The 1,153,433-nt window shown below is 38.4% G+C and overlaps 7 protein-coding genes, 3 long non-coding RNA genes and 1 other non-coding gene across 14 annotated transcripts in view; 6 read left to right on the top strand and 5 right to left on the bottom strand.

Annotated features, from left to right (window-relative positions):
• The first annotated feature begins 19,542 nt into the window (after positions 1-19,542).
• Positions 19,543-81,316, top strand: LOC5569934 (protein msta). Of its 2 annotated transcripts, none has more exons than XM_021849551.1 (4): positions 19,543-20,089; positions 33,640-35,045; positions 63,010-63,471; positions 79,895-81,316. In XM_021849551.1, the coding sequence occupies exons 2-4, from the start codon at positions 34,047-34,049 to the stop codon at positions 80,015-80,017; spliced, it is 1,584 nt and encodes a 527-aa protein (XP_021705243.1). In that variant the 5' UTR covers positions 19,543-20,089; positions 33,640-34,046; the 3' UTR covers positions 80,018-81,316. The 2 variants fall into 2 exon arrangements, with proteins under 2 accessions (XP_021705243.1, XP_001658830.2); XM_001658780.2 differs by lacking the exon at positions 19,543-20,089 and adding an exon at positions 24,904-24,963.
• Positions 81,317-105,970: 24,654 nt separating this feature from the next.
• LOC5569932 lies at positions 105,971-271,470 on the bottom strand. 3 transcript variants are annotated; one of them, XM_021849681.1, is made up of 9 exons: positions 233,170-233,379; positions 218,854-219,253; positions 159,238-159,642; positions 118,738-118,857; positions 108,028-108,474; positions 107,870-107,967; positions 107,206-107,809; positions 106,944-107,144; positions 105,971-106,874 (listed from the first exon to the last, which is right to left on the bottom strand). In XM_021849681.1, the coding sequence occupies exons 3-9, from the start codon at positions 159,419-159,421 to the stop codon at positions 106,708-106,710; spliced, it is 1,821 nt and encodes a 606-aa protein (XP_021705373.1). In that variant the 5' UTR covers positions 159,422-159,642; positions 218,854-219,253; positions 233,170-233,379; the 3' UTR covers positions 105,971-106,707. The 3 variants fall into 3 exon arrangements, with proteins under 3 accessions (XP_021705373.1, XP_021705428.1, XP_001658833.1); XM_021849736.1 differs by lacking the exons at positions 218,854-219,253; positions 233,170-233,379 and adding an exon at positions 271,163-271,470; XM_001658783.2 differs by lacking the exons at positions 218,854-219,253; positions 233,170-233,379 and adding an exon at positions 175,595-175,993.
• Trnas-aga lies at positions 245,081-245,152 on the bottom strand. The gene has a single exon. It is a non-coding gene; the product is annotated as a tRNA-Ser (tRNA).
• Positions 271,471-285,144: 13,674 nt separating the features above from the next.
• LOC5568402 (putative epidermal cell surface receptor) lies at positions 285,145-951,995 on the top strand. Its single transcript, XM_021849817.1, has 5 exons — positions 285,145-285,907; positions 675,928-676,057; positions 889,757-889,871; positions 949,328-949,488; positions 949,556-951,995. The coding sequence occupies exons 1-5, from the start codon at positions 285,806-285,808 to the stop codon at positions 951,256-951,258; spliced, it is 2,211 nt and encodes a 736-aa protein (XP_021705509.1). The 5' UTR covers positions 285,145-285,805; the 3' UTR covers positions 951,259-951,995.
• Positions 360,874-361,685, bottom strand: LOC110677934. Its single transcript, XR_002501314.1, has 3 exons — positions 361,540-361,685; positions 361,148-361,478; positions 360,874-361,047 (listed from the first exon to the last, which is right to left on the bottom strand). It is a non-coding gene; the product is annotated as an uncharacterized LOC110677934 (long non-coding RNA).
• On the top strand, positions 570,909-571,930 carry LOC110677954. Its single transcript, XR_002501351.1, has 2 exons — positions 570,909-571,372; positions 571,658-571,930. It is a non-coding gene; the product is annotated as an uncharacterized LOC110677954 (long non-coding RNA).
• On the top strand, positions 881,002-881,474 carry LOC110677947. The gene is made up of 2 exons (XR_002501318.1): positions 881,002-881,253; positions 881,310-881,474. It is a non-coding gene; the product is annotated as an uncharacterized LOC110677947 (long non-coding RNA).
• Positions 907,571-909,479, bottom strand: LOC5568406 (probable 4-coumarate--CoA ligase 3). The gene is made up of 2 exons (XM_001658004.2): positions 908,746-909,479; positions 907,571-908,686 (listed from the first exon to the last, which is right to left on the bottom strand). The coding sequence occupies exons 1-2, from the start codon at positions 909,279-909,281 to the stop codon at positions 907,609-907,611; spliced, it is 1,614 nt and encodes a 537-aa protein (XP_001658054.1). The 5' UTR covers positions 909,282-909,479; the 3' UTR covers positions 907,571-907,608.
• Positions 951,996-970,870: 18,875 nt separating the features above from the next.
• On the top strand, positions 970,871-971,955 carry LOC5568404 (exosome complex component RRP46). The gene is made up of 2 exons (XM_001658006.2): positions 970,871-971,119; positions 971,181-971,955. Exons 1-2 carry the CDS (start codon positions 971,026-971,028, stop codon positions 971,738-971,740), a joined length of 654 nt encoding a protein of 217 aa, XP_001658056.1. The 5' UTR covers positions 970,871-971,025; the 3' UTR covers positions 971,741-971,955.
• Positions 971,956-981,659: 9,704 nt separating this feature from the next.
• LOC5568405 (frizzled-3) lies at positions 981,660-1,054,394 on the bottom strand. The gene is made up of 3 exons (XM_021850267.1): positions 1,053,524-1,054,394; positions 998,621-998,860; positions 981,660-983,728 (listed from the first exon to the last, which is right to left on the bottom strand). Exons 1-3 carry the CDS (start codon positions 1,053,797-1,053,799, stop codon positions 982,283-982,285), a joined length of 1,962 nt encoding a protein of 653 aa, XP_021705959.1. The 5' UTR covers positions 1,053,800-1,054,394; the 3' UTR covers positions 981,660-982,282.
• A 92,102-nt stretch (positions 1,054,395-1,146,496) lies between these two features.
• LOC5568403 (lipid storage droplets surface-binding protein 2) overlaps positions 1,146,497-1,153,433 on the top strand; it is a 13,473-nt gene continuing 6,536 nt past the window's right edge. Inside the window, exon 1 of the mRNA XM_001658008.2 lies at positions 1,146,497-1,147,046. Within this exon, the coding sequence (XP_001658058.1) occupies positions 1,146,896-1,147,046 (151 nt within the window). The 5' untranslated portion in view covers positions 1,146,497-1,146,895. The remainder of the gene's footprint in view (positions 1,147,047-1,153,433) is intronic.

Consider the following 1,153,433-nt stretch of genomic DNA (forward strand, 5'->3'; position numbering starts at 1 on the left):
ACTTTTTTTGAGAAAGTTCTAAAAGAATCAATGCTAGCAATTTCTGGAGTTAATCTTAGAAAAATAACAACTTGAATTCTTTTAGACATCTTTGACGAAATTCTTAGAGGAATTGCTTAGGAAGTTCGTAAAAATATCACTGACTGAAACGTGACGTAATCTTCGGAATAATATCTGAAAGAGAAAAAATGTGCAAATTTCTGATGAAATTTCTGGAGAAGATCATGAAAAAATTACATACAGTAATACATACGAGCAGTAATCCTATGAAGACTCTTAGCTCCTGTTTAGTATCTTTCTGTGTTTTAATTCCTGTTGTGATTGATCTCCTTCCCAAGCATTACGTCCCCTCAAGTTTTCAGTTTTATTACACTCAGTCGCTACTAGAGTGCCTGTAAACAAGAGTGACGTCATGTTCCAGTTTTGACAGGTCTCCTGCTCGATTGGAACGCGGATTTGTATGGAAATGACAGTTCGCCGCTGTTCCAATTTTGACATTGACGCCACTCTTATCTAGATCCACTCTGGTCGCTACATGCTCTGCAAAAGCTTGGCTAACTTCCATCTGTCGGTAGCTTAGTCAAGACGGTCTCACATTTGCATTTTCAAACGTTTATGAATCTTCAAGGACAACGAATCTAAGACTAAACGTCAAAAGTACCGAAGATCGAAAGACATAAGGTCGAAGAGGAAAAATGAAGCGTCTAAACCGTTAATCTGGTCTGGGTCATTTGACACAAAGCCATTTGAGATAAGATCATTTTGCAGAACGCCATTTGGCATAAAGGACATTTAGCATAACGGTCATTTGGCATAATAGTTGTTAATCAAGACAGGCATCATTTGAAACAAGTTTTTATTCTGGTTATGCCAAATGGCCATTATGGCATATGAACGTTAGCAAAATGTCCTTTATGGCAAATGGCCCGCTCCTCCGTTAATTCGTTTGGTTAATGTGTTCTTTTGTATCTAGGCCCTAACGCAATGGTCGGGGAATTGCAACTGAACATTAATATACATAATGTCGACATGATGTTGGTTAACTTCCAATCATACGCGTCCCAAGTCGAGATACATAGCATAATTCAAGTTTTCCGAACCGGTTCCTTCTTCATGGTTTTCATTGCCGCTTCGTAGTCCCTATATATTCAGAATGATCTGTCCAGTCTCTGTTTTCTTTATTAGAATAAATTCTTTCAGGGATTTCTTCATAAACCCATTAAAAATTTGAAGGTCTTTTCATTATTAAGTTTATCTAGATTTTTTTTCCTGTAGTTCTTCCAAACATTTGTCAATAAATTTCAAACCCAAGGAATCTTCAAAACTCAAAATTTACGACGATACACCATTTTTCTTACGATTGCGTCCGATATTCTTCAAGGATTTCATTTAGAAAATCCTGAGTGATATTATCCAGGGATTCGATTGATTTTTTTTAATTAGCATAGCGGTTTGAATAAAAAATCTTCTAATTTATCCTCCAGAGTCCATAAGCTCTTATTCATCAAAGGTTTCTGTAGAACTTTTTTAAGTTTAATTAGAGGTAACTTTAAGATTTTCTTTAGAAATACCCGACATTTTCCTGCAGACATGCATAGAAAAAATACTTGAAGAATGCCTGGACAAATATTGGCAAACTTTCTTGAAAAATATTTTAAAGAACTACTAGAGGAATTCCTAAAGAATCTCTGGAGTAATTCCTGGAAGTATCATTAGAGAAATTCCTACATGAAATCTTTAAGAAATCCTTTGAACAATTTTGAAGGAAATCATAAGAAATACCTAAGGGGCTGTCCATTAATTACGTAAGACAATTTTCGGGATTTTTCAACCCCCCCTCCCCCCATGATAAGATTTTTTGTAAGAAAATTAAAAATAAATTGTATGGCGCGTAAGAAATCTCAAACCCCCCCTCCCCCCAAAAACCCTTACGTAATTAATGGACCACCCCTAAGTAGGGTGTTTTATGTATTTTAAATAGAGCGTTACGCGTATATGATTTTGCCGTAAATGGAAAAATAATATACGCGTAACGGTATGTCCAAATTACATTGATCATACATCTCTGGGAAAGATTCTTATTGACTTTGTAAAGAGTTTCTAAATGGGAGTTTTGAAGGATGTTTTAGGTTTTCAATGGACAAGTCCCCACCAAAACCCAGGAGGAATTAGGACTTTCTTGAAAAATATCTAAAAGAGTCTATGGAGAAATTTCTGATGGAGTCTTTGAGATAATTTATGTGGTTATGCTTGGATAAGTCCATGTTATATTCTTCAGACGTCAAAAACAAAATTCTTTAAAGAATTCCATGGAATATAATGGCGTTTATTTTGTGAACGCCTTAAATCTTCGGAGTAATACCTGAATCTTTGGCAAACATCTGAAATGGTGTGCATACAATAATACGAGCAGTATTACTTGTGATGTTACGAGGCATTTCAAGAATAAGTCTTCTAAATATTCGAAGAGAAATGTCTGGTCTAATTCTATGAGGTATCAAACTCTAATCTCATGATTCCTGTTAGATTTCGTTTCGTTTTCTTGATTCCTGTTGGTATTTTTTCGGTCGCTTATTGGTTCCTGTTTGGTCTCTTTTTTCAGGCAAGAGGTCTCTTAAGTTTATAGTTTCAAAACACTTAGTCTTGAACCAGCCCTGCATTAGTCGTCCCAGAAAGGGACGCCAGGACGTCTTCCCAACAATGAGGAACATTTTGGATAATTTGTCACGGATGTCATATATGGAGAACCTTACAAATTCATTACAAAATTTTGGGTGGATCTTCAACATTTTTCCAAATTGTATCTACAAAATCCAGATAACTCTAAAAGGTTGGCGACACTTAGGTTGAAAGTAACTGAACAGTTTGGTCAACAATTGATAATTGATCGGCTTAGTCTACGAGTGGAGTGAGGTAACAAAACTCGACTCGAATGAGGTGACTCCCACTCTGCTCGTAGAATAAGTCTAATTGTGTTGGAGCCTTCAGTAATTCAACATTCTTAGGGGTCTATTTTATAAGTCGAGTCGATCAAAATGACTCTGTGACTGGATTACTATGGGAGTCGACGGGTGACATCTGAAATATGCATGCTTGCTTCGATCGACAATGAATATAGACGAGTCACATGGATCTGCTCGATTTACAAAATAGGTCCCTTAATCGGAATCATGATTGTCAAACGGATTGCACATATAGAAAGGCCACATTAATCACCTTTTCCGTCGTTCGAAGCTAGTAACTAGTCGTATTTTGAAAACTAAGATAAGCCAGGGGACGGATCAGTTGGGAACGGATGCACTGAACGCACCCTCATCATTTCTTCAGTTCAATCTTCCAGCCATCAGTCATCAATCATCGCGTTCGAAATACATGAATTAAACCTAGAACTGCCACTAAATTAAAACTAAACATGTAAAAATTAATGGAAAGGATCGAATAAAAAAAAACGGATCAAACGCGTGGGAAAGAAAGTGGAAAAGGGGTTGATGCATTTCAAAGAGTAATCGCAACATAACACATGCACTGTAAAAAATAAATTTAAAAATCTATGAATATGTATAAACAATATAAACTACGAACAAACTCTCCCACTTAGCTAGGTCTGTAGAGATACGAGAATGTCATTAAGAGAAATCGCCCTATTTGCGCGTAACGTAGATCGTTCACTTTGTTATTATGTGTACAGTCAAGGCAATCGATTGATTGAATGGTGGGACTGATTCGGTGGCAGAAAGTTAGTGAATCCGCCTTAATCCCCTATTCCGCATCCACGCGTCCTAACCTCTGTCGGTCGTTCCGCACATCCTCACATCTACTTTCCGAGAAAAAAAAAAGATATCCTTCAAGAAACCTAATCGAGTCGGCGAGAACGTTCTGAACAAGTAAACCTAGAGCAAGCAAAACAGCTAAGCGTTTAGCAGTTAAGTTATTACAACACACCCAAACCCAGCACTAAGATACATAATTTTGTGATAAATGAATATAATGAAATGGTAAATGAAAATAAGAATAAAACTGCGGAGAGAGTGATGAAGGGCGACCAGCCGCTAGTTGGTGGTCGCGCCCTCCTTGTATTTAGACACACGGCTAACAAAATCGCAAAAATAAGATACGCGCGCGCTGAATGGTGAGAAAATTCATTTCTTTGAATTTGTAAGAAATCAAATAACTATTACACACACATAAATGAAAACAAACAGGTCTGTAGCATAGCGAGCGGAGAGGAAGCAGAAGATGGTAAAATAACTTGTAAACACCGCTGATTGTAGAATACTAGAGAAGTAAAACAGTGAAAACTGAAGAAAGCAACATAAGTATGCTAAAAATGAATAAGAAAAAAACAGAAACTAGTACTAAACTAAAAAACTACTGAAAACTATATATATTGAATAATGCAAATAATAAGAGAAAATCTTTTTCCAAACAAAAAATTTACTTTGGCGTTATTTTGTCTTTCTACTCGGTGTCTATTTATAATATCACAATGACCCTCTTCGCTTTTAGAGACAAAAAAAATGATAAATTGTTTGCAGTTAACCTTCGGGCTGTCGCGCTGTTGTACTTTGTACAACAGTTGTGATTTATATGCTATCCTATACATCGACACCAAACCAAAATGTATTCCTCGAGAATCTTCTTAAGAACAATACTCGACAGTTTTTATTTACAGTATGGCCCTTTATAATAGGGTAAAATCAACAAATGTACATGGAAGTCGCAAAATAATGAACGCACTATGTACGGTTCGAGGAAACCACGGTTTGAAATCATTATATCTTAAAATCCAGATAATATAGAAACTTGGGGTCTTTATTAAAGTTGTTCTGGAGGTGAAGCGCTATCTGATGGTACCTCATTTCATTCGGAATTTGACCGCTAGGTGGCACTAGTGAGCATGGAAGTTTTACTTTTGTTTTGCATTTATTTCAGGATTCTGACTATTTAGAAGGATGTCGTCTTCGGAAAAGTTGTTTAGTAAGTTAAGGATTATTATTTTTCGAGCTAGTTGATTCAAAATTCGCCTAGTGGGGCGCTAGTGAGCATGAAACTTTTGTTTGCAGATATCTCAGGAGCCTGGCCACTTAGAAAGATAGTGTCTTCGGCAAAGTAGTTCAATAACTCAAGGGCTATCATTATTTGAGCTAAGAAATTGGGTATTTTGCCACCAGGCGGCGCTAGTGAGCATGAAATTTTCGTTTCGTGGATACTGCAGGATCTCGATTTTTTAGACAGACACCTTCGGCAAAGTTTTTCAGAAGCTCAAGGACTATCACTATTTTGCAAAATCTTGAACTTTAAGGATTAAACAAAGAAAGAATTTGAGCTACTGAACAACTCTGCCGAAGACACCATCTTTCTAAGTGATCAGGCTCCTGAGATATTTGCGAAATAAATGTTTTATGCTCACTAGTGCCGCCTAGTGGCAAAATTTTGAATCAACTAGCTCAAACAATGATAGTCCTTGAATTACCGAACAACTTTGCCGAAGACGTCATCTTTCTAAGTGGTCAGACTCCTATGATATTCGCAAAACCAAGGGTGTTGTACAAAGTACAACGCGCGACTACTCGCGTTACAAAAATTCGCGCGACGACCGAAAGGTTAACAAAAATTTACCCCACCCAAACATGATTGAATAAAGACTGTATATCTCGAGCTACCAGTACACTATATCAAATATTTGACATGGATTGATACAGAGCCAACCGAATGTTTGATAGCGCAAGGATTGAGAGCGAATTGTGCAATGCTTGGCTCTGGTCAGTAGAGAGGCTTCCCGAAAAAAAAATTGGTAGAGGTCTGCGACTTCGTGGAAGACCTCGAATATTAAAGCATCTGAGAATAACAAATGAAATGGAGTTCGGAGTTTCTGCATTAAAGCAGCGACAAGCTAAAAATCAATCAACGTTTGGCTTTTCTGTTGAGGAAGCGAAACCGCACGTCAGTCGCAACAGACCCGAAATGGATCCCACCATAAAATGCTAAATCATAATCCCATTTCAGTGTTAACACCATGCTGTTACCCCCATTATATTGGAGGGAAACGAAGGTCTGCCACAACCACGTTTACTTATGTTGCGGTTTCACACGCAACATTGAACCCCACGTGGTGTGTCTGTAGCGAAATATTTAGGACAAAGAAATAATAGGTAGGTATTCCCCTTTTGGCGGTCATGTTTTGCTTTCGCTAAAATGTGCTCGAATGATGGCCGGTAGGTATGTTCTATGCTAAGGAAAAGCGGTTTTGACGATTGGTTCTTGTTGTAGGATGCCAATGAAGGAACCCATTTCGTATTCGATAGCTGTCGTGGTAATTAACCGTGAGGTTGAACGAAATATTTTATTACTGTTTTATGGCGAGTGTAGAAGATAGATTATGGAACAGGAGTTTCTTTTTTGCTGACGTGAATTAGTTTATGTTCAGTAATGAAAAATAACTTCGCAAACTATATGTTTGTGAACAGGGGTAGCCCTTAACGTTATAGGTCTTGTATAATCAGCAACTCATGATGATAAAGCTTCACAATTGCTTTACTAGCCGTCCAATGCTTCCCAATTAACTTTGTTGGTTTTAGCACGTTCAGGATAATGGAAGCCAAATTACTGATCAGGAATGAGTCAAATGGGAAACTTTTTATACCTACTGCACAATCAAATAAAACTCTCACTGAGCGATGCTTTGCAAACTTTTGCCAAGAGCAAAAAGCCACAAAAGCAAGATAAATTAACTACTTCCGTTGATCTACGGAATTGGAGTTATTTTATGGATTTTATTTCAACGTAATTGTAAATGCTCAATGATTTTTGTAAAACATAAAACTATTTGATATGCTTAGTTTATTTATGTTGCTTCAATTTCCGGAAACACTGTGGGAAAAAAAACTCAAACAAAAGCCATGACTCTACAAACCAGTGTTGATGGACTCGAATTCAAATCTCAATCAATAAGCTTTCCCGCGAGAGCTTTAGAGATCTGTTTCGTAAATCTCACGCTTGATATTTTCATGCAAAATTACTCAATCACACTCAAGTGGTCAAAAATGATTCAGTCATAAAATTTGTAATATACTCTTGAAAACTGAATGTTGTTGTTAACGTTAGAAAGGATTATTATATGTAATTGGGTCCTAAACCCCTGTCCCAATTTCAGTGACAAACGCTTAAGTTTAGGTCAAACACACATGTTTACTCAATTTTCTATAGTTTTCCGTTGGTTTAAATCCAAAAAAACATTTTTTTTATGTTTTTTTTAGATTTTGTCACATTCCTTGGCATAAACTCAATTTTTGGTTGAATTTTGTTTTCCGTGTCCCTTCCGAAATGTCAAATAGGAAGTACCCCAGTGTTAAAACTAGAACCCCTTGTCGACTTAGCGAACGTCAAACATGATCAAAAGTGTCAAGGTTCATTTATATCTTTGGTAAGTAGGCTTTGACCGGGTTGCCGGTATTGTTTCTGCGCTTGTCAATTTTTTTCCATTTTTCAGGTGGATTTCATTTCCAAGCAATTGGTTTCGAAGGTGGACATTTTACGATCTGGATTATCGAGGATTTGCATGAGACGAACTGTACTGACAAGTTTGGTGCTTGTGGAAAAAAAAGCTGTTTGGCTGTTTGGCCGTGTGCAGGCCGGCCTGGTGGTGTGAATTCGAATTTGAAGGAAGAAACTCGAACAAGCTGATATCGTCAAGGATTTGATGAAATAGAAACGAACTTAAAAAATCAAGCTTCAACTAATCAAGTTTATTTTTGTGCTGGTGAAAATACTTGGTTGGCATCGACGATCTCAAGTCGTTGTATCAGATTGAAGTTCCTTAAGTATAATTTTATTTATTTTATTATTCTAATTATTACTACTTGTATACATTATCAATATTATTATTATATTTGTTTATTTTTTATAATTACCTCGTCAATTTTCCATTATGGAGACTGACGGGGATGGGACATCCGGTGAAAATAGTGAATTAACTTCTACCAAACGTTTTCGTATTAAAACTTATCCCTCCAGTTTTTTAGGTCCTTTTGTTGTTTATTTTCGCAAAAAGGAAAAACCTATAAATGTTCTTTTAATATCTTCGGAAATTTATAAATTGTATAAATCTGTCAAGGAAATTAAAAAAATTTCTCTTGACAAATTGAGGGTTATTTTCGGATCTCGTGATGACGCAAATTCATTACTAGAATCTAAACTATTTTGTAATTCATATTGAGTTTACGCACCTTGCGACTCGTGTGAAATTAACGGGATCATTTATGATGAAGATTTGGATTGTAATGATATTGTTAATTTCGGTTCTGGCAAATTTAAAAATAAAGCTATTCCACCTGTTAAAATTTTAGATTGCATGCGATTATCGAAATTAACATTTTCTGATAAAAAATCATCATACTTGCATTCCAATTGCATAAAAATTACATTTGAAGGGTCTGTTCTACCAGATTATGTAGATATAGACAATGTTATTTTTCAAGTTAGACTTTATTATCCGAAGATTATGCATTGCGATCGTTGCCTTCTTTTCGGTCATACATCGCAATTTTGTTCGAACAAATTAAAATGTTCTAAATGTGGTGAAGGTCATTCATCTGTTGATTGTAACAAATCTTCAGATATTTGTATTTATTGTGGTAAAAAACATAATTTCTTAAAAGAATGTTCTGTTTATATTGCACACCAAACACAATCGAATCATAAAATAAAAAATAGAAGCAAATTATCATACTCTGAAGTAACTAAAACAATTTCTGATTTACCCTCAACGAATATGTTTGCTCCTCTTTCACAGAATGTTGATAATGAGGTATCAAATGATGATCACGAACATTTTGTATATAAACCTCCCAATAAAAGAAAAAGAATTATAAAATCAATTATAAAAAATGATGATTTTTCAAATCCTTAACCATCAACATCATTTGATACCAATTTTCCTCCTCTTAGCTCTCCTACTTCTCAAGTTATTCCTGGTTTTCAGAAAAATATGACTTATTCTGAAGAAAACTCTAATGAAAAAAAATAACAATTCTAATTCTACTTTTCAAAAAACTGAAAATTCAGGTGAAGATAATTCTATTTTACATATTTTGGAAGAATTGATTGAGTTTCTAGGTTTAAATGAGTTTTGGAAAAAAAATAATTAAGATAATTTTACCTTTTTTGGCCTCCATTTTTGAAAAATTGAATTCAATTGGACCCCTCATTTGCTCTTTATTTTCTTCGTAATGGCTTCATCCAAAAATTATAATTTAAACATTTTGCAGTGGAACTGTCGAAGCATAATTCCCAAAATTGATAGATTAAAAGTGTTAGTTGTTAATTGTGATGTAGATATATTTTGTTTAAATGAAACGTGGTTGGAGGAAACTAAATCGTTTCGAATTCCATTTTTCAACATTGTCCGGAAAGATCGCAACACTGCATATGGTGGTGTGCTTATTGGGATTCGAGAAAATATTGAGTTTAAATATTTGGATTTTACAATAGATTCAGAAATTGAATATGTTGCTGTTTCTATTAAACATAATGGTTTGGAATTTTCAATTAATTGCATATATATTCCTCCCCAAACTAAATTTTCATTATTGGAGTTTAAAACAATTTTAAATAATATACCATCCCCTTTTTATATACTAGGCGATTTGAATGCTCATAACTTGGCTTGGGGTAGCCATAAAACTGATGGTAGGGGTTCACTTATTATGGATGTAATTGATGACTTAAATTTAAATATTCTTAATGATGGTTCTTTCACCAGGATTGTTGTACCTCCTGGTCGCCATTCTTGTATTGATTTATTTATTTGTTCCAATTGTTTATCCATGAATTCTTCTTGGGAAACTGTTGAAGATGCAAATGGAAGTGACCATCTTCCTATATTGATTAGTATTTATAATCCTAATTTCAATTAAAATAATCTAGAACCTTGTGTTCCTGATTTGACAAAAAAATGTAGATTGGGTTAAATTTTCTGATTTAGTTTCCCTTGCATTACTCAGTTTTGATAATTCACTTTCCACAATTGAAAGTTATGATAATTTTTCAAAATTATTAGTTGAATGTTTAAAAAAATCACAAACCAAAAAAATAATGCAATCTACTTCTAAGAAAAAACACTCTTCATTTTGGTGGGATGAGGATTGCACCATTGCTTTGAAAAATAAATCTAATGCCTTTAAATTATTCAGGCGTTCAGGATCTAGGGAGCATTATATTTTGTATTGCAAAACAGAAGCTCAGTTTACCAGAGTAACAAAATTTAAGAAAAGGAACTATTGGAGAAATTTCATTGAAAATCTTGATTCTGATACATCTTTATCAAAATTGTGGACTGTTGCTCGTAACATGAGAAATTATAATGTTTCTAATATACCAGTTTTGGAATACTCGGAAGATTGGATTGATCAATTTGCTTCTAAAATATGTCCTGATTTTACACCATTAGATATAAAATATAAAAATTCTTCATCATATAATTATTTCCCTAATCTTTGTACTGAATTTTCTATTGAAGAAATGGATCTGGCATTATCAATTACGAAAAACACTGCACCTGGTATTGATAATATAAAATTTATAGTGTTGAAAAATTTACCAATTGATGGGAAGTTACATTTACTTTCAATATATAATAATTTTTTATTTCAAAATATTTTTCCAATGGAATGGCGTTTTGTAAAAGTTGTAAGTATTTTAAAACCTGGTAAAAATCCTTCTCTAGTTGAAAGTAGAAGACCAATTAGTTTATTATCCTGTCTTCGTAAATTAATGGAAATGATTTTAAATCGGCTTGAATTATGGGCTGAAAAAACAACATTTTTTCTTCGTCACAATTTGGTTTTAGAAAAGGTCGAGGTACACGTGATTGTGTAGCTCTTTTAACTTCACATATTGAGTTATCATTTAACAAGAAACAAGATGTAGTTTCCACATTTCTTGATGTTTCTGGTGCATATGATTCTGTTCTGATAGATTTGCTCTATAATAAAATGATCGATTGTAAACTTCCCTTAATTATTGCAAATTTTTTGCGCAATTTATTTTCTTTTAAAATTATGCATTTTTTTCATAATGGTGCAATGAAAATGATTCGTTACAGTTATTTTGGTCTTCCACAGGGGTCTTGTTTAAGTCCATTTTTATATAATCTATTCACTAGAGATATTGTTTCTATTATTCCTAATGGATGTTATTTCATTCAATTTGCTGATGATAAGGTTATTTCCATCAGTGGTAAGAATAGAGAAGTTATTCGTCATTTTATGCAAAGTTGTTTAGACAACATTGATACATGGGCGCATAATAATGGTTTTACTTTTTCAGTGCAAAAAACTAAATTTATTATTTTTTCTCGAAAGCACTCTCCAATTCATATTGACTTGTATTTAAATAATCACCATATTGATCAAGTTTTTGAATATAAACATTTAGGAATATGGTTTGATCCTAAATTAACATGGAATAATCATATTCAATATATTCAAACCGTTTGTTCCAAGAGGATTAATTTTCTTCGAACGATCACTGGTACTTGGTGGGGAGCTCATCCCAGTGATTTAATTACACTTTATAAAACAACTATTCGTTCTGTAATGGAGTATGGTTGTTTTTCTTTTGGTAGTGCTGTTCAATCGCATTTTTCTAAACTGAAAAAAAATCAATTTCGTTGTTTAAGAATTTGTTTGAAATTAATGAATTCAACCCATACTAAATCTGTTGAAGTTTTAGCTGGTATTACTCCTCTCCGAATTCGTTTCGATGAATTAAATTGTAAGTTTTTATTTCAATGTTTTTCAAACAATCATCCAATAATAAATGTATTGAAATCTTTGTATGAAATTAATCCTTCCAGTAAAATATTGAGCTCATTTATTTATTGTTCTGCTCATAATGTCATGTTAGATACATCTCCTGGTTTTCATGAATACAGCATGAATGTTCACTCTTTTCGACCTCATATTGATTTTACCTTACATGAAGAATTGAAAAATATTCATCCAAATGCTCGTGCTTCTTTTGCTAATTTATTATTTCAGCGTAAATTTATTGGAGTTGAACCCAAACAAATTTATTTTACAGATGGATCTTTGATAAATAATGTAGCAGGTTTTGGAGTATTTAACTTTCACATAGCACATTTTTTCAAATTAGAAACTCCTTGTTCCATTTACATAGCTGAGTTAACAGCTCTTCATTTTGCTTGCTGCTTGATCAAAAATTGTGCCCCAAACATTTATATGGTGTGCTCTGATAGTTTTAGCAGTCTTCATGCTTTGAATACTATCAATTTTAATTTTAAAACAAGTAATATTATTTTATCTATTAAAGAAATATTAAATGATTTGTTTTGCAGAGGATTTATCATAAAATTTGTTTGGGTTCCAGCACATTGTAATATTTACGGTAATGAACAAGCTGATTCTTTAGCAAAATTAGGTGTTTCTCGTGGAATAATTTATAATCGTGTAATTTATCCATCCGAATACTTTTCTAAATTGAAACAACATTCTATGGACAATTGGCAAAATACTTGGAACGCAAGTGATAAAGGGCGTTATTGTTATTCTATTTGTCCAAAGGTAAAGTGTTTGCCTTGGTTTGATCAATTATCACTTGGACGTAATTTTATTTGTTTCTATTCTAGACTTATGTCTAATCATTATATATGCAACAGTCATTTATATCGCATAAATATCAAAGATTCAAATCTTTGTGAATGCGGTGAGTCATATGAAGATATAGATCATATTGTCTTTAATTGCACTCGTTTTAGTTTGCCAAGAAAGGCTATTTTCGAAAAAATTACAAAATTGGGTCACAATATACCAAATTCTATCCAAGATATTCTGGCGTGTAAAAATTTGAATATTTTAAAAATTTTATATGGGTATTTTAATGAGATTTCTTATTTTAGTTGATATGTTTTTTATATTTTCAGATAGTGGACCTTCCGTATAATTTGTTTTTCTTCGGAGATTTTACCTGTTTCAGTTCCAGTCACTTGGATACAAAAGGACCCTCATGATGATTACGACGGCTCCGATATGGATCAATTCCGGATGAGCCTTTAGTTCTTAAGTTTTCTTTTTGTAATGATTTCAGAAAAGATAAAGAGGTTTTGTGCCTTTTTGAGAAAGATTCCAAAGTGAAATCACTCAAAGGGGTTTTTCCCTCTTTCAAAATTGAAGTTAAAAATAAATAAATAAATAAATAAATAAAGGTCGGTTCATTTATGTACCCAATTTATAAATTAAAGTTTAAACATGATATAGCCGTTATTTGAGCAGGAAAAATTGCAACAGTAATTATAGTAACATGCTCTTTCGTGTTATTAAATAAAAACAAGATTTCATTAAAAAAAAAATAGGACCCAATTCTACCATACTAGTTTTGAGTTTTTCACAAAACTGCTTCAAACTTTATAAATTCCCCTATTAAGGCTAAAGAAGGACGACTCAAACGATTTTGGATTGCTTGATCATGCCAAGTTGTTTTGGATACCCTATTCCCCAGATGATGTGTCGGTTCTGAGACCTATCTTTCGACATATTAAACTTTATGATTTGCTCAAGCTAAAAGAAGAATAGTTCAAAAGGTTTTAGAAGACCTGGCCACATACTGGGTTACTCCGGCTAACTGGCTCCCCGGTGCAAGTCGCGAATATATAGGCGTACACAAAATTTGGGGCTTATCAAACATCTTGATTTTGAAAACCAAGCCCAAAGAAAGATCATATTGTGTGAAGAATTGTGTCTTGAATTTTGAATTAAATACTTACTCTGCAGAACAACAAAGATCAATTCAATAAAGTAATTTATCACCTTCACAGATTTTTTTAAACTCTCCAACTCACTCATTTACTCTTTCTTTCACTAAATCATACATTTTCTCATTATCTCAAATACAGAAAAACATTCTTCCCATCCCACACTATAAAATCGTTTTTCTTCACTCCTCCACATGTGGCTCCGTTTGGCACATGTCACTTGAGCCTCCATTAAGTGCCTCAGAATAGTCTTGAAGATATACATCCTCTACATCTGGTACAATCTATACGTAAGTACTATTATTTACAACAGTATTCTCAGTCGGGCGTAGCTAGGATTATCGTTAGGTAGGGGCAAGCGATCATGAAAGTTCATTCATCAATTTAACGCAAAAACGATCAGTAATACCTAATCTCTGCACCCTTTTTGCATGGAACTATGAAGGACATTCAGTTATGAAGGACATCACAGTTAACAAAGTGGAGTTGAAAAACCTTCTTGGTTATTTTTTCTGAGTAGCATGTCCAGTGAAATAAACTGAACCGCTAGAGTTAATCCCATATTGTGACGAGTACGAAAATTTGATTGGTTGATTTTTTCAGGATTTGATTGTAGTTTTTCCTCCGATTATGTATTTTGTACAAAACTTCAAAAACACAAAACATAGGTTCATGACATCAACAGTAACATTTGTTGCAAAGATTCCTCCGTAAACTACTTCCTTAGGATTTATGTAAATATATTCTTAGAATTCGGCCCAATTCGTTCAATTTTTTTTAGAGATTCCTTCAATTATTTCCTATTTTTTTCAGAAATTGTTCCTTGTATTTTTTCCAGTTCATTCATTCTACCTAGGATTCTTTCCGACCCTCCCCATTTCCAACCCTCTTTGAGAGAATTTCATTAAAGATTTTTAATGAAATAAATTCAAAGATTTCTCCGAAAGTTCTTTCAGGGATGCCTTTGAGAAAAACAGTATTTTAATAATTTATTGAAATCTTTACATGATTTATTGACAAACTTATCAAAAAAAAAATCAAATAACTCCAAGGAAAACTTCTTAATTAAACTCTTGACAAATTTCTAATTGGGGCCCAGATAGCCGTAGCGGTAAACGCGCAGCTATTCAGCATGACCATGCTAAGGGTCGTGGGTTCGAATCCCACTGGTCGAGGATCTTTTCGTAAAGGAAATTTTCTCGATTCCCAGGGCATAGAGTATCTTCGTACCTGCCACACGATATACACATGCAAAAATGGTCATTGGCATAGTAAGCTCTCAGTGAATAACTGTGGAAGTGCTCATAAGAACACTAAGCTGAGAAGCAGGCTCTGTCCCAGTGGGGACGTAACGCCAGAAAGAAGAAGATGTAGAAGAATTCCTGAAGATGGCATCTTAGACAATATGTGGATGAATTTTTACAAACTTTCCTATATTCTCATTGTTATAATTACTGAAACAATTCAGGATGTAAACCTTAGTATACTAAAACAAAAGTTATGTCAAATAATCACAGATAAATTTTCTGAGATATCTTGAAAGAAATTTATGGTGAAATATTTGCACATATTTCATAGAAATGCTCCTATGAAATCAAGGATAAATTTCTGGAATTAGAGAACAATCTTTAGGATAAATTTTTGGAAATGTAATTTTCTATATTCCTTGAACAATCTGAAGAAAAATATATTGTGGAAAATGAAGAGAAATCCCAGAGGTGAAATTCCTGGCGAATATGTGGTTTCAAATTCTTCGAAAAATTCCTGCATGAAATCATTTGAAGTTAACTTGACAAATGCTTGACAAAACTTTTTGAGTTTAACATCAGGTTTTTTAACCGATTGCCGAGATCCACTGTGGAATGTAGATAAAACTTTCAAATAATGTCGGGTATGATCTTCGGCAGAAGTATGATTTTTAGTAGGACTTCAAAAATATTTCCAATAATTCTTCATGGCGCAATTTTACATAAACATGAATTGTAAAGACTATCTTTTAAAAATTCGAAATTAATATTCACCTTTGTAGCAAACCAGTTGATTTTGAAACTGTTTTTCAACGGCCGGAAGGGAAGGGTTTGGGCAATGGGCACTCCCTGCCTCCTTGTGGCTACGCCCATGCTCAGACCATAATTGGCCACTAATATCAGTAGGACTTTTATGCGTAGAAATTCACTAAAAACCCTGTATTTGTAGGCATAACAGTCTCACTTTAAATTTCGTAGCAAAATTTACTTTTTCCGATGAGTTCTTGGTTCTAGTGACCACGCTATTATGTATCCTTTAGCATTGTTTTTTTTTTAATTTATCAAAAACCTGGTCAATACTAGGCATAATTGTGATAAAATCTTTGAACGTTTTTTTCTCGGTTTTATATTTTAGAACATGGGACAATTATGCGTATAACGGAAATGCACAACCATGCAGAAAGTGTGCTGATACTTTTCAGCTTTGTCAGTGATAAACCAGTTCTCGCGTTGAGTATCATACAGGCGTATCTGCAGTGATCGATTTCTCTTCATCGATTTTCTCTTTGGATCGGCGCACAAAATTCAATCAGTTTTCGTAACATTTAGCGATGCAAGATGACGAAACAGGATGAGTACTTTCTATTGAATTGAAAATAGCAGATGAAAACAGTCGCTCGGCCAAGTAATTAGCTAAAGAGAAAATCGATGAAGAGATATCGATCATTGCAGTTACGCCCGTATGATACTTAGCGCGAGAGTTGATTTTCATAAGGAGGAAAATAACTAGGGTAGGTGTACCAGTTATGGACATAGTGGTTCCCTATTTCGCCATACATGACTTCTTTAATGTCTTCAAGTTTTGGAAATTTTTGTGTGTTGTAGGAGTGAGATTTAAGATATATCTTGAAGTTAAAACATTCAAAAATATTTAAAATGTTAAAGCTATCAAAATTTCACGTATGGCCAAATAGGGAACCATTATGGCCATAACTGGTACACTTTCCCTATCAGCATTTTACAAATTTTCAAAACCAATTTATTGTTAAAAACTCAAGCAATGTTTATGAAAATCTATCACCACATTGCACTTACTATTGCTGTGTGCGTTTGAAATGCAAATATCAAATGCGGGAACACCAAACGCGGTAAGATTTTTCACAAGAAATGCGGTGTCAAAGATTGATTTTTCTTGCTAGGGCGGCGGTGATTTATAAAATCGTTGCTAGGTGTCCTTTGATTGTTTTGTGTTACCGCATTTGGAGGACCTTTAGTTATGATTTGCATCTCTAATGCAAACAGCAATATATATAATGCAGTGATAGATTTTCATGACATTATCTTTAAATTTAAACGAAAAAACTAGTTTTTCATTGTTGATGATTGAATCACAGACAAACAGACGTAACACTTAGAACAAATCTCGATGAAAATCATAGTCACGAGGACATATACGCCCAATGCTAAAATCGGTGTGTTTGGCTGACGAGCCAACAGATGGCGGTAGTGTGTAAACGTCAAACGCGAACAAAAACGATGCGAGCGCTGCGGGTGGTGGATTGGCCACCTACCATATTTTTGAATCGACCGTTAAAAAGGTGGTCGATGGACAATGATGAGAGTGTGACGTCTGTTTGTCTGTGATTGAATGATGGATTCTTGAGCCTACTTCGTCTTGAGCTGTCTACTGTTCTGCTTTCCGCTCAAGAAAAGTAAAAATTTTGTTTTGAAAGTGTTTTCTACAACGAGCTCCTTTTGAAATGACATTTCTTTTCAACTGCGTTTTGGACTGGAAGGAGGCCAAAATTTTCAGAACCATAAAACTATCGAATTTCTCGAAACAATACCTCGTTTGGCATGTTATATGCTCGTGTGGTCTAAAAAGTGTCATTTTCATCACTACGGGAACCATCAATCAAGATATTTACGTCTGGGAGTTCCTCGAAAAGCGGCTACTACCATTCCTGAAGCAACATAATAGACCTGTGGTGTTCTGGCCAGATTTGGCGGACTGCCACTTTTGTTTTAGAGCCCTAAAAATCACAACCCTCCAAATAGCCCAGAACTGTATCCTATCGAACGGTATTTAGCCCTAGTCAGATTTCCAATATTTCAATACAACTAATAATTCCATGGAAAACGAGCAGCAGTTTCAATAAAGCTGGCGTTCTGCGGAGAATAAGGTGCTGCCGTGTTATTTATGTGACCATGGCGACAAGAGAATTTGGGTGACCATATCCTGAAGATCAAATGCTGAACATGACTCATATTAAGAACGATTTCGAAGATTTTTTTCAATGATAAAGGCATTTAATGTAAAAGAATGTTTATCATGTGGAGAAATATTACTGATTTTCTTGGGAAACAACTGTTCAAACATAAGTGTTTGGAAATTTTGGAATTTAAGACAATAGATTTTTGTGTGTCTAAAGTTAAAAAACTATGATTTCTTTCTTTCTTTCTGGCGTTACGTCCCAACTGGGACAAAGCCTGCTTCTCAGATTAGTGTTCTTATGAGCACTTCCACAGTTATTAACTGAGAGATTTCTTTGCCGATTGACCATTTTTGCATGTGTATATCGTTTGGCAGGTACGATGATACTGTATGCCCTGGGAATCGAGAAAATTTCCTTTACGAAAAGATCTTCGACCAGTGGGATTCGAACCCAAGACCCTCAGCATGGTCATGCTGAATAGCTGCGCGTTTACCGCTACGGCTATCTGGGCCCCTAAACTATGATCTGTTGTTAATTACAAACGAACGAGGCATTCATTCCGCAAACGCAATTCCAGCTCAACAATTATTTGTCACATATTTCGGAAGATATAGAGTAACTTCTAATTATTGGGTATGAGTATAATAACTAAAATACATGTAACTAGCTTTTTGCTAAGATCTATCTATGTAAATCTTTTTGCATGGTTTTGAAGCTTATTTAATTGTTTTCAAACTTCTCATACTTCACTTTTCACTAAAAAAATGTTTTGACCAAGTTATTAAACAAAAACTACACAAAAACATGATTTTTAGGCATAAGCATTACCGTATAATTCGTAGTTGCTCCGTGATTGACCAGAACAATCGAAGTTGCACAGGGAATTAATGAATGGGGCCTGGGATTAGCTTACCATTCTGCAATGTGCACAAATCGAGAGCTCAAATTTAAAAGTCAATTGCGCTGGCAACGTCCTTACGGTCAAGGTCGAAGGATCAAACGCAACTCAAAACACGACAAAAACACGAAAAATGGAGTTTTTTTTGTAAACTGTGGGTGGGCGTTCTTAGTCAAAAATTGCGGTACGTAATATTTGAATAATGTTCATTTTCCCTCTGATTTCGTCGTTTTCAGTAAGTGCAGGATGTTCAGGATTTTGAAAGTCAATTCACTGATCAGGAATGAGTCCAATGTGAATCTTCCCACACTGCACAATACAACGAAACTCTCACTCACACCGCATCGCTAGCTCTCTCATCTCTGCAGCACATTATTTTGCTTTGCTATCAGCGCTTTTCCTCTCTCCGATATTTACATTTTCCAACTGGACGCATTTCCATCCACCTCATCGCATCCCAGCTGAGAGAGAGAGAGAGAGCGCGACGCTTTGGCGTTCAATTTCCCACCCAACAACAGCTGCAGCATCCCGCAATCTCATGAGAGTCTTTGAAACGGGGGGTCGCCGAGATGTGGCAACGGGGCGCATATGACAACAGATAAACCGCCTGTCTTGTGAGTATAGCTCGCGCGTCTCTCCGGTAATCGTCATTGATAACCCGATTCCACGACCAACTACGACGACGACAACTCTCGGGTGACGTCGCGTCGGTTGTCTTCCTTGAACCTTTGCCCCGGACGCATCGCGAACTCCGTCATTCGCGAGCACCACCTGCTGCTATCACTTGCGACGCAGCATCCCTAATCGAATTGGTTTCTCACCCCGGGTCATGGCCTACTATCACCTGTTCCATAGTTAAAATTTACACTCCGATTGGTTTCCTTCCCAAAAAATCGTCAGTGTTGTATAGGGTAAAAGTGTGACGCGCGTGTTCAAGTGGTGAAAACGATCAATTTTCGATCCGAGTGAGAAAAATGTCTCCGTCGATGTCGTCGTCTTCGTCATCCGATGCGGAAAAGATGCTGCAGCCCCCCTCGCACAGAAAGGGGTGCTCTATGGCGACGAAGACGAATGTGCAGCAGTAAAATATTGAAGAAAAAATAGGAACGTTTTCGGCAGATAGGTCATCCACCGGCAGGAGTGTCGTTTCTTGCGGAACGAAAGTCAGCGAAGAAGTTGTTCAAATTTTTCCTTTCTTTCGACGGGCTTTTATTTTTGGCCATTGGCCATCCCGGCCAAGGTGAGACACGGAAGACGGCGAAGACGCCGAGCGAGGGTTTCCCCTCATTTATATTTGGCAGTCCAATAAGCAAGCATTTAAAAAAGGGGAACACTCTTTGTTTTACCGAAAAGTAGCCAATAAATTGTTCGACATAAGCAATAGTTTGAACAATTTTAGCAATAAAAACATCAAAATAGCACTAAAAATAAACGATACTATTGCAAACTGGGTTTATGGACAAAAGGTCGAAAGACAAAAGGTCGAAAGGACAAAAGGTCGAAAGACAAAAGGTCGAAAGGACAAAAGGTCGAAAATGATTTGCATGGTGGGAAATTTTTCCTTCTTTGAAAAAAGATTTTCCACCTTTTGTCCCTTTTTTTTGTTCTTCGACCTTTTGTCCTTTCGACCTTTTGTCCTTCGACCTTTTGTCCTTTCGACCTTTTGTCCTTCGACCTTTTGTCCTTCGACCTTTTGTCCTTTTGACCTTTTGTCCTTCGACCTTTTGTCATAGATTCTGCAAACTGACAGAACAAAAATCAATCGATTTTCCTTTGAAAAATAGCGAACAAGTAATAAAAAGTTAAAAATTAGGAGTAAAACAATGAAAGCTAGCACAAAAAATAAATAAATAAAGCACTGAACACATAAACTAAGCACTAACAAATCAAAAAGTTTTCAATATAAACATTAGAAATGTATTGTTTTTTCTTAAGATCTTAAGTGAAATTTTTTCAGTTTCTTTGAAAAATTTCTGATATTGTAGTGCATACACAGCCGAACAAAATTAAATTTTTCGCAGGCCCATGGCACGACTTTTAGCGTAGTCAACATCTCCATGTGTTTACTCATTTTCGGGTAATTTGAATCGAGAGTGCAATCAGAATGCGAAGTTTTGTTTAATGTTTATGATCCATAATCGACCAAGTGTCCCAATCAAATCACTGATTGCTTGCTTGGAGGCTTGCAGGATGCCTCTTAATGTTTGCTCTCCTTCCAAAACCATCGAAATGTTGAATGTGCTTCAACTTTTCGGCACATTATTAGTTGATTTAACAATATCAAAAATTGATAATCAAACCATAACAAACAATTAAACAAAACAATGGTCTTTGTTTCCACAGTTCTTGCAACTGACAGTGGGCGATATTCACTTATCGTCCGGGACATCCTGGCTACGAAGAACACTGTTATCGATACACAGGTTGTCATGGGCCTTATTTTTCGCGTATTTCAAAGATCAAATTATGTATCCAGTAAACTTGGGGTTGCTGAACCTATTGACGCTTTTAGAAATGTTCCAGCGCGTTACAATTTTGTGCACTATTTTTGATTCCGGGGGCTACTTTGGACACTCACCTTTTGTATTTATTTACAGCGTAATTATTAATCTGAGCAATTTTGTGTCTTCAGCACTTTTACTAACCAATGTATGCTCTACCACTAGGCATGAAATTTTTTTGGAACAACATCAACAATTACAGGATAAACAAGAAAACATTTCAAAAAAGTCCGAATAGATATTCACAAGGTATAAAACATTGGCTATGCAAACTTTGTTTGAATTTTTCCCATGTCGTGGAAAGTTATTGGGAGCATCACAAAACTATCGAATCGTCATGTTTCATAAAAATCTTGTGATATTTTTGCTAAAATTGTTGTTTTAATAAAATAATTGAACAAAGGTCTTATTTTTACGACTATTATTTTGTTATAATGTTTTGGTCTGTATATTCTACAACATAAAAAAAATTAAATAAATATTTGGAAAATTGAATTGACATAAAACACACATATTTCAATACGTACCAATGACAAGCTCACAACAAAATCTATTTAAAAAATATTTTCCGTCATATTTTACATGAATTTGCAGTACAAAACAATTTCATTTTTCAATTGCTAAAATAAACTACTCCTAAGCCAGCTCTAAACTGCTAAGAAGCTAAAAGCATATCACAAAAGCAAACTTTTACTTCTTTACGATCTTGCAAAACTTAAGTAAATTTATTTCATAGATTGCGTTTTTAATGAAAATTACTTCTTAGTAACAGGTATTAATGTCGTGGTTCTACATATTGTTCATATAACAGTAAGGATAGAAAAGACATTTTTTACATTTTTTGACAAGTTTTGTACATTATCACCTAGTAGTTCCATCGTTCGATTATGTCAACTTAAAAACTAAGCATTCGTAACTGATAGTTCCACTTAAGACGAAGTTGAAAGTTTAAGTTTCATACTACAAACTGAAAATAATGAATAGCATGTTTCGCTGAAATTTGAGGTTTTGGAGCGTCTTGCTGGGTACGTGTTTGGGAGGGCCCACGCAGGACGGTTTGTTTTCGGGGCGCCAAGGAGTTTTGCTGTCAGTGTCAGTTTTGTGTTCGGTCGAGAATGGATTGCCAACTGGTGAGTTCGTTTCATGCTTATGATAACACATATTTTCTTGAAAGCGTGACTTTTGTGTAGTATTGGAACAAGCTTTGTATGGTTCGTCACTGTATGTGTCGGCATTATGCTTTTTTCTTATACAATTTGAATATACATATATTTTTCTCTTTTTGACATTATTAAAAAATATTTATTAAAAAAAAATCTTTTGAATTGTTCGACATTGTGAATGTTGACGTATTTTCTAAAACTTCTACCATATCGAGACAAAATGCACAGTAATACTCATATGTAATTTTCAAACAAACTATGTATGGTTCGTCACTACAAGTGTCGGCATTATTCCTGTTTCATATAAGTTAAAATATATACATGTAATTTTAAGTTTTCGTCATTAATAAAAACGTCTTTTGAATTGTTCGACATTATAGATGTTGACGTATTTTTCCAAAAACTTCTCGAGACAAAAATACAAAACTAGCTTTAAATACAAGTCGTATATTTCCCCCTTGTCCATGGATCGCATCACCGACCAGAGGTGACTCCCAGATCTTTTCCTCCCTCACTAATAAACACCCTTCCCGTGGTGATTGTGGAGATGCAGAGGTATTCTCGGTCTCTAGAAGCAACAATCATTACACCCTAACATTCCTTCCCCATCCCAACTGACTGTAAGGACTTGGCCGGCGCCGTTATTGATCAATAATATTAGATCTGCTAAAATTGCACTTCGAGAGTAAGCGGAAACTCCCATTCCTTATTCATTTGGATCGTAGTGCAATTCTTACCAGTTCCGATCAATCACGGAGTAGCAACCATTGACATGTACAGTCAGTCTATGCTATGCTATGCTATGCTATGCATACTACAAACTGAAAATAATGAATAGCATGTTTCGCTGAAATTTGATATATATGTGTAATTGTTTCAAGCTTTGCAATTTTCTAAATTATGTTTATCAATGAAAAAACTTCCTATAACATCACAATGAACGATAATTTATAGAATAAGTTTGAAATTTAAAAGAAAAAATCATTTCATTATCAAATTGTGCAAATGTCCAAAGTAGCCCCTTTTTTGTCTTGAAGGACACATGTTTTTCGCTATTCAAGCATTTTTGTTATTTCTTGATGGATTTGCCTCATATTTTGCACATTTGTGACGTACATATACAACTTAAATATATGCAACAATTATCAATATCTATCCATAATTCTAAGAGTTACAAATCCTCAAAGTTGAAGAATGTGGAAATAATGTCAAAAGAAGCCCCGTTTGACGGTACACGTTTTATTGATGTTGACTTGAAATTTAACCAACTTCTTGGTAATTCAATCCATTTTGAATACTCGGCAATGGAACTAAAACTTTAGAATGAAACACAGGTTTTCTTCTTCTTCTTATTCTTCTTCTTCTTCTTCTTAGCATTACGTCCTCACTGGGACAGGGCCTGCTTCTCAGCATAGTGTTCTCATGAGCACTTCCACAGTTAATGACTGAGAGCTTTTTTGTCAAAGATGCCGGCTAAGGACGGCCCTATGAGACATAAGTAGTTTGCTTGAAATTGCACCACTTATTATCAATTCAATCAAATTTTGGAACATGCTTTCAACCTTTAAACAAAATTCATCGTTTCGTTTATATGGCCACACACAATGCTTTTCCAAATCAACAAAAACTACATTTTTAATAACGAAGGTATTACAAACCTTGTTGATTCGTTTTCTTTAGCACCCAAAAACTGTTCTGTAGCAAATTAAGCACATAAATCAACATACAATCTGACAAGTTACTGTCACATTTTTGAAAACGGCAATAGATTTAGCGAACTCAAATTAAGCAAATAGCGGTATTTTGATGCTTAAGACAGAAACTTGTTTGGCTTTATTATTTTCAGTTATTTTGTTCAAAGATATTCAATTCCTTAATGAGAAATCAAAATAAAAATTTTATTGTTCTTGATAAAATGTTTTTCGATAATTTTGTTTTGCTAATCTATATTGACTGTTTAACGAGAAACTGGCGACAATCGACGCGCCACCATATTCCATATAACGGAGGGTATTAGAACTAACTTGGAGGTGATGATTTCGCAATTTGGAGGTTAAAATCACCTCCAAACACTAGCGATTTTGCGGTGGGATGTTGACGTTTGATCACGAATCCAATTATTGCTGGTTTCGAATTATTTTATCGGCTGTTCGGAAATAAACTAGTGTCAGTTATCCTTTTCCTAGGTCATGACAATATTTTCCCCCATTTATATTTATGGGTCTCTTGCAGGAAAGGTGAGAGTGCGAGCGACTGTGACACGCATCGGTTCGGATTGGGACCATAGGCCAGGAGAAGTGGATGAACTTGTCATTCATTTTTCTGTCAAATCTCATACAAAATCTACTTTTTCTTTGACAGAAATTCACTCTAGGTGAACCACTTCCCCTGGCCTATTGGGATCGCGCGGAGAGGCCAGAGCAAGAGCGAATCCCCGGAATTTTCCTCGAGTGAGTGCGGCTCGGTGCTTGTTTACTAAATATCCCACCACCGAAAGAAGTGCGATATGTCGCCATAGATGCCTGTTGAAGTTGGCTTGGCGTATTGCAGGGCTGGTAGCAAGGCACGTTTTAGTGATTTGGTCTTAGTGGTTTAGTGATTCAGTGATCACTTTGAATTCTATTTATGAAGGCACTTCTACTAAAATAAGTTTTTCCGACAATAAGTTATTATTATGGGCAGAAAAAAAATATGAATTAGCCATTTTTTCCTTACAGATATGACAATTTAATTTAGTTTAGAATTAATTTAGTTTATCCCTAGAACATCTTTATATAAATATATGTATTGGTCAATGAGAATATATATCAAGGTGTGGAAAACGCTTAATTTCTTGAGTATTGGTGAAAGTGCTGAACGTAAACATTATGGTGACGTCACCATTTGAAGAGATTAACAAGAAAATTAGTTTATTCCCCCTGTTTTGCAAATATTTTGTACACACTTACAGTAAACGTTCCTTGTTGTAATATCTAAGCATAAAGTAAAAATCCAGGTAAATAAATTAGGATGGTAATATATCAGAATAGTTTTTCAATTTGAATCACATCGTCTGTGATGTTACCCCTTCTTTTATATTCTTATTAAAAAAAAAAAAAAAACAACTGGGGAGACGTGTATTAGGTACATGACAACAGAAACTTAGCCTAATTTTAGTTTATACAATATAAGAGCACAGACAAACAGACTGAACAGCTAAATTAACTATCTATTTAAAACATTGTTTGGCGAACATAAACTCAGAAAGCTTAGAAGTTTTTTACAGCTAGTTCCATTTGAAATGAAATTTCTTTTCAATTACGTTCTGCGATGAAAGAAAGATCTTTTTTTTTACCATTTCTGCAGGTGAATTCCGGCGCACATTTTCTTCGAAGAGAAGAAATTTTCTTCCATAATCCACTAGCAAGAAAATTTTCTTTTCTTCGAAGAAAATACGCACCGGAATTCGCCTACTGGAAAGGATTTTTTAACGCTTCGATATAGGAGATTATTAGGTTTCAAGTATTTTTTTTTATATTTAAATAATATGACAGAAAAGTTTTTACATTCTGAAAAAATTCTATTGCTTGGTTGATTTGTTTGTTATAACATTTATAATAAACGATCAAAGCTCACATATGTATGAATTAGATAATGAAATGCTTCATTTTTTTTAATTTTTTTCGGACAATAGCGCTCCTCTCATCTGCAATAAGAGAGTCAGCTGTAGCACATTTATTCTCTCTTCTCTTATTCGTTCGGTTTTGAATTTTTTGGAGCTTCTTCTCTTAGGACTGTTTTTTTTTTCAGGTGTCGTACACGTATTGAAATTCGTTTCTTCGCAAAATTTTTCAGGACGTTCTCCGGAAGATGAGGGAACTCTGAAGTTTTCGAAGAGTTCTTTCATTAACGTGTTTCTTATTGCGAAAACCAATTTTATCTCCTTCAGGCCCTGAGTTGTGCATCCAATTGAAACACGAATCAAGTTGATCTCCGATTTTCAGCCATTGCTCGCTTGGTTGTACTAAACCACCGTGCGATAAATCTTGCACATAATTCTCCTTGTTCATTTCAGCTTCACAATCTTCTTCTAGTTGGTAAGTGTGGTTTCCGAATTCCGGATGTTCTTTAATCTCGGACTTTGCGATGTAACCCATTGCATATTCGAAACCGTCAGCTTCTTCGAGGTTTCTTCTTTTTGGCTCATACACCCATGGTAGTTCTTCCTCGTCACTAGACAAATATTCGTTTTCGCCACTTTTTTCTGAGTAAAGATTAACTTTACGAAATACCTTAGCAATAAGATCCTCGATCAAAACAGTCTGAGTATTTTGATTTACTTTCAGTTGTCTAGATAGACCTTTTCCAAGGATCATCAGTCGAAGGCGTTCAAGAGCTTGGATAGACGTAGGATGGTCGTGTGTTCCGCCGTTAAGTCGAATCAATGCAAATTCGTTCTCAATGCAATCCTGAGTCACCTTGTACATCATGAGAAAGCCGTTTTCTAGGCCTGAAATTTTCCTTATTTCCAATAACAATTTTTTCGCCGACTCAATAGAAATTAATATTGCTTTCTGGAACAGTTAGAATAATAAGAAAGGGAGCCTATAAGTTTTTGAAAAAAAGTATGTATATATATAAAAATAAAAATTAAGCAAAATCGCGATTTTTCTGGTCACACTATTTCGGAAATGGTCACCCTAATCAAAAAATCCAAAAACACGTGTGTCCTTATTTTGGATAAAGCCTAGTATGCTGTTTCGCTCAAGAAAAGTAAAGAAATTCCTTGACTAAATGGAACTTTCTGAACCAACAGCACCAAAAACTTTTTAGTGATAAGTTTTCCTGAAAATAATTAAGAACATCATCAATAAGTCTGTGTATTTTTTTTAGCAATACCAGCACTGTAGAAACCCAATTCTTTTAAAAGGAGGATGAATCGAGTGAAACTTCATATTTTTAGGTTGCTTAAAAGGGAACAAAACTAGAGCATGTTTGTAAAAAAATCAACATGGGCTGCTATTAAATATTCAGAATAACAATGACCAATCGATCAATTTTTCGTGTGGGCAGTAATCTGATTTTCTAGGTACAGGTCTTCTATATTAGAGGGGTGGCTTCGATTCAATTTCACTTTTGAAAGGAGTTTATTGTCACGCCAATTGCTTTCGTTAGCATTACCATGTTCGAAATGTAAACATGCGTCAGTTATCAGTTGGCCCACATTTAGTAATTTGTGCTACGTTCTTAAGTTAACCGATGAATAGGATAGGATTTTTATGTGTTGTTCAACACAAACAAATATATGTAACAGTTATAACAATTATCAATTAAAAACAGTTACGCAAACATTCATGACTCAATAAATGATGTTTTCGTCTAACTTAGAAAACGGTGTGAGGGGACAGGTTATCCAATGGCCAATTATTGAATATTTGAATTTAGCTCTATTTATGGTATACGTTGACAAAAATTATAGTGTTACATCTGTTTATCTATGTTGTTAGATTGATATAACTCGGTTTCTACTTTTAATACAAACACAGTTGGTGGTGCAACGTTATCATTACCTTTATAAAGGAATCCTCGGTCCAGGAGCCAGTTCCGAAAAAGCTTATACAAATGTGGGGCGTCAGAAAAGAAGAAAATGTCATGTCCGGGGACTGGATGCTTCAAGTGGTCTGTTTTGTTTCATGATCTACTTCACAATCCCGCCATACTCCTCGATTTCCGGCTCGGCAATCATGTACATTGGCCATCACGGAGAATCCGATGTTATGAAGCCTGGTGATCAGATCGTTGAGAAGTTCTTTTGTCACTTGCACGTCGAAGTCAGCGAAAATGGGTTATTTCCATGGTGCGAACAGCCCCCTGACCATGACTACCTGCATCTCTGAATGGGGTCCAATGACTTCATCGTTTTTTTTGTCATACTCGGTAGTGGACTGAACCGACATTTCATCGTAGACAAGAACAGATATTTTTTCACGTTCTGTCATATGTGTGCCGGCAATCTTAAGTAAAGTTAGCACATCTTCGAGGACACCTTTCCGCATATTGATGTGTGACGTCCAATTACGTAAGGAATGTAATGTTGGCAATGGAAAATTAAACTCTGTTCGCAGAAGTTCGTAGGCACATTTGCTGTGATATCTGTAAGTGATGATAAACTGTTATTGCAATGCTCTTGTTTTAGCAGTTTAAAGTGGTTTGAATACATACCTTAACGAAAATGATTTTGCAATCTCTTCGGCTGTCCATGTCACTTTTTTCTTCTTTTTGAGTATCAAATCTATTTGATTTCTTGTTAATACTCTTTTCAGAGCATCTTCAACCCGATCCATGATGTTATTTTGCCGTATTTCGTTCAGCTGCTCATATGCCTTTCGAAGCTCATCAATAGTTTTACTTTTATAGATCAATTGCTCATCTTTTAGCCTTATTTTCTTATTCTTCTCCTTCAACGTTTTGAGCAAAGCCACAAAATGTTTATTATTTTTAATTACCTATTGAAGTAAATAAAATGTACACGTGTACAATGATTATAATTTGTTAATATCAAGAGTATCAATAGAATTACAGTCGACTATCTACAACTCGATGTTCTATAACTCGATATATTTTATGGATTATGCTCTCCATAAGTCTAGGTTTTATGGAATGTAATGCCCAACAGCTAGTGTAACAGATTATGTGAATTAACTTACCCGCGAATGAAGCATCTTTATCTTTTCATTCTTTGAAATTACTTCATTCTTTAAACGCTCCACTGTATCCTCTAATTTTTGAATCTGTGATCTTTCTCGAACGTCAGAGATTGAATTATTCTCTATGCGCGATGATTCGTGCTTCATGCGATAAATTCCACCCAGCCAGAATCGTTCGGATCGTCGTCTTGCTGCATACGAGTAAATCACGATTGAGCAGCGTGCTCGAATATTTAAATAAAAATCACTCTGCTGCACAACTTCTGTGCAATCGCTATGCAGAAAAACAACAAACACAAATGGTGACGTCAGTGTTTGGGATCAGCTGGGGAGTTTAAGGTGAGTTGGTGAGAGGATGACAGTTGAACGAATACAACTGTAGTCGTTTTCCATACCTCGGTATAGGGTAACGGTCGTATTTTGGACCCCCTAAGGAAGTGATTTTAGTTTTGTGTCCCAATTAATTAATTGCACAGCGTAACCAAGTCAAAGAATATGTCAAAATGTAGAGAAAAACTTCCTCTACAAGATAAAAATGCCCAAACGGTCATGTAGGATGCAAGAAACGTCGAAAATAATTGAATTGTGAAGCACTGTTTTTCAATATTTTGGACACACCAATACATTTTTGACCCTCAAAGTATATATTTTGGACCCCCGGCATTTTTTTATCGTTTGGCGACAAAGTCCATGACACTGGTTGTATAATATGCTTGCCCATAGTCTAATCAATCGATCGACAATGGAAAACCGAAGAAATTCTACGCTGTTTTTCCAGAAATTTGAGAAAAGTTTTTGTTTACATTTGAAAAATTTCTGACGGCTTCAATTTCTGTGTGTAACGTGGTGTAACGGTTTAATGGATGCATCGATTAAATTAAATTAATTTCAGATAATATAAACACATTTTCTCTGTACAAACGGTTGATGCAAGTGTGGAATAGTCCTATCTTTCTAAATAGCATGCAAATTGAGTTGGTCTTTCGATTTAAACTGGGAAATTTGCAGGAAAATGGCCAAGGGGGTCCAAAATATATAGGGGTCCAAATTATATTGGTTACCCTATATTCTCATTGTGTATTGGCTCCAGGTGTTTCTGAAAAAAAGCTACTCATTGACAGAAGGGCGACTTCTGACGATTTTTCTTTGTAAAAGTAAGTTTTCTCATAAATATAAACTTTGAAGGGCTGGCGCTTAAATATAATTTCACCGATCGAGCTGAAATTTTGCACAGTTGTTATGGGATCTAAATGCAATCCAAGAATTTAAATTTTTCATATAACCGTGCCCCAGGCAAATGGACACCATGCGTTACGCCACTACTGGAACAGAGCCTGCTTCTGTTCTTATGAGCACTTCCACAGTCGTTAACGGAAAGGTGTGCCATTTGACTAATTTTGCCTATGTATATCGTTTGGCAAGCAAGATGATACTGTATGCCTGGGAAGTCGAGAAATTTCTAACCAGGAAAGATCCCCGATCGGTGGGATTCGAACCCATGCCCCTCAGGTTGGTTTAGTTGAAAAGCGGTGTGTTTACCGCTGGGCCTCCCATACATAAAAATATTATATTAGAAAATCATTTCCGTTACGGTAAAATTAGAAAAAATACACTCAACAGCTGGACAGTAAAAGATAGAGTAACCTGACCAGTAGATTACAACAGAGTTGTAACAGATTTTGTTACTCAGCGCGTTTTTTTTTTTAACAAAGTTTGATATTATTTTGGCTGGTTAGAAGATAAAATAACAAAAAATATAACAGAATTTCCTCTACACGGAACAAAATTGAAACAAAATATGTTAAAATTTAAACAAAAATGTAACTCATTATGTCATCCATCCATCCATCCATCAAACCCGGTAGGTACATGTGTGGCACGTTCTTGCACTAAAACGAAGAGCGCCTTCCGCTTTTCTAGTAGCGCTTTGTTCCTGTACATTAAACATAATGTCGGAAGTAGTGCGCTGTATAACACATCAGATGATCTACACAGCGCACTACTTCCGACATTATGTTTAACGTACAGGAAAGGCAGCGCTAGTAAAAAAAAACGAAAGGCGCTATTCAGTTTTTAGTGCTAGAACGGTTATACTTCGGTTCAAAGGTGCAAATAAGGGCACAAAGCAGACGGACGGAGAACGATGGAAATCCACGTGGATAAATTTCTATAATCATATATGGAATTTCTTGGTACAACTCGCAAGACCCTTGAGGCGTGAATAAATGTTTTATTCAAGCAGATCAAATAAATTATTATTTTAGGTAACATTTAGTGGCAAGTCAATGAAAAGAAAACAAAGGATTTTACTATATCTGGACAAACATTTCAAAAGGGCACATCGACATTGGCACATTGGTAAACATTGGCTTTGCAAGCCGCTGTTGAGCCCAATTCAACTCGATCACGCTCACCAATACCACTATCAGGTAGAGCTAACACCAATCTTTCTGATAGTGGTGTTAGTTTTCGTGGGCGGGCTAAAAAGGGCTCAATAGCAACATTTCTGAAAAAAGGCTTAAGACCTCTTGGGCCCTTTTCAATTGTTTGTCCAGATTTGGATAAAATACATGTTCATTTCCAGAGCATTAAAAATAATTAAAATTTAATTAAAAACTTTATTAAGTGCTGAAACAATCACGTGATTGACCTTGCCAACCCCCTCGCGTGGCTTTTCATGGTCATTTAGCTGACACCCTCTGTCCCTCTCAATGACCACATGGTTTATGTACGACCCTAAATTAATTACGCTCAGAATCACTTTTCGGAAAATCATTTGTTACTATTTTATTATTTTTTTTTTCAAATCTTTGCACTACTTCGAATTACACAGCGTTACAAAAATGACATTTTTGCGTGTCTCAAGGATCAAATTATGTGTCTCGAGTAGATTTGGGGTTGCTGAATTTGATGCCATTTTCAGAAATGTTCCAGCACGTCACAATTTTTAGCTACAGGTCGCCAAAGTTTTATAAAACACTGTTTTTATTGATGTTTACGTAAAATTTAGAGTATTATTTTTCAAACTTTTTATCTCCATACAAAATTCTTCGATTCTCTTTTTGGGAAAAACAATACTTTTTCAAACCATCAAAAAATAACTTTTTCGCATCGAAAGTTTTATAAATTTTGCCGATAAGTTTTGTTATACACATAAAGTGGTAAATTATGCAAATAAATTGCCTTACAAGCTGTCAAACTCGCATGCAAGTTGGCTGAATAGTCATTTTTTACATTTTCAGCTGACAATATAACTAGACGTGCTATGATATTTTTGATAACGACAATGGATTCAGCAACCCTTAATTGAGTGAATAGCGGTATTTTGGTGCTTGAGACAAAAACGTGTTCCGCAGTGTTATCAGAAACTTCGAAAGCTGGACAGGGGTATTTTTACACGGTGATTCTGAACTTTAATTTTTTTCTAGAACCCATGATAGCGACATCTTCTATACTCCATGCACAACAATTGTCAAAATACTAGTTTTGATGTTAATTAAGGTCGCACATTGGTCCAGATTTTCAAAAAGCTGGCACAAACCCAATTTCCCAACTTAGTTTTTAGTTCAAAAACAAAGTCAAACATTCATCTACTATATCAGATAGTTAAGAATACGTACGAGAATTTAAAAATAAAAAAGTTTTTCCACATGTTCGGGCGTTAAATAGGTGCACATGTCCAAAAACATAAATTTTTGCTTCAAAACTCAACAATCCATTTTTCACCTAAAGCCGTTCAAATTTAGGTTCCAGAATTCGATAACTCATTCTCATATAGATTTAAAAACTTTGAATGCAAATTTTTATTCAATAGTCGTTAACCTTATTAAACTAATACTTATTGTTGTAGGTACCTCAAATATTTCAAGAAGAGTTTCTTCATACCGTAAAAATCGCTCCCCGCCACTTCCCGCGGAGATATTTTGCTCAAACGCGCGTTCAAGACTGAGGCATTGTTTAAAGAAGATTCTTTTTGGCTAAGCTTGCCTAAACGATAGTTGTTTGAAAAAATTGAGAGCTAAAAAACGTTTGAAAAACAGCATTTTTGTTAGAAATTTTCTCTATGACAACCAAATAAAAAAAGTGAATTTGCCCAAAATAGAGTCTTCAACCGTAAATCATGTTCCAACACACATGTTATAGCAAAATATTCAAAATGCACAATTTCTGCCATGATTTTTGAAAACTTTGACCATTGCGGGCCGGTGGCAGGGATTCGAACACGGTAACTAGTGTTGGCACCACTATTCGCCACCAGCCCTGGTATTGCTCCCCCATCCTCCCTCTAGGAAATCATAAAACAATCAAAAACAAGTCGCTTTGACTTCACACTTGGACTATCAATAAGTCATTTTTAAAATCCTTAGTCACTATTTGATCATCATTTTCTCGAATCGAATAACTAAAATAACTATTTTTGTCATCATTTTTCGCTATCAGCCCTGCAATTGCTCTCCCAGCCCCCCTCAGGGAAACCATCACCCAGCCGGAGCATAATATCGCGTGTGGCCCCTCCAAAAACGTGTGAAACGGCTCAGCTCGCGTCGCGGGCCGCAGTTTGGTGACAGACAGACATGAGAACGGACGGACGGCGCTTGGCGGACGACGAAGGCGAAGACGACGCTTGGTTGGTAGAACTGGCAACAGGTGGAGACGGAGGTGGTGGTGGTGGTGGCAGCTGTGAATTTGCTAACGGTGGACGACGGACTAGCCGCGGGTCGACGATGATATTTGCCTGCGACAGTGCTCATCATCACCCTGTTCAGTCTATCAGCTGAGCCCGACGGCTTAAGTCGGTGAGTCGTCGATCCGCGACGGTACACGTGCCAATTGCGACCAGCGCAACGATGGAATTGTCCACCGCGAGGGAAGAAGTGTCCGGAATCGTCCGCAACGGAAACCCGGAATCTACAGTGGAATGTGATAACAGTAGCAGCAACGGTAGTGATAGTGATAGGCTAGCTTTAGTGGATCCCGAGAACATAGCCCGGTTCAAGGCCGAGTTGTTGCAGTTTCTGGATGATCTGTACACTCCTGACCAGCCATGGGACTTGGGTGTGTTCGAAGGCTATGGACGCGGAATGGTGGCCACCCGGGACATCGCAGAGAACGAATTGATCTTCCTGGATCGACCGATTCTGGTCGGTCCCCGAGTCAACAACTACGATGTGATATTCTGTGCCAGCTGTTGTAGATTACAGAAGAAGCTAACCCTCTGTAGTGGGGGCTGCCGATTACCGGTTTGTCCAGAGTGTGACTTTTCGGCAGCTCCGGAAACCTCGCACACCGCCGAATGTCGCCGGATAAACTCCTGGGAACCCAAAGACCAAAACCGTTACTGTAAAACCATACTCTACGCGCTGACCTCGATCCGGGGCTTCCTCCTAGATGACCTTAGTCGGTCGATCGTGCTCAACATGGAAGCTCACCCACCTCGCAAAGACATGACCACCGAGGTCGACCGGATTCTCAAGGATCAAGTCTTCAACAATCTCCCGGAAGACGGCTCTGACGTTCAATATCTCCGTAAAGTAATCGATGTGCTCAATACTAACGCTTTCGAAACGTTTCGTATGGTGAAGGACGAGGATAACAACGATCACGAGATCGTCCTGCGGGGACTCTACATCCTCGGTGCCCTCATGAACCACTGCTGTCGGCCCAATATCCGGTACGTGTTCGATGAAAAGCTCGTGATGCGTTGCTACGCCTCCAAACCGATCCGCAAGGGGGAGCAGATCTTCAACAACTACTCCAAAAGCCTCTGGGGGACGCAACACCGGATCATCCACCTGTGCTTCTCGAAGCACTTTCTGTGCGGTTGCGATCGCTGCCTGGATCCAACGGTAAGTGAATATGATCTCCAATTCGGCATGTGGGTTTCGGGTGAGAAAAATGTGATATTTTCCCTCCAATAGCCGATAGATGAGGCGCTAAAAATACATGCATATGCCAAAAGGGGTTTTTCGGTTGGCGGTTTGTCAAAATCGATGCGGGCAAAGTGATTCGGTGATACCCGGGCCCTAATTGGTAGCGCGATCTATTTTGAGGGGATCGAATTGCTGTTAATTGTGAGTGATGGTCAAGTGCTCAAGGTGCTGCTACTTTTGATATTTTAATCTTCCAATGGTGTATTATAAATGGAATGAGTGATTGTGCCGATTTATCGTCGAGTGACCTTTCCAAGCTCATGCACATGTTTTTTTTTCACGGAATTGCATTTTACATAGGGTAAAAGCACCGGTTTTGGTCAGCCTAAGAGAAAATGTCAATAAAAATTAAATTGAAAGCCGTATTTATACTACAAATATATCAAATGCAAGCTTTCATTCTATATTATTTGTGTAAAATATCAAAACTGAGCTAAAACCATTTTTTAGCTTTGAAAATCCCGTTGGTCAATATAGGCCAACGGAACCAGTTTCGGCCAGAGATTTAACTTTGGTTCCTAAATTGGCCAATTGCATTGATTTCTCATGAAAGTGGCCAAATTAGGAGTGCCCTGGCCAAATTAGGTGTATGGGAGTTAAAATTATAAGGAAAATGAATTGTTTTTCTTATGTTTTGAATCAATTTGGACGAGTAAATGAATGTACCTCTATCATATGAATGTGATCTACTGAACACAAAAGGTTTCATGCTGGTTGCTTATGTAAAACGGTGTATAATCCACTATGGCTACAACAGGCGTATGGCCAAAACCGGTGCTTCTACCCTACATCGATTCTGATTTTTCACTCAAAGTGTCGAAAGAACATGTAGTTTTTGACTTCTGGCCAAGGTAGTCATTTTTTTTCAGATGCAATAAAACTGTTCATAAAACTGCAATAAAACATGGGTAAGACGAGCTAGTCTTCCGCAAATGAATTTGGCAAAACTTTGACGATCAAACTTCTAAATGGGATCTTGGCAAAATTCTCCCATAATTCGTATAAGCAGTTTCTCCATAGATTTTAGCGGATTCTTACAGCATTGTTCATGGATTGCGCAAACAATCATTTTTAGGATTCTTTTTATGAGATCCTGGCGATGTTGGTTTATGAGTACATTGTGAGGAGCTTAGTTTGTTCCTAAAAAAATCCCTTCGAAAATTTGTCCAGAAATAAAATGTTGATGACTACTTTCTGATTGATTACAAGTGGATTTGTGGCGAGAAAGAGAGTTGGTGTATTCAGCAAACTTGTTTCAATTTCATCACATGATTAAGGAGCACGATCCATTATCATTTTCAGAATTTTCAAAAACATTTGTTTCGTTCAAAATCATAAAAATTTACATGTAAATGTATTCACTCTAATTGTTGCCTCCTCCCTTAGGCCTATCTAACCAATTTTATATTATTATCTTGGAACTTTTGTAGTATGGTTGACGAATTTTTTAAAACATTCGACAATATATGCGAAGATACGTACCCCCTTGAGGCCACTACCCATATTTTGGGAAACTATGCCTTATAGGGGAACTGGGGGTAAAATGAACACCCTAAGCAATTTTCATGTTTTCTTGCTTATGAAGCTGTCAGATTCTTTTTCAATAGCTCAGAATTGAAGAAGTATGTTTATGCAATGTAACAAGTTGAAATATTGTGATGGAAATAGAATTTTATCAACATTATTATAGTTTTGAAAATTTCTTTCCATAGAGTTAATGTTCCAAACATGTGGGTAAAATGAACATGTAACGAGGGTAATATGAACATATAGGGTAACGGTCGTATTTTGGACCCCCTAAGGAAGTGATTTTAGTTTTGTGTCCCAATTAATTAATTGCACAGCGTAACCAAGTCAAAGAACATTTCTAAATGTAGAGAAAAACTTTCTCTACGAGATAAAAATGCCCAAACGGTCATGTAGGATCCCAAAAATGACGAAAATAATTGAATTGTGAAGCACTGTTTTTCATTATTTCGGACACACCAATACATTTTGAACCCTCAAAGTATATATTTTAGACCCCCGGCATTTTTTTTATCGTTTGGCGACAAAGTCCATGACACTGGATGTATAATATGCTTACCTATAGTCTAATCAATCGATCGACAATGGAAAACCGAAGAAATTCTACACTTTTTGTCCAGAAATTTGAAAAAAGTTTTTGTTTACATTTGATAAATTTCTGACGGCTCCAATTTCTGTGTGTAACGTGTTGTAACGGTTGCATGGATGCACCGATTAAATTAAAATAATTTCAGATAAAATAAACACATTTTCTTTGTACAAACGGTTGATGCAAGTGCGGAATAGTCCTATCTTTCCAAATGGCATGCAAATTGAGTTGGTCTTTCGATTTAAACTGGGAAATTTGCAGGAAAATGGCCAAGGGGGTCCAAAATATATAGGGGTCCAAAATACATTGGTTACCCTACTTGGGGGTAAAATGAACATACAATGGGGGTAATATGAACATATATTGGGGGTAAAATGGACACATGCTGGGGGTAAAATGAACATGCAGTGGGGGTAAAATGAACACCATTTAATTTGCGGTATGATTCTCAGCATCTGGTACATGAACAATGCATATCTCACAGACATTCTGGAATCGGTGGAATGTTTTGCTGCGACCATTTCGATGGCTACCGATGTCTGTCTTTATATTTTCTCCGGAAATCTCTCGCCAGCTGAAATAAAATCCGGTAATATTCGCCCTGCCATGGTGTTCATATTACCCCCATCTCGAGTGGTTCATTTTACCCCCAAAGAATCAACATATTCAAATCATTTGTTCTAAGAATTTAAAAGATAAAAATACTTTCAATTTCCGTCTACTTATCATAAAAACCTTAAAGATATGATGTGCTACGCAGTTCAATAGATTTTTGATGATTTCAGTCATAAAAACCTTAAATTCCAAGAGTGAAAAATTACATCACATGAGAAAACCAAGAGGCGTACTTTGTTTTTGTTTACTTATCCAGCTTTTGACAGTTCTAGATCGTGCTTGAGTTTTCGAAAGAGTTTCTTAATCTGAGTATTAAGGATGGTGCTATGTTTTGCATAGATTTATAGCATAATTACCGTAAAACACAAACCTGTTCATTTTACCCCCCCTGTGGGTAAAATGCCACAGTTCCCCTAGATCCTTATTTTCGATAATTATAAATTAGACAGAATAGTTAAATCTATATTTTAATAAAAAAGGGATGGTACAGTCAACTCTCCCTAACTCGATATTGAAGGGACCATCGAATTAGGGAGGTATCGCTTTATAGAACACATAACCGGTGCAAAAGTCATCCAATGGACCATCCAGGTACCGTAATACGGGGTATCATTGATCAGCGGGGTAACATTGATCGGAATGACTCATCTCGTAAAAAAATCGTATCGTCATTTATTGATGGAACATTTCCTAATCACGAATGATGCTTTTCTTTCTTTTATTCATAAACTACTAAAAGTGACGATTTTTGCGAAAATTGCATTTACCTTATGCGTAAATTTGTCAAATTTTCGAAACAATGATTTCAATGGTTAAGGATGACACTACCAAAGATCCATCTTCTTCTTCTTTTCTGGCGTTACGTCCCCACTGGGACAGAGCCTGCTTCTCAGCTTAGTGTTCTTATGAGCACTTCCACAGTTATTAACTGAGAGCTTACTATGCCAATGACCATTTTTGCATGTGTATATCGTGTGGCAGGTACGAAGATACTCTATGCCCTGGGAAGTCGAGAAAATTTCCAACCCGAAAAGATCCTCGACCGGTGGGATTCGAACCCACGACCCTCAGCTTGGTCTTGCTGAATAACTGCGCGTTTACCGCTACGGCTATCTGGGCCCCTACCAAAGATCCATGTATCACATAAATTCTGCAAAGGAAAAGAGCAAGGAAAATGCGGTTCTTACTTAAAATGGCATCGCCGAAAATGATTCCGTTGTCAAAACTTTCATAAGTATGCTCAATTAGGCATCATTAACGAATTACTGTTAAGAATATAGAATTTCCTTTGGAAATTGCCTACCTTTAGGCGTATTCCGTGGTTCGAGGTGTTTTTAATTTTAAAATAACTCAAAAAATAAATGACTTGTAAGCATTTGGTCTTTATATTCGGCTTCAGAGGTCATGATTTTAGTAAGCAACGACATTTTCAATATTACATAACGTTGTTAACATAGGTGATCAATGTTACCCCATATCAACTAAATCAAAAAATCACTTAAAACATTTTTTAAATCATTCTTAAATCTTTCGAAAAACAATATACAGTATATAGTCACGAGCCATGGGTGACAGTTCTTGTTTTAAAAATATAAAATTTGCAACATTTGTATTTCCAAACGAAATATTAAAAAAAATGAGCAATGTTACCCCAGATTACGGTACCCATGAAGTCCAACTTGTACTATGGTTCTCTAATTCGATATCGGGACATTAAATATCGAGTGTCGGAGAATTGCCTGTGTTAAAATAAAAAAAAACTTTTTCGTTTAAGGTTTTTATTTTAATTTGCATAGAGATCGCAGTAGGCCGCGCGCGCGAACGGTTGTATTGAAAATTGATCTGTCACGTTTTTATCGGTTCCGAAAATTTTAGCGTGACGGGTGCTCAATGAAACATGCCATAAAATAACGGTAAACGAAAATGATACGATGCATAAGAAAACGAAACGATGCGATAATAGAAATAATAAACTCAACATGTTTCTGAGCAAGAACAAAGGGAACAAAAGCGACATTCGTCCTCTATAGTTTTCTTATCTCTATTGATGCGATGGATTCGGGAATCGAAAATTGAGCTCTCGCCGAGCGGTGTCACGAACACATGCGTAAATTTGCTGGTGGAAAATACTGCCGTTTGATTTTGCTGGGAACAGCTGATCTTTGTTTATATTTTCCACCAGCACTCTTTAAGCGGTGTTGGTGACATGTATCGTGTATGTACATGAGCGCAGAAACCACTATGTTCGAGTGAAAACGAATGTGTAGGTTTGATGAGAAGTGAACGAGAAATACGATACGAATTAATCAGGGAGAGGCTTCGGGTGATTACAACGGCGTAGCGTATATGTATGGCATGTGACGAACCATCGAGAGTGTAGAAGAAAAAGTAAAAACGGCGCGTAAACTGGAACTGCATCAAAGGTTCAAAGCCGCTGAGAGGATACGCCTCCAATCGCGAAACGCAACATACTGTTAGCCATCTATACTTTGGTAGTCAGTGGATGAGACATTTTATTTTTCACGCATTCATCACATGCCTCTGTGGGGGAAAACACTTTATTTTCTTGATAAAAGACAGTCAACAGTGAAACGGTTAAGTGGAAAAGGTAGAAATTTCCATGCTCTATGTTCTACATTTGTTAGTTTTTTATATTATTCCACCATTTTCATAAAAATTGAGATCCGGCTGGTAGGAGCACTCCCGGATTAAAAATACAATACAAAAACAATAAAGCGTATTGTAACAGTACCATTCAATGTATTGGAAATACAATACAGTATATTGTACAATAACAATACAATTACAGTACAATATATTGTTTTGGACAGTTCACTGTATTGTATATTAGATTTTGGCAATATAATGTATAGGTGTAGGTTTGTATGTATAGGTTAAGTATCGTAACAATACAAATATATATTTTTTCTCATACATACATTTTGAAAATACAATACGATATATTGTCCATGTATTGTCTTGATTAGCAATTCGTGTATTGTTGTAAAACACAAAAACAATTCAACGAACTGTATTTCAATTAGTGATGAAAAATATAGTATTTGTTTTTTTTTAAAGATTGTCCTCCAACTTACCGGATATTCGTGCCAACAGTAGCAAAATAATTTTAACTCCTTTGAAGTTAAGATATTTATCATGGTTGCATTCGTCGTTACAGCTAATGTCAAATGACTTCTACAAAACTACTTATTTTCACTTTTTGAATATTTTTCACCCAACATTTCTTGCTTTCTGAACTTCTTTGTTTACTTCTTTCAGCCAAGCTACACAGAAAAAAGCAGCAGTTATTTTACGCGAAAATAGGAATTTGACCAAAATTGTAAGGTATAAAACCAATACAAAACAATAAAGTGTTCTGTTACAATATATTATATTGTTTTTGAATTGTATATTCAAACAAGAATAATATTACTTGTTTTTAATTATGAATCGTGGTTTACGGCTAACCAGCCAAGTGGAAGTTTAACAACTACCGAAGAGCTAAACATTATATATAATTTGCAAAAAGAGGTGCACTTTGCGAAAAAGGATCACGTGATTATTAGGCTGAAATCGAATTCAGGTTAACTTCTGCGTTCATGAGTCCTCTCATGGCGTAGTGGTTACGCGCCCCAACTAGAGATCGGGGAGTCGTGAGTTCGATTCTCACTGAGAAGACGTGTAACTTTTTCGCAAATCTTCACATCAATTTGTCCATCTAATCCAATTGCAAATTATATGTAATGCTTAGCTCTTCGGTAGTTTTTAAGAATAACATTGCTTCGACATTCAATTACAATACGCTGTATTGTATTCAATACGTTATATTGCACATTAATGGTTTATTCCATTCACTGAATGATACGTTTTTATCCGGCTGGTTTGAGGTTGGAAATCCAGAATTTGTGAGGTTAGTTTCAATGGAACTTTCGCCTGAGAGATTTTTGCACTTGAATAAAACACGTTTCGAAACATTCTCCGCTGCCTCTAAAAATACCATTGGGTAGAGGAATGAATTCTCTACCATTGAATTTCATCCAATTTCATACATTAATTCACTTAAACGGTAAAAAAAATATTTTGTTCCGAATGTTTTGAAACCATGAATGGTTCTGACCAAGATTTATTGAAGGGGAGGTTCAGCAGTCTAAACAGTCAGTGGGTGCGAAGTGTGGTCAGCTGCAGGGGAAGTGGAAGTGACAGCTGGCGGATTCGTGTACTCTATTCTTCAATATGCCGTTTCTATGGAATTGCTAGGGTTTGTTTACTGCTAGTAACAGCAGTTGAGTGAAAATTTTCTCGCGCGTCCATGGGCCTTTTTGTCGCGGCTTGAACTTCAACCAAAACAAAGTCGCCAGCTGTCACTTATTGTTTCAAAATGGCGGAATGAAGAATCTGGCAGATTGGGTTACCTCCCTTCTAGATACCTCGGTTTTGACATTGCTCTCGTGAATCATAATCATGACGACAGCAGCGCACCCCAGCGGACGAAGGGACCGATGCACGGGTTCACTATATGACGTTTGAGCGGTGCCATGTTATATACGAGACCATGGTAACGAGTGAATTCGGCACCGCTCAAACGTCAAATTAGTGAACTCGTGCATCGGTCCATGGACAAAACATAGCTAATTTCCTCAGCATTGCATCGACCAAAATTTTAATACAAGGTGTCATTAGATTCGTAATCTTATATTCTTTGAAGGGTGCTTGCGAAATTTTTGCGGAAAAATCTGAAAACTATTCAAAATCCATGAAACAGTCATTCAAGTCATCGTGCAACTTTAAGTAAAAATTTAGCATACAAAATTTAAAAAATGTTTTTGGAAAGAATAACTCTTTGCCTTTCGAATGCGGCTTAAAGAGATTCAATTGGACGTATAGTCACAGAGATATGGACTGAACACTTTTGTATGTTTTTTAGGGGGTGAACCCAAACTTATGCACGGGAGTGTACTTCTTAAAACAACAAGAACAGAGAATGAAATCAAATTTATAGGTAAATGTCAAGGCATTGAAAACTATGAATATTGAAATAACATTCTTGCAATGATGAGCTAGGTGTTCAGACTTGTAAATATTTGTTGAATGTCGAGTAGGTGTTGAATGGACTGTTACATTTATAAGCAAGCATCGGATTTTAATTACAAGGTATGCTTTTTAAGCGTGGTTAACTATTACTAAGGGTACTAGGTACAATGCACTGGCCGCTGCGCTAATGCACGCAAATCTCCGAGGGGAATTGCGTGATGGTACTTTTGTATGAAACTATCAAGTTTGTACTCTGACCGCATCGTTGTCGCCACATGTATGTACTGCATTGCGGATCCGGGAAGAGTTCGCTCTCTATGGGCTGCACTATGGTAGAGTTACTAAAAAGGAAACTGAAATCCAAGCGCCGCACTGCTCTGTGTGCCACTCTGTCCGGCTTGGTCCGGCTTCGTCGATCCGGTCACTCCCGCCAACTCTGGCTGCTTCTACCGAGGACTGTGTCGAACTGAATTTGGAATATTGAAAGTGGTGTATAAAAATAATGATTTTATACATCCTTCAAATGTTATTGAAGTTTGAAAATATGCTTCGCAATTATTGAACCATGAGTGAAAGTTATTTGCACTTACTATTCCATTTTTGACTAAATATTGCCATGCAACATGTTCTGGGAATTTGCAATAAAAACGACAAAATTTCTCTTAAACTTAAGCCAGCTTTCCGCTTATATCCTTTCGCCCAATATACGTTAATGTGGAACAATACACACATTCAAGTTATAAACACAAACTGCATATTTCAACATTCTAGGAATTTCAAAGGTTTTTATGAAAAAAAGCAATTAATTATATACCGTAATATACACTGTTTTATGAATAACAAGAATCAATTAGAATTATTGTAAATTATAAACAGGAATTTATAAATTTATGTTGACCATTTTGCCAGGTAAAAAAATAGTGCTCATTACATATAATATTCGGAAATAAAGATTAAATAATTTCAGATGCAATCATTTGATTCAGAATATCTTGGTTGAGCATTATTACGTCACTCAAAACTTAAGATGTTGTGTTGTTGTAGTTTGTACAACACTAGTGAAAAAACCATGCCTCTCGTTCACAACAGCAGCGTGGTCTGGCGTGGTGGTTTAGACGGTGATGAACTGTAAACACATTGCTATAACTGCATAAATTCATTGAATACGAATATCTGAAAATACGTTTTGTTTTCTTTGTATCGTGTTACAAATTTAAAAAAAAAACATAAGAATTAAAGCTGTGTCTCAGTTGTTTGAACCATTGCATTGCATTGATTTATACCAATTACAAATTTCAACTGAGAAACAACACAGAAATCTTAAAACAATATGTAAACATTGTTTGAAGTGAAGAAGTGTCAGTTATAATCAAAGAAAAAGTTTATTCTTGCTAATGGAGAAAAACGGTGTAAATTTAGTCCGCAGAAATATGTATTAGTTAGACTCTATACATTTGGGGATTTTTTTTTATTTCCTTACAAAGTGGGCCGAAGGGTATCAGATTTTAATGAAACTTTTTCCACAGGTAGTGCTCATCAATATATGAATAAAAAAAATTGAGAATTTTCAGGGTCGCTTATTTTCCCGGAAAACTCAGTTGGAATTTTTTTGTTTTCCTCTGACACTACTTACTTTGAAAAACCATAACTCAAGAACGAAGCATCGTAGTATGAAAATGAAAGCAAATTTTCTCAGGAATGAAAAAAACTGGAAAAAGTTTTCCACAAAATTTTCAACCGTTGAGAAAATTCGTAAAGAAAAGCTGGAAAAACTATGCTCCAACTCGTGGAAAATTTTCAAAAAAATATTTTTGAGAAGATAATTTCATGAGCTTTAATCGCTGAAATTTTTGGAATGTACTTTTTTTTCGTTTTTGAGTTATGGGCAATTTGGTAGAAAATGTGCCAATGTGCCATTTTGAGCCTTTTCTTCGAAAAATCATAACTCAAGAAAGAAGCATCGTAGAAACAAAGTTTTTTTTTATGAAAATGAAAGCAAATTTTCTAAGGAAAAAAAAAATATTAACTGGAACCAGTTTTTCACAAAATTTTCCACCCATGAGAAAATTTGTGAAGAAAAGCCGGAGAAACTATGTTCCAATTAGTGGAAAACTTTCAAAAATATATTTTTGAGGAGGTAATTTCATAAGCTTTAATCGCTGAAATTTTTGAAATGTACTTTTTTTTTCATTTTTGGGTTATGGCCAATTTTGTGGAAAATGACCATATAAGCTTTTTCTTTGAAAACCCATATTTCAATCGAAGCATCGGAAAAACAAAGATTTTTTATCAAAGCAATTGCAAATTTTCTAAAACATCTGAAAAAAAGATATGGGATTGGTTTTAATGAAGTATAAGTCGGAATGGATGATATTTTTCATGAAAAATTACACTGCTAATTTTTCAGCCTCTGAATAGTCATTTTCAGTTGCATAGATAAATTCCCAATCTTTTTTAAATTGGTCTTTCACCTTCTGCGACACAGCCCAGTCGAAAAATTGTTTTGCGTTATTAATTTCTGCTGACTTTCTAATACTAGCATCTCTAGTCATTGTAGTATTGACAAGTATTTATCAGTGTTTTCGAGCGTAAAGTGGGAAACTCGAAAATGGTGTGTGGCGCAGACGCATGAATCACGAGTTGTATTAAGTGTACTAAGATGCGAATATTATCAATCGTGTAAAATACGGCAGACTTCAGTGGGCTGGTCACTTAGTGCGAATGTCGGAAGAAAGAATTGCGAAAATAATATTCAGCAGGGAACCAGGCAGAGGTCGGCGGCTTCGGGGAAGACCATGAATACGCTGGCTGTACGCAGTGGAAGAGGACATGGCGACCCTAAACGTTCGGGCAACTGGAGAAGTTTCGCCCAAGACCGACGAAGATGGAGCTCTACAATACGCCCGGCAATGGTGTGATGCTACGCTGTAGCCATTTGATATTTGGTTGCTAATACAAACATTTATGGAAATATGTGAACAAATTGAACAACTTCCATGATAGTTTGTACGTTGTATAAGGTACATTGTATAATGTACATTGTATAATGTATATTGTATAATGTATATTGTATATGTATGGATTCATACATATAAGGGAACATGTTTTTAAATTGGAGGTGGCCTACTTGCTCTTATGACATTTTTGCTCTATGACACTACTCCGAACGCCACTACCCCGAAAGCCATTACCTCGAATGGATCACTACCCCGAATGCATAACATTTTGAGAGTTATTCTAGTTAGATAGTGGAGAGATAATTGTACGATACCTTATGAGTGTTTAACAAGTTTGGCTCAACAATGTATTTTTCAAATATTATCAGATAAAGAAGTAGCTAGTTTTTCAGCAAATAATTTTTAAATACTTAGTTTTGTTTGGATTTGTCCTCTAAGTTTGGTGAGATTCACACAGCCACATTGCAATGCTCTGAAGAATAGCCTATTCCGAAAAAAAAAGAATTTATTATGAAAAGGATAGCTATAACATGCAAAAAATTAGGATGTAGTAAAGTCTCTTGTTGGACGCTGGTATCTACTTCCTTTCCTCATTTTTGTAGGTGTCGGGCTACTAGCATTAAGATCTTCTTAAAGATTTTGTTCCGTAAACGATGGTAATGGAAGATCACACTGAGATAGTCGCTGCAAGTGTTGTTCTATGGAACCCGCTTAAAAACCAACCTGATAGGCAACCGTTCCCGTATAGCAAGGAAACGTACATACATTTGTACATGTTAGAAAAACAGCGGCCTCCGATTGCTGCTACAGTAAGAACTTTCGTTAGTTTGTGGGATCATTAATTTGAATTTCGATGAGATAACTATAAGAGATCTGTCTGTTTTAATACAAGAAGATAAAAAAAGGGAAAATTTCTAATGAGAATTATAGCAGTACTCACTAATGAGAATGCCTTCAGGATATATTCCTTTTAAAAAAAGCTGTTCTATATGGAAATATTAGTGACCAGCTTATCCAACGACAACTTGAAAGAACAGCCTATTTAAGAAAGAAAGGCAAATTTCTAGTGAAATGTTTGCAGCTATGAAGTGAATTATCACTGTAACAACGTAATGCTATGGCACAACCAATATTCATAAGAAAAGAAAATATTTGTTTGAACTCTTTTCAATGTATTCGATACCTCTGAGCAGAAACTCAATAGAAAAACTAGAAAGTAGATTGGAGTAACTTGTACCTTTTATTTCCGCCCTAAATGCTTATCTTTGACAGATACGCGTATTTCGACTACCACTTGCAATCTTCTTCAGTGTCAGTTACTCCTATTCAGTGGATACGAGTAACTGACACTGAAGAAGGCTGCAAGTGATAGTCGATAGTCGCGTATCTGTCAAGGATAAGCATTTAGGGCGGAATTAAAAGATACAAGGTACTCCAATCTACTATTTGTTTGAAAACAAAATTGAAATATTAACACCACCAAGAAGTCCAAATACCGGTGATCACGCTACTGTTCAGCATGATCAAATTGAAGATTATGGGTTCGAGTTTCTCCAGTAGCGGAGCTTATGCATTGAACATTTCCTTGACGTCCCTGGGCATAGAGGCACATGTACAAGAATGATAAATTGACAAGGAAAGCCCTCAGTCAATAAAAGGCTCATATTTTTAGAACCCCATTCAGGTGTCAAAAATGACAATTTTTGGCATTATGAAATTTGTGAATGAACCCTTGAACTGCGAAAGTGCCCACTGAGCTGATAAACAACAGGGTTAGGAAAAATCTTGAAATTCAATCTACAGTAGCTAAGCAAAGCAAATCACAGACAGCGAAGCCAGTGAAATTTACGCCCATCGCTGCTGTAGGCAAAAAGCAGTGAATAGCAAAACACTCGTTGCTAAAGGCAACCCAAAATTACTGTGGAAAAAGGCTCTATTTCCCGCGGCGTTTCCCGCATTTAGATCCTTCAATGACACTAATGATTTAGAAAATTCATGCACCCAACATAGGCTACTTGATGAGATTCACGTTTTTGAGCTACTGTACTGGGAAGAGCCACGTGATTTTCGCGAAATTCAAGCCTACTACTATTACTATTCCCAGCACTGATAAACAGGCACTGTCTCAGAAAGAATGAGAAGAAGATAGTTGCCAATAAGATATTTTGAAAGAATAGCTGACATATAAAGGAAGAGAAATTCTATGATGAACATTTTACTAACGAATTTCACGTGCCATTAATTACCAGTTTTCATTAGAGACGCATTTTTGCAAGCAAAACAAGATACTGCACTGTATCTCATACTATTCGGGGTATCCCAAGAAACATTTGCCTATTTTATAATCATTTATTAAGCAATTTTTCACAACTACATACTGAATAGTTGCTTTATTATATTACTTTACAGCTGCTGCGCACACATTGTTCAAGCAAATCTGGCGAAATTATTAGGCTACTTATCATTTAGTGATTGTAATCATATATTGTAATGATGTTTATTCAGGTTTCACTCAGCCTAATAAGGACTGTTGATTTAACAACGCTAATTTAACAAACAACATTATTGCAGTTTAATTCAGCACCATGTTTAACAACATTTTAATTATTTCCATGTGAAACTTTTGTTCAGGCGTTGTTCACACAAATTTGGAGAAGTTATAAAGCGTGTCGTTGTATATTGACTTTATTCTACAGCTTCAAAATCGCTTTATAAGCATTTATCTCAGCTTTTATTCAACTGCCACAAGATTGATTAAAAACAAATAAATGACTAAAAATCGCTAACACCGTATATATCAATTGCAGCGTACACTTTTACCATGAATTAATAACCACTTTGAATAATTACCCGGATACTGGATTCAAACTCGAGACCTTCCCATCGTCAGCGGTATACCTTGCCATCTTCGCCATCCTCGAATTCATATATCAGTCTTCCAGTGCCCAATATAAACCTCTGTAGTTGAACATTGATCATGCTTGAGCTTCTGTTCAACAATGTCTGATCAACACGTGCTATGCCGATCAACAACTGAACAAGCGCATTACTTCTGCTGCTGTTCAGTACTGATGCGAGCTGAATTCAGTCGGCTATTTATAGCGCACAGTGAGACAATTTATGTCAATGCTGGTCAAAAATAAAGTTTATTCACAAAGTACAAACAGTATGAAATGATTAATCGAATTTCATAATAAGTTTTAACTTGTTAAAACTTTAATTTTATTGTTCATCCAACTATACTAAAATTCATTTATTTCATTTAGTTTTTGTCGTACTTTTCCATATATTAAAGTATGTTTCAGCCATTTGTATGTTAAATGTGCTCTTTTTGTTTTTCAAAATAATCCTATATCAGAAGACTGATTCAAAATATTTTCTAAACATAATTGAATAATTGTATTGAGAAAGCATCAGTTATTATTGTATACAATATGTTTTTATATATTAGTTAGTTAGTGACGAATTCGAAAAGGGCGAAAAGCCACTCAAATAGAGATAAATAATAATAATAATAGTAAGTAGAACATTGTAATACATTAGGAATACAACGCAATTTTTAAATATTTTGTCCAATTTTCGAAAATTTTGCTATGGTGTGACCTCTTTTGTAAGGCTTATTTGTTGCTGAACAATGCGTTTATTAATCGTTATTTTGACCTTCTTTGGATTAACTGTTCGGATGATATAGCTATGTTGTATTAAGATTTTATAAAATACCTATTCAGCTTTAAATCATGTTCATGTTAAGCATGGAAACAGCTGAAGTGCGAAGCAACCAAAACGTTAGTTCGTCTCCTGTACATTTGTTCACACAATTATATTTGTTTGGTGGAATATTGGCTCTTTAATAGAAGGAAAAATGACTTGTTCAACTCATTAGTAAAACAACCTTGACAAGTCGGCAGAGATTCTTTGGAGAAGTTTAATAAGTGTTGATTCTACTATTATTCATTCCAATGACAAATGTTGAACATTGTCTTAAATTTGGATCAAATAGCATCTTCTCAGCTCTTTTAGGGTATTTTTTCAGCTGTCACCATTATTCAACAATAATTAAATATGTATGTTTATTTGTGACTCGGGATTGTTAGTTGGGTAACCACTTTCATGTAATTATTGTTAAATTATTATGTATACTTCGATTATCATTAAACATGTTATGGTTAGTAACTTTTTCCGATATCAATAACCCTTTACCCTCATTAATCCATAGTCGCCTACATGTCTTAGATTTGATTTGAAAAACATTTGAAACATTTGAAAATAACATAAAAAGACATGATATGTTTTGCTTGAATAAAAGCATACTCATATACTGTTATTCGCATTGTTTTTAAGTTTTACTTATCATGTTGGTCAACATTTTAAGTATAAGACGCTGAAACTTCTGTACGATTTGTTGTTAATCAAATGTTCAATATTTTACTAAAATGATGGCTATAACCTATAGAAGCTTTTAATCAGTCAATTGTTAAACTTCTTATGTGTTGTAGAACAAAAGCTACTATATTTGCATTTTCGGAGGTTTATTCAGCTCGTATTCAAAACACAAACTTCAAGTGGAATACCAGCTTTTTTATAAGCGGAAATTAATTTTATTCAATTATTGATTCAACCAAAAATTTGTTCAGCAATGGTTGCTGGTATGCAGCTTGTATTAAACACGTAAGTATCTTAAAAGCTACCAATTGTTCCTTGGGATTGCCTCATTCTGGGTAGTGGCGTTCGGGGTTATAGCGTTAGAGATAGTGGCGTTCGGAGTAATGGCGTTCGGGGTAATGGGATGGAGCCTCCGAATATATTTGCATTGCCCAAGTAACCAGTAAGCACGATAATGCGGCACGGTAACAGCATTATATGCGCATATAAGGTAATCATTTGATGCATGTCAGTTTTATATACGCATATAATGCTATTATAATGCCAGAAAAGGCGAAATAGCGTGCCATAATAGTGCCAAGATATAACCGTGCTTCTCTGCACCACTAATGCTGATATAAGACCACGTGAGAAGCGTCAGTTGTTTTCGCCAGGTTTTTAGGGCGAATATTTTGTGCTTTCGCGTACGCAGCCAGAGAGCTTTCGCGTATGCGGCCAAGCAACTGGTACACGAGGTAAATAAATGAATGAAAGAAAACGGAAACCTCTAATAGTATGCAAAAAATGTAATAAAATGATATATATAGTACATCTCCGTATCAGACATATTTGTTTTGGTAGTTTTCATCCTTTTGAGGACTTGCAATTGCCACATTTTGATCCTCGTTTTATGATGATGAAATTCCTCATTTTGCGTCTCGAACCTGCGACACCCGTATTGTTGAGTTGTTGTCCTGCTCCTTTGCTCCTAAGGCCACATAAGATGAATAGTATTGGAAAGAAAAGTGACCAATTCAAACCATCACTTTTCCCCGTCATAAAACCTGCAATTGTAGTAGTGAGAAGATTTATTTTTGACTCCCTCTTACCACTATATGCAAACACAAAGCACGTGGTATATCTGTCAAAACACTGGATGGCATTTAAACATGCCCTGTATTCGAATATAAAGCCAATATAGTGCTTATTTAATGCCTGTATGCATCAGGATTAGAAGCATTAATGATGCTGTAATAGGATTTCTATGCAGCGGAAGTGCTGTTATAAGGTGTGCAAGCATTTGTGGTGCTATTATAATGCATGTACGCATCTATGATGCTGATTAAGGGCTTATTATTAGTGCTTATGGTTACTTGGGTGGTTGCAAAGCAGGCATTGCATTTCATCTCATCTTTCGATCATCTGAGCAAGATATGGATCAAATAAGAAGATATCATCTAGAGCTCTTTGATCATCTTTTTATAAAGATCTATGGCTCTTTTGATGCTCGATAACATCTGTTTGACTTAGTAATCCGTGATTCGTACGGTGACAGCATTTGAGAGAAGTAAACTTAGTGAAAGATTCACACACTCAACGGAAGTAAGTGAACCGAAATTAAATGAAATTGAAATGAAACCATTTCATTTGTTTTAGGTTTTGCAGCTGCTCCACTTTACTGGTATAGATTCAAGACTCACTTATGCATTGCATAGAGCGTACTAAGTTTGGCGTAAAACGTACTAGTGAATCTAGCCGCGTATTGGGAATCTTTAATACGAATTTTCCTCACAGATCGATATAAACATCAAGCATTCGAGGACAATAAGTAGTCGCCGGAATATTTCAAACAACAATATGTTTTAAATGGTTGATCACAAGTTTATATTTACTGGAATCCTCTTTTATTCAAATTAGTTATTCATGTAGAGAAGGTTGCTAGCAGTGTTTCACTGACAAAAAAACTAAATAAAAAATAACTATTGTATTCGCAGAAATATTGCGCAATTTGCATGTATTATATTTTTGAAATGAGAAGTTTGTAGCTGCTCCTTGTACGACATTCGAAAATCTTTTTCCTTCCAAATCCATGTTCCACATTACAGCGCACTGTGCATAGCCATTGAAACCTCATAAATTGGACGTAAATTCGTGATAATTTAGCTGGGTATACATGAGAGTACTGAGAAGCGAGGGTTTGCTTGTGTAATAGAAAACTTTTTATCAAACGGATAATATTTCACTAGTCCACTGATCACTGTTTCCAAGACAAAGATTATCAGTTCAGAATTACTAATCACAAATTACGTTATTGAGCACCAGGAATTAGTTTTGAAACAGACATTTCATCATAGCACCAAATATCTGTCAAGATCATCAAGATGGAAAGATAGAATCATTGCAATGCGCTCTTGGATTGAAGATAATATCTTTAAACCATACCAAGATGATCTCTTCGTTCAGATGAGATTGTTATGCCTGTTGCAAAGTCAGCATAGTTTGAATCTTCCAAGTTTAGTTCGTCACAGTCCTCACTGCTGAGTGCTGATGGTGGTGGTCGACCGAAATGGGTATGGCGCGCGCAAACCACTTCAACGAGCACACGGGAGACCCAAGCAAGTGCCCAACAGTGGAATTTAAATATTTTACGCCTTGTTTGCGTGTGTTTTGAATTCTTTCACCTTAATAAGCAGCATTGGTGAGTTGAGTACAGGCTTTGGTCATGTTGTTCCTGTTTTGTGAAATGAGTGTTCATTTTTGGCGCGGCGACCGGCGGTCGATTACGTTGCTTTCCTCATAGCTATTTGGAGTTTGTGATGATGAGGCTTCACTTGTTCTACGGAACGGTGAAATTGTAGGCAGAGCGATTTAAATTGCAAATCTGCACCGTTGAATATTAAAATTTGCACATGTAGAGAAGCTTCTATTAGATGGGACAAATAAGTGCAGATTTTTCTTATTCCGTAGTGTTTCAAATGCGAATATAGGTCAGTGAATTGAAATTCACCTTCATATGTATACAATGTAGTGTGTGGATTATTTTTCTTAGGAACTTAAAATTTGTGTGCTTTCCTGAATAGTTCTTGTTTAAAACTATTTAAAGTATTAGTTAAAAGCAGTTTTCTCAATTTGTTTTTCTCATTTTACTAAAAACTTAAACTTTGTTTGGCCAGGCATTGCAGAATTTGTTCTCATTTGATTTAGAAACACGATCAAAGCAAGCGAAGAAAAACTTCTTTTCTGTAGCGGTTCATGATCGGAAATGTATCGCAAGTTATAACAAGTTGATAAATAAGAGTAGCGAACGAGAGCCTCAAAGCCTGGAGCCTGAACATTACTAAAGGCTCTATGTACCAATGAGAGATTCTCTCCTCTCTCGCTCTCTTTCGATTGTAACAGTGGAATACTGAAGCTTTTGGAAAGTTTTTCACTATAAATCGAAAGGCAATTACCTTGACCAGCGTTTCATACAATAGCGCAACCATAGAGGTTAATGTGACTTAGTTATTGATTAATTAGAAAGTTAACAAAGAGAGCCTCTCAATGTTAGATAGCTCCTTATGAAAAGTTGGGCGAGTTTCCATTTTAGATTTCACAAAATTGGACCCGAATTTTTTCGTCCATTGTTGAATATGGTTGCTCACTTTAATAAAATTGATTCTGAGTGAGTTTATTTATTTAATAAATGTTTCAATAATAAAGGTGAAAAAATTTTATTTCTAAAAGAACAAAAAAAGTCAATTTTTAAACTCCCTAAACTTTTTATCTATAATACATATAAGTTTTAATTAGGACTTGTTCAACCGTTAATCGAAGCTTGATTGATTTAATAGTTTACTTCTGTGCTTTTGAAAAAGGGCTTGAATAAGAGATTTTTCAAATAGCTGAAACATTCAAAATCACTCACAAATCACAAACTCATATACGATGACGCATAAGAGTACAAAAGTGGTGGCGATATACGTTCATACGCCATTAGATTGCATGTTACCCCTACATTTGTACTCTTATGCGTTATCATATACGATCATGTGTTTACAATTTCCTTTCTGCCAGCATTTATTGAACATCAGTAGATCACCTGTGTTATCATAGGAAAAGGGTAATCTGGTTTCAAATAGTCAGTAATATTTTGAAAAAAATTAAACATGAGCTTATTTGGCGAAAAAGAATTGTACACAAATGCTGATCAATTTTGTGCAGATTTATGCTTGATTTATGCAAATTTCATGTCACATTGTGATGCCTCATTTTGCAAAGCTTCTTCATGTGGCATATACTTTACGAAAAAGCAAGAATAAATCAACTATGGAGCAGTTCTTCACATTGTGGGTATTGTTGGTCTCCAAGAGCTATTTATGCATTACCTTAGAAAGTTTTTCGTGTTTTTTTTACCTATACCTTTAGAAAATAATCCAGTAATTATTCCTACAATTCCTCCAGAAATTGCATAAACAAACCTGTGCATTCTTTACAAAACCTAAAAAAGCATCCCTGGCTCTCTCTCTACTTTCTATTTGGAATTTACGCAGGACTTCTCAAGGACTAATCCAAGAATAACTTCAATGTTTCCTCCAGATATAACTCTATACGTTCCTCTAGATTTTTTTTCTGTAATTCTTCTATGAAATATTTCTAGTATTCTCCTAGAATCTCTTCAGATCCAACCCCAAAGCTTTCTGGGGATTTTTTTTAAACTTGTTAAGAGTTTCCACTTCTGATACCTCCTAAGACTTCTGAGAGGGTTTCCCAAACAAAATTCAAAAACTTTTCAAGGACTTTTTTTGTTAGAAAAAATCTTTGCTTCCTCCACAAATTTCTTTAGCGATTATTAAATTTTTGTTAGTGTTTTCTCCAAATAAATCTTTAAGTAGCCACAAGGGGGGATCTAAGACCCCCAAATCCTCCGCATTTACGCTAATGATTCCCATAAGAGTTTCCAGGGATGTGTTCTGGAATTTCTCCGGGGAACACAAGATTTTTCCAGAGGCAGTTCCAGGAAGTCTTGAGGGAGTTTGATATTTTAACGTTAAAATTTAGAGGGTCAACTTTTAGTGTTTGTTCTAAAAGTACTAATGTTACTCATGAGGTAATAATTTGTCTTAGAAATATTCCTAATGCTTTTGACACACTATGTCGAGCATTATCAGAGTGGATTTCCATTGTAATGCGTCCCGAAAATGGTGTCTATTTTTAATTTAAATTAATCCTATCAGAATGCTCTCCGCAGACACGGCAGACGAGTGCACCTAATGATTTTTTTTATCGCAGCTTTTTACAACTCTACAACCGGTTGGTTGGCCAGTTTGTTTGTTGACGAGGGAATTTCTATTAATCTTCGCTTTTTTACACATTTGGCGAGAGTATGACACGGGTCGTCGTTATTGGTCTATTACTTGCTATAGGTACCTACCTACTGCCTTTACCGCAGCCAGGAAAAGAGATCCGAGAAATGCGGGAAACCGATAATTAATGCCAACGACGGCGGTGTCTCAATGCCAACCATATCGGTGTACACATGCCTCTTGTTTCCCAGTTGTTCGCTTTCTGTGTTATTTGTGCGATGAACCGAACGGTTATTTTTGCCAAACATAAATTGAAACACCACTAGAATTTTTGGGAAGCAATCTCACTCACAATCAGCGATGTACATTATATTGTTCAAAATGTACAGGATAGCCTTTCTCTAATTTTTGTTCAATTTCTTTATTAGTATCATTTCAAACTTTACATTGTTCATAAATATCTACGTTTCTGTAGTTGGCAACACTATAATCTTAATTTGGTAATAGCAGTTTACGCAACAAGTTGTAGAATGATGCTTTGCAAAAAAGCGTAGTAGGCCTTGCCGCGAGCGGGCGTATTTTGAATTGATCTTCGCTTTTTTTTTGCGTTATGCGTGATAGAATTTTTTTTCGGGGATTCCGTTGATGATTCAGATGGTGCCACCTAGTGATCCTTTATAAGAGAGATATGCAGAAGCTGACATTTCTGTCAAAGTGTGAGCCAATCGAGCAGCGAGAACTGTCAAAGCGTGAGCCAAATGAACATGCGTTATGTTTGTTTTGAACTTTTCTTGAGGAATAATGTAATCCACTAGAAAATATGTCGGTGAAAGTTGTTTTACAAAAAGCAAAATATATGAAATATTTTCCTTTTTTGAATTTTTGTCAATGCGATATTTAGTCGTTGATTTTTTTCTGCTTTTTATTTGTTTGGAAATGTAGCTCAAAGATCTACAACGAAACAAAATACACTGTTTAGCAATGAGGAAGTCATGTCCGAGTTACAATATTATTCTCGACGCCGAGTAAACTCAGCACTACTGTTCTGTTGTCAAATCATTCCATTTTACTTCTGCTTATCTCTCATATAAAGGATCACTTCCACCCGATGAGTTTCTTCTTTGGTAAAATTGTGGTGTTTGAAGTTGAAGATTTGTTACCAACATCATATTGAATGTGATTTCTTTGTGAAGTTGTTGAAATAGTAGTGCGAAAATGTAACTGTCTGTTTATTTTATGTGCAAAACTCCTCAATTAAATTGGAGGGGCTGCCACAGTGCGTTGCTCCATAGACAAAAATCAAATTTTAAGTTATTTTATTCTGCGATAATAAGTATCCACAAGTGTTTATAGATAGCATCCGCTATTGAAACAAGTATTTATAAGACATACAAAGCACTAAAACTACTACAACAAGCTTCGAAAGCATCCATTGTCGGAGTAGCAGAAAAACTAAATTTTGTCGCATATTTTCAGCATTCCTTTCAACTAGTACGGAGAGTTTTGAAACCAATGTATTTAATCAAAATCCAAAAGAGAACATGGCTGGAGGTTGGTAAAGTATATTTGATGGGATAATAACACCAATTTTAACTTTGAATATGAGAAATCGACACGTCGAGTTGGCTATGAAATCAAACTAATGAAATACTAACATGCAACTTTGATAATCGATTCAAAAAAAGTTCCACCGAGTTCCACCCTAAATCACTCACAGACATGTTTTTTAGAGTGTCAAGTTGCAGTTAGAGACATATTTGAAAATAACTTCTTACATTATTATGTGCAATACAAGTACAAATGGCATTGTTTTTCTTGGAAAAAATATGAATTGGTGCTTGGGACAGTTTTGCGATTATGCGTATATTATATGTCATTTATGCAAATTGTAGCTCTTTTGACCTAGTTTGGCTAGTTTCGATTTTTGTCCCGCAGCTCAATACATTCAACGCACTGTGGGCTGTCTCTAAAATGCAGAGTATGCAGTTGCAGTTTATATTGGTTGAATTGATCACCGTGAACTTCTATTTGATATTATATATTGGCTTTTCTCGGTGACAACAGAGTTGTTGAACTGTTGTCACCGAGAAAAGCCAATATATAATATCAAATAGTTGCAGTTTATGTTTACTTCCATCATTTCGGAAGAGTTCACACACGGCGTACTCTTCTAGAGGTACCTAACCCCACCTCCGTAGAACTTGTGAGGGTGTCCATGAGTCGGTGGCCGCTTATTAAGTAAGTGCTGCATCAACATTTCTTTCCCTTGTCCTAAGTTACGGTGAAGACCCTTCTTGGGCAGGAATAGCAATATTCATGTTTATTTTTAAATGTTGTTCATGATTGGGTCGAGGTTTACTCCCTAGCCTTGTTCCTGAAAGCAGTCTGGATTGATTATCAAATGACACATGAATATTGCTAGTATCAATTCTACGAAGTATACCGTACTGCGCTAACGCCAACGCTCAGTTGCAGAATGATGCGTTGCACAGTACTGTAAAAATCGAGTTTTGCAACGAGATAATTTCAATATTTTTTGTAATTTCATAGAATACTATTTGGTACAAGAAACCATATCGGGATGCATTCACCATTATTATGCTATTTCTAAAAATTGTTGTATAATAATTTATTATGGTTGATAGTTATTACGTAACTGTTTTCAATTGGAATAGCAAAATTCCTCATCGTTATAGGCGGTTTTTCATCACATCAATCGGTCATGAAACGGCCTACTTTCCTGCACTGAATTATAAAATGTGGTAATAGTCATTACACAACTGAAACCAGTGCTGTAATGATTCATCCCGCAACGCTTTCTTATTACGCAACTGTTTTGAGTTGCGTAATAAATCGTTACACAACAGTTTTTCAGAAATTGTAAAATAATGGTGAATGCATTCCGATATGGTTTCTGGTACCCTCAAGTGGTCTTCTACGAAATTGCAAAAAATGTTCTACGCAACTCATTGCAGAACTCGATTTTCACAGCACTCGTTGTAATTATTCAACTTGACAAGCCTCGTTGGATAAATGTACGACTCGTGCTGTAAAAATCATCATTCTGCAATTTGTTGCGTAATAGTAGTTTACGGAACAAGTTGCAGAATGACAATTTTTACAGCATGAGTCGTAAATTTATTGCGACGAGTGCTGTATACATCTAGTTCTGCAATGAGTTGCGTACAACATTTTTTGCAATTTCGTAGAAGACCACTTGAGGGTACCAGAAACCATATCGGAATGCATTCACCATTATTTTACAATCTTTAATAAATTGTTGTGTAATGATTCATTACAAAGTTACAAAGTCTCTTGATTACTTACTTACGTCTTTGAACAACCCTCTGAAACTCTATGTGAAATGATTGCAATGTAATATTTTCCTCACAGGCAAAACTTCAAGTTATCTATCAGAAGCTGAGATACAACACCCCAAACTTGGGCATTTTGTATGGAAAAACAGCATTTGGTTACTAACTTATGTCACTGACTGTATATTCAGTAAACAGGGTTTCACATAGTTTTTGGGATAAATGTATTTTTAGTGTATTCATGAATATCTATTTCTTCTCAAACATGTTAACTTAATTTCTATAAATTATCTATAACATTGTTTTCCGAAAAAGCCATGAGCCATCGCCCTGAATTCAGATTTACATTAAATAGGGTTGCGCATTAAATATGGATTCTCGTTGGTTCTTAACCCTCTAATACCCAACCCCGCCTTTAGACGTGGTACACTTTGGAATTTTGTGTATTTTTTCATTGCTCGGAAATTAAAATGATTTTATTTTTGGCTTAAACCTTGACTCATAACACGCATATAAGAAAAGTTTTTTATGACTTTTGAAACTTATTTGTATTATTAAAAATTGTTTGAAAAATTGTATTCTTATATAACCTACAAATGCCTGGGATTCATTTAACGTGTATTATAAAAAATCGTACCTTTTATATTTTTCTACGATCAACCTATCACAGAAGAAGAGCCTGATGGTATTGAAATGATTTCAAATCTGTTTTTTCGTTAGTTACACGGAAAATAGAAAATGTTACAGAAAAAAATTAAAAAAATCATATTTTCAAAAGTATAGTAAAAACTCATTTTTTTTATTGTCAAAAATCAGTAACCAGAAGAGGCTTCAAGAAAAAAATTTAAAGGATAGGGATGTTCAAAAATAAAAATAATAAAAATGAAAAACCGAAATTCATAAATTTGCGAAGAAAAATAAATCATTGCCCAAACCGTGTTTTGAATGATTTTAGATAACGAAAAATAATATTTAGATCGAAAACAAAAATTTGGGTATTAGAGGGTTAAGTTAAATAAATTTGAAATGTTATCAGAAAATGTCTATTTCTACCCAAGCATGTTCACTTAACTTCCATAAGCAAGTTCATGTCGAGAAAACTATTTGACATTACTTTGGATTTCGATCTACAGGCAGACATACTCATGAAATTGATTTTTTAGTAGTTTCTTTGGTAAAATAAATTTTGAGTGTAATCAGAAGTTTTTTTTCTTATTCAAACATCTTCACTCGACTTGTGCAATTAGTTTAATGGCGAAAAAAGTACATGTAATTGCTTTGAATCTTGAACTCCGGGTTAAAAAAGTTTTGCTTGTAGTTTTTTAGGTAAAATAAATTTTTAGTGTTTTCAAACTTGTATATCTTTATTAAAATTTATCAAGTTCACTTCGACAATCAACGATATGGAGAAAACAAAACTACGTGTTATAGCTATGAATTTCAATTTACAGGCAAACTGGACCTTAAAAACCTTATACCGTCGATGGGGGTGACAATGGGTCTAGGGGGTGAGATTGGGTCAAAACGGAAAAATATGTTTTGTGAAATATTTCAGCTAATAACGCTGATATTACTAAAATTAATAATTCATATGTTAGGGAACATATTTTTACACATAATTCATAACAATATGCATTTTTAGAAATAGTAGTTTTTGTTTACTACATCAATAAACTTGCATGTTGAAACTAGATAAAATTTACAACATTAAATTTCTCCTGTACAAAGTATCACGCATGTACTCTAGCCTCTATCGTTGTATTAGTAGAATGTTGAAAGTCTTTTCATTACACATCACAGGTATTTTCCGGAATCTATTTGATTTTCCCACATAAAATCATTTTTTTCGGTACGATGTCTAAAACATTGAAAATGGGGGTGAGATTGGGTCAAGCAAGAACGATAGTAAATGAAATCCCAAGTCCACTTTTTTGACATTTTACGGTGCCGGGTGTTCTCTTTTTTCATTAAGATGTGTTTATTCTTTCTAAACACTGCATCTCTGAAACATCAAACAAGTCTACTTGAGTATTCCGTGCATTGAATAACAATGCAACGCATTTTGACAACTTCTCAAACCAGCAACTGTGTTTTGTGCGTAGCAACGGGTGTTTTTTTTTTTCTAAATTTGATTATTTATTAGTGTTTTCATATTATAGAAACATCTCACGGACGTACAAATGAGTTGGATCGCTGAAATACTGGGATTATGACGTCAACTTCTGCCTGAAATTTATTGATCGTAGAATGTCGCACCGAAATTTAGCTATTTGCGAAGGTTCAAAATAATCACTGTTTCAGTACACCTTTGGGGAAACTGAATGGGCTTTATAGCAATGGGGATGAGACTTTTGAGGGAAATACCAAGAAAAAAAATGTTGGGTTTACATATTTTTTCTCATAGCTTTTCAATTTTCAGTATAATCTTTCTTTTAAGTGGGTTTATCATTCTTGTGAAACATCTTAGATATCTTTTTGTCTTTTTTGCATCAATTTTTATCAATATTTTTCAGATGTGAATGGTTTTGAAATCATATTCTCAAAAACAAGTTATTTCAATTACAGTGGCCCAATGTCACCCCCTCTATGGGGTGAGATTGGGTCATTTTTCATTCACTTGTGGTGCCGCTGTGAATAAATATTTGTATTCAATTTATTGAACAGTTATTAATGTACTATCAAAGTACATACACACCAAATTTGAAGTTTATTGGAGTTAAACTGCGATAGTTATTCAAAAAATAAATCGCACATAGCCCTTTTTGACCCATTGTCACCCCCAACGACGGTATCTTACTATGACTATGTGTAATATTTTTTTCTCCGAAAGACACAACTATAGGCATTCAAATGGTGAAAGAAAATCGAAAATCGATTGGCTCATTACAAAGTTATGAATTTTTAAAGTTTTTGAGCATTTTCTTAATGGAAGCCCCTTATTTATGTTTTTCCTCGCTACGATAATGTTGAGTATTTTTCATTTGAAGACCTGCACTAGAAGTGTCGAATTGTGGAACAAAATCTAAAATTGATTGCATAGCGGCACAGAAATATTTTTTATAGGTTTGGTAAGCATTCCAAATAGGAGCCCCCCATTCTCCATTTGCCTTGCTGCGACTATGTTTGCTTTTTTTCCCTGCAAGGCTGGTCTTGAATGTTTTCAACGGTGAAATAAAATTATAATATTATTGTCTGATGGCTGAGATATGAGCTCTGAACCATTGTAACGCTGTTTTTCTGAGTTTGACCATCTTTGCTCAGCCCCTCACGGACCGTCTACCTTGCTACCATCATGTGTGTTATTTTTCTATAAGCGTTTGACCACAATGTTTGTGTTAGTAAAAAACTTTTAGCATTTGGACAAATATTTGTGAAGTTATGTTTTTTTTTTAAAGTCCGTGTAACGCTGTTTTGGGGTCACCGTCGTCTACGGTTTTTTTTTTCTCACAGTAGCGTGACAGTTAATTGGTAAAGTAAAACTTCATTCTTAAATACAAAGATACTAGTTTTTGTGGCTAACATTTGGCAATTGTTGAATAATGAATGATAGATTCATAAAACTTAATGTGCTATTTGGCTCCTCAAATGGTTGAATTTAATCCATTTCGCATAAAAAATCACAGAAGTGATAGTTACTACAAAATGGATATCCTATTTGAAAAATTGATTCAGAATCATTTGGTCATATTCAACCACAAAATTGGTATCTCGTTCTGACGAGACATTGAGTTCTTAGAAGAATAAGTATCATGACCGTTAAAAAAATGAACCCAACTTAAAAAAAAATACAAAATACAAAATCCTGTCGATACTACTACGAGCGTGACCTTTGCCAATCTAAAATATACTTAGTGCCATGTGATTCTCAAGGGCTCGCAGTCGTACTAGCCTACACACCTACTACTCAAAGTAGCGTGAGTCTTCAATTTAGCATCGTTGGGTCAAGCGAACGGATATTCTAATTCAAATTAGCCAAACAGTAGCGCCAGGCAGGCAAAACACTAGGTATATGCATGGCGCTCAGCGACAGAAAAAACAGAACCCAATCATCAATGGCACAAGAATGACGGCACGCTGTCACGCGAATCCTATTTCGCTAACGGCCCCTCCATGCATGGTGTTTGTTTCGTTTGGGGCAGCGCGGGCGGAAAATGGCTTCATTTCATGAGAACTGTTTTTGTTTCGCTTTTCCGTTTACAGGAAATGGGCACCTATCTGGGGGCGTTGAAGTGCGTCCGCGACAGCTGTCCCCAGGGTCGGATGGTGTCGATGAATCCGCAGAAGATTTCGTCGGCTTGGCAGTGCGACACCTGCGGGCTGAAGATGAACAATCTGAAAATCACCCGGATCCAGGAGATCGCCGGCAGGATGATCCTGAGCAATGCGGTCAAGAAGGACGCTGCCTACATTGTGGAGTACATGAACGAGCACGTGTCGAAGTTTCTGCTGCCGTGCAATCAGTTCATGGTGGAGTTGAAGCTGCAGGCCATTTTGAAGATTCAGGACGATGCGACGCTGGAGCTGCAGGGGGAGAAAGAGAAGTACTGCTTGGAGATTTTGGGGATTTTGGAGAAGCTCGAGTACGGCGAGTGCTACATCAAGGGGGTGCTGTGCTACGAGCTGTTTAAGGTGCGGATGGCGATCGCAAGGGTTAAGGAAGAGGTAAGACGAAATTTTAGGGAATCATCGATCTTATTACACTAAGTAACACTGGTCCATGGAATGATATTTTTTTTAATGGATTCATTAGATTTTGGCCCGTTGATTTCGAATCTGTGCTCAGAATTTTCGTAACACTCAATTTTTTTGAGAAAAATGTTTATTTTACAAACCTTTATATTTTTATGGATATGTTTTTGTCCCACAACAATCGAATATATCTACTTATCGACATCTTTGCTTAGATCGTATTTAATAGACTTCGATTAGCTCTTTGAATACTAGAAATTTTCATATCACGTAAATTTTTCGAGAAACATGGGATTTTATCAAAAACACACACATTTTTGAAGAAAATCAAATGTTTGTTCTACTAGTGATTTCCACTCTGTTTGTTTCTCATATATTAGAATGGATTTCATAAAATATATAGCGCTTCTTTCTCTTTTTCTTTTTTCTGACGTAACGTCTCAACTGAGACAGAGCCTGTTCTTTCTTATGTGTGTGTTTTTATGTGCACTAATGATTGAGTTTTTTTCTAACCAATAAACCATTTTTTGTACTCGTATACCGTGTTGCAAACTTGAAAGTACCAGGGTAATGCTTGCTGAAACCAGGTTTCCATCAGTACATGTCGTTAGAATCCGCAGTTCAATAGCATATGCAAGAACTAGATGAAAATCAGTTTAGTTAATTCAAATTGATAGACCCCTCATAAGCATGCTTGACAGGAACTCCTATGCGCTGAACAAATGAGGCGATTTCGAGGTTCTTTTGAGGAGTAAAATTTGAACACAAAATTCACAACAGTGAGTGAAAGTGCATTGAAATACGAGGATTTTTTCAGGCACTCTTTCTATTTTGCTCCTATTCTCACCCTTACTCACACTTTAAAAGAACTGGATGAAATTTTTCTACGTTGTGTTCTGTGTGAATCTATGACAAAAGGTCGAAAGGACAAAAGGTCGAAAGACAAAAGGTCGAAAGGACAAAAGGTCGAAGAACAAAAAAGAAGGGACAAAAGGTCGAAAATCTTTTGTCAAAGAAGGAAAAAATTCCCACCATGTAAATCATTTTCGACCTTCTGTCCTTTCGACCTTTTGTCTTTCGACCTTTTGTCTTTCGACCTTTTTGTTACGACCGAGGATTGGTAATTTGGGAACCTTTCGGATTAAGCTTTGGGAAAACACTTCTTTACTTTGTACTAGTCAAATTCATACTGAATATTTATTAGGTCCAACAGTGTAATGAGAGTTGATTGCAGGCACTCACTCTCACATCTCCCCTCTTTAAAACCTATGTTAAGATAATTTAACATTTTTTTTTGATTTCATCACTTCATTCTTAAATTCAATTTCAGATACTTAACCTGCAATTTTTCCTTACAGTATGCAATGTATAACTACATTTTCTTTTTCTTAACAATTGATTTCACATTTACAGTTCTATATTTTGATTTGTTGATTCTACTAGAGCGACGTAATGTCTGGTACAATTTTGGTTTAGGCTTTGTTGCTGTTCTTTGGGAACTTTTCCTTTTGATTAACACTTGATCATTATCAACGACGTCATGTTCTAGTTCGTTACGCAAAGACCTGGTATTGACGTGATTTTTCAGAATGAACTGTTTTTGCGGAATACTTTTTAACTGATTTTTATGAGCTATTCGTTTATCACCATCTACGTCAATTGTGTATGTTAGAAATATTGTCGAGTACTTGTGCAACATTTTCAGCGTTTGTTTTACTCATTTTGTGTATTTCTATCCATCTTAAAATATGCATCTACTAATATTAAAAAAGTCCTATTAAACTTTTGGAAGAAATCTATATGAACTCTTTCAAAGGCTGTCGAAGCTGCTGGCCAATTCCCATAAACTTTGGGTGTTCTATCAATCCCTAAAATTTGACATTTTTTGCATGACTTCACAAAGTTTTCTATGTCTGTACTAAAACCTTGCCAGTACAGGAATCTTCTAGCAATTTGCTTCATTTTTTGTATTCCTCGATGGTTTGAATGAAGTAATTGGAGAGAAGGTAATTTTAGCGAGTTTGGGACGACAATTCTTTCACCGAATATTAGGCATCCGGATTCTACATCTAACTCATGTCTTTTAGAGTAAAAGTTTTTAAGTTTTTGATCCTTCACGTGACTTGGTCAGCCTTTACGAACATATTTTATAACGATTGACAGCAAGGGATCGCTTTCAGACTCTTTGCTTATTAATATTAAATTCACGTTAACCTTCCTGTCATCTACTAGATAATTCAATTGATTGAACGAACTATAATCATTTTCTAACAAATCTGCTCTACTGAGATCCCGATTTACAGGTAGCCTTGAAAGACAGTCAACTACTAGGTTTTCTTTGCCTGCCATATGAGTGATAGTGAAATCGAATATGGATAACACAGCGTAACAAAAATGACATTTTTGCGTGTCTCAAGGATCAAAATATGTGTCTCGAGTAGATTTGGGGTTGCTGAATCTGATGCCATTCTCAGAAATGATCCAGCACGTCACAATTTTTAGCTACAGGTCGCCAAAGTTGTATAAAACACCGGTTTTATTGATGTTTACATGAAATTTAAATTACAATTTATCTAACTTTTTTGTGATCTAATCCACCAAATATGCAAAATAGAACTTAAACTTTCATTTCAGATATAATTTGATTCAAATTACATGACTAAATTTCGATATAACCGATTTTTTCAACATGCTTGCAGTCTCCATAGAAAATTCTTCGTTTCTCTTATATGGCGAAATACAATAATTTTCTAAACCATCAAAAAATAACTTTTCCGCATCGAAGGTATGATAAACTTTGATGATAATTATTGTTATACACATAAATTTTGAATTCTGTGGCAAATTAAGCAAATAAATTGCCGTACAAGCTGGAAAACTTGCATGCAAGTTGGCTAAAATAGTCAATTTTCGCATTTTCAACAGTCAATATTTTAAAATCTAGACGTGCTATGATGTTTCTGAAAACGGCAATGATTTCAGCAACCCTTAATTAAGTGAATAGCGGTATTTTAGTGCTGGAGACAAAAACGTGTTCTGCAGTGTAATCTTAAGAAATATCGTTGCAGCCTTGTAGCAATTATAGGAGGCCCTCCTTTCCTGCTATTGAAAATACCCAGTAAAGGTTTGTGGTCGGTAACAATAGTCACCTTTTGTCCAAGCACGTACTTATAAAACTTTTCCATTGCGAAAACTATGGCCAAAGCTTCTCTATGTAATATAGGGTATTTCTGTTCAGCTTTTGTAAGACGACGAGAAACAAAAAACACGGGCATATCATTATTGTTAATTTTATGGCTTAAAACTCTTGAGATGCCATCATCACTTGCGTCGCAGGTTACTGTGATAGGTTTGGATGGATCATAGTGTGTAAGTATCTTCGCGCTACAGATAGCATTTTTACTTTTTTCGAATGCTTCGTCACATCTATAGTTCCACTCCCACTTACTGTCTTTGTAACCAAAGATAAATTATAAAGAGGAGATAGAAGTATGCAAAGCTTTGGAACAAATTTGGTGTAAAATGTTATCATACCGAGCAATGCTTTAAGTTGCGTTTTTGATTTAGGCACTGGCACGGCCGTTATCGCTTTCACTTTCTCCGGATTTGGCAATACTCCTGCCTCCGACAGAATGTGACCCAAATATTTCACTTGGGATACAAACCATTCACATTTCTCGGCATTGATCTTAACGTTATGTTGCGCTAATCTTCTCAACACTATTTTGATTTTGGATAAAAGTTCTTCATTTGACTCTGCCCAAATGAGGATGTCATCTATGTATGTCTGAACATCAGAAATACCTTGTAAAATTCTATCCATTACAGACTGGAATATAGAGCTTAGTGACATTTGAACACACGAAGACTAGCATACGCTCGTCATACACAGTTTGTTTATGTTTTCCTCAAAGAAACTTGCACACGCTTTCCAGACTCATCAAAATGCATATGGAAATATTACCCAATTTGAAAAATTTATACACGGATTCTGGGTGTTTTTCGAGACAGAGTGCATATTGTTTTCCTCTAAGGTTCACAACTACATCTACACTAGGGCACCCATACCATCGGGCGTGAAAACCACTATAGTGGCCGCTGGTTTTACTCCGAATGGCAATCTTTTATAAGTAAACAAACCTTTATGTGTATTGATAACTAAAAGCTTTTTCGTGGCTTCTGAAACTATTAATTGTTGGTATGCTCCTCTAAGGTCGATAAGAGCGAACTTTTTCGCTCCACTCTTATTTGATATTAATTCTTCAATTACTGGGAGAGGGTAATGATGAGTTATAATGTGTGGATTTACTGTTTTAAACCCATCCTTGCATATTCTTATGTCTTTTTTATTCGGTTTCACTACCACGACTATGGGAGAAGCCCACTCGGCGTATTCGACTTTTTCAAGTATACCTTTCGCTTGAAGATCTTCTAGGTGTTTTGCAACTGTTTCCTTGTGTTTGAACGCTACTGTATAGGGTTTATGTACAACGGGTTTTGCCTGTGGATCTATCTTTATATCTACCACTACATCTTTAATAGGCTCTGTCAGATCATCATCGAATGCTTTTGAAAATTCTCTCTTAAGATCTTTAACTGCATTTTTAACCCACAACTCCCTCTTAACTTCCTTTAGAGAATTTAGTTTAAATGTATTTCTCCATTTGGGCCATATGATATTAAGGTGAAACTCCTTTTAATCCACTAATAACTGTATAAAAGTAGTGGTACACAAAAAATATTATCCTATTTGTTGGTAATTGTGAAATTATAATTGGTAAGACGTTGTTGCCAGCAATCGCTAATTCAATTTGAGTCTTTTCCCCTTCGACTAAAAAAGATTGCTTGATGTCGTATGTAACCATCAATGTATCTGACAGCCCTGCAAGCGAGCAGCCGGCGTAAAATTAGAAAAATAAAAAGAGCGAAATGCTCTGATCAAGTGATTGTTTTAAGCACGGTTTGGTGAAATCTTAAGTTGTTTTCATCAGAAATCAACCAGTAATTGTTCTTCAATTAACAAGTAGTGAAAGTAAACTGTGTTGGAGGTTCTACGTTTAGCGAAAGTGGTAAAATTCGGCGAAAAGGGTTCTCCATTCGCAGGCGGATAAGTGTAAACAATTGTAGCAAAGTTAAACGTCCGTGTTGAAAATTAGCACGGTTCATGAAATTTCCACCAGCTACTAGTGTTAAAACTACGGAAATCGTAAGGTAATAGTTTTCTGATGTCCCGTTAGCAATTTGAGAGTGAACTTAATGTAGGCAAGTGAAATATTTTGAGAAATAATGTGGACTTCCAGAAATGTGTTTGTATATGTGAGGAAGCCATTTTCACTGCCATGACAGGGATTCCTTCCTATATGTCCTTAAGCCAGTCACGACCCAAGAGAGGCACAAAATTTTTGGGAGATTTGACTATTAGCAACCAGAGATTTAAGAGTTCGCCACTCACTCTCACTTTAACTTTTATTTTACCTAGAACTCCCACTGATTCTCCTGATAAGACGAAAATTTTTCTCTGGTCGGGTAAAATTCTACACATGCTAAAACAATCATTGTATGTGTTTAGAGAGCAAATTGTTGCACAAGCACCCGTATCACATTCCATTAATAGTTTACTATTATTAACCATCAGTTCCACAAAAGCAGGTGTTATATTGTTGGTGGACTTACCCAACATAATGTTGTTTACCCAATTAGAAGCATCCTCTTCGGTATCCTGTTCTACAGTTGTTTCATCGTCGGAGATCTCATCGTCTTCTTCCAAACTCATTTTCAGGTCTTCCATGGCAGCCGATAGTTGGTTTATTCTTTCTTCGTATGCTCTTTTCCTGCTCACATTTCTCTTCGCAAACGGCACTCCCTGCCGTGTTTTTTGGCTTTGGGCAAACAATTGTAGCACACAGTATCATCGCTTACTTTAGCACTACCACGATGGGTGGAGATATCACTATTCGATCGCTTTCCATACACTTGCTCATTCATTTTTCCGGGTTTAACCACTGTCCTGCTGTACCCCCAATTACTGCTTCCCACATAATTCAAGCTGTTACCATCATGTTTAGCCATTTTTCGAGATTCTAGGGCGGCAATTTCAATGGTCCTTGCTTTTTCTAACAACTGAGCTAGATTGAGCTTCTCATCAGCATCACGCAGCATTGATTCACGTGTTTTATCGTTTCGTAACCCGGCCACAAACACCGATTGCACCAACGTAGCTTCTGTTTCTACACTCACGCTGCAGTGTTCTACAATATTCTGCAGATCAATCGCAATGGCGCTCGGCGAACACATTCTTGTTCTCTTCGTGTAGCACTTTAAACTTCTTAATGATTTCTTCATAGGTTTTTATTAACAATTTTGTCTGGCTTGAAACTGCCGATAATCCTATTGGCAGTCTCTTGACCCACACTTGTAATAAATTCCAACGCTTTTTCATCGTTTGGTGTCTTGTTTAATGTGAAATAAATCTCAACAGTTTGAGGGTACGAATTCACGTTGAGACCCGGCGAATACAAAGGAAACCTTCCTTTCGTTCTTTTGTCCACCATGATTGTAGCTGGCTTATTGTCTTCGGTCGCAGACCCACCAAGCATTGTCCTTCAAACAACTTCCACCACGTTGAAATCCTAATCGGTCTAGATCTTTCCCGATCCGTGCACCTAGCACTAAAATTTCATAAATTTTTCACGTACTCTGCACGCAATTTGCGCCGTTTCAACTTCGTCGCCAGAACAGTTACGACCGAGGATTGGTAATTTGGGAACCTTTCGGATTAAGCTTTGAGAAAACACTTCTTTACTTTGTACTAGTCAAATTCATATTGAATATTTATTAGGTCCAACAGTGTAATGAGAGTTGATTGCAGGCACTCACTCTCACACTTTTGTCTTTCGACCTTTTGTCCATAAACCGTTCTGTGTCGCATCTTCCTCGCTCATTTTCGTTGCCTCTTTGCTTAGTATTTTTTCGCTCTTCCACAAAGAGGCAAATACAGCACGCTGCTCTAGAGTACACACTAGCCTGGGACACGGTTATATGAAAAATTTAGATTCTCGCTCTAGTCCACTTTTTGGATTGCATTTAGGTCCCATAACAAATGTGCAAAATTTCAGCTCGATCGATGAAACTATATTTTAGCGCCAGCCGTTCAATGTTTATATGGGATTTACTATGGTAAAACTTACTTTCGCAAAGAAAAATCGCCAGAGGTCGCCCATTGTCCTCTATAAAAAATCTGAAAACAGATCTCGATAAGTATGAACGATGAACAACATTGCCGAAGACCGCTTCTCTAAAAATTCTGAGCACATACCTCGATAGGTATTTTTACGATGAAGAATATTGCCGAAGACCGCAAAACAATCCGATGCTTGTGAAAAAAGTTATTAAGCATAGACTATTTCGAAATTCTGCCCGATTTTGTTATTATTGTTATTCCTTTACATGTTAATCAACGCCGCCTTGCCAATAGGTTTTCATTGAATAACTTTTTTCACAAGTGTCGGATTGTTCCGCGGTCTTCGGCAATATTCTTCATCGTAAAAATACCTATCGAGGTATGTGCTCAGAATATTTATAGAAGTCAATGGGCGAACTCTGGCTTTTTTTCCTTGCAAAAGTAAGTTTTCCCATAGTAAATCCCATACAAACTTTGAACGGCTGGCGCTAAAATATACTTTCCCCGATCGAGCTGAAATTTTGCACAGTTGTTATGGGACCTAAATGCAATCAAAAAAGTGGACTGGAGCGAGAATGGTGATGTTGAGGAGTATTACAAAGTCTGCTCGTAAGCCAGCCGGGAAATCAATGTCCGAAAAAGCAAATTTTAGGTAAATAGTGGTTATTTCTTCATATGTCATGTCTCATATTTTTCTTGAAACACATAAAAAACTTAGTGGCTTTGTATAGAGGAAGAACGTAACTTTTATTAAAAATTAAAAACAAGTTCACGTTCATTTTTAATTCAACCGCCCCTTCTAAATTGTTTTTCAGAAAAACTACTTTTTCAACTATCACTGCACCGCTCTATTTAAATTTTGAGGCCACCATCAACAAGCTGAAAAACTATGTAAGAACTGTTTTAAAAACTAGTGTGGGGTCCCAGTTATGATCATAATGGTTTCCTATTTCGCAATGCATGATTATACGATTGTCTTCAAATTTTAATAATTTTATGTCTTATAGTAGTTTGATACCAAAAATCTATATTGATGCTAAAATATTCAAGAATATTCAACCACTATAGATTGCTACATTTGTACACTTGTCCTACATGAGAAATGGTAATTATTCTTTGAAATTAACGGTTTCATGAAACTCGGCACTAAATTTCGATTGGAGATTAAGCTTAAGATGCTGTATACTCGTGAATAGTCTAATCAATCGATTAACAATCAAAAACCGATGGAATTTTAGGCTTTTAGCTTTGAAATTTAAAAACAAGTTTTAATTTACACTCGAAAAAATTCTAACGGCTTCAGTTTCTGTGTGTAACGTGTTGTAACGATTGCATGATTGAACCAACCCATCTAACAATTTTAGCGCTATAAGCCAAGATTATTTGCTTTCTGCTGTATAACAGTTGAACTGAAGCAGCGAACGCTGCAAAAAACGAAAACTGTCAAAAATAGAACGATTAACGCAAACATTTTGCAGCTACAAATCTCAGCTGATTTTATTTCGTCTTTTACCGCTTTTGCTGCTTTTACCAAGCTGTAACTCAACACCTTAAATAGTAGCAACCTAATATTGTAGAATTAAAGCCCCCATCTTTCATTGCTTCTCTGCAAAATGTTTGGTAATGCTGCTTAAGGTGAAGATGTATCGAAGCCAAACTTCTAATTTTCAAGAGCACGTATCTGGAGAACCAAACATCCGTTAAAGCTGAAAACCTAATCGATTGGTCACTAGCTGGTGGTGACCAATCGATTAGGTTTTCAGCTCAAACGGATGTTTGGTACTCCAGATCCGTGCTCTTGAAAATTTCAAGTTTGGCTTCGATTCATCTTCACCTTAATATATAAAAAAGAAGCGCTTTTTCGTTTATCATACAGCGCACATACAGCAAAAAGCTATATAATAACAATATGTGTGCCTGTAGGATGTAAACATTGCATTTGACGTTTCTCACACTTTTACAGCCTGATGAAGTGGTTTAAACATGGTTACGACATCTTATAACATCATTTTAAAATATTACGTGATCCGTTTTCGATGTATGTAGAAGAAAACGGTTCCGGCAAAGTTCCGGTGAGTAAATAATATTTACAGTGAAGCTGCATTAAAAATATTCAACAGTTGCGAAATAGTTGAGAAAGCGCCTTCCAAAGATGTAATACAGCTACTTGTCGTATAACAGTTGAGACAAAGCAATGATCGGCATGCATAAAAGCTGCTAACACAGCTTAAACATAGCTGAGTTGTTTCGCCAGATTTTTTGGTAAAACAATCGCATAATCGTTTAGTATCTATCATTAGAGCGTATCTGCAATGATCGATTACTCTTCGTCGATGTACTCTTATGTAAATTCGTCATGCTGCATCACAAAATGGTTGGGTGACAAACCGTCTAGAGACAAAACGTCGATTTTCCAAACATCGAAAGGACAAGTACAGAACGCTTAAGTTTAGGCCAGAAACACATATTTACTCATTTTCAAGTATTTTCGTTGGTTTAAGTAAAAAAAACCTGTCTGTGAGTTTGTCATAACCCTTTGGTTTATACTCAAATTATGGGTGTATTTTGTTTTCCGTGTCCCTTCCGAAATGTCAGATAGGAACAACTTCAGTTTCAATACTTTTTAAATGTATTGAGGATTTTGCCTTCTAATAGACTCACACCTAAATAATTTTGTCACACCAAAATATTCTCCCACCATGTTTGCCATATATTGAATGGCGTCGTAGCTAACAAAACCAACAAGTAACGCACATGTAACGCATTATGTTGGATTGTACATTGAATGCAAGTAGCGTGCTTCTTATAAAGTGCCATAGAAACTGACGTGTGAAAATTTATTTTTCCACGTTCAAAATGTACATAAGAATCTATTCCTCAACAAAACGAACAATAAACCTCCAATGTAAATGGCGAAGTGAACGTAAAACATGTTCGAAAGTGAAAAGGTTCAAACTTGGACTAACAACATTTGATGATTACATATGATAAAGCCGTTATTGTTCGTTTTGTTGAGGAATAGATTTTCGTGTACATTTTGAACGTGGAAAAATAAATATTCACACGTCAGTTTCTATGGCACTTTATTAGAAGCACGCTACTTGCATTCAATGTACAATCCAACATAATGCGTTACATGTGCGTTACTTGTTGGTTTTGTTAGCTACGACGCCATTCAATATATGGCAAACATGGTGGGAGAATATTTTGGTGTGACAAAATTATATAGGTGTGAGTCTATTAGAGGGCAAAATCCTCAATATTTGAGCGGAAAAATTTGCCAAATTAGTAGCAAGGACACGTTGAAGATTTCATCAAAAAAATTTTGACCTTATTCAATGGAAACGCAAAAATTTTCTAAATAATAAAACCGTTTTCTCATTTTGAAATACTTGAAGTTTGATTGGAAGAGCGTTGTGAAGCTTCACAAAACGTCTCAAACAGGCCTGCCCAACCTTTTTGGCTTTTTTTTTCGACAAAAAAAAAATTACTTTGTCTCAAACTCTTCGCTAGTGATGCAGTTTAGTCAAAACATTGGTGCGGCCTTCAGGCTCCATGAGTCGATGTTCAATGACTCGATATCGACTCATGGATGCATACTTGGAGCACAATTTTATGCTTACTATGATCACTAGAGTGATGCAAATTTCGAAATTTTTGCTCCCCTATGCTCAAAGGATTAAAATTATAGTAAAAAGTAACCTCCCAAAATTTAAAATGATTTGGAAGAAATTTGACTGTGCACACGCCATTTGAAGTTTATATGGAGATTACTATGGAAAACGCCAACCTTTTGTATTTAGCCCTCTATCTCTACTATTTTATGGAAAAGTGAACACACTCTTCCCATGTGAAATTTTTCCAGCTACAACTTTGCTGAAGACCACATTTTGATTGGACGTCAGGAAAAATTGTTATTCATCATCATAAAGTGGGTTTACCTTCAGTTAGATTCACCAACTATTCGGCAGGCAACAGTGGTGCTCCTGGCGGGAAGAATAGATCAAAGTAATCTTGGCTACTATGTTCTACAGCAAAAAAGTTGCTCTGAAAGTAATTGAATGATCATCTCAGCATGGTTTAGACTTTGGAATCAAGAATAACAAATTATCCTTACGTCCCAACGAAGACCACTTTCTTCGGCAAAGTTGTAGCTGGGAAGATTTTACATGAGAAGAGTGTGTTCGCTTTTTCATATATTATTATGACGAGCAGATAGAGGACTGAACACAAAGGCTTTGGCTTTTCAATAGTAATTTCCATATAAACTTCAAATTATGTGTGCACAAACAAATTTCTTCCAAATCACTTCAAATTTTGGGAGAATGATTTTCATCATAACTGACACCGTTTAAGCATAGGGGAGCAAAAACTTGAAAATTTGCATCAGTCTAATGCTATGATTATCCCTTAAAAAACAGCTTTCCAAAACATTCCTGTTCCATGACTCAATATTTCCCTGAGTCGATGGTATTTTTACCACAACTGGGATTTCGGAAAATGACAATGACATCAGCTATACGGGAGAATAGGCTAGAATTTTTGGCAAGATTCTACTCTCTAATTCATAGCATCTTCTAGAACTTTTGAAATATTTAACAACATAAAGAACAGTACAACAGCATATGTGATAATATTTTTTTTGATCAGAACACTGCAACAGTATTGAGGCCACGTGCTCGATTGAGTATGACCAGAGCATACATTTAGGCGACTTTGCGATCATCATAATCAAGCGATTTGAAAAGTTATAGGGTAACGGTCGAATTTTGGACCCCCTAGGGAAGTGATTTTAGTTTTGTGTCCCAATTAATTAATTGCACAGCGTAACCAAGTCTAAGAACATGTCAAAATGTAGAGAAAAACTTCCTCTACGAGATAAAAATGTCCAAACGGTCATGTAGGGTCCAAAAAACGTCGAAAATAATTGAATTGTGAAGCACTGTTTTTCATTATTTTGGACACACCAATACATTTTGGACCCTCAAAGTATATATTTTGGACCCCGGCATTTTTTTATCATTTGGCGACAAAGTCCATGACACTGGATGTATGATATGCTTGCCCATAGTCTAATCAATCGATCGACAATGGAAAACCGAAGAAATTCTACGCTTTTTGTCCAGAAATTTGAAAAAAGTTTTTGTTTACATTTGAAAAATTTCTGACGGCTCCAATTTCTGTGTGTAACGTGTTGTAACGGTTAAATTAAATTATGCACCGATTAAATTAAATTAATTTCAGATAAAATAAACACATTTTCTTTATACAAACGGTTGATGCAAGTGCGGAATAGCCCTATCTTTCCAAATGGCATGCAAATTGAGTTGGTCTTTCGATTTAAACTGGGAAAATTGCAGGAAAATGGCCAAGGGGATCCAAAATATATAGGGGTCCAAAATATATTGGTTACCCTACATGGCTTTTTCCTTTAAAATTTTGTTGGAACGTGGTAAAATTTTCTCAGATCGTACTATTAATGCAAACGCACCGCCCATTTATGTCTAAAAAGAGCCAAAAACGTTGGGCAGGCCTTATCTTGAACATGTCAAACAACCCCAGGGAGCAGATGAAATCGACGGTTGTGCTACTTCTCCCGAACGCCAGTTTCCCGAATGCCAGCTCCCCGAATACTTCGTTTACCCGAATAACCCATTTCCCCGAAAAGTATTTTGCACTCATAATTGACATGACTTTATAAATTTCAAGGTGGTGAACTAACCGGTCATCTACACCCTTATTTATTTTATTGTCGGTTCTTCTTAGGCTCATTGTTTTCAACCTTTATGGCAATATTTATTATGTTGAGAATGACCGAATATCCTCCGATTGCTTGTAGAACAACAGGAGTGTTGCCAAAATAGTTCAACTATTAAAAGACGTATCTTTTATATGTTTTTCAGTATATTTAAGATTATGCCCTACAATCTACTAATAAGAAAGTATTAAAAGGATCAATTGTTACCAATGCATGCTTTGTTGGCTAATTTCAATAAATTAATTAGTTGTGTTCTATTTTTTCGGTGAATTTAAATCGTGAATAATAAAAACACCGCAATTGAATATGGTTTTCTGGCAACCTAGTTCAGCAATAACCATTGATTGCCGAGGAAATCAAAGTGCATTAATTTCAATTTGTGATTTAAAGCATAAAAATTAAGTAATTTCTCAAAAAACTATACTGTCTATAAAAACATAACTGTCCCACATGGATTATACAAATACTTTACTTAGTTTTTTGACCATTTTGAGATCGCCATCGAAATGGCTAAACATTCAGCAGAACTCTTGTTTCATCACAAGATTGTAAAAAGGTAAGGTACCGCGGGGCAAGTGGGAACTAAAAAAACGGTAGTTCAATCAAATGGTTCAATAAAATTTTCAAATGTCAATATTTTTCAAATCCAACAGCACAATCACATTTTGGCAGCATATTTGCTGGTGTGTGCATGAAACCGATCGAATAATTTCGAAATTGTGGAAACCTTGGAGGAAAGTTTTAGAATGAGCCATTTGACGCAGTTACCTCGCTAAACGGGGCAAGTGGGACACATCCAGTTTCATGCGTCAATCCACATCAGTAAGTCAACCATTACAATAAAAGGATTGATAAATCATATATTTTTAATTTCGAGTACATTTTTGATGTACATAAGGGATCAACCATAAAATACGTAACGCTTTAGGAAGAAAACGTTTATTTAATAGTATGTCACCTCGCATTTAATATTAACTTAAAATACCTCAATAAAAGCGTAAAGAGGAATTAAACATGTTCAAAATATATCATTTATAAGTTGTTAATTACAAATTAGCACATAAACCATCAATAACTGCCGAAATTATAAATATGTTTTGTTATTACATATATGCATAGTAGAAAACCGCTTAATAGGGTGGAATTGTTTTCCGTCACTACTAAATTTGGTAGAAATAACAAATAAAGTTCAAATAAGATAGAAAAATGGTCTTTCTCATGATGCATTTCAAATTTCATCTCTGTGTTTGTTCAATTTTAAAGTCGTATTCCAAAAATAAAAAATAAATAAAAAACATATAGAAGAATTACACATTTCTTCTCCCTCTTATGCAATTAAGTAATTTTAGATTTATCTTTTTTGATAAAAATCATTTGTTTGAATGTTTTAGTGCTACTTTCTAGGAAAATGTATAAAACGTCTACGAAAAGTTTTGATTCTGGTTTTTGTTTTGATAGTTCCCACTTACCCCGCGAACAAAGATATTTTGGGATGTGTTAGACCATCGAAAATTTCATATGAAATGAAAACAAAATACTGGTTTATCGTAAGCAGCTTGTAATAATAATTGAAGTTGTAGCTTGTTGATGGAAATTCGATTTATAACACATTTATGTTTTGCGAGTCAATGCAAGACGTGAAACGTGTCGCAAATTATCATGCAAGTTGAAAATGGCGCTGAATTGACAACTGTTACATGAACCCCATGGTAATGAAAATAACAATATGTTTGTACTTAATACATTCCTTGTCATTGTATCTTCAACTTTCTAGAAGAATACCCCCATGAAAAACTTTTCCTAAGTGAGCTATGACGAAACGTCCCACTTACCCCAGATTCTCACTTGCCCCGGGGTACCTTATGAGATAATAAATGTTTTATATATTGACACCCCCTACTGTCTATTTAATAATATTCGTGCTTAGATTTTGTCTGATTTATAGTTGTAAGATAGTTATTTTTGAAATTTCTCACCGTAAAAGGGGACCGTCATTTTTTTGGGAATCCAGACCCCCCTTCCCCCTCGTGGTCATTATAGTCCATTCATAAATTTTTAAATTTTTGTAGACCGTGGTCATTAGCCAGAGCCCCGGTCCCCCACATAAATGACCACGTGGTTTATGGACGACTCCTAGGATGTTTTTCATCACGTCAGTCTGTAATGAAACGGCCTACTTTCCTGCACTGAGTAATGCACTGGAATCAGTTATGTAATGACTATTACACAACGTGTTTTCAGAACACAACAATTTTCAGGAATTGCAAAATAATGATGAAAGTATCACGATATGATTTCTGATTCTTTCAAGTGGTTCTCTGTGGAATCACAAAAAATGGCAAGCCTCGTTGGATAAACGTATGACTCATGCTGTAATAATTATCATACTGAAACTTGTTGTGTAAATTAATATTAAGCAACAAGTTGCAAAATGAAGCGTTTTTCAATGCGAGTCGTACATTTTTCTAACGGGGCTTGCCGAGTAGAATTATTTCGACGAGTTTTGCGATAAGTTGCAACACAACTTTTTTTTTGCAATCACTAAATTATTCGTTTTAGTAGGATTATTTATAGAAGCTTCTTCTTCTTCTTCTTTCTGGCGTTACGTCCCTACTGGAACAGAGCCTGCTTCTCAGCTTAGTGTTCTTATGAGCACTTCCACAGTTATTAACTGAGAGCTTACTATGCCAATGACCATTTTTGCATGTGTATATCGTGTAGCAGGTACGAAGATACTCTATGCCCTGGGAAGTCGAGAAAATTTCCATCCCGAGAAGATCCTCGACCGGTGGGATTCGAACCCACGACCCTCAGTTTGGTCATGCTGTATAGCTGCGCGTTTACCGCTACGGCTATCTGGGCCCCGATTTATAGAAGCATCGATCCTATTTTCACTCAGAATCTCTCACCTAAGTTGAATTCGGATCGTCCAACGGATGTAGATTCATAAACTAGTTGTTTAAGACATTGAGAAATTCGAAACAATTTGATGGAGGAACTCAGATATTGACTTAAAACTGAAAAATACTACTTTTAAGCACCGTTTTGAAAAAATAGCCCTTTTCAGTACTGTTTTTGTTGATGGAAAAAGTATGCTGTTTTGTTGTTTATTTTTTAATAAAAAGTAGGCTGATATTCAAAGGAATTTCAAAAAATAATTAAACAGCTTTGATAATTCACGTAGTGTAAAGAAATGAAGGGTTTGAGTGGGCTAATCAAAGTCTAATACATACATATATTCTAAGTGGATTTTGACAAACAAACTGTTGTTGAACAATAAAGTAATACATCCAGAAATTATTTTGAGTAAAATAAAAACGTTTTCGTCGTTACGAAAATTTTGTAAACATATTTGAAATCAGCCGGTCAAATTCTATTGAATCCATTGCAAATAATCAGTGTATTTTTTTTTGGTTTTGTCGCCTAGTGTTACTAACATTTACTATTGTAAATTATAGACATTCCCGGATGAGGCCACATTGGGCCTCTTGAGAACTGCTTGGACCATCCTTGGACCCAGTGCAAACCGCCCACGCGATTTGGCTCAACTCGCACAATCATACGGTTGCGAAGATGTTTGATGACAATCGGTAAATACCAAACAGAAAGTGTTATAGAACAATCAAAAAGCGGTTGTGCTTCGTTCGGTCTCAGTAGGCCGATCAGCAACATGGTAACGAGATGGTTGTTTTAAGCGCACCAATCAAAAGGCACACACAATGCACAAACATTCAGAAAAATACACACACAAACAAGCACCGGAAGCAGTGCAAAACTGATTGAGATTTCAGATTTCGGAGTGATACACAGGTAGTTTGCATTGGGGTGGTTCATCAAAGTGTAAAAGTCTTAAGTTACACTTATAAAATCATGGTGTAACTTAAGATTTTTGTAGTTTGATTATTTTCTACCACCCTGGTGTGCATTTAGGACAATTTTTGCTCACAACATTACACTGATATTTAGACAGCGAAATTGATATAAGTACACTGAAATGACACTGACAGCCACACCGTCGCCTAGGTGATGGGTGCTGTTGGTTTTACTCGCATCTCATAACTACTTACACGTTAAGTCTCACATTCTCCTACCAGTAGAAGATAAGCGAATTTGAAACATTTTTATATTGGTAACTAGAGTCACACAAGTGTAGAAAAAGTCGAAGGCGTGCTTCCATTCGATAGCAGCAGAAAAGGAGAAACAAAAAACGGCACTATGAATGAAAACAAACAAATGTCATTACACTCGGATTGACGCACAAAGACTGGCACCTTTTCTCGCACCTCGTCTTTTTCGCCTATAAATCGTTAAATTTTTGCCCCCCTCCCTCTATATCGGCCTTTCTCTTTCAGCAGGCTATTTACCATTTTCTCTCTAGTCTAGTCAGAATAAGTAATAAGAAGTAAAAAAAATTGTGTCTTTCAAATCTGTCCATTTGTTGACAAGAACAGTATATCTATTTCCAGTCATTACACCGTCAAACGCGAAGATGAGAACCACAGGTGAATCCTGATTTTTTGAATAGGAATCGGGGGAAGTCATTCAACCTGTAAACGGGGATCTAGTAGCCAAACAATGGACATAGTTAAAAATTTCTAAATTTTCTCTAGTATAAAATTAGAAGAAGAACAAAACAGGACACGATCAAATATCATCAGCAGAAGATATCCAAATATTTACCCATCAATCTTTCTAGTCAAGTTCCAAACTAGTATTTCTAGGCAGATGCATACACATTACGATACTCAAAGTATATTTAATAAAAGATTAAATAAATGACACATCCACGTATATATAACTATATATTTTCTGTCTTTATCGATATTAAGCAAACATTTCAATCCAGATAATTAAATAAATTTTTCGCTTGGACTTCGGAATCCGAAGGCGTGTTCTGCTTTACTCAATCCGAAACTTTTCCACTAGGGCAAGCGGAAGAATCCCACTTGCAGCAACTGTCCATCCGTTTCGTCATTTAGATCACAACTATTTTTGTTGACGCAACTGTTGCGCGTGAAGAGATGACGAGAGCGCGGGAGTTTTCCATCCCAAACCACGTGGTCGTCTGGGGGTGTTGACACTCTCTTGCGCTTTCGCGCCATGCACGCTTCAAACACACGCTAAGCCTGCTCAACGCAGCGCGTGTGTTAAAACTACACAGAATGAGGCAACCAATGCAGGACTCTCTGGCTGAGTGAAAGTTCTGTGTGAGTCGCACTCATGCTATGTGTAACCGATGTGTTGGCCATTGGCTGTGCGTGGATCGATGGACATGGAACTGTCAGTCATCTCCCGCGCGGCAGCAAACAGTTGGCCGTTGGTAAGATGGGTAGTTTTCAAGGATTTTTTCCAGCGAAAAGCCGGAAGATGGTCGCAAATGAGAAAGTTTTTTCCTCATTTGCTTCCGCTTTGGCTATTCGAATGAAAAAATCTCTGAAAAACTTTAAAATCGGAATGTTTTTTTAATATTTTCAGAAGCAAAACAAACATGGAAGCGAATTCCGCATTCCAAGCGTTCCTCCTCTGTGCGCATTTCACTCATTCGGTTTGTTTACCACCGTTTGCACAAAACTGTGTACAGCCCCCTTTGCACAGAATCTGTGCTGCATGAAGAGAGGCCGATTTTGTGTACTCGGCACTCATTTTTGAGCGGATGAAGTTTAGCGTGCATGCAACACAACGATTGGAGGAGATGGTGAGATATGAAAAATCGACAGCATGTGAAACAGTTGCAACATTTAGATTTAGGAAACTAGCATTCGTGATGAGTCAGAGTAGACGATAACGTAGGCACAGAAGAATTACCAAAAAATTCTTTGCAGTGTTATGAACATTGATGTGCTAACTGATAATATTCTATTACATGCGATTGATCGGTGCGTTGTGTTATTTTAGCGAGAGAGAACATCAGAGCGGCGTCGCTCTTGAAACATTCACGCTTAACTTCAGTCACACATTGGATGTGTAAATTTCTCACGATGCTCGAAAATTGGTTTGTATTTTTACGGAATTTTGCGTATTGGTATTGACGATCTTCACTTCAAAAAATGTTCACATCGCTTCTTGTTTGCTTAGAGGCAAGGAATCGTTTTTTTTTGGAACAGAAGTTCACCTATGGTTATATTCAGGAAAAAAAAAAACAAAAAATGTCGTGTTTTGTTTCACCATTTGAAAAACCTTAAATCTGAAATAAAATTACAATTAGCGCATTTGCTCTCCAGAGGAACGGAACAACCGCGGTCTTGCTCCCTTTCTACTTCATTCTTATGGGAGATAACATTGCGGTGTTTCGTCAAACGCGGTTGTTCCTTTCCTGGAACATTCTCCGCGTAGAATTTTGGGCAAATTTTGGAAACTTTTCAACAGCCGCGCGGTGTATAATATCCAGAGGACCAGAAAATAACTTGTTTTTATTGAATAACATTTCACTTCGCTGACAAGTTTCTCTTGGGGTTTTACTTCTTAACACTGGGGTTGTACCTAGGGTTGTCGCAAATTAATCGATTATTTCGAATAATCGATTAATGGACTCACTAATCGATTATTTTTTCATCGATAGCTGGCTCACTCAATAATCGAGATAATCGATTAACTGACGTCGATTATTTGTCGGTTTTTCCAAAACAAAATGTCCAATTAAAACTACGGTGATGTTTTCCTGTAAAACACTGTGTTTCGTGAGGTTGTGTACGAAAAATTATCGCATAGGCAATCATTAAACCACGAATATATTGATAGATCTAGCAGTTATTCATTTTGATATTTTCTGTGCATTAACTCCAAATTGTTATTTTCCAAGATCATCGGTGCGAGAATTGTTTTCGATAAACACAGTCCTATATGTAGTCCTATACTTTCGTGATTCGCTTCTATAGTTTCGTGGATCATTGCTCGCGCTACAAATTTTTACTACCGTTTCCATGTTTTACAATATACAGCGGGAAGCGTAAAATATTTTGGAAAGATTCCTACCTCCTCTTTCAGCGTTTTCTTGGTCTTCCCAAAGTATCTCTTGAGATTCTCCCACATTTTCATACGAATATTTACAATCAATCAACAATCGGGGTAATTTTTGGACATTGGCACTGAAAAGAGATAGTTCTGAAATTTCCTTACTTTAGAAAACGAACACATCCATGCTGCATAAACCTTTCAGTGACCTCGGGGAGCGGCGCTACAATACTTTTAAACGCTCTCAAAAATCCATTATTTAAACCGAATTTATCTATTTTTTATTTCGCTCTAATGGAAAGGTATGAGACCCTTGAATAAAGCTCTGAGCAGTTTTTGTAAAATTGATCATGTACACAAAGAAGTGGTCAGAATTTCATAAGCGTGTATGGCTCACATTTTCATTCTGATTCACAAGAGCATCAAGACATGGACGATTGGTTTTGGCCATGTGATATCGGTTCTGGAAGATCTTTGTATAAACATTTTTTAGAAATCATAATGCTCCATCGACAGCTCAAAATCTATAATTTTTTTTCCACATTCAGAGAGACGTCATACCATAGCAAATATTAAATAGGTTATATCCGAATCCTTCATTTTATGACAAAACACGAAGATAGAACGAAGTTTATTTTTTTAATACAAAAGTAAAATAAAGTAAACCCTTCGACCAATAACTAAGATCATGGAATCGGTACAGATAGGGCTAAAGAAATATTTCCTTATTAAATTATTATAAATTCCTTCATGGATTCTTTCTCAAATTATTTCGTGATTCATCCTGGCATTTCTTCAAAGGAATCTTGGAGTTTATCCAGGAAGTTGGTAGAGATTGTCCCGAATTTCATTTCAAGCAATTAATTAGGATTTTTATAGAGCTCTCTCCAGAGTTCCTACATTAATACCGCTTTTATAAATTCCAAGACTCCTCCAGCCATTATTTTCAAGACGACTCCTCCAGGCATTTTTCAAAAAGAAAAAAAAAAACAAAAAAATACTGTCGAATTAATCTTCAGCGATTTCCAAAAACATCCTAAATATTTCTCTATCACTTCCATCTAAGATTCCTATGGAACGTTCTACTAGAAAACCCTCAGAAAACCGTAAAAGACGTCCTCTTTGTGCACCTGCAGTATTTGCCCTAATAATCCTTACATAAAATCTTCCAAGAATTCCACCAGGAGTCGTCCACAGATTCCTCCTGATTTTTTTCTAGAAATTGTTCAAGGGATTCCCCCAAAAAATCTTATTAGGTTTGCCTGCGATTCCTTCAGAAATTCCTCCAGACGTTACTAAGAGATTTTTTCTACGATTTTAATCAGGGTATCTAATAAAAACATTTCATCGGATTTCTTGAAGTACTTCCTGGAAAGAATTTGTTGGGAACCATCGAAGAAAATAACTATAATCGTGAAATTACGAGTTCACAAACGTATATTAAATTGATAGTAAAAAGATTACATTCTTATATCGAAAACACTTATTTGTTAGTGACTTAAAAATAGTAAACAAAGTCGGCTAGTTTGTTCGAGGTGTGCTTGCTGCTATTGTGAGTTATTCATCAAGAGAAATTGCAAAGGGCAAACACTGCTCACTTCTACAGAATTCCAGTAATCAATCTCGAGGAAATTTTTGAAGAAAACCCAGAAGAAATAACTGGAGAAATTCCGAAAGAAAAAAAAACTGTCAATTCTAGGAGGAGTTTTCAGATGTATCAATGGATGAGTTTTTACAGGCATTCTTCAAAGAATTTCAGGAATAATACTTGTTGTTTTTTTACTAAAGAAACCATGGAAGCAATTGCAGTATGAATTTGTTGAGGAATTATCGGTCAACTTCATGGAAATCTTGTGAGAACAAATAAGGGATTCCTAAAATAAAAAAATTGAGGAAATTCTGGCTGATTTTAGGAGGAATGACTGTAAGAAAAACAGGTAGAATCCCTTGAAAAAGTTCTGGAACAATTCCTAGAATAAGGCGTAGAGGAATCCTTGGATAAATTTATAAAGGAAAATCGTAGGAATTTCTTGGAGGAATTCTTGAAGAATGTCTGAGTTTTTTTTAACTCCTGAAGAAATTCCTAGATGAACTCTTGTCCACAGGAAATGTGATATTTTGGAAGCAAAAGTTGGAGAAATGCCTAAACGAATTTCTAAAAGAATTCTTGATGGAATCCCTAGAGGAATTTCAAACAAAATACTTGCAGCCATCTCTGAAGAAATTTCAGAAGGAGATTCATTAGCAATCCCTAAAAGCTCTACTAGAGCCATTTATAAAAGAACCCTTGGATGAATTATATAAATACATGCAGGATTTTTTAGAGGAATCCCGCAATAAATTCATAGTAAAATTTGAAGAAGAAAATCTGTAGCATCAAAACAGAAACGACTCAAATAATTCCAAGCCTAATTCTTAACCCCTTTACCGACAGCTTCATCTTTTCACCACAAAACAGTATTCAAATCGATAACTTTTTTGTTTCTCGATATTTTTGCACTTCTTTTTCACAAGTTCTCAAAAAACTTTTCTATTTTTGGATGCTGTGTCAGTATTGACCATTGGTCATCTTGTTTTGGATATATTCCGGTATTCCATGGGGGACCGACATTTCTAACATAAAATTTCTTAGGCCGCCATTTTGTTTTCAGTCATTTTATCAAAAAAAAAAATGCGGGCTGTACAGTATATGGTAATAAGGAGCTTCTCTGAAAAAATCGTTTGAGTTCCCTTCAAGAAATCCAAAAACTACAATATGATGTTTTTTCTTGTGTTTTTTTAAGTTTTCAAGATTTTGTTACGGATGGAGTGGTATCAAAAACATAAAAGCTTATTATAGTGGTCACACTATTATGGGTCATTTCCTTTTGAAATGCGTGCAGGACAGAGTGACTAATGATCGTGACAAGATGACCCGTAATAGTGTGACTACTGTACTCAAAAAACGGTTGCGATTTGTTTCATTTCTTCACAAATCTCGTCAAAGTATAGTTTTGAAAAGCCAATTACCGAAAATGAGAAAAAACTGTAACTTGAGATATTAACGCGAGTCATGGCTACGCGTCGGTCCCCCAAAGGAATTTTGGAATATCTCCAGATCCAGATGGCCAATGATCAAAACCAATACAAATTATTAAGATAGAAGAGTTTTTTGAGAACTTGTGGTGGTGCAAATATATTGAGAAACAAAAAAGTTATAGCGACTTGAATATTTCTTTATTGCCAAAAATTGATGCTGCTGACACAAAATGCCTAGGGGAACATTTGGCAGACTTGTTGCTAGGAAAATCGCGTAGGAAATAACTAAAAAAAACTACTGAAAATTTCTGAAGCAAAATCTGGAACAATTCCCTGTAATATTTCCAAAACAAATTTCTTGAAGAAAGCATAAAGGCATCTCTGGAGGGGTTTCATGAGGACTCCTTGGAAGTTTTGCTGGAGGAATCTCATGAGAATTTCTAGAGAACTCCCTGAAACAATCCTTTTGAGAATTTTGTCAAGGGAATTCCGTGAGGAATCTTGTGATAAATTTTGGGAGATATTTCTGTAAAAAATCCTGAAGGAGCCTTGGAGAAATATCTAGCACAAATCCTTGTAGAATGCATGTAGGAATCTTTGAACTTTTTAACAGACACGGACACCGTCTTCAGTCATTTAGCTGCACAGACTGTAACTTAACACTAGACAACGGACAAGCATGCTACAGTGGCCCAACCTAGAAACATTCTTGACGAAAAGTTTCAATAGCTGAAGCGAGAATCGAACCCACACCCTATGATACGATGCGCTTAAATGCCTGACGACACTAACCACTCGGCCACAAAGCCCACAAACTCGGGCTGTTTTGTCTGAACATTTCAACGGGTCAAAAGTCTTTCAAAAGCATCAAGAAATTTATTTTTAAACTACCGTCAATTAAAAAAAATCTGCACTTCAAAAAATTGTATATTTTTTTTCCAAATAATTTAAACTACACGAACTAGTACACCAATACGAAGCGTCACACGCAGGGAAATGCAAAAAAATCTTAAAGAAATTCCTGGTCAGATTTTATGATAAATCGATCTCATATCACCTATTTCCTGTTCTCTTTGTTTTCTTTATTTTTTTTTGGTTTCTTATTATTTTTGTTCTGGTTCCCGTTTGGTGGCTTTTTTCAGGAATGAACTAAAAAGTTCCAGTCCTATACCAGTCCTGGTCAAGAGTTGACATGAGAACGGGTCAACGGATTTGCTTTTTTTTCACTGATGTATTTGTCCAGAATTCCGATGCCCTCGTGCGAGGGAAAAATCCATAAACTTTGAAGAGAACGTTAGGAAATTGCGGGGCCCAGTTAGCCGTAGCGGTAAACGCGCAGCTAATCAGCAAGACCAAGCTGAGGGTCGTGGATTCGAATCCCACCGGTCGAGGATCTTTTCGGGTTGGAAATTTTCTCGACTTCACAGGGCATAAAGTATCTTCGTACCTGCCACACGATATACGCATGCAAAAATGGTCATTGGCACAGTAAGCTCTCAGTTAATAACTGTGGAAGTGCTCATAAGAACACTAAACTGAGAAGCAGGCTCTGTTCCAGTGGGGACGTAATGTCAGAAAGAAGAAGAACGTTTGGAAATTGTGTGTTATAATTTGTAGAATAAACGCCCATGAACGTGCAGTATGCCGAGATAACTAGGTTGTAATGTGAAAAAAAAAACAAACGAATGGATTAGTAGCAAAAATTCTATTAATCTTTGCCGTTTTCCTTCTTGCAGAATTGTGAAGAAAATATTTAGAAGGCGGAAAATTCTGAAGTAACATAAACAGAGCTTACCTGCGAATACTGAATATCGTCGAAGTTAGCTAGAAATTCCCGAGTTAAATCTAAAATGTTCAGTAGATATTAAAGATTCTTAAGAAAAGATCCAAAAGTTCATTTGAAAATCGTGCAGAAACTCATTTAAAAATATTCCTAAAATTTTGTGACAATCCCGTAAACATTTAAGTGGTTCTGATAAATACAAATTGTTTTACAAATTCTTTGACTTATTCCCTACAATATACAGTTGTGTTCAGAATAATAGTAGTGAAAGGCAATTTTCATACAAAATGCTCAACTTTGGCATGCTGTAACTTTGTTTCCATATGAGCAATCGGCATGAAATTTTGGCAGTGAACTACAAATATACTCAATTTCATTATCAATAAATTTGAAATTTTTCACACTACCGGCTAAAAAATTAAGCACCAGGTGAAATCGCTCAAAATAATAGTAGTTTTTCTTTTGTAAATTTTTGTTCAGCAACAATTTTGTAAAACAATGGCTTGTTTATACACTTATAGCTTGGGTGGAAATGGTTGAAACTATGAGTAAAGAAAAATTCAAAAATTCAAAATACAGCAGATATTTAAATTATTAAAACTACTATTATTTTGAGCGATTTCACCTGGTGCTTAACTTTTTAGCCGGTAGTGTGAAAATTTTCAAATTTATTGATAATGAAATTGAGTATATTTGTAGTTCACTGCCAAAATTTCTTGCCGATTGCTCATATGAAAACAAAGTTACAGCATGCCAAAGTTGAGCATTTTGTATGAAAATCGCCTTTCACTACTATTATTCTGAACACAACTGTACAATGAATCAAGACACAAAATATCAATGGAAATTCGATCAAATTATTTTCCAGGAATAAGAGAGGTAAAACAAAATTTTTCTGCAAAGCTCGTTCATGTATGTTCTGCATAAATGGGTCAGTCTGAAAAATGGGAGAGGGAGGGATTAGCTTCAGAATTATAAATGTAGGCCATTGGTTCAACGAAGTTGTATACTAATAACATACAGAAATTCATCTTGATTTAAAAAAAAAATAACTTAAAGAAACCATTTACTAACCCATACATCTCAGCTTCATGCTTCGAAGATTGGATTAGTTCTATTAAATTTTAGAAGAATTCCATCGTGCACGTCGATCCGTATTTACAAGGGTTTATCTATTGGGAGCAATTCTCAAAACTGTTGTTCAAATGAAACAAACTATTAGGAACGAAAAACCTGCTAACACTTATTTTCATCATGTTTAAAACCTAGTATTTTATTTTGTCCCACCCGTTTTAGCTTACTCCGGTGAACCATATAGGCCTTTTTATGTGACAGATCCGTCTATGTATTTGTTTACATCGGTGGAGGACCGGTGCTAACACGGGCCTGTCATTTTCATAGAAGATTGACAGTTCTCATCATCGATCAGCTGATTTGAGACGTCATGTGAATATGCCTATAGCAGTAAGAACTCATATTTGCAGAAAAAATGTCGATTAATTCGATTAATCGAAATATACTAGTCGATTAATCGTTATCGATAATCGGCATTCTTGGACTGTAATCGATTACCAACTAATCGATTAATTGAGATTTTGCGACAACCCTAGTTGTACCTTTCTGACATTATAGAAGGGATGCGAAAAACAAAATACACTTAAAATGAGTGTGACAAAATCTCAAAAACAGGAAGAAATTGATTTTTTGACCTTAAATCAACGTAGAACATTTGAAAATTGGGTTAACAGACGTCTATGACCTAAACTTAGGTTTTTGGTACTAAAATTGGAACAGGGTTTTTTTTCTTGGATAATAACAAACAAATAAATTTGAAAATTCCTCTATTGATTGATAAGCACCAATTTCCGACCCAGAACTAGTTTTCAACGCATTAATACGATTCTATCTTACGTTGTATGAAAATCCGAAAATCGGCACATTCTGGTAGGTCAAAAATTAGAGCTATTATTTTCTCCTAGTATTGAATATGGACTCTCCAGAGTTTCATATCTATATGTGGTTTAAAAGCACTGGTTTTGGTCTTAGTGCCAATTGAGCAAGAGTCTCAGAGCAAGAGCATGAGGGGCCGCCCGCAGTTGCTACTGTGTTATTGCAGAAGCAGATGTACTTCCACAGGAAACCAACAGACGTTACTCGGGATCAGTAGCATCCGGTGCCGTTAAATCCTCTGCACTTCTACAATAAAACACTGGAAGTTTAGATATAATAAGAACTTGTATAAGAAATTCGTTTTGGTTTTGTTTGTTTGTTTTTATTAACGACATTTACACCTACATGGTGCATTCGTGTCGGATTATACATAAATTCAAAAATTAATTATTTCGAGTACCTAATTCAACCAAATTAATTTATTAACTTTCCTACATTTTCTAGACCGCGTTATCCTCCAGGCAACATCGGCGGACTGTTTTCCTTCTAGTTCCTTTTCAGATTCATCACTCGGCCTGCGTGTTTGTTCTCCTTCATTCTCTTCACTCGTTTAATGGTTTGAAAGCTTTTATTTAACGTATACGCAGTTACATGTGAGGCTTTGTATATATTTTTTTACATGTTTTCTATTAAGCTGGTTCAAATCGGTGCTTCTACATTATATCTAAATGTTCTAAATCGTGGAATTGTAGAGATATCTGTTGAAATTTTGCCTTTTGATTGTTTTGTATTATGCAGATGTTGTTCCTCCAAAACAACTGTTTCGGTACAAAATCTGTCAAATACAGCAAAAACAGTTAATTTCAAAGTATATATCTTATACATTGTTTCGAAGATGCTTTTGGGATCGTTCACCTTTCAAATATGTCATCAAGTATGTGGAACTTCATCAACTTTATTGAATTTTTTCAATTCTGTTGTGAGATACCAAGGAAACACTCTAAAATGAGCATTCGCCCCTGAATATTTTTCAAATGTTGTATAATATCCAATGAGCTGATTAAATGATTTCCTGCATGGATAATTCTAGTTGAAAGTCTTGGAAATTTTCTGGTGATGTTCAGATAGCAATCACTTAATGAACTCTTGGAGAAATAATTTAAAAAATTCTTAGCTTAAAAGTAGTACAATTTAAAGGGGCATTCATCAGAGGAATCTTTGGAAAAGTCTCCAGAGAACCAGAGAAATCAATACCAAATTAGAGCAAGGCAAACGTTTACTATCACTGAATACAGTCATGAATCTATATCGAGTAAGCTATAAGCTCAATGGTCAAATCAACATTTTGTTATTGCTGTACATTTGTAAAACTTTGAGATTTGTGACATTTACGTTCCTACTGGCCCCAAGACTGCTGCTCACTTAAGTTTTCTATGAAAACTTTAATAATTCTGTGTTGTTTTTTTCATAAGGGCTTATCTGCATACATCGATTTCTCTTCATCATTGTTCTCTTTGCGTTATTGCAGAAAACTGATTCTACTTTTATAACATATTTATGTGCTTTAGGATGATGAATCACTATATCTTGCTTCATTAACAAGTAATACTACAGATTCATCTAGTTTAGCAAGGTTATTAGCGAAAGAAAGGATCGATGAAGAGAAATTGATCATACCAGTTAGGCCCTATTGAAGTAACAGCACAGAATTATTGATTTAGTCTTTGCATTCAGAAACACTCAAATTCTGATTAGACTTGTGTGTCGCCGGGCACAAGGGTAGAGAGCGGCTGTCAAATGGGAGTAAAATTGAAAAGCCGCCAACCTAAGTGCAGAAGCAGTTAAAATTGTTATTCGCAAAATGATAGATAATCAATGCTACTGCAGTGCACTATTGGCAATTTAATTAGCAAATTTGGTCGGAATTTTGTATGGTTGTTTACATTTTAGAATCAGCGACACGTTGGGGTAGCAGTAAAGAGCCGCCAGTACCTCCCTTGACCGGGCCACGCTGCCGTCGTCGATACATTTGACGTTTATTTGTTTGTTTATTTCTTAAAATAGGTGTTAGCTTTAGGAATTTCTACAGATATCCTTCAAATGATTTCTAAGATATTTTTAATGTTTCTCCTGGAATTTATCCAAGGATTTACCCTAGAATCATTCCGAGGGTGGCTCTAGAGATTCCGACAATATTTTTTCCCTGTACTCATCTTGAACCCTCCTGATAATCATGTATAAAACAAAAAACATATTGCTCAAATAATACCGACAGGGATCTCCCAGAAAACTTTAACCCTTCTAATATACATGTATGCAAACTTTATGAGTTTTCTTCAGAAAGAGTTCCAGAGATTCCACCAGATTTTTTTTAAAAGCGAGGTTTATGTTTGAAATTACTCCAAGAGTTCCTAGCAACTTTTGATCAGTAATGAATCGACAAATTCCTGTCTTTAGGATTCCTTAAGGAAGTTTATCAGAAAATTCTCATTGAGTTTCATCAAGAAATGGTTCGAATATGTCCAAAGCTCTTTCCAGTGAATTCTGGATTCTCTAACATTTTTTTTTCTTAATACATCTAAAAATTCTAATGTGCCTTAGATCAAGAATCATGAAATCAGCAAGAAGTTTATCCAGAACATAAAGTGAAATATGCAATGATTTTTTTCAAATGATTTAGCTAACGATACCTTCAATTTTTCCCGGAGTTTCTGCAGATGTTTCTGTTCAGATATTCATAAATTATTCCAGCAATTTTTCATCAACTCGTCCAGCGGCCCTTTTAAAGAAATATCCAGTAATAATTCGTAGAATGCTGTACACATGTTTCTAAAAAAACGTACAGGTATTCGTTTAAAAACCAGAAATTCAATCTTCTTGGAATACCTCTAGCAATTTCATTATAGATTTCTGCAGAAATCTTCAAGTATTTATCGAAGAACCGTTCTATTAACTACTTAATTTTCTTCAAAGATTATATGTTGAAAAAAACTCTTTTATAATATCATGAATTTCTTTGGAAAGTTTTTTATTGTTATTCAGTGAATCCTCCAAGTAGTTCTTAGGTTTTTCTACGGTTTTTTATTACAAAAAAATATGATGCAGAGGTTCCTCCAAACCCAGATCTCCTTGAGAATTCTTCTAGAATACCACCGATAATCCCAACAGTTATTCGTTCAGAAACATTTCCTTGGAAAATCTCTCAAGAAGAGTACTGCTTCTGAAAGAGGTTTTCTAGTATTTTCTTCATGAATTAACTTTTTTTGTATTAAAGAATTCGTAGGAAATTTATTGTTAAATTCTTCCAAGAATTATAAAGGATTTGTTTTTAGAATTTTACCACGAATTCCTCATAATAAAACTCAAGTTCCATAACTGCCTGCAATGAATGTTCATCAACTGCTCATCATTAACTTTGTTATAGATTTCTGAAAGATCTCATCTATGAATTTCTTCTAGAGTTTCTCAAAGTGTTCGAAAATTTATCCGAAGATTTTTCTAGAGAACATTTCCTCAAAGATTACTCCAATAGAGACGTAATAATAAACTAAATATAAAACGAAAAAAAAAAACAGGGAAAGATATGTAAGAATGAATGAACTTAGGTAAACCAGCGTTCGGCTGAAAGCCTCTTAAATAAAGAGAAAAAAAAGAATGAATGAAAATACCTGCTAAGTGAATAATATCAATTTGAGATTCATTTCCTCATAAAAAATGCATGTTAAATGAAATTTAAAAATATATTCTGCTTCGATATAACGTAACCTCGATATAACGTAACGAAAATAAAAATCAAGTTACGTTATATCGAAGTAGGGTAAATGATGGCATCGGCACCCTGAGGGTATTTTCGGCAGCACTAACTTATCATCCTTGTTTCAATTTATCTACGGAACAAAAGTTAACTTCACTGTACTCAACATATTACTTGAACTATAATCATCCATGTAAATCCCATCTTTCACGAAAATATTATATAACATGGGTTTTATCGTTAAATGAAATAAATACTTACGAAATTATCGTCATTTGTGAGCTGCCGAATAGAACAACACAAGAACAGCTTACAAAAACTCACCACTTTAAAAGGTCCAATTCTCCGCTCCAATGCCTATTTTTTCACAACAGCTACGCACCAATCACTTATGCACTATTGAACTTTTGATTTGTATATAAAGCACTCGAAAATACTTAATTTTTATGCTTTAAATCACAAATTAAAATTAATGCACTTTGATTTTCTCGGCAATCACTTTTTATTGCGGGAACAGGTTGCCAGAAAACCATTTCCAATTGCGGTGTATTTTTTATTCATTCATAAAAAAATGAACATGACTAATTTATTTATTGGAATTAGGCAACAAAGCATGCATTGGTTACAATTGAGCCTTTTAATACTTTCTTATTTGAAGATTGTGGTGCATGATCTTCAATATACTGAGAAACATGGTTTATAACCATACGTCTTTTACTAGGTGAACTTTATTGGCAACACTCCTGTTGTTCTACAGGCAATCAGAGCATGATGTTTTTGTGTCAAGTCATAAGTGAATTGATTTGCAAAGGGCCTATTCTGATTTTCTCATACACTGAGAATAATAGGAACGCAAATAAATTTTACTGGCAAAGTTTGGATTTTGATCCGAATCCGAAAAAATCGTGGAACATCGCAATCGGTATTTTTTTATGTTACCATTCATTCTCTCGTTAATAACTTGATGATAGAGCGTTCAAGAGCAGCAACCTTCACAGACCACAACCATATCGAGCCATTCAGCGTGTCAGCGAATAGTTCAATTCACGGTGAAATTATTTACCTTTCGAGTTTATAGAAATTTGAAAACAAATGTGCAAGTACCTTCGTTGTGGGTGAGATTTGGCCAAAAATGCATAAGTCCTCATTTATTTTTGAACACATTTTTGCAATTGGACTTGATGTGTTCGGCTAAATATGAGAATACATTGTAAATTCTGAACTAATAATTGAAATTTGATTATTTTCCTTTAAGTTGGAGACGTAAAATTGGCCCAAATTCACCCCTTCGAGGGAGTGACATTGGGCCAAACAAACTACACTCAGGAAATTGAACTATCGATAAACATAGGAAACCCTTATAAAAATTTGCCACAAGAAAAAGGATTGAAATTCATAAATTTACGTTATAAAACCAAATTTGAAAACAAAAATATATTTCACGGCAACCTGGACAGGCTTCAGATTTATCCTTCTCATTTGCCATTATCACGTCTATCTTTTGATACTATGGGTAGTGATAGGGATACAATCACTTCTTGAAAATAGATGGATAGAAGATAGACTATATTACCTCCATCACACTATCTGCAAAATTTTATAGCTATCCCTATCTATCCTATTTGATACAAAAACTGAAACCAAAATCTTACGCATAATGGGAAAAATCTAATAGAAATAACTCAAGGTATGTTCTCATGGATATTTTCGGAACGGGCACGACGAGGGGATGACGGGAATCGATGTCCGACTCCATTTTGAAATCCAAGATGGCAGCCTCCGGTTAAGGAAAATTGTTCAAAACCCATGCAATATGAGTATTTTCGGAACGGGCGCGACGAGGGGATGACGGAATCGATGGGTTTTCAACAATTTTCCTTGACCGGATGCCACCATCTTGGATTTCAAAATGGCGTCGGACATCGATTTCCGTCATTCCCTCGTCGCGCCCGTTCCGAAAATACCCATATTGCATGGGTTTTCAATGATTTTACTGATCCGGAGACCGTCATCTTGGATTTCAAAATGTCATCGGATATCGATGTTCGTCATCCCCTCGTCGTGCCCGTTCCGAAAATACCCATATTGCATGGGTTTTCAATGATTTTACTATTCCGGAGGCCACCATCTTGGATTTCAAAATGGCGTCGGACATCGATTTTCGTCATCCCCTCGTCGCGCCCGTTCTGAAAATACCCATACTGTATGGGTTTCCAACAATTTTTGCACTCCTGAAGCCGCCACCTTGGATTGCTAAATATGGAATTTAGTTAATTTTCTGTACCCATCGTCCAACAATTTTTATTCTATAATATTATCAATTGATAAAGATAGAACCTCTATCATTTTAATTTGAGAGGTGTTGTACTGATAGTATCATCATCATCATGAGAATTTTTAGGGATAGCGATACTATCACTCTATTGTCTATCTCTAATAAAAACCATTCTCTCAGTGATACTATCAGGATAGACAAGAAGGGATGGTATCATCTGGCTGAACTGATAGTATCAGTTGTCTATCAGATAGATGATAGTATCATCGTTTATCTGATAATTTTGATGCCTGAACCTGGAATCGAACCTAGAACCTTGCGATCGATAGGCTCGTGCACACTCCCCTCGTCTACCGACGCCTTGATGTGGGGTGATGCTAAAACGATACATAAAGCTTTCGTATTGCAATAATCGTTCCATCTTTCTAAAGGCAAAATATACGAATTTATATAGCCCAGTTGATACGCAATAAGAACAAATCAAAAGAATCGTGTTCGACCATTCCCCCCTCCGCAACGGTCTATGTATGAAAAAAATAAATTTTGTGTTTGAGCCGCAGCGTTTGAGCCTACTCCCCCTCCCCCTAGAGCGTTACGTAATTTGTGGACGGCGCCTTAGTCTGCACAAATTTAGTGGCGTTGTGTATTCAATATGACTCCCAGCTATTTTATTTATAACTGCAGTTGCATGTAATGCTGTTCTCAGTGTAGTCTGTATTTTTCTGCATTGGCCCTTTCAACGGGTAGAATATAATGAGTGACGTTTAAATTCAGGCATTGTCTACAAATACGAAAAGTCACCAATACATAACCTAGTTTTTGTGCAGTTTTGGATTGCCGAAGAGAACAATTTTGCTGCCGACAATAGTAATTGCATTGCCGATAAAAGAACAAGTGCCTCGTGACTTTGGTGAGGAAAACTAGATGATTTAGAGAACAAAATAGTGTTTTGTGCATAATAATTACTAAATAAAGAGTGCTCAAGTGTAGTTCAGGTGTCTCCTTCTAATTGTTGTGCTTCATTATTCTGTATAATTGTGTTCTTCAAAGTTCAGCTGCTTAGACTGCCGACAATACGTAAGTTCCCCTATTAGTCTATATTGTAACAAAACACTATTTTGAATTTTAATGGTTTTATACCTTACAGTTTTTGCCAAATTCTTATTTTCGTGTAAAACAACTGCTACTTTTTTAGTGTAGCTTGGCTAACAGAAGTAAACAAAGCAAGTTCAAAAAGCATAAAAATATTTATAAAGGTAAAAATATTGAGTTTTGTAAAAATAAGTGATTTTAACGATGATTTTTTAAAGGACAAGCGCAACAATGTTGAAGCTCTATACCTCTATATAGGAATTGAAACTCTTTTATTACAAACATCTGGTAAGTTAGGAACAATAGGGTCCTAAAGCCCTGTTCCAGTTTCAGTACCAAACGCTTAAACATTTCTTACGGTTTATGATATTTTGTTGCACCCCTTGGTTTAAACTAAAATTCTGGGTATATTTTGTTTTCCGTGTCCCTTCCAAAATGTCCGATAGAAACAACCCCCGTGTTAAAACTAAAAGCCTTTTGTGCATTTCTGTCGACAAAGTGAACGTCAAACATGATCAAAAGCGTCAAAGTTCAAATTTGGAACCATTTTTAAAATTCAAGTTAAAACATGTTTTAGCTATTATTTGAGCTAAAAAAATAGCTAAAGTTGTTGCAAGAACATTCTCTTTCGTATTTTTGAATAAAAACAAGAATTCACTTTACATTTTAGGACCCATTTGCCATTGAAACGTCAAATTGGTATCACTCCTCTATTCAACTTCCCTGGTGGGTTTCCACAAGAAATATTTATCACGAACACGTCGCGTCACTTGAACAGCACAGCAGTGGAAGAACTACTTGGATCCGTTAACCCGTTCTCAAGCCAGTTTGGGACATACAAACAAAATTCTATTTTTATTTATATAGAAGATAAAAGATGGACAGAATATTTTTGAAGACTCGAAAGTTTGATCATTGTTTCCTAGGGTGAGGAAAATTTTGGGATTTTATCTAAACTTTTAAATAAACATGTTATCATAAACAGGTAATGAAGAAAATGTATGAAATTATATGGTTATTTGGTTTGAAGTTGTGCATAATACCTTATAATTGTTTAAAAATGGCACCCAACTTGACTGAATTTTATCAAATCGTGAAGTGCAAGAAAACGTTGTTTTGTTATGGTTTTAGGCAAACAGTTGTCATTTCAAAATTAGATACTTCAAAAATTTTGAGTTGTAATTATTTTTATTCTTTTATTTTTGTAAGCTTTATTATTTCAGAATAATTCAACATTTGACAGACTTCGGTATGCATTTTGGATTTTTTGATTAGGGTGACCATTTCTGAAATAGGGTGATCAGAAAAATCGCGATTTTACTAAATTAAGGTTTGAACCGCTTGACCGATTTTTAATTTTCTTGGACGAAATAAAAGCTTAAGATTTTGAGTGAAGAACTAGTCATAAGTGTTAAAATTCACGTTAATAAAGAAAAAAAAAGCTTAAGATTTTGACTTCTCAAGAAAAATATAAAATTTAAATTTTTTTTTTCACATGAAAAAAATCAAAAATTTCCGTTTTTTCGTGTTTTGAAGGCTTCGGGACCAAAGGGGCTATTGCTGTTCTCATCTTGAAAGTTCAAAAAATTTTACGTTAACTGTCAAAGGATGAAAAAAAATTATGGTTGAAGTTTTAATACTATTCAATATTACACTTTAGTAATTTTAATGATTTTGAACATGAAAAACAACTCTTGTCGCGTCATGTCGCCGCCATTTCGAATATTGCACATCAAAAAGCATCAATGTTTAAATTTTTTGCAGAAATATGCTGATTTGCAAGTTAGAGCTATTTGAAGAATTCAATATTTTACATATATTTTGACGATATTTTTCATACAAAGATTATTAAAAATATATTTAATCACTGTTCATACACATTTTGAGCAAACTCGGTCAAATACAAACAAAATTTGTGTTTTCAGCCCAGTTTGATAAAATTTTTAATAGAAAAAAACTTTTTGTTTTTCAGTTACGTAACATGTGAATAATCCCTTCTAAAACAATAAAAACGCCAAATAACATATTCTGATTACATATTTCATCGATTAAGGCGATAAAACTAGTTTTGACCAAATTTTATTTTTTTTCGACTATTGTGCACTGTAGGTCTCAGCGAATTAAGTTTTTTAATTTTGAAAAAAAAAAAATGTTTGACATGAAAAAATATAAAAATTTCCTAAATAACTAGATTTTTTAATATATTTTCATGTAAAAAAATCTTTAGGGTTTAGTATTTTTCCTGAAAAGTAGAGATCTAAAGCTTGCACTCCATAAAAAAGATTGGAAATCGGTTGAGCTGTTCAAAAGTTATGATTTTTTTAATAAAACATCTAATTCGCTGAGAACAGTGTGTGCCAATGAAAAATGACTGATTTTTATTTTCGAAAAAATAATATATCTCAAAATCTGAAAAACATACATCGCTGAAAATTTGAGAGTAAACGTAAAATTTTCTGAACTTTCAAGAAAAAATGAAAACAGCAATATGGGCTTTGGTCCCTAGGCCTTTAAATCACAAAAAACGGAAATTTTTTATTTTTTTCATGTATGAGCGTTTAGATCGCCTATGATGATTTTGACGTCGTGGCTTGGGCAGCTGTCGTACTCATGTTCGAGCTGCGCGTAAAAAGCGACTTTATCACCATCAGTGCTTCCGGAGTTACCTGTCTCATATCAAAGAGAAAAGTCAAAAGTTCAGCGAAAATATATGAGCGGTTCCACGCCGTTTCGCAAACCCGATTGTTTTTGTATTTTTTGAATCGCCTGAAAATATGCATACAGATTCTTTATGACCAAAAATGCCATTATGCACTTTCAGACCGCCATTTTGAACCTCGCCTTATTTTTGAGAAGGGCGTATCGAAAAATGCATGGCAAATCTTTAAAAAACTGTAACTCGAAAACGGTTTGTCCGATCGATTTGAGATCTTCTACAAAGTTGTAGGTATTGCTTAGGACTAAAGCCTGTCCACGATAAACTTCGGACACGGATGGCGGGTGTACCACAGAAAGTTCGAGAATTTTACAGAAAGAAGGATTAACATCCTTGTCAACTGTTTATTTTGTAGATATAACTCTTTTATTCTGAAATAAACAATTGTTTTTGTTGAATTATGAGTAACTTTTTTTTGCTGCCATTATTTGGGTGTCCGAAATTTAACGTGGACAGGCTTTATATGGAGAAAAATATGCACGGTAAAAAAAGGTACAGATTATTTTTTATTTCGAAAACAAAATTTTAAAATCGATTTTCTCCAGAAACGCAGTTTCGATTTTTTTTTTATTTTTGGATATGTTTTAGAGGACAACTTATGTGATTTATTGCACAATGTTTCAAAATGGAAGAATAATGGACAAAAACGTTATGATTTTTTAAAAATTACAGATTTTGAAAAAAATCGAAATAGAGGAAAACAATAATTTTTTATGTGAAAGTACAGAAAAATTGCAATCGAAAACTACTTAGGTAATTTTTTTCTAGGTTGCATCAATTTCGAGATATACTCATATTTATATAAAATTTTCAAATAAAAAAAGAAAAATAGGCCCTTTTCAAGCATATTTCATGTTTCTCCATTCCAGAAAAAAAATATTTTGATTGAGCGAATCGTAGCTTAATCGTTTATCGTTTGATCAAAACATTTACGCTTAAGTTTTGAAAAGAGAGTGCACGGTAAAAAATATAAACGATATTTTCAAATGAAAATTTGAAGCTAATAGTTCTTAAAAACCGCATCATTGATGTTTTTAATTTTTGGATATATTTTGCGGTTGTTGTAGGTATTGTTTAGGACTATTTGGAAAAAAATATGCACGGTAAAAATAATGACAGATTTTTTAAATAAAAAAAAATTAACATCGATTTTCTATGAAAATGCATCTGTGATTTTTATTATTTTTGAACATGTTTTAGGGGACAACTTATGTGATTTATTGCACAATGTTTTATAATGGAAGAATTATGGACAAAAAAGTTTTAATTTTATTGCCACGTTAAGATTAACCGTGTATATCTCGGAAGTGATGCATCTCAGCTAAATTTTACTTGAGTATTTTTCGATAGAAATTTTTCATATTTAAAAATATATAGTTATTTTTCTGTACTCAAAAAAACACACCAAAAATATCGTTTTACATAAATTTGTTTTATTTATTTTTTTTTAAATAATTTATTTTTTATCCAAAAATTTTCCGTTTTGAGGCATTGTGCAAGAAATTACAAACAATATGCTGCAAAACATATCCAAAAATTAAAAACATCTATTTTGCGGTTTTTAAGAACAATGAACTTCAAATTTTCGTTTGAAAATTTCGTTTATATTTTTTTTTACCGGGCATACTTTTTAAATACTTTAGTATATAGGTTTTGATCAACCAATAAACAGTTCAGCTACGATTCACTCAATCAAAATAAAATATTTCTGGAATGGAGAAACACGTAATATTTTTGAAAAGGGCCTATTTTACTTTTTTTATTTGAAAATTTTATATAAATATGAGTATATCTCGAAATTGATGCAACCTAGAAAATATTTATATAAGTACTTTTCAATTGCAATTTTTCTGTACTTTCAAATGATCACATAAACAATTATTGTTTTCCTCTATTTCGATTTTTTTTTAATTTGTAATTTTAAAAAAAAATCATAACTTTTTTGTCCATAACTCTTCCATTTTGAAACATTGTGCAATAAATCACATAAGTTGTCCCCTGAAACAAATCCAAAAATAAAATAAAATCAAAATTGCGTTTCTGGAGAAAATCGATTTTAAAATTTTGTTTTCGAAATAAAAAATAATCTAAAAAAAATTTTTTTACCGTGCATATTTTTCTCCATATAGTTCTAAGCAATACCTACAACTTTGTAGAAGATCTCAAATCGATCGGACAAACCGTTTTCGAGTTACAGTTTTTTAAAGATTTGCTATGCATTTTCCGATACGCCCTTCTCAAAAATAAGGCGAGGTTCAAAATGGCGGTCTGAAGGTGCAAAATGGCATTTTTGGTCATAAAGATTCTGTATGCAAATTTTCAGGCGATTCAAAATATACAAAACTTAAATTAAAAAAACATTCGTCATGTTCGGTGGAATTGCTCATATGTGAAACCATGTTTATTATGAACAAATATGTTTATTTTTTTCAAGTCCAATTTTTGGATTTTTGACCTATGGGGGAACCATTGTGTGTAACTAAAGTTAAACGTGTGCAGCGTCGATTTCTCCCGCAAACATTCTCTGAGAAATATTTATATGAGGAGAATAAATTGGGGAAAACGATAGTCAAAAAAGCACATTTGTTGCACGCTTAAAAAATATAACACAGAATTGAACACGATTTACACAAAATCTGGATATTGTGGAGCAAGACTAATGTTTATGTAATTTTTACACTAGCTGAAACACTGCGGAACATGTTTTTGTCTCAAGCACCAAATTTCCTCTACTTATTTAAGTAAGGGTTGCTGAAACCGTCGCCGTTTTCAAAAATATCATAGGCCGTCTAGTTTTTGAGTTATTGACTGTTGAAAATGCAAAATTTGGCTATTTCAGCCAACTTGCATGCAAGATTTTCAGCTTGTATGGCAAATTATTTGCCTAATTTGTCGCAGAAATCAAACTTCATATGTGAAACAACACTTATCAACGAAGTTCATGATACTTTCGATGGTAAAATGTTATTTTTTGGCGGTTCAGAAAAAATATTGTGTTTTGCCATATAAGAGAAACGAAGAATTTAATATGGAGACTGCAAACTTGTTGAAAAAATCGATTTAAACTAAATTGTATCGTACAATTTCAACTAAATTACATCTAAATTGAAAGTTTGAATTCTATTCTGCATGATTGGTGGATTATATTACAAAAAAGTTTGATGAATCATACTTCAACTATCATGTAAACATCAATTAAAACAGTGTTTTATGCAACTTTGGCAACCTATAGCTAAAAATTGTGACGTGCTGGAACATTTCTGAGAACGGCTTCAGATTCAGCTGGAATATTACCTATTTTAAAAACGATCAGTTATGATTTTGAAATATGATTGATTTATATTTAATTAACTCTGAAGTGTTGTTAAATATTCAGTTATCATTTATAACATACTGAATGTCGAAAACAAAGTACATGCTGGTAGATGCAACTGAGCGTGACAGGGGCCGCCTAGGAAGCAGTGTCACGAACCACGAGGATACCTTCGAGGTGGTGGATGAGTTCGTTTACCTCGGATCCTTGCTGACGGCTGACAACAATGCTAGTCGGGAAGGCGCATCATCAGTGGAAGTCGTGCGTACTACGGCCTCCAGAAGAAACTGCGGTCATAAAAGATTCACCCTCGCAACAAATGCACGATGTACAGAACGCTCAAAAGACCGGGAGTCCTCTACGGGCATGGGACGTGTACTATGCTCGAGGAGGACTTGCAAGCTTTTAGGGATTTCGAACGCCGAGTGCTAAGGACGATCTTCTGCGGCCTGCAGGAAAATGGTGTGTGGCGGCGAAGAATGAAACGAGAGCTCGCTCAACTCTATCTTGAAGGTGGCTAAAGCTGGAAGGATGCGCTGGGCAGGGCATATTGTGAGAATGCCGGACAACAGCCTTGTAAAGATGGTGTTCACTACGAATCCGGTCGGAACAAGATTGGCGAAAGATTGTTGGAGAGGTTTTATCGAGTTAATTGATGTAAAACCAAATATGTAAATACTAATATAACATACTGATCTTGATGGAAGACTCATTAATTCAATATATAAAAAACCAGTTTACTTCTCACAGGTCAATTTCAAAGTTAAACCTTTAAAACCTTCAAGCAAGTGAAAAAATCAAATCTAATCAGTTTATTCAAAATAATAGTTTTACAACAGTTTGAAACATTGTTCTTAAATATATGGTTGAGTTAAAATTTTACAATTAATTGAAATCTTAATCAATGAGCCCTTCAGCCACTGCAAAATCGTATTCACAATACATTTTGTAGATTTGTAAAAATAAATGATTAGATCATGATACCAAAAAAGAATTCAAAACATGTCGATTTTTTTTTAACAAAACTTGATTTATTTGCCTTATTTGGAACCAATCCTGCAATTTTTCTGCAGATGCCACTATGTCCAGAAGGGCAAAAAACTTATTCGTGGGAAACGACCTCTCACTGGTCTAGTAATCGAACCCACCGTCTCCGGATTATCTACCCTCACTGATTCTTCTCAATTGGTTTCCTCAGTAATGTCGAGAGTGAAAATTTTTGGCCCTGGGGGAAGGGGGAATGTAGTGGTTAGAACACATACAGATAATCACTTATGACGTAAGAAGTTATAGTGACGACTTCCTTCGGAAGGGAAGTAAAACCGTTGGTCCCGAGACGAACTGCCCAGGGCTAAACATCTCGTTAATAAAAATAAAAAAAAAATTGTTTCTTCGCTCAACTCCTCTTAGTTACCTGTCCCATATCAAAGAGAAAAGTCAAAAGTTCAGCAAAAATAGTTGCGAAACCATGTTTTCTAAGTATTTAACAAGATATTATGAACAAATATTTTTATATTTTTCAATTCCGATTCTTAGATTTTTCACCTATGGGGGAACCATTGTGCGATGTGTAACTAAAGTTAAGCGTGTGCAGCGTCGCTTTCTCCCGCAAACATTCTCTGAGAAATATTTATTAGAGGAGAATAAATTGGGAGAACGATAATCACAATAGCACATCTGTTGCACGCTAAAAAAAATATAGCACAGAATTGAACACGATTTACACAAAATCTGGATATTGTGGAGCAGGACTAATGTTTATGTAATTTTTACACTAGCTGAAAATTGCTTTTGTGCTCTATTTGGTTCCATTTTCTTACCTTTTATGGTTAGTTGATTCGCCACAATATATTTCAAGAGATCTGTTTACAATTATTCCACAATTGAAAGAAATGTTCTTGTTAATTTTCTAAGGCTTTTTGGTCCTGTAGTGAAAGATATTGAGACCTTTACTCCTGGAGGTTCTTGTTCTGGGATAACTCAGAACATAATCAATTCCAGCCTAAGAGACAATAATATCTTAGTTGGTTCGTTCTGTACTGCCATCCCCTGCTGCACGCTTAGTATCAGTTACACATCGGACGTGTAATTCTCTCACGGTACACGAAAGTGTTTACGAAATTCCGCACACATTGATCATTTGTAGATCCACCGAACGCAAAATTACGTAAAAAAACAAAGGAATTCTTGGGCATCGCGAGAGACTTACAAATCCGAAGTGTAACTGAAGTTAAGCGTGTGCAGCGTCACTTTCTCTCACTAAAGTACCCTGAGAAACATTTGTGAGAGGAGAATTGAGAGAACGATAGCTCAAAAAGCACATTTGTTGCGCTCAAAGCTGCATTTGATACCAAGCTTTTCCTTGGTTTGCATATTGGCTACTGTTTTACGGTTTGCAAAAAAAAAAAACGTTTGAGTTACAGTAAGTATGTAGTTGGAAAATGTGGTGCGAACGAGGATATTTATGAAAATTGCAATAAAACAATGTTTTCAACGCTTTTCTACTACAAAGTTTTTGAAACTGCGTAGAAGTGTTGTAATTGACCAAAGAAGATATATAACACTATCAAAACAACACAAATAATTTTCAGACTATTTGATTACATACAAGACTGCCAAACCGCAGTACTTCAAGGTTTTGAGTTCAGAAATAAATTTTACAAAACAAAATCGAATTGTCCAATTGCTAAATGGTATCGTATAAGGACTGTGATATTCACTACCGCTGGAACACCCTCATCGCTAATTATATACAATTTAATGTTATCATTAAAAACTTTAACTCAACGGTAACTCGAACGTGTTTCATCGTTAGTGACGGCACTTTGGAAGAGCTCAAAAATGGCAACATTTTAATTACAAAACAAAACTAAAATCTGACGAAAAAGAATAAAACTTTGTAGCACTAGCACTCAGCTATTTTACCCTGTATGAATTGTTGCACCGAATTTCGTTCCGTGCGTCGCTTTAAATTCGCTGTAACTTGTGTTTTACAGTACATCATCCCTAAAAGCTTACTTATTCCTAGGTCCACTAGGCTAGGTATTTAGGCTAGTTACGTATACTCTCACCGCAACGCAGACTCTCTCTATCTCGCGCACCCTGTAGATTGTTGTGTGGTCCCTCGTAAAAATTGGGAATCTCCAATCGCGCTCATCACATCGATCACTAATTGAACTACCTAGTTTGTAACTTTGCTCCTAGTAGATATAACCCTAGTTTAGATATGTTAATGGATTTCTTGTTTTGTGTGTTGTATTGTTCTGAATTTCACTAACTTTACAGAAGCCTACTTTGGTACTCTTAAAACTGTGGATCGCCTCCCCGCCGCCTGCTGAGGGGAAAAATAATCTTCCCAGAGCCTACTGCTCTCAGTTAACGTTTAGTGTAGCTATCACAAGAAGCCTGCGCTTGTTCTGTTCTGTTTACCGATTCCTCGGTATCTTTCGCTGAGGAAAGCGGGTTTGGTTTGAGCGGTTTCAGCTTTCCTGCGCCTGGCACGTGGTGGCCCCGGCAGCGGATTGCTTCTTCGCCAGGTACCGCTGCATCGGGGGAATTGCGAACAGCATCACACCGGACAAGGCGATGGTCGATCCGGCCAGGATGAAGCCCGGGTTGTACGAGAGGGTGATGTCGTAGAGCCATCCTGAAACGAGGAGACGTTGGTTATGATTGAGCGAACACTACAGTGAGAAGCTCGAGGCTTTCAACTTACCGGCTAGAGGAGGTCCGACGAAGGAGGCAATACCCTGGAAGAGGAGCAGCAATCCGAAGGCATTCGTGAGCTTCTCCAGTCCGAGCAGATCGACCAGAATGACCGATGTCAGACCGACGTAGGCACCGATTGTGAAACCGTAGATTGCGGAGTACGTCGCGAGGCTGTAGAAGTCTAGGCACATTACGGAGAAGGCAGTTGCTGTTTGGGAAGATTAGCAATTAGATCGGTTGGATTGGAGTACAGATCGAAAACGACTTACCAACACCGCAAATGGTGAGCGACAGGTTGTAGACCAGCAGTCTGTTGACCCATGGCTTGTCGGACAGGTAACCGAGAATGATACGGCCGATGGTGTTGGCAATACCGATGATTCCGAGCAGATAGCTAGCCTGCTTGGTATCGATCTGCAGGACATCGGCTTGGGCAGCCAGGTAAACGTACGGCACATTGAAGCCAATACTGGTCAGGAAGTTCGAAACGGTGAACACGATGAAGATCGGATCCTTCAGGATGGAGAAGTTCATCATCTCTCGGAAGGTGTCGGAAGTTTCCTGGGAACAGCGAATGCATCCACAGCAGATGACGGGTTCCTCGGATCCGATGGCTTTGCCATTTCCTTGCAGTGATCCGTAGACTCCCTTCTCGTAGGTGGCCAGACTGGCATGGGAAGCATGTCGTGATGAGATGTTGTGCAGCGAGCCGGTGTACAGAGCATCCTTACGGTACATGGTTCCGCTTTCTGCCCGACGGATGGTAGTTGAACCCATGGTATGAGGATTGGCATGGTCGTACGTAGGAGGCTGGGCTAGCAAGGGCTGGCTCAGCGCCAGCTGTAGACTCTGCCCACTTGTAGATTTACCGTTCTGTGGATAGTGATCGCTGATTAGAAGGACTCATTACAAGTAGCCTCGATCGAAACTTACCGCATTCAGAGCAATTTTCGGAGAATTGCCAAAGCTGTGCGACCGGACAATGTTCTGATCTCCATCACCACCTTCCCCATTCGCTTTCCCGTTTGATGCTGAAAGTACTACGAGTCTTAAACATCTGTATCCAATTTACACGACATCTCGGAACTTACCCGCCGCGGAGCTCTGCCCCTCAACCGGTTTCATCGGTGCCATCTCTAGCTCATCAGGTGAAGCCACCAAAGGTCGGAACATGGCCCCAAAAATGCTGCAACTGATCAGCACAATAACGGACAGCACCAGCAGGGCATGCTGCCAACCCAACGTGTTGATCAGCATGTCGGTAACCGGAGCGAAGATGAACGTTCCCAGTCCGGAACCGCAGACGGCAATTCCCGTGGCCAGCGATCGCAACCTTTCGAAGTACATCGTTACGCTCACGATGGCCGGCAGGTAGATCAGACCCAGGCCCATGCCGGTACCGAACCCGATCGAGATGAACAGGAAGAATACGCTTTGGGCGAAGACACTGACGGCCAAGCTGATTGCGGCCAGGATGGCACCGGCAATCGTTACCGCTCGGCAGCCGAACCGGTTCACCAGGGAAGACGAGATGGGTCCTGGAAATGGAGGGGAACATATTGGGCGTTAGCGAACAATGTGGTATACTGGGCTGGTCATTTGATGTAGACATTGTACTTTCAGGTGTTACGTCCCAATTGGGACAGAGCATGCTTCTCAGCAGTGTTCTTATGAACTCTTCCATAGTTATGATTTGAGAGTTTTTTTGCCAATTGACCATGAAAAAATAGTCAAGGTGTATATCGTGTGGCAGATACGATGGTACTCTTCCCATCAAAATTCCTCTACGTCATCTAATACCTATAAATGGTTGTAGAGTTCTCTGCGTCTTTCATAAGTAGGTGTTCTTCGGACTTTGAGTGGGTAGAAAAACTTCTGTGAAGCGATTTTTGATGTTTCGCTCAAAAGATATGTATATTTTAGAATGTAGGATAGTCAAGGTTACGGCATCTTACTTTCACTATTTTTTCCTTTACTGACAATCCCACGTATAGCCTCACAACGATTTCTGCCTGTAGTCTTACTACAGATAACTGCACATTAGATCCGGAATAGATTATATAATTAATCGCTTAGAGCGACAAAATAAACGTGGAGTTATGATCAACCAACAATTGATTTCAGCAATGGCTAACCAAGTGAAAATCAATTTAAGAAATATCGCAAAGAACTTTTATTTTGACAGTTTTTACTCACATTACAGCTCATAAAATTTATCAAACTTTAATCCGAATATGTCAGCTTTTGAATTCATTAATCTCTCGACAAAACTCAATAAATAATTCGCAGTCTTGAAGTACATCTGCTTATAACTGCTTCTTATTTCTTCTGCGATAGATATTGGTACTTGGAACGGCAGGTGGTGTCCCGAAGTGCTACCAAGGAGAAAGTGGTTCGGAGTAATAGCATCCAGTTCGGTATCTTCTGTTCCAGAATAGGTCAATGGTCGAGAGTTGACAAGATATTCGGTTTCGGCCAAGGTCGTAACTAGAGTTTCATCAGGCATCCTACGTGCATCACTTAATGCTGCCATTGTTGCCTCAATGGACCTCACCATTTGCTCGCGTACTCCACCCATATGATGAGCAGATAGTGGATTGAAGCTCCACTTTTGATTCGAAGTGTCCTGATGCTTCGAATCCCGGACACCGGTCTTTAAATCATCCAAAACATCTTTTATCGACAACTTTTATGCTTGGAGAACGCGATCAATTGAATGAAAACTGGAGGATCGCAGCAAGCCATGCGCGCGGGGTTTTGAATTTTGTGTCTCGTTTAACTCGTCCGCGTTTTTTTTCTTTTTCAATTCCGCTGGTGAAAATCAGATTCGGCAGACGGTGCTACGCCACGTGAAAATGTTCTGTGGAAGCATGTTTTTCACGACTTGTTTTTTTTATATCTCCCGTACGTGTTGATTCAAAAATTGAATGTGGTTCGTGGATGCTCGGTTCGGGATGGATTAAAAACTGCAATGTGAGCATTTTTACGGGTAGTGCTAAGTTACGGCTCGTGCAATCGTTCATCATTAGAGAAGTGACAGATTACAGAGGATTTTCGAAAAAGGAATTTGGTGAGTTTGTTCTGATCAGCAGCGCATAATCACAATGCGTAAAAATTAACCATTTGTCGGCCAGGACATCTACCGAACATATCCCATGCTCCTACCCATTCCATCAACATTCCACAACATCCCGTAACACCTATGAGAGGTCGTAGAGTTCTCTGCATCTTTCTTAAGTAGGTGTTCAATCAATCATCCTTTCCCATTCCCCCAGCTTTCGCAAGGACGTGGCCAGGACAGCTCTCGATTATTGCAGGATGCGTCAATCTTGCCTAAGAGTTAGAGGTTAGTCCCAAATCTCTGACTTTGGTAACGGACGGAAAGGAGGAAACCCTCATACAATGGTCTAGGACTGTACCACCTTCGAATTTGTGTGAAATGCTTAATGCTAATGCTAAGCTAATGATAACTTATATGCTTGGAGAACGTAATAATTATGGATTATAGGCAAATTAAAATGAAAACATGGTCCAACAACACCGTGAAAAAAGGCTTTCAAAGCGTCCAGCAATGCGATACACACAAATTTCATCAAACCCGTAAAACACGGTGGATAAAATCGTCAGATTGATGAGTTTCCTCGCATAAAACGTTTTTTTCTGAGTTCATTTGTACATTTTGTTCCATCCCGTACATTCGTACAAAGTAAGTCCAATCAATCCGTAGCAGCTGTCAAATCAACATTTGTTACCATAAGTTAAGTTGCATAAAATCACAGGTTACTTCGGTAGAAAATTTATACACTCGCATTGCATGTTATTATTCATCACATAATATATGCACGTATATTGCCTCCGCTTTTGTACGTGGAAGGCTGTTTCGCGACATCTTATAAGTGAAATTTTGTACATGCAAAGCCTCCTAGTGATTTCGTTATACGTACATTTTGGTTGTCTGGGAAGGTACTTAGACGTTGATTGGTCCGAAGTAGTCGAGTCCTACGTAACTGGATACATGCACGAAAGGCTGCATTCGCTGAACAGGGAGTGGCGCCATACGCGGTACCACTGGCATGCTTTTTTGAAGTCGACATTTCAGGCAGCTGTTGATGACTTTTCCGACAGCTGTACGTAGCTTCGGAATGAAATATGCCTGTCGTACTTCATTTACTACTGTTTCCTTCGATCCATACGCATACCGAACATAGTACTTCTTCAAAATATTCAATGTTCAAATTTGACGATGGTGTTCCACTGATCTGGAGGAAGTATTCCCTTCAAAATCTTTACTTCTAACTCTTCCTGTCGTAATTCCACCAATACGGCTGGAAAGGTCGACCACGGTGTGTTTCGTAGAACAAGTTTATTACAAAAAAATAGGTAAGTCTGAAACTTCTCCACAATAAAGTCTAGGTTTCTCGCGTTCATTTGCTGCTAAAACCAAAATAATCGGTCGGGGGGTCCAGAGTAATTTTTTTTTTTTTGATTTCGATAGACTTGCACATATGTTTGAATTTGCCTATCTATGTGTTTATGTACATTAGGGCGGTTTAAAATTAAAAAATGTTTGAGAATTCAATCTCACATATGTTCCTTACTATCCTTACTATAAAAATAGTGTTCTGTGAAATTTGCAGCTTTCTAGGTGGTGATTTAAGGTGGCCCAAAGACAATGTAGGTTTATATGGAAATTACTATGAACAAATTTTGAGGTATGTTCCAAACACGCTTGTACTGTAATGTAAGTACAAACTTATTATCCCGTTGTAAAAGCTCATTCTTCAAACCATAATATAAAAATTTGCTGAAGAGAGAAATTCAATTCGACAGATAGCAGAAGAGATATTCATGAGTTTGTTTGCTATTATTAGCTGCATTTTTTCAGCACAAAAATATATTTGAATTGCGATAACTTTTTTGTTTCTCTATATTTTTCCACCATTTTTCACAACTTCTCAAAAAACTCTTCTACTTTTGGAATCTATGTCGGTATTGACCATTGGTCAAATGGTTTTAAAAATATTTCGGTGTTCCTTGGGGGACCGACACTTCCCATATAAAATTTTAATATGATATTTTAGGAAGTTTTCAAGATCTCGTTACGGCTAGAGTGGTACCAAAAACATAAAAACTCATTGCTCAAAAACAGTTACACCGATTAGTTGAATTTCTTCACAATAGACTTTCATCAAAGTTTAGTTTTGAGAAGCGAATAACCGAATATTAGAAAAAAATTGTAGCCAGAGATAATTTCGAGAGTTATGGCTATGCGTCGGTTCCCCAAAGAATTTTGGAATATCTCCGAATATAGATGACCAATGCTCAAAACCGATACAGATTCTGAAAACAAGAGAGTTTTTTGAGAAGTTGTGGAAATTTTTTTCAAAAATATTGAGAAACAAAAAAGTTATCGTGATTTGAATATATTGAAAAAATGAAGCTGCCGGTAGGGGGGTTAATATGGGGTTATAGTACTGCAAACAAGTACAAAAATCCCAAACCCATTTTAGCCTCATGATGTTAGTTTCTGATCTTTTCATAAGCACTGTGTTATTAAGAAAATAACATAAAAATATAAGATTTGAAGGGGGACGGACCTGGTGTAGTGGTTAGAACACTCGCCTCTCACGCCGAGGACCTGGGATCGAATCCCATCCCCGACATAGTCACTTATGACGTAAAAAGTTATAGTGACGACTTCCTTCGGAAGGGAAGTAAAGCCGTTGGTCCCGAGATGAACTAGCCCAGGGCTAAAAATCTCGTTAATAAAGTCAAATCAATCAATCAATATAAGATTTGAAACTTCTCAAATACCATCCGAATTAGCGTATTTTTCAGCACCATGGGGCAAGTATATTACTTGCCTTATAAAAAGGTTTATCACATGCGAAGCCCTATACTAGTTAATTCGAATAACTGAAATTGTGTTGTTTGAAAGGCGGATAAGTCACTTTTGTATCTAGGGGTCATGCACAAATTACGTCACGCTCCAAGGGGGGGGGGGAGGTGGTTAAGCCATGCGTGACAAACCTTACAAAATTATCGGAGGACTCATACAGAAAGTGTGACAAGAGGGGGGGGGGGTTAAAAAAAATTGAAATTTAGCGTGACATAACTTGTGTACCATCCCCTACGAGTAAAAAGAGAAATCTCGCATAATTTATGATCTCGTTCTTAAAGCCATAGCTTGTTATTACTAAGCAAACGTATGGATTTACACTTTATTTCACAATGCTACGACGAAGAGAAGATCCTCCTCTGTCTCCCAGCGGTGACAGTTTTTATTTTGGTCCGTTTATCTGCTTCATAACAACGAGCTACACACTCGGTTATCAATGGTTTTAAGGGTGAATATACATAGAAGCCAAACCTCGAATTTTCAAAAGCACAAGTCTAGAGAAGCAGACAACCGGTAACTCACTGGTCACTCGCTGGTGGTGACTAATCAATAAAATGTTCAACGCAAAAGGTTGTCAGGTTCTCAAGATACAAATCTACAAACAAGCTCTTGGAAATTCGAGGTTTGATATCGATGCATCTTCACCTATTAAAAATATTTCCTAATAACTTCTTACATCATTATGACCAATTTAAGTACGATTTTCAAGGTTTTTCGTGGACAATAACTAAAATGACGTTTGAGACAGTTTTGCAATTATGCGTATATCATATGTCATATATGCTTAATACAGCTCTTTTGAGCAAGAATAACTTTACCTTCCAAGCCAAGGTGTTCAAATGGTTTGATCTTGCAGTTTGTCCCGTATCTATGTTCAACGCAATGTGTGTCGGTACAAAAACACATATCCATGAATACTTCACACAAAAAAAAAAAAAAAAAGTTCTGGACCCCCCGACCGATTATTTTGATTTTGGTCGCAAATGAAAGAGCAAAGTCTAATTGTTTTTAGTTCGAAATTTCAGACTTACCTATTTTTTTGTAATAAAGTTACTCCACAAAGACACCGTGCGACTTCCTGGATTCGGCGCTTCTTACCGCTTCGATGGATAGTCCAGCACATCTGCGCTTACAATTCGATACACTACTGCCGCCATTCTCAAGAGTATCTTCCAATTTGAAATATGTGATACATCAATAAGAGGTTGCGTGATGTATACGTGGTCTAGTAGATAGCACGCTCTGAGCTCCTCGATTACAGTTGCTCTTGTTTCCCAGTCCAACTTCGTCATGTCGTCTTCTTCAGGCACCCAAAGCAAACCCAGCACTCGTTCAGACTCCAATTTTTGTCGTAGCAAAGTGTGTTTGTTGGTTTACCTTTCTCTCCCAGCCCTTCGAGTACCTTTGGTGAATTACTCATCCAATTGCGAATTTTGAACCCGCTTAGAGAATGGACTTCCCTCACTTCACGTGCACGCTGAATGGCCTCCTCTTCGCTGTCCGCACTACCAAAATAGTCATCGACATATTGTCGATTGAGAATGGCATCTACGGCGGCTGGAAATTGGCTTGCATGCACCCTAGCATTGGTGTCCTTTGCAAAGTGAGCATTGCACGGCGAACACTTCGCGCCGAAGATGACGACGTCCATGACGTAGACATCAGGATTTTTGGATGGTTCATGTCGGGATAAGAACTTTTAAAAACGTGTATCTGGCTGGCGCATTCCTTTCAACTCGCCTCCAAACACGATTCGTCGTCCTCTGAAGTGGTTGATTGTATCCAGTAAAGAGACCAACATGTCTGGACCCTTATGCAACACGTCGTGGAGAGATAATCCACCTGCTTTGGCAGCTGCGTCTAACGTTAACCGAATCGTCCCCGGTTTCTTCGGGTTCACCACTACGTTTAACGACAAAAACCACTCCTGTCCTGGTTGGCTGCAACGAAGCTCATCAGTTGACGCTTTATGAGCATAGCTCTTCTCCACGAAATCTTCTATTGCACGGATTAATTTCTCATGCATATCCGGATTCCTTTTGAAACACTGTTCTAAGTTCTGCATACGCCGATAGGCCATAGCGTAACTATCTGGCATTAAAACGTCATCGTTTTGTCACAAAAGGCCGGTTTCAATCCGATTTCCGGCGCGCATAGTAGTTTTCGTCAAAATACCGCGAGCCCTTCGATCTTCGTCGGCTTCCATGCGATATTGACAAGCAATTCCGGCTTCTTTCAACGTACCGTAAAACGGGGTAACTTTGATAGTTTTTTTGAAGAAAATTTGAATATTTTTGCATTTACAATTTATATTTTTAAAACAAGTATTGGCATCCTAGCTATCGATTACAGTCGATAAATTGACAAAAGATTTATTTTGATTGGATATATAATTTTTCATATAATCGAAAGTTGGTTTTCTATTTTGGGGTAACTTTGATAATGGAGTATGATTCGAACAAAATTGAATGGATAACGAACATTTGTAGGGCATTGCATGCCTCTAGGCGTTTAACGTTATATGGAGATTTCTGACTTAGATTACAAAAATGGTCCCAGTTTGTGAAAATGCTTTTCGCTAAGAGATTTGAGACCGTATTCAAGTTCTATGATAACTAGGCTATCAGAGATAAGTGGCCAACTATTCAAAACTACATCAAATAGTGATCGTAGAACAGATTGTTTGTAAGCGTTTCGAAAATGCTAAAATTGCGTAAATTTTTCAAATTCGTATAAAAAGCCTAAAATGTTCTTGATTTAAATGAAAACCGCTCTTACATAAAGTGTCATACTAATATTCTTTAGTTCTGCATTCGTTTTGTTTAACTGATTAACAGAAATTATGATATTTCGTTTAGTATGCGGTGGGTTACGCACAATCAAAGTTACCCGCATTATCAAAGTTACCCTGTTTTGCGGTAATAGTTTTTCAACGACTGCTCCATCGAAACATCGCATTGATGCACTTCACAGTACTCTTCAGAGTCATTTGACCTCACTGGCCCACAAAGTGTCCATCCAAGTTTGGAACGCAGTCTAACTGGATCACCTTTTTTTTCTATGCAAAATTCAATGGACGCCATCAAATCGAGATTATCTGAATCAATCAAAACCGTGGGTTCTGGGTCCACTTGTTTCTCGACGAACAAGTCCCGGAGGTGCTTGAAGCTTGAAACCAAATCATCGAAATGGTGTAGCTCGACTTTTGGGGTTCTACCTGATGCAGTAGGGTGTGGTGCCTTTGCCGAAGACCACATTTTAATAGAACCTCTGAATAATTTGTGTTTATCGAATCTTTGAATTTATGTTCTTAGGATTTGTGTTATTACAATCATTAGAATAAAATGGATAGTTCAAGAGATATATTGCTCTACTTTAAGTAATAATAACACAGTTAGTCAAATAATTTTAACTGGGTTTGGAACATTCGTGCTTTCAGTCAAGGTAATGGGCGCAAATGTTGGAACTTCGAAACTGTACTGGAGAGCTGAAGAATATTTTCCGCTCCTACTGTGGCTCTGGAATCTTTACTTAGAAATTTCATGACTTCCGCTGTTATTTGCACTGGACTCGGAATAGACTTCTCCGGTAGGAGACCAGCCAGGGCCATTTCCACTGCCGACTCAATATCAATCGGAACATCAGAATCGAAATCTCTCATCTCAATAATGATGTTATCCGGACGATGGTTTGAAAAATTGTGACAATGGATCATTGAAGGTAGTTTTTGTCAGTGCTCACTGCATCAAAACAAAGGCGCCACTGTATATGGGATTTTACATTGTGACTGCATTGCTGTTCTGTCAAACACACAAGGCTACGGTGGCGCTATCTATGCTTTCCATAGCGGCCGTTTTGGTTATTTTAATGATCCATTGCTCAGTACAACCTACTATGATCAGAACTGAACATGGCTACGGACGGCCATGTGAAGATTGATAATAAATGGTTTCAATATTACTCCTCAAGGTTGAAAGGTTAAAGAAATTGCAAAAAAAAAAATGTTGTACGCAACTCGATGCAGAACTCGATTTTGCAGCACTCGTCGGATAAACGTACGACTCGTGCTGTAAAAATCTTCAATCTGCACCTTGTTGCGTAAACTACTATTTTCGACAGTTGATTATTTCTGTGTCACTTAGAATGTATAACATTATTTAGCGTGACGAAATAATGACCGCACACTTCTAGGCATACTCCGATTAATTTGATGCAAATTTGAGCTGGACAGCAGCTGACTGCTTGTTGATATTCAGTTCGCAACCATCCACCCCCCCCCCCCCCCTTGTACTTAAACGGATTGCCAAATTAGTCACAAATTTACACCACGCATTGTGTAAATTTGCATCACCATTATGTACATTTCTGTTACACATCGTGCTATTCAGCATAATCGGTTACGCTTACGTAAAATTTTCGTCAATTGGCTTGTTAAGGGGTATCCAGATTTTCACATATTCAAAATTTTCCGTGCCCTGGAAATACTTTCAGAACAATATTGAAGTTAGTATGGAAATCGCTTTTGAATCACCCCTCGGCAAATTTTACTGCGGAACGAGCGGAACATTGAAAAATGAGAATAGATTATTCGGTGCAGAAATATCGATGATTGATTTGAAAAATCACCGTTTAAAGTCGAGTGTTCGGTATATGAGCCCTGTTGGGTATTTGTGATAAAACGGTAATTGAGTGAATATTAAATTTAATAAAATAATAACATAATTATTAAAAAAATCCTTGAAATGATAAAAGTTTGATGAGGGAAAGAAAAATTAAAGGAGAAATATGTGATGGAATCCATAGACGAATTCAAGCAAAAGATCTTCGGAAGAATCTTTGAAATTATTTATAGGAAAAAATAAAAGCATTCTAGAAGGAATCCATGAAGAACCTTGAACAAATCCTTGAAAAAAGTCATTAACCAATTTCTGAGTGAACCCCTGCAGTAATTTCTGTAGGATTTTTTTGTTAAAAAATTTAAAGAAATTTCAAGAAGCATTTTAGGAATCCATGAGAGAATTGTGCAAGGAATCTCTGGAGTAATTTCGAGATGGAATCTCGAAGGGATGAACATGATTTCTGGAAAAAATAAAACAAATTTGAGCCTTATAAATATCTTCCCATCCAACCCCATGTCTTTTAACAGAACTTATCTTTTCCTTCTATTCGAATATTTCGACGGATTTTGATTGGGGCTTTGCTATGCTTGCTATCCCCACTTTAAACCAACTTTAATTGTAGTTATACGGTAATGCTTCCCTTTTATATGCATAACTTGCAGCTTTAGCAGCATGGTTACTTGGATATATTTCGTCTTTGATTATACTGTGAGAGGAAAGTGATACAAAGTCAACATCAATTGTAAACGATCATTTGACAATAAAGGTGGACCATATCCAACCTAAGTCTACTGTACTCGAGATTTAAGAGGTATGCAAATAGTTTGTAGTTAGCAAGGGGTAAACCCTCTTAGCCATTACTATAGATAGTTGAGTGCACTCTCGAGTATTCACACCATTCACTACAATGGCACATCTGCAATTTTGCCGATTACTATAAATAAACCTTATCGGTTCACGATGCATTGAAGAAACTGTCCTGTAGAAACTACCACAGTAAGAAAGAAAACACTTCGCATCGTGAAAACAAAAGATCCGCTGAAGTGGTTACTCGTTTCTGTTTCCCCGCACGAGGGAAAATCCTGCCTGTAAACACAGCAAGCAAATTCAAGGGCTTGCCTTTCCCATTCACAGCGCAAAAAGCTGTGAATCCTTTTGGTCAATATCTCGATGGCCTTCGCGTCTTCTTCAAGATGAAATCAATATCTACTGCTTCGTTTTCCCGGTTTTTCTTACTGTAATTGCTAGGAGAGATAGGTATCGTCGTGCATGTTTATACTTACCGGAACAAAGTGTCACGCCGACCAGAATCGAAGCAATCCATGCCGTGTAGCCTTTGCCCTCGTTGAAGTAGTCCAGGAACTTGAGGTAGAACATGCCAAAGGAGTAGGTGATGCCATCCGCTGCAGGAGAAAAGAAGATTCGAGTTTTTGGTTAGAGAGAGCTGATCTTAAGGTGAAACAGTTTGGAATCAACTTCTAAGATTGCACTTAAACTTCAAAGCCACAAATCTCGCGAAGAACGCATCCCACAAGAGTACACTTTTTATTTTGGCTTTGTGCACTAGCAAAAAGCTTAAAATAAGAAGATCATGAACGTTTGCCTACTATTTGTCCAGTTTTGTGCCTTCGAAAACGTGAGTAGGGGGAGAAGTCGGCCATTGTGCCGGCCATCTTTGGATTCCGAGATGTTTCACCTTAATCAAGGGGCATATCTTATTATTAGGACGACAAAGATGGCGGAGGAATTAATTGGTCGGTGTTCAGACAGATTGAACCAAGTGTTTTTTGAATGGTTTCAGGAAAACGTACCCCAAGCGTTCGGAATAACAAAATATTGGCATTATTTGTTGTAATAATGTAACTTTTCTGTTTGATGAACCAACTGTATCAAAATAGCATCGGAAAAATCAGAATTGATGGAGTCCTTGACTAACCTTTGGAAGGCCAAAATATCGTCTAGTCCGGTCTGTCTGAACACCGACCAATTGCATCGTCTACTAAGTTGCGACGGTGCGATTTAATTGCACTGCAAACAGGCATGCAAGATTATATTTCCGGTCTAGTATCACATTGAGGGCATTTAAGCCAAATGTAACAAACATATAGAATGTCTGTATCCACTTTTTAACTGAAAATCGAAACTTTGTGTTAAGAGCAAGCTTTTGATCTTTAAACAAATTTCCACGCCAGCCATGTTGTATGGTGTACACATATGGATTAGCTGTTGTAATAGTAGGAAGAAAGCTCTGCAGAGAATTCAAAATAAAATTCTGAAAATGATTCTGAACCTTCCTCCCGGGAATAGTACTGATAAGTTACATTGAATATCCAATATTGAAAGTTGAGCAAGGGACGAATAAAATTATCAATAGTTTTAGATCAAAATCGTTGCAGTCTTCTCTTGCCACAAAAAATTCTTTATCTATTTATGTTAAGTTTGATTATAACCGTTTTTTCTCTTATAAGTAAGTAGTAGTAGTTATAGCTACGGCAAATAAAATGTAATATGTTGTTAAAAAATGTTAATAAAAGTTTAATTAAGTTGTACCAAATTAAGATGATAGTGTTACCTAATACAGAACTTCTAGATATAAGAAATGCTAATTGCTGTTTGAAATGATCCTAATAAAGGAACTGAAAAAGGTTCTAATTATTTTGACGAAGTTCGCGGAGAAATTAATTACATCGCCTACTAAGATGCAACGACGCGATTTAATTACTCGCCGAGATTACGTTTCCGGTCTAGTACTTCACTTGATTAACAGTCATAGCTGGTGAATAAATTTAATTTCCCCATGATGATGATGATGATGATAAAGATAGTGAATTCCGTCTTGGGTTGTCGACACGTGGGGGATTGGTGACAACGACGGCATTTTTTTTTAATGTTTATTGAATCAGTTCATTTGTTTACATCCGATTTCCGCTTCTGGGGCAGATGTTGTAGGAGTAGAACCAAGTCAATGACCGCGAAGGCCGTCATTATTCCCGCGTACAACTGAACCGCAGTCAGTGACGAGTCTCGTTAGTTTACTGAATCAATTAGTGAGCCGAGATTGCGGAAAATCTCACCTTCTATTGATTATTGATGGTTGAACTTATCGCTCCTATGGCTACTCGCCTACTGAATGAATTATGACAAATGTCAAACTCTTGATTTGCCGCCTCGTATTTGATAAGGATCGAATAACCCCGAGCAATACGGTGTCAATCTGCTTATTAAGCATTTATAGGCCTATTCACAAGACGTCTTAAATCAGCTGATCGGGAAGCACTTTGACAGTTCTTCTATGAAAATGACAAGCCCGTGTTAGCACCGGTCCTCCACCGATGTAAAGAAATGCATAGACGGACCTGTCACATGAAAAGGCCTATATGCTTGCTTTGTTTTTCCGTTGACACGGGGCGGTTATAGAAAGAAGTCTTTGCCCCTCTCGATGATAACCATAGGGTATGGTGGGGAAAATATTCGAATGGGACAAAAGTTTTTTTTTAGGATTTCTAGTTCAATTCAAAACGAATCTCGCATAATCTGGGATAACGCCCTAAAAGCCATTGGTAACCTCGTGTGTGACTCGTTGTTTCTGAGCAAATGAATGAATAAGCATCCAAACCAATACCACTGGGAGGTAGATAATAATCCTTCCTTCACCATAGCGTTGTTAAATAACGTGTAACTTCATTCAAATGTTCAGAAACAACGAGCTACACACATGGTCACCAATGGATTTTAGGGCGAGATCATAAGTTATGCGAGAAATGTTATTATGATTATATAGTGGTATAGTTTTTTTCTGGAAACATTGATCATTCCTCTAAGGTCCATCTTTTAACCCCACCTTACCCTATATCACGAGAGAGCGCGCGCCCGGTTATGATACGGTAGTGTAGGTCGGGTCGGAATCGATTATCATGCGATCACATTACCATTTCGCAATCACCGATCAAATATTGGCCAGGCACACGATAAAATGCCAACGTCATTCTCTTTTGTCATCGCGAAACTCAGCATGCATGCTGAGAGCATGAGAGTAGTAGGCTGTGATGACGGACGATGGCCAAGACGGTCGTTGACGTGTTCATAACTAGCTAGTCGTCGTCGTCGTCGTCGTCATGGTGAGGGAGAAGACGAGTCGATTTCATAAATATAAATGAGATTGGCTGGCAGCACATTGTTGGCGATGTTTTCGATTAGATGAATGAGAGGGGAAATGGGGGGCTTGGTAGGCCTTAACCCGGCTAACTGTGTTTCTCGTGTAAGATGTGGTATTTATTTAACTGGAGACGCCCGCATGTAAATAAAATTCGCTATCGGTTATAAACTGGGGAACCTCTAATTAACAGACTAGAGCGATGGTCAAAAATTTGATTGGTTCGTTAATTGAATCGAATTGTGATAAGAGAAAATTTTGTTCGTAAAACGAGGTTTTTGCCTCTTACAGTCATTTGAACTTTTTTTTTAGATGTTTCATATTTTACACTATTCATCGTATTTTGTGGAAAATACATTTGAGACTTCTGTGCATAGCATAATGTAGATTTTTGTGGACACTTCCGAGGAGATTTATGTGACTCTTTGGAGACTTCCCGAAAAATCTGCTGAGACTTCTGAAATAAGCTTATGTGAAGACTTATGTGGAGATTTCGGTAGAGACTTCGGTGAAGACTTTTGTGGGAAGTTCTTTAGAGGATTTTTTGAGACCTATGTGGAGATGTTTGTGGAGACATCTGAGGAATGCATTGTGAAGACTATTATGATAACCAACCTGAACTCCTGTGGAGACTCTTGTTGAGCACTGTGAGAATCTCCGTGACCCAAGGTACCAGACATCTGAAACGTTAAACGCGCAACTATTCAGGAAGATCATGCTAAGGGTTGTGGATTCGAATCGCACCGATCGAGAATCTTCTGGATTCCGGTGGATTTCTACAAATAAAAATGAAACAAATCTGTTGAGCCGTTCACAAGCCAACTTGTGACATACAAACACCATTTAGTGTTTATTTATGTAGATTATGTAGATTGCTCTGAGATTTCTCAATTAAATTCTCCAGAAATTTCTTCAGAAATCCCTCCAAGCACTCTTCTAGTAGTCTGTTTAGAGATTCCTTGGGCAGCGTTTATATGAATTTCCCGTGAAGGAAATCGCTCCATCCAACAGACTCCTCCGGTAAAAAATTATAAAATCGCTCCCGGAATACTCTCGATTGTATTTCCGGATTCCTGGAAATCTAGATTCTTCTATGAAATGATCCTGAAATTTTTCCAACGTTTTGTCAACCTCAAAAATTATATAAATAACTTGCATTTGGATTATCCTAGAATTTTCTCTTGGATACTTTCTAAATGCAGAGATACTACCGGAAATCATTACAGAATTTCCTTCAGGAATCATTTTCCAATTTTTTTTACAGGAGCTTACACCCGGATTGTCTCACAGGATACCTAAAAATTGCCGTTGAGTTTCACATCTGAACATCTTTTTTTAAGTTATTTCGAGGAATCCTTCTGGGAGACTTCCAGGAATCATTTAATGATTCCTCCAAAAATTCTGAGATTTTTCTAACAACTCATGAAGGATTTCTTTTTCTCCATGATTTCTCCCTAGATGCCGTCCAGGTTTTGTCAAATATTTCCAAAAATTTTCAAATAATTCTTATCGTTGTCGGCCAGTGATTTCTGTTCTTCTCCTTTGATTTTTTTTTCAATTCAACAGTATTTCATCAGACGTTTTTTTTATGATTGCTCCAAGATCCTATCTGCAATTGTTACATAAATTTCTTCAACATATCTGACAAAATGTCGCATATTAAGCATTTCTTCTATAGTTATGAAAAAGGTAATTTGAGCTTAACTTTCATCAATATGAAGTCCATAAGTCGAGTGAGTGTTTAGTGTTCCGACCATATGATTCATGTTCCATAGAGCACTTGGATAGCTTAACAGCTTATTAAATGATCTCCCAGAATGAGTATGAATTGTTCACAGAGGTTCTAGCGGTTTGCCATGAGTTAGCAGAATGTAATAGAATTCGAGAAGTCTACAGGTGGTTCCGAGGAAGTTCCAGGAACACAACAGTGTTCAAAAGAATTTTTGTTAGAGTTTCTAGGGAGTTCCCGAGAAATTCTTAAGACATTTTCATAAGTTTGTATCAGTTCACTAACGGCTTGCTAAGTTTTAGAAAGGCTCTGATAGGCACCAGGGGATGCCAAGAAGTTTTCAGAGTTTTTCAAGATGATCCCTAAGCTTTTCTAACAATTTCCCGAAGATTTCAGAGGTATCCAATGGAATTTCAATAACTGTGTATTGTTTACGAAAATACTCCAGCAGTTCATCAAAGCTCCTAGGGATTTATAGTGGGTCCCAGCAATCACGGTAGTCGACACGTTTTGTTGATATTCGGCAGTGCTTCCCTTAAACATGCACAACACGAGCGATCGAACTAATGTTGAAAAGAAAAATGTCAATTGAATGTCATAGAATACGATAGATTCGCTAGAAAACATTACGACTTTGTTTGTTTCTGTTCTGCTTTCACTGTATGTATGTCACAATCGACATAACAGGCAAGATCAAACTATTCATGTTGTTTAAGATCCGATGTCTAAATTCTATGCAAAACTTATGTTTTATGCAAATGTCATCGTGTCAGACGACATTCAATTGACATTTTTTTTTGTGTTTGTTGGCGTTCATTCTGAAGCTCGGGCTGTGACAGCTGACCATGGCAACGAAACGACCGTCGCGCAAAGTGTCGAATGTTTACAGCACTGGTGGGTCCTCCGTGTTCCGACCTTATGACTTATGTTCCAGAGAGCCTGATCTCCCAGGACGAGTATGAAATGTTTACAGGTGTTCACAGTGGTTCTCGACAAGTTCGCAGAAGTCCGAGAAAGGAATTCAAGACATCTACAGGTAGCTTCAATGGTGTTTAAGGAATACAATAGTGTCCCAAAAGGTCTTGGGGAGTTTCTCGGGGGTTCCCGAAGAATTCTTATGGAGTTTTCAGAAGTTTCTATGAATTCAGTAACGACTTGGTATGGTTTGAAGTGCCCAGGAGGTTTCAGGAATGAAAGATAAGCTTTTAAAACCATTTTAACAATTCCCCGAAGATTTCAGAGATTTCCAATGGGCTTGCAATAGTTTTGTTTTGTTTACGAAAGTATTGCTGTATGCGTTTGAAACGCAAATATCAAATGCGGGAACACCAAACGCGGTAAGATTTTTTACAAGCAACCCGATGCCAAAGATAGCTTTTTTTTGCTAGGTTGTCGGTGAATCGTTGCTAGGTGTCCTTTGATTGTTTTGTCTTACCGCATTTGAAGCTCATTTAGTCGTGATTTGCACCCAAATGCAAACAGCAATACTCCAGTAGTTCATCAAAGTTCCTAAAGATTTACAATGGACCTATGCACGGGTTCACTATTTGACGTTTTAGCGGTGCCGTGTTATTTATGTGACCATGGAAACCAGTGAATTCGGCATCGCTCAAACGTCAAATTCGTGAACTCGTGCACTGGTCCATGGACCTTTTGTACGAGTTCACTGATTTGACGTTTGAGCAGTGCCGAATTAACTGGTTTCCATGGTGACATAGATAATACTACACCGCTCAAGCGTCAAATAATGAACTCGTGATTTGGCCCATTGATCGTCAGGGGTTTCAAGAGCTTCCTAGGAATGTCTAAATTTGTCTTAGTTATTTCCAAAAAAATTGCACTGTCTTTCAAGACCTTTCCAGAAGTTCAAAAGAGTTCCTTGGAAGTTTTGTACCGAAGAAAAATAAACTATTTTTGTCATTTGAACTACTCTACTAAGTACCGAGTGGAACTTATGGAAAACCTCCAAAACGTCTGTTAACAGCTTGCGTCCCTGGGAAGCCCTTCCGAAAATCTTGAATATCTCAATGAGTCCTTTGCGAAATCTTTCGTGCCTATGAAAACTCTTGGAAATCCTTGAGAGCTTTTGTAAAACATTCAGGATCTTTAAAGTGACCCATAGCATACCCTGTTGAATTCTAGGAATCGTTTTCTTCTAAACACATTCTTGAAAGCCTTATTGTACCCGCTTGAAAACCTTCACGAACCCCTAAGAAGCTTTTGGCAATCCCTGATTAACGTCGAAATTCCCTAGGGAGCCGCCAAACCCCTTGGGTACTTCTAGAAACTTCTAGGACATCCTTGAAAACCGCTAAGAACCTTTGGGAATATCTGTGAACAACTAGCAAATCTCTGAGAAGCTCTTGGAAAACGATTGGAAATCCTCGAAAACTCAACTGTTTTTTTCAAGATTTGCATCAGAAGCACACTGCTACTTTATTCTTTCCAGCACGGAGTGTCTCCACAAAATGATGGACGTATGCCAATGCACGCAGCATTCTTTCGAACCGTGAGAATCTGTCCACATCCACCATTGGTTGTCTAACCAGATGGCTGAACACAAAGGCTTCCCGTAACTCTTTGTCGCTTTCATCCGCACTTTCTTCTGGAATATCTATCCATTCTGCTTCGTTGCTGTAGAAAAACTCCGGTCCTTGAAACCAGCGGCTATCTACGTTACACGTGGGACCTTTTCCCCACTTGGTAGCTTCATCTGCGACGTTGAGCTTCGTAGAAATCCACCGCCATTCATCGACGCTCGAAAGACTTAATATTTCATCTACTCTGAACGCGACAAATTGACGATAGCGACGCGTGTCCGATTTAATCCACGAACAAACCGTCGACGAGTCACTCCAAAAGCAAGTTCTCTGGATCTTCAACGAGTGGTTTTCTTCAATTGTCCTCCGTAAGCGTGATCCTAGTAACGCTGCCATCAACTCCAGCCGTGGAATTGAAAGTCCTCGAAGTGGTGCAACCTTGGTTTTCGACGAAACAAGCGCCACTCTGAACTGACCCTGGTCGAAGATGCGAAAATACGCCACAGTGGCGTAAACCTGGGCGCTAGCGTCTACGAAAACGTGTAGTTCGACATTTTTGTAGCTTTCAGGATTATACCCTGGGAAATAGCAGCGAGGGATACGCAGTTCGTTCATCCGCTTGAGCACCGCTATCCACTCTATCCACCTTTCTGCGATCTCCGTTGGAATTTTACTGTCCCAGTCTGTTTCTGTCCGCCACACGTCCTGAATTAGAACTTTTCCGTGTATCACGAACGAGGCTACTAATCCCAACGGATCGTAGATGCTCATGACCAAGCGCAGCATTTCCCTTTTAGTTGGAGTCATGGCGTCCTCCAGCAAGTTACGCACTTTTTCCCAACACTGTAGCGAAAATGTGAATACGTCATCTTCTTGCATCCACGCCATTCCCAGCACTCGCTCAAATGCAACCTCCTTTTCCGGCAGCATGGCTTTCGCTGACTCCCGATTAGCTTCACCCAGCATTTCGAGCACCCTGCTGTCGCTTGACATCCAGTTGCGGATATGAAACCCTGCTCGCTTGTGCACCTCGACCACTTCTAATGCCACTTGAACCGCTTCCTCTGCAGTATCGAAACTATCCACGTAATCATCGACGTAGTGTCGTTTTTTAACTGCCGCTGTACCTCTTGGAAATTCCGCTTCTTGTTCTTCAGCATTTAGATTTTTGACATACTGCGCGTGAGCGGGTGAGCACGCCGCTCCGAATATCGCCACGTCGGATACCATGGTGCTCATCGGCAGCTCTAGAGAGTCCCTGTATGGAAACAGCAGCGCGCTGTGGTCTTCCTTGCGGATCAGTATTTGCAGAAACATTTCTCGGATGTCTGCGGAAACTGCCTTTTGTCGCTCCCGGTACGGAAACATAACAGACATTAACGGCGTTAGAAGGTCCGGCCCCTTCACTAACATTGAGTTCAGAGATGTACCGTCGACTTTCGCTGCTGCATCTCAAATTATGCGAACTTTTCCTGGCTTTTTCGCATTAATGACGACTCCAATCGGCAGGTACCATGTTCGACGCAGATCGAATTCTTCAATCTCCTCTGCCGTTGCTTGGTGAATATATCCTTTGGCTTTGAAATCCTCTATTTGTCTGCGAACGCCATCGTAAAGCACTGGATCCTGTTGTAAGCGCTTTTCAAGGCACTTGAAATCGGTCGACTGTCGGGGAATTCCACGTAGTCGTGTTTCCAGAGCAGGCCAGTCTCGTACTTATCGTTGCTCAGCCGCCGCGTTGTCGCTTCTAGAATTTGATACGCACGTTGCTCCTCGGCGCCTTTCACCGCTGGAACCACAGCTACACCCAAGCTCTCGACGTCGAAAAAGTGGCGAACATATTCGTGAAAATCAGCGTCTGCAGGCTCAGCCTGCATGTGGAGTTGCCTATGCATTGTAGGCTTTCGCAGACTGCCACTCACCGTCCATCCAATTCGAGTCTTAGTCGCAACAGGATCACTCAATTTGCCCTCACGCAGCTTCAACGTGGCTAACAAGTGCGCATCCCAAGCAACCAATAGTTCGGATTGTACTTAAGCAGTGAACTCCGTAGTTCACTTTTGGTATAAATCTAGTTTCAGTGAAACTTTCTCGCTGATTAAGAGTTCAAAGCGGACATTAAATAAACTTGATTCTCAGAAAAGTAGCTCATGAACTCATCAACAACTTGAAAGTTTAGAACAAGGTCGAATTGAACTTATTTGGTACTTGAAGGTAAAAATCAAACTTAAACGAACTTTATATGAACTGTAAAGTGCGGTTAATTACTTAAAAAGTTAGCTGATTAAGCCAAAACATGCCCTTTTATCCGAACTTTTGGTTGCTTGGGATTACTCTGCCCAATCAAGATTCCCGGTACAGCGGAGCGGAAGCTCTTGACTGGCAGTTTGCCGAGGTGTGCAAATCGTGTTGAAAGCTCAGCGTAATCCGTAGTCTGTTGTGGCAAGCCAAGATTGTCTACTGTGTATACCTCTGACAACCTGTACTTTTTTCTGCCACCTGCTTCGGAGATCTCCATCATGACGACTTCTGTCCCAGCAATTGTCTTGTTAATGCCTCCAGTCCATTCGATACGCAACGTCTCCGTCTCTCCTCTGGTTCCAAGAGCATCTGCAATTGACTGTTCCACGAGAGTCACCGACGATCCATCATCCAGGAAGGCGTAGGTATCCACCTGACCTTTGCATCCATACAAAGTGACTGGGAGAATACGAAAAAGAATTGACGATGACAGTTGACGATGAACTGTTACAACCGCATTGGTCGTCTTAGCCGCCGCTGGTGGATCGAAATGGAGTAGACGGTGATGTCGCTTAGGGCAGTTGTTGATTATACAAACCTCCCCTTTGCAAGGCCAACGTGCGTGTGATGTGAGGCACCGAGCACAGAGTCTATGCGACTTCACTGCTTTTTATCTCCCATCCAAATCTAGTCCTTTGAACGATGTGCAGCTCTCGATCCGGTGATTGTCGACGTTGCAAACGGCGCACGAAATACTGTTGCTTTTGTTGACATCCTTCTCCTTCTATTTCCCACCATTTGGTCCGCTTTTCTCTGCGTCTTCTCGATGGGTCGTTCTTGGTTGATCCGTGGAAACATGGGTATTAACAAACGATTTCTCCTTCTGTCTATTCCGTTCCTCCTTTGGCGGTTTTTGTAACACGATAGCTAACTGAGTAACGCCACTCGCTGCTGAAGATACCTTCGCCATATAGTCACTGAACACGTTCAGTAGGATTGGATTTGCCAGATGCCGCTCTAGACCAACTGCCTTAAGGTGTCCACATTAGGAGGAGGAGTTGTCCACGGTTAGGAGGAGGAGTTGCCCGAACCTTGGCGATCATGTTGTTCACGATCTGTTCCGGGCGGCCGTACAGTTGCTGCAATGTAGACATGACCTGGGGTACTGTCGACAGGTGGAGTAAAAAGCTGCTGACGGAGTCCTTCGCACTACCTCTAAGACTGCGTTGTAGCCGCAAAAGATTCTCAGAGTTGCTGTACCCGCAAGTTTCCGTTGAATGTTGGTAGCTACTTATAAACAGCGGCCGATCGATCGGCTTCCCGGAGAAAATTGGAAGCTCTTTGGTCACAACCTGTCGAGCCGCTAACTGCTGAGGCGAAGGACCGAGGCTGCATACATAAGGCGGCACCAGAAACTGAGATGACAGTTGCGAATGGACATTTGACCCTGGAGGAACCATAGGATTCGTATTGATCATCCCACCAACACTTTGTCCCGATAATGGAAGGAATTCTCGACCGTCACCCTGCAGAACATTATTGACCGATACCCAAGGAGGGGGTGGAGGAAAAGAGGGGTTTAACTCACTAGCGGAAGATATTTCTGACCCAGCGTGTTCGATTCCAACCACGACGCTGGGGGCGGAGGTAACGGGGGTGAGCTGCCACTGTCCATTAAACGATCGCCGTTACGACTGATGACCTGTTCTACCTCGTCGTGCAAGTCCCAATATTCCTTCTCTGCCTCTCTACACTGCCGAACGGCTTCCTGTTCGCTTCGACGAGCCGCTTCTAGCTGCCCATGCAACTGTTGTTCCATTTCGCGTAGGCACTGGATTTCAGTCTCCAGTTCAGCTAGCTGTAGCCGAAGCGCTTCGCATTCTCGCTCGCTTCGTGTGAGTTGGTCCCGCATATCTGCTTCTGAATGACGAGATCGTTTTTTCTCCTCGACCAGCTGTTTTTCCAGGGTCTCAATCCTGATTTTGAGTGCTGTTTCTTCCACATCACGACGTTCGATCTGAATACGCAAATCTTTTTCCGCTTCACAAACTTGTTCCAGCTCATCAGCGTGCTGTTTTTCTAAGCTGGAGATTCGGTGAACCAGCTCCATCTCACGCTTTCGCCGCGTGTCCATGTCCGTTCTGTGTTTCACCATCAACTCGTGGACGACCCTTAGTTCGGCTTCGGATTGTTGTTGCTGTAGTAGAGTATTCTGCTTTCGCAGCTCTCCGGTTTCAGCACTCCAGCGTTTGTAGCAGTGTCCACCAAAACGATTTATTTTCGGGATTGCGCCGGTTGGCGGCATCTCTTCCAGCTTTAAGATGTCTTCATAGGGCTGTAGATCCACAAGAGGCAAATTGGACGGATTTTGACTCGGACCACACTCGTTATGGTTCAATCCGACAGCACCATCGGCGGAATCTTCCGAATCTTCAATTGTGATGCTTCCCAAGGTTTGTGGGATCGACTTCACCTCTGATTCCGTGTTCGCCCTGGTTTCACCACAGGTTGGAAGTATCTCGATTGCGGTCTTCAGTGGCGTCGAGGAAGGGTGTACTCCCTGCGTGTTTGCCAGACTTGGATCCTCTGGATGAACGGAATTCGCAGACGTCGAGGCATTTGTTTGTTCAACGGTATCCTTACCACCGCCATCGCCCGACCTGGTCTGCCTTACCCAATCTTCCGTACGCTTCGATGACCTCTGGCTGCTTCGCATACTGCGCACACTTTTTTCCTCTTCGTCATCCTGTCGGCTCAGCAATGCGTGCCTCCGAGCGATAAACTGTTTTTCACGCTCTAACTTCTCTTGGAATTCCCGTTCGCGAAGTGCGCGTTCCATGTCAATCCTCTCGCGGCTTAGATTCTCCAATAGCTTCTTCTCTTCCTCCATAAGCTGAAGCTCGCGTTCTATTCTTGCTCTACGAGTACTCGAAGAACTCGAAATACCACTAATTACGCTTGGTGATTTCGGAAGTAAAAAATCCTCACCCGGAATACACTTTCCACAAACGAAGTTAATGGTACGTACCGTCGCATTGCTGACATTTGCACATGAGAAATGGTACCAGAGGCTGCATTTCTGGCACTGCACCATGTACATCTCGGAGTTATTCGGCCGACTACAGCCGCCACAGTCATGCAGCTCACCTCCAGCGCTATCAACAATGGACGGGATGAACGAATCTGCCGACGATCTACTTGACTCTTTATCGACGTCACCCGGTGGAGTGAGGTTAGCATTCACCTGCTCAATAGCTCTCGTCCGGGACCGGGTCTGTCGCACATTGAACTGGAAACTCATCTCTATTCCGGTAAAATCTTTGAGTAATTTCCGTTCCAAATTCACCCAAGAATTCTTATTGAATGGAGTCCTCATGTGGAAACCTACTTCAAATTCTTCCACGAAATTATACTGAGAGTTTGTTTAGTCTCAATGATTGCTCCAGAGATTATCACAAAAAATCATTAGGAATTTACTTTTTTCAGGACTCAAAAATTGTTTCAAGACTTCTTCCAAGGCTTCTTGCAATACTGGAATTCATACTGGATTTCTTTCAAGAGTACCTCCAGGAATTATTCAACAGATACGATTTGTTTGATAAACCGCATATTACAGAACGATATAAATCCACATGCAGAATTTCTTAAAACCCAACAGAGATTCTCCAGCAAATCCTTCCAAAACCTATTGATTTTTTTTTTCAAGAATCCGTCTAGTATTTTCAACAAAAATTTCTCTGAAGTTTATCCAGCAATATCTCCTCAGAAATCCCTCTGAGTATTGCTTTTTAATCTCTTTAAGTACTTGTAGGAATCCCTTCCTGAAATCTCTCCACGCAATCAATCAGCTATTCCATTAACAATATCTTCAGAAATACCTATAGTAATATCTCTTGGAATTTCTAATAAACTCCTTCGGGAGTTACATAAGAATTACACACTGAATGCCTTAATCATTACTCTTGAATTTGTATGTCCTTTTGAGATCCTTCTAACAAGTTTTAGAGAAGAAGGTCTTCGTTTCTCTCAATGATTACTTCAGAGATTATCCAAACAAAGTAATCAGGCTTCATTATTTTTCAGAACTGTCTCCAAGGATCGGTTGAGGACTATCTTCAGGTTTCCTTCCAAGAGTTGGTGCAGAATTTTTTTTCAAGGATATCTCCAGAAATTCATTCAGTAGCTCCTCCAAAGATATCTCACTAGGGAGTAAGCACTTCGCTTAGATTTCTAGAATTCCACTAGGAATTCTTCAAGAAACTCGTTCAAGTTCAAGTCCTACAGGAAAGCCTTCAGCTATTCCTGAAGAAATTCTTTAAAAAATCTTCCAAGACTTTTTTTCAGAAATTGCTACAAAATCTGACCAGGGATTGCTTTAAATTTTCTATAGGAATATTTTCAGAAGGCTCTTTCAAATAATGCTCTAGTAATCCCTCCAGAGATGCATTTAGGCAATAATAAGGAATCCTTTCAGGAAATTGATCTAGTATTTCGGTAATCTTTCAAAAGATCCGTCCAGTAACGCTTTTATAAACCTACTGTTCTAAACCGAGCATTCTCGTTTGCAATTTTACTTGCAGGATGCTAGGAAGCATGCAATATTGCCTAATGTTGGATGCAAGATCGTGACATGTGGAATGATCCTGAATGCAATAAGGCAGTTTACATTATTTATCGTTGGATATTCAGTTTTTTTTGTTTATAGAGATTTTACCCAGAAGGGGCATTCGTCTCTTACATTCAGTTATAACTCGATTTACATGACTATCATGAAGGGTTACGTGCCATGTAACATTAATCTTTTTTACTGCATACATAGGCCTATAAAGGGTTTCCTAGTTTTTTTTTATTTCCGTGGGATGCCTTCAAAGTTCCATGCATGATTCTTTAAGGCAGCAATACTCTTAAAATCCCTAAGAATGCTTTGGGAAATTCTAACAACTTTTATGAACCTCTCTGACCCAATATGCCTGTTACACATGAGAGCATGAGCATGAGCATATATGACCGTACAATTCGTAATTGCTATTCCGTGATTGACTAGAGCAATCGAAGTTGCACAGGGAATCAATGAATGGGGCTTGGGATTAGCTTACCATATTTCAATGTGCACAAATCGAGAGCTCAAATTTTAAAAGTCAATAACGGCGCCGGCCACGTCCTTACGGTCATCGGGGAAGGGAAGGAATGTTAGCTAGACAACCGTTGTTACTCGAGACCGAAGAATCTTCTGCATCTCCACAGTTGTAATGGAAAGGATATTCGGTTAGTGGGATAAGGTAAAGATCTAGGAGTAATCAGCGGTTGGTGATGCGATTCATGATACATTCACGCCTAGCCCGTTTAACGCCACTATTTATTCATGCAACGCGAGCGACGCGCAACACGATTGATCCTGCTAACATCACCCGCCCCCGCATGAGCAAGCGACGTGAGCAAAGGATCAAACACTACTGACTCCCCAATATGCCTGTTACACAGCAAAACATTTATAAATTTACATGAAATGTTAACTTTTATGATTGTCATGTAAACGAGTTATAACTGAATATTCAACGATAAATAATGTAAACTGCCTCAGTGCATGCTTGCAATCTCGAGTGAAAATGAAACGTTTCATATTCTTGCATCCAACATTGCATGCTTTCTTGCATCTTGAAAGTGAAATTGCAAACAAGAGTGCTCGGTTTACACGATTACACGCTGAATAATTTGTTGAAAATAATGCACAGGAATAGGTTGATGGCTCGGTCATATCATGTGCATTATTTATGATTGAATTTTCCGTGTTAAATCATGTAAATCGAGCCGATTTGCTTGCAACATTCTTTGAGAGAAGACGTTTCACGTTCAATAGTAGGAATTTTGCTAGCAATGTTGGATATAATAGATGTGTTCGTAGGTTTTATCATTGAATAATACATTATAAATGGCTTTACATGATTAAAGCTAAAATAAAGTTACGCGTAAATTTAAGATTTGTTTGGTGTGTAAGAACATTTTGAATATCTTGAAAACTTTTTAAATATTTGATAACCCCTGAAATATGTTTAGAACCCACGAAAACCTCGGAATCTCATTACTATTAATTTTCTTTGTTTTATGAATTAATTGATACTACAAATTGATTGAATTTACCAACTTATCAGTATAGCTAGACATAGGGAGCCGGATCCTATTCTTAGCACTTTTGATTAACTTCGGCAGTGGGGTTTTTTGAAAGCTACTGATCTCATATTTGGCCACAATATGCGTTCTATTGGAGTGCTTCTTCTTGCAAAGTTTCATAAAATTCGGCCGAGAAAACCCCCCCATGCCAAAGTGAATCATGGAAGTGCCCAAGTAGCTCTGCACCCTACTAATTTCGTGTAGAAAGTGTCGTACGTTGAACGCAAAATACAGACTTCGTTAAACGAGGTTTGACTGTTCCGCTATCAGCTGAAATCAAATTGAAAACGAGCGCACATTGACCCGGCGTCGACAACGACGTCAGCACGTCATTTTGAAATTCGGCGAAAAATGAGTGATTCTCAAAAGAAACAGTAAAATACAAAATACACGGAGACGGAATTCAACTCAATTTTGGGTTGTTTCAACGCAATTCCATAGTTGTGCCCAATAACTCAATTTTGGCTAAATTTCCAAGGTCCCCACTAGGTAGTTTGGCTTTAATTCCATTAGAAAAATATACTCAATTTTGGGTTGATGTAACGCAAAATTGAGTTCTTTCGACCCAAACATAAGAAGAGTTGCATTTACCCAAATTTGGCTTATTGGGCCAAAGTACCCCCATTGGGTAGATGCAGCTCTCTCTATTTTTGACAACATTCGTGTGGAAGAAAGAGAAAACCGAGAGATTTTGGGTTGAAACTATAATCGATATACTTAATTTTGGGTAAAGTAAACTCAAAAATTAGGTAAAAATATTTCTCCGTGTATACATTTGCGGCGCTTGTTTACACTGTTTGCTGCACGACCTTGGCCGCGCGCCACAACGAAGATCAGCTTGACCTGAACTCATTCATTCATGCAGCTGAAGGGGGAAAACGTGGCGGGAGGAGAAGCAAAGCCTACTTTTCTTCACTCTCTGGTTGTCTTGCCAGTGTTGCCAAACCGAGCCAATCTAGTACTGCACCCAAAGCGATGATGATTGACATATTCTATAATTTTGCTAGTAAGTAGTGGGAGATTTGGGTTGTTTAGTGGACAACTCAAAGTTCGAAATAATTTTATTAAACAACTTTGATTCTGTTTATATTTTTAAGGTAGATAAACAACCCAATTGCAAATTTTTGATCATTTGCTTGATACGGTTCCCGGTGTTGTTTTTGCTGTTGTTATTAAGCATTTTCAAAGTTAATGGCGCTATCGCTGCTATTACGCTCGGCTACCGCATGTTTTCCTTTTCTTCTTCACTTTCGGCTTTCGGGCAATACGCCGTCCGTCAATTTTTGATCGCGTGATTCTTTTGATGTTTCTTCTAGTCGTCTAGCCATTTAATGCTTTGATATGGAAAGAGCTCAATCGAGTTAACATTTTTTTTTTCTTCTCGGCAAAAATCTCAATTGAGTTTTGTTTGATGGACACCAATGTATGCTGCTGGACAGCTGGCGGCATCCGCAATTGATAGTGGTCCCTTGCGGGGGTTAAATTGGCACGTCACCCCGTTGTTTTTTGACCTCGTGATTCAATTCGTGAGAATTTCGAAATCGGCTGGATAGGGTTGCGTGATCGAGAAGGCAGACAAATTGGTTACAAAATAGATAGCGGGCTACTTCGATCGCAGTTAAGGGACTGCTCGCAGAAATACAAGCCGAATGGAAATTTCCTTTCAGAAGTGTCATTTTTGTTCATGTTAAGGATATTCTTGTGCATTAAAATTTCTTAAAATATACAAATAGAAGCATTACGAAAGTTTCTGAATTTAAAATTATGGTTCAATATTTCGATTCTATTCTGGATAAAATGTGATCGCTCTCATGCAAGAATAACATTGTTAACTCAATAACATATGAAACTGTCCCGATTACGAAACAGAGATTTCTGCGAAATAGACGTCATAAAACACATGTGACAAAAAACGCCCATCATATGTCGTACACAATTTATAATCTTATCTTATCCGGTTTGCTATTTACTAAGTACACGCCTACGGTTCGGGATTTAACCTTCGAAATGCTAGGAGACGATTGCAAACTTTGGAATCCAGGGTATGCATATCTTTGGTTACGTGACTTTGCTATGTAGTCTTTCGCCAATAACGCATCACCGTAGCTTAAATTCTGTTCCAAATTTAGAAATTTCATTGTTGTACCAGCTGATGGAAGTTTTTGATTTATGGCATGCGATTATATGTATGATAAGAAAAAATACATGATGTACAAGTACATGTACATGTACAAGTGTCATGATGTAATCATCCGCATGATGATGACGGTGATTGCATTATGACATTTTTTCCCTGATTCTTTTTGATCAGGAAACAACGGTTACTCCTTTGGTTCTCTTTTTTTTTTTTTTTTCAAAACTTCAAACTTTTGAACTTTTGCTTCACTAAGTGATTCTTTCGTCTTGGCTTGTGTAGAAAGATAATGAAGAATCATTAATATAATTATTGGCTTTATTTGGAAGGCTTTCCTCCAATTTCGCCACTAAACAAGCAAGGTTTCTGCAAATGTAATTCAGAGCCTCGAGGCTAGTTTGAGTTAGGTTAGTAGCTTAATTTTTGCTTATTCCAAATAACGTTTTCGGCCTTACTCTAAAGTTAATAAATCCTTCATAAATTCAACTCTTGTACAAACTAGAGATTGTCCAGATAGAAAGAGGATAACAAAGGAGGATTCTAATGTGCACAAAACGTTACGTATTCGGTCACAGTGACGTCTGTTAGGTGAACATTATCAAAAATATTTGCCGAGCTGTCGCATTCAAATGTCAAATTCACGACTATCTGTAGCGAGGTTTCGTTGGAAACAATGATAGAGCTAATAACTACTTTAGTATCACAATGGTCAACTTTTGCACTCTTTTGGAGATTTTCTCGACTGAATTGTCTGATTTTTTTTCCTTAGAAGCACTTCCATACGATAAATGTTGTGGTGAAATATGAACCCAATAGCTTCGAATCAAAATTTTAGCAGGATTTTATTTTACTCTTCTTCTTCTTGGTGTTACGTCCTCACTGGGACAGAGCCTGCCTCTCGGCTTGTGTGTGTTCTTATGAGCACTTCCACAGTTATTAACTGAGAGCTTTTCTTTGCCAATGTTGTACGATAACCAAGGGGTGGATCACTTCTTCAGTGCACATCGAATGTACATCAAATTGCATCAAATGCATATTTTGGACATTCACATCAGCTTAGCACTGGTCCTTTTTATCACATTGTGCTATAGCAACGCGTTATTGTTTGTTGTGAAAAGAGCAACATAGTTGTTCTCTTTTCAATAAAATGAACTATTCACTAACATTTTATTCGTTTCAGATACCCAAGCTGTTGTTTCAGAACGAATCATTTTAATTATAAATTAATAGTAGTTTACGGAACAAGTTGCAGAATGATGATTTTTACAGCACGAGTCGTAAATTTATCCTACGAGGCTTGCCGAGTAGGATAATTACGACGAGTGCTGTAAAAATCGAGTTCTGCAACGAGTTACGTACAACATTTTTTGCAATTTCGTAGAAGACCACTTGAGGGTATCATAAATTATATCAGCATGCATTCACCTTTATTTTACAATTTCTGAAAAATTGTTGGGTAATGATTCATTACGCAACTCAAAACAGTTGCGTAATGAGAAAGCGTTGCGTAATGAATCATTACAGCACTGGTTTCAGTTAGGTAATGACTATTCCCGCACTCCATAGTTCAGTGCAGGAAAGTAGGCCGTTTCATGACAGATCGGCGTGATGAAAAACAGCCTATTACGATAAGAAATTGCAAAAAAGCTTTATCGATGCCGCGGCAATCCACTTATGGATCCTTGGAGCTAAAGACGTCTGATTACTGAGGAGCTTTTTGAAAAATGGTGCATACATTAACAAGCTTTGTGAACTTCATGAGTTACAGGATGATAGTTTGATCGTCCCACGTCCCTGTCGGAACCACCGTCCTGAGAAACTCACATACTGTTTATTATTAGTGACGGTGGAACAAACAAATAAAAGCTTTGAAAATTGTTGGTCTGAATTATTATTTTTTATTTCTTTTATTGTCCATTAAGAACAGTTACAATAAAATATAGATTTTCGTATACAAAAATGTTCACGTGCCTATTGAACGTGTTGTCTACGTAACATATATTTGCTATGGATAATGTCATAATACTGTTCAAGAATGACAGCAAGTGGACAGGTCTTAGATCATAAAACATTTACCACAGCGTGTGCATAGCTTCTTCCTGATAAACTCCTCCCTATAACAGAACGTGATAGAGTAAAACTTTTGATCTGATATTTATGAATTAGCAGCATTGACGAACAAAACAATCACTGATAATTTCGGATGGGATTTCTTTTATTTTTGAACACGTCAATGATCCATCTTCGCAATGTGATGATTTCAAACTTCTCCGAAGCTGGAGTCCACCTTGTTATCAGCTTAATGTCCACGGACATAACACGATAACACTCTATGCCCAGGAAAGTCAAGAAAATTTCCATTACGAAAATATCCTGGACCGACCGGGAATCGAACCCAGACACCTTCAGCATAGATTTGATTTGTAGCCGCGGACTCTAACCGCTCGGCTAATGAAGGCCCCTTTCCTTGTTGATTTTAGACATATAATGACTCAGAGTGTACTAGTTATGGCTATAGTGATTCCCTATTCTGCCATATGTGAATTCTCGAAAATTTTCACATTTTGAATATTTTTTAATGTTTCAACATCGACATATATCTGATATCAAACTACTTCAACACATAAATTGATTAAAATTTTTGAAATAATTAAGTAATTACGTACCGTAAAACGGGGTAACTTTGATAATGCGAGACTCACAACATCTCAAACGAAATAACAAAGTTTCTGTCAATCAATTAAGAAAAACGAATGCAACAGTAAAGAGTATTAGTATAACACTTCATATCAAAGCCGTTTTCATCGGAATCAAGTGCATTTGAGGATTTATTTGCAAATATTAAAAACTTACAAGATTCTAGCATTTTTGCAACGCTTACAAACAATCTGTTCTACGATCACTATTTGATAAAGCATAATGAGTTCGTCACTTACCCATGACAGCTTAGTTTTAGTAGAACATGAAAATCAGAAATTTCCATATAGCGTTAAACACCTAGAGGTATGGAACGCCCTATAAATGTTCGTAATTCATTCAATTTTGTTCGATTTATACTCCATTATCAAAGTTACCTCAAAACAGAAAACCAACTTTCGATTGTATGAAAAATAATATATCCATTCAGAATAAATCTTTTGGCAAGCTATCAAGTGCAATCAATAGCTAGGATGTCAGTACTTGTTTTAAAAATATTAATTGTAATTTTTTGAAACAACATACATAAATATTGAAATTTTCATCGAAAAAAACTATCAAAGTTAGCCCGTTTTACGGTATGGCGAAATAAGGAACCATTATGTCCATAACTGGTACACCTACCGTAGTGAGTTATTGAGTTCTGCGTCTCTTTAAAAAATATAATATAGTGGTCCTTATTTTTGATAATCTTTTCTTCTGCAAGCTTTTTGACAGTTTTGTTATAAATAAATTTAAAAAAAAAAACATTAATGATCAAACTCTTCAGTTCAGTTTAGTTCTAAAAGTGTTAACTTAGGGTGGACTCAAAACAGTTTTTTCGGCTTTAATTTTAACGAAAACCACATCAAAAAAGTACCCTCAAAATTTGAAACTCTAAACTTAAGGTTTAGAGAAGGTACAAGCGACTTGAAGGTGAATTTTCAAGTTATAAAATACAACCTTTAGTAATGTCTGCATATCTTTATTATTTTTCAACCAATTTAAAGCTAGCATCATTCTCTCCAATAAAAAAAATATGATAGGTTTGTTGAATATTAAATTTGTATCAAATCAAAACATGTCTCAGTTAGAAGTTTGTCCAAATTTGTCCTTATTTTACTAAAAAATCGTCTTTGTCTGACCATGATTTCATTAATACCCAACCAATTTCAAATATTTTCACATGATTTTGCAGTAAATTCAGTTGTTTTCAAATTAAAACATATTTTTGACTTAGTTATTCAAGCAAAACTACCCAAAACAGGATTCTTTCATGATAATAGATTTTTTTTCCATATTTTCCATATTATTCATTTCTATTATTCAACTGAAGTTTATGAAGCATCTTGTTTAAACTACGAGTGTTAAAGTACACATCTTTTTCAAGAACGTGTAAATTTTTTTGTCGTAAACTTCATTAAAATTGCAGCTAAGACCATTATAAAGGATCAAAAAATTAGAAAAAAAACGTTTCAGGTCTAATATTAACGTTTAGCTGTAAAAATTTAAAACATGGAATTTTTTGAAGGACGTTTAACTCATTTAGCTACAAAATCTTCTTTGTTTGACCATCAGTTGAGTATTCAATAATTATTTTGTAGTTAAATGAGGAAAATTTGGGAGAAAACTACTCTTAACCAAGACTAGTTTTGATATTAGACAATTTTGATGTTCCTTAAAGCTTCAAAATTGGTTAGATGATCGATCGCACAGCTTCCAGTGCGAGTATATAATCTCAAACACGTACTTACATGCATTGAGAGTACACTTTAGGGTAAACATTGTCATTTGTCATCAAACGATTATGAACAAATCTATTCTTAGCAACCGAACTGTGGCAACAAAAGATTAACAGTAGGCTTCCTTTTGTTAAACTCGTAAACATCTCGTCTCTATCCGGCAGCCAAGCCCTTTAATTCACCTAATTCTAACCCAAACAGAGTTGTTTGTTAACCAATTAATCGCTTTCTGAAAATTTTTCATGGTAGTTTAGGTCTAGACGAGCTCATTCATCGCTAATGTGATGAAGTTTCCTAGGATGGATGGTACCTCGGTAAGTATATCTACAATGTATCTAGATCTAGATGTTTACGGTAGATTAACATCTAACGAAATATCACTTTGGTACTGCGGCTAGAGATCGTAAAACAATTATGTGTAGCTGTTGGAACATTGCCACGCAGCGGAAAGTGCAGTCATAATAGAAATAGATACAGTCACCCCACCCAGTTGAATCATCCACCATTTATGAATCAGCTGACTTCAAAAGACAAAATTATTATCAAACTTGTCACAAAACATCACAGAATTATTTTTACTGATAAGAAACTATGTGTAAAAATAATTCTGTGATGTTTTGTGACAAGTTTGATAATAACTTTGTCTTTTGAAATCAGCTGATTTATAAATTGTGGGTGATTCAACTGCGTGGGGTCACTGTATTCACTGTCATTACGGAGATACAGTCGTGTCGATTTAGAAAGTTGAATGACACCTGCTTATTAAATTAACAAAGTTATGAAGACTTCACTAAAGGAAACTTCAATTCGCTTGCGCCACCTCTAAATCTCAATGTTTTTGGCTCAAATTTTGAAGTTTCTTTTTTTATGTGATTTGAATTCAAAAGAGCACACGAATTTTTGGTTTTCAGAAGTTTTGAAAAATAAGCTTTCCTGCGAAAATTTTACTTTGAAAAAAGTCATTTAAAAATACTCAATGGGTATTTTCTAAGTTAATTTTCTCGATTTAAAAAAATGACGTTCTCTGAATTTTTGCAGAAAAAGTTGCCTTAAGTAAGCCTTAAGGCTATAATTTCAAATGTCGCTTATATAAAATATATAGCAAACCATCTCCAATTTCAAGTAATACCTCATAAATTCAAATCTTTAAAATTTGGTTTTAAGCTATCTAGGAAATACGATGGCTCAAAATCAGAGAACGCGATCTCGGAACGGGAGTAGTGTGTATTGAAAATAGAAGTAAGGTTCTTCAATAGGGTTCTAAAATGTTTGATGAAATTTAGTTTTCACTTCATACCACGATAGATCGTGTCTTACTAGTACTTTAGTCACAATGTCACTTTGACTTTTTTGATCATTTTTGACAAAAATGCCACAGGGGATTTCCTTTTAATACTGGGATTGTTTCTTACTGACATTTCTGAAGGTGCACGGAAAGCAAAATTCATTGAAATCTTGCGTTTAAACCAAGGCGTGTGATAAAATCTAGTGAACCAGAATAAATGTTGTTTTGGACTTAAACCGATAAAAAACATTCAAACATTGAGTAAACATGTATTTCAAAACTTAAGTATTTAATGCTGGTTTGCTGTTGACAAAAAAAGTAGTAGTTTTGTGGAAAATTTCTTCCCAGGAATAGTAAGGTAAATCACATTTTTTTTTTGATCGCAGTACGCAGTAGAGAAGAAATGTAATTTCTCTGTAGGAAATTTCTCGACTCATTCAGTTCAGGAATTTCTTCACTTTTCTTGAACTGAAACAGCAAAATTAGCTTTAGTACAAAAATTGGGACAGGGCTGAAAGACCCCATTTCAGTCTGGTAAGTAATTCTGCGCTAACGAACGATAAGCTTCCACCGACCTCAGCAGAACGAATCACCGAGAACCCAATAGCTTTGATTTTGAGAATTATTTTACCGATATATCGGCATTCCAAAATTTTCACCGAGATCTCGGCAAACATTTTATATGTATTTGGCAAATTTTAACCGACACCGTTCACCGATGTCGATTTCCGAATTTTAGTGTGGATGATATGAAACGTGAGTTCTATGAATGCCTAGATAATGCCTACGGAGAGAGTTCAAAACAATATTTCAAAAATACAGAGATCTTTGGGGAGCTTTTTTGCGATCCGTCATTGTAATGAAAAGCCATCTCTCAGCAAACAAAACTGGCTACCTTGTGTTGGTTGATGGGTGCTATCAAGTATAGAAAAGAAGATGTCAAGTATAGTATACGTATATGGAATAAAGACGAAATGAAGAAGTTGTAGTCGGGCTCATAATGGGTACTACTTTTAGTACTACAATCGGTTCCCACGCTTGGTACTCAAGTTCGACAGATCGCAGTACTCTTCCCTCATCATTCTAGATATGGAACTTCTACCTCACGTGACATAAAATTTTAAAGCACAGAATGTGATATGAACGTCTTTATTTTATTTTTGCAATAGGGTTTTAAAGCCTTATCTCAATTTTTGTACCAAGCGCTTGAGCTTTCGTCAGAAATTACTAAGTTTACTAAATTTTCTAATGTTTTGTATTGGTTCTGGTCTGAAAAACATTTTTTTTTAGTTTTAACCTCACCCTTTGATTCTAACTCAGATTTTGAGAGAATTATCTTTTCCGTGTGCCTTTCGAAATATCAGATAGGAACAACCCCAGATTCAAAAAGCAAAACCCCAGTGGGTTTTTATCGACGAAGTGAACATCAAAAATAATCAAAAGTGTGAAAGTTGAAATGTCAACGCATTTTTTTAATTAATGTTCAATTATGAAATGGCTGTTATTTGAGCAGCAATAGTTGCCAAAGTAGTTCCAAAAACATGTTTTACAATGGTATCAAATAATACAATTTCGTAGGCTTCGTGGCCGTGCGGTTAGTGTTACCAAGCACCGCATCGAATCAAGGAGTGTGGGTTCGATTCCCGCTTCAGTCCGGAAAACTTTTCGGTCAGGAATGTATTTCGACTGTGCCACTGAGCATTGCATGCTAGTCCGTTGTCTAGTGTGGTGCTTCCTTCAAAGGGCGAATCGTCCACTGGAAGTTTTAACGTGTTGCTGTCTTTAAAAACCAAAATTTCATTAAAAAATTGAGGACTTTAATACCAAGGACGAAATAAATACACAGTAGTCGGGTTCAGAATGGGTACCATTCATAGTACTACATTGGGTCCTTTGGTATTATAAAAGGTACTTTAGTTTGACATTTAGCAGTACACTTTTTACTACATTCTAGATTTTGCTCTGTTACTGTTACTGTTGTTGAAGGAACTTGGAGGTCTTTATTTCGTCTTTGCTGAAACCCTTATCCTCTTACGAGTTAAAAACGTTCACTTTTGAACGATCATACAGCTTCCAGTACGAGTATTCAAATCTCAAACACGTACTTACATGCGTTGAGAGTACACTTTAGGGTAAACATTGTCATTTGTTATCAAACGATTATGAACAAATTTATTCTTAGCAACCGAACTGTGGCAACAAAAGATTAACACAGTAGGCTTCCTTTTGTTAAACTCGTAAACATCTCGTCTCTATCCGGCAGCCAAGCCCTTTAATTAACCTAATTCTAACCCAAACAGAGTTGTTTGTTAACCAATTCATCGCTCCCTGAAATTCTTCCATGGAACTTTAGGTCTAGACGAGCTCATTCATCGCTAATGTGATGAAGTTTCCTAGGATGAATGGTACCTCGGTAAGTATATCTACAATGTTTCTTGATCTAGATGTTTACGGTAGACAAACATCTAACGAAATATCACTTGGGTACTGCAGCCAGAGCTCGTAAAACAATTATTTGTAGCTGTTGGATCATTGCCACGCTGCGGAAAGTGCAGTCATAATAGATATTCACAGTCGTTACGTAGATATAGTCGTGTCGATTGTGGAGAGTTGAATGACACCTGCTTACTTGGCACGAACTGCCCTATTTTTAATTATATAGGGGAATTTTCGTATTCTCGGCAGTCTAAGCCGATGCCTCGCTTCTTTTGAAATTTTCTCGGACATCAGCAGAGATATTACGCGTTTGTCTGTTTACATTTATATGCTGCTCAATCCTCTATAGATTCACACGAACAGAATTGTTGAAAGCTTTTTGGAAACGTTTTTACAATGTCTTGTCTTGTCAGTGTGACTATTGTCGGCAGCCTCGTTCTCTTCGGCAGCTATCCCATAAAAACTGGCGGCGAATCTCTTCGGCAGCTCTGCATCAGACGGATTTTGAGGCGAATCCATTTGAATTGATCACATCTTTGGCGAAATTGTTTGTTCAGTCTTGGAAATCTCGTCAGTGGGAAGCTGACAGAACGAAGAATCATCTGAATGTTGTCATTGGTGTGCTTCGATAGAAAAATACTGTGCTTTTGGCGTTTGAAATTTGGTTGCCGATAATAGTTGAAAAGGGCCGAAGCCGTAAATTATCCTATTCGAAAATATAAATTCGGTAGAAATTAATTGACAACTAAATATAGTTACATTGAAACCTCCATGAGATGGTATTGAAGAAATAGACCAATCCAATTGCCTGCGTAGTAGTGAAATGTTAACAAGAGATTCTTTGTTTGCCGTGAGAATTGTCAAACACTGCTAACACGGAGAAAACGGAAAACCCATATTTGAGTATTTTTTAACTTACTTTTGAGTTATTTTTCTCTCCCCATTTCATTCGCTCCTTCTATTGTTGTCAGAGAGCGAAGAGCAAAACAACCCAAAAACCGAACCTTAGTGCGTTACCTCAAATTTGAGTAAGTGGCACAGTACTGGAAGTTGAGTTATTTGATCTGCCGGTTGAGTGAAAAGAACTTAGCCAGTATGTATTTTTTCGCACGGCTGCAAATGAAAACAACTTCTACCCCGTCAACCCAAAATTAGGTTAACGCACGAACCCCCGGAATTGAGTGGAATGAACTCACTTTTGAGTACTTCATTTTCTCCGTGTATGTTTTCCATGAGAAAGTAAACATAAACATGTTATTGCTAAGGAGCATTCACTTCCTTGTTTGATTGACGTCCACCGAAAACTCAAATGATGTCAAACAAAAATCGATGCGTTTTCTTTCAGAAGAAATCGACATTTGTAAGATTGATTGTTTGTTGGTATTCGTCACTTTGCTTGGAGCCATTATTATTTTTTAGTAATTAGTATGAATGCATGTAGGTATTGAAGCTAACGAGTCATAAAACATCGACTCAATTAATGAGCCCTTGCCTTGGTCCGTATTGTTTTGAGTCACTTAAAACAGACTCTCAGCTTGATTACACAAATCGTTTTGGCCTCCAATATATTACGAAGGGCCATACATATTTTTAGAATCGAACTGAACTCATCCCCGCTCGCACTTTCCGTTATCAGCGTGTTTTTTTCTGTGGCCACGGTCAGACGGTCAATCGAACCAATTGATGCAATAATCCCGCTTCGTAGATTCCAGTTTGGGCCTGTTCCGCAATATAAGCCCCTCGAATTGCGTCGATACTATTCATTCTGGTGAGCAGGCCTCTATCAGCTTTCATCCGCGAGGACATACGTCACATCATCGATTCGATTGTTGTGAGAGCCCCCTAAAACATAGCCACATCAAAGATAAAGGCGTAAGATGCGAGCGATTTAATTCCACATCATGACCGGAGAGAGATAACTAGCTAACAAAGTAACCTTCGATCTAATCAGCGACCGGACCGCTTCACAGTGGTGCCATTTGTTACACGAAGCGGTCATAAACCATCTTACATAGGATTGCCGTATAGGGGGGGTCTGTAGCCTTGAGGTTACGCTTTCGCTTCATAAAGTGGAAGGTCATGGGTTCGATTCCCAGCCCCTCCACAAGAAAACTCGTCCAGGCACTAGAAGATGCATCACGGAGGACCGTGCTTTGGGGAGCACATCCATCCTCCGTCAGTATCAGATAGTGACTGAGACAAACTGACCCTCTTCGCAGGCAGCTAGCCTCACTAACAGCAGAGCTCTCTCCTACCTGCTCGGTGTGAGAGTAAAGGAGTAGGAGAGAGTGAAAGTAGATGTAAATATAGATAAGTTGAAGGTAGGTAGGTATCGGTAAAGAAGCTGCAGATCAACTGACTCCGGCACAGTAGTGGCCAAGTGCACAGAGTGCCTTAAAAAAAAAAGGATTGCCGTATGGTATTCTATAGAAGGACATGTTTTTCTTTTCGATCATATGTCCTCCCGTCCTCCTTTAGACTGAAAATATCCTTTTGTTTTTAAGTAGAGGTAAACGGGGCAAGATGACCACCCTAGGCATGATAGATCACACTTTGTTTTGTAGACTTCCTATTACAGTTTTTTTAACCCTCAAAGCCCCGGGACAGAACTTTTATTTTCAATCGGCTGGTGCTCAGAAACAAATAAGTTTAATGAAATGCGGTTTTCACTACGATCGAATGAGTTAGACTTCCTGCGAGTGGGATTTTTAAGCCGGAAGTTTAGGTCTGGATATGTTTTTTTAAATAAAGTCCTAGTAACATTTGTACAGCAACAAAACCAATATTTAACGATAGGTTTCAGCCATTTTAGACATCAAAGTAACGGATCAATGCAAAAATACATCATTTGGTTTCCTAAGTAATCACTAGCCCGCTAATTTGGGCTTATAGGGCTGTTATATGACTAATATAGGGTATGTCAGCTGTATAATAGCCCTATATTAGCACGGAGGGCGAATTAAAGTGCTATTTGGTTACTTGGGTTATTTTACTGCATGGGGCCAAAAGGGGAGGGGAGGGGGAACCCCCGGAAGTACTTTTTCGTTAGGAGCCGAGGCCAAGGAACATATGTAAATTTGAACCGAAGGCACTTGAACGTCATTAAATCATCTCAGATACGCAATTCAAGACTTCATCTCTCAATATTATCAATTTTACCACAAAGCCATTCCATGAAAAACCGATCTGGTGGGTCACCGAATTCCGTGGAAATTTGCTATTTTAATCCTTATCCGTAATAAGGATACACGTGTTTTCGGATTTTTTTTTTATTAGAGTGTCCATTTCCGAAATACGGTGACCAGAAAAATCGCGGTTTTGCAAAATTGTTATTTCCTAAGAAATTATACCTTTAGAACCGCTTGATCGATTTTCAATTTTCTTGGACGGAATGGAAACTAATAATTTTGACTTTTCAAGAAAAATGTAAAATTTCACAAAAATTGGTTTTACATGAAAAATAAATCAACAATTTCCGTTTTTTCGTGTTCTGAAGGCCTCGAGACAAAAAGGTTTATGGCTGTTCTCATTTTTTCTTGAATGTTCAGAATCTTTAGCATCTACTGTCAAATTTTCAGCGATGTATTTTTCTTAGTTTTTGAGATATATTTTTTTGAAAATAAAAAATCCGTCATTTTTCATCGGCACACACTGTAGGTATCAGCGCATTATATTTTTTATTTTTAAAAATATCATAACTTTTGAACAGCTCAACCGATTTCCAATCTTTTTTATTCAATGAACGCTTGAGATCTAAATATAAAACTCTTAAAAACATATGTTTTACATGAAAAAATATAAAAATTTCTAGTGTTTTAAATATTTTTTACAATTTTTCATGTAAAAAAATATCTTTCAGAGCTTTATATTTTTTTTTTGGAAAGTTGAAATCTTAAGCTTTTATTGAAAAACAAACTGAACGAATTTTACAAGGAACAAAAGAAAAAAGAAAATAAGTAGTAGAATTTTAGTAGGTGCCATTTCTCAAAAAACGAGCAGAAGAATTTCAGAAGGTGCCATCTGAGATGAATATTTGGAGCACTGCCCATAACTGCATAACAGTCACATTCGACATTTTTGACAAATTAGAGTTAATACCATGGAGAGTCATCAAATGATAAATACTTTCGATCAACTTAATTAAATGAATCCTGAGGGGATTCTGATGAGAATCCTGAGAGGAATTGGGTGAGAATCCTTAGAAAATTCTAGTGAGAATCCTAAAAGCATACAGATGAGAATCTTGAGAGGATTCTGATATCAGAATCCTACGACAATCATAGGAGGATTCTGAATCCTGAGAGATTTCTGATGAGAATACTTAAAGGATTCTAATGAGAATCCTGAAAGAATTCTAATGAGAATACTAAGATCTGAGAGATCTGAGAGCATTCAAATGAGAATCCTGATAGGATTATGATGAAAATCCTTCGAGATTTCTCAAGAGAGTTCTGAGAGGATTCTGTTGAGAATCCGGAGAGGATTTTATGGATGCTGAGAGGATTCTATTGAGAATCCTGAGAAGATACTCAAGAGAATTCTAAGAGTATTCTTATGCCAAACCTGAGAGGATTTGGATGAGAATCTGGAAGGGATTCCTGGAGGATTGTGGTAAGAATCCTAAGAGAATCATGACACGATTCTGGTTAGAATCCAAAGAGGATTCTGATGAGCATATTTCGAGGATTCTTGTGAGAAATCTGAGAGGATTCTGGTGAGAAAACTGAGGGGATTCTGGTAAAAATCCTGAGAGGATTTGGATGAAAATCCTTAGAGCTTTCGAATGAAAACCCTTAGAGGGCTAGGATGAGAATCTTGAGAGCAATCGGGTGAGAATTCTAAGAAAATTCTAGTTAGAATCCCAAAAGCATACCTTTGGGAACTAGAGAGGATTATGATGAGAATCCTGAGAGAATTCTGAAGAAAATCCTGAGGGGATTCTGATGAGAATCCTGAGAGGATTCTGATGAGAATGTTGTGAGGATTCTGATGATTGAGAATCATGAGAGAATTGTGATGAGAATTCTGAGCGGATTCTGATGAGAATGCTGTGAGAATTCTGATGAGAGTCCTGAGAGAATTCTGATGAGAGTTCTGAAAGCATTAGAATGAGAATCCTGAGAGAATTTTGATTTGAATCTTGAGAGGATTAGGAAGAGAATCCTGAGAGGATTCTCAAGAGAGGATTCTGGTGAGTATCATGGGAGGATTCTGGTGAGAATCTTGAGAGGATTATAATAAGAATCCATAGAGAGTTCTCGTGAGAATTATCAAAAAATTCTGACAAGAGTCATGCGAGAGGTCATAAAGAATCCTGAGAGGATTTTGATGGGAATCCTGGAAAGATTCTGTTGAGAATCTTGACAGAATTCTGCTGAAAATCCTGAGCAGATTTTGTTGAGAATCCTAAGAGGATGCTGGTTAGAATTAAAAGAGGATTTTAGTGAGAATCCTTGGAAGATGTTAGTAAGAATCCTGAGAAGATTCTGGTAATAATTCTGAAAGGATTCTGGTAAGAGACCTGAGAGGATTCTGAGAAGAATCATGAGAGAATTCTGAGAAAATCCTAAGAGAATTCTTGTGAGAATCTTTAAAGTATTCGGATGAGAATTCTGAGAGTATTCAGAAAGGATTTTAATGAGCACCCCAAAGAGGATTCTGATGAGAAGCATGAGGGGGATCTAATGTGAATCCTGAGAGAATTCTAATGAGAATACTAAGATGATTCTGATGAGAATCCTGAGAAGATACTGTACTTAGAGCATTCGGATGAGAATTCTAAGAGGATTCTCATGAGAATTCTGAGAGGATTCGGATGAGAATCCGGAGAGGATTTTATTGAGAAAGCTGAGAGGCTTCTAGTAAGAATTCTCAGAGAATTCTGGTGTAATTCTTGGTGAGATTCCTGAGAAGATTTCGGTCATAATCCTGACACATTCTGGTAAGAATCCAAAGAGGACTCTGATGAAAATCCTGAGAGGATTCTAGTGAGAATTCTGAGAGAATTCTGGTGAGAAAACTGAGAGGATTCTGGTAAAATTCTAGGATGATCCTGAGAGGACTCTGGTGAGAATCCTGAGAGAATTTGGATGAGAATCCTTAGAGTATTCGGATGAGAATGCTGAGAGGAATTGGGTGAGAATTCTAAGAAAATTATAATGAGAATTCCAAAAGCATACTGGTGAGATTTTTGGAAGAGTTCTGATGAGAATCCTGAGAGAATTGTGATGAGAATCCTGAGAAGATTCTGATAAGAATCCTGAGAGGATTTGGATGAGAATCATGAGAGGATTCTGATGACAATCCAGAGAGGATTCTGATGAGAATCCTGAGAGATTTCTGATGAGAACCCTGGGAGAATTCTGATGAGAATACTGAGAGGATTCTGATGAGAATCATGAGAGGATTCTGATGAGAATCCTGAGAGGATTCCGATGCGAGTACTGAGCGCATTCGGATGAGAATTCTGAGAGGATTCTGATGGGAATCATAAGAGGAAAATCCTAAGATTTCTAAGAGAATTCTGTTGAGAATCCGGAGAGGATTTCATTGGGAATTTTGAGAGGATTCTGATGAAATACCTGAGAGAATACTGATGCCAATCCTGAAAGGATTTGGTTAAAAATCCAGAAATGATTCTGTTTAGAATCTCAAGAGGTTTCTGATGACAATCCTGAGAGGATTCTGTTGAGTTAGCATTCTCAGGATTCTGGTGAGAATCATAAGAGAGTTCTAACAAGAATCAAGAGAGCATTCTGGAAGAATCATAAGAGAATTCTGAAAGAATCCTAGTAGGATTTTTATGACAATCCTGAGAGTATTCTGATGAAATGTCTGAGTGCATTTCACATTGAGGCAATTTAGATAAAAACCCTCAGATGATTTTGACATGAGAGGGGGTTGCCTATTTTAACCGTTACGGTTCAAATAAAAACTTGAAAAGGGAACATAAATTCTAACAAGGATCCCGAAAGTATTCTAAAAGAATTCATAGAAAATTCTGATGAGAACCTAGAGAGAGGATATGAGAATCTCGAGATATGAGAATCTCGAGAGGATTTTTGAACGAATCCAAAAGATTCTTATGGGAAACCTGAAAGGCTTCTGAGAAGAGGCTTCTGAGAAGAGGCTTCTGAGAAGATTCTGATGAAAATCCAAAAGGGATCTGATGAGAATTTTAAAGATGAGATTCCTGTGAAGGCTCTGATACGAATTCTGCAGTATTGCCGCTAGTAGAGAAGTGAATAGTTGCTCACATTCAGAATATCCTTCTTCCCGCCCTGACTGGTTCATGATCTGACACAGAAGAGCTGATTATTTGTATATCAATGATGATTTAGTCTTTTTTAAGAATAAGCTGTTCTTTGAAATTCATTACTAATGCATGCTAACTGTAGTTCACTATTGGTTTCATTTTCAGCCAAACAGCATTCGGCCAAATGGCATTCGGCCAAATGACCCTTTCGGCCAAATAGTGTTCGGCCAAACGGCATTCGGTCACATGACCTGGAACCCTTAGAAGGTTACAAGTTTCGAATCAGTAGTATACATTAGATGTATGGAAGATTGAGACGTCGCACGATAAGTTTTGAACATAAAACTGAAATGTCCTCAAAGTGACCCTTGTGGAACCTGTGCCAGGAGCTTTAGAATGGCCACATCTATTCATACCAGTACAAAATTTCAGAGACTTTGTAATTTAGTTCTTAATCGGTAAGTTGTGGGTTGTTGGTCTGTTCGACAAAGTTGTTCAATTTCAGAAGTCACTCAAATTTGCAGAACACACCAACATTCCACGACTTACTGTTTTCGAATTAAATTAAAAAGTCTCACGGTTCCTTACTTTTGTCTTTGAACAACCCTCTGAAACTTTATGTAAAAAGGCTGCAATGTAATAATTTCCTTACAGGCAAAATTTCAAATTATTTTTAGTTCGTCATCCAAATTTCAGCCAATTCGGACCACCAGAAGCTGAGATACAGCTCCCCAAACTTGGGCATTTTGCATGGAAAAACAGCATTTGGTTACTAACTTATGTCACTAACTGTATGTGTGAATTTTGGCATTAATATAATTATGTTGTTTCTAAAAAATTCTGGGATTTCAGTAGGAATTTAGGTTTTTATAAAGTAATTCGGAATTTTACGTGTAAATTCCGACATCCCGGATTCTCGGATTTTCTTTTTAATTCCTGAATCCTTATAGGAATTTTGCGATTCCGATAAACATTCTGGATTTGGTATGATAATACTGGAATTTTAGATTCCATTCTAGGAAAATTGTGGAAAAATTAGATATCTGGTAAACATTATAGAATTTGGTAATTGATCTCTTGAAATTCTTCTGGTATCTTTGAGACAGTATTTCCGTTAGAATCTATTAGATTTTGATGGAATTACTGTGAACTATAATGTGAATCTTTGGAATTCAGCAGTTAGTCTTTGGAATTTTTGTAAACACCTTCGAGTCTTTGAGATTCCGTTGATTTCCAGTTCCATTGTGATTTCAGAGTAACACTTCAATATAAACCTTTTGAATATCGTTAATTATTTTATGCATTCCGATGAGATTTTTTTGATATCGATATGAATCCTAATAGTTTCGAAGAATCCTGAAGATTTACCTGAAAAATCTTACTTTATCTTTCAAAAGTTCAGTTTTCCCTCGCAATTCCTTAAAAAAATCATTAACTCTGTCAAATCTAATACAGAGATTCACTGAGAGTTCTATTAGAAATTCTTCTGTGAATTTCTTTTAATAGTTTCCCTAGAAATTTTATTACAAATTCTTCCACGAAGTTCATCAAAAGTCCTTAAGAAGTATTTCCAAAATAATAAATTTGTAAAGAAGATTCTGATGAACCTTCTTGAGAAATTGAGTTTTATTTTTAAATTCATTAGAAAGGTTTTAACTATCCTGTAATTTATCTCTAGAGAAAAAAACTATAAATTATCTTTCATTTTATCATTACCCATCTATTGTCCATGCAAATATTGCCACCAAGATTTAAATTCATAAAAATCTTACATTTTCGCGTTAAACTACTACAAAATAGTCGATAATGGACCCTTCAAAAAAGTTTGTTTGGGATTTCCAGAGGTAAGAAAAATGGATTCAACATCAATATTTTCACCATTGTATCAGGAAACTTCGGAGTTCATACAAAATATTATGTAAGATTTTAGTAACTAATACTTTCAGTAAAAATTCCATCCGTTTTAACACCAATCATTTTCTATTATGAAAGACGTAGAAAAAAGAACAATAATTTTTGTAGTAAATCCTACAAGGACTACTTCAGCTTTTCTGTGAGGTACACTGTCAACGAGTTTCAGAAATTCTGCGGTTTAATTCGTGAATTTTACGACAGGAATTTAGTATTTTTTTCCGAATTATTTAAGCTGCAATTATTCAAAAAAATACCAACAAAGAATCCATTACCATTTGCAAAAAATGGAGTTATTAGAACCTGAAAGAATACTTGATGGAACTTGTGGAGATTTTTTTTTTTAAAGTTCGAGAATACATTGCAAAATCTTAGTAAATTTGGTAAAAAACTTCTTCAAAAAAAAAAATCCAAAAAATCGTTAGTGCGGTTTAAGTCAAAAAAAAAAAAAAAATCTGGTCAATGCTTAAATTAATCTTTGGTATTTTTTTCGGAAGAATCTCAGGGAATCAATAATTTAATTCTCTAAGAAATCCCTGAAAAAAAAATACATGGAATCTTTGAGTATTTTCGTGGAAGAGCTTTTGAAAGAACAGTTTCCATCCGCTAGGAGCTTTATAGAAATGTTGGAATTCTTAAAACATTTCTTAGTTTGCTATTTTTGAAAAAAAAAAAATCGAGGGAGTTTTGAAGGAATGCGAGATGTTGCTTCTTGATTTAAGATAAATCTATAAAATAATTATCTGTAAAAAAATACAGATAGATTTGCGGAGAACTTCTCTGAGAAATCATGAATAACATTTTCCCAATTAAATTCTTTTTAATTGCTCATGAAATTCTTGTGGAATATTACGAGGAATCCTTAAAGTAACATCCCTGGAACAGCCATTTAATTTTTTTGCTGTGATTTTTTCAAACAATCCTGTAGAGAAACTTTAGAAAGAATTTCTAAAGCAAACTTCAAAAAACTGTAGGTGAACTCTCTGAAGAATTCATGGAATGAATCCTTACTTGGTGATTTTGAAGATGTTTTTGTTGAGAATCTTAGAACTTATTGGAGAAATTCTTAGAAGTTCCTGAAAATCCAAAACAAATTATTAATGAACAAAGGAGGATACTTTAAACTAACAATTGGAATTTATATGCAATAAGTACCTAGAGAACCTTCCATGAGAAATAATTAAAAGAATTTCTAATGTGTTCTCTGGCGGAATTCTTCAAGAGATTTTTAAGCAATTCGATAGAGATTGCTCGAGAAATTATCAGAAATTCTGTAAATAATTTTTCATGGGAATTTCAGGACGAACTCAGTGAAAACTAGTAAATGAGTTCTTGAAGAAAGTACTGAAAAGTACGAATATAATAATTGAAGAAATTCCCGTAGGAATTCTCAGAGGATTTTTTTCAAAGCACATGATTGAATAACTGGAAAGATCTAGGAAGAAATTAAAAGAAGATTCCTTGTAAGTTTTTTGTTAGATTTCTTGAAAGATTTTTGAAATAAGAAATATATGAAAGGTGGTAGGTTATTTGGCATAAAGCCGTTTGGCATAATAGTCGTTTGTCATGATAGTCGTTTTGGTATAATGAGTCTGAAACCAAGGATTTCTTAAGATGACACTCGATTTTTCGTTTCTATTGAATTCCTCTGACGACATCAGGATTATTTTGGAGTCAATTGATACAAAATGACACTTTATTCAACAAACATATGCTCCTCCAAATATTAATTCTTCTTTTGAGCTTCGCTATTGGAATAGATTTTTGCACTGAAGATTTTGATATATTTAGCACAAATTTGCCTTTCTTTCAAATATTGGATGTTCTTTCTAAATATGAAGTTACTATAATAATAAGTATAAAAACTGTTAATTTAAAATTTAAATAAATTTCACCTGCTTTTATACATAGGCTGTTCTTTGGAGCTATATTTTTAGATATTTTTTTGTTTCCAACTGATATGAGGGCGTCAATCGATAATATTGATCTGCTCAAGTTATCAGTGAAAATAGAAATCGATTACTGTAGTTATTTCGATAATTCTGAACGCAATTTTTGATATATTTTCGTTTTAGTACGCTGCAATATTTTTTTAAATAGTTTTAGTAATAAATTTTGCCTTCTTTTAATAATAGGCTGTTCTTTATATTTATACTGTTATAAGATAAAGTTTAGTAAAGCTAACTGTTACTCATTTTTATAATTTGCTGTTTTATCAATTTTTGCAAGCCGTGCTATTAGCATTATCAAAACTTTAGAACCTGCTTATATTTCTACATATTATAAAAGCAAACACACGATCTTGATGATTTCGAGATATGCTGGAAAAATATTATTTCAATCACATTTTTTTCTTTTTTTTTTTCGATAATAGACGGCGTTTTTGACCTTCATTTCCAAAATTACAATTACTATCGAATCGAAGTTTTGCCACAAACATTTTCTTTTACAAATGTGTTGTATATATGAGTTATGCTGTGAGAAGATTTTTTTGCGTTTATATCTTAAACATTTTAAACGAAAAATAATCTGCTCTCGTATATAGGCTATTTTTGCATTATGCTGCAATAATAGAACCTTGGATTAGAGCTTTCAATTTTTGCAAATGAATTTTCCCTTCTTTTACCAAGTAAGTACCATCATGTGTTACGTCCCAACTGCGATCGAGCGAAAATTCTATGAGCATCCCCTTTATTATTAACTGCGAACTTTCTTTGACAAATTACTATTTTCAAATATATATATCACAACAAGCTCAAGGATAATCTATGTTCTGGAAAGTAGATATAATTATTATTTCGAAAAGATCTTTCACCAGACCCGTCACGAGTTTTATTTAGTTATGCTCTCTAATGTCACAACAATGTTTGACATCCATAGCTTGAAAAATCTCTAAACACCACGCTTGTTGAGAACCTAACAATTTTTTTTTTGCTTTAAAATGCTGATATTCATTCTAAGTCACTCATTATTCCAAACGGCCTTATGCCAAACTACTTTATGCCAGACGGGGTACAATCATATGAAAGCAATACGAATACGATACGAAAACAAGTATTTGATAGGCCCCCCCTAGGCCCCCTCCAGAAAAAAAATCCTAGCTACGCCAATGGTTCTCGACTGGAAGTTTGAGGAATTTGAGAAGCGAGCGTAGCACGGTCAGTGAGTGCAATGCAAGCATCAGTGTCGCTGCTTGGTGGTCAGTGAGAGAAACTGCATTTTCGAAAGGTCGAGGTCTGTACTTTTTGCCGCTGGCGCCATCTATTAGCAGTTCAGAACGATGTAAACAGTTGTTACCCTATTGAACGAACGAATTCTGCAATGCCCCTTCACGAGACGTTCAAAATCAGCTGATTCGGAAGCTGTTTGACAGTTCTTATGTGTAAATGACAGCCCTGTGTATGCACCGATGTAAAGGAATGCATACACGGGCCTGTCACATGAAAAGGCCTATGCCTGTTCTTCACATATATAAACGGATGTGCTATTTAAAAATACTATATGGGACAGTATGAACTAAATTATTGCATTATTTGTTGAACATTATAATAATATATATAGTTGAAAATAGACAATATATTGCTGTTTGCGTTTGACATGCAAGTCTTGTCTAAATGTGTTTGAAATGCGGTGGAATGAATATTATATTTGCAGATGAGTTGAGGATGACCTGCTTATAAGAGAAAAAAAAACCCTTTCAATAATCTTAACCTAACTTAACCTTAATATTTAACGTATTAATCGAGGCAATAGAAAATTGCAACGATTTTTGTCTAAAATTATTAATTATTTCATTTGACATTTGTTCCAATGTTTCATCATTGGATATTCTATGTAACTCATTGGTACTATTGCAGGGAGGGAGCTTCAGAATTATTTTCAAAATGTTATTTTGAATCCTCTTCAGAGCTTTCTTCCGGGTATTACAACAGCTAGTCCATATTGGTACAGCATACAAAATGGCTGGCCTGAAAATTTGTTTGAATATCAAAAGCTTGTACTTAAGACAAAGTTTTGATTTTCTATTGATAAAAGGATAGAAACATTTTACATATATGTTACATTTGGCTTGAATGCCCTCAATGTGATTTTTGAAAGTTAAATTCTTATCTAGCATGAGCCCTAGATACTTAACTTCATCTGACCAATTTATTGGAAACCCTCTCATCGTGACAATATGTCTGTTTCAAATACAGGGCTTTTGGTTTATGTGGGAATATTATTAGTTGAGTTGTAGAAGCATTAGGAGAAATCTTCCATTTCTGCAAGTATGAAGAAAAAATATCCAAACTTTTTTGCAATCTACTACAGATGACACGCAGGCGAAGAGCTCTGTGTCATCCGCAAACAAAGATTTGTGACAACCCTGAGGTAACTCAGGTAAGTCAGATATGGAAATATTGTATTATATTGGTCCCAAAATGCTGCCTTGAGGAAAACCAATTTTTACAGGAAGCCTTTCAGACCTGGAGTTCTGATAATTAACCAGAAGTGAACGATTTGACAGATATTTTTTGTCCTATGGTCGGAACCACTGTGCGTTTGTGCGGGTGCAGTTGCTATGGCGATTATGAATCGCGCGCTTATCAGCCTACCGCGCGTTTCAAAGTAATTCTAATGACGTTGCGACGATTATGAAAGCAGCTCGCTGCGCGCTTTTTGAGACAATTGATAAGCGGTAGAATGCAGTCGAATCGAATCAATCGAGCTTTGGAGGGGGGAAATTGGGGGTTGAGCGATCACTTGCACTCATTTAGTTTGTTTTAGCTGCCGAATGGCCGACGGGGGATGATTGATTTGTTATTGACGGGTTTTTATTACGGGATGGCTAGCTGAGCTGTGTGCATAGGAATTTCCTATTGGACGAGATGATGATTGTAATTGGAAACCGATAGCGCTTCAACCCTTGGGTAATAACAATATGGTCATTAGCGGGGCAGTTAATGGTACACAGTGGTTCAAACCCAGTTTGAATGGACTTCCAGGTTATTATTCTTGGTTGATACATTTAACAAATGTTTTCAGTTTGCACATTTTCCTGACAAATGGAAAAATGCCAAGGTTGTACCAATTTTAAATCAGGACAAAATTCCTGCCGTAGCTTCTAGATATCGTTAAATCAGCTTGGGTTTCTCCATATGTCTAGACATATAAAAAGCATTAGAAAGTATTTGAAACAAAGGTTTGATTGTAAAATGTAAAGTTTTTAATTTTCCAACGAATATTTTTAGAATATTTCAAAGTTATCTGTCAAATCATACAATTCAGGTTAATTATCTGAACTCCAAGTATGAAAGCCTTCCTGTAAGAGCTCTGTTCCTCTAGGCAGCATTTTGGGACCAATATAATACAATATTTTCACATCTGACTTACTTGAGTTAGCTCAAATATCTTTGTTTTGTCTTTGTATGGGAATAGGGTTTTTGCCAGGTTTTCGAAAACCTGGACCTCCGTATGGTGGGTAGGATATCGATTCCATCAAATTCGGGGATCGGGGGTGCTGTTTTACTTACTGACAATGTGTATGCTGAAGGATGCCAGGACAACCATCCATCCCCAGCCACCATCCGGCGGGGTTGGCAGGCCGGTGTTCGTGGTCATCTGGTTGGATTCCGGATCGCCGGCGCCAGCAGTGTTGCCACCCGAGGCCGTCCCATTTTGGGGTCGTTTACGCGATGCAGGAGGACCGTGTGTCATTTTGTGAATGGGTTTTGGAGTTTTGCTGCCACCGTGTGTTAGTAGCCACTATGATATTTTAGCACTTGTTTCGCACTGATAATTTTCTTTGCACAATGTGTTTTCGTGGACAATGATTTGTCGACTTAGTTTGCACCGTTTTCAATGTGATGTATCGAGGTTGGATTTACATTTTTCACTGTGTTTGGTCTGGTATTGAGCTGGAAAGTGTTGACGATTTTCTGAAAGTAAAAAGTAGAATAGGAAAATATTTTAATCACGAGTAAAAACTGTCAATTGTTAAAGTTCAAATGTATTTTAGTCATAGTATTTACAATATTACACTCTAATAGAATCAGATGAATGCAAAACTAGACAAAGACACTTTTTTTTTGTATTTAAACCATTCATTGATCACTGCAGAACACGTTTTTGTCGCAAGCACCAAAATACTGCTATTTACTTAAATAAGGATTGTTGAAACCAGGGTTGGGAAAAATCTTGAAATTCACTGTACAGTAGCCAAGCAAAGCAAATCACAGTCAGCGAAGCCAGTGAAACTCACGCTCATCGCTGCTGTAGGCAAAAGCCTTGAAAATTGCAAAACACCCGTTGTTAAGGGCAACCCCAAATTACTGTAGAAACATGTTCTATTTCCCGTTGCATTTCCCGCATTTACAGCCTATGATGACACTACAGATTTAGAAAATTCACGCACCTAAAATAGGTTACTTGATGAGATTCACAAGTTTTCAGCTACTGTAGTGAGAGAGCCACGTGATTTTCTTGAAATTCAAGCCTACTACTATTACCATTCCCAGCACTGGTTGAAACCATTGCCGTTTTCTAAAATGTCATTGCACGTCTAGTTTTTGAGATGTTGGCTGTTGAAAATGCAAAATTTGACTATTTTAGCCTACTTGCATGCAAGTTCGCCATTTTGTATGGTAATTTAGTTGCTTAATTTGCCACATAATTCAATGTTCATGTGTATAACAATACTTATCATCAAAATTCATAATACTTTCGATGCTCAAAAGTTATATTTTGTAGGTTTAGAAAAATATTTCATTTTTCCATATACGAGAAACGTACGGAGACATGTACGAAGCGTGCAAGCAAGTTGAAAAAATCGATTTCATCTAAATTTAATCGTATAATTTCAACCAAATTACAGTCATCTCTCCCTTACTCGATATTTCCCCTAACTCGATGGAATGCGCGATCCCTTCAATTTAGCATGCTTTGATACCTCTGTAAGTCGATACCTCTCTTACTCGATGTTCCCTAACTCGATGCTATCTGTTTCAGTTTCCCAAGTGAATTTACCTCTCTAACTCGATATTTTCATGAAAAGTTCCAAATGTTAAAAAAATCAAGAATTTGAATATTATGACTAAATTGATAGTAAAATTGAGGTTTACTGCCTATTCCTGGGTGATAAAGTTTTCAAATTTTGCCGGCCGGTAATATAGTTTCACATAGGTAAATGTGGTAAAATTGTATTATATTTCACATTTAAATTACTATTTTGAATGTGTTTTGTCAAAATATATAAATGTTTAAAATTTGAAAAATATGTGTTCTGTACCTCGATACCTCCCTAACTCGATGGTCCCTTCAATATCGAGTAAGGGAGAGTTAACTGTATATCTTAAATGAAAGTTAAAGTCTTCTGTTGCATGCTTGGTGGATTAAACCACAAAAATATTGATAAGTCAAGCTTTAAATTTCATGTAAACGTCAATAAAACCAGTATTTTATTCAACTTTGGCGATATGTAGCTATAAATTGTGACACGCCGGAACATTTCTGAGAATCAGTTTCAGCAACCCCAAATCTACTTGAGGCACCTCAACAACGCACCTGCACCTTAAAAGACCGCCTATTTCAATGTGTGGAAATAGTAGATAACGCAATAATTTGCAAAATCATGATTTTTACCATAGGCGTAACCTGGATTTCCGTCAGGTGAAGGGGGTGAGGTAGAGTGACCTTAATTGTTCATTTGCGAATTTGCGCTAACCGATCATTATAAACAACCTCTGTGCCTTTTTGCAAGAAACGTTGAAAGACATCCATCCTTCTTTAATTATTGCCATTTACCACTACCATTTAAACTAATCTGAGTTAAAGAACTGCGATCGCAGCTCTAAGAATCTTTAAAACTCTTCAGATATTGAATTTCTTACTTCTTACTTTTTGTTTGAACTTTGGTTTAATGTTGAAATTCATTATTTCATTGTGAGATTTTCACAAATAGTGAAAAATCCTTTGTTGATCTCTTTATTCTTGAAGTTAAATTCCGCACTTTCTTCTGTGTCAAATAGTTAAAAATAATGTTAGATGATCAAATCTACCCCTTTCACAATGAAGTACAGTTAACTCTCCCTTACCACCGTTATCCACAGAACATATTAAAACAAAAATATAACATATTGTGTTTAATTTCCTTTTAAGATATTTTTTTGTTCAATTTTTACAACTTTATAACAAAATTTAATAAATATTTGTGCATTTCAATAATATACAATATTATCGTATATCGAACAGTATCATAATTTTGATACTTTGTATCAAACATTATAACTTGGTTTGATATGTTTTTGATATAATTAAAACACATTTTGTTATGTTTATGTTACTATTCATACACTTTTTGTTATAATTTTAGTTATTTTAACAACATCCTGCATCAAGTTTATAACAACCTATGTTCGAAAAAACCTTATAACATAATAACATGTACTGATATAATTTTGTTATGTACCTTTAGTCGGGAGGGACCATCGAGTTAGCCATGAAACCCAACTTTTACAATGGTTCTCTAACTCGATATCGAGATACGGATTATCGAGTGAGGGAGAGTTAACTGTACATCTATCTAACATTTGCTTTTACAGAAGAGGATAAACTATTTCCAAATAATGGAAAGCGATTTAACACATTAGCTAAATAATAAGCTTTAACCATGACTTATAAAAGTTATTATGACAAGTATTTTTGAATAATTTTCATAAAAAGTATTATTGAACAATTTTTCAATGGTTGGTCGCCAAAAATAAGCAGGTTGCCTAGATGGGTCGCACATTTAAAAAGTTTGAGAGGCTATGCACTAAGGAAACCGTCAGAATTTTTTGCCCAAATTGTCTCGAGATAGGGTAGGTGTACCAGTTATGGACATAGTGGTTGCCTATTTCGCCATATATGATTACTGTAATCAGCCCTGTCGTCGTAAAATTTGAGCTTCTTAGTCGTCCCTTTTTGAGGAGGGCGTTGCTATACCCCAGAGGGTGCTTCTACTCCCAGGCACTAATGATGTCGTCTCATAAGAAATATCACAAATATTTTAATGTTTAGGAATCAACTGTGATGGAGGTTACGTTGATATGGGATTTCGACTTTCAGTGTATATAGAGCATAAACGGAAAATTCGAAAACCCTTAGTAACATTTTAATATATAAAAATTACAAATATCACAAATATTTTAAGTTACATTCCTTACAAATGAAAACCAATATGCATTTGCACGTATTTGTTTTGGGTTCCATTTCTATTAATATATTGCACAAAGAGATCAAGTATCAAGAGATGATGGGCTTAAACATTATTTAGTTGAAAAAATTGCTGATGTAAAAAATGAATGTTATTTTGTCCTTGTATTCATTGAATCAACCTTAACAATGCCTACTGTGACTATTTCCTAGAGTCATACACCTAATACTATTACGATGTGCCCTTTAAATAGAAATCTCAATCCATGAAATAAACTCAGTCTTGTAGAACCTATCACTCAGTGTAAAACGAATCATATAGTGACAATCTAAAAACCACAAAGAACCGTTTATTTAGAAAGGTTTTTGTGTCTCCCTCAAACTTCAAAACTTTTCTCATGTTCAGCATTTCACTTTTAAAACAATATTTTGTTATTGCATTTCGCTTTTTAAACAAAATTGTGAAAAATTAAAGCAAATTGATGCAAAAGTTTTCCAGTAACGTCAATTTATGTTTCTGGTACTATTCTGCCCGTGTAAAGCTCTTCCAAAGTTAAAAGCATAATTTTGACAATACAACTTAATTGTATGATTTTTTTATTACTTGATATTGCATTTCTTTTTGTTTGATAAATTGACTAAGAACAAAATGGCATTGTACAAAATATGATGTTTGCATTTAATAAGAAAATCGTTCATTCGTTAAATATTGTTGTAGGTACTGCTTTTTCTATCTTTTTGATGCTGATCTCAGAATTCAAAACAAAGCGCTAAAGGTGAATCACGTTTTTCTGATAAAATTCAAGATGGAGCCAAATTCAAAAAAGGTCGCCAAAATTATTTTAAATTAGACTACAACTTTCCTCCATGACATGCCCTAAGATTGCTTCGTGTTTCAGGGAATATATGAGAAGAAAATACGTGAAGAAATACATAGAATTTTTCAAAAACTGAGCTTTTTTGCCAACTGTCAAGCTAGGATCAAGCAATTTGAGTCAACCAAAATGCTTCTCCTCTAGTTTTATAAAATTCAAGCAAAATACGACGCAAACTGTAATTCCAATTCTATATGCCGATGGTAACCGCGTTTCAACGATTATTACTCAACCGGTCCTTGCAGTCAGGAGGGATTAGGGGAAGGAATGTTAGTGTGTAACCTTTGCTATTTGGAGACCGTGTTTGCCTCTGCATCTTCACAAAGGTTACTGGGAGGGATGTTTGTTAATGGGGAGGATCGTTGGGGACAGGATTCACTTTGATAAACGATTAGACCATGATAGATAATTATTTGTGAGATATAAACATGCTTATTGGGTCAATGTACCAATAGCCGCATAGCTAAGAACAAAAATTCGTATAAAATCGAAAAATAAAGCTAGCGGCATTATTTTTACATCATCTGATAGCTTTTTATCTTGGTTTTGTGGAAAAAACATGAAAACTACGAAAACTCAGATGTTTGTATTTATTATCGCGTGTACCACTATAGGAATACATGTGCCTATAGTAGCACTATTAATTTCTGTTCCTATAGTAGCACTAGCATCACGGCATTGGCAAAATACTTCTCGAAACCGTATTTTTACAAAATTTCTATATGTTTTCTACAAAGTGTGGATCAAAAGCATTTGTTTGATGTAGAAAAGTTTTTAATTCATAAATTCTTTCGTATAATAAAAAATAGTTTCTCTCAGTAGTTCTACTATAGGAACAATAGGTTTACTATAGGCTCAAGGGAGCTCAAATGTTAAGCAAAACTAATTATTTCGATCATTTTTTGAACAAAATCAAACTGTTAATTAATGGTACTTAGATAAATAGCTCCTGACCTTCATGTCAAAAAATTTTTTGGAAAGATATATAGCAAAACGGCCGTAAAAATCCACTAGTGTGACTATAGGGGACTGTCCACTAAGGGAACACCGACCCTATGTAAATATAATATTTTCATTTGATATGAACAATATCTATGTAGAGAAAAATTATGCCGACACTTGAGGTGACGAACCTTTCAAAGTTTGTTGAATAAAGTGAATCTTTCGCACGTCTACACTTGTAGTGTCGAACCATTCATAGTATTTTTTAATTACAAAAATAAAGGTTAAAAGAAAAAGGAGTTTTGAAAAAAAAATAGACATAAATAATTTATGAGTCATAGTTTATGTCGACACTCACAGTGACGAAACTTTCAAAGTTTGTTGAAAACTCATATTTACGTCTCAACTTTGTAACAATTGAAGGTGCAGTCATGCATATTTTATAGATTAGAAATAGTAGCATGAAACGAGCTCACCAATTGGTCCGTCATCCTAGAGCAGCAACAATCCACTTTCAGCTTCACTTGTTGCTCGGCTATATAAAAGCACTCAGAGAAAATAGGCGCGCGACCCGAGAGGGAAAACAACTGACGACTTATCGGGCTTTCTTGACGCACTGCCCAGGAGCAAGTGTCAACGCCGAAAGATCAAAAAGAACTAATCGAACGCGGCACTTTTTCACTTTACTCGACCGATGCGCGACATGTTTGATCCTGCCCTCATCGCCGGCCCCCGCAGGAGCAAGCGTCAAGGATTAAACACAACTCTTGATTATGAAATTTATTACTGTCACATGAAAATTATTAGTCCAGAATAAACAAGGGTATGAACTGACTGTCCTAAGAACATATAAGTCAAACTTCGAGAGTGGTCTTGGGCTTCTTAATAATCACGTGCTTTTATCGAGATAATTTAACTAACAATTTCTTTAACAATACCGAATATTAGGGATCAAGCGCATACAGCCCTGTTGGCAAAAGCTTTTATATAGTTATATCCATTTAATTAAGGGATTGTGCTACTTTTCCCTAAATATTAATTTCCCAAATGTCTTTTTCTCGAGCGCCAGACCCTTGAATGGCTGTTCTCGGAATATCCCGTTTCACAACTTCCCGCATTTCAGGGTAGTGAACGGACCAGTCATCTGGTACGCACACTGTCACTGAGAACTACTTTTGTACCTTCATGAATTGCATCACTTCTCGAAGAGACAAATTATTCGGAAAAATGGCATTCGAGGAAAACGGTTATTCGGGGAACTCTCATTCACGAAAACGACATTCGAGAAAAGTAGTACAATCGTTTGATAAATGGTATACACAAATTATATGAGACAAAATATAGATATTATAAGCAACATATAGAACGGAAAGAACTAACCAATATAATAAATAAATTGCTCGGCATACACAATAAGCTGATCAACATTGATTCTGATTGCTTCGCTCGTTCCCGCTAGAGCAGACGACGCAACTAAAGGACCAAATACTACTCTTCACTTGATATACATTAGTTAAGGTCATAAAGCCAACAAAATTTAATTGGTTTCCTAGAGGGCGTTAAGTTGCAGCTTACCTACGTGAAACAAGGTTTAGGGCGTTGATACAGATTAAAAAAAAAAAATGATTGATTTTTACAGCGCATTACAATTTAATTCATTAATATGAACTTTTCTGCTGAGAGTTCGACTGTATTTTCAATGATTGATGAAATATCGGCAACGCAGTCTTTTCTGTTAAAAACGAGTTTTATTATTTAACCCGACGTTTCGACGCTGGTATGGCGTCTTCTTCAGGGGAAAAATGATACGTTCGTTTTGTGTCTAGGGTTATGGCTAACTTTAACTGTCAAGTGTAATAATTGTTGGTACATGACTCAACTGAAATGAACTTTAGGATATTTCAAGCTATTTTTTGAAACAATTTGCGCGCTTTATCTGTAGAATTCTTAGTTGGACCTTCACTGTTATTTGTTGCAACGGTTTTCTCTTGCAAGAGAAGGTCCAACTAAGAATTCTACAGATAAAGCGCGCAAATTGTTTCAAAAAATAGCTTGAAATATCCTAAAGTTCATTTCAGTTGAGTCATGTATCAACAATTATTACACTTGACAGTTAAAGTTAGCCATAACCCTAGACACAAAACGAACGTATCATTTTTCCCCTGAAGAAGACGCCATACCAGCGTCGAAACGTCGGGTTAAATAATAAAACTCGTTTTTAACAGAAAAGACTGCGTTGCCGATATTTCATCAATCATTAATATGAACTAAAGTTAAATTACTGCAGGATATTGATAGATCTTGGAATTTTGAATTAATGTCTTTAAGGGCGTTGAGATGTACCTGATCTTCATAGGATAAGGTCAAATTACTCCAGGGCGTTGATATTGCTCAGTATGCATGCACATTTTAACATGCAATAATTTAACTTCAAAGAGTTAATATGCGTCTACATGAAACAAGATCAATTACTATATAGCTTGACAATTTCGATTGATGCCACACAGGGCATTAAGATGCACCTGATTAATGTGAAATAAGGTCAGATTACTATAGGACAAGCTTGGAATTTTCGATTCATGCCCACAGATCGTTAAGTTGCACCTGATCCATATAGAATAAGGTCAAATTACTCAAGGGCGTTTCAGTTTGGAATATTCAATTGATGTCCTAAACGGCGTTTAGATGCACCTGACCTACATAAGATAAGCTTGAATTATTCCAGGGCGTAGAAAAGGCTAGAATTTCAAATTGATGTCCTAGACAACCTTAAGATGTACCTAATGTACGTGAGAAAGGAAAAAATGATCCAGAGCATTGATATATCTTGACAATTTCGATGACATCCATCAGAGAGTTGAGATGCACCTGATCTTCATAAAAAAAAGTCGAATAACTCCAGGGCGTTAATACTGCTAAGACATTTCAATTGATTTTCAACAGGGCGTAAATATGCTCCAGATCTCGCAAAGATTAATATGGAATAAAGTCAAACTACTTCAGACCGTTGATATAGCTTGCTCGATTCATGTTATACAAAGCGTTCAGATGTTTCTGAACTACCTGAAATAAGGCCAAATTTCTACAGGGCGTTGCTTAAGCTTGGAATTTTTGATTGATGTCCTACAAGGCGTTGAGATGTACCTGGTCTACATAGAATAAGGTCAAATTACTCCAGAGCGTTGATTCAGCATGGAATTTTAAATTGATGTCCTACAGGGCATTAATATGCACCTGATCTCAGATTTACGTGATACAAGGTCAAATTACTGCAGGGCGTCAATACAAATTGGAATTTTCAATCAATACAGGGCATTGAGGTGCACCTGATCTACGTAATACAAGGTCAAATTAGTGGAGGTCGTTTATACATCTTGACATTTGTCCCCCCGTTAAAATGCAACTTATTTACATGGAACAAGGTCAAATTACTCCAGGGCGTTATTAAATCTTGGCATATTCGATTGATATCCTACAGGGCGTAAAGATGCATTTGGTCTACGTAAAATTAGGTCACATTACTCCAGGGCGCAGTTAAAGCTTGAATTTTCAATTGATGTGCTACAGGCGTTGAGATGCATTTGATCGATATGGGATTAGGTTAAATTACTCCAGGGCGTTGATAGAGCTTGGAGTTTCTATCGACGTCATACAGGGCGTCAAGATGCACTTGATTTACATGGGATGAAGTCAAATTAATCCAGGGCGTTTATGTAGCTGATCTATATGAAACAAGTTCAAATTACTCTAGGGTGTCGATACAGATTGTAGTTTTCAATCAATGCAGGGCAGGGATTTACTTAAGACAAGGTCAAATTAGTCAAGGGCATTTATACAAATGTTAAGATGTCCCTCAGAGCGTTAAGATGCAACTGATTTACATGGCATGAGTCCAAATTACTCCAGGGCGTTGATAATGCTTGGAACATTCAAGTGATGTGGGGCGTAAAGATGAACTTGGTCTACATAAGGTGAGGTCAAGTTACTCCAAGGCGTTGATAAAGCTTGAAATTTTAATTAATGTCATACAGGGTGTTAGGATGCTACAGATCTATATTGGGGCAAATTACTCCAGGGCGTTGATACTGCTTGGAGTTTTCGATTTTGATCTACGTGGAATAAGGTCAAATTACTCTAGTGCGTTGATAAAGCCTGGAATTCTCAATCGATGTTCTACAGGCCAATAGATTTGGTGAAATTAGTCTAGGGCGTTGATACAGCTCGCAAATTTCATTTGAATTTCTACAGGGCGGTAATATGGCCTTGTTATATATGAAATTCTATGCAAACAGGTTTAAATAACTCCAGAGCGTTGGTAGGTACAGGTTGGAAATTTCGATTGATATCTTATGGGGCGTTAAATTGTTGTTGATTTCGCGCATTATTTTTTATGTCTTCGGGTGAAAAATTCTAAAAAAAAATCTGGGAATAGCTTCTTAGTCGTCAACTAAGCGTGACTAAGCAGGACGACAGGGCTGACTGTAATGTCTTCAAATTTTGAAAACTTTTGTGTGTTGTAGTAGTTAGATTTAAGATACATCTTGATGTTAAAACATTCACAAAGATTTAAAATGTGAAAGTTATCAAAATTTCACATATATCCAAATAGGGAACCACTATTCTATCAAATGAATTACTTTAAAAACACAAATGACGTATTTAACACAAACATTTCTTTCAAAGATTCCTTTGTAAACTATTCCAAAGATTTCTCAAGTAGTTTTCCTGGATTCCTCTCAATAGTTTTCTTGGAGTTTCACTAATTATATATTCAATTTTTCAACAGATTCCTTCGAATATTTGCTCTAGAAGTCCTTCGGGAATTGTTTTTAGAAGTCCTCTATTGATTGTTTGAGGAATACTGTAAATATGCACTTCTGGAATGTGTTTAAAATTATTTCAAGAATTTCGTCCAGATCTTGTCTTTTCATGTTTCTTGGAATATTTTCTCGTATTTTTTCTGGGATATTTTCATGCATGTCTAGAATAAAAGGATAACTACATTGCAGAGGAATTTCTTTAGAGATTTCGATATGTGGATTTCTCCAAAAGTTCTGAAAAAAAGCGTTAAAATTGCTTTTATATTTGTTATAGAATTGTTCTGTCATATTCGCTTGGATTCTTTTTGAATCAACATCAACAGTTAATCCAAGAATAAAGTACTACTTTCAGATTACCAAAGTTCTTAGTGATTCATATATGAACTTCTCTTGTAGATCAGGTATTGTAATACCTAAATAATACATGATAGATTTTCAAACAAAAGTGATTTTTTTCAATAGTAGTACGTCCAGCAGTCCTATTGAATACCAAAATGAAGTATTTTGAATTGTTTTAAACATGTTTTCCAATACCGTTACAATACCAAAATGAGGTTTTGACAACTGAACAATACCTAATTATGGTATGATACCAAAATATGGTATGCATAAGTTATTGCGAGTTATTGTTTCCTTCTCGGGATACCCATCCTGCAGAAGGACGAATAAGTAAATTGTTTAGTTACTATCAAAATCTAGCTACAAACGCAATGCGAACAATCTCTACTGACAGCTATTACCGCTAGCAGGCAAAAGAATAATTTCTTAAATTTAGGATGCATTTCTTCTAGGACTAATTGGTTTCTCAACTGACACTGAAGATCATTTTTTTATATCAGTGATGATTTTTCCTTCTTTTAGAATAAGCTGTTCATCGAAATTTATTATACTAACTTTAATTCACCCTTGTTCTCATTTTCAGCCAAAGGCGTTCGGCCGAACGGCATTCGGCCAAATGACCCAGAACCCTTATTTACGGATAAATTATTGCTGGATGTTTTAGATAAACTCTGTTATGATACCAGGAGGAAATTAAAAAATAACATTTTAGGTACTTCTGGTTGAATTCTTGTAATCCTAGGAAATCAACGAATTTAGGAAATTGCTATAATAATTTTTGCATGAACCTTTATGTAATGGGATTCTCGAGACAATATGAAGAAAACGAATTCTTGTAGAAATCTTTGAACAATTTATGGAGTCATTAAGGTAACATCTTATAAGAGGTATCATGATTCCTCTAAAATATGTCCAGATATTAATAAAGACATCCGAAAAAAAAAACTGTACAAATTTTACAAGGAACAAGAGCAAAAGTTTCTTAAAGCTATTTTTAAAACAATAGAAATCCCATAGCCTGGAGGATTCCCAGCAAACTTCCTTTAATAATTTAAGAAGTCCATAATATAATTTTCTTGTATTTTAAAATATGTTTTGTCAGTTTACCATGGATAGATTATTGTAGGTGCCTTGAAAGGAACTCTGTTTCAAACGTTCGTAGAGAGTTCAATTTCTTTCATTTTAGCAGAAGTCTGATTTTAGTTGATCTCCATTATTTGTTTTTTTTTTTAATTTATCATGACACAATTATACATTAACTTGAAAATCTTTAAAATATTAAAAAAATTGAAACCTCTTTTAAAAATTAAAATAAATTGAACATCTTTTAAAAATTAAAAAAACCAGTTGATTTTCATTTTTTTTCCTTCATCAAAAACTAACCAATCACATTGATTACTGATGAGAGAGGTCAAAATAGGAATATCTTGGTCAGATTAGGTGTATTGGAGCGCAAATTAAAATGGTAAATAACTATTTCTATTAAAATTTTGAGTCAATTCAGTCGAGAAAACGAATGTAGCTGTTTCTTGCTGATTTGCTATGCAAAATGGTGAAATATCCATTTTGGCTAAGACTGACAATATAGCCAAAACCTGTACTTCTACTCCACTGCAACAAGTTGCGTACAACATTTATAACGATTTCTCAAAAGGCCAGATGAGGGTAACAGAAATCTGATTGAAATTCGTTCACCATCATTTCGTTATTTTTGAAAATTGTAGCGAAGTTACGACACTGCATGGTGCAATTTTTGCAATTTCTCATCGAAATTTCTCATCGAAATGCTTATTTTCCATCATTGAATTACGGAGCGTTGTTATAGTCATTACGCAACGGAAATCAGTTGGTTAATGAGCATTACCGAATTCTTTTACATTACGTAACTGTTTTCAGTTGCATAATGAATCGTTTCACAACAATTTTCAGAAACGTCAAAATAATAGTGAATGCATCCTGATATGATTTATGATACCCTTTAGTGGTCTTCTACGAAATTGCAAAAATTGATGTACCGTAATCCGGGGTATCATTGATCAGCGGGGTAACATTGATCGGAATGACTCATCTCGTTAAAAGTTCAAATAAAGATTTATTGATGAAACATTTTCGAACAATGAATAGTGCCTCTCTTTCTTATATTCATAAGCTAATGAAAATTAAGGTTTTTGTCAAAATTGCGTTTACTCCATGCGTAAATTTGTCAACTTTTTGAATCAATGATTTCTAGCACTTTCACTGACACTACCAAAAATTCATGTCTCACATGAGTTCTGCAGACGATGTGATCAAGAAAAATGCGGTTGTTACTAAATATGACATCGCCGAAAACGATTCCGTTGTCAAATCTTATATAAATTTATTCAATTAGGCAACATTAACTAATTACAATTAAGAATGTAGAATTTCCTTGGGAAATTGCCTACTTTTAGGCGTATTCCGCGGTTCAAGGTGTTTTTAATTTTGAAATAACTCAAAAAGTAAATGACTTGTAAGAGTTTGATCTTCATATTCGGCTTCAGGGGCCATTTTAGTAAGTAACGACATTTCTAATATTACCGAACGTTGTTTACTTGGGTGATCAATGTTACCCCATATCAGCTGAATCAAAAAATCACTTAAAACATTTATTTAAACATGTTTAAATCTTTCGAAAAACAAAATAAAGTATAAAGTTAGGAGCGGTGGGTGCCAGTACTTGTTTTAAAAATATAAAACTTGTAACATTTGTATTGTGAAATGAAAAATTTGAGAAAAACTCAAAAAAATGATCAATGTTACCCCGGATTACGGTACGCAACTCATTGCAGGACTTGATTTTTTAAGCACTCGTTGTAATTATCCAACTTGGCAAGCCTCGCTGGATAAATGTATGACTCATGCTGTAAAAATCATCATTCTGCAACTTGTTGCGTAAACTGCTATTATCAATTTCTCATCTTAACGCATTAACGTGCAATGATCCATTTTGGAATCAGAAGCCTCGAACACCCAGTGGTCTATTATATCCTGGGATTCCAATTTGGATGCTGGTGTGGATCCTGGGATTTCAATATGGCTCCTGGTGTTTCAGTCTGGATCCTAGGGTTTCAGTATTGATCCTAAAATTCAAGTGTGGATTGTGTTATATCAATGTGGATCCTATGCTTCGAATTCGATTATTGGTTTCCTGAGTGTTTTTTTTTATATCAGTGTGGATCCAAACAATGTAGTGTAGATCGTAGGACTGCAGTGTGGATCATGGGATTCCAGTGTGGAACCTGATATTATCTAGATTCCAATGTAAAATCTGATATTTCAGTGTGGATCTTGAGATTCCTGTGTGGATCTTGGGAAACCAGTGTCGATCTTGCGGTTTTAGTGTAGATCCTGGGATTGGATAGTGGATCCTTGGTTCTCAAGGTGAATCCAAGGATTCTAGTGTGGATCAAAGGATTCTAAAGTAAATCGTAAGATTACAGTATGGGTCCTGAGTATCTGGGTGGGTCCTTAAATTTCAGTGTGGATACTGGGATTCCATTGTGGATCTTAGGAATCCATTGTGCATCCTGGGACTCCAGTGTGGATGCTGGGACTTCAATGTGGATATTAAGATTCCAGTGTGGATCCTAGGGTTTTCAGTGTGGATGCTGCGAATCCAGCGTGTATCCTGGAATTGCAATGTGGATCCTAGTGTTCCTGTCTGGATTCTAGGGTTTCAGTGTGGATTCTAGGATTATAGTGCGGATTATGTTACTGCATAGAGGTTCCTAGGCTACTAATGTGGATATTGGGATTCCAGTTTGTACTTCATTGTGCATCACGGGACTGTAGTGTGGATAGTAGTGTGCCAGTGTGGATCTTGAAATTCCAGTTTGGAACCTGAGATTTCAGTTAGGGTTTTAGATTCTAGTGTGGATCTTGAGATTTCAGTGTCGATCTTAGGATCTTTGGCTTTCAATGTGAATTCTTCAGGGATTGAATCCTGAGAAAATTGAGAGAATCGCTCACGTATCGCTCTCTGTAACTATCATAACATGCTGCACATTATGAGAGACTGTTTATCGTATGCTGCTACAACTTTGATCAGATTGGGGGGATAGTTGTGTATGATAAAACCCCTCTATAAATGCTCCAAGCCTGGGGGACACTATTGCTATTGCAAGTTCGTGGATTGTTAATCGTGCCAGTAAAGAAAAATACCTATCCCCAACGGTAAACAAGCGAGTAAAATGGGGTTTATCATCGCTCTCTCTTTGGGGCTCTCGCTCGCTGCTTCCATTTATCAGACTTGTTACACCTTACGATACAATGACGATCGTGGACCGCAACAAATGGGATGTTTTTCTTTGCTTGCTTTGATCGTGCTTCATACTCAAATGAGAGCGAATTCTGCAAAGCCTGGAATTCTTTGATTCCAGTCTGGATCCAAGGATTCCGGTTTGAATCTCGGATTCAAGTGTAGATCCTCGGAAATTAGTATGTGTCCTTTAACTTCGGCATGGATCCTATTGTTTCAATGTGGATATTGGGATACCGGTTGGGATCATGAGTTTCTTAGGAGTCCAATGTGGATCTTAATATTACAGTATAGATGCTTGATTTATAGTGTGGATTTAAGGATTCCAGTATGGATGCTGGGATTCCAGTGAGAATTCTAATATTCCAATTTGGCTGCTGGTATTCTAGTGACGATTGCGGCAAATGATTAAATGGTTAAATGGTAAACAAATTATGTGGCAAACAATTAGAATTGCTGAGAGAATCCAAGGGAATTACTTTGGGAATCTTGTAAGAATCACGTGAGAATTCTCTATAAACTTTGTGATAAATTCTATGGAATTCTGTAGAAATACTTCGGGAATCGTGAGAACCCTATGAGAAGTAAAGAACGTAAAAAATACAACAAGTTGCCGAAGTCATCAGAGTTCTAGGACTTCAAGTAACAAAATTATGATCAAAAGATGTAATAATTACTAGAATTTTACGTTTTTCTACTACTCACGTCTGAATAGTATAATATTTTATTTCAAACACCATGCGTCACTCAAATTCGCACTTTCATGTTCTGTGTGAATTTTATAATCTAATAATTTATTATGTCAAAATATAATTTTTAATATAACTTTACTCAAAAAGTTGTGACTCTTTGCAAAAACTTATGAATTCAAAGTCGTAAAATAAGAAAAAAATGTTTTACCATTATTACACAAACTCTTCGAATAGTTTACAAAAAAATCCTTAGAGGTTCATATTTTTTTCCTGCATGCTTCTGTTTCAGAGCAAATGGAACGATTGGCCAAAAAACGCAATGGAAACCGGTAGAAATGCCATTTATCAGTCCGCGTTGACGCCCTGGCGCAACACAATTGAAATTTTGTTTACAGGAAGAATCTGTAACTCATAACTAACGCGCTTTCGCCGCCAGCTATTAATAGTGAAACATGTTTGTAAAACGATCTTCCGATGACGCCACCACCGCGCATCCCACGACTCATTGCATTTTCGCCGTTATCGCACATCACAAAGAAAAGTAGAACGCTTCTGTCCTGACGCCGTGCTGCAGTGACCTCCTCCTGTTCTCGCTTTCTTCAACACTTGCGATAGAACTTCACGCCTCGCTCACTCATTAACTGCCGTCCGATCGCGATTCATTTCTGCTGAAGCAATGCACCGGAATATCGCACAAAAAATGAATCACACGTTCAATAATCACTTGTTTTCCATATATTTCACACACTTACGCTTATAAGGCCGTAACAGGCCGCAATTCTACGCCCGAAGAAGCGCGCCTTCTTTGCACGCTGTAGTCAGCACTTTCTTCGCCGTTGACGGAACAAAGTGCGAAAAAGTTCGCGACCCGCTGCCGTTTCTTCAAACAGTCCTCCTCGCGACCTACGCTTCCTCGTTTCTTTCTTTCTTTACGGTTCTCAATACTGAAGCACCGAGCGAGCCTCCTTCAGACGTTGAAGAATCGAACACGCCGCGTGTCCACGTTGTTCTACACAAGACTTCTCCGCAGCGTTAACAACATTTGAACCGACCCGAACTGTGAACCGATCGAAGCAAGCGTTGATTGAATACTGATGCGGCGGGCTACTGAGACTGAGAGTGGCCTACTACTCTGCTGCTGCTGGTGCTGCTTAGTGGCTTCTGTTGGCTAATCGAGACATCGTCGCTCACTCGCTGCCACCCCGCCGATTGCGTTCTTATCAGGAGCTTCTTTGCTGAGCCTGAATTTGGTGGGTGGGTGAGGCGTGGAAAAGCGCGTGGGGGCACAGAGGGGACTTGTTATACAGTCGACTCTCCGTTTCTCGATATTCCGGATCTCGATGGTCCGATGTTGTTCTGTAATTCGTACTCCCCTAACTCGATGGTCCCATCAATATCGAGTTATGGAGAGTTGACTGTATAGCAGTATTGGGCAGCTAGCATTGTAAGTTGTCAGTGGTGGCAAGGCAGCATCTCTATTAACAGGCGGGAGAGGCGGTTCCGTTATCGGGAGGCCGGCTGATGTGACGTGCGGAAGAACGGGTGCGCGAATCAAGTAGACAGATGAAGCACGTGAAATTTTTGCGGCCGGTACAACTTGTTGAATGTAGTTGCGAGGCGGTGAGAAGGGGAGAAATTCGAGCAATTTAAAGATTTGGATGCAATATTCGATCTAGAAGTTTTCTTTGGTTTACATATCAAGTGGTCATCCAGTTAGCCTGAAAAAGGCTCCTTATTATCAATGCAAAGAAGATCGGTTCAAATCCAGGTCCGAATAAAGACCTTTTGGGAGGTAAATTTTCTCGACTTCCTGGGCATTGTGTAGCATTGTGCTTTCAAAATATACGAAATCAAGCAATATAAGTTTAAAAAAGTCATTTAATTGTTAACTATGGAAATGCCCTCAACCCTTCTGCCAGCAACTTCATTTTTTCACAAAAAAAAAAAAACACAAATCTTGTAAACTTTTTTTTTTACATTTTTGCGCCTTTTTCACAAGTTCTCGAAGAACTCTTCTATTTTTTAGAGTCTGTGCCGATATTGATCATTGATCATCTGGTTTTGGAGATATTCCAATGTAGACCTGTGCGCCGATAAATTGTATATTAGGGTTAGGGTTAGTTGCTATGATGCTATAACAAAAAAGCGACCAGTCCACTATGGAACAGGGGCGCAATCTGGCGGGACAAAATTAATAACTCGGTAACGAAGCGTTTCCGGTATTTGGTGTCTTCGGCAAAGTTTTTTGTAACAACAAGGACCATCTACTGACATAAACGGATAGTTCGTAAATCGTCCGCATAGGTGGCGCCACAATCTAACTTTTTACTTTGACGTTCTAGAGACTTGGCAGTTCGGCTAAGTTGTTCATTTTGATAAAATAAACAACTCTCTCGAAGACGTCAAAATTCCACAGCCTACTGTTTTTGAGTTATTGGCGAAATTATAGAAAATTAGTGAAAAAACGATTTTTTTCACCGAATTTGACATTTTTCCTAAGAACCGTGTCATATAATATTTTTTGCTGATAAATATACAACGAACGCAAGCTCTGGTGGAAAAAAAAATAATAATACGACGCATAAAACCTAAGAAATTGTGAAAACACTTGAAAAATAGAGCAATTTTTAAACCTTAATATCTCCAAAAGCGCAAAAAATAGCAAGCTCAAATTTTCAGGCAACATAGAGCAATACTTGATGAAACGGATGTCAAAACTCCAGAGAGGTATATTTTGGTGTTTTTGAGATTTTTTAATTTTTTCGGTTTCTTTTCAATTACGCGATTAATATTGTCATGGAAAATATTTAAGTGTATGTTTAAATTATCGGAAAAATATATTTTATTATTTCATGAAATTATTATATCTGCTCACAGTACAAGCTGGCTTTGAATTTCATCTCAAATTCGTTGTCACAGTTTTCCGGAAGCACATAATTTAAGCAAATCCGTTGATTAAACACATATTTAAGGTTAAACAACCTAACAGTTCTTAAAATCGAAGGAATCTCCAAATTGATACCTTTGATCTGTATCCTCTATTTCGAAAGATCCAAGAATCAACGCTCTTTCCGCTTTAAAACAAATCTACAAGCTCCAGACAAGAGATCGTGCGCTCTGAAATTTTAGTATTAAGAGTTATCGACATGAATATGCTTTAAAATTTGATTTTCCGTGTTAAAAGTAACACATTCACAAAATAAATTGCTCACTTCGAACCATGATGACAACAATTATCTGACACATGATCAAGTCTTTCATGGCATACTATATCATTCGAATTATTGAAGGAAAACAATTATGTACCCAGTTTTAATCTACACTTTCATCTACATTACTCGATATCAACTCAAGGAACTGCTCTTAACCCATATCCGCCCAGCGTCCTAAAAATAGGACAGAAGCCCCGAACGCCCAGCGTCCTATAAATAGGACAGTACTTGTAGAGCAAATATCTTGAAAATAAAGAGGTTTAGGAGAAAACTGTCTTCTGCAAAGTTGATCACAGGACTGTTGACTTCCACTTGGTAACTATTTTAATTCAGAATTAACTCACCAGGTGGCGCACAGACGCCAACAAATGTCGCATATATAAGCAACATATGAAACAACTTTCCAGCGTACAAATATTTGCTTCGTTTATATCTCAGTCCAGCGATGAGATACAAAATTGGTGTCTTCGACAAAGTTCAATAACTAAATAATACCTATTCGCATAGAACCTTACAAATTCGGAAAACACTCCCAAGATGGCGCTAGTGAGCCAAAACTTTATTTGCTTATATTTTAGTCCAGTTATGAGATACAAAAATGGTGTCTTCGACAAAGTTGGACAACTAAATAATACCTATTTGCATAGAACCTTATAAATTCGGAAAACACTCAAAAGATGGCGCTAATGGTCGAACATTTTGATTGTTTATATCTCAGTTCAGTGATGATATACAACGTTGGTGTCTTCGACAAATGTGTTTAACTGAATGAGATCTAGTCACCCGAAAACTTATTAGTTGAGAAAACACTCACTAGATTGCGCTAGTGGGCAAATATTGTATTTGCTTGCATCTCAGTTCTGTTATGAAATACAAAATTGTTGTCTTCGGCAATGTTGAACAACTAAATGATACTTAGTCACATAAAACCTTATAACACTCACAAGATGGCGCTAGTGGGCAAAGATTTTATTAGCTAATATCTCAGTCAAGTGATTAGATACAAAGTTTGTGTCATGGACAATGTTGAACAACTAAATGAATCCTATTCGCCTAAAACCATATTAGTTCGGAAAACACTCACAAGGTGGCGCTTGTGGTCAAATATTTTATTTTTTTTATATCAGTCCAGCGATGAGACTGAAAAAAATCGAACTCTCGAATTTGGTATCTTCGTCAAAAGTGTTCAGCTGAATGGGATCTATTCGCCCAGAAACATAGTAGTTTGGAAAATTCTCCCAAGGTGGCGCTAGTAGACAAACACATTATTTACTTTTGTCTCAATCTAGAGATTGGATACAAAGTTAGTGTTTTTGACAAAGTTGGAGAATTGAATGAGACCTATTTGCCTGGAAACTTATTACTTTGGAAATCACCTAAATGTCACCTAAATAAAACGACAAATTGACTGATCCATCCATGAACTGAACTCCAATGGTGAAGGGCGGCTGTCCCATGGGAGTAAAATTGAATAGCCACCAACCTAAGTCCAGAACCAGTTTTATGACTTAAGGTGAAGATGAATCGAAGCCGCAGTTCAAATTTTCAAGAGCACAGATCTGGAGAACCAAACACCCGTTTAAGCTGAAAACTTAATCGATTGGTCACTAGCTGGTGGTGACCAATCGATTAGGTTTTCAGCTCAAATGGATGTTTGGTTCTCCAGATCTGTGCTCTTGAAAATTTGAACTTTGGCTTCGATTCACCTTCACCTTAAACGTGGAAAAGTAAAAATAATTATTCGCAAAATTACAGGTAATAAACTGCAGTACGTTGTTGCCAATTTAATCAGAAAATTCTACTTATTTCCCAAAATGAAAGTTTTCGAGAAAATTGATTACGGCTTTACCATTGTTTGGTCGTAGTTTTGTATGGCTGTTTACCTTTTAGAACCAGCGACGCGTTGAGGTAGCTGTAAAGAGCCTTCCTTGCCGAACTCACTCGGTCCAAAAATTGTGACACTTGAGCGGGTACGCTTCCGTATGCTCCCCAGGTATTCTGGTCAGCTCTAGTGTCAAAAAGCTTGGACCGTGGATTCGGTTCTATCGGTGAATAAGACTATATGCATCAGTGATGCAGTAACTTAAACGTTATAGCCGAATAATGTTGGCTTCAAATATTCACATCTGTAAAGCATGTAATAGTTGGAGTCCAATATTTGACTGTCATTGGACTGAAGGACTAACTTTTGATCAGCACTAACGAAATTCTGATATTGCCAAATATAAATTTCGATCATTGTCAGATCAGAGTCACATTGTATACTGATAACTTGAGCCAGAAAAAATATTTTGATAGTTATGTTTCCATTTTATATAATCTTTTTGAAGACTATTCTGAAACATCTGTAGGTTTTTTTCTAAATTCTAAATTTGATGTAAGATTTTATTTTGTTTTTGGTATAAATGGCTTGAGTGTGCATTATTGTACATGTACATGTATGGAAATGTATGTATGTCTGTATCTTACTTACGTGGTAGAGCAAAAAATTGAATTGAAGTCACTAAATGATTTAGTTCTGACATGCACCTGTCGCCTCTGAATTTTTTATTCTTTATGTTGCAATTTCTTAATCAGGGTACGTCCATAAATTACGTCACGCAAAGTTTTGCCATATTCATCCTCCCTTATTTTCCTCTGTATCACATTTTTTGTATGGATTCCAATTTTTATATAAGTAGTCACGTTTCATTGTAATCTCCTCCTTCCTTTTCTGTACGTGACGTAATTTATGAATTACCCCTCACCAGCAGTTTTTTCCAACTTGTTTACATTGTAATGGGTCGAACTGCATGAAAATATATTTGATTAATCTCGAAAATAAACTTATAGAACAGCTAGATATGGACGACACACTTTCAAGAATTTTTTCGGATCCCCACCATAGACTTGAAATTGTTTGGTGAAATAATGTTTAATTTATGGGAATTCGACTATGAGTAACAAAAACGGTGCTGAATTCCAATTGTGAGATACCTTGGGCATTAACGGGTTAAAAATACTTCATTTTGGTATTCGATAGCTATTGAGGGCTGCTGGAGGTATTGAACTACTATTGAAAAATTTCACTTTTATATGAAAATCCATCATGTATTATTTAGGTATTGCAATACCTGATCTAGTTATCAGCTTGGTGTTTGTACAATATGTGGAAGGCATTATTTGAGGTATTTTACCTCTTATGCAGAGCTCATTCCTACCTCATTCAGGTACTTACAGGAAATTATCTGGTGTGGAATACCTTAGCAGCAGTTATTTTCTTCTGCTCGGGTAGTTACATACTTTCAAGGACTCCAGCGTGGGCAGGGCATGTTGCAAGATTTACGAAATCGTTATGTTTTTGATTGTTTGACCATTTGTCTTTTTGCACTTGTGTCAACGGAAAATATTGTAAATTTTATATTCTCAATGTTAGAAAATTGTCAGGTAGGGTAAAAGCATCGGTTTTGGCCAGCCTAAGAGAAAATGTCATAAAAGATTATATGTGATGCCGTATTTATAATACAAATAGGGTAAATGATGGCTTCGGCACCCTGAGGGTATTTTCGGCAGCACTAACTTATCGTCCTTATTTAAATTTATCTACGGAACAACAGTTAACTTCAATGTACTCAACACATTCCTTGGACTATAATCTTCCATGTAAATCACATCTTTCACAAAAATATTATATAACATGGGTTTTGTCACTAAATGAAATAAATGCTTACGAAATTATCGTTATTCGCGAGCTGTTGAATAAAACAACACAAGAACAGCTTACAAAAACTCACCACTTTAAAAGGTCAAATTCTCCGCTCCAATGCCAATTTTTTCACAAAAGCTGCGCACCGATCACTTATGCACTATTGAACTTTTGATTTGTATATCTTAATACTTAATTTTTATGCTTTTAATCACACATTAAAATTAATGCACTTTGATTTCCTCGGCAATCACTTTTTATTACGGGACCAGATTGCCAGAAAGCTATACTCAATTGCGGTGTATTTATTATTAACGATTTAAGTTAACAAAAAAAAAACGAATATGACTAATTAATTTATTGGAATTAGGCAACAAAGCATGCATTGGTAACAATTGAGCCTTTTAATACTTTCGTATTTGTAGATTGTAGTGCATAATCTTCAATATACTGAGAAACATATAAAATATACGTCTTTTAATAGTTGAACTATTTTGACAACACTCTTGTTGTTCTACAGGCAATCAGAGGATGATGTTTTTGTGTCAAGTCATAAGTGAATTGATTTTCAAAGGGCCTATTCTGATTTTCTGATTCACTGAGAATAAAAGGAACGCAAATAATTTTTACTGGAAAAGTTTGGATTTTGATCTGAATGAGCCAATCGAACAATATTCATAAACCAAAAAAAAACGTGGAACATCGCAATCGGATTTTTTTAATGTTACCATTCATTCTCTCGGTAATAAATTGATATGATAGAGCGTTCAAGAGCAACAACCTTTACAAACCACAACTATATCGAGCCATTCAGCGTGGCAGCGAATAGTTCTGTTCACGGTGAAATTATTTACCTTTCGAATTTAAAAAAAATGAAAACAAAATGTGCAAGTACCGTCGTTGTAGGTAAGATATGGCCAAAAATGCGTAAGTCCTCATTTATTTTTGAACAAAATTAGCAATTTGACTTGAAGTGTTCGGCAAAATATGAGAATACATTGCAAATTCTGAACAAATAATTGAAATTTGATTATTTCCCTTTAAATTGGAGACTGGCCCAAATTCACCTCTTTGAGGGGGTGACTTTGGGCCAAACAAACTACACTCAGGAAATTGAACTATCAATATACATAGGAAACCCTAATGAAAATTCGCCACAAGAAAAAAGATAAAAATTCATAGATTCACGTTATAAAACCAAATTTAAGAACAAAAATATGTTTCAGGCTTCAAATTTATCCCTCTCGTTTACCATTATCACGTCTATCTTTTGATACTATCAAATGATACTATCACTATGGGTAGTGATAGGGTTACCATCACTTCTTGAAAAATGATGGATTGAAGATAGACTATTCAATTGGTAAACGAATGGAGATACTATCAGCATATTTTCATCACTGATGGATCAAGCATATCTTTGGGGAAAATATACTATCTGCAAAACTCTATAGCTATCCCTATCTATCCTATCATTGATACAAAAACTGAAACCGAAATCTTGCGCATAATGGGAAAAAAGCTAACCGAAATAACTCAAAGTATGTTCTCATGGATATTTTCGGAACGGGCACGACGAGGGAATGGCGGAAATCGATGTCCGACGCCATTTTGAAATCCAAGATCGTTACAAACCCATGCAATATGGGTATTTTCGGAACGGGCACGATGAAGGGATGATGAAAATCATAAATCATTCATAAATCATGTTTTTGATAAAAAATAGAAAAAATAAATGGGAGCCAAACAAAGTTACGTTATATCGAGGTAAAAATTACGTTATATCGAGTTACGCTATAAAGAGGTTACGTTATATCGAGGTATGACTGTAATTACAATCCCTAGCTGTTGCTAGGACATGTCCAGAACAAGTCTCGACTGTAGAAAGGTGTATCGATCTTGTCTAGCAGCCCTAGTCAAGCTTGAACATTCTGGAAAGGTTTGGATAGCAGTCGAGAAGAAGACATCCCTCATTGAATGGTACAGGTCGGACTCGATTATAAGGAAGTTTAAATTCGATTATCCGGAATTAGTAGTTTGATATTTTTATTTTTCAGTTTCTATGCATAAATTTGAGATAATTTTTTATTGCAATAAACAATATGAATGGTTTGACAGTTTTGGACCAGAGCGTTAATGATTAACGGGTCGCAATGATTGATTAAGTGATTAATGATTACATTCAATTTTATCATGATTAATGATTATGATCATTGATTAAAATTTTCTTTAGTCATGATTAATGATTGTGATTGATTTTTAAGCCAGAGTATGATTAATGATTATGATTGATGAATCAATAACAATTTTAGATGATTAATGATTATGATTAATGATTAAACTCAGTATGATTAGTGATTATGATTAATGATTATGATTAACCCTTACATGCCTAATGTCAAATTTGATCAAAATTTTCAATTTACAAACAATTGTTTTTTTAATTATCATTTATCGTATTTATATTGTGAACGTCGCGACTCATTGTAAGCTTGCACTATACAAATCTCATCCAACAAGTCGTTGGCGAGTAGTGTGATTATTGAGATGAAATCGAATTCAGGTTAAATTCTGCATCCATGAGTCCTATCGTGGTGTATGGATAACGCACCCTATCTAGTGAACAGGGAGTCGTGGGTTCGGTTATTTTTATCGCAAATTTTACATCATTTTTTACATTTAATCCATATGCGAAGTATATGTAATATTGTTTTTCAAAATTATGTTTTGCATTCGTTTTCTAACAAAATTCCGTAAATATTAGGATTGCAGTTTGTCTTTGAAACTGCGGATATCGATTCGTAAATTACGATATTTCGTAATTTATGATGAGAGCTATTTGATTCAGTTTTTTTAATCATAAGTGTACCGATAAATTTTAAAGAGTGTGACGATAAACGAATGATTAAATACCAGAAAATATGCACTAAACCAGTGAAGTATGAAGTATGCAACCAGTGGGTTATATACTAACACTAGAAAATGATGAATATTACTCATGACTAACAAGCAATCCTATTTAAAAATCTTTTGAATTTCGTTATGGCAAAATAATCACAGTTTTCAATCACAAATCGTGATTGATTGCTCTGATTCAAGAGCCAGTATCCTGGAGGTAGTGGTCAATATATCGGCTCTGTGGAGCGTAGCTTGCGACATATTCAACTTCATGAATTATTAAGCTGTAAGCGGATGTTTCAAGCGTTAATGATAAACTTGAATATATGCCGGGTTGTTAAGATGAAGTTGCATCGAAGCCAAACCTCAAATTTTCAAGAACACAAATCTAGAGAACCGGACAGCTGTTTGAGCTGAAAACTTAATCGGTTTGTCACTCGCTGGTGGTGACCCATCAATTAAATTTTCCGCTGTAACGGCTGTTTAGTTCTCTAGATTTAAGCTTTTGAAAATTTGAGGTTTGGCTGCGATGCATCTTCACGTTAAGGATTGTCGATTTCCCGGGAAAAGTATTCAAAATATTGGTGTTGAAAAAATCATTAGTAAGGCGAGCAAACCCCGGTATACTCTAATATACTGCTAATCATGTGATTATATTATAATTATACATATAAAAGTTTAATGGTATTTGCTCGCCTTTCTAGTGATTTTCAGTATTCGTTTTGTAAAGCGAAATGTTAAAATTCAATAAGTTGTTTATTCATACTCCGAAAATTCCTCCAAAATGAAAGTGAAGCACTATATTGGTAGTTCTGAAACCTAGCTTTTCAAATATTAAACTTCATGAATTTTGCAAACCAAGCCATTGAATTAATTCTCAAGGTAAATATTGAAATATTTGATGTTAGACTTTTCGGAAGATTTGGCTTGTTTAGGAGTATCCAGTTTTTTTTTGTATTTTCTGAATCTACCAGAACCCAAAATTTCAAAATTGTTCGTGCCCTGAAACTATTTGAATAACGCGTTCGATATTAGTATGGGAATAACTTTTGAATCACCCCTCGGCAAATTTAGCTTCGCATGAGCTGTCATTGTTTAAATTAAAATATCTACGGATTGAAATCTTTTTTGATATATTACGGTTATTAAGAAAATTTTCCGGTTTACGGTAGCCGCAGAGTTCTACCGCAGCTGTCAAAGTTCTACCGCAGACTTCGAAATCATTCTATCATTGAAGAAAACGATTCAATCATAGTATGCTTGAAATAGAAAATGCTATGAAAAATAGCAACAAACAACAATCATCAAGACGGTATCCAAGGTATCATTGAAGCCTACTGATGATTTACAAGTGCAAATCAATGATGTGACTGCTGCGGTAGCTTTTCGTTGAACCGTAAAACGAAAAGTTTTCCCTAAAATTGCAATACTTGATATACTTTGAAAATGTGATCTTTCGAACAGGCTACGAAACACTGCAAATATTTCATCACTCAACAACCTAATTCTTGGAGAAATTAAAGAAATTTCCGCCCTTCCTTGATTTGAATCAATATTTTTTAGTAAAAATTCAAAAGATTTTATATCAGATTTATTGATAATCAAGGGGAAAATTCACCATTATATAATGTATACCTTGTCTGTTGCATACTTCAAGGCGTTTATAGCATACTTTTGGGCATTTAATCATTAGGTTTTGAATGACTAATCAATGATTATTAATAAAAGTAATAATTAAATGGCATGTTCCTAAGGCACCGTCCACAAATCACGTAATGCTCGAAGGGAGAGGGGGAGGCTCATATGGTGCGACTCAAACAAAATTTTGAAAATGTTCATACAAAAAGCATTTTCCCAGGGTTCAAAAACTCAATTTTTAGCGCTATGTTATGAATGGATGCTATTTACACGCCTTGAAGTGTGTAACAAATGAGCCATAAACATGAAAATGAATGGCTTTACTCATTATTGAAGAAAACTGCTACAATCAGTGAATTTCTGCAGGCGATGTTAGATTGCAAACATCAAACGTGAACAAAAACAGCGAGGAAGTATTGACAGAAATACCACCTACTAGGGGAAAAGGACTAATTTTTGATCTTGAAAATGTTATGCCAATTTTCGGATTTCCATACAAAGTATACAACAATCTTATGAACGGCCAAAAAACTAGCGCTAGGTCGAAATGTTGTGATCTGCCCCTACAAACAGCAACTCACAAGCTCACAAACAACTCACTAGCTTCCAACCGCGTCTTCGGTTCGGATCATATACAACTAAGAAATGCACCGTCTTACATGGAGGAAATATATAAGGGTCTTCGGATACAAAGCAAAGCCATGCTGTACCTGGTTGGATTTCGACGTTCCTTGGGCATAAACTCTCATTGTTCGTGCCACAAGATATAAAAAATGTAAAATTTATTTATTCATTAGAAGGCAATGTTGTAAAATTTGTTAAATTTTGTTCAATGATTGATTGATGATTTATTAAATGTTTGACTTATGATTAAGATTATGATTACTGAATAAAATTAACGATCTTTATGATTATGATTAATGAATAATGATTAAAACATAAAATTGCAATGATTATGATTAGTGATCAATGATTAACTTTTGATTTTTTGTGATTAATGATTGACATTTTTGATTAATCATAATCATTAATTATTAATCATGATTAAATTTATGATTTATCATTAACGCTCTGTTTTGGACGTAGGTAGGAATAGAGGGTTTGAAAAAAGAGTTTTTTGTGTACACTGGTCAAAAAAATTTTTTTTTTTCTCAGGAGCTCTAATGTTCCTAGAAATAATTTCTGGATACGCCAATTCATCATACAAATATAATAACGAAAAAAGAAAAATTTTAAGTTCTTTTATCACGAGTTTTAATGTTTCTTTTAGTGATTCGATTACCTGGAGTGAAAAAAAAAATCGATTCTCTATATGATTGAGTCCAACCTGTATAGGAATTAATACCTACGTTACAAGTGATAAATACTACCATAATGTCGAAAATTCAACCCTGAAGCATTTGAAAAACATAAGGCTTGCTTCAAAATAAGTCTTTAGTTTACTCTCTAAACATTCCGAAAATTAAAAAAAAAATCAATATATTTGTGCTGATCAAAACGGAATAAATTGTGAAAGAAATCGGAACGTGACAAAAACGGAACATATCTGTATTGCATGAGTTTTAAATGATTTTACCAAACCGGATGCCGCTATCTTGGATTTCAAAATGGCGTCCGACATCGAATTTCGTCATCCCCTCATCGAGCCCGTTCCGAAGATACCCATATTGCATCGAAAGGCTCGTGTGCACTCCCCTCGTCTATCGACGCTTTGATGTGGGGTGATGCTAAAACGTATGTATTGTATGAAAACAAAAATTGTGATTGAGCAGCAACGTTTGAGCGTACTCCCCCTCCCCTTAGAGCGTTACGTAATTTGTGGACGGTGCCTTAGTCTGAACAAATTTAGTGGCGTTGTGTCTTCAATATGACTCTCAGCTATTCTATTTATAACTGTAATGCTGTTCTCAGTGTAGTCTGTATTTTTCTGCATTGGCCCTTTCAACAAGTAGAACATAATGAGTGACGTTTAAATTCAGGCATTGTCAGCAAATACGAAAAGTTACCAATACATGAGCCTCTGTACGTGCCATAAATTCTTTTGTACTTTTGACTTTTACTGTGCGCCGTGTGTTGGTGCTGTCTCGCTCTCTCTTTCGGGCAACTTGAAAACAGGGCGCACAGTAAAAGTCAAAGTTTTATAGCATGCATAGGCTCATAACCTAGTTTTTGTACAGTTTTTGATTGCCGAAGAGAACAATTTAGCGCCGACAATAGTAATTGCATTGCCGATAAAAGAACAAGTGCCTCGTGACTTTGGTGAGGAAAAATAGATGACTTAGAGAACGAAATAGTGTTTTGTGCATAATAATTAATAAATTAAGAGTGATCAAGTGTAGTTCAGGTGTCTCCTGCTAATTGTTGTGCTTCATTGTTCTGTATAATTGCCTTCTTCAAAGTTCAGCTGCTTAGGCTGCCGACAATACGTAAGTTCCCCTATGTCAAATGCAATCAATTCATATTATGTATGTAAAATATCTTAACCAAGCTAAAATCATTTGTTCGCTCTGAAAATCTCGTTGGTCAATATAGGCCACCAGAACCAGTTTCAGCCAGCGATTTAACTTTTGATCCTTAATTGGCCAATCACATTGATTTCTTATGAGAGTGGCCAAATTAGGAGTACCCTGGCCAAATTAGGTGTATAAGACTTAAAATTATAAGCAAAATTAATTGTTTTTCTTATGTTTTGAATCAGTTTGGCCGAGTAAATGAGTGTACCTCTATCATGTGAATGTGGTCTACTTAACACAATAGGTTTTATGCTGATTGGATATGTAGAACGGTGTATGGCCAAACCCGGTGCTTCTACCCTATTCAAAATTACAATGATCCAATTTTTTTTCTCCCAAAATGAATTCATTGAGGAACTTTGATAGGGCCGCATGTGGCCCACGATTCGCAGTTTGATAATCACTGGATTAGGACATAATTTCAAGTAGAAGAAGATCAAGCTACATCTTCATGAACCGTTTTTTTGGGATTGTTTTTCCGCTGATAAGAAGACAGTCATGCTGTGATGGGTCCGGCATTTAATAAACAAAATGAGTACTCTGAAGAAGCAGCGTTTGTCCGCCCGTCCTAATCGTTTGATAAGAGTTAGACATTAGAATGCTCCCTGCTGATGTTGGGTGGCTGACCGATTGGTGGTCCCATGGCTAATGGAAAGCACGAGACGATCGCGAACATCTCTGATCCGTGACGATCAGCAGCTCAGTTTCGCACGAGTGAGATTTATTTTGCCCCGTGGGCTGCTTTTAATATCGCCAGATTTGTGTTGTTAAACCATGTGATCTTTCGACGTAGGATGATTTTCGAGTTTGTTTTGCAAGTGTGTTTTTTAATTCTGTACAGGGTGTGCTTGATAAAGTGTCAGTTAGTGGTATTCAGATTAAATGTTTTCTTATGGAAGAATAAATCAATTATGTTTTATTTTCTCAATCAACCACATGTAGAATCGTAGATTCCTCGATGTATTCCATTCCGGTTCCTCTATCAGCCCTATCAAGTTGAACTTTAGTCCCTCTTAGGGCGTTTCTTCTTCTTCTGGAGCACTGATTCAAGCTCTGTGTAGGCATCGTAGATGGCCTGTTTACAGCAAGACTTGTGTCGCACCTTATCTCTCCCTGTGTCGACTAACTGACCAGTAACTGCTCACATGTTACGGTTAAATTTCGCTCCGGGTTGACGCGCATCAATTCGTCTGTCAATAATGATTTTGTTGATGCTGCGACGCATGACCGGAGATAATCACTCTCATCCGGTAATTCCGCTCTGCTTCACTGTTTGACCTCTTTCGGGTGATAACTGATAACAGTGCTGAAAACAGACTGAGCCCTCCGGAGGAACGAGTCAATTGTATTGTTCAGGGGTATCCAGGTTTTTACATATTCGGAATCTACGTTAAAAATTGAATCAGAACCCAAAGTATCAACAATATCACTGCACTCAATTCAAACTATCGCGGACTATTATATAGTTTGGCAACCTTTTTAGAGTGAAAAATCGAAAGTGTGACAGAATGCAGTAAAAACTGAAAAAAGGAGAAAACATGGTTAGGTACAACGTTTACGGAAAACAGCTTCGAGCGGTGCGATTTGTTTGTTACTCGCCGTCATGGTAGGCGTCCATTGGCGTAGGAATAGGAGGGAAATGTGGAGAAGGCCCCACTCAAATCTTTTTTCGAATTTGACTACGAAACAATCATTCCTTTTTCGGATAATAGTTAGTTAAATGTAAATTTGTTTTTGTTCTTCTATTTCAATTTTTTGGTTAAATTTTTTATTGTAAAGGTAAAGTTTAAAAACAATATAATAAATTCGAAAGACTTTCAAAAATTTTTTAACTAAGTTTCAAGAGCTGTTAAATTGTACAAAACTGATTAGCTAAGGAGGCACTAGATCACATTTTAGGAAATGAAAAAAAATGCTGCCATCTTTCATGCTTGCGTACTAATAAAGTAAATTTAATACAAGAAGTGGTACCCAGTGCGAGTCCCTTTTTTCCAGATAACCAGAAATCGCATAACAATTTAAGCGATAACTCGTTTATTCATACAAATTACATCACATCTACGCTACCCGATGAATGAAATCGTATGATTGGTGAATTTCCTTGCACAAAACGCTATTTTCTGAGTTGTTTTTTGTTTGTTTCATTTTGTTTTTTCCCGTATACTCGTACAAAGTTAGTCGAATCAATTTGTAGCTGCTGTCACATCAACATTTGTTATCACAAATCAAGTCGCATAATTTTGCAGACTAGTTCGCAATAAAATCTGTACCCTCGCATTGTGTGTCATTTTTCATGATGTCAAATATGCACGTACAGTGACCGAAAAAAAGAAGACCATTTTGCCGTTTTTTATACCAAACGGCCAAGTTTGGAAACTTAAATCATGACTCCTAGTGCTCCGATTAATCTCAAATTTCTACCGCCACTAGGAAATAGCTTGAAATTTGTGCAGTAAAAAACTCACCCCATTTTGATAACACACTTTGAAGTTATTGCAAATAGGACATTGAAAGAAATGTCAAAATTTTAGTTTTGGTATATTTTGAAAAGTATGAATTTCACAGAAAAAAAATGTTCTACATACCTTCTTGTTTATTTTGTTATATCAAACGTTTTTGCCAAAGGGTATATTGCTCTAAATCTTTTCGTTTCAAAAATAGTTCAAAATGAAAAATGCAGTTTTTTTTACAAAATGGGCACTTGCGATAACTTTAAAGTGGGCGATCAAAATGCTGTGAATTTTTCACTGCACAAATTTCAAGTTATTTCCTAGTTCCTAGCGGTAAAAATTGCAGCCCAATCGGAGCTCTAGGAGCCAAGATCCAAGTAGCCAAACTTGGCCATTTTGTATGGAAAACGGTAAAATGATCTTTGTTTTCGCCGGTCACTGTATATCGCCTTTACTTTTGTACTCAAGAGGCCTTTTGACGTCATCTTATAAGTGAAACTTTGCACATATAAGCATTGAATATAGCAAAAGGTGATTTCGTTATGCGTACATTTCGGTTGTCTGGGTTTATTTATGTAATCAAATAATCTTGTGCCATTTTCAAACAATTTTTTCCTTGAATTTGGTCAGATTTTGTTTTTAAATTTCATCATAAATATTAAAAAAATGACGCTAAAATTTTTTCCAACGGTTTTTGGAACTCTTCCACAATTTCCACCGAAATGTTTTGAAAGCAATTTGTAAAGAAGATAATTCAATGGTTGACACTGCAATAGTCGAGGAATTTCTCCCAAATCTACATTATCAGATTGTTCGATGGATCCACATTACTTCCTACCAAAATTTCCGCTAGAAGAAGAAATTCGATTGTCAGGCAACACACAGAAACATCCTCGTTTTAGCAATATTTTCCGCAACAGCAGTTTATAACAATTTGAACAGAATATGACAATTACAATTCCTTGTAAATTTTGAAAACTGTCTTTCTTTTGATTAATATTACTATCTTATCGAATAACAAACATAGAACAAATATGATTTTTTGCTTATAATATCTGTTTATTCACAGTATGGAAAGTTTGCCCTCTGTTTTTTCCTTAAGATTGTATCCCTGTCTACAGATGTTGGGACAATGGACTGTTAGGGCAATGACAATTCAACTCGCTGGCTCGAAGGCATAAGCCAGTTGTTCACTGAACACCAATTGGAGACTCATTCAAAAATTCACCGCAAATTGTGTCCAGAGATTTTTCTAGAAATTCAGTTTGGAGTTCAATTAAATTATGAGCTTTCATCAAAGTCTCCAAGAATTCTTCAGATTATACTAGTTAAATTAATTAACTTAGTACGCGTGGTAAAGATGGACAAATCATGGGTGAAATTATGAAAAAAAAAACACGTGCTCGGCTGGGATTTGAACCCAGGACTCTTGTATGCTAGACGAGCGCTTTACAAACTAAGCTACCGGTAAAGCGCTCGTCTAGCATACAAGAGCCCTGGGTTCAAATCCCAGCCGAGCACGTGGATTTTTTTTTCATAATTTCACTTATAATTTGTTCATCTTTACCACGCGTAATGAGTTAATTAATTTAATAATCATGCGGATTGGATTACCGAGCAGCTCAATATAAGCGTCAATTTATATACTAGTTATTTTTCTAAGAAGTTCATCAATTTAATCATACATTCTTTCCAATTTCAACATAAACTGCACTTATATAGAAATTGAAATAAAAATATTTTAATAACATCGGGCGTGCTGGCGAAAAATTAAACCGGTAATAGCTTAAGTTACTAGAAATCAAGTGATGAATGCATATGTGTTGATAACCATAAAAAAACGCTCATGCATGTACAAAATTCGGAATATTCTAATGATGTATGGGAGTATTGTAATTGCCTCTATATATTACATTTTTGGAAAAGTCATAACAATTTTGAAATGTAGATTTTTCATTAAAGCATGGTGAATGGAAGCTTGACAGTAAATCGAAAATCACGTGATCTACCTTTAAATTCTTTTCCCCTCTCAAATAAGATAAATGCAACATTTTTCGCGATTTTAGGGACTTTGTTGTGAGTTTTCCTGTGATTTTATGATAACCCAAACTTAATGTCAACTTTCTGTGTTGTAAAAAATAGTATTGTAAAAAAAAAATAAATAAATAAATAAATAAATAAATAAATAAATAAATAAATAAATAAAAAGCGATTAAAAGTTTCAATGCAACAGAATGTTAAACTGGTTGAAATTGGCCTTCAGCTCGTGAAGTATTGTGGGAGAGTGATGGTTCGGAAAATTGAAGAATAGTAGTGCAGTGATAGAAATTTGCAAATTTCATTCGAATATTGTGAAAAACTTATACAATTTTGGCTGTATGGTGAGGTTAGATATTTTTTTCAAAAGACGATTTACACCATCTTTAGCCAAAGGCTGCACAGAATGAACATAACTAACTTTAGACAACGGACACACTGGTGGTTCCCAGTGGACCAGTGAAGAATTTTTCGTTTGACGAAAAGGTATCTCCGACTGGGGCAGGAATCGAACCTACACTTCGTAACACAATACGCCTAAGCGACTTACGCCGCTAACCGCACGGCTACGAAGCTCGTAAGTAAGTGAAACATTGTTTTGCTGACAGTACAAACTATTCCGCATAGAATCTGGAAACGCCAAAAAATGTCATAATTTCCAAAATAATTTACAACCACTAACACTGATGTTCTCTTGAAAATTTACTGAAAGTTGATTGCGGCTACTCAGTCAAGGATGAAGGATCAATTGGTGAGCTCGTTTTATGCTTTTGTTTCAAATCTGTAAAATATGTACGACTGCACGATTAAATGTTAAATCTGTGGGAAGTAAATATGATTTTTCAACAAACTATGAATGGTTGGTTACTTTGAGTGTCGGCGTAAACTATTATCCATAAATTATTTATAGATTATTTTCTTTACTTTTATTTTTGTGAATTAAAAAACCTTTGAATTGTTTGACACTATAAGCAAAGACTATAAAGCTATAAGTGTAGACTTGCAAAAAATTCACTTTAAACAAAAAAAAATTGAATGGTTCGCCAAGTGTTGGCATACAAGTGTTCTGGTAAAATATGATAACACATGCATTCGTCCTGACAGCTGTAGGAACGTTGCGTTTAGCTATTTGTTCAAATAAAAATAATGGTTCGTTAATTCAAGTGTCTACATTATTTTCTTCTACTTGCAAATTTTTCGATTGGAAATATTATATTCAATAGATATCTCACAAATTTGTTGGGATTTTCAAAACCTACTTAGCTCATATTTGGCCACAATATTCGGCTCCCTATTACAATGTTTCAGACTTTAAGTAAACATTTAGTAAACAATATTTTAAAATGTGTTTTTGAATCCAAACTAAACTTTTTTTTGTAAATGCATACCAACGAGGTAAGATTAAAGGCAATGAACTTTCGAATGTGCGCAGAGAGCAATTAGACGTGTAATAATGGAGTTATAGACAAAACACTTTTGTGTGTTTTTTAGGGGATTAATCCAAACTGCACGGGAGTGTCCACAAAATATGGCAGCCCCATCAACGCGATTTAGGTAGGGTGATTCCGATGAGGTAGTCTACTGAATCTTCAACTAACAACTAACAAAATTGAAGAAAGAAAAAATATAGAGAATTTTCGGCAACCGTCATGGCAACGATTGCTGGAGGAATAACGCTCCTCAATTCAGCGTACAAAGTAATGTCGCGTATTCTGTTCAACAGCTTGAGGCCCCTGGAGGAGTTGGCGAATACCAGGATTGAATCCTGAGAAAATTGAGAGAATCTCTCACGTATCGTTCTCTGTAACTATCATAATATACAGAACATTATGAGAGATTGTTTAGATGGGATGTTTTTCTTCGCTTGCTTTGATCGTGCTTCAAAATCGGCAATACCGGGCTAGAGACAATCGAGGTTGCCATGAAAACTAAGTTTTACTTTGGCTCTCCAACTTGGTATTTAGATACAGAATATCGAGTAAGGGAGAGTTGACTGTATATCCGTAATACCGGATACCCCCGTTGGTTTGATTACATTTAATCTGAACACTTTTAAATTTGACCCCCGCTAATTTGCACATCATCGTTTGAAAAAAATGGTTTGCTCATGGAACACATCATAGTGAAATAGAAGTTTGTGAAACGGGACACAGAATCAAAATAAAACAGCAAATGAGGTGACCAGAAACACATTTTCTCGTTGTGCGTAGGGTAACCAGAAGTTAAAATTAAAAAGGAACCCCGCTAGCTTGCATGACATATCGTCAAGGCTGGTTGCGAGTCACTTTTTAGTGACTTGGTCACTTTTTTAAGTAAGTCATTTTGAATTTGTTTTTTTAAGCCATTTCAACTAAAGTCACTTTTTCCGTCAGAAGAGTACCAAATTCGGTTTTTCATTTTCCTAATTATTTATTGTTCTATTTGAAAGTAAAAACTTATCATACTTATTAGGCCAAACTTTATTTGCAAATCAAACCTTTAGAAATGGTTGGATAAGTCTTAGCTAGAGTATACACTAAGGTTTTTTACGTCAAAAAAGACCTCGTCGTTTTCGAAACAACGTTGGTTTTTTATGCGGTTTCGCGTAAAATAATTTCAATGTGCTTCCTTTTCTATTATGCATGTATTTAAGCATCTATTTAGGAATGTATTTTATCAATTGTTTCTGAACATAAATTTTAAAAGAACCTCTTTCAAAGTTTTTTGAAAACCACTGGACTATCGCAGTAGTTTTTACAAGTGCGGGAACGCTAATAAAAGTGCCCGATTGCATCAAAACGAGCCGGTGTCTTCAGCGCAGTGCTCTAAATAAGTGCTCTGAAGACATCAACATGATTCGATGCAATCTCGCACTTTTATTCGCATTTTCGCGCTTATGAAGCCGCACTTCACAGTCCAGTAGTGAAAGAAATACACAATATTCATGGGTTAATAAATCAGAATGTTAAGGATAAGTAGCCCGTCATTCGTTTTAGTAGCCATGTTGACTTTGCAGCTCATAAAATCAAAGTGATAAAACTCAGGCCCCATTATTAATACTCATTCGGAAAAGTGTTGCTATATACGCTTACATGCAGAAAGCATGCTGATACTTTTTCAGTTATGTCAGCGCAAGACCAACAGATTTTCTTCAATTCGTGATCGTGAGGTGAATCAGCTGCAATCATCAATGAATCGGTCATGAAATTATGCATGCTTTCTTCAAAGGAATGTTTGGTGTCGGATCCTCTGTTTAGTTTACATTTGACAATAATATTAGCGGTATTTAAGTATTTTTATGGCATAGTTTATTCAAATTCGATCGACTATAACTCCCAATGTCAAGTGAATCATGAAAGTGTCCAGTAATTTTGATTGAAATATTAGAAGATTAAAGCTAATAATTATTTTAAGAGCATAACCCAGAAGAACAGCCTATTAAGCCTATAGTCTTTATGCTAAATCTCCATTCAGCCAAACGTACCTCCCATTAAACATACTGATGGAATATTTCAATGACACTCAGGTTTATGTAAATATCTCAGTCGGCGTTCGAAAGACGCGTCCTTAAAACTTTTGTTTTAAGCAGTATTTTAATCATATTCGATCTTCTATCATCATGTTTTTTATACTGATTAATACTCAAGTACTTTTTTCATTTTCCATGATCTTGACCTAGTTACACAAAATATTGAGCGGTTCCACGCGAAATCGTCCATAAAATGCTGAAATCTGACATGGACCATTCCGATTTGGATGAAACTGCGCAGATGTATTAAGTATATGAGACGAAAATTATCTCATATAATTGGGGATCGTTTAGAATCGAGAGTAACTTCTGATAAGGGCGTATGTATTTTTGGCACCACCATTTAAAAAAAATTGTACCTCGGAAACCGTTTGTTGTAGAGAAATAGTGTCTGACGAGGGATGGTAGACAATCAAATAGGCTTTGTAAAAAAAATATACACTGAAAAAAATACTTTTATTTTCATGAAAAAATAGAAATTAAACCTTAAAACACAAATTGCAAAAAATAGGTATCTTCGATTTTTTTTTCAAATATTTTCTGTAATATTTCAATGTAAAACCAGATGTTTTAAGCACAGTTTCAACATGGAGCAATCTAAAATAAAAAAGTTTATCTAAGAGCAACTTTTGGTGCATTTCTGAAAATTCAATTTCTGGCCGTAGAAAAGACGTTTTGATGCTGTAATATGATTTTTCACCCAAAAATAATTCAAAATGCTAATAACAATGATCTTCCTAAAACTAGCCGTTTATAAGATATTTAGTATTTAATTATATTAATATCATAAAACTTAAGAAAATACTCCCGTTTCATAAGTTACTCCAGATGCTCTACCAACAATGTTACGGTTATCTCTTTCCACATTAATATCCCATGTTTTAAGGGCAGTTCCAACATGGTGCAATTTAAAATAAAAAAGTTTTTCTAAGGGCAACTTTTAGTGTATTTTTGAAAATTCAATTTCTGGTTATAGAAAAGGCGTTTTGATGCTGCAATATGATTCTTTATCCAAAAACAATTCAAAATTCTAATATCAATGATCTTCCTATAAGTAACCGCTTCAAGATATTTAGGATTGAATTATATTAATTTCATAAAACTTAAGAAAATACGCCCGTTTCTTGCATTATTCCAGATGCTCCATCAACAATGTTACGTTAATCTCTTCCCACATTAATATCCCATCTACTTTTTCTTTGACATTTAGACGGTTGGATGAACTGTTCGAAAGATATAGGATGATTGTTGGAATATTTTTGAGAATTAATATAAGTATTACCACAGACAAACAGACGTAACACTGGATAAATTTCCATCGCCCACGAATTTACCGATCAGTTAAAAATACAACAATTGTCAAGTTCACAACCAGAGGCGCGCGCGTCGCTTTCCTTCGTGTTTGACATTTCACACTACCGGTATCTGTTGGACATGTGGCACAAAAAGTTATTTCGTTCAATAAGCTCACTAGATGGTGGTAGTATTTGTGGTCGAGAGAATTTTGTGAAAAATGTTCTAGGTGTTACTTCTGTTTGTCTGTGGTATGACGATGAGATATTTTTTCAGTGTATATTTTTTTTACAAAGCCTATTTGATTGTCTACCATCCCTCCTCAGACACTTTTTCTTTATAAGAAACGGTTTCCGAGGTACATTTTTTTTAAATGGTGATGCTAAAAATACTTACGCCCTTATCAGAAGTTACTCTTGATTTTAAATGGTCTCTCCACCAGTGAAAAAAACTTATTCTATTATATCGAAACTATGTGCAAAATTTCATTTGAATCCAAGGTAGTCGAGTTTCATCATTTACCGATTTGGCGTGGAACCGCTCTATTGACCTTATTAGGTGGAAGCGTCAAAGTAGAATCTAATAATGCTACTTATAAAGTATTCTTTTATGAATATTACATTTGACGGGTCTTCATCTACACGCTTATATTTTTTCTAGGCTGAATCTTAAATTCTTATTGACTTGAAGTCATAGAAAAGTTTTGGGATCTATACAGTTTGTATAGTGAATTCAATTTTAGCGGTTTTTAAGATGTAATTTTTAAGGCAGTTTGGATGGAAATGTGAAATGACAAAGATAATTCATGTAAATGTTAATTTTTCTGTTTGAAAAAAAAAATGTAGGCAAGATCTTCTAATTTTGGAAGTACAATAAAAATTTCCAAATATAATACTCAACTAGAACTACTACCTGCAGTAGATCATATTGAATATTCCTTATCATATTGGATATTGGTCATAAAGCAGTATAATAGAATTGAACTAAAACTGATTATGGTTTGATTTTCAAGTCACTTCTTGTCACTTTTTCGTCACTAACTTTTTTCGGCACGACTTTTTCCGATCAGCCACGATAGGAATGACGACACATGTTTTGATTGAAAATCGTTGTTTACACTGGGAATAGCCTACCTTGTTGTGTATACCGTGACCAAAACCAATCGAATTCGAATCAATTGCACCACTTCCGATATTGAGTATTATTCTGGTTAGCTCTTAAAGTACGCATTCGAATATATGAGAAAAAAAAGGAAAATCTCACAGGATCCCCGATTTCGTCCAGTGTGTGGCCTCAGTATTTGGTAGGGATATAATATAATGATGTCCATAAAACGATAGTATTTTGCAATCTGATCCATTTCAGTATTGTCGTATTGATTTTATGGTTCCTTAAATAAATCAATTAAATTAATAAATCCGATTAATAACTCTAACGAACAACTTTTCTAGCCAATATTTACTACAGAACAAACGTAGTAAATTTTTTTGACATTTTAATCAACAATCTTTAATTTTTGGCTGTGATTTAACTATAAAACCTCTAGGCAAGAAATGTCAAAATTATATCACCCTTCATCGTTTTATGGCAAGCGTAAAAAGTTGGATAGTAGTAGATGTAGTCTCCACCCATAAAAAAGCCCTTGTTACGCTAATGTGGGAAAAACGGCGACAACGTTCGGGCACAGTGCAGCTGACCAGAAAGAACGACTCGTTGTATCCGCCATAACACCTCATTCCCACTGCGTTGGTACTTTCTCCTTTGTACGGAAATAGAATTTCCGCGCGGCGTTGCGGTGCAACAGCCTTGGAAAAGTGCGTTGCGCAAAAGTGCACCGCCATCCGCGATCAACTACTCAGAAATTCAGTAGGTACCCACGAATCGCAATTGTGACGGTTGTCGTCAACCAAATCACAAATCCCTAGCCTAATTAATGAGCTGCCAAGTGTCATTCACTTGTTCCCAGCAAATACCGCGACGCCTACCTACCTGTGGTGCCTCAATTATTCAAATTTCACGCTTTATCTATCGGGGCAGATATATGTGGATTCAACGGGATGCCACCGCCTGCCTAGGAATGGGGAAAAAGTGATACAATTTTCCGGCTGCAAAATAATGCGACTATAGACGGAGTGAGTAATCCACATCGGAGCAACAACAGCAGTAGGCTTTGTTGCCGGCACGACACTAAGTGCGGCATTTGAACAACGGATTCATCGCGGATGGCCCTGGCTGGTGATAAGCATCATCGGCGGGAAGGGGTAGAGCACAGTAGGCGGGTGGGTACAGCCGATCGGGTCGACGTGGGTCGTAAAAGCCGCCGGAGGGTGCTAATTTATTGCTCATTAGCAACTATTAAACACTTGGAACAACGCGAGGTGTTCCCGGGTTGATTCGAACCATAAGCCGCCGACTGGGCCGACCAACCACCCGAGGAATGAACTGACTGATCCGAGCAAAGATGAATAACAATAGCATAACATGACAGTAACAATTTTTGTTATCAATTGGAAGATTTTGTTATCAATGAATTGTGAGCTGTCAGATCCAAGATAACATCGACGTCAAATGTTTGTGATCATTGTTGGAACTTGATATCTAATTGATTATATAATGAGACATCAACGGAAGAAATAGAATGTATGACAAAACTTGTTATCAACATGTGTCAAATATTAAAACAATGAGACATTTTTATGATATCATCAGTATAAATTATTGTTATCATAAGTAGATGAAAAAACCGAATTTAGTACTATACCATTTAATTCCAATAGAGTTTGTATCCTTTGACAGATACGCGTATTTCGACCTCAACATTAAGGCCGACTTCAGTGTCGTGTACTAGACTCGACTGAACTCTAGTGGAATTAAATGGTATAGTACTAAATTCGGTTTTTTCATCTACTTATAGGTATTCTACTAAACAGCTCGAAGATTTATCATCATTGTTATCATGTTTGATATGTTGCCTCTTATTGAAACAAAAAGAAAACCAACTATGTTATTGAATGCTTGTTACCTGATAACTCAACGAGTTATCTCTTTGTTATTCAACTATACTCGGATAACTCGACGGTTGCAACAGTGTCAGGACGGGCTGCAGACGGGTGGAAGGCTGCGATCCGTGTCAATATATGCACATGTACATACAAATAGTTTATATTTAGCGGCAATCTAATCGAGGGCTGATATAGTTGTTTCTTCTATGCGAGAGGCAATACAACTTTGATTAGGTGTTTGACTGATGGCTTTGATTTATATTGCTGCCCATTTGTGGGTGATTGGTTTACAAAACTTCGGTGCGAAGATTCAATGCGGGATAATGGCGCGGCGTTGATAAGCTCGGCATTGGTAGTTATGAACTGTGTTCTATTGAGCAATCTATTATCTAGTGGTACAATGGATGGACTAGGTTTGTGCAATGGTATGCTGTTGCTAACGCTGATCTAATTAGAGTCATGGACTTTGAACTGTCGGTAGGAATGCTTATTTTGTTAGATTGTCCGTAACAACAGTTAGAACTTGGATGTGTGTGTTCTTCTTCTTCTGGTCTTTACTGTCAAGACATGGCATTGTTGTCTTCGTAGACAGATTTTCTGCTTAAGGAACTGGCGACTAGGTAATAGTTACATGATGCGAACACATCCGTTAGATTATATCCTGCATCCTCTCCAGCATGGTTGGTTGTAGGGACTTCCATAAACTACGTAGTCATCTTTTTGGACTTACAGAAATACAGGGGATAGGCAAAAATATTGAGATTTTTGCCTAAATTTAAATGCTTATTACCTCATAAAAAATGGATGAAATTGGATGCATCGGGTAGCAGTCGAAGGCAAATTTGGTGTAATCTCAGGAACTTGCTTGGTCATGCATATTGGCCGCCTTTAGCCCGAATGCCGTTAGGCAGAATGTCGTTAGGCCGAAGGCCATTAGGCCGAGAGGGTCGTTTGCTTGATTTTTTTGATTTGGCCGCCCGTGGATGCTGCTCCAGTATCGCCAGATCAGCTGCACTTACACAAGGAACCAACCGAATGACTGCTTGGGATTAACAGGCATCCTCAGTGTATAAGTGCTGGTGATCTTCTATTTTTGGCGACAATGGTGTCCATTAGGCCATTAGGCCGAGAGGGTCGTTTGACCGAAAAAGTCATTAGGCCAAAAATGGCCTATAGATCTAATGAACCGTAACAGGAGTAGGTAAGGACAATTTGCATTACCAGAAGCCGCCGAATGAATTTTCCGGTCGAATGGATTGTCAGATGTTAGATCAGGATAATTTGCACTACCTGAAAGCCGCTGTGAAAATACGAAAGAATAGCCTTTGATTTAAGGAAGAAAAAAACACTGATGAATGTGTTAGTCATTCGGATATGTAGTAGATAATCAAATGTTATTTCAGCCTTACGACCCTTTCGGCCTAACGGCATTCGGCCTAACGACCTGCACCCTATCCAGAGCCATATTAAAGTGGGCATCAAACTTCTAAATGATCCTTCCAGCAGCATATTCAAAATCATATGGTGCACTGACCACTCTATAGTAGGTTCCAGGTGCTTAAAAACCATATCAATATGGTTGTCAAACTTCAAGATTTTCGAAGGGTATGCTCCCGGGACCAGTTTCATTATCACCGGCTGCCGGACCACTGTGTAGCAGGTTTTAAATGCCCGGGGGATGTGGCCATGATCCGAATTGCCACTTCTCCATCGACCCCTGCAGTCTACACATCGTATGGTTCTGGTTCTGAAAATGCTCCATATCCTTCAAGGTATATGGAACCTAATGTTCATGATAGACGGTGATTCTAAAACTGCTTCCATGAAGCATGAATTTTAAATATCTTGGTGTTTATTACCCATATTGATATAATTCCTTACATGTGTGAAATTGGCCACTTCCATCGGAATACCTCGACCAGTGGTCATGACAACCATGGTTCTGAAAGTGCAATCGGAAGCATCACCTTCTAAAATCATGGTATTTGATACCCATATTGATGTAACATTAAACATTTTTTGAGTTGGTCACATCCCCCAGGGCATCTGGAACCTACTGTAGAGTAGCCATGGCAGCCGATGGTACTGAAAATGCTTCGGGGAGCATCACCTTTGAAAATCCTGAAGTTTAATGCCCATATTGATATAGTTTCAGATATGACCCTAATTGGCCACTTCCCACAGGACACCTACCATAGAGGGGTCAGTGCATTAAATAGTCCTGCTGGAAGCGTCATTTTGAAGTTTGCTGCCCACTTGGATATAGCTTCGGATAATATTTACATCATTGGAAATACAAATATGACTGACCAGTTTTACGGCAATGCTCATATTTCTGAAGATTTCCAACGAATGTTGATGCGTCCGCCGGAATTCAATTTCCAATAAGGTGTCTAGTTTCCAGGAAAATTGTGAACATCTGCTAAGCTATTTATTACCCAAGTCAAATCAATACCACAGCAGAAACTCAATAATTTCCTACACAAACAGTTTTGGATAAAACATTTGCTAAATTTTCGATCTTCCATACAAAATGGTCAATGTTAAAGGGTCAGATCTGAATTATTCATGGACCGATTGGAATGTAATTTTCACATTTCTTCAGATACAATTTGAATTTAAACATATATTTTAGGTGACTTTTTCAATCACGAGTTCGAAAGCAATGACGAGATATTCATATAGGAAATTGGGTTGATCGCAGCAATCCGTGCGCGCGGGCGGCTGCGTTTTGAATTTTGTGTCACGTTTACTTCTTTCCGCGTTGTTTTATCAATTCGGCTGGTGAAGAATTAGATTCGGCGGATGTAAAAGTGATAAATTATTTTTGTTCTATGGCTGTATCGGTCATGTGATTCAAAGGTAAAGGGAGTCTATAGAAGCAAATGATGGAAACGAATAGGTGCATAGGCGTCGCAAGGGAGCGACAAGATTGAAATTTAATTAGGTGGTGAAAATTGAGCAAGCCATTTTAAAGTCAGTAAGCATCGAAGCGTCCTGTATTTCGCCTAGCTTCTCTACTGGAAAAGGGTTGGCTCAAAGCTTTGAGCTTTGCTACCAACACAGGCAAAATACAGGAGGCTTCAATGTGCTCTTATACTGACGGCAATCAACCGAACGGTTCTATCGATCGATGACTGATATTGGGAATTGACACGCAGTGTTGGTAGCAAAGCTCAAAGCTTTGAGCCAACCCTTTTCCAGTAGAGAAGCTAGGCAAAATACAGGACGCTTCGATGCTTACTGACTTTAAAATAACTTGCTCAATTTTCACCACCTAATTAAATTTCAATCTTGTCGCTCCCTTGCGACGCCTATTCACCTATTCGTTTCCATCATTTGCTTCTATAGACTCCCTTTACCTTTGAGTCACATGACCGATACAGCCATAGAACAAAAATAATTTAAAACAATCACGGTCGAAACCTTCTCCTATGTGTAAAAGTGATAAACTGTTTTTTTTCTTTTGAGAGATTATATCTGAACATTTGTGGCGTTCTGCATGCTAGACTTTTAAATACAGTGGGATTCCGTTTTTGGCAACAAAGTTGAAATTTTCAGTTGCCAAAAACGGAACCGTGCCAAAATCGGAACCCATATTTTAAATTTAATTTTTAACTACCGTCAAACGGAATAACTTGCAACAATTTGGTATTTGGTTTTTTGGGATCAGGAGAGACGAAAAATATACTTTTTTCATGCTATACCTGATGTGGGGTAACATGCAACGCACAGTGCTACCTGAAGTACACTATTGAAAAATTAACCTTAATCGTGATATTATGATTATTTAATAGTTTTCTGCAGTAAAAATATGACAATAATCAGAAACAGCTTCTGTACTCTTAGAAAACTGATTATAATTGATTGAATTATGAGTATTAAACCAATTTGATTGAAAACTTCATTGGTATTGCATAGGATGTCCACACGAGTTAATTCTAGCATAGTCTTGACAGTTATTGGAAAGCCATTAACACGTTTTAATGTAACTTTTCTACAAATACAATTGTACTTTAGGTTATGCTTAACATAACTATTTTTTTTATCCAAATTCAAATCAAAGCGACGTATCACATATTGATATGTTTGTTTTAAAATGGTCACTGTTGGTGTTCTGACACAACATTTATCATACTTTATGCAGAAAATTCGCAATGGCAGATCTGCAGAGTTCTGTTTGATCTTTCGACCTTGACACTTGCTTTTCCCGGGGCAAGCGACGAGGGCAGGATCAAACATGTCGCGCGTTGGTCTAGTAAGTGAAAAAGTGGCGTGATCGGTGAGTTCGGTTGAAGAAAGTGAAAAAGTGCCGCGATCGGTTAGTTCTGTTTGATCTTTCGACCTTGACGCTTGCTCCTGGGCAGTGCGTCAAGAAAGCCCGAACAGTTTTTTTTTTAATTCTTTTTGGGTCGCGCGCTTATTTTTTTTCCTGAGTGCTTTTTTATAGCCGAGCAAACGAGTGAAGCCGAAAGTGGATTGTGGCTGCTCAGTCAAGGATAACGGATCAATTGGTGAGCTCGTTTCATGCTACTATTTCTAATCTATAAAATATGTATGACTGCACATTCAATCGTTACAATTGTGGGATGTAAATATGATTTTTCAACAAACTATGGATGGTTCGTCACTGTGAGTGTCGACACAAACTCTGATTCATGATTTATTTATGTTTAACATTTTTTTTTCAGAACACCTCTTATATACCTTTATTTTTGCAATTAAAAAAACTTTGAATGGTTCGACACTACAAGTGTAGACTTGCGAAAGGTTCACTTTATTCAACAAACTTTGGATGGTTCGCCACTGTAAGTGTCGGCATAAGAATAAGAGTGTTCTATGATGTCCCAACCAATCGAGTTTTTTGTTTCTTTTCAAATGAGTAAAATATAATAACACATGCTTTCGTCCTGACAGCTGTAGGAATGTTACATTTAGGTATTTGTTCAACAAACTTTGAATGGTTCGTCACCTCAAGTGTCGGCATAATTTTCCTCTACATAGAAATTGTTCATATCAAATGAAAATATTATATTTACGTATAAGCATGTATATATCTCACAAATCATTGTTTATCATGGTCTAATCGCTTATCAAAGTGAATCCTATGACCCAACGATCCTCCCCATTAACAAACATCCCTCCCAGTAACCTTTGTGGAGATGCAGAGGCAAACACGGTCTCCAAAAAGCAAAGGTTACACACTAGCATTCCTTCCCCCAATACCACCTGACTGCAAGGACGTGGCCGGCGCCGTTACTGACCCTGTATAAATAGAGGCACTGAATTATGCACACTGAAGAAGATTATGGCCAATCCCAGCAGAACTTCTAGTTGATTCTTTGTGCATTTTCACTGACTTCGGTCAATCACGGAATAGCAACCATTGATATGTGTAGTCAGTCTAAGCTAAGCTAAGCTAAGCTAAAATTCGCAATGGCAGATCTGCAATTTTTTTTATAGATTTTCAATTTTTTCATTATTTTTATCAAGAAAATAAATCTAAATGTAATAATAATGTGATTCATGTAATATTTTTCAATATTTATTACCATACGTGTATTGAATTAGGTGCGGTACAGAAAAAATAATGTTACTGGACAAATTTATGTTTAATTTTGCCTGTCCATGTGTTTTCGATGATAAACGGCAAGAAATATCAAACAATTGAGATCAAAATAGCTGTTGCAAGTTACCCCACAATGGTAGTCAAAAACGTTTTTGAATTTTTATAGTGTTTAAGCATCAAATTATCAAAACTTTTATATTGTCAATTTGTACACTACTAAGTACTGTAATTGATAGCAAATGCCTCGTATGACATTGGTACTAGGAACGTTTTTCAGCATGAATTTCATGCAATCCAACATTTAATATGATTTTCACCTCCAGCAAACCAAACAAAAGAAAAACAATACCCAAACCCTTGCCATATTGCCATATATTGTACACCTGACGTCAATAAATGGCGGAATAAATTATAAAAAATTTAACTCAATGCTGAACAAAACGACAATTCGTTTACATGTCGAAGTGTTGTTTCACCCCTGTTGCAAGTTACCCCGTTTGACGGTACTGGTTTTGAAAACATCATTATGGGATCATAAGGCATCGAGACATCGGAAAGGTTCACTTTGAAGCATTTTTCGTAGGGTTATACTATGCTATGAATCTATAGCCCCGTGATGTTAATTCTTGCAAACGTTCCACATACTTTTTACGCCTCAACGTCTTCAATGATTTTTTAGAAGCTTAATGTACACTTTTCGTATAAGTGGGTCATGTAAAATCAATAATCGTATAAGTGATCTTTATTCAAGAACTGGACATTTTCTGTTTATTTTTACAAAGACGTGCTCACGAAACAAAAGCGCTGGGTATTGTAAAACGACATGAGCTATTTTCTAATGTAATGAACTTTTGGACTTCAGCGTTATATTTGATAAAATTCGGTAAGTTGCTCCTTTAATTTATGTTTCTGATAAAGTAAAGTAATTCATAATGAAAATGAATGCAATCAAAAGGGCAAACATAAACATGTGATGATTCATAAATGAGACTTGTAATTTTGTAGAATTTAATTTTTGCTTGAAATAATTTTTAATTGAGCTAGATATATGTTTTACATCTACCTTCTGAAATCAACGGAAATTTACAGGATCCTGTTATGGAACCTCAAGAGCCTGATAGAAATCTTAAGGTTCTCATAAGGGATCTTTATTAAAACGCTAGGGCTCTGAAGTATCTTGCCACACATTCGTAGGATCTCGCCTAGAATTCTCAGGATCTTGCTAAGGATTTTGCTAGGAATCAACATCTTGGGATTCCGCTGCGATATTGCTGAAAATTCTCAAGTCTCCGATGAAAACTTTCACTGGCACACATCAAATTACTCTGGAAACCTTTCCAAAAACCTCAAACGTCCTCCGCAAATACCACTAGAAATTCCTCTTATCTCGCTTAAAATTTACAGGACACCCTAGAAATCTTAAGAGTTTATCAGGAATACAGGATTTTGGACATAACCCATTCTTAGGATCCCTCAAAAAACCCTCAGTGTTCACTTGAAATTTACAGACATCCTCATGAATCCGTTAAAATTTCTGAAAAGTCCCCCAAGAATCTCCTAAGGATTCTCCAGGGTACAATTAGGAAACTCATAGACTCAGCTTGTAAGGAACATTTTGTTCATGTTGAACCTTCATCCTTGATTTACAATCTTGTACTGAATTCATGAACGATTTGTTCAAACAAGCTGTTCCTGGAGAAAAGGTTTTTTTTTGTGTATCGCCTATTGGCAGACTCAAGTGGGCTGGTCACTCAATATGAATGCCTAGAAAAAAAGAATGGTCTCTACTTGAGATAATAGTGGAGTTTATTGGCCTCATGAAACGTTGCGAAGGCATGACCAATGACCATCCTGAAGTAAATAAGCGCGTGCGCGTGTCCTTAGTAGGTGGTGAGATTTGGTGGAATATCGACGAAAATGGAGCTCTGGAATCTAATCGATGTGGAGTTGACATGCTATTCAAATGACTAAAACAGCAGGCACGATTATATTTACAAACATTTATAAGTTTAATGGTATTGAAAAATGTTGCCAAAAACGGATCCATTTTGTTGCCAAAATCGGGGGGTGCCAAAAATGGAGCATGCCAAAAACGGAGCATGCCAAAATCGGAATCCCACTGTAATTCAATTGATAGTTCAACCGGTGCTACTCCACCCGGATAGTTTTTTTCTCGTTTGTTGTATACTAAGATGAGAAAGCATATCAGTTATAGCTGAGTGATGGGATGGCGCCGTTCACTGCTTTCTGACAATAGTTATAGATAGAAGCTATGTTAAGTGTGAAAACAACATTCAATAATCAACATGTGCTACACAAAGTTGAATATTTCAAACCAGAATGATCTGTCCAGCTTTGCTCCTCATATTGTGTCTGTTTTGACGGTTTTGACAACGGAATGTGTCATATATGCACCCATGCCGTTGTTCTTTTGAGAAATAAAACCGTCCAGATGATGTGGATTCAATTTCCCAACAAAATAATTGAGTTTTTTTTGGGATCGACTTCCTCACTGGACCTTAAGACAACTAAACGGATTTGGTAAGTTTGTTTCAATTACACGGCTTATTTTCTGGGCTCTGTGTATTATGGGGTAGGGTAAATTTCTCTTCTCGTTTCAGAGAGCGAGTAATGGCGCTTAAACCAAAGCTAATTAGCTAGGACACTAGATGTAAATACCTGTGCTCCATCCCTGGATAACAAACGCTGAAACAAAGTGAAATTACATGAATTACGAAATACTCTGTTACCACGCAACGCAACGCACGAGTTCTGAAGCAAACGGTTTAACTATAGTCAATGTTTTGACAGATTTTAATAATTAACATAGCTAAACAAATTGAAGGAATGGTTTCGCGGCACCTTCAGTAAAGTTGCAGATTTTACCTAGATGAACAAGTTTGCCGAAGACAATTTTTACATAGAACATTAAGAATCTGATAGTTTAAAATGTTTCGTCGAAAATTTCACTCTAGTCAAACTGTTGTTACTCTAAAACTCGTAATTGAACAAATTACTCAAAATATATGTTGAAAATCAAGTTATGTCTAACGTGCTGTGAAAATTGCATTCAAAATGGTCCAGAAATAACTGAGATCTAATAAAAACAACTTCATTCACCTCAACTCAAAGTATAATGTTAACGCATCACCCTAGAAATTGAGAGGAATGAACTCAATTTTGAGTGCTTCAGTTTCTCTGTGTAGAATACGATTACGGCTATTGAAACGGGTCAACGCATTGGTTTTATTATGCGCTGGAAAGCAGTAATTAAACCTTCAATAAAACAACCAGGTTTACAAATTCGTTAGATTCAAACAAGGATGTTAATCGATAAATTATCGTTAGTGCCGATAAAGTTAATGTCGGTTTATCGTTATGATCGTTAACGATAAACTCTTCAAACGTTAGCTTTATTGGCGATAATACGTTAATTGCCCATCGAAGCATAACTATCCCATATTGATTTTCGAACCAACACCTTTTTTATCTCAACATCCAAGTTTAATGTATACTTCACCATGCAAATGAAAATTAACACATTTTGTTTGAAGAATAATATTGAAAAATAAAGGCATAACAGTCTCTATATGAACGTTTAACCCAAGTAGCAGTTGAAAAACGTCAATTGTGTTCAAGTTTATACTTTTTGTTGATCAATTCAAGCAAAATGATTTATCTGTGCGGTTGTGTTAAATGAATATGCTTTGTAAAAATGTACTATATTATTTGTAGGAGAAGACGTGCTTCATACTTTGAGCGCTTTTTTTTTCAATGCCTACTTATTCCATGTGGGACAGTCATGCCTCGATGAGCAGTAGGTATAAGGAACAAATGTTATGTTTGAAATAATACTAATAAAGGGATTGAAAAAATAAACACAATTCTGCACAGATGCAGGTTCTTGACGATCACAGTCTTCAACATTAATTTTGAGATTCTGTCTGATATTGAGATTTTCATCACGTCTAAGGCTTTCATCTTCGTCACCGTTCTGCACTTCTCGCCATCGAAACTGTGTACACGTCCCATACATTATTCCATCGGAATGATCTTGAAGATACGTTTATTTTACTATGCTTGATTCGTCTATTGAGTTCAGCACTTGCCAAATTTTCAAATTTCTTCAATAATTCTTGCAGAATATCAATATTCGTTCAGAAATGGCACCAACAATTCCTCTAGAAATTGATCAGACATTTGTTTAGTAAGTAAATTATATATGGAATTTTGCACTAAACCATTGAACTTAGAAACGATTTCGAAGTCGAGTCTAGTACACGACACTGAAGACAGCCTAACAGTTGAGGTCGAAATGCGCGTATTTGTCAAAGGATACAAACTCTAGTGTAATTCAATGGGTTAGTACTAAATTCCATTTTAATTTTACTTATAGGTTTTCCACTGAACAACTCGGAAATTTATTATCAATTTGTTTAGTGTTCTTCAAAAATTGCGCTCCACAAATTATGCAATGCTCCAAAAAAAATTTAAGGCTTGTCTCGCTAAGTCAGACCCCCTCTCCTCCCTAGGAGCGTGACATAATTTGTGCATGAAGGCTTTACAAATTTTCAAAACCATTCAATCAGGTCAGCGATGGCTGATGTGTAAAGATTTAGAGTGGATATTACAGTACCTGTTTTTCAATATTGCGCTTGAAGGTTTCTAACAGCCAGAGTTGCTTAATATCAATCATATCAGCTGATGGCTGATGGTCTAAAACTATCACTATCACTTGCGAGCTATCAATATCACTTTTATTTGACAACCAACAGCTGTGATGCGACATCGCACTCTAGATCATAATCACTGCGGAATGAGTGATCACGTGGTAATTATGGCTTTAGGACATTTCGTCGAATGACATTTGGTCGAATGACGTTTGGTCGAATGACATTTGGTCGAAAGTACATTTGGTCGAAAGGACATTTGGTCGAATGGACATTTGGTCGAATGGCTTTGAAACATTTTTTTGGTCGAATGATGTTTAGTTGATTGGAATCAGTTGGTAAAAGTGATTATTGTTTCCTAAGTTTTGCAAAGTTGATAAGATAACGTTTTCTTTTGAATAATCTGAATCATTAACTGTTGTTGAATAAATAATGGGACATTTAATGCAGTCTTACTTTTAAATTCAATACGCCTTTTTATTTGTAATTTTTGTTCAAAAATATAGGATTTCAATGATTATTCAAATGTACTTAGTAGTTTTTTTGTACAATGACTGAAATACTTAGCTCTAGTGAATTTATTATTCTTTTAATATATCATCATTCTTTGAAAAACTGCTCAACAAGTTATGTTATTATTCAACGATGTGAACATGATGTTTTATTCATTCATTATTCTTTTGAAATATCATCGTTCTTCACAATGAATATCAGCTCATCTGATGGAAGCATTCGGAGAGAGTGCTCGGGATCTTTCTTTGAATTCCGGGTCCAGCAGTTCATGGACGTGGGTAAGAATTTTGAATGCGGGAATCAGAACTCTACTTATGGCCAATTGGCTTATTGTGACTTCCAGCTTAATAACACTCCTCAAGCAAATATATGGCTTTGCTGACAGTGTTGATGACCTCAGGTGAATAACAGAGCTTGTAGTAAAAGCTTTGGATTAGTAAAAATGAGAACTGTGCTAATTCTATGTATCGGGTAAGGGAAGACGAGTTGACTGAGGTGAAAAAGTTCGCATGTATTCATTTAAGATCAGCTTATCTCGAATCTCAGAACATGCCTGAATGAAAAAGCAGCATGAAACATTAAAAAAACGCAAGAGGAAGATTAATACCTTGGAAGAGCGTCCATCAAATTGAATATCAAAGTGTTGATAAACGCATATAGATTGTGATAAAATGTTTGATACTTTTTAAATTATTCAATCACTCTTGCATTTGCGACAAAATGCTACATGCTATTTAGATTCGAGCACTATTCTTTCCACGATATGTCAGTTCGACCAAATATCATTTGCTTTATTTTTCAACTAAACCTTTTCGACCAAATGTCCATTCGACGAAATGTCCGTTCGACCAAATGTACTTTCGACCAAACGTCATTCGACTAAATGTCATTCGACCAAATGTCTTTCGACCAAATGTCATAGATTCATTATGGCTTTAGGAGCAAATTTTGAGCATTGATAGTGACAGCGAGCAACTCTGCTAACAGCCAGGGTACGATTTTCAACAGATCCAGTCAATTTGTTTACTTCGCGGTCTAACATTCTGCGAAGGTAGAAGATCTGTACACTAGAGAGGCAGCCAAAGTCGGACTAGTAAGTCGTGTGACGATACACGATGATACGTTCGAAGTGGTAGATATATTCGTCTACCTTGGAGCCTTGTAGATGGTTGATAACGCAAGCCGTGAAAAAAGAGCCCCATCGTTTAGGGAAATTGTACCTACTATGGACTTTGGAAGAACCTGAGATCCCCATATCATATACATCATGTATAAATCACTCATTAAAGCTTAGTCGTTTACGAGTAGTATTGGGTTATACACGAGAACAAGAGACACTCGTTGAAGTATATCATTAGTCGGGCGTATTCAATTTCATAACGGTTGTAATCAGTTTTGATTCGTCTCACAACTAACGGCTCACTGTAGTGTAGTGAGTGGTCCAAACACACCACTCCAACGTTAAAATGAAATGTTTTACTAGATTATTTATATCTTCATGCATCGTTATTTATTCCCACACCATGATAAATATGTGGATGTTCCTTATAATTCGTTGGCCCCATCAAAATACAGCCCAAACATATGAGCACCATTATATTTGACCGAACAAATGCATGATGGCTCACAGTGCAGTGGTAACAATCACAATCAAAAGAATCGTTTTCCACGCCGAACATCACTCACACATTGATGCACGCAAATTTATTTTCCTCAGTCCGGACGGATGAAAAACTTTGTTTACGTTCTCAATTTCCGAAAATTTCGTGAATTATAAAAGTTGTAAGGCATGTGATTGGAATGAAATCCTTCAGTGAAGTAAGTCACACGGAAAGAAATATGAAACGCACTGTGGCGTGGCGTGGCTCAGTCGATCGCTTATTAGATTTCACGCGGTACGCCTTCGTACATAGTATCATATATCTGACGTCTGCGAAAAATCTCGGATTTCATAAATTCGGATACTTGTTGAATTGATTATTTCTCGCTCAACATATTTGATAGCAATTAGGGTAACCAATATATTTTGGACCTCTATATATGTTGGACCCCCTGGGCCATTTTCATGGAAATTTCCCAGTTTAAGTCGAAAGACCAACTCAATTCGCTTGCCATTTGGAAAGATTGGACTATTCCGCACTTGCATCAACCGTTTGTACATAGAAAATGTGTTTATTTTATCTGAAATTAATTTAATTTAATCGGTTCATCCATGCAACCGTTACAACACGTTACACACAGAAATTGAAGCCGTCAGAAATTTTTCAAAAGTAAATAAAAACTTTTTTCAAGTTTCTGAACTAAAAGCGTAGAGTTCCTTCGGTTTTCCATTGTCAATCGATTGATTAGACTATGGGCAAGCATATTATACAACCAGTGCCGTAAGCTGTGTCGCCAAATGATAAAAAATGCCGGGGGTCCAAAATATATACTTTGAGGGTCCAAAATGTATTGGTGTGTCCAAAATAATGAAAAACACTGCTTCACAATTCAATTATATTCGATGTGTCTTGGATCCTACATGACCGTTTGGGCATTTTTAGCATGGTATTTGACTTGGTTACGCTGTGCAATTAATTAATTGGTACAAATAACTAAAATCACATCCTTAGGGGGTCCAAAATACGACCGTTACCCTAGTGTTCTGTTAAAACTGGTTTTGTAAGTAATGTGTAAGCCAAGAAAGCCTGTGTAAAAGTTTGGGTTCACCCCCCCCCCCCTCAAAAAACATACAAAAGTGTTAAGTCCTTACAGAGATATTGCAGATTGCATGTCCAATTGAAACTCTTTATGGTGTATTCCAAAAAACAATTTGTTAGCTACATTTATACATAAAGTTGTGACATTTTCCAAAAAATATGCTTAAAAACATGGCTGATTTTCTCAGCATTGAAACGACCAACATTTTAAATTAGTACTTCATTAGAACCATAATCTTATATTCTTTGAAGTGCACTTGCAAAATTTTGACGGAAAAATCTGAAAACTATTTTAAAATAATAAAATAAGCATTCAAGACGCATTCAAGTTTGGGTTCACCCTCTATTGTTGTGTATCGTTCTAAAGTTTGGGTTCACTAAAACTACTTGAAACACGAAAATTCTTTGAAATCTCATATTAATTATGTTTGCCCCATTATTAACATTTAAATATGCCATGAACTATCAAAATTGGTCGAAAAACGCTAGAATTATTACCAAAAATTTGTTGCATGCGTCGTATAGGTGTCCCAGAAAGTATGGGCACGACTTTGATAACAAGAATCACAATATTTTTTCAAACCAATAAATATTTTTATATATTTGTATTTCTCCTTGCGGCATTTTAAATGCCACCTGTAAAAATTTTGTTTGAATAAATGAACTTTTACATTGAAATTTTTCATTTTAGAAAATCAACTCTTATCGAGCCAGCACAGACCCTACTTTTAAGTTTTGTTGGAACTTAACTAGTAATTGATGATTTTTTCAAAATCCTTCGATGCGATGAGTTCAAGGATTGTACCCCGTTTGGCATAAAGTCGTTTGGCATAAGGTCGTTTGGCATAAAGTCATTTGGCATAATGGTCGTTTGGCATAGTGGCCGTTTGGCATAATGGTCATTTGGCATAATGGCCGTTTGGCATAATGATTGACTTAAAATAAATATCGACATTTTTTAAGCTTTTATTGAGATCAACACCACCGAATTTGGTAGGTTCGAAACAAGCGTGATGTTCGTTTAGAAGTTTTCAAGCTAAGAATTTCAAAAATTGTTTTGACATTAGAGAGCATTACTAAATAAACCTCGTGACGAATCTCTACATCTTAGAACATAGAGTATCTTTGAGCTTGTTGCGATATACATATTTGAAAACAGTAAATTGGCAAAGAAAGTTCGCAGTTATTAATCAAGGGAACGCTCATATATTTATTTATTTATTATGTTATATATTGATTTATTTATTATATATATTATATACATTATATATTTATTTATTTATTTATATTTCGCTGCAGATCAAGCTCTGTCCCAGTTTGGACGTAACACTCGATGAAAATTACTTGATAAAAGAATGGAATTTATTTTGCAAAATATCAAAAGCTTTGGAATTTGGAAGTGTACATCAAAAACATCGTCTATTATCGAGAGAAGGGAAAAGTTGTGATTGAAATAATATTTTTTCTCGGAAGGAGATCACGAGTTTGCCCCAAAAAAGTATATGTTGAATATTGACAGGTTCTAAAGTAATTATCATTCTAACAACACATCTGGCAAGAATTGATAAAACAGCAAAATATATAAATGGTTAACATTAAGCTTTACCAAATAATAAAATTTAAGACAGTATATATATAAAGACAGCCTATTTTTTAAACATATATAATATATATAAACAGCCTATTTTTAAAGAAGGCAAATAATAAAACGAAAAGATATACAAAATGCGTTCATAATTATCGAAGTGATTGTGCTATTTTTCCCCGAATACGTTTTCCCGAATGACTTGATACCTCGAAAAGTGGTGACGGGAAAGAACGATAAATAGTCAAAAGAAGGAAGTGTTCTGTCATTCTCGGCTAAACACATGTTGGCAAAAATGCTGAGGACGGTAAAACTCGAAAGAACCGCCAATTAAATAAAGAAGGGTGCATATTAGACGGTCAGTTCGTTCACCACCCTGAAATGTATAAAGTTACGACAATTATGAGTGCTAAAAACTTTTCGGGGAAGTGGGCTTGTCGGGGAAACGGGATATTCGGGGAACTGGCATTCGAGGAACTAGCGTTCGGAGAAACGAATTTCGGGGAACCGACATTCGGGGAAAAGTAGCACAACCCATCGAAGGAACTGCAGTAATCGATTTCTCTTTTCGCTGATAATTTGAGCAGATCAATGTTGTCGATTGTCGCCCTTTTGTCAGTTGGAAACAAAAAAGTACTGAACAGCCTATGCATACAAGAAGGCAAAATTTATTAATATTTTAAATCAACACTTTTCATCCTGATAATTATGGTTACATCATATTTAGAAGAAAAAAAATTAGAAACATTAAAAGAAGGTTAAATTTGTGCTAAATATATAAAAATCTTCAGTGCAAAAATTTGTTCCAATAGCGAAACTCAAAAGAAGAATGAATATTTGAAAGAAGGGTAATTTTTGGAGAAATAATAATGTACTTTTGGCAATAACTTTCCTAACATGCATAAATTTATTCAAGAGCGTATGATTGTTGAATAAAGTGTCATTTTGTATCAATTGACTCCAAAACAAGCCTGACGTCTTAAGAAAGATTGAATAGAAACGTAAAAACGAAAAATTGAGAAATTCTTGGTTTCAGACTCATTATGCCAAACGACTATTATGCCGAACGACCATTATGCCAAACGACCATTATGCCAACCGACTTTATGCCAAATGACCATTATCCCAAAGGACCTTATGCCAAACGGCCTTATGCCAAACGACTTTATGCCAAATGACCTACCACCGAGTTCAAGTACATTGTATCGAAGACGTTCCACAAGAATTTTTGTTTAAAATTCCACTAAGCCTTTCTAGAAGACATTAGACAAAATTGTAAAAATCCACACACGATAACTTCATGAAATCATAGTTTTTTAGGAGTTTTCAATATAAATAAAATTATTTAATATAAGATTTTTGATAGGCAACAACAATTTTAGGTTTTACATGTTTTTTTGGATATACACGAATTTGGTTTTGATCCTTTCGAAAATAGACCACAGCTGAAATCGGATTTTTTATTCCCATTCACATTTCATATACTTAAGTTTATAATTTCCAATAAAAAAGTGATAGTCTGATCATTTATCTTATCGGCAGTGATAAATTAGTTTTTCAGATTTTTATTGTACGTACTTTATGACTCAGTACAAATTTCGTACAACAAAGACGCTCAGAAATAACGGGATTGTGCAGAACTGATAAGAGCTTCCAGAAATGTAACACCATCAACATACAGGTAGCAAGAAAAATTCAACTCTTGATAAGTAAAAGAATAAAATGTGTGAAAATCAGATTTTTATCAGCATTAGTCTCGAAATGGAAGTAGGGTAAAGTCGTGCCCATACTTTCTGGGACACCCTATAGATGAACTCAAACTTTTGTATGATGACTTGAATAGATATTAATATCAAATAGTATAGTAAGTATTTCTGACAAATTTTCGCAAGTGTTCTTCAAAGAATATTAGATTCCGGTACTAATGACACTTTGATTCAAAATTTTGGTTGAAAAAATCAATCATTTAAAACCATGATTTAGTTTTTGAAAAATATCCCAACCAAAAAAAAATTGGAAAACAAGTTTCCATAAATGTTCATGTCAAAATACCAACCAAATAAGATTAACTCATTGTCCCCCGAATGTGCCACAGAGATTTTTTTAATGGAGTGTGCAAACACAGAGATGTAGACAAAAACCTTTTGTATGTTTTTGAGAGGGTGAACCCAAACTTTTGCACGGGAGTGTATGTACAAATTAGGTACGTTACATACAAAGGAAAATCACACGCCGTTTCGATTCGTTCGTTGTCGTTACATCGTAATATCGATAATTACAAACAGATTTTTACAATTGGGTCCTAAAATGTTTAATGAAATCTTTTTTTTATTTAATGACACGAAAGAGCATGTTACTGCAACTATTTTAGCAATTTTTCCCGCTCAAATAACAACTAAATCATATTTAAACTTTAATTTAAAAATTGTGTACATAAATGAAACTTGACACTTTTGATCATGTTTGACGTTCGCTTAGTCGACAAAAACACCACAGGGCTTTTAGTTTTAACACTGGGGTTGTTCCAATCTGACATTTCGCAAGGGACACGGAAAGCAAAATACACCCGAAATTTGAGTTTAAGCCAAGAAGTGTGATAAAATCTAAAAAATAATGTTTTTTGGACTTAAACAAAAGAAAAACATTAAAAAATTGAGTAATTATGTGTTTTTGGCCAAAACTTAAGCGTTTGGCATTAAAATTGGGACAGGCCTTTAGGACCCTATTGTGATGACTTACCTTTTACACATGCAGTCTGTTATACCCCTGTAGCACGTACCAAAATGTCATGCCGAACACATTTTACATTGCGTATCTCTGTCAGCTGAGCAAAGTACGATTCGATCAGCGCCGAAATCCCCTACCTCAACCGTCCCCATGTGCTTCGACACTATCTTATCAATAACCTCACACCTCGTGCTCTCATATTCATGTGCCCGAGTCGAGATAACGCAAGCATCTTATGCGCCTTTCAAACGATTTGATAAGCCCATCTCTTATAAACACGCCGTATTGCCTCATTGATTGATTCCGGCCGTTGTTGAAGATCGTCCTCCTGCTGTCGTCGTGTGTGGTGAACTTCCCATTTTCGCTTGATTATCATTCATCCACTTGTTTACACATTCTCCTGCCACTCTCCCTGAAAAATGACGCCTTAAATCAACAACATGTGAACACTTCCCCACACTCGCAAGTGAATGGATCGCCGCCAAAAGCTTGAATAGCCCGCGCCCGCATGCCCAACAAAGTTGGCGTTGAGTTTGAATCTATTGGCCCGAACGGAATCATAATAGCAAAGTGTCAAAATAGAATCGTAAGATTTACAACGGCGCACAACTATCGCACAGTGGGAGGTCAAAATCTTTTAGAAGGATTCTAGCCCATATATGTGTCAAGGAAAATTTTTAATGGCATTCCGAGTAATGATAAAACATAATTTTTGTTCGATTAAAAAAGTGTTCGAGCAAAATAAATAAAAAAAAGCTTTAGGAGTGTTGACTATTTCATCAAACATTTAGAACTATTAATTTTAAACAATTTTTGATCTCAATGTCATTACTGTTGAATTTTGATACTTAAACATAGTTTTCTGTCCCTTTCATGCTTATAGTGCAATTTTTGTACGTGATATGTCATTGAGATTTGTACGCGTCGTTGATGATCGTTGCTAAATCATGTCATAATTTGCATGTCAGCATGTCAGCGCATTTAGTGATACTTTTCCGGATCATAATGAACTATGAGGACTGAGTTTCATCACTTTGAAATTGCGAGCTGTAATGTCAACATGGCTGCTATAACGAATGATGGGCTACTTAGCCTTAAAAGGCATGGACGACTTTGTTGCGCTTTTTTTCTTAAGTTTTTTTAATTCAATAGATCAATTCTCAAAATTTTAATGGTTTTGTGCAGGGGGTTAGTTTAATCTCCAACTGCAGCCACAACAATCCGGACTGTATACACATCAGGAAATGTAGTGTACACCTCCTGTTCCATCAGTTATTCTTGGTAAAATTTGAGTATATTTCGAACGTACAGTCAACTCTCCCTTACTCGATATTTCGTATTTCGATATCGAGTAAGGGAATTGGAGAAAAAGTTGGATTTCATGGCTATTTCGATGGTCCCTTTTGAAGCGCATTTAAGCGCATCGTGTAATGGGGTATGGGTTCGATTTCCGCTTCAGTCATTGAAAATTTTTGTCAGGAATGTTTCTCGGCTGTGTCACTGGAGCATGCTTGTCCGTTGTCTAGTGTTGAGTTACAGTATGTGCAGCTAAATGGCTGAAGACGGTGTCCGTGACTTTTATATCGAATTAGGAAGTGTTGAATGTATTTATGTTATCGCATATGAATATAATATGGATTATGTCCCGTGATCTCATGTAAAATATTATTGAACCACAATGCTTACTTCACAATTTCACCTGTTCAGCTTCGGAACTCTCAGAATGTGATTGCGGAGAACCAACGAAATTCCAGTGTTGATTTGCATACTGTAACATATAAAATTATATTTACTCGACGAAAAATGACCATTCCGATCTGGTCATTTTGAAAACATGAGATCATTTTAGCTTTGCAGAACACCAGTTTTGGTTACTGTAGCGAAGAGATTTTTCAGAAATCTTGCAGCAGAAACTCGCGTATTGTGGGAGTATGATCAGCTCAAAGCTGCGAATAATATATTTTTAGGATCAATTTCAGCATAATATTTTGTATCAATTTACTTTCATTTAGTCTCCGTTAGTTAGTCTTAAGTAATCAATTCGCAACAGTAACTAAAGTTCACTATTCTAAAATACTACAATAGAGTTTTAATGCAGTACAATAAACAGTAATAACGATTTAATTCAATTATTTTTACCTCAAAAATTCACTCTTTCCACGAATTCAGAAATTGTCTTATCGTGAAACCAAAACAAATCTTCTTCTCATTCGTAATCTATGTACTCATCTTTATCCTTCAATGACTGCCCTATTGACTACCTGTTGGGCCATGGAGTGGCTCACGCTACTTCTAGACAGTGGGCTAATGCGGCGAACATACTCCCCCCCCCCCCCCGCCCCCGTGTCGCCTCGACTTCCGGTTTGGCGTCACTAGATCCTACGACGTCCAGCACAGCCAACTTCGTAACTGGTCGCTTCAAAATTCCTCCTGATGTCCTCACTTCTGCTCGACGCAATACTCTATCCTTTCCCGGAACCGTCTTGATCACTCGTCCACGCAACCAGCGGTTCCTTACATTCTCGTCGACCACGAACACAAGGTCCCCTATCTGAATTGGTCTCACATCCCGGAACCACTCCTTCCGACGTATTATCGTTGGCAAATATTCAACCACCCAGCGCTTCGCTACAGTAAGTCCTATCTTTACCGAATATGGTCCAAAAAGGTCTACGCCCACAAACGTGAAGGGGCGTACGTCTGGCTGTAGTCGTACCGCTGGAAGCGGCCCCATTTATGGTGGAATCGGTATTGTCTTGTAGACGCGGCACCACATGCAGCGCTTTCTAGTTTGTCGAACTTCAACTCGTAGCCGTGGCACGTAGAATTTCTGACGCACCTCGTTGACGACGGTCTCATCATTAGCATGACCGTACTTACGATGATAGAAATCTAGCATTAGCATCGTAATCCGGTGATTTCTAGGTAGTAAAGCCTGTCCACGATAAATTTCGGACACGGATGGCGGGTGTACCACAGAAAGTTCGAGAATTTTACAGAAAGAAGGATTAACATCCTTGTCAACTGTTTATTTTGTAGATATAACTTTTTTATTCTGAAATAAACATTTGTTTTTGTTGAATTATGAGTAACTTTTTTTTGCTGCCATTATTTGGGTGTCCGAAATTTAACGTGGACAGGCTTTATAATGGGAAACTTGGCATCATAGGTAAGCACCTGTGCTTCTGCCGCTCTGCTGCCTACCCGCAAAACTCCGCACTTATCGGCGAATGGCGACTGCTTCACCATACTGCTGGAAACTCCTATTTGTTTCTGTTGATCACTGTTTCGTGCCGAATTCTGCTTTAGTATTGCTACCTCGTCAGGAAAAGCCTCAGATTGTGCAATCAACCACAAAATCCGTTCCGCTTTCTGGATTTCTGCACTTGTCAACCCGACAGTATCTGCTACTTTATTATTCTTTCTAGCACGGAGTGTCTCCACAAAATGATGGACGTATGTCAATGCACGCAGCATTCTTTCGAACCGTGAGAATCTGTCCACATCCACCATTGGTTGGCTAACCAGATAGCTGAACACAAAGGCTTCCCGTAACTCTTTTTCGCTTTCATCCGCACTTTCTTCTGGAATATCTATCCATTCTGCTTCGTTGCTGTAGAGAAACTCCGGTCCTTGAAACCAGCGGCTATCTACGTTACACGTGGGACCTTTTCCCCACTTGGTAGCTTCATCTGCGACGTTGAGCTTCGTAGAAATCCACCGCCATTCATCGACGCGACTTAAGACATAATATTTCATCTACTCTGAACGCGACAAATTGACGATATCGACGCGTGTCCGATTTAATCCACGAAAAAACCGTCGACGAGTCACTCCAAAAGCAAGTTCTCTGGATCTTCAACGAGTGGTTTTCTTCAATTGTCTTTCGTAAGCGTGCTCCTAGTAACGCTGCCATCAACTCCAGCCGTGGAATCGAAAGTCCTCGAAGTGGTGCAACCATGGTTTTCGACGAAACAAGCGCCACCCTGAACTGACCTTGGTCGAAGATGCGAAAATACGCCACAGCGGCGTTAGCCTGGGCGCTAGCGTCTACGAAAACGTGTAGTTCGACATTTTTGTAGCTTTCAGGATTATACTCTGGGAAATAGCAGCGAGGGATACGCAGTCCGTTCATCCGCTTGAGCACCGCTATCCACCTTTCTACGATCTCCGTTGGAATTTTACTGTCCCCGTCTGTTTCTGTCCGCCGCACGTCCTGAATTAGAACTTTTCCGTGTATCACGAACGAGGCTACTAATCCCAACGGATCGTAGATGCTCATGACCAAGCGCAGCATTTCCCTTTTAGTTGGAGTCATGGCGTCCTCCAGCAAGTTACGCACTTTTTCCCAACACTGTAGCGAAAATGTGAATACGTCATCTTCTTGCATCCACGCCATTCCCAGGACTCGCTCAAATGCAACCTCCTTTTCCGGCAGCATGGCTTTCGCTGCGCCCGATTAGCATCACCCAGCATTTCGAGCACCCTGCTGTCGCTTGACATCCAGTTGCGGTTATGAAACCCTGCTCGCTTGTGCACCTCGACCACGTAATCATCGACGTGGTGTCGTTTTTTAACTGCCGCTGCACCTCTTGGAAATTCCGCTTCTTGTTCGTCAGCATTTAGGTTTTTGACATACTGCGCGTGAGCGGGTGAGCACGCCGCTCCGAATATCGCCACGTCGGATACCATGGTGCTCATCGCAAGGTCTGGAGAGTCCCTGTATGGAAACAGCAGCGCGCTGTGGTCTTCCTTGCGGATCAGTATTTGCAAAAACATTTCTCGGATGTCTGCGGAAACTGCTACTTGTCGCTCCCGGTACGGAAACATAACAGACATTAACGGCGTTAGAAGGTCCTTCAGTAGCATTGAGTTCAAAGATGTACCGTAGACTTTTGCTGCATCCCAAATTATGCGAACTTTTCCTGGCTTTTTCGCATTAATGACGACTCCAATCGGCAGGTACCATGTTCGACGCAGATCGAATTCTTCAATCTCCTCTGTCGTTGCTTGGTGAATATATCCCTTGGCTTTGAAATCCTCTATTTGTCTGCGGACGCCATCGTAAAGCACTGGATCCTGTTGTAAGCGCTTTTCAAGGCACTTGAACCGCCTCTCCGACATCGGTCGACTGTTGGGGAATTCCACGTAGTCGTGTTTCCAGTGCAGGCCAGTCTCGTACTTATCGTTGCTCAGCCGCCGCGTCGTCGCTTCTAGAATTTGATATGCACGTTGTTCCTCGGCGCCTTTCATCGCTGGAACCACAGCTACATCCAAGCTCTCGACGTCGAAAAAGTGGCGAACATATTCGTGAAGATCAGCGTCTGTAGGCTCAACCTGCATGTGAAGTTGCCTATGCATTGTAGGCTTTCGCAGACTGCCATTCACCGTCCATCCAATTCGAGTCTTAGTCGCAATAGGATCACTCAATTTGCCCTCACGCAGCTTCAACATGGCTAACAAGTGCGCATTACTCTGCCCAATCAAGATTCCCGGTACAGCGGAGCGGATGCTCTTGACTGACAGTTTGCCGAGGTGTGCAAATCGTGTTGAAAGCTCAGCGTAATCCGTAGTCTGTTGTGGCAAGCCAAGATCGTCTACTGTATATACCTCTGACAACCTGTACTTTTTTCTGCCACCTGCTTCGGAGATCTCCATCATGACGACTTCTTTCCCAGCAATTGTCTTGTTAATGCCTCCAGTCCATTCGATACGCAACGTCTCCGTCTCTCCTCTGGCTCCAAGAGTATCTGCAATTGACTGTTCCACGAGAGTCACCGACGATCCATCATCCAGGAAGGCGTAGGTATTCACCTGACCTTTGCATCCATACAAAGTGACTGGGAGAATACGAAAAAGAGTTGACGATGACAGTTGACGATGAACTGTTACAACCGCATAGGTCGTCTTAGCCGCCGTTGGTGGATCGAAATGGAGTAGACGGTGATGTCGCTTAGGGCAGTTGTTGATTCCACAAACCTCCCCTTTGCAAGGCCAACGTGCGTGTGATGTCAGGCAACGAGCACAGAGTCTATGCGACTTCACTGCTTTCCATCTCCCATCCAAATCTAGTCCTTTGAACGATGTGCAGCTCTCGATCCGGTGATTGTCAACGTTGCAAACGGCGCACGAAATACTGTTGTGTTTGTTGACATCCTTCTCCTTCTGCTTCCCACCATTTGGTCCGCTTTTCTCTGCGTCTTCTCGATGGGTCGTTCTTGGTTGATCCGTGGAAACATGGGTATTAACAAACGATTTCTCCTTCTGTTTATTCCGTTCCTCCTTTGGCGGTTTTTGCAACACGCTAGCTAACTGAGTAACGCCACTCGCTGCTGAAGATACCTTCGCCATATAGTCACTGAACACGTTCAGATCTACTACCGGAACCTGTTCTTGGTAAAGCGCCCAACTAAACTTCACCGTCGCGGGTAGCTTGTCAACCAGCTCTTGAAGTAGGATTGGATTTGCCAGATGCCGCTCTAGACCAACTGCCTTAAGGTGTCCACAAAGATTCTGGACTACTAGTCCAAAACTGACCAGTGTTTCCAACCGGTCCGGTTTAGGAGGAGGAGTTGCCCGAACCTTGACGATCATGTTGTTCACGATCTGTTCCGGGCGACCGTACAGTTGCTTCAAAGTAGACAAGACCTGGGGTACTGACGACGGGTGGAGTAAAAAGCTGCTGACGGAGTCCTTCGCACTACCTCTAAGACTGCGTTGTAGCCGCAAAAGATTCTCAGAGTTGCTGTACCCGCAAGTTTCCGTTGAATGTTGGCGGCCAATCGATCGGGTCCCCGGAGAAAATTGGAAGCTCTTTTGTCACAACCTGTTGAGCCGCTAACTGCTGAGGTCAGCGTTCTTCCACAAAGTTGTATGTATTATTTAGGCCCTTTGTTTGGTGCTATTTCAAATTAGGGTGGTCCACATTTTCATAGAAATGGTATTATTAAGATGAAACAGTTTGGAATCAACTTCTAAAATTGCACTTAAATTTCGAGAGCATAAATCTTGTGAAGACGTTTTCCAACTATTTCTCCAATTTAGTGTCTTTGAAAACGTGAGCCATTGTGGCGGTCATCTTTAGTTTCCGACTTGTTTCACCTTAAGTATCCTACTCATAGTAATAATAGTAAATTAAAGTACATACGGTCACTAAAAAAAATAATGACATAAGAAATCTGGTTTTCTGGCTCCAGCGTTGTCAATTCGATCATTCCATCAATGTAGTATATGAAACATTTTTAGAGTTTTGAAAAATGTCTAATTTTGCGAGTAAAGGAACCCGTTATCTCTTTCCGTTTGGGAGTTATTTTTGTGTTTCGTGCAAAAACACGCCTAATTAAATTATTCATATCTGTGTTTGGGGCAAACATAAGAAATATCTCTCGACGGTATTCAGAAGATGAAAATAAATTGTAAAATACGTCAAACAATTACACTGTTGTTTGAAATGCTTTGTAAATCTAATGAAATGCATTGTAAAATAAATATGTTTCAATACAAAATCATCTATTTGGATTACCAACCAAAATACGCATTTTTCAAAGCTATAAAAATCTTATTTATTGATTTCAAAAGATCGATACTTAATTTTTGAAATTAAGATTATTATAAGAAGTCTGAAAGAATGGTTTTCAGAATCCTAACAGGATTCTCATTCAAACCTCGACTCCTCTCATCAAAATACTTCCAGAGTTCTCATCATAAATCTTGTCAAAATTCTGGTGTCCGAGTATTTTTTTTTTAAATCTTATCAGAATAATCTCAGGACTTTTATAAGAATCGTCTCAGTATTCTTACTAGAATTTTAGGATTCTCATAAGAATCCCCTCAGATTTCTCATCAGAATCCTTTCGGGATTATTATAAGAATCACCCAAAAAATTCTCATCAGAATTATATCCAAATTCTCCTAAGAATCTTTTCAGGACTCTCATCAAAATCTCTTCAAAGTACTCATCAGAATCTTGTCAGACTTTTTAAATGAATCTTTTCAAGAATCTCATCAGAATCTTCCCAGTATAGCCATCAGAATGCATTCAAATTCCTCATCAGAATATTTCAAGGATGCTCAGGATTATCATTCATTCAGAAATTCTTCATGATTTTCATCAAAATTCTTTTCAAAATTCGCTCTGGGTCGCTTGCTTATCGATTTTTTTTTCTTTATTTTAGTGTTTTTTAACTTACAGCTAGTTCAACACTCGTCAGGAGAGGTCACCGGAACTTATCGAAATCTTTCCATGATGCTCATTAGTGTTTGTCCAGGATTCTCATCATAATGCGTCCTAGATTCTCATCACGGTCTCATGGAAATTTTTCCAGTATTCTCATCGGAATTCCGATTTTCTTCAGAATTCTCATCAAAATTTGCTTTGAATTTTTATCATAATCTTACCAGGGCTCTCATTAATGCTCATTTCAATGCTTCCACGATTCACATTGGAATCATTCCAGGATTCTTATCGGAATTTTTCAGTATTCTCATTGGAATCCTTGCAGGATCTTCATCAGAATCCTTCCAGGGTTTCATCAGAATCCTTCAAATGTCCTCATCAGAATCCTTCTTGGATTATCATTTACATCCTTCCAGGATTGTCATCGAAACCCTTCCAGAAATTTCATTGAATCCAGAAATTTCATCATCATTATTGAATTCTTATTCAAGTGAGAATACTATCATTCCAGGGTTCTCATCAAAATCAGAAACCATCAAAGGATTATCATCAAAAACCTTGCAGGGATCTCATCAGAAACTAGAATTTTCATCACTATCCTTCCAAGATAGTTATCGGGGTTTTTCCTGGAAAGTCATCAGAATCCGTCGAGGATGTTTTAAGGGATCGTTTAAGGATTCTACTACACAATACTACATGTTACCAGAAACCTTTAAGTATTTTCATCAGAAACATTCTCGGATTCTCATCAGACACCTTCCAGAGATCTTATCAGAAACTCCAATGATTTTCATTGGAATAATTCCAGTTCACCAGAAACTAAAAAAACAATACTTTAGTTTTATGTAATAAATAAAGCATACTTTTTGAAAAAAAAAAACATGAAAATTGCAACCGAAACGCGTGTCTTCAAAAAACATGCTACTTCAGAAGAAGCAAAATTTTCATGGACGATTACATTTTTGTGTGAGTCGTTTTCAGCGTGCGAGAAAAAATGTTTGAGTCTCCTGCTCGATTGGAATGTTTATAGTTTCTTTAGCATGCACAGTCCGTATCTACTAGGGTGCCCCAAAATTTCACTTTGCTCGAAAACTTGGGGGCTCAACCTTCAAATGGTAGCTAAGAATATAACAATCTCTGAATATAATAACTCTGAACGATGACGTTTCGAAGTTGGCCCGTCGAGATTTTTGGAAAAGGTCCAATTTTTGTAAGTAATACCAAACGAATATTTATAGTTCAGCAAAATTTCGTAAAACTCATAGGTTTTATATGGTCGGTGGTAAGTCAGAGTGGACCAAGTGACATTTTGAATATTTTGAGAAAAATGGGCTTAATGTCTAATTATTTGTAGTTTTTTAACTCGTTGAAATTTTGGTTTAATGTTTTCACACATCTCTGTGCAACTTGCAATCAATAAAATGTGAAGTGATAATCATGAAGACAAAAAAATCCAAAACTCTTATAGAAAGATTTTTTGACGGACTTTGTGCACTTGGTCAACTCTGACAGAACAATTTCTAGGAAAATAACAATCATTTATTGCTTGCATGGTAAAATTGGATGCATATTTCCGATGTTAAGGTAATAAGCACTTGGTCCACTCTGACTGCATACTTTATGGATTTTTATTGATCATCCAAAGTATATTTGTTACGTATCTCTCGCAGTTTACAATATTCATCAAATCTGATCAAAGTGAGATGGAGGTAAGGTGACTTCGCATCTAAAGAAAAAATAATCCAATTTTCCCATGTTTTGTACTTGGTACACTCTGACTTAACGCCGACCATATGTTTTGCAGATCCTTTGGGATTCGAGTATGATTTCTGCCCGCAATAAATCTCGAATAACTCCAAACCGGTAATTAACAATTAGGGATAAGATGTCTTCGGCAACTTCGTTACGAAATTTATTATCTTTTGATAAGTAAAGAATAAAAATAGCCTCAAGATTGATACGCGCTTTAGATGATTTAGCTTAGCTTAGCTTAGCTTAGCTTAGACTGACTACACATATCAATGGTTGCTATTCCGTGATTGACCGAGGTCAGTGAAAATGCACAAAGAATCAACTAGAAGATCGGCTGGGATTGGCCAAAATCTTCTTCAGTGTGCATAATTCAGTGCCTCTATTTATACATGGTCAATAACGGCGCCGGCCACGTCCTTGCAGTCAGGTGGGATTGGGGGAAGGAATGTTAGTGTGTAACCTTTGCTATTTGGAGACCGTGTTTGCCTCTGCATCTCCACAAAGGTTACTGGGAGGGATGTTTGTTAATGGGGAGGATCGTTGGGTCACAGGATTCACTTTGATAAGTGATTAGACCATGATAAATAATTATTTGTGAGCTATAAATATGCTTATATGTAAATATAAAATTTTCTATTTGGTGTGAACAATATCTATGTAGAGAAAAATTATGCCGACACTTGAGGTGACGAACTTATCAAAGTTTGTTGAATAAAGTGAACCTTTCGCAAGTCTACACTCGTAGTGTCGAACCATTCAAAGTTTTTTTTAATTACAAAAATAAAAGTAAAAGGAAAAAGGTGTTTTGAGTAAAAAAAATTTGACGTAAATAATTTATGAATCAGAGTTTATGTCGACACTCACAGTGACGAACATTTCATAGTTTGTTTAAAAATTATTAAAGGTGCAATCATACATATTTTATAGATTAGATATAGTAGCATGAAACGAGCTCACCAATTGATCCGTCATCCTTGAGCAGCAACAATCCACTTTCAGCTTCACTCGTTTGCTCGGCTATATGAAAACACACAGAGAAAATAGGCGCGCGTCCCGAGAGGGAAAACAACTGACGACTGCTCGGGCTTTCTTGACGCACTGCCAAGGAGCAAGCGTCAACGTCGAAAGATCAAAAAGAACTTATCGAACGCGGCACTTTTTCACTTTACTCGACCGATGCGCGACATGTTTGATCCTGCCCTCATCGCCGGCCCCCGCAGGAGCAAGCATCAAGGTCGAAGGATCAAACACAACTAAGCGATCACGCCACTTTTTCACTTTCACTCGACCGACGCGCGACATGTTTGATCCTGTCCTCATCGCCGGCCCCCGCAGGAGCAAGCATCAAGGTCGAAGGATCAAACACAACTAAGCGATCACGCCACTTTTTCACTTTCACTCGACCGACGCGCGACATGTTTGATCCTGCCCTCATCGCCGGCCCCCGCAGGAGCAAGCATCAAGGTCGAAGGATCAAACACAACTAAGCGATCACGCCACTTTTTCACTTTCACTCGACCGACGCGCGACATGTTTGATCCTGTCCTCATCGCCGGCCCCCGCAGGAGCAAGCATCAAGGTCGAAGGATCAAACACAACTAAGCGATCACGCCACTTTTTCACTTTCACTCGACCGACGCGCGACATGTTTGATCCTGTCCTCATCGCCGGCCCCCGCAGGAGCAAGCGTTAAGGTCGAAGGATCAAACACAACCTTGATACGCGCTTTAGATGATTTAAAAGAAAAAATACTGAAAAAATCTAAGTTTTCGAACATTCAAAAAATCTGCGTGCAGAATTTTTTAGCAAAACATATAGTGAATGTATTTTTCCAGATAGCTTGTACCTCAATGGAACTGCAAAATATTTATAAACTATGGGTTTTCTGAAATTTTAGTGAACTAGACATATTTGTTTGACATAATCCAGAAAAATTGAACCTCTTTCAAAAATCTCAATAGGATAACCTATAAACGTCATTTGTCAGAGTTCTCCTCATAGAAAAGTTTGATTGTAATGTATTTATCTACCATTAGAAGGTTGAGCCCCAAAGTTTACTGACAAAGTGAAATTTTGGAACACCCTAGTATAGACCGTACTCAATGCCATTATCAAACTGTTTGGCTGGAAAAATGCTGCGTAGGGGAAGGGGTGATAAAATGAACACCTTAAGGAAATCATCTTGTTTTTGATAGAAAAACGAGGAATTTGTATAGTTCTATCGCACAACATCAAAAATAGGGATGTTATCTATAGCAGCGACATGGATTCAGCCTAAAATAGCTAAATTTTCACATATTTTCATCGCTATCAAAAAGCGATGCAAATGTTCATTTTACCTGCACTATGTGGGTAAAATGAACAGCGGTTGGAGGTAAAATGAACACCAGGCAAAAAACGTGAGCAAAACAAATATTTCTGAAAATTCTTATTGCCCCACCGAAAATACATCCATTATTGATTGTAACCCATTCAAAATGAATTCTCAAGGTATCAGATTTGACATCATATTATAACGATATTCACCTCACTGAAAAACCTCAAGTCTTCCGAGCCAAAAGTTACGTCTGTTCTAATTTTCAAACGTGGTTTCCTAAAATCTTAGTTTTCGTTGATATTTTCACTTCAATTGACCTACGTATCAACTCGAACACGCAGATTTATGCTCTGAATCTTTCGTGCGTAATAAAAATTAATCTAATTTTGTTTTTTCTCAGTAAAAGGCACGGTGTTCATTTTACCACCCCTGTTCATTTTACCACCACTTCCCCTACTGCAAAAAAAAAATGAAAAATAAAAATAAAGGATTTCCTACAAAAATCATAGATTTCGTTGAATTTCATTTGATTTTGGTAGAACATAATTTTTCTAGTATTGAATGTGTTCTGAAAATGCGTAATTCATAAAATTGAATAGTGAAATGAGATTGTAGAGGCGGAACAACAATAGCAATATACATGAAACACAGCAATTCAGCAAATATGATTTTTTTAATGATGTTATTCGTCACTGTATATATTACTCACAGTAAGAAAAATCCATTTAAATTTCAGCGTAATATCATGCACATGAAGATATGTCGCAAATTTACACGACACCTCGTTTAAAATTACAATAACATCATGTAAGTTTCCGCTATACATAGTGTAATCTGGCATGGACTCTAACCGATTACGCGACGATTCGCATAAATTTACATGATGTTGATGTAATTTTACACGATGTTTCATGTAAATTTGCAACATATCTGGCATTCTCTTCATGTGCATGATTTTACGCTGCAATTTACATGGATTTTTCTTTCTGTGATGTAAACAGACGAACACAAAGTTTGTCCTAGCCAAAATGTAATAATGATGGCAAAAATGTAAATGGGATTGACTTAGACTTACGAGAATATGTAAATTCACCTATAAGCAAAGCAAGCAGTTGTGTATTTTTGTAACTCATATAAACAAAATGGGATAGTGTTTTCTTTCGTCAATTTTTTAGTCTACTCAACTCAAACTCGACCAAAATGTCACTTACAGCCCTTTCCTGGGAAAATTCCTGGGAGACTGATTCGGATAAAGTGTGAACTATTATTAAAAAAATCAAAAATACGAAAGCCCCTGGCGTTGATGGAACTTTCTATATCCTCATCAAAAAACTTCCAGAGGGTAGCTTATCATTCTTGGTTGTTATCTCTATATAAATAAAAATGGAGTGGTGTTTGTATGTCACGAAATGGCATCCGAACGGGTCAACCGATTTGAATGATTATTTTTTCGTTTTGTTCATCAAGTGTTCCGACGTGTTTGTGTGTATAAAAATCCCAGGATATTCACCGGGAAAGTCGGAAAAACGAGCGTGAACGGAACTGTCATTTATATGGGACAATCCATAGCGCTTTTCAACAGCCTACTTGATGGCAAGACGAAGTTTGCTGGGACCCCTAGTATTTAATAAATGTTTTTGTTGGTATATTTTCCTTACAAATGGTAAGGTTGTACCAATTTCAAAACCAGCCAAAAATCCTACAGAAGTTTCTTGCTATAGTCCAAGCTTCATCGATCAGTAAACTTTTTGAAAAGGTCATTTTGAACAAAATGATGATCCACATCAACGAAACGCACATTCTTCATGTTCTGAACCAGTGTACTATGGGCTAAAATGTCTCTAAGAGGATTTGACCGTCATGTTTCAGTTCCCTCCCACTGTGCCCCGCTGCCAATCGACCAATGAAGACATCATTGAGCGCTATCGACGGACAGCGCGCAACATTATTGACATACGACCCGCGAACAATTTGGTCAAAAACAAGCCACAAGTGGCTAGACGTCGACGACGTCGTCGTCGGACACATCTATGCTAATGCTGTTCCGTTACGAATCTATTTCGAGATCCCCGTTCCCACTCACGATCACACTGGTGCACTTGTCGTGAAGATTCAGATCACACAGTTTTTCTTCTTCTCGCCGGAAAATTGCACGCATTCCGATCGGCGGTCGCCAAAGCCTACTAAGCCGATCGCGATAGCAGCAGTCGTATCGCCGTCACTGTTCTTCGTCACCGTCGTCTTCGTCGCCGACGCAATCGTAGTAACCGCAGCGTCATCATCCGAACCGAATGGAGGAAACGCGTGTACTATTTGGCGCAAATCGCGGCGCTTGGATCGCGCTGCTGCCGAAACTGCTTTCGGTCGGTTTCGGCGGTCTCTCGGGATTATCTACCTTGCCTCGTGAGGTACCATATGGAAATCTGTTTTACGCCGGCGCTCTGTGTTTACACCACGATCGCCACGAGGTTTTGCGCGATGTCTCGCGATTCGATGAAGACAAGTCGCGAAAGCATACAATGGATGGCATATGGGAATGCTTTTGTGTGGGTTGATCGGGTTCGATCGGGTATTTGCTTTTCTCATTAGCAGTCAGTAGAATATGAGAAAAAGGGGAGATACAATGGAAGATTTCCGCAAATTTGTTTGAGTCTTTGTTGGCTTGTAGATGTTTGAGTTATTCGTTATTACTTATTTTGTCCAGCTGATGTTTAGATTGCTCTCTCGTAGTGAAACTACAGTCTAAAGTGCTTTAAGGCATTACGGAGCTAATTTCATCATTTAACCAAATTAGTTCTTGTAACACAATTTTCTGAATAGGTTGATGGGCCAATGTACTCACGATTCAGATTATTTTAAATGCTCCTGATTGCTACCTGTTGTACATCAAATTCGAAGCATACGTCAAGAAGTACTTAAAAAGTTAAGTTTTTGGTTATGGGTTGCAGTGTATGGAATAAAATAAAATCAACGACGTAGAAAGCAGCGATTCAAAACGGAATAATATAATGCAAAGTTTATTTTTTTGTTTAATGGTATTCAAAATCGTAGCATTTACAGAGCTTAATATTAAATGTTTGTCTTTGTCAAGCTAAGTATGCTGTTCCGTTCAAGAAAAGTAAAATTTTCTGCCCAAGAAATGGTCAAGAAATTTCCTATAGTGAGTTCCATTTGAATTTACATTTCTTTTTAACTGCGTACTGCGATCAAAGAAAAATGCTTTTCTTGAGCATTTCTTGCAAGAAATTTCCCACGCATCGAGATAGGCGATTACACTGAAAACATCTCTTCGTATTTTATCCAAAATCCATTTCGTAAAACAAGATTTCGTACATATAACGCTATTTTCATTCAATGTACGAATAATTTGTACTTGACAGAATTTCGCGATTCAGTGACTTTACGAAATAATCGTAAGATGTACGATATACAATTCGTAGATGTGCGTTATCGTGTTATTCGTATTACGAATTGTTTAGTATTACGAAACTGATCGTTAAATTTACGAAATCATTCGTTGTTTTCTGCAACGAAAGGTTTCGTAGACACATTTCGTAAAATACAACATGACACGACCGCAGCCGAGGGAGGTAAGAAGAAGCGCGTAGAAATGTTCGTTCTGAATACGAAACAAACGAATTTAGATTACGAAACGTTTAGTACATTATAACAATCATTGTTTGTTTTGATTTCGAGCTTAAATCATATTACGAAGCTGGTTGCATACATTTTACGAAACTGTTTCGTTGCAGAAAACAACGAATACTTTCGTAGTTCAAACGAACGATTTCGTAATATATAACAATATATATTTTCAGTGTACTTTTCCAAAGTCTGATTTTTTTTCGTTTGTAAAGGGTCATAGCAGCTGGTGTGTTTTTACTTCACAAGCACAGCTCGCGATTAAAAAAATGAAGTGTACATTTAATTCTTCAGTTTGTGTAGGATTCAAACCATATTATGGTAGGTAGACCAGCAGGTAATCAACAGGGGCACAGAACAATTTACAATTTTCCGGTAACCAAAACTGGAATTTACGTAGAATCCATGAACAATTGCTGAAAACAATCCATGAAACAAGCTAGCTATATGTTTATCACATTTAATATATCTTACTAAAAATATACCCTTTAACTTTGAGATCCATTAGCCCGAATACCTGAAGACCATCACCGTGAGTTCCAGTTCCAAGAATGGCATTACTTCGAATTCCATTATCACGGGATAATATCGTTCAAGGTAATAACATATTCGGGACAATAGCCTTCACCGTAACAGTGCGTTCAGTGTAATGAAACTCGGGATGGAAAAATTCCGGGAAATGAAATTCGGAGTTAAGGTTTAGAATCTTCTCAAGAGAGTTTTGATACTTAAGGACGATATGTAACATTAAGCTCTGCAAGTGTTATGATTTTAAAACCATTGAAACCAAATAATAACCCATGTTGTTTACTTCTCTTAAGCGTACACTCTTAAAAATAATGAAAATTACTCTGGACGTAATTCTGGTTATGACTGAATGACACATGATGTAAGTGATGGAACGACACAAAAACGTGTCCTTGAAGATGTATTGAACAAAAAATGTAATTTTACATGTTAAAGGACACGAAAACCATGGAACTGTGATCGACATTTCCCGAATCAGACACTAACATATTTGAAATTGGACATAAATTAACGTCATTCGGCTCGCTTCTTTTATGTGCATCCCAAAAGACGTAAATCACATTATTTTTTGGTACTGTGTATTTCAAGTACAGATGCTTTCTCTTTGCGAGTTAGCCTTAGAATGAGTAAATTGATGTATACATTTCTTTCACTATTGTATTTATCCAGGGCTCTTATGGGCTTGTGTAATCGAAAAGACCGGGAAACCCAAAAGAAATATTGTAGATTTGTGCAAAATCTAAATGTAGTAATGTATGCTACAAATGATCACAAAAGTATTGACACTGGTATATATTTCCATAATTTAGCCAAAAGTCCATTACTAAACGATTGAAGTTCAAGTTCTAGCGCAGTACAAAGTTAGCCGGAACAGCTGAAGGGGCCACTAGTTGGGCTATAACAATATTTTTTGAATAATAATAATGTCACAAAAATGGCTCCGTAATACCTTAAAGCGCTTGAACCTATGAAAAATTGATCAATTGTGAAATACTTTGGCGACATGTTATTGCAATATGTCATTTAGATTATTTGAACATGCTTATCGGTATTAGAATGCCTAATCAATCTATTTGAAATCAGTGTTTTCAATGGTTACACCTCAAAAAGGGTGTAACTTCAAATTTCGCATATTTTCTCATTAAAAACTCCACCAAGAGGTTACAAATCACTAAACAAACCAATTTTGAACCAAATTTTGATGGTATATTTTTTCTGATAATCACAGCCAATGAAAATCCGTTCAAATATCTCAGATTTCCTTTGAATTAGTAGATTTATACAATAAAAAGGGCGTAACAACTAGCAATGGACCGATGCACGAGTTCACTAATTTGAAGTTTTAGCGGTGCCGAATTCACTGGTTTCCATGGTCACATAAATAACACGGCACCGCTAAAACGTCAAATAGTGAACTCGTGCATAGGTCCATAATTTAATTTTGTTGTTAACATTTCATTGCAAAACTTGCAAATGCCTCTAGCCAAGTCTCTTTGATTCAAGTGAGGAAACCAAAAGTGTCACCAATCGTGGTCAGTTGTTCCGAATTCTGAGGATTTAGGAAGGAGATTTTGAACTCCATTAGGGACATCAAGGTTTCCTTTCAAATCGCAAAGAAAAGAGACTGTCGCGTTTTGCCGGAAACTCTTAAAAATCGCGAACTTCTTCTCAAACATCTTGAAGATAAGAAGCACACGCTTTTTACCTACGACGACAAAACTGAATGTTTGATCAAGGTCGCTTTAAAAGGTCTCTCAAGGCTATAAGTCACCTGAACAGACCAAAAAATAGAATAAATAATGTACTTGAATTTTCCTCGGTTCACATAATTATTATGAAAGATAGAACCTAATCTGGCTTTCTTCGGAAAGGACTTTTTAAGAATATTATTTAATTCACTTCAACAGAAGTGATATAAATAATACTTAAGCTTTAGAAAAATCAAGACTTATGTTCGATGTTCGAGCTATATGGGAACAATTTCAGTGCAGGAACCAGTCTACTCCGTGCAACAGAGAGCAATCGTCCTGAACTCTGCTTCATTTGTTGTAAAATTACCATCGTAAAAATTACATTAGATACCCCGTTTCTCCATCGTGAACATTGCTACAAAGTGCTACTCGCAATCGAACCATCCGTTGAAATGTTTCTTTTTTTCTTCACTTCTGTCTAGCTGCTGGCAGAATGCCGGAGATTCACCACCCTCCTTGCATGCAGTATTGAGATAGGGGCCGTCATACACAGCGAGCGGGTGTTATCGTGTCGACGTCAATGCCGACTCCGACCGATTCTGCAGCAGAAGATGTGATGAAAAATGCATACATGCAGGAGATTGCCTGCAGCCATCGAGCTTGCGAGGTATTGTTGGTCATCACCTATCTCGCTCTCTCGATCTGTTTCCCCCTCGTACAAATTTGTGATGCTTTTCTTGAGGCGCTGAGAACACCGTTCAAATTTTGATCCGCAGTTACCTTTTCCCCAGGAGTAAGCTAAAAATACAAACAATGTTTCGCAGTGCTTTCCACCGAAACCTGACACCTTGATAGTGCGGGTATAGAAGAGTACGGGGAAAGTGCAAACATCGTGACACTGACTATGGCCAGGTCATGCAACATCTGCACGCTACACAGAAGCAGCGATGCCAGATTTTGAAAGCATTGATTCCGTAGATTCTACTACAGACGACTCTCTACATCTCGATGTTCTACATCTCGATATCTCTCCCTATGTCGATGATTGCTTTGGTCCCTTTATTGTGCATACAATTTCGCTCTCAATATCTCGATATCCTCCTTACTCGATATCTCCATATCTCGATGTATTCCTGACGATTTTTTGTTCCCAATTTTATCTCCATACGTCGATATGAACATTAGGGGTATTCACTTAAAGTTGCGTAAAACAGCGTAAAACTAAAACCGCATAATGACTGCAATGACTTATTTCAAACGAAATATTCCCATTTTGACACTTGAGTACTAAGTCTAGCTGTCTAGCCGGGGGCATTGAAAATTAATTAAGTTTTGTTGTTTAGTTTGGATCATATTGGAATAAATGTGATTAGAGTAGTACCGTAAAACGGGGTAACTTTGATAATGCGGGTAACTTTGATAATGCGAGACTCTCAACATACTAAACGAAATAACAAAGTTCCTGTTAATCTGTTAAGCAAAACAAATGCAAAAGTAAAGAGTATTAGTATGACACTTCATGTTAAAGCTATTTCCGTTGGAATCAAGTACATTTGAGGATTTATATGCAAATATGGAAAATTTATAAGATTTTAGCAATTTTGAAATGCTCTCAAACAATCTGTTCTACGATCACTATTTGATGAAGTCATAATGAATTCGTCACTTATAATTGATAGCCTAGTTATAGTAGAACTCGAATTCGGTCTCAAAACTCTTAGCGAATACTATTTTTACAAACTGGGACCATTTTTGTAATCTAAGTCAGACATTTCCATATAGCGTTAAGCGCCTCAAGATATGCAACGCCCTACAAATGTTCTGTACCTACCTTGATACCTTGATGGCTACAGCGTAGCATCACGCCATTGCCGGGCGTATTGTAGAGCTCCATCTTCGTCGGTCTTGGGCGAAACTTCTCCAGTTGCCCCGAACGTTTAGGGTCGCCAGGTCCTCTTCCACTGCGTACAGCCAGCGTATTCGTGGTCTTCCCCGAAGCCGCCGGCCTCTACCTGGTTCCCTGCTGAATATTATTTTCGCAATTCTTTCTTCCGACATTCGCACTAAGTGACCAGCCCACTGAAGTCTGCCGTATTTTACACGATTGATAATATTCGCATCTTTGTACACTTGATACAACTCGTGATTCATGCGTCTGCGCCACACACCATTTTCGAGTTTCCCACCGAGTATTGTCCGCAGCACTTTACGCTCGAAAACACCGAGAGCTTTCCGGTCTGACTCTTTCAACGTCCACGCTTCGTGCCCGTAGAGAGCCACCGGAAGAATCAATGTTTTATACAGGCATGTCCGAAAGAACTTGAAACTATTGAGAACCAGAGCTACAGGTCCAAAGCCCTGATAAAGGTGGATGGTTGTGATGGCTATGACCGTGGTCATCATGTAAAGAACAAGCGGACGATGCTGTATCGTGTCAGCATCGAGGAGGCAGCCCCTCTAGCACGATGTAGGTAGCGCAACCCTGGTTAGGTGGCCTATCGAAGACTCTTCACCAACCAAGGAAGGCAAAAGTAGAACAAATGTTCTGTAATTCATTCAATTTTGTTCGAGTGATGCTCCATTATCAAAGTTACCCCAAAACAGAAAACCGACTTTCGATTATATGAAAAATTATATATCCATTAGGAATAAATCTTTTGGAAATCTATCAACTGGAATCGATAGTTAGGATACCAGTACTTGTTTAAAAAATATGAATTAAAATTATTTGAAACAGCATGCATAAATATTCAAGTTTTCTTCGAAAAAACTATCAAAGTTACCCCGTTTTACGGTAAATAAAATGTTCTGTTTAAGATCTCACGGATGGTTAGTGATAAAATGTATCAAATTGTACTGGACGGGTGGCGTAGGAACCGTTTAGAATATTGCAAGTAAAATAGAAGTGATTTGCGAGATTTTCTGAATGTGACCGAACGAGCATCCAGGAATGAAATGTATACCAATGATTGCGGAGTAAAAATTCTATTTAAAATTTGATGGGTTGTTTTGTTCCGCGTTGTATTGAAGGTTTATATGCAACGAACTTAAAAACTTCAATTTTTTCAAACTTGAATTCAAATGATTGATGGCTGGATTTGACACCAATTTCGTGATGAAGACACGCTTTGCTCTGTATGCTAAAGGAGTTAGATCTCTATTCCACAGTTTCCGCATAAACACTAAGGCTTTTGGTTTACAATTTTATCTATTGTCGCACTACATTTGTGTAAAAGGAAGAAATGTCGCAGGTCTACATAAAGACAGAGAGTTTTTCGCCTGCAGTTGAAATTGTCGATCTCGTCCAGCAACCTCACCGGTACCTTCCAAAAATAGAAATTGTACGAATCAGCACAACAAAATATAGAATAAATCTCTTGCAGTATCAGAGAGTAGCAGTTTTTGCATCTGCTTCCACGTAGCCTTTCCAAATCGATCAGCCCTATGCAAATTACTCCACATTGAGCCCGAATCTGATAAAAATTCTCCGTATGCATCTCCGCTAGAATCAGAGAAATAGTACAGAATGTTAATACCGTTTTGTCTTAAATTACGAACAGACTCATATTCCGAACATTCACTTTTGTATGGCGACTAAGTTGAAATGTTTCGCTGAAATATGTCAATAAATTACCAGGAAATGGTAGTCAATTGGAATTTAATTATAATGTCTGCTAATCAATTTTATACCTCGGGAGTAGTGATGATTCTCTAGCTCGAGACCACATAAACTAGCTCAGATAAATTTATTTGAGAAATTATTTATTTGAATAGGATTTATTCGAATTTGAATCAAGGTGTTCGGAATATGAGACAGAGTAAACGCAGTGTTCGGCATTTGAGTCAAAATGTTGTTCCATATTTTTAGGTAAAAACAATTCTAAACAAGTTTAAATAAACTTTTTTATCCGTACACCCAACAGCTATCGGTTAGACTTTGCGAAGAAATTAAAATTTTCACAAATATCAGCTAATTTATGCCTATCAGATGCTTTTGAAGTCACTGTTGGCCTTAAGTGTTCGGAATATGAGACAAAACGGTACTTATCAATTAATTTCGTCTTATTTGAGAGAAAGGTGAAAACCTAAGAAAACGAATTCCTAGGTAATTGTGTTGTTGACATTCGTTTTGTTACCATTCCCATGGCGCTCTTAGATATTGAATTTCAACAATCTGAAATGTTTCATTTGCCAACCGCAATTGACGTGAAATGTTTGAAATTACTAACTTTACACGATTTACGAGGGAATTTACGCCTTTAAGTTTAATACCCTTATTATCAAAGGTTACTAGATCAGATTTAAATGATTCAGAACTATTTAGAAACTCGAAATTAAGTTTGTTTGTTTATTATTTTCATAGTAACGGAGTGATTTTCAATCTAGTGTTCATTAAATTAATGTTCTTTGTGTCGATCTCTCTATCTCGATGGTCCCTTTGATATCGAGATGTGGAGAGGCGATTGTATTTATAGTGTAACTATGAGTCTTTGGGGCCTTCCCTTGCCAATTAGTTTGAGTCCGCGGCTACAAAGCATAGCCATGTTGATGGTGTGTGGGTTCAATTCCCGATCGGTCCAGGGTCTTTTCATAAAGCAAATTACCTTGACTTCCCTGGCATAAAGTATCGTACCTGCATATGAATGCAAAAATGTAAGTTTTGGCACAGAAAGCTCTCAGTTAATAACTGTGGAAGTGCTCTTTCAACACTAAAGCGAAGTATGCACTTCAACGCCTATCTCGATGCGTGGGAAATTTCTTGCAAGAAATGTTCAAGAAAAGCATTTTTCTTTGATCGCAGTATGCAGTTGAAAAGAAATGTCAATTCAAATGGAGCTCGCTGAACGAAATTTCTTGACCATTTCTTGGGCAGAAATTTTTACTTTTCTTGAGCGGAACAGCATACTTAGCTTAAGCTGAGAAGCAGGCTATGTCCCAGAGAGAACATTAATGCCAAGAAGAGGAAAAATAAGAAGAGCCTTTCAATATCAAAATATCAAATATAAAACAAAGGAACCACCAGAACATAAATTCATTCAGGGGTTATTTTTGGATTTTTTCAAACAAAATTTCTACTAAAAGCTTTGTAAATAGTGTGAAGCTCAGAATCGATGTTGGCAAGCGGGAGCCCCACGAAAAACCTTTCATTCCATTCTGACGTTACTATAGGAGTGAGGCGTCAAAGTTGTGCCATGCCTACTAGATCGTTTGATGTTCGATCCGCTGCTACATTCTCGGATATTTTTCAATAGGCTTTTGATTGTCAGCCATCATAACAGGGTTGGAAGACAAGATCTATGACAATGTTCATTCAGTACCACACAAATAGTCTAATTAAAATTCCCCAGGAATTGATAAAAGGATTTTTCACGACTTCTACAATTCTACGTTTCAACAAGAATTCTTTTTAAAATAAAGGAATCCCTCTAAAGATTTCTCCAATAATCCTTCATGGACTCCTCTTGACGTTTTGTTTGAAATTGCTCATAAGAAATTCCTCTATAGACTTCTTTCAATGTTATGCAACGTCCATAAACCATAATTGTCCCATGAATGTTAGCAAGAATTCCTTTAAATATTATTTCAAGAATTACTGAAAATGTTCAGTCAGGACTTCAGTAATTGGTATTGACATTCATCCAGAGATCGTTTAGCAATTCCTTAATGCTTTTTTTTTTAAAGAATTCTCGAATGATTCCTCCAAGAAAATACTTCGAAAATTCCATATGAAATTCATTCATGGAATCTTTTAGGAATCCCTTGTGAGGGTTCATGGAACATCTCAAGTGGCATTTCCTAAAAGTTCTAGAGAATCCATGATTCAGAAATTTTATCTGTTATTTCATTTAATTTCTCACAAAATTCCTAGAGAATGTTATGAAACCATGGATTTCGATCAAAAGTGTTCTACCGAAGTTTATTAGCCAAATTCTGGCAGGTGTACCAAAAAATATATTACTCTTAGAACTACTGAACCCGAGAAAAAATAGAACCTTTAATAAAATCCTAAACATTGTCCATAATTTTCTTTACAAATTTCCCAGGAAATTCTCACCAATAAGTTTTTGGGATCCTCAAGCGAAATAATTATCATGAGGATAATCATTTGGTTATACTGCGCAACACGTTTTTGTCTCAAGCATCAAAATACCGCTATTGAGTTAATTAAGGGTTGCTGAATCCATTGCCGTTTTCAAAAATATCATAGCATGTCTGAGATATTGACTGTTAAAAATGCAAAATTTGACTATATCAGCCAGCTTGCATGCAGTTTGCTAGCTTGTAAGGCAACTTATTTGCTTAATTTGCACCAGATATCAAACGTTATGTGTATTACAATACATATCAAGAGAGTTCATAATACTATCGATGCTCAAATAGTTATTTAAGCAACAAGTTGCAAAATGATGATTTTTTCAGCACGAGTCGTACATTTATCCGACGAGGCTTGCCGAGTTAATAGGATAAATACGACGAGTGCTGAAAAAATCGAGTTTTGCAACGCGTTGCATACAACATTTTTTGCAATTACGAAAAATGCCGTTTGAGTTAGATCATTTTTAGGAACACATGCATATTTCAAGAGAATCCACATGGCATCCTTAACGCATGGAGCGACTCGACATTTTTCAATCAGGTAGGCTGTGATGCAGTAGTATGACCATAGACATGACAGTCACAAATTTTCACACATCTCGCGGCATCAAACTTATATTCTTAATTCGTAAACAGACAAGGTAGGACGCCGCATGAAATATTCTTCTGTGTTGTACAGTTGTGTCCCATATGCCAATCTCATCAAACCGTATAGGACCATGAAGTTCCGATCTTTTTTGGACCAATTCAACTGCTGCCCCTACGTTCACTGTACGAATCGCTCCATAAAGCTCCCGTCTTTTTTGTAGTAAACTTACATATTCTACTGCCTCCCATAGGTATAGTCCATTTCAACTCAGAATCCCTCACAGTCAACTAGCTTCTCATTCTAAATCTGAATCTACAATTCGAATACGAGTCAATTCGGTTCATCATACGGATGTAGAATCAGAAGCTAGTTGACTAAGTCATTGAGAAATTCAGAACAATTGAATAAATGGTGTATGGATGCAATCTGACGTCATTTTGATAACTCCCAAAACATTACTGAAAAGTGCTACTTTTCGATACTTATACTAGTGCTAAAAGGTAGCACTTTTCGGCACTGTTTTCTTCGGTAGGAAAAGTAGGCCGTTATGTTGCTCATTCTCTTGATAAAAAGTAGGCTCATTTGCAACGGAATTGCAAAAAGTTATTTTTTGGTGTTTTAGAAAAGTATTTTATTGAGCCATTTAAGAGAAACGAAGAGTTTTGTATCAATGTTGAAAAAAATCGACTCAACCTAAATCTTAACGTGCAATTTTAACCAAATTATATCTCAAATGAAAGTTCAAGTCCTGTTTTGCATGCTTGCTGGATTAGATCACACAAAAGGTTGATAAGTCATACTCTAAATTTAATGTACACATCAATAACACCAATGTTGGCGACCTGTTGCTGAAAATTGTGACGCTCTGGAACATTTCTGATTACGGCATCAGATACAGCAGCCCCAAATCCACTAGAAACACATAATTTGAACCTAGAAACACGCAAAAACGTCAATTTTGTTACGCTGTGTTATTAATCTGGAAAATTGCCAAGAAGACTTGTTGTTATTAGTTCACCTATTGTTAAAGATATTACCAATAACCGTACCGTAAAAGTCAGTTTACTTATTTCACTCGAGAACCATTATTTTTTGTATCTTTTGTACAATTTCATATGAATATTCCTAATTCTGGTGTGAAGCGAATCAATATGAAGGACATCCTCTATCATGCACAATGGGCAAAATGTACTTAGAAACGCGACCTATTTGTGTTTCTAGGCAGAGTTTCAGGAAACGGTTAGGACCATTATTGGTTAGAAAAAAAGTAGATTCCAATTCACCCGCCTATCAGGGATACAGCATCAATATGCATTCATTACGGTACATGATTGTCGAATAATATAAACAAATAATTTTAACAACTACCGAAAAGCTAAACATTACATATAATTTGCAATTGGATTAGATGGACAAATTGATGTGAAGATTTGCGAAAAAGTTACACGTCTTCTCAGTGAGAATCGAACCCACGACTCCCCGATCTCTAGTTGGGCGCGTTACCACTACGCCATGAGAGGACTCATGAACGCAGAAGTTAACCTGAATTCGATTTCAGCTCAATAATCACGAATTCGAAATCAGGTTAACTTCTGCGTTCATGAGTCCTCTCATTTCAGGTATTTTAATGGAATGGATTCAAGCCTTTCTCTTAATCCAGCAAAGTCTTCACTTTTTTTTTTAATTATTAAAGTTATTAGTAACTATTTACGGACAAATAATTGTTTGGCAAATTTAATTAGGAAAAAAAATGTTTAGGATTTTCTTAAAGGAATTTTTGGATAAATACCAGAAGCAGGACGTGAAGCAATCACTAGATGAATTCTATGAAAGATCTTTAAAATGGTTTCTAGTTTATTTGTGGAGCGAGTTCTGGTTAAACCCTTGGAAGAATTCCTACAAAAATATTGGAGGAATTCCAAGGAAATCACTGGAATAATTACAAAAGGAATCAAATTTTGAAAAAAAAAAAAATGTAATTCCAAAATAGAAACTCCTTGTTATAATGGTGGATAACAATTCAAATTCCTGAAACTCTATACAAATTTTATAGGATTATATCAAGGAAAGCCAGTAATTCTAAAAAATATATATTGGAAAACTGTTTGGTAAATCCAAAGTAACTCCTGTAAGAACTCAATCGGAGATGGATGGGAATCCCAATTACTCATCTGATTGAAACTGTAATTCTCTAGGAAAAGTACTGTGTAATACCTGAAAACTATTTATGGTAAATAGCTGAAAGAATTCAAGGAGTAGTTATCGGTGGAATTCCAGAAAACTCTCGGAGAATTCCTTAAATAGATCTATTCGGCAATTTCTGCTCAGAGCATTGCTTCAAGGTAAACTCCTGGTCCAATCCTAGAATCTTTTGGATGGTTCCTGAAGGAAAGCTTTTATTATTTTTGAAGGCATTACAAACTCAAGAGTTGTCCCTAGAAGATTGCATATTTTCATGCTATAGATGAATTAACCAACGAAGATTCCTGAAACTATTTTTAACCTTTCGGTCGTCGCGCGAATTTTTGTAACGCGAGTGGTCGCGCGTTGTACTTTGTACACACCCTTAGTTTTGCGAATATCTCAGGAGTCTGACCACTTAGATAGATGACGTCTTCGGCAAAATCGATCAGTAGCTTATGGGCTTTCATTATTATAGCCAAGAAATTCGGGATTTGCCACTAGGCGGCGCTAGTGAGCATTTAGCTTTTGTTTCCCAGATCTCATGATCCTGACCACTTAGAAAGATGGCGTCTTCGGCAAAGTTGTTTGGTAACTCAAGGACTATCATTGTTTGAGCTAGTTGATTCAAAATGTTGCCACTAGGCGGCGCTAGTGAGCATAAAACATTTGTTTCGCAAATATCTCTGGAGCCTGATCACTTAGAAAGATGGTGCCTTCGGCAGAGTTGTTCAGTAGCTCAAATTCTTTCTTTGTTTAATCCTTAGAGTAAGAGATTTATTAAAATAATGATAGTCCCTGAGCTACTGAACAACTTTGCCAAAGGTGCCTGTCTAAAAAATCAAGACCCTGCAGTATCCGCAAAACAAAAATTTCATGCTCACTAGCGCCGCCTGATGACAAATTATTGTATTTCCTGGCTCAGATAATGATAGCCCTTGAGCTACCAAACTACTTTGCCGAAGACACCATCTTTTTAAGTGGTCAGGCTCCTGAGATATCTGCAAACAAAAGTTTCATGCTCACTAGCGCCGCCTAGTGGCAAAATTTTGAATCAACTAGCTCGAAAAATGATAGTCCTTAACTTACTAAACAACTTTGCCGAAGACGACATCCTTCTAAATGTTCAGGATCCTGAAAAATCTGCAAAACAAAAGTAAAACTTCCATGCCCACTAGTGCCACCTAGCGGTTAAATTCCAAATTAAATGAGGTACCATCAGATAGCGCTTCACCTCCAGAACAACTTTACTAAAGATTCCAAGTTTCTAAATTATCTGGATTTCAAGATATGACGATTTCAAACTGTGGTTTCCTTGAACCGTACATAGTGCGTTCATTATTATGCGACTCCCATGTACATTTGTTGATTTTACCGTATTATAAAGGGTCATACTGTAAATAAAAACTGTCGAGTATTGTTCTTAATAAGATTCTTGAGGAATACATTTTGGTTTGGTGTCGATAGATATCTTTGTCGCAAAATGATAGCATATAAATCACAACTGTTGTACAAAGTACAACAGCGCGACAGCCCGAAGGTTAACTATCATTGTGAAACTCTTGGTAGAATTGCTAATGGAGCTCTGAAAGTAGATTTAATTTCTGGAACAATTATCGGAACGAAAGTTTGGGAATTTTCTACAGTAATATGTAACAGAATACTTGGAGGTTCCAGAAGAAGCATTTTCGTTTAAGAATTCTCTTCAAAATAAAATTTTTAAACAACTACCGAAAAGCTAAACATTACATATAATTTGCAATTGGATTAGATGGACAAATTGATGTGAAGATTTGCGAAAAAGTTACACGTCTTCTCAGTGAGAATCGAACTCACGACTCCCCGATCTCTAGTTGGGGCGCGTTAACCACTACGCCATGAGAGGACTCATGAACGCAGAAGTTAACCTGAATTCGATTTCAGCTCAATAATCACGTGGTCCTCTTTCGCAAAGTGCACCTCTTTCGGAAGAATTAGATGCCCATCCAAACACAACGCTTTCTATATATATCCAATGCCTAGCCCGAGAGCGCATTGTTTTTTTAGATATAGGAATAGCACACTACACTAGCCAGCAACTGCGCTGGCTGAGGTTTCTATTGTGTGGGCTTCCAATGGGTCGCGACGTTCTCAAACGACCGGTTACGGAACATGAGTCCGTTGCTCGATAAATACTTGTTTTAATTATGAATCGTGGTTTACGGCCAACCAGCCGAGTGGAAGTTTAACAACTACCGAAAAGCTAAACATTACATATAATTTGCAATTGGATTAGATGGACAAATTGATGTGAAGATTTGCGAAAAAGTTACACGTCTTCTCAGTGAGAATCGAACTCACGACTCCCCGATCTCTAGTTGGGGCGCGTTAACCACTACGCCATGAGAGGACTCATGAACGCAGAAGTTAACCTGAATTCGATTTCAGCTCAATAATCACGTGGTCCTCTTTCGCAAAGTGCACCTCTTTCGGAAAGAATTAGATGCCCATCCAAACACAACGCTTTCTATATATATCCAATGCCTAGCCCGAGAGCGCATTGTTTTTTAGATATAGGAATAGCACACTACACTTAGCCAGCAACTGCGCTGGCTGAGGTTTCTATTGTGTGGGCTTCCAATGGGTCGCGACGTTCTCAAACGACCGGTTACGGAACATGAGTCCGTTGCTCGATAAATACTTGTTTTTAATTATGTATGTATTATGTATAAAATTTTTGTTAACTAGTTTCAGTTAAAAGTAGTTTTCTCCGAAATTGTTACTCTTTTTACTAAAAAATCATCTCTGTTGACCATTCATGAATACTTGTCCGCTTCCAAATCGTTTTACATGCTTTTGGAGCTAATTTAGTTGTTTTTAAACTTCATATACAACACATTTAATTAAAAAATAGGTTTGACTGTGTTCTTCAGTCAAAACAACCCAATTTTATGGTCTTTTATGAACAACTAACAATGATAACTGCTAGGGATACCATCTGATCAGTTGAGAACATCAGGACATTTCATGTATTTTCAGAAAAATCTGCAAAACTCACCGGATTTGTTAAACAATTTTAGCCTAAAAGAGCTGAAAATCAGGACTTGTCTTGCTAAATCAGGACGGATGGTAACACTAATAACTGCAATTTAAATAGTGCATATGTTTATTAAAAAATAAAACAAAATATATACGAAAAGATTGCCCCTTAGACTTTTTGAGGGTTTAACAAATGAGAAATACTAGTTTCAGCTCTTATATTAGCGTTTAACTGACAACAATAAAAAAAAATCAATCAAAATTCATTTTTTTTTTCAAAGCTAAGTTAAAACTATTTTATAATCAATTTTGTTGTATCCACAGTTTTAAATCAAACTAAGTTCAAGAGCATGTAACCAAATTGGAATCGGTTAAGTATTCATGAAGTTATGGTCGAGAAAAGATGATATTTTTAGTAAAAAGAGGAAAGATTTGATGACAGCTACTTTTAAGTAAGACAAGTTTCGATTTTAGACAAATTTGATGTTGTACACACTTTTCATAAATTTAATTTCGATGCTTCAGAATTGGTTATATAATAACAAAGTTATGATAACTTTACTAAACGTCATATTTAATAATTTGAAATTTCACCGTCGAGCCGCTAACGCTCATTCTAAATCATTATATATTAGGCTCAAACATTGAATAGGGAAAACGGGGTAAGACCGCCCGTCTAAGCATTTTAATTCATATGTCAAATCAAGAATCAATAAGTCCTTTTTCGACACAGCATGTCGTTCTCTGAAAGCCTTAGGCACGATTAAAATATATCACAGGTGTTGAATTTGTTAAAAAATAATTAATTCTCGATGTTTGAAAAAGTGATTTCTTATCACGATTATTTTTAGCGACGGGGTAAAACCGCCCACCCACGGGGTAAAAGTGATCACCACGATTTATGTACACAATTTTGCAAAAAAAATCAATTCCCTGTGATTCTAAAAAGTATAATCTTTTCTGATTTCTACAATAATTAACGGGGGCATTGAATCATTTTAGAGTTGATAAACTCAAAAAACTTAGATGTATACTTAGCATCACCTTGAGACACGAATATTTTAGAAATTTTAAACAAAATTGATTTCATTTTACTCAAATTAGTAATGTACAACGTAGTAACAACTTTTAAAATGGTTTAGACATTTAATTTGATATAATTTAGAGGTGGTGGTCTTATCCCATCAACAGTGGTCGGTTTTCCCCGCTTACGCAGTTTTCACAATTATGGTCTTAATTCAAAGCTAAATATTTACAATTCATTTTTCACTCCACTGATGCATATTTTACATTTCTGTTGAAGCATGGACGGGTAATTTGTTATGTTTTAACAACAAAATCCCTTCCGAAATCCTAAAGTGAGCATCTGTTAAGTTTAGATCAATTTCAACATCGACGAGCAGAAACTTTGTTTTTGATATTTGTTATGAAAAAATTATGTACATATCACCCTAAATGGTTCTAAATGTCAAAAATCTTGTGTTTATGGACAGTGCTTGGTTAACTTTTAAGAAAACCAAGATTCCTTATGGTGTAAGGAACATTTCCAAAAAAAAAACTCTAGACAAATTCTTCAAAGCTTTTCTCACAAAGATCGAAGTATATCTTAAATAATTCTTAAAGAATTCGTCCAATAGTTTCTGACTGTACCAATGTTTATAGGGACCTGTAGGAGTAGGTATTCCTCAAACAATACTCTTAAAAACTTCAATCCTTGGAAATACATAGAAAAGTCATTTGTGGATTTCGTACAGAGATGCTTGAGACGTTCGTGGTAAGAATGCAGGGAGAAGAATGTAATGAATACTAGATGGATAGGTACCGAAAGGGAACGGCGAGAGAAATTGGATTAGATGTAAAGAGGGCATACAATATGAACCCGTTTTACTTGGAACGTCCTTTTTTCTGGCTAACGTACCCTATGGGAACAGCTTGGCGTGTTGTTCGAATAGCACTACCAAGGACTGTCCATGCCTCAACGGATTTCTTATGGAGTTTTTTCTGTAGTTTCCAAGAAGTTTCTTGTAGGAAATACTCAATGCATTTCGCCAAAGATTCCTTCAGTAAATTCTTCAGAGCACTTTTTCTAAAGAGTTAGGAAGATATGTTCTAAAAGATGCTTTTAAAATTAAGTCAGGTCTAGATTTTTGCCAATGAAAGTTGTTTCTGAGGAAATTTATGAAAAACATTGTTCATACGACTAGAAACAAATTTGCAGAAACTTACTACCATTCGTTGTCAATTTTGAAGACATTCATAGCACTAAAATTGAGTGTTTGTTTGGGAAAATCATCTGCCATTCTGGATAATAATAAAGGAAGTCTCTAAGATATTCATGAATTATTCATTATTGTGAATGCTTTTAAGACTGTTTGTCCAAGATTTTAAAATTCATAACCAGTTGCTAGTTGAACTCTTAGCAAATTTTTCAATTCGTGCAGAAAAAAAAACCGCTACGGCACTGTCTACGGAATCCGTCGATCCTTGGAAACTCTTCTATTCCGGGGATCTACGAAAGTTTCCGTAGATCTGGCATCGCTGCACAGAAAACAGCAGCAGTGGCATCAAAACAACCGGGAGCAATCCAGAGCGAAAGGTAAGTTTGCTTTGGTGGTCGCTTTTCACCCAAGGGTGGAACTGGCGGCTCTTTATTGCTACCCCGACGTGTCGCTGGTTCTAAAATGTAAACAACCATACAAAATAACGACCAAACAATGGTGACGGCGTAATCAATTTTCTCGCAAACATCTTTTTTGGGAATTTAGCAGAATTTTCTGATTAAATTGCCAACAGCGCACTGCAGTAGCACGTAGCAAATAATTGCTTGCAAACAATTTCTTTCAAGCGCATTGATTACCTGTAATTTTGCGAAGAATGATTTTTACTTATTCGCGTTAAGCCTTAAAACTGGTTCTGGACTTAGGTTGGCGGCTTTACAATTTTACTCCCAGTTGACAGCCGCCCTCCACCCTTGTTTTCACCGCAGTGTCGGGTAACGACTCCTCCGCTCGGCTATGGAAAACTTGCTCAGCGAAGGTGCAAGCGAGACAACCCGTTTCAATTTCCTCCCAAAACCATGGAAATGGAGAAAGGGGCAATGTGGTACCTACATGTGCATAGCATAGCCCAGGCCTACTGCTGTACTGCGATGTGATCCGAAACGAAACGACGAACGGGTCCAGAATTGGGTCAAGGTAGTCAAGGTTAAGCACTGTTTTTGTATCGATTTTATCGGCATCGCTACACAACTGACTGCCTGCGGGGTGTTTCCGTTGTGGGTTTTGTAAGCGGAAGAAGGGCGGTGAAAGTCGCGGGCGAGGGAAGATGTTACGCTTGTTTGGCGGAGATAAACACTTCCGATAGGTTGTTTTTATGGCTGTTTTCTTTTTTGCTGTATTTGAGTTTGTACGTTCGAATCAATAGAAGGAGGCTGATTAGAAAGGTGACAACTTGAGCGAAGGTGTCGATGAATAAACCATGATTCTGATTACGCTCTGGCGCTGATGGGAGGGAAATTGAATGCCAAGGAGTGCATTAGTTGATGTTACGTAGGCGAGATGTTGTGTTAATCAAATGATGGCGTACGAATGAGTTCTAAGAATTGTGTAACGCAGGATTTTCCAGAAGAGTGTCTATTTTGGTATTGCGTAGATGGGGACCGATGGAGACACTTGGTTGTTCATAATTGAATTTAAAGATTTAGAATATTTAGATCGACATCTCTCCCTATTTCGATGACTCGGATTCTTCATTCTGCATACGAGTTTCATGATGTATACTTGTTGATATCTATCTGCGACTAGTTGTTCCGGTAAACGTTGTACAGTGCCTTACCGATTTTGGCAACAAATCGTGTTGCCAAAATGGGGATGTTGCCTAAATCAGTTTCGGGGGCCCTTCATAATAGGAATGTGTGCCGCTATGTCAACATACAATTTATAGTTTCAACAAACATTAGGATTTGTGATTGAAAATAATGAAATTTGTAAATACCTGAAGGTGGTAGACACAAAAGTCAATTTGGACAAATTAGAATCGTTCTGGTGGGCTTCGATCCCACGACTCCCAATACGCTAGACTGGGCGTGTTAACCAACTACGCCACAGAACGGATAACGATTATGCAGCGCATCTCAGAGAGCCGAAGGAAATGTAGGGTTGTGAAGGAGAATATGTAGTCGTGACGGACTTTGCTTTCAGGTTGGCCGATTGCGCTGCAGAATCGTTACCCGTTCTGTGGCGTAGTTGGTTAATGCGCCCAGCCTAGCGTATTGGGAGTCGTGGGTTCGAAGCCCACCAGAACGATTCTAATATTTTTCATAATTTTACATCTCAATTTGTCCAAATTGACTTTTGCGTCTACGACCTTCAGGTATTTTCAAAAACACCGTAAGCTGGTTTAAGCCGGTAATAGACATGGCAACCCTAGTTGAGTAATGAAATTTGTGTTCAGCTTTTATTGTAGTCGTTTTTTTATCAATCAAAATGTCAATTAATGAAGAGTAATATCGTCAGTAATATACCGATACGACTTCAGGATTTAGAGCGGCTAAGTGGCTAGAAATAGGAAGTTCAGAGACCTCATCAGAAGGACGGCTCAAAAGGCACGTTCCCCACCAGTTGGGAGATTTGTGCCATCAATGTGTTCGATGTGTGGAATTTTATCAGAATGTTGTTTGGATGTTTGCTCTAAATTATGCTCAGCTATCAATTCAAAGATTTTATTGAGCGGAGTCCATTGATTGCATTGTTCATAAACTATCTAAAGCGATTCCCTTAAGATTATTATTTGAGGTACTTTGAATTATTGAAACTTTTTTGTATAATTCCCTCATTTTTTTCAACGATACTCTCAGAAAAGAAGTTCTCAAAAAAATTCTCACCGCATTTCTCTAAGAATTTATCCGAGGAGTTTCTCAGGATTTTTTTCAGAAACAATAGGTGGAAATTCCTGGAACAATCAGAAAAAAATATATTTCTAAACAAAATCCTTAATATATATCTGATGTGATGAATGAATTCCTACAAGAGAGAAGTATTTCAAAGATCCCCGGAATAAATTATGTAGTATTTCGTGTTTTTAAACCCTCAAAAAAAAAAAAAAAGAATCGACGAATCTTTGAAAGAACTCGAATATTTGGGAGAAATATGATGAAACCCCTGTTGAACTTACTGTGAAATTCGTGGAAGAATTGCTAATAGATTCTGTGGAATAATCCATGGAAAAATGTATGGAGCCATTCCTGGGAAAATCTGTGGGATAATTGTTGAAGCATTGGTTCTGAGAACGACTGTAAATAGATACGAGAAAAATGCCATGATAGCTTCAATCCTGGAATGAACCTTTGTTCTTTTTCTTGAAAGAATGTCTCTAGGAATATTTTCAAAGCATCTCAGACCAATAACTAAAGAAATCATTACATGCATTTCTAAAAAAATCTTTCTTGGGGAAGCTGTAAAAATTTTTGGAGAATTTTTGTCCATTATTGGACTTCCAAAGAATTTTGTGGAGCAAAATTTTAAGGAATTTCTTTTAGCATACCTTGAGAAACCATTTAAAGAATTCTAAGGCGAATTCCTGGGATAATTGCTTGAGGAATCAATTTCTGGAGCAGTCTCTGTACGTATTCCTGAAGAAAGTTTTGAAGTTTTGAAGCAATCCTGAAGATTTTCCTCAAGGAGTTTATGAAATCTATATGGAATTGTCGTGACATATTATGGGTGAAATTATGAGAAAAATCCACGTGCTCGGCTGGGATTTGAACCCAGGACTCTTGTATGCTAGACGAGCGCTTTACCAACTAAGCTACCGAATTTTCGTTGTTATACAATTATTGGACATCCAAAGAATTTTGTGGAGCAAAATTTTAAGGAATTTCTTTTAGCATACCTTGAGAAACCATTTAAATAATTCTAAAACCAATTCCTGCGATAATTACTTGAGGAATCAATTTCTGGAGCAGTCTCTGTACGTATTCCTGAAGAATGTATTGAATAAATCGCTAGAAGCAATCTTGAAGATCTTCCTCAAGGAGTTTATGAAATCTATATGGAATTGTCGTGTAATAATCTGCGGAGCCTTCAGAATTAACATTAAGAATTATTGCAATGCGAAAAAAGGAGAAAGGGACTACTGCTACTGGATACTTTTTGCGTAAAAAAGAGAATCCAAGAGTGGTGCCATATCCTGAACCAAGTTATACCATAATCAAATGTTTTTAAACCTGTTCCTGTCTTTCTCAGACTCATGTTATGAAGGGCTTCGGATGTTCAATGATTAGCAGAATAAGGTATTTGTAAATCCAAAAAAAAAAAAAAACGATTCTGTCAAAATGTACTGTTTCATAACGTTAATAAACACTATTCACTATTTTTATCAATGAACTGGATTACACATTACCAATTTAGGTCCCCCTTCTTGGGTTGCAGAATTGTGAGTCAACAACCAGGAAGGAGCGTCCAACATAGCTCCTTCTTACACGGGTCAAACGAATGAGGCGCGTCTCGACCGTCTGTCCACCAAGCAAATGCAGCTCAAACAGCGTCTGTTCTGGCATCTTGCGGCTGAGTACGAAATGCTGTATCACGTCAGCTACACCTAAGATGGCAGCCCCTTTAACGTGATGAAGGTAGCGTGACCTCTGTAAGGTAGCATACCGAATCTGCAACTTTCCACGAAAAATCGAGTAGAGAACGATATTTTCGGCAGCCGACCTGGCAACGAAATAAGAACTATGATTGGCACCTGGAACTTCAGAACCTTAACCCTCTAATACCCAACCCCGCCCTTTAGACGGGGTACACTTTGGAATTTTGTGTATTTTTTTCGTAGCTCGGAAGTCAAAATGTTTTTATTTTTGGCTTATATCTTGACTCATAACACGCATATAAGAAAAGTTGTTTATGAGTTTTGAAACTTTATTGTATTTTTAGATATTGTTTGAAAAATTGCATTCTTATATAACCTACAAATGCCTGGGCTTCATTTAACGTGTAATATAAAAAATCGTACCTTTTATATTTTTCTACGATTAGCCTATCACAAAAGAAGAGCCGTGTGGTATTAAAATCGTTTCAAACCTGTTTTTCCGTTAGTTACATGGAAAATGAAATACGCTCCTAAAAAAAATTAAAAATTTAATATTTTTAAAAATACCGTAACGATTTAAAATTTTATTATTGCCAAAAATCAACAACTAGAAAAGGCTTCAAGAAAAAATGAAGAAAGGGGTGTTCAAAAATAAAAATTATTAAAATCAAAAACCAAAATTTAAAAATTTGCGAGTAAAAATAAATAAATGCCTAAAACGTGTTTAGAACGATTTTAGATAACGAAAAGTAATACTTAAATCGAAAACAAAAATTTGGGTATTAGAGGGTTAAATGAACCCGACCGAGTGAGGAACGTGAACTGCATTCAAGAGGTGTGGTGGCCTAGATCTGGAGAACGTTATTTCCGGGCGGTTGATTCCATCACTCACATTACGTTACATTACATTACGTTCAAATATAACATCTACCACAGTGGCGACGATAAGGCAGACATTAAGTGATTGGGAAGCAGATGAAGCGAGTTCAGGTAACCAAATAGCACTTTAATTCGCCCTGCGTGCTAATATAGTGCTATTATAAGGCTGATAGGCCCTATGTTAGCCGTATAATAGCCCTGTAAGCCCTAAATGGCCAATTAGCGGGCTAGTGGTTACTTGGGACTATTCGATGAAAACCGGTAAGCGGCCGAATCTGTGTGTTGAGAATGAAAGGCAAATTCTTCAACTACAAGCTGATCAACGTCTATGCACAGACGAACGACTAACCCGATGACGTGAAGGACACGTGCTATAAAGGCCTTGATAAGGCCTATTAAGAGTGCCCAAAACACGACGTGAAAATCTTCAAACAAATGATGCAAATGCTATGGTCGGAAGAGAAGACTTTTTCCGTCCAATCATCGGTAAGGAGAGCCTTCACTCCGTTACCAATGACAGTGGCCTATGACAAGTGAATTTCACTGTTGTTGGGGGGATGGCCATCAGCAGTACCTACCATGCTCGCAAGTATATTCGAAAACACACCAAGAGGCACCCAAATAGTGATATTAGCAACAGGATAGAACAAATTCTCGGAGATGGCCGACAATTCTCAGATGTCATCGAAGTTAAAAGTTTCAGGGGTCCTAACATTGACTCGGATCACTACCTCGCTATCAGTAAAATTCGAGCGCGGCTATCAACTGTAGCGAATTCAAGACCACAGCGAACAAAGCGATTCAATATCCAGCGCTTCCCAGCAGACGGTGTTACAGCTGAATACCACCAAAAGCTGGACGAGCGGATAAGTGAGGTCAAAGGGAATTCAATATCCAGCGCTTCCCAGCAGACGGTGTTACAGCTGAATACCACCAAAAGCTGGACGAGCGGATAAGTGAGGTCAAAGGGAGCGATAATCTATGGCATGTAATCCATGGAGTGGAGAGTGAAATAGCATGAGTAGTGATAGGTACTGCTCGAAGACGCCCCAGAAGCGGATGGTTTGACAAGGAGTGCCAGAGGGTGACGGATGAGAAGAACGTCGGATGTTAGTGTCTGGTACCACGCTGATTAGAGAGCTGTACAAGGAAGCAGGATCAGACGAAAAGCGAATCCATCGCAGGAAGACAAAAGAGTATGATGAAAATGTGATAGCTGAGGCGCCAAACTGTATGGAGCAGAATGATATGCGACGATTCTATGAAACTTTCAATGGGTTTACGGAGAAAGTCATCGCCATCTCCCATCAAACGAAACGACCGTGAAGGTAATTTGCTGACAGATAAAACGATGGTGGCTGCCAGGTAGAGAGAAACCAAAATAAACATCGACAACGATGGTCCAGCTGTGGAGACTCCATCGCTAGATGAGGGTAAAAAAGCGATTAAGAAGCTGAAGAACAACAAGGCTGCTGGGAAGGATGAGCTCCATCTGAACTTCTCAAGCACGGTAGTGAACAGCTGCATGGAATAATTCATCCTTAGAATATGGGAGGAAGATTAACTACCTGCTACATGGATGTATGGTATCATTTGCCATTTCTTTAAAACTGGGCATAGATAAGAGTGCACCAATTACCAAGGAACAATGCTCCTCAATTCGACGTACAAAATAATGTCACGTATTCTGTTCAACAGATTGAGACTGCTTGAAGAGTCCTTAATCGGCGAATACCAAGCTGGTTTGCGTAAGGGCCGATCGATGTCGGATCAAATGTTTACTCTACGATAGATCCTCAATGAATTCCGGGAGAACAACTTGCAGACTCATCATCTGTTCATTGATTTCAAGGCGGTGTACGATTCAGTGAAAATAAACGAGTTGTTGGAAATAATGATGGAACATGGTTTTCCGGCGAAGCTGATTAGACTGGGCTGCAGATAAGATTTCAACATCCTTCGTATCCTTAGATTGATTGAAGCAGGGTGATGCACTTTCAAACCTATTGTTAAACATAGCGTGAGAAGGAGCAATAAGAAGTACACGTTCGTATATGCTCCTTTGTTTTGCGAACGATATTGACATAATCCAGATTGATCGCCGAGCCGTGGAAGAGGCATACGTGCCTTTTAAAAGGGAACCAATGCGAATTGGGCCTATTATTAATACCACAAAGACAAAGTATATGGTCGCTGGTAGACATTTAGGCTTATAAGTGATGTTGGTAGTGAGGTGGTGTTAGCTGGTGTTAGGTGGATGTTTTTTATTTCCAAGGACTCCATGATATACACTCCCGTGCATAAGTTTGGGTTCACCCCCTTAAAAACATGCAAAAGTGTTCAGTCCATATCTCTGTGATTACACGTCCAATTGAAACTCTCAAGGCCGCATTCGAAAGGCAAAGAGTTATTCTTACTTCGTACGTATTTTTCCAAAAACATTCTTTGTACTTTGTATACTAAATTTTTACTTAAAGTTGTGACATTTTTCAAAAAACACGCTGAAAAAACATTGTCAATTTCCTCAGCATTGCATCAACCAAAATTTTAAAACAAGGTGTCATTAGAATCATAATCTTATATTCTTTGAATAACACTTATAAAATTTTGGCGGAAAAATCTGAAAAGTTTTCAAAATCAATGAAACAGTCAGTCAAGTCATCGTGCAAAAGTTTGGGTTCACCTGAACTTACTTAAATCTGTGAAATCTCAAACCAGTCATGTACGCGCCATTATTTGCGCTCAAATATGCTTTAAAGTATTAAAATCGGTTAAAAAATGGCAGAGATATTGACAAAAATCATGTGCGTTCGGCTCAGGTGAACCCAAACTTTTGCACGATTTGCATCATACTGAGGGGTGAACCCAAACTTTTGCACGATGACTTGACTGACTGTTTCATTGATTTTGAATACTTTTTAGATTTTTCGGCAAAAAAAATTATAAGTGCTATTCAAAGAATATAAGTTTACGATTCTAATGACACTTTGATTTTAAATTTTGGTCGACCCAATGCTGAGGAAATTAGATATGTTTTTTCAGTGTGTTTTTTGAAAAATGTATCAACTTTAAGTTAAAATTTAGTATGAAAAAATCAGAAAACATTTTTGAAAAAATATATACGAAGTAAGAATGACTCTTTGCCTTTCGAATGCGGCTTAAAGTGTTTCAATTGGACGAATAATCACAAAGATATGGACAGAACACTTTTGTATGTTTTTGAGGGGGTGAACCCAAACTTTTGCACGGGAGTGTATAGGCCTGAGTATCTACAAACGTTAGTAGTTGTACATTGATGCTACTAATTTATAGCATAAAATCTAAACTTTTAAGGCTAAGTAGTCCGTCATTTGTTTTGGTGTCAGATTGCAATTTCAAAGTGATAAAACTCAGTCTTCTTCTTCTTTCTGGCGTTACGTCCTCACTGGGACAGAGCCTGCTTCTCAGCTTAGTGTTCTTATGAGCACTTCCACAGTTATTAACTGAGAGCTTACTATGCCAATGACCATTTTTGCATTCGTATATCGTGTGGCAGGTACGAAGATACTCTATGCCCTGGGAAGTCGAGAAAATTTCCAACCCGAAAAGATCCTCGACCGGTGGGATTCGAACCCACGACCCTCTCAGTCATCTTAAGTAATATTGATTTATATAAGTATCACTTCTTGCGCTTACATATAGAAAGTATGCTAATACATTTTCAGCAATGTCAGTCCAAAACCACGTGGTTTTCTTTAATTCGCAATCGTGAGACGGGTTGGCCACAATCATCGATGCCCAGTACAAATTTCAATGACGGCCTACTTCGCCTTAATATAAGCAAATGGATCAATGTACTGATCTGTATTGATATTTATGAATTTACTTCGTTAATCAAGTGACGTCAATTAAATTTGCGTAAAAACAGACTTCGTTAATTGATGTTTTGGTGAATTGAATTTAAAAATGACGTCAGACATCGATTTTCGTCAACATTTTTCTCCAAACGTAGCTCGCCATCATGGGTTTCAAAATGGCGTCGGACATCGATTTTCGTCATCCCCTCGTAGTGCTCGTTCCGAAAATACCCATATTGCATGAGTATCCGACGATTTTTCCAAACCAGAGGTCGCCATCTTGAATTCCAAAATGGCGTCGGAAATCGATTTTCGTCATCCCCTTGTTGTGCCCGTTCCGAAAATACCCATGTTGCATGAGTTTCCAACGATTTATCCAAACCAGTGGTCGCCATCTTGGATTCGGAAATTGCGTCGGACATAGATTTTCGCCATCCCCTCGTTGTGCCTGTTCTGAAAATACCCATATTACATGGGTTTCCAAAGGTTTTCCACAACCGGAGGTCAATAATTTCCCACATTATTGTCTAAACTCAATTTACGCACTGCGTAAAAAAGTGACGTAAATTGAGTTACTTCGTAAAAAAAGTGACTTAAATTGAGGTAGCGTAAAAAAAGACTTCGTAAATTGAGGTTTTAGTGTATTGATACTTTAGAAGTAATTGAAAAAATAGTGTATCTTACAACTCTAGTGAATAGCGATAATGGCGTTACCCACGAGATGACAACGTATATTGCAGCTGCAAATTGGGGTTTTACGGACTTCGTAATCAGTTTAAGTCCCGCACCTTACAGACGAAGACCAAGTTCGCGTTGTACAAGACTCTAATTCTACCGGTTGCTCTGTACGACCACGAATCTTGGACGGTGAAAGAGGTTAAGTGCTGCAAACAATACTAGGCGGTAAATTGCACAATGCACAATGGACCGAATCGACAATTTAGCCGAAAAAAAAGTGTTTTCCCTGTTCTCGTTGATTTTAGACGTTCGTTGTCTTCAGAGAAGTTATTCGTAATTGAGTTTTGACCTTATTTAGGTTTGAAATTTGTGGCTGCGCTCTTCTGCAAAATTTTAGAAAATGTTTTGTTGAACAACTTTATTGAAGACACTTTTGATCTAACCCTTTATTTGAGCTAAGTAAGTAAGATTTTGAAAGTTTTAACTTGGGGTGGACCCAAAAAATCAGTTATTTTGATCTAACATTTTTATTTTCAGTTTTACGTGAATGTGGTCTTCAGAAGAGTTGCAGAGGAAGTAATGATACACATTTCATTACTAAACATCGCAAGTTTGCAATTCTTGTGATTTTGTAGTTATAAGCAAATTGAAGTGAAAAACTATGAAATCTTCAGATGCCCATAACTCATGGAGTTGGTTCGATAAAATTTTTCTTTTAATGGCATTAGAAAGGTCATACAATAGGCATCTTTTGCTACGAAAACTGTGAGAACGTAATTTTTTGTAAATTGAGAAAATTTACTTCAAAAATTCAGAGTGCTGTCTTCAGCAAAGTTGTCTTTTTTACGGCTAAATTGTCGATTCTGTGCATTGTGCAATTGCATCTGGTACCCTCGCATGAATCACGAATTATACCAAGTCTAAAGAGAAATGGATGTTGTTAAGCATATAAAACACGACATGCTGTGGAAGGCTGGGCATGTAGCTCGCATGCCGGAGTAACGTCAAGCTAAACAAATATTCAGCAGAGAACCAGGGAAAGATCGCGCACCAGATGGGTTCAGGGCGACTTGAAGCGATTAACCCAGGACCCGGTCCAGTGAAGAAGGCTTCTTTATTCAGCGTAGATTCAACGCGATACCAAGGAATTGTAGCTCAACATAATAAGATTTTTTTTTTAACATCAATCGAAAGTAAAAACCTCAATTTACGATTTCTGTTTTTCATGTAAATTAAATTCACTTATTTTTTTTACAAGGCTCGTAAATTGAGTTCAGACAATTAGACGAAAAATTTTGAATTGGAATAATAAGTTACGCTTATTTAATCTGATTAGTTTTTAACTTATGCTTTGTAGCCTAGTGAGATTAATGTGATGTGATTAATCTATGAATTATTACAACATATAATTGGTCATACTTGCCTAAAACTTCAAAACACTCTGGAATATAGTCTCCAGTTGGCGAATTCCAGCACGTATTTTCTTCGAAGAAAAGAAAACTTTCTTGCTAGTGCGTTTGGAATGAACATTGCTTCTCATCAGAGAAAATACGCGCTGGAATTCGTCTACAGATCCACAGATATGATCGATGAACCTTCGAAACCTTTGCAGATACAAATAAGAGCAGAGCAATATATTACTTTGATTTTGTTATGTTGCGTTTAAGAAATGTTCTGAGTCATCCAAGAACTTCTTGAGATAAAGATCTTAGAATCTACATCTACATACATGGTGCATAGTGGACAATTACAGGGGATAGGCAAAATGATTGAGATAGGCAAAATTTTGCCCAAATTCAAATGCCTTTAACCTTATGAAAAATGAATGAAGTTGGATGCATCTGGAAGCAGTCGACGGCAAATTTGGTCCAGTTTTAGGAATTTCCTTGGTCATGCATATTGGCCACTGGACACCGGAGATGTTCCGGATTTTCTGAGGTCATGTCCAAATGTCATTTTTTCTGTCGCTTGTATTTTTGTGCGGTGTAAAGTTAGATAGATGTTTGCAATTTTCCTAGAAACTGGAACTAATAGGAAGTTGAATGCCACCGGACGCATTAAGATTGGTTGGAAATCTTCAGAAATATGACCATTTCCGTAAAACTGGTTCCGGAAAGCATGGTCAGTCATGTTTGTATTTCCAATCATGTAAATATTATCCGGAGCTATATCCAAGCGGATACCAACCTTAAAAATGATGTTTCCTGCAGCGTATTCAGAACCATTAGATACACAGACCACTCTATAGAACGTTCCAGGTGCCCTGGGGGAAGTGGAACCATATCAATATGGGCATCAAACTTCATTATTTTCAAAGGTTATGCTTTCCGAAGCATTTCCAGCACCACCGGCTGCCATGACCACTTTATAGTAGATTCCAGGTGCCCCGGGGATGTGGCAAATTCAAAACATGTCCGAAAACACATCAATATGGGTAAAAACATCAAGATTTTTGAAGGTGATGCTAATAGAAGTATTTACAGCGCAACTTATTTATATGACCACTGTATAGTAGGTTCCATGGGCCCTGGGGGATGAGGTCATGTTTCGAGTTGGCCACATCTCTAGGAGCCCCTGGAATATACTATAGAGTGATTATTATATCTTGTGGTTCTGAAAATGCTCGCCATTTTCCAAGTCACATGGATCTTACTGCTTATGGTAGAATGTGATTCTAAACAGATGAACGGACATGTTCCGAATTGGCCACATCCCCCGGGGCACCTGGAACCTACTATAAAGTGGTTATGGCAGCCGGTGATGCTGGAAATGCTTCGGAAAGCATAACCTTTGAAAATCATGAAGTTTGATGCCCATATTGATATGGTTCCGGATATGTTCCTAATTGACCACTTCCCCCAGGGCACCTGGAACGTTCTATAGAGTGGTCTGTGCATATAATGGTTCTGAATACGCTGCAGGAAACATCATTTTTAAGGTTGATGTCAACTTGTATATAGCTCCGGATAATATTTACATGATTGGAAATACAAACATGACTGACCATGCTTTCCGGAACCAGTTTTACGGAAATGGTCATATTTCTGAAGATTTCCAACCAATCTTAATGCGTCCGGTGGCATTCAACTTCCTATTAGTTCCAGTTTCTAGGAAAATTGCAAACATCTATCTAACTTTACACCACACAAAAATACAAGCGACAGAAAAAATGACATTTGGACATGACCTCAGAAAATCCGGAACATCTCCGGTGTCCAGTGGCCAATATGCATGGCCAAGGAAGTTCCTAAAACTGGACCAAATTTGCCGTCGACTGCTTCCAGATGCATCCAATTTCATCCATTTTTCATAAAGTTATAAGCATTTGAATTTGGGCAAAATTTTGCCTATCTCAATCATTTTGCCTATCCCCTGTATTGTTGCATTATAGAGTGTCCATTTCCCGGCCATTTTGCTCGTCCCGGGATTCGGGATAAAAATCTAAGCTTGTCCCGGGAAATCCCGTGATCCCGGGATTTTTCAAATTTTTAATAAAACTAGTAATTTGGTTGAAATGGAAGTACAAATTCAACAATACAATGTTTTCTCAATGAAATATGATAATGTAGCTTTTTTATGTTGAAAAGTTACATTATCTTTTTATTTCATTGAAAAAACATTGTATTGTTGAATTGATTATAACAAATCACGTATCATATGTGCCTTCTTTATCCTGATGAAATAACTTGACAAAAATCAAAACCAAGCTTGACTAATTACGGGTGTGCTAGGGATTTTAGTATTCAAATTCAATATAACACTTATGGAATTATGGCTAAAAATTAGGTCATTATATTGAAGAAATTTGAAAAGTCATCAAAAGTTTAGCACAAAATAACGATGATAGATCATCGAAGGTATTGTAGAATATCGTGCCAAAAGTTAATTACTTAAAATTATTGACTATTATTGACTGAAGTTTAGTGTTCAACTGTACTTTCAAATTGTCTTTCTCAGCCTAGGCTTATACAAACGAATAATGTTGAAAAGCATAAAACTTTGCAATTAGACAATAAAAATACGTGTTTCTTACTTGGTAAATTGGTTGGTGTTCATACAGACTGGACCAAGTGTTTTTTTTTTAAGTTTTCAGGAAAACGTACCCGAGCATTCCAAATGATAAAATATTTGCATTTTATGCTGTAATGATGGAACTTAACTATATTATGATACATCTCTATCGAACCGGCATTGGAAAAATCAGAACTAATGGAGTTCCTTAGAACGCCAACGGTCTGTCTGAACACCGATCAATTGGTATTTTATGGTAATAATTACTCGTTTATTATCTTTTTCATGGTGCTTTTCTATTTTATCAAATAGGCTTGATAGTGAAAAAAATGGCATTCTTTTTCATTGAAATTTAGTGGTTTTTATCAAATTCTACGTACATTTCGGGAATCCCGGGATTCCCGGGATGTAAGAACTAATATCCTGGGAAACGGGAAATCCCGAAATTTGTCAAATCCCGGGATTTTTTGTCCCGGGATGTCCCGGGATGGACACTCTAATTATGTACTATTAGCAATTCAATGAAGTATGTCTCTTTAAATGAGAATGAAGTTCCTTCAAAAAATATTTTTGGCCATCCAAGTACTTTCTGGAATAAAGTACTTCAAAACAACGGGCATAATTTGTTACACATTGAAGAATTTTTAATTCGATACCGTGTGGGATCGAAATCCGTACACCTAATGAATCTAAATCCGTCCGCTTCATACAAAACGCCTACTATTTGTATGAAGTGTACGGATTTAGAGTCTGTACAAATTTCGATCCCCCGCTTGATATGCTAAGAAATATTTGAATAATTTAACTGCGATTCTTTCTGAACACAATTTGATTGGTCGCCCGTGGTTGTTACTCCAGTATCGCCATATCAGCTGCACTTACACAAGGAACCAACCAGATGAATGTTTGGGATTAACAGGCACCCTCAAAGTATACGTGCTGGTGATCTTCAATTTTTAGGCAACAATGGCGTCTGCCACGTCTGAATGCTGACCAAAGAGGGGAAGGAGGAGGAATTTATGATGGCTCAAACAGGCTCCCACGGTAGACCGTATATACCACTGCGTCTACGCCGATTCATGCGGGAAGAGGTGTTGAGGGGTGGTTATGGCAGAGAGGCTCGCTGTTTGGTTAGCAGACTGTCCATGATTGAGGTGTAAGGAAAGGCGTGCTATAACGATGAAAGAGTGGAAGCATAGGGAAACGGTTTTGTCTCGGGTTCCAGCAAATGCTATGAACGAATAGATCGACTGTGCTAGATTAAGGATGGAAAGATGGAAGCAAGGAAAAGATACAACTACAAAGTACCTGAGAGAGACTCGCGAAGAGGAAAAATATCAACGTCATATGCAGCCCAGATTCCGCTGTCACGAAACGTCAAATGCAGCCCGCCGTTTTTATGGCTGCAAAAGTATTGTATTCACAATAATCTGTTATTAAAAACCTCAGTCGGGAGAGCAGTTTTTTTTTCAAAGTTGCTGATAAATCTAAACAGAAGATTAGTTATTTCTAATATCTGCAACGTTTGCTGGCATTAAATTTCACTCAATAGGCTATTTATGATTCAGTGTGATGCAAACGCAATCATTTTGACGTAGAAGTACGTCTTTCTTCTCTATACAGGATTGAAATTGGAATTTCAAAACCAAGAGCGTTACGTTGGCATGAAATATTTTAAACGTTTAAAACTTTTCGCTGGCTTAACGAAATTTCTTGATTAGCACCTCAATCGAAAGATAAGACATCAAAGCTTCATGTCGTTTACTTATTGAATCCCACATACCTGTCCAAAAAGTTTAATTACTGTTTTAAAAGAAAACGTTGTTTTCAAGCAAATTTATAAATAGGGGTGGCTAGAGAAAATTTGACGTCATTTGCTTTTCACTCTCCGATTGTCTCGCATCTCAGCAGGCGACAGATCGGCTTGCTCTGACCGGGCGTGCTTCTCAGGCACAGACATCGATAGCGAAGGACGCCCCCGTTTGTCTAGCTTCGCTCAAATCAAACTGTCGAGCGAGCGAGAGAAGATGCCGTCCGAAGCTGAAGCCATCACCGCTGCCGCCGCCAAGAAGAAGAAGAGGAAGCAGTTCACAGGTGAATTTGCGGTCGAACGAAAGTTTCAGTAACAGCACAGACAAACAGACGTAACACTGACGAAATTTCCATCGACCACTCATTCAACAATCATTTCAAATTCGCTATGTTACAAATCTCACACCCAGAGGCGCGCGCATCGTTTTTCTTCGCGTTTGACGTTTCACACTACCGCCATCTGCCGGTCCTATTGCACGAAACACCTTTTCGTGTAACATGCTCACCAGATGATGATGGTGTAAACTGGGCGATGGAATTTAAAGAAATTTGTTCTAACTGTTACGTCTGTTTGTCTGTGGTAACAGGTAGTGGATCACCGGGCTTAAGTCGAAATCTGAAGATGGCGGCGATGACGACGGCTGGGTGAACGCAAACAAGCGGTGAGGCACAAAGCGAGAATGACTCGCCCGACCGTGTTCACAGCTCGACCGCAAATTTTCCTGTGGACTGCTTCCTCTTCTTCTTCTTCTTCTTGGCGGCGGCAGCGGTGATGAATTTGGCTTCGGACGGCATCTTGTCTCGCTCGTTCGACAGTTTGATTTGAGCGAAGCAAGACAAACGGGGAGGTCCTTCGCTATCGATGTCTGTGCCTGAGAAGCACGCCCGGTCAGAGCAAGACGATCTGTTGCCTGCTGAGATGCGATCCAAGCGGAGAATGGAAAGCAAATGACGTCAAATTTTCTCTAGCACCCCTATTTATAAATTTGCTTGAAATCAACGTTCTCTTTTAAAACAGTTTTTAAAATATTTGGACAGGTATGTGGGATTCAGTAAGTAAACGACACGACCCTTCGATGTCTTGTCTTTCAATTGAGGTGCCATTCAAGGAATTTCGTTAAACCAGCAAACAGTTATAAGAGTTCAAAATATTTCATGCCAACGTAAGGCTCTTGGTTTTGAAAGTCCAATTTCACTCCTGTATAGAGAATTTTTATTTTACTTTTAAACTGTGTGGCATAATCAAATGCAAACGCATTCAGTTCCCGATGGCTAGTGCCAGTGTTGTGAAAAACTCAATTTCTCACAACTCACGCTTGAGATTTTTCATGCGTGAGTTGTCAATCATGCAACTCAGCAGTCAAAAAATCATGGATGAGTTGGCTCACCTTTTTGACTCATTGTCTCGTATTTCCACAGTTTACTCACACACGGCAATAATTTCTTGTTAGTCTGGTAAAATTATAGTAATCCATTCTAACGTAAACAACAACATTCGGATTTCACGAGTTTTTGCCGGGAATTGCGACTGAATCATTTTTTACGGTTTGAGTTGATTGAGTTGATTTTGCATCAAAATCTCAAGCGTGAGATTTGCGAAGCAGATCTCTAATGAGTTTGCTCTGACGGGAGAGCGTATTGATTGAGATTTTGAGTGTGAGTCTATCAACACTGGTTAGTGCCTGTGCTTTTACTGTTCATAAGTCGCAAGGTGGAACTTTCCCCGTGGTCGTGTACGACTATGACAAAAGCCAGGATCAGCAAAAAAAACTCAGCAATCACAGAAAAAGAAGGCCGTCTTCGCGAGTCTCGTCTCAGCAAAGTATGAGAAAAGGGACGGGTTTGGGATTGAACCCATGACCTTCTGCATATGAAGCAGAAGCGGTAGTCGTTAGACCACCAACCCCGTCAATTCATACTTTCTATTTAATTATAGAAACACCGTCTCGGAAGCTGATGGAACATTTCATTTGCACACTAGTGAGCCTAAGTATTTCAATGATGATTTTGCTAAATTAAAGAACGGCGATCTGATTTATGAGCATAAATAACATCAGAAGTTGGTTACCTGCTAATTACTTATGTAAGTACAATTTATTAAGTACAATTTCTGAATGTTGCTGAACAGCGATCGGAAACGCGAGGCACGATGAATTTTCGTAGGCATCAAAACAGAATATGCGAATAAACACAAACAACCGTTCGGGCGCTTCATTCGTTCGTGTTTCATTTTCGGATCGCTGTTTCTTCCGACGGCTATCATCGGGTGATTTTCCATCGCTCGGTAAGGTGAACGGTACACGATCCACGCTGCCTGCTCTTCGCGAAGAGCAGCAAAATATTCACTTCGATCATCTCCATGCGGGTTCGCCACAAGCTGGTGCGCCATGAAAGGCGTTTGTTATGCGTGTCTTTTATTGATTTATTAATTTGAAAAAGAAAATTGAGTTGCAAGTTTCTACTTTGGTTTATTTAAATGGTAGAAAACCTGCAATCGAAATCTTCCAGACCTCTCATGTTTTTTCAACAACATTTGGGTAAATTTAATTAAACTCAACAACATAATAACAAAAGCAATTTTTGTTGTTATAGTGCGATGTTATACTTTTAAATAAATATTTAATAAGTGTTGAAATTGTTACATTTTGCGGTTCGTATATATGTAATCGATATTACGTTGTAATTGTACCTAAGAATAACCCGACAAATGTTGCACAATCAGCTACAGAAAGGTCGCACAACAGGTACAGTTACACGTGTTTGCTTGGCTTTGCGAGAGGAAACAATTATGCAATGAATCACGAGAATGAACAGCGCGTGGATAAATCTCGCGAACATTACTAAAGGACCTATGAACAAATGAGAGGCTCTTTTTGTTTACTTTCTCTTTGGTCAATAACTGAGTCACATTAACCTCTTCTGTTGCGTTTTTTGTATGAAACGTTAGTCAAGGAAATTGCCTTTCGATCTGTAGTGAAAAACTTCCCAAAAGCTTTAATATTCCATCTTTATAATCGAAAGAGAGCGAGAGAGGAGAGAATCTCTCATTTGTACATAGGTCCTTAAGTAATGTTTCGCGAGAAATGAATCCTGCGAGGGAAAAGGCTTCGCGAGCAACTTTTCGGTGTGTTTATTTTGTTTCTTCGGCATTGCCTCTGTTCGCTTTTTGCGATGCTCTTCGTGATGCAAAAATTAAAAATGAATTTTGACGAATGTTGGATCGCGAAGGCGCGTCGATGATCGTTCGCGAAGAAGATCCATCGCAACCCTGAAAAAATTCTGGTAAAACAATTCATTATTACGTTGAAGTGTTATATTTTGACCACTCCCTGAATCAAAGGGAACCGTTAGATGTGAGATAAATCAAAACTGAATGTATCCGAAATAAAAATGGATAAGACAAATATAAGCTACGTTATGTGATAATGTCAATGCATTAGTTCCTACAAACGATCAGGATTTATCGAAATGTTATTAAGATACGAAAATTACCATCATTCCATTCGAATAGAAATGTAAGAAGAGAATTATGATTGGATACAATCCCATGAATGTGAATGCCGACTCCATGTGGACAGAGACGAACAAATACATTTAGCTTCATTTCCGAAACACCAGCGGAAACTCCGACAAAATCAACCGCAGATAATAGGAAATTTGATCCGAAGCGAAGCAGACAATTCGTTTAGCCCAACATCACCGCAACTGGCATATGCATGTTGACAGCATTCATTGACTCGACAAATGAGAACTTTTTCTCCCAAAGAAAGCAACAACATCGAACCTAGACTCGTTGGACACGTGCCTTCAGTTTCTGCAATTGTTCCTGTTGGGCAACTTTTCTCGCTTTACCGCACCGAAGAATGCCACAGGTCACACATGTTTTTGTAACACACCAGTCATACCTCTAAACCCAAATGCGAAAAATATTATCATGCCCTAGGTAAAAAATAACCATCACTAGTTCATTCAAAAGCAGCCAATTTAATACTTAGCAATTAAAAATTCCAAAATATTCCTTAATATATTTTTAACAACAGAAAGCGATAAAATATCGAAAAACACGTACGGGCTTCAATTGAATATTTTCTAGGAAAGTCTTAAAATAAATACCTAAATATCCGAAATTAAAAAATAAAATCAAGAAATTTATATAACAACCAGTTTCTGCATTTTGTATTGGCAACTTTTTTGAATATTTCAGTGTTTAGCTCAATTTTAATTGGGAATGTTTTGATTATCTAGTGTCTAATTATTTTTGTTTAAATTTTAATTATTTTAGAGCTTATTGTGTTTGCACATTTTTTTCAGAAATGTAGATTGATTTTGTTTTGCTTATTTCCTATTTAGCATGGCTTATTATCATCATTATATCAATATGACATTTTGATTATAAGTAATATTTTTGTCGGCTACTAATTTTGTTGGTTATTCTTTACCTAGGGCATGATAAAACACAAAGTGTTCCCTTTCTTTAAATGCTTGTTCATTTGGCTACCAAACCCAAACTCTGTGTTTGACACTGACCTTTCCCTCGAATTTCATTCTTTTCCACACCACACGATTCTCTCCAATTTGCTCTCATCCAATAATCACTAATCAAAACTAAGTGTCGGATATTTGCCACCGTGTTCAGCAATTAGTCAAAACCAACAAAACACTTCCCACTGCCCACTGGTTTCGGTTGGTAGATTTGTTAGCTATGCACACACAATCGCACAACTCACGCACTTTTCGAAAAGAAGAACACGGATTACGGTCCGGGTCCTGTTTTCTTACTTGTCTTGCACCATCGCGAACGAGCGGGAGGAAAATCGTCGTGAACCCCTCGCAGGGGAACACGTTCCGGTGTACTGAACGACTCGTGATGCGGGAAAAGCGATTTTCCACCAAAACATTCCGGAGTGCGATTCGACCGGCGGCGATGCTGATGAAAAGAGACGACCATATGCTGCTGGGCGATGTTCTTTCTCGTTCTTACAGAAGGAAGTCACGGTGGGGTTGAGGCAGTCGAATAAATCGAGCTTTTCATAGAAATGATTCCTGTATAAAGAAGGTTTCACTGTTCAGGAGGGAAAAGAGCAGAACATGAGCAGCTGGGACTACTTGTTGCCTCATTCGGTGTGTGGTTGTGGGACGGAGATGACAGCATGGTTCACTGTAGTCACGTGCAGATTATGAAGGATGCACGTGATTCAGATCCGATAAAAAGCTATCAAAAGCTTTGCCATTGGAAAGCTTTTGCTCGATTCAAGCTGAACCAATTTGCGTTTATAGAATGCCTCGGAATGTTGAATGTAGCATAACCATTTTCAACAGAAGCAAATTTGCAAATTTGCAATTATCACGAGAAGACAAGAAGACAAGAAGACAAGACAAGAAGACAAGAAGACAAGAAGACAAGAAGACAAGAAGACAAGAAGACAAGAAGACAAGAAGACAAGAAGACAAGAAGACAAGAAGACAAGAAGACAAGAAGACAAGAAGACAAGAAGACAAGAAGACAAGAAGACAAGAAGACAAGAAGACAAGAAGACAAGAAGACAAGAAGACAAGAAGACAAGAAGACAAGAAGACAAGAAGACAAGAAGACAAGAAGACAAGAAACAAGAAGACAAGAAGACAAGAAAGACAAGAAGACAAGAAGACAAGAAGACAAGAAGACAAGAAGACAAGAAGACAAGAAGACAAGAAGACAAGAAGACAAGAAGACAAGAAGACAAGAAGACAAGAAGACAAGAAGACAAGAAGACAAGAAGACAAGAAGACAAGAAGACAAGAAGACAGAGACAAGAAGACAAGAAGACAGAAGACAAGAACAAGAAGACAAGAAGACAAGAAGACAAGAAGACAAGAAGACAAGAAGACAAGAAGACAAGAAGACAAGAAGACAAGAAGACAAGAAGACAAGAAGACAAGAAGACAAGAAGACAAGAAGACAAGAAGACAAGAAGACAAGAAGACAGAAGACAAGAAGACAAGAAGACAAGAAGACAAGAAGACAAGAAGAACAAGAAGACAAGAAGACAAGAAGACAAGAAGACAAGAAGACAAGAAGACAAGAAGACAAGAAGACAAGAAGACAAGAAGACAAGAAGACAAGAAGACAAGAAGACAAGAAGACAAGAAGACAAGAAGACAAGAAGACAAGAAGACAAGAAGACAAGAAGACAAGAAGACAAGAAGACAAGATGACAGAGAAGACAAGAAGACAAGAAGACAAGAAGACAAGAAGACAAGAAGACAAGAAGACAAGAAGACAAGAAGACAAGAAGACAAGAAGACAAGAAGACAAGAAGACAAGAAGACAAGAAGACAAGAAGACAAGAAGACAAGAAGACAAGAAGACAAGAAGACAAGAAGACAAGACAAGGACAAGGCAGGACAAGAGACCAGAAGACAGAAGACAAGAAGACAAGAAGACAAGAAGACAAGAAGACAAGAAGACAAGAAGACAAGAGACAAGAAGACAAGAAGACAAGAAGACAAGAAGACAAGAAGACAAGAAGACAAGAAGACAAGAAGACAAGAAGACAAGAAGACAAGAAGACAAGAAGACAAGAAGACAAGAAGACAAGAGACAAGAAGACAAGAAGACAAGAAGACAAGAAGACAAGAAGACAAGAAGACAAGAGACAAGAAGACAAGAAGACAAGAAGACAAGAAGACAAGAAGACAAGAAGACAAGAAGACAAGAAGACAAGAAGACAAGAAGACAAGAAGACAAGAAGACAAGAAGACAAGAAGACAAGAAGACAAGAAGACAAGAAGGACAAGAAGACAAGAAGACAAGAAGAACAAGAAGACAAGAAGACAAGAAGACAAGAAGACAAGAAGACAAGAAGACAAGAAGACAAGAAGACAAGAGACAAGAAGACAATAAGACAAGAAGACAAGAAGACAAGAAGACAAGAAGACAAGAAGACAAGAAGACAAGAGACAAGAAGACAAGAAGACAAGAAGACAAGAAGACAAGAAGACAAGAAGACAAGAAGACAAGAAGACAAGAAGACAAGAAGACAAGAAGACAAGAAGACAAGAAGACAAGAAGACAAGAAGACAAGAAGACAAGAAGACAAAGAAGACAAGAAGACAAGAAGACAAGAAGACAAGAAGACAAGAAGACAAGAAGACAAGAAGACAAGAAGACAAGAAGACAAGAAGACAAGAAGACAAGAAGACAAGAAGACAAGAAGACAAGAAGACAAGAAGACAAGAAGACAAGAAGACAAGAAGACAAGATGACAAGAAGACAAGAAGACAAGAAGACAAGAAGACAAGAAGACAAGAAGACAAGAAGACAAGAAGACAAGAAGACAAGAAGACAAGAAGACAAGAAGACAAGAAGACAAGAAGACAAGAAGACAAGAAGACAAGAAGACAAGAAGACAAGAAGACAGAAGACAAGAAGACAAGAAGACAAGAAGACAAGAAGACAAGAAGACAAGAAGACAGAAGACAAGAAGACAAGAAGACAAGAAGACAAGAAGACAAGAAGACAAGAAGACAAGAAGACAAGAAGACAAGAAGACAAGAAGACAAGAAGAAGACAAGAAGACAAGAAGACAAGATGACAAGATGACAAGAAGACAAGAAGACAAGAAGACAAGAAGACAAGAAGACAAGAAGACAAGAAGACAAGAAGACAAGAAGACAAGACGACTCTGGAAAACTCTGGAAGACTCTGGAAGACCCTGAAAGACCCTGAAAGACTCTGAAAGACTCTGAAAGGTTCTGAAAGACTCTTAAAGACTCTGAAAGACTCTGAAAGACTCTGAAAGACTCTGAAAAACATATGAAAGATTTCTATGTACTCTGAATGATTCTGAAAAACTCTGAAAGTTTTGATGGCTTCAATATGATTTGGAAGACTCTAACAGACTCTGACGGAGCTCGAAAAACTTTTATAAATTCTGAAAGACCGGGAAGAGCTCTGAAAAATTCTGTGACGCTTGAAGACTCCGAAAGACTCTGTACAATACTGAAAGACTCTGAAAGACACTTAAAGATTTTGAAAGACTCTAAAGGACTATATAAGGGTTTGTTCACAAATTTCATAACGCCAAAAATGGCCATTTTCAACACCCACCCACCCCCTCATAACGCATTTTATAAGAGTATTTTTCAAATTTTGTATGACCCGTAACTTCTTGAAGACCCCCACCCACCCCATTAAGCGTTATGAAATATGTGAATGGGCCCTAGGACTTTGAAAAGTATCTGAATGCTTTTGAAAAATTATCAAGAGTTCTGAAAATCACTGAAAAACCCTGGAATGCTGTGAACGACACAGAAAGGCTCTGAGAGACTTCAAAAGCCTTCGATTGGCTTATAATTTCCGTAAGTTTCTTAAATTCCAAATTCCAAATTGCTTTCAAAGGCTTTAATACTTCGAAAGTCTCGAAATGACACTTACACCTCTGAAAACCTCTGAAAGTTTCTGAAAACTGCGGAAGACTCTTTAAAAATATGAAAGATTAAAAAATACTCTGAAGCCCTCTGAAGAACTCTGAAAGACTGAATATTCTTGAAAGACTCTGAAAGAATTTGAAAGACTGAAAAGGTGTGAAGGTCTCTTAAGACTCTGAACGACTGAAAGAGACTTTGCAAGACTTTTGAAAACCCTGAGTTTGAGAGACTCTACAAACTCTGAAGAATTAAAAAAAAACTCTAGATGTTTCTAAAAGGCTGAATTACTTTGAAAGAATCTGAATGACACTGAAATATTTGAGAAGTCTCTAAAGGACTCTACTTGACTCTGAAAGACTTAAAAAACTATTAAATTCTTTGAAGGATACTGGAAAATTTCTTAATTATTCTGAAAATTTCTGAGAGATCCTTAAATGCTTAAATGTACACTGAAAGACTTTGGAACGCTGTGAAATACTCCGAAAGGAAAAAAAAACTCCAAAACTCTCTGGAAGATTCTGAAAATCCATAAAAGTCTTCAAAAACTCTAAAGGGCTCTGGAAAAAGATATGAAAGGCTCATTAAGACTGAATGACTCAGGAACATGTTGAAAGACTCAGAAAGGCTTTGAAAGATTTAAAAACACTGAAATTTCTCGAAAAACTTATAATGACTCTGAAAAATCCTGTAAAATTATGATAAACTTTGAAGACTTTAAAAATCTCGGAAAGAATTAGATAGAGTTTGGAAAACTTTGAAAAAAAGGAAGGAGTCTAGAGACACATTGAGTCTTCCAAAACCCTGAAAGACACTGAAAGATAATCTGAAGTGCTCTGAAAAACATTGACAAATTTTGAAAGACTCGAAACGGTTTATTAGACGATGGACGACTCTGTAATACCCTGGAAGACTCTGAGAGACTTCAAAAGATTTCGAAAAACCCTTAACTACTCAGAAAGTCTTTTGCAGACTCTAGAAGATTCTGAAAGACTCTGGGAAACAATGATGATTAAAATTGAAAGATTTTCAAAAACACTGATAGACTCTGAGTTATTTTAAAAGACTGAAGGCCGAGAGACAAAAAATTGAAAGACTGAAACATTGAAGGACTGAAGGACTGAAAGACTGAACGAATGAAAGACTGAAAGACTGAAGGACTGAAAGACTGAAAGGCTGAAAGACTGAAGGACTGAAAGACTGAAAGGCTGAAAGACTGAAAACTGAAAGACTGTTAGACTGAAAAACTGAAAGACTGAAAGACCGAAGGACTAAGAGATTGAAAGACTGAAAGACTGAAAAACTGAAAGGCTGTAAGATTGAAAGACTGTGAGACTAAAAGATTGAATTACTGAAAGACTGAACAACTGAAGGACTGAAAGACTGAAAGACTGAGAGACTGAAAGATTGGAAGACTGAAAGACTGACAGACTGAAACACTGAAAGATTGAAAGATTGAAAAACTGAAAGAATGAAAGACTGAAAGATTGAAAGACTGAACGACTGAAAGATTGGAAGACTGAAAGGCAGGAAGACGGGAAGACTGAAAGACTGAAAGACAGTTGAAAAGATGAAAAGCTGAAAGACTGAAAGACTGAAAGACTGAAATACTGAAAGACTGAAACTCTGAAAGACTGGAAGGCATAAAGACGGGAAAACTGGAAGACTGGAAGTTTGGAAGACTGAAAGACTGAAAGTCTGAAAGACTGAAAGACTGAAAGACTGAAACACTGAAAGACTGATTTTCAAGTCGCAATTATATAAGCGAAAATAGTTGTCTTGTATTTTTACTGAAGGAAAATATCAGAAACAACATTATTTTACCCGTATCAACATTCGAGAGCATTTCAAACCGGTGTAACTCTGACTGAAACTCCACCACACAATTGCTTGACGGGAAGCTCCACCGTGAACTCCATTTAGGTTGCTAGAAAACAGGAAAAACATTACTTCATGGAAATTTGAAATTATTATTCTATCATACCTATAATTAAGTCCTTCGCAAACATGAAGCCACCAGCCTCTACTAATCTCGATTGTACAATTATTTGCTGACCTATTGTTATTCCTCCTGTCAAACGTGCTAAAACTCGTTCCCACGTTGTTACTCATAGAATCTCCGGCTGTGCCAGTGAATGCTCCCAACTTCCTCAATCTGTACAATTCCGATGAACTCCCAACAACGAAACCATCGTACGAAGCGTATTTCTGAATACCGAATTCGTTATCCAACTCGATACGCAGTTCATACTGTTGATTCGCCGTCAGCAAATGCAATTTCTCCAGTCCAATCCAGTAGTTACCGGTACATTGACCAAAACCTCTTTCGTAAGATTCCCAATTCTTCTCAAACGACAACGATCCATCAACTCGACTTTGAATTACCAACCAACCTCCTTCGGAGGTTTTCTGGTTGCAATACCCGATGAATGACTTCTGCTCCTTACCAGGCAGCTTCAGAAGATATTTACCAGATGGTAAATTATGCTGTTTTGCGTCGAAACACGATTCAAATGGTGGGCAATCGGTATCCTCTTCAATTGTGCTGGGATGTGAACAGTTCGTGCAGGACAACGGCGTGTGGCGGCGAAGGATGAACCACGAGCTCGCTCAACTCTACGGCGAACCCAGTATCGTGAAGGTAGCTAAAGCTGGAAGGATACGCTGGGCAGGGCATGTTGCAAGAATGCCGGACAACAACCCTGTAAAGATGGTGTTCGCCACGAATCCGGTCGGAACAAGAAGGCGTGGGGCGCAGCGAGCTAGGTGGATTGACCAGGTACACCAGGACCTGGAGAGCGTGGGTCACAGTCGAGGATGGAGAGAAGCGGCCATGAACCGAGGGAATTGGCGAAATATTGTTGGCGAGGCTTTATCAAGGTAATTGATGTAAAGCCAAATAAGTAAGTAAGTATGTGAACAGTTATGCGGGATATCGAATCTGTCTGGTCGCTCGGTGAACTGATCTGAACTGGTCAACTTCTCTAAAATCTTCTCGAGAGTTTGCTCGATCCGTCGCTGATTGCGATCGATGTCGGTTTTCATTTCCAGTAATTTCCGTTCCAAGTATTCCAATTTTATGCGAAGTTTTCCACTGTTACAGCTATCACTGGCAACAGAGGCTACTAAGGCAAGAAGGATAGCCATCTTTAAAAACTGAACGCCATACCTAGCAGCCATTTTTCACACCTCAAACGCTCTCTGAAAGCGCTGTCGAACGACTGCCGTTAGTGCCGTCTCAAAATCAATTTCAACCTTGTAGCATATATGCTGTTGGTTGCACCATACAAATTTTTACCGAGATCAATCTCTCTACGCAAATGAGGGATTATCATCGTTATTGCTGGTAAGAGAGCAGTCTTTTTCGATTACAGTTTTGCGCGAACACGTTATTTCCGGATCAACCCGAAAATAACCTCATCAAGTGTTACGAGTGTACGAGGCAAAAACTGAGATTAATTGAAGATGTTAACTAAGCAGTATTTTAATCCTTTAAATCATTCAGTGTTTCAGTTTTTCAGTCTTTCAGTCTTTCAGTCTTTTAGTCTTTCAGTCTTCCAGTCTTCCAGTCTTCCCGTCTTTCAGCCTTTCAGTCTTTCAGTCTTTCAGTTTTTTCTTCTTTAAGTCCTTCAGTTTTGCAGTATTTCAGTCTTCAGTCTTTTTGTCATTCAGTTTTCAGTCTTTTAGCTTTTCAGTCTTTCAGCCTATCAGTCTTCCAGCCCATCAGTCTTTCAGTCTTTCAGTTTTTCAGTCTTTCAGTCTTTAAGCCATTCAGCATTTCATTCAGCCTTTCAGCCTTTCTGCCTTTCAGTCTTTCAGTTTTTCAGTTTATCAGTCTTTCAATCTTTCAGTATTCAAGTCTTTTAGTCTTCCTGTCTTCCCGTCTTTCAGCTTTTCAGTCCTTCAGTTTTGCAGTATTTCAATCTTCCGTCTTTCAGTCTTTCAGGGTCTTTCAGAGTCATTCGGAATGTTCCAGAATATTTCAGAATCTTTTTGAATCTTTTAGAGTGTATCATAGTCTTTCAGCTTTATTCAGAGTAAGTCATTCTTTCAGAAATATAAGGATTTTTTTATATTTCAACTACGTTTATTTGGCCATCTCAGTCATTGGAAAAAAAAATAAAATAAAACGGTAAAAGGCCCAATAAAAGAGCTCAAACGTCGGACAAAACATACCGTTTGTTTTTTTTTCATTACTAAGAAAGCCAAATATACGTATTTCAATTCTCGAACATCCCAGTCGAATTCATCTACAAGGAGTTTTTGTAGTATTTTAGAGATATTTAAAGTTTTACAGAGTCCTCCAGATCTTTTCAGAATGTTTCAAAGTTTGTCATAGTTTTTCTTGGTCAGTATCCTTCAGAGTCTTTCAGAATCCTTTAGAGACTTTCAGCGTCTTTATGAACCTTCCTGAATCTTTCAGTCTTTCAGAATATTCTGGTATTTTTCTGAGTCCTTCAGAATCTTTTGGAATCTCTCTGAAATTCTCGGAGTTCGTCAGAAGCTTCCATAATCTTTCAGAGTCGTTTTGAGCCTTTTTCAATGTTCTCAGATTTTTTGAAATCTTTCAAGATTTATCAAAAACTTTAACATTTTCTCTGAGATTTCATAACTCTAAGAGTCTTTTAAGATCTTCAATCTTCTCTTTGAAGAAATTTCTGATGTCTTCCAGAAATCCATAATACGCAGTTGTTTAGAGTCTTTCAGAGTCTTTAGGGGTTTCAGATTTAGAGATTTTTGGAATCTTTGTGCGTCTTGAATCCTTCAGAGCATTTCACAGTCTTTTTAAAGCTCGTTGTGTGTTTGAGGGTCTCTTAGGTTTCTTTGAGTTTTTTTTTTCAGAAACTATTAACGCCTCTCTGCGTTTCATAAAGTCTTTCAAAATCTCTCAGATTCTTTCAGAATTTTTTTACAGAGTCTATCACAGTCACCAAGAGTCCTTAAAAGTTTTCGAAAACAATAAGAGATTTCATGAGTTTTTGAAATTTTTCAGACTTTTCTAGAGTATCGAAGAATCCTTTAAAGTCCTTTGGAAAAATTCGGAATTAGTTAATGTTTTCGTAGTTTCCAAAGTCTTCTAGAGTCTTCCGTAGTCATTCTGTACTGTTCAGAATCTTTCAAAGCCTTTTGAAGTCCTTCAAAGTATTTCAGAGTTTCCGTAGTTTTTCGGAGACTTTGTAATTTCGCAAGTCACTTTGAGTAATTTTTATTCATTGAGAATTTCCTACAGGCATCCATTCGTTAAAAGCCTTTCATAGTTTATCAAAGTGTCTCAAAGTCATTCAAAGTCTTTCAGCATTTTCAGCATCTTAAATTATTTTCCGAGTTTTTCTGGTCTACTTTTAGAGATTTCCAGGTTCTTTCAGAGTCACTCAAAGTAATTTTGGATTATTTTGCAGTTGTTCAGATTCTTTTGTTGTTTACAGAGTCCTACAGATTTTCAGTCGTGCACAGCAGAGTCCTTCAAAGTATTTGAGAGTCCTGCAGAATCATTTTCCTTTGTCTTCTTGTGTTTTGGTCTTCTGATCTTCTGGTCTTTTGGGGTCCTGGTCTTCTGGTCTTCTGATCTTCTGGTCTTTTGGTATCCTGGTCTTTAATTGAAGATGTTGACTAATCAGTATTTTAATCCTTTGAATCATTCAGTCTTTCAGTCTTTCAGTCTTTCAGTCTTTCAGTCTTTCAGTCTTTCAGTTTTTCAGCCTTTCAGTCTTTCAGTCTTTCAGTCTTTCAGTCTTTCAGTCTTTCAGTCTTTCAGTCTTTCAGTTTTTCAGCCTTTCAGTCTTCAGCCTTTGAGCCTTTCAGTCTTTCAGTTTATCAGGCTTTCAGTCTTTCAGTCTTCCAGTTTTTCATTTTTTCAGCCTTTCAGTCTTTCAGTTTATCAGGCTCTCAGTCTTTCAGTCTTTCAGTTTTTCAATTTTTTAACCTTTCAGTCTTCCAGTCTTCCAGTCTGCCAGTCTGCCAGTCTTCCCGTCTTTCTGCCTTTCAGTCTTTCAGTGTTTCAGTCTTTCAGTATTTCAGTCTTCCAGTCCTTCAATTTTGCAGTATTTCAGTCTTCAGTCTCTCAGCCTTCCAGTCTTTCAGCCTTTCAGTCTTTCAGCCTTTCCGTCTTCAGTCTTTTAGTCTTTCAATTTATCAGTCTTCCAGTCTTCCCGTCTTTCTGCCTTCTTGTTTTTCAGTCTTTCAGCCTTCCAGTATTTCAGTCTTTTAGTATTTCAGTCGTTTAGTGTTTCAGTCTTTAATCCATTCACTCTTTCAGTCCTTCAGTCTTTCAGTCTTTCAGCCTTCCAGTCTTTGAATTGTTTAGCCTTTCAGTCTTCAGCCTTTGAGCCTTTCAGTCTTTCAGTCTTTCAGTCTTCCAGTCTTTTAGTCTTTAGAATGTCTCTGAATCTGAAAAAAGATTCCAGAATCTTCCAGGCTGTTTCAAAGTCTTTCAGATTCTTTCAGAGTCCGTCATAGCCTCTCACAGTTTTGTAGCATTTCAATTTATATTTTCGAAATATTTCTAATATTAAAAAATTGAATTGGTTTCCAAAGTTTTACAGAGTTATTAAAATTCTTTCAGAATGATTTAAAGTTGTCTAGAGCTTTCAATAGTCTTATGGAGTCCTTCGGAGTTTTCTCGTTTTTTTTATGAGACTTTCAGAATCTTTCAGTCCTTTAAAGTTAGAATTTTTTAAAGAGCCTCTTGGTGTCTTTAAAAATGACTCAAAAACTTTTGAAATCTCTCGAGATTCATCGGAATCTTTAACACTCTTTCGGAGCTTAAATATTTACACGAGTCTTTCAAGATCTTCTATGAATTTTTACGAATCTCTGATGTGTTCCCGGTATTTCAATTTTTCAAAATCTCTCATATTCTTCCAGTCTTTTGTAGAATATATTGCGGTCGTTCAGCAAATGTAGCCGAATTTTCCAACATTCTTTCGGATTCTATTACAGTCGTCCAGAGTGCTTCATATTTTCCGGTATCATTAAGAGTTTTTTTTAGGCTTTACCAGACTTTTCAAGAGTATTTTCAGAATTATGTATAGTTCTTGTAGTTTTCCAGGGCTCTTCAGAATCTTTTGGAGTAATCCGAGAGAGTGTTCAGACTCTCTTGGAGTCTCTCGTTGCCTTTTGAAGTCTTTCAAAGTTTCGGTAGTTCATCAGAGATTTTGTTTTCGAGAATTTTTTATACCTTGAGAATTTTCTTCAGTCTTTCATAGTATTTTTAATCCCTTTTAATTTTATCAAAGTCGCTTAAAGCCTTTCAAAGTCTCTCAGAGTTTTATGCGTCTTTCAATTTTTTCAGAGGCTTTCAAGGTTCGTCTTCTGGTGTTCTTGTCTTCTGGTCTTCTAGTCTTCTGGTCTTCTGATCTTCTTGTTTTCTGGTTTGCTGTGCTTCTGGTCTTCTAGTCTTTTAGTGTTCTGGTCTTCTAGTCCTCTGGTCTTCTAGTCTTCTGATTTTCTGGTTTTCTGGTCTTTAAGTCTTCTGGTCTTTTGATCTTCTGGTCTTCTGATCTTCGGGTTTTCTGGTCTTCTAGTCTTTTAGCCTTCTGGTCTTCTGGTATTATTATGATATTCTTGTGTTCTGGTCTGCTGGTATTCTGGTCTTTTAGTCTTCTGGTATTTTCGTCCTCTGGTCTTCTGGCCTTCTGGTCTTCTAGTCTACTCGTCTTCTGCTCTTCTGGTCTTCTTGTTTTCTTGCCTTCTGGTATTCTGGTCTTCTGTAGGCGAATTCCGTCGCGTATTTTCTTCGAAGAAAAGAAAATTTTCTTGCTGGTGGATTATGGAAGAAAATTTCTTTTCATCGAAGAAAATGAGCGCCGGAATTCACCTGCCGATCTTGTGCTCTTCTGGTATTCTGGCATTCTGGTATTTTAGTCTTCTGTTCTTCTGATCTTCTGGCTTTCTAGTCTTCTGATCTTTTGGTCTTCTGAACTTCTAGTCCTCTGGTCTTCAAGTCGTCTGATCTTCTGGTCTTCTAGTCTTTTGATCGTCTAGTCTTTTGATCGTCTAGTCTTTTGGTCTTCTGGTTTTCTGATCTACTTGTTTTCTGCTCTTCTCGACTTCTGGTCTGGTCTTCTAGTCTTTTAGTCTTCTGGTCTTCTGGTTTTTTGATCTTCTGGTTTTCTGGTCTTCTGGTGTTCTGCTTTTCTTCTCTTTTGTTCTTCTGGTCTTCTGATCTTCTGGTCTTCTGGTCTTTTGGTCTTCTGGTCTTTTGGTCTTCTGGTCTTCTGGTCTTTTGGTCTTCTGCTCTTCTAGCCTTCTTGTTTTCTAGTGTTCTGGTCTTCTGATCTTCTTGTCTTTCGGTATTCTGGCATTCTCGTCTTCTAGTCTTTTGATCTTCTGGTCTTCTGGTATTCTGATATTCTAGTCTTCTGTTCTTCTGCTCTTCTGATTTTCTGGTCTTTTGATCGCCTAGTCTTCTGGTCTTCCGATCTACTTGTTTTCTGCTTTTCTCGACTTCTGGTTTTCTAGTCTGGTTCTCTAGTCCTTTAGTCCTCTGGACTTCTGGTCTTCTGGTCTTCTGCTCTTCTGGTCTTCTTGTTTTTTAGTTTCTGGTCTTCTGGTATTCTGGCCTTCTGCTTTTCTGGTTTTCTGGTCTTTGGTCTTCTAATCCTCTATTCTTTTAGTTTTTTGTCATTCTAGTTTCCTTGCATTCTGGTCTTTTGGTCTTCTGGTCTTGCGGTCTTCTGATATTCTGTTTTTTTTTTGTCTTCTGGTCTTTTAGTCTTCTGGTCTTCTGGTCTTCTGAGTTTCTGGTTTTCTAGTTTTCTGGTCTTTTCGTCTTTTGGTCTTCTGGTCTTCTTGTCTTCTGGCCTTCTGGTCTTTTGATCCTCTGGTTTTCTGGTCTTCGGATATTTTGGTCTTCCGGTCTTCTGGTCTTCTTTTCGGTTTGTCTTCCATTCTTTTCGTTTTTTGTCTTTTTATCTTCTTTTCTTTTCGTTTTATGTCTTTTTTCGATGGTCTGAGCATTTATTTTAATTATGCGAAATATTATTGTAGTTTAAATATACAATAAATCATAACTTTTATAGATTTGCCTTGATCCATATTCGTGCATAGGTATTCGTTGTACCTTAAGGAATTTTTTTCCTCTTAGTCATCTTAGTTTTTTTTTGTTTTCATATGAATTTATTTGTCTCTGAGAGGTGCCTTGATCTTGTGATGAATCGTTTTCCCCATTGTTTTTTTTTTTTTTTTTGATTAGATTTTCTTTGGTCTGTTCAGGTCTCCTTTAGTCCTGTTGTGTCTTTTAGAAAAATCTCCATGGATTCTCATGGTTCTATATGAATATTTATGTCTTTTTATACCATCTGTAGTTTTTTTTTTAATATTTTGTCCCCTCTATGTCATATATATATTTTTTTTATTAATGTTTCAAAGTTTTTGTTTGTTCATCAGTTTGTTTGTATCTTTACAAGTTGTTTTGAAATTATTCAATTCTATGGTCCTTTTAATTGGACTTTTATGTTTATGTGTTTTTATCTGTTCTATTATTTTTTTCTTGGATATTTATCCCTTTGTTCGCTTTACCATTTATTTATTTCTTAATTTTCTTATTTTCTACTTTCTTTAGCGCATATATAACTTTTCTATTTTTTCGTTTTGTTATATCTTATGTCCGTTGATTTTCATGTTTTGAGCATTAATATACTGAAAATGGTTTTATTATCTACATGCCTCACGTCATTTTGATATTTTCTTTCAATTTCATACATTTTTTTTTGTATTTATCACGCAAAATACTTTTGGTTTCAACGTATTTATCAGTAAATGCAAATCTGTGCTAAAAAGCGGTCCTCATTGGAGAAATCCCAAAGCAAAACAAACCACCCCAATAAAAACTGGGTCGATCTTTCCGTTTGCCAATTCCGGCTTCTCTCTCCTTTGTCTCCCTCCTGTCATCAACCGCGTGGGGGCGAATCCGCTCAATTTCCGCTCATTTCGCCCGGACTCCACATAAATATTTACCTTTGGAAACAATGCGAAACGTGCGAGTGCCCCTCTGTGCGCCTGTGCCGTATGCAACAGAGCTCCATAAACACACGCTTCCATCCGAGAGAGGGAGATTGCTTGGATCCGAAGACGGGAGATGAAATCGCCTTAAAGTAGTCCACTGCCATCACGGTGGCGTCAATCTGACTGCGAACGTCGGACGGAACGGTCGTTTTTCTTGCGGAGTTCCCCAATCGGAGCCAAAATATTGGTTTTTCTTTTGACACCTGGTCCAACAAAAGGGATTTTTAAATCCTTGGCAAGGCAAGCTCTGCCAGCGAAAGTTCCCACGGGTATTACGTAAAGCATAACGTGCGGCGGGCCAGAAGTGCGTTCGCGTTTGCAATCCCCTGCAACGTAGGTAACAGTGAAACGTACTTGAAACGCGGTTGAGTGCGACGATTCCCGCAGGACTTGAAGGCAACGCGAGAAAGTGTCGAGTCGTTGGCAGTGTTTCGTCGGTCGGTTATTCGGTCCGTCGGCATTTCGAGGCGAAGCCCAGTGAAAGTGAAGGAAGCAAAGTTGATTAAGTGATTTTCCTTTTGCGGTTCATTTGAGTTTTCGGTGATTGGCGATCTTGGTTCGGAGCCTTCCCAAAGGGGGTTGTCGGAGTTCAGCGCGAGGAAGTCAAGGGTGACACGTTTTACACGCTTGCTTGGATTGCGACAATAAGGAAACCGAAGGAAGAAGGCGGTGAAGTGCAAAGAGTGTGCTGTGTTTTGTTGGTGGTGCTGTGCGAGAAGTATAACTCGAAGGCGTAAGTCTATTTCCGGTCGAGCCCAAATGATGATGCTGATGGAGGTGATGTCGAGGATGAAGCACTTGGCGGCTCTCTGGGGACTGTTGCTGGTGCTGCTGGTTGGAACCGGAGTCGAATCTAGAGCGGTAAGTGATAAGGGAGGGGGCGGGAGCGAGATTTACAAACATTGAAACGCCGCTAAAGTTCATCCATAATGTATCGAAGAACCCACGTTGGTTGAGTTTGGCCGGTGCTTCGACGACTGCTCAGGTCGTTGGGCAGAGTTATCGAAAAGCATCCGATTGGAGATTTGGATTTGAATATTTCATTGGCCCAGTGGCTCCGTCCTTTATTGAGAACCCGAATGACCGTGTGTCAAAACGCGGGGCTGACGACGGCTCGGGCAGAAGCTGAGGTATTGATTTTCCATCGAGTGGAGGACCTTGGGATTGGAGAAAAAGCGTAGATGGCAAAAAAGGTATCCTTCTAGAGCTACACGGCTACATTGAATCGAATTGATGATGGCTGCGGTGAACGATTGATGGAATGTTTTTGTGCGCTTCCTTCGACGAAGGACGTGCCAGGTCCCGTGAGACTGCGGTCGATGCTGTTAGTTTTGAAGCAAAATTTACGAACGGTGTTCTATTGAGATTTGGCACGATGGACCTTCGGGGACATAGTGGCACAATTCACATTGACCATTTAATGGCTTCTGAAGGTTGTTCATATGATCTTGTCTTAACCGAGTGACTAATAAGTATCAACTCAGTCGAAGTATCATTCAAAATAATATATAGTCAATTATCCATAACTCAATATTGAAGGGACCATCGTGTTAGAGAGGTATCAAGTTATGGGACATTTCAAGGGACCTTCGAGATAGCCCCGGTAAACGAACTATCGTTTTGTCTCAATTTTCGAACATGACTCATATTCAGAACAGAGTCGATTTCATTGGTTAGTACGATTTTTTTTTAATGTTCATCTTTTATGAGGTGGACTTGAATTGTAAAATAATTGATCATTCTGTAAAGAAATTTGTATGTTTTACTTTAAAAATCTTTATTTTTAATCTGATAGCTCAGAATATGAGTCGGAATTTAAAACAAAACGGTATAACTATGCATCTAGTACTCGATATTTATGAAGAATTTTCCTTAATCAATGGTAAGTTCACGAATTGCCTTGTTTGGTGGCGTTAGTGCTTTCAACGTGTTTTTGAACCTTAAATTAAAATCAATAAATTATGTATTCTCACACATCCTTTAAAAAACATTTGTTCTGGCATGGATGTATGTAATCTGTGGTAAAGATTTCTTTCGATATCGCGTTTTTGAGATATTGGCAGTGGAAAATGGTTTATATACATCGAATCTAGTCAACATACACGTTTAATAGCATGTTTCCTAACCTACAGCAGAAATCATTTCTCACGTGCTAAAAATAAGAAAAAACAAAGTTAATAATTATTTCGAATAACTGTTATTGTTTCGACACTTAAAATGTAATTTTGTGAAGAAAAAAATGTATTCAGCCATATAAAAGAACCGGCGAGTTTTGTATGCGGGCTGCATGTTACAAAAAATGATTTTGTACTTCAGGTTGATCGTATAATTATAGGAATAAAACCCTCAAATAAAATTTATATTCAGTATTGAATGTTTAGTAGATGGTTTTGGTTGGTTTGACTTTATTAACGAGATTTTTAGCCCTAGGCTAGTTCATCTCGGGACCAACGGCTTTACTTCCCTTCCGAAGGAAGTCGTCACTATAACTTTTTACGTCATAAGTGACTATGTCGGGGATGGGATTCGATCCCAGGTTCTCGGCGTGAGAGGCGAGTGTTCTAACCACTACACCAGGTCCGTCCCCGTTTAGTAGATGCAACTACCAAATATAGGGTAAATAGGTTTAACGCACCCCATCCGGACAATACGCCCTCGTTCAATAACCAAGGATCCCGTAATGATTGCAGAATATAATCGATTTTAAACGTGATTTTAGTCTAATTTATGACCTTGACAACTTTTGTGCACTTTAAATTATTCTTGAAAATGCGGAATTTCCATGTAACTTCTGGTGTTTTTAATGGAATTTTCGCACTTCTAGCAAAGCTACAAACTTCCACCAAATCCGGCTATCCGGGGTAGCACATGGGGTTTAAGCTCTGTGGTAGTACGGTCTCTTACTCAACGTTTAAACACAAATCAGAGTTATACCTAGAATTTGTTCTACTTACACTAAATTTGTTCTTGAACTAGTTTTCCTTAAGCTAACTTAACTAGAAGCATATTTGTTAGCTGAAGAATGCATTAATATAATACAACTATTTACAGCTTCGAGCTAACTTTCAAGCAAAAATCGAGTTTGCTTCGGAGAATCCGAATACTTCAGAAACAATAACAAAATCAAAGTAAATTTTCACCAGCATTTTTTTCAGTTTTAATGATACTTTTAGTAAAAACAATGTTTTACAAAATCCTGGATAAATCGTGAAGCGGCAGACGGCGGAAGCTAAATATTTTTCTAGGAATAGTCAAGAACATTAGTTTAATTGCCGAGAAGAAAGAAAAGTGTGGAAAATACAGATCGATTAGATTTCAATGCATTCAAATGCAAAAATCATATATAATCTTGACGTGTTATTTTCAAGAAGTCATCACTAAACTAATGTTTCAATAACCATTCAAACAAAATGTAATGTAAAACGTTCTATATGTGTATTCACACCTTTCGATTTTTAATAAGAGAATAATGATGTGTTCAATTAAAGTCATATTATACGATGCAAATAAAAAAAAAGTCTGTATTTTGAGAACTTCATATTCTTTTTCCTAATCTGATTGTTGTCTAGATCTGAAAGCGGATTTAATGATTAATCTCGTATTTAAAATTACAAACTGAAAGAATTTTTTAGTCGGTCTTAAAATTGTTCTAGCAAAAAAGCTCCACATGGCCCCACTTTTCTTTCTTCGCAACAATTCAACACAGAGGGTAAGGGATGGTACACAAATTATGTCACGCTAAATTTCAACTCTTTCGACTCCCTCCCCCCCCCTTTGTCACACTTTTTGTATGAGTCCTCCGATTTTTTTTGTAAGGCTTGTCACGCTTGGCTCGACCCCCTCCCCCCCTTGGAGCGTGACGTAATTTGTGCATGACCCCTAAGTGTTTTTAGAAGAAATGTCGAAAATGTCTCAATAAACAACTTTGCAGAAGGAAATTCTTTGCTTGGATGCTCCTTTCAAAAGATAAAATTGTTCTAGATTAGTTTTGACTTATCTAGATAAAACACGAACGAGTCAAAATGTAGTACATTTTTTTCCAAAATACTTTGTCGAAGACATCAAACCTCTAGAATGCATATCCAGAGTACTAGAGGTTTTAGCCGTCGAAAACTGCGATCTGCCCCAGTGTGCGCCACCTTTCTTTTGCTTGAGCTACAAGCCCGATATCCCCCTGGAACTACTTCATGGTATGCTACGCCATTTCGTCACATCTTGCTCTATTCGATCTGGATGCAATTTGTTTTTTCAACGCCACTCACATTTTGGGGCCGGCCACACGCATGGGCCATGTGAGACGTTATTCGATAGATGCTACTGCGTTTGTTGATACACTTGGCTCCATTACCATGCTCGTCATGCTCTACGGGCGGACCAGTTGGATGCCGTGGTCGGTCTTGCAATTCCGGTTGAGGAATGACTTCCGGTTCGCAAGCGCCCCGACGACCATTTGCAGAGGGTTCGTTGTGATCGATACTACTTGACGTAGTTCCCGACGGTGAAGCTAGCCTACTCCGATGGAGAGCACCTTGACGGAGGAATATCTCTTGAAACCGGTACCGTGGTGAATCGAAATCCGGACGGTACCAATATCCGGACACTCTGATAATTTCTATCTATTAAAAGTAAAATTGAATGGTTATATGTTTGAATTTACATATAACTTACACTCTTAACACTGCTGATCATTTCACTATTATATTTAATCTAGTTACCATTGCCAAATAATTAATAAAAACGAAAACAAAAATGTTCCACCGGTTAGACGTCATTACCTTGCGAGTTTAAGTTCAACTTCACCAAACGGCGACGAATGCATCACAACATTTAGTGAACAAAAACGGGCTCAAATTATATTGTTTGATCAGTTTTTCCAACATGAAAGTGAAAGCGACGACTATTCGAGGATTTGGTTACTTCGTGGCCTTAAAATATGGAGCAAATAAGCATTTCAAGTGGTGAATAAATACTGTCCGGAATTACAGGCAAGTGGCTTCAAATCCGGACACCGTTTTATCATGCATGTTTATTGTTCAAGCACTTTATTTAATAATGACAATCAATATTATATAACATAATATAACATAACATTATTACCAAGTGCCCAGAATGCCATTTGAACACCTGAAAATGATCGATTTGAATCATCAGTGCAACTGTTCGAATCCACCACAGTGCCAAATCGGATATCTTTAGCATCAGGTGAGGTAAGCAAAGCTAAAATATATGTATGTTTCATTCAATAATGTGCTCCATTATGCTCGTTCAAGCCTAAAGTTCATACGGATAAGGTATTTAATCGATAAAAGCTATTCTTTTTAAATTATTGTACGAATTTTTCGTGGAACGTGCAGCTGTCCGGATTTTGATTCGAAAGTGTCCGGATTTAAATACAAGATTTGCTTCTGGTGTCCGGATTTAAGGACAAGACATATCTCATTATATCAGCGATTTTCATGTTATAATTGTTAATTTGAACGTAAAATTTACCACTAGTACCCAGATCTAATATGAAACTGTCTGTAAGACAATTAAACTTAAACTCAACTCGAAGGGAACTTATTCAAAACTGGGTTTGAACATTGGCCCTTGCTTAAGCGTCCGGATATTGATTCATCACGGTAACGTTACGCGTTGTTCATACTCCGTTGTTGGCTGGTACATTGCCTAAGTCAGCCCAGAGATTTCGGTTGGAGGATGGCTGGGATGGACGACCATTTGCCGATTCTGTCTACTTATCTAGTCCCCGGCGGAGGATCTAGTCTATTCCGAGTTGATGGTGATCGGCCAAGTGCCAGGGTCGGTTCTGAAAATTCGATTGGAGAGTGATTTCCGGTTTGCGGGCGCCTCGACGCTCATTATGAATCCTACATTACGCTCGTTCTACTCGGTCAAGTCCCCGACGGAGGATCTAGCTCACTCCGATCGCGCCCGTTGGTCTTCTCTCTTCAACAGACTGACTTGTCGAATGCCGAAATCGGCCTAACGAGTCTGGTGGGAGGTTGGCTTCCGGTTCATTTTTGCCCCGACGACGTCAAGCGCTGCTCTCTGGTCTCGTTTCGCTGCTCTGCTTGCCAGTTGCGCTGTAGGGCAGACATTATTTGCAATACTACACACTTAAATTATTTCACCGACCTCAGTAAAATTGTTCGCCGAGAACCCAACAGCTGAGAGCTCGTTAAATTTTAACGCCGAATCTCGGTACTTATTTTACCGAGATTTCGGCAATACAAATTTTTTGCCGAGATCTCGGCGAACGTTCCCGAGATTCGGTAAACGTTTAGCGAGATCTCGGTAAAAGTTTTACCGAGAATCGTCAAATTATTACCGAGATATCAGCTGTTGGGTTCTAGGCGAAACCGTTTAAGTGCGTATGCACTAAGATCGCGATCGCTTATCATTCCGTGTACCGTAATCCGGGGGCAAATTGATTACTGGGGCGAATTTGATCAGCTCGGTACCAAGAAATATTTCCTCCCAAGGATGCTGAAGGTTTCGTTGGCACCACAGATGTTCCATGTTTTCTAGTTTATAGATGTCTAATGATGTGTTTGAACTATTTCATTTTTATTAGGTTCAGTTCTGCACAGAAATATGATGTAAGCAATACAGTTGGAAATGTCGGTGCTAAACAAACAACTGGAGCTGCGCCTACATGTGAACTTTGAGTGTTTAAAATGTCGTGTAAGCTCAAGTATGAACTACTGAACTCATTTTTGATATCATACAGCATATCAAGTATAGTTTTTTTTGCTCAAAAACCCGTTTATTCTCAAATAATGTGCCTATTTCACAGGAAATTGCCTACATTTAGGCGTATTACGCAGATATTCTTAGTTTAATTTTGCAATAAAATGATCAAATACTTAAGTTTTAAAAATTTTGACATCATTATCAGATTCAGGAGACCCAAATTTAGTAGATGGGGAATTTTTTTATTCTTAAACCTGCTTTGTTATATCAATTTCGCCCCAGTGTGTCATTTTTAATTTTTTGGTATTAAAACTATTTTTATGATATGTTACATATTATTACATGAAAAGTCGATTACAGAACCTGATAACGATCAATGGAGTACTGATTTTGTCGAAATTCATTTGACAATATATGATTTCCGAAGGATAACACTACAAAAAGTTGTAAAATAGTGATCAATTTGCCCCCGGATTACGGTACCACTCTTTCTACGCTAAAGTACTCGCCAAAGCAGCCGTCACCTTCCTCTCTCGGAGGCATCCCATTCTTGTTGCCACTTAGCCAGCGAACGAATTCTCCCCAACTTTCTCGCCTGCCTCGGTTTCTTTTCGCTGATGGCAGTCGATGTCTTCGGACAGGATGGTGCAGATCGGGATCATTCCAGCGATTACACATGTTAGTCCTGTACGCGCTCACCACTCGCATGGTGATGAGTCGGAACTCTATGTTTAACTTCTCCCGATTCTGCTTGGTCGGTAGCACCGCGCCCCAGGCTGGAACACCGCATCTTAGTAGCGATGCTGATACGCCAGTCAGCAGACGCCTCTTACTACTTATAAGACCACCATTGTTGGGCATAATTTTTGTGAGCGCATTGCTCGCCTTCGCTGCCTTCTCGCATGCATGATCGACGGAACTGTTGAAGTTCAACCGATCGTCTAGCATTACGTCCAAGTGTTTCAGCGTTGGCTGTGAGGCTATGGCATGTCTCCACAGTGATCTCGCACAGTGATTGCAACGCAAAAAAAAACTTGGTCCATGTGTTGTACAGGAACTTATGAGTAGTGTGATGAAAAAAGTTTGTGCATTTTGATATGGAATAGAAATTGAATAAAACAAACATGGGAACATATTCATAACATGTTTTATTTTACTCTCTGAAAGTTTGGAGATAATTGATTGAACATGCGAATTTTGCCAAATATTTGTGTATGTCGCAATTTTATTCTGTACACCCTTTATATTGTACCAAAATTGGCTGAAATAAACATCAATTTTGATTTCCAGGTGTTTTTAATGACAAACGACAAGAAATATCCAGCAATTGTGATTGAAAATGCTGTTGAAAGTTACCCCACAAGAGTAGTAATAGTAGTTTACGCAACAAGTTGCAGAACGTTGAGTTCAACAGCACGGGTCGGCTAGGCTTGCTGAGTTGGGTACTTACGACAAGTGCTGTAACATCAAGGTCTGCAACGAGTTGCGTAAAGCAATTTTTGCAATTTCGATGATATCAATTTGATGATATCAGAAATTATTTCGGGATGCATTCACCATTATTTGGCAAATTCTTAAAATAGTTGTGTAATGATTCATTACGTAGCTCAAAACAGTTGCGAAATGAAAAAGCGTTGCGTAATAGTAATTACACAACTGATTTCAGTTACGTTATGACTATTACAAAACTGTATGATACAGTGCAGGAAAGTAGGTCGTTTTATGGCAGCTTGGCGTGATGAAAAACAGCATCTTAAGCGCCGTTCACAAATTACGTAGTGCTCTTGGGGGAGGGGGAAGTAGGCTCAAGCGTTACGACTCATACAAAAAATAAAAATAATCTTACAAAAAGCATTCCGTTGTGGGAATAGGTGTTTGGAAATTAACAATTTTAGCGTTACGTAATAAATGAACGCAGCCTTACGATGAGAAATTCAAAAAAAAATATTTCTGATTTTTAGCTGTTAAAACCTGAAATTGAGAAATCTTCTGTATAGTCCCTTTGTACTTTATCAACCCTTCTACTAACAACATCATTTTGTTCACCACGAAATATATTTAATTCGCAATTATTTTTTGGTTTCCGTTATTTTAAACCACTTTTACTAGTAACTCTTATTGTTTTATAATCTGTGTTGAAATTGATCAATGAATGAAATTGTGCAATTCACAATAAATCTTAAGTAGCATGCACACTCTGAGTAACCTATTAGGAATCACCAGGAGTATTAACTACCCTCCATAAAAAAGTTGTTCATGAGCGACTTGTGATATATAATACAACCAATTTCATTATTTCGTTTTTGTTTTGAGCTGACGTTGTCAAAATAAAATTATATGTAATTTGTTAAACAATACATCGTTTAAGCTTTATTATAAAAAGTAAGCATTGGTAATGCTGTACATTTATCATTATACTTTCTAATGATGTATTGGTAAACATGTGACATGAAAGTTTCTTAGGCCGCCATCTTTTGCGCTATTTAAATTTGTATAATTTGTATTAAACAAGAAGGGTTTCGTTCTACTTCGTCGTAAAATGGCACTTCGTCGTATCAAACTTAAAATGTTTCAGTACGGTGGATCTTCCAACTTACCTGCAACATAGATTCATTTTCCAAGTGTATTTTTGTTAAAGCTGTCATGGTTTGTACACTTGTACACCAAAAATGCAAAAAAAAACTACTGTATTTCGTTAAATAACTTCAGTTCAATCATTCATTTTTCATTGTTTTTCACCGGAATCGCATGGACGAACACGATTTGAGAGAAATTCTTAGCGATCGACACCAGTCACACCACTTTATGAAACAAGGTTCTTCCCGCCCCCTGTGTGACTTAATTCGCTGGGCACTTATTTTCACTATGGAAAACCTTCGTACTTCTTCACTGAAGGATTTCATTCCAATCACACGTCGTAAAAGCTCTCTAATTCACGAAATTTTGTGAAATTTCCGCAACAACCGCGTATAATTGAGAATGTAAACAAGGTTCAATCCGTCGTACTGAGCGCATCAATGTGTGCACAATGCTCAGTGTAGACAACGGTTCCTTTGATTGTGTTGTTTTCGCTGCACTATGAGCAGCTGTCATGATTGATCGGTCGAAAGGAATTGTATTTATATGTTTGAGCTAAATTTTGATGACGAACAATGAATTTTAAAGGAGGAAATTGATATATTTCATCATGTTGAAGGAATGGAGGGAGATGCCTGTAAATCTATATATTCTAGTAAACCATTTTATAAAAGCGTTTATATGTTGTATGTTGACCATTCACTTTATCACAATGGTGAGATGAGTTTGAAAACTGATTTTGACAGAAATGAAAACGATACGACAAATAGAGAAAACTGCAGGCAATATTTTCATTATATTATTTCCAAAGACCAAGATGTATCAAAATCTTATTGTACAATGTAAAAGCCGTTTTGGGAAAGAATTGTTTTTACATCGGTTTGTATCAACATCATTTACTGCAATAATGGGAAAATTGCAGGTTCTCACTGATCAATGCTTAACACGATGGATACTAGCACGTCACCTTACTTCTAAAGATTTAATCATGAATTCCACAAAGAATTCCAACACGAGTTCATTCAGAGTTTCTATCAGAAGGATGTTCATATAGGGATTTCAGCAAGAGTTCTTCTGGAGATTTCATCAAGTATTCTTTCAAGGATTCCTTCTGGAATTCCTTCAGGGATTGCACTAGGAACTCATCTAGAAATTCCATCAGGAGTTCCTCTAACAATTCCATAAAAGTTTAAGTATTTTAGAGATTCCATTTGGTATTTCTTCAGGGTTTCTATCAGAAGTTCCTCTAGTTATACTATTAGGAGTTCTTCTCGAAATTTCATAAGGAGTTCCTTCAAGAATATCTTTAGAAATTTCTTCAAGGATTCCATCAGATGTTCCTCCAGAGATTTCATCAGGGATTTCTATAGGGAATCTATCAGGAGTACCTTTAGGGCTTCCATCAGAGATTTTCTGGGGATTTCGTCAGGAGTTCCTTGAGGAATTACAGGGATATCATAGGGAATTTCTCTTGGGATTATATAAGAAGTTTCACTAGGAATCTTATCAGGAATTCCTCCAGGGATTTCATCAGGAGTTCTTCTAGAGAATCTTCAGGATTTCTACAAGGATTTCATCAGGAGTTCCTCCAGGGATGCCATCAAGATTTTTTTCATGGATTCCACCTTGAATTCTTCCAAAAATTCTATCAGTAGTTCCTCCAGAGATTCTATCTGGAATTCCATCAGAACTCCTTCTGAGGATATCATAAGGAGTTCTCTTAGGGATTCTATCAGGAGTTCCATCAGGAATTCCTCAGGGATTCCAACAGGATTTCCTTCAGAGATTGCACCTGGAACTCCTCAAGGGATTTCATCAGTAGTACCTCTTGCAATTTAACCAGAAACTCCTCCAAGGATTCCATTAGGAGTTTCTTCAGAGATTCTACCTGGAATTCATACAGGAATTCTATCAAGAATGTCTCTAATGATTCTATCAGGAATTTCTCCAGGGATTACATCAGAAGTTCTTCCAACGATTCCATCAGTAGTTTCTCTGGGGATATCATTAGGAGTTCTTCAATACATTTCATTGGGAATTTCTGCAGGGACGAAGTTCTTCCAAAGATTCTATTCGAAATACTTCTAAGATTTCATTAAAAAACCCTCCTAGAATTCCATCATTCTGTCAGGGATTCTATCGTGAATTATTTTAAAGGTTCCTTCAGAATTTTCTCTAGGGTTATTGTGGGTTCCATCAGGCTATTTATTACGGATTCCTCCCAGAATTATTAAGGGATTCTATCAGTATTCTCTTCCATGGGTTTCTCTAGGAAATGCTCAAGAGGTTCCTCCAGGAATTCTTCAAATGAAGTCCTCTCAGAATTCCTTAAGGGATTTCTCCCAGAATTTCCGAAGGGATTTTTCCCGGGATAGATCAAGGGATGCCTCCCGAAACTCCCTAAGGAATTAATCCTAAAAAAAATCCTCCCGGAATATCTGCTAGAATTTTCTCGAGGGTTATTAAGAATTTCTCCTGGGATTTTACTAGAAATTTCTAGTTCGAATTTCAGCACCGGAATTAGTTAAGGTGAAGATAAATCGAAGCCAAACCTCAAATTTTCAAGAGCACGAATTAAGAGAACTAAACATCCGTTTAAGCTGAAAACTTAATTGATTGGTCACTAGCTGGTTGTGACCAATCGATTAAGTTTTCAGCTCGAACGGGTGTTCGGTTCTCCAGATTTGTGCTCTTGAAGATTTGAGGTTTGGATTCGATTCATTTTCACTTTAAGAGATTCCGGAATTTCTTAAAGGATTCCTTCTGGAATTCATTAAGTGATTCCTCCCGGAACCAATTCCGGAAATCCTTAAGAGATTCCTCTGTTTTTTTTCAAGGAATTTCTCGCGGAATATCTCCTGAGATTCTTGAGGGTTTTAAGGAATTCCTCCAGCAATTTTACAAGAAATTTACAAGAGGAATTTCATCAGCCTTTTTTTTAAGCATTTCAGTAATTTTAGAATTTACCAGTGACTCTATCAGGAGTTTTTCCTGGTGTTCAAAACAGGAATTCCTCTAAGAATTCCTTCAGTGTTTCCACGAGGAATTCGTTTAATAATTCCGCTAGGATTTCCTCTGAAGATTTCAACAAAAAATCCCCCACATATATCCTCCAGGGATTCTTCTAAAGATTCCAACAAGAAGTTTCTCCATGGATCTATCTGGAATTCACCCAGGTAATTCTCCAGGATTTCCATCAGGAAAACCTTCAAGGATTCCAGCTGGAAGTCTCATAGAGATACCACCATTATTTTTTTTTTTCAGAAACTCCACCATTATTTTTGCGGTGATTTTACCGGGAATTGAAAAAAAAATCTTTTGGAGGTTCTTCCAAAATATTCTGGAAAAAATACTCCCAGATTTCCGTTAAGATGAACTGTAAGGATCCCTTTAGGATTTTTTTTTTTTTGAATTTGACCATGATTTCCTATAAAGATTCCACCAGTAGTTCCTTCAGAGATTTCACCAGTATTTTCTCTAATTATTTCATCAATAACTTTTCGAGAGAGAGGAGTTTTTAAAGGAATTTCACTAGGAGTTTCTCTAGGGTCAACAATGGGAATATTACCAGAGTTTCACTAGAATTTTCACCAGATAAAATCTATCAGACTTTTGCCAGAAGTTCTTCCATAAAACACTTTGAAGGTTTAACTTCGATTTCCCTTCAGGGTTATCAGAAATTCCTCCAAGAAGTTAACTGATATTTACTCAGAGGTTTAAACAAAGCATTTCTCTCAATGCCTTCAGGTTGAATCCATAAAGAAACACCTGGAAAATTTTTGTTTTAAAAATTTCTGGAGAAATCCATGGATCAATTAATCGAAAAATCCTTAGATGAATCACCGAAGAAATCACTGGGGAAATTCCTTAAAATATTTCTGGAAGAACTTTCAGCAATCCCTGAAGGAGTCTCTAAAGGATTTTCCAAGATAATTCCTGGTGGATTCCTTGGTAAAAAATCCTTCAAGGAACACTGGAAGGAAATGATGGATAAATTCTTCAAGAAATCCTTGGAGAAATTTCTGGTAGATTCTTAAAATAATTCCTTCAGAATTCCAATTGTCCCGTGGGGTCCTTTCAGAGATTCAAAAAGAATCTTTGAAGAAAACACTGGTGGAATTTGTAAAATAATTTATTAAAGATTTCAAAGGATAACCCTTTTGAATCTCTAAAAAAATTGCAAGCGAAATCTCTAAAGGAATTCCTGGTGATAGTAGTAAGTTTTGATGAATTCTTCTCGTGGAATCCCTGAAGGCTTCCTGGTGGAATCCTTGGAGGAGTTCTTGGTGAAATCCCTGAATAAACTCTTTGATATGAACCCTTGGAAAAATTCTGGGTAGAACCATGGTAAGAGTTCCTGGAGTAAACCTTCACGTGTATTTCTGCAGAAATTTTTAGAGATATTCTATGAACGATTTTCTGAGAGAATCTTTGGAGTAATTACTAAAATAATCACTGGAAGATTTTTGATTGAAGAAATTTGTAGTTTAAACTCTTGGTGGAACTTTTTGTGGAATTCCTGTAGTAACTTCTTGATGGGGATTTCTTGAGCAATCTTTTTAAGAATTTCTAGAGAAATTCCTGGTGGAATCAAAGGAGAAAACCTGATAGAATCTGATAAGAAGTTCTTGAAGTTCTGCTGGAGGAATTCGTAAATAAATCTTTGGAGGATTTTTGGTGGAATTCTTGAAGGAAGCATTGGTGAATCACTGAAGTTATTCCTCGTGAAGTGTTTTTAAATCACTGGGGGAATCTGTAGAAACAATACTAGGTAGAATCGCAAAATAAAGTCCTGGTGGAAGTTCTGAAGCATCTCCTTGTGTAATTTAAAGAGAAACACTATTAGGAAGCCTTGGAAAAAGTCCTGGTTAAATGCTTGGGGTAATTTCTGGTGATGTATTCCTTGAGGAATCCCTTGAGAAGTATCTGAAAGAGTTCGTGATGTGATTCTTGGGTAATGCGTAATGGAATCTTTGGAATTAACTTCTAAAGGAATCTTTGAAGAAATTGTTATGGCAATCACTGGAGGAATTTTTTGAGGCAGTCTTGGAGTAAGCTCTGAAGAAATTATTTGAGTATTTTTTGGATTGATCTTCGAAGGCATCAGTGGAGGAAATCCTGAATAATTTGCAGAACCTTTGAAGGAATCTCTCGAAGAATACCACCTGAAGGTATGCCTGAAGGATTTTACCCGGAGGAATTTCTGGTTGAATCTGTGGATAAATTTCTAGAGGAATTATTGATAAAGTTTCTGGTAGAATACCAGGAAGAATTTTTGGTGGTACCCTAGTATAACTCATGGGTTCTTGGATAAACTTCAAAGTCTAATAACAAGAAGAATCCACTAAAAGATTCTGGATAGAATGTGTGAAAAAAATCTCATAGCCATACCCATGTCGATGACTGCTCAGAATAATCACAGATAGACCACTTCCAAAGTTGCTTTGCTTGAATCAGCAAGGAAACGAACTCCGATGCATTCAGCATGGATTTCCTCTACGGTCGCGGAAATTACCACCAAGCTAATGAAGGCCCTGTTTCTAAGGACACACTCATGATTTTTGAAGCCTTTTATAAGAATCTACAAAGTCAGCTCACTTTCCACATCAATGATTTCAATTTTCATTTTGGAAATTATGCCTATCTTCCAGTGTGTCAATTTTCAAAAATAGATAACACAGCACTAATTATACATGATTTATAGTCCTCTAATTTTGAATCACTGATTATGTCAAACGTCCATTATGCCTAACGTATTTATGCTTAACGTCATGCACACAACAAAATCAACTCTCTGCTGCACAAAAAGTATTGTTTGGTGTTACTTGGGTTCTGCGTTCATGGGTCCTTCAGTGGCGTAGGGATAACGCGCTCTATATAATGAACAGGGAGTCGATTCTCACCGAAGAATACTTGTTACTTTTTTTTCCAAATATCACTTCAATTTGTCCATTTAATCCAATTCAAGATAATTACACTTTAAATCCCTTCAGATGACTTAAAGTCTCTTGGTAAATCTCTCAAAAAATTGAATTGTTCAAGGATCTTTCAGTTGTGTCGTCATAAGTACAACAAATTTGCCTCGTCTCTCCAAGATGTTTGAAAAGTCATTTAATTCTGACACAGTCGTTATATTTTTGTTATGGCTAGTATTTCGTTTGATGATAAGGATGTGTTGAAATGACAATTGATGCCCAGAAGTAACCAAATGCCTGAAGATAACTGGAATTGCAATACATTAATTCTTTTCCCGAAACTATAATTAACATTAACCGGGATTAACATAGACACAGCTGCTGGCGTTCGACGCTGAGCCTTAATCCAATTATTAATTTTAATTAACCTCGCATACCATCCGAGACGATAAATCAAAGCGCATGGCTGTGGCTTTCCTTGCCGGATTGGATCCGGGACGCCACTTCCTGCATGACCTCCAGTGCATCCAATCATCCATCCCCTAGAAAGGCTCATTTCCTTCCGTATCAGCTTCGCCACAATCCAGTGGTGGCGGTTGTTGTTATTACCGTAGGATACAGAAGAGGTGCTGAGCTACACAAAAGTATCCGAACCATAATGGTCCTCTACAGGAGCAGGCAACGGGACCACCACAACTACTAGTCCATATATGAAGGATACGCAAACGCCGACCCGAGGTAATATCCTTCAAGCACCAGGTGTAATTAATTAATGGAACGTGTTGAAATATTTTACACTAATGATTTTCCCCGGCACACGACCCGACGTGCATTCCGACAATTGCGACGGATGGACTAACCGTGATGTTGGAAGAATCCATGCGGGAGCAATTAAGCCGGAAGAATGGCATCGATTCTGGGCCATAAATTTGAACGATTTTTCCCGCTATCGAACGCACACTAATACCACACTGCTGGTTTGACGTATAAGTGTCCAATGTGTGTAGAAAACACTATAAAATATGGGACAGTTATGCGTAGAATGGTAATAGAAAGCTTGTACAGCTTAACATGTGTAGATAATCCTGGAAAGAACGTATGTGTGTCCTGAATGATATGGTAGTCAAAAATTAAATGGCTGAATTGACACTGACTCGTATACGGCTCGTTTGATCAGTCCAACCAATCAATCAGAAGTAAAACTTCTCTAGTTTTTTCACCAAAACCGAAATCGCTCAGCGAGGTGATGTTAACCAAAGATGCAAAAGTACTTGTTGAGCAACAATTCGCTACGATGAATCTGCGCCGAATGGATGAGTCTTCTCCACTGGCCTCGTACGGGTTCTCTGTTGAATATTATCTTTGCTTGTCGTTCTTCCAGCATACGGGCAACGTGACCAGCCCAACGCAGCCTCCCGTGTTTCATGCGCTTGACAATATCCACCTCTTTATACACTTGGTACAACTCGTGATTCATGCGACGCCGCCAGATGCCGTTTTTAATCATTCAAACACCCCGAAAGCTCTCCGGTCTTCAATGTCCATATAGGACAACCGGAAGGATCAGTCTTGTCTTGTATAACGCGAGCTTTGTTTTCGTTTGCAGGCTACGGGACTTCAGCTGGTTACGGAGCCCGTAGAAAGCCCGCCTCGCAGCTGCAATACGTCTTTTCACCTCGCGGGTAACATCATTATCGCATATCAATAGTGTTCCAAGACACACAAATTCTTCCATCACTTCAAACTTTTTATCACCTAGTACCATTTCCAAGGCTGGTAGCGAGTCACTTTTTAGTGACTTGGTCACTTTTTTTTAAGCCAGTCACTTTAAAGTCTTTTTTTAAAGCCATTTTTACTAAAGCCACTTTTTTTTCGTCAAAAAGTCACTTTTTTCAACTATTTTGAGCTAAACTTTTGAAAATTGAGCCGGCCTTTTTGAATTTTGCCTAAATTTTAAGTTATGTCATCATCAGAACAACTTCATGTTAGTATCAATATATTGATTCATGATTTCCTTGTGAAAAAAGCTTGGGAAAAAGGTAATTCTCGCTATACGACACCGACAAAAGACACTTTACGACACTCGTAGAATTAACCCAACAGAGTTTATTATTTATTTAGTTGGTGTTACATCAATTAATTTGATAAAACCTCTTTAACGATGTTACGCCCAGGGCAGGCAATTGTCAGATTCGTCACAGTGCGATGATGAAATAAAAAAAGACATCGTCATCCAGTATAATAACTCTGGCAGGTCGTAGTCTCGTCATCGACGAAAGAATGCACGACGAACGTCAATCCAAAACCGTCAACGAACAACTTTGTCTTCATTCCGTTCGCTCCCCTTTCTCAAACGAAGGAGGCGTTTATTGTATATGCACAAAACGGCGAATGCCATCCCAGAATTGCTTGTATTGGCGATTTAAACCGTACTACTCAAGCTTCAACAATAGCTCTGTTGGTAAGCGCGTGACGTTGACGATTCAGAGATCGTTTGTTCAATTCCAGACACAATTTGTTTTTTTTCTTTTTGTTTTATTTTTTTTTTTCAAAAAAGGCTCATAATCTATCGACGCCACGGTTCATATTTTAAGTCGGCTCAGAGCTCCCGAACGAAGATTCGACCATAACGAAGGAGGCTTATTTGTTCGTCATGACGCCGAGCCTTTGTGGTGGACCACTGCAGCAAATCGTCATCCAACGCTGGTTGAGTGACGATAACGATTCTTATTTTAGTTTCGTCGACAACTTTTTCCATTTGACGGTGACGATTGTCTACCCTGGTTACGCCAATTTACTCGGTCCATGACTGAGACCCTTCGACTTCGATTTTGGCCCCCGCTCTCCAGATCTTATTTCACCTGGTCAAGCCACCTTGCTCGCTGTGCTCCACGCCTTCTTGGGCTAACTGGATTCGACGCGAACACCATCTTTGCAGGATTGTTGCGCGGTAGTCTAGCAACATGCCCTGCCCAGCGCACTCTTCCGGCTTTCGCAACCTTCTGGATACTGGGATGGCCGTAAATCCTAGCGAGCTCGTGGTTCATTCTCCGCCGCCACACACCGTTCTACTGTACTCCGCCAAAGATCGTCCTAAGCACCCTTCGTTCGAACACTGCAAGTGGTTGCAGGTCCTCTTCCAGCATGGTACATGCTTCATGTCCATAGATGACTACCGGTCTTATGAGCGTTTTGTACATCATGCATTTGAGCAATTCCACCGAACATGACGAATTTTCTTTTAAATTTAATTTTTGTATTTTTTGAATCGCCTGAAAATTTGCATACAGATTCTTTATGACCAAAAATGCCATTTTGCACCTTCAGACCGCCATTTTTAACCTCGCCTTATTTTTGAGAAGGGCGTATCGGAAAATGCATAGCAAATCTTAAAAAAACTGTAACTCAAAAACGGTTTGTCCGATCGATTTTAGATCTTCTACAAAGTTGTAGGTATTGCTTAGGACTATATGGAAAAAAAATATGCACGGTAAAAATAAGTTACAGATTATTTTTTATTTCAAAAACAAAATTTCAAAATCGATTTTGAATCGAAACGCAGTTTTGATTTTTTTTATTTTTGGATATGTTTTAGGGGACAACTTATGTGATTTATTGCACAATGTTTCAAAATAGAAGAATTATGGACAAAAATGTAATGATTTTTTTTAAAAATTACAGATTTTGAATCAAAATCGAAATAGAGGAAAACAATAATTTTTTTTGTGATCATTTGAAAGTACAGAAAAATTTCAATCGAAAAGTACTTAAGTAAATTTTTTCTAGGTAGCATCAATTTCGAGATATACTCATATTTATATAAAATTTTCAAATAAAAAAAGTAAAATTGGCACTTTTCGAACATATCTCGTTTTTCTCCATTCCAGAAATATTTTATTTTGATTGAGTCAATCGTAGCTGAATTATTTATTGTTTGATCAGAACCTATATACTAAAGTATTTAAAAAAGTATGCACGGTAGAAAAAATATAAACGAAATTTTCAAATGAAAATTTGAAGTTCATTGTTCTTAAAAACCGCAAAATTGATGTTTTTAATTTTTAGATATGTTTTGCAGCATATTGTTTGTAATTTCTTGCACAATGCCTCAAAACGGAAAATTTTTGGATAGAAAATAAATTATTAAAAAAAAAAAAAATAAAACGAATTTATGTAAAACGATATTTTTGGTGCTTTTTTTGAGTACAGAAAAATAACTATATATTTATAAATATGAAAAGTTTCTATCGAAAAATACTCAAGTAAAATTTAGCTGAGATGCATCATTTCCGAGATATACACGGTATATCTAAACGTGGCATTAAATATGTGATTCTATCACAACGGTGTACCTTTGGTCCCCAGGGCTAAGCCCGGCTAATGGGTGAAGCCCTTTCATCGCGGCAAGATCGTACAACCATGGAGAAGAAGTTTAAATTAAAAACATTAATGTTGCGGTTTTCAAGAACTATTAGCTTCAAATTTTCATTTGAAAATATCGTTTATATTTTTTACCGTGCACTCTTTTTCAATACTTAAGCATTAATGTTTTGATCAAACGATAAACGATTTAGCTACGATTCGCTCAATCAAAATATTTTTTTTTTCTGGAATGGAGAAACACGAAATATGCTTGAAAAGGGTCTATTTTTCTTTTTTTATTTGAAAATTTTATATAAATATGCGTATATCTCGAAATTGATGCAACCTAGAAAAATTTACTTAAGTACTTTTCGATTGAAATTTTTCTCTACTTTCAAATAATCACATAAAAAATTATTGTTTTCCTCTATTTCGAATTTTTTTCAAAATCTGTGATTTTTAAAAAAATCATAACTGTTTTGTCCATAATTCTTCCATTTTGAAACATTGTGCAATAAATCACATAAGTTGTCCCCTAAAACATATCCAAAAATAATAAAAATCAAAACTGCGTTTCTGGAGAAAATCGATTTTAAAATTTTGTTTTTAAAATAAAAAATAATCTGTAACTTTTTTATCGTGCATATTTTTCTCCATATAGTCCTAAGCAACACCTACAACTTTGTAGAAGATCTCAAATCGATCGGACAAACCGTTTTCGAGTTTCAGTTTTTAAAAAATTTGCCATGCATTTTCCGATACGCCCTTCTCAAAAATAAGGCGAGGTTCAAAATGGCGGTCTGAAAGTGCATAATGACATTTTTGGTCATAAAGAATCTGTATGCAAATTTTCAGGCGATTCAATAAATACAAAAATAATCGAGTTTGCGAAACGGCGTGGAACCGCTCATTTGGCGCGGGGGTGAATCTCTCTCGATCGCAGCTTCTTCTGGAGCCCATAGCAGGCGCGACTTCCACTGATTATACGTCTCCGTATTTCACTACTAACGTTGTTATCAGCCGTTAACAAGGATCCGAGGTAGACGAACTCATCAACCACCTCAAAAGGATCACCGTCTATCGTGACACTGCTTCTAAGATGCCGCGATCGGTTCCGCCTTTCAGCATGTACTTTGTCTTTGACGCAATCACCACCTAGTCTACTTTTGTCGCTTCACTTTTCAGGCGAGTGTACCGGTCTTCCACCATTCCAAATGTTCTGCCGATGATATCCATATCATCCGCGAAGCAAACAAATTGGCTGGATCTTGTAAAAATCGTACCTCGGTTATTATACCAGGCTTTCTGTATGACACGACACCTTTTAGCGCGATGTTGAACAACAGGTACTCTCATTAGTCTTGTGAGCTTCCCGGGAAAGCTGTAATCGTCCATGATTTTCCATAGATCATAAACCGCTTTAAAATCGATGAACAGATGGTGCATAGGGACCTGGTACTCACGGCACTTCTGGAGGATTTGCCGCACGGAAAAGTTCTGGTCCGTTGTCGAGCAGCCGTCGATGAAACCTGCTTGATAACTTTCCACGAACTCGTTTGGTATTGGTGATAGATGACGGAAGATATTCAGGGATAGTATTTGTAGGCGGCGTTTAGGATGCACAATAGTTTTCACACTCCAGTTTGTCACCCTTTTTGTAAATAGGGCATGCAACGCCTTGCTTCCACTCTTTCGGTAACTGTTCCATCTCCCAGATCCTGACTATCAACCGATGAAGACAAGCGGCCAACCTCTCCGGGCCCATCTCGATGAGTTCGGTTCCGATACCATCCTTGCCAGCGACCTTGTTGTTCTTGAGCTATTGAATGGCATCCTTAGCTTCCACCATCGTGGGAGCTGGTTGGTTTCTACTGTTCGCTGTGAGGTTTTTATTAATTCTAATTATAATAGACTACTTTGATTAGAATTTAGTATATGCCTAGTACTACGATTGATTTGTTCATCAGAATCATTATGATAGCATAGTTGGAAGGCAAGATGGCTTTTACATGAGTGCACAATATATCATCCATAAATCAGATAGCATAATATCCAACAACAATAATGAAAAATTCAAGGAAGTAACAACTATACGATTAGATGATGATGATAGAAATAGCAGTGTATAGGACTGGTATGAAACATTTATGCAAAACAAAACGAATGAAAGGGAAGCTCAAATAGTGATAGTGATAAAAATGGAAAAAAAACATCAGGATCAAATGAAAAGAAAGATACAAGGAATGAAAACACAAATAAAGACATCAAAAGCAATAGGCTAAACAAAGAAAGTAAACCAATAGAGGAAAACAGTAAATTGTTAAGGATAGCCAGCTGGAATATAAAGGGATGCAGAAAAAACGACAAAAGGAATGAAATAGACGAAATTCTCACAGCCTATAACATCGATGTAGCAGCTCTACAGGAGGTCAATACTATAGGAGATGAAATTAACACTGAGAACTTTAGATGGAAGGTTGTTGATAATCATTTCAATAAGACGTTGCAGTTTCAGAAAGTTGTTAGAACAAAATTAAGAAGTCAAGAACCAACAAAAGTAAATATTGAGTTACTAAAAGACGATAAGATCAGAAAGAAATATCAGGAACAATTGATATCCCTACCTACATACAAAGATACAAAAATACATTCAACTGAAGAGTGCTACATAGAACTAATCACAAAAATAAAACGAGCAGCAAATAGAACTGTCAGAAATTCCAAAATACCATCTACGCAGAGAAGCAGGAAGGCATTCGAACGTTTGAAGGCAGCCATAAAAGTTTCGAAGAAACATCCAGACATGCAAAATTACAAATATCGACTAGGAAACAGGAGACAAGAATTCAATCAAGCAGTAAAAGAACACAAAGAGAAAGAAATCAGCAACTTTTTCAAAAACTTGAACGACTTTGAAGTAGGACAGCGAATTAGAAAAACACATAAATATTTGAAAGGATTCAGGAAACAGAAACAGAAGAAAAGAACAGATATTAGCGCAAAGACTTGGGAAAGGATTTTAAAAGAGAGTGAGGGACCAGGGATAGATTATTGCTTAAATCATGATTACACTCCGCTTATACAACCTCCAACTGATGAAGAAATTAAAGACATTATTAAAACATCATGCTGCGGCAAATCAGCGGGGCCGGATCGCATATTCATGGAATACTTAGAACATGCAGATGATGATACGATAAAAACACTTATTGAAATTATTCAAAAAGGATTCACGGAAAATAAACTACCGAGCGATTGGATGAAGTCGACGCAAATACCGATTCCCAAAAAAGCAAATGCATCAGATGCAGATCACTTCAGAAGGATTTCATTATGTAACGTGGTATATAAAATTTACGCAAAGTGGATGGCAAAGCCACTTACAAAATATGCAGGAGAACCGGATTTGTACCAAGCAGCCTTTACTAATAGCAGGTCGACGGACGATCATGTATTTGTCGTTAGAAGAGTGATGGAAGAACATTGGAATGCAGGCAAAGATCTGTATATATTAGCATTGGATATAAAAAAAAGCATTTGATACAGTAAAAGTTCAGAATCTTAGAGAAATATTGTTAAGTCTAAATGTACCTTCGAGATTGGTAGATAGAGTCATTGCTTGTATAAAAGATGAAATGACTAGAGTTTTGTGGGATAATCAATTATCAAGCGAAATAAAAAGAGAAAAAGGCATAAAGCAAGGATTTCCTATATCACCTATACTATTCAATTACATAATGCAAGATATTATTCGGAAAGTAGCAGAGAAAATACCAGAAATGAAATTAATGAACCTTAATTGTTTGAAAATACCCTTGCTTTTAGCCTTTGCAGATGATATAATAATAATCGCGAAGAGTAAAGAAGAATTAGAGAAGCTATTAAAAGAATTAGTCGAACAGTTGTCAATTGTGGGATTAGAGCTAAATTATGACAAATGTCAACTGCTGCTAAGATTCCCAAATAATAAAACACCCAAACCGCAAGATATAAAACTAAATGGAAGACAATATAAGGTATGTGACAAAATGAGGTACTTAGGAGTATGTCTCACAGACACTCTAGATAGAAAGTCAACCAATAGATTAAGATGTTAATGCATATAAAACTAGTAGCTTAAAAGTAAAGCTGAAGAAATCTACAAGGAAACAAATAGTGAAATATTAGACGGACAGACTTCAGAAGAAGAAGACGATCAACAAGAGCCTAAATATAAACACTGGAAGAGGAAATTAGGATAGCTTGAGTTTAGTCAAAAGTTAGCTGTAAAAAAAATGGATCTATTAAACTAACTATACGTCTTTAATAGGGCTAAGAAAAATATCATAAAGAACACAGTATATATTTAATGAAACAATTTAAGGAAAATTTGGCAATGACACTCAAAATGTTAGACGTTTCATTGCAAATCAAAAAGTTTAACCCTATTTAAATATCATTTTACAGATGTCTTCATGTTTAAAAAATAATAGATAGAACTTTTTCCTATTAAATATAGTCAACAGAAATGTTACACTCATCAGACACCTCTCAACACCGATTTTTGTTTTATTGATTCAAACAAGTACATAAAAAAATAATTAAATTGTTTAATCGAGTAAGAATGACAATGAATTAGTAAGCGCTAAATACCAGAACGAAATTGAATGTTTATATTTACTATGATGGAAAATGTCTATGGATATAAATGTCGTAAACCACCGGAATAAATAATATAACAAAAGATGAACCTTTGCCGTTACTAAACAATAAACATTACCAGTACAATAACCATTACCATTCGTTTCAGCATATATATCCAACAGTAAGGTAAGCGATTTAAACAATTTAATGTATTGCCTATTGAACCTGCCTATAATGAAAATAATAACAACCAACAGGGCACCCGATTAAAGCGAGATGGATAGGAAGAGTGAAACTGTCAACTTCCTATCGCTAACATTTCGTGGAAAGAGGGCGGGCTCTTCTCCCCATCTATTGGGTCTTTCTGGCAAGCAAGGGCTTGATTGTACGACTTTTTATGTGAACTTACTTCTGGAAGGAGATTCTCTGTCCCTTGCGGGTTTCGCGTAAGTGTCTATGCTTACGGGTCCGCCATTCGCTTTTGGTCCTTCAGACAGGAGTATATTTGAATATAAATAGTCGTACAGTCTTGATCAAATTGTTTCGTCAGCAAAGACCATAGCTACCGGTGGATACCTTGCTACAATAGATGGTAGTCTATATCATCATCATCATCACTACTACGGATGGTTTGTTCATTCTTGACACCCCTCCTCAAACTGATCGTGAAATAACTCCGATGTCTGTTCTCTGTTTTCGGAACGGTGTCAAACCTTTTGTCAAGAGATCAGCTTGTTGCTCGCTCGTTAAGACATAGCGAACTTTTACTTTCTTCGTCGCTACACACTCTCGTACAAAATGAAATTTGACGTCAGAGTGCTTCAGTCTCTTCCATGGTCCAGGTGACTCCATAATGGCAATGGTTGCTTGGTTGTCCTCGTACAATAGTGGCGGTTGCTCTTCCTGCACGTCCAACTTACCCAGTACCTTTTGGATTCATATCGCTTCACACGCTGCGTATGCCAGAGTGGAACACTCCGCTTCTGCTGACGACAAGGATACGGTGCTTTGCTTTCAGGTACACCAACAAAATGTAGCTGCATGCAGGTTGAACAGGATTCCAGAAACTGAACGTCTGTCATTTACAGCAGTTGCCCAGGTTGCATCGGCAAATCCAATGACCTGACGGTTGGACACCGATGACCTTTCGTACACCAATCCATAATTGGCTGTCCCCTGCAGATACCGCAAAATCCTCTTGACGTGCGTGCAGTGATCTTCAGTTGGATTACTCTGGATCATCAGATAAGTAAGGCGCCCAATCAGTTCACGATAGGGCTTATCCAGCTTCTCACTCGTCTCGTTCTTTATCATTTGCAGACCCGCTTCCATGGGAGTTGACACGGGCTTCGACTTCTCGATCCCGAAACGCTTCAGATTTGAACGAGTGTCCATCGTTTTTCGTCCCAGCAGCACATCGCGGCCAATATTCATACCCAGGAAAATCTTTGCCTCGCCCATGTCATACATTGAAAATTCCGTCTTTGTCATTTTCTTGATGGCGCCAATCATACCAAGAGAACGGGAAATGAAAATGATGCCTCCGTGTAAAGCAGGTACCTCTTGTCGCCACGACGCTCACACACGTACAGGAAACTGATCCGATCCGAGACACGAATTCGTGAAATCGATCATTCCACGCCTTTGATGCCTGCTTCAAACCATAGATGGATATGTTCAGCTTGCAGACCTGATTCCCCTCCCTAAATCTTCCGGGTCGGAGCATGAACATTTATTCGGAGAGATTGCCGTTCAGAAACGCCGTTCGAACATCCATCAGATGGACCAACAGATTCTCTTGGTTAACCAACGCCAGCATCATCCAAACCGTCGACCTTACCGGGGGGCTTCCGGACACGCTTACTGCTCCTAGTATTAACCTCTTCTTCTTCATCATCTTCCAGTGAAACAAAATCATCATTGTCATTGTCCTGGTTGTCGATCGGCTGACCAAATTGGGCATCGCTCTCCGACTCGATCATCTTCCTGCTCATCTCGGACTTCCACCGGCAAATCTGGTTAAACCCTAATTTGCTGCTTATGGTTATCGCTCGCGTTATTATTTCATCCGGAGCGAGGTTAAGCTTTGATCGTTTCTCCTTGGGAACGAAACTGTAGCTCTTTCTCCCCCAGATGCGAAGTTTGGACACGTCTGGTTTGTGCTCATATCACATCTCGTATGTCGTCTTCTTGTTCAACGTCACGGTTGGACTACGATTGATGGTGAACACCGGCTTAAAAAATGTGTACCTCTTCCAACCGTTTTTTTGTACCTTGGAATTGGGACGTCCTCGAAGGGTTGCCTTGCATGTTTCCCTAGTACACACGGGTCGCAAATCTCGATTTCCCGAAACGCTTCCTCCGTCAGCACCATACCGTTGACCACATCATCGCGCACCAGAGTCTTCAGACCACTCTTACCTATGTGGCCCTATCTCCGATGCCAAAGCTCGTACTCCTTCACCGATAGAGTAACCAATGCGTCATCCACCGGCTTAACGGTTGCGCTCAGTACGTACAACTAGTGGCAGCAACCTCACCACCCCGCTTGATTTCCGCTGCATCGTTTCCAAACTCCACCTGCTTCCCAAGTTTTCCGACACGCCGAATGGAAAACAAATTGTACTGCAGTTTCGGCACGTACAACACGTTGTTCACCACGCTGTTGATTTGCCGTCCTCCAACAATCGACACCATTTTGATGGTTTCAGAATGACGACCTTTTAAATGATAGCTCCCCATAGAACGCCGATTCGCCGTCCAGCTGATTCTCCGACTCGCAGTTGTTCCGACGCTTCACATTCTCGCTCGGCAGTCTGGTGCGTGCACTGTAGTGCCGGCAGCGTTTCGAGAACTGTTACCAACTGTTCGAATGATTTCGGCATGGTTTGAAGCAAGTTGAATACCATCAACCACTCGTGCATCACGATATCCGCTGAATCCAGGTACCGGATGATTCGCTCGAATCGCAACACGTGCTCTTCCATCGATTCCGCTTCGCTGTACTTCATCACGACCAGTTACTTCAGTAGGTAAAACTGACCGGAAATTCCCTTCTACGCGAACACGTTCTGCAACGCTGCTCAAATCGCCTTAGGAGTGGACTCCACCAGCAACGGCTATCAACGTTCTTCCAGAAGTTTCCGCTCCACCAGTCTTGTCTCCTTCTGAGCCTCCTGCTCTGCCGTGTTTTCCTCAACCATCTGGAGCTCCGGTATTTCGTCCGCTTCCCGTCGAATGCAATCGATCAGCCACTGTTCCAATAACGTTTCCATCCAGAATCTCCAATTCTGGAAGTTCATTTCATATATTTAGTTAATATCTAGACAGATAACACTGCATCAAAAATTTCACGCAATTCTCGGATCGTGGCCGCATCTCTTCATCCTCGGTTCTGCCCCACGCTCGCCAAATCGATGCGCACTTGATCCGCCCACCTAGCTCGCTGAGCTCCACGCGTTCTTGTACCAACTGAATCCGAAACGAACACCATCTTTGCTGGTTTGCTGTCCGCCATTCTTGTCCTAAGCACTCGACGTTCGAAGACTCCAAGTGCTTGCAAGCCCTCCTCGAGCATCGTCCACGTTTCATGCCCGTAGAGGACTACCGGCCTTATGAGCGTTTTGTACATAGTACATTTGCTGCGGTCGTGCATCTTTTTTGACTTATTTCACGGCTAACGTTATTGCCAGCCGTTATCAAGGATCCGGGGTAGACGAACTCGTCGACCACCTCGAACGTATCCCCGTCTATCGTAACACTGCTACCTAGGCGAGCCCTGTCGCACTCGGCCCTACCAGCTAGCATGTACTTTGTCTTGGACGTTTCAGGCGGGTGTACAGGTCTGTCACCTTTTCAAATGTTCGGCCGACAATGTCCATATCATCGGCGGAAAATTGGCTGGATCTCGTAAAAATCATACCTTAACTTAGTCCTCGGCGGGATCCAAAAGAACTGGACTGTTCGCCTGAAACCTTCACACTATTTTGGAAGGTGTGCATCGTCGCTCTTATCAGTCTTGTGAGCTTCCCGGGAAAGCTGTTCTCGGCTATGATTTTCCATAGCTCTACGCGGTCGATACTACTGTATTTTATATATATATATATATTTTTTTTAATATCATTCCAAACATTACATTCATTATTTCTTATATCTAGGTGTTCTGTGTTATTTGACAACACTATCATCCTAATATGGTAAAGCAAATCTAAGATTTTATTAACATTTTGTTAACAACATTTTACATTTCATTTGCCGTAGCAGTTCAGATTTTTTACAGGTGAGTTGATTTCACCTGCTTATAAGAGAAAAAAAAACGCTTTGAATATACTTAACCTAACTTAACCTAAACATATAACGCATTAATCGTGACAATAGAAGATTGTAACAATTTTTGCCTGAAATTATTGATTATTTTATTTGACATTTGTTCCAATGTTTCAACATTGGATATTCTTTGTAACTCATTGGTACTATACCAGGGAGGAAGCCTCAGAATCATTTTCAAAATTTTATTTTGAATTCTCTGCAGAGCTTTCTTCCTGGTATTACAACAGCTAGTCCATATTGGTACAGCATACAACATGGCTGGCCTGAAAATTTGTTTGAATATCGAAAGCTTGTTCTTAAGACAAAGTTTTGATTTTCTATTAATAAGGGGAGAGAGACATTTTACATATTTATTACATTTAGCTTGAATGCCCTCAATGTGATTTTTGAAAGTTAAATTCTTATCTAGCATGAGCCCTAGATACTTAACTTCATCTGACCAATTTATTGAAATCCCTCTCATCGTGACAACATGTCTACTTGAAGGTTTCAAATAAAGAGCTTTTGGTTTATGTGGGAATATTATTAATTGAGTTTTGGAAGCATTAGGAGAAATCTTCCATTTATGCAAGTATGAAGAAAAAATATCCAAACTTTTTTGCAATCGACTACAGATGACACGCAAGCTTCGTCCTTTGGCGGAGAGGCCTGTGTCATCCGCAAACAAGGATTTTTGACATCCCTGAAGTAACTCAGGTAAGTCAGATGTGAAAATATGGTATAATATTGGTCCCAAAATGCTGCCTTGGGGAACACCAGCTCTTACAGGAAGTCTTTCAGATCTGGAGTTCTGATAATTAACCTGAAGTGTACGATTTGACAGATAACTTTGAATTATTTTAACAATGTATGTTGGAAAATTAAAGTTTTTCAATTTTACGATCAAACCTTCATGCCAAACACTGTCGAAAGCTTTTTCTATGTCTAGAAGAGCAAGACCAGTAGAGTAGCCTTCAGATTTGTTGGAACGGATCAAATTTGTTACACGTAAAAGTTGATGAGTGGTCGAATGTCCATGGCGGAATACGAACTGATCATTGGCAAAAATTGAATTTTCGTTGATGTGGGCCATCATTCTGTTCAAAATAACCTTTTCAAAAAGTTTACTGATGGAGGAAAGCAAACTGATTGGACGATAGCTAGAAGCTTCTGCAGGATTTTCGTCTGGTTTTAAAATTGGAACAACCTTAGCATTTTTCCATTTGTCAGGAAAATATGCTAATTGAAAACATTTGTTAAATATGTCAACTAAAAATGATAAGCTACTTTCTGGAAGTTTCTTGATGAGGATGTAGAAAATTCCATCATCGCCAGGAGCTTTCATATTTTTGTATTTTTTAATAATAGTTCTCACTTCTTCCAAATCAGTCTCCCAGGCATTTTCGAAAACGTTCTCTTGATTGAGAATATTTTCGAACTCCTGAGTAACTTGATTTTCTATTGGACTAGTAAGTTCTAAATTAAAATTGTGCGCACTTTCAAACTGCATAGCAAGTTTTTGAGCTTTTTCGCAATCAGTTAGTAATAATTTGTTTTCCTCTTTCAATGCCGGTATTGGCTTCTGAGGTTTTTTCAAGATTTTAGATAATTTCCAAAAAGGCTTAGAGCCGGGGTCCAATTGAGAAATTTTATTTTCAAAATTTTTGTTTCCTAAATCTGCAAAACGTTTCTTGATTTCTTTCTGCAAATCCTGCCATATAATTTTCATAGCAGGATTACGAGTGCGTTGAAATTGCCTTCTCCTCACGTTTTTAAGACGGATCAAGAGTTTAAGATCATCGTCTATAATCACGGATTCAAATTTTACTTCACATTTTGGTATTGCAATGTTCCTGGCTTCAACAATGGAATTTGTTAAAGTTTCAAGAGCATTGTCAATATCAATTTTAGTTTCTAAAGAAATGTTAACATCAAGATTTGAGTCAACATACGTTTTATATATATTCCAGTCGGCTCGTAAATAATTGAAAGTGGAGCTGATAGGATTGAGAATCGCTTCTTGGGATATTTGAAATGTAACAGGGACATGATCAGAATCAAAAACAGCATGAGTAATCAGTTGGCTACAAAGATGACTAGAGTCGGTTAAGACCAAATCAATCGTAGATGGATTTCTAGAAGAGGAAAAACATGTGGGGCTATCAGGGTATTGAATTGAGAAATATCCTGAAGAGCACTCATCAAATAAAATTCTGCCGTTGGAATTACTTTGAGAATTATTCCATGACCGATGTTTGGCATTAAAGTCACCAATGACAAAAAATTTTGACTTATTGCGAGTCAATTTACGCAAGTCAGTTTGGAGCAAATTAACTTGCTGTCCAGAGCATTGAAAAGGCAAATAGGCAGCTATGAAAGTATATTTACCAAACTGTGTTTCAACAGAAACACCTAAAGTTTCAAAAACTTTAGTTTCAAAAACTTTAGTTTCAAATGATGAAAACAGTTGATGTTTTATACGCCTATGAATGATGATTGCAACTCCCCCACATGCCCCATCAAGTCTATCATTACGATAAACAAAAAAGTTAGGATCTCTTTTGAGTTTAGATCCAGGTTTTAAATACGTTTCGGTAATAACTGCTATATGCACGTTATTAGCAGTAAGAAAATTAAGCAGCTCGTCCTCTTTACCATTCAGAGAACGAGCATTCCAATTTAAAATATTTAAATTATTATTTGGATCCATTAGAAAAACGTAATTCAATAACAATTTGATTTGTAAATTTTACACCTACTTGGACTGCTTCAGTCATAGTGGTGGCTTTGAACATTGCATCAATCATTAGATTCAATTGTTCAGTTAGAAAATTAAAATCAGAGGCAGACATGTCATGTGATTTCCCATTGGAATTTCCAGTAGACGAAGAAGTGGAGTTACCTGTGGCGGTAGGGTTTTTTCCATTTGATTTGAAACAAGTAGAATGGGTACCCATGGATCGAACAGGGGAGGAGTTCGAATTTCCTGCTACGATATCGGCAAAGGATTTACCGTGGGTAGATACATTCGAAAATGAAAGATTCGAACGGCTACCCGACGGATTAAAATTAGTTTGAGAATGAGCATGATTATGATCTTCCTGATGGGTATGATTCATGATCAAGCGATCGTTAACTGAAAAATGAGCATTGTTCGATACTCTACCAGGCAAATTCCGGAAACGACCGTTATCGTAACGGATATTATCTTTCATCTGCCTGGCACGAGCCTCAATGACCTTTTTGCGTGAAGGACAATTCCAAAAATTGGACTTATGGTTAGCCCCGCAATTACAACATATGAATTTGGTGGTATCTTCCTTCACTGGACAGACGTCTTTGGCGTGAGAAGAACCTCCGCAAATCATGCATTTAGCATCCATGCGACAATTTTTTGTACCATGACCCCACTTTTGGCACCGACGGCACTGAGTGGGGTTCTGGTAATTTCCTTCAGGTTTCTGGAAATGTTCTTATGTCACACGGACATCGAACAATAGTTTTGCTCTTTCTAAAGCTTTAATATTATTTAGTTCTTTTTTGTTAAAGTGAACTAAATAATATTCTTGAAAAAGCCCTTTCCGACCAATGCCAGATTGGGTTCTCCTTTTCATAATGATTACTCGGACTGAGGAAAATCCAAGTAAATCATTTATTCCATTTTTGATCTCTTCAGGTGACTTATAGTCACTTGAGAGACCTTTCAAGACAACTTTGAACAAACGTTCAGTTTTATCGTCATAAGTGAAAAATTTGTGCTTCTTCTCTTCAAGATGTCTGAGAAGAAGTTCGCGATCTTTAAGAGTTTCCGGCAAAACGCGACAGTCTCCTTTCTTTGCGATTTGGAAGGAAACCTTGATTCCCCTAATGGAGTTCAAGATCTCCTGCCTAAATCCCCCAAATTCGGAACAACTGACCACGATAGGCGGCACTCTTTGCTTCCTCACTTGAATCAAAGAGCCTGGGCTAGAGGCTGCTTCGATTTGGTGTTCGGAAAATTTGTCTAGAGCATCGAACTGATTGCTCATTTCGATACAATTATTCATTTCACCCTTGGAAGAAAGTTCGCATTCCGGGGAAGCGTCCTTTCTTCCATTCTTGCCACGTGTAGTGACAGTTTTAAACCCCACCTTTTTGGAAGGAAGTAGTGAATTCAGAGATTCACCCTTCCTTTTGTTAGTTGTTGATACCATGTTTAGTTAATAAACGAGAAAGACGTGACCTCCGAGAGGTTTTTTCCCTAGACGGTGTCCAAGAAGGATTACCACCGCTAGCTTTCGCCAACGGGTCCAACGAAAAATCGAATTGGCACGGGTCCAAACAAGGATCGTAAAGGGATCAATAGTAGAAAAAATAGTACTGAAAAGTACTGTTTTAGTAGCACTGAAAAGTACCATTTTTAATTTTAGCACTGAAAAGTACTGTTTGTGTAGCACTGAAAAGTACTGTTTTATTGCTTTAGGTAGTTTTTAAGAAAACTTCCAAGAGCAGAGAGAACTCGTGTACGCACAGCACGAAGGTACGATGCGCACTTCTGTATGCCGCCTTGAAATCGATGAACAGGTGATGCGTTGCGACCTGGTATTCACGACATTTTTGCAGGATTTGTCATACAGTAAGGATCTGGTCGTTCGTCGATCGGCCTTCAACAAAGCCGGCTTGATAACTTCCCACAAACTCGTTTACTACAGGTGACAGAAGACGGAAGATGATCTGGGATAAAACTTTGTAGGCCGCATTTAAAATGGTGATTGCTCGAAAGTTCTCACAATCTAACCTGTCGCCTTTGTTGTAGATGGCACAAATTACCTCTTCCTTCCACTCCTCCGGTAGCTGTTCTGTTTCCCAGACTATGCCTATCAGCCGGTGCAAATAAATGGCCAGCCTCTCCGGGCCCATCTTTATGAGTTCAGCTCCGATACCATCCTTAACAGCAGCTTTATTGTTCTTGAGCTAGTAAATGGCACCCTTAACCTCCCTCAAAGTGGGGGCTGGTTGGTTTCCATCTTCCGCAGTACCGACGGAGGCATTTCCTCCGTTGTCCCGATCTTCATTGCCTGTGCTCTCAGTGCCATTCAGGTGCTCGTCGAAGTGCTGCTTCCACCTTTCGATCACCGCACGCTCGTCCGTCAGAATGCTCCCATCCTTATCCCTGCACATCTCGGCTCGCGGCACGGAGCCGTTGCGGAATGCGTTGAGCTTCTGATAGAACTTACGCGTTTCTTGAGATCGGCACAGCTGTTCCATCTCTTAGCACTCAGTCTCCTCCAGGCGGCGTTTTTTCTTCCGAAAGAGGCGGGTTTGCTGTTGCCGTTTCCGTTTATAGTGTTCCACGTTCTGCCGGGTCCCTTGCTGCAGCATGACTGCCCGCGCTGCATTCTTCTCCTCCAAAACCTCCTGGCACTCCTCTTCGAACCAATCGTTCAGTCAACTCCGTCCCATGTACCCGACGTTGCTCTCAGCTGCATTGGTGATGGCTGCTTGCACTGTTCTACAGCAGTCCTCAAGAGGGGCTTCGTCCAGCTCACCCTCTTCCGGTAATGCAGCCTCGAGGTGTTGCGCGTATGCCGCTGCGACATTCGGTTGCTTAAGCCGTATGGTACCGTACGTTGTTGACGTTGTTAACGACGGGTTTTGGGCGCAGTTTAACCATCACCAGATAGTGGTCAGAATCGATGTTAGCGCCACGATAGGTTCTGACGTCGATAATGTCGGAGAAGTGCCGTCCATCAATCAGAACGTGGTCCATTTGCGATTCTGTCTGCTGTGGTGATCTCCAGGTGTATCGGTATGGAAGGCTGTGCTGGAAGTAGGTGCTACGAATGGCCATATTCTTGGAGGCGGCGAAATCAATTAGTCGTAGGCCGTTTTCGTTCGTCAGCCGATGGGCGCTGAACTTTCCAATAGTCGGTCTGAACTCCTCCTCCTGCCAACCTGAGCGTTTAGATCTCCTATGATGATTTTGATGTCGTGGCTTGGGCAGCGGTCGTACTCGCGTTCGAGCTGCGCGTAAAAAGCGTCTTTATCATCATAACACTCTTCCTGCAACGCTACGATGCCGAATCCGCGGTCCTTTAGCACGTCGGCAAGTATGCGTGTGCTCCCGATGAAATAGAGAGATTCACAGTTCCACGTACTGAGCTTCTAATCGCTAATCCCTTTACATCGCTGTGGTCTTCGCCGCTTGTCCCGGTTCGTATTCTCTCGTTGATTATTAATTGCTTGATTTTTTACGGCTGGCTTGCAGGGCCTGACACCAACCCCTTAGATTTCCGGAGGACCATTCCCCCTAAATGTTCGGAGGACCATAGTGCACAGTTTAGCTTAGAGTCCTTCTGGCACTCGGACGATGATCAGCCACCCCTGACATGGGGAACAGATGCTGTTGTGAGCCGCTCCTAACATGGAGTACAGACGCTCAAGGTTTGCAGAAGCAAAAGCAGAAGCAAACCCCCCTTTCCCTATCAGCATACGACCAAAGTTCCCACCGGGGTTGGTTACCAGATCTTCCCTAAGGTTACTCGTACCTCGGTCAGTACCACGAGGTGGTAGGGATACGAGTTGCTGGGCAAGAGGCTAAGGACCGCACAAAGGGGTCTATTTTATTCTTGCAGGAACGCGAGGTAGCAATGGTACGCCATGCCCAGCCATTTACCAACCAATTTCGTCAAGTATATGCAAAACATTTTGAATCATTGACTTTAACCCAACATTTTTAAGACTATTAAGGTGAAGATAAATCGAAGCCAAAGTTCAAATTTTCAAGAGCACGGATCTGGAGAACCGAACATCCTTTCAAGCTGGTGGTGACCAATCGATTAAGATTTCAGCTCAAACGGATGTTTGGTTCTCCAGATCTGTGCTCTTGAAAATTTGAACTTTGGCTTCGATTCATCTTCACCTTAAATACGTTTCCAATTTATTTCCGATACAGTCCCTAGAACGACGTTGTAGAATAGATCCAAGTATTCAAAAAAATTTGCAAACTATAAAGAAACCAAATTAACTTCTCCCGAAATGGTCATCATAATGCGATACACGCGATTGGATCCAATTCTCCGTTGAAAGCCCATTATGATTGGCTCAATGTTTTTCGGCCCTCGGGCCCAATGAGTCGATAGCTTCCACCAAGCCAGCAAAAATTTCCCTTACACTGTCCGTTATCGATTATCGATTGACTTTAACGTTGCCCGATAGGCAGCCAGAATGTTCCATTTTTGCAACTTCATAAACGATGATGGTGTGGATTTCGGAATGGCTTTTTCCTCGGACGACGGTGATGGAAATCCATTCAAATATGTTAATTACGGTCACTCGGAAACTGCTGTAGACCGCCCACGGCAGCTTTAACAGCTTTCGCCCATTCTAATACCTCAGGACTCGGGCAAAAGTTCATAACGACACAACAACACCCGCAAATTATTCATGATAAACACATCCAAACTCACCTTCAAATTCACGATTTCACGTGAATGTGCAAAAGTGCGAAAATTCACTGGCGTGGGCCAGTGATTCCCAAAGAGGGTCAACTCATCCCCCCGGGGGGCGTTTTCAAGCTCAGCGGGGCAAATAAGTGATAACCTTAATTCGGAGAGTGAAAGCCGAATGGTTTGAGTCCGTAGCTACAAAGCAAAGCCATGCTGAAGGTGTCTGGGTTCGATTCCCGGTCGGTCCAAGATCTTTTCGTAATAGAAATTTCCTGGACTTCCCTGGGAATAGAGTATCATCGTACCTGCCAAACAATATAGGAATACGAAAATGTCAACTTTGGCATAGAAAGCTCTAATTGAAAGTGCTAATTGAACACTAGGCTGAGGAGACGGCTTTGTCCCAGTGAAGACGTAATGACAAGGAAAAGCAGATATGATCAAAACTCATACATGTTCAACATTTGTGTTTAATTTTTAAAAAGTACTGCACAACTTAACTGAATCATTTGGCAGTATCGTTTTAATATTTACCAAAGCTCAGCACATGCCATACTTGATAACATAATAGTTAACTTCAAAAATATAATTTGTACGGAGACGAAACTCTAAACAAGTTTGGGAAACACTGTCCTAGGCGATGATGTAGCCATACCAACCGAGCGTGAAGTTTCGCCCATTCCGAGCGGAAATCCGCTCGACAAGCGTCCAAATACGCCGCCGACGTCGCCTGCTGGGTGATTGGGTCATAAAAGAGAAGAGACGGAAAGGACATTTCACGGCAATATGTTCGTTTGACACAATCATCATCACACACGCACGAGGTTGGTCCCGGTGACGGTTGGGGTTCACTTGGTTTGGGGTAAGGGTATGCGATATTTGTAATGAAGCTATCAAGTAGCATTGAAAATTAAATTCTGAAGAGTTCCACAGAATTCTATGAGGAAAAAAATAGGTTTTTCAATTTCGTATCGTTTATAATGAACTTAGAATTTCGTTTCTTTCAGAAAAATAGTCCGTGACAAATCATATTTCGTATCGATCTTTGCGAAACATTTTTAAATTTCGTTTTGTTTCGTCTTAAAAAAAATGCATGCCGCATACCCTTAATTTGGGATGATTCCGACCGAATTTCGACTCCAGGTTCAAGTCCCGTCCTCGGGATAGAGCGGTAACAACCTGGCGCAAAATTTACACTTCCAAATGATTCAGAAAGTCAATTTGTGAATAATTGAGTTGAATTTCGGCGTCGTCGTCGCCGCAGGCGGCAACAAAATTCAGCTTCCCTGCAATGCCGACACGTCGGGCCAGTTAGGTACCATCATCATATCCTGCTGTAGTAGATTCGTTGACACAATCCCAGCAGAGATGGGTTGGCTGGATATGGATCCGAGGACGATAGTCGGCATTGGATGGGATGATGGAAAGGTCTCCAGAGTATATAGTTTTGTGTGTTTGTCTGTGCACCATGGAGGGGGAGTATTGTAACAACGGTATGGATCTAATTAGGAGTTGTCTGCTGTCACGGTACAATATGTACTTCTGGGATAAAGTATGGCTCACCGAGTGGAAATTTTACACCGAAAACTTCTTTTCCAGGTTTCTGGCCATTTGAATTCTGAAGAGAATCCTGAGAGGATTCTGAATAGAATCCTGACAGAATGTTGTTGAGAATCCTGAAAGGATTTTAACAGGAATCTTAAGAGGCTTCTGACGAGAATTCTTTAAGCATTCTGACTAGAATCCTGAGAGAATTTCGATAAGAATCTTGAGAGAATGGCAACGAGAATCCTGAGAGGATTCTGATTTGATGAGAATCCTAAGAAGATTCTTAAGTGATTCTGGAGAGGATTTGGAGCTGATGAGAATTCTAAAACATTTCTGATGAGAGTTCTGAGAGAATTCTGATGAGAATTCAGAGAGAATTTGAATGTCATCTTGAAAAAAATCTTATGTGAAAACTGAGAGGACTCTGATAAGAATCCTAAGATGATTCTGAATACATTCCCGAGATTCCTGAGAGGATTCTGATGAGAGTCATGAGAGGATTCCGACGAGAATCCTTGAAAGATTTTGACGAGAGTCCTGACGATAATCCTGAGAAGATTCAGACGAGAATCCTGAAAAATTTTGCCGAGAATCAAGAGAGGACTTTGGAAATAATCCTGAGAGAATTCTGAAGAGAATGCTAAGAGGATTCTGATGAGAATTTTGAGAAGATTCTGAGATGATTCTGATGAGAATTGTTAAAGTATTCTGACGAGAATCTCAAGAGGATTATGCCGATAGTACTAAGAGCACGGCATAAAAAGTAACAAGGCTGGTTCTTTACTCTAAACATGTGACGTCAATCCTATCGTACCATATACCCTCCGGCCCACTAGATCATTTTTTTTTTTAATTTGTTCGAGATGGATAGGAATGAGAGAGAATGACTGAGAGGAGTCTTGTTGTATTGTACTGTTCAATGAGTTAAGAGTAGGCCATGGATATTGAGTGTGACATGAGAGGTTTGGAATAAATGATTGTTATTTGGAACACCACTGAAGTAAGACTTGTGTCAGTGTCTTTACATTGGCGACGAGACCAAATTGTATCGTGTCAAAATAAGAAGGAAAGATTATGTTTCAGTTCTGATTCAGTTAGATCTGCCCTAGTGAAACTCTGTATTGAATATTTGGATCGAAGCTATGGAGACAGGGAAGTCGGAAACAAATGCAACGTGGAAGAAGATTAAAATCTTCCTCAGTACCATCAAGGCCCATCAGACAGGAACCAAGTTGGATGAATTCATGGTTTGGAATTGTAACTATGATTGTATATAGAGTAAGGTGGGGCAAAAGTTCGACCTTAGTGGTATGTATAATCAAAATTTCCAGGAAAACAATAGCAGTAGGAAAGAAATAAATACCACACAGTGAAACTTCAACATATTGGCCATTATTTTACTAAAGAATCATGTGTCAAAATATTTACCCATTTTTAGTTATAACAGTTTCAGAATTGATTGTTTAAAATGAACTTTTGCCCCACCGGTGGGGCAAGAGTTCGAATCTAGTGTGGGGCAAAAGTTCGCTGTTCGAAACGCAAAATATCGACACTTTTATGACGGACATACTTTAAACCAGCCATAAACTTATGTTTACAGAAAAATACACACTTAATTTTTATCAAAATATTGCCCAAAATAGGGTAATTGTAATGTACCCAAAAACAGCAGTTATTCGCAAAACTAAGATAAAATGTGAACTTTTGATGACTTTTTTCGCACGAGCAAGCAAATTTCGCTTAATTTGAAGGTAATATATAAATTTTATGCAATAAAATAAAATAGCAGATGAAACAAAACAAATACCATAAAGCGAACCTTCAACATATTGGCTATAACTTTGCTTAACAAACTTGTGTCAAAATATTTACCCATTTTTAGTTATAATAGTTTCAAAATTGATTGTCTTAAACGAACTTTTGCCCCACCGGCAAAAGTTCGAATCTAGTGTGGGGCAAAATTTCGTTGGCTAAAACACAAACTATCAATACTTTTATGCCAGGCATACTGTAAACTTATGTTTGCCGAAAAATACACACTATATTTTCATCAAAAAATGCCCAAAACAGGGTTAATTGCAATACACCTAAAAAATAGCAGTTTTTCGCAAAACTAAGCGAAAATGTATAACTTTTGTGACATTTTTCGCTTGATCAGGCAAATTTCGCTAAATTTGAAGATAATATGTAGATTTCAGGAAATTTAAAAATTTTCCATGGTTTTATACATGGGTCGAACTTTTGCCCCGCAGATTCGAACTTTTGCCCCGCTATGGGCCAAAAATTGATTCCAACTATTTATGGAAAAACTAATACACATCAAAACATGCTTAGGTCTTGAAACGCCCTTACATAAAATATTGAAAAATAATTTTTCTTCATTTGGTTCCATTCATCGAAAGTTTGACCAAATATTACAATATTTACGTTGAAAAACAACAAATAGCCATAACTTTTCCAAATCTCAATCGATTTTTATGATATTTGGAGTGAAAGTCTCTTACTTGAATAGCATTTGAACCACCATGACATTTCTAAGTTTTGATTTGATTTGAGCTAGAAATCTTAAAAAGAATCTCTTGCCCCACTCGAACTTTTGCCCCACTTTACTCTTTGGGCCAAAATTTGTTTCCAAGCATTTATGCAAAAACTAATACATCTCAAAGCATCCTTCTGATAGGCCTGGAAACGCCTTAACATAAAAAGTTGGAAAAGATCTTATCTCTATATGGTTCCATGCACTGTAATTTCGTCAAAAAATTACAATTTTAACGTCAATAACCAATGAATAGCCATATCTCTTTTAAATCTCAATCTATTTTTATGAAATTTTTAGCGAAAGTCTTTTACTTGAATAGCATTCGAACCACCATGACATTTATAAGTTTTGTTTTGAATTGAGCTGAAAATCTTCAAAAGAAACTTTTGCCCCACTCGAACTTTTGTCCCACTTTACTCTAATGATTTTGGAAACAAGGCACTTTCAGAGATGAAAAAAATGAAGAAAATGTTTCTGATAAAAAATCCAAGAGGATTTTGACAAAATCCCGAAAGAATTCAGATGAAAATCGTGAGAGGTTTCTGAAGAGAATTCTGACAAGAATCCTGATATGATTGAGTTGAAAATCATGAGAAAATTCTGACGAGAATCCTGAGATGTTTCTGACGAGAGTCCTGAGAGAATTCTGATTATTATTTTGAGAAGATTCTGACGAGTACCTTGAGGAAGAGATTCTGATGAGAATTTTGAGAGAATTCCGACGAGAATCCAGAAATGTTTCTGACGAGAATCCTGAGATGTTTCTGGCAAGATTAATGAGAGGATTCTGACAAAATCATGAGATGATTCCGACGAGAATCATGAGAGAATTCTGACAAGATTCTTGAGAGGATTGTGATGAAAATCATGAGATGAGAATTTCAAGAGGATACTAACGATAACCCCGAGAAGATTTGGGTGGAAATCAAGAAAAAATTATGACTAAAATGTACCTGACGAGGATCCCAAGAGGATTCTGACGAAATCAGGAGAGAATTCTGATAAGATTCCTGAGAGAATTCAGACAAGAATCCTGAGAGGATTCTGATGAAATAATGAGATGCTTCATACAAGAGTCTTAAAGGGATTCTGACGAGAATCATGAGAGGACTCTGATGAGAATTTTGAGAGAATTCTGCCGAGTGAGCTGTGAAGATTCTGACGAGAATCCTAAGAGAATTCTGATGAGAATCATGAGAGTATTCTGATGAAAATCCTGTGAGAATTCTTAAGTGAATTCAGAGAGGTTTCTGATCTGATGTGAATTCTGAGATGATTTTTTAATTAATCCTTAGTAGATTCTGATCTGTGATAATAGACGGGGTTGGTAGTCTGATGGCTACCGCTTCTGCTTCATACGCAGAAGGTCATGGGTTGAATCCCAGACCCGTCCCTTTCCTCGTACTTTGTGGTTGTATATCTTTCACTTGCTTCTATCTTTCATTCTAAATATATCACACTCAAACTATTCGTTCATAGCAAACGCTAGAACCAGAGACGGACAAGAAACCGTTTCCCTAACGCTTCCATTTTTCCACGCGCATGCTTTCCTTACGCCTGATTCATAGGCAGTCTGCTAACCACAAAAGCAAACCTCTCTGCCATGCCTTTCTCCCAATCCATACACTCCCGCATGTTCTGGCGTAGATGCAGTGGTATATACGGTCTACGTGGGAGCCAGTTTAAAGCAACATCAATTCCTCCCCCTTCCCCACATTGGTCTGCATTATGACGTGGCAGGCACCATTATCGCCTAAAAATAGAAGATCACCAGCACTTATACACTGAGGATGCCTGTGAGTCCCAAGCAGTCATTCGGTTGGTTCCTTTTGTAAGTGCAGCTGATCTGGCGATACTGGAGTAGCATCCACGGGCGGCTAATCAAGCTCAGGCTCAATCTCAAGTAGATTCTGATCTGTGATAATAATGAGATGATTTTGATGAGATTTCTGAAAGGATTCTGATAAGAATCCTGAGAGATTTTTTTTTAGAATCCAGAGAGGATTCTGATTACATTTTGATGACAATCCTGAGAGGATTCTGATGAAAATCCAGTGCAGTTTCTAATGAGAATCCTGAGAGAATTATGTCGAGAATCCTGAGAGGATTTTGATGAGAATTCTGAGATTTGTAATGAGAGCCCTGTGAGAATTCTTTAAAGAATCCAGAGAGAATGCGAATCTGATGAGAATTCTGATAGGATTCTCAGGTGAATCCCAAATGGATTTTAATCTGATGAGAATTCTGATAAGTTTACTGAGAACGCTGAGATTGTTCTGATGAGAATACTGAGAGAATTCTCATTGGCATCTTGAGAGGATTATTACAGGATTCCTGAGTGGATTCTGAAGACTTCCCCAAAGGATCCCAATTTCAAACCTTAGAGGATTTTGATGAGCATTCAGACAAGATTATGATGTAAGTATCCCAATGAGAATTCTAACGAGAGCACTTGAAGGATTGTAGAGGAAGACGGGGTTAGACTAAGCAATTTAATTCATATGTCAAAATCAAGAATCAATAAAACCATTTTCGATGCATCATGTCGTTTCTTGAAGCCTTGGGCATGATCAAAAAATATCACAGGTGATGTAATTGTAAAAAAATATGTATTTCTTGAAGCTTGAAAAAGTGATTTCTTGTCACGATAATTTTTAACGATGGGAATCGCCCACCCACGGGGTAAAGCGACCACCATGACTTTCGTACACAATTTTGCGAAAAATATATCAGTTCCCTGTGATTCTAAAAAACATTATGTTTTATAAATTCTACTTTAACTAATGTGGATATTGTACCATTTTTGGGGTTAATTAATAAAAAAAAAACTTAGATATATATTTATCATCTCCTTGAGACACCCATATTTTGGAAAAATGGGCGGATTTGGCTTGTCAAGGGCGAACACGAAATTATTGCGACACATTCAACAGGGCATAACTTTTCTACCATTGGGTAAAAAGCTATCAAATTTTGCATACTTTCTCATTGATGTGTATTGTTTGCATGCTGTCAAACGTGAAGTCGTGTTTTTCGATTCAACGAAAATGGAGGTGAACCAACGCGAGTTGAGAGAACAAATTCTTTCCAAACACCTGGAATTTCCTGATCTGTCGCATCGGCAGTTGGGAAAAATGTTGAACTGCAGACAGACGTTTAAGCAGGAACAAATTTATTCAAAATTCCTGTGTAAATTCTACCGTGGTGTCACCTAGGGAGCAAATTGCTGCAGTACAGTGACAGTTCGTAAAAGCACGTGGCTTCATCTTCTCGCTTACCACCCAGTCCACCACCCACTGAACAAAAATATCAAAACAATCACTTTAAAAATGATTCACACAATTGTGATATTTTCACGCCAATTTATTTTACATGAGTTACGATCATTCAAGGGTGTGATACTAGCATGAATCTGTGAATAAATTAAATGCCAACTTGTGGTAAAAATTACAATGGATTTAATTAACTTTTACATGAGAAATTAGAACCAAAAGGGAACATCACCCACCCAGCGCGAAAAAAAGGTGCATAGTTTTTAGCGTTGAGCACGTGGACTGTGGGAGCGGTTGTGTGTCATGCTGTCAACGAAATGTGATCAGGATGGTGGCGGGACGCATACGCCACTAACGCCATCTGTTAGCTTATTGCCACTTGGCGATTTGTGGCGGCCATGTTTTTACACAAGTGGCTGAGTCTAACTTGAACGTCTGTCTGCGGTTGAACATTCACCGTCTCCAGAGTGTTGAAGCGGTTCCAAGAGTGGTTGACGTTGGACCACTGCAAAGGAGCTGGAAGAAAACCGGGACCGGAGAACAAGCAGACGGAAGGAAAGGTGATGCGGATGATTAGAGCAAATCCCAACGTCTCAAGCCGTGATTTGGCTAAAAAGATCGGCATGTCGCAGAGCTACGTCCAGAATGCAAAGAAGAGAGCTGGACTACATACATACAAGGTAGAGAACTTCCCGAACCGCGATGAGCGGCAACAATCGACGACTAAAATTCGGGCACGGAAGCTCAACGAGAAGATGCTGACAAAATATTGCTGCTGTGTGATGGAAGACGAAACGTACATAAAAGCCGATTTTAAGCAAATTCCGGGGTTGGAGTTTTTCAACGGCAAGAGCAAGTTCGATGTGGACGACAAATTTAAGAAGCAGAAAATGTCGAAGTTCGCCTCCAAATATCTCGTTTGGCAGGCCATCTGCTCTTGCGGACTGAGGAGTGAGCTTTTCGTGACAAATATTTCAAATCGGAAACGCAAGAAATTCGAAAAAAAAAACAAACATTGATGGTGATAGACTGGATTCTCGAATGTAATTCGCAGCCACATGTTCTGGGTATTTGTAGGCTTAAGTTGCTGAACAGAATAATCCATTAAGTCAATTCTTAAACTTTTATAAATAAACATATATACTAGACAAGTTTGAAAGTTATTTTCCTTACCGACCATTATAAATTTCATTGAATCATACTCGTCATATTACAAAAAATGATAACTATCCGAATGATGATTTGTTATAGATTGACGATCAAGATGGCGAATCAATCAGTCCAATCGTGCGCGAAGTGCAAGAAAAACATCAATTCGTGGAACGGGTAGCCTTTACAGTGCGACGAAAGGTGCAAGCAATGGTTCCATAAGGCATGTACATCGGTATCTGATGCAGAATATCAGGAAATCCAGACGGTTTCTGATAAATTTTGGTTTTGCCTTCCTTGTAAGGAAAACCGAAATAAGACGAGGTTGGTGGTCTGATGGCTACCGCTTCTGCTTCATAAGCAGAAGGTCATGGGTTCAATCCCAGGCCCGTCCCTTCCCTCGTACTTTGTAGTTATATATCTCTCACTTGCTTCTGTCTTCCATTCTAAATCTTATCACACTCAAACTATTCGTTCATAGCAAACGCTAGATAGAAGATCACCAGCACTTATACACTGAGGGTGTCTGTTAGTCCCAAGCAGTCATTCGGTTGGTTCCTTGTGTAAGTGCAGCTGATCTGGCGATACTGGAGTAGCATCCACGGGCGGCCAATCAAGCTCAAACTCAAGCAAGCTCCTTGTAAGGAAAACCGAAATAAGAGCAGAAGGAGTACGATCAACATGGCTGACCAACTGTTGTTATCCACACCGAACGGTACTAAGAAAGCTGCCGATCCATCCAATATGGAAACTGCAATTGGTAGGATCGAAATTAAGCTGGACAAGTTGATTACATGGCAGAAAGAAGTTATCTCGGAAGTGCGTGGTATTCAAAGTACGCTTGATGAACTGCGCACTGCAACAGAAACTTTGATGGATGAGCAATAGCAACTTCGAGAACAAAACGACGAGCTGCGAAGGAAAGTTGAATGGTGCGAAATAGAGATCGACAACCATAGCAAGAAAAACTAAGTAAAACACTGGAAGTGTTGAACATTCCACCGACAGCAGGAGAAAATCTCTTCAAAATTGTGAACACGGTTTGTGAGGAGATAGGTGTTGATCTACGGGAAGATGAGGTTGAAGAGATCTACAGGGCGCCCCCCAATGTGTCCCAGAAGTCTCAAATGCCTCCATCAATTCATGTCAGATTTCACCATAAGGAAAAAAGAGACGAAATCATGGTAAAGAAGAGAAGTAAACGAGACCTAACTACATCAATATTGAACATGTCTGCCGAAAATATTCGCAACGTCAACATCTACATCAATGAATTTTTGACGAAGCGAAATCGGTATCTGTTCAAGTTAGCACGAGACTTGAAGCGCAACGGCAACATAAAATTTGCGTGGTTCAGAGATGGTAGATTGTTGATACGGAAAACGGAGAGGGTAAAGTGAGAGAGATTTTTTCCACCGAAACCCTAAATGAATACACGAAATGATGACACCCAGCATCTACCATCTCAACCATCCTCAACCACACGAACGATAACTGCTATTGATAGTCTCAATGTCATCAAAACAATCAGTCTCAAATTACTCTACTTCAATGCCAGAAGCTTACGGGAGAAACTTACCGAACTGAAAGTACTGTTGGACGAAGCTTCTTGCCGAATGGATGTTCTTCTCATCACGGAAACATGGTCTCGCAACGAAACTGAAACATCTATATAACTCAAGAACTATCACTGCTTTTTCGCATCACGATCATCCAGACGCGGTGGAGGCTCCGCGGTATTTGTGCACAATGAGATCAACGCAAAACTTGCAGAATAATTTTGCGACGAATACAATAGTATTGTGGCCGTTGAAATAGGATTTCCGCAGAAGATTGTGTTGGCGTGTATATATAGACCACCGCAGACATCAGCTACAGCTATTGACGGATTTCTAGATGTTTTAGAGGATTTCCTTGCCCGAAGAGGTTCAAGCTCCATGATCGTCGCCGGAGATTTCAATTTCAACCTACTACGATCCAATATATCTGTGCAAAAATACACAAACACGATCCTGTCGAACGGTTTTGATTTCTGCGACAAATCTCCTACTCGATATGAAGCGTGTCTGGACCACATCATAACAAACGATCATGCAATCCATACATCGGTACAGCATCTGCAGTACAGTCTATTCGATCACGACGCTCTCTTCGACAATCGACATCACCAAGCTTCGTGAGACCCTGCTGCAGCAGCCGATTAGGACATGCCGTAGTTTCAGTGCTGAAACCAACTATAACTCGTTCATCTCTAGTATGCAACAAGCACAGAAGTGTTCATCAAAACCCATACCAACACCCAAAAAGAAATAAAAACCATGGGTTGATCACGATCTGTTGATAGCTATACGGACTAAAAACTACTGGTACGCAAAGCATCGTAAGAATATGTCTGATGAATTTGTTCGTGGTGAGTACCGCGAGTGGTGCAACAAAGTGACTCTACTCAGCAAGCAACTCATGAGCCACCTGGAGCATTATGATCTACTCTCCCCTCGCCAATATGGATTTCGTCCCAAGTCAAATACACAAGCGGCTTTATTTGACGTCGTTTCAACCATTCAAACACTCTGCGATCAGAAGCAAAAGGTTGCAGCCGTGTTCCTCGACCTAAGCAAAGCTTTCGACACATGTGATCGAAGAATACTACTTCGTCGTCTAAATGAGCTTGGAGTAAGAGGGAAAAGTTGCAAATGGTTCAGAAGCTTTCTCAGTAATCGAAAGCAATATGTGTGCGATGTAGGAATCAGTAGCTCAGAGCAATTCATTGAGTTTGGAGTTGTGCAAGGTAGTACGTTAGGACCAACTTTGTTCAACTGTTACATTAACAACTTAAAAGATCTGCCGCTACACGGAATGTTATTTATGTATGCCGATGATATTGTACTCATCTATGCCGCGGCTTCCTGTAAGGAACTTGAACGGTTGATCAATGAAGACCTGACTGCTTTGCATGTGTGGATGAATCAACACAAGCTCACTGTACGAACAACGAAATACATGTTGTTCAACGTGCCAAAAACGAGCAACATTGAAGTTTAGTACGGTGACAACTGCATCGAGAGGGCGGAAGTATTCAAATACTTGGGGGTGCTAATGGATGAGAAGCTCAAGTGGAATGAACACATTAGTAAACTGTGCGCAAAACTAGCTCAAACTGCTGGTGTTTTCAGGAGAATTTCTGATCTTGTGCCTCTAGAAACGAAATGCATCCTATACTACACTTTATTCCATAGTCACTTAACTTATGGAATATAAGTGTGGGGAACAGCTAACAAAACCACATTAAAATCCCTGCAAAAAATTCTGAACAAGACTATCAAAAACTTATTCGGCTATCACCGTAGAACATCAACTGTTTTCATTCACGCAAAACATAGTTTACTGAGCGTCGAAAGTTTGTACGCTAGCGCTGCCTGTGCACATGTACATCGTATTTTGCACGGCTCCGTACACACAAACACAACTCTCAGCCGTTTGCATGATCAGCATCATCACAATACGAGAGGAATAGATCGATTGATATCCCGAAGGCGATGTACGACGACGTTTGGACAGAACTCAGCGATCAATAGGGCAACAGCACAAATTCTCTCGCATAATTGTTTCAAAATCAAACTGAAAACCATTCTTTTGAATAATCAGTCCAGTATTGAATGTTAATATGTCTCAACTTTTAAAATGTTAGTCAATTGTTCAGCAATTTCTTATATTTATCTTATATTTTGTATGTCGAAATAACTACAAGCCTACATGTATGTATTTGTACTCTAATCAGTCTCTAAGAGCCAAAGGCTCAAAGACAAAATAAAATCAATAAATAAAATAAATAAATAAATAAATAAATAAATATCACTTTTAAATGGAGTTAATTTGCAAAACTGCCATCAATTTTTTAACAGCGTTGCTACAAAGGGCAAACGTTTAGTTTCTGGGATGATTTTAGCTTTCCATGCATGATTCCAGAGTATTCCAGTTACCAAGAGTGAATACGATTCGCTTGTTGGAGCGCGGGCGAATCTTTTTACCTACATATATGTCCGATCAATCTCGGGGGAACCCATTTTAAAGATTTCTTTTCAAGATAATTAACAAAAACCTTCCTGAATTTTCATAAGAATGCAAGAGAGCAGCAAAACAGTTCATGCTTTTTAAAGTGAACTGAGAACTTTTTCAGCTAATTGACTATGCTTGCATTTATCTATTGTGTAGGTAGTTCTTCAATGCTGTAAACATCACTAATATTCATCATACCACTTTTGAAATTGAAACCAATGTTTTCGAATTGAACCATTAAACCTTAACCTCCAATGCCCGCTTTTAACACTACAAAGCTCTTTTACCACCAAGCAATTGAGCTTGCTCTCCTTCTCTTCACCGAACAAGTCTTCTCCTAGAACCATGAATCAAAGCATCCCGAACAGTATCCCGAAGCCAGAAAATAAAACAGTTTCCAAAACAAAACCCCTTTGTGAGCCATTATTAAGTTAATCCATTAAGCTGCTAGATCCCATCGGTATATCAAAGCCACCCCCGCACGTTTTTCCAACCAAAGGAATGGAGTCATTGTCGCCATCACCAGCAGCTGCCCGCCCAAGGACGAGAACCTCAACCAACCGGCGAACGAAATGGTGAGAGCCAAAGGTTTGTCGACGCTTCCTTTGATTACTTCCAAGTCGAGTCGGGCGGCGAATAAAAGGACACAGGGAGAAAGTGTGGCCGAGTCATCGTCGTCATCATCCGCAGCGAAAGTGCTCCCGGTGTTCTCCAGGGATCCAAAGTTGACAAAACAAAGCTGGAGCTTTTTTCGCATTCTGCCTTTGCTTTTGTTCTTGGATCATCGCTGCTCTGACGCTACCTAGGTACCTACTGCAACAACTGCAATCCGAACCCGCTGCTAGTGGCTGTAAGGCGAGAGCGAGGTGCATGTGACTCCAGCGCAGATTTCCCTTTATTCTCTTTCGGATATTGTCACATCAGAAAATGCGCTCCTAAAATGTGCTTCAAGGTGTGACAATGGAACACTGAGTGCTGCGTAGAGTGGCCCATAATAATCAAAACTACCTGAGGCGTATCCGGTTTTCCCTATAAATGAAGAAGCTAAATGACTACAGAGCAATTCCACCGAACATGACGATTTTTTTTTAAATTTAATTTTTGTATATTTTGAATCGCCTGAAAATTTGCATACAGATTCTTTATGACCAAAAATGCCATTTTGCACCTTCAGACTGCCATTTTGAACCTCGCCTTATTTTTGAGAAGGGCGTATCGGAAAATGCATAGCAAATCTTTAAAAAACTGTAACTCGAGAACGGTTTGTCCGATTGATTTGAGATCTTCTACAAAGTTGTAGGTATTGCTTAGGACTATATGGAGAAAAATATGAACGTTAAAAAAAAGTTTCAGATAATTTTTTATTTCAAAAACGAAATTTCGATCGATTTTCTCCAGAAACGCCGTTTTGATTTTTTTTTATTTTTGGATATGTTTTAGGGGACAACTTATGTGATTTATTGCACAATGTTTCAAAATAGAAGAATTATGGACAAAAAAGTTATGATTTTTAAAAAATTATATATTTTGAAAAAAATCGAAATAGAGGGAAACAATAATTTTTATGTGATTATTTGAAAGTACAGAAAAATTGCAATCGTAAAGTACTTAAGTAAATTTTTTTTTGGTTGCATCAATTTCGAGATATACTCATATTTATACAAAATTATCAAATAAAAAAAGTAAAATAGGCCCTTTTCAAACATATTTCGTGTTTCTCCATTCCAGAAAAAGTTTATTTTGATTGAGTGAATCGTAGCTGAATTGTTTATTGTTTGATCAAAACCTTTATATTTAAAAAAGTATGCACGGTAAAAAATATATAAACGAAATTTTCAAATGAAAATTTAAAGTTCATTGTTCTTAAAAACCGCAATATTGATGTTTTTAATTTTTGGATATGTTTTGCAGCATATTGTTTGTAATTTATTGCACAATGCCTCAAAACGGAAAATTTTTGGATAAAAATAAATAATAAAAAATAAATAAAACGAATTTATGTAAAACGATATTTTTGGTGCCTTTTTTGAGTACAGAAAAATAACGATTGTACCCCGTTTGGCATAAAGTCGTTTGGCATAAGGTCGTTTGGCATAAAGCCGTTTGGCATAAAGTCGTTTGGCATAATGGTCGTTTGGCATAATGGCCGTTTGGCATAATGGTCATTTGGCATAATGGCCGTTTGGCATAATGATTGACTTAAAATAAATATCGGTATTTTTAAGCTTTTACCGAGATGAATGCCATTGAGCCCATAGCAAAAAAATTGGGTAGGTTCTAAACAAGCGCGGTGTTCATTCAGAGATTTTCCAAGCTGAGAATTTCAAAAATTGTTGTGACATGAGAGAGCATTACTAAATTAAACTCGTGACGTGTCTCTACAGCTCAAAACATAGAGTATCTTTGAGCTTGTTGCGATATAAATATGTAGAAAAAAAGGAAATTGTTAAAGAAAGTTCGCAGTTATTCATCAAAGGAACGCTCATAGAATATTTCGCTGCAGATCAAGCTCTGTCCCAGTTTGGACGTAACACTCGATGAAAATAACTTGATAAAAGAATGGATTTATTTGCAAAATATCAAAAGCTCTAATCCAAAGATCTATCAATGCGAGTTAATGCAAAAATAGCCAATATAAGAGAGCAGATTATTTTTCGATTTAAAAGTTTAAGGCTCTAACGCAAAAAAAATTCACAGCATAGCTCAAATAAACATCACACCTTTAAAAGAAAATATTAGTGGCAAAACTTTTCAACAGTTCAATATAAATTCTAATTTTTGAAGTGTACATCAAAAACATCGTCTATTATCGAGAGAAGGGAAAATTTGTGATTAAATTGATATTATTTCCAGCATATCTCGAAAGGTGATCACGTGTTTGCCCCAAAAAAAGTATATGTTGAATATTGGCAGGTTCTAAAGTAATTATCATTCTAACAACACATCTGGCAAGAACTGATAAAACAGCAAAATTTAAAAATGATTAACATTCAGCTTTACTAAATAATAAAATTAAAACAGTATAAATATAAAGAACAGCTTATTTTTAAAAGAAGGCAAAATTTATAATTGAACCAATAGAAGAATGGACGCCAAAGATTATTGCGACGTAATAAAACGAAAAGACATAAAAAGTGCGTTCAGAATCATCGAAGTGATTAAGCTACTTTTCCCAGAATGCAATTTTCCCGAATGACTGGTTTCCCCGAAAAGTGGTGACGAGAAAGAACCATAAACAGTCAAAATAAGGAAGTATTCTGTCATTCTCGGTTATACACATGTTGGCAAAAATGCTGAGGACGGTAAAACTCGAAAGAACTGTCAATTAAATAAAGAAGGGTGCATATTAGATGGTCAGTTCGTTTACCACCCTGAAATGTATAAAGTTACGACAATTATGAGTGCTAAAAACTTTTCTGGGAAGTGGGCTAGTCGGAGAAACGGGATATTCTGGGAACTGGTGCTCAGGGGAACGACATTCGGGGAACCGACATTCGGGGAAAAATAGCACAACCCATCGAAGTAACTACAGTAGTCGATTCCTCTTTTCGCTGATAATTTGAGCAGATCAATGTTATCGATTGCCGCCCTTTTGTCAGTTGGGAACAAAAAAATACTTAAAAAATATAGCTCCAAAGAACAGCCTATGCATAAAAGAAGGAGAAATTTATTGACATTTTGAATCAACAGTTTTCATACCTATAATTATGGTTACATCACATTTAGAAAAAAAAAATAAAACAATTAAAAGAAGAATAAATTTGTGCTAAATATATAAAAATCTTCAGTGCAAAAATTTGTTCCAATAGCGAAACTCAAACGAGGAATTAATATTTGAAAGAAGGGTAATGTCTGGATAAATAATAAAATACTATTGGCAATAATTTCGTAATATGCTTAAATTTATTCAAGAGCGAATGATTGTTGAATAAAGTGTCATTTTGTATCAAAACAAGCCTGATGTCATCAAAAATATTCAATAGAAACTTAAAAACGAAAAATTGAGAAATTCTTGGTTTCAGACTCATTATGCCAAACGACTATTATGCCAAACGACCATTATGCCAAACGGCTTTATGCCAAATGACCATTATGCCAAACGACTTTATGCCAAACGGCTTTATGCCAAACGACTTTATGCCAAATGACCTACCACCAAAAATAACTATATATTTTTAAATATGAAAAATTTCTATCTAAAAATACTCAAGTAAAATTTAGCTGAGATGCATCACTTCCGAGATATACACGGTAAATCTAAACGTGGCATTAAAAATGTGATTCTATCACAACGGTGTACCTTTGGTCCCCATGGCTAAGCCCGGCTAATGGGTAAATTTATGTACTGCAATTTTTTTTCTTAATTATATCAACTACTTTCTTGTTATCGTCACAGCTCGAAAATTGTCTAACTTCAATTTGTGTTTCAGAGATAGGGATAAATGAGTGATATTTCTGAGTGCCTTGAACTGTTTTTGCACTTGAAAATAGTTGGTTAAGTTCTTGTGTAATGATATCATATTCCTCAGTAGTTGAATAACAAAACAAGATTTGTGTAAGCTGCTCTTTTTTCCGACTTTGAGCCCAATCATATAGTTCCTTAGCATTTTTTATTGGATGTTCACGTTCTTTGGCAAGACTGGCTCTGGTAGCCATACGTTTTAGTGTTCCTCCTATGGCATCGCATGGCCCTTTTCCATGTGATGTTGCAAAAAAAAATGCCATTCAACTTCTATAACATATTTTATTTTAAATTTCCAAAGAGTTGAAAAGTTCTTCCTATTTTTATACTGTGATGCAGCTCCGTCAGACATAAAATATATCTTGTTGACAGTTAATTTGTGATCCAATCGCAAAAAAATCTATCATTTTAGATATGAATAAGTTGACAGATTCAGAATCGTGGCGCAAATCTTCTGAAATTACAACAAAACTTAAATGATTGACTTTGCCATCTTGATGATAATATATTACAAACGGATGCAAAGTAGCTTGCTGAGCATTCCAATGATGGCTTTGAACTTCATCTTGAAGAATAAATGTGTAGTTTTCCGAAAAATCACAAATTACCACAAATTCACCTTCTATCAAATTGTTTTTTGTGTGATTTAAAAATGTAGCTTGCTCTTTTTTGATGGAATCATGAGGTATTAGTTTCTCTAATTTACGAGTAAAATATGATACAAATTCATCAGGCTGCTTTAAAAAAGTTTCAATATCACACCTGTCGGTTGTGACCTGCTGTTCAAATTGTAATTCGTCAATGCCATTTTCTTCGATTTCTGATAACAAGCTTCGTTCAAAGGTAGTAGAATCTGAACATTTTTGCTACATTACTTAGTCCGAAAGATGTACGAGATTTACTTGTTCCTTCTAATAACTGTTTAGCTTTGTTGCCAAATACCTTTTTTTTTGAAAATTTTATATAAATATGAGTATATCTCGAAATTGATGCAACCTAGAATAAATTTACCTAAGTACTTTTCGATTGCAATTTTTCTGTACTTCCAAATAATCACATAAAAAATTATTGTTTTCCTCTATTTCGATTATTTTTCAAAATCTGTAATTTAAAAAAAAAATCATAACTTTTTTGTCCATAATTCTTCCATTTTTAAACATTGTGCAATAAATCACATAAGTTGTCCCCTAAAACATATCCAAAAATAAAAAAAAAAATCAAAACGGCGTTTCTGGAGAAAAAAGATTTTAAAATTTCGTTTTTGAAATAAAAAATTATCAGTAACTTTTTCTTACCGTGCATATTTTTCTCCATATAGTCCTAAGCAATACCTACAACTTTGTAGAAGATCTCAAATCGATCGGACAAACCGTTTTCGAGTTACAGTTTTTTAATGATTTGCCATGCATTTTCCGATACGCCCTTCTCAAAAATAAGGCGAGGTTCAAAATGGCGGTCTGAAGGTGCATAATGGCATTCTTGGTCATCAAGAATCTGCATGCAAATTTTCAGGCGATTCAAAAAATTATAACTCCCCCGAGATTCCCCTTGGGAACCCCTGAAGAGCTAGTTGCTACCAACCACTCCCGGGTAACTAGCTCAGTAACATGAGACCCCTGAACTGTGTCGCAGGGTCGGCATGTTACTGGGTAATCGGAGGGGCTTCGCGAACAAAGTATGAAAAACAAGAATATTCACATTTCTAAAATTTATTTAAGCCCTTGTGTGGCGTGTGGGTGTGGGTCGAACATTGGTGTGGCGTGTAAGCGAGACTTTGGGAAATACTGTACTCACTGCTGCAGCTATTCTTGATTCTTCTACGTCGCGTTGGCCCACACGGCTGCTCCTGCACTACCGTGTGGCCAGAAACTCGCAGCGAGGCTGCTCGGGATTGGTGATGGCGAACTGGCTGTTCCAGCGGGCGTTGCTGGTTATGGTTTCGGTGAACAGGCGTCTTCGTTCATAGGCGTAATCGGCACGGCCCAGGACGAGACCGGAATGACCGTGCCGAGAAGGGAACCTCCTTTGCGGTTAAGGCCGAAGGCCTGAGGGATCCGTCGGATGACGGACGAGGGCAAGTCCTTTGCTTTTAGGCTCGGAAGCCATTTTGACTTCCGAGCCGCCGTGTGAGACCGTTCTTAATGACGGGTACGAGGTCCTGTTATAAGGAATTAGGAGGTTTAACGTCAGGGTGGTCAAATGCAATTGCTGGACCTATTTACCTGAACGGAGGCAGTTCCCTTGTCCAACACCCTGATTAGGGGGGGGTAACAATTATACTGCACTTCCCAGACACTGATCTTAACACACGGACGCCTGATAATACTCTGCCCAATAGCCTATTTCTAGAAGATGGCAGCGCCCAGTAGATTCATCTTCTCTTTCCATTCGTTCTACCATTTTTGTGCGACTATTGGGCGAGTTATCGAAAACCCCTTCAGTAACGTAGTCGATTTTGGTTACAGTGGTACAAATTCTCGCTTAAGTGTAGCCTACTGTATTTTATAATTAAAAACGTGAATTTTAGTAAACATATAAACTCATACAAACACAAAAACCTAAGAATTGGAACCAACCGGTTACAAAATACAAAAATAATCGGGTTTGCGAAACGGCGTGGAACCGCTCTACACTAAAGTTATTTAGAGGGGGCCTTCCATAGCCGAGTCCGCGGTTACAAAGCAAAGCCATGCTGGGTTCGATTCTCGGTCGGTCCGGGATATTTTCGTAATGGAAATTTCCTTGACTTCCCTGGGCAAAGAGTATCATCGTATCTGCCACACGATATACGAATGCAAAAATGGCAAATTTGGCAAAGAAAAATCTCAGGTAATAACTGTGGAAGAGCTTATTGAACGCTGAAAAGCTGACTCTGTCCAAAAGAGAACGTTATGTCAAGAAAAAGAAGAAGGAGAAAGTTATTTTAAAATCCATACTTATGTCTGTGAATGACGTTTGAAGAGGCTCAGAAGCTCAATTAACGGCATCCAAATCAGTACTGAAAAATGTTACTTTCCAGCAATCGTTTTTCTGTATATTCTTCGACTAATATTGTACGATGTTGTGATAATAAACAAGCCAACAAAATAATTAAATTTCACACGAATAACGAACAACGACTAAAAAATCGATATTTGAAGGTTATCAAAATTAAACATTATAAGAAATTAACTGAAAAATTTAACAATCTATTTTTTTAATCAATTTTCGTTGATTTTTAAAAACTTGGAAAACACAAACTTTTGGTTTAAAATATTTTTAAAAGTAAGCCACACCCTGTTGCACCGGTTGCTAAGACAGGAGCGTCCTGTATTGTGGGCAGTGATGCCAGCATTAGCCTTGACAATCAGATCCCATCATCCCAGAGGTTGGATCGCTTTTGCGGCAGCCCTGAATTACCCCGACTGCTATGAAATCTAATGAATGGGAAAGATTCCCTGTCGAGATTTTTCTTGGCCGTCCACCTTCTACGCTTCTTCTTCTATCCAGGCAATTTTTTCACCCATAACAAGTATAAGTTGTGCAGTTTTAATTTTCTCGCATGTTTCATGTTGCCAAGCGTGGTGGAGAGGGGGAGGATGACGAAGGCAGGGAATGGCACTCCAGGGATAGCAGCAGCAGCAGCAGCACCGTTTATGAGTTGCCATATTTCTTTGAGTTAATTCCACCTCGCCTTACTTTGGAAGACTTGGGATGGCGGGGATCTTGAAAAGATTGCGCTCGGGATGGGGGCGAAACATTGTCTGCTTAATGACCGTAGGCTGTAGTGGTTCTTAAGGGGGGAATCTTTTAGCGATATAATGGGATCCCGTGCTTGGGCTGTTTTTGACGTTACGAAATAAATGTGTTAAATGTTCGTCGTAATGGCACATTTGCTGGTTGGAAAAATGTTTAGAGAGCCAAAAATGAGTTTACAAGCTTGATGAAATCCGTCGTTTAACTTGGAGTTAAATCAACACTTATTAACATTAATTCTAAGGATTCACTGAAGTAATTTTTTATGGTACTCTAAAGGCATCGTTCATAAAGAAATTTTTGCGACGGCAGCAGCGTACTTCCATGTGAAGAAAATTCAACAAAAAAAAACATTTGAAAATTTATTTGATGAGATCGTTTTGTAGTACAGTGAGCTCTCCATAACTCGATATTGAAGGGATCATCGAGTTAGGGAGGTATCGAGTCACAGAATATAAAATCAGTGCAAAATGATCCTACCCGAGTAGTGGATTACAAAAAAAAAAAAGATATATCAAGATTTGTCACAAATAGCTAATTTTGTAGATTTTTGAAGCGTTTTGTGTTGATGGAGGAAATTATAACATGATTAAAACAAAATCAGCTATAAAAGCTATAGCTATAGCTATGTCATGTCTTCTACAAAGTTGTTAGATATCGTTGTAAAACGCGTGTTTTTGCTGAACATCGCACTTCTCTATCTCCTAAAGTAAAGGAATTATAAGTCGAATTCCTTTAAATAAGGTTTATTTGTATGATAGTTAAAACCCATGCAAAGACGCTTATAGATAAAAGTTTATATCAACTGCTGAAAGGAAAGATATAGTACTTTCATGATTTGTAGGAGTTGTGTGCGCCGAAGCTAGTTATATGGGCTTAAACTACCCCTTGAGAAAAAAAAGTAATTCATGAATAAATTTGTTACTTCAAAAGACAGAATGATGATACCTACCTTACCTTGATGGCTACAGCAAAGACAAACAAAAGACCTCCATGTCCCTTGCAGTTGCCCAAAATTGTATGGCTCATAAGGTAATCTAGAATGCCGTGAAAAGTGTACTGCGATCTGTCAAACTTGGGTACCTTTTGTACTACCGAGGGACCAAATGCAGTACTAGAAGTGGTACCCAATTCGCGACTACGAAACAAAAAGAGATTTACAAAGCACTCGCACTTATGGAAAACCTCGTAAGGAACTGTCACCGTGTGCGTGAAAAAAAGGCAAAAAATATATCTCTCCTTGTTTTTCTCACAGAAAACCGAAGAAAACATCAGCAGCTTCGTAGTCCCGAATCTGAGCCCGAGTGGGACGGACCTGGCTACAGCGTAGCATCATGCCTTTGCCGGGCGTATTGTAGAGCTCCATCTTCGTCGGTCTTGGGCGAAACTTCTCCAGTTGCCCCGAACGTTTAGGGTCGCCAGGTCCTCTTCCACTGCGTACAGCCAGCGTATTCGTTGTCTTCCCCGAAGCCGCCGACCTCTATCTGGTTCCCTGCTGAATATTATTTTCGCAATTCTTTCTTCCGACATTCGCACTAAGTGACCAGCCCACTGAAGTCTGCCGTATTTTACAGGCTTGACAAACACCACTTTCGAGTTTCCCACCGAGTATTGTCCGCAGCACTTTACGCTCGAAAACACCGAGAGCTTTCCGATCTGACTCTTTCAACGTCCACGCTTTGTGCCCGTAGAGAGCCACCGGCAGAATCAATGTTTTATACAGGGCGAATTTTGTTTCCGTTTGCAAACTGCGGGACCTAAGCGGGTTACGAAGTCCGTAAAAGGCCCTATTCGCAGCCGCAACACGCCTGATCAGTATGCTGATCAAATGTATATAATTGTAAATAGTTATAAATAGTTCTAGAGTTAAGTTCTTTGAATTCAAAAACGACCCTGAATTTGAAACAATCAACCCGTCACCATAATTGTATGACCCACTGTAAAGGCAAATTGTTAACACACTACACACCACCGTACCCATTCAATCAAATGCAAATTGTTACGTAACATACCCAATACTCAGCATCAAGAAATAGTACAAAATAGACAACCAAAGCGACCGGTAGCGTGTATTATTTTCCCTCGTCCGTTCTTCCGCGCAATAAATTGAAGTAGAGTGCAGTGCAATTAAACCACAATTTCTCTCTCGATTCCGAAAACATATCTTCGGCTGTGGCCAACGGTGGCAATCATCAACCCATTCTCGAGAAGAGATCGCGCACTAATTATTTGCGACAATCAGTGAAATTTAGTGCAAACTGTGGATCCGATTTCGGTGGATAACCGCCACTAAAACTACGCGGTGAAGTGCTGTAGTGATGAATTTCACGATCCCGTGATTTGGTGCGCCGCTATTGAATATAGCGGGTAGAAAAACCTCCGGTGGCCGGCAATTAGAGCTCCACGCTCGAACATTGGTCCTTCGAGCCGGATCGGAGGAAGCATCCAAGCCCAAATCGACGCGCGAATTGGTGGTATTCGCCATTGTGGTAAGTGGTCAGAGGACGTTGACCACAGAAGGTAGGCCATTCAAGCTATCCCTATTGATAAGCAAATTGCTGCACACACGATCGGCGCCAACCTTTGCCCCCAGTACAGAAGCCCATAGTACGTACTGTGTGAGGAATAACGTGTAACGTTGCATGCTTGTATTGCTAGGCGAAGAACGATCGAATCGTTTGTATGTAGAATAAGCGCACGTAGAAGTTTGGCAATATCATATGCGGTGGCATATAGGCTCACCCAATTAGCCTGTTAGATAATTGCCTTAGGTGCGCTTTACAGTGTCGCACATATTTGTTGGTTCGGTGGCAAACCCAAATAAATCATTTAATTTTTAATTGATTTTCAATTTCCTACGATTGCGCGGTGGCGTTTTTAGCGGATCCGCGAATCGTTTAAGGAGACACGTAACCGCGTCGGGAAGGATTTTTCGTTACGATTTTACGTGTTCTCTTTCGGTCGTTCGTTCCGAGTTCGCGTAGAAGCATCACGTGACGCGACGGGAAGGAGGTACACGTTCGATTATCCGTGGTGTTTCCGTCGTTCGCGTACGAGCAGCACAACGCGACGGGAAGGAGTTATTCGTGCGATTTTGTGTTGTTCACGTTTCGGTTCGCGCAGTCAAGTGATTCGTGGTGGTAGTAAGTGATGACGGGCAAGAAGGACAAGAAGTTGGCGGAGGATAAGCTGATTCTCAAACGGGTATTGGCAACGCGAGATGTGGTGGAAAGGTTCATTAGCGAATACGACCACGAAAGGGATTCTGGAGAAGTCGTCGTGCGGTTGGAAACGCTGAATAGAACCAACAAGGAGTTTCTGCATATCCAGTCCGAGATCGAGAAGCTAGATGATGAGGAAAACTTCGAACACCACATGGCGATGCGGAATGAGTTTGAGAACCGGTTCTGCAAGATGAAGGGCTTTCTTCTCGCCAAGCGACCCACGGAGCGGAATCATCCGCTTCTTAATTCAACGATGACGTCATCAACACTAGCGCCGCTTCATAACGTGACTGGATTCCATCATCGTTTGCCGAAAATCGATCTGCCAAAGTTCTCTGGAGACGAATCGCGCTGGATTTCGTTCCGGGATAATTTTCTATCCATGATCCACGGCAACGATGACATTCCTATGGTGAATAAGTTGCAATATCTGCTGCAGTCTTTGGAAGGAGATGCCAAGAAGCCGTTTGAGAGTGTCGATATCCAAGCGGACAACTACGCACCAACCTGGGATGCGCTCATGAAGAGATACGACAACAAGCGTTTTTTGCGGAAGGAGTTGTTTCGGCGATTATTCGAACTGCCATCGATGAAGCGTGAGTCGGCGCAGGAGCTGAACACTCTGGTGGACGACTTCCAACGACACGTGAAGGCTTTAGCGAAACTTGGTGAACCAATTCAGCATTGGGACACCCCGCTCACGTTCATCCTCTGCAACAAGCTCGATTCCTACACGTTGCGTGCCTGGGAGCAGGAAACTCGACAGAAAGACGAAGTCAAGTATGATGAACTGATCGAGTTCCTCACGCAACAAGTCCGGATGCTGAAGTCCGTCTCTAGTGATCTGCAGTATCGTTCCCAAGGGCCCAGCATCAAGGTGGCCGGCCCAACTCCGAAGAAATCCTCCACAGTCAAGTCCATCGTCAACAGTGCTACCAACGAACCCAAATCCAACGTTCCACAATGCCATGCTTGCCCACAGAAGCACCAGCTGTTCCAATGTCCGACGTTTGCCAATATGCCAGTCTTGCAACGTCGAGAGTTGGTTTCACAGCGAAGTTTATGTTGGAACTGTTTCCGCCCAAACCATCAAGCGAAGGTGTGTAAGTCGAAGTTTTCGTGCAGAACGTGCCACGCCAAGCACCATACGTTATTGCACGACCAAGTTGCACCAGCAAGATCCACGCCGAACCCTGCCGGCTCGTCGAACACGTCTATGCAGCAACCAATTCCATCCACGTCAGCGAACGTTGGGACCGCTGGATCGTCGAATCCACCCGAAGTGAATCTATCCGTTCAATCAAGTAGAAGCACGGTCCTATTGGAAACGGTTGTTCTCTCCATCGTCGACAAGCACGGCAAAGAAATCACCGCCCGAGCACTTCTTGATTCCGCTGCGATGTCAAACTTCATCACCAAGAAGCTGGCAAATGCTCTTGCCACCCGTCAAGCCGTCGTAGATATTGCAGTTGCTGGAATCGGAGAATCAATGAAGCAGATCAAGCGGCAGATCTCCGCAACGATCAAATCCCAATCTAAACCCTTTTCCACCACACTCGAATTCCTAATCATGAAGAAGCCTACTGCCAATCTACCCACTATCGCTATAAATACTGCATCATGGAACATACCAAAGCTTCCACTAGCAGATCCGAACTTTAATGTTCCGGGCATGATCGACATTATCATCGGCGGTGAATGTTACCATGAAATCCACACAGGTAATCGTCTGTCACTCGGTGACGGTCTACCTTTCTTGGTTGACACCCTTTTTGGATGGACAGTCTCTGGAAAAACTGCCATCAACTCCTCCATCGCACCACCGGTGTGCTACCTGTCGACAGTCGATCGATCTCTAGAAACAGCGCTTCAGAAATTCTGGGAACTCGAAGCCGTCGATCATGGCCCTACGTATTCCACTGAGGAAAAACGATGCGAAGAAATCTATGCCAATACTACCACCCGAACTCACTCCGGAAGGTACGTCGTACGCCTTCCTCGGTCCGAAGATCCGCAAGTCACCCTCGGCGACTCTCGAACAATTGCCACTCGCCACTTCTACAGCATCGAGAGACGCCTTGAGAAAGATTCCGCCTTAAAGCAAACCTACCACGAGTTCATCGACGAATACCTTCACCTCGGTCACATGCGCAAACTCGATGTTGTTGACGACGATGTGCCCCACTGTTACCTGCCCCACCATCCAGTGTTTAAGGAGAGCAGCACCACCACCAAGGTGCGCGTAGTGTTCGACGCGTCCTGCAAGACATCTTCCGCTGTGTCTCTGAACGATACACTCCTCGTCGGTCCAGTTGTGCAACAGCCTTTAGTCAATATCATCATTCGCTTCCGTTTCCACGTAGTCGCATTTGTGGCAGATGTGGAGAAAATGTATCGACAAGTCCGCCATCATTCCGTCGATCAGCATTTTCTGCGCATCCTGTTTCGTCGAAATCCATCCGAGCCGCTCGCTACCTACGAACTTCTCACCGTCACATACGGTACGGCAGCTGCTCCATACCTGGCCACTCGAACCTTGCTGCAGTTGGCCCAGGATGAAGGAGATAAGTATCCAGATGCCGTTCAAGCCGTCGTTGAAGACTTCTACGTCGATGATTTGCTCTCCGGAGCAGACAATGTGAAAGCTGCTATCAAGAAACGTTGCCAAATCACCAATATGCTTGCATCCGCTGGATTCCCGTTGAGGAAGTGGGCCTCCAATGAACCAGATGCACTGGCCGGAGTACCACCCGAGGATCTGGCAATCAAACCACTTCATGATCTGCAAGACGACCAATCCGTCTCAACATTGGGACTTGTTTGGGATACAAGGACGGATATGCTACGTTTCAACGTCGAAATGCCACTTCCAGCACCGATTCTAACCAAACGCAAGATTATTTCGTACATCGCCAGAATATTCGATCCGTTGGGCCTCGTCGGCCCTGTGATAGCTACCGCCAAGATGTTCATGCAGCGGCTTTGGAAGCTGAAGACCGAGGACAATCATCCCTACGAGTGGGACAGACCGCTTCCACCTAAATTGCAGGAAGAATGGAAGAAATACCACGCCACGTTGGATATTCTTTCCGAACTTCGGATTCCTCGATTCGTTTCCTTTGCCGGTGCACCCAGTGTTCAGCTACACTTCTTTTCCGATGCGTCGGAGTTGGCCTACGGTGCCTGTTGCTACGTTCGCTCCGAAGGCGATGATTGTATAACCGTGAGACTGCTCACGTCCAAGTCGAAAGTCGCACCTCTCGCAACCAAGCATTCCATCGCCCGTCTCGAGCTCAGCGCAGCCGTCCTGTCCACCAGACTGTTCCAGAAGGTTGAACAATCAGTACGCATAACAGCTGATGTCCTCTTCTGGACAGATTCAACCACCGTTCTGCAATGGCTCAATTCCGCTCCGAATCGCTGGAAAACATTCGTGGCAAATCGAGTATCGACGATCCAATCAAACACCGAAGGACATTCCTGGAAACATGTTCCCGGAATAGACAATCCTGCCGATGAACTATCCCGAGGCCTGATGCCAACCGAACTGCCAAACCAATCTCGATGGTGGAACGGTCCGGCATGGCTCTCACAATCTCCCAGTCATTGGCCCGATGCAAGTATCCCACAAGAAGAGTCTTCGTTAGTCGCTGAAGAAGCACGCAAGGTTACGCTGGTATCGTTGGAGAGTGAAGGAGTCCAGTTTGCCGATCATCTGTTTTCACGCTTCTCCACGTACACCAAACTTCGTCGTGTGGTTGCGTACTGCATCAAGTACATCCGTTCCCTCCAAGCCGTAGTACAGCAATCTACCGAAGACAGATCGCTTATTCTAACCACGGTAGATCTGATGAAGTCCGACCAAGCCCTAGCTCGTTTAGCACAACAACAAACCTTTTCGGAAGAACTATCCGAGCTACATGCCACCGGCGTCGTGAAAGGCGCTCCGCTGAAATGGTTGAAGCCGCGTCTAAGCGATGACGGCATCCTTCGTGTTGGAGGCCGGCTTGAGAACGCTAATGCATCAGAAGCAAGCAAACATCCCATAATCTTGTCAGCTAAACATCCATTTTCCCGCTTGCTTGCCGATCACTATCATAAAACTCTCCTCCATGCGGGTCCCCAATTGATGTTATCCACGTTGCGCCAAAGGTATTGGATCCTTGGAGGGAGAGATCTGACTCGTTCAACCTACCATCGTTGCGTCAAGTGCTTCCGCAAAAAGCCGAACCTCATCCAGCAAAGCACTGCAGATTTGCCGATATCACGTGTCACACCGGCGCGCCCGTTTTCCATTTCTGGAGTGGATTACTGTGGCCCAGTGTACCTCAAGTCTCCCGTTCGAAACCGATCGCCGACCAAGGCTTACATAGCCATTTTTGTGTGCTTCTCCACGAGAGCAGTGCATATTGAACTGGTTTCCGACCTGTCCATGCCAGCATTTTTATCCGCTCTACGTCGCTTCATCGCTCGCCGCGGCCGTATCCAGGAGCTCCACTCCGATAACGGAACCGCATTCAAGGGTGCAGCAAATTCGTTGCACCGTCTTTATGAAATGCTGAAGATCAACAACAGCGATCGTGAGGCAATCATCCGTTGGTGTGCAGACCAGGAAATCCAGTGGAAGTTTATTCCGCCACGTGCCCCACATTTCGGAGGTTTGTGGGAGGCGGCAGTGAAATCGTGCAAGCATCATCTTCTCCGAGAAGTCGGTCAGACGTCCCTCAGCTGGGAAGACATGACAACCTTGCTGGCACAAATCGAAATGTGTCTGAATTCCCGTCCACTAACTCCGATCCCAACCGAATCCACCGACCTCGAAGCGCTCACACCTGGGCACTTTCTCGTTGGCTCGAACCTACAAGCAGTTCCGGAAGCTGATGTTGCCAATATTCCTGACAACCGTCTGGATCACTGGCAGCGTACAACCAAACAGCTTCAGCGTATCTGGACCAGGTGGTATCCGGAATACCTCGCCCAGCTTCAAACACGAGCCAATAAAGGATGCAAGTCACCGGTGAACCTTCAGTTGGGACGGATGGTGGTCATCAAGGAGGAAAACCTTTCGCCAGCGCAGTGGCCTTTAGGCCGCATTACAAAGCTTCACCCAGGCAAGGATGGAATCGTCCGCGTAGTCAGTCTGAAGACAGCTGCCACGGAGAACGTAGTACGCCCAGTGGCCAAGGTGGCCCTCCTGCCGATTCAAATCGAAGAAGATCATCAATCAACCAAATCGTAAGCAGACCCTACAAAGATCGGTAGAGCAGTCCGAAACTGTCTCAACGCATGTTTGGATAGCTAACAGGTGATTAGCGTTCCAACCCTTTTACCAGTCCCTGTTCGTTCTACCGGGTCTCTTTTTTTACAGAACCTTTCTGCTCTCGTCATCTCATCAACTCACCGCTCTCGTTCGCATCCCGTACACCATCTGCTGAATGAGCCCATTCAGGCAGCATCCAACTGATTAATGAGATCCGACAGTGCGACGAAGCTCAACGTGTTCGCCATCCGACGTCAGCCGATTTCGGAGAGAGTAGTGAGAGAGGAAGCATGCTGAGAGAGTTGAAACAGTGTGGCCGTTTCAAGGTGGCCGGAATGATCAGTATGCTGATCAAATGTATATAATTGTAAATAGTTATAAATAGTTCTAGAGTTAAGTTCTTTGAATTCAAAAACTACCCTGAATTTGAAACAATCAACCCGTCACCATAATTGTATGACCCACTGTAAAGGCAAATTGTTAACACACTACACACCACCGTACCCATTCAATCAAATGCAAATTGTTACGTAACATACCCAATACTCAGCATCAAGAAATAGTACAAAATAGACAACCAAAGCGACCGGTAGCGTGTATTATTTTCCCTCGTCCGTTCTTCCGCGCAATAAATTGAAGTAGAGTGCAGTGCAATTAAACCACAATTTCTCTCTCGATTCCGAAAACATATCTTCGGCTGTGGCCAACGGTGGCAATCATCAACCCATTCTCGAGAAGAGATCGCGCACTAATTATTTGCGACAATCAGTGAAATTTAGTGCAAACTGTGGATCCGATTTCGGTGGATAACCGCCACTAAAACTACGCGGTGAAGTGCTGTAGTGATGAATTTCACGATCCCGTGATTTGGTGCGCCGCTATTGAATATAGCGGGTAGAAAAACCTCCGGTGGCCGGCAATTAGAGCTCCACGCTCGAACAACGCCTTTTCACTTCGCGGGAAACGTCGTTGTCACATGTCACAAAAGTTCCAAAGTAAATTAATTCTTCAACAACTTCAAAAACATCCCCATCAAACACTACCTCAGCACCTACACCACCATGCCTGACTCTATCTCTACCTGCAACCATGTACTTCGTTTTGGTAGAATTAATGGTCAGGCCTATCCTCGCTGTCTCCCTCTTCAGAGGCACGAAGGCCTCTTCCACTGACCTGCGATCGATTCCAATTAGGTCTTTATCGTCCGCAAAGCCAAGGAGCATGTGCGACCTTGTTATAATAGTGCACGCCAGATCTCCTAATAGCACCCTTGAGTGCAATATTGAACAGTAAATTCGAAAGTGCGTCTCCCTGCTTCAATCCGTCTAACGTCACGAACGAGCTTGACACCTCGTCTGCGATCCGAACAATTGAGTTCGAACCATCCAGCGTAGCACGTATCAGGCTAATTAGTTTCACCGGAAAACCATGTTCAGACATTATCTGCCACAGCTCATTTAATTTCACTGAGTCGTACGCCGCCTTGGTGTGTCTGCCAGTTATACTCCTGGAATTTGTCTAGGATCATTCGCAAGCTAAACATCTGCGTTGTCGAACGGCCCTCACAAAAACCAGCTTGGTATTCGCCGACGAAGGACTCCTCGAGCGGTCTCAGTCTGTTAAACAGGATGCGCGACAGAATTTTGTACGCCGAATTCAGCAGGATGATTCCTCTGTAATTGGCACACTCCAGTATGTGCCCTTTCTTGTAGATAGGGCTGATGAGGCCATCCAACCAGCCGATGGGCAATACTTCGTCCTCCCATACCTTTAGAAGTACTCGGTGGATCGACTGGTAAAGCTGCTCGCTTCCGTGCTTGAGAAGCTCGACCGGTATCTCGTCCTTCCCAGCAGCCTTACAGTTCTTCAGCTCGCTGATAGCCTTTTCAACCTCTCCTATGGTCGGTCTCTTGATCGTCATCATCTATGTTCATCCTGTTCCTCGCTACATTTCCATTCTCACCGTTCAACAATTGCTGAAAGTGCTCCTTCCACCTGGCAGCCACCGCTGTTTTATCGGTCAGCAAGTTCCCTTCTCGATCATTGCACATGGCGGGCACTGGTATGGTATTGTGCCGCGCACCATTGACCGTTGCATAGAATCTCCGTATATCATGCCGGTTCATGCTTTCTTGAGCGTCAGCTACCACACTTTCTTCGTGCTGCCTTTTCTTTCTGCGGTGGATTCGCTTTTTTTCGGCTCTCGCTGCCCTGTACCGCTCTCTGTTCTGTCGGGTACTGGTCACAAGCATACGGCTTCTGGCGACATTATTCATGTCTGTCACACTCTGGCACTCTTCATCGAACCAGTCGTTTCGTCTTCGTCGTTGACCAGTGCCGATCACTTCCCGCGCCGTTGTTGCCATAGCTTCGTGGATAGGGTCCCACAGGCTGTCGACGTCTCCAGCAACGTTGATTGCTACCCCATCAGTAGACAAGCGTTGTATATTGAAGCGCAGCGTTCTGTTTGTTGTGGAACTTTTAGCTACAACGAGATAATGATCCGAGTCGATATTAGGGCCTCGGAAGGTCCTGACATCAATGACATCTGAGAAATGTCGCCCATCAACCAGCACGTGGTCTATTTGGGAGCAGGCATCGCCACTCGGGTGTCGCCAGGTGTGTTTGCGGATATTCTTTCGTGCGAAGTAGGTACTGCTGATTGCTATCCTTCTTGCAGCGGCGAAGGTTACTAGCCGCAGGCCAATATCGTTGGTAACGGAATGAAGGCTTTCCGCTCCAATGACGGGTCGGAAGAAATCTTCTTTCCCGATCTGCGCATTTGCGTCGCCGATGACTATCTTGACGTCTTGTTTTGGGCACTCTCTGTAGGCCTTATCCAGGTTCTCATACAACTCATCCTTCATGTCATCGGGCTTATCGTATCTTCATTCTCAACACACAGATTCGGTCGCTTACCGGTTTCCACCGAATAATTCGCTTCATCTGCTTCCCAATCACTATGAAGCCAACTCCACGTTCTGCTCTGTCGCCATCGCTGTAGTAGATGTGGTACTTAAATGAAGTGTTGGCGATGGGGTCCACTGCTCGGAATTTACGTTCTCCGGTTCTCGGCCAGCGTATTTCCTGGATAGCTGCCACGTTCACGCCGACATTCCGCAGCTCACGAGCCAGGAGCCCAACACGCGCGGGTTCATTGAAAGTTCTCACGTTTCAAGATCCAATTTTCCAATCGTTGTCCTTTACTCGTTGCCGGGTCTGTTGCCGTCAAATCAATCCGTTTGCTCTACTTTTGCCATCCACCTTTATCAGGGCGTTGGACCTGCAGCTCTGGTTCTCAATAGTTTCAAGTTCTTTCGGGCATGCTGTTTGATATCTGTTCCATAAGTAGATATCGCGATCGTGGTTGTCTAAAAAAAACTGTTTTTATTGAAGTTTTCAACAGCGATTTTAAACGTGAAAAACATTATTTTATGCTCTCTTTCAATTATGGTCAGATAAACAAACATGTTTTCTTTCAAATAGTAGAAACAGCTTTCCATTTTAGAAAAATGCTTGCTTAACTGCATATGTATTGTTTTGCGGGGTAAAATGTCCCGCTTCAGTCCGGCGTTAGCCGAGCTGTAAACGTACGCACACAATCATGCTTGTTTATAGGTTGCATACATCCGGGCGTTTGTTCAGATGTTATTGTTTAACCTTCCTTAGTCCCTAACAAAAAGTTACAAATTGTGACTTAGGGTCGTTTTCGACCCGAAAATTCAAACAGCTCGCAAAAATCAGTGTGTTGACCGAATTTAGTTCTGTTGGGCTTAAATGAAGGGCACACATGTCTAGTTTCAGAAACCCTCCCGGAGATCCGGATTTGGTCACTGTGGCCACCGGGAGCCTGCTACATATGAAAAAAGTCCCTTTAGAGTCCCTTACTTTGACGACCTGTAGTTTCGTAACTAAACAAGTAATCTGAACCGTCCTCATATTGTTGAACAGGTATTCACGTGGACTGTGAAAAGAGATTCTTTAATCACTTAGTTATTCATACCCGGTTCCGGAAACCCGGAACATCCGAAAAGTAAGTTTCCATCGCAGTTCTGCATATGTAATTCACATCGTCACTATTCGGTTGATGAATATTTTGGCATATTTTTTTTCTGTAATAAGGAACCAATTACCGGCGCACATTCCCTGAAATATTCGGTCCTGTATGGTCCATGCGGAACCGGTTCCTGGAGTTCCTGGAGGTGGCCAATCTGGCCAATTCGATGAAATTACTCAGATTTGAACCCCAAAACCAAATGAATTGTGTCCAATTCTTTACGATTTGTTATGTTTGGATGTATTTTGCCAAAAGAATGAATGGATGGTTATTCTGGTCCTTTTGGAGCACCGGAATGGCCACCGGGAATACCCGTAATATGGGACCACAAAGTTTTAGCACCAAAAGTAGGCATGCGACGGCTCAATCTTCATGATTTTGCATCCCTGTGACTCTGCTAGTTCAATTATTGATGAATGATCACTTTGGTTCTTATGGCATACCAAAATAACCCAGGAATGGCCACCGGAAATACCCGTATTGTGGGACATTTAAGTTTTTGTACCAAAACCAGGCATGCGACGGCTCAATCTTCATAATTTTGAATACCTGTGACTTTGCTAGTTCAATTATTGATAAATGACCACTTTGGCTCTTCTAGCCCACCCAATTAACCCAGGAATGACCACCGGAGATACCCGTGTTGTGAGACATTTCAGTTTTTGTACCAAAACTAAGCATGCGACGGCTCATTCTTCATGATTCTGGATACCTGTGACTCTTCTAGTTCAATTTTAGATGAATGACCACTCTGGCTCATTGTTACCTCGAAATAACCCAGGAATGTCCACCGGAGATACCCATATTGTGGGACATTTTAGTTTTTGTACCAAAACTAGGCATGTGACAGCTCAATTTTCATGGTTTTGAATACCTGTGACTTTGTTAGTTCAATTATTGATGAATGACCACTTTGGTTCTTCTGGCCCACCGAAATAAACCAGGAATGACCACCGGAGATACCCGTATTATGAGACATTTCAGTTTTTGTACCAAAACTAGGCATGCGGCGGCTTAATCTTTAGGGTTTTGAATACCTGTGACTATTCTAGTTAAATTATAGATGTATGATCATTCTGGCTAATTGTGACCGAAAAAAAAACCTGAAGATCGTAGACTCAAAAGTCAATTTGAGCATATTGAGATGTAAAATTTGTGAAAAAATAATTAAATCGTTCTGGTGAGCTTCGATCTCACGACCCTTAATACGCTAGACTGGGCGCGTTAATCAACTACGCCACAAAACGAGTAACGATTCTACAGCGTAGTCGCTCAACCTGAAACCTGAGGACCTGAGTGGACTTTTACTTATTATTGTGTGAGAAAATTCACATGCCCGAAAAAGCAGGAAGATTGAGCCGTCGCATGCCTAGCTTTGGTACAAAAACTAAAGTAACCCACGATAGGGTTTCTTCGGTGGACATTCAAAGGTTATTCCTGTGACAGCAAAGGACCAGACTGGCCATCCATTCATTATTATGTGAGATGGATCACGTGCTCAGAAAAATAGGAAAATTGAGCCGTCACATGTCTAGTTTTGGAACTAAATCTGAAACGTCCCACAATAGAGATAACACCGGTAGTCATTCCTGGGGTTTTTCGGTGGTAATACCCAAGTAACCAGTAAGCACGATAATGCGGCACGGTAACAGCATTACAGGGGATAGGCAAAATGATTGAGATAGGCAAAATTTTGCCCAAATTCAAATGCTTATAACTTTATGAAAAATGGATGAAATTGGATGCATCTGGAAGCAGTCGACGGCAAATTTGGTCCAGTTTTAGGAACTTCCTTGGCCATGCATATTGGCCACTGGACACCGGAGATGTTCCGGATTTTCTGAGGTCATGTCCAAATGTCATTTTTTCTGTCGCTTGTATTTTTGTGTGGTGTAAAGTTAGATAGATGTTTGCAATTTTCCTAGAAACTAGAACTAATAGGAAGTTGAATGCCACCGGACGCATTAAGATTGGTTGGAAATCTTCAGAAATATGACCATTTCCGTAAAACTGGTTCCGGAAAGCATGGTCAGTCATGTTTGTATTTCCAATCATGTAAATATTATCCGGAGCTATATCCAAGCGGACACCAACCTTAAAAATGATGTTTCCTGCAGCGTATTCAGAACCATTAGATGCACAGACCACTCTATAGAACGTTCCAGGTGCCCTGGGGGAAGTGGTCAATATGGAACATATCCGGAACCATATCAATATGGGCATCAAACTTCATTATTTTCAAAGGTTATGCTTTCCGAAGCATTTCCAGCATCACCGGCTGCCATAACCACTTTATAGTAGGTTCCAGGTGCCCCGGGGGATGTGGCCAATTCGGAACATGTCCGTTCATCTGTTAAGAATCACATTCTACCATAAACAGTAAGATCAATGTGACTTGGAAAATGGCGAGCATTTTCAGAACCACAAGATATAATAATCACTCTATAGTATATTCCAGGGGCTCCTAGAGATGTGGCCAACTCGAAACATGACCTCATCCCCCAGGGCCCATGGAACCTACTATACAGTGGTCATATAAATAAGTTGCGCTGTAAATACTTCTATTAGCATCACCTTCAAAAATCTTGATGTTTTTACCCATATTGATGTGTTTTCGGGCATGTTTTGAATTGGCCACATCCCCGGGGCACCTGGAATCTACTATAAAGTGGACATGGCAGCCGGTGGTGCTGGAAATGCTTCGAAAAGCATAACCTTTGAAATCATGAAGTTTGATGCCCATATTGATATGGTTCCAGATATGTTCCTAATTGACCACTTCCCCCAGGGCATCTGGAACCTTCTATAGAGTGGTCTGTGCATCTAATGGTTCTGAATACGCTGCAGGAAACATCATTTTTAAGGTTGATGTCCACTTGGATATAGCTCCGGATAATATTTACATGATTGGAAATACAAACATGACTGACCATGCTTTCCGGAACCAGTTTTACGGAAATGGTCATATTTCTGAAGATTTCCAACCAATCTTAATGCGTCCGGTGGCACTCAACTTCCTATTAGTTCTAGTTTCTAGGAAAATTGCAAACATCTATCTAACTTTACACCACACAAAAATACAAGCGACAGAAAAAATAACATTTGGACATGACCTCAGAAAATCCGGAACATCTCCGGTGTCCAGTGGCCAATATGCATGGCCAAGAAAGTTCCTAAAACTGGACCAAATTTGCCGTCGACTGCTTCCAGATGCATCCAATTTCATTCATTTTTCATAAAGTTATAAGCATTTGAATTTGGGCAAAATTTTGCCTATCTCAATCATTTTGCCTATCCCCTGTATATGCATATAGGGTAATCATTTAATGCATGTCAGTTTTATATACGCATATAATGCTATTATAATGCCAGAAAAGGCGAAATAGCGTGCCATTATAGTGCCAAGATATAACCGTGCTTCTCTGCACCACTAATGCTGATATAAGACCACGTGAGAAACGTCAGTTGTTTTCGACAGGTTTTTAGGGCGAATATTTTGTGCTTTCGCGTACGCAGCCAGAGAGCTTTCTCGTATGCGGTCAAGCAACTGGTATACGAGGTAAATAAATGAATGAATGAAAACGGAAACCTCTAATAGTATGCAAAAAATGTAATAAAATGATACAGATAGTACTTCTCCTTATCAAACATATTCGTTTTGGTAGTTTTCATCATTTTGAGGACTTGCAATTGCCACATTTTGATCCTCGTTTTATGATGATGAAATTCCTCATTTTGCGTCTCGAACCTGCGACACCAGTATTGTTGAGTTGTTGTCTTGCTCCTTTGCTCCTACGGCCACATAAGATGAATAGTATTGGAAAGAAAAGTGATCAATTTAAACCATCACTTTTCCCCGTCATAAAAACCTACAATTGTAGTAGTGAAAAGATTTATGTTTGACTCCCTCTTACCACTATATGCAAACACAAAGCACGTGGTATATCTGTCAAAACACTGGATGGCATTTAAACATGCCCTGTATTCGAATATAAAGCCAATATAGTACTTATTTAATGCCTGTATGCATCAGGCTTAGAAGCATTAATGATGCTGTAATAGGGTTTTTATACATCGGAAGTGCTGTTATAAGGTGTGTAAGCATTTGTGGTGCTATTATAATGCATGTACGCATCTATGATGCTGATTAAGGGCTTATTATTAGTGCTACTTGGGTAATTATCCAGAGTGATCATTCACTTTTAATTGAACTAGAAGAGTCACAAGTATTATAAATAATGAAGAATGAGCCATCGCATGCCTAGTTTCGGTACAAAAACTTAAATATCGCACAGTACGGGTATCTGAGGTGAAATTCTTGGGTTATTATGGTAGTAAAGAAAAACCAAACCGGTAATTTATCTATAATTGAACTAGAAAAGTCACAGGTATTCAAAATCATGAAATTTGAGCTGTCGCATGCCTAGTTTTGGTACAAAAACTGCAATGTTCCACAATACGGGTATTTCCGGTGGCCATTCCTGGGTTATTTCGGTGGGTCAGAAGAGCCAGAGTGGTCATTCATCTAAAATTGAACTAGCAGAGTCACAGGGATGAATTATGAAGATTGAGCCGTCGCATGCCTAGTTTTGGTACAAAAACTGACATGTCTCACAACACGGGTATCTTCGGTGGCCATTCCTGGGTTATTTGGGTGGGCTAGAAGAGCCAAAGTGGTCATTCATCAATATTTGAACTAGCAGAGTCACAGGGATGTAAAATTATGAAGATTGATCTGTCGCATGCCTAGTTTTGGTACAAAAACCGAAATGCCCCACCATACGGGTATTTCGGGTGGCCATTCCTGGGTTATTTCGGTGGGCCAGAAGAACCAAAGTGGTAATTTATCAATAATTGAACTAGAAAAGTCACAGGTATTCAAAATCATGAAGATTGAGCCTTCGCATGCCTAGTTTTGGCACAAAAACCGAAATATCCTACAATACGGGTATCTCCGGTAGTCATTCCTTCGTTATTTCGTGGTAACAATGAGCCAGAGTGGTGATTTATCTAAAATTGAACTAGAAGAGTCACAGGTATCCAGAATCATGAAGAATGAGCCGTCGCATGCCTAGTTTTGGTACAAAAACCGAAATTTCCCACAATATGGGTATCTCCCGTGGTCATTCCTGGGTTATTTGGGTGGGCCAAAAGAACCAAAGTGGTCATTCATCAATAATTGAACTAGAAAAGTCACAGGTATTCAAAATCATGAAGATTGAGCCGTCACATGCCTAGTTTTGGTACAAAAACTGAAATGTCCCACTATACGGGTATCCAGAATCATGAAGAATGAGCCGTCGCATGCCTAGTTTTGGTACAAAAACTGACATGTCTCACAACACGGGTATCTCCGGTGGTCATTCCTGGGTTATTTGGGTGGGCTAGAAGAGCCAAAGTGGTCATTTATCAATAATTGAACTAGCAAAGTCACAGGTATTCAAAATTATGAAGAGTCACAGGGATGCAAAATCATGAAGATTGAGCCGTCGCATGCCTACTTTTGGTGCTAAAACTTTGTGGTCCCATATTACGGGTATTCCCGGTGGCCATTCCGGTGCTCCAAAAGGACCAGAATAACCATCCATTCATTCTTTTGGCAAAATACATCCAAACATAACAAATCGTAAAGAATTGGACACAATTCATTTGGTTTTGGGGTTCAAATCTGAGTAATTTCATCGAATTGGCCAGATTGGCCACCTCCAGGAACTCCAGGAACCGGTTCCGCATGGACCATACAGGACCGAATATTTCAGGGAATGTGCGCCGGTAATTGGTTCCTTATTACAGAAAAAGAATATGCCAAAATATCCATCAACCGAATAGTGACGATGTGAATTACATATGCAGAACTGCGATGGAAACTTACTTTTCGGATGTTCCGGGTTTCCGGAACCGGGTATGAATAACTAAGTGATTAAAGAATCTCTATTCACAGTCCACGTGAATACCTGTTCAACAATATGAGGACGGTTCAGATTACTTGTTTAGTTACGAAACTACAGGTCGTCAAAGTAAGGGTCTCTAAAGGGACTTTTTTCATATGTAGCAGGTTCCCGGTGGCTACAGTGACCAAATCCGGAACTCCGGGAGGGTTTCTGAAACTAGACATGTGTGCCCTTCATTTAAGCCCAACAGAACTAAATTCGGTCAACAAACTGATTTTTGCGAGCTGTTTGAATTTTCGGGTCGAAAACGACCCCAAGTCACAATTTGTAACTTTTTTTTATGGATGCTCCCCTAGGGGTCATTCAAAACTTTTGTTTCCGCAGAAACAAAATTTCACACAAAAAAATAATTGTCAGAAAGTTTCAAATCGCTAGGTTATTGCAATCAAAAGTTACATTGATTTGAATTTTGAAATGGGTCGAAAAAGACCCAAGGTCCTTACTAAGGTTAATAATAGTATACACTCTGAGAAAAATCTAAACTAACTAGTTTAAAAGACACACTAAAACGCTATTTGACTGGTTGGGTCTAGCTTTCGTTTATCTGCCGGTTATACTGGGCTAGTATAACTTTCAAAAATACAAGGTGTTGTATAGGAATGCTTAATGACTGATTAGTTTAACTGGTTTCCGATAAAAAAAATATTTGAAAAATAAAAGAAAACTAAATTTATCGCATTTTAAAAGGGATAAAATAAAAACCGAAAATAGTAAACCAATTTATTTCACAAGTATGTTATAATTATTAAAAACAATCTTCACTAAAATTCATACAGCACCACCCTCTTACTTCCTTCCGTTGGCCGCAACCTGCTGTGCGGTTTTTTCCCCGTTGGCAATGGTCTGGAAATGACGAGTAAACTTCTTAGCCTCTCGGTATTTCTTCAGCAGACGACGCAGGATCATTCACAGCAGCCTACAGGCATACATGCACTGGCCGTACCTTCCCGATGTCCATATCCACAGTAATGTCCCTTACGGCGAACAAGTCTGGGCTTGCGGATGCTGAATCGGGCTTCTTGATGATCAAACCATCCGGATCTTTTCTGTCGGAAGTAAGACGGACGTCACTACACTCCAGTAATCCAATCAATCAGGGGAAACCTTGCCAGCTGATGCAATAGTGATCGGCAACTATGAAGGAACCCAGCGTAAACGAGGAGCACTAACTCCAGCACTGTGAATCCGATCCGGGGATCGATGACAGCTTCAACTGTTGGCCTTCGGAATATCATCCATCGTGGCACCACAAACATCATGTACAGTGTAGAATACTGAAAATGAGTAATTTAATTATTAAATTAAACGAAAACAAAAAATCAGTTATTTATTCACCTTTTATTTTGGATCAGGAGCGGAGATAAAGTTTCGCGAGTGATTGAAAACCGTTGATGAAAAACGTACACTGAACGTAAACGCTCTGAAAATTTCTCTGACATAAATCAGAACCTAGTTTAATTTCCTAATCAATTTAGTATTCTTCGTAAACTGAGGCTAGTATAAATGTTCAAAAAGTAAAAATGGTTTTGATTTTAATCTTTTTTCGTTTTGTTAGGATTTTGAGTGTACATGTGGATGCGAAAAATGTACATTTGTAAGGTTCCAATAGGGGTGGGCGTTTTTCCCCCAGAGTTGATTAAAGTTTAGGTCCTTCGATAAGCTTTTTTAGGACAAATTTAACAGATTTTTTGCATGTAATACAAACTATGACAGTGCACAAGTTGGCTCTCGGCGACAGTTTCATAAGTTTGGTTATTTATCGACCTAAAAAATGATCTTGAAAGTCGCACAAAATTGCAACGAAAACAGCGAAAAACGTTTCTATACGTTTTTTACGATTTTCTTGAGAAAAACTCATAAAAATATATAGAGGGAAGCATTTTTATCCATTTTCTATAACCTAGGGTGATAAAAAGTATTCTAAACCACACCGTTCGTCCAAATCGAGGGTGGCGCGTTTTGCCCCCTATGGGCATATTACCCCCAGTTCCCCTATGCTCGATCCTAGACTGTGAGAAAGTTTGGATTTGAAGCATGTGTTGGAGAAGGCTGGGAATCATAATGGGTGGTATACTACAGTACTATGGTGAGCCGTCATGCGCTAGCGGTGTTAGAATGAATGATGATATGTCTAGCAAAAACACGGTTTTTTCAATGACGAACAAATTTGTAGAAAACACAATAAATGTTAAGAATCTTGGAAAAAAAGTTATGGGTGCCTGCTCGTCGATCCCTACAAGTCAAGCATATCGATGTCAAGGCTGCATATCTGCACGGGGACCTCATGGAGACCATATATATGAGGCAACCCAAGGGCTACTAAACTGGCCCGCAGGAGAAGGTGTGTCTGCTGAAGCGTAGCCTCTACGGATTGAAATCTGGAATCAAAAGATACAATCCAAAGCAGATCCAGAAAGTCGATGGAGGAAAGTAATTCGTTCTATTGTTTGTCGACGATATGCTCGTGGCAAGTCAGGAAAACGATGGACAACGACCTGTCAAAAAATGTCAAGTTAACGAGCCTAGGAGATGTTACCAACAACCTGGGCATTCAAGTGAAGAGAACTTGTTCTATTGATTTCTTTTTGAATCAGTAAAACAAAGCAGTTTCAGTAAAAATGTATCTATCAGAAGCTGGAAAAGATTTTCGCAGAAGCTGGAAAAGCATCTCACAAAAGCTTGAAAAGCTTTTTCTTGAATCTGAAAAGCTTCTCCCAGAGGCTGAAAATGCTTCTCCCTGAAGCTGAAATCAAATCCTCCCAGAGGCTTGAGAAACTTTTGCCAGAAACTCGAAAAGATTCTCTCAGAAAATAAGCTGGAAATGCTTCTCCAAGAAGCTGAAGAAGCCTCTCCCAGAAGCTGGAAATGCTTCCCCTAGAAGCTGGAAAAATTTCTCTCTCTTTGAGAAACTTTTCCCAGAAGCTCGGAAAGCTTCTTCCAGAAGCTGGAAAGGCATCTTCCAGAAGCTGAAAAAGCTCCTTCCCAGAATCTGGAAAAACTTCTCCCAGAGGCTGGAAAAGCTTCTCCCAGAAGCTGGAAAAGCCTCTCACAGTAGCTGGAAAAACGTTTTCCAGAAAAGAAGCTGTAAAACTTCTCCCAGAAGCTGGAAAAGTTTCTCTCTGTTTGAGGAACTTTTCCCAGAAGCTCGGAAAGCTTCTTCCAGAAGCTGGAAAAGCATCTTCCAGAAGCTGGAGAAGCTTCTTCCAGAAGCTGGAAAAGCTTTCCTTAGAATCTGGAAAGTTTCTCTCAGAAGCTGGAAAAGCTTCTCCCAGAAACTGGAAAAACTTTTTCCAGATAAGTAGCTGGAAAAGCTTCTCCCAGAAGCTGGAAAAGTTTCTCTTCCCAGAAGCTGAAAAATTTAAAGCGTCTCCAGAAACTTTGAAATGTTTTCTCAGAAGCTTGAAAAGCTTCTCCAGAATTTCAGAAAAGCATCCTTAGAAGCTTGGAAAAGCTTCATCAGAAGCTTCAAAACGCTTACTGAGAAACTATAAAAGTCCACTCAGACCCTGGAGAAACTTTCCTAGAAGTTTGGAAAAGCTTCTCCCAAAAGTTGAATATGTTTTAACCAGGAGTTGGAAACGTTCATATAAAATGCTGAGCTGTACCATGGACTTTTAAAATCCAGTGCTGTTGAGCCATAAACTCTTTAGATTTAGAACGATTTCCAGCTCGCTCATGTCTTCCATGAGAAACCGAACTTGAAGTCACATTCTCACGAGTAGCCTCTCTGCTCAAAATCGTCATCGCGAATACAGTGTACAGATATTTTCCCGCTTCATGCTCTTCCAAGGGCCATTCAAGAAAAATAAAAATTACAGTTCACGGAACCCATTTCTGTGTAAACACCCTCCGACCGCGGAAACAGAGACCAAAAGGCATCATCGCTGCCAACAGCACCACTCCAGTTGTAGCAAACCTTTGGTGTACACTTGTGCCTTCTCTTTCATTTGGAATGATATTTGTGTGCACCCAGAGGTAAATCCCATCCATCTTTGTCACCCTGATGTTTCGCTACTTTCGTCAAGTGGTCGCACAGAAGTGGGGCAACGCGAATCGCGCGTTTTAGCGAAAACGTATGACGACGGTACCTATTTCCTAGGCATATAATCTACGCTCTGACTCCACCACCGTATGGACCGTCGACGTTTCATTCGTCCACTTTAGGTCGCAACCCAATACAAGAGGACGTCGCTTTTCGAAATGGTAGAAGTAGAGGAAGGTTTAATATCGCAGCAAGCCGAGCCGACTCGAGTGCCACTAGTCCTGGCCTGCTGCGCGAAGCAACCTGCAAAGTTATGAAACGTATGTGGGAATGCGGGAATCAGTGACACAACAAACACAGCCGACATGAATTATGGAATTTTGTTTGTCGAACCAAAGTCAACAGAAACACAAATATGGCTTACTGTGAGAGGAGGGCGACTGTGTCACCAGCACCCTCCACCCTTCAGGATGATTACGACGACGACGATGATGATGATGGTAATGCACAAGTTTTCGAGAGGGTTTTTGTTTGGAGCAAAACTATCTCGCTTAGAGGAATGGTTAGGATTATGTTCTGTTTAGTTGACTTGTTTGCCGAAGGACTATGATCTTAAATTAAGGGATTACAGAGAATTTTAGCATGCGGATTTCTCTGAAATCATAAAACGGGGCATTACTATGTGATAATGTAGAAATCCTAAACACACAAATGGAAAGTCGACCAAAAGCCACAGCTCTTCTTCTTCTTCTTGGCATTACGTCCTCACTGAGACAGAGCTTGCTTCTCAGCTAAGTGTTCAACGTGCATTTCCACAGTTATTAACTGAGAGCTTTCTTTGCCATAGTTGCCATTTCGCATTCGTATATCATGTGGCAGGTACGATGATACTATATGCCAAGGGAAGTCAGAGATTTTTCTTTACGACAAGATCCTGGATCAACCAGGAATCGAACACAGACACCTTAAGCATGGCTTTGCTTTATAGCCGCGAACTCTTACCACTTGGCTGAGCAAGGCCGATTCATTACATTCAAAACGGCTCATGGCAATAGAGACATGCACTGTGCATGCACCACAGAAGCGTTTTGGGAAACTTGGGTACATCGTAGTAGCTCAGAAAATTTTAAAATGACTTCATTAGCCACATGAAGATTTATATCTTGATATCCAGCTTTTAACGAGCGCTAATGGTCACCATAAATATGGTCGCTGTCTTGTAGGGTTCAAGCAATGAGGCTTTCGACAATAAATCGATCATCGATCTTATCGATCAGCTGTCAAAAGACCCATACGTTTTTTTTTCTATCCTTGTCAACGAGATTTTTGGTCTCTAAGTATTTATCTTGGGACCAACGGCTTTACTTCCATTCCGAAGGAAGTCGTCACTCTAACTCTTACAGCGTCATGAAAATCTTGTATGCTTCCCAAGGGGTTTGAAGAGAGTTCCTAGAGTTTCAAGGAGTACCATAAGGTTAAAGAAGTTTTACAAGTGTTTTCAAGAGTTCTCAATAAACTCCTCGAGTTTTGAAAAAAAAAAACTCCTAAGAAGTTCACAGGGTTTTCCAGAGCCTTATTACAAGCTGCTGAAGGGTTTCAAAGGGTTCGTATTGGCTCCAAATATACCAGGGGTTTTAAAGGTTCCCATAAGTGCCCAAGTGCAGGGGTTGCATTTTGAGAAAATTTAGAGTATCTCTCACTTATCGCTCTCTGTTACAATCATGATCCGCTACACATCATAAGAGTCTGTGTATCGTCGGACACTATTGCTATAAAATGTTCAGGGATTGTTTATCATGCCAGTAGAGTGAAACACCTAACGCCAAAGGTGAATAAGCGAGAAAAATGGGTTTTATCGTCGCTCTCTCTTTCTTTGCTGTTGTTCATCAAGTTTGTTAAAAGTTGAGAAACATTGTCGATCATGGACCGATACAGATGGGATGTTTGTCTTCGCTTGCTTTGATCGTGCTTCGCAATCAATTGAAGGCGAATTCTGCAATGCTTGCCCTAGCGCTTACCAAGATACCATCTGGGGGCCTCTATAGCAGTAGAGCTCATTTTTCAATCTACGACCATTGACAGCACGTGATATCAGAATCTGTTAAAAAATAACAAAATGATTTCAGTTTAGAGCTTGAAAACAATATTCCATGCACGTTCGAAATATCGGTATTTTATTCCATTTCCAGCTTCTGGGAGAAGCTTCTGGGAGAAGCTTTCCAGCTTCTGGGAGAAGCTTTCCAGCTTCTGGGAGAAGCTTTCCAGCTTCTGGGAGAAGCTTTCCAGCTTCTGGGAGAAGCTTTCCAGCTTCTGGGAGAAGCTTTCCAGCTTCTGGGAGAAGCTTTCCAGCTTCTGGGAGAAGCTTTCCAGCTTCTGGGAGAAGCTTTCCAGCTTCTGGGAGAAGCTTTCCAGCTTCTGGGAGAAGCTTTTCCAGCTTATAGGAGAAGCTTTTCCAGCTTATAGGAGAAGCTTTCCCAGCTTATAGAAGAAGCTTTTCCAGCTTATAGGAGAAGCTTTCCCAGCTTATAGGAGAAGCTTTTCTAGCTTCTAGGAGAAGCTTTTCCAGCTTATAGGAGAAGCTTTTCCAGCTTATAGGAGAAGCTTTCCCAGCTTATAGGAGAAGCTTTTCTAGCTTCTAGGAGAAGCTTTTCCAGCTTCTAGGAGATGCTTTTCCAGCTTCTGGGAGAAGCTTTTCCAGCTCCTGGGAGAAGCTTTTCCAGCTTCTGGGAGAAGCTTTTCCAGCTTCTAGGAGAAGCTTTACCAGCTTATAGGAGAAGCTTTTCCAGCTTATAGGAGAAGCTTTTCTAGCTTCTAGGAGAAGCTTTTCTAGCTTCTAGGAGAAGCTTTTCCAGCTTCTAGGAGATGCTTTTCCAGCTTCTGGGAGAAGCTTTTCCAGCTTCTGGGAGAAGCTTTTCCAGCTTCTGGGAGAAGCTTTTCCAGCTTCTGGGAGAAGCTTTTCCAGCTTCTAGGAGAAGCTTTCCAGCTTATAGGAGAAGCTTTTCCAGCTTATAGGAGAAGCTTTTCCAGCTTCTAGGAGAAGCTTTCCCAGCTTCTAGGAGAAGCTTTCCCAGCTTCTAGGAGAAGCTTTCCCAGCTTCTAGGAGAAGCTTTCCCAGCTTCTAGGAGAAGCTTTTCCAGCTTATAGGAGAAGCTTTTCCAGCTTATAGGAGAAGCTTTTCCAGCTTCTAGGAGAAGCTTTCCCAGCTTCTAGGAGAAGCTTTCCCAGCTTCTAGGAGAAGCTTTCCCAGCTTCTAGGAGAAGCTTTCCCAGCTTCTAGGAGAAGCTTTTCCAGCTTATAGGAGAAGCTTTCCCAGCTTATAGGAGAAGCTTTTCTAGCTTCTAGGAAAAGCTTTTCCAGCTTCTAGGAGATGCTTTTCCAGCTTCTGGGAGAAGCTTTTCCAGCTCCTGGGAGAAGCTTTTCCAGCTTCTGGGAGAAGCTTTTCCAGCTTCTAGGAGAAGCTTTTCCAGCTTATAGGAGAAGCTTTTCCAGCTTATAGGAGAAGCTTTTCTAGCTTCTAGGAGAAGCTTTTCTAGCTTCTAGGAGAAGCTTTTCCAGCTTCTAGGAGAAGCTTTTCCAGCTTATAGGAGAAGCTTTTCCAGCTTATAGGAGAAGCTTTTCCAGCTTATAGGAGAAGCTTTTCTAGCTTCTAGGAGAAGCTTTTCTAGCTTCTAGGAGAAGCTTTTCCAGCTTCTAGGAGAAGCTTTTCCAGCTTCTGGGAGAAGCTTTTCCAGCTTCTGGGAGAAGCTTTTCCAGCTTCTGGGAGAAGCTTTTCCAGCTTCTGGAGAAGCTTTTCCAGCTTCTAGGAGAAGCTTTTCCAGCTTATAGGAGAAGCTTTTCCAGCTTCTAGGAGAAGCTTTTCCAGCTTCTAGGAGAAGCTTTCCCAGCTTCTAGGAGAAGCTTTCCCAGCTTCTAGGAGAAGCTTTTCCAGCTTCTAGGAGAAGCTTTCCCAGCTTCTAGGAGAAGCTTTTCCAGCTTCTAGGAGAAGCTTTTCCAGCTTATAGGAGAAGCTTTTCCAGCTTATAGGAGAAGCTTTTCCAGCTTCTAGGAGAAGCTTTCCCAGCTTCTAGGAGAAGCTTTCCCAGCTTCTAGGAGAAGCTTTCCCAGCTTCTAGGAGAAGCTTTCCCAGCTTCTAGGAGAAGCTTTTCCAGCTTATAGGAGAAGCTTTCCCAGCTTATAGGAGAAGCTTTTCTAGCTTCTAGGAGAAGCTTTTCCAGCTTCTAGGAGATGCTTTTCCAGCTTCTGGGAGAAGCTTTTCCAGCTCCTGGGAGAAGCTTTTCCAGCTTCTGGGAGAAGCTTTTCCAGCTTCTAGGAGAAGCTTTTCCAGCTTATAGGAGAAGCTTTTCCAGCTTATAGGAGAAGCTTTTCTAGCTTCTAGGAGAAGCTTTTCTAGCTTCTAGGAGAAGCTTTTCCAGCTTCTAGGAGATGCTTTTCCAGCTTCTTGGGAGAAGCTTTTCCAGCTTCTAGGAGAAGCTTTTCCAGCTTCTAGGAGAAGCTTTTCCAGCTTTCTAGGAGAAGCTTTTCCAGCTTCTAGGAGAAGCTTTCCCTAGCTTCTAGGAGAAGCTTTTCCAGCTTCTAGGAGAAGCTTTTCAGCTTATAGGAGAAGCTTTCCCAGCTTCTAGGAGAAGCTTTCTCAGCTTCTAGGAGAAGCTTTTCCAGCTTTAGGAGATGCTTTTCCCAGCTTCTGGAGAAGCTTTCCAGTTCTGGGAGAAGCTTTTCCAGCTTCTAGGAGAAGCTTTTCCAGCTTCTAGGAGAAGCTTTTCCAGCTTCTAGAGAAGCCTTTTCCAGCCTTATAGGAGAAGCTTTTCCCAGTTCTAGGAGAAGCTTTTCCAGCTTCTAGGAGAAGCTTTTCCCAGCTTCTAGGAGAACTTTCCAGCTTCTGGGAGAAGCTTTCCAGCTTTGGGAGAAGCTTTTCCAGTTCTGGGAGAAGCTTTTCCAGCTTCTGGGAGAAGCTTTTCCAGCTTATAGGAGAAGCTTTCCCAGCTTATGGGAGAAGCTTTTCTAGCTTCTAGGAGAAGCTTTTCCAGCCTTCTAGGAGATGCTTTTTCCAGCTTCTGGGAGAAGCTTTTCCAGCTTCTAGGAGAAGCTTTTCCAGCTTCTAGGAGAAGCTTTTCCAGCTTCTAGGAGAAGCTTTTCCAGCTTCTAGGAGAAGCTTTTCCAGCTTCTAGGAGAAGCTTTTCCAGCTTCTAGGAGAAGCTTTTCCAGCTTCTAGGAGAAGCTTTTCCAGCTTCTAGGAGAATGCTTTTCCAGCTTATAGGAGAAGCTTCTCCCAGCTTATAGGAGAAGCTTTCAGTTCTAGGAAAGCTTTCCAGCTTCTAGGAGAAGCTTTTCCCAGCTTCTAGGAGATGCTTTTCCATTTGGAAGTTTCCAGCTTTCTGGGGAGAAGCTTTTCCCAGCTTCTAGGAGAAGCTTTTAGCTTCTAGAGGCTTTCAGCTCTAGGAGAAGCTTTTCCAGCTTCTGGAAAGCTTTTCCAGCTTATAGGAGAAGCTTTTCCTAGCTTCTAGGAGAAGCTTTTCCTAGCTTCTAGGAGAAGCTTTTCAGAGAAGCTTTTCCAGCTTCTAGGAGAGTTTTAGCTTTGAAAGCTTTTCCAGCTTCTGGGAGTTTCAGCTAGAAGCTTTTCCAGCTTCTGGAGAAGCTTTTCCAGCTTATAGGAGAAGCTTTCCCAGCTTATAGGAGAAGCTTTTCCTAAGCTTCTAGGAGAAGCTTTTCCAGCTTCTAGGAGATGCTTTTCCAGCTTCTGGGAGAAGCTTTTCCAGCTTCTAGGAGAAGCTTTTCCAGCTTCTAGGAGAAGCTTTTCCAGCTTCTAGGAGAAGCTTTTCCAGCTTCTAGGAGAAGCTTTTCCAGCTTCTAGGAGAAGCTTTTCCAGCTTCTAGGAAATGCTTTTCCAGCTTATAGGAGAAGCTTTTCCAGCTTCTAGGAGATGCTTTTCCAGCTTCTGGGAGAAGCTTTTCCAGCTTCTAGGAGAAGCTTTTCCAGCTTCTAGGAGAAGCTTTTCCAGCTTCTAGGAGAAGCTTTTCCAGCTTCTAGGAGAAGCTTTTCCAGCTTCTAGGAGAAGCTTTTCCAGCTTCTAGGAAATGCTTTTCCAGCTTATAGGAGAAGCTCTCCCAGCTTATAGGAGAAGCTTTTCTAGCTTCTAGGAGAAGCTTTTCCAGCTTCTAGGAGATGCTTTTTCAGTTTCTGGGAGAAGCCTTTCCAGCTTCTGGGAGAAGCTTTTCCAGCTTCTAGGAGAAGCTTTTCCAGCTTCTAGGAGAAGCTTTCCAGCTTCTATGAGAAGCTTTTCCAGCTTATAGGAGAAGCTTTCCCAGCTTATAGGAGAAGCTTTTCTAGCTTCTAGGAGAAGCTTTTCCAGCTTCTAGGAGATGCTTTTCCAGCTTCTGGGAGAAGCTTTTCCAGCTTCTGGGAGAAGCTTTTCCAGCTTCTGGGAGAAGCTTTTCCAGCTTCTGGGAGAAGCTTTTCCAGCTTCTGGGAGAAGCTTTTCCAGCTTCTGGGAGAAGCTTTTCCAGCTTCTGGGAGAAGCTTTTTCCAGCTTCTGGGAGAAGCTTTTCCAGCTTCTGGAAGAAGCTATTCCAGCTTCTGGAAGAAGCTTTCCCAACTGTTCGGAAAAGCTTTCATAGCTTCTGGGAGGAAATTTGCCAACTGTTTGGAAAAGCTTTCAAAGCTTTTGGGAAATCATCGTTAAGCTTCTTGGCGAAACTTTTTCGGAATTTTGGCTGAAACTCCCTCAAAGAACTGGATAAAGATATCTGAGATGTTTTTTCTTGCTTATGTGAGAAATTTTTCCATGCTTCTGGAAGAAGCTTTCCCGTGTGTCTGGGAAAAGCTTTCCCAAGTTTTTGGAAGATGCTTCCCCAAGCTTCTGTGAGAAGCTCTTCCAAGCTTCAGAGAGCAGCTTTCCAAAGCTTTAATGAGTAAATTTCTCCAGCTTCTGTTACAAGCTCTTTTTCCAGCTTCTTGAAGCTTCTGGGAGAAGCTTTTGCAGCTTCTGGGAGAAACTTTTCCAGCTAATGGGAGAAGCTATTCTTGCTTATAGTAAAAGCTAATCCAGCTTCTGGGAGTAGCTTTTCCAGATTCTGGGAGAAGCTTTTAAAGTTTCGATTAGAAGCTTTCTCAAGTTTCTGGATCTCTTGGGAGAAGATATCCTAAGATACTTGGAGATGCTTTCTCAAGCTTCTGGGAGAAGCTTTCCCAAGCTTCTGGGAAAAGCTTTTGAGAGAATCTTTCTAAACATTCTGAGAGAAGATTTTTCCCTGAGAAAAAAAAACCTAGCTCCTGGGAGAAGTTTACCCAAGCATCTGACGGTAGATTTTCATGTTTTTGTAAGAAGCTTTAGGGAGCAGCTTTTACTAGCCTCTGGGAGAATTTATTCCATGCTTTCGGAAGAACTATTTCCATGCATTTCGTTTTCAGGAGATGTTTCCAAGCTTCTAGTCTTTTCTTAGTTTCTTGGAGAAGCTTATCAAGGTTTTGGGCGGAACTATCTCAAGAACTGGAAAAAGCTTTCTCAAGCTTCTGGGAGAAGCTCATCCAAGCTTTTACAAACAGCTTTCCTAGTCTTCAGTGAGAAGATTTTCCAAGCTGGCAAGAGCTTTCTAAAAGAAACTTTCCAAACTTTTTGAATAGTTTATTTTTCAGCTTCAGAGAGATGCATTGCTTCCGTTGAAAAATTGGGGAGTTATATTGGATCCGTCCATTGTGTGGGTTGGGCTTGTAGAGAGATATGAACTATACTGCAGAGTCTTTGAATCTCTAGCCAATTCCTTCGAAAATGCCTCCTGCTTCTTTGGTTCATCAGAGGTGTTAGGTAACCTTGGACTCCAATAGATGTGGGATATGTTCTGTTGAGCCTCTTTGGATGTACAGTTCATTTATGTAGGGTATTTTTTACCAAAACTTGATAATATATAATTGTATAAACATTTATGGTTACTGATCGCACAAAAGTCGCCATAAAAACCTTTAGAAAAATCTTCTTGAAAGTCCTTATAGAAATCTTTTCAGAAGACTCCACAATAGTATTCATAAGAGTCTCCATATAAATCTCTGTAGAACTCTCCGAAGAAGCCACTGATCTCTGCGCAGTGATCTGATCGACAATAAAGGAATTTCCGATTGTGCTACTTTCCCTTGAATGTTATTTCCCCGAATGCTAGATCCCCGAATAACCCATTCATTCGTATACCATTACCCCGAATAACATGCTTCCCCGAGAATGATGTATGTCACAATGGTGCAAGAATAGTCTTTAGTAATAGGGTGGTGAACTATAACAGAACGATATGCAATCAAAAGAAGGAGGTATTTGGTCATTCTCGACTAAACACATATTACCAAAAACGCTGAAGATGGTGGAACTCGAATAAACCGCCAATCAAATACATATTAATATCATGTTCGGGGAAATGGGGTATTCAGGAAATTGGTGTTTGGGGAAACTACACACTTAATTCAGAATGCCAAATCTCGGCTAATTTTAACCGATATCCGCACAGCCGAGTAGTTGGCAAAACAAATTTCCTGGGATCTCAGCAAATAAAAGCCGAGTATCAGTAAATCGTGCTTCGTTGCTAAGCAACTGGAAAATTTGTTAGCTGAGTCTCGGTTAAGGCAAAGTAGGCCGGTATTGAAATTTGTACTGGGCATCGATGATTGTGGCTAATTCATCTTACGATTGCGATTCAAAGAAAATCATTTGATTTTGCACTGACGTAGCTGAAAAAGTATCAGCATACTTTCTGCATGTAAGAGAGAGCAGTGATACTTTTCTGGATCAATGTTACCTATGATGACTGAGTTATATCAATTTGAAATTGCGAGCTGCAAGATCATCATCGCTGTCAAAACGAATGACGGGCTACTTAGCCTTAAAATCGGGAAACCGAGATTCGCACAGCCGAGCTCGTGAAAAAATCTAAGTGTGTATATTCGGGGATCAGTAGCACAAGTGGAATTTCCAGTACTAGGAGGAGAATTTATAAAATTTCTAGGAGATTTTTCATTGGAGTTCATCACTGGCTTGCGTGATGCACTGGTGAAACTCTGAAAAAAAAAAAAATAAGTTGAAAACTTTTGAGATTTCTTTTGTAAATCCAAAATTTGAAGTTAACTCTGAAAGATTTTGGATTCTGTTCGAATACCTGTGCATAAAAGAAACTTTATCTATACTGTGTCAATCTGACCATTTCTCATAAATTCCGTAAAATTTCGATTAGTGATTCAAACTGAAGTCTTCAAGCAGAGATAAATAAGTACAGCAATTAATTCTCCAACAGCATTCCTTTCCGAGTTGTAATTTTCTCCCGTAACATATTTGCCCTTGTTATTACGCTCCCCGATGATAAATGGACGAATAACGTGCTTCATGCGAACGCAGTTCTTGCACCGTGTTCGTTCGTCAGTGATGCATTCATCGAAGTGCTCCCCTCTTTCCGGGAAAATCCTCGCAGGCAACTCAGGATGAGAAGCGGGGCAGCTGTTTCGCTCGATACCTTTTGTAGATATGATGCCGAAGGTTGGTCGTCCGGAAGATGACGATGACGACGATCGAAGGCAGCCACGTTTTCAGGAAACTAAACTAATTAAAAACTTTGCACCCCACTTTGGGCGCAGTAGGCATCTGCGGCGGGAAAGAACTGAACTGGCCAACTTCGATGAAACAGAAACTGGTCGGAAAAACGCTTCCCCGGTATCGACGAGGGGTGATCATAAAATTTAATGACAAAACCGCACAATATAAAACTCCGCGCAATCTTTCGGACCGGAATTGCCCGGCTCGGGTGGTTTCCGGCGCGCTGAACTAGAAACTTTTAATTGAAACCAACCCGCGATAATTCAATTTGGACATTTCACCTACGCGTGGGTCCCGTTGGCTTGCACAGTTGACCGCGGCCTGGAATCAGTGGTGGTGGTTTTCGCAAAAAAAACCTTCGGCTCCAGTGGGTTGTGTTTACAGAATTTTTCGCGATTTTACACTGCGGTCGGCAACGTCCGCCGGGTCGAATGTCGACCACCGTGGCAGATAATTAAAATAAATTAGCATCGGATCCGGTCAATGAGCGGGAGTTGTGCGGGTTTGGGTGGTGTGCAGACATCTGGGTATGGGAAATTCATTGTGTTCGAAAAAAAAAAATTGAAGAACTGAAATGCAGCAATGGCTACTTAGTTGAAGTCCTTGCTCATAGTAGCTTCAGAAGAGTGCTTTGGAAACATATTAGGGTTCTTAACAAACATACTTCCTCTCTATTTTAATCTTTGGTAAAATTTGAAAACAACAAGGCCTTTCTACCATTTAAAATCCCATACAAAATCGAAACCTCTAAGAAACTACCAGAAATACTCGACCAATGAAAGATAAAAAAACCTATTAGTTTTTGTATTTTGTTGAGAATTATATAGAGACTTCTATGCAAACTCTTGTGAACACTTCTGTGGAGGATTATGTGGAGATTTCTATGGAGACTGCTGTGCAAACTTCATTGGAAACTTTGGTTAAGAATATTATTAGGTTTTGTGCGAAGACTCCAACATAAACATGTTTTAAAGACTCTAATAAAAATTCCTGTAAAAAATGTTATGAACACTTTTGTTAATATTTCTTCATGAAGTCTTGAGATAAATGGTAAAAGTATAAACTACAGCTTCATACCCTTATGTAACATTAAGTTTGATTTGAGCTCCACTAATGTGTCACAAAAAGCAAAAGACAATTCCAAGAGGATAATCTAGAGGTCGGTAGAAAACAAAGTTTAGATACTTTTTCTCTGCTACCTTATAAAAAGCTTAAAACGATTCTTCCTGCAGGTGAAATAGCTTTTCCCAAAAGAAGGAAAAGATTTGTCCAGAAGCGTACGGAAACTTGTGTCATGGAAAATCTTCTCCCAGAAGCTCCAAAAAGCTTTTCCTATAAGCCAAACAAAGCTTTGCCCAATAACCTGCAAGAGCATCAATCTGAAGCCTTATAATTCTTCGTCCAAAAGCCTGGAAAAGCTTCTCCCAGAAATTGTAAAACTTCTCTCAGAAGCAAGAAAAGCTTCTCTCAAAACCATGAAAAAATTCGCCCAGAAGCTTGATAAGGCTTCTCCTAGAAGCTTGGAAAAGCTTCTCCCGTAAGCTAGAAAGGCTTCTACCAGAAGCTAGAAGGCTTCTCCCAGAAGCTGGAGAAGAATTTTCCAAGAAGTTGCAAATCTTCTCCAAGAAGCTGGGAAAGCTTCTCCCAAATGTAAGAAAAGCATTTCGCAGAAACTGAAAAAGCTTCTCCCAGAAGTCCGAAAGGCTTATTCCAGCAGCTGGAAAAGCTTCTCCCAGATGCTGGAAAAGCATCTCCCGGAAGATGGCAATTTTTCCCAGAAGTTGGAAAGGCACACGTGAATGGCAAAGTACATTTTGCTCCCTTCTTTCGGTTCGGGTAGGGGAAACCGGTCGTGTGTATCGAAGGTTTGAGAGCGAGAGATACGCATGTCGCGCAACAGAAGTGAACCACTCTGTTTTCCGTTCGCTCGGTTCAGTTCACTCCTCTTTTGCAAGCCGCTGAGTCACTGAACCGTTCAAAAGATCCAGTTTACTAAATAAGTGATTTGGATCGGATAAGTATATAAAATTTGGCAGCACTGCGATCTTGTATAGTACAACTTTGTGTGCGCATTTTGTTAGTAAATTTCACCGATCTGTCAAGTGTCTAAATTCATGATTTTTTGTTGAGTCGATTGATTGTGTTCTCCTTTCGTGTTAACAACGGTATTGTGCTTGTATCTTGTGAATTGAGCTGATTATTACGGCTTATCATCTGATCAACTGGACGACAACGTAGTTTCTTCTAACACCGACGCAAACATTTTTCAAACAGGACGACATCTTGCGTGAAAAATTGGAAACAGAACTTGTGTGTAATATTGAACGGCAGCCGAAGCTCTTTACTGTAAACTCGCTATCTCGTTAGTATAACAATCAGGCGTTTCTTCTGATCGTCGCATTTTCACCACCAAGGATGGCTTGCAACAAGTGTGACAAGGTAGTAAACGATTCTGATCTCATTACCTGCCGTGGATACTGCGGAAATTCCTTCCATATGATCTGCATGAAGCTTGACTATTCGGTTCGTGAGGTACTCAATGCTAATAAGAAAAATATGTTCTGGCTGTGTGATAGCTGTTCAGAATTGTTTTCCAACGACCAATTCAGAAAAATATCTTCTCGTCACATCAACGACATGCCCGAAGATACTCCGCTTAAGTCTATCAAGGACGATATAGCTGGATTGAAGCAAGTCGTAAGCGCTCTCTCTTCCAAGATTGACGCAAAGCCGCTAACCCCTGTGTTCAACTCTTGGCGTAAGATGGATGGAATTCAAACTATTCCCAAACTATTCCCAATACACCGAAGCGGATACGTGAGGATGTTCAGTCAACTATCAAGCCATCTATCATTCGTAGTTCCAAAGCAGCGTCCGAAATGGTTAAAACAGTGCGGCCTCCCGAGGATCTGTTCTGGCTTTATTTGTCTGCATTTGAGCCCAGTACCTCAGACAGCGAAATAGTAGCCTTTGTCAAGGAATGCATGTCATCTACTGAAGTGGATCCGAAAGTCGTAAGGTTGGTTGCCAAGAACAAAGATCCATCGACTCTTAGCTTTGTTACTTTCAAAGTTGGTGTTCCCAAAACACTAAAGGACGTTGCTTTATCGAGTGAAACGTGGCCGGATAACATCTACTTCCGGGAGTTCGACAATAATTCAAAAAACCAACGTCGTTTAGTCAGGATTACTGCAGAGAGGAGCCCGATTGTGGTTACATAACTTCATGTTGGATACCGGGACGCACACTTGCCCTACGCTTTATGGAAGCCTCTGATCCACTCAGTACAGTCGAGCCATTCCTGCCAGCGACCATCAGCCGTCCCGGTCCTGTTTCTGAGTATGGTGACGAGGTCTTCCAAAATCCAGTCTTCCAAAATCCAGTTTCAGGCAAGTATTCAGTTTATTCGAGCAATTCCCTTCCTGATATGACTACCGCTTCTAGTACAACGACATCACTCGCAATATCATCCCTTCGGACACCAGGACGCAAACTTTCCATCAGCCCTAAGGAAGCCTCTCATTCTCCAAGCACAGTCGAGCCCTTCCTGCCATCGACCTGCAGTCGTCCTGGTCCTGTGTTTGGAATCGATGAGGAGGTCTTCCGAATTCCGCCTTCAGGCAAGTACGACACATCCGCGTCAATTCCACTCTCTGAAAAGTTTATCGCTTCCAGCCGAGCATCTTCTGAAGCTGTACCAGAGCATTCGTCAAGTATTTCTGGAATTACACTAGCAACAACCGACACAACGACATCTCTTCCGTCATCTAGTGGTTCTCTACTGACGGGTATAGAGGAACATGTTAATACTCGTAGCAAATGGGGTGGTATTACCGTCTATTACCAAAACGTCGGTGGATTGAACTCTTCAATCCAGGATTATCATCTTGCGTGCTCGGATTGCTGTTATGACGTCATCGTTTTAACTGAAACCTGGTTGAACGATAACACCAGATCGAGTCAAATTTTTGGTGCTAGCTACGAAGTTTTTCGATGTGACAGAAACCCCGAAAATAGTAGAAAGGCAACAGGAGGTGGTATTTTGATAGCTGTGCGAAAAGAATTTGAAGCTTCAGCTGTCGATGACCAGCATTGGAGAAACGCAGAACAGGTATGGGTCCGAATTAAGCTGGGCAATCATAATTTATATATGGGTGCTGTTTATATTCCTCCCGATCGTATCCGCGATGACTCTGTTTACGATGCTTTAATTCGATCAGCGACGTCCATCTCGTCGAATGCTACTGTGTGTGACGAATTCGTCATTCTTGGCGATTTCAATCTTCCTGGCGTTAAATGGAAACACACAAGTAATGGGTTTTTATCAATCGACACTGAACAATCCTCATATCCACTCAGTGCTAATGCCCTGATAGATAGCTATAGTTTTGCGAATATGCGGCAGATCAACGATTGTGTTAACGAAAACGAGCGAACTTTGGACCTGTGTTTCGCTAGTCTTCAGGATGTTGCTCCAGATATCTCGATTGCCCCAAATGTTCTAGTAAAATTTGTTCCGCATCACCCCCCAGACAACCAGAATGTACGCATAACGAAATCACCTTTTGCGTTATGCGATGTTTATATGCGCAAAGTTTCACGTATAAGATGTTGCGAAAAGGCCTTATACGTACACAAGTGGAGGCGATATACGTGCATATTTTATATGATGAAAAATAACATGCAATGCGAGTGTGTAAATTTTATTGCGAACTAGTCTGTACTCTTATGCGACTTAATTTGTGATAACAATGTTGATTTGACAGCTGCTACGGATTGACCCGACTTACTTTGTACGAGTATACGGAACGAAACGAAATGTACGTATGAACTCATAAAACAGCGTTTTATGCGAGGAAACTCATCGGTCGATCGATAGCATCCACCATGTAATGCGGGTGTGATGAAATTTGTGTAACTAAACGACTTTGTTCGTTAACTGTTATGCGACTTCTGGTTGTCTGGGCCTCCACTCCTTTTAATGTTGAACAATAATGAATTGGTTACATTGACAGAGACCGTTGAGTCTGTGTACTATGACTTCAATAAGGCAGATTACAAGAGTATCAGCAATGTACTTCACTCAATTGATTGGTACAGTATACTTGACCACGAAAACGTTGAAGGAGCTACGCAAACTTTTTCAAACGTTTTATCTTACGTTATTGACAGACATGTTCCCAAAAAGGCCGCAAAAACATCTGAACATGCACCCTGGCAATCTCGTGAATTGCGCAGGTTAAAAAGGGAAAAAAGAGCAGCCCTACGAAATTATTCTAAATACAAAACGCTTCAATTGAAAGAGTACTATTTGCAAATTAATGGTCTGTATAAGAACATGAGTAAGGCCTGTTATTCTGCTTATCTGCGGAATTTGCAAGCGTCAATGAAAGCGAACCCAAAAGTATTTTGGAATTACGTAAGATGTCAGAAGAAAGAGAATGGATTACCATCAGTGATGAAGTTGAATGATATCGAAGGATCGAACGAATTGGAACATTGTCAGCTTTTTGCCACAAAGTTTTCTGGGGTCTTCTCCAATGAACATCTGGAGACGGAGCAAATAATCGCTGCCGCTTCCAATGTACCACTCAGTGGCCTTTCGCTGAATGCAGTAAATGTAAGCAACGCTATGATCATCGAAGCAGCCTCCCGCCTAAAATCGTCCTCATCGTGTGGTCCTGATGGTATACCCTCCATTCTGGTGAAGAAATCCATCGAGAACCTGGTCACTCCTCTTCAGCATATATTCCAGCTCTCTTTAAATACCGGTACTTTCCCATCGCTATGGAAAAATGCATACATGTTTCCTGTACACAAGAAGGGCGACAAGAGCAACGTCGACAACTACCGTGGCATTTCTGCCCTCTGAGCTGTTTCGAAGCTGTTCGAATTGGTGATACTTGACCCTTTTTTTTCGAATGCAAGCACTTCATCTCCAACGATCAACACGGATTCATGCCGAAGCGGTCAACAACAACAAATCTGCTTTGTTTTACTACTTACGTAATCGATGGAATGGCGCACGGATTGCAGACGGACGCCATTTATACGGACTTATCCTCCGCGTTTGTCAAAATCAACCATGATATCGCTATCGCCAAATTGTCGAGATTGGGTTTCAACGGAGCCGTTCTAAACTGGTTTCGCTCTTATTTGACCGGCCGTCTACTCAACGTAAAGATCGGAGACCATCTCTCGGACAGCTTTGCTGCATCGTCTGGAGTTCCCCAAGGAAGTCATTTGGGACCGTTACTATTCATCCTCTATCTGAACGATGTAAATAAGCTTTTGGAAGGACCTCGCCTATCATACGCTGACGACTTCAAAATTTTCTTGAAAATTGCCAAACCAAACGATGCGAGTTTTTTACAAAAGCAGTTACTCATATTTGCAAATTGGTGTGATCTGAATAGGATGGTTTTGAATGCTAAGAAATGCGCTGTAGTTTCCTTCTCTAGAAGTCAGAACCCAGTTTTCTACGATTACAGTTTGTCTGGCGAAAGGTTAAGCAGAGAAAGCAGTATGAAAGACCTTGGTGTGATACTGGACTCCAAAATGACTTTCAGGCAACATGTTTCCTACATAACTGAGAAGGCGTCAAGGAATCTTGGACTTATCTTTCGGATAGGGAAGGAATTTAGAGACGTGTATTGCCTGAAATCCCTGTATTGTGCCCTAGTCCGTTCAGTGCTAGAATACGGATCAGCTGTTTGGAACCCTTGCTATCTGAATGGATCTGATAGGATTGAAAGAGTTCAACGCAGATTTATTCGTTGGGCTTTGCGGAATCTACCGTGGCAAAACCGTTTTGAACTCCCACCCTACGAAGATCGTTGCTAGTTAATTGGATTGGACACTTTAAGCTGCCGAAGAAGCGTTACGTGTGCTCTGTGTGTTTCTGATGTATTGTCGGCGCGTATAGATTGTCCTGCTATTCTGAGATACCTACCGTTTCAAGCGAGAATCCGAAATTTGCGAAACAATTCACTTTTTAGGATTCAGTTTCGCCGCACAAACTACAGTTTAAATTGTGGAATCACCGGTCTGCTGAGAATTTTCAACCGCGTAGCTTCCGTTTTCGATTTCCACTATTCTAGAGCTACTTTAAAGCAATTATTTGTCACGACGTTTAAACGATTTATGTAAACCCAGATTAAGTTTTATCATTGGGACTACCATAAGGTCTGTTGATAATAAATAAATAAATAAATAAGTTCACTAAGATGAGCCATTTTACCCATCTCTACTGGAAATCCTTTTCTCAGAAGCTGAAAAAGGTTCTCCCAGAAGCTGGAAAACCTTCTTCTAGAGGCTGCAAAAGCTTCTTTAAGCAGCTGGAAATCTCTTTCTCAGAAGCTAGAAAAGCTTCTCCCAAAAGCTGGAAACGCTTCCCAGAAGCTGGAGAAGCTTTTTTTAAAAGCTTATAAAGCTTTTCAAGAAGCTAGAAGGCTTCTCCCAGAAGCTGGAAAAGCTTCTTGAAAACTTCTCCCAGAAGCCCGAAAGGCTTATTCCAGCAACTGGAAAAGCTTCTCCCAGAAGCTCGAAAATCTTCTTCCAGAAACTGGAAAAGCTTCCTACAAAAGCTAAGAAAGTTTCTCCGAAAAGCCAGCAAATTTTATCCAAAATGCTGAAAAAGCTTCTCCAAGAAGCAAGAGAAGCTCAATCCAAAAGCTTGGGAAAGTTCCTCCTAGAATCTGGAAAAGCTTCTCTCAGAAGCAAGAAAATTTTCTCTCAAAACCATTAAAAGTTTCTCCCAGAAGCTGAAAAAGCTTCTCCCTCAAACTAGAAAAGCTTCTCTCTGAAGATGGCAAAGTTTTTCCCAGAAGCTGGAAAAGTTTGTCCAAGAAACAGGAAAAGTTTCTCTTAGCAGCTGGAAAAGCTTCTCCCAGTGGCAGCAGAAGCTTCTCACAGAGACTGATAAAGCTTTTCTTAGAAGGTAGAGAAGCTAGAAAAGCTTCTCCCAGAAGCTGGAAATCCCTTTCCCAGAAGCTAGAAAAGCTTTTACCCGAGAGGCTGAAAAAGGTTCTTCCAGAAGCTTAAAAATTTCTCCCAGAAGCTGGAAAAGCATCTTATAGAAGCTTGAAAAGCTTCATCCAGAAGGTGGAAAAACTTCTCCCAGAAACTGGAAAAGCTTCTCCAAGAAGCAAGAAAAGATTCTCTCAAAACCATGAAAAGTTTCACCCAGAAGCTAAAAAAGCTTCTCCCAGAAGCTTATAAAAGTTTCTCCCATAAGCTAGAAAAGCTTCTCCCAGAAGCTGTAGAAGCTTCTTGTAGAAGTTGGGAAACCTTCTCCTTAATTTAAGAAAAGCATTTCTTAGAAGCTAAAAAAGCTTCTCCCAGAATCCCGAGAGGCTTATTCCAGCAGCTGGAAAAGCTTCTCCCAGAAGCTGGAAGATCTTCTCCCAGAAACTGGAAAAGTTTCCTACAAAATCTAGGAAAGTTTCTCCGAAAAGCCGAAAAAATTTATCCAAGATGCTGACAAAGCTTCTCCTAGAAGCAAGAGAAGCTTCCTCCAGAAGCTGGAAAAGCTTCTTCCAGAAGGTTGAAAAACTTCTCCCAAGAATCAAGAAAAGCTTCTCTCAAAAGCAAACTTGAATTCCGTTTATGTTCATAAATAATATTTTCAAGCACTTGGAAAATGAAAAAAAATGCTCTTAAATGGTAGCCATCTTTAAATTTCACACTAAACGCTTATGCTATGACCAAAAAGGTGTGCAACGCTGCCTTTGATAGGTTTTGTTATTTATGGAACCCATCCCATGAGTCGGATTTCTCTTTATCACACAGCTCTGGCTGCCTGCTGGTACTTTCGCTTGAACTTCCATCATCTAGTGGGCATTTGCGAATTTGTCATCCTATCAGCACAGACAAAAAAGCAAACATTCAAAAATTTGCATCTCCCGTCGGCCTATCTGTGCAAAGCTCTGGCAGCAGCATGGTCTACTCTGATATTCCAATCGATCGGATGTTTTTTTTTCTTCGACTCTGTCCCGTCAACGACCACATTGTCACTATACGCATTATTGTCCCATGTTGCAAAATATGCAATCAAGAAAATCGCGTTTAAAGTTTTTTTTGTTGCAGTTTCTCATCGAAATAAACTGTTTTTCATCACGCCTCTGGATGAAGAAAAATTGTATGATGCAGATACGCCCTTATGACACTCACCGCGGTTTACCCAAAGTAACGTGGGACAATTTTGCGTATAACGGCAGTGCAGTCAATAGGTATGTATCAACAGCAGTTGCCATGAATTTACGGCCCTTTTACCAAATCCGTATCCCGCGGTTTCTGTTCCGCGTGTGGTTGGGTGACAAACGGCAAACATTGATGAAGGAACCAGTCACCAGTGCATCGTGATGTGTAGCGGCCTACTTGCAGGCGTGGGTGGAACTGACAACTCGCTGTTGGCAACTGCATCACCGCATCGTACATTCTAATCAAGCGAACGAGTTTAGTGGACCGGACGGAGTGACGTTCCCCGGTAAAGACCCATGCCTAGGAACCACACCGAGGACGGTTGGTAACAATCCGTTCGAAACAAGATTCGTTTTTGTTCCGGTTGGCTTTTACGTCATCGGGGGTGATGGTACGCGTGATGCATACCATTCAGGCGCTGTAGCGACAACACATCGAGCGTGAAGAACGAATGCAGATTCGTGGGTGTGCGGTGCGGTCACTGGTGATGGACGAGCCGAAAGAGGAGTTTGTCAGGTAATCGTAACAAGGTAGGAACGACAATGGCGTCCAACGGTGACGTATGCAAATGCCAATGGATTTTTTCAAAGTGCTTAGACACTGATTCTAGTCACCAACTAACCAGAAACACTAATAAGTTCTAAATCAGCCCTTAATATCGTGGGCAACAGAAACCATCTGACGGCATCGTTAAGCAAAAATGTCACATTTGAGGAACAGAAAATCTATTCGTGATTCATGAAACGACATTTCATGACCAAATAGTAAGCCGGTTTAAGCCGGCGTTCGCGCCAAAACAATCATTGCGCCATTTTTTTTCAAAATGGTAGGAAACAATCAATGAAAATCGATATCTTTGAATAGTGGCTTATTATGTCTGCCCGCAAATTCGTGAAAAAGGTCTTGGCGGTTACTGGCTTCAATAAGACGGCACTCCATGTCTCACTGCAAATCAAATTTTTCAGATTCTACAACGAAATTCCATGTCAAAAAGAAAGGACACCTAATTTGAATTCGGGCCGAGGATAATTACGACGAGTGTTGTAAAAAAAAAAAAAAAAAAATTCAAAATTATCAGCTCGGAATATGAGTCAAAACGGTGCTGATATTTGGTTGATCATACAAAAACCGATAACAATAAATGAAAAACTTGCATAAAATTATGAACATTATATTCAAACTTTCAAGAAACCATTTTGCTAGACTCAATGAAAAACAACATATAATCGTTGATGTTAAAATTTGGAGTAGCCTACTTGCTCCTATAGCACACTTTCCCCAAATTCCACCAATCTTCATTGAACATTTCAATTTGAAGAAAACCCCGTCCCAGCACCCTGACAACAAATCCGTTTCCTTATCAGCCCAAATCCGGTGTCGTCTTTCTTTTTTTTTTTTCTTCCATTCCCCAAGATGGAGCCACCTACGGTTGCTTTGTTTTATTTCGATTACTCTCTCCTTATATCGCAGACAATGACTTTCAATTTGAATTATGCAGAGCCCGCTTTTCCGCTACAGAGAAATCCCAATTCAACAGATCCGAAACCGAAGTCTCAAGGAGGCTCAAGTGAAACCGATCCGTTTGATGTGTCTCCATTATTCTGGGTAAGTCGACGGAACCCCACTCTTCCTGCTTCGCCTACATTTGTGACGGTCACGATTGGTGACAGAGCCGTGACAAATGGATTAATATGCTCCGTTTCAATCCTTTTTGATTGGAAGCCGAGGTAATTTGATGGGACTTGAATTGATTTGCGATGGAGATTTTTGTCTTTGCTTCAAAGTGAATTGGGGATGATATTTGAAAAAGATGAAAGAGATGGAGTTGATAAATCTTCGCGATTGGTAAGCGGGGAATCCAGAAATAGATGGAATTTCAGATTATGTCTGCATCTCAAACGAAGTAGGGTTAATTATGGCTTCGGCATCCTGAGGGTATTTTCGGCAGCACTAGCTTATCGTCCTTGTTAAAATTTATGTACGGAACAAGAGCTACATCAATGTACTCAATATATTCCTTGAACAATAATCTTCCATGTAAACCTCATCTTTCACAAAAATATTATATACCATGGGTTTTATCATTGAATGAAAAAAATGCTTACGAAATTATCGTCATTCGTGAGCTGCCGTATAAAACAACACAAGATTAGCATAAGAAAAACTCACCACTTTGAAAGGTCCAATTCTCCGCTCAAATACCAATTTGTCACAAAAGCTACGCACCGATCACTCATGTACTATTCAACTTTTGATTTGTCTATAAAGCACTCGAAAATACTGAATTTTTATGCTTAAATCACAAATTAAAATTAATACACTTTACTTTCCTCGGCAATCACTTTTTATTACGGGAATAGGTTGTTCGCAATGTAAATTGATTGAAAAAATCAAACACAACTAATTAATTCATTGGAATTAGGCAACAAAGCATGCATTGGTAATAGTTGAGCCTTTCAATACTTTCCTTATCTGAAGATTGTAGCGCATAAACTTCAATATACTGAGAAACATATTAAATATACGTATTTCAAAAGGTTAACCATTTTGGCAACACTTCTGTTGTTCTACAGGTGATCAGAGGATGATATTTTTGTGTCAAGTCATAAGTGCATTGATTTGTAAAGGGCCTATTCTGATTTTCTCATACACTGAGAATAATATGAACGTAAAAAAATGTAAAAATAGCCTGTAGAATTTTCAATTTCGCGTTATCATACCTTTTAGCGATTTTTTGCGTATAGACACTAGGGTGCGCTCTTTTTCTCCAAAAGTTCTCAAAACCAAAAATTCGTGTGCTCTTATGAATTCAAATCATATAAGAAGAGAAACCTCAAAGTTTAAGCCAAAAATATGAAGATTTAGGGGTGGCGCAAGCGTCATTAAGGTGAATTTTCAAGTTATAAAAAATGGCCTTCAGTGAAGTCACCATAACTTCGGTTATTCCTAACCAGTTTTGAAACTTTTAGCATCATTATTTTTAAAACTAAATTTATGAAAACTTTGTAGAACATCAAATTTGTCTTAAATCGAAATTTAGTCTTTGTTAAAAGTAGTTTTCTCGAAATTTTTCTTCATTTTACTGAAAAATTCATATTTGTTTGACCATAACTTCATAAATACTCAACCTAATTCAATTTTTTGTACAGTCGAAGCTTGTTATAACGACATGGCAAGGGACCGTCGTAATAGAGAATAGTGATAACATTAAAATCTTTTTCAAGGGACCGATAAATGTTACTATAGAGAGCTTTTGTCGCTATAAAAGTGGTCATTATAACGAGCTTCGTCTGTTTTTGAAGCTAAAAAAAGTTGTTTCCATACTGTTCATACAACACATTTTTAGATTAGGTTAGAAATTACCGAAATTATGGTGACTTCACTGAAGGCCATTTTTAAAAAACTTGAAAATTTATCTTCAAGACGCTTGCGCTCCCTCTAAGGGCCCATTCACAAATTTCATAACGCTGGGGGGGGGGGGGGGGGGGGTATGGTTGGTTGTCCTTGAGATGCTACAGCTCATACAAAATTTGAGAAATATTCATACAAAATGCGTTACGAGAGGGTGGGTGGGTATCGAAAATGGTAACTTTAGGCGTTATGAAATTTGTGAAAAAATCTCAAATCTTAACATTTTTGTCTCAAACTTTGAGGTTTCTCTTCTAATATGTTTGGAATTCATAAGAGTACAAGATTTTTTGGTTTTGAGAACTTTTGAAAAATAAGCCGCACCCTAATAAACAGTAGTGTACTGTGCATTGCGCGATTATTTATCGCGACGGCGATCTTGAAAACTTCTTACATTGCGTGTAGATCACCGCAGGTACTTCAAATCGTTTTGGTGTCTTCTGCGCGATTATTCCTGATTGTCCAAGGCATGATCGCGCAGAAGACACCGACACGATTTGAAGTACCTGCGGCGATCTACAAGCGTTTTTTAAGATAGTTGGCGCGAGAATTTTTCGCGCCACGCATAATAATTAGCGAATAGGGGCATGCATGTAACCCATTCAAACGTAACTCTGAAATTCAAGTAATCCGATAATCGTGTTCCGTGGATTTTTCATGCAGAACACAATATTATGAATCAATTAACCATGACGTTACGCTGCAACTTCTAGGCTGAATTCGCACTTGCTGCAAGACCATGACTTGGCAAATTTTACAGCCGAAATTCTGCCATAGTGAGATTGAATACAAAAAATATCCGAAAAAATAAATGAAAACGAAATTAGGCAGCGTCTCTTTATGGCATACCATTAAGGTGAAGATAAATCGAAGTCAAACCTTAAATTTTCAAGAGCACGGATCTGGAGAACCAAACATCTGTTTGAGCTGAAAACTTAATCGATTGGTCACTCGCTGGTGGTGACCAATCGATTAAGTTTTCAGCTCAAGCGGGTGTTCGGTTCTCCAGATTTGTGCTCTTGAAAATTTGAGGTTTGGCTTCGATTCATTTTCACCTTAAAATGTACAATTTTCGACCATTCTCGCCTCCGCAACGGTCTTTGCATGAAAAAAAAATAAATTTTGTGTTTGAGCCGCAAAATTTCAGCCTACTCCCCCTCCCCCTAGAGCGTTACGTAGTTTGTGGACGGCGCTTTAGTCTGCATAAATTTAGTGGCATAGGCCTTTTCATGTGACAGGTCCGTCTATGCATTTGTTTACATCGGTGGAAGACCGGTGCTAACACGGGCCTGTCATTTTCATAGAAGAATTGTTAAAGAGCTTCCGGATCAGCTGATTTGAAACGTCATGTGAAAAGGCCTATTGTGTATTCAATTTGACTCTCTGCTATTCTATTTATAACTGCAATTCTGTTCTCAGTCTAGTCTGTAATTTTCTGCATTGGCCCTTTCAACGAGTAGAACATAATGAGTGACGTTTAATTTCAGGATTTGTCAACAAATACGAAATGTTACCAATACATTAACTAGTTTTTGCGCAGTTTTGGATTGCCGTAGTGAACATTTTTATTGCCGACTATAGTTATTGCATTGCCGATAAAAGAACAAGTGCCTCGTGACTTTGGTGAGAAAAAATAGAAGATTAAGAGAATAAAATAGTGTTTTGTGTATAATATTTAATAAATAAAGAGTGCTCAAGTGTAGTTAAGGTGTCTCCTGCTAATTGTTGTGCTCTTTTGTTGCGTAAAATTGCCCTCTTAAAAGTTCAGCTGCTTAGGCTGCCGACAATACGTAAGTTCCCATACTTGTTTTAAAAGAAATATATCATACGAAATTGTATGATATATTGTTACACTGATGGCTTCCTTCTTGAAGGTAGAGCTGATGATTGTGTATATTCTCATGAGCTAAAGCTGCACCAGTTTTACTCACCTGGTATACACTGAACCAGCAAAACTTCGCGGAAATATATGCTTTTATCTGTGGATTGCAATAAGCACTTCAATGGCATCCATTAGCAGCTTGACAGTTCTTCTATGGAGATGACAGTCCCGTGTTAGCACCGGTCCTTCATCGATGTGAACAAATCCATAGACGGACCTGTCACATGAAAAGGCCTATCGCTATGTTCTCATGATAATGACAATGGTGAACAAGAAACTTATGAAGATATTCATATTCACCACTGATTGACGCAACGTGTTGTTTGGTGGCGCTAGAGATTCTAACGTATTTTTGTTTGAATCTTGGAAACATTTTTATGGCTTCAAGGTCTGTTCTCTGTGAATAGCTAGCTTGGTAGTAACGTATAAGTACCTCAACGATTCTATGCAACTGCAAAAACACAACAATCGCTCTGGGTGGCCATTATCATAAACAAGTTTCCTGTAGCAAACTGTCCCGCTAATTTTACTTCCGTCATTGCTCTCGTTATAATCGTGGGTAGCGCCAACGCCAACAGAAAGCGACTTCCGTCCGCACAGCTGTTCAACATGGCTCCTAGGGCCATTATAAAAACTCTTTGCCTTTGTTTTCCCTAGTTGAGGAATTGTAATTGTCGTAAAACTTTCGCTGAATGCAAATTCCACTTTTCGTAGAATGAATCCTGTTGGTTCGGCGCTCAGGTTCAAGGCGACAGATTCCAGGTAACCATTAAGCTGTGTATCAGGCCAAACTGTTGATATATGGATAATATATCTTAAAATAGCTCTAAATCAGACATAAATATGAAGATATGGCCGATATATGGCTTGCGATTACCTGGGATTAGCTCTCTCTCATAGTAGACCATGGAAACACCTATAATAACCTGTCACCGGGTAAACAAACCCCGCATTTTCCCCATTTTGTGTAAATAAGTGTGAATAAAAAAAACTTATTAATTGCCATTTTACTTGCACCACCATCAGGAGCCTAGAGCTGCTGCAGTGGACAACTAACCGACCAACCAACCAACCAGCAGAAGAGCTCAATCAGTGCGATGTAAACAACTGGACACCGGGTGGCGATGATGACGATGGTGGCCACTGCAGGAAAAAAAATGTCCGAACAAACAGAAAGTTTGCATATCCGCTGAGACCACCGCCTGCTTTGGCTTTTTTCCGCAATGATGTCAATGGGGCCAGGCGCGCAGAGGCAAAACAAGTGCATCGCTGTTGAATCGAGGGAAGAAGGAGTAGTGGGCCATGAATCGACAGCAGTGACCCCCGTAGGGGTAAGCGAGACTTCGAGTGCTAGAACATTCCAAAAAACTATTTTCAACATGCTTTGTATTTTTTGAAACATCTATGATACATTTAGCATTGTTCGATATTTCGTGTATCGTTTGGTTTCAAATCGACAAGAATTAAAATTCATATTGCATACCCCTAGACCCTAGCTGCATCTCTAACGAAGGTGGGGGCGTTTTAATTGGATTTGTTCGAAAGTTGGTGCCCATCGGCTCTATGGGTGTCAAAGCATCGAAGGCGCAGATGGGAGGATTTAATGCATTGAAGTTTGTTAATAACTGTTGTGTTCCCGTGGTGACTCATTTTTCATGGGATATTGCTTAGAGGGAAGAGTGATAGCGTCATAAAATGCATCAAGCTTTGGGCTAGGCACTACCCAAACTAGAAAAGAGCACACGATTTTGAAACTTTTAATGCATGTATTGAGCCCATATAGTAAAGAAGAAAAAAACGTATGCATATGGTTAAAATGTTTTTTAAAACAATACCGATACCATGCTGCAACACGATCCAAATCCAATCCAAATCTAATCTAACTTCAGTTTGAATTCAATCCAAATCTAATTCTATTTCAAATGATATATGAGTACACTTCAAATCCCCAAAACTTTGGCATCACTGACCAGCAGTTGGTTTACCAACATTGTACGTGCCGTACGTCGTCCGTCATCGATCCCCCGTAGGGATAATTCGACGTGAATACTCCTCAATCAAAACTTTCCAGCGATCAACTTTGACTACCCTGGTGCTGTTTTCATCCTGAGAGCCATCCAACAGTCTTCCCTCTGGCTCTAGGTTTGCACAATTTAGTTACATTTCCATTCGTGCGTTCTGAATCTTGGATGTACCAACCATTCCCACTTTGGTTGGTGTATCGAATGACAAAGTAGGCGAGAATAAACTTTTCCCATTTGAGGCACATAGTGTTTGCCCCCCGAGGTCGTTGATTCACGCTTCATCAGAGGGAGGGCAGTTTTCATCAAGAACCATCAAGAAAAGTTATAGACAATCAAACCGAATGGCGAGTTTTGGTGATTTGAATATTGTAGACGTAAAAATGAACTGCTGCGAATTGATGGGTGTGGGGAATCGAGACGACTTTCGAGCTTTCTTCTTCTTGCTGGCATTTTGTCTTAACTGGGACAGAGCCTGCTTCTCGGCTTAGTGTTCTTATCAGCGTTTCCACAGTTATGACCTGAGAGCTTGTCTTGCCAATTTACCCGAAGAAGACAGTCCTCGGGGACTCGCATGGCCACACACACCATACGCTGACGTAGATGAAGAAAATGCCGATATCCAAGCGATAACGGTTGCGAAAGGATTGAAGCTGAATAAAGTTCCCGGTCCAGATGGCATCCCTAACGTAGCACTAGGGGCAGCAATATAGGACAGAGTTGCAGAAGTGTCTGGCGGAAGACTGCTTCCCAGACAGATGGAAGGTGCAGAAGTTAGTGTTGCTGCCAGATCCGGGTAAACCGCCAGGAGAACCTGCTTCATATGATGGCGGGTTCTCGAATATCTGTGTAAAATTCTGCAAAAATACTTTCAGAACCGGGTACTGGTTTACGACACAAATCAGGGACGGATCAACGAAAGTAACGGCGGGAGTTCCAAAGGGATCCATACTTGGTCCAACAGTGTGGAACGTGATGAAGGATAGAGTGCTAACCTTGTCACTGCCGAAGTCGAGATCGTCGGGTTCGCAGATGACGTCGTTCTTGCGATAACTGGCGAGAATGCGGGGGAGGTGGAGATGCTGACGGCGGAATCGCTAGACATCATTGAATCGATGACTGGAGTCAATCTGCAGTTGGTTCATCACAAAATGGAGGTGGTGCTGGTCAGCAACTGCAAGGTGGTTTAGTAGTTGGAGATCAACGGACACGCAATCCCATCGAAACGCTCTCTAAAATAACTAGAAATAATGGTTGACGACAGGCTGAACTTCAACAGCCACGTAGACTATGCCTGCGAAATGGCAGCAAAAGCAGGTAACACTGTAACTAGGATCATGCCCAACATTGGAGGACCAAGAAGCAGTATGAGGCGTCTTCTGGCGACCGTATCATCTTCCATATTGAGATACGGAGTTCCGGCTTGGGCTGCAGCGTTGACAACCAAACGCAATCGAGATAAGCTGGCAGGTACGTCCCGGCTCATGGCTACACGGGTGGCGAGTGCCTACCGCACTATATCGTCGAAGGCAGTGTCGTTATCGCCAGAATGATCCCCATCTGCATTACTCTGGCTGAGGACATTGCATGCTACCAGCAAAGAGACACTAGGAATGTGAGGAACATTATTAGATTGGATACAGTGGCCAAGTGGCAGCAGCAGTGCAATAACTCTGAGAAAGGAAGGTGGACCCACAAGCTCATTCCTAACGTGTTGAATTGGACGCCCAGAAAACATGGAGAAGTTTACTTTTTCCTGACCCAGTATTTGTCAGGCCATGGATGCTTCGGGAAATATCTGCACAGATTCGGACACATTGTCTGGCCTGTCCAAATATCGAGGAGGCACCACAGTATGTTGTATTCGAACCTCTTCGATTCAGAAATATACTAAGCGAGATGATGTCAGAAACCGCGAGTGCCCTAAATCCGGACAACCTCATGCAGAACATGTGCCAGCATGTAAGCACTTGGAATGCTGCGAGCAGGGGGATAACGTAGATTATGTCGTTGCTGCAAAGGAGATGGCGTGAAGACCTGAGAACTCCAGAACGAAGCTAGGCTAGATCGTCCGTCGGGGACTAGATCGAGTAGAGCGAGCGTAGCGTAATATCGGTAATAAGTCGTTGGCCGACCAACGTCGCGTTGGAATAGGCTGAGTCCACCGTCAGGATCTAGCTGAGTAATTCGCGAAACAGCATAGGCCAATTATCGTCGGGGCGCCAGTGAACCGGAATGACCTCGGCATCTGCCCGGAAAGCATCGGTTCGGGAGATCTTTCGCCGCCGGAGAAATCTTCGTCGGAGTAGGATAGTTCCACCGCCGGGGAACACTCTGAGTAGTACAGTGAAACGTATCACCGACTTGCGTCGTCGGAGCGTCAGTGAACCGAGAGCTATCCTCCAACCGGAATCGCTGGACCGACTTCGGCACTCCACCGGCCAGTATCGAAGCATGAAGAAAAGCGTATCCGGAGTAGGCTAGCTTGGGAACTAAGCTGAGTAGCATCGATCGTCACAATCCAGTTTTGGGTCCTCGGAGCGCCAGTGAACCAGAGGACATCCTCCAACTGGAATTGCTGGACCGACCTCAGAATCCAACTGGTCAATCAGGAGAGGTCGAAAAGCAGCAGCTGAGAACGAGTCGTCGTGGAGTGGCGAAGTGCACATGAGCGTCCAGTAGCAGTTCAACAGGGCCCTAATTAGAGGCCAGCCCTAGAGTAGAATATATTCGTAGTCGCACAGAAAACTGTGCAAGCCCCGATGAAATTTTACCGCCAATTGGGTCCTAAAATTTTTAATGGATTTTTGTTTATATCTAATAATACGAAAGAGCATGTTCTTGCAACTATTTTAGCATTTTTTCCAGCACAAATAACGGCTATAACGTAATGAAACTTTAATTTTAAAAATGGTTCCAATTATGACACCCTTGAACATGTTTGAGGTTCACCTTGTCGACAAAAATGCCACAGGCGTTATAGTTTTAACACTGGGTTATTCCTAACTGACATTTCGGAAGGGACACGGAAAACAAAATATACCCAAATTTCAGTTTAAACCATAAAATCTCAAAAACCGTAAAAAAAATTGATTAACTCATTACGCGTGGTAAAGATGGACATATTATGGGTGAAATTATGAAAAAAATCCACGTGCCCGGCTGGGATTTGAACTCAGGACTCTTGTATGCTAGACGAGCGCTTTACCAACTAAGCTACCGAACCACTTGGTGACCCAATAAGTGAGTTGGTTACAAGTTTAGAATTCAAATCCCTACAGACCACGCGGATCTCTTTCACAACCCATATCCATCCATCTCATTTTACTACACACGCGGAAAGAGCGAGTGCGATTTATTTAGTGTTGAAACTGTTTGCCTATCGTACCTGTGATACGTACGATGCCTATCGTATAGTCCCCACCCCCCATTGAGATGCGTGATGTAGTTTCTGGGGAGATCGAGGCACAGAAGTAGTAGGGAAAGTTTTTTAGTGGTTAAGCACGCTTAACGTGAGTCGCACACCGTACCAACACACAACAGGCCAGACTTTTGAAGCTTTTTTGTATTCTAGTATGGATCGAACACGAGTTCTCGAATTTGACTTTTGAGCGGTGCCGAATTCACTCGATGATTTTTTCTGGTACTCTTTCTCTCTTGCTGCTATGCTCACATATACTCACACTTTAAAAGAACTCTTGAGTGACCTGCCCGAAAAATGACTCAATCAGCATCTGAGGCTGGTTTCAATTCTAGTTCTTTCCGAGATCTTTCGATATCTAAGAAGGGCGTAATACCAAATCAGTGCATAGTCGTCTAGTGGTTTTACAAACAGTTCACAATCAGAGTAGGCGTGTTTTCGCAAGAAAAACAACCATAACTTTCAAACGAAAGAGAAAGCGAGTTCCTTCAATCACCGAATTACGCATTTTAAAGCTCTAAAAGTGTTTCGTAGACTACTTTGATGAGATATTAGAATTAGAGATGGGTGGCATGAATCGTTCAGAAGAGTCGACTCTCAAAAATGAGTGACAAATCACGATTCTTTTTGAAAGAGTCACGATTCAATAGACTGCAATTTGACTGAATAATGTGTTGACTTTGATTAAAATTCCAACCGTTGTCCATCCCACAGATGTGGATGAGCGGGAGAGATGGTTCCTTATTATGGATCAAACCGACTCATATTAAGGATAAAAACACTATAACAGTCATTTATCTGCAAGGTAAATTAATAGAATGTTAGTGAAAGCATACTTTATGACGATACTTTTGAAATCGTACATACAAATTATTTTTTTATTTTCATACAAAAAATCTTACCATGAAAGGGGAGGGGGAGGGGTTGATTCTAAAAACCGCCAAAATTGTCCTACGTAATTAATGGATAACCCCTTATCTTTGATTCATAACTGTGGTATGGTTTTTAATACCCCACAAATATGAATCAAAGCTTCTAGCAATATGAAAGACATTCTATTTCCCAGTAACAGAAAAAAAGCATTAACGTTGATTTTAATTGATTGCGATGCTGTATAGATTTATGATTCACGATTCTACCCCATTACTCCGAATGTCATTACCCCAAATTCCATATCCCCGAACGACCCATAACCACGAATGACATTACCCCGAATTTCAAAATCAAGGGGGAATGTCATCAATATCATCATCATTGGCGTAGCTAGGATTTTTTTTCTGGAGGGGTCCTAGGGGGGGCTTGCAAATACTTGTCTTGCAGAAGCAATGTCGGTCACAATAATCAAGATTTTCACAAATTTCTTAGTTTTAACAGATTTGTATTGATTTTATTTATTTGTTATATTGTCCCATTTCGTGGCACATCAGTGATATTTGAAAATTTCAACTTTCGCCACGGAAAAGATGTATTCTTTTTGTAATCCAGACGAAAATCTTTCAAGAATTCTAGCAAAAAAAAAAACTCACAAGGAATGTATTTTGTGATTCTTCCACGATTTTTACAGGTATTCAACCATGTGCTTAGAAGTGATTCCTCTGAGAATTCCTACGGGCTTTTTTTCGTGAATTATGGTGGTACTAGTGCTTTCTCCAAGAACTACTTTGCCAGTTTTTACTGAGTTCGTTCAGAAATTCTTACGGAAAAGCATTCCCAGAATTTCTAATCTCACCAGAACATTTTTCAAAGAATCTATATCGAATTGCTTAAACATCTTGAAGAATTCTGTCAGATAATGCTTAAGAGCTTCTTTTAATAATATTTCTGGAAAGTCCTCTACGTACTTATTACATATGAATTTCAATTGTTCGTTGAAAGCATCCTCTAGTTTTTTATTGATAATGTGTTGAGCACTTTCAGGAATGACTCAGGAATTCTCCAAAAATTAGCATACAAATTTCAGGAGTCTCACCAAAAATGTCTTCAAAATCACCAAGCAAATATTCATTCCACGAATTCTTCGCAGAGTTTTCCAACAATTTTTCCAGCTTTGTTTCTGAAGTTTTACCTAAATTTTCTCTACAGGGTTGTTTGAAAAAATCGCAGCAAAAATTATCCAGATTTCCTGCAAAGAAAAAAGATTATTCCAGGTGTAACTCTGAGGATTTCTCGTAATATTCCACAAAAATTGTATTAGCAATAAAAAAAAATCAATTTGAAAAATGTTAATATTGATTTCTCTAAGAATTTCTCCGCAGATCTATCTGAATTTTTTTTTTCACAGATAATTATTTTTTTAGTTTTTTCTAAAATTAATCAGCAGCATCCCGCATTCCTTCACAACTCTTTCGATTTTTTTATTATATGAATAAAAAATGCTTAATTTAGAAATGATTAAAGAATTCTAACATTCCTTAATAGTTCCTAGTGGAATACTTTCAACTTTGCTCTCAAAAACTCTTCCGTGAAAATACTCAAATATTTCCCGAGTAATTTGTTAAGGAATTTTCTAAAGAATTATTTCATTGTTTCCCTAAGATTCTCTCAAAAAAAATCATCTAAGATTTTTCCAGAGATTTTTTTCTTTAAACCGCACTCAAGATTTTTATGAGAATTTCTCAAAAAAAATCTCCAGAAGTCCCATCAAGTACTCTTTTAGGTTCTAGAAATAATTCTATTTTTTAATCGAATGGTAATCTCAGGATTCTATCATAAATAACATTTAAAACCTTGTCTGCCGTCCATTTTTTGATTTAAAAACTACCCAGGAATATCTCAATATTTTAGAGATTGCTTTACAAATTCCTCTACGAATCACTCCATACCAGGTTTCTTGAGAAACACACACAAAAAAGGTTTGAAAAAACTTTGTTGGTATTTTTTTGAATAATACATGTTGACTCACAGAAAAGCTTATGTGCTCCTTGTAGGATTTACTACAATAATTCTTGTTCTATTTTCTTCGTCTTTTGTAATAGAAAATGATTGACGTTAAACTGATGGAATTTTTACTGAAAAAAATGTAACTAAAGGCATAGATAATATTTTGTATGAACTCCGAAGTTTTATGATACTATGGTGAACATATTGATATAGAAAAAAATTCCAACCTCTAGAAATCGCAAAAAAAAAATTCAAAGGGTCTTTTATCGATTATTTTGCAGTACTGCTGATGTGTTGTTGTAGAATCCGTTATGTAAGATTTCAATGAATTTAAATTTTGCATTACTTTCAAAATTTGTTGAGGAAATTATCATGGACTCTCAAAAATCAGGAACCATACGTATAAAAATTCGGTAACTTTTTAAAACTCCTACAATTTACCTTTTCTTAGATTTTTTAAAATGTTGCTTTTTGGAGTATGGAAAATGTTTTGTAGGAACTTCATTCAGGCTTCATGCGAAGGAACGAGAAGCAACAAAATGTTGAAGCAGGTAAAACAATAGATGGGCAATGGTACAATCAAAGATAGTTTATAATCTACAGGACTAAACCTTCCTCGACATAGAGTATCATCGTACCTGCCACACGATATACGAATGCAAAAATGGAAACTTTGGCAAAGAAATCTCTCAATTAATAACAGTAGAAGTGCTTATTGAACACTAAGCTGAGAAGCAGTTTTTGTTCCAGTGAGGATGCAAAGAATGCGTTAATGCCAAGAAGAAGAATAAGAAGAAGGACTAAACCTCTCTAATGAATTTACAAATAAAACATATTTCTCAAAAAATTCCATCAGACTCTTATTTAGAAATTATTCTTGAGATTTATCCATCCTTGACTTCTGGTTTCTGAGCCTCTAGAAACTCCGCCCTCGTAACACACAAAAATGCAATCCAATATTATGAATTCTGACAATAATTGGTATAATTATATCTGAAGAAGTGTTTTAAGGAACATCAATACAACTTGTTTATGAATATTTTAATAAATCCTTTCCACCTTCCCAGTTATTCAGCTACATGTTTCTCTACAGATTCCTTAACCGCTATGCTTATTTCGGAAGCATAAATTTTACTGTTTTTCTTTTTTGAAAAATTACCTCTAAAGATTCGAAGGCAAGAGACATTGAAAAAAAAACACAATTTTTGAATAACCCGGGGATTTAAAGCATAATTTCTAGAATAAAAAACATAGAAGAATTTATGACGCCATTTGTGCTGTATTTTGGAAACATTTGTAATATTTTTTTTCTAGCAGTACTTTCAGCGAAATAAATCAATATTAGATTTGACAGAATCAATGATTTTTTGGATGAATTGCGAGGGATAACTGAACTTTTGAAAGATTAAGTAACATCTTAAGGTAAATCCGGAAACATATTCCGGAATCAATTTTCTGAGAAAAAAGTAGACTTACAGTTAACTCCCCCTAACTCGATATTGAATGGACCATCCAGTTAGGGAGGTATCGAATTACAGAATGCAAAACCAATGCAACTGCAATCCAAGGAAACATCGAGTTTGCCATGAAAACCAACTTTTACTATTGTTCTCTAACTCGATATCGAGATATGGAATATCGAGTATGGCGCAAATGTCTCAAATAGCGGGGAACGTGCCTCTGGAGCCGGCCTTCTGATGCTGGTTTATGCTGAAACATTATTCAGAAAAAAAAAACAAATTTTTGGAATCAAATTTCCAGACGCTTTTTTGTACCACGGTATTTTTTGCAACGGAAATGTCAAAAAATTGCGCTTATCGCATACAACAAGAAGCTAGTTCTAACAGTAACCAATCGATCGACAGCTGGACGGTTAAGCTTTCGGTTTTCGCGCGACTCACCGAAGTCAGAACCGCCACGCTGATGTTGTGTAAGACAAGCGAGGTTTTCTCTAGAATAACGTAACTACTGACGAGACGTTTTTCAATGACAAGAGTCATTGTACATTGGTTTGGAAGAGTTTGCTTCAGGTTAAATCGTTTTTTGATTTTTTTATTATCATCAAAAATTCTGGGGGGAGGTGATTCCGGAGAGGGCCAGGCCCCCCTGCCCTCCTGTTCCTACGCCAATTCGGGGATATGACATTCGAGGTAATGGGGTACAATCATAGTTCACGTATGTAAAAAGTGTTTTGCGAAATTGCTTCTTCGTTTGATGAGATATTTTTAATTCAATCCAACATTGATCAGTAAATATAGCGCAACTTTTCAAAAGGATCTATCTATGATTCAAAGGCTCTTTTTGTTTACTTTCTCTTTAACTGAGTCACATTAACCTCTTCTGTTGCGTTTTTTGCATGAAACGCTAGTCAAGGAAATTGCCTTTCGATTTATAGTGAAAAACTTCCCAAAAGCTTTAGTATTGCATTATTACAATCGAAAGAAAGCGTTCAGCGAGATATATATTTTTTTTAAAAACAAGGCGTCCACTGGCTTCTGGTTACGCAGTAGTAAACCACCCTTTGATCAACAATCGTGATGATCGATTGTTCTCAGACGACTGATAGTCCACTATTTGAACAACCAAACAATGAACCGTATCGAATCCTCAATCGTCAGAGTTATTGCGCCTCGCAGGGCAAACAGGAACAGGTTCTTTTTCAAACCTGCCAACAACAGTTCTAACGTATTAACTTTGTGCTGACGGAACTCTATGCAGGTCCAACGCTCTCCACTTCTGTCAGTGGCCGGATACAAATCAAGTGTTTGAAATGCTCTCAAACTCGGTAGTTGTAGCCCAGCCAGCAGAGTCCACCTGTCGTCCACACCGAACTGCGGAGATAGGATGCCAATGGCGCAAAGTCAACCGACAAAGAAGATGGATGGCAAATAAATCGTGCAAATACTCCAAAGCTTTAGCAGTGGCTATCATCGGCTGTCCGCTGTCCATTCCGGTTCCCTTAGCAGGTATGAGGACTTTCCGACACGGTCCCGAAGCAATGAAGTTGAAAAGCCATTTGTAACTAGATTCCCGCTTACAAACTCATTAACGACAAATTAGTGCTGCCACCTGTCGACGTTTGCCGGCTGAGCAAATTATTCACTCTGGCAGTGGGAAGCAGCTCAATCCAGGTGAAGGAACAGCAGCAGTTGGATGGAGCTTAAAAAACTTTTGCCACTAAAACTCGGATTTTTTTCTCTAGTCATCCGGTGGTGTTCGTTCTCTCCGAGTGAGTGAAAAAGTAATTTTGCCTGCGCACGAAAAGGTAATGGGTTTGCATCTCTTTCTCCGTGTGTAGTTGGACCGGGATACAAAACACCTAGTGGAAGGAAAGAAGGCTCATAATTTTCACTTGAAAGAAAGAAAAAAACCTTTTAACGCTCCTACTCAACTGTATTTTATGTTCATCAGGGACGGTGGGTGGCACTGAAGGAAAAATTCTCACGAATCGTAAACTTTATCGTTAGAACTACAGAGCCCACTTTGTATAACCCCTTTTCTCGATAATCAAGATAGATTATAACCAAACTTAGGAAATTCTCACTTTTCACAGTGTCCCCCTACCCGAGGCGAAAAAGATCCGAATCTTTATATTTCATTCGCAGAAAGGCTATGCGGTGGCTAACATTCAACAGTCAGCCACTGTGAGTTTTAGAATTCAGCCATAAACGGAACGGCGACGCACTAAGCGGTATTTGGCGAACCTTTCTGGCCAAATACCATTTTAAATAATTTACTCAAATTTTGAAATTATGTTCTGCAAATGGCACATATAATAGTTGTGGAATAATGTCTCATACTCCGTTTTCATTTGTTAAAATATATGTTAGCACTGCGTCACCTCAAAATAATTTGAAAAGTTTGCGAATTTGAACTGATGCTCTTATCAGGTCGAAAGTAATTCAGATTTATAACTACTATTTCTGTTCCAAATGACCTAATGGCAATGCAGAATATGCGGTTTTCAAATGTCTAGCTGAGGAGCGTCTTACTTACTCATCCTTTGTGAGATATGCTAGATTTAAGCATATGATGAGAGTTATTCGGTGAAAATCGGTTAGCGACAGAATCTGTCTGTCCCAACGACCGATAAGCCCGATGACATGTAGAATGAGTTCTACGAGAGCCTAGATAAGGTCTATGGAGAATGCCCAAAACATATGATGTCAAGACAGTGATCGGTGACGCAAATTGCAGATCGAGAAACTGCGAAACTTCTGCTGGCCGTCAATGGAACGGAAAGTCTCCATTTCGTTACCAATCAATGGTAATGGCCTGCGGCTACTGCTAGAGAGATGGCAATCAGCAGTACCTACTTCGCACGCAAGAATTTCCGCAAACACTCCTGGCGGCACCCATTGGCGTAGCTAGGATTTTTCTCTGGAGGGGGCCTAGGGGGGGGCCTAGCAAATTCTTGTTTTACCGAAGTAATGTCAGTCGTAAAAATCACGAATTTCATAAATTTTGTAGTTTTTATTGATTTCATTTATTTCTTATTTTATATCATTTCGCGGCACATCAGTAATTTTTGTAAATTTCAATTATCACTTTGAAAAAGATTCATTCTTTTGTAATATTTCAAGAATTCTATTGAAAGAACTCACAAGGAATGTCTTCTGTTTTTTCTTTGATCTTTTCAGGTAATCAATTCCTCTGAGAATTCCTACGAGAATTTCTTCAAGAATTATGTTCGTACTTTTCAGTGCTTTCTCAAATACTTGTTTACCAGTTTTCACTGCGATCGTCCTGGGATTCCCACGGAAAATTATCTCAGACTATCTGATCTCACCAGAAAATTTCTCGAAGAATCTCTATCGAATTGCTTAAAAAATATCTTAAAGAATTCAGCCTGAGATTGCATTATAATTTTTTAATTATTTCTCGTGGAACGTCCTCTAAGTACACATTTTATAAAAATTTCAATTGTTAGTGTTGAGTATCCTCCTGTGTTCATATTCAATTTGCTTAGGATCTTCAGGAGTTTCTGAGGATTTTTCCAAAATGTAATTCTAGGAATCTCACCAAAAATGTCTCCAAAATCACCAAGCAAGGATCCATTCAACGAATTCTTCAGAGAGTTCACCAACTGTTTTTCCAACTTTACTTTTGAAGTTCTCTCTTAAGTTTCTACCGCACCAATGATTTCTTTTGGATTTTTTTTTAAGAATTCTCTTACCAGATTCACTAAGATTTTGCAATTTATTCTTGAACTTCTAAAAAAAATCTCCGGAAGCTCCATCAAGTATTCTTTCAGGTTCTAGAAATAACTCCATGTTTAACGAATAGAAATCTCAGGATTCTTTCATAAATAGCATTTAAAAATTTATCCACTCTCCAAATTTCTCAAGAAGGTCCATCTGAATTTTCTTTAGAAATTATTCTTGAAATCCACCCTTCCTTGACTTCTGGTTTTATAGAATACTGCCAAAAATCCTCTAGAAATTCCGCCCTCGTATCGCCCAAAAATTCGAACCACGAATTAAATTCTGCCAAAAATTGTTAAAATTATTTGTAAAGAAGTGTTTCAAGGAAGATCAATACAATTTTTTTTTGAATATCGTAATAAATTTTCTACTTCCCAGTTATTTTGCCCCATGTTTCTCTTCAGGTTCCTTTACCGCTATGCTTATTTCGGAAGCAAAAGCAAATTTCAAAAACAATTTTGGAAAATTCATGAATCCGAGGAAATGAGCCAAAATTTGTCAGCTTTTTAACCCGATTTTGTCAGCCAATTTTAAATAAAAAATTGTCTTCGTCATGTTTTACAACGTTATCATTTATCTTGATTATGATGCTAGATGTCATGCACGTATGGGCGTGGCCGTAGGGTGCAATGGCAATGAATTTTTCCCCACGGTGTGTTTCGTAGAACAACTTTATTACAAAAAAATAGGTAAGTCTGAAACTTCGCCATATTGAAGTCTAGGTCTCTCGCGTTTATTTGCTGCAAAACTCAAAAAAATCGGTCGGGGGGTCTAGTGTAATTTTTTTTGTTTGATTTCGAGAGACTTGCGCGTATGTTTGTATTTGCATATCTATGTGTTTATGTACATTAGGGCGGTTCAAAATTAGGGCGGTTCAAATGTTAGTTTCTAATCTTTTCATAAGCACTGTTCCATTAAGAAAATAACATAAAAAATATAAGATTTGATACTTCTCAAATACCATCCAAAATAACGTATTTTCCAGTATGTTACATGCCTTATAACAAGGTTATAACATGCGAAGCTCTCTACCAGTCAATTCGAATAACTGAAATTGTGCTGTTTCTGAGGCGGATAAGTCACTTTTGTATCTACGAGTAAAAAAAGAAATCTTGCATAATTTATAATGTCGTCTTAAAAGCCATAGATGACCAGGTGTGTAGCTTGCTACTACTGAGCAAACGAATGAATTTACACTTTGTTTCAAAATGCTAGGTACGATGAAGAGAAGATCCTCCTCTGTTTCCCAGCGGTGATAGTTTTTATTTTGGTCCGTTTATCTGCTTTATAACAACGAGCTACACACTCGGTTACTAACGATTTTTCGGGTAAAGATACATAGAAGCTAAACCTTGAATTTTCCAAAGGACAAGTCTAGAGAAGCAGACAACCGGTAACTCACTGGTTACGCACTGGTGGCGACCAATCAATTGTTCAAAAAATGTTCAACGCAAATGATTGTCAGGTTCTCTAGATTTGTGCTCTTGAAAATTTAAGGTTTGCCTTCGATGCATCTTCATCTTAGGATCACGTAAAACTAGAAATATATCCTATATTACATGAGTAATATATTAGGTAACGCAACAGGGGGAGGGAGGGGGTATTCCTTAGTGTTAGGGTCCATACAATAATTTTAAATTTTTCATCCAAAATCTGTAACGTGGAGGAGGGAGGAATCATCCCTGACCAATTTAAGTGCGATTTTCAATGTTTTTCGTGGAAAACAATTAAAATGACGCTTGAGACAGTTTTGCGATTATGCGTATATCATATCATTTATGCTTATTACAGCTCTTTTGACCAAGAACAACTATATCTTCCATGCCAAGGTATTCAAATGGTTTGATCTTGAAGTTTGTCCCGTATCTCCATACGTTCAACGCAATGTGCCTCGGTACAAAAACACATATCCATAAATACTTCACACAAAATTTAAAAAACATGTTCTAGACCCTCCGACCGATATTTTTGATTTTGGTTGCAAATAAAAGAGCAAAGTCTAAATGGTTTTAGCTCGAAATTTCAGACTTACCTATTTTTTTTGTAATAAAGTTACTCCACAACGACACCGTGTCTACCAAACTATCAGACTTTTTAAAAACATCTTGTCAGAAATTGTTCGAAGGTTTTATAAACAGCCCGCAAACGAGATATGTACAGCCGTTGTCGATAAACGAATTTCATTAGATCTCGAATTTCAGTAAATCGTGCTTCGTTACTTAGCAACCTGATAATTATTTGTTAAAATTTTAAAACCGAAAAACACAGCCGAGTTCATGCAAAAGACACTAGGTGTGTAGGTTTATTCAGAATTCCTCCAAGAATTTCTCTAAATACTACTCTAAGAATTATTCTATGGAATCCTAATGAAACTTTTTCGCAAAAATATTCAGTTAATAATGTTTCAAATTGTTCCAGAAATGTACTGGCAACATTAAACAGATTTTAAGGTATTCGATTTAATCTTAAACGAATACTTAAGAAACCTGTTTAATGTTCCCAGTATGTTTTTGGAACAATTTTTAAAATTATTACCTGAATATTTTTGAAAAAAAAAGTTTCATTAGGATTCCATAGAATATTTTTTTAAGATGTTTCTTCATGCGTTCCCTCGTCAAGAATGTGCACCAGAAATACCTATGAAATAATTTTAATTTTTAAGGAACTACTTCAATTACTTTCACTTCTTGTTACATTACATTCATTCCGCCGAAATATCTCCAAATATTCCTTTAAAGGTTGCTCCTTAATGTTTTATTGGGATTGTGCCTTGAATAACTTCATAAACTGTTCAGAGATTCCTTCAGAAATCCCTCTTATTCCACTTCTAAAATTTTTGCAAAATTGCTAATATTATTTAAGGTTTCTTACAAGAAACATCTTATGAGATTTTACCATGATTCGACCAGGAATTTCTCTAAGATCATTTTTAAACATTTAATCATCTCATAGGCATAGGAATAATTTCAGATATTCTTTATACTTTTTTTAGAAAGATCCCAGAACATTTTATGAATTATACTTTAAGGAATTCCAAGAAGAGTGTCGAGGCAATTACTGATGCCATTTCGAAGGAATTTCTAAAAAAAATCCTAAAGGAATTTTTATGTTTTTTTTTTATGAATTTCGGTGTTTTAGGGGAAATTTAAAGATAATTCAACGGTCATGTACAACTAGGTTTCAGGTTGACTCCGGTTGTCTTACTGGTCAGAGCAAAATAACCGATCAAGAAAATCACTACGAATTGAATCTTTAAAAATTTTCCAAGACGTTAGATGGAACCGTTACTCAAGACGCATTTAGGACCTTTCTTTGCTTACTGTGAAAAAGTAGGATGGATGTGTATAACGATCGTTTTGGAAAGAAATTTGAGAATGAAATTGTGAGGGCCTGACATGTCCCTCGCCGCCTTAAAAGTCTATGTAGGTTGAAAACGCGGTTCATAAGCAATTATTACCACGTCAAAATTTTGAAAACAGAAATAACAAATATAACCCGATTTTGTCAGCCTAAAATTCATCGAGGAGCTGACAAAATCGGGTTCCTACTGTATTTCTAAAGAACATTAGATGAGCTTTGCGGAAGAATTTGTAATATTTTTTTTGGGAAAACTATTTAAAAAATCACAGAAGAATTTCTAGTAGAACTTACACCGAAATATCTCTGTATTAGATTTGACAGAATTAATGATTTTTTGGAGGGATTGCGAGGCAAAACTGAACTTTTGAAAGATAGAGTAACATTTTTCAAGTAAATCAGGGAATATTTTCCGGAATCAATTTGCTAATAATAGACATAGAAGCAATTGGTGCTCATCAGAAGGAATTCGCTTTGAAAATAGTCCCACCATATTATTTGACTAATTTCGAAAATATTTACAAAAGTTCTGAAGCCACCCTTAAATATAACTTGAGGAAATAGATTCAACTTAAATTCTATAAAGAATATCGAAATTCGACAAATATTCCCACTACATATTGTCTGAGAAATTCCGATAATAACTTTGTCTATTTTTTGCAATTCTTTTTGCCATAATATACGAGTGGAAGTTAACCCTTCTACCGGCAGTTTCATTTTTTACAGCTAAAAAAAATATTCATATCTCGATAACTCTTTTGTTTCTCGATATGTTTGCACCATTTTTCCACAAGATCTCAAAAAACTCTTCTAGTTTAAGAATTCGTGTCGATATTAATCATTTGTGCTCTTGTTTTGAAGATATTCCGATGTTCCTTGGGGTACCGACATTCTCCATATAAAATGGCTATGACGGCCATTTTGTTTTTGGTCATTTTATCAAAAAATAAAATATGGAGTTACTCTGAGAAAATAATACAAATCGGTTCCGTATTCTTGGAGAAATCTGAAAATTATGATGAGATTTTTTAGAGTTTTAAAGATCTTTATTTGTCCATAATTGTACCAGAAACATAAATGTTTAATACTCAACTGCACCAAATTATTAAATTTTTTCACAACATACTCGCATTAATGTATCATTCCGAGGAATGAATATCCGAATACGATAAAAATTCTGTAGTCTTAGATATGTTCATGGGTTATGGCTACGCGTCGGTCCCCCAAGGAATTTTGGAATATCTCCGGATCCAGATGACCAATTATCAACACCTATTCTAAAACTAGAAGAGTTTTTTGAGAGTTTGTGAAAAAAATGCGCGAACATATCAAGACACAAAAAAGTTATAGTGATTTGAATACTTTTTAGTGGTAAAATGAAGCCGCCGGTAGGGGGATTAATGTATGGATTTCTTAAGTGAATTTTTATAAGGGAAATCGTCATCATCACCACACACCTCAGGCAGGGTATACTCCAAAAAACATGCGAAATAAGAATGCAGTGAATATGCTGCTTTATTCTAAAACAGCATTATTAGGATTATTCAGAAGAAAAACGAATTTTTGGAATCAAACTTCCGCTTTTTTTGTGCCATGGTATTTTTGACAACGGAGATGTCGAAAAATTGCACTTATCGAATACGACAAGAATCTAGTTCTAACAGTAACCAATCGATCGACAGTCGGACGGATAAACTTTCGGTTGTCGCGTGATTCACGGAAGTCAGAACCATCACGCTGATGCTGTATAACACAAGCGAGGTTTTCTCGTTACTGTGTTGTTCAACATAAAATAAAATTACTACTGAAGAAATTTTTGTCAATAGTAATAGTCATGCATGTGCATTGATTCAGAACATTTTGCTTTATGTTAAATCGTTTGTTTGTTTTAATTTTTTTATTTTTTTATGATTCTGGAGGAGGGCAGGCCCCCCTGGGCCCCCCTGTTCCTACGCCAATGGCGACACCCGAGTGGCGATGCCTGCTCCCAAATAGACCACGGGCTGGTTGATGAGCGAAATTTCTCAGATGTCATTGATGTCAGGACCTTCCGATGCCCTTATATCGACTCGGATCATTATCTCGTTGTAGTTAAAATACGGGTGCGGCTATCCAGCGTCACGAGTTCCACAACAAACAGAACGCTGCGCTTCAACATACAACGCTTGTCGACTGATGGGGAAGCTGCGCAGTACCGTCAGCAACTAGACGAGCAGTTCGGAAGAATCAACGTTGCTGGATATGTCGATAGCCTGTGGCACCCTACCACGAAGCTGTGATAACAACAGCGCGGGAAGTGGCACTGGTGAACAGCGAAGACAAAACTACTGGTTCGATGAAGAGTGCCAGAGAGCGACAGACATGAAGAATGTCGCCAGAAGCCGTATGCTTGTGGCCGGTACCAGACAGAACAGAGAGCGGCAGCGAGAGCCGAAAGAAAAGGTAGCACGAAGAAAGTGTGGTAGCTGAAGCTCAAGAAAGCTTGAACCGGAATGATATGCGGAGATTATATGCAACGGTCAATGGTGCGCGGCACAATACCGTACCAGTGCCCGCTATGTGCAATGATCCAGAAGGGAATTTGCTGACCGATAAAACGGCGGTGGCTGCCAGGTGGAAGGAGCACTTTCAGCAATTATTGAATGGTGAAAATGAAAATGTAGCGAGGAACAGGGTGAACATTGATGATGATGATTATGCTGTGGACCCACCGACCATAGGAGAGGTTAAAAAGGCTATCAGCGAGCTGAAGAGCTGTAAGACTGCTGGGAATTACGAGATCCCTGTCGAGCCAGTGGCGTAGCTAGTGTTTTGGGGGCCCGGTGCGGAGGTAGATTTGGGGGCCCCTCGAAAAAAGGTTTGCAAGATATGTCTTTTATTAGCGAGTTCACACGTACCTTCAGTATTTGTAAAAAAAAATCGTGATTGCTTCATTTTTTCACAACATACTCGCATTCCGTGGAATGAATATCCATATACTATAAAACTTCTGTATCCTTAGATATTCACGTGGGTTATGGCTACTCGTCGGTGCCCAAGGAATTTTAATCTTAATATAAAAGAATTTTTTGAGATTTTGTGAAAAAATGGTGCAAAAATGTTGAGAATCAAAATGTTATCATGATTTGAATATTTTAAGCGGTAAAAAAATGAAGCTGCCGGTAGAGGGGTTAAAGGTTCAAAACATAATCTGACGGTAAAAATAGGGGTGGGACATTTCGCATAAAGACGTTTAGCATAAGGACATTTCGCATACGGACGTTTGGCATAATGGACATTTGGCATAATTAGAATTATGTGCCTTCTTTAAAATGCTACTTGTTCTTCTATGAAATTGCATTATGCAAAACGTCCATTATGCCAATCGTTCGTATGCGAAACGTCCTTATGCGAAACGTCTTTATGCGAAATGGGTCACCCCCGGTAAAAATTACAATTTTTGGCAAGAAATCGTTTCCGTTTCAACTTCTTGTGGAACCTAAAAAATATATATATACACACTTCCAACAGCTGATATGTCGGATTTTTTTTTACCGAGATCTCGACAAGCGTATACCGAATGTCGATAGCGATTGCCGAAATCTCGATTAAAAAACTTGGATTGCCGAAATCTCGGTAAACTAATAACCGATATTCGGTATTGAATAGTACCGAATTCTCAGCTGTTGGATTCTCGGCTATTCGTTTCGCTGAGGTCGACGAAATAATGTAAGTGTATATAAAGCTTCTATCTTTTTTTATTTAAAAAGATCTTTAAAGATACTCTTGGATACATTACTGTATGTTGTACGGTATTTAGTAGTATGCTTACGGTTATTTATATTTGATTTCATTGAAAACTCGTGAAAAACATTTGGAACAGTTCATCGGTAAATATCCGGTGCAATCACTGGACAAATTCGTTGTTGTGTTTTTTTTTGTGCAGATCTAAGAGGCAATCAAGATAATATCCTTAATTTTTTATGTTTTTATTTATGAGGAACTCCCAGCAAAATTCATAGAGGTACCCTAAGAAAATTTTTTAGAATATACCTTGAAGAAAAAAAACCATGAACAGATTCTTCTGAAGTAAAATTTTGGAACTACTAGAACGCTCTCGAAATTCTCTAAATTCTTGGATAAAAAATACTCCTTGCAAAAGAAGTCTTGGAAGACATTTTGCAGGAATATTTGAAAGAATTCTTGATAAAAAAAGCTGGCAGGAGTTCCTGGGGAAATTTCTGCTTTTATCGCCTGAAGAACTTCTCGTACAGGGTATCCGCATATTATCCGTACTAAATGTGAAGACATGCCTCCATGCAACCGAAATAGATTCATTGAGCATTCCTACATGGTTTAATATTATATTCTCAAGCAACACATTTGACCCATTTCTGATGTCAAATATTTGTAAAATCCTACCCAATCGTGTTGGGCTGTTTTAACGAACGCCGTTTTTCGGGCTTTATGATGGAAGAGAAAAGCCCTTCAATCTCAATGGATTTAAACTGAATAATTTTCTGTTTCCAGTCTATCCTACAAGATTCTGTAGAAAATTTCAATCATAAAAAGAATATTTGAACTCATCTTATACAAATTATATCTAATATGGCTAGCACCCCTCAAAAAAAAAAATGTCTCCAATAAATTTCAATTTGATTATCTCAGTAAAAAGCAATAATTACCCATCATTGTATTTTTCGCTATTTCATAGATGTATACCCCTCTGAAACCCAATTTTTTATTTTCGATCTAAATATCATTTTCAGTTATCTAAAATCGTTTTGGGCAATGATTTATTTTTTTCGCAAATCTTTGAATTTTGGTTTTTGATTTTTATAGTTTTTATTTTTGAACATCCCTATCCTTTTTCATTTTTTCTTGAAGTCTCTTCTAGTTACTGATTTTTGGCAATTATAAAATTACAAATTTTTACAATACTTTTAAAAATAATAAATTTTAAATATTTTTCTGTTTTATTTTTATTTTCCGTGTAATTAACGGAAAAACAGGTTGGAAATTATTTTAATACCACCAAGCTCTTCTTCTCTCATAGGTTTATAGTATAAAAGTATAAAAGATAATATTTTTATGTTTGACGTTAAATAAACCCCAGGCATTTGTACAACAATTTTCAAATATACAAAAAAGCTTCAAAAGTCATAAAAAACTTTCCTCATATGCGTGTTATGAGTCAAGGTTTAAGCCAAAAGTAAAATCATTTTGATTTCCGAGCTACGAAAAAATACACAAAATTCAAAAGTGTACCCTGTCTAAAGGCGGGGTTGGGTATTAGAGGGTTAAAATACATACATCGACATAGATTTTTTTTTGTTTTAAATAAGAGATAATCTTTCACATATTTTGTTTTGTAATTTACCGACACTCTATAGTAATGAAGAAGGGCTCCCAGGGAACAATGAAGGACAAATCTAAAAAGATTTCCAATCTTCTGAGGAATTCTCGCAAACTTCTATTGTGAATACCGAAAAAAAAGTCCTCAGTTAAATCTTTATGGATATATTTAAAATGGTATAATTCGTGGAAGATTCCTTGGAGTCATTGCATTGGTAAAAAAGTACTCGGGAAAATCTCGGGCTTGACCAAGGGTACGCCAAGAAAGCCCTTCAGTTGTTTTTTTAGGGGAAAATACTTAGAAGTCCCCTCAATGAAATTCTTGGTTGAAACCTTGATAAATTCTTTGAATGATTCCTATATGCAATCTTCCAGGATCCTTGAAAAAAAATCAGGGTAATCATTTTCGGAATCTCTGAGGCAATTTTTAAAACCCCTTAATTAATTGACGCACATATCGGAAAGCCAAAACGATTATTACTAGCTATTTTATAGTGGTTCTACGCCCGAAGCAATTCTTTCAGATATTAATAGAAAAATTCCAGGTTGCATTGCTCAGAACATTCTTTACATGATAGCACTGGAAAAAAATCCCTGAATTTGTTGCTAATGTTTATTTTGAAGAAACCCAGTTAAAATTTCTGTAAAAAATCCTGAAAGAATTTCTAAACAAATTCTTGGAAGAAATATTACTTTTTTCAACGAAACCTTGAGTGTTCTCAAAATAAGTTTTACAAAAAAATTGGTAAAATTCGTTGAATAATTTCATATAAATAACCAGGAGATTTTTTAAGAGAAATATCCTGAATAATTATTTAAAGCCACCCGAGAATAAATTCAGATTATTTTTGGTAAGTATTTTTGGATGATCAAAAAAAAAAAAAGGAATTTTGATTGCCTCAAGCTCAAAGCTCACCAATGTTCCAGATTTTTGGAGGCCAACAAACTAAGGTGCATTTAATTAAAAATCAAAATTCATGAAGTAAATATTTATAAATCCAAAGTCGTAATTAGACTCGACATTTAAAAAAGGTATCTGAGCCTACTAAAGTATCCACATGAGGATTAGCTTTTTCGAAGGCTCAGTTCTTTCATGCGCTCAATCGATTTAACAACAAAAAATATTTGTGGAGGCCCCTTGAAAGGGGGGGGCCGAAGCAACGATCCCTCTGCTGGTTCTAAATCTAGTCATTAAGTATTTAAAATAAGGGATAATGAAGGGACCCCTGTACATAGCTGATCCAAATCTCCTTCAAAACCAATGCTTATTATACTAATTTTTAGTTTGAGAACATACAAATTGTCAAGCTAGGTCGAACTTTCAATGCTATGAGAAATCCGCACTGTAATTTTGTGGCCCGTATGATCTCGGGGCCCAGTGCGGACCGCACCCACCGCATCCCCCTAGCTACGCTACTGTGTCGAGCTTTTCAAGGACGGAAGTGAGCTGCTTTTTCAGTCGATCCACCGAGTACTTTTGAAGGTATGGGAGGACGATGAATTGCCCACCAGCTGGTTGGATGGCCTCATACGCTCAACTTACAAGAAAGAGCACAGATTTGAGTATGTCAACTGCAGAGGGATTACCCTGTTTCGGCGTACAAAATACTGTCATTCATCCTTTGTAACAGACTGAGATTGCTCGAGGAGTTCTTTGTACGGCTGGTTTTTGCGAGGGCCGCTCGACAACGGACCAGATGTGTGCCTTACGAATGATCCTCAATAAGTTCCGAGAGTATATCTTGCAGACTCACCATCTGTTTATTGATTTCAAAGAGGCACACGTAAAATTCGATTTAGTGAAAAAGAGCTGTGGCAGATAATGTCTGAACATGGTTTTCCGGCGAAACCAATTAGGCTAATAGATGCTACTCTGGATGGTTCAAAATCAAGTGTTCGGAGGGAGGCCTTCGTGCCTCTGTTAAGAGAGACAGCGAGGATAGGCCTTACCATTTTCTCCGTTGTCCCGTCCTGCATTGTCTGTGCTCTCAGCGCTATTCAGGTGTTCGTCGCAGTGCTGCTTCCACCTTTCGATCACCTCACGCACGTCCGTCGAAATGCTTCCATCCTTATCCCTGCACATCTCGGCTCGCGGCACGAAGCCGTTACGGGATGCGTGGAGCTTCTGATAGAACTTATGTGTTTCTTGAGACCGGCACAGCTGTTCCATCTCCTTGCACTCCGTCTCGTCCAGGTGGCGTTTTTTCTCCCGAAAGAGGCAGGTCTGCTGTTGCCGTTTCCGTTTATAGCGTTCCACGTTCTGCCAGGTCCCTTGCTGCAGCATGACCGCCCGCGCTGCATTCTTCTCCTTCAAGTCTGGCACTCCTCGTCGAACCAATCGTTCCGTCGACTCCGGCCAACGTACCCGACGTTGCTCTCAGCTGCATTGTGGATGACTGCTTTTACTGTTCTACAGCAGTCCTCAAGAGGGACTTCGTCCAGCTCACCCTCGTCCGGTAATGCAGCCTCGAGGTGCTGCTGCGACATCCGGTTGCTTGAGCCGCTCTAGGTCATACCGGGGCGGCCGTCGGTACCGTACGTTGTTAACGACGGAGAGTTTTGGGCGCAGTTTGACCATCACCAGATAGAGATCAGAGTCGATGTTAGCGCCACAATAGGTCCTGACGTCGATAATGTCGAAGAAGTGCCGACCATCAATCAGAACGTGGTCGATTTGCGATTCTGTCTGCTGTGGTGATCTCCAGGTGTATCGGTACGGAAGGCTGTGCTGGAAGTAGGTGCTACGAATGGCCATATTCTTGGAGGCGGCGAAATCAATTAGTCGTAGGCCGTTTTCGTTCGTCAACCGGTGGGCGCTGAACTTTCCAATCGTCGGTCTGAATTCCTCCTCCTGGCCAACCCGAGCGTTGAGATCTCCTATAATGATTTTGACGTCGTGGCTTGGGCAGCTGTCGTACTCGCGTTCGAGCTGCGCGTAAAAAGCGTCTTTGTCATCATCAGTGCTTCCGATAACATCTCTCAAATAATAATAATAGAGGTTCTATCTTCGAGGCAAAGACAAATTCGATGCCTTCCTCAGCCAAGTGGTTAGAGTTTGTGTCTACAAAGTAAAACCATGCTGAAGGTGTCTGGAATCGATTCCCGATCGGTCCAGGATCATTTCGTAATGGACGTTTCCTTGACTTCCCTCGGCATAAAGAATGCGAAAATCGTCTCGAATTGCTTTTGGCCAGCTAGATTGTCTAAACACCCCATAGTGCAACGACGATCCAAGCAAGCACACCGCCAAATTTCTGAAAAACGCTCTGCTCTGCTTTTCGTTTGCTCACTCAACGCTCGCTGATTGCGAGGAAAAGTTTTCCGGTAAACGGATCCTAGAGCGGGTTCCCCGTAAAGAACTAGGAATGGGGAAGCCAGCAAATGCATTTTCACCAATTTTAATGAAAATTTATTTTGGTCCGAAAATACTAAACCGCTAGCTGGCTGGCGGCTGGTGCACGTTGCCACCGGTTTGAATGGAGAGCCGGAGCGAATAAAGTTTGGCACAATTTGGCCTTTTTCGTGGAAAGTTCACTGGGTAAAAAAGGGCGGACGAGTGCATGCTGCACGAAAAAGGGGAAAGGCGGGAGGAAGTGCTTTCAAAACTGGGAAAAGACCAAAAATACGATGTGCTTTTCCAAGCTCACGCCTGTCGCGGGAAATGGCAAAGTTTTCCGGCGGAAACGGCTAAACCGGAAAAAGGCGCAAGTGTTATGGTTAATAGAGCCGAATGGTGGAACTGTGACTAATCGAATGAGTTATGCGGTTGGGATGCAGCTGGATCGAAAAGTTTTCCGGCGAATTTAGCCAATTTTTCAAGGCCAATTTAAGGGGGTAAGACACGAAATTTGAAATTATTTTGATGCGATTAAAGGCCAGATAGTGAAGACGAAGCTACTAATTAAAACTAATACAAAATAGTAGTCTACAAAACAAGTTACAGAATGATGATTTTTACAGCACAAGACGTGCGTTTATTCAGGGGAGTCGAGTTGGATAATTACGACGAGTGCTGTAAAAATTAAGCTCTGCAAAGAGTTGCGTAAAACAATTTTTGCAATTTCTTATCGTAATAGGCTGTTTTTCATCACGCCAATTTGTCATGGAATGGCCTACTTTCCTGCACTTAAGTATGCAGTGCGGAAATAGTCACTACGCAACTGAAACCAGTGCTGTAATGATTCATTACGCAACGCTTTTTCAACTGTTTTGAGTTGCCTAATGTATCAAAACACAAAAAATATCAGAAATTGTAGAATAATGGTGAATGCATTCCGATATAATTTCTGATACCCTCAAGTGGTCTTCTACGAAATTTCAAAAAATGTTGTACGTAACTCGTTGCAGAACTCGATTTTTACAGCACCCGTCGTAATTATCCTACTCGGCAAGCCTCGTAAGATAAATTTTCGACTAGTGCTGTAAAAATCATCATTCTGCAACTTGTTCTGTAAACCACTGTTACGTAACTGATGTCAATTCAGCAATAGTCATTTTGAACTTCTGACACGTTTCTAAAAAAAACCATAACAGGTTTTCAAATGAATTTCCTGATGAAATTCCTTAAAAAATCGCTGAAAAAATTCCTGGGCATAGTTGCATGGAAAAGCATTGAACAAGTATCCCTAACTGAAACTCGATAACCCATCTCAAAAATGTATGGCAGTATTTCTGCAAATTATAAAAAATGAGATGTTATTCTTGTGAAAATCCCTAAATTGGTTGAAAATTTCCTATGACGAAGTGAAACTAAAAGTGCCGGGAATACAGTTCGTCCCCTTATCAAGCAATTTGGCAGCCCTGCCGTGATCATTTGTCAACTTTATGCGTACGTCTGCTCACCTATACATCTTTTTTCACTGATATCGGTCCAATCGCCGCCACCTCCATCGGTAATTCGCTATGAATATCCCGCAATCAAAACTTTTCCCATTTTGACGCGTCTGAATGGTGCCGCCACTTTGGGAAAGAAACATGTAGTCCACCCCCCTCATTTGCGATACGACCCCCCCTGATTTGAATGCGGTGGTATAATTTCATTTCGTTTCTATTTGAGTGTGGTGCGATATCGGTATCAGACCAAACCGCAAGTTGACGAGAACAAACTTCTCGTCGGATTGGCACATTAGGGCGGTACTAAAATTAAAAAAAAAAAAATGAAAGAGCTATATCTTCTTTTCCATTCTTAGGATAAAAATAGTGTTTTTAATGCTATTTTCAGCTTTTTTGTTGATGAATTTAAGGTAGCCAGAGACGATGTAGGGTCATATGAAAATAACTAAGGAGAAGTTTTGAATTATGTTCTAAACATGTTAATACTGATCTGTATAAACTTATCATCCCTTATTAAAATTGCATTCTTCGAAGCTTTATAAACTGAGTTGCTGAAGAGCCTGATTCAGTTCAATTCATGGATTTGTTTGCAATCATTCAGCTCCATATTAGATTATAGTCCTAAAGTAATGCAGAAATCGTTCTATTTCTATCGTGAAGATGGTAAGGACAATTTGAGAGATTGGATTTTTAATATTGTTCGAACCACCCTCTTGGTAGATCTCTCCTTGAGCTTTGCCCCTGTTTATTAGATGGAATTGTGAAAAGTTTGCGTTCTTAACAGCTAATGGTGAATATTTGTGTGAGAAATAAAGGTAATTTGAATACTTCGAATATCTCACCAGCGTTGTAAAACAGAAACAAGTTCTCCATCACGATTCTTGATAGTCCTCGTTACTTTGGCGACACGGCTATCTTCGATTTGAATACATATCTCTGAACTGTCACTTCGGTTGGTTCTCTTGAATCGCAGTAGACTGTATGCTCGGAGGTTGGGTGTCTTTTCCGGGGTAAAGTTTAGAACTTTCCTATCAGGCGAGTACCCTAATTCGAGGTTTATTTTATCAGTTTATGGATTCGAGGTTTATTTTAAACATTTCATGGGAATCTTTGTTTTGAGCAGTTGAAAAATTTACACATGAACAAAACTCATTTTCCGCGAAACCTCATTTTTATCAAATTTTTATCAATTATCAAACCTCATCAACCAACATTTTTATCAATAGTCATGAATATAAGAAAGTAATGCTCCCTTATGCATTGAAACTATTCCAACGAAACAAGTTGATTAAATCCTCACACAAGGTTCATTCCGATCAACGTTACCCCATTTCACGGTACCTACCGATCTCTGCGACGACGATGATGCGGGATTCCGGCCCGGAATGTAAACAGTTTTTGGCACCGAAAATTCTGCCGGAAATTTCTCCGAGCCATCTACAGGGACGAAGCTCAAACGTACAGAACATTCAAGTGATAACATCGTTATGAACCGGGCTTGGTCGATCTGGGAAATAGTTTTCGGCAAACTTCATGCATCTGTGCGTTGTGAGGATGGCATATGGAGGTAATCACAGACAAATGGATGTATTTAGTTAGAGATTGAAGGTTCATTGTTTCTCGATCTTCAAGGTTGCTTTGATTCCAAACGATTTTGGACAATGATAGTTCATGTACCTAAGAATTAAAAATATGACACTAAAATGAGACAATTTTCACAATGTTATGGTGAGACAAACTTCATAATAATTGGAACTGAATTGGAGAATGATAGTAAGGAGAATGAACCGATGCACGAGTTCACTAATTTGACGTTTGAGCGGTGCCGAATTCACTAGTTTCCATGGTCACGTAAATAACACAGCACCGCTCAAACGTCAAATAATGAACTCGTGCACTGGTCCATGGATTTGATTTTGTTCGTGGATAATTTATGCATAAAATAAACTTCAAAAGTGTTTTATGTTTTGTTTAAGATTTGTATCAAAATTTGGACCGCGATTGCAGCCGAGATACAAATGAACCGGCGTTCGAACCGGTGTTCAAACCGATGTTCACCTTACACATGTTTGGGCTTCGGTTCAGGTTTGAGTGTTTCGGTTTGAACACGAAAACAGAGTACAAGGAGAGTACGAAACCACCTGAACCAACGTGTTTGACGTTCATCTGGGAAGACTATCTCGGGGATAGGATTCGATCCGAGGTCCTCGGCGTGAAAGGGATGTGTTCTAACGCCTACACCAGGTTTGTCACTTGGATGAAGTAGATAAAGGTTATAGGTTGTTGCATACCTATAGACGTTTAACGTTATATGGAAATATCTGACATTGATGAATAAAATGGACCCAATTTGTGAACATGATTTTCGCTACGAGATTGAATGGAACCATGTTGTTAAAGTGATATAAATGTTTTTTTTTCATTTGAAAGATCTGAAGATTTGTTCTGCATGCGCTGAACTTTTAAACAATTCTACTAATGGTTCGGCCAATGCTACGCCACCCGAATAGTTTTTTTTTCTTTTGTGATAAACTAAGATGAGAAAGCGTGAATTCATTTTGCGCGACTCTTTTTTTTATCTTCTGTGTGTCTTAAACATGTTGATTGAAAACCTAATGTGATTCGTGGAAACTCGGCTCAAAATGGATTATGAACTGCAGTTTTTTGTCGGTTTTTCGTGCGGTGCGTGCAACGCTAAGTTACGGCTCATGTTATTATTCATTGTTAGGAAGGCGACGGACTTCAGAGGAGCTTCGAAAACGGAATTTGGTGTGTTTGTTCCGATCAGCAGCGCATGATCACATTGCGCAAATAATAACCATTTGTCGGCCAGAACGCCTAGTGAAACTATCCTATGGCACTATCCTTTCCATCAACATTCCTCAACATCCCGTAACACCTATGAGAGGTCGTAGAGTTCTCTACATCTTTGTTAAGTAGGTGTTCAATCAATCACCCTTTCCCATTCCCCAGCTTTCGCAAGGACGTGGCCAGGATAGCTCTGGACTTTTGGAGGATGCGTCAAACTTGTCTAAGAGTTAGAAGTTAGTCCTAAATTTCTGACTTTTGTAACGCACGGGAAGGAGGCTCATACAATTGTCTACGACTGTACCACCTACGAATGTGTGCGAAATGCTTAATGGTAATGCTAATGATTTAAGACCGGATTCAAGTTCTACTATATCTGGGATGTCAAGGATAAGTGATGAGCTCTTCAAAAAATCATCATATAACGATCGTAGAACAGATTGCTTAACAACGTTTTAAAATTGCTAAAATCTCATCAGTTTTTCACATTTGCATATGTTTCTCTCACCATAACTCGATATTAAAGGTACCATCGAGTTAGGGAGGTATTAAATATAACATTGAATATTCTTGATTCCAACGAAAATACCCAAGTAACCATAAGCACTAATAATAAGCCCTTTTTTTTACTAGTTCGTTTATTTGGAGCTCAAATGCGTGTAACGCTTTACGGAGCCGAAGTTCATTTGTGTACTATTTACAATTTATTTACTTTATCATTACCAAAGTTAGTATGGGATGGAGCCAGGGTACTCGTGGCAACTCGAGGTTAATGGTCACAATTTTGAAAGGGAAGGACATGGTAAGGATTGGGTTTAGGGTTCTCTGCAGCTCATCCGGGAGGTATAGCGTGGTAGCTCTATTGTCGTGTCATGGCGTTGGTACCAATTTCTTGCCGGTATTCGTCTGCCGGATGGCCAGGATCCTCAATCCAACACAAAAGGGACAACACAGACAAAAAGAAAACTGGAGAAGAGAACACAAGAGAATTAAACATTTATACAAGACAAGCGAAGGAAATCGTGAATTGCGACCATATAAGTGAAATCACGGGTGCCCAACACATCTCTAACTGGAACATAGGGTTGTCTACCTCGGGCCGCAAGGGTATCCAAAAGTTGCGCTCTGGAGGCGTCCATATCCGGGCACTGCCAAACTACGTGATCGATGTCATCATAACCGGAACCACACCTATTACAAATATTGCTCAGCGCGAGGTTAATCCTGTGTAGATGTGCATCTAGCGAGTAATGGTTGGACATAAGTCTTGACATCACGCGAATGAAATCTCGACTTATGTCCAAACCTTTCCACCAGCCTCGCAAGGAAACTCTAGGAATTATGGAATGTAACCACCGTCCCAGTTGGCCATTTAGCCAATCGCTTTGCCAACCGTGAAGAGAATTTTGACGTACTAAATGAAAAAAATCATCGTGTGAAATTCGTCTATCATAAATCTCACCTTCCTCAAATAATAAGCCCTTAATCAGCATCATAGATGCGTACATGCATTATAATAGCACCACAAATGCTTACAGGCCTTATAACAGCACTTCCGCTGCATAGAAACCCTATTACAGCATCATTAATGCTTCTAAGCCTGATGCCTACAGGCATTAAATAAGCACTATATTGGCTTTATATTCAAATACAGGGCATGTTTAAATGCCATCCAGTGTTTTGACAGATATACCACGTGCTTTGTGTTTGCATATAGTGGTAAGAGGGAGTCAAAAATAAATCTTCTCACTACTACAATTGCAGGTTTTATGACGGGGAAAAGTGATGGTTTAAATTGGTCACTTTTCTTTCCAATACTATTCATCTTATGTGGCCGTAGGAGCAAAGGAGCAGGACAACAACTCAACAATACGGGTGTCGCAGGTTCGAGACGCAAAATGAGGAATTTTATCATCATAAAACGAGGATCAAAATGTGGCAATTGCAAGTCCTCAGAAGGATGAAAACTACCAAAACGAATATGTCTGATACGGAGAAGTACTATCTGTATCATTTTATTACATTTTTTGCATACTATTAGAGGTTTTCGTTTTCATTCATTCATTTATTTACCTCATGTACCAGTTGCTTGGCCGCATACGCGAAAGCTCTCTGGCTGCGTACGTGAAAGCACAAAATATTCGCCCTAAAAACCTTTTTTTTTTTTTTTTTTTAAACTTTATTAGAGTGTATTTTAACGCACGAGGGCTAGTTCTACACTCCCTAAAAACCTGGCGAAAACAACTGACGTTTCTCACGTGGTCTTATATCAGCATTAGTGGTGCAGAGAAGCACGGTTATATCTTGGCACTATAATGGCACGCTATTTCGCCTTTTCTGGCATTATAATAGCATTATATGCGTATATAAAACTGACATGCATCAAATGATTACCCTATATGCGCATATAATGCTGTTACCGTGCCACATTATCGTGCTTACTGGTTACTTGGGTACCTCTGATGTGAAGGGTCATGTTAATACTAGTTAATTTTGCATTCCTTAAGCCTAACTTAATAAAATAAATTATGTTATTTCGTTTGATATGTTGAGGGTCCCTTACTATTGCATTATCAACGATACCCTGTTTTACGGTATCGATAAAGACAGTCATGGTGTTCTGTAAAGTTGTGAAGAAACTTCTTAAGCAGCTACAAATGAGCAACCTTAGTTACTTAATTGGAAGCTCAAGCAGATAGTAAACTGGATTGTTTAATTATTATGAAGTATTTTATAGCTGGCAACACTGGTATATTATTTCATTAATAATTCAATCGAAAGATATAAAATTTAAATAACACAGAAACCCTATTAAATAAAAGGAAATTTTTAAAATTTTCACCATGTTTTGGTTTGAAATAGATAATTGTGACGAATTTTCATGATGACGATTTTTTAATATTTGTTTTTCTATGAAGAACTTTTGATCCATTTTCAAATTTTTGTTGTTTTTTAAAATAATTTTATTTCTACGATGATTATCATAAGATCTTCTCTAGAAGTAGTTATTTTCGTATTATTCGAAGTACAACGCAAACAAAAATATGAGTAATTCAAGATTATTAGTCAAGAACAGTAACTCAATATCGAGAAATATTAGCTTTATTCTCGAAAACCTATTGTTCTTGGTTGAGATTCATGAATAACTAATAAAAACGACCTATTTTATTATACAATTAATAATTATTTGCATTAAACTTCAAGTAACTCAAAAATGACTTCCTAGAAAAGTAGTCATGGTTTATAATAATTTCAAGATTCTAATTTGACCATCAAAACGTTAAATCAGAACCAATAGAGTAAAGTGGGGCAAAAGTTCGAGTGGGGTAAGAGTTTCTTTTTAAGATTTCTGGCTCAATTTAAAACAAATCTTATAAATGAAATGGTGGTTCGAATAGTATTCAAGTAAGAGACTTTCAAACCAAATATCATAAAAATCGATTGAGATTTGGAAAAGCTATGGCTGTTTGTTGTTTTTCGACGTGAATATTGTAATTTTTGTTCAAACTTTTGTTGCATTGAACCAATTGAAGATAACATGTTTTTCAATATTTTATGTAAGGGCGCTTCTAGGCCTATCATAAGGTTGCTTTGAGGTGTATTAGTTTCTGCATAAATGCTTGAAAACAATTTTTGGCCCATAGTGGGGCAAAAGTTCGAGTCAGCGGGACAAAAGTTCGACCCATGTATAAAATCACGGAAAAATTTGCAAATTGCCTAAAATCCACATATTATCTTCAAATTTAGTTAAATTTGTCTGATAGTGTGAAAATTGTCACCAAAATTTTACATTTCCACTTAGTTTTGCGAAAAACTGCTATTTTTGAGTATGTTACAATTAACCCCGTTTTGGGAAATTTTTTGATGAAAATTTAGTGTGTATTTTTCGTCAAACTTAAGTTTACGGCTGGTGTAAAGTATGCCTGTCATAGAAGGATCGATATTTTGTGTTTTAGCCATCGAACTTTTGCCCCACACTAGATTCGAACTCTTGCCCCACCGGTGGGGCAAAAGTTCGAATAAGACAATCAATTTTGAAACTATTATAACTAAAAATGGGTAAATATTTTGACACAAGTTTGTTCAGCAAAATTAGAGCCAATATGTTGAAGCAGAGTGGTTCAAAAAATCGTTTTTGCTGCACAAAGCTCATTAGATTTTAGATCAAATTCTGAGTGTCCTCCCAAAATTTGAGCTCATATGGATGAAAACTGAGACTGCACAAGCCCTTTAAAGTTTATATGGGAATTACTATGAGAAAAGCAACCAATTCATTCGATTGGTCATAGTGTTCGCCCATGTGCTCTTGGGGATTAGAGCTACGTTGATAGTGTGAGATACATTCATCAGATACAACTTTGCCGAAGACCGTTTTTAAATCGGACGCCTCAGTAGCATGGCTACTATGTTTTACTGCATATATCCAGTGATGCCTGCAGAACAGCCCAATAATTATAGCCAAAGTTTTACAACCCATTCAAAAATCAATAACTAATTACTGGTGCGTCCGATTTAAAAACGGTCTTCGAGAAAGTTGTAACTGATAAATGTATCTCACAGTATCAACACAGTTCTAATCCTCAAGAGCACATGGGAAAACACCATGACCATGACATTGTTGAAGGTTCACTGTATGGTATTTATTTTGTTTTAACTGCTATTGTTTTCCTGGAAACTTTGATTGTACCACTAAGGTTGAACTTTTGCCCCACCTTACTCTACTTGTTCTTAGAAAATAAAAATAAAAACATAAAAAATGTCTCCGGCTTGAAACATTGTCACAAATATCTATTTTATCTATTTTCTATTATGATTATAAAGCAAACATTTGAAAAATTTTAGACATGAAAATTTTAAATAATTTTAATTATAAGAGTAATTTTATGTTTTTCATAATAAAATATTTTTTTAGTGCATATTTCTATTTTAGTCCAAACGGTTCACTACAACTGCTCCATATATTTAACAGCTTTGGAGCTAGAATTTCCCATAATTCTCGATTATTTTTTCAAATCTACGTAAGTAACTTCCATACGATTTTGAGAAAATTAATTCAGAAGAATCACAACCTGTCTTCTAAAACTTTTTTAAAATTAATCACATTTTTAACAATTTTTTTCCGTGTACATTGCTTAAATTTTGCATACAATGAGCTCACGTTCAAAAACTATGGAGTTCCTATTATTTCACACAAGAATTTTATGACAAAATGATAAGCCGTTTTATTCAGTTACTTGCGACGATTTTCTACCAGTGTAAAATCGACTCAAGTAATGTTTTGTTATGATTCGTGGTTAAGTCACTTTGTCTCTCCATACAGCGGGGCGGCGAAAATAGTGGTTAGGTTGCGAAAGTTGAAAATCTTACTTTCGTCGTTTTGTAAATCCGATGATTAAACGTTCTTAAAGTGAAAAATCGTGTTGGTTCAAAGCGAAACGTGTAGAATTTCGTCTGCGAAACACGTAGGATCGATAAAGTAAGTTTGTATACTTTTTTTATATGAATAAGTTTTCGAGAATTGGTATATTCGATAGATAGAAATCCTTAATGCCGAATGTCAGAAAGCGAAAAAAACACAAGGTGGAAAACATCGAAAGATAAACAGTTTCAAAAGGCGGACAATAATCCAGGGATTTTTAGAAGACTTGAACAGACTTTTAATATAATGAAATAAGTGATGTGAAAAGATTAGTCAACCCCAAACCCACTTACGCCCCTCCTAGAATCCTGTATGTCCCGCTAAAAAGTATCATGAACGACCCTGGAACACGGTTCTGGCCCCCAAGGGTCTCTTTTGGACATTGTTACACTTCTCTGGAGCTTCATAATCTGTAGAGATGGTCGGGTTTCAAATTTTTCAAACCCGAACCCAACCCGTACCCGACTTATTTTATTTCTTCAAACCTGAATCCGAAAATATTTCGTTGATCAAACCCGAACCCAGCCCGAAACCCGAATTTTTTTTATAAGAAAACCCGAATAAAACCCGAGCTCGAAAAGATGGTGAATTCAACGTTTCTGATGCATTGGGGAGCTTTCAGGATGCTACTCTGTTCACAATTCTCACCAAACCCGACTTTTTTAGAGCCCGAACCCGACTCGTACCCGATAATTTTGTAGCCTTCAAACCTGACCCGAATCCGAACCCGACAAATTTCAAATTTTCAAACCCGAACCCGACCCGAATCCGTCGGGTTTGAAAACCCGAGACCCGACCATCTCTAATAATCTGGTCTCAGAGGAGATGTTGTGTATGCTGTAATCCTGCTATATAAAGGATATTATTAATCAAGTGCTTGAGAGGGTAAATAAGAAAATTATCATGATGGGGTAAAGGGAATTGCAAAATCGATAAAATTTTTATGTAGGTAAGAGAGAAAGCAGTTTCCTTCGTTGAGGAGGAGCATAGCCACAGTCTGGCACAAGCCGATTAAGCAGCCCAACAAAAACATACAAAATACTCGACAGTGCATAAGTGATAAAACATTACACTGCATACCTCCTTCCTTGGAAAGTAAGTTTATGCCCCTACTGGAATCCCCCTCTAAAAGTAACGTGAACAAACCTGTGATGCGGCTTTGGCCCCCCTAAAACCCGTTTAGTCACTGTTACGCTTCTCATGAAAATCATCAGCTGGTCATAATTGGGCATAATGTAATCTGTGGGGTCATGATTTGTCAATTTTGAGAGTTCAGAAAAAAAAACCACATGCCCGTCTCTCCCTTTTGACCCCCTATGACCCCTTTCGACATTGTTACACTTCTCCTGAATTTCAAATTTGGTGTAAAAGGGGAAGCAGCATGTATTTTAAGGCTTGTTTGAGCACTGCATGAACAATGTAGGGGAACTGGGTGTAAAATGCGCCGTTGGGGTAAAACGCGCAAACCCTCGATTTGAACAAACGACGTGTCATGGGACACTGTTACAAATTTTCTTGAAAAAATGACAGATTAGTAGACAATCGAACTGTGCAAGAATTTTGGAGTTGAAATTGCAAAAAAATCGAAAAATTAACTGAAAAGCTGAAAAATATGTTTTTTTTTTTAATCTTTTTGTCGAAGCTTAATTAATATGTTACGAAAGTTGTGCGTAGATTTCTGTTCGTTTTTTCCTTTTGAGAAATCACTCATTTTATGCAGCCAACGGAACACTTCTTATCTATCTTTCTCCTACTACCTATCTATATCTATATAAATATAAATGTAATGGTGCTTGTATGTCACGAAATAACTAGAGAAAGGGGTTTACCTGATTCTTTCACAGTTAGGTTCTTGAATTGTTCCGAAGTGTTACAGTGTACAAACAGTCGAAGAACTTCACGGGAAAATGAAGGGTAGGAAACTGACACTTTTTGTAGTAGAATTTTGTTTTACATTATCAAACAGCCTACTTTGGGACAAAACAAGGTTTGTCGGGTCAACTAGTGTATTAATAAAAATGAAATTATGTTTATATGTCACGAAATGGCTTGAAAACAGGCTGTTGGTCATTTTGAGTGGGACTTTTCATGGACTACTTTATGGCGATTTTTACGATATTTTAACTAATTGATACCCACTTTTCTCAGTATTAACTGGTCGGTGTCCAGATAGACTGAATCAAGTGCGTTTTAATAGTTTGAGATAAACGTACAACAGTCATTCGAATTATTTTATTTTTTGCATTATTTGCTATAATAATAGAACTTATCTATTTGATATCAAAATAGCACCGCAAATCAGAATCAATGGAGTCCTTAACGTATCTTTAGAACGCTAAAATATCATTTAGTCCGATCTGTCTGAACAACGACCAACAAAGGATGGAACTTAACGTGTCTTAAAACATCTGAATATACGCAATAGATTTTCCTCTATATTATTCATTGGCGTAGGATCAGGGGGGGGCCAGGGGGGCCTGGCCCCCTCCAGAGTCATCCAGGCCCCCCCCCCCCAGAATTTTTGATAATAATAAAAATAAAAATGGAAAAAAATTACATAGCGCAACATTTTCTGAATCAATGTACATGACTCTTGTTGTTATTCACAAAAATCTCTTCACTAGTTACGTTATTTTATGTTTTGCTATAGTGGGAAAACTTCGATTGTCTTACAAAGCATCAGCGTTGCGGTTCTGACTTCGGTGATAATCGAAAGCTTAATCGTCCGGCCATCGATCGATTAGTTAATGTTAGAACTAGCTTGCTGGCATAAAGCAGCGTATTCACAGCATTTTGATTTCTCTTGTTTTTGGAGGAAAACCTGCTCGAGGTGTCCGGTGATGATGATTTCTCTTATGAGAATTAACTAAAGAAATCCATACATTAACTTCACCTCGTATAATGTTCAAAAGAAATAAAACAAAATATAGATAAAATTACTAATTACTATTTTTTCAGACAATACATAGCGAGAATTTTTGTTGAAAAATAAGGATTGACATTCAAGGATTTTCAGCACGGCCAAGTTTTCTTCAGATGAATGTTAAAAATTTAACCTGGTTTGAAAAAATGTAGCAAAATCCACTAAAGTGTTTCATTCCAGCAATAAATTCTCTCTTTGATTTTGATTCATTTTTTTTAAGTATTTTTGCATGAATAAATTTATGTCGTAAATTATTTGATTAGTTTCCAATAGATTTGTAGCAAAACTTTTCAAAAAACGTTTCGATATTCTTTTTAGAATTTTAGTAGAATGAATTGTGGCTTCAGAACTTTTAAAAATCTCCTGTAAATTAGTTAAAAAATATTGTGGGACTTGTTCATACTTTCAAAGCGAATTCCTCCTGGTGGACATTCATCCCTTCTATGTCTATTTTTTATTAGCAAATTGATTCAGGAAAATGTTCCCGGATTTACCTAAAAATGTTAAAAGATTAATCAAAAGATCAGTTTTCCCTTGCATTTTTTTTTTTTCAAAAAAATATTGATTCTGTCGAATCTAATACTGAGATATTTTGCAGAATGTTCTATTGGAAATTCTTCTGTGAATTTCTTTAGATAATTTTCCTAAAAAATGTATTACAAATTCTTCCGCGAAGTTCATCAAAAGTAATTGAGAAATATTAACAAAATACTTCACGAATTACGTCAAAAATTCTTCTATTTTTTCCTAGAATTCTTGCTTCAAATCACCGGTTTATTCAAGAATTGAAGAGAAAATTGTTTTTGAAATGTGTCTTGCTTTCGAATCTTCAGAGGAAATATGTTGAAAACCCCCAGGAAAACTATTGCTTCAGAAATTAGCATAGCGGTAAAGAAATACCATTAGGGTGCCGGTACCAATGGTTGTAATGTACCAGTAGATTGGACTATGGAATAAAACGTACATTTTTCGATAAAAACGACATGTGCTATTTTTGGTGGATAGATCGCCTCTAGTTTAGTCGATTTGCCAAATTTCAGCTTTTTATCTTATCAAAAAGTCATATAAATAATTAAGTTTACGTAAAAAATTGGCTCCCTTGTACCAATAGTAGCCGTCGTGTTCCAGTAGTGGATCAACGGTTGGAAGCAGTTATTAAAATGGATGTATAAAAATGAAGAAAAGTCCCAGAGATGATCTTAATGGTTCATTCGAAAGATATTAGTTGATGTTCCGAAGGAAAAATGTTAAACCTATGTAAAAATTTACCATTTTGTTTGAAATTCCTTGTATCATTCCTGAACGTCTACTACTGGAGCACTAGCGCAACTACTGGAACACGTGTACCAATAGTGGCTCAAGCGATTTTGTGTTAAAAAAATAGTTTTATCACTCTTTTTATATTTTTCCCATATAGTAGAAGTTGAAATCTTTCTGTTAACGTCAAAAGATCTCAATTAGGGCTTTTCGTTATTTTGTCATGATTTTTTATAGCTTAGGTAGTCCACTAATGGCACCGGCACCCTATTGGCAGAATCCATATTCTTGATTTGAATGTTTGTACAGTAAGAGGGCGGAATTTCTAAAGGCTTTCTCACAGAATTGTATAAAATCAAACGTCAATGAAAGATAAATTTCAAGGATAATTTCTAAAGAAGATTCTGATGGACCTTCTTGAGAAATTTGTTTTATTTATAAAGTCATTAGAGAGGTTTTAACTATCCTGTAATTTACCTCTAGAGAAAAGATTATAAATTATAGGAGTTGTGATTGCAGAATTCTTGATTCCTGAAAGTCCATCAGGAAATCCTCATCAAATTTTCAAAGTAATGCAAAAGTTTCTCGTAAGATTTAAATTCATTAAAATCTTACGTTACAAATTTCACCACAAAACATCTTTGATAATGATTTTTTTTTTAAATATGGGCAATTTTTTCGTGTTAAACTTCTTCAGAACTACAAATTAATCGATAATAACCCCTTCAAAAAAGTTTGGAATGTTCAAAGGTAGGAAAAATGAATTCAACATCAGTATGTTCACCATAGTATCATGAACCTTCAGAGTGCATACAAAATATTATCTAAGATTTTAGTTTCAAATAGTTTCAGTTAAAATTCCATCCGTTTCAACATCAATCATTTTCGATTATAAAAGACGAAGAAAAAGCAAAAAAAACTCTTTTGTTATAAATCCTACAAGGACCATTTATGCTCTTCTGCGAGGTATAATGTTAACCAGTTTCAGATATTCTACGGTTCAATTCTTAAATTTTACAACACTAATTTAGTTTTTTTTTTCCGCATTATATTTGAGCTGCAAAAAAACAATACCAAAAAAGTTCTTTCAAACCTTCTTTTGTATGTGTTTTTTTTAAACCTAATATAGAGTGATAAGTAGAGGAATTTGTAAAGCAATTTCCGAAAAATATTGAGATATTCCTGAAGTGGTTTTTGAAACAAAAAATAGAGTGGATAAATTTTTAAAAGTAATTTGTGGAAGAATCCTATGATTACCATTACCATTACCATACGCAGAAAAATGGAGTTATTTCTAAAACCTAAAAAAATACTTGATGGAACTTCTGGAGAAATTTTTTGAGAAGTTCAAGAATAAATTGCAAAATCTTAGTAAATCTGGTGAAAATTTCTTAAAAAAAAAATTAGTAAAAGAATCGTTAGTGCGGCCTAAAGAATACAATCTCGAAAAAAAATTCGCAAAAATATTAGGGAAACAATAAAAAATCCCTGAACAAATTACTCAAGAACTTTTTGAGTATTTTTGCAGAAGAGTTTTTGAAAGAAAAGTTGAAATATTCTGCGTTTAAATTATTTAGGCAATTTTGAACAAAAAAATACATTTTCGAGAGAGATATGAAGTCTAATAATAAAAATCTATGAAAGCTTATCTGAGAAATCATGAGTAACATTTTCCCAATTGAATTATTTTTAATGGCTCATGAAATTCTTGTGGAATATTATGAGGAATCCTTACGGTTACAGCTGGAAGAGTCAATATTTGTTTTGCAGGAAGTCTGTATAATTTTTTTCTGCGTTTTTTTTAATCAATCCTGCAGAGAAGCTTTAGGAAGAACTTCAAAAGCAATGTTGGACAAAACTGCAGGCAAACTTTCCGAAGAATTCGTGGAATGAATCCTTGCTTCTTCTTCTTCTTTTCTGGCGTTACGTCCCCACTGGGACAGAGCCTGCTTCTCAGCTTAGTGTTCTTATGAGCATTTCCACAGTTATTAACTGAGAGCTTACTATGCCAATGACCATTTCTGCATGCGTATATCGTGTGGCTGGTACGAAGATACTCTATGCCCTGGGAAGTCGAGAAAATTTCCAACCCGAAAAGATCCTCGACCGGTGGGATTCGAACCCACGACCCTCAGCTTGGTCTTGCTGAATAGCTGCGCGTTTACCGCTACGGCTATCTGGGCCCCTGAATCCTTGCTTAGTAATCTTGAATACATTTTCGGTGAGACTCCTAAAACTTTTTGGAGAAAAGCAATTTCTGAAAATCTCAAACAAATTATTAATGAACACAAGATAATGCTTTAAATTAACAATTGGGATTTATATATAATACGTACTTAGAGGACCTTGCAGGAGAAATTATTAAAAGAATTTCTAATGCATTCTCTGGCGGAATTCTTTAAGAGATTTTTTGAGCAAGTCGATAGAGATTCTTCGAAAAGTTTTCTGGTGAGATCAGAAAGTCTAGGAATGATTTTTTGTGAATCCCAGGGTGAACTCAGTGAGAACTGGTAAAGGTGTTTTTGGAGAAAACACTGAAAAGTACGAAAATAATTCATGAAGATATTCCCGTATGAATTCTCTCTTCAAAACACATGGTTGAATACCTGAAAAGTTCATGGAAGAATCACAAAGGAAATTTCTTGTGAGGTTTTATTGCTACAGTGAAACCTCCATGAGTCGATATTGAAGGGACCATCGACTCATGGAAATATCGAGTCATGGAACAGCAATCCTTTGGAAAGCTGCTTCTAGGGACCATCATAGTAACCATGATATTTTGTTTTTAGTATGGTTCCATGAGTCGATATCGAGTCATGGAACATCGACTCATGGAGGTATCACTGTATAACTTTTGAAGGATTTTTGACTGGATTACGAAAAGAATGAAATATTTGGTATCGTTAATTGAAATTTACAAATATTACTGATATGCCGCGAAATGATACAAAACAACAAATAAATAAAATCAATACAAATTTGTTAAAACTAAGAAATTTGTAACTCGTGATTATTGCGATCAACTTTACTTGTGTAAAACAAGTATTTGCTGGGCCCCCCTTAGGCCCCCTCCAGAAAAAAATCTCAGCTATGCCAATGATATTATTTGGAATTTATTTGTATCTGAACAATGTTGCCAGCTTTCAAAATACCTGTAATATATCGTAACATTAGATTATGACTTAGGATCACTACTATTTCGCTGTAATGTGATATTTCGCTATCGTGTCTGAAATAGAGTATGTTTAGCTCATTTGTTCCGTTTGGTTTGTGTTGATTGTATCGTTTTTTTCTGAACGCAATGAGTAACACAAAATGCATACTTCAGCAAATAACCGACAGAAAACTGAAAAATGGAACTCATTCTATGTTACTTGAGCAGTGAGCAATGAGGACTGAGGAGGAAGAAGTGAGGAATGAGGAATGAGAAATGAGGAGTGCGGAATGAAAAATAGAGAATAATTAATGAGTAGTATGGAATGAAGAATGAGGAGTGAGGAGTGCGAAATGAGGAATAAGAAATGAGGAATGAGAAATGAGGAAAAAGAAATGAGGAATTAGGAATGATGAGGACGATCATGATTGTTGTGACGAAACTCCTCACCTCGGCAACACTGTCAAAACTGTATGTGCAGTGGACTATAATGTGAACAGCTAAGAAACGTGTGCATGCAGAAAAGAAACAAAGTGTCCTTTAATTACCTAGTAACTATTATCGATCTACTCAAAGCTGTAAGGTTTAGTTATTATAATTGTTAAACTATCTTTAAAGTACTTATTATATTATTTACAGCTATTTACAGTTTCAAAATCTAATCCTGCAAACTACTGCTCAAAATTCTAAACCTTTACTATAAGAGTACGAAAGTAAATACGAAATTGAATATTCACAAACTAATTATGTAACGTTCACTAGATCCACGTTATTCGGAGTGGGTAGTCGCTGAAATCCAATACCACTTCCAGATTAAGAACACCAAATTGGTAAGCGATTGAATTTGAGTCACCTAAATGAATTTAATAGAAATATCATTCGTAGCTAAAAGCACACTGAAAAGTGTTTGCTCATCGGAGTTCGTGATTTAACCCAACAATGATGATGATGAGTGAGGAACGTGGAATGAGGAGTGAGCAAGGAGGAATGAGGAGAAAGAAGTGCGAAATTAGGAGTGAGGAATGAGAAATGAGGAGTAAGGAATGAGGAATTAGGAAGAAGGGTGAGATGTGAGGAGGTGAGGAATTAAAAGTGAGGAGTGAGGAATGAGAAATGTGTAACGAGGAATGAAGAATTAGAAATGAGGCATGATGAGTGCGTAATAAGGAGTGAGGAATGATGAATGACGAGTAAGTAGCGAAGAGTGAAAAATGAGGAATGAGGAATGAGGAATGAAGAATGATGATACTGATGATGTTGAAACAGAATGTTCTCACATTTTTGGAATATATGTATGTAACCTTTAGTATAAGAGAACTCAAGGACAACAAGGGATTAATGAATGATAATATGAATTATTATTTATTTGTTGAAAGATTATATTTTTTTTTTTTTGCAAATCGGCTGATCGAGCTCTGCATGCACCGGTTCCTCCCTCCGGACACTACACTGCCATTTACCAAATAAAGTTTTGGAATGAGATTACATTAGAATTTGTATATAACTGAAATATTGCTGCTTTGCTGAACATTATATTTCTCTATCTGGCTAAAACATTTGAGTATCTGCTCTTTTCAACGTTCTTTGCCACCTACATCAGTAGACTGTTTGGCTTGCATCATTCACAAAACTTGGATGAACATAAAGCTATCTTCAAAATTTAATATTGTCTCAATTTTACACCTCCTTATAATATTCTGTTTTGATAACAATCAAACAGTGTTGCCATGCAAAACCAAAACTTGAAATCATGAATGATTTTGATTAGAATTTGCTAAATATCTTCAATAAATCCTTTGACATATAGTCGTTGCACTTTTCGAAATCAATGTCTTTACTGCAACGCTTATATTTCATTAGTGTTACGTCTTCGTTTCGTGTACAGCAACTTTCAACAGGAAAGGAATTTCAGCAGATTTTCTCGGCTTAATGTTCACGGTCTGCATTTTCCTCAAGTGTGAACCGGATGCACAATGCACATATTCCGGCTACTAAACGCGTCACTATTGCTCATGAGTAAAATACATAATTTCCCCCTTAAATCTATGAGCGAACCGAGTTCGCCATTCCTGCCAACATTCAGACAAATTTCATCGAACAAATAACGCAAATTATCATGAACCGTCCTCGCCTCGTCTATGTTTTGGACAATACCGACGCCCGGCTGGTGGCTCTTTTGTTACAATCAAGCATTCGAACATATGTTTTTCCTCTTCCGATAGAAAAATTCAATTCAGTATCATCCGCCAACAACATTGTATCCAATTCTGATTGAAAAAGCTGATAAATCTTTTTCGTCACTGTTTCCGACAGTTGCACTGGGGAGTCCACCTCGAATTCCAACGGGGAACAATGATTTCCATTTCCCGGTTGCACTTTTTTGTTTCTTTGGTCTCCTTCGAGTTATGATGAAATTCACCACTGACTGACTGTGTTCTACTGTTTATGTGTGTGATGCGGTTCTGTCACAACCAGAGCTAGAATTTGAGCTTGGGTTCCAAAACTTGCAGCATTGTCATACATTTTTGCTTCCATGGTGTGGATGGCGCAACGATGACAATGCAGTCGTCATCATTTTTGCGAACGTGTATCTATAGGGCCCTTTTTATCGCATTCGTAGAATAATCCTATCCGGCAGCAGCAGAGTCAGCAGCGGCATGGCTTGTGTAGGGATGTTTTCGACCGCAGCAGCCCGCAGATTTTCACCAGAAACAACGAACCAAACAACCGGGTTTTTTTCGGTGGTGACGATGATGTTGCTGGTATTTTATTTGTGGTATTTCTATGGACCAATGCACGCGTTCACTCGTTGACGTTTGAGCGGTGCCGTGTTATTTACGTGACCATGGTTACTAGTGAATATGGCACCGCTCAAAAGTCGGATTAGTGAACTCGTGCAAAGGTCCATGAACCAGTGCACGAGTTCACCCGTTGACGTTTGAGCGGTGCCGTGTTATTTACGTAATCATGGCAACAAGTGAATTTGACACCGCTCAAACGTCAGATTAGTGCACTCGTGCATTGGTCCATTATGGGTTTCTGGGTTGCTGAGTGAGAAATTTCACTGTTACCACATAACATGCATAGAAGCTTACACGTGGATACGTAGTTGGAATTATTTCCAAAAAAATCAAGCGCGCCGTTAGGATTTCCATTTGCAGGATATTGCTGCAGTTGATATAGGGCATGTTCATAGCATGATGGAAACCCACTTTCACTATGGAATCATATCTTCTCGATATCGAGTTCATAAAAGTTTTTATACAAGTTTGCAAATCATTCATAGAGATTTGGAAAGGAATCATTATAGAGCTACAATTAACTGAAATCTGTAGTAAATAAGAGAACGAAGCTGACCGGAGAAAGAAAACCGAAGTGCCTAAGCCCCATTGATATCGATGTATAGTAGGGTTGATAAATGTTTTTATCTTTTAGCTACAAGGGTGCGAAATTTTAAATAAGAAAACAGGGGTCTTCACAAGAATCTTCATTCTAATCTTAACCAGGATCTCCATTAGGAACCCCATCAATGTTTTAACAAGTGGTCTTCAGTATGGACTTAGGAACCGGTGAATTCTTGAAACAAGTGATACTGAGAGAGGGAATTTTGGAAAATCCTTATGAATGCCTGAATTGATTAAATCCTCAAGAAAACTTCTGAAAGCACTTTGATACTATTGCAAACTCTTTGAGAAACACTGAAAGCCCTTTGTTTATATTTGGAGTATAAAAAGCTGCTAAAAATATAAAAGTCCTTCGTTGCTTTTCGAATACACCTATCTTATATTCAAGGAGTTTTCCGTGGTTTTTCCAGGGCTTCCACGAAATCGCGAATTTCTATTGTAACTAACTAAAACGAAAGTCCTTTTGATGTAACCGTAAGAATTGTAGCTTTATATACTTTATTTGAACAGAAGAGTTAACTCTCAGTTTACGAATTTCGTTTAAAAAATTGCGTAGTTTGGATTTCTGTAAAAAAAAACGCCGCATACAAGCTTTAAGTGCACTGAAATAGAGCCAATTTAAGTCCCTCGTAGGTAAGAGACATACTTTCGAGATTTAAATTATTTACATAGCTATTCCATTAAACATAAAGCAAACTAATTATTATTTTTATCATCTTTTCCACAGGTAAGTAAATTCCAACTGCAAAAAAGACAAATATGGCTTCCACGTAAGTAATAATATAAGTTTATTATACATTCTGGTTTAATGTGCTGACCACCTCATGAAAAACTTCCCAGACATTGATTGAAACCATTCCGAATGCTGTCCATACACAAAAGTTAGTTTTTTTTTCAATGTAAGAAAAGAAGATGTCGGAATCAGTTTTTTTGTGTAGGTGTTTAAAATTTGTTTGATGTATTACACCAATGTGCACCATGTTAAGATCCTAATCCTGAATAGGCATAACATATTGATTTCATATAGCGTGATGAAGTAAGGAACACAATGCACATTGATCAAATTAAGTTATTAGTACACGATGTGGCTCGGATACAACGATCGCAATGTATATTTGACAATATCAGAATTCCGTTAGTGCTAATCAAAAGTTTGTCTATCAGCTATAACATTGCAGTTACTGCATCACTGATACATATGGTCCTATCCGCCTATAGAACCGAATCCTCTCGGTTCAAGATTTTTGACACTAGAACTGGGCCAGAACACCTGGGGAGCATACGTAAGCGTGTCTCACTCAAGTGTCACAATTTTTGGAAGAGTGAGTTCAGTTCATTTGTGTATAAGTCAATTCGTTGAATGTCTCCATTCAAATAACCAACTTATTCATTCGACAGCTAGAAAACATGCAAACTCAGATTATTTTACCAGTGCGCATCGCACATTCGTGCAGTGCGTACACGAATTCTCCCTGCTCTTGGAAATATTTAAAAAACTACCTAAAGCAATAAAACAGTACTTTTCAGTACTATTTTTTTCTACTATTGATCCCTTTACGATCCTTGTTTGGACCCGTGCCTTCGATTTTTCGTTGGACCCGTTGGCGAAAGCTAGCGCTGGTAATCCTTCTTGGACACCGTCTTGGGAAAAAACCTCTCGAAGGTCACGTCTTTCTCGTTTATTAACTAAACATGGTATCAACAACTAACAAAAGGAAGGGTGAATCTCTGAATTCACAACTGCCTTCCAAAAAAGTGGGTTTTAAAACTGTCACTACACGTGGCAAGAATGGAAGAAAGGACGTTTCCCCGGAATGCGAACTTTCTTCCAAGGGTGAAATGAATAATTGTATCAAAATGAGCAATCAGTTCGATGCTCTAGACAAAATTTCCGAACACCAAATCGAAGCAGCTTCTAGCCAAGGCTCTTTGATTCAAGTGAGGAAGCAAAGAGTGCCGCCTATCGTGGTCAGTTGTTCCGAATTCGGGGGATTTAGGCAGGAGATCTTGAACTCCATTAGGGGAATCAAGGTTTCCTTCCAAATCGCAAAGTAAGGCGACTGTCGCGTTTTGTCGGAAACTCTTAAAGATCGCAAACTTCTTCTCAAACATCTTGAAGAGAAGAAGCACAATTTATTTACTTATGACGACAAAACTGAACGTTTGTTCAAAGTTGTCTTGAAAGGTCTCTCAAGTGACTGTAAGTCACCTGAAGAGATCAAAAATGGAATTAATGATTTACTTGGATTTTCTCCAGTCCAATTAATCATTATGAAAAAGAGAACCCAATCTGGCATTGTTCGGAAAGGGCTTTCTCAAGAATATTATTTAGTTCACTTTAACAAAAAAGAACTAAATAATATTAAAGCTTTAGAAAAAGCTAAACTTATGTTCGATGTCCGTGTGACGTGGGAACATTTCCAGAAACCTGGAGGAAATTACCAGAACTCCACTCAATGCCGTCGGTGCCAAAAGTGGGGTCATGGTACAAAAAATTGTCGCATGGATGCTAAACGCATGATTTGCGGAAGCTCTTCTCACGCTAAGGACGTCTGTCCAGTGAAGGAAGATACCACCAAGTTTATATGGTCGAATTGTGGGGCTAATCATAAGTCAAATTTTTGGGATTGCCCTTCACGCAAAAGAGTCATTGAGGCTCGTGCCAGGCAGATGAAAGATAATATCCGTTACGATAACGGTCGTTTCCGGAATTTCCCTGGTAGAGAATCGAACAATGCTCATTTTTCAGTTGACGATCGCTTGATGAGGAATCATACCCATCAGGAAGATCATAATCATGCTCATTCACAAACTAATTTTAATCCGTCGGGTAGCCGTTCGAATTTTTCAATTTCGAATGTATCTAGCCACGGAAAATCCTTTGCCGATATCGTTGCAGGTAATTTGAACTCCTCCCCTTTTCGTACTATGGGTACCCATCCTACTTGTTTCAAATCAAATGTAAAAAAAAACCCTACCGCCACAGGTAACTCCTACTCCGCTTCTTCGTCTACCGAAAATTCTAATGGGAAATCATCAGATAATGTATCCACTTCAAGTGATATGTCTGCCTCTGATTTTAATTTTCTAACTAAACAATTGAATCTAATGGTTGATGCAATTTTCAAAGCCACCACTATGACTGAAGCAGTCCAAGTGTAAAATTTACAAATCAAATTGTTATTGGATTACGTTTTTTTCTAATGGATTCAAATAATAATATAAATATTTAAAACTAGTGGTCCCGGCAAACTTCGTCTTGCCATCAAGTAGGCTGTTGAAAAACGCTTTTGATCGTCCCATATAAAATAACAGTTTCGTTCGCGCTTGTTTTTTCCGACTTTCCCGGTGAATATATTGGGATTTTTATACAAACAAACACGTCGGAACCCCTGACGAACAAAACTGAGTAAGAATCATTCAGATCCGTTGACCCGTTCGAAAGCCATTTCGTGACATACAAACACCATTCCATTTTTATTTATATAGATTGGAATGCTCGTTCTCTGAATGGTAAAGAGGACGAGCTGTTTAATTTTCTTACGGATAATAACGTGCATATAGCAGTTATTACTGAAACGTATTTAAAACCTGGATCTAAACTCAAAAGAGACCCTAACTTTTTTGTTTATCGTAATGATCGACTTGATGGGGCATGTGGGGGAGTTGCAATCATCATTCATAGGCGTATAAAACATCAACTGTTTTCGTCATTTGAAACTAAAGTTTTTGAAACTTTAGGTGTTTCTGTTGAAACACAGTTTGGTAAATATACTTTCATAGATGCCTATTTGCCTTTTCAATGCTCTGGGCAGCAAGTTTATTTGCTCCAAACTGACTTGCGAAAATTTACTCGCAATAAGTCAAAATTTTTTGTCATTGGTGACTTTAATGCCAAACATCGGTCATGGAATAATTCTCAAAGTAATTCCAACGGCAGAATTTTATTTGATGAGTGCTCTTCAGGATATTTCTCAATTCAATACCCTGATAGCCCTACATTATTTCCCTCTTCTAGAAATCCACCTACGATTGATTTGGTCTTAACCGACTCTAGTCATCTTTGTAGCCAACTGATTACTCATGCTGATTTTGATTCTGATCATGTCCCTGTTACATTTCAAATATCCCAAGAAGCGATTCTCAATCCTATCAGCTCCACTTTCAATTATTTTCGAGCCGACTGGAATATATATGGAACATTTATTGACTCTCATCTTGATGTTAATATTCCTTTACAAACAAAACTTGATATTAACAATGCTCTTGAAACTTTAACAAATTCCATTGTTGAAGCCAGGAGCATTGCAATTCCAAAATGTGAAGTAAAATTTGAATCCGTGATTATAGACGATGATCTTAAACTCTTGATCCGTTTTTTGAGGCGTGAGGAGAAGGCAATTTCAACGCACTCGCGATCCTGCTATGAAAATTATATGGCAAGATTTGCAGAAAAAAATCAAGAAAGGGGCGATCCATTAATTACGTAAGACAATTTTCGGGGTTTTTCAACCCCCCCTCCCCCCATGGTAAGATTTTTTGTATGAAAATTAAAAATAAATTGTATGGCACGTAAGAAATCTCAAACCCCCCCTCCCCCATAAACCCTTACATAATTAATGGACAGCCCCAAACGTTTTGCACAATTAAGAAACAAAAATTTTAAAAATAAGATTTTTAAATTGGATCCTGGCTCTAAGCCCTTTTGGAAATTATCTAAAATCTTGAAAAAACCTCAGAAGCCAATACCGGCATTGAAAGAGGAAGACAAATTATTACTAACTAATTGCGAAAAAGCTCAAAAACTTGCTATGCAGTTTGAAAGTGCGCACAATTTTAATTTAGGACTTACTAGTCCAATTGAAAATCAAGTTACTCAGGACTTCGAAAATATTCTCAATCAAGAAAACGTTTTCGAAAATGCCTGGGAGACTGATTTGGAAGAAGTGAGAACTATTATTAAAAAATTCAAAAATATGAAAGCTCCTGGCGATGATGGAATTTTCTACATCCTCATCAAGAAACTTCCAGAAAGTAGCTTATCATTTTTAGTTGATATATTTAACAAATGTTTTCAATTAGCATATTTTCCTGACAAATGGAAAAATGCTAAGGTTGTTCCAATTTTAAAACCAGACAAAAATCCTGCAGAAGCTTCTAGCTATTGTCCAATCAGTTTGTTTTCCTCCATCAGTAAACTTTTTAAAAAGGTCATTTTGAACAGAATCATGGTCCACATCAACGGAAATTCAATTTTAACCAATGAACAGTTCGGATTCCGCCATGGACATTCGACCACTCATCAACTTTTACGTGCAACAAATTTTATCCGTTCCAACAAATCTGAAGGCTATTCTACTGGTCTTGCTCTTCTAGACATAGAAAAAGCATTCGACAGTGTTTGGCATGAAGGTTTGATTGTAAAATTAAAAAACTTTAATTTTCCAACATACATTGTTAGAATAATTCAAAGTTATCTGTCAAATCGTACACTTCAGGTTAATTATCAGAACTCCAGATCTGAAAGACTTCCTGTAAGAGCTGGTGTTGCTCAAGGCAGCATTTTGGGACCAATATTATACAATATTTTCACACCTGACTTACCTGAGTTACCTCAGGGATGTCAAAAATCCTTGTTTGCGGATGACACAGGCCTCTCCGCCAAAGGACGAAGCCTGCGTGTGAGACGGTTTCAAGGAGGCCCCCCGAGATGTAAAATATAAGTGAAATACAATCGATTTATTTTATAGTTAGTTGGAACAGGGAATCCCCTTTTTTTATTTGCCTGGAAAACTCAGTTGGAACTTTTTTGTTTTCCCCTGACACTACTTATTTTGAAAAATCATAACTCAAGAAAGAAGCATCATAGAAACAAAGTTTTTTTTTATGAAAATGAAAGCGAATTTTCTCAGGAATAAAACGGTTTTCCACAAAATTTTCCACCGTTGAGAAAATTCGTAAAGAAGAGCCGATGTACTTTTTTTTTCGTTTTTGAGTTATGGCCAATTTTGTGAAAAATGTCCATATAAGCCTTATTTTTGAAAACCCATATTTCAATTGAAGCATCGGAAAAACAATCATTTTTTATCAAAGCAATTGCAAATTTTCTAAAACATCTGAAAAAAAGATATGGGATTGGTTTTAATGAAGTATAAGTCGGAATGGATGATATTTTTCATGAAAAATTACACCGCTAAGAAAAACTGAAAAAAATCTGTTTCTGTCTCAATTTTTCAGAAAAGGGATTCTTTCTTTTCTATGGAACAAATAAGATTATTATTATTTTTTTTATTTATTCAATTATTCAGTATATAACTTACATTTTTATCTTAATACTATCTATTTTTTCAACCGAGAAGATTGTCTTTGGTCTTTGGAACACCAGAAGATTTTCGTTTCTTTGTATTATTAAGAACAAAGCATGCTGTATTTTTTTGGTTTTCATGTGCATCTGAGAATTCACTAGCAAAAATGCTTCGTTCTTTTTTTGGTATAAATGAATGATATTTTTTTGTTCTAGGAATTGGAACAAGGTTAGAAAATCTTTCCTGAAGAAATTTCTCAGCCTCTGAATAGTCATTTTCAGTTGCAAACATAAATTCCCAATCTTTTTTTAATTGGTCTTTCACCTTTTGCAACACAGCCCAGTCGAAAAATTGTTTGGCGTTATTAATTTCTGCTGACTTTCTAATACTAGCATCTCTAGCCATTCGCTTAATGTTGCCACCGATACCATCACAAGGACCTTTTCCATGTAAGGTTGGGAAAAAGTGCCATTCTGCTTTAATTTTAAAATCACCATGAGCATACATTTTTGAAATTTGACATTAAGCGAATGGCTCGAGATGCTAGTATTAGAAAGTCAGCAGAAAATATATTTTTGAAAGTTTTCCACTAATTGGAATAGTTTTTCCGGCTTTTCTTTACGAATTTTCTCAACGGTGGAACATTTTGTGGAAAACTTTTTCCAGTTAATATTTTTTTTATTCCTAATAAAATTTGCTTTCATTTTCATAGAAAAACTTTGTTTCTACAATGCCTCGTTCTTGAGTTATGATTTTTCAAAGTAAGTAGTGTCAGAGGAAAACAAAAAAAAATCCAACTGAGTTTTCCGGGAAAATAAGCGACCCCGAATTTTTCTCAATTTTTCTATTCATATATTGATGAGCCCTGCCTGTGGAAAAAGTTTCATGAAAAAAAAGACCCTTCGGCCCACTTTTTACGAAAAAAAAATCCCCAACATTAACATTATAGAGCAAGAAAAATGATCCTCGGGAGGCTCATACAGCTAATTCTGGAAGTTGTTAGTTTACCGAGAGTGCTATTCAAGCCTTTTTTGAAAGCTCCTTGTTTACAAATATAAGTTGAATATCTGATTAGAGCTACGCTAGACAATACCGTTATGAAAATCAAATTGAGTATTTAAAAGCATATGGTTTTATCTTCTTTTTCTAGCAATGAAAGTAGGATGCCAGAAAATTTCCACACAATAAAATAAAATACTTTCGATTCGATTCACTTATTATTGCAATAACGATTGTCGTCCATCTTTATGATATGGAAATATACGCAGCAAAATTGAAGAAAATATCAATATAATCATTTGTTTAACAGCCGAGGCACGATTTTCACAAGGTCCAGTCAATTTGTTTGCTTTGCTGATGACAAGGATATTATCGGAAGAACATTTGAAACGGTGGCAGACCTGTGCACCCGCCTGAAACGCGAAGCAACAAGAGTCGGGCTAATGGTGAATGCATCCAAAACAAAGTAAATGCTGGTGGGCGGAACCGAGTGTGACAGGGTTCGTCAAGGAACCAGCGTTACGATAGACGGGGATACCTTCGAGGTCATAGATGAATTTATTTACCTCGGATCCTTGCTAACGGCGGACAACAATGTTAGCCGTGAAATACGGAGACGCATCATCTGTGGAAGTCGTGCCTACTATGGCCTCCAGAAAAACCTTACTATGCTAAGCTAAGGGCACTCATCAAGAGATCTGAACCGGGCCCCGAAGCCCAAATCCGACACTGACTCCACCTCTCAATAGAACATTCTTCTGCTAGATCAGTTGTTTCGGAACTAGAGTTTTTCAAATAAATTTAATGCAAAAACTCATAGGCCATTCTCATGAGTTATTCTTGAGTCAAAATGATCGATTTATCTATGAAAAACAATTTCTCTTACATACTAAAACAATGTGTAAAATTTCATCCAAATTAAAGATTGTTGGACACGATATCTAATAATTTATACTAATTCTAACCGAATTCGTCTATGGCGAAAACAGATGCATCCACTGTAACCGCAGTAACCGGGTAGGTACCCATGCGATGTGACCAAGCGATGACAGGATTACACAATCAGTTTTCCCCTTCTGTCGCAATAGTTAGATATCTAGTAGTCAAAGCGCCCACCACATCTCATCATCACAATATCCCCTTCCCTATCATGGCTTCCGCAACCCACAATACAGGGTTACTTTGATCTCCGCAACCACAGCTGCATCAATGAAAGGATTTCGCGGGGTTAACTTGGAAATAATCTGTTCGTTAACCAGAACACCCGTTCATCAAAGTTTAGCGCGAATTTTCAAAGCTTCGTCGTCATGATGATTCCCATGAATATTAATTGCGAGCGGAAATGACATCCTACGGACCGTGAACGGGAACGGGAACGGAAGTTGATGGCTAACGAGATTTTTAACCGCGTGCTGAAGCGATTTTTTAATTGATGCATTTGTGGAATTTCTTTTCTTCGGTGAGGATTTCTTGTTATATTTTTTTTCGCTATCTGCGTTGCACCAATGTAAGCGGATTTGAATTAATTTGAATTGAAATTCGTTCTCGTTTTAACGAGCGATTCTTTGTAGTTGATTGACACGTTGGCAAAAGTACTCATGCATTTTGATCCCATTTTCAAATTTCAAAAACAATTAAAGCTAGAAACTTGACTTTTGAACTTTCTGAGCTAATATGAAGTAACACACCCACTTCAACCATATATAATTCTCCTTAATGCTCACTCATGGAACCCTCTAAGTGTTACACCCACTTAACGATCCGGAACGAAAAGTGCAAAAAATCGCACTTTTGCTGCCAACACTTTTCAAGTGAAGATAAGACAAGAAGAAAAACACAAAAAAAAACTCAATAGAACCATTAGAGCAGCAGCTACGTGCTATTATCGCACACTCGAGTTTCATTCCCTCTAATTTGAGATGATTCTTTTTTATATATAAATTATTCTGTGCGTTGATCCAACACTCGACGGATCATTTCGAGACCTTTCTTTCGCTTGGCCCTCCCCCTCTTGAGTTCTCCCTCTGCCACCTACTTAAGAAAGTCTTCGTCTTGGAATCTTCCACCGGTTTCCTCTCGACTCTCGGATTACTATTGCAAACCTTTTAACGTTTTACTTTTTTTTCTGTTTTTGCTGATGTGGGTGTTTCGTTTTTTCTTCAACTGTCCACAATACTGACTTACGGGGATGGTTGTAGCGAAAGATAATTATCCCAACAAGTGCTACTTCAGACATCTACCTTCTAGGAGAAGAGAGGAGCTCTTATCGCTGTGCTAATTTGCACCTCTCGAGCGGGCTAGTTGCAAAGTTGGTCTGAGTATGAAAGTATAATCTTAATCTTAGGGATAATATTCCAAAAAATGTGTTCAATATACCTTTTTTTCTCCATGCCACTAATTGTAGATCACATGTTGTGTGCCCGCTCAGAATTTAGCTCATTTGGTCTAAACTAAGACTGCTCAATTTCAGCCCTACAAAATTTGTAAAACGAAATGTTTCTAATTAAAGCTTGTGTTAGTACTGTTTCCATCCCATTGGTGGTTAGGTAAAGCATCATAAGTTTGAAGACTAAAGTTTAGTCTCTGGACATTCCAGCCAGACATCTGTATTGCAGCACTCCTTCAGAAATATCGATTTCATCATATGCCTTATTTCTCGGTTGATAGTATCCTGAGATATCCGAAGCAAAAGATGCATGCTCACTAGCACCGTCTAGTGACCAAATTTTGAATTAACTTACTCAAAAATTAATAATAATAAGCTATTGACTTACTGAGCAGCTTTGCCGAAGACGCCATTTTTCTAAGTTGTCTTTGTCCTGAGATATTGCACAAATTGAATGCCCACTAGCGCCGCCGAGTGACAAAATTTCGAATCAACCGGCTCAAATAATGGAATGTCATACTGCACAACTTCACCGAAGACGCCATCTCCCGAGGAATCTGTAAAACAAAAATTGCAAGCTCACAAGCGTCATCTGGTGGCATAATGTGGAATAAACTGACTCCAACAATGACCGCCATTGACCCATTGAACGTCTTTATCGAGGACGCTTTTCAAATCATCAGGACTTAGAGATTACACGTTAACATGCATACTTTTTTTTTTCGAAAATTAGCCGGCAACGCTTTTGACCAATTCTCTCCACACCACATACTTGGCTTGAGAGAAACAAACAAAAACAAGCCTCTTGAAATGTTCACAGCAGCTTCCAAAGCTGATGATTTCTGGTGAAAACCTTAGAAATACCTTGAAGAAAACTCCTAGGAATATGTATGATAGCGGAATTCGGAATACTCCCATGTTATGGCATGTATCTTATTATCAATACTTTTTATTAATTAAATTCGGCAGGATTTCCTTAAGAGCTAGTGAGTTAATAGTTGGCGTCATTTTAATGTTTTTCCTATTGCAAATCTTCCGGCGGTTCGGCCGCGGACCGAGAGACCACCAAAAGAACTTCTGGCGGTATTCATAGATTAAGGGTATGCGATATGGATTTTTTCCATGTCGATACGAAACGAAACGATACGCGGAATACCTTGGGCTGATATTGACGAAACGAAACGAAATTTATAAATGTTTCGTGTAACTCGATACGAAATCAAATATCTCACGGAATTTTCCGAAACGAAACGAAATTTTTGAATTTGTTTCGCGGAATACACGTTTAAGTTTTTTTTTCTTGTCAAAAGCTGGAAATTTGACAATAGGCATAAAAACGTCTTTTTATATCCTCTACCATATGGAAACCTTAGCGTTGCTCAGCGGAATCCTTACATGTTTTGGTAAAACTCTTTTCTGTTTGTTTGAAATCTTCTTAAGGACATTATAAAAGGAAGCCATGTAGACTACTACATGAGTATTTGTTAAACAACCAGTTTGTTTTTCAAACAGTAATAATGTCTGTGAGGGAGAAAGCATATCATTAATACAATTATACAACCAAACAGTCGCTACTAAGAAAGACACCAATACTAAAAAACAACACGATAGCAAGCAGTCGCCATCGTGAATGTTTACATTTTGTAGGAGTGAAATAGGAAATAAAAATGTTTAAGCACTTCCTCGCGATTTTAAGCTTTCAACGGTGAATTTAACTGTAGTGGTGGAAAATTGATAAACCAACGATTCTAGTGATTACATTTTCATCGATGAATCTTATGTGATAGAGTGTAAATATGCCATATGAAAATATGTAACGTGAGAGGTGCGAAGAAGAATAAAAACAGATATTGGAAGAAACATATTTTAGCAAGGTGCTAATAACGCACGAATTCAGTGTTTCCAATGAAATTAAGTAAAAAACGGAGGTTCAGCAGGTACAACATATATGCACGAATCAGCAGTAGCAATTTTATGCCACAACCAGGTAGGTAAGGAGAATTTATTAAGCATAATATGTTTGCACTCGATCGCACGATCCAGTTGCGTGGCGAAGGAGGTGAAAGTGAGAAGAGGTGCGGTAGGTGCCATATGAGGCGCCATATTTGGCTTTGCTTTATAATGTCCTTAATAAATTTATAAGGTTTCATTTCAACATATCTGACACTCACACAAGGCAATGAGTGGGTTTAAGAGGAAAATCACCATCATCGTTCTTCACATTTTCAAAATCAGTTTTTTTTTGCTCAAAATTGAAGCAACGTTCATGAACATCTATCATTGCATTACACTTGTTATATGTAATACGATGATAGATTTTCATGAGGGTATCTTGAAATTTGAACCTAAAACTTTTTTTTTTTTTTTGATGATAGCTGATGATTGAATATTGAATGATGGATTCTTGAGCCTTAATTTAAATGTAGCAACTAAGAAGTGGGTCGAAAAGCAGTTACAAACATTCAAAACAATCTTAAAAATATTGAGAGGAGTCCAAAATTAATTTGATTTTTGGAAACACCTTACAATTTTTTTAATCATGAGGATGTGATGTTATGCTAATATATACCATAAAACTTATTTAACCGGTCGCCTGTTGAAGGTGGCGATAGGAGACTGCAGATCTGGTAGCTTTTATGCTACGTCTGGCATACCCCAAGGTAGTCACCTGGGGCCATTGATCTTCTTAATCTATTTTAATGACGTTCATTCGGCCATCAGAAGTCCTCGGCTATCATATGCCGATGATCTCAAAATGTTTCTTAGGATCCACTCTATTGCCGACTGTGGGTTTTTGCAACAACAGCTTGATCACTTTGCCGATTGGTGTTTCCTGAACCGTATGGTAGTTAACCCAAAGAAGTGTTCCATTATAACGTTTACAAGGAAAAGACAGCCGATAATATTTGACTACTGCCTGCTGGGAACTACAATCGATCGTGTGAACCAAGTAAAGGATCTCGGGGTGATTCTGGATTCAAAGCTGACATTCAAGCCGCATGTTTCGTACATTGTCGACAAGGCATCCAGAACATTGGGATTCATCTTCAGGATTGCAAAGAACTTCACAGACGTCTACTGCTTAAAGTCCCTATATTGCTCGCTAGTGCGTTCCACTTTGGAATACTGTTCTGCGGTCTGGAGCCCCGCTTACGACAACGGCTCCGAAAGGATTGAGTCCGTACAACACCGCTTTCTTCGGTTTGCACTTCGGAAACTGCCATGGAGAAACCCGTTCCAACTGCCAAGCTACGAGAGTCGATGCCAGCTGATTGATCTAGAGCTACTTCGCACCAGAAGGGACGTCTGCAGAGCTCTTACGGTTGCAGACACGCTACAAGGACGGATAGATTGTGCCTTCATCCTGGAAAAAATTGATTTACACGCCCAGTCACGATCACTCCGGAACAATGTTATGCTACGCTTGCCATTACGAAGAACTAACTACGGAATGCATGGGGCGATCATCGGTATCCAGCGCGTCTTCAACAGGATTGCCCTACTATTTGACTTCCACCTCACCCGTGAATCGCTTCGTCGAAGATTTTCGGAGTTTTTTGCTGGTAGAAGCGGATAACGACAACGATTATATGTTGAATGTTTTTTTTTTTAATTGCCTGACAAAGTTTATGATTATGTTTGAGACTGTGACCAAGATTATGTTCGTGATTGAGTTTTTTTTTTAATTTGTATTGCTGTCCTTAGTTTTAACAATATCATTGGGGCTACGAAGCCTTTTGATAAATTTAATAAATAAATAATGGTATTCATTATTTTTTGCTGTACTTTATGCTTTGTGGCTTGAATGAATGTGATTGGGGACACAAGTCGAAAAGTGATCATGAAAACACTAAACTGAGAAGCAGACTCTTCCCCAGTTGGAACACAACGCAAGAAAGAAGAAGAAAAATAAGTAGAACAGAGGAATCACTGAAATATTAGCTTAAGTATTTGCTGGAGTATTGAATTAAATTAAATTTAAAAAAATCCATCAAATTAATTAAATTTTAAGAAATCAATGAAGATAAATTTAAAAGAACTGCAAAAGTAATAAACTCCAAGAGATACTGCGACAGCAACATAACCAGGATTTCCTGTTGGGGTAATTAAGAAGTTCCTAATAAATTTTCTGGAAAAGCCTTGCATAAACTGTGAAATAATTCTTGGAGGGATCAAATCTGGATTAATGCAAACTTTTAGAGTTAACCTTGTAGAAAATACTGAAGGTATTTCTATTATTTTGTAGAGCAAATACTGGAGAAATGATCCTATTCCAAAATCTGTGAAGGAATTTCTGGACGATATCTGGAAGAAATAAGGATTGTTGATATTATCTCATTTTCAGATTCTTTGTTTAAAACTGACTACAAAATCACATTTTCACTGAATTTTGAGCCTCGAGAGTATTTTAAAAATATTTGAAAATTTCGAAAAAAAAAAGTTTTGAACCTGGACTACATAGCATAGAGGAACCGCAAATAAGATTGACAAGTTCACCCATGTTCGTTCAGACAATCCGTCTTTCAATGAGCTAAATTTAATGTTTGGCTTATTTTTTTTCTCGAGATCTAGATGTGCGAAAATTGAAAAAAAAATGTTGCGCTTTTCTATTGTGAAATACCCTAGGTACCTCACCAAACTTAAATCTAAATCCGGAACCAATTTTGATGGTGCTTGCAATGCATGAATCAAATTTATAACTGATTTGTGATTTTGACTGAAGCAAATCATCAAAATCGAGCGAAAGATGGTGAAACTAGAAAATTTTGAAACTTGATGTCGGTATTGAAAAGGTTAAGACCTTTGCCTTGCGGCATTTGGCTTCCAATACTTGTAATGATAGATTATCAATATTCGCATTTTTTTTTAATTGGGGGTCATGAGGAAATTATGTCATGTTATAGGAGGAGAGAGGAGTTGGTGGTGTGGTACAGCGTGAATAAACCTAGATTCATTTTTCGATTTAAATAATGTATGCATCTTCCTTGTTTAAGGTGAATATAAATCGAAGGCATATCTCAGAATTTCAAGAGCACAAATCTATCGAACCCGACAGCGGTTCAAGCTGAACACTTGATCGATTGGCCATCGAGTAACCAATCGATAGATTTTTCAGCTTGAATGGACGTCTGGTTCTTTAGATTTATGCTCTTGAAGATTTGAGGTGTGGCTTTGGATCACCCAAATCAACGCGATTTTTTACGGCGACAGCGACAAACAATCTCTGCGATTTCGCTGCTACATGTAGAGTTTTATGACACAACAACGAAATCACGGAGAGCCTTAACTCATTGATGCGTGCTATTAGTTTTCTCTTCTATTCTCCCGCTGTTCTTATGCAGAGTTAAAAGTGACGTCATAGCGGGAAAGCAAGAGAGAGAACTAACGCGCGCATCAATAATCTGCACCACCTGAGCAAATCCAGAACACCAGGGACTCACGCTCCGCAGCATTTTTTTTTTTTTTTGACATTTGTGTACAAACATTTTTTGCGATATATTAACGGATTTGCTCAAAAGGACACGCGATGTTCCCCGGACAAAACCGTGGTTTTGCTCTCTTCATTCTTATGGAAGATTACATTGCGGTAGTTCATCAAACGCAGTTGATCCTTTCCTGGGCTATTCGCCGCGAGGAATTTAGGGCAAATTGACGTTTTTGGAAGCTTTACAACGGCAGTGCAGTTTATCATATCCTGCGGGCTGCGGACCAGTCAATACTACAGTCATCCATCAGTTATGGATAGCACACAGATATGGATCTAAGTTGGATTAAACGGAGAATATCTCATCAAATAGAGTAGCAATTACACAGAACCCATTTTACCTACGCGAACCATAAATCTATACAGCATCGCAATCAACAATAACATGCTTAAACACATTTGTTCCATTCGTAGGAAATAAAATGTCATACATATGCCTAGAAGCGTTGATTCATATTTGTGGGGCATTGAAACCCATACCACAGTTATGAATCTAAGATAAGACGATTCCTAAAGAAACGCCAAAACGTATGCTTTCACTAGCACACCATTCGTTTACCTCGCAGATAATTTGCTGTTATAGTGTTCTGATCCATGATATAAGTCGATTTGATCCATAATACGGACCCATTTTTGTCCGTAGCTGCTACGAGTAGAAGCGAACGCTTTGCTTTTTTTTTGTTCGAAATTAAACTCGAATTTCGCGAAATTCCGTTTTATTCCGTTTGTTTTCAATTTTCCGTGGAAATATTTTAACAATTTGGCGAAACGAAACAAAATAGCAAAATACAAATTTCGCCAGTGCGAGTTCCGTGGAATTCCGCGGAATTTCGTTTCGAAGCGTATTTGACGGAATCATTCGGTATTTCGCATACCCTTATCATAGATGAGTTTTTAAAGGAACTCTTAGGGAAACTTTCAGAAGAATCCTTGAGAAACTTCCGGAAGAACTTTTAGAGGACTTGCTGAAAGAACTCCAAGACAAAGCTTCTGGAAGATTCCGGAGGAACTTTCGGGATATTTTTTACAGCAACTTCCAGAAGAGTTCTCTAGTTGAAATCCAATGAGAACTTCCGGAACATCACCTGGAAAAACTTCCGGAGAAACTGCTTGTGAAACTTCCGGAAGAAATTCGGGAATCTAGAGAAGCTTATACAGCCACGTTTCTCAACGCGGACATGTAAATACACGCTGAAATAAACACGGGTGAGCCGCTATATGAACATTTAGTGGAACTTCTGCCATACTTTTCGAAGGAACAGTTCCTGCAGGAGTTCCTCGGAGAAACTCCTAAAGGAACTTCTAAAAAAAACCTCCTAGAGAAGAGTTCCAGAGGAACTCCTATAGGAACTTCCAGAGAAACTCCTATAGGAACTTCCAGATAAACTTCTACAACTCCTACAGAAATTTTCAAAGAAACTCCTACAAAAACTTTCAGAGAAACTCCTACAAGAACTTCCGAAGAAACTACAGTTGTTTCTAGAGAAATTCCTAGGGAACTTCCGGTGGGACTCCTACTAGAGAGTTCCAAATGAACTTTTCTAGGAACTTCCAGAGGAACTACTACAGAAATTTCCAGAGGAACTCCTACAGGAACTTCAGGAGGAACTCTTACAGGAAAATCCGGAGGAACTTCTACACGAACTTCCAGAAAAAAAATCCTAGAGAAACTTTCAGACCTGTGCGCCGCCACGCCACGTTGCCGATTTATTTTACGTCACGCCGACGACGATTGACGTATCGGCGGCGTGCCATACGCCGGTCAGCGTCCCGCCGCCGATTTTGTATTTTCACGCCGATTAAGCCCGAAAAATATAAATTTGAAAAATGGCCTGGGAAACATTTAGGCCTTACTTTAGGAATTTTTACAGGACATCGTTCATATAATGCATCAAGGGATTTCTTCAAGAAGTTCTTCAGAGAATTATTCATTGAATTCTCCAGAAATTGTAATACGGATTGCAGAATCAGAAATTGTTCTGTTAATACCTTTTAAAGTTTTTCTTAGAAATTCCTTAATAATTGTGAATTTGTTCCGAATCGTTTCCACAATTTTTTTCTTCATGTTTTTTTCAAATATAAAATTTAAGTATTTGTCCATAAACTTCTGTATAAGTTACACGAGTACACTCCGAGTCTATATTCAGGAACTTAATTTTATTGATTCCAGTGACTTCTTCATAAATTGCTTCAAAAATATGTCTTCCAGGTTCTACCAGGAACTCGTGGATTTTGAAGGATTCCACTGTGAATTCTTTAAGGGACTCATCGTAGGATTGCTTCATATTTTTCTGGAATACTTGCATTTTTTATTCGGATCTCCTTGAAGGATTATTTATGATATTTCTTCATGAATGATTTGAAAACGTTCCAAAAATTATTCCTGAAATTTTTTCATGCATTTCACAAAAAAATATCTGAGAATTTGACATCAGAACCGATCGCGGCGCAAACATCGATTCGGACCATTACCTTGTGACGGTTAAAGTGCGTCAAAGACATTCCGTTGTGAACAACAATCGGCACCGACGCCCTCCACGGTAGAATCTGGAACGACTCAAGCTACCCGAAGTCGCAACTGACTACGTGCAAAACTTTGAAGTAGCGTTGCCGGAAGTGGGAGAGCTCACCGAAGCCCCTCTGGAGTAGCCTCAAAGCAGCCATAAACAACGCAGCGGAAGGTGCCATTAGGTTCGTGGAAGGTAATCGACGGAACGGTTGGTTCGACGAGGAGTGTCAGACGGATTTGGACGGGCAATTATGCTGCAGCAAGGCATCCGTCAAAACGTTTAACGATACACACAGAAGCGAATACAGCAAACCCATATATTCCGGGATAAAGAGCGCTGCCGGGAAGAGGTGGAGTGCGAAGAGATGGAGCAGCTGTATCGTTGAGTTCTACAAGAAACTCAATGCATCCATCAAAGGCTTTGTGCCGCGAGCCGAAATGTGCCGGGATAAGAATGGAGGTATCTTGACGGACGAACGTGAGGTGATTGAAAAGTGGAAGCAGCACTGCGATGAACACCTAAATGGCGCAGTGGAGGAAGCCCAAGGCAGCAGGAGGAATGGTTTCATCAGTACGGCGGATGAGGAAGACGTGCCTACTCCCACAATAGTTGAAATTAAGGATGCTATCAAACAGCTGAAGAACAACAAAGCGGCTGGAAAGGATGGTATTGGAGCGGAACTTATTAAAATGGTCTCGGACAGGTTGGCCACTTGTCTGCACCGATTGATATCCAGGATCTGGGATACAGAACGCGCAGAAGAATTTCTTTATGTTGAGATTACTATCCTCTTATTTATTTTTACTTGCGCTCAACTAGTTATATCGTAGTAGAATTTTTTTAACGCCAACATTGAACTAGCATCAAATCAACACTTCATTGATTCAGCAGTCCACTTTTACATATATCAAATATAATTTTGATAATTACCACTGTCCAACGACATTCACATCCATAGACTTCAGGTCATGCTCACAAATCTTCTTACTTTTATCTTGCAAGGAATAGTGTAGTGCTAAGATGACCACTTCTCACGCACAAGACCAAGCATCAAGTTTCCCGACGTGCACTTTGTTATAATTTTGATTGTCGGAAGAACGTTCCAGGTGGTTTCTGTACAGTATACCAGGCTGAAACGTGAAGCAAATTGGGTTGGATTGAAGGTAAATACGTCGAAGACGAAATATCTGCTGGCTAGTGAAGCCGAGTGCAATAGAGCTCGCATTGGCAGACGCGTGATGATCGACGGGGATGAGTTCGATGTGGTGGACGAATTTCTCTACCTCGGATCATTGATAACGTCGGATAACATCTGCAACAGAGAAATTCGAAGACGTTCCATTGCCGGAAGTTGTGCTTACTACGGACTCCACAAGACCTTGCGGTCTGGTAAACTTCACTGCCGTACTAAGTGTAGCATGTACAAGACGCTGATTAGATCGGTAGTCCTCTACGAGCATGAGACATGGACAATGCTCGAAGAGGACCTGCAAGCCCTAGGAGTTTTTGAACGACCTGTGCTTAGGACGATCTTCGGCGGAGTATGTGAGAACGGCGTATGGAGGAGAAGAATGAACCACGAGCTTGCGCTACTCTACGGTGAACCCAGTATCCAGAAAGTCGCCAAAGCTTTAAGGGTACGATGGGCGGGACACGTTGCGAGAATGCAGGACAACAATCCCGCAAAAATGGTGTTCAACTCAAATCCGGCCGGTACAAGACGAAGGGGAGCGCAACGAGCTAGGTGGTTTGACCAAGTGGAGCAGGATCTTGGAAGTGTGGGGCGATCGAGAAATTGGAGGTTAGCAGCCTTGGACCGAGTTAGTTGGCGTAACATTGTGGCGCAGGTCATGTCTTGAAGGACGTAGAGCCAGCAAAAGTAAGTATGGAGATTCCTCAGAGGATTCAGAGGAGAATTTGAAGAAGATTCTTAGGATAATTCAGAGAGGATTCTGAGAAGAACTCCTAGAGGATTCTGAGAAGAATCCTGAGATAAATCCTGAGTAGAATCCTGAAAAAAAAAATTCCTTAGAAGAATCTTGACAGGGTTCTGAGTAGAATCCTGTGAGGATTCTAAAAAAAATCCTGAAAGGATTCTGAGAATAATCCTGAAAAGATTCTGAAAAGAATCCTTAGAGCATTATGAAAAAAAAAAAAAAGAATTCTGGACAGGATTCTGAAGAGAGAAGACTCCTGAGATGAACATGATAAGAGTCCTAAGAAGATCGTTAGGAGAATCCTGATTGCATTCTTAGGAGCATCCAAAGTAGATTCTGAGGATAATCGTGACAGGATTCTGAGAAGTATCGTAATTGGGTTAGAATTCTGCGCAGAATCATGAGAGGATTCTGAGAAGAATCCATAGAGGATTCTGGAAAGAATCCCTAAACGATTATATAAAAAACCTAAGAGAAATCCTGAGAAGAATCCTGAGAGGATTTTGAGAAGAATCCTGATAGGATTCTGAAAAGAATCCTCAGAGAATTCTGAAAAAAAGGAATTCTGGACATGATTCTGAAGAGAGAAAAATCTTGAAAGGAACCTGTTATGAATGCTAAAATAATTCTAAGGAGAATCCTGGTTGGATACTAAGAAGAATCCTGAAAGGATTCTGAGTAGAATCCAAAATATATTCTGAGGATTATCCTGAGAGGATTCTGAGAAGAATCCTGAAGAAATTCTGAGAAGAATTCTTAGAGGATTCTTCTCAGAATCCTTAGACAATTCTGAAAAAAAATCTAAGAGAAATCCTGAGAAGAATCCTGAGAAGAATTCTGAGAAAATTCTAAATAGACAGGAATTCTGGACAGGATTCTGAAGAGAATCCTAAGAGGTTTCTGAGAAGAACCCTGACAGAAAACTGATGAGAATCCTGAGAAGAATCCTGAAAGGATTCTGAAAAGAATCCTTAGTGGATTCCTAGAAAAAAAAAAAAGAATTCAGGACAGGAATCTGAAGAGAGAAGAATCCTGAGAGGAACCTGATAAAAATGCTGAAAGGAATCTTAGAAGAATCTTGATTGCATTCTAAGGAGAATACTGAGAGTATTCTGTAGAGAATCCAAAATAGATTCTGAGGATAATCCTAAGAGGATTCTGAGAAGAGTCCTCAGAGGATTCTGAGAAAAATCCTAAAAAAAATTTGAGAAGAATCCTGAGGAGGTTCTGAAAGAATCCTCAAGGATTCTGAGAAGAATCCCTAGACGATCCTGAAAAAAAAAATGATAGAAATCTTGAGCACAAATCTGAGAAAAATCTTGAGTAGAATCCTGAGAGGATTCTGAGGAGAATCCTAAAAGGATTATGAGAAAATTTTGTAGAGAATTCCGAAAAGACAGAAATTTAGGACAGGATTCTCAGAAGAATCCTGATTGGATTCTAAGGAGAATCCTGAGAGGATTTTGAGGAGAATCCAAAGAAGATTCTGAGGGCAATATTGAGAGGATTCTGAAAAGACAGGATTGTGAAGAGAATCCTGAGAGAATTCTGAGAAGAATCTTAAGAGGATTCTGGAGAGAATCATGTGAGTATACTGGAAAAAAATCCTGAGATGATTCTGAAAAGCATCCTGAGAGGATTCCGGAAAGAATCCTGTGGATATTCTGAAAAAGTCTTTATGTGTTATTGAAGCATGGATTACATTATATTTTTAAGATAGTAGAATAAAAAAGAGTACAGCAGGCTTGATAATACTCTTCGACTTCATCAGATTTCGGTGACATACTCTAGAGCAGCGTGCTTGCTGTCTTTGCCTTTTTGCGAGGGAGCGAAAAAATGCTTAGCAGAGAGGCAACGATAAATGAGCAAGGAAGATGCAGCACAGAACACAGCAGAGTGAGATGCCATCAAAACAGAGTGTCATCACAACTCCCCGAGGCCTGCCTTGGTCGACCGGGACATTCAAGGGTTTTTTTTTGAAGCAAAGATGAGCATAGCAACAAGAGAGAGCGAAAAAATCCTCGCAATTTTTTGCACTCTCACTCGAATTTCTTGAGGATCTGTGTTGAAAATTTCGAGTTCCGTTTGTACTCTTAAGAAAAACGTCAAAGTCGCCTTATTTTTGCATCACAGAGAAGTTTCTATCAAGCCTTGTTGCAATTCAAGCGTGCAAAATCTAAAGCATGAGAAATGAGAATTTGAGATTTTCACAGAGCTCGTGAAATATGTTTCAATTCAAGTCAAATATTTGTCATTGTGTACTGGTAGGTTAAACGAAGAAAGATTAATGTATAAGATTTACCATTTGGGAATCGTGTCTTCAAATTACACAAATGTGGAAGAGATGTTTGTTAATGCGGTGGTCATGGTTTGAATTCTGAGAAAATTGAGTATATCTATTGGAGTATGTTTATCCTCTACTGCCACAGCTCTATTAAGATCGAGGGGCTAACAGTGAATAATAAAACCCATTTAAACAAGCTCCAAACTTAGGGACCACTGTTGCTATCTGATGTTTGGAGATTGTTTATGATGCCAGTAGCTTAAAAAATCTAACCCAAAGGTAAATTAGCCAGAACAATGGGTTTTATCATCGCTCTCTCTCTCTTTGGGGCTCTCCTTTGCTGCTGCTATTTATCAAGCTTGTCACAACTTGCGAAACATTGCCGATCATGGACCGATACAAATGCGATGTTTTGCTCCGCTTGCTTTGACTGTGCTTCGAAATCAATTGAGAACGAGTTTTGCAATTCCTGGCGGTGGTTCATCGGATAATGACGTTAATTAGAAATACAGGTTCTTCGTAAAACTCCCCAAGGAAATGTTTTCACAGTTTTGTTTTAAGAAATAAATTGAGAACATGTACTTGGCGTTCCATTGAGAGCTTTCTAAAGGATTCCTGCATGAAGTCTATGCTTCATAGATTTAAGTTGGGATTACTAAAGAGATTTTTCCAGGAATATTTCATGCTTTTTTTACAGTTCCTCTACAAATTTCTCAATGTGAATTATGAATAAAAGGCATTGGTTCCAAACATAACACTATGGTCTAGAAAACATATTTGGTCTAAAAAAAAGCTTATAGAGCTTTAGGATGAAACTTTAAACGAGAATTGTCTTCAACAAAGTTGTTTATATTAGTTATACCCTCTCTTTGGTGCTATCGAGAACTACGCGGGTCCACACTTTCATGAAAATGGAGATATTTATTACATGGTACAGCAAAGCTGTAGACCATTTCATTTCAAGCAACTTTATTAAAACAAGTTTTTTGTAGCTCTTCAATTGACCAATTCAGAGCTTTTCTCCTCTGCTTAAACAGAGTGGTTCACAGAAAATTGGTTTTCTGATTCCAGCGTTTTCAATTCCAATATCTCACCAATGTAGTTTCTACTCACTTTTAGAACTTTGAAAAAAAAACAACGCGTTATTTGCTAAATGAAGAAACTCGTTATTTCTCTCCGTTTGAGAGTTGTAGTTGTTGATATTTATCTTGCAAAAACACACTCACTTCAATAATGAACATTTCTGATTGTGGCAAACATCAAACAATATCTTTTGACGTCTTTCGAAAAATAACATGAATTTTTATACTATAACAACAAAATTGAAGACGTGTTATTTTTCTATCTGCAACAAAATGCATTGGAAAACAATACATTTTTATTACACAAACTGAAAAAGCATTTGAACCAAAATATATATTAACAATTTTTTGCATGAAAATTTGCATATTTTTCAGTTTTTAAAGTCGTTCATAGACAACCTACTTGAAGATGTCGATGAAAAAATTCCATCGTCAGATTTCTGACAGAAAATTTTCGAATTTAGGATGAAATAGTGGAGGTATTCAAAACAGAGTAAAAAAACTATCATGATAAGATTTTGAAAAAATATTTAGTATAGAGCGGTTCCACAGAAAATGACGACTTTTTTCCCAAATTTCATTTTTATATTTTTTGATTTGGATGAAATTTTGCACATGCTTTCTTTATGCCCAAAAATGCCTTTTTGCATCATCGGCTCGCCATTTTGACTCTAGCCTTACTTTTGAGAAGGGCCTAAGAAAAAAATCCTTAATAATTTTCAAAAAATTATAACTTAGAAACGGTTTGTCCGATCAGTTTGGTGCCTTCCGCAAAGTTTTAGGTTATTGTTGGGACTATCTGAAAAAAAAGTATACACTGTAAAAAAATAAAAAGAGTTTTAATTTTTTATATATCGAAAATAAAGCTTAAAAATCAATTTTCTCAAAAATCGTATTTTTGATTTTTTTTTTATTTTTATATGTTAAAGTAGACAAAAAATGAAGTCTTTTGCACAGTGGGTCAAGATGGAGAAACCATGGACAAAAAAGTTATGATTTTTTGAAAATGGTCATAATAAACTTTTTAAATATTTTTAAACTCGATTTTATGAAAGTACGCAAAATTTTCAACAAAAAAGGTATACAGGTATGTTCCATTTTTATCACGTTCCGTTTTTGTCACGCTCCGATTTTGTCACGTTCCGATTTCGTCAACAAATTATTCCGTTTTTATCAACACAAAATTGTTTTTCTTTTTTATTTCCATAATGAATAAAATATAAGTTAAATAACTTATTTTGAAGCAATTTAAACGCTTTTCAAGAGCCTCAGAGTTGAATTTTCGACATTATATTAATGTTGAGCATCTACGACACACGGTAGGAGTCAAATCATATACGATTCAATAAGGTTTGACTCCTTCTTACCCGCTAATCAATTGGAGTTTTCAACTTAGCATGCTTGTTGGACAAGATTGACCCATCCTTTAACAATTGAGAATTGCTTTGGCCACGTCCTAGCAACAACTGGAATTTATGATTAGTTAAATACGTGAGAGTTGCAGAGATCTCGCTTTTTCTTATACAACATGACATCAACGAATTTTCTATTTAAATTTGATTGGTATAGGGACTGTCCATTAATTTCGTAAGACAATTTTGGTGGTTTTTGTATTAAAATAAAACATAATTTCTATGGCACGTAAGATATCTCAAACACAGAACCCCTAACGTGATTAATGGACGATTCCATATATGTTCAGATCTTTTTTATAAGGGTTGCACTTGGGATTGAACTCAAGAATGTTTGGACAACGGCAAGAAACATGATCGAGTTTCTTTCATTTTTTGATAAGGCTGTCGACCCCGTCATATTTTGGACATTATCTTCTATCTTTCAAACTCGATAGCATTGTACCAATTATTGCAAACAGTCATTGCACAATGGTCGGAAAAAAGTGAAGTTTGGCCAAAACTATTTTTATCGCCCTAATCGATGAAATATGTAATCTGAATATGTTATTTGACGTTTTTGTTGTTTCAGAAGGGGTTATTCACAAAATACGTAACTTAAAAAAAAAGATTAAAAAAAACAAAATTGTTATAAACTGGGCTGAAAGCACAAATTTTGTTTATATTTGATCGAGTTTGATCAAAATGTGTATAGTGGTTAAATATATTTTAAATAAACTTTGTATGAAAAATATCGTCAAAATATATGTAAAATATTAAGTTGTTCAAATAGCTCTAACTTGCAAATCAGCAAATTTATGCAAAAATTTTAAAGGTTTTTTGTAAGATCTAAGGATGCTTTTTGATGTGCAATATTCGAAATGGCGGCGACATGACGCGACAAGATTTTTTTTTCATGTTCAAAATCATCAAAATTACTAAAGTGTAATATTGAATAGTATTAAAACTTCAACCAAATATTTTTTCCATGCTCATGCTCGATAAAAGTGTTGAACCTTAAGCTTTCAGAAAGTGGGTAACTTTAGAGAAATATTGCATTCCTAAATTATAAATTTTTTAACGTAAGCTAAAAGGCGATGGTGGCGCTGTTCTAGATTGGCGATTAGTGCATCCCTGTCAAAGTTGGTAGTAATAACTTAAGAAGAAAGATCACGGAGGAGATAAGTAAATATTCATTTCAGGTTGCAAAAAAATCGTAACATAACTTCACATTAAATCGCCAATCGGGTGTGGCCAAAAATGCAAAACATGTACCTTGGCAGAAAATTTCCCAGTCGATAACTGCAGAAGTGTTTATAAGAATACTAAGCTGAGAAGAAGACCCTTTCTCAGTTGGGATGTAATGTCATAAAGAAGAAGAAAAAGGAGAAGAATGAGGATGAACAGTAGAAAGAAATGTTTCTTGTTTAGTCTTTCTTGCAAAAAAGATCAATGATCAGCTTGACCCACTTCCTTGTAGTTATTTTTATAATATGACGCACCTTATGATACAAAGGACATTTATACGATTATCGTTTTAATATTCTATATTGCATTTATCGAAATTGTTACCAAGAAAACTGAAATTATTAATGATTTATGGTAAAATCATATTGATTGATAGGAGTCTGCAATAAACTTTCATTACGAACCTATAAGAAGGACCATTCTAAATACTCCTCACAGCTCCTATACATCAATACTATGCATTTATAGAATTAAAATGTGTATTTTTCTGACAAAACTGCAATTTTTTTTCAAATTTGTAAAATTTTTTGTCTAAGAAAATTTTTTCGTTTTTGTCAACTGAAAATTGCCGATCGTGTTGATAAAAACGGAACATACCTGTATAAAAAATTACAACATTTTTTTTACAGTGTATATTTTTTTCCAGATAGTCCCAACAATAACCTAAAACTTTGCGGAAGACTCCAAACTGATCGGACAAACCGTTTCAAAGTTATAATTTTTTGAAAATTATTAAGGATTTTTTTCTTAGGTCCTTCTCAAAAGTAAGGCTAGAGTCAAAATGGCGAGCCGATGATGCAAAAAGGCATTTTTGGGCATAAAGAAAGCATGTGCAAAATTTCATCCAAATCAAAATATACAAAAGTAAACCGACATTCGAATTCAAATGGAACCGCTCTATAATTAATAAAAATATCCTGAGAATGGTTTGAGCGCATAACCTTTAAAACCTCTGAAAATTGAGAAATTTGTTTGTGAAAATGGCATTCCAAATTTGTTTTTTTTTTGCAATCTGAAAAAAGTATCAAAAGTAGTTTCTGATAAATGTTGGACGAATAACCAAAGATATTGTTAAGAGATGAAAAGTTATAATGCAATCTCTAAAATACTCTTGAAAATCCGTAGTGGAGGATAAAGATGAATGACGAAATTAATACAGGCAACTCTCCCTTACTCGAAAATCGGTATCTCGATATCGAGTTAGAGAACCACGCAATCAAGTATGGACTAATGCACGAGTTCACTATTTTGACGTTTGAGCGGTGCCGAATTCACTGGTTTCCATGGTCACATAAATAACACGGCACCGCTAAAACGTCAAATAGTGAACCAGTGCATAGGTCCATAAGATTTATCCTCGTTGCGAAGTACATATTATCGATAAAAATCATGTACCAAGGAGGCCATAGTCTCCCTATGTTGCCTGCTAGCTAGATGCATGAATATTTTGCAGGAATCGATTCGAACGACCCAAAGTTTTGTTCAGAATTTTGTCCTCAAAACGCCGGAACCGACCACCCGTGTCCAACTTATTCTAAGAAATTCAATAAATTTGCTCCTCTATTCACAACGCCTCAAAACTTCCCCAAACCTGCCACAAGAAATTGGGAACAATTTGCAATTCATTGCCGTAAAACCTGTCGACGAGACACACAGCCGCAGTTCAAAAACTCGTTTAAAACTAGTTCAAAACTCGGTGCGCCATCGGCTTCGGCTTGTGCACCAAACTTGTCGTCGTCAAAAAATCAACATTCTTCCTACTCTCCGGCACCTAAATACTATTGTCTCTCTATGAGGCCTCCGAACATCAGCACATCGCTCATCCCGAACTCGCCGAGAAATGGGAAAACTTTGGCCATGGCAGCAACAGCATAACCGCAACGGAACCACTTGGTCAGAGTGCCAAAAATTGCATAGCAGCAGGCGAAAAAGTGACAGCCCAGCCCAGGACAAAGTTGGACTTTTGTCAAAAAAAAATACGGAGTAGTAGGTGGTGGTCCGAGGGGTGGGACACTTTTCCAAGAACGATGTTTAAATAATGATGAGTTTTCTGATTCTTGTATCTGTTGTGCATTTAGTGTGATGTTGATGACATTTACTGAGAATGGGGAAACTGTTTAACAGTTTAACCAGAATGTTGGACATACGTTGTTCAAGAGATTTGACACTTATGTAATTTACAGAAATTAAAGTTTGATGAAGATTCATTGAATCAAACATGTTTATTTGAGTGACTCTAGTTGTCACTTCCGGATCGAAGTTTTCCTTGCACAACATTAGAATTCAGAATGTCACCGAAATAGTATGTAGGAAGCAATTTTACCCATCCAGCTCACGTTCACTGGGACTTAATTTTACCGGAACGATTATCAGCCATGAAGTTGGTTCCGTCAGTGCTGAAAAGAGAAGGAGAAAAGTATGGTTTTTGCTTTTGCTGGAACTTTTATAAGCTTTACCAAACACAAGAAGAACATGCCTCAAATGCTACCCCTGGAGAAGAAGCTCGCAAAAGAATTTCAATAACAGACGTCGAAGCCGCTGGCCAAACTCTTTCAAAACGGCAACCCATTCAAAATGCGATCAGTGTTGCCATATTTAGGGACTCGTAATGCCTCATCAAAACAGTGGAGTTTTGGCAACATGTTCAATGCCGCATCTCCGCCGCCAGGTGTAAGTAGCCTACTTTTCCTGTTTGCATTACCAAGACCCATGTCGTTTTCCGGAGAGCAGGGTCGATGTGAATGCTACAAAAAAAGGTAAATAAACATGCCAGGCGAAAGAGGGCGGTAGATATTTGAATAACTTTCCGTCGGAGGCTGACTTCTTCCGATGAAAACTGGAGCAAAACACACCCAAAAGAGGCTTGCAGCATTCCTGGAATAAGTCAACAAAATATAACCCCACCATTTTCAGGCTACCTTCTCGGAATGAATGCGAGCATTCGAAGCAACGAGGCAGGGTTGACTTTAAGGATCGCAGCAGAAGGAAAAAGAGGCACCCACTCAGCGAGTGACACATTTTTGAGCCCCCGTCTGAAAGGAGTTTTATCAGTGGAGCTGTTAACTTTGTCCCAAGATTCAGACTTTTGATATCGTAACAATCGCAGAGAGTGCTTTTGAAAGTTGGGTGTCATTTACTCATGAAAGATTCCCTACTATGATTGCGCGCCTACTTTGATGGTTCGCTAAAAAGAATTCGTATTTATAAATGTTCACCTAGAATGACGAGGTGAAGTGATGCTAGATTGTTCGCACTGACTTCAAACAAATATTAATAAGATTCATTTAAAACAAAGCTTTTGTAAGAAAAAGCTTCTACCAGAAGCTAGAAAAGCATCTTCCAGAAGCTGGAAAAACTTCTCCCTGAAACTGGAAAAGCTTATCTAAGAAGCTGGAAAACCTTCTCTCAGAAACTGGAAAAGTTTCTCCTAGAAGCTTGAAAAGCGTCTCCCAAAACCTGAGAAAGCTTCTCCCAGAAGTTGGAAAAGAATCTACCAGAGGATGGCAAGGTTCTTCCAGAAACTGGAAGAGCTTCTCCAAAAAGCTGGAAATCTTTCGCTCAGAAGCTAAAAAAGATTTTCTCAGAAGCTTTCAAGCTTTCTTCAAGAAGCTGGAAAGCTTTCTTCCAGAAGCTGGAAAGCTTCCTTCCAGAAGCTGGAAAGCTTCCTTCCAGAAGCTGGAAAGCTTCCTTCCAGAAGCTGGAAAGCTTCCTTCCAGAAGCTGGAAAGCTTCCTTCCAGAAGCTGGAAAGCTTCCTTCCAGAAGCTGGAAAGCTTCCTTCCAGAAGCTGGAAAGCTTCCTTCCAGAAGCTGGAAAGCTTCCTTCCAGAAGCTGGAAAGCTTCCTTCCAGAAGCTGGAAAGCTTCCTTCCAGAAGCTGGAAAGCTTCCTTCCAAGCTGAAAGCTTCCTTCCAGAAGCTGGAAAGCTTCCTTCCAGAAGCTGGAAAGCTTCCTTCCAGAAGCTGGAAAGCTTCCTTCCAGAAAAGAAGCTTAAATAGCTGGAAGATGGAAAAACTTCTCCTAGCTGGAAAAGTTTTCACCAGAAACTGGGAAAGCTTCTCTTAGAAAAAGAAAAAGCTTCTCCCAGTAGCAGAAAAAGTTTTGCTCTGAAGCTGGAAAAGCTTCTCCCAAAAGCTTGAAATGCTTCTCCTAGCTGGAAATATTTCACCTAGAAGCTGGAAAAGCTTTTCTCTGAAGCTGGAATGGTTCTTCTAGAAGCTGGAAAAGCGTTTCCCAGAAACAGGAAAAGATTTTCCCAGAAGCTGGAAAGCTTCCTCCCAGAAGCTGGAAAGCTTCCTTCCAGAAGCTGGAAAGCTTCCTTCCAGAAGCTGGAAAGCTTCCTTCCAGAAGCTGGAAAGCTTCCTTCCAGAAGCTGGAAAACTTCCTTCCAGAAGCTGGAAAGCTTCCTTCCAAAAGCTGGAAATGCTTGTCCCGATCGCTAGGAATGCTTCTCCCAGGAGGTGGAAAAGGTTCTCTCAGAAGCTGGACAAGCTTCTATTTGAAGCTGCAAAAGCTTCTCTTGAAAGCTAGAAAAGCTACTCCCTGAGGCTGGAAAAGCTTTTCCAAGAAGCTGGGAAAGCTTTTCCTAGAAGCTGGAAAAGTTTCTCCCGAAAGGTGGAAAAGCTTCGCCCAGAGGCTGGAAAATCTTTTCAGAAAGCTTTCTCAGAAGCTGGAAAAGCTTCTCCCAGAAACTTCAAAAGCTTTTCTCGAAAACTGGGAAAACTTCTTCCAGGAGCTAAAAAAGCTTCTCCCAGAAGCTGAAAAAGGTGCTCCTAGAAGCTGGAAATGCTCCTCCCAGCTGCTGCACAAGCTTCTTTCGAAATCTGGGAAAGATTCTCCCAGCAGCCAGAACAGCTTCTCTCAGAAGTTGGAACATATTCTTCCAGATGCTGGAAAAGCGTCCTCCATAAGCTTCTTCTTGAATATGGAAAGCTTCTCGAAGAAAATGAAAAATAACTTTTCCCGGAAGATGAAAAGCTTTTCTTGAAAAAAAAAAGGCAAATGCTTCTTCTTGAATATGGAAGCTGGAAAGGTTGTTCTAGAAGCTGGATAAGTGTTTCCCAGAAGCTGGAAAATCTTCTCCCAGAAGCTGGAAAAACTTTTGCCTGAAAATGGAAAGCTTCTTCCAGAAAATGAAAAAGATGGAAAAGCTTCAGTCAGATGCTGGGAAACTTCTATCAGAAATAGAAGCTTCACCCAGAAGCTGGAAAAGCTTCTCCCAAAAGCTGAAAGCTTCTCCCAAAAGCTGAAAGCTTCTCCCAGAAGCTAGAAAGCGTTGCTCAGAAGTTGTAAAGTTTCTCCCAGAAGCAGAAAAAGCTTCTCCCAGAAGCTAGAAAATCTTCACTCAGCTTAACCCAGAAGCTGGAAAACCTTCTCTCAGATGCTTTAAAATCGTCTCTTAGAAGCTGAAAAAGTTTCTCCCAAAAGCTGAAAAAGTTTCTCCCAAAAGCTGAAAAAGCTCCCCTCAGAAACTTCTAAGATGGTTCTAAGATGAGCTTGAGCTTTGCCTTTCGAAGGTTCTTTGACTTCTGGAAGAAGCTTGTATGGAATTCGGGAAGTAGCTTTTCCAGGATTTTGGAAGAAAGTTTATTCCTACTTTTTGAACATTTTGAAGAAGCTTTCCAAGGATCCTTAAAATATTGTTTAGGCTGCATGAATAACCTTGTCAAGAATTCTGTAAATGAGTTTTTGCTACACAGGAAAATAGTTGTGCAATGCTTCTGGAACAAAACTTTCTTAGCATCTGGAAGATTTTTCAGTTATACGAAAGATGCTTTTCCAGGTTTCTGAATGAAAATTTTCAACTATAAGGAAATAATTCATTTCATATATCTGGGAGAATTTTTGTTCTGTCGAATCACGAGGACAACCATAAATTTTAACTTTTCTTACTATCATCCAGTCGGCGACATCCACACGAAATCAACTGCACCTGTCAGCAGCATCTCGAGCTGTAAATATTGTGGATTTTCCACTCGAACATTTTTGTCCTTCGCCGGTTTCCCAATTTCCTCCTCCCCCTTTATCCAGAATTCATTCAATTCCTCAAACGGACACATTTCGACACATTTCATCTTCCTCCTCGGTGATTTCACTCTCTCTCTCTCTCTCTAGGATAGCGGCGCGTATTTCACCACATCATCTGCAGCCAAGTCCGCCCAGATTATAAATCCGGTTTTCCACTTCACTTCAAATGCAGCATATTGCCACGCAGGAGTAGTTTGGGCAACCATGGCCAAAATTTGTTGCTACGCGTGTCTGTAAAGGGATAGGAACTTTAGTGGAATTAAATGGTAAAATACTTAATTTAGGTTTTCAACATTCTGCATACTAGATATATTCTACGATAAAAAACAATTTAAATCTAGTGTGATGAAAAATCTCAATTTTTCGAATCTGAATTTAAAGCCATGATCTTGCTCTAGTTACTCTTCTGTGCTCTGTTCGTTTCGAATGAACGGTCCTCGCTTCGCTTCCTTCCATCTAGTCGTCCTGGAGCGCGCGGGAATCTAACCTAGAAAAAAAATCTATATGCGAGAAACTCAATGCATTTCGGTCCTTTTCTCCATTCAGCATTCGCATCCCTCTCCCAGTCTGTAAACAACCATGAGTAAATCAATTCAATTTATATGCTAAAGGCTTCTGCCGACTGCCAATTTTGATTCCGGTGATTTGGTGTGTTTCCGGTTCCTTCCGTTTCCCACGAAGACGGTGGTGGTTTCTTGCGGTATACAGTCACTCCACAGTTATGGATAGCACACAGATATGGATCATAGTTCGACTGAACGGAGATTATCTCATCGAATAGAGTTGCAATTACGCAAAACACATTGTACCTAGGTGTACCATACATTTGAACAGCATCGCGATCAATTATAATATGCTTGCAGTGTTGATAGACTCACACTCAAATCCCAATCAATACGCTCTCCAGTAAGAGCAAACTCATTAGAGATCTGCTTTGCAAATCTCACGCTCGAGATTTTGATGCAAAATCACTCAATCAACTCAAACCGTAAAAAAATGATTCAGTCGCAAAACCCGTAAAAAAAACTCGTGAAATTCGAATGTTGTTGTTTACGTCTGAATGAATTACTATAATTATACCAGACTAACAAGAAATCATTGTCGCACGGTGTGCTGGAACACACATATTATCGAACTTGCATGAACCTCCGATCTTTTTTCACTAAAAGTTAGCCTTTATAGTCAAGAAAAGCTTGCGGAATATTAAAAAATCTTTCATCGGCAAAAAATTGAAAAAAGTCGATTTTTGTATTTTTACCCTTCTCCCATATATGAGTTCATAGGAGAATATTAGAGTTACACTAATTTTGATGCATTGCAATAGCTCAAAGACTTATTTGATATACCTTGATCACGAATCGATTACAAGACGTTTCAAATTTAGCATAATTTCTACCTACATTCACACAAGGTGACCAGCCCATGGTGGTATGCCGTTTATTAACGACATCGCATTTTTACATAAATTTATTAAGGTAAACATACTACAACTTATCAAGTTTCAATCAATGTTTCCTATTCTACAGAATAATTGAAATCATTGGAGTTCGTTATTGAACATGAAGCTTTTTTAAGATAACAGACAATAATTACATGCAATTATTAAAATAAACCGCCATACAATTATATAGGGCAATGTACTGTTCAAATTTTGTATGGTGTGTTCACATCTAGCTGGTCTTGTTATTCACATTTGTTTTGATTGAAAGATGGAGGAAGATTCTACGTAAACCTGTATACGGTATGTCTACATCTAAAACAAGAACGCATACAAATATTGTAAAATATCGTTACATATACAGGGTTTATACAGAAAATGTAAGATGTGAAAATAAAAAAAAAACTATGATAGTCTTATATTTCTTGTAGGAGTAACAATCTATATAAATAAAAATGGAGTGGTGTTCGTATGTCACGAAATGGCTTGAGAACGGGTCAACGGATTGACGCAAGTTTTTCACTGTTGCCCTCCACAAGGGATGCGACGTGTTCGTACGAGGAATAAGTTCGGGAAAGCCTCCGGAATAATCGGGAAAACGGGAGAAGACTAAGGTGTCATTTTGTATGGGGGATTTTTGATGTTTTCCAACAGCCTACTTGATGGCAATACGAAGTTTGCCGGGACCACTAGTATTATATAATACTTGTAAAGTTGTCATGCAGATTTAAATGGAAATCTTGCAGCCGCTGGTTGGGTGCGTTTGCTAAAACCTCACATCATTAACGTATCCCTAGTTACATTCATATACTCAAAACTAAATACATACCATCAAACGGGGTAACTTTGATAGTATTTTTTAGAGAAAATCTAAATATTTTATTTTTTATTTGTAAAACAAGCACTGGTTTGTTAGTTATCGATTGCACATGAAAGATTGCATAACGGTTCGATCTTAATGAATCTATAGTTTTTCATATAATCGAAAGTCAGTTTTTGGTAATGGGCTAACATTGATAATGAGTAGATAAGCACATGAAAATCCAAAACAAACTATTGTTTGACATCATCACAGTTTGAATTGGATTGGAGAATGTTAACCTTCCAGTCGTCGCGTGGTTTGCCACCATCAGAACCACCACGCTGCTGTTCGGAACGAAGAGCGAGGTTTTTCCACCAGTGTTGTACAGAATACAACAGCGCGACGACTGAAGTGTTAAAAGAGAAACTGGATTAGATTTTATCAATTAAAGTACAGAATTTGTTGAACAAGAAACATCTTTAAAACGGTTTTCAGTCAAAACAAACATGATAAACACCATCATAAATTGATAATAATGGGTATAAAAGTATATCTCTGAATAGATATCTATCGATAATCATGTTTCGACATTGAATTCACCATAAATCAATCGTTTTTGGAACATGAATGAGTATAAATCGAATGAATCCCGTAAAGTACATGAGGCGTTGCATACCTCTAGGCTTTTAATGTTATATGGGAATTTGTGACTTTGATTACGAAAATGATTCCAAATTGTAAAACTGTTTTTCCCTATGAGGTTTGATACCGGATTCATGTTCTACTATAGGTAGGCCATCAAGCATACGTACCGAACTCATTATAGTTTCATGAAATAGTGATAGTAAAACAGATTGTTTGTGAGCGTTTTGAAAGTACCAAAATCTCATCATTTTTAAATATTCGAATATAAAGCCTCATATACTCTCGATTGGCACGAAAACAGCTCAGAGGTGAAGTGTCACACTGCTACCCCTTAGTTTCGTATTTGTTTTGCTTAACTGAATAACATATTTTTTGTTATTTTGTTTAGTACGTTGCGAATCCCGCACTATCAAAGTTAGCCGCATTTTCAAAGATACCTCGTTTTACGATACTAAATTGTATGTGTCCATGTTGGATATTGAAATTGTTGTGTCTATTTCGCAAAATTTGCCCCCTCCATAAGTGCGAAGTCTTGAATAAAAGTGCTGAGCTACGTTGGATCGATTTGTCATCGTCGCCACATTAATTATTCATCCTATGACAAATAATTGGAGTGATGACATAATGTCGATCCGAAGTAATCCAGCCCTTTTACTCAAAATCAGGCACTTCAAACCCCAAATATAATGTGCGCATTGCATTTGAGTAGATTAGTGACAGCACAAAACTTGTATCACGATGAGCTTGAGACCACATTAAGGCTATATAAGCCGTTTACTGTTAATCATGTTATAGTGAACCCTCTCTCAAGACTTTTGCGCGTATAAGCACATGAATACAGCCTATACTGCCATGTGTATCCATTTCTGGGAATTCCCATTCTGATTAGAAAACTTTACCATATACGTAAAATATTACTTATTTGATTCAGAAAGAAGAATACAAAGCGTTCGTATGAGCTTTTCTGAAGTGAAAAGTGAAATTTCCATTATATAAAATACGGCATACCACCATGGGCTGATCATATTGTGTGAGTGTATGTAGGAAATGATGCTTAATTTAAAACATCTAAGAATTCATTCATGTTAAAGATATGTCAAATTGATCATTGAGCCGTTAAAAGTCATCATATTAGTGTATCTCTAATATTCTCCTATGAACTCATATATGGGAGAAGGGTAAAAATACAAAAATCGTCTTTTTCCAATTTTTTGCCGATGAAAGATTTTTTAATATTCTGCAAGCTTCTTTTGACTATCAAGGCTAACTTTTGGTGAAAAAAGATCGGAGGTTCATGCAAGTTCGATAATATGTGTGTTCCAGCACACCGTGTGGCCAAATTAGGAGTACCCTGGCCAAATTAGGTGTATGGGAGCTAAATTATAAGGAAAATTGATTGTTTTCCTTATGTTTTGAATCAATTCGGATGAGTAAATGAAAGTTGCTCTATCTTGTGAACGTGATCTACTAAACACAAAAGGTTTCATGCTGATTACACAGCGTAACAAAAATGACATATTTGCATGTCTCAAGAATCAATTTATGTGTCTCTGGTAGATTTGGGCTAGCTGAATCTGATGCCGTTCTCAAAAATGTTCCAGCACGTCACAATTTGTAGCTTTAGGTCGCCAAAGTTGTATCAAACACTGATTTCATCGATGTTCACATAAAATTTGAACAATTATTGATCAAAAAATATAAAACTTTAACTTTCATTTCAGATATAATTTGATAATTGCACGATTAAATTGAGGTTAAATCGATTTTTTCAACCTGCTTGCAGTCTCCATATGAAATTCTTTGTTTCTCTTAAATGGAAATATACAATACTTTTCTGAAACACCAAATAATAACTTTTGAGCATCGGGAGTACTGTGAACTTTGTTGATATGTATTGTTATAGACATGGAATTTGAGCTCTGAGGCAAATTAAGCAAATAAATTGCCATACAAGCTGGATAACTTGCATGCAAGTTGGCTGATATAGTCAAATTTATCATTTTCAACAAATAATATCTCAAAAACTAGACGTGCTATTATATTTCTGTAAATAGCAATGGATTCAGCAACCCTGAATCAATTGAATGTCGGTATTTTGGTGCTTGAGACAAAATCGTGTTCCGCAGTGTTAGCTATGTAAAACGGTGTTTAATCCACTATGGCTAAAACTGACGTATGGTCAAAACCGGTGCTTCTACCCTACACTTCTAGGGAGGTGCAAGTGACAGCTGGCGAGTTCGTGTACCGTTAGAGCCTGCGGTTGCTAGGGGAAGAGCACCAATTTTCGACCCAACACTAATTTTCGACCCATTCATACGATTTCAGCCTACTTTGTATGAAAATCCAAAAATTGGCACAGAATTCTTGTGGGCCGAAAATTAGTGCTTCTCCCCTAATGGTTGTTTGTTTTTATCACAGTGATTTCTTCAAAATTTTTATAATGTGACGTAATATTACATATAAATTTTGTTATATTTTGAAACACCGATGCAGATTTTCTCGTAGACCATAACGAGCAAGTGCACCCAACAAACGTCCGTTTAACTGCTTGATCTGCGGCAAAAGATTCTACTAGAGGACTTCCTTGGAAGACCAATCGCATATGCATTTGGACGAGGACAGACGGAAAATATCGGTGAAAAATCCGGTCGAGCATTACCAGATACAAAACACCCGGATTTACGAAGACTCTTTACCGGAGAAGCTTTTCGGTGAAACGGACCACCATTGCGCACTTTGTAGTGCTCACGGATCGGCCGTTTGTTTGCGAGCACTGCAAGACGTTTTTCTGAGTGACAACTAGCCTGGAGGATCATTTACCTACTGGAGGTACACAAGATTGAAGTATTAATTTAAAAGTTTAGGCATCAAGGCCTTCTCGAACAGTACTGTAAAAATCTATTTTTAATGTAAAGAGGCATTAATAATAAAGTTCCAGTCGAAATATAAAGTGCTATTCATAGACCGTGAGGTGAGTTCCGGCCACATTTTTTTCGAAGAGAAGCAATTTTCTTCCATGAATCACCAGCAAGAAAATTTTATTTTTCTCGAAGAAAATACGCGCCTACAGGTGGATCATAATAATATTACCTCAGACACCTTTTGCTGAGCTTTGTCCGTGAAAAATTCTCGATATCGAAGGGACCATCGAGATAGGGAGAGATCAAGATATAGAACAAATTTTTAACGAATACTAGATTGAAAATCACTCCGTTGCCAAGAAAATAAAAAACAAACAGATGTCATTTCGTCTTCGCAAATTGTTTTGAATCTCTAAAATCTAGTCTAGTAATTTTTGATAATGGGCGTATCGACATACGGAGAGAAAGTTGGGAACGAAAATCACATCGAGATAGGGAGATATCGAGATAAGGAGAGAGAAAATGTATGCAGAATGAAGGGACCGAAAAAATCATCGACATAGGGAGAGATATCGAGATGTAGAACATCGAGATGTGGAGAGTCGACTGTAAATTGAATCAATCAATTAAGGCTTTTTGATATTTTTCTTGTACGCGATTGGAATCTACCGTCAAACAGTGTATTCAATTTCATGGCATGCTAGTCTGTCTTACCGCAACAAACTGGCTAGCTATGATATATGATTCCAATATGGCGGAATGAGCGATTTCACGTTGAACGTTGAACTACCTCCCTTCTAGATATCTTGGGCTCAGAATTCATGCGGTCACTCTGCGATTGGGTACTTGGTGTTAAGTCAGTTATCCGCAATCCCGGACGGTCTCTTCTTACACAATTCAAAGTATTTATATTCTAACGTTATATTACAAGCATGGACCAATGCACGAGTTCACTAATTTGACGTTTGAGCGGTGCCGAATTCACTGGTTGCCATAGTCCCATAAATAACACGGCACCGCTAAAACGTCAAATAGTGAACCCGTGCATAGGTTCATAGTGCTTCAGAACATCTAAATATACGATTCATTCACTGTTTTTTTCAAAAATACTTCTACAATAATAAAATGTTGTTGACTTGTTGTTACGATGACTTTTTCTTAAATGACCCTCACTGCAGAGAAATCACGTCTAACTGGAGCAAAATTTTTGTTTTTATTTTTATCAATTTTCAGGCAATGCTAACTAGATTACGAATGAAACAGAAAGGATCAATCAAATTGAAGGAAAAAGTATATTATGTATTATATTATGCAAATGAATACATATAAATGATAATGGATCAATGCACGAGTTCACTAATTTGACGTTTGAGCGGTGCTGAATTCACTCGTTGCCATGGTCACGTAAAAAACACGGCACCGCTCAAACGTCAAATAGTGAACTCGTGCATCGGTCCATTATCGGAGTGGCAAGATATTGATACCAAAGACAAAATAAAGAATTCTATGTTCCTTGCAGTCGCCCAAAATTTTATGGCACATGAGGCAATAGAGCAAAATCTAGAATTCCGTGAAAAGTGTACAGTGGTCTGTCAAATTTGGGTACCTTTTGCAGTACCAAGGAACCAAATGCAGTTTAGAAGTGTTACCCATTCTGAACCCGAGTGATATGTTTCTTTATTTCAAACATTTGTTTGAAAAATCCTTCATGAATCAAATTCCATAAATTTGATGGGATATTATTCCATAAGCTTCCAAAAGTATTTCTCCATTTATTTCTTCAAGAATTGTGTTCTGATATTTCTAACAATTTCTTCAAAATATTTATAATCAGTTCTTTAAAAGATCCTACAAGTATTTCTCCTGGAAATTTCCCGAAATTTGAGTGCAATTTTATTTAATATTTCTTCATAGAAAATATTTCTTCTTGAGCTATATATACCCTTCATGATTTCAAACTAAACCTTGATTTTTCAAACTGTAATTAAACGCAAATTAGTAAGGTAGACCGTATTAAGCAATATTCGTCATTGCCTATGATTTTTTTCAGAACATTACTTTGTTTTTTTCATTCGTTAAGTGATTTTTCAGCAAAATTTTCAACGGACTGAAATTTTCAGAAGGAATATTTGAGGATTTGCTGCAAAAAGATTCGTTATAATTTGTCGTACTATTTAAAAAAAATAATCAAGATTTCTTCTAGATTTTATCTTATGATTTGTCCAAGGATTTCTTTAGAAACTTCTCTTAATATGCCTTAAAAAAGTAATCCAAACAATTTTAACTAAACTTCTTCAAGAATTATTCTTAAATTTATTTTTATAACTCGCAAGATTTAAAAGAAACTTTTTTAACTTTTTTTCCAAAGATTTTATCACGAATCAAACTGAGATTTCTCAAGAATGACCTCATGAAATTCGCTGCAAATAGCATCTGGGATTTGTGCTTGGTTCCTCCACAAGAATAAAAAATAGCTTATTTAGGTACTTCGAAATTCTCCAGGAATTTCTCTGGAATAACAGTCAAAGTTTTCCACAGAATTCCAGCAAGCACTTTTCCACGGACTCGTCCACAAGTCCAGTCGAAAAGCTTCTTCAAGAAACCTGAAATTTTTAATAGTTAATCTTCTAGCTTTTTTGCTGGAATCTTATTCCGAAATTTTTAGAAGCTTTTTGTTTGGAGCTTGAAATGGCTTTATACAGAAGCCTAGACAGGCTGCTTCCAAATACCTGCAGATGTTTCACTACAAGCCTGTAAAACCTTCTTTCAAAGCATATAAAAACATCGACAAAAAATTTGGAAAAGCTATATTCACAAGCTTGCTAAAGCATCTTCTAGAAGTTTCAAAAATTTTTTTTTTCTACCCAGAAAAAGCTTCTTCCAAAAGCTAATATAAGCTGCATCTTGAAAAAAAACCTTGGAATCTCTTATCGGAAAATCTCTTCCAACAGCTCATAGAAGCTTTTAACACAAACCTAGGAAGCAAAGCCATGAGGTTCAAGGAACCTGAGAAACCTTTTTCCAGAAGACTAGGTATTTTTCTTAAAAAAAAACTTTTCAAATTACCTTTCAGAAGCGTGGAGAAGCTTTTCTTAGAAACCTGGGAAAGCCGGCTAGATAAAAACATCTTCCAGAGGCATGGAAAAGTTTATTTGAAAAACCTGGGAAAATTCTTCCAAGAGAGTTGTCATAGTAGTTTACGGAACAAGTTGCAGAAAGATGATTTTTACAGAGTTCTGTTTGATCTTTCGACCTTGACACTTGCTTTTGCCGGGGCGAGCGACGAGGGCAGGATCAAACATGTCGCGCGTCGGTCTCGTAAGTGAAAAAGTGGCGTGATCGGTGAGTTCGGTTGGAGTAACTGAAAAAGTGCCGCGATCGGTTAGTTCTGTTTGATCCTTCGACCTTGACGCTTGCTCCTGGGCAGTGCGTCAAGAAAGCCCGAACTTTTTTTTTTTTTTTTATTCTTTTTGGGTCGCGCGCTTATTTTTTTTTCCTGAGTGCTTTTTAATAGCCGAGCAAACGAGTGAAGCCGAAAGTGGATTGTGGCTGCTCAGTCAAGGATAACGGATCAATTGGTGAGCTCATTTCATGCTACTATTTCTAATCTATAAAATATGTATGACTGCACATTCAATCGTTACAATGGTGGGATGTAAATATGATTTTTCAACAAACTATGGATGGTTCGTCACTGTGAGTGTCGACACAAACTCTGATTCATGATTTATTTATGTTTAACATTTTTTTTTTTTTCAGAACACCTCTTATATACCTTTATTTTTGTAATTAAAAAAGCTTTGAATGGTTCGACACTACAAGTGTAGACTTGCGAAAGGTTCACTTTATTCAACAAACTTTGGATGGTTCGCCACTGTAAGTGTCGGCATAAGAATAAGAGTGTTCTATGATGTCCCAACCAATCGAGTTTTTTGTTTCTTTTCAAATGAGTAAAATATAATAACACATGCTTTCGTCCTGACAGCTGTAGGAATGTTACATTTAGGTATTTGTTCAACAAACTTTGAATGGTTCGTCACCTCAAGTGTCGGCTTAATTTTCCTCTACATAGAAAATGTTCATATCAAATGAAAATATTATATTTACGTATAATCATGTATATATCTCACAAATCATTGTTTATCATGGTCTAATCGCTTATCAAAGTGAATCCTATGACCCAACGATCCTCCCCATTAACAAACATCCCTCCCAGTAACCTTTGTGGAGATGCAGAGGCAAACACGGTCTCCAAATAGAAAAGATTACACCCTAACAGTCCTTCCCCCAATCCCACCTGACTGTAAGGACGTGGCCAGCGCCGTTATTGACCCTGTATAAATAGAGGCACTGAATTATGCACATTGAAGAAGATTATGGCCAATCCCAGCCGAACTTCTAGTTGATTCTTTGTGCATTTTCACTGACTTCGGTCAATCACGGAATAGCAACCATTGATATGTGTAGTCAGTCTAAGCTAAGCTAAGCTAAGCTAAGCTAAGCTAAGCTAAGCTAAGCTAAGCAAGTTGCAGAAAGATGATTTTTACAGCACGAGTCGTAAATTATGACGAGTGCTGTTAAAATCGAGTTCTGCAACAAGTTACGTACCGTTAAGTCACCAGTCACCGTGCGGGCTCCATTCACCGTGCACATATACAAATTCCTACAGAATATTCATACAATTTTCCCAAATTATTCTTTTGTCAGCAAAATAAGATAAAACTGATAAAATGAAGTAGTTTTTGTCACAAAGCATTTTGAAAAACCTAGTTTATGTAGTCAAAATCATGTGAATTCTGTTTGATAATGAGATTTTTCAACACTCTTAGTAGAAACGCCAAAAATTACCATTTTTCATTTTAACGTTAGAGTATGAAATTTTTCAAAATTTCAACAAGTTTACACTGTGGATACTACTATTTAGATGTATTTCATCGTATGAGCAATGAAATTTTATGCAATTTATAATTTTTATTGTATTTTAGTTGAAACCCAAATGCACGGTAAAGGGACCCTTTTCAATATGTATGGTTCCCATTACCGTGCTTTACTGTAAAAAGCTTGAAATTATTCGGTAATATTAGATTTATTGTTATGTCGTGATTAAAAAACTCCATATTGAGTGTTTGAGTGAATATGAAATGGTTTGGACAATACAGTCAAACCTCCTATAACGATTTTAATGAAAAATTATTTGTTTAGTAAATTTTTAAACTTTTTATGGATTTTATAATAAATGAAGATTTTAATGCTCTTAAAAATGAGTGTACACACTACTAGCAACATAATTGCTTCATTACCAACGTTTCTTCAAGATACAAAATTAAATCCTGACGAAAACCATATGCACGGTGAATGGTGCACTAGTGTGCACGGTAAATGGTGACATAGAACGGTACAAGGCGACCTTAACATGACATTTTCAAACATATTTTTAGAGTATTTTTTTATTATCCAACACTAGTTTTCTATTTTTTCCTGAATTATTATATAATTGCACGCTACGTAGTGGTATTCTAGTACGCATCAAATTATTTGGAAAAGTTATACAATTTATTGAAGTGCAAATTTTTCTTAAATGCACGGTGAATGGTAGCTTGACGGTACAACATTTTTTGCAATTTCGTAAAAGACCACTTGAGGGTATCAGGAATTATATCGGAATGCATTCACCATTATTTTACCATTTCTGAGCAATTGTTGTGTTATGATTCATTACGCAACTCAAAACAGTTGCGTTATGAGAAAGCGTTGCGTAATGAATCATTACAGCACTGGTTTCAGTTTAGTAATGACTATTCCCGCACTGCATACTTCAGTGCAGGAAAGTAGGCCGTTCCATGACAGATTGGCGTGATGAAAAACAGCCTATTACGATGAGAAATTGCAAAAAGCATTTATCAGAAGCCTTTGATAAGCCTTTGATAGTTCTTCCACAAGCCATGAAAAGCTTTTTTAAGAAGCCTGAAAAAAGATATCTAGTTTTTTTTTTACAAAAGTTTGGAAAACTTCTTCCATAAGCATGGAATAACTTTTGTCCAGAAGTCTGGTAAAGCCCCTGCAAGAAAACAGGAAAGCTATCTCCAGAAGCCTAGAATTACATCTTCCAGAAACCCTTCTCCCAAGAGCTTGCAAAAGCCTCTTTCGAAGGCCTGGAGAAACTTCTTCCAAATGCTTGGAGAAGAATCTTTCAATCGCCTGGGAAGGAGTTTTTCAGCAGCCTGGAAAGTTATTATTCAGATTGGATCCCAATTTCTGGGAGAAACTTTATCAGCCTCTGGAAGAAGCTTTTCCAGTGTTTAAGAGAGTCTGGGAGAAGCTTTTGCTACTTTTGCGAGAAGCTTTTCCAGGTTCTGTCAGAAGCTTCTCCAGCTTATGGGAGAAGCTTTTAGAAGAGGCTCTTCCAGATTCTGGGAAAAGTTTTTCCCAGCTTCTGAGAGAAGCTTTTCCAGTGCTTAAAAGGAATCTTTCCAGCTTCTTGAGAGAAGCTTTTCCAGCTTTTTGGAGGAAGCTCTTCCAGCTTTTGAAACAAAGCTTTTCTAGCTTCTCAGAGAAGCTTTTCTAGATTTCTTCTGGGAGAAGATTTTCCAGCTTCTGTGACAAATTTTGGATGATGCTCCTGAGAGAAGCTTCTCCAGCTTCCAGAAGAAGCTTTACGGCTTCCAGGAGAAGCTTATCCAGCTTCTGAGAGAAGCTTTTGGGAGATGCTTTTCCAGCTTCTTGGAGAAGCTTTTCCAGGTTCCAATAGAAGAATTTCCAGGTTCAAGTAGAAGCTTTTCCAGCTTCCAGGAGAAGGATTTTAAGCTTCTGAGAGTAGCTTTTCGAGATGCTTTAACCGCTTCTGTGAGAAGATTTTCCCACTTCAATGGAATAAGCTTCCAAGCTCCTGGGAGAAGCTTTTCCAGCTTCTGGGAGAAGCTTCTCCAGCTTCTATGAGAAGTTTTTGGAAGAAGCTTTTCCAGATTCTGGGAGAAATTTTTCCAGCTCCTAAGAAAAGCTGTTCCAGTGTTTAAGAGAAAGTTTTCTAGCTTCTTGAAAGAAGCTTTTCCAGATTCTGGAAGAAGATTTTCTAGCTTCTAAGTCAACATTTTGGAAGATGTTTTGGAAAAAGCTTTCCAGCTTCCAGCAGAAGCTTTTCCAGCTACTGGGAGAAGTTTTTGGAAGACACTTTTTCAATTTCCAGGAGCTTTTCCAGGTGAAGCTCTCCAGCTTCTGGGAATAATTTTTGGGTGATGTTTTTCCAGCTTCTGTGAAAAGCTTTTCCAGCTTTTTGGAGACGCCTTTTCAGCTTTCGGAAGAAGCTTTATCAGCTCCTGGGAGAAGCTTATTCAGCTTTTCCAGCTTCCAGGAAAAAGCTTTTCAGATTCTGAAAGATGCATTTGGGAAAAAGTTTTCCACCTTATGGGACGAAGCTTTACTAGCATCCTGGAGAAGCTTGTCAGCTTCTGGAAGAAGCTTTTCCAGCTTCTGGGATAACTTTGCCAGTTTCTGGGAAAAACTTTTTCAGCTTCTGGAAGAAGTTTTTCCAACTTCAGGGAGAAGCTTTTCCAGCTTTTGCGAGTAGCTTTTCCAACTTTTCGGAGAAGCTTTTCAAGCTTCTGGGAGAAGCTTTTTCAACTTCCGGGGGAAGCTTTCCAGCATCTGAAAAAAGCTTTTCCAGTTTCTGGGAGAAGATTTTGCAGTTTCTGGGAGAAGATTTCTAAGCTACTGGGAGTAGATGTTTCAGATTCTGGGCGAAGCTTTTTCAGCTTCTGGAAGAAGCTTTCACAGATTCTGGGAAAAAAATTTCCAGCTTCTGAGAGAAGCTTCTAAGCTTTGGGAAGAAGCTTCTGGGAGAAGCTTTTCATGCTTCTCGAAGAAGTTTTTCCAGCTTTAAGGAGAAAGTTTTTCCCATGAGAGGAGCTTTTTCAGCTTCTGAGCGAAGCTCTTCCAGTTTTCGAGAGAAGCTTTTTCAGTTTCTTAGAGAAGCTTTTCTAGCTCTGGGAGAACCTTTTTTGCTTATAGAAGAAGTTTTTCCAGTTTCTAGGAGAAAGTTTTTCCAGCTTCTGGGAGAATCTTTTCCAGCTTTTCCAGTTGCTTGAAGAAGCTTTTGCAGCTTCTGGGAGAAACTTTTTGTGAGTAGATTTTCCCGCTTCTGTTAGATACGCTTCCAGCTTCTCGAAGAAGCTTTTCCAGCTTTGAGAGAAGCTTTTCCAGTTTCTGGGAGAAGATTTTGCAGTTTCTGGAAGAAGCTTTTCCAGTTTTTGAGAGAAGCTTTTTCAGTTTCTAAGAGAAGCTTTTCCAGCTTCCGAATAAAGCTTTTCTTGCTCTAAGAGAATCTTTTTTTGCTTATAGATGAAGTTTTTCCAGCTTTTGAGAGAAGTTTTCACAGCTTCTGGGAGGAGCTTTTCCAGATTATGGAAAAAGTTTTACCACCTGTTGTTACAAGCTCTTCCAGTATCTGGTAAATTTTTTTTCTGCTTATTGGAGAAGCATTCTCAGCTTTAGAAAGCAGTTTTTCCAGCTCGTAGAAGTTCCATCATTTTCCAGCTTCCGGGAGGAGCATTTTTTGCTTCTGAGAAGATTTTTTAGCCTTCAAGAGAAGTTATTTAGCTTAGCAAAAGAAGCTTTTTTAGCTTCTGGAAGAAAGCTTTTCCTGCTTATAGAAGAAGCTTTACTGCTTCTAGAAGAAGCATTTCCAATTTCCGCTGGAAACTTTTCCAACATCCGAGAGGTTTCAGAGAGAAGCTCAGAAAAGCTCTCTAGGAGAATGTTTTTCAGCTTCTAGCAGAAGCTTTTCTAGCTCCAAAAAGAAGTTTCAACTTCTGTAGGAAGCATATACAGTTTCCGAGAGAAGCTTCTCCAGCTTCTGAGAGAAGCGTTTTTAGCTGTGGATGAAGGTTTTATACCCTCTGGGAGCTTCTGGAAGGAAGCTCTTCCAGCTTGTGGAAAAAGGCTTTTCCAGCTTCTAAGAGAAGCTTTTTCAGCTTCAAAAAGTAGTTTTTCTTGCTTCTAGGAGAAGCTTTTTCAATTTCTGGAAAAAAATTCCCAGTTTCTGGAAAATGCTTTTCCAGCTTCTGGAAAAAGCTTTTCCAGCTTCTAGGGGAAGCTTTTCCAGTTTAATAAAGAATTTTTTCCAGCTTCTTGGAGAAATTTTTACAATATTTGTGAGAAAAGTTTCCATCTTCTGGAAGAAGCTTGTGGAAAAAGCTTTATCTGCTTCTAGGAGAAGCGTTCAAAACTTCCGAGGGAAGCTTTCCAACTTCTGAGAGAAGCTTTTTTAGCTTCTGAGAGAAGCTTTTTCAGTTTCTGAGAGAAGCTTTTTCAGCTTCTAAGAGAAGCTTTTCCGGCTTCTGAGAGAATCCTTTCAGGCTTCTAGAAGAAGTTTTTCTAGCTCTGGGAGATGCTTTTGCAGTTTCTGAGATAACTTTTTTTATTTCTTGGTGGGAGCTTTTACAGCTTCTAAGACAGTGGTGCTCAAGCTCAATTTTCAATCGCCTGTATGTCTTATCGAAGATAGTTATCCGAATAGATCACTGTGCACTTCATGTTGATTTTGGGGGTAGTACAGCCTCCGGACGATAAATTGTACAAATTTCGTCACTTCCAGGAGGTGCGGCCCGCGGGCCACAATTTGGCCACCACGGTTCTAAGAGAAGCTTTTCCAGGTTCTTGGAGAATTTTTTCCATCTTTTGAGAGAATCTTTTCCTGTTTCCAGGAGAAGCTTTATCAGCTTCTGGGAGAAGCTTCTAAAGTTTCGAGAAGAAACTTTCCCAGCTTCTATATTCAAGGGTTGATAGTAGTTTGTAAATGAGGGAGATCAAAAGACATGTTCAATGAACATTTTGTTCCACATTCTGAATGAAGGTCAACTTGTATCATCAATATGTGTTTAGCCTTGATATCGCCCTTCCATGCGAACCAAACTTAACGCAAAGCTCTTACGCCCCCTCGTCGTTTACTCCAAATGCGAGAACCAGAGATTACAAGTAATGCCTGTCTGTCCAATCCGGAAGGCTGATACGATACGGGTGCCATAATCATGTCGTGGCTGCTGAATACGATTATGAAGGTAATTTATTAGGATTTGCCTCTCGGACCAAAGATACCGGGATGCCGTCCTTCGCAAAACGGTTTCCCTTAGTTACGAGGAAGCGACAGCGATAGAATGAGAGATATTCTGTATCTTCGTTCCATGGCTCACTGGGATCTCGGCGTCGTCGTTTGCAATAAATATTTCAGCGCTTCACATGGTCTTCTGGGGGGCGGTCCACTTTGGGCTTATGGACAAAAAGGACATCCGTAGAAAATTTATTTATCTCTCCGCACCCCCGTGCTTCACCCTTGTTCTTGTTAAGATTAAGCGAGACTCATCGAAGGAAGGTCGTCGTCGATTTTCGAGTGGACTAACCTTCGGCGCGCTCGAATCCACTATTGACCATTCCGGGCACCACAGAAGAGCGATGGCCGCAAGGCCCTGGGAGCGGAAATCTTTTTATTATTCTGCACGCCTGATTTGAAGTGATGATTGCGCAGAGAACAAAATTGAATTTTCGATTCGCTGTCACCCGAGAAGTGAATGATGACGGCGGCCGGCGGAGGAAGAGGATTCTCGCTCCTTAGCGTAAATATAAATCCAATAAAAATAGCGTTATAAGAAGGACGAAACATTTCCCTCTCGGTGCAGCGAGCTTCGGTCAATAACGAACCGCCTTCGCTCGTGTGGAACTAATGCTGCAGCGGCGTCTTCATCGACTAATGAGAATCGTTTTCGCTATGAAGAACATAGGTGTATCCAGCTTCTGGAAGGAAGCTTTCCAGCTTCTGGAAGGAAGCTTTCCAGCTTCTGGAAGGAAGCTTTCCAGCTTCTGGAAGGAAGCTTTCCAGCTTCTGGAAGGAAGCTTTCCAGCTTCTGGAAGGAAGCTTTCCAGCTTCTGGAAGGAAGCTTTCCAGCTTCTGGATGGAAGCTTTCCAGCTTCTGGAAGGAAGCTTTCCAGTTTCTGGAAGGAAGCTTTCCAGCTTCTGGAAGGAAGCTCTCCAGCTTCTGGAAGGAAGCTTTCCAGCTTCTGGAAGGAAGCTTTCCAGCTTCTGGAAGGAAGCTTTCCAGCTTCTGGAAGGAAGCTTTCCAGCTTCTGGAAGGAAGCTTTCCAGCTTCTGGAAGGAAGCTTTCCAGCTTCTGGAAGGAAGCTTTCCAGCTTCTGGAAGGAAGCTTTCCAGCTTCTGGAAGGAAGCTTTCCAGCTTCTGGAAGGAAGCTTTCCAGCTTCTGGAAGGAAGCTTTCCAGCTTCTGGAAGGAAGCTTTCCAGCTTCTGGAAGGAAGCTTTCCAGCTTCTGGAAGGAAGCTTTCCAGCTTCTGGAAGGAAGCTTTCCAGCTTCTGGAAGGAAGCTTTCCAGCTTCTGGAAGGAAGCTTTCCAGCTTCTGGAAGGAAGCTTTCCAGCTTCTGGAAGGAAGCTTTCCAGCTTCTGGAAGGAAGCTTTCCAGCTTCTGGAAGGAAGCTTTCCAGCTTCTGGAAGGAAGCTTTCCAGCTTCTGGAAGGAAGCTTTCCAGCTTCTGGAAGGAAGCTTTCCAGCTTCTGGAAGGAAGCTTTCCAGCTTCTGGAAGGAAGCTTTCCAGCTTCTGGAAGGAAGCTTTCCAGCTTCTGGAAGGAAGCTTTCCAGCTTCTGGAAGGAAGCTTTCCAGCTTCTGGAAGGAAGCTTTCCAGCTTCTGGAAGGAAGCTTTCCAGCTTCTGGAAGGAAGCTTTCCAGCTTCTGGAAGGAAGCTTTCCAGCTTCTGGAAGGAAGCTTTCCAGCTTCTGGAAGGAAGCTTTCCAGCTTCTGGAAGGAAGCTTTCCAGCTTCTGGAAGGAAGCTTTCCAGCTTCTGGAAGGAAGCTTTCCAGCTTCTGGAAGGAAGCTTTCCAGCTTCTGGAAGGAAGCTTTCCAGCTTCTGGAAGGAAGCTTTCCAGCTTCTGGAAGGAAGCTTTCCAGCTTCTGGAAGGAAGCTTTCCAGCTTCTGGAAGGAAGCTTTCCAGCTTCTGGAAGGAAGCTTTCCAGCTTCTGGAAGGAAGCTTTCCAGCTTCTGGAAGGAAGCTTTCCAGCTTCTGGAAGGAAGCTTTCCAGCTTCTGGAAGGAAGCTTTCCAGCTTCTGGAAGGAAGCTTTCCAGCTTCTGGAAGGAAGCTTTCCAGCTTCTGGAAGGAAGCTTTCCAGCTTCTGGAAGGAAGCTTTCCAGCTTCTGGAAGGAAGCTTTCCAGCTTCTGGAAGGAAGCTTTCCAGCTTCTGGAAGGAAGCTTTCCAGCTTCTGGAAGGAAGCTTTCCAGCTTCTGGAAGGAAGCTTTCCAGCTTCTGGAAGGAAGCTTTCCAGCTTCTGGAAGGAAGCTTTCCAGCTTCTGGAAGGAAGCTTTCCAGCTTCTGGAAGGAAGCTTTCCAGCTTCTGGAAGGAAGCTTTCCAGCTTCTGGAAGGAAGCTTTCCAGCTTCTGGAAGGAAGCTTTCCAGCTTCTGGAAGGAAGCTTTCCAGCTTCTGGAAGGAAGCTTTCCAGCTTCTGGAAGGAAGCTTTCCAGCTTCTGGAAGGAAGCTTTCCAGCTTCTGGAAGGAAGCTTTCCAGCTTCTGGAAGGAAGCTTTCCAGCTTCTGGAAGGAAGCTTTCCAGCTTCTGGAAGGAAGCTTTCCAGCTTCTGGAAGGAAGCTTTCCAGCTTCTGGAAGGAAGCTTTCCAGCTTCTGGAAGGAAGCTTTCCAGCTTCTGGAAGGAAGCTTTCCAGCTTCTGGAAGGAAGCTTTCCAGCTTCTGGAAGGAAGCTTTCCAGCTTCTGGAAGGAAGCTTTCTAGCTTCTGGAAAAAGCTTTTCTTGCTCCACGAAGAACCTGTTCCAGCTTTTTGATGAAGCACTTCCAGCTTCTGGAAAAAAAAACTTTTCCTGCTTCAGGAAGAAGCTTTTCCTGCTCCAGGAAGAAGCTTTTCTCAGCGTATGGAAAAAGCTTTTTCAGCTTTTTGGAGAAGCTTCCCCAGTATATGGAATAAGTTTTCCCAGCTTTCAAAATTAACCTCTGAAAGGAAGCTTTCCAGCTGCTGGAAAAAAAACCTATTTCAGCTTCCGGAAATAGCGGTTTCTCAGTTTCTGGACGAAGTTCCTGAAAGAATTTTTTCCCGTTTTTGATGAAGCACTTCTAGCTTCTGGAAAATGCTCTTACTGCTCCAGGAAGAAGCTCTTCTCAGCTTCTGGAAAAATCTTTTTTGAAGGACTTAAAATCTTCTTCATGAAAACTACCATGACGCAATTATTCAGAAAGTATGAATTCTTTTTGCTACACCCATGAAGAAACTGAATTCTCGCGATTTTTCCCCATTACCGACTGGAGCTCACCAAAGTCGATATCTTCCATGTCGTAAATCCGCTTTCCAACTCCGAAGAGTGGATGAAAGGTGTGCTGCAAGCAGTTGCTTGAACGTTCCGAGTCGGTGCCATTAGCCGGATAATCCGACCCCTGCTTGGTAGGCGTTCACCGTGAAATTGAAATGTTGAGATTATTAGAAACGGGCTGAATCCTCAAATAAACTACGCAGCCTATTAAGAAGAAGCGAAAAACGAGAAGCAATGGGAAATACGGGTCCGGAAAGTTTTCCGACAGTCTGCTTCTCCGTCGTCGTCGTCGTCGAGGGAAGCCGCAAACACTTTTCTGGCAAACAATTCCCTAATTAATTACGCCGAAAACCCGGATGTTGGAGAGACACCGCACGCCGGGACGCGGACCGGAAACCCGGGGAGAGAGCAAACGTTTAAAGCCTTTAAGTGTTGTTGACGAGCCATCTGTTTGCCCATTACGTTCCGTATTCCGGCCGAGGCTAGGCTTGCTCAGCAGGCTGCGGGAACAAAAGTAGGCGGAAGTGTTTCAGACTCTGGTGGAACCGCCTTCTTTGGAGTTTTGTAGGATTAAGATTTAAGCGGAGCTAGATTTGCTAAAGAAAAAGAGTGGTACTTAATCACTGTGATAATACTAAAGGGGTGGTTGGTGTTTTGTTGATTTAAGGAAGGAACCTGCAGAATTCAAGCGGTGGGAAAACTTTGAATTTATTGTTGTACTACTACATGTCTACTTGAAGGTTTCAAATAAAGAGCTTTTGGTTTATGTGGGAATATTATTAGTTGAGTTTTGGAAGCGTTAGGAGAAATCTTCCATTTTTGTAAGTATGAAGAAAAAATATCCAATTTTGTTGCAATCTACTACAGATGACACGCAGACTTTGTCCTTTTGCGGAGAGGCCTGTGTCATCCGCAAACATAGATTTTTGAAATCCCTGTGGTAATTCAGGTAAGTCAGATGTTAAAATATCGTATAATATTGATCCCAAAATGCTGCATTGAGAAACACCAGCTCTTGCAGGAAGTCTTTCAGACCTGGAGTTCTGATAATTAACCTGAATTGTACGATTTGTTAGATAACTTTGGATGATTTTGTATAACAGAATGGTATCTATATTTAACTCCTAAACAAAAAGACCAGATAAGGTCATAATCCCGCACAAAGTCAAAACAGTGCAATGCCCTATACCAAAGCAATCCAAAATACCAAACTCTAATCAATTTGACAGCTTGCAATCTCACTCATTTCATTGGCTTAGGGCCGCCGTTCGCCGAAAACACACAATGCTTGCTTCGATTGGAAACAAAACGACTCCGAGCGGAACACAATCCCCCCAATGTTCAACCGAAAAACTCCATCAACGATTCGTAATCCCATTCTATTTGTTATGGGCGCACGCAAGACACGACCTGGCCTTGGCCTCTTCCACATCCACCCACCCATCGTCGTGGAGAAGAGTAATCCGGCACGCATTCCGGCGAAAAGCTTATCGAAGAAGCTGTCAGTTGTCCGTGGGCTTCTTTTTACCGGTCTATCGCCATCGTCGAAGTAGCCAGAAATAGCACCAATTTGGGGAGGAAACAAAGACGCTGAGCAAAGCCATCCTGTTGCTGTCACTTTCTATAAACTCAACCAGACACCTTGACTTTCGCACGATAATGATGACGTTGAGCAAAACTGAACATAACACGATTTTCGGTAAGACTCTTGAGGATATACACAAATGACTGGAGTACTCAATAATACCTTCTAGAAAGGTTATTCGATTCCATCTCAAGCATCTTTAGATACCTTTCTTCCTGGTGTTACGTCCCAACTAAGAAAGAGCCAGATTTTCAGCTTATGAGCGCTTCCACAATTATTAACTGAGAGCTTTCCTTGCCAATTTATCATGTTTGCATTCGTATATCTTATGGCAGGAACGAAGGTACTGTATATCTTAGGAATCGAGAGAATCTCCTTTTACGAATAGATTCTCGACCGGTGGGACAATCCCACGACCCTCAGCTTGGTCTTGCTAAATCGCTGAGTCGAAAAAGTTCACAGTGGGGATTTTTTTTTCCGTACGGGTTTGGGCCGAAAGGTCTCAGATTTTCATGAAACTTTTTCCACAGGCAAGGCTCATCAATATATGAATAAAAATAAATGAGAAAAATTCAGGGTCGCCTATTTTCCCGGTAAACTCAGTTGGAAATTTTGTGTTTTCCCCTGACACTACTTACTTTGAAAAATCATAACTCAAAACTAAGTTTTTTTTTGTGAAAATGAAAGCAAATTTTCTCAGGAAAAAAATATTAACTGGAAAAACTTTTCCACAAAATTTTCCACCGTAGAGAAAATTCGTAAAGAAAAGCCGGAAAAACTATGCTACAACTCGTGGAAAATTTTCAAAAAAATTTTTTGAGAAGATAATTTCATAAGCTTTAATCGCTGAAATTTTTGAAATGTACTTATTTATCGTTTTTGAGTTATGGCCAATTTTGTAAAAAATGTGCAAATGTGCCATTTTGAGCCTATTCTTTGAAAAATCATAACTCAAGAAAGAAGCATCGTAGAAACAAAGTTTTTTTTATGAAAATGGAAGCAAATTTTCTCAGGAATAAAAAAAAACATATTAAATGGAAAAAAAAATCCACAAAATTTTCCACCGTTGAGAAAATTTGTAAAGAAAAGCGGGAAAAACTATGTTCCAATTAGTGGAAAACTTTCAAAAATATTTTTTGAGAAGGTAATTTCATAAGCTTTAAGCTTATTATTTAAGCTTTTTTTAAGCTTTTTTTAAGCTTTTTTAGGTATGGAAATAGCACACTACACTAGCCAGTAACTGCGCTGGCTGAGGTTTCTAGCAGAATGGCACTTTTACCCAACCTCACTCAATTTTTCATGGAAAATATCATTCATTCCGACTTATACTTCATTTAAACCAATCCCATATCTTTTTTTTCAGATGTTTTAGAAAATTTGCAATTGCTTTGATAAAAAATCTTTGTTTTTCCGATGCTTCGATTAAAATATGGGTTTTCAAAGAAAAGGGTTATATGGTCATTTTCCACAAAATTGGCCATAACTCAAAAACGAAAAAAACGTACATTTCAAAAAATTTCAGCTATTAAAGCTTATGAAATTACGTTCTCAAAAAATATTTTTGAAAGTTTTCCACCAATTGGAACATAGTTTTACCGGCTTTTCTTTACAAATTTTCTCAACGGTGTAAAGTTTTGTGGAAAATTTTTTCCAGTTAATATTTTTTTTTATTCCTGAGAAAATTTGCTTTCATTTTCACAAAAAAAACTTTGTTTCTACGATGCTTCGTTCTTGAGTTATGATTTTTCAAAGTAAGTAGTGTCAGAGGAAAACAAAAAAATTCCAACTGAGTTTTCCGGGAAAATAAGCGACCCTGAATTTTTATCAATTTTTTTTATTCATATATTGACGAGCCCTGCCTGTGCAAAAAGTTTTATGAAATGAAAGTTTCATGGCAATAAACTGATCCCGTAGTGCTATTTATCTGTGACCGCATCGAGGCTAAGAAAGCCATCGGCCCTTGTCAGGGCCATCAAATTTGTAGAAAAAAGTTGAAGGAATATTTTTTCCGACCTTATTACATCTTGTATTCCTCAATCAATCTCACAGTTTCAAAAATAATTGAATAATTGATGGCACGACAATTTGAGACTATTCTTGGACGCTGCTGCTGTGCCGTCGGGGTGAGTGCTCAACATTTCACAACGATTGTAAACTAGAGTGGCATTTCCAACAGTGTCTTTGATTTGCCATATTTTATGGGAGCATTTCGATTATGAAAATTATCACATGTAACAAAATTGCTACATATTTAGAATGGTTTTCAAGAGAAATTCTGATTGAACAATTTTTATAATTTTGGCACCCGTGGATCAGAAATTTACCTTCATATTAAAGAAAACTATTAATTTTCAATAGCGAACTAATGAATATTTAGTAAATGCCAACCCTTTCATTCATGTTCGACCAATTCCTCACGCATTATCATATTCCGCAATTATCAAGTAATTGTAAGTCCAACTCATTATTGGCACATATGCATTTCCCAGATTGGTCGATTAGAAAGAGAAGAGCACGAAAGGGAGGAGCATAATTTGCTAATCTAAGGGTATATAGCATGCTTCCTTCGTTAGATTCGGTTTCATTCCGTTTCGATTTCCGAGCTGGCAAAAGCTCCTCCGATCCTGTGTAGCGACGTCCGTACCTGCTGACCTTCAAGCTAGCGATCCAGCGTCTGGTGATCGGTGGTCAAGAAGCAAGCCCGTTAGGAGCCAAATACAAGAAGCCCCCAGAGTTTCTGATCCGAAAAGAAAAGAGCAGCGAAACGAGCGTCGGACTTATGAAATCGCTCAAGATTTCAAGAGTGAACATCTTTACCAGATTTCGCCTTGTGCCCGGAGATACATTACCCGTTGCTGTTGTGCGCCATCCACGGACCAAGGCAATCAACTGTTCAATCCCGCAGTGCTATTTATCTGTGACCGCATCGAGGCTAAGAAAGCCATCGGCCCTTGTCGGGGCCATCAAATTTGTGGAAAAGAGATGAAGGAATAATATTTCCGACCTTATTACATCTTATATTCCTCAATCAATCTCGCAGCTTCGTACAAAATTTAATTTGTTATGAATAATTGATGGCACGACAATTTGAGACTATTCGTGGACGCTGCTGCAGTGCCGTCGGGGTGAGTGCTCAACCTTTCACAACGATTGTAAACTAGAGTGGCATTTCCGACAGTGTCATTGATCTGCCATATTTTATGGGAGCACTTCGATTATGAAAATTATCACATGTAACAAAATTGTGACATATTTAGAATGGTTTTCAAGAGAAATTCTGATTGAACAATTTTCATCATTTTGGCACCCAATAATCAGAAATTCACCTTCATACTAAAGAAAACATTGATTATCAATAGCTAACTAGAGAATATTTAGTAAATGTCAATCTTTCCAACTATTCATGTTTAATCAATTTCTCACGCATTATCATTTTTCGCAATTTTCAAGTAATTCTAAGCCCAACACATTATTGGCACATACCCATTTTCCAGATTGGTCGACTAGAAGAGAAGAGCACGAATGGGAGGAGCATCATTTACTAATCTTAGGGTTTCAAGCATGCTTCCTTCGCCGGATTCGGTTTCATTCCATTTTCGCTTTCGAGCTGGTAAGAGCCCCTCCGAACTTGCTTAGCGAGGAGCACCTCGTAGCCAGAAGCCTGCTGAGCTGTTGATTAGCATCTGGTTTATGAGATTTCGGCTCGTGATAAACTCATCTGTGATGCAGTCAAGAATCAAGCCCGTTAGACATCATTACTACTATTATTAGACAAATCGTGCGTCCGGCTTGTGGTATCGCTCAAGATTTCAAACTTAAGCAACGTTTTCAGATTTCGACTTCAGCCGTGTGATCTAATACCTGTTGCTGATGTGTGCCATCCACACCACGACACATTCAACTGGTTCGTCTTATAAGCAGAGAACTTATACAAATTTCTACACTTGCGTTGGGGATTCTTCGTTTAACCATAGCAATGAACTGATAACATCCTGTAGTGCGATTCATCTATGACAGTATCCGAGTTAACAAAGCCTTTGGCTCTTTTCAGGTCCACCAAATGTGTGTAAGAGAGTTAACAGAGTAATATTTCTGACTTTATTTATCACATTGCCAAGCAATGAATAAGATTTCTCTCAAACCATAAGATCAACAAAGCGATGACTGAAGCTTTCATTATTATCCTCATAACTTCCTATAGACACATTGCTGTTAAATATTCTTTAATTAGAATTACTTAGATTTTGCTTCAGCATACTGAACAAGCCTCAATCACTACTGTTCTTTCCAATGGTACCATATATTTTATAGGGGGTAACTAATATAATATCAAAATGATCATACAACCTGAAGTGAAATTTCACATTCTCATAGATAAATATGACGAATTTATCGGGTGAAGATAATCTATATTTGGGACATGATTAAACGTACACTTGGCTGCAAATCGTTTTGTGCATAAATATTTACGAAAGTTTCGAGCACTGAAAACATTATGAAGTCAAAACGAGCAACAAGAACGACATCAAATTCAGTGAAATTAACCATCGTGGTCCTACGTCACCAGTTCGTACAACCCCATAGGGATGTACCCTTATAGTTTTTCATCATTACATTTGATGTTCTCGCATTCAGTGTTCAACTATCAAAAATAAGAAAACAATTAATTTGTACTATGCGTCTCCCAGTGGCGCGACGAAGGGGGGGTTTTAGGGGTCAACCCCCCCCCAGAGCAGATTTTTTTCATAGGAATTACCAAGTATTTTTTTAAATTCAATACTAAAATCCACAAACATTGGAGCAGTAAGTTGTGTTAACAATTATATTGTTCTTTGTTGTAACTTTCTAATTTGAAGACTATTGAGGAGGACTAAATTTTCTCGCTTTTTCTTATAAATAAGCTACAGGTTTTTGAAGAGAAGTTTGTGAAACAAACGATTCTACCCCATTACCCCGAAATACATTACCCCGAATGCCATTACCCCGAATGCCGTCACCCCGAACGTGTCATTACCCCGAATTTCATAACCCCGAATGCCATTACCCTGAATGTACCATTTCCCCGAATATCAAAAATACGTGATCCTTAAAACATAAAGCAACTAATTATGATGATCTAGTTGAGGAATGAGAGATGAAAATAAAGGAGGAGAGAATGAAAGGAATCTCTGGAATAACCACGGCGTTAGTAGAATATATACTAATCCCCTTATTAGGTCCGCCCGGTGTAGTTATTAGAACACTTGCTTGTCTCGCCGTCTATAGATATCACTTCCACGAGATAGTTCATTATGACCTCATTCATAGTCTTTTGGAAGAAGAGAAATACCATCATCCCGTTTACAAAGATAGAAAAACAAAGAAATAATTCTACTTTTTTTTAATCGAATTCATGTTTATTTCGTTTTCTAATCCTACAAATCAATTAATCACTTGTTTCCTATTATTACATACATTCAATCAGTTTGAATTCATTATTGTTAAAGCAATTCCTGTCAGAAAATCAAGATTTTTGGTGCGATCATAGCTTTTAACTATCTGTTGTAATTTTCCGTCCAATTCAACCACTTTCCTGACTCGTTTTTTTGATGGAATTCCTTGTAATACGCGAAGCAGTTCTGCATTGACTGAGCTTCTTCAAGTTGAAATTGCTTCACAACGGAGTAAAATGATGGATTTCCGGCTTTCAATAATCCATTCCACTTGCAATGCCATCCTTCCAAGTTGTTGGAAGTTCTTGGAATGTTGTTCAGAACATTTTCGTGTACAGACCACAGTGTAGGAGGAAAAAACTGGAGCGCGACGTTTCTTCCTGGAAATTTGCTTTCCATGGACATAATAATCAGAGAAATAGTCAAATAAATTTGGTTACATATTTGAACTAATTTCCTTTAGCTCATCGAAAGCTTTAGGTATTTCGGAAGCCGGCAAAAAAGCTAACGAAGTTAATTGCTTAAAAATCAGTTGAACTCTGTAGCTGCCACCGTACGTCGTCTGATATCCAAGTTGTTGAACTTTTTTATACATGTTTTGACAAAGGTGGAAATAACAACCGTGAGTTGATGCTCCTTCAAAAACTTTTCTTGCAGCATTCAATTGAGCAAGTTCATAATCCGTCATCAGAAGATTCGGATCTAATTCAATTTCTACTTGAGAAGCGATCTCCGTCAACTCTTCGAATGCCGCTATATATGTAGCTTCATCCTTTTTTGGCAGTAACATGAATACTAAAGGCAGAAACCTTCGTACGTTATCTTCTCCAATGCTAGCTTGAATTGGAAAAATTGGCAGAAGCCTTTTGGCGCAGTGGAAAATGTGCCGTCCATCATCCAAACAGGAGCTTGCGAGAGAAGTCGAATATTTTTGGTAGTTGTGAATATTAAAATACGGTCACCGGGAGATTCAATGTTCCTCTGCAAAAAGGGTCCTAGTGAATCGCTCACTGACATTGTCAAATTTTGCGTTTGGCTCTGCTAGGTCGTCATCCTCCGTTCTGCTGCGCTGAATCACCTTTCTTTGAGCAACTCTGCTCAAGGATGATAGTACCTGCGAAAAATAGATATTATGAACATATAGACGTGAATGAAAAATTTCTTCAAAGCGGTCCCGCCACTTTGCTTTTCAGTACTCTCATTCCATGGGACCGATGCACGAGTTCAGTAGTTTAACGTTTGAGCGGTGCCAAATTCATTCGTTTCCATGGTCACATATATAACACGGCACCGCTCAAACGTCATCGTGAACATGCACATTGCTCCATAGCAAAGCGATTACTCATCGATATCAACGAATTAATTATCACAAATGGAACAGTGCCAAGATACAGTGACGAATTCTTTAAGATATAATGAGAATTGGTCGTTAAGTTCAATTCTTACCTCAGCAGGAGTCTTCGATGCCACCTGTCTAATTATCTTCTCCGGTGCGTCGTTGTTCCCATGGGCGTGATTAAATAACTCTGATCGGAAGTTAGCGATTTCTACACGCATTGCGTTTGGCTCGTGGTTATGCGCAGCGGTCATCCGTGCAGTATTTTCGATGTCTTTCTCGCTTATCGCTCGACCTTTGCATGGAATGGATTTGCCAGGAGTTCGCCTCTTCTCACAGTCCCAATACATTACGCCTGCGACCTTTGAAAAATAAAAGTAATTATTGGTGCATTCAACTTTAAAATCTGTACTCCTTACCGTCTTATTCACATGGTAGATGAAGCCTCCTAAACACAATATAAATTTGCCTCTGATAGATCGGATAAGTTTCGGGTTATTCGATTGTGCTGCCGCCTCTGTAACTACTGCGAGGGATGGAACTTGTTGAGTGGCAGAAGACATTTCATCGCTCTGCTTCTAAACACCAACTATGAAGAATCTGATCACCACGAACAATTTGCTGAACAATAATTGCCTTCAACTGATGAAACGAAACTTAATTGAGTCGAACGCGCATGGCAGATTATATAGGCATCGCACAATTGTTTAGAACTTTCTGGCCATAAGGTTGCTTAGCATGTTGCTATGTTATACGTTGTTAATTATAATTGATATTTGTTGGAAAAGTAATGTTTGTGAAATTCAATGCTTACTATGATACTGCCTTTTCATTGAAATGTTTCTTCTGTCACATTCAATGAATGATATTAATCATAAAATCTGTCGAATCCCAGGGCCAGAATCCCTAAGGCCACTAAGAATGTAAAGGAAGTAGCCGTAGGAGTGATACAATTCATTACAAAACAATGAAACAATCTATAACTGTTATAGTAGTAGTACTGTTAGGTTTTATTATTTAAACTACCACATAGTACAAATTCTAATCAAGCACTTTGTTACTCAATCAATGAAATAAATTCAGGTGCACTTCGAATTTTTAAGGCACTGGTTTCCTTTTATAATGCTTCGTTGTTATCTGCAGCATTGTATTTATTCCACAATCTCACAGATATGTAGCCATAAATGACAATGAAATTTGTCAAGTTATCTTGTTGCCTAAGGAATGGGTACTACAGTCACTATTAATATAATGTCTGTAATGAGCACTGGTACAAAAAGCTTAAAGTTCAAAATTTCGAAAACTGTACAAAATCATTATTTTTGAAACAATCAGACAAACATAAGAAAAAATGGAAACTTATTTTGGCACGAACGTGTCAAAAAATCCGAACAAAAACGAGATGAGCCAACGTTGTGTTGAAAATGTCTTTGATGTAGATAATACTAATAATATGAACAAAAAGAGAACTAAGTGTAATTCTGTTGAGCCTGCGGCATACAACATATTTGTTGTATCAAAACATATTACATTGATTCAGTGGTAACTTTAAAATTTTATGTCAACAACATAACAAACTTCCTCCCACCTCCCATTCCTCCCCGGAGGCACAGATGAAAAGACACCTACATGCCAGCAAGCAGAATCCTGCTTCTTTGAATTTCGGGGTCTTAAACCTTTCGAGGTTATGGAATTCGGGGTAATGCTTCATTCGGGGTAATGGGTTATTCGGGGAACTGGAATTCTGGGTGACGGCATTCGGGGTGATGGGATTCGGGGTGATGGTATTCGGGGTAATGGGGTAGAATCGAAACAAACATATTGAGACCGCTTTAAAAGATACATTTTTCATCAAAATTCGATTTTTCGAAAAATTTGTTAGTTGGCTCAGCATTTTGCCGAATTTTATAACCTCTGCCGAATTTTATAGCTCTCTGCACGTGAATTTTCGGAGAAGCAATTCATTAGTTTTCAATGATAACAAATAAAAATCCTAGGAAATATTAAGGGAGATCGTGATTGTTGGTAAGCTGAAATATAACACAGTTTCGTCTACAATCTTGAAATGCTTCAATATATGCAATGCTGTTTTGCCTTCAGCAAACTGCTAATGATAGTCGCAATGCTTATTACTGCGACTTGCGCTGAAAGATCATTATGTTCGTTGAAAAACTTGAAAACGTATGTAAGGAACAGAACAGACGAAGAGTGATTGAACGTTTCCAAGCCAATGTGCCTCCAAATGTAACATGGATAAACTTTAGAACAAACTACGAAAAATTAAGATCTAAATGATATTATAATAATCCCGTTTTCTAATCCATATTTAAAAAGTTGAATCTAAGACAATGTTTGTAAAGAACGAAATGTAACCCGAAGAAACTTTTGGAAATTTTCACCAGATACAACAGATTTCCTTTGAGTAGCTTTGTAACTCTGTACAAAAATGCTCAGGGTGGAAGATAATAGCCTTACTTTGCATATGGCGTTGAGTTTTTTGTTTAATGTAAATCAAGCAATATTGCTCAATTTTTATCTTCGAATTTTTTTACACTCGTATTATTTTCCCAAAAACACATTATCTTCAAGTTTGCAAAACCCCCCCTAGAGCCAAATCCTGGTTGCGCTACTGGCGTCTTCATTTAGCTATTTGATTCCTACCATGCACCTCAGCGGTACATATGGGGGCGCTTGATCATCTTCGTCCATTGCAACAGTGTAAGTTCAATCATCCACCTCGTCACGAAAGCTAACCCAAAACGATGGAACATATTTATGCATGCATCATGTTTGTAGGCAATTTATAGAACAAAGTTCACTTCTTGGATGGTGTCAGTCAACTTTCGACCATGGCTGCTATCCAAAGCTATGCACCTATGAGGTGCATGCATACCCGACAAGAAGAAAATTGCAACAGAATACCACAGAATTGCATACCAAATAGTTTTCAATACTTACCACCTGAATATGCACCATCTCATGCTGATAATTGGATCAGTTATAACAATGCCTCAATAATACATGATGAGTTTTCATTTAGAAAAAAAAAAAAAAATTTAGTAGTTCAACATCTCAAACAGTCCTCAATGTCTGTTAACCTTCATCCAGCCAACATACTTTTCACATGAAAAAAACACACTAAAATGTGCATAACTTCTTTGTTTCTCTATGGATTTTGCTGAAATTTTCAGAACTTCCCGAAAAACTCTTCTAGTTTATGTGTACCAACCTAGCATCATGATACGGTACTTTCTACGTATCCGGGAAATGAGGGTTTTCTTGCTCATAGCCTGACGAAGCAAAGTAACGGATGCTTCCTCGTTGCAGTGGTTTGTTGCGTAACTGCAAATAACCAGAAGTCAATTTGCTTTTGTTTGTTTTACCTTGGCCGACAGTGCCAAATTTAAAGTGACATAATGTTACCGCTATGGAGTAAAGCAAACAAACATACGCGATCTGAAAATGGTAAAAGTGGCTTCATCGCTGGGCCAACGGTGGTGCGTTTTGTGCGAAATTCAGGACTAAATCCGGCGAGAAAGTGTTCGAAAGTGGCCGTAAAGTGCAGTGCAAGATACTTACCCTCATCCAGTCGTCGAAAGCATCCGAGCCGTAGGATAAACCAACGGTTCCCCTATTTGCGTCGCTTGTCGATTAAGAAAAAAAAAAGTATCCGCAGAGAAGAATTTAGTGAAAGTTCTTTTTTCGTAAGTGGTCCCCGTTCGTGTACGGTTCGGTCGCAAAAATACACGCTACAAGTGGTGACAGCGGAAAAGCGTTTCTTCAAAACGCCGGCCGCCAACATTTTCAGACTGGACATTTTTAGACTGGTGTGATAAGAATCGAGAAGAAATAAAAGTGTTGGGGGAGAATCCGTATAAGGAAGAAAACCTCGTGCAACGTAATTGGAAACAAAGATTTCTAGCAAGTATTTCCAGCAGTTGAGGCAGCTGCGTTCGGTGCAAGTGATAATGAACAGGACGATGCCAAGTCGACGCATTCCAAACAGTCGATTGATGACCAGCAGCAACAGGAAGAAGAGGATGAGGATCGTGATGATAAGGACGAATCCGCGGTGAGTGTGTACTATTTTCTTATTTTCATAAGTTAAGCTCTAAACTCTTTAAAAAAAAAGTCTCTGACTGCGATCCAATTTCCTCAGTTGTAAACAAATGTTTATATATTTCAAAACTTGGTTTTATTGAATAGGGCAGTTTTTTTTTCCTTCTTTTGAACTATCAATATAAGAAGAGTGTTGAAACAAATTTTAAAAATAATATCAATGATTATAAAGTGAATAAAATAGCGTAGATTTTAAGCCACTAGTGTACCATTTAAGAGAGGGATATTATCGATTCGATATTATTTTTATTTTTCAAAACAGATTGCCAATTTGCGTTATCTAATTTCAGTCTAATATTAGTATAATTGGCTCTACTATAATCGAAAATACTCTCATACACATATTCGTGAGGAGTATGATAACATAGAATATTCTATTGCCGTGTGAAACGCTTCATTTTTCCATAATGGTGAAATTGACTCACTTACACAGAAATCTTCATGCATATTTGTCAATAAAAGTATCAAGGTAACAGTTTTGTTTATTTTTTACGTGATTTATTTAATTATGGCCTAAGGATGCAATTTTGTCAAAAATAAATTGCAAAGTTTCATTATCGCCAACAACAGGGAGTAGAATACTCTCGTTTTCAAAATCAGGAATGAAATCTGCATTACGTTGATTGAAATCGCCATAAATATGCACCTTGTTTTCGTGAGGAAGTTGATTTATGATTTCTTCTGCTATCAGGAAAAAACTCGCGTATGTTGACTTACAAGCCTGATCTGGGGGAAAGTAAACTGATACAAAAATATGAGTTTCTTTACCAATATATGATTTAACCCACACATGCTCAAATTCTTTAAAGTTAGGTCAAGCAATGATTTCAGAACTGAAATTTGATGATATTGCAACAACAACTCTTGAATGTAAATAATTTAAACAAAATATGGAGGAATTCCCATCTAATGAATACATATATACATTAAAGCAGAAACACTCACAAACACAAGTAAAGAAAAAAAAAGGCCACATATTTAGCAGATAGTGATAAAATCTTTAAAAGTAGCGAAAATTTTAAGTTTTCTGTAACTTTTCTTCTCCAATGTTCTTCTGTTAAGCTGTAGCGACTATTTATTAGCATGTCTTCTTTTTAATAATAATCGCTTATCTAATATCATTGGATTTGTATTCGTAGCACAAGTAAACAATTCAGATTCAAAATCAGCACATGAAATTACAAACATTACACAAACATTAAAAACATATACTACGGATATTTGAAAACAAAGAATACAAAGTATTTTAACAAAAACAACCAGATTTATCTGTAATTGAGCAGAACTTTCAACTGTAATAGTATTTTATATCCCAATTCCTTACTGTCAAACATCCCAAATGAAAACGTCTCACCAATTCCCCTAATATGAACAAAAAAAAAAATGATGATATAAAACAAGCGTCCCAAATGACGTTAAAACATTATGACTCATGATGAACTTTTCAAGACACATTAAATATAACCAGAATAAAGCAAGAAGCTGAAATGCCAATTAAATATAAAAAGTTTAATAATAAAAATAATACAAATTACATAAACTAGCAATTACGACAAAAAAAAGCAGAGGAATGTAATAAGATGGTTTTAAACAAAACTACAATGTCAAGAATGATGAAACGATAAAAAAAAACTAGAGAAGGTTTTACCATTGAATGAATATTATGAAGCTCATTGATATTTTCTTACACAGTAATACTGAGAAAACAACAGATAAAACAAGGTTAACTATATGGTTGAAATAGTACCAGAATACTGTTTCTGATTTAGCGGTAGTTTTAAACATTGAACTTTATATTTTCTAGCTGTACTACATTTGCAAAATAGATTAACTTAGACTTCCATTAGTGGTATCTGGAAAAAAAAAAACAATATGTCTAAGTGCAGAACAAATATTCTGATTTAGGAATATTTTAGCCAGTGAGGGTTTTGTGCACGGGTTCTTAAGATCAAAAGCGTTTATGAATGATTATATTGTTCAAAATAATCACCAATTGATCTTAAACCATCCCAAACAAGACCAGCAAGATTTAACTGGATGGAAATCATTTTTATTGTCGCCGTTTCAGATTGATAATTACAATATTCGTGGGAAATTTCAGTTTATGATTGAGATGAGCATGAAATCATTCTAAAAATGGAATGGAGTAAAATATTGGATAGCCAATAATGATGTTGTAATTGTGGCGCGTTGTTGTAAATCGAAAAATTTTATGTCATTCCACCAGTAAATTTTTATTGGCAGGAGTTTCACGCGATCGTAAGAAAAAATGTTTATTTTAATTAATTATTACGAGTCGGCAGACATCATGATGATTTCAAAACCAAAAATGTTATGGTTGGTGTTTGTTCAATCATAAGCTCGTAACATTGGTTTTATTCCGATATATATTAGGATATCGAAAAAGATTTAATACCGCTAGTTGAGCTCAATAAAGCTATACAATAGCTCTTATGAATGTTTTATACCATACCATAGGGGTAGATGTATTCATACGATACAAAACTAAGAAGTTTAGAAACGGTTTTAAGGTATAGTCTTAACAACCTCCTGTAATGTGGGCCTTTTCGGACTTAACGGAATTTTATCAAAGGTTAATAAGTTCTAAAATGAGTTTTTACGATATGATGGTAACAACAGCTTGTAGTAAATGAAAAAAACTAAAAATGTTACTTAGGCCGCCAATCGACTTGTGCGTCGGTCGGCCGTGTAAATCTTTTGTACATATTATTTTCTCTAGGTTCAGAAGGCTCAGAAACAATCGAACGCAAACTTTGCTTGTTTTGGAACACCTCATTCTAAAGTATAGATATCCAGAGGACAGATATGTAAAAATTGAAAAGATGCATACAATTTTTTGCAATCCCATTCTAGAACCCCAGGGAAATATTATTTTGGACGAAGTAAGGGCTCTGCCACCAGTGCCACCCCGCTCATTAGTACAAGAAATGGGAGAAACCTATATGGATCCAACACCAGAAAAAGAAGTAGCGATAGAAAATATAACACAAACAATATCGCCAATGTCAAGAAATCCTGAAAACAAAGAGACAATGAAAATAACACCACTCCGAGTAAAGTGGTAAAATGAGAAAAAAAACATAATATACTAAAGATAAATTTGAACAAAGGAATAACAGGTGAACCTTGAAAATGAAAAATTAGGGGCGTGGGACATCAACCAGAGAAGTGACGTGCCTACAGCTAATTATAACAAGAATGCGTCCGTCAAACTCAGTTTTGAACGTACCGAAGGGCTGGAAAAACCAGAATAGGAAACTATTCTGTAAGGGTCGTTACCCTCTGGAAAAGTGGGAAATATGGAAAATATAAATGGGAATAGAAAGATTATAAAGAGAATATACATATGAAGAGGAAAAGACACCCTTCAAAGAATAACGAAGCATCGAAGAGGAAAAAGACACCCTTCGCAATGAAAAGCAATATAAATGGGAATAGAAAGATTATAAAGAGAATATACATATGAAGAGGAAAAGACACCCTTCAAAGAATAATAAAGTATCGAAGAGGAAAAAGACTCTTCGCAATGAAAAACAATGAAAATGGGAATAGCAGGAATAATGACATTGATAAGAAGATCCATAAGGGAAAAGAATATGAAACTGGTTGGGGTCTTGAAATACATACTCTGGATATTAATGTAATAGTAGAGGATCAATATGATGAAAATATGAAAACTTAAGAGAATTAAGAGAGGGTTTACAAAAAGCCCCTGCAAATTTAAAAGAAATTATGGGAAATTGAAAACACACTTTGGGACAAACCATTTTTATACCTTGAATTAATATGAGCAAACGAGGTTTTCATTCACAGATCCTGCCTGCAACCTCAAAAGAAAGGGGGGAGGTCACCAAGCGAGAAAGAACAAACCTTACAGATGGAGACGGATAACGGATCAGTACAGGAAGAAGGTATCCTAGATATAAGAAAATGAAAAATTTTACAACTTGATAAATTTTCAAAAAATTAATAAATCAAAACTTGAACTGCAAAAACAAAACAAACTAAAAACAAATTGACTTAAAGTCGAAAGTTTCACGAAATTTTAAGAAAATGATTTATTTTACTTCGTCAAACAAATAATGCTAGAAAAACACTATTCTTTGACATATTTAAAGTTGTATATATTACACGTAGAAGGTATGAAAGATAATGTATAAATATTGTAAGCTCAAGCGAAAACAAAAACAAAAAGGAAAAAGAGACCAACAAAATCCACAAAAGATATTAAAATCCTTTAAAACTGAGCAAAACGAAAAGATGTGAGATTTCCAAAAAAAAAAAACACAACAAATAAATAATAGAAAAAAAAATATATATATATTGGGACTCACCAAACTGTTGATAGTAGGATAGTAGATATGAATAGTTCTACCATATAGTAGGAATAAAATACAATAGAATAATATAGAATAGGAAAATAGGTCATAGGCAGCAGTAGTCCTTTGGAGTGTACACTGTTCCACCGAAGGAGAGTGAAAGTAATCATCGGGAGCGCCAAAGAAGGAAGACAGTGGAACAACGAACGTGTAATGGTTGACATCTTGAATTCGTACAAATCAACACCCGTCACGTCTTGATCGAATAACCATTCTGATGTTGAGGTAGATGATGTAAAAGGGAGGAATGATGACGTAAACATAGCACGAAATGGAGATGTGACAAGCTGGAGCTGAATAATAGATGATTATCCAAGACAACGGTTATCCAAGATAACGATTATCCAAGGTAACAAAGAAAAAAAAAAATGACATATTAATGTCTTAAGTAAACAATTTTACTTTGAACTTGGTCAGAAAAGCCAATGTGATATAACGGACAAATCGAACATAGCTTAGACAAGAAAGGCAATTGGTGCCGACAACGATTCGTGCACAGAGGACAAATTCACCTCAGTTGTTCATGATACTACGAAAAGTCATCAACATAGACAAAAATGGGACAATAGGCTACATCAAGTCACGAAGGAAATTAGATGCCGATTACCATTGAGATCAAAGATTCAGAAATGAAGCTAGGAAAAAGACGAAAGGAGTCGACAGAAATGGATGGTGGACACAACAGTGGGCACAACGAAGGATGACCCAGCGGTTAGAGATATAGGAACACAAATTCTTTATAATGTACATAGCGAAGGAATCAGTTAACGTTTTAAATGTTAGAACCAAAAATAGGTTGAGTAGGGATTTTACATGTACCAACAATAATTATTCTAGCAAGCCAAATATGCCTTCTCCGTGTTTTTAATTCAAAAGGATTTAATTAAAAACTCGAATGGTTGGGGCGTATGTACCAACCTAGCATCATGATACGGTACTTTCTACGTATCCGGGAAATGAGGGTTTTCTTGCTCATAGCCTGACGAAGCAAAGTAACGGATGCTTCCTCGTTGCAGTGGTTTGTTGCGTAACTGCAAATAACCAGAAGTCAATTTGCTTTTGTTTGTTTTACCTTGGCCGACAGTGCCAAATTTAAAGTGACATAATGTTACCGCTATGGAGTAAAGCAAACAAACGTGCGCGAGAACTTTTTACTTACGCAGCTTTCTGGTTTGCTTAGCCCTATAGGCGGCGGGTAATCGTATTGTTTTGCTTAAGTTTTTCATTTCAGCCACACCACAAACCGCGAAGAACGGTGACTCACATGCGGATTTTGTTACGCTCATCGCTCACGGATCGTTAGAACAAGACGACAAGTTCTACCAAGTAAGAGAGTGAGTTCCTCGCCAGGGAGTGCAATCAACCCTTTAAAAACCGACCCGCCAAGATGGAAGAGCCTCGGTGCGAAGAAAGTGTACGACGTCCGCAGTTCTGACGGTCCCCCAGTTCGGACGAGGTGTGCCGTTCGTTTTTGACATTTTCGTTCAAAGTTCAGTGGGCATTTTCTGCCAAATTGACGAGCGGGCCAATTCGGGTCGAGAGTGTTTGGTAGTGATATAAGGTGGATAAAGTATAGGTGGATAAAGTATATTTCGGGAAATTGGTGGAACCACCCACATACGCTATCAGAATCGAGGGTAAAGTGAAAGTGTCTCAATCGATTCCTTAAGAACGATTCTAAGGGTGGAAAGCTAGTGAATAGTGACGACCTTTTAGTAATAAATAAAATTGTTAGAAGGAAACAGAGTGATCAATATTCCGAAAGAAAACCAGTGACCTAGCCGGGGGGGGCCCGCTACATATGGTCCAGGAAACTTGGGAATATGGTCCATGTGGTTCCGGAGTTATTCCGGATTGTCTTGGGGTACCAAAATTGGCCATATCGTCCATTCAACGGATATCTCAAAACCCAGATGAGCTAGAAGATTGGTGTCTTCGGCAAAGTTGTTCAGCAGACCAAGAGCTATCCGTCAGTAACAATCTTAGTTGGGAATTTATCCGCTAGGTGGCGCATTTTTCTTCAATCTTCTATATCTCAAGATCCTGATGAGCTAGAAGGTTGGTGTCTTCAGCAAAGTTGTTAAGCAGACCCAGAGCTATCCGGCAGTAACAATCTTAATTGGGAATTTATCCGCTAGGTGGCGATAGTTACAATTTTTCTTCAATCTTCAATAGCTCAAGATCCTGATGAGCTAGAAGGTTTGTGTCTTCGGCAAAGTAGTTCAGCAGACAAAGAGCTATCAGGCAGTATCGATCTTAATTGGGAATTTATCCGCTAGGTGGCGCTAGTAACATTTTTCTTCAATATTCTATATCTCAAGATCCTGATGAGCTAGAAGGTTGGTGTCTTCAGCAATGTTGTTAAACAGACCCAGAGCTATCTGGCAGTAACAATCTTAATTGGGAATTTATCTGCTAGGTGGCGCTAGTTACAATTTTTCTTCAACCTTCTAGAGCTCAAGATTCTGATGAGCTAGAAGGTTGGTGTCTTCGGCAAAGTTGTTAAGCAGACTGAGGGCTATCTGCAATAGCAAAACTAGTTGTGAATTTATCCACTAGGTGGCGCTAGTAACATTTTATTCAATCATCTATATCTTAAAATGTTGATGAGCTAGTGGGTTGATGTCTTCGGCAAAGTTGTTCAGCAGATCTAGGGCAGCAAAAACCTAACTGGGAATTTATCCGATAGGTGGTGTTAGTAACAAATTATCTTCAATTTTATGTATCAAAAGTTAACAAGCAGATCAATGTTGGGTGGCTCCAGTTTGTCTGCGACAAAGATGTTCACATCGTGGCGAACATTTTAAATTCTCATATTTTATGTTCGAGATTTTTCACGCTTGATTTGTAGCTTACGCAGCTCATCAGCCACAATGCATGAGTTGGTTCACAAATTTGTTTTAAATGCTGTTTTCACTCAAAGCCTTATATTTTATTTACGAGATTTTTTGGTGGAGCCTTCCTTCGCCGAGTGGTTAGAGTTCGCGGCTATAAAGCAAAGCCATGCTGAAGGTATCTGGGTTCGATTCCCGGTAGGCCCAGGATCTTTTCGTAATGGAAATTTCCTTGACTTCTCTGGGCATAGAGTATCATCGTACCTGCCACACGATAAATATACAAATACAAAAATGGTGAGTAAGTGATTTTGCATCTTAAAATCGATTTTGCTTTTGTGGGAGAACCTCATGGTTGAGATTTGAGTTGAGTCTCAACTAGTTTTGCTATTGCAGATAGCCCTCAGTCTGCTTAACCACTTTGCCGAAGACACCAACCTTCTAGCTCATCAGGATCTTGAGCTCTAGAAGGTTGAAGAAAAATTGTAACTAGCGCCACCTAGCAGATAAATTCCCAATTAAGATTGTTACTGCCAGATAGCTCTGGGTCTGTTTAACAACATTGCTGAAGACACCAACCTTCTAGCTCATCAGGATCTTGAGATATAGAATATTGAAGAAAAATGTTACTAGCGCCACCTAGCGGATAAATTCCCAATTAAGATCGATACTGCCTGATAGCTCTTTGTCTGCTGAACTACTTTGCCGAAGACACAAACCTTCTAGCTCATCAGGATCTTGAGCTATTGAAGATTGAAGAAAAATTGTAACTATCGCCACCTAGCGGATAAATTCCCAATTAAGATTGTTACTGCCAGATAGCTCTTGGTCTGCTGAACAACTTTGCCGAAGACACCAATCTTCTAGCTCATCTGGGTTTTGAGATATCCGTTGAATGGACGATATGGCCAATTTTGGTACCCCAATACAATCCGGAATAACTCCGGAACCACGTGGACCATATTCCCAAGTTTCCTGGACCATAAACTAGAAGAGTTTTTCGGGAAGTTCTGAAAATTTCAGCAAAATCCATAGAGAAACAAAGAAGTTATGCACATTTTAGTGTGTTTTTTTCATGTGAAAAGTATGTTGGTTGGATGAAGGTTAAAAACCTCAATGAGGTATTTTAAATTGTTTTGAGCTACACTTTCAATACCAAATTGAGGTGCTACTGAATAATACCTAATTTTGGTATAATACCAAAGTATGGTATGCATAGACAGGTGCGTTCCTGCTCGGGTAGGGTTACTGCGATTGGGGAGTCCGTGTTGTGTTGGCTTGACGATGGTATGATGGTTGATTCAACACTAGCAATGACGATGCACGTGAGAGAGAGAGAGGAACACGATGATAAATTTTTGATGTCTTCATTTGCACCTCTGCTGTTGAGTTGATGATGTTGCGTTTAAATTGCTGCACCTACCGTTGGGGAGCCAAATGTTGGAATACTTCTAGACAAAGATAGATTCTGAATTTTAGTCGCGAACTGAAGTCAATACGGTGGCTACCGGTTATGCGCTGGACCGGATCCACACAAACAGTAGGTCATTCGGATCAAAGAGCCTCCCGATGATGAGGATGAGTGGAGGTCCAGTATCCTGAGAGGAGGCAGGCACATTGCGAAATTAAAATTTAAATGGGGAAAATAATGTGCAATGAATGAGGAAGCAAATGGGTCGTAAACGGAATCCGGTCCTCGGTTGATGCTCGCTTTATACTTCAGCAGGACGAGCATCGGTCACTCTCCTGACACAAAGCTCGTTTGTTTTCCATTTTTTCTCGCCCATCAGGTAAAATTTGACTGGCATAGTCAAGTTAATTAGTATTTTTTCCCCTCATCTTGCAGCGTGCCGACCCAAAGCGGATCAAGATTTTAATGGGAAAATTATCATGTTCATACCGGGCCAATTCTCCGAAGCATTTGGGGGGAAAATAAAGCATCTTTGCTGGTAATTAAATTTCGACGAAATCCTTCGGTGGCCGGATCCCAGCATCAAAGCAAGCCCTGCATGCACTAATTAGTACCCCAGTTTGTTTCTGTTTCCGAAACTCAAACATCATCCGCTCGATTGCTTTGATGGTGTAGGTACTGCGCACAACCATGGGCGTAGCCACTGTAAGGGATACTTAGGAGTTGCTCCTGCATAAAGTGCGGATGGAAAGGAAACCCCCAGGAGTATGAATTGAATTCTGAGAGAATTGAGAGTATCTCTCAATTATCGCTCTCTGTAAGAATAATGATCCGCAACACATCATGAGAGACTGTTTATCGTCTACTGCTATAGCTCTGATTATATTGGGGGGGGGGGGGGGGTGATAACAGTTCATGATGTTTATCGATCGATTGTTTATCGTGCCAGTACAATAAAACACCTACCCCCAATAGTAAATCCTCGAGAGAAATGGGTTTTTGCATCACTCTTTCTTTGGGGCTCTTGTTCGCTGCTCTTATTTATCAAACTTGTTACAACTTGCGATACATTGCCGATCGTAGACCGCAACGTGCCTCTAAATCAAATGAGAACGAATTCTGCAATGCCTGGTCTTACCATGTTCTCAAATATTGAATCATTAGAAAAATCGAAAACATCAGCCATGTTCTACAGAAAACTTAAGCTTACTATTTTTTTTTCTGGTAGGTAGCGAAAAAAACAAGTAAAGACCAAAAATTAAAAAGAGCCTTTAATTTTTTTTTCTTACAATTCCGAGAGATAGAGTTATTTTATTATAGTTAATGAATCTGCTGGCAATATCCTTGGCTGAAGCCCTTTGAGTTACAGGTTTTTGCCAGATTGCGATTTTTGTTTCTATCGGTCAGACGGGATCGTCATCTCCTCCCCGCTCCCCTTCTGAATACATCCATGTATCACGATGGCGACGACGAGGGCAACAATGTAAACCACCGCTTGCAGTTTTAAATTGCCGTCGCCATTCTGGTCGTCGTCCTTTTCTTCGTTCTGGCTCCGTAGGGTCGCAATTTCAAATGTATCCATCAAACGACAAATCAACTTCACTGTTAAGCTCCATTCGTTTGACTATTGCCGTGTAACGAAACGGCGGCTGTCAGTTCCCTTTTTCCGGTTGCAGTCTCTAAGTAAGTGATGTTCTGTCACCGCCATTCTCGTCTTTTTTTTTTTTGTTTCTTGTAAATAAAGAAAGAAAATAGCAAGTGAAAGCGCATTTCGCCCGTCTTTCTTCGCTCCTCCGAACAGCAACTCGAGTTGAACTTTACATCTTCACTTCCATCAAACAACGTCATATCTGGTTGTGTGTCTTACTTGTTTTGCGTTGGTTGCTAACTAGGGTGTTCCAGAAACAATCAATGTTCGAGAAACCAAAATATGACCCAAGCATCGATTATTCATGGATTTAAAAATATCTGTAAACAAACATATTGAATATTTTCAAAAACTTATACCGCACGAATGCCCAATAATGCTCATATAAAAAAAGTATACTGGAAGAATAGTAGGCTGTTTTCAGAGCCTACAATAAACTTTATTAAATGTGTGTTTTTTCGTCAAAAATGACCATATTTTCGTAAATCCATCTAACGGAAACTCTTATTCTTTTTAGAAACTTTATCTCCTTCTTCTTCTTCTTCTTCTTCTTCTTCTTCTTCTTCTTCTTCTTCTTCTTCTTCTTATTCTTCTTCTTCTTCTTCATCTCCTTCTTCTTCTTCTTCTTCTTCTTAGCATTAACGTCTCCACTGGGACAAAGCCAGCTACTCAGCGTAGTGTTTTAAGAGCACTTAGTAGAAGCATTAGCCGTAGAATGCTAATGTCGCGACTGTTCGTGTGACCAACATCTAGTTTGCCACGCTCTGACAGTTGGAGTACCGGGTCTGTAATTGTTTCAAATCAAATTTTTCAACCATAATAAAACATTTTCTACAACATGGCACTAAAGAAACAATCAAAAACTTCAATTGTAAGTATTGATGAAATAATTCTGCATTGTGATAGCAGCGCCATTAGCGTTCTTCTATTTATATTTCTATTGAGAACTTCCACAGTTATTAACTGAGAGCTTCCTTTGAATAAATATTCCAATCTAGGGTTAAGCACCATAAATTTTCGAACATTAATATTGTGGGGGGCACCCTATGGATCACTCTTTTGCACCACCCTCACTCTTCGCTTCAATGGCGAAGCAGTTATCGTCTTTTGTTGCCGTAGTCGTCGTTGTTCCTTCTCCTTGTTGTGTTGGCGCGATATTAAAAAGTTGGTTCCGTTCTAATGTTGGGGATGTGATAAAATGTAACAGTTTTATCTCTTGGAGCGACTGGCAATTGGCGCCCGCAGCGGGAAACTGAATGGAAACAATGTTTAACAGTGATGGAAAGTGGGATAAGAGAATAAATATTGGCGACTTCTATTGTGCTCTGCAAGATAAATCCACGTAATGCGATTATCTGAAAATGTCGATATACCGTCGCAATGATAATGAAAATCACCAAATGTTTCAGATTTAGCAAATTTGAAACATTTGCGTCCTTGAAGAACGAAAAAATCCAAGCCTACTTGAATTTTGACGTTGCGTTTGAATTGCGCGCATATCTTCTGCGCGTTACCGCCGCCGCTGGATGTGGATTTAATATAAGCGCCGCAATACTGTGGTAAAAACATAAATAGGGGCAAAGTTTTTTTTTAATTAAATTTAACCCTTAAAATCCCGGGAAGAACCGTAAATATTCAAATGGCTATAATTTGGAGACCACTAGATCAATCAATTTGAAATTTTGAAGTACATGCAAACAGTTGGTTTTATAATATTTGGGTGGGACATCCCCTCTGACACCGCCCACTTTTCTGGGGAACTGAAAAAGCGTGAACACGAGGGGTCAAAAATTGGCATTTCTCAGATATCTAAAGATCCCGATGAGCTAGAAGGTTGGTGACTTCGGCAAAGTTGTTCAGTAGATGAAAATGTATCCGCTGGGTAGCATCAGTGACAACTTTTATTCAATCATCTGTATCTCAAGATCCTAATTACAGTCGACTCTCCACATCTCGATGTTCTACGTCTCGATATCTCTCCCTATGTCGATGATTTCATAAGTCCCTTCAGTCTGCATTAATTTTCACTCTCCATATCTCGATATCTCCATATCTCGATGTGTTTCTGTTGATTTTTTGTTCTCAATTTTCTCTCCGTATGTCGATATGACCAATATCGAAGGTTACTAGACCAAAGTTTTGGAATTCAAAACAAATTAGGAGCGCAAAATGACGTCTGTTTGTGTATTACTTTTTTGGCAACGGAGTGTTTTTCAATCTAGTATTCATCAAAAATTTGTTCTTTGCCTCGATCTCTCCCTATCTCGATGGTCCCTTCGATATCGAGATGTGGAGAGGCAACTGTAGCTAGAAGGTTCGTGTTTTCGGAAAAGATGTTCAGCAGACGGAGTGCTATATGAAGGTTAAAAATCTAATTGAGAAATCATACGCTAGGTGGCGCTAGTAACAAATATTTATTCAATCGTACGACATCCATGGCTTGGTTGAAGCTAGCAGCTGATGTACAAAGTCCGAAGGGTAGGACGTTATAGACGTAAGTCCGAGAATCGAACATGAACCCAGTATACTTTCGGTGATCTTTTTTAATGGGAATTTGCCAATATGAAGCAGTAAGGTCGATGGTGGAAAAGAACTTGGCTCCTTCGAATTTATGCAGAATTCTTTGAACCTCCGGAGGCTTTTCATTGTCCTTGAGCAAGACTTTATTGAGTTGACGGGCGTCCAGGTAGGTTCGCACTTCTCCGTTCTTCTTTGGAGTGATAACTAGGGGATTTACGTACAGCGTAGTGGCTCTAGAGATTATTCCCCAATGTACCATCTGTCGTATCTGTGCCGCGACTTGTTCCATGTAACAGTAGGGAATAGGGTACTGCTTCATGTTGAATGCGGATTCATCCGTTAAGAAGATTTCATGTTCGTATAATGAAGTCCGTCCAGGAATATCAGAAAAGACATCTTGGAATTCAGCAAGTAATGCCATCAAGCAGCTTCTCTCCGAGTCCGACAAGTGTCCGTATTTTACGCTATTCTGATCGTTCTCGCATACCGTTTGCAACTAACCTACTTGGGATTCACTCTTCAGGTTTGTGTTGTGACCGAAAAACTTTACTAATATCTTTTCATTTTCGGAACAAAGCAGAATATCGTTTGTCTGATGCCGAATTTTTGCGCCTGTCTCGTGCAAGAACGTTTCGCCCAGAATCAGGTCACAATATAGATCCTTCATGATAACCAACACCAAGTCGAAAACCAGTTTCTTTATTTGAACAGTGACGCCGAGACCTTATTACTTTTCTTTCCCACTGCTCCACGAACCGATGTTTTCGTTACCGGAAACTTTTCCATTTCTACACCTGTCGTGACCAGTTGATCGAAGAGGTTCTGCGATATACAGTTGATCTCACTGCCTGTATCAATTAGGCCCAAAATTGCCATGTCTCCAATACGTACTTCAATCTTTGGCGATGGTCTGTACGGAATTTCTTTCACTTCTCCCTCTCGCTCGTCATCTGCCAGTAGCTCGTCAGACCCAACAAAAACACTAGCTGCTGTACGGAAGTTCACCGCCTCCTCGCGACCTGCTTCTTCTTCTCCGAAGTCCACTACTGCCGTTCGAATTTCTCGGGTATTCGGTCGTCCGGTATTACTGTTAATAGTGGTGCTATTGTAACGCGCTGAGCTTGCTTGATCCTCCGGTCGGTTTCGCCAAGAGTTTTGGGATGAACGATTAGGTATTATATTCCTTCTACTACTGTATTGATCCTCAGTTTGCAATAACGAATAGGCACTGGCAATGTCTACACATGTATGAAGCAGGTATGCTATATTGCGTGGAAGTGTTTACTTAACTGTATAACCAAATCTCGCTCCGGGGGAGTGTGAAGCTCAGAATCGTTGTTGGCAAGCGGGAGCACCACGAAGAACCTTGCATTCCATTCTGACATTACTATAGGAGTGAGGCGTCGAAGTTGTGCCATGCCTACTAGATCGTTTGATGTCCGATCCGATGTTACATTCTCGGAGTTCTTTCAACAGGCTTTTGATTGTCAACCATCATAACAGGGTTGGAAGACAAGATCTATGACAATGTTCATTCAGTACCACACATCCTCCCTCTTCTCAGGAAAAAAAGTTTGAAGTGATGAGTTTTCACATCGTTTCCGTCATCACGAAAGCTTTCAGGAACTCAGGATATATATTTCACATCGCTAAGAACTTCACCGATGTATACTGTTTCATATTTCAACTGTTCACTTGTACATGCGACTATGAAACATTTTTCCGCTGTAGGATACCCACGCAATCAGAACGGCGTTGAAATTATTGATCGGTTGAATGTCGTTCCAAACATTAGAAACGGCAAGCTAATTATATGAAATGACATATCTAAGATGAATTTTGGACAAAATATTGCTATTAATAAACTGACATATATGCGTTCAACAGAGTAGCATCAGTGTTTGACTTTCATCTTGTTGTACATTCAATCCACCGTGCTTTCACGGAAATACTCACTCAAAGACTTGTTTGACTGTTGTTACTTGTTTTGATATAACATATCTACTAAGTTGCTAGCCATCATTGGGCTTACATATCTTATTCTATAGATACAGTCGCGCATGCATGTGAACATCACTTTTATTAGGAACCAATTTGTGACCACTAGTCGCGATAGTAAGTGTACACCACCATTACTTAGAGCAAATATACGACCACCAGTCGAGTTAACAACATCAATAGCAGTTACTATGAACAAGTATGCGACCACCAGTCGCGGTAGCAAGTGTACACCACCATTGCATAGAACAAATATACGACCACCAGTCGAGCTTACAACATCAATAATACTTGCTAGGAACAAGTATACGACCACCAGTCGAGTTAACAACATCAATAGCAGTTACTATGAACAAGTATGCGACCACCAGTCGCGGTAGCAAGTGTACACCACCATTGCATAGAACAAATATACGACCACCAGTCGAGCTTACAACATCAATAATACTTGCTAGGAACAAGTGTACGACCACCAGTCGAGTTAACAACTTCAATAGCAGTTACTATGAACAAGTATGCGACCACCAGTCGCGGTAGCAAGTGTACACCACCATTGCATAGAACAAATATACGACCACCAGTCGAGCTTACAACATCAATAATACTTGCTAGGAACAAGTATACGACCACCAGTCGAGTTAACAACATCAATAGCAGTTACTATGAACAAGTATGCGACCACCAGTCGCGGTAGCAAGTATACACCACCATTGCTTAGAACAAATATGCGACCTCCAGTCGCGCTAGCAATATCAATAACATTGATTGCTAGGAACAAGTATGCGACCACCAGTCGAGTTAATAACATATTCATTGCAACCATCTGTCGCGTTAAAGACAACCAAATACCAAACCAAATGCAACCACCAATCGCGGCAATAATATTTTTTTTAATTGCAACCACCAGTCACGTTAAGGACATTTTTTTTTTTTTTTTGCATTGCATACACCAATTGTGTTAAGGGCATTTTTTCATAGCAACCACCAGTCGCGTTAAGGATATTTTTTTCAAACATGTTATTATTATTTTTTTTTTTTAACATGGCATTTATTTAGAAATAATAATGAATATAGTAGATTTGAATAGTTTGGATCTCACCGGTTATCGACACAAAATTCACAAATTTCACCAATTCAGTATGCTTCACACTTAACTTGTTCGTTAAACATTACGGGATACACAATGTACTGAAGCAAATAGGAAAGAAAACAATCATGTGCATTATAGGTCAAACTTGACCAAAACATCGATAATACTGAATCGATTAAAATTCGATTCGTCCTTTGTATCGATTCGATTTCTTCACTCGAAAGCAAATTTACAAGAACAACGACTCAAAATAAGATCAAATCCCTTGTATTAGGATTTCATGTTGTTTCAACATCAAAAAATCGATTGATTGGAACGAAAAATCTACTTTTGGAACACCAATTCAAAATCGCCCATGGTTAGGAATATTTGCACACACTTACATTCATTTTTCACTCTATTTTATTTTATTGAAATTATTTTGTTTTTATTTGAAAGCAGGAGAGATAAGATATAGAAATGTGTGTATCATCACAGAAGAAACGATGAAATGATCACATACAACCAAAGCGAAGTTTTATTGTTATTTATATAGAAATTTGCACAGTTGATAAATGTTACGGGAGTTTTTTTTTCGATTGAAATAACTAATTGATAAGTTATACAAATTGATTAATATTCATGCAAACCACTAATAACTTTAACACTTCACTTCTCTTTTGCAAAATCACATTATTTTACAAATTATACTTAATTATACGATTTTTTTTTAATACACGTTTTGTACGGATATGTTCAATTGACTTCTGCAAAAAAAATAGTTCAGTTCCTAACGTTATTCTTTTTTCCGTTCAACCTATGCAGAAAATAGGTCCCTGATAAAAGCAGAATGCGCACTTCATAACTTAGATGAATCAGCTCGAAATGATCATAATCTTTGAATGGGATAAAATAGATGAAACACTTTCTATTACATTCAAATATTTCCATCGAAGCAATCTGTTTGAATTCAAATGCAAAACAAAATATTCACTTCAAAGTCTGCATCGCGCAACTCAAATAGTTGAGGTGATGCTGGTGTTCAATAAGAGCAACAACAAGAACAGAGAGAAACATTGCTGCTTCAGCGAGTAGTGAAGCGGCTAATGCATATTAATGTCATATTTCCTCTTCAATCAGTTTTCTATTATTCATAGAAAATACCACATTGCTGTTTACTTACAGATGCCTTTTTTATCAGATTCAAACTTCACTCCACAATCACTCTGAATACATATTTTCACACGCGGTTTAAGAAGCACTCGACACAAACACATTTCCTAGTGGACACTCCCGCTTGCTATCGAATCCAGGCTCTCCACGAAAAACGAAAATTTATTTAAAACTCCTGGCAGGATCGCCAAATGTGAAGCTCAGAATCGTTGTTGGCAAGCGGGAGCACCACGAAGAACCTTGCATTCCATTCTGACATTACTATAGGAGTGAGGCGTCGAAGTTGTGCCATGCCTACTAGATCGTTTGATGTCCGATCCGATGTTACATTCTCGGAGTTCTTTCAACAGGCTTTTGATTGTCAACCATCATAACAGGGTTGGAAGATAAGATCTATGACAATGTTCATTCAGTACCACACAGGGAGCATGGTCCAGATACCGTGCCTTGGTAACCAGCGTTAAGAAGTAATCTGTCATTTTCAGTCCATGTCGAAAATCATACGTTCCATGCATTAATTCATCTCGAACGAGTCGTTGAGCGCGTTGACCCCAGTACTGCTCTCGGAAGTATTGTTGAAATTTTCCATAATCTGCCAACAGGTATCCGAATCCTCGAGCCCACGTCCTTGCTTCTCCTTCCAAGCATGATAATGCCATCTGCAGCCGCTCTGCCGGTTGTAGTCCAAGATTATCACAATTGACGTGTAATTCCTGTAAGAACTCGACCGGGTGGCAGTCCTCGAAGTTCCCGTTGAACTTGGGTTTCAGTAGAGTGTTGGACACCAAATTTCTGCTCAACGCCGGCACTGATGCTCCAATGGCTCCGTAGCCTAACCCGCTGTACCAACTGAGCAATCCCGACCCTGTGGGAATACCGGTATTACCAGGCCAAGCTGAGGCATTACATCCTACTGGTACTCTTCCCGAAGCCGAATTCCCCATTATCAATCCAGGTGCCGCAATTCCAGGCATTCCTCCTGACATAACCATCCCGTTGAATTGAAAATTTTGGATGTCTGACAATCGCCGGCCCAGTGATTTTACTGCCGTTGTTAATTGTTGGATCGACTGTAATACAGCTGGATCTGTCTGTAACGGCGTTCGTTCATCGTCCCCATCAACGCCTCCACCGGTATTGTCACCATTTCTATCATCGTCAGTTGTTCGTCGCTGTGGGTCCATTTCTTCTCCAAATTCGTTTCGTTGCGTGGCAACTTGGCCCGATCTTTCCGGTTGTTCCGCTTGCTGTGCTGCACTAATGTTGAATTGTCCACTCATAGTGTTGTACACACCGCTTGCCTGATCTTCGATCGCCTGTGGAGTGCTCCCAGCCAATAGGTTCCGGTATTTATCGCGGGGAGTCATTGGTGGTCTTAAGAAACCAGGTTCGACATCTTGAGGCCGGAACGGAGGAGGCATTATCGGTTCCCGTAATGTTGAATTCCGATCGGTCATCGGCAAATTCCCTTGAATGTTACCATACGCCCAGGGTGGGATGCCGCTGATGTTGAAGTTTGGGTGTGGAAACATTTTGAAGATCCTTTGAAGATCTTTGGCTTTCACGTAAGCCTTGAATCAATATATTTTGCTCCGTCAAATCGGTTTCTATCGGGATCGCTGTTGTGTTCTTCACGTGAATATCAATTTATCTGTTTTGCTCTTTCTCTTCGTCTTTTGCTACGCTACTTTGACAGTTCTCGTTATCACTGTTCATTCGCATGTCGTCTCACATCTCTTATAAAGCTTGGATAGTTTTCAGGTTATGTCTATGATCGCATATGTAGTCCATTCACTCTTAGTATCGATTTAATCACTTAGTTATGTTTGATGTTTCAATGTCGTCTTAATGGTACTGCTACGGTTACTGCCAATTGTTACTTAGTCACTTTATAATTACTAGTTTGCACCTCTCATCACTCAAGTAGCCGATGCGTTTTACAACGAATCATCTCGCCGGAGCCTCCAACTGTAACTATTTCCATGGTTTTCTCCACTTCAATCAACCTTTAGTTTTAATACTTTTAGTTTTACTTCATTCATTATTAAATTCAATAGTACAATTCACTTTCTTCATACTTCATTTAGTTTTATCTTCAATTTCACTAATCTATTTCCCGCTTCTCCTCTCAAAAAACTGTCTACCACCCTCTCTTTCTACTCCCAACTCTCCAGGGGTTCTCCACTCTCTAGGGGTTCTCCCCACTCTGGCCACAGATCCATCACAGTACCTTAAGATAAACCAGATAGTTGGTGTCTTTGGGAACGTTGTTCAGATGAACAATATCTCTTTGAAAGTGAATTAATTTAAACATGGCTGACATTTTTACAGAACTATATCAAAATCTTAGTTATACGCTTTGCCGGCGTCATGGATATCCGTTGAATGTAACATAAGATCAATTTTTGTGCCACCAATCGTCTAGCTTATCAATATATTGAGAATCAGAATAGAAGAAAATACAAACACAACGCAGCGGATTGATTCCCAATTCAATTTACCGCCAGATAGCTCTTGATCTGCTGAATATCTTCGCCGCAGACACCTACATTTTAGCAGATAAGTTGCTTGACATATACTAGAGTAAGCGTCACCTAGTGAGTGTGTTTCTAATCAGAATGTCCACCACAAGATAGCCCTCGCTCTGCTGAACATCTTTTCCGAAGACACGACCATTCTAGCTGATAAGGATCTTAAAATACAGACGATTGAAACCTAGCAGATACATTCTCAATATGATTTCTTTTTATCGCTTTATAGCCCTTGATCTGCTGAACAACAATGTCGAAGACACTAATCTGCCAGCTCATTGGGATCTTCAGATATCCGTGAAAAGTCCATTTTGGATCCCTCGTGTCCACACTTTTTCCGTTCCGCAGAAAAGGGGGAGGAGTAATCGAGAATGTCTCACCCAAGGATCATAAGACCAACTAATCACATGTACTTAAAAATTTATTTAAAATTGATTGATCCACCGGGGTTTATACAGTGGCCATTTTAAAATTAAAGGTTTGTCCCGGGCAGAAGCTGGAAAAAAATATTTCTCGAAACTGTGAAACTTCCAGCAGCCGAGAAAAGCTATTTGTCAGCAGTTGAAAAGTTTTATGTTAATGTAGTAACCCTTGTTAGGAGCCTGCGAGAAGCTGGAAAGCTTCTTTCCAGAAGCTGGAAAGCTTCTTTCCAGAAGCTGGAAAGCTTCCTTCCAGAAGCTGAAAAGCTTCCTTCCGGAAGCTGGAAAGCTTCCTTCCAGAAGCTGGAAAGCTTCCTTCCAGAAGCTGGAAAGCTTCCTTCCAGAAGCTGGAAAGCTTCCTTCCAGAAGCTGGAAAGCTTCCTTCCAGAAGCTGGAAAGCTTCCTTCCAGAAGCTGGAAAGCTTCCTTCCAGAAGCTGGAAAGCTTCCTTCCAGAAGCTGGAAAGCTTCCTTCCAGAAGCTGGAAAGCTTCCTTCCAGAAGCTGGAAAGCTTCCTTCCAGAAGCTGGAAAGCTTCCTTCCAGAAGCTGGAAAGCTTCCTTCCAGAAGCTGGAAAGCTTCCTTCCAGAAGCTGGAAAGCTTCTTTCCAGAAGCTGGAAAGCTTCTTTCCAGAAGCTGGAAAGCTTCTTTCCAGAAGCTGGAAAGCTTCTTTCCAGAAGCTGGAAAGCTTCTTTCCAGAAGCTGGAAAGCTTCTTTCCAGAAGCTGGAAAGCTTCTTTCCAGAAGCTGGAAAGCTTCTTTCCAGAAGCTGGAAAGCTTCTTTCCAGAAGCTGGAAAGCTTCTTTCCAGAAGCTGGAAAGCTTCTTTCCAGAAGCTGGAAAGCTTTCCGAGCTGGAAAGCTTCTTTCCAGAAGCTGGAAAGCTTCTTTCCAGAAGCTGGAAAGCTTCTTTCCAGAAGCTGGAAAGCTTCTTTCCAGAAGCTGGAAAGCTTCTTTCCAGAAGCTGGAAAGCTTCTTTCCAGAAGCTGGAAAGCTTCTTTCCAGAAGCTGGAAAGCTTCTTTCCAGAAGCTGGAAAGCTTCTTTCCAGAAGCTGGAAAGCTTCTTTCCAGAAGCTGGAAAGCTTCTTTCCAGAAGCTGGAAAGCTTCTTTCCAGAAGCTGGAAAGCTTCTTTCCAGAAGCTGGAAAGCTTCTTTCCAGAAGCTGGAAAGCTTCTTTCCAGAAGCTGGAAAGCTTCTTTCCAGAAGCTGGAAAGCTTCTTTCCAGAAGCTGGAAAGCTTCTTTCCAGAAGCTGGAAAGCTTCTTTCCAGAAGCTGGAAAGCTTCTTTCCAGAAGCTGGAAAGCTTCTTTCCAGAAGCTGGAAAGCTTCTTTCCAGAAGCTGGAAAGCTTCTTTCCAGAAGCTGGAAAGCTTCCTTCCAGAAGCTGGAAAGCTTTTTTCCAGAAGATGGAAAAGCTTTTTTCCAGAAATTGGAGAAGCTTTTTTCCAGAAGATGGAAACGCTTCTTTCTTGAAACTGGAAAATATATTTTTTTCGAATGCTGGAATAGCAACAGTTTGCAACAGTCTGTGAAACGGTATTGAGTTTGAGAGATAAAAGATGATGTCCAAAATATGACGGGATCGATAGTCTTATCGAAGATAAAATAAAGTCAATCATGTCCCCTGTCCTTGCTCAAACATTTTTGGGTTCATTCCCAAGATCATCGTTTACAACAAAGAACTAATCATGTGACATAAAATTGGAATTCTAACGATGGGTGCCGATGGCGGCCTGGTTTCACGTGATATGTCTCATATTTCGCTTGGTACACATAGCAAACTTAGTGGCATCGTATAGAGAAAGGATATAGGTTTCATTTAAAGTTGAAAAAATTTTGGCGGCCATTTTGAATTTGGCCGCCATCTTGAATATTGTTAGAAAAATCGTTTTTTCACCATTAGCGCACCGCTAGTTTTGAATTCTGATATCACCATCAGAAAGCTGAGAAAAAATTGCGTAAGATAGGCTACAGAAACTAGGTGAGCAATGGTGTTTACCCTATCAAATGAACGATTTTCTAAATCATGTTATACGATTGTGATGTATATGGCGAGTGCAATCAATAAAAACATCATATTTTTGAACAAGAAATAAACAAGTTTTCAATCGTTGGTGTTTTATTCGAGTCGAGTAAAGAATAAGAATATTATTTTGAGTGATAAAATGTGACGGTCATCTTGGATTATGATGCCATCTTGATTTGAAGTAGAAGAATGAATTTTTCACCTTGATAGCACTCAGCATGTCGAATTTAGAGGCTACCAATAAAACCAAGGTTACGTTTACTCTTCTTCTTATTATTCTTCATTTTCCTGACGTTACGTCCCTACTGGAACCGAGCCTGATACTAAGATTTATTAGTTTTAAATTCAGGTTATTAAACAGGAATTTTCTTTTTTAATGCGAATTCTGACAAGAGAATAATTCTTCGACATGTCTTTGAATTCAATAATAATGAATAAATAAATTCAATAAATGAAAACCGTCAAAAAACATTGATTGTATTGAACAAACATATTTTTACCATATGCATTGTTGTTCATTGAATGAAATTTATTGATTGCGCGTCGGGACATTAGTAATTCTTGTGGTAATATCTGTAGTTTTAACGTAAAACATTGACAAAAGTGCATTAACTTAGAATGGAAATCTTAAATTTTGAAGCAAAAAACATCCTAGATTTGCTGAGCCATAAACTATCGTTTTTACTACCGCCCAACATGCATGTGAAAAATAGCGAAATTGAAAGATAAGAAGCAGGTTTTGTTCATATGTGGACGAAATGCCGAAATGCAGGTGTTCATTTCGAGGTTGGAAAATCTGGCGGCCATCTTGGATTTTGACGTCATCTTGGTTTTTAGCAGTTGAATGATTTTTTACCATCTCAGTGCTCATCATGTTGAATTATGAGGCCTCCGTTAAAAAAAATCAGATTCTATCTTTCTTATCTTATATCAGCTGTTCAACTGATTGTTCATTTCTATGTTTTAGGCCAAATAAATGAAAGAAATCCCGAGCAAAGTTGGGTAACAAAACGATAACAAGTTGTGTTATCCGATAACAAGCATTTGATAACATAGTTTGTTCTCATTTAGGTTGAATAAACAGGCAACATAACAAACGTGATAACAAAAGTTTATACTAAAGATATCATATAAATATCTCATTGTGTGATCATTTGAAACACATTGATAACAACCCAAGTAACACAACTTGTTTTATAAATGAATAAAATACTTGATTCATACAAATTGGTATGTTTTGTGGTGAATATGGATAACTTTATTTTGTACACTTATATCACCGAAACAGCGCAAAAAATGGCGGCTTATAAAACATCTTTCATGTCATAGAAGATGTTTCCCAATACATCATTAGAACATACAATTATGTGTTAAAGATGTATTACATAGCATCACTAATACTTACTTGTTATATTGAAGCTAAGAAGATGTATCGTTTTACAAATTACATCTATTTTTGTTTTGATAGCATCAGTTCAAAACAAAATCAAATTAATGAAAGCGATTTATTTTTCGCTTCACGAATTGATTATGGTGATTATTAAATTTTCTTCTGTTAATTCCCAATAGTGTATTCAAACTGTGTGCGGCTCCAGATTTATTGTGAAATGCACAATTTTATTAATTGTAAATTCATGCGCCTCAATGAAATGGAAAAACAAAACAAACTATCCTAAAAATATGTGTGCCATCATAGAATTTTGAAGCGGATCAATTCCCAATGTCAGAAACACAATATGGTGTCTTCCTCACGAAGCCTGCAGTGCCGTCAAAAAGTGTTCGGATGTTTATCGATTAAATATTCTAAACTATATTATGAAAATTACGTTACTAAGTAGCATCCACATTAATATCAATCGAACTACCCTGAATAACACACTTTTTGTGTATATTCACAATGTGTTTATTGCGCTTCTCTGGCATTCACTTCTCAAATTAACATTCGGACAGCATAAATCAAACGACTTTACAATGTTGCCCCCGGCAAATTTTTACTTTGCACTCGTACGTGCCACGTGGCAACTGAAGCGCTTGTATAGTTAGTTTGAACAACGTATTTAAGACGTAAAAATAACATGCATAAATCTCAAACCATCAAGTTGGCTCAAACAGGTGTTAATAATGCGCTACTGATGTTTTACTTAGCATCTCATTTTCAAGAAAGGTAATGAAGTCATATACTTGTATAATCAACGTATTCAATACGCATCAGAAACATATGTTTTTTTAATTGAACGTTGTGAGGCAACTTGTAATCATCAAACCTTACAATGACTGTATTTCACCCCAAGATATTTTTCAATACGATTATAATACAGTTGTAACACATCATATGTCAATTTCGAATAGCATCGAATGCAATCGCTGTAGCTCAGCTGTGATGACGATGGACTTCAAAGAATAACAGAGCATGTGCTACTGTATAGAATGCTTGCATTTATATTGGTGAACAATCTCGGCTCAACTATGCATTACTTGGTGGTGTAGTGATAAGGTGTTGACTTCTGAATCCATAGGTCACGAGTTCGAGACCGGATGAAAACTTTTTTTAAAATTTTCATCAAATTTTTGAGGCATCGTATGTCTGATTGTAAAAGTGTGGAAAAGTCGTGCGAAGTGCTAAGATAGCTTCCACTTTGATAGGTGTAAAATGGTTTGTAAAGTTTATACCAGCTGAAAATTGTCTTTTTGTCACCTTAAAAATTAAGGTTCAAAACTTTGATCGTCATACGGGAGAGGGTTAGAAAGGCCCGGGTGAATATGAACAACTTGCCTGATGGTGATGCATCTTCATGGTGTTTGAATTTTATTGAAACCAAGTTCAAAATACTTTTTTAAGCGCATACGTTTTGATAACGTAAACATGTGCAGTTTAAATCATAAAAAACTTATATTAACGCTCATGAAGCTATAATAATACCTAGACCGTTTGTTTTATTTCCAATTCATGATCTTGCATGACATGTTTTTCGAATACTGTACTATAGCTCATATATAACACAAGATGTTATATAATACTCAAATAGAGCTTCAATATAACAATATATCGTTAATGCTGCACAAAAAGATGTATTTGGTGTTACTTGGGAAGTTTTGTTATCCAGCCAATTTCCCTCATTGACAACTCATTATGTTATCAGTTAGTTTTTGAGATCGAATCATGATATCAAACAATTGATGTCATTCGCCCATCGGTGGCCTACTCGATCTGACAGCTCAAAATCCGTTGATAACAAGAAGACTCTTGTTTTGATAACAAAAAATAACAAAATGAAATCATGATGTACATCTTGCTCGGGATGATGCTATTTTTAAACTTGAAGATATGCAGAAGAATCATTCAGGTAGCATTTGATCATTTGTTTTTAAAGCTAGTTAAGCTGAGGGACTGGCTCTGTCCCAGTAGGGACGTAACATCAAGAAAAAGAAGAACAAGAAGAAGAATTAGTGTAACTGTAGAATTAAAGTCAACATGTTGAGTGCTAACAAGATGAAAACTTATTCTACTATTTAAAACCAAGATGGCGTCAAAATCCAAGATGGCCGCCAGATTTTATCACTCAAAATAATACTCCTAGTCTTCATCTGTCTCAAAAAATACACCAACGAATGAAAAATTGTTTCTTTGTTGTACAAAATATGATGCTTGCATCGATTGCACTCGCCATATACGTCAGAATAGTAGAACATGATTTAAAAAAAAAAATCGTTCATATCATAGGGTAAATACTTTTGCTCACCTAGTTTTTGTAGCCTGTCTGACGCAATTTTTCCTCAGCTTTCTGATGGTGATCTCAGAATTCAAAACTAACAGTGCGTTAATGGTGAAAAAACGATTTTTCTAACAAAATTCAAGATGGCGGCCAAATTTAAGATGGCCGCCAAATTTATTGTCCTTTTCTGCGGTTTATGGACAAAAGGTCAAAAGACAAAAGGTCGAAAGGACAAAAGGTCGAACATGATTTTCATGGTGGGAAATTTTTCCTTCTTTGAAAAAAGATTTTCGACCTTTTGTCCCTTCTTTTTTGTTCTTCGACCTTTTGTCCCTTCTTTTTTGTTCTTCGACCTTTTGTCCTTTCGACCTTTTGTCTTTCGACCTTCTGTCCTTTCGACCTTTTGTCTTTCGACCTTTTGTCTTTCGACCTTTTGTCTTTCGACCTTTTGTCATAGATTCGCCACTAAGTTTGTTATGTGTACCAAGCGAAATATGAGACATATCACGTGAAGAAATACCCAAGATTTATCGAAAAATGGGCTTTTTCGCAAACTGTTCAACTAGCTGGCGTACGAGGGGTCCACCAATTTGAAAATACAGAAAGCACCACCCTTATGTTTTATCGAAAACTAGCAATCAGTGACATAATATTGGAATTCTAACGATGGGTGCCGATGGCGGCCTGGTTTCAGCGAGAATTGCTCATAAGAAAAAGGAAAGGTCTCTGCGTCTTTCTTAAGTAGGTATTCAACTAATAAAAACTTTCAGTTCTGGCTAGGACGTAGCCAGAGCAATTCTCTACAATTGAAGAATGTATCAATCTTGTTGAATAGCCCATGCTAAGTTCAAAACACTAATTGAATAGTGAATATGAAGGTGTCAAACCTTATTTGATAGTGTATGACGTGACACCTACGATCGTAGGGAGTTCTGTTTGAACTAGCGACCTTGCGCTTGCTCCTACGGGGGCGAGCGACGGAGGCAGGATCAAACATGTCGCGCGTCGGTCTAGTAAGTGAAAAAGTGGCGTGATCGGTTAGTGCTTTTTGAACCTTTGACCTTGACGCTTGCTGCTGGGCAGTGCGTCAAGAAAGCTAAGTTTTTTTTTTTCCTTTTCGGGTCGCGCGCCTATTTTTCTCTGAGTGCTTTTATATAGCCGAGCAAACGAGTGAGGCTGAGAGTGGATTGTGGCTGCACAGTGAAGGATAAAGGATCAATTGGTTAGCTCGTTTCAGAGCAGAACACCCCTTTTTACCTTTATTTTTGTAATTAAAAAAAAGCTTCAAATGGTTCGACACTATAAGTGTAGACTTGCGAAAGGTTCACTTTATTCAACAAACTTTGGATGATTCGCCACTGTAAGTGTCGGCATAAGAATAAGAGTGTTCTATGATGTTCCAACCAATCGAGTTTTTTATTTCTTTTCAAATAAGTAAAATATAATAACACATGCTTTCGTACTGACAGCTGTAGGGATGTTACATTTAGGTATTTGTTCAACAAACTTTGAATGGTTCGTCACCTCAAGTGTCGGCATAATTTTCCACTACATAGAAATTGTTCATATCAAATGAAAATATTATATTTACAAATAAGCATGAATATATCTCACAAATCATTATTTATCATGGTATAATCGCTTATCAAAGTGAATCCTGTGACCCAACGATCCTTCCCATTAACAAACATCCCTGCCAGTAACCTTTGTGGAGATGCAGAGGCAAACACGGTCTCCAAATAGCAAAGGTTACACACTAACATTCCTTCCCCCAATCCCACCTGACTGCAAGGACGTGGCCGGCGCCGTTATTAACCCTATATAAATAGAGGCACTGAATTATGCACATTGAAGAAGATTATGGCCAATCCCAGCCGAACTTCTAGTTGATTATTTGTGCATTTTCACTGACTTCGGTCAATCACGGAATAGCAACCATTGATATGTGTAGTCAGTCTAAGCTAAGCTAAGCTATGACGTGACACCTACGATCGTAGGTACTCGAAACTAACATAATGTCGAAAATTCAACCCTGAGACTATTGAGGAACATTTGAATCCTGAGGGATTCTTGTTCGATGTCTAGAAAAATTCTGGAGTTATTCCAGGCAGAAATACTTACGAAATTTATCTTCAGTAATTCTTAGAGGGACTATGTGTAATCCGTACATTTCGTTTCAATAATTGGCTAGGATGACATTTCTGGGAAATACCAATCGAATCTTTTGACTTTCTCTAATAAAACATTTTTTTTTCCTGTTCGGATGCGCCACTGCGACCAGTATTTAGATCTATTGCGGCATTACCCGTATCCTTAGTGTATAGTGCATGTCGCATTACTCCATTTCCATTGATAGGTAATGAAGCATCGATTTCTGTACAGTTCTTGATTTGATTCCTCAGATATTGATACAAATCGACTATGATGAAAAGGTCCCGCTATTTACACCCTTCATAGAAATTTACATCTCAGCGAAGGCGCGCCCCTTAGCAAACATAATCGATTAAATTACTGAGAAACCAAATCGGTACTACTGATATTTGACCATGCAACGGAACTCTAGTCCCATCCTTGTTTCGCTTTTAGTTTAGTCCCAGAAAAAATACCAAAAAAAAAGGGGCTTTCTGCTAGCAGCAAAACCGAATCAAGCTAGAAAATTTGTTTAGTAATCAGAATTCACGTGAGTCCTTGAATTACCAGTACTTACAGTCCTTGTTGAGTTAATACTCATGATTGTTATCCTGGCTTCAAGTGTAGTCTCCGGACTGACCAACTCCGAGTCTTTAACCATCTGCTAGGTAAAATAGATTAATTTTCAGAAACTGTTGCCAGTAACAAGGACTTTGTACCGCGAATCCTTGAATTACCAGAACATATTACCCTAGCCCGAAAACGAAAAGGTGATCTACCCGCGTTACGGGTATAATAAAACATTATACAACTTACCCAACAAATTGAATTGAGACGCGTTACGGATTCCACCTAGCCTACTATGAAAAAGGAGGGTTGTACTCCAAGACTGAACCTACCAGGTCAAAGTGCATAAATGAACCAATTACATATTAAAAAAGACCACTCATTCTTGACCATTTTGACAAAGGCCTACTAACACATCGTTGAAGTCAATAGCAACCGGACACTTTGTTGGTAGCCGAACTGTATTGCTAGTTCATAAATCAGAGTTTTTACAAAAAGATCCAACATTTTGCGTTAAATTCGTGAATGAACTTTTGAGGTCCCGTGCCCCTCCCTGATGAAAATTCTGGCTACGCCCATGTCTGTGTATACAGATTCTTGGTCACAAAATATTCGAGGAAATATGTAAAATACAGATAAATCTGTATATGTGGCAATCCTGACAGGGCTTGGGAATGAACCTATGACCTTCTGTTTTCTAAGCAAATGTGGAAGCTATTGGTACACAAAACTTTTTAGCATTGATTTTTATTACGTTGATCACAGCCTTTTTGAAGACGTAATAATAAGATTGTGCTACTTTTCCCCGAATGTCGTTTTCCCGAATGTCGATTCTCCGATTAGTGGCTGCAGTTCAAATAGGTGCTAGAATAGTTTTCAGTGGCAGGATGGTGAATTAGAAAGAACGATAAGCAATCAAAAGAAGGAGGTATTTGGTCATTCTCGACTATACACATGTTGGCAAAAATGCTGAGGATGGTAAAACTCGTAAGATTGGCTAATCAAATAAAGAAGGGTGCATATCAGATGACCAGTACAGTCGGGTCTCCTATTAAACGCATTCCTATAACGTGCACTCCTATAACGCTCACTCCTATAAGACACACCAGAACGTTATAGGAGACCCAGGGCTTATGGGATTTCATCACTTTGGGGGTGTTGTTGAATATCTCGTTTGCCAAAAGAGATAGCACAGTACTGTCTTCGGCGAAGTTTCAGTGCTAAGTACGATCTACCTTCAGGAGTTGAGGATCATCCTTTTACTTGAGAACTTGGCCGGTAGGGGCGCTTTTTCTGATTTGCACTATATGAACCATGAGGGATAAGAATGCAAAATTTTGTATCATATGATATCTCTAGATCCTGATGTTTTGGAAGGTTGGTGTCTTCGGAAGAGTTGTTCAGTAGCTCAAGGGCTGACATGCGGTGGTCATTCTGATACGGAATTACGCCACCAGGCGGCGCTAGTGGACATGGATTTTTTGTTTTGCGCATTGCTCAGTAGCCTGACCAGTTAGAAAGATGGCGTCTTCGGCAAAGTTGCTCAGTATCACAAGGACTAACACTATTTGAGCCGAAGGTTTCGAAATTTTGCCACTAGGCGGCGCTAGTGAGCAAATATTTTTTGTTTTGCGGATAGCTCAGTAGCCTGACCAAAGTTGTCCAGTATGAAAAGGTCTTCGATTTTTCTGGCATTGTCACGTTTAAGTAAAAGTGCCTAGAGAAAAATACATACATTAAATTTTACATTCGGATAAAAGTGTGGCTAGTTTCCTAGTATTTTCCACGGATTGGGAGAATTTTTGATCAATTATTTGATATGAGAAAGAGCGAGGATCCGTTTACTACTTAAATGTGTGATCGTTAGCTATTTATATGAACCAAAGAAAAAATATGTATTTTTATTTTTATTTCGTCATTGTATGAACTCCACATTTTCCAAGATATGGATTGGAAAGAAATGAAGTTAGGTTGGAATGTCAGTCATTACTTATAAATTTTGAAATCAATTCGCTAACATTCTTAATGAGATAACTAGGACTGGCCTTATCTTTTCAGTTACACAACACTCTTGTTTGAATATTTTTATTATAAAAACCTTCTTTTTCATAACGATAATTCAATTCTATAAAAAAAAAACTTTTTCTTTTTTTTTTAAGCACCTTTTTAGACCCGATTTTGTCTACCCCCGATTTTAACACCTTTTTGACCCGATTTTGTCAACCTTCAAAAAATACACTATTTTAATGTGGAAATATCATGTACAACCATATTGTAAAAAGTCAGGTTTGGAATTGGCCACGTCTCACAGTGGGACGGAATCAAAAAAAGTGGGACATGTGGGTTTGCGCCAAAACTATCGGTTTTAGCGTTTTGGTGTCTTCTGCAATGTTTCTTCTTTTTAAGAGTACTTTATTATAGAAATAAAAAAAATCGTTTTCAATTGTATACACTGAGAAAAAAAAATTAACTTTTTTATTTTTTCTCAAAATTGAAAACTACCTAAGGAAGTATTGTAGGTAACGTCATTTGAAGAAACTTTGTCGAAGACGAAAAAATTCTAGCTCTCATACTTACTAAGTTATATGGTAAAAATGATGTTAACCCCCTTAAAAATGATTTTTTACATTATCTTTTTTATATGATTTTTTTAATTTTTACAATGTTCTACAATGTTGTAGAAACTTCAAAAATACACATTTTTGCTGAAGAGACTAAAGCGCTATCTCTTATTTTGAAAGAGCTATGAACTATTTCTTCTTTTTTATACGTCACCTTTAAGGGTTAACAGCTTGCAAAGTTGCAGGTAGTAGCAGTTAATTTTGACGTTATACTGTTCAGTAACTTACACACTTTCAAAACATATATGAACCAGAGCGGGATCCAATGGGATCAATAATGTTTTTTAAGTTTAACGATCTTGATGTTATAACATAATATTGCAGTTTTCAACAATTATGATGGACATATTATGCTTCTGAATAATTTTATATTGCTTTTGAGGTTCATATGTATTGCAAAACAATAGTTAGCAATTGGTTTCAATATTGGAGTACCTTTTTTAACTCATGTTAGAATATTGATTAATTTTCGGAGATGTTTCCTTCATCCAAATTTAGTTCATATTTGTTCAACAAATTCATCGAATTCTAATATTTTCTTCTGCTGGAGTTATAATTAAAGCTCATTTAAATCATTTTCTTCCCAATCTTCATCGTCGGAGGAATTTGACCAATCGTTGTGAGAAATATCTGGTTCTTTCAAACATTCCAATACTTCTTTTCGAAACGGAATACTTTTCCTCTTTGGAATTTTTCGCATGGATGAAATCAGCGGATCCGAAGATACCATGAGGCGGTTGAAAATGTCCTGATTGGTTGCTACACTGTTAAAAAGAAAAGTATGCTTTATTATTTGAGAAGACATAAATATTTGAAAAGTTTACCTTGATCGATTTTCGCGAAAACTTTTGATGTCCTTATTTCGACATTTTCGAGGTTCTTCAGATAAAGTTCCGACTGGAACGATGCAATGTCTGACTATTTCAGCGCCATGTATCAGAACACGGTGAACACTGGATGGCATTTTGTACCAGTCGTGATGCTTTACATATAGCTGAGCAGATGTTTCTCACAACGATTGGTCAAATTCCTCCGACGATGAAGATTGGGAAGAAAATGATTTAAATGAGCTTTAATTATAACTCCAGCAGAAGAAAATATTAGAATTCGATGAATTTGTTGAACAAATATGAACTAAATTTGGATGAAGGAAACATCTCCGAAAATAAATCAATATTCTAACATGAGTTAAAAAAGATACTCCAATATTGAAACCAATTGCTTACTATTGCTTTGCAATACATATGAACCTCAAAAGCAATATAAAATTATTCAGAAGCATAATATGTCCATCATAATTGTTGAAAACTGCAATATTATGTTATAACATCAAGATCGTTAAACTTAAAAAACATTATTGATCCCATTGGATCCCGCTCTGGTTCATATATGTTTTGAAAGTGTGTAAGTTACTGAGCAGTATAACGTCAAAATTAACTGCTACTACCTGCAACTTTGCAAGCTGTTAACCCTTAAAGGTGACGTATAAAAAAGAAGAAATAGTTCATAGCTCTTTTAAAATAAGAGATAGCGCTTTAGTCTCTTCAGCAAAAATGTGTATTTTTGGAGTATCTACAACATTGTAGAACATTGTAAAAATTAAAAAAATCATATAAAAAAGATATTGTAAAAAATCATTTTTAAGGGGGTTAACATCATTTTTACCATATAACTTAGTAAGTATGAGAGCTAGAATTTTTTCGTCTTCGACAAAGTTTCTTCAAACGACGTTACCTACAATACTTCCTTAGGTAGTTTTCAATTTTGAGAAAAAATAAAAAAGTTAATTTTTTTTTCTCAGTGTATACAATTGAAAACGATTTTTTTTTATTTCTATAATAAAGTACTTTTAAAAATAAGAAACATTGCAGAAGACACCAAAACGCTAAAACCGATAGTTTTGGCGCAAACCCACATGTCCCACTTTTTTTGATTCCGTCCCACTGTGCGTCTATACGATCATCTAAAGTATGAATTCACTTTGTATCGCAGTTGTCACAGAATGCAGTTATGTTAGGGATCTTGTATATTGTTACGGTTCATACAAAAATATAAAAAAACGCTGTAAACATCAACAAAAACATTATCTAGAAACAAAAACTTTATCTAGAAACTCTCGGCTCAAATAATGTTAGTGCTTGTGGTACTAGACAACTTTTCTGAAAACTTTTTTTTTCTAAATGATCAGGCTACTGAGCAATCCGCGAAACGAAAATTTTGCTCACTAGCGCCGCCTAGTGGCAAAATTTCGAAACTTTCGGCTCAAATAATGTTAGTCCTTGTGATACTGAGCAACTTTGCCGAAGACGCCATCTTTCTAAGTGGTCAGGCTTAGACCTGTGCGCCGCCGCGCCACGCCGCCGCCGCCGTATCATTTTACGTCACGCTGACGCCGAATGAGCTATCGGCGGCGCGCCATACGCCGATCAGCACAACGCCGCTGATATTGTTTTTTCACGCCGTTAGATAATTCGGCACATAACAATAAAAATGCTCTACAAAATGATTCAATATAGCTTAAGGAATTCCTATAGGGATTCTTACAATAATTCATCAAGGAATATATCAAAGAATTCCTCTATGTATTTCTCTAGGGACTTTCTCCATCAACTCCATCTTGATACATTCCAGAGATTTTTTAGTGATTCATCCTGGAGTACCTACACGGATTTCTCCTTGAACTCTTTCAGTGTTTCCTGTAGAAATTCATTCAGATATTACTTCAGAATGACTATAAGACCAGCAATTACTTTAATAATGCTTCCATTAGTAACCGCTCCACAGATCTCAAAATATTCCTCGATAAAAATCAATTGAAATTTCTCCAGGAGTTCCTCCAAAACACTACCAAGGGATCTTTATAGGAGTTCCATCATATATTTCTCGATGAATTTTAGCAAGTTTATGCCCAGGAATTATTATTACCAAAGAAGTTTTTTCAAAGTTTTCTCTCATATGTTTGTATTAAGGAAACCTCCAGTGATTTCTTTATTAATTATTTCTCAGATATTTCTAAGATTCCTCTGGCGTTTCTTGAGGAACTTATTTAACTTTCTTCTCTGATATTTTAAGTATTTTCCAGGGAATCTGTAGGATTTATTCAAAATATTCTCTTGTAAATCATTTTAGAGATTCTCCCTGCAGTCTCTTTTGAAAACAATCGTGTTATAAAAGATAATCCAGGGATTTCTTTAAAATAAACCTGAAGGAATTTTTCTATAAACCTAAACCCTTCCGGGTTTGTAATACTAATTCCTCCAATCATTAATCTAAGAAACGCTTAAAAGTATTCTGCATAAATTACTCCGAATGTTGTTATTGGGATTCATCGACAAATTATTGCAAGGATTCCTTGAAGAATTCTGAAACCGGTTTTATTCTGGAATCTCTCAAAGGATTACGTGGTATAGGATACCTATATTTCTTCAACGAGTTTATGAGTAGGTAATCCGCTAAGGATGACTCTTGAAATTAATTCAAAGCAACCTCAATAAAATCTCCAAGAGATTCTCCAGAAATGTAAACATAGATCTCCAACATCGACGTCTCTAGAAATACTACCAAAGATACTTCTTCGACTTCCGTCATTTGTACATCTAAACTTTTACTCAGGATTCTGTAATAAATTCTTCACGATTTCCCATACTGTACTTTCAATATTCCTTAGGTAGTTTCGAAAAGAATTCTTTCACTAAATTTCTTTAAGATTTTTGAGAAAAACAAATAATAATTTTTGTCTGATGACTATGTAAATTGCTCTGAACGCAACTATATTTTCAATGTAATTTCAAATAAGTGTCCCAAAGTTTTCTACAGAACATCTTTCAAGCAAATCTTCATTAAAACGCATACATTGCTTCCTAAATTTTGACTTTTTTTCAGGAATACTTTGAAAATTTCTTCAATTATTCGTGCAAGAATTTTTCAAAGAGTTCTCCAAAATCAAACGAAAAAAATCCAAAGATTCTTTTATTCAATTTTTTTCCGATAAATCATACACATTTTTCAGGGGTAGTTTATCCAAATATTCCTCCAAGTTTCTTTTTGATTCTTTAGGTACTTTACTGATTCTGTTTTATTTTACCCGAGGATTCGCCCAGAAACTATTGTTAGATTTTGTACGGAGATTAAAACTGATGAATAAATTTTTCAAAAATATTCTGGTAATATCCAATGTTAATATGCTTCAAGAATTTGTTGCCAAGAATATTTCTATAAGTTTTCTTGCAAGGATTTCACAATAAATTCCTCCATATTTTTCCAGAGTTCGTTGCAAATTTATTTAAGGAGATTTTCAAGGTATTCTAGACCCTTCAAAGATTTTTCCAGATAAACGAAAATGGGACAACAATTTCAAGCGCTGTACAATTTTAATTGTGATGGTGCATTAACTGTTCCATAGTTTTAATTGCAGTAACGCCGAAAAAAAAGACAATTTTCAAACATTTCGATATCCAATTTTCTCCACGCCGATGTACGCCGCCGTCGCCGCCGCCGAAAGTTGTCAACGGCGTGACGCCGATCACGCCGCCGCCGCCGGTACAAAAATGCTCTCACGCCGCCGCTGATTCAAAATACTTCGGCACACAGGTCTAGTCAGGCTACTGAGCTGTCCGCGAAACAAAAACTCTTTGCTCACTAGCGCCGCCTAGTGGCAAAATTTCGAAACTTTCGGCTCAAATAATGTTAATCCTCGTGATACTGAGCAACTTTGCCGAAGACGCCATCTTTCTAAGTGGTCAAACTACTCAGTTATGCGCAAAACAAAATTTCTTTGCTCACTAGCGCCGCCTAGTGGCGAAATTTCGAAACTTTGGGCTGAAATAATGTTAGTTCCTGTGATAATGAGCAACTTTGCCGAAGACGCCATCTTTCTAAGTGATCAGGCTACTGAGCTATCCGCGAAACAAAAATTATTTGCTCACTAGCGCCGCCTAGTGGCAAAAATTCGAAACTTTCGGCTCAAATAATGTTAGCCCTTTTGATACAGAGCAACTTTGCCGAAGACGCCATCTCTCTAAGTGGTCAGGCTACTGAGCTATGCGCAAAGCAAAAATTCTTTGCTCACTAGCGCCGCCTAGTGGCAAAAATTCGAAACTTTCGGCTCAAATAATGTTAGTCCTTGTGATACTGAGCAACTTTGCCGAAGACGCCATCTTTCTAAGTGGTCAGGCTACTGAGCTATCCGCGAAACAAAAATTATTTGCTCACTAGCGCCGCCTAGTGGCAAAAATTCGAAACTTTCGGCTCAAATAATGTTAGCCCTTTTGATACAGAGCAACTTTGCCGAAGACGCCATCTCTCTAAATGGTCAGGCTACTGAGCTATCCGCGAAACAAAAATTATTTGCTCACTAGCGCCGCCTAGTGGCAAAATTTCGAAACTTTCGGCTCAAATAATGTTAGTCCTTGTGATACTGAGCAACTTTGCCGAAGACGCCATCTTTCTAAGTGGTCAGGCTACTGAGCTGTCCGCGAAACAAAAACTCTTTGCTCACTAGCGCCGCCTAGTGGCAAAATATCGAAACTTTGGGCTCAAATAATGTTAGTCCCTGTGATAATGAGCAACTTTGCCGAAGACGCCATCTCTCTAAATGGTCAGGCTACTGAGCTATCCGCAAAACAAAAATTATTTGCTCACTAGCGCCGCCTAGTGGCAAAAATTCGAAACTTTCGGCTCAAATAATGTTAGCCCTTTTGATACAGAGCAACTTTGCCCAAGACGCCATCTCTCTAAATGGTCAGGCCACTGAGCTATTCGCGAAACAAAAATTATTTGCTCACTAGCGCCGCCTAGTGGCAAAATTTCGAAACTTTTGGCTCAAATAATGTTAGCCCTTGTGATACTGAGCAACTTTGCCGAAGACGCCATCTTTCTAAGTGATCAGGCTACTGAGCTATCCGCGAAACAAAAATTATTTGCTCACTAGCGCCGCCTAGTGGCAAAATATCGAAACTTTGGGCTCAAATAATGTTAGTCCCTGTGATAATGAGCAACTTTGCCGAAGACGCCATCTTTCTAAGTGGTCAGGCTACTGAGCAATGCGCAAAACAAAAATTCCATGTCCACTAGCGCCACCTGGTGGCATAATTCCGTATCAGAATGACCACCGCATGTCAGCCCTTGAGCTACTGAACAACTCTTCCGAAGACACCAACCTTCCAAAACATCAGGATCTAGAGATATCATATGATACAAAATTTTGCATTCTTATCCCTCATGGTTCATATAGTGCAAATCAGAAAAAGCGCCCCTACCGGCCAAGTTCTCAACTAAAAGAACGATCCTCAACTCCTGAAGGTAGATCGTACTTAGCACTGAAACTTCGCCGAAGACAGTACTGTGCTATCTCTTTTGGCAAACGAGATATTCAACAACACCCCCAAAGTGATGAAATCCCATAAGCCCTGGGTCTCCTATAACGTAGATTCCTATTACGCCCCCCAACCATGTGTCTAATAGGAGACCTGACTGTACGTTCACCACCCTGTAATGTAATGTAACCCCAAATGTATTAAGATATGACAAATATGTGTGCCAAAATCCATTTCGGGGAAATTAGCTATTCAGGGAAACAGGATACTCGGGGAACTGACGTTAGGGGAAATGGCATTCGGGGAACCGATATTCAGGGAAAAGTAGCAATAATAAAATAGAATAAAAGCATATCTGTTTAATGATGAAGAGAATAGATAATTGCGTGAGTAACATTTTTAAACTATTATTTTCAAATGGACTTCTGCCTCTCTTGCTAGAAACTGACAATATAAATATGACTCGATCCCGAGCCATTAGACAGACACTCGTTCCGGAAGCATCCCCAAGCACTCGCGCAATTCTGAGCATCCACTTTAACTTATCGAGCGAGAGACCGCGATGGCAACGAGCGACATACCGTCCTGATAAATACCATCTATTTGTGGGTTCCACTCCCGTCGTCCACAAGGGTGCCTTCGTTTTCCCCCACATATGACAACGAAAAGGCCTCGTCAGGCACCCGTCGGCCGGCCAGCCTCGGGCAACTCTATAAATATGTTTTTAATTTAAAATATTTTATTAACGACCCATTAAGGTGAAACTCCTTTGAATCCACTCATAACTAAATAATTTGTTGGTAATAGTAAAATTATAATTGATAAGACGTTGTTGCCAGTAATCGCTACTTCAATTTGAGTCTTTTTCTCTTTGCCTAATTAAGATTGCTTGATGTCATATGTAACCACCAACGTATCTGACAGCCCTGCAAGCGAGCAGCCGGCGTAAAATTAGAAAAATAAAAAAAGCGAAATGCTGTGATTAAGTAATTGTTTTTAGCACGGTTTGGTGAAATCTTAAGTTGTTTTAATCAAAAATGAAATAGAAATTGTTCTTTTATTAACAAGTAGTGAAAGTAAACTGTGTTGGAGGTTCTACGTTTAGCGAAAATGGTAAAATTCGACGAAAAGTGTTCTTCGTTCGCAGGTGGATAAGTTTAAACAATTGTAGCAAAGTTAAACGTCCGTGTTGAAAATTAGCACGGTTCATGAAATTTCTACCAGCTACTAGTGTCAAACCTACGGAAATCGTAAGGTAATAGTGTTCTGGTGTCTCGTTAGCAATTTGGGAGTGAACTTAGTGTAGGTAAGTGAAATATTTTGAGAAATAATGTGGACTTCCGGAATTGTGTTTGTATATGTGAGGAAGCCATTTTCACTGCCATGACAGGGATTCCTTCCCATATGTCCTTAAGCACAACAATTTGCGCTGGCTGGCACATCATCGTTTATGCATGCAGGCGGCACTCTCACGTGTGGACCGCGCCTGCATGTATGCATTCCCGTTTAAAATGCGCCGCACTGTTTGACAGCGGTGCGGTTGTTCCAGTAGGGCGATGGTGGCTGGAAGCCATTTGGCAATGTATGCGGCCGGCGGTGGGTTCCGTCGCGTTTTTTTAGAGTGGCACCAAAGCGAAGTTGCGCTATTATTTTCGGGCGCGCAGCGGATAGATTTTATAAATAAAGGAGGTATGTTGAGCGCCGGAGTTTATGCAACACACTCGCTGTGACGGTTCGGTTAACTCCTAATGTCATTCTGTCGCGAGCGCTGCCGCTAGGCTCTTTATCCGCGTTTGGGAGGATTTTAACCCATTAACGCCCAGTGTCCTATTTTTTTTTTTTTTTTTAAAGGCACTCCGTGCTCGTGGCCACTACTGTGCCGGAATCAGTTTATCTGTATCTTCCTTACCGATACAGTTCTATTTTTAGCTAGTCTATATTTACATCTCCTTTCACTCTCTTCTGCTCTTTTGCTCTCACACCGAGCAGGTAGGAGAGTGCTCTGCTGTTGGTCCAATCGATTTCCATAAGCCATAGTCAATTGCTCTTGCGGTGGTTCGTTTTGCCGTGTTCCTGAGTCGTTTGAGGCTAGCTGCCTGCGAAGTGGGTCAGTTTGTCTCAGTCACCATCTGATACTGACGGAGGATGGATGTGTTCCCCTAAGCACGGTCCTCCGTGCGGCGTCTTCTGGTGGCTGGACGGGTTATTTTTTTTGGAGGGGCTGGGAATTGAATCCATGACCTTCCGCTTATGAAGCGAAAGCGTTACCTCAAGGCTACGGACCCCCCCCTAGTGTCCTATTTAAGGGACAGCTATGCTGAACGTCCAACGTCTCAACTGAGCACAGTGCCTTTAGGGTACATATCTTGAAAATGATGCATGCGATGTATGAATAACGATTGTAAATGGTAAGAACCTGTTTATTGGCTTGATATCTTCACGAAATCGACTCACCAGGTAGCACTCCAGTCAAATGTCATTTCTCACACATGAACACCCAAATCCCTTGTTAAAGTCAAAATTTTAGCTGTGGTCATACATATAGGGTAGGTGTACCAGTTATGGCCATGGTGGTTCCCTATTTCGCCATATGTGATAACTTGAGTTCATTCACATTTTAAAAAGTATTGTGTGTTTTAGGAGTAAGATAAAGAATGCTTCTTGATGTTAAAACATTCAAAAATATTTAAAATGTGAAACCTATCATAATGGGGATTTATTTTTATTTCCGTACGGTTTTGGACCGAAAGGTCTCAGATTTTCATGAAACTTTTTCCAACCGCAAATATTTTTACAATCTTACGTTCTGGAATAGATCAAGTATTTATTTTGCCTGAAATAAATGCAATTTTTTTTGCATGGAATATTACACACGACCTCAATACCGAAGTCAAGCTGTAGTTTAAAAAAATAATGGAAAAATGTGACGAATGTGATGGAGGTCATTTTATTATATGCAACCTGATGTAACATGTCAGATATTGTCAGCATACCTTAAGGTGAAACAGCTTGGAATCATAATTTAATGATGTACCAAAACTTTGAAGACACAAATCTCGCGAAAGAAGCATCAAACTACAGTGCAATTTCTATTTTAGCTTTGTGCATTAGTAGAAAGCTTAAAATAAGAAGATTGACTTTGTACGTGCATTATTTCAGCAGTTTTGTGCCTTTAAAATCGTGATTAGGGGCATCAGCCGCCCATTGTACCTGCCATGTTTGGATTCCGAGATGTTTCACCTTAAGGAGTTTTTTTTATACGCAACATAGACTTTTTGCTGAACTAATGTTTATTTTATGGAAAGATAACTTCTGATGACAATTCAGGAAGCTCGGTCGCTTATGGGTTAAATGCACTCGAACCCAACCAACGGGACTTCAACGGGGATCCGGGCTGCGGACGGTTATTATGTTTTCACAATCGCGACCGCTGGCATGCAATATTATGATGGTGGGGATAATTTAATTCATTTAGCCGGTAAATAGATGAGGGGTCTGTACGCTCGTGTGCGATTTTGCATGCATCGAAATATTCATAGCCATAGCCGTGGTTCGATGCATGACATCGTTTTAGCTCATCGTTTGCACAGCGAACCGAGGGCATAAACCAGGTTAAGCGTAAATCGAATCTAATTTCCGGCGTATTCCATGTTGGGTTGGTTTTTTTTTCCAATCGGATCGCCCTTGAAGCGGTTTGCGCGCAGGAAGCGAGAGGGGTAATTTCATATCGAAAGAGTAATATTGTCGATTGGTCTTGTCGGTTCAATGTCGAAACAGCAAACTGTTTACACTCCGCTGGTAAACGGCAATTTTCAGTGGACTTGGGTAAATATTTTTCCATGTGTAGTTAATAGAACTCCGAGCCGTTGATGTTTGTTCAACATCGTTTTCGCAATGAAAATAATCAAAACGCAAATACTCGGTTTGAATAATGAAAATCAATCGCATAAATGCTCCTATTTGCCCAATTGGTTTTGCCATCGATATCCTCTTTCATTACATTAATAGTTCCACTAACTACCCCTCTCGCCTGTAAGTATGCAAATACATGCACTTAAACAGTTCCCTCTAGTAGATGGAATTGGCATCACATTTGAATAATTATTCTTATCACACTCTCTTGATGGCCTCTGATGGCATCAAATGGCGTCTCTGTGACATCGTTTGTTTGCCTTCACTTAATCCTCCTGTCACGTGCTTCTATGTAGATATGTGTAGGTACTACATATATTCTCCAATTATGCAAATCCGATCACCACAAGAGCATACTCTTATGATAAGGTGGTAAACCACCTCGAACTTTGATTTGTTTTCTCATCGATTATGGATGATGTGATTTGATGTGGGAAAAAAGAAACCTAATTTAGGAGGAGCTTGACCCAATTCTATGAATTTTGAATCTCTTGTCTTTCTCGTACATTCCTAACCAGGGCTGTGCATTTTCGAGAGCATTTTGTGAAACACGAAGGCTTGGTTGTGTCGTCTCGATGGCGAACAACAACTGCGTCGCTTCGTTGTTTGTTCCACACTCATTCGTTTCGTTACCCGATTGAAAGCAACGAACAAGAAAGATGGTATGAAAAAGAAATAATATCATTTCATTTGATTTCATTGAAACCTATCAAAATGTTTGAAATTGAATTTTACCTATTTTTTGCAATAGTAATGTATGTAACTTGTTGGGTAATTAATTAAGATAGAGAAACTATGCGGTCCACCACGTCGTTCATTTGAATTAATCACTCCTAAAGTTAGAGACTACCGACTGAAAGACCAGCTGGCTGCGGTAAGGCTCTGATTTATGACGCGCGATGCACAAGCAGCGCGAAAGAAATGAGTGACTACGCTTGCTTCGATGAAAGGAAAGGTTTGTCGGATTGAAACGAAGCAGTAGAGTTTCAATTGAAAGGCATGCTTGAGTCAGTCAGTTGGGGACTGAAAATGCTTTCAATGAAATGAAAATGTACGGCCCTGTTCGTAACCAAAAAACTATATGTTCACTCCACAAGCCGATTTCCGAGAGAAGGCTAACCATACCAAACTATTTCAACGAATTTAGCTCACGACGGGAAAGTTGGAACCATTTCTTAATATTGGAAGTGGTTTGGCCTATTTTGATGTATTATCAGATAATTTGCTTTACAGCGCATTAAGAAACGTACCAACGAAATTGAGAAACCAGAACCTGGAACAAATTCTGCTAGAAGCCTGAAAAATCTCGTCCAAGGTGTCTTCAAAAGTTCACATAAGACTTTTAAAGCATTGTAAATAAGCCTGATAAAATATCTTCCAGAAGCCTGGAAAAGCTGTTCTTATAATTCAGAAAAAAGCTTTCTCCAGAAGCCGGTTTTAGATACTTCCAGTAGCTGGAAGCTTTTCAAGAAGCACCTCTCTCTATATCTCTCAGAAGATGGACAAACTTCTCCCTGGTGCCTGTGAAAGCTTCCAAAATAAGTCAAGAAAAGCTTCTTCTAGAAGTCAGAAGGAGCATTTGCTAGAATTTAAAAAAACCTCTCAAAATCAAGAAATGCTTATCCAAGAAACTGAAAAGGCAATTCTGAGAAGTGGGAAAAGCTTCTCTCATAAGCAAGGAAAAAACTCCTTAAGAAGGCTGGAACAGCTTCTTCCAAAAGTCCCTCCATCCAGAATACTCAAAAGCTTCTGCTAGCAGTAATAAAAGCTTCCTCAAAAAGCATGAAAACATTTAAGTCTCATCCCAAAGTTTGAAAAGCTTTTCCTGCAGCTGGCAGAGCTTCGTTGAAAGTTTAAAAATGTTCTCCCGTAATCTTGAAATCTTTCTAGCTGAAGCTCTAAAAGCTTTTACCTAAAACATATAAAGATTCATTTTAGAAGCTGGAAAATTTTCTCTCAGGAGCAGCATTTCTAAAAGGTTGGAAAAACTTCTCTCACAAGCAATGAAGGCTTTTTTCAAGGTGGAAAATCATTAAATAGCTTCTCTAACAAAGCTTATTTGCTAGAAAAACATTAAAAGCTAAGGCCGAGAAATAAAACTTTCGTCGATTTCTCGCACAGGTTTTGTACAGTTACTTCCGTGTGAACTGACATTTCTTTTCAACTGCGTACTGCGACCAGGTAGCTGGCAAAACTTCTCCCAGTAGTAAAGAAAGCTTCTCCAGTAGGGAAAGTTTCTCCCTAAATGAAAAAGTGTAGCTCACAAGCTCGGGGCCTAGATAGCCGTAGCGGTAAACGCGCAGCTATTCAGCATGACCATGCTGAGGGTCGTGGGTTCGAATCCCACCGGTCGAGGATCTTTTCGGGTTGGAAATTTTCTCGACTTCCCAGGGCATAGAGTATCTTCGTACCTGCCACACGATGTACACATGCAAAAATGGTCATTGGCACAGTAAGCTCTCAGTTAATAACTGTGGAAGTGCTCATAAGACACTAAGCTGAGAAGCAGGCTCTGTCCCAGTGGGGACGTAATGCCAGAAAGAAGAAGAAGAAGCTCACAAGATTAAAATTATCTCCCAGAAGCTGGAAATGCTTCTCCCAGAAGTTGAAAAAGTTTCTCCGAGAAGCTGGGAGAGCTTATCGAAGACGCAGGAAAAGCTCCACCAAGATGCTGGAAAAACTTTTCACAGGAGTTTTTTTTCAGAAGTTGAAAAGGCTTCTCCCAAAAGATGATAAAACTTCTCTAAGGAGCAGAAAAAACTTCTTCAAGGAGTTGGAAAAGCTTCTTCCAGAAGCAGGAAAAGCTTCTCCCAAGTGCTCGAAGAGTTTCTCCAAGAAGCAGAATAAGCTTCTCCCAGAAGCTAGAAAAGCTTCTCCTAGAAGCAGGAAATGCTTCTCCCAGAAGCTGGAAAAGCTTCTTCCAGAAGTTGGAAAAGCTGCTACCAGAAATTGGAAAAGCTTCTCCCAGAAGCTGGAAAAGCCTCCCCCAGAGACAGGAAAAGCTTCTCCCATAAAATGGAAAAGCTTCTCCCAGAAAATGGAAAAATTTCTCCAAGAAGCTGGAAAAGCTGCACCAAGAAGCTGGAAATTTTTTTCCCAGGAGTTTTTTTTTCCAAAAGTTGAAAAGGCTTCTCCCAAAAGATGATAAAACTTCTCTCAGGAGCAGGAAAAACTTCTTCAAGAAGTTGGAAAAGCTTCCCGACTAGAGGCTTGTAACAAAAATATAATAAAATTTTATCAGAATATGATATGAATATCATATTATGATATAATTTTGTTATCCATAGAACATAATAAAACAGAAATATAACATAATGTGTTTTATTTTACTTTAAGATATTTTTTCGTTCATTTTTAACAATTTTATAACAAAATAAATAGATAGTTATTTATTTCAATAATATACAATATTATCGAATATCGATCAGTATTATAATTTTGATACATTGTATCAAATATTATAACTTGGTTTGATATGTTTTTGATAGAATTAAAACACATTTTGTTATGTTTATGTTACTATTCATACACTTTTTGTTATAATTTTAGATATTTTAACAACATCATGCATCAAGTTTGTAACAACCTATGTTCGAAAAAAACTTATAACATAATAACATATGCTGATATAATTTTTTTATGTACCCTTAGTCGGGTTCTCTCAGAAGCAAGCAAAGCTTCTCCCAAGTGCTCGATGAGTTTCTCCCAAATGCTCGATGAGTTTCTCTAAGAAGCAGAATAAGCTTCTCCCAGAAGCTAGAAAAGCTTCTCTTAGAAGCTAGAAAAGCTTCTCTTAGAAGCTAGAAAAGCTTCTCCCAGAAAATGGAAAAAAATCTCCAAGAAGCTGGAAAAGCTCCTCCCAGAAGCTGGAAAGCTTCTTCCAGAAGCTGGAATGCTTCTTCCAGAAGCTCGAAAAGCTCCTCCAAGGAGCTGCAAAAGCTTCTCCCAGAAGGTGGATATGCGTCTCTCAGTTGCTGGAAAAGCTTTTCGCAGAAGCTGGAATAACTTCACTCGGAAGTCAGAAAAACTCCTCCCAGAAGCTGGAAAATCTTCTCCCAAAAGCTGGAAAAGCTTCTCCCAAAAGCTGGAAAAGCTTCACCCAAAAGCTGGAAAAGCTTCCCCAGAAGCTGTAAAAGCTTCTCCCAGAAGGTGGAGAAGCTTCTCTCAAAAGCTGGAAAAGATTCTCCCAGAAGCTGGAAAAGCTCATCTCAGAAGGTGGAGAAGCTTCTCCAAAAAGCTGGAAAAGCTTCTCCCAGAAGCTGAAAAAACTTCTTCCAGAAGAAGTAAAACCTTCTCCCACAAGCTGGGAAAGCTTCTCTTACAATCTAGAAAAGGTTCTTTCTGAATGTGGAAAAGCTTCTACCAGAAGCTGGAAAATCTTCACCCAGAATGTGGAAAACCTTCTCCCAGAAGCAGAAAATGCCCCTTCCAAAAGATAAAAAAGCTTCTCCCAGAAGCTGGAAAAGCTCCACCCAGATGCTGGAAAAGCTTCTACTAGAAAATTGAAAAGCATTTCCCAGAAGCTGGAAAATCTTTTCCCAGAAGCTGGAAAATCTTCTCCCAGAAGTTGAACAAGCTTCTCTCAGAAGCTGGCAAAGCTTATCCCAGAAAATGGAAGAGCTTTTACCAGAAGCTGGAAAAGCTTCTCTCAGAAGCTGGCAAAGCTTCTCCCAGAAGTTGAAAAAGTTTCTCCCAGAAGCTGGAAAGGCTTCTCCCAAAAGCTGGAGAAGCTTCTCCCAAAAGCTGGAAAAGCTTTTCCCAGAAGCTGGGAAAGCTTATCGAAGACGCTGAAAAAGCTCCACCAAAAAGCTGGAAAAACTTTTCCCAAGAGTTTTTTTTTCCAGAAGTTGAAAAGGCTTCTCCCAAAAGATGATTAAATTACTCTCAGGAGCAGAAAAAACTTCTTCAAGGAGCTGGAAAAGCTTCTTCCAGAAGCAGGAAGAGCTTCTCCCAAGTGCTCGAAGAGTTTCTCTAAGAAGCAGAATAAGCTTCTCCCAGAAGCTGGGAAAGCGTCTCCCAGAAGTTGGAAAAGCCTCTCCCAGAGACAGGAAAAGTTACTTCCAGAAAATGGAAAAGCTTCTCCCAGAAAATGGAAAAAATTCTCCAAGAAGCTGGAAAAGCTCCTCCTAGAAGATGGAAAGCTTCTCCCAGAAGCCCGAAAAGCTCCTCCATGGAGCTGGAAAAGCTTCTCCCAGAAGGTGGACATGCGTCTCCCAGTAGCCGGAAAAGCTTTTCGCAGAAGCTGGAAAAACTTCACTCGGAAGTCAGAAAAACTCCTCCCAGAAGCTGGAAAAGCTTCAACCAAAAGCTGGAAAAGCTTCCCCAGAATCTGGAAAAGGTTCTCCCAGAAGGTGGAGAAGCTTCTCCCAAAAGCTGGAAAAGATTCTCCCAGAAGCTGGAAAGCTCCTCTCAAAATCTGGAAAAGCTTATCTCAGAAGGTGGAGAAGTTTCTCCAAAAAGCTGGAAAAGCTTCTCTCAGAAGCTGGGAAAGCTTATCCCAGAAAATGGAAGAGCTTTTACCAGAAGCTGGAAAAGCTTCTCTCAGAAGCTGGCAAAGCTTCTCCCAGAAGTTGAAAAAGTTTCTCCCAGAAGCTGGAAAGGCTTCTCCCAAAAGCTGGAGAAGCTTCTCCCAAAAGCTGGAAAAGCTTTTCCCAGAAGCTGGGAAAGCTTATCGAAGACGCTGAAAAAGCTCCACCAAGAAGCTGGAAAAACTTTTCCCAAGAGTTTTTTTTTTCCAGAAGTTGTAAAGGCTTCTCCCAAAAGATGATAAAATTACTCTCAGGAGCAGAAAAAACTTCTTCAAGGAGCTGGAAAAGCTTCTCCCAAGTGCTCGAAGAGTTTCTCCAAGAAGCAGAATAAGCTTCTCCCAGAAGCTGGAAAAGCCTCTCCCAGAGACAGGAAAAGCTACTCCCAGAAAATGGAAAAGCTTCTCCCAGAAAATGGAATTCTCCAAGAAGCTAGAAAAGCTCCTCCTAGAAGCTGGAAAGCTTCTCCCAGAAGCCCGAAAAGCTCCTCCATGGAGCTGGAAAAGCTTCTCCCAGAAGGTGGACATGCGTCTCCCAGTAGCTGGAAAAGCTTTTCGCAGAAGCTGGAATAACTTCACTCGGAAGTCAGAAAAACTCCTCCCAGAAGCTGGAAAAGTTTCACCCAAAAGCTGGAAAAGCTTCCCCAGAAGCTGGAAAAGCTTCTCCCAGAAGGTGGAGAAGCTTCTCCCAAAAGCTGGAAAAGATTCTACCAGAAGCTGGAAAGCTCCTCTCAAAAGGTGGAAAAGCTCATCTCAGAAGGTGGAGAAGCTTCTCCAAAAAGCTGGAAAAGCTTCTCCCAGAAGCTGGAAAAACTTCTTCCAGAAGAAGTAAAACCTTCTCCCGCAAGCTGGAAAAGCTTCTCTTACAATCTAGAAAAGGTTCTTCCTGAATGTGGAAAAGTTTCTACCAGAAGCTGGAAAATCTTCACCCAGAATGTGGAAAACCTTCACCCAGAAGCAGAAAAAGCTTCTTCCAAAAGATAGCCAACACTAGCTGGAAAAATTTCTCTCCAAAGCTGTAAAAATTTCTCCCAACAACTTGAAATGCCTTTTTCATTAATTGTAAAAGCTCCTTTCAGCAGCTAGGAAAACCTTTTTCAGCTGGCAGAGCTTACTTAGACTGGGAGTTGTGAAGTTCTCTTAGAACCTTAAAAATTTTCTTCGTGAAGTTTAAAAAAATTTCCCCAAAAGCATGTAAAAATGTATTTAAGAAGCTGGAAAAATTTCTCTCAGAACCAGAAAAACCTTTTTCCAGAAGCTGGAAAGCATCCCTCAATATTAAGGAAAGGGCCTTCCACATCCAAGAAGTCTGGAAAAGCTTCTCCCAGAAACTGAAAAACCTTTTCCTAGAATCTTTGAGAATCTTCTCCCAAAAGCAAATTAGCTTAATATAGGAAAGTTTCGCCCAGAAGCATGGAAATCCTTCTTCTAGATGTCTTGAAAAAAAAAAATGTTAAATAAGATGGAAATTCATACCTTAAAAGCTGGAAAACTTTATACTTCTCGCGAAAGCTTAAAAATATGTTCTCAGAAGTTGCGATATTTATTGCAAAGGCTTGAATAGCATCTTCCAGAAGCTAGGAAAACTTTACCGGAAGAATGGAAAGCTTCTACTGTAGTTTGAAAAGCCTCTTCCAGAAGCGTTAAAAATCATTTTCCAGAAGCTTCTTTTAACAGCTTCAAACATATTTCTTTCAAGCATTAACTCAGTTTAAATACTTTTCCTTCCTCCTCTTTTCTTCATCTTCGACCATGTACTTTGTTTTGGTAATGGTTCTGCTTGGATGAGCTTCGACGGAGGTTATGTTATTCAAACTATATTAGTTACTTAGCATTTATTGAATAAAAAATGCTTGTTTTTGCTCTTCCCCATTTTTCCCGACCTTTCGGTCCATTTGAGATCCTTTACAAAGGTTCAATCACTGGACTAGAGAAACGTAGTGATTGAACCCTTGGGAAAGGTCCCAAACGGACCGAAACGTTGGAAAATAAAAAATACAAAAACTGCTTAGCCAACAGTGTTATGGAAATGGCCAATTAGGAATTATTCGATGAATATCTACAGTAAAGTCTTAAGAAATTTTCCGAAAATTTTATCAAGTATAACTCTTGAACTACTTTAAACGGACTTACCCTCAAATTCTTTCAAGATCCCTCCACGAATTCTTCTGTCTAGTATTGGCAGAAACGTAGCGTACACAGCTGACCCTGTTGAAAACTGCTGTATGCAGGAACGGTCACTCGGTAGCGAGAAGGTTACCGAATGATACGAGTCATCGTGAGCGAATGAGTCAGCAGAATAGGTAGAAGCAAAAGCTACGTGTGCTAGAGTTCTCGCAGTATTTTGTTGACAGATTTTCAGTTATTACAGTTGAATTACATTAAATATATTAAATTTGGGATTTTCTATCGTAAGTACAATAATTTATGAATTCGTTATGAAAAATTTATTATTGTGAACCTGAAATTATAGGATGAACTGAGGAACGACATTCGTCATTATTATATTAGTATATTTGTCGACCAGAAGTAGGGTTAACTGGAAAGGACACCGGAATTGTAAGGATTAAACATATACTTGGTAGTAAAAAGACTAATAGTTTATGTATTTTAGCTTTAAAGCGCCATTAAATAAAACCTTTGGACTGCTAAAAGTTCCGTGAATCCGTATTCCTACTTCGACGTGACAACATTCTTTAAAGAATTCCGTCCGAGGCGTTGGTCGAAGACGGATTGCCAGCAGAACCACCGTAGGAGAGGCTGTTTGACGATGGCAACGAGCTCGGATTTGCAGAATTGCATTGCATGCAATATGCCGGACCGGGAGGAGAATTTGGTAGCCTGTGATGCCTGTAAGGATCGGTACCATTTCTCATGCGCTTCGGTAGACGACGGTATCCGAGAGAAATGTTGGTCATGCAGCAAATGTGCCTCTGCCATTAACGTGGACGACGTGTCGAAATCCGGAAAATCCGGCAAATCCAGCCGGAGCAGTCGGTCGATGAGGATTCAACTTCAACTGATGAAGATTGAGGAAGAGCGTAAGGCCGAAGAAAAGCTGATGTTGGAGCGACAACAGCTAGAAAAGGAACGCCAGGAAAAAGCTTTGCAGGAGAAAGCAGCCATGGAAAAGCGGTTTCGAGATGAAAAATACGCCCTTCTGATGGCTGAAGCGAACGAAGATGACGACGAGAGCATTGCGAGTCAGAAAAGTCGAGTGAGCAGTAAGGATAAAGTTAACCGGTGGATAAAGGATCACGTTGGCATGTTAGAAGACAGCGACGGTCAACCTTATCCGGTTGGTGGAAAATCAGGATCTAGGGACCCCCCAGCGAAACCAGCAAATAGGGTGGAAGAAGGAGCAAAGCGCCTTGAAACCCCACTTACGTCGTTGGGCGAAAATGTCGGCAAATCTAAAGCAACGGAAGTACTGAAACAAGGAGCCACCACATCGACGCCCAATCAGCCAAATCGTTTGGGACCACCAGAATCGTTTTTGCAGATTCAACAAGCACCCGAACGACCATCGAACCAGGAAGATCCGCCGGTTCCGAAGCAGCACGCTTTGAAATCAGGACCACTGCTGCCCCACCAAATCCACCAACCAGTTTTCCAGTCGGTACAGCAGCAAGTTCCACGATCTGCAGCATGGCCACCGAATCAGCAATCGAAGCCGTGGCTATTTTCTTCGAAACCACCATTAGTGCCCCCGAGTCAGCAATCAGTACTACTTCCGCTGGGCCAGCAAACACGACAGCCCACCTCGACGTCATTCCCACCATGGCAGCAATCTGTCTCACAACACGCCGAAGGTGTGCCGGTGGTGCCACCCCCTCGACCGCCTCCTGGATTTCCGAATCCACTAAGCAGATCGCTATCGTTTCAACCCGATCAGTCCCAAGCTGCATGGGGCCAATTTCAGCAGCAGCTGGCAGCAAGGCAAGTAGTTCCGAAGGAGCTACCGGTGTTCTCGGGAAACCCCGAGGACTGGCCGCTTTTCGTGAGTAGCTACCGAAACTCAACGGAAATGTGTGGCTATTCAGATGCAGAAAACCTCATGAGGCTGCAGAGGTGCCTCAAAGGCAGCGCGCTGGAGGCTGTTCGAAGCAATTTACTGTTGCCTACGTCAGTCCCTCAAGTCATGGCGACACTAGAGACGCTGTTTGGCAGCCCCGACCGACTGCTGCAGACCATGTTGAACAAGGTGCGAAATGTTCCGGCACCGAAGGCAGAACGGTTGGAAACATTGGTCAACTTCGGCATAACCGTGCAAAATCTAGTAGGACACCTGAAAGGAGCGAACCAGCAGGCCCATCTGATGAACCCGTCGCTGTTGAACGAGCTAGTGGAGAAGTTGCCAGCCAATATCCGTTTAGACTGGGCACTCCACAAGCAGCGTGCTGGATTCGTAGATCTGGGAACCTTCAGCGAATACATGATGGCGATAACTTCAGCAGCCAGCGATGTTACGCAGTTCAGCGACCAGGACGTCCACCGAGCCAACCGAAGCGATAGGCAGCGTCCCAAGGAGAAGGTTTTCATGAACACGCATTCCACATCAGATGTTCGTAAGTCAGGGATTGTCGGAGGTAAGCTAGTAGATGATAAGGCAAGACCGTGTTATGTTTGTCAGAGCTTGAAGCATAGAATCAGGGACTGTCCTAGATTTAAAACATTAGCTGTGGGGGATCGCTGGAAATTGGTCAGTACGCATCTACTGTGTAAAATTTGCTTAGTGCCGCACGGCAAGTGGTCGTGTAAGTCCAATAAAGTGTGTGAAGTTGGAGGCTGTTCCAAAGGGCATAATACTTTGTTACATCCGGGTCAGCCTGAAGAGTCTTCACGTTCCGGAGCCAGTGCACCGGTGGTCGTTTCTGTGCATCGCCATCTTCAGAGTACGATCCTATTTCGCATTATCCCGGTCACGCTCTACGGCAAAGAGACACAAGTATCAACCTTCGCATTTCTCGATGAGGGTTCACAACTGACCCTGATGGATGCCGACATCGCAGATCAGCTGAATATCGTCGGAGAAGTACGTCCGCTGTGCCTCACTTGGACAGCAAACATCAAACGACGAGAGGCCGCATCACAGCAAGATAGTTTGCAAATCTCTGGTTCATCGAGTGATGCGAAATTCGTGTTGGACGAAGTTCGCACGGTAGAAGGTTTAACTCTACCGACGCAGACCCTTCAGTACAGCGAGCTGACAAGGCAGTATCCGTATTTGGAAGGACTTCCAATCCAGGACTACAAGAAGGCGGTTCCAAAGATCCTTATAGGGATGGACAACATTCATCTCTCTCTTTCTTTGAGAAGAAGGGAGCGCGGTGCACGAGAACCTGTCGCTACGAAAACGAAATTAGGTTGGACTGTATTCGGCTGCGTAGGAGATCCAGCGAAGATGAACGAATCGCCGTCGATTCACATTTGCGAGTGTGAGGAACTAAATGGGATCCATGAGCTGGTGGAAAGTTTCTTCACGGAGGAGAGTCTGGGCATTGTGGCGCCACGTACATTGGAGGGTGAGGAAGAACGACGTTGCACCGTTGTGCTTTTGGAAAGCACAACGGTGCAACGTGTAGATGGTCGTTTCGAGACTGGATTACTGTGGCGTTATGACGAAGTACAATTTCCACAAAGTTATGCCATGGCGGAGAGAAAACTAGCCTGCCTGCACCGTCGACTGAAATCGAGTCTCGAATTGCTAGCGAACTTAAATGCCCAAATTGCAGACTACCAACAAAAGGGATATGCACACAAAGCGTCGAAGCAAGAAATTGAGGAGTTTGAACCCAAACGCACCTGGTTTTTGCCGTTGGGAGTTGTCATTAATCCACGGAAACCCGGGAAGATCCGCATGATCTGGGACGCAGCTGCCAAAGTTAATGGCATTTCGTTCAACGGAATGCTACTGAAGGGTCCAGATCTTCTATCGCCACTGCCAAAGGTGTTGTACCACTTTCGCCAGCGACAGGTAGCGGTGGTAGGAGATGTGCGGGAGATGTACCACCAATTTTTCATCCGGCAAGCTGATCGATCTGCGCAATGTTTCCTTTGGAGCCCGGATCCGTCGCAAACCCCGGAGATTTTCGTAATGGATGCAGCAACCTTCGGTTCGACGTGCTCTCCGTGTCAGGCTCAGTTTATTAAAAATCTGAACGCGAAGAACTGGACCAACGAGTTTCCGGAAGCAGCCGTAGCACTGGTAGAAAACCACTATGTGGACGACTATTTGGACAGTAGGGATACAGCAGCAGAGATGGCGAAACTAGCTACGGACGTTCGAACGGTGCATGCCAAAGCCGGGTTCGAAATCAGGAATTGGCAGTCGAATTCGCAGCTGGTGTTGGAAAACCTAGGTGAGAAACTCACAGCTCAGCGGAAAGACTTCACCAGTAATAAGACCAGCCATGTTGAGCGCGTACTAGGGATGGCTTGGCTGCCTAACGAGGACGTATTCACCTTCATTCTAACGTTACCGGAGGACTTACAGCGACTCGTGTCGAGAGATTCTGCGCCTTCGAAAAGGAGGATTTTACGATTCATCATGAGCCTGTTCGATCCCCTTGGGCTTATATCTCACGTCCTCATACATGGAAAGATCGTCATACAAGATCTGTGGCGGCGTAAAGTCGGATGGGATGATCCTATTTCTGAAGAAGTCGATAGAGATTGGAGAAGATTTGTGGACGTTTTCGATATGTTTGCCGATGCAAGTCTGTCAGCGTTTTCGTGTGTGGCGTTCTTCCGCATTATTGATCGAGGGCAGGTACGGTGTTCATTGGTGGCTTCGAAGGCGAAAGTGGCACCGCTTAAGCCATTATCGATTCCGCGACTGGAGTTGAATGCTGCGCTAATAGGGAGTCGTTTAGCGAAGTCCATTACCGACAGTCATTCCCTGGATATCAAGAAGCGATACTTCTGGACTGATTCCAGAACCGTGTTACTGTGGATACGGTCAGATGCCAGGAGATATCGTCAGTATGTTGCCGTGCGAATAGGTGAAATCCTCGATGACACCACAGCACTGGAGTGGAGACACGTGCCGTCGGAACTCAACGTTGCCGATGATGCGACGAAATGGAAAGGCGCGCCAGATCTGAATCCAACCAACCGCTGGTTCAGGGGTCCGGATTTTTTGTATAAGATGGAGAGTGAATGGCCACAGCAAGGGATTGAGTACGTCGAAGATCCGGCAGAGTTACGGGCAGCAGCGGTACATGTGCACAGTGAAGTCATCAACGAAGTTTTCATTGATTGCAGCCGATTCTCGAAATGGGAACGTCTTCTGCGATCAACTGCGTATGTTTTTCTGTTCATTCGTCAGTGTCGTGGCACAAGAAGTACTGTGGAGGCATCTGGAAGGCTGGATCAAGAAGATTTTCAAGAAGCGGAGCGTGTATTGTGGAAAAGCGCGCAAAAGGATGTGTATTCAAACGAGTTAAATGCTTTGGAGCAGATAAGATCAGGAAATGAAAACGAAGCGATCAGCGAAGTGCAAAAGAACAGTCCGTTGAGGAAGCTATCGCCGTTCATCGATGAAGGTGGTGTGCTGCGCATGGGCGGTCGCATAGGAGCTTCGCCATTTGCTACGTACGATGCAAAATTTCCTATCATATTGCCCAAAAGACATCAAATTACCGATCTCATCATCGACAAATACCATCGAATGTATGGGCATCAGAATGGGGAAACCACGGTAAACGAGCTCAGACAGAAATACCACGTCTCGAACCTGCGCGCAGAAGTTCGCAGGGTTAGTAAGAATTGTCAGTGGTGCCGCACTTACAAATCAGAACCGCAGATCCCGCGGATGGCTCCGCTGCCAAAGGAGCGTGTTACGCCATTTGTTAGACCGTTTTCAAGTGTCGGGATAGACTATTTTGGTCCGTATTCCATTAAGATCGGTAGGAGTCTAGTCAAACGATGGGTAGTACTTTATACTTGCCTTGCAGTTAGAGCGGTGCATCTTGAGGCCGCGGCATCTCTGTCAACGGAGTCGTGTATGTTGGCACTCCGTCGATTTATCGCTAGACGAGGAGCACCGGAGAAGATTTTCACCGACAACGGTACGAATTTTGTTGGCACAGAACGGGAGCTGGCGAAGCAACTGAAGGACGTGAACCTGAAGCTATCTGAAAGTTTCACTAATAGAAACACTAAATGGATTTTTATCCCTCCTGCTTCCCCGCACATGGGCGGTGCGTGGGAGAGGATGGTCAGGGCGGTTAAAGCTGCCATGAACTCAATGAACCATCCAAGAACTCCTACTGAAGAAGTGTTCCTGACCGTTTTGTGTGAAGCTGAGTCTATGATCAATTCATTACCATTAACCTACATGCCATTAGAACATTCGGAGCAGGAAGCACTCACTCCTAATCACTTCATTCTTCTTAGCTCAGATGGGGTGAAGCAAACTGAAAAGGTACCAACGGAGATAAGGACAATTCAACGAAGTGACTGGAAACTTTGTCAGCACATTCTGGATCAGTTCTGGTGCAGATGGATCCGTGAGTATCTACCAGCCATTACGAGGCGGACCAAGTGGGTTTCAGAAGCTAAAGCTATAGCAGTAGGTGATGTTGTCTTCATCGTAGACGGAAGTGTAAGGAACCGCTGGACTCGAGGTGTGGTTACAACCGTTTTCCCTGGAAAAGATGGATGTATTAGGCAAGCGATAGTCCGGACTAGTTCTGGAACATTGCGCAGACCCGTCGCCAAGCTGGCTGTCATGGATATTCTTCCTAAGAGTAAAGCTGAAGAACCAGAGCAGCTTTACGAGGCGGGGAATATTGGCAGAAGCGTAGCGTACACAGCTGACCCTGTTGAAAACTGCTGTATGCAGGAACGGTCACTCGGTAGCGAGAAGGTTACCGAATGATACGAGTCATCGTGAGCGAGTGAGTCAGCAGAATAGGTAGAAGCAAAAGCTACGTGTGCTAGAGTTCTCGCAGTATTTTGTTGACAGATTTTCAGTTATTACAGTTGAATTACATTAAATATATTAAATTTGGGATTTTCTATCGTAAGTACAATAATTTATGAATTCGTTATGCAAAATTTATTATTGTGAACCTGAAATTATAGGATGAACTGAGGAACGACATTCGTCATTATTATATTAGTATATTTGTCGACCAGAAGTAGGGTTAACTGGAAAGGACACCGGAATTGTAAGGATTAAACATATACTTGGTAGTAAAATGACTAATAGTTTATGTATTTTAGCTTTAAAGCGCCATTAAATAAAACCTTTGGACTGCTAAAAGTTCCGTGAATCCGTATTCCTACTTCGACGTGACAACAGTCTAGTATTCCATAAAATTTCAAAGTAGTTCATTCAAAAATGTCAAAAGTGATGCCTTCAAAGATTCTATCTGAAAAAAGTATTTAAAGAAGTACATTAATCCATTTCTTTCTGATTCCGGTCCCGAACCGAACCTCTTGGGAATTCCACAAGAAATAGGATTTTTTTCCATTATTAAGTCTAAATGCCAGAAAACTTATAAAAATATCCGTGAAAAAATATGTTTATTTTTTTTAATTGGAATGCAAAAGAGAAACTCTTTCACCTCCACATACAAAGATTAAACTTTTTATAAGTCATGAACAAAAACCATTTGTTTCAAGAGATCGATTTTTTCTAGTGTAGACACCGGGCTGCCAATAAGCCACAATATTTTACCGCGCACCGCTATCGCTGGAAGTGCAAGTGTCTTCAATTTTTGCGACCCACCGTTACAGATGGTGGATCGTATATCAAGCCACCGTCATCTTATGAATTGCACCCTCGGGTTGACGATGCACACCGCCGAATGATTCGCGTGGGAATTTTACAGCAGCGGTTATGTGTACCGTAAAACGGGGTTACTTTAGAAGTGCGGGTCGCAAAACTTACTAAAAGAAATAACAATATCATTGTTGATTAGTAAAGCCAAAAGAAAACAAAAATAAACAGGATTAGTATGACACTTAATATCAAAGCAATTTCAATTCGATGCCTTCTACTCGAACATTAAAATTTGATGGTTTACTTGCAATTTTTGAACAATTTCCTTTTACGATCACAATATTTTGAGTTCCAAAGTGTTATTCACTTATTTTTGAATGGCTAGTCATAGTATAACTTTAAATTCGATCTTAAATCCCTAAGCATGTTTGACAAAGTGGGGCCATTTTTGCAATCTAAGTTAGATATATTTATATAATGTCTACAGGCCTAGGGGTATGCAACGCCCTATTGACCATATGCGATTCGTTCAATTTTTGTTCAAAGTTTATCAATTTATAATCCAACAGCGATTTACTGAATGTCAAAGGATATGTATTAATTATTATCTTTCTAGAAACATAGTTATATACAAAGAAATTAAGGTTTATGTGGGTTTTTGGGATTTTCATTTAAAGGAGAAACATTTTTATATGTGATTTACTCCGAAGTGCTGTATTTTAATGCATACAATCTGAATGACGTTCTTTATTGACATTATGCTCCAACTGCAGTTATGTAATAGCCGAGAATCGACTTTCTATTGTATGAAAATCATAATGTAGAAAAAATACCATTTCCTTCCAATTAACTATCAAAGTTACCCTGTTTTACGATACCTCTTTCGTACTTACGGGTGTATAGTATAATAACCTTGAGTGGAAGCGCTCCGGTTGTTAAAAACTTTACGTCAAAGGCACTTTAGCGAACGATTGCTTCTGTAGATTATGATGTCTTCACGACAGAGCTGGCAGAATGAGGACTACTTCAAAACCCTTTCAAATTAAGACATCGTCGATTCAAGATGGTTCCTGCAAGAATCTGTTGGAGTTTGATGGATTAACGAGTGCAGTATTGCCAGTTTTTCAAGGGCGTGACTGTGTTATACAAATCTTGTTCATTTCTGCTAATTGCAACCTGCTTTCCTCGCAGGGATACAAAGCATACAAACAAAGCACAAATCCTCATCCAAGATCACTTCTTCAAGTGCCATTTGGGCCGATTAATTAAGATTTGCACCGCAAGTGGCGCCGATGGCGTAACGTGACGTGACGTGTGGCAGGAGAGGATTCAATTTTGAGCTTTCAAGTGTTCTCTACGGATGTCGTCGATAGCTGCTCTGTAGCCATCACCACCACCCTCGCTACGCTTGATAACGCCCACTGTGGCACTAAATGTGCTTGTAAGGGTGACGATAATGATTGTCAATTTTGAGCTGATGATGTTCTAACGGTGCTCTGGTTGGGGCTGCATACCGATGCCTACACTCTGCGAAATCGGAATAGTACCAAACCAATTTTATAAGAGCTTTTTTTGGATTCTTTATTAATATCGGGTACCTCCGTTGGTTTGACAACATTTATTCTGAACACTTTTTAATTTGTACCCCGCTAATTTACACATCGTTCAGATTAAAAATGGTTCAAACGTCATTTAGCCCATGGAACGGAGTAAAGTGAATTGGAACGCTGTGGAGCGGAACACAAAATCAAAACAAAACTGTGAAAGAAGTTACCAGAAAACCGATTTTAGGGTGACTAGACACGGTGTCTACTACCTGTAAAAACCTGGAAAACCTGGAATTATCAGGGAATTTTGTTTAACCTGGAAAAATATGTAATTCTCAGGGAATTTCGATCATAATCAGGGAAATTATTTTGTTGCGCTTATTTATGGTAGAATATGTTCACGACAAGGGATTTTTGAGTCAAAACCCAGAGCTAACCACTATTTGCCAGAGAATTTTCTTGAATTGGAAAAGGAAGGTCTCTAAAATCTCTTTTTTTAACCAAAACGGTCTCCAAAGTCTCTTTTTTCCTTATCTTGTTTGCAGTGAATTCTTATGCAAAATCTTGTCTCATATTTTTTGGGAAAAGCTTTAGAAATGATCCAAGTAGTTTCTCCAGAGATTTCATCTGGAATACTTTTAGGAAATAATGCAGCTTTCTCCACAGATTTTCTTCAAGAGATTCCTTTATCAATATTTTTACTATAATTTTTCAAAGGGTTCTTGAAAGAATTTCTTCAAACTGTGCTTCAGGAAATCCTTGAGTACTTCAACGTTACTACCTTCAGTAATTTTCTCTAGGATTTCTCTGACTGATTTTTCAGACTGATCTAGGACTTCCTCCAGTTATATTTTTTACTAACTTTTCAACCGAATTCTCCATTTCTTACTCTAAGATATCTTCAAAGATTCCCAGAGTATTTTTTCCAAGAAAAAGTCGAAAAAAATTGTTGAAGGATTTGTTTTTTTTTTCAAGAAACCCGATAAGAATTCCTCGGCATTTCTGAGTTCCTTGAAAAAAAAATCTAGGAATTTCTCTTAAGCATTCCATCCAAGGAATACTGCAGTTCCTTCGAAAAAAAAAATCAATCTATTTCCTCTAAAAATCCCCATGAAATCCACCAGTTAACACTACAGCATTTTTTTTTTTTCAAGAAGTCTTTCGATCATTCCTACTTAATTTTTATGGATTTGATCCGATGTTTTTCAGTGATCCACGGATTCAAATGATTTGTTATTTTTTCAATTATCTTAGCAATAATTTAAAAAATCTTTTAAAATTTCCTAAAGGGTGAGATCTTCTAGAAATCCTTGTCCATCTAGGAGACTTAGGAATCTACACAAATTTCAACAGAGGTTACCGTAAGATTTACTTTGGCAATACGAATTTTTAAAATTCATTCACATTTGCTTGGAGAAATGCTCGCAAGAATAGTTGGAAAAAATTGACGACTCCTTTGAGAATTGTTTTAGTACTCATAAAGAAATCTCTGGAGTAATTCCTAAAGGTGTCCTTAGATAATTCCTAGTTGAAATATTAAAAAAAAAATCTGAAGCAAAATTTTGTAGGACATCCTGGGTAATCCATAGAGGCACTAGTTTCTGGTTGATATTTTTACTATGTTGTAAACGGAGCCTTGGAGGATATTCAAGAGAACTGACCTTCTTGAAAAATATTTGAAAATATTTCCTTCCTTTCTTCCTAACCTGAACTAATCTTCGGACTTTCGGAGTTATACACCCCAACCTCTTTTTACGACCGTTATCGGGGGGTCGTAAAAAAAATCGGTCGTTAAAAAGTCAGGGTTATAATAATGTTTTTGAAAAATGCGACGTCTATATGCGGAAATACGGATTCGAGATATTCGGCAAAGTTGAAGCATGGGTTGAAAACTTTCCAAACTGGCTGTTCAAGTTTTCATATCTTGGTGATAGATGGCAACGCTGCTTTTTTATGGGGGTGTGATATGCAAATACTAAAAAAATTTAAAGATAACGATTCCGAATGGTAACCAAAGTTGAAGGAAGTGTTGCGTGTTATACAGTCGGTCGAATCACAAATATTCATTTAGCTGGCACCACTGTTTAAGATGAATGTAGAAGAAATTAAAAACAGAAAAACAGAATGCTTAGCAATACTCTTCAACTGTAATCCAGTTTTTCATGAAGGGTTCAAAATTTTGTCGTAGCTGGCAACACTGCTTAAGTGAAATTGCGCCACCAGGCAGTACAAGTAAGCATGCAACTATTGTTTTGCGGATATTTCAGGATCCTGACCACTTAGAAAGATGGCGTCTTCGGCAAAGTTGTTCAGTAGCTCAAGTACTATCATTATTTTAGCCAAGAGATTTGAGATTTTGCTACCAGGCGGTGCAAGTGAGCATAGAAGTTTTGTTTTGCGAATATCTCAGGATCCTGGCCACTTAGAAAAATTACGCCTTTGGTGAAGTTGGTCAATAGTTCAAGGGCTATCATTATTCTAGTCAAGAGATACAAGGTTTTTCCACCAGCTCAAAGGCTATTATTATTGTAGTCAAGAGAATCGAGGTTTTTCCACCAGGCGGCGCTAGTGAACATGAAACTTTTGTTTTGCGGATATCTCAGGATCCTGGCTACTTAGAAAGATGGCGCCTTCGGCAAAGTTGTTCAGTAGCCCAAGCGCTATCATTATAAAAGCTACGCGATTCAAAATTTTGCCACCAGGCGGTGCTAGTGAGCATGAAACTTTTGTTTTGCGTATATCTTAGGATCCTGACTACATAGACATGGCGTCTTGGACAATGGCTGAGCTACTCAACAAGTTTACCGAAGACGCCATCTTTCTAGGTGGTCAGGATCCTGAGCTATCCGCAAAACAAAAGTTCTATGCTCACTAGCGCCGCCTGGTGGCAAAATTTTGAATCACATAGCTTTTATAATGATGATTCATTCATCTTTCTAAGAGTTAAGGATCCTGAGAAATCCGCAAAACAAAATTTCGATGCTCACTAGCGCCACCTAGTGGCAGAATTCCGCAATTCAATGACCGCCATATGTTAGCCCTTGAACTACTGAACAATTTTGCTGAACATCATGACCCTCTATTTTGAATACTTTTCAATTTATTGATAAATTATAAAAACGGTCGTTAATCTGAATTTCGGTCGTAAAAAAGTGGTCGTATAACGAACCGTCGGTAAAAAAACGGTCGTTAAAAGAGGTTGGAGTGCATTGGAATCTTTCGGAAAATATGCGAAAGAATTTCTAATTAAATTTCTTGGGGAAATCATTGAAACTGTACGCAGCAATACAAGCAGTATTATTTGTCGTAATGTCACGAGAAAGAAAAAAAAATAGAAATAATCCAAGAGAAATGTTTGGTCTGATTCTATGAAAAATCTTTTTTTTTCTGATGATTCGTGTTAGCTTTCGTTTTATTTTTCAATTACTGTTTGGTATCAATTTGGTTCCTGATTAGTTTCTTTTTCAGGCAACAGGTTTCTAAATTTCCTATTTTCAAGAGACTCAATCTCTATCAGCCTTGTTTCATGCACAATTTACAAAATCATTGAAAAATATTCGGTTTCAGAAAAAAACGATTTTGGAATGTTGGGAATAACATTTCACTCGATAATTAGTCGATCATAACTGAAGAGTGAAAAGTATACAATAACAATTTGCCATTCATTAATCATCTGACTGACTACTACTGACTCATAAACGACGTCTGCTAGCTTTAACTTGGATTCAACACAGTGTAGTATATAAGCTTGTATGCAATGTTTCATGGAGAGCTTTAAGGGGAACTTTAAGCTTTGCAGCTTGTATGCGACCCCCTTTATTGATTATATTAATGTGAGCTATCTTGCATACACTGAAATGAATTTTATTGTAGAAATTACTGGATCCATGGTAAAATTAAGAACTGCACCAACGATTTTCAACCGACTACATTAATCTGTTAACTCTACCAAAACATAGTCAACATGACTACATAAGAAAATATATTCTGTTACTTTAACCAGAGTTGTAGTATATATGACTAGAAACATTCTTGATTTGACAAGTTCGGTATTATACTTTTGACCACACTGTGTTGTACGGTGTGTGTCATGGATAGAAATACAATGCTTTGTAGTGAATGCTACTAGGTACATAGTCACATTTACTGCACTGCTCAGTAAATTTTTCCAGATTATAGTAAACTTGACAGATTTTTGTAGTCGGTTGAAAATCGTTGGTGCAGTTCTCAATTCTACCCTGGATTCGGTAGATTATGCAACAAAATTTGTTTGCGTGTATGAACTACGCATAAGCTAGTACTGAACTTATATAAGCATCGATAGAATATTATGTTCACTATTAAAGACCTGACGAGTTGTGATTAAATAAAATTATTCTTCAACCATCCACCAAGAAAAGTATCGAAAAATACATCTCAACATGGAAAAGTTATCTAATTAGAAAAGTAATTTAAATTTCGTAACCATTATGATTAATTTAGAATTCTTGAATATTTTCGAATGAAATTCAAACATTTAATTCTACATACATAATCTCTTTGCACGAGAACGCAGTTATAAAAAAAACTTTCAAGAAGAAGCATACCGATGCAATTGAAAGCTCCGTTCAGTTTACGAGGAGGAGAGCACTTGCAAACGAAGTAAAAGACACCATGATAATCAAAACATAATTTGAATAATTTTTTGCCTTGGTGTTTTTGTTTCATATTGGAATATTGGATATTGGAATAGCATGCTTTAAACATGTCTAAAAGCGTAAATAGCAACTATAACAAGACCCAGATAGCCGTAGCGGTAAACGCGCAGCTATTCAGCATGACCATGTTGAGGGTCGTGGGTTCGTATCTCACTGGTCGAGGTTTTTTTCGTAAAGGAAATTTTCTCGATTCCCAGGGCATAAGAGTATCTTCGTACCTGCCACACGATATACACAAGCAAAAATGGTCAATCGGCAAAGAAAGCTCTCAATTAATAACTGTGGAAGTGCTCATAAGAACACTAATCTGAGAAGCAGGCTTTGTCCCAGTTGGGACCTAACGCCAGAAAAAATAAAATAACAAAAACTCTTTAAAATGTGTCATTACTTCGTTTTAGCCATATAAAATTAGAATATTTATAAAACCTGGAATTATTTTGTAAAACCTAGAAATATGGGTACACGACGTTAGGCATAAGTATGATAAGCATAAATACGATAGGCATAATGGACGTTTGGCATAATGTACGATAGGCATAATTTCCAAAATGAAAATTGAAATCGTATGTGTGAAAAGTGAGCTGACTTTTTTGATAATTATGAAAGGCTCAAATGCGGTTGCCTTGCAGTTGTAAATCCTTTGAAGTCAATTTCTTGGACAAAACTTGCCTAAATGATCAGCACAATAATGTAAAGGGCCTTCGTTAGCTTAATGTCACTTCTGCGACTATACAGCAAACCCATGTTGAAGGAATTTTAGTTTGTTTCCAAGTCGATGCAGAATATTTTCGTTTTCTTCACTTGCTTGGCCATGAAGAATAATCGTGCTCGCGTATCGTGTACAAATAATAATGCAAAATGGCTACTTTGGCAAAGCAAATTTTTGGGTAATAACTGTGAAAGTGCTCCCAAAACACTGCGCTAAGGATTTGTGTAGGGGAGTTTGGTTGTACACATATAGGGGGACATGGGGCAAGAAGGACACCCGGGGCAATAGTGCCACCTCTAATTTCACGTAGTTCAAATCAATTTTTTGATGTTTAACACAGGATAAGTATAAATTGAGTATTAATTGAGGATTGTGTAAATATTACAGTTAAAAATGTTTAGTACAAAAAATTAGAAAAATGTTTTTAACTCACCAACGCAAAATATGCGAAATATTATAAGACTGTAGGACTGGAAAACAAGGTTTAACTCCCAATAAATGCAAAACATATTGATTTTTCCGCACAGTATTGATGATTTTCAATTGTTTAATATAGCTGTGAGGAAATTTTTTCGAAAAAGTACTTTTGACATTAAATTTTACATATATAATAATAGTATGTCTTATGGGGCAGGTATCAGAAGGCCGGCTCCAAAGGCACGTTCCCCACCAGTTGGGAGATTTGTGCCATCGCCATATTTGAGCCTATTTCATCATCTACCCGATGGGAGAGAAAAGGGAAGGGAAAGATGGGAGGAAATAGGAGTGGGGTCCCTTGAAGAGGGAAGATCGCATAAGCGAAATGAGAGCATGTAGCTATATACCACAATGGGTTCGAACAGCGCCCTAAAAAGGGCACTGCAAAACGCATGAGCGTAAAGAGAGCCTATAGCTCATTACCACAGCGGGTTAAGAATAACAGGATGTCCTGAAGATTCAGGCTTCTGTATTCAGTTTCACTTAATAAGTGTTTACCAAGTAATTGGAATCGCATTTGCGCAAAAACTGGACAGTTACATATCAGGTGATACGAAGTTCCATAATCGGAGTCACAACTATCACACACAAATGAGTCAGCACGCTGAATATTTGCCATGTGATAGTTGAGTCGGCAGTGGCCTGTCAACGCTCTGACCAAGAGACTGCAATTCTGCTTTGACAGATTTGTTAAATACTTCGCCACTTTTGGAGATGGCTCAGTAATATACAATTTTGTTTGACGACACGACTCCAAACTATTCCAATATTGCTTGTGCTGAGTTGCCGCCCAAGAGTTCATCTGAAGCTTCACCCAGCACTTCGAAATTGGAATAGCCGGATCAGGGCCAATGAAGTCATGCGATGCTCCATCGCGAGCTAGCTCATCAGCCAATTCATTTCCAGCGATGGAAGAATGGCCAGGTACCCATACAAGGTTTACAGAGTTGACTGAATTCAGTTCCTCAATTTGAGTTCGACATGCGATAACAAGCTTCGACCTTGAGTTGGCCGAAGCGAGAGCTTTTATAGCAGCCTGACTATCTGAACAGAAGTATATGACTTTACCCATTACGCGCTGTTGAAGTGCTGATTGCACTCCACACATAAGAGCAAATATTTCCGCCTGAAAAACGGTGCAGTTTCTACCAAGTGAGTAAAACTGATTCAGCGTTAGCTCACGAGAATATACTCCTGCACCAGCTCTACCTTCAAGAAGGGAGCCATCAGTGTAACATACTATATTGTTTGATATACTTCTTTCCAAATAGCCAGACGTCCACTCTTCCCGTGAAGGGAATTGTGTGGTAAATGTCCTGTAAGGAAAGTTACAAGCAATTGTGAGATCACTTGGAGCAAGGACAATTTTGTCCCAATTCACCAAAAGTGGAAACAACGAAGTGTGTGTAGATCTACGATTCACTGGATTTTTCTCCAGTAGATCCAGTACCCATAAACGGTAAGAGCAAGAAAGTGCTTCTTGTTTAAGATATATGTGTAGTGGCGCAACGTCGAAAAGGGCCTCGAGCGCTGCTGTGGGAGTTGTAGAGAACGCACCAGACATCGCCATCAAGCACATCCTTTGGAGATGGCCCAATTTTGATTGGATTGTTCTCTCTTCGTCCTTTTGCCACCACACAAGACATCCATATGCCAATATTGGTCGAACAACTGTTGTGTAAATCCATTTGATATATTTGGGTTTGAGGCCCCAAGTTTTACCAAAGGTTCGCCGGCATTGACCGAAGGCCATACAAGCTTTTTTGACTCTGAAATCAATGTGAGCTGTCCATAAAAGTTTGGAATCTAGAATGACTCCGACATACTTTACTTGATCAGTCACATTAATCTCAGTGCCAAAAAGACGTAAAGGTCGAATTCCATCGCGGTTTCGTCTTTCCGTAAACAGAACAATAGATGTTTTATTCGGGTTAACCGAAAGGCCATATTGGCGACACCAACTCTCGACTACTTGAAGAGCACTTTGCGTCAGGTCGAATAGGGTGCTTATGCACATACCAACTATCAGAGCTAGATAGTCGTCGGCAAATCCATAAGTTGGAAAACCGCAATTATTGAGTTGCCTCAATAGGGTATCTGCTACGAGATTCCACAAAAGTGGTGACAAGACTCCCCCTTGGGGGCATCCGCAAACACTCAATTTTTGAATCGCTGCTTGACGCAATGTCGAGAAGAGATGTCGGTTTTTGAGCATTTGATGAATCCAATTGGTAATCATTGTAGGTAGCCCATGGTTTCGTGCGGCCTCCAATATGGCATCGAAAGACACGTTATCAAAGGCACCCTCAATATCCAAGAAAACACCCAAGCAGGATTGCTTCTGAGCGAATGCTTTCTCGATATCGTATACAACTTTGTGTAAAAGAGTCACAGTGGACTTTCCAGATTGGTAAGCATGTTGATTCACATGAAGAGGCATGTTTGCCAAATAAACATCACGGATGTGATGATCGATAATGCGTTCCAGACATTTCAGAAGAAAAGAGGTCAGACTGATTGGTCTAAAACTCTTCGCTTCTTCATACGACGCACGTCCCCCTTTCGGGATAAACTTTACAGTAATATCACGCCAGGATCTGGGAATATACCCGGTAGCAAAACTGCTTACAAGTAGCTTTTTCAAAACATGTTTGATAAACTCAAACCCCTTTTGGAGCAGAACAGGATAAATCCCATCCGCTCCTGGAGATTTGAAAGGAGCAAAACCATTAAGTGCCCATTGAATCGATTCAGTAGTTACGATACTGCGAGCCGAGGCCAGAGACTCGTAACTACATGAAAAGACATTTGGTTCATCCGTAGATGCTATGTCCACACATCCGGGGAAGTGTGTATTGAATAAACATTCTAAAACTTCTTCATCGGAAGAAGTAAAGTCACCATTAGGTAAGCGAATTTCGTTCACTTGGAAATCCTTAGATTTTGCAAGAATTTTGTTCAACCGACTGACTTCACTCAAACTGGAAACATTTGTACAAAGGTTTTTCCAGCCGAATCGTTCAGCAGAACGAAGAGCCTTCTTGTAAGCCTTGCGAGCTGACTTGAACGACTCTGATCCAGCTGAACGGCGTCTGTTCCAACTCCTTCTACATTGTTTCCTGAGTCTAGTCAGATCGGAATTCCACCATGGGGTCCCTCTTGTAGTCTTTACAGACCGCAGAGGACATGCTTCTTCAAAAGCTTCCATAATGTAGGATGTTGTTGTATCAACGGCATCATCCAGATCACTTGGATTTTCAATGGACGGAGAATATCCATGAAATTTGGTCGCAACCAATTCAATGTAAAGTTCCCAGTTTGTTGACCGGGGATTCCTAAAACGCAAAGTCTGCGCAGTTACATTTGAATGTTCAAAGAAGATGTAGCGATGATCAGATAATGATTCCTCATCTGATACATGCCAATTCGTCAACTCGTGACTGATTCTATTCGAGCAGAGCGTTATGTCTAACACTTCTTCTCTATTAGAAACCATGAAGGTTGGGCGATTGCCTATGTTAAGTAATCCAAGGTCTGTACTACTTAAGTATTCCATCAGACTGGAGCCTCTCAAATTGATATCCGAGCTGCCCAAGATGATGTGATGAGCATTGGCATCACTGCCCACAATCAGCGGAAGGCCTTTTGTTAAGCAGTGTACGACAACTCGTTTGAAGTCATCCGTTGGGGATGGTTCATCATGTGGTAAATATACCGAACAATAGACGTATTTCCTGTTGAGGTCACCAACAGAAACATCGATTGTGACAGCACATACATCTCTGGTTGTTAACTCAGAAATGAGTGTAGCAACGATTGCTTTATTAACTAGCACGCATGCGCGGGGCATGGAGCGCGAGTTTGCCATTTCAAGCTTGCTAAAAGTAGCAAAAACTGGGTCCACAAGGTTACCTAGATAGAAGTTCCCTCTACGAAAGTAGGGTTCTTGAACTAGCGTTACTTGGGCTGCACCATTTTGCATGAGTCTGCAAAGATTGATCGTTGCTGTTCTTTTATGCTGAAGATTGATCTGAGCTAACCTAACCGTAGCCACTACCCAAACTAGGCAGGATTAAGCTTTTTGCAATCTCAGCACGAAAAAGACCAGCAACGAAAAAACCAGATCGGTATCTATTTAAAGTCGCCAAAGGCGAAATAGCACAGAATACACTGTGTAAAACGCATAATGCGAATCCATATAGGTGATAATTTAAATTAAATGTCAACATATTCATAATCCCACCCTTATTAAGCCTCAGGATAGAGACTGAAGAAGGGCAGCCGATTATCTCGGAGAAACACAAGGTCACCTGCACCATTGCTCCGGGTAGCACAGGAAGGACTCAATACTGTGGAGGGCGCCCTGGTACACCACAGGCTCCGTTTGCGGTTAGGTTTTATTTAGACCCCCCTAACCATTCATTCTTAGGCACGGTACGCATCACACCATAAATTAGGGGTCACCTGTGAGGTGGACTTTTACCACCGGAACAGGCAGTCCGTAGTGTTAATTCTTAGCCAGTTGAAACAACCGCTACCGACACTACGCGGCTATCTAGGCTGCTCGGGAAAAGGAGGTTAATATTGATGATTAACTCCTGACGTGCCCAAGCAGCCTCAAAGCCTCAAAACTTGCCTAAATGATCAGCACAATAATGTAAAGGGCCTTCGTTAGCTTAATGTCACTTCTGCGACTATACAGCAAACCCATGTTGAAGGAATCTTAGTTTGTTTCCAAGTCGATGCAGAATATTTTCGTTTTCTACACTTGCTTGGCCATGAAGAATAATCGTGCTCGCGTATCGTGTACAAATAATAATGCAAAATGGCTACTTTGGCAAAGCAAATTTTTGGGTAATAACTGTGAAAGTGCTCCCAAAACACTGCGCTAAGGATTTGTGTAGGGGAGTTTGGTTGTACACATATAGGGGGACATGGGGCAAGAAGGACACCCGGGGCAATAGTGCCACCTCTAATTTCACGTAGTTCAAATCAATTTTTTGATGTTTAACACAGGATAAGTATAAATTGAGTATTAATTGAGGATTGTGTAAATATTACAGTTAAAAATGTTTAGTACAAAAAAATAGAAAAATGTTTTTAACTCACCAACGCAAAATATGCGAAATATTATAAGACTGTAGGACTGGAAAACAAGGTTTAACTCCCAATAAATGCAAAACATATTGATTTTTCCGCACAGTATTGATGATTTTCAATTGTTTAATATAGCTGTGAGGAAATTTTTTCGAAAAAGTACTTTTGACATTAAATTTTACATATATAATAATAGTATGTCTTATGGGGCAAGAGGGACACCGCAATTTTCTCATATAAAATCAAATGAACTTTTATTTTTCTTGTTTAATATTGCATTCAATCAACGTTTTCTACAAAATAAAATCAAAATAAACCATCTTGGACATTCAAAATGGTTTCTAAAAATTTTTACTATTATTGTTACAGTCAAATAAGATGAAAACTAAATTATTTTCGTAAAATTACTTTTTAACTAAAAGTCTACTTTTATCCCTCAGTTTTTATCTTTACTTACTCTACAATTTATCGTTTAGGCGGGGAAATAATAATATACAAAATTTGTGGCATTTTGCTCTGGTGGTCTTCTTGCCCCATACGAGTGGCACTCTTGCCCCGTGCCTCGTTTAAAAACCTCATAAGAAGGGACATTTTCAAAAATCTCAAATCATCATGTGTTTCTTATATTTTTGAAATCTATCGATATCATCATTTACAAGTTACAAATGCGGCTGATCAAAATTAATAAAATATCATCGAAAATTGTTTGCAGAAGAGGCAAAGAAACTGTTCTCACTACATTATATTGATGAATAGATTCGGAGTGGGAATGTGACGCCAAGAAAATGGTTGTCACACTTCCAAAAATTATTAATTGAAGATAATGTCACCTATCATAACATAAATTCTTGACTTGACTCTTGATTGTGGTCTTCAAGTTAATCATTTGCATTATAAGTTCTTTTATTTGTATGGATGATTTCCCTTCTTTAGAATTAACGTAACCATGTGAGAAAAATATAACAAAAAATGTTATACACTCACTTAAATAAATATCTTTAGAAACAAATGACATTTCGATTGCAGATTGCAAATATAAAAACGCATTGCTTGTTCTTAATACAAAGTTTCGATTTTCTGTTAATAAGTGGATACAGATATTTTATATTATTGGCTTGAATGCCCTCAATCTGATTTTTGAAAGTTACATTTTTATCTAGCACGAGCCCTAGACACTTAACTTCATCTGACCAATTTATTGCAACCCCTCTCATCGTAACAACATGTCTACACGGGTAAAAATTCCGCACTCCAAATAAGGAGAATGAGTCATGATTTCGGGAGGGAATTGTGTTTTCATGTTATGAAAATACACCATGACCAAAAGTCATGAAATCATGCAGCATTTTACCGTAACGCCGGCTGTACGTTTCGTTTTCAATTTAAAGCGAAGAAAAATGTCAGCTGGAATCCTCAAATCATGAAGCATGTATGCTGGAACCCTGAATAAAATTCATGGAAACATAAGCACTATTCATGTATTTAGATGGCTGTCATTTATGATTCCGATTTTGGTGTTGAAAAGTGGAAAGTTGAGTCATGAAATCATAAAGAAGGATCCCTGAATCGTGAACTCATTTCATGAAAACGAAACATTATACGTCAATTTAAATCCCAGTTTATATTTAGCGTTAGCGTTAGCGTAGTTACGGTATACTTTGTAGATTGGATACTAGCAACATTCATGTTTCTTTTTAATAATCTCATCCTGACTACTTTCAAGAACAAGGCAGGGGAGTATACCTTGTTCAAATCATAAACAAGAATACTAAAAGCATGAATATCGCTATTCCCGACCACGCCCATCTTTACCGTAACTAGGGATAGGGGAAGGAAATGTTGATATAGCACTTACTTAATGAGAGGCCACCGACTCAGCGACACCCTCAGAAGTGCTACGGAGTTGGAGGTTGGGGAAGGTATATTGTCAGGATTCGCCTAGAAAGTTGGCGATAGACCATAAATATTTGTTGTTTAAGCGTTTTCAAATTAATCTTTTGAATGCCGGCAATCAAAAGAGAAAACAATAGCTTATTTATAGTATAAATAGTATTTCGCGAAATGCTTGTCGATTGTGCAGTAATATTTTTGCTCAAAAACCAGTAAAAAGCAAAACCGATCCCTCCAGGGTCATCGAATTGTATAAAATAACGATACGCGTAAAAAAAAATCACGCCTATTGAAAAACTGTACTGTGCCCATTGAAAAACTGTACTGGGTGGTACTGTATTTTTAGATAATCGAAAAACGAAAGGAAGCGCGTTCGAACTAATCACCCTAGGATAACACAGTCGGTTTTTCTGCTCAAAATTATACGAAAAGCAGAATCGCAGTTTATATTTGCTATTGGTAAACAAATGAAATGAAAATTTAAATCGTTGCGACTTTTGTGCCGGTAGTTCCGTAATAAACCGCGAACACATTCCACAATTGTCAACCTAACGAGTGCCAAATCTTTAGCAGGATCGCGAACATTCAGTGGTTAGGTTTGTACGCAAAATATTGTTTCAAACATTAATTGATATGACAAATGGTCCCTGGGCTCACAAAATGATGGTGGATTGCATAAGTAATGGAACACTCCTTAACAACACTGTGGATGTGAAAAGTGAACTGGAACATCCAACTGCCGAAGGCTTTTTGTGAGCTGCTCTGCTATAAGACATAGGGAAGGCATCACATCCGAACAGTTAGAATTGCCGACGAATTTGTGAAGCGAAATCTTCGCTCAAAGCCAAACATTGCGTGGTTCTGCAAAATCAGGATGAAGGCTTGTAAGTATATTTTGGAACATCTAACAGCTCCGGCAGATTGATTGTGTCGTGACACAATGTGGGAACTTACGGAAATCTCGCCAAGAATGTCATCGATACGATGGCAAGGTTCCGAAGAGCAGTGTCTTGAATTTAAACTTTTTCAAAAACAAAACTTTTTTTTATAATTTCACTAGAAAAAATCACCGATCGCCATGAGACGCGCTGACTTTGATGAAGAAACCCGCATAGAAAATTACAGATTGTCAAACATTTCAAACAGTAAACTACCCTTAACGGTTAAGGTTAACGTTCTACAAACAGTGCTTTATACGTTGAACAGTATGAATGCTACAGCTTAAAACTATAAAGAATGGTCTAAGCAATCTACATCAAGCAGTTACAATATATTGAAGTGTTTGCATATTGTGAAACGTTTTGGGGATAGATAATTGTGATAAATAGTTAAATCATAAAGCTACCGTTCAATAAATGGTACGTGATTAAATTGAACACTCCCAAAATATACAATACAGATCCTGTGGAAATCGCACATTACGATCCACGGTTACTGGTTTTTAAACAGTTTATAGCTTTCATTGCCTTCTGAATTACAAACATCAAACATGACAAAAAAAATTTACGAGTTTAATAATAATAAAATGATTGTAATTTAAAATTATGACTACATGGTGTGTTAAACGTTTTAAGCGTGTTAGCTGTTGTGTTTATGTACACTGAACCAAGTAATCATGTCCGATTTATCTGAAAACACATTTAGTTTTTTTCCATATAGCTTTTCACATAACGCTCATCAATTTATCACATGAACTTGTGCGATTTCGTTTTAATTAGATTCATCTGATAAAACACATACATTTCATGCATATTGAAGATAAGAACCATTGGATGTTGCCAATGAATGTTATGTTAAATTCAGATGACAAATATTAGTAATGTCAGTGATTTCTATATAATAGTATAATAAATTGTCGATGCTTTCATTTCAGATATTAGTAGAATTTACAATACAATTTAAATTGAAACATCGTTTATTTAGTAAACTATTAATTACAATGAATAGCCAATCACATTGATTGGTATAATTTTAAGTTAAAACAACACATCCCATACGATTTTGAACACTGCTGTGTGTACTGAGCATTTTTTTTTCTTTCGTCCTTGTTCCGCCATCTCCAGCTTACAATCAAAAAGATGTTTCCCGTAAATTAAATTCCATAATTCATTCACATCCAATTTGTGTTATGAATATTTTACTTACCCTTTTTTTTACCGTGACGTTATAATTCCAATTGATGTCGCTTATAATTTAAAGCGACTTAAATCCACCACAATCAAATTATGAAACTCGCAATCACGAAAGTACGAATAAAATAAGGAAATAATAAGAACGAATTTTCACATCGGGTAATCACATAACATTCATCGGATTACGTACATGACTTTTGTTCATATACAATTCATAGTATTGGTATATGAATGGTATTAAACATCATAATGAGTTTTATGTGTTCTTTGAATGAATATCATTAGATGCACATAAAATGAATCGGATTTTAATTATCGCAAGGGTATGTGAGGTTTTTAATATTTTCTATGATATTTGTTGGTTCAGTGTAGTTAAAAAAATAAACGAAAAACTAATCCATCATATTTTTGCTTCGGTTCCGTTGTTGATTTACCCTTTGGACAGAAACCAAGTTTACAATGTTATTCCGGCAGTGCTCCGTGAATCTGTCCACTGGGGTCGTTTCATCTTCCGTCGGAAGATATTATTCGGACATCAGGGTGCAGCATTTCGATTTCTCAGTCACGCATAGGAACATCTGAAAATTGATCGAGCTGATGGAAGACCACCGACGGTGAGTAAACTACATTGGTAAAAGGTCCGTGGATTTGCACGACAGCGAGCAACAACCCAACCCCACCGATCGGTAGTAGGACAGTAGGCGACGCTTTGAAATCGACGGAAAAAGAATCAAATGATCATGCGAAATATCACTTTGCACTCAACGTTCCCTGCGCAACTGTGTCCGGTGCCAATACCAACCCCACGTGAGTGACCAATCGGATAGCCGCTTATGTGGTCGGGATCGGATTCGTAAGTATTTTTACCAGATATACGATATTTTCATATTCTAATTAGGGCAGGTGTACCAGTTATGGACATAGTGGTTCCTTATTTCGCCATACGGGATTACTTGAATGTTTTCACATTTTAAAAAATTGTGTGTGTTGTAGTAATAAGATTTAAGATATATCTTGATATTTAAACATTAAAAAAGATTTAAAATGTGAAACTGATCGGCATTTCACGTATGACCAAATAGGGAACCACTATGACCATAACTGGTACACTCTCCCTATGTTTCTTTGTCTTCTATAGAACCTATCATCTTTTCATAAAGTAGACGACTCTTCCAAGGATCCAAAGCGAAAGGATGTCTGATGTTGCAGGTCAGGTAAAACGACGAGGTCATTTAAGGAGGACTAATGTTTTGGACTGGCACTGGATTACGGGACGAATGACCCTCGTGTTAAAGTCCCCCTCAGCAAATAACAACAACTAGCACTGGCAGAATCAATTATTGAAACCTAGCAATTATTCCGCTATTGCTGAGGAAACAGTGAAATAAAAGCGATAAAAATTTAATTTTAACTTTGCGTTTTATATTTTTTTATGAAGGAATAAGAACGTTTTAAAATATAATGTACAAACATAACAGCACAATAAAACATAGGGTGAAAGTACCATACCACACAGTAAATGAATGATTACACAAACATTATTAGTTTTATTGAGGCTTTATAGTTCAACAATTCCTCAACTGTTTGTGGCACAGTGAATCTAGCAAAAAATGGATAGTATTCCAATCATTTGGCAGATTGTCATCGACAAATTTTGTTCGAAAAAATCGGCGTTTTTTTAAGGTTACATAACTTATTCCCCACATTATTATTTTCCCAATTACCATTCACCAAACTGTAAAAATCGTTTATGGTACAGTGCGTATATTGTTATTTTGGATGTGATATGGAACTGTTCAGTAATTGTCGCAAATAGTTGCGGATAGTTTCGGAAACAGTGACTATATTGTTCCAGTTTATGCGGGAAGTGACAGTTAGATTTGTGTAACGCCCTGAGCATACAAATTCTTGCATAATACTCACGATTTCATGACTTTTAGTTTATGAATCCGGTTTATAGTTTATATAGTTTATATAGTTTATAGTTCATAAACATGAAAGTTTATGAATTCATGACTTTTGTTTATGAATCCGGGAACTGATTTTTTTTCCGTGTAGTAGAAGGTTTCAAATGAAGAGCTTTTGGTTTATGTGGGAATATTATCAGTTGAGTTTTTGAAGCATCAGAAGAAATTTTTCATTTTTACAAGTGTGAAAAAAAATTATCCAAGCTTTTTTACAATCTACAATAAATAGATGACACGCAGACTTCGATCTTTGATGGAGAGGCCTGTATCTTCCGCAAACAAAGAGTTATGACATCCCTGAGGTAGGCCTGTTGAATGCTTTTTCTATATCTAGAAGAGCAAGACCAGCAGAATAGCATTCAGATTTGTTGGAACGAATACACAAATGTTACACGTAAAAGTTGATGAGGTATCGAATGCCAATATCGGAATCCGAACTGTTCATTGGCAAACATTGGATTTTCGTTGAGGTGGACCATCACTCTAAATGACCTTTTTAAAAATGGAGAGTACAGGAATGTTGATGTAGGAAAAAAAGGGTGGTGCCATTTTAATTTCCCTGAGTGTACCAACTAGAGCCGCTTTGCTTCCACTCATTAAACATTTATTTTAATCGCACAGCCTTCATTTTCACCTCATCCGCCAGGACCTCACCAGGATGGATGGAAGCGTGTCATTGGGAAGAAAGGGTGTACGGGTGCTAAACGGCTTGATTGGGAACATCGTATAGAGAGTAGGCCTTGCATAATAGCGGCAAATTAAGCGCGTATTAGCTTTTGCTAGCCAGGGCACGGAGAACAGTCGGAGGCGTGTCGTTGCCAGACTACTAACGAGCTTATGTTCGATGTTCAATCAAAGGAGGCGGCGTAAGCTGCTCCGGTTGTTATGTTGATTGGTGGTGACGATGGTTCGTCGTTAGCTCATTACATGGATTACACTCAGTAAGGTTCTTATTTATATTGTTTTATTCAAGACTTCGAGAATAAGGTGCATGAGCTAAGAATAGAACATTTGCTTTAAAAGTTTTATTGTTTATTTTAGGAATATCGATTGATTTTTTATTGCTTTCTTCTAATTTATAATTGATTATTGTAATCGAATAACTAATGAAAATATGTTTATTTGAATATTTTCTATTGTGCTATATATTTTCGAACTATTGCTTATGCCCATTATGTCTCATATATGCATAAAAACAACGATGCTCATCAGTCACTATCTAGTGCATTCCTCTGCAAACAATCCTTCAGCACCGTAATCAAATCCACGTTAAGCTTGAAAGTGCCCCAAAACTTCTTTCAGCAAAATCCGAAAAAAAAACTTCATCCTCCTGTATCACCGCGTGTGACATCCTGAGGGGGGAGTGATTCCGCACCGAAAAACTACAACAATGCGAAAAAGTTTTCCCCAGTCAAACCCGAAACTCCGTACGTCTATGTTAGCGGAAGACCGTGGTAAAGCATGGTGAGAACCACCACAGGAGTCCAATTTATCAAAGAGCTGCGAAACCCCACTTTTTCCCATTTATATTATCGATAGCATCACAAGAATTTGAGTAAAGAAATGTTTTCCATCATGTATGGACGCCAAATAACTGCTCAATTCAAAACACCTTATTTTCACTTCAAAGCTTGACTTCATCCATGCAAATTTGGATCTTAAACGTCATTCTAAATATCATTCGACTAAATGGCCTTTAGTGGAATCTTTGAACATAGAAGCAACATCGGAAAAGGTGATTTCGTTGAATGTAAATTCTGATTGCCGGGAAATTTATGTTTCAAAACGCTGAAAAATAAAAATAAAAATAGCAATATATTGAGAAAGCTGAATTTTTGCCACGACTTTTTTCAACTCGGACCACTGTGATCCGTGGGGATCACCTTCCGGCCAAGGTTTGTTTAATGACAGGTTCACTGATCTAAGCAGTCAGTGGGTGCGCGGTGTGGTTGGCTGCGGGGAAGGTGGAAGTGACAGCTGGCGCGTTGGCTAGCTGGCGGGTTTGTGTACACTGCTTCTCTCTCTACCGTTTCTATGGGGTTGTTAGGGAATGTTTACTCCAACAAACATAAATACAGTGAAGTGAAAATTTTCGCGAATCAAATTTTCGTCGTCAATGTAGTATTCCGGTGTTTTGGATCGCAGAAAAGTGGATTACAAATTTAATAAGTTGGTGAATAGTTGAATGTAATGCGTATCTATTGAAGAAATTCCAAATAGTTCTTCGGGTGAGAGCCACCCACCACCGACGAACCACCGATGAAAGAGAGGATGTGCCATGGTGTTGCCGTCGAACGGTGACGGTTGTATTCGACGAGTTAAATTAATCATATTCATTCTACTATCAGTACATTACACAGTAAAGGAAATTCAGGTACTTTGCCGCGTATACTACACACATACGGGTGTAAAAGAATCATGGCATACATCTATACCTACTTTGTCACGCCATGTACCTGATATCCAAACAACCAAAACAAACTCGGCAGCTGTCACTAGGCATTTCAAAATGGCGGAATGGTAAATCTGACATATTGGATTACCTCCCTTCTAGATACCTTGCTTCCGGCTGCGTTGTTGGTTGTGTTGTGTACTGTTCTCCAAATGCGTACCGCGGGCTTGGTTCAGCTCTGGCTATTGTGGTTGGTTAGCCGAAAAAGTTACTCCTTTTCGTATTTCACCCCTACAGTGTAACTTTGCGGCCGGAAGTCCATAGAAAAACGAAAAACGTGTAAAGTGAGAATTTTCACTCATGGTTCATAAGCGCTGTATGCGATAGATACAGTGCCGAGAAGTGAATTGGCAGAATTTTGATGTAGTTGTGATGCGATTTTAATGTCGCTTCCATCAACGGGATGTGTTTCAGTTCTAGTTTTTTACTCCGTAATCCAGTTGAAGTCACAACAATGAGCACTAAACGACGGACCAACATTGAATTTTGTAAGCAATCTCGTCTTGTTCACTAGAAACATTTTTTTGAAATTTGGGAATGGTTTTGAACAAGTTTCTTAAAAAAAATCAGAGAGTTGAAGATTCTTCTTAGAAATAGCTTGAATAAATGTACTTAAATAAGATGTTTTCGTTTTCAATTGGTGGCACAAACGGCTTCGAACCATCTCAAAAATATGTAACACAACAACATTGTGCCGCTATTCTATTTTATGAAACACCACTTAACAGTCATACAAATATTAATGCCCATTTCGATGAGCTCACGCCTCCATCGTTTGCACCTGAAATCCATTTTCAATAGCAAGAAAAGAATCTCACTAATGTTCCGCATCTGTTTACCGATATTATTTACAGTTTTCCTCTGCCACCCCCTCATCTACCATATTTTCACCATGCTGACTTTTACGAGCTCCAGTCGTGGGTTTAGTTTGTAGCAAAATACCACCCCGACCCCCATTTCGAACCCCATTCACAGTAACGGCTCATGCATGCAAAACGATTGGAAAACCTGTATCACATTCGCTTTCTTTTTTCATGTGCGAGTCGTAACTTGCAGCGTACCAGGAGTATCATGTAGGTGGTGGCCGGCAAAGGTATTCTCGCCCAAGTGATTTTCCTTTTTGAAAGAGATCAATTTTATGCAATATTTACAGCGCTCCGTGCCAAAAGGTGTTTTTGATCAACGTGAATGGATGGAAAGGAAATCGTGGGTGCTTAACGCTTCGTTTGCAGTCAGTATGCGTGAAAAAATGCATGATTCTGCATTGGATATGCAATCGGTTTAGACAAGCTCTATGGAATTGCATTCTCAGATGGCGAAAATGAGGGAAACATTTATCTCAGTTAAAATATACAACAGCATTGATGTAGGACTACAGATCATACGGTATGAATGCGTGTACAATTGAAAAAAAAAGCATAGTATCATCTCGTGATTCCAAATCTCGAGTACTTATCAGCTAAGAGTTCAGAAAAGGTATTACCACTTCAGTAGGCGCACTGTTGTATTTTGTACAACGCTGGTGGAAAAACCTCGCTGGTCGTGCACAGCATCAGCGTGCTGCTTCTGACGATGGTAATCTGCGTTGGACGATTGGAAGATTTATGAATACCAGAGGAAATTCTTGTTTGAGTTCTGATTTTATGGTACGTGTTTGAAGGTATCGGTAAGAATTTTGCAATTTTGGGTATTCCATAAAATATGAGCGTTGGCCAAAGATCACGATCCCTGTAAGCACCAAAATACCGTTATTTACTTAATTAAGATTGTTCAATCTATTGTCGTTTTCAAAAATATTGGCAATTGACGATTTAAGTCAACTTACATGCAAGTTTACAAGCTCGTATGGCTATTTGTTTGTTTATTTTGTCACAGAATTAACAGTTCACACAGAATTAAGTTGATAAATTACCAATGCTAATCAACAAAGCTCATGATGTAAAATAGATACCGTAAAATCGGGTGTAATTGATCAGAAGGGTGAAATTGATCATCGTTTCACACGATTTTATTTCTTCGTAATGGAGCATAAATATCAATGTAAGCTGCAGTAAATGAACGTTGTTTGTTGTAACTATTGTCGAATTGTGTGTTGTGAAGTTTTTTGCGTTGAAGAATGTTTATTACTATGAAAATAATGTAAAATTTCAAAATCGGGCACGGTGCAGTATTGACAAACACCTATAAACTTCTATTTCTAAGCAAGGATTTGAACATAGTATAAACCTGAAAATTTGTGAGGATGCTTGAGATACATCCGCAAACCAGATTTCATCACCAAAACTCGTACCAATTAGCTAAAATGGTTGAAATAATTGAATTTCTGTTAGATATTATTGATTTCCTTAGGAAATTGCATACATTTAGGCGTTTTCCGCGTAGTTCTTGAAATTTAACTATTCGTTTTTTATATAAATATTGCATTGTTAAGATTTTGACAAGCATATTCGGATTCAGGGAGCTCAAGTTTATCATGTAGAGTTGTTTTGAAAACTAACAATAATGGCAATGACAAGTGATCAATTTCACCCCGAAATGAGATCCCCTGATTTTTTATTTTAGAGATATTTGTTAAAATTAAAATGACATTTGTTAGAAAATTTCGGTACATGAGTCGATGAGGCTCACCTTCGTACTTGTTTTCCTGCATTTAGTTGTTTGGCATTTTTAACATTATAGAAAACAGACTAGAAAAACCGTGAAATATGATCAATTTCACCCGAAATTACGGTACTTCAAAATTATTTGGACAGGTTGGAAAAGTCCATTTAATCAAAATTGAATCAAAGTAATTTTATCTAAATCTCAAAACATCAATCAAATACTAGGAATGCCGAATTTGTATCAACAGATTCTGAATGGAATCCCAGAGTTACCTGAAAAACACCCATCAGAAATTCAACTGGTAAATTAGAAATCTTCTGCATCCCCAAATCTAGGATTGTTTTAGAAGTGACCTAAGGATTTCAGACGAAGTCCCATGCTTCCGTCCATGATGACAGAAAATTTATCGACAAAAAACTTTCAAAATACCACAACTATCATCGGAATTCTCATTTATATCAGGTAAATTTTATCGAAATCTAGGAGTTTCCTTCGATTTCTAAGTATTCCTAACATAAGTGCTGGATTCCGTACAAAACCGCAAGCTTCATAATAAATTAACTAGAAGTTCTTCCAAAACCTCAAAATATAGATCAGAATCTCAGGATTTTCATCGAAATCACAGGATTTCAATCGAAATCCAACAATGTTAATCAGAGCACAGAACATTTTCTGCAAAACTACAGAATGCCTGTAGGGATTTGAGAATGCTCGTCGGAAATTTGAAACACCGAAAAAAAATTACTACGACAAACTCCACCGAAATCTCAGAACTCGTTCTAGTATCCCATGACCACAAAAATATCAGAATTACTTCGTGTTTACTGGAACACTCTCGGAAATCACGGGAGTTTCAATTGGATTCCAGGATGATACATTTTGAAGCTCCAAAACTCACGCCATATTAGCTAATATTCGAGAATGCCCATCGCAATTCCACTCGATCTTAGATTTCCCATATCCAGGATGGCAGAAACTTTTGAAAAAGTTTGTTTAACTCACTGTTAAAAGCTTTGCCAGATTCTGCGAGAAAACTCATCAGAATTCTAGGTAGAAATTTTCCAGGCTTCTGAGAGAATCTTCTTCAGGCCTTTTGGAAGAAGCTTTAACAGCTTCTAGGGGAAGCTTTTCCAGCTTCCAGGAAAAGCTTTTCCAGCTTCCAGGAAAAGCTTTTCCAGCTTCTTGGAAAAGCTATTCCTTCTTATGGGTGAAGCTTTCGGAAAAATCTTTCCCTGTTTCTGGGAGAATCTTTCCCAGCGTCTGGGAGAAGCTTTTCCAGCTTCTGGGAGGAGTTTTTCCAGCTTCATGGAAAAGCTATTCCATCTTCTGGGTGAAGCTCTCGTTACTTATGAAGAAGCTTTTCTAGCTTCAAGAGAAAGCATTCTCAGTTTCTGGGAAAATCTTTTCTATCGTCTAGGAGAAGCATTTCCAGCTTCTGGGAGAAACTTTTCCAGCTTCTGGGAGAAGTTTTACCAGCTTTTCGAAGAAGCTTTTCAAACTTCTGGGAGAAGCTTTTCCAACTTATGGGAGAAGCTTAGAGTTTCCAATTCCGGGACCATATCCCGGAAAATGAGATTTCCCGGGAAATGATTTTCTGTTTCCCGGAATTCTCGTATTTGTTGGGAAGCTCTATATCTATAAAGAATTAACCACAAATGAAAACCATCGCACAATTTACTTATTTTTTCATATCAATCAATGTCCTCATTTTTTCCTCATATATTTTTGACAAAATGTTTTTCCAAGAAAGCTTATATGGAATACATTAAATGAACTATCGAGGGATCTTTCTCTTGATTGAAGCAGGATTATAAAGTTTTCATAGTTTGTAGTAGGATTGGTTTTAATCTAGTGTTCGAAAAGATTGATAAAATGTCGGCAAATATTATTAGAACTACATAGGATTGGACTGTTGTTTACTACTTTTTTGTTGTGAACCCAGCAGAAGCGAACAGATTTTTTATTAAAGAAACTCAAATAAATTACTCACAACAAGGAGAAATAACCGTACATATTTACTGGTCTTAAGTATAAAATACATAAAATATGAATAATTTCGAAAAATTCTATCAAATTAGCTTAGTTTTCACGTTTTTCAAAATTTTCCCGGGATCTCGGGAATTTCCTGGAAATTGCAATTTTATTTCCCGTTTCCCGGGAAGCCAAATCCCGGAAAAATTGGAAACTCTACAGAAGCTATTCCAGCTACTGGGAGAAGCTTTTCCAACTTTTGGGAGAAGCTTTTTCAGCTTTTTTGAGAAACTTTTCCAGCTTCTGGGAGAAACTTCTTCAGCTTTTGGGAGAAGTTTTTCCAGCTTTTCTGAGAAGCTATCCCAGCTCCTGGGAGAAACTTTTCTAACTTCTGGAAGAATCTTTTCCAGCTTAGCCATAACTGGTTCACTTTCCCTAGCTAAGTAAATCCCAGAATATATCTGTGGATCAATTCCTTAAGAAATGTTAAAAAATGTTAAAAGTTATTTAAAGCAGAGCGGTAATGATTAATCATAAATTTAATCATGATTAATGATTAATGATTATGATTAATCAACAATGTTAATCATTAATAACAAAAAATCAAGAGTTAATCATTAATCACTAAGCATAATCATTGCAATATTATGTTTTAATCATTAATCATTAATCATAATCACAAAGATCGCCAATTTTATTCAGTAATCATAATCTTAATCATAAATCAAACATTTAATCAATCATCAATCAACAAAATTCGACAAATTTTACAACATTGCCTTCTAATGTATAAATACATTTTGCACTTCTTGTATCGTGTGGCAAGAACAATGATAGCTAATGCCCAAGGAAATTCCAAATTCAACCAAGTACAGCATGGCTCTGCTTTATATCCGCGGAAGTTACCATAAGACTAAAAAAGACCCTTAAATATTTCCTTCATGTAAGACGGCGAATTTTCTCTGTTATATTTGATCCGAATTCGAAGACCCGGTTGGACGCTTGTGAGTGGTACCATTCTACATGAAGGATTGCTGCTTATAGGCGTAGATCACCAAATTTCGACCAAGCACTAGTTTTTTAGCCGTTCATAAGATGTGTGTATACTTTGTATTAAAAACCGAAAATTTGCACAAAATTTTCGAGATCGAAAATTAGTCCTTTTCCCCTAGAATGTGGTATTTCTGTCAATAGCTCCTTGCATTCGTTCGTTACGAGCATTCGTCCATTCGTAGCATACGTGCAAACGTAGCGCTAAAAATTAAAATTTTTAAATCCTCCCCTCTCCGTAATGCTTTTTGTATGACAGTTTTCAAAATTTTGTTTGAGTCGAACCACATGAGCCTACCCTTCCCATCCCCCCCTTCGAGAATGACGTGATTTGTGGACGGTGCTTTAGTGACATGCCATTTAATCATCATTTTTATTAATAATCATTATTCGTGGTTATTCATTCAAAGGCTAATAATTAAATGCCCGAAAGTATGCACTTAACGCCTTGAAGTATGCAAAAAACCGGGTTTTTCAATGTTTCCCTTGGTTAGCAATAAATCTATATAAATAAAAATGGAGTGGTGTTTGTATGTCACGAAATGGCTTGAGAACGGTCCAACGGATTGCCGCAAGATTTTCACTGTTGCACTCCTCAAGGGATGCGACGTGTTCGTGCGAAGAAAAAATTCAGGAAAGTCGCCGGATTTATCGGGAAAACGGGAGAAGACTAAGGTGTAATTTGTATGGGGGATTTCTTAACGTTTTCCAACAGCCTACTTGATGGCAAAACGAAGTTTGCCGGGACCACTAGTCTGAAATAAAAATCTTTTGAACTTCTTTACAGCAAATTTATAATCTCAAATCGCTGAAATCTAGATTCAGATCAAGTAAGGGCAAAAATTCCTCTAAAACATTCTTTGAAAAAATTCTTTTCTTTTCCAGTTTCTCATAAAGATCTTGTAAGGAAATTCCAACCAAATGTTCAAACTGACTTCACTCAACATTTCTCCAAGAAAAGGGTTGTTTTTCTAAGTGTATCATAATATTTTTGCGTTTCAATATCTTAAGGTTGGTATTATAATTTTTTTTGAACGCCTTGAAATTAAATTTTGGGGGAGGGGGTTGATTCAAAAGAGATTTTCATACGTGTTATTGAAATAGTTCCAGGGCACGGACAATTATGAAACTTTGGGTTTTGGTTAAAACTTAGATTCAGAAAATATAAACAACTGGATACCCCTAACAATTCTTCTGAAAAATCTTATACTTCAATAATTCTCTTGAGAATGAAATCAATGGCTTCGTTTGCAAAATTCATGAAGTTTAAGATGAAAATTTAGGTTTCAGATCTACCAATTTAATGCTTTACTTTCACTTCGGAGGAATTATTGGAGTGTGAATAAACAACTAATTGAATTTTAACACTGCACTTTACAAAAAAAACTAAACATACTAAACATCTTAAGCGAGCAAATACCATTTAATTTATTATAATAATATAATAATCACAAGAAAAACAGCATATTAGAGTTTACCGGAGTTTGCTCGCCTTACTAATGATTTTTTCTACACTCTTCCTTTTTTTATAAGTGAAGTGTTGAAATCCGACTAGATTTTTACCAACATTTTGAGTGCTTTTTCCCGGGAAATCAACAAACCTTAACACTCCGGCATATGTTCAAGTGCAACAATAACATCCACCTAAAACTTGATAATTCATGAATGTGTCGCAAGCTACGCTTCAAAAGGCCAATCTATTGGCCACTTCCTCCGGGATACTGGCTCTTGATCCAGAGTGTTTAATAACGACAAGTTTTTAATCACAAAACTGTGATTCATTACAAAAAACTAAGCTCATAAGATTTGTATATAGGATTGTTTGTTAAGTAATATCATCATTATCATTATTTAGTCTTAGTGTATAACCAATTGGTTGCATACATTAAGTCGTTTAGTGCATCTTTTCGGGCATTTAATTATTAGTTAATGGATGATTAATCAAAGATCAAGGGGTGGGACAGCATTGCACAGAGCAACTCTTTGGATACTGAGCAAGCTTGAGTTATTCGCATTTTGCTCAAGATTAAGTACGGTTACTTTGATCTCAAAACCAATCGACATCAATTGTGCGCGGTAGTCAATATATATGTCAAATAGTTTGTTCGATTAAAAACAAAGTTCGGCGAAGGTTTGAATTTACAGTCACATCTTTAGCTGTAATGTATTACATCAATTGCATATCTTATGTTTTACTCGTGGTAATACTCTTTCACTCCAGCCAATGTAACAGCAAACAGTCATCATAAATCTTAGAGGTACCTTATTATACATTTTGTAACCGATCAAACCTTATTCATGTGTTATTTTTCAGTTTCCTTAATTCCGATAATTGATCTGTGTAGGTCATAACAAAGGCCACAAGACTACCATGCTGAAGCAGCTGCAGTACCGGCTGAGATAATAAGGGCAAAGAATCTACTCGTTTCATAATAGAATCCAAATCAAACCAAACCGTGATCTGGTCCGTGAGGTCGTTGTTCATGTCCCGGTGAGAAATGAGGCATGGAATAGTTAAAGATCTTTGAAGATAAGCGTTTGTCAAGATTCTTGAAGTGCAAACTTAGGTTGCAAATCCATTCCGAGAGGAAGCATGAGGAACTGTCTAACATCCATGTCTGAAAAGGCCCATGTGAAATGCCGCTCACAAATAAACGGCACTTATGTGTGAGAGCTTCCATGCGCTCCGTTTAGAACTTATGGATATCAAAACTAAACATCCAAAAAACATGTATGAAGAAAATATACGCCCAAAATATATGGTAATTATTTACAGAATGTAATAACATATCCTAAATAAAACGATAAATTGTACATGAATTCTATTAATAACTAAACTGGATTTTTACCTCTCAAGAAGATTACATTATGCAACGAGATGTAATTTACAAGTCAAATCTAACAGGTTAACACCACATTAATAAATACAATTATGCATAATAAAAGTTGATGTTTTTTTTGTCATTCAAGGGTAGATCTTTATATGGAACAATCCCGCTCCATAAGTGGTTGTTACACTTTGTCCAGCTAGCTTAAGACCACCTGATTTTTTTCAGATCCAATAGGAAAACAGTTTATATTTATGACCCACCCTATGACACTTTGCTTGTATTTGTGTAAGCAGTCGAATGTACGAGTAGTGGTGGATGATGATGAAGGATCAGTGTTTATTCGTCCTTCGCATACTTTTGCGGTGTCCATTTAAGTTAAGACCACAAGTGTTTTACGTGTGTTTTGAAATTTTTAAGAAGAAAAAGTTCATTATGTCGAAGGGAAAAGCACTGACGGATAAGGAGAAAGGCAAAATAGAAGCATTTCACCGGGATAAAGTTGGAATCAGAGAAATTGCTCGTCGGATTGGCCGGTCACATCAAGTGGTCCTAACTTATCTGAAAAATCCTTCCGGATATGGCAAAAATCGGAAGAAACCTCGCAAATCGAAGCTTTCCGGACGAGAGAAACGTGAACTCCCAAAAATCGCTGAAGCAGATTAAGCAGGAGCTGAATTTGAACGTTTGCCGGGAGACTATTCGTCAAGTTTTGGTCCAAAGTCCGTACATAAAAAGGGCCAAAAAGGCAAAAGCTCCAAACCTTACTCCATCCCACATCGAGAGACGCTTGAACTTTGCAAAAGCCAACATGAATCGACAGTGGACCATGGTAAGTTGTGAAAAGGGCGTATTATTTTAAAGCAATTTTCAGCGTGATTAAGGAATGTTTATTAAAAAGTATGTTTTCTTTTTTGTTTACTTCCAGATGATCTTCAGTGATGAAAAGAAGTTCAATCTGGATGGTCCCGACGGATTTAATGGATACTGGAGAGATTTGCGGAAAGAAGAACAATATTTCACCACAAGAAATTTTGGTGGCGGTTCATGCATGGTTTGGGCAGGATTCTGTGCATCTGGAAAGCTGGACCTTGCGTTCACGTCGTTCAAAATGAACAGCAAGGACTACATCCAGGTGCTAGAAACGCGTTTTCTACCATTCCTGCGCAGATTTCGACGCAAAAAGTTCACTTTTCAGCAGGACAATGCTGCTATCCACACAAGCAAGGAAACCAAACAGTGGATAAAGGACCACAAAATCGATCTGCTGGACTGGCCAGCGCGCTCCCCAGACCTAAATCCTGTGGAAAACCTCTGGGGAATCCTTGTACGCAGGATTTATGCTGAAGGTAAGCAGTACGCCACTGTTGATGAGCTCAAATCAGCTATTTTGGAGGCATGGGGAAATATTGAGAAGACTGTACTGGAAAACTTGGTTAACAGTATGCCGAACCGAATGTTCCAGGTTATTAACAGGAATGGTAAGGTGACCGATTATTGACACATTAATTTCACTGTTTACATAGCTTTTACTGTGTAAAAGCGAACAATATATGAAATGGTCCTAAATAAAATGGACAGCAGAAATCAATAAAGTTGCTCTAAAAAATTAGATTTATTCATTAGTCGTAAGTTAATCATTACAAAATACTGTACAACTGAAGTACTCAATAAAACATTCACAACTACTTTGAAGTTCAACAAAATTTGTTTCATTTGTTCTAAAATGTAGGTGGTCTTAAGCTAAATGGACACAGTGTATATGTAGACGGGCATATCGAGTTTTACGTTAATTCATTTAGGTTGAAAAGTGGGGCAAACGCAGTGATACCACATAAATGAAGAAAGAAATACTTCCGCTCTTCGGGGAAAGCGTTTTCAACACATCAACGACAGCTTACTTCACGGGTTGCTATGTGGACTTGAAATCAAGCAACGAGAGTTGCTCAGAGTTACTCTGTATCTTGCTCAAGAGCTTGCTCAAAAGCAAAAGCTGTCCCGCCCTTATTCAAAGATTAATAATAAAAACAATAATTAAATGACATGAGATGCCCTAAACACCTTTAAATCTGAATCAAATAGTTCTCAGCATGATTTTTCGTTCAATCTTTCAAATCATGATACTCTTAAGGGATGGTACACAAATGATGTCACGCTAAATTTCAACTTTTTTGACCGTCTCCACCACCCCCCCCCCTTTATCATGTTTTTTGTATGAGTCCTCCAAAAATTTCGTGAGGTTTGTCACGCTTGGCTCGATCACCTCCCCCCTCCCCCGCTTGGAGCGTGACGTAATTTGTACATGACCCCTAACCATCCTGAACCATCCTTCTTTACACTCGGTCTGCAAAACAATAAAGCTCGATATGAAAGTGGCTATTGAATCTAAGGAGAACTACTCTAGTACTCCACGCAATTTAATCTGGAATCATCGAGATTTTCGAATCGATACCCGCAGTTCTGAAGTCAAACAGCAATCCTGATATTTACGAAATTTCGTTAAAGGACGACTGAAAAACATGATATGAAATTAGCAATAAAGTTAGACGTCTTCTCGGTGCGAATCGAACTCACGACTCCCTGTTCACTAGATAGGGCGCGTTACCCCTACACCACGACAGAACTCATGGACACAACGATTTCTACTGTTGAATGCCTAAGTCAAGAGTGCATAAGTTATTAGGTAAAGAAAGACCACATATTACCCGCCAATGACGTGCTGGACGAGATTTGTATAGTGCAGGCTCACAATGGGTCGCGACGTTCTCAATATAAATACGATAAATGATAATTTAAAAAGTATTATTTTGAAATTGAAAATTTTGATCATATTTGACATTATTCACGTAAGGGTTAATCATAATCATAATCACTAATCATACTGAGTTTAACCATTAATCATATTCATTAATCATCTCAAATTGAAATTTAATCATTAATCGTAATCATTAATCATACTTTGGCTCTATCATCAATCACAATCATTAATCATGACTTCAAAAAATTTAACCATTAATCATAATCATTAATCATGATAAACTTGCATTTATTCATTAATCACTTAATCAATCATTGCGACCCGTTATTCATTAACGCTCTGATTTAAACAAGGATTTCCCAGAAAAAATTCCAGAAATTTTTTCAAAAGATTCCTCCAGAACTTCCTTTTAAAATTTTTTACTGAGAAGATTTTTTCTTGCTTCATGCTGGAATACCTGGATGGATTCCCAGATTCAATTCAATTTCAATTTTTTTCCATCTTTTTTCGAAATGATTATTTTAGCAGAGTGATTCATAAAATGGGACCTTCCTTAGCCTTGTGATAACGTCCACGGTTATAAAGTTAAGCCATGCTGAAGGTGTTTTTTCATTAACCTTCTCGAATTGAAAAATTTCTTGGCATAGATTATCAGTGTACCTTCCATAATATATGCTCTTAGTTAACAACTGTGATAGTGTTCATGGAATACTAAACAGAGTTACAGGCTCTGTCCCTGTGGGGACGTAATTTGAAGAATAAAAAAGGAATCCTTTATTCTACATTTTCTTCAAAACCCATTTCAGAAGTTTTCGGAGAATATCTCAGAAGAATTCATTGAAGACTCTTCAATGAATTTGCAGATAAGTTATTCGAAATCCTCAATTTATAAGAAAATTTAGAATCATTGATATGTTTGAGGAACAGCAGGAATAATTATGTGAAACAAATGTCAAAAAAAAAAATCTACGATTGGCGAAAATACTGTGTAGAATAGAGTCCTCTGATTTTTGATAAAATTTTGTTTATATTTAAATGTACGAAGGAGCGTAATCTTGCTATTACTTGGCAAATTTTCTAGCTTAAGTTACAGTTTAACATATTAAAGTTTTAATTTTTATAGTTAGTCTATTTATGGACCTTTACACTTTTGATCATATTTGACATTCAGTTGGTCAACAAAATCGCTACAGGGGTTTACTTTTTAACACTGGGATTGTTCCTATCTGATATTTCGGAAGGGACACGGAAAACAAAAAACATTCAAAATTTGATTTCCCAAAGCCAAGCTAAAAGGTGTGAGGCTCTGTCCACAAATTACTTAACGCTCTAAAGGGAAGGGGAAATTTGCCCAAGCGTTACGCCGGACTTGAGGGTATCAGAAATTATATCGAAATGCATTAATCATCATTTTACAATTTCTGAAAAATTGTTGTGTAATGATTCTTCATTCAAAAGAGTTGCGTGATGAATAATTACAGCATTGGTTTCAGAAGCGTAATGAATATTCCCGCACAGCTTACTTCAGTGCAGGAAAGTAGGCCGTTTCATGACGGATTTGCGTGATGAAAAACAGCCTATTACGATGAGAAATTGCAAAAAAAAATCGTACTTATATTGGAACAGTACTTTAGGCCCTAATCGTCTAAATTAAAAAAAACATCTTCTACATTTTTTATAGATTTTAGACATCTCTGTGGATTCAACCAAGATTACCTAGAATCCTTCCACGCATTCGTTCTAGTTCATTTTTATGCATTTCTGGTACGAGACTTCTTATATTTAAAATTAATAACCAGCTTTATACCGGAATCCTCAACATTCTAGCACTCTATCAGGAATCGAATCAAGATCTAGATTTGAAGCTTTGTAAAAAAAATTACCTTAACCGAAGAGTTTTGTAGGAAATTTTTTGGTGAAAACTATGCCAGAAGTTTTAGAAAATTCCCCATGAAATCTATCGAATATGTTTCCTAGAATATTATACTGAGGACAAATAACATTGCATATCAGATTCATTCAGGCAACCATCATTAGCAATTCTGACTATTTGGGGAAAAGCACTAATTTCCAACCTACGAGAAATATGTGCCAATTTTCGGGTTTTCATACAAAGTAGACCAAAATCGCATGAATGGGTCGAAAATTGGTGCTCTTCTCTTATTTGCAATGTCAAACATTTCGCCTAAGGGGGGTCTGTAGCCTTGAGGTTACGCTTTCGCTTCATAAGCGGAAGGTCATGGGTTCGATTCCCAGCCCCTCCACAAAACACCCGTCCAGTCCTCCGTCAGTATCAGATGGTGACTAAGACAAACTGACCTGACCCTATTCGCAGGCAGCTAGCCTCAAACGACTAAGGAACACGGCAAAAAATGAACCACCGCAAGAGCAATGGATTATGGCTTATGGAAATCGATTGGACCAACAGCAGAGCTCTCTCCTACCTGCTCGGTGTGAGAGTAAAAGAGTGGGAGAGGGTGAAGGTAGATATAAATATAGATTAGTTGAAAATAGATCTATATCGGTAAAGAAGCTACAGATCAACTGATTCCGGCACAGTAGTGGCCACAAGCACAGAGTGCCTTTAAAATGATAATAAAAAAAACACATTTTGTCTATGTTTCATTCCACATACTTGCTATCGTGTGCTGATTGATTTACACAGCGTAACAAAAATGATACTTTTGCGTGTCTCAAGGATCAAATTATGTGTCTCTAGTAGATTTTGGGTCGCTGAATCTGATGCCGTTCTCAGAAATGTTCCAGCACGTCACAATTTTTAGCTACAGGTCGCCAAAGTTGTATAAAACACTGGTTTTATTGATGTTTACATGAAATTTAAAGTATGATTTATCAAACTTTTTTGTAATATAATCTACCAAACATGCTAAAGAGGACTTGAACTTTCAATTTAGATGCAAATCAGTTGAAATTTTACGATAAAATTTAGGTTAAATCGATTTTTTTCAACATGCTTGCAGTCTTCATATATAATTCTTTATTTCTTTTATATGGCATAATACAATACTTTTCTAAACCACCAAAAAATGACATTTTACCATTGAAAATATTATGAACTTCATTGATAATTATTGTTCTATACATGAAGTTTGAATTCTGTGACAAATTGAGCAAATCAATTGCCGTACAAGTTGGAAAACTTGCATGCAAGTTGACTGAAACAGTCAAATTTAGCATTTTCAACAGTCAATATCTCAAAAACTAGACGTGCCTTGATATTTCTGAAAACGGCAATGGACTCAGCAACCCTTAATTTATTAAATAGTGGTATTTTGGTTCTTGAGACAAAATCGTGTTCCGCAGTGTTATTATAGTATATATAACGACTCTATTGAACTGATTCTATTCTTCTTCTCTTATTCCAGGTAAGTCACAATCTACGTTTATCTGTAAGTAGATCTTATTATTGTCCAAAACCAGATCATTATTCCCAACTAACCTGTCATTAGTCCAACACCTTATTCATCAAATTGCTCCATGTCCCATCCCCACCCTCTGAGTATTAATGACTTCCCAGCCTACTCATTCATTTTTCTCATATGGCGGCGCTATCAATCCACGCCTGTCACCTTCCCGAAAAAAAACGAAGAAGAATAATGGGAAACCGAAAGTGAAACGTCAGCCGTCATCACCCAAATCATGTGCTTTTTTTGTAGATATCCTAGCCATCATCAACGCACGCTAAGTTAGCGTCATTTCGATAGCACCGACCAACCGACCGATGATAGAGAGTATCCACCAACATTGTGCGACGCAAAACAGCTATGGAAAGTGTAACAATGTGCCACAAACAATCAGATCTTTTAGATAGTTGAAATTCATCTCTAACTTTACACATTTATCATCGGGTGGAAATGGTTCACTATGTAAGGTACCCCGTGGCAAGTGGGACCTATAAAGTTGAAACTACAGTCGACTCTCCACATCTCGATGTTCTACATCTCGATATCTCTCCCTATGTCGATGATTTGTTCGGTCCCTTCACTCTGCATACATTTTCACTCTCCATATCTCGATATCCTCCTTATCTCGATATCTCCATATCTCGATGTGATTTTCGTTCCCAATTTTCTCTCCGTATGTCGATATGCCCATTATCAAAGGTTACTAGACTAGATTTTAGAGATTCAAAACAATTTGCGAAGACGAAATGACATCTGTTTGTTTTTGACTTTCCTGGCAACGGGGTGATTTTCAATCTAGTATTCGTAAAAAATTCGTTCTATGTCTCGATCTCTCCCAATCTCGATGGTCCCTTCGATATCGAGATGTGGAGAGGCGACTGCAATAGGGTGATATTGAAAACTGAAAAGGCAATAGATGGCTCTTTTTTCAATCCTGAAGAAAACAAAGCACCATGGAAGATGAACTAAACATAAAAAGTTATCTATTCACATTACGTTGGATTTCTAATCACTACTTTTTCGATTCAATTTCTTAGTTGCAAGAAATTTCTTCTTCTTCTTTCTGGCGTTACGTCCCCACTGGGACAGAGCCTGCTTCTCAGCTTAGTGTCCTTATGAGCACTTCCACAGTTAGTAACTGAGAGCTTACTATGCCAATGACTATTTTTGCATGCGTATATCGTGTGGCAGGTACGAAGATAAGAAATTTACGTTTTCCATTATTTTCCATACGTTTTGACAGTTCTTGACTACCATCCTTCCATGCGTTTGTGTTGGAAGTTTAAGACATTTGAGAAATGAGCGTTGCGTGATCAGTGAGTGGAATAAAAACAGCACTGTCGCCGTCCGCCGGCCATTGAGAGAGACTGAATGCTCGAAAAGTTGTTGTCTAAAAATTTTGCCGCCGATGCCAACTTTTAGAATATTAGAACGTTGTAAACAGTCAATGCTCTATTCATTGTATATTATCCTGGAATACGTTCATGTTTAAAATAAGAATTTGTGGTGATACTTTTTGTCTCTTGCATTTGTTTCGAGTACAGCCCTTAAAGTGAAATGTCAAGCACCAAGGAAAAAAATACACGCGCCTCCTGGTTGTGACATCCACAACTAATAAAACTCATATCCTTGGTCTTGCAAAAATCCCACGCTGCTACGTCTTTCCGTCTGTGGCGAAATAGGCCGAGGCGTCATGAGTGATGATCCTCAAAGGACCTTATAGGAGAAGAAGCCGTATAAAAAAGTGCACCTGACAATTTCACACGACAGACAGAACCTCGACGCAGCTCTCCGGAGTAGGGTCTTCCGACGACGGAACAAGCTGGATATTTTTCGTTTTTTTTTTGCTCTATTGGGCATCTAAGAGGAAGGTTGAAAAAAATCGTGCAAGAAAAGCAGGATGAGTGCAGGAATCGGTGGATGGATTTGGGTGAGTTTTCTTTTCCCGGTCGGTTCGTTGGTTTCTGTGAAAGCCTTCAAAAAATATGAAAGACAGCGACATTTGTCGTATGGCAATGTTGACAATGTCGTATGAAATTTATTGTACAGCTTTTATTATGGACATTGCTAATGTTACAGTGTTGTGCAAACGTATACTTCCACTGGAACCTCCATTTACGAATACAGGCGAGGTTTGGTATATTATATTATTTTTTTTTAGATAAAAGATTCCTTTGGGATTCTATTTTTAAAAGTTTTATCTAGAATAATGTACTTAAGGTGTTTCAGAATATTCAAAAAGGTCACGAGGGATTCGCTATTCAATTCCAATAAATCTCAACGAAATTCTAAGGCTTTCGAAGGTGTTACAAAGATTTTAAAGAGGTAGAGGTGTCTAAAAAGTATTCAGTAGAGTTTCCAGGAATCCTGATAAAAATAATGGGTGTATCCAAGATATATGCAAATGGAATATCTGGATATTTTGAGAGGTAGTCAAAGAGTCTTCACACTATACCAAAGGAATCCGAGAAGTTCACAGAGTTTTCCATAGGATATCAAGGCTCCATTGAAACTCTGTCAGAAGCCCATAGACACTTCGGCTAATTTCAGAAAATTCCTTTGGATTTGCTTGAAATTGTTGGAAACTACATGAACTTTTAGAGAAATTCCGAAAACTTCTTCTAGTGTCACCATCACTAGTCATGGGAACACATCAGTTGTTCATATGTTAACGAGCATGTTTTACCATCCTCTACCAAAACATACGGATAAAAGTAACAAGCAGACGGCGTACTTCGACTACCACTTGTAGACTTTTTCAGTGTCAGTCAGTCGGAATACACGTATCTGTCAAAAGATAATGTGATTAGGGCAGATTTCAATACTATGTATATGTACAATACTCAATCTACTTTAAGATTCTCTTTAGTGACATATTGCTCAGAGGGTTCGAATAGATAAAAAGAAGAAATTCAGGTTATTTATTTATTTATTTATTTATTTATTTATTTTAACTTTGAATTTAGAAAGAGGGAAAAGCCCCTTTGAGTGATTATCTTTATAAATCGTTCTCAAAAAGGCATAAAACCTCTTTATCTTTTCAAATGACGTTATAAAATAAAACTATGCTAAAGGCTCAAACGGAATAAATCCATGGCAGAGCCAAAATCTTCAATGGGGACCAGGACGGATGGTTTACTTCAGATCATCAAAACTATGTCGGTCAAGGGAATTTGTTTCTTCAATTCTGAAATGAGATTAAAAAAAAACGGAAACAGAATCATACAAAAAAAAAAGCATCATTTAAAAACCTGTAAAGCGTTTTCATAGATGGAAGGTATTTACATCCTAAAATATCTCGTACAGAAGAAGGGAGATAATTATGATTTCTATTCAAATCATTCATAAATTTAATTCTAGGAATTGTATATCGAGTACATTGAAAAACAATATGATCAATATCCTCATAGGATTCACCACATTCACATAAATTAGAGTCACTAATACTAATACGGTATAAATGACTATTACAAATATAATGATTGGAAATAAGTCTGGATAATGTACAAATAAAATTTCTACCCACCGACAAATGTTTAAACCATGTAGATTGGTTGACAATAGGTAAAATAGAATGACACCAACGGCCTTTATCACTAGAATTCCAAGAAAACTGCCAGTTGTTTACAGAATATTTTTTTAGTTCGGAATAATATTCTGATGGAGCAATTTGACGATCATATAAAATACCACAGCGAACACCTAATTTAGCTAACGAATCAGCCTGCTCATTACCATAAATATTTGAATGCGCAGGAACCCAAACAAATTTTATAATGTATCCCTGAGTATGTAAATGAAATAACTCTTCTTTCAATTTCAAAATAATGTGATGAGTTTTCGAATTAAAATTAATTGATTTAATTGCATTCAAACAGCTTAAGCTATCTGTACATATGATAAAAATATTTTGAGAAGATTTTTTGATCAATGCACATGTGAAATACAATGCAATTAATTCAGCAACAAAAATTGAACAAGGTGATTGTAATTTAAAAAAATATGCCGAATAGTGATTATATACACCAAAACCAGCAATATTTTCAATCAATGAACCATCGGAAAAATAAATTTGATTTGTGTCAAGACCAACGAATTTACGTTTGAAAAATAAAGGAGCAAAACGAGAATATTCATTACTAGAAATTTGTTTTAATTCTTCATGCAATGACAAATCAATGTTAGGTTGAAATGAATGAATATCAATGGCATAATTATGGAAATCAAGAGCCAAAGCTGGTACAATATTTACAGAAGAGCAATAATTAAAAGAATCTAAAATCCTACAAGAGGGATTTATTTCATGTAAGCATTTCAGAATATTAATAATTGGATGATTTGAACTAAAACATTGTATCATAAATTTACAATTCAATTCATGTAAACGAATTTTTAATGGATAAATGCCAGATAAAACTTCAACAGATTTTGTGTGAGTTGAATTCATCAATTTCAAACAAATTCTTAGACATCGATATTGAATTTTTTCAAGTTTTCAAAAATGAGTTTGAACAGCACTAGCAAAAGTAAAACATCCATATTCTAGAACAGAACGAATGGTAGTTTTATAAAGAATAATCAAATCAGAAGGATGGGCACCCCACCAAGTACCCGTTATGGTTCTAAGAAAGTTTATTCTCTTCGCACAAATTTTTTGAATATATTGAATATGTTTATTCCACAATAATTTCGAATCAAACCATATTCCTAAATATTTATATTCATCAACTTGTTCAATTGCATGACCATTGAGAAATAAATTAATGTTGACGGCAGAACGCTTACGAGAAAATAAGATGAATTTTGTTTTAGAAACTGAAAAAGTAAAACCATTGTTATGAGCCCAAATATCAATATTATCCAATGTATTTTGCATAAAGTGACGAATGATTTCTCTATTATTTCCACTAATGGAAATAACATTATCATCAGCAAATTGATAAAATTGACAACCATTTGGAATGACAGAAGAAATATCACTCGTAAATAAATTATATAAAAATGGACTCAAACAAGAACCTTGGGGAAGTCCAAAATAACTATATCGTATGAGTTTAGAAGAGCCATCATGAAAGAAATGCATAATTTTAAAAGAAAATAAATTATATAAAAAATTAGTAATAATATTTGGAATTTTGAAACTATTAAGTTTATTGAACAGTAAATCAATCAAAACAGAATCATATGCCCCAGAAACATCCAGAAAAGTAGAAACAACATCCTGTTTTCTATTAAATGAGAGATGAATTTGTGAAACTAAAAGGGCAGTACAGTCACGAGTACTATGACCTTTTCTAAACCCAAATTGAGAAGCCGATAAAATTTGATTTTTTTCAGCCCATAATTCAAGACGATTAAGTATCATCCTCTCCATAAGTTTACGAAGACAAGACAATAAACTAATAGGTCTACGACTATCTACCAAAGAAGGATCCTTGCCTGGTTTTACTAAACTAACAACCTTGATTGAACGCCATTCTAAAGGAAAAATATTATGATGAAGAAAGGAATTATACAATCCCAACAAATGAGTTTTCCCATCAATTGGTAAATTTTGAAGCACAATAAATTTTATATTATCAATTCCTGGAGAAGTATTATTAGTTATAGATAATGCTAAATCTAATTCTTCCAAAGAAAAAGAAGCACACAGTTCAGGGAAGTAATTATATTTTTGATTATTTTTAAAATTTATTGCTTGAGGAACAAAATTTGGACAAATTTTAGATGCAAATTTATCGATCCAATCTTCAGAATATTCTAAAATATTAGAAGGAGAACAATCATAATTTCTCAAATTTCTAGCTACAGACCATAGAGTAGTTAATGATGAATTTCTATCGAGACTTTCAACGAAATGTTTCCAATAATTTCTTTTTTTATACTTTGTAACTCGAGTAAATTGAGCTTCAGCCTTACAATATGAAAAATAATTTTCCCTTGTTCCAGAACGACGAAATCTTTTGAAAGCTTCTGATTTATTTTTAAGTGCTAATGAACAATCATTATCCCACCAAAATGAAGGACGTCTATTTTTAATGCGAACATTTGAAATGTTTTTATATTTTTGAGATTTAATCAAACAATGATTTAATAATGCTGAAAATTGCTCATAATTTTCAAGTGGCGGTAAAGAATTATCAAAATTAATTAATGAAAACGAAATAAGATCAGAAAACTTCATCCAGTCCACATGTTTATATAAATCAGGAACAAATGGCTCGTTAGGTATATGACCACAATTAGAACGAGTAATTTCGATCAAAATAGGTAAATGATCACTACCATTAGGATCATTGATAATTTTCCAAGAAGAAATAAATGACAAAGAATTGGAACAAAGAGATAAATCAATACATGAATGATGGGCAGGTGGAACAGCAATTCTAGTGAATGAGCCATCATTAAGTATATTCAAATTAAGTTCATCTACTAATTCCATAATCAAATTTCCTCTCCCGTCAGTGGTATCGCTACCCCAAGCTATATTGTGTGCATTAAAATCTCCTAATATATAGAATGGAGAAGGAATTCTTTCCAAAATATTTCTTATTTGTGATAAAGAAAAAATAGTATTGGGAGGAATATAAAAACAAACAATCGAAAATTCCTTGTTATAATCTTTAATAGTAACAGCAATATATTCTATTGATGAATCAAGAGGTAAATCTAAATATTTAAACTGAATACCATTACGAATGCCAATAAGAACCCCTCCAGATGGATTATTCCTATCTTTACGAATAACATTATATGAAGAAATATGTAATGATTTACATTCAACCAACCAAGTTTCGTTTAAACAAAATATATCAATACTACGATTTGATAATAATGACTTCAATCTGTCAATTTTAGGAATAATACTACGACAATTCCATTGTAAAATATTGAAGTTTTTGAAATTGATTGAAGCCATTAAAACGAAAATAATGAAGAAAAGAGGGATCCAAATGAATTCAATTTTTCAAGAATACAAGCAAGAAATGGTAAACATTTTTTAATCAAATTTTTCCAAAAAACGTTAATATCTAATAAATCTATTATTTGTTCTAAAATATTCAAAACTGAATTATCATTACTGTCATCAATGTTAGAAGAATTATTAGCATTGTCTTTGGATTTTTTATTTGGAAATGTTTGATCAGCATCTGCTCGTTGAAAACCAGGAATTGTTTTGGAATTAGAAGAGGTATCGAGTGGAGGGAAATTGTTATCAAAAGATGTCGATGGTTGAGGATCACAATTATTATTATATTTAGAGACTAAATTGGCTCTTTTTCTCTTGGTTGGAGGTTTGTAAATAAATTGATTAGAATTTTCATTTAAATTATCATCCTCATAATCGGATAATGTTTCGTAAATATTAGCAGAAGTAAAATCACCAGATGCTTTTAAAATTTCTGAATAAGAAAAACGATTTTTAATTTTAATTTGTTGATTAAATTTTTGCTGATTAGCTATGTAAACAGAACAATCCTTAAAAGCACTGTGGTTTTGTTTACAATATATACAAACATCAGAATGTTTTTCACATTCTGATGAAAGATGGGCATCTCCACATTTAGAACATTTAGGTCTGTTAGAACAGTAATTTAAAGTATGTCCAAACAAAAGGCAACGAGTGCAGTGCAATAATTTAGGGTAATAAAGCCGCACTGAATAAGTAACATTATCAATTGAAACAAAATCTGGGAGAACAGATCCAGCAAAAGTAATCTTAATACAGTCGGAATGTACATAATTAGTATCATTTCCATTAAAAGATAATTTAGATAATCTATTGCAATCAAGAATTTTTACAGGAGAAATAGATTTGTTTTTGAAAATACCTAAACCATAATTTAAAACATCCTCACAACTTAAAAATTCGTCATACATAACACCACTAATTTCGCATGATTCGCACGGAGCGTATACACGATACGAATTTGAAAATAAATTTGATTCGAGAAGCGCATTTGCGTCCCCGCGAGATCCAAAAACTACTCTTAATTTGTCCAAAGATATTTTCTTGCTTTCTTTTACAGATTTGTATCGTTTATACACCTCTGCAGAAATCAATAAAACATTAATTGGTTTATCTTTTTTTCTAAAATAAACCGGGTATGGGCCAAGAAAAGTAGCCGGAAAAATTTTTACTCTAAACGGCTTGGACGTTGTGCCAGGAGGTACAAAATTATCATCCTCTTTAGAATTTGGCGAATCCCCGTCGGTTTCCATAATTGGAAAACAACGGGGCAAACTAATACACAATAAAGAATAGAACACCTACTAATAAGTACAGATAAAAAAATTATAGAGATAAAGGAAACAAAAAATGTACTCAGCTGAATCCTAATAAAACCAAAAATGCAGAGGAAACTCCAAAGGTTTTCTCCCTGGAAATTCTTCAGGCTTGATAATCAACCAGTCTGAATGAAACGCTTCACAACGATCTCTTGAATTACTTGCATCCAACTGATCGAAAAACTTCTCCTCCGGAACGGATCGCTCTGAAGAACGAAACACTCTCCAAACGCTCGTAAAAATGTCCAAAATGATGAAACGTATATCACAGACACCACAGCATACACGGAAAATGAATCCAATGAATTCTTGAGCAGCTTCTATGGCTCGGGAAATTTTCTCCTCCTGAAAAAGGAAAAAACTGTCAGGCGTTGAAAAAAAAACTACGTCTTGACGATTCAAGGCCTACTACAGCAATAAGAAATTCAGGTTTAATTCCTTGAATCTCTAGTAAAATAGTAGAAAAATTTGAATGAGCCGTAAAATAAAAGAAATTGATTAGGAAGAGCGTGATTTGAAGTTCTTTTGAAGTGCTCCAAAAATGTAGTGAGTTGAATTTTGTCGAAAGTGAATTAAAAGTGACATTCTTCCGTTTCAATACCAAAGGGAAATGTTTATAATACTCTCAGCATTACTTGGCTGGCCAAGAGCCATCGCATTTTGAACAGAAGAAGAAAAGAGAACTGTAAAAATGTCTTCATGCTAATAGAAAGAAAAATTGAAAGTCATGTCTTGCCTATGCAAAAGATAGACATAATGAGTTGTATTAAAGACTAGAATCAACCTCTGAAAAAAAAAAATGTGAACCATGACGACCGCCTACTGGGCCTTTCCTTCAAGTCACTGCAGATCACGCATAGTCATGCAGCTATCCTTCCTTTCCCCCCTCCTCAACATTCCTGTATTCTTTCCGGAAACCGTTACCAACAGGAAAGCGATACTAAAACGGCAAGGATTCCCGAGCGCCAAAGTAAAGGATCCTCATCCTGAATATTTCAAGCTAAAAAATAAAACGACGCCATCATGCTTCATTCTCGCCTTCTTCTGATGCCTATCGTGATACGGGGAGGCCGCCACCATTCCCGGAAAAGTTTCATCCCATTCTTTTCCCTCCGTAATTTAGAAGCAACCCCGGAAAGGGGACTTTTCAACTTTTGGCTGCTTGGGAAAGGACGGGTTCCCACTTTTCTTGGCTTGCTTGGGTTTCTTTTTCGCTTCCTTTGCGTCTCCTCTCTGTCTTGTACGATTTGTATTTTTTTTGGGAAAGTTGGCGATTGAAGTCGTCCTGGCTGGGTCCTCTCTGGTCAAAGAAGCAATCCAACGAGTGACCCCTCTTTTCTCGCTGGACTAGACCCGGATGTGATGATGAACGGATAAGGCGGATGATATTTAGCGACATTCGGGTTGTCGCTTTTTTGTTCATGGCGTGTATAGTCCGGAAAGGAAGTTTGTGACAGATTACAGCGAAGAAAAAGGGACGGAAGGTCAGTTGAACCGGCGTGATTTGATTTTGTCTCTACTCCCCTATCATGTTGAGTCATCCTTTGTCGAAGGGTTTCGAAAAAGGCTGGACAAAACAATTTTCCAGTGACCTTGCAAATGGGCTTATCAACGAGATGGGATTTATTTGCTTAGACGATACGCGGAAGGACACTTTGTTTGCTAGATAAATGACCAAAGTAGAAATGGGAAGTAAATCAAACATGAGACGGAGCGTATTTCTCACTATTCACGGTCTAGAACAAATCTCTGCAGTCTATCATTGAAACCAGAAAATAATGAAATTTCTTTTCACATATTCATTTAAAACGTAAAAATAACACTTCAGAGCGAAACTGTCATCTATAAACTTCTTCTCTGGATTATTTTTACAAGACCCATTAGTACCTCTCTCTAAAATTCAGTTGGAACAAATTTTCATACAAATAAGATAATCAACTTTTTATTCATAGAAGCTACGGCACAGATGCATTCACCAAGCTGAAAAAACAATATAACTTTGAAAAATTTAAAGAAAAGTTTTGTTTTTCTTACTTTTAAATAGGGTTCTAAATATTTTGATAATACAGTCAACTCTCCTTTACTCGATATTCCGTATCTCGATATCGTGTTGGAGAACCATGGTAGAAGCTGGTTTTCATGACTACTTCGATGGTCCCTTTGATCGCATTTGCACCGGTCTTGTGTTCTGTAATTCGATAGCTTCCTAACTCGATGGTCCCTTCAATATGGAGAGAGATTTTCAGGAGTGCACTGTAATTTAAATATTAAATCTTTGAGCTGTTTAGTGGAATATCTATAAGTAGATGAAAAACGGAATTTAGTACTATATCATTTAATTCCACTATAATTTGTTTCTTTTGACAGATACGCGTATCTTGACCTCAACTGTAAGGCCGTCTTCAGTGTCGGGTACTAGGCTCGACTAGTGCACGACACTGAAGACGTAGTTATTAGTTATTCCTTATTGTGTGTAGTCTACAAAGGTTTGAGTGCAGTGCGCTGTAACTGTATAAACGACTATTTGATTTATGATTTATATTTTACGCATCAGTCGTAAGTTTTCTGGTCGAATGTCAGTAATTTCTTGAAAATGCGAATGTTACTGATAGTTTTGAAATCATCTTCGGGGTTATTAATTGTGCATCGTTTTCGATTTTGTTCAACTAGTAAAATTATGGGTAAAATTTATGAAAATATCCAGGTTGGACTCGATTATCCGGAATTTTTTTACTCGATTGTTCGGAGTATGCTTTTTCTGTTTCTTTTTTTTTTGCTTTTTATGTTTTTATGCATAAATTTGAGATAATTTAGTATTGCATTATACAATATGAATGGTTTAGCTGTATTGGACTTAGGTAAGAGAAGGAAGTTTGAAAATGGGAATTTTTATGAATGCGGATCAAAAACAATTTTTCCTTCTTGAACCTACAAATTATTACTGGCTACGCCACTGCATCACATAAATAAAACAACGAAAAAGATACAGTTGACTCTCCACATCTCATCTCATATCGAAGGGACCATCGAACTAGGGAGAGATCGAGATCACGAGATCACACTTTTAAAGCCTTTTGGTGCGTCATCACAAAATGGCTTCTTCCAAAATCATTAACATATTGTTATGATTGTATTGATATTTATAACATCGATGAAAAATAACTGCTTATCACCTGATTTAATGGATAATTTTTGCGAAGAAAAATGCTTCAGGTGGTATTTCAATATTTAATCAACACTTTCAGATACAGCATTATCAATTTAGCGACAATATACATGAGATTTATATTCTCGAAAAAAAATCTCCGATTTCATGCCGTATTTCATTGCCTCACACAACTACACTTGTAAATAGAAGGTGTTTACCTTTTCCATTGTAATTCTGCAGCAAGCAAGCATACATGGAAAGGCGACACTACAACTATTACATCAATGATGATTATAATGATTCTTTGAGTTACACGCCGCTTCATCTTAATCCGCGTAGGTTTTTAAAAGCGCGCATGGGGCTCTGCACAAAAATCATACCTTCTCTCTCACTCCTTCATGAAATTAGTAAACAACAAGGCCAGTAAATGTCAAACTTCCGTACAAAATCAAAACAGTGCAGAGCCCTATGGCGGCTAACCACTTGCACCCACAGGTGGGTAGCTTTAAGATTTGACGATTAGCTTGTGTCGTTTGATAGATGAGGATCTGTCACCGTTGTCAGCGGTTTGTTTATTTGTATCTACTATGCCTAAGCAAAGTTAAAAGTGATCTCAACAAATTAAAATGTTATCTGCAAAAACCAAAACTTTAGCAAGTGAAGGTGTGGAACGATATAAAGAAAAAATATCCATCGTGGGTGGAAAAGATCCGTATTCTTTCGAATACGACCCGAAAGTGCTTCCGTTGAGCGATAACTATGACGTTGTGTTAACTTACCTGCTCAACACACTGTCTTTCCGGTCTGGGAAACCGGTCCAAAATCATACTTTTTTTGTACCTTCGTATTCTTCTTTCTCTTTTCCTGCAAAGTTCATTATTCATATACATTCAACTGGAACTGTACTTGCCTTTACCAACTTGGCAATCTTTAGTTCTGCTTCCTTGTCTAAACATGTTTATGCATAATAAATAAAAATCCCTAAAAAAACTAAACATGTTAAGTAGCGTTCTAACAGCGGCACAGTCGAATTTTTTTTGATTAAAACGATTTTGTGTCATAAAAACGTCATATTTTATCATGCACTATTGCTTCTAAATTATTTCCCTGAGAATTCCAGGTTTGTTTTTCCAGGTTGAATAAAATTCCCAGATAATTCCAGGTTTTTCCAGGTAGTAGATACCCTGAAATATGGAAAACAATATTTTCCCACTGCACTGCTAGGTGGATGATCAAACATATTTTAATATCAAAATAAAGACTTTGAGATATCCTCCAACTCTTCAGACATCGAAAACTTAAACAACGCAAGTTTTCGGTCTCTGAACCAGTGCGCAAGGTAGCGAATAACTACGAAATTTTCATATCAAATGATTTTTCATTGGCGGATTGCAAGAATTACACCCGATGACTAGGTGGGTCGCGCACATGAAAAGTTTTCGAACCTATGTGATAGATACTTAATATATAGCAAAATGACTATATAATTCTAGTGACACAATTCGATGCTCAATTTGGTATTTTTTCTAGATAAGTGATCCGCTTGTAAAAAAACGTAATATTTAGTACATATAAATGACTATGACATAAAGTAGCTTCGATATGTTTAAATAATTCTTTTCAAATCATCGTTAATTTTGCTTGTACCTTGTTATATATACCAGGTATCTGTCCAAGGTATAAGGTTCTTCTTCTTCATGACATTACGTCCTCACTGTGACAGACCCTGCTTCTCAGCTAAGAGTCCTTATGAGCACTTCCACAATTATTTTCTTTGCCAAAGTTGCCATATTCGCATTCGTACATATATCGTGTGGCAGGTACGATGATACCTAATGCCCAGGGAAGTCAAGGAAATTTCCATTACGAAAAGATCCCTGACCGACCGGGAATCGAACCCAGAAAACTTCAGCATGGCTTTGCTTCGTAGCCGCGGACTCTAACCACTCGGCTAAGGAAGGCCTCTAAGGTATAAGGTTACCCAATGAAATAAACATTAAAATAAAATGATTTGTGAATTTTCCTACGCGCCATATAGTTTAAAATTCCTACCATGGGGGGCGAGGGGTTAAATAATTGTCATACGTAATTAATGGACAGCCGCTAATGGCTCTTGTAGCATTTTACAGATTTCCGTTACTGAACTTCCAGCTTATTGGAATCAACCAGCTGGGAGCGCACAGGAAAATGTATACAATCCTGTTGATAACGTTGACTTTGGACGAGCGGTCGTAAGTAGCTGCGAGCTACGCGAATACAATTTGGAAAAAACGGAAAGTGAGCTGAAAGATTTGATTTTTGACCTAATCAATGCAGGACAAGATGTAGCAGCGAGCAGAGCGTTTTTCAAACCATCCGAGTTGAATCCTGAAGAAGATGATACACGTTTTTATGCCTAAAATGTGCTCAGTTTTCGAAAAATGTTTGACGCCGAATTAGTTGGCCGATCATTGGAAGAAGTTTTTGACCATGGCAGAGAAATTGTTTGGAGTTTTACCGAGAAGGACTGTGTGCTGGCAGAAGAACTGACTAGAGATCAATCATCGGATCCGTTATGGTACAAATTGAGATATGGGTGAATCACTGCTTCATGCTTTGGAAGAGTTGTCAAAACTCGATTAGATTCCCCATCTATGACTATATGGAAAAAAAAAATTAACATAAGGCCATATCAGCTGCAGAAGAACTGTTTAAATTCCAAAAGCATCAAAATTTCATCAGTAAGAAAAGTGGACTAATAATTAATCCGCAATATCCATATTTTGCCGCCTCGCCAGATCAAATCTTCAATTGTAGTTGTTGCGAAACAGTGGTTGTTAAAGCAAAATGTCCATTTAAGTTTGAAAAATTTAGTAGAGAGGAAGGAATCAGGTCATTACTCGCAAGGCAAAACCCATACATTGTTCGCGACGAGGATGGAAACATAAAAATGAACCATAAACACGAGTACTACTTCCAGGTGCAAATGCACTTATTTGACTAAAGCATCGTATGGTCTGTTCGTAGTTTGGGCTCCACAGTTTTCTTTATTCATTAAAGTAAAGAAAAATGACCCATCCTGGGATATCAACTCAGGAAGAGCTTCCCAGTTTTTGAGCAAGTGTTAGCTCCCGAAATACTCACCAACTACTTTACGCTTCCGCTTGTAAAAGAGTAAAATGATAATAATTAGTAGTAATTGTATTTTGCGGTGTATACAAAACTTATGTAATGTTACAAACAAAAATTAAATATAAATCGTTTCCATTATTAGCCAAACCATAGATCTACAAACTTTTTTTTAATTTGAACCGCTCTATTTACTAATTGTTATATCCATCGACTTTCACCAAGATTACCGTCTAGCACTTTTTCAAACAAGAAAACCTGAAAAAGCACCAGAGAAACACCTGGAATGATTTCCTTTTTGTTCAAAATTTCTTTAAATTCTACACCAAATTCTCGAATGATACCTTCAGGAATAAATCCAAACATGCCTCCAGAAAGTCTCGAAGAATCTGTCTAGTAATTAATCTCTAATAATCTCAAGGATTTTTTTTTCACAAATTTCGACTCTGGACATGAGCGAAGCAGGTAATCCATTCTTGGAAGCTCTAGGAGAATCTCTTGATGCAGCTTTAAAGAAATCCTAGAAGGAGCTCCTTGGGGGATGCCTTAAGTAATACTTGGGTGAATTTCTGAAGGAATCCCTGGCAGAACTCCTAAAAGAATCCTGGTGAAATCTAAAGCGGAACTCCGAGGGGAATTGTTGGTGTATATTTTCAGAGAAAATTTCTCGGATTTTAGAAAATTGCCATGAGCAATCCTGCAGGGACTCTCTGGTCATTGGAGGAATTTCTGGAAAAGTCCCTGAAGGTATCTGACGAGCAGAAAAATATTTCCGAAATCACACATGTGCTCCTAAATACCATAGTTAAACCAAGTCCTTCATAATTAGTTCAGTTAATTAGATTCATAAAGACAGTAGTTAGTTTGATTGAATAAAGAAATGAATTCAAGTTTGGCCAAACTTATCGAGCAATTCTTTAAATCAATGCCAGCACACACTAGTGCTTCCACATAGGAAGAATCAACGAATGGAGACAGACAAATTCTAACATGCACATGCAATCATGACGCCACAAACAAGTACATCTTATTTATTAACAACATGACTATACATTCACAATCATTTAATTATTGACGGACAAAGGTTAACCAGTGCGCAACACACTGTTACAGCCATGTGCAAAACGTTTATACCATTGTGTTCGTGATTTACCATGGTTATTGGAACTGGTCCCTTACGAACAGTATATTTTCCCCGTAGTGCTCCTATAGCACGTTCTACTTCATTTCACACTGACGCTAGAGCTCATGTTCTTTCAACAGCAATTGAGCTGAGTTGTCTCTTCCTATTAGAAGAATCAGGAACCTGCAAATCAGCGTTTCTATCATGTAATAATTTTTGAATTGAAAAACCTCGATCTGCGAGAATTAAATCATCAGGTTTAATTTTCTCAAGATAACCACATGATTCGGTTATTTGTTTGTGAGATGTTCGACCGGTATAAAGCTTAGAGATGTACGAAATTGTTCCAAAAGGTGTTATACTTATTAAAAGTTTGGTTGTATGATGTTGCTTGTAGTTCGAAAACATTTTAAGCATGGCATCCTTAGCACTAGGTTTTTCCGAAAAAATCTCGAAGCAATCAATGATAAAAGTAATACTTCTAGAAAATACTTTCTTGAACTTTTGCGGGTTGTAATAATCCAAAAGCTCAAACCGGAGTAAAAGTATTTACATGCTGTTGCTGTAGAAATGTTGAAGAGATAAGCAATTGTCGTGAAGCATAAATTCAATCTGAGACGGATCAGTACCATAATAACAACTTGTTCTTTGTTTAGAACACGAGATGATAATAAAATCCCCCCGTGAAACAAAATTGAAAACAATATTTAGGGTGATAAAATTTGGCAGTCCTGTAAAATGGCGTGTTTTTCCATCATTGCTTTCAAAGTATTTTAAATCAAAACAAGCAGGTTGCTTCCTCTTCGACCTTCCCAGTGCTCTCTTCAGTCGCGCTATCTTGTCGTTCTTCCTTTCTAAATGATGTTCTGATGAATCGTTGTTGTTTCCACCATGCTCTGCAGCTTCCTCCTGATCTGAGCATAACCGATCTATCTCCAAGTGCTCTAGGTTATAGTGTGTTGGGCCTTCTTCTATGCCAATTTCCAAATCTAACCACTCTGCAGTCGTGTCATCATCTAACCACTCTTCTTCCAGCCACTCTTCTAGCTCTTCTTCTCCGTTATCTTCATAAACTGTGTCGATTTGTGTAGCGGTATGCTTTTCTGTACAACTTTCATTCAATTCTAATAAAAGCGAGATGCTGTGGTTTGGCTGCTGTTGCAATGAGACTTCATCTTGATCATAGACAATGATTTTTTTCCAGGATTGCGTCTGCATCTGAAATGAATGAAAAAAATGCGATCAAAATCACCGTCGCAAAAACATTATTGCTTAATATTCTTCTTCTTTCTGGCATTATGTCCCAACTGAAATAGAGCCTGCCTTTTAGCTTCGTGTTCTTATGATCACTTCCACAGTCATTAACCGAGAGGTCTCTTTACCGATTGACCATTTTTCCATTCGTAGAGTAATTCGGGGCAAAAGTTCGCAGTGAGTCTGTTCTGAGTTAATATTTAAAATTGGTCCATGTTTTTTTTAATCTATGAAAATCTAGTAACATTCTGCGTTACATATTATGATTGATTGTAGGATGCATATAATTTGATGTAAAAGTTTAAGCCCCCTATTTTATTTCTACCTTGGCTTGGGCAAAATTTCGCATTAGATTTTCAAAGCAAAACAATCAAAATGTACTCAACTTCTCTAATTTAGGCTTTTAACGATTCCTACAATATATATATATATATTTATATTTAAATATATATATATATATATATATATATATATTTAAATATAAATATATATATATATATATATATATATATATATATATATATATATATATATATATATATATATATATATATATATATATATATATATATATATATAAAAAAAAATCTTCACCTAACACGCCGATAAACAGCACGTACCCTTATTGGAACGCAAATCCAAGAAAATCTTCTTGATGGTCCATGGCCAGGCAAGTAGATGAGTGTGAAAAGTGCCATCATTAAACATTTGCACTTCATAAACTTCGTCGTGCATTCAGTGCGAACTTTGGCCATTACTCTATACCATATTGCAAGCATGGAGATAATCTATGCCATGGAAAATCGAGTAATTGCTCACTTACTCACGATTATTCTTTTTTGCAATTTCTCATCGTAAAAGGCTGTTTTTCATCACGCGATTCTGTCATGCGGGGATAGTCATTACGTAACTGGAACCAGTACTGTAATGATTCATTACGCAACGCTTTCTCATTTCGCAACTGTTTTGAGTTGCGTAATGAATCAAAACACAACAATTTTTCAGAAATTGTTAAATAATGGTTAATGCATTCCAATATAATTTCTGATAACCTTAAATGGTCTTTTTAGAACGCGATTTTTACAGCACTTGTCGTAATTATACTACTCGGCAAGCCTCGTAGGATAAATTTACGACTCGTGCTGTAAAAATCATCATTCTGCAACTTGTTCCGTAATCTACTATTATTTTTCTATTATTCTCTATTCCATAATTTAAGATCTCGTTCTAAAAGTCATTGGAAATCGAGTGTGTAGTTCGATGTTTTAAGAAAAAAAAAAACTAAGATAAAAATAATCCCCACTGGGAAATGGAAGAGGATCATCTCTTCATCACAGCATTGTTAAACAACGTGTAAATCGATTTGTTTGTTCAGTAGTGATAAACTACAAACATTTGGTTACCAATGGCTTTTAGAGCGAGATCAGAAATTAAGCGAGAAACGACCTATTCTAGTGAGTGATCCATGATAGTGTAATCACCGTATCGTTTCCATCACTCGACATTGTGGAATTCAAACCCACGACACGTAGCTATTGAACTGCCCTATGGCTACCTGGTCATACCGCTCAAAGTAAAAGATACTGTATTTTATCATGCGAATAAAGTTCGTGCCGTTTAAAGAATCCAAACGTAATGTACCATCTGCATTCTTTTACTTCATAGCCACCTGATCGCAGGGATAAGGAAGCCCTCAACATATTGCATAAACAGATCACAAACCTTGTGGGGTATCCTCCGTCAGGATCCACGGCTCACTAGTATATTTTCCGGCAGCTCTACAATTTGCATCGAGGTCAATGTTTTCCTCCTCGTTCACATCCTTCGGCGTGCTCATAAACAATGTGTGAATCCAATTTATCTTTTCAGATTCATTGAATGCCGCTGGTTTACCTAGTGGTTTTATCATAAAAATGTAGACATTCTAAGTATGCACTTTACTAACAAGAAACGTACCTGTTACGAAATGCCTGCCACAGATTTTTGCATATCGATAGTTATTATCATTTCGGCCGATGGCATTAATCCACACCGGCGTCTGTGATTTTGTAAAGTTGTCCTTCCGGTGGGGATCTGGTGGAAGGAAAATTGTCCATCGGACGATCTGGACAAGCAATCGGTGATGCAGCATACGTGTACCGATTTGAGACAAACAAAACAAACCGATCGATAGCCAACAAAATCTTCTTTGACAGACAACTGACAAACGACACAAGCCAAACGTCAAACTTCTAACCCACTATTTTGTGGGTATTACCCACTATCGTCCGCCATGGACGTGCGTAAAATGCTGGATACTGGATTGAAAACCACTCTGTTGTCAGGAAAATAGGAAAAATAATAAACAACCACACGTCGTTGCGTTTCCTACATTATTCAGATTCACGAAAACTTGGTCTAGAATCGAGATAATGGGCAAACGGGAATGAAAATCACTTCGAGATATGGAGATATCGAGATATAGAGTGTGAAATTGTATGCAGAATGAAGGGTCTGAAGAAATCATCGACATAGGTAATAATATCGAGATGAAGCATCTGTACTATGGACACTTATAAAGCTCTTTGTATCTGTAAAAATAATCAGTCCATTTGTTGTTTGCAAATCTGGTTAAAATTATCAGACAATTGAAGAAAATTGGTTACTAACGTCACCTAGTGGATAAATTATCATTCAGACCCTCAACCACCAAATAGCCTTCAATCTGATGAATAACTTTGCCGAAGACACCAACCCCCTGGCTGATAAGGCTCTTGCGGTAGAGAAGATTGAAGATTTATTTTTACTAACGCTACATAGCGAATGAATTTCCAATCAGACTGTTCACAGCCAGATAGCCCTTGAACTGCTGAAAAACTTTGCGAAGACACCAACCTTCTAGCTGTTGAGGATCTTGAGATACAGACAATTGAAAGAAAATTGTCACTAGCGCCACCTAGTGGAAAAAATCTCAATCAGACTTTCCACCGCCAGATTGCTCTTGATCTGCTGAACAGCTTTGCCGAAGACACAAACTTTCTAGCTAGTAAGGATCTTGAGATACAGATGATTGAATAAAATTTGTCACTGGTGCCAAATAGCGGATGAATTCTCAATCAAATTATTCATCGCCCGATAGTCCTTGATTTGCTGAATAACTTTGCCGGAGACACCAACCTTCTAGCTCATTTGGATGTTGAGATATCCGTTTGAAACCAATTTTGCACCCCTCCTGTTCACGCTTTTTCCGTTACCAAGAGAAGGGGGAGGGGTCAGTGGGATGTTTCATCCAAGGATTGTCAGACCAACTAACCGCATTTATTTCAAAATTATTTCAAATTAATTGATCAACTAGTCTCCGAAATGTGGTTATTTAAAAATGCAAGGTTCGTCTCGGGCTTTTAAGGGTTAATGCGTTTTTTACGCCATAAAATGGTACAAAATGGCAGCGACTCAAAATGGCCTGGAATTCGCTCCAAACGACTCAACCCTCTAAAAATGGCTCATACAAATCTATAATGGCTTACAATAACTTAAAACGGCTCAGTATGGCTTAATATGGCTTGAAGTCAAATAAATAAACGGCTAAAAATGGGTTTGAAGGCTTCAATTTGGTTTTAAATGGCTCAAAACAACTCAGAAATTCTTAAAACGGCTTAAAAAAAAGCTTATAATGTCCTAAACCGTCTTAAAAAAGCTCAAAACGTTTATGACTTTGAACTGCTTGAAACAAACTAAAATGAATCAAACGATTAAGACTGCTTAAAATGGCTTTAAATAGGATTAAACTGGCTTAAAACGACTTAGACCCTTATAAAATGGCTTATAACGGCTTCAAAAAGCTTAATATGTCTTAAAATGCTCAAAACGGCTCAAAATGGATGGTTTTGAATGGCTTAAAATAGATTGGAACGGCTTAAAAGATTTTACAATCGCTCAAAATGGCTTAATATGACTCAAAACCTTTTAAAATAACATAAAACGGAGCCTAGAACAGCACTAAACGGCATAAAATTCATTGATATAATCACTTCATTACGCGTGGAAAAAATGGATAAATTATGGGTGAAATTGTGAAAAAAAATTCATGTGCTCAGCTGGGATTCGAACCTAGCACTCTTGTATGCCAAATAAACTCTTGTATGCTAGACGAGCGCGTTACCAACCAAGGTACCGAGCCAGTTGGTGAACCAATAACCCAGAAGGTTACAAGTTTTGAATTAAAATTCCCACAGATCACGCAGACCCTTCTCATCACCCAAAAAAATGGCTTTAAAAGGCTCAAATTGGCTTAAAATAGCTTAATCTGGCTTGAAATGGTTTTAGAATCTATGACATGAAGCTGGAAAGCTTCCTTCCAGAAGCTGGAAAGCTTCCTTCCAGAAGCTGGAAAGCTTCCTTCCAGAAGCTGGAAAGCTTCCTTCCAGCAGCTGGAAAGCTTCCTTCCAGCAGCTGGAAAGCTTCCTTCCAGCAGCTGGAAAGCTTCCTTCCAGCAGCTGGAAAGCTTCCTTCCAGCAGCTGGAAAGCTTCCTTCCAGCAGCTGGAAAGCTTCCTTCCAGCAGCTGGAAAGCTTCCTTCCAGAAGCTGGAAAGCTTCCTTCCAGAAGCTGGAAAGCTTCCAGGAAGCTTCCTTCCAGAAGCTGGAAAGCTTCCTTCCAGAAGCTGGAAAGCTTCCTTCCAGAAGCTGGAAAGCTTCCTTCCAGAAGCTGGAAAGCTTCCTTCCAGAAGCTGGAAAGCTTCCTTCCAGAAGCTGGAAAGCTTCCTTCCAGAAGCTGGAAAGCTTCCTTCCAGAAGCTGGAAAGCTTCCTTCCAGAAGCTGGAAAGCTTCCTTCCAGAAGCTGGAAAGCTTCCTTCCAGAAGCTGGAAAGCTTCCTTCCAGAAGCTGGAAAGCTTCCTTCCAGAAGCTGGAAAGCTTCCTTCCAGAAGCTGGAAAGCTTCCTTCCAGAAGCTGGAAAGCTTCCTTCCAGAAGCTGGAAAGCTTCCTTCCAGAAGCTGGAAAGCTTCCTTCCAGAAGCTGGGAAAGCTTTTTGCCTGAAGCTGAGAAAGCTTTCTTCCAGAAACTGGAAAGCTTCCTTCCAGATGGTGAAATAGCTTCCTTCCAGAAGCTGGAAAAGCTTCTCTCCTGAAGCTGAAAAGCTTCCTTCCAGCAGCTGGAAGGCTTCCTTCCAGAAGCTGGAAAGCTTCCTTCCAGAAGCTGGAAAGCTTCCTTCCAGAAGCTGGAAAGCTTCCTTCCAGAAGCTGGAAAGCTTCCTTCCAGAAGCTGGAAAGCTTCCTTCCAGAAGCAGGAAAGCTTCCTTCCAGAAGCTGGAAAGCTTCCTTCCAGAAGCTGGAAAGCTTCCTTCCAGAAGCTGGAAAGCTTCCTTCCAGAAGCTGGAAAGCTTCCTTCCAGAAGCTGGAAAGCTTCCTTCCAGAAGCTGGAAAGCTTCCTTCCAGAAGCTGGAAAGCTTCCTTCCAGAAGCTGGAAAGCTTCCTTCCAGAAGCTGGAAAGCTTCCTTCCAGAAGCTGGGAAAGCTTTTTGCCTGAAGCTGAGAAAGCTTCCTTCCAGAAACTGGAAAGCTTCCTTCCAGATGGTGAAATAGCTTCCTTCCAGAAGCTGGAAAAGCTTCTCTCCTGAAGCTGAAAAGCTTCCTTCCAGCAGCTGGAAGGCTTCCTTCCAGAAGCTGGAAAGCTTCCTTCCAGAAGCTGGAAAGCTTCCTTCCAGAAGCTGGAAAGCTTCCTTCCAGAAGCTGGAAAGCTTCCTTCCAGAGGCTGGAAAGCTTCCTTCCAGAAGCTGGAAAGCTTCCTTCCAGAAGCTGAAAAGCTTCCTTCCAGAAGCTGGGAAAGCTTTTTGCCTGAAGCTGAGAAAGCTTTCTTCCAGAAACTGGAAAGCTTCCTTCCAGATGGTGAAATAGCTTCCTTCCAGAAGCTGGAAAAGCTTCTCTCCTGAAGCTGAAAACTCCCTTCCAGAAGCTTGAAAAGCTTTCTTCCAGAAGCTGGGAAAGCCTCCTTCTAGAAGCTAGAAAAGCTTATTTCCTGAAGCTGAACGTTCCTTTCTAGATGCTAGAAAAGCTTTCATCATTCTTGGCGCGTTGTCAAGAAGAGATACCTGTTTTTGACCATTGAAGAATGCATTTAGTTATCTTTATTTGTAGTCAATATAATGGGCTCAATTGCTCCATTGGACTAAAACATACTTATTTTTAGTGGTTTTTGAGGAGGTCTAAAAATTTGCAAAATTATCCTTAGCATGTCATGAATATTCTGAAACCCAATGTTATCGACTTGTATCTCTTTTAAATTTAACAACCAAGTTTAGAGAGATCATCGTAGTAACCCAGAAAATTAGAAACTCAGCATGGTTCCTTCGGTCGATTATCGGAACATGGAACAAAGACCTCCTGGGGGGTCGATCTGCAGTGCATTCGGTTTATGCAAAATTCTCCAGATCTACCTTCTCTCCAAAACTCAAACATAAATCCCCACACCCACATGGTCAGGCAGCCAGAGTCAAAGTGTCACAGATGGAAACGACGTATCCGGCGATGATGACGACGATGGACCAAATATTTGCCATACAGTGAATGTCGCCAAGAGAGATGCAGCAGGCCTTTACAGCCTGATTCCAGAGACTATGTAAAGACGGCAAGACACGTCATCGCCAGACGACAATGGCCTACTGCTGCTCGCTCTCTTGAGCTGCGTTATCCAACCAGGCATTCCGGAATGGATACCGACATTATTCAACAAGACACACTCCAAGACCGACCCACGCACAGTGGGATTAAATGCTTAAAATCGTGAACTTTTCTCAGCACAATTCAGCGCCATGTGGCGCCGTAAACTGTGATCCGTAGCACATCATGAGAGTCTGTTTATCATCTTCTGCTACAGCTCTGATTAGATCATGATTCTGAGCATTGGTCCCACTGTGCGATGGTGGCAAGGAGGAAGTCATGCCCTCACGCTTGCGGCAGAACGAGGAAGGCGTGTGCGGCGCGGAGACAAAAGGCTCATAAACTTCCGGTGAAAGATAAATGTGGTATGAAAGGAGTTTGTTCAGTAGATATGGTCCATCCGCTACCTCCCTCCGATCCGATCGGCAATACTTGCTGCTGCAGAGAAGGGAAATTCCTCAGCCTCCACTTCCGATTACGGCAGTCGGCATGGAGATACGGAGCCGGCTGTATAAATTTCACTCTGAGTTATGTCAACCGGCAGCTTCCGGGACGGGAGTGCGGGGGAATTTGGGATACTCTGTGTTTGCAGAATTTGTCAGCAGTTGGATCCGACCAGTGAATGCGGAGAAGCCACCACCATACAATCATCCCCTGTATCACCGGAAGGCACTGCCAGGGCAACGGAATTGAGGTCGGGAAGTTTATTCATACATGATTGGGGACTGTTCTAGTTCCGTGTATGGAAGCCGTACAGTGCTGAATTAATTGGAATATTTGATCTGGATTGTATTCATCGATGTTTGTGGCTTTGACGAAGCTAGATGAATTATTAGGAACTTCTATGGTAACGAATACTAATGAGATGGCACCAAACATACAAAACGAAACAATTTTGTTCAATAAAGGTAAATCATCAATTCCGGAGATCTGGCAACACTGATTCCGGCTGTCAAATGTTGATAGATTACTGTTTTATCTCGAGGTGCCAACCGACAACTAAATCTACATGCAAAACATGGGAACCTACAGGTGTTTCCCCTCCTTTAATCGCCCGTCAGGATCTAAGCGTGTACATACCTGCCATCATGCTTGTATCGAGAAGCTTCATCGCCTATAATTGGACGGCCGAAGGCAACAAAGAAGTTTATTTATCCAACCGGATGCCGTAATATGATAAATATTTAACGAAAACAAACTGTTCTTCGATCCGATCGGTTAGTCGACTTTCCTTTCGGCAACGCCGAGCCAGCAATTAGTGTGCGTATTAACTAATGGGTTGTTCGATTCTGGGCCCATGTTTGACAGGTGCTTTGTTTCCGGTTTCGAGTAGCGAACAAGCAGAAGGCCTTGATGAGCCAACTGTTGATAAAGATGAAAAACTTCGATAACACTTCATGAGAAGGAAATTCATCTAGCAGGCCGCTGCTTTCAGTATGCTCACTGTGTACCGAATGGAGACAAGTCTTTCTAAACATCTAATGCTTTCATCGTCCTGTTGAAAATGCTAAATACCTTCGTATCGTACCGCCATCTTCCTCGTGAGAAATTTTACATTGAAGTAAGCTGGCTCCTGTAACAGACAAACAGACTCATTACTTCAGTTGCTTTCCCCAATTTCATAACATGGAACACAATGCAGGGGGTAGGGTGAAATGTCAAACGTGATGGCGTTCTGGAAGAGTTATGCAAAATCTCTTATTTTGACATTTGCTCTGAATAGCATTCACAATCAATATCAGCTTCCCAGTCGCTAGCAGTTTAAGGAGCACTAAATTTGAAACAAAAACAAAATACTTTGAAAGGTGGACGACCATAAAATTTGACTGATTCGTCGTCGATTTGTCTTTGCCGGCAGTGTCAGTCATCGACAGAGCACGCTGCACTTGACGAACATGATACCCGTCAAACAACCGTCTCGTGTCGTCAACGTCGAAGTGGTCGTTAAAATGTCATTTGTAAAACTTTACACCCTGGGCATGGTGGATGGTTGTTGCCGCTTGTGTTTTTAATACAGTGTTTTTGTAAAGCGAGGGAAAATTATGGGAGTGCATGGTATCCATTTTGGGTGGTGAACCAAGTACGGGACTGACAAGTATATTTTAATGTTCTGACATAGTAATTACTACTGGATTGGATTGCAATTTAAGTCAAGGACACTTACTTGCGCCTCAAGAATTCTTAAAGTGGGCTCTTGTGAGGAATCTAATATTGTTAGCCATTAAAATAACTCCAGTACAGGAAACAGTCATTTTTTTATTACGAATCGGAATAATCCGTAAAGACCCAGGCGATGAAAACGGACAAACGAATGGAAATTTGGAACATAGAACTGAAAAGAAGCGTCGCTTAGGAAAGGTGAAGTGTGAAGAAGTAAGACAGCTTTGTTGCTCTCAGAAAGAGCGGAGAATTTAATAGAATCTCAACACCTGCTGAAAGGGCTTTGTATCGCTAGCCGAAATGTGTCTGGATGAGGATGGAGGTATCCTGACGTGAGATGTTTGAAAGGTGGAAATAGAACTAATATGAACGGTGGTAGGTCATTTGGCATAAAGTCGTTTGGCATAAAGCCGTTTGGCATAATGGTCATTTGGCATAAAGCCGTTTGGTATAAGGGTCGTTTGACATAAAGCCGTTTGGCATGATGGTCGTTTGGCATAATAAGTCTGAAATCAAGAATTTCTTAACATGACATTCGTTTTTACTTTTCAATTGAATTTTTCTGATGACATCAGGCTTGTTGTAAGGTCAATTGATACAAAATGTCACATTATTCAACAATCATATGCTCTTGAATAAACTAAACCATATTAGGAAAATTATTGCCAATAGTATATGCCAATAGTATTTTATTATTTATCTAGAAATTACCCTCTCTCTCAAATATTAATTTCTTTTTTTGAGTTCCGCTATTGGAATAGATTTTTGCTCAGAAGATTTTGATATATTTAGCACAAATTTCACCTTCTTTTATACTTAGGCTGTTCTTTGGAGCTACTTGTTTTAGATATTGTTTTGCTTCCAACTGACAAAAGGGTGGCAATCGATAACATTGATCTGCTCAAGTAATCAGCGAAAAGAGACATCGATTAAGGCTGTTACTTCGATGAAATGTGCTACTTTTCCCAGAATGTCAGTTCCCCGAATGCTAATTCCCTGAATATCCCGCTCCCCGAATAGCCTACTTCCCCGAAAAGTTTGTGGCACTCATAATTGTCGTAACTTTATGCATTTTAGGGTGGTGAACGAACTGGCCATCTGATATGCATCCTTCTTTATTTATTTTGTGGTTCTTTTGAGTTTTTCCGTCTTCAGAATTTTTGCCAACATGTGTATAGCCGAAAATGACAGAATACATCCTTCTTTAGATTGCTTATCGTTCTTCTCGTTCACCATACAGTCACTGAAGGCTATTATAGTATCTATTTAAACTGCACCACTTTTTGGGGAAAAGGGTCATTCGGGGAACCGGCATTCGGAGAAACAACATTCAGGGAAAAGTACCAAAATCACTTCGATGATTTTGAACGCAATTATAATTCGTTTTATTATGCCGCAATAACTTTTGGCGTCCAATCTTCTATTGGTTTAATCAATTTTGCCTTCTTCTAATAATAGGCTGTTCTTTATATTTTTACTGTTTTAAATTATATTATTTAGTTAAACTAAATATTAACCTTTTTTTTATCAATTCTTGCAAGACGTGCTCGCAATGATAGTTAGAAGACGCTACACGTTGAAAGAAGAAGTTACGTGCCATTATAGAATATATAGATAGAACGTGCAAACACAAGATTACCTTTTGAGATATGCTGGAAAAAATTTCAATCACAATTTTTTCCTTCTTTCGATAATAGACAGTGTTTTTGATGTACACTTTCAAAATTAAAATTTATATAGAATCGTTCAAAAGTTTGCCACAAATATTTTCAACACTCGTTTGAGTTATGCTGTGAGAAGATATTTTTCGTTAGAGCCTTTAATATTATAAACGTAAAATAACCTGTTCTCGTACTTAAGCTATTTTTGCAATATGCAGCAATAAGAGATTTATGAATAAGAGCTTTTAATATTTTGAAAATAAATTTTCCCTTCTTATACCAAATAATTTTCATCCAGTGTTACGTCCAAACTGGGACAGAGCTTGATCTGCAGAGAAATATTCTATGTGCGTTTCCTTTATAAATAACTGCGAACTTTCTTTGTTAATTGACTATTTTCAAATATGTATATCGCAATAAGCTCAACGATACTCTATGTTCTGGGATGTTGAAAAAATTTTATTATTCCGAAAAGATCTTCCACCAGAACCGTCACCAGTTTCATTTAGTTATGTTCTCTACAATTTTTGACATTCATAGCTTTGACCACCACGCTTATTGAGAGCCTACGAAAAATTTTTGCTATGGGGTTGGTGGTGTTGATCTCGATAAAAGCTTCGAAAATGCCGATACTCATTCTAAGTCAATTATTATGCCAAACGGCCATTATGCCAAATGATCATTATGCCAAATAGCCATTATGCAAAACGACCATTATGCCAAACGACTTTATGCCAAACGGCTTTATGCCAAACGACCTTATGCCAAACGACTTTATGCCAAACGGGGTAAAATCAATATGAACACCTGAATGGCTTGGAGACAGAACTCCAAGATGGCGGTGTCGTGTCCGAACGGACACCAAGCCGCAGATTCATCGAGCAAACTACTGCCCTCACGCAAACAAATTTTGTTGTATAATCTACCGAATCCATGGTAGAATCAAGAACTGCACCAACGATTTTCAACCTACTACAAAAATCTGTTAAGTTTACTATAATCTGGTGAAAATCACTGATAAGTGCAGTAAATTTGACTATGTCTATAGTAGCATCCACTACAAAGCATTGTATTTCAATCCGTGACACCCACCGTACAACACAGTGTGGTCAAAAGTATGATGCTAAACTTCTCAAATCAAGAATGTTTCTAGTCAAAAATACTACAACTCTGGTTAAATCAACAGAAGAAATTTTAATGTGGAGTGATGTTGACTATGTTTTGGTAGAGTTAACAGATTAATGTAGTCGGTTGAAAATCGTTGGTGCAGTTCTTAATTTTACCATGGATTCAGTAGTTTCTACAATAAAATTCATTTCAGTGCTGTTTCCTATTTTTTCTGTATCCCTCTCAATCCCTACAAGCAGAAGGCTATATCAGTTAATAGGACAAGGGTGATGTGTGCATCAAGAACAATAAGGCAGCTGAAGCGTTGTACACGAGATTGTATATCTAAGAGATGTGTTGACGTCAGATAACTAATAGAAAGTAAAAGTATCTGAACAGGTGAACAAATTATTCATTAGTACAAATATAAATGCAACGCGTACTAACATTCCCCTTAAAGCTAAAGCTTTGATTACACAGTGCGTGCAATGCACGAACATTTGTGCGAATTGAACGAATGATTGCGCAAACTGTGTAATATGTAAGTGCACGAAATACTAGCAAACATGATACAAACAACCATTTCGCCATAGATTCTTTCACGAAGTTTATGATCGCAACCAGATTATTTCAGACCGCTTCAGATAGGGCTCCAGGAAAAACTTGGAAGCATTCCTGGAGTAATTCCAAGAGGAACCTATAGAAAAAATATTAAGAAATCCCTATAAGCTTTATGGAGGAAACCCTAGAGATAATTCTGATAGAATTCTTGGAGGAATCTCTGGAAAAATCCCTGGAGAAATTCATTCTGGAGTTTTTTGAGGAATTCCCGGGAAAATCTCTGGAGTAATTCCTGAATAAATCCCTAGAACAACTTCTGGAGAAACCATAAAAATGGTCTGGAGAAAATCCTGAAGAAACTGCTGGAGAAATTTCAGAACGATTACCTGGATAAAATCATTGAAGAAATCCCTTCCTCGAGTATTCTTGGACAAATTACTGTAGAGATTTTGCTGGAGGAATCTCTGTCTATATATGTCTGGAAAAATCCCTAAAATAATCCTTGAACGTGTTGCCATATTTATGGAGAAATACCTGGAATAATCTCTGGTGGGGCCCAGATAACCGTAGCGGTAAACGCGCAGCTATTCAGCAAGACCAAGCTGAGGGTCGTGGGTTCGAATCCCACCAGTCGTGGATCTTTTCGGGTTGGAAATTCTCTCAACTTTCCAGGGCACAGAGTATCATCGTACCTGTCACACGACATATGCATGCAAAAATGGTCATTGGCATAGTAAGCTCTCAGTTAATAACTGTGGAAGTGCTTATAAGAACACTAAGCTGAGAAGCAGGCTCTGTCCCAGTGGGGACGTAACGCCAGAAAGAAGAATCTCTGGGAAATTTTCTGGAGGAATAATCGGAGGAGTCTTTGGAAGAACTGTCTAGATAAATCCCTAGAGTAATGAAATGGAGCTCTATAGGAAGTGGTCTAGAAAAATTCTCTAAATAATCTCTGGAGAAATAGATACTGTAGAGATTTGTAGAATATCATGAATAACACAACGACCTACTGGGTGAAAATACGTTAACTGGGTCAACCAGTCAAAAATGAGATTTTTTTGTAAAGGTCCTCAATACATTTCTGGAGAAACTTTTGAAGGAATCTGAAAAAGTACCTGAAAAATCCCTGTAGGATTTTTACAGGAATAATTTGGGAGTACACTATAACCTCAATTTACGAACTAGATCGGGGCTGCGTAAATTGAATTGGTGCGTAAAATGAGGGAGCTCAGTTCGTAAAACGAGGTTTTGCCGTTTGGAGTCTACTTGTATGGAATTAATATATATTATTTAGAAAAAAAATGTGCTTTTTTAGTATCATTAACATATTATTAATACATTGGGTTCTTAATCAGTCTAGAATGTGTGCAAGTTAAGGTCTTCCAAGAACTCTTTGGAGTTTGGGCATATGTTTCAACATGAGTTAACGGAGATAAATTTACCATTTCAATGTAGAAGAATGTCTCACAATACTGGACCCTAGAAGATTGTAATATTTTTAAGAAGCGTTTGTATTGTCAGATCCAAGTTTTGGTAATTAAGTGAGTACAACAGGTGTCCTAGTTCATCCAAAAACTTCCTGGATTATATACCTGCAATGTACTGGCATATTAAGCGATCCTTTGATGTTTTTTTGATATGGCCCTTATCTGTTCATAGTAGTAAAATGAGTATTTTTATAATTTGTGCGGATGTCCTAGGTCCTCCAAGGACTCCATTGAATATAGGCCTTAGGATCTACGACCGTAAGAAGAGATTAGATGTTACTTTTCAAATACTCCACAGACCTCTAACCATTCCTGTGAGTAAACAGTGTATTGTATTAATTTGTGTGGATGTCCTAGGTCCTCCAAGATCTATATCGAATATAGGTCTTAGGATCTACAAGCGAAACCAATTGTCAATAGATGCTTTTTTGATATGGCACAGGCCCTTATCTATTTGTAGCAGAAAAATAAATTGTTATAATTTGTACCGATATCCTAGGTCCTCCAAAGACTTCATTGAATATAGGCCTTTGAATCTACAAACGTGATCAATGGTCTATAGGTAGTTTTTTTTTAATATGGCACAGTCTTTTAACCATTCATTCAAGTCAACGGAATTTTTTATTGATTTATACGGTTGCTCCAAGGACTCCATTGAATAAAAGCCTTTAGATCTGCGGCCATAATAAGTGATTAGAAGATAGTTTTCAAATACTCCAAAGGCCCCTTACCATTCCTGTGGGTAAACGGCGAATTGTATGAATTTGTGAGGATGTCCTTGGTCCTCTAAGATCTCTATTGAACATGGGCATTAGGATATACAAGCGTAACTGATCATCAATAGATAGTTCTTCAATATTGCAAAGGCTTTTTACTATCCATATTAGTAAACGAAGTGTTGTATTGAATTGTGTCGATGTTTTTGTACTTCCAAGGACTCCACGATAAATATGCCTGAGTATCTACAATCTCAAGTAGTTGTACATTGATGATACATATTTATAGCATAAAATTTAAACTCTCAAGGCTAAGAAGCCCGTCATTCGTTTTGGTAGCCATGTTTATTTTGTAGATTGCTATTTCAAAGTGATAAAACTCAGTAATCTTAAGTAATTTTGATTCATAAAACTATCACTACTTGCGCTTATATACAGAAAATATGCTGATACATTTTCAGCAATGTCAGTGCAAAACCTAGTGATTTTCTTTATTTCGCAATCGTGAGACGGATTGGCCACAATCATCGATGCCCACTACAATTTTCAATGACGGCCTACTTCGCCTTAATATAAGCAAATGGATCAATGTACTGATCTGTACTGATGTGAATGAATTGGAATGACGTCAGACATTGATTTTCGTCAACAATATTCTCCAAACGTAGGTCGCCATCTTGAATTCCAAAATTGCGTCGGACATCGATTTTCATCATCCCCTTGTCGTGCCCGTTCCGAAAATACCCATATTACATGTGTTTTCAACTATTTTCTCCAACCAGAGGTCGCCATCTTGGATTCCTAAATGGCGTTGGACATCGATTTTTGTCATCCCCTCGTCGTGCCCATTCCGAAAATACCCATATTGTATGGGTTTCTCCAAACCAGAGGTCGCCATATTGGATTCCAAAATGGCGTCGGGCATCACTTTTTGACATCCCCTCGTCGTTCCTGTTCCCAAAATACCCATATTGTATGGGTTTCCAACGATTTTCGAACGGTTTTCCCAAACCAGAGGTCGCCATCTTTGATTGCAAAATGGCGTCGGGCATCGTTTTTCGTTATCCCCTCGTCGTGCCCGTTCCAAAAAGTTCCAAAAGTGACTTAAATTGAGGTAGCAAAAAAAAAGACTTCGTAAATTGAGGTTATAAGCGAAGTATGCACTTCAACAGAAAAGTAATCCCCCATCTCGATGCGTGGGAAATTTCTTGCAAGAAATGCTCAAGAAAAGCATTTTTCTTTGATCGCAGTACGCAGTTGAAAAGAAATGTCAATTCAAATGGAGCTCACTGTAGGAAATTTCTTGACCATTTCTTGGACAGAAATTTTTACTTTTCTTGAGCGGAACAGCATACTTAGCTTTAGTGTATAACTGAAAAATGCAAAGTTAGATGAGCATTTTAAGAATTCCTAAAACAGTCCCTAAAAATTTCATAACTATGAGATAAAAGAAAATATGGAGGAATAAGTAAGGAAATTTCTGGAGACATTTTTTGAATAAAATCTCAGTGAATATTTGTAAAAGGTTTTGAAAGGAGTTTTCTGAAAATATATTGAGTTAAGTAAAGAACGTTTGCAAATAAAACCCATGATGCATTCCTGAAAAAAAAAACATAGAATGTGAAGAAACTATATTCAAAAATCCTACAATTTGCAAATTTAAAATTATGTGGTTATGTTTGATAATAGTGAAGAGCTGTACTATAAGTTGACTATATTATTTTTCTTGTTAAAATAAAAACATCAATTCTTCAAGAAACTTATCACAAGATTCTTACAAAAATAATTTCAAATAGTCCACCTTAAATTAGTCCAAAGATTTTAAATGAATACCTCCAGGATTTTATTTTCAGGTATTCCTTCAGGATCCCGTTTAAATTCTCTCTTGCATTCTACCAGAAATTAAATCAAAGTTAATAACAAAATTTGGCAATTTCAGTGTAATTTGTTTGAAAAGTAGTATGTTTAGAAGTTGCTTCCTAATATTGTTCCAAGACAAACATTAGGTTCCTAAGGAAGTCCTGTAGGAATGCTTCCAATCATTCCTCCAGTCAAATCTTTGCTGAAATTCCTCCTGGAATATACCCAATGAATCCTGCAGGGATAACTTCAGAGCTTTTTCATGGCATTCTTCTAGCGATTCCTTCAGAAATTCTTCAAGAAACACTTCCAAGAATTCATCCAGGAAAATCTCTATAAAAATTCTTGCCTTCAAGGATTTCTCCAGAAACTCTCCGAAAGATTACTCCAAAAATTTATCTATCTAATGCTCCAAGAAAACTTGCCACCTCTAGAGATCACACTAGAAATTACTTTACGAATTCATCAAAGGACTTTCCAAGAGTTTCATCCAGGAATAATCCCACAGAAACCTCCAGTGAAAGCGCTACAGGAATTACTACCTGATTTTTTTTTCCAGAGGAATTTTTCCAGAAGCTTGAGCTTGAGTTTGATTGGCCGCCCATGGATGCTACTCCAGTATCGCCAGATCAGCTGCACTTACACAAGGAACCAACCGAATGACTGCTTGGGACTAACAGGCACCCTCAGTGTATAAGTGCTGGTGATCTTCTATTTTTAGGCAACAATGCACAGTGGTCCAGGAATCAGTTTTACGAGGAAAGACGCATTTTGAGCTTTAGAATGAAACATTAGACAAAAACGGTCTTCTACAAAGTTGTTCGTATTAGTAAGGTCGTTTGTTTGGTGTTATTGAAAATTAGGGTGAACCACTTTTTCATAGAAATTGTGTAACTAACTTTCTTATTTGTAGAAATTATCTTATACATGCTTCAGCAAAGTTGTAGACCATTCAATTTCAAGCAACTTTCCCAAAAAAAGTTTTTTTGTATCTCTTAAATTGACCGATTTAGAGCTTTTTTCCTACGGTGACATAGGGTGGTCCGAACAAAACTGGTTTTCTGGCTCTAGAGTTTTCAATTCAAATTTCTCATCAAAGTAGTCTATGAAACACTTTTAGAGCTCTAAAAAATGCGTAATTTGGTGAGTGAAGAAACTCGCTATCTTCTTCTGTTTGGTAGTTATTGTTGTTTTTCACTCAAAAACATGCCTGCTTTGATTGTGAATATCTCTGATTGGGGCAAACATAAAAAATATCTTTTGACGGCATTAAAAAGGCAAAATGAAATTGTATATTATATCAAAAAATTACAGATGTGTTATTTTTGTAACTCTAATAAAATGCCCTGAAAAACGAAGAATTTTAAGCAGAAAAACTTCAATAACTTTTGAACTAAAATAGATATCATCAATATTTTTGCATGAAAATTTGCGTTTTGTTAAGTTCTTAAAGTCGTTCATAGACCGCTTTGACGAGAAATCTGAAATAAGAAAGATAGGGCTCTAAAACTATTTTGAAGATTTGCATGATATGTATTTCTTCATAATTTTGCATTTTGAGCATGAAAATAAAATTTTAGACAAAAATGATCTTCTACAAAACTGTTTTAAAAAATGTTAGCTTTCATACTGTGTCATTTAAAACTAGGGTGGCCCACAATATCACACAAATCATATATTCATCTTTTTTATTTGCAAAAATACTGGTATATACTCTTAGGCAAAGCGAAAGAACTTGAAATTTTGACCAACTTTGCCAAAAAAAGTTTTTCTGTAGCTCGAAATTTGTCCAATCTAGAGCAATTTTTCCTAATCATCGCAGGGTGGTGCAACAAAAATAAGTTTTTCAACTCTAGTTTTTTTAATATTAGTTTCTCGTCAAAGTCGTCTATGAACGACTTTTAGAAATTAATAAAACGCAAATTTTCATGCAAAAAGATTGATGATATCTATTTTAGTTCAAAAGTTATTGAAGTTTTTGTGATAAAAAATATTTGTTTTTAAAGACATTTTATAAGAGTTACAAAAATAACACATCTGTAATTTTTTGATATAATATACAATTTCATTTTGCCTTTTAAATGCCGTCAAAAGATATTTTTTATATTTGCCCCAATCAGAGATATTGACAATCAAAGTAGGCGTGTTTTTGAGAGAAAAACAACAATAACTCCCAAACGGAAGAAGATAGCGAGTTCCTTCACTCACCAAATTACGCATTTTTTAGAGCTCTAAAAGTGTTTCACAGACTACTTTGATGAGAAATTTGAATTGAAAACTCTAGAGCCAGAAAACCAGTTTTGTTCGGACCACCCTATGTCACCGTAGGAAAATAGCTCTAAATCGATCAATTTAAGAGATACAAAAAAACTTTTTTTGGCAAAGTTGCTTGAAATTGAATGGTCTAAAACTCTGCTGAAGCATGTATAATATAATTTCTACAAATAAGAAAGTTAGTTACACAATTTCTATGAAAATGTGGTCCACCCTAATTTTCAATAACACCGAACAAAGGACCTTACTAATACAAACAACTTTGTGGAAGACCGTTTTTGTCTAATGTTTCATTCTAAAGCTCAAAATGCATCTTTCCGCGTAAAACTGATTCCTGGACCATAGTGCAATGGCGCCTGCCACGTTAGAATGCAGACCAATGTGGGGAAGGAGGAGGAAATGATGTTGCACTCAAACTGGCCCACTGTAGACTTCCACGGTCCGGAGGCCATACGCCAGTTCATGCGGAAGTGTATGGATTGGGGGAAAGGCATGGCAGAGAGGTTTGCTTTTGAGGTTAGTAGACTGCCTATGTATCAGGCGTGAGGAAAGGCATGCGCGTGGAAAAATGGAAGCGATAGGGAAACGGTTTCTCATCCGTCTCTGGTTCTAGCGTTTGCTATGAACGAAAATTTCTCTAGCCTAAGCTACTTGCGTCATTTACGTGAAATTCAATATCCATTTATCTTCAAAACCATATGACCAATAGCGTTAGTGTTAGCATTAGCGTAGTTACAGTATACTTCATAGTTTGGATGCTTATAATATTCATGTTTCTTTTTGACAATCTCATCCAAACTCCTCTCAGAAAAAAAGGTTGGGGTGTAAACCTTTTTATTCTTATACAAGACAACCAAAAGCATGAATATAGCTATTCCCGGCCACGTTCATCTAAACAGTAGCTTGGGATAGGGCACAAAACAGCGACGACGGCCAAAACCTCTAGTACTCTGGATATGCATCCTAGAGGTTTGGTGTCTTCGACATAGTATTTTGGAATAATTTGTACTACATTTTGACAAATTTAGATTTGATCTACAGTATCGGACATATAAAATGCACCAAAGCCGTTTTCCCATACAAAATGGTCAACTTCAGAGAGCTTTATCTCCGTCGTTTGTCAATCGATTCTTCTCATTTTTTCTCTGACGTACTCCAAATAGCCTCAATTTTTGATAACTATTGAAAAAGTTGTGTAAAAACTATTGGTTTAAAAGTTACAGATAGGTTGAATTTTGACATAAAAAATTCACCAAGACAAAAAGTGATGTATGAGACAAACTGTGCGTCGTCGCCTTTCAATGTATTCAGCGCATTTAATCCTTAACACTTAATGAACAAATGTGCTGAAGACACCAAGATGATATGACGCGTAATTTTTCTACTACATCACTTTGTGTCTTGGTGCATTTTTATATCAAATTCAACCTATCTGTAACTTTTGAATCAATAGCTTTCACACAACTTTTAAAATAGCTTTCGAAAATTGAGGAAATTTGTTGTTCGTCACAGAAAAAATGAAAAGAATCGGTTGAGAAACGGAAGAGATAAAGCTCTCTGGAGTTAACCATTTTGTATGGGAAAACGGCTTTGGTGCATTTTATATGTCCGATACTGTAGATAAGTGAATACTGATCTAGATCAGTTTTATCTTTTGACAGGAGCGTCCTGGCAATAAACTTTCTTGGGCAAAGTTGTTCATTGAGGCATTTTTGACATTTCTTCCGAAGACACTCACACTCTATCACTGACGTGGATGGGAATATACGACAATTTAGTAAAAACAGTCAAAAAATCGATTTTCATATGAAAAAAACGTTAAAAAATATGTTGTCATCAAGTCTTAGAAGCTCAACAATAACAAAGTTAGTATACATCCTTTACTAGAAAAACTGTCAGATTTAATGATATTTTTGACAACTACCGTAAAGCTAAACATTGCATATAATTTTCAATTGGATTAATTGGACAAATTGATGTGAAGTTTTGCGAAAAACTAAGTCGAACTCACGACTCCCTGATCTCTAGTTGGGGCGCGTTACCACTACGCCATGAGAGGACTCATGGACGCAGAAGTTAACCTGAATTCGATTTCAGCTCAATAATCACGTGATCCTTTTTCGCAAAGTGCACCTCTTGCGGAAGAATTAGATGCCCATCCAAACACAACGCTTTCTGTTTATATCCAATGCCTAGCCCGAGCAACTGTGCTGGCTGAGGTTTCTATTGTGTGGGCTTCCAATGGGTCGCGACGTTCTCAAACGACCGGTAAACTACGATTCATAATTAAAAGGAAGTATGTGATAGTTTAAGTAAAAACAGTCTAAAAATAGTAGTTTAAAAATCCAGGATATGAAGCGGCAGTTTACGACTAGTCAAAACCTGGGAGGGAGGCTCCGATATTACACACAAAATATGACACAAAGTTATTTCGAATTGCAAGAAAACTCCAGCTTGCCAACGACAGCCAAGGCAGACTTGATGAAAATCGCTAGTTTTCTTTTGTTGTGTTCCTTCAATCGTTCTGGACAAACATGGAAAAAGGGCCGAAGTTTTCTGTGCATTTAATTTTGGTTTTTATTGGATAAAGTTAAATAATGCACATTTGAATACTTTATATACTTTATATATCCTGATTGAGATAAAAGGTGCTATTGTGACATTACTTTTGAATAAGCATGAATAGCTTTTCAATCGATTGTTTTTCACATTTGATAAAATGCTAAAATACGTTTTAATCAATTACGCGCTTTTATCTTGTTTGTCCATTGTTTTAGATCTGGGCTCACAGTGACAGTTCGTGACAGCAGAATCTCGGCTCACCTTGACGTACATAAATTTCGTATTGGTTTCTCCCTCCCAGGGAGTTTCGTTGCCGTTGCCGTTGCCATTAGTTTCGTTGCCGCGAAGAAAAAAAAAGTGGGCCACGTGGGGCTTATTTTGTTGTGACGGTTTGAATATTTGATGGAAATATGTTAAAAATGCTTACATAAGATAAGCTTTCCATGAATTGATATTTTTAAAATGTATTTCAAAAACATATTGAATCATGACAAAGTGTTTTAAAGAATTAATCTCTAAACTGTTGTTCTAATAAAAATTTAAACGGAATTCAAGATAATATGTCCCGCATGTGTATCTACATCCTTCGATTTCGAAATCGTTTTAATAGGGAGATAGTATTGTGTTTAATAAAAGTCATACTATACGATGCAAATAAAAGAAATACGTCTGAGTTTTCAGAAGTTTATAAAGTATTTTTTCTAAGTCTGATTATTCTCTAGATCTGAAAGCAGATCATTTTAAATCACATACATATATAACTGTTTTTTTTTTCGATCCCAAAATTATTCTAGCAAAAAAGCCCCACTCGGCTCCACTTTGTTTCCTTCGCGACATAAGCTTCATAGGTTCTTGAATAGCCGTGATCAAGAAATTAGCTACTGTCATCTCCCGGTTCATGCGTTACCCAGGATTTTGTAAAACACTATTTTTGGACTGTTTTTACTAAAAATGTCATCAAATCAAAAAATTTTGCTAGTAAATGTTGTTTCATTTGTTTTTTATTGTTAAGTTTGAAAACTCGATGACAAAACATTCTTATCCCTTTTTTGTATGAAAAATGGTCAAAATCGATTTTATGACTATTTTACTAAAGTGTCATACAGTGCCAAAATACTTTGTCGAAGACACCAAAACTCTAGGATGCATATCCAGAGTACTAGTGGTTTTGGCCGTCGAAAACAGTGATCTACCCCAGTGTATAGGGTGAGGAAATGTTGATGCAGCACTTACTTAGCGACGTATCAAAAACCATATGACAAATGATCAAAATCAATACAGATTCTTAGAATAGAAGTTTTTGAAAACTTGTGATAAACTGGTATCAAACATCACCCAGTGAACCACGTATCGTATAAGAATGTGTGCCAAAAATCTCATATTCATACGTCAAAAATCAGAATCGCACAATATGCCAAATCATAACGAATAAATGTTAACACAAATTGTATATAATTCTCCACTACGATTCATTGTCGACAAACTTTGTTGACAACAAACCATGCCGTAAATAGTATAATCTAGAATCACGTCAAGTTGTATAAACTGACAGATCATATATCAATGCAGACTAGCATCAAATGAAATCGCAATAACTTAGCGAAATTTACCACCCGAGGTTGTTATCTTCTGGCGGTGGGCTTCAAAGAACAACAAAGCGTGTGTGTTGTAGAGCAAACTTTCTTTCATATTGGCAAATAATCACTCCTTATTCATGAAGCGGTCTGTGGTGTAGTGGTATGGTACTGGGTTAGGGATCCAAAGGTCTGGTGTTCGAGTCTCGCTGGGAACTTTTTTTTTATTTTTATTGGAATTTTGTGGCATCGTATTGCTGACCATGGAAAGTCTGAAAAAGTCATGGGAAGTGCGTATATGGCCTCCACTTTGGTGTGTATATAGCGTTTTCATGCATTTTATACGAGTGATTTGATTAATATAGAATGATGTATAGCAAAAAATATACCAGCCAAAATGTTTACTGGGCAAAAACGATAAGGAAACTGTGATTTAAGTTTTTTGGTAAATGAGGTTGATTGATGTCCCAGGTTTCCTTATTTAATGAAAACTTTTAAAACCATAAGAAACACATACGCCGTTGGTTACTGTGTGTTTAGGAAAATGGAAAAAATGGTGTAAATGATGTCGTGCTGAAAGCCAGGCTAAGCGGTGCAATAGAAACCAAATTCATTGGAAGAACATTTGACACGATGGCAGGTTTGATAAGTTGGGCGAGTTTATTCCACGATAATTGCAAAATTGCTAGATAACAACCTACTCACATCGAAACACCCATTCGAACGAGCAGGTATTGAGCACAGCGAGAATGTTTTATTGGGATAATTAAACCACCAAACGAATGAATAAATTTATGAATAATAATGAATGTTATGTCTGCTTACCGCTTAATGTTTATAATGAATGTTAATGGTGATAGAGTGATTATTAATGTACAGTTATCACTGTGTGGCACTTCATATCCACTCAAATGATGAATTTCATACAAACTTTGTACGGATTGAAGTTGTAGAATTTTGCTACAACGATTCGAAAACATTCCTGATTTTGAACACAGTCAACTGCATCCTAAAAATGAATAAAAACGCAATGTGGTATGCACCTACTATTTGATGGGAGGAGATATCAATCTCGGAAAAAAAATACTGTAGCCACCCGGTACCTACTATCGAAAATCAAGTATCGTTCGTTTACTTTGATCATATTTTCAATGCATTTCCCTTCCATCTTTCCCTACGCCAGCCACGATACCTATTTTTTCGCAATATTTCGCAACAAATCAAAGCAACCACACCGAGAGCAGACCATGGATACCAACCACTTCTTCTTCTCGGCATATCGTACCCACTTGGACAGAGCCATTTTAGTGTTCTAAAAGCATTTCCACACTTATTAACTGAGAGCTTTCTTTGACAAAGATGCCATTTTTTGCATTCGCATATTGTGTGGCGAGCACGAAGATATTCCCTGCCAAGGGCAGTCAGGGAAATTTCCTTCCCTGATACTGACCGGAAATCGAACCCAGATACCTTCAGCATGACTTTGCTCTGTAGCCCCTGGACGGTACCACCACGCCATGGAAGGTCCCAAACCACTATGATGTTTCGATATTCGTAGCCAGGAGAACCATACCCGTGTGTTAACCGGATGGATGGATGTGGAATTGCATAAAGTGCGGTTTTTGCTTTCAATTTCTGGTTCATTTTTTGAGCAGCTTATTTCCGCCAGGGACTGCTGCAAATATCCATCCCAACCCGTGCCAGCATATGCCCTTCAGGATCGTTTCCATCAAAATCAAAACCAATCGGAAAAAGTGATTCGATCCCCGTTTGACTGACGAACTGGGGGGGCGAGAAGGACTTTGGAAAGTGCCAAGAACACGCAAAAGAAACGGTTCTCCCTTTGGGAAGGGTTATCGAAGAATCGTGTTTCTGTTCTTTTTATTGAGCTGGAAGTTTGAAACATGGGATCGGGGGAAGTGAAATAATGCTATCCAGTGAATATTGGATTCAAGTGCGGACCAAGATTGATTCGATAAAAACGACAATATCGGGAAGAATCACAACCCATACAAGACTGCTTATTGTGTCTATTTTGTCGATGTAGGGCAAATGTTCCAATAGTGGATAAGTTAAAAAGTTCAAAAAGCGTTGTAACGAGAAGTTAAGTCCATTTACTTAATGAGAAGAAATGATGTTATCACAGTAACCAACGGCGTATTGGTGAAAAATGATACCTCAACTATTGGTACACTGTTCCTATAGTTGCGGTATAAGTTGTTTTCCAATCGAATCCTCAATTATAGGACCACTGTCATGTGGCAGGTACGATGATATTCTAAGCTCAGGGAAGTCAAGGAAATTTACATTACGAAAAGATCCTGGACCAACCGGGAATCGAGGCCAGACACCTCCAGCATGGCTTTGCATGGTAGCTTCGGACGTTACCACTAGGCTAAGGAACTTGTACAATTTATTGATCTGTGTTGTGTGCCATCACCACAAAAACTTTTCAGACATATTCAATCAAACAAATTGCTCGAAAACCATCCTTTCCACATCGGATAGCTACAAAGGGCACCATTCATTGCAAACAGTGCCATATAGTGCAATAAATCCCCACACAATCCACTATTGACAAAGCAATGCTCTCCCATAAATGACACGCATAGCCTACTGCAGCATCTATTTACTGTACCAGGTATTATGCAACCTGGATACGATAAGTCCTGTGCCGTCTTGGATCGATGCCTTTTCCGTTTCGATTGCATCCGCTCACGTTTAGGTAGATGGTATTGGCAGCCTCCCAGAATGCACGTTCGACCATAAGCATGGCTCATAAATTTACCAACTCCTTCTCGCTTTTCCAACCCACCGGTGCCAATGCCAACCATACCGGAATGGGCATTTCGTGACTCCTGCGAACAAGTTCCAACAACTTCTTCCGAGCGACGCACTAAGGGGTATATGGCGGATCTAGCTGGCCAAAAGCCAATTCGTTCGCTCATATTTAGAAATGATGTTCCGCATTAGATACATTGTGGAATAGGTCCTTTTACTTTATTTCAATTCCTTTATTAGTATAATTTTAAACATTTCATTCAATCCTTATATCCAGGTGTTCTGTGTTAGGCAACACTACCTATTATTGAGTTGATTTCTCCTGCTTATAAGAAAAAAAAAAACACATTCAATTAACTTAACCTAACTTAAGCTAAATATATAATGCAATATTCGTGGCAATAGAAGATTGCAACGATTTTTGAATTAAATTATAAATAATTTTGTTCGATATTTGTTCCAATGTTTCAACTTTGGATATTCTATGTAACTCATTAATATTTTGCCAGGGAAAAAGCTTCATAATCATCTTCGAAGAAGGCAGAACATAATTTTGGCCATGATTCACCAAAATTTCCCCTGTGTTCGCCGGATGGTGCTCGCTGCTGGTGGCCATCCAAGCACACGGCAAACGAAGTCGGAGAGAGCAATTGCGAGGCGGCGTTTTTATTATCATCCGACATGAGCTACAAAGTGCAATTTGTGGTTTCCGGTCGATCTGATCCCGGTGGCATCAACTTTCACTCCTTACACCCGTGTATGTTATATCAAACTTTCACCAGCGTTTCTTCGGCGCAATCAAAAGGGACAATACCTTCGGGAGCCGACACGGTTTGTGTTCCGGAGCTAAAACTAGATCGACACCCCATGTTTGCGCGCCCTCGTTTTCGGCTGTCAAAATCAATCGCTCGTCAGGAATCGATTACTGTCAGGACGCGAAATTGCTGGCTAGGAAAGGGGAGGGGGAGTTAAGTAAACAACTCCCAGCGGAAGTCGAAAGCCCAACTAATCCTGATTGATGATTTCCGTGTTCCGGATAGGTTATTCCTTGCTCCTTGGTGCAGAGTAGAAAAGCATTTATCACCTTACCGGCAAAACTCACGGCGAAACGGTTCGCTGCAGTTGAAAAGTCACGTTCCTGTTTTTCTTGTACCCATGTCTCTGTCCATTTCGGGAGAACCATTAACCCTCTAATACCCAACCCCGCCTTTAGACGGGGTACACTTTAGAATTTTGTGTATTTTTTCGTAGCTCAGAAATCAAAATGATTTTATTTATGGCTTTAACCTTGACTCATAACATGCATATAAGAAAAGTTTTGTATGACTTTTGAAACTTTTTACTATTTTTGAAAATTGTTTGAAAAATTGTATTCCTATATAACCCGCAAATGCCTGGGGTTCATTTAACGTGTAATATAAAAATGCGAACCTTTTATATTTTTCTACGATCAACCTATCACAGAAGAATAGCTTGGTGGTATTAAAATAATTTAAAACCTGTTTTTCCGTTCATCACACGAAAAATAAAAAATATCAAAGAAAAAAAAAATAAAAATTTAATATTTTTAAAAGTACCGTGAAAACTTAAATTTTTATTATTGCCAAAAATCAGTAACCAGAAGAGGCTTCAAGAAAAAATGAAAAAGGATAGGGATGTTCAAAAATAAAAATTTTAAAAATCAAAAACCAAAATTCACAAATTCGTGAATAAAAATACATCATTGCCCAAAACGTGTTTAGAACGATTTTAGATAACGAAAAATGATATTTAGATCGAAAATAAAAATTTGGGTATTAGCTGGCATCGAGACTTTTCCCAGTGGACCCAACTTCAATGTTGAATATTGCTGCTTGAAATGTTGATTCGTCTTATGTGTTTTGATGGAAGCTTATTTTCTGATGAGCTCCGTCTTGGACGGTTTTGGGCGATACTTCTCGAGTTGCTCTAGTTGCCGAATCTTAAGATCGTCTACTAATTCTAATCTGCCGCATCTTGCTGGAATCGTCCCATGACTCACACACAACATGTTGTACAACATACTGACCAACAGCGGTCCCTATGCTGATTTCTGACTCGCCATGTTTCAGCTAGCATCCTCTCTCTGTCGGAGTTCTGTACGAGTCTCAGCTGTCCATTTTGCTTCTTGGAACTTTTGCGAAAGTAGAAATGTCTCCTTTTCTTCCCTAATATAATCGTTCTGGCACCAAACCTAATAGCGCCTTTCGCTTTTTACTGGCGCTGTCTTTTCTGTACGTTAAACTTAATGTCGGAAGTAGTGTGCTGTATTGTTCTCCAGATATTTTACGTAAAGAGAGAGTAGCGCTAGTAAAAAACGGAAGGCGCTATTGAGTTTAGTTTTAGAACCACTATATTGGTTGAGTAGACTGGCACAGCTCAGTATGTGAGAAAAACAAAGTAGTACAATTCCACGGGGCACTTATTAATTCCCCCAGGATTAATCCTTAGGGTTAGAGGAAGACATCCTGAAAATTTCAGCTCATTTGGTTGTTCCATGAGCTGGCGCAATTGAATTGAAGTTAATATGGGGTTTTCAGCACAAACGTATGGGAAACAGCACATCATCTCCTGTTTGGGTCAGGAAAATTGTTGATCGCGTTCAGTTGAACCCAGAATGTCAAAAACACTACTTGATACCACAGTGAACAATATTATAGAAGGTTGTATCATGATTAAAATTGAGAAAGTTGGTGTTTTAACTATCTGAAGTAGAATTGCAATAGTATTCTTCTATATAGCTGGGTGGTGGCCACTTGAGAGAGACTCGCGAAGAGGAAAAATATCAACGTCATATGCAGCCCAGATTCTCTTCTCACGAAACGTCAAATGCAGCCCACCGTTTTTATGGCTGAAAAAGTGAAAAGTATTGTGTTCAAAGTAAACTGTTATTTAAAACCTCAGTCGGCGGAGCAGTTTTTTCCAAAGTTGCTGATGAATCTAAGCAGAAGATTAATTATTTGGCTTTGTAAAAAAAAATATACACTGGAAAAAAATACTTTTATTTTCATGAAAAAATCGAGAATAAACCCTAAAACACAAATTGCAAAAAATAGGTATCTACGATTTTTTTTCAAATTTATTCTGTAAAATTTCAATGTAAAACCAGATGTTTGAAGCACAGTTTCAACATGGTGCAATCTAAAATAAAAAAGTTTTTCTAAGAGCAACTTTTGGTGCATTTCTGAAAATTAAATTTCTGGCCGTAGAAAAGACGTTTTGATGCTGTAATATGATTCTTCATCCAAAAACAATTCAAAATGCTCATAACAATGATCTTCCTAAAACTAGCTGTTTTCTAGATATTTAGGATTCAATTATATTAATATCATAAAACTTAAGAAAATACGCCCGTTTCATAAGTTACTCCAGATGCTCCACCAACAATGTTACGTTTATCTTGTTTTTCATTAATATTCCATGTTTTAAGGGCAGTTTCTACATGGTGCAATTTAAAATAAAAAAAAATTTCTAAGGGCAACTTTTGGTGTATTTCTGAAAATTCAATTTCTGGTTATAGCAAACGCGTTTTGATGCTGCAATATGATTCTTTATCCAAAAACAATTCAAAATTCTAATATCAATGATCTTCCTATAAGTAACCGCTTCAAGATATTTGGGATTGAATTATATTATTATCATAAAACTTCAGAAAATACGCCCGTTTCTTGCATTATTCCAGATGCTCCATCAACAATGTTACGTTAATCTCTTCCCACATTATTGGGTATTTCGTTCACCACTGGACTGCGCAGTTAGTTTTCATAAGTGCGAGAATGTAAATAAAAGTGCGATCCTGCATTTAGAATGTGAAAATTGTAATTCCAAAGAAAATATTACAGGAGAACTAATCTCGTTTCTAGGGGAAAGCGACGAAGAAGATGCAGTTTTTCAGCAATGGCTCACCACCGATCGCTGTAACTTAGAAACTATAAAAAAGCCTGTTGAAGAATTTGTTACGTATTTCGTGAAGAAAGTTGATAAGCTCATAACTCATGATTTTTTTTTTGCAAAGAACAGTCTTCTTTTCTACGAAACAAAAAAGACTCCTTAAAACAAGGTGAAATACTGGTAATTAGCGACTTTTCTGAAAATTATAGTTTTTTCATACAAAACGCTGCTCAAGGATATCACTGGAATAATTCCCAAGCAACGATACATCCATTCGAGATTTACCATAAAAAAGATAATAAATTGGAAAGCATTAGTTTTATTATAATATATCAGAAGTGACACCCCCATGACACAGTAGCAGTTCAGCTATTTATTTCAAAATTGATAAATTTTGTTAAAAAAATTTTTTTCTCAAAAGTTATTTTTATGTCAGATAGAGATGCAGCTCATTATAAAATTAAAAAAAAAATTGCCAGCCAATGTAATTTCAAGAAAATGCATGGATTGGAAACAGAGTCGCACTTTTTGCCACATACCACGGCAAAGGCACCTGTGACGCTATTGGTGGCACTCTCAAGCGAATGGCAAAAAGAGCAAGTCTTGCAAAAGACTATGGAAACTCAATCACAACTCTGCGAGAACTATTCGACTGGGAAGTGAAACAAACTGATACATGTATCACCAAATTAAATTTCTGTTATATATCTAATAAACAATATGTTAAAATGTCAGAGGAATTGGTGGAATTGTTTGATAAGGTTAAAACTATCCCTGGTACCCAAAAATATCATTATTTTATGCCTATTAGTGATACACAAATTGCAGCCAAACGGTATACCAATTCAGAAGATAAACCAAAAATATTCAATTTATTCAGTAAAGTCCAAAAATAATGTAAATATTCATGTGCAGATACTACGTTTTAGGATATAAAGCAATAATAAAAATAATAATACATGATAAAAACAAACCACGGCTTTTTTTCATAAGCTTTATATTGACCCTTTCCAGACACCTGTTAAGATTGGCTTCGACCAATTAAGAAATGAAATATTATTGTGATAACTTTCCAACCATAAAAAACCCATCGGATTGTTAGACGTAGTTGATTTTCTCATAAACGGATTGCTGCGAGATCAATTGTATTTAATTAAAAAAAATGCTGCATAATTCCGTTTTATTTCTTTTAACTGCTCCCAATAAAACTAGTTTATATTTTGTGATTAAAACTCATTTATCACTTGAAGATATGATCATACTAGACTATTTAAAGCGAAATAAAAATAAAATAAAAAAAATGGACTGAAAAAATTCGATGTTAGAAAAACTTTTTTCCCTAATATATGCTCAATTTGAAGTGTATGGACGACTTTCAGTAAATTTTATTACGAAACTTTTTGCTTAAGGACGATCAAAATCTGAAATGGCCGTTTTTTTAAATCGACTTTAAAGATTTGAATCATTTTTTTTTTCAGTGTAAAAAATGTTTTTTTAGTTTAACGATATTTTTTTAACATTAGGAAATTTTACGACAGTCCCCCATACAACACTTTTTTTAGGTCTTTCCGTTTTCGAGTTATACGGGTTTATGAAAAAAAGGAAAAAAAACTTTGACCCTTTCCAAAAGTTAGTCTAGATCGATTTTGAAAAAACAAAGTATGTAAAGTATCTTAGTTTCACATAGCCTTCACACCCAGAAAGTTTCATTGAATTCTGAAGGGGTGCTGCCAATCGCGTGTCGAGTTGGCATGAAATCCGTCCAATGCATCAGTTTTAGTACAATTTTACCAATAATTGCTCAAAATACGTATTAATAACGTGAAAAGCACGAATCAAATCGAAGAGCACAGCAAATCATCCGGCAAAAAAAAAATGTATGAGCCAAACTACAATCTGGTGGCGTTTATCGGTCTAAAATTAATCTTATCCCTACCTTTATCCTCGTCGCCAGTTGTAGAGTTCAGGATATTCAGGATTCAAAAAGGGTATTAATTCACGGAATCATGGAACACAACGTTTTACAGTTTCACTTGGATTTCTTTCACCAACCTTAGAAACAACCTAATTGCTTGTCCTCTAGCTATCACTCACAGTCAGTAACTAACCAAACTAGTCATCGCCTACCTCGATCATACTCGCTAGTCTCCTACACTTGGTACTTTTTTAGATCAAGGTGAATGTTACCAAGATTCGGAAACCATTTAACGAGATTCGGCAAATAGTTATCAAGGTCTCAGTTGGATTCTCGGCAATCCGTTTATCGTTATCGATTTCCGGATTTAAGTTATTTGATTTTGCGTGATTACGTGCTTACCTGGGACCAAGATATTATCAAACTTGAAAGAACCTGAAATTTTTCTACACCGGGTTTTAGTGTATAGTATAACCTTTCATAAAATCTTTGGCTCAAAATATTCCATCGGTGAAAAATTGAAAGAAAACAAGTTTTAACATTTTATATGTAAAACTCCAAGGTGGACGATCCTTCAGACAAAATATCAGAACACCTTTACTGACTCTAAAAGTGTGAAACAAAGTAAAAAAGATAACAAGAAAAACTGAGCATTGTATTGGTCTTTGTAGAAGGCTCATGTGGCATATGGAATAGGTCGTTTGCTTTGGAATACATTAATTATTAATCATTTTTCTTTATTGCGTTGACTTACAGTCAATTGTCATTTCACTTTGTGCCATACCCAATGAATGGAACATTAAAATCTGAACACTTCTGGTGAATAATTTAGTCGAAAAACAGATGCCGATGTAACGAAAATGTTGAAACATTTCGAAATTGCTCAGCATTCCCTCTCCTTGCGATAGAACTTCTACGATGGCATAAAGAACACGCTTCTCTATTTTACGATGTGTTCTTTTTAGCACCGAAGAAGCAGAAGCGGAGGCTACCCACCATTCTAAGGCACTGAAGCGAGCCCAAGCTCTGAAACAAGGCCAAACACCTCTCTACTGCACTGGCATCCTTTGGTGGCGTCGACCCGTTGGGTAGGGTAGGTGTACCAGTTATGGACATAGTGGTTCCCTATTTCGCCATACGTGATAACTTTAATGCCTTCACATTTTGAAAATTTTTGTGTGTTGTGTTAGTTAGATTTAAGATATATCTTGATGTTAAAACATTCAAAAGGATTTAAAATGTGAAGGTTGTCAAAATTTCACATATGGCCAAATAGGGAACCACTATGACCATAACTGGTACACTTTCCCTAGTCCTTTCTTTTTGGAGTGCAAACATTTCTCACGTTTTCCTTCCGATTTTTTCCCTCCCGCGAGGATTGTGAAAACAAGGCATAAAAGATCATTCCGACCGGATACCTTCTGTACATGCCGGAATGGTACTACCAGCTTCCATCCTACTTACAGAGGCCATTTTCCCGATGCTAGTAGGATGCGCATCTTTTTGGTCCCCGATCAGTGGGTTACATTAGAATTGTTACAGATTCTGTTACTTAGTTAACACGTTTTTTTTTTAATAACGGGCAAGGTTATACAGTAACTAATATGACTACAGGCCTTCCAATCAACAAGCGTAACCAGCGATCTCTCGGAGCATTAGGAACAAGGTTGATACCCAGACGGGCTTGTATAAATGCTATAAGGATTTGAGTTACACTACTATTTAAGATTACTCAAGAATAGCTTGGAGTGCAGGTTATCAGATCTACAAGCATTACGTGTGATATTTAGGAATCTTGCATGCTAGGTTGATCTTTTGGAGGATAAGAAACAAGGTTGATACCTATACGAATTAGGGATAGACAGATTTCGATATAGTTGATATTCAATTTTGTTCTAATCATCTTGTCGGGTCTGTTCCTTCTTCAATGTCGGAAACACTCACCATCACCATGCTACTCTAGATTCTGGACTCCGGACTGGACTGGTGAATGCGCTTCCCTTGCCGGTTCACATTTGCGATGCAACAAATTGCTTGTGCCAAACCATGGACGGGTCGTAAAAAATGCAAAATTGACCAATAAAACTAAATGAAGCTGAAGCATGGGAGGCTGGATGACCTCCTGTGGAGGGAGGCTGCTGATGGAAGAAGTGCTATATTACGTCACGTTGGTAAAGTGTTGTTGGACTTGATGGGAGGGGATGTGGTTGAAGTGTCGGTTGTTGGGAATGGTTTTCAGTTTGTTTCTGAATTGTTAATAAGAATGAGAGCTTATGCATCCAATAGCTCCGTACCTCACACAATTAAGTTATGGCTGAATACACCCCAACCTCTTTTTACGACCGTTATCGGGGGGTCGTAAAAAAAATCGGTCGTAAAAAAAATCAGGGTTATAATTATGTTTTTGAAAAATGCAACGTCTAGATGCGGAAATACTGATTCGAGATATTCGGCAAAGTTGAAGCATAGGTTGAGAACTTTCCAAAATGGCCGTTCAAGTTTTCATATTTTGGTAATAGATGGCAACACTGCTCGATTGTTATCAAAAGAGCCTATTTTATGGGGGTGTGATATGCAAATACCAAAAAATTTTATAGATAACGATACCGAAAGTTCACCAAAGTTGAAGGAAGTGTTGCGTGCCATACAATCGGTCGAATCACAAATGTTCATGTGACTGGCAACACTGTTTAAGAAGAATAAAGTAAAGATCAAAATCATCAAACTTGCGCGGAACAGAAAATATAATGCTTAGCAACATAGCAATACTCTTCAACTGTAATCCAGTTTTTCATGAGGGGCTCAAAATTTTTTTCATAGCTGGCAACACTGCTTAAGTGAAATTGCGCCACCAGGCAGTACAAGTATGCATGCAACTATTATTTTGCGGATATCTCGAAATCCTGACCACTTAGAGAGATGGCGTCTTCGGCAAAGTTGTTCAGTAGCTCAAGGATTATCATTATTCTAGCCAAGAGATTCGAGATTTTGCCACCAGGCGGCGCTAGTGAGCACGAAACTTTTGCTTTGCTGTTATCTTAGGATCCTGGCCACTTAGAAAGATGTCGACTTCGGCAAAGTTGTTCAGTAGTTCAAGCGCTATCATTATAAAAGCCATCAGATTCAAAATTTTGCCACCAAGCAGCGCTAGTGAGCATGAAACTATTGTTTTGCGGTTATCTTAGGATCCTGGCCACTTAGAGAGATGGCGCCTTCGGCAAAGTTGTTCAGTAGCTGAAGGGCTATCATTATAAAAGTTATGAGATTTGAAATTTTGTCACCAGGTGGCGCTAGTGAGTATAGAATTTTTATTTTCCGGTCAGGATCCTGACCACATAGAAAGATGGCGTCTTCGGCAAACTTGTTCAGTAGCTCAAGGACTATCATAATAAAAGCTATGACATTCAAAATTCCGCCACTAGGCGGCACTAGTGAGCATAGAACTTTGGTTTTGCGGGTAGCCCAGGATCCTGACTAGGACCAAGGACTATCATTATTCTAGCCAAGAGATTCGAGATTTTGCTACCAGGCGGCGCTAGTGAGCATGAAACTTTTGTTTTGCTGTTATCTTGGGATCCTGGCCACTTAGAAAGATGTCGCCTTCGCAAAGTTGTTCAGTAGCTCAAGCGCTATCATTATTCTAGCCAACAAAAGTTTCATGCTTATTAGCGCCGCCTGGTGGCAAAATTTTAAATCTCAAAGCTTTTATAATGATAGTCCTTGAGCTGATGAACATCTTTGCCCAAGACGCCACCTCTTTGAATAGTCATAATCCTGAGCTATCCGCAAAACAAAAATTCTATGCTCACTAGCACCGCCTGGTGGCAAAATTTCGAATCTCATAACTTTTATAATGATAGCGCTTGAGCTACTGAACAACTTTGTCGAAGGCGCCATCTTTCTAAGTGACCAGCATCCTGAGATAACCACAAAACAAAAGTTTCATGCTCACTAGCGCCACCTGGTGGCAAAATTTTGAACCTCATAGCGTTTAAAATGAAAGTTCTTGAGCTATTGAACAACTTTGTCCAAGACGCCATCTCTCTAAGTGGTCAGGATCCTTAGATAGCTTAGCTTAGCTTAGACTGACTACACATATCAATGGTTCCGTGATTGACCGAAGTCAGTGAAAATGCACAAAGAATCAACTAGAAGTTCAGCTGGGATTGGCCATAATCTTCTTCAGTGTGCATAATTCAGTGCCTCTATTTATACAAGATCAATAACGGCGCCGGCCACGTCCTTGCAGTCAGGTGGGATTGAGGGAAGGAATGTTAGTGTGTAACCTTTGCTATTTGGAGACCGTGTTTGCCTCTGCATCTCCTCAAAGGTTACTAGGAGGGATGTTTGTTAATGGGGAGGATCGTTGGGTCAAAGGATTCACTTTGATAAGCGATTAGACCATGATAAACAATGATTTGTGAGATATATACATTAGACTGGCCCAGCTCAGTATAGGAGAAAAATAAAGTTGTATGATTCCACGGGGCACCCCCCAGGATTATTTCTTGGGGTTAGAGGAAGCCGTTCTGAAAAATTCAGCTCATTTGGTCGTTCCATGAGCTGGCGCATTTGAATTGAAGTTAATATGGGATTTTCAGCTCAAACATATGAGCAACAGCACATCATCTACTGTTTGGTTCAGGAAAACTGATGATCGCGTTCAATTGGACCCAGAATGTCAAAAACACTACTTGATACTATATCGAACAATATTGTAGAAGGTTGTACCATGATCAAAATCAATAAAATTGGTATTTAAACCATCTGAAGTATATCATGCAATACTGCTTGTATTTCTTCAACATAGCTTGGAGGTAGCCACTAAGCGCATCATAGCCACCTATGACGCTGGGCGAGCAAAGGCACATGTCGCATGCATATAAGTGACTGTACGGGAGTGCTGATCTAAACCTAACTTTCAACAACTGAAAGAGTAATGAAAATGAGATTGAACCTAGATACAACCTTCTGCAATTATGTTCATTAGGGTATCAACTAGTGTATTTGTCATTCTAGGCTTATTTGAACGCGAACAATTAGTATACGGAACGAAATAGTGGCATAGGATCAATTTTCAATATATGTGAGATGAATATCCCATACAAACTTCAAATCGAATGCGCCAGCTGGTGGAGCAACCAATTGAGTTGAAATTTTGAGAGAGCGTATTTCTTACCATAAGGCTTATATCTAGGGGGTGCCCCGTTGAGTTTTACAACTTTTTTGTTTAAGGGCCAGTCTAATATACATGCTTATACGTAAATATAATTGTTCATATAATTTCTATGTAGAGGAAAATTATGCCGACACTTGAGGTGACGAACCATTCAATGTTTGTTGAACAAATACCTAAATGTAACATTCCTACAGCTGTCAGTACGAAAGCATGTGTTATTATATTTTACTCATTTGAAAAGAAACAAAAGACTCAATTGGTTGGGACATCATAGAACACTCTTATTCTTATGCCGACACTTACAGTGGCGAACCATCCAAAGTTTGTTGAATAAAGTGAACCTTTCGCAAGTCTACACTTGTAGTGTCGAACCATTCATAGTTTTTTCAATTACAAAAATAAAGGTATATAAGGGGTGTTCTGAAAAAAAAATGTTAAACATAAATAAATCATGAATCAGAGTTTGTGTCGACACTCACAGTGACGAACCATCCATAGTTTTTTGAAACATCATATTTACATCCCACCATTGTAACGATTAAATGTGCAGTCATACATATTTTATAGATTAGAAATAGTAGCATGAAACGAGCTCACCAATTGATCCGTTATTCTTGACTGAGCAGCCACAATCCACTTTCAGCTTCACTCGTTTGCTCGGCTAGCACTCAGAAAAAAAAATAGGCGCGCGACCCGAAAAAAAAACACGGACGACAGCTCGGGCTTTCTTGACGCACTGCCCAGGAGCAAGCGTCAAGGTCGTCGAAAGATCAAAAAGAACGAACCGATCGCGGCACTTTTTAACTTACTCCAACCGAACTCCCCGATCACGCCACTTTTTCACTTACGAGATCGAAGCGCGACATGTTTGATCCTGCCCTCTAAGTGGCCAGGATCCATAGATAACCGCAAAACAAAAGTTTCATGCTCACTAGCTCCGCCTGGTGGCAAAATTTTGAACCTCATAGCGTTTATAATGATAGTCCTTGAGCTACTGAACAACTTTGCCGAAGACGCCATCTCTCCAAGTGGTCAGGATCCTGAGCTATCCTGAAAACAAAAATACTATGCTCACTAGCGCCGCATGATGGCAAAATCTCGAATCTATTGGCTACAATAATGATAGTCCTACTGAACAACTTTGTCGAAGGCGCCATCTTTCTAAGTGGCCAGGATCCTAAGCTATCCGCAAAACAAAAGTTTCATGCTCACTAGCGCCGCCTGGTGGCAACATTTTGAACCTCATAGTGTTTATAATGATGGTCCTTGGGCTACTGAACAACTTTGTCGAAGACGCCATCTTTCTAAGTGGTCAGGATCTTGAGATATCCGCAAAACAAAATTTCTATGCTCACTAACGCCACCTAGTGGCAGAATTCCGCAATTCAATAACCACCATATGTTAGGCCTTGAACTACTGAAAAATTTTGCTGAACATCATGATCCTCTATTTTGAATACTATTTAATATAATGATCATTTATAAAAACGGTCGTTAATCTGAATTTCGGTCTTAAAAAAGTGGTCGGAAAAAGAACCGTCGGTAAAAAAAATGGTCGTAAAAAGAGGTTGGAGTGTATTACACACTTGTGTTTTTCCTTTGAATCATGTACATTGCAAAATTGTATGTACTGGAGAAGAGGAATCAGATATTAGAAGGCCAGTTCCAGAAGCATGCGGCTGTAACTTCACAGAAAAATAATAAAAATTGGGATATGATATGAGATTGGTAAAAAATTCAGTTAATACTACGCATTACGCATTACCCCCACCTGTTGACCCACTGATCAAGCACGGTGAGTTTAGTATTGGGCGTACATGCTCTCGCGACTATGATTTTGATCGCGATTTGTTCTAAGTGTTACGTCCGATTGTCTGTGCCTGAACGCTACTAGAGTGAGCGCAATCCCGTCGAATCGCAAACGATTGGGATAAACCGAAAATCAAAAGACTCAAGGAGCGGAGAGAGAACCAAGCCGCTTTTAAACGGGAGACCCGAAAGAACGCGTTTGCCATTCAATCACTGAATGCATTCAGTGGAATGTACGGATTTCTCACTGAATCATTCCGTCTTTATGTTCGTCTTTTGAGAGATTAGCATAAGCATAAGCATAGATGACCGTACAATTCGTAGTTGCTACTCCGTGATTGACCAGAATAATCAAAATTGTACAGGGAACCAACAGGTGCAGCTTGGGAGTAGCTTACATCTTCAATGTACAATTTCGAGAACTCCAATGCTAGTAATGTCAATAACGGCGCCGGCCACGTCCTTACGGTCATCGGAAGGAAAGGAATGATAGTGTGACGTTCATTGCTACTAGAGACCGAGATCACCTCTGCATCTCCATGGTTTTCACAGGAAGGATGATTGTTAGTGGGAGGGTTAAAAAGCTACAAAATCAGGATTCACCTTGGTTAGTGATGCGATTAATGTAGCCTCAATTTGAAAAAAGTTATCGTCTGTCGTCTACAATTTTATTGTCGAACTATTCAAAGGTTATTTTTTGGTTATTGCGACCAATATATAAAATAATATGCTCGTGTAGCTCAGAATATTTAAAACAGGGATAAGGCCTTATGCCGACACTTACAGTGACGAACCATCCATAGATTGTTTAGTGATTAAATAAATGAAGCAATGCCATGATACAAATCTATGCTATCACAAGCATGAAACGAACTGAAATGCGGAATAATAAAAAGGTTTTGCCAAGGGATTTGCAAACAATACAACTAACTTCTTCAAATGCTATAGAGTAGAATGATAAAAGGAAAGTTCTCACCGAATGTCAGAGCATGTCTTCATGGGAAGTTCGTCCATTGCAGCGGCCGGAGCTACTCCTTTTCAACTAACGAAATGTAAAAGAAATTACAGCAGATTTACGGCAAAGACGTTTCACTATCTTTACAAACTTTTTAAATGACAACAATAAATGCTTCTTTAACAAAACCGGAAAACCCAGTCACTTTTAAATGGCACAATCGTCAGCCAAATATCAGCCAAAACGCTAAAATCATAGTGTGAAAATTCGTGACAGGAACAATTTTGCGACCGGTCGCGAGCGCGGCTTACTGCGATCCTTTATATTTGTCCTTTGAGAAATTTTCCAAAAACTATAGACCTTCACATCTACCAGTGTAACCAGTGGCCTATCTGATGGTAATGAATAAATTTTACACCCAGACAGGCACAGTTTTGAGCTATAACTTCCTTTGAGCGTAGTTTTCAGAATTTTCTAGTGTAACCAATAATTTCAAGAGAATTTTATTATAGGGGGTGGGATCATGGGTGGTATGGTCGTAAAACAAATCAGAATCATAATTATGTTTTTGAAAAATACAACGTCTAGATGCGAAAATACTGATCCGAGATATTCTGCAAAGTTGAGAGATAGATTGAGAACTGTCAGAAATGGCCATTTAAGTTGTATTATTTTGGTTACAAATGGCAATACTGCTCGATTGTTATCAATAGAGCCAATTTTATGAAGGTGTTTTACGCAGATACCATTAAATTTTATATATAACAATAAAGAATGTTTATCAAAGGGAGCGTAGCATGTAATTCAGTCTTCCGACGTACAATAGTTCATGTGGCTGGCAACACTGTTGAAGCATAAGTTCGAAATCCCAAAAATTTGTGCGGAATAGAAAACACAGAATGCTTAGCATGCAAAGAATACTCTTAAACTGTAATCCAGTTTTACATGAAGGGTTCAAAACTACTTGTTAGCTGGCAACACTGCTCAAGTAAAATCGCAGAAGATCAAAATCAATACAGCACATTTTCTGCCCGTTATTTAAGTCTAATCTTTGGCAAAGTTTAACGTATGCATTTTGTATTATACGTTGCTTCCAGGAAAGCGAAACACAATAATTTTTATCTCTGACAACACTGATAAAATTATACGAATAAGCTAAATATAGTCAGCCCAAGCAGCACACATTGTTATAAGTAAGTAACAGCAACGACTACTTAACAAGTTCAATAGTTACAATTAAAAACATTGTAACATGGAAAAATACTGCTATGTAACCAAAAAAGCGCAAAAAGTCGAGCCTTATGTAACTTGTTGGTCGTTACATAAGAAGTTTGCTGGCGACGGATGTGTAATTTGTTGATTACATATGGATTTTCCTGCGACAAAATAATAGAAACGGCGTAGAATTTATTGTTTCATTCAAACAGTTTAAAACCGAACAACCATTATAGAGTTGAATGTCAACAAAAGTTATACTTATGATCTTGGAACGCGTAATTATTCTCAAACACATACTAAATTTAACATGCAGATCTAAATTTATGATGAAATCAATCATTTTACTTGCTCAAAATTGACGCGCTCATGAAATATTTTATAATTTTAAATTGAATAATACATAAAACCTGAATTGCTTAGATAATATGCCATTGTAACTGCCATAAAAATGGAAATTAACAACACTGGAGCAATTCTCGCTGGAACCAGGCCACCATCGGCACCCATCGTTATAATTCCAATTTTATGTCACTGATCGCTAGTTTCCGATAAAACTTAAGGGTGGTCCGTTCGAATTTCTCAAATTGATGGACCCCTCGTACGCCAGCTGGCTAAACAGTTTGCGAAAAAGCCTATTTTTGGATAAATCTTGGGTATTTCTGCACGGGATATGTCTCATATTTCGCTTGGAACTCATAACAAACTTAGTGGCATCGTATAGAGAAAGGATATAGCTTTCATTTAAAGTTGAAAAAATTTTGGCGGCCATTTTGAATTTGGCCGGGAATGCCTCCAGTCTCCTCTGTAATTATAAGAGCTCATCTGGGGATTCATCTTGTCAAAATATCCTGAAAGATCTCTGATTACGCTTGTAAATAAGACTTTTACTCAAAAGAGTTCTCGTGTAACACTAAACAGTCGTTGAACTCAAAAATTTACACAACATGTTTTTATAAGCTCTATGGGTATAAATAACGTTCATAAACCTGTACATCTGGTGGCCTGCTTTTTCGTACAGCTCGTGGCTGACCTACACCAAGGCAAAAAAGCATAAAGCTTCGTTACACAAGTCTCATTGTTTATGATATTTGATATCAACTTAAGAAGTTTTAAACAAACTGGATTTCGACGGTAAGAATTCTATTACAATAAAATTATATTTACTACGTACTACAGTAAGGACCCGATTTTGTCAGCCCCTCGATGAATTTTAGGCTGACAAAATAGGGAACCTGACAAAATCGGGTCATTTCATTTTGTTCCTGTTTTTTAATTTTGACGTGTTACATGGTTACATGGACTTTTAAGAGGGCGATGAACATGGGAGTAGTCAGTTTTTTGATCAGGGGCTCCCCCGTCCCTTATATTGGTAATATCGATTTTTAACACTTAATAAAAGGCATTGCCATTGTCCCCTCTGGCTACGCCGATGCATGCATGACATCAAACATCATCATTAATTTTATTGTAAATGTGGTAAAACATGACGATAACAATTTTTTGACAAATTTAAAATAGGCTGACAAAATCGGGTCAAAAAGCTGACAAAATCGGGGGCTGACAAAATCGGGTCAGTACTGTATCCTTACCCATTACGTAACAGGAGGCAACCATTTCCATTTTAAAGCGATTTATGGATTCGCAACCCGTTTCAGTTTACCTCCAAATATTCAGTGTTTGTAGAATTAACCCCGGCTTCAATTCCCACTTCCAACCGAACAGATCGTAAGCAGCAAGTTTTGATTGGGCATAACTGATTGAAGGAAATGCCGGATGATTGAATTTTCCGTTATCTCACTTCTTCTACTAAACTACGTTCCCATTCACTCCTCTCTAGTGATGCTTTAGGATATTTACTTGCCTGCTCTTCTCTCCTTCCTAAAAGGCTTGCATCGATCTCCGCAATCCAAGTCGTCTTTTCCTTCAACACATCGATATTCGAGAGAAAAGGCAAAGCCTACTTCCAGTGATATGCTACTGATGAGTAGCAATAGTAGTTACGCAACACGGAACAAGTAAACGGGGCTAAACGCCCCTCAATTGACTTATTTATTCACCCCCATCACCGTCTCTCCAGCAGTCCTCCTCATGGTGGGCGAAAGCATACCAAGCATAAAGAAAAGCAGTTGATTTTTCCCCCAATTCCCCTCCAGTAGCAAATTCGTTTGCTCAGCACCAACATTTTCACGCGAGAGTGATTTCGTGTTCGCACCTGGTAGTGCGGTGCTGCTGCTACGCTAAACCAGAACACCGACCTGATAAGGCAGCATTATTATCATTTGAGGATCATCAGCAGAAGCCATATCGCAGTGAACGATGTTTTTGTTTAGCGTCTTGTCTTAGACTGTGGTACGAGGGTGAAATAAAGGCAAATCATCGACAATCATAACTGAATTAATCAACTATTTACTTGGGCAAAGCAGGTGAGAAAACATGAAAAAATGAGACTGTTGAATGCAGAGAATTTCTCATATTGGATAAACTTCTTGTTTTCCTGAATTGAAACTTCAAACCCATATTTGCAGGCGTCCGTATTGAATTCGGAGCCGAGAGGTTGGAGTTCGCGGTACAAAGCAAAGTCATACTGAAGGTATCTGGGTTCGATTACCGTAGTCCACGATTTTTTCGTAATGAAAATCTCCTTAACTTCTCTGGGCATAGAATAACAATCGAATGTGTGTGAATGCGAAAAATCTCAACTTTGGCAAAGAATGCTCTGAATGACTGTGGAAGAGCTCATTGAATACTAAGCTGAGAAGCAAGCTCTATCCCAACGTCATAGCGAAAAATAAATCACAAGATATTTTTCATGAACTTCGAAGCTAGAAAGAGTTTGTTCACATTACGCTTCAAAAGAAGCTCAACATTTCCCTTGCAATAACGTAAAATTCCTATTAAGGTTTCCCACTGTGCGGCGAAATGTGAAATAAAGTCCAAAGTAAGTTCCTTAAAACACTCAATTGAGCATTGTTCCTCCGTTCAATTGGACGTTGCTCACTGTCTGACTGTGTTCTTTTTAATTCTGAATGTACACCAAACAAAGACTAGAATCCACTCTCGATGGATTCAACTACAACTATAATCCACCAGCACCCCGCACGCAGTCAGTTCAAGAGCAACTTTGTTAAAAACTGTTACAAAGAGCATCATTCATCCATACATACATATTTGGTTCAATCTATACAAAGTGGTACCGGCGGTGATCCTCTTAAGGGGTTGCTATTGATTGCTCTACATCAATGGGCTCAGTTGTCCAGCGTTTCATATGACTGGTGGACCCCGCCGTACACAGACAAAAGGACATACAACATTGGAAACATTTCAGAATTCGTTCTCATCTGGTTTTGAAGCACGATAAAACCATGGTAAGAAAAACTTTCAGAAGTGTCAAGTCCATTTTGCTGGCACGGTCGCCATATGACGATCGCCCACAATAAGTAACACAAATCGATACCACACCGTCAGAGAGTCGTGTGACACACACGGGTCTCCACGGGGAATAGAGCACATTTCGAAAATATTTACTATCCATTAAAATGATTGCATTTTTTTGCGCAAGCTTCTCTCCATCGCCGGTTCGGACGGTCGGTTGGTTGGTTGGTACGTGGTCGTCCACTTATTTGTGCCGGTTAGTTGTTTGTGAAGCACGACAGGCCACTGATTTTTTTTTTTTTCGTCCTGCCGTCTGAGTGGGGATCGAGTTACCGTTGAATGAACCCAATAAATGTGATGCAATTTTGTTTTGTGTGTATCTTCCTGAACGTAGGAGCGCACAGTGCTTTCTGAGACCTAAACTCGTGATCGAAATGTGATGTGATACACAGTGATCCAGATATCAAAAATCATGGCAAAAATGATACATTCTTATTATTTTACAAGTTTTGATCAGGTCAAGTGTTGTGGAACACCATTGCTGTATCCTAATTTTAGTAAAAATAAAATTGAAAATCTATCTTATTACCAAGGGGAATAAACCACAAAAATACTTATTTAAGAAGGCTCTGTATATCCCGAAAAACTTCTCTGATGATATCATAACTCTTAAATCAACATTTTGGACAAAACAATTTCGATCACGTATTTTATCCTTAGAAATCACTGTGGAATGCTCTCGGTTCGAATCTCACCCATCTCAGGTAGAGGATTCAGAGCTGCTTCCTGGAGTGTAACGAGCAAAGCGCTATCATTCGGAGATAACTCTTTCCAGCAGCGGTCTTTGAATTCCGCCACAGTGGAAAGCTTCCGCGGAACGATAATTACAGTCAATTTCAAATTTCCTAATGCTGCAAAGCCAACAGCAACCCATTGGGACGCATTCGAGCGTAAATGTGCGAAAAGCTCTTCCTAGCGTGTAATTGAAAATTTAATTCAACACACATTCGGGTGTGTGTTCTGTTCGGATCCCGAATCTGGCGCTAGTCGCTCGTAAACTCCATCGTTTCTACATTTTGGTTTCGCCATATAGGAACACGTGTGCCGCCAACACAACGGGTGCAATTTCGTCTGTTTGTTGGTCGACGAATGCGGTGAGGCTGCGGTGAGAATTAATCGACCAAACGAATGTTTTCGCACCTGGCTCCGGAGCGATTATTTCGGGATGATTGTAGCCAAATGCGTTCAGCTTGAAAACTTTTAAACTTTCCGGGGACCATTCGGTGCTCAAAAAAATGATAAACTTCAATATCACGTTGTTTTCATTGCATATCAATTCAGCTACAAAAATTGTGAGAAATTGCAGTTTAGTAACCGTACTATTGTAATTGAACGCCGTTAGTTTCCTGCTTCAATCCTGTTCCTGTTCCTGTTCGCATTTCAGATTTGAATAGGGCGATATTCAAAACTGAAAAGGCAATAGCTGAAAAGACTCTTTTTCAGTGGTAGTAAAAACGAAATTATGAAGCAAAGAAAGCACCACTGAAGGTGAATTAAACACAAAAAGTTATATATTCACAATACGCTTGATATCTAATCACTACTTTTTCGATTCAGTTTCAAGTTTCAATTCAATTGCAAGTAATTAACGTTTTTCATTATTTTCCATACGTTTTGACAGTTCTCGACTACCATTCTTCCATGCGCTTGTGTTGGAAGCTTTTGCGAAAAAGTTAAACGTCTTCTCGGTTAGAATCGAACTCACGACTTCCTGTTCATTAGATATTACATACAAGCGGTTTCACAGAAAATGACGCCTTTTTTCCCAAATTTCATTTTTATATTTTTTGATTTGGATGAAATTTTGCACATGCTTTCTTTATGCCCAAAAATGCCTTTTTGCATCATCGCGATGCATCGGTTCGCCATTTTGACTCTAGTCTTACTTTCGAGAAGGGCCTAAAAAAAAAAATCATTAATAATTTTCAAAAAAATTTAACTTAGAAACGGTTTGTCCGATCTGTTTGGTGTATTCCGCAAAGTTGTTGGGACTATCTGGAGAAAAAAATAAACACTGTAAAAAAAAATTTGTTATTTTTTATATTTCGAAAAAAAAGATTAAAAATCAATTTTCTCAAAAATCGTTTTTTTTTAATTGTTAAAGTAGACAAAAAATGAAGTCTTTTGCACAGTGGGTCAAGATGGAGAAATCATGGACAAAAAGTTATGATTTTTTTTAAAAAAAGTGAATTTTTGAAAATGGTCATAATAAACTTTTTAAATTTACAACAAAAAAGGTATAAGGGAAAATCAGGCTAACTTTTACCGTTTTAAAGATACAGCGATTTTAATACAAATTATGATTTAAATTTCAATTTTCGGGCATTTTCGAATGTTTTTCGAGGCTCATAAGCCTCAGGTTCAGGTTCAGTACATGTAGGAGGGGCCAACGTATTGGCACAAGCACGTAGGCCTCCAAGCGGGCCCTTTGTGCTCAAATGAATCCTCCCAAGATATCATCATTACCTGTAATTTTGTAGATACAATATTTTCTTAGACTGAGACAATCGTATCTAAAAAAAGAACACAGTAAAATGAAGCAAATACAACGTACAGATGTACGATTTTTGTTTTTCAGCCCGTTAGAGCGCATTAATTAATCAATCATTGAAAATCAAGCATTCGAGTGAATTTACGATGAAAATCGATTGTACCCCGTTTGGCATAAAGTCGTTTGGCATAAGGTCGTTTGGCATAAAGCCGTTTGGCATAAAGTCATTTGGCATAATTGTTGTTTGGCATAATGACCGTTTGGCATAATGGTCATTTGGCATAATGGTCGTTTGGCATAATGATTGACTAAGAATGAATATTGGCATTTTTTAAGCTTTAACCGAGATCAACACTACCGAGCTCATAGCAAAAAAAATTGATAGGTTTGCAATAAGCGTGGTGTTTGTTCAGAAATTTTCCAAGCTATGAATGTCATAAATTGTTGTGACATTAGAGAGCATAACTAAATAAAACTCGTAACGGGTCTGGTGGAAGATCTTTTCGGAATGATATTTTTTTTCTACATCTCAGAACATAGAATATCTTTGAGCTTGTTGCGATCCACATATTTGAAAATATTAAATTGGCAAAGGAAGTTTGCAGTAGAATATTTCGCTCATAGAATATTTCGCTGCAGATCAAGCTTTGTCCAAATTTGGACGTGAACACTTGATGAAAATTACTTGATAAAAGAAGGGAAAATTTATTTGCAAAATATTTAAAGCCAAAGACTTATTATTACAGCATAATGCAAAAATGGCCTATATACAAGAGCAGATAATTTTTCTTTTCAAATGTTTGAGGCACTAACGCAAAAAAAAGTTTTCCCACAGCATAACTCAAATGAACAACATATTAAAAAAAATATGTGTGGCAAAATTTTTGAACGATTCAATATTAATTTTAATTTTGGAAGTGTACTTCAAAAATACCGTCTATCATCGAAAGAAGGGAAAAGAGATCATGTATTCGCAAGAATAAAAACATGTTGATTATTGGCAGGTTCTAAAGTAATTATCATTCTCACAGCACGTCTTGCAAGAATTGATAATACAGCAACATATAAAAAAGGTTACCAAATATTAAAAATTTAAAACAGTATAAATATAAAGAACAGCCTATTTTTAAAAGAAGGCAACATTTATGATTAAATATAGAAGAAAACGCCAAAAATAATAGTGGAATAATACAACGAAAAGACATCAAAAATTGCTTTCAGAATCATCGGTTCCCCGACTGCCAGTTCCCCGAATGACCGGTTTCTCCGAAAAGTGGTACAATTTGAATAGAAACTATAATAGTTTTCAGTGGCTGGATAGTGAACGAAAAAGAACGATAAGCAATCAAAAGAAGGAGGTATTCTGTTTTTATTGGCTATGCACATGTTAGCAAAAATGCTGAGGACGGTAACACTCGAAAGAATCGCCAATAAAATAAAGAAGGGTGTATATTAAATGGTTAGTTTGTTTTCGTTCACCACCCTGAAATGTATAAAGTTACGACAATTAGGAGTTGCAAAAACTTTTCTCGGGGAACTGGCGTTCAGGGAAACGACATTCGGGGAAAAGTAGCACAACCCTCCGAAGTAATCGATTTTTCTTTTCGTCAATAACTTGAGCAGATCAATGTTATCGATTGCCGCCCTTCTGTCAATTGGAAACAAAAAATATCTACAATATAGCTCCAAAGAACTGCCTATGTATAGAAGAAGGTGAAATTTATTTAAATTTTAAACCAACACTCTTCATACCTATAATTATGGTTACATCATGTTTCGAAGAAAAAAACATAGAATGTTTGAAAGAAGGGTAAATTTGTGCTAAGTATATCGAAACTTCAGTGCAAAAAATATATTCCAATAGTGAAACTCAAAAGAAGCATTAATATTTGAAAGAAGGGTAATTTCTGGATGAATAATAAAAAACTATTAGCAATAACTTTCCTAATATGCTTTAATTTAACAAGAGCATATGATTGTTGAATAGTGTGTTATTTTGTTTCAATTGACTCCAAAGCAAGCCTGATACCATCAGAAAGATTCAATTTTGTAGAAACAATTGTCATCTTAAGAAATGCTTGTTTTCAGACTCATTATGCCAAACGACTATTATGCCAAACGACCATTATGCCAAACGACCGTTATGCCAAACGACTTTATGCCAAATGACCATTATGCCAGACGACTTTATGCCAAACGACTTTATGCCAAATGACCTACCACCATGAAAATCCTTGTCAATTACATAGTTAAAAGACTTTAGATTACTTAAAGAAAATATAAAATAAAAGGAAAACACAAAAAAAAGAATTTTTATTTTGTTTTATATTTTGTTTCATTTAATTCAAAATCAATTCATTAAGCAGAATCACAAAAGTAAGGGCTGTTCTTAGATAAATCAGCCTTTGAGCCCAAGCTTAGGCCACTTTCTTTTTCTCATACACGCGAAGTGCGATCTGACTAAAACGGTAGAAAATCTTAAATTCACATTTCTTGAGATCATCGGCAGAATCGGAATCCACCTCGAGAATCAAATATTTGGGCATTTATTGCGATTACTCTCCACTTCCTGGAATTGAGGTTAGGATTCAGGCGGAAAATGTTTCTCATCACGTCTTTGTAGAGCAAGCGATTCGGTCCATAATATGGAATTGTTCCAATCATCCGCTGCAGAGGCGTCAATAGAGCGTCGTCCCTCACTACGAATTTTGGCTCAAAGTGAACCCACAACCCAAGTAACCATAAGCACTAATAATAAGCCCTTAATCAGCATCATAGATGCGTACATGCATTATAATAGCACCACAAATGCTTACACACCTTATAACAGCACATCCGCTGCATAGAAACTCTATTACAGCATCATTAATGCTTCTAAGCCTGATGCATACAGGCATTAAATAAGCACTATATTGGCTTTATATTAGAATACAGGGCATGTTTAAATGCCATCCAGTGTTTTGACAGATATACCACGTGCTTTGTGTTTGCATATAGTGGTAAGAGGAAGTCAAACATAAATCTTCTCACTACTACAATTGCAGGTTTTATGACGGGGAAAAGTGATGGTTTAAATTGGTCACTTTTCTTTCCAATACTATTCATCTTATGTGGCCGTAGGAGCAAAGGAGCAGGACAACAACTCAACAATACGGGTGTCGCAGATTCGAGACGCAGAATGAGGAATTTCATCATTATAAAACGAGGATCAAACTGTGGCAATTGCAAGTCCTCAAAAGGATGAAAACTACCAAAACGAATAGGTCTGATACGGAGAAGTACTATCTGTATCATTTTATTACATTTTTTGCATACTATTAGAGGTTTCCGTTTTCATTCATTCATTTTTTACCTCACGCTCGTTCAGATCTACTCAAAAGTGAGTAGATTTCGACTCACTTCGGAACAAAGTGGAACTGCTCAAAAGTTACCATCGTTACTCACTTTAGAGTAACCTTGTCAAATGTCAATTTGGGAGTAACACTTACTCACTTCGTTTGATCTGAAATTTGCGAAAGTGAGTAGATGTCACTCACTTCAGGAAATAATATATTTGGAAATAAATTTATTATGTTATTCATAAAATCAGAAGAAATATACAAAGAGCATAACATTTATTCATTATCTCTTATATAACTATATGAACAATACATGATAACAAGTAAAAAAAATATATATTTGTGTTGAAATTTTCGCTGCTCTGGAATGGATCCCCGGATGTTATAAATCTCTGGGGGATTGATGAAAACGACTTTCATGACCTCCATGACAGAGGATGTAGTTTGACCGAGCCAGTAGCCTTCCCAGTTAGACTGTAAAGAATTGAGAATTAGTCCAATAAAAAGTACGACGGTAAAACTTACTGTTTATATTTTTTTTCTTGCGGTTGTTCGATCAAAACCAGGACTTGGTCATTTTCACTCCGACCTCGCTTCACTTTCTATTGACTTCGCAGCACTAATCTGGAATTCACTGGTTGGACTTCCGAAGCGATTTTTCAAGTAAACTAACTGTCATTGCTCTGCCGGCTCGGCTTTTGTCTCGACTGTTTTTGAAAACAGTCCGACATCACGTCGACGGAAGAAATTTCACCACAACGGAGGATTTGTCAGTTCAAGCGCGCGAAATTTTCACAAGTCTTTGACGTTTACAAAGTGAGTCAAATATGTTTGTGTTTACTCAAAAGTGAGTAAGGTCGTTTTCTTTCATGGTTGAGTAGAAAGTTACTCACTTTGATAAAATAAAGTTACTCACTTTTGACAGCTAACTTGAAACTTCAAAAGTGAGTCAAAGTTACTCTCTTTTGAGTAGATTTGAACGAGCGTGCTCGTGCACCAGTTGCTTGGCCACATACGCGAAAGCTCTCTGGCTGCGTACGCGAAAGCACAAAATATTCGCCCTATAAACCTGGCGAAAACAACTGACGTTTCTCACGTGGTCTTATATCAGCATTAGTAGTGCAGAGAAGCACGGTTATATCTTGGCACTATAATGGCACGCTATTTCGCCTTTTCTGGAATTATAATAGCATTATATGCGTATATAAAACTGACATGCATCAAATGATTATCTTATATGCGCATATAATGCTGTTACCGTGCCGCATTGTCGTGCTTACTGGTTACTTGGGAATCCATCTAAAGCATGTTTCAGCCATGTGAGGCTGGCGTGATCGGTAGCTTCAATCCAAAGTTCTTCGTGAGCAATCCAGGAACCTTTGAATTTGGGTTGATGCTCCGAAAGTGGCACACTATCTTGTAGCTTCGGTAAGCCGTCGAGTAATTTCGCCATGAAGGTATCATCAATGGAGGAATTCTCCACAGTGATGATAACTTCCAGCACTTCACTTCTGGATTTTTTGTCCAAGTTTGCCTGAGGTGTAGTAGCGGCGCGTTTGCGATTTTCAAGTTGTGTGACAGAGTCCCCAAGTAACAATTTCAATGCTTTTTTATCTTAGATGTTATTTATAGAGGGTTTATTAGAGATGCATTAAATCCTGATAGATTTTATACAGCATTGAAAAGTGCTTAACGGTCTTTTCAGCAAAAAACACTTTAAAATGCTCTGTAGATACCTATAAGTGCTTCCGTTAAAACTTATTTGTCGGGCAAACTTGTTGATAACATATTGTATTTTGAAGGAGCTGTGTAGTGTCTATTAAAACCTATACTTAAAACCTCATCATATTTGTCTTTCAAAAACATCGATAAAACTGACAAGACTGCATTAAGTCATTTTAAAACCTTCTTAAATCTCATCTGTCTGATGTTATCGGAATGCAGTCTGCGTGTGATTACCAATATCATTATGTCGAAAATGATAATTCTCTACATGGAATATGAGTTAATCAGTACAAGAAAATAGAACTGGCAAATATTCATTTCGTACAATTATCTGATTACCGTATGTAGCATATTTGCCATGCTTGCTTGAACTTCCCGTTCTATTGAGACACCGATACCGCACACAACAGATGAGCTACACGAATAAACTTTCACTTTTCAGGCACCTATCACTTACCGTTTTCTGCATCAGTACAACCGATGAACCACAGGTCTTATCACAACAATTCATTAAAGTGAAACCATAATTACATACGTAATAAAGCAAATTTAGTTCATTAAATTACATTACAAAATCATATCTTCCGGTTTGTTTACGTTTTTGACAACACTAGCTTTCCTGAGCGCATTAAGTTTAAGCCAAGGGTCCCAAAAACTTATTTGTCTTAGCGCAGAACAAACAATCTGATTTAGGAACATTTTAGCGAGGGTTTAGCGAAAGGATTCATAAGATCAAAAGCTCTCGTGATTGATTATATTGTGCGGAATAATCATCAATTGATCTTAACCATCCCAGACAAAACCAACAAGATTTAAACGGGTGGAATCCATTTTTACTGTCGCCATATCGGGTTCATGCGTGGTAAACTTTCAATTTGTGATTGTGGTGAGCATGCCATCATTCCGAAAATGGAATGAAACAAAATTTTAGATAGTCAATTATGATGTCGTAATTGTGGCGCGTTGTTGTAAATCGAAAAATTTTGTGTCGTTCCACCAGTAAATTTTCTTTGGCATGAATTTCACGCAACGGAAAAGAAATTTACTGGCACGCAAAATGTGATGATTTTATTTTATTATTATGATTCGGCAGACATCATGATGATTTCAATATTATAAAGAAGGTTATGACTAATAAACAACTTGTTGGCTGATGTTTGTTCAATCATAAGCCCTTAAGGCTAAGTAGCCCGTCTTTCGTTTTGGCAAAAATGATGACTTTTCAGCTTGTATTTCAAAGTGATTAAACTCAGTCTTATAGTTTATATTGACTTAAAAAAGTATCAGTGTACGCGCTAACAAGCATAATGTAAGCTGATACTTTTTCATCTGTGTCAGTGCAAAACCAACTGATTTTCTTTGAGTCGAAATCGTGAGATGAATTAGCAACAATCATCAACGATCCGTACAAATTTCAATGACGGCCTACTTCGTCTTAATGTTGATTTTATTCCGTATTTAAGGATATCGCAAAAGATCTAATACCGCCAGTTGAGCTCAATAAGACTATACAATAGCTCTTATGTATGTTTTATAGTACACTACAAGGGTAGATGTATGCATAACGTTGCAAAACCAAAAAGGTTAGAAGCGGTTTTAAGGTATAGTCTCAACAACCTCCTGTAGTGTGGGCCTCTTCGGGTTTAACGTAGTTTTATCAAAGGTTTATTAAGGTTGTTATGTCTAATAAGTTCTAAAATGAGTTTTAACGATGTGGTGGTAGCAACAGCTTGTAGTAAATGAAGAAACTAAAAATGTTACTTGGGTCGTTCGACACTGATTTGTCCAAAACTTAGTCATTTAGGATACCAGCAGCGTCCACAGCGTTTGTGTCTGAGCTGGAGGCATTCTCATCCCCACTGGACATGAGCAAAATATCGTCTAGATCCTAGGAAAAAAAAATATTTATAGCAGAACAAATTTGACAGAAAACAGAAAAGTTAAACTTACCATTTTCTGGAATTTTAGCAGCTTTAGTGAAAAGAAAACACCTTATGGAGAAAACTGTATGAACAAATAAAAAAATATGCTCGAACAATAAACCTTATCCACATGCAGATAAAACAGCACTGGTCCTGGTCCACTAGATGCTCAATACAACCGTCGCAGTAGCATTGATGGCACAGCGTTGGTAACGCTGAAAAAATCAACTGTGATACAACTAGAACATTCTTGATCCACGAAACACATATATCCACAGAAATATATGTGTTTCGCAGATCAACAATGTGATAGTCCATCTTTGGGCTGTATTGGTAATCATCGAACCAATAGGAAGATGATCATCATCGTCAATCATGAAATTGAAAGCGAATCCCTCTGTATTGCATCGGAGAAACGCTCTTTGGATTGTTTCCACAAATCATTTCACAGTGATAACATTTTTATCCACACAACTTCAGCCTCGAACAGAAAAAAAACTCCATATACAATTTGTCGGTATTGTGATAATCATTTTTCTCTCACACTATAACAATAATAAGTGTTGTGAGTAGAAATATAACATACGATATACGTATACAAACCAAAAGGAAAGTGAAACATTCTTACCATATGAGGGATGAAATTAATATAATCTTAACGCTGAGGCGAGAGTTTTTGCACTATTAAAGTGATATAAACACAACACGGTAGATAAACTTTTCATTTACATGCACAATTTATGTTTCAGCACTGAAAAACCACTATACCTTGAATTAATCAAACTTATTCACCAGAATAAAACCGATTACAACCTGGAGCACATTTACAGACAGTATAGCGTCCGGCATCTTCCTTTTCTATTTAAGAAATTTGTTCATTATCTGAAAGAGCAGATAATTTTTGACTAAAATGTTTGAAAAAATATTGATTTGGTAATTTTTTATGGTATGAGGGGAAATGAAAAATGTGCCCGATTCCAGGAATTGAACACTGAAATACAAATCGGATTTTCATCCTTTGCTAAACTTCGGCCTAAAAACTGTAAACTCTTAACTAGCTCGGGAACTCACAACGTTTGTGTATGTGCCATTCACGAAAATGTGAATCTCATAACCCACTGCATAAAAAAATACGATTTATCTAATGAATTAAATGTGTTTACAGATAGTTTGACATGTGAAAATGCAACAGTAGATTGTTTTTTACGCCGATGTGAAAATTGCATTGACACAACTTCCTTAAAAAAAAAGTTATTAGAAGAAATGGATGAAAAATTTGTTGATGAAATTATTTGTGAACAATGGGTCACAACTGATAGATGCGATATAGAGACGTTCACAAAACAGAAGGAGAAGTTTGTTTCCTATTTCATTCAGTTAGAAAAATTGATACCACATGATTTAATTAAAAAAGAGCAGTCTACATTTTTGAAAAATAAAAAAAAAATAACTAGCAAGAAAGAGAATTTGTAGCTATATGTGATTTTTCAGAAAAATTACACTTTTGTACTTCAGGATGAAGTTCAAAGTCATCACTGGAATGCGCAGCAAGCAACTATTCATCCATTTGCGATTTATTTTAAGGTAAATGGCATGCTCAATCATTTAAGCTTTGTAGTAATTTCCGAAGATTTGCGGAATGATTCTATATCCATTAACTTATTTATCTCAAAAATGATTAATTTTATACGCCAAGAAAAGCACTTAAATTTGAACAAAATTTATTTCATGTCCGATGGAGCTGCATCACAATATAAAAATAGAAAGAACTTTTCTAGTATTTGCCAATTTAAGAAAAACTATGATATAGATGTTGAATGGCATTTTTTCGCAACATCGCATGGCAAAGGGCCCTGCGATGCATTAGGAGGAACAATAAAACGCATGGCTACAAGGTCTAGTCTAGCTAAAGAACGTGAACATCCCATTAAAAATGCCAAGGAATTATTTGATTGGACTCAAAAGCGAAAGGAGGAGCAACTAACACGAATTTTCTTTTCTTATGCAACTACAGCAGAGTATGAACATATCAAGGAGCAGCTTAATGAACAATATTTGAAAGCTATAACTATTCAGGAAACACAAAAATACCAGTCATTTATTCCAGTTTCCGTAGATAAAATAGAAGTTAGGCAATTTTCAAACTGTAATGATAGTAAAAAAATTGTAAACATCATGAAAAAGTAAGAAATCTGTATAAAAATAGGACGCTCCATCATTGTAAAAGAACATGAAATAAAATGCTTTCAGAAAAAAAATTCTTTATTTTATCAACTCGAAAAACATCCGAAAACAACCAAAAGTTGTGAATTTTCAGTAAATTTAATTTTAAAATCGCTGTATCTCAGAAACGGTAGCAATTAGCAAAATTTTCTCTTACACTTTTTTTATTGCCAATTTTGCGTACTTTCATAAAACCGGGTCGAAAAGCATTCAAAAAGTTTATTTAGACCATATTGAAAAATCAACCTTTTTTTTAAAAAATCATAACTTTTATTTCTCCATCTTGACCCACTGTGCAAAAGACTCCGTTTTTTGTCTGCTTCAAAATATAAAATAATAAAAAAACGATTTTTGAAAAAACATGGATTTTAAGCTTTATTTTCGAAATAAAAAAATACATTTTTTTTACAGTGTATATTTTTTCCAGATAGTTCCAACAATAACCTAATTTTTTGCGGAAGACACCAAACCGATCAGACAAATAGTTTCTGAGTTTTAATTTTATGAAAATTTTTAGGGCTTTTTTTCTTAAGCCCTTCTCAAAAGTAACGCTAGGATGGAAATGGCGAACCGATGATGCAAATAGGCATTTTTGGGTATAAAGAAAGCATATGCCAAATTTCAGCCAAATTTAAAAAATACAAGAGTAAACCGACATTCGAATTCAAATGGAACCGCTCCTTTGATTACTGTCAATACATTAAACGAAAGCTTTCAATCCATGCTCAGCAGGGAAAGCTTAGCTTAGCTAATTTTTCCTTAGCTTAGACTGACTACACATATCAATGGTTGCTATTCCGTGATTGACCGAAGTCAGTGAAAATGCACAAAGAATCAACTAGATGTTCGGCTGGGATTGGCCATAATCTTCTTCAGTGTGTATAATTCAGTGCCTCTATTTATACAGGGTCAATAACGGCGCCGGCCACGTCCTTGCAGTCAGGTGGGATTGGGGGAAGGAATGTTAGTGTGTAACCTTTGCTATTTGGAGACCGTGTTTGCCTCTGCATCTCCACAAAGGTTACTGGGAGGATGTTTGTTAATGGGGAGGATCGTTGGGTCAAAGGATTCACTTTGATAAGTGATTAGACCATGATAAATAGTTTTTTGTCAAATTGATATGAACAATTTCTATGTAAAGGAAACTTATGCCGACACTTAAGGTGACGAACCATTCAAAGTTTGTTGAACAAATATCTGAATGTAACATTCCTACAGCTGTCAGGACGAAAGCATGTGTTCTTATATTTTACTTATTTGAAAAGAAACAAAAACTCGATTGGCTGGAACATCATAGAACATTCTTATTCTTATGCCGACACTTACAGTGGCGAACCATCCAAAGTTTGTTGAATAAAGTGAACCTTTCGCAAGTCTACACTTATAGTGTCGAACCATTCAAAGTTTTTTTATAATTACAAAAATAAAGATAAAAAGAAAGGGGTGTTTTGAAAACAAAAAAAATGTTAAACATAAATAATTCATGAATTAGAGTTTATGTCGACACTCACAGTGACGAACCATTCATAGTTTGATGAAAAATCATATTTACGTCCTACCGTTGTATCGGTTAAATGTGCAGTCATACATATTTTATAGATTAGACATAGTAGCATGAAACGAGCTCACCAATTGATCCGTCATCCTTGACTGAGCAGCAACAATCCACATTCAGCTTAACTCGTTTGCTCGGCTATATAAAAGCACTCAGAGAAAATAGGCGCACGACCCGAGAGGGAAAACAACTGACGACTGCTCGGGCTTTCTTGACGCACTGCCAAGGAGCAATCGTCAAGGTCAAAGATCAAACAGAACTAACCGATTGCAGAACTTTTTCACTTCACTCGACCGACGGGCGACATGTTTGATTCTGCCCTCGTCACCCGCTTCCGCAGAAGCAAGCGTCAAGGTCGGAAGATCAAACAGAGCTCTCGAACATAGACTTAAAAATATTACAGAAAAACTCAATTCTTTAATCAAATATCAGGACAACTTGACAGCAGGAGCTTTAGATGGATTTGACTCGGTAAACATAATTTTCAACTTAGATGAACTTATCTATTAGCTAGAAATCATAGAAGAAGCAATAACCCTAGCCAGGAAGAAGATCCCCAGCAGCCGCATCATCAGCTCTCGCGAATTACTCACCGCCAAGCAGTTTCTTTCTCACGAAGGTCTCGAGCAAGACATGCTAGACAATGTACTGGATATCACCAATGTGTACGTAATCTACAGCAAAGAGATGATCATTTATACCCTCAAAATCCCTAGGATCAAGAACGTTGTTTACAAACTGAACTTTTAAACAAGCTAGATTACAGTTGTAACTATTAAACGATAAAATATATTAAGATGAAGATTAATCGAAGCCAAACCTAGAGAACCAGACAAACGTTTGTGCTGAAAATTTAACTCACTGGACACCACATGGGAGAGAAAAACCGATAAGATTTTTTGAGCATCATAATTTTTAAGGACTATAATAACGATCTACAGATATGTTGGATGTACTGTGAAAAATATATGATTGATTGCTGGTATGCATTGCCCCACCTAATCAAGATTAATCAGAACCCTTGAAACTTCCTTCCCGAGGAACTTACAGCTTTTGACTTATTGGTAGGAAATAAAATCCGCATCGATTCTCAAATCAAAGTCAAAACATAACATTTTTTGTTGCAATAACTTGTTTTATTTCTTGTAATGTTGGTTGGAGATCTTGGGGACAAGAAAGGAACGATAAACGCTTAAGGTTGATACTCTCCTCCTTCCAGTCTCTCTGACAGAATGAATGTTTCTTTATCGAAGCTTTGAATCACGGCAACGTTTGGATTAGCTCAAGAGAGGTAAACTGCCCATAACTGCATAACAGTCACATTCGACATTTTTGACAAATTGGAGTTAATACCGGGGAGAGTCATCTAATGATACATACTTTCGATCAACTTACTAAAATCTGTGAGTTTGTTCTAGAAAATTCGAAAAAAATACCAAGTTGTTTTGTCACACTGGCAAATGTAACCGCATAACAGTCACATTGAGATTATACATGAGCCTTATAATGTAGTAGCAACGAAATTTATATCAGAATAATTTTCTGTCTATTCACCCAATATGCGGTATGAGTTGTGCAAAATTTCAGCCTCAAATAAGCTGTTTTGAATTATTAATGATTTTTTGGAATTTTAGTTTCCTCCCATACTGCTGTAAAATACAATCTTGGTACCCCATTTACTCAATGCCTACTTTTGTCGAATGTGACTGTTATGCAGTTATGGGCAGTAAAGGAGCCCCTATTTGTGTATGGGCCGTCGAATACCAGACCTTGCCCTCAAGACCACAACTCTAAAAAAAGGCCTTTGGGTACTCTGCCACTGCTCGGTCCAACTTACAGTTTTACAGGAGATAACGGTGATGGATTTATACTTGAGTTTAGGTCATTAGTGGATAAAGGATTAGGATAATATCTATTCCACATAGGAGAGTGAAGTCAAAAATGACAATATCCGATGCTTCACTGAATCCGAGGAGTGTGCGCATTTACTTTGAAGCGGGGTTTCGAAAAAATCTGAAATTCACTCTACAGTAGCCAAGCAAAGCCAATCACAGTCAGCGAAGCCAGTGAAACTCACGCCCATCGCTGCTGTAGGCAAAATGCCTTGAAAATAGCAAAACACCCGTTGCTAAGGGCAACCCAAAACTACTGTAGAAAAATTTTCTATTTCTCGCTGCATTTACGCATTTAGAGCCTTCAATGACACCAATGATTCAGAAAATTCGTGCACCCAACATAGGCTACTTGATGAGATTCACGTTTTTGAACTACTGTACTGGGAGAGCCACGTGATTTTCGAGAAAATTCAAGCCTACTACTATTACCATTCCCAGCACTGCTTTGAAGGGTCCATTTCACAGCTGGGCAAAAGTATTAGGGTTTTGCAGACCTGGATCAGAAAATAGCAACTTTGTTTCACCTATGAGTATGTGGGAGGCTTCGCTCTTTGTCAGTTAGAGTGAAAGCTGACCAAAGCCGGTTACGGCAGGGAGTGGTGAATTTGTTGGGTGAACAGCAGCTTTTCTTGATATTTTTAAAAAATGACTTTGACATTCTGACAAGGATAACAAATAAACATTGGAGCAAGCCAAGAATTGAAAATTTTCTGAGTGTGCATTTAAATGCATTTTCGATGCATCAGAAGTGATCCACCCCTTGCGCAGACCTCATTATGTCATCAAACTGTTCGGCTCAGGAACGTAAACTTCAAGGATCGTTCCTCATACAATTTCAACAATGTACACTGAAGCTCGACAACGAGGAATACGATAACAGCGTTTACGAAGCGCAACCTCAATCGTTCATCCCAACTACAGGCTTGAAGGTAACTCCAGTTGATTTGATAAATCGACTCCCATTGGAGCTTTTACAGGAGCAGCACTTGGAGCACCGGGACAACATAGCACACCTCAATCTGACATCCAACAACATTCATTGGAAAGTTAATTTATTCGGGTGGCTGTCTTTCGGATCTTTCTCAACCCTGATGATCATCATTATTAATACCATCATCATCAGAGTCCTGAGGACCGCTATCTGGAGGGGAATTCAGACATCAGCATCTCAACAATCTGCACATGCTAAACAACAACCGGAAGAAGGTAAATCATCCGAGGTCAGCACAGATGTTACTTCGACGAGGTATCCAAGGTTGATACCTCAACCGTAATTTAGAAAGCCGAGGACGACTTTCCAGCAGACGGGGAGCCGTTAGGAAAATCTTGCTAGGTGAATTGACGAATAGGAGCAGTTGGCGCGCATCGAGTAGAATCACGCCACGCGGCAAGCCAATCAGGTGTTAGGGCGCTAAGAATGCGCTAGGTAAGCATAATTACAGGCATTGCAGAATTCGCTCTCATTTGAGTATGAAGCACAATCAAAGCAAGCAAAGAAAAACATCTCATCTGTTGCGGTCCACGATCGTCATTGTATCGCAAGGTGTAACAAGTCTGATAAATGGAAGCAGCGAGCGAGAGCGATGATAAAATCCATTTTTCTCGCTTGATTACCGTTGGGGGTAGGTGTTTTTCTTTACTGGCACGATAAACAATCCACGAACTTCCAATAGCAATAGTGTCCACCAGGCTTGGAGCATTTTTAGAGGGGTTTTATCTTGCACTACTATCCCCCCAATCTGATCAAAGTTGTAGCAGTATACGATAAACAGTCTCTCATAATGTGCAGCATGTTATGATAGTTACAGAGAGCGATACGTGAGAAATTCTCTCAATTTTCTCAGGATTCAATCCCTGCATAATTAGCAAATAGAGCTTAGTGACATTTGAACACACGTAGACTAGCATACGCTCGTCATACACAGTTTGTTTTTGTTTTCCTCAAAGAAACTTGCACACACTTTCCAGACTCATCAAAATGCATATGGAAATATTACCCAATTTGAAATATTTACACCCGGTTTCTGGGTGTTTTTCTAAACTGAGTGCATATTGTTTTCCTCTAAGGTTCACAACTACATCTACACTAGGGCACTCATACCATTGGGCGTGATAACCACTATAAAAGTGAGCCAGCAGCGTGGCTCGCTCTCTTTCTTGGTCAAGCTGTAATAGTAGGTAGTTCCATAAGTAACCTGTGTGTGAATAAATCTTGTGTAGTTTAGTTTTTAAAAACTAATTCGTTACGTGAAAATCCCTAACTCAGAAGCTTTGTTTTTGTATTAAAAATGGAGGTGGCGAATACTGGACCACTTTCACCAGTATTCGCCATGATTTTAATTTCGATTCCTGAATTCGTTACCTACGTTGATTCCTTATGGAGGGTGGCGAATCAGGAACACCATAGCAAAAATGGGTGCAAGGGAGCACACATTTTAAGGAAAATGATTTTCTTCTATTATTTTCTGAGAAAACTTTGCGGTTTCCAAGAATGTTTCCTTATCATCTTAAAGCAATTTAGCGAACGCTAATCAATTGGCAACCATATATCAAGCGTGTGCTAGAATAAGGGCGTAAGTTGCATAATCGATTTCTCTTCATCGATACTCTCTTCCGTTAATAAAGGTGACAAGACACAAGTTTGTCATCATTTTTTAACCTCAGGACGCAAGATTGCATCGCTGCCTAGCGTACTGAAGTGGAAAAATGCTAACAAACCCGCATCTTGTCACCTTTATTTATAGAAGAGACGATCGGTGAAGAGAAATCGATCATGCGACTTAGGCCCTTATTCTAGCACACGCTTGATATGTCGTAGAACGGTATCTAATCCGGGGTAGCGAATAACTGGAACATGGTGAATACCGGTACACCTTCCCTATAAACAATATTTTTCCCTAGGGTGGCCAAAACTGGTACACCTCCCTTATATCTATGGGGCTCTGCACAAAAATCATCCTCTCTGTTTCACTCCTACGTGAAACTTGTAAACAACAAGGCCAGTAAAAGTCAAAATCCTATGCAAATTCAAAACAGTGCAGAGTAGGGTGCCAATGAAAATCGATTTTTCGAATTTCAAAAAATGGTAGTGCTCAAAAGTTTTGTCTCCTCGAAAAAAGTCCCCATGCAAAATTTGAGCTCAATCGGACTTCATTAAGTGGACCCCCAAAGCGGTCAAAGTTTGGCTTTTTTGACCCATGAAAAATCTCCAAAGGGGGGGTACATGAAATTTCCGAAATCGAAATTTTTTTTTTGATGCCAAATGTCTTAGAAATGCATGAAACGTCGAGATCTGGTGTTATTTGGAAAAAATTTTTTTTGAAAAAATCGACCTTTTGGGACTTAGTAAATTTTTGAGTTGGGGGAGTGAATTGAATTTGAAATGAACGATTTGAATTCAATTGCTGAGAAATTCAAGGCAATAGTATTGAAACATATCCTACATCATTGTTGGCCACTGAAAGCATATTAGATGTGATATTTCATTAGGGTGGTTCATTTACTTTCCATTAGGGTGGTCCTTTTTGTTAAAAAAATAAAATAAATAAAAAATAGAATTTTACGGTGGGCCTTTCTGTCGAAAAATCATTATTTGAATGGGATATTAAAAACAATAGTATTTTATCACCTCTTTGATCATCATAGGCCATTTCCTTCATTAGATTAGTGATATTTCATTGGGAATTTGAATGGAATAGTAAATACAAGAGTAATTAAACATCTCCTATGTCATCGTAGGCCACTGATAACATATAATATGTGATATTTCATTGGGGCTATTGTCCTCAGTTTTACATAAGGGTAAATTAAAAAAATATATATTCTCAAAAGATCTAACAAATCAACTTTGTTTGTATAGTTTTGAATCATGATTCTTCATTGGCATGCAACTCTTCGTTAAGATATTTTCATTAAGGTTTTCTTTTGAATAGTTAAAATAAAACGTTCCAATAACAATAATCAGTGAATTCAGTAAAGCACAACTCTAACGGCCATAATCAAAAAGGAATAAAATAATTTTTGAGGTATTCAAATTATGACTATAGCTTGATGGGCGACAATGAAGGGCAACAAAAGAGTTTAGTTTATATTTTCAAAAGAGATTCTCAGCCTTGGGCTCCTTCATTCCCGAAACAAAAGTACGTTGCCTTCTGCTTGCTATAGTACACACGATTCGGTTGTGACAACGTAGGCAATTCCAGTTTTAACAATCAGTTCTCGTTTATTCTTCAAAGATGTAACAAAGTTCCTTACAGAAATTTCGTCGGAATTTTATATGGATTTTTTCGTTGGAGTTTTCAACGGAATTTTCTTTGGAGTTTCCTTTGGAATTTTAATCGGAATTTCCTTCGAAATTCCTTTTAAATTTTTTTATTGGGCTTTTCTACGAAATTTCCTTTGAAATTTTCTACGGAATTTTCATCAAAATTGGAAATTTATCCTGAATTTGCTTCGGAATATCCTGTGGAATTTTCTTCGGTATCTTTAGAAGTGCCTTTTTGAATTTTCTGTGATATTTCCTTCGAAATTTCCTATGAAGTGTCCTTCGGAATTTCATTCTGAACTTTTCATTGGAATTTTCTTCGAAATTTATTTCAGATTTTCTTTTTGAGTTTCCTTAGAAATTTGCTTTGGAGTTTCCTTCCGAATTTCTTCTAGAGTTTGTTGCAGAACTTCTTGTGTAATTATCTTTGGAGCTTCCTTCAGAATTGTATTCGAAATATTATTTGGAATTTCCTTCGAAGCATTGGAATTTACTTTGGAATTTCCTTCGAAATTTTCTTTGGAGCTTTCTTCGGAATTTCATTTGGGATTTCTATTGGACCTTAGAAATTTAGTGCGGAATATTCTTAGAACTTTCCTTTACAATTTTCTTTGGAACTTCTACAGAGTTTTCTTGAGAATTTCCTTACAAATTTGCTTTGGATATTCCATAGAAAATTCCTTAGAAATTTTCTACGAAATTTCCTTTTAACTTCCTTTTTTCATTGCAATTTGCTTCGGTATTTGCTTTGGAATTTTCTTTGGAATTTCCTTAGAAATTCCCTTTTGAATATGCTTTGGATATTTTTCAGAATTGTCGTCGGAATGTCTTTTGGAATGTGCTTCAGAATTTCTTTTAGAATTTTATTCAGTTTTTTTTTAATTTTTTTTTCGGGATTTCCCTTATATTTTGAATGTTTCCATCGAGTTTCCTTTGGAATTTCTTTTGGAGCTGTGATTTTTTCTTCTAAATTTTCTTAGAAATTCCTGTTTGAATTTCATTCGGAATTTGCTTTGAATTTTTTTTATGGAATTTCCTATGGAGTTTGGAAGGAAATACAAATTTTGTTCGGAATTTCCTTTGGATTTTTTTCGGAATTTGCTTTGGAATTTTCTACGCAATTTTCGTCAGAAATTCCTCTGAAATTTGCTTCGGACATTCCGTTGGATGTTTTTTAGTTTCCTTCTGAATTAACCTTGGAATTTCCGTCGAAATTTCCTTAGGAGTATCCTTTAAAATTCCTTTGCAGTTTTCTTTGAGGCTACTTATCAAATTTACTTCAGAATTTCCTTTGAAATTCCTTTATTACTTCCTTCAAAATTCTCTTTGAAATTTCTTTCGGAATTTCTTTTGAAGTTTACTTCCAAATTTTTTATAGAGTTTCCTCGGAATTTGCTTTGGAATAACCTTTGGAATTTCCAATGGAGATTTCGGAATTTTATTTAGAAGTTTTGATTGGAATTTTTTACGGAATTTTCATTTGGACTGTTTTACGTAATTTTCATCGGAATTTCCGTTGAATTTTCTCGGAATTTACTTTGGTATTTCCTTCGAATTGTTTTTTCGGAATTTTCTTAGGAGTATCCTTTAAAATTCCTTTGTATGCTTCGGAACTTCATATCTCATTTACTTCAGAATTTCCTTTGGAATTTCTTCATGAATTTCTTTTAGTAAGTTGCTTCAGGAAGTTATTTTGGATTTCTTTGGAATTACTTTCGGAATTTACTTCTCCAGTTTTTCAAAATTTTCTCCGGCGTTTCCTTTGGAATTTCTTTTGAAGCTTTGAAATTATTTCGGAATTTTCTTCGGAAGTACCTCTATAATTTTCGTTTCCTCTGGAATTTCCTTCGGTATTTGCTTCGGTATTTCCTTCGGAATTTTCTCTGGAATTTCCTTCGGAATATCCTCTGGAATTTCCTTCGGAATTTCCTCTGGAATTTCCTTCGGAATTTCCTCTGGAATTTCCTTCGGAATTTCCTCTGGAATTTCTTTCGGAATTTCCTTCCGTATTTTCCCTACAATTTTTTTCGAAATTATCTCTGAAATTTCCTTTGGAATTTCCTCTGGAGTTTCTTTCGGGATTTTTTCTGGAATTTCCTTCCGAATTTTCTCTGAAATTTCCTTCAGAATTTTCTCTAGCATTTCCTTCGGAATTTCCTCTAGAATTTCCTTCGGAATTTTCTCTGGAATTTCCTTCGGAATTTCCTCTAAAATTTCCTGCGAAATTTCCTCTGGAATTTCCTGAGAAATTTCGTCTGGAATTCCCTTCAGAATTTTCTCTGGAATTTCTTTCGGAACTTCCACTGGAATTTCCTTCAGAATTTCTACTGGAATTTCCTTTGTAATTCCCTCTGGAATTTCCTTTGGAATTTCCTTCGGTATTTCCTCTTGAATTTCCTTCAGAATCTTCTCTGGGATTTACTTCGGAATTTGCAAAACTAAATTGGAAAGGTCACTGAGGCTCAATGCTTGATCTCTGAGATGAGTGCATCTGAAATCACGAAGTAGCAAGCGGATTTTGTATGAAACGAGGACTCCGAACTGGTTCAGCTTAGTGAAGTGTTGCATTTTGAATGAAAATCACGCAAAACTTTTCAAAAGGACCTTTCTAACAATGAGAGGCTTTCTAGAAAACTCTTTTGTTGTTAACTAAGTTACCTCTACATTTTTCGTCGAACATTACGCAAATATTATGTAGTAGTCCACACCATAATCTTTCGGTCTGTAGATATTAAGGTAGAATTTTTTACAATGACACCATAATTAACGAAAGTGGACGAGACTTTTGCGAGAAATCATGGTTTCAAACTATACGAATAATGATGCACCCTAATGGAAAAAGAGAGAAACTCCCTAATGAAATATGTTAACAGTGTCCTACGATGATGTCGCATATCAAATGGAACTAGAGGCGCATGAATTCAGAGGAATTTAAAGCCTCTCAAAACAAAAATGAAGATAATGGCCTACGATTATAAAAGAGGTGTTAAAATACTATTGTGCTAAAAAAAGGATCAAATTCAAAATTTCTTGATTTTTTTTAATTTTTGGCAAACACCAATGGAAAATAAGTGAGCCACCCTAATAAAATATCACGAATCTAATGAAGGAAATGCCCTACGATGATGAAATAGGTGATAAAATACTATTGTTTTTAATATCCCATTCAGATTATGACTTTTCGACAGAAAGGCCCACCCCAATGGAAAATAAGTGAACCACCCTAATAAAATACCACATATTAAATGTAGAAAATGGCTTACGATAATGTGAGAGATGTTCCAATACTATTGTCTTCAATATTCAATTAAAATTCTATTTTTTATTTATTTTATTTTTTAACAAAAAGGACCACTCTAATGAAAAGTAAATGAACCACCCTGAAATATCACATATAATATGCTTTCAGTGGCCAACAATGATAAAGGATATGTTTCAATACTATTGCCTTGAATTTCTCAGCAATTAAATTCAAATCGTTCATTTCAAATTCAATTCACTCCCCCAACTCAAAAATTTACTAAGTCCCAAAAGGTCGATTTTTTCAAAAAAAATTTTTTTCCAAATAATACCAGATCTCGACGTTTCATGCATTTCTAAGACATCTGACATCAAAAAAAAATTCGATTTCGGAAATTTCATGAACTCCCCCTTTGGAGATTTTTCATGGGTCGAAAAAGCCAAACTTTGACCGCTTTGACTTTTGAGCACTACCATTTTTTGAAATTCGGAAAATCGATTTTCATTGGCACCCTAGTGGAGATGTCTTTGGACAAGAATTGCAAAAGTTACGCTTAGCGAGTAAGATTGTGAATATGTATAACCAGATATGGAATAAAGGCGAAATGCTGACATGGTAGCGAAGCCTGCAGTTGGAACGGAGAGCTTTTTCATTTTTTGTTTTCAATGGGAATAACTGTAGCAATTCATGAAAGATACTCTTGTGGAATTTCTGAAGGAAGTCCTGATGAAATTCTTGAAAAAATCTTGAAAGATCTCCTAGAGGAATTCTAGGAGGAAACCCTAGTGAAATTTATGCTTGAAACCCCGACGAAACTTTTGAGAAGAATATCGGAAATAACTACTGTAGAAATTTCACTGAGAACACCTGAGGGAACTGCTGAAGAGACTCCTGAAAAAATTACTGGAGCAACTTCTGACAAAATTACTGGAAGAACTTTAGTAGAAATCTAGAAACCCCTGGGGAAACTCCTTAAGGGATCATTGGAAAAATTATAGAAGGAACTCCTGGAATAATTTCTGTAGGAAAACCTAAAGAAACTACGGAAAGAATTCCTTGATACTTTTGGAAGAATTACTGGAAGAACTCATGAAGAAATTGTCGGAGGAACATGAGCAGAAGAAATTCCTTGTAACTCTTGGCATTTTTCTTGAAGGAACTCTTGGAGGAACACCTGTAGAAACATCTGGATAACATTTTTGGGGACTTCCTGAAAGAACTACTGGAGGATTTTTCGAAGAAGGAATATCCAATAAAGCTTTTGGAGGAATTTCTAAAAGAACTAATGATGGAATTGCAGAAGGAACTCTTGAAATTGTAATGGAAACTCTTTGTGGAATGCTTGGAGGAAACCATGATTTTAAATTTGGCAAATCGACTAAACTAGAAGGGATCAATCCACCAAAAATAGCGTAGGTCGTATTTATCGAAAAATGTACGTTTTATTCCATAGTCCAATCTACTGGTACATTACAACCATTGGTACCGGCACCCTACACATTTTCATGATTTTTGTTTTTTGTTGACGATTTCAAAAAGACACTTTGATGATTCTCTGAGGCATAGGCAATAATATTGTTTAGGTGAATGACACATGTTAAACAGTTCTAAGAATCTCGTTCCAATTATTTGCATTCAAAGCCATCACTCACTTCATGTCGCTCCCAAAATCCTTCCAAAGCACAGCTTGCTGCAAATTCCCAGCAACTCAATCACTCATCCTGTTTCTCATAACCGAAAACGCCCCCAGGCACTCCAAATTCTCCGCAACTGCATGGAACCCATTCTGGCGGATATGCATTCTCCATCGATTGCTTCCACTGCTATTATAGGTCGCACGTGTGCAACGGTTTGAACGTATACCTCATAGCCACAATTTCATTGCTTGCAGTTTCCGTCTCAAGGGACTGTGTGCGAGCCTTCAACCGTCGTAGTCGCCATGATGATGTAACTCATGGCAGCATCTTGACATGACACTTTCTGTTTGTGTTATGCCTTCCCTCTTGGTTAGGGTTTCGTCGGGTCCATCGCATCCACAGCAGAAGCATCACACAGCAGCCGTTGTTGGTTGCTGGTGTGCCATAATTCACCTTCCGGCAATTTGTTTCCCAGAAGACGAAGACCGAGAATCGCCTCTCCAGAATGCGTGGGTACCTATATGAAGTAGAACTATCTATCGTGGCCACGTGGAGCTCCGGTGGAAGTGCATCATCGTCATATGTGATGACAACACCGGATGACGTTTTCCAATTTGCATCACTGCTCTCCCAAGAAGAAGCTCTCTGCAGCATGGATAGAACATTAGCCGGCAGGTGTGGCAAACCCGTTTTGCTTGGGTCTATCTCGTAGACACCTATGCGAGTACAAAGTCCGGTAAGTGAATCTAGTTAAAACACACATTAATTAAATTGCCAGCATGTGTGCACGCTGGGTTGATGAAGTTCCGGAACTTTGAACGCCCACCAGTGGCAAGTGGGCATCATTTCCTTAGTGAAATGAGCATCATTGTCTAAAATGGAGGTTGGTGTATTGAAAGTTACATATTACAGTTACATGCAGTGAAAACCTAAAATCATTACAGCATTAAAGTGTCTTAAATAAAACATAATAATAATAATAATTACAACAATCAAATGTGGAGAGAATCAAATAACATTAATTCATCAAATTTTCCAACCAAATGCGATCAAATTCTGCTTCCGATTTTCCCACCATCAAATCCTATGTAATCCTAATGATTGACGATTTAGTCACCATAAACCCCCGCCTCTTCGTTTATCGTTCCGACGCATTATCTTCACCTCAAAGCGCACCGCACGATATCATCGCTCTCTGGATCGCCTCATCTCCACCCTCACTTACATCCACGACACTTTTACGACAATGGCACCGTAAAAACACGTCAATTTCCCTCCCCAACCCCCAACACTGCTAACAAAACACACAATCGCTCACTTTTCATCTCTTTCGCTCTCTCTCATGGCAGGTGAACATCAGCAACACCTGGACGCTGCCGGAGGACGGTTTCCCCGTCTTTTATCGCTACTTCCGTGACAAAATTTCCTGGTTCGAGGCGGACGCCGTGTGTCAGTTCCATCACGCTAATCTCGTCACAGGTGAGTTTATTGGTTGGTTTGGTATACAGTCGAAGCTCGTTATAACGACAACTTTTATAGCGACAAAAGCTCTCTATAGCGACATTTTTCGGTCCCTTGAGAAACATTTTGATGTTATAACTATTCTCTATAGTGACATTTCCCTACTACGACGGTCCCTTGCGATGTCGTTATAACAAGCTTCGACTGTAAATATAGCTGCTTCTATACATCTTTCCGACACAAAATCGATTTTCCGCGAACCACTTTCTTTTGGAGGCGGTGAATCGCGAACGCGACGGGTGGCGATATGCTAATTTCACATTTGGACCATCTGGTTTTCACGGTGCTCCCCAAACCCTTAGTATCAAAAAAAAAAAACCATCAATTCTGTGCTCATCACTTACTTACTTATTTGGCTTTACATCAATTATCTTGATAAAGCCTCGCCAACAATATTACGCCAATTCACTCGGTTCATGGCCGCTTCTCTCCATCCTCGACTGTGACCCACGCTCTCCAGGTCCTGGTGCACCTGGTCAATCCACCTAGCTCGCTGCGCCCCACGCCTTCTTGTTCCGACCGGATTCGTAGCGAACACCATCTTTACAGGGTTGTTGTCCGGCATTCTTAAAACATGCCCTGCCCAACGTATCCTTCCAGCTTTAGCTACCTTCACGATACTGGGTTCGCCGTAGAGTTGAGCGAGTTCGTGGTTCATCCTTCGCCGCCACACGCCGTTCTCCTGCACGCCCGCCGAAGATCGTCCTTAGCACTCGGAGTTCGAAAACCCCAAGAGCTTGCAAGTCCTCCTCGAGCATAGTCCACGCCTCATGCCCGTAGAGGACTACCGGTCTTATGAGCGTTTTGTACATCGTGCATTTGGTGCGGGGGTGAATCTTTCTTGACCGCAGTTTCTTCTGAAGCCCATTGTAGGCACGACTTCCGCTGATGATGCGCCTTCGTATTTCCGTACTAACATTGTTGTCAGCCGTCAACAAGGATCCGAGGTAGACGAACTCGTCCACCACCTCGAAGGTATCTCCGTCTATCGTAACACTGCTTCCTAGGCGGGTCCTGTCCCGCTCAGTTCCGCCAACCAGCATATACTTTGTTTTCGACGCATTCACCATTAGCCCGCCTCTTGTTGTTTCGCGTTATATGCGGGTGAACAAGTCTGCTACCGTTCCAAATTTTCTCCCAATAATATCCATGTCGTCCGCGAAGCAAACAAATTGTCCGGATTTCGTGAAAATCGTGCCTCGACTGTTAAGTCCGGCTTCCGCATAACACATTCAAGCGCAATATTGAACAACAGGCACGAAAGTCCATCGCCCTGTCGTAGTCCCCGCCGAGACTGGAACGAACTGGAGTGTTCGCTCGAGATCTTAACACCGTCTATCGTTGCTCTGATCAATCTTGTGAGCTTCCCGGGAAAGCTGTTCTCGTCCATGATTTTCCATAGCTCTACGTGGTTGATATTATCGTATGCCGCCTTGAAATCGATGAACAAACATGATGCGTAGGGACCTGGTACTCACGGCATTTCTGGAAGATTTGCCACACGGAAAAGATCTGGTCCGTTGTCGAGCGGTCGTCGATGAAACCTGCTTGATAACTTCCCACGAATTCGTTTGCTATAGGTGATAGTCGACGGAAGAGAATCAGGGATAGCACTTTGTAGGCGGCGTTTAGGATGGTGATTGCAAGATAATTTTCACACTCCAGTTTGTCCCCCTTTTTGTAGATAGGGCATATAACGCCTTGCTTCCACTCCACAGTGATTTTTTTTGCCGATTTTGTGATCGTAATAGAAAAGCGTCTAATCCGTTGGTTTTAGCGAAAAAGTTTGTTCAGGGAAGTTTCTTGATTTGTAAAAGCGCTTCTTTTGATACTAGCGGCCAGGTGATCAAATCACCTAAAAGTGAGATAAAAAAATATGTTTTTATCTGTTGAAGATAGACGGTCGGTGTCTTCAGCAAAGTTGTAGCACATGTTAATTTAAGACACTTTGTCGAAGACACCAAATTTCTATCTCTTATACATTACCAGATATGTCATTTTTTCTTAAAATGACCGTTAAAAATCAAAATTTTATATATAACTTTTTTCTAACATTTTCAACATTTTTTGTGCCTTCTACAAAGTTGTTCATCTACCAAAACTACATGTTTTTGCTGAACATTGCAACTTGCTATCTCTTTTGGTAAAATAGTTATTCTTAAATAATCGATTTTTATGAGGCTTTTTTGGACTAATAGCATTAGTTTGGACGCAGATTGACGCACTTGGCGATTTATGATTTTGAAAGGGCTATTTTATGACTTTCAATTGACACTAAAAACTTTTGGCCAGAAGCGGTCTATTGATTGTTAAGTTCTAACTAGTTAAATCATAAAAATGCATTTAATTGCGGTTTCACGACAGTTTATCGTTTTCATTACGTTATTTCATATGAAACATGTTGCATTTGACACGTTATGGTAATTTTCATTATATTTTTATTTACTCTCTCACCTACAGACTTCATTTAGCATGGAAATGTGTTTCTTTTTTATTTTTGTTTGAGTCATAACGTTTCACCCAACTTTGACTCTTCATAGAGCGTTACGTAATTTGTGAAGGATGCCATTTGTTTGTCACGCAACTATTATTTGTTAGTGGCAGAGCATAACATACTTGCTCATTTCAAAATATCGCGATACGCAACATGGCCAACAAACAATCCTCGCTGCTTTATTTTCCTCGTTCCTAGTAATCCTTTATAAGAGAGATTCGCGGAAGCTGACATTTTTGTCAAAGTGTGAGCCAAACAAACATGCATTATGTTTGTTTTGAACTTTTCTTGTCAATGCGATTATTAGTTGTTGATTTTTTCGGCTGTTTATTAGTTTGGATATGTAGCTCAACGATCTATAACGAAACAAAATACACTATTATGCAATGAGGAAGTCATGTCCGTGTTACAGTATTATTCTCGACGCCGAGCAAAATCAGCACTGCTGGTCTGTTGCCAAATCATTCCATTTTACTTCCGCTTATCTCTCTATAAAGGATCACTACTTTTTTTTTTATTGATAAAATGTGTTTATTAGTACGTAAAAAAATAATTACATTATAATCATTTAGGCATGTTGAATTTCAATTTCAAGTGCAACTAGGTCTATAGCATCATTACATTCCATAATAAAGAAGACATATTGTTGAAACATATTAAGAATACGTGTTCTCTTCCATTTAGCAACTCCATCCAGCTGGGGTCGCAACAGGTCATCTATGGTTAGTATACGCCATCCATTCAGAAGAGTTGTTATATTTCGCTGCAATAATCTCCACGCTGCTTCGACGCGTACGCATTCGCTGAGTTTATGTTCCAGCGTTTCAAGTGCACAGTTGCAGTGCAGGCAATTTTCTCCATCAGTCCTGTTCATGCGAAACCAGAGTCGCCGATGCTCGAGTTTGGCGTTTATCAGTAAATAAAGCAAACTACGTTGAGCAGAATTTAACTGACGCACCGAAATGTTTGCCCAAATTTTACGCCAGTTTGCTTCTGGGTGCTCTCGCGATATTTTTGGCTCATCAGTCTCCTCCAAATAAACACTACGTATACCGTTGGCGGAGGGGTTTTCTTGGACCAAAATAGGGAGTAAGGGAAAATCATTAAGGATGAGTTTTAGGCAAGGACAGTCTGAGGGTGGGTTAGGATTGTTTTGGTTGAGAAAGGATTTGTAGAATGGAAGGGAGTCAATGTCGCGCACATGACGGTTCAGGAGAAGAGCTCTACATTTCATTGCAGGCAAATGTAATTTCAAGCCCCCAGCTTCTCTGCAGCGAGCAAGCTGATGCATAGGGACCCTTGCTTGGATGCCACGCCACAGGAAATTTCCCATCGTCGCCGTTATCTTTGCCTTATGTGCTGCACTCGGTGAAAGTACGGACGCAATATACCACACCTTCGATGTGATGAACGTGTTTAGCAAAATGATCTTCTGATGCAGCGTGAGAGTACGTGGAATATGCAGGTAATCCAGGCGAGTGAATTTTCCCACAATCTCATCACAATTTAGCTTGTTCATCAGGCGTATGGAATTAACAAAAGTCACTCCCAAGATACGAACGCTGTATTCGTTTTTTAACCACGGTACAGTGAGTGGCATATCATCTGTGTATCCCACAGATATTGACGACGATTTGGTCAAGCTCAGCTTGGTCCCAGACACACGCTCAAATCGGTGGAAAGTCTCTCTCATACGCTCTAGTCTCACTTTGCTAGTGGAGATTACAGATATATCATCCGCATAAGCCACCACGAGATCGGGTCCACCTATCTCCTCTAGCCGTTTGATCAGAGGCTGAATATAGATGACAAATAGATGCATGGAGATTGGATCTCCCTGGCGAAACGATCGTTGGATGGGGAATGATTCCGACAGGTACCCATTTACGAGTAATCGCGACGAAGAGAGCTCTCCTATTTTGGTGAGCAACCGAACGAAGGCTGGGTTGAAGCCGAGCGAGCACATGTTTCGAGCTAGGAAAGCCCGGTCTACGAGATCGAAAGCGTGCCGGAGATCGAAAGATGCCAATAAACCTCGCTGTTTAGTGTGTTTTAGTTTGGCGATTCGATCTTTTAATGATAGGGTGGCCTGGAATATGTTGCGACCAGAGTTGGAACATTTTTGTCCGCTACTAATTAGTCGGTGTGTACGCATTACGTTTTCAAGACGCTGTTTTAGAATGCGAGAAAATATCTTGTAGTCGCAATTTAGAAGTGATATTGGGCTATACGAGTGTGCCGTTTGGTCATTTCCCTTCTTTTTCACTAGGACGATCACCCCATCGACAAAATCTGCCGGAAAATTGCCAGCAAGCGCCTCGTTCATGACAAGGGTTAATTCTCGCCAAATGACGTCGAAGGTTTTTAGGTAGAACTCACGAGGAATTGAGTCTCCCCCAGGAGATTTATTCGGGCTACTTGTCTTGATTGCTGCGTAGATGTCGGCTGGTGTGATTTCACTCAAACAGCTTTCACTCGTCGGGTCCTTCTCGGGAATCACTCTGGAGCACGCAAATTCGTCCATGACTTCTGTTGCCTCACCAATAGCGTAGAGAGCACGATAGAATTCGAGCATGTGTCTTTCTACTGCTTCGGAACCATCGATGGGGTTGTTGTTTTCATCGCGCAGCTGTGTGATCACTGTTTTTCTCCTACGTCGTTCGCCAAGCTGGAACGTTGATAACGGCTCCCCAGCTACATACGATTCATTAATGCGCACGAACGTTTGGGTGAAGTTGTGCTGCAGAGTAAGCATTTGTGCCTTAATACGGTTAATGGATGGCAGCACCGCTGGATTTTGATGATAGTTGTCGTATACTTGACGCAGATTGCTGTAAAGCCGTTGTTAGTGTTCACGGTGGAAATCATTAAAAGCGGTTTTAGATTTCCAGCGAAAGAAAGATTGAATTCTAGGTTTCGCAACAGACCACTGCATCCATGAACCAAAGTTCCGGCGTTGGCGGGTCCAGTATTGCCAGCGCAACTGAAATTCTTGGACGTTTTCTGCTGTTAACAGATGCGGACGAAGGAACCAAAATCCACGACCAGGTTCTCGCCCAAGATAGGGAAGGCAAATCCGCGCTGTCAATGCCTTATGATCGGAAAATGAGCATACATGTATGTCTGTTGATCGCAAATGGCTTCGTAGGCTCTGGCTCACATACATTCGATCCAGACGAGAAGAGGAATTGTGTGTTATGTAGGTGTAGCCAGGTAGGCTTGGACGGAGTTTTTCTCAAACGTCGAGGAGTTTAAGTTGCTGTACGGTTGTATGCAATGCAGGGCTGGGATTGTGGCCCGTGGCATCGCACTGTCGCAAAACACAGTTAAAATCGCCCGCTAGCAAGATGTGTTCTGACGAATGCCGGAGATAGTATGCGAGAGTGTTGTGGTAGAAACGCTCTCTCTCAGCACGAAATGCTGTGCCTGATGGAGCGTAGACGTTACAAAGCGTTGTATTTTGCACTCTAATAGCGATGAGTCGCCCGTCTAAACTTTTCTCGACGTTTGAGAAGTTGACGTGCTCTTTCAGCGCTATTTCCGTTCCCCTTCTCGTATGATCAACATTACACACTACGTGGTAGCCAGGTAAGAGGAGCTGCTCATTCTCCACTTCCTGTAAAAATGCGATATCGATTTCCAGCATCCGAAGGAACGTTCGGAGTGCATTGATTTTAGTAGTGTTGGTGATTGTGTTAATGTTGATCGAAGCGATGTTATAACTGTTGAAAGCCATTAGAACTGACCAGCTAACTCCTCGCTCGCATCGTCTTCGTTGTTCTGTAGCTGCTTTTTACCCGGCGGCTGACCACTTCGGCGCTTGCTACTATTCGATGCAGATGATATATCGGTCTCATTCCCGTCGCTGGCTTGGCGGGTAGACATTCTGCTTGTTGTCGACAAGTTCTGTGGGAGAACCGGTGGTGGCATGAGATTCTTTCGTTGTTCTGCTAGATTCGCTCTTGTCAATATTTGACCAATCGGCGTCACGCCGGTGGGGCACGATACGTTTGTTTTCGGTAAGGAGGGGAAGATTTCGGTTACGGTTGTTGTCTTAGTCGAGGGCTCCTGTTGCTGTACTTCTCGGGGCTTTGGTCCGAAAAGTTTAGCGAACGAAGTTTTTTGCTTTGTCGCTTTGGGTTTCGCTACGCTCGGGTTTGACTCGGCCTGTTTCGCCACGTTGGCGTAAGTCTTCTGTACGAGAAGCTTCTTGTTTTGCACACAAGAGATACCGTTGTGGACATATTCGTTGCAGTAGCGACATGTGTGGAGCTGCCCGAAATAAACAACGTTCGTGGTTTGCCCATCTATGGTGATGTAGCTTTCGATGTTGCGTTTCACAAACATTCGTACAATTCGAGTACCTGTAGGAATCCCACCGAAGCGGTATTTGCTGTCCCACACTTGCTCGGTGACAGAGAGAACTTCTCCGTATGCGCTGAGGAACTCAGAAATTTGATCGTTCGTGATATCTTCGGACAGATCGGTCAGCTTGACCTCCACAGCTCCGTCCTCCAGTGTGATCCGAAGTTTGTAGGTTTTCCCATCTACTTCGGTTACGTGCTTGTTGTCGTTTTCGGCTACCACTTTTTGCGCCAGTTCCAGGTCAACGACCTTCACAAACGCACACCCGAGTGCTCTACTCGGTTGTAGTTGAACAACTTGTTCGTAACTAAGACCCAAAGCTGAGCCAACAAAGTCGTGAAGCTCCTCAAAGGATGGCTTCTTCGGCACGTTTACATAATCAATGCGAAACGTGTTTTCGCGTCGAACACTCATCGCGGCACCACCCGCGGTACTACTCGCGACGAAACGGAACGGCGAAACAAACTTTACGGTATTTTAAACGATATGGAGAATAATCGATAGCTAGCTTAAGGCTTCCAGCGAGAAACACAACTGTTCTGCATGGAAGTTGAGCGCAAACTGACTCGTTCCCTCCTACTTCAAGCATCGGTCTGTTTTGCCGGTAAACAAATTAAACAAACAAATAAAAATGATTACCGTCAAACGGGGTAACTTGCAACAGGGGTGAAACTTGCAACACTTCGACATGTAACCGAATTATCGTTTCGTTCAGCATTGAGTTTAATTTTTAAAATTTATTCCGCCATTTATTGACCTCAGGCATACAACAGAAGATTTTGGCAAGGGTTTGGGTATTGTTTGTTTTTTGCTTGGTTTGCTGGAGGTGAAAATCATATTAAACATTGAATTGCATGAAATTTATGCTGAAAAACGTTCCTCGTACCACAAAACCCGTTTAAATTTGTAAGTCGAGGCATTTGCTAACAGTAACAGTACTTAGTAGTGTACTAATTGACACTATAAAAGTTTTGATAATTTGATGCTTAAACACTATAAAAATTCAAAAACCTTTCTGACTACCCTTATGGGGTAACTTGCAACAGCTATTTTGATCTCAATTGTTTGATATTTTTTTTGCCATTTATCATTGAAAACACATGAAAAGGCAAAATTGAACATAAATTTGTTCAGTTACTTTAAAATTTTTATACCGCAATTAATTCAATACACTTTTGGTACTAAATATTGAAAAATTTACATGAATCGCATTATTATTAGATTTAGATTTATTTTATTCATGAACATAATGAAAAAAAATTAAAATCTGTGCAAAAACTAACTTGCAGATCTGCCATTGGGAACTTTCTGCATGAAGTATGCTAAAAGTTGTTTTAGAACACCAATAGAGACCATTTTAAAATATACATATCAATATGTGATACGTCGCTTTGATTTGAATTTGTATAAACAATAAGTTATGTAAAGCATATCCTAAATTACAATTGTATTTGTAGAAAAGTTGCATCAAATCGTTTTAATGGTCTTCCAATTATTTTCAAGACTTATAATATGCTAGAATATCCCCGTGTGGACACCCTATGCAATATTAATGAAGTATTAAATCAAATTGGTTTAATACTCATAATTCAATCAATAATAATTAGTTTTGTAAGAGTACAGTAGTCGTTTCTAATTATCGTCATACTTTTTTGCAGAAAATTATTATAGGATCATAATAACACGATATAGGTTAAGTTTTCAATAGTGTACTTCAGGTAGCACTGTGTGTTGCATGTTACCCCACATCAGGGGTAGCATGAACAACGTATATTTTTTGTCTCTCCTGATCCCACAAAACCAAATACTGATAAAATTTATACCGCGAGGTATTCTTCACGTGGCGATTAGGATACTAGCTGGCTTTTGTCTTATCGGAATCCTCAAATTTTTCATTCATATAGCTTTGAAGTTGAAAATTGTTGCAAGTTACCCCGTTTGACGGTAATCATTGTAGTAAGGAATGGTACAACTAATTTATAATAAAATTTATAGTTGTATTTGTTAAACCAGACATTTTTCAACAGCTCTCACTGAATTCACGGAGTTTTTAACAATTATAACAGAACTCAAAAACATGCACTGAAGTTAAAATTCTGATTCATGTGCAGTCAGCGCTCACTGGTACAGTTTTATTTTAAATCAGCAAATACTTGGTCTGCATTAGTATAAGTGAAATTTACATTCACTATAGAAATGTCGGCACACATATTATTCACGATCAGTACTGTTTAAACTTTGTTCCTACATCATAGAAGAAGTTGTATAATACAAAAACGATTTTTATTAGCTATGTCGCGTGTCGCGATATTTTGAAATGAACAAGGACATTACATAGTAGCAACAAAAATAAAGGTTGCGTGACAAACAAATGGCATCGTTCACAAATTACGTAACGCTCTATGGAGAGTAAAAAAGTTGAGTCAAACGTTATGACTAAAACAAAAATGAAAAAGAAACACATTTCCATGCTAAATGAAGTCTGTAGGTGAGGGAATAAATGAAAAATAATGAAAATGACCATAACGTATCAAATGCAGCATGTGTCATATGAAACAACGCAATGAAAATGAGAAAAAAGTCGAAAAACCACAATTAAATGCATTTTTATGGTTTAACTAGTTAAAACAAAATAATCAATAGACCGCTTCTGGCCAAGTCATAAAATAGCCCTTTTAAAATCACAAATCGTTAAGTGCGTCAATCTGCGTCCAAACTAATGCTATTAGCCCAAAAAAGCCTCATAAAAATCGATTATTTAAGAATAACTATTTTACCACAAGAGATAGCAAGTTGCAATGTTCAGCAAAAACATGTAGTTTTGGTAGATGAACAACTTTGTACAAAGCACAAAAAATGTCAAAAATGTTAGAAAAAAATTATACTAAAATTTTGATTTTTAACGGTCATTTTAAGAAAAAAATGACATATCTTGTTATGTATAAGAGATAGAAATTTGGTGTCTTCGACAAAGTGTCTTGAATTAACATGTGCTACAACTTTGCTGAAGACACCGACCGTCTATCTTCAACAGATAAAAAAAAATTTTTTTCTCTCATTTTTAGGTGATTTAATCACCTGGCCGCTAGTATCAAAAGAAGCGCTTTTACAAATCAAAAAACTTCCCTGAACAAACTTTTTCGCTAAAACCAACGGATTAAACGCTATTCTATTTCGATCACAAAATCGACAAAAAAAAAATCACTGTGCACTCCTCCGGTAGCTGTTCCGTTTCCCAGATTCTGACTATCAGCCGATGCAGACAAGCGGCCAACCTGTCCGTGCCCATCTTGAAGAGTTCGGCTCTGATACCATCCTTGCCAGCGGCCTTATTGTTCTTGAGCTGTTGGATGGCATCCTTAACTTCCCCCATCGTGGGAGCTGGTTGGTTTCCGCTGTCTGCTGTGCTGACGTACCCATTGCCTTCGTTGTCCAGACCTTCTGTGCCTGTGTTCTCTGCGCCATTCAGGTGTTCATCGTAGTGCTGCTTCCACCTTTCAATCACCTCGCGTCCGTCCGTCAAGATGCTCCCATCCTCATCTCGGCACATCTCAGCTCGCGGCACGAAGCCTTTGAGGGATGTGTTGAACTTCTGATAGAACTTCCGCGTTTCTTGAGAACAGCAACTCCATCTCTTGGCATTCTACCTCTTCCAGGCGGCGCTTTTTGTCCCGGAATAGGCGGGGATTGCTGTTTCCGCTTCAGTCTGTATCGTTCCACGTTTTGCCGCGTACCATGCTGCAGCATTGTAGCCCGCGCTGCATTCTTCTCCTCTAAAACCTCCTGGCACTCCTCGTCAAACCAATCGTTTCATGAGCTCCGTTCCACATATCCGACAATGCTTTCGGCAGCGTCGTTAATGACTGCTTCGACTGTCCCCCAGCAGTCCTCAAGAGGGGCCCTATCGAGCTCGCCCTCATCCGGCAACGCTGCCTCAAGATGCTGCGCGTACGCGTTGGCGACATCCGGTTGTTTCAGCCGCTCGAGATTGTACCGGGGCGGCCGTCGGTACCGTACATCATTGATGAGGGATAGTTTTGGGCGCAGTTTCACAATCATCAGGTAGTGGTCGGAGTCAATGTTAGCGTCACGAAATGTTCTGACGTCGGTAATATTGGAGAAGTGCCGTCCATCGATCAAAACGTGGTCGATTTGCGATTCTGTCTGCTAAGGTGATCTCCAGGTGTACCAATACGGGAGGCTGTGCTGGAAGTAGGTGCTGCGAATGGCCATGTTCTTGGAGGCGGCAAAATCTATCAGTCGTAGGCCATTCTCGTTCGTCAGCCGGTGGGCGCTGAACTTTCCAATCGTCGGTCTGAACCCCTCCTCCTGTCCAACCTGAGCGTTTAAGTCTCCTATGATGATCTTGACGTCGTGGCGTGAGGGCTATGCACGTTTATGATGCTGAAGTTGAAGAACCGGCCTTTGAGCCTCAACTTGCACATTCTTTCGTTGATCGGCCATCACCCGACCATGCGCCTTTGCATATCACCCATCACTATAAAAGCTGTTCCCAGCTCATGTGTGTTGCCGCAGGTCTGGTAGATGGTATGATTAACTCTAAACGTTCGCACCATCGAACCTGTCCAGCACACCTCCTGCAGCGCTACGATGTCGAAACCGCGGATCTTCAGTAAATCGGAGAGTATGCGTGTGCTTCCGATGAAGTTGAGAGATTTGCAGTTCCACGTACCGAGTTTCCAATCGCTAGTCCATTTTCGTCGCTGTGGTCTTTTCCGATTGTTCCGGTCCGTATTCTCTCGTTGATGTTCCTGTGTTCCAGGATGTATTCCATCGGTTATTACTCACATCTGATCAGTGGCGTAGCTAGGGTTTTTGGGGCCCGGTGCGGAGTTCGGCCTAAGGGCCCTCAAAATTAAGGTGAAGAAGCTCTGGAGAACAGTGATTCATACATAGCTTTAATTGGGTATTCTATTAAAAATTGTACACTTTGTAAATTTTGTGATTTTGATATTCGTGATGAAAAAAAAGTTTTAAAAATACAAAAATGCTTAAAACTTGCATCAAATAAATTACAAAATTTACTTCAAAGATTTCTTCATGGAGCTCATTTTGTAATTATCACGAACTTCCTGCAGATTCCGTTTGAGATTCCTTAAACAAATTAACAGAGGATTTTTCTAAGGAAAACTTAAAAAGTTACTTCAGGGGTTCCATCATGAATTCCTTCAACGATTCTTTCAGAATTTTTTCAAGAAAAACATAAATGGATTTATAGGGGGTTGCGACTGGAAGTTGAAAACGTAAATTCTTGGTTGTCGGCTATCTCAGTCTTAATCAGTAAACGCAAAATAAATTAAAACGTTTACTGATTAAGACTGAGATAGCCGACAACCAAGAATTTAAGAAAAACATAAATACTTCAGGAATGTATCCAATGATTTTACCATCGTTTGCTTGAAACTTCCACCAAAATTCCCGTTAACAACATCTTCAATATTTCAACTAGTATATTCTTCATGGATTTTCTAGAGTTTCCTTCAAAACTATCGTTCAAATTTCATCCAGAGAAATGCTTCAGGAATTACCCATGAGATTGTTCAAAAACTTCCTTCAGGAATTGTTCCAGAAGTTCTTAGAGAAATTTCTCAAAGGTGTCTTAAAAGATAACCCGTCATTTTCCCAGAATACATCCAAAATAAGATAGAGAATTTCTTTTCAGAAACTATTGGTGAAATTTTTCCAAAATTCGGAAGATATTTCAGAACAAAATGCAAAAGTCACATATGATTAAACTTGATTAAATTTATAAGTAACCCATGATGAGTTCTCTGGAAGAACTCTTGGGCTCTTGAAAAATTCCTCAATGATTTTGTAGATAAATTGCTAAGATGATTGGAACAACTCGAATATTTACTGTAGTATTAGTTGGTGTGGACCTCAGATGAACTTTTGAAGAAGCCATTGAGATTTTACTTTCACATGAAATGTTGGATAAATCTTTAGAGAAATTGATGAAAGGACTGACAAGGAATCCCAGGTCAAATTTTAGGAGGAATTCTTGGAAGAGTATAAAATATATCCGAGGAAATAATCCCTGGAGGAATAAAAGGAACAGTTCCTATGGTAAATGTGGATGAATTATTGATTGATCCCATGTAAAACTTCCTGAAAAGATACCTGGAGCAACTGGCACAGAAATACTCGTAGATCTTCCTGGAAAAATCCCCTTATGATTTTTTAAGATCTGTAAAATGTTTTTTTTATAAAAGAACTGCTGTAAGAAACTTTCTCACAATTGTCAAGAGAAGCGTCCTCTAACCATGCCTTGATACAACTCTGGAAGATTTTCTGGGAGACTTGGTAGTGGGGAATCAATAGCTAAAGGTAGTGGGAAATCAATAACTGAAGCGATTTTTGTAGAAATCACAAGAAGAATTCCAGAATTTTTTTCTCGAGGACTCTGAAAAATTGCGAGGAAAAAAAATTGCGTAATAGTCTCTTAAGGTCCCTGAGTTCACTGTAAGCAGAATCAAGAAATAACTGGCTTTAGAGACCATTATGCTTAAAATATACTTTAAAGACCTTCCGTTGAAGATAGAGAATTGCATTAAAATGGAGACCAAGCCTCTAAAAAGAGATCTGCTAACAGCCTTGAATGTGTTTAAACTATGTCTAGATGATACCGTGCTGCTTCGAATCCCCGGACGCTTCAAGAGCCGGGCAGTGGCATTTTTTCTCGGTGTTTTTGGACTAGATTTCGATGTTTTTCGTATAGAATCCGTAATTGCGATATCGAGTAGTATTTGATCCTTCGACCTTGACGCTTGCTCCTGCGGGGGCGCGCGATGAGGGCAGGATCAAACATGTCGCGCGTCGGTAGTGAAGTACTGTAAAAGTGATCGGTTCGTTAGTAGTGTTTGATCTATTGATCGCGTCGCTTGCTCCTGCGTGGGCGAGTGATGAGCACTTGTTCGGCGTACAATACGTTAATCGAATTATTTCGCGAACCTGGTTAGGCGTGATTATATCCTGGATCGCATCACCAAACATTGGTGACTCCCAGATCTCTACCCTATCCCACTAACCCAATATCCTTTCCATGACAACCGTGGAGATGCAGAGGTGATCTCGGTCTCTAGTAACAACGGTAGTCACACTAACATTCCTTCCCTTCCCCGATGACCGTAAGGACGTGGCCGGCGCCGTTATTGACTTTTAAATTTGAGCTCTCGATTTGTGCACATTGAAGAATGGTAAGCTAATCCCAAGCCCCATTCATTAATTCCCTGTGCAACTTCGATTGTTCTGGTCAATCACGGAGTAGCAACTACGAATTGTACGGTCATCTATGCTTATGCTTATGCTAGAATCCGTAATTGCGATATCTTCTGCGTTATCTATGCACAAAAGTCGAAATAATAAGTATTGTATGATTTAGGAACGCTGTCCGGGATTCGAAGCGTCTGAGCAATTCGAATCAATATGGTAGATGATTTTTTATCTGTTTGTGAACAACTAACACGTTCTGGAAATCAAATTCATAATCTAAAATGACAATCTTACCTGGATTTTGGGGCCCCTCTGAACTCGGGGCCCGGTGCGGACCGCACCCACCGCACCCCCCTAGCTACGCTACTGCATCTGATCCCATAATGTTGTTGATGAACAGAGGAAGCAATAGGACAAGCGATGATTTTTTTTCCCGATGAAGCTTTACAATTATTAATTGTTAATCAATGATTACTGTTATAAAAACAACGTGTTTATTATTTGTTTTGCCTACTAGCACTTCGATTAATTTAGCAAAAATAGAGGCTTTTTCCTTTGTCTAAGTTCTAAATATTGTACACAATTTTCGTTAAAAACATATAATTTTCAAAATTTATTTTTTCTCTTCAAACAAAATAACGTCCTCACAGTTTTCTCAACATAAACAGAAAAAAAGATAATCTTTCTAATGGTGCCAAAAGAATAAAAATCCGTTTGCGCCTTTCAGAGATATCAACATTTGAAAACAATATTTTTTTTCGAAGAAAACCTCTGATAACTCTGCAACCATAAGAGATAGAACCTTAGTTTCTTCAGAGAAAAATTGCGTAATCAAAAGTTCTAAAATTGCCCGGAACAAAGCTTTTGCGAGAAATTATCATAAAAAAGTTATCACGAAAAAACTGATTTTTCAAGGACCACCCTAACTTGTTTGTTAGAAAAAATCATAACTCGCTAACCATAAGAGATAGAAATTTGGGTTCTACAACAAAGTTGCTCTAAATTTATTGTTCTAAAACATTGTAGAACATTGTACAGGGCTGAATGCATTTGCAAAAAAGTTTATATTCCGATCTTCTAAACCATAAGGACCACCCTAATTTCACATAACTAAAAAAATGTCTGAAAAATAGGGGAAAACTTCTCCGAAGACACTATGTATCTAAAACTGACCGTTTAGACGCAATCATTTTTGTCTTCCTAGATATGGGTTTGGGACCAGTGCAGTGGTATCAAAGCATGCTAGATCGTGTGTGAAACCCCTCTACCGGCAGCTTCATTTTTTATCGCAAGAAAAAAAAATCAAATCGTGATAACTTTTTTGTTTCTCGGTATTTTTGCACCATTTTTTAACAAGTTCTAAAAAAAAACTCATCTAGTTTTAGAATCTGTGTTAACATTGATCATTGGTCATCTGGATCCAGAGATATTCCGAAATTCCTTGGGGGACCGACGCTTAACCATAACCCACATATATATCTGAGGCTACAGAACTTTTATCGTATTCGGATATTCACTCTTCGGAACAATACATTAATTTTTTTTTTTTACTTATCTCGTTTATTTGGCAGGCTCAGGCGCCGTAGGGCATAACAGAGCCGAAATCTTTTCTTTTTTTTTACATTATTTACATTTTGAAATTTGAACTTATTTTAAAAACTATGTTAGTTTGCGGAAGTTTTAATGTTAGTGGATACATTTGAAATAGGGAAGGAAAGGATTTTTTGGAATTACTTAAGCTACTTAGACTACTAAGCTGATGAAGCTTGAAGGGACAGGATGTCCAGATCTGTAATGAAACTAAACAGAAACGGTTTGTGGGAGACACGACGAGAAGAGGACAATTTGAATGGGAAAAAGAAAGACAGGGAACGAACACAATCAAACCCGGATATTGATACGCTTCAAAAACAGATGGATTAAATTCATATATTCTAAATCAAGGCCCGCCAACACTTCCCTGACAGGTTTCTGCTGTTTTCCTCGGATCCGGAGAGTTTCAGTCAGCTCAGATCTGACGCCACGATGCTCAACGCATCCCCACACAACATGTTCGATATCCTGGTAAGCCACGCCGCAAACACAGAGATTGCTTTCTGAGAGCCCAATACGGTGGGTATGCGCGCTTAACGAATAGTGATTGGACATAAGCCGACACATGACACGAATGAAATCACGGCTCATGCCCAACCCCTTAAACCATGGCTTTTTCGACACCTGTGGAAATATGGAATGCAGCCATCTACCCATTTCTCCGTCTCTCCATTTCTGTTGTCAGCTGATCAAGGTCTCCCGACGGGCCAATGCAAAAAATTCTTCGAAGGCGATTTGACGCTCGTAAACATCGCCTTCTTTAGCGCCTACCTTAGCCAGAGAGTCCGCTTTCTCATTGCCAGGAATGGAGCAATGCGAAGGGACCCAAGCTAGGGTAATAGTGTAAGAGCGAATTGACAAAGCACTCAATGCCTGGCGTATTCTATTCAGGAAGTACGCTGAGTGCTTCACCGGCTTCATTGACCGAACAGCCTCCAGAGAACTTAAACTGTCGGAAAAAATGAAGAAGTGCTCGGGTGGGAGAGAACTGATGTACTCTAAGGTGTAATGTATAGCTGCTAGTTCAGCAACATATACAGAACATGGTTTTTGAAGCATGAAGGAGGCGCTATGAGAAACGTTGTAAACACCGAAACCAGTGATATCATCCATTTTTGACCCATCAGTGAAGAACTGTCGGCTCTCGCTGACATGTCCGAATTTACTTGCAAACATGGGAGGGATAAACTTTGAACGAAAGTGATCTGGTATACCATGGATATCTTGCTTCATGGACAAATCAAATACTACAGAGGAACAGTCGAATTCTAGGAAGTTATCACGATTGGTGTTAACCGAAGATGGGCTAACCTCCAGCGTCATGTACCAGTAGTACACACTCATGAAACGAGTTTGAGGGTTATGTTCAAGCAGCTTTTCGTAGTTTTCAATAACCAATGGATTGAGAACCTCACAACGGGTGAGGAACCTGAGTGTTAACTCCGCGAAACGATCTGTCAGGGGCTGTACTCCTGCAAGTACCTCTAAACTCATTGTGTGAGTCGAGTTCATGCAGCCTAGCGCGATGCGAAGACAGCGGTACTGAATCCGCTGTATCTTCAGCATATGTGTTTTCGCCGCGGATTGAAAGCAAAAGCTACCGTACTCTAAGACCGACAAGATGGTTGTTTGGTACAGCTTGATCAGATCTTCCGGATGGGCTCCCCACCATGTTCCGGTTATAGTTCGCATGAAGTTGATTCGTTTTTGGCATTTCTGTGTCAGATACACAATGTGTTTCCCCCAGGTGCATTTGGCGTCGAACCAGACCCCGAGATATTTAGAAGACAAGCTATGAGTGATTGTCTTACCCATGAGTGTAAGCGGAAACTTGGCAGGTTTGTGTTTCTTTGAAAAGACAACCATCTCAGTTTTCTCCGCAGAGAATTCGATACCCAGCTTTAAGGCCCAAGTAGACAAATTGTCCAGAGTATCTTGTAAGGGTCCTTGTAGTTCGGCTGCTGTTGGTCCTGTGACAGAAACAACACAGTCGTCTGCAAGCTGTCTTAACGAGCAATTTTCCATGAGACAGTCATCAATGTCTCTCACATAAAAATGATAAAGAAGGGGACTCAGACATGATCCCTGGGGGAGACCCATGTAGCTAATTCGTGAAACTGACAAGTTGCCATGAGTAAAACTCATATGCTTCTCGGACAACAAATTGTACAAAAAATTGTTCAAAACTGATGAAAGGCCACTTGCGTGGAGTTTGTCTGAAAGGACATCAACACAAACTGAGTCAAAAGCACCCTTAATATCCAAAAACACTGAACCCATCTGTTCCTTTTGGGCAAAGGCAAGTTGAATTTCTGAAGAAAGCAGCGCAAGACAGTCGTTCGTTCCTTTGGCTCTGCGAAAACCAAACTGTGTATCTGACAGCATGCCATTCGATTCAACCCATTTATCCAGCCGAAAGAGAATCATCTTCTCTAACAACTTGCGAATACACGACAACATCGCAATTGGGCGGTACGAATTATAGTTCGACGCGGGTTTCCCGGGTTTTTGGATGGCTATTACTCTCACCTGCCTCCAGTCATCCGGAACAATGTTACACTCCAGAAAGTGATTAAACAAGTTCAATAGGCGCCTCTTTGCGACGTCAGGTAGGCCCTTAAGCAAATTGAACTTGATTCGATCCATTCCTGGAGCGGAATTGTTACATGAAAGGAGAGCAAGTGAGAATTCAACCATCGAAAAAGGTCTATCCATGGCGTCCCTATCCACCGGAATATCTCGTCGCACGCGATCAACAGGAACGGAATCCGGACAAACTTTCTTAGCGAAATCGATAATCCACCGAGGAGAGCTCTCTCGGTCTTCATTAACCGACGATGTATTACGCATTCTTCTTCCGACGGTCCAAAGCGTTCTCAACGAGGTCTCACGTGATAATCCTTCCACAAAATGACGCCAATAACCGCCTTTCTTCGCTTTGACCAAGCTTTTAAACTTGCGTTCAAGGGAAGAATAGCGCTCATAGTTGTCAATTGAACCACGTTTCCGGAAGTCTTTAAACGCGGCGGATTTCTCGCGATAGAGTGCCTTACACTCTTCATCCCACCACGGATTGGGAGGCTTCTTGCGAACCGACGGACCAGGCACAGGACGGCGTTGGGCCTGAAGAGCGCTGTTGAGAATCAACTCGGATAAAAAGCGATACTCTTCCAACGGAGGAAGTACTTCTACCGCTTGTTCTCCATCAATGATCGTTTCCGCGTACTTTCCCCAGTCTATGTGCTTTGTGAGGTCGTAGGCGAGATCGATGGATGAAGACTGTTGTGTTCCATTGGAAATTGAAACTACGATCGGCAAGTGATCGCTACCATGGGGATCCTGGATTACCCTCCATGAACAATCCAGCGATAACGAGCTTGAACATATTGAGAGGTCTAAACGGCTATCCCTAGGACTTCCATCTTGAGCTGGAGGTGCCACTCGTGTAACTTCCCCAGTGTTGAGAATTGTCATATTGAAGTCGTCGCAGAGGTCATATATCAACGTTGATCGGTGGTCGTCATACAGTTCCCCCCAGCCTGTTCCGTGGGAGTTGAAATCCCCAATGAACAACCGTGGTTCAGGCATAACAGAGCAGATGTGAGAGAGATCTCTGCGAGATATCGCCGATCTCGGAGGAAGATATATGGTGGCGACACTGAGGCTTTTGCCTCGGATAGTCACCTGACATGCAACGACTTCAATGCCTGACATCGGCGGCAGATCGACTCTGTAGAACGAGTGATGCTTTTTGATCCCCAAAAGCACTCCTCCATATGAGTCGGATCGATCCAGGCGAATAATATTAAAATCATGGAAAGGAAGGGTCACATCAGGTGTTAGCCATGTTTCTGATAACGCAAAAACATCGCACTGTAAATTACTAACTAAAAATTTAAAACTATCTAATTTAGGCATAATACTACGACAGTTCCAGTGTAGAACAGAAATCATATCTTCGACCTCTGTGGATAATTTATCCATCAAAAGATATGATCGTTGCAAGGAGGGGCATTCTAGAAGCCAGTTGCTTCAAAAGAGGAGTCACACATGGAAGCAATCCTTTGACAATGTTCTTCACTGGGTCAGAAGCATTGAAGAAATTAAGGATGATATCTACAATGCCAGAAAGCGTAAACATTGGAACGCCCTGAGGTTGCCCTAGGGGCTCCGAATGCGAACTTTCTTTTGGCTGAGCAGTTTGAAAATTTGGAATATTTGGGATTTTAGATTTTCCCGGTAGTGGCGGAAAGTCTCTTTCCTCTTGGAGTTTGAATCCAGGAGGTGAAAGCTTTGAGACTTTCGCGACAGGCTTAGTATTTTTCATGGCTGGTGGGTCATCACTGCTAGACAGATTCCGAGGCTTTTTTGTGGGTCTCTGGAGTCTCACACGCTTCCTCGATGAACCCTTGAAAACGAAGGAAATTCCTTCACCAACCTCAGAGTCGGAGCCCTGATCATCAAGAGACAGAGAAGAGTAGATATTTTGGGATTCAGCAGACGGAGCAGCCTTTTTCAACATCTCGGCAAAACTACGCCGAGAGCGCTGCTCTAATGATCGTCGCTGATGTTGCTGCCGGCGTACGTACGTCGGGCAGTTTTCGAGGGCATGTGGTGGACTTTCGTTGCAATAAACGCATTTTGGCGGTATACTACATGCACCATCCACATGTCTCTCCCCGCAAGAAGCACAGCGAGGTTTGTTGCAGCAATACTGGGCAGTATGGCCCAGCTGCTTGCAATTTGTGCAATTCATTACCTTCGGTACGTACAGCCGCACAGGTAAACGAAGTTTGCCGATTACAAGAAAATTCGGCAAAGCAGATCCGGAAAAGGTCACACAGAAGGATTCAGAATGTGAATAGATCTTCTTTTCTCCCACCAGGGATACGGAATGCAATTGCTTGCATTCCAGTATGGGGACAGATGGGAGAGAAGGGTTTTTGAAGCGACCACAACCCTGCATCAATTCTTCGCAGGTCATACTGCCTTCGGTGACCACTCCCGCAATCTCAACCCGATGGCTTGGCAGATAAGTTTGATACTCCTGAGTAAAGAGCTCACAGGCCACAATCTCATTGGCCTGTTTACGGTCACTGACGGTGACGCGCAGCTTACCAGAACCCACTGTGTCAATGGCGACAACGGAAGAGAATCGCTTAGTCAGATCCTTACTGATCTGAATAGTGTTCAACCGTTTGCCTTTGGATCGAAAGAAAACAACAAAAGGCCCACCAGAGTCGGGCGGGTAGGCCTTGAGGCGAGGGGACGTCGGAGATGGTAGAATATTGGTGTCCATTTGAGACACATCAGATTGAGGGGACACACATGGATTGGGCATAGAGGTGTTTGTGTTTTGTTGGTTCAACACATTCGAAGACTCAGTGAGGGGATACGACGTTCCCCCGCCATCATCATCTACACCCATTGCGGTAGCTTAACACCGCAAAGGGCGCACGAATAACTCAAACTAACACTATTCACAGAAATGGAAATTGAATCAAACTGAAAAAAAAACACATACAAAGGGGAAAGGGAAGAGGGAAAACTTTCACACGCAGTAAAAACTAATCAAAAAGACGTGAAGAGGAGAAGAACAACGAGAGGTACTTATCTTTTACTCTATCCACGCTGGCGTCGTCGATGCTGTAACCGATGGGCGTCTACGCTTGGGGAGAGGTAGCAAGTAACGTACGACCATTCGCTGGGACGCGTAGATGTGTGGTTGATCTCCGCTGTCCACGCTATACGCACACCACAGACGATGATCGCACTGATGAACTCTGCACTGCACACAGGTAGCACACGGGATGGGGTGCGAGCTGCCTTCGATGATACACGTGATCAAAAAAGGACGGTCTGGTTCCTGGATCGCTGCTACGGTGTATGTGTGGTTGGTCTCTCACTGCCTGCCACCAACCAACACAGGCGTCGATAACGATGGTGACCACTGTCGGCGTGGAGAGCGCACCGCTGTGCACGCTATATGCACACCACAAACGATGATCACTCAGGTAGCACACGGGACGAGGTGCAAGCTGTCTTCTACGATACACGTGATCGGAAAATAACCACGCAATGGCGAAAACGTTCAATACTTTTGCGCAAAACTCGATTAAACGGCAACACAATGGCTTCGCCAAAAGTGTTCCGCTTCCAAGTCGAACCAAGGCTCTTCACCGCACTAAAAACACTTTGCAATAGGCGTCGAAACACCAAAGATTTGGAAAAACGGGGGTGAACCCGGACACACGAGAACCATCGACTGTCTCGCACGGTAGCTCAACAAGGAATGAACAATACATTAATGAGAGTATGTTGTGAAAAAATGAAGCAATTTGGTGCAGCCGTCTTTTAGTAATGAGCATTCACGTTATTGGTACCAGGCTAGCCAAATAAAGATCGTGAAAACTTCAAAAAATCTTATATCGTAATTTTCAGATATCTCTAAGAATACTTAACCAATTTATCTGATTTTTTTTCAAAGTAGCTCCTTATTACATGACATTGTATAGCCCACATTTTAATTTTTTCGATAAGTTGACGTCAAATAAAATGGCCGCCTAAGACCTTTTGTATGGAAAATGTCGGTCCCCCAAGGAACATTTGAATATCTTTGAAACCAGATCACCAATCATCAATATCGACACGGATTCCTAAAATAGAAGAGTTTTTTGAGAACTTGTGAAAAAATGGTGCAAAAATACCGAGAAACAAAAAAGTTATCGCGATTTGAATTTTTTTCTTGCGGTAAAAAATGAAGCTGCCGGTAGAGGGGTTAAATAAGTACAGTAGGATGCGGCTTATTTTTCAAAAGTTCTCAAAACCAAAAAATCGTTTGTATCGATTGGGGTAGAAAACATAAAATGACCCACTATACGGGTTTCTGCGGTGTTTTTTTCTGAGGTAATACGGTGGTGATAAAACAACTAAAATTGGTTGTAGGACATTTCCCAGAAAGTCAAACCCCAGAACGACATTCCCCAGAATGACGTTCCCCAGAAACCCATTCCCCAGAATTGGATATTTCCCAGAAATCCATTCCCCAGAATAGGACATTCCCCAGAATGGGTTTTATACGTTTGTAAAGAGTGGAAAAAAATTGGTAATTTAGTTTTTCTGTCGTTAAGAAATGTACCTACTGAATTGACCTACAGAAGCTTCGAATTCCGGACACAGACGTCAATTCACCCAAAATATTATTTTGTCAAATTCATTATTATGGATCTCAAGCGAATAAAATCGGAATTGCGTTAAAAAATCTTTTGAACGGCGAGTGTTTGCTTCCTTTTTCTCAGGCAAACCATCTAAGCTGCCGTCCATAAATCACTTGGTCTTCTATGGAAGGCATACATACAAATTTCAAAAAGTTTGTCATACAAATTTCAAAAAGTTTGTACGGTCAAAAAATCACGAAGGGGGAAAGAGGTGGTTTTGTGGCTAAGTGGTTCATCGGCAGACCCAACCATAATCTTAGGGGGAAAATGCTGTTTAAAAGTTTTCTTAATTGTGTTTTAAATAATTTCATAATTGTGCTACTGTCGTTTCGCTGAATATCATTTCCATGAATGCCACCTCTCCGAATGACCCGTTTCCCCGAATAGTGATGCAGTTCAAACAGGTGCAAGAATAGTCTTTAAGGACTGGGTGCTGAACTAGAATGAATGATTAGCAATTAAAAGAAGAAGACAATATAGATTTGAACGTCATCCTCGACTAAATATATCTTGCCAAATATGCCAATGATGGTGAAACTCGAAAGAACCGCCAATCAAGTGAAGAAGGGTGCATATTAGATGACCGGTTCTTTACAACCTCGAAACACAAAAGTTATGATAATTATAAGAGCTAAAAACTTTTCGGAAACTAGGCTATTCAGGGAAACGGGTTATTCGGGGCACTGGCATTCTGGGAACTGGCGTTCGGAGGGGACGGACCTGGTGTAGTGGTTAGAACACACGCCTCTCACGCCGAGGACCTGGGATCGAATCCCATCCCGAGATAGTCACTAAAAATTTCAGTGACGACTTCCTTCGGAAGGGAAGTAAAGCCGTTGGTCCCGAGATGAACTAGCCCAGGGCTAAAAATCTCGTTAATAAAGATAGAAAAAAAAAAAAAACTGGCGTTCGGGGAAACGACATTTGGGAAACCGACATTCGAGGAAAAGTAGCTCAACCGTTTTACATAAGCTGTTCCTACATATGCCATACTATGTTTTATGATCAAACTTGATCCATGCTATTGTTTTTTTTTTGTTTTCATAGTTATTCTTCCTTCTTTTAAAATTGGCTGTTCTTTCTAATTGTACTTTCAAAGGGAGATTGGTGTAGTGTAATATGTCACAAAGTAAATTAATGGAATTTATTTTTCGGCTTTCATGGCATATTCTCCCTTCTTTTGAACATATGCTGTTCTTCCTAGGTTTATTGTCTAAATAATTAGGGATAGTACACATATTATGTCACGCTAAATTTTAACTTTTTCGACGAGAAAATCGTCAAAAAATATAAAAATCGTCCAAATGGTTCGAATTACATTTCCGACCATAGGTGGTTAATTTTAAAGAATTTTTGATTTAAAGATTCTCCATTAAATAAATGAAAGACTGCAACAAACCAAAAGTCCTACCGTTAAAAATAAAAAAAAAACAATACGAAAATGTTTTACCTATGAAAATTATGGTTTTCCTCGAATTTTCCAGTTAGATGCATTCACTATTTACTATTTACCATTTTCCTGGATTTGATCACCTCAAAGATCTCTTGTTATTTTTTTTTCTGGGGAATGTCCCATTCTGGGGAATGGTTTTCTGGGAAATGTCCCATTCTGGGGAATGGATTTCTGGGGAATGTCGTTCTGGGGAACGTCATTCTGGGAAATGTCGTACAATCCAAAAATTTATGATTGAACAAGAAGAGCCACACATATTCAAAATCGTAAAAATTGAGCCGTTACATGCCTAGTTTTGGTGATGCTGAAAGAGACTCGTGAAGAGGAAAAATATCAACGTCATATAAAGCCCAGATTGCGCTGTCACGAAACTTCAAATGAAGACCTCCGTTGTTATGGCTGCAAAAGTGAAAAGTATTGTATTCAAAATAAACTGTTATTTAAAACCTCAGTTGGTGGAGCAGTTTTTTCAAAGTTGCTGAAAAATCTAAACACAAAATTAGTTATAACTAATGTCTGCTACGTTTGCTGGCATGAAATTTTACTCAAAAGGTGATTTGTGATTCGGTGTGATGCAAACGCAATCATTTTTCGCTGAGAAGTTCATGTGAGGGTTTGAACGGCTTGCGCATGATTGGTATAAACACAAAGTTGAATAAGAAAAAACTCAGCAATCACAGAAAATGAAGACCGTCTTCGCGAGTCTCGTCTCAGTGAAGAAGTATCTCTGCGTCAATATCTATTAAACCATATATGGACGGTTCAGATTACTTGTTTAGTTACGAACTTACAGGCCGTCAAAGAAAGGATCTCTGAAGGGACTTATTTCAGCTGTAGCAGGTTCCCGGTGGCCATAGTGAGCGAATCCGGATCTCCTGGAAGGTTTCTAAAACTATACATGAGTGCCTTTCATTTAAGCTCAACAGAGTTGAAATTGGTAAAAAAAATATATTTTTTTTCGATCTGTTTGAATTTTCAGGTCGAAGTAAGCCTATCACGATTTGTAACTTCTCTAGGGGTCATTCGAAACTTTTGTTTCCGCAAGAATGAAATTTTCCACAATAAATTAGTTGTCAAAAAATTCCAAATTGCTGGGTTGTTCACATAGGGAAAATACATTGATTTGAATTTCAAAATGGGTCGAAAAAAGCCCAAAGTCCTTACTTAGGTTAGGACATTGAAAGGTAGCTTTATTCTTTAGCACATAAAAACTGATTTTTTTAGTAAATTAGGCGCATAAATCATCATACAAGCTGGTAAACTTGCGTGCAAGTAGATTTAAATTGATAAATAATGCATTTTTAACTGCCAGTATTTTCTTGCGGAAATGCAGAGGACTTCTCGGCTTCCAAATAACACGTCAACATTTCCCTCACATCGGATGCAGCCAGAGCCGTTATTGCTTGTTTTGATTATATAATCACCAGTACTTACACATTGATTATATGCGGGCAGTCAATCATGCTCATGATGGATAATATTATGAAATTAATTCCGTTGAGCTTATAAAATATAATTTATTAACAAAATGCTATCACGACATGGAATTGCAGCTTGTCATTGACAATATTCGAACTGAATAACCGGAATTAAAAAATCTTCAATAACCTACTCGAAATAAGTGCATTAAATGGTTAAGCCGTTAAAAGGGCGTAACTCAAAATTAAATAGACCTTCTTCATATTCAACACTCCATACATAGATAACAATTAACTGAACAACTCAACGTTCAACTCAATTCTGATGTTATGTATCTTCTGATAATCATGGTAAATGAAACCCCGCTCAAATATTTCTGATTTCTATAGAATTGGTGGGCATATATAATAAAAAGGACGTAACTTCAAGACAGGCCCAACGCCTTTTTTTTCAAATGTTGAAGATTTGAAGCTCAACTATAGAAAACGAAGATTTTTTCATATTACAATGGTCTTAGGTGCACCGTGGTTCTCCGAACGATGAAATACTTGATGGAAGAGATGGGACTGGATGCAGCTGTCCAGATCCTGGGGAAGATATCTTCTTCTTCTGGCTGCGCTCGTTTCGCGACGACCCATGAGAGAGGACCTTATTGTTGTGGAATTTTCCAATAAATATACAGAAACGGCGCGACTGAGGGGGCTGCGGAAAGGGGTGGTAATAAATTTAAATTGAATTTTCTTCGCTGGAAGCTTGCGAACGGTGAAGGACGACGATGCTGAACTGCAGCCGGTGAATTGGCTTGGAGATTGATGAGAATCTGAAATTAAGAATGCTGCAACGAATGGAACCACTTGCCGCTGCAAAACAAATTTTTTGATGCACTTTCAATTAAATTTGTTATGCAAATCGTTGCAAAATCAATTTATTTGTATGGATTAATGGCATTTTTGTCAACAACTTTAACGCACTGAAGTAATTCCAACCCCTTAAAATCCTGTCCATCCAAAATATCTACAACCATCAAAATTGTATATTAACATCACATTTATGCTATAATAATAACAACCTACGCAGTTCCTGCCACGAATTTCCGGAAACACCCACTGCAGTGGTCCATTATTTGAAATGAAAGAGTAAATATTTAACCATTTAATTATCCATCCATGCAAGGGCATTGTCCCAACACCGGTAGTCATTTCTTCGGTTACTGCCAAGCAACACAATCGTAAATAAACTCGGCTGCATTATGCCCGTGAAGCAAAACCCCAACCTACCAACCAGCCAACCATCCGGGGAGCCATTTTAACCATAGAACCAAAATACGAACGTGCACTTCTGCGAAAATTTTCACCAATTCGCAGTTGATGATGGCAATATGCTGCCGCCCTATTATTGTCCCGGCGATAAAATGTGGATGCGAAAATGCAATTACGCTATCGATGCCTCGACGTTTCTATACGCACACAATTATAATCATTTCGATCGTAAAATGCAAAAAAACAAGGCACACAATACGATTCGGAGGATGCCATGCCACACTTCCGCACACCCAAAACAAGAACTAATACAAACATTGTAAAACATCGTTACAGAAAATATATATGATATTGATATACGCAACGATTTATACGACATTTGTAAGGTTTCAATGGAGAATTGTACTAAAAACTTGCACTCACTGGTTGGGTGTATGCGTTCCATTTTGGCGAACTGGGCCCAACTGAACTGAACATATTCTCTCACAGTTTCAACATACATAAACAATTAGGTTTAATTTTATGAATTTAATTATGTCTTCCCGCGTGGACTCAGCCTTCGGGATTATCTCTTCGACGGTGTTATCTCGCCAATGCAACTGCGATCGGTGAATAAGTGTTGTGTGAAGGCCCGAATTATTTTTGGATAGGAATGGCTTTGGCTTTGGCTCTGGCTTTGACGCTGGCTATGGCTCCGGTTTTGGCTCTGACTTTGGCGCTGGCTCTGGCTCTGGCTTTGGCTCTGGCTCCGGCTTTGACTTTGGCTTTGGCTCTGGCTTTGGCTTTGGCTTTGGCTTTGGCCCTGGTTTTGGCTCTGGCTCTGGCATTGTATGTGAGTTGGCTCTGGCTTTGGCTCTGGATCTGGTTTTAACTCTGGCTCTGGTTTTGTCTCTGGCTCTGGCTTTGGCTCTGGCTTTGGCTCTGGCTTTGGCTCTTGCTCTAGCTTTGTCTCTGGCGCTGGATCTGGCTCTGGTTTTGGCTCTGGCTTTGTCCCTGGCTTTGGCTCTGACTTTGGCACTGTCTTTGGCTCTGGTTTTGGCTCTGGCTCTAGCTTTGACTCTGGCTTTGTCTCTGGCTTTGGCTTTGTCTCTGGCTCTGGCTTTGGCTTTGGCTCTGGCTTTGGCTTTGGCTCTGGCTTTGACTCTGCCGAGCTCTCGAGCTGTTTTACAATCTCTCCATAAAAGGAATGACGTCTTGCGCAATGTAGACTGGAAGTGACATTCTTCAAACGGAAGGTTCAAATGAGTGTTGATGTTAAAGTGCGATAAAAAAAATGTTCGAGCATAACGAAATAATGTATAATGGTCCCTTCAAAGGCAATGGAGTCCTAAAACTTTCGGCTGTGACAATATCTGAAAAAAAAAACGGGTGTTTTATGGGCTTGAACGAAAAAAAAAACAAAACATTTGAAAATTTAGTAAACATGTGTTTCTAGCCTAAACTTAAGCGTGTGGTACTGAAAGTGAGACAAGGCTTTAGTGCCTTATTATGTGTTCTGTAAATAGAGTTCTAAAGGCTTGTCCCAATTTTAGTACCAAAAACTTAACTTTAGGCCAGAAACAAATATTTAAACAATTTTTCAATGTATTTCGTTCGTCTATACAAAAAAAACATTTTTCCGTTTTTTTTTAGATTTTGTTGCATATCTTGGTTTAAATAAGGCTATCCATGAGGACTTTCCGCGATAGACAGCTAAAAGTGTGCATGCAACCGAAGTGAAGGGGTAAACAAAACATGCGAGTGTTATCAGAGCTTTACTTTTTCTTTTGTAATCGAACGGTCACTCCAATCGCGAAACGTCAAAAACTCATGGTAAACAAAAAACCAGCTGATCGCAGCTGTCTCATGGATTGCCTTATTCAAATTTGGGGTGTACAATGATACCTCCATGAGTCGATGTTCCATGATTCGATATTGCCTTATGGAACCATACTAAAAGCAAAATTTCATGGTTACTATGATGGTCCCTAGAAGCAGCTTTCCAAAGGATTTGTTCCATGGCTCGATATTTCCATGAGTCGATGGTCCCTTCAATATCGACTCATGGAGGTTTCGCTGTATTTTGTTTGCCGTGTTCCATCAGAAATGTAAGATAGGAACAACCCCAGTGTTAAAAAGTTGAAACTCTTCGGTGTTTTCGATGACTAAGTTGACTAAGAGACCCAAATTCATCCAGGAATTCCAGGTGAAATTTCCAGAACTATCATAAAAACTTTTAGTGAAACTTCGAGATGAACTTCTATTGAAACTTTCGGAGTTACTTCTTGGAAACTTGAGGAGGAACATCTAGAGTAATTCTTAAGGAAGCTTGCGGACGAACCTTCAGAAAATATCTGCTTCCAGAGGAAGTTTAAGGGAAATTTCCGGAGTAATTCGTAGCGAAACTCAGAGGAATTTTCGAAGAAACATCTACAAGATCTTTCGGAGGTATTCCTCAGGGAACTCCTAGAGGAGCTTCCGGAGGAACTTACGGAGTGATTCTAAGAATAGCTTCCGGAGGAGTTCTAGAATGAACTTCTAGATGAACTACTAGTGGAACTTCCGGAGTAACTCCTTGTGGAACTTCTGGAAGAAAACATAGGGAAAATTCTGGGGTGACTCCGAGCGGAAATTCCGGAGAAACTCCTTACCGAACTTCCTGGGGAAATTAGCGGAGCAACTAGTAATAAAACTTGCGGAAGAACTATAAACAAAACTTACGGAAGTACTCTTAGAAGATCATCCGGAGGAACTCCTAGATGAACTTCCAAAAGACACGCTAATGAAACTCCCAGAAGAACTCCAAAACTGGAGAGGCTTCTAGAGGAACTCGATCCGGAACTTCTGAAAGAAATCCCAGAGGAACTTCCAGAAGAACTCCAAGAAAAACTTCCGGAAGACCTATCAGGAGAACTTTCGGGAGGGCTCCTAGTGCAACGTCCGGAGAGCCTTCAGGGAAACTTCTACAGAAGCTTCTGGAGGAGATTCTAGAGGAGCTCACAGAGGTACTTTTGGAAGAACTCCTAGTGGAATTTTCGAAGGAAATCGTGGTGGAACTTCTGGCAGTAGTCTTTGGGGAACTTCTGGGGGAGCTCTTTGTGAAACTTCCGGTGTAACTCCAGGGAAAATTTGCGGAGGAGCTTCTAGAGGATCTTCCGAAGGAAATTTGAAGAGCTTAGGGAGGAATATTTAGGGAAACTTGCGGAGGAACTTCTAATGGAACTCCAGAAGTGGAGTAATTTCTGGAGCAACTTCAGAAGTGGAGAAACTTCTGGAGGAATTCTGAACAGAACTTCAGAAATGAACTTTTATGAGAACTTCTGAAGAAAACGAGCTTTCCTAGAACAAATCCTAGCAAAACTTCCGGGGTATCTCGAAGGGAAAAATCCTGAGGAACTCCTACAGGAACTTCCGTAACTCCTACAAGAATTTTCGAAGAAACTCCTACAGGAATTTCCGGAAGAACTCGTACAGGAACTTCCGAAGGAAGTCTTACGGGAATTTCCAAAGGAACTCCTACAGGAACTTTCGTAGGGACTCCTACAGGAACTTCTGGAAGAACCCTTATAGGAGCTTCCGAAGGAAATACTACAGGAATTTCCGGAAGAGCTCCTACAGAAACTTTCGAAGAAAGTCCTACAGGAATTTCCAAAGGAACTCCTACAGGAACTTTCGGAGGAACTCTTACAGTAATTTCCGGAGGAACTCTTACAGAAACTTCCGTAAATCCTGCAGGAATTTCCGAAGGAACTCCTACAGGAACTTCTGGAGGAACTTCAATAAGAACTTCCGGAGGAACTCCTACAGGAACTCCTACAGCAACTTTCGAAGGACCTCCTTACAGAACTCTTACAGAAACTTCCGTAAATCCTGCAGGAATTTCCGAAGGAACTCCTACAGGAACTTCCGGAGGAACTTCAATAAGAACTTCCGAAAGAACTCTTACAGGAACTTCCGAAGGAACTACTACAGGAATTTCCGGAAGAATTCCTACAGGAACTTTCGAAGGAAGTCCTACTAGAATTTCCGAAGGAACTCCTACAGAAACTTCCGAAGCAACAGCAATAAGAACTTCCGGAGGAACTCCTACAGGGAATTCCTCAGGAACTCCTACAGCAACTTTCTTTCTTTGTCTCTGGCGCTGGATCTGGCTCTGGTTTTGGCTCTGGCTTTGGCACTGGTTTTGGCTCTGACTTTGGCACTGTCTTTGGCTCTGGTTTTGGCTCTGGCTTTGGCTTTGGCTCTGGCTTTGGCTCTGACTTTGGCACTGTCTTTGGCTCTGGTTTTGGCTCTGGCTCTGGCTCTGGCTTTGGCTTTGGCTTTGGCTTTGGCTCTGGCTCTAGCTTTGACTCTGGCTTTGTCTCTGGCTTTGGCTTTGTCTCTGGCGAATCTATGACAAAAGGTCGAAAGGACAAAAGGTCGAAAGACAAAAGGTCGAAAGGACAAAAGGTCGAAACTGATTTGCTTGGTGGGAAATTTTTCCTTCTTTGAAAAAAGATTTTCGACCTTTTGTCCCTTCTTTTTTGTTCTTCGACCTTTTGTCCTTTCGACCTTTTGTCTTTCGACCTTTTGTCCATAAACCGTCTCTGGCTCTGGCTCTGGCTTTGTATGAGACTTTGGCTCTGGCTTTGGCTTTGGCTCTGGCTTTGACTCTGGCTTTGGCTCTGGATCTGGTTTTAACTCTGGCTCTGGTTTTGTCTCTGGCTCTGGCTTTGGCTCTGGCTTTGGCTCTGGCTCAGGCTTTTTCTCTGGCGCTGGATCTGGCTCTGGCTTTGGCTTTGGCTTTGGCTCTGGTTTTGGCTTTGGTTTTGGCTCAGGATTTGTCCCTGGCTTTGGCTCTGACTTTGGCACTGTCTTTGGCTCTGGTTTTGGCTCTGGCTCTGGCTTTGGCTCTGTTTCTGGCTCTGGCTTTGTCTCTGGCTTTGTCTCTGGCTTTGGCTCTTGCTTTGGCTCTGGCTCTAGCTTTGGCTCTGGATTTGGCTCTGGCTTTGGCTCTGGCTTGGGCTCTGGCTTGAGCTCTAGCTTTGACTCTGGCTTTGTCTCTGGCTTTGGTTTTGGCTTTGTCTCTGGCTCTGGCTTTGGCTCTGGCTCTGGCTCTGACTCTGGCTTTGGCTCTGGCTCTGGCTTTGACTCTGGCTTTGGCTCTGGATCTGGTTTTTACTCTGGCTCTGGTTTCGTCTCTGGCTCTGGCTTTGGATCTGGCTTTGGCTCTGGCTTTGACTCTGGCTTTGACTCTGGCTTTGGCTTTGGCTCCGGCTTTGGCTTTGGCTCCGGCTTTGGCTCTGGCTCTAGCTTTGGCTCTGGATTTGGCTCTGGCTTTGGCTCTGGCTTTGGCTCTGGCTTTGGCTCTGGCTTTGGCTCTGGCTTTGGCTCTGGATTTAGCTCTGGATTTGGCTCTGGCCTTGGCTCTGGCTTTAGCTCTAGCTTTGACTCTGGCTTTGTCTCTGGCTTTGGCTTTGGCTTTGTCTCTGGCTCTGGCTTTGGCTCTGGCTCTGGCTTTGACTCTGGCTTTGGCTCTGGATCTGGTTTTTACTCTGGCTCTGGTTTCGTCTCTGGCTCTGGCTTTGGATCTGGCTTTGGCTCTGGCTTTGACTCGGGCTTTGACTCTGGCTTTGGCTTTGGCTCCGGCTTTGGCTTTGGCTCCGGCTTTGGCTCTGGCTCTAGCTTTGGCTCTGGATTTGGCTCTGGCTTTGGCTCTGGCTTTGGCTCTGGCTTTGGCTTTGGCTTTGGCTCTGGCTTTGGCTCTGGATTTAGCTCTGGATTTGGCTCTGGCCTTGGCTCTGGCTTTAGCTCTAGCTTTGACTCTGGCTTTGTCTCTGGCTTTGGCTTTGGCTTTGTCTCTGGCTCTGGCTTTGGCTCTGGCTCTGGCTCTGACTCTGGCTTTGGCTCTGGATCTGGTTTTTACTCTGGCTCTGGTTTCGTCTCTGGCTCTGGCTTTGGATCTGGCTTTGGCTCTGGCTTTGACTCTGGCTTTGACTCTGGCTTTGGCTTTGGCTCCGGCTTTGGCTTTGGCTCCGGCTTTGGCTCTGGCTCTAGCTTTGGCTCTGGATTTGGCTCTGGCTTTGGCTCTGGATTTGGCTCTGGCTTTGGCTCTGGCTTTGGCTCTGGCTTTGGCTCTGGCTTTAGCTCTGGCTTTGGCTCTGGCTTTGGCTCTGGATTTAGCTCTGGATTTGGATCTGGCTTTGGCTCTGGCTTTGACTCTGGCTTTGGCTTTGGCTCCGGCATTGGCTCTGGCTCTAGCTTTGGCTCTGGATTTGGCTCTGGCTTTGGCTCTGGCTTTGGCTCTGGCTTTGGCTCTGGCTTTGGCTCTGGCTTTGGCTCTGGCTTTGGCTCTGGATTTAGCTCTGGATTTGGCTCTGGCTTTGGCTCTGGCTCTGGCTCTAGCTTTGTCTTTGGCGCTGGATCTGGCTCTGGTTTTGGCTCTTGTTTTGGCTCTGGCTTTGTCTCTGGCTTTGGCTCTGACTTTGGCACTGTCTTTGGCTCTGGTTTTGGCCCTGGCTCTGGCTTTGTCTCTGGCTTTGGCTCTGGCTCTGTCTATGGCTTTGGCTTTGGCTCTGGCTTTGACTCTGGCTCTGACTTTGTCTCTGGCTTTGGCTCTGACTTTGGCACTGTCTTTGGCTCTGGTTTTTGCTCTGGCTCTGGCTTTGTCTCTGGCTTTGGCTCTGGCTTTGTCTCTAGCTCTGGCACTGTCTTTGGCTTTCTCTCTGGCTTTGGCTCTGGCTTAAGCTTTGGCTTTGTTTCTGGCTCTGGCTTTGGCTGTGGCTCTGGCTTTGTCTCTGGCTTTGGCTTTGGCTTTGGGTTGCGATCTGGATTACGATTTGGACTCCGTTTTGGATTTGCATTGCGATTGAGCGATTGTTATTTGAATGGGATCTTCATTAGTTTATTAAATTTCATTCTCCACTAAAGTGGGATGCAGCAAATGTTTCGCAGCTGCTTCCAGTAATTATTACGATTATCTATCGCTCCTCAAGGATTATGGCATGAATATACTTCCGAACTCATGCGAGCGGAAACCATATCCTTTCAACGACAAAACTCACGCTGGAAACTTTCGAATGCACTGAAAACGAGATAATTTTTGCCTCTCTACACTTACACAGAAAGTGTGCTAACCGGAGCGCAAATATACCGTTGCATTCCGTACATACATATATGGGAATATTTCAAGTGCACGATTGTGGTGCCGGGACCGGTTCCTTCCTTCCTGTTTCTGCAGCCGACACGTTGAGTCAAATGCATTTAGGGTGGGTGTAACAGCATTCGCCATCCTGAGGAAGAACATGTTTGATAAATCAGTCAAAAGATTGTCCATGTGTTAAAAGAAAAAGCTTTCAATACATGATTTCCAGGAAAAATATAAAAAATTGTCACAAACTTTGTAAGTTGGTATATTATTTAAAAGTGATTCAAGCGTATTTGTGTCGTAAAATAGTTTATAATTCAGGAATCTATGACAAAAGGTCGAAAGAACTGAAGGTCGAATGACAAAAGTTCGAAAAAACAAAAGGTCGATGAACAAAACTGAAGGAACAAAAGGAAGGAAAATTTTCCCACCAAGCAAACCATCCTCGATCTTTAGTCCTTTCGACGTTTTGTCTTTCGACCTTTTGTCCATAAACTATAATTCAGGGTGGTGAATACTGATACTATGGCCAATACCGGTACATCCACCCTATGCCACGCTGACAGGATGAGGAATTCTGCAGTGAATGTGCACTCAGCATGCAAAGCAAATGTGTGCTCTCTCTCTCACGAATGAGGGGATGAGGGGATGAGTTCGCTTCTTTTGTGCAAAGTTTCAATTGACTATCCGAATGCGAAAGCTGTGTGGCTTTATGATTTCACCATTACATTTTGGGTTTTGACGTGCCTTTAACAAATAATTTTGCGGGTCCATCAAAACGATGCGAAAGGTCAAATATGATACTTTAATGATCAAATTAGATATATTTCCGCCAAATATACCAGGATTCATTGTTATACCATCCACCACTTTATCGTATATTCGTTGTAATCAAAGATGGTGTTCTTGGCTCTGAATATAATTTTTGAATTTCTATAACGTTTTGCTAGAACTCTATAGTTTTCCTAAGGAATCAGCTAGCTCATTTGGTACTCTAGAGTTTCAAAGCTAAATCGTTTTCTGTTGTTTCGTTTCCGGTCTTGTCCCTATCTTCTCATAAGAAAAAAAAACATACATCACAATAGACGTTCAACCATTTCTCCTGTCGTAATCCGATCATTTGTCATAAAACCCGTGCCACTGAATATCGGATTCGTATTTATCATCCCCAAACCACAAAAAAACACAAATCACACGCTTCCTTGCTCTGATTGTTCCGGTTTAACCTCCTTCTACCAGTAGTGTCCCAAAAATCGGATTTTCTCATTCCAAAACCTACCAAGCTCACACTATAGACAAACGTACAGTCTGCTCGGATGATGCATTTCCCCTTTCGGTCCAGTCCGTTGTCGAAAGTTAGATTTAAGATTGCCAGAGGAGCAATCGATCCATGTCGAGCCCAGCCCCCGTTCCAACTGGCACCCCCCCTCCCGCATTTGTCATTCCGTATTTCGACCTGGGTCCCCCACATGAACAGTTACATGTTCGTCCAGCAGGACAAGAGAGCCCATGGCCAATGTTCACCTAATTGAAAACTATGGTAATCCGCTTACTGATTTGTATGAATCACAATCTCTGCTGCCGATTTTGGAAAGGGGGAAAAGGAAGACGGGGCAGGGCTACGGAAATCCATTTATTACATCACAATGATTGTATTTTTTATGCAAAAGTTAGTACCGTCAAACGGGGCTTCTTTTGACATTATTTCCATATTCTTTAACTTTGAGGATTTGTAACTCTTAGAATTATGGATAGATGTTGATAATTTTTGCCTATATTTAAGTTGTATATGTACGTAACAAATGTGCAAAATATGAGGCAAATCCATCAAGAAATAACAAAAATGCTTGAATAGCGAAAAAAGTGTGTCCTTCAAGACAAAAAAGGGGCTACTTTGGACATTTTCACAATTTGCTAATGAAATGATTTTTCCTTATAACTTTCAAACTAATTCAATAGATTGTCGTCCACTGTGATGTTATGGAACGTTTTTCATTGATAAACTTAATGTAGAAAATTGCAAAGCTAGAATCAATCACACATATATAACAAATTTCAACGAAACATGCCATTCACTATTCTCAGTTTGCAGTATGAAACATAATTTTTCAACTTCCTCTTAAATGGAACTATCAGTTACGAACGCTCGATTTTCAAGTTGACATAAACGAACGACGTAACTACTAGGTACTGCGATGATAAATGAGTTATGTACAAAAACTCTTTTTTTCTATTCTTACTGTTATATGAACGATATGTTGAAGGATACATTAATACCGGTAACTAATTTAATACCAGTAAGTAATTTTCATTAAAAACGCAATCTATGAAGTAAAGTTTAGCAAGATCGTAAAGATGTAAGTTTGCTTTTGTAATATGCTTTTAGCTTCTTAGCAGTTTAGAGCTGGCTTAAGAGTAGTTTAATTTAGGCACTTGAAGGATGCAACTGTTCTGTACTACAAATTCATGTAAAGTATGACGAACAATAGTTTTTTAGAGATTATGTTGTGAATTTGACATTGGTACGTATCGAAATATATGTGTTTTATGTCTATTCACTTCTGCAAACATTTATTTTATTTTTTTTATGTTGTAAAATACACAAGCCAAAACATTATAATAAAATAAAAGTCGCAAAAATAAGACCTTTGATCAATTATTTTAATAAAACAACAATTTTAAGCAAAACAAATCACAAGATTTTCATGAAACATGACGATTCGATAGTTTTGTGATACTCCCAATAAGTTTCCAAGACATGGGTAAGATTCAAACAATGTTTGTATAGCCAATGTTTTAAACCTTGTGAATATTTATTCGGGCTTTTTTGAAATGTTTTCTTGTTTATCCTGTTATTGTAGATGTTGTTCCAAGAAAAAATCATGCCTAGTGGTAGAGCATATATTGGTTAATAAAAGTGCTGAAGACACAAAATTGCTCAGATTAATATTTACGCTGCTAATAAATACAAAAGGTGAGTGTCCAAAGTAGCCCCTGGAATCAAAAGTAGCCCCGTCCGACGGTATCAGTATCAGTATTGAGCTCATGAATCATGACCCTGGGTTAGTCGAGTACTACAGAAAAACGTAATTGAAATTTATGTAGTAACACAAAATTATTGCTTAAAACTGTTTTTGGCATTTCTACGACATACATGTGTAGTCAATTTTCAATTGGTTTCCTATTAATTTAAGTTTAAGTTAACATCAAAAAAGATGAATTATAGGTCATTCAAGATGTATAGTCAAGTCACCCTTACTCGATATTTCGTATACATTACTGAAACATACAAAGCATATTAAAAGTTGGTTTTCATGGCTAACTCGATGGTCCCTTGGATCGCATTTGAATTGGTGGTGCTATCTGTAACTCGATACTTCCCTAACTCGATGGTCCCTTCAATATCGAGTTCTGATAATTCTAATAACTCTGTTGAACAGTTGTTTGTCTTTGAATGCACCTATAGTTTTCCATACAATCGGAAGTCGATTTTCGGTTCTGAGGCTCCTTTGATAATGGGCAGGTAAACACATGGAAATCCATAATCAAACCACTGTTTGACATCATCTCTTTTGGAACTTGATTGAAGAATGTTACTAGAGAATCTGGGTTTAATTTTTTGCCTTGAAAAGGGGAATTTATGGGAAAAATCACCTACATATGTCTTTTCAGTTCAGTATCAAACATCATTTTGACAAGTCTTAAAAAAAAATTATAAATTATATCTTTGAATTACTATCAATTGATTCTCATATTAAAACAATGAATTCAACATAAATCAATCAGTGCGCATCGTACCTTCGTGCTGTGCGTACACGAATTCTCTCTGCTCTTGGAAGTTTTCTTAAAAACTACCTAAAGCAATAAAACAGTACTTTTCAGTGCTACAAAAACAGTACTTTTCAGTGCTAAAATTAAAAACGGTACTTTTCAGTACTTCTAAAACAGTACTTTTCAGTACTATTTTTTCTACTATTGATCCCTTTACGATCCTTGTTTGGACCCGTGCCTTCGATTTTTCGTTGGACCCGTTGGCGAAAGCTAGCGGTGGTAATCCTTCTTGGACACCGTCTTGGGAAAAAACCTTTCGAAGGTCACGTCTTCTTTCGTTTATTAATTAAACATGGTATCAACAACAAACAAAAGGAAGGGTGAATCTCTGAATTCACTACTTCCTTCCAAAAAAGTGGGTTTTAAAACTGTCACTAAACGTGGCAAGAATGGAAGAAAGAACGCTTCCCCGGAATGTGAAGTTTCTTCCAAGGGTGAAATGAATAATTGTATCGAAATGAGCAATCAGTTCGATGCTCTAGACAAATTTTCCGAACATCATATCGAAGCAGCCTCTAGCCCAGGCTCTTTGATTCAAGTGAGGAAGCAAAGAGTGCCGCCTATCGTGGTCAGTTGTTCCGAATTTGGGGGATTTAGGCAGGAGATCTTGAACCAGTCTTCTAAGATCATCTTTCTACTCTGAGATTTGAACAAGCATGCTTTGAATTCATCTCAATTTTCAGGATCGTTTTGAATCCTGATTTTCCAATCTCAGTGTGCGGGATTTATTCTGGGATTCAATCCCAGGATGAAATCCTTATGAATGAATTGTCATTCTGTTTCACCTAAATTGGGAATTTGAAAACGTGAAAACATTTTTGTAAAAGAGAGCATGTTTGGTCGTCTACTGGTGATTATAGGGTTTCCTTTCAATAATGATAAATTATTCTCCACAGGTACGAGATTGGAGCAGATAAAATCTGATCAAGGATGGATTAGCCTATGATTCCATCTTGTCGTCCTCCTGATGGACTACCGCTGTTGGAGAAGATCAAATGTGGTAACCAATGAATTTTATAAACGAACTGCCCAAAGGCAATAACCTGTTTATAAGTGATTGTTGAGAATTTTACCAGTGAAATATAGTGAAGTTGGATTGAATTGCCTAGATTTTCTAAAACTAACTTGGGGCCATACGCACCAACTTGTGACGTAGTTGGGAACAAAACCTTCCAACAACGCACAATTGCAAACACAATCGATGCAGCCCATCCAAATATATGAAATGAAGCGCATTTGCTCGGGACTTATTGCATTTTATTCAGTTTCGGCGAGCTTCGCCCCTTGGCTCCTAAGCTTAGGCCTTATTCATAATGATGAAGAGGATGGGTGGGTGCTGTAACAATGATAAAAGTCACAGGAATTAAAGAACATTCAATAAAAATCGTAGGAAGTGGATGTTCAAAATAGGCATTTTTAATGTGATGAAACATGTGAATGTGCCCCGTTGATTCGAACTTTAGCCTCAAAATGATTTTCAAACAAGTATTTCTCAAAACCTTCAGTATAGGCCTAGCTTAGCCCACATGTATAAAAAATATGAATACTTTATTTTCTTTTTTTTTCATGTATGTTCGACAAAAAATTACAATTTTCTCGTCTAAAAACAAAACGCTATAACTTTCTCGAATCTCTATAGATTTGGAATTTTGGAATATAAGTTCCATTCATTGATAGCATCCGAACCACCATCACATTTATATGTAACATTTATTCAGTATGAGCTAGAAATCTTGAAGAGAAACCAATGCTTCACTTCACTCTACGAGCCTGCTATTTCTAGTTTCTGAAATAATCCTTAATCGAAAGTTTAGTTAGCCAAGGGAAGAAATTGATAAAATCAATATTAATTTTACACATATTTTTCGTTTATTTATAATAATCACATTTATCACGCACTTAATTAAAATCTGTAAACTGGTGAAGGTATAATTCTTGTTCATTTCTCTGCTGCTGCATTCTCTAATAACGGTTGTAGCTCGTGTGATTGCAACCTGCTCCGCAAATACGAATCTCTTTGCTTCATATTCATTGTAATAGCGACATTCATGTGGATTGATGAAACAAAATTTCCTGTAAAAAATAGATGAAAGCTAGCAACTCTGATCACGAAAGACATAAAACACTTCACCGAACACAAATCAATTCCCTTAAGACAGTCCCGGCAGTAATGTAAAACTTGTGATCACCGAAACTATACGGTAGTGATCCTTTGAGGACAAATACAAACGGGTCAAAAGCACCCCGTGTATTCTGTCAAAGACAAATTTTCACCAATGTTTGAAGAATTATCAAGGGTAACTCGATTTATTTAAATAATCCCTGTTACTCAAAGATTGAATCCTGGGATTAAATCCTCTCATACAAGACGGATGATTCAATGCATGCCTGGATTGGAATATAACAAGCGCACGCAATCGATCTTGATCTGTGAGTTTTAAATCACAGCAGCTCTTGGAGTGAGATTTTTTGAAGACTGTGAGTAACTAATTGGCTACAAAGATGACTAGAGTCGGTTTAGACCAAGTCAATCGTAGATGGATTTCTAGAAGAGGAAAAACACGTAGGGCTATCAGGTTATTGAATTGAGAAATATCCTGAAGAGCACTCATCAAATAAAATTCTGCCGTTGGAATTACTTTGAGAATTATTCCATGACCGATGTTTGGCATTAAAGTCACCAAAATTTTGACTTATTGCGAGTCAATTTTCGCAAGCCAGTTTGAAGCAAATTAACTTGCTGTCCAGAGCATTGAAAAGGCAAATAGGCAGCTATGAAAGTATATTTACCAAACTGTGTTTCAACAGAAACACCTAAAGTTTCAAAAACTTTAGTTTCAAATGACGAAAACAGTTGATATTTTATACGCCTATGAATGATGATTGCAACTCCCCCACATGCCCCATCAAGTCGATCATTACGATAAACAAAAAAGTTAGGATCTTTTTTTAGTTTGGATCCAAGTTTTAAATAAGTTTCGGTAATAACTGCTATATGCACGTTATTAGCTGTAAGAAAATTAAACAGCTCGTCCTCTTTACCATTCAGAGAACGAGCATTCCAATTTAAAATATTTAAATTATTATTTGGATCCATTAGAAAAACGTAATCCAATAACAATTTGATTTGTAAATTTTAAACCAACTTGGACTGCTTCAGTCACAGTGGTGGCTTTGAACATTGCATCAATCATTAGATTCAATTGTTCAGTAAGAAAATTAAAATCAGAGGCAGACATATCATCTGATGATTTCCCATTGGAATTTTCGGTAGACGAAGAAGCGGGGTAGGAGTTACCTGTGGCGGTAGAGTTTTTTCCATTTGATTTGAAACAAGTAGAATGGGTACTCATGGAACGAATAGGGCAAGAGTTCAAATTACCTGCTACGATATCGGCAAAGGATTTACCGTGGGTAGATACATTCGAAATTGAAAGATTCGAACGGCTACCCGACGGATTAAAATTTGTTTGTGAATGAGCATGATTATGATCTGCCTGGTGGGTATGATTCCTAATCAAGCGATCGTTAACTGAAAAATGAGCATTGTTCGATACTCTACCAGGCAAATTCCGGAAACGATCGTTATCTTAACGGATATTATCCTTCATCTGCTTGGCACGAGCCTCAACGACTCTTTTGCGTGAAGGGCATTCCCAAAAGTTAGCTTTGTGAGGGCCCTTGTAATTGGCGCATAAGAACTTTCTGGTATCTTCTTTCACAGGACAGTCGTCCTTAGCGTGAGAAGAACCTTCGCAAATCATGCATTTAGCATCCATGCGACAATTTTTTGTACCATGACCCCACTTTTGGCACCGACGGCACTGAGTGGGGTTCTGGTAATTTCATCCAGGTTTCTGGAAATGTACCCACGTCACACGGACATCGAACATAAGTTTAGCTTTTTCTTAAGCTTTAATATTATTTAGTTCTTTTTTGTTGAAGTGAACTAAATAATATTCTTGAGAAAGCCCTTTCCGAACAATGCCAGATTGGGTTCTCTTTTTCATAATGATTACTTGAACTGGGGAAAATCCAAGTAAATCATTTATTCTATTTTTGATCTCTTCAGGTGATTTATAGTCACTTGAGAGACCTTTCAAGACAACTTTGAACAAACGTTCAGTTTTGTCGTCATAAGTAAAAAAATTGTGCTTCTTCTCTTCAAGATGTCTGAGAAGAAGTTCACGATCTTTAAGAGTTTCTGGCAAAACGCGACAGTCTCCTTTCTTTGCGATTTGGAAGGAAACCTTGATTCTCCTAATGGAGTTCAAGACAGTCTTCAAAAAATCTCACTCCAAGAGCTGCTGTGATTTAAAACTCACAGATCAAGATCGATTGCGTGCGCTTGTTATATTCCAATCCAGGCATGCATTGAATCATCCGTCTTGTATGAGAGGATTTAATCCCAGGATTCAATCTTTGAGTAACAGGGATTATTTAAATAAATCGAGTTACCCTTGATAATTCTTCAAACATTGGTGAAAATTTGTCTTTGACAGAATACACGGGGTGCTTTTGACCCGTTTGTATTTGTCCTCAAAGGATCACTACCGTATAGTTTCGGTGATCACAAGTTTTACATTACTGCCGGGACTGTCTTAAGGGAATTGATTTGTGTTCGGTGAAGTGTTTTATGTCTTTCGTGATCAGAGTTGCTAGCTTTCATCTATTTTTTACAGGAAATTTTGTTTCATCAATCCACATGAATGTCGCTATTACAATGAATATGAAGCAAAGAGATTCGTATTTGCGGAGCAGGTTGCAATCACACGAGCTACAACCGTTATTAGAGAATGCAGCAGCAGAGAAATGAACAAGAATTATACCTTCACCAGTTTACAGATTTTAATTAAGTGCGTGATAAATGTGATTATTATAAATAAACGAAAAATATGTGTAAAATTAATATTGATTTTATCAATTTCTTCCCTTGGCTAACTAAACTTTCGATTAAGGATTATTTCAGAAACTAGAAATAGCAGGCTCGTAGAGTGAAGTGAAGCATTGGTTTCTCTTCAAGATTTCTAGCTCATACTGAATAAATGTTACATATAAATGTGATGGTGGTTCGGATGCTATCAATGAATGGAACTTATATTCCAAAATTCCAAATCTATAGAGATTCGAGAAAGTTATAGCGTTTTGTTTTTAGACGAGAAAATTGTAATTTTTTGTCGAACATACATGAAAAAAAAAGAAAATAAAGTATTCATATTTTTTATACATGTGGGCTAAGCTAGGCCTATACTGAAGGTTTTGAGAAATACTTGTTTGAAAATCATTTTGAGGCTAAAGTTCGAATCAACGGGGCACATTCACATGTTTCATCACATTAAAAATGCCTATTTTGAACATCCACTTCCTACGATTTTTATTGAATGTTCTTTAATTCCTGTGACTTTTATCATTGTTACAGCACCCACCCATCCTCTTCATCATTATGAATAAGGCCTAAGCTTAGGAGCCAAGGGGCGAAGCTCGCCGAAACTGAATAAAATGCAATAAGTCCCGAGCAAATGCGCTTCATTTCATATATTTGGATGGGCTGCATCGATTGTGTTTGCAATTGTGCGTTGTTGGAAGGTTTTGTTCCCAACTACGTCACAAGTTGGTGCGTATGGCCCCAAGTTAGTTTTAGAAAATCTAGGCAATTCAATCCAACTTCACTATATTTCACTGGTAAAATTCTCAACAATCACTTATAAACAGGTTATTGCCTTTGGGCAGTTCGTTTATAAAATTCATTGGTTACCACATTTGATCTTCTCCAACAGCGGTAGTCCATCAGGAGGACGACAAGATGGAATCATAGGCTAATCCATCCTTGATCAGATTTTATCTGCTCCAATCTCGTACCTGTGGAGAATAATTTATCATTATTGAAAGGAAACCCTATAATCACCAGTAGACGACCAAACATGCTCTCTTTTACAAAAATGTTTTCACGTTTTCAAATTCCCAATTTAGGTGAAACAGAATGACAATTCATTCATAAGGATTTCATCCTGGGATTGAATCCCAGAATAAATCCCGCACACTGAGATTGGAAAATCAGGATTCAAAACGATCCTGAAAATTGAGATGAATTCAAAGCATGCTTGTTCAAATCTCAGAGTAGAAAGATGATCTTAGAAGACTGAGTTACTCATGCTGATTTTGATTCTGATCATGTCCCTGTTACATTTCAAATATCGCATGAAGCGATTCTCAATCCTATCAGCTCCACTTTCAATTATTTACGAGCCGACTGGAATATATATGAAACGTATGTTGACTCTAATCTTGATGTTAACATTTCTTTAGAAACTAAAATTGAACGAGCCGGGGACTCTGTATGTGCCGGGATCGAAGGTTTTACTTCCCGTTCGAACTTCGAACGGAGCACAGGAACGTAGAACACAAATTAGCACCTCTTGATTGCTTCACGATGAATCTTCTCATTCTTCACCGAAGGTAGAATGATATCACTTTCACTCGATCAAAGATTCGATCGTTTAGATCGCCAACGCACACCGAATGCAATATCACAAACCGACACGTAATTGAGTTAAATGATTATATTGCCCCTTGGCCACTACCGCAAATATCTTTCGGATCGATCAACGAAATTCTATCTTTGCCCAGTTTGTTGCACCACTTTATTACACGGCTACTCAATGGACGAGATCAGACGGGTAGGTAGTAAAAACGACCGACAGAGCTACCATTTGAACGCTACCGAGATGTATTTCTAACTAAAACTGCTTTCGATAAACGATAGCTGGTCAGCAGCAGTTTGACCAGTGCTGAGTATTTCAACCTTGCTCTCGCGAGCATATAATATTAAATTAGACTGGTTCAAGTTCATTGCGGGTTAGTCTGATTTCAATTCAATTATCTTAAAATTAGGGTTAATTTTATGTACAATATTTACAGACATAATTCAATTTCTTGAAACCATGGTCGGTGGATACCGATCAAAAATTGATATTGACAATTCTCTTGAAACTTTAACAAATTCCATTGTTGAAGCCAGGAGTATTGCAATTCCAAAATGTGAAGTCAAATTTGAATTCGTGATTATAGACGATGATCTTAAACTCTTGATCCGTCTTAAAAACGTGAGGAGAAGGCAATTTCAGCGCACTCGTGATCCTGCTATGAAAATTATATGGCAGGATTTGCAGAAAGAAATCAAGAAACGTTGTGCAGATTTAAGAAACAAAAATTTTGAAAATAAAATTTCTCAATTGGACCCTGGAAATTATCTAAAATCTTGAAAAAAAAAAAAAAAATGCCAATACCGGCATTGAAAGAGGAAAACAAATTATTACTAACTAATTGCGAAAAAGCTCAAAAACTTGCTATGCAGTTTGAAAGTGCGCTCAATTTTTATTAAGGACTTACTAGTCCAATTGAAAATCAAGTTACTCAGGAGTTCGAAAATATTTTCAATCAAGAGAACGTTTTCGAAAATGCCTGGGAGACTGATTTGGAAGAAGTGAGAACTATTATTAAAAAATTAAAAAATATGAAAGCTCCTGGCGATGATGGAATTTTCTACATCCTCATCAAGAAACTTCCAGAAAGTAGCTTATCATTTTTAGTTGATATATTTAACAAATGTTTTCAATTAGCATATTTTCATGACAAATGGAAAAATGCTAAGGTTGTTCCAATTTTAAAACCAGACAAAAATCCTGCAGAAGCTTCTAGCTATCGTCCAATCAGTTTGCTTTCCTCCATCAGTAAACTTTTTGAAAAGGTTATTTTGAACAGAATGATGGCCCACATCAACGAAAATTCAATTTTTGCCAATGAACAGTTCGGATTCCGCCATGGACATTCGACCACTCATCAACTTTTACGTGTAACAAATTTGATCCGTTCCAACAAATCTGAAGGCTATTCTACTGGTCTTGCTCTTCTAGACATAGAAAAAGCATTCGACAGTGTTTGGCATGAAGGTTTGATTGTAAAATTAAAAAACTTTAATTTTCCAACATACATTGTTAGAATAATTCAAAATTATCTGTCAAATCGTACACTTCAGGTTAATTATCAGAACTCCAGATCTGAAAGACTTCCTGTAAGAGCTGGTGTTCCTCAAGGCAGCCTTTTGGGACCAATATTATACAATATTTTCACATCTGACTTACCTGAGTTACCTCAGGGATGTCAAAAATTCCTGTTTGCGGATGACACAGGCCTCTCCACCAAAGGACGAAGCTTGCGTGTCATCTGTAGTCGATTGCAAAAAAGTTTGGATATATTTTTTCTTCATACTTGCAGAAATGGAAGATTTCTCCTAATGCTTCCAAAACTCAACTAATAATATTCCCACATAAACCAAAAGCTCTTTATTTAAAACCTTCAAGTAGACATGTTGTCACGATGAGAGGGGTTCCTATAAATTGGTCAGATGAAGTTAAGTATCTAGGGCTCATGCTAGATAAGAATTTAACTTTCAAAAATCACATTGAGGGCATTCAAGCCAAATGTAATAAATATGTAAAATGTCTCTATCCCCTTATTAATAGAAAATCAAAACTTTGTCTTAAGAACAAGCTTTTGATATTCAAACAAATTTTCAGGCCAGCCATGTTGTATGCTGTACCAATATGGACTAGCTGTTGTAATACCAGGAAGAAAGCTCTGCAGGGAATTCAAAATAAAATTTTGAAAGTGATTCTGAAGCTTCCTCCCTGGTATAGTACCAATGAGTTACATAGAAAATCCAATGTTGAAACATTGGAACAAATGTCAAATAAAATAATTAATAATTTCAGGCAAAAATCGTTAAAATCTTCTATTGCCACGATTAATGCGTTATATGTTTAGGTTAAGTTAGGTTAAGTATATTCAAAGCGTTTATGTAATATGTTGTTAACAAAATGTTAATAAAATCTTAGATTTGTTTTACCAAATTAGGATGATAGTGTTGTCTAATAACACAGAACACCTAGATATAATAAATAATGAATGTAATGTTTGGAATGATACTAATAAAGAAATTAAAAAAAAAAAAAAAACGTTACACTACGACCTCTTTTTAAGACCGTTATCGGAGGGTCGTAAAACAAATTGGTCGTAAAAATATCAAGGTACAGCTTTTAACGCTTGCTTTAAAACTGCAGGAGGTGATTCAATTTTGACATTTCTTGCCTACAGATTTTATGGTTTGATCTGAGTAAGCTGTGATTTCAGATTGTCACACACGGTTATCAATGGCTTTTAGAGCGAGATCACAAGTCATACGACATTTGTTGGCTCAGCTGTTCTGAATTTTAGATATCGACTAGAAATCTATGCAGATTATCTGTAACGTGAGAAGTGATACGAGACGTTCATAGATTTTCCCTCGTCCATGTCGACGCCATTAATGTCCAGCATCATACATACATCACACATTATTCTTAAACATTCGAAACATTCATAAATGAGTGGCTTTGTTCAACCTTTGTGGGGCGACATGTTTAGGAAATGGGTCATAGGAAATTTACACGTTCTGTCGGTACGATTTGATGAGAATTCCAAAATAACAAAGCAATACTTCAAAAAACTAACACGACCAGAGGAACCGTCACGGCCGTTCTACGGGATGATTTTTGAAGGTCCTCTAAATTTTCAGTTAGTCTACTGGTTTACGTAGTTCTTACAGTATGAGCTTAAATGAAGAAAATGGCACATATATGATTTAAGGAGACATCATTTTCATATTTATATTAGCTTCATAACACTGATGGTAATGCCACTGTTTCTCTCCAGCAACTATCCAAATCAATAACTCTGCTACATATGTTTTCAACCTAAAATGATCAGAGCATTAGTATAAAATAGAAAATTTAATGTTTAGCGATATATATAATATATTTTCTACAATCAGAACTGCAAATTTGTTTATATTGCTTTGTCAACAAGAAAAAATTCAAATTTGAAAAAGCATATTTAGATCCAACCATAAAAACTATAATATAGGCAAGAAATGTCAGAAAGGGGTGATTCAAAGTTTATAGCAAGCCAGCGTAAAAACTGGTATGACCCTCTTCATGCTATAAAACGTTTGACTTTTACTGTGCGCCCTGTTTTCAAGTTACCCATGAAAGAGAACGAGACAGCACCAGCACACGACGCACAGTAAAAGTCAAAAGAACAAAAGAATTTATGGCACGAACAGAGGCTCATAAGTTTGTCTCACTCTGCCTGACCTCCACCACCCCTTCTTCTTCTTCTTCTTCTTTCTGGCATTACGTCCCAACTGGGACAAAGCCTGCTTCTCAAATAAGTGTTTTTATGAGCACTTCCACAGTTATTAACTGAGAGCTTTCTTTGCCGATTGACCATTTTTGCATGTGTATATCGTGTGGCAGGTACGAAGATACTCTATGCCCTGGGAATCGAGAAAATTTCCCTTACGAAAAGATCCTCGACCAGCGGGATTTGAACCCACGACCCTCAGCATGGTCATGCTGAATAGCTGCGCGTTTACCGCTACGGCTATGTGGGCCCCTAACCGATGGTTTGTACATTGTTCAAATAAGTGGGAATCCTCGGTTCCATTGAATATCTGTTTGGCATTTCTGAAGCTTCGTAGATGTATCTAGAGGCTTGGTAATAATAAATGTGGAAAATAAATGAGAAATAGCACAAGTAGATTCCGTGGATATTGTAAATCTTGTCTTCAGAGTAATTTGAAATTTATACTAAAACCAATAAACTCATACATATTTTTTGCCAACAGCGGAATTTTATGATCAAGTATGGATATTAGACAGTTTCACAAAAATCAAAATTTCTGGGATTCAACCAGTCAGCCCCAAGTCCTAGTTGCAATACTAAAACAAACTACCAGACAAATTTTCATCCAATTTGGAGAAGATTAGGAGGTGCCTCAAGTCGAATTTGTGTTTTTTGGCTATTTTTTACATTCAAAAAATTCTAACAAGAATTTGGAAAAATGAATATCAGAATGAATACCACTAGTTGAACGTATTATTAGTACTTTACAACTTTTGAGAACACTGTATGCCGATTAGAGATGGTTTTGACCTCATAAAATTGATTTCTGTTCATTAAAGAACCTGTAAAACATATATTTCTCTACAGTTTTTGTTCTACGAGATTCTAAACCACATGTCTAATCATAAAAGTTCAATCGTAGTATCATTCCTTTGTCATTTCTGAACATTATTGTAGTACATCATTTTTGTATCCGAATTACAGATAAATTGTAAAAAATCGTCGGAAATACGACATTCCTCATTCCCCTGCATTTAGAGCTGCTGTCAAATGGCGCAATTGCTGGCATGTTACAAAATTGAACATAGTAGCTTTGCTTTTTCAATGATGGATGATGATTGAAGAAAACATCTAGCAAATGTCATCAACGCAGTCGTGTTTCAAACAACATTCTCATTTGATACCAAGCAATTTCATATGTAATATAGCCCCGAAGTCAAGCTTCTCGACTACCGATCTTGAGGATCAGAGTTTGATTCTTTTTTTCGAGTGAAACCATCGTTTATTATAAGCAGCATAGAAAAAGGACTAAAGGGGCAAATCACTACTTGAGCATTTCTCTTCATTCACTTAGGAGTGGGAGATTTTTGTGAGTTCTATTGATTAAGACTCAGCCACAAGATACACTTTTGAACAATAAATCGTGATGAAATTTGTTGGCCTCAAGTCATTTGGTCCATTGGAAAAAAAGAACACTCTAAATGAACTCGCGTAATCAAACTCTGATCCTCAAGATCAGTAGTCGAAAAGCTTGACATCGGGGCTATATCACACATGTAAATGCTTGGCATCAAATGCGAATGTTGTTTGAAACACGACTGCGTTGATGACATTTGCTAGATGTTTTCTTCAATCATCATCCATCATTGAAAAAGCAAAGCTACTATGTTCAATTTTGTAACATGCCAGCAATTGCGCCATTTGACAGCAGCTCTAAATGCAGGGGAATGAGGAATGTCGTATTTCCGACGATTTTTTACAATTTATCTGTAATTCGGATACAAAAATGATGTACTACAATAATGTTCAGAAATGACAAGGGAATGATACTACGATTGAACTTTTATGATTAGGCATGTGGTTTAGAATCTCGTAGAACAAAAACTGTAGAGAAATATATGTTTTACAGGTTCTTTAATGAACAGAAATCAATTTTATGAGGTCAAAACCATCTCTAATCGGCATACAGTGTTCTCAAAAGTTGTAAAGTACTAATAATACGTTCAACTAGTGGTATTCATTCTGATATTCATTTTTCCAAATTCTTGTTAGAATTTTTTGAATGTAAAAAATAGCCAAAAAACACAAATTCGACTTGAGGCACCTCCTGATCTTTTCCAAATTGGATGAAAATTTGTCTGGTAGTTTGTTTTAGTATTGCAACTAGGACTTGGGGGTGACTGGTTGAATCCCAGAAATTTTGATTTTTGTGAAACTGTCTAATGGATATATTAAAAATATCTTGTTTACCTGTGTACCAAAATTGATCCCCACTTCTTCAGTGTGTTCTGAAGACCTTAAGGTCAAATCATAGTGATACACTTTTCGAGCTATGTGAAGTTTTATGGGTAGGAATGACAATGTTTCATTAGAATTTGGCGAGTATAGACTGTAGTAGGTTTTGTAGAAAATAAGGACCCGAACTCCAGAACAATTTGTATGACTCCCAATATCGAATATCTTGTCAAAAGTTGTGGAAAAGTGTGTTAAAGCTTACTGAGTGCTGACACTTCTGTTAAGGCTTAACGAGTGCTGTAGAGCACTAAAATTAGACATCACTCGCTTAATAGTAGTTTTATGGTACACGTTACGAAATGATGATTTTTACAGCAAGAGTCTTAAGTTTATCCAACGGGGCTTGCCAAGTTAGATAATTACGACGACTGCTGTAAAAATCAAGTTCGGCAACCAGTTACGTACAATTTTTTTTTGTAATTTGGTAGAAGACCAATGAGGATATCAGAAATCGTATTGGGATGCATTCATCATTATCTTGTAATTTTCAAATATTGTCATGTAATGATTCATAACGCAACTCAAAACAGTTGCGTAATATTCATAACGCAACTGATTTTAGTTGCGCAATGAGTATAACCGCACTGCATAAATCAGTGCAGGGAAGTAGGCCGTTTCATGACAGATTGGCATGATGAAAAACAGCCTATTACGATGAGAAATTGCAAAACATAATGTTTGCAATTACATTGCATATCAGCCTACTTTATATAAACAGAATGGACCACACAACGGCCTACTTTTCCTAGCACATAAAACAATGCTGAAAAGTGCTACACAATGACTTAATCAACTAGGGTCAGGTTCTACATCCGTCGTAAGATCCAAATCCGATTCTGGTGAGGGATTTTGAGTTGGAATCGGATCTTTACGCAAACGTAGGTGATGCGATTTACTATCTGAAAAGTCGTTTCTTCATTTGCTCGTCCGTGTAAGCAATTCGTCACATGAAGAATAAGGTGAATAAAAATAAAGTATCTAGACAATTTGACATTGTTCTAGGGTAATAGTACATTTCTAATTTTAATTTCTGGTTTTAATTTCTAATTTTAATTTCTTGTGGATCGTCACTTATTACAAATTACTGCTTTGTTCCCTTTTTGTGTGAAAATATTTCGTTTCGAAATGATAAATGGGTTCCATGAGGAAGTTTGTGTGATTTTAACCCTACATGACCCAGAGATGTGCTGGAATAACTTTTTCAATAATTTAATGTACCGTGGTGAATAAAAATCCGGACGGTACCAATATCCGGACACTCTGGTAAAATACATCAATTATTGGTGGAATTAAATATTATAGTGGTAAATTTTATTCATAATATCTACTTCCTTTTTTGCTGATCATTTTACAATCATTCGTAATCTAGTTACCATTGCCTAATAATCAATAATAATCAAAACAAAAAAGTCTTTCGTGTTGGACGTGTTTTTTGTTGCATTGTGAATCATTCCGGTAGAAGTAGCAAAGAACGTGCGTTTATATTCAGCTGGCAGATATGTGTTTAATTTACATTATTCACAACGTATTTTGAATATAACAGTAAAATAAACATTAATTCATGTATTCGGAAGCACTCCACTCGTGAAGCTCGTGTAAATACGCATATAAAGATGTAAAATAGACTGTCCGGGATTGTCAGCAGGTGGTTTTGAATCCGGACATTATTCTAAAGTATTGTGTTTTACTTCTGTGAGTGAATATTAAAGGATATATCTGGAAGAAATCCTACAAATATTATCAATCAGGTGTTATTATTATTCGCTAATGCAGATTATGCTCTGAAAAGCAGTGTGACTCAAATATTTTGGAGGTAACGAGAAGCGTCTAGCTCCATATGTACGGATGCAGTTGAGGTAATCGAACCAAAAATTTACAACCATTTCATTAACAAAAGCATTATAGATCACATTCCTGCATGTAATGTTTATAAATGAGACATAAAATCAAATGATTATACACTTTTTATGAATTCTGATGCAGTATTCCATATTGCAAGAGCGCTGTCCGGATTATGATTCACAAGTGTCCGGATTTATAAACAAGTAATGCTTCTGGTGTCCTTAAATCCGGACAAGACAAGCTTGATTTTTTCAATGATTTTCATGGTATTATCATAACTTTTATCATAAAATTTGATTTTCTTATCAAGTACAGGTATAAAACTTTATGTAGCAATAATGAACTCAAATCTTATTCGATAAAAAATGGTTTAAGACGGAGTTCGAACATATGTCTCAGCTTAAGCGTCCGGGTATTGATGCATCACGGTATACTTTCCCATTATTAATGAAACTACAACTAATAATGAAGCAACGCTCATAATTTCATCAAACATATTTCATATAATGTTCACGAAAATTTACCAGAAGTACGACGCTGACACACATAATTAAAATTGCTTGTATTTGAACATAACTCAATATTTATTGAGTTATGTTCAAATACGAGCAATTTGAATTTTGTGTGTCAGCCTCGTACTTCTGGTAAATTTTCGTGAACATTAAATGAAATATGTTTAACAGCCACAAGTACAATAGCCTTAGGGCATTCCTTATCCGACTGGTTACTTACTTACTTACTTATTTGGCTTTACATCAATTATCTTGATAAAGCCTCGCCAACAATATTTCGCCAATTCCCTCGGTTCATGGCCGCTTCTCTCCATCCTCGACTGTGACCCACGCTCTCCAGGTCCTGGTGTACCTGGTCAATCCACCTAGCTCGCTGCGCCCCACGCCTTCTTGTTCCGACCGGATTCGTGGCGAACACCATCTTTACAGGGTTGTTGTCCGGCATTCTTGCAACATGCCCTGCCCAGCGTATCCTTCCAGCTTTAGCTACCTTCACGATACTGGGTTCGCCGTAGAGTTGAGCGAGCTCGTGGTTCATCTTTCGGCGCCACACGCCATTCTCCTGTACGCCGCCGAAGATCGTCCTTAGCACTCTGCGTTCGAAAACCCCAAGAGCTTGCAAGTCCTCCTCGAGCATAGTGCACGCCTCATGCCCGTAGAGAACAACCGGTCTTATGAGCGTTTTGTACATCGTACATTTGGTGCGGGGGTGAATCTTTCTTGACCGCAGTTTCTTCTGGAGCCCATAGTAGGCACGACTTCCGCTGATGATGCGCCTTCGTATTTCCCGACTAACATTGTTGTCAGCCGTCAACAAGGATCCGAGGTAGACGAACTCGTCCACCATCTCGAAGGTATCCCCGTCTATCGTAACACTGCTTCCTAGGCGGGCCCTGTCGCGCTCAGTTCCACCAACCAGCATGTACTTTGTTTTCGACGCATTCACCATTAGCCCGACTCTTGTTGCTTCTCGTTTCAGGCGGGTGAACAAATCTGCCACCGTTTCAAATTTTCTCCCAATAATATCCATGTCGTCCGCGAAGCAAACAAATTGTCCGGATCTCGTGAAAATCGTGCCTCGACTGTTAAGTCCGGCTCTCCGCATGACACCTTCAAGCGCAATATTGAACAACAGGCACGAAAGTCCGTCGCCATGTCGTAGTCCCCGCCGAGACTCGAACGAACTGGAGTGTTCGCCCGAGATCTTCACGCAGTTTTGCACACCGTCCATCGTTGCTCTGATCAATCTTGTGAGCTTCCCGGGAAAGCTGTTCTCGTCCATGATTTTCCATAGCTCTATGCGGTCGATACTATCGTATGCCGCCTTGAAATCGATGAACAAATGGTGCGTAGGGACCTGGTATTCACGACATTTTTGGAGGATTTGCCGTACAGTAAAGATCTGGTCCGTTGTCGATCGGCCGTCAACGAAACCGGTTTAATAACTTCTCACGAACTCGTTTACTACGGGTGACAGACGACGGAAGATGATCTGGGATAATACTTTGTAGGCCACATTTAGAATGGTGATCGCTCGAAAGTTCTCACAATCTAACTTGTCGCCTTTCTTGTAGATGGGGCATATTACCCCTTCCTTCCACTCCTCCGGTAGCTGTTCTGTTTCCCAGATTGTGCCTATTAGCCGGTGCAGACAAATGGCCAGCCTCTCCGGACTTATCTTTATGAGTTCAGCTCGGATACCATCTTTACCAGCAGCTTTATTGATCTTGAGCTGGTGAATGGCATCCTTAACCTCCCTCAAAGTGGGGACTGGTTGGTTTCCATCTTCCGCAGTACCGTAATCTGGGGGCAAATTGATCACTGGGGTGAATTTGATCAGGTCGGTACCAAATAGCAATTCCTTTCAAGGATGCTTAATACTTCGTTGCCATCACAGGCATTCCATGTTTTCTAGTTTTTAAATGTCTAATGATGATTTTAAACTTTTTCGTTTCAATTTAGGTCAGTTTTGCATCGAAATATTCACAGTTTATGAAGATGTTGGAATAACTGATGGAAATGCCCGTACATAACAATGCACTGGTGCCAAGCCTGCATATACATTTTGAGTGTTAAAAATGTTGTGTTAGCTTCAGTGTGAATTACTGAACTCATTTTTGAAATCGTACAGCAGTACAAAAATAGTTTTTTGCTCATAAACCCGTTTATTGTTGAATAACCTGCTAATTTCAAATGAAATTGCATGCATTTTGGCGTATTATGCAGATTCACATATACATATGCACGAGTTTTAAGAATTTTGACATCATTTTCAGAATCATGAGACCCAAATTCAGTAGACAGGGAAATTTTTCATTCTAAAATATGCTTTATTATATAGTGATCAATTTCGCCCCAATGCGCCATTTTCAATTTTTGATATTATAACTAATGTTATGAAACGTTAAATCTTATTTCATAGAAAAATCGATTACATAATCTGATAGAGATCAATAAAGTACTGATTTTACCGAAATAAATTTGACAATTTTTGAATTCAGAAGGAAAACATGGCAAAAAGTTGTGAAATATTGATCAATTTGCCCCCGGATTACGGTACTGACGAAGGCATTTCCTCCGTTGTCCCGTCCTTCATTGCCTATACTCTCAGCGCCATTCAGGTGTTCGTCGAAGTGCTGCTTCCACTTTTCGATCACCTCACGCTCGTCCGTCAGAATGCTCCCATCCTTATCCCTGCACATCTCGGCGTTGCGGGATGCGTTAAGCTTCTGATAGAACTTACGCTTTTCTTAAGACTGGCACAGCTGTTCCATCGTGCGAGGAGATCTCCTCCACGCGGCGTTTTTTCTCCCGAAAGAGGCGGGTCTGCTGTTGCCGTTTCCGTTTATATTGTCAATTCAAGTGACAATTAGAAGTTCGGCAGTCAAAACTTCGGCGAAGTTCGGCATCAGCATTCTTATTTGGTGCTTCGCCGACGCATAAGGATTGCCTTTGTCGGCGTAGCACTACGGTAGAATGCCGACGCCGAACTTTTGGTGATATTTCATTTCTCTTATAAACTTCGGTCTGAAGTTAATCTGAATGCACAATAGCGTTCCACGTTCTGCCGGGTCCCTTGCTGCAGCATGACCGCCCGAGCTGCATTCTTCTCCTCCAAAACCTCCTGGCACTCCTCGTCGAACCAATCGTTCCGTCGACTCCGTCCCACGTACCCGACGTTGCTCTCAGCTGCATCGTTGATGACTGCTTTTACTGTTCTCCAGCAGTCCTCAAGAGAGGCTTCGTCCAGCTCACCCTCTTCCGGTAATGCAGCCTCGAGGTGCTGCGCGTATGCCGCTGCGACATCCGGTTGCTTGAGCCGCTCTAGGTCATACCGGGGCGGCCGTCGGTACCGTACGTTGTTAACGACGGAGAGTTTTGGGCGCAGTTTGACCATCACCAGATAGTGGTCAGAGTCGATTTTAGCGCCACGATAGGTCCTGACGTCGATAATGTCGGAGAAGTGCCGACCATCAATCAGAACGTGGTCGATTTGCGATTCTGTCTGCTTTGGTGATCTCCAGGTGTATCGGTATGGAAGGCTGTGCTGGGAGTAGGTGCTACGAATGGCCATATTCTTGGGGGCGGCGAAATCAATTAGTCGTAGGCCGTTTTCGTTCGTCAGTCGGTGGGCGCTGAACTTTCCAATCGTCGGTCTGAATTCCTCCTCCTGGCCAACCTGAGCGTTTAGATCTCCAATGATGATTTTGACGTCGTGGCTTGGGCAGCTGTCGTACTCGCGTTCGAGCTGCGCGTAAAAAGCGTCTTTATCATCATCAGTGCTTCCGGAGTGAGGGCTGTGCACGTTTATTATGCTGAAGTTGAAGAACCGGCCTTCGATCCTCAACTTGCAAATTCTCTCATTGATCGGCTACCACCCGATCACGCGCCTCTGCATATCACCCATCACTATAAAAGCTGTTCCCAGCTGTTCACGTGTATTCCCGACTAGAGGCTTGTAACAAAAATATAATAAAATTTTATCAGAATATGATATGCATATCATATTATGATATAATTTTGTTAGGCACCATTATCCATAGAACATAATAAAACAGAAATATAACATTATGTGTTTTATTTCCCTTTAAGATATTTTTTTATTAATTTTTAACAACTTTATAACAAAATAAATAGATAGTTATGCATTTCAATAAAATACAATATTATCGTATATCGTACTTTGATGCTTTGTATCAAACATTATAACTTGGTTTGATATGATTTTGATAGAATTAAAAAACATTTTGTTATGTTTATGTTACTATTCATACACTTTTTGTTATAACCTTAGTTATTTTAACAACATCCTGCATCAAGTTTGTAACAACCTATGTTCGAAAAAACCTTATATTATAATAACATATGCTGATATAATTTTGTTATGTACCCTTAGTCGGGACAGAGCCTGCTTCTCAGCTTAGAGTTATTATGAACACTTCCACAGTTATTAACTGAGAGCTTTCTTTGCCAAATTTGCCATTTTCGCATTTGGATATCGTGTGGCAGGTACGGTGATACTCTATGCCCAGGGAAGTCAAGGAAAATTCCTTTACGAAAAGATCCTGGACCGACCCGGAATCGAACCCAGACACTTTCAGCATGGCTTTGCTTTGTTGCCGCGGATTCTAACCAATCGGCTAAGGGCTGAGTGAAAAATGCTCACTTGGCACTCCATTTACTAAAGCCTACTTGTATCGAATGTTACAAATACACAGTAATGGGCTGCTTTTATCAAGAGTTTGTTAATTTAAGCCAACCTTGGAACACTGAGTCTTCTATCAAAAATTAGTTTTTCAGCTATAATGATACATGGTAATGAACTTTTAACTGAAAGAAATCAAAAAGTGAGATAAAATATTTGCTTCGATTTTATGGACAATTTACTTTTTTTTGTCAAAATGTCCACTAAATCGAGGTACAGCTTTAATACGTTTTCTAGCGTATTCCAAGCAACTTTCTAAGATTTCTAAGCTGGTCGTTGGCCCGAAAGGCTCTTTAGTTTTTACCTAGAGAGGTTAGGACGTCTAAGCGAAACTCCTCTATCGAGGTCCCCAACACGAACACCAACGCACAATCAATCTTATTTATTTATTTATTTATTTATTTTTAACTTTTAATTTAGAAAGAGGGAAAAACCCCTTTGAGTGATTTTATATTAAAATCTTTCTCAAAAGGGCGCAAAACCTCTTTATCTTTTCAAATACGTTATAAAAAGAAAAATAACTTAATATTAAAGGCCCATCCGGAAAGGATCCATTGCAGAGCCGAAGTCGTCAGATAATGGATGCAAATCCCCATGGTGGTAGGGAATGAGGTAACCAATAAACTAATCAATCTGAAAGTAAAAATAAACAAACATATACAAAAAAGAGAGTATCAAACATGATAAGAGATTTCGTTTAAAAATTCAAATATATTTTTCATTATCAGAAAACATTTCTGAGCCAAAACATCTCTTACTGAATTTGGAATTTCATATCCCAAATTTATTATTTTATTGAAAAGTTTGTTTCTAGGTAAAACGTAACGAGAACATTTTAATACAATGTGATCAATATCTTCATAAAATCCACCACATTCACAAAGATTGGAATCATTTAAATTCATACGATATAGATAACAATTGCAAATATAATGATTGGACATTAATCTAGAAAACGAACATATGAAATTACGTTCAACAGATAATTTTTTAAACCAAGGAATTGTACTAACTTTAGGACAAATGGAATAATGATATCTTCCTTTATTACTTGTATCCCATGAAGTCTGTCAATTTTTAAAAGAATCTTTTTTTAATTTAGAAAAATATTCAGAAGGGTAAATAACACGTTTATATGTTGTACCACGTAAAACACCTAATTTTGCCAAACAATCAGCTTGTTCATTGCCGTATATATTGCAATGAGCTGGAACCCAAACTAATTTAATTAAAAATCCTTTGGAATGTAATTCATGTAGGTGACGGACCTGGTGTAGTGGTTAGAACACACGCCTCTCACGCCGAGGACCTGGGATCGAATCCCATCCCCGAGATAGTCACTGACAAAAAAGTAAAGCCGTTGGTCCCGAGATGAACTAGCCTAGGGCTAAAAATCTCGTTAATAAAGATAAAAAAAAAATCATGTAAAATTTCTTTTAACATCAATATAATATAATGTGTTTTGAAATAAAAATTAATAGAATTCAAAGCACGAAGACAACTTAAACTATCAGAACATATTATGTATATATTGGGAGCGCAAGATTTGATCAAATTGCATGCAAAATATAAAGCAGTTAATTCAGCTATGAATATAGAGCTAGGGAATTCTAACTTGAAAAAATGAGCCAATTCAATATTAAATACGCCAAACCCTGCTGTACTATCAATTAGAGAACCATCAGTGAAATAAAGTTGTTCATGTTTAATGCCAATGAATTTCCGATTGAATAAAATACTAGCAACATGAGAATGCAATTGATGAGGTACATATTTCAATTCTTCATATAAAGTTAAATCAATACATGGGCGAAATGTATGAACATTTATGCTGTATTTTTAAAAACTATTATTAGCTGTAATGATATTTTCAGCATTACAATATACACTACCCGCCATAAGTATGGAATCGCATCATCTAGTATTGCAACACCTCAATTGAATATTGCAGCACCCCCCAAAAAGTTTAGCATCACCCGTAAGCTATTACACTAATGACGCAATATCATGGAAACCTTACTTTCTAGAAAGCTGCGGTCTTCAGCAAAGTTGTTCAGAAGCCTTACGGCGTTCATCAGCTGAAATTTTTAATGCGCCATTTTGCCGCTACGTGGTGCTAGTGTGCATGTAAATTGGTCATAGTTTAGACGGCTCTAGCTCATGAACCTGACCACTTAGAATGTTCGTGTCTTCAGCAAAGTTGGTCAGAAGCTTAAAGGCAATCTGCGGCAGCACTGATTGGTTAGCAGTTTTTCCGCAACGTGGCGCTAGTGTGCATGTCATTTGATCATATTCTAGCAGGCTCTAGCTCATGAACCTGACAACTTAGAATGTTCGTGTCTTCAGCAAAGTTGATCAGAAGCTTAAAACCAATGTGAAACAGCACTGATTGGTTAGCAATTTTGCCGCTACGTGGCGCTAGTGTGCATGTAAATTGGTCATATTTTAGACGGCTCTGGCTCATGAACCTGACCACTTAGAATGTTCGTGTCTTCAGCAAAGTTGGTCAGAAGCTTAAAGGCAATCGGAGACAGCACTGATTGGTTAGCAATTTTGATGAGGGTGGCTCTGCTTTTAGCGAAATGATGGATCCGAAATTTGAACTGAATGTTGGAAATAACTTTAAATTAAAACTGTGTACAATTCCTTAAGGCATTAAATATAGCCTATTTTAACAAAAAATGTCAAATTTTGTATTTTTTTTTAACACATAGTTAACAATTATACAGTACTGACCCGATATTGTCAGCCCCCGATTTTGTCTGCCCCCGATGTCTACCCCCGATTTTGTCAGCTTTTTGACCCGATTTTGTCGGCTTGTTTTAAATTTATCAAAAAATTGTTTTCGCCATGTTCTACCATACTTTCATTAAAAATGATGATGATGTTTAATGTCATGCACGCATGGGCATAGCCAGAGAGGGCAATGGGAATGTCTCCTCCCCTTTGAACGATGCTAAAACAATATTACGGGAATTAATCATGTGTTTGTATTCTTAAAAGATTGTCTCCAGCACTCATATTTATATAATTGTTGCATGATGATAGATTGGAAAACTTATGGAGTATTCCAAACAATCAGCTTTTTGAAAAACTTCTTGCCATAAATTTTTCGAAGGGTATATAAAATCTGTTGGGAAACTTAAAAAGGTTCTACAAAATTTATTGTCAGCAGAATTTAATCATTAGAGTAATCGGATTCCTCGTATTTCCCACAGGAATTCCACTCGAGATATCATTCATAATCCTTAAGATATTTCTCCAACGTGTTTCTCCAAATTATTCCTGAAATTATTCTATAAATCGTTCCTGGCTGTACCTCGAATTTCTCCAGAGATTCCTCAACAAAATTTGAAGGTGTTTTCTAGAGGTGATTCTAAAAATTCTTCCATAAAAACTCAATTTAATATGCCAAATATTAAACGAGTTATGCACAGCGATCTCAAGTATCAAAAAACTGTGTTTCGTTACTTAGCAACTTGGCAACTCGCTAGTTAAATCATTCTTAAAATTTAAAAAACGGGATTCATACAGTCAAGTTTATGACAAAAAAACATGTGTGTAGGTTCATTCATGAATTACTCCGAGAATTTCTCTCAATACTATTTCAAAAATTAATCTATGGATACCTGTTGAAACTTTTCATTCAAGTAATTACTTCAATAATTATCTTCTTTAAGTCCTTGTTGAATTCATTCCATTTTTATCTTCAGTATGTCTCGAGATAAACTTCAAAATTTGCTCACGAGATTTTCAGGAACTTGACTAGGAATTTCACCAAAATCATTTTGAAGCATTAAATCATCCCTTAGGTATAGGAATAATTTATGAGATTTATTCACAACTTCATGTGATGTAATTTATGAATACTTCTGCGCCAAAGACCCAGCAAAAAAAAATCCATGAAAACTAAAGAAAATTTCTTGGTTTTCATACAGTAAGAATTATTTTTACACACATTCCATTTCCAAACATTGAGTTTTAAAACAATGTTTAGGAAAAATTATATGAAAACTCCGTATGAAACATTCTTTGAATTATACTAAAATGAATTCCAAGAAGAGCTTCGAGGCAATTATTTATGCTATGTATTTCGAAGGATTTCTAAATCAAGAGGAATTTTAATATGAACCTCTTTAGGAATTTCTGTGTTCTGTGAGAATTTTTTAGATAATTCATCGATCATGTATAACTAGGAACTCAGGTTGATTCCATTTGTTTTACTGGACAAAGCAAAATTGCCGATCAAAGGAACCACAACGAATCAAATCTTTGGAATTTTTCCAATAGGTAAATCTGCAAGACTTTAAATAGACCCGTCACTCAACATTGAAATAAGACGCGTTTAGGATTTTACATAGCTTACTATGAAAAAAATACGGTGGGTAACTTGTATAGTTTTATGTTTCATGCAAAAAGAGTGTAATGTATAATGATCGTTTTGTCGTGAAAATCGTGAATGAAATGTTAAGATTCGATCTTCTCAAGCCCCCCCCCCTGATAAAAAAAAAACTGGCTACGCCAATGGTCATCGACCCCTTAGGGACCGTTCAAATATTATGTAACGCAACAGGGGAGGGAGGGGTCTTACATAGTGTTACGGTTCAAAGAAAAATTTAAAATTTTCTATACAAAAGTTGTTACGTGGAGGTGAAAGGGGGTCTAAAATTGACAAATTTTGCGTTACGTAATTTTTTAATGAACTCCTAAAAGTCCATGCAAGTTCTTGACGCGGTTCACAAGCAATCATTAACACGTCGAAATTTGAAAAACAGGAACATAATAAAAAGACCCGATTTTGTCAGGTTCCCCATTTTGGCAGCCTAAAATTCATCGAGAGGCTGACAAAATCGGGTCCTCACTGTATTATATTCCACAATGTTTTGAATTTTGTCTAAGTAAACAGTTTCGTAGAAAATGCCTTCTTCTAAATATTTGCTGAAGATACGAACATTCTAGGTGGTCAAGATCATGTGCTAGAGCCCGCGAAAATATAACCAAATCTACCTGCACATCTGAGAGAGAAGACAGATGGCTAAGATTGCGAGCTCCCAAAAGACAAGGGAACCTGTCATTAACTGACACTGGAAAACCACACATTTGAAGAGCAAAGCGTAAAATACCGTCAGAATTTAGGTAAAGGTAATTAAACTTTCTAGGTGTTTTTCGATGACTGCACATTTCAAAAAGTTGAATACTTAAATATAGTCGAGTGTTGGCAAACTGCTATTGATTTTTTTATTCATAACTTTCCCAGTAAACACACGATCGTATATGATGGGATATAAGAGTACAAATGTAGAAGCGATATACGTACATCTTGCATGCAGCCTTATGGCGCATGTACGTATATGTACGTATATCCACATTGTACTCTTATGCGCTATCGTATACGAGTTTGTGTTTACTGGGTTTTCACATTGAACAACAATGAGTGAATGATAAGATCATTAGACCGTTGTGCACAACCCAAGAATTAAAGAAAGAAGTCTAAGAAGGCAAGAAAACATGCCAACTGTCAGTGAGCTGTCTCCTCTCTCAGCTGTACGCTAGCACCACATAGCGGCAAAATTGCTAACCAATCAGTGCTGCCTCAGATTGCTTTTAAGCATCTGACCAACTTTGCTGAAGACACGAACATTCTAAGTAGTCAGGTTCATGAGCTACACACCAAAATTTTATTGCTGTAAACCAGCAAATTTTTGCTGATTTTTTTTGTGCTGTAAATTCAGCAATCGATCCAGCAAAATGAAATTTGCTGGATCTTTCAGCAAAGCGAATTCGCGTAAAAATGACAGCTGTTTTACTGATCATCCAGCAAAGTACATTTTCACTTGCTGAATAATCAGCACTTGGTTATTTGTTGCTTTAATGGGATTTTTACTGCTTTTTAGCAATTTTGAGTCGCCAGGATCTGGTTGATGTATAGTTTCAGTAAAGTTCACTATGAAAATTATAAAAATGCAACTTTGTTACATGCCAAACACATTTATTTCTACAAATAAAAATTAAACAATATTTTCCTGCTTTTGCAAGGGAAAGGAAGAGGCTGATTTTCCGTTCCGGTTTTGTTATCATTCTAGAAAAGAAATAAACACTTGCGTTAATTTGCAATATTTAGTTCTCTACTAAATATAGTACTTACTCAGATATTGTGAGAGGACTAATAGATTAAACGTTTTCCATAAACCAACAAACTGCAGATTGGCAAATGGAACCAGTAGAAGACAACAAAATCTCGGTTGTTTTTGTGGTTGCTATCGACTGTGACAAGTACAACTTTTGCTGGAGTTCAGTAATTATGTTTACTGATTTACGGCAAAATTTCAAATCGATTGCTGGTTATCAATCATTTGTCATATAAGTTACTGAAATTCAGTAAATCTGATGGTGTTGACAAGTATCCAGCAAGTCAGATTGCTGAATTCCAGTAAACAATTTCAAAAGTGCTGTACATCAGCAATAGGATGTATTGCTGAATCGGTTTCAGTAAACGAAATTGCTGGAAGATAAATCGAAAATTTGGTGTGTAGAGCCGTCTAAAATATGACCAAATTACATGCACACTAGTGCCACGTAGCGGCAAAATGGCGCATTAAAAATTTCAGCTGATGAACGCCGTAAGGCTTCTGAACAACTTTGCTGAAGACCGCAGCTTTCTAGAAAGTAAGGTTTCCATGATATTGCGTCATTAGTGTAATAGCTTACGGGTGATGTTAAACTTTTTGGGGGGTGCTGCAATATTCAATTGAGGTGTTGCAATACCAGATGATGCGATTCCATACTTATGGCGGGTAGTGTATAAAAAAACTTAAGAGTCTACAAGTAGAATTGATCTCAAATAAAGAATTCAATATATTAATTATAGGATGATTATTCGAAAAACATTGTATTAAAAATTTACAATTAAGTTCATGAAATCTGTTTCTAATTGGCACTATACCTGCCAAAACTTCTACAGATTTTGTATGAGTAGAATTTAATAATTTTAAACAAATTCTTAAACTACGATATTGGATTTTTTCAAGTTTAGAAAATTGAGTTTGAATAGAACTTGAAAAAGTGAAACAACCATATTCCATTACCGAACGAATTGTTGTTTTATAAAGTGTAATTAAATCATTAGGGTGAGCACCCCACCAAGTGCCTGTAATCGTACGAAGGAAATTGATTCGTTTGAAACAAATTTTTTGAATATATTTGATATGATTATTCCAATTTAATTTTGAGTCAAACCATATACCAAGATATTTATAATCAAATACTTGTTCAATTTGATAGTTATTAAGAAATAAGGTAATATCAATAGGAGAATGTTTTCGAGAAAATAAAATAAATTTAGTTTTTTCTACGGAAAAAGTAAATCCATTTTGATGAGCCCACGTACCAATGTTATCTAAAGAACATTGCATAAAATGTTGAATAACTTCTCTACTCTTTCCACTAACAGAAATAACCTTATCGTTAGCAAATTGGATAAAATAACATCCATTTGGAATTATAAAAGCAATATCTCTTGTAAATAAATTATACAAACAGGGACTCAAACAAGAACCTTGAGGAAGTCCAAAATAACTATAACGTATCATTCGAGAAGTACCATCATGAAAAAAATGCATGATTTTAAACGAAAATAAATTGCATAAAAAGTTGGAAATAAATGGTGGAATCTTACAATCATTCATTTTTTTGAATAGCAAATCTATGAGAACTGAATCATATGCACCAGAAACATCAAGGAACGTAGAAACTACATCCTGCTTTCTATTGAACGAAAGTTCAATTTGTGAAGCTAAAAGAGAAATACAATCACGAGATCCACGACCTTTTCTAAAACCAAATTGAGATATTGGAAACATATTATTTTTTTCAGCCCATAGTTCCAGCCGATTCAGAATCATTCTTTCCATCAATTTACGAAGACATGATAATAAACTAATCGGTCTTCTACTATCAACTAATGAAGGATTTTTACCAGGTTTAATTATATTAACTACTTTAATGAAGCGCCATTCAGTAGGAAAAATATTATGGGAAATGAATGAATTAAATAAAGAAAGTAAATGTAATTTGCCTTCTAGAGGTAAATTTTTTAATACAATAAATTTAATGTTATCGATACCAGGAGCGGTATTTTTGGTTATTGATAAAGCTAAATCCATTTCTTCAATTGAAAATTCATTTCAAAGTTCTGGAAAATTATTATGAGATTGTATGTTTTAGAAAGGAATATTGGAGGGTACAAAATCAGGACAAATTTTAGAAGCAAATTGACTGATCCAATCTTCCGAATATTCTGAAATGTTTGGTGCCGAAGCATCATAATTTCTCAAATTACGTGCAACAGTCCATAATGTAGATAAAGATGTCTGAGAATCAAGATTTGCGATGAAATTCCTCCAGTAATTTCGTTTTTTATATTTAATAGTTTCTAGTAAATTGTGCCTCGGCTTTACAATATAAAAAGTAATGTTCCCTAGAACCTGAACGTCGAAAAGTTTTAAAACAGTTAGATTTATGTTTTAAAGCTATACTACAATCGTTGTCCCACCAAAAAGATGGATTATTTATTCTACGTGGACTAAAATTTTGTTTCTTAAGTTGAGCTTTACGTAAACATTCAATCAATAATTTGGAAAATTGTTTATAATTATTAATTGGAGAAAGTGAGTTATCGTAACTGATTAGAGCAAAAGAAATTAAATCAGAAAATTTGGACCAGTCAACATATTTTGTCAAATCAGGAACTTGAAATTCATTTGAAAATTTATCACGGATTGGATTTTGGACTTCAATTATTAAAGGTAGATGATCACTTCCATTTGGATCATCAATAGTATTCCAAGAAGTTTTAATGGATAAATTGTTTGAACATAAAGATAAATCAATACATGAATGACAGGCGGGAGGAACAGCAATCCTGGTAAAAGATCCATCATTAAGAATATTGAGATTTAATTCATCAATTAAATCCATGATTAAAGATCCCCTACCATCAGTTTTGTCACTTCCCCATGCCAAATTATGTGCATTTAAATCGCCTAGTATGTAAAATGGAGAAGGAATATTATTTAAAATTGATTTGATATCATTTAAAGAAAAACGTACATTAGGAGGTATATACATACAAATAATAGAAAATTGAAAACCATTATGTTTTACAAAAATTGCAACACATTCAATTTGCGAATCAGTATCTAAATTTAAAGACCTAAACTCAATGTTTTTTCGAATTCCAATCAAAACACCTCCATAAGAAATATTACGATCCTTTCGAACAATATTAAATGACGGAATTCGGAAAGATTTGGAATCCTCTAACCATGTTTCATTCAAACAAAAAATATCAAAATTGAAATTTGCTATCATTGCTTTTAACCTGTCAATTTTTGGAATTATACTACGACAATTCCATTGTAAAATTTTCAATTTATTGGAATTTAACATAGCCATTACAAGGAAAAAAGTGAACTGATGAGGGGTCCAAACGAATTTAATTTTTCAAGTATAGATGCTAAAAATGGTAGAAATTTTTTAAAAATATTTTTCCAAAAATCACTCAATCCTAAGAATTCTAATATATCTTCCAGAATGCTCAAAATAGAATTTTCATTTTTGTTGTTTGTGTTTTAAGAATTGTTTGAGTCATCATTAATTTTCTGAAAACCAGGAATATTTTGATGTGGCTTAGGATTATTTAAAGGAGGAAAATCGGTATCAAAAGATGTTGAAGGCTGTGGATTAGAAATATCAACATGATTTTTATTGGATTTATAAATTCTTTTTCTTTTACTAGGAGGTTTGTAAATAAAACTATTTTCTTCATGATTCAAATTATCATTATCATTATCGGATAAATGTTCAAAAATATTAGTAAGATTTGAATTATCAGATGATTTGATGACTTCAGAATAGGATAACTTATTTTTATTTTTAATTCATTGATTATATCTTTGTTGATGAGCAATGTGAACTGAACATTCTTTTAAAGAATTGTGTTTTCCTTTACAATAAACACAAACATCAGATATTTTTTCACAATTTATAGAAGAATGAAAATCACCACATTTCGAGCATTTTGGTTTATTAGAACAAAAATTCGAAGTATGTCCAAAAAGAAGGCATCGATTACAATGCATAATTTTTGGATAATAAAGCCTAACATGAAATTTGACATTGTCAATCATAACATAATCAGGTAACACAGAATCTTCAAATGTTATTTTAATACAATTGGAATTGGTATAAATAGAGTCTTTATCAGTAAAAGTCAATTTAGATAGACGATTACAATCCAAAATTTTAACAGATGGAATAGCTTTATTTTTAAAACATCCTAATCCATAATTTAAAATATCCTCACAATTTAAGTTCTCATCATACATTACACCATTTATTTCACAAGAATCGCTTGGTGCATAAACTCGATATAAATTGAAAAATAATTTTGATTCTAATAAAGAATTGGCATCTTCACGAGATCCAAAAATAACTCTCAATTTGACAAGAGAAATTTTTTTAATTTCCTTGACAGATTTATATGTTTTATAAATTTCAGAAGAAATCAATAAAACATTTATCGGTTTATCCTTCTTACGGAAATAAACAACGAATGGGCCCAAAAATGTTGAGGGATATGTTTTGACTCGAAATGATTTTTCTGCAGAACATGATTCCTTTGGAATTATATTCTCTGTAGAATTGTCTCCATCCCCGTCAGTCACAATCAATCTTACACAAGTCAATTTCCTCAGAATGAAAACGTATCGATGTTTGTTTGACGTTATTGAGCTTTCGGTCAATGTCAGGCCAACAAGGAAGTGGTTGTTTTGCAGCAATTCTGTTTATATTTGGATTCTCACAGAAAACAAAAGCAATGTTGTGACAGTTCTCACAGCAAACAAAGAAAATTTGGTCAACATTGCACTATTACGCCGGCAACTGGATTGGTCTATGTAAAGAAGTAAAGGTAAAGGTAACATAGGAGCGCCCAATTTTTTTTTATTTCATTATATCTATGCACGAGCCCCAATAACATCACTCTGTATTTGTGTTTCTTACTATCCAGGATAAAAAAAAAACAGTGGAACAACTTTTAGCCGGAGAATCAAATTTATCGAAATTTATGTTGCTTTATAAAGCAAATTCGTAGTCCTCCGAACCCCCAAAACAATACCACCATTGTCCCCAAACTTCACTCTGTGTGCAGAAATTTTGGCAAGCGACATTTTAATTAATTCGAAGAAACAGGCGGAAGCAAACAATTAGCGGCCACTCCACCTCGTGGCCTATCAATGTACCGTAAATTCGGGTGAAATTGATCAGTAGGGTGAAATTGATCACAGTGTCACTCGATTTTATTTCTTCATAATGGAGCACAAATATCAATTTAACCTGCAGTGAATGATCGTTGTTTGTTGTAACTATTGTTAAATTGTGTGTTGTTAAGTTTTTTGCGTTGAAAAATGTTTATTTCTATGAAAATAATGTAAAATTCCAATATGATGTGCGGTGCAATATTGACAAACATTCATAAACTTCTAGTTCTAAACAATGATATGAACATTTTATAAATCTGAAAGTTTGTGAGGATGCCTAAGATATATCCCCAAACAGGATTTCTTAACCAAAACTCGTACCAATTTGGTCATTTGGTGAAAATAATTGAATTTCTGTTAGATATCGAGAAATTCCCTAGGAAATTGCATACATTTAGGCGTTTTCCGCATAATTCTTGAAATTTAACTATTCATTATTTCTATAATTAATGTATTGTTAAGAATTTAGCAAGCATATTCGGATTCAGGGATCTCAAATTTGTTATATAGAGTTGGTTTGAAAACTAACAATAATCGCGTTGACAAGTGATCAATTTCACCCCGAAATGAGATTCCCCGATTTTTTATTTTAGAGATATTTCTTAGCACTAAAATGACATTTGTAAGAAAATGTCGGTACATGAGTCAATGAGACTCACTTTCGTACTTGTTTTCCTGCATTCAATAGTTTGGCATTGTCAACATTATAGAAAACGGACAAGAAAAACCGTGAAAAATGATCAATTTCACCCGAAATTACGGTACCGTATTCCTGAGCGAAACAGAGCCTCCGCCTGTATCTACGCCGTAGCGGTGAGCTTATCGAGTTTTCGGAAGACAAGTTCTCGTCCCTTCCTCTCGCCGACTGTAAATAAACATTTCCAGAGCATTAGCGTCATCGTGTTGTTGCCGTTCGCAGAGCAATGAGCTTGACGTTAGGCCATCCGGGGCCGCCGAATTGGGTATCTCTTCCGGTGTCATCGCACGCCGGAAGTGGCAGCCTTTGTATAACTTTCGGGGAAATTTTCATCCATCCACGCAAAACAATTAACTTCCAAGTCTCATTAGGGAAACTGTTTTGAGTAAACACGAAATCAGGGCGCGCCAGGCTTACGATTCCCAAGTAAATAGGATTGATTGGATTTTCGCGGGAAGAGATTTGCTCCCAAAGAGTAAGTACATCATTGTACAATGTGAGTAACACATCTTCCGGAAATCTCGCCTCAACGGAGTCTAAATTCATCGGATTTCATCGGTTTGGATTTCATCGCTAAATCGAATTCCGTAGGCAGAGCAGTCGGTTAACCTTTGGCACGGTTTGTGGTTTCGCGCCCAGCGTGTGGAATGACGGAACTTTGCGCCGGAGTTTGGTCTCGATGGCGTCGTTCGTTGGTTGGTTGCTTCCGGATGGATGAATTCCGCATTGTCTGAAACCAGTCGAGTGGAGAAGGCTCTTCTTGTCCCCGGCCGAGATCCAGTGTCGTACGAATCAGACTTTGGAAAGGCGCGGGCGGAGCGGCCGGAACGAGGTTTAAATTAAGTTGAATGGATCGCTATGCCTCCGTTCCGGCACAAGGCACGGCTTGGTCCTTGATAGAGATGATAAATTGCATTTGCAACGAGAAGGCAGCCCGAACCGAACGGAGGAACTCTTGGGTCCTTGGGCATGTTGATGGAATGCTGGCGGAGGTATAGTATGTAATCACTTTTCGAGATGTGAAATGTGATCCTATGGTGGTGGATGGAAACGTCTCGCATGATTTACACCCTAATGGGAAATGTCTGGATTTGGAGGAGTTCATTTGGGCGGAATCAACGGGTAAGAACATACTGAGCGGAATTTTATGGTTTCTAATTGTGATGCTTGACAATCGGCGTGCTTCTAGACGTTGTTGAGCTATGGTAGGTACTTTTTTCCTTTACGTGCTCACTGAGGCAGAGCCTGCTTCTCAGCTTAGTGTTCTTATGAGCACTTCCATAGTTATTAATTGAGAGCTTTTTTTGCCAAATCTGCCATTTTCCCATTCGTATATCGTGTGGCAGGTACGATGATATTTCATGCCCAGGAAAGTTAAGGAAATTTCCATAACGAAAAGATCCGACCGACCGGAAATCGAACCCAAACAACTTCAGCATGGATTTTCTTTGTAGCCGCGGACTTTAACCACTCGGTTCAGGAATGTCCCAAGGCTATGGTGCTTATAGCTATTACATAAATTTCATAGAATGTTCACGAAAATTTAGCAGAAGTTAACCCGTAGGCTACGGGGCTGACATCAGGCTTCTTCCTTGCTCTTGATTTAACCTCTTTCTCTCCCTTTCAACGATCAACTACAAAAGAGAAGCGATGTTTCCCACACACAAATTGAGTGTCCGTACTCCGCGGGATGAAGAGTTTACACATTTGTGTTTGCTTATTTCCATTCCCACAGTTGTGAAGTGTTTGTTTTGACAACCTCAGTGCTCCAAAGAGGGAAATTTTTTTTTCCCCTTTCTCAGTTCAGGAAAGAGCATTTCCAGACAGTTCTTCGTTGTCTCTTTGCAGCTCTTTGTCCGAAAGGGTAAAGAGGCATGCGAAATCATGCTCTTGCGTTGACGGAGCAACCAACCAATGTGCTCTAATAGAGGTGAGGAGATGATTCTGTATAATACACAACCGTACGGTTGTATTAGTGAATAGCTTGTGTTTTCACATAGCAACCCATTGCAGTGCATTATGTGTGACGTTATACAGTTTGTTAAGGCTAAGTAGCCACTATAAGCGATCAGGTGGCCAATAATCGAAAAAATGACTCGTTCTGATAGGTTTTTCTTGTACATCATTCCATAGTAAACACTTCTATTAAGATATTCCTGGAATATCAGGGCAATATCTCTTAGTCTTATTGATATAGTATGTCAAAGTTAGAGTTTTTTAGAAAAATAAAAGAATTCAGTGCAACCACAAGGTACACATTGAATACAAAATGCTGCATAATCGTAGTATTTAATACAAATCTTTGTACACTGTCAGGAAGCTTTTACTGACTGAGAGCTTTCTTTGTTTAGTTTTTAAACAATTCTTTTCCATTCTTATGAACATAGGTTGTGCCACAGCATGACGTTATTACAGTCACGTCATAACTGCAAACATTTCACCAGAAATTTGCCCTTCTTTCTTAAATAGGCTGTTCTTTTAAGTTTTCGTTTGATATGCTAGTCACTAATATTTCCATATAGAACAGTTTTTTTAACTTTCCCTTTATTTTAACTTCTTGTATTAAAACAGAAAGGTCTCTTATGGATTTGCTCATCACTTCTCTACCATCATCATTTCTTCATTTCCTTGAATAAAAAAATGTGATGATCTCACCAAAATTCAAATTAATGATCCCACAAACCAACGAAAGTTTTTACTGTAGTGACAATCAGAGGCCGCCGTTTTTCTAACATGTACAAGTATACAAGTGCTATAGCGGAACGGTTGTCTATCAGGTTGGTCTTTAAACGGGTTCCATAGAACAACACTTGCAGCGACAATCTCAGGGTGACCTTCCATTACCATTATTCACGACACAGCCCGACACCTACGAAAATGAGTAAAGGAAGAGGGTACCGACGTTCAATAAGAAACTTTACTACATCCTAATTTGATGCATATCATAGCTATCCTTTTCATAGTAAATTCACCCTTCTTTTCGAAATAGGCTGTTCTTCAGAGCATTGCAATGTAGCTGTGTGAATCTCACCAAAATAAGAGGACAAATCCAAACAAAACTTAGTTCTTCTAATATTTGGAAAACACATTGTTGAGCCATACTTGTTAAATACTCATAAGGAATCTGCAATTATCTTCCCACTCTCTAACTAGACTAAGTCTCAGTAGTGGCGTTCGGGGTAATGACCCATTCGGGTAATGGCTTTCGGGGTAATGGCGTTCGGGGTAGTGGCGTTCGGGGTAGTGTCATAGAGTCCAGGATCCTGACTACATGGGCATGGCGTTTTGGGCAAAGTTGAGCTACTCGACAAGTTTACCGAAGACTCCATCTTTCTTAGTGGTCAGGATCCTGAGACAACCGCCAAATAAAAGTTCCATGCTCACTAACGCCACCTGGTGGCAACATTTTGAATCTCATGGCTTTTATAATGATAGCACTTGAACTACTGAACAACTCTGCCGAAGACGCCATCTTTCTAAGTGGCCAGGATTCTGAGATAACCGCAAAACAAAAGTTCTATGCTCACTAGCGCCGCATAGTGGCAAAATTTTGAATCTCATAACTTTTATAATGGGTTGGAAAATGGCTGGACATGGCGTACCATTGGTACCTCGCGTACCTGAAGGAATAAAATAGACCCCTCTGTGCGGTCCTTAGCCTCTTGCCCAGCAGCTCCTATCCCTACCTCCTCGCGGTACTGGCCGGGGTACGAGTAACCTTAGGGAAGATCGGGTAACCAACCCCCGGTGGGAACTTTGGTCGTATGCTGCTTTTGCTTTTGCTTCTGCAAACCTTGAGCGTCTGTACTCCATGTTAGGAGCGGCTCACAACAGCGTCTGTTCCCCATGTTAGAGGCGGCTGATCATCGTCCGAATGCCAGAGAAGGACTCTAAGCTAAACTGTGCACTATGGTCCTCCGAACATTTAGGGGGAATGGTCCTCCGGAAATCTAGGGGGTTGGTGTCAGGCCCTGCAAGCCAGCCGTAAAAAATCAAGCAACGAATAATCAACGAGAGACTACGAACCGGGACAATCGGCGAAGACCACAGCGACGTAAAGGGACTAGCGATTGGAAGCTCGGTACGTGGAACTGTAAATCTCTCAACTTCATCGGGAGCACACGCATATTCGCCGACGTGCTGAAGGACCGCGGATCAATGGTGTGAACGTTTAGAGGTAACCATACCATCTACCAGAGCTGCGGCTACTGGGACGTCCCAGTGAGGACGTAATGCTAAGAAGAAGAAGAACATAAGACTCTCTCCACAATTTTTTCTTCATTTTTGGATGCGTATAGTGCATGGCACCGAAGAAACTCTATACCATTGGAATTCAAGCTGAATAGCTGCACATTTACCGTTACGGCTCTCTGGGCCCCTAAATAAGGGATTCTACAGAGATTCACAAACAGGGCTCCTCAGAAGTCTCCTGAAAGCTCCCAGGGTTTTCACAAGGGGTCTCCAAAGCCATCTTCACAGTGGTCTCTACAAATGTTGGAAACAAGAGCCTACGATCCGTAGCAATCATCACAAAGTTCTTAATTGAAATCTTCACTGAAGTTTCTAAACAAGCTTAAATTAATTTTGACCTCGAAACTCTCCTAAAAAAACAAGATAGTCATTCTGCAAATCCAAGTATTATGGCCACCCTACCGATTTTGATCAGTTCCCGGAACAAATCATCGAAAAAACTTCAACCAAACCAAACGATACTTCATCAGCTGGAATTCCCTCACTTACAAATTGGCGCTTACCCCTCTCGTATCTTCAAAAAGCAACAAGCCATCATCATAAGGACGGAAAAGTGAGGAAGGGTGGTCTAGAAACACACCGAAACGAATACTCAACTGAAGAGGAGTAAAACATGATGAAACAATTTCCAAGTACACATACACACACTTTACAGGACCAACTTTGAGACACGACACCCACGGCACATCAACTTTGCGAATTTGCCCAACGAACTGCGGACTGCGGCCGGAATGCGATGGGGAAAGGTCTTCCACTGATTTGCATACTTGTCATGGTACTCGTTCATACTCTCCTTTTTTTTGTTGGAGTTTCCTTTTGCAAATTATACGACACACGCGAAACATTGGCCCAACTTACGGCCCGTAAGTTGTTTGAGGGCGAAAATGGAGAGGAAGCCGAGTAAACGTTTCCAAGTAAGGGGAAGTATTTTTGTGAAGTATCAAGTAATACTTCATTGTGAACTTATAAAATTGTTAATATCACTTATCGCGACTTTGATAGTGAAACGAAAATGACAAAGATGGAAAACTTTCACTCGCTCTGACAGAAAATCAAGCGTAGAATGTAAGACAAACTTTTTTGTCGGGAAGGTATTACAAGAACAAGAAAAAATACTATGACAAGTAAACCCTGAGCTGAATGATGACATCGCAACGAAAACGTACATTCTTCATTTCACCTTAATAAATCTTCTGGGACCGACTCAGATGCATGGAATTTGACACGGACAAAGCTCTAAAAAGTTTTAAAGTCTCTGTAGAGTAATTTCAGGCTGAATTTGTGAAGTTGTTCCAAAGAATTTGACGAAACTTTTTTGTTTATCGAAATGATCGCTTGGATGGATCATGTGATAGAGATGCCATCATAGTTAGAATAATAAATTAATTCTTACAATTTTTCAGTTCTCTCCTTAGTTTTTCCTTTAGTTATGTTTTTTTTTCAATTGACAAGTAGCTCCGTAGAATCTAAGAATTTAACTAATTAGGATTTAATTTAATCAATTACAATCAAAAGTTTACTTACTTTAGGTTTAAGAAGTTCGATTTCACTTGATTTGATAAATCAACTTATTAGAAACGCAGAAGTTTAATAAACATTTGATGATTACTGAACTGATTTTCTTTTACTGTTCAAGCTCTATCACTTTTGCCTAGTAATCCGTCATTCTACCTAGTGACACTTCTTCTGTCACTCCTGCCTTCTGGCGCAGCAGCACGCCTCATTTGGTAGCCGTTACAAACTTCTGGTTTTCCACTATATACAACGTCACGTAGGGCATCCTTCACAATAGATTATCGCAGCACGCCGTTCGCTGTTCGCACCCATACTTGCCGAACCTATCAATCCTCTCCTGCAACTACCTTGTCCACTCTTCCTCTTATCCACTGGTTCCCTAATGCACCGTCCACGATCAGTACTTGATCTCCTACTTCCACATCCTTCACTTCATCGAACCGTTTCGACCGTCTTAAAATCATCGGCAAGTACTCCTTTATCCATCTTTTCCACATGCTATCCGACAAATGCTGTGCGATCTTCCACCCATTTCGCAGCGTAGCTTCATAGTCGGTTGGCATCACCGGCATCTGCTTCACTCCACTTGAGCTTTCTACTAAGAAAATATTTGGAGTTGTAGACTCCTGGTCCGCTGACTGCAATGGTATTGTACGTTAGTGGACGTGAGTTTATCATCGCTTCTGCTTCGATTAAAACCGTCTCCAGTGTCTCATCATCGGGTCGTCGCTGCGTTTCCAGTAAGCCTCCGTAAGCTCTTCAACCTCTTGCTTCAACTGATTGTTTGCACCAAGAATGCTCGTGCCATTATCGCTGAAGATTTCTGCTGGAGCTCCTCTCCTCGAGACAAATCTCCTGACCGCCATAACACATGACACTTTTTGGACAAACTATGCACAACTTCCAAGCAGGTGAAAAGGGCTATCCACCTCTTGACGTTGCAAAGTAGTCCACGCCTACGAACGTGAAAGGACGCACATAGGGAGACGCACATACGGAGTTACCCTGTTCTTAGGAAAAGGTGCCATAGGAGGCGGTTTAGGAGTAGCCCGGCGAATCCTACACGTCATCATATCTCCATCACTTTGAGCACTATTGAACGAAGCCTTGGGATTTCATGAAGTTGTCGCATCTCGTTGACAACAGTCTTGCGATTGGAGTGGCGAAATCTTCGATGGTAGTAGTCAACCAGAAGAAAAGTGATTGGGTGTTGACACGGAAGTATCACCGGATATTTGGTATTGAACGCCACCCGATCTGCATTGCTTGGACGACTCCGTTTCCGCAACACACCTGCTTCATCAATAAAAGGTGCTTGATTTAGGCAAGACTCCATGGACTCCTCTGGAATCCCTTTAGTTTTCTCCAACAGATGTATTTCCGTTGTAAAGGACTCTGCTTGTGTTAATATCCACAACCATCTCTCAGCAAATACAAATTCCTCCTGCGACAAAATAACGCCGCTGATCAGATCGTATCAAGGCAAGAACTGTACTTGAATCCGACCGTAACACACACTTCGTTACTTGGAGAGCATACAAAACTAACCTCCAGATCGTTTGACGTTTCCGCCCGGAAATACGCTACTCATGCGTAAGCTGCCTGACTTGCATCTACAAATACGTGGATCTGTAGATTGGAGTAACTGCTTGGATCAAAGAAGCTCATTACTGTGTGGTACTGAATGAACATTCTCATAGATCTTGTCTTCCAACCCTGTTGTGATGGTTGACAATCAATAGCCTGTTGAAAGAACTCCGAGAATGTAACATCGGATCGGACATCAAACGATCTAGTAGGCATGGCACAACTTCGACGCCTCACTCCTATAGTAACGTCAGAATGGAATGCAAGGTTCTTCGTGATGCTCCCGCTTGCCAACAACGATTCTGAGCTTCACAATTACTGCGCGTAATACCTCTCGTTCTGTTGGAACATACAACTCATCGAGAATGTGTCGTAGATTTTCACGCAACGAAACAGTCAACGTAAATGTGTCGCTGTTGGGCATCCATTTCATGCCTAATACAGATTTGATGCGATCATCCTTCCCCACGGAAATACTATTGCCCGCTTCCTGTGATTCATCACCCACCAGAGCTGCTATTGACGGATCGTTGGACAAGAGGTTCCGGAGTTCGAATCCAGCTTCAGCGTGAATACCTTTCACCTGTCGTCCAATTTGTACCGCTTCTTCACCTGTTCTGAAACTATCTAGGTAATCGTCCACGTAATGGCGACGAATTATGGCTTCAGCTGCTCGTGGATAACTTGCTTCGAAGTTTTTGGCGTTAAGGTTTGTTTTTATGTACTGGGCGCTGCTCGGTGAACAAGCAGCTCCAGAAGTGGCTACGTCCATTACGTAGGTTGTTGGCTCTTGCTGCGGATGTTCCCTGAACAGGAAACTATGGAACTGTCGATCTTGAGGTCGGATAAAGAATCGGTGGAACGCCTCCTGATCACCATCTGCTTCATCTTGAACTCCCGCTCTTCGGACATCTACTGTTTCAAAGATGCTTTAGCTTCGACAATCCGTCTTGCCTCAATCGCCAACTCTTGCTCCCATAGTTCCTCTACGAGCTTTCGTTCAAGGTCCTTGAGTTCTTTCTCCGCAGCCATCTCTTCTTCACGGATCTTCTGTTCTTCTTGCACTGCTTTTAGCTTCAGCTCCAATCGCATTAGGGCACTCGATATGACGCTTTGCTCGACGAATCCTTTTTGGATTTTCGGCTCGTCTTAATACTCGCTGATGATTTGGTTCCGGTCTTTCGTATCGGAACAATCAAATTCTCCGACGGAATCATTGTGCTTTTGGGCTTTACATCCTTCGATCCTGTACAAGATGTGCACTTCCATATTCGAATCTTTACACAGGCATCGATATTGGCACAAGAGTAATGATTCCAGAGTTCAATAAAGATTTGATGGTTACTGAACTGATTTTCTTTTACTGTTCAAGCTCTATCACTTTTGGTCATCTGTCATTCTACCTAGTAATCACTTCTTCTGTCACTCCTGCTTTCTGGAGCAACAGCATGCCCTGTGGCAACTACATTTGGTAGCCGGCCGAGGGGTATTCGTCAGCTTCGTAAACATACTTTCATAGCTATTTGCCTTTCAAATGCACTTGGTAGCAAGTTGATTTGCTTCAAAATGACTTGCGGAAATTGACTCGCAATGAGTCAATTTTTTTATACATTTGTGACTTTAATTCCAAACATTACTCATAGAATACTTCACAAAGCAATTCCAACGGCATAATTTTGTTTGATGAGTGCTCTTCAGGATATTTTTCAATTCAATACTCTGATAGCACTACATGTTTCGCCTCTTCTAGACACCCTTCTACGATTGATTGGGTCTGAACCGACTCTAGTCACTTCTGTAGCCAACTGGTTACTCAAGCTGATTTTAATTCTGAGCATGTACCTGTTACATTTAAAAAATTCAACATGGACATTCGACCACTCATCAACTTTTACGTGTAACAAATATGATTCGTTCCAAAAAACTATGAAGAAATAAAATTATACCGAAAATCCATGAAATCATAACCTAGAAGTGAACAAATTCACTTGCGTTCTTGAAGAACAATTTGTTTTCTGTGTACTCCAAATTAATAAAAATTTATCAGTACATTACATTTGATACATTTGAAACATAATGTATCACGATGAATCCAATTGAAATCCAATTCAGAACGATATCCATTTCAAACCCGCAACTTCGCACTGCAATTCGATTGCACTCAATAGAATCAATATCAAATCCTATTTCCAACAATTTTCAAAAGTCCATTGAACGTAAATGGATTAATTCCGAATTCGTCGAATAGTGAGATCATCATTATGTCGACGATACATCCTCGTTTCATCCCGTCCGTCCGTCCGTCCATACAAAGCTTTTGGTGCTTGCTGATGGTGGTGATGACTGATTGCTCGTTTCCTCTGTCTGTAATTCGACGAATCGAAGCGCAATTGGCAGCAGCTGCCAGCCAGCGAGCAATATTGCTTTGTGAAAGCGATCGCTGGTTGCACCATGATTACCGTCATTACCATCCACCCCGACTAGGAGCACATAACAAAATTGTGACACTTTTCTATCACCAACGGTTGAAAACAACAGAAGTTAATACAATTGTGTTATCAAGATGGTTTTGCTCTTTACTAGTTATATATGTTGTAGCAGACTGAAAACAACAGGCTGTCCTCAATGTGATTTTTGAAAGTTAATTTTTTATCAAGCATGATCCCTAGATATTTAACTTCATCTGACCAATTTTTTGGAACCTCTCTCATTGTAACCTTTAGAAACACCATCTCTTATAGGAAGATTTCTGACTTCAGACTCAGAGAGCTCTGATAATTAACCTGAAGCGTACGATTTGACAGATAACTTTGGATTATTCTAACAATGTATGATGGAAAATTAAAGTTTCTAAAAAAGCCAAACACTGTTGAATGCTTTTTATATGTCTAGAAGAGCAAGACCAGTAGAAGAGTCTTCAGATTTGTTGGAACGGATCAAATTTGTTACACGTAAAAGTTGTTGAGTGGTGGAATGTCCATGTCGGAATCCGAGCTGTTCATTGGCAAAAATTTAATGTTCATTGAAGTAAATCATCATTTTGTTCAAAATGACCTTTTAAAAACGTTTACTGATTGAAGAAAGCAAGTTGATTGGACGAAAGCAAGAAGCTTCTGCAGGTTTTATGTGTGGTTTCAAAATTGGTACAACTTTTGAATTTTTCCACTTGTTAGGAAAATATGCTAACTGAAAACATTATTAAATATATCAACTAAGGTTAGAAGTCTTTTTGTTCCATCTGTCTGGTCGGGTCCGAAATGGGTTTCCCCCATATACGATTGGCACAAGAGCACTGAGAGTTCGCACTTCTGAAAGGAGCACGTGTAAAAGAACGATACATTTGCTGATTTGCGAAGCTGTGTATGGGTGATGCAACGAGAGTTGTGAACCAGCAGAAGATTTATCTCGATTTGGCATCCTTTGAAAAGCGATTTGTTATGAAAGTGAGCCAATTCTTTGTTAGCATTCAGCATTGCAGTACCATGCGTTTCCATAACTTATTCGCTGTTTCATCTCAAATTACGAAGTGCTGAAGGGATAGGATTTGAATAAGTTCGGTACCCGCGGATCGGTACCACCCGTGGCTGCTACCGATAAAGCAATGAGAGAGAGAAATGTCACATCTGTGTTATCAGTAGAAAATCAGAAAGTGCGTAATCATGATTTAAGGCTCAAACGCAATGATAGCGGAACGGCAACGGAAAGCGGAACCGGTTCGCCAACATGAATCACACCATCTCTACTGAGCTGTCAACGAATGAAAGTGAACCAACACTGAGTCGACAAGCATGTTTATCTTTCATGCTGGCGAGCCGGTTCCGCTTTCCGTTGCCGTTCCGCTATCATTGCGTTTGGGCCTTTATTCAGTTATTAAAACCCTATGCTCTTTTTATCTTTATTAACAAGATTTTTAGCCCTGAGCTAGTTCTCGGGACCAACGGCTTTACTTCTCTTGACTGTTGACTATCTCAGGGTTAGGATTCGATCCCAGGATCTGGAAATGGCCAGAGGAACTTGAAAATATTCCTGTGGCCGGTGTTATTCCAGTGGGTCACTGGGTCAAGTCGGGTAAAAAAGGCTATTTTTTGGGGCATGCCAAGTAACCTTTATTTATTTGCTATGATATTCATTTCAATTTGCATAAACGATTAAGAACTGATATTCAACATTATAAATGAAGAGTTTTGCACCGTTTAAAATATACCGGATGTGGCCATTCGGACGTCATTCCTGGATGAACCGGCTATAGAATTGTTGGATACTAAGCCGTTTCAACTTTCGAAAAGTAGAAATCAAACATAATTTTGCACTAAAATGCGTTCCTATATTCTTGGCACAGATGTACAGATACAAATTGGCCACTTTATCGTAAGTTTGAGGCGTCCCGGGACCCGAAAACGGTCATTTGTAGGATTAATCAAATGCAAAACTTATAGTTATCCAATTCAGTCGTTTCTCAAAAGGTTTACACTTATGCGATTTTCTTGAAATTCCTTGATTTAGTGGCCACAATATAACCGATTCAGGAAATTATCTGTGACTTGAAATTTGACTACCTCCAGGGGCACAAATGCACAGTACCCTTCTCACCTGACCTGAGCCAGTGATCCACCGGAATAACTCCGACCACATGAATATTTCCGCGTCCCTCTGTCCATTTCTTGAAACTAGATATGCGTGCCAGTATACTGACAAAAACTCATTTGAATCCATAAATAATTCGCTAAGTGGTGAGGGTTTTAGAATTTTTTCTTTCACTCAGGTCTATACGGGTTAAAGGTTCATAAGGATTTAACCAATTCAGAAAATGAAAATCCAAGAGATTCAAAAACTACACAGATTCAAAATGATGCTTAAAGATTCAACTAGGTTAAATAATGTTGAAAAAAATTGAAAAATAGTCAATAAGATTTAAAAGATTGCTTTTTGGCAATTGATTGCTTGGCTTTTGCTTCGGTTTGAGCTTTGCCTCTGACTCTGGTTCCAGGATTCTTACTTTTTAGAGGAAAATAATCATCATCGTTTTACAAACGTTCAAAACCAGTTTTTTTTTTTGCTCCAAACCGTAGCAATGATTATGAAAATCTATCATTGCAATGCACTTGCTGTCTGTGATGCAGTGATAGATTTTCATTTTGATATCTTTCTATTTTAACGAAAAAAAAACTGAATGATGTGTTCTCGAGCCTTGATCTGACTTTTATTTTACTTTTTTCAAAACATTTTAATAAACGATATGGTAATTGAATTTCAAAGTTTATAACTTCAACTTCAAGGTCCGCTTTCAAGTAGTGTCAAAAAAACTGAAAATAACTCAAAATGGTTTAAATGGATGGTATAGTTCAAAAAAAAAGTTTCAGAAAGATTTAAATGATCGGAAAGATTAAAAACAATTTGAAATTCGTCGAAAAAAACTTAAAAGATTACAAAACCACATTTTGCAATTACGTCGCATATCACCCTACTTTTCATCGAGAGGATGAAAGAAAAAACGGCCATTATTTCCTATCAACAGAAACAGTTCTGAAAACCAACACTTTTCAGTACTGTTGTAAATGTCTTAATATTCTAGAATGCCATCCAGATAGTATCTAAAAAAATGAACAACTTGCCAAAAGGCTACTAGTTATACAGGGGGTTGTCAAAATAAATGACACAGGCAAAAATTGGGCCAACTTCGGAATGCTGTAACTTTGACAAAAATTGACCGATTTCAATTCAATTTTCAATTCGATTTCAATTCAACTATAACCACCGGACACCGGTGATAATACGGATTTCCGGAAGCATGTCTAATGCAGTAAAATTATGACGTGTTTTTAGCAAAGACCTCGGTTATAAATTCGAAATTTGACTACACATCGAGGTAGAAGATAAAATTCTCGGCGAGCCTCGTAGTATAAATGTATGACTCGTGCTGGACAAATCATCATTTTGCAACTTGTTGCATAAATAACTACTATGAGTTGCGGCCAGCTTCAAATGGATCCTTCATTAAATAATTCATAAAGATTCAAAAAAAGTTCAAAGATTTTGAAAAACATTTCAAACGATTGTAAACGGTTCATAATATTCAATACGTCCCAAAGTTACATTGTATTATAGAAAAAAAAAAATTTGAAACTATTGAAAAGATTGATAAAAATTAAAAAAAAAACGACGAAGTTTTAAAAAGATTTGAAAAATTCCAATAAATGCAAATGCAAAGACTTTTATATCCTGCAAATAAAGAATAAAATAATATGTTAATCTGTCCACAGTCCAGGAAGTCTCCCTTCTGCGCCAACTGCAGCCAGTATTTATAGCTCATAAATACCGTAGGTACGAACAGATAAAAGGTACCAAGTCAAAAGGTAGAATAATTAATATCACTTGAGATAGGTAGACATGACAAAGACAAATTAAAAAAGACTGGAAGCTTTAAAATGTTTTATTGATAATTAAAAACTCTTGAAAATATTTACAAAAAAATCTAAATAAAAGCCTCAAATTTGTTAGAATGGATACAAATGGATACAAAATTATTTGAAAACATGTGAAATATCAACAAAATAAAAGAAGATTAGCGAAAGTTCTAAAAGCATCAAAGAGGTTCATAATAGACGAATTCCATGTAAACTCGTCGGCCACAGAACTCGACCATCTTTGATTTGCAGTAAATTTAGCACATGTTTTCGGTATGGTAAAAGTTTTCCATAGATAAATCGATCGATCATTTTGACTCAAGAATAACTTTTGAGAATGGCCTATGAGTTTTTACAGGCAATTCATTTGAAACATTCTAGTTGCAAAACTGTTGATTTAAGAGAAAAATTTTGTTTGGAGAAGTTGTAGTAAAAATATATAAAAAAATACACTGAAAATATATCTCTATTTTTATCATGAATAACTCAAAAATTAAACTTTAATTTTAAATAACGCAGAAACACGATTTTTAATACCTTTTCAATTTTTTATCTTAGAATCTTGGTAGATAACAAATTTTTGTAATAAAATTTCATCATAGAGAAATTTTTAATAGAAAACTTTTTCTAAGAACAACTTGATCGATTTGTCAGAATAAATATGTTTTGAGGAATCTTGAAAAAATCTAAACTATTATGATTATCATGATCAATTCTCTAGAAGTAGCCATATTCTAGTTATAGGGTGTCTCAGAAAGTATGGGCACAACTTTGATAACTACAATTACAATATTTTTGAAAACATTTTTTTTTTATATTTTGTATTTTTTTCAATGCCTGTGAAAATATTGTTTGATAAACTAACCTTAAACAATGAAATTTTTGATTTTAGAAAACCTATTCTTATCTAGCCAGCGCAGACCCTACTTTTATGTTTTGTTGGAACTTAACTAGTAATGAACGATTTTATCCAAATTCTTCGATGTAATGAGTTAAAGTACACTGTTTATAAGATGTTCCACAGAAAACTTTGTTAGATTTTTTTGTTAGAAAACATTTGACAAAATGATAAAATTAAAAAAAAAATTACTTGTTTTTTCTCCACATAAGATAACATCATGAAATCATAGCTTCTGAGGTATTTTCAATATAAATTAAAATAATTCGATTAAGATTTACTTATGTCAATCATCTATACTTTTGGATAGGCGACAAAAATTTTAGATTTAGCCTAAATATAAAGACTTGATTTTGACACTGTTGTTAATCAACCGCAGCGTATTTTAGTTTCAATTAATATTTCATATACTACACGCAAAATAATCCGTTCTCATATAAGTGAAAAAAATGTCATATTAAACGGAATGCATTGCTTGCTCTTTTTCATGACTTTGTTGCCAACAGTGTGATTTGTCGCATCTCGTTTTCATGAACGCAATTTCTAATCCAAGAACAAAGTTCTTGCCTGTTCTAATGACATGCTTTTTCAGTAACGCCTTCAATACCATGACTCTGAGATCACGATATCAAGAACCAATAAAATAAAAATCGTGATTTGATTCCTGTTAATGAGAACTCAGTTCATGCGCGCTGTCAAAAAAAATAACCCATGCGCAAGAGCAACAAAAAGATAGTAAACAGAGGAACCTAGAATGTGAGTTGCAGTTCTGTTTCTGCTTGCTTTCCAGCGAATTCTTAGTGGTTTATAACACCGTTTTCTATGCGGATTACCATAAAATTAGTTATTTCTATTGCATCAAAAATGGTATCTGTTGGATCTGCTGCAGGAAATTTTCATACCCCGTGAGAGCGTAGCTTTCATTAGCCTTTTACATGGTGGATGGTGGACTGTGTGGCTGACTTGCCTTGTTTTTTTTCGGATTGGCAGTTTACGGAGGTTAAAATAAATTGCATCCGGACGCTGCAAATTGTCCTTATTAGGAGCAGAATGAACAAGTATTATTCATCCATTAAAAGCGGGCTGTCATTGTTTGAGATAAAAAAATCACGGTTTCCGAAAAATCCTCATGAGCAGTGTTCTCGGAAACCAGAACAAAAATCATGGATCCATGATTCTATGATGTGTATATACTGAGTGTATAGTCAGTTTCGCAGGCGTTACGAATAACTTGCGGAACAAAGTTGCGAGTTCCATGATTTTAGTTCATGGTGCATATTCGTAAACGGTGTTCTGGTCTGTTCTGGATATCGTGACTGAAAGATGACGAATTCCAGAACGGATTATTTTGTGTGTAAAGTTTATTTTTTTTATTTCAAAATAAGTGATAGTCTGGCAATAGAAAATATATTTGTTCAGATTTTTATTGTTCGTACTTTAAGACCTAGCACAAATTTTGTACAACAAAGTTGCTCGAACATAACGTGATGTGTGCAAAACTAATAAGAAATGCGTCGAGAAATGTAACAGCATCAATTAACAAGTAGCAATAACAATCGCTCAATATTCAAAATCTGATCCTGCTAAGTGTAAGTATAAAATGTGTGAAAATCAGATTTATATATGCACTAGTCCTGAAATGGCAGTATGGTGAAGTCATGCCCATACTTTCTTGGACACTTTATATATAAAGTTTAATGAACAAATGGGGCCTTCCTTAGCCGAGGGGTAAGAGTCCGTGGCTACAAAGCAAAGCCATGCTGAAGGTGTCTGGGATTAATTCCCGGTCGGTCTTTTCATAATGGAAATACGAATGCGAAAATGGCAACTTTAGCAAAGAAAGCTCTCAGTTAATAACTGTGGAAATGCTCATAAGAACACTAAGCTGAGTAGCAGGCTCTGTCCCAGAAAGGACGTTAATGCCAAGAAGAAGAAGAAGAGAACCGTTCGGTCGTCGTGCGAATTTTTGTAACGCGAGTAGTCGTGATTAAATATCGAAAAACCATCTTTGACAAACTTGTTTAGGAGATCAAGGGCTTACATTCGGTGATTATCAAGTTTCGAAATTCCACCAGTAGGCGGCGCTAAAAAAAAGTTTTGTTATGCAGACAGCTCAGCAGCCCGTTCTCTCAGAAAGATGGCGTCTTCGGCAGAGTTGTTCAGTTGTAGATCTTGAAATTTGAGATTTACTAAAGTAATGAGGACCCTTGAGCTCTTGAGCAACTTTGCCGAGGATGCCATCTTTCTTATTGGTCAGAACTCAGGATTCTGAGATATTAGCAAAACAAAAATGTCTAGCTCACTAGCACCTCATGGTAACAAAATAGCTGATCTCTTGGCTGAAATAATGATAGCCCTTGAGGTACTGAACAACTTTGCCGAATGCGCCAACAAACTAAATGGTCAGGATCCTGAAATATGCGAAAATCAAAAAAATATGCCCACTGGTGTCAAAATCTCGAATATCTTGCCTATATAATGATAGCCCTTGAGCTACTGGACTGCTGAAGATGCCAACTTTCTAAGTGTACAGGCTCTAGAAATATCTGAAAAACAAAAGTTCCATGCTTACTAACGCCGCCTGGTGGAAACATTTTGAATTAACTTGCTCGAACAATAAAAGCCCTCGAGTTGCTGAACAACTTTGTCGAAAACGCCATCTTTCTAAATGGACAGGCTCCTGAAATATTTGCAAAACAAAAGTAAAAGTTTCATGCACACGAGTGTCACCTAGCGGCCAAATTCCGAAATAAATGTGGTACCATCAGATAGCGCTCTTCCTCCGGAACCACTTTATTGAAGAATACATGTTTCTAAATTATTTAGATTTTAAAATATATCGATTTCAAATTATAATCTACTCCAGCCGTGTATAGTGCGTTCATAGTTATGCGACTTCTATGTACATTTGTTGATTTCGCCGCATTATAAAGGGCCACACTGTAAACAAAAACTGTTGAGTATTGTTCTTAAGAAGATTCTTGAGGAATACATTTTGGTTTGTTGTCGAACAGCACGACAGCCCGAAGGATAAAAAAAACAAGTACTTAAAATGTATAGAAAATCAAGTACAAAAAGATAAGAAATCAAGAAAATAAAGTGTCTCAAAGAGCGAAATAAGTGAAGAACATAGAGTATTGAAAATTATTATTGAAATCACTGGAAATAATACCAAACAAAATAAATACAAACTTTTTATTTAACCTTTTTGTGTTTCTACAAGGTGTCCGCAAATTATCCGTACAAACTTTGAAGACATGGCTCTATACAATCCAGCATAATAAATTCAATATTCTTGCATGGTTTTAAACATTGGCTTATTATATTCTTAAGAAATAAGTTTGACACATTTCCGATTTCAAATATTTGCAAAACCAAGCCAAATGTATTGAGGTGTCTTAAAGGGAGTTGTTTTTCGATATTTATGACGGAAGAGAAATGTCCATAGAACTCACTGGATTTGAACCGTATAATAATCTATTTCTAGTCTAACTTGAAGCCAATAAGCTGTAGGTTACATCAAATAAAAATAGAACATTTGGATTCATCTCTTTTAGATTTTAACGATAACACATCTCCAGTATGAGTAGCAGCCCTCAGGAAAAACGTCTACGAAAAAATTAAATTCGCCTATCTCAGAAACAAGCAATTATTTCGGTATTTTTAAAAGTTGAATTTTAAACTAACATATAGAAGTATTATAAAAATGTCCATGTACATTAATTTTTCATTGTTTTCAATGCGAGATCATCTTTCCAATATTTTGCTGTTCGGATAATTTGCGGACACCCTGTAAATGGTACTTAAAGGGCGAACACGAAATTATTGCGACACATTCAACAGGGCATAACTTTTCTACCATTGGGTAAAAATCAACCAAATTTTGCACACCTTTTCATTGATGTGTATTGTTTACATGCTGTCAAACTCGAAGTCGTGTTTTTCGATTCAACGAAAATGGAGGTGAACCAACGCGAATCGGGAGAACAAATTCTTTCCAAACACCTGGAAGTTCCTGATCTGTCGCACCGGCAGTTGGGAAAAATGTTGAACATTCACCATTCAACCGTCTCCAGAGTGTTGAAGCGGTTCCAGGAGCGGTTGACGTTGGACCACGGCAAAGGAGCTGGAAGAAAACCGGAACCGGAGAACAAAAAGACGGAGGGAAAGGTGAAGCGGATGATTAAAGCAAATCCCAACGTCTCAAGCCGTGATTTGGCTAAAAAGATCAGCATCTCGCAGAGCTACGTCAAGAATGCAAAGAAGAGAGCTGGACTACATACAAACAAGGTACAGAACTTCCCAAACCGCGATGAGCGGCAACAATCGACGGCTAAAACTCGGGCACGGAAGCTCTACGAGAAGATGCTGACAAAATATGGCTGCTGTGCTGTGCGATTTTAAGCAAATTCCGGGGCTGGAGTTTTTCACCGGCAAGAGCAAGTTCGATGTGGACGACAAATTTAAGAAGAAGAGAATGTCGAAGTTCGCCTCCAAATATCTCATTTGGCAGGCCATCTGCTCTTGCGGACTGAGGAGTGAGCCTTTCGTGACAAAGGGCAGAGTAAATGGCGAGATCTACAAATCTGAGTGCCTCGAGAAGCGCCTTTTGCCGTTCTTGCAGCAGCACGACAAAGCTCCGCTATTTTGGCCAGATTTGGCATCATGCCAATATTCTAAAAGTGTCCTGGAGTGGTATTGTTCCAAAGGACATGAATCCGCCAAACTGTCCGGAGCTGCGCCCGTTGGAGCATTACTGGGCAATAATGAAGCGGGAACTTCGGAAGAGCAAGAGGACAGTCAAAGACGAGAAGGACATGTTAAAAAAATGGAAAAAAAAACTGAAAAACTGGTACCGGATGACACTGTAACGACTTTGTTGGAGGGCATCAAGCGAAAATGGCTTCAATTTTACAATCAAGGCTTCATTGATAAACTTTTCTTTTGATTTTTGAAGTAAATATATGTATAAAACTACCCTGAAATTTTGGTTTGATTTTAAACATTATAAGAAAATTGGCATGACAATTTCAGTGTCGCAATAATTTCGTGTTCGCCCTTTACATGATTGAATAACTTAGATTTTGATATTTGAGCTACATTAGATTTATTTAACAAAGTCACTGAAATGAGAGCTATCAAAATTAAACTTGAATCGAGAAAATGGTTCTTTAACGCTTCATTCATTATACCGCATGCTATGCTTAGTGCAGTTTTCCTCCACATTGCGAAAGACCTCCTCATCCATTGCTTCCAACGATCCTTAAAGACTCGTGCCTTGAACTACACTGTCTGATGACATCAGGGTTGCCACGGGCGTTGGGCTGCTGCACCGTTGCGCAGCAACCCCTAAAACCGTTGCTGCGGTTGCTGAGAAAAAGATGTCATCTGATGCACCCACTAGAGAACAGCCATCATAGCATAGTGGCACAGTTGATTTAAACTTGAGCAAAATGTGACTTAGTTTTAATCGGGGAGATTGGGGTTAAATGGGCATTGATTAATCAAATACACTAGAGCTTCGAGGGTTTCCCAGAGCAAGATCGCGAGTGCGTTGTATTTGTCTTCTACTCACGTTTTTGAGACAGATCAAGAGTTTAAGCGCGTCGTCTGTAATAACAGATTCAAATTATACTTCACATTTCGGTATTACAATGCTCCTTGCTTCAGCAATGGAATTTGTTTTGAGAGCATTGTCAAAAATAATTTTTGTTTGCAAGAAATTTCCACGCTATGATTTCTATCGATACATGTTCTATATTTATTCGAGCTGATAATCACTTTCCAAGAAATTTGAAATGTAAATGGGACATGATCAGAATTATATTCAGTATTTATAACGTTTGGACTAATTTCACCCCACATTCCCCCGTTTAAAGACAAGTGCAGCTGCTGTAGCATCCAATCATTGGCACGGGCGGAGACAGACACCGAACACGAATAAAACCTCGAATAAGAAGCAGCATAGCGGCATCTGTGGAGCTGTATTATGCCACATTGCAGTGCTGTCGCTATGCAGTGCTTGGCTTTGCTGTTGGTGACGTAGGTCATAAAGAAGTAAGATGAACGAAAGTTTTTACCCACAGGACGATTCCTGCAATGAGGTCTAGCTATATATGCCGGGAGAAGAGATGTGCATCTTGAAGAAAAATGATCCATCATGGGACTTGTTCATATATATGCTCATCAAGATCTAATGAAGAACAGCCGGAGAGAGTTTCACCCCCTTTCGCAAGAATTGTAAAATGAACAACTTTAAAGTGAAATGAGAGACATCACCTTTCTTTTTCATCGGAAATGTGTTCTCATTAAATCTTTCGAGCGCTTCTATGGTTTCTCATATCCTTGATATTGACTCTACACGACCCTGAAATGTGAATGATGTCTTACATTTCAGGGCCATGTAAAGTCAATATCAAAGATGTGAGTAAACATAAAAGCGATGGAATGATTTAATGAGAACACATTTATGTTGAGAAAAGCAAACAAATCTCTGATGTAAATTGACTTCTCTTCCACGTATCATAAAGAGAACGTCACTCTCTCTTAAATTGAACCAAAAAGGCAATCTAACGAGCACGGAATGAACAGCGGCATGTTTGTCTATGCAAATAACTGGCAATACAATCCGTACGATTTTCCAAGCCGAACAACAAGCTCTTTTCGCAATTTGCCATTTTCCCCCGAAGACACATTTTCCCTGCTAACAACGGTGTGTTGCGATTTAAACTCACTGTTCGCTCACTAAACAAGTAAGTATCTCTCGAGAAAGCCGTAATGCGGCGGGTGGAGGCAATTGTATGTTCCGTGTAATAGAGCCTTCCTGCAAGGTTGGGCTGACATGTTTTACATTTAGCTAGAGAAACAGTTGCACTGTTTAACGTTTCGAAATGTTAAAAATGTATGGCATGATTATCACAGCACGAGCACATTTATCCAACGAAACCTGTAAAATTGAATAATAACGACAAGTGCAGAGAAAATAGAGTTTTGCATCAAGCAACGTGCCCAATTTCTTGGATTTACAGGAAAACGTTGCGCAAATACTGATTTCGCAACGCAAATCTGTAGCCTACTTTGGGAATGTAGACCCATGATAGATTTGCATGACCACTCTTTACAGTCAGTTGGGAAGGGGAAGGAATGTTAGTATACAATGATTGTTGCTTCTAGATACCAAGAATACCTCTGCATCTCCACAACCACCACGGGAAGCGTGTGAAATTGTAATTTTTTGAAAACTGTCTGTATAAGAATCTGTCTGTAATGAGAATTTGTTCCTGATGTCTTGTATGCAAATCAACAATACTAAGTTTTGTGGGAAAGGTCTATTCCCCACATAACGAAATGTGGGCAAAGTTCCGTCTTTCTAACGAAGGTAATCAGATCGCTTTTGGTTTGCATTCGGCGCAACTTACAGCCTGGCGGAACGTTTGTCTTCGAATCGAACCACCATGAGCAAAGCAACAACGTGACGGGATCCTCGAGAAAACGGAGAACATATCACTGCAAGATAACGTACATTTTTGTAATGTTATTTTCTCGATTTCCTGTAAATTTTCTGGAATCTAGAGGTTTTCATCGATTGGAAATGTTGAAAGATCCCGGAACGGCCCAGGATCTTTTCATTCCTAAAATTTCCTTGGCTTCTTTGGGCATAAGGAGTTATTATATCAAGAAGTTTTAATACTCAACTATCTTTTACAGGCATCGAAATGAAAGACAAACATGCTACCAGAAGTCCATTATCTGGGGATATACTAGCTGTGTTGTTATATTCACCAAAATGGTTTTGGTGAGTGAATTTGACGGATAGTGCCGACATGTTTTATTGCATAGGATTTATCGAATGTAGCGCAGTTGTTGCATCAGGGCCTGATTCATTTCTCGAGCGCGTACACGAAAAAAATAACACTAAAAAAATCACAAAAAAAAATTTATGCATTAGTGACTACTTTTTAATCTTCTTTAATTTATTCTGGTATTCTTTGGGAAGATCATCTAAGATTATAAATTGAATCACTTAAGAATTCTTCAAGCAGTTCTTAAAATTCTCCTGGGATTTCTTAGAAAATCTCACTGAGATTCTTCCTGGAGTCCCTCATCAATTCTTCCGTAAATTTCTCTGAAATTATCCCAAAAATTGTTCTGAAGTTCTTCCGGTAATCCTCATGGAATCCTTTAAACGAAATCCCTCTGCTGCTTATTCATAAACCTATCTCTAGCTGACCCGCCCAAAAATCCTTTTTGGATTATTCTGCAAACGCTTCTGGGAATCCTCTTGCAATTTACTTATGATACTAAAGAATTTTTTTCGGAGAATCTTTCTAGAAAACCCCTTCTGGGATTCTTCCAAAAAACTCTCGAAAAGTCCTCTTAGTTTCTTTCGGAAATCCTTCTCAAACTATAATTATTTCTCTGATCGCTCTGTGATTCTTCCGAAAAAAAATAGTACCAGGAAGACTTTCTCTTGGATTATCCCGCAAATTCGTCTTGGATTTTTATGAAAGTCATCCGGATCTCATCAGTGAAATTTGCCTGAAATTCTGTAGAAAATGTTTCTATGATTACTTTTCAGAGGGATGGAATTCTTTAAAAAAATCTGTGATTCTTCTGAATATCTTTTGAAGATTTTTTTCAGAAATCTTTCGGGTTCCCTACAAAAATCCCTTAGGATTTCTTCCGGAAATCCATCCAAAATTATTACATTATACCATCTGAAATTTTTAAGAAAACTATCATTAATTCCTTCATGAATGTCCCTGGGACTTTTTTCTAATATCTCTTAGATCCTCTCAGGATTATTCCGATTCTTCTGGGATTCTTCCGGAAATCCGTCTGAAACTATAAAAAAAATCTTTTCTTTCACTATCAAATTATTTCGTTCAAGTTCTTGGAATCCTTCCGCAAATCCCTATGGAATACTTTCGGAAATTCTCTCAGATATCTCTCGCGGATTTATTTAACAATCTGTTTTATGGAAATCCATCTGGAATTTTATAAAACTTTCACAGAAATTCTTCCGAAAATTCCTCTGAAGTTGTTCGGAAATCCTTCTGGCCCTATTCCAGAAATTCATTTTTAATTCTTACAGAATCCTGCTTTAGTTTTTCCAGAAATCTTTCATGGAAATTTTCGAATATCCTTTTTTTGTGATTTATCACTTACCACTGAGATTCTTCAGGAAATCTTTCTAATACTCTTATAAAAGTTACCCTGAAATAGTTCCGGAAATTCCGTTTGTTCTTCCGTAAATCTTTCTGGAATTATTCCGGAAAATTTTCAGGAATTCCTTCGGAAGTCTTAATGAAATCTTCCAAAAACTCTGGGAATTTCCTGAAAATCTTACAGGGATTCCTCCGAAATAACTTCCGGGATTTTCTTTTGGATATCAGTATGAAATTCATCCAAAAACCTATTTGTAATTCTTCCATAAATCCTCATGGGAATCTTTCAGATTATCACGGAAGTTCATAAATAATTTTTCCAGAAATCCCCTCGAAATTCATTCAGAAATTTCTCTGTGATTCTTTCGCAAATTATCCCCGAATTCTTCTACGAATCTCAAATGTTTTACGGGAGAAAAAAAGAAAAAAATCCGGGAGTTTCTTTCAAAGATATTATGAAGCCTTCTAGCAGAATTTCCGGGAAGAATCCTAGGGAGATACTCGAAAGAATAATCACACGAAGATTTCTTAAAAAATCCAGGAGGAATGCCCAGAAGCATCCTAGAAGTAATTTTGGAAGAACTTATGAAAGAATCTTCGAAAAAAAATCTAGTAGAAATCTCAGAGGAGCCTCAGACAGATTTCCAAAAAAAAATCAAATAAGGTTTTCCGAAATATTTCACCAAAGATATCCGGAAGAATTCCAACAGGATTTTAGGAAGAGTCCCAGAAATATTATATAATAAGAATATTGAGGCAGAAAATTACAAAGGTTTTTAAGAAGAATTCCAGAAGGATTTTCTAAAGTATACCAAAAGAATTTCCGAAAGCATCTCAGATGATTTTCCTTAGAGTTCCAAGGCATTTTCGAAAGAATCCTATGAGTATTACCGGTAAAATCTTAAAAACATTTTCGGAAGAATCTCAGAGTTCAGAGGAATTCCAGGAGAATCCCCATCAGAGCCCAAGGAAATCTTTGGAAGAACCCTCTAAAAAATATCTAATAGAGTTGCATCACGATTATCGTAAGAATCCTATGAGTATAACCGGAAGTATTATTCGGAAGTATCTCAGAGTTCGGAGGTATTCCTGGAGAATTTGTATCAGAGCCCAAGGAATTTTTTAAAGAACCCTCTTAAAAATATCTAATGAAGTTGTAACAAAATTTCCGGTAGAAACTTCCGTAATATTTCCGAAAAAAGAATCTAAGAATTTAATTTCCAGGATTAAAAAAGAAATCCCAATGAGATACACGCTAAAATCACTGAGGAATTCCTGCAAGAATCTCAAAATAAGCCCAGAAGAATCACACGCTGGAATTACAAGATCCACACTGACACAGTAAAATCCATACTGGAGCCACAGGATCTACACTAAAATACAACAAACTACACTGGAATCCCAATGTCCACACTAGAAATCTAGAATCCACAATGAAGTTACACAACCCACACTAGAATCCGAGGATCCACATTGAAACCCTAGGATCCAGACTGAAACACCAGAATCCACATTCCAATCCCTACACCCGCTCTAGATTCTCAGCATCCACAATTGAATCATAGAATCCATACTGGATTCCCAGGATCCATACTGAAATCCCAGGATCCAAACTTGAATCCAAAGATCCACACTGAAATCCAAGAACTCACTTTGGATTCAAGGATCGGTACTGCAATACTAAAATTCCAGAATCCACTTTGGCTTCAGATCTATGCTGAAATTGTAGGATCCACACTGGAATCGCAATATCTTCAGCGGAATCATCAGATTCACACTGAAAACCTAGGATTCTCACTGAAATATTAGTATCTACACTGGAATCCCAGGATCAATACTGAAATCCTAGGATAAACACTAAAATACCAGGATCGACACTAGAATACCAGGATTCACACTGGAATACAAAGATCCATACTGGAATCCCAGAATCCACACTGGTATACGAGGATTCATACTGGAATCCTAGAACCTACACTGAAATCCGAGGACCCACACTGGAATTCTTCAATATTTGAATGCAAAACCAGGATTAACACTGGAACCCAAGAATCCTAACATCCACACTGGATTCCCATGATCCATTCTGAAAACCTAGGGTCCACACTTGAATATTAGTATCCACACTGCAATCCAAGTATCTACACCGGAATCCGGAGCATTCATACTGAAAAACCGTGGTCCACACTGAAATCCCAGGATCCACACTGGAATACCAGGTTTCACACTGGAACAAAAGGATTCACACTGAAATCCCATAATCCACACTAGAAACCTAGGATCCCTGCCAAAATCCACTGAAACTCTGCGTGTTACATTACAATCGCAGGATCTACATCATAATCGTACGGTCTACGCTACCCTCCCTGGATCCACACAGGAAATCCAGTATGATCCCTGAAATACCAGAATTTGCTCTGGAATCCCAGAGTCCATACTGAAATCCCAAGATCCACAATTCAATCTCAAGATTTACACTGCTATCAAAGGATCCAGGACTGAAATGCTAGAATTTAGGCAGGAATTTCAGAATCTACCATCCACAGTGAAATTCTACGATTAACTCTTTAATCCCATGATTTACACTGTTACCAAAGGATCCAAACTGAAATACAAGAAGACAAGGATCCACAAGGGCCAACTCTGAAATACCAGAATCCACACTGGAGTTATCCCAGATCCACACATTCAAAATCCACAGAAATCCTGCGAACCACATTATAATCAGAGGATCTTCACTGAAATTCTACGATTCATTCTGATCCACATTATAATCGACGGACCCTCACTGAAATACCAGGATTCACACTGGAGTTCCAGGATCCCTACTGGAGTTCCAGGGTCCACACTAGAATTCTACAACTCTACATTTGAATACCAAGCTACACGCTGGAATTCGGCGATCCACATTACAATCTCAGGATCCACACTGAAATCTCACGATTTACACTGCAATTCCAACATCCACATCGTAGAATTTCAGTGCAAATCCTGGGATTGTAATGTGGATCGCAGGATTTCAATGTGGATCTTGGAATACCAGAACGGATCCCAGAACTCCAGTGTGGATTTTGGTATTTCAGTGTGGGTCCATTTATTCCAGTGTGAATCATGGGATTGTAGTGATAATCAAAGGTTTGTATAATGGATCCTGAGGCTATGATGTGGATCGTATGGTGACAATGTGGATCTTGGTATTACAGTGTGAATCCTTGGATTCCAGTGTGAGTATTGGGATTTCAGATCCATATCTCAAGATCTCCGTATAGATCCTGGAGTTTCAGTGTAGACTTTGGGTTTACCAGTGTAGATCCTGAGATTTCTGACTGGATTTTTGTGTTTCAGTTTGGATCCTCTGGTAACAGTGTAAATGTTAGGATTAAAGTGTTTATCGAGGAATTCCAGTGTGGATCTTTGTGGATTTTTGTGGGTTTTTAGTATGGCTTCTAGGATTCCAGTGTAAATCCTGAGATTTCATGAAATTCCACACTGAAACACCAAGATACATATTGGAGACCCGGGAATTCTAGAATCCACACTAGAATCTAAGAATCATACTGTAAGAGCAAGATCAACACTGAAATTTTCGATCTACACTACAATACAATCCACACTGAAATACTAGCATCCACACTGGAATCTCATGATCTGTACTTGAATTCCAGAAGCTACACTGGAATCCCAGGATCCATTCTGAAATCTCTGAATTCACGCTGGATTCCCAGATTCCACAGTGGCTTCCAGGGTCCATTCTTAAATCTTTCATGAATATCTGATATTTGGCAACCACGTAACAATTGTAACAAATGATGAGCGTGATGTTGCTGACAAGAGCTGCCGACAAAACAACTCAAAAAATTTCAATATATTTATGCTTACAATGCAACCTAGCGGAAGATATCTGAATTAATTATCCGAGCAAAGTCGAATAACAACCGCATAACATAGTGATAACAAGATGTACAGCATGATTTCATTTTGTTATTTTTTTTTTTTATTAATACGAGGACTCTTGTTATCAACGAATTTTTAGCTGTCAGATCGAGGATGCCACCGACGGGTGAATGACGTTAAATGTTTGTTATTATAATTCGATCTTTATAACTAATTGATAACATAATGAGTTATCAATGAGGGAAATTGGCTGGATAACAAAACTTGTTATCAATGTGTTTCAAATTATAACGCAATGAGATGTTTGTATGCTATCTTTAGTATAAACTTTTGTTATAACGTTTGTTATGTTGCCTGTTTATTCAACCAAAATGATAACAAACTATGTTATCAAATGCTTGTTATTGGATAACACAACATGTTATCTCTTTGTTACCCAACTTTGCTCGGGTAATTTGTCGTTAGACTGCCCTTGTGCTTTTTTACAATTTTATCGAAGATACTATCAATCCATTTTTATAAAAAACTCAACTGTATTCATTAAAGAAACTAATCTCATGATCACTGGGCGTTAATGGGTTAAATTACGATTTGATTCAATAGTAGATATCTAATATAGAACACATATTCGAAACAATAACTTTTTTCTTATACATTTTAAAAATAAATATTTCCTTTTTCTTTTTCAGGTATGAAATCATCGTCAAGTTTTCCCGATTTATTTGTAAGTACGTAGCTATGCCATACTCGCGTTTATAAAACTCTAACAAAATAATCGCTCTGAAAAAGCATCTGCGATTTGTATTTCATTTCGGCATTTTCTATTCAAAAGTCGTGGTACAGAAGCATCGGTTTTGGCCGTAAGGTTGAATGTAGCCATAATGGACTGTACACTGTTCAACAATGCTAATCAGAGTGTATCAATTTAGGTTTAGTAATTCTGACTCATTTTGGAACAAAGCGGGACTACTCAAATTTGAGTAACCATTGCATTACTCGCAGAGCAACAACGCATTTCGTCAAAAAGAGAGTACAGAGAGAGTAGCTTTAAATTCAGCAGTTAAATAATTTTTTACAGAGAATTCCACAAAATTCGGATTTGAATTGTGTTGATAATTGATAGACTTTTAAGAGACGACAAGACAAAGATTTAATTTTATATGGTAGCTAGTGGTATCACTTCACAGTTATAACGTAGAGTAAGAATATTCACACAAGAGCCAGCTATAAAGGCCCAAACACAATGATAGCGGAACGGCAACGGAAAGCGGAACTTTATTGTGATCCGGTGCTGATGGCGCTTTGATAATATGGCCATGATTTGCACACAGTTTTACTAAACAAGAAGAAGATTCGGATTAGTATTAGACTAAGGAATTCAATATCATCAGGCTTGCTGGATTATTGACTCCAAGATGACTATCCGGTAGTAGCCATGGACTACGGACTTGTATGACATCTCGATATGTTAATTTAAATGGGAAGAAATCCTGAAATATTTTGAAATATTCTTAGTCAGAACTTATCACTAAAAATAATTTGAAAAATACTTATACCTCAGCTTGTACTAGAGTTTTACCCAGACAGCCAGAAGTCGCATAACAGTTTACGAACAAAGTCGTTTATTTGCACAAACTACATCACACCCGGACTACATGGTGGATGATATCGTTTGACCGATGGGTTTCCTCGCATAAAATGCTATTTTCTGAGTTCATTTGTACATTTGGTTTCGTCCCGTATATTTGTACAAAGTAGGTCGTATCAATCCGTAGCAGCTGTCAAATCAATTTTGTCATGATAAATTAAGTCGCATAAGAGTACAGTCTAGTTCGCAAGAAAATTTACACACTCGCATTGCATGTTATTTTTCGTCATATAAAATATGCACGTATATCGCCTCCACTTTTGTACATATAAAGCCATTTCGCAACATCTTATACGTGAAACTTTGCGCATATAAGCATCGCATAACGAAATGGTGATTTTGTTATACGTATATTCTGGTTGTCTGGGTAGACTCTCATGTAAAATTTAAACAAATCGTTTTTGAAATTAGATCGGAACATTGGGCGGTATGAATAAAATTTAGTAAAGTTTAGTTTACAACATTCTCGGTAGTAGATGCTACATGTGGAGCACCAGTAGAACCTGTTTGTGTCATTCGGTTTATGGACAAAAGGTCGAAAGACAAAACGTCGAAAGGACAAAAAGTCGAAAGACAAAAAGGGTCGAAAATGTGTTGCTTGTTGGTTTTTTTTTCCTTTTTTGAGAAAAGCTTTTCGACCTTCTGTCCCTTCTTTTTTGTTCTTCTACCTTTTGTCCTTTCGACCTTTTGTCGTAGATTCGTGCAATTTTCCTCTCTTGACCTTTCGAACATTCTACAAACAACGCGTTGGTATGAATGAAGGTAGCATTTCAGCCATTCCATGAAAAACCGATCTAGTGGGTCTCCGAATTCCGTGAAAATTTGCTATTTTGTTCCTTATCTGAAATAAGGATACACATATTTTTGGATTTTTTGATTAGGGTGACCATTTCCAAAATAGAGTGACCAGAAAAATCGCGATTTTGCAAAATTTTTATTTAAAAAAAAAATATAACTTTTGAACCGGGGGCTATTGCTGCTCTCATTTTTTCTTGAAAGTTCAGAAAATTTTACGTATACTGTCAAATTTTCAGCGATGAATGTTTTTTAATTTTTGAGATATATTTTTTTGAAAATAAAAAATCAGTCATTTTTCATCGGCACACACTGTAGGTCTCAGCGCATAAGATTTGTAATGTTTAAAAAAATTATAACTTTTGAACAGCTTAACCGATTTCCAATCTTTTTGTATGGAATGAAAGCTTAAAATTTCAACTATTCAGACAAAATTGAAAAATCCGATAAAAATATGTTTAAACGTGCAAAAATATGAAACTTTCTAGTTTCGAAGTTTTTTTTTCAAAATTTTCTATTTTATTTTATTTTTTCTGAAAAGTTGAGACCTTAAGCTTTCATTCCATAAAAAAATATTGGCAATCTGTTGAGCTGTTCAAAAGTTATGATTTTTTTAAACATTACAAATCTAATGCGCTGAGATCTACAGTGTGTGCCGATGAAAAATGACTGATTTTTTATTTTCAAAAACATATATCTCAAAAACTAAAAAACATACATCGCTGAAAATTTGACAGTTTACGTAAAATTTTCTGAACATTTAAGAAAAATGAGAGCAGCAATAGCCCCTTTGGTCCCGAGGCCTTCAAAACACGAAAAAACGGAAACTATTGAGTTTTTTCATGTAAAAAACACAATTTTTGTGAAATTTTATATTTTTCTCGAAAAGTCAAAATCGTAAGCCTTCATTTCGTCAAAGAGATTGAAAATCGGTCAAACGGTTCAAAAGTTATATTTTTTTTTTAAATAAAAATTTTGCAAAATCGTGATTTTTCTGGTCATCCTATTTCGGAAATGGTCACCCTAATCAAAAAATCCAAAAATACGTGTATCCTTATTTCAGATAAGGAACAAAATAGCAAATTTTCACGGAATTCGGAGACCCACTAGATTGGTTTTTCATGGAATGGCTTATTTACTACAAAGCTACTGGTAGTTAGTTCCAGAGGTTGCTATTCACGCTTTGAGATTGGAGCGGTTCCATTTGAATTCGAATGTCGGTTTACTTTTGTATTTTTTGATTTGGATGAAATTTTGCACATGCTTTCTTTGTGCCCAAAAATGCCTTTTTGCATCATCGGCTCGCCATTTTGACTCTAGCCTTACATTTGAGAAGGGCCTAAGGAAAAAACCCTAATAATTTTCAAAAAATTATAACTTAGAAACGGTTTGTCCGATCAGTTTGGTGTCTTCCGCAAAGTTTAAGGTTATTGTTGGGACTATCTGGAAAAAAATGTACACTGTAAAAAAATATGTTGTAATTTTTTATATATCGAAAATAAAGCTTAAAAATCAATTTTCTCAAAAATCGTTTTTGATTTTTTTTATTTTTTATATGTTAAAGTAGACAAAAATGAATGAATGTCAATGAATATCTTCTGGATTTCGATGGCAATTTTTGTAATATCGGTAAGGATCTGTCTAGTTTAGCTGAGAATCCTGGTGTTTCAGAGGAGATACCTACTGGTTTTTAACAATTACTACTGAAATCACTTCAATTTCCATACAAACCTCAATATTCGTCCAATGAATCAAATGAAATACATGAGTTTAATAAAAGAAACTCAGAAATCTCACTGGACTCATAAGAGTTTTTACCGGTATTCCAATGAATTCCTTCCGGAGTTAAAAAAAAAAAAAAACCTTACTCAATCCAGCCACTATTGTGAAAATTTATATTCAAGGATATTACAGTCACACCTCCATGAGTCGACCATCGACTAAAGGAAATATCGAGCAATGGAGCAGACATGACTCGGAACGCAGTTTTAGGAGACCATCTTACACACTTAGATTAAATTACTGGGGTCGGTAAAATTTTACTGCATTTTGGAACTGCCGAAAAAGTCAGTAAAATGAAAACTGCCGCCACGCGTAATTGAAAAACAAATTTCACCATGTTTTATTTTTCATCGAATATAATATAAAAAAAAGCTCTCTGCAAAATTTCAGTGAAAAATCTCTGTTTTTCGATTTTTGAAATTTTTTTAGTTTACTGACTTTTTCGGTACCGTAAAACGGGGTATCTTTGATAATGCGGGTAACTGATAGTGCGTAACCCACCCCATACTAAACGAAATATCATAATTTATGATAATCAGTTAAGCAAAACGAATGCAAAACTAAAGAATATTAGTTTAACACTACATGTAAGAGCGGTTTTCATTTGAATCAAGAATATTTGAGGCTTTTTATTCGAATATTAAAAATTGACACAATTTCAGCATTTTCGAAACGCTTACAAACAATCTGTTCTACGATCACTATTTGATGTAGTTTTGAATAGTTGGCCACTTATCTTTGACAGCCTAACTTGAATACGGTCTCAAATCTCTTAGCGAAAAGCATTTTCACAAACTGGGACCATTTTTGTAATCTAAGTCAGAAATTTCCATATAACGTTAAACGCCTAGAGGTATGCAATGCCCTACAAATGTACGTTATTAATTCAATTTTGTTCGATTCTTAGTCCATTATCAAAGTTACCCCAAAACAGAAAACCAACTTTCGATTATATGAAAAATTATATATCCATTCAAAATTAATCTTTTGGCAATTTATAAACTGCAATCGATAGCTAGGATGCCAGTACTTGTTTTAAAAATATAAATTATAATTCTTTAAAACAGCATGCACAAATATTCAAGTTTTCTTCGAAAAAACTATCAAAGCTACCCCGTTTTACGGTACCGTGATCCGGGGTATCATTGATCAGCGGGGTAACATTGATCGGAATGACTCATCTCGTAAAAAGTTCGTATCATCATTTATTGATGGAACATTTCCAAATCATGAATGGTGTTTCTTTTTCTTATACTCATGAGCTAATGGAAGTGAACATTTTTGCGAAAATTGCGTTTACCTTACGCGTAAATTTGTTAACTTTTCGAAACAATGATTTCAATGGGTAAGATGACACTACCGAAGACTCATGTCTCACATACGTTCTTCAAACGATATGAGCAAGGAAAATGCGATTCTTACAAAAAATGGCATCGTCAAAAACGATTTCGTTGTCAAAATATTCATAAGTATGCTCAATTAGGCAACATTAGCGAATTACTGGTAAGAACATAGAACTCCCTTAGGCAATTGCCTATCTTAGGGCGTATTCCGTGGTTCGAGGTGTTTTTAATTTGAAAATAAATCAAAAAGTAATGACTTGTAAGCGTTTGACCTTCATATTCGGCTTCGGGGGCCATGATTTGAGTAAGTAACGACATTTTAATACTACCGAACGTTGTTTACATAGGTGATCAATGTTACCCCATATCAGCTTAATCAAAAAATCGTTTAAAACATTTTTTGAAACATCCTTAAATTTTTCGAAAAATTAAATACGATATATAGTCACTAGGGTGCCAATGAAAATCGATTTTTCGAATTTCAAAAAAAGGTAGGGCTCAAAAGTTTTGTCTTCTCGAAAAAAGTCCCCATGCAAAATTTGAGCTCAATCGGACTTTGGGGGTCCACCCAAAGCGGTCAAAGTTTGGCTTTTTTGACCCATGAAAAATCTCCAAAGGGGGGGGGGGGGGTACATGAAATTTCCGAAATCGAAATTTTTTTTTTTGATGCCAGATGTCTTAGAAATGCATGAAACGTCGAGATCTGGTGTTATTTGGAAAATTTTTTTTTTGAAAAAATCGACCTTTTGGGACTTAGTAAATTTTTGAGTTGGGGGAGTGAATTGAATTTGAAATGAACGATTTGAATTCAATTGCTGAGAAATTCAAGGCAATAGTATTGAAACATATCCTATATGATTGTTGGCCACTAAAAGCATATGATATGTGATATTTCATTAGGGTGGTTCATTTACTTTGCATTAGAGTGGTCCTTTTTGTTAAAAAATAAAAAAAAAAATAAAAAATAGAATTTTAATTGAATATTGAAGACAATAGTATTGGAACATCTCTCACATTATCGTAAGCCATTTTCTACATTTAATATGTGGTATTTTATTAGGGTGGTTCACTTATTTTCCATTCGGGTGGGCTTTTCTGTCGAAAAATCATAATTTGAATGGGATATTAAAAACAATAGTATTTTATCACCTCTTTCATCATCGTAGGGCATTTCCTTCATAAGATTCGTGATATTTTTGTTTAGAGAGGCTTTAAATCAGCGGTTCTCAACCTTTTCGGAGCCGCGACCCCCTTTGAACCTTTGCAAACGTCTCACGGACCCCCAAATATGTGGATATCCTTAAAATCGATGTTTATGGAAATGCCGTATCTCTCAAAATGATTTACCCTTTCGGTCGTCATGCGGTTGACCATCGCCAGAAGCACCACGCTTTTGCTAAGAACGAAAAGTGAGGTTCTCTCAGCTGTGTTATACAAAATACACAATGCGAATATTGAAATGTTTTTGAAGTCCTGGGCAGGCATTCCTACAAAACATATCTGTAGAGTAAGGTGGGGCAAAAGTTCGACCTTAGTGGTATAATCAAAGTTTCCAGGAAAACAATAGCAGTTAAAACAAAACAAATACTCTACAGTGAATCTTCAACATATTGGCTATAATTTTGCTGAACAAACTTGTGTCAAAATATTTACTCATTTTTAGTAATAACAGTTTCAAAATTGATTGTCTTATTCGAACTTTTGCCCTACCGGTGGGGCAAGAGTTCGAATCTAGTGTGGGGCAAAAGTTCGCTGGCTAAAACACAAAATATCGATCCTTTTATGACAGGCATACCTTATACCAGCCGTAAACTTAAGTTTGACGAAAAATACATACTAAATTTTCATCAAAAAATCGCCCAAAACTGGGTTAATTGCAATATATTCAAAAATAGCAGTTTTTCGCAAAACTTAGTCGAAATGTAAAATTTTGGTGACAGTTTTCACAAGATCAGACAAATTTAACTAAATTTGAAGATAATATGTTGCAATTTGCAAATTTTTCCGTGATTTTATACATGGGTCGAACTTTTGCCCCGCTGATTCGAACTTTTGCCCCATTATGGGCCAAAAATTGTTTTCAAGCATTTATGCAAAAACTAATACACAAAGCAACCTTCTAATAGGTCTAGAAACGCCCTTACATAAAATATTGAAAAAGATTTTATCTTCAATTGATTCCATGCTACGAAAGTTTGACCAAAAATTACAATATTCACGTCGAAAAACAACAAATAGCCATAACTTTTCCAAATCTCAATCATTTTTATGATATTTGGATTGATAGTCTCTTACTTGAATAGCATTCAAACCACCATGACATTTATAAGATTTGTTTTGAATTGAGCTAGAAATCTTAAAAAGAAACTCCACTCGAACTTTTGCCCCACTTTACTCTAATCCACAACAGATTTTAAGAAATCATCAATGCAAGAATCCTGCTGTAATCCTTTGGAGAAGTCCACTAAGAATTGAGTCAACAATCAATTTAGCATTTTTTTATCCAATAATTCAACAAGGAACTAGGAACTTGACAAAATTCAACAACTCATGCAGGGCAAGTAGGAACAATAAAAAGTCGCATTTATGTACGGTTCAAAATAAAGTTGAGAATATTGGCATTTCCTGGATCCACTTTGACGGGAGGAATTTTCTCAGCCGAATTTTCTGAAACCCAGTAATAAGAAGCGCTTGAAAACAACGAATATTGTGACCAAATATGAGATCAGCAAAAAACCTTACTGAAGTGATTCGGAAGTGCAAAGAATAAAATAGTTCACATGCCAATATTCCTAATTCCGCTAATAAATCGTCAAAAATATGGCCAGGAATTAATTGCAGATTTCGTGGGTTTCTTAGAAGGCAACTATCTTCCGTTGGGAGATTTATCAAAAAATCGTCAAGAAATTTCCGAAAACCTTGGATATCTTCAGTGAGCTGGCAAAATCTACCAAAGATTAAGTCACAAGTATTCCAGAAATTCCACATGGATACCTCCAGGAATTATCATTGTTTTTAACTTCCAAGAACTGGATAACATTTGAATGGATGTTGAGTGACTATAGCTGACATGCAATCTCTAACTGATAGGATCACATTGAAGGTATTTTCCAGTATTTTCACAGTTTAAAGAAACAAAATAGGTTTCAATTTGAAAATACTTTACAGATCAAAATTTTGCTACTCGGTTATAATGTTCTCTTGAAACCAAAATGGATTCAAGAGTCCTCACAATTATTCACCAATCGAGAGAAACGACACTTGCTCTCAATGGCTTCGCGGACCCCCTGAGAACTCTTTACGGCCCCCTAGGGGTCCGCCGTCCACCGGTTGAGAACCCCTGCTTTAAATTCCTCTGAATTCATGCGCCTCTAGTTCCATTTGATATGCGACATCATCGTAGGATACTGTTAACATATTTCATTAGCGAGTTTCTCTTATTTTCCATTAGGGTGCATCATTTTTCGTATAGTTTGAAACCATGATTTCTCGAAAAAGTCTCGTCCACTTTCCTTAATTATGGTATCATTGTAAAAATTTCAACCTTAATATCTACAGACCGAAAGATTATGGTGGGACTACTACATAATATTTGCGTAATGTTCGACGAAAAATGTAAAAGTAACTTAGTTAACAACAAAAGAGTTTTCTAGAAAGCCTCTCATTGTTAGAAAGGTCTTTTGAAAAGTTTTGCGTGATTTTCATTCGGAATGCAACACTTCACTAAGCTGAACCAGTTTGGAGTCCTCGTCTCATACAAAATCCGCTTGCTACTTCGTGATTTCAGATGCACTCATCTCAGAGATCAAGCATTGAGCCTCGTGACCTTTCCAATTTAGTTTTGCGAATTCCAAAGGAAATTCTACAGAAAATTCTGAAGGAAATTCTAGAGGAAATTTTGAAGGAAATTCCAAAGGAAATTCCAACGGAAATTCCAGAGGGAATTACGAAGGAAATTCCAGTGGAAATTCCGAAGGAAATTCCAGTGGAAATTCCGAAAGAAATTCCAGAGAAAGTTCCGAAGGAAATTCCAAACGAAATTTCTCAGGAAATTCCAGAGGAAATTTCGCAGGAAATTCTAGAGGAAATTCCGAAGGAAATTCCAGAGGAAATTCTGAAAGAAATTCTAGAGAAAATTCTGAAGGAAATTCCAGAGAAAATCCCGAAAGAAATTCCAGAGATAATTTCGAAGAATATTCTAGGGGAAATACGGAAGGAAATTCCAAAGTAATTTCCGAATGAAATTCCAGAGGAAATTGCGAAGGAAATTCCAAAGGAAATTCCGAAGGTAATTCCAGAGAATATTCCGAAGGAAATTGCAGAGAAAATTCCGAAGGAAATTCCAGAGAAAATTCCGAAGGAAATACCGAAGAAAATTCCAGAGGAAACGAAAATTATAGAGGTACTTCCGAAGAAAATTCCGAAATAATTTTAAAGCTTCAAAAGAAATTCCAAATCAAATTCCGAATCAAATTTAGCATGAAACTCCAAAAGGAATTCCGAAGAAAACTCTAGAAGAAATTCCGAAGCAAATTGCAAAGTAAATTTCGACGAAAATATAAATCCGAATGGATTTTTGAAGGATGTTCCGAAGCAAATTCCAAAGAAAACTCGGACGAAAATTGCGCAGAAAATTCCAAATGAAATTCCGAAGCCAGCTCTAAAAGAAATTGCAAAGGAAATTCCATAAGAAATTTCAAAGGAACTTCCGAAGCGAATTCCAAAGGAAATTCCAAAGGCAATTCCAGAAGAAATTCCAAAGGAAACGCCGAAGAAAATTTTGAAGAACTGAAGAAGGAAATTCCGAAAGTAATTCCAAAGAAATCCAAAATAACTTCCTGAAGCAACTTACTGAAAGAAATTCATGAAGAAATTCCAAAGGAAATTCTGAAGTAAATGAGATATGAAGTTCCGAAAAATACAAAGAAATTTTAAAGGATACTCCTAAGAAAATTCCGAAAAAACAATACGAAGGAAATTCCAAAGTAAATTTCGCGAAAATTCAACGGAAAACAGTCCAAAGGAAAAAAATCCAATCAATACTTCTAAATAAAATTTCGAAATCTTCATAGGAAATTCCAAAGGTTATCCAAAGGAAATTCCGAGGAAACTCTATAACAAATTTGGAAGTAAACTTCAAACGAAATTCCGAAAGAAATTTCAAAGAGAATTTTGAAGGAACTAATAAAGGAATTCCTAAGAAAATTCTGAAGAAAATTTGATAAGTAGCCCCAAAGAAAACTGCAAAGAAATTTTAAAGGATACTCCTAAGGGAATTTCGACGGAAATTCCAAAGTTAATTCCGAAGGAAACTAAAAAAAATCCAACGGAATTTCCGAAGCAAATTTCAGAAGAAATTCTGACGAAAATTGCGTAGAAAATTCCAAAGGAAATTCCAAAAAAAAAACCCAAGGGAATTCCGAAGAAAAATCCGTGGAAAATTCCAAAGGAATTTCCGAAAACTCCATAGGAAATTCCATAAAAAAAATTCAAAGCAAATTCCGAATGAAATTCATAAAGGAATTTCTAAGGAAATTTCGAAGAAAAGATTACAACTCCAAAAGAAATTCCAAAGGAAACTTCGATGGAATCTTTCGAAAATACAAGGGAAATCCCAAAAAAAAATTAAAAAAAAAAATGAATAATATTGCAAAAGAAATTCTGAAGCACATTCCAAAGGACATTCCGACGACAATTCTGAAAAATATCCAAAGCATATTCAAAAGGGAATTTCTAAGGAAATTCCAAAGAAAATTCCAAAGCAAATCCCGAAGCAAATTGCAATGAAAAAAGGAAGTTAAAAGGAAATTTCGTAGAAAATTTCTAAGGAATTTTCTATGGAATATCCAAAGCAAATTTGTAAGGAAATTCTCAAGAAAACTCTGTGGAAATTCCAAAGAAAATTGTAAAGGAAATTTCTAAGAATATTCCGCAGTAAATTTCAAAGGTCCAAAAGAAATCCCAAATGAAATTCCGAAGAAAGCTCCAAAGAAAATTTCGAAGGAATTTCCAAAGTAAATTCCAATGCTTCGAAAGAAATTCCAAATAATATTTCGAATACAATTCTGAAGGAAGCTCCAAAGATAATAACACAGGAAATTCCGAAACAAACTCTAGGAGAAATTCGGAAGGAAACTCCAAAGCAAATTTCGAAGGAAACTCAAAAAGAAACTCCGAAGTAAATTTCGAAGAAAATTCCAATGAAAAGTTCAGAATGAAATTCCGGAGGACACTTCATAGGAAATTTCGAAGGAAATACCACAGAAAATTCAAAAGGGCACTTCTAAAGATACCGAAGAAAATTCCACAGGATATTCCGAAGCAAATTCAGGATAAATTTCCGATTTTGATAAAAATTCCGTAGAAAAAAAAGGAAATTTCGTAGAAAAGTCAAATAAAAATTTTTAAAAGGAATTTCGAAGGAAATTCCGATTAAAATTCAAAAGGAAACTCCAAAGAAAATTCCGTTGAAAACTCCAACGAAAAAATCCATATGAAATTCCGACGAAATTTCTTGAAGGAACTTTGTTACATCTTTGAAGAATAAACGAGAACTGATTGTCAAAACTTGAATTACCTACGTTGTCACAACCGAATCGCGTGTACTATAGCAAGCAGAAGGAAACGTACTTTTGTTTCGGGAATGAAGGAGCCCAAGGCTGAGAATCTCTTTTGAAAATATAAACTAAACACTTTTGTTGCCCTTCATCGTCGCTAATCAAGCTATTGTCATAATTTGTATACGTCAAAAATTATTTCATTCCTTTTTTATCTGTATTTTGATTATGGCAGTTAGAGTTGTGCTTCACTGAATTCACTGATGATTGGAACGTTTTATTTTAACTATTCAAAAGAAACCCTTAATGAACGAAGAGTTGCATGCCAATGAAGAATCATGATTCAAAACTATAAAAAGAAAGTTGATTTGTTAGATCTATTGAGAATATTTTACAAATTAAATGATCACCCTTATGCAAAACTGAGGACAATAGCCCCAATGAAATATCACATATTATACATTAACAGTGGCCTACGATGACATAGGAGATGTTTAATTACTCTTGTATTTACTATTCCATTCAAATACTCAATTTTTTTCAAAGAATCACCGTAATTGAATATAAGTGAGCCTTCCCAATGAAATATCACGAATCTAATGAAGGAAATGGCCTACGATGATGAAAGAGGTGATAAAATACTATTGTTTTTAATATCCCATTCAAATTATGATTTTTCGACAGAAAGGCCCACCGTAATGGAAAATAAGTGAACCACCCTAATAAAATACCACATATTAAATGTAGAAAATGGCTCACGATAATGTGAGAGATGTGTGTGTGTGTGTGTAATCCAACTAACACCCACTGTCCGGCAGTGATATTATGGAAAAAATCTTCCTACAATGCTTTTTGGTGCTCTTGCAGAAAGCTTTAGTCCAGGAGTTAGAAGGTGATAGCACTATTGCAGATCCAGTGACCCATTTCAGAATGGCTGGAGAGACACGTCCATTCAGAAGTCACTTTCACTAACAATATGCCCCGCATGTGTGCATTACCGTTATCAAATGGATAATGATAATACAAACACACTTCCAAATCCAAAGATATGCTCTTTGGAACTGGCACGTATTTAGTTTATTTTGGTAACAATAAAGATCGGAACAATCTCACCAAATTTATCCAAGATGCCTACGACGATGTCTACCCAACAATTCGAAGCACTTTCTTCACCTTTCCACGTAGTATACAGACACTCGGTCATCACTAAACCACACGTCCAAACGGTATTATTGTGCAACTATTTCTCGGAAAACAACGAGACAAACATCAATCGTGATACACAATTTGTCTCAGAGCATTGAACACTGTGAAACATGCTTCGGATCCGGATGGCATAGTACCATCCAAACCACCTACCGCAATCGCAAAACTATAACTTGAAAATCATTCTTACACCAGCACAAGACACTACCGATCACTGAAAACTTAACTGATTCGGCTTACGATAATGTGAGAGATGTTCCAATATTATTGTCTTCAATATTCAATTAAAATTCTATTTCTTATTTTTTTTTATTTTTTAACAAAAAGGACCACCCTAATGGAAAGTAAATGAACCACCCTAATGAAATATCACATATCATATGCATTCAGTGGCCAACAATCATATAGGATATGTTTCAATACTATTGCCTTGAATTTCTCAGCAATTGAATTCAAATCGTTCATTTCAAATTCAATTCTCTCCCCCAACTCAAAAATTTACTAAGTCCCAAAAGGTCGATTTTTTCAAAAAAAAATTTTTCCAAATAACACCAGATCTCGACGTTTCATGCATTTCTAAGACATCTGGCATCAAAAAAAAAATTTCGATTTCGGAAATTTCATGTGCCCCCCCCTTTGGATATTTTTCATGGGTCAAAAAAGCCAAACTTTGACCGCTTTGGGGGTCCACTTAATGAAGTCCGATTGAGCTCAAATTTTGCATGGGGACTTTTTTCGAGGAGACAAAACTTTTGAGCCCTACCTTTTTTTGAAATTCGATGGCAAAATTTTTCCCATACATTCCATTGGCACCCTAATAGTCACGAGCTATGGGTGGCAATACTTGTTTTAAAATTATAAAATTTGCAACATTTGCATTTTCAAACGAAATATTCAAGACATATTCAAAAATATGATCAATGTTACCCCGGATTACGGTAGTTCAAAAACCCAGTTACAGATTGAGTGTGTAGTAACCATGAAATTTTTATTTTAGTTTTTTTCCATAAGTCGATATCGAGTCATGTAATATGGACTCACAGATGTTTCGATGTACCAGGAGATCTACCGAAAAAAAACGAGAAAACCACATAAATACTTGGAATCCCGTATTTATGCTGATAAAAATCCCAGAGGAAGCTTAAAATTCTACCACTATTTCGTCAGAATCTCAGTACAGGAATCTAAAAAATACTAGGAACTTTATAATATCATGATTACTGTAGTCTCAAGATCTCTTCGTATGATACAGATTTCTAGCCAAAATTTCAAAGTCACAGGAGTTGGCGAAGACGGCAAACCACTCCGAAAAATCTTTGCTGTAATACCTTCATTAAATAATGCACATAAAAGGAATGTCGGATTTATCGCAAATTTACACTACGAATCTTGTAAAATAAATAACCTTCATGAGATTTTGCTAATTTTTGTGTAATTGGTTAGAGTCCATGCTCGATTACGAGATGTATAGCGGAAATTTATTATAATTTCATATGATTTGTAGTGTAAATATGCAACAAATCTGTCATTCCCTTCATGTGCATGTTTTCACGGTGCATTTTACATGTATTTGTGCAGCATCAGTTGACAGCTCATTGCTTCCCGTATGTAGTAAACACTCATGTTCTTAAGTAGTACGGGTAACAGTCTACAGACATGATTGACGACAATAAACACATAAACTACATGTTCGAACAGTTTTTATTCATACCAAATGAACGATATACCGTCGCAGTAATAATAAAAATCACCAAATGTTTTATATTTAGCAAATTTGAAACATTTGCCTCCTTGAAGAACGAAAAATTCCAAGCCTACTTGAATTTTGACATTGCGTTTGAATTGCGCGCATATCTTCTGCGCGTTACCGCCGCCGCTGGATGTGGATTTAAAATGAGCGCCGCAATACAAGTAGTAAAGTCAAGCGCGTTTTATTCATATCACCAAGCATATAACCCATGCTCATGATAGATGAATAATAAATAAAAATTAATAGAGATTACTCAAACGGGAGTAAATGTTACTCACTATGGAAAAATTTAGCTCACTTTTTGATAGTTTGTGATAATTCTTGTCGTTTATGAAGACCTTTCCGCTTTTCCATAACTTGCGCTTAATAATAGCCCAGAATTTGTCACATGCTGCACCCACTGTGCTTTTTCGCGTGCATTCGTCGACCATCTTCTTCCGGAACTTATCGGGAACATTCAGAAAGGACTTTCCGATGAAAAACTTCAGGTTGGTAATCTGCATAGCGTACCTCTTGCACATCCATTACAATGCCTTTCAGCTGCACAATCCACTCGCGATACAGCTTCCTCGTGCGGGACTTGGCCACTGCATTCTGTTTTGTCTGTGCCTTCCTTACCTTGAAGACATAAAGTCCGACCCGTGTTATTATCTGTTGGACGATCCACCTCTTGCTTGAAAGCTATCTCGACCACTTGATAGATTGTGACAAAGCTCTGCACATGCAAACATCACACTCTAATCTAATATTACTCAAAATTTCATCGACACACTAAAATGTCTTAATAAAAAGTTATACACTAAAAAAAAGTTGTATTTTAACGAACACAGTCTTTCAGAGCATTATCGAATCCTCGGGATATACACATACTGAATTGATCAATTCTATTCTATTCTATTCTATTTTGAGTGCTTCCACAGCCAATATTGAAAAGCAGGATGGAAATACCGGAATTGGGTCCTAAAATGTTTAATGAATTCTTGTTTTTATTTAATAATACGAAAGAGCATGTTCTTGCAACTACTTTAGCATTTTTTCTAACTCAAATAACGACTATAACATTTTTAAACTTCAATTTTAAAAATGATTCCAAATATGAACCTTGACACTTGTGATCATGTTTGACATTCACAGTTTCGACAAAAATGCCACAGGGCATATAGTTTTAACACTGGGGTTGTTCCTATCTGACATTTCAGCAGGGACACGGAAAACAAAATATACCCAAAATTTGAGTTTAAACCAAAGGGTGGGACAAAATCTCAAAAATCATAAAAAAATGTTTTTTGGACTGAAAATCATTTAAAAATTGAGTTAACATGTGTTTTTGCCCTATACTTGAACGTTTGATACTAAAATTGGGACAGGACTTTAGGACCCAATTTCTTTCAGTATTTTCTTGTCAGCATTAATATTTGCAGCAAACCCATTTTATGGTACAAAAATAAAAATTTACAGGCCCACTTTGCAGACTTGGGTTTGAGGACAATTCAAAAACAATAGAGTAAAGTGGGGCAAAAGTTCGAGTGGGGTAAGAGTTTTCTTTTAAGATTTCAGATTCAATTCACAACAAAACTTATAAATGTCATGGTGGTTCAAATGCTATTCAAGTAGAAGACTTTCACTCCAAACATCATAAAAATCGATTGAGATTTGGAAAAGTTATGGCTATTTCTTGTTTTTTGACGTGATTATTGTAATTTTTAGTCAAGCTTTCGTTTCACGGAACCAAATAAAGATAAAATCTTTTTCAGTATTTTATGTAAGGGCGTTGCTAGGTCAACCATAAGGATGCTTTGAGGTGTATTAGATTTTGCATAAATACTTGGGAACAATTTTTGGCCCATAGTGGGGCAAAAGTTTGAATCAGCGGGGCAAAAGTTCGACCCATGTATAAAATCACGGAAAAAAATTCAAATTACCCAAAATCCACATATTAACTTCAAATTTAGCGAAATTTGCTTGATCGTGCGAAAAATGTTACCAAAATTTTACATGTTTACTTAGTTTTGCGAAAAACTGCTATTTTTAGGTATATTGCAATTAACCCTGTTTTGGGCAATTTTTTGATGAAAATTTAGTGTGTATTTTCCGGCAAACATAAGTTTACGGCTGGTATGAAGTATGCCTGTCATAAAAGTATCAATATTTAGTGTTTTAGTAAGCGAACTTTTGCCCCATACTTGATTCGTACTCTTGCCCCACCGGTGGGGCAAAAGTTCGTTTAAGACAATCAATTTTAAAACTGTTATAACTAAAAACGGGTAAATATTTTGACACAAGTATGTTTAGCAAAATTATAGCCAATATGTTGAAGGTTCACTGTATGGTATTTATTTTGTTTCAACTGATATTCACCCTCATTCTTGGTTACGGCGGATCCAACTTTCGATCGAATCCTATTCGTTCGAATCCATTGCCCATTTGATTTTGCTGGCGTAAACGAGAATGCGAAACGGTTTTCGATCGAAAGCGCATTCGAACGTAAACAAGAATAGAGGTGATTATTTTTCTGGGAACTTTGATTATACAACTAAGGTCGAACATTTGCCCCACCTTACTCTACGGCTATCCTATTATCCACGTGATAAACGCAAAGATTTAAATTTTTAATTGAAGAAACGAGGAAATTTCAGGGAGATGTATAAAATCGTTGGGAGTGGCGTTGCTAAGAATGTTAATGCATACCTTATGTATTGCTTCTTCTTTCTTGGGATGGGACACAGGTATTTCTCCCTTGTGTCCTGGCTCAAGAGCCTTGGCTCTCTGGAAAGACATAAAGATCCTCCCATAATGCAATAGTTTTGAATAAATAACGGAAAAATAATCGACTCCAGCTCTCGATTAGAAAAAAACACCTATAAAGAGTACATTGGAACGAACTCACCAATTGTCCAAATCAACTTTGCTATCCAAAGTGAAGATTTCTAATTTCCTTTACCAGTGGCACAATTTCCCGACCAGAAGGAAGAAACAAGATTATAACAGAATGTGTTTCCGTGATATGATTTTTTTATATCACCAGTTGTTATAAAACATGTACCGTTAGTAGTTAAAATAACAAAAATTCTAACAAAATTTGCACCATACTAAACTAAAATATAACAAACCCTGTTATAATAATAACAAAATTATTACATAATGTGTTGCAAGAATGTTACAAAATAACAAAATTATTGCAAACTATGTTACTGTTTATGACATCGGATGTCATTTGCAACAAACTTATAAATGCGATGTCAAAAATATAACAAATGTTGTTATAAATGTGTTACAAAAAATGTAACAAGATGAGAACAAAGCCATCTTGATAACAAAATTATATCAATTTCTGTTATTTTTAACTGCTGGTGATAGGAATGTGTTATAATCTTGTTACGTGGTTCTGGTCGGGTTCAGTAGCAATAAGGAATATTAATAGGAACATAACTTTTCTTAGCTTTTCCTAAAATTTTATTATTCTACTAATTTTCACAGTTATGATTTGAATTCTTTCCGGACAGCAGTACACAGTTTTTCCACATATAAAAATAAGTACTAATTTAGATTTTCACTTCCACCAGCTGAAACGATATTTCACCGTGCAATTTGATGATTTGAGTCATTATATTGACGCAACGTTAGTTATAATTGTCAAAATATAAGTCAAATCCATTTTAAAAAAAAAATACTTGCGCCAGCCGACTTGCAAACTCATCAGCTGAATTGAAATTATACGAGGAGAGAAGAAAAATCGTGACAGCTTGTTTGAAACATGTCTGCTCGCGCGCTCGGCTTGTTGCGATTCGCACATGCTGAAATGATCAATTGGCACAAAAGTCTTTCAGTTAAGGGGACACGGGAGACAGTAATATTTTCCCTATCTTTCGTCTCACTCTAACAATTATCATCAAAACTTTGTGGAAGCAAATCTCGAGTTTTAATAAACCGATGAAGCTGAAAATTTATCGGGTTGTGCACTACATATATAGAATCATAGTGATACAATTTCGCATCGATATATGTAGTGGTTCTTGGGATTTGCTTCTTGAAATGGATAAGGTGATTATGATGACGTCCCGTGCGGCCTTAATAGCTGATAACTCATCTGAACAGTAACCTGAGAAGCAGGTTATGTCCCAGTTGTAATGTAACGCCAGAATGAATAAGTAATGCCGTCTCTACATGTTTCTTACAATACTGTTGCGAAATTTCAACCATGTTTTATTCGGGATGGCATAACCGCAATGGCATCCATCGACTGCAACTTTGCATCCCAGCAATTGCTACTGGATGCCCTGAAGATGCATCGCATTGCCATGCCGAAAAGCTCATGCTTGTCAAGTGGTACCTACACTACCATAACGATACCGTTGCTGCGCTGAGGTATGCCTAACCTACTTCGATTGAGCTCTGTCGGTCTATATCTCTAGCTCGAAGCTCTCGGTCGGACCCCTCTGAATGGAAAACGAAATAAGGTAGCATTACATGTATAGAATAAGCACCGCAAATAAATTAGTTTTATCTTTTCCCTGCTTCCTGGTTTTGGTTCTTCTCGTCATCCACCCACAACTTCGTGTCTTCGCAAATAGCATTCGGATGTGTTATTCTTTTCCGACGAGAAAAGGATCACCGAATATGTACTTCCATTTCCAATAGGAGCAGCAATTGGGTAGTCATGGCATTCGCATATCCATCCATGGGCACATGGACGGGAAACCTTCCGAATACCGACCAACCGTCTAACCGAGTTTATGGAAGCCAAGAGCACACTCAATTTGTGCTGGACTTTTATTGAATTTTCCGTTGCTTGCATGTGCTCGCTTAACCCTTTCAGGACGTTTTTTTTTCTAAACTATTTTTAATACGGATTCAAGCTTCACTGTGTTGATTTTCAAGTCAACATAAATTATCAAGATCACTTTGAAATGCAAGCTGAAAAGTCATCATTATTGCCAAAACGAATGACGGGCTACTATGTGCGAGAAGCCTCATTGAATCATAAGAACATCATACGTTACTTTTCAGAAACATTTAAAATAATCAAGGCATCAAGGTATTGAAGGTTCTCCAGATTATTTTGGAGTTAAACTGCTTCAATTTACCAGGTCATACAGGATTTTTTTCTTGTTCATAAATAATTCCTTGTAACTCCATTATGCAATAGTACACTAAAAATACTTTATGGAAGTAAATGAGATATCCTATCCTTGTATTACTTGTTCAGTGTTTATAAGCTAAGCGTACCTTAATTTTTATTGACTACACATCTCTATGGTTGCTACTTCGTTATTGATCAAAGTGATAATTAACAAAGAATTAACCTGTATATCGGCTAGAAGAGGCTCAAATCTTTTATCAGTAAACCCAACAATCTACAGTTAAGTTTTGCATATAAACTTAAATTCATAGAAGTAGCTGTTGATTCGTGTTATTTAGATGTGTTTAAAGTCATCGTATGACATGAATCATGAATCAAAACGGTACCTATCCCTTTTCCTTGATTTCATACTATCAAAATTACCAATCCGTCCTGAAAGGGTTTCACCTTATCGCTTGGGGAACTGTTCCGCCACGAGGCAGCTCTTTGCCTCTCTACCCGGAATGTGTTGTTTTTGACCACTATTGTTTTGTTTTATTGAGCAACAAAGCATCCCCCGAAATTGTTTGGAATGTTCGTAATTCGGATTGCTGGTTGTGTGGAAAATGGTCGACGGAGACCACCCGGCTGGCAGCGCAATAAAGCGTCCAACGACCGAATCGGGGTCAAAAGGTACTCCTTTCTTTTGTTCTTCCTCCAAACCCTCCCTCTGGTTGCCTTACGAAATCCCTTTTAAATAAAGATTGAATCTTGGTACTTTGAGAAGTACTTCGACAGAGTCGGCTTTTATGGTTGTGAGATCTACTAGAGTTGTGGAAACAAATCGGGTTTCCACTAAAGTAGGTAACATTTGAGACGACCGGATGTTCCAGAGGGAACCTGTAGGGGAACTGGGTTTAAAATGCGCCGTTGGGGTAAAACGCGCCACACTTGTTTTGAACGAACGACGTGCTTTGGGGCGCTGTTTTTCACCCGAGATAATGGAAAATGTATTAAAATGCTTCTCTATATATATTTTTAGGTGTTTTCCTGGTAAAAATCGTGGAAAACTCGAAAAAAACGTTTTTCGCTGTTTTCATTGTAATTTTGTGTTATTTTCTAGGCCATTTTTCAGGCCGGTAAACAACAACACTTTTAAAACTATCACCGAGAATCGACTTGTGCACTACCATAGTTTGTATTCAATGCGAAAAAAGTGTTGAATTTATCCTTAAAAAGCGTATTGAAGGAATTAAACTTTAATTAACTCGTGGGGCAAAACGGTCACACCTGTTTCATAACACCAAAACAGCCGTTTGAATTCAAATTCCAGCAAACGTAATGCCAAGCTGTAGTTACGTGCCAATTTGAACCTTACTGTTGGAGTAAGGGGTTCGCCAAAGATTCGAAATAACCGGTAGCTCTCGAACACAGAGCTCTTTTCGACAATCAGAACACCACGTGGTGCCCGGAACGATAGGGGAGAATAGGGGTTTTCACTTTCCTGCTACAAAGCGACGACAACGTGCGTTCTATCGAAGAGCTATATTTCAACTGATTGCTGATCGATATCCTATAGCGTGGTCAATACGAACACTGGAATCAATGTGTTCGGTCGCGTGTTTCACTCACTAGGCGAAGGCTAGTGATAGAGAAGCAAAATCATTATCTAGCTTACAGTAGTGATAGAGAAGGAATCTTTATCTAGCTTACATTGTAGGTCACTATGAAAACTAATTATTGCGTATTCCAATATTTGAGTTATCCGATAATGCCTTAACATATTCCGGCCCCCGTTGAAAGGATCGACTTTCAACCGATGAACCATGATGAACGATACTGCAGTTTGTCCTGTTTTGAAGTCCGCTGTAGTCTGCCACTGCCAGTACGATGCAGGCGGATTGCCTTTCAGGGATTGATGATCATCAGGGTTGGGCGTACTCGGGGTTGAAGTAGCCATCACGGAGCCAGGACATGCCGGAGGACAAAAAATTCTTTAGGCTTTTTGAAAATTCAATAAAAAACTAACTTACACGGTCGAAGGCCCTAAGGCCTCATGTTGCGCAATGCCGTAGCAATGCGATGGAAGAGCTCAGTCCTCTGAGCTTGGATTGGTTGTTTCGACGTCATCTTCTACGGGCCTGCGTAACGGTAGAACGCATATCTTCGAAATCGATCGGGTAAACTCCCCGTCGGCGGTCCGCACGACGACTACGCGGATGTTGTTGTCCAAGCCACGACAGACGCGAATGACACGGCCGTACCTCCATTTCAAGGGTGGAAGGTTATCTTCCTTGATCAACACCAGGGTGCCGACCTCAACATTGTTGCGCTGTTGAGTCCATTTTGTTCGAGGATGAAGGCCCGATAAGTAATCGGTAGTCCAACGCTTCCAAATGCGCCGGAGTAATTCGGTGTTTGCCTGCCAGCGGTCGAGACGGTTTCTTGGAACCTCGGATAGATTGGGTTCCGGAAATGATGTAAGCGGACGATGGACAAGGAAATGTCCCGGAGTCAACACCTCCAGATCATTGGGATCGACAGAGAGCGGAGTCAAAGGCCTAGAATTAAGGCAAGCTTCGATTCGAGTCAGTAGTGTTACAAACTCGTCCTGAAACAGCACCGAATTTCCTATGTTAGCCCGCAGATGCTTCTTGAATGATTTCACCGCCGCCTCCCACAAGCCCCCGAAGTTGGGGCTGCGGAGTGGGATGAACCTGAATTCGGTACCGTTGTCTGCAAAGCTGGCAATTATTTCTGCCTGATGTTGCTGGTCGTAGAATTGGTTTCGCAGATGTGCCAACTCTCTTGCTGCTCCCTTGAAATTTGTGGCGTTGTCGCACTCGATAAGCCTGGGCTTACCTCTGCGAGCGACGAATCGATGCAATGCCGCGAGAAAAGTGGCGGTCCTAAGGTCGTAAACGAGTTCTACGTGGGCTGCTTTAGTGACAAGGCAAACAAAAACTAGGCAGCTTGCGAAAGTGGAACGGTCCACACAAATCTACGCCAGTGTTCAAAAACGGCAGAGTCGGCGTGACTCTCTCCAGGGGTAACTTCCCCATTAGTTGCTCGAAATTTGTGGGTTTACAGCGGAAGCAGTTTACACAGGAGTGCACCACCTTCCTAGCCAGATAACGAATTCGCAAGGGCCAGAATTTCTCCCGAACACAGGCTACCAAAAGCTGTGGGCCAGCATGAAGATTTTTCAGGTGGTAGTGAACCAGAACGAGTTCTGTTAGCTTGTGGCGTGCTGGAAGGAGCATAGGATGTTTCCTATCCTCAGAGATAACTGCGTTCCGTAAACGACCACCAACACGGAGGATTCCGTCAACCATGATTGGAGCGAGATTTTTCAAAGCTGAGTGCGAACTAACTTGTCCCTTTGAAGTGATTTCGAAGATGTCCTTTCCAAAGGCTTCTTGTTGAGCGATTTTTACTAGTGTTCTAGTGGCGTTGTTCAGCTCCAATGTGCTGAGAGGTTCAATCCTCCGATCGGTTCGATTTCGAGGCGATGCATTGTGTACGGATCGTTGTAGAAAAGCAACTACCCGAACCAGACTCAAGAACGATGAGCAAGAGTCGAAGATTTCGGCTGTACCGCTCGCACCGGCAATGAAACAGAGCGTTCTTCGAAAGCGGCAGTAGGAAGATCCTCTGGGATCGGACGATTGATGGGAGGCCAGAAGCGAGACGGTTGACTGAGCCATTCACATCCATTCCACCAAACTGACGTTTCCTTCAGCTGTGCGGGGCTCATACCACGCGAAATTATATCCGCAGGGTTTTCTGAGCAAGGTACATGAGCCCAAGTTCCATGGACTGTGAGGCATTGAATCTCAGACACGCGATTCGCCACGAACGTTTTCCAGCGAGCAGGTGGCGATCGGATCTGACAAAGAGCTATCATTGAATCAGTCCAGAAGAAAGGTTTCGTTTTCAAGTCGATGCTTTCGGAAACCTTGTGGTAAAGATAAGCCAGAAGAAGAGCTGATGACAATTCCAACCTCGGTAAGGTCAGCGTAGTCTGCTTTTTAGACTTCCCAGTCGGTGCTACCTTTGATTTGGCAGCCATTAGTCTAACGGAGATGGTTCCGTCACTCGAGACAGTTCTCAGGTAGAGACATGCACCGTATGCCTTCTCTGAAGCATCGCAAAATCCGTGCAACTCTGTCAGGACAGGATTATGGGCGAATGCTACCCATCGCGGAATGGAAATTGATGTGATGTCTTCTAAGCTGTTCCGGAACTCAGACCAGTAGTGCTGCTGCTCCTTAGTCAGCGGCTCATCCCAAGAAAAGGTAGTCTGCCAGAGAGATTGTATGAATATCTTGGCCAACACCACGATCGGACCCAGCAATCCGAGCGGCAGAAAAAGTTTGGCAGTATCTGATGCCACGATGCGACGAGTGATAACGGCTTCCTTGGACACTCTGAAACTGCGTTGCTGTACGTGTCGGTGGATGGATTCCACTGAATGCCGAGCGTTTTGATCGGAGATGAGAGCGAGTCCAAAACAAAGGACGACCGTTCGTCCCGTAGTTCGATTGGAATTTTCGAGAGAAACGTGGACGAGTTAGATGCCCACTTTCGAAGACTGAAACCAGCCGATTGTAGTAGCTCCAACAATTGACTACAAAGTTTTGCTCCTTCTTCATCGTCGTCGACACCGGTCAACATATCATCCACATAAAAATCTTTGCCCAGAATTAACGATGCCAGTGGATAATCGTTAGCACCTTGCGAGAACAGTTCTTTGAGACACCTAGTGGCCAGAAAGGGCGCAGATGCAGTGCCGTAAGTCACTGTTACTAGTTCGAAAGTGCGTAGCGGTTCAGAAGATGAACTACACCAAAGGATGCGCTGTAGTTGGTAATCCGACGGATGAATGCGTATTTGGCGATACATCTTTTCGATGTCTGCAATAATGGCGATCTTATGCATGCGAAAGCGAAGATGGATAGCAAAGAGATCATCCTGAACTACAGGACCCACCATCAGCGTCTGATTCAAAGAAATTCCACTGTCGGTTCGACAGGAAGCGTCGAAAACGACCCGAAGTTTAGTGGTAGTGCTGTCCACTTACTCTACTCCGTGGTGAGGTAGGTAATACGGACCAACAGGCGATGAATTCAAATCCACCTCTTCCATGTGACCCAGCTGGTGATATTCATCGATGAAAGCTGTGTACTCTTCTTTAAGCTTGGAATGCCCATCGAGTCGACGTTCCAAAGCAAGAAATCTTTTGGTTGCAATATCTTTTGAGCTACCCAACTGGGCCAAAACGGATGGATGCTTGGGAAAAGTAACAACAAATCTACCCGACTCATCTCGATAGGTGTATCAGGTATCAGAAGGCCGGCTCCAAAGGCACGTTCCCCACCAGTTGGGAGATTTGTGCCATCGCCATATTTAAGCCTATTTCATCATCTACCCGATGGGAGAGGAAAGGGAAGGGAAAGATGGGAGGAAATAGGAGTGGGGTCCCTTGAAGAGGGAAGATCGCATAAGCGAAATGAGAGCATGTAGCTCCATACCACAATGGGTTCGAACAGCGCCCTAAAAAGGGCACTGCAAAACGCATGAGCGTAAAGAGAGCCTATAGCTCATTACCACAGCGGGTTAAGAATAACAGGATGTCCTGAAGATTCAGGCTTCTGTATTCAGTTTCACATAATAAGTGTTTACCAAGTAATTGGAATCGCATTTGCGCAAAAACTGGACAGTTACATATCAGGTGATACGAAGTTCCATAATCGGAGTCACAACTATCACACACAAATGAGTCAGCACGCTGAATATTTGCCATGTGATAGTTGAGTCGGCAGTGGCCTGTCAACGCTCTGACCAAGAGACTGCAATACTGCTTTGACAGATTTGTTAAATACTTCGCCACCTTTGGAGATGGCTCAGTAATATACAATTTTGTTTGACGACACGACTCCAAACTATTCCAATATTGCTTGTGCTGAGTTGCCGCCCAAGAATTTATCTGAAGCTTCACCCAGCACTTCGAAATTGGAATAGCCGGCTCAGGGCCAATGAAGTCATGCGATGCTCCATCGCGAGCTAGCTCATCAGCCAATTCATTTCCAGCGATGGAAGAATGGCCAGGTACCCATACAAGGTTTACAGAGTTGACTGAATTCAGTTTGAGTTCGACATGCGATAACAAGCTTCGACCTTGAGTTGGCCGAAGCGAGAGCTTTTATAGCAGCCTGGCTATCTGAACAGAAGTATATGACTTTACCCATTACGCGCTGTTGAAGTGCTGATTGCACTCCACACATAAGAGCAAATATTTCCGCCTGAAAAACGGTGCAGTTTCTACCAAGTGAGTAAAACTGATTCAGCCTTAGCTCACGAGAATATACTCCTGCACCAGCTCTACCTTCAAGAAGGGAGCCATCAGTGTAACAAACTATATTATTTGATATACTTCTTTCCAAATAGCCAGACGTCCACTCTTCCCGTGAAGGGAATTGTGTGGTAAATGTCCTGTAAGGAAAGTTACAAGCAATTGTGAGATCACTTGGAGCAAGGACAATTTTGTCCCAATTCACCAAAAGTGGAAACAACGAAGTGTGTGTAGATCTACGATTCACTGGATTTTTCTCCAGTAGATCCAGTACCCATAAACGGTAAGAGCAAGAAAGTGCTTCTTGTTTAAGATGTATGTGTAGTGGCGCAACGTCGAAAAGGGCCTCGAGCGCTGCTGTGGGAGTTGTAGAGAACGCACCAGACATCGCCATCAAGCACATCCTTTGGAGATGGCCCAATTTTGATTGGATTGTTCTCACTTCACCCTTTTGCCACCACACAAGACATCCATATGCCAATATTGGTCGAACAACTGTTGTGTAAATCCATTTGATATATTTGGGTTTGAGGCCCCAAGTTTTACCAAAGGTTCGCCGGCATTGACCGAAGGCCATACAAGCTTTTTTGACTCTGAAATCAATGTGAGCTGTCCATAAAAGTTTGGAATCTAGAATGACTCCGACATACTTTACTTGATCAGTCACATTAATCTCAGTGCCAAAAAGACGTAAAGGTCGAATTCCATCGCGGTTTCGTCTTTCTGTAAATAGAACAATAGATGTTTTATTCGGGTTAACCGAAAGGCCATATTGGCGACACCAACTCTCGACTACCTGAAGTGCACTTTGCATCAGGTCGAATAGGGTGCTTATGCACATACCAACTATCAGAGCTAGATAGTCGTCGGCAAATCCATATGTTGGAAAACCGCTATTATTGAGTTGCCTCAATAGCGTATCTGCTACGAGATTCCACAAAAGTGGTGACAAGACTCCCCCTTGGGGGCATCCGCAAACACTCAATTTTCGAATCGCTGCTTGACGCAATGTCGAGAAGAGATGTCGGTTTTTGAGCATTTGATGAATCCAATTCGTAATCATTGTAGGTAGCCCATGGTTTCGTGCGGCTTCCAATATGGCATCGAAAGACACGTTATCAAAGGCACCCTCAATATCCAAGAAAACACCCAAGCACGATTGCTTCTGAGCGAATGCTTTCTCGATATCGTATACAACTTTGTGTAAAAGAGTCACAGTGGACTTTCCAGATTGGTAAGCATGTTGATTCACATGAAGAGGCATGTTTGCCAAATAAACATCACGGATGTGATGATCGATAATGCGTTCCAGACATTTCAGAAGAAAAGAGGTCAGACTGATTGGTCTAAAACTCTTCGCTTCCTCATACGACGCACGTCCTCCTTTTGGGATAAACTTTACAGTAATATCACGCCAGGATTTGGGAATATACCCGGTAGCAAAACTGCTAACAAGTAGCTTTTTCAAAACATGTTTGATAGACTCAAATCCCTTTTGGAGCAGAACAGGATAAATCCCATCCGCTCCTGGAGATTTGAAAGGAGCAAAACTATTAAGTGCCCATTGAATCGATTCAGTAGTTACGATACTGCGAGCCGAGGCCAGAGACTCGTAACTACATGAAAAGACATTTGGTTCATCCGTAGATGCTATGTCCACACATCCGGGGAAGTGTGTATTGAATAAACATTCTAAAACTTCTTCATCGGAAGAAGTAAAATCACCATTAGGTAAGCGAATTTCGTTCACTTGGAAATCCTTAGATTTTGCAAGAATTTTGTTCAACCGACTGACTTCACTCAAACTGGAAACATTTGTACAAAGGTTTTTCCAGCCGGATCGTTTAGCAGAACGAAGAGCCTTCTTGTAAGCCTTGCGAGCTGACTTGAACGACTCTGATCCAGCTGAACGGCGTCTGTTCCAACTCCTTCTACATTGCTTCCTGAGTCTAGTCAGATCGGAATTCCACCATGGGGTCCCTCTTGTAGTCTTTACAGACCGCAGAGGACATGCTTCTTCAAAAGCTTCCATAATGTAGGATGTTGTAGTATCAACGGCATCATCCAGATCACTTGGATTTTCAATGGACGGAGAATATCCATGAAATTTGGTCGCAACCAATTCAATGTAGAGTTCCCAGTTTGTTGACCGGGGATTCCTAAAACTCAAAGTCTGCGCAGTTACATTTGAATGTTCAAAGAAGATGTAGCGATGATCAGATAATGATTCCTCATCTGATACATGCCAATTCGTCAACTCGTGACTGATTCTATTTGAGCAGAGCGTTATGTCTAACACTTCTTCTCTATTAGAAACCATGAAGGTTGGGCGATTGCCTATGTTAAGTAATCCAAGGTCTGTACTACTTAAGTATTCCATCAGACTGGAGCCTCTCAAATTGATATCCGAGCTGCCCCAGATGATGTGATGAGCATTGGCATCACTGCCCACAATCAGCGGAAGGCCTTTTGTTACGCAGTGTACGACAACTCGTTTGAAGTCATCCGTTGGGGATGGTTCATCATTTGGTAAATATACCGAACAATAGACGTATTTCCTGATGAGGTCACCAACAGAAACATCGATTGTGACAGCACATACATCTCTGGTAGTTAACTCAGAAATGAGTGTAGCAACGATTGCTTTATTAACGAGCACGCATGCGCGGGGCATGGAGCGCGAGTTTGCCATTTCAAGCTTGCTAAAAGTAGCAAAAACTGGGTCCACAAGGTTACCTAGATAGTAGAGATGGTCGGGTTTCACATTTTCCAAACCCGAACCCGACCCGTACCCGACTAATTTTATTTCTTAAAACCCGGACCCGACCCGAACCCGAGACTGTAATTGAAAAGCAAACCCGGACCCGACCCGAACCCGAAAAATTTTCGCTGTTCAAACCCGAACCCGACCCGAAACCCGAAAAAATTTTCTAAGAAAAACCCGAATAGAACCCGAGTTTGAAAAGATTATAAATTCATCGTTTCTGATGCATAGGGAAGCTTTTAGGTTGTTACTCTGTTCACCATTCTCACCAAACCCGACCCAAACCCGACTAAACCCGATTTTTTTCCAGCCCGAACCCGACCCGTACCCGATAATTTTGTAGCCTTCAAACCCGACCCGAACCCGAACCCGAAAAATTTTAGATTTCCAAACCCGGACCCGACCCGAACCCGTCGGGTTCGGGTTCGGGTCGGGTTTCGGGTTTGAAAACCCGAGACCCGACCATCTCTACTAGATAGAAGTTCCCTCTACGAAAGTAGGGTTCTTGAACTAGCGCCACTTGGGCTGCACCATTTTGCATGAGTCTGCAAAGATTGATCGTTGCTGTTCTTTTATGCTGAAGATTGATCTGAGCTAACCTAACCGTAGCCACTACCCAAACTAGGCAGGATTAAGCTTTTTGCAATCTCAGCACGAAAAAGACCAGCAACGAAAAAACCAGATCGGTATCTATTTAAAGTCGCCAAAGGCGAAAGAGCACAGAATACACTGTGTAAAACGCATAATGCGAATCCATATAGGTGATAATTTAAATTAAATGTCAACATATTCATAATCCCACCCTTATTAAGCCTCAAGATAGAGACTGAAGAAAGGCAGCCGATTATCTCGGAGAAACACAAGGTCACCTGCACCATTGCTCCGGGTAGCACAGGAAGGACTCAATACTGTGGAGGGCGCCCTGGTACCCCACAGGCTCCGTTTGCGGTTAGGTTTTATTTAGACCCCCCTAACCATTCATTCTTAGGCACGGTACGCATCACACCATAAATTAGGGGTCACCTGTGAGGTGGACTTTTACCACCGGAACAGGCAATCCGTAGTGTTAATTCTTAGCCAGTTGAAACAACCGCTACCGACACTACGCGGCTATCTAGGCTGCTCGGGAAAAGGAGGTTAATATTGATGATTAACTCCTGACGTGCCCAAGCAGCCGCTGTGAGCAGTGAAGTGATCTTCACAAGCTACTTCTTCAATGGACTGAGTGCTGTTTGACCAGCACGATTCGATCTCCCAGAAACGAGCGATTAACTCATCGAGAGGTTGTCTACTGCATACGTGAGCTACCTTCGGGACCCGTTCAGGTGGGCTGGAATCGATTTTTCCCGATGCAACCCAGCCGAAAACAGTGTTTTGTAGGATCGGTTTCTCAGGACCCAGCTTGGTAAATCCTTCTAGCAGTAAATCGTAGTACAGCTCCATGCCAAGTAACAGATCGATAGAACCTGACTCATGGAACTTAGGGTCTGCTAAAATGATGTTCGAAGGAATCGTCCAGGGCGAAGAATCAATTGACCTGTTGGGAAGGTCCCTAGTGATCTTCTCCAAGATGTGACAGGGTTGTTCAACAGCAAAGTCTGTGCAGTGAGACTCCATCCGAACGAGAACAGCGTGAGAAGAAACGATCGCAGAGTTGCCTACGCCACCGATTTCCTGATGGCACTGATAGCGGAGCAACTTCAATCGTTGGAAGAGAATTTCCGGGAAGAGGTTCGATGAAAATACTTTGATGATCGCCGTCTGAAGCAAGACGGTAGCTAGAGCGCTTCTTGGTGCGGCGGCGACTGTGGTGGACACGAGGCTAGTGGCGGAGGACGAAGGCTTTTGGGTTTCTGACGAGGACGACGACGACGACAATGGATTCGATTGCAAAGAAGACTGGTTCGAGATGGATTGACTCTCCAGAGGAACCGGATTTGAGCGAGGAGCGATGGGTTTGCTGGGAGCGGAAGGGCGATCATTCGATGTTTGATGGAGCATAGTGTGGTGCTTCTGATTGCAGACTCTGCAAGTTCTAGACGGACAACTGCGAAGCATGTGCGACGGAGAGAAGCAATTTATGCAGAGGTTCTTCTTCTTGACAAGGTCGAAGCGTTATGGGACTGACAAACCTTGGAACGTATCACATTTGAATGGCGAATGTGGAGATTTTGAGCAAAATGAACACGAGCTGGTCGCTGGACTGGTAACGGTGTACACGGTGTTGATCTTCGATTTCAGCGGCCGATGTTGATCCATTTTGCTGAACTCTGATGACTGCGATTTGGACGGCGGCAACGATTGCAAAACTGACAAGTGACCATGGAGAAACGTGATGAGGTCCTTGTATTCCGGAACATCCGTCGATCGGTAATGTGATTTCCATTGCTTCAAAGTAGAGGGGTCGAGGCGACTACAGACCATGTGTGCTAAAATAACACTCCAATTGTCAGTTGGGAATCCCATCTTGTCAATCAAGCTTAAATTCCGTTCAAACTCACTGACTAACCGCAACAAAAAGTCGTAGCTTTCCTTTTTCATCGGTTCGATCGCAAAAAGGGTATCGAGATAGGTTTTCAGAATGAGCTTCTTATTTTCGAACCTTTTCTCCAGAAGCTGCCAAGCGACCGGGTAGTTGGCCGCAGAGAGCTCGATTGATTCGACAACCTTCCTCGCATCTTTAGTTAGGGAAGCTACGAGGTACGAGAACTTGTCAAAGGGCGTAAGTTGCTGATTGGAATCAATGGGCGATTTGAATGAATCGCGAAAAGTGATCCATTCCGAAATGGTGCCATCAAAACTAGGGAGTTTAACTTCAGGAAGTTTGACGCGCGAATGTTCGATAGCCTGAGGAATTGGGTTTGGGGGATTACCGAGCTGGAGTTTGCGAACCTCGCTGGTGAGAAAACTGGAGATCAAAACGTAGTCCAGTTCGAACCTTTGATGGATGAGACGATGCTTATCGTCGACTGCATCTTGTTCATCATCATCACGAGTTGCACCCCTAATTGACCCATCATCTTCGACGTCTTCCAACACCTCGATAGCAAAGCGATTAGTTTGAAAATCCTTGAAAAGTCCTTCAATTCGCTGCTTCAATCCCTCTAGTTGTCCGCTGTGCTGTTCACTGTCATACCCATCCATAAATTGCTTTGCATTGGCTAACGTGTTCGTGTAGAACCGCTCCAAGCGATAATACTCTCGCAATCCCGGCGCCATTGTCCACAGCGACCAGCAGCCCAAAATCTCAAAAGGAGATGAAAATCACTCGAAATGCCAATTCTTCTCACCAGAGCACACTAGCTACCAACCAGATTGGGATGAAAACATCGACTTGCAGACAGAAAACAACAAATCTATCCCGTGGTTTGCCCAATAAAAACACGTTCAAAATCGATTTATTTGTTCCAAAGCTCGCATGCAATGACCTACTCACGTGCTCAGCCGATCAAAAGCCAACGATGACGTCGAGCCTTGGTGATTGTCTCACGCTGAATAGAATGGAACATCTATTATCCGATCAGCCCCAATGCCGACCCAAGCCTAGCCTCTCTCTCGCGCAACACCGGAAGATGATACTCGATCGAAGAAATTCTTGCACTATCACCGATCACAATACAATAGCAATAGCACCAGCCTCAGTTAGCCGTAGCGGTAAACGCGCAGCTATTCAGCAAGACCAAGCTGAGGGTCGTGGGTTCGAATCCCACCGGTCGAGGATCTTTTCGGGTTGGAAATTTTCTCGACTTCCCAGGGCATAAAGTATCATCGTACCTGCTACACGATATACGCATGCAAAAATGGTCATTGGCATAGTAAGCTCTCAGTTAATAACTGTGGAAGTGCTCATAAGAACACTAAGCTGAGAAGCAGGCTCTGTCCCAGTGGGGACGTAACGCCAGAAAGAAGAAGAAGCACCAGCCTCACAACACAATAGCAGCCACAATCTCTTCAGCACTTGGCCAATGTTCGGAACACAATTTTCTAGCACAATTTGCACACACGCGACGAAATGTTCGAGAACCAACGGTACGAAAAATTCACTTTGAGAACAACGAAGTGCACTAAAACTGCGCGTGACTGTCCGAAATAAGTTCCGGCGCAATCCGGTTCGAAGGACCAGAAAATATGTTGGAGTAAGGGGTTCGCCAAAGATCCGAAATAACCGGTAGCTCTCGAACACGGAGCTCTTTTCGACAATCAGAACACCACGTGGTGCCCGGAACGATAGGGGGGAATAGGGGTTTTCACTTTCCTGCTACAAAGCGACGACAACGTGCGTTCTATCGAAGAGCTATATTTCAACTGATTGCTGATCGATCTGCGCAGAGATCATCTATCCTATAGCGTGGTCAATACGAACACTGGAAACAATGTGTTCGGTCGCGTGTTTCACTCACTAGCCGAAGGCTAGTGATAGAGAAGCAAAATCATTATCTAGCTTACAGAAGTGATAGCGTATTCCAATATTTGAGTTATCCGATAATGCCTTGACACTTACAAATGCACATTTTTCGAATCAGCATGTACACACGTAGATTAAATTACTGGGGTCGGTAAAATTTTACTGGGTTTTGGAACTACCGAAAAAGTCAGTCAAATGAAAACTGTCGCCACGCGTAGTTGAAAAGCAAATTTCATCATGTATTATTTTTTATCGATATATGATATAAAAAGAAAGCTCTCTGCAAAATTTCAGTGAAAAATCTCTGTTTTTCGATTTTTGACATTTTTTTTAGTTTACTGACTTTTTCGGTAGTTCCAAAACCCAGTTATTTTTACCGAACAGATTGAGTGTGTATTAGACTGATGCAAATTTTGAAGTTTTTGCTCCCCTATGCTTAAACGGTGTCAATTATGGTGAAAATCATTCTCCCAAAATTTGAAGTGATTTGGAAGAAATTTGGTTGTGCACACGCCATTTGAAGTTTATATGGAAATTACTATGGGAAAGCCAAACCTTTTGTGTTCAATCCTCTATCTGCTCGTCATAATATTATATGAAAAAGCGAACACACTCTTCCCATGTAAAATTTTCCCAGCTACAACTTTGCCGAAGACTACATTTTGTTTGGACGTAAGGATACATTGTTATTCTTGATTTCAAAGTCTAAACCATGCTGAGATGATCATTCAATTACCTTCAGAGCAACACTGCTTTTTTGCTGTAGAACATAGTAGCCTGGATTACTTTGATCTATTCTTCCCGCCAGGAGCACCACTGTTGCCTGCTGAATAGTTGGTGAAGCTTACTGAAGGCAAACCCACTTTATGATCATGAATAACAATTTTTCCTGACATGCAATCAAAATGTGGTCTTCAGCAAAGTTGTAGCTGGAAGAATTTCACATGAGAAGAGTGTGTTCACTTTTCCATAAAATATTATGACGAAGAGATAGAGGGCTGAACACAAAAGGTTGGCGTTTTCCATAGTAATCTCCATATAAACTTCAAATGGCGTGTGCACAGTCAAATTTCTTCCAAATCATTTCAAATTTTGGGAGGATGCTTTTTACCATAATTTAAATCGTTTAAGCATAGGGGAGCAAAAATTTTGAAATTTGCGTCACTCTAGTGTGTATACTATAATCGAACAATAACATCTGATCAAACGCCCTTATGTATACAACGTATTTGCAAGCATGATTGCGCATGCGTGCGCGCGAACGAATAACGCTGAGATCAGGTGGCTCGTTTTACCCCGCAAAAAATAAAAATGCAGATAAGCAAGCATTTTATAAAAAATGATTTATTAACTCCAGAAAAAAGAAAATTGATAGCTGTTTCTACTATTTGATAGAAAACTAGTTTATCTATGAGATAGTGAATAAAAAAGGCTTATAATAATGTTCTTCATAGCTAAAAACGCTTCCTTCCTTAAAGGGCGCGTTTTACCCCCAGTTACCCTAATATGGACAATTGAAATTAACCTCCAATACATATCGTACGACCGTTCATTTTACATGTCTCGTGCTAAATAGGGCTATTGTAGACCTTAAGTGGATATTTAACTATAGTGGCCGTTTTTGGGACCACCGGAATTTCCCGGAGGAATCTGTCATTGGGGACATCATAGCCTCCCTCAGAGATATCCGGTGGTCCCAAAAGTGGCCACTTAAGGTCTACAATATCCACTTTAGGTCTACAATAGCCCTATCTAGCACGAGACATGAAAAATGAACCGTCGCACGATATGTATTGGAGTTCAATTTCAATTGTCCCTAATTACAGGTTCCCTCTGGAACATCCGGTGGTCTCAAATGTGGCCACAATATTTAAATATACACATTGAGTCTACAGTTACCCTATTTACGACAAGATATGAAGAACGAACTGTCGCATGATATGTTTTGGTGTAAAAATCGAAATGTCCCCAATGATAGGTTCCTTAGGTCCCCAAAGTGGTCATTCTAGTTGAATATCCATTTTCGGTCTAAAGTTGACCTATTCATGACTAGACATGAAGAAAGAGCCATTGCACGATGAGTATTGGAGCTCAATTCCAATTGTCCCCAATCATAGGTTCCCTAGGGGACACCCGGTGGTCCCAAAAGTGGCCAATTCAATTAACTTTCCATTTTGAGTCTACAGTTACTTTATTTACGACAAGGCATGAAAGAGCCTTCGCATGATATGTTTTGGTGTAAAAACAGAAATGTCCCCAATGGCAGGTTCCTCCGGGAAATTCCGGTGGTCCCAAAAGTGGCCACTACTGTAGTCAATTATCCATTTTAGGTCTACAATAGCCCTATTTAGCACGAGACATGAGAAATGAACCGTCGCACAGAGGAGCACCTAGAACAAATTCGTGGCCATAATTTCGATTTTGAAAAATTGTGATTTTTGACCCCGCTATATTTTTTAAACATAGCTAATAGTATGCCACATGTTGTGGCTACATTGAAAAGACGTCATATAACCTTGAAAAAATGTTAAAAGAGTTCAAAAAAGCAGGGTTTTCATTGGTTTTTTCATTTTTTTTTATATTATTTAATCAGAATTATTTTTTACATGAGACAATTTTGCCAAAATAAACATATATTTTTAACTGAACTTTTTGTTTATAAATACAAGAAGAGCTTCTGCATAAAATTTTCCAAAAAATATGTTTTATTTTTAAGACTATTTTGCAAAACGAACTTTTAGTCATTTTTCGTAAACTTCAGTATTGAAAAAGTTACCTTATACGGCAATATCCGGCAAAGTTTCAACCACAGTGTGAAACTTACATATGTTATCTATCAGTTACAGCATAAAACTCTTCCGCATATTTCCGCACTTGAAATTTTAAGCCTTTTGAAAATATCAATTTTTATCATTTGTTTTTCGAATATTTTTGCCCGCTTTTCAATAACCTTCTATCCCTAATCAATTGAAGTGCATGTTCTTAATGCGATTGTTCAATGTGATGTCCGAGAAAATTGTAATTTAAACATATTTCTTTTATTTGTATAATGACTTAAGTAAAATAGCTAATTTTATAAATAACGTATATCACAGTTTTTACACATGACATCGCCAAATCCGATTTAGCAAATTTTTGAAATAAACAGAAATGCTTTGTAAGAGACGCAATGGTGCCATGGTTTAAAATTCCATGTCTTTTGAATTTCTTCTTCTTCTTGGAATTACGTCCTCACTGGCACAGAGCCTGCTTCTTAGCTTAGTGTTCAATGAGCACTTCCACAATTGTTAACATCACATTAATAGGTTTTCAGGAATACCGTAATTTCAGTTGAAATGGATGATTTTTCCCGGTTGGTTTTATCTGTTTTCTTCAATGTTGACAATGCCAAACAACTGAATACAGGAAAATAAGTACGACGGTAATCCTTACGGGCTCATGTACAGAAATGTTCTATCAAATGTAGTGTTAGTGCTGAAAATAATCTCTAAAATAAAAACTTGGGGGGTTCCATTTCGGGGTGAAAACATCACTTGTCAATGCGCTTATTGTGAGTTTTTGAAATTACTCCACATACTGAATCCCGGCTCCCTGAATACGAATATGCTTCCAAATTTGAAAAAAAACTATATTTCTAGAAATAATTTAAAAAAATCAAGAATTTCGCGGAAAACGCCTCAATGTAGGCAATTTTTGAAAAAAAAAGAATGTCCTGATGTCTAACCGATACTGAATTATTTCAACAAAATAAGCTCATTGATACGAGTTTCGTTGATTAAAAAACAAACAAACTTTTAGGCTATTTTTGAATGTTTGTTAACCTTTTGGTCGTCGAGCGAATTTTTGTAACGCGAGTAGTCGCGCGTTGTACTTTAGAACTTTACCACTTAGAAAGATGACGTCTTCGGCAAAGTTGTTCAGTAGCTCAAGGACTATCATTATTTTAGCCAAGAAATTCGGGATTTTGCCACTAGGCGGCGCTAGTGAGCTAAAACTTTTGTATCGCAGATCTCAGGATTGTTTCGCAAATATCTCAGGAGCCTGATCACTTAGAAAGATGGCGTCTTCGGCAGAGTTGTTCAGTAGTTCAAATTATTTCTTTGTTTAATCCTTAGAATTCGAGATCATGTAAAATAATGGTAGTTCCTGAGCTTCTGAACAACTTTGCTGAAGGTACCTGTCTAAAAAGTCAAGATCCTGCAGTATCCGCAAAACAAAAATTTTATGCTCACTACCACAGCCTGGTGGCAAAATATCCTATTTCTTACCTCAAATAATGATAGTCCTTGAGCTGCTTAACTACTTTGTCGAAGACACTATCTCTCTAAGTGGTCAGGTTCCTGAAATATCTGCAAACAAAAGTTTCATGCACACTAGCGCCGCCTTGTGGCCAACTTTTGAATCAACTATCTCGAACAATGATAGTCCTTAACTTACTAAACAACTTTGCCGAAGACGCCATCCTTCTAAATGATCAGGATCCTGAAATATTTGCAAAACAAAAGTAAAATTTCCATGCCCACTAGTGCCACCTAGCGGTCAAATTCCGAATTAAATGCGGTACCATCAGATAGCGCTTCACCTCCAGAACAACTTTCTTTAGTAAAGTTTCTATATTATCTGGATTTTGAAATATACCGATTTAAAACTGTGGTTTACTTGAACCGTTTATAGTGCGTTCATTATTATGCGACTTTCATGTATATTTGGTGGTTTTACCGGATTATCAAGGGTCATACTGTAAATAAAAACCGTCGAATATTGTTCTTAAGAAGATTCTACAGGAATACATTTTGGTTTGGTGTCGATAGATATCTTTGTTGGAAAATGATAGCATATAAATCACAACTGTTGTACAAAGTACAACAGCGCGACAGCCCAAAGGTTAATAGCGTACCGTACATGATCCATGAATTTTACATTATTTTCTTAGCAATAAACATTCATCAACGCTAAACAAATCTTCACAACTCTCGATCCAATAATAGTCAACAACGTTCATTCACACCATTGTTTGAAAAAAAAATCGACACTATTATACGCATAAAAGTCCTTTTCATCGAGTTTTATGGTCCCAACTTTCAGAAATGACGGGTATCTAAAGGATTTTCAATGGACTTGAAAGTTGTGAGTGAAAATTGAATGAATTAACCAATAAATGTCATGATTTTACATTCATGGGAATAGGAGTTGTTAAAGCTGTAAAATTTTTAACCTGACTATGCTGTCAAATTTTCACCTAATTATGAAGGAATTCTTATGAATATTCGTCTACTTTTTATTAAAATTTTAAGACTGATGGGCTTAGGCCGACTCCTAGTTTTGTTGATGCGATTCACATTTACAAAACATAGATTGTCAAAATAATCCGTTCGTGATATCTTGAAATTTGTGGATCAGATTATTTGTACAAATGAGGCATACATACATTTTTTGTAGAAGGCATGGAGAAAGCATTCCAGATAAAACATACCAGTCAGTTTTATTATTCTATTAAACAAAATTTGATTACATGAATTGCAAATGCAATATTGCATTGTATTCTCTTAGACAAAAAATCCAAAAACTGTTAAAATTCTAATTATTCATCGATTGCTTATCCTCTTGGCGAGCTAGATGCGCATCAACTTATGACGTACAAATCTATTTTCCAACTGTTGGTAGAATATTCAAACGATTGGCCATCAAAAATTAAATTAAATACTGTTTGTCAACGGTATTTTTTTCGATACGGATACTTACATATATGTGGATAAATGTCCTGAAACGGTTCGAAATTAATCCTAATTGAATTATAACAGTTTTTAGTCAATATTAAAGTATGAGCAGATCATTTAGGGTAAAAAATAATTTTGGCCATGATTTACCCAAATTACTCTTGTGTGCGTCGCACGATATGTATTGGAGTTCAATTTCAATTGTCCCTAATTACAGGTTCCCTCTGGGACATCCGGTGGTCCCGGAAGTAGTCACTGTAGTCAACTATCCATTTTGAGTCTACAGTTGCCCTATTTACGTAAAGATATGAAGAATGAGCCGTCGCATGATATGCTTTGGTGTCAAAATAGAAATGTCCCCTATGCAAGGTTCCCCCGGGGCACTTGGCAGCGCCATGAGTGGCCAAATCTGTACAAGACTCATTTTCAATTTATAATAGGCTATTTTATGATAAGCTAGGGAGAAAACAATATTGCGCGACATATTTTGAGTGAATAAATTGTTTGATCCCAATTCGGATCCACTACCGGCACCGATTCCGGGTAAATGGCCATATCTTGGTTGTTTCTGGACCGATCTTAATACTTGGCGCATCAATCGCTTCAGAATTTGATCTTCTATCTTCATGTGAAGTAAAATTTTGATTTTTCAGCCGAGACCTTTGCTAAAAACACGTCATAATTTTACTGCATAAGACGTGCTTCCGGGAATCCGGATTATCGCCGGTATCCGGTGGTCATAGTTCATCTCCATGGATGCACCTCAAAACTTAGATTATTTGACCCGTCCATTACTTCTTACACAAGTTTTTTCAGCAAAATTGAAGCCAATTTGTTGAAGGTTCACTGTGTGGTATTTATTTCTTTTCAACTGTTATAGTTTTTCAGAAAATATTGATTATTTCACTAAGGTCGATCTTTTGCCCCAGCTTAAGGTGAAGATGAATCGGAGCCAAACCTCAAATTTTTAAGAGCACAAATCTGAAAAACCGAACACCTGTTTGAGCTGAAAACTTAATCGATTGGTCACCACCAGCTAGTGACCAATCGATTAAGTTTTCAGCTTAAACGGATGTTTGGTTCTCCAGATTTGTGCTCATGAAAATTTGAGGTTTGGCTTCGATTTATCTCCACCTTAATCCACTATGTTACAACTCAGAAAACCAGAAGTTGCATAACATTTTACGAACAAGGTCGACTGTGTGTACAAAGTGCAACAAACTCGCATTACATGGTGAATGAAATCGTTAGACCGATAAGTTTCCTCTCGTCAAACACTTTTTTATGGGTTCATTCGTACATTTCGTTTCGTCCCGTATACTCGTTAAAAGTAAGTCGAGTCAAACCGTAGCAGCTGACAATCAACTTTGTTATGAACAATTAAGTCGTATAAGGGTACAAATTACGTGCACGTGAAACTTGGGTATAACCTGAGACGAGACTCGCGAAGACGGTCTTCTTTTTCTGTGATTGCTGAGTTTTTTTTCTTATTCCACTTTGTGTTTATACCAATTATGCGCATGCTGTTCAAATCCTTACATGAACCTCTCAGCAAAAAATGATTGAGTTTGCATCACATCGAATCATAAATAGCCGTTTGAGTGAAATTTCATGTCAGCAAACGTAGCAGACATTAGAAATAATTAATCTTCTGGTAAGATTTATCAGCAACTTTGGAAAAAACTGCTCCGCCGACTGAGGTTTTAAATAACAGTTTACTTTGAACACAATACTTTTCACTTTTTCAGCCATAAAAACGGTGGGCTGCATTTGACGTTTCGCGAGAGGGGAATCTGGGCTGCATATGACGTTGATATTTTTCCTCTTTGCGAGTCTCTCTCAGGGTATAACCATCGCTCAACGCAAAAGGTGGTTTCGTTACACGCACATTTCCTTTCAGTTGGCTAGGAAGTTTTTCGCAAAACTTATTTCTCTGTAAAATATTCCTGATTTTAAGTTGGCATTTTATACCATATTCTCGTATACACTTGATTCAGGATTCAGAACAATGATACATCGAACCAGACTGAATCCGACCCTGAGGAGCCCCACTACGCCTTGACCATCCAAGGAGGCCGGTCTCAATTTCTCATAACTGTCGGTTGGGGTGGCGGCTATGGCAAAACGATTCAATCCGGTAGGCAATCCAATCGAGCCCCCACTTTCACCCCTAGCACACACACACTTACACAATGGCAGTCATTCGGAATGAAGCAATTGAAAAAACTGCTTGCTTTTTTCTCAATTGACTTCTTGGAAACGCTTTTCTTTTCGTGAGAAGGGGAAAAAGCTTTCTGTAGTCTGAAATTTGGTGGAGTTGTGGTTGATGGATTGCGGGGTTATGACATTTGCGTTGTTCGGAGGGTTGGGGTTCGTACTAACATGGCTACAAGAATATGTAAGAAGGCTTTCAAGTGCCCCAATGAACAACATGATGGGAATTTAGACTGGATTTGATGGGGAAGACAAGAAAGATTGCAGCTTTGTGAGGAAAGTGGAGTTAGTTACTGCAATGAACTGGCATTAAGAAACCTCTTGTTTTGTGCTAACAGAAGGAGACATCTAAGACTACACCATATCTTTTTTTAAGTAGGTTTTGAAACTGTAGTTTAAGGTGACAAAAATGGAAAGAAAGACGTTCCTTAGAAATGCGCGCTTCCTTCTAAGAGTGAAATGGATAATGTTGAAAATTGCATCGAGCAATCAGTTCGATGCTTTTGACAAATATTCCGAGCAGCATATCGAAGCAGACTCTAGCCCAGACTCTTCGATTCAAGTGAGGAAGCAAAGGGCTCCGCCAATCGTGGTCAGTTTTTTCGGATTTGGTAGATTGAGGCAAACTATTTAGTTCTACCATACGATGGTAATGTTACATAGAATAGAACACCAGATATGAGAAATAAATGTAACGTTTAAATTAACCTAATTTTAAAAAAATAAGAAAACCTCCTGAAGGAAAGCTTTGATTGTACTCTATGTGGAATGATTTTCCGATGAGCTGACCGCAATAATGGCCTCAAGGCCTACCACAAATAGAAATCCAATAAAATGTGAAGGCTCCAAATTGAATATCAACATTCGAACGCACCAGCCAAAGCCACAACTCAGCCACTAGTTCAATTTTCCAATGCAAATTGATTAGATGTATGTATGTGGGTACGAACGGGTTAATTAAAATATGGAATCTAATTTAAAATCACAGAACTGGCTGTGCATGTGCGGAATGTTATCCATACAATAGAACTTCTCTGTTCAATGAGGCCGAGAAATTTATTCCCTCCAGCCTGCTCCTTCAGCAGTCAAGCCTTTTCCATAGTTGTGAATGCACAATATACATTCCTATTGATTGTTCTCGCATATGGTTGAGAATATTGAATTTTATGCAATCATAAAGAGTAATTACGTTTATAAGATTTCCCTTTTGTCGAATGTAACAAATATGCGATTATAAGCAGTATATTGGTTGAAAAATCAGATCGGGGGGATAACAGTGCATGAAAAAAGCCATCTAAACAAGCTCCAAATCTGGAAAAACTATTGCTATTAGATGTTCGGGGATTGTTCATCACGTGACTAAAATGAAACACCTACCCCCAATAATAAGAAGGGAAGAAAATAAAGTTTTATCATCGCTCTTTCATTGGGGCTCTCTTTCTCTGCAGTTATTTATCACGCTTGTTACAACCTGAAAAAGACGGGATAGTTCACTGACAGTTGGCATGTTTTCTTTCCTTCTTTGGCTTCTTTATTTAATTTTTAATTTGTGCACAACAATCCTCGATTACTTTTTCAAATCGACGTAAGTAACTTTCATACTGTTTTGAGAAAGTTTATTAAAAAGAATCACAACCTTTCTTCTAAAACTGTTTTAAAATGAATCCCCTTTTTAACATTTTTTACCGTGTATATTGCTTAAATTTTGCATGCCATCAGCTCACGTTAAAACACTAGGTAGTGCCTATCATTTCCAACAAAATATGTATGACAAAATGATAAGTCGTTTTAATCAGTTACTTACGACGTTTTTGTACCAGTGTAAAATCGACTCAAGTAGTGTTTTGTTTTGATTCGTGGTTAAGTCAATTTGTCTCCCATACAACGGAGCGGTGAAAGTAGTGGTTAGGTTGCGAAAGTGGAGAATCTTACTTTCGTCGTTTTGTAAATCCGGAAATTGAACGTTCTAAACGTAAAAATCGAGTTGGTTTAGAGCGGAAAGTGTAGAATTTCGTCTGCGAAACACGTAGGATTGATGAAGTAAGTTTGTTAACTTTTCTAACTTGAGTCTGTTTGAATAAGTCTTCGAGAATCAGGTGCACTCTTTTTGGTCAAAATCATACTCACTTCTTGTTGTTCACTATGAAAAAGGGTATGAATACAAAATAAAACCATAGCAGTTTGCCAACACACAACTATATTTAAGCATTCCACTTTTTAAAATGTGAAATCATCGGAAAACACCTAGAAAATTTGATTACGTTTTTTTGAATTTTGACGATTTTTGACGCTCCGCGCTTCGAATGTATGGTTTTCCAGTGATAGTTGGTGACAGGTTCCCTTGACTTTGAGAGCTCGTAATCTTAGCCAGCTGACTCCTCTCTCTCAGGTTACAACGAAATATTGCCGATCATGGACCAATACAGAAGAGATGTTTTTCTTCGATTGCTTTGATCGTGAACGAATTCTACAATGCTTTGATATTTTCTTATACTGAAATAAAGAGTAATATATCAAGTAAAGGATAGTTCGCTGCTTTTTAGTGATAACAGAAATTGGAAATTATCAGGTCGCCTACTTTATTGTAATGACACTGAAAGTAATTTCCCTTTCAATGCGTTTCCATTCCGAAATGAACTTTGAAATAATCCCGAAATAAAAATGAAACGAACTGCTTCTTGTACATGTCTCATGGAAACTAGTGGCAAATGACAGTTTTCGATTGCTTTGCTGCATGAAGTGAGATGCATGCATAAAATCTTACGACTTGGAAACTATCGGTGCAAGTGCAAGTATCGTTGCGGGGCAATTTCAATTTAGATAAAAACCTTTGTCTCTTGGTTTCACTTTGGTGTGGTGGCTGCCCCTAGAGAGGGATGGTAGATGTAAATCTTTTTCAATAAATCCAGTGTGCCATAGTTTCCATGGAAGAAGTGAAGCTGGGAATAGTTTTTTTTCTGCTGCCCGAGTTTTCTCGGCGATCTGAAAAGGAAGAATCTGTGGGTAAGCTGTGGTAATGGCTGGAGGGGGCAACCAAAACCGAGCAGTACTGGTCTGCCCATAAAGGTATAATAGTCCGATATGGAAAAAAGTAGGCATAGAGAAAATGTGGCTCAAAGTTTAAAGTTTGTTTCCTCACACAAATTTTCGTAATTATCCACAGTCAACTCTCCCTTACTTAATATTTCGTATCTCGATATCGAGTGAGAGAACCATAGTAAAAGCTGATTTTCATGGCTACCTCGATAGTCCTTTGGATCGCATTTGCACTGGTTTTGTTTTACTCAATACCGTCCCTAACTGGTCTTTTCAATATTGAGTCAGGTATAGTTGACTGTAGGACATTTCACAGACAATTCATTCTGATATTATAAATTAGCATATATATAAACTTCGTAACGTAATTCATATTTTGTAGTTGCTATGATATGCTAAACTATGGTATTCCATAGCAGATAGTTACCACCTGAATGCATATTCTACAAACAACAAACCTATTATTGGATCAGTTAATGTGTGAATGCTTAAATAATAACTTACAATAAGAGTTTTGCATGGAAAGACTGTATTTGTTCGAAAAACCATATGGGACGGTTACGCTTTTATGGGCAGCAGTGGTGGTCTGTCGTTATTTTCCCTTCGTTGGTAATCCAGTTCTGGCAGTTTTATTTTCATTGCAGCTCCACACAGTAGGTACCGAGCTTAGTTTATTTTGTTGTTTTGTCCTCCGTGTGCGGTTTCGGTTTTGGTGGACTTTGAGGTTATTCTCTCCAGATTCCAGGGGCACACTGCAACGGCGATAAAAAGTGCAGTAGAATAAACGAAATCACAGCGCCAGCTTAGATTTTCGCCGGAGCTCTCTATTTAATCAGTGAGCCATGAGTTTTTGTTCGTTTTTTTCCAGTTGGCTTACCGAGCGAAAATTGTTCGCTTTTTTCAGTCATGTGTACAAATATTTACTTTGTTTGGGAAAGCTGCAAATGCAGACGTAATCTGGGGAGTGTGAGTCAATACTCACGGGCACGATAAAAAGTACGACAACTCTTAGTTTCTTAAAAATACAGTTAACTAACTTCATCTTGATACCTCTCTATCCGAAATGCTCCGGTACTCAATCGTGAGTTACAAACTTCTTTAAAACATTGAAAATTCGGAAACTACAGCAATGTATATTGAATATCTCTTCTCTCAAATTAAGAAACCTGTATCATTTGAGACAATTCAGCATTTCCAAGAACTGTTCGACTGCACTAACCAATTCTTCCATGCCAGAAAGACGAAAAGTCAAGACGTACATCAACGCCACCCTCGAGAACTTGTTCTTGCTTCTCCGATTCCTTACTCCCTTTCCTTCAGATTGCTGGAAAAACGTCTTCGTTATCCGCCTCGCAGCAAGTCCCACCGGAAAAATCGATACAATCAGCACTAATTACCACTCATTACCGACCACCATTCATTATGGGCTGATGCGAACGTAGACATCTCGACCGAGTCAATTCTTGATTGATGATTGGTGCTGCCCAACCCTCTTCCCAACCGCGGCCCTTCTTATATCATCCCAACCCGAATCATACTTGATTGAGTCGAACAAACCATCACAGCTCGTTTGCTTTATGACACGACGACTTATCTTTGTTTTCCGGCGTGGAACCGCCTGTAAATCAAGTTAGCCAACAAGTTGCCGGAACCGGATGGGGAGTGGGGAATCAAGATGATGAAGAGAATAAGAGAATGGGAAGAAACCAGTCACGCGTAATTAGGACTGTCAAAGTCGTAAGGAGCAGATAGCTGACTTGACGTCGTGATCTATCGGCATTTAATGCGAACTTGGTTTGGTTCTCTGCTCCGGAGGGATGGAAGCAATTATTTTTCTGCTGGGGTTGTGTATCGATGATGCTGCGAGTGGGACAAGGGCGCAAGAGACACAGCTCGTGGCGTATTATTAGTGTCATTGTCAATGTTTCTGTCCCGTTTCCTGTCAATATTCTGGTGAGTTAACAATGGACCTACGCACGATGGGGAGTATGGTTTACCGGATCAAAGTGTGCTTTGACATTGTGTGTAAACATGAGTGCATTTGTCAAGCTACGGAAATATGGATAATGGTCACTATGACAGGTTATGACTTGTTTTGCTAGAAGAGCAAGCAACGTGTTTGATTCTCCCCGAACTTTTGCGTTTTGGAGTGTGGCGATAAACAATGTTTTGAAATAGGTTTGGCTTGATTTGTGAACTTTCCATTCAAAGTTCAACACTTCGAACATGAAATCCCGTGAAACAATGGGTTCAAACAACACCTAAAACCAGTCTTCAAAAAATTCCACTCCAAGAGCTACTGAGATTCAAAACCACCGGAGCAAGATTTATTTCGCGCGCATCTTTTGTTAAAATCCAGGCATGCAATAAATCCTGGCACGTGTATGAGAGGATTGAATCCTAGGATTCAATCCTTGATCGATTGTTAGCTAGTAGAAATGAATCGAGTTAGCATTGATATAGGGAACTTACGTATTGTCGGCAGCCTAAGCAGTTGAACTTTTAGGAAGGCAATTACACAACAACACAACATACACAACAACAAAGCACAACAATTAACAGGAGATACCTGAACTACACTTGAGCACACGTCATTTATTAATTATTATGCACTTAACACTATTTTGTTCTCTAAATCGTCTATTTTTCCTCACCAAAGTCACGAGGCACTTGTTCTTTTATCGGCAATGCAATTACTACTGTCGGAAACAAAATTGTTCTCTTCAGCAAACCAAAAATGTACAAAAACTAGGTTATGTATTGGTAACTTTTCGTGTTTGTCACACACTGTAAGATCAAAGTACCCTTTAAAGGGTAAAAAAGTACCCTCTTTGAAAGAAACTAGTTTAACTCATAAAAAGAGTAAAGGGGGTAAAGCTCATTAAAGAGTTATCGGCTTGTACGCCAGATTAACGAGTGAATTTTACCCATTATCCAAAAACATTTTTTCTAAGAAACAGAGTAAAAGTTACTCTTTTTGAAATATATAAAATGCAAATCGATTTTAATGTTTCATTTCTAAGATAAATAATCAATAGAAAACTATGACCATAAAAACATTTTATTGAATAATATAATAACACATAATTCAGTCCGATGCGGGAGCATTATTTATTAAAGGCTGACTTGCTGGCCTAGTACTGCTGCTACCGGAGGTTATGTGCAGCGAGACAAGCATACGAGACTTGGCATCAGAAGTCTCGGGCAAACATCCTGTGAAATTTGATTGTTTTCATAGTAAGAACACGATAGGAAAATAATTTGAATGCACATACCTTGTAATTACTGGCTATTCTGGTTTTTATTAAATTGTTACGGGTTCGTGTACACAAACTATTATATTTTGTGCAGGGTCTGAGAGAGAAGTTAAATCTATTTTTAAAATGCAAGGAAATTTTCACCCATTAAAGAGTAAATGGCCGGAATATATAAAAGGGTACTAAACACCCATTATTCGAAAAAATAATTCACCCTTTATTTTGACGTCTTCATATATCAGAAAATAATGGGTATTTTTTCCACATTAAAGGGTAATGACGAGTTTACAGTGCATTGAACGTCACTCATTATGTTCTACTCGTTGAAAGGGCCAATGCAGAAAAATACAGATTACACTGAGAACAGCATTGCAGTTATAAATAGAATAGCTGAGAGTCATATTGAATACACAACGCCACTAAATTTGTGCAGAATAAAGGGGCCGTCCACAAATTACGTTACGCTCTGGGGGGAGGGGGAGTAGGCTCCAACGTTGCGGCTCAAACACAAAATTTATTTTTTTCATACAAGGACCGTTGCGGAGGGGGGAATGGTCGAACACGATTCTCTTGATTTGTTCTTATTGCGTATCAATTCTACACGCGGCGATCTGGACTAAAGAAATTCATACATTTTGCCTTAAGAAAGATGGAACGATTATTGCAATACGAAAGCTTTATGTATCGTTTTAGCATCACCCCACATCAAGGCGTCGATAGACGGAATCTATGAAAAAAGGTCGAAAGGACAGAAGGTCAAAAGACAAAAGGTCGAAAGGACATAAGGTCGAAGAACAAAAAAAAGGAGGACAAAAGCTCGAAAATCTTTTTTCAAAAAAGTAAAAATTCCCACCAAGCAAATCATTTTTGACCTTTTGTCCTTTCGACCATTTGTCCAGGTCCGTCACACTCGGGCTCAGATTGGGTACCACTTCTAGTACTGCATTTGGTCCCTCGATAGTGCGAAAGGTATCCAAGTTTGACAGATCGCAGTACACTTTGAACGGCATTCTAGATTACCTTATGAGCCATAAAATTTTGGGCAACTGCAAGGGACATGGGGGTCTTTAATTTGTCTTTGATTTGTCCTTCGACCTTTTGTCCTTTCGACCTTTTGTCTTTCGACCTTTTGTCCATAAACCCGATAGACGAGGGGAGTGCGCACGAGCCTATCGATCACAAGGTTCTTGGATCGATTCCAGGTAACAGGCTTCAAATTTATCCCTCTCATTTACCATTAGAACGTCTATCTTTTGATACTATCAAATGATACTATCACTATGGGTAGTGATAGGGATACTATCATTTCTTGAAAAATTATGGATAGAAGATAGACTATATTACAGTGGGGATTCGCTCGTTGGGGGTCCGCTACATGGAATGACTCGATGGATGGATGTTCACTGGTTGGCAAATATTCCAACTAAAAAGCACTCGAATGTCAAGAGTAGATGTCAAACAGACTTTGACGTCTGAGCATCGTCGCATTGAAGTCTCCATATATAAAACAAATCTGTATGTATATGTGCGAATCGTGACGTTTTGCTCTCCCGATGCGTGAGTCTGTAGCATTTTCACCAGCTGTCAGTCGTTCCAACTAACGAGTCGGATTCGCTAGCTGGAAGGCAGTCGTGTTCCAACCAGCGAATCCCCGCTGTATTTATTAATATGTACGGGTTTTATACTTTAAAACAATTAAATCACCAGAGGGGGTTCACACGCGGTAAGACTTCTAAACTATTAAAAATCGGTTGAAGAGACTTTCGGAGCTTGCACGGGAAAACGTCCTTATCGTTCGGTGTCTACAATCCAAGAGGCCCGACAGATATCGGGTGATTTATTTCGAAGGCATTTACTATAAAGGTTTTTATAGCAAATGCACTCTTATTCGATTATACTAAATTCATGTACAAATTAATAATGTTTACTTTATAGCAAATGCACTCTAGAAATGTTTGAAACATTTTCGAGGACATATCAGTCCTTCCCTTTTTATAGATATTCGTTAATCTCGAAGTTAAAAAAAAGATCATTTATGAACTCACAAATTAATTAAACGTATCAATCAAAAATATTCAAAATCATTTCGGAAATTATTTCTTCGCGTTCTCTTCGAACGCCGTGGCTGGCCATCGAGCGCCAAACCTGTCTCAATCTTTCTCTTTCGATTCGGCTTGACCGTTGATAAGCTGGCTCCTTCCAATTCGCACTCCTGGAAACCAGCGAAAGGTTGCTCATCGTCACTCGTTCTTCTTGGTGGTAATGGATCGGGATAATCGACAATAGGATCGACATGTACCACCATCCTCCGACACGCCCGTCTGCCGGTGTCATTAGCGATTTTGATTTGACTTCTGTGAGCTGTTGTTGTTATTCCGTTTCCAATCGTGATCTGTAAAATATTTTTACACATACGTTTTAGAAAATGCGCTTTTAACCATTTAGCCTGGTGGTGGGGATCATGATTTTTATACCACAGTACATCTCCCGCCATCAGACTATCCAAAGGGTCTTCGTAAACCTCTTTGGTACGATCATCCATTGGTCTATTATCTATATCAACATTACGATTATTATTATTATTATTATTATTAGCCTGTATACCGTGTTCGTTAGTATGTCGCTTTGGATTAATCAAATCGATTAACACTTTTGGAGTATACGATAAAACTTTTTCGGAAGGGAAGAAACCCTCCATTGTCAAACTATTGTTTCTAAAGTTTATCAAAAACATGTTTATCAGGTCTTCCAACTCCAAACTCATGTATTCGGGGTCAAGAAGCAACTTTTTCAAAACATCTTTAACCGTACGAACAAGTCTCTCAGCCTGGCCATTACTAGCAGGATTGTACGGAGGACTGTTTAGGACTCTTATTCCTTGCCTTTCAAGAAAGTTCTTAAAATCATGAGAATTGAATGGAGGACCATTGTCTGATACTAAAATATCTGGAAACCCAAATCTAGCAAAATATGCTAATAACTTTTTAATAACCTTTGGACAAGATGTACCGTTTTTCATCCACTCAACTTCCACCCATTTAGAAAAACTATCTACGATCAATAGAAAAACATGGTGCTTGAAGTAGAAAAAGTCCATGTGTACCCTACCAAATGGTCTAGTGGAAGGTGTCCATTTTGAATCAATTTTCTGCTTTGGATGCACTGCCAAACTAGCACAAGTTTCACATTCACTGACATAATTTTCAATATCAGCATTGATTCCGTACCAATACACTGAACGTCTTGCCAAATGCTTCATCTTCACCATACCAACATGATTGGCATGCAACAGTTTTAAAATCTCAATTTGCAAATTCTGCGGCACGATTACTCTATCCTGGTATAACAAACATCCTTCAAATATTTCTAAGTCATGTTGGTTTGCAAAAACATCCTTGAAATTTTTTTCTATCTTTTTAGGCCAACCGTGGCGCATAAAACTTATAATACGCTGTAAAAAGGAATCAGCTTTCGTGTTTTTGGCAATATTTGTAAAGTCAATTGGACAATCACTGCTAAAATTAATGTGTTTGATACAATCTGAATCTAGATCTTTAGGTACTGACTGCTCCAAAGGAAAACGCGAACAAAAATCAGCATTACCCATTTTTGAAGAAGGCCTGTACTGGATGTCAAACTCGTAAATTGACAATTCCAGAATATAACGCTGTAGTCTTGTCACAAAAATAGCATTTTTACCCTCTTTTCCGAAAATTCCTACCAGAGGTTTATGATCGGTAAAAACAGTGAACTTCTGTCCATAAAGATACTTATGAAACTTCTTTATTGTGCATACTAGTGCAAGCGCCTCCAAATGTAGAATAGGATATTTCTTTTGAGCAGAATTGAGTGAAAATGAAGTGAAACAAATGGGTTTCTCTACACCGTCTATAGAATGTGCAATAACTCCACCAAGTCCATAGCCGGAAGCATCAGAGACTACTATGATTGGTTTTCTGGAATCATAAAATTCAAGAAAATTTGTTTCAAGAAGTAAATTCTTTGAGTTTGTAAAAGCTTTGTCGCACTCATCATTCCAAATAAACTTTACATCGTTCTTCAATAAATTATACAAACTGTGTAACTTGGAAGACAGCCCTGGAATGAACCTGTTATAGTAATTGATTAGTCCCAAAAATGATTTGAGCTCAGTTACGTTTGTTGGTATTTGTGCATTTTTTATTGTGGCGATTTTACTTGCACATGGCGACAAACCTTTTTCGCTAATTATGTGTCCCAGGTATTCCAAACTAGTCACAAAGAATTTACATTTATCCCAATTCACTTTAATATTTGCTTCGGACAATCTATCCAAAACAATATGAAGCTTCCGTCTGCAATCCTCTAAATTTTTTCCAGCTATGAGAACATCATCCAAATAAACATAAACATTCTCAATTCCTCGCAAAATTTGATCCATTACCTGCTGGAAAATGGATGCACTAGAGGAAGCACCCTGTGGCAATCTATTGTAAGTAAAAAGACCTTTAATAGTGTTTATTACCATAAATTTTCTAGAGCGTTTTGTTAAAGACAATTGGGTATATGCGCCCTCCAAATCAAGCGCGCAGAAAACTTTACACCCTGCCAATCCAGCAAAAAGATCTTGAGCTACAGGTAAAGGATATGTATTAGGAACAATGAGTTTATTTATTGAAACTTTACAGTCAATTACTAACCGAATATCACCATTTTTTTTTATCACAACAATAACAGGAGATGCCTATTCACTTGTTTGTATCGCAGTTATAACATTCTCCTTCTCCAACTTATCTAAATAATTCAAAACTTTGTCCCTTAGCCTGTAGGGAACGTCATAAGCTTTCCTAAAAATAGGTGTGTCTGTTTTTAAAACCAATTCGGCTTCATATTCTCTAATAGGAGACGAAAAGTCTTTGATGAAAACATTGGAAAATTTATCCTTGATATCATTCATCAAGTCATCAACCTTATAATCAGTCACATTATTTACAGGTAGTAATTTGTCGAAAAAATTGCGCCAGTTGGGAAAGAAAACATCCAACCAAGTTCTGCCTAATAGAGGAATAAAGTCATGATCACAGTCTAACACCAAAAGTTTCAAATTTTTCCTTACATCTCGAAATTCAACCGAAACAATAGCCTCCCCAGCTACTTTCAAACTGGAACCGTTTACCACTATCAAGTTTTTCGAGCTTTCTTTAAGAGGAACATTAAGTCTAACATCAAATAGCTTTTTCCCAATTACAGAAACAGAAGCTCCACTGTCAACTTCCATCTGCAAAATTTTTCCTGCAACGGTTAGTTCTAGTAAACATGGAGTGCTTAAATGGTTAATGGATGAAATATGCATACATTCTAAATCACCTTGGTCTGAATCATCGGTTGAGTCATCCCACGTCATCTGGTTCATCATATTCGACAAAGTATTCTCCGTACTAGAACCAGGTTTTCCTAGGTTGATGTTATTAATGGGGTCTTTCTTGTATTGTTTTAGCTGAAAACACTTCCTTCTAACGTGTCCCGGCACTCCGCAATAACTGCATACTCTTTGATCGATCACTATTTGCTGTTAAGTCTCCATTTCTGCAGGGTATAGCGGTGCATCCTCGTACCGGCGATGCGAATCCTCGAAGCGTACGTGTCTGGGCTGCCTGTACCGTGACGGACTGCGATGAGCGCGATCGTTGAACCTATTGTACGGCCTTGTGCTGCGGTCCACACTCCTTGTCGGCGATTTATACTGTGGCCTGTAACCTAAACGGCTTTTCACGGGAGCTCTACTTCGGCCCTGCGCCAAATCCGCTATACGTTGCAAAACCGCCCCCCGTCCACCGGTGAGGCTGCCTATGGATGCGATTTGTGCAGAAACATCGTCCTTTGTTAAAGCTTTGGCATTAGAAGCCGCCATTTCCCAGGTAGTGATTGTTTTCTCTGCTTGGGCTAAGTTAAAATTTTCCCCGTCCTCAGTGAGGAGTTTTTGTCTCAAGGTGTCATCAGACAGACCAATGAGGACACGATCAAGAATGCGACTATTTTTGTCATCTTTGAAATTGCAATATTCGGCTTGCAGTTTAAGCGAAAATAGGAAATCACTGGCTGTTTCGCCTGCTTGTTGTAACCGAGACCCAAATTTATAACGCTGGATCAAAGCTGAATCCGTCTTGTCAAGCTTTTGTTTAAGTTTTTCAACTAATTCCTCAAGTGGGGCTGCGTCAAGTAATTGCTCACTGAGGTACAAATTTTGGGCAACTTCAAACAGGTATTCGCCCCCCAAAAGGAACATTTGATCCTTCTTGTTCTCATCTGCCACCTTATTGACGCGAAAATGGTACCCGAGTCGTTAAACCACGATGCAAATGACTGCCCTTTGCGGTAGGGGTCAATATTCGGAGCTACGTACGACATTTTATCAATCACACCTCCCAAGTGCCGACAATATGATCAGAAATACAAATTACACCGTTAATTCCAAATAGAAAAAATAAACTCGTCGGATTTACTGTCGTTCAGCTGCCGCAAAACACTCACGGCTAATTAAAAACAAAAGAAAAAGACACTTATGAAATCTACGCAATAAAAATTTATCACAATTGTTCACTGTCTTTTGTCTGCGTGTTATCTATTCTTATTATTCACAGAACAAAGGAGCCATACGGCGTCACTTGCATGCCTCAAAATGGCGTTTAATGAGCATAAAAGAAATTCTCGTGCTGGGTAGAAAACCCTTTAATTCTTACCTCTACCAAATCTCCGGAAAGTCCACTCCGTTCCGTTGCGTTTACCCCAGCTGCACCTATGAAGATGACTCCGCCGCTGCTGTTCGGATGGTGGAAGCAAAAACCCAGATAACTTGTCTGCTAACGCCGGAAATCAATCACTGTCCGGGTGATGCACTGCACTGATTGCTGCCGTTTTTTCTCGTCTCCAGATAATATGTACGGGTTTTATACTTTAAAACAATTAAATCACCAGAGGGGGTTCACACGCGGTAAGACTTCTAAACTATTAAAAATCGGTTGAAGAGACTTTCGGAGCTTGCACGGGAAAACGTCCTTATCGTTCGGTGTCTACAATCCAAGAGGCCCGACAGATATCGGGTGATTTATTTCGAAGGCATTTACTATAAAGGTTTTTATAGCAAATGCACTCTTATTCGATTATACTAAATTCATGTACAAATTAATAATGTTTACTTTATAGCAAATGCACTCTAGAAATGTTTGAAACATTTTCGAGGACATATCATTTATATCAATTGATAGACGGATGGAGATACTATCATCATTTTTTCATCACTGATGGATCAAGCATATCTTTATCATCTATCTTTGGGGAAAAATATACTATTTGCAAAATTCTATAGCTATCCCTATCTATCTTATCATTGATACAGATACTGAAACCAAAATTTTGCGCTTAATGGGAAAAAGCCAATAAAAATAACTCAAGGTATGTTCTCATGGATATTTTTGGAACGGGCACGGCGAGGGGATGACGAAAATCGATGTCAGACGCCATTTTGAAATCCAAGATGGCGGACTCCGGTTTGATAGAATCATTGAAAACCCATGCAATATGGGTATTTTTGGAACGGGCGCGACAAGGGGATGGCGAAAATCGATGTGCGACGCCATTTTGAAATCTAACATGGCGGGCTCCGATTTGGTAAATTCATTGAAAACCCATGCAATAACAATACCCATATTGTATTTTCAGTACGGGCACGATGAGGGGATGACGGAAATTGATGTCTGACGCCATTTTGAAATCCAAGATGGCGGCCTCCGGTTAACGAAAATCGTTGAAAACCTATGCAATATGGGTATTTTCGAAACGGGTGGGACGAGAAGATGACGGAAATCGATGTCCGACACCATTTTGAAATTCAGGATGGCAGCCTCCGGTTGAGTAAAATCATTGAAACCCATGCAATATGGGTATTTTTGGAACGGGCACGATGAGGGGTGTTGCGTCCACCGCAATAGAATGCGCGACAAAACCCCAACAAAATTTGTAACTGCACTACACTCCATCTCCTGCGTCAGATCTCACACTCTACACATGCACTCAGTATCTCCATAAGAGTACCCCCTAGCATCCCATCGAACGTTCAATCGCATAACGATCAGAATCATCTAGTTATTATCGCACTTTCTCCCCGTCCAGTCGAATACACCGTTGTAGTGAAGTGACGAAGTGAAGTCTAGTTTTCTCCCGACCGAAATCCCCACAGTGCAGTTTGTTTGTTTGTTTGTTTATTTGAGACATTTTACACCAAAAGGGTGCATTCATGTCTTAGAAAAAGAAAATTACCTCTAACCATTTTTACATTTTCAGAGCTTCTTGTACAAGTTAGTTTCATGCAGAAATTTTAGTAATTGCGAAATTTTATCCTCTTCATTACTTAAAGCATCTTGTAAGCTCGTTCTACTAATGCCATACTTTACTCGCTCTTCTTCATACTTTCTACAATGTAGAATTATGTGCCGGACATCTATTACCGATCCGCAGCATTCACAATTCGGCGGAGGTTCCTTTTTCATTAGAAAAGTGTGGGTTAATCGTGTGTGGCCGATCCGGAGCCGCGTGAGTACACGTTGATCGGCAGCACTGTCTTGGTCTCTCCATCTGTGCGTGTCGTTTTTGATTTCCCTTAATTTTGCATCTCTTGTGTCATTCCATTGGTTGCCCCAATGTTGACGTATAGCCTGTTTCACCATTCGCAATGCATCCTCTCCTGGGATAGGGATTTCGATGGGAAGCTGCCTTCTGGCATCATTCGCTAATCGATCGGCTTCGATGTTTCCTTTGATCCCGGCATGTCCGGGAATCCAGCAGAATCGGATCGTTTTAGTTCTCGCTATGCTCTCAATTTCTTGGATCCATGGGTGTTTTGATTTTCCCGCCTCAAGGGCGAGCAGACAGCTGGCAGAGTCTGTTAAGATCACCATCTCATGCCTGATGTTTGGGATCGAGGCTGCCATCTTTATGGCATAGGCCTCCGCAGAAAAAACGCTGCACTCTTTTGGGAGACTGTATTTTCCTGTCAAACCAGTGGTAGAAAAAGCCGACCCTACCGCGTCGTCTAGTTTGGAACCGTCAGTGTAGACGATTGTCGAACGCTGTAAGCGAGTGGACAGCAGCTGCTGTACGACTGGGCGAACTCTCTCCGGTGGGTCACCGGCTCGGATACTCTTCTTGACATCCCAAATAACGGATGGTTTTCGTGCATGCCATACACGATCGCTCTGCCTCACGATTGGCTGAACAATTGGAAGCGCGCTTCCCGTAAGTTCCTCCAGACGATCCGAAGCTCGCCGAATCAGCGGAAGGTTGCTATTGTTTTGGTTTTTCGACCAAATACGGATAGCCGTTCGCGCTGTGGACTGTACTGCAAGGAATTGAAACGGTAGCGTGCCCGTTTCGGCCATGACCGAATTTATAGGACTAGTCACAAAAGCTCCGGATGCATATCGAACCATTCTGTTGTAAGTTGGGGCTAGAATCTGTAGATTTGCTGCTCCTGCTCAGTGAGTCGAGTCCTATTCCGTAGGTCAACTTCGCAGTAATTAACGCTGAGCCAACTTGCAGTAAGGTCGACCGATTTCCACGAGGAAGTTTGGCACCGATCATCTGCAGTATCCGTAGGCGAGATTCACATGATTTTTTTACCATTTGGCAATGGGGCTTAAACGTTAACGTTCGGTCTAGAGTTACACCCAGAATTCTCAAACGGTTGGTCTTCGGAACGGGGACGCGGTCGATTGTGATCTCGTTGGTTGGCTCTCGACGCGCATTCGGGCTGCAATAAAAAATTTGCGATTTTGTTGCAGATAAGGCAAAACCTACGCTTTTAGCCCATTTGTCGACAGCCTTCACGGCAGCTTGCAGTTTTCGGTGTAAACCGACTGTTTTCGCCCTGCGCACTACAAGAAGAATGTCGTCGGCATACAAAAGTATATCGACTCCACTCGGTATTACCCGAAAGACAGGCTGCATCGCGACGAGAAAAAGCGTCACGGACAGCACTGAGCCCTGCGGAACTCCATTTTCTAGCTTATGTGCGTGGGACACCTGTCCGCCGACAGACACCTGAAATGTTCGATCCGAAAGGAAGCTCTGTAACATGTTGAACATACGTCCACGTATCCGCCACGACTTTAATGTACGTAGTATGTTGTGTCTCCAGGTTGTATCGTACGCTTTCGACAGGTCCAAAGACGCGATTAAACAGTGTTCATCAACGGTTGGTAGTGATCTCTCAAGCTCGGCAAAGTGAGTGTCGGTGCCTCGTCCTGCACGGAAAGCGTGCTGCCGCATGTCAAGACGATTTTTGTCCTCAAGCTCGGTAATCAGACGACGGTTGATGATTCGCTCTAGTAGCTTCGCCAAGCAGCTAGTGAGGGAAATTGGGCGAAAAGCAGCAGGCCCGGAATCTTGGCAGTTTGGTTTAGGGATAGGGACAACGATAGCGTTACGCCAGCTGGCGGGAAATTCGCCACATTGCCAGATTTTGTTGAACAAATCAAGAAGAGTCATCTTCACGGATAAAGGGAGATGTTGAAGCAAGGGGTACCCTATTAAATCAGCACCTGTTGAGGCACCTCGCCCTTTGTCGAGAACCCACAGAAGTTCGGCTAGGGTAATATCGGCGTTGTATACATCGCCGGTGTTGGGCGAAAAATCTGTGGACTGTCGTTCAGCTGTCGATTTCGCCATCTGGAACGATGGAGGATAGCTTGAAGTCGCTGATCTTTCGCTGTAATACTTAGCTAGTTCTTCCGCTACTTCCTCAGGATTATCCGTGAAACCGTCCGACTGCTTGAGAGCAACTGGCCGCTGTTGTCGGTTGCCACGCAATTTGTTGACAGAACGCCACAATTCGGTGGTCGTACTGCTGGGTGAAATTTTCGCCACGAAATCACTCCATGATTGTTCCTTCGCTTGTTTAACCGCTTTTTTTGCTGCTGCTTTGGCTTCCTGGAATGTTGCCAATGCTTCGGGTTGGTCAGGGTTGTTCTGCTGCAGACGTCGAAGCGATCGAAGACACTTTCTCCGCTGACGAATTGTTGCCTTTACCTCAGGGCACCACCACGGCACCGCTTTCGGTCCAATACGGCCGCTGGAACGTGGGATTGTTTTCTTCGCTGCTGCTATGATCTTCTTGGTGAAACTGTCTACGTCCCACTCAGCATCTGAGCGGATAGTTTCCGCGGTGATGCGTTCGTACATCAACCAATCAGCTTGGTCGTAGAGCCACTTTTGCCTTGTTTTTCGTTGCTTGCACCAACCGGGCATAGACACCGTTATCGGAAAATGATCGCTGTTGTGTGTGTCCGGTAGGGTTCGCCAAGTGAACCTACGTGCCAGACTTTCGGAACAAATAGACACGTCAATTGCTGAAGGTTTTCCCGACGCAGGGTCGATACGAGTAGCTGAGCCATCGTTTAAGATAACAAGTTTTTTAGCTAATGTTGTCTCGGCAATGAACCGACCAAGCGTGTTCGATTGGTGGGACCCCCACGCAAGATGGTGCGCATTGAAGTCCCCCAAAAACAGAACCGGACCTTCTAGCTGCTCAAACAGCTCATCTAAAGCGTTCTGACTTTGGGCTGCACTCGGCGGGATGTACACTGAAACTACGGTCATCTGTATGGGCGTATAGATGCGTGCAGCTACAAGGTGTAGAGTGGTGTCGATCTGCACACGCTCGAAGGGTATACCTTCCCGGATAGCAAGGCCTACCCCGTGTTGCCAGTAGTGTACGGTGTTCGACGCCATCAGCAACGTGTACTGCTTGCCGATGAAATCGGGCGGGATGACGTGCTGGCCAACTTTCGTCTCCTGGAGTGCTATCACGCAAGGTTCGAGGTCGGCGATGAGAAGTTTGAGATCGTTGATGTTTGCCCTAAGCCCACGGAGGTTCCATTGCAGGGCGATGCAGTCGCCAGGAGAACTATCGACAATTGAACAGCTGGTTGATGAAGATACTGATGATCTCCGCGTGAGTGGATTAACTGTGGAAGAAGAGAGTGCCACGGTAACTTCTGCCGATGTTTGCTCGGAAATGAGACTCGCCTGTGGGACGCCTTGCCCCACAGTACCAGCTGTTGTCGAAACCATTACACTAGATTCACCAATACCGACAACAGCCGGCACTGGGGAAGAGCATTGTGTAATGTTCACTTGATGGATTCCGGATTAACCTTCCCCGGGAGACAAAGGTAATGCGGGATGATCTGGAAGAATATCAGGCGCGGCGGTATCTGTTTGTTGTTGAGATGCATGAAAACTGACCTGTGGGATGTCTTGTCCCACAGTGCCAGCCGTTGCCGAAACTACTACACAATTGCATCCAGAAACACCGGCAACAGCCGGCACTGGGGTAAGACTTTGTGTAGTATCGACGGCGAATTGGTTGCTGACAGTGAGGTGGTTGGTTGATGTTGGAGCAGATTGATCGGGATTTTTTACTATTGGTGTGTTTTGGCTGGGATCTGAAAAGATTGCAGCCGCAGCAGCATCTGTTTGCGGGAGGAATGGACGAAAACTGACCTGTGGGACGTCTTGTCCCACAGTGCCAGCCATTGCCGAAACTACTACACGATTTCCAGACCTACCGGCAATAGCCAGCACTGGGGAAAGACTTTGTGTAGTATCGTCGGTGAGTTGATTGTTGATAACGAATCGGTTGGTTGATGTTGGAACTGAATGGACGCGGTTTGCTACTGTTGGTGAAGTTTGGTGTGGTTTGGCATCTGAAAAGATTACAGGCGCGGCAGTACCTGTTTGTGGTTGAGAAATTGTAGGACTGACCTGTGGAACGTCTTGTCCCACAGTGCCAGCCATTGCCGAAACTACTACACGACTGCTTCCAGAAACACCGGCAATAGCCGGCACTGGGGAAAGACTTTGTGTAGTATCGTCGGTGAGTTGGTTGTTGGATGCGATGCTGATGTTTGATGTTGTTGCTGATTGAACGAGGCTTCTTCGAGTATGCAATGTCGTGGTATAATAGATGGGTCCGTCGGCTACGGAGGTGATTTCATCATCTACGGGTTGGGGTAAGACGTCCCGGATGACTTCCTCAGCCTGCCGTACTTGCGTCGGAAGAGGTACTACACTTTCCCTGCTTCCGAACCGAAAAGTTTCGTTGTCCGTGTTCATGCGAGAGTCGTCGTGGTTTTCCGAACGTTGTTCGACAGTTGGGTTATCGAAGACGCTGGTTAGGAGGTGTCTCCGATGCCTCAGACTCTTCACCGGAATACTCCATCTGGGTGAGTTCATGTGTGCTAGGTACAGTCTTCTTCGGTGGAGGGCTGGTGTCTGGCGAGGTGGCTGATTTGGGGAGGTTGAACTTCGCTGGTCTTCCGCGTTTCGTTTCCTGAACGGCCGGGGAGTTGTTCCTTGACCGCGTCATGGGGCCAGCCGTTAAGTGTGTCACACGTTGCTCTCGGCTGTGGCGGGGCTTATCTACGGCGACGGTTTCACTCACATGGTGCACTCTCTCTGGATGGGATTACTGCTTAGCCTGCTTGATGAAAACCATCATCTGTTCTATTCTTTCATCTTTTCGCTTGCTTTCTTCCTTGAGTTTAGCGATCTCCTTGTCCTTCTCCAGCATAGCGGCTTCAAGCTCTTTCAGTTTTTTCTCAAAAACACTTTGCTGGGCAGCTACTTGGGCGTAGCTACCTGATTGTTGCTCTATACGTTTTCTAGCCTCGGGGAAACTCAAGTTTTCGCTCACTTTAACCTTAATAACCTCTACTTCTTTTTTGTATACCGGGCACTGTCGATTTGTTGGCCGATGATCACCGTTGCAGTTTCGGCACAACGAAGCTTCACTGCATTCTTCGCCATGAAAATTCTGTGAACAATTCATGCAACGTTGCGGTCCAGGGCAACGAACACGAGTGTGTCCGTAGCTGAAACAGCCGTAGCAAAGCATCGGGTTTGGGAAATAGGGGCGAGTAGCAACGCGCAGCAAACCGACTTTGATATACTCCGGGTACGTGGTTTTACAAAACGTGAGAATCAGTGCCGGTGTATTAACCCTTCTACCTGCTTCATTTCGGGTGATACGTTGCACACGAATCACCTTCTGGCTGATCATCTCCGTCAGAATGTCCTTTTCCTCCATCTGAATGAGGTCGAAGCAAGAAATAACACACCTACTTACATTCAGATTTGGGTGAGGGACAACTTCTACCTCGGTTCCGTCAATCAATTTCGTCAGCTTGAGTAATTTGGCAACTTGGGCGGGATCTCGAACTCGCAAAGTGTATTTCGTACCCTGCGCTTCGGACTTCGCGCTCTCGATTGAACCGCCGGCGCATGCCTCAACCGACTTCCCGGTAATGTACGGGTTAATCGGTAGCGCAACTCCGTTTTTTCCAGTCAGCTGTAGGAACGTCAGCTCGCCAAATTGGTTCGTTGGATCCATAAATTCTGGCAATCTACGTTTGACGGACCCACCTGGGTCGCCGCTACTAGCGGCCGCCATCTTGTATTACGTAGAAGACAATTCTACTGGCAACGGTCACCCGTTACCTACCCCAAATGTAAGATGAAAAAGTAAAAGGAAAGATCCTACCTTTTGGCTTCTCGGGCGTAGATACCGATGCGCAGGCGTTCACAAAATTTTGTGCCGCACTGTAGACACTACCGGAACGCACTGTAGTTCGCTCCTGATACGAATCACACACTTTCTCAATTCTGCCAAATTCCCAAACTTTTCAGCACTTTTTTTATTTTTCGAAAAAAAGGTTTCAAGCACACCGTGCCCCGCACTACCACACTACCCAACGGTGAATGAAATCGGCAGAGGAGCCAGCTGACGGCGAATTGTTTTGCCGTTCACAACACGTGATGCGCACAATTTTTCGCCGTTTTCGGCCGTTTAATCACCGATTTTTGTCAAACCTTCACTGTTTGGTTCTTCTCTTCTACCGCAACCACTAATTCGTGCACGTTTCGATCGCGAAAACCGCGAAAAACCACGAAAATAACTTGGTTTATACCGAGAGCGCGCACAATGACAACCGGTCAACACGGTGTGTCGGAACGAATGCCCACAGTGCAGTGATTCTCCCCCCGTGAACCAGTGACCTATCCCGGATTGTTCCGCTCCGCCGTTGTAGGCAAAGGACCTGTCGAAGAGGGTTCCCTTGCGTGGACATCTTTTTGGTCCTTCGAACCGGATAATCGTTCCGTTCGAAGTGGAATCAAGTGCGCCATCGTAGTGCAAATTAATTGCCGTCGCGTGTGTGACCCCACCATTGCTCTTGCTTTGGCGCGCATTCGTTGCCCTCTGTGGGTAATAAATCGATTACCGATAATTTGATCGGTGCTGTGTTTGATCTGCTGCTGTGGTTTGGTCGGACGAAAAGTTGGACTTCCCGTCGCTTGTCCGTGTGTTATTGGACTTTGAAGAAGATCGCCGCAAAAAGTCTGGCAAAAGTGAAAACGAACTTTGGACTGTGACTGTGAAACTGGACAATAGAACCAGAAAGAAAGCGCAGTGAATTGGCGCTTGTGCACAGTGGTTGAAAGTGCAGAATCAACGCTAGTGTTTGGAATCGTTTTACGGGTTTGTCGACAAAACCCGCACCCCTTTTCCTGCCGTTTTTTCGGGTTTGTCGTTAAAACCCGATCCAATCGTTTCCTGGTTTGGGCGTCAGAACCAGAGCCAGCTCGTTTCCAGGTTTGGGCGTCAGAACCTGTGCCATCGTGAGTAGGGCTTGCGAGCATTGGGTCGGCGTGGCTGCGGTGAGTACGCATTATTAGAGTAGGCAACTTTTTTGGATTTTTGGTGTGGTGGAGTGGATTGGCATCACCTTTTTTTGGATTTTGCTTGATTTCTGGTGGTTTTGGTGGTCCTTGCTTGCTGCGTGGCGTTCTGAGGAAGCAAAATGGCGCTTCGCGAGCGCTCTAAATTGATGAGCGTGACGGTGGACGCGATAAGGACCATCGAAACATTTGTCGATGACTACGATGCCGAGACAGATAGGAACAAAATTGAGTCAAGGTTGATGAGGTTGGATCAGCTGTACGACCGATACGTAAATGTATCAATCGAAGTGGAAATGTTGATGGAAGAGAAAGCTGATCCCAAAGACACATTCGCCAAGAACCGCAGTGAGATGGAGGAGCTCTATTACAGGCTGCGTGATTTTCTCACGTTGAATAAACCCAACATTTTGTCCACCGCTCACTCCCCCCACGTGTCCTCGTCCGTTGTCCGACTACCGAAGATCGACCTGCCCACTTTTGATGGTGAGATCGATAATTGGATTCCCTTTTACGACGCTTATCGCAGCTTGATCCACAATAATAAGGATTTAGCTGCTGTGGACAAGTTTCATTACTTGATGGCAGCTCTCAAGGATCCAGTCAAGCGACTACTGGATACCACGAGCATCACGGGAGCGAATTACAAAATTGCGTGGGATCTTTTGGTCAGTCGGTACGACAATAAGCGCCTTCTCATCAAAAACCACATTTCGTCTCTATTTACTGTTGAGCCGGTCAGGAAGGAGTCTTCTTCTGCTATTTTGACACTTGTTGACCACTTTGAACGCCACGTGAAGATTTTAACGACGTTGGGGGAGCCAACCGCTGAATGGAGCTCTCTTTTGGTGCATATGGTGTGCAGTCGTTTGAATCAAAGCATGTTGCGAGAATGGGAGAGATCGACAAGTAACGACACGACGAAGATTCCTACCTACACTGAACTAATCACCTTTCTGAAGGATCAATCCCGTATCCTGCTTTCACTAAACAGTGGAAGCGTTTCACCTTCTTTTGTGCAAGAAAAACCTCACCTCTCTGTAGCTCACACCGCAGCCGTTTCGAAAACGTATACACCTAAAACCACCAGTTGCATCGTGTGCAACCAATCTCATCGCATCTACGATTGCGAAGTCTTCAAGCGGATGCAACTCGAGCAGAAGCAAGACACCGTTCGAAGGAAGAAGCTGTGCTGGAATTGTCTGTCGCCGAGTCACCTTAGTCGTGAATGTTCCTCCAAGCCTTGTCGGAGATGCAATGAAAGGCATCATACATTGCTGCATCTGCCCTCCTCCAACGATCGTTCCACCCAATCCCAAGCAAATCCACCTATTCAGAGTCAGCAATCCACCTCAAGTATCGGAGACGAGTCCGTAATCCCAGCATTACTCTCAGTCCCCGCTCCATTTGCCTCAACCACCACCACGTCCGCCACCCAGCAGCCCCACACTTCCAATGCGTTGGCTGCAGCCAACTCGTCCAAGACTAGCTACTCAACTGTCTTGTTGTCCACCGCCGTGGTTAAAGTCCATGGCCCTTCCGGAAGATCCACATTTGTTCGAACCCTGTTGGACTCCTGCTCGGAGTCGAATTTCATCACCGAGAGAATCGTTCAGTTGTTGGGACTGAACCGACAAAAGCAAGCTGCAGTCATCGCTGGAATGGGTGGATCCACAGTCAACAGCCATCAGTGTACCGTGGCCACTTTCAGTTCCGTTGACTCCACCTATAGAAACAAACTTACGTTCAGCATTCTCACCAAAATCACCAATGATTTGCCGGAACGGAAGATTGATGTGTCCAATTGGCATATTCCTTCTACTGTGGTCTTAGCCGATCCAGATTTTGCCAAGCCGCAAAGGATCGATATGGTTATCGGAGCTCAGCTTTTCTTCAGCCTTCTGCGGGAAGGTCAGCTACCAGTCGTCGTCGGTTCTCCAACAAGTCAGCCAATTCTCCAACGTACCGTGCTCGGCTGGGTAGTTGGCGGTCCTGTGAGTACCCATGGTCAATCCCGAGGTTCTGAAAGAGTCGCTCTGCTGTGCACCACTAAAGATCTCGACAAGCAGTCATCTCGGTTCTGGAAAGTCAAGAGTTGTCCCAACAGTCGTGGCCTTTTCAAGAAGGAAATAGCATTCTCAGCATCCACCACACGTGACGAATCAAGTCGGTTCGTTGTGCGCTCACCAAAGAAGGAAGAAGGCATTTGGAACCACGTCGCCGGTTTGGAGGACCCAGCGGATCTTATCTCGCGAGGCACTAATGCTTGCGAGCTCACCAACGCTGCCCTGTGGTGGAAGGACGCACCTTGGTTGGCATCCGACGCGTCGGAATGGCCGAGCATGTTCCCAGTCCCAAGTCCCAAAGAATTTCATCCTGAGGTCCTCGAAATGCGACCTACTACACTGGCAGCAGTCACACGTTCAGTTGAGACCCCCGATCACGCTCTGTTCAACCGCTTCTTGTCGCTGACGAGACTCAGTCGTATCGCAACGGTACACCCCGGCGCGGATGGACTGGTCCGCGTAGTGAAGGTCAGACTTGCATCTGGCGCAGTCTTCAACCGGCCTATCGTGAAGGCCTGTCTGCTTCCCATCAACGTTCCGCTTCCACTTCTGGCAAAGTGCCTAGCATTCAAAACCACAGCGCAGCATCCGCTGCCAACCTTAGATCTTAAGAATTGAATTTGTTAGATTTAAGTACACAAAGAACTTTGAATTTTTAATGAAATACTTCATGGTGGCCGGTATGTTGCGTCCACCGCAATAGAATGCGCGACAAAACCCCAACAAAATTTGTAACTGCACTACACTCCATCTCCTGCGTCAGATCTCACACTCTACACATGCACTCAGTATCTCCATAAGAGTACCCCCTAGCATCCCATCGAACGTTCAATCGCATAACGATCAGAATCATCTAGTTATTATCGCACTTTCTCCCCGTCCAGTCGAATACACCGTTGTAGTGAAGTGACGAAGTGAAGTCTAGTTTTCTCCCGACCGAAATCCCCACAGTGCAGTGATTCTCCCCCCGTGAACCAGTGACCTATCCCGGATTGTTCCGCTCCGCCGTTGTAGGCAAAGGACCTGTCGAAGAGGGTTCCCTTGCGTGGACAAGGGGATTACGGAAATCATAATCCGGATCGATTATCCGGAATTTTAGACTCGTTCGGAATTAGTTCTATGATATTCTTATTTTTCAGTTCTTATGCATAAATTTGAGATAATTTATCATAGCAATAAACAATATAAATGGTTTATAAAACTGAATAAATTGTGAAACAAATCGGAATGTGACACAAACGGAACATACCTGTATTGCATGGGTTTACAATGATTTTACTAATCCGGAGGCCGTTATCTTGGATTTATAAATGGCGTCGAACATCGATTTTCGTCATCCCCTCGTCGCGCCCGTTCCAAAAATGCCAATATTGCATGGGTTTTCAATGATTTTACTAATCCGGAGGCCGCCATCTTGGATTTCAAAATGGCGTCGAGCATCGATTTTCGTCATCCCCTCATCGCACCCGTTCCGAAAATACCCATATTGACGATTTGTAATCGTCGCCGGTGAAACCGTCGCCAAAATCGTCGCCAGCCAAGCAACCGCTGTGAATTTGACGTTACACCAGTCTTACCAACACAATGGCAAATCACCTCCTTTGATTTATTTTCTGGCATTTGACGTTTCCCAGTCTTGCCAACACAAAATCAAAGCACCTCCTTTGATTGGTTCGCTGGCGATGATTTTTTTCAGTCTGTTCGAAAGTTGGCGGCGCGTTTTGTTGTGAATAAAACAGACAATACTATCAGGATAGACAAGAAGTGATAGTATCATCTGGCTGAACTGGTAGTATCAGTTATCTATCAGATAGATGATAGTATCATCGTCTATCTGATAATTTTGATGCCTGCCTGAGGCTACCGTGAAATATATTTTTGTTTTCAAATTTGGTTTTATAACGTAAATTTATGAATTTCAATCCTTTTTCTTGTGGCGAATTTTCCTATGTTTAATTTGGGTAAATTTTACGTCTCCAATTTATAGGAAAATAATCAAATTTCAATTATTTGTTCAGAATTTGCAATGAAAATACATATTATTTTTTTTTTATTTAGCCGAACACATCAAGTCAAATTGCGAAATTTGTTCAAAATTAAATGAAGACTTACGCATTTTTGGCCAAATCTCATCCCTAATGACGGTACTTGCACATTTGTTTTCAAATTTCTTTAAATTCGAAAGGTAAATAATTTCACCGTGAAATGAACTATTCGCTGACACGCTGAATGGCTCGATATGGTTGTGGTCTGTAAAATTTGCTGCTCTTGAACGCTCTATCATCAAGTTATTACCGAGAGAATGAATGGTAACATTAAAAAAAATTTCCGATCGCGTTTTTTTTTTGTTTTATGAATATTGTTTGATCGGCTCATTCGGATTAAAATCCAAACTTTGCCAGTAAAATTTATTTGCGTTCCTTTTATTCTCAGTGCATGAGAAAATCAGAATAGGCCCTTTGCAAATAAATTCACTTAGGACTTGACACAAAAACATCATCCTCTGTTTGCCTGCCAAAGTACCCTTTAAAGGGTAAAAAAGTACCCTCTTTGAAAGAAACTAGTTTAACTCATAACAAGAGTAAAGGGCCTGTACTCTTTAAAGAGTAAACGGCTTGTACGTCCGTTTAAGGAGTAAATTTTACCCATTATTTGGATTTGATTAAACTTGGATAACGGGTAAATTTTACCCCTTTTTATTGATTAAATCTTCTAATGCGAGATATCAGTTAATTGAGAAAAAAGGATGCTGAGAAATGTAAAATAACATTAATAACACCAGTTAACTTTATTTATTATAAAAACATCGAGTACAAATTGATGCGCTTTCAATCAGCATATAGTCACGACATGAACCAGCCACCACAGGTGCAACGTCACATGCACCGTCATCACCTTTGGATCGGACCACTGCCACGTGCTATGCAACGTCAACACCTTTATGCCCAACAGCCGGAATTGCTAGGTCAGCAGTTCAATTCTACAAAACCACCGGACTGACCGTGACCGGTGTTCAGTTTATTTTTACCCGTGTTTCATTGCGTTTCGGCTTAAGTAATAAAGTGATTTAGTGAGGAAAATCAGTTAAGTGTTTTTTAAAAAGCCCGAACCGCCAGCAAACCCAGGATTGGCGCAGCCGTGCAGTGCTGGAAAAACAATTTCGCGAAAAACAGTGTAGTGACTCTGGTCTACCAGCCAGAATCGAAGTGAACCCGCGAAAGCATTCGCTAACATCGAGGGTGCAGCGGAGTTGAGGTTCCACCGCGTGAAGTTGGACGTCGAGAGAACCCACGCACAACGATTGCAAGGTGAGTGTTTTTTTTTCTTTATCCTCTATTCCACACCGAAATACGAGTGAAAGTGAAAACATCGCCTAGGTTGGCGTTTTATTTTTCCGTGAGTTTGAAGCCCGTTCTAAGAGAAAGGCTCGAACTCATTAAGAAATTAAAATTTGCTAAACCCTTGGAGTGAGAAGAGTTCTAAGAGAGCTTCCCCTCCAACCGAAATTGTGAAGTTCTAAGAGAATTACATTTCGGGAGTCATACGAGTTCCGAGAGATCGTACGGCTCAAAACAAATAAAACTATAGCTTGCTTTACTCTTCTAAGTGCATGTCATGCCAAAGGAGCATAAAGTAAGAAACAGTCTGAAGCAAACTCACCACTTGTTATCTAAAATTAGAAACAGCGCGTGCGTGTCTTCAGATCCAGACAGCTCAGAGTCTACCGATTCGGGAGACTTAGCGCATATTCCAATAAAGAACATCCCTTCACTAGAAATCCTTTCTCTAAAAGACAACAACAATATGGAAGAAGTCAATGCCAAACTGCAAACGATGATGCAGATGATGGAGGCACTGGCAAAACAACAAACAGAACATGCCACGTATTTCAGTCAAATTCAAACGCAAACAAATCAAACTCAAGAAAACGATATCGCACATCAACCTATAAGTAACATCGACCAGCTATTCAAAATTCCAGACCCGATCAAAATGATCCCCATATTTGACGGCAATAGAAAACAATTAAGTTCATGGCTGGAAACAGCAGAGGAAACCCTTAATGTATTAAAACCACATGTATCAGCTCAGCAGTTCAGAATGTACTTTACTGCGGTATCTAATAAAGTTCAAGGCAAAGCAAAAGACATTCTTTGCTTAGCCGGAAATCCGGACAAATTTGAAGATTTAAAAGAAATATTGACGAACGCGTTGGGAGATAGACACGAATTGTCAACATACAAGAGCCAATTATGGCATTGTAAAATGTCCGAAGATATGTGTATCCATAGTTACTACAGAAAATCAAAAGAAATAATACAAAATATTAAGACTCTAGCGAAACAAAAAGATACATACAAAAATCATTGGGACGCCATTAACGAGTTCATTGAAGAGGATGCGCTAGCAGCCTTTATATCTGGACTCTCAGAACCGTACTTTGGTTATGCACAAGCTGCACGACCAAAGGATATTGAGGATGCATACGCATTCTTATGCAAATTCAAATCTAAACAAGTTGTAGCTCGAAACCTGAACCAAGACCAAAAATTCAACAAAAACAAAATATTTGAAAATAAACCCCAAGGATCATCAAATTTCAATCAAAATAAGAAACCTTTTATAAAAACCGAACATAAAGATACAACTGAACCAATGGACACAAAAACTACTCGGAGTCGGTTAACCATAAATAATCATGTAACGGAAGAAGAGGAAACTCAATCACATTTAAATTCAGAAACTGAATCGGATGAAGAAGTAGACCTAGATCTAAATTTTCACTTGGTCAACTCCACACAAAAAACAACCTAAATTACCTCCCATATTTGAAACTGAATCATCCTAAAACAAAAAAGCAGTTAAAAATATTAATCGATACTGGGGCAAACAAAAATATTATTTCACCAAACATAATAGAATCCGTTAAAACCGTACCGAATACACAAATCAGTAATGTTTGCGGAGTCAACAACGTCACTTCGAAAGGAGAACTCGATCTTTTCGGAAATACGTTTAAACCTTTGCAATTTTACGTAATGAAATTTCATTATTTCTTTGATGGAATTCTGGGGTCAGAATCCCTTGCAAAACTTAAAGCACAAATCAACTATGAGAATGAAACCATTACGTTAAGGGATAAACAATTTTCATATTCAAAGTTCTACCCTGCAAAAAAACTTTACAATCATTTCATAACTATTGATACCATGAACAACGGAGACTGGTTGGTACCCACATACCAAAAACTTCATAAAAAAGTTTTCATTCAACCAGGACTATATAAAGCACATAATAATAAATCGACCATCCATGTTATTTCTGCAACCAAAAACATAGAAAATCTTCCAAAACTTCAACTCACAGTAAACAATTTTGAAACAATTCTCCCAGAAAAGATTGACTCTCAACATATTTCCAAAAATAATATAGAGTCTATAATTAGAACAAATCATCTTTCGAAACTAGAGAAACAAGAACTGCTTTGCACTCTCTTCAAACACCAAGAAGTGATCCAAAAGAAAGGAGAAAAACTTTCATGTACGTCAGCTACAAAACATAAAATTATAACAACAAACGATTCTCCCATTTATACAAAAAACTATCGCTACCCACACCACTTTAAAGGCGATATCCAACAGCAAATTGAAGAAATGCTAGACAATGGCATCATTAGGTCTTCGAAAAGCCCATACTCTTCACCGATATGGGTAGTACCGAAAAAACTTGACGCGTCAGGCAAAAGAAAGGTACGCGTCGTAATAGATTATAGGAAGCTGAACGAGCTCACTATTGACGACAGATACCCTATGCCTCAAATAGAGGATATTCTGGATAGCCTCGGAAAGTCATCGTACTTCACAACGATCGACTTAAAGTCTGGTTTCCATCAAATCCCGATGGATCCTGCCCACATAGAAAAAACAGCTTTTTCAACGGACAAAGGACATTTTGAATTCACAAGAATGCCCTTTGGCCTAAAGAATGCTCCTGCTACATTCCAGAGAGCAATGAACAATATTCTAGGAGATTATATCGGCACCAAATGTTATGTCTATCTTGATGAAATAATTATTATCGGATATAATCTAAAAGATCATTTAGAAAATCTTAGCCTTATCCTGAAACGCTTATCGGATTTCAACTTAAAAATCCAACTCGATAAGTGTGAATTTCTCAAGCGAGAGACCGAATTTCTAGGGCATATAATTTCAAATGAAGGTGTCAAACCTAACCCCGAAAAAATAGATAAAATTCTGAAGTGGCCTCTACCAAAAACGCAGAAAGAAATTAAACAGTTTCTGGGTTTAGTAGGTTATTACAGAAGATTTATTAAGGATTTTTCAAAAATAACTAGACCTATGACCAAATATCTCAAGAAAGATTCATCAATCAATATAAATGATTCATCGTATCACACAGCATTTGATACGCTCAAAGGGATAATTGCCACAGATCAAGTTTTAGTCTATCCCCAGTTCGATAAGCCTTTCATCGTAACAACAGATGCTTCAGGATATGCATTAGGTGCAGTTCTATCTCAGATACAAGACAATATAGAACGCCCAATCGCCTTTGCATCCAGAACACTAAACGATGCAGAAACCAGATACGCTACCAACGAAAAGGAAGCGCTGGCAATCATATGGGCTGTGAATAAATTCAGACCATATCTTTACGGGACTAAATTTATTTTAGTAACTGACCATAAACCTCTGACTTTTATTAAAAGTTCAGAGAAAAATCAAAAAATTTTGCGATGGCGCCTAGATCTGGAAGATTATGACCACGAAGTCAAGTACAGAGAAGGCAAATCAAATGTAGTAGCAGATGCACTAAGCAGAAGGCCTGTTGAAGTAAATATTAATGAAACCAATAATGATAAAATTCCTTATTTTTCCGGTTCCGAAGATCTTGAAGATGATGCAGATTCCATTGCCAATAACTCCCCTGAATCCCATGATTCCCTTGATTCCCAAACTGTTCACTCAGCTGATGATTCAGCTAATAACTATATTCATTTCACGGAACGCCCTTTAAATTATTTCAAAAATCAGATAATATTCCGTATTTCCCGTATAGATACTATTATCCAAGAAACCCTTTTCCAGAACTACCATAGAACAATAGTATCTCAGAAAACCTGTAGCAGTACCATGAATTTGTAATTATAATTTGTAAATAAATAGCATTAGTAGCAAATGTAATGAACTTCACCATTGAACTACCCTTTGAAATCGACCGCTCAGTTTGAGTGAATATTAGCATAGAACTCAATGAACTCACTGAGCTCATTTACTCCACACCGCAGTCCATAAACTAAATGAGTTCCAACTAGCCTTCTGGCGCCAAACCTCAGCAGCCATACGAACTTTGTTGAAGCGACCATGTGACGATCCTCGGACATCGACCTGTCGAGATCGTATTGAAGAATCGTTGACCCGGCCTTTCCTATTCATAATCTTCGGGAGGGCAGCGATTTGGGAAATCTATCTTGGGGAAAAAGGATGCTTTCACCCGACGAATTTGGAACGTTGGTGTGCGTGAAAGCGAAGTCTTGACCTTCGCGAAATGAACTTCGTTAATTTCGCGTAATATCCGGTGACGAAGACCTTCACATCTCGCGCCTTATCTGAGGATCTTCAGACTTAGCTCGTTCACTTCGTTCAGGTCCGCGGAAGAGGCGAGAACGGTCCGAATTAGTTATCGCGCCGTGGTGTGTTCCAAAAGATTAGGTAGAGTTGCTAGCAGAAAGTGCTTTATTGCGGTTTAAGTGCGAGTGTAGACTTGCGGATTAAGCGATTTGTGGCACGTTGCGAGCCCGTCGCACCACCCCCATATCGTTAGAGACCGTTTTTGACCCCGCTTTCCTGCTGCGAAGGAAGTCCCGGCGGTACACGTGGCCGGAGAGGGCAGCGTACGTTACTCCCGCGCCCTTGGCAGGGCGCCAAGCAACAAGACCGGTTTCTACCGGCGAGGTTCTCAGCTCCGACGACGTTACGTCCGAGTGAGAAACAGCGAAGGAAAAAAGTTCCCCGACCGGATTCGATCCGGTGACCACCAGCGTGAGAGGCGAGGACCGTATCCACTAGACCACCGTCAGTGTCGATCGTTGGTGAGACGGCCGTACCCCGTCGTTGAAGACCACAAATCTGCATGGGATGCGCCGTTGAGAACGGCAGGCAAGAGGATCAACTAGCGAGAACATCAAGAGTCGAGCACCGGAGAGGAGACCGCGTGTAGTACACGTGGTGCTAACAGTAAAGCCAGCAAACCGCAAATGCCCCCACGACAGTAGACAGCGTCCAAATCGTAAGTAGCATGCATGCTTTTTGATTCCCATGCGCATGGTGAGATTTGCCCCTAGCCTTAGCCAAATCAGCTAGTGTGGCCGCTGCAAATAGCCGTACCGTTTGGCCGCGCGTGAGCGCCGGTAGCAGGCTTTAAGTTTTGATTTTGAGTCGCTCACCGAATGAATACCGCACCGCACAAGAGTACCGCACGAGTAGGAGATTTATAGTTAGCTAGCGTAAGAGGGAATGAATTAGAATGAATTATTAGATAGGCCTATAAAAGATTGAATTCGATGTCGATAAAGAAGAATTGTAAATACAAATGTTGAAATGAAGAGTTGAATTGAGTTAAATAAATGGGAGTTTGGGTTACAGTACAGAACCACAATCTTTGAACAGCAATTCGAATGAGAGAAATCTGAGGCGGTAGATGTAGGAGTATCTTTCACACTTCGGTCGTTTTTTTGTAGTTTCTTTTGAGTATTTTCTGGGAAGGTTGGTCCTGAATCCAACCAAGGATTTGTCTCTCTTCGAACGTGGCTGGTTCGAGGTGTTTACTGGTGAAGTCTGCCCGTGATGATACCCCTCGCGACAATTGTCTAGTCGCCGGCAGAGTTCGCTTTTTCACACACAAATTTTCTGATTCGCACGACTTCACAGTCGTGAGGCATCTTGTTTCCCTAGGTCAGCCAACTCGTTTCCCGCCCAATAACTTTGGGAAAATCTTTAACCCTCCCCTGAAGGGTCTCAAAAGGTCGGGCAACCTCCAAAAACGGTTAGTGGTCTCCAATCGGAGTGGCGCATAAGCCACTTTAACTTACATCCGGGAAACTCGTAAGGCTGCCGGGTTACAAACCTACACAAAAGAAAATATCACACATCTTTTGAAAACCTTCCACAATGGTAGACAAACAGCCCTTATGGCACCAGAAAATCTTATCCAGACGGTACAGGAGTCCTTTAAAGAAAACTTCAATCAAAAAGGTCATTTCGTTTTTACTAACAATATGGTCGAAGACGTGCAAAATGAAGATAGACAGAATCAAATAATAATAAATGAACACAATAGAGCTCACCGAGGTATAACTGAAGTCGAAGCCAAAATTAAAAGATCATATTTTTTCCCAAATATTTACTCAAAAATCAGAACCTTTATAAACTCATGTGAAATATGCAATACTCACAAATATGAACGCAGACCATTTAACATAAAAATTTCACCCAGGCCAATAACAGAAAAACCATTAGATAGAGTCCACATGGACATATTCATCTTGGACAAATGCAGCTTCTTATCTCTAATAGATTCATTCTCTAAACATTTACAGTTAATAGTTTTGAAATCGAAAAATCTTGTACATGTGCAGAAAGCACTAGGAAAATATTTCAGCTCCTTTGGAGTACCCAGAGAAATTGTCACCGACCATGAAACTACTTTTCAATCAATTCAACTAAGAAATTCCCTTAGCCAGCTAGGGGCACAAATTCATTACGCCGCTTCGTCAGAATCGAATGGACAAATAGAGCGTACACATTCTACTATAATAGAAATTTTTAATACCAACAAGCACAAATTCAGAGGAATGGGTACAAAATCAATTGTAAAATTATCCGTTGCATTATATAACAACTCTGTACACTCTTCAACTAAATATACTCCAAATGAAATATTGTTCAACCAGAATAATATTGTTAACCCGGAAGAAATTATAAGAGACGCTCAAGAGCTATTCCTTAAAGCAAAATTGAACATGGGTAAAGCACAAAAACAAATGATTTCTCAAAATTCTAATAAGGAAGACCCTCCAATTCTAAATGATGGGCAAGAAGTTTATGTTATTCCAAATATTCGCACAAAGACTCAACCCAGAGCCAATAAAACAAATGCAAATGAAGTCACAGACAGAACATTCAAAAACAACCGTCACATTAAAAGACATAAAAACAAAATCAAAAGACCAAAAAAATGTAACACCATTTACTTTTATAACTTTTTGCTTCCAGATGCTCCACTACTTTATCACATTCACCCTCATTCTCACAAACATCTCATGTCAAGACCTAACTATCAGGAATCTTCATAATGATTTGATAATGATGCAAAAAAACAGCCTATGTAGAATTCAGACAGGAAATATCCGAGTTGTACAACCGATCAACCTAACAGACATAGAAATTACTATCAATCAACTCACAAATTTGGTGTATCGTAAACAAAATAATAACACTTTATTTGAAATTAGTAAATACAAGGTACGAGAATTGTACTCTAATTTTATGCAAATCAAACCAATATCGCACAAACGGTCCAAAAGATGGGACATCATCGGCACAGCGTGGAAGTGGATAGCGGGCAGCCCAGATGCTCAAGACCTACGGATAATCGACAGAAGCCTCAATAAACTTGTCAACGAAAATAATCATCAAGTAAAAATTAATCACCAAATCGGCAAAAGAATTTCGGAACTTACAACCACCATCAACGAACTAATCGAAAAACAACAAATCAATCAAATCATTCTCGATGAACTTGACGTCATCACCACCATACTGAACATAGATACACTCAACAAAATTCTAACAAGCGTTCAAGAAGCGATACTCTTTTCTAAAATGCACGTCACAAACAGCAGAATGTTATCTGGCAAAGAAATTCATCTGATCAAGGATATACTCAGAAATCAAGGAGTCCAGCTAGACATCCCGGAAGAAGCACTCAATTTCGTTACACCAAAAATGACAACTAGCGAAAATACTTTACTCTACATATTACATGTTCCAGAATTGGAGACAGAAGAATCGACAATCATGCGAATCCACCCATTGAGTCAAAATGATTCGATTATTAAGACTTACCCTCAATTCCTTATCAAACAAGCAAAACAACTCTTCACCACTGCAAAACCAGACGACTACGTCCAAAGACACAGTTTCATCAAAGAATTCAAGGATCTGTGTATTTATCCACTCATCATGGGAACAGAGCCACAATGTCTCATGGAAATCAACGCAAAAACTACAACCAAACTAATAATCAATAACAAAATTCTTATCTCAAATGCAAAAAACCGAGAATTACGCTCAAATTGCGGTCCTAGCGACAGATACTTATCTGGAAATTTTATAGTATCGTTCTCAAATTGTACAATCGAATTTATGGACCAAAATGTCACATCTACCGAAAAAATAAGTGAAAGCGAGTCTATTCAAGGAGCATTACACAATCTGCAGATAAACAGCGAGATTTTGCAAAATCATGACGTTGCAAAAATAGAAAAAGCCACCCTTCTGAACAGACGCAAACTGGAAAAAGTATCTCTTCAACACGAAACCGACCAGATTTGGAAATGGAGTCTATTAGGAGGAACCGCTCTGATGTCGACTCTACTATTCTTCACCCTTTACCTTATCTTCATTCATTTAAGGTTTACCCACAAAAGGACATCGAGGAAAACCCACCAAAGGAAGCCTGAAACCAAATCACCAGGACATGGTAACCAAGAGCTGAGTATCGAGGACGACACTTCTTCACCCCCCGGAGGAGTCACGACATGAACCAGCCTCCACAGGTGCAACGTCACATGCACCGTCATCACCTTTGGATCGGACCACTGCCACGTGCTATGCAACGTCAACACCTTTATGCCCAACAGCCGGAATTGCTAGGTCAGCAGTTCAATTCTACAAAACCACCGGACTGACCGTGACCGGTGTTCAGTTTATTTTTATCCGTGTTTCATTGCGTTTCGGCTTAAGTAATAAAGTGATTTAGTAAGGAAAATCAGTTAAGTGTTTTTTAAAAAGCCCGAACCGCCAGCAAACCCAGGATTATATACATAGCTTTGGAAGCGAAATGAATTCGTATTCCCGGACCTTGATTCATATTATGTGGCGCCGGAACGTTCAAGTCCCGATAAGTCTTCCGGTGAATTTCCTGCGTTCAAACCAAAATATTTTATTTTGTGAACCCATTCATGCTATTTAAAATATATTTCGCTTCATTTACCTGCATTTCTTTGCATTTTTCGGCCAATTGGTCTTAGATTCCTCACATAAACTTAAACAAATGAAACTTTTAATACTAATGTTGAGAAATATTTGCTCTGCACGAGCTGAAGACAATTTTCACCCATTAAAGAGTATATCTTCGGAACAAGAAAATGGGCAAAAAATACTCTCTATGTGAAATTAAAAATTACCCGTTATTCTGACAGCTCCATATATCATGAAAAAGTTGCCCTTTTTATACATTAATGGGTACTGCCGAGTTTACAGTGAGAACAACAGAAGTGTTGCCAAAATATTTCAACTATTTAAAGACGTATATTTTATATGTTTCTCAGTATATTGAAGATTATGCACTACAATCTTCTAATAAGAAAGTATTAAAAGGCTCAATTGTTACCAATGCATGCTTTGTTGCCTAATTCCAAAAAATTAATTAGTTGTGTTTGATTTTTTCGGTGAATTTAAATCGTGAATAATAAATACACCGCAATTGAATATTGATTTCTGGCAACCTAGTCCAGTAATAAAAAGTGATTGCCGAGGAAATCAAAGTGCATTAATTTAAATTTGCGATTTGAAGCATAAAAATTAAGTATTTTCGAGTGCTTTATATACAAATCAAAAGTTCAATAGTGCATAAGTGATCAGTGCGTAGCTTTTGTGAAAAAATTGGCATTGGAGCGGAGAATTGGACCTTTTAAAGTGGTGAGTTTTTGTAAGCTGTTCTCGTGTTGTTTTATTCGGCAGCTCTCGAATGACGATAATTTCGTAAGCATTTATTTGATTTAATGATAAAACCCATGTTATATAATATTTTTGTGAAAGACGTGATTTACATAGAAGAATATAGTTCAAGGAATATGTTGAGTACATTAGAGTTAACTCTTGTTCCGTAGATAAATTTAAACAAGGACGATAAGTTAGTGTTGCCTAAAATACCCTCAGGGTGCCGAAGCCATCATTTACCCTATCTTGAGCGTTTATTGAAAATTTCTGTCTGACATGACAATTGGGATGGGCCTGAATGATGTCAGCATACACAGTTGGTTCTTGAATTGGAAGACTTACGACAATTTTTGATAGCTTTGTTCCAGGTCGTTGACAATCCGAGTGAAACTTGGGAGTTCAGCGTCGCTATTCTAATTTTGTGTGAGCATATCTTGATTTAGCAAAAACAGTGTTGTGATTCGCTTTAACACGGTGGTAATAATAGACATTTGGACTAACTTGCAGTAGTTTGATATAATTTTTAGATACTACTTCACCTCCCCTTCGGTAATTCCGTTTGTCCCCAGGTTTGTCCTAATCCTCTATAACACGTCACACAATCATGTTCTAGATGAGGAGCATTTTATATTCATTCATTTGCTTGGCTATATTATATGCTCAATAACAGGGATTCAATCCTGCAATTTAATCCTTGCTCGAATCACGCACACTGAGATTGAAAAATCAGGATTCAAAAGGATCCAGATCATTGAGATGAATTCAAAGCATGCTTGTTCAAATCTTGGAGCAGAAGGATGATCTTAAAAGACTGCCTAAAACAGGTAATTCGGAGAGCATAGTGACATTGGGAGCCTATTTGAATGACACTAATTTAGGTGAACTCCAGGCATCTGTTCCAAGCTTGGCTAGAAATGGTGATAATAGTAGGCTAGAATTTCGCGAAAATCACGTGGCTTCTCTCACAACAGTTGCTTAAAATCATGAATCTCATCAAGTAGCCTACGTTGGGTGCATGAATCTAAATAGGTATCAGCTGAGACGAGACTCGCGGAGACGGTCTTCTTTTTCTGCGATTGCTGAGTTTTTTTCTTATTCTACTCAGTGTGTACATCAATCCTGCACAAGCCGTTCAAGCTCTCACATGACCATCTCAGCAAAAAAAAAAACTATTGCGTCTGCATCACACCGAATCATAGACGGCATTTTGAGTGAAATTCCATGTCCGAAAACTTAGCAGCCATTCTAAATAACTAGTCTTGTGTTTAGATTTATCAGCATTTTAGGAAAAACTGCTCCGCTAACTGAGGTTTTTAATAATAGTTTATTTTGAATACAATACTTTTCACTTTTTCAGCCATAAAAACGATGGGCTGCATTTGACGTTTCGTGACAGCGAAATCTGGGCTGCATATGACGTTGATATTTTTTCTCTTCGCGAGTCTCTCTCAGGGTATCAGTAGTGCCATTGAAGGCTGTAAATGCGGGTAACGTATCTGGAAATAGAAAAATGTTCTACAGTAGTTTTGGATTGCCCTTAGCAACGAGTGTTTTGCTATTTTCATGGCCTTTTGTATACAGCAGCGATAAGCATGAGTTTCACTGCTCCGTGATTTGCTAAGCTTGCCTAATATAGTGTGAATTTCAGAACTTTTCCCAACTCTGGTTCCAAGTCTTCCTACAATGATTACTAAGTTTAGCCCGATCGTAATTACGTCTAGGTAGCATGGGGCCCCTTTTGTTGTCTCCACAGTCCGCAAAGGACAAGTTTCTTAAAAAGCCTCCATAACGAAGGGCGATGTAGCATCAAAGGTATAATCTAATTCCAGTGCTGTAAACATTCTACACTTTGTGCGAAGCTCGTGCCGTTGCCATGGTCAGAAGTCATTTTAATTTTCTGCATTAATTCGCTACAGTCACCTCTCACCTCAATGAACATCGAAGAACACAAAAAAAAACCGAAAATTGAAAGTCGTCGGACACGGTGACATTTGCATAAATCATAAGTTTTGCATAAAAATCAGATATATCAGATCATAAACAACATAAATAGATTGATTTTGCTTATTATGTCGAATGTGACACACATACAGTGAAAGCTGCGCCTATTGCAAAAAATGACAGAAACAAACAAAACCGTAATGTTTCTTAACGAAGCTATCGTGGCCAAGGGCATTCAATTGACATTTTTTGGATTTTTAAAGGAAGCGCTGTATATCGACTACCGTGATTGCTTACAACACTGCCCAATTCACATGGATTCTCAATTCGATATACAGAAGAGTCTCCACAGCTCAATATATCTCCCTATGTCGATAAATTCATTCTGCATAAAATTTTCCTCTTCGCATTTTGAAATCATCCTTATCTCGATATCTCCATATCACGATGTATTTTGTAATTGTTAATACTTTTGTCTTCAATATTTTCTCCGTAAGTGGATATGAACGCTGATGACCCTCGGCCAGAAAAACAACGGTCCTTGACTATTAGGTCTCGTGACTAAAGAGGTAACTTCGACCATAGCGTGCAATGGCGATCTTAAGATGCTTCAACCAGAAGGCTTAAAGCACAAGAACAAAATGGGCATGGAGGGGAACTTACGTATTGTCGGCAGCCTAAGCAGCTGAACTTTTAAGAAGGCAATTTTACCCAGCAATAGAGCACAACAATTAGCAGGAGACACCTAAACTACACTTGAGCACTCTTTGTTTATTAATTATTATACACAAAACACTATTTTGTTCTCTTAATCTTCTATTTTTCCTCACCATAGTCACGAGGCACTTGTTCTTTTATCGGCAATGCAATTACTATTGTCGGCAACAAAACTGTTCACTACGGCAATCCAAAACTGCGCAAAAACTAGTTTATGTATTGGTAACATTTCGTATTCATTGACAATTCCTGATATTAAACGTCACTCGTTATGTTCTACTCGTTGAAAGGGCCAATGCAGAAAAATACAGACTACACTGAGAAAAGAATTGCAGTTACAAGTAGAATAGCGGAGAGTCAAATTGAATACACAACGCCACTAAATTTATGCAGACTAAGGCGCCGTCCACATATTACGTAACGCTCTTGGGGGAGGGGGAGTAGGCTCAAACGTTGCGGCTCAAACACAACATTTTTTTTCATGCAAGGACCGTTGCGGAAGGGGAATGGTCGAAAATTGTACATTTAACGTTATGTCATAAATCAGTGGTCCTTAGCCTAACTGCTTGTACGGGCCACTTCAATGATTTCAAAACATGACACGGGCCGCAAGTTATGTGAGGATCAGGGTAGAAAATCTTCGCCGTCAAATGGAAAAAAACAGCAACGAAACTAACGAAAGAATAGTCAACCGTTGTATAACTATTTGCTGTAGTGACCGTCACATAGGCTTTGCGTCATGACCAACAAATAAGCTTCTTTCGCAATGGTAGAATCTTCGTTCGGGATCTCTGAGCTGACCAAAATATCAATCGTGTCGGCCACAGATTACGGGCTTTAAAAACAATAAAAAATAAATAAAGCACAAACAAAGAGAGAAATGAGGAAAGCGGGTTCAATAGCCAATACAAGCAATTATGTGATGGTATTCGTCGTTTGATGCTTAACAAGCAAATATACAACAGAAAGTTTTTTAAGAAATAATATTAAAAGAAACAAACTTCGTTAACTATTTTGGATTGAAGTTAGTCATGGAATCTTTCGTCGATGACGAGACACCGAGTCGGTGTCACCGACCTGCCCGAGTTGAACACACTTATTCTTGTTTACGGTGGATACAACTTTCGGTTGAATCCTATTCGTTAGAATCCATGGTCCACTTTATTTTACTGGCGTAAACGTAAATGCTGAACGGTTTTCGATCGAAGAGAATTCGAACGTAAACAAAAATAGGAGTAACTATTCTGGCTGACGAATTTCTTTTTTTTTGGTCACGATTGTCAGCCTTCGTGAGGATTCATTTTAACAACTTTTTATGTGACTACAAAGATCTCTTTTTGAAGATGAGATTTATGGAATTTAAGGAAGCGTTGATGAAATGAAATATCTAGATTTACATTTACATTTAAATTTGTAAATCTTTGAAATATTTTCAACCAAATAAAAATTCAAAATACATTTATGAAAAAATTCTGAGGTGTCCGGTCTTTCTTTGAAAACTTGAACACATTCTATGGCCATGAACGCTGAACGTTACTGGGGAGTGAAGACATTATTGAAAGCATGAGGAAATTTTGAAGCCACTAGTCTGCCGATACATTTTTTTGGACTCGAAATAACTGTAAGATTTGGGGAACCTTGGAATGTTAGACAAGCTATTTCTGAAGAATTAAACACAGTTTGTACCTCATTATTTCTTGTTAGGCATTCAATTGTTGGTCATGTAGAGAAGCAGGAAAAAAGCCCGTTATTGTTGTATTCATTTGCAAGAACTTAAGAATTTAACCGTTGTCATCAATAATTCACTGCTTGCGGGCCACTTCACATTACCATTCAAATTTGTTCGCGGGCCGCACAAAACGCTCTCGAGGGCCGCATGCGGCCCGCGGGCCGAAGTTTGGTGACCACTGTCATAAATGGACGCTGCCTAATTTCGTTTCATTTATTTCATCGAATATTTTTTGTATTCAATCTCACTATGGCAGCATTTCGGCTTTAAAAATTGCCATGTCATGATTGTAAACTTGCAGCAGGTGCAAATCCAACCTAGAAGTTGCAGCGTGACGTCATGGTTAATTGATTCATAATATTGTGCTCTGCAAGAAAAATCTACGGAACGCGATTATCGGATTACTAGAATTTCAGAGTTGCGTTTGAATGGGTTACATGCATGCTCCTATTCGCTACTCACACATGCGCTACTGTTTATTAGGGTGCGGCTTATTTTTCAAAAGTTCTCAAAAGCAAAAATTCGTGTACTCTTCTGAATTCGAATCTTATTAATAGAGAAACCTCAAAGTTTGAGCCACAAATATTAAAATTTAGAGGTGGCGCAAGCGTCTTGGAGGTGAACTTTTGAGTTATTAAAAATGACCTTCAGTGAAGTCACCATAACTTCGGTTATTTCAGCACCATTATCTTAAAAATTATTTTTTTTGAAAACTTTGTAGAATATCAAATTTGTGTAAAATCAAAATTAGTTTCAATAAAAAGTAGTTTACTCCAATTTAAAAAAATATCTTTGTTTGACCATAACTTCATGAATACTCAACCGATTCCAAAGCTTTTTGCATTGTTTCGAAGCTTATTTAATTGTGTTCAAACTTTTCATACGCCACATTTCACTGTTTTGACCAAGTTATTCAACAAAAACCGCACCAAAACATGATTTTAGACGAAAAACGTCAGTGTTTTTTAATTTTTGTCAGTTTAACAATATTCTTAAAGCTGAAACTGGTTGACAACATTTTTCAAATAATTTTTAAAGAATAATATGTTTGCACATGTTAAAAAAATGGATTATTCAACTTGTTATTCAAACAAAATGCTTTAGAAACATAAGTTTTATAAAAAAAAATGTAATATTTGACAAAAAAAAACTCAAATAATCCAAAGAAATTCGATTTTTTCTATAAAAAATCATGTTTTTGGGTAGTTTTTATTACAAAACTAAGCAAGGTCCTTGGTTCGATTCCAGGTTGCCGCGAAAACTATTTTTGTTTTCAAATTTCGGTTCCATGACGTAAATATATGAATTTCAATCCGATTTCTTGTGGCGAATTTTCATAAGGGGTTCCTATGTTTATCGATAGTTCGTTTTCATGAGTGTAGTTTGTTTGTCCCAATGTCACCTTCTCGAAGGGATGAGTTTGGGCCAATTTTCAAATGATTCCTATTTAAAGGAAAATTATCAAATTTCAATTATTAGTTCAGCATACGCAACGTATTATCATATTTAACAGAACATATCAAGTCAAATTGCGAAAGTTATTTAAAAATAAATTAGGACTTACTCATTTTTGGCCAAATCTCACCCCCAACGACACCCCCAACGACGGTCAAGAATTTCACCGTGAATAGGGTTCTAAACCTCAGTCCCAATTTTAGTACCACACGCTTCATTTTAGGCCAAGAACACATGTTTACTCAATTTTTGAATGCTTTGCATTGGTTTACGGTAAAAAAAAACATTTCTTCTGATTTTTGAGATTTTGTCCCACCCTTTGGTTTAAACTCAAATAATGGGTGTATTTTGTTTGCCGTGTCCCTTCCGAAATGTCAGATAGGAACAACCCCAGTGTTAAAACGTTGAGCTCCTGTGGCATTTTTGTCGACTAAGAGAAAGTCAAATATGATCAAAAGTGTCAAGGTTTAAATTTGGACCTATTTTTAAAATTAAAATATGATATAGTCGTTATTTGAGCGCTATATCGTGTTATTGAATAAAAAGTTTTTATCAAACATTTTAAGACCCTATTTAACTATTCGCTGACAAGCTGAATGGCTCAATATGGTTTTGGTCTGTAAATGTTGCTGCTCTTGAACGCTCTATCACCAAGTTATTACCGAGAGAATGAATGGTATTACACTCCAACCTCTTTTTACGACCTTTTTTTACCGACGATTTGTTTTACGACCGAAATTCAGATTAACGACCGTTTTTATAAATGATCAATATCTTAAAAAGTATTCAAAATAGAGGATCATGATGTTCAGCAAAATTGTTCATTAGTTCAAGGGCTAACATATGGTGGTCACTGAATTGTGGAATTCTACCACTAGGTGGCGCCAGTGAGCATCGAAATTTTGTTTTGTGGATAGCTCAGGATCGTGATCACTTAGAAAGATAGCGCCTTCGGCATAGTTGTTCAGTAGCTCAAAGACTATCATTATGAAAGCTATGAGATTCAAAATAGAGCTTTTAGGATCCTGACCACTTAGAAGGATTGCATCTTTGGCAAAGTTGTTCAGAAGCTCAACGACTATCATAATTCTAGGAACGATTTGTTTTGCGGTTGTCTTAGGATCCTGGCCACTTAGAAAAATGGCGCCTTCGGCAAAGTTGTTCGGAAGCTCAAGCGCTATTATTATAAAAGCTATGAGATTCAAAATTTTGCCACCAGGTGGTGCTAGTGAGCATGAAACTTCTGTTTTGCGGATACCTCAGGATCCTGATCACAATATATATCACAGGATATATCAGGATCCTGGCCACTTAAAAAGATGGCGCCTTCGGCAAAGTTGTTCAGTAGCTCAAGCGCTATCATTATAAAAGCTATGAGATTTAAAATTTTGCCACCAGGCGGCGCTAATGAGCATGAAACTTTTGTTTTGCGGATATATCAGGAGCCTGACTACTTAGAGAGATGGCGTCTTCGATAAACTTGTTGAGAAGCTCATCTTTGCCCATGAGCTTCTGAACAATATCTGAGATATCCGCAAAACAAAAATTCTACGCTCACTAGCGCCGCCTGGTGGCCAAATCTCGAATCTCTTGGCCAGAATAATGATAGTCCTTGAGGTACTGAATAACTTTGCCGAAGACGCCATTTTTCTAAGTGGTCAGGATCTTGAGATATCCGCAAAACAAAAGTTACATGCACACTTGTATTGCCGGTGACGCAATTTCACTTAAGCAGTGTTGCCAGCTACGACAAAATTTCTTCTTGAAGAGTGTTGTCAGCCACATGAACATTTGTGATTCAGCCGACTGTATAGCACGCAACACTTCCTTCAACTTTGGTGAACATTCGGTACCGTCATCTTTAAAATTTTTTGGTATTTGCATATCACACCCCCATAAAATTGGCTCTTTTGATAACAATCGAGCAGTGTTGCCATCTATTACTAAAATATGAAAACTTGAACGGCCATTTTGGAAAGTTCTCAACCGATGCTTCAACTTTGCCGAATATCTCGAATCAGTATTTCCGCATATAGACGTTGCATTTTTCAAAAACATAATTATTACCCTGATTTTTTAACGACCGATTTTTTTTATGACCCCCCGATAACGGTCGTAAAAAGAGGTTGCGGTCCGATTGCGATGTCCCAGGATTTATTTTTTTTGGTTTTTGAATAGGACTCTCCGAATATGGTTCGATCAGCTAATTCGGATCAAAATCCAAACCTTGCCAGTAATTTTTAAGGTTCATATTATTCTCAGTGTATTAGAAAATCAGAATAGACCCTTTTCAAATCTACTCACTTTTGATTTGACACAATTACATCATTCACTGATTGCCTGTAGAACAACAGGAGAGTTGCCAAAATAGTTAACTTATTAAAAGACGTATATTTTATATGTTTCTCAGTATTTTGAAGTTTATGCGCTACAATCTTCAAATAAGGAATGCATTGAAAGGTTCAATTATTACCCATGCATGCTTTGTTGCCTAATTCCAATAAATTAATTAGTTGTGTTCGATCTTTTCTGTGAATTATAATTACACCGCAATTGAAAATGTTTTTCTGGCAACCTGGTGCAGTAATAAAAAGTGATTGCCGAGGAAAACAAAGTTCATTAATTTTAATTTGTGATTTGAAGCATAAAAATTAAGTATTTTCGAGTGCTTTATAGACCAATCAAAAGAATAATTGTGCATAAGTAATCGGTGCGTAGATTTTGTGAAAAAATTGGCATTAGAGCGGAGAATTGGACCTTTCGAAGTGGTGAGTTTTTCTTAAGCTGTTCTTGTGTTGTTCTATTCGGAAGCGAATGACGATGATTTCGTAAGCATTTATTTCATTTAATAATAAAACCCATGTTATATAATATTTTTGTGAAGGATGTGATTTATATGGAAGATTATAGTTCAAGGAACATGTTGAGTACATTGAAGGTAACCCTTGTTCCGTAGATAAATTCTAACAAGAACGATAAGTTAGTTTTGCCGAAAATACCCTCAGCGTGCCGAAGCCATCATTTACCCTAATTAGGGTTATTGCTCCCTTTTTTGCTCTTAGGCTAATGGCACAGACAAACAGACGTAACACTGATGAAATTTCCATCGACCACACATTTAACGACCATTTCAAATTTGCTATGTTACAAATCTCACAACCAGAGGCGCGCGCATCGTTTTTCTTCTCGTTTGACGTTTCACACTTCCGCCCTCTGTCGGTCTTGTTGCGCGAAACACCTTTTCGTGCCACATGCTCACCAGATGATGATGGTGTAAACTGGGCTATGGATTTTGAAGAAATTTGTTCTAAGTGTTACGTCTGTTTGTCTGTGCTAATGGTTTACCGGCATTGCGGTGAACTGTTTCTCCAACGTACTCGTTTCACTATTCGTACTATATTTTATAATTTGATATTTCACTGAGCACTTCTGGTCTACACGCTCGCCTCATTTAAAGTGGACGATGGCCGCCCAACAAGCATCCTACGAACCTTTCAGCCCATTCGTGAAACCGTGTCCCTATTTTGCTGTAACTTTTTCATGGCATGTTTTTACGACCGTTACATATAGTTATGTCGAACTGCCCAGTGGTTTTGAATGCTTATGTTGTTTGAATATTTGAATACTCGATCACATGGTGCAGTTCAAAAAAAGGTTTGAATCCTTGTAACAACGGCTACAGAACTGAGCTATCCTAACCGTAGCCACTATCCAATCTAGACAAGTTTAAGCTTTCTGCAATCTCAGCAGCGAAGAAAACCAGATCGATATCTATTGAAAGTCGCCAAAGGCGAAAAAGCACAGAATACACTGTGTAAAACGCATAATGCGAAACTTTATAGGTAATTATTTAAACTAAATAGCAACATATTCAAAATCCCACCTTTCTTTAGCCTCAGACATGAGACTCAAGGGCAGCCAGAAAAAAATCGACTTATAGAAATAACGAGTTATGGAACATGACTGCTTTGGAATGTTGTTTAAAGAGCCATAATAGTAACCATGAAATTTAATCCATAGTGCAAACTCCTACCCTTAAATTTTTTTTTACGGATTTTCGTCAAAAGAAATATTCTCGAGAATTTTTTTTATCTTCATAGCATTGAAGGTACAAATTTCATTGTTCCCAAATCTGTATAGAATCGCTTTTCGTGCAATCAAAGTTCTTGAAAATACACAGCGCTGTTTCCAGTCGCACCGACTATACCTAACTGCCTATATCCAGAATGGAAATAAATTGAGCAGTCCTAATTGAATCGCATCATTTTGCATAACGAGAAAAACAACATCTCACTCCAATTTCCAATTAATTAAATTGCTTGGAAGTGAACAACGATACCACTCGGCGACTTGTTCGGCTTTTTCCAAGCAATCGATTTGCATAGGCCACATCTAAAGAAATTTGAAGAATCGCCATCGTGGCAAACCAACGGAGGGTTTTGGGTGAGGGAGGGGTAATCACCATTATTTGGAAAGCACACCCCTCAAATGACCATCATTTACATCTCTCCGGTGACCCTTGTACAGCAGATAAAGAGCGCCCCTCAAAAAAGGACCGAAGCATTCTTATATTTCTCCTCGATGTCGGCGGTGGAAGTGGGGGCTTATTCTCCTTGGTGTGGAAAGCATCAAACAAGTACGGTGATGGATGGAAGCGGGTGGCAAATCAGCCGTGAAGCCAGTAAATCCGAAACGATTATCCCACGTTTGAACGTCAAACGTATAACACATTCAGGCAACACTGGAAGTCGCAGTAGGCGCGAAAAGAAGCAATAAAAAGAAGATGGATTTATGAGAGCAGAAATAGCCACGGCGGTATCATAATGGCTGATGGATTGTTTGCTAACCTTTTTGGAAGGTAGAAGAAGATGATGACGACGATGAAGTATGTAGGATGGAATGGATGCAAGAGCAGCCGTTGAGGTTCGCCATTTTTACCATATTATAACCCTGTATAACTGATGTTTCCGCCTGTCAGTTCGGTGCGGCTTGGTTGGTTGCTGAGGAAACAAGGAAAGCAGGTTAAGTGGAAATGTGTGATCCAAAAGCGAATGAACAACCTGAGGGTAATATATACCGGGTCAATTTGAGCTAATGTTAGGTTAGGACCGTTTGTTTGTCTGCCCTCGTCGTTTTGCTGGGCGATGTGACGCTCGGATGACAGCTAGGAGCGTCGAGTCGCATTCAGTGAAAGCACAACAGGGATCGTCTGGCTCGTTTTATGTGTGTTTTAACAAGTTATTATCATAGCAATAATCAATTTCAAAACGCTCTGAAACAAATTTAACCTGAACCATACTGATACAATCATCTCTATTGCTGAGTTTACCTCGATCAAATATCCTTTTCCCGTAGATATGAGAAGAGGGCAAATACGAAGTCTGTTCCCACTCGTCATGTACCTCTGGTAGCAATTCAAACCTAGTAGCCAGATATGGAAGCTAATTTGCATTCAACATTGAATTGGATGGGCTATCCACCCTTCTCCGTCGATCAGCCCTTCCAGTTCTGGAGAGCTCTATAACACATGGGGAACCGTCAGTCACTCTTGAACTTTGGTCCGTTTGAAACAACCGACGTGACGGTCCATCTCCCCGTACTATCATCACTCAGTTGAAATAATTTCCCCTGCTAGCGAAAACGTGATGTGGAAGCACGCGATGCGTCGTTCGTAGGACAAATTTGAAAAGTTTCATTCTTGTGAGATGACGGTAACGACTCAGCGTAACTTGCATTTTCGACTAGCGATTTTTACTTTTACGAAAAAATCTCCAAATTTGGTTCCATTACCTTAAAATGTCGAAAGGGGGCGACGAGAATGGGAGAGTTCTCACTGCGAAATAGTGATTTGATATTCATAAACTTGTTCGTTCGTTCATTTGGAATGACTATCATCTTGTATGCAGAGAACACATCAAGACACGGAACACTCACCGTAAGTTTACCATCACCATCGTCGCCGTCCTATGCAAACTTAAACCTTATGAGTCGAGCAACAAGGCAAGCAATTTCTGATCCGGAAAGGGTTTCATTCTTGGGAAAGCCTTCTCATATGAGTGGAGGAGTGAGTTTGTACCGAAGAACATCTATGGAGGTAATTCAATTGAGAAGGCAGACTGAAGGTTTCATGGGGCCCCCTGCCCTCGACTGAAAGGCGGGGAGGGAGACAATGCAAATGAGACTATGAATTTCTTATGCGTGTTGTAATGCTGTCTTGTTGGTTTGTTTCATTGCCAGGATGACACTGACAGCCGCCGAGAGATTTTCCGCTATGAGCGATATGGGAATCGTGCACAATTATGTTGATCTGTTCATAACCGGAAATGTATATGTTGAACTTCACATTTGCGTACGACTGAAAGGGATTGAAGAATGGAATGAATTCTTCAAATATTCATGTGCATCATCATACATTTTTGTTCGAACTCGATTGATAGATATCTAGAATGGAAAAACATGATAAATATTTGACAAAATATGAACAAAATTAATAAGAAGCACACAAACTCGTAGGTATATTAGTACAAAGTACATCTTGGATCCAACACTCGATCGACGTTTTACATGTCGATGAATGCTACTTTTCGAACCGTGCTAACCTCGCCACCGTTTGATCGATTTTGAAAAATTCACGTAAAAATTCAAAAAAAACTTGACGAAGCAGAAAGGTGAGGATAGAGTGGAGAAAAAGAAGTTGTTTCTTGATGAATATTTCTTAAAAAAAAGAAAAACAATTATCAGCTTTACTCACTTCATACTGTAACCCAGAACCGGATTTACAAATGTGGGGGCCCAGGGGCCATTATCTTGTGGGGGGCCTTCTTCCAGAAAAAAAAAACATTTTGATACTTTAGCATAGACTAGATATTTGTAATGTTTTTATTAGGTCCTCATTACCAACCCAGTCAACATTTTGGTTGGTATAACTTTTGCTATACATCATTCTATACGAATCAATTCAATCGTATAGAATGCACGAAAAGGATATATACCTACCAAAGTGGAGGCTATATGCGTATTTGGCACGACTTTTTCGGACTTTCTGCGATCAGATATACGATGCCACAAAATTTGGATGAAAATAAAAAAGAAAAGTTTCCAGCGAGTCTCAAACACGGGACCTCTGTATCAGGAATCATGCACCTTGCCACTGTACCACCAAGGGTTACTTGTCCGATGAGTGATTATTTGCCAATGTTAATACATGTTTCATGTACAGCGACACATACTTTGTTGTTCTTTGAGACCCATCGTCAGCAGATAGACAAAGTTTGGGTGGCAATTTTTGCTAAGTTATTGCGATTTCATATGATGCTTACTGGATTGATATATGATCTGTCAGTTTATATAACATAACGTGATTGTATATTGCACTATTTACGACATGTTTTGTTGTCAACACAGATTGTTGTTTATGAATCGTATTGGGGCTTTATATACAACTTGTATTGACATTGATAACGCTTAATATGGCATCTTGTGCAATTCTGATTCTGGACGCATGAATATGTGATTTTGGATGCACATTCTTATACGATACGTGGTTTACTGGGAATAGTCAAACTACTTTATAATGTTAAAAAATACATCAAATCCCTATGACCGTAAATCAATTTGAAATTTAAATTATTTGAGGTGATGTTTTTTTGATATTTCATGCATCTTAGTAATTGTCATATGTTTACAGGTTAAAATCAATATTTTTGTCAATGTCAACAACAAAATTCGTTTGATGATTCTCTTCTTTAAGGTACCTTAATTCAAATTATGCTTATTCTATTCATGTTGAATATTCAAATTGTTCTATTCATGTTTAATAATCAGGAGTTGAAGAAATGGCGGTAGGACTGTAGCAGGTCTTTTTCTAGAGACTACCCAACAAACATTTTCACGGAATAAGAGTTGAACCAACCACTCTTTAACATATTTCAGCTGAATAAACTGTTATTTAGCCACTAATGCTCATTGAGTAGGTCTCCATTTTAATGAAAGTCTCTAAATAGTCACTATTTTGAAAAGCAGATCTCTAAGATCTCTATTTTAATCAAAATGCTCGCTAGAGTCTCTTTTTCCCTTATTAGGATTATCATGGGCGTAATTGGCCATCAGACTTGAGGGGGGCCACGGCCCCTTCTCATGAGAGATGAAAATAGTAAAGGATTAAGATAACTTAACTTGTTTCGATAATATTTGTGAACCGATAATAGTGGCGCATTTTCATACAGAGGTATTTTCATAAAAAAGTTGAAATTTAGCGTGACAAAATTTGTGTTCATCCCCTATAACAGTTGTTTGAAGAAAGCAGGATGGAAGGTATTTTAGATTTATTAGGGTGAAGATGAATCGAAGCCAAACTTTGGAATTTCAAGAGCACAAATCTGGAGAACCGAACACCCGTATGAGATGAAAACTTAATCGATTGGTCACCACCAGCTAGTGACCAATCGATTAAGTTTTCAGCTTAAACGGATGTTTGGTTCTCCAGATTTGTGCTCTTGAAAATTTGAGGTTTGGCTTCGATTCATCTTCACCTTAATATCCAAGCAGAGTAAGTTAGGGCAAAAGTTCGAACTTAGTGGTATATTCAAAATTTTCCTAAAAACAATAGTATTATTTACTTCTTTTCAAATACCATAAAGTGAACTTTCAACACATTTGCTATAATTTCGCTGATTGTCTTAAACGCACTTTTGCCTCTTTTGGTGGAGGAGTAAAATATCGCTGGCAGAACACACAAAATACAGACACTTTTACGACCGACATTCTTTATACCAGCCATAAACTTATGTTTACAGATAAATACACACTTATTTTTCATCAAAAATTTCCCAAAGCCCAAAAAAGCAGTTTTTTGCAAAACTAAGTGAAGATGTGAAATATTGGTGACTGTTTTTCACGTTCCGGCAAATTTCTTTACTTGAAGATAATATGTGAGTGTGGGGTAATTTGTAAATTTCTCTGCGAGCATTTATGTGTCGAACTTTTGCCCCGCTGATTCGAACTTTTGCCACACTATGAGCTAAAAATTGATTCCAAGCAATTATGTAGTAACTAATACACCTCAAAGCATCCTTTTGGTAAAGCCCTTACATAAAAAATCAAAGAATCCTTATTTATTTCCATGCAATGAAAGTTTGACCAAAAATTATATTTTGTACGTCAAAAAACAACAAATGGTTATATTTTTTTCAAATCTCAATCGATTCTTATGATATTTGTCGTGATAGTCTCTTACTTAAATGTTGCGTAAGAAAAATAAATATATATATATAAATACAAAATAGGTCATATTATAAACACTTATAGAAGAATAAAAAGCGTGTCTAAAACAATCTTCAGTATGAACAAGGTTTCAGGTTTGTTCTACAGATACAAATAGTAACATGGTCTTATTATCTTTTCAATCTAAAAACTTCAGAAAATTGGTGTCAATATAACATTACAAAAAAAAAATTGCGACATCTACGACTTTACACGGTTCAATGTTGTGTTTTGTACGAATCCGCCACTATCTTACTATACGTAAAGGGATTTCAATGTTCACAGTTTTGCTGTCACATTTGATTGCAACTGCTTCACTGTCGTCTACTTACCAGCAGTTCATATCTGTTCCCGACGTCTCGGAGACAAATTTATGAATTACTCATAAATTTGAATATGAAACATTTAAGTGTTCGCGAAAAAAGTATACGTCCCCCCTGGCCCCTCCCTATTTACGCCAATGAGGATTATAATGAATCCTGATGCAAAAGTCTACGGGGTCCAGAAAAATGAAATCAAAGACTTTAATGCAGCTTTTTATCAGGTTCTTTAAGAGTTTCTTCTCACATGTCTCATGAAAAAATTTCTAGTGATTTTTCTGGAGTAAACTGACATATAGCTATCGTTAGGTAGTTCTCCTTTGACAAAAGCGAAAAAAACAACCCAGTGAAAAAAAAATACCCAGCGTTAGCTTTCGCAGTCTCCGTAGTGGGTTAAAACAACTTAATGTTGGGTAAACTCGAAAGAATCCAAATTTGGCTTATTCCATTGAACATCGACGATGGGTCAGTGCGTCTCTCTCTGTTTTTGACAACATTGCTGTTGCGAGAGAGGCAAAACAACCCAATCGTGGGTAAAAACTAAATGCAGTTTACCCAAATTTGAGTAAAAAGAACTTATTTTTGGGGTATTCTGATTTCTCTGTGTAGCAAGATGCTCAACAAAAAAAAATTCTCCGGCAACGAAATCTCGCGCGAAACCGTGAGCAAAATCTATCCGACGACGCAAAACCGAACTGTCCTGCTTGGGCTTCACGAAGCACTACACAGCAAAACGGTTGCTGAAAGAAAAACCTCAGAAAGCACTTCCGGTTGTGATCGTGCACGAGAACAGAAGTGTTTTAGAGAGTGCTTAGAAAAAAATCGAAAGTTTTATTACAAGAACCCTGTGAAACTCAGAATCGTTGTTGGCAAGCGGGAGTACCACGAAGAACCTTGCATTCCATTCTGACATTATTATAGGAGTGAGGCGTCGAAGTTGTGCCATGCCTACTAGATCGTTTGATGTCCGATCCGATGTTACATTCTCGGAGTTCTTTCAACAGGCTTTTGATTGTCAACCATCATAACAGGGTTGGAAGACAAGATCTATGACAATGTTCATTCAGTACCACACATCCTCCCTCTTCTCAGGAAAAAAAAGTTTGAAGTGATGAGTTTTCACATCGTTTCCGTCATCACGAGAGCTTTCAGGAATTCAGGATGTATATTTCACATCGCTAAGAACTTCACCGATGTATACTGTTTCATATTTCAACTGTTCACTTGTACATGCGACTTTGAAGCATTTTTCCGCTGTAGGATACCCACGTAATCAGAACGGCGTTGAAATTATTGATCGGTTGAATGTCGTTCCATACATTAGAAACGGCAAGCTAATTATATGAAATGACATATCTAAGATGAATTTTGGACAAAATATTGCTATTAATAAACTGACATATATGCGTTCAACAGAGTAGCATCAGTGTTTGACTTTCATCTTGTTGTACATTCAATCCACCGTACTTTCACGGAAATACTCACTCAAAGACTTGTTTGACTGTTGTTACTTGTTTTGATATAACATATCTACTAAGTTACTAGCCATCATTGGGCTTACATATCTTATTCTATAGATAAAGTCGCGCATGCATGTGACATCACTTTTATTAGGAACCAATTTGTGACCACTAGTCGCGATAGCAAATATACGACCACCAGTCGAGTTAACAACATCAATAGCAGTTACTATGGAGGGATTCCACGGAGGCATGCAAGTCGATTCTGATCGACCATTTCAAAAATATCTGAAACTTTGCACAGTTTTTCAGTTCCATCTAAATCGTCATTTTCCGATATCAAATCTTCAAGTTGAGTCACGACTAACTTTTCAAAAGGGTGTATGTGAAAATGGTTCAAAAATATTCAAAAAGCTGCACAGCAAAAACGGTTCGTTCGATTGTTAGACAACTAAAGAAACAAAGTTAGACAACTAAATAAAGATTCCAAAAAACATACACACAGTAAAAAAAAAAATTTTGCATTAAAAAACATCATTTTTGTCACAAAAACTCAAATATCTCAAAACCCTATCGGAATACCAACGTAATTTGTTGAGGGAAAACGGTCCATTATATTAGCTATCTACCATAAAAATTTGGTGATGGTAAGCCAATAAGCAAAAAAGTTATGACATTTCAAATATTTCACAAATTTGACACTTAGTGATTTTTTTTTTTCATTGTTAATTTTTTTTAGGACCGCAGTTTGTTGCTGAATTTTTTGTTAAGGGTACCACATGAGGTTAACAAGTTGTTTTCATGATATTTTATTTAATTATTCATAACTATTATAGCATCTATTAAAAAGTTAGACGCGATCCAGTGTTGTGATCTAAAGTCTTGATAGTGTCATATTTTTTATTGTACGTAACTGAAGAAAAATTCTCTCAATAGTGTTGAAACCTTTTGATAAAATAAACCTATAAGAAATCTAATATTGAAGACAAAAGCTACAAAAAAAGTTTTCTATACAGGTATACGACTAGTTTACCTGCAAAAAGTTTACCTCGTAGAGAACAAGGCGGGTCTATACCCAGGTGATCTAGTATACGTAAAGCAGGTCGGTTTTCTCGGCGCTGGTTTTCTCCACAAAGTTAAAATCTGATTACACCTGGGTATAGACCCGCCTTGGTAGAGAATCGACTTTGTTAATCATATTTGGGAGAAAGTGAGTAACTTCAACAACATCAAAAACATGATAGGTACATACCATGAACATACTCACGAAAAAGCTAAAACTATACTTTTGTGTCCCTTTATTAGGACTTTTATCAGTCGTCCAACTAACACTTAATTAGTCCCTGCCAAGGTGAATATTAAACGGACTAGATAACCGTGATATTTCTGATACGCGTTAAAAGGCTCTAGAGATTAGTTCAAAGTCAGAAGATCAACTGATCTGTTTATTCTCTCGATCGGTTATTTAACCGTCTTCTTATTTTGGCATCACCCGAAGGCAGACGATCGTTCGATGTTCGTTCTCTTCGAATGCGCAGGGTATTTACACGAACATAATATTGAATATATTACATATACTACCACTATGGTTATAAAAGATTTGATTGTAAAATTTTTCTTCAGTCAAGCAAACGACACCAAACTAGTCAGTAAAAACTTAAAAGTGATTTTGTTTATTAAAATCTAACGAGCAACAACCGACAACAACTGAGGAGTTACCAGAAGTACCAAGTGCAGATAGTCTTGCCACGGTACCATCAGCGACATCTGTTTCAACAAATCAATCAGAAGATGAGTGCATCCAGAAGGTCAACATCGAACGCTTCAACGAAAGGATAGCTGGAATAAAAGTGACTCCGATTAAATGGACGAAGATGGGTTACGTCAATTATCCCGAGAAAAAATACCGTGAAATCAACGAAGCTGTACGAAGAAACCTCTTCAAATTAGGACCTGAGGATGTGGAAAATACAGACTACGATGAGGTAATTATGAATATGAAGGAAAGGTTCTCGAATCTAGCCACGACAAGGAAAGAAAAATTATTGATTTTGTCGATCGATTTCTTATAGGTTTCTTTTATCAAAAGGTTTCAACACTATTGAGAGAATTTTTCTTCAGTTACGTACAATAAAAAATATGACACTATCAAGACTTTAGATCACAACACTAGATCGCGTCTAACTTTCTAATAGATGCTATAATAGTTATGAATAATTAAATAAAATATCATGAAAACAACTTGTTAACCTCATGTTGTACCCTTAACAAAAAAATTCAGCAACAAACTGCGGTCCTAAAAAAATTAACAATGAAAAAAAAATTTCACTAGGTGTCAAATTTGTGAAATATTTGAAATGTCATAACTTTTTTGTTTATTGGCTTACCTTCACCAAATTTTTATGGTAGATAGCTAATATAATGGACCGTTTTCCCTCAAAAAAAATACGTTGGTATTCCGATAGGGTTTTGAGATATTTGAGTTTTTGTGACAAAAATGATGTTTTTTAATGCAAAAAAAAATTTTTTTTACTGTGTGTATTTTTTTTGGAATCTTTATTTAGTTGTCTAACTTTGTTTCTTTAGTTGTCTAACAATCGAACGAATCGTTTTTGCTGTGCAGCTTTTTGAATATTTTTGAACCATTTTCACATACACCCTTTTGAAAAGTTAGTCGTGACTCAACTTGAAGATTTGATATCGGAAAATGACGATTTAGATGGAACTGAAAAACTGTGCAAAGTTTCAGATATTTTTGAAATGGTCGATCAGAATCGACTTGCATGCCTCCGTGGAATCCCTCCGATGCTGCCAAGCTCGTGGTCTATTCAAGACGCCATTGATGAGTTCAAAACCAATAGAAATACAGCAAAAGAGGCAAAACAATTCAAAAATAACTGTCTTGCAACCAAAAATGCTAGGTCGAGTACTTCATTAACAGATGAGACAAAAGAAAAAATAATTCAATATTTTGAAAACGATGAAGTAAGTAGAGCTATGCCTGGCCAAAAAGATTATGTATCTGTAAAAAAAGATGGAAAGCGTCAAACAATCCAAAAACGATTAATGATGACTATTTTGAAAGAAGCGTATACACGCTTCAAGGAAATTAACGAAAATATTAAGGTAGGTTCTTCCTCATTTGCAAGCCTTCGTCCAAGGCAATGCAAGCTTCTATCCAATTCAGGAACACATAATGTTTGTGTGTGCACAACACACAAAAATATTAACCTAATCTTACATAGTTTGAAAAGAATCAATTTATCAAAGGATATTAAAATGTTAACTGGTAGTCTTTTGTGTGAAAATACAACATCAAATTTCTATCTACGATCTTGTTCGGATTGTCCAGATTCTTCATCATTGGAAAATACTTTATTCGCTGAGTTTGAAGAAAATTATATTGATCAGTTATCATTTGAGCAATGGGTGACCACGGATAGGTGTGACCTAGAAACTATTGTAAATCCTGTAGATGAGTTTGTGTCATTTTTTTGCTTGAAATTAGAAAGTTTAATTCCTCACGACTTTATTAAAACAGAGCAATCCCGCTTTTTAAAAAATACGAAAAATACATTATAAGATGGTGAATGTTTAGTCATTTGTGATTTTTCTGAAAACTATAGCTTTGTATTGCAAGATGAAGTGCAGTCCCATCACTGGAACGTACAACAAGCTACAATTCATCCATTCGTTATTTATTTCAATGGAAGTACGCAAATTGAACATTTTAGTTTTATTGTAATTTCCGAAGATTTAAGACACGACTCAGTATCTGTAAATTTGTTCATTGCCAAAATGATTAACTTTTTACGCGTTGATAAGGATAAAGAAATCAGAAAGATATATTTCATGTCTGATGGAGCAGCATCGCAGTACAAAAACCGTAAGAATTTTTCGAGCCTATGTCAATTTAAATCAAAGTACGGAATTGATGCAGAATGGCATTTCTTTGCTACGTCACATGGCAAAGGTCCTTGTGATGCTATTGGAGGAACCATAAAGCGCATGGCCACAAGAGCAAGTTTAGCCAAAGAACGTGAGCATCCAATTAAAACTGCAAAAGAACTATTTGATTGGGCGAATCGCAGAAAAGAAGAAGATTTAACAAAATTATCATTTTGTTTTACTACTACTGAAGAGTACGAATTAACGGCATCAGAGCTCAGCGAGCAATATAATAACGCGAAAACGATCCAAGGAACCCAAAAATTTCACTGTTTCATTCCATTGTCAGAAAATAAAATTAAAGCAAAACTATACTCGAACTGTACTGATAATGATGCAAAAGTGTTCGATATTGTAAAAAAATTGAATAACAATAAATAAATAAATAAGTATTAATAAAATGTTTTCATGATCTCATAACGCATACCCAAATCCAAAACTTTTAAAGTTTATATATAACATTTAGAAACTCATCGATCATACTCTAAAAAAATATCCTGGTAAAAAACAAATTATTTTCGTGTAATCTGTTAATTCATTTTAATTTATACATATATACATATACATGTAATATTTATACATATACATAATATTTATACATATAATATACATAATACTAATGAATACATGAAAACGACTTGTTTAATTCACGCAAGGCCCTTAACAATAAAATCAGCAACAAACTGCGGTTCCCGTAATAATTTACACCGAAAAAAATTTTTTTTTCTACAAAATGTGAAAATTGTGACATGTTTGAAATGTCATAACTTTTTTGTTTATTGGCTTACCTTCACCAAATTTTTATGGTAGATAGCTAATATAATGGACCGTTTTCCCTCAAAAGTTACGTTGGTATTCCGATAGGGTTTTGAGATATTTGTGTTTTTGTGTCAAAAATTATGTTTTTTAATGCAAAAAAAAATTTTTTTTACTGTGTGTATTTTTTTTTGGAATCTTTATTTAGTTGTCTAACTTTGTTTCTTTAGTTGTCTAACAATCGAACGAACCGTTTTTGCTGTGCAGCTTTTTGAATATTTTTGAACCATTTTCACATACACCCTTTTGAAAAGTTAGTCGTGACTCAACTTGAAGATTTGATATCGGAAAATGACGATTTAGATGGAACTGGAAAACTGTGCAAAGTTTCAGCTCAATAGAAAAAAATGAATTAAAAAATTTACCAAATTTTGGTGCTGTTGCTTGGAATCACTCAGCGGAGTTCCTAGAGGGACACTTCGGGCCAACACAACCAAACAACACACCAAGAGAGACCAACAAACGCACCACCTGCAGAAGAGCTGCTCAACCTGGAACAATGGAACAACATCATTCAGAAAAAGAAGGCCAACTCTGCGCCTGGAACCAATCGCCTGATATATGAAATTCTGAGGAACCTAAACACGCAAACAAAACAAAAAATCGTCCAGGAAATAAATAAATGGCTTACATGCATCATTAGTAAAAAAACTTATTATTTCGCCTTAGACCCTATTCAAAAATTAGTCTCGAAAACTTGTTTTTCAAAATAAAACATCAAATTTGTATCACAAAACTCATAAATACGACATGAGATGGAAAAAATATTTTTGGCCGCCAGTCTGTATGGAAACCGCCCATAGTGCAGTGTGTCATTTCTAATTTTTGATATTAAAACTAATTTTATGATATGTTAAATTTTATTTCATTCTTCTTTAGCCGAGTGGTCTGCGGGTACAAAGTAAAGCCATGCTGAAGGTGTCTGGGTTCGATTCTCGGTCAGTCCAGGATCTTTTCGTAATGGAAATTTCCTTGACTTCCCTGGGCACCTACCACACGATATACGAATGCGAAGATGGCAACTTTGGAAAAGAAAGCTCTCAGTTAATAACTGTGGAAGTGCGCATAAGAACAGTAAGCTAAGAAGCAGGCTCTGTTCCAGTGAGGACGTAATGCCAATAAGAAAAAGAAAAGATTAAAATTAACTAAATCCGACGCAAAATTTTACATTCCATTAAATTAGATTTGGTTTGTACATTATGATTTGGTTGGGAAGATATAGGCTGGGGAGACTTGATTCCTCAATTAATATGCAGACATTGAACTTTTGGTGTAGTAAAACTCTGTTTTGGAACTTTCAATTTTTCAGAATGATATCTCTAGCAATAAAATGGGTTATATAATATATATTTTGTTTTGCTCTGATGCATATAGTAAAAAAAATAGGATCAAGTATCCCCAAAAACTACAAATACGCTTCGATAGACATGCAATGCTCATCATTAGCATTAGCATTAAGCATTTCGCACAAATTCGTAGGAGGTACAGTCCTAGACAATTTTATGAGGGTAGCTTCCTTCTCGTCCGTTACCAAAGTCAGAGATTTGGGACTAACTTCTAACTCTTAGACAAGATTGACGCATCCTCCAATAACACAGCGTAACAAAAATGACATTTTTGCGTGTCTCAAGGATCAAATTATGTGTCTATAGTAAATTTGGAGTTGCTGAATCTGGTGCCATTCTCAGAAATGTTCCAGCACGTCACAATTTTTAGCTACAGGTCGCCAAAGTTGTATAAAACACTGGTTTTATTAATGTTTACATGAAATTTAAAGTACAATTTATCATACTTTTTTGTAATCTAATCCACCAAACATGCAAAATAGAACTTGAACTTTCATTTCAGACATAATTAGATTGAAATTGCGCGATTAAATTTCGATTAAACCAATTTTTTCAACATGCTTGCAGTCTCCATACAAAATTCTTCGTTTCTGCTATATGGCAAAATACAACAATTCTCTAAACTATCAAAAAATAACTTTCCCGTATCGAAAGTAATACAAACTTTGATGATAAGTATTGTTATACACATATAGTTTGAATTCTGTGGCAAATTAAGCCAATATATTACCTTACAAGCTGGCAAACTTGCATGCAAGTTGGCTGAAACAGTCATTTTTTGCATTTTCAACAGTCAATATCTCAAAAACTAGACGTGCTATGATATTTCTGAAAATGGCAATGGATTCAGCAACCCTTAATAAAGTGGATAGCGGTATTTTGGTGCTGGAGACAAAAACGTGTTCCGCAGTGTAATCGAGAGCTGTCCTGGTCACGTCCTTGCGAAAGCTGGGGAATGGGAAAGGATGATTGATTGAACACCTACTTAAGAAAGATGCAGAGAACTCTACGAACTCTCATAGGTGTTACGGGATGTTGTGGAATGTTGATGGAAAGGGTAGTGCAAAAGGATACGTTCGGTAGACGTTCTGGCCGACAAATGGTTAGTATTTACGCCTTGTGATTATGCGCTGCTGATCAGAACAAACTCACCAAATTCCATTTTCGAAAATCCTCCGCAGTCTATCGCTCCTCTAAAAATGAACAATAGCTTGAGCCGTAACTTAGCACTGCACATCAAAATGCACGCAAGATCATGTGCACGTGGCGTAGCACCATCCGCCGAATCTTTTTTTTTTTTATCTTTATTAACGAGATTTTTAGCCCTGGGCTAGTTCATCTCGGGACCAACGGCTTTACTTCCCTTCCGAAGGAAGACGTCACTGATTTTTTTAGTGACGACTATCTCGGGGATGGGATTCGATCCCAGGTCCTCGGCGTGAGAGGCGTGAGTTCTAACCACTACACCAGGTCCGTCCCCCTACCGCCGAATCTAATTTTCACCAGCGAAATGGGAAAAAAGCGAAATAACGCGGACGAGGTAAACGTGACACTCGATAGACATGCAATGCTCATCAAATCAAAATTTCGAATATTTTTACGCAGTTCAAAACCAATTCATAATGTGTCATCTTGCAAAACATGGTTACTTGAGAGCTTGTGCAGGAATCTAATCAAATTTTCATTTCTACACACAGATAAAGCTGCGTTTAGTTCCCCTACATCAAACAACTCTTCTCAAATTATATTCTTTTCTTGCATGCACGCCAAACGGCCTTCTATTCCAAACTTCACATCCTAAATTTAATGATCACCACAATCATGGCCTGCTTTGATGTTGTCTCGAACAATCCAATTGAGCGTGTTTTCGAGCTCTAGAGTCTTTCATTAGCCCTTTTATCGCCTCAAATCAGTATTCACAGCTCCACAGCCGGTGTCATAATGCAGTCAAAACGTCCGGATTCTTCTCTACAATTAACCTCCCACCCCTGGCACCTGTAGCCGTTCCCCTCAGGCTAACCGTATACAGTGGTCCATTCAAAATTGTTTGTTCACATGGCGGGAGAAAAGCGCGCCAGGTCGCAATGTGCCGCTTCCGTTTAATCGTAAACGACGCAATATTGAGTAAATAAATACCCACCGGATTCGGCGAAGCAGATCCTTCCGTCCACCCTGTTGTTATCACTCCGTTCCACCCACACTCGTCCCCCCATTATCATGCCAATCCCAGACGAGAACTTTTCCCACTGCGGGCCTCAAGCCCGTCCCCAATCTCCCCTGCTGAGCCCACAGGGACCGGAGATATTGTTCAATGTGGAAAACGAGCAGCCGGGGAAAAAGTTGTTTTTTGGCCGGCAAGCTTTTGAAATGCTAATTAGCATTCAGTGTTCGTATTTTGCGCCGCCGTACCGAGACCGATCCGATTGACCCCCGGTACCATTCATTTTCGGTTCTCGGCCCGGCCTTCGTTGTGTGGGTGTGGGTAGAAGGAGGTCTCTGCACACCGATAGGTGGCAGCGGCTGCAAAAGCACATGTTTATTGGATTTTCGGGAAGCTCGTGAGCAGGGATGCCAGGTGATTTTCATCGATGTTTTCCAATGTCTTTCACTTCAAACTATTTGATTGAACCGCGTTCAATCAGACCGGGCTAGCTAATGTTTGGGCCATGTGGAGATAAGCAAAGGATTACATCAAGTTATATTTTTTAAACTTTTTTGTTAAAGATGTGTCATAAAATGCATTAATTTTAAAATTACAGTGAATAATGCAATTGCTTTATCATTTAAAATGCTTCAATACATTTTCTTAAAACATTAGAATATGCTTGGTACTATCTGACTTAATATCACCAACTTCAGTAATCTAAATGGAGTCTAAAGTTTACGTCAAGTCAGAGGGTTAAGCTCTCCTTAGTTAATCCTGTTGCATTTGTATCAGAAGCGCAACCAAAATTCGATGGTAGGGTGGAGGGGGGGAGTTGATTGATTCAAATTCCGAACAGCATGTATAAAACGTATTCAAATGAATAATTTGGCAAACAAATTAATTTGACCTAGTTTTACTGACCTCGAACTTGAGAATCATCACTACTCCCGAGGTATAAAATAGATTTAAAGACGTTAAAATTGAGCTGCAAATGACTGCCATTATCTTTTAATTTAGTTACATATTTCAGGGAAACATTTCAACCGAATTGCCATTCAAAAACCGAGTGTCCGGAATATGAGTCTGTTCGGAATCTTAGACAAAACGGTACCCTTACTATGAGCTGTTCAAATCATGCTTTTGCAAGAGCGACGGACCTCTTGACCATTCAAATAGTATGTTGTTAGTCGCTAGAGGCGATTTTTCCATCCTTGAGGGAGATGGTGGTTCCATTCCTAAGCTGAAAAACCACAAATATTTGACAACTACCGAAAAACTAAACATTACATTTACTTTGCAATTGGATTAAATGGACAAATTGATGTGAAGTTTTGCGAAAAAGTTACACGTCTTCTCGATGAGAATCGAACTCACGACTTCCTGATCTCTAGTTAGGGCGCTTTACCCCTTACGCCACAAGAGAACTCACTCAATAATCGCAAAATTTGGAAAAAAAATGTATTTTTCATTAAGAACTCATGTTTTGGGCAGTTTTTGTTAAATAGCTATGTCAAAACTATTGCTTAAATTAGTTTGTTGTATGTACAGATTAAACATTTCTAAATTTGCTTTGTAAATCACATCTTACACAAAAATATTATATAACATGGGTTTTATCATTGAATGAAATAAATGCTTACGAAATTATCGTCATTCGTGAGCTGCCGAATAAAACAACACATAAACAGTTTACAAAAACTCACCACTCTAAAAGGTCCAATTATCCGCTCCAATGCCAATTTTTTCACAAAAGCTACGCACCGATCACTTATGCACTATTGAACTTTTGATTTGTATATAAAGCACTCGGAAATACTTAATTTTTATGCTTTAAATAACAAATTGTAATTAATGCACTTTGATTTCCTCGGCAATCACTTTTTATTACGGGACCAGGTTGCCAGAAAACCAGATTTAATTGCGGTGTATTTATTATTCACGATTTAAATTCGCAGAAAAAAAAACGAACATGACTAATTAATTGATTGGAACTGCCTAATTCCATGCATGCATTGGTAACAATTGAGTCTTTTAATACTTTCTTATTTGAAGATTGTAGTGCATAATCTTCAATATACTGAGAAACATATAAAATGTACGTCTTTTAATAGTTGAACTATTTTGGCAAAACTCCTGTTGTTCTACAGGCAATCAGAGGATGATGTTTTTAATAGACACCGACACGTTCAATGTTTCCAGTGGGCGTTTGGCCTTTGAAGGAAGCACCACACTAGACAACGGACTAGAATGCAACGCCCAGTGGCACAGTCGAAATACGTTCCTGACGAAAAGTTTTCCGGACTGAAGTGGGAATCGAACCCGCACTCCTTGACTCGATGTGGCTAAATGCGTGGTAACACTAACCGCACGGCCACGAAGCCCACAAGTGTGTCAAGTCATAAGTGAATTGATTTTCAAAGGGCCTATTCTGATTTTCTCATACACTGAGAAAAGTAGGAACGCAAATAAATTTTACTGGCAAAGTTTAAATTTGAATCCGAATGAGCCGATCGAACAATATTCATAAACCAAAAAAATCGTGGAACATCGCAATCGATTTTTTTTAATGTTACTATTCATTCTCTCGGTACTAACTTGATGCTAGAGCGTTCAATAGCAGCAATATGGGTATTTTCGGAACGGGCACGATAAGGGGATGACGGAAATCGATGTCCGACGCCATTTTGAAATCCAAGATGGCGGCCTCCGGTTAACGAAAATCGTTGAAAACCCATGCAATATGGGTATTTTCGAAACGGGCGTGACGAAGGGATGCCGGAAATCGATGTGCGAAGACATTTTCAAATCCAAGATGCGGCCTCCGGTTAAGGAAAATCGTTGAAAACCTATGCAATATGGGTATTTTCGAAACGGGCGTGATGAGGAGATGGCGGAAATCGATGTGCGACGCCATTTTGAAATCTAAGATGGCGGGCTCCGGGTTGGTAAAATCATTGAAACCCCATGCTATATGGGTATTTTTGGAACGGGCACGATGAGGGGATGACGGAAATCATAAATCCTGCTTTTGATAAAAAATGGAAAATAATGGGATACAAACAATGTTACGTTATATCGAGGTAAGAATAACGTTATATCGAGCTACTTTATGAAGAGGTTACATTATAACGAGGTATGACTGTAATTACAATCCCTAGCTGTTGCTAGGACATGGCCAGAACAAGTCTCGACTGTAGAAAGATCTTGTTTAGTAGCCCTAGTCAAGCTTGAACATTCAGGGACTGTTTGGATAGCAATCGAGAAGAAGGCACCCCTCATTGAATGGTACAGGTCGGACTCGATTATCCGTGATTCGATTATCCAGAATTAGTTTTTTGATATTCTTCGTTTTCAGTTTTTATGCATGAGTTTGAGATAATTTATTATTGCAATAAATTATGGTTCTTCTGAAAATTTTCCGTTCTGTGGTAGCCGCCAAGTTCTACCACAGCTGTCAAAGTTCTATCGCAGGCTTGGAAATCATTGTATCATTGAACGAAACCATCTAATCAAAGTATGCTAATAGAGTCCAAAGCTTTTGAAACAGCAGATAACAACTGTCATTACACACTTAAACAGACCGCCTGTGTTCGGTAAAATAAATTACCGGAATAAATCGGTAATCGAAAAATTTACAGATTAACCGGTATTTCCTAGCCTAACTACCGACATCTGTAAATCGAAAAACCGAAACGTCTTTGATTTCTGACACATTTAACGAACACGGTGAAATATTTTACCGATATGTCTGTAAAACAGCTAAATTACCAAAGTCGGTGAAATTATTAACTGATTTTCGGTAAACGAACTCGATCATTACCGTGATCGGTAAACTGGCAGCAAGAAACGTCAAGTCCACCATACTACTCTTGCGAGCTCTTGGTTTCCAGTCAAATTTATCTGTCTTATAACAAGTCGTGTGCTGATGGCAATTTTACAAATTTACAAAGAATATATTGTGAAAAATAGAAGCGGCCATGTGGTCAGGTAAGATGAAAGAAATAAAATCAGTTTCCTTTTATACATAAAACATAACATTTCAGGTGGCGAGCAGATGGGCGGTTGTTAGTTCCGGATTTTTTTTATTGCTACGGGTTCATTCACAAGAAGCAACCAACTGAGCGATAATGGAACCTGAGAGGCGGAATGAGTTAATTTTCAATCAGTGGCATCAAGAAAAACACGAAAATAAAGTAGTAACCGGGATATTTTTGTGCTTTTCATTCTTAACAATCATGTGGAACAAGACTGGAAATTACAAATCTATCGGTAATTTATGATTTCCACAATGAAAATACAGTTTTTTCGGTAAATGTATTACAAACCGCACACATTTTTTCGGTAAATGTTACCGATTAGTCAGCAAATTTGACAGCTGTAGCTTCTACTCCAGTTTACAAACGTTTCGGTAATTTTTTCGTTTACCGAACCAATTACCGACCGCTCAGCAGTTGAGATTTCGGTAAAGGAATTACCGAAGTCGGTATTTTGTTCTAAGTGTGTAGCTTGGTTTCCAAGGTATCATCGCAGCCGATCGATGATGATCTGAGAAAATTATCCATGTGACTGCTGAGGTTGCTTTTTGTACAACCGTAGAACGGAAAATTATCTCTTGAATTGCAATACAATATGAATGGTTTGACAGTTTTGGATGTAGGTAGGAATAGGGGGTTTGAAAAAAAGGGTTTTTTGTGTATGCTGGTCAAAAAATATATTTTCTTCTCAGGAGTCCTAATGTTCATCCCCTCGTCGCGTCCATTCCGAAAATGCCCATATTGGATTGGTTTTCAATGATTTTACCAAACCGGAGGACGCCATCTTGGATTTCAAACTGGCGTCGCACATCGATTTTCGTTATCCCCTCGTCGGGCCTGTTCCGAAAATACCCATATTGCATGGGTTTCCAACAATACTTACACTCCTGAAGCCGCCACCTTGGATTGCTAAATATGGAATTTAGTTGATTTTTACTAAATGGTGCTAAATATGGAATTTAGTTAATTTTCTATACTAAATGATGCTAAAACGATACATAAAGCTTTCGTATTGCATCTTTATTAAGGCAAAATATATGAATTATTTCTATAGTCCAGATCGCCGCGTGTAGAATTGATACGCAATAAGAACAAATCAAGAGAATCGTGTTCGACCATTCTCCCCTCCGCAACGGTCTTTGTATGAAAGAAATAAATTTTGTGTTTGAGCCGCAACGTTTGAGACTACTCCCCCTCCCTCTAGAACGTTACGTAATTTGTGGTCGGCGCCTTAGTCTGCACAAATTATGTGTGTGTTCAATATGATTCTCAGCTATTCTATTTATAACTGCAATGCTGTTCTCAGTGTAGTCTGTATTTTTCTGCATTGGCCCTTTCAACGAGTAGAACATAATGGGTGACGTTTAAATTCAGGCATTGTCAACAAATACGAAAAGTGACCAATACATAACCTAGTTTTTGTACAGTTTTGGATTGCCGAAGAGAACAATTTAGCTGCCGACAATAGTAATTGCATTGCCGATAAAAGAACAAGTGCCTCGTGACTTTGGTGAGGAAAAATAGATGATTTAGAGAACAAAATAGTGTTTTGCGCATAATAATTAATAAATGAAGAGTGCTCAAGTGTAGTTCAGGTGTCTCCTGCTAATTGTTGTGCTTCATTGTGCTGTATAATTGCCTTCTTCAAAGTTCAGCTGCTTAGGCTGCCGACAATACGTGAGTTCCCCTGTTTAGGTATTAAAATACCTGATCTAGCTATCAGTTTGGTGTAAGTAAAACATGCATAAGATATTATTTGAAATATTTTACCTCTTATGTAGGGCACATTCATACCTCATTCAGGTTATTGGTATTGGAAATTATTTGGTGTGGAATACCTCAGTTGGTATTCAGTAGTACTTTTCTTCTGCTCGGGTAATGATATGGGTTGTACTAAATATAGTAGCGCATATTGCGCTTTTCCTAATCTATTTAAAAGAAAAATTGGCAATTTTCAAATAAATTTACATTTAACACAATATACAGTACAAAATTTACTCAAAATTTCAATCATTTTTCATGAAAAGTAGAAAAGTTATAGCTATTTGCGAGTGCTGCAATCTTAACGAGGACAGTCTTTTAGGTGAAACAGTCTGGAATTTAACTTCAAATATTGCACTAAAACTTCCAAGGCACTAATCCTGCGATGGAAGTATCCATCAACAGCACAGGCTTTGTGCACTAGTAGAATCAGGAACGTTTGCCAACTATTTCTCCAGTAAAAAAAAAAGACAATTTACACCGTTTTCAGTCATAGGCTGCACAGACTGAACATAACTAACATTAGACAACGGAAACACGGAACGACCAATGTAGCAGTGAAGAATTTTTCGTTCGACGAAAAGTTTTCCCTGACTGGGGCGAGAATCGAACCCACACTCCGTAGCACAATACGCCTAAACGACTGACGCCGCTAACCGCACGGCTACGAAGCCCATATTTCTCCAGTTTAGTGCCGCGAAAACGCGTGTAGGGTCACAAGTCGGCCATTGTGACGACCATCTTTGGATTTCGAGATGTTTCATTTTAATCGGAGGACTTCTGGTTATGAATCGTGAATTTAACATTTCTCTAAGAGTTAACCTCAAACTCCTATATGAAATCTTTTGCAGAATAAGTTCCTTAAAAATATTCCTCTAATCATTTCACAATGGTCGGGCTCCATATAAGAGAGCGGCCAAAACTACCAAAACACTTTTTTGAGATTTTTATGGTTTTTATCATTTTAAAATATACCTCATGTATTATATTTTTATGATTCTTAATTGAAATTGTATTAAAATTTAAATTTCTTTGACTTTTATAACGTCAAAATGACTGAAGTCAAAAAAATGAAAAATTTAACAATAAAATAAAGTACAAAGTTCATATTTAAGGAATGCAATACTTTCCCAAAGTTACGCACTATCTGAAAGCTTATGGTTCAACACTTTTATCGAGCATGAGGATGGAAAAAAATATTTGGTTGAAGTTTTAAAACTGTTCAATATTACACTTTAGTAATTTTGATGATTTTGAACATGAAAAACAACTCTTGTCGCGTCATGTCGCCGCGATTTCGAATATTGCACTTTAAAATACATCCTTAGATCTTACAAAAAACGTTTAAATTTTTTGCAGAAATTTGCTGATTTTCAAGTTAGAGCTATTTGAATAATTCAATATTTTCATACATTTTGACGATATTTTTCATACAAAGTTTATATAAAATATGTTTAACCACTCTTCATACATATTTTGATCAAACTCGTTTAAATACAAACAAAATTTGTGCTTTCAGCCAAATTTGATAGCATTTCTAATTAAAAAAAAACTTTTTTTTTTAGGTTGAGTAATATGTGAATAACCCCTTCTGAAACAATAAAAACGCCAAATAACATATTCAGATTACATATTTCATCGATTAAGGCGATAAAATTAGTTTTGGCCAAACTTAGTTTATTTCCGACCATTGTGCATTTATATGAAATTTATCTACAATTTTTTCAAGGGTTCTTCCAAGAATAAATCCCTGTAAAAAAATGTAGAAAATCCCTTAGAGGTATAGTGGTTATCACGCTCAATGGTATGAGTGCCATAGTGTTGACGTTGTGAAACTAAGAGGAGACCAATATGCACTCTGTCTTGAAAGCACTAAGAATCTGGGTTAATTTTTCAAATTGGGTAATATTTCCTTATACATTATAAATAAGTCTGAAAATGTGTGCAAGTTTATCAGAGGAAAACAAGGAAATCTGTATATGACAAGCGTATGCGAGTATTCGTACGTTTAAAAATCACTAAGCTCTACAACAGAAGTAATTACTCTTAGAAAATACCCTGAAAAAACTTTCTAATAAATACTTGGAATTTCACCAAATTTGCTAACATTATTTCACTGATTTCTCTTACAATCCCAAAATAAATCTCTTTTGACATGTTAACAATGATTTATCAAAAAAAACTCAATTTCCACAGCCTTTTGTTTAATCTCTAAATATGTTCTACACGACAACATCCAAAAATACTAATGTGGCGTTTGCACAGATTTTAAGCGTTTCTGTAGGAAGTTACCCATGAATTCCTCTAAAAAGTCTCCAAGCGGAAATCAATATTTTCTAGGAAATTAATATTATATTTATTATATGCTCCAGAAATATTTTACAAAACACAGGTGTAAAAAACTCGCTTTTCTTTACACAGCATCAGCGTAGTACTTCTAACGTTGATTAACTGCGCGACAATCACCAACAACCACTCTAAAATATTTTTGACCGACATTCAAAGTAAACTTTCTAATGTTTTTGAGCAATTTCTTTGGATATTTCCTTAAATTCTCCAAGTACTTAACTCTTTTTTTTTCTAAGTTTTTTTTTTTTCTGGTATATTCTTTTTGATTCAAGAATTGTAAGGATAATTTGATGATTCTCAAATTGACAGAAATGAGCTGTTCCATTTGAATTCGAATGTCGGTTTACTTTTGTATTTTTTGATTTGGCTGAACTTCGGCATATACTTTCTGTATACCAAAAATTGCCTATTCATCATCGGTTCGCCATTTTTACCCTCTAGCGTTACTTTTGAGAAGGGCCTAAGAAAAAAAGCCTTAACAATTTTCAAAAAAATAAAACTCAGAAACTATTTATCCGATCGGTTTGGTGTCTTCCGCAAAGTTTTAGGTTATTGTTGGAACTATCTGGAAAAAAATATAAGGGAAGTGTATCAGTGGGGTAAGTGGATCATAGAAAATTTGAATTAATCCACCTTAAAGTTTTTTCAACCTTTCTGGTATAAAATAAATATAAAAAGAATAATAATTTCAAAATTCACACGAAACTTTTCGTGGTTTATCTAAGCTGGGTTGTAAAAGAGCAAAATATACTAATTTTCCAATCGAAAGCATAGTCTCGTACATGATTTGACCATATAAATTGTTCTAGACAGATGATACACATATATTCATAAATAAAACAGAAGGATTTCAGTTTGCTATTCAAAAGTAAGAGTAACTAATATTTTTAAATTAAGAAAGCTTTTCGAAAATATCGTTAGGAATAACCCTACAATACTTCTGTATAGCTTATGCGTATAAATGGATGAATTTTCTCCAAATTTTTCTAGTTACAATGTTTTTTTTTTGTTCTAATTAGTATGAACTAATATATACATACTTTTTATTATATTTTGATTAAATAAAGATACTTTTTAATTTTAAAGTAATAAAATGTAACATTACTAGCACTAATAACAAGTTTTTTTTAATGGTGATCCACTTACCCTACCATGGTGCGGCAAGTGGATCATTTGGCGCAAATTTTTAAGTCTCTCATTCTCAATACATAACAATCAGAAAAATCGAAATAAATGACGATTTGAAGTATAATAGTCCCTTATTTGTTATCCACAGAAAAAAGTTTGAGTTAAATTATTCACGTTAGCTGTACATAACAATGAAGTTAACTATTGATTTTTCTGTATCCACTTACCCCACGGTACCTTACACTGTAAAAATATGTTGCAATTTTATTTTTACTTCGAAAATAAAGCTTTAAAATCCATTTTCTCAAAAATGGTTTTTTTTTTGTTTTTATATTTTAAAGTAGACAAAATATGGAGTCTTTTGCACAGTGGGTCAAGATGGAGAAATCATGGACAAAAAAGTTATGATTTTTAAAAAAAAAGTTGATTTTTCAATATGGTCTAAATAAACTTTTTGAATACTTTTCGACCCGATTTTATGAAATTACGCAAAATTTGCAACAGAAAAGGTGTATGAGAAAATTTTGCTAATTGCTACCGTTTCCGAGATACAGCGATTTTAAAATTAAATTTACTGAAAATTCACAACTTTTGGTTATTTTCGGATGATTTTCGAGTTGATAAAATAAACACTATTTTTTCAGAAAGCATTTTACAATTTTTTTACTATCATTACAGTTTGAAATTTGCCTAACTTCTATTTTATCTACGGAAACTGGAATAAATGAATGGTATTTTTGTGTTCCCTGAATAGTTATTGCTTTCGAATACTGTTCATTAAGCTGCTCCTTGATATGTTCATACTCTATTGTAGTTGCATAAGAAAAGAAAATTTGTTTTAGTTGTTGTATCGTAGATTTCCTTTCGATGTAGAAGCAGCAGCCACATTTTTTTCAATTCGTCATGGATAAAATCTTACAAGGCATCTCCAACGTTCAAGCTTACATCGATGACATACTGATTTGGGCGGAGACGGATGAAGAACTATTAGCTTCCATCAAAGTCGAGCTTAATAGGTGAAAGACCATAATGTTAAAATTAAATGAAAATGGTTCCCATGTGAAATATTTGGGTCACATTCTGTCGGAGGCGGGAGTATCGCCAAATCCGGAGAAAGTGAGGGCGGTTACGGCCGTGCCAGAGCCAAAATCCAAAACACAACTCAAAACATTTCTCGGTATGATTACATTCTATACCAAATTTGTGCCTAAATTGAGTTTAATTCTGTCACCTTTGTATGACCTGTTGAAAAAAGAGATGATTAGTTGCAAACTAAGCTCTTAAACCAGCATACAAGCTTGTAAACTTGCACGTAAGTAGAATGAAATCGATATATAATTCGATTTAAATGTGTTCAGACGTGTTACAAACTTGTTACGGCAAAAACTTGTTCGCTGTGTAAGTAATTGAAATTTATGATATTTTTTTGTAAAAATCTGACATTGGGCGAAACATCCAGATTTCTATATACTTATAAATAAGTACATAAAACGAGAATTTCATCTCTAAAATCTTAAAGTTTAGTCTCCACTGAGTATAAATTTTGAACCTTAAACATTTTAAATGTGAATATTGTGCTAGGAAAAAAAAACTAAAGAAAAATCTATTTCCCTGCAGCTTGTAACCTTCGATTAGGTTAAGCATCTGCTTCGTTACATATGTGCTAAAAATCCATGCCATGCCAAAATAAAATCTCATAATTTGAAAATAACTTCCAAATGTCGGTTCATATTTTGAAATGTCTTCCGTCTTCCATATATCTTCCGCTCTATTGAAATGTTTCAGATAGAAGACATTTCTTTCAACCTGGCATCCCTGCTTACCAGAGAAATGAGAGGAAGGCTGACGCGCGAGGCAGAAGTGGGAGACGCTTGATTGGGGTCGCTCAGTCTGCTTGGATCTCGTTGCCCTGCTATTGTTATTGTCGCGCTCACACCCTTTCGTTGGCCACGTCCTTGCAACAACGATTCAAGCAGGCTACCGGTACCGCCGGAAAACCAAAATGAATGGTGGCAATAAATTTATTTTGTCAGATTCCGTGAATGGAGTACCAACCGCCAGGGCGTGTGAGTGGGACGTGAACATGCCAACGTGGCGTTGTTGGCGGTGGAGGTATTGTTCACTCATGGGGACCGTGTCGCATCCGTGGCGGGTGGATTTAATTAAATCAACCAAGTATTGTTGTTCATTTCTAGCACAAGAGTGGATGGTGGTTTGAAAAATTACAGCTGGGTTGTGTGATGACAAAATATATACATAAGTCCGGCAACTGATTGATCGGAAAGTTAATGGACTAATCAAATGATTTGCTCTTTGCATTGTACAAAATTGATGGATTTTGCTGTCAATGTAGAAGTACATACAATTTTAATGGTATCTTTCGAATTATTAACTTTAATGCAATGTCAGTAACAGAAAAATGCTCAATGCTTTGAAACATCAAGTGAAATAGGCATTTGCATTCAGTTTAAACAGTTTAAATTGCAAATAAATACAATCTGAAAGCTTCTCTACTTAAATCTACCCTCAATTTCTTTCTTAATCGTCAAAGAAAAATCTGCACCTTCTTTCACGCCTCTCGTCTTTTGTTCTACACTCAACGAACAACGTCGCTCAAACATTACGCGAACCTTGTCGATCATCGCCTACTTTGTTTGACACGGAAATTCGTCAAAATTAGATTGAATGACACCCACACAACGTCATTTCGCATAACCGCATTCGCTCACACCCTTTTAGCATACTTTGCCTCCCCGCATCGCCGTTTGCATCCAATTTCTTTCAAGTGAAACCGGTAATCCTCTTTTACGACTGCCGTTCAGCTCGAAGGACCTCGCTGCTGAGCCAGCTTAGCGCTCTCTGAAAGCACTGATTCGTTCCTTTCAGTTGAGTCGCAATCCCAAATTGAGTTTGATCAACTAAAAGCAAACACTGAGAGTGGAAATTTCGCATCATTCCTAAGGCGGCATCCACAAATTACGTAACGCTCAAGGGGGAGGGGGGGAGTAGGCTCAAGCGTTACGGCTCATACAAAAATTTAAAATTTTTCATACAAAAAGCGTTACGGAGGGGGGGGGGATGGGGTCAAAAATTTCCAATTTTAGCGTTACGTAATAAATGGACGCCGCCTAAGCAAGTGCCGATTTTGTCGTCCGACGACCGATTCTCAATGTTTACCATTACCAATTTTTTTGTGTGTTCTTCTTTTGTCATTCCAGTGGACAACGGAGTGCAGTTCGATGCGGCCCGGGCATTTCTCAAGGAGCTGGACGTCACCAACCCGGTGTGGATTGGGCTGATGCGACCGGAGAACTCGGCACGTTTCATCTGGACGTAAGTATAACGAGCAGGACCAATGATTTCGTTTGGGACATTTTTTGTGGGGATGGAAAACATTACACTTGAATGTTCTGGCACCACTGCTGTCCAACATAAAAATTGAGAGGGATTCGCGATAAAGGCCTATCTGACAAATCAATAACAATGAGAAAATAACCAATGAAATTTTCATGTGCAATTTTTAATCCCAATTGGAGAAAATATACTCAAACCTTAACCTTTTCACTTTAATACACATTTCATAAACCTAGTTTCAAAATCCTCATCAATACCACACACATCTCCTACAATTTCCCTAGCTATTTCGTAATAAAAATAATATTATAAGGTTTCGCCTACGCACTCAAGAATGCCAGTATCGCCCAATGTAATGAGCCTGTAATCGATATTATTTTCAGTGGCGCCTATTACTTTTGCGCCGTGTTTACATTCTGGTTTCAATTAAGCCCGCCATGTACGCCTTGTTTATTTATTGTTTACAGTGTCGCCGTTTACTCTCGCCGTGTTTTGATTTCGATTTCAGATGCGCCCATCACTTTCAACAAAAACACAGGCGTAATCAATACAGTGTGTGGTTTTGCATAAGATGAAGTTTTGTCTTCTATAAATTTGCGTTTTTTGAATAGTTAAATTATCGATAGGGCAAAAGTTCAAGTGCAGTGAATAGACAATCAAGCTACAATTTCAACGCTATAGTTTCTGAAATTGTGTGCATTTTGTCAATTTCGCCTGATTCGCGAATCTTTCTAGAAATATTAATTTTAACTATTCATTATAATTCTTCGGGAAGAAGAAGACGATGTGGGGTAAAATGCACCACTTAAGGAAGATATGCCGAAATGAAGACCAAATAACATATTTGAAGTGTTTTCATTTTTTTCCATTTATTTAGTTAACATCTACACAGATAACACTGAATCAACAATTTCACGCCACAATACTCGGTTCGTGGCCGCATCTCTCCATGCTCGGTTTTGCCCCACGGTCGCCAAATCGATACACACTTGATTCGCCCACCTAGCTCGCTGCGCTCCACGCCTTCTTGTACCAACCGGGTCCGAAGCGAACACCATCTTTGCAGGGTTGCTGTCCGGCATTCTTGCTACATGCCCTGTCCATCGTATCCTTCCAGCTTTGGCCACCTTCTGGATACTGGGTTCGCCGAAGAGTTGGGCGAGCTCGTGGTTCATCCTTCGCGGCCACACACCGCTGAAGATCGTCCTAAGCACCCGACATTCGAAGACTCCAAGTGCTTGCAGGTCCTCCTCGAGCATCGTCTACGTTTCATGCCCGTAGAGGACTACCGGCCTATGAGCGTTTTGTACATGGTACATTTGGTGCGAGCGTGAATCTTTTTTGACCGCAGCTTCTTCTGGAGGCCATAGTAGGCCCGACTTCCACTGATGATGCGCCTCCGTATTTCACGGCTAACGTTATTGTCAGCCGTCAGCAAGGATCCAAGGTAGACGAACTCGTCAACCACCTCGAAATTATCCCCGTCTATCGTAGCACTGCTACCTAGGCGAGCCCTGTCGCGCTAGACTCCACCAGCTAGCATGTACTTTGTCTTGGCCGCATTCACCACCAATCCAACTTTTGCTGCCTCGCGTTTCAGGCGGGTGTACAGGTCTGCCACCTTTTCAAATGTTCGGCCAACGATGTCCATATCATCCGCGAAGCAAACAAATTGACTGGATCTCGTAAAAATCGTACCCCGGCTGTTAAGTCCGGCTCTCCGCATAACACCTTCTAGCGCAATATTGAACAACAGGCACGAAAATTCATCACCTTGTCGTAGTCCCCGGTGAGATCCAGACAAACTGGAGTGTTCGCCTGAAACCTTCACACAATTTTGCACACCCTCCATCGTCGCTCTTATCAGTCTCGTGAGCTTCCCGGGAAAGCTGTTCTCGTCCATGATTTTCCATAGCTCTACGCAGTCGATACTGTCGTATGCCGCCTTGAAATCGATGAAAAGGTGATGCGTTGGGACCTGGTATTCACGACATTTCTGGAGGATTTGCCGTACAGTAAAGATCTGGTCCGTTGTCGATCGGCCGTCAACGAAGCCGGCTTGATAACTTCCCACGAACTCGTTTACTACAGGTGACAGACGACGGAAGATGATCTGGGATAATACTTTGTAGGCCGCATTTGAAATGGTGATCGCTCGAAAGTTCTCACAATCTAACTTGTCGCCTTTCTTGTAGATGGGGCATTTTACCCCCTCCTTCCACTCCTCTGGTAGCTATTCTGTTTCCCAGATTGTTCCTATCAGTCGGTGCAGACAAATGGCCAGCCTCTCCGGACCCATCTTTATGAGTTCAGCTCCGATACCATCCTTACCAGCAGCTTTATTGTTCTTGAGCTGGTGAATGGCATCCTAAACCTCCCTCAAAGTGGGGGCTGGTTGGTTTCCATCTTCCGCAGTACTGACGAAGGCTTTACCTCCGTTGTCCCGTCCTTCATTGCCTGTGCTCTCAGCGCCATTCAGGTGCTCGTCGAAGTGCTGCTTCCATCTTTCGATCACCTCATGCTTGTCCGTCAGAATTCCCGTATCCTTATCCCTGCACATCTCGGCTCGCGGCACGAAGCCGTTGCGGGATGCGTTGAGCTTCTGATAGAACCTACGCGTTTCTTGAGACCGGCACAGCTGTTCCATCTCCTCGCACTCCGTCTCCTCCAGGCGGCGTTTTTTTCTCCCGAAAGAGGCGGGTCTGCTGTTGCCGTTTCCGTTTATAACGTTCCACGTTCTGCCGGTCCCCCTAAAACCTCCTGGCACTCCTCGTCGAACAAATCGTTCCGTCGACTCCGTCCCACGTACCCGACGTTGCTTTCAGCTGCACAGTTAAAAATAATGAAGATTACACGTCATGTAAACTTCATTTATGCGATGTAAACATAACGTCATGTAAATTTAAGTCTGGAATCATGTAAATTTGTGTTATATGTCATGGAATCACACAGAATCCTGCTGGATTACATGACATATAACTGAAGTTTACATGACATGTCATGTAAATATCCATTATATACCACGCTCCAATTATGTGCATTATATGTCTCAGAAATTTACACGTTTCGTTCGAACTGTGTGCATCGTTGATGGCTGCTTTTACTGTTCTCCAGCAGTCCTCAAAAGGGGCTTCGTCAAGCTCACCCTCTTCCGGTAATGCAGCCTCGAGGTGCTGCGCGTATGCCGCTGCGACATCCGGTTGCTTGAACCTAGGTCATACCGGGCGGCCGTCGGTACCGTACGTTGTTAACGACCGAGAGTTTTGGGCGCAGTTTGACCATCACCAGATAGTGGTCAGAGTCGATGTTAGCGCCACGATAGGTCCTGACGTCGATAATGTCGGAGAAGTAATAACCGTAATCCTTTGAGCACTGTAACTCGCGTCGAGCAAACAATTTTTCTAAGAGAAACTAATGTACCAGAGGTCACTTCTATTCTAAACGATCTTAATGTCAGGAAAAGCTGTGGACCAGATAACTTTCCCTCCAGTATCATTAAATATAATACTAACAAGTTTTCACATATCTTCATGGAACTCTTCAATCAAATACTTATACAAGGTAAATATCCAGATTGTTTAAAAGTGGCTAAAGTTACACCTATTTTTAAATCCGGTGACAAATCTGATCCTTGTAATTATCGTCCTATTTCAACGTTGTCCGTATTTAGTAAAGTTTTTGAAAAGTTGCTTGTCAGCAGAATTACAGATTTTTTGAACAAATATAATGTGTTATATAAATTCCAATATGGATTTAGAAAAGACTGCAGTACGTCTACTGCCATTGTAGAGCTTGTTGATTTTTTGATCAGAAAAATCGATAATAAATTCACTGTTGGAGGCTTATTCATCGACCTGAAAAAAGCATTTGACACGTTGAATCATGATATTCTTTTACAAAAACTGGAATGTTATGGCATACGAGGGTTGGCATATGAGATAATTAGAACCTACTTGTGTGATCGGCAACAATTCGTAATGTTACAAGATGCGCAAAGTTCTCTTCAAACTGTTAACATTGGGGTTCCACAAGGAAGTAACATTGGGCCACTTTTGTTTCTCTTATACATAAACGATATTGGAAACTTGCCACTGAAGGGCACTCCAAGGCTGTTTGCTGATGACACAGCACTGTTTTATCCTCATTTTGAAACTTCATGCATTATAGATTTTATCAATCACGACATGCTTTTGCTTGTAAGATATTTCGATACAAATTTACTCTCCCTTAATTTATCAAAAACAAAATACATTTTGTTTCATTCACCGAGGAAAAAAATTGTATCACACAACAACCCTATTGTGGGAACAACGGCGATTGAAAAAGTGAAAAATTTCAAATACCTTGGTCTGATATTAGATGCCACCCTTTCCTGGAAGGAGCATATAGAGCATCTTCGAAATAAAATTGCTTCCCTTTGTGGTCTAATGCATCGCGTGAAAACATTTGTACCGAAGCATACACTATTAAGTTTTTATTACAGTTGTATCCACTCACATCTGTTGTACCTCATTATTGTTTGGGGTCATGCAAGCAAATCAAACCTTCAAAAAATTCAAGTTTTGCAGAATAGATGCCTCAAAATCATTTTTCATTTACCGCAACTATTTTCCACTGTTCAGCTCTACTCCAACGTTTCGCACAACATTCTTCCTTTACGTGGCTTATGTAAGTTACAAACATGTTTGTTTATGTATGATATATTGAAAAAACCAAATATGCATCAGAACCTCAGCTTCACTGTTTCTAATCATGAACACAATACTCGTTACGCAAATAACTTATTGCGCTCACGAGCCAGTACTTGTCTAGGCCAAATGAGAATTTCTTTCTTCGGAGCATCCGAATATAATGCACTTCCTGAAAGTTTAAAAACTCTGAATAATCGATCGTTGTTCAAAACCAGTTTAAAACGTCACTACAAATCCAGTATAAGTGTTTTTTTGTAGAACCGTATCAGTTGCCAGTATGATTTACACTCTGTCGTGTTTTATTTACAATCTGTCGTGTTTTCACATATTTAATCAATATTAAAATAAATTCTCCCAATTTAGTTTTAAATATCATGAAATAGGGCTCCCTTAAAAGGAATTTTTATTCCACTGGGAAACCCCCTATATATTCATAGTGTATAAATGCCTCATCACTGTTCATCCATTTAATGTAAACTGTTTAAATGTTACGTGTTTACTGTTGTGCTTGTTTTTTTTTCTGTAAAATATATAATACGATAGATGCGTCCACTACCAGGGGGCTCCGAAAATGAGTCTCTTGGTGTGGGGGATAGTGGTGGGCCATAAAAAAAAAAAAAAAAAAAAAAAAAAAGGTATTGTGCCGACCATCAATCAGAACGTGGTCGATTTGCGATTCTGTCTGCTGTGGTGATCTCCAGGTGTATCGGTATGGAAGGCTGTGCTGGAAGTAGGTGCTACGAATGGCCATATTCTTGTCAGAAAAACATGCTAATTGAAAACATTTGTTGAATATATCAACTAAAAATGATAAGCTACTTTCTGGAAGTTTCTTGATGATGATGTAGAAAATTCCATCATCGCCAGGAGCTTTCATATTTCTGAATTCTTTAATAATAGTTCTCACTTCTTCCAAATCAGTCTCCCAGAAATTTTCGAAAACGTTTGGTAGAAGTTTGTGGAAACACTATATCAAACTCGCACAATATTTTTGAATGCAGATTATATGGAAACCACCCATAATAGCCTAATTGAGTTTTTGGTATGTATAACCCGTGAAAATGATACCTTATTCCCAACCCCAGTGTTTTCTCATTGAGTCCTTTAACCCTTTGGGGCCTGATTTTTTCCAAGAACTATTATACAGTTTGTTGAACGTCTTTCAATAGTTTTGGTGCTCAAAATGCTAAACATAACAAGAAATGATGACAAATATTTTTTTGGGAGGTGCTAGGTCTTCCAAACTGCTCTTGAGTTAATAACTTGAAGTCTATGCTTGTAATAATAACCTTGTTCATCATACAAGGTGATGAACTGTAATCTACCGTATATTCTGAACCTTCCGAGTGTTCAGCAAATATTATCAGATCATTTCGAATGTTCTAGATTATCTAACTTGTCGGGATGTTCAGTACATAAGATCTACAACGTGATGAGAGTCAGGATTTAGTGGTAATAAATTAATAACCACGAAACGAAGCACTTCCGAAACATGGTGTATTCGACAAAGTTTCCAGTCATAATTAGCGACATCTATTGGGAAGCATCCATAAATTATGTCACGTAAAATATACTATTTTCAACCCCCCTGCTTTTCACCTTTTGTTTGAGAACAATTTGTGAAAACGTCAGTAGAGTTTAAATGCGTAAACGAGTAGAAACACGTTTTGAATATATGTGTTTGTCGACGAATCTTCTTCTTTTTTCTTGGCATATCGTTCCCACTGGGAGGAAGCTGGCTTCTCAGCTTAGTGTTAGTTTAGCACTTCCATTTTTATTACCTGAGATCTTTCTCAGCTAATGACCTTTTTGCATGGATATATCGTGTGGCAGGCATGCGCCCAAGGAAGTCAAGACTCTTTCCTTTACGAAAAGATCCGGTAATCGTCATACAAATCTCGAGCTCTACTTCTTTTTTGCAATCGTGCAACACGACTATCCGTGTAGAGGCGTCACTACTGTACTGTCATAGACATACAGACGTAACACTCTTGAAAAGCTTACGGTACATACGTTTAACGATGAATTTGAATCCTTATTAACGAATCATTCTATTGATATTTACTCCTCTTTATTGATGTTAATCAAACCCTAGCAGCAAACCATGCGACCAGAGCCGACCCCCAGGTTCACAGATTTCGATTGGTTATGTAAGCGAAAACAACTGCTGTTACGGACTAGCCTACGACTATAGATTTCAGGGACTGCTGCAGGGCATTGCGGATGACCCTGAGTATCTCAAAAGTATTTAGCAATACCATTTGATCACACGAAAAGTTCAGTGAACCTGGTAGATTCTTCTTCTTCTTCTTCTTGGCGTAACGTCCCCACTGGGACAAAGCCTGCTCCTCAGTTAAGTGTTCTTTGAGTACTTCCACAGTGTGGCAGGCACGAAGATAAAGGGTGTCCACGATGAAATTGCCACACACAAAATTGATTCGCAAAATTCGAGTTTTCATTCGATTGCCATCAAATTTTCAGGGATTGAGAAATAACTATTAAACTTCATTTTACCATTTTACTCGTATTTTATTAACAGTCCATACGGAAATGCCCGCACCTTGGCCTTATCCCCGGCCATGAGATTCTGCACAACCTGTGAATCAACCGTTTTTTGCATGTGAACCCATACTTTCTTAAGTTCCTCGACTGTCTTCACTACCTTAGGTCGTTTACACACTTATTTCCGAAATCGACTTCGGTAAAACGGATTACCAAGAATCCAACAGCCGAATCTCGGTAAAATATTTGCTGAATCTCGGCAAAACTTTTACCGAGATTTCGGTAAACCATTACCGAATCTCGGTAAAGTTTGCCGAAATCTCGGTAAAAAATTTGGTTTGCCGAGATTCGGTAAAATTTTAACGATATTTCGGTAAAAAGTTTACCGAGATTCGGCAATTTTTTTTACCGAAATCTCAACTGTTGGATTCTCGGCAATCCGTTTGCTGAGGTCGGCAAAATAATTTAAGTGTGTAAGAAGGTGCTGCTTCATAATCGCCCAGTACTTCTCGATGGAGCGGAGCTCCGGAGTGTTGGAAGGGTTGAACATTTTCGGCACGAAATTGACTTCATTATCCGCATACCACTTCAGCACGTCCTTGGAGTAGTGGCATGAGGCCAAATCCGGCCAGAAGATTGTTGGGACGTTGTGGGTCTTCAGGAGAGGGAGCAGCCGCTTCTGAAGGCACTCTTTCATGTACACTTGTCCGTTCATCGTGTCCTAGGTCACGAAAGGTGCACTCCACTTCCCGTAATTTGGACCTCTTCTAAGTGCGGACATGCTCCGGAACGCTGAACTTATCCTTGGCCGTGAAAACAGGTTGCCGGGGATCTTTTTGAAGTCGGCCTTCACATATGTTTCGTTGTCCATGAAAGTATGGGTTTACATGCAAAAAACGGTTGATTCACAGGTTGTGCTGAATCTCATAGCCGGGGTTGAGGCCAAGATACGAGCATTTACGTATGGACTGTAAATAAAATACGAGTAAAATGGTAAAATGAAGTTTAATAGTTATTTCTCAAACCCTGAAGTTTTGATGGCAGTCGGATGAAAACTCGAATTTTGCGAATCAATTTTGTGTGTGGCAATTTCATCGTGGACACCCTTTACTCTATGCCCAAGGCAGTCAAGAATATTTTCATTACGAAAAGATCCTGGACCGACCGGGAATCGAACCTGGAACCTTCAGCATGGTCATGATGAATACCCGCGTCTTTACAGCTTCGGCTATGGGGGTCCTATATAACCTGGTAGGTTATATAACTGAACTCTATTTAGCGAAAAAAAACACTGCCACAAGGGCAGATTTGAAGTTCTGAGCTCCAGGATAGTTTGGAAAAGCTTTTGAGATTCTCAGAGGTAAAAAGATTCCGTTTGAGTTGAAAATATTATTATTTGCAGCGTTGCCAGATCTACGGAAATTTTCGTAGATCTACGGAATTGAGCACTTTCTATGGATCCGTAAGATAATTCTACGGAAAATGTATATTTTGTACAGAAAGCTACGGAAATTCTCATTATTCTACGGTAATTTACGGATTTTTCCAACGAAAATCTACGGAATTGCAATGCCGGGGATCTCTCCCCCCGCTTATCACTTTTCGTCTACGGAATGATTTCCAAAGAAATCTGGCATCGCTGATTATTTCTAGCGCAAGCAACTACTGCTGTAAATTTCGAGAATTGAGCTTCGGGATATTCTGAACGTCGTAGAATATCCCAGGACATGAAAAGGCATGTGAAGCAGCGTTTTTCTTGACATAATAGGTATCTATTACCAAGTACGAACATCAATTGTATTTACAAAAGGCATTTTAAGCTACTTTTATACTAATTATGCTATTTGTCAGACTTCTGCATGTTCAGGATGTTCTAGGTTGCCAAGTAGGACATTAAGGCATACACCTAAAATTTTTCCCTGACAGGGAAGTATATGTGCCAGGACTTTTCCGAAGACAGTAAATTTTATTCATTGGTTCTTTTTATACAGCCATTTTCCGACTGCGGTCATAGATGACCGTGCCGGCCCCAAAGGGAAAACTTTGATAATTTTAGCGAGAAAAGTTACTGGAACAAGGGTAGATCTGAAGTTCTGAACTCCAGGGTAAATTGAAGGGCCTGGAATATCACCAACGTTGGTAGTAAGCAAGAAAAAATGCTGGAATAAGTGTAGACCTGAAGTTCTGAACTCCAGGGTCATTTGGAGCACCTATAATATCCCAAACGTTCCTTGAAAAAGCCTATTGATGCATGAGAAGGTTTAGTGAACAGGAAAGATTTTATAAATTCACTCAGTTTAGCGAGATAAATTTCTACGTGCGAAAGTTCAGTGAACATGGTAGATTATATAACTTCACCCAGTTTAGCAAGAAATACTACTGGAATAAATGTAGACATGAAATTCAGATTTACAGGGTAATTTGGAGGGCCTGGAATACCTCAAACGTTTCTTGAAGTAGCCTTTTGATCCGTGACAAGGTTCAGTAAACATTGTTGATTATATAATTTCACTCAGTTTAGCGAGAATACTACTGGAACAAGTGTAGACCTGAAGTTCTGAACTCCAGGGTAATTTGGAGGGCTTGGAATATCCCAAACGTTCCTTGAAATAGCTCTTGAGATTCTCAGAGGTTGGTAGATTCTATTTGAATTTGTAATGTTATTGTTTTTAACCCAAACAATTACTGTTACGGTTGTAGATTTCAAAGAGTGTGCTTCAGGACAGTTTGGACATCCTAGAACATCCCAGGACATAGCAAAGCAAGTGAAATAGTGTTTTCGTTAAAGGAGTAATTCTGTACTATCTAGCCTGAACATCATTTATGTTCACAAACAGCATTTCACGCTTCGTATGTACTCATAGTTCAATTTTCCAAACTTCAGGATGTTCAGGATGTTCTAGGTTGTCAATTAGATCATAAAGGCATATACTTCATATTTTTCTCTGATAAAAGGGTATATTTGGGACAACTTTGCCGAAGACAGTATATACATTTGTTCATTGGTTCTTTTTTTACAGCCTTTTTTGTACTGCGATCATATATGACCGCGCCGGCCCCAAAGGGTTAATGGCTTTCATAAAGCGAGTAATACGTCAGAATTCCCTCTCCATTCCAAATTGACGTCTATAGTGCTTGAAATTAAAACAAACCGATATTCTTATGTTTGAAACACATTTTTTCTCGGTGTATTGTCCGTCCAAATTCCCGGGTATTTCCCGTATTTTCCCGGTCATTTCTAATTCTCGGCTTTCCAAAATTTCGCCATTACTTTTCTTTTCATGTACATAGTCCCTAAAAAGTTAACATTCCAAGTCTAATATGTTTCAAACAAATGTTCGTTTACAAAAATATTTACTACTCAAAGTGTTTTTCATTCTGAAGATCGCTTGAATGTAAGCTATTTTCTAAATATTATTTTGCAAAAAAATTACAGGGAAATGACTAAGCCGTCTCGGGCAATACCATTATAAGTAAAAACCACCTACTTCCTGATTTATATCCTTCACAAAATTCATAAGATGCATACATGTTTGATAAGATTTTTACCATTCAGTGTTACATAACTTATCGATGTTACGCTATTTTACAAAACTATTTATCCTATAATCCTACCCCCCCCCCCCCTGAGCAATATTCTGGGTACGCCACTGCATAGAAGGATACCTATAGAAATAATTGTTTGTTTTTACTCATCAATAATTTCTTCAGCCACTACGATGTATCAAACAACCCAACAAACATGTTTACTGAATAAGAATTTAACAAGTTACTCTCAAGCATACTTCAGTTGATTAAACTGTTATTCAGCTACAAATTTAAAATTGCCCCCCCCCCCCCTTTTCAGTATCTTTTCAAGAATTTCCTAAAAGTTTTCCTCTTGGATTCCAGCAGGAGTTATCATCAGAAGGTACGGTAATCATTTTTATGAGAGTTGATGCAAAATAACACTGATAACTTTCTCCGCGAATTCCCGAAAACAATTCCAAGAGTTATTTTTGAAGTACGATCCAAGTAATATTATATAAATAAGTTAGTTCTTCCATGAAAACCTTGAGGTGGAATTTTCGACAATTCTCCTGGAAGAATCGGAAAAAAACATCGATGTCGTAGAGTTTTTTAGGGTCAATTCTAAATAGATTCACAATTATCTGAATCATCAGAATGCTTATAGAAATTCACGGACGAGTATCTTGGGTATTCTGAAATAAACAGCATACAGTTTCAGGCATTATTAGTGCAATTCCTCGTTGGATCCCGTAGAAGTCCGTCAAATAATTTGTTGAAAATCCCTTTGAAAAACAACCCTTTGATTTTTCAACTGGAGAATAAAAACTATTAAACTGTCAACTTTAAACTAGATGTTCGCCGAGGAAATTCCGCCTTGGGAAATCATTGGAGTAATTTTTGATAGAATTTTGGTAGAAATTGCTGAACAAATCTGCAAATTGCTGGAACTCCGATAACTTAGCTTGATCGTTATGTGCCACCTTACAGTACACCCTTTAGAGGCCTTCCTTAGCCAAGTGGTTAGAGTCCGCGGCTACAAAGCAAAGCCATGCTGAATGTGTCTGGGTTCAATTCTCGGTCGGTCCAGGATCTTTTCGTAATGGTAATTTCCTTGATTTTCCTAGGCATAGAATATTATCGTACCTGCCACACGATATTCAAATGCGAAAATGGCAACTTTGCCAAAGAAAGCTCTCAGTTAATAACTGTGCTCATAAGAACACTAAGCTGAGAAGCAGGCTCTGTCCCAGTGAGGACGTAAATTCCAAGAAGAAGAAGAAGAAGAAGAAGAAGAAGAAAAAGAAGAAGAAGAAGAAGGTGAAGTATACCATTTATTCTATTAGAAAGCCTATAAGAATTGTACTCATATTCAGATAAATTAGCTTTTTAAATTCTAAAAGACATTAAATTCGAAACAGAGTGGAAAAGCACCAATTTTCGACCTAGTAATAATTTTCGACCCATCCATATGATTTAGGCCTACTTTGTATGGAAATCCGAAAATTGGCACAGAATTCTTGTAGGTCGAAAATTAGTGCTTTTCCCCTACTGTGAAGAAGTTTTTCTATAAAGTTTGCGCTAAACTTCTGTTGGAAACTCGTAATAATTTCCGACGACTCGACACACAAAATGTACCTTTCATCAAAAGTTCTGCTTCTTACTCATAATATCCAGATAGCGTAATAAACTAACAGAGCAAAGCGCATTCAAAGAGAAAAAATGAAAATTAACATCAAAATAATTAAACTTTATCGCCTAACATGCCTATTCCGTACTCAGTAGCAGCGGAAGCAGTCATCGCACTTTTCCGCCACTTTTCCGCGATATCCCTAGACCCAGAAGCTCAACGGGAAGTCCACCGCGTGCACACAAAGTTGAGCGAGAAGAGCCGTAGAAATTAAAAGCGGCCCTGCTGAAGAACCTCAAAGCTCCAAACGGCGCAAAGTATCGTGGTTGACTGGTTGATTACATTTTTTTCCCTCCGCTTTCACGATATGAAACATCTCAGTTGGCCAGTTGTCTAGAGGAAACTTTAGCGTGTGGCAGATGGTTCCTTGTGCCTACTATGATTGAGGAAGGGTTTGCAGCCTGCTAGATTGAAGGCGTCTGCTTTTGCTCTTCGGGGATCATAACTAGGCGTGGAGGAAAACCACTTTGCATCATGATTAATTCCACGCTTTTTCCCTGCAAGGAATTAGTCTTTTGGTTTAAAGCGGCTCTAATGAGAAATGGTAGAAATATTTCTTTCCTTCTCAAATCTGTATTCAATGCCAGCTTCAGTTATCTTCCACTCCTTCCAAATCAACGAAAAAAATATCCTGCAACAGTTTTGTGGACTTAAGTTGTAAAACAAATTTAAGCTCCTCGTTCAATTTGATTACCCTTTGGTTCGCTCTTGCGTGCATCCTACAGCAAACTCCCTAACCCCAAAAGATCATTTTTTGCTTGCTAACTACCGTTCTAACTTCGTTCCGAAACTCAACCTTTCTAAGTTTTCAACCCAATCAATATTCGCCCACCCGAACACGAAACCACGGCCAACACTTGCTGTCCCTTCCTTCCACACAATTTTTTTTTTTGAGATCCCACAGAACAAATAGCTCTCAATTGTTATTGCACCCGAAGATCGTTCGTCGTCCCGTCGTTCATCGCCATTTCATGCAAATTTCAACAGTCGGCACCAATTTTATGGCAGAACAATTCTCTGAATACAGGTACCTTTCGTCCCTTGTGAAGAGTCGGAGCTATGGAGCCCCCTTTTCGAACCATATACCATATAGTCATTAGGGTGTTCCAGAAAAATCAATGCTCGAAAAGTCATTGTGTACAACCCTAGGGGCCTTCCTAAGCCGAGAGGTTGGAGCCCGCGGTTAAAAAGCAAAGCCATGCTGTCTGGGTTCGATTCCCGGTCGATCCAGGATCTTTTCGAAATGGAAATGGTGCACCCTAATACACATTCCGTCCTCCTTCGCAATCCTGGCATATCAATGCACCATTTTGGCACACCACCAGCACTCGACGCGGATGCTGCTGCTGCTGACTGAAGTCGTCGATGCCCGAAAAGTGAAAGTTTGAAAATTCAATTTCCACTCGCTTCAATTCGCAGAATCGTCTGCCAAAAAACTAACTACAAGCCCGGGCCAACCCGGGCGCTATGGGCGATCAGGTGGACAAAAATTGAATAAATACTTCTATTAGTATATTTCTGGAATATTAGAGCAAGATCTTTTGTAGTTTTGTGGATTCAGTATGTCAAAGTTAGAATTTGTAAATTGAAGAATTCAGTGAAAACACAAGGTACATTTTTAATTCAATGTTCTAGATAACATATGCTCTTCTTCTCTCTTTTTCTTGGCATTAACACGTCCCCACTGGGACAGAGCCGGCTACTCAGCTTAGTGTTCTTATGAGCACTTCCACAGTTATTAACTGAGAGCTCATTCTGCCTAACTTGCCATTTTCGCATTCGTATCGTGTGGCAAGTACGATTATACTCTATGCCCAGGGAAGTCAAGAAAATTTCCATTACGAAAAGTTCCTGAACCGCCCGGAAATCAAACCCAGACACCTTCAGCATGACATTGCTTTGTAGCCGCGGACTATAACCTCTCGGTTAAGGAAGGCCCCAAATGCATGTACTGTAGATCCTATTCAAACATATGTCTCGAAAACTAGTTATTTGAAAATGAATTTTCAAATGTGTATCACAAAATTCATAAATATGACATAAGATAAAAACATATTTTTGACCGCCAGACTGTATGAAAACAGTCCATAGTGAAACAGGGGTATAAGAGAGGTGAGAATGGGTCTGACTGGGATTCACGACAGACGAACCAAATGCAAATCGAAAAACTTTTCCAATGCATGTGAGGGGGGCATCGAAGGCGGCGATGAGAGCGGCGGGCGGGATCCAAGGATGCTTTGAATTAATTACAGTTCAATTCATATGTAAATTTGAACCCGACGGTGTGCGCGCATAGGGATGCAAGTTTCGCCCGGGTTGCTTGTTGAATAATAATATTTTGGAGTAGGGGAGGCAGTTGGAGTTTTTCAACCGTCTTCTGCGTTCTGAGTTCTGCGAGGGGCAATTGGATTTGAATTAGTTATAAACGAGGCAGAAAAATCAAGGCACAGAGTGTCGGAAATTGATGACTTATGAGCGAATTTCCGGCGGGTCGGAACGGAGTTGACGGTTTGCTGTTTTCCAATGAGAGCGATAGAAAGGGCGGATCAGAAGAGGGTTGAACATTTTGCAAAAATACAGGGATTTAAGATCATTCCACTTATTTTCAGAGATTTTTCTAGAAATTTCTATCCGGAATTCTCCAAGAATTCGTTCATTAACTCATGTATGGATAACTCCAAGAATTGATTCCTCTAGAAATTCCTCCAGGAATCTCTTCGGAGATTCCTCCAAAAAATTCTCCAGGGATCCTCCAGAAATTCTTTCAAGGATTCCTCCATGAATTCAATTTGGGATTCATCTCAAAATTCCTTTCGGGATTCCTCCTGAAACTCCTCCAGAGAGTCATCCAGGAATTCCTCCGAGAGCTCCTTTCAGGATTCCTCCGAGAACTCCTCTCGAGATTCCTCCGGGGATTCATCCAGGAACGCCTCCAGGGAATCTTCCAGAAACTCCTTTAGGGATTCCTTCAGGAACTCCTTCATGGATTCCTCCAGGAACTCCTTCATGGATTCCTCCAGGAACTCCTTCATGGATTCCTCCAAAAACTTCTCCAGCGATTTCTCCAGGGACGCCATCAGAGATTTCTCCAGGAACTCCTCTAGGAATTCCTACAGAAACTCCTCTAGGAATTCCTACAGAAACTCCTCCAGGGACTCTTTCCGGAACTCCTTTAGAGTTTCCTCCAGGGATTCCTCCAGGAACTCCTTCAAGGACTTCTCCAGGAACTCCTCCAGGGATTACTCCAGGAACTCCTTCATAGATTCCTCCAGAAACTCCTCCTAGGATTTCTCCAGGAACGCCTTCAGGAACTCCTCCAGGGACTCCTCCAGGAACGCCTCCAGGGATTCCTCCAGAAATTAATCCAGGGATTTCTCCCACAACTCCTCCAGGAACTCCTCTAGGGACTCCTCCAGGAACTCCTCTAGGGACTCCTCCAGGAACTCCTCTAAAGACTCCTCCAGAGATTCCTCTAGGAACTCCAGCAGGAATTTCTCCAGAAACGTCTCCAGGGATTCTTACAGAACCTACTATAGGGAATCCTCCAGAAACTCCTTTAGGAATTCCTCCAGGGACTCATCAAGAAATTCATCCAGAGATTCCTCCGAGAAATTCTCTCGGGATTTCTCCAGGAACGCCTCCAGGGAATCCTCCAGAAACTCCTTTAGGGATTCCTCCAAGAACTCCTTCATGTATTCCTCCAGAAACTTCTCCAGGGATTTCTCCAGGAAAGCCTCCAAGGATTTCTCCAGGAACTCCTCCAGGAACTCCTCCAGGGATTACTCCAGGAGCTCCTCCAGAAACTCAACCAGGAACTCCTCCAGGGATTCCAATAGGAACTCCTGCAGAGATTTCTCCAGGAACGCCTCCATAGTCTCCTCCAGAAACTCCTCCAGGGATTACTCCGGGGATTCCTCCAGGAACTCCTTCAAGGACTTCTCCAGGAACTCCTCCAGGGATTACTCCAGGAACTCCTTCATAGATTCCTCCAGAAACTCCTCCTAGGATTTCTCCAGGAACGCCTTCAGGAACTCCTCCAGGGACTCCTCCAGGAACGCCTCCAGGGATTCCTCCAGAAATTAATCCAGGGATTTCTCCCACAACTCCTCCAGGAACTCCTCTAGGGACTCCTCCAGGGACTCCTCCAGGAACTCCTCTAAAGACTCCTCCAGAGATTCCTCTAGGAACTCCAGCAGGAATTTCTCCAGAAACGTCTCCAGGGATTCTTACAGAACCTACTATAGGGAATCCTCCAGAAACTCCTTTAGGAATTCCTCCAGGGACTCATCAAGAAATTCATCCAGAGATTCCTCCGAGAAATTCTCTTGGGATTTCTCCAGGAACGCCTCCAGGGAATCCTCCAGAAACTCCTTTAGGGATTCCTCCAGGAACTCCTTCATGTATTCCTCCAGAAACTTCTCCAGGGATTTCTCCAGGAAAGCCTCCAAGGATTTCTCCAGGGATTTCTCCAGGAAAGCCTCCAAGGATTTCTCCAGGAACTCCTCCAGGAACTCCTCCAGGGATTACTCCAGGAGCTCCTCCAGAAACTCAACCAGGAACTCCTCCAGGGATTCCAATAGGAACTCCTGCAGAGATTTCTCCAGGAACGCCTCCATAGTCTCCTCCAGAAACTCCTCCAGGGATTACTCCGGGGATTCCTCCAGAAACTCCTTCAGGAACTCCTCCAGGAACTTTTCCAGGGATTGCTCCAGTAACTGCTTCATAGATTCCTTCAGAAACTCCTCCTGAGATTTCTCCAGGAACGCCTTCAGGAAATCCTCCAGGGGCACCTCCAGGAACTCCTCCATGGATTCCTCTAGGAACTCTTGTAGGAATTTGTCCAGGAACGCCTCCAGGGATTCGTCCAGAAATTAATCCAGGGATTTCTCCCAGAACTTTTTCAGGGATTCCTCCAGCAACTCCTCCAGGAATTCTTCCTGAAACTCCAACAGTGATTATGTTATCCAAACATAAGTATTTATTCAAATACTAGTGGTCCCGGCAAACGTCTTGCCATCAAGTAGTCTGTTGAAAAATGTCGTGAAATCTCCCATACAAAATGACAGATTAGTTTTTTTCCCGTTTTCCTGACTATTCCGAAAACTTTCCGAGACTTTTTCCCCGCACGAACATGTCGCATCTTTTGTCGAATGCAACAGAGACAGAATTGTGCTAATCCGTTGACCTGTTCCCAAGCCATTTCGTGACATACAAACACCATTCCTTTTTTATTTATATAGATAAGTTAACATAAAGCTACAATATTCAAAAAGAAAACAAGTTTATCATCTTCTTTAACTCGACAGAGGTATTATATATTTGCTTTTTAATTTACAACGTTTGCTTCCATCAACATTTCTTTGACTCTTCTCCTCAACACCTTCCCCGTGGAAGACAAAGGAAGCTCCTTCCAGAAGAAAACTCCACCTCGCAATCGCTTGTGATCGGACACTTTTTCCTCCACTTGCTTCACAACCTGTTCCTCCGTCAATTCACTTCCTGGCCGTCGCACAATCACCGCGGCAGCCAAATCGGATGTGCCGTCCATCTCCGGAATCCCCACCACGCACACCTGCTGGACGCCCTCAATCTTCTCCACGATCACTTCCAAATCGATCGACGACATCTGGTAGCCTCGATACTTGATGACATCCTTCTTCCGGTCAACCAGATAGACAAACCCTTCCTCATCCAAGTAGCCGATGTCGCCGGTTCGAATCCATCCATCTTCGGTCATGAGCTCACGATTCGCTTCTTCGTCGTTGTAATAGCCCAAAAATGGAAGTGAAGTTTTCAGTAATAGCTCTCCTTGCTCTCGAGGACCCACTGCCGCATCGTTTTCATCAACAACCTTCGCATTCAGATGCAGCATCAACAGCCCTACGCTCCCTTCCCTCTTCCGTATAGCATCCATTGCAATCAATCCAATCTCCGACGAAGCGTAGTTATTGACTGTTTTACCGTTGCTGAGCTTCTCTTCGATACGCTTCCGTAACTGCGGCGAAGCGATGCTTCCACTCAAACTCCAGCTCTTCAAGCAACTGAAGTCCGCTTGCTCGACACGTGGGTGATTCAACAGAAGAATAGCGTGTGACGGCGGCGTGAAGAAATGCGTTGGACGGTACCGCTCTAGAACATCATAGAACACGTCTTCGTTGAATCCGCTTCGAGTCACTATTCGAGTCGTTCCGGTTGAAAGCGAGTTCAGCAACGCAAACAACCCCGTTCCCCAATACAGTGGACTGAAGTTGAACACCAGGTCGGAGTCGTTGCCCTTCACTGGCCGCCCGAGGACTACAGCGATGTGAGCTTGCGATACGGCTACACCCTTCGGTCGACCAGTGGTTCCAGAAGTGCAAAGAATGATTCCTATCATCTCGCGCATATCGCCTTGGTACTCGGGTCTGCAATGAATCTTCAATCAGTTCCTAAATTCAAACTCACGTAACCCTCGACTACTCACTCAAACTGTTCCTCTTTTCCGGTGCTCTCCAGCAACTCATCCACCTTCCTAATGCTCTCCATCTCGCTCTCAACGGCAAACACCACGGGTTTCATCTTCAGTGCCTTCCCGGCACCTTCGAGTGCCGTTTTGTACACCGCATCGTCACAGAACACCACCTTGGGTTGAACCAGTCCCATCAGATGGCCCAAGTCGTCGCCGTTGAACCCCACTGGCAGACTTATGAATGGTAAGCCCACCATCCACAACCCCAACACCAGTGGTGCCAGATTTTCACTGTTGGAGCAAATCAGCGCTGCCATGTCACCTTTGCGGAATCCGAGTGCGGTCAGATTCTGCGCTACCCGTATCGCCCGGAGGCGCATCTCCGCGGCGGTCATTTCCCGGCCCGTATCGGCATCGATTTGGAGGACCTTCTCAGGGTTGCGATCCAGGATGCTTAGAATCAAACGACCAAGGTTGGCCTCCGGATCGAGCACCGGTGCAGGATGACGTGAAATCCACGATTTGGTGGTTGAGTCAAACTGGTGGAACATTTCTGCCTCAATGGGACCGCGTGCAAGGAACGTTGGAAATAAACTGATGTGGAGGGTAACTGCATCAGTACACTGAACTGGAATCGCTTTATCATTGCATTTTACTGCACTTGAAATAGTTTCGTTTGTTCATCTTATCGTGTTGCTTCTGGTCTGTCCCCGATAATGTGAACTGCATCACACATGCACACAAAGAGATCAAGCTCTACAACGTAGATAATAAAACGATGTTGTATTTACGGAGCAAAGAACACTATTCGTTCAGGGTTTGAAAACCGAGGTAAATGAAAATATCTCTGCAACTATCTCGAGCAGAAGAAATTTGGTACAAAAAAAACTAAGTAAGGTACTCCATACCAGATAATTTGCAATACTTACCACCTGAATAAGGTATGAAGAAGCCCTGATAACTCATGCCTACAAGCACCAAACTAATTATGAATTTTCAAATAGAATTAGAATTTTTAAATGTATTTCTCGAAGACGTATTCAAACAGACTCAAGTCAAAAAAGTATATAAACTACTTTATCGATTATATGTGTTTCGCAGATGAAATTCTACACATTCCGCTCTAAACCAACTTGATTTTTCACTTATAGAACGTTTAATTTACGAATTTACAAAACGACGAAAGTAAAATTCTCCACTTTCGCAACCTAACCGCTACTTTCGCCGCTCCGTTGTATGGGAGACAAAGTGACTTAACCACGAATCAAAACAAAACACTACTTGAGTCGATTTTACCCTGATAGAAAAACGTCGTAAGTAACTGATTGAAACGACTTATCATTTTCTCATACAATTTTTATGGGAAATGATAGGAAATGATCAGCTAGTGTTTTAACACGAGCTGATTGCATGCAAAATTCAAGCGATGTACACGGTAAAAAATTTTAAAAATGGGATTAATTTTAAAACAGTTTTAGAAGAAAGGTTGTGATTCTTCTTAATAGGGTCCCGTTTTTAGCCCTGTCCCGTTTTTAGTGCCAAACGCTTAAGTTTAGGCCAAAAACATACGTTTACTCAATTTTCTAATGTTTTCCGTTGGTTAAAGCCCAAAAAACATATTTTTATGTTTTTTTTTTAGATTTTGTCACATCTCTTAGCTTAAACTCAAATATTAGGTGTATTTTGTTTTTCGTGTCTCTTCCGAAATGTCAGATAGGAACAACCCCAGTGTTAAAACTAAAACCCCTGTGGTGTTTTTGTCGACTTAGCGAACGCCAAACATGATCACAAGTGTCAAGGTTCATTAAAGACAAAAATTTTAATTTAAAATTTAAACATGATGTAGTCGTTATTTGAGCTGGAAAAGTAGCTAAAGTAACATGCTCTTTCGTGTTGTTAAATAAAAACAAGATTTTATTAACAATTTTAGGACCATATTAACTTCCTCAAAACCGTATGAAAGTTGCTTAAGTCGATTTGAAAAAATAATCGAGATTTCAATACTTCAAGTAGTCCTCAATAGCTTTCCAATAATGTGATATTTCTAATTGAATTAAACATTATTTTCGATACCATAATAATGTCAATTCGAGGTGTGGACAATACCTGGAGTACTGAACATCTAATCCAATTAAGGTATGATACCAGAATATAGTATTCATAGATAGATACGAGTTATTCGTTCCTGCGTGGAATGAACCCATTAATCACAGCGGTGATCAATTTAGGGAGCTAGCATAATACATGTAATTCAGCTTTTTACACTGCCTTGCTATAAACTTTAAATCACCCATTTTTGACATTTCTTGCCTTCACTAGTTTATTTTTATGGTTCGATCTAAGTAAGCTTATTCAACTTCAAAACTTTTCATGTTGATAAAACAATGTCAAAAAGTGCAGTCTTGTTTTCAATAAATGGGTATCGACAAACTTAAAATTTAATATTTTATTCTAATGTTCTGATTATTTTAGGTTTGCAAATATAAGTAACAGAGGTAATGGTCCAGATTGATGCTGGAAAAAATGTGACATTACCATCAGTAGTGCTCTGGAGTTGAAATATAAGTGCAAATGATGTCTTCATTTAAACTTCTACAAGAAGAAATTAGTGAATAAATAAATAAACTGGACATTTAGAGGACCTTTTAAGATCGACCGCAGCGATTCTTGACCGTTTGACTTTTTCGAATTATTGCTTTCGTTATGTTGCGTTCACAGAGGCGTATCAACAAAACGTAATAAAATTTATAGTATACCCCTAATACATGCATAATCGCCTCACAAATATAGGACATTCTGATCTATATAAAATTGAAACGTCGGATGATGTTAAGTAATTTCGCTTTTAAATTTATTACTGACCGAAAAGCCAATCCAAGAAGGATCAAAGTACATATCCACCGATCGTCTTCACGTTCAGTTGGGCATTATGTTGGAATAAGCTCACGCCCAAGTAAGGCGCAAACGGGAATGGTTAAACCAACATGTAGGTGGTGAGAAAAAAAGCGATGAACTTCTTCCCTCCCATTTGACAATTTGTATGGATTGAAAACTATGGATACTGATTCTGCACTTTTTTTGACGTTAACTACGTCTTACGGCAATATACTGGGTATCAATTGAAAATTTAAAATTTTGCGACCTTCACGAAATTATGTAAGATTTTGAACGCTAATAACTCAGTCATTTATCGATAGATTTTCAAGATTTTCCCACCAATCGGTCGGAAATGTATACAACAATTTCCTCGAATGGAGAAAACTATTGATTATTGACAATAAACTATTGAAAATTGGGAAAATGTCGACCCCTTTCTTACGCAACCAATCACGTGCAAGCAGTTTTCCACGCTTCTTTTGCGTTCCGCTTCGCACTATAAAAGCAGACCTATTCCTGCTTTTTCGCTCATTCTTCTTTTTGCCGTCAGACTGTGAACATGGTTGGCGAGCAAGTCTCGAGTGCTTTTCGCATTCTCAGCTCAGTTTTCAATGGGACGCGAATGGAACAACAACACGCCGCCGTGACTGAAGCCGCTTGTTGAAGCGCCCATCGTCATCGCCACCGCAAACCTCATCTGGCGAGGAGGATTGCAACCAGTGCGCCGTCAAAATGTGTCCCTGTTACGCCAATTCAACAATTCAATCGGCCCTTTTCAGAGCCAACAAATGTGTTTTAAAGAGTTGATTGTGTAATATTCCCTAATTTGCTCGAGATGGCTGAAGAAAATCGACCAAAGCCGCCAAAATGGGCCGTTCAGATCATTATGGTGATATCTGCGCTGTAGAGATAACTATAATGGGCCAGCAACGATTCTGTTTTGCGTGTTTATTGAGCCGAATACCACAACGAAGCAAAAGAAGTTCTTCATGACGCGGAATTTATTCGAGTATCAGAAGGAGAACAGACCAATGACCGTGACAGGAAATTTAAACATCGATCTTACCAACCAGGAAAATATCGAGTTTGTGGATTTCATGGAGAAGTACCTAAAACTCAAACTAGCTTCGGATCCCTCTAAGCCAACCAATCTCAGCGGTTCTTGTGTCGACATGACCTTCACGCGCAACATTCGGGTGGAAAACAAGAGTTATTATTCTTGTTTCTTCTTTTATCGACCGATTCTTTCGGTGCTACAGTGTTAAACTAACAAACGGCCCTGTTTAGGGCCACCGAATTTTTCAAAAAGAGTTATTAAGCATTGATAAATTGCTTTATACAAAGAAACAAAACTACAAACATATATCTTTTCTAAATTCACAAACCATTACATTCTGGATTATAACTAAAGGAAGGTTGCAATTATGACATTTGACTATAATACAAATGCAGAAAATTACATGGCGTAGTTAACGTCATGCAGTCATGTCTTGTACACAACCCCCACTGATTTTTTTTAAATGCAGAACAGCCGAGCCAACAACTACGCAATAAATGATTATTATGAATCTTATTCCTTCAAGTTATTTCCAAATTTCCATTGAATTGGTACAGCAACTCTTCCCATTTATAGATTTGTTGTCCTAGTGTACCTAAAATGATAAATTAAGAATCGAGTTTCCGATGATTTTATGATAAGCTTTGCAGATTAAAGAATTGATGGCTGAAAATAATACAGTAAAAATATTTGACAGTTCAATAAACAATCTAAGATCATTGCCTACTAAGCCTAAACCATAAAATCTGAAGACAATAATTGTCAAAATCAAATCACCCCCTGCAATTTTATAGCGAGCGTAAAAAGCTGGATAAAAACCTTTTGAACTTGATCCAGATGTGATCGTGCTTCACCATTTAAGCCTGATTTGCTGCTGGAAAGGAATCGCTAAAGAAATTTCTCGCCGATTCCTTTCAGAAATTTTCTACAGCGACTCCCGTTTGAACTGACACTTCTTTTCAACTGCGTACTACGATCAGAAAAAAGCGCTTCCTTGATCGATTCCTTGCAGAAATTTCCCATGCATCAAGATAGGCCAAGAAATTACTTGTTATCAGCAAATGAGGCTTAAATGATAACGCATTCTGCAATGCCTGACTACTAGATAAGGGTTTCGTTGCGATGTGAGCGAGTGCAAGAGAACGAGATCGTTCTTCAGGTTATTCGCCTCAACGAATGCTCTCAGAACGTGTTGGCGTGTGCGTGGAAGTGTACACATATAACATGCGACTTTGTAGTTGCAATATCTGATAGTAGCTACAGCCGAGAACGAGGATGTGTGCATTATCCAATTAGTTGTTATCCAGCTTTTTACGCTAGCATGCCATACAATTTGAATCACCCTCTTCTGTCATTTCTTGGCAACACTATAATTTTTTATGGCAGGATCAAAGCAAGCTTTGTGATGCAGAAATAGTAAGTTTTTGCAATTTCTCATCGTAATAGGCTGCTTTTCATCACGCCAATTTGTCATGAAATGGCCTACTTTCCTGCACTTAAGTATGCAGTGCGGGAATAGTCATTACGCAACTGAAACTACTATTTGTCTTCTACCATTTGTAATGTTAAGCTCAATATTCAATCGCTAAATAGCGGTGTTTTTGACAAATGTTTAGTTGGTACCACACAGCTATCATTATATGATCGTTTTCTGTAAGAAGTGCTGTAAGAGTGTAAATATTACACTCAAAACAATTTATTAACCGAAGTTCTAATTTGAAACGATACAATTCGTGCATTTAAATTACAATTTCACGTTTTCCATGTCGTTCCATTGAATTTTACAGTATGGCCCATAAAAAAATGCGAAAATGGTCATATCATGTTTTATGGTAGTTTTTACATAGAAAATGTAAATGAAACATAAATATTATTCATTACTTGTATTGTTTAATCTATTCAGACTCAGTTTTTTGCTTCGGATATGATTTTTATCTGTTACTTTCACTTTACCAGAGAGGAATTGGAAGCATACCTTCAAATTTTATCATGCGGACGTCGAGTTCAATATCTGTGTGATGAAAGCTTCTAAAACATCAACGATGGCGTGGGATTCTTCACAGGCCTTGTCTCCAGCAAACGCCCATATCAAATGACAGAATTGGTTCATACCTGGGTAATTGGAGACTTAAACATATTTCCGAAAAAACGGCTCATTTTGCAGAGCTTTGATTGAACCTTCATATAAGTGTGATAAGCGGCTCCGTTTTGCTTAAAACCAATGAGCTAGTATTGATATAAGTTGTCTCTAACCGATGGAACAAATTTCATCCTCAAAAATCTGTTATAGGCCTCTGTATTTATTTTTTATTCAACCTTAACAAAAAATAAAGGCATATCAAACTCTTATAGGCAAATGCCCTCAAACTATGACCCTGACAAAATATTTTATTGTGATCATGAAAAACACGTTCTCTAAGAACTCCTCCATCCTCTGATGCCAAACAAACTAAAATTTTCAACAATAAAGTGTGATTTTTGATGGTGGAAAGTTTATCACCAGAGTATACGACAATCAGACGCTGTTTCTAGCTTTGGGCGGACAAAACCATTGAACTTATTTGCTTTATAACATTATCTAGGACAGTAAGAAAAATATGACAAAAATTGTCCTGGATAGCGAAGTTGTGTCAGAATATACTACATTAATTAGAAATTACATTCACTATCAAAAACAATGAAAATAGCGCTTGTGGATGCTATATTCACGTTCAAACAATTTTTGCAATTTTTTATGGGCCATACTGTATAAGTTAGACTCCACACTATTTGATCCATAACTGTAGTGTCATGGTACGTAATTCGTTGCAGAACTCAATTTTCACAGCACTCGTCGTAATTATCCTACTCGGCAAGCCTCGTAAGATAAATTTACGACGCGTGCTGTAAAAATCATCTTTCTGCAACGAGTTACGTACAACATTTTTGCAATTTCGTAGAAGACCACTTAAGGGTATCAAAAATTATATTGGAATGCAATCACCATCATTTAACAATTTCTGAAAAAATGTTGTTTAATGATTTATTACGCAACTCAAAACAGTTGCGTAATGAGAAAGCATTGCGTAATGAATCATTACAGCACTGGTTTCAGTTTCGTAATGACCAATTCCCACACTGCATACTTCAGTGCAGAAAAGTAGGCCGTTTCATGACAGATTGGCGTGATGAAAACAGCCTATTACGATGAAAAATTGCAAAAATTGATATTCGAACGTCAAAGTCTTCATTTTTAGTTTTGAAAATTTAAAATATCTGGTTTAATAATCAAACAGTTCTTCTGTTTTTGTAGGTCAATTAAACGTTCGAAAGCAACAATCAGGAGAACAGATTTCCTTTTATTATGAAGAATCTACATTGCTTTACGAGCTGGACTAAAACGAGATGTTAAAATGGTTTTGTTAGCGGGACCATCTACTGGGAAATTTTTTCGTCATAAACAGTGAACACCCTGGTGCCTTAGCAATGTGTTTAGGGGACTTTTTTTTTCTCCCAGCTGTTCTAGTAACCTAGTTACCATATTTTTTGTTTCGAATTTAAGAGTGAGAGTAATATGATTGTTTTTTTTTAAGGCACTCTGTGCTCGTGGCCACTACTGTGCCGGAATCAGTTGATCTGTAGCTTCTTCTTTATCGATACAGATCTATTTTCAACTTATCTATATTTACATCTTACTTTCACTCTCTCCTACTCTTTTTTACTCTCACACCGAGCAGGTAGGAGAGAGCCTGCTGTTAGTGAGGCTAGCTGCCTGCGAAGAGGGTCAGTTTGTCTCAGTCACCATCTGATACTGACGGAGGATGGATGTGCTCCCCAAAGCACGGTCCTCCGTGAGGCGTCTTCTGGTGGCTGGACGGGTTTTTTGTGGAGGGGCTGGGAATCGAACCCATGACCTTCCGCTTATGAAGCGAAAGCGTAACCTCAAGGCGTGTTTAGGGGATTATAAGTTTAAAAAGTACCGATCGATATTTTACCGGTAAATAGACAAAAAAATCAGATGGGGTTGTGTACAAGACACGACCGCATGACGTTAACTACGCCAAGTGATTTTTTGCATTTGAATTTTAGCCGATTTTCATAGTTGCAGCCTTCCTTTAGTTCAAACTCTAACATAATATCATGACGGTCGCAACATTTTAGATTTTTAATTGACACTCAGTATATTGCCGTAAGACGTAGTTAACGTCAAAAGAAGAATGCGCGAAGAAGCAGAAATTGGTCTGCTTTTAAAGTGCACTAGCCAACCCGAAGGAATCGTGGAAGACAATATGAACGAGTTTGGTTGCGTAAGAAAGGGGTCGACATTTTCCCAATTTTCGACAGTCTATCGTCAAAAATCAAAAGTTTTCTCAATTTGAGTAAAATGTTGTATAAATTGCCGACCGATTGGTGGGAAAATATTGAAAATCTACCGATAAATGGCTGAGTTATTAGTATTTAAAATCTTACATAATTTCGTGACGGTCGCAACATTTTAGATTTTCAATTGGGCAGCGTCCATTAATTACGTAACGCTGAAATTGGAAATTTTTGACACCCTCCACCCCCCCCCCCTCCGTAACGCTTTTTGTATGAAAAATTTCAAATTTTTGTATGAGCCGTAACGCTTGAGCCTACTCCCCCCTCCCCCTAGAGCGTTACGTAATTTGTGGATACCGCCTTGACACCCAGTATATTGCCGTAAGACGTAGTTAACGTCAAAAGAAGAATGCGCGAAGAAGCAGAAATTGGTCTGCTTTTATAGTGCACTAGCCAACCCAAATGAATCGTGGAAGACAATATGAACGAGTTTGGTTGCGTAAGAAAGGGGTCGATATTTTCCAAATTTTCGACAGTCTATCGTCAAAAATCAAAAGTTTTCTCCATTTGAGTAAAATGTTGTATAAATTTCCAACCGATTGGTGGGAAAATATTGAAAATCTACCAATAAATGGCTGAGTTATTAGTATTTAAAATCTTACATAATTTCGTGACGGTCGCAACATTTTAGATTTTCAATTGACACCCAGTATATTGCCGTAAGACGTAGTTAACGTCAAAAAACGCCTAAGGTGCAATAATGGCGATTATCGACCAAGTTGTTTCTTGTGTTTTACGTCGGTGTTCTTCTGGTGTAAATAAGACATGATGTGGAGAGCTTAAACCTTTTTCTCTCTCTCACTTTTAAGTATTAGGCTGATACAAATATTAATTTTCTTTCATGTCAAACCCACCCCCCTCCCCCCTCGAAAATCCGAAAATTTTTAAGGGGAGAAAAAAAAAAGATTCATCATTTTTTGACATTAGTTAGGTTTTTTTCAATTTACAAAGTAAAATAATGATCCAGAGGACGATTAAAAACAGTTTAACAACTATCATTAAAAATAAAAATTCGAAAAAATAACTTTTTTTCATTTTTATTTTTTTGTTCCTTATTTATTTTTATCCCCCCCTCGTACCTTCCAAGTGGTCTCGGACATAAAAGAAATTTAATATTTGTATCAGCCTTATTTGATTGTACAAAAATAATTCCAAATTATTTCCATATACTGGCCTCTTTTTGTAATGGAGTATATCATGTTCATTCTACGCGTCGGGCGAGGTAAAACGTAGTGTCGAATGAAGTGACAAAAGTGAACTCGCTTAACAATAGTCGTCTCACGTTTCTCGAAAAGACAGCAACTTGTCTTGACTCACCCGATTTGAGTTTGAACAAGCCTAACAGAATAATTATATTGGGCAAACAATCATGTACAGTCTATTAAGTAGGGAAAGTGTACCAGTTATGGCCATAGTGGTTCCCTAATTGGACATACAGGAAATTTCGATGACTTTCACATTTTAAATCTTTTTGAATGTTTAAACATAAAGATATATCTTAAATCTTACTACTACAACACAAAAAATCTTTCAAAATGTGAAAACATTCAAGTAATCCCGTATGGCGAAATAGGGAACCACTATGTCCATAACTGGTACACCTACCCTACGTGCATCTTAAATGCATTTTATCTATAATTGAAGGTCTTCATTGAGTTCACTGTATTTTTACTCATCCTGCAGTTTTTAGTTGCTCTCTTCGAATTCCTAGAAATAAATGCAATTAGTTACTAAAAAGCTGAGAGAGACTCGCGAAGAGGAAAAATATCAACGTCATATGCTGCCCAGATTCCGCTGTCACAGAACGTCAAATGCAGCCCGCCGTTTTTATGGCTGCAAAAATGAAAATTATTGTATTCAAAATAAACTGTTATTAAAAACCTCAGTCGGCGGAGCAGTTTTTCCAAAGTTGATGATAAATCCAAACACAAGATTAGTTATTTAGAATGTCTGCTACGTTTGCTGGCACGAAATTTTACTCAAAGGGCTTTCTATGATTCGGTGTGATACAAACGCAATCAATTTTTGCTGAGAGGTTCTTGTGAGAGTTTGAACGGCTTGCGCATGATCGGTATAAACACAAAGTGGAATAAGAAAAAACTCAGCAATCACATAAAAAGAAGACCGTTTTCGCGAGTCTCGTCTCAGCTAAAAAGGTAGTAAATTGATTGAAGATTAAAAACTGAATCTCGTTTAACTACCATGATATGTACAAACAAGTTTAAACAGTGAAAATTCCTGACAATTCAATCAACAATCTTAAATAACAGCCCACTAAGACTAAGCTATAAAACTTTTAGAATTTTTACGGCATTCTAGATTTTGTTAACGTGCCTTAAAGTTTTGGGCAATTGTGAGGAACGAGAAAGTCTTTATTTCGTATTTGGTACCATGACTCAGGTGCCCGCTAAAGTGAACGCCGTGTCCAATGCATGGAAATATTATATGCCCCGGAAAGCCGTTAAAAGATCCTGGACTTGAAAGCGAACCTGCCACCTTCATCATGATTTTGCTGAATAGCTGACCATTTACGCATATTTTATTCACGATGGCAGTGAAGTTTTTAAGCTACTGAGCCCATATTTGGAAACAATGTGCATCGTATTGAAGTGCTTCTGCTTGCAAAGTTTCAAACAATTCTGCTGAGAAAATCCCCACATGACAAAGTGGAGCATGGAAGTGCCAAAGTAGCTCTGCACCCTACATATTGATTATTTTTCCTCATTTTCTATATTCTTCACAGTAACAGTTGCTAAGATGATTTCCAAAGGTTTCTTCGATGACTCATTCATAAACCAAAAATATGTCCAGCGCAACATCCGTTGACTGCTGAGATTGAAAACCGATATGAAAAATTTGCCATAAATTTATGTGCATCGCCCCCCCCCCCTAAACAGAGCATCCCAGATTCGTTTCAATATTCCTCGCCCCACGCCCCAGCTCGGTTTCAATATCGTTTCTGCAATCACGAGCAGCAACGCATGGAATTCGCAGATTTTTATTGGATTCCTATGGTGCAGCGACCGTCCGTCCATGGCTCTTCCCAAATTGATGGGGTGGACGTCCTTTTCGCCGTTCAAAAACGATTGCGGATCCCGAGATACGGACAGCGTCTCATAAATATTAATGAGATTGGCTCTGTGCTGGCAGATCCTGGCACTGTTGGAATTGGGAAATTTTCGCTCCAAAGTGGTTTAAAGGGCAGCGATAAGGGACGGCGTGAGTCGTTAACCGTTCATTGTCAATGGGGGGCGAGGATGGGCAGCTGTATTTTTCATTTTTCATCGGATGTCCTACTTTGCAATGGAATGGATATATTTGATTAGAGCCATTAGGGTGTCCCAGAAAAAAATCTTTGTTCGAAAAACTAGTAAGCCGGGCAAACGTTTTGTTGCCACCCAGTAGGCTGTTTTTTAATGCTATTGAACTCTCATACAAAGAAACAGTTTTAATTTCATTTGGTCTTCCATACTTTCCCGGTTGAATTATCAAACTATTTGTTCACACAAACACGTCGAAGCCATTTGCTAACAAAAAGGGGGAAGAATCATTCGATTCCATTGGCCCTTTCTCAAACCAACTCTTGACATACAAACATCATTCCATTTCATATAGAGAAGATATTCAATACAAGGATAGAAGAATGGAATGATCAGATATTGCATAATTCGTTCTTATTTGATTTTAACGCACGATCAAAGCTAGCGAAGAAAAACATCCCATCTGTATCGCTCAATGATCGATTATGTTTCGCAAGTTGTAGCAAGCTCGATAAATAGCAGCAGCGAACGAGAGCCTCAAAGAGAGAGCGATGATATAGTCCATTTTTCTCGCTTGTTAACCATTGGGGTAGGTGTTTTCTTTTACAATAACAATCTGTGTCCCACAGGTTTGGAAGAAGTTTTTAGAAGGGTTTTATCATGCACTGCTATCCCCCCAATCTAATCAGAGCTGTAGCAGTGTACGATAAATAGGCTCTCATGATGTGCTGCAAATTATGATTATTACATAGAGCGATAAGTGAGAAATTCTTCCAATTTTCTTATGCAGCCCACAGACGCTCAGACGGTTTGACCAATATTGACTCCACTTCCAGGTTGATGTTTATGTTGGTGCTAGGTATGTGTGACCGTGTGCTTGACGAACATATTTGACAGTTTGTGAAACCGATTTAGCGGCTGGCTGGTTTGCTTAAGGGTGAGAAAATCCTTTCGTCGAGTATCTTAGCCAAAGGATAAAAATCGACCCGGTCAATCGGGAGTAGTGAGACTTCTTGGAAATTAAACTCAAGACGAGTGATTGGTCCTCGAGTGCTTGAGCACTTGCAGGAGTTCAAGACTTTATCCTTTGGTCAGGGTCTTGTCACCTGTCATCTTTCATTATAGAATTGATTGTTTCTAGGACACCCATATACATGCTATTGAATGCAAAAAAAAAAAGAAAACTCGATTAGTGATTAGGACTTCATCTATTGACTGTCTCGAGATAGCAACATCACATTCTGTTTTTAATAAATCCCAATTTAGACTGCCATAAATGATTGATTATGCAAATTTATGGTAATGTTAAAGGCCTTCCGTATTCCGCTGTGATTAATAAAACATTCAACCTTTTGCCAGGGCCCTGTTGTTTCCGGCCTCCATCCTCCTTCAGCGCCCTGATTATCCTTGACGCTCCTCACGAACTTCTGTCCCGACTAATGATTTACGACACTAATTTGAATCGGAGGAAGTACCCACCCCGTGTTCTTCACATCGCCACAGACATACAGACGCAACACTTGGAACGGTTTTCTTTGAAATCCATCGCCCATTTTACACCATCAACATCTGGTTGGTATATTGCACACAATAAGATTATGTGCAACAATGTCTGCAGATGGCGGTAGTATGAAACGTCAAACACGAAGAAAAACGATGTGCGCGCCTCTGGTAGTGATGCATGAAACACGTGAAATTTGAAATGACTGTTTAAAGCGTGGTCAACGGAAACTTCATCAGCGTGACGTCTGTTCATCTATGGCAAAGCTTTAATCATAGCCAATGAAGAACACACCGGCCCTGTCGACGGCCACCCAAAAACTTCAATCGACTAACCGGAAACCTGCAGAAATGTACCGGAGGGATTCCGTTTCGGCTCATTTCCATCTGCCGCTCATTTCCGAAAAAGTCTCATTTATCAGTCGACTGAAATCTCGGCTCGGCATTTGAATCATTCTCTCTCGCTAGCACAAAACGAAGGCAGGACCTTACCGCAAACCTTGAAATACTACAAATGCTTCACGCTCGCATCCTCTTCGTATCTCTCCGCCCGACCACGCCGGACACTATTTCCAGGTTATTAACTCGTTATCCGGCGGATCGGGGGCGGATACCGACCGACGACCCCAACAATGGTCCCCGGTGGGGTGGGGAAGTGGAGTATGAGGGGGGAACACGGGTGGCCAGTGATAGAGCCGGTCGAGCATTATCGGATCCAATTTTCCAGCTCGACAGCACGTTTGCACAGTTTTCACTGTTTGCCGTTCCATAAATTTGGCAAATTACGGTAATAAATTTATAGCCCATAGTGCGGTCGAAGGCTGCTTAAAGCTGGAAAAGAGAGAGGGGGGAAAGAGGTTCGGTTTGCTTTTTCGCGGAACAGGTGTTAAGCAGTTATAAATGGTCGAGAACTCGGTGGCATTTTTCATCCTCCACGTAAAATGGCAAGTCGATAGGATAGTGGACGCTACGGTCCGCATACCTAAGCCCCTACTTCAGGCTTCCTCGTCCTTCTGTTTAGCTTTCCCGGATGCCAAATCAAAATAGAATCCTTTATATCATTATTCCTACTATAATGGTTCATTAAAATAACCAAAACGGCCTCTATGGAAAGCATAGATAGCGCCACCGTAGCCTTGTGTGTTTGACAGAACAGCAATGCTGTCACAATGTTAAATCCCATACAAGGGGGTGGTCACTCTACGCAGTGTGCCTTGCGCAACTATTGCACATTTCGGCGCACTGCTTGACACAGCTTTCCAAAATGGACCTATGCACGGGTTCACTATTTGACGTTTTAGCGGTGCCGTGTTATTTATGTGACCATGGAAACCAGTGAATTCGGCACCGCTCATACGTCAAATTAGTGAACTCGTGCATCGGTCCATAGGTTGCTATAAAAATCACAATGAACTGAAATTCCCGTCTCAGCAAACATTGAGTTTTCTGAGTTGTTTACCATCTATCAAATCGAAAATAATTCACATTGGTTTCGGCTTCAGAAGGACCTCCTAGCAATATTTAATTATATTGATTAACTTTTATGAATCTTCTGTTTATTTCATAACGAAGCTTTAGCGCGCAGAGCCCACCGAGCCGAACTGAAGGCTATGTTATTGGCACTAAATCCATGTCTTGAATTAAATCTCGAAAACTTATTCAAACAGACTCAAGTCAAAAAATTCTACGTGCTTCGCAGACGAAATTCTACACATTTTGCTCTAAACCAACTCGATTTTTCGAGTTTACTTTTAGAACGTTTACTTTCCGGAATTACAAAACGACGAAAGTAAGATTTTCAACTTTCGCTACCTAACCACTACTTTCGCCGCTCCGCTGTATGGAGAGACAAAGTGACTTAACCACGAATCAAAACAAAACACTACTTGAGCCGATTTTACACTGATACAAAAACGTCGAAAGTAACTGAATAAATCGGCTTATCATTTTGTAATAAATTTTTTGTGGGAAATAACAGGAACTCCCTAGTTTTTGAATGCGAGCTTATTGTATGCAAAATTTAAGCAATGTACACGGTGAAAAAATGTGAAAAAGGTGATTCATTTTAAAACAGTTTTAGAAGACAGGTTGTGATTCTTCTGAATTAATTTCCTCAAAACTGTATGGAAGTTACTTACGTCGATTTGAAAAAGTAATCGAGAAATAGTGAAATAGTGAATTTGAATAAAAAGTTTTATGAAAAGGATAAAAATAGCGTCAGTCAGTCAACTCAATAGCTGGTATCTTGGAATTAGTGTGGGTCATTTTCCACATCTTCTTATTGAAATGTTACATATAAACATTACTAGGCATTCCCGTGTTCCCCTGTAATAATGTAAAAAGCATCATCGAAAACCACCGCCCCATTAGAAGCACTTCCTGACGAATGAGTAAGAGACAAACAAGAAGAAAATTATTAAAAAATAAATAAAATGTCAATGCTTGCTGAGAACGTTTTTCCATAATTTCAGTTCATTGAATTTTATGGCATGTAGTATTATAGCATGTTTGGCGCACTTGGCACACGTTGGCGCTCTGAAGGCGCAGCTGTGCCGACTGAAGTGCGTAGAGTGACCACCCCCTTGATCCTACATACAGTGGTGAGTATCCTACATGCGGTGAGCACTTGCAAAAACTACATTCAATGATCCATTGCCACACTCACGTTTTCAAAGGCACTAAACTGGAGAAAAATTCGGAAAACGTTTCTGATTTTAAGCTTTCTGCTAGTGCACAAAGCCAAAATAGAAAGTACACTGTTGTTGGATGCTTTCTTCACGAGACGAATTCCATGTCAAATCGGTCAATCACAGAACTCGACCATCTTCGAATTGGGTTAAATTTTGCACATGTTATTGATGTGGTAGAATAAGTGTTTTCCATAGAAAATCTGATTATTTTGACTCAAGTGTAACATTTGAAAATGGCCTATAAATTTTTGCATGCAACTTATTTGAAAAATTCTAACTCCGAAACTGTTGATTATAGAGAAAAATGTTCTATGAAGAAGTTGTAGTGAACCGTTTTGACTATAAGAAAAAAATATACACTGAAAAAATATTTTATTTATTTTCATAAAAAATAAAAAATAAAACTTAAATTTTAAATTACACAAAAACCCCATTTTCAATATTTTTTTAATTTTAACCATAGAATCTTGATAGTAAACAGATGTTTCGAACAAAGTTTCATTATGGAGAATTTTTTAATAAAAAAGTTTTTCTAAGAACAACTTTTGGTCGATCTTCAAAATTTTGATATTTTGTCAAATTAAATACGTTCTGATGATACAGTAAGCATCTTAAAATGATTCTAAGTCAGAATGATTATATGAATAATTTCTCTAGAAGCAGCCATTTTCGAATTATATCAAATTTAATGCAAAAAATATTGTTTAAATATTAGAATAGGCCATTTTCATAAGATATTCGCGTTTCTCCTATCAAAATAATACGTTTACGAGAGTAAAGATCATATTTCTTTCTACTTACTTATTTTTCTTGATGGAGAATCGCGAATAACTAATGAAAATGGCCTATTTTAATATTTAAATAATATTTTTTGCATTAAAGTCGATATAATTCGAAAATGGCTACTTCTAAAGAAATTATTCATATAATCATCATGGCTTAGAATCATTTTAAGATGCTTACTGTATCATCAGAACGTATTTATTTTGACAAAAAATCAAAATTTTGAAAATTGACCAAAAGTTGTTCACAGAAAAACTTTTTTATTAAAAATTTCTCCATCATGAAACTTTGTCCCAAACATCTGTTTACTATCAAGATTCTATGGTGAAAATTTAAAAAATATTAAAAATGGGGTTTTTGTGTAATTTAAAATTTAAGTTTTATTTTTCATTTTTTATGAAAATTAATAAAATATTTTTTCAGTGTATATTTTTTTCTTATAGTCAAAATGATTCCCTACAACTTCTTCATAGAGCATTTTTCTCTTAAATCAACAGTTTCGGAGTTAGAATTTTTCAAATAAGTTGCATGCAAAAATGTATAGGCCATTTTCAAAAGTTACACTTGAGTCAAAATGGTCAATTTTTCTATGGAAAACACTTATTCTACCATATCAAAAACATGTGCAAAATTTAATCCAAATCGAAGACTATCGAGCACGATTTTTATTTTTTTCGACTCATTCTGGATGGAATTCGTCACGAGATTTGTGCCTTTGAAGTTTTAGTTCAATCTTAGAACACAGACAAACAGACGTAACGTTGACGAAATTTCCATCGACCACTCATTTAACGATAATGGATCATTGAATGTAGTTTTTGTCAGTGCTCACCGCATCAAAACAAAGGCGCCACTGTATATGGGATTTAACATTGTGACAGCATTACTGTTCTGTCAAACACACAACGGTGGCGCTATCTATGCTTTTCATAGCGGCCGTTTTGGTTATTTTAATGATCCATTTTAAATACGTTATGTTACAAATCTCACAACTAGAGGCGCACGCGTCGTTTTTCTTCGCGTTTGACGTTTCACACTACCGCCATCTGCTGGTCTAGTTGCACGAAACACCTATTCGTGCAACATGCTCACCAGATGATGATGGTGTAAACTGGGCGATGGATTTTGAAGAAATTTGTTCTAAGTGTTACGTCTGTTTGTCTGTGCTTAGAAGTTGATTCCAACCTTAAGGTGATTATAAAACGAAGCCAAACTTTGAATTTTTGAGTGCATAGAACTTGAGAACCTGACAACCGTTCGCAATGAAAATTTGATCAATTGGTTAAGGTGACACGTTTTGGAATCAACTTCTAAGATTGCATTGAAACTTCAAAGGCACAAATCTCGCGAAGAAAGCATCCAACAACAGTGAACTTTTTATTTTGGCTTTGTGCACTATCAGAAAGCTTAAAATAAGAATATCAAAAACGTTTGCAAACTATTTCTCCAGTTTAGTGCCTTTCAAAACGTGAGTAGGGGCACAAGTCAGCCATTGTGAAGGCCATCTTTGGATTCCGAGATGTTTCACCTTAAATGCTGGTGATGGCCAATCGATCAAATTTTGAGATCAGAGCATTGTTTGGTTCTCTAGACTCGTGCTCTAGAAAATTTGAAGTTTAGTTTCGTTTTATGATCATCCTAATTAATTCAAACCAAGCCACATATAGAATTTTCAAGAGAACAAAAAAAATCAATCGCACTGAAAATTTGATCGATTATTAGCTCGCCGGTTGCGGACAAATCGATGAAATTTTAATTTAGGACCACTACTTTGTTCTCCTGATTTGTGTTCTTGAACATTTAGAGATGGTTTTAATTCAACGTCTTAAGATGTTTTCGAGTTATGGTGGATGGCAAATCACAATTTTTACGAGTCCTATACACACGGTGTCTGAATCTCTATCAATATCGAACTTCCATGTACCTCGAATATTTTCACACATTTGGGTTAACAATGAATTGAATTGAAAGTTTAAAAGTATTTTGTTAGCAAAAATTTTATCATAGAGACAGTGTTGGCTGCAAAATTGGGTTTTCCTGGATTTAGAACCAATTTTTCCCGAAAGAATAATTAGGAATTTTTAGGGTGTGAAAGTTTTGTTGGTATACTTATCCAGGTCGAAAAAAAACTGAACTGAAGTATCTCTGATAATAGTCGAAATTTTGAAACCATTAGTTATGCAAAATTAGGAACATTTCACGGGTTTTATAAACATTAATTTGAGTGTTTAACTTGTGTTTAACTCATTAATGAAGACTTAAGAAAGAAAAAGTTTAGCTGCAGAAACTCGCCTAGTTGTTTGAACTAAAAATGGTTGGTGTTCCGACAGAGCAGGTTAGATTGTATTTAGGCCTTGTAAATACTTGTAAATAACTCAAAAAAAATTGATCTGTTCGATGCAATTTCGATACAGATGTTTCATCAAATAGATAAATTACTGAACATATTACAAATCTAGTGCTGGTCAGAATTCTTAGAGTACGTTTTTCTTTAATTGCTGGAAAGCGCTTGGTTCAGTCTGACTAAACATCGCCCAAATATAAGTCTCCCCTCCCCCCTTATCAAACCTTTTGTATGAGACTTCCAAAAATTGTGTAAGGCCTTTGTTTGCGCCGACCAACGAAAGGTTTCGTTTCAGTACGAGTCTACTTATTTACCACTACAAGATCAATAGTTAGATAACTAGTGTCCGAGTCGAGCCTGATAAGCGTAGATATAGTTATATCGCTCTAACCAGTACAAATAATCAGTCTGCTTCATATTCCCATATCATATCGATCGCTTCACGATCGACGATAGGGCCGATCGCAGGCAGAAACCCGATGTCCAAAAACATCGCAGCTGGTCAGTCAACCAGTAAAAGTGTAGATCTCGTCAGTCTCAAATAAACCTTCCGCATGAATAGATCTCTTTCCTACAACCGTCGCGAGTTCACATTTTGTACGATTGTGAAGAAGAAAAGTGCAATACATTCACTACCATCCCTCCGTATAAGTGCTCCCGCGTATCAATTTCAGTGCACGTTATCCGACGACTTGTATCCAGATTGTGAAGTCCGTTAAGACCGTGAGTGAACATTTTTGGTCCGAATCGAACCGGATCGTCGGAAAACGCGAAAGTGAAGTGAAAAAGTTGCCGTCTGCTGAGCTGCCGCGTCACGCGTGGTCGCTGATTATTCTCCACGAGGGAGAACAATAGGACACGGGCGTCTTCAACATTAAGTGTGTTTCGTCTTCGTTCATCATTACCGTTCGCCTATGCGAAGAGCTGCGGCGGATCAAGGACACCATTGGAGCTACCAGACGAGGCCGGACGGATTTGCCAGGATAACAGGATAAGTACTGTGGGCAGGCTTGTCTGTGGCGCGGGTCTTTGTTGCATGTGAGACCGCGGCCGATGGAAAGTGAATTGAGCAGTGGAGTCAAATTCAATCCTTCAATAAAGATTATTACAATTGCTTGCATGATCAAATTGTGTCGTCCATATAATTTTGTACTGAGCTGAGCCCTGACCAGTCCGCCACCTCTCTAGGCATTGTCCGCTTCGTTGGTTGGTTTGCTTTGTCCGTTTCCCAGTCAAAACCCCCATTGTCCAGTCAAACCGCGTGGTCGATCCGAGTGTCGCGTTCGAGTGAAGTGCAAGTGAGATACAATAGTGTTCCATTATGTCAGTGAATGATGATTACCGACTGCTGTGTAAGCAGGAGTGTTCTCTGCGGATTTCTCTGGAGAACATGAAGGAGTTTGCTCATGCCCATCAAGCAGGGGCCGACAGACATGACGTCGATCTCCGCATCGCCAAACTGGATGAAATATGGGAGAAATTTGTTGGTGTGCGACTGAGGATCGAGATGCTGACCGGAAATGTTGGAGATGGTGATATTTCCACTGATACCGAGGAGTCAGAGAAGGCCAAGTTGCAACGTCACATCAGGTTGCAGAAACAGCACGATCATGATAATGCGAATCATTAAGGATTTCGAGAACGAAGTTTACCAGCTGAAGAAAGCCTTTTTCAATTTACTTCAGGCTGGTCCAAGCTGCGTGCAGCAGGTTCAGCTGTACCAAAATGCAGCTGTGCCGCAGTCTAAGGTTAAGCTATTCGAGCTAAAACTGCCTACCTTTAGCGGAAGGATTTCGGATTGGGTTACATTCCGTGACACCTACAAGAACATAATCCACAACGACAATTGCCTTTCCATGGATAAATTCACTTATCTCAGAACCACTCTCACGGGCGACGCACTGCAAGAGATCGCATCGATCGAGATGTTTGCTGTCAATTATGCCATTGCGTGGGAGGCATTGGAAAATGCATTCGAGAATAAGAAGCTGCTGGTAATGACGTATTTGGATTCGTTATTTGCACTCGAGTCTCTTCGACAAGAAAGTTTCGAATCGTTGAGTAGGCTAGTGAACGGTTTTGAGAAAAACCTTCAGATGCTCACCAAGATTGGTGAAGACACGGAAGGTTGGAGCACGCTGTTGCAGTACATGCTTTGCAAGCGTCTGCATCCCTTAACATTAAGGCAATGGGAGTCGCATTACAACTCTAAAGAAGTTCCCAAGTATAAGGACCTGATAAAGTTTTTGAAGAGTCACTGTTCGGTGCTGCAGCCTATCACTCCTGGAAAGCAGTTCCAAGCTAAATCGAGGAAACCTGTACGACCGTCGATAAGTCATGCTGGTGTCCAATCAACAAGTTGCTGTCCGTTTTGCGGAGAATCGGCTCACTCCGCCTTTAAGTGTGAAAAGTTTTCCAAAATGCGAATTGCGGAAAGGGTTGATGCCGTGAAGAAACACTCGCTTTGCTTGAATTGCCTGTCATCGGGACACATCGCTCGTTTTTGCACTCGAGGATCGTGCTTCCATTGTGGTCAACGTCACCACTCGTTGCTTCACGCGAACTCGTCGACCACCGCGAATTCATCAACAAAATCTGGACAGTCAAATGGGAATCAACCGATAAAGAAACCACAAGGACAGAACTCGCAACCACCACAAGCTAAGCCAACACCAAACGGTCAGTCAACAAACACTCAGCCTACACAAAGTGGACGCACAGATTCACAAAACTATTGGAAGGAGCAACGATCAAGATGCTCTTACCGACAAGGCTGTGCTGTCAACTGTGACGCACATCAGGCAACACGCGAAAGCATCACCCACTGTGATGGCGAAAAGCTTGTTAGCGCATCCAGCGCGCCATTCATCCCCTCTCTCATTCAAATAAGTGAAAGCGCCACTGAAGTAAGAGCATCGTTTTCTGAATTTATTCCCGTGTTTATTTCCGTTTAATAAAGTTTATAAGTGTTTCTACAGTAATTCTCGTGTACTAGTTTCCGTTATTGAAAGACAATTTCCAATAGGTTATGGTCCCGGCAGTATACTGAGAACTGTAGAACGGTATTTCCGGTAAAGTTGTGCTTCAATTTCGAAGATATTTTTCGGTTCGGTCGAGGCGTCGCGTGTGTGTGTGAAACAACATGGCGGACGTGAAGGTATCTTTCGAAAAGTTGAATGACAATAATTTCGCGGTGTGGAAGTTCAAGATGGAACTTTTTCTGGTGAAAGAAGAGCTATTCGCGGTTGTGGTGGAAGACAAGCCTGACGAGCCGTCGGCCGACTGGATCCTGAAGGATGGAAAAGCTCGTGCCATGATCGGTTTGGCTGTGGAAGACACGCAACTGGTCCACATCATCAGGAAGACGACTGCGAAGGAGATGTGGGACTCATTGAAGAAAATTCATGAGGAGTCGTCTCTTTCTTCGACTTTGCACGTGTTGCGGAAGTTGTGCTCGATGCGGTTAGCAGAAGAAGACAACCTGCTGGAGCATCTGAATGGAATGACGGCATTGCACAACAAGCTGGAAGTGATGGGAGAGGGATTAAAGGACAGAGTGTTCATGGCGTTAATTCTTTCGAGCCTCCCGATGTCGTATGGTAGCCTCATCAATGTGATTGAGAGCCGACCGGAGACGGAAGTGACTGTGGACTTTGTGAAAAGCAAATTGCGCGAAGAGTGGCGTCGTCGACAAGCGTGTGGGGGTGGTGTGGAGAGCAGTGAAAAGGCTCTGAAGACGATGAGTGGCAAAAGCAAATTCGAAAAGAAGAAAAGTGTTGTGTGCCATCATTGCCACCAATCCGGACACTTCCGGCGAGACTGTCCGAAATTGAAAGAAAAATCGGACAAAGTGAAGAAAGATGCTGGGAAAGTGAACATGGCCGCGGAAGTTTCAAGCGGTGTGATGGAAATGTGTCTGGTAGCAGCGAGTCCGTGTGCCCCCGGAAAGTGGTATTTGGATTCCGGAGCGACGTCGCATATGACGAGTGACGTGAAGCTGCTGAGTGATCTGGATCGCAGTAAAAGCGTGGAAATATGCTTGGCCGATGGTACCCGCATCAAGTCCGGTGGTTCCGGAACCGGAAAAGTGGCATCGTTAACGGGAAGTGGAATCCAGATGAACGTTACGCTCAACGATGTGTATCACGTGCCGTCCCTCGCTGGTAATCTGCTGTCCGTAGGTAAGATTTGTGATCTTGGATACAGCGTTGTATTCGAGAAATCCGGCTGTCGAGTCCTACGTGACAAGGAAGTGATGCTGGTAGGCGAGCGAAGCGGGGGGTTATATCGTTTGAAGCAGTTCCCTGAGCAAGCACTGGCAACGACTGAGGACCATCCAGAATCGTGTGAGCATCTGTGGCATCGTCGGCTGGGTCATCGCGATCCGGAAGCAATAGCAAAAATAGTGCGACACGATTTGGGTTTCGGTCTGAAATTACAGAAATGTAATGTAAATTGCGTGTGTGGAGTTTGTTTGAAAGGAAAGATGAGTCGGATTTCGTTTCCGAAGCGATCCGAAAGTAATTCGTCAGCGGTTGGCGATTTAGTGCATTCGGACGTTGGTGGACCGATGGAAGTTGCCACACCCAGCGGCAATCGGTTCTATGTGACTCTAGTGGACGATTTCAGTGGTTACACGGTGGTATACCTGCTGAAGGCGAAGTCGGAAGTTGAACAAAAAGTGCGCGAGTATTGTAGTTTGGTGAAGAACCATTTCGGCCGGTATCCTCGAATCATTCGTACGGATGGAGGAGGAGAATATTCGAGCACGGCGTTCAAGCGTTTCTTGGCTGAAAGTGGTATCGTCTTGCAACAAACGGCACCGTATTCTCCGCAACAAAACGGTAAAGCGGAGAGGAAGAATCGGTACGAAGTTGAAATGGTTCGGTGTTTGCTTCTTGAGTCCGGTTTGAGCAAAAAGTATTGGGGTGAAGCGTTGAACACGGCGAACTATTTGCAAAATCGTCTTCCGTCGTCGGGTAAGGAAAAGACACCATATGAATTGTGGCACGGTAAGAAACCGTCGTATGTCCATATTCGTATTTTCGGTTCGGAGGCGTACGTTCATGTGCCGAGGGAGAAACGGAGAAAATTAGATTCGAAGGCAGTGAAGTTGGTCTTCGTCGGGTACGCGGAAGGAAGGAAAGCATATCGTTTCCTGAACCCTGACAACGATACGATTTTGATAAGCCGCGATGCGAAGTTCGTTGAAGTGCGTGAAGAAGAGGTGCCCAGCGGGCGTCAGGAGGAGTTTCCTGGGGAAGAAAACGAAGCATCAGTGATTCCTGAAAAGAAGAAGTCGTTATATCGTTGGGGAAGAAGATTGAAGAAATCGATCCAGTATCTGTAACAGAAGAAGGTAGCGATGAAGAAGAAGATGAAGACCTGGAAGAGTTGGACATGTCGGACTATTCAGTTTCATCAAGTGCAAGTTCGTTCCATGGTTTTCCGTTGGAAGAAATCGCAAGAAGGTCTCGAAGGTCAACAAAAGGTGTACCTCCACGGCGGCTCATTGAGGAAATTTTCGTGGCAGGCACTCTTCCCCCAGAGGAGGAGATGGAGCCGAGAACGCTACAGGAGGCTTTGAGCTGTGAAAAGAGTGCTGAGTGGAGAACAGCAATGGCTGAAGAGCTGCGATCTCACGAGGACAACGGAACGTGGGAGTTGGTAGACCCGCCTGCTGGGCGAAAATCAGTAGGCTGCAAGTGGGTGTACAAAATTAAGCGAAACGCTGCTGGAGAAGCAGTGAAATACAAAGCACGTCTGGTCGCCCAAGGATTCAACCAGAAGTATGGGCAAGATTATGATGAGGTGTTTGCGCCAGTTGTAAAGCAAACAACTTTGCGTACACTTCTGGCCATCGCTTCGAAACGGAACCTGGTGCTGAAGCATTTCGATGTGAAGACTGCATATTTGTACGGGAAGCTGGAAGAGGAGCTCTATATGCGGCAACCAAGTGGCTTCGTGGTTGAAGGCAAGGAGCAGCAGGTGTGTAAGCTGGTAAAAAGCATTTACGGGTTGAAGCAATCTGCTCGTTGTTGGAATCATCGTCTGCACGCCTTCCTCCAAAGTTTGAAGTTCAAACAGAGTCGAGCTGATCCGTGTCTTTACACGAAAGTGGTCAACGGGAAGCGATTGCTGGTCTACGTCGACGATATTTTGCTGGGCTGCGAAAGCGAGGAGGAGATCGAAAAGATCTATGCTGCCCTGAGCAAGGAGTTCGAGATGGCCAACCTGGGAGATGCCAACTATTTCCTGGGAATGGAAATCCGGAAAGAAGGTGGTAAGTACGGTATTTCGCTGGAGAACTACATAGACCGCGTTGCTGGGAGATTTGGTTTGGTCGATGCCAAGTGCGCGAAAACCCCGATGGAAGATGGATTCGTCAAGACCAGGGAGGAGAGTCCACCACTGAAATCGAATGGCCAGTACAGGAGTCTAGTGGGAGCGTTGCTGTATATCGCCGTCTGTGCGAGGCCCGATATTGCTGCTAGTGTGTCGATTTTGGGACGATGCGTATGTGCACCGACTGAAGCCGATTGGGTGGCAGCCAAACGTGTGGTGCGCTACCTGAAAGGGACGAAGGATTGGCAGTTAAGATACGGAGACTCTGAAGGTAAGCTTGTTGGATACTCGGATGCGGACTGGGCGGGCGATTTGAAGTCTCGCAAGTCTACAAGTGGTATCGTATTCATGTATGCCGGAGGAGCGATTTCGTGGACAAGCCGTCTGCAAGATTTCGTCACACTCTCGTCGATGGAATCGGAATACGTGGCGTTGAGCGAGGCGAGCCAAGAGGCTGTTTGGCTTCTACATTTGTTTGAGGATTTCGGTGAGCCAACGTTCAAGCCGGTGACACTCTGGGAAGATAACCAGAGCTGTATCAAGTTTGTCAGTTCGGAACGGACAACGAAGCGATCGAGGCACATCGAGACTCGTCAGTGTTTCGTGAAGGAGCTATGCGAAGCAAGAGTTTTGGAGCTGCTTTACTGTTCCACAGAGGAGATGGTTGCGGATATACTCACCAAGGCACTTGGGCAGGTGAAGCTTCGGAAGTTCGCTGGTTTGCTCGGTTTGGCCGGCGGAGATCGTTGAGGAGGAGTATTGGAAGGAGCAACGATCAAGATGCTCTTACCGACAAGGCTGTGCTGTCAACTGTGACGCACATCAGGCAACACGCGAAAGCATCACCTACTGTGATGGCGAAAAGCTTGTTAGCGCATCCAGCGCGCCATTCATCCCCTCTCTCATTCAAATAAGTGAAAGCGCCACTGAAGTAAGAGCATCGTTTTCTGAATTTATTCCCGTGTTTATTTCCGTTTAATAAAGTTTATAAGTGTTTCTACAGTAATTCTCGTGTACTAGTTTCCGTTATTGAAAGACAATTTCCAATAAAAACTCCACCAATGCAAGTAATGCTCATTCACACACTTCCGCCACAGACTGCCCCAGTACAAGTTACCACACTGCACCTCTCTCAACAACACGCCATGTTTCACACACTGTTTTGCTCTCTACCGCTGTCGTAAGCCTTTGCGATCAGTTCGGTAACACCATACTCGCTCGTGCGTTGCTGGACTCTGGGTCTCAGCGATGCTACATGTCTGAAGCCATCTCTCAAAAGCTCAAGTTCAAACGAACTCGTGAGCACCTACCGATCGCTGGTATCGATGGGGCGCGAACTGCATCCACTAAAGCAGTTTTCGCTGAAGTTCATTCGCTCGTTTCAAAATACGTGACAAACCTTAAATTTCACGTTTTGCCCCGAGTAACTGTCGATCTCCCAACAAGAAGCATCGATATTCGATCCTGGAATGTTCCAAAGGAGTTGATTTTGGCCGATCCAACATTCCACGAATCTGGAGCAGTGGATCTGATAATTGGAGCTGAAGTGTATCTAGAGCTGACGCCGAACGTCAAATCAAGCTGGGCGATTCCGGTCCGGTACTGCAGAACACGCTGCTGGGCTGGATCGTGTCCGGTGGAATTCCGAATGATTCAATCACCCTGCCATCTGTGTCAGCATGCGCTACCGAAAGAATTGAAGAAGAGTTGGCGCGGTTCTTTGAGCTGGAATCGTGTCGCACCACTAGCACGCTGTCTTTGGAAGAATCAGCATGTGAAACGCATTTTGAGAAAACGACGAAAAGAGATCCAAGCGGCCGATTCATCGACCAGTTGCCGAAGAAACAGTTTCTGGTTGAGCGTCTGGGAGATACGCAAGCCATAGCCAGTCGTCGATTCTTGGCACTCGAAAGAAGATTGGCCATGGATCCAGCCGTGAAGAAAATGTACATCGAGTTCATCGACGAGTACCTCCGGATGCAGCACATGCGCGAGGTATCACCAAGAGAGTTGAGCACTTTTCCAATCACGTACTTTTTACCACATCATGCGGTGCTCAAGCCCGACAGCACGACTACTAAATTGCGTGTCGTGTTCGATGCGTCATGCTTGAGTCCTCTGGAGTTTCATTGAATGAAGCGTTAATGGTGGGTCCTGTAGTCCAGGAGGATCTCACCTCAATCACATTGCGTTTTCGCCTGCGGAAGTACGCGATGACAGCCGACATCGAGAAGATGTATTTTTTTTTTTTTTTTCCTTCTAAGCAATGGGGGGATAATCTGCTCAACAGACTCCGGACCGAGGTCCGGGAGTGTGGGGTTGGGGACCATTTACTACATACAAGCAGTAAACAGGACTACACCCCCGACCCACTAAACCATTTCCATTGCCGCCAAACCCTTCGTCTCTCCGGGACCACCAAGAAGGCATTGCTTCGGAGAGGGGCTATTGCACATCGCATCCTCCAGGTTAGCTGCGTAGCCATGCAGCAACGAACATCGATGACACGCTTATGGGGGTCCACCAAGGTAGCATGCTGGCGCATTGCCAGCTTCCCGGGTGGTCCTCACCTCCCGTTGTCCGCTGAAGGCGGGCAGGGTCGACCACTAAGCCCGCGCCCAGCTGCACCGCAGGTATCAAGAACTGATACTGCGGGCTTCGCAATTTGACCTACTGAAGGCTCAGGCCCTATCAGCTAGCACGAGCTGGGATTGCTGACGAAGGGGCCTCCACCTGCCCCGAACAACCAGAGGCTCGTACCCACCCAGTGGGCCGGCGCCACGACAGCAGCGCTACCAGGATGTTCTCCCCGCGGCCACTTAATCGCTGTAAGGGTCGATTTCGACCGTAGGGCACCGGTATGACCTACGTAGCCGACTGCGAACCCTTGGACCACCTGTTGATTAGCGTCTGCACTAGTCACTCCTCGAGTCCACACGCCACCTCCTTTGGAGTTCCGAGACGATGTGGGTGATAGCCGATGAAACGGCATTCCAGCCAAACTCGTCTGCACACATCCTCTGGACCAAATTGTCCGGAGTCGTGTCCCGACCGCATGTGGCAAACATGCGGTCACGCATTGTGCGGAAACGCGGGCACACGAACAAAACGTGTTCCGCCGTTTCCTCTAAACCTGCACAAACTGGACATTCGGGAGAACCCGCATGACCGAAACGGTGTAGATATTGTCTAAAGCATCCATGACCCGAAAGGACCTGTGTTAGGTGGAATGTTAGTTCCCCATGGCGCCTATTGACCCAGATATCTAACCTCGGAATCAACCTGTGAGTCCACACTCCCTTGGTGGAACTGTCCCACGCACGCTGCCATTTGACCATGGAGGCCAGTCTGGCAGTCCTGCGTATGCCTCTTGTGCCGCGCATTTCGAAGCACTCTATGTCTTCCATGATAAGGATACCAATAGGCATCATACCGGTGATGACACAAAGTGCATCGTGTGACACGGTACGGTACGCGCTCGCAACCCTCAGGCACATTAGCCTATAAGTACTCTCTAGCTTGCTACGGTAGCTATCGGTACTCAAAGCCGTGCCCCAAGCCGGGCCACCATACCTCAGTATGGACGAGGCGACACTGGCCAGAAGCTTACGCTTGCTGGCGTACACCGCAGAGCTATTGGACATCATCCGGGACAGTGCCACAATAGCTGTGGAGGCTCTCTTGCAGGCATAATCGACATGGCTACCGAAGGTAAGCTTGTCGTCGATCATCACCCCCAAGTGTTTGACGGAGCGCTTCGAAGTGATTGTGCAGTCGCCTACACTGATCACCGCTTGCTGCGCCGACTTTCGGTTGTTGACAACAACAGCCTCCGTTTTGTGGTGAGCCAATTCCAGTTTCCTGGAGCTCATCCACTCCTCCACAATTGCGATCGAGTGGGCTGCAGTCAATTCCACTTCTTCGATCGATTCACCGTAGACCTCCAGCGTAATATCGTCGGCAAAGCCAACGATGATCGAGAAGATGTATAGGATGATTAAGATGCACCCTCTGGACCATCCACTGCAATGTATATTGTGGAGAGAAGAATCTACAAAACCAATTCGATTTTTTGTGCTGACTACCGTCACCTACGGCACGTCATCTGCGCCGTACCTAGCCATGCGCTGCCTGAAGGAGTTGGCGGAGGATGAAAAGGCTAACTTTCCTGCTGCCACTGAGACAATCATCTATGATTTTTATGTGGACGATATGCTGAAGAGCGTCGACAGCGTTGAGGAAGCAGGGCAGCTTTCAAGAGACCTGATTCACGTTCTGGGAACGGCCGGACTTACGCTGAGGAAGTGGAGCTCCAATTCTCGAGAAGTGCTGGATCAGATCCCGCCTTACTTACGAGATGAATGTTCGTCATTAGATCTCGAACTCTCAACCCCCACCGTCAAAACCCTTGGAATCAAATGGGAACCTCGATTGGACATTTTCCGGTTCACTGTACCTCAGTGGAACGCTGCTACTGAGATTACTAAGAGAATTATTCTGTCCGATTTCGCGAAGCTCTTCGATCCACTTGGTCTGGTTGGACCTAGCTTAGTTCCAGCTAAGGTTTTTCTCCAGGACCTTTGGAGAACAAAGTGTTCCTGGAACGATACTCTACCGGACGAGCTTCAAACTTGGTGGAGAGAATTTCGAGAAAGTTTAGAAGGTCTCACTCATCTCCAAGTCCCTCGTTGGATTGCTTTTGGAAGCGACACAATATTCGCCGAACTGCACATGTTCTGTGATGCGTCCAAGAAGGCGTATGGTGCCTGCATTTATCTGCGATGCACATCGTTCGACGGGAAGGTTACATCAGCACTGCTGACGGCAAAATCCCGAGTGGCTCCACTCGAAGACCTAGAAAAGAAGCGAAAACAAACATCTATTCCTCGCTTAGAACTATCGTCTGCACTCACAGGTGCACATTTATATGAAAAGGTCGTTCAAAGCATAAAGATCACGGCACAACCGTATTTTTGGACTGACTCAATGATCGTCAAATGCTGGATTGCTGCTGTTCCATCGCGCTGGGCTATGTTCGTGGCCAATAGAGTATCCGAGATCCAGCACATCACCCGTGGAGGTATCGCGGGACTAGACAATCCTGCGGACGTTCTGTCAAGGGGAATGGCTCCAGATCAGCTAAAAGATTACGGAATGTGGTGGCAAGGACCACCTTGGCTGTGCTTGGACAAAGCTTCCTGGCCAAAAACTGCAACCATCAACTCTGACGATTTAGATCCTGCGTTACTCGAAGAAAGAACAATGGTATCAGCACCAGCTCAAGTTGTCGAACCCAGCCCGATCTTTGGTCTACGATCCTCACTTCAAGATCTAGTTCGCACTGTGTCCCTTATTCGGAGATTCACGTACAACTGTAGAAACATTAGCGATCGTAGAATTGGCTTCGTAACGCACGAGGAACGAGCAGAAGCCTTGCATCAGCTTCTCTCACTAGCGCAACAAGAGAGCTTCCCAGAAGATCTTGCAGCGCTGCGCAGAATTGGTGAAGTTAAGTCAACGTCAAGGCTGAGGAAGCTAGCTCCACGCATAGTGAATGGAATCCTCCTGGTCGGTGGCCGATTGCAGAATGCCAACATTTCAGCAGGGCGGAAGCATCCTGTCATCCTAGACAATAATCACCCACTATCGATCCTTATCGCCGTTCACTATCATCAGAAGAATCTGCATGCTGGACAACGCCAGTATGCGGGAAAAGTATTGGCCACTGTCAGCACGTAACCTGGTGCGGAAGGTCATTCATCGTTGCGTCAGATGTTTTCGCGCACGACCGACGTTTCACGAGCAACTCATGGCGGACTTACCAACAGAACGTGTCACTCCAGCTCCACCGTTCATGCGCGTAGGAGTGGACTACTGTGGTCCGTTTTATATTCAGTATCCCTATCGCAAGGGCGGTCCAATAAAATGTTTCGTCGCAGTATTTGTATGCCTTGCTGTGAAGGCTGTTCATTTGGAGGTGGTAGGAGACCTCACGACTCAAGCTTTCCTCGCGGCACTGAGAAGGTTCGTCTCTCGCCGTGGTCGACCCGAAATTCTGATGTGCGACAACGCAACAAATTTCGTTGGAGCACGGCGTGAATTGGATGAGCTTCGTAAATTGTTCAACAATCAAGATTTCATCAAGGCGGTTACTGAGGAGACATCCTGGGAAAACATCAACTTCAAATTCATCCCTGCGAAGTCGCCAAATTTCGGAGGTCTTTGGGAGGCCGCCGTGAAGTCGATGAAGGAACATCTAAAGCGTACCCTAGGCAATACAGTTCTCGTGTCGGATGAAATGGCCACTCTTGTGGCCCAAATTGTAGCATGCCTCAATTCGAGGCCAATTACGCCACTTTCAAGCGATGCTGATGACCTGGAATTCCTAACCCCTGGCCACTTTCTGGTGGGTAGGCCTCTCACAGCAATGCCGGAACCATCTCTGCAAGACATCAACGAATCGAGGCTTTCAAAATGGCAGCGCGTGCAGTACTTCCTCCAACGCATTTGGAATCGCTGGCAACCCAGTATTTGTCGAATTTGCAAGCCCGTACGAAATGGACCAGACAGCGGAACAATCTCTTCGTCGGCACCATGGTGCTGCTCTGCGAGGACAACGTTCCGCCTCTTAAGTGGCGAATGGGCAGAGTCACCGAGATTCACCCAGGGAAGGACGGCAACATCCGCGTCGTCAAAGTTCGCACGAAGGACGGACACTTTCTGCGAACAATCTCCAAAGTTTGTGTCCTGCCAATACAGGACAACGAAGGAGCGCGATCTGCAACGCGCGAGGAGGATTGATTCATTTTCCATGAAGCGTCATCCGGCGCTGCGGAGGCCTTCGGGTCTCCGCGTCCCAGTTAAGTTTTTGTTTTTTACATTATGATCAAAAAGCTCAGGGAATGTTGTATCCTCCATAGTCCATCCACGGCGGCCGGGGCCGTCCACTCGATCTCCTGAAGTTCCGTATGTCAACTGATGATTTATGCCCAACTGAGAAGTTCTTCAAATCAACAAATCTTCAGTCTACCTGTTTACCAAAGAAGTTGTTGCGTCAAGTATTTTGTGGGGGTTGAGGAATCCCCACACAAAGTTACGTGTCCTGTATTTTGTTCGTTAATTCGTGCAATCAAACACCATTCCGTTTGATCAGCAGGGTCTGTGGAGAAGATCATCGCCTTCCAAGGATGCTACTGAGCTAATCCGACGAGCTCCCTCCGTCTGCAGTGATCCCGAGACGACTAGAGCTGAATTTCCTTTGGTTCGCATCGAGCATCACGCGAAACACGGCCCAGTGCCATGAACAACATTTCTACGCTCGGGACAGATCAGCAGGGTCATCATCGGCGCCTTGGCCTTGGAAGTCATTATGTATTTCAATTGTATAGTTAAAAAATCGCCTCTCATCTTATTCATAGATATCCCTCAAGAAGTCCCTCAGCCGAGGTCGAAGCGTCTCTCGCCAGAGACGAGCGGTGGAGGAATCCGTGGGCGGTCCTCACGATTGAACGATAGATACCAAACATGCCTATCCGAGAGCGAAATGTGACAAGACGACAAAGATCAACAGTAGCAGAAATTCCCACACCAGTAGCCGATCGTTAATTCCGGAAAGCAACCAGTGAACCGTTTTTGTGTTTAGATGTATGCCAATGCATTAGGATATAAGTAGTTAGAAGTTGTTGAAATTAGGTCATTTCAAGGCGGCCGGTATGTTTGCGCCGACCAACGAAAGGTTTCGTTTCAGTACGAGTGTACTTATTTACCACTACAAGATCAATAGTTAGATAACTAGTGTCCGAGTCGAGCCTGATAAGCGTAGATATAGTTATATCGCTCTAACCAGTACAAATAATCAGTCTGCTTCATATTCCCATATCATATCGATCGCTTCACGATCGACGATAGGGCCGATCGCAGGCAGAAACCCGATGTCCAAAAACATCGCAGCTGGTCAGTCAACCAGTAAAAGTGTAGATCTCGTCAGTCTCAAATAAACCTTCCGCATGAATAGATCTCTTTCCTACAACCGTCGCGAGTTCACATTTTGTACGATTGTGAAGAAGAAAAGTGCAATAAATTCACTACCATCCCTCCGTATAAGTGCTCCCGCGTATCAATTTCAGTGCACGTTATCCGACGACTTGTATCCAGATTGTGAAGTCCGTTAAGACCGTGAGTGTACAGCCTTATTGTCACAATTTAATTCTAAAGCTTGCTTAATCAAATTAAACAAATCTTTTGGGATTAGACCTGTGAAGCTCAGAATCGATGTTGGCAAGCGGGAGCCCCACGAAAAACCTTTCATTCCATTCTGACGTTACTATAGGAGTGAAGCGTCAAAGTTGTGCCATGCCTACTAGATCGTTTGATGTTCGATCCGCTGCTACATTCTCGGATATCTTTCAACAGGCTTTTGATTGTCAGCCATCATAACAGGGTTGGAAGACAAGATCTATGACAATGTTCATTCAGTACCACACATCCTCCCTCTTCTCAGGAAAAAAAAGTTTTAAGTGATGACTTTTCACATCGTTTTCGTCATCACGAAAGCTTTTAGGAATTCAGGATATATCTTTCACATCGCTAAGAACTTCCCCGATGTATACTGTCTCATATCTCAACTGTTCACTTGTACATGCGACTTGGAAACATTTATTTTTTTCGCTGTAGGATACGGTGTTGAACTTATTGATCGGTTGAATGTCGTTCCATTCATTAGAAACGGCAAGCTAATTCTATGCAATGACATCTCTTAGACGAACTAATTTGGACAAAATATTTCTATTAATAAATTGACATATACATGTTGAACAGAGTAGCATCAGCGTTTGACTCTCATCTTGTTGTACATTCAAACCACCGTACTTTCACGGAAATACTCACTCGAAGACTTGTTTGGCTGTTGTTACTTGTTTTGATATAACATACCTTGATCTACTAAGTTACTAGACATCATTGGGCTTACATATATTATTCTATAGATACATTTTCGACCGCCAGTCGCGCATGCATGTGTGCATCACTTTTATTAGGAACCAATTTGTGACCACTAGTCGCGATAGCAAGTGTACACCACCATTGCTTAGAGCAAATATACAACCACTAGTCGAGCTTAAAACATCAATAATACTTGATAGGAACAAGTATACGACCACCAGTCGAGTTTACAACATTAATAGTAGTTACTAAGTACAAGTATGCGACCACCAGTCGCGGTAGCAAGTGTGCACCACCATTGCTTAGAACAAATATACGACCACCAGTCGAGCTTACAACATCAATAATACTTGCTAAGAACAAGCATACGACAACCAGTCGAGTTAACAACATTAATAGCAGTTACTAAGTACAAGTAAGCGACCACCAGTCGCGGTAGCAAGTGTGCACCACCATTGCTTAGAGCAAATATACGACCACCAGTCGAGCTTACAACATCAATAATACTTGCTAAGAACAAGCATACGACCACCAGTCGAGATAACGGCTGAATGACCAAGCTGTTAATAGCCGTTAAATAAAATAAACAAACAAACAAACCAGTCGAGTTAACAACATTAATAGCAGTTACTAAGTACAAGTAAGCGACCACCAGTCGAGGTAGCAAGTGTACACCACCATTGCTTAGAACAAATATACGACCACTAGTCGAGCTAACATCAACAATTATAATAATTGCTAGGAACAAATATGCGACCACCAGTCGAGTTAACAACATCAATAGCAATTACTAAGAACAAGTATTCGACCACCAGTCGAGTTAACAACATTAATAGCAGTTACTAAGAACAAATACGCGACCACCAGTCGCGGTAGCAAGTGTACACCACAATGGAACAAGTATGCGACCACCAGTCGAGTTAACAACATCAATAGCACTTCATAGTAACAACCATGCGACCACCAGTCGCGGAGGCAAGTGTACACCACCATTGCTAAGAACTAATATGCGACCACCAGTCGCGCTAGCAATATCAATAACATTGATTGATAGGAACAAGTTTGCGACTAACAGTCGCGTTAAGGACATATTTTGCAACCATTTGTCGCGTTAGACATTACTTTTGTATTGCAACCACCAGTCGCTTTTAGGGACATTTTTTTTATTGCAAACTCCAATCGCGGCAAGAATATTTATTTTTATTGCAACCACCTGTCACGTTAAGGACATTTTTTTTGCATTGCAAACACCAGTTGTGTTAAGGACATTTTTTCCATTGCAACTACCAGTCGCGTTAAGGATATTTTTTTTTGCATTCATACATGTTTTTTAACATGGCATTTATTTAGAGCTAATAATGAATTGAGCAGATTTGAATAGTTTGGATCTCACCGATTATCGACACAAAATTCACAAAAAATTACCGATTCAGTATGCTTCACACTTAACTTGTAAGCATTACTGGATACACAATGTACTGAATCAAATAGGAAAGAAAACAATCATGTGCACTATTGGGCAAATTTGACCAAAACATCGATAATACTGAATCGATTCAAATTCGATACGTCGAATCGTTTCGTTTATTCAATCGAATCCTTTGTATCCATTTTTTTTTAAATCGATTCGATTTTTCCAATCGTAAGCAAATTTACAAGAACAACGGCTCAAATTAACACCAAATCCCATGAATTAGGATTTCATGTAGTGCCAACATAAAAAAATCGATTAATTGGAACGAAAAATCTACTTTTGGAACATCAATTTAAAATCGCCCATGGCTAGGAAAATTTGCACACACTAACATTCATTTTTCACTCTATCTTACTTGATTGAAACTATTTTATTTTCATTTGAAAGCAGGAGAGATAAAATATAGAAATGTGCGTATTATCACAGAAGAAACGATAAAATGATCACATACAAACAAAGCGAAATTTTATTATTGTTTATATAGAAATTTGCAGAGTTGATAAATGTTACGGGCATTTTTTTTTTGTACGATTGATATTGTCTGTTTCATTCGCAACAAAACACGCCGTCAACTTTCGAACAGATTGAAAAAATCGTCGCCACCAAACCAATCAAAGGAGGTGATTTGCCTTTTTGTTGGCAAGACTGGTGAAACGTCAAATGCCAGAAAATAAATCGAAGGAGAAGATTTTCTATTGTGTTGGTAAGACTGGTGAAACGTCAAATTCACAGCGGTTGCTTGGCTGGCGACGATTTTGGCGACGGTTTCACCGGCGACGATTACAAATCGTCGCGTCCGATAGGGTGCAAAATTTACAATATAACTAAATGATAAGTTATACAAATTGATTAACATTCAAGACAACCACTAATAGAACTTTAACACTTCACTTCTCTTTTGCATTATTATACAAATTATACTTATTATACATATTATTATACATTTTGCACGGATATGTTCAACTGACTTCTGCAAGAAAATATTATGTATCCGGTAGAAATCAAGACCAACATTTATTTATAATTATTGATTTCTTGGGCCCCGTGCGTCGCAGGTAATATGTGAATAGTGCGCTGTGTTCATAAAAATCGTAAGAATGCAGCGCCACACTAAAAAACTGATTTCAAAATCGCGCGAGTTGAGGCGCGTCGCGAGTCTCACTGGCGCGATCCGGTTTGGTGGCGGTGCGACAATAGTTCAGTTCCTAACGTTATTCTTCTTCCTTTCAACTTATGCAGAAAATAGGTCCTTGATAAAAGCAGAATGCGCACTTCATAACTTAGATGAATCAGCTCGATATAACATAATCTTTGAATCGGATAAAACAGATGAGACACTTTCTCCATTTTTTTTACATTCTAATATTTTCATCGAAGTAATCTGTTTGAATTCAAAAGCAAAACAAAATATTCACTTCAAAGCCTGCATCGCGCAACTCAAATAGTTGAGGTGATGCTGGTGTTCAATAAGAACAACAACAAGCACAGAGAGAAACATTGCTGCTTCAACGAGTAGTGAAGCGGCTAATACATATTCATGTCATATTTCCTCTTCAATCAGTTTTCTCTTGTTCATAGAAAAATACCACATTGCTGTTTACTTACAGATATATGCCTTTTTTATCAGATTCAAACTTCACTCCACAATCACTCTGAACACATATTTTCACACGCGGTTTAAGAAGCACTCGACACAAACACATTTTCTAGTTGACACTCCCGCTTGTTAACGAATCCACGCACTCCAGGAACACAAAATATTATTTAAAATTATGGCAGGATCGCCAAATGTGAAGCTCAGAATCGATGTTGGCAAGCGGGAGCCCCACGAAAAACCTTTCATTCCATTCTGACGTTACTATAGGAGTGAAGCGTCAAAGTTGTGCCATGCCTACTAGATCGTTTGATGTTTGATCCGCTGCTACATTCTCGGATATCTTTCAACAGGCTTTTGATTGTCAGCCATCATAACAGGGTTGGAAGACAAGATCTATGACAATGTTCATTCAGTACCACACAAGACCAACATATCAACATTCAGTGACAGTATTTAGTAATCAAATGTTTTTTTCCGTGCAAAATGCCTAAGTTTAGGGCTTTGTATCTCAGCTTCTGGTAGTCCGAATTGGCTGAAATTTGGATGACAAAACACAAATAACCTGAAATGGTGTCAGCAGTGAATTCATTACAATGCACACTACTACAAACTTTTAGCCATCTAATTTTTCAATGAGTTTCAGAGGATTGTTCGAAGACAAATGAAAAAAACTGAGCGATTTTATTTTATTTTATTTTTTTTAATTTAATTAAAAAAACGGTTAGTTTTGAGCGATCGCCGTTTGTGAGTTTAAAAAAAAATGACTACATTGCAATTAATTCCCAAAATTTAAAATAATGTGTAGCTTGTTATCCAAATTTCAGTCAATAGGGTCCTAAAGCCCTGTATCAATATCAGTGCCAAACGCTTAAGTTTAGGCTAAAAGCACATGTTCACTCAATTTTTAATGTCTTTCGTTTATTGAAGTCCAAAAAACATTTTTTCTATGTTTTATTTTAGATTTTGACACACCCCTTGGCTTAAACTAAAATTTTGGGTGTATTTTGTTTTCCGTGTCGCTTCCGAAATGTCGGATAGGAACAACCCCAGTGTTAAAACTAAAAACTCTGTGGTGTTTTTTTCAACTAACCGAACGTCAAACATGATCAAAAGTGTCAAGGTTCATTTATGGACCCAATTTTTGAATTAAAGTTCAAATATGTTATAGCCGTTATTTGAGCAGGAAAAATTGCTAAATTACAGTTAACTCTCCCTTACTCGATGTTCCGTATCTCGATATCGAGTTAGAGAACCATAGTAAAAGTTGGTTTTCATGGCTAACTCGATGGTCCCTTGGATCGCAGTTGCACTGATTTTGTGTTCTGTAACTCGATACCTCCCTAACTTGATGGTCCCTTCAATATCGAGTAAGGGAGAGATGACTAGTTGCAGTTACATGCCCTTTCGTGTTATTGAATAAAAACAAGATTTCATTAAACATTTTAGACCCTATTCGGACTACCAGAAGCTGAGATACAAAGCCCTTAATTTGGGCATTTTGTATGGAAAACCAGCATTTGGTTACTTACTTTTATCAATGACTGTAAATCTGACTTCACGATTTTAGTGCGAATTATAGGGTCAATTTAAGCGTGTTACAAATCGATTTTGAACGGAAATGAAGAACGGGTGCTCCGCGCAACGATTTATTGTCAAAAAGTGCTCCGCTAGCCAAAAAGGCTGAAAATCCCTGCTCTAAGCCACAGCAACGTCACTCAGTTGGCGAACTCGGAACGGAACAAATCGTGGCAACAACAACAACAACAACAACGGTTGCAGCACAGACAAACAGACGTAACACTTAGAACAAACCGCGATCATAATCGTAGTCATGAGGACACGTGCGCCCAATTCTAAAATCAGTGTGTTTGGCCGACGAGCCAACAGATGGCGGTAGTGTGTAAACGTCAAACACGAACAAAAACGATGCGAACGCTGCAGGTGGTGGATTGGCAACCTACCATATTTTTTAATCGACCGTTAAAAAGGTGGTCGATGGACAATGATGAGAGTGTGACGCCTTTTTGTCTGTGGTTGCAGCACCAGGAATGAGCTTCCGTGTTACAGTGGTTACAGTCTACGGCTTAAAATGGTGTTTATCATGTTTGCTTCAACCCAAAACAATGTTATTGTTGTTTCCAAATTCTGTGCTTAAGTGAATAAAATTCATTCCACGTTCTCTTTTAGCATTCTGCAATCAATTTCCAACTGCAGTGATGTCAAACAGTGGTTAGATTATATTTAAGGCCCAAGTTAAAATGAAGCAAATGTCAAAAGTAAAAAAGCAGTTTTCGCCGTTTAAATCGACAAATCGAAAAAAAATAAAAACACAGCTGTTTTATTTTCAAAATAAAAAGGCTGTGTGTTTTTATTTTTTCCGGTTTGTTGATTTCAAGGGCGAAAACTGCTTTTCCTTTTTTGACATTTGCTTCATTTTTACTTGCAACTTAAATACCCATATCCAAGTTACCCCAAAACCGAAAATCGACTTTCGATCATATAAAAGATCGAATCTATAACAAAAGGTGTGCAATTTCAAAGTGATAAAACTCGTTCTTGAGAGTATATATTGACTTGAAAAGGTATCACTGTACGTGTCAACAAACATGATTTTCTTTGATTTGAAATCGTGAGATGAATTAGCAACAATCATCAACGGCGCGTACAAATTTCAATGATGGCCTACTTCGCCTTAATGTGGTCCCGAAGGAGGCGAACTCGCCAAATACACCAGAACTTCATCCGATCGAAAAGTTTTGGGCGGTAATGAAGAAGAAGTTGAAGAAAAGCGGAAAAAACATTCAAAACCGATGAAGCATTGAAATAAACTGGAAGAAATTGTATAAGAGAGATGGACAAAGTCTCGCCCAAGATCTCATGAGCTGTGCTAGGAGAAATGTCCGAGCATTCAGCTTGGGGGAGGAAATTCAATAAATTAATTATGCCAAAACATAATATATAGTTATAAAATCTCTGAAAATTTGAGAAGTATTCGATTTAAAATGAATTTTTGGTGATCATTTATGTGTGTCTCCTTTTTGATTCACCACAAGGTATAGCGTAATGGGGCCATTGAGACCATGTCAGAGGACCGAATGAAAAGGTCTTGAACTTTGGAATCTAAGTATGACTCGAGGGCCGATCGCTCCTCTAGAGTTTGAGTTCTAGGAAATCTCATGATATTTGCCTTTTGGCATCCAACGTTTGGTCTTGGTCTTTCAGAAAAAAATTGTTCATTACAAAAGATCACAACGATTATGTTTCAGTACACCCTCGTATATATTTTTCAAGCAAACGATCGTGGTCCTCCACGGCCGTTCGATCGATATTATGATTTTTACTAATGATAAAATTTGATTTTTTTCTTTCAGAAATGCCAAAACCCTCGACTCGTCCAGTGGCTATTGGGCCGAATCCTTGCCGGCCATGGAGACTCCACTCTGTGCTGTAGTTGACCCCGTTCGAGACTTCCGTTGGCACGCACTGCGCTGCGGTGGTCCAGAAACGGCTGCCTTCCTATGTGAACTTCCAGGTTAGTATAGTTCTCATCATTCACATTCTTGAAGTCTCTTCTACATTATTCATCTCTGTCTTTCCAGTTCCAACGTGGGCAACCGACTGCACCGTAACGTCGATGCCCTCGCTAACCGTGCAGTACATGTCAGACAGTGGAGCAGTTCAGCTGGCTCGGGATTGCGGCGAGCAGGGCACTCGCCACATGTCCTGCCAGAGCAAACTGGAACGGGACACGATCCTGCAACAGTTGCAGTGCAGCGACCAGGAAACGGACCCAGCACAGGTGGCCACCGAGAACAACCAGCTTCCGGAGGTAGAAGCAGCGGCACCTCAACAGCCAGTCCGGACACCTCCACCGCAGATCCTGGAGCACGATATACTGACGGTGGTTTCCAACAATGACGAAGATAACAACATCGATGTCAATCCGAACCAGATTGAGGACACGGTTAAGAACGTGATCAACAAGTTCAACCTGGCGGACCTGATGCAGAACGATCAGTCGTTACACAGCGGAGAGATGGATGGTCATTACGACGGTCAGGATAAGGAGGGCAAGAAGATAGGCGGTAAAAAGTATTCGCCGTTGTTTGAGAAAAAGGAGAAGTATGGAAATAAGGGAGAACGCAAAGCGGATGAGGAAGAAGAGATGATGATGGGCGATCAACCGGACGAAACCGAGACACAGCCAATCGATATTGTGCAGCAAGCTGTGAAGCCAACAGAAGGAGAATCTGATGAGAGTTCCACTTCTGGAGTGATTGGCAGTTCTACTGGTGGCTTGGCGATATCAAGTGAAGTTGCGACGGCTGAAAGTACCACTGTAGATTCACGATTACGTCGTGCCACCGACGGAGAAGCTGCCGAATCAACAGCGGCATCGACAACGGTCGAAGATTCCACAACTACGGTGACAACCACCACCATGGAGCCTACGACGAGCAGCACAACAAGTCATATTCTTCCAACAACTCCCAAGAAGGAAATTTCGGCCATTGGAGATCACTTTATTCCGCCGATGCTATTGGTAAAGGCCAGGTTTACTTCTACAAGAGCTCACGTTGATGCAACGAGCACTACAGAGATTTTAACGGAAGCTCCAGAGACTACGCCTTCTAGCACGGTAGCACCAACTTCTTCGACATCTGAAGAAGTCACTACTGCTATTCTAACAGAGGAAACGTATGCGGTTTCGGATAATGGTAGCGATATTCAAATTCTTGAACTTGACGTTAGAACGTCTCCTCCGGAAACATCCACTTCTTCCGAAAGCGATGCATCTACCACTCACCAGGTGGTTGAAATCAAATTTGACGATAAGGAGATGACCTCTAAGCTTGGCACCCTTAGCATCACTACCCGTCCCTTCACGGCAGATGAGCTTCAGTCTTCGACCGTCGCGGAAAACACAACCGGAACCCCAACAACAGCTTCCTCCACTGTAGTCTTGTCCACTACCACTACAACGACTACAACAGCTGCTCCATCTACCACCGCAAATGTTGTCCGTAGTTCAACCGTCAGTCCATCCACCACTACTCCGAATCCTACGACCGTCCACGTTATCGAACACGAACTCCAACATGCTCTGGAACCAGAACCTGTTGATACTTTGGACGGCGACGATCACGAAACCAACGAAGCAGATCATCAACACAAAGACCTGCACAACAGCTTCTCCAACATTGAAAACTTCCAGCCGTACAAGCCGAACCGGCACCGCAGCCTCACCAAACCCGAAGTGCACAACAACCATGGCAACTACATCAAGAAGATTCTTGGTTGAAGCCGGTAGAAAACCCTGATGCGGCGGTTGCCATTGACTACGGTTTTCGGTTGCTTCCCGTCGCCATGATGCGTCACAGCAGGCGATTGTTTTCAGTTCGTAACCACACTTTTCATAGAGCAAAAGTAGGCCATGAAACCATAGCACGTAGACAACAGAATTTCTCTTATTCTCATTTCCCGATAGAATCTAATCCCCTTCAACAAGTAGTAAGCTAGAATTTCTCTCGCCTACGGCAGACAGCAGTTTAAACTTTTGACGACAGTTCTATCTAAAAAAGTTCTTTTCAATCGGACGTTCAAACTAACATAGAAACACAAACGCTACGTAGAGTAGAAATCCACTTTCCTCGGTTTTATGCAGAACCCAGTTAGATATCTTTCATGAACAGGTTGAATGCTGTTAAAGTTAAACTTAAAAATAAATCGACAAAACAAAGAAACACGTTGCCAATCATTTGAAAAATAAAGAAAATAATAGAATCATAAGAAGGAGAAGAAGTTTGAAAAGGCAATCAATGAAGATAAGCGATTGGCGAGTTCTTAATCTGCAAACAATTACGATGATCCTTAGCAATGTAGTCGAACAAAAAACACAGAAACACACTTTACCGAATCGATGCGTTGATTTTGACTGAAGTCGCAGAACATTTGCAGCTAAAACTAAAGCACGCAAAGGTAGGTGCTTTGCAGACGACGAAATTTGACGAATGAGTAATATGAAATAAAAGCAAAGCTGAACATTCAAACACAAAATCACAAACACAATCTTTTCGCACGTGCAGAACTCTCATAAAAAATTATCGTGGTTAGTTGGTAAGAAAGTAAGAAGATGATTTTAATAAAAATAAATTAAATTCACGGTTGAGAAGTGTTTTACTGTTAGTGGATTCGAAGGCTTTTTTGGACCTCCTGATCTAGACGAATAGGCATTGTAGTCGGGTTCACAATGAGTACCAATTCTAGTATCGTCTATGGTTCCTTGCTATAGGGCTCTTCACAAAAATCTTTCTGTCTCTTTCACTCTACCTTAAAATTTGTAAATAAGTAAATGTCAAAACTCCATACAAAATCAAAACAGCGCAGTGGCCTATTGCAAAAGGTACCCAAGATTAACTGATCGGCACTTTTCTCGGCATTCTAGATTTCGGTCTATTACCTTGGGGTAACTAACATAGCTAGCATAGCTTTCATTTGAAGCTAAAATAAAATGGCGGCAAATTTGAATTAGGCCGCCATCTTGAATTTGATTCGAAAAACCATTTTTCCACCAGTAGCGCGTCGCTCGTTTTGAGTTCTGAGATCACCATCAGAAAGCTGAGAGAAAACTAGCTGAGCAATGGTATTTACCCTATGAAATGACGATTTTCTATCATGTTCTACGATTTTGACGTATATGGTCAGTGCAATCAATGCAAACATCATGTCTTGTACAGTCGGGTCTCCTATTAAACGCATTCCTATAACGTGCACTCCTATTACGCTTACTCCTATTAGACACACCAGAACGTTATAGGAGACCCAGGGCTTATGGGATTTCATCACTTTGGGGGTGTCGTTGAATATCTCGTATGCCAAAAGAGATGGCGCGGTACTGTCTTCGGCGAAGTTTCAGTGCTAAGTACGATCTACCTTTAGGAGTTGAGGATCATCCTTTTAGTTGAGAACTTGGCCGGTAGGGGCGCTTTTTCTGATTTGCACTATATGAACCATGAGGGATAAGAATGCAAAATTGTGTAACATATGATATCTCTAGATCCTGATGATTTGGAAGGTTGGTGTCTTCGGAAGAGTTGTTCAGTAGCTGAAGGGCTGACATGCGGTGGTCATTCTGATACGGAATTACGCCACCAGGCGGCGCTAGTGGGCATGAAATTTTTGTTTAGCGCATAGCTCAGTAGCCTGACCACTTAGAAAGATGGCGTCTTCGGCAAAGTTGCTCAGTATCACAAGGGCTAACATTATTTGAGCCGAAAATTTCGAAATTTTGCCACTAGGCGGCGCTAGTGAGCAAAGAATTTTTGTTTTACGGATAGCTCAGTAGCCTGACTACTTAGAAAGATGGCGTCTTCGGCAAAGTTGCTCAGTATCACAAGGACTAACATTATTCGAGCCGAAAGTTTCGAAATTTTGCCACCAGGCGGCACTTGTGAGAAAAGAATTTTGGTTTCGCGGATAGCTCAGTAGCCTGATTACTTAGAAAGATGGCGTCTTCGGCAAAGTTGCTCAGTATCACAAGGGCTAACATTATTTGAACCGAAAATTTCCAAATTTTGCCACCAAGCAGCGCTAGTGAGCAAAGAATTTTTGTTTTACGGATAGCTCAGTAGCCTGACCACTTAGAAAGATGGCGTTTTCGGTAAAGTTGCTCAGTATCACAAGGGCTAACATTATTTGAGCCGAAAGTTTCCAAATTTTGCCACTAGGCGGCGCTAGTGAGCATAGAATTTTTGTTTCGCGGATAGCTCAGTAGCCTGACCATTTATAAAGATGGCGTCTTCGGCAAAATTGCTCAGTATCACAAGGGCTAACATTATTTGAGCCAAGAGCTTCGAAATTTTATATATACGTAGAAATCGGGAGAAAAAGGTTTTTATAGGTTTGAATAATTGTTATGAAAAATTAGGTTTATATATTAAAAATATTCAAACAAAAGTGTCGTGTAGCTAAAGAGATAAGGCCAATCCTAGTTATCTCATTGAGATTGTTAGCGAATGGATTTCCCATTTGATTAGTATTGACTGACATTCCAACCTAACCTAAGTTCATGCTACTAAGGATACTAGGATAACTAGCCACACTTTTATACGATTGTATAAAATAATGTTTATATTTTTTTTTTTGGGCACTTTCATTCACTGAGCTATGCGCAAAACAAAAAGTATTTGCTCACTAGCACCGCCTAGTGGCAAAATTTCGAAACTTTCGTCTCAAATAATGTTAGCCCTTGTGATACTGAGCAACTTTGCCGAAAACGCCATTTTTCTAAGTGGTCAGGCTACTGAGCTATCCGCGAAACAAAAATTCTATGCTCACTAGCGCCACCTAGTGGCAAAATTTGGAAACTTTCGGCTCAAATAATGTTAGCCCTTGTGATACTGAGCCACTTTGCCGAAGACGCCATCTTTCTAAGTGGTCAGGCAACTGAGCTATGCTCAAAACAAAAGTTTCATGCCCACTAGCGCCGCCTGGTGGCGTAATTCCGTATCAGAATGACCACCGCATGTCAGCCCTTCAGCTACTGAACAACTCTTCCGAAGACACCAACCTTCCAAATCATCAGGATCTAGAGATATCATATGTTACACAATTTTGCATTCTTATCCCTCATGGTTCATATAGTGCAAATCAGAAAAAGCGCCCCTACCGGCCAAGTTCTCAACTAAAAGGATGATCCTCAACTCCTAAAGGTAGATCGTACTTAGCACTGAAACTTCGCCGAAGACAGTACTGTCGGTACTGTGCTATCTTTTTTGGCATACGAGATATTCAACAACACCCCCAAAGTGATGAAATCCCATAAGCCCTGGGTCTCCTATAACGTAGATTCCTATTACGCCCCCCAACCATGTGTCTAATAGGAGACCTGACTGTACAACAAATTTTCAATCGTTGGTGATTTCTTCAAGTTGAGTGAAGAATAAGAGTATTGACTTAAGTGATAAAAATCTGTCGGCCATCTTGGATTTTGGTGCCATCTTGATGTTGATAGTCTTGAGTAGTATAATGAGTTTTTTCACCTTATTTGTACCCAACATGTTGAATTACGAGGTTACAACTAAAAACATGTTACGTTTACTCTTCTTCTTTTTCCTGGCATTACGTCTTTACTGGAATTGAGCCAGCTGCTCAGCTTAATCAGTTATGATAAAAATGGTTGTTAAATATTAAAAACCGTCTAAAACAATGGATTGAAACAAACAAACAATTTGTTTGACCATATGCATTGTTGTTCCTTGAATGAAATTTTTAGATTGCGCGTTGAGACAAACATGTGGAGATATCAGTTGTTTTAATGTAAAACATTGTCAAAAGTGCATTTATTTATAGAGGAAATGTTAAGCTTTTGAGCTAAACAATTCTTTGAGTCATACAGTATCGTACTTATTTTGGAGCTCCAGATATTAATTTTTGAGGAACTCCTGGGTATAATTCGGTAGAAAACTGCCAGCGGAATTCTTGGAGCAACTCGCAGGGAAATTCCTGAAGGAAATACGGCGGAATGCATGAAGGAACTGGGGAAAAATTCCTGGAGTAACTCTGGATGAATTTTTGAAGGAACTTCTGATTAATTTCCAGTGGAGCTCCTACTTATTCCCGAATGGAGAAATTTCGAGGCATTCTCGGTGGAGTTCCGAAGGAATTCCAGGCGGAATTTCCCGGAGGAATTCCTCAATGTAATCCCCGAAAGAATGTCTGCACAAAATCCTCAGATACTTTCTTGGAGAGAATCCCCGAAGGTGAAATTCCCGTTGAAACTACTAAACTTTGAAGAAATTCCAGATGGAGCTCCGAAGGAATTCCCGGCAAGTATTCTGAAAAAAAAATTCCTGAGAGAAATCCGGAAGAATTTATAGGGGAACTCTGAAGGAATTCCTAGATAAACAGCGAAGCTAATCCTGGACAAACTACGAAGAAATTCTGAAGACATCTCTGGAGTAATTCATGGTGCAAATCCCTAGAGGAATTTTTGAAGAAATTCTCCGGATAAATTCGCTAAAAAACCCATCGAAGGAATTTTTGGAGAAAATACCCGAAGGAATTTCTTAATGAAATCCCCGGAGAAATTCTTGAATGGTATCCCCAGAGAAAGCCCTGGACGAAATCCACGGAGACATTGCTTTTGAAATTGCCCTGGGGAACTCCTTGCTAAAATCCACGGATGAATCCTTGAAATCTCCAGAGGAATCAGTGGAGATAATTCTCGGAGGGATTCTTGGACGAAATCTCAGCCGGAAAATCTGGAGGGGAATCCCTGGAGAATGTCCCCGGAGGAATTACTGGACGAAATTCCCGAAAGAATTACTATTGAAAATCTCCAAGGAAGCAGAAAAGCAAATCGCCAGAGGAAGAAATTCTCTAGAGGATTTCCTGGGAGAAATCCCCGGAGGTATGTATTCCTAGAGAAAATCCCCGGATTAATTTCTGGAGCAAATTCCCGGGAAATGCCTTGACGAAATCCCCGGAAGAATTTCTATTACAATTCTTCTGAAAATCCCCAGAGGAATCCTTGGGGGTTATCCCGGAGCAATCCCTGGAGGAAACCCCCGAAGAAATTCCTGGAAGAAATCTTCCGATACATTCTCAGAAAAAAAATCCCCGAAAGAATTTCTGGAGAAAATCCCCGGAGGAATATCTGGAGAAAATCCACGAAGGAATTCCTGTAGGGAATTCTCGGAGGATATCCCTAAATTAATTCCTGGAGATGTCCGAAAACAATCCTGGACGAAATCTCCGGTATAATTCTGGACAAAATCACCAGAGGAAGTCCTGAACGAAATCACAGGAGGTATTGCTATTGGAATTCCACTGGAGAAAATGCCCGGAGGAGTTTTTGGGGAGTTCTTATCTTCGGATGAATGCTTGAAATTCCCGGAGGAAACCCCCTGAGGAATTCCTGGAGAAAATCTCTGGTGGAATTTCTGGAAGAAAGGAGGAATTTCTAAATTGAATTCTCGGAAAAATTCCTGGACAAAATCCTCGAAACAATTACTGTTGACAATCTCCTGACGAATTCTTGGAGAAAATCCCCGGAGGAGTTCTTGAGATATCTCCGGAGGAATTCCTGGACGACATCCCCGGAGGAATTGCTTTTAGAATTACCCTGAGGAATTTCTCGCGAAAATCCACAGATGAATGCTTAACGATTTCCCGGATGCGTTGCTGAAAGAACACCGGAGGCGTTTCTGGTGGAACTCTGGGGTTATTGCTTGAGGAACTCCGGAAAAGTTCCCGGAGGAACAATGGAGGATATTCGTATGAATTCCAGATGGATCTCCGGAACAATTTTCCTCGAATTACTGGATAAATTCCAGAACACATGCTTGGGGAGTCTAGAGAAATTTCTGGAAAAACTCTGTAAAAATTCATGGTGGTAATTCAAAAGAAGCTCCGAGAAATTGCTGGATGAAATCCAGAGAAAATAAGGAAGAATTTCTGGAAAACTTAAGAAAAATCCTAGAGGAACTCCGGAAAATTTACATGAGGAATACTCTGGAGGATTACCATGGAGAAACTCTTGAGATTTTTTTTTTCAGAAACTTGTGTGGTATTGATGCACTGTATTGTAACCCTTTGCTCCCAGTGGCATAATCAGGCAATCTAGTAGGCATAGCGTAAACCAACACGCCACTCTTCCAGAAAACGTGAAAAGCAGCGCGTCGATCTTTAGGTGGTGCTCCCGTTTGCTAACATCAATTCTAAACCCCACAAAACTCTGGAGGGATTCACGGAGAAAATGTAGGGAATTTTTCGAAAAAATCGTTGAAAAATTCCTAGTGCAAATTCGGAGGATTTCCGAGGTATGTATTACTAGAATTCCTGGAGCAATTCCGGGACAAAGCCAGGAGGCACCCTGGAGGAAATCTGAAGAAATTCTCAGTGGAGTTCTAAAAGAATTCCCTGAGGAACTCCGAAGAAATTCCATGAGGTAAGTGTCTACCGAATCTCGGTAAGGTTTGCCGAGATCTCGGTAAAACAAGTACCGACATTCGGTATTGAAAATTACCGAAATCTCAACCACAGACAAACAGACGTAACACTTAGAACAAATCTCGATCCAAATCATAGTCACGAGGACATGTACGCCCAATGCTAGAATTAGTGTATTTGGCCGACGGGCCAACAGATGGCGGTAGTGTGTAAACGTCAAACGCGAACAAAAACGATGCGAGCGCTGCGGGTGGCGGATTGGCCACCTACCATATTTTTGAATCGACCGTTAAAAAGGTGGTCGATGAACAATGATGAGAGTCTGTTTGTCTGTGTCTCAGCTGTTGGGTTCTCGGCAAAATGTTTTGCTGAGGTCGGCTAAATAATTTAAGTGTGCGGAGGATTTTTGAATGAAATCCCCGGAAGAATTTCTATAAAAAATCCTCTTTGGGATGGTACACAAATTATGTCACGCTAAATTTCAACTATTTTGACCACCTCCCCCCCCCCCTCCTGTGTCACGTTTTTTGTATGGGTCCTCCGAAATTTTTGTAAGGCTTGTCACGCTTGGCTTGACCCCCTCCCCCCCCCTTGGAGCGTGACGTAATTTGTGCATGACCCCTTTGGAATTCCAAAATAAAATAAAATAAAATTGGAACATCATTTACAACACCGGTGCAAGCTCCAATCACAGACAAACAGACGTCACACTCTCACCATTGTCCATCGACCACCTTTTTAACGGTCGATTCAAAAATATGGTAGGTGGCCAATCCGCCACCCGCAGCGCTCGCATCGTTTTTGTTCGCGTTTGACGTTTACACACTACCGCCATCTGTTGGCCCGTCGGCCAAATACACTAATTCTAGCATTGGGCGTACATGTCCTCGTGACTATGATTTGGATCGAGATTTGTTCTAAGTGTTACGTCTGTTTGTCTGTGCTCCAATTTTTACCATGGTCCAAAAATTTGGAACCAATCACTGATTTGGACCACCGGTGAAGTTGCCCTAATGCATTTTATTTATAGAAAATTAGAATGAACTTCTCATCTCCACTCGGACATCTTCATTAATAGAAAGAAAAACGAATCCGCAAATTTTCCTCTAACACTTTCAGCTTCAGAATTTGCCTCTTCTATTTGGAACATGATGATGACTGTCGTTCGACACGAGGTCCAACAGTAGTTCGCTATGGGTTGATCACTAACTGTATCGAAGTGATATCTTTACCAAATGTATATTCATCTTGTGCGCAAAACTATCATACCTGAAACGTGAGTTACTTTGGTCATGGGACAGTTCTGTACACCGAGAAATAATGAATGTGTGTGTATAAGAGAGCGATTGAACTACGGCAGTTTTCAGTTGGACAGAGACGCGAGCACACCGGTACAATGGCGACGAGTTTAAGGGGACACGGGAGACCGTGTTATTTTCCCTCAACGTATTTTGACAGCTACTAAAGGTACGCTGCATTTTTGTTTATCTTACACGAAAATACTCACACAGATAAAATAGTTATGAAAATTCTTCAGATTTGTACTGAAATCGGAATATAAATTCAATTTATTCAATCGGATTGTTTAGGGGTATCCAGGTTTTTACATATCATGATTCTACGTTAAAAATTGAGCCAGAATCCAAAATTTCATATTCTTCCGTGCCCTGGAACTACTTTTAAAATACATTTGAACTTAGTATGGAAATCACTTTTGAATCATTTCTCGGCAAATGTTACTACGGGACGAGCTGTCATTTTGTAAATTGAAATGCCATTGAGTCTACAGATTTAAACCTTCATTAATAATTTATAAAGTCGCTTAAATTTCATCATCAAAATGTCGAATTTTTATGTTCCGACATGCAGGAGCAAATTATATTCGAAGAAACCTAAAACAGAACCATGTGAACCGGTTACGTTCCATATATTTCCAACGATCAATGTGCAGAGAAACCGATGGCTAACATTTTTGGGCTAAAACTTGAAAACAAATACCACGAATCTTTTCGTTTGTTCCAAGGACGTCTGAGAATCAGATAGTAGGACCATAGCGGAAGAAAATAAAGAAAATCCTGATGTAAGATTTGAATAACTATCGAAAGTTAAATTACACTGAACAATAAACAACAAGCAAATGCACTTTGTGTTATTTATTTTATTATACCTATCTAAAATTTCGAAAGGGTCGATCGAAAATCTTCCAAAAACACTCTTGTACAGCTTTAAACATTTCAGTATATTCAACTCAAAACCGACCTCAATGTCACTCCCACTCCTTTGTATTTGGGCCCCTTATGTGAACTAGACATTCGGTCAAATTTCAGAAATTATATCGGATTCAATTCCTGCATTCCGTACAATAAGGCCTTTCTATGTACATTTAGTAAATATATTCTTGTATGTAAAATAGAAAACAAATTGCACGGCCAGTTATTTCTGAGGAAGGTAATGGGTTTGATGAGAAACATAGAAAATACTCATCATAAATAGAACAAATGCATTGAATAATCTTCCAATCGGATACGTTACAAATTATTCTGCTAAGCCATCGATATTTTGTTATCCTAAATACCTAAATTTACTTAAATTGCATTAAAATATAACAAACGCTATGTAAATCCAGAAAAAGTTCATAACTATCTACTAATACTAATGCACAGTCGTGAATAGCATACCTTCTATAGCTGTCAATATACTTCGATTTTCCCTATCTTTCGTCTCACTCTAACAATAATCATCAAAACTTTGTGGAAGCAAATCTCGAGTTTTAGTGAACCGATGAAGCTGAAAATTTATCTGGTTGTGCACTACATATATATAATCATAGTGAAATATTTTCGCATCGATATATGGAGTGGTTCTTGAGATTTGCTTCTTGAAATGGATAGGGTGATTATGATGACATCCCGTGCGGCCTTAAAAATTGGTGAGTAAAAGTGAAAGAAAAGCCGAATCGTCCGGAAAGTGTTGAATAATTATTCAATAGTGAAAATAGCAGCCAGCAACTATGTGGTTTTTCAAAATTTCCACCGGAGTGGTGGAAATTTATTGGGAAGGAAGAAAAATTAGATTTGAGACCACAAAAAAAGGGGCCCCAAAGACGCCGCGGGCATAGCACCATTCATGAACTACCGAAAAGGTTTTTATGGGGTTATGTTTGATCTGAAGCTGTTAATGGCGGGAGTGAGTTACAAATGTGTTGGTGACATGATCGAGTGATTCAACATAGGTTTTCCATTCAGGGTTTTATTTTTTTCTTTTTCTTGCTTGGTGATATTTGTAAACATAACCAGCACCCACAGACAAACAGACGTAACACTTAGAACAAATCTCGATCCAAATCATAGTCACGAGGACATGTACGCCCAATGCTAGAATTAGTGTATTTGGCCGACGGGCCAACAGGTGGCGGTAGTGTGTAAACGTCAAACGCGAACAAAAACGATGCGAACGCTGCGGGTGGCGGATTGGCCACCTACCATATTTTTGAATCGACCGTTAAAAAGGTGGTCGATGGACAATGGTGAGAGTGTGACGTCTGTTTGTCTGTGCAGCACCCATGACACGTCATTGTCATGTTATGTTCCCGTAAAATCAGGCTAGCTAAATATATGACGTCTTTTGTTTTTTTTTATTTTACTATGAGTTCTTACTTATAGTACGAATTAGTGAGTGCATAAATACAATATCCAATAAACCTACGTTGCACAAAGAGTAATAAAAATGTCTCATGAAAAAAAGCTGTAAGGAATAGGGTAACGGACAAATTTTGGACCCTTTAAGAAAATGATTTATAGTTTTGTTCCAATTAATTTATTGGACAGAAATGAAGTCAATGAACATGTCAAATTGTACAGAAAAATTTTCTCAATAAAAAAATGCTCACACGATCATGTATAGTTCAAAGCTGAGACGTTCACAGCACATTGGAAATAATATGAAGCATTGCTTTTCATTACTTTGGACACTGCAAATTCCATTGGTTGCCATAACAGGTTGGGGTCTGTTTACGGGGTATTTGAATTGTATTTTATCATTCGGTATATATGTATGAAATTGGGTGTAGTTATCATCTAGGCGATTCATGCGGGTAGCGCTTGTAGTGGCATTGTGTATTTAGTTGAAAATTTGTTTAGTTGAATCGCGATAATGCAGTAGCTGGAAAGTGTGGGTAGCACACATAGCATGTGGGTAGCACATGCAGAAGTAAATGCCAGAGATTGTGTGGGCAGCACACCTGCATATGGGTAGCATATGCAGAACTGTTATGCAACTAGAATTAATTTTGGTGAACTTTGACCTAATGAATAATCATCGGAATGATCTAAGATAGTTTGTTTTTGAATATTTCGTTTAGATGTATTGAGGATGCAATCCCTGCACCTACTGTCCCAATACTTATGGACTCTACTGTTCGACCAGGTGTCCACATTTTTATATCCTGAAGTGTAATATCTTTTTCATCAGTGTTAATCAAAACAACCAACATGATTAAACGTGTTTTCCTTTTCGCTAACTAAATCGAGTTTATTCGCTTTATTCAAGTGGTCCATCCGAATTCCCACTTTAGGTTGTGGGCCCGGTCGTGTTCCGAAAGTTACGGTTTCGCGAAAAGTGTCGTGATGGAGGAGGACCTGCGCGGGGAGCGTTACCACCTGGCGCTGTTTGACGGATCAAACTTCAATGCATGGAAGTTCCGTATGCTAGTGCTTCTGGAGGAACACGAGTTGCTGGAATGCATAGAGACGGAGGTTGATGACGTGCAGGCGCTAAAGGTGGAAGTCGATGATTCCCCGGACGTCCGGCAGCAGAAGGCGAATAAGAAGGAAAAGCGTGTGAAGAAGGACCGGAGATGCAAATCACTTCTGATTTCGCGGATTCATGACTCCCAGCTGGAGTATGTCCAAGAAAAGCAATCACCAAAAGAGATCTGGGACGCCTTGAGCAGGGTGTTCGAGCGCAAGAGCATCGCCAGTAGAATGCACCTAAAACGGCAAATGCTGAGCATGCGCTTCGAAGGTGGTTCACTGCGGGATCATTTCCTGCGATTCGACCGGCTCATTCGAGAGTATCGTGGCACCGGAGCGGACATGGACGAGTTGGATGTCGTATGTCACTTGTTGCTGACGCTTGGTCCGGCGTATTCGACGGTCGTCACGGCTCTGGAAACGATGCCGGAAGAAAACCTGAGCATGGAGTTCGTGAAGTGTCGTTTGCTGGATGAAGAGACGAAGAAGAAGGGACTAGATGTCGAATCCGGCACTGTGAGCAAGGACACTGCTGCGTTCACGGGATCGCAACAAACGAAGAAAGTGTTTAAGTGCTTCGGTTGTAAAAAGGAGGGCCATAAATTGGCCGAGTGCCCGAACAAGAAGAAGAAGAATGAAAGGGAGAAAGTGAAAAGTGAGAAGAAATCCAAAGCGCATGTAGCGGAGCAGAAAGGCGTTTGCTTCGTCGGTGTGTGTGGAGGAAATAAACGGGATCTGAAGCGAGTGGAATGGTTCATCGATTCTGGATGCTCTGACCACTTGGTGAACGATGAATCCCTGTTCGACAGTTTGAAGCCACTCGACAATCCGATCGAAATAGCTGTCGCGAAAGACGGAGAATCGATTACCGCCGAATATTCGGGAACAGTTAAGCTTGTGTCTAACGTTAACGGGAAGTTGATTGACTGTTCGGTCGAGAATGTGTTGCTAGTTCCGGAGCTACGGTGCAACCTTTTCTCGGTACTGAGAGTTGACGAGGCGGGTATGAAAGTTTCGTACGAAAACGGAAAAGTGATCATACAACGCGGGTCGGACACAGTCGCGAGTGGTTCCCGGGTTGGAAAACTTTACCGTTTAAACTTGTTTTCGAACAAGCGCGGCGCGGACAATGCTCTGTTAACGTGTGGGCGTATCCCGAAGAACTTAGAGTTGTGGCATCGCCGTTTCGGCCATTTGAATGCCAAGAGCTTGGCGAAGATGATCTGAAGTGACATGGTTGTCGGAATGAGCGTGAAGAACGGTGAACCGGACAAAAGTGTCGTGATCTGTGAATCGTGCGTCATCGGGAAGCAAAGTCGGAAGCCGTTCGTTACCCGTGAAGAGAGAAGGTCGTCGCGAGTGCTAGAGTTAGTCCATTCGGACGTATGTGGACCGATTACGCCCGTCGGTTTGAACGGCATGAAGTATTTCGTAACATTTACGGACGATTGGAGCCATTTCGCTATGGTTTTCCTAATGGAGAGCAAGGACGATGTGTTTGAGTATTTCGAACAGTACGAAGCGTTGGTGACGGCCAAGTTTGGCCAGAAGATAAGCCGTCTGCGTTGCGACAACGGCGGCGAGTACCGGAGTAAGCGGTTTGATCAGTTCTGCAAGAAGCGTGGTATCCAAGTCGAGTGGACCGTACCATATACCCCGGAGCTGAATGGGGTCAGCGAGCGGCTAAATCGAACGCTCGTCGAGAAGACCCGTTCGATGCTGACCGACTCCGGAGTGGACAAGCGCTTCTGGGGTCAGGCCATCCAAACTGCAGCTTTCCTGTCTAATCGAAGCCCATCAAATGCGATCGCGTCGAATGTCACACCGTTCGAGCTCTGGGAGGGGAAGAAGCCGAACGTCTCCAAGCTGCGAGCGTTCGGTTGTCCTGTCTATGTCCACGTCCCGAAGGAATTGCGGAAGAAGCTGGACGCAAAGGCGTGGAAAGGTGTGTTCCTTGGCTACGCGTGCAACGGATATCGTGTGTGGCATCCCGAGGAGAAGCGGATTGTTCATGCACGAGATGTTGACTTTGTGGAGACAGGCGGTAAGGCGTCGTCAAAAGGTGAGTCTGATAAACCTTTGTTAGATGTTGTTATGGTTCCCTTGAGTGATGATGAATCAAATGCGAGTGTGATCGACGAGGAGGTAGAAGATGCGTCTTCCGAAGCGTCGGACCCGGCGTCTGATGAAGAGTTTGCAAGTTTCAATGATGGCATGAACGAGCACGAGCGTAGCGGTGAGCTTGAAGGAGAGACAGCTGGGGAAACTGACGGTGGCGACGGTGGTTCGGGGCGACCACAGCGTGTGCGAAATGCTCCGGCATGGCACAAGGATTACGAGGTAGAATACGCCGCCTACGCTTTGAACGCCACAAGTTACGTCGAGAACCTTCCCAACTCCATCTCCGAAGCTCGTAAGCGTAGTGACTGGCCAAAATGGGAAGAGGCCATTAACGAGGAATTGTATTCGCTACGAAAGAACCAAACGTGGACGCTGACGAAACTACCAGAGGGACGAACGCCGATAACGAACAAATGGGTGTTCAAGATTAAGCGGGGAATCAATGGTAAGCCGGATCGCTACAAGGCGCGTCTGGTCGCAAGAGGGTTCAGCCAGAGGTATGGGCTAGACTATAGTGAGACTTACTCCCCTGTGGCCAAGCTTGACACTCTCCGAGCTGTGCTAGCGTTGGCGAATCAGAAAAGGATGTTCGTTCACCAAATGGACGTCCGTACAGCTTTTCTGAATGGCGTGCTGACCGAGCAGATATTTATGGTCCAACCGGAGGGCTTCGAGACTGGAGATCTGGTCTGCCGGTTGAACAAGTCAATATACGGACTGAAGCAAGCATCACGCGCCTGGAACGCTCGCTTTGATGAGTTTGTTCAAGGGCGGCTGAAGTTCACCAGGAGTACGAACGATCAGTGCTTGTATATCCGACGATTTGGCGACGAGGTGGTGATCATTGTTCTCTACGTTGATGACGTGTTGGTGATCAGTTCGTCGATGCGCGCTGTGGAAGCTGTTAAAAGTTGCCTTTCTAAGGAGTTCGAAATGACAGACGCAGGTGAAGTACAGTGTTTCCTTGGAATGAACATCTATCGTGACATGAAGGAAGGTGTAATGCGCATAAGCCAGCGGCAATACTTCGAGGACATGTTGCGGCGGTTTCGAATGGACGACTGTAAGCCTGTATCGACGCCCCTGGAATGCAGACTGAAGCTAGCAAAGGGCGAAGAAGAGAAGCGCATTTCGGATCCGTACAGGGAGCTGGTGGGTTGCCTAACCTACGCTTCCGTCACCACTCGGCCGGATTTGGCAGCGGCAGTCAACTTCCTCAGCCAATTCCAGAGCTGCCCGAATTCTGAACATTGGGCGCATTTGAAGAGAGTTTTACGCTACGTCAGAGGTTCGCTGGATATGTGTCTGGTGTACAGAGTCAACGAGAAAGCACCAACACTTGAAGTCTTCGCGGATGCTGATTGGGCGAACGACGTTACGGACAGAAGATCGATTAGCGGGGCAGTATTCAAGGTGTTTGGATGTACGGTTGGCTGGACTACCCGGAAGCAGAACACAGTATCGTTGTCTTCCACGGAGGCAGAGCTGAATGCTTTGTGCAATGCTGCGTGCCACGAGATGTGGTTGGTACGGCTGCTGAAGGATATTGGGTGCAACATCGAACTACCGATCACGTTTCACGAGGACAACCAATCGACAATACGGATTGCGGAGGAGTCGAAGGATTTTGGTCGTCTAAAACATGTTGACGTCAAGCTACATTTCCTACGCGATCTCGTGAAGCAGAAGAAGATTCGTTTGCAGTATCTACGATCTGAAGACCAAGTGGCCGACATTATGACGAAGGGGCTACCAGCAGGAGCTTTTCGTCGGCATCGTACCGGTCTTGGACTGGTAAATTGCAGCGATTGAAGGGGAGTATTGAGGATGCAATCCCTGCACCTACTGTCCCAATACTTATGGACTCTACTGTTCGACCAGGTGTCCACATTTTTATGTCCTGAAGTGTAATATCTTTTTCATCAGTGTTAATCAAAACAACCAACATGATTAAACGTGTTTTCCTTTTCGCTAAATAAATCGAGTTTATTCGCTTTATTCAAGTGGTCCATCCGAATTCCCACTTTAAGATGCATCAGTGGTTCCACCGTTCAAACCGGGACGCGACGCTCGTAGCGATTGGCTCAAATGGAAGCGAGCTCTCGAGCGATATTTGAAACTAAGTAAGATAACTGAGGAAGAAGAGAAGTGTGATCTTTTGTTGGTACTCGGAGGCATTGAACTGCAAGACCAGTATGAGAAAATTGTCCATTATGAAGTTATGATCACGGAGCTGAATGACGCAGGCATCAATGAACAACGAGTCGATAAGTATGCGTCGATTATACCACAGACAAACAGACGAAACACCGATGAAATTTCCATCGACCACTCATTTAACAATCATTTCAAATTCGCTATGTTACAAATCTCACACCCAGAGGCGCGCGCATCGTTTTTCTTCGCGTTTGACGTTTCACACTACCGCCATCTGCCGTTCTTGTTGCACGAAACACCTTTTCGTGTAACATGCTCGTCAGATGATGATGGTGTAAACTGGGCGATGGATTTTGAAGAAATTTGTTCTAAGTGTTACGTCTGTTTGTCTGTGATTATACTTTCGCTTGACAGATACTATGCGCCTAAGACAAACAAGCGGTACGAACGGCATGTGTTACGCGGTATTAAACAAGAAGAAACTGAATCGTTTGACAATTTTGTTGATCGAATTCGAGAACAAGCTAATAGGTGTGAGTTTAACGAAGTTAATGATGCCACAATTGATCAAATAATCGAAGACTGTCTGTCCCAGGATTTCCGCAAGAAATTGTTGTCTGAGGAGAAAACTTTTGAGGAAATATTACAGCTCGGAAAAGCGATGGAAGACTTACAAGCTCAGTGTAAAACATATGTAAAAGAAGTTCAGTCGGTTCAACACGAGCTTGTACAGCGAGTACAACTTAGTAAATCAGCTGTGAGATGTTTCAAATGTAATCGCTTAGGCCATATCGCGCGTGACAAAAACAAATGTCCAGCATCTGGCGTAAAATGTCATGTTTGCGGGGAACTCGACCATTTCAAAATATGCTGTCCGAAAAAAACGTAAATGGGAAGGAAATGAAAATCTGGTACCAGCAAAGAAATACAAACCAGCATACAAGAAAGGTTTATACTGCGTCAATGCTGGAGAGAAAAGCGAAACCTTAGCTTTTGAAGTGGGAGGCGTGAAGGTACAGATGCTGGTTGATTCCAACTCGCCACCAAATATCATCACGCAGAAAACTTACAGAAAACTTAAACAAGCAGGTGCAGAGATTATCAACGAGCGTGAAGCCTTGGAGGAAAGCAAGCAATACCAAGAATATGGATCGTCAGAACCTATTTATTTCAGCAAGGCTTTCGAAACTGAAATAAAAATACCAGGAGATGAAAACGGCGTTAGGAGTTACGTTCTTGTTTCACCAACGGGCAAACCAATCTGCTATCCAAATCGACCGCTTTTGCTCTTGGTGTGTTGAAAATTGGTTACGACGTTCGTAATGAAGTGAACACAATTTCTGAACCGAAAACATTATTGCCTTTCCCGAAAGTGCCCGGTATTCAGTTGAAAATACATGTCGATTCTTCTATCACGCCGGTATGTCAGCCAATCCGTCGTCTACCTATTGCTATGGAAGCAGAAGTAGAACATCAGATACAAGAACTTTTGAACCAACAGATAATAGAGAAAGTAGAACATCCAACTAGCTGGGTTTCTCCGTTAGTTCCTCACAGCTAAAAATATGTTGTAAATTTAAATTTATTTTCATGCACATATTTGAAGCATCAAAATAAACCTAAATTTCAACGACTAATCCATTATTTTTTAATCAAATTCACTTTAAATTCACACGATCATGTAATATTCAACCATTTTTAGTTGAAAATTAAATAGATTTTCATTCAAACTTACATGATGCTGTAACAACACACGAATTTGATTTATTTTTACAGTAGACTTCAGTTTACATCACATTGAAAATTAAATATTTTTTTCTGTGCTGTTCGGAAAAACGACGCAAAGCTTCGCCTCTGTGTCGATCTTCGAGCAGCAAATAAGGCAGTATTAACTGAAAATTACCCGATGCCCAACATAGAGGAAGCTTTATCGTCCATCCACAAAGCGGAAATGCTGTCAACACTTGATCTGGAGTCCGCATTTTACCATCTTGAGCTTAATGCAGAAAGCCGTGATATAACAACTTACGTTTCACGAAGCGGGCTATATAGGTTCACACGACTCGTTTTTGGAATAAAAATCCCGAATTATTCCAAAAGACATTCAGCAATCTTATCGGTGGAATCAAAAGTGTTACAATATATCTCGATGATGTATTAATATTCGCCGATTCAGTAGAAGAACATGATCGTATTTTGGCGTTAGTCATTGAACGTTTGAAGACCTACAATCTGAAAGTCAACGAGAAGAAGTTAGTATTGAGAGCATCAAGCGTTGAATTTCTCGGTTTCCAAATCCCAAAATATGGTGTGAGCCTGATTGAAACCAAAATTAAAGCATTCTTGTATATGCGTGCTCCACAAACAACTAGTGAGCTTCGATCACTTCTGGGTACTGTACAGTTCTTTGAAAAGTTTATTGGAAACCTTTCTAAGCGTACCCATAATATGCGACAACTCCTGCATAAAGGAACTCAGTTGAAGAAAATGTACACTGAAATGAATTTTATTGTAGAAACTACTGAATCCATGGTAAAATTAAGAACTGCACCAACGATTTTCAACTGACTACATTAATCTGTTAACTTTACCAAACATAGTCAACATCACTACACAAGAAAATTTCTTCTGTTGATTTAACCAGAGTTGTAGTATTTTTGACTAGAAACATTCTTGATTTGAGAAGTTAAGCATCATACTTTTGACCACACTGTGTTGTACGGTGCGTGTCATGGATTGAATTACAATGCTTTGTAGTGGATGCTACTATGGACATAGTCAAATTTACTGCACTACTCAGTGATTTTCACCAGATTATAGTAACCTTAACAGATTTTTGTAGTCGGTTGAAAATCGTTGGTGCAGTTCTTAATTCTACCATGGATTCTGTAGATTATATCACAAAATTTGTTTGCGTGTATGTACTTTTAATGTTTGAAAGGGATGTTGATGGTTGCCCAAGTAACATTAGAAGTTGAATAACAGTTTATTTAGCTGAAATAAGTTCAAAAGTGTTTTATTCAACTCTTATTCCACCAAAATGTTTGTTGGGTGGTTGGTTGGTTTGACTTTATTAACGAGATTTTTAGCCCTAGGCTAGTTCATCTCGGGACCAACGGCTTTACTTCCCTTCCGAAGGAAGTCGTCACTATAACTTTTTACGTCATAAGTGTTGAAAGGCTAGTCCGCTAAGACCACGCAGATCCTAGAGAGGCTAGCCCGTCCACATCCGATTGCAAATCATAAAGAAATACAATACAGTAGATGTTTCCTTCAACTGGGCAGCTAACTAACTGATACCTCAATCAGCAGCTGCAACTCTCTTTATTCAAACCAGGTATCTATTTTTACAATTCAACATCCTACACAAATATTATACCTCACAACAAATCTTCTACACTTTTACCACAGACAAACAGACGTAATACTTAGAACAAATTTCTTCAAAATCCATCGCCCATTTTACACCATCATCATCTGGTGAGCATGTTGCACGAAAAGGTGTTTCGTGCAACAAGACCGGCAGATGGCGGTAGTGTGAAACGTCAAACGCAAATAAAAACGATGCGCGCGCCCCTGGTTGTGAGATTTGTAACATAACGAATTTGAAATGATCGTTAAATGAGTGGTCGATGGAAATTTCGTCAGTGTTACGTCTGTTTGTCTGTGCTTTTACCTACGACGACGCATGCTTCTCAACCGACGATTCTTCTACCTGAGGTGCGACACTACCTATATTCCAACAATAAGTGACTATGTCGGGGATGGGTTTCGATCCCAGGTCCTCGGCGTGAGAGGCGAGTGTTCTAACCACTACACCAGGTCCGTCCCCTAGGGATGTTGAACATGTCTAATCGAATCAGTTTGCATTTTTCACGTTCAGAGGGCCACCCACTTTCGATTTTGCCTGCATCGGAAAGCCCCTCGCGAGAACTGTCAAAACTTCGACCGGCGTGCTTCCGAACGTGAAACCAAAACAAAAACAGCAAGAGTGTTTCGTGCGTGAATTTGCGCGAGTTTTCGTAAATTTTGATCAAAACGCATTGAAATTTCAACATTTTAACTTCAACGAAGATATAAATTGCACAATGACTGCCAGCAAATCGGAAAACTCGCTCCGTCCTATGCACTGCGAGTTGAACTTACTGACCAGATCCGATGGATCAGCAATGCTCACACAAGGTAAGTCACTTCAAATTTGTGCACTCAGAGGAATCAAACTCATCAAATTCCATTCCCGCAGGTGAAACGGCAGTAGTGGCCTCCGTAAATGGTCCCATCGAAGTCAAACTGCAGCACATGAACGTGGAAAAATCGCACATCGATATCTATTTCAAACCGCGTTCCGGAATGGGAAGCGTTAATGACCGGCTGCTGGAAAGTCTCATCAAGAACACCTACGAATCGGCCATCCTGACCGGGCTCCATCCCCGAACAGCCATCTCGATTCAACTGCAGGAGATGCAGGACCAGGGCGGTTTGGTGGCCTGTGCCATCAATGCCGTTTGTTTGGCCCTGATGAACAGCGGAATCGAAATGAAGTTTCTGGTGGCCGCGGTCCATAGCGTGCTGCGGGAGGACGGGGACATTGTGCTGGATCCGGATGCACTGCAGTCAAAGGATGCCCGGGCCAAGTTTACTTTTGTGTTCGAGAACTGCACGAGGAATACGGTGTCGATCTACACGCATGGGAAGTTTACCACGGAACAGTACCACCGGGCGCTGAAGATGGCCGAAGAGGCCGTGGAGAAGGTTTTCGGATTCTATGCGGACATTGTGGGGAAGCAGCGGGAGGTGTTGTGAGAGAATATAGTCTTGAGCCGATGTGGGCATGGAGTTTCTTATGAGGTTGGTGATATCACTGCACTGTGCTTTAGATGACTATAAAACGAAGCCAAACATCGTATTTTCAAGAGCTCTAGTCTAGGAAAATTTGAAATTTTCAGCACAAACGGTTGTCTGGATTTTCTACTCTTTAAAACGTTCCTATTTTCAATAAAAGGTCTTTAAAGTCTCTATTTCCTTTATTTTGCTTGCAGTGAATCCTGATGCAAAATTCTTCAGTCAAGCCTGCAGAGACTTAAGGCCTAAACGCAATGATAGCGGAACGGCAACGGCAAGCGGAACCGGTTCGCCAGCAAGAAGTATAGCATGCTTGTCGACTCTGTCTTGGTTCACTTTCGTTCGTTGACAGCTCAGTCAGGATGGTGTGATTTATGCTGACGAACCGGTTCCGCTTTCCGTTACCGTTCCGCTATCATTGCGTTTGGGCCTTTATAATGTGGTGACTATTCAACTATGTAGTTATTTGAGAATTTCTTCTCCGATTCTTCGAGGAAAAGCTTCTGGAATTTTTCTAGAAAAAAATGATTTCTTTAGAGCATAGTTTCCCAAACTGTGGGTCGCGACCCTCAGGGGGGTCCTAAGCCTATGTCAGGGGGGTCGAGAGTAAAATTCCAATTATATATTTTTTACACATTTTTCCGAATGCTATTTTATTTTATAGACCTCAACCTCAACACGTTAATGCTTTCAGTGGATGATTTTGTCATTTCAAGACATTAATATGTGGTTATTTATGTTTTAGTAAAAATTCAAGAGATTTCAGCTCTTTGTCCTGACTTTTATGTTAAGGTCACTAACCTTACTGTCGTTAATCACTACCGTTTGAACTGTAATTGTTATTGAAAAGGGGTAATTCTTTGTAAACTCCTCCAAGGTAATAAACTTTGATCCCAGCTCTTATTATCTTTGAAGCTCTTCAGAAATTTGAACTTTAGCTGCTGGAATATTTATTAAAATTCTCCCTGTTCCCTGTCCCTGAAGACGAACCAGTAATCTGGGAATTGGAATTCTTTAACCATCCACTTTGCAAGTTTGTGTATTGGAGACCCTTCTGCTGATATAATTTCTCTCATTTCATTGCCAGGTGTTGTGACCAAGAAATGGCTCAGTAAATAATAGATACCCTATGTAAACGAATGCATGGAAACACATAATTTGAATAGCAAGGTTCATATTGTATTATACTCTATTATACTCAGATCAAATAAATATCGGCTGGCTCGGTAGACGAGTCAGAAGTTTACTCTGGCACATCATGAAGTTCAAGTGTAGTGTATTTATTTCTGTTGTTTCCCCCTTTGGACAAATGTATGGATATTACACCAGGTAGAAGAGTAGAAGCATTAGCCTAACAATGCTAATGTCGGTGCTGTTCGTGTTACCAACATCTAGTTTGCCAGGAATTGACAGCGTGAGTACCGGGCCTCAAAGTGACAGATTAATTTTAAAAACCAAAACAACGACTTAGTATTGAACAGACTATGAAAAACCACAATTTAAGGTAATAAAAATTAAAATCAGTTTGGGGACAACAACGCCACTACCAGTAGAAGCATTAACCTAAGAATGCTAATGTCGCTACTGTTCGTGTTACCAACATCTAGTTTGCCACGCGCTGACAGCTTGAGTACCGGTCCTCAAAGTGTCAAATAAATGTTTAAATCATCCACTACAACATGGCATCGAACAAACAATGAAAATATACAGTTAAAGGTGATAATAAACTAATTTAGTTTTGTGAGAACAGCGCTATTAGCGTTCTACTGACTAATATTTCTATTCCACTACCCGAGCAGAAGAAAATAACTACTGAATATCAAATTGAGGTGTTCCATACCAGATAATTTCTAATACTTACAACCTGAATTAGGTATGAATGAGCCCTGCATAAGAGGTAAAATACCTCAAATATTATCTCAAGCATATTCTACGAACACCTAACTGATAATTAGATCAGGTATTGTAATACCACAATAATACTTGATGGATTTTCATATAAAAGTAAAATTTTTCAATATTAGTCAATACCTCCAGCAGACCTCAATAGCTGTTCAATACCTCAATGAAGTATTTTGAATTGTTTTAAAGATTTTTTTCAATACCATTATAATACCAAATTGAGGTATTGACAACTGAACAATACCTAATTTTGGTATGATACTAAAATATGGTATGCATAAGTTATTGGGGAGTTATTTGTTCCTCCTCGGGTAGCGTTCTACTACTAATATTTCTATTGGTAGAAGCGATAGGGCACTTTTAATCTGCCCTAAGGTTCTTCCCAGCATTTGCTTTTATAAGCCTCTATCCAGCTTTTTACGCTAGTTATAAAACTGCGAAGGGTTATTCAGTTTTGACATTTTTTCCCCCCAGATTTTATAGTTCGGTATTAGTAGGCAGTGATATTAGATTGTTTATTCCAATGTCAAAATTTTTCACCCTATTTGGTTTCCATACAAAAGCTGTTACGTGGGGGAGGGAGGGGGTCTAAAATTGACAAATTTTGCGTTACGTAATATTTGAATCACCCCTAAGTGGAAAGGAATATGGTCTTTACTCTCGAAAACGTATTATTATTAATGGAGAAACGCGAATAACTAGTGAAAATGGCCTATTTTAATATTTAAACAATATTTTTTTGCATTAAACAAGAAGCATTAGCCGTAGAACGCTAATGTCGCGACTGTTCGTGTGACCAACATCTAGTTTGCCACGCTCTGACAGCTTGAGTACCGGATTTATAAGTGTCAAATCAATTTTTTCGATCAAAATAAAACATTCTCTACAACATGGCACTAAACAAGCAATCAAAAACTTCAACTGTAAGTAATAATAGATTAATTATATTTTGTGATAACAGCGCCACTAGCGTTCTACTACTTATAATGCTATTTGGGTTTATTCTACGACTGGCGTGAGGTGACAATTGTCGGTCTCGTATAGCGAGGTGACAATTCTCGACTCGAGTGAAGTGACTCGCCGTGTAAATCAAATGGAGAGTCACTTCACTCGAGTCGAGAATTGTCACCTCGCTATACGAGACCGACAATTGTCACCTCACGCCAGTCGTAGAATAAACCCAATTATAACCACCGTAGTCTAGCTGCCCCCACTTTGTTCTGCTCCTATGAGCGTACTTATGTTTTGCCCCTTTTTATTTCAAATCCTTTGAAGTTCTTTCGGTCGCTATGAAAGTGACATCTGATGTAAACAAATGTGAAAGTGAAAAACACGTTTCGAATAAAACCATCTTTCAATTAAAGTGAATTGCGGTTTAATAACGTTATTTCCTCCTGGCCTATCCGAAACCACTTCAGGAAGAGCACCCAGATTCTATGTGGACCGATGAAACAACCGTCGTTGGGAGGAGCTCGTTACTTCTTGCTGTTTACTGACGACAAGACTCGAAAGATCTTCGTCTATTTGTTGCGCACCAAGTCGCAAGACGAAGTACTGCAAAAGTTCAAAGAATTCCACAGTAGAGATGGGCAAATTGGTTCAATTTTAGGAGCGAATCGTGGGTAGTTCAGTCACAAAAGTGAATCGACTCTTTTGATCGATTCGGTGACTCATTTGAAAAAATCAAAAATAAATCATGAACAAAAAAACAAAAAGAACGTTACATTTTCTGAATAATATCATTTTTATGTATGAAGCAACTCCAAAACATTTATACATATCTACTGCCCATAAACGTATAATTGTCCCATGTGAATAGGAAATCCAGCAAACATGTGACTGACATGCGTTTATGGGCAGTTTAGTACTCTTGATTACAATAAATCTAACTCAAAAATGTTAACTCCATTCCGAATATTGCAGGGCTAGAGAATCACGACACTTTTGAAAAGAATCGTGATTCCTTCACTCATTTTTGAGAGTCGACTCTTTTGAACGATTCATGAGTGAGTCGCCCATCTCTATTCCACAGCATGATCGAAAGGCAGGTGCTCAGGATGTACAACGGCTGCTGTACGAAGCGAACCTGCCAAAAACAAAAAACAAAAAAAAAGCCGTTGCAGCTGCTGTTTATCTCATCAATCGATTGCCAACGAAAGAAATCGACACGACGCCAGAGGAAGCATGGACAAAGCGGAAACTGAATCTCTCCCACGTGCCGAAGCAAAAGCGTCACAAGTGGGATCCGAAACGAAGGCATACCGCCTATGCAATTTGAAGATGGACCAGATCTTCAAAGCCGTGACGTGACATTCATTGACGAGGGAGTTAGTGATCGTGAGGTGGTGGTGGCAATAAAGTCAAAGTGTAAATTTGTCAGACTGGATTTTACGATTCCGGATGTAAACCGTCCAGATGTTTCCAAAAATGATGACCTTGTTGAGGTGCAAGCTAATGAATCGATTTCAAGTGATGAGTTCTTTGTAGACGCTGCTGACACCGTGACAGATCCTGCGCTCCCACCGCACCAAGTTTCAAACCCGCTTATGTCACAGGTGTTGAGGCAAAGTGGTGAATCGAACTAACAAAAAAAACTAAATTAGACGGAAACGGTAATGTCGACCAATACAAGGCGAGATTAGTCATCAAAGGATACTCGCAACGAAAGGGGGTTGATTATGAGGACACCTACGCCCGTCACAGTTTCTTGCGGTATCTCTTTGCGTTGGCGGTGGATGCTGTAACAGCATTCCTCCATCCAGGGATAGTAAGAATCATGCCAATAGACAACCACATTAAAAGAATGTAGCTGACTTGAAAAAACATACAAAAACTGAGATATATAAACTGCTGCTCTCTAGCTAACTGGTTCATAGGCAAGCTTAGTTGCAAAGAATAAATTAGAAATAATAATAAGATGTTTTCGGCTCCGTTATGCGTATGGTACATAAGTCTTAAACAAAAACCAAATGAATGTTTTATTTTTCATAGTCAAATAAACTAAGGGGTTACGAGTCGTGTTGTAATCGGATTCAACAACTGTAATAAACTCGAATTTAATCCCGGTCCAAAAACACATTACTTTATTTCCTTTCCGTTCGTTACACTCTAATCTAAACTCCCTCCTTTCTCTCTACTATTTACCTTAAGGGTACATATTGGAATCATAACAATTTCCCCTTTTTACAGCTTGGTCCTTTAGTCTCTATTAACACCGACATCCAGGACATAATCATCAAATCGTAGTGGTCGCTTGATATGTCTCTCAGGTCTTGGGGAATTCTCCTGTGCTGCTCTCGAAGTCGTCTGTTGCGGGTTAGCTGCTGCTTCACGCTGGGCTACAGGTGAGTTCTCCATCGTCGTTGGAGTAGCCCAGTCTTGATGTTCATCATCGCTCGTAGAATTGGATCTTTCCGGTTCCGGGGAGTGCACCTTCTTGAGATGCGATGAGTTTCTAAGGTACCGCACACCTTCCGGGGTTTCGACGATGACTGAATTGCCTTGCTTACTGATTACCTTCGCTGGTCCTGGGAGAAACGTGGCAGAAAGCTTGTTCGAAGGATGCATGTTTTTCATCAGCACCTGGTCACCTCTGTCAATCTCGGACTCTTTAGCTCCTCTAGCTGCATCCACTTGGCACTTTGCTTGATATTTGTAGACCGCGTCTTTATCCTTGGCCTCTTCATCTTGGTTTCGAACACTGGAAAGTTGGGGTATCCAGTCCCGAAACTGACGACCAAAGGCAAGTTCGGCAGGTGATCGCCCCGTTGCGGGATGAGGCGTTAGCGCATAAACGTAGTTGTGCTCCTCCAAATTTTGCTTCCAGTCCGTATGGTTTAATTCAGCAATCCTCAAAATCTTCAGCAGGGCGCGATTTTGGCGCTCCACCTCGCCGTTCGCCTGCGGCCAATATGGAGTGGTCCGTTTTAGCTGAATTCCAAACGCCTTGCAAAAATCCTCCAGTTCCTTGCTCGTGAAGTTTCGTGCATTGTCCGTCATCAAGATGGACGGAAGGCCCATTCTCATGAATAATGGCTTCAACTTATTGATGATATCGGCGGACGTCGTTTGCCTCAATATTTCCACGATTTTGAACCGACTGTGGCAATCGATGATCACCAAAAGCGATTCTCCGCTGGGTAGCGGGCCCAAAATATCAATGCTAAGATACTCCCAAGGGTGCTCAGGAAGTTTTCTTAACGCCATCGGTTCTGGTGGAGCGGCTCTGCCTACTATCTGACAATCCAGACATTTGCGTACTGCATGCTCGACGTCCTTGTCCATAGACGGCCACCACACTTTGGAACGTAGTCTTTGCTTGGATCTCTCTATTCCGGGATGTCCAATATGAGCTAGGGACAGGACGCGCTTTTGGAGATTTCCCGGAATAACTATTCTCTCACCTCGTAGTAGCATTTCACGACAGCCGTACAGTTCGTCCTTAAACGGTGCAAACTTCTTCACTCCTTCATTCCAACGGCCCGTGGTTAGAGCCTCCTTCAGCAACGCCAGCTCCGGGTCCGATTTAGTATGGTCAACGATGTCCTCCGTAGTCAATGCAGTAGGCACAGCTCTTTGAAAAATAGCAAAAATGGTTTCCTCTCCGAACTGGTCATACGTCTTGCACCTCGTGTATGTCGGCAACCTCGATAGGGGATCGGCGATGTTCACCTTTCCTGGGATGTGGATAACCGTAAATCGGAAAGATTGAAGACGCATTGCCCACCGATCAATCCTGGGACAAGACACATGATTTGGTCCAAAGATTACTTTCAGTGGCTCGTGATCAGTAAGAAGAAGGAATGTCAAGCCCCGCAAGTAAATCTGCAGTCGTTCGGTGGCCCACACCAAGGCAAGCGCCTCCTTTTCGTTCTGGGCATACGATTTTTCGGCATCAGAAAGCCCTTTACTAATGTAGCAAATAACTCTCTTGTGCCCTTCATTCTCCTGAATTAGGACTGCACCGAGTCCTGTTGGTCCAGCGTCAGCAATTACGATGGTCTTGTCACGGGGAGAATAGTAACCAAGGTTCTTTGGGTCTTTCAGAGTATCCTTCAGTTTTTGAAACGCCACTTGTTGCTCTGAGCCCCAATTGAACACCGAATCCTTTCTGAGCAGACCACGTAGCGGAGAAGTCAACTTTGACAACTCTGGAATAAACCTGCCAAGATAAGTGATCATCCCCAAGAAGCTTCGTAGTTCTTCAGTGGTCTTGGGTTCTCGCAATCGCTTGATCGTCTCCACCTTGTCCATCGTTGGTCGAATTCCATCCGCAGAAAGAATATGCCCCATAAATGTCACTTCTGCTTTTCCCAGGGAACACTTCTTCGGGTTAACGGTAATTCCGTACTCTTCCAAACGACACAAAACGGCTTTCAGTGCGATGTCATGCTGTTCCTTTGTGGACCCGAAGACTAGGATGTCGTCTATGAAAACTTTGACTCCAGGAATCCCCTTCAACACTCGTTCCATGATGCTCTGAAACACTTCAGAGGCGCAGTTCATACCAAATGTTAGCCGTTTGTAGCGATAATAGCCATGGTGAGTGGCAAATGTGGTTACAAACCGAGAATCGGGAGCCAAAACTACCTGATGAAAAGCCTTGTTCAAATCTATTTTCGAAAACCACTTGCAGTCATGTAGGTGTGGAACAATGTCTTCGAAAGTAGGTAGAGGGAAATGTTGAGGAACGATGGCCTTATTGGCGGCACGCATGTCCACACATAGGCGTACGGCCGACGGATCTCCAGCTTTCGGGCTAAGAACCAGTCGCAAAATCCAGGGCGAATCAATCGGTGCCACTTCAATAATATCCTGCTCCAACAATGTGTTGATTTCCTTCTCGACCTTCTCTTGCAAAGGTATCGGGATGTGGCACTTGATGATCTGGATCGGCTTCACTAGAAGATCAATCTGCAGGTTCACTTCGATTCCTTTGATTGTGCCAATTTTACAGTTCTCAGCGCTGATAGTCCACACATCCGTGTTGATTTTCAAGATTTGCAACTGTGTGGCAGTGTTCTTACTCAGCAGACTCGCTCCTTCCTCCTGAACGACGAACACATCAGCAACGACTTCATGGTTCCTCGTGGCGATGCTTGTTTTGAACTGTCCGAGAACTTTGAGGCTATTGTTACCGTAAGCTTTGAGGGTTGTCTGGCACTGCTTGGATTGTGAAAGAATGTTGACTTTCTGTTCCTTGAGGTAGGTCCACGTGTTGTAATCAATTACATTCACACCTGCCCCTGAATCCACGACCCACTTGATTTTAATGCCTCCGACACTGCAAATCACCTTCTCACCGCCTAGACTTCCAGTTCCAGCGGCAAAAACGTAGCTTACTTCCTCCTGATCAGCATTACTGGCAGAGTCATCCGAGTCGTAGAGTTCTTCTTCTCCTCCTACCGCTGATTCCTTGTCGATTTGATTCACCTTCCTCTGCTTATTGCTTCTAACTTTGGTGTTGCAACAGCGTTTGAAGTGGCCGACCAATCCGCATTTCTCACAACGCTTATCCTTCGCCGGACACGACTCACTGTTGGCGAAATGTCCCACACGACCACAGCGGAAGCACTCCTGCTTGAATGAATTCACTTTGTTCACCTCCACAGAACGTTGCAGCTGCTGACGGACACTCTCAATCGTTTCTAGCGAACGGCCCTCCTTGACAATTTCGTCCAGTGTCATGTTAGGTTTCGTGAGGATTTTAGCACGCAGTTCGTCAGATCTTCCCTTTTCGAATATTTGCTCCTTTATGTTTTCATCCAGCCAGTTCGCATAGTCACACAAATTGCCTTGTTCTCTCAGCCGAAGAACGAATTTTGTAATTTTCTCGTCCGGTCCTTGCTCCAGATTACGGAAGATGTGTCTTTCTTGCGGCAGATATTTCATCGGCAGGAAGTGGTTATCCAACACTTGGACGACTTCCTTGTATGCGTCCGATCCCGCCGGTACAGCTGGCTCAGGATCTCCTACCAGGCTAACGTAGATATCTTGAACACTTTCCCCCGCAAAGTGCAAGAGGTACGATTTCTTCCGCGACGGCAACGCAACGTTATTCACATCCAAAAAAAATCTCGAACGATCGTTTCCACTTCTTCCACCGTGAGCTAACGTTGGTGGTATCGTCCGGATCGAACGGTAGCATTCCCGTTCCAATTGGATTCATTTTCACTCTGATAAGGTTATGTTCTCCTTCTGTTTGTTTACTTTTGCTTACTATATTATTTCCGACGAATTCAATCAATACCGCGCGATTTTCAACCGAATTCAATCGACGGCGTATTCAAACTATATTCCGGAATCCCGTCCGCGTCGCCAATTGTTGTAATCGGATTCAACAACTGTAATAAACTCGAATTTAATCCCGGTCCAAAAACACATTACTTTATTTCCTTTCCGTTCGTTACACTCTAATCTAAACTCCCTCCTTTCTCTCTACTATTTACCTTAAGGGTACATATTGGAATCATAACAAGTCGCTAAATGTATTGTCATAATCTCATTTTTATGAAATGTCCAAGTTGGACACCTAGGACTTTTCATAAAAATGATGAAATCCTTTATTTTTATAATTTTTTTACTGATACAATATATTGCACTAAGGATTTTCTGAAATATTAGACCATTAACTAAAACCCGACGAAGGAAAATGTTAAGTTCATTCTTCTTCTTCTTCTTTCTGGCATTACGTCCCCACTGGGACAGAGCCTGCTTCTCAGCTTAGTGTTCTTATGAGCACTTCCACAGTTATTAACTGTGCCAATGACCATTTTTGCATTCGTATATCGTGTGGCAGGTACGAAGATACTCTATGCCCTGGGAAGTCGAGAAAATGTTAAAGTTAAAATGTCAAATGTTAAAATGTTAAGTTCATTGAAGTTCGATAATATCCTGGTTCCATAAGAAAATCGTGTGTCCCTCATACTTTCCGATTCTTCAGTGATGTGATATTAAAAAAAAAAGACATTCGATGCAATTGTTTTTAAACGTCATTATTATTTCCATTTTGAAATATGGTTCCTACTCATAAATATACACAATCAATTGTATTTGTTAGCTAACTTTCTTAACCGTTTCTAGAATCGTTCCGACTACATTCTATTTGACATTCATGTTTCGCAAATTTACAACGCATATACCTAACTAAGCATAGAAAATATATTTTCTGGATCATTAGTTGAACAATTGAACAAAAAGGAATTAGAAAAATTGAAATTTTTCAAAAGTATGCATATATAAAATTTTATTTTTCGTGTTTCTCGACCTGATTGAAGCAATTTTTATTTGTCGCTCCAAACTCTCGATTTTGTCCACACCAGTATGTACATTTATTTGAAAGCTACTTTTGATGATTCCAGTTTAGGTACTTCTCAAATTTATCATTTACACAGTAAATAAATACCAACAATGTTTTCCACACACTATTCTTACCATTTTAATACAAAACATTGATCCAATAAGGCTTCTCTCTTCTAAAACTAACTTACAAAACCTATATCACAGTGATTAAAAATGTATGCTCGTTTGTGTTTACGCAACTCCGATTCCCTCCCATTTAAAGCTTTCACCTCTTGTTGAACCGTCTTCCCCTGACCCGCCTCAAATCCTCGTAATGATCGACGAAGTCACGCCTCGTCCGCTGGAAGACGATCCCCTCAGGCTGCGATGTATCCGCACCGGCATGTACCCGTTGGAACCGCTCCGATGGCTACCTCCAGTGCTGTACGCCGAGTTGTAGAGGTACTTCTTAGAGTTGGAGCTCTGGTGACCGGTTCCACCGGTGCCACCTCCGATGGAAGAGGTCGTACTCCGATAGGGGCTTCCGATGCCCACTACGGACGCGGCCGGGTGGTTGACCTTGAGCAGCGGCACGGATTTGAGCGATCCGTTGGCCGAGTTCGTGCCGCTAACCTTCTTGGACAGGTCCGAGGAATGCTTGGTCCACAGCCAGATGCCGGTGGTGGAACCTCCGATCAGGGTGAGGATCAGCTTGAGGAGCGTTGGTAGGAGGGAGAATTTCTGTGGAGAGGAGCAGGTGGATCCGGACGGGCAAGGTTCGATGGGGTTCTCGATGCGTTCGAAGAAGGTGCAGATGATGGCGGACAGGGCGGGGATGAGGTAGATGATGGCGAAGAGTAGGACCCGGACGAAGACTTTGGAGAGGGTTTCGCTCTGGTTCCAGGTGGATTTGAGGCGTTTCAGAGCGATTAGGGCGAGGAGGATGAGGGTCGCTCCGGCAAGGAGTAGGATCAGGGCAGGGATTTCGGTGAAGCCCTTGGCGGTGCAGAAGTTTGTGAGCTCGAACTTCTGGATGTTGCCACGGAGGAGGGCGCTGATGGGTGAGGCGAACGGTACGACCCAGGCCATCACGTGGAAGAGCCCGGACTTCTTCTCGAGGGCTTCACAGGACCATTGCTTGGCGGTGCTGAGGTACCAGCAGACGCCGAAGATCAGCCACCAGGTGGTGGCGCTGATGAGCAGGTAGTTCTTGATGATGTAGTAAGCCAGGCATTGGGACGTTATGTTGCATTCTTGGCGAAATTCCAGCAGGTCGATCAATTCTTTCCGGGGGTTGTGGAGGATAGTTCTCTCGAGGTAGCACAGACCCATCAGGTTGTAGCAGAGGGTCATGAAGAGCAGGGGCCGATCCGGGTACTCGAACTTGGAGGCCTTGGTCCAGAACGTGACCAGCGACATGAGCGTGAAGATGAAGCAGGCCGCCGACAGGATCAGGGTCCAGAACTCGATGGTTTCCTTCTGGCGCGCGTTGTACATGGCATCGATCGAGGATCCGCACTTGGGGACGCACTGGTCGTACTCGAGGGTGTAGTTGATGGGACAGGAGACCGGCGGGGTGGAATGATGGCCCGAGGAGGGCCGGGTGGCGCCGGGCTCGAGGAGCGAATTGGGGTGCTGACGAGCCGCGTGGTGCTGTAGCTGCGGAAGGTTGAAGATGGACCAAGGTTTGACGGGTACGTTCGCGGGGGCGGCTGCGGCAGGATTGCTGTAATTCTTCTCAACGCTTCCGGAGGCTTCTGGGGGGACCTGGAATTGGAAGGGAGAGAAAAAAAACTTGTTTTAGAATTTCAATCAAATTCGTATAGATCACGGGTGATGCAGATATGGTAGCAGATCTCTTTTCAAAGACTTAGTCACTATTTCAATACAAGTCTCTTAAAATTGTGTTTTCATTATGGAAGGTCTCCAAAGTCTCTATGTTAAACAAAATGGTCCCTTAAGTAACTTTTTTTTTGTATACTACTTGCAAATCTCCAACATGAGTACTTCCAAGAAATGCTACATGAGGAGCCGGATTATGTTCTAAGCACGATTGATTCATTTGAGCAGAGTTTTTTTTAAAGCTGCTGAACTCATATTCGGCCGTAATATGCGTCGTATGTATTAAAATGCTTCTTTTTCAAAGTTTCAGACAATTCGCTCAAGAAAAAGAAAAGCATGCCATAGTAAATCATGGAAGTGCCCAAGTATTTCTTAACCCTTGGTTTATTTTAGAAAAGTCATGTCAAGGATTTCTCCTTGAAATCCTACAAGAGCTCCTCATACGCTACTTCTTTCAGTAGATCCGATTGATTTTTTTTTCATTTTCGAATTATCCTAGTAAATCTTCTAGAACTTGATAAATAAATCACACAGAAATCCTTGTAGGCGTTCATAAAGGGCTGCTTTAGAGCTAACGTGAGTTTATCAGGAATTAGGATTTTTTTTTGAACATCAGATATTTTTCAAAGAAAATAATAAAATTTGACTGGGAGTGCGCGATCATCTTTTCGTTCCGCTAAAATAGGTTATACATTTTATGTAACACAAAAAACTTCCAACTGTTGAAGAAACGTTATACTTGATCTTACTTATGCGTATATTTTTTGTTTTTTGTAAAATATATTTCTTACTAAGATTCGGTTAGAATCCATCCGATACAATCGATTTATTGAACTTATTGTCAACTTCAAACTGCACCAGGTTTGTGTAAAGTATTTTAAGTGTTATCTTTAAAAATGGTTTCCTGCGAGATAAGCAAACAAACAACGGGTAGCACTGGTGGAAAATATAGTGATCAAATTGAATGATCAAAATGTTCGAGAACGCACCCCTCAGGTCTTCGCGAGTCTTGGCTCAGGTCAGGTTTTGATGAGTGAATTTGATGGATAGTGCCGACATAGGATGTCACATAGGATTCATTAAATGTAGCGCGGATGTAGCACCATGGTCCATTTCTCGAGCGCGTACACGGTAAAAATTACAATTGTGATTGAACACTAAGAAAAAAAGTCACCGAATAACTAAAGTTTATACCTTAACGACTATTTTCTATTCTCCTTTCATTTATTCTGAGATCCTTCCGGAAGTTTATTTAAGATTATAAATTAAATCACTTATCAGGAAATGCTGGTTTCTTTCGTAAAATATCTCTGGAACTCTGCCGAAAATGTTTATAAGATTGCTTTCAAGAGGGATGGAATTCTTCAAAGAGATCCGGGATTCTTCAGAATATTTTTTGAAGATTTTTCCAGAAGTTCGGAAATTTATCCGAAACTACTATAATCATCCCTTTGAAATGATTTCCAGAAATCCATCAGTAATCCAATTCGTGAATGTCCCTGGGACTTTTTTTTTGACATCCTTCTTAGATTCTCTCAGGATTATTCCGATTCTTTTGGGATTCTCCCGGAAATCCGTCTCAAACTAGAGTTAAAAAAATCTATTCCTACACTGTCAGACTAAAATTCTTGGGATTTTTTGGGAAATCTCTATGGAATAGGGGAAGACGGGGTAAGAGCGCCCGCCGGGTAAGACGGACCACCTTCAGTTTGGCATGAAAATGGCAATTTTCTCAAAAGTTAAGCAAGCACTTTCCATAAACACAAGATTTTTGACATTCCGGAGCATTAAGTGTGATAGTTACATCAAATTTTTCATAACAAATGTCAAAAACAAAGTTTCTGCTCGTCGATATTGAATTTGATCTAAATTTAACAGATGCTCACTTAAGGATTTCGGAAGGGATTTTTTTGGAAAAACACAACAAATTACCCGTCCATGCTTTAACAGAAATATGAAATATGCTTCAGCGAAGTGAGATATGAATTGTAAATATTAAGCTTTGAAATAAGGCCATTGTTGTAAAAATTGCGCATGCGGGGTAAAACCGACCACTGTCAACGGGGTGAGACCGCCACCCCTAATTTATACCAAATAATTGTGTAAATCATTTTAAACGTTGTAACTATGTTGTACATTACCGTTCAAGTAAAATTAAATCAATTTTGTGAAAAATACAAGCCAAATAGGCATATTTTTTTTCCAAAATATGGGTGTTTCAAGGTAAAAGGAAAAAAGGATTTATTGATTCTTGATTTTGACATATGAATTAAATTGCTTAGGCGGGCGGTCTTACCCCGTCTTCCCCTACTTCCGGAAATCCTGTTGAAATATTTCCAAATATCTCTCGGGGATACATTTTACAGCCTTTTGTTATGGAAATCCATCCGAAATTTTACAAGATTTTTTTCAGAACCTCTTCCGAAAATTTCAGAAATTGTTTGGAATCCTCCTGACCCTTTTATAGAAATCCTTCTTCAATTCTAATGTAATCCTCCTCTAGTTTTTTTTTCAGAAATCTTTCTAGGAAAATTTTGAGTATCCGTCTGGAGTTCTGATATTCTGATACAATCTCTCTGTGACTCTTCGGGAAATGTTCTTGTTTTTTTGTAATTTATCAGTTAATTTCCTTGGAAATTTTCTAAAATCCTTGGTGAAATCTTCTAAAAACCCCTCTTGAATTCAAATGGAAATTCCTTAAGAAACTTTCGGACAGCCCTCTAGGACTCTATAAAAATACCTCTGAGATTCTTTCGGAAATCTTTCTGAGAATCTTCTGAAAATTACTCTTAAATAGTTTCGGAAATCCCTTTTGAAATTCTTCTTTAAATCTTTCCGGAATTCCTCTGGACATCGCTCTGGAATTGTTCTGAAAAATATTCATGAATTCGTTTGGATGTCTGTGAATTGCCTGAAAACCCTTCAGGAATTCTTGTGAAATAACTTCTGGGATTCCTTTGGATATGGGATTCTTACAGATTTTAAGGAGAATACTTGAAATCCTTTAGAAATCCCCTTGAAAAACTTTCAGTAATTCTTAAGCAAATCGACCTGGTTCTTCTTCTTAACGCATTAACGTCCCCACAGACGCCGGCTTCTCAGCTTAGTGTTCTTATGAGCACTTCTACAGTTATTAACTGAGAACTTTCCTTATCATAGTTGCCTTTTTCGCATTCGTATATCGTGTGACAGGTACGATGATACTCTATGCCCAGGGAAGGCAAGGAAATTTCCATTACGAAAAGATCCTGGACCGACCGGGAATCGAACCCCAGACACCTTCAGCATGGCTTTGCTTTGCCGCGGACTCTAACCGCTCAGCTAAGGAAAACCTCTGACCTGGTATGCTTCCGGAAATCTATCTAGAATCCTAGATTTTTTTTATTTTCCAGGATTTCAAAAGTACTCCTTAGGGACATACACGTAAAAACCACAGAAGGATTCCAGCAATAATTCCAAAAAAATACCCAGAAGAATCACAAAGGGAATGGAAGAATCTCTGAAGTAATATCGGAAGGGCAATGATATTTTTTTTGAAAGAATTACAGAGCGATATCTGGAAGTATTCTGTGATTAACAGAATCTGCCCATAACTGCATATTTGTCACATTCGACATTTTTGTCAATTTTGAGTTAATACCTTGGAGAGTCATCAAATGATAAACACTTTCAATGCACGTACTGAAATCTGTGAGATTGTTCTAGAAAATTCAATAAAAAATACCGAGTTTTTTTGTCACATTGGTAACGGTAACCGCATAACAGTCACATAGAGATTATATATGTGTCTCGTAATTGATTAAATTTCTATCAGAATTATTTTCTGACTATTCACTCAATATGTAAAATTGGCTGTACAAAATTTCAGCTTCGAACAAGCACTTTTGAGTTCTTGATAATTTTTTGAAAATTTAGATTCTTTCCATACTGCCATGAAATGCACACTTGGTATTCCATTTACTCAATGCCTACTTTTGTCGAATGATACAAAAATGCAGTTATGGGCAGTTTAGTATTAGCTTCCTTTTTGTTTTCATGCATTAGTTCGGAATAGGCCATTCCCATGTCACAAAATAATAATAATCAGAAGCGATGCATCAGTTTGTCCACTGGTCATATCACGCAATCCTTGACATATTTCGCGGGGCAGAAAGCATCACATTTGTTCTAGGGTTTCAACAGTATCATTCATGGCCGGGAGAAATGTTTGCCTTTGTCATAATGGATTTGCCTTGGTAAAATTTTGACATAAACGTCATGACTCTAAGCCGTTTATAAGCATTGACAGTCATTGCATACATACGGCTTACAAGCGCAGGTCTTAAAAGCACTATAACATGGCATTATATACCCATATACGACTACTTTCAGGGCTGGGATATTACAGTGTCTACATTGAACAACGTTTTATGAAGCTAGTTTGCACTGAAAAGCTTTTCAGCGGCTCATATACCGCCCGCTTATAATAGTGCTTAGTGGTTAGGGCCTATTCACAAATTTCATAACGCTGAAGGGGCTGGGTGGGTGTCCGTAAGACGTTACAGTTAATACACAAATTGAAAATCAGTCATACAAAATGCGTTACAAGGGGGGGTTGGTTGTTAAAAATGGTCATTTTTTCGTTATGAAATTTGTGAGTTAACCCTTACATGAGCACTAGACTGATGTAAATTTTGAAGCTATTGCTCCCCTTTGCTTAATCATGATAAAAATCATTCTCCGAAAATTTGAAGTGATTTGGAAGAAATTTGGTTGTGCACAGGCCATTTGAAGTTTCTATGGAAATTACTATGGAAAAGACCAACCTGTTGTGTTCAGTCCGCTAACTAGGGTAACGGTCGTATTTTGGACCCCCTAAGGAAGTTATTTTAGTTTTGTGTCCCAATTAATTCATTACACAGCGTAACCAAATCAAAGAAAATGTCAAAATGTAGAGAAAAACTTCCTCTACGGAATAAAAATGCCCAAACGGTCATGTAGGATCCAAAAAACGTCGAAAATAACTGAATTGTGAAGCACTGTTTTTCATTATTTTGGACACACCAATGCATTTTGGACCCTCAAACTATATGTTTTGGACCCCCGGCATTTTTTTTATCGTTTGGCGACAAAGTCCATGACACTGGATGTATAATATGCTTGCCAGTGCCGGATTTCGCCTTCGGGGGGCCCGGTTCAGATATCATAAAGGGGGCCCTTTTATACAAAATTCAGCACGTTTTGGAATTCCACAAACCAACGTTTTGAATTTGAGTTTTGAACGAGTTGGTCGGTCTAAAAATATGAGGGGCCGAAATGAAAAGTGGGTTGTGAGCTATACACATTAAAAAATTCAACTGTTTTCAAGTTTTCCAATAGTGTTTTAGGTGATTTTTCCGTTCAATATAACAATTCGTAGAAGACTGGCTCGTTTTTCGGCTCCTATATAATTTGTATAGAGTGAAAAATTGCTAAAAATCTACAAAGCCGTTATACTCCAAGTTTCCAATTTGCCTCCGGTACCAACGCCATTAAACGAAACTCGAGCTACTACGATATACCTCCCGGATGAGCAGCAGTGAATCTGGATCCCAATCCCTACCATGTTCTTTCTTCAAAAATTGTGACCACTAACCTCGATTTGCCACAAGTACCGTGGCTCCATCCCATGTTATTTTATACTGCAAATTCAATTAATTGTATACACTAAGAATGAATTTCGGCTCCGTAAAGCGTTAAACGCGGTTGAGCCTCAAATAAACGAAATACTAAAAAAAAGTCTGTCTCCAGTTGGGAAAAAACGAGTAATTTCAGTACTGGCAAGAATAAATGGTGTACTTTAGGCTGACATATTAGAAATAACTTCAAATTAAATCTGTGAATAAATCATCAAATTATATGCAAAAGCTTCTAAGTTTTTAAGTTTTTAAACATTTTGCCAAAAAATTTCCATATTTTGAAACTCTGATATTTTGGAAACAATAAATTGATTAAGTATAATCTTCTGCTAAGTTTTGCATTTCATCTAAAAAAAGCAAAGCATGCCTACTTCTATATATCAAATCAAATCAAATCAAAAACATTCAATTTAAATTTTCTGACATTTTTTTTTTCAAAATAGTATCCATTTAAATATTTTCTAAACTCTTGAATTGAATTTGATCAATTTCCCACGAATCAAATTGAAAGTTATTTATGAGATGTAATTCAAATTTCAGGTCAGTCGATTCGTTAGAAGCTGTTATGCAGTTCCCTAAACTTTAACATTTTGTATGAACATCGTATGTATGTTTCTATGAATTATATTCAAAGCTAAGCCATTACTGAAGCAAAGCTAAGCTTATACTGAATTCAAAGAAAACTTCATCAACTATGGCATACAAAATAGAATAGATATTTAAAAATACAGACTACTGCGTCACAACAGAATTTGTCTTACACTTCGAGTTTCTGATAGAATTGCAAACATGTTTAAATTTTAAAGTTCTGATACGAATCCAATAAACTCTTTGAACTGAACAGTGATTTACAGGTTTAGACGTATTTTTTTAAGATCATGCAAAAACGTTGAGCGCATTTTAAATTCCAATATTTTTTTTAAAACTAATTAGAGAATAATTTTGAAGATTTTAGCTAAACATTCATATTTTCTTGTAATATATTTACTGATCAAATCATACTGTGAGATTCAGATATTAGGCGAGGAAAAATAATTTACTTTAATATTGGAAAGTTGACCGAAACGTTTTAGTTTTATGTTCAAATGTCTAAAGAAAATATATTGAAAGATATTTCAAAATGTTTTTTGTTCTCAATTTTGGTTCCTCGGGGGGCCCCTTAATCGGGGGGCCCGGGGCATTTGCCCCCTCGGCACCCCCCCAAATCCGGGCCTGATGCTTGCCCATAGTCTAATCAATCGATCGACAATGGAAAACCGAACAAATTCTACGCTTTTTGTCCAGAAATTTGAAAAAAGTTTTTATTTACATTTTAAAAATTTCGGACGGCTTCTATTTCTGTTCGTAACGTGTTGTAACTAGAGTGTCTATTTCCTGGCTATTTTGCTCGTCCTGGGATTCGGGACAAAAATCTATGCTCGTCCCGGGAAATCCCGGGATGCCGGGATTTATCAAATTTTCAATAAAACTAGCATTTCGGTTGAAATGGAAGTACAAATTTAACAATACAATATTTGAAATGAAACAGATTATGTGACATTTCAAAATAATATGTTAATTATAGCAAATCACATTTCAGATATGACTTTCTAAATAAAGTAACCTAAAAAAAATCAAAACTCAGCTTGACTAATTACGGGCATGCTATGATTTTTTTCAAATTCTCTATAACACATTTGAATGGAAGTATGATAAAAACTTAAGTAACAATTTTAAAGCAATTTGCTTGAAATATTTGAAAAGTCATAAGAACTTTGTAACAAAAAAAACGATTAAAGATCATTGAAGGTATTGTAGATCATGCTAAAAGTTAATTACTGAAAATTATTGACTGAAGTTTACTGCCATGAATCGCAAGTCAGTCCCATCTACATTTTGGTCAAAATTGAATTGATATCAGTTTTCACTATATCTTCTAATGATCTTTCAGCTGCACTAACGAGAAATCACTTTTTGTTCAGTAAAATTGAGAAAAACACCAAGTCAAATCCGATCTGTCTGAACACTGACCAGTTGGTAAATTATTCGTTTATTCTCTTTTCCACTATGCTTTACTACTTTATCAAATAAGGTTGATAGGGAGGAAAAATGTCATTGTTTTTCATTGAAATTTAGTGGTTTTCATCAAATTCTACGTACATTTCGGGAATCCCGGGATTCCCGGGATGTCAGGAATTAAATCCCGGGAAACAGGAAATCCCGAAATTTGTCAAATCCCGGGATTTCTTGTCCCGGAATGTCCCGGGATGGACACTCTAGTTGTAACGGTTGCATGAATGCACCGATTAAATTAAATTAATTTCAGATAAAATAAACCCATTTTCTTTGTACAAACGGTTGATGCAAGTGCGGAATAGTCCTTTCTTTCCAAATGGCATGCAAATTGAGTTGGTCTTTCGATTTAAACTGGGAAATTGGCAGGAAAATGGCCAAGGGGTCCAAAATATATTGGTTACCCTACTCGTAATAATGATTTATGGAAAAGTGAACAAACTCTACTCATGTGAAATCTTCCCAGCTACAACTTTTCCGAAGACCACATTTAGGTGGAACGTAAGGATAATTTGTTATTAATGATAACAAAGTTTAAATCATGCTGAGATGATCATTCAATTACTTTCAGAGCAACGCTGCTGTTTTGCTGTAGAACATAGTAACCTGGATTACTATGATCTGCTCTACCCGCTAGGAGCACCACTGTTGCCTGCCAAGTTGTTGGTTAAGCATGCAAAATGCAAACCTAGTTTATGATTGAGAATAGCAATTTATCCTGAGGTCCTATCAAAATATGGTCTTAAGCAAAGTTGTAGCTGAACGGATTTCACATGAGCAGAGGTTGTTCACTTTTCCATAAAATATTATGTCGAAGAGATAGAGTTCTGAACAAAAAAAGTTGACGTTGAACTACTATGTAGCAAATAAATTTGACAACTTGTGAAAAATTAAAAAATCCCGTTTTGGTTGGGCGCCAATTTATTCAAATTTTAATGATTGTGCGTAAATTCAGAGTTTAAAAGACTTGAAAACAAAAGTTCAACTCAAAACAAAAATCCAACAAAACGTGAACAAGGAAAAGGCAAACCTCAATCGCCCACAGCATCTCGCAACTACTTATTATCGGTTTTCGGCCGGCTCCAAAAGCGAAAAGATAGTGGATATTAATGCGATCAAGCCTGCTGAAGGTTCGACTTCCTGGAAAAGGCGGCGATGATTCTAGAGCATGCTGCTAGCTAGACTCACAGAATTTGCGCAGTACAAATTTTGGGAGCCGTCCAAACTCTCTTCTAGCTAGGCGAATCAGAAGCAATGCACGCCTCAACGGCCAACTCTCGAACGCCGAAGCAGCCTGCTTTGCCCGAAGTCCGTGCATTATAATTAAGCCCCACACTAAAAACTGTAATTCGGAATATTCGCATCCGAGAGATTTTACTTAATTTCTGTTTCAGGCGGGCACCACTTCGTCTTCAAGCGTCCAAGCATCGAATCGAAGTGATCGTAGGAGGAAGCCATGGATCGAAGCGCACCAATCCCATTCGTATCGGGCTTCTAATTATTAGGTCTGTATCACTTTAAAAAATAGTTATCAAAAATATATTCCCCTCTTTTGTGTCTTTCTCCGCCAGCTGAGGCTGGCGCTCAAATTAATGCCCGCGCGTGAAAGATGAAAGAAAATGAGGTGCAATGGGTGCGCGCGATTGCCATCCTCTTTTTTTTTTCTCGGCATTACGTCCTCACTGGGACAGAGCCTGCTTCTCAGCTCAGTGTTCTATGACTACTTGCACAGTTATTAACTGAGAGCTTTCCTTATCATAGTTGCCTTTTTCGCATTCGTATATCGTGTGGCAGGTACGATGATACTCTATGCCCAGGGAAGTCAAGGAAATTTCCATTACGAAAAGATCCTGGACCGATCGGGAATCGAACCCAGACATCTTCACTATCCCGAACTATCAAAGTTACCCGCATTATCAAAGGGGTATTAAGGGGTACTCGATCGAGTGATATCATATGAGTGCAGAGTAACCAAAAATAAGACAAACGAAGAAAAACCTCTTAAAAGCACTTTTTTGATAAAGCAATTTTATGCCGCAGTTTATCTTACTTCGATCCGGGGTCCGATTAAATGAATATGTGCTTCTTCTCGAAACGCCATAGACTCGATCACATGACACACGAACCGGGACGGTTGGGTCCCGTCATTGTCCATGGTTTTGAATCGGACCGCACCGCATGCCATCAAACAAACGATAATTGCCGCCAGGTCACCGCGCAACCGCGTCTGTCTTTCGTATGTATGAGATAAAAGCTGGGCTCCCTTTTGGAGAAGCTTCTCCAGAACAGAGCAGCAAAAGGGTGGATGGAGAAGGGAATGCTTCGCTCGATCTTCTCCATCCGAATAACTGTGACTTGCGGGAAGACGAAAAGCCCAAAATTAATTACTTCTCGAAAATCGTAATTAGTTTTGCGAGATAAAACGAGGTTGGTCTCTCGGGGGGCTTTCAGATGTTCGGGAGATTCGAGTTTGCAAAGTCACTGAGCAGCAGCCATAGCGGCTACGATAAATTGGAACGCGCTCAAAATCGTTTCAATCCATGGAACGAAGTAATCAAGTAGGCCTGGACTGTGCTAGTTCAATATTCCGCGATGGAACAATCAGTATTAAAAAACAGTCAAATCACTATTAATTGATATTTGAAAGGGCCTATCGACTCATGGAGATATCGAGTCATCGAACAGAAATGCTATACAAAGGTGTTCGTTTAGACCATCTAGTAACCATGAAATTTTGTTTTTGCAATTTCTCATCGTAATAGGCTGTTTTTCATCATGCCAATCTGTCATGAAACGTCCAACTTTCCTGCACTGATGCATGCAGTGCGGGAATATTCATTACCTAACTGAAACCAGTGCTGTAATGATTCATTACGCAATGCTTTCTCATTACGCAACTGTTTGGAGTTGCGTTATGAATCATAACACAACAATTTCTCAGAAATTGTAAAATGATGGTGAATGCAATCCTATATAATTTCTGGTACCCTCAAGTGGTTTTCTACGAAATTACAAAAAATGTTGTACATAACTCGTTGCAGAACTCGATTTTTACAGCACTTGTCGTAATTATCCTACTCGGCAAGCCTCGTAGGATAAATTTACGACTCGTGCTGTAAAAATCATCTTTCTGCAACTTGTTCCGTAAACTACTATTTTGGTATGGTTCCATGAGTCGATATCGATATGAAGAGCACAGATCGTGCCATTCAACACGAAATGAACCTCAAGGTGCGTGAAATATATAGAATGTAGAGAAGTAGTACCAAGGGACCGAATGTAGTACTAGAAGCAGTACCCTTTCTAAGTTCGACTACTATATCTAAATTTCGTCTGTGGTTTTGATGTAGTTCGGCACGGATCTATACTGCCATTATCTGACGCAAGCGCCATTTCAATTTTCAGCTCATTTGGTAATATTTCCGCGGAAATTATGATAATATGATAATGCTGTAACATGGAATTGTATAACTAGTGCTCATCATTTGCATCTATGCGAAAAAATACCTACTGGCTAAGTTATTTTCACTCAACTTTCAGTACTATACCGCATGCATACCTGGAGCCAAGATATTCTCAAACTTAAATGAACCTAAAATTTCCCTTCCCATGCAAATGGCTTGAAAATTCAAAGAAATGAAACTCAGAACTCATAAGTAATATTGATTCTAAAAAGTGTAACTATATATGCTTACATGCTGATATTATGTTGATACTTTTTTAGCTTTGTCAGTACAAAACCAACTGATATTCATTACTTTGAAATCGTGATATGAATTAGAATCAATCATCAATTACGCCTACATATTTCTGTGACGATCTACTTCGCCTTAACGTGACTCTGGAGTACATTAAACTGCATTTGAAGTTGTGCATAGCATTATATTGCTTTTCGATTTCACCATGTTGAAGAATTACAATGGAAAAACTTTGCAAATAAAGAATTTTCACTGTACAATAAAATGCTTTTCGAGGAAAAACTACTTAACTAAAGAAAGTAGGATCTACAAGCTTAAGTACTTAACAACTGTTCTATAGTGCTTTAAGTATTCGATGACTTGCTCTCAACTTGGAACTGCTAGTTTCTTATCCTAGGCAGTCTCAAACAATGTTATTTATATCATGATATCCTTCATTGAAGCTTTCAGAAGTACATTCGCCTCTCCACATCTCGATATCGAAGGGACCATCGAGAGAGGGAGAGATAGTGACAAAGAACAAAATATAAATGAATACTAGATTGAAAACCACTCCGTTACCAAGAAAATAATAAACAATCAGACGTCATTGCACGTTTCTTGTTTGATTTGAACTCCAAAAATTGGGTCTAGTAACCTTTGATATTGGTTATATCGACATAAAGAGAGAAATTTGGGAACGAAAAATTAACAGGAACACATCGGGATACGGATATATCGAGATAAGGAGGATATCGAGACATGGAGAGAGAAATTGTAGGCAGAAGGGACTTAAGAAATCATCGACATACACACTTAAAAAAAATACGGATTATAGTGAAATTTCACAGAAAATGGCTCGATCGGGATCGAACTCCCGACCTATCGATCAGAAAGTAGACTTGCTACCACTCAGCCAGTTTTCACTGCTTGTTAGTGGTGTGCAAAAACTGAAACAAAAAAAAAAGCTGCCTGCCAGAGCGGCTTCCACACGATTTCATAGAAGTTCGGTGAAAATAATGCTGTTACCGAACTGTTCGTTAGTATTTCACAGAATTATAGTAAAATTGTTTGTTTCGCGAATTTCTTCCGGTAAAATAGTTGATTTCACGGCTTTTATCGGTAAAATAGTAGATTTCACAGGAAAATCTTGTTATTCTTTACAGTTCAAATTCGGCGATTTACAGGATACTACGATTTATTTTAAGCGTGTAGGGAGAGATATGGAAAACATGATTTTCTAGAACAGGTCAACAAAGCATCCAAATGGGTTTTACCCATGCTCGTAAAACGCAAATCTTCGAGTAAAGTGCGAATAATTGCTGATCTCCGATATGCCAATAAAGCTGTAATTCGTCAAATGCATCCATTGCCAACGCTCGATCAAATGTTGAAGAGAATTGGTGGAAACAAAATTTTTATAAAGCTTGATATTAAGCGTTATGCTAAAAACAGAAATAGAACCAAAGTATGGTGGACCTGAATGGATCAAATGGTAGATGATTTCGTTCATAAATGCACGGAATGTATGTTTGTCTCTAGAATAGAAATTCCAGATGGACAATGGAACAGCCCTTTCCATTAATTCCTATTAATTTTACCGAAGTTATAAGTGAAATACATCTTTTGATTATCACAAACAATTTTCCAGGTAAACCGTTGAAAGAAGCTTATAAATACTGATTTTACTTAATGCATATTCTTCAAATATCTTGAAGATGTTATTGTGTAATCACGCACATTACTTAAAACAATATAAATTAGCGCAATCATAGAGAAGACTGGAAAACCGATTCACAAGACTTCCTACATGCTTATCGTGCTACTCCATATGCAGTTACAAATTATTCCCCATCTGAGCTTATGTTCACCTGGGATATTTGCGACAGATTTCCAGGAAATCAAAGGATAGTAAACATCAGCCAAACCATGGATAATGACAAAACGTCTGAAGAAAAAGGAAGAGATTATACCAATACGAAACGACGAGCGAAAATTTAAAACATCGATATGGGAGTTTTAATTATAAACATGATTAAAAAGAATAAGCTGACACCAACATTCAGTTCACAAAAAATATAAAGTTGTTCAACAAGTGTTCCTTCTCGATTACATTTGCGAAATAAGGATTCTGGTGTTATTTGTAACAGACACGGCAATTACGCAAAGAAACTTTTTATTCATTTACTCTGTTTTTACAACATAATGATAAATTTAAACAATCCGGTATCAAACATCATTTTGTAGTGTATTAATTGAAAGACATTTACTTGCATGAAATTCTATTCCAGATGCATTAGATGAAATACCCAAATCAAGTCAATACGAAGAAAACCTTCAAGAGACGCGTCGTAAGCGACCAATTGACACGGTAGTCCCATCAGCTTATTCAACTAACAGAATAAAACGGAAACCAGAATACTTGGATGTTTATGAACTGTACATTTTAAAATCACATTAAACATAAGTTTTCAATATTGAGAAAAGGGAAAGAATGTAGGATCCCAGTATGCTAGGTTAATCTTAGTAGCCTTGACTAGCTGTAGAAATTAATGACAGAGAATAAATATTCATTCTTATTCAAACCACCAAAAAAACAAGACTGGTTTTCCGTCCTACAGTGTAGCGAAAGGATTTAATTCACTAAAAGCAAATCGAAGATTTCAGTTTTTTAATGTAGGGTTCCCTTAGTGGACAGTCCCCTATAATTGTACTAGTGGCTTATTACGGCCGTTTTGCTATAAATCCTTTCAAAATATTTTTTGCTATGAATCTTTTCAAAAAAATTTTTATTATAAATCTTTTCAATTTTTTTTTTTGACAAGATTTTGTTCAAAAAATGATAGACATAATTAGTTTTGCTTAAAATTTGAGCTCCCTTGCGCCTAGAGTAAACCTACTGCTCCTATAGTAGCACAACTGAGAGAAACTATTTTTGTTATACGAAATAATTAATGAATTAAGAACTTTTTTACACCAAACGAAAGCTTTAAATCCACACTTTCTAGGAAAAATATAAAAGTTTTGTAACGCCGTGATGCTAGTGCTACTATAGGAACAGAAATTAGAAATAGTGCTACTAGGCACATGTATTCCTATAGTGGCACAGACGATAATAAATACAAACATATGAGGTTTCGTAGTTATCATATTTTTCCCACAAAACCAAGATAAAAAGCTTTTATTTATTTATTTAGATGAAGTAAAAAGTATGACGCTAGCGTTATTTTTCGACTTTATAAGAATATTTGTTCTTAGCTATGCGGCTATTGGTACATCGACCCTATTCGTCTTATTTAAAGTCGTGTATGATAGAAGATTAAGCCCATTGAACACGTACGCTACAATAGTTACTTATTGCTACAAAATTTAGGTGATCATTCTTCATTCTGATCTGCGCAAAGCAAATCTCTTAGGAGTTCGATTCTCACCTGCATGCACAGCCCGTGGTTCTCCGGCTGGGGCAGCGTCCGGCAGTCCAGATAGGAGGGCCACAGTTTGCTGAAAACGGCATCGCTGAAACAGTCCTTGCGAACCTGCTCGCACAGCGATCGGCACGGTTGCACCGGCCGTGGGGCATTGGCCGAACACAGCGGGAACAGCGACGAACAGAACAGGAACAGGGCCTGCTTGGAGCATCCCGAATCGATCACCGGCCGGAGCGATGTAATCTGGAATAGGAACGAGACAGAAAGAGAATGAGATGGAGGTTTAATTTAGATGAGATGGAACTTTCTGTGTGACAGCTGTGTTAATTTCTATCGACCGAGATTCGAATTCGAATGCCGTATATCGATCGAGAGCTGCATGCCTGCTGTGCGATGATCACCAGGTATAAATCATTCCTCCCCCTTTTCTTGAATAGATACCATAAAATGGGGTAACTTTGAAGTTTTTTTTGGGAGAAAATCTAGTTATTGTTTTTTTACACATGTTTTACTAAATAACAATGATTCTGTTGCGTAACACAGAAAATCTAGATATAAGAGAAGAATTATCACAATATCAAAATACCCCATTTTACGGTACCTACGTTTCAACCTTGGCCGGAGTGCACAGTGGGACGGATTGAGGTTTTAGGAGGAAAGATGGAACTCACGCCTTCAATTGTGATTTTACGTAAAAATAATGTTCTACAAAGTTGTTTCTATTATAAAAACAATTTTTTTGGTCGGAACGAAAATTAGGGTGGCCCTTTGTAAAAAAAGATAACCATCAAAACTTTTTTATTTTAAGGAATATTGAAATAGTTTGTTCTACAAAGTTGAAGATCGGAAAATTTTAAGCTGATTTAACAAAAAAAGTTTTTTCCTAGCTCAAAAATTTACCGTTTTAGAGCATTTTTCGCTATTGATGTAGGGTGGCCCTTCAAAAATAGGTTTTTGTGTGTTTTTTTAGATTTCTCAGCAAAGTTGTCTTCCCTTCATCTTTAGAGCCGATTGAGACGCAGGTTTTGAGGTCTGTACAATTTTGTAGGTGATAGTTATAAACATTTTTCATATAAAACAAACGTCAAAAGAGTTCAGCAATAAAAATAAGGAGAAAAGTCTTTTGAAAATAAATTCTAAATTTACCACACGGTTGAATTTCCCGGCATGGCTCCTCCCAAACATCCAAGTACTTCTGTTTTGGGATTTGTCAGGCTTTTTGGGAAACATTCTGATTGGAAGTTTCGAATGTTTAATTGCTGCAAATCCGTTTACAAGTAATTTGTCCACCGTAGGAGATATATCGTATCTGAAACGGTATATTACTAAAGTACGATTCCTGATTATGACGCTGACTTTCAAGCCTAAATTAAGGAGAATAACTAAATGCATTATTTGATCATGTTTAGATGTTTTGACTAATTAAGGCTATAATTTAGAGATAGTTAATTTGAGAGTTCTTTTAAAAATCTGTTATTAACGGTTGTTAACATATGAACCAGTCATATCGTTAGCAAACAGATCCACCGAAGAATACTACGATTTTTATTCACATTTTCAAGCTATCGTCATGTCAACACATTTTTTTCTTGTTTTCCCAGCTAAACCAACATATAGAAAATGTTTTTTTTTTTTTTTTTTGTTATTAAGAAGTCTTTAACTTTTCATCAGAAAAAATTGTATCAATATTCTTTTATTTTGGCGATCATACTTCTCAGGTTATTGTTGTTAAGAGCACTTCCACAGTTTTTAACTGAGAGCTTTCTTTGCCATTTTTGTCATTTTGCATTCGTGTATCTTATGTATTAGTATCGATGATACTTTATGTCCAAGGGAGTAAATTAAATTTTCATTACGAAAACACTCTTGTATCTATTTGTTTCCATTAGCTATATCTTTTATTTTTGCGTTTCAATTAGCTCGAAAAGTGATGGGAAGACAGTTTTGCTGAGAAACTTGAAATAATAAAAATAAAACACAACAACCAATTTTTGAAGGGCCACCCTACATCAATAGCGAAAAATGCTCTAAAACGGTCAATTTTTGAGCTAGGAAAAAACTTTTTTTGTCAAATCAGCTTAAAATTTTCCGATCTTCAACTTTGTAGAACAAACTATTTCAATATTCCTTAAAATAAAAAAGTTTTGATGGTTATCTTTTTTTACAAAGGGCCACCCTAATTTTCGTTCCGACCAAAAAAATTGTTTTTATAATAGAAACAACTTTGTAGAACATCATTTTTAAGTAAAATCACAATTGAAGGCGTGAGTTCCATCTTTCCTCCTAAAACCCCAATCCGTCCCACTGTGGAGTGGTTCGTGATCATGCGCATATTGGCTTCGCTGCATCAGCGATCGGAGTTTCTCCCTAAAGTGTCAGGGAAACCATAAATGAAATGGTTCAGTGAGTGCTCCCGGAAGGCACATCACATCAAGGCTTGTGGTTGGGGAAGGTTTGGGTTAGAGGGGGAAAGATAAAGAACGCAAAGCAGAAGTAGCCGAAGCGGAAAAGATCTGAGCAAAGATGAAAGGGACCGCCGCTTTGGCCACGGCCCTCGATTGGGGGCTATAACACTTTTAACATTTGCCTCGTCCGACGTCGCCGCTCGGACTTAACGGAGTGAAGTTTCTGCAACGGTTAAGTGCAGAGAGGGAGAGGTTCGACATGCCTCTCCTGCATGGATCATATAATAATAATAACATTATTATAATGCATCATCCAAGCCGTGTTTCGAGGCGTTACTCGGTGAATATTACCTTCGATTGGTAGTATAGGTCCACCGGGTAATATCCATGTCTGGGGTTTGTCCGGTCGTCTGATCGCCTTTGGTGAACCACTAACTAAAAACGGCCATTCGCGAAGCACAGGGAAAGCGCTTAGAAAGAAAGAGACGTTGACGCTAAATGTCACACGGCGGAATTGATTGGCCGGAGGCGACCGGAGCGTGAAATAATGCCACCTTTAGCCCGCGTCATGGGCGTAGCAAGGGATTTCCGTCAGGATGGGCCAATAGACCTCAAAGCACTATGGGCGATAAGGACAGTTGAAGCATTGCTGTACACCCCTACTTGCCCCCTTCAGGCTACACCCCTGACCCCGACCAATGGAACTAAAGAATTGAACACCGTTCCAAAACCGGAGCAATTAAATTGATTACAGTCCCGAGCATTAGGGAAAGTGTACCAGTTATAGCCATAGTGGTTCCCGAATTGGCCATACGGGAAATTTCGATAAGTTTCACATTTTAAATCTTTTTGAATGTTTAAACATCATGATATATCTTAAATCTTACTACTGCAACACACAAAATCTTTCAAATTGTGAAAACATTCAAGAAATCTCGTATGGCGAAATAGGGAACCACTATGTCCATAACTGGTACACCTACCCTAATTGTCCCCTCGCTTGGGCCAAGCGTGCGCCATCTTGGATTGCGGACCAAGTGCACTACGGACGGATGACAGGTGTCTTCGTTTTCGCAGTAGGCCGTTCCATTATAATGACACATTTCCGCGCTATCGAAGAGTGCTGCGCCGATCAGTCGATCGAAGTCACCGGGGTAATTATTTCGGGGACTTGAATTTCGCTAGAATCGGAAATGCCTTTCGTTCGGAGTTTCGGAATTGAACCCTCCTCCTCCTCCTCCTCCGATCCGGTGGTGGGGTGATCGCGGCAATTATTTTTCGGTAAATTTTCTCATGAGCTTTGTGTGTCCAGAAGACCGACAGACGAGGGTGAAATTCCAGGAATGCCACCTTGAACAAAAAAAATATCGAGCGAAAAACTCATCCACGATGAGGTATAGGGGGAGACGGAGTGGTATGCCCCCTCTAAGGAAATACTCAAATTTAACGGAGTATTTCGTCAAAAAGTGCACTCTAATTAGATTTATAGGGAAGTTGAAAAAATAAGCTTGCAACTACTAAACACAGCTATTGGATAGAGGCAGTCATATCTAAAAAATTAAGTTTCATAGAAAATAAACCTTAGTAAACGATTTTTAACACAGTGGTGAATGACGCGCCATCGAATTATAAATAGATTTTTCTGTGGAATCAATCATATCTAATAAATTCGATTTAAAATTCATAAAGGTGAGGTATAACGCGCCCCGAGTTCTAAACGACTTTTTTTTATGGCAAAATCCAGTTATTTTCCAAGCTTTTATGTATGCAGCAGATAATATTTTCCGTGAGAGGCTTTACAATTGGGTTGTTTAGTAAAGACAAATTCACAGTTTGTTGCAGCTTGATCGAAAGAGCAAATCATTCTAAGTATAACACGATTTTATTGCACTCCAATATCTCAATGTTGATATTATAAATGATTAACAAAAATTTCAATCCGTTGACTCAATGACGTTTCAATTTACACAATGACAGTTCGTCCCGAAGCAAAATTTGCCGAGGGGTGATTCAAAAGTGATTTCCATACTAATTTCAAACGTGTTTTAAAAATAGTTCCAGGTAACGGAAAATTGTGAAACTTTGGATTCTAGTTCAATTTTTAGCGTAGATTCGGAATATGTAAGAAAATTGATACCCCTAAACAAGCCAATTGTGACTGAACTCCATTTATCTTGGGGATCACGCAGTGACGCATTTTACACATAGTTCCCCTACCTACACACAAAAGATGACGACCGAATGGATGGAACAAAGTCAAATTCTTAGCCGTCATTAGCTCTGCAATTTGTGGCACGCCCAGCACTCCCTTCGGTTCGATGGATTGTTCGTCATTTTTAGTGGACGAGAAGAACGAAAACCGAAGGCCGAAGAGAAAACGTTCATCTCGGATGGTTCCTTCAAAGCCAAGGCGATATAGGGGCAAACCGCAGATCATGATCAGGCGTAACTTCACGTGAGAGAGTTTGGGAGAGGCAGAAAGAAGTGCGGGTTTAGCTTTGATAATGGCGCGAAGGCCTCTGGCCGCGATATTAAAAGCCCTACACGCTAAGATCAGTCTACCCAAAAATGGGTAGTTGATTCACCCAAATTTGGGTTTCTGTTGCATAACCTATAATATGGGTAAATTATACTGATAAAATTTGGTAAAATTCACTCACTTTATGAGTAAAGCATGTTTACCTATATATGAGTACCACAAACTACCCATATTTGGATGAAAATAAAAAAATAACGACGTTGTCAAGAAGGAGGTAGCGGCTAAGAGCGGCTGGCTGATAGAGGTAAATTGCAAACTAAATATAATTTATAGCAGTTTTTAACTGATAAAGAAGTTCTTTTTACAGCATGCATTCCACTACGGAGAAATCTGCAGTAAGGTGAACCAGCGATGAACTTCCATCCGAGCTGATGCCATTTAACTCTCTTCCGGCAGTTCGGATTGAAAGGTGCGATTTGATACTTTGGCTGGCAGGTTCCCGGTTAACATTTGCAACAATGCAGATCCAATATTGATGCTCTGAATAAATGAAACATGTACCTACTATATCTATTGGAGTGTATTCATTTATAATAAACTACAAAACCGTATTAAAAATATTCTAGCTCTAAAAAAGTGAAAATCACGAATTTCCAAATAAAAATAAATTACCCATTTATGGGTAGAGAGACTTTACCAATTTATGAGTAAAGCTAGTTTACCCATAAATTGAGTGTGTGCACTTTTCGGCGATTATGGGTAAAATTTAGCCATATTTGTGTAGACTGATCTTAGCGTGTAGTTTTGCCCTGCAGATGCTCACTGAGAAAAATCTACACGTCAAGGTCGTGTGTTTTACTTATAGATTTGCGCAATGAGGAAAACCACATGATTTGAGTGTGGTAGCCATATGGATTTCATCATTGGCTTCACGGTATAATAACATGTGTATCAACATTAGGTTGTCATGTGAAACAAACATGAATTTCCAAATATTAAATCATGAAAACCAACTGATTTGCTTATTGAATTCGAAATGTAGTAGCTTTAGATAGTCATGTGTGATAGAACATGAATGTCATGGGACTGAAAGAAGAAATTTGGTAGAAGAACTTTTGCTCCACAAAATATGGATCCGATTTTTCTACTAAACTATACATTATAATCAGTGTTTTCTTATAGAAAGGTAGAATTCTCGTATATCGGTGAACTTCACTAATAAAAGAAAAATCGAATTCACAAATTTTCATCTAACACTTTCAGCTTCAAAATTTGCTTCTTCACTTTGGAAGCATGATGATGACTGTCGTTCGACACGAGGTCCAACCGCAATTCAGTTCACTATGCATCCCATGGGTTGATCACAAACAATTTTAAAGCTTTGAACATGGAAATCGATAGCATAGCTCATCGATTTCATCATAACAATCTCATTGCGCATATCAATGAATCGACCAACTTGAACATGATGATTATGACACAAGATAACCATAAGCAAAACACACTGAATCCGTGTTGGAGTGATGATCTATGCGTCCATAGGTTGACACACACGAATCTGAAGAGAAAACTTCAGGAACTTATGTGGAAAAAATATGGAATCCCTGTTGTCGGTTGATGAATCAATCCATGAAGCAAAACAAAGGAATTTAATGTGTAACACACACGAAGTTTGCAAGAAAATCATAGCAAATCGAAATGGACGTTCATAAATCGATCCATAATTTTAAACACACAGATCGAGCGTGTGGATTTTTATCAGTGCTGGAAACAGTGTTTAGGCTCCATGTTGGTCGGGCAGAGATTCATAAGTCGGTTGTGAAAGTTGTGCGATCGTGCTTATTTCTTCCAGATTTTACATGGGTAGGATCTTCATCTTAGCTTATAGTGAAATATAATTTTCACTATATGATTGATATACACGGAGAAAATTTTTACCTACATTTTGAGTTTACTATACCCAAAATTAAGTACATCGATTATACTTTCAACCCAAAATCTCTCGGTATTCTCTTTCTCCCACACGAATGGTGTCAAAAATACAGAGAGTTGCATCTACCAAATGCGGGTACTTTGGCACAATAAGCTAAATTTGGGTAAATGTGACTTTTCTTAGGCTAATTTTGCGTTAAATCAACCCAAAATTGAGTATATTTTTCTAATGGAATTTAAGGCAAACCACCAAGCGAGGACCTTGTATATTTAGTCAAAATTGAGTAATTGGGCTCAACTACGGAATTGCGTTGAAACAATCCAAAAATGAGTTAAACTTCGTTTCCGTGTATGACATCTCTACAAATTATTCTGAAGTTTTTCCGTATAGTGCTTCAGTTGTGTATAAAAAACAAAAGATTGTACCAAGGCTTACTCCGCTTATGTAAAGGTCTCATCCAGGCAGGGGGGGTGAAATGAGCCAATAATTTGCTACCCAACATTGCTTCAACATGGCGTCCAGTGTCTTTGTTTTGATTCTTTTGGGACTAACAAAACATATCTAGAAAGATTCGCGAATCAGGCGAAACTGACAAAATGTACACAATTTAAGAAAATATAGCGTTGAAATTGTGGCTTGATTGTCTATTCACTGCACTTGAACTTTTCCCCTATCGATAATTTAACTATTCAAAAAACGCAAATTTGTAGAAGGCGAAACTTCACGTCATGCAAAACCACACACTTTATTGATTACGCCTGTGTTTTTGTTTATCAAAGTGGTGGGCGCATCTGAAATCGAAATCAAAACACGGCGAGAGTAAACGGAGACACTGCAAACAAAAAATAAACAAGGCGTACATGGCGGGCTTAATTGAAACCAGAATGTAAACACGGCGCAAAAGTGACAGGCGACACTGAAAATAATATCGATTATAGGCTCATAACATTGGGCGATACTGGCATTCTCGAGTACGTTTTAGGCGAAACCTTTAAAGATTTTTTGAGTACGAAATAGCTAGGAGAATTGTAGGAGATGTGTGTGGTATTGATGAGGATTTTAAAACTAGGTTTATGAAATGTGTATTAAGGTGAAAAGGTTAAAGTTTGAGTATATTTTCTCCAATTGGGATTTAAAATTGTACATGAGAATTTCATTGATTATTTTCTCATTGTTATTGATTTGTCAGATAGGCCCTTATCGCGAATCTCTCTAGATATGATTTTTTGGATAGGAGACATCAATGATACCTCACTGATGCGTAAAACATTCGATAAAATGTTGAAAAAATAAAATGCGTCATTAAATTCGACGATTCAACGCAATATATTCAATTACCGGAAACTAGTACCAGCAGCACATGAGCCGTATAATCGAAAATCAGGAGCAAGTTAGGGCAAACCGACCAGAAAGTGGGTACCAAAACGCCGTGCCGTGCCAGACCTCTGCATCCAGGCTATCGACATGGATGGATACACCATCTTCTATGGTGACAGAGGGCCCGATTGGCTTGTCAGATGGATCGAGCCCGGGACATCCTGTCTACTGCGAATCACTGCAGTTGATATAGGGCATGTCCATAGTCTGGTCTCATCGCATCAGAAAATGGCACCACCGTATAGGCCTTTTTATAAGACGTTTCGAATCAGCTGATCGGGAAGCTCTTTGACAGTTCTTCTATGGAAATGACAGCCACGTGTTTGTACCGGTCCTCAACCAATGTAAACAAATGCATAGACGAACCTGTCACATAAAAAGGCCTATAGGCCATCGGTAGAGGACCGGTGCATACACGGGACTGTCATTTCCATAGAAGAACTGTCAACGAGCTTCCAAATCAGCTGATTTCAAACGTTATGTGAAAAGGCATATATGGGATTAAACATTGTGATAGCATTTCTGTTCTGTCACACATACAAGATTACGGTGTAGCCAAAAGACGAAATAAAGACCTCCATGTTCTTTACATGTTTTCTGTTCTTCTCGATTACTTTTTCAAATCGACGTAAGTAACTTTTACACGGTTTTGAGAAAATTAATAAGAAAGAATCACAATCTGTCTTCTAAAACTGTTTCAAAATGAATCACCTATAAAACATTTTTTCGCCGTGTACACTGCTTAAATTTTGCATACAATCAGCTCGTGTTCAAAATCTAGATAGTTTCTATTATTTACCATAAAAATAATTACAATCTAAATTAATCTAAAAGTGAAAAAACTAGTTGGGTAAGAGCGGAACGCGTTGAATTTCCTATGCTAAACACGTAGGATCGATAAAGTAAGTTTGTTCACTTTTCTGACTTGAGACTATTTGAATAAGTTTTCGAGATTTGTCACATTCTCGACGATGACATCCCAAGTTTATATCAAATAATATTTGTAAATGCGAGTATTATCGTTCATCACCAAGCATAGGATCAAAGTCATCTTTTGGCCCGATTTGGCAGATAGGTGGTTTTAGAGTGCTAGGGTAACGGTCGTATTTTGGACCCCCTAAGGAAGTGATTATAGTTTTTTGTCCCAATTAATTAATTGCACATTATAACCAAGTCAAAGAACATGCCAAAATTTAGAGAAGAAACCTCCTCTACGAGATAAAAATGCCCATATGGTCATGTCCAACCCAAAACACGTCAAAAATAATTGAATTGTGAAGCATTGTTTTTCATTATTTTGGACCAGGGGGGTGAAATGAGCCAATAATTAGCTACCCAACATTGATTCAACATGGCGTCCAGTGTCTTTGTTTTGATTCTTTTGGGACTAACAAAACATATGATTTTAGGAGACATCAATGATACCTCACTGATGCGTAAAACATTCAACAAAATGTTGAAAAGAGGAAATCGTCATCAAATATGACGATGCAACGCAATATAATTAATTGACAGAAACTAGCACTAGCAGCACTTGAGCCGTATACTCGAAAATCAGGAGCAAGTTAGGGCAAACCGACCAGAAAGTGGGTACCAAAACGCGAAGTACCAAAAACGATGTGAGGAAGAGCCAAAATGTATGCAGGATGACAGCGGTGTCAGTCCTCTGTTTTGGACACACCAATACATTTTGGACCCTCAAAGTATATATTTTGGACCTCCGGCATTTTCTATCGTTTGGCGACAAAGTCCATGACACTGTGTGTATAATATGCTAGCCCGTAGTCTAATCAATCGATTGACAATGGAAAACCGAAGAAATTCTACGCTTTTGGTTCAGAATTTTGAAAAAAGTTTTTGTTTACATTTGGAAAATTTCTGACGGCTTCAATTTCTGTGTGTAATGTGTTGTAACGGGTGCATGGATGAGCCGATTAAATTAAATTAATTTAAGATAAAATAAGCACATGTTGGATGTACAAACGGTTGATGCAAGTGCGGTATAGTTCTCTCTTTCCAAATGGCATGCACATTGAGTTGATCTTTTGATTTAAACTGGGAAATTTGTAGGAAAATGGCTCAGGGGGTCCAAAATATATTGGTTACCCTATGCTTCCAACATGATCGATTTAGTACCCAAGCTTAATCCTCCGAATTGTCCGAAATGTCCGAAATGCAATTGAAAAATACTGAGCAATTTCTAGGCAGCGAATTCGACGAAGGCAGTCCTTGATATGTATCAAATGCGAGCGAAATGAGTGCTGATGAGTTCCATCAGGAGGAAGGATCGCGCTTTCATTCGAGCTGGAGGAATATAACCATCTAATATTGTAACTTTGAAGTTTTAAGGTGAAGGTGAATCGAACCTCAAATTTTCAAGAGCACAAATCTGGAGAACCGAACATCCGTTTAAGCTGGAAACGTAATCAATTGGTCACTAATTGATGAAGTTTTCAGCTTTAAAGGATGTTCGGTTGTCCTGATTTATGCTCTTGGAAATTTGAGGTTAAATAATGAACTTTTTAAACTTATTGCTTAACGAATCATAGGTCTTTTTGTGTGTATTACTTTGCTTTTTGTGATCCTGTAAATTGTAAGGGAATTGGGGGTAAAATGAACACCCTAAGCAACTTTCATTGCCTCTTGCTCATAAAGCTGTCAGATTATTTTTCAATTGCTCAGAGTTGAAGAAGGATGTTTATGCAATGTAACAAGTTGACACATTGTGATAGAAATAGAATTGTATCAACATTATCATAATTTTGAAAATGTCATTCCACAGAGTCAATGTTCTAAACATGTGGGTTTATATAATTAACATGTAAGTGAGGGTAAAATTAACATATAATGGGGGTAAAATGAACACATGCTGGGGGTAAAATGAACACCATTCAAATTGAACGAGTTGCGGTATGATTCTTGGCATCTGTCACATGATCAATGCATATCTCACAGACAATCCGAAATCGATGGAACGTTTAACCGCGACCATTTGGATGACTGTCCATGTCCGTCTTTGTATTTTCTCCGGAAAACTCTCGGCATCTAAAATAAAATCCGCCCTGCCCTGGTGTTCATATCCACAGCTTTTTACACTAGCTATAAAACAACGAGGGGTGATTTGATTGACATTTCTTGCGTACAGTTTTCATGGTTTGAACTTAGTAGGCAATGATTTGCATTTGATTATTCAATTGTCAAAACTTTTCGCATGGACTCAAGCATTATTCTGTGGACTATTTGAATAGGGTTGAATTTTCTGGATGAACGCTAGTTTATATAGAAATAAAATCAAGTTCAAGTTAAGGTTGTAATTCTAATTTGTCTATGATTACAACAGTTTGTCAAAATGGCACAAAAAGTATTACATTAATTAGTTCTTATGAAGTTTTTTTTTAAGGGATACGCATTGAACCTTCATGTCAAATGCTTACCAAATATGAATACTAAATCAGCCATCACAAAACTATTCATCGCAGTTATATAAATGCGAATAGGGGCGATTTAAATCTGCACATTTTGAGGAGAAAAAGGACCTTTCCGTGGAATGGTAAGCAGGGCTCGATGGTTACAGCGCATTTTTAAACGATAATCTAAATTATTCCAGCATAAAGTCACTTCAGTTCGTGGCTACTATTGGCATCGATTAGCTACTGTTCACTACTCTTCATTTATCTAAAAAAAATCACAAAACGTTAGAAAAATAAGACACATATTCGATATGTCAAGGTCCTGAAAGCAAATTTTAAAAAATCTGGCACTGCAACGTCAACAATTTTTTTTTTATTTCCACGAAGCTTGCTTCGATCGAACTATAAAAAATATAGTGTATACAAGAAGTGTCAGAAGGGGGTGATTCTAAATTTATGGCATGCTAGCTTAAAAATCTCGAGTGGTTCATTTTACCCCCAACGAATCAACATCTTCAAATCATTTGTTATAAGAATTTAGAAGATGAAAATCCTTTCAATTTCCGTCTACTTATCATAAATACTTTAAAGATATTATGTGCTACGCAGTTCAGTAGATTTATAATGGTTTTAGCCATAAAAACCTTAAATTCAACGAGTGAATTGTTCACCATATGAGAAAACGGAGAGACGTACTTTGTTTTTGTTTACTTTACCAGCTTTTGACAGTTCTAGATCGCGCTAGAGTTGTCGAAATAGTCCCTTAGTTTGAGGATCGAGGATGGTGCTATGTTTTGCATAGATTTATAGCATAATTACCGTAATACACAAACCTATTCATTTTACCCTCAGTTCCCCTATCATAACGTAAATGACAGGAATCTCACGCAACTGCAGTTTTCACTCTATAAAATCATTTGGTATAAATATCACACAGAATCTACTTCAATCAAGATCAATCAAGATCAATCAAAGACACAGCATTAGGCTTTGAGCTCATAGCATTTCTTACTATTAAAAGAAGTTTGATGATAAGTGTCTTTTCAGATCGTCGTATCTACTACTGCAAGCAGTGAGCTCTCGGAGATTTATAAGCAATAGTCAAATTTATATAACCTTGTTTACCATAACCTTTTTCACATCAAATTAAGTCTTGAGTTCTAAAAAGCTCAATACAATGTATTATGCCATAAATCGATTTCATAAACTGTCTAAAGTTAGTTAAGAACTGTTTGGAGGCCTGCAAACTCTACCGGTTTCTAGGTAATACTGAAGCAGTCGCCAATCATTGCCTGCCAAGAGGTGGCTGATTACGCTTGAAGATCTGAAAACCAATATCAAAACAGGGGATTTTTTTTTATTACCGTACGGGTTTGGGCCGAAGGGTCTCATGAAACTTTTTCCACAGGCAGGGCTCATGGATATATGAATAAAAAAAAAATTGAGAAAAATTCAGGGTCGCCTATTTTTCCGGAAAACTCAGGTGGAATTTTTTTGTTTTCCCTTGACACTACTTACTTTAAAAAATCATAACTCAAGAACGAAGCATCGTAGAAACAAAGTTTTTATATGAAAATTCAAGCAAATTTTCTCAAAAATCCAAAAAAAATATGAACTGGAAAAAGTTTTCCACAAAATTTTCCACCGTTGGGAAAATTTGTAAAGAAAAGCCGGAAAAACTATGCCCGAACTCGTAAAAAATTTTCAAAAAAATATTTTCGAGAAGGTAATTTTATAAGCCTTAATCACTGAAATTTTTGGAATGCACTTTTTTTTCGTTTTTGAGTTATGGCCAATTTTGTGAAAAATGTCCAGATGTGTCATATAAGACTTTTCTTTGAAAAATCATAACTCAAGAACGAAACATTGTAGAAACAAAGTTTTTATATGAAAATTTAAGCAAATTTTCTCAGAAATCCAAAAAAATATGAACTGGAAAAAGTTTTCCATAAAATTTTCCACCGTTGGGGAAATTCATAAAGAAAAGCTGGAAAATCTAGGCCCGAACTCGCGGAAATTTTTTAATAAAATATTTTTCAGAAAGAAACTTTATAAACTTCAATTCTGGTAACTTTTAGGATGTACTTTTCTTTAGTTCCTGATCTATGGTCAATTTTGTAAAAAATGCAAAGATTTGTTTTCAAAGAAAAGGCTAATATGGTCATTTTTCACAAAATTGACCATAACTCAGGAACAAAAAAAAAGTACATCCTAAAAGTTACTAGAATTGAAGTTTATAAAGTTTCCTTCTCAAAAATATTTTAATAAAAAATTTCCGCGAGTTTTTTTCCAGTTCATATTTTTTTTTTTTGGATTTCTGAGAAAATTTGCTTAAATTTTCATATAAAAACTTTGTTTCTACAATGTTTCGTTCTTGAGTTATGATTTTTCAAAGAAAAGTCTTATATGGCACATCTGGACATTTTTCACAAAATTGGCCATAACTCAAAAACGAAAAAAAAGTGCATTCCAAAAATTTCAGTGATTAAAGCTTATAAAATTACCTTCTCGAAAATATTTTTTTGAAAATTTTCCACGAGTTCGGGCATAGTTTTTCCGGTTTTTCTTTACGAATTTTCCCAACGGTGGAAAATTTTGTGGAAAACTTTTTCCAGTTCATATTTTTTTTTGGATTTTTGAGAAAATTTGCTTAAATTTTCATATAAAAACTTTGTTTCTACGATGCTTCGTTCTTGAGTTATGATTTTTCAAAGTAAGTAGTGTCAAGGGAAAACAAAAAATTTCCACCTGAGTTTTCCGGAAAAATAGGCGACCCTGAATTTTTCTCAATTTTTTTTATTCATATATCCATGAGCCCTGCCTGTGGAAAAAGTTTCATGAAAATCTGAGACCCTTCGGCCCAATTTGTACGATAATAAAAAAAAATCCCCAACAGCTCATGGACAACTGTAAGCTTCTGTTGAGCTAAATACTTGATATAACATTAAAACATGAAGCACTATTATAGCTATGGGTGTTGTTCTCAAAATTTTGAAAGATCATTGGTTACGAATGCAAATGTATAGAGCAAAACTTGTTTTTGGATAACCTTGAACAAACGTTGAACTCAAAAATCAATATATCTTATTTATTTGAGCTTGTGTAAGCACAGAACTGTATCCATCAACCTATGATTGATTACACAGCGTAACAAAAATGACATTTTTGCGTGTCTCAAGGATCAAATTATGTGTCTCTAGTAGATTTGGGGTTGCTGAATCTGGTGCCATTATCAGAAATGTTCCAGCACGTCACAATTTTTAGCTACAGGTCGACAAAGTTGTATAAAACACTGGTTTTATTAATGTTTACATGAAATTTAAAGTACAATTTATCGAACTTTTTTGTAATCTAATCCACCAAACATGCAAAATAGAACTTGAACTTTCATTTCAGACATAATTTGATTGAAATTGCGCGATTAAATTTCGATTAAATCGATTTTTTCAACATGCTTGCAGTCTCCATACAAAATTCTTCGTTTCTTCTATATGGCAAAATACAACAATTCTCTAAACCTTCAAAAAATAACTTTTCCGTATCGAAATTATTACAAACTTTAATGATAAGTATTGTTATACACATAAAGTTTGAATTCTGTGGCAAATTAAGCCAATATATTACCTTACAAGCTGGCAAACTTGCATGCAAGTTGGCTGAAATAGCCATTTTTTGCATTTTCAACAGTCGATATCTCAAAAACTAGACGTGCTATGATATTTCTCAAAACGGCAATGGATTCAGCAACCCTTAATTAAGTGAATAGCGGTATTTTGGTGCTGGAGACAAAAACGTGTTCCGCAGTGTAAGTGGCTTTTTAGATCGACGTATCTACAACTGCAAGCAGTGAGCTCTCGGAGATTTATGAGCAATAGTCAAATTGATATAACCTTGTTCATCATAACCTCTTTCATATCAAATTAAGTCTTGAGTTCTAAAAAGCTCAATACAATGTATTATGCCATAAATCGATTTCATTAACTGTCTAAAGTTAGTCAAGAACTGTTTGGAGGGCTGCAAACTCTACCGGTTTCTAGGTTATACTGAAGCAGTCGCCAATCATTGCTTGAAGATCTGAAAACCAATATCAAAACAGCTCATGGACAACTGTAAGCTTCTGTTGAGCTAAATACTTGATAGAACATGAAGCGCTATTATAGCTATGGGTGTTATTCTCAAAATTTTGAAAGATCATTGGTTACGCATGCAAATGTATAGAGCAAAACTTGTTTTTGGATAACCTTGAACAAACGTTGAACTCAAAAATCAATATATCTTATTTATTTGAGCTTGTGTAAGCATAGAACTGTATCCATCAACCTATGATTGATTACTGATTACGCTTGATCCTGAAAATCAAAAACCTGCACTCAAAGATGTTCTTGGAAAGCTTTAATAGCAACTAAACTCAAATATTGACAGAATATATGTGAAGCAGTCTTTATGGGTCTGATTGTAGCATATAAACCTCCGACAGATCACGGTTTATGCTTGTAGATCCGATTGTCCATACTCATAGGAATTTTCAAACAAGTTTAAACATGAAGCTTTGTACATTGAATATTGACCAGAACAATTACACAATGAACGAACACGTGTCGCCTGGGAGTATCCTGACATCTTCAACGTAGACTTTCGATGAATACGAACATTATGAAATCAACAACTGCGCCGGCCACATCCTTACAGTCATCTGGGAAGGGAAGGAATTTTAGTGTGACATTCATTGTTGCTAAAAACCGAGAATACCTCTGCATCACCACGGTTTTCAGACAACCTTATAATCAGTCTTTGGAACCAAAATTTTAAAAGATCGTATTTGAATGAGCCTGTACGGTATCATAAACTATATGTTGGCAGATTTGTTCAAAATTTGAATAATCTTTCTACGACATTTTGCATTTCACCTCAGATTGCATTCTCATCCAAATATTCAAGCTCATCCCACGGAAAATGCAGCAAAACACAGATCTTGAACTTGTGCTCGGCCGCACCTCCGATATGGTGCCGATGATGATGATGATGAAGATGATGATGCATAATGATGATACCGATCGATTCGTTCGCTCTTCTTCCCCGGGCCGGCCGGCCGGACGGACCCGGGATGATCGATGTCTTTCGGAAACTCCATTAAGGTCAATTATTGCTACACCTCGGCTTCGTCTCGGCGGTGGCTTTTGTTTTCGAGGCTTACGCTTTGGGCCCGGTTTTCGTGCCTTCGTCCGTGGTTCTTTCCCCGGTATTCCATCCAGGCCACACACTTCTAATTAATTCCCGAACGAAACTCAGCCAACCAAGGTGCGATAACGAAAATCGCGATCTCGAAAGCAGAAAATGCAAAATCTTTTCAGACCTCAGCTCTTCGGACCGGGAACGAATGCGAGCACGTGATGGGGCATTTTCGCTGCGTTCGGGTTCGGGTGAAGCGCAAAAACGCAAGATTCGACTCCAGGCTATGGGTCCGGCCTCCCTTCCGTGTCGAATCGGTAATGTAAACGACCAATTATTCCCGACTTCGGCCCCGGAATGGATGGTGTTTTCCACTGTTCACCGTTTCGAGGGGCCCGGGGGATCTGATGGCTGCTCCGATCTTGGTGTACAAAAACACCTTTATCTCACACGTCATGCGCTGCCGCTGTTGCAACGCCTCGAAGGGATCCTTCGGCTTTTGACGGCTTGCCCAACGTGGTTGTTGATGACCGGTTCCCATGCACAATACCTTCCCGTTCCATGGGACGGAGAGCGCCTACAGGCGTTGATCGAGGAGGACGGAACGGGACGACCGTTGAGTGGCTGGGTGGATCGTAACGCATGATGTCGTGAGCCGGTTGTTCCTCTGTTCAGACACCTTCGAAGCGCCCCAGAAAAAGCTTCTCCGCTGCGGCCGCAGCTCCCCGGGTGGATGATGTATGTAATCAAGCCCGTTCGTGCATAATTACGACTAATTCCTTTTGATTATTATTATACTCTCAACGGCGTGCAGAGGCGAGTTCGATCGGGCCCGGACCGTTTTTGTGCGGATCTCCGTTGGTTGGCTCGACGGTGACTTTCGCTTCGCTTTTTTCGGGAGTCTCGCTCTCTCAAACTCTGTTGTTGCGAACCGAAGAATCCACCTAGAAGGCAAGTTTCGGCTACGAAGTTCGATCGCCGATCGATAGCAATACCTTTCGCGCGCAAGAGAACGTAGTTGCTTCGGAACGGTCACTAATGTGATCGTCGAGCACGATCGAAGTGCTATTAGGCGACCGGGAAAACGGTGCCGGTGGACGCGCGAAGCAGGCGAAGAAGACGAAGCATCGATCAGAGTGGAGGCTAGCTCAGGCCAAGATATAGGAAGAAACCATAAAAATATAATAGCAAATTAATGGATATCATCGCCATTATTCATTATCATCGGCCATCATCATCATCACCGCCATCATCAGCAGCGTGATCGTCGTCGTCGGGGTTGCTTGTCGATCACACAAAAAGCCCCGTGAGCGATCGATGGAAAATAGCAATAATCATAGGCGATCTTCGGACATTGATATGCGACGGTCGGTGGCGGCGCTGCTGCTGTTGGGATGAGATTTTGTTTTTCGGTGGGGTTTTGAAGGTTGATTTTTTCCCTAGATTCCTTTCGAGCAATTCAAGCGGGCGATCGATCGGCTGTTGATCATGTACTGTGTGGCAGGTCTCCACGGTGGTGATACATGGTGCAACCGTGGCAAGCGCACAAGGAGCAATGATTGGCAGATTTCGTGACCTACATTTCGGAGGGTCAATGGAGGGTTATATTGAAGAATGCTGTCAGTTTTTATTTTATTTTAGTACATTGTATGCAGTGTGATAGATTTGTCAAATACTGTTGATCCTTTGGTTGCGCAACAAACAAACAGACGTAGCACTGGCGAAGTTTCCATCGACCACTTATTTAACGATCATTTCAAATTTGCTATGATCCAAACCTCACAGCCAAAGGCGCCCGCATCGTTTTTCTTCGTTTTCTTCTTCTTCTTTTCTGACGTTACGTCCCCACTGGGGCAGAGCCTGCTTCTCAGCTTAGTGTTCTTATGAGCACTTCCACAGTTATTAACTAAGAGCTTACTATGCCAAAGACCATTTTTGCATGCCCATATCGTGTGGCAGGTACGAAGATACTCTATGCCCTGGGAAGTCGAGAAAATTTCCAACCCGAAAAGATCCTCGACCAGTGGGATTCGAACCCACGACCCTCAGCTTGGTCTTGCTGAATACCTGCGCGTTTACCGCTACGGCTATCTGGGTCGTTTCGTTTAATACGTTTTTCTTCGTGTTTTCCCGAGTAACACACATGTTATAATTGTGTATTGTCAACTTATATATGACTAGTTTTGGTCATATATCAGTTGATAATACACCATTATAACATGTGTGTTGCTGGGGTTACGTTTCATACTACCGTCATCTGCAGGTCTTGTTGCACAAAAAAGCAACAGGCTCACCAGATGATGTGGGAGTGATCGAGCGATGGATTTCAAAGATGTTTGTTCTGAATGTTAGGGTAATTCGTCAATTGTTGAACGGTTGAAATGCTCGCTAATTGTTGAGCACGCCATAAGAAACACACGAGCTCTTCAACAGTAGGCGAGGTTTTTAGCCGTTCAACATTAGGCGGATTGCACTACGTCTGTTTGTCTGTGGTTGTACTTCATCATCCAATAAAGGTGAAATATCACATTATTGTTAACTAAGCCAAAAACCACTCTACACATTAAAATTAAAATGCAGGAAATCTGTCATTGGTTTCCCCTAAGATTCTATTTCTTCTCGAAAAATATCGACGAAGGTAAAGTTTGCCCAGTATTCAATAAAATACGGCATGAGATTCCTCCAAGTTCCGCAAGAATTTTTTCATGCACGCAGTTGAATATCAAATCGAATTTATAGAAAAAAAAACTTAGATTTTATGTTCGAAACTTTTCTTATTAGAAAATGCTCCAAGAAATACCTCAGCCAGAGACTTGTACAGAAAGTGCTAGAGCTATTATTTCTCCACCGATACTTCCAAGACTTGTGGCAGTAATAACTTCAATAGTCCTATCAGAAATTGTTTGAGAAAGTCAGCTACATACTGTTAAAGGATTGCCATTCAAAATTTGCATTAACTCAAATATGTCTCTGCAAATTATAAAGTCAACTCACCATAACTCGATATTGAAGGGACCAGAGGCGCCTACACGTTCGAAACCATGGGTAGGAAAACGTTGGCAGATATTTTGTGCACAGTGAAGCTAAGAAATTTTTTTAACCATGGCCTGGAAATTGGAAGTTACAATATTTGAAGGGCTCAAACGTGTAAGTGACATTTTGATAGGTTTTGAATTGGGTTGAGTTGTACAAGTTCTACTGTTTCCAAGCATTCTAACGATATTATCAGTAGATTTTTCAGTTGGCATTAGCATTAGCTTTAAGCATTTCGCACAAATTCGTAGGTGGTACAGTCCTAGACCATTGTATGAGGTTTGTCTCCTTCCTGTCCGTTACCAAAGTCAAAGATTTGGGACTATCCTCAAACTCATAGACAAGATTGACGATAGATAATTGACATAACCACAAAAATATCTTATATTTTCAATGCTCATATTCATACGTCCGGGTGGCGTAGCACCGTTAGCCGAAATGCAAGCGCAGATGCACAAAAACAAATCTTATCAGAATCGGCCATAAAACATCACACGGAACGCGTCTGAAAGGCTTCTTCACTGTTAATTATCGACGTTTCTTCAAAATCCACTTCCGAACTGCTATCCGAATGGCGTAGCAGCCATCGGCTAAATCGCGATAAACAAGAGCACAAAAAGTAACGTGGAGGGCAAAACAAAACACGACCGTTCGCGGCAACGCCTACTGCGATTTTTCAGCATTAAAATAGTAATTTATTGTTAGAAATTAGTACTTTTTCACGAAAATATATGGAACATTAGAGTAAGATCTGACGGAAATGGCCTATTCACTCTATCAAGATTTCATATTACCGTTTGGACTCGATTATCCGGAGTATAGATTTTTTTTTCACTCCGGATAATCGAATTGCTAAAATATAAATAAAAATTTTCGATAAAAGAAATTATTTCTAGGAACATTAGGGACCTTAAGAAGAAAAATAAATTTTTGACCGGCATATACAAAAAACCCTTTTTCAAACCCTTCTTATCGTTCCAATGTCCAAAACTGCTAAAACATTCATGTTGTATATTGCAATACTAAATTATCTCAAAATTATGCATAAAAACTGAAAAACAAAAATATCAAAAAACATATTCCGGATAATCGAGTCTAAAATTCCGGATAATCGAATCCCAGATAATCGAGTCCCCGGATAATCGAGTCTCCGGATAATCCAGTCCGACCTGTACCAGTAGATTTTTCAGTTCAACAGAAAAAAATAATAAATAATTGTTAGAAGACTGACTTGTTGTTTTTTTGTTTCCCATACATAGAATGAAAAATTGCTGGAAAAAAAAACTTTGAAGTAGATGTTCGTAAAACTAGATTTTGTCACTGACACCCCTTTGCTTCTAACCTCCCCATTTTCATGCCCGTCATGAACACAAGAATAAGAAAGCTTTTCGTCTTTATATGGCTAGTAGCGACTGAGTGCCTTAAAAATAGGAAATTAGGATCACTTGCCAAAAAAAAAAAATACAGACCAAAAATAGACCTAAAAGGAAACATAAAGAGACCGAAAATAGAGCTAATAGAAACGAAAAAAAAACGAACCCGAATAGGAGCCAAAATATAAGAGTGTAACCGTTGGTCCCATTTTGTGGCTTGTAGCTCCACCACAAGCAATTCCTAATCCTTCAATTGTGAATTCTCCCTTGTTTAGAGTTCGACCCTGCCCTTGTTAAAGAACTCACCCGCTCATGTTGTCAGTTTGTCACTCACCCTTTCCGTCTTGTTTGTTTGTAGCGGTTTGAATCAATTAACTTGCGTGCAAGAAACAATGTTTAACGGCATGAAAGGTAACCCACGGAGGACCCGTTTATCAAATTTTCGGCAATATTCGGGTCCGTTTCTCAAAATTTTAACCTTCGATGGCTCGGCCTAAATCAGAATCTGTCTTTCTGTTTGAGTCCTTTCAAGGAATCAGAAGTGCGCGACGTATTCCATAAAGTTATAGTGTGTGTCCGAGTTGTAAAATTATTGGTGTAAATTTCTTAAATTTTTGTTATCATTATAGGTTAAAACTTAATACTAGGATTGAAATACTCTTATAAACTGGTATCACAATTAATAGTACGGTTAGTCGAAGAAAAATCAAAAATCTATTGTGTGTTAATGCGATTCTTTGTTTGTCTTGCAGTGGATAGAAATCCTTTGTAAATAATTAATAGAAGAAACAATAGTGCGCATTTAGTACTAAGAGAAAAAGGTAATTACGGTTTTAATGCAGTGGTTATGTTACCAGGGAAGGGCAATTATTCAGGTGGTTTAACTGTGCTAATTAATTTGGTAGGTCCAACAAGTGTGGGCCTTTTCCTTGTGTTTTATGCTAGTGGCTGGCCTAGCTTTCGAACTTCCCTGGACTGATGGATCGAACATCGCCAATACGTTTCGATCATCAACCCCCCCACCGAACGGACAGAAATTCATCCCAGTCCCGAGAGCCCGCCAAGAAGTTTGCTACGCCACTGAGAGATAAACCCGCCACCTCCAAATCGTTACCCGTCATTACGAAAGCCTCGTATGACCACCTCCTCCGCCGTTGCCCACCTGTACCGTACCAACTACCACTGTTACCTACCACAATTGTAAAACTGCAAGTATTCCTAGGATTAGTGACGTCACTTTGGGCCAATTAATAAATTAAGCATAGCATTGCATAGCATAGCATAGCATAGACTGACTGTACATGTCAATGGTTGCTACTCCGTGATTGATCGGAACTGGTAAGAATTGTACTACGATCCAAATGAATAAGGGATGGGAGTTTCCGCTTACTCTCGAAGTGTAATTTATCAGATCTAATATTATTGATCAATAACGGCGCCGGCCAAGTCCTTACAGTCAGTTGGGATGGGGAAGGAATGTTAGGGTGTAATGATTGTTGCTTCTAGAGACCGAGAATACCTCTGCATCTCCACAATCACCACGGGAAGGATGTGTATTAGTGAGGGAGGAAAAGATCTGGGAGTCACCTCTGGTCGGTGATGCGATCCATGGACAAGGGGGAAATATACGACTTATATTTAAAGCTAGTTTTGTATTTTTGTCTCGAGAAGTTTTTGGTAGAAGTTTTAAAAAATACGTCAACATCTATAATGTCGAACAATTCAAAAGACGTTTTTATTAATGACGAAAACTGAAAATTACATGTATATATTTTAAATTATATGAAACAGGAATAATGCCGACACTTGTAGTGACGAACCATACATAGTTTGTTTGAAAATTACATATGAGTATTACTGTGCATTTTGTCTCGATATGGTATAAGTTTTAGAAAATACGTCAACATTCACAATGTCGAACAATTCAAAAGATAATTTTTAATAACGTCAAAAAGAGAAAAATATATGTGTATTGAAATTGTATAAGAAAAAAAGCATAATGCCGACACTTATAGTGACGAACCATACAAAGTTTGTTTTAACATTATATAAAAGTTACGCTTTCAGGAAAAAATGTGTTATCATAAGCATGAAACGAACTCACCAGTTGGTAATCCATTCTCGACTGAACACAAAACTAACACTGACAGCAAAACTTCTTGGCGTCCCGAAAACAAACCGTCTTGCTTGGGCCTTCTCAAATACCTACCCAGCAAGACGCTCCAAAACAGGGAAAAAAAAATCTCCGGCGACGAAAACACGCTCGAAACCACGAGCAAAATCTATCGGACCCTTTGGGCCAATTAATAAATTAAGAATAAAATCCAAAATGTTCAAGTTGAGATTGAAATAAGTGGCTTGGTTTTTCCCTCCGTGATTCTTGATTTGAGTAATTTACACCTTTTTTGATTTGTTTCCTATTTTCCGTGCTCGTAAAGCCGTTTCAGGTCTCGTCCTGATTGGACATTGCTGAAGGGTAGATTAGTGTGGCTTGTGAGCAGTGAATTAGTGAGACATCTGTGGTTCACCTTTCCAGTGTGACGGAGTTTCTTGTTTTCCCCTTTGATCCCCTTCGAATGAGCATAGCTGTACTTTGTGTGCGTGTAACTACCTGACTGCATAAGCGACCCTGTAAACATAACTACCGTAACTGGTAGTGATCATATCCCTGGGCAGCTAGTAGGCTACAAGAGTTTGATTCTTTATAGCATCAGAGCAGCCATTTCACTGAGATCTAAACCTTTTTCTAGAATCCCTCGATATTCCCGGTCGGAACACCTTCTAAAATTCAATCAATATCTTCTCCAATTTTTTTTAGGAATTTCATTTAGAATTGTCTTTTAGGATTTAAATAAGTTTTCAACTATTGATTTCTCAAAAGATACCTTCAGCAATTGATGCTTTTAAAAGTTTCTACAGAAATTCTTTCAGTAAATTTTTGAGATTTTCCCAAGCAAGTCCTTAAAATTTTTTTGTCAGGAATTCTTCCAGGATGTCAAGGAAATTGTTCAGAAATATTAACCCGGGAGGTTTTTCTAGAAAAAATCCTAGAGTAACCTCCGATAATGCATAAGTTTCTTAGTCACCCTTAATGAACAAGGATCTCTGAAATAACTCGTAAACTCTTGAAGAAGTGTGAGAAGATTTCCTAGATAATTTGCTAAGATAATCGAGAAAGAAAATCAGTGTAATCTAGGGAAAGTATACTGCAGGATTTACTATAGAAATTTATCGGAAAACTTTGGACAGAATCTCTATAGAAATTTGTGTAGGAATGATCTGAGGATTTACTGAAAAAATTCCTGTAGTATGAACTGGTATGAAAACTTAAATAATCTTTTGAAGATTGTATGGGAATTTTCGAGAAACTTTCTAAGAAATGTTTAGTAAAACTGGACCCGTTTACCTGTTACTCAAAATTCATAGCAATGACATAGTTTTTTTCACATAAAATTAATTGTGAAGGCCAAGTGAACAAGTTTGAGGAAAAAAATCCGATGGCACTCAAATTTTATTTTACCAAAAAACAAAACAGGAAACGTATTTCATCAGCTTTTTTACTGTAAATCAAAATTGAAGGCTATGGCATATAGTTTTTTCGGCATGAATTTACTTGTAGAAGACAAGTGAACATGTTTGAGCAGAAAATGCCGTAAATTATTCCGAAAACAGTGGAAAAGTAAAAGAAATCTGTTCTGCTCAGTGACAATACCTGAACTTTGGTAGAACTCGGGCTCAGAATGGGTACTACTTCTAGTACTACATTTGGCCCCTTGGAGCTACAAAAGGTACCCAAGTTAGACAAATCACAGTACACTTTTCACGGAAGTCTAGATTTTGCTCTATTACCTTATGAGCCACAAAATTATTAACTTCAAGGAACTTGGAGGACTTTATTTCATCCTTGGAATGATGGCATCATCAATCACTGACTGATATCAGAATCAACCGAAAATGAAATCATGCTTGATTGGTTTCTTTTTGATTTTGTTATAATGTCAAAGACAAAATAAAGACCGTTATGATCCTTGCAGTTGCTCGACTTTTTGTGGCACATAAAGTAATAGAGCATAATCTGGAAAGCTGTCAAATTCGTAATGCAATCTGTCAAACTTGGGCATAGTACCAAGGGACCAAATGTAGTAGGGGGGTATCCCCCAGTACCGGACACTTAAGCCACTAAATCCATAATTCGAAAAATATTGATTTTATGGGCTCATGTTACCCATTTATGATAAATGTTATCATTTTTGTAGTGTACAAAAATAAATTTGAAAATAGAAATATTTTGACATTGCGTTTTGATGATGTATTTTAGTACCAAATTGATCGATCTTGAAAGGTGGCACCCAATACCGGACACGATCTGGAAATGCCTCGAATTCTATAAATTTGAACATCATTGAATGTGTATACTATAGGAATAGTTTATAATTACCAATTCAATGCATTTGCAACATTTACAAGTATAATGTGAGTTTTTCTTAGTTTGCAAGATGCCTATCAAAAACCTCTTTCATATATGATGAAAAATAGCACATTTTACGATGTTGTTCTGAATGTTCATTCTTCTTAATTTTATTGCATGTTTGATACCATGATCGACGGAACCCATGAAAAATGAAAGTATTTTGAGACACTGATGCAATAATTACAAAGATTTCATATAACAAATCAAGCTGTCCGAAACTGAGGGACAGAAGGTACTTAACCAAAATTGTAATTTGTCCATATTTACTTCAATTATGCTACAAAATACATTCATACTATCAAATTCGGATTATGTTCGATCATGCTTGCGGGATCCAAAATATTTTTTCATATTCAAAATAATTACTAAATAGGCTCAAAATTAAGAAAATATGTCAATTTTTTTTAAGATTTTTAAACTTTTCTACCTTTTTTAAAAAGGCATGCATATTTCAAGGATGTGTTATTATACGCAAAGAGCTTTCTTTTCTATTAATACACCATCTTGATTGGACCATGATTTCTCATTGTTTCGACTTTTTCCGGTATTGGGTGCTGTCCGGCACTGGGGGATCTCCCCCTACTTGGAGTGGTTCCCATAGTGAGTCCGACTGAAGGAAAGTGCGCACGTTGAAGAAATCTTTGTCTGTATGTAAGAGTGTGCATGTGTGTCACAATCAAATCTACAGAATAATCAGGTTCTTCTTGGTTTTTAGATTTGTTATGCCATCATTCCACTTAAATATATGTAAGATCCTCTAACCAAAGACATAATAAACTTGCAGTTGCTCACATTTTTATGGCACATGAAATAATAGAACAAAATCTAAAATGCTGTGAAAAGTGTACTGCGATCTGTCAAACTTGGGTACCGAGTGTAGTATACAATGTAGTACTAGAAGTGGTACCCATTCTGAGCACGACTACTATGTTTTTATTTCGTCTATTCCCTAATTCGCAAGCAAAATCAAGTCTGCTCAACTAAACACTCCTAGGACCTCAAAGCCGCGCAATTCCGACGTTCCATAGCGCTTCTCCGGGGACAGCAATTTTGTTTACATCTACTAATTTTGCGCAAATACCTTCGGCAAGCCATCAAACCGGTACGCTTCGAAGCTCTGGGTTCTGCCAGCCTCCGCTGCACAAAACAATTCCAAAGGCTGTAAGAGGGAAGGGCCGCGTTGCCTGGTAAAAAAAAAACCCTTTCGTTCCCTTCGCTAGCGCTTCGCGGTCGGACCTCTTTTGCTGAACCGCTCTCTAGAGCGGCTTGCGACGACGTATACACGTGGTGACGGAGACGGGCGACGTCTGCGGCAGGTTCGCTTGTGCTTCCTGCCATCGGCATCGACTTAATTTTACGTTTTCGTTCACCGGCCGCGGTGAGCTGGATGGATATTAAGACACATTAAAAAGCGTTCTTCGTTGCCGTCGTCGTGTCCTCGTCTTCTTTGTTCGATCGCGGTCTCGTCCGTCCGTCGCTGTTTCTTGTCTGCTTTTGCTTCTGCTTCTCCCGGCCCAGCTGTTATTGTTGTTGCTGTTGTTTCTGCTCCAAAGGTGCGCGCACTCAGTGTGTTATTTAGCCGAAAGAGCATATATTAGTGTATTATAATTCTCTCCGGGAGAAAGAGGAAACAGTGTAAAAACCGAAGAAGGCATTGGAAGAGCCAGAAGAAAGATAATGAAACTATACGGGACGGAGAGCGTATCGCAATAATGAAAAGCGACAGAGACCAGAAGATGGGAGAGGGCGAAAGGGCGGAGGACGAGTTCCCTTTGGCTGGCAGATGGAGATGGATGCTGTCGGGTTGCAACGGCACCGGCACTGCCTCAGATGACGATGAAAGGTGAAAAATTTGTTCAATTTACTAATTTGAGAAAATTACAACAAACGGCAGCCGGGCAGAACGGAGCACCCAAGACCGTACGGCCCTCGAAGGGACATCAGATCACAATACTGCCCATGCCACTTTGCCGTCTTCCGACTCTGTGTATCGTCATCTCATCGTTGGAATTCCAGGCGAACAAAAGATGAATTTTATTTTTCAAAAATTATCAACGGTTCAGGCTTATTTCGCCGCCTGCTTTGTGTTCGCAGCCTTGTACGACTGTGAGCCGACCGAGACGGGTGGCCTGGGCGGCGGAACGGACCCAGGCGGGTTCGGAGATGAATAGAAGACCCAATTCGACATGCTCGCAGTCGATTTACTCTTCCGAGATGCACAAGGGGCCAGAGCAGCGGATCAGAGTTCTGCTTTTGATGCAGATCTAATGCAAAGCAACCGTCGCGTCATCACGAGCAAGACCGGGAGGATACTACCGCCGTAACGCTTGAGATCGTCACACTCGAGGCACATTAGAAAGCTAATCGCAGGCGGCATCTAATGGCGACCAGTCAGCCAGCGACGAACATTCGGCGGAAATCAATTAAAAATTAGTCACTAATGAAAATGAATTGGAATTTAAATCTTCACCCGATAACGATTTAATGGCAATAAATTTCGAACACCCATAGTCAAGTGTTTTAATTCAAATGCGATGTGAAGACGAGGGTGACAACGGCGAATCAGTGCTCGAAGCGGCGGCGGCTTCGTATCTGGAAAGAACCGTGAACGTCAAGCGAAGCGAAGCACTCAAGAGAAAACGCGCGTAGAGATAAGCCGAATTAATTCGAACCGATCCTCCCGGTTCTCCGTTTATTTATTTTTTCGGGTGGGGGTCTGTCTTTTTGTCTGTGCACTGTTCGGCTGACTGACGGAGAATGGAAGAGCTCACTCGGGCCACAGATAAGACCCAGCCGTAGCTGATGGGATTGGAATAATCAATTCTGCTGCGGCGCGGTGAAACCCAGAACAGGTATTCCGCGGCGACCTTAAGTGGCTCGTTATGTTTAGGATAAGCGGATTTAATTGCTTTAAAAGGTTTTTGGCCAGAAGAATTTTCCTGGTCAACAACGCAGATACGGGACTAATTACAAAATTAGTCAACGATTGCTCGGCGGCTCCTTTGGAGTCTGTTGCCCGGCCCCGAAAAGCCCCTTTTTTACGGAAAGGAGATAAAGCCCTCCGAGTACAGGCCATTGAACTGCGCGCTCGCTCTAATAAGCTGGATTCGTATCAACAACAACAACGGACCCCGGGTCTCTCTAGCAAAGAGCGCACCGAGCTCGTCAAAAGGTCCCTCCGTCGGATGACACACACAAGGGATAAAAGAGGTAGCAGCGCAAAAAAAAACCTTTAAAGAAACGGAATGAACGAAGCGGATGACAGCGACAATAAAAGAAGAAATATGATGATCACATCGTCATACTTCATCAAAGTAGGCAACGGCTTTCATCAGCCAGCGACGGGCATTCACAAAGCCTGCTTCGTCCGACCCCAGCAAGAAGAGATGTTTGATGAAAAATGCATCGTCGTCGCTTGCTGCGGCGGCGGATTCGCGCAGACGTAAAAAGTGCGCACGGTTTTTGTCCCTCTGACGAATGATTATTCGACTGGAGAGATAGAGAGATGCCGTTCCACATGGGCAGCGAACGACAGGTGCGGATCAAGTGGTTCCGTCGAATCGCATCCCGAAAAAGGTGCACTCGCCGATGATTCTACTCTGTGGCCTGTCAGCTTGAATCAAGCCGCGACCGCAAGCGCAAGCAAAGACGGGCGAGTAACTTGAGCGCTAATTAACCGACGTACCGAGAGTGGAGGAACCTTCCGAAGGGTATGGAGGTAAAGAAGGCAGCAAAAACGGCCAAACCGAAAAGCAGCAACGCGGGAAAAGAGGAAAAGAGATTATATAGCTTTGATTGCTTTTGCTTGCTGTGGTGGATACAAGCTTCGAATGGGGCCGAGGTCATTCTAGGAACTGTTAAAATCTAACATAAGGAAAGGTTAGTCATTATGGCCATGTGGAGGTTTTGTCATGGAAATTGTCTGATTTTGTCATGGAAATGTGACTCCTAAAATAGCTACGCTAAGTAGCACATGTAATTTTGAAAGACGGCATAGAAAATGTTCTTTGCAATGAACCAAAATTTTTAATTCAGATACATCGGGAAACATCTGAGATTCATTCAAGGAGACCCAGATGACCCATGGTCAGGGTAGAGGCAGAAAACCAAAGACAGAGGTCTTCGGGTTTTTCAAGAAGATACTAAACGGAAACAACATAGAAGACACGGTAATCAGAATCCATGTCAGGAAGCTTTGCCATAGGTAGCTGACGCAACCAAGTAGCAAAATGGATTCTTGCAAGCTTTAGAGCAAAGTCATCTTAAGGTCCTAGCGAATCCGATCCCAAGTAAAATTTCAGCTTTTGTCATGGCCTTATAACTGACTCGATGCCGATTTTAATTATTGTTTTCTTGGTTGGTTTTTCTATTCTGGATAGCGAAGAAAGCTCTCAGTTAATTACTATGGAAGGAATTATTGAATACTTAGCTGGCTAACAAACTAACAGGGTCTGTCCCTGTGAAGACGTAACGCCAAGAAGATGAATAAGTAAAAGTAATTCGGAAACGATCACTGGGAAAAACATTTTCCGATTACTTTTTCCACAGCAATTTTTTAACATTAATATCTCCAAAAGCGCAAAAAATCGCAAGCTCAAATGTTCAAACATAGAGCAATACTTGATGAAACGGATGTCAAAATTCCAGAGAGGTATATTTTGGTGTTTTTGAGATATTTCATTTTTTACAATGATTATATTACTCCAATACAGTTAGTTTCCATGAGGAATCTGAAGGGACGATCGACTTTAAGAAATAACGAGTCGTGGAACAAAAACAACAAAAACTTTCGAAAAACTGTTTAAAAAAGCCATCATAGTAGCCATGAAATTCAGTTTAAGAGACTGAGTTGATATCGAGTAATGTAGATGAAAGTGTAGATTAAAAGTGGGTACATAATTTTTGTTCTTCAATGATTCAAATGGTATAGTATGCCATGATAAACTTGACCATGTATCAGTTAATTGTTGTCATCATGGTCCGGAGCTTGGATGTTTCGAAACAGAGGATACATATCAAAGGTATCAATTTGGAGATTCCTTCGATTTTGAGAACTGTTAGGTTGTTTAACCTTAAATATGTGTTTAATCAACGGATTTGCTTAAATTTTGAGCTTCCGGAAAATTGTAACAACGAATTCGAGATGAAATCCAAAGCCAGCTTGTACTGTGAGCAGATATATTAATTTCATGAAATAATAAAATATATTTTTCTGCTAATTTTAAAATACACTTAAATATTTGCCACAAAAATATTAATCGCGTAATGAAAAGAAAACCGTAAAAAAATTAAAAATCTCTAAAACACCAAAATATACCTCTCTGGAATTTTGACATCCGTTTCATCAAGTATTGCTCTATGTTGCTTGAAAATTTGAGCTTGCGTTTTTTGCGCTTTTGGAGATATTAAGGTTCAAAAATTGCTCTATTTTTCAAGTTTTTTCATGATTTTTTAAGTTTTATGCGTCGTATTATTAAAATTTTTCCACCAGAGCTTGCGTTTGTTATATATTTATCAGCAAAAAATATTATATGACATGATTCTTAGGAAAAATGTCGAATTCGGTGAAAAAAAATCGTTTTTTCACTATTTTTTCTAATTTTGCCAATAACTCGAAAACAGTAGGCTGTGGAATTTTGACGTCTTCGAGAGAGTTGTTTATTTTATCAAAATGAACAACTTTGTCGAACATGTCAAGTCTCTAGAACGTCACAGTAAAAAGTTAGATTATGGCGCCACCTATGCGGACGATTTACGAACTATCCGTTCATGTCAGTAGATGGTCCTTGTTGTTACAAAAAACTTTGCCGAAGACACCAAATACCGGAAACGCTTCGTTACTGAGTTATTAATTTTGTCCCGCCAGATTGCGTCCCTGGCCCATAGTGCATTGTAGCCCTGCCTTAACGATTCATTATAGTGCGCTTATAAACCAATTTCCTAACGGTTGTCAATGTTAATAAACGGCTTACTGTTCATGTCAAGATTTTTCCAATGGACCAATGCACGAGTTCACTAATCTGACGTTTGAGCGGTGCCAAATTCACTCGTTCCCATAGTCACGTAAATAACACGGCACCGCTCAAACGTCAGATAGTGAACTCGTGCATCGGTCCATACTAAAGAAACTATAGGCAAAGAAGCGAAATGTTCCAATTGGAATTCCAAGTTTACTGTCAATGTCATTCCAATCGAGCAGGAGACTTGTCAAACACTTTTTCACACAAGCTGAAAACAACTCACACAAAAATGTTACCGCCCACGAAAATTTTGCTTTTTCTGAAGTAGCATATTTTCTGAATACTTGAGTATCGGTTGCAATTTTCATGCTTTGCATAAAGAATGCTCTACTCATTTCATTGATTTTCCACACATTCAGTCAATTTTTCATTCGTTACCCAAACCTGTGAAAACTCAACACATAAAACCTGTGACACATTTTTAGCGTGGGATTCAATATTGGCAGTGTTGCGTAATAGATTTGGCATAGTTGCTAGCTGATTTATTTTGAATATGATCAGATTTCGTCTCTATATAATTTAGACTCATACAAATCTGTTAAGACCCACACTGTAAACTCGGCATTACCCTTTAATGTGGAAAAAATACCCACTTTTTTCTGATATATGGAAATGTCAAATTAAAGGATACTTGCAAATTTTGAATAAAGGGTACTTTTCTCCCATTTTGACGTTCGAGGGATTTACCCATTAAAGGGTGAAAAAATTCTTGGAGTTTCTCACTAATCATTCTAGTGATAAATGTTCAGCAACAAAAACTGCTTGTGTAAAACTAAAATGAAAGTTAACGGGCTTGGTAGTAGAGGTAAGTAATTACAACTTGCTCGGCAATTTGTTTATTCTATTGATATTTTTTTTAACGAAAATGAAATCTTCCATATGGTTTACAGGATGTGCTGCATAAAACAAATAGGAATCGTGAACCCCGATTGGAAAGAACACAAATCATCCACTACCGAATGTGCTGCTGCTATGATTATTATAATATTTATCTGTATGAATAAAGCTACCTAAATCATTTAATCTAGGTTTGTCATTTAGTGTTTTATTTCATGGAATTCAATTATTTAAAAGAAATAAAAGTTTGAAAAAGAAAACAGCGTAAATTTTACCCATTTCGCCAAAATTTTCATTTGGGATAATGGGTAAAATTTACTCGTTGTTTTGACGTACAAGCTCTTTACTCTTTAATGAGTAAAGGCCCTTTACTCTTTTTATGAGTTAAACTAGTTTCTCTCAAAGAGGGTACTTTTTTACCCTTTAAAGGGTACTTTGGTGTTACAGTGCAGACACAATGTGAACGGCAGCACGGTACAACGGCAAAACGGCAAGCCCATATTGATCTACACTCTACTTGTCAAGTCCACGTTGAATCTGTTTTAATCTACATTGATCAAAACATTGACATGTCATTCTTATCGGTGTTGCCGTTTTGCCGTAATGCCGTTGCCTTGAGTTTGACCCTTTATGAATAACGATGAAATTTAAAAAACATTAGAGTGCCTGCAAACAAGCGTGACGTCTTGTTCCAGTTCTGGCAGGTCTCCTGCTCGAACGCTTGGAACGCGGATTTGTATGGAAATGACAGTTCGCCGCTGTTCCAATATTGACATTGACGCCACTCTTATTTAAATCCACTCTGCACTGAAATGAATTTTATTGTAGAAACTACTAAATCCATTGTAAAATTAAGAACTGCACCAACGATTTTCAACCGACTACATTAATCTGTTAACTCTACCAAAACATAGTCAACATCACTACACAAGAAAATATAATCTGTTTATTTAACCAGCGTTGTAGTATTTTATGACTAGAAATATTCTAGATTTTACAAGTTTGGCATTATACTTTCGACCACACTGTATTGTACGCTGGGTGTCATGGATTGAAATACAATGCTTTGTAGTGGATGCTACTATGGACATGGTCACATTTACTGCACTGCTCAGTGATTTCTACCAGATTATAGTAAACTTAACAGATTTTTGTAGTCGGTTAAAAATCGTTGGTGCAGTTCTTAATTTTACCATGGATTCGGTAGATTATACAACAAAATTTGTTTGATTGTGGCAAACATTTTTCCACATCATGAATATCACTGTTGATATGGTTTGGATATGGAACAAATGTAATGATAGCTACGTCGTGGAGAGTGGACAGACTGATGAATCGCTTCCGATTCGTTTCTCATGTACAAGTTACAAGTGACTCTAGAGCAGTCCTGAATTATGATATCCGACTTTTTACGAGCGCTCGCTTTCTGACAGGGAACAGGCTATTTGGCATTAGGCTTGGGTCATTTGATAGCTAATCGATAAGTTTGGTGATCTATCTTGTCGATTAGCATCCAAACGATACAAGCCAAACTTCAAATCGCCTGATCCAGTGAATCAATTGTCACCCAACACGCAGCAACAAAGACATTGTCGCCTATTCTTATTGCAACAATTTTGTTCCGCATCATGAGTTTATCACCACTTGAACAGAATATGACAATGATCGATCACCACGTACGCAGCGATTTTCTGGGCTTCGCATTGCAATTTTCGAGAACTTTCTCCGAGTTGGTAAACATTGACACAATATCAAAAAGCATCCATAAAACAAATTTTGGTTCGTGTTTAAAATAACTGATTAATCGCGAGTTGAAAATTTGCAACAATGTTGCGCTCTGTGATTGTCATGACAATTGCTTTTGATTGTATCCTTATCCGCAACAGTTGGGACAAACGGATGTGAGCGAGCTTGCTTTGTTGTTTGTTTCTCGTCTGTTTTGATGACAATTTGATTCACTGGCCTGATCCCTATCAGAAAGCGAGCGGCCATAAGCGCTCGTAAAAAGCTGGATAGTTTCAAAGAGCCCTGATAACCATGCTTTTAACACGACTATAGAACCGACTTTGTGCCGTTTTATAGGGCTTAGTGTAGTAAAATTTCGCAAGATTTTTAGCAAGTTCCTTGACACTAAGAGTAAATTTTTTGAAAAATTCTTTGCAAAGGATTCGATAGAAGCGATCTTGTACCATGAGTTTGATCCCAAGTATTTGCTATCACATAAAATTTAGCAAGAAGATTTGCAAATTTCCTCAAAGTCGTCTCAAATAAATGATTTCAAAGTAGCGCTATGGCTGTACCACCTAGGTATCAAGTAATATTATACAAATTGAAATACTTCTCGCAGATCCCAGCTTTTACAGAAGTGAATCATGAATTAATTCAATCTCATATATTGGCTTTCACTGATTTTTTCGTATGCATCTTATGGGCATTATGAACGTCAAAAATCTTTTAATTGACAATTTATAACGTATCGTTGAAGCTTGCCACATTGTTTTAACTATTCTGGTTTAAATTTGCTGTAAAAATGGTCTTATGGCCCAATGACGCCTCGCACGATGGTAGTAACGAAAATCAATGCTTCCTCGAGAGCCATGAGGACGAAAGCTCTGGTAAATATTCACGAATTAGCCACTACGCAACGTATCTAAACCTGTTCCTCAAAATTCTAGAGGTTCTGGGCCCATTATGGATGTGCAAAAATGGTAGCGGTAATGACGAAATGCAAAAAGCAGATTCGTGTTTGTGCTTTTACGTATCCGAACAATCAATGTCTAGCCTTGGATCACAATAAGTCTTTGTGATTTGTAACTTTGGAAAATCCTGCGTCTTATTAGGAACAGAGTAGCAGGTGATCGACGAACGGTGAGCAGCCCCTCCGAATCCAAAGAGCAGGTCAGATGCACAGAGAATCCTCAGATATCTATAGACTGTGAAATGTGTACAATGACTCGAACAAAGCCGTCCAAGCAACCAATAGTTTGGATTGTACTTAAGCAGTGACCTCCAAAGTTCTCTTTTGGTATGAATTTAATATCAGTGAAACTGTTTCGCTGATTAAGATTACACTACGGATACTAACGATACTTGAATCTCGAAAGAGTAGCTCATAACTTATCTAGAACTAGAATGTTCAGAACAAGTTTGAATTGAACTTTGGAAGGTAAATATCATTCTCTATAAGCGCAACTTAAACGAACTCTATGTTAACTGAAGTAAACTGATTAAGCCAAAACATGCCCTTTTATCCAAACTTTTGGTTGCTTGGACGAGGATATGAAAATCCGGAAAGGCCAGTTGCGTTATCTACAACAATTGCAGCGATGCCCCGTCATCTAGATCAGACGAAAACAGATCGGTCTTCAATAGACGTTAGAGACAGTTTTATATGTGAAATGCGACAAGACATGTTTTGTCTAAGTCGTTTGCTGAAACTCTTCGACGAAGATTAAGATGAATCAACAACTTTAATCAAGAATCTATTGAAGTTTCCTAAGCATTATTACAATATGATTTAAACAGAACTCCATGAAAATCTGCAAACTCTGTTTGCATCTATGTTCACACCTTGTACAGTATGTTGGATGCTTTAGCTGCCAGCATTGCTGCAGCGACTTTGTAATCTCTGGCTGTTCCGGCCGCAGATCAAAAGAATCGCGCCGCCGCCAAATGTCGATAATTAAAAACGCGCCGACTAAAGTCTAATTACCAATCCCACGGATATTCATTAGACCATTTGGCTTGCAATTAAAATACAATATCACTTTTACCCCCTTGCGCCTTCCAGTGCAATCTAGCTTGCGCAATATATGTATCTAAATCAAATTTCCCCCGCATCATCATCACCAACGAATGGCCGTTTGCAGTAGCCTCCAGAGCGGAAGACCATCGACGGCGCACACGCGGTCGGATTTGAATCGAGCCGCGCGGCGCAATCGACGCAGAATTATGCCCGCCATTAAACCGCGCAAGCTGGAGGATTAAAACAAATAATCAAGCTTTACTCGCGGCCGAAGACCACGGATGGACGGACGCGACGCAGGTACTGAGGGGGACCGTCCAGTAAAGCGAAGCAATCCGGCAGCTTAATTTAATAACATAAACTGCACACTCGACCTGTGCGACCAACGGACCGACAAGCCGACCAGCCGCCCGACCGACCGATTCTCACGGGCGGCGGCGGTGAAGGTGGCGGTGAGCGGCTTTGTGGCGAGAAGAATGCGAGCGCAATTGATGATGGCACATGATGTGTGTACGTACGAGAGAGAGAGTGCACGGGCGGTGCTGCCCTCAGCAACCTCCAGAAGCCAGAAGCGGCGACCGGCGAAGAGGAAGAAGCCGAGTGCTTTGATCTTTGCCGCCGAACAGGAGGGGGCGGATCGCCCAGGCGGCTTGAAAGGGGGAAAATCGATCCGACGGCGGCAGCGGCGATCTTTCACGGCGGACGGATCGAAAAGATAAATAATCGAAATTAGCTTTAATAGTTTGGCGTTAAGTTATGAAAATGAAATTGAATGTTCAAAGCGATCCGATCCCGTAGATTTCGGGCATACACACACGGGAGGAGCGTGGCTCGTGTAATTGCCAAAAATTACCCCGTTTCGATCGCTGCCTCCTCGCGGAGGCCCGTTTTGCCGCCAGCGCAGCGTCGACGAATCGGAACTGTTGAGAAACCGCGCCAGGAGGTGCGGATCGAAATGAAACATTTGTAAAAATTAAACCGTCCTGTCATATTTAAATCAAATTAAGATTTACATGCCACTCTTTGATTAATTATGGAGTGCGGCTCGGGGACGGTGGCAGAGTGGGTCCTTGGAAGGAATATGTGGCGAAATCTCGGGTGGACGGGGGCGGCGAGGCGCGCTTTGGTGGAGAAGCGAAGAATGGCAAGCAAGCAACCGAATCCAGGCGGGCGCAAAGCAGCAATAAAACCAAGCAAGGGAGGCGAGCTGGCGCAAAAGAGAAACGAAAAAGATCAAAGTCGGCTTTTTGAGTGGTACTCTCCGAGCCGCGCGCCTCCTTCGATCCGTTCCGTTCCTCGTTCAGCCGCTCCAAGCAACTAAGCAAGCCATGATGGGTATAGGTATCACATATAGCCAGCCGCCTCACGATTCTGTTTTCTCTGATCCCTCCCTGCCTCCTCCTGGATCGGAGCCGTCCGAGAACATCACTATCATCATCAGCAGCGGCAGCCATAATGGCAGCGATTCGCATCGGATCTTGGATGGTCCTCGTGCTTCGACTGCACACATCAGATAGGAGGGAAATCATCTCTAACGGATCTGTGCCGGACGGTACACGGGCTGATTGCGGCCAGGCGCGACCAGAATTCCGCCTGGCCATTACAATTTACAGCAGCTGAGAGCTGAGCGATCTCTCCCCCGGGGTCGGGTACATTCACAGCGGGACGGCTGTTCCGCTACCCGGCAGGTGATCATTCTCCACTTACGACGTGCATTATGGCAGTGAGGGCAAATCGGCGATTCGTAACGCCATCGCAGCATGCACAAGGGTCTATGTCTCTCTTCAGAAGTGTGTATCCTTTTGTGTCACGTTGTCAGCCTTTTTCCCAGCTATTTGCTTAGGACCGCTCAAGTGCTTCTTCGGGGAAATTTGGGAGCGTTTCACACTTGAAGCGGCAGCTGACAGGGAAGGTGATAAGTGCTGGTAAATAGAATCTTCTTGGGAAACTGTGTCGTGTTTGCTCACGGCCTCATTCTGAAGAAAATGCTGTCAGTTTTTATCACATCTGACGCGCCGCCGCAACAGTGTTGCCAAAATACAGTAATCCCAGTATGCCACTCGATTCCTCTCGAGTAAATCCATTGTCGGCTTCCGCCGTTTAATCTTCTTCAAACTTGAGCGCTGAAAAGCCGACTTGGTCAACCGATGACAAGGGACGCGGCGTACGTATGCACTGCCCAAATCCGAAAACCCCCTTGCCATCCGATCCGGCCCGAACCGATCAGACCGGCTTACCGACCGGGATTAAATGTCAATAATCGCTTCATTCATGTGTAATGAGCAAAACGAGATGAAAAACGTATCGATTACCTTCCTTTCGCTTCTCGGCCATCACTGCTCAATCACCGCCTCGCTTTCGTTTCGACTCAAAGGGGATTAGAATATATCGATCCGGCTTATACCTGCCTACCCAACCGAGCGCTTCGATTAACAATTTAGGGATTAACCGTCATCATCGTCGCTCGCCTGTCTTCTCCTCCTCCGTCCCGACTCCTTCGCTTGGCTTCGAAAACAATCCCCCAGTGTGCTCTGATCATGTTCATCCACTCTTGTATTTTTTGTAGCTGCTGCTGCCGTCCGTTCAAGTGCTGCCTCTGATCGTCCACTCCTCTCGCTTGATCTGCCATCAGCAGACTTCAATCGGATCGTACTCAACAATCTGGCTCTGACTGACACGGCTGCAGCAACCACCGCCGCCATCGCTTCTACAGTCTCTTCACCACTATCCCGAATCCTCCCAACCGGACTCGAATCAACCGCATTAGCGCACCTCCACTGTACACACATAAATCAAGTTGTAGCGATCATCCTCTCGGACCCCGACCTACTGGCTTTTCTTCATTTCATCAATCCGGCAACCACTCAGTCCAAGATGCCAGGCCTCGTCCTTCACCTCGATCCTCTTTCCTCCTCGGCTTTATCGCATTCGCGCAGTCGGACCGAACTGGAGCTGGTTCGTGCTTCTTTTCACCGAAATGCTCACTCGATCTTCTCTCGCAATCGCGCGCGCGCAAGCTCTTGTAATTAATTTTGATTTTTTGTTGCTGCCGGACTCCCGATTTCACCGCGTCAACCCGCGCTGAGATGAGATGTGAAAGTTCACCGCAATCAATCGTCGCAACAACGGTGCGACGCGATGTTTTACGATTGTGGGACAAATTCGCGACTATGTGTGGGAAATGATCTAGGGGGAGGTGGATTAAGAAGAACTCAAGGCGACCACCTGGGTCGTCGACGATGGAGGAGGAGGAAGCAGTTTGAGCAGTGCGTGAGATTTTGACGCGGCGATAGGGAAGTGCGCACTCAGTAGGTGCGCATATTTAGAAGTCGTTAAAGGTGCGTAAAGACGGCGGTAGCGATCGAAGCAGACGAGAGCTTGGGAAAATGGGTTGCGATTTGAGGATTATGGGCGGTTATGTGCGTTTGAGATGGGTGATTAGCGTGGAATGTGCGCCGAGCGGTATGAAAATTGGAGAAGTCAGGGATCTGGGAAACTCGGAGTTAGCCTTATCAGGGATCTGGGAACACTTTTATGGGGTTTATACCTACAGTGCTGTCAGTGTTTATGACCGTTGAATTGTTAAGCGGTATCGTATGGTCTATCTTATGAGGTCACTAGCAATGATCTACAGGTGATGGTTTGGGTAACAACTGTATGTCTTCAGTGTAAACTCCAAAATGCAAAAGCGTCACTAGATTTCTGAACGAAACATCTTCATAAACTTGTGCGACGCTTCTGATGAGAAATCCAATAGATTTCAACAGAGAAACAAGCAAGTTTTTTTTAAATTTTATCACAAAGTCAGATTTATAGGATAAATGATGGCTTCGGCACTTTGAGGGTATTTTCGGCAGCACTCACTTATCGCCCTTGTTAAAATTTATCTACGGAACAAGAGTTACCTTCAATATACTCAATATATTCCTTGAACTATAATCTTCCATGTAAACCTCACCTTTCACAAAAATATTATATAACATGGGTTTTATTATTGAATGAAATAAATGCTTACGAAATTATCGTCATTTGTGAGCTGCCGAATAAAACATCACAAGAACAGCTCAAGAAAAACTCACCACTTTGAAATGTCGAATTCTCCGCTCCAATACCAATTTGTCACAAAAGCTACGCACCGATCACTTAATTCATTGGAATTAGGCAACAAAGCATGCATTGGTAATAATTGAGCCTTTCAATACTTTCCCTATCTGAAGATTGCAGCGTATAAACTTCTCAGTATATTGAAGTTAAACATATAAAATATACGTCTTTCAATAGGTTAACTATTTTGGCAACACTCCTGTTGTTCTACAGGCTATCAGAAGATGATGTATTTGTGTCAAATCATAAGTGAATGGATTTGCAAAGGGCCAATGAGCCATTTTACGAAGCAGGTCAAATGACAGGAGACCTGGGATTTTTCAGTCATCGTCGTCAGTTATGGCGATGATGATGGTTGATGACTGCGCGCATTTCAAGCGTAGCTTTTCATACAGGCAAAAACTTAAATGGAGAAAAAATATTAAAATATTTCTGATCACAAAAATGCCTTTTTATGTGAAATATAGGTGAAAAAGGGGTAGCTGATACAATAACTAGGTGTAAAGTTGCAGTAACAAACATTTTTGGATCTCTTTTTTGTCATTTTCTTCATGTCCTCGTTTGGTAAGTTGAGGCGTTGTTAAAAATCACGCTGGATTTAATCCCAGGTCTCCTGTCAATTGACGCCGTTTCGGCGATCAGCTGTTCCGAAACGTCTCGTAAAATGGCTTATTTTGATTTTCTCATACACTCAGAAATAAAAATAGTCACAGAATTACTAATGTTTATGCATTAATGACTATTTTCTATCTGCCTCTTTTTCATTCTCCTGTGAATTTTTACACTAAATGTTATTTCGCCTGGGTTGAAGCTTTGCGATGCTTCAACCCAGGCGAATTGACAAATAGGAATAAAATTCCCTGCAGAATGAAAGATAGGCAGATAGAAAATGATCATAGATTATTAAAATTTAGACATTCTATGACTAGCCGTGTTTCTGAGTTACACTGTGAATAATATGAACGTAATAAAATGTAAAAAAGCCTGTAGAATTTCCAATGTTGCGTTACCTTTTAGCGATTTTTTGCGCATAGACACTAGGGTGTGGCTTATTTTTCAAAAGTTCTCAAAACCAAAAATTCGTGTGCTCTTATGAACTCAAGTTTGAGCCAAAAATATTAAGACTTAGGGGTGGCGCAAGCGAAGGTGAATTTTCAAGTTATAAAAAATGGCCTTCAGTGTAGTCACCATAACTTCGGTTATTTCTAACCGATTCTGAAACTGTTAGCAACATTACTTTCAAAATTAAATTTATAAAAACTTTGTAGAATATCAAATTTGACTTAAATCGAAACAATTTTTGTTAAAAGTAGTTTTCTAGAAATTTTTCTTCGTTTTACTGAAAAATTCTTATTTGTTTGACCGTACCTTCATAAATACTCAACCGATTTCAAATATTTGTATGTACATGTTTTTGAAGCAAAACATAGTTGTTTCCATACTGTTCATACAACACATTTTTCTAAAAAAATGTTTTGGCTTAGTTTTGTAACAAAAACTACCCATAAACATGATTTTTTAAAGAAAAAATCGAATCTCTTTGGATTATTTAAGTTTTTTTTTGCTAAAAATTACCTCTTTTTCTATAAAGCTTGTGTTTCTTAAGCATTTTGTTTTAATTTCGAGTTGAATAATGCATAGGGGAGATCCCCCAGTACCGGACACTTAAGCCACTGAATTTCCAAATTCGAAAAATATTGATTTTATGGTCTCGTGTTACCCATTTATGATAAATATTATCATTTTTATAGTGTACAAAAATAAATTTGAAAATATAAATATGAATTTTGATATTGCATTTTGATGATGAGTTTTAGTACCAAATTGATCGATCTCGAAAGGTGGCACCCAATACCGGACAAGATCTGGAAATGCCTCGAATTCTGTAAATTTGAACATCATTGAATGTGTACACTATAGGAATAGTTTATAATTACCAATTCAATGCATTTGCTACATTTACAAGAATAATTTGAGTTTTTCTTAGTTTGCAATATGCCTATCAAAAACCTCTTAAAAATAGCGCATTTTACGATGTTGATCTGAATGTTCATTCTTCTTAATTTTATTGCATATTTGATACCATGATCGATGGAACCAATGAAAAATGAAAGTATTCTGAGACACTGATGCAATAATTACAAAGATATCATATAACAAATCAAGCTGTCCGAAACTGAGGGACAGGAGGTGCTTAACCAAAATTGTAATTTGTCCATATTTAGTTCAATTAAGGTACAAAATACATTCATACTATCAAATAAGGATTATGTTCGATCATGCTTGCGGGATACAAAGTTTTTTTTCATATTCAAAATATTTACTAGATAGGCTCAAAATTGAGTGGATATGTCAATTTTTTAAAGATTTTCAAACTTTTCTACTTTTTTAAAAAGGCATGCATATTTCAAGGATGTGTTATTCTACGCAATCATTAGTCTACATATTAGTTTTCTTTTTCTACTAATACACCATCTTGATTGGACCATAATTTCTCAATGTTTCGGCTTTGTCCGGTATTGGGTGCTGACCGGCACTGGGGAATCTCCCCCTATATTTTTTTACATGAGCAAAAATATTATTGTTTCAAAATTATTCAAAAACTGTTGACAAGTCCTTTTCAAAGGTTTAACAAATGAAGAAAACCAGTTTCAGCTTTAAAAATATTGTTAACATACAAAAAAACTGGCGTTTTTCGTTAAAAATCATGTTTTTGTGCAGTTTTTGTTGAATAACTTGGTCAAAACATTTTTTAGTGAAATGTGGTGAATGAAAAGTTTGAAAACAATTAAGTAAGCTTCCACCATGCAAAAAGAATTGGAATCGGTTGAGTATTCATGAAGTTATGGTCAAACAAAAATATGTTTTTAGTAAAATGAGGAAAAATTTGGAGTAAACTACCTTTTTTTGAAACTATTTTTGATTTTACTCAAATTTGATATTCAACAAAGTTTTCATAGATTTAATTTTTAAGATAATGGTGCTGAAAGTTTCAAAATTGTTTAGAAATTACCGAAGTTATGGTGACTTCACTGAAGGCCATTTTTTATAACTTGAAAATTTACCTTCAAGACGCTTGCGCCCCTCTAAATCTTAATATTTTTGGCTCAAACTTTGAGGTTTCTCTTCTAATATGATTTGAATTCATAAGAGTACAAGAATTTTTGGTTTTGAGAGCTTTTGAAAATAAGCTGCACCTTAATGAACAGTAGTGTGAGTAGCGAAAAGGGCATGCATGTAACCCATTCAAACGCAACTCTGAAATTCAAGTAATCCGATTCGTGTTCCGTGGATTTTTCTTGCAGAGCACAATATGAATCAATTAACCATGACGTCACGCTGCAACTTCTAGGTTGGATTCGCACTTGCTGCAAGTTTATAACCATGGCATGGCAATTTTGACAGCCGAAATGCTGCCATAGTTAGATTGAATACAAAAAATATTCGATGAAATAAATGAAAACGAAATTAGGCAGCGTCCATTTATGACAAACGTTAAAATGTACAATTTTCGACCATTCCCCCCACCGCAACGATCTTTGCATGAAAAAAATAAATTTTGTGTTTGAGCCGCAACGTTTAAGCCTATTCCCCTCCCCTTAGAGCGTTACGTAATTTGTGGACGGCGCCTTAGTTTGCATAAAATTAGCAACGTTGTGTATTCAATTTGACTCTCTGCTATTTTATTTATAACCGCAATTCTGTTCTCAGTGTAGTCTGTATTTTTCTGCATTGGCCCTTTCAACGAGTCGAACATAATGAATGACGTTTAATTTCAGGATTTGTCAACAAATACGAAATGTTACCAATACATAAACTATTTTTTGCGCAGTTTTGAATTGCCGAAGTGAACATTTTTATTGCCGACAATAGTAATTGCATTGCCGATAAAAGAACAATTGCCTCGTGACTTTGGTGAGGAAAAATAGAAGATTGAGAGAATAAAATAGTGTTTTGTGTTTTAGTTCAGGTGTCTCCTGCTAATTGTTGTGCTCTATTGCCCTCTTAAAAGTTCAGCTGCTTAGGCTGCCGACAATACGTAAGTTCCCCTACTTAAATTTTGGGTGTATTTTGTTTTACGTGTCCCTTCCGAAATATCAGATGAGAACAACCCCAGTGTTAAAAAGTTTAACCCCTGTGGCGTTTTTGTCGACGTCAAACATGATAAAAAATGTCAAGGTTGACATTTGGACCAATTTTAAAATTAAAGTTTGAAAATTTTCGAATTTTGGATCGCTTTTCTTCGCTAAGTGCTGGTCTAAAACTGATTCAAGATAGAGCTGCTTGGAGAGTCAACCTTATCGCCATTCACGGACAAATATCGACATTCCGATCGACAACGACGAAATTGGCAACGGTTCTTATACAGCAAGTATAAAAAAACCGCCACCGCCAATATACGCGATTAATTACTTCATTTTTCGCTCCATTTTCAGACTGCCCAACATAGACGTATGCTCCCCCCTCATGCAATCGTCGATCTCGCGCAACTGAGATGGATGATCACGACGAGCGAGCGACGCGGCAATATACCTAATTGCGGAAGGCGCTTCGCCCGCGATCTCAAGCGCAACTCGCCCGACCATAGTTGGCCATCTCTCCGGTGAATTAGAATGCAATTAAAATGACAGGCCAACAGCAACGCGCAGCCAAGAAAAGTCGCCGTCGCGTCACTACTGACTTATGTTCAATGCAGGGCCGTATTGTTGGGTGATTTGCGGGGTCCCGGGCCCCCCTACATTCTCCAGATCCGGACCTGGTTGAACGGCATGGCATGCCACGATGCTGTTTGATGGGACTTGCGCCGCTCTATAAGGGCATCAGCAGTTCACTCTGATGCGCCTATCGCCTAGGCGACATCTTCTTGCGAACCATTTCACAGCCTACTGTTTCAATTAATGCAGGATGCTTGTCTTCTCGGTCGTCTTCCAACCGAAAGCGGAGCCGTCGACGGAGCGTGACCGCGCTGCGCTTGCGTCTCTCAAAAGCGCGGCAAGACGTGCACTTTTAATTGACATCGATTCCGGGAGCATGAACCGGCTGGGCTGACGCGTCCAGATCGAAGAATCGTGTCCATCGGCCGGGGGAAATCTCGCCTCGGACTCGGCTGTGATGTGTGTGTTTGATAAGTGTAGACCGCGTGGAATTGGTCGAAGACGGTTAGACTTCCCATATCATAAAGTGGTGCTAAAAGCTTTTCCCAGCCCAGTTCAAAGGCGGCGAGCCGCCTTCGAGTCACCACAATCTTATCAACAACGGGCATTCTTTACTGCGCCCCATAGTGCGTCCCTCCAAATGGCGCGGGGCGTTTGTATATTAAACAAAAAAAAATCCCCGCAATCGGAGGATCCGAGAATCACGGGCCGCTTCGAGTGTAAACAGACGCGCTAGACAGCGGTGTCAGATCTACGGAAATTGCAAGTTTCTACGGACCTACGGATTCTGTAGATAAAATCTACGAAAATCAAAGGATTTTATTTTGTAGATAATATTGACAAGTAATCAGTTTTCTTTCAAGTTCATTTTACCGCTGAACCAACCATGTCCATGGTCTGTTCAAAAATTATGTATGGTAGATTCAACTTTATAAAGCAGTTAAAACAACCGTAGATATAGGGTAACAGTCGTATTTTGGACCCCCTAAGTAAGTGATTTTATTCTTTTGTCGCAATTAATTAATTGCACAGCGTAACCAAGTCAAAGAACATGCCAAAATGAAGAGAAAAATTTCCTCTACGAGATAAAAAATGCCCATACGGTCATGTGGGATCCAGAAAAAGTCGAAAAGAATTGAATTGTGACGCATTGTTTTTATAATTTTGGACACACCAATACATTTTGGACCCTTTGGCATTTTTATCGTTTGGCGACCAAGTTCACGACACTGGTTGTATAATATGCTTGCCCATAGTCTAATCAATCGATTGACAACGGAAAACCGAAGAAATTCAAAAGTAAAATTTTAAATTTGTTCCGCCCTTATTTGAACGGTTCACTGGCTCCGCGACTCGCAAAAGAAGAGCGAACGGAAAAAGAGCGGTTCACTCCCTCTTGCGCGACATGCAACTTTCGTATCTTTCTCTCTCTCTCTCTTCGTACATTCTTCCCCAGGAACTCACGATACACTCGGCCGATATCCCCCACCCAAAGCAAAAGAAAGAAGCACGATGCAGCAGAAAACTATGCTTACATGCGTGGCGTGGCGCGCAAAGCAAGGCATATGTCAAGCGTAATAATAAAGTCAAGAAACGAACGAAGGAGAATCGGGAAAGAGAATCGGTTCGTTCTTTTTCCGGGTCTCTATTTGTCTGATCCGTGTTGATCAAAAGAACCGACTCTCGTCAAAAAAGAGTCACGAATCACTCGTTCTTTTGAGTGATCCGGATGTTTTGAACGGCTCCGATTCTTTTTGCCCATCTCTAGTATCAATCACTTTTCAAGACTTTTTCTCCGTGCTCATGAGAAACTAATGCGAATTCAATGTGATACTTAACTTCAAACTATTTGAAGGCTCGTTCATATACGTTTGGTTTTCTTGTCAGCTGCGGACTACGCTATAACCACGTCGTTTACTCAGTGCGAACTTTTGCCACGTACAATGCTCACGTTTGCCTCACCTATGTGACAAAAGTACGCATTTGACTTGCTGTACTGAATGATATATCTCTTAAAATAGAAATTAAAATTTTAGAACATCTAGAAGGTAATACGTTTTGAAGATTTGATGAGGTATAATTTACCTTGCCTACCGAATCTTATTAGGATTTTAAGATTATTATTAGACCATCTTAGTTCAACACTCTATATGTTTCTTTCAGTGAATAGCTAAAACTAAAAAAAAATCATCTAAGTATTTGCCATCCTAGAAATCTACATACTAATCGTTATCCAAAACAAGCCTTTTAGCATCAAATGATGGTTTTAGAAAAATAAATATCACATCACAGCCATGAATCCAGGAAAGAATCCATGAACGCTGGAAAAAATGAGGGTTTTGGAAAGAAACTTTTAATACATAAAAACAAAAACAGAAGTATCAGAAAAAAAATGAAGATTTGTGAGAAAGCTAGGTGTCTTCAAATGGTGCTGAAGATTTTGGAACGTATGCTAATGATTTTATGGATTTTCGTAAACCAGATGATTTTAAATCCAATGTTGGAGCTTTGAATTCAGAGTGCCACAGCTGAATTTTAAAAAAAGGAATATTGTCCGGGATCTAGGAATTTCGAAAAAAAAAGAATCCGTACACTTCGAGGACTGAATTAATATTCACATTATGCTAAAAACTCTTCTAGAGATTGGTTCAGGATCTTGCACAGATATTGCTGGAGAAAAATCGTACAGAAATTCCCCAATAGATTCTCTTGATTCTTTACAGCTTCCTAGACATGTAATTAAACAAAAATCAAATATTATTCAGGTCTTTAGTCGATTTTTTTTTTCAGGAATACCGCTGGGACTTTCTACAACGATTTTCACACAAATTTTTTAGGTTTTTTTTCCTAGCAAATTTTCAAAAATAATTTTAGATATTTCTTATGCAATTAGGGCATGCATTCTTTTGATAAATTACTCCTGAGATCTCACTTGATTTTTAAGGCTTCCTCTGTAGATGTCTTCAATGAATAGCCAAAAGTATTTCGTCTCGAATTCCCTCAGGCATTCTTCCCCACAAAAGTGCTCTAGGATTCATTCAAGAATTCTACCTCGGATCTCTAAACCCATTTTTGATACCTACACGAATTCTTAGAGAAATTTCTTAAAAATCTAAAACAAAAACTTTTCCAGCGGTTCCTTAGAATCTTCTCACTGAATCAATCCACAGATACGTTAGGATATAGGTCTTGTATATCATGTCAACAAGCCTGACCTTTATTTCTTGTACAAATTAAAAAAACACAAAATCATTTGATTTTTTAATAAAATGCGCATTTGAAATACTGTATTCCTGTATTCCTGTATTCTATAATAGTAATGTTTGCAAATTTAACAATTTCTATCCTAAATGGACGATTAATTCTCATTTATTCAAGATTTGCTTAAGGAATTCTTTAAAAGTTAGAAATTTTTTTCTGGTTGCATTTTTACTTCACTACTAGAATTTTCGTTGAAAGCATAAAACAAATAAATCAGGAATTGTTTAAATTTCTTAAATTATATTAAATTTCTTAATAAATTCTTAAAACTTTTATTCTACGAACAATTCCAAAAAATTGTTCACTTATAAGCGGTTTCTTCACCACCGCCTTAAACCTAGTTTAACTATATAGAGCTTAGTGATATTTGAACACATGAAAACTGGCATGCGCTCATCATACACAGTTTTGTTTTCCTCAAAGAAACTTGCACACGCTTTCCAGACTCATCAAATGCATATGAAAATATTACTCAATTTGGCTGGTACGCTGATCATTAATACTGAGCAAAAGGATAGGACAAGAAACGGTGATACCGCAACCGAAATTGGGTCCTAAAGCATTGTCCCAATTTTAGTGCCAAACGCTTAAGTTTAGGCTAAAAACACATGTCTACTCAATTCTTTTAATGTTTTCCATTGGTTTAAGTCCAAAAAACATTTTTTCATGTTTCTTTAGATTTTGTCACACCCCTTGGCTTAAACTTAAGTTTTGGGTATATTTTGTTTTCCGTGTCCCTTCCGAAATGTCAGATAGGAACAACCCCAGTGTTAAAACTAAAAGCCCTGTGGTGTTTTTGTCGACTAAGCGAACGTCAAACATGATCTCAAGTGTCAAGGTTCATTTATGGACCCAATTTTAAAATTAAAGTTTAAACATGATATAGCCGTTATTTGAGCGGGAAAAATGGCTAAAGTAGTTGAAGTAACATGCTCTTTCGTGTTATTAAATAAAAACAAGATTTCATTAAAAATTTTAGGACCCAATTACTTGAGCTGTACGATGCTGCGAAGTATAGCTGATTTCATAATGTCGGTAACACCTGCCTTACAAATGTGGTGCCGCTCAATTGGGTTGATTAGTAATGAAAAACGTAACCTTGGTAAAGCCTGCCGTGCCAATCAAATGGAGTTGTCAGTTTTCCGTCCGGAAAAAATATTCCGCTCAATTACTTCGCAAGGAAAAGTGACATTTCACCCCTATGAGATCAGCTGTCAAAATTACTTTGATAAAAAGCAGTTTTTTTTCCTTGAGCTGCGAAGAAGCGCTTTTTTCTGATTGTAGTATGTAGTTGAAAATAAATGGCAGTTCAAATGGGAGTCGCTGTAGAAAATTTCTGCAAGGAATCGGCGAGAAATTTCTTAAGCGATTCCTTTTCAGCAGCGAATCATGCTATAATTTAAGAAAAGGGTCCAAATTTGAACCTTTAAACTTTTGATCATGGTTGATGTTCACTTAGATTGACAAAAATGATATAGGGGTTCTGTTTTTTAATACTGGGGTTGTCCCTATCTGACATTTTGGTAGGGACACGGAAAACAAAATACATCCAAAACTCGAGTTTATGCCAAGATGTGCGACAAAATCTCAAAAAATGGAAAACATGTTTTTAGAACTTAACCAACGTAAAAATGGAGTAAACATGGGTTTCTGACCTATACTTAAACGTTTGATACTAAAATTGGGACAGAGCTTTATAACCTAATTGGCAAAGAAATCTCTCAGTTAATAAATAACATTTTCTTTATAAGTGCTCTTAAGGACACTAAGCTGATGAGCTGACTCTATCCCAGTAAAGACGCCACGCCAAAAAAAGAAGAATGATTCTGCGTAGGATCTTGTTCCAGGTATTACGAGAAACATATTTGTGATCTTCGGGAGACGATTGATTTTGAAGTAAATTGCGATCAGCCCCTAGGATCTAGGAATTACTGCTTAAATTATTGTTCACATTTTCCAGAGAATCTTTTGAAAGATTTATGTAGGACCGTATCAAAATATTTCGTGAAAATTTCTTTAAATGCCTTCACGGACTTTGAAACATTTTTTTTTAATTTATTCAAAAAATATTAAGTTCAACAATCGAAAATTTACCAGAAATACATCTTGGGCTTTCTTTAATGTTTTTTTTTACTACGATTATTACTATTTTTATTTAAGAGATTTTCAGCCCTATCAAAAGACTGGTTCATCTCAGAAAAAAGGATTTTTTTTTAATGAAATTTTCTAGTTTTTTTTTCTAGAAATTACTTCTAAAAAATATCTAGCTATTTCTTATGTAATTATTACATACATTCTTTTGGTATTTTTTCCTGAGGTTTCCCTACAAATTCTTTCTAGCCTTCCTCAATAGATTTATTCAGGGAGTACCCAAAAGTATTTCGACTCGAATTTCCTCAGGCATTCATTCAGAAATGTCCTCAGGGATTCATTCAAAAATTCTATCTAAATCTAAATCTAAATAATCCCTACACAGTTTTGGTCCAAGGATTCTTCAAAATCTTTTCTATGATATAAATCAGAAATTCAATACGAATCATACGATCCCATGGATTTTAGTAGGTGTTTTTTCTGGGATTCTGGTAAGGCATTTTTCCGGTGATCACACCAGAAAAGCTCTAGCTCATACTTTCAAATATTTGTTTATGATTGAAGAATATAAAAATACATTCCTTGAATATGTAATTGTTTGGTAACAAAATCTCAAGATTATTTTTTAATATGTGCAAGTTGTTGTGAAACTGTAGTGTTTTTATAGATTTTGTTAGTAGGATTAGTAGGATAAAATGTTTGTGATAGTAGGATAAGCAGATGATAATTACATGTTCTGTGGAACAAAGTGGGGCTCGAGAGTATAAAAAGGGCCAAGAAATCGACTGTGGTAAAATGGGCGAAAATTGAACTGGATGGGTGGTGAGCTACCTACAAGGAAGGATAATGAAGGGATACGGAACGAATGGAAAATTGGAAGGAAAAGGAGGGTTTTGTAAGATTTGGGGAGTCAACCATTGCTGATTAGCAATCCGGCGTCAGTGAAAGTAAGTCGTGAGTGATTGAAACTTTTGTGAAACGGCAGTGAACGACCAGTAGTGCCAGCCATAGTTCGTACAGGTAAATCTGTGAAGGCGACTTTATTTTAATAAGCCTCTGGTCTTCAGGACCTTTTTACTTGCCGTTGTGCAATCCTTGATTACCACAGCCTCACTCTGCACGATAGGTCAAGCTGAGTCTTGAACCTGTGCCGGAGAGCTCCGTATCCACCTATGGAAGATTCTTCTCGAACATCAGGGTTCTAATTACCAAAAAGAACCCTTCTCGGTGTGGCCAATACGGTATCGTCCAAAAATTTCTTCTTGAAAAACCATCAGAGGAATTTCTAGCCAAAACTGAAAGATTTTTATTAGTTCTAGGATTAATTGCGAGAAGACTGTAATAGGAATTCTTAGGGAAGTTTCAGGATGTAGGACGAATAGAAATGTCTGGATGAATCCTTACATCAGTTAGTTAAATTCTTTCAGAAACCCCTTCAGAAAAAAACCCCTTCATAAAAAAAAAACTTTTACGTGAATCCCTGTAGTATCTATGGGCAAATTTCTTAAGGAATTCCTAGCATATCAGTGGAGCTTATTTGAGGCTCTTCAGCTTCTTCTTATAATGTCCAGTTTCGCTCAAAAACCCTTATGCAGCTTTTTCTTTGAAGAACATCTAGTCCAGAACCACAATCTATTTTTAAAGATTTCTTATGAAAAATCTTGCAACCTACGAAATTCTCATTTATTTCAGAGTTTACAGATTTAGCCGAAAATACCTTGCAGCGTTTGAAATCCTCAATTTATATCTGCAATTCACAACTTTCTGCTGCCATCCTCAGTTTGATCTTATCGAGTTTTCAGCTTACTTCAGAAAATTTCAGCGGCCTTCGGAAGCCTCAGATTTCTTCCAAATTTACTGCGCTGATCTTTAAATGTTCAGTCAATTTTTGATACCTAGAGCAGACTCGTAGCCTCACTTTTAATCTGTTTTACGATACTATAAATATATGTTTTGACATGTCTACAATCTAATCCAAGAAGACAGATGATTGAAATCAACTTTTTGAAGAATTCCCTACTTATTAGATGGGCATTTATTATGAATGTTTGTGAATTTCTTTTCGCACAACAGCTAGATATGAGGTTAGGGAATCGTCACTGCTAATGCCTTCCCTTTCAATTTACAACTTCTTCATCTCGAAGCTGGGCAAACTTATGTCTGAAATCACCCTACCTACCTTTCATAAAACTTTCTACTGTCCCTGAAAGATTTCTTGAGATTGTTTCAAGTTCCAACTAGATCTAAACATTCCACAAATTGCAATTCTAATTCCAGTCCACAAATAACCTAAATCCCAACAGAAGATTACTGGATTGTGATAGATTAGCCTACTTTGATAAGTCTGGCAGCAGAATTTTCTCGTTTAGTGCAACAGTTCATTGATAATGCATGTCAAATCAATGGGATCCATGCTCGAAAAATCTAGCACCTCTGTAATGACAGGCTTGCTGGGGTTCTCTGGAAGAAAGTGGTTCAATTAGAACCGTTTATGGCCAAAATTGACGGCGGCCGGAGTCCATCTTCAACGGGTCGGGAAAGGGCGGCTAAAAGTTGCCCGATCGTAGAAGGAGCTGTAATTGTTCAATTAAATACCAATTATTGTCGGCGGTGGAAGCGAAGGTGAATCGCACGAAGCATCGAAACCTGATATCGCAATTACCGGCAGAGAGCGCGAGAGACGTTGTGTGCAGTCATCTGGAAAGGTGGGGGAGCAAAGGGGGGCGGCGGCGACCCTTTTGTCGGCATTTTTTCCCGTACTGTCGCTGCTTGCGCTGAAGGAAGATCCACATATGTATAAAAGGCTATATTGATAAGATAGCCGAGTATAAATTTATGACCGCAAACACATTTTGCGTCCCTGATAAGGGTTCTATTCTTTTCGGAGCGCCCGTGGCGGCCGCCTCCAATTTAGTCCAGGCATCTGTCCGCCCACTTCTAAAGCCCCCTAGATTACATGGCGACCCTGATCACCACTGACAGCATTTTGGGTGTAATACGCCGCCGCCGTCAAAGCAGGCCACTAAACCCAGACGACGTAAACAGAATTAAATCTTACTTTATTATTTCCTGAGAGAACAAAAATGATTCGAGCTCAGAAGTCGATTACACAAAACAAGCGCAAAAACCGTCCGGAATCTGGCCGCGACTGGCGGAATCTTTTACCGCCCCGCGCTGACCGCCACTTTACCGCTAGTGCGCGCCGTCCATGTGCCCGGCCGCGCAGAGGAACAAAATAATACTTTAAAAGCAATTCGCTGCTATTCTTTCGCTTTGGTAGATAGCCGCCGCCGCCGTCGTCTCAGCCGCTGCTGCCGCTCGCCCGAATCGACTTAGTAGAGAACGTAAAAAACAAAATATCTTCTGCATGGAAGCGAACCGCAATATCGTGGCGAGCACAGACAGCTCAAAGCAGGCGCAGAAACTGCGAAGAAGAAGAATAAGGCAACAACAACAAAACGGAGACCTACAGACAGAAGAATTGAGTCGAAAAGAGATAGTGGATTGTGGGCGAATGGCGTTTACAAAGTGGCAAATATTCGGCCAAACGGCCGATTCGGCACTGTGTCCGATCAGCTGTCAGAAATCGCAAAAATAAAGTTTTCCATGATTTTTGAAAATAGTCTAACCTCAATTTACGCCCATAGTGGCGCACCATTAGCGGCCGCAGAGCGCTCCAACCGGTTTCGGACGCATCAAAACTTCATGCGGTGTTTTTGCCCCGTACATTTTCCACTGCTCTTCGCAACACACCGCGTTCGCTCTGGATCGAAAAAATAACCTCAGAATGTGTAACTACACTCGACCCACGGTTATGGATGTGTACTCTGATATGGATCATAGTTGGATTGAACGAAGAATATCTTATCAAATAGAGTATCAATAACGCAGAACACAGTTTACCTACGTGAACCATATTTCCGTACAGCATCGCAATTAGATTTAATCTGCATATTTTTTGCGTCTGTAGGAAATAAAATGTCAACCATATCCGTAGAAGCCTTAATTCATAACTGTGGAGTATTGGAAACCATATTGCAGTTATGAATCAAAGATAAGACGATTCCAAAACAAACGCCAAACTGTAAGATTTCACTAACACATCATTTGTTTATCTTGCAGATAATTTGCTGTTATAGAGTTCTAGTCCATAATATGAGTCGATATCACTATGATTTTAAATCATATTTCAAGCGCTTGGGAGCGATGCAATCTTGCGTCCTGAGGTGAAAAATTGCTGACAAACTTGCTTCTTGTCACCTTTATTCACAGAAGAGAAGATCGATGAAGAGAAATCGATCATGCGACTGACGCCCTTATTCTAGCACACGCTTGATTTATTCTAATAAATTACCCTAAGTTGATCCATAACTGTGGGCTGACTGTACGTTTCTCAACCCGCTGATAGTGAGGTGCTTTTTTACAGCATGGATGCTATCTTCTTCACCTATAACATCATAGCCCAATAAACAACGCTCATCACTGCTGCGCTGACAGATAAGATATTACCGGGCGGACAGTTCCAGGTCTAAAGTTCACTTACCAATAGTTCCGCATCCAGTTGCGATCTAATTGCGCCGGTTTCACCGCTGGTGCCCTCGCCCGATCCAGTTGAATTGCCGGAACCACTGCCCGTGGATATTGCCGACGTGATTGGTGCCGAAGCTACCGTCATGTTGTACACCAAATTCTGACAGGCCGATACCGTGATCAGTTCACATTTGAGCTCATCAACCGCTCCGGCTGAATCCACTGCGAGCCACAAAACTGACAGCATCAATCCTAGTAGGCATCGGTACTCGCCTTTACTCGTTGCCATGGTTACTTGATGGAAACAAATCACCTTATCCTTTATTCTCGTGTATTTTAAAATCTCAGCTCACTTCAAGTAAGATGTTTATCGCTTCTAAACTACGATCATTGTACATTCAATCTTTAGAACCCCTTTCTTAGATAAAACTCACTCAAAACATCATCCGATTCACTATTTTATTCACGAAAACTTCTCCCTGTCATAAACACCGCAAAATTCGACAATCGTCTGCATAACAAAAACACTTCACCAACGAAAACGCACAAAGTCCTCCAAGAACAACAACCGAACCCGTAACCGAATGATTGTTTTTCTATTCACAAGTTAGATCAAAAGCTCGCTCGCGAGCGACAGCGAAAAATACTCGTCCGCACTCGTGAACCGTTCCTCAATGACTGACTCAGCAGGCGCGATTGACTGAAGTTGAATCGAACCGACCGACACATCACAGAGTAAGGCCTAGGCACGAACGAAACGGAACGGAACGCAACGGACGGCGGATATATCCATGGATGAAGGAGAGAAGAGCAGTTTGATTGAAGTTGACCGCCTCCGGCACTGCTGGGGTTGCGCTGCTGCTGCTGCTGAAGTTGAAGCAAAAGGCTGGAGAAGACGGCCGCCGTAAATACGTTTTGTTCTTTTGCGCTTCTCTTTGGGGTCCTTCGATACCTTCGATCTACGCCGTCAGATGGGACTTCAAACAGCGACTTGGGATTTTTCATGTGCATAAGGCTCTCTGCTCTCACAGCTCTGTTGGGTTCTCTCTTTTGAATAATGTTGGCTCTCTACGAGCATAGGAACCCTGTTGCCATTTGCCGTCTGCCGTAAACTGTTCAAAAACCCACTTTTGAACTTCTTATTATTGAACTTATTATTATTGAACTTATTTGAACTTATTAATTTTAATACATTTACTGAGCCTTGAATGGTTAAAACAGTATTTAAATCATTGTGCATGTGCTTGTCACTAATTTAATATATGTTTCATACATGATGTATATCTTATGGTAGAACCGCTGTACTGTTGATTACTTTTGCCGGTAAATAAATGTGTCGTCCATGACGGATTTCACGCCAACTCGACAAAGGGATTGGCAGCACCCCTTCAGAATTCAATGAAACTTTCTGGGTGTGAAGACTATGTGAAACTAACATACTTTACATACTTTGTTTTTTCAAAATCGATTTAGACTAACATTTTAAAGTTTGGGGTCAAAGTTTTTTTTTTACTTTTTTTTATAAACCCGTATAACTCGAAAACGGTAAGACCTACAAAAAAGTGTTGTATGAGGGACTGTCGTGATTTCCTGAAGTTCTTGGAAAAAATATTGAAAAAAAGCATTTTATACACTGAAAAAACGATGATTTAATATTATAAAATCGATTAAAAAAACGACCATTTTAGATTTTGATTGTTCTTACACTGAGATGAAATCTCCATTATATTTTATGTGCAGCAAACATATTTTTTTGCAATCAAGCTTTGCACATAAATTTAAACAATGATGCAGATAGAACCCGAAATTATGTAACCTTTATTTTTTACGTGCGACGCGCATCCAAAACAAGGTTGGATCCAATTCAATTTATATTAGTCTACTTTTAAATGTTATGTTTGACAACAAATGGTAAACAAATGGCGCGCTTTTAGATTATTTTTTGTTTTGTTTACTCTTCTCATCATCGCTAAAAGAAAAAAAGCCAAAACGTAAGTTTAACGTCTGAACTGTTTGTATAATGTTGAATAATATTTATGTATCATATACATGATTAGTTGATTGAGTGCGATTAATTTTTCTGATGCTGATGGGAGTAACGAGCTGAGGAATCGATGGCATTTTCAGCCTCGTCTCCAGGTTTGCTGTTGCTTTCTGACTTCGCTGCTATGTTCACCGGTGTGCTAAATCCCTCGCTATATTCACGTCCTGCTGAGAAACAGATATTTTTGATTAAACTACATGAAGTACGTTTTACTGTATTACGTTATTTACCATACGTTTAGATTAAGAGTCCATTAGCAAATTCTTCTAGACACTTCCCAACATGTTTTTTCTGTTTTCTATTACGTTTGACCCGCAATCAAAAACATATTTCACGTAATTGAATCATGAATGCATTTCATTTGTATTGTATGCGTAGCATGTGGGAAATATATGTCATTACATTTAATTTTATTGTAATCTAATGAAAATTAAATGTTGCACATAAACTAAAATTTTAGGCCCTCGAACCCATTTTATCTGTTTTCCGCACATAAAAAATAATGGAGATTTCATCTCAGTGTAGGCATTAAGTTTACTAAAAGTCGTCCATACATTGCAAATTTAGCATATTTAAGGTAAAAAAGATTTTCTAACAACGAATTTTTCAAGTCCAAAACTGAAATTTTGTTTTCAAAGATTTAGTTCTAAACCGTCAAACAATGTTGCTGAACAGCGATCGGCAATGCGAGGCACGATGAATTTTCATAGGCATCAAAACAGAATCTGCGAAAAAATACGAACAACCGTTTGGGCAGGTCCGCCCTGTGGCGAATAGAGTTGTTATAAATTGAAATATAAAAAAATAAAGTAAATTGTTTTCGATTCTACTTGTATACTCCACTGCACTGTGACGTCACGCATCAATTTTGACAGGTACTGGTCCTGTTGTTTACAGTTTGGACTTAGTACTTTTTTCGAATCATTCTTAATTTCGTGAAAGTTTGCTGCGAGGAGAGGTCAAATCCACTGCAGATAACCACGGATCGTTTTATTCTATCTTCCTACCGTGGAAAATCGTCACCATCAGCATGCTGGTGATAGAAACGCGAAGATGAAAAAATGATGGAAAAAACGACTAAGTCCGAAACGTAAACAACAGGACCAGCAGCTGTCAAATAAGTGAGGTTAGGCTCGTCATATGCAGCGCTCTATAATGCTAAGCGTGTACAAGAGATGTCAAACAACAAGCGAAAATGAACGAAAACCAGATTAGGCGAAACGGGCGAAACGAGAACTGTGCGGAAAAGAAGCCAGTTTTGAAAACAACTCGATCAGTTTGGTGACAACTTTTGTAGCGAACGGACGGTGTTTGCTATAGTGTGTTTATTTGTTGATTCGGCTCAAGTTTGGCCGATCAGTTAGGTTTCGGTTACTACACGCCCCACTCGGGCTCAGATTGGGTACCACTTCTAGTACTGCATTTGGTCCAAAAAGTGCAAAAGCTGAGAGAGAGGAGACAGCTCACTGACAACTGGCTTGTTTTCTTGGCTTCTTTGATTTCTTCTTCTCATGTTTGGGTTGTGCACAATGGTTCGGAGAGCACAAACCGGGTCAAACCCATTTTCACATCCCATTTGTTATCAAAAAGAACATAAAATTTAAAAAATTCAATAGCAATTTCAGTCCAATCGACAATATTTAAATATTCAACGATGTTATATGCGAAAGCACAGGAAAGCAACCTGCATTTTCAATCACATCCAGTTTTAGTTTGGCCAAATTTTGACGGTTTTCACGCCCTGCCCTTCGAATGTGCGGTTTTCCAGTGACAGTTGTTGACAGGTTCCCTTGACTTTTGGGAGCTCGCAATCTAAGCCAGCTGTCTCCTCTCTCTCAGTGCAAAAGGTACCCAAGTTTGACAGATCACAGTACACTTTTCACGGCATTCTAGATTACCTTTTGAGCCAGAAAAATGTGGGCAACTGCAAAGGACATAGAGGTCTTTAATGTGTCTTTGGTTCGGGCGCTTCATTCGTTCGCGTTTCATTTTCGGATCGCTGTTCCTCCCGACGCTATCATCGGGTGATTTTCCATCGCTCGGTAATGTGAACGGTACGATTCACGCTGCCTGCTCTTCGTGAAGAGCAGGAAAAATTTTATTTAATATTCACTTCACGATCATCTTCATGCGGGCTCGCAATAAGATGGTGCGCCATGAAAGACGTGTTTGTCAAGTGCGTCGTTTATTGATTTATTAATTTGAAAAAGAAAATTTATTTGCATGTACCTACTTTGGTTTATTTAAATGATTGAAAACCTGCAATCTAAATCTTCCAGACCTCTTATTTTTTTCAACAACATTTAGGTAAATTTAATTTAACTCAACAACAAAATAACAAAAGTATTTTTTGTTTTTATAGTTTGATGCTACATATATTTACTTTTAAATCTCACTCACTAATAATAAGTGTCAAAATCAGTTCATTTTGCGATTCGTATACAATCCACCAGCCACGCTCGTGCTGTGCACTTCAAGCGTGCTTTTGTTGGGCTTTGATAAATCTTGGGTATTTATTCACGTGATATGTCCCATATTTCCCTTGGAACAGAAAGTAAACTTAGTGGCATCATGTAAAGAAAGGATATAGCTTTCATTTGAAGCTAAAAAAAAATTGTGGCAGCCATGAATTGGGCCGCCGTCTTGAATTTCGTTACAAAAATCGATCGTTAACGCACCGCTCGTTTCGAAATCTGAGATCACCATCAGAAAGCTGAGAAAAAACTGAGTAAGATTGGCTACAAAAACTAGGTATTAGCAATGGTATTTACCCTATGAAATGAACGATTTTCTAAATCATGTCCTACGATTTTGACGTACACAGAAAAAAATATTTATATTTCAATGTAGTGTAAACTGAAGTCTACTGTAAAAATAAATCAAATTCGTGCGATGTTACAGCATCATGTAAACTCCAATGAACATACATTCAATTTTCAACTAAAAATGCTTGAATATTACACGATCGTGTAAATTTAAAGTGAATTCAATTTAAAAATAATGGTTTGGTCGTTGAAATTTAGGTTTATTTTAATGCTCCGAATATGTGCATGAAAATAAACTTAAATTTACAACATAATGGATATTTCCTTGACTTCCCTGGGCATAGAGTATCATCTTACTTGCCACACGATATACGAATGCGAACATGGCAACTTTGGCAAAGAAAGCTCTCAGTTAATAACTGTGGAAGTGCTCTTAAGAACACTAAGCTGAAAAGCAGGCTCTGTCCCAGTGTTGACGTCATGCTAAGAATAAGAAGAAGAAGAACCTTGATCACGGCATAAACATGGGGCTCTGCACAAAAATCATTCGCTCTCGTTCATTCTTTCATAAAATTAGTAAACAACAAGGCCAGTAAACGTCAAAATCCGATGCAAAATGTAAACAGTTCAGAGAGCCCCATAACAAGGCGACTCTTTACTGGTGTAAACATCTAGTTTCATTGTAAACATATGACGTCACTCCTTTCGTACCATATGCCTTCCGGACCACTAGAGCTACACTGAAACAAGCGTTGCAGTAATGAGAACCACCCAAGAAACATTTTTGACTGAATAGAAGTTTATTCAGCGGATGAATGCTTGAAAGTGATCTGTTAAGCTATTATTCAGCAAAAATGTTGGTTGGGCATGAACGTGTTATTAAATTTACTATTCCAACCACGATTGAGCTATCATGAACGCTTTTTATTTGCATTTTGTTCCCTCTCAGTCCAACCGCGTCGATAGCCGAGCGGCTAGCGTTCGCGCTTGACAATCGCCAGATCCTCGCTTCGATTCTGATCTGCTGCAAGTTTTTAACCATGATATAGTAATTTTTACTATACAAATGGTGCCATGGTAAAATTGAATGCACAAAATATTCTAAATAAATGCGAATTTGGTCTGCACAAATCAAGTGGCGTTGTGTATTTAATTGAACCCTCTGATATAGTATTTTCAACCGCAACGCTGTTCCCAGTGTATTTTATCGCAAATTTGTTCGAGATGGCAAAAGCCAGTATCCTTTTTAAACAAATATTGTGAACAAATTCAAATATAAAGGCTCATCATTTGGTTGGTGGTCATCCTTTTGAAGTGTACCAATAGCTTCAACGGTAGGGACTTCAGGTCCATTGCGGTAGTTTAGTACATGTCTCGGTTCGATTTCGGTTATCGACTTGGTTTTATGAAAATAAAACTTTTTTATTTCATTTCACTCATTTTCTAAAAAAAAGACTTACACACTTAAAAACATTTACCCAAAAAATAGTGAATAATATAGTTTTAACCCTAATTGATTTTTAACCAAAGCGGTTTGTAACAAAATATGTTACAATTTTGATAGTGCAAAAGTTCAGTTATTTTAGCCCGTATAGGCCTGAGTGAAAGAAAAATTACTAAAACTCTCACCGCTCAGCGAATACTTAACGGATTTCAATTCAGTATACTCTTCACATATCTAGTTTCTAAAAGTGGTCAAAGAATCTCGGGAATGTTCCTGTGGCCGGAGTTATTGCGGTGGATCAGGTCAGGTGACAAGGGTTTCGTACTTCTGTGCCCCTGGAGGTAGGCAAATTTCAAGTCACAGATAATTTCCAGAATCGGATATAATGTGGCCACTATATCAAGAAGTTTTAAGAAAAACGCATCAGTGTAATCCTTCTGATAATCAATTGAATTTAATAATTATGTCAACTGCATTTGATTGACCCTACAAATGACCATTTTCGGGTCCCCGGGATGCCTCAAATATTATAGTGAAGTGATTTTTTTTTTTTTTTTTTTTTTTTTTTTTTTTTTTTTTTTTTTTTTTTTTTTTTTTTTTTTTTTTTTTTTTTTAGTAGGGTACAAAAAACCTTCAAAAGCCAGGCCTGTTGTGTGTTGGCACGTTGTGGGACTCACGTAAGGTGTGCTTAACCACTAAAAAACTTTCCCTACTGCTCCTGTGCCTCGATCCCCCCCGGAACTACATCAGGCAACTTCATCGGGGGAGGGCTGTGCTCATGCACTCCTTCAATCTCAGCCGCTAACTGTTCTGCTAGTTCGCTGTTGGAGCGTTTTGCCCAATTGGCGGTTGAACATCTCGCCGGGACTTTGGACAGCTTTCTGTGCGACGACGCATACTTCCCTTGGGCTGGCCTCGCGTCAGAGCTCTGTTGATCTTCTACTGGACGCTCATGTGCACTTCGTTGCTCTACGACGACTCGTTCTCCGCTGCTGCTGTTCGAGCTCTCCTTGTTGACCAGTTGGATGCCGAGGTCGGTCCAGCGATTCCGGTTGGAGGATGACTTCCGGTTCACTGGCGCCCAGACGACCCAAAACTGGTTTGTGACGATCGATGCTACTCGGCTTAGTCCCCGACGGTGGACCTAGCCTACTCCGGCTACGCGCTTCTTCATGATTCGATACTGGCCGGTGGAGTGCCGAAGTCGGTCCAGCGATTCCGGTTGGAGTGCACAGTTTGTATCTTAACATCTGTGTCAAGCTTATAAGAATGCATTTTAGTGAACTATTATGTTCGATCTATACTTTTAGAGCTTTGAAACGGATCAATACCTAACAAATCTAGAGCCGGTTCTGTAGGACATTAAATCCGAGTGACCGCATCTGGTACACTCTAAACGGTGCGAAACTATTGATTTATAATGTTGAATATCAGATCTTAATGATATATACAAAATAAAATGAATGCCGTTAGAAGTAAATAGAGATAACTTGGCATGTCCCTAAAAATCGCCTTTTTCTACCCGACTAGACACAGTGACACACCACAATAACTCCGGCTACAGGGATATTCCCAAGTTCCTCCGGCCATTTCTAGAAACTAGATATGTTGGCCAGTATACTGACAAAAAATTATTTGAATCCGATAAGTATTCACTGAGTGATGACTCATCACTGATGAGGGTTTTAGTATTTTTGCTTTCACTCAGGCCTATACGGGTTAACATTATCCTGCATCTTATTTATAACAACCGTTGTTACAAAAAATGATCTTGACTAAATAACACATCAAGTTATAGTTATGATACCTTCAGCTAGTCGGGGTACCCTATATAATTGTATAGATGGTGGGTTTTAATTGAATAATTTGACTAACATTTATACTATATTGAGAAAGCTTCCTTCTCAATAACAAATTCCAATGATTCCAATTAATCTGTAGAACATTGATTAGATTGAAGAATTGTTGTATGTTCACCAGAGTTGCTCGCTGTCACTATCAAGGCCTAAAATTTGCTGATTTGGACTGGCCGACTGCGATACAACTCAGATCATTCTGTATACCATCAACATCATGCTGGTTATTCCATCTGTAACCGTTTGTTACAAATTGTCAGTCTTTTTTTAATTCGTACTATTTTTTATTTGTATACTGTCACGTTTCTAGTGTTTAGTGGTGTTGGATTAGTATAGGGTTAGTAGATAAAGGGTTAGTAAATGTTATCAATGTTAGTAGATTGTCAAAATGTATAAAATATGATTGTTAGTAGATTAGTAGAATAAGTAAATTTGAATTACAAACATGGAAAATTGCATGCAAGCTGTGGGTACAACATAAACGATAAGTGGGCCAGCAGGCGTATTACACTCAACAGGTGATAACAACCCCCCAATCCACTATTGAGGAAATTGGGGAGGGGAGGAAAATCAGAAAAGAGGGTCAAGCCAAATTCAGGAATCGCCATTCCTTCATTCTGAAAAAGGCGTTCGTGTGCTAAAGTACATTATTCAAAGTGTCCTCAAAATTGTAAGAAAAAGTGAGTGGTAACTGTCCAAATTGGGAGAGGAAGTTTATTTCTTCAGGTATGATTAAACCTTAAATCTATCTTATTTTAATGCCTAAAACTAATAACTAAAAGGTTAGTACGGCTAGATAACACCTCCCATTACCCTCACAGGACCTTTTTCATTACCGCTAAAATATCGCCATCTTGGCTGGTGTGGCGTGGCCTACCAGCAGCACACGTTTCGGCCTAGTAGACGAAAGTCTGCTAAGCCTAACCCGTCAAGGATTATCGCTGACCTCTGGTCATTTCGGCCATAACCATAAAGAAGGTCCACAGCTCGGGGTATTCACTCCTAACCGTAAAGGAGCTTTCCTCTCTCGGCACGGTCACTCCGGTACCGTCCTGGGCCGTGTCGATTGCCGTCAAAGAGGGACGACGCCTTACCCAACTAACAATTCAGAGCCACAAACAAGCATGCATGTTTAATTATTGTTCAATAATGGTAATGACAGCTGAATAAAAATTTTGCTCTATAAAGAGCTGAGAAGGTGCTTTTTTAACACAAACTTAGGTCAATGTTCAACGTTATGCATTAGAATGAACAAAAGTTGAATCGCCACTTATTAAACGTTTCCAAAGATTCTCATTCGACTAGTCAATATTGTTTTATTAATGAGCTGAACAAGACATGTTTCCCACAATTAAAAAGCTAATATTCCACTAAACAAATGTATATGTATAAAAAGATATTTAGAAGACGAACTAACGTTTTACTTGCATCGCACTTCAGCTATTTCCACATGTTTAACATAAGCATGAATAAGAGCTGAATAAGTATCTTATAAAATCCTAATTCAGCTTCGGTATATTATAAGAACAGTTCATCCAATAGAGGCCAAAATGACGATTAACAAACACATTGTTCAGTAATAAATAAGCCTTGTTAAAGCGATCACACTATAGCTAAATTTCAAAAATGGACAAAATATCCGAAATGCGTGTTGAGTTCCGAATGCATTTCAAAGCTTATAACTTATGCTTTCTCAAAACTTTTTGAATAGTCGATCAGAAAATAAACATGGTCAGCCTCCAGAAATGTAGGATTATTTTGAAAAACAAACATTTGAGCTAAGTATTTCTAGTAGGAGCGAAGTACTGACAAACAAAGCGTGATATTAACTTGATTGACATAAAAAATCTGACAACAACATCAAAATTTTGTTTGATTTTTGTATGTAGTTAATTTTAGATATCGTTTCCAGATCTTTTACATATTATATCTCTCAGGTTATTATCACTTTCTGCTATCCATATTATAATTAGCTATTGCTAAGCTTTTTTCGTCTGCTCGGGATGTTGTTCCGTTCAAGAAAAGTGGACATTTCTTTGACAGAATTGATTAAATAAATATCTATAGCGAGCTATATTTAAAATGACATTTCTTCCCAACTGAATAGTGCGATCTAAGAAAAATGATTTACTTGGCCATTTGTGGAAAAAATCTCACGCGTCAAGATATTCGAACATTTTTCTATTCAGGCGCATAGTCTTCAGAACACTTCAAATGATTTAAATATATTCATAATAGGTTTATGAAAAATACAAATCAATAATATAATTAATAAATACAAATATAATTTATAAAATAAATGAATTTCAATTTAAGTTAATGAATCATTAAAATTGAAGTTTTGAACAAACTAAAAATTATTATGAAATTAGATTAAGGTGAAGATGCATCAAAGCCAAACCTCAAATTTCCAAGAACAGAAATCTAGAGAACTAAACATCCGTTCAAGCTGAAAACTTAATCGATTGGTCACCACCAGCATGTGACCAATCGATTAGGTTTTCAGCTCGAACCGCTGCTTAGTCTGGTTCTCTAGATTTGTGCTCTTGAAAATTTGAGGTTTGGCTTCGATGCATATTCACCTTAATCATTTCAGACTGATTTCACTTTGTGTAAATAAACATTATTTTTGATCATCATTGACAGAAATTTTCTCACTGTGCGCTAAAAATAGCCGACTGAACTCAGCTTGGATCAGCACTAAACAGCAGCTGAATAATATGCTTGTTCAGTTGTTCATAAGCGTACCATGTGTTGATTAGACGATGTCGAATAGAAGCTCAAACAAGATCAATGTTCAGCTATGAGAGGTTTATATTTTGCACTGGACGATTTATTCATCAATTCTAGGATGGCGCAGATGGCAAGGCATACCGCTGACGATTGGAAGGTCTCGAGTTTGAATCCAGTATCCAGGCGATTTTTAAATATGGTTGTCATATCAAGATAATTGTGTACACTACATTTTAATTGAAGCGCCTGAAAAATATTTTTTTGTTTTTTATTTGTTTTTAATTATTTTTGACCAGTCGTATAAAAGCTGAACTAAATGCTTGTAAAACGTTTTGAAAGCTGAAAAATAAAGTTGGAATTCGACGACATGCTTTAAAGTTTCTCCAAATTTGTGTGAACAACGCCTGAACAAAGGTTGGCCATGAAAATTATTAAAATGTTATCAAACATGATGCTGAATAAAACTGCCATAATGGTGTTTCTTAAATGAGTGAATGTTAGTTGGGTAGCCAAACCCTTACGGCACTACGTCTACGGTGTCGTCGTTACCACCTGTCCAGCCGCAAGATATCATCAGCCTGTTAGCAGCATCAGCGAGCGCTCGCAGGACATCAGGAGATCGTCGGCAGCAGCAAGAAGAAGCAGTAGTACCGGTACGTGAAAATCTTATTAACTACCCACAAAAACCCCCACAAAAACTAGTAGCTTGCAATAAACCAGTAAAGGATAACCCTACAACCCACAATAGTTCAGTTTGCCTAATAAAACCCTAGAGATTCCCAGCAAGTTAGAATTCTTTCAATCTACACATTACAATAGCCCTAGTCAGGTGACGGTACACTGCACACCTTGGTCGCGTAGCCCCTCAGCTTACCCAGTAGCAAGCCGACCCTGAGACCCAGCTCGAGGGGTCTCTTGTTACTGAGAGATTGCCCGGTTCAGTTAAATAGTTACACATCACAAGTGCACTGATGGTGATATGATATGGATATCACTGAAAGGTTATGTTGAGTCTTAAATTCAGCAAGTAAAACGGCAACTTATCAGTAATATATTTTTGACAGTGCTATGGATGGATGGCAACTATTTGTTGGTCACTGAAAAACATTAATAGCTTGGATAATTACCACGTGATCATTCATTCTGCAGTGATTATGATCTAGAGGACGGTGTAGCTTCATTGATGTTGGTTGTCAAAACAAAATGATATTGATAGTTCGATAGTGACATTGATAGTTTTAGGTCATCAGACATCAGTTAATATGACTAATATTGTGCAACTCTGATGTTTACACTAAATTTATGTCAATAAATGAAGTTGATAAGAAACGGCATACCACGATGGGCTGGTTATATTGTGTAAGTGCAGGTAGAAATTATATCAAAATCTGTACGAATGATAATTCATTCATATGTCAAATGTGTCTATAAGCTGTTGAAATTCATCAGAATTAATGTAACCCTAATATTCTTCTATGAACCTAATATTTTCCTATGGGTAAACATACAAAAAGCGACTTTTTCATATTTTTGCCGATGAAAGATTTTTTTAACAAGCTTTTCTGACTATCCATGCTAACATTCAGTAAAAAAAGTCGAAGGTTCATGTAAGTTCGATAACATTGTGTGTTCAGGCCCTGGTTCCCGGGGGGGAGGGGGGGTTTGTGCCAAGGCTGCAAATGCCCCGGGCCCCCCGATCACAGGGGACCCTCGAGAAACTAGTAATAAGAACAGAAAATATTTTAAATGCTTTAATTTAGGCAAATAATTCAATCTTTCAAGTCAATATTTGAAGCAGTTTTTTCCCTAATATCTGAATCTCACAGTATGGTTTGGTCAATTATTATCCTTCAATATATTACAAAGTAAATAATCATGAATGTTAAACCAAATCTCCAAAATTCTTCTCGAGTCAGTTTTTAAAAATTCTTGGTATTAAAAATGCGATTCATGTCTTTGCATGGTAGAGTACCCAGACAACCAGAAATCACATGAAAGTTCACGTTACAACTCGTTTATTCATACTTATTACATCAAACCTCCATAATTAATGAGTCCAACTTGGTGATGTCGCAAAAAATCGCCGAGCTTTTGGACAAACGGCTGACTAATGTCCACAAAGACATTCTACGGCTAACTGAAAAAACCGAGAATCTTTCGATCCTGAATAATGACCAAGCACTTTCAAAAAATAGTGCAAATTCACTTCAGGAAATTCTCGAGGAAATCAAATTTGTGTCAGCAACTATTTCTACGTCAAAAATAACTGAAAATCAATGCCCTCAAACGAGTTTGGAGGAGGAACTAGCAGAAAGTTTACAGCCACATCACCAGCAGAAACAGCAACAACAAGAACAAAAACAACGACAACAACTACTACAACTACTACAGTAGTTTCTCGATTTTATCACTACTCGTTTTAATATCGCTTCAATATATCGATATATCGATCTATTTCCGCAACATAAAGTTCTAATTTTGATGAAAATTATATGGCAGAAAATGCATTTTCATTATATCACGCTTCGGTATATCACACCAAAAATTTTTGGATCCGTGATATAATCGAGAAATTACTGTACAACAGCCACAACAAGGAATTTCCGAATCCCCATAAACAACTGACAGTCTCTCCTCTGGTTGGCGAATTTTGGGAAATAAGCGGTGCTGGAAACAAGACTGGTCAGCATACGACATGAAGCTGAACCGTCGAAAACTTCAAGAAAAAGCCGCTGACAATGCCAAACAACGAAACAAACGAAGACAGCGACAAATCTCCCGCATGACTAGTGGTCAACCATCAAACAGCATAAAAAACCACCAGCCACCTGAACGCAGCAGGAATTTAGGACTTGACAAAGAGCTACAGGCTATGGCCAAAGTTCAATTTGCTGGTCCACCTTCCAACACAGACCATCCAATTTCTGGCCTCTCAGTCCCGAAGCCAATCAATTTTACAAAGGGCGAAACTATTAATCCGTATCGTCCAGAAAAAGGAATCCAAGGAAATTCAACGTCCCTACATCCGTATGTCAATCACCATCATCCACCTCAACAACAACAAAAACCTTCAACCCAAACAATGTGTAGCAGTGACAGCCAATTCGACTTGGATCCATTGCGGCCACCTATTATTCGCTTAACGGAGCAATCAACGGATGGTGACGGTCGTTTCTTGAAAGCTCGTCTGCGTGACCCGAAAATCATGGACGTCGTCCGACTGTTCCTCGCGTACATGCACGATCAACAAGCAAATGTATGCGTGGATGGCTTTACTGCGACCAGTATTCGTCTGAAATTGGCATCTGAAGGTCTCCCATCTGATCCTGAGCATCTGCTTCGAATCTTCAAGGAGGTACATCAGGAATACGGACTGGACCCTTCGGCAGCGGTAACGGACCTGGAATCGTATCGGAAATATCTGTCCAGCGAGAGGATCCATCGTCTTCAGCAGCTGCGTGAGAGTGGCTCTAAATTTCAACTGCAGGCTCCGAGTTTTCGGAAATAATGACTCCTTTCGACAAGAAAGTAGAAACTCTGCTACCTAACGCACATAGTAATGTAAGTATTACTAATAATCCAAAAATTTCTTCGTCTTCTCAACAGAATGCGACTGAAATTCTGGTATATTGCCAAAATTTCAATCGCATGAAAAGCTCAGCCAAAATGAAGGAAATTCAACAAAAACTTTTATCTTCTTCTTTCAATGTAATTCTTGGAACCGAAACTAGCTGGGACGAAAGCGTAAGAAGCGAAGAAATTTTTGGAAACAATTTTAATGTATTTCGGCACGACCGAAATTTGCAACACTGTAATAAGAAGTCCGGTGGTGGAGTCCTCATAGCCATCAATGCAGACTTTACTTCTGAAGAAATTGAAACTTTCAAACACAAAGAATTCGAAAATGTTTGGGCTAAAGCTCTAATTAATGGAGAAACGCATATTTTCCACCTGAACACGCTAACAAACATTCTTTTGAAATATTCTTCAAAATTGTCGAAACTATTATTTCAAATATGGAACCTGAAGTAAAGCTGCATATTTATGGCGACTTCAACCAACGCAATGCCGACTTCATTGCAGACAATGAAAATTAATCACTTCTACTCCCAGTCGTAGGCGAAGACAGTACTTTACAATTTTTATTCGACAAAATATCATATTTTGGCCTAAATCAAATTAATCACGTAAAAAACCAGCAAAATTCTTACTTGGACCTCTTATTTACGAATTGCACTGAAGGTTTCTGTGTATATACATCATTATCACGTCTATGGAAAAATGAGGTATTTCACACAGCAATTGAATACTCAATCTTCATACATAAAACTTCTCTCCCCAACGACTGGGAGTACGAGGAAGTGCCGGAATACAATAAGGCAAATTACAAAGAAGCCAAACGTAGACTATGTACAATTAATTGGCAACATATTATAAGTATTGAAGGAAATGTCGACACCGAAGTAGACAAATTCCATTCAATTATTCAACAAATCATTAATGAAACTGTGCCAACAAGAAGAAGAAGACGTATACAGAATAACAAATTACCTGTGTGGTTTAGCCCACAACGAAAAAACCTAAAGAACAAGAAACAGAAAGCACATAAATTATACAAAAACGAAAATTCTGCCACGAACTTACAAAATTATCATGACATATGTAACCAACTCAACTCAGCCGTTAACTCCGCACATGAAGAATATAATCGTAAGGTCGAATCCGAAGTAAAATCATGTCCTAAAAACTTTTTCAATTATGTAAACACTAAATTAAAAAGTAGCAATTTCCCTTCGCGAATGCATTTTGACGGAAACGTAGGTGAAAACTCTTCCGATATCTGCAACCTCTTTGCAGATTTCTTCCAAGAAGTGTATACCACCTACTCCAAAGAAGACCGCGACCGCAATTTCTTTTCTTTTTTCCCAGAAATTTCTAATAATATATCTATTGCAAAACTATCACAACAAGAAATCTTATCGGCACTAAAAAACTTGGACGCGTCAAAGGGAGCAGGACCGGATGGCATTGCACCCGTGTTCTTCAAACATCTCTCAGAAGAACTTACCATTCCCTTAGAACGCCTTTTCAACATGTCTCTAAATAATGGAAAATTCCCAGAAGCGTGGAAATCCTCGTATTTGGTGCCTGTTTTCAAATCAGGTACAAAATCTGACATACGGAACTATCGCGGAATTGCCATTATCTCCTGTATCCCCAAACTCTTCGAATCTCTCGTGAACGACAAAATTTTCCAGCAAGTAAAAAACCAAATTACTTGTAGGCAGCATGGCTTTTTTAAAGGCCGCTCAACATCTTCCAACCTGCTAGAATTTGTATCTTTCATTCTCAACGCAATGGACAATGGCAAGCACGTAGAAGCCCTCTACACTGACTTCAGTAAGGCATTTGACCGAATCGACATACCATTATTAATCTTCAAATTGCAAAAAATAGGAGCCAGGACTCTTGAGTTGGATCCAGTCATATCTATCAGATCGGAAACAAATAGTGCGCTTTCAAAATAAATTATCAGCACCCATTTCTGTAACCTCTGGAGTACCCCAAGGTTCTCATTTAGGCCCACTTCTTTTTATTTTGTATGTAAACGACATTTCCTTTTTACTTAGAAAAATAAAATTTCTTATATATGCAGACGACATGAAGCTCTTCATGGAAGTAAGTAATTCTAGCGAAGCAGAAAAAATCCAGAATGACATTAACTTATTCTTCACTTGGTGCAAAAAAAGTCTACTCCAACTCAATATCAAAAAATGTAATTCAATAGCATTCAGTCGAAAATATGTCACACCTCCTATCGAAGTATTTTTAGGAAAATAAGTAGTGCAGAAGTGTAAAATTATAAGGGATTTAGACGTAATCCTAGACTCTTAACTCACTTTTGTAGAACATTATAATTCCATAATAAACAAAGCAAACAGCATGCTTGGCTTCATTAAGAGGTTCAGCAACAATTTTCAAGACCCATATACTATTAAACTATTGTATACTACATATGTAAGACCAATTCTGGAATACTGTCACCTAGTATGGAACCCGTATCATGTCGTACACGAAGAACGCATAGAATCAGTACAGAAGCAATTCCTTTTATACGCCCTTCGGAAATTGAATTGGACTGTACTGCCACTTCCGTCGTATGAAGCACGCTGCATGCTCATCAACTTGGAAACACTTAAGCAACGCCGGGAGTTCGCAATGATTCTCTTTATAAACAACATTATTTCAAACCGTGTAGACTCTGCTGCACTTCTTTCTCAACTAAACTTCTACACACCCTCTCAGCATTTAAGAACAAGAAAATTATTTTCAGAAAAATCATGCAGAACGCATTATGCTCAAAACGGACCAATAAACCGTATGATGCGTCAGTATAATGTACATTGCGAATTCATTGGCATTACTATGTCCAAAGAGCAGCTTAAAACACGACTAAAAAACAATAGAAGTAATCCATAGCATGTAAGAAAGTATTGTAATTATTGTATGTAGTCTACCTATGCTTGACGAAATAAATAAATAAATAAATAAATAAAAACCCGCAAAACACCGTGGATAAACTCGTCAGTTTGATGAGTTTCCTCGCATAAAACACTTCTTTTCTGAGTTCATTTATACATTTTGTTTCGTCTCGTACACTCGTACAAAGTAAGCCGCATCAATCCGTAGCAGCTGTCAAATCAACATTTGTTATCATAAGTTAAGTCGCATAAGATCACAGGTTGGTTCGGTAGAATATTTATACACTCGCATGTTTTTAGGAGCTCATATAAGTTCTTGTAAACGTATCTTTGAGATATTATCCATGGTATTCCTAAAGGTATTTCTTCATGTTAAAAGTGTCACATTTCCATACCACTTTTATCAATCGTATACTATCTCTGCGCAAACATTTTTAGATCTGCCCAAGGACCTGCATGTGTTTCTACCTGCAATTATGTTTTTGGTTTTAGAATAAATAATTATTCTCTTCTCACTCTTCAGAGGAAGAAACTTCATCTTCTTTTTGGCTTTTCGTCCAAACTGGGACAGCTTAGTGTTCCATTGCTTTGTAGCCGCGGACTCTAACCACTCGGCTAAGGAAGACCCAGAGGAAGAAACTATGGTTTGCAATTCAAATAGTAGATTTCGAATCTTCCAGCGGTGCACGTTTGAGCTATTTATTTGTTTTTGTTTGTCTTCTATTTAATCCTTCGCATAGATTCACTTCTTATCAAATTCTATTGCTAAGCATAGATTTCGACACATTAAAATCAAAACTTCAAATATCGAACAAATCTTATTAGTTACGTCAGAAAACCATGTTCTGGTACTACCTGTCATGTCCAATTTCTATTCGCTTAATCGTAATCGGAGTGTACGCAAAACTAGACAGTATATCACTCCAGTTACAAAAAAAGTTAGATGGACACACTGTATATCATGATTTTTCTCTCCTATGTTTCTTCAAGAATTGAGAAACTCGAACAAAAAGTGCTTGATGGGAGAAGCAGCTACGAATCAAAAGCACAAAGAATAATTCGCAAACTCAACTCTCTCCGCAGATGATTGATACGTTCCCGTTGAATTCGTGCAACGTTCTCCCGGTCTTTTGCTGTTGTTCTCTCTTCGTCCCATCATACATTCTTCTCTCTTGCTGCGCAATCCGCACAGGTATACCTATGCCTTATAGGTATCCGAAACGCTGCATTGCTAATGGCTGGAGGTGTGAAATCGATTTACCGACCGTGCACTCGGCTTATATTGCTTTCGGTCGCTGATGATGGTATTACTACACGGCTTGTAGCGCTCTTTCTCTCTGTCTCGCTGTGGCATGGCTCTTACTGTGTGCGCGGCGGGTATCGCTTGAAGCTATTGCCCGGCGCAGGCTAATTATTGCACCCTAATGAATGTATCTTTTTTACAGTTGAAAAATTTATTTATGAAAACTTTTGTTTTTCAGCGGAAGGTGTTAAATGGTTAAAATTGAAATGTTTATTAGGACTATAACCATCCGTCATCGTTTTGCAAATTTTATAAATCACTTGTTTTTGCTCAACACAAAACAATTTTGGTGAATATCTTTCATGGAATTTCCCTTACTATCTGAAATACAAAGAAATGATTTCTTAAAATTTGAAGCAAAAAAAAACTGATTTCAACTTTAAAATGATTGCTAAAATTTGGATGATGGATTCTTAAGCCTTACCCCAACTAAACCTAAAAAAGTTCAACCATTATATCGATCGGTCTAAATTCCGTCAAAAATTTGGAATTTCTCTGAAACAAACCTTTCGTTCCGCCTTGGCCAGGCGGAGCGCAGTCGAAGGTTAGGCATAACTTTTTTTCTTCCTTTATCCAATTTCCATCCAACCTCTTCACCAGTCTCTCCATTCCTTATATAGGATCGATGGAAATGTTCAAACTCTCGCCTGGCGCACGCGGTTTGTGTTCACGCTCGGTTCCTTCCTCCTCGGTCGATCTTTCACGGGCCGGCTTTGCGGTTGATCTTTTCTCTTTAACGCTTTTAAACATCACAGAGCAGTGAACGCGATGTATGTAATGCGGTGAGCCGGGGCAGACCAACCCGTTAAAAATGATTTTTAAAATACAGTTGGTTTTATTGTAACAGTACTATATTTTCTAACAGGTTAACCATAAAAAGAAAAGTATTTTTTCAATTCACTTACTATCTATTCTACTATTTTGTATCGAATTCAAAAAAAAAAAAACAAATTAATCACTATTTTAAAACTTTTTGGCGTATTGCTCTGAGAGATTCAGATATTGTCAAATTATTTATGTGGCCCGATACGCAGCTAAACATAGGGGCCCCTAAAATTAAGGTGAATGTCGAAAAAATATGCAATTGGGTCCTCAAATGTTTAATGAATTCTTGTTTTTATCTAGTAATACGAAAAAACATGTTCTTGCAACTACTTTAGCAATTTTTACAGCTCAAATAGCGGCTATAACATATTAACACTTCAATTTTAAAAATGGTTCCAAATATGAACATTGACATTTTTGATCATGTTTGACGTTCACTTTGTCGACAAAAATTCCACAGGACTTATAGTTTTAATACTGGGGTTGTTCCTATCCGACATTTCAAAAGGGACACGGAAAACAAAATTAAACCAAGGAGTGTGACAAAATCTAAAAAATCATAAACAATATTTTTAAACTTGAACCAATGAAAATCATTGAAAAAATGAGTAAACATGTGTTACTGGCCTAAACTTAGGCGTTTGGTACAAAAATTGGGACAGGGTTTTAGGACCCTATTGGCTACTTTATTTGAATCGATGACAAATTAACTTTATGATTAAAGTGATCGAATCCATTTCTTGTTGTAGTTGTTGAGATGCATAATTTGCAAATATTTAGGACACAATTCCCTTTTACTTTACTTCTGGTAACATTAGTTTATTGAAATAGTTTAGAGAACTTGCAATAAATGTCATGAGAAAAAAATCAGATGAAGTAGTTCTGAAGAGCAACGATATTTATACAGCTTTATTTATGTACTTCAGGAGAATTCAGGCATTTCCGAAATTATGTGAGGAAAACTTGAGTTGACATCTTCATTTTTGGTAACATTTCTGTAGTTATTAATGTTTGAGAATGGATAGTTCTTAAAAATCCATACATGATGCCTTGTGACATTGTGAAGCAAATGTTGGTTTATTAGTAGCCGAGATTATCATAACTATCACGTTGAATAAATATTATTATTTTATAGAATTCATATTTCGATGATCATGTTTTTTTCAACATCTGAAATAAATTCTAAATAAACTTTTTGATATGCCTTATTTATTTCAAAATTGTAAGATGGGTGACATTATTTTGCAAAGTTTTGACCTTGGTTAAGGAAATTTCCTATAATCAAGTGGAAATAAGCATAGCATAAGCATAGATGACCGTACAATTCGTAGTTGCTACTCCGTGATTGACCAGAACAATCGAAGTTGCACAGGGAATTAATGAATGGGGCTTGGAATTAGCTTACCATTCTTCAATGTGCACAAATCGAGAGCTCAAATTTTAAAAGTCAATAACGGCGCCGGCCACGTCCTTACGGTCATCGGGGAAGGGAAGGAATGTTAGTGTGACTACCGTTGTTACTAGAGACCGAGATCACCTCTGCATCTCCACGGTTGTCATGGACAGGATATTGGGTTAGTGGGTAAGGTATAGATCTGGGAGTAACCAATGGTAGGTGATGCGATCCATGATATAATTACGCCTAACCGAATTCGCGGAATAATTCGATAATCGCATTGTACGCCGGACAAGTGTTCATCGCTCGCCCTCGCAAGAGCAAGCGATACGATCAATAGATCAAACACAACTAACGGATCACGCCACTTTTCACTTCACCCGACCGACGCGCGACATGTTTGATTCTGCCCTCATCGCCCGCCCCCGCAGGAGCAAGCGTCAAGGTCGAAGGATCAAACACAACTCATTTCCTATAATCAAGTGGAAATGTAGAAAATCTTAACTATTTGAAATAAGCTTTCCAAATGTTTTCACATATTCCCATTCCATATACCATTCAATTCAAAATATTCGTTAAAACAGCTGTGATATTAGTAAACTAAATAGAGACTCGCCAACACCACCGCGTTCGTACTGAATTCAACAACCGAACTTTTTGACTTATAGGGTGTCCCAGAAAGTATGGGCACGACTTTGATAAAGAATATCATAATATGTTTCCAAACAAATAAATATTTTTATATTTTTGCATTTTTCTTAGTGGCATTTCAAATGATGCTTGTGAAAATTTTGTTTGATAAAAGCTTTTACATTGAAATTTTTGACATTAGAAAACCAATTCTCATCTAGCCAGCACAGACCCTACTTTTGTGTTTTGTTGGAACTTAACTAATAATAAATGTTTTTATCTGAATCCTTCGGCGTGGTGAGTTCCAGTACATTGTATCCAAGATGTTCCACAAGAATTTTAGTTTCAAATTTTATTCGGCTTTGCTAGAAAACATTTGACAAAATTGTGAAATTCTGAAAAATCGCTAATTTTTCTCTCCACATAAGATAAATTCACGAAATCATAGCTTTTTAGGTAATTTCAACAAGAATAAAAATAATTTATTTCATATTTACTCATATCCAAGTAAATATAATTTTGAATAGGCAACAAAAATTTTAGACTTTTACATGGTTTAACGGACATACAATGACTTGTTTTTTACCCTTTTCAAAATCGACGACAGCTGAAACCGAATTTTTAGTTTCTATTCAAATTTTATGTACTTAAGTTTATAATTTCAAATAAAATAACTGATAGTCTAATAATTTATCGTATTGGCAATGATGAATATATTTTTTCAGATTTTTATCGTACGTACTTTATGACCTAGCACAAATTTTGTACAACAAAGTCGTTCAAAAATAACTCGATTTGTGCAAAACTGATAAGAGGAGCTTCCAGAAATGTTGCATAATATACAGACAGGTAGCGGAAAAATCACTCAAAATTCAAAAACTGCTCTTAATGAGTGCGAGAATAAAATGTGTGAAAATCAGAATTTCATCTGCAAAAGCCTTGAAATGGCAGTATGGTAAAGTCGTGCCAATACTTTCTGGGACACCCTATATGTGTAAACTATTTGACAATTTGAAATTGCTTGATTAGACTTTTTTGCCACAATGGTATTGGTTCTGACATAGCGTTTCACTTAAGGCCTGAACCCCAAAGCTCTGCAGATTTTCTGAACATGAATCAGTTTCTATACACATTTTTGGACATCGAATTCATTGAATTTTTTATGACATATCGTTTATTCTTGTCACAATTGTAAAGACAGTCCCAAACATAAATGCTTTCAAAATTCCACCTATGTTAGCGATGGGCGATTTTGAATCGATGTTTGACACCAAAAAACGTTTTCGCGGCAACCTGGAATCGAACCAAGAACCTTGCGATCGATAGGCCCGAGCGTACACCACGCGCCTATCGACGCCTTGATGTGGGGTGTTGCTAAAACGATACATAAAGCGTTCGTATTGCAATAATCGTTCCACCTTTCATAAGGCAAAAGGTATGAAATTCGATAGTCCAGTTCGCTATAGGATCACTCAAAATCGAGTGAATTGATTTTCTTCATTAGATTTTTTGTTTCGATTCAAAAGTATGAAATTGATTAAAATTTTTCAATGACTTGTTGAATCTCAAACCTAGTTGTGAAGCTTTGAATGTATAATTATTAATTTCAAACGTATTTGATTAAAGGAATTAAATAATCAAATTTAATAGCTTTTGGTCTTATTTTGAGAACCTTTTTTGTAAATTTTCACATGAGCTTGAAAATCGAATGCATTCAAAAACATCGATTAGAATGATTCGATAAAATCGGTGAATCGATTCGACATTTCGAACTTGAATCGATTCAGTAACATCGATGTTCTGGTTAAATTTGCCTAACGCTAACCTATGTGTAGCTTCGCTGTTTTTGCATTATCTTTTATGGCACTTCAACGCGTATAAGTTTTAATACCCGAAATGTGTTTTTATGATCATGATCCTTACACATTTGTATAATCTTGACTTGCGATTCACGGCAGTTCAGGCCACATTAAGTTCATTTAAGTTGCTCAAATAGAACGATGTTAATCACAAAGTAGGGAATAAGTTCGATTCGAAATTGTTCTGAACTGTCTTGTTTTTGGTAAGTGCATAAGTTACTTTTTCGAGAATCAAGTTCCGTTAGTATCCCTTGTATTTTCTTAATCAGCGATATAGTTTCATTGGAACCCAAAATCTGCTAGAAGTGAACTTTTGAGTTTACTGCTTGAGTAAAATCCAAACCATTAAATACTCAAAACTTGCAGCGGATTGTTTAGTACTGACCTTTTCAACAATTTTTCTTACATCTTCAAAATGTTCAAAAAAAAACTTCAAACTTTTTTTATACAAGATGTTTAATATTGAAGGTTTAGATCTCAGTTATTTGTATAACGATTTATGTTAAAATGATTTTTTTTACTAATTTCAATAATAGGGCGATATTCAAAACTGAAAAGGCAACAGATGGCTCTTTTTCAATGGTAGTAAAAATGAAATCCTGAAGCAAAGAAAGCACCACGAAAGATGAACTAAACACAAAAAGTTATATATTCACTTTACACTTGATTTCTAATCACTACTTTTTTGATCCAGTTTCCTAATTGGAACCAATTAACGTTTTTCATTATTTTCCATACGTTTTGACAGTTCTCCGACTACCATTCTTCCATGCGCTTGTGTTGAAAGTTTGAGAAATGTGAGAATCCAGCGTAGTGAGTGTGAGTGGCATACAAACATCAGTGTGAGTGGCATACAAACATCAGTGTCGCCGCTCGGCGGCCGGTAAGAGAAACTGAATGTTCAAAAGATTGTTGTCTGTAATTTTTGCCGCTGGCGCCAACTGTTAGCGTTTAAGAACGAAATAAACAGTCGTTACCCTATTGACGTAACACAAAAATTTGAAGGACCTGCTTTATGTTATCTCCATCAAAGTTTTAGACAAGATGGACAATTTTTTGTGTAGGGCTTGCCTATTTTCAGATAAATCGTACATCGTCAATCGTCAAAAATTCAAATTGATATTACTTTTGAACTAGTGATTTGCTAAATCGTTTCCCAGAAAGAGGTTCCCAAGCTCCCCGAAAGAAGCTTTCCAAGCTTTATAGAAAATGCTTTCCAAGCTTCCTGAAAAAAAACTATTCAAACCCTGTAAAAAAATTTCCAAGCTTCTAAGAAGCTTTCAGCTTTCAGAGAAGCTTTCCAAAGCTTCTGAAAACAGCTTACTGAAACTCAAATATGCTTTCCAGAGAATCTATCAAAAGCATGTTGAAATACTTTTTACAAACTTCTTGAAATTAGTAAATGAAAAACCGAATTTAGTACCATACCATTAAATTCCACTAGAGTTTGTATCCTTTGACAGATACGCGTATTTCGACCTCAACAGTAAGGCCATCTTCGTACTAGACTCGACTTCTTGAAATAGGTTTTTCTAGCTACTAGAGAAAGGAGATGTTTTCCGAAGTTTCTAGGAGAAATATTCTTAAATATCTGAAAGAAGCTTTTCTAAACTTATGGGAGAATCTATACTGTTTGTTTGTTTGATTGTGTATTTACGACACTTCGCACTAGTGTTGGCGCGGTTACACAACTGGTAACCCTATCGTTGGATCACGTCAAAACTAATGAATAGAAAAGCAGTTAGAATTATACATTGCACTGGAAGTGTCGAGATTTCTAATAGTTTGAAGGCTAAAGTTTATTGCGGAAGAAAACTGTAAATCGTGAGTAGTTGTAATATTATTTAATTAGACATAAGTTATATGAAATAAATGAAATTTCAATTTAAGCTGATCGACTGAAAACGGATTTGTATCTGCTGTGAAAGTTAGTTCCGTGATTGAATCACCGCAACAACTAGAGAGTGCATTCTTGTCGGCCATGAATGTTTGTTGAATTACAATTCAAATTTCGGAATCTATAATAAGCTTCTGGGAGATGCTTTTCCAAGCTTGTGAAAAAACCTTTCCCAAGTTTCTTGGAAAAGCTTTTCAAAGCTTCTTGGAAAAAAGTTTAAAGCATTCAGAAAGCTTTTTGAAACTCAAACGTGCTATCCAGAGAATCTTTCAAAAGCTTGTTGAAATAAATTTTACAAGCTTCTCATAATAGTTTTCCCTAGCTACTAGAAAAAGGGAAATGCTTTCTCAAGTTCCTAGAAGAAAATTTCTCAAGCTTCTGAGAGAACCAAGTTTTTGGAAGAAGCTTTTTTTTTCAATAAGACACCGACACGTTCATGCTTCCAGTGGACGATTTGTTCTTTGAAGGAAGCACCACACTAGACAACGGACTAGCATGCAACGCCCAGTGGGACAGTCGAAATACGTTCCTGACGAAAAGTTTTTCGGCCTGAAGCAGGAACCAAACTCATACTCCTTGACTCGATGCGGCTAAATGCTTGGTAACACTAACCGCACGGTCAAGAAGCCCACTTGACTAGGCTTATGGGAAAAACTTCTATTTTTATTACCGAGATTTTTAGCCCTGGGCTAGTTCATCTCGGGACCAACGGCTTTACTTCGTCACTGAAATTTTTAGTGACTATCTCGGGGATGGGATTCGATCCCAGGTCCTCGGCATGAGAGGCGTGTGTTCTAACCACTACACCAGGTCCGTCCCCTGGGGGGAAAAGCTCTTCCAAGCTTCTCTTCTGGGAGAAGCTTTTCTAAGCTGCAAAAGAAGCTTTTCCAAGCTCCTGGGAGAAGCTTTAACAAGCTTCTGGGAACAGTTTACCCAAGTTTCTGGAAGAGGCTTTTCTATGCTTCTGTGTGAAGCTTTACTATGCTCTATCAGAAGCTTTTCTAAGCTTTTATGAGAAGCTGTTTTAAGCTTCTGTGAGAAGCTTTTCTGAATTTCTCATAGAAGCTCTTTCAAACGTCTTGGAGAAGATAATCCAAGCTTCTGGGAGAAGCTTTTCTCAGCCTCTGGAAGAAGCTGCTTCATGCTTTTAGGAGAAGGTTCTCAAACCATTTGAGAGAAGCTTCCCCAGGCTTTGCGAGGTGCTTTTCCAAGTTTATGAAAAAAGCATTTCATTCTTTTGGAAGAAACCTTTCAAGCTTCTGAGATAAACCTTCCAAGCTTATGGATGTAGCTTTCTAAGTTTCTGGATGTACCCTTCCAAGGTTTTGTGAGAAGCTTCTCAAGCTTTTAGAAGCTTCCTTAGGTTCTTCGAGAAGCCTTCGAAGTTTATAGGTGAAGCTTCTCTAGCTTTTGAAAGAAGTTTAAAAAAATATGGAGAAGCTACCTGGAAAAACTTTTCGTGCTTCCAGTATAGGCTTCTTAAGCCTCCAAGAGATTGTTCTTAGACATCTAAACGGAGATTCACAAGCTTCCAGGAGAAGCTTCTTAAGCTTCCACGAGAGACATTTTATGTTTTTACGAGAAACTCCTTATGCTTCTAGGAAAAATTTGGTTAGTCCCTACTAGGACTCCCTAGGAATAGCTTTTTTGGTCTAGGAAGAGCTTCTAAAGCTGCTAGGAAATGCTGCTTAAAGCGAAGTAGTTTGTCATTGAAATTTGTAAGCGTCTTTGATGATTGTTGCTAATTAATGAAAATCAGTTGATTTGGCACTGACATCAAAGAGTATCGCCTACTCTCTACGTGTAAGTACAAATTGTGATACTTTTCCGAATTGAGTCAACTTTGCTGCCAAAACGAAAAAACGGGTCACTTAGCCTTAGGCCTCTTGAAGAACCATCTTAAGTTTCTATGAGAAACTTCTTGAGACCCTGAGAGGAGCATCTCAAGCTTCTTGGAAAAGGATATTTTAAGGTAGGATAAGAGATACTTTATGAGCTATAATTGGAGTAACTAAGTAAGCTAATACAAGAATATTTCAAACATTCTAGAAAAAGGTTTTAATTGAAGGCTTAAATTTATTAAGTAGCTTCTAAAGTTACTAGAAGAGAAGCTTCTTATGCTACTAAATCAAACTTTTATAGCTTCTTTAGCTACAAGAAGAAGCTACTTAAACTTCTAAGCGTAGGTTCTTAAGTTTTAAGATGGAACGTTCAAAGTTTCTATCAGAAGTTTTTCTAGCTCATAGGAGAAATTTCTAGGGAAAGCATCTTAAGCTTATACATAGAAGAAGCTTCTTAACCTTCTAGGAAAGTATTCGTAAGCTTCTAGAAGAAGCCTCTAAAGTTACTAGAAGAAGCATTTTAATCTTCAAGTAAAAGCTTCATAAGCGTCTAGGAAAGCTTCCTATGATTCTGGGAGAAGCTTTCCAAGCTTCCGGGAGAAGCTTCCCTAGCTTCTGGAAGAAGCTTCCCTGGCTTCATTGAAATTCAAGGCATGCCTGACGTGCTGAGGAAATATCATTCAAATGGGTTTTTAATAACTGAGATCTAGTCTACCAATGTTGGTTACTTTACGTGGAAAATCGAAAAAGTTGCAAATGCTGCAATACTGCTTATGCTTATGAAATATTTAGCACCCTTGATAGGAATTACCGTTTGGTTCCGTTCTGATTGAAGCCGCCCTCCAGTGATCAATTGATCCCCGGTTTACGGTATTATTTAATGAATTATAAATGGCATTTTTAGAACAACAACAGATAATTGAAAGTTGTAGCACAGAATAAACCGAAGGAATCCATAGTTTATACCGATATCTACAATAGTTTTCATGTAAATCCGAAAATTGGCACAGATTTCTTGTATTTCAAATATTAATGCTTTTTTTATAAGACCTCTGATTACCAGGCCTAATAGTGACTTAAAGTGTAGGAGCATTAGAGAGCTCATGTCTGAAAAAAGCGACCAGAAAAACACCAAACAGGAAACAGGTTACAAAGAGACCAAACAAGTACCTAGAAAACAAAATGAAACCATACAGGTACCAGGAGCTAAGAATTTTAATATTGATTTTCAATGAATGCTATCAGCTATTTTTTCAGAAATATGTCTTGGTTTATAGAGTATTTACTCGTGGGGTTACGACAAGTATTACTGCATGTATTTTTAATGATTTTTGGCAGAAATTTCATTAGAAATATTATTCAGGTACCGTAAAATGGGGTGTTAAGGACTCGTGGGGTTTTAAGGGATTGAACTTCTCAACCAAGTTCGACAAATCACAGAAACCTAGAAAGTCGATATATAAGTCATCTGAAATGCTCGATTTGCTCAGAGGATTGTGAACTGCATTATGTAATAGGAGCTGTCTATTAATATGAAGTATTGTGGTTTCTAGAAATTGAAAACCTTTCAAAACATTTTTGTTCAAATTTTATGGTTTAAAAACATTAATCTACAAAATTATGAAATATATTTGAGAAAAATTCGCTAGTAAGGTAGAAGATAAGGAAATTTAATTGAGATCATAGTACAGACAAAAACTTCTTAAAATTATGTCTGGGTTTCGATTTTTAGAAACTTTTATGAAAAAAGTCTCGTTTTGAAAATAAGTGGGGTGTTAAGGAATTATGTATTCTTACTTTTCTAAGTAACTAAACTCATTAAATTTATGCCGTAATATATTTCAATATAGTTTTGAGTAGTTCCGTGAAGTTGAACTGCAACTTAAAGTTAAAGGATCTATTTAGTAAGTCACTAAATATCACCAAAAATGACTTATTTCAAAATTTGGTAAAATTGGTAGGAAAATGTAGATAAAAACTGATTAATGTGAATATGGGTTTTTCATGATAACATTTTCTAAAAACTGTTCACATTGGTGAGAAGTTTGCATATAAGATTGATTATCTTATTTGAGATGGTTTTGGAGCTGTTAATTCTTTTAAGCATTACCTAGGACCTAGATAAACAATTATAAAATAAGGTTATTTCCGAGCTCTTTTTGGAAAATATATAGTGTGCGGTACAGTGTGAGCGATTTCCGCTCTATATGGAAAAATTTTCGTTAGGATTTTTCTCGATCATGCCACTGGGTTTTATATGCAAATCCGTTATTTGGTGCAGAGTTGCTCGCTGTCATTATCAACGCTTAAAATTTGTACAGGCCGAATGCGATACAATTCGGATCATTCCATATTACATCAACATCATGCTGTCTACTCCATCACCAGTGCATTGATGGCGATAGACTATGGATATCACTGATGGATTCAGTTTAGCCTAAAATTAGGCAAATAAAATGGCAATTTATTAGTATGATTTTGTTGACAGTGCTGCAAAAAGATTGAAATTACGTGTCGGTCACTGAAAAACCTTAAAAGCATGGATAATTACCACGTGATCACTCATTCTGCAGTGATTATGATCTAAATTGCTATGTCGCATCAATGCTGTTGGTTGTCAAATCAAAGTGATATTGATAGCTCGCAAGTGATATTGATAGTTTTAGAGCATCAGCCATCAGCTGATACTTTTGATATTAATAAACTCTGAATTTGGTGTGGTGCTTTATTTAAAAGGCAAGTTGAACACTAACCCTATTCACACTTAAAGCTTGTTGAAATTATCCTTCTTTTGACAAGTCATGACAAGATTGCTCTGCACTGTTCTAGGATACGAATACTGCATATAAGTATAAAAATCTTTTCAAGACAATTGTGCCATGCTTGCTTGAAAATAGAATCAATAGGTTTGAGAGATTTAGCAGTTAAAATAAAACGGTTAGCGTTGTCAGGAGTTCCAACTTGAATTATATTGAAGCAACAAAATATTGTTGTTGCTGTTGGCACAATATAGTTTTATATACAAAGCTCAAATTCCTTAACACCCCATTTTGCATTTTCGCCAAAAATCACACATTTTAATGATTATCTCAGAAATCTGCCATAGAATCGTCTTCATTGTAATTGGCTTTTGATAAACACGCCGGGAGAATGGTAGGACTATATTTTGTTCAATTATTGGCATACTAGAAGTTGCTCGAATTTTAAGTGAAATTTTATTTTCATCCCTTAACACCCCATTTTACGGTATATGATATTTTACGAACTTATTAAAAAACTACCACCAACATTAATTCAAGTTATCTTCAAGAATTCGATCTGTAACTATTCTAAACCTTAAATGAAGTTTTGAAGAAATCATGGTGATTATATTAAGAAGTTAACTTGAAAACGTTTGGAAGAACTACAGGAATAGTCTCTGCATAGCATACTACAAAAATCCTATAGAAATTTGTAAAGGAAGTTCATAATGAATCCATAAATCTATTTTATTGATAATTTTTCAAACAATTCCTGTTTGAAATCGTGCATGAATTCTTGAAGGAATCTTCATGAAAATGACTGGAATAATAACTTGGAAATTTTTACTTTGGTTCTCTAGCTTGATGTCGAGATACGAAATATCGAGTAAGGGAGAGTTTATTGTACACATAAATATTTTCATGCGAAATCAGTAAAACCAATATATGTTTCAACCATGCTGAAAAATTTAACCGGAATAAACTTTAGACCACCATAGGCTGTATGGTGTTTGAACAACTTCAACTTTTCTATCAAATGAAAAATTGTATTCGGGCACCGCACAGTTTTCCTCCTCATCCCGAAAGAGGCACTTTGTGTGTGATCTCTTTTTGTGTTCTTGTTCTTGTTCTTAATCTTCCTTCTTCGCGCACACCGCAGAGGATGATGGGTTGGTTAGCTCGGCTCTCCGGATCCAGCATTCAGCCACAGAGGAACAAACGAAACGATTTTCAAAAGAAGTTGCACCGTCTTGCCTGCTTGATCGTGATTTTTTTTTCCTTTGATTTCTGTTCCATTTGCTTTGAAACATCCATTCAAGTCTTCCATCTCGAGAGATGATGATCTCCACAACCTACTAACCGGTACCTACTACCATCTCGGGAAGACGATCGACGAAATGGGTTTGCCTATTCTTCGATTCTTGCATTCCCAGCTGTTTCTATACAGACCGTGGCTTGTTTCAAAGCCATTGTACGGCTATGTAATTCCGGCCTACTATGATTCTTGCGATTCCGCTCGCTATTTTTTGTGGACTATCACTTTGCATTCCATGCTAAATCATTTCCCTCGTCTTATAATGAAAAGATAACTGAGAATGCGGAAAGCTGTTTGATGTTGATTTTCTTATACATATTGATTTCAACTTAAAATTTGATATAAATTTAAAAAATCAGTAAACATGTAACGATAGGCATATTAATTTCTCCGAAACCGACTTAGTTGAGTTCTGTGGAAAAATTGAGGCGTGTACCATGTCTTCATTATTGTCATTTCATTTTCGTGAATTCACACCTCCCATTTTTTGAGTCATGCAGTCAAACACGCCGACCACAGAAGTGTAGCCCCATTAGTGGCGAATTTCCACACTTTGATGGTACCTGCCTCGATGGATGGGGTCTCGGCTTTGTCGGCTCGCTTTGTTTGAAGTAAATATTTGACTTTATTGCCCATGTGTGTCTTTTGACTCCGTGGTGCGAAAAGGGTGAGTATCCAGTACATCGTCGGTTTCATGGAAGATGGGCACAACTTTAGATTCGTCATTTACAAAATAAACGTTTGAGAATGTCGGTCCTGTACAATCATTACCCCCTCTTCAATGTGAACTCTCCATAACTCAATATTGAAGAAACCATCGAGTTAGGAAGGAATCGAGTTATAGAACGCAAAACCAGTGCAAATACGACCCAAGGGACCATCCAGCTAGCCATGAAAACCAACTTTTACTATGGTTCTATATCGAGTTAACGAATATCAAGTATGAAAGATTTGACTGTAGAGCGGTTCCATTTGAATTCGAATGTCGGTTTACTTTTGTATTTTTTAATTTGGCTGAAATTTGGCATATGCTTTCTTTATACCCAAAAATGCCTATTTGCATCATCGGTTCGCCATTTTTACCCTAGCGTTACTTTTGAGAAGGGCCAATGGAAAAAAGCCTTGACAATTTTCAAAAAATTAAAACTCAGAAACTATTTGTCTGCTCGGTTTGGTGTCTTCCGCAAAGTTTTAGGTTATTGTTGGAACTATCTGGAAAAAATATACACTATAAAAAAATGTTGTATATTTTTTATTTCGAAAATAAAGCTTTAAAATCCATTTTCTCATAAATCCTTTTTTTGTTTTTTTTTTATTTTATTATATTTTAAAGTAGACAAAAAAGGAGTCTTTTGCACAGTGGGTCAAGATGAAGAAATCATTGACAAAAAGTTATGATTTTTAAGAAAAGGTTGATTTTTCAATATGGTCTAAATAAACTTTTTGAATGCTTTTCGACCCGATTTTATGAAAGTACGCAAAATTTGCAACAAAAAAGGTATATGACAAAATTTTTCTAATTGCTACCGTTTCCGAGATACAGCGATTTTAAAAATAAATTTACTGAAAATTCACAACTTTTGGATGTTTTCGGATGTTTTTCGAGTTGATAAAATAAAAAATATTTTTTTTCTTAAAGCATTTTATTTCATGTTCTCATACAATGATGGAGCGTCATATTTTGATATAGAATTCTTACTTTTTCATAATGTTTTCAATTTTTTTACTATCATTACAGTTTGAAAATTGCCTAACTTATATTTTATCTACGGAAACTGGAATAAATGAATGAAATTTTTGTGTTCCCTGAATAGTTATTACTTTCGAATATTGTTCATTAAGCTGCTCCTTAATATGTTCATACTCTGTAGTAGTTGCATAAGAAAAGAAAATTTGTGTTAGTTGCTCCTCTTTTCGCTTTTGAGCCCAATCAAATGATTCCTTGGCCTTTTTGATGGGATGTTCACGTTCTTTAGCTAGACTAGCCCTTGTAGCCATGCGTTTTATTGTTTCCCCTAATGCATCGCAGGCCCCTTTGCCATTCGATGTTGCGAAAAAATGCCATTCAACATCTATATCATAGTTTTTCTTAAATTTGCAAAGACTAGAAAAGTTCTTTCTATTTTTATATTGTGATGCAGCTCCATCGGACATGAAATAAATTTTGTTTCAATTTAAGTGCTTTTCTTGGCGCATAAAATTAATCATTTTTGAGATAAATAAGTTAACGGATATAGAATCATGCCGCAAGGCTTCTGAAATTACTACAAAGCTTAAGTGATTGAGCATGCCATTTTCCTTAAAATAAATCGCAAATGGATGAACAGTTGCTTGCTGCGCATTCCAGTGATGACTTTGAACTTCATCCTGAAGTACAAAAGTGTAATTTTCTGAAAAATCACATATAGCTACAAATTCTCTTTCCTGCAAGTTATTTTTTTTATTTTTCAAAAATGTAGACTGCTCTTTTTAATTAAATCATGTGGTATCAATTTTTCTAAATTTTGAATGAAATAGGAAACAAACTCCTACTTCTGTTTTGTGAACGTCTCTATATCGCATCTATCAGTTGTGACCCATTGTTCAAAAATAATTTCATCAACAAATTTTTCATCCATTTCTTCTAATAACTTTTTTTCTAAGGAAGTTGTGTCAATGCAATTTTCACATCGGCGCATTTATACAACCTTCGTTGATGGTCTTCATTTTATACTTCATTGTTCTAAGCTATCTTTTACTTTTCACTTCATTATCATTTGCTTGTTTATCATTTGTTTGTGTCTTTGCTGCATCAGTTCTTTTTTATACCAACATGGATACTTGAATCAATTATTAGGTACGTTTCTGTCCGACCACAAACATATACCAACGTGCTGTACTTTAAGAAAATATCAGGTATATTTGTGTGAGACAACTGGGCACGTTACTCCTCTAGCTTTTGTTTTCGAATGGAAATATTTCATTATCTTAAATCGATATAAATGCATTTCACGTATTGATTGCTTTATATTCGTTATTTTGTTATTTTTTAACTTTTAACATTTTGTTCCATAATTTCTTGATAATTACATATCAAAGTATCACAATGTTGAATGTTGAAGATGTGTTTCGTTAAAAAAATAAATAAATCATTTTTACAGGGCACATTTTTTTATTTCGCCTCATACCATGAAAAATTACCAAATCAATATTTTTTCAAACATTTTAGTCAAAAATTATCTGCTCTTTCAGACAATGAACAAATTTTTAGGCTTATGAGCCTCGAAAAACATTCGAAAATGATCGAAAATTGAAAATTATATCATAATTTTGTATTAAAATCGATGTATCTTTAAAACGGTAAAAGTTAGCCTGATTTTCCCGTATACCTTTTTTGTTGTAAATTTTGCGTACTTCCATAAAATCAAGTTGAAAAACATTTAAAAAGTTTATTAGGCCGGAACAAATCTTAAAATCTTCTTTTGTCATCTTCCATCAAAATGTGTCGAGGGGGGGGGGGGACAAAAAATAATAAAATGGAAATTCAGGGAAATTCATCATTTTTTATTCTCATCTGGTGAAAAACCATGTTTTGCCACATATATCCGTCAAATCAAAATTTTTGAATATTAAACACGACATTTTTTAATTGTTCGTAACATCGATGGCATAACATTTTTCATAAAACGGATTTCAAATTGTACTCTAGCTATTACCAATTCCAAGAAGACTGCGAAAATGTTGCACTTATATGCAACTTGAAATCATATTTAGATTGTATCAATTTGGTCCAACATGTATGTAACATTAAGGCGATTCAAATTTTAAAAATGTTTGAAAATCCAATCTCTCATATCTTTCTTAAAATCTTCACCATAAAAATAGTGTTCTGTGAAATTTTCAGCTTTTAAAGTGGTGATTTAAAGGTGGCCCAAAGACGATGTAGGTTTATATGAAAATCCATATGCAGAAATTCTGAAAAATGTTTTAATTACGTTAGTACTGTAAATACATACATATCATCCCATAGGGAAAACTTATTCTTCAAGTCTTAATGAAGGAAGTTGCTGAAGAAACAAATGCATTTTGAGCAAATTTTGTTTGGGATTTTTGTAGATATTTGTAGGGCTGTGAAGCTAAATAATAGTTAACCAACTCATGAATATATTTTCTCCTATTGGTCGGATTGAATTGCTCTCTTCAACAAACTTCTTTATTATGGTTTGAAGAATGAGTTTTTTTTACTATGGTATGATAAATTTGTACCGTAAAACGGGGTAACTTTGATAGTTTTTTCGAAGAAAACTTGAATATTTAGGTATGCTGTTTCAAAGAATTATAATTTATATTTTTAAAACAAGTACTGGTTTCCTAACTATCGACAGCAGTTGATGGATTGTCAAAAGATTTGTTCTGAATGGATGTATAATTTTTCAAATAATCGAAAGTCGGTTTTCTGTTTTGGGGTAACTTTGATAATGGAGTACAAATCGAACAAAATTGAATGCATTCCGGAACATTTATAGGGCGTTGCATACCTTTAGGCGTTTAACGCTATATGGAAATTTCTGACTTAGATTACAAAAATGGTCCCAGTTTGTGAAAATGCTTTTCGCTAAGAGATTTGAGACCATATTCAAGTTCTATGATAACTAGGCTGTCAAGGATAAGTGACCAACGCATTATGACTTCATGAAATAGTGGTCGTAAAACAGATTGTTTGTGAGCGTTTCAAAAATGCTAAAATCTTGTAAATTTTTAATATTTGCCTATAAATCCTCAAAATTACTTGATTCTAACGAAAATAGCATTAACAGGAAGTGTGACACTAATACTCTTTACTTTTGCATTCGTTTTTCTTAACTGATTAACAGAAACTTTGTTATTTCGTTTAGTGTGTTGTGGGTCTCACACTATCAAAGTTACCCGCATTATCAAAGTTACCCGCATTATCAAAGTTACCCCGTTTTACGGTACTTACATTCCAGTACTAACTTGCTTAGAACATTTTTCAGCATTTCTCCATAGTTATTTCCATATAAACCAACATCGTCTTTGGGCCACCTTCAAATCACCACCTAGAAAGTTGAAAATTTCACCGAACTCTATTTTTATAGTAAGGATTGTAAGATCCCTGGGCATTAAGTGTCATCGTACCTGCCACACGATATACGAATGCGCAAATGGCAACTTTGGCAAAGAAAGCTCTTAGTTAATAACTGTGAAAGTGTTCATAAGGACACTAAGCTGAGAAGCAGCCTCTGTCCCAGTGGGGACGTAATGCCAAGAAGAAGAAGAAGAATTAATGTAAATCATAAAAAAAAATCTATTTTCATAGGCCACACTGTTACAGTAAAACAAACAGATTGAGAACTTGTAATCAAATAACACCTGTTATCTCATATAATACAGTTAAGCTACAAAAAAAAAACAATTACAAAGCTAGCTGAAAAACACGAAGTAGGGTAACCAATATATTTTGGACCCCCTGGGTCGTTTTCGTAGAAATTTCCTAGATTAAATCAAAAGGCCAACTCAATTTGCAAGTCATTTAGAAAAATAGGACTATTTTGCACTTGCATCAACCGTGTGTACATGGAAAATGTATTTATTTTATCTGAAATTAATTAAAATCAATCGGTCCATCCATGCAACCGTTACAACACGTTACACACAGAAATTGAAGCCGTCATAAATTTTTCAAATGTAAACAAAAACTTTTTTCAAATTTTTGGACTAAAAGCGTTAAGTTTCCTCGCTTATCCATTGTCAATCGATTAATTAGACTATGGGCAAGCATATTATACAACAAGTATCGTGGACTTTGTCCCCTATCGATAATAAATGCCGGAGGTCCAAAATATATACTTTGAGGGTCCAAAATGTATTGGTGTGTCCAAAATAATGAAAAACAGTGCTTCACAGTTCCATTATTTTCGACGTATTTTGGATCCTACATGACCGTGTGAGCATTTTTATCTCGTAAAGGAAGTTTTTCTCCACATTGTAGCATGTTTTTTGACTTGGTTACGCTGTGCAATTAGTTAATTGTGACAAATAATCAAAATCACTTCCTTAGGGGGTCCAAAATACGACTGTTACCCTATAATGAAAATCTACACCGAAAATAAGATGTTTTATTTATTTTCCCCTTCTGACTTTTTGAAAATTTTGAAGGGGGGGCGGGGAGACAAAAGTAAAATTTTAAATTTGTTCCGGCCTTATGACCATTTTCAAAAATTCACCTCTTTTTAAAAAAAATCATAACTTTTTTATCCATGATTTCTCCATCTTGACCCACTGTGCAAGACTTCATTTTTTTCATATAAAAAAATAAAAAAAAATCAAAAATACGATTTTTGAGAAAATTGATTTGTAAGCTTTATTTTCGAAATATAAAAAATTACAACATTTTTTTTACAGTGTATATTTCTTCCAGATAGTTCCAACAGTAACCTTAAACTTTGCGGAAGACACCAAACTGATCGGACAAATAGGTCCTAAGTTATAATTTTTTGAAAATTATTAAGGATTTTTTTTCTTAGGCCCTTCTCAAAAGTAAGGCTAGAGTCAAAATGGCGAACCGATGATGCAAAAAGGCATTTTTGGGCATAAAGAAAGCATGTGCAAAATTTCATCCAAATCAAAACATATAAAAATGAAATTTGGGAAAAAAGTCGTCATTTTCTGTGGAACTGCTCAAATACCTAGTTGCAAGTAAGGTAAACTCCTCAGGTCATGTGCAATTTCTGAATGTTTATCCAGTTTTTAAACCTTCCATACTCCCCTCACCCACCAAAACCAAATAAAACCCTTTTGCCTAACCAAATGACTAACATTCTTCCGTCGAACGGCGCTGTTTACCTCCCGGCAAGCTTGGCAAACAGTTGTTTGAATATCGTCCCGTGCGTCGATCTTCCTCCATCCATCACATAAAAGTACGCTCCGAGCGCGGACGATCATCGTCGGTTCGTTCAAATATAAATATTAATACGATCCGAGCTCGCGGATGATTTAGATGTTAATAGAATTGTTGACTCCAAGCTATCCGTTTGATGTAATGTACGACCCCGCAGTCTCTGGACCTCACTTCACCGAAGAATGAAAAATCTTTGTCAGTCGTCAAATCAGCGACAAATTTTCCCTTATATTCCCCCCTCATGAGAAAGAACCCCGTCCTAACCTAACTGATCAGACTTGGCATTCAACTTAGTAAAATCATGCTTCCTCCTACTGATTCAGCAAATTCGTCCAGCTGTTCCAAACCCAGATCGAAACAGCCATCGATCGGAAAACGTTCAACTTAAACTAGTTTCCCACCGCGCTCCCATTAACGCACTTTACCCTAATGAGCGATCGGTTCGGATAATTTTTGCAATTAACCATTTACCACCTTGAAAGTGGTAGCGGCTTGCGCGGCATTAAAACCTGCCCTCTTACCAGAAGCCAGAGTCCGAGGAGCGCCGTTCGCCGACCTGTCGGTGTTTTTATGATCGTCTTTTCTTTTGATGAGCGCAACTCCTTCTACAATCAGCGCACCGCTCCGTGACCATCTCTCGGTTTACTTATCTTACATTTTATGCATATGGCTAGGCAAAGGAACTTGGACGATCGCGCAAATCGATCGAAGCAGGCGCACAAAAAGTGGAAAAATCCGTTCCGTGATCTTCGGCTGCGGCGATAGTGTGGTCATTTCAACGCGGTGCTCCACGCTGCGAGACTTCGGTGCACTGCAAAGTAAACAAATTATGTCCGTAAACCAACAACAGCGAAATGTCCAAGTAATGGCGGTACAGATCAATTAAACGTTGATTTGCACTTTGTCGTCATCATCATCATCATCATCGGCAGCAGCATAATCATCTTGGTCATTATTGGTAATATTCATTAGCGCACAGAAAATGTACCTTCTGGACTTCTCGTTCAACGACGATTTTACCGTGCAACTTGTGTTATATCGATTCTGAGTAGTTAAAAGAGCCTTCTGAATTGCGACGAACTTGTTAAAATCTACTGGACACGTTATTATACACTACGAAAAACGTTCATGATCCTTTAGAAGCAGCGTTGCCAACCTTCCAGATTTGTCTGTAATATTCCAGATTTTTGAGGCCCCATTTTACAAAAATCTAAAAGATCCAGATAAAATGTGTAACGGATTTGTAAGGTTTTGTAAATAATTTGTAAGGTTCTCCATGTATGTCATACTAAATCCAGACTTTTCCAGACAAATTTTCAAAATCTTCCAGATTTTTGAAAAATTGATTTGGCATCCCTGTTTAGAAGCCACAACTTGAGCTAAATTTGATTTATTTTCACTCAAATTGGCTTTTTTGTGAGATAATCCCGATAACCCAAATTTGAATAAACTAGTATATAAAGTCAGACAAAAGTTAGTAACCAAATGCTGTGTTTTGATACAAAATGCTTAAGTTACCAACAAACATTTTTGCGGAATAAGAAGCGAACAAATAATTTTCAACCATATCTCAACTGAATAGATACTACTAATGTTACTTGGGTAGCGATGAAGTGAACTATGAACTACAAATAACTTGGAATTTCTTCGATTCTGTAGTAAATTCATTACATTGAAGTCATTTTCCAAAGAGTTAAAGGGTTGTTTTAAAATAAGAGCTAGTAATCCACAGACTTTTTAATTTAATTATAAAACGATTAGTTTTGGGTGGTTAGTTTGTTCGGCAAAGTTGTTCACTTGTCAATTTGCAGACCACACCAACCACCCACATTCGCTTCTATAACCCTAAAATGATTTAAGGCGAAGTAGGCAGTCATTGAAATTTGTACTGGGCATTGATGGTAGTGGCTAATTCGTCTAACGATTGCGAATTGGGTTGTTTAAAGAGGAAAAAATCACAATTTTTGTAGCTTGGTCGAAAGAGCACATTTTTCAAGTATAATACGATTTTATGGCACTTCAATATCTTAATGTTGCTATTATAAATGATTAGAACATATTTCAGTCAAACGACAATTTACATAATGACAGCTCGTCCTGAAGTAAAATTTTGCGAGGGGTGATTCAAAAGTGATTTTTATACTAATTTCAAACGTGTTTCTAAAATAGTTCCAGGTCACTAAAATTGTAAAACTTTGGATTCTAGGTTATTTTTTAACGTAGATTCAGAATATGTAAGAAACTGGATACCTCTAAACAAGTCAATTAAAGAAAATCACTTTATTTTGCACTGACATAGCTGAAAACGTATCAGCACACTTTCTGCATCAAATCGCAAGTAGTGATATTTTTCAGAATCAATGTTACAATGTGTTATGACTTTGAAATTTTAAACTGCAAAATCAACATGGCTGTCAAAGTGAATGACGGGCTACTTGCCCTTAAGGCAATTTTAACCGGTGGTCCAAATCAATGATTGGGTACACATTTTTGGACCATGTTAAAAAATTGGAGCTTGCATCGGTATTGCAAATGATGTTCCAATTTTATTTTATACCAGTTTTATGGTCTATTTTTTTGGAACAGGCTAACTGCCTGATCCATTTTTGGTCGGATTTGAAACAAGATTTGAGCTGTTCCAAATCTGATTTGACACACGTTTGTTTACCAGTTTGTTTTTTTTTTTCTTCTAGAGCTTCGTAGTCTAGGAAGTGAAGATGCAAAAGTTTTCTAGGTGTGTCTAACAGGATTTCCTCCTTGGATTTCCTCCAGGAATTCCTCCGAGGATTTCTTTCAGGAATTTATCCTGGAATTTTCTGCAGGAATTGCTCCGAGGGTATTTCCTCCGGGGATTTGCTCCAAGAATTTCTCCGGGGTTTTCCTTCAGGATTTCGTCCCGACATTTCTCTGGAGATTTTCACCAGGAATTCTTCTGGGGATTCAATTATAAAATTCCTCCAGAAATTCCATCGGGAATATTTGCACAGAATTTATCCGGGAGCTTCCTCCAGGAATTTCTCTGGGGATTTGCACTAGCTATTTCTCCGGTGATTTCGTCCAGGAATTTTTCTGGGGATTTTATCCAGGAATTTCTCCGGGGAATCCCTCCATGAATTCTTTTAGGGATTTACCCCAGGAAATCCCGCTGAAGATTTGCTCTAGGAGTTCCAGAAATGTTCTCCAGAAATTCCACCGGAGAGTTTTTTCCAAGAATTCCAAGAACTTTCGGAGATTTCCCCCAAGAACTCCTCCGGGGATTTTATCTAGGAATTTTCGGGGGATTTCTGAGAATTCCTCTGGAAATTTCGTTCAAGAAGTCTTCTGGAGATTTCGTCCAGGAATTCATTAAAAAAATCCTTCCCGTTTTTTTTTTTTCATAAATTCCTTTGGAAATTTTTTCAGATAATTTATCCGGAGATTTCCTCCAGAAATTTCTCTGTGGATTTGCACCAGATTTTCTAAATGGATTCCTCTGGGGATTTCAAGGATTCATTCGGCATATCCCGGTGGAACTCCTCCTGGTATTTTCTCCAGGAACTTCTCAGGGGATATCCAAAAGTAATTTCTGTGTGTATTTCGTCCAGAAATTCCTCCAGGGATTTTTTTTTCAGAGAATTCATTTGGAGATTTCCTACAGACATTTCTCTGGAGATTAGCACAAGAAGTTTCTCCGGAGATTTCCTTCGAAGATTTTCTCCACAAATTTCTCAGAGGATTTCCAAAAGCAATTCCTGCGGGGAATTCGTCCAGGAATTGACCCGGAGATTTTTTCAGAGAATTTATCCAGGTATTTCTCTGGAATTTTCTCCAGGGATTCCTGAGGAAGTTTCCTCAAAGAATTGGTCCGAGAATTTCCTCCAGGAATTCTTTCGGGAACTACAAGGATTTCTCCGGGGATATCCCCTAAGCACTACTTTATTTTGCAAGAATTCCTTCGGGGATTTCAATGATTCTTCCGGAGATTAAATATTAAAAAAAATCCGGGGCTTTCCTCCAGGAGTTCCTCCGAAAAATTCCTCCGGGGATTTTTTCAGAGAATTCATCCAGAAATTTCTCTGGGTAATTCTTGTTGCAGAGTTTCTCTGGAGATTCACTCCAAGAATTTCTCCGGGAATTTGAAGGATTCCTCCAGAGATATCCCCCAAGAAGTCCTCCGGGGATTTTCTCCAAAAATTCCTCTCGGTATTTCATTTATAATTTATTTGGGTATTTCATTCAAAAATTATTTCCACCAGAAATTGCTCCAGGGATTCCGTCGAGAAATTCCTCCAAAAACATCTCTGATGCTTAGCTCCACAGGTTCTTTCCTAATATTTCTTTGGGGACGTCCCCCAAAGAAATATCTGGGGATTTTCTCCATTAATTACTCAGGGGATTACCAATAGCAATTCCTCTTTTCATCCAGAAATTGTTTTGGAGTTCATCCAGCAATTCCTCTAAATTTCATCCAGCAATCAACCACAAGTTCCTCCAGAAATTGCTCAGAAGATCTTCCATAAATTCTTCCGGAGTTCTTACAACAATTCCTTTTGATTTGATCCAGCAATTCCTCAGTAGTTCCTTTAGAGCTCAATCGAGAATCCCTTCGGATGTCCTCCATAGTTTCTCCGGAGCTGATCACGCATTTATCTTGGAGTTCCTACAGGAACGCCTCCGGAACTCAACTAATAAGCACTCTGGAGTTCCCTCACCGAATCATCCGAAATTCCTCTATGATTTTTTCCTAGGAAATCCAGAGTTTCTTTAAAAAAACATTCCGCAGTTTCACCAACAAATCTAACGGAGTTCTTCCAAGAACTCCTTTGGAGGTCCTCCAGGAATTCCTTCAGAGTTCCTCCAGGAAGTCCTTCGGAGCTTCATCTTCTGATAATTCCTTCAGATTTTCTTCCAGCAATTCATCGGGAGTTCCTCCAATAAATCCTTCGGGGTTCCTCAAGGACTTTTTCCGGGGTTCCTCCAGGAGTTTCTCTGAGAATTCCTTCAGATTTTCTCCGGGGAATCCTCCAGTTGATCTAGAAGTTCCTTCAGGAATTCCTCCACGAAGATGCTCTGGAGGTCCACCGGGAATTTGTCAGCAGTGCTTCCTGAAAAGTCTTTGGAGCTCCATCGAGAATCCCTTCGAATTGCTTCCATAGATACTCCAGAGTTGCTGAAGCAATCACCTTGGAGTTCCTACAGGAACGCCTCCGGAGCTCCTCTAATAATCGCTCGGGAGTTCCCTCACCGAATCGTCCGAAGTTCCTCTAGGAATTTTTTTAGGAATTCCAGAGTTTCTCTAAAACATATTTCACAGTTCCACCAAAAAATCCTTCCACCTTCAGATAATTCCTTCAGATTTTCTTCCAGCTATTCCTCGTGAGTTCCTCCAAGAATTCTTCCGGAATTTGTCAGCAGTTCTTCCTGAAAAGTCTCTGGAGCTCCACGGAGAATTCCTTCGAAGCTCCGCCGGGAATTCCTTAAAGAGTTGTTTTTTGCAATGAGCTTAAGAATTATGCTGGTTCTTTTCACTATTTGTTTGTTTTTGTTCATCAATCGAATCGAAATCGATCAAAAACAATATACCCCTTCTAGCACTAAACCGAATAGCGCCTGCCGCTTTTTTACTAGCGCTGCCTTTCCTGTACGTTAAACCTAATGTCGGAAGTAATGCGCTGTATAGATCAACTAATGATCTATACAGCGTACTACTTCCGACATTGGGTTTAACGTACAGCCGGTTGTTCTCTTTTTACTGGTCTATTTCATTTTGACAGGTCAATTTTTGGCACAAATTTTGACAAAAAATGAACCAACGGTGAAGTAGCCCTCAGTAGGCACTTTGCTCAATGAATGTTGCGTTCGGAAAGGCTCCCTTAGATTTTCGATCAAGTAACGTTGATGGTTTTTCAGAATGTGTTCAATTTGAGTAATAGAATTATTAGTAGTAGAACGCTAATGGCGTAGTTGTCACAAAACTGATTTCAATTTTTATTGCCTTAAATTATGGTTTTTCATTGTTTGTTCTATACCATGATGTTGTTTTGGTTCTTAAAATTAATCCTACACTTTGAGGCCCGGTACTCACGCTGTCAGTTCGCAAACTAGATGTTGGTAACACGAACAGCAGCATTCTTAGGTTAATGCTTCTACTATTTAGGTACATACAGGTACATACATAATGTTTTAGTCCAGAAGAGTACGATTTTGTGCGAATCATACTCAATTTTGGGTGATTTTGTACAGTCGACTCTCCAAATCTCGATGTTCTACACCTCTATGTTGGTCCCTTTATTCTGCATACATTTTCACTCTTCGTATCCTCAATATCTCCATATCTCGATGTGATTTTCATTCCCGATTTTCTTTCCGTATGTCGATATGCCCATTATCAAAGGTTACTAGACTAGATTTTAGGGATTCAAAATTATTTGCAAAGACAAAATGACATTTGTTTGTTCTCAATTTTCCTAGTAAAGGCGGGTTTGCTATGACAAGAAAAGGAATCTTGATGCGTGGAAAATTCCTTCCCAAAAATAATCCAGAAAATCACATTTTTTCTGATTGCAGTACGCAGTTGAGAAGAAATGTCATTTCAAAGGGGACTCTCTGTAGGAAATTTTTTGACCCATTCAGTCAAGGAATTTCATTACTTTTCTTGAGCGAAACAGCATACTTAGCATAACGGAGTGATTTTCAATCAAGTATGGATCTATGCACGGGTTCACTATTTGACGTTTTAGCGGTGCCGTGTTATTTATGTCACCATGGAAACTAGTGAATTCGACACCGCTCAAACGTCAAATTAGTGAACTCGTGGATAGGTCTATTCATTAAAAATTTGTTCTATGTCTTGATCTCTCCCTATCTCGATGGTCCCTCTGATAGCGATATGTGGAGAGTCGACTGTAATAGCAAACGCTTAACATTCTCCTATGCGTAAAGGCTGCATACACGCCTAAAAAAGTGGCGGGTGCTTCAGCCCAATTCAAAGCGTTAAATTCAAATCAATTTCAGCAATCACCTTCACATTACGTAGCAGTAATCGCTCAAAGCTTAACGCCGGGAAAGTGCACAATTACATGTGCAAATTCTGCTTAAATCAAGTGCCTTATGTCGAATTCGTTTTTGAACCCAGGTTGGAACTGGCGCAACCCGTTCTGAATCACAGTTTCAACCCCAACCCGATTCAGGTACGACCGAACTACAATTTGCTTGACGTTTGTTTGTTTATGTGTTGATCACCGACCCAGTTCCTAAAAGCGAAAAGCCATTGGCGTAGCTAGGATTTTTTCCTGGAGGGGGCCTAGGGGGGGCCTAGAAAATTCTTGATTTACCGAAGTAATAATCATGATTTTCGCAAATTTCGTAGTTTGCGAAAATTTGCGTTGATTTCATCTGTTTATGTTTTTGTCTCATATCAGCTATTATCTTTGGATATCAGTAATGCTTGTAAATTACAATTTTCATTACGGAAAATTCGACACGAATGCCACACGTATGGTAAAGTGTTCTAAATAAATATTAATAATAATAATAATAAAAATTACGGAAAATATCAATTCTTTGTCTAATCCAGTGAAAAAATCCTTCAAGAATTTTTCCAAAGAACTCACGAATAATATCCCTTTGAAGTTCTTGCACAAAGTTTTCAAGTATCGGGGATCTCTTCATGAACTATTTCCGTACTTTTCCAGTGCAAGAACGCCTTTACCAGTTTTCACTCACTTTTTGCTGGGACTCCCACGGAATAAGTAGTTATTATTAAACAGATTTTTCCCGGTGTTTCTTTAGGCTTTATAATCTGGAATTTTTCGAAGAAACTGTATCAAATTGCTCAAAAGAAGACATCAGAATTTTAAACATTTTTCCATGAAGCTAAACTACGTACTTATCACACATAAATTTTAATTGTTGAAAATATCAATAATGTATTAAAGATTTTCTGGAAATACTTAGGATTTCTCCAAGAAATATTACAATAAATACTACCAAAATTGTGTTCAAAAATCTCTCTGAAATTCTTAAAGTCAGGGTGTCGACTACCTGGAAAAACCTGGGAAGTCAGGGTATGTCAGGGAATCCAATTTTTGACCTGGAAAGTCAGGGAATTTCACTACAGGTTAGGGAAAATTATTTATCAATACTATATTACAACATCAAACGAGTTGATTATCTGCAAATTATTGAATACGATAAATTTGTTGGATGAAATGGGTAATCAATCTTAGCTATTAACCATTGATAAAGCACTGTTCTGTATGGTAAAGTAAACTATAAATTACTATCAATAAAAAAATCCACAGAATTTCGAATTTTGAGAATATGATGAATAAGGTTCCAAGCGCTACTTTAGGATTTTCATTAAGAGCTTTCCTATACTGATGTTTAAAATCGCAGAATGAACACAAAAAAATCCCCAGATATTCTGGAGATTCTTCTGAAATTCTCCTTAAGTGTTCAATCTGCGATTCTTTGCAATTTGTTATGTCTGGATCATCCCCGCTATCATAAATTTTATTTAATTGACAATTTCATCGGCCTTTTCCGGTGAAATTAAAATTGTAACATTTACCGAACGTTTACCGAATTCTTGTGAGTCGAAATGTTAGTGCTTTTCCCCTACTCCAAGATTTTTAAGAATCCAGAATTTCTGCTATGATAGATTGAAATTTTGTGAGATTTCTTTAAGATACCTTAAGAAGAATCGATTATTGAATTCTTGGAGCAGTTCCTCACAGCATTGCTGGAGGCACGACAAGTTTTTATAAGAACAATAATAAATCCCTGAATGATTTCTTAAAGCATCTTTAGATGAATTCTTTGGGGAAGAAAACCAAGGCATAATTCATATGGAAAGTCCAAAATTTTTATTAAAATAAATAAATTGTAACAAATCATTGCGAAGAATTATTTGAAGTACCTATTCGAAAAAAAAATGAATTCATTTTGAGTGAAAAAAAAATTGAGACTCTTGAAAAAATCTTCCTAAATATTCTTGAAGAAATATTCGCATTAGTTTATGGAGGAATAATGTAAGATTTTCTGTAATAGTTTATGAAATAGCATCTTCTTATATTAAACAAATACATGTAGAGAAAAACATTGAGAATTTGAAATCGTGAAGATTTTAACTGAGTATGATTAGATAGTAGATGAGACAGGATTTTCTGGGTATCTACTCAGGTTTCACTATTTTTTGTTTCATACGAATCTTTGAGCTTTGAAAGAAAACACTCAAGTGATCAGTTTAATCATACTGGCTCTAAAACACGCTCTAGAAAATTATCTAACAGTTGTATTCGAGTAAAGTGAAAGCCTTTGCTAAACTGAGCGAAAGCTTTTTCTTTATTCGACCTATTAGGGTCCAAATAAAGACCTTAATTTTCCTTGTAGTTGCTCAAAATTTGACAGCATTTGAAGTAATACATCAAAATCTAGAATGTCGTAGAAAGTGTTTTGCGATATGCCAAACTTGGTAAACAAAATGTAGCGCTGAGCCCGACAAAAATATTTTTATTTCGCCTTTAAACCAAATTCAGTACTCTGGAATGTTTCTGAAAAACTACTGGAAGGTCGAGGAAAATCAGGGAATTTTATTTTCCAAATTGAGTCGACACCCTGTAGAGGATTGCTTAAAAAATCACAGCAAAAATTATTGATTCTCTCTTGATTTCTCCTAAATTCCACAAGGTTTTCATAAATATTGAAATAAGATTTAACTGGGAAAATGTTCTTGATGATTTCTCAGAGAAGTTTTCAACAAATCTATCTATCTGCATTTTTTCAAAGAAAATTGTCTAAGTGTTTCTTTAGATTTATCTATAAAAATCAATTTGATAATAATCCCCGAATTCCTTACCCATATTTTTTTTTCAATTAAATCATTAAAAAGTTTTTAGTGGAATGTGCTCAGCTATTCTTTTATAAACTCTTCCATGCAAATATTCAAAAAAAAAAAATGTTCAGAGATTTCTGTTTTTTTTTATTATTAAAGTTTAAAATGAATTTGGAAATATTGAACTCTTATCGGAAAACTCAAGAATTAATCGTAGAATTTTGGAACTTTCTGACGTCCTGACGATGTTACTCACAGAAAAAGCTTTTGGCTAATAGACAATGGTTTATGTTAAAACAGATGGAATTTTTATGAAGGTGTTTGTATCTGACATTTTAGAAAATGTTTCGCATGAACTCCGAAGCTTTAATATGGCAGATTAATCTAAAAACTTTTAACTATTGTGGTAGAACTGTAAAAGTTGAAGGTGAAAATATTGGCGGTTTTTATCAAGAAATCTGCTTAAAATGTTTTATAACAAAATTCATAATTTAAAACTTGGAGTAATTTTTTGCATAACTTTGAAAATTCGTTGATGGATTTTCAGAAATTAGCAGCCATACGTATAAGAACTCTGAAAAATTTTAAAACTCATGGAATTCATTTTTCTCCTTTAGATTCTTTAAAATGTTGCTTTTTGAAGTACGAATTTTTGTACGAAGGTACCTAAGAATACGTCATGTGAAGGAAGGAGAAACAACAAAATGTTAAATCAGATCGAAACAAGCAAAGATAAATGATTATATATATTTTTCTCGAGAGGTGAATCAATGGGCTGGATAAATAAACAATAAACTGCAGGATATTTGAAATCGCTCAAATCATATTAAAAAATAACAAATTTCTCAAGGAGCTCCATCAGGAATTTTACAAAAAAAAAACAAAGTAGAATTTGTAACGCAATTTACAATGCATTTTAAAAATATTTCTGAAGGACTTATAATGAACTTTGCGAAAAAGTTTTAAATAACTTTTTTGGGGAAACTAGGGTCATTTACGGCTTCGGCACCGTTGGACTATTATCGGATTTTTTTCTTCAAAACACATCAATGAAAACAATCAGATGTTTCTTTGTTTTGTCAGCTTCCCGTTGACGAGATTGCCGAGACTGAACGAACACACTTAAATTATTTTACGGATTCCTGTAAAATCTCAACAGCTGAACAGTTCGGTGAAATAAATTAACGGAGTACGGTAATTTTTTACAGTATTCGGTGAAAAATCACCGGTGAAATTTACCGTAAGAGCTTAGTGTGTAACAATTTCACCATAGATGCCATCAATTCAAATGAACACACCTCAAAGTGCGACTGATTTGGACATTTGCCTACAGTTCTTATGGAAAATCTGCCGAAGAGAATATTTAAGGCTGCCAACATTAGTCACACGGATATTGGTTGTTCGAAGCGTTATAAATTTCCAAGAAGATTTTAACAAGTCTATCGGTGTGAATTGATAGAGGATTGAGCAGCGCATACATGTAAACAGGCAAAAGCGTAATTTGTCTGCTGATGATCGAGAAAATTGCAAAAGAAGCGCGACATCGGTTTGGACTGCCAAGAATACGTAAATTCCCCAATATGAAGGAATTTGACAGAATCAACGATTATTTAGAAAAAAATGTTAGTGCAAAGATTGAACTTTTTCAAGGTTTAGCAATTTTTAGCAAATCTTAATATTATTTGACTACTTTCTAAAAGATTTGAAGCGAAAGGTATAAATCACTCTTCGATATACATTATTGAATTTGATCACTAAAATTCTTGAGAGTTGAGACTGTTAAAAACTTACTTGGTAAAACGTAGTCTATATAAATAAAAATGGATTGATGTTTGTATGTCACGAAATAACTTCAGAATGGAACACCCGATTTGCACAATTCTTTCACTGTTGTCTTCTTGAAGGGTTCCGACGTGTTTGTATGACGAAAAAGTTTAGGGAAGTTGTCGGAAAATTTAGTAAAACGGGGGAGTACTAATATGTCATTTTGTGTGAGAGATTCCATGACATTTTTCAACAGCCTACTTGATGGCAAGTTAGAGATAAATTAAAAAGTTCATTCATACGAAATTATTAAAAAAAAATGAAGCGAAAACAGAAAAAGAACATATTGCTGGACTCAAAAATTATTTTTTTTTACTTATTTTTTGAAGCCTTAGGTAAGTTCGAAATTCTTTGAAGAGATATGTTTTGAATAAGGCCTTGTTTTTCGCCAATAATTGCAGCTATTTTATGTCTTAGAAGTTCCTTTAGTAATTTTGCCTATTTATTTCTTTGCCGAGACCTTTTTTATCAATAAATTTCTTTAAAGAAATCTTATGGGGACAATCATCATCACCGGACACCTCGATCAGGGCACCCTCCAAGGACACAGAAAATCGTAATTCAGGTTAAAGGCTACACTATGCTAGAACATTTGAAATAGTATGGTTTGCCGTACTCAGAAAATACGATTTTAAGGAACCGATTTTCTAGGATACTGACGCTTTTTAGTATCACAGTATTTTGAAACGAAGATGTCGAGCGACAGCAGGACGATTAATTCTTCGATGGTCGCACAATTCAACGAATGCAGAACCGCCACACTAATGCTACTAACGACAAGCTAGGTTTTCCCACTATTATTGAACAAAATAAAAGAACGTAACTACTGAAGAATGTTTATCAATAGATTCAGAAGATTTTACTTCACTTTAGAATTATGTAAACCTTTTTTTCATATATATATTTTCATTCAAAATTCTGGAGGGGGCCTGGAAGACTCTGGGGGGGGGCCTGGCCCCCCTGGCCCCCCCTGTTCCTACGCCAATGACGAAAACGACATTAGTATGCTCAATAGCGTGCAATTTTGTTTTTAGTGTGAACCAAATAACGTTTACCGTTTGGCGTTTCCGTTTCAGCAATGACTGCGCCTTTGCGTATGCAACAAATTAGTCTGTAGCTCATTTGTGAGCTACGGTCGCAACCCGAATGAGTGGAATAGAGAAAAGATGAATACATAAATAAATCGAATTACCATCAGTAAGCTACGGTTTCAAGTAATTAAAAGCTGCTCATAGGTATTTTGTTTTTATTTATTATGACTATTTCTATGGTCTCACTTACCCCAAAACAGTTTTATACCCAGGGTAAGTGTGTCCCACCAAAACAAGCACCAGAATCAAAACTTTTCCTAGACGTGTCAAACATTTTCCTAGCGATAATAAAGCTAATAACACAGCGTAACAAAAATGACATGTTTGCGTGTGTCAAGAACCAAATTATGTGTCTCTAGTAGATTTGGGGCTGCTGAATCTGATGCCGTTCTCAGAAATGTTCCAGCACGTCACAATTTTTAGCTACAGGTCGCCAAAGTTGTACAAAACACTGCTTTTATTAATGTTTACATGAAATTTAAAGTACAATTTATCATACTTTTTTGTAATCTAATACACCGAACATGCAAAATAGAACTTGAACTTTCATTTCAGACATAATTTGATTGAAATTGCGCGATTAAATTTCGATTAAACCGATTTTTTCAACATGCTTGCAGTCTCCATACAAAATTCTTCGTTTCTTCTATATGGCAAAATACAACAATTCTCTAAACCATCAAAAAATAACTTTTCCGTATCGAAAATAATACAAACTTTGATGATAAGTATTGTTATACACATAAAGTTTGAATTCAATGGCAAATTAAGCCAATATATTACCTTAAAAGCTGGGAAACTTGCATGCAAGTTGGCTGAAATAGTCATTTTTTGCATTTTCAACAGTCAATATCTCAAAAACTGGACGTGCTATGATATTTCTGAAAACGGCAATGGATTCAGCAACCCTTAATTAAGTGAATAGCGGTATTTTGGTGCTGGAGACAAAAACGTGTTCCGCAGTGTAATAATAATTTTCCTAGAGAGTAGCAGTAATACATTCTAACAAATGATTTTTATCAATAAAGATTAATCTAAAATTGCCGTAACGTTGAAAAATAAAAAAATGTTTATTTTGGAAATACGTAGAACATGTAGAAATAGTTAGTAGTTTGCAAAAAAGTTACACCCATTATGGGGTTTTCTGCTATGGGGCGATCCATTAATTACGTAAGACAATTTTGGCGATTTTTAGACCCCCCTCCCCCCATGGTAAGATTTTTTGTATGAAAATTGAAAATAATTTGCATGGCGCGTAAGAAATCCTATAAATAAGCTATTGTTTTCTCTTTTGATTGCCGGCATTCAAAAGATTAATTTGAAAACGCTTAAACAACAAATATTCATCGTCTATCGCCAGCTTTCTAGGCGAATCCTGACAATATACCTTCCCCAACCTCCAACTCCGTAGCACTTATGAGGGTGTCGCTGAGTCGGTGGCCTCTCATTAAGTAAGTGCTACATCAACATTTCCTTCCCCTATCCCAAGTTACGGTAAAGATGGGCGTGGCCGGGAATAGCGATATTCATGCTTTTAGTTTTCTTGTTTATGATTTGAACAAGGTATACTCCCCTGCCTTGTTCTTGAAAGTAGTCAGGATGAGATTATTAAAAAGAAACATGAATGTTGCTAGTATCCAATCTACGAAGTATACCGTAACAACGCTAACGCTATTCAGAACTTACAATTTGCTACAAGTTGTAGAATGATGTTTTCATCCAGCGTGGTTTGCTACTAGTTTGAAACAACATTTTGTAGGGAGCCGGATCCTATTCTTGGCACTTTTGATCCACTTCGGCAGTGGGGTTTTTTGAAAGCTACAAAACTCATATTTGGCCACAATATGCGTCGTATTGATGCACGGTAAATGGATGGGCATGGCCATTGGTACCTCGCGTACCTGCAGGAATAAAATAGACCCCTTTGTGCAGTCCTTAGCCTCTTGCCCAGCAACTCCAATCCCTACCTCCTCGTGGTACTGGCCGGGGTACGAGTAACCATGGGGAAGATCGGGTAACCAACCCCCGGTGGGAACTTTGGTTGTTATTTGACAAGCTTCTGCAAACCTTGAGCGTCTATACTCCATTTTAGGAGCGGCTCACAACAGCGTCTGTTCCCCATGGCAGGGGCGGCTGATCAACGTCCGAGTACCAGAGAAGGACTCTAAGCTAAACTGCGCACTATGGTCCTCCATGGTCCATTTAGGGGGAACGGTCCTCCGGAAATCTAGGGGGTTGGTGTCAGGCCCTGCAAGCCAACCGTAAAAACACATCAGCACAGGAACGTCAACGAGAGAATACGGACCGGAACAATCGGCAAAGACCACATCGACGGAAATGGACTAGCGATTGGAAACTTGGTACTGATATACTGAAGATTCGCGGTTTCGACATTGTCGCGCTGCAGGAGGTGTGCTGGACAGGTTCAATGGTGCGAACGTTTAGAGGTAATCATACCATCTACCAGAGCTGCGGCAATACATGTGAACTGGGAACAGCTTTTATAGTGATGGGTGATATGCAAAGGCGCGTGATCGGGTGGTGGCCGATCAACCAAAGAATGTGCAAGTTAAGAATCAAAGGCCGATTTCTTAACTTCAGCATAATCAACGTGCATAGCCCACACTCCGGAAGCACTGATGATGACAAGGACGCATTTTACGCGCAGCTCGAACGCGAGTACGACCGCTGCCAAAGCCACGACGTCAAGATCATCATAGGAGATTTGAACGCTCAGGTTGGCCAGGTTCAGACCGACGATTGGAAAGTTCAGCGCCCACCGGCTGACAAACGAGAACGGCCTACGACTGATAGATTTTGCCGCCTCCAAGAACATGGCCGTTCGTAGCACCTATTTCCAGCACAGCCTCTCGTATCGGTACACCTGGAGATCACCTCAGCAGACAGAATCGCAAATCGACCACGTTTTGATCGATGGACGGCACTTCTCCGACATAACCGACGTCAGAACCTATCGTGGCGCCAACATTGACTCCGACCACCACCTGGTGATGGTGAAACTGCGCCCAAATTTATCCGTCATCAATGATGTACGGTACCGACGCCCGCCCCGATACAATCTCGAGCGGCTGAAACAACCGGATGTCGCCAATGCGTACGTGCAGCATCTTGAGGCAGCGTTGCCGGATGAGGGCGAGCTCGATAGGGCCCCTCTTGAGGACTGCTGGAGGACAGTCAAAGCAGCCATTAACGACGCTGCCGAAAGAATTGTCGGATATGTGGAACGGAGCTCAAGAAACGATTGGTTCGACGAGGAGTGCAAGGAGGTTTTAGAAGCTCGGGTTGCAATGCTGCAGCACAGTACGTGGCAAAACGTGGAACGATACCGACTGAAGCGGAAACATTCAACCCGCCTATTCCGGGACAAAAAGCGCCGCCTGGAAGAGGTGGAATGCCAAGAAATGGAGTTGCTTTACCGTTCTCCAGAAACGCGGAAGTTCTATCAGAAGCTCAACACATCCCGCAAAGGCTTCGTGCCGTGAGCTGAGATGTGCCGGGATAAGGATGGGAGCATCTTGACGGACGGACGCGAGGTGATCGAAAGGTGGAAGCAGCACTACGATGAACACCTGAATAGCGCAGAGAACATAGGCACAGAAAGTCAGGACAGCGAAAGCGATGGCTACGTCAGCACAGCGGACAGTGGAAACTAACCAGCTCCACGATGGGGGAAGTTAAAGATGCCATTCAACAGCACAAGAACAACAAGGCCGCTGGCAAGGATGGTATCGGAGCCGAACTCATCAAGATAGGCCCGGGCAGGTTGGCCGTTGTCTGCATCGGCTGATAGTCAGAATCTGGGAAACGGAACAGCTACCGGAGGAGTGGAAGCAAGGCGTCATTTGCCCTATCTACAAAAAGGGCGACAAACTGGAGTTAATTTTCACATTTTGCACCTTCAAAGTGCTATCCCAGATTCTCTTCCGTCGTCTATCACCTATAGCAATTGATCGTGTAGAGCTATGGAAGATCATGGACAAGAACAGCTTTCTAGGGAAGCTCAGAAGATTGATTAGAGTAACTACCCAACTAACAATTCAGAGCCACAAACAAGCATGCATGTTTAATTATTGTTCAATAATGGTAATGGCAGCTGAATAAAAAAATTGCTCTATAAAGAGCTGAGAAGGTGCTTTTTTAACACAAACTTAGATCAATGTTCAACGTTATGCATTAGAATGAACAAAAGTTGAATCGCCACTTATTAAACGTTTCCAAAGATTCTCATTCGACTAGTCAAGATTGTTCTACAAATTAGCTGAACAAGACATGTTTCCCCCAAATAAAAAGCCAATATTCCACTAAACAAATGTATATGTATAAAAGGATATTCAGAAGACGAACTAACGTTTTACTTGCGTCGCACTTCAGCTATTCCCACATGTTTAACATAAGCATGAATAAGAGCTGAATAAGTCTTATAAAATCCTAATTCAGCTTCAGTATATTATAAGAACAGTTGATCCAATAGAGGCCAAAATGACGATTAACAAACACATTGTTCAGCAATAAATAAGTCTTGTAAAAGCGATCACACTATAGCTAAATTTCATAAAATGGACAAAATATCCGAAATTCGTGTTGAGTTCCGAATGCATTTCAAAGCTCATAAATTATGCTTTCTTAAAACTTTTGAAATAGCTGTTCAGAAAATAAACATGATCATGTTTTTCCGTACAAGAAAAATGGGAATTTCTTTGACAGAATTGATTAAATAAATTTCTATAGCCAGCTACATTTGAAATGGCATTTCTTCACAACTGTATAAATAATGCGCTCTAAGAAAAATGATTTACTTGGCCTTTTCCGAAAATAAAAATCGCATCAAAATATTCGAATATTTTTCTATTCAGGTGGGCTCTGAGGACTAACCCTTCAAATGATTCAAATATATTCATACAGAGAACTTTTATTTCAATGCATATGTAATAGGTTTATGAAAAATACAAATAAAAAAATAATCAAACTATAAATTATAAAATTATTTAAGTTAATTAATCAGTTTTGAACAAACTAAAACTTATTATGAAATTAGATTAATCATTTCAGACTGTTTTTACTTTGTGTAAATAAACATTATTTTGACCAACATCGACATAAATTTTCTCACTGTGCGCTAAAAATAGCCGACTGAACTCAGCTTGGATCAGCACTAAACAGCAGCTGAATAATATGCTTGTTCAGTTGTAGATTAGCGTACCATGTGTTGATTAGACGTTGTCGAATAGAAGCTCGAACATGGTCAATATTCAGCTATGAGAAGTTTATATTTTGCACTGGACGGTATAATCATCAAATCTAGGATGGCGCAGATGGCAAGGCATACCGCTGACGATTGGAAGGTCTCGAGTTCGAATCCAGTATACAGGCGATTTTTAAATAAGATTGTTATACTATCATAATAATAGTGCACACTTTATAAAGTGCCTAGAAATTTTTTTTTTTTGTTTTTATTAGTCTTTAATTATTTTTAGACCAGCCGTATAAAAGCTGAACTAAATGCTTGTAAAACGTTTTTAAAGCTGCAAAATAAAGTTGGTATTCAACGACATGCTTTAAAGTTTCTCCAAATTTGTGTGAACAATGCTTTAACAAAGGTTGGGCATGGAAATTATTTAAATGTTATAAAACATGATGCTGGATAAAACTGCCATAATGGTGTTTGTTAAATGAGTGAATGTTAGTTGGGTATGGACGGTGTGCAAAACTGCGTGAAGATCTCGGGCGAACACTCATGTTCGTTTGAGTCTCGGCGGGGACTACGACAGGGCGACGGACTTTCGTGACTGTTGTTCAATATTACGCTTGAAGGTGTCATGGGGAGAGCCGGACTTAACAGTCGAGGCACGATTTTCACGAGATCCGGCCAATTTTTTGATTCGTCGAAAACAAAGTACATGCTGGTAGGCGGAACTGAGCGCGACAGGGCCCGCCTAGGAAGCAGTGTCACGATAGACGAGGATACCTTCGAGGTGGTGAACGAGTTCGTCTACCTCGGATCCTTGTTGACGGCTGACAACAACGTTAGTCGAGAAATATGAAGGCGCATCATCAGTGGAAGTCGGGCCTACTATGAGCTCCAGAAGAAACTGCGGTCAAGAAAGATTCACCCCCGCACCAAATGCACGATGTACAAAACGCTCATAAGACCGGTAGTCCTCTACGGGCATGAGACGTGGACTATGCTCGAGGAGGACTTGCAAGTTCTTGGGGTTTTCGAACGCCGAGTGCTAAAGACGATCTTCGGCGGCGTGCAGGAAAACGGCGTGTGGCGGCGAAGGATGAACCACGAGCTCGCTCAACTCTACGGCGAACCCAGTATCGTGAAGGTAGCTAAAGCTGGAAGGATACGCTGGGCAGGGCATGTTGCAAGAATGCAGGACAACAACCCTGTAAAGATGGTGTTCGCTACAAATCCGGTCGGAACAAGAAGGCGTGGGGCGCAGCGAGCTAGGTGGATTGACCAGGTGCACCAGGACCTGCCCAGACAACCAAAATGTACGTATAACGAAATGACCTGGTCAAGGACTTGGGGATTCTGATCAACAGCAAGTTAAGGTTCACAGAACATATATCTGCAGTAACGGCTAAGGCGTACGCTATGTTGGGGTTTCTGAAACGCAACTCGAAAGAGTTTAGAGATGTGAACTGCCTAAAGACGCTATATTGCTCACTTGTGCGTAGTGTTTTGGAATATGGCGTACAAGTGTGGGCCCCATACCATGAAGTACACATCCAGCGATTAGAACGGATTCAAAGGCATTTTGTGCGGTACGCTTTAAGAGGTCTGAATTGGAGAGATAGGGCCAACTTACTACCTTACAAAAATCGATGCTTACTGATAAATTTGCCCACCTTATCAAGCAGAAGAATCTTTCTCCAGCGCATGCTCGTGTTCGATATCTTGAGTGATCGCATTGATTGTGCCGATTTGCTATGTAAATTCCGTTTCAACGCCCCTCTAAGATCAACTCGTGAACCTCATTTCTTTCGCCGACCTTTCCATCGTACTGCATATGGATGCACAATCCTCTAGAGGTTTGCTGTACCCGTTTCAACGAAGTAGTTGATATTTTTGATTTTGAAATGTCCAAAAATGTGTTCAAGTTAAGGATTAGTTCATAAGTTACTTTTGTCTGTGCGATGTTTTTTTTATATCGAAGATAAATAAATAAGTAAATTAATCAAAAAATTAATCGAAAAAAAAAACCCCATGCCAAAGTGAATCATGGAAGTTCCCAAGTAGCTCCCCAACTAACATTCACTCATTCAACAAACACCATTATGGCAGTTTTATTCAGCATCATGTTTTATAACATTTTAATAATTTTCATAGGCAACCTTTGTTCAGGCGTTGTTCACACAAATATGGAGAAACTTTAAAGCATGTCGTTGAATATCAACTTTATTTTTCCGCTTTAAAAACGTTTTACAAGCATGTAGTTCAGCTTTTATAGAGCTGGCCCAAAAATAATTAAAAACGAATAAAAAAAAACAAAAAATTGTTCTTCTAGGCACTTTAATGTAGTGTACACAAGTATCATGATCAACAACCATATTTAAAATTCGCCTGGATACTGGATTCGAACTCGAGACCTTCCAATCATCAGCGGTATGCCTTGCCATCTGCGCCATCCTAGAGTTGATGAATAAACCGTCCAGTGCAAAATATAAACCTCTCATAGCTGAATATTGATCATATTTGAGCTTCTATTCGACAACGTCTAATCAAAACATGGTACGCTAATTAACAGCTGAACAAGAATATTATTCAGTTGCTGTTTAGTGCAGATCCAAGCTGAGTTCAGTCGGCTATTTTTAGCGCACATTGAGACAATTAATGTCAATAATGGTCGAAAATAATGTTTATTTACAAAAAATAAAATCAGTCCGAAATTATTGATCTTATTTCATAATAAGTTTTAGTTTGTTCAAAACTTCAATTTGAATGATTCATTTACTTAAATTGAAATAATTTTGTTTTATAAATTATATATTTAATAATCAATTATTTTACTGATTCGAGTTTTTCATAAACCTATTAAGCATTAAAGAAATAATTAATTCTCTGTATGAATATGTTTAAATCATTTTTATTCAGTTGTGAAGAAATGTAATTTCAAAAGTAGCTCGCTATAGAAATTTATTTAATCAATTCTGTCAAAGAAATTTCCACTTTTCTTGTAGGGAACAACATCCCGAGCAGGCCAGAAAAGCTTTGCAATAGCAAACTATAATATGGATAGCTAAAAGTGATATTAACTTGATAGACATAAGATATAAAAAATCTGGAAATGATATCTAAAATTAAAAAAAATTTCATGCCATATATACGATATGACCAATAGCTGCGAGCTATTTATTAGATCTGCGAACATCAAATTTTTCATAGGTCCAGAAGTTCCAGGAACAAAACTTTGATGTTGTATTCAGATCTTTTATCTCTTATGTCAATCAAGTCAATATCACGCTTTGTTTGTAAGTTTTTCGCTCCTACTCCGAATACTTGGCTGATTTTGTTTATTTTCTGAACAGCTATTTAAAAAGTTTTGAGAAAGCATAAGTTATGAGCTTTGGAATGCATACGGAACTCAACACGAAATTCGGATATTTTGTCCATTTTATGAAATTTAGCTATAGTGTGATCTCTTTTGCAAGGCTTATTTATTGCTGAACAATGTGTTTGTTAGTCGTTATTTTGGCCTCAATTGGATCAACTGTTCTTATAATATACTGAAGCTGAATTAGGGTTTTATAAAATACTTATTCAGCTCTTAATCGTGTTTATGTTCAACATGTGGAAATAGCTGAAGTGCGAAGCAAATAAAACGTTAGTTCGTCTTCTGAATATCCCTTTATACATATACATTTGTTTGGTGGAATACTGGCTTTTTAATTGGGGAAAACATATCTTGTTCAGCTCATTAGTAAAACAATCTTGACTAGTCGAATGAGAATCTTTGGAAACGTTTAATAAGTGGTGATTCAACTTTAGTTCCTTTCAATGCATAACGCTGAACAATGACCTAAGTTGGTATTTGAAAAGCATCTTCTCAGCTTGCTATAGGGTAACATTTTTATTCAACTGTCATTACCATTATTAAACAATAATTAAACATGCGTGCTTATTTGTGGCACTGAATTGTTAGTTGGGTCTGCATCCTATGTTGAATGTTGAATATGTTACATTAGGGCAATTCAAAATTTAAAAAGGTTCGAAAATCCAACCTTCCATATCTTCCTTACCATCATAACCATAATAATAATGTTCTGAAAAATTTTCTGCTTTTTTCGGTGGTGGTTTAAAGGTGGCCTAAAGACGATGTAGGTTTATATGGGATTTACTACGGAGAAATTTTGAAAAATGTTCCAAACACATTTGTACTGTAATGTAAGTAAAATCGTATCATCCCATTGTGATAACTCTTTCTTCAAACCTTACAGAAGGATGTTGCAGAAGAAACCAATCCCTTTTGAGCTAGTTTTGTTTTAGATTTTTGTAGATGTTTGCAGGGCTATAATCCCATATGAAGCTAAATAATATCAAACAAACTCATGAATATCTTTTCTCCTTTTGTTGGATTGGATTGCTCTCTTTAGCAATTTTTTTTTATTATGGCTTGAAGAATAAGTTTTTACTATTAGATGATAAGTTTGTACTAAAGTGTTTACAGAAAACTATTTTTATGGTTGGGGGTTATGCACAAACTACGTCACGATCTAAGGGGGGGGGGTCGAGCCAAGCCGAACCTTACAAAACTTTTGGAGGACTCATACAAAAAGTGTGACAAAGGGGAGGAGGGGGTGGAAAGTTTGAAATTTAACGTGGCATAATTTGTGTACTATCCCTTAGGACGGCGAGGAAGATATGGAAGATTGGATTTTCAAACATTTTAAAATTTTTGAACCACCCTAATGTTACATATTAGTCTACTTTTCATCAAATGAATGAAAAACAAATGTTACGTAACGTTACACTTATGAAAAGTGTTACTTTTTAGGGATCATTCATTTAGTAGGTAGGTAACACAAAATTTGTCGATTTCAGACCACCTGTCTCCCGAACGTAACATTTTTGACGTAGGTCTACGTCTTTCTTCTCTATGCAGGAGTGAAATTGGAATTTTAAAACCAAGAGCGGTACGTTGGCATGAAATATTTTAAATGTTTATCACTTTTTGCTGGCCTAATGAAAGACAAGGCATCAAAGGTTCATGTCGTATACTTACTGAATCCCACATATCTATCCAAATAGTTTAATAACTGTTTAAAAAGAGAACGTTGATTTCAAGCAAATCTATAAATAGGGGTTCTAGAGAAAAGTTTACGTCATTTGCTTTTCACTGTCCGCTTGGATCGCATCTCAGCAGGCAACAGATCGGCTTGCTCTGACCGGGCGTGCTTCTCAGGCACATACATCGATAGCGAAGGACTCCCCCCACCCCGTTTGTCGTGTTTCGCTCAAATCAAACTGATCGTGGACCGGCCGAGAGAAGATGCCGTCCGAAGCCAAAGCCATCACCGCTGCCGTCGCCAAGAAGAAGTAGAGGAAGCAGTCCACAGAAGAATGAGATGGTTGTGGCCGCCATCGCAGTCCTAAACGAATGGAACGGGTCCTCCCTGCAGATGATCGAGAAATAGGGGAACATGGTCCAAGACGCACTGATGGGGTAAAATGGCTCACCTCATTAAATCATTCCTGCAGCGTTTCCATTTGTATTTTTTGCCAAACGATGTAAACATATGTTTACCCAAGAGTTGCCGCTACAACCCTTGAACATAAACTCATAGATTTTTCCTTAAATTCCCGGTGAAATTCAACATTTTTCACTTTTTTGCCTAAATATTAAGGTTTTTCGATGATTTTATTAACGAATAAGCGTTTCCATACCACAGAGCAAACTCATGGAGTAACATGGTTGCTTACTCCTAGTTCTCCATACTAAATGGCATTTTACCCCACCCATTCGGTCGTTTTGAACCACCCCCATTTTTCAACCAACTTTTCTACACGATTTTAGACTATTGAAAACCTCAAATTTGGAAAATGTTTTCAATGTGGAAGCTAGCAAATATTGTAAAGTTACTGTAATGACTTAGAATGGTGTTAAAATGTAGATCTAATTAAGAGAAAACGACACAAATTCTTAAAGTGGCATTTTGGACCATTTTGCCCTACATCAGCTGCGATGTCGGCAAGATTGGCAAGAGTGAAGTGAAATTCCGGGCAACTGTGACTGCGGCTGGCATCCGAGAAGGAGGCGGAGAAAAAGAAAGCAGTTCCTAAGCAAAACCCCACCAAGTTTCAAATACCGCCTCGATAAAGAAGACCCCGAAGAAGCCGCTCCGCAAACCTCATCGGACGAAGAGGCTTTCAACCAGTGCGCCGTCAAAATGTGTTCGTGTTACTTGAATTTAACAATTCAATCGGCCCTTTCCAGGGCCATTCATTCCATTTATTTAGTTAACATCTAAACAGATAACACTGAATCAACCATTTCACGCCACAATACTCGGTTCGTGGCCGCATCTCTCCATCCTCGGTTCTGCCCCACGCTCGCTAAATCGATACGCACTTGATCCGCTCACCTAGCTCGCTGCGCTCCACGCTTTCTTGTACCGACCGGATCCGACGCGAACACCATATTTGCCGGGTTGCTGTCCGGCATTCTTGCAACATGCCCTGCCCTGCCTGTATCCTTCCAGCTTTGGCCACCTTCTGGATACTGGGTTCACCGTTGGGTTGGGCAAGCTCATGGTTCATCCTTCGCCGCCACACACCGTTTTCCTGCACACCGCCAAAGATCGTCCTAAGCACCCGACGTTCGAAGACTCCAAGTGCTTGCAGGTCCTCCTCGAGCATCGTCCACGTTTTATGTCCGTAGAGGGCTACCGGCCTTATGAGCGTTTTGTACATGGTACATTTGGTGCGGGCGTGAATCTTTTTTGACCGCAGCTTCTTGTGGAGGCCATAGTAGGCCCGACTTCCACTAATGATGCGCCTCCGTATTTCACGGCTAACGTTATTGTCAGCCGTCAGCAAGGATCCAAGGTAGACGAACTCGTCGAAAACCTTGAACGTATCCCTGTCTATCGTAACACTGCTACCTAGGCGAGACCTGTCGCCCTCTGCCCCACCAGCTAGCATGCACATTGTCTTGGTCGCATTCGTCACCAGTCCAGCTTTTGCTGCCTCGCGTTTCAGGGCCAACAAATGTGTTTTAAAGAGTTATTTGTGTAATATTTCCTAATGTGTTTACCACATACTTGCTTTAATCTCTTAATTCACTACGTAGCATCATACAATATCTGATTTATTATGAATAATCGACAATACGGCAATTTGAGGATGTTTCCGAGGACGCTGCTGCAATGCCGTTGAGATGCAATAACAGCATAATGCTCATCTTGTACATCCCTTGCCAAAACATCAGTTTCATATAGCCTATTTCCCAGATCAGAAAGCGAAGAATACGAAAAGGAGGAACATTATCTGCTATTCTAAGGGTATAAAGCATACCTCCTCCGTTAAATTCGGTTTCATTCTATTTTCGCTTTCGAGCTGGTAAGAGCTCCGCCGAACCTGCTCAGCTCCTCGCTACCTGTGCCACAGAGCTCTTGATCATCAAGCTGCTGAAAATTCAGCGTCCGTATTGTGAAATCACTCAAGATTTCTAAATTGACTCGCGCTTCCAGAATTGGCCCTGCAGGAATCGGTGCGCTAATGCAAGATTTGTACGACATGGCTGAAGAAAATCAGCCAAAGCTGCTTGTTGAAGCGCCCATCGTCATCGCCACCACAAACCTTATCGGGCGAGGAGTATTTCAACCAGTGCGCCGTCAAAATGTGTCCGTGTTACTCGAATTCAATCGGCCCTTTTCATGGCCAACAAATGTGTTCTAATGAGTTATTTGTGTAATATTTTCTAATGTGTTTACCACATACTTGCTATAATCTCTTAATTCATTTCGTAGCATCATACAATATCTGATTGGTTATGAATAATCGTCAATTGCCAATAGGGGCCTTCCTTATCCGAGTGGTTAGAGTCCGCGGCTACAATGCAAAGCCATGCTGAAGTTGTCTGAGTTCGATTCCCGATCGGTCCATGATCTTTTCGTAATTGGAATTTCTTTGACTTCCCTGGGCATAAAGTCTCATCGTACCTGCCACACGATATACGAATGCGAAAATGGCAACATTTATCAAAGAAAGCTCTCAGTTAATAACTGTGGAAGTGCTCATTGAACACTAAGCTGAGAAGCAGGCGCTGTCCTAGTGAGGACGTTAATGCCAAGAAGAAGAATAAAAATTGACAATACGGCAAATTGAAATTTGTTTTGTACACAAACCCACTAATTTTTTAAAGTATTTTACTTTGAAATCCGAAACTCTGAAAAAGCTTCCAAACCAATGACAGATTCCTCTTAAAACCATAACGTAATTGAATATTCATAATCACAGCACCTATTATCTATCATCAAACATCGTATCATCTGCAAAAAGCTACCGCACTGTTGTTACAGTCTGACCCAGAATTTATCGAAGTTTTGTCCATTGTAGTCCTACGTCAACCCCACGGTAATGTAACAGACATTACCCACCCCATTTTTTTCAAACATGAACTTCAAAGCAATAATGATTTGACGAAAGTATATTATTTGACAGCTTTTATCAACTCACATAATGAAAAAATATGAAGAATTAGCTTCAGCAAAGTTATAGATCTAGACGAGCCCAAGTATCACACCAAAACATATGGTAATAAAAAACAATAATTAGAAAATTATACTAGAGTATTATGCGTTTCCAAGAAACATTTTAAGCATGAACTTGGTTTTCAATTTGTTCTACTAAAACATATAGCAATACTGTCTTTTTAACTAATCAATCCCTAAACTTCGTAAAGCCGGTGTAAAGATAAATTTTAAAAGACGAAAATAAAATGAATTCGTTCAAACATCTACGAACGGCATCAGTACCGGTTTGATGTTGATTTTTTAATAAAACCGCTTCCATCTTAAGGTGAAGATTAATCGAAGCCAAAGTTCAAATTTTCAAGAGCATGGATCAGGAGAACCAAACACCCGTTTGAGCATAAAACCTAATCGATTGGTCATCACCAGCTAGTGACCAATCGATTAAGTTTTCAGCTTAAACGGATGTTTGGTTCTCCAGATCCGTGCTCTTGAAAATTTTAACTTTGGCTTCGATTTATCTTCACCTTAATATGTAGAGAATTGAATTTCACAGTGTTGCTTTGATATTTTATTGAACATTCTTGACAACCGTCTACTTACCAATAATTCATCAACATTTCATGTCTTGATCAAGAGGGCAATCCTGAATTGCGACGCGATACAAAAAAATATCTAGATTAACAAGTTTGTTACAGCAGTTATAGTGTAGGACTTTTATTTTTCAGATAAACCGTTTATAGTTTTTCGTCAAAAATTTAATTTTAGTCAAATTGTTATTGCTTTTGAATTTTAATCACTAGTAAAATAACTAAAAATATGTGTTGAAATCCAAGGTATGTTTGACGTGCTGTGAAAATTTCATTCACGTCGACACAAACATACAACTAGTCAACCGAAGTTGATCGTTTTGTATGGAAAGTCGAAAAGTTGCAATTGTCCAAAACTGTAGTTACAATCTACTCTTCATAACTAACTGCTCTAAAATTCAATACAAACAAGCACCTCAACAATATCAGATATTATTCTCTCCGTTTTCGGTCCATCTAAAACTGTGGTGTTTCTGTGTAATCGTACGCATTGTTCCTCTGAATTCATTCGTCACTCGATAACGAATCGGAATCTCCAAATATAACCCAAGATAAGAGCGACTCGCTCGGTCATCCACCGAACTGCCCTGCAACAGAGCCGAGAGACGGCGACACTCTTTCTTGAAAACGAAAAATTAATAAACAAGAAGAACGTTGGACTTTGACTCGAACCGGACGAAAAACGCAACATCCAAAAAACGGTCGACGACTGACCCGATCGATCACGCTCGCAGCGAATGCATTCTTCTTCTAAGCCATCGTGGCTCGTGGCCTATCACCGTGATTAGATTTGTTGAATGTTTTTGGGTTTATTTGGAGTTGTTTTTAACACAAACCGTTTATCGCTCTAATCAGGTGGAACCGTCTAGCAACAGCGTGCTCGCTCCCATTGGATGACATTTTAAGCACATAGGAAATACCTTAGCGGTTGCAACGGAGCGGACTTTGGACCTAGCATTTAGTCACCGCCTTTGAGCATGGCATGTCTGTTCAGTGAAATTGCGTCAGCTATTTGCAGTTGACTGTGTTGTGACAAAAAATCCAAAAGGCGAATAGCGTGATCATCACAGCAAGCGAAGTCGCATGATTCGTACCACTTCTACTCATGAGTGTTATGTGTGTAGGTAATTAGATTTTCCCCGAGAGAAGCACCACAGTAGACGATGACGGACGACTCAAACTTGAACTTTGAGCAATCAACGTGCAGCGTGCTATGATCTGTGCACTGCATGGCAATGATCTCGCACACTAGATGAAAGATTTAGCAATCGCCGGGAATGGCTGCTGACACAAACGTGTGCTGATTCTCCACAATCCCGTAACATCTGATTATAATTACAGTGGGATTCCGTTTTTGACAACATTGTCTAATTTTTCAGTTGCCAAACTCGGACCCATTCTTTTTTAATTGATTTTGGAATACAGTGTCGTGCCGGTTTCCAGACTATAGCAACACCCGTTTTTTCACATTTTCTTCCCAGTTTTGGCAACACATTGAAAAATATTGTCAATTGATTATTAGGTACTGAAACCTAACATTTTGAGGAGTGCATGCTCAAAGCGGAGTATACCAAAACTGGAACCTCACTGTACTATTCAGTTACAGTCAGGCCACCACGTGACGCGAGGTGTTTCATCAGCACAATTCTCATCCAGACTAGAATCATTATCATGGAGGTGCCTGTGCCAGTTCAGCGTCGCTTATCAGTGTGGATGACCAATAAATAGACGGGGCTTATGATACCGAAGAAGCTTCAAGACACGATTCATTGCGATCGACCTTTGGCACTGCGCGCGTTCTGTGGCAGCGTTACCACGGCGTCGCCCGCTGGAATTCCTCGAAGACTTTAATTCGAGCTTGGGAAAGTGATACGTAATCGCGCCACCAATGTCCGATGGGTGCACCGAAAGCGGACGTGTTTGTTTACTATACTGCCTGTCGGTCGGGACGATCGGCGATGACCACATGGTCTAGCAGTGCGAGGCATCAGAGCGCAGCAGTTGATTATCAAGTGGAAGTCACATTATACTTTATTTTGTGTTTGAATAGTCGCTACGGTGGAACGGATGAATGTGGAATGATTCTAGTTCCATCGAGCGCAAGACGACACTCGAGAAGGAGAATGTGATTCAAAGCTTAATAAACATAAGAAGGAGGTAGAATGGTTTCTGTTGTGTAGACCTAATTGAACACTTCAATACGGAATTCGTCCATGATCTTCTCACCTACTGCCTACGTGATCGATGGCAAGTTTGGAACATTTCTGTTTACTGGCAAAGACCATATTAAGAGTTTTAAGTACCGTTTTGATTCATATTATAGACACGTATGGCCTCAATGAAGTCTAATTCATCAAAAAGTATATAAAATGAAACATTCTGAATGATTTCTTCGCGTTATCTAGCCTTCACAACACATAACTTTCAAATGTTGGGTGAAGGTTTTGATTCCGTAGCATGCAGGTTTAATCTTAAATAAATTGAAATGTGTGAACTTTTCATGATTCTTATTCCAGACGCTTGCTTACTTTTGCCTCAAATTCCGGACACTTGGATTCGAATAGGGTCCTAAAGCCCTGTCCCAATTTTAGTACCAAACGCTTAAGTTTAGGTCAAAAACACATGTTTACTCAATTTTCTAATGTTTTCCGATAGTTTAAGTCCAAAAAACATTTTTATGCTTTTTTAGATTTTGTCACACCTCTTGGCTTAAACTCAAATTTTGGGTGTATTTTGTTTTCCGTGTCTCTTTCGAAATGTCAGATAGGAACAACCCCAGTGTAAAAACTAAAACCCCTGTGGTGTTTTTGTCGACTAAGCGAACGTAAAACATGATCAAAAGTGTCAAGGTTCATTTATGGACCCAATTTTTAAATTAAAGTTTAAACATGATGTTGCCGTCATTTGAGCGCGAAAAGCATAGCATAGCAGCATAGCATAGACTGACTGTATGTCAATGGTTGCTACTCCGTGATTTATCGGAACTGGTAATAATTGCACTGCGATCCAAATGAATAAAGGATGGGAGTTTCCGCTTACTCTCGGAGTGCAATTTTAGCAGATCTAATATTATTGATCAATAACGGCACCGGCCAAGTCCTTACAGTCAGTTGGGATAGGGAAGGAATGTTAGGGTGTAATGATTGTTGCTTCTAGAGACCGAGAATACCTCTGCATCTCCACAATCACCACGGGAAGGGTGTTTATTAGTGGAGAAGGAAAAGATCTGGGAGTCACCTTTGGTTGGTGATGCGATCCATGGATAAGGAGGAAAAATACGGTTTATACTTAAAGCTAGTTTTTAGTTTTGTCACAAAAAGTTTTTGGTAGAAGATTTGAAATAAACGTCAACATCTGTAATGTCGAACCATTCAAAAGAAGTTTTTATTAATGGCGAAAAGAGAAAAATATATGCGTATATTTTAAATTATATGAAACAGGAATAATGCCGACACTTGTAGTGAAGAACCATACATAGTTTGTTTGAAAATTACATAAAAGTATTACTGAACATTTATGCTTCAAGAAGAAAAGTCTTTGGTAGAAGTTTTAAAATAAACGTCGACATTCATAATGTCGAACAATTCAAAAAATATTTTAAGTAATGTCAAAAAAATTCTATGTAGAATTGTATAAAACAGGCATAATGCCGACACTTGTAGTGACGAACCATACAAAGTTTGATTGAATATTACAAAAAAGTAACGTTTACATGAAAAAATGTGTCATCATAAGCATGAAACGAGCTCACCAGTTGGTAATCCATCCTCGACTGAACACGAATATCTTTTCGCACTCACACAGCGTGAACAGCAAAACTTCTCGGCGCCTCGAAAACGAACCGTCTTGCTTGGGCTTTCCAAAACACGCGAACCGAAAACCAAACTCCCGGCGTCCCGAAAACGAAGCGTCTTGTTTGGGCTTAACAAAACACTGCCCAGCAAAACCGGGAAATGAAATCCAAACTACCGGCGTCCCGAAAACGAAGCGTCTTGCATGGGCTTTCCAAAACACTGCCCAGCAAAACCCGCGAACCGAAAACTGAACTCCCGGCGTCCCGAAAACGAAGCGTCTTGCTTGGGCTTTCCAAAACACTGCCCAGCAAACCCCACGAACCGAAAACCAAACTCCCGGCATCCCGAAAATGAAGCGTCTTGCTTGGGCTTTCCAAAAAACTGCCCAGCAAACCCACGAACCGAAAACCGAACTCCCGGCGTCCCGAAAACAAAGCGTCTTGCTTAGGCTTTCCAAAACACTGCCCACCACAACACGCGAACCGAAAACCAAACTCCCGGCGTCCCGAAAACGAAGCGTTTTGCTTGGGCTTTCCAAAAAACACTGCCCAGCAAAACCCGCGAACCGAAAACCAAACTCCTGACGTCCCGAAAACGAAGCGTCATGCTTGGGCTTTCCAAAACACTGCCCAGCACAACACGCGAACCGAAAACCAAACTCCCGGCGTCCCGAAAACGAAGCGTCTTGCTTGGGCTTTCCAAAAAACACTGCCCAGCAAAACCCGCGTCCCGAAAACGAAGCGTCTTGCTTGGGATTTCCAAAACACTCTGTTGCCGTCATTTGAGCGCGAAAAAATGCTAAAGTAGTTGCAGTAACATGCTCTTTCGTGTTATTAAGTAAAAACAAAATTTCATGAAAAATTTTTAAACCCAACAGCTCATGAAAATCATAAATAGAGGAGTCAATTCATCAATTGTAAATTGTCAAATCACTAATGATACATCAAAGGCAGCTGGGCATAATTAATTTTCATTCATATCTATCCATGTGGCGGACAACTACAGCAAATCGTCATCCAACGCTGGTTGAGTGACGATGACGATTCTTTTATTAGTTCGTCGACGACTTTTTCCATTTGACGGTGACGATTGCCTGCCCTGATCCAGCTTTTTACGCTGGCTTGCTATAATCTTTGAACCACCCCTTTCTGACATTCCTTGCCACACTAATTTTTATGGTTGGATCTGAGTAAGCTTCTTGACATTGATTTTTTTATGTTTACAAATCAATGTCAAAATGTCTTCTTTTTAGGAAATGGGTATCAAAAACCTTTAATTTCCTTTTCCATACTAATTCTCTGATGATTTTATGTTGACAAACAAAAGTAGCTGAGTAGATGGTTCCGATTGATGTGTTGAAATGTGGCGTTACCATCAGTGTTATGGAGTCGAGTCATAACATAATTGTGGAAATAATTCCTTCATATTGATATGTGGCATTTTCTTAAAATGCAAGTAAAAATTAAGCAAATGTCAAAAATTAAAAAGCAGTTTTCGCCCTTGAAATCAATTAATCGGAAAAACTAAAAACACATAGCCTTTTTATTTTGCAAATAAAACAGCTGTGTGTTTTTATTTTTTTCGATTTGTCGATTTTAACGGCGAAAACTGTTTTTCCACTTTTGACATTTGCTCCATTTTTACTTGGGCCTTAAGTTTCTTCTGGAAGAATCCAAGAACTGTTAAACGAAGTGTAAAATTAGAGGACCTTTAAAAAAAGCGCATGGAACGGCCGTAGCGTTTCTTGGCCATTTTAGTTTTACAAATTATTGCATTTGTTATGTTGATGCCCTCTCTGAATCGTACCGGCAGAACGTACTAAAATGTATAACCTGGCAGTACTGTAAACTATCTGCTATCACTGCCAACTAAGACCAAACCATAAAACCTGTGGACAAGAAATGTCGAAATTGAATCACCCCCACCAGTTTTATGGCTAGCGTAAAAATCTGGATGGAAAATATTTTAAAAATGAGCCATCAAAATGAGAACATATGAACTACAAAAATTGAAACATTTCGTTTGAAATTTTTTACCCATACAAAGCAGAGTGTTCGGAATTTGAAACTGTCCGTAATGTAAATCAAAACGGCGTTGGCTTTGAAGTTGTTTATGGGCTTTGGGGTAATGGAGTAGAATCACATTTACAGCGATTGTCTTGTAAATTCCACAGTTTGGATTAATTTTGCGGGATTTGTCGAATTTCGCGGATTTTGTGGCTTCCGCGAAATCGCGAATTTCCATTATCCCTATTTATGAGTTATTCATATAAGTTCATAAAATGTTCAGAATTCGTGCATCCACTTGGTTTCCATCAAATAGCAAAACAGTTTAGAGAACGGATGTTGCAGAGAACCGCCGAATGCCGTTAGGCCAAATGTCGTTAGGCCGAATGTCGTTAGGCCGAATGTCATTAGGCCGAAAGGGTCGTTAGGCCGAAAGGGTCATTAGACCGAGAATGGCATATAGTCCTAATGGGCCGTTAAGCAGAATGGGTTGTTGGGCCGAATAGGCCATTGGGTCGGAAAGGTGAATGAATTGATAGTACAATTAGGCTTCAAGTCAAATCAAGTGAATTATCATTAAGTATTTCACCGTAATTGGTTTCACTATGTCTTAGCGATGTAAGGATTTCAGAAAAATTAGCTTGTCATTATACAAAAATGGTTGAGTCAAACAAGTGATACTGTCTGCTTTTAAATGCTACACATTATGTGTATATGAAACGTTTAATAAGCGAAATAATGTTTATTATGTTTAACGAGTTCATGTTTTATTACAGTTATAGCGATCTACAATACTTGACATTGAATACTATTTACTATTCAGGTTAGATGCTACAGCATTAATATAATCAAACAACTGATATTTCTTGTAATTCTGCACTACTCTCTGGAGGCGTACATCTTTATCAATGGTTTCTTTTCTTGCCTCCCGCTAGCCATACTGATGCACGACCAACGGAAGCTTTTTGCTCAAGACGCATCTCTTCTATTATCCGAAATATACCCACATGACTCTCTCCGACTAGTTTTGCTCATCGGCTATGCCATGCTTCCACATTATTTGTAGTACGTGGCAAACTGTACGTTATTATAAACAGATCAAAGAGCAGGTGAAAACTTTGGTTGCGTTCTTAGAGAAGTTCTTGGCTTAAGGTGAAGATGAATCGAAGCCAAATCTAAAATTTTCAAGAGCTCAAATCTGGAGAACCAAACTTTTGTTTTAGCTGAAAACTTAATCGATTGGTCACCCCCAGCTAGTGACTAATCGATTAAGTTTTCAGCTTAAACGGATGCTTGGTTCTCAAGATGTGTGCTCTTGAAAATTTTAGATTTGGCTTCGAATCATCTTCACCTTAATTCTACCCAACGCGTACGTATTTTCAAGATACGTTACCAACGGTCGCATCACCTTAGGTATTTGTTCATCCAATAAAGCTAATCCTTGAGGAACATCTTCAGCTGGCAAAAATGCCATTAACACAAAAACTATTGGCACAATATTCACATGATTCGGACCTACACTTCCATGACCAGTAAACATTTGTCTAAACTCTCCAGGGACAGTATCAAAGGTGGCATCTGCTAACCAATATCGTGATAAAGCCAATCTCCTGAGATCATCGTCCGCGGCAAAGACTATAGTTATAACGCCTTTCCACCGTTGTCGTCTGTCACTTCACCTCGATAAAATAATCCGCCTTCAGGAGCATTCCCAGTAGTGGATATCATCAGCCTGGTAATACAAAACAATGTTAGGTTTAAGTAAATTAATACAACGTTACTCTACTTACTTTCTTATTGCGTAGTCGTTAACTACTAATATTTTGCCACCACGGGAGCTACGCAATACTTCAATATGGTTGGACATTATGACGAAAATCGAATACGCAAAATCGGTCCGCTTGCGACGACGACGAAACGGAAATAATTTTCTTCTTCAAAATCAACAAATATGTACCATAACAACATACCAAAATACTATAGCAACCACGATGAAATTACTTGTTACGATAGTTTTTGTTAGAATGACTCAATGCTTACTTAGTTAATTTGCAGACACTAGATCATGACAAAAGCTGGTTAGGGGTCGTTCAAACATTACGTAACGTAACAGAGGGAGGAAGGGGGTCTTACATAGTGTTACAGTCCATACAAATAATTAAAATTGTCCACACAAAATCAGTTGCGTAGGGGAGGGAGGGAGCCTAAAATTAGCAAATTTACGTTACGTAATATTTGAATAAACCCTTAAATGCATTTATAAGACTTTTACTATTGTACTGTTAGCATACTTTGGCATGCGTAATTTTGGGAAATTCGAGCGCTCTTAATTTAACGTCTTATCCAAAGATTGCTGATGTTAATAGAATAAAAATACAGAAGGCGAAAATAAAAGCAACTATAACTTCAATATTAACTAATAAAGTAAACAATATGTCAACGTTTAAAGAAGAAATAATATCTGACCTAAGCATTTAATAAATTATCACTTTGAACATGGAAGAAAAGCCGATGTCTAAAAGAAGCATCATCACTGAAGAAAATGTTAGAAACTTTATTTCAAATAAAAAAAAACTTTTTCGCCTTTAGGAAATTGGACATTTTTCAGTTTGAATTAATACAGAGTTTTATTGGAGTGGATGTCAAACAAAAAAACCTTAAGCGACCGTCCATAAATGACGTAGTATATTCGCGGTCAACGAATTGTTTACGATTTTGAGACGAACCATGTATATTATTGTGTATCAAAAAAAAAAGAGTAAGATGGGAGAGGGCGTTTCAGAAATTGTCAAGAAAATGCTGCGTCATTTATGGATGCTTACTTGCGAGTATTTTTTGTCTACTCATCTAAATAACTAAATCTGTATTTTCTCTTCTGACTCTATACAGCCGCTGTCAATTATAACTAGAAAGAACAGCCTTCTTTTAAAAGAAAGAAAAAACACTGATTGATGTGTTAGCCATTTTGAAAAATAGTTTGTGTTTCGCATCTGAAATATTCAAATGTCATTTCCATTTGATTAAACCCTCTACCGACAGCTTCATTTTTACCGCTAAAAAATTCAAATCACGATAACTTTTTTTGTTTCTCGATATTTTTGCATCATTTTTTCACAAGATCTCAAAAAACTCTTCTAGTTTAGGAATCCCTGTCGATATTAGTCATTGATGAACTAGTTTTGAAAATATTCCGATGTTCCTTAGGGGACCGACATTCTTCATATAAAATGTCTTTGGCAGCTATTTTGTTTTTGGTCAATTTATCAAAAAAATACAATATGTACTATACAATGCCAGGTAATGAGGAGCTACTCTGAAAAAATCATACAAATCGGTTCAGTACTCTTAGAGAAATCTGAAAATTACGATATGATGTTTTTTAGGGTTTTCAAGATCTTTATTTGTCCAGCGTGGTACCAGAAACATAAATGCTCATTACTCAAAAACGGCTTCACCAAATTGTTTCATTTTTTCACAACAAACACGCATTTATGTTTTTTTTTTTTGAGTGAATACCCGAATACGATAAAAAAATTGTAGCCTGAGATACCTTTCGGCCTAACGACCCTTTCGGCCTAATGACCTCTTCGGCCTAACGGCATTCGGCCTAACGACATTCGGCCTAACGACATTCGGCCTAACGACCTGCTCCCGATGGTTACTCTGCTTGTCACTCCAGAAAAACTTCCTGCGATCTCCGATACCATCATGATGGTGCTTCCGCATACCATCAAAGAACGCGTCCTTGGCTTCTTCCGATTCAAATATGACGTCTTTTGGCGGACTCGAACTTGTTGATGAGACGGGGGAACAGGGGGGGCCAGGCCCCCTCTAAAACTATCCAGGCTCCCCCAGAAATTTTGGATATAAAAATTATAAAAATAATTTACATGATTCTAACGTGAAGGTATTCAGAACGAATTGATAAATTTTCTTCAGTAGTTACGTTCTTTTATTTTATTGAACAATAGTGGGAAAACTTCGCTTATCGTACACAGCATCAGTGTAGCGGTGCTGGCTTAGGTGAATCACACAACAACCAAAATATTAGCCGTCTGGCTTGTTGTCGTGTGCAAATTTTCCACAACTCCTTTAAAAAAAAATACCGTAATACTAAAAAGCGTCAGTATCCTGGAAATTCTATTCCTTAAATTCGACATGTCTGAAGAATAAATACAATACTGTTTCAAATTGTTTAACATACAGCAGCATATTCACTGCAGTATGATCTTTCACGTTTTTGGGAGATGTCCTGCTCTAGATTTCTGCTAATTAAGGCCTGTTCATTTAAGAAAATGGACACGTGTTTTTTACAGTAAACTGTTTATTTTCGAACAAATTCATGAGTTTACCTAAAATACATGGAAATCAACGTAATTTCGACCAAATTCACATAAATTTGAACATTTATTGAGCATTGCTGGAGAATGCTCTTACTTTTCTCATTATACCTCCCATAAGGTTCTGCACAACTTTTTTCGGAACTTTTCGTTGTGCTGCTGTTCGTTGTGACCACATTTTTTTTGAAAAAAATCGATGGAGCTTGCTTCACTTCCATCCTTCTTAAGCTGTCGTTTGATTATTGCCCAATATGTTTCAATGGGGCGTAGTTCTGAGCAATTTGATGGATTCGATCATTTTTCTACAAATTCGACTTTTTCCTTCTTGAGCCTTTTCAAAGTAGCTGAAGCATAGTGAGCCGATGCTAAGTCTGGCAAAACAATGGAGGCATGGTATGCTTTCAGTAGATGGGCAGAAGCAATTTTTTAATGCATTCAGTTCTGTAATTTTCGTTGTTGATTGAACCCGTCGTGAAATATGTAGTATTTTCATACTACAGGAGCAAATTGCTTGCCATAACAAATCATTTTTCCCAAATTTTTCTGTTGGGATGTATCGTACGTTGTCAGGAATATCTGTTTTGGCCAAAGCGTTGAAAAAAATCAATTTGGACACTTCGCGATTTTAGCCAAATCTCGGAACGACAGTTTTTCTGTACACCATTTGTGCAGAAAAAAATTGCGAGTCGCCATGTCAATTCGACCCATCGCTTGGAATTTATAATTTTTTTATGTCAACTTTTGTCTGCTGTCAAAATAAACACTTGGGTACACACTAAAACAAAATTTTATTTGTTTTTATGAAATTTTCACACCAAAATGTTAATATTTAGGTGTCTACTTATTTAAATGAACAGTCCTTATGATTACCCTTATGAAAATTCTCTAAAGAAATCCATACATTAACTACAATTGTCTAATTATACAATTGTACATTAATACAATGCCGACAAAATTATTTGAATACAAAGGCAAAATTATTAAAGGAACTTCTTAGAAAGAATTTTCGGCTAGAAATGAGACCTAATTCATAACAAATCTTTTCAATTAATTTCATCTTGGATAAGGCTTTCAAGAAAAGTCCATCAAAATCGGCTATAGTTGTTTATTCCAACAAAAACTTTTTTCTTTTATTTCACTACAATTCTGTTGAAAATAATTTTGCATGAATAAACTTATTGCTTAAACTCTAAACTACGCTTGCTCTTAAAAAAACTTCTATTATCAGGAAATTAAAAAAAAAGGTTTGACATATTGGCAATAGATTTGTTGCAAAATATTTGAATCGAACCATCGATATTCCTTGAAAAATTTTAGAATAATCAAATTCCTCAAGGAATATCACAGATATCGAGTGCCTTCAAACCTTTTGCTAAAAATCTCTTGGAAATCAGTCAAATAATATTGTGAGATATGTTTATACTTTCAACATGAATTTCTCCTGGACAACGATAATTCCATCTATGTCTACTTTGTATGCACAAATTGATTTCGGGATGTGTTCTCGAAATTAACTAAAAAAAATAGTTTACGTTGCAAAATTTAAAAATTTTCCTCCGCGATAATAAAAAAGGAAGGCTCAATTCCTATATTCTTAAAAAAAAAAATAAAAGGATCCTCATAGAAACATTGCTTTAGAAATAGTTTTATTAATTATTGGCAGAAAATTCTATAATTGAATCCTTGTGTAATTCCAGGGTATAAATTCTAGAGGCTTTCTGGTAGAATTCTGGGAAAGCCAGAAGTCAAAGAAGGAATTCTGATAGATTTTAAGGATAATTTCTTATTCTGATGGAGCTTCTTGAGAAATATATAAATTGGATATTGATATAGAGTGATTTGCAGAGCAATTTGTAAAGGAATCCCTTATAAAAATAAGGTATTCCTGGGGTAGTTTTTGAAAATAAAAATTTAGAATTAGAATTTATTTATGGAAGAATCTCTGAATTCAGCCATTCCACGAAAAACCGATCTAGTGGGTCTCCGAATTCCGTGAAAATTTGCTATTTTGTTCCTTATCCGAAATAAGGATACACGTATTTTTGGATTTTTTGATTAGGGTGACCATTTCCCAAATAGGGTGACCAGAAAAATCGCGATTTTGCAAAATTTTTATTTTTATAAAAATTATAACTTTTGAACCGTTCGACCGATTTTCAATCTTTTTGGACGAAATGAAGCCTAAGAATTTGACTTTTCAGTAAAAATATAAAATTTCACAAAAATTGTGTTTTTTACATGAAAAAAAACTCAATAGTTTCCGTTTTTTCGTGTTTTGAAGGCCTCGGGACCAAAGGGGCTTGAAAGTTCAGAAAATTTTAGATATACTGTCAAATTTTCAGCGATGTATGTTTTTTTGTTTTTGAGATATATTTTTTTGAAAATAAAAAATCAGTCATTTTTTATCGGCACACACTGTAGGTCTCAGCGCATTAGATTTGTAATGTTTAAAAAAAATTATAACTTTTGAACAGCTTAACCTTCCTTGTGCATTGGGGTCATTTTTGGCCAATCGGCACGGTAAATAAGCTGTAACTTTGTAGAGAAAAGAATTATAAATCTGAAATTTTCTGACTTTTCCTAACTTTTGAAAACGAACATTTTCGTGCTAAAAAAAGTTTTCAGCGACCTCTAGGAGCGGCGCTACAAAAAAAGTGACACATTATGCATTAAGGGTCAAAAATGACCCATGGCTTTGAAACGCTCTCAAAAATCCATTTCTTAACCGATTTTCGTTCTTTTAGCTTTATATGAAAGATATGGATCTCAAGAATAGAACCCTGGAAATTGTTTGTCAGTATGACCATTCTGGGCACAAGGGCACAAGGGAACCTGGAACCTGTTTCAGAAGGAACTGGCGTATATCATATTCAGCAGTTCATACACATGTATATAACGACGGTTCAAATTTCATGGTTTTTCATTCCGATTTACAAGAGCACCAAGAGGACCAACATTTAGATATGACCGGTATTTCGGAGTATTCCGGAACCGGTTCCGCTAGGGTGTGATGTGGACATTTTCAGACCATCATATAGTACCATCATGCGACGGCTCAAAATACATGATTTTTCATCCATATGTAAATGGACACCATGCCATATACCTGGCGTTACGCACCTAGTGGAACAGAGCCTGCTTCTCAGCATTTATTAACGGAGAGGTTTGCCATCTTACTATTTTTGCCTATGTATATCGCTTGGCAGCACGATGATATTGTATGCCTGGGAATGGGAAGTCGAAAAAATTTCCAACCCGGAAAGATCCTCGTCCGGTGGGATTCGAACCCATGCCTCTTAGTTTAGTCTAGCTGAGAAGCTGCGTGTTTACCGCTGGGCTTCCCAAACATAAAAATATTATATAAGAATATCATTTCCGTTACGGCCAAATTAGAAAAAAAATGATTATACAGTCAACTCAGCATAACTGGATTTTGAACGGACCACACACTAAGCTCTTACCGTGAATTTCACCGTAATCTCAACAGCTGACAGTTCGGTGAAATAAAACACCGTAATTCCGTCGAAATTTTATGGAATACGGTGATTTTTCACCGAATACTGTAAAAATTTACCGTACTCCGTTAATTTTTTTCACCGAACTGTTCAGCTGTTGAGATTTTACAAGAATCCGTAAAATAATTTAAGTGTGCAGAGAACAAGGGAGGTATACAGTAAAAGCTAGAGTAACCTGACCAGTGGATTACAACAGAGTTGAAGCAGATTTTGCTATTCCGTTAGCGCGTTTTTTCTAAAAAAGTATGCTATAATTTTTAATGATAAGTAGTTAAAATAATAAAAATTATAACACAATTTACTCTAAACTAAACTAAACTGAAACAAAATATGTTATAATTCAAACAAAAGTGTAACTCATTATGTTTAGAATCAAACCCAAATATGTTTTGTTATTTTCCATTACTGAATTATAGCAAAATTTGTTATAAGCAATTGCTCTCACAAATTTTATGAAAAATGTGTTTTAATTATGTTCTAACTAGTAACAAATTTGAAGCAGCTTTTGTTAATATGGTTTTGTTTCAATTATGTTTAAATTTCTTCCATGAATTCAAAGTACTTCTATCAAAAATGAAACAAAATTTGATATTTGTAATAAATCTTGATATAATCGTGCTACAATATTGTTGTAATCCACTGGTCGGTAGTAGATAAAATAACAATAAATTCAATACAATTTCCTCTATACTAAACAAAATTGAAACAAAATATAATATAATTTAAACAAAAATGTAACTTATTATGTTTCAAATCAAACAAAAATATAACTCAGTTTGTCATTATTCATAACTAAATTATAATAAAATTTGTTATGTTTTTACATGAATAAACCCAAGTAACACCGAAAACATATATCCAAATTTAAAAATACATAGTTTGTCCTACAATGATTGCTAGAAAGTTTTTGAAACATGTCATGTCTCACGTAAGTCGCTATTTTGTTTTGTTAAACCTTTCAATATTGAACTTGAATGGATATGTTCTACTAAGGCATATAATTTGTTTTGCAATACAAATCTACCATTTTGCTGAAAATGTTCTAATTATGTTTACTATGTTTCAACCATAATATGTGTTATATTTGTCTTCTTATGTTTATCAAAACATGTGTTTGGTTATATGTCTTATTTTGGTTGTTTTAGACATGTACGACAAATAAACAGTCTCAATATGTCATATTAATGTTACATGTATGTCATAATATAAACTCTTTTCAAACATGTTCTGAATAAACAAATAATGTTTATTTTAAGTCAAATATAAGTTTTTATAGTTGTCTATAAAACAAATGCAACAAAAGTGACATTTAATACTTTTGATAGCATGGATGATACACTGCCGGCTAAGAAATTCGCCATATGGTGTTCACTGAATACTTTTAAGCAAATGTTTTGAGTAAATTATTATTTTTAAGGTATGCTACAAATGCCGATTTATCAATTTATATGAATGAATAGAGTATGGTGGTTGTTTGCCACTGTTAAGTACGCAAAAGGTTCAATGGAATTACCTAACTCGCTTACAGTTGTGTTCATGCACGGCTTACGTGTTTTTGTGAAAAATTGTAGGAAAAAATATAAAAACTTAGAAAACACTCCATAGTCATTTGGTATAGGAGTTTTCCGTCAATTAAATTGTAACATAAAGTTTGCCGGAATAGTTTTTGGTACACACTCAGTTGAGCTCGGCTAATTTTCATTCTTTTACCGAGATCCGCACAGCCGAGCGATCAGCAACCTAATTTTAACTGATATGTCAGCAAAAAATCAAGTTTGTTTATAGCAGCACCTTTGGGTGCCGCTGACATCAAACGTCACTTTTGCTGAGGTATCAGCAAACGAACTTTAACCGAGATTTGCACAGCTGATCTCGGCATTCTGATTTAAGTGTGTAATAACCTGATTAGACTATTTTATTTCGGGTACAAATCAACAACGGTTCGTGAGATTTGAGAAGTCACTTCCATGCTACAACTTCCATTGATGCTGTCATAGTCAAGTGATTTATCAAACTTATATCACACTGTAAATTTATGATAACACTAGTTCTCCCTGAAAACTTTTCAATGGCAAATGATTGGCAATGAAATGTTTGTCTTTTCCCAAAATACTCGTCATGCAGTGTGTCTAAGGGGACCATCTTTAATTTTTTAATTTAATTTTGAATATTTACCATAACGATGAGATTTTTGTTCTGAAGCTTTGAAAAAAGTAATAAAAGTTCAGTGTATTAGTAGAAAAAAAAATAATGAACTAATTTGCAAAATATGATGATTCCTTTTTGGAAATATTTACTTGGCTTGATGTTGAATAATGTATATTGAACGATTTATAAGGGCGAATTGATTTTATCGAAGCAAAAGTGCATATTTCACCAGAATTTTTGATTCGCATATTAATTTAGTGTTAAATAACAATTATAAATCAATAACAGTTATGCAATCAAAAATGAAGGCTTGTCAGTGTTTGCACTTTTACATTTTTCATTGTCGACCATCCAATGCATTTCCACTACCAAATGTTCTCAGTATTTTGTTGCGTTAATGGTTTGTTGGACAAAGTATAATATATAATTATGTATACCTAAACCCATATGATACATAATTTTGACAACAAAAATATGTTGCACAAGCTCCACCAGTCATAAATAAGTATGAATTCCAGTTTTTTTCGCTATGAAACAGAACATTCTCATTAGTCATATTGAAGTCATTGTGACTTATATGAGACATGTTGTGTTACTTGGGAAAGCGCACATGTATAAGTAACTTCCCTCAGATTTTTTTATCACGATTTGTTTCATAATTATGTTATAAATTTAAACAAATTTGAAATATCCTTTGTTATTATAACTGATTTTGTTTTAATTATGTAAGGACATTGTTACAACTCAACGTGCATGAACAAAAATGAAATAAAATTTGATATTTGTAACAAATCTTGATATAATTGTGATACAATTTTGTTGTAATCACCTGATTGCATTCTGTGCACGTGCTGCAGCCTTATGTGCAGGAGCCATAAGATCCAAGATAATCTCTACTGTAATCCTTACAGCGATTTTTCCATGGGTTCCACAAGCGGTTACCTTGAGATTTCTCCAAGAAACAAATTTTGTTTGCTACCAGACCGTTTCCGATAGAACTCCAGAAATACCAGCAATTCCATCAGGAATATTGCAAGAAGTTCCTCCAGGGATTTTTCCAAGGATTATTCCAGGAATTTCTGCAGGGATATTTGTACAGGGATTTCGCTAAGACTTACTGCGGGAATGCCTCCTGTGATTCCTCCATAGATTCCTCCAGTAAAATTTTAACTAGAATTTCTCCAGAAATTTCTCGAACGATTCCTCAGGGAACTTTTTCAGGTATTACTTCTGGGCCACTCAGGCTTCTCAAACACCCGTCTAGAATCACATAACAAGATTATGACATATTGTAACAAAAGCTGTTAAATTAACAGAAGTTCATATAACTTTGTCAAGATGGCTTTGTTTTTAACTTGTCACATTTTTTTTTGTATCAGATTAACTACATGACATTTGTTATATTTCTTACATTGCATGTGTAAGTTGGTTGTAAATAACATCTAAAGTTATGAACAATAACAAAATTTGCAATAATATTGATTTGTTGTTTCAGGTCGGTAACACGTTTTGTAATCATATTGGTAAAATTTTAATAGGATTTGTTATATTCTATATTTATTTGGCGTTAAATTTGTTATTCCAACTACTAACGGTATATGTTTTATATCAACTGGTCTTATAATAAAATCATATAAGAGCAAAACTGTTATAATCTTGTTTCTTCTATCTGGTCGGGGACTCTTCTTACCATTCCTCCAGGAATATTTCTACAAGGATTTATGCACTGATGTCTTTAGGGCTTCCTCCAAGTTACAATACAACGATTTCTTGATATTTCTCCATTTGTTTCTCCAGAATATTCTCGGGTAGACTTCTCGAAATTCTTCTACGAATTATTCCTGAGACTTCCTCCGGGATCACTCTCGAAATTCTCCTGGAGAAATTCATCTAGGGATTCTACAATAAATAACTTCTTGAATTCCTTTAGGGTTTCCTCAAAAGTTTACTTTAGGAATTCCCTCAGGCATGCATCCAGGAAATCGCTACATGAATTCTTCTAAGAATTCATCGAGAATCCTCTATAAATTCCTTCATAGATTTACCCATGAATTCCTCCAGAGATTTCATCAAAATGAATAATATTGATTCTTGAGGAATTTGTAAGTTGAGAAACACCTGTAAAAATTCCTGGTAGAATCCCTGGAGTAATTTCGGGAGGAATCCAAGAAGAAATTTTCGGAATAATTCCTGGAAGTATATTGAGAGGGCTACTTGGAGATATCTTTGTATGTTTCCGTGGAGGAATCATCAGAGAAAATTCTGAAGAAATCACTAGATAAATATCTTGAGTAACCATTGAAACAAAATGTCCTAGTGTAACTCTTAGAGAAATTCATGGGGGAAACCTTGAAGATATGAACATTAACATACTCTAACAATCCCTTCATAAAAAAGTGTTGCCTTGAAGATTCTCTGCAAGAATCCTTGATTTTCTAGAGGAATCTCTGAAAGAATACCAGAAAAAATCGCTTAAAAATTATCTGGAGAAATTCCACAGCTTTCCTGAAAGAATTCCTGGAACAGATCTTGGAGGATTTCTGGGAGAAACTCCTGGAAGAATCCCAGTAAAAAATATACTTTAGTAATCACTAGAGACATTCTTGCAGAAACTCCTTGGGAAATCTCTAAAGGAATCCCTGTAAATGTCTTGGCTGTCTTGGTAGTGTTATTCGAACAACACGGCAAGCCGTTCCCATAGGGGACGTTAGCCAAAAAGAAGGACGTTTCAAGTAATAATGTTTTATATGGTATGCCCTCTTCAACATCTAATCCAATTTCTCTCGCCGTTCCCTTACGGTACCTATCCATCTAGTATTCATTGATTTCTTCTCCATGCTCCCTCTTTCTTCAAGTAAAATAGACCGATATGCCGGTAATCAAATTAAATGCCTGTAAATATTGTTTGCAGGAAATCTAGGACGAATTGCTTATCGAATCCCTGGAGAAACTCCAGGAGGAATTGCTAAGATATTCAGCCTACCAAGAGCCCTATCAAAACTGGTCTAAAATGTATCATGGAAAACTATATTTCTTCCTGGAGCAATCTCTGGCAAAAGCCCTAGTGAAGAATTTTCGAAATAATTCCTGGAGAATTCTCTGGAAGAACCTTTGGAGATATTTAGAGAGTGATTCTTGAAGAAATATCTGAAGGTTTTCCTAAAAGGATGTCTGGTGCCCTATTTGAGCAGGTCTCAAAATTGCGATTGATGTCAAAAGTTATAAGTTAGAATTATGTCGAATTTGTTCGATTCCTTATATTACTTTTTTTCACTAATTTGGTAATAACGGAAATAAAATTCAAGTATGATAACTTTATGTTTAAGAGACCCATATAGCCTTAGCGGTAAACGCGTAGCTTTTCAGTCAGATAAAACTAATGGGCATGGGTTCGATTCCAACCGGTCGAGGATCCTTCTGGGTTGGAAATTTTTTCGACATCACAGGTATACAATATCATCATGCCTTGGCATATATACATAGGCAAAAATAGTCAGATGGCAAACCTCTTCGTTCATAAATGCTGAGAAGCAGGCTCTGTTCCACTAGGTGCGTAACGCCAGGTATATGGCATGGTGTCCATTTACATATGGATGAAAAATCATGTATTTTGAGCCGTCGCATGATGGTACTATATGATGGTCTGAAAATGTCCACATCACACCCTAGCGGAACCGGTTCCGGAATACTCCGAAATACCGGTCATATCTAAATGTTGGTCCTCTTGGTGCTCTTGTAAATCGGAATGAAAAACCATGAAATTTGAACCGTCGTTATATACATGTGTATGAACTGCTGAATATGATATACGCCAGTTTCTTCTGAAACAGGTTCCAGGTTCCCTTGTGCCCTTGTGCCCAGAATGGCCATACTGACAAACAATTTCCAGGGTTCTATTCTTGAGATCCATATCTTTCATATAAAGCTAAAAGAACGAAAATCGGTTAAGAAATGGATTTTTGAGAGCGTTTCAAAGTCATGGGTCATTTTTGACCCTTAATGCATAATGTGTAACTTTTTCTTAATGCATTAGGAAGGTTAACCGATTTCCAATCTTTTTGTATGGAATGAAAGCTTAAAATTTCAACTATTCAGACAAAATTGAAAAATCGGATAAACATATGTTTAAACGTGAAAAAATATAAAAATTTCTAGTTTTTTTTAGAAATTTTCATATATTTTAATGTGAAATATTTTTTTTCTATTTTTTCTGAAAAGTTGAGAGCTTTCATGCCATAAAAAAAGATTGGAAATCGGTTGAGCTGTTCAAAAGTTATGATTTTTTTTTTTTAAACATTACAAATCTAATGCGCTGAGATCTACAGTGTGTGCCGATGAAAAATGACTGATTTTTTATTTTCATAAAAATATATCTCAAAAACTAAAAAACATACATCGCTGAAAGTTTGACAGTTTACGTAAAATTTTCTGAACTTTTAAGAAAAAATGAGAGCAGCAATAGCCCCTTTGGTCCCGAGGCCTTCAAAACACGAAAAAACGGAAACTATTGAGTTTTATCATGTAAAAAACACAATTTTTGTGAAATTTTATATTTTTCCCGAAAAGTCAAAATCTTTAGTCTTCATTTCGTCCAAAAAGATTGAAAATCGGTCAAACGGTTCAAAAGTTATAAGTTTTTTGAAAATAAAAATTTTGCTAAATCGCGATTTTTCTGGTCACCCTATTTCGGAAATGGTCACCCTAATCAAAAAGTCAAAAAATACGTGTATCCTTATTTCGGATAAGGAACAAAATAGCAAATTTTCACGGAGTTCGGTGACCCACTAGATCGGTTTTTCATGGAATGGCTGAATTAGTATTCAGATATATATGGAGTATTTTTTGAACCTATTTTTGTGGAAAAGTTTATGAATTTTTGCTAGAAACTTTATAGAAATGCTTGAATTTTGAAAAAAATTATTCGATTGCATTTATTTTAAAATAAATTTTGAAATATTATTTTAGTAAAAGCATTTTGAAGAAATGCGGGGAACAATATCAAATTAATTTTTATAAAAATCTTAAAAGGACACAAGGTAAATTTCTATAAAAATAATTACATAAAGAAACCTTTTGAAAAATTGCTAAGAACAGTTTCCCGATTGTATCTTATTTAAATGATAATGAAAATCTTGTGGAATAATTGGAGGAATCCTCAGTGTAACCTTGAAGAATCAATAAGTGTACTTTATTTTCCTGGATATTTTTTGCTCTGAATTGTGCAAGCAATTCTTGAGAATTTCTGAGAGATTTCCTGAAAGATTTGTTGGATGAATCTGACGAGAAACTCTACGAAGAATCTCACAGGCAAAGTTGGAAAAACTCGTTGAAATCTCTGAGGAATTTGTGAAAAGAATTCTTGCTTGGCGATCGTGTAGACAATTTTGGTAAGACTACTGGGATTTCTTGTACATTTTCTGAGAAATATCCTCACTAATTCCAGAAAATCCCGAGCAAATTATTAATAAAGAACTTACTGATATAAAAAGAAAAGATTTTTTTGTGTAATGAGTACATAGTGTACAAAGGAATTCCGAAAGCATTATCTTGCGGAATTCTTCAGGAGATTTTTTTAGCAAATCTTCAAGAAATTTTCTGCTAAATAAAAAAGTCTAAGGAAACTTCAGCAAACAAATATAAATTCACTTATCCTGGGCAGTGATGCATTTTGAACTGAACGCGAGCCAAAACTGAACTGAACGCGTTCTAATTTTGCTCGAGAACCTAGTAAGCATTGAACTCTCGTGCAAGATTCTGCACCTGCTCAAGAACGGCCCGTTCACTTTAAAATGCACAATGAAGTAAAGAACCCGAAAAAAAACTACACCCGACTATAATAAATTCATATCACTCAACATAAATGGAATTTTAAAGGTTTCTCAATATTTTGCAAAACTTCCGCATTGAAATATGTCGTGTATCAGCCATGATAACAGTTTTCATTTCAAGTTCAATTTCCAGCTCGCACGGGTTCAGATTTTTGAGCTGCTCAATGAGCAAGCCTACTTGATCTTTCGTTCAAAAGTTTGAACTGGAACGCAAACTGAACGCGTTCAAATGCAACACTGATCCTGGGAATGATTTTCCGTTTGAATGCCAAGAAGAACTCAGTGAAAACTGGTTTCTGGCGAATGCGCTGGAAAAGTACGGAAATAATTCATGAAATAATCCCGAATACCTGAAACGTTGGTGGAATAATTACAAAGGGATATTCCTCGTGAGTTCTTTGGAAGAATCTTTGAAGGTGTTTTTTTTATTAAATTAGAAGGAAAATAAATATTCTCCGTAGTGATACTTGAAATTTACAAGTATCACTGAAATTATATCAAGTATAAAGTATGAAACAAAATAATAAACAAATAATATTAATAAAAATCAATGCAAACTTCGGAATTTGAGAAAATTGTGATTATTGCGACCGACATTACTTCGGTAAACCAAAATTTTTCTTGTCAAGTAAATGACTTTTAATTCCCATAAGGCAATCCATGAGACAGCTGCGTTTTTTCGTTTACCATGTGTTTTTGACGTTTCGCGATCTTAACTACGTATTACGGCAATATACTGGGTATCAATTGAAAATCTGAAATGTTGCGACCGTCACGAAATTATGTAAGATTTTAAATACTATAAACTCAGCCATTTATCGATAGATTTTCAATATTTTCCCACCAATCGGTCGGAAATTTATACAACATTTTTTTTCAAATGGAGAAAACTTTTGATTTTTGACGATAGACTGTCGAAAATTGGGAAATTGTCGACCCCTTTCTTACGCAACCAAACTCGTTCATATTGTCTTCCACGATTCTTTTGGGTTGGGAAGCGCACTATAAAAGGAGACCATTTTCTGCTTCTTCGCTCATTCTTCTTTTGATGTTAACTACATCTTACGGCAATATACTGGGTATCAATTAAAAATCTAAAATGTTGCGACCGTCACGATATTATGTTAGAGTTTGAACTAAAGGAAGGCTGCAACTATGAAAATCGACTAAAATTCAAATGCAAAAAATCACTTGGCGACCCCGTCATGCGGTCGTGTCTTGTACACAACCCCCTCTGTTTTTACTCTTTCATTTCGGTTGCTTCACACTTTTAGCTGTCAGTCCTATCACGAATAGTGGTTATCACGCCCAATGGTATGGGTGCCCTAGTGTAGATGTAGTTGTGAACCTTAGAGGAAAACACTATGCACTCTGTCTCGAAAAACACCCAGAACCCGAGTGTAAATTTTTCAAATTGGGTTATATTTCCATATGCATTTTAATGAGTCTGGAAAGCGTGTGCAAGTTTCTTAGAGGAAAACAAAAACAAACTGTGTATGACGAGCGTATGCTAGTCTACGTTTGTTCAAATGTCACTAAGCTCTATAATCCTCATGGATAGCCTTATTACGTCCTATAGATTACGGCGGTTCAAATTTAAAAATGTTTGAGATTTCCATCTCCCATATGTTTCTGCCTTCCTTACTATAAAAATAGTGTTCTGTGAATTTTTCAGCTTTCTAGGTGGTGAAATAAAAGTGGTCCAAAGACAATGTAGGTTTATATGGAAATTACTATGGAGAAATTTTGAGATATGTCTCAAACACGCACGGAGCATATGGGAGATTGGATTTTCAAACATTTTTAAAATTTGAATCGCCCTAATATAATGGAGACTTAAAATCAGGTCATTTAGCAATTTTCACCACTTTCCTGTAAGTTCCATTTTGTCTTGAATTCCAAACAAAACTCATATTTCGAACAGTAGCGATTCCCGATTTTTTCTTTATTTTTTAATGTCATAGACTTGTAATGTAAAATAATTGATCATCATGTGGTGAATAATGAGTGAATTCCTTCAGAAATCACTGTTCAAAGTTGAGTGTTCGGAATACCGGATATCCCCGTTGGTTTGACCATATTAATATGAACATTGTTTAAATTTGCACCCGCTAATCTGCACATCGTACAGATTAAAAATTGTTCAAACGTCATTTAGCTCATGGAACAGTGTGAAAAGGAACTTTTTGAAATTCCGTTGCAAATCAATCAACTTTTCATTGAGAAGTTGTTCAACATAACGGCCTACTTTTCCTACTGAAAGAAACAGTGCTGAAAAGTGCTATTTTTCAGCACTCTTTTCGGTGCTGAAAAGTAGCACTTTTCAGTACTGTTTTGGTAAGCGTCAACCGAACAACCCAGTCTCTTCATGCCATTAGTGCTTATTTGCGTGGCGTGTGAGTCGAGACGAGTCGTTCTCACCTCGGGTGATGTGAGGCGACTATTGTTAACCCAATGGGAGCGAGTCGACAATTGTCCCTCATTCGACTCGTCTCGCTTCCATGCTGCGCATAATAAGCACAATTACATCTGATTCTAGATCCGTTGTGCGATCTGATTCCGACAGAGGCTGTCCATTAATCACGTGATCAGTTTTTTGGGATTCCAGGCCACCCCCCTCGTGGTCATTTGTCCATACACAAATTTTAAAATTTGTGTGGACCGTAATCATTTGCCAGACCCCCCCTCTCTCCATGAATGACCACGTGATTTATGGACGACCCCACACAGGCTGGCGATTCGGATTTGGAATCGAATTGTCCAACATTTGTAATCAGCTACTGTTTGTGCTGTCTTACCTGATACCGATGGGAGCGTGAAAACTTGTGACCACGGTGTAGGGTAACCAATATATTTTGGACCCCTATATATTTTGGACCCCCTGGGCCATTTTCCTGCCAATTTCCCAGTTTAAATCGAAAGACCAACTCAATTCGCATGCCCTTTGGAAAGATAGCACTATTCCGCACTTGCATCAACTGTTTGTACATAGAAAACGTGTTTATTTTATCTGTAATTAATTTAATTAATCGGTTCATACATGCAACCGTTACAACACGTTTCACACAGAAATTGAAGCTGTCAGAAATTTTTCAAATGTAAACAAAAACTTTTTTCAAATTTCAGAACTAAATGCGTAGAATATCTTCGGTTTTCCATTGTCAATCGATTGATTAGACTATGGGCAAGCAAATTATACAAACAGTGTCGTGGACTTTGTCGCCAAACGATAAAAAATGCCGGGGTCCAAAATATATACTTTGAGGGTCCAAAATGTATTGGTGTGTCCAAAATAATGAAAAACAGTGCTTCACAATTCAATTATTTTCGACGTTTTTTGGATCCTGCATGACCGTTTGGGCATTTTTATCTCGTAGAGGAAGTTTTTTCCTTCATGTTGGCATGTTCTTTGACTTGGTAACGCTGTGCAATTAATTAATTGGGACAAAACACTAAAATCACTTCCTTAGGGGGTCCAAAATACGACCGTTACCCTACTATATTTAAGAAGGTGATATATTCCGAAAACTGACAGCTACTTGACGACGTCATTCCTATCCACCTCGAACAAATTTTCAAAAAAATTGATCTAGTGGTCCGGATGGTATATGGTACGATAGGAGTGACGTCACATGTTTTCAACCAAACTTGATGTTTACATCAGTGAAGAGCCTGCCTTGTTAATTTTTTATGCCGTGCTTGTGACATTCATGGGTAGGTAATACTGTATCACAGTACGTGATTGAAAAATACTGAATTGATACTACGCATGGATATGTGCCCACGTGGGTTCTCTTGAAATGTTTGTTTGTGCTTTTAGAGTTCATCCAGCTGAAACGGCATTTTTCGAAATTGCAAAAAATGTTGTAGGCAACTCGTTGCTAAACTCGATTCTTTCAGCACTCGTTGTATTTATCCAACTCGGCGAGCCTCGTTGGATAAATGTACAACTCGTGCTGAAAAAATCATCATTTTGCAACTTGTTGCCTAAATAACTATTGTGGAACGGAAAGCAGAATAAAAGAAAACAGCCAACGGGGTAACCAGAAGTACGATTTTATATTGTTTGTGGTGTTACTAGAAGTTCAAATTAAAAATAAACCCCGATGGTTTGCATGCAGTACCATTCAAATGAGCGGGTGTGAAAGTATTTGGAATTTGAGACGACAAAAAATTTGTTTAAGGCTGTGTTCTGTTGCTGATAACAAATGAGAGACATTTTCCTAAATATAAAAAGCCTTTCAAAAACACCGGGTTGTTTCGAATCTTACAATTTGCAAAAAACTTGCAAGAAGTTGATCGAAGAATTTGCTAAGTATCTGACAAGAATTTTCTCAAGGTTATTGTTTGAAATCTACAAAAAAAAAACAAATCTCTATGCCAAACTGTCGCTTCATCAGTTCATCAAGATTCTTGGATAGATGAATCCACCATCATTAATCCTTTAAGAATTTGCCGAAGATCTCAAAACATCCATTGATGTATCCAAAACGAATCCTGCAACAATCTTTCACGCAATCTTCTAATTCTAGATCTGGCCAGGAAATCACTCAGAGTATCTGAAAATAGCAAAGTATATTTTATAGAATCTCTCATAAAGATTTATTAAAAATGCAAGAAAATACTAGGACACTCCTCGAATCATAGTTTTACAAAGAATCTGATAAAAATCTTGTTGGTATTTTTACAAAGAAGCTTCCGTTAAGTTTTCATTAAAACTGCGTGAGAGGACCTCGTCGCTAAGGATCTCGTCAGAACTTTTTTTTGAGAAATCTAGCACAGATATTGAAATTCTGAGAAACAATTAACGTTATTAACGAATCCTTGAGGATCTATTCAGAACCTCATAGTTAACCGTGACGTGCAATGAAAGATGTTAGGAGGTCGTAGTTTCAGCCATGGTTGCTTTGAACTATTATCTCCACTAAAATTGCAAATTGTGCTATTTGAGAACATCTTCAATGATGACAACAATCGTTCATTCTCTCTCATTCGATACATTTGAGTTCCATAAAGATAGCATTCAAATGAGAAAATGTCTGTCTTTTTCGGAGATCTCTTTCATTCTGTGATAGGATGGTATACCTATAGCTTATCAAAATTAGTATTATCTTAACATTTTACGGTGTTCGATGAGCTGGAAGCAGCAGAGCAAAACATGAAATATGAAAAATAAATCAGGACACTTCAAAATCAGGACATGTCCTTCTTAATCAGGCCGGATGGTAACCCAGCCTCATGCATGATTAAACACGCCACTATTGGAACATCAACTTTATGCTTTTTAACTGTAATCCAACTCAAAAAGTTTCTAGAAAAACGGAATCCAAAAAACTAAGAGCACACTCAACATTTTCATTCTGAATCGTTGTAACGAATATAATTTAAAATTCCCAAAAACTCTGAAGTTCTTCGTCATACATTTCGAAAAGGGCTATCAATAATATTCGAACAAAATTGTTGAATAACAGAAACTTTATTCTTGTTTTTAAGTTTCATATTTGTAGATTTAAATGTTACTTTTGATTTTCACTGTTCTGATGGGAAACACAAAATAAAACATCTAATCAAAAACAATGTAAACCACATAAAATTGAGTACTTATTTTTAATTGTGATTAAAAAAAATAACAAACTTCACGTCTAGCAAATTTTAGTGTAACACAAATCGGTATTGAATGGTTCATCAATTCATGGGAATATCGAGTTATGGAGCAGAGCTGTTTAGAGGAATGTGTATAAGTAAATGAAAACCGAATTTAGTACTATACCATTTAATCCCACTACAGTTTGTATCCTTTGACAGATACGCGTATTCGACCTCAACTGTAAATCGTGTTCAGTGTCGTGTACTAGTCGAGTCTAGCACACGCCACTGAAGACGGTCTTATAGATGAGTTCGAATTACGCATATCTATTAAGTGATATAAACTCTAGTGGAATTAAATGATATAGTACTAAATTCGATTTTCATTTACTAAGAAGATTGTGTTTTCAGGATGGTTCCATGAGTTGTTATTATTAATAGAGCATCGACCCAATCACTGTTAACTGAGAAGATTACAGAAAAAAGAGGCAGATCTCAAAAAGGTTTCCCAAATTTTCCTTTCCAAAACAAACGGAAACTTGAATTGTGCTCTTTGAACCGAAGCCCAATCCGACGAGCTGCCGCTTAACCAACGCACTGATAAACTTCAACTCGCGGTTCTTATCAGCGATTTTCTTTCCGAAATCGGTCAAGCCGGACAGATAACGCTGTGGAGGCATATAAATACCGGAGCCCCATCATCTAATCCTAACCATTTCCCCAAGACAAATCAAACAGAATCGAGAACCGTCGGTGTTCGTTCCGATCCAAGTAAACTGTGGTAATTTCGATAGAGCACAGTAGTAAGCAAACGCGTCGCGACGCCCATTAGTGAGTGCATCTTTGGATTGAGAGAGTGCTGCGGGAGCGATCACAAATGAGAGAGTGGTGATAAACGCAAAGCGGACTGTTGCTGCAGACTACTAGAAGCGAACTCGTACCCTCGGCAGTGCCTCATTCGATTGCCGGACGTCGTCAAACGGTGAAGTGCACAGTGTGTAACTCCGCAAAGTGACTTGAAATTACAGAAGCTAATAAGTGACTGATTGTGTGCAGTGAAGTTTTTTGAGAATCCAATCAGAAGAAATACATAGAAGAACAATGTCTGCAAAAGTGCAAGAAAACGGAGACGTGAACTCGACCGTCGAGTCGAGCCTGTTGCCACATCTGGAATCGTGGGACAGAATGCTGAAACTGCCCGTTGTGGACGCCACTTGGCAGCAAACGCAAAATGTCTACGGACGCGTCAAAGGTAGGTTACTTTTTGGGGTTGTTGCGGGTGTTAAGTTACGCCTCAAACATTCAAGAGCACGAATCTAGAGAACCAGACAACTGTTCAAACTGGAAATTCGATCGATTGATTACTGCGCTAGTGATGACCGATTGATCAAGTCTTCAGCTGGAATCGCTGTCTAGTTCTGTAGATTTGTGCCCTCGAAATTTTGAGGTTTACATCGATTGACCTTTGCCTTGAGGGAAGAACAATAGAATCCAAAGTGCTATTGTTCGGCGCACACGTTGTCGAACTTCGTTAAAAATGGCCGGTAGCGTGCAAGTGCGCTACCCACAGCGGGCTGGACTCAGCCATCACAGTCTGGACTTTTATTTAATCAATTCATTTGACATTGAGGTCATCTGCTAGCCTGCGCTCGTCAAGTGGTGTGATTGTGCAGAATCTCGCACCGATCGCAGTTGGCTTTGCGTTTTTTCTATCATATCGCACAGTTGCCACGTGATTTCTAGGGCAAACCTAATCGCGCAGTCTGCTTAGATGCAGTCGAAAACGCATCCTACGACGCAATTGCTGCGTTTCAATCCGCTCCGAGGGGAGGTGGTTATTTTCCATCCATCTTTCTCCGTTCTGGACCCTTCCCGTTCGTTTCTCGCTTCCAAAAGTGTGCTACGTGACCGATGGCAGTCGTCTTCTGGTGTCGTCGAACGCACACTGCAATCCAATCAATACATAGCACCATAATCGGCTTATTGTGTCTGCTGTCGTGGGGTGCGGAGAACTCTTTTGAAGCGTAGAATTTGACGAAGGGGCGCAAAAAATGCACCAACGTCAGCGTGACTCCATTGAAAATCTAGAGAGAAAAAACACGCTTTCGGTGATCAGGTGATTTCGTGCCATTTGGCTCGATCGTTGTTTTTCTGCGCTGAAATCGAACTACGGGTAGACCTGTGCGCCGAATTGTTTTCAATCGGCGGCAGCGTCAAGGCATTTCCACCGTCAAGAAGTTTCGGCGGCATACAGTGACTCAATTACATATTCATACAGGGATCTGTTTACAAATCAAACTGTCAAAAAACAATCCAAATTTGATCGTTTAAGGTGAAGGTGCATCGAAGCCAAACCTCGAATTTTCAAGAGCACAAATCTAGAGAACCTGACAACAGTTCGTGCTGAAAATCTAATCGATTGGTTGCCACCAGCGAGTGACCAGTGAGTAGCATTTTCAGCACAAACGGTTGTCTCCAAACTCCAAAAATATTTGATAAGCTGCCGTCTTACGAGATCGGTGGAAAAATGCATGGACAAAGGTTTATGGGTTTATAGTCGATCGTATTAAAAAAAAAAAAATTATGCTGGAGTTAAAGAAAGAATTCCATAAATCATTCGAAATGGATTTTATTTTAACTCTAGGAAATTTTTGAAGAGACGCCTGGAGAAATCCTTAGATATGTTTATGAGAAACAATTAGTGATAAAAAATACTGGCAGAATTCCAGTCGCGTAGAAATCCTTGGAAAGAAATCGATCTTGTTAGAATTCTTCTAGGAAGAATTTCCTGCGAAATTCCAGGAAAATACAATCTTTGTAAAAACTCCTAATAGAGAAACTGAAAACATTGCTGTACGTTTTTAGGGAACTATTGGAGGAATCTACAAGTAGGCTTATCAGAAGGATATTTTAGAAAGAAGGACATTGCTTTACTGGTTTTGAAAAAGGAGGACATTTCAAAGTTTGGTCATTCTAGAAAAAAATATTGTTGTACAGTTTTCAATTTTGAGAAAATTACAAAAATCAATGAGGAAGCAAAATAAGTGTTACTACGCCAAACAAACCAAAACTGAAGTTTAGGGCAACCTCAGATACTTAACCCTCTAATACCCAACCCCGCCTTTAGACGGGGTACACTTTGGAGTTTGGTGTATTTTTTCGTAGGTCGGAAATTAAAATGCCTGTGATTCATTTAACGTGTATTATAAAAAATCGTACCTTTTATATTTTTCTACGATCAACCTATCACAGAAGAAGAGCCTGATGGTATTGAAATGATTTCAAATCTGTTTTTCCGTTAGTTACACGGAAAATAAAAAATGTACCAGAAAAAAATAAAAAAATTCATATTTTCAAAAGTATAGTAAAAACTCAAATTTTTATTATTGTCAAAAATCAGTAACCAAAAGAGGCTTCAAGAAAAAATTGAAAAGGATAGGGATGTTCAAAAATAAAAATAATAAAAATCAAAAACGGAAATTCTCGATTACTTTTTCAAATCGACGTAAGTAACTTTCATATGGTTTTGAGAAAATTAATTCAGAAGAATCACAACCTGTCTTTTAAAACTGTTTTAAAATTAATCAACTTTTTAATTTTTTTTCGCCGTGTACATCGCTTAAATTTTGCATACATTAAGCTCGCGTTCGAAAACTAGGGAGTTCCTGTTATTTCCCACAAAAAAAATATTACAAAATGATAAGCCGATTTATTTAGTTACTTTCGACGTTTTTCTACCAGTGTAAAATCGGCTCAAGTAGTGTTTTGTTTTGATTCGTGGTTAAGTCACTTTGTCTCTCCATACAGCGGGGCGGCGAAAATAGTGGTTAGGTTGCGAAAGTTGAGAATCTTACTTTCGTCGTTTTGTAAATCCGGAAATTAAACGTTTTAAAAGTGAAAAATCGAGTTGGTTCAGAGCGCAACGTGTAGAATTTCGTCTGCGAAACACGTAGAATCGATAAAGTAAGTTTGCATACTTTTTTGACTTGAGTCTGTTAGAATAAGTTTTCGAGAATTCATAAATTTGCGAAAAAAAATAAATCATTGCCCAAACCGTGTTTAGAATGATTTTAGATAACGAAAAATAATATTTAGATCGAAAACAAAAATTTGGGTATTAGAGGGTTAAGGTTATTTTTGTATTCAATATTCAAATAAAAATTTGCCTTGAGAAGTCCAAAGAGCGATGATTTTCGGTTTCTTAAGTGAACGGAAAATTCATTTTTCGACTATTTGCTTCTAAAAAGTGTATGTTTCGATCTATTATTTTGCTATTATCTACTTGTACTCGTATACTTGTGAAAATAGTTGAAGAGAAACGTTGTTTTGCTTTTGAACATTTTCCGAAATCAATTGCTTAAAGATAAAATGATGGGTGTAAGTTAGATTAATACATTTATCTTATATAAGTCCCCAAATATTTGTATCATGGGTATCATGTAACATGGGTCACTCATGATCTCAAGGTTATAGCGAAAGAGAAGAAAGTCGGTCTCAAATTTCAAGATTAAAAATCTCATTAATTAAGATAAAAACAAAATATTTTATTAAAAACCAAAAAGCATTTCAACCCACAATTATGCCCAGAAAGCAGGCAAAAGATCGTTGTCAACTGGACAATCTTCAGTAAACATGTAACCGCAACCGAGATTACGAAAGTACATATCCTATTTAGAGCTAATCTAATCAAAGTTCAAAACGTGGAAACAACTAACCTAACTTAAGTTTAAATTAAAAACTTCTTGATTCCCATTCAAGAGATTCTAACGAAAAAGTTCGATTACTTTGGAAAAGGAAGGTCCAAAGAAGGACGGGAGGACATATGATCCAAAAGGAAGTAATATCCTCCCAAAGCGTACCATCTGGTAAGGCGAGGGAATTTCTGGACGAAATCTTATTGAATTTCACGAAGCAATCCCTTGCAAACTTTTCTTTAAAACCACAATACTAAATACTTAGAAAATTGCTAAGGTAACACATAGAGGGATTCTGTCAGGAATTCCTTAAGGATTCTCTGAAGAAATTCTTGCGCGAATCCCAATTTATGTTTATGGAGGAATCTTTGTGGATTTTCCAGGGAGTTTATGTGGAAGTAATGGGAGGAACCTCAATAGATCCTTTATGGAGAAATTCCTGGACGAATTTGTGTTTATATTCTTGCAGGAATTTCGATATAAATTATTTAACGCCGCCGATACCTCATTCGCTGTCAGTGTGACACAAATAAATAGGCGGCGCGGCGCACAGGTCTAACCCTTGGTTGTTTCTGTGCACAGAGTGAAGGGAGTTTCCACCGAAGCGGTTGGTTGAGCAGGTTCCGCCAGTGGAGCCCAAACAAGAACCGCTAGCGTTGTTTACCGCAGGAATGTTTCGCTGCTGCATCAACCCCCCGCTTTCCCCATAAAGTGCTCGATGTTGGGTCCAGGGGGATTCGAGTGGACAACCCCCGCCAGGAGGTGAAGAGCGAGACGACGAACCAAACAAACCGGATCAACATCTTCCCCGCAGAAGGGAGCGATCTTGCGATGACTCGTCCGCTCCGCAAAGTCCACGTCACAACGGCGCGAGGATCCAACTCTGCTGATGGCGTCATGTTCGCATCGCATGATCGCGACTACGAGACGACGATTACCGCCCGGAAAGCGGCGCGAGAGGTTGCGCTTCGCTCTCGCCCTCTCGACTGCCGACTACTACTGGGCTTCTTGGATGAGTGTTGTTCATTTTTAATGTTCTCTATGTGTGGATATGTGCAGTTGCCTCTGCCTCTGCCTCATCAGTTAGCGTTGTACTTTGGACCCAATTTTCAGACCAGCAAGCGGACGACGTGCGAGCGAGCAAACAAGCGACTCATGTTGTTGTTCGCCGGTTTGAATCACATATCCACAGCCCCGAATGAAGAATGCTGGTTCAGCGGAAAGTTTTCGGCATTAGGCCTTTTGTTAACTAAGTGGGCGAAGGACGGGGATTCCTCCGTCCCAGAGTTCGTAAACAACCAATCCGGCGCAAGGCGAAAGTTTTGATGAAGGTGACTTTGGACGGTTGACGGTGTCAATTGGACGCGATAAGCTATGAGTCCTCAAGTACTCTAACGATGTCGTGGATGAGTTTTATTGGGGATTGTCGTCCATCAGGCAAGGATGATAACGCGAGATCGGGATCGGTTCGAACCGGTTGGTGAGGTCATTTTCGAATGTTTTCAATGTCATAAAATGGACTATTGCGTAGCATTTGTTTGCTTAGTTCGATGTATAACAGAGATAAGAATTTCAATCTAAAGCCTGATTTGCTGCTGAACAGGAATCGCTAAAGAATTTTCTCGCCGATTCCTTGCAGAAATTTGCTACAGCGACTCCCGTTGAACTGCGTACTGCGATCAGAAAAAAACGCTTCCTTTATCGATTCCTTGCAGGAATTTTCAATGCATCAAGATAGGCCAAGAAATTACTTGTCAGCAGCGAATCAGGCTTAAGACGAAGTAGGCCATCATTGAAATTTGTACGCGTCGTTGATGATTGTTGCTAATTCATCTCACGATTTCGAATCAAAGAAAATCGGTTGGTTTTGCACTGACTCAGCTGAAAAAGTATCAGCGTACTTCATGCATTTTAGCGCGTACAGTGATACTTTTTCACGTCAATGTAAACTATCAAGGCTGAGTATTATCACTTTGAAATGCAAGCTGTAAAGTTATCATTGTTGCCAAAACGAATGACGGGCTTAAAGTTTAAAGCTGCAGCTATGTCTAACAAAACTAGTTTACGAAGCCAATTTTAGGAACATTTGTTTCTGTTTGTCCAAAAATCAAAAATCAGGAATTCCTTCGTATGGATGTCTACTAGAATATTACCACAATCTACAGGGATTATTTCAAAAGTTTGTCCTTCTATACCAAACAAAATTCCTCTAATTTTTTTGCAGTAATTTTTCAAGAAATGCCTTGAATATTTTCGAGTAGATTAGTTGAAATTGTCAGATGTTTTGGAAGCAATTACTAAAGCAACTACTGTCGAAATAGATTACAAGCAAAAGTAGAGCAAATGTTGTCGTACATTCTGTACAACATCCCGACAAAATGTTGAAGGAGGAAATATGTAAAAAATTTCTGGTCAAATTTGTACTAAAAATGAAATTCTAGATTTAGGAAATTTCTGTAAAAATAGCTATAAGAAGCTAGTGATGGGAGGCTGTATTTATAAAAGAAAATTCAAAACAGCTTTTGGCTGAATCATTGAAAAAGTTTCTAACAAATCACAGAAAGAAATTCTGGCGGAACTACCGGTAAAAAAATCTAGCAGAATTCTGTGAGAAAGTAAAAACATTTATGACTAACCTCTGACAGTTATTCTATATCAGCCATTTTTTTTTCGACTTATTCTGGCAGAACTTGTAAAAGAATTTCTGGAAAACTACTCCATTTTCTAAGTGTTCTCTCGAGGGATCAATAAAGAAATTCCGGAAGGAGTCTAAGAAATAAAAATGGTTAAATTTGATTCGCTTTAACTGCAAGAATGCTAAGGCAGATTGCCAAGTTATCTTAAAATTAATCAATCCAGAATTTTTTATAAGAATGCTTCAAATAATTTGATAAATAAAAACTTCACATAGCACATAGTAGTTCTATCTATAATTCCTCTGGATG

Source organism: Aedes aegypti, chromosome 1 (assembly GCF_002204515.2).
Source record: "Aedes aegypti strain LVP_AGWG chromosome 1, AaegL5.0 Primary Assembly, whole genome shotgun sequence".
Classification (NCBI taxonomy): domain Eukaryota; kingdom Metazoa; phylum Arthropoda; class Insecta; order Diptera; family Culicidae; genus Aedes; species Aedes aegypti.

Excerpts from the sequence above, each read along its gene's own strand:
- LOC5569934 (XM_021849551.1), top strand. The coding sequence starts at position 34,047 with ATGGAATTGTCCACCGCGAGGGAAGAAGTGTCCGGAATCGTCCGCAAC. Across the intron at positions 35,046-63,009 it reads ATCGCTGCCTGGATCCAACG|GAAATGGGCACCTATCTGGG; the intron begins GTAAGTGAATAT and ends TTCCGTTTACAG. Across the intron at positions 63,472-79,894 it reads TCGCAAGGGTTAAGGAAGAG|ACATTCCCGGATGAGGCCAC; the intron begins GTAAGACGAAAT and ends TGTAAATTATAG.
- LOC5569932 (XM_021849736.1), bottom strand. The coding sequence starts at position 159,421 with ATGACACACGGTCCTCCTGCATCGCGTAAACGACCCCAAAATGGGACG. Across the intron at positions 118,858-159,237 it reads CTTCAGCATACACATTGTCA|CGGATGGCATCACCTACTCC; the intron begins GTAAGTAAAACA and ends TTTCTCCTGCAG. Across the intron at positions 107,145-107,205 it reads GCTCACCATTTGCGGTGTTG|CAACTGCCTTCTCCGTAATG; the intron begins GTAAGTCGTTTT and ends CTTCCCAAACAG.
- LOC5568402 (XM_021849817.1), top strand. The coding sequence starts at position 285,806 with ATGATGATGCTGATGGAGGTGATGTCGAGGATGAAGCACTTGGCGGCT. Across the intron at positions 676,058-889,756 it reads TCACGCTAATCTCGTCACAG|TGGACAACGGAGTGCAGTTC; the intron begins GTGAGTTTATTG and ends TTGTCATTCCAG. Across the intron at positions 889,872-949,327 it reads TCGGCACGTTTCATCTGGAC|AAATGCCAAAACCCTCGACT; the intron begins GTAAGTATAACG and ends TTTTTCTTTCAG.
- LOC5568406 (XM_001658004.2), bottom strand. The coding sequence starts at position 909,281 with ATGTTCCACCAGTTTGACTCAACCACCAAATCGTGGATTTCACGTCAT. Across the intron at positions 908,687-908,745 it reads GGAAAAGAGGAACAGTTTGA|ACCCGAGTACCAAGGCGATA; the intron begins GTGAGTAGTCGA and ends GATTCATTGCAG.
- LOC5568404 (XM_001658006.2), top strand. The coding sequence starts at position 971,026 with ATGACTGCCAGCAAATCGGAAAACTCGCTCCGTCCTATGCACTGCGAG. Across the intron at positions 971,120-971,180 it reads ATCAGCAATGCTCACACAAG|GTGAAACGGCAGTAGTGGCC; the intron begins GTAAGTCACTTC and ends CCATTCCCGCAG.
- LOC5568405 (XM_021850267.1), bottom strand. The coding sequence starts at position 1,053,799 with ATGGCAACGAGTAAAGGCGAGTACCGATGCCTACTAGGATTGATGCTG. Across the intron at positions 998,861-1,053,523 it reads AACTGGATGCGGAACTATTG|ATTACATCGCTCCGGCCGGT; the intron begins GTAAGTGAACTT and ends TTCCTATTCCAG. Across the intron at positions 983,729-998,620 it reads ACCACGGGCTGTGCATGCAG|GTCCCCCCAGAAGCCTCCGG; the intron begins GTGAGAATCGAA and ends TTCCAATTCCAG.